Source organism: Lithobates pipiens, unplaced genomic scaffold (assembly GCF_037356315.1).
Source record: "Lithobates pipiens isolate NorthernLeopardFrog02 unplaced genomic scaffold, aLitPip1_a1.2 Scaffold_16, whole genome shotgun sequence".
NCBI classification, from domain to species: domain Eukaryota; kingdom Metazoa; phylum Chordata; class Amphibia; order Anura; family Ranidae; genus Lithobates; species Lithobates pipiens.
The window spans coordinates 234,236,074-235,211,248 of NW_027507748.1; the positions used below are offsets into that span (position 1 = coordinate 234,236,074).

The window sequence follows — 975,175 nt, forward strand, 5'->3', positions numbered from 1 at the left end:
TCAACATTGGGAAGCATACTGCTTGGAACCGTAACATGGAGGTGCATTGAAAAAATTTCCATGGCCTCCATTAACCTTGCTTACAGTTCCTCTTTAGACCCCCTCTATCAGGGTCTGGGTTCCATAGGGGTGGACCAAAGCCCTGAACCAGTGGCCCACTACAGTCATTGCACCAAGTGTTAGGGTGAGCCCACAGGTACAGCTCCAAGGTTTTACAGAGGTTGTATCAATCTGGATGCACTTTTTCTTTTGTTGAATTAGGATACAGTGAAGAATTGATAATTCAGAAGTTAAAATAATAAAAGTAGTTAAGCCAAGAGCGATTTCATCATAAGGGAGAAGAGGTCCATAACCTTGGGACACTAGCAAAAAATTCAGGAGTGGGGAAGGGTACAGAAGGACACTCAGGAGGGTTTGCCCTTAGAAGCTTAACCAGCTTAACCAGTGTCCAATCACATGAAGGTTCCAGCCTACAAACCAAAGTCTATGAACATCAAGCCTGTGTCCTGTACTGTACACTTAAGATAATACACATGGACTGGCATTAATGTACATAAAAACACACAAAGCCTCATGTAAACATAAAATTTGTGGGTTTCTTTCATCAGTTTTAATGCACATATGACCAACATACATATAAATGTTTCAAAATAGTCAATCTCAAGACATTCAATGTTATATTGATCAAGCAGCACTATTTTGATCATTAATACTATTAGTGGATATCTGTTGCCATCAATCAATGAAATATAATCAGTAAATAAATCAATAAATAGATCCATAAATAAATCAATAACCAATGGCCAATTTGTTTAACAACATAGATCCCAGGGATGGGTGAGCGACATAATGAGCCTTAGAGAACCTGATGATCCTTCTGTGACTTTGATTGATGCATATTGAAGATTTTGTGTTTGTGAGTGGATAGTTTGCTGTTTTTATATAAAATAAAGCTAAATGTTTTTTTTGTGGAATTACACTATATGTGGCCTTTTTTTCTACATAATCACTATCTGGGAGAATTGAAGTTAGTGAATTGAAATGTTTTGATTTCACGTGTGAAGGTGGTGTGGAAAGACGGGTGGTGGTGAAGTAATTTCCAACACAAATGAATTATTCTGGGGAGTCTATATGAGAGATGGACTGATTTATATGGATGCACAGATATATGGATTGATTGGCTATTGATTTATTTACTGATTACATTTCATTGATTGATGGCAACAGATATCCACTAATAGTATTAATGATCGAAAGAACGCTGCTTGATCAATAGAATGTCTTGAGATAGTGACTATTTTGAAGGAAGATGATGAAGGAAGATGATGAAGGAAGATGATGAAGGAAGATGATGAAGGAAGATGATGAAGGAAGATGATGAAGGAAGATGATGAAGGAAGATGATGAAGGAAGATGATGAAGGAAGATGATGAAGGAAGATGATGAAGAAAGATGATGAAGAAAGATGATGAAGAAATTTTATTACAGCCATTGGCTGCAAGCGCTGACCAGATGCCGATCGGCAAATAGTTTTCTGGCATGCCCGTTTGTCTGGATTCTGTTGGACACGCTGCTGTACACACGGGCCGAATGTTGGAATCTGTTAAACCAGCTGATGTTGACTGATATTCGGCCCGTGTGTATAGTGAAAATGACTATAAAAATTATCCTTGAAAACAGCAGCAGCTTAACATGAATTGATATTCATAATAATATATATATATATATATATATATATATATATATATATATATATATGAAACGCGTTGCCACAGAATATCTGGAATTATGAATATCAACTCATGTTAAGCGGCTCAACACGATTGGCATCTTATAACTAAGTGGTTATTGTTGTTTGGGTCTTCCCGTCCTCTCTCAAATACATACCAAAGCGCAGTAAAACAACACCTAGCAACAAAACAAGCCCTTTATGTACAAGGGATACCTATTATGTGTACTGCAATGGGGACAAACATATATCTGTGAATGTTAATTATGCCTTTGTTCCTGCAGGTGTGTTGTGAGCGAGAATGGACTAGTATTATTTTATCACTCTTTACTTACTTTTTAGGTTGTTTTTTTTCTATTTAATGTTTTTAATATAAACAAGAGGGTTGACAAGTACAGGGAGGGAAAAAAAAGTACTTGATCCCCTAGTGATTTTTGTTTACCCACTGATCAAGAAATGATCAGTCTATAATTTTAATCATAGGTTTGTTTTTTTTAACAGCGAGAGACAGCCATACAGCTACAATTCTTCAACCCAGCCGGGCCAACCTGCCACAGCATAACTGCGGCAGCTGTTCTGGAACTGGTTTAAAAAAAAGTTATAATATTGATTGTTTTTTTTAATGAGTGAAATAAGTATTTGACCCCTTCGCAAAACATGACTTGGTACTTTGTGGCAAAACCCTTGTTGGCAGTCACAGAGGTCAGACGTTTCTTGTAGTTGGCTACCAGGTTTGCACACATTGCAGGAGGGATTTTGTCCCACTGCTCTCCAAATCATTAAGGTTTTGAGGCCGACGTTTGGTAACTTGAACCTTCAGCTCCCTCTACATATTTTCTATGGGATTAAGATCTGGAGACTGGCTAGGCCACATCAGGACCCCAATGTGCTTCTTCTCAAGCCACTCTTTTGTTGCCTTGGCCATGTGTTTTGGGTCATTGTCATGCTGGAATACCCATCCACAACCCATTTCAATGGCTGAGGGAAGGAGGTTCTCATCCAAGATTTGACAATACATGGCCCCATCCATCGTCCTTTTGATTCAGTGAAGTTGTCCTGTCCCCTTAGCAGAAAAACACCCCCAGAGCATAATGTTTCCACCTCCATGTTTGATGTTGGGAATGGTGTTTTTGGGGTCATAAGCAGCATGCCGCCTCCTCCTCCAAACACGTTTTGCCAAAGAGCTTGATTTTGGTCTCATCTGACCACAACAACACTTTCACCCAGTTCTCCTCTGAATCATTCAGATGTTCATTAGAAAACTTCAGACAGGCTTATACATGTGCTTTCTTGAGCAGGGGGACCTTGCAGGCGCTGCAGGATTTCAGTCCTTCACATCATAGTGTGTCACCAATTGTTTTCTTGGTGACTATGGTCCCAGCTGCCTTGAGATCATTAACAAGATCAGCAAGATTCTGCGGACAGGTGTCTTTTATACAGGCAACAAGCTGAGATTAGGAGCACTCCCTTTAAGAGAGTGCTCCTATTCTCAGCTCATTACCTGCATAGAAGAAACCTGGGAGACACAAATCCCACTGATTGACAGGGGATCAAATGCTTCTTTCACTCATTAAAATGCAAATCAATTTAGAACTTTTTCGAAATGTATTATTCTGGATAGTTTTGTTATTATTCTATCAGTGGGCAAATGTACAAAATCAACAGGGAATTACTCCCCCCCTCACTCTATAACCAAGTAGTAATAGGTCGTCTTATCGGAGATGTGCCTCCCCTATGTGCTGCATGTGCAGATGCAGAGTTTTGGATCTCCTTTTTCCCCTGTTGCTGTACTGAACTCAGGACTTACACTTTTAGGTTTATTAAAATGCCAAGAAGATTTCTGCTTTCATTATGAACAGGGGGGGCCGGACATGGCGCAGATCCATACTTACCCAAGTGCATGCAGCATTGGTGCGATGCTGCATCTGTACTCAGCGGCTCTAACAATGAGAACCGAGCAGTCAAACACAGCCGATCGCTTGGTTCTCAGGGCTCCCTGAGCACTGTCAGTCACCAGCTCTCTGCTCTACTACCCCGTGCTCACTGGGCTGTGGAGAGGCTGAGTCAGGTGGCAGTCCATGCATGTGGGCTGATCCTGACTTCATTGTGGTGATCTTACCCCCGAGCCTGGGCTGACTCTGTGATGTCAGCCGACAACAGGCTTCAGCCTGTCTGCTGAAAATAGGTCACAGGAGTGCAGAATGAACTGCACTCCTGTAATCCACAGAAGTACAGCCAAACAAGCTTTGGCTGTAGTTCTCCTTTAAGAAAATTGAAAGGTATTCAACGAATGGACCCTATGCCAAGCAAATGGCCTCCTGTGTTCACTATGAAATGGGATAGCCAATCGGCAAAGGGCGTGGAAGAAGAAGCGATCACTTTAGTAATGAGGACTACTACAGCGATTTCTATCTTCCACAGGGGTCGGCCAGGAAAAGCACTTATATAGGCCTAGAAGTATATTAACGTAACTATGCTAAAAAACAAATATATATATATATATATATATATATATATATATATATATATATATATATATATATATATATATATATATATATATAAATAAATAAAAGCCACACATGGAATTCAGCTTTAACCATTTGATTGTCATTACATTTGTCAAGGTCGATCTAAGAAAGGGTACAGCCATGACATCTGTAATATGTCCTTGGTAGGGAAAGCATACACATACAGTATTGCCTATTTTTGGCTAGTGTTAAGGCGGACCTTACATGAAAATGCAAAGTGCTTTTTTCCAGTCCAGGGGTCAAACTATGTCCTAGTCCCCCATGCAATGCCTACAGCAGTTCCAACACAATGACAATCTGACCAATATCAACACACAGCATTGATATGTACAGAAAAATTGTAAACTGCCTTTTGTTGTGGCAAGAAAAAATAAATAAAAACAAATTAAATATATAATATATATATTACACCGATACCATTTTTTTTTACAATGAGTACAAAGTACTGATACTTTTTTATTTTTAGTACTACCAATTAACGATACCTACCACAACTGTTTTGTTTTAACTTCAGCTGTCAGCAATGGTACAAAGCATTGAAAAGTTTTTTACAAATGAAATAAAAAATTTTTTTTTTTTTCAATTTTGCGTTTTTGAATGTGAAATGTGTAAATATATGTTAATATATGTGTGTAAAAATATTCACCAACAAAGCAAAACAAACAAAAAAAGTTAATTGTTTAATCGTTTATAAAAATAGACGTGAACAAAAGAAAAAAAAAGCAGGAAAATAATTAAATGGAGAATAGGGAGTTAAAGCGGGACTCCGTGTTTTTTTTTTTTTTTTTTTTTTTAAAGCCAGCAGCTACAAATACTGCAGCTGCTGACTTTTAAAATAATGACACTTACCTGTCCAGCGCGCCCGCGATGTCGGCACCCGAAGCCGATCTCTCGATTGTCTCTCGGGTGCTGCCGCCGCCGTCTATGGTTATGGGAATCAAGGAAGTGGAGCCTTTCGGCTTCATTTCCCGGTTCCCTACTGCGCATGCGCGAGTCGCGCTGCGCAATAAGGATGGACCCGCTGCCTCTGGGATCTGTGCGTTTCCCAGCAGGCAGCGGAGGACTTTCGGAAAGGGGCGTAATCTACGCCCCTTTCCGCAGAGAGCTATCCCGGAAGTGGGTGCAGATACCTGTACTGTACAGGTACCTGCACCCCCCTCCCCCCTGAAAGGTGCCAATTGTGGCGCCGGAGGGGGGGAGGATTCCAATGAGCGGAAGGTCCACTTTAGGGTGGACCTCCGCTTTAAGACTGATTACACTAAATTACGGGTTATTAAGGGGTTAAACAGAGGGACATTTGTTCATCCCTTTGATCTGCAAATGAAGAAACAGAAATATACAAAAAGAAACAATGTTTCTTTTTATTTAATGTTTCAGGGCTGAGCAATGCTGTTAATAAACATTGCTGCTTTTTTTTATTTTTTTGACAGCTCCAATTACCGGACTTCTTTAACACTGGGGAGACCCAATGACAGCTCAAAGAACCAAGCCTGAAAGTATCAATTTCAGGTATTGGTGCATTTACACGAGTTCCGATATGTGTGCAAATACTCTGTATTTGCACTGATACTGATACTAGTATCAAACCTAAATACAATGTTTAAAGAAGAAAAAAATAAAAAAAAATTTAATAAGAAAAGCATAAAAAAAATGGGGGGGGGGGGGGTACAGTAAAACGGACTGTGACCCAACAATGAAAGCACCCCGCATATTCTTCCTCCCCTCAGCCTGTGACTCAGAGGCTTTTTTTTGGGGGCGAGTGACTTTTTTTTGGCAATGTGCAATATTCCCATAACACGTTCCTGGAAAAGGCTATAAAGTAAGTGGGTACTGTAGCAGATGCTATCTGGAGACTGGTGACACTACAGAGCGAAGTACAAATATCACCAGCACACCAAGGATGGTCAAAACGAACGCCCTTCACAGAAGTCCATCACAGAAGGTTCAGCAGGACTTTCTAGAAATGTTTACTCGTCTCTGTTCAACAGAAGCCTAATCTAATGACCGGCTTCTGTTAAAAGGTCATGCTGGAAAACTAGCATTTGCTCTGTGCTTGCAGTGCTGATCTGCATCGGGGGATCTATCGTTTTTTATTTATTTTTTGTTCAAAAGAAAAACTAAGTAAAGCTGTGCGTATACCCTGCTTATACCATGCGGAAATAACACACTTAGCCACCATATTCTGCATCATCCACCAAATTCTGCAGTACTGCCAGGTCCTGCGCTGCCATCTTCTTATGATACATTACCAGGAGCCCAACTGCCTCTTCAAGGTCCTACCACCTGGCCTGATAACACTGCAATGCATATATGGAGTAGGTTATACCCATACCCAAACATCCCGAGATCCACAGCATAGGCATCCCAAGGGGCTTCAAGTAGGAAGAAGAGATGTCCTTCTGGCTTAGGCTAGAAAGGTGCAAGTACTGGCTGTGCCCCGCTCAAATAAAAGGATTCCCCTCTAAAAATGTTTTGGCCAATTTGATGAAGCAAGTCAAGTTTTGCTTTAGAGCTCATTTCATTTAAAAAAAAAAAAAAAAAATGCTCCCCCTTTGGCTGAACAAGCAGTGGCTGAAAGCGTACACTAGGGATGAGCTCAGGCGCGTTCGCATGCTCCACATGCAGAGCCCGCCAGGAAGTCGGCGCAGAGCTGCACTAATCACAGGCAATGAGACATTGCCCGATCTCTGCAGCCGCGCATCGGGGCAATGTCTCACCGCCTGTGATTAGTGCAGTGTCAACTTCCTGGCGGGCTCTGCACATGGAGCATGTGAACATGCCTGAGCTCATCCTTTAGTGAACAAATATTATGGCTGTGCAGGAATTATACCCTGTAATGCTTGGTGGGCACGATCACCTGCCAAACACGACCCATTAAAGTGAATGGGGTCCATGCTGCAACCTACCAACAACAGATGTGGCATGGTAGTCCAGCATTTAGGGGTTAAAACAGGCAGCGAGGACTGGAGGCTATAGGACGCCTCTTTACTGCCTGTCAGACACACTCTGAAGAGCATCTTGGGCGCTGATCGATCCTCAAAGAGCAACACTAACGTGGGGTACATTCGCGCGCGTTTATCGGCTCTATGAATCCCAGCGTCAAGAACCTAGTGATTCCTTCAGCTATGCGCACACAAACTGCGTTCCAGCCACAAATAGCGGCGCACCCATCCGCACACAGCTGTCACTCCTAGTAGATTCTTGTCGCCAGGACTCGCAGTGTGCGAATGTAACATTAAAGACCACGGCTTGCGGTCCCATGGCCTAGGCCAGTGATTGCCAACCTTGGCACCCCAAATGTTCTGAAATGACATTTCCCATGATGCTTGTGCACTCTGCAGTGTAGCTGAGCATCATGGGAAATGTAGTTCTGGAACATCTGGGGTGCCAAGGTTGGCCATCACTGGCCTAGGCCATGATGATGTCACTTACGGAAATGTCGCAAAAATGTGTTCGTGTGTTTCATTGGTGCCTAGGCAAGGGGAGAAGAAGCCACGATCTTAGGCGAGCGGCTTTGTTTCTGATTTTTTTTTTTTTACGGTCTTGCTGTGGGGTGGGTTAAAAATAGCGCGACCTTGCGTGGTGGAATGTCTGTTGCTAAGGGAAGCAGAAAATAGGATGATACAATAATAATTCAGGGGAGTCAATACTAATGCAGGAAAAATCAAGGCGTTACATGATGTAGGAATGAGGAGCCTCACAGGACACGAGCCTGCACACTTCTACCTTCCTCTAACACTGACACAGCCGGATCCTAGGCAACCACATTCTCCCACATCTCACATCTATATAAGGTCAGCACTGCCAACCTAAACATAGGCACTGGCCCACCTACCTGCTGTGATCGGGCCCTCCGGCTTCCTTGTAAGGAGCATCATATCTGCCACCCGCTGTAATCCATCCCCGGCACCGCTCGGGCTCATCCGCCTCACATCCCGTCCTGTCCGGCCCGTTCTAAACACCTGACACAAGGAAACGTTCCGTACAACACCCAAACAGAGGCTGGACAGGCGGGGCTAGCCACGGGGGGCGGGGTCATTTTGGAGAAGAAAAAAAAAACAATACTGTATCCGCTTACCGGTAATCTGTAAGGGCGAGGCAGTCAAGGGCGGAGACTAGATGGGGAAGGGCGGAGACTTGGCAGGGAAGAGCGAAGACTAGATAGGGAAGGGCGGAGACTTAGTAGGGAAGGGCGGAGGCTATCTAGAGAAAAGTTCCCAGGGAGAAGTGACGTGCACAGCTACGTACAGGAACGGATATAAGAGCTTAGGGACAGGGGAAGGAATACTTGTTTGTTTACATGTCAGCCATCCGCTGTACAGTGCGCTGGTCACGCCTGCACACAGCAGCTTCCCATAGGGTTCTATAGAGAAGTCTCCTGAGGAGGGAATAGCTCTGTGTAGATGAGCTCATCAGCAATGACAGGGGAAGAGCAATTAGAATTTACAGTAGAATTGATGAGAAAACTTTTGTTTTGTTGTGGATAGAGTGCAGAGAGTCAGTGTTGCTAACATCTCAAAGTGGAATTTACTGACAACACCAATTTTGTTTCCTGACACAAATCATAACATTTACAGAGCCAGACTTTTTTTTTTTTACTGATGGCCAGCTCACACCATATGCAGTAGGTAGGTACATGGGTTGCAATGGCATAGTTCACACCAGTGCTCGTGCACTCCAGAAAAAAACAGTTGGAACAGGCTGCATTTTTCCTGCACTGGGCTGTACTGGAACGCTGTAAAACGCATCAAAAACGCACTGGAACACACATGTCCTTATTTAACTTGATGGACTTGTGTCTTTTTTCAACCTCACCTACTATGTAACTATGTAAAGTGGAACTTCAGACCTTCTTTTCATCTTTCCATCTATTAAATCTTCTGCCCTTGTTTTATCTTTGCATAGTAAAACATTTTTATTCTGCCAGTAAATACCTTCTACAGCCCACTTCCTGTTTCTTGTCTGGTCATTAGCCTAGGCTTATGACATCATACACAGCTCTCTCTCACTGCCAGGAAAGGAAAGGGGGGTGAGTCATAAGAGGGCCAATGAGAGCCGCAGAGCTCCACAGTTACATAGTTAGTCAGGTTGAAAAAAGACTCCATCCAGTTCAACCTTGAAAACAATAAATAAAATAAAAAAATATCGTCCAATCCAATATACCCAATTTTATACCCACAGTTGATCTAGAGGAAGGCAAAAAAAAAAAAACAGCAGAGCATGCTCCAATTTGCTACAGAAGGGAAAAAAAAATTCCTTCCTGATCCCCCAATCAGTAGGTGTAAATCCAGGAAGTGAACAGGCAGCAGCTTCAGCTGCCCACAGTTAAAATGGTTGCAGACAGACTCAGTGGAGGGAGATTTCTGCAGCCTATTTGGCAAGTACAGAATCACAGTATATATATAAAAGAATATACAAAGTGGGTGGATGGAAGTTTCAGAAGGGCAAAGATGTTTTTATTACAAATTATGTGAGCAGACTGCAGAAAAAATTCACTGGATTGCATCACAAACGTGTCAAAAACGCACATGCAGAAAAGCATCTGGACTGTGTTTCTATGGTATGAACTTACATTTTTATCCCTATTGTGGGGTCACTAGTATAGTATTTGTATATTGAAATCATATCCCCTCTCAAGCATCTCTTCTCCAGAGAGAATAAGTTCAGTGCTCACAACTAATATCCTCCAGACCCTTTATTAGCTTTGTCGCCCTTCTTTGTACTTGCTCCATTTTCAGTACATCCTTCCTGAGGACTGGTGCTGGCACTAGGGGAAGGCACGGATCGGTGCCCCTGCTTTGCAGAGACACAGAACCCATGCCTTCTATACTGACAGATCGGCAATCTGCCCTGTTTAAAAAGGCAGATCACTGCTCTCCCTCTATACTGAAGGATATGAGGATGGCGGCAGAGTCCGCCATACCCGCCAATCAGCAGGAGCGGACTGCCACAGACCTGGAAGTGTCACATCACATACCAATTACGTGATAGCCGCCCTGCTGCAGTATATATTGTGGTCCGCAAGTGGTTAAAAAAATTGATTGTAAACCCTTACATATACCCAATGAAGTGACTGGCCTCAAGTGATACACAAAGATAAAGCAAATCCTCCTATATAAGTTGTTTATCTGAATCTTCTCTTCTCTACATCTGTTCAAAGTCCAGAATTTATAACTCTTGTCTGAGCTGTCAGAAGATAGGGGGCGGAGACCTGAAATTACACACTGTGGAGCTCAGTGAGATCTACGAGAGCTGATTGGAAAGGAAGGGACACACCTCCCTTAACACAGCACACAGGAACAGGGCTGAGGCTGTCAATCAGCTGGAGATCTCTCCCGTCACCATTTTTCTCTTGGTGTCAAGAAAACTTGTCAGACATGATTCATGCTGATAGCAGAGGAATGAAGCAGCAGACAGAAATGGCACTTAGTGCTCTTAAAGTTGTTCCAAAGCCCAAACATTTTTTTACCATAATGCATTCCTTGTATTAAGGTAAAAAATGTTTAGGCATCAGCATCCCCCCTCACTTCCCCAATACTTACCTAAACCCTCATTCGATCCAGCATTGTGCACGTCTACAGCTCTTCTCTCCCCTCACCTCGGGTCTTTGGCCCCATAGGAAGCGACTTACTATTGGGGCACTGAACAGAGTGGAGGAGCCAGGAGCGCCAGTGGGGGACCCAAGAATAGGTTTGCGGCCACTCTGTGCAATTCCATTGCACATAGCAGGTAAGTACAGATATGTTTGTTATTTTAAAAAAAATTACCTTTACAATCGATTTAACCACTTCTGCGCCCCCGGAAGAATTGGCTGCTCAATGGACCAGGCCATTTTTTGCGATACGGCACTGCGTCACTTTGACAATTGCGAGGTCATGTGGTGCTGTACCCAAACAAAATTGATGTCCTTTTTTTTGGTATTTGATCACCTCTGCGGTTTTTATTCCTTGCGCTATAAACAAAAAAAGAGTGAAAATAAAAAAAAACACAATTTTATAATTTTTGCTGTAATAAATATCCCAATTTTTTTTTAAAAAAAGCTATATTTTTCCTCAGTTTAGGCCGATAATTATTCTTCCACATATTTTTGGTAATAAAAATCACAAAAAGCATATATTGATTGGTTTACGCAAAAGTTATAGCATGTATATAAATAGGGTATAGATTTATGGCATTTTATTATTATTATTTTTTTCTACTAGTAATGGCGGCAATCTGCGATTTTTATCAAGACTGCGACATTATGGCGGACACATCAGACACTTTTGACACATTTCTGGGTCGATTGACATTTATACAGTGATCAGTGCTATAAAAATGCACTGATTACTGAATTAATGACACTGGCAGGGAAGGGGTAAATACTAGGGGAGCGATCAAGGGGTTACCTGTGTTCCTTAGGTGTGTTCTAACTGTGGGGGATGGGACTGACTATAGGAGATGAGAGATTGTGGTTCCCAGGTCGTAGGAACTCATGATCTGCCTCTCCTCTCCTCACACAGAACTGGAATGTGTGCGTTTACACACACACGTCCCTTTTCTCCCGTTGGTGCCCGTGATCACTCGTGGCCGGTGGTCATTGCGACCTCCGGTCACAGGCATCAGCACCCCCCCCCCCCCGTGTAGTGGGTGCGCCTGCTATCCCGCTTAAAGGGGTTGACGTATAGCTACGATGGTTCGCGGGATCGTGCCGACTAGTATAATGACGGCGGCTGGTCAGCAAGTGGTCAATTGAGACAAGTACACACTATAGGATAGTGATGGCGAACCTTGGCACTCCAGATGTTTTGGAACTACATTTCCCATGATGCTCAACTACACTGCAGAGTACATGAGCATCATGGGGAATGTAGTTCCAAAACATCTGGGGTGCCAAGGTTCACCATCACTGCATGCTTTGTTCTGTGCTTCCATGTTTGAGGTTTACAAGTACTTTAACTTTGTTACCACTTTAACTAAATTTTTAGCTTTAACACTTTGCTACCAAATGAAAAATAAAAAGGTTTTGCCTTTCAGCAGCACCATTCACACAGGCGTTTTGCCACTCTGCGAATCCCAGCACCAGGAATCCACTGGTTTATGCAGCTGGGAATGACAGTTGCGTGTGGCTAGCAGTGGCTCCTGAGCATTTACTCTGCAGTGACAGTCTGTGGACAGCCGTAGCTTCTCATACATGATCAGATCACCACAGATGCTTGCTGGCTGTGTGGCCTGGCACAAATCGCTGCAGCCAGCCACAGACTGTCACTGCAAAGTACAGGCTCAGCAGCCGCTGCTATCCACATGGGGCTTACAATCCCAGCAGCAGGAATCAGTATTCCTGGTGCTGCGATTAGCAGCGTGGCCTATATACTTTAAGAATGAATACACAGTAAATGATTAATTAACCACTTGCCACCAAATCACGTATCTGGTTTGTCATATGAATTCAAATGGTTGTACTGGGATGATGCCTGCAGCTGCAAGGATAGCCCCAGTACTATTTTTTAAAGCCAAATAGTTGGCTCTCTTGTAATAGCAACCAAAGCAGCCAGCCAATCAGTTGCTAATACAAGCAGCAGGAGGGGACGTCCTGCCCCTCCTGATGCCTTTCAGGGCTTACTCAGGCTCTCCCGTCGGAGACCCATACAAAGCTGGCATCGTCTTTGATCCAGTCTCCTCTATGGTAACCTGGAAACTACGACATTTCTTACAGTTGAGATGTCAATGGCGCCATTTTTTTGAAAATCAAAAGTATTCAAAAATGCAGATCTTTTGAATGCTTTCAAGTGCAAAGGACGGATTTGGGGTCTTATTGACCCCAGATCGCATCATAAAGAGTACCTGTCATGTGCCTATTGCTGTCAAAAAGATGTTTACATTCTTTGAGTGATTAAAAAAACAAAGATTTAAAGCAACGGTTAAAAAAATAAAAAAATGAAAGTGCCCCTGACCCCCCCCCCCCCCCATGCTAGCGCACAAAGGTGAATGTGTGCGTTGGTCCTGCACGCACACAGCGATTGCCCCCACACATGTGAGGTATCGCCACGAATTTTGGATCATGGGAATTAATTCTAACACTAGACCCCCTTCGTACATCTAAAGTGTTATCCTGTAATCGCCTATAGATAGTAAAATTGACGTTGTTTATCGCCGTTGCACAATTTTAAAGCGTGACATGTTTGATATCTCGAAATTTGGAAAAGAACACCTGACAGTCTTTAGCAGTACCAGAAGAGGACAATGAAAATCCAATAAATTAAATATTGTCCTTATTAAATAAAAACAATATTTTATTTATTGGATTTTCATTGTCCTCTTCTGGTACTGCTAAAGTCTGTCAGCTGTTCTTTTCCAAATGTCTAAGTATCTTATAGGATGAGGTACCTATGTAGCCCATAATTCTCTACGTTTGATATCTATTTACTTGGCATATCTTTTATATTTTACAAAAAATTGGGTTATGTTTTGCACAAACACCACATGACATAAAAAAAATTGCAAAACCCACCAATTTATTCTCTAGGACCTCTACATTTAAAAAAAATATATATAATGTTTGGGGGTTCTAAGTAATTTTCTAGCAAAAAAAAAAACAGAAACTGATAGTTACATTAAACAAAAGGTGCCAGAAAACGCCTGGTCTTCAAGTGGTTAAACCAAGTTCTTTCTTGATAGTTAATACTTTTTAATAGTGTTCTATACAGAGGGACACGCAGGAAAGCTATGCATAGTTCTAAGCACAGCAAATAGCCCAGGTCTTGTTATCTGTCCTTTACACAGTTTACTGTCACCTCCTTCTATAGAAGCCAGAACAGAGCATCAGCGCGCGGGCAGCAAAGGACCAAGTCTACATGGAAGTCGCAGTTTCCAGACGGACCGCATTCAAGGACGGACCGGAAGTGATAGTTCCCAGCCATAACTGGTTTTATTGGCTGCAGTTTTTATTTATTTTATTTTTTTATTCTGCTGCCGTGTGTCTTTCAATCGCCGGCCATGTTCTGTAAGGCGTTCAGAGTGAAGTCTCACACTGCCTTGAAAAGCTCGGACAGGTGATGATGAGTGTTTTGTGTACTTTTGTCATTGCTCGGTGTGCTGGAGACGTATGGCCGGTCACATAGACATGTGTTTTTAGTTTTGTTCAGGAAGGCCAGGCAGAGGCAGTAGTACGGTTTGATGAGAGATAGAGGAAGTATATATCTTTTTTTGGGGGGTGTTCTTTTTTTCCCCCTCCTGATGGGTGCAGTTATCCCTCTACTATAGCTGTTCTGATCTCAGGGGACCTTTCACTTTTCATTATTATACAAAAAGTCACTTTGCTTGTTATCTGAGGCAATTGGAAAGCTAATATACTGCTTATGTCATTAGGGAATGGTTTTAGCTAAATCAAACTTTAGATCTTTTAATGTTTGGGTTGGTATTAGTAAAACTGGTCTCCTAGGCTAAAACATCAGTGAGGTTGGGGGTGTAATGGCAGAATATTGTAGAGGCATCACAGTACTGAAAGATCTGTAAACATCAGGGATAAGCTGAGAAGTGGGGGGATTTCTAGACTAAGGATGAGCTCAGGCGTGTTCGCAACTCCACTGGCCCACCAGGAAGCTGTCACTCTGCAGTGTTAATCACAGGCAGTGAGACATTATTTGCTGATCTGTGCAGCCTCGGATCTCACTGCCTGCGGTTAGCACTGCGGAGTGTCAGCTTCCTTGTGGGCGCAGGCACGTTGAGTTGCGAACACACCTGAGCTCATCCTAAAACACATGTGAGAGCCCACAAGGAAGCTGTCACCTGTACAGGGCCAATCATCAGTGGCCATGGCGTGCTGCATTTATACATGCCCATTGTATATGTGCAGGGCAAATAGTGCCCTAGCTGCTGATTTGCCCATTACAAATGGTTTTGGCACTAGGAAAGCACAATTATGGTATTTGATATAATTTTCTATTTTCCTTGCACCAACATGGCAGCACATGACCACATATAAGCTGTCATGGTTTGGCACTTGAAAATGAAAATTGTTGTAAGTATTTTCCCAACCAGTGTTTCTCCAGAGGTTGCTAGCTTGAGTAATTTCTCCTACTTTGATAAGTAACCACTGAACACAATGATCTTTTTAGCTATCTCTTAGGCTCCATTCTCATTTGACTGTTCCATGAACACATGCAAAAGCGTATGTGTACACAGAATGTGTGCAAAAGGAGCATCGCCTTGCTGTGCTGTTGATTGTTAATGGCACCCCAAACACATCAAGCAGATGTGAATTCTTTTGAGGCATGTGCCATTCTCAAAGCCTAAAAAGGCACAGGGACTTCTTTGGTGTGTGTAGGGCAGCCAAAATTAACGGACTGTCCTAATCATGTAGTGCAAAAACACTCGCACACAATATGCTAGTGCGCCTAGGCCACTGGTTTTCAACTCACTAACAGGCCAGATTTACGAGATAACTGAAATACATCACAGGTGATATAATTTCCTGCTCAGTGATTGCAGTGTTCTAGTCTGCATCTCCCCAAGGTAATAATTAAAATCTGGCCTGTTAGTGAGTCCTGAGGACAGGAGTTGAGAAACTAGGCTAAAGGGGTATGCTTACATTTATTCTATACAATTCATGGTGCTTGTTGCCCTATAAATCAGTATACTTGTGCTGTAAAAAATAAGAATACAACAACAAATATATATATAATATACACAAATATTTAAAGTGCTTAGTGCTCGTTTTGATAATTGAATAAAGTGCACTCCAAACTTGCAAAGTGTGAGGTGCCACACTCCCCTTCTGTGACCCCACTCACCAGAAACAATGGACCCTCAGCTTTGCAGTCTGGGGTCAAAAAGGCTTTCATCTATTGATCTGGGATATGTAGAATGGTTGCTCCAAAAAAAACTCCTTCAACGGGGTTGCTTTATAACAGAAATGATATGCCACACTCCATAGATGGGGAAACAAAGAGAAAGCTCGTAGTGAAATACCGCTTGAATAGGATATAGAGCGCAAACTAGGCACCACTTCATAGTTTCATAGTTAGTAAGGTTGAATAAAGACACCAGTCCCTCCAGTTCAACCCGAGTGAGTGTCTACAATTGTCCCTATCCCTACATTGCACACTCATGTCAGTCCCCACAATCCAAGGTCCCCATTCATATACTAGGGCCAATTTTTGGGCAGAGGCCAATTAACCTACCTGCATGTCTTTGGATTGTGGGAGGAAACCGGAGTACCCGGAGGAAACCCGCACAGGGAGAACATGCAAACTCCAGCAGGTAGTGTTGTGGTTGGGATACTTACAGGATATCTGGCAAGAACAGGCATCAGTGACGTTCCACAGAGGTTGGAAATTGCGTAAAGGGTTAACGTGAACCGGGCATGCTTCAATGCGTCCATCCCCCCCCCCGGGCGTCATGAAAGGTCGTTTCATGACGCCTTTTGTAGTTCTTTACCCTCCTTTCCTGCCTTACCCTCCTTGATAGAGGAGCCTATTGGCTGCCTTTGTCGTCTTTTCCCTTCGTTTTTATGATCAGGAAAATGACTGGGCCAACTCCTTTTTCAGTGCTTGGAGAAGACCAGTACCCTGGGGAACATACCTTCTTGCTGGTCTGGCCTTATACTTGTCCCTCCTGTTGTAGATGGTGCCTTACAGGCCTCTAGGCAAATCCAGCTGGGGCTAGTCTGGTACAGAGTCTGTTAAGGGGCGTCCCTGCTTGAGTACTTGCCAGGTTAAGCTCACTGGCGCATTGGTGATTATTTCCAGGTGAGGTAAAGTGACGTCACTTCCTGGGTGCTGCAATTGCTGATTCCAAGGTTACCCAGAAGATAGTGGGCATGGCATTCTGGTGTCTGTTCCTGTCCCTCTATGATCAACTCAGGGGCAGACAGCACCACTGGAGGTCATTGCGAAAAGCAGAGGGAAGGTAATCTTTAGGTCAGTATCTTGTGACCCTGCTGTGGCCGGTCTATGACCTTCGAGTCCCTTGGTGTCCTGGTGTAGTTGGCCATATTTTACCCTAGACTTATACAGGTATGTTTTTTTTTTTTTTTCCTGCTGGGGGGGATTGGGCCTATGCAATGTCTTAGGCCTCAACTAATCCTAAATAGTAAATGTGTGGAAATTTATGATACACCAAGGCATTTAGCCCTCGTGTTAGCTCTTTATTGATTAAGTGAGCAGCTGCATGAAACAATTTTATCGTGTTTAAAGGAGATACCTACTGGTCTCTGGATCTCTCCTGGCTTGTGCCAACCTTAGTTGGGGCCTCCTTAAGAGTTTATATGGGTTAAAACAGACCAGTTTCTGATTTTCTTGAAGGCACTGATGACATAGCCCTGGCTGCAGTGATGCTCCCTAAGAAGGCAACATCATCAGTATTTTGAGGTAGATCTTGTACTCAATCTGTGAGATCTTGCAATTTTGTTTAGCTGTACATGTGCGAGGTGACACGTCTCATCTCACGCATGTGCTGTATGGCATTACTTTTTTAACATAGCAGTGTAATGTTGTAAGGTGCATGATATGAGCTTCAAGATGTCACTCAATCTCAATCATGCACAGTACAACCATATTGCGAGCTAACCTATGGAGAGAAATTTTCAAACGGTGGCATAGGAAAACAGGAAACATAGAGGTACTGTAAAAGGACTAGAGGAGATGGAGGTGTGAACTGGAGACTTACAATTGTATTTTTTCCACTGTGGCAGCCAAACAAGCTGTTAACGAGGCCTGTGCATATAATTCACACTGGAAAAATACCATTGTAGGTCCATTTCACTTCTGGTTTGTTCATATTGGTTTCAGGTAGGCCCTGATGAAGGAGGGCACTCTTGGACCCTGGAAATTAAATTTTTTTTTTTGGATTGTACCCCCTGAATTTCAATGGAATAAAGTTTTATCTGGACCTCTTCACAGTGGCGTGGCTCTACAATTTAAATTTGAGTTACATTACACTATATACCAAAGAGATTCTCTGGGTTATAGAAGCTGCCTGCCCGAGATCCAGATCATGTACACCAATATCATTACTTTAACATAATACCGGCAAGATAACCCTACGGGTTCAAGGTTACCTTTCCACTTTCCTCAACTAGAGTAGAAAGATAGTCAGTTGGGGGTACGTAAGTGTATTTTTTTCTGATATATAGGAGCAAAGTACTATCCTTTAAAACATTCCCTGCATGGCCAAAATGTATCTTGGACTACATAAGTGTGCATCCAGACAGGTTATTTTGAGGTGGGCCAAAAGGAACCAAAAAGCCCCCAGTTAACTGGTAAAAAAAAAAACCCAGGGAATTATAAAAAAAAAAAAAACGTCTCTGGTTTAAAGCGGAGTTCCACCCAAAAATGGAACTTCAGCTTTTCCGGTTCCTCTCCCCCTCCGGTGTCACATTTGGCACCTTTCAGGGTAGAGTACATGTATTTGCTCCCACTTCCGGCGATAAATCGCTGCAGATTCCGCGTTGATCTACGCCATGTCTGGCCCCTCCTCAGTCCTCCCCGCTGTCTTCTGGGAGACACACAGGTCCCAGAAGACAGCAGGGACCAGCGAGGACACACAGCATGACTGGGGCATGCGCAGTAGGGAACTAGCAAGGCTTAACTTCCTGATTCCCTTACTGAAGATGCTGTTGCCTGCACCCGGGAGCCAAGGGACAAATCAGCTTTGGGTGAGGACATTGCGGGCACCCTGGACAGGTAAGTGTCCTAATATTAAAAGTCAGCAGCTGCAGTATTGAGTTAATTAATTATTTTTTTTTTTTTTGGTGGAACTCCACTTTAAGACTCTAGGGTAGGTAACATAAGTAAAAGAGACAGAGGTAGTGGTATCTGTCTTATAGGGTGCAGGAATGGAGTTTTTATTTTTTTTTATTTTTTTTCATACTTTAACCTTTTATGTCTGCTTTACTTTCAAGTTTTTCCTATAAATAGTTTTTCTCTGGCTGCCTTATTTTTAGCTATCTGGAAATTATCCTTAAAGCGGAGTTCTGCGGAAATAAATGAAAGTCAGCAGCTACAAATACTGCAAGCCCAAACTAGGCCTTCTCCTGGTGGTGGGAAGCCTGGGATAATGCAGGGAGCAGCACTGAAGTGATGACATCAGTGCCAGTCTCTTCACGGTGGTGGTACGCATATACAGTATCTCACAAAAGTGAGTACACCCCTCACATTTTTATAAATATTTTATTATATTTTTTAATGTGACAACACTGAAGAAATGACACTTTGCTACAATGTAAAGTAGTGAGTGTACAGCTCGTATAACGGTGTAAATTTTCTGTCCCCTCAAAATAACTCAACACACAGCCATTAATGTCTAAACCGCTGACAACAAAAGTGTACTACCCCTAATTGAAAATGTCCAAATTGGGCCCAATTAGCCATTTTCCCTCCCCGGTGTCATGTGACTCAGTGTTACAAGGTCTCAGGTGTGAATGGGGAGCAGGTGTGTTAAATTTGGTGTTATCGCTCTCATTCTCTCATACTGGTCACTGGAAGTTCAACATGGCACCTCATGGCAAAGAACTCTCTGAGAATCTAAAAAAATGAATTGTCGCTCTACATAAAGATGGCCTAGGCCAGTGATGGCAAACCTTGGCACTCCAGATATTTTAGAACTACATTTCCCATGATGCTCATGCACACTGCAGTGTAGTTGAGCATCATGGGAAATGTAGTTCCAAAACATCTGGGGTGCCAAGGTTCGCCATCACTGGCCTAGGCTATAAGAAGATTGCCAAGACCCTGAAACTAAGCTGCAGCATGGTGGCCAATACCATACAGTGGTTTATCAGGACAGATTCCACTCAGAACAGGCCTCGCCATGGTCGACCAAAGAAGTGCACGTGCTCGGCATCATATCCAGAGGTTGTCTTTGGGAAATAGATGTATGAGTGCTGCCAGCATTGCTGCAGAGGTTGAAGGGGTGGGCAGGTCAGCCTGTCAGTGCTCAGACCATACGCCGCACACTGCATCAAATTGGTCTGCATGGCTGTCATCCCAGAAGGAAGCCTCTTCTAAAGATGATGCACAAGAAAGCCTGCAAACAGTTTTCTGAAGACAAGCAGACTAAGGACATGGATTACTGGAACCATGTACTGTGGTCTCATGATACCAAGATAAACTTATTTGGTTCAGATGGTGTCCTCCATGTATGGTGGCAACCAGGTGAGGAGTACAAAGACAAGTGTGTCTTGCCTACAGTCAAGCATGGTGGGGGGAGTGTCATGGTCTGGGGCTGCATGAGTGCTGCCAGCATTGGGGAGCTACAGTTCATTGAGGGAACCATGAATGCCAACATGTACTGTGACATGCTGAAGCAGAGCATGATCCTCTCCCTTCGGTGACTCGACTGCAGGGCAGTATTCCAACATGATAACGATTCAAAACACACCTCCAAGATGACCACTGCCTTACTAAAGAAGCTGAGGGTAAAGGTGATGGACTGTGGGGCAAACTAGGGCTGAAACGATTAATCGATATTATCGATAATAATCGATAATGAAAATCGTTGTCAACGATTTTCATTATCGATTAGTTGGTCCGCACCATGTGATCCGTGGAGCGGGCCGTGGCCTTAGGAAAGACCGCGGCTTCGGCCTAGCTTCGGAGCTGGCGGCCATCTTGGTACACCCGGCGGCGGCGAGCTGCGCGCTGACGTCACCCCTAGCGCGGCGTTCAGCCTGTCAGCCCAAGTGAATGAATTCTGGAGGAGTTCTTCTGTCCCCGCACATCCCCGTGGCTGGACTACCGGTAGGTTCTCCCTGCTGTCTGTCAGCGTTATTGTACAGTGCAGGATGAGTTCCTCAGTCCTCACATTGCTGGGGTCTGTGTATGGGGGGAGGGGGATTACTCTAACATTAACCCTTTTCATACAGCCTGCCTTGTCAAGTAGCAGATTGAATAAAGTTCAGCCCTCAGAGACTTCACATCTTCCCTCCAACTTTCCTAAAAAGTCCTGACTTCTTCTGTCCCCGCACATCCCCGTCCTCTTCTTCTGTCCCCGCACATCCCCGTCCTCTTCTTCTGTCCCCGCACATCCCCCGTCCTCTTCCTCTGTCCCCGCACATCCCCCGTCCTCTTCCTCTGCCCCCGCACATCCCCCGTCCTCTTCCTCTGCCCCCGCACATCCCCCGTCCTCTTCCTCTGCCCCCGCACATCCCCCGTCCTCTTCCTCTGCCCCCGCACATCCCCGCTTTCCAGCGCTGCTGTGATTGGAGGTTGGGCTCTGCACATGCGTGCATCCATCTTCCGGCTTCGGGGTGCCCTTCGCTCCATTTGGAGGAGTCGGCCGAGTCACGTGTGGCGGGTCCGGACTGAGACTCCGCCCCACACCACCCCGGCACACCGAGGAGGAGCCGCTGTCACCATGAAGGGGTGAGAAAACCCGAGACACCGGAGGGGGGGAGGGGAGCACTGAGAGGAGGTGGGGCAGTGACACCATGTGAGAGGGGAGGAATGTGTCATCTATACTGGGGGGGGGACACGTGTGTGTGTGTGTGTGTGCGCGCGCGCGTGCGTATATATATTTCCCCCCTTCTTTTTTTTTTTTTTCTATCCGATTAATCGATTAATCGAAAAAAATTATTGGCCGATTAATCGATTATGAAAATAATCGTTAGTTGCAGCCCTAGGGCAAACGGAAGGTGGTGGAGTGCAAAGTCTCAGTGGCAACCTGTGATGATCTGGTGAACTCCATGCCCAAGAGAGTTAAGGCAGTGCTGGAAAATAATGGTGGCCACACAAAATATTGACACTTTGGGCCCAATTTGGAGATTTTCACTTAGGGGTGTACTCACTTTTGTTGCCAGCGGTTTAGACATTAATGGCTGTGGGTTGAGTTATTTTGAGGGGACAGCAAATTTACACTGTTATACAAGCTGTACACTCACCACTTTACATTGTAGCAAAATGTAATTTCTTCAGTGTTGTCACATGAAAAGATATATCAAAATATTTACAAAAATGTAACTGTGCTCCTGGCACAGAGGTGGCTCCCTCCCCTCCCTTAACTAATTTTCATACTTTCTTTTTTTCGGGTAATGAGCATCTTTATTTGACAGTATCTTGCTCCTGCTTCCTCAATCCTTGTCTAAGCAAGAATAAGGTCAGCTTGGCCCTCCCCAGCCTGTAACCTTTCTGGGACACCTCGCACATCCAAGGAGGATGCGTCACTTGTTCTCGCACATGCATAGTGGGATGCCAGCCTCAAAAGATCAGTAAGACATGGCCAGCTCCCACATCCAAGACGAGTGCTCTGCTGATCTGTAGCCTGGAAAAAAATCAGTTCCAGGGAAGACAGAGCTTTACTCCATGAGCTGGGAAGTGTTTGTTAGTATTTGTTGTTGCTGACTTTTAATAACACAAGCAAAATTCCTCTTGAATTTAGAAGAAAAGAATATCTTGTAGTGGAAAACAATTAATCTTGGGGACCGTTTCTAATTGAATGTAAGTACATATGGAACGGTACCATTTTGTAATCTGTGAAGCCATCATCTTCATTTACAGAATGCTGCTATGATATGCCAGTGTACCCAGAAGATGAGTCGAATAAGTGCACTGTCACTTACTGTGCAGGAAAAATTCCCATAATGAAATAGTGGTTCTCAATAGACCTTATTCCAACTGAGAGTGTGGGCATGTGTGATTATAAGCAGGTAATTTGTAGTTCTCAGTGGGGATCGGTGTGACAGACCAGGAGGCTCCTGGTTTATCGAACAAATGATGCAGTCTATATAGAAATGTCAGACCGGGAGTCTGAGACTCCTGAATCCCTCCACTACAGCAAGTTGCTACTCAGATATGTCACCACTCACTAACAAAGGAACAAAATTGAGGAAGTTACAATACTTGTGGCTACGAAAACAGCAGGTATTGCGGCCAATCTTATGAAACAGATATCGAGAAGGAGGCCTTATGCTGGAATCAAGATATTGAGTAAAGGTAATAAAGGAACTACTGATTTATATAGCATATAAATTGTGTGTAGCGTTCAGCTTTAAAGCTTCCTCTGACTGGCTGAGGCGGAGACTGTGATATCATCTGCCAATCTCAGCCAAATCTCCGCCTCAGCCAGTCAGAGGAAGCTTTATATTCATTCATAGAATCTAAAATCTCTATTGAATGTCTGAGCAGCCAATGGGAGAGCATGCCCCACTGTTCTTTCTGTAGAAATTCTTAGTACACAAATTGTATACTCAATGTTGGTCTCTTGCATTATGTGTAAAGAAAGTTAAACTAAGCAAGGCAAGAAGAATCTGTGTTTCATTTCTTCATATTTTTTCATTTAATAGGAAAAAGTTGAGAGGAGACATTAGCTCCACGTTTCCTTCACTGACTACTGAAAAGCTTGCTGAACTAATGCCACCCAAAGAAGACCTGACCATTGCCAAAGTATTTGTCCACAAAGGAGATGCAGTGTCGATCTATGTCCACAACAGGAATCCTATCATATTTGAACTGGCAAGAAATTTCTACCCAACAGGTTTGATTTTGTATACACTAGACAATTCTAACTGTCAAACTTGCTAAATTTTGCATGATCCTGAATAAACATGGAAATGGCCATCGGCATTTTACAGAGAATATAGGTTTTGCTTTACCATCACATATGAAAAACTACAACAGGGATGAATGAACTTAAACCAGGTACAAACAAACTCTCAAGAGCAAAATAAGAAAAGGTAAGGAAGAGGAAAACAGGTAGTGGGGAAGAGAGGGACAAGCACAGTGGAAACCTCTGCATGGGGACATAGGGGTGACAAGTATTGGTACCAGATGTCCTTACATTTAGATTGTAACTTGTTAAAAAATGCTTGACAACCTGTCATTAACCATGATCCAATTGATCTTACTCTAAAAGCAGTAGTAAGGTCTGCATTTGTTACCTTGCAACTACAGGTAAGCTAATAATCTTCTAAACATGCACTGTTTAGGAGATATTCACATGTTTTTCAGCCATGACATCACTGGCGCACGCACACTGCGCTCTGAATTAAGGGCACACTGAATGTGCCATCAATCCAGAGGGCTGTGCTGCATCTGTGACTCATGTGCACGAGTAACCTCATCGCGACTGCCATTTAAACAGTCAGAGTCCGCAACCTGGAAGAATAAACTGTTGAAGATGGAAGCCTTGACAGTAGTGACAGCACGCCGCTGAACAGATATGCTTTAGACCCCTTTCACACTGGGTCGTTTTGCAGGCGCTGTTGCACTAAAAATAGTGCCTGCTAACCGACCTGAAGCAGCCGCTGCTGTCTCTCCAATGTGAAAGCCTGAGGGCTTTCACACTGGAGCAGAGTGGGCTAGCAGGACGGTAAAAAAAAAAAGTCCTGCTAGCAGAATCTTTGGAGATTGAAATCAGTGGGGCAGCACGGCTATACCACTGGCAAATCGCTGCAGCAGCGCGTTGCAGTGTTTTTAACTCTTTCACAGCCACTAGCGGGGGGGCGGGTTCAAAACCCCCCGCTAGCAGGTGAATACCGCCACTAAAACGACTGGCGTTAAAAATAGCGTAGTTTTACTGCTGACGCCGCTCCGCCCCAGTGTGAAAGGGGCCTTACAGTTAGAGCTCTCATAATGTGCTAGTATGTAATGCATGATGCCATGTGTGTGTATATATATGTATATATATATATATATATATATATATATATATATATATATATATATATATATATATATATATATATATATATATATATATATATATATATATATATATATATATATATATATATATATATATATATATATTTTAGGACTTTGCAACCGCTTTAACTAATTCTAAGGGGATCGCATACTAGAATTCATATTTTGTCAGTTGTGAAGAGCATTAAAACTTTGCTCATCTTTTTTGTATGTGAGCCACCAGCACTGCATTGTAACTGCAGCCAGAACTGTGTTGATGATAATCATATTGTATGAATAAATATTTAATTTCTCATGCCTTTTTATATTTTTCCTTTCTGTTCCTTCAAAACTAGCAGCCCAGCAAAAAATGATTGTGTCAAGGGTTTGAACGAATAATAACAATCGCATGTGTGCTTGTTCAGTTACATCAACACTTTGTTTAAATAAAATAAAAAAATTTTCATTGCACAATTATGTCAACTTAGTGATACTTTTATAATTCAATTGACATACTTTTACAAGCTATGTCCATTTCATGAAACATGCAGTCTAAAGAAACAAAGCAGCAATATGCTATACATTTATTATTATTATTTTTTTTTTTTACAAGGTCATCAGCTAAGTCTATCCACTTGTTCTGCCAGTTGAGAAAAAAAAAAAAATTATAATATATTGCATATATTTTATATTGTTAATTTATAACGTATATAAAAGTTTGTAATCATGCTTGACTTTGTGTTCAAAACAGTTTACACTTTATGGCGCCATCCAGATCTTCTACCAGTGTTCACCACCTGGCCACCTGTATTTGAAAGAATGTCTGGCGGTGCAGGTAACTTTTTTTTATTTTTTTGTGTAAGGTTCCAAAAGGATGTTTCAAACAGAATTGTAGAACTGTCATTGAGCAAATTTAGTTTTTATATAGTAAACCCTGGAGATAAACCCTCCTGTTCTAATCTTTAATTTTTGAGTGTCAGGTTTAACCAAAGGTCATGTGGGCGTCAAACACCTTTGGCCACTCCATGTGTCTTCAGCTCAGATAAGTGACCACTGTACTGAGTATTGGGTAGGTATTTTCAATGTGGCACCTGGTGGAGCTAAGCTGAGGCATTTTACTTCAGTCATGGGCTTGCTTGTGAGTTTCATCAGTGTTTTTGAAAGTGTCAGTTGCCAGCAACCTATTACTTTGTAAAACTACCTTGGTTGTCAGCTCCTACCTTACAGCAGTAGAGGTGGGGTTGGAGGGGTGGGTCATGGATGGACGAAGTTTTTACCTAAATGAAATGGCATCTGCTCAAGGTACACATCCTAATGACGGTAAGTTATGTATATGGTTTTATTTTTTTTATTATGGCTGCACTTAGGCTGGCCACACATTGGTTGAATTTTGAAAAAAAAATTTCTTTCAAAAATCGGAAATTTTGTGTCACAGACCTGGTCGCCGCTGGCTATAATGGTGTCATCAAGCCGAACATGCCCAGACCTTATTAGATTTGTTGGGGCAACCCCTGTTCACATTTGTAGCCTTATACAAGGGTACACTGGCGTTTTTCAGACCCTTCCAGAATTGGACAGAAAGAGGGGGGTGGGTGCTTCCAATTCATTGTGATGGCTTTACAAGCGTAAACCAGTAAAAGATTAATGCGTATTCTCCTGGCCATGGTCACTGATAGTTGTTCAACCAATGTTGGCAAACAATATCTTGGGTCACATGGTATATGTATCTTGATTACACATTTAATCACTTGAAGGACCTCTTGCCAGTATTGTTGTATTGCTGGACAGCTCCAAAAAATATGGAAAAACTCTTTTGGCTGGTGCGTGCATCACCAACACAGTGGGTAATATGCCACAGACATCCTCTGGAGCCTGTGAGGTGTATCGTATGCTCTGTGCAAAATTTTATATTGAACCATCTTATCCCTGACTGAGACCAGGGGGTCATCCTCCTCTAGTCCTGGGTTGTCCTCCCATTTCCTGTGGAGGGAGGACAACTCAAGACTAGCAACCATGAGTAGGTAGCCATAAAGTTGAGATGTGGGCTTCCTCAAGTCCTTCACTTGGAGGGTAGATTCCAATTCTGAGTACGATAAAGTTACCAGTTGACTCAGCTTCACTCATTTTCCACACCTGTATGGTGATGCACATGGAAGGAGTGAGGTGGTGTGGGGACTTTTCCCCCTAAATAACAGCCCCTGTAAAGCCTCCAGAGATTTGACAATTGCTGCCTCCAGCACTGTAGCAGAATTGGTTAGATCAGGCTTAAGCCACCAATGGGCAGTCACCAGCTGGGTATCCAGGAAATATTTATAACAAATGGGAAGAGCCTATCAAAGTCATATATTTGTATCTGGGTGGTTTTGATCCGCAGATAAAGGACATGAAAGTTGTTTAATGGAGTTTTTTTGAAAGCCACTGAGGAGAGTTTTTAAAAATATACGTGGATTTGGGGAGGACCTTCATTTTTAAGAGGTTTATTCGTCCAATTAGTGAAAGAGGTAGGTTGCTCCATGCCTTCAGTGACAGTCTAGTCTTAACCCCAGCCATCACAGGATCCAGGTTAAGTTTAACAATGTCCCTACTATGTCTGAATATCACAATTCCTAAATAGGTAAATTGGTCAACCCACTGCAGCAAGGGTGGGGGAGGGTGAGGATCTAGCCTCCTCGTCTACTGGAAACAGCTGGGAATTGTGCCAATTCACCCGTAAACCCTTGAAGGCTGAGAAGATGTTCATAATGCTAGGGGCACCCTGCAGGGTGGCTCCAGTGTCTTTCAAGAGGAGCAGTAAATTATCGGCATAGAGCCACCCCACTCGAAGGCCGGGAATCTCGGGTGAAATTCTGAGTGCTTCAGCAATGGGTTCAATGGCCAGGGCGAAGAGGGCCGGTGAGAGAAGGCATCCCTTTCTGGTGCCCCTCTGCAGGGGAAAGGGGACAGACAGCAAGCCATTAAGCTGTATGCTTGCTAAGGGGCCGGTGTGGAGTGTACGTACCCAATCAATAAATTTTAATGGGAATCCCATCCTCCTCATCACCTCCCCATAGATACGTCTATTCTACTGTATCAAATGCCTTTTCCATGTCTAGGGTGTCAATCGTTCTAGTACCTCAATTTGTGTGTGTGTGGGGGGGGCATGGGTATTGGAGAATAGTCTGCGTATGTTAATATCTAAGGACCTACCAGGCATAAAGCCCATTTGATCTGGGTCTACAAGGAATTTTATAACTTTTAGTCTGGTGGAAACAACTTGGTAAGGATCTTTGGTTTACAAATGAGAAGTGCAATTGGTCTGTAGGACGTGCACAGCTTGGGATTCTTATTGGGCTTAGGTATTATAATATGGGCTTCCTTCATGGAGGAAAGTAAAGTGCCTGCTAGTAAACAGGATTTAAACAATTCGGCCAGTCTTGGGGAAAGCAATTCATTGTGGGCTCTACAAAATTCCATGGGCAAGCCATCAGGGCCCGGGGCCTTACCCGCCGGGAAAGACTGTATGGCAGTTGTGATTTCTTCTGGGGTGATGTCTGTGACTAGAAGATTCCTCTCAGAATCCAAAGTGTCCAAAACTGAGGTCATGGGTGCAGGGTCAAAAGCATCCAGCAAGGAGGAAGTGTACATTGTAGTGTAGAATCGAGTGAATTCAGTCAGGATGTCATCCCGTGAGACAGCTGTTACTCTATCTGCTCTGAGGATCTCGGAGACAGCTGCAAGAGGTCTATTTTGTTGTGCTAGTAGTGCCAGTAATCTGCTGTTTTTATCCCCATACTCAAAATACTCCTGGCTTCCAGACTGTATGCCAAGTCTAGTGACTTCAGAGACATAAAGGTGCAATTCCCTCCTAAGTGAGGAGAGATGATCAAAACTTGCAGCAGTGGGTGATGCGGAGTACTGACCTAAGGCCCTATCAACCTGGTGTTGCAGTGAACAGACCATATCACAGTGTTCAGCTTTAACCACAGCCACAGCAGAGATGTAATGTCCCCTACTGTGAGCCTTGAACGCATCCCAAGTCACCTTTGGGGAGGCTGACTCTGCATTGATTACCCAATATTCCTGCATTTGAAGGGGAATTCGGTCATCAACCGACTCATGGTCAATCCAATGGGGTTGTAACCTCCAAAGGGCTGGACTTTGGGATCCTAATTGTCCATTTCAGCGTATTATTATGATCTGAAAGGCCAGAGGGAAGATAACATGCCTTTTGGATCTCGCTGAGAAGGGCTGTGTTTGCAAATGCCAGGTCTATCCATGATGAGGTCTTAAAGGTGGTAGAGAAACAGGAGTAAGTTCTATCTTGGGGATGTATCCATCTCCATACCTAAGTAAAGTCTGTGGAATGTGCCCAGGTGCCCAGATCTGCATTTGCGTTAGTTTGAGGTAAGGGCCTATCCAACTTTCATGATAGGATGGCATTGAAGTCACCCATTAACAGAGTTTGGGCGGGTCAATGTGGAGCCAACCTCTCATATAATTAGTACAGGGACCGCCCATGTCTAAGAGGGGTCAGGTAAACATTGACAATAATGTTTCCTGTTGTATATGGTCAACACCAACATAACATATTTCCCAAACAGGTCTAGATTGACATCATGAATTATACACAGTATTTGTTTACTGATCAGGATAGACACCCCGCAGGAGTATGTGGAGTAGGTCGCGTGAAATGCTTTTGTACCCACGTCTTTTTAAGAGCCATTACTCTGCCTTCCATTAAGTGGGTCTCTTGTAGCAATACTATGTGGGGATTGTGTATTTTCAAATATTGAAACAGCAGCGACCGCTTGTACTTGGAATTGAGCCCCCAGACATTCCATGACAAGATAGTCAAGGACTCTTTACCAGAATTGGTCATCGTGGAATATCAGGTTGGCAGAGGACCAGGATGAGGCCAGCAAGCCACTCTGCATTAAGGTTATCATAGAAAAGAGCATTGTCTGTGAGTCTTTAGATTAAAACAACAGTATATACATATAGATCCTTAAAACATATACTCTCCTCTCCCCCGGAAAAATAACTCCCTACCTTGACATCATAAAAAGAAAACACAACGGCCAAAAACAGGGGCCAAAAAGAAAAACCAATGCAGGGTTTGTTCCCATAGCTTGTTAACAAGGTGAAAACTTCAGTTCCCTGGAACCCCAAAAAGCCTTGCACAGTGGGCTGGTACAAGTGAAGCACACCCCAAGGAAACTTCTAACAGTACCTGTGTGAGTTCCAGCCGCAAGGTGGGGAGGGAAAACTGGGGTCAACTTCAACAGTGTGCCGTGTAGATGAGGTGCTCTGGTTCTGGAGCATGCGGTCAATGGCAGGATGCCAGCTTCCATGAATGGCTGCAACAGGCAGAATTGTAATCCAGTGGGGAGATCTTGAAGGGGATCAGTGGGAATCAAGCCAAGAAACAGCTGTAAAAGTAGCGGGTAGAATTGCCATCCACCACCCTAACCTTGCTGGGGTACAGGAGGCTGTATTTCAGGCCGTTCTCCTGGAGGCGCTTGCAGATCTCCGTGAAGGAGCAACAATGTTGCTGCACTTGAGGTGAATAGTCGGGGTACAGGGAGATCTTGGAGTTTTCAAATGAGAGCTCCGTGGCGTTTCTGGCGGCTACCAGCAATCTATTCCCATCCCGGTAGTTTAGGAGCTTAATCAGGAAGTGTCCAGGTGGAGCTCTAGGAATTGATGGGGTAGTGGGGACCCTATGGGCTTGCTCCACTACAAATGTGGGTGGGAGATCCGTGAGGCCTAGTTGTGAGGAACCCCTCAGCAAATTCAGCAGGTTTGGTGTCCTTGGCCCATTCAGGGAGCCCCACCACCCACAGATTATAATGTCAGTCTGTTCTCCATGTCCAAGGTCTTTTCATGCAAGGATTGTACCTGTTTTTGGGGGATTCACAGTTCCCTGGAGTCCATGTGCACCGTGTGTTCCATCCGAGAGATATGGGATTCCGCTTCAGATATCCAGGACCAAAATTTGCCCATATCGGGCCTGATTAGACTCACCTCCGTGGTTACCATTTCGATCTTGGCTGTAAGTGTCTGTCTCCTTCAGTGGGGTGATAGCAGCCATCAAGTCCGCCATTTTCTTTTCTTTTCTTTTCTCTTACCCGGAGCCATCTAGGAGATCAGCAGTAGCGGAAAATCGGAGAGGCACCTTTCGGACACCCGTATATGAGCTTAGAGGTGCCAACCACGATGGCAGGATGAATAAAAGGATTATGTAGAAGCTACTGCACGTCTGCCTTGCTTCACATCCGAACACACAACCCAAAGTATTGTCAGATCTTGCCACACATGGAGCATTCAGAATTCCTAATTGCGAATATAATAGCTAAAGTTCTTAGCTTTACTGTGCTCTAAGATTAGGTTCTTTACAAAAAAAACACACAATATCTGATATATAGCCAGCAGTGTCAATATGTGGATTAAAACTTGTAGCAAAGAATTCGAAAGGTATGTCTGTCCCATCATACTTGCTTCAGGTTCATTCCCGTCTAAGTGCAGTTACTGAACATACAGTGGAATGAATCTTTGTGGGTGCCAGAAAGGCCAAACTTAATCTGTTTGCAAACCCACAGCAGTGCTCCAGACCGGCTCCTTTACCGCGTCCACGGACTGACAACGTTCTTGCTCAAAGAAGCTCGTCTTTGCTCTTCAATGAACAAAATAAATGACTAGGAGCCACCACCTCTGTAAATGAGATATATATATTTTGCTATTTTTTTTTTTTATATATATTTTTATTTGTGTTATTTTCAAGCTTTTGAGTCTTGAGTAATTGATATGTATATTTCTTTTCTTTCAGATTTGATGCTACCTGGTATTTTGATGTCCTCTTTTGGTTTACCTGAGGTACAGCAGGGCACCCTATGTGCAATCACCTTAGTGGGAAACAGGTACACAGTATACAATATGTAATCGGGTAGAATAGATCATATTTTTTTATTCTTGGACATGTTGCTATACTTTTTTTTTTTTTTTTTTTTTGTAATTGGCATACTACTTGCTTTACTTTTATTTTTTTTAAATTTTATTTTTATTCACCATAAAGGGTAACTAGAAGCGTACAGTAAGCATTGAGTACATAGATATATAAAAAGAGATACCGGCGCACAGATATATTGTGTTGATTGGGTCTGCTGCAGTCAAAATAACCCCTTTTTAGATGGATTATTTATATATGAAATATATGGACTGCGCCAACCTTACAAGGACATTTAATTATATTCTTCGCCACTATTTTGAATTAGCATGCTTTAATTCAAAATAGTCCACATCACAATTAGTGCGGACTGGTTGGTTGGATTGAGAACAGTCTTTTAAAGACCATTTAAGAGAAATAAGGAGGGTGAATTTCCGTAGTGGGGACAAACACAAAGCCAAAACATACAATGAGCTTTATAACTGCCTCAATCTAGCCAATACAAAAAAAAACTCCAAAAGTTATGAAACAAAAAAAAGTTACGGCTGTACATACTTTCATTTGTGGGAAAGTAGTCCATACAGTAAAACATGTTTTGTTTATGTGATGTGAAAGTAATTCATGAAGTTGCTGTTAGAGTGTAAGAGCATATTCACACCATATGTGTAAGCTGTGTTGGGCAACATTGAGTAACGCAGGCTCCAGCCTAAAAGATATTAGAATTCTAGAAGAATCTTTATAGAATTCTCACAGTTAAAATGACTAATGTAGTTGTGCTGTATGGTACAGTTAAAAAGAATTTTAATATCCTCAGTAAATAACAGGACTTCAAATAAGTTTTTTTTATTTTGTTCTAATTAAAAATAGATGTAGAGTAATCATGTTTTATTCTTCTACAGGGCCCCTGTGGCAATAGGTGTGGCTACTATGTCTACAAAAGACATGCTGGCTTCAGGAATGAAGGGCAAAGGTTTCAACATTTTGCACACCTATAAAGATCAGCTTTGGTAAATAGGTTATTTTTATCTTTTACCGTGAGTAATAACTGATTAAATTAGATAAATACAATTCTTTCTCGTGTTATGAGGAATCTCTAATAGGCACTCTGCCTACTCTTTTGTTGTTTGTTGTTTGTTGTTATTGTGGTGTGAACAGAAATGTAGGAAAATTATCTCATACTTGATCTATTTTGTAATGTGAATGTATAGCCTTAATTGGTCAAGCCAATATTTAGAATAAGGTAGAGGAGTTCTAGAAAAGGTAACATGAGAGATCTCTTCACCTCTGTTCCCATTTGCTAGTCATATAATGTATAGTTATACTATTTGGCACTAGATCGTTGTAAAAGTTATTTTGTCATCTTTTGTTCTTGATATTTATAGTGGGGAGTTTCTAATGGAAATAATTTAAGGCCCTCCACATATATTACTAATTTAGCCATAATTTACAGATGCAGGTGCGAAGCTATACAATGACCTAAAAATAAATCAGCTTTTTTTACTTACGCGTTTTTATCTACAAAGTTAATTGTCTAGTGCTAGGCCATTCATTCTACTATTTCTGACATTTAAATGTTGTGTCAGGGCTTATGGTGACGAGTCATGTCCTCCTAACATTCCACCAGAGGAGATCGAGGTTGCACCATCTGCCAACCTGGAGGAAGGTTATTTAGACTCTGAAAGCCCAGCTTATATCACAGAGTTGGAAAATCTGCACCTGGAGGAAGTTTCAGCAACAGTCCAGCAGGAAAGTGGAGAAATAAAATTGAGTACTGAGACATTCCAGGAAGAGAAAGCAGAAATACCCTATGTGGAGAACTGCAATACCTCCTTACAAGGTTGTAATATTTCTGTTTATTTAAACCGCTGAATGGACAATACATATACTATTTATTGTAGAACATGCTTTTGACAAAACAGTATTTAATTGATAAAGCATATACATTATGTGTTTAATTTCAGATTTTAGCCATTATTTAGAAATCTTGTTTACATGCCAGGGTTAGTACAGCTCCTGCTGTATTTATGTGCCACTCAGATGTGAGTGCTACAGCACAGCGATCTCTTCTCCACCTCTCCCTATTCCCGGACATTCACAAAATTAGGCCTAGGGCAGTTTTGTGATTGGCTGGGAGAAGAAGGCAGACCTCAGCGCTGTGGGACTTTGAGAATTGCAACGGTTAATTGCAAGTGGTCTGGAAGTACTGCAGAATCTACTAATCCCAATAACACATTTGCCAGTTGCAGAAAACCTGTGGGACAGAAGGCTATTGTTGTGCCAATCAAATTGTATAACTCTTTTAATCCTAGAAAGTTTGTTGCACCTGTATTTGGGTTTTAAAGCATAACTACAATTACAAAATTTGTGTTTGATAAACTGCTCCACAAATATTGTGTGACATAAAAATTTGAAACGGTCAACATTTTAAGTATTTTTCCATAAAACAAATAATGTTGATTTTTACATGTATGTGAGACATATGAGAATGAATTCAGCTACAAGTGGTTAAAGCTGTAGTAAATCGCACAAAAAAAAAAAAAGAACAAAATGGGCCTTGGACAGTTTAAGTCATAATGTGTTAGTATGCATTGCATATTTTTACATTTTTTTTTTATTTTGATCACTTTTATTCCTATTACAAGGAATGTAAACATCCCTTGTAATAGGAATCTATTGTGACAGGTCCTCTTTATGGAGAGGTGCCGGGTCAATAAGACCCCACATCTCTCCTCCAGGCTGGAAAGCATGAGAATGAGAAAAAAAAATTCACCGATCTCATGCGGACAGCCGTGATCGCGGCTTTGTTTACATCCGGAACCCGGGCGGGATGTCATAACGTCGCGCCTGGGCCTCCGACAGTCATAGAGATGACTGGTGACCATCTGGTCACTGGAAATCTCTATTGCCGTCATCCGGCGCCGGCTGATTTTTCTCCGGGCCCCTGACATGACATGACATGACATATATTTTTCTTTATTATACATCATGGACACAGAGCCATAGTATTTAAGTATATGGGTATATAGGTACCTTCAGGTGATGGACACTGGCACACCCAAGACAAGAAGTTCACTCCCTATAGAACCCCCCCTCCTCCCAGGAGCACCTCCGTTTTTTCGCCAGTGTCTAAGGTATTGGTCATGAGTGAAGATGTGCTCTGAAGACCTCCGCTGGAGGAATCTCTATTGGATTTAAACAGCCTCCACAGACCAGATCCATCCAAAGTGTCACTGAGGCCAAGGTGGATGGTACCCAGGCCTCGTATAAGCAGATCAAGGTTTTGCCTGTAACGCATCTCCTTGGAGGGCTGGACCCTGGGACACAGTGCCTTGATCATGCTCACATTACCTATAGTTTTTCCTGGTGGGGTGCTATACAGGTCCAAGGGAAGGGAACCCCGATGACACGGGACCCGGTCCTTGAAGGTTTGCTAAACATAGCCCACTGTGATGGGTGAAGTTTGGATCTGTCCGTCATCAGCATTATCCTGCAGTGAGGATAAGGTATGGGAAGAAGGCTAGGAACTGTAAAAATTCCACCTATAGTTTTTCTTCCTTGAGTAAAATGTTGTCATGCCTTAAGTTCTCCACTAGAGGCAATAAATGCACATAACTTTTGTACGTTGCCTCTCAGTTCAGCTCTGCGTCAAGCAACATGTGTGTGGTCTCGTTCATGCAGCATTGTTCAGGGGGGATTCCGATCCAGGAATAAGTTTGCCATTGGCTGCATTTTTTTCCCCCCTGAGGGGAACTAAGGGGCTGGGAGATACAACAGCAGTTTGTACTCTCCAATTCCCCCCCCCCCCCCCTTTTCTCAGGGGTGTGGCGGATTTCCCTATATTGTATTTTTATGCTGCCTCGATCCGACCTCCCCACCCCTGCTGACTGACAGACCCGAATGCCGCCAGCACACGCATGGGAACTGCTTGAAATTTTAAAATGGGGGGGAGGGGCTTAAACATGGTGCCATGTGCATGGGGACACTGAGCCCAAAATACAAACTCTCCTCACCTAGTAGCTGAAGAGTACAGCTGCTGATCAGGCCTTCCCAATTAGAGGAAATACATTTTTACTCAGCACCAGGCTGAACTTTTAGTGGCATTGTATAGTTAGACTATTGCTCAGCAAGTAGTGCATTTACTTAGTGTCTCTGCTTTTTGTGCTTAGGACTATGCCTCCCAAAAAGGCCAGTGCAAACCCCTCAAAAAAGGTACCTAAAGCATCACCCCAAAGGAATAGGAAGTGTGGTGCATCCCCAGCGGGGTGTCAGGGTGAGCAGCGCTCTTTGAACCCTGGTGTGTTTGTGTCCTGTCCTTTGCTGTGTGGTACATCCCCTTCCCCCACCTCAGACCCTTTATTGAGGGAGCAGTGGGTAGAGGATGAGGTATTACCCTCAGGGTATCAGGAGGTAAGGCAATCCAATGACTCCTCTTCTGAGGGGAATCAACGGTAGATGAACCCTTTTTAGCCTCGCAATCTGAAAAGTTGCTGGTACAGTCTCTTACAGAAATGGTTCTTGCTGCTTTCAAACTGCCCCAAATAGAGTCAGCTGAAAGTTCAGTTTTCTTCTTTGGGTTCCTTAAAACCTCCACAGACTTTGCATGCGTTTCCCATCCATGCATTACTGAAACAGCTTATTTATGTTGAATGGGATCATCTGGATAAGCATTTTCTCCCTCCAAAAAGGTTTTCAGTACTTTATCCTATGGAGGAGAAATTCAACGAAAGATGGAATGTACCAGCGGTTGATACTGCCATATCAAGTGTGTATAAAAGTGTAACTTGTCCAGTAGACAATGCTCAAATGCTTAAGGATCCAACCGATAAAAGATTGGAATTCCTGTTGAAATCCTCTTTTTCTTTGGCAGGTGCAGTTGCTCACCCTGCAGTCGCTGCAATAGGCATCTGTCAATCCCTGAAGGACCTGTACAACAGGCCTGGGACTTGGCCAAACTGCCAAGAGCATTATGTTTTGCCATCAAGGATTCTATCCACCAGGCGTCTCGCCTTGCGCTTGTGCTGGTGCACATGCGAAGGATCCTGTGGTTAAAAAAATGGTCAGCTGAAGCACCATGTAAAAGGCTCCTGACTGGTTTTCCTTTTCATGGGGATTGGCTATTTTGGTGATGATTTGGACAAATACATCCAAAAGATTTCAGATGGGACAAGTACTTTTTCCAGTCAAAAGAAGGAGTAAACGCCCTGGCTCTTTCTCCAGCGCCAGGGGCATCGGCTTCTAGGCAGTTGCAAAGGACTCCTCCGTCAGAGTCTAGTGGAAAACCTCAGAGTCAGACCCAGGCACAAAAGAAGTCCTGGGGGCAGAAACTTGCAATACAGAATTCTAAAGCCTCATTATGAAGGGGCGCCCCTGCTCGCCAGGGTGGAGGGGGAAGACTTCTACAGGTCATCTCCACGATAACTCTAGGGTACAAACTGGAATTTCAGGAATTTTCACTGCCTCTTTTTTTGAGTTCAAACGTTCCCAAAGATCCAGAGAAAAGGCAGTCTGTTTCGGGCATTAGACCGATTACTGGCTCAAGGGGTGATCATGTAAATCCCCACAGAAGAGCAAGGTTTTGGGTTCTATTCAAACCTCTTTACGGTACCAAAACCGAATGGAGATGTCAGACCCATTCTAGATCTAAAGACTCTAAATCAGTTCCTGAAGATCCGCTCTTTTCACATGGAGTTGATCAGGTCGGTGGTTTCTATTCTACCAGGAGGAGAACTTCTGGCGTCTATCGACATCAGGGATGCATATCTGCATATTCCTATATTTCCTGCTCTCCAAAGGTTTCTGCGTTTCAAGGTAGGACAGCATCATTTTCAGTTTGTTGTCTTGCCCTTCGGGCTGGCTACAGCACCCCAGGTATTTACAAAAGTTCTGGCTCCACCTCTAGCCAGGTTAAGGGCGCAGGGCATAACAGTCTTGGCGTACCTGAATGATCTATTGCTAATAGACCAGTCGGTGGCCCGTTTGGAGCAAAGCGCGCGCATTACAACCAAATACCTGGAAAATCTAGGTTGGATTCTCAACCTAGAGAAGTCATCCTTAAACCACTAAAAAGGCTGGAGCACTTGGGTCTGATCATAGACACAGCCCAGAAAAAGGTATTCTTGCTTCATGTAAAGATCCACGCCATAAGACCTGGTGTAGATGGTCAGGTCGAAAAGAGATCCCTCCATTCCCCTTTGCATGAGTTTGTTAGGAAAGATGGTGGCTTCATTCGAAGCGGTTCCCTATGCCCAGTTCCATTCAAGACTTTTGCAAAACAGTATCCCGTCTGCTTGGAACAAAATGGTTCACACTCTAGACTTGCCAATGCGGCTGTCCTCAAGGGTGTTCCAGAGCCTCAGTTGGTGGTTGGTAACCCGGAATCTGCTGAAAGGAAAATCCTTCAGACTAGTTATCTGGAAGGTGGTAATGACAGATGCCAGCCTTTCAGGTTGGGAAGCATTAATAAAAAAAGACAACTGTCCAGGGACAGTGGTGAAGAACTGAAAGAACCTTGTCCATCAACATCCTAGAGATTCGGGCAGCATGTCTGGCTCTGAAGGCCTGGACATTCAGGTTACAGGGTTGTACTGTCAGGATCCAATCCAACAATGCCACAGCTGTGCCTTATATCAATCACCAAGGGGGCACCAAGAGTCTTGCAGTGCAGAGGGAGGTGAACCACATCCTAACTTGGGCAAAAAGGAATGTTCAGTGCCTTTCAGCAGTTACTCCCGGGGGAATGGTCCCTTCACCCCAACATGTTTACCAAAAATGGGGGACTCCGGACATAGATCTTCTTGCATTCAGGTTCAACATGAAGTTGGTCAACTTTGTGTTCAGGACAAGGGATCCACTTGCATGCGGAACAGATGCATTGGTGACCCTGTGGGATCAGTTCTCACTGATTTATGCATTCCCCCCAATTCAGTTGCTGCTACGGCTTCTTTGCAGGATGAAGCTGGAAAGAAAGCCGGTAATTCTTGTAGCCTCAGTATGGCTGAGAAGGTCCTGGTATGCAGAAATCCACCAAGTCTAGACCTACTCTCACAGGGGCCGATATTCCATCCTACCTTACAAACTCTAAATTTAAGGGCTTGGCTATTGAAACCCTCATTCTGAAGAAACGTGGGCTATCTGGATCAGTTATCTCTACCTTGACTAATGCAATAAAGCTGGCTTCCAGAATCGTATTATAGAGTTTGGGGGGCTTATGTTTCCTGGTGTAAATCCAAGGGTTGGCACCCTCAAGTATAGCATAGGCAGAATTCTTGCCCTTCTACAATTAGGGGTAGAGATGAAGCTGGCCTTGATACTATTAAAGCGGTTTTGTACAGAAAATTGCAAGTTCATCTTATTCAAATGGCTTTGGAACATAGATGCAGTTATGACCATTGAAATAAAATAATATGCAGTATTTACCTTTTTTATTTTTAATGTTTATGCCGACTTCCGGGCTCTCCTCCCGTGGGAGTAGGCGTGTTTATCGGCTTCGCAATGGTCCCTGGGAACTTTTTTAGCCATTTCCCAGGAATCCGTGGGGGACACAGTCAAGCCGAAATTGCCATTTTGAAAGTGGGCAGGCAGCTCTATCAGCCATTACCACTATAGCACATGAGGCAAAAGGAAGGAAAACAGAGGACACTCAATGAGCATGTGCGAGATGGAGCGGTGGATGCTGGGAGCTCAGTGTCATCGCATCCAGGAAGTAAATGCCTGTGGGCTTCAAACGCCCACAGTGAAAATTGAAACCGCCAGACTGCTTTTTTAAAAGTTTTCCTTAGCAATGAAATCGTCACGCCGGGGGTTAAAAAGACGCCGATCGTGGCTGCAAAGACACCGTATGAATCGCCCAACAGTGACACAGGTAAAAAAAAAAAAAAACGGCAGTGGAATCCTGCTTTAAGGGCCAAGCCTCGGCCTTATCGGTCTTATTTCAAAGACCGCTTGCTTCACATTCTTTAGTCTGGGTTTTTATGAAAGGAGTAATGCGGCTTAATCCGCCAGTTAGATCACCTTTGAACTCTTGGGACTTGAACTTTGTTTTTTCAGTGTTACAAAAACAGCCTTTTGAACCGATACAGCGTACTCCCCTTAGTCCTGACAAGAAAGTTTAGTATTCTTGGTTGTTATATCATCTGCAAGGAGGGTTTCGGAATTGGCTGCTCTTTCTGGTAAAGAGCCATATTTGATTATTCACAAGGACAGAGTCGTGTTGCATCCTCGTTCAAGTTTTCTGCCTAACGTGGTTTCAGGGTTTCACCTGAACCAAGACATTGTCCTTCCATCGTTTTTTCCAAAACCATGTTCTAGGGAAGAGAAGTCACTACATTGTCTTGATGTGGTGAGAACGGTCAAGGTCTATTTAGAGATGAGTGCTCAGATCCGGAAGAGTGATGTCTTATTTGTGCTGCCAGAAGGTCCTAGGAAAGGACAAGCAGTGTCGAAATCCACTATTTCTAAGTGGATTCAGCAAGTTATAATTCAGGCTTATGGTTTAAAGGTTAAGATTGCGCCTTTTCAAGTCAAGGCCAAGTACCAGAGCAGTTAGTACTTTGTGGGCAGTACATCACCAGGCCTAGATCTGTAAGGCCGTAACTTGGTCTTCAGTACATACATTCACCAGGTTTTATCAGGTGGATGTAAAAAGGCATGAGGATATTGCATTTGGGTGCAGTGTGCTGCAGGCAGCAGTATAGGTCCTCAAGTCTGTGGGTGCCCTGCGGGTTGTCTCCCTCATGGGAGGTCCCATATAGGCAATACTATGGCTGTGTCCTGTGATGTACGATAAAGAAAATAGGATGTTTATAACAGCGTAAAATCCTTTTCTTGACGTATATCACGGGACATAGGGGTCCCGTCCTTCTTTTGGGATTTGTGTATATTGCTTTGCTACAAAAACTGAGGTACTCCTGGGAGGAGGAGGGGTTATATAGGGAGTGGACTTCCTGTCTTGGGTGTGCCAGTGTCCATCACCTGAAGGTGCCTATATAGTTAATACTATGGCTTGGTGTCCCATGATTTACTCCAAGAAAAGGATTTTACAGGTAAGCTGTTATAAAGATCCTATTTTTCCAGTAGCAGAACAGGGAGGATTACAGATCAAAGGCTGCTCATATACATATACATATATATGTCATATACTACTTTAATTAAATCTGAATTTATACCTATCCAGAATAAAGGTACTAAAGGAGGAAGTAGGCAGCTACAGTAGAATGAGTTTAACATCTGTATTAAGCCCCATACACACGGTCGGACTTGTACAAACTTTTCCGTGGACTTTTGTACAAAGTGTGTTGTCCACAAGTTTGTATTGCATACACACGGTCGGACTTTTTGACAACAAACACGAACGTAATGACGTCACAACGTACTGACGCCGTTTCAAAAGAGGACGTTCAATGACTCCAGCGCCACCTTTGGTCAACTTCTGTATTGTAGTCTGATCGTTTGCAATGGTTCTGAGCATGCGTGTTTGTACCTTGTACAAAAGTCCGATGCTTTTGCATACACACGGTCGGACTTTGCTCCATCGGACTTCTGTTGTCAAAAAGTTTGTCCGTTCGCAGAGCCAACAAAAGTCCGATGAAAACAGAAAAAGTTTGTCCGATGGAGCGTACACACAGTCGGATGTTGCTCCAAAACAGCTAATTTGCATGTTTGTTGTCAAAAAGTCCGACCGTGTGTACGGGCCTTTAGTTTTGTTTCATCAAAGCAACTGATTTACCTTATTCTCATAAAAAAGTTGTACAAGCTAGGACCTGGGTTACTCTGTGGATAAGTACTTGTCTAAAGAATAGATATCAGTGTACGGTAAAAGGGGTTTAATTCAGAAGAGACCAGCGGTATACCATAATGCTCTGTACTAGGTCATGTTCTGTTTAATCTGTCTACACGTAATATAATTGAAGGTTTGGTGGGCATATAGTCTGTAGCAATGATAACTGTGTCCTCCCAGCCAGCAGGGCTATGCATTACTTTTACTGACACATTCTGTAAAAGTTGTTCCTGAACTATGTTGGATATCGGACAGCCCGATAACCCTTTTCTATTCTACATTTTGTTGGCTTGAGAGTCCAGAATGATCCATATTCCTTTTAACGGTGGCACCATAAAATAATATTTTGATAGATGTTTATCCATTCTTATCACATTTTAGAAACCTTTAATCGTACATTACGGGACACAGTAATTACTGTGTGGGTTATAGTCCACCTTCAGGTGCTGGACACTGGCACACCATAAATCAGAAGTTGCCTCCCTATATAACCCCTCCCATACCGGGACCATCTCAGTTTTTTCCGCCAGTGTCTAAGGTGTTGGTCACAAGTAGAGATGAGCCGAACACCCCCTGGTTCGGTTCACAGCAGAACATGCAAAAAATTTGTTCAAACACCTTTAAAGTCTATAAGTAACGAACATGAATAATCAAAAGTGCTAATTTTTAAAGGCTTATATGCAAGTTATTGTCATAAAAAGTGTTTGGGCATCTGGGTTCTGTCCCAGGAGACATGTATCAATGTAAAAAAAAAAAAGTTTTAAAAACTGAAGTTTTTTTTGGGAACAGTGATCCTAATAATGCTTGATAATGCTTAAAGTGAAACAATAAAAGTGAAATTTTCCTTTTAAATTTCGTACCTGGGGGGGTGTCTGTAGTATGCCTGTAAAGTGGTGCATGTTTAGAACAGCCCAAGAGCAAAATGGCATTTCTAAAGGAAAAAAAAGTCATTTAAAAGTGCTCCCGGCTATAATGAATTGTTGGTCCCGGCAATACACATAAAAGTCATTGAAAAAAAACGGCATGGGATTCCCCCACAGTCCATTACCAGGCCCTTTGGGTCAGCTATGAATATTAATGGGAACCCTGAACCAAAAAAAAAAAAAAAAATTGTGTGGGGGTCCCCCCAAATTCCATACCAGGCTCTTCAGGTCTGGTATGGATATTAAGGGGAACCCCGCGCCAAAAGTGGAAAAAATGGCGTGGAGCTCCCCAAAATCCATACCAGACCCCTCAGGTCTGGTATGGCTTTTAACCACTTAAGGACCAGCTTCGTTTAGAGATTTTGGTGTTTTACATGTTTTTAAAACTTTTTTTTTTTTTTGCTAGAAAATTACCTAGAACCCCCAAACTATATATATATATATATATATATATATATATATATATATATATATATATATATATATATATATATATATATATATATATATATATATATATATATATAGACATATAGACAACAGGCGATTCCCTCCACCACTGCCGACGGCTCCGTTAAGTGGCGGAGGGCACCGGATCATGGTGGGAGGGGGAGACCCTCTCCTGCCACCGATTAAAAGTGATCTCACGACCAATCCACCGCAGAGACCACTTTTATCTTGTAGTGGATCGCCTACTTGCCATAACGATATCCTCTTTTAAACAGCCGCTGTTAAACCGCGGTGGGTGGGACTGTAAGTGGTAAGGGGAACCCTGCACCAAAATGTCAAAAAAAATGGTGTTGGCCCCCCCAAAAATCCATACCAGACCCTTTATTCGAGCACGCACGTGGCAGGCCGCAGGAAAAGAGGATGGGACGAGAGAGCGCTCCCCCCTGAACCTGGTACAGGCCACATGCCCCCCCAAAGCACTATGTTGATGGGGGCAAGGGCCTTATCCCCACAATCCTTGCCCGGTGGTTGTGGAGGTCTGAAGGCGGGGGGCTTATCGGAATCTGGAAGCCCCCTTTGGAGGCGGGTCGGTCGCATTTTATTATTTTTTTTTGTTGTTTTTTTTCGGTCCGTCGGAGGAGCAAGAGAAGAGGAAGAAGACTTTGTGGGATGTTTTTTCATTTTTTAATAAAGGACTTGTCCCAACCCGTGTCATGTCATTTTTTTTACAATTTTCACACTTTTTTTTGTGAAATGGTAGGGGTACATTTGTACCCCATTAACATTTCACACAGGGGCACTGGGATCTGGGGGTCCCCTTGTTAAAGGAGGCTTCCAGATTCCGATAAGCCCCCCGCCTGCACACCCCCACAACCACCAGGCAAGGGTTGTGGGTGATGAGGCCCTTGTCCCCATCAACATGGGACACGTGCTTTGGGGGGCTACCCCAAATCACCCTCCACATGTTGAGGGCATGTGGCCTGGTACGGTTCGGGGGGGGTTCTCTTGTCCCCCCCTCCTTTTCCTGCGGCCTGCCAGGTTGCGTGCTCGGATAAGGGTCTGGTATGGATTTTTGGAGGGGGCACCCCCACACCATGTTTTTTTTTTTTTTCTTTTTAAATGTTAGCACGGGATTCCCCTTAAAATCCATACCACACCTGAAGGGCCCGGTATGGAATTTTTTATTTTATATATATTTTTTTTTTTTACATTTTGGTTTGGGCTTCCCCCTTAATATTTATACCAGACCCAAAGGGCCTAGTAGTGGAATGTGGGGGAATCCCATGCCATTTTTTTTTTTCAATTACTTTTATGTTTATTGCCAGGACTGACAATTCATTATAGTTGCAAGTACTTTTAAATGACTTTTTTTCCTTTTTAGAAATGTAATTTTGCTCTCGGACTGTTCTTAACACGGGAAACATGCGCCACTTTACAGACATAATATAGGCACCCCCCAGGTACGAAATGTAAAGAAATATTTCACTTTTATTGTTTAACTTTAAGCATTATTAAAATCACTGCTCCCAAAAAAGTATGTGTTTTTTTTTTTTTTTTTTTTTAAACCTTTTTTTACATTGATACTTGTCCCCTGGGGCAGGATCCAGGTCCCCAAACACTTTTTATGACAATACCATAAGCCTTAAAAATTGGTACTTTTTTGATTTCTCCCATAGACTTTTAAAGGGTGTTCCGCTTTTGAATTTGCCGCGATCACCCCAAATTGTTCGCTATTCGGTGAACAGGCGAACACCCGATGTTCGAATCGAACTTGGGTTCAACCCAAACATCGGTATCATCCCTAGTCACGAGTGAAGATGTGCTGTGCTGAGCTCTACTGGGACTAGCTTTGCAGCCGGATCCATTCAAAGTGTCTTTTAGGCCAAATTGGTGCCCGGGCTTCGTATCTGAAGAAACAAGGTTTTGCTTGTAAACCCTTTTTAGAGAGCTTGACCCCGGGATCCAGTACTTTTGGTATTAAGGCCTTAAAGTTTTACTGGTGGGGTGCTATTACAGGTCCAGGATTGTGGGTTCCCTGAGGGTTCTTGGTTCCTGAAGGTTTGTTAACGGAACCCACCGTAAAGGGTGAAGATTGGGTCTGTTGGTTTTACCACAGAAAGAGGAGTGGAGTTTTCCAAGGAATTTTTAAATCTTCTTATGAAATGTCTCCTTTAAAGTAAATGTTGTCATGCCTAAGTGACACCACCTGGGGCTGTATGGAGCACGCACCTTCTCATGCTTTGCTCAGAGATCACGCTGTGTCACAGAAGCAGCAGACTTTTTTCCTCTGGCTAGCAGGCAGACCTCCGGTAAGTTTGGAGGTTTTGCTTCCTCCAGACACTCCCACCCGGGCTGAACTCTTCCTCTCTTGATGAGGCCGAGTATAAGAGAACTGAAAACGATCATGCCGTTTTCTTTCACCAACCCTGCTTGGCGGCGGCTACCAGGTCTCCTCCATGCCATCCCTCCCTCCCTCACTCACAAGCCGATCCCGTTGGATGGGAGGCCCGTGCTTGTGTGGGAAAACTTTTTTTTTTTTTTTTTTTTTTTAAAGAGAAAGGAAGGGGGCACGATGCAAGGTGGGGCTTAGCGCGGCTTGGGGGTCTCCAACGCGGGATTGCGTTTTAAAAAACAAACAAAAAAAACTCCATTTGTGCTGGCTGCAAAATTATCGTAGAGACAACAGGAAAGAGGAGCATGAAAGAGGTTTTAATGACACAGGCATTTTCCTATTTGACACACTTACTTACTATTTGCATCAGGCTGAGCATTAATAGCGGTGGCAGGGCTGGACTATTGCTTAAGCAGTGGATACGATTTCTTCTGGTAGTACCTTTTGCTTTGTGCATCGGGCTAAGGTCAGAAGGAGGGGTCGAAACACACCCAAAAAAGAGCTAAAAGGGTCTCCCTCAAGCTCTGGAAAGCTTACTCATCTCTACAAATGGCATCCTCCCCTGAGAGAAGGTGGCTGGACAGAGTGAGCATTGGGGCCATGAAACTTTTGCAACTGTTTATTTTACTAAAAAGATCTTTTTTTTTCCTTAGCCATGGTAGATTGTAAAGAAAAGAAAAAAGTTAAGCGATTTTAATCGCATCCCAGTGTGGGTCAAAATGTGACAGGTTCTCTTCCATTGCCCAGGACCTTCAAACTAAGAAACGAGGGGGGGGGGGGGGGCAGACTAATTCCCTCAGGGGACCGTGGTGAGGTTGATGACTCCTCTTCTGAGGTGTCAAATGCGGGAGAATCAGCTGTTTCAATCTTAAGACTGATGGTGCAATTTCTTGCTGAATGGTCCGCTCCACATTTATGCACCCTTAACTGAATGTTTGGGTTCGCTAAAGCTTCCTCAAGCTGTGCATGCCTTTTTCCTGTCTGTTGATTGCTGGAAAAGCTTTTTTTGTATCTGAGAGGATCACCTAGATTAGCATTATTTTCCCTCCTAAAAAGTTTTCACACATCCTATGGTGGAGGAAATTCACTAAGTAGGGTATACCAGCAATTAACGCTGTTATATCCTCTGTGAATAAGAGTTTGACTTGTCCGGCAGACAATGCTCAAATGCTTGGGGATCCAATGGATAAAAAGTTGGAATTCCTATTATTAAAAAACAAAATAAAAAAAAAACACTTTTTTTTCTCTGGCAGATTGAGTGTCTCAGTGTGACAGTAATTGCTTAACCAGTTGAGATCCGCGCTATGACAGCTACAGCGCGGACCTCCTTTGCCGGGACGATGTCAATAGAGCACGCGCTCTGTGATCGGCGAGTCTATGAGACTCGCCTGATCATGGATCCGAGCAAGGGGTCGATTCCCGACCCCTTACCACGTGATCAGCTGTCAGCCAATGACAGCTGATCATGTGATACAACGGAGCTGGTAATCGGCTATTATTCCTCCTCGCGCTGACAGTCCCGATCACGGCCAGCCCTGCCAGTGCCCACCTGCCCCCTGCCAGTGCCACCCATCAATAAATAAGTGCCCCCCGTCAGTGCCACCCAGCAGTACCCATAGTGCCACCCATCAGTTCCCGCAATCTGCCTCAACAACGGTGCTGCACCCCACATATCTGTGCCCATTAGTGCCGCCCATCAGTGCCCAGCAGTGCCATCTTATCTGTGCCCATCAGTGCCGCCTTATCTGTGCCCATCAGTACTACCTTATCTGTGCCACCTTATCTGTGCCTATTGGTGCCACCTTAACTATGCCTATCAGTGCCGCCTCATCAGCGCACTTCAATGAAGGAGAAAAATGACCTGTTTGCAAAATTTTATAACAAACTATTAAACATGATTTTTTTATTTTGCATCTTTTTTTGTTTGTTTAGCAAAAAATAAAACTCCCAGCTGTAATTAAATACCACCAAAAGAAAGCTCTATTTGTGGGAAAAAAATGATAAAAATTTCATTTGGGTACAGTGTTGTATGGCCGCGCAATTGTCATTCAAAGTGCATCAGCACTGAAAGCTGAAAATTGCTCTGGGCAGGAGGGGGGTTTAAGTGCCCAGTAAGCAAGTGGTTAATCATTGAGAGACCAGTTTAAAAGGTGTTCAAGGTTATCCTGCTCAGCAGGCCCAGGATCTGGCAGCTTTATGTTTTCAAAAGTGGCTATGAGAGATTCTATCTTTCAGGCCTTGCGCCCTTCACTAAGCACCATGCAGAAGATCCTGGCTAGTCTTCCTTTTTGCAGTGAAACAGCTATTTGGGGATTTTTTGGATAACGCATCCAAAGAAATTCTAGTGGAGCCCCTTTTGCCATTTAAGAAAAGGAGTAAATGTGTTTTTCATTTTAAAGCTCCTTCTGTGCCAGGGGCATCAGCCTCCAGGCAGTCAACTTGGCTTCTGCTGTCAGATTCAAAAGGTAATCCTCAGGGCTAACCCCAGGGACAAAAGCGCTCTTGGGGGAGGAAACATACAGGATACTGAAGCCTCCTTATGAGGAGGCGCCCCCGCTCGCTCAATAGGGGGAATTCTGCAGTTCTCAAGGATCTGACAGGAAGAGTGTCAAGACGAATGGGGGACTTCCTCAATAGCTCCAAGGTACAAACTTGAGTTCCAAGAGTTCCCGTCTCCTCGTTTGCTCAGATCAAACCTTCCTAAGGATCCAGAGAAAAATAAGTCTTTCTCTCAAGCATTGGACCATCTTTTGGCAAAAAGTGATCATGGTGGCCCCCATGTAAGAGCAGAGTTTGGGGCTTGGTTAAATCCAGATTGACATTCTGGATCTCAAAAATCTAAATTCTATTCCTGAATTTAACCACTATTTTTTCGCATGGAGTCAATCCAATCAGTTGCCTCCATCCTACACGAAGGAGAACTTCTGGCGTCAATCGACGTCAAAGATGCATACCTATGCCTATTTCCTCGCTCACTAGTAATATCTACTTTTCAAGGTGGAAAATCTTAATTTTCAGTGTGTAGCTCTGCTTTCTGGTCTAGCTACTGCACCTTGAGTGTTTTACAAAGGTTCTGGCCCCTCTTCTAGCCAGATTAGGGGCCCAAGGTATAACGATTATGGTTTACCTGAATGATCTGTTCTTGATAGTCCAGTTGGTAGCTTGCTTAGACCAAAGTATGGTCACCACATTCAACTACCTGGAATATCTAGGTCGGATTTTCAGCCTAGGAGAAATCTTCTTTAAAACCATGAAAAGGGCTAAGATACTTGGGTCTTTTCATAGGTACACCCAGAAAAGGGTATTCTTGTCCCAGGCAAAGATAATCGCCATAAAGGAACTGATTTAGGTGGTCGAAGCAAGGTGAATTCTTCTATTCAACTTGGCATGAGGTTGTTGGGAAAGTTGGTGGCTTCATTTGAGTCTGTTCCTTATACTCAATTTAATTTGAGACTGCTGCAAAACCTTATCCTATTGGCTTGGAACAAAGGATTCAAGCTCTAGTTTCCTAGTGTGTGTGTGTGACTCCATAGCCTACGGCCACATCGCCCTCAAAGCGCCCAATCTTGTCTGATCTTGGAGGCTAAGCAGGGTTGGGCCTGGTTAGTACCCGGATGGACCACTTAGAAATACCAGGTACTGTAGGCTGGGTACACTGGAGCCTCAGTTTTTTGGTTAATTTCCAAAAATCTGCAAAGGGGAAAATCCTTCCTTCAATTACCATGTAAGTGGCCCAGATCAGAAACGACCTTGCCCATTATCATTCTAGAAATTCAGGCAGAGCACTTGGTTCTGAGCGCCTGAACATCCAGTTTACATTATTGTCCTGCCAGGATTCAATCCGACTATGCCACAGCAACGACCTATATTAATCGCCAAAGGGGTAAAAGAAGTTATGCGGCCCAGAGAAAGGTGAATCATATCCTATCTTGGGCAGCAAACAATGTACTTTGCCTATCGGCGGTCTTCATTCTAGGAAAACAAAATTGGCAGGAGGACTATTTTTGAGTCTCCAGCAGTTGTTCCCCGAAGAATGGTTCCTTCACCCCGATATCTTCATGTCAATATGTCAAAGTTTGGGGATCCTAGACGGGGATCTGTTTACGTCCAGATTCAACAAAGAAATGGACAACTTTGTGTCAAAAACAAAGGATCCGCTAGCATGCGGAACAGATGCCTTGCTATTCCCGTGGAATTGGTACTCACTGATTTATGCATTCCCTCCTGTTCTGCCTGTGTCCACGACTATTTCACATGATCATGCAGGAAGGCCCAGCGGGGCCCAGGAAATCTTGGTATGCAGGGATCATAAAGATGACAGTAAGGGACCCATGGACCCTACCGCCACGGCCAGACCTTCTTTCGGGTCCGGTATTCCATCCTACTTTACGAACGCTAAATTTAATGGTTTGGCTATTGAGACCCACACTCTGAAGAATCGTGGGCTGTTGGGTTCAGTGGTTTCTATCTTGGTTAATGCAAGGGAGCTGGCCTCCATAATTATATATTATGGAGTCTGGTAAGCATATGTCTCCTGGTGTGAAACCAGGGGTTGCACCCCAGGAAATAGGTCAAAGGTAGAATCCCTGACTTTCTGCAGATGGGGTGAGAAATAAGGCCGAGACCTGTCCTTAGAAAGCTTTATCTGTATTATTTCAATGACCACTTGCTTCGCTTTCTTTGGTTCGTAACTTTATTCAGGGGGTAACGCTGCTTAATCCCCAGTTAGGTCACCCCTGAACCCTTGGGACTTGAATTTCATTTTGGCGGCATTACAAAACAGACTTTTTTTGACCGATACGACATATTCCCTTGGTCCTTTTTTGACAAGGAAACTATTTTTTCTGGTAACCATACCTGCTGCAAGAAGGGTATCAGAATTGGCTGCTTTTTCTTGTAAAGAGCCATATTATTTTTGTTCTCATGGATAAGGTAGTATTGCGTCCTCATCCTACCTTTTTATTGAAGGTAGTATCAGGTTTTTATCTAAACCAGGATATTGTTCTATCTTGATTTTTTTTTTTTTTTTTTTTTCCAGAACCCTGTTCTGTGTAAGAAAAATCACTCCATTCTCTTGATGTGGTGAGAACAGTCTACTTAAAGATCACTGCTCAGATTCGGAAAACGGATGTTTTGTTCATATTTCCTGAAGGTCCTAAAAGAGGACATGCAGCATGGAAATCTACTATTCTAAATAGATTTGACAAGTAATTGTTCTAGCTTATGGTTTTAAAGAGGTCGTTTCTACCCTCTCAAATCAAAACGCACTCCTCTGTTAGTGCTTCGTGGGCAGTGCATCACCAAGCCTCCATGGCCCAAATCTGATTCTATCAGGTAGATGTAAAAGACATGAGGATGTCGCCTTTGGGCGCAGAATACTGCAGACAGCAGTATAAGTCCTGATCTCATTGTGCCCTACTTTTGTTGTGTCTCCCTCCTCCCTGTTGGCGTTGCTCTGGGACATCCCATATAGTAATTACTATGGCTCTGTGTCCTGTGATGTACGATTAAAGAAAATAGGATTTTTATAACAGCTTACCTGTAAAATCCTTTTCTTTTGAAGTACATCACAGGACACACAGATTCCCACCCCTCTTTCTAGTATACACGTGTATTGCTTTGCTACAAAACTGAGATGCTCCCGGTATGGGAAGGGTTACATAGGGAGGCAACTTCCTGTTCAGGGTGTGCCAGTGTCCAGCACCTGAAGGTGGACTATAACCCACATAGTAATTACTATGCCTCTGTGTACCCTTATGTACTTCAGAAGAAAAGGATTTTACAGGTAAGCTGTTATAAAAATCCTATTTTTGATAATGTTTATCCATTCTTATCACATTTTAGAAACCATGGATGACTTGTTACACCAGTGCTTTTTTCATGCATTGAAGTATAAAGTGAAGAAATCCGACCTCCCCCTGCTTACAAGTGCATTTCTTAGGAATTTCCTCTTTGCGTGTTGGTGAGTTCTAGGTTCTCTTTATCCTATGTCCATGAATCTACATTGAGCATATATGTCAAATAGTACCAGATCATGCATGGAATCGACCTCTTGCATGATAGAAGTCATCCAGGATGAATTTGGTTGTAGGTTGAGTTTTTTTCTGCTGACAATGATGACGACTGTGTTGTGAATGTTAATTTCTAACTGAAGTAAAGGGCAGTCTGCAGCATTTTTCCACAATTTAAAAGATCCCTAAAGTGGGAGTAAAGGCTTACATATAGGTACAGTAAATGTGTCCTTAACCTGCACCGTTTAGGAGATATTTACTTTTGATGCAGCCAGTGACTTCCCTACTGCATGCGCTCTAAAGGCACGACATACCGTGCCGTTCCGTCAGAGTCCTGTGCCCTGAACAGCGGCTCCTGCGCACATGCGCAGAAGTGACATCATCACAGCTCCGACCACTTGCACATCCGAAGAGCTCAGGAGGAAATCCTGTAATAACTATCTGATGTTAATACAGGGATCTCCCCCCACTGAGCTATTGTGTTCTGGCAGGGGGAAGCCCCCTGCAAGAACACACCAGTCAGCGCTCTCAGCCATTGTCTAAGAGCACTGATCGGATGCCAATCAGCGGCCTTTTTTAGGTCATGCCCCTTTAACAGAAACTGGATGTTCACATTAGACATGTGCATTAGTTTTCGTCCGAATGCATTTTCGTCCGAATTTCAGCTATTTTCGTTTTCGTTTTGACAAACGATAACGAAAGCACAAAATCCGAAAAACGAAAGATCCGACATAAATAAATGCTTTATTTTCGTTTTCATTGTTACAACAGTTCGATATAGAATAGGAGATTCGACATGACTCTGACAACAATCTGTGTCTATAGAACCTGTGGTCGAATGTGCCTAACCTTACCTCTATTAGTCCAAGATTATATAGAGAAAATATTCGACAGAGAAAAAAGATTTGACAGAGAGAAAAGATTCTGCAAGTTACTGTCCTAAAAAGTGTTTGGGGACCTGGGTCCTGCCCCAGGGGACATGTATCAATGCAAAAAAAAGTTTTAAAAACGGCCGTTTTTTCGGGAGCAGTGATTTTAATAATGATTAAAGTGAAACAATAAAAGTGTAATATTCCTTTAAATTTCGTAGGGGGGGGGGTTGTCTATAGTATGCCTGTGAAGGGGCGCATGTTTCCCGTGCTTAGAATTGTCCCTGCACAAAGTGTCATTTATGCAGGAAAAAAAGTCCTTTAAAATCACTCGCAGCTATTATGAATTGTCGGCTCCGTAATACAGAGAACACTCATTGAAAGTCATTGATAAAAAAATAAATAAATAAATAAAAAAGCGTTTTTTTTTCTTTAGAAGCCCATACTTTTTTGTTAATAAAAAGAAAAGAGGCTAGTATAGTGGTAAAACAAAATTTTAATGTATTCTTTTGTATGGAAATATTTAAAGTATTTAAAGTATGTGATGACCTTGTAATTTGTGTTTATCTTTAGCCCTGAAGGACAGCAAGTAGATATTAAAAAGTCTAGCTACAAAAAGGTAATGTGGTTTATTAGATTTACATTTTTCCTGTTGTCCTTGTCCAATAGCCTAGCACTTACTGAAGTTTAGGCTCAAGATATCTAACGTTAAGGAAAAACATAATTAAAAACCCAAGATACTGTGTTAAGTGCAACGAATACAAAACATATAATGAATTGTGTGCACAAATACCAATAACAGCAGCATTTACAGATATCCAAATACCTTTGATATCAGACCGTTATACACATGTTACCAAATGTATTAGGGCACCTGTGTGTGTGTGTGTGTGTGTGTGTATGTATGTGTGTGTGTGTGTGTATGTATGTGTGTGTGTGTGTGTATGTATGTGTGTATATGTGTATATATATATATATATATATATATATATATATATATATATATATATATATATATATATATATATATATATATATATATATATATATATATATATATATATATATATATATATATATATATTATATAAAATAATACACACATGAACTTCCAAGTCTTAGTCCGTAGGTATCAGTATTGCGTTGGCCCACCCTTTTCAGCTATAGCCGCTTCAGTTCTTCTGGAAAGGTTGTCCACAAGGTGTAGGAGTGTGTCTATGGGAATGTTTGACCATTCTTCCAGAAGCGCATTTCTGAGGTCAGGCACTGATGTGGATGAGAAGGCCTGGCTCGCAGTCTCCATTCTAATTCTTTCCAAAGGTGTTCCATTGGGTTTGTGCAGGCTAGTCAAGACATCCATGTCTTTATGGACCTTGCTTTGTGCACTGGTCCAAATCATTTGGTGGAGGGGGGAATATGGTGTGGGGTGGTTCTTAAGGATTTGGGCTTGGCCCCTTAGTTCCAGTGAAGGGAACTCTTAAGGTGTCAGCATACCAAGACATTTTTGGACGATTTCATGCTCCTAACTTTGTGGGTACAGTTTGGGGCTGGCCCCTTCCTGTCATAACATGTCTGCCCTCCCAGTGCACAAAGCAAGGGTCATATAGACATGGATGAGCGAGTATGGGGTGGAGGAACTTGACTGCCCTGGACAGAGTCCTGAACTCAACCCAATAGAACCCCTTTGGGATGAATTAGAGCGGAGACTGCGAGCCAGGCCTTCTCGTCCACATCAGTGCCTGACCTCACAAATGCACTTGAAAGAATGGTCAAATATTCCCATAGACGCTCCTAAACCTTGTTGACAGCCTTCCCAGAAGAGTTGAAGTTGTTATAGCTGCAAAGGGTGGGCCAACTCAATATTGAGCCCTACGGACTTAGGCCCCTTTCACACTAACGTCCCGTTCAGGCCCGCCTGTCAGTTTTTCAGGCGGACCTGAACGGGTGCTCCATAGAGCTCTATGGAGCGTCGGATGTCAGCGGTGACATGTCCGCTGACATCCGACCCGCTCCGATCCGAAAAAGTGTGACGGAGGAAAAAGCTATTTTTCCATCCGTCTGCGGATCGGATCGGATGACGACGGGCACTGCGGTCCGTCGTCATCCGATCTCCCATAGGGGAGAGCGGCGCTGTGACAGGTCCGTCCCTGCACAGTGTGCGGAGACAGACCTGTCATCTCCCTGCTCAGCGGGGATCGGCGGAGTGATCCCCGCTGAGCAAACGGACATCCACGGGGCGGATCAGAACTGATCCGCCCCGTGTGAAAGGACCCTAAGACTGGGATACCATTAACGTTTGTGTGTGTGTGTGTGTGTGTGTGTGTGTGTGTGTGTGTGTGTGTGTGTGTATACTGTATATGCATATGTATATAAAGGCAGGCGTCACAATACTTTTGGTAATATGTATATAACAGAAATGCGTTGCACTGTTTATGTCTATGTAACGCAAAGACAACAACATATATGTGAAAAAATAGGTGCACTTGAAAAAAGTCCTGCAGTGATTTATATGAAAGCATCCACCTTTTAAATCTGCTTCACAAACCACAGTGTCACCACCACCATGTCAACAGGCCTTAGCAGAGCCTAAGACCCCACATTTTGAGGTCAAGTAGCGCTTGCAATCTGACAACAGAGTGGATGGTACAAAGTCTTTCACGGCAGGATGGATGATTGACCCAAAGCAAAGCATTAAATGGTATGAAAATCGATCTCTAGCATAAAAAGAGGGGAGGGGCTACATAGTTTAGTAAATTCCAGACCACTCTATTAAAAAGCCAGTTGTTTACTCACAAAAGCAAAGACAGATGAACACGGGGTACTGCATGACCAAGGCGGTTTGTTGACATCATGGCTAGAGGATTGCCACAGTACTGCTTTTCAAACGTCAAATTTACTACACTATGTAGCCCCCCCTCCCCTCTTTTTACGCTAGAGATCGATTTCCATACCATTTGTTGCTTTCCCCCTCAATCCCCCCCCCCCCTTTTTTTTTTTTTATTTTTTTTTTTTAAGCCAAGATCTAATTTTCCATACTATCTGATGCTTTGCTATACATCCATCCTGCTGTGTGAGAATATGTTCCATTCTCTCTGATGTCAGATACAAGCGCTACTTGATCTGTTCAAATGTGGGGCCTTAGGCTCTGGTAAGCCTATTGATATGGTGGTGGTGACACAGTGATTGGTGAAGGAACTGTAAAAGGCAGATCTCACAAGTTGGATGCATTCATATAAATCTTAGCGAGACTCTTTTCAAGTGGACTTCTCTTTTCACTATTTTCTTCCCATACTGTATATATGTTGTTTTACTTGACTTGCGTAGACATAACAGTGCAACACATTGCTGCTATATATTATGTTTTACCTTGCAGTTTCAAACAAAAGGGATTTAGGAGCATTGCAATGTTTATATGGCAGCATTTCCACCTAGTGTGTGTTCAAAATATAACTGCACTTTTACTAAAAGTATCCATTTTTTTTTTTTCTTGATCAAACAACCTCTTAAAAAATTGCAGTATGTCATTGTCACATTGTCATGTATTCAGTATGTAGTCATGCATGTTGGAAGTTTAATTTATAGCTTTCTTCTAAAGCTGGCCATACATGGTTTGTTCGTTTATTTTATTTTTTTGTGAGGTAGATGGAGGAATGCCATCTGCCGGGGCATTGTATTCTGACAGCAGGACCTGATGCTGTCAGAATAGAGTGATCGGTGGCTACTGCTGAAAAAAATTCCCACATATCTCTGACAGATGTTGATCACACACCGGTTGAAATTTGGTTGGTTCCTGCTCACCCACTCATATTTCGATCAGTGTGTGGCCAGCTAAAGGCAAAACGTGTGTTGTTTTTTTTTTTTTTTTTTTTTTTTTTTTTTTTTTTTTTTACGTTTTGGGTAGAGCGGAGAGGAATAAGATTGCTTGTCAGTTTTTTTTTTTTTATTGCTGTCTGTGTCCCTATTAGGGAGATCCCCCCCCCCCCCTTCTATTTGTCCTGCTTACAAATTTTGGGTTGTTCCTAAAATAGTAAAGAAAATCTTCCAATAGGGACACTAGTTCTGGTGACCTGGGGATCCCCAAAGATTTCACTTAATTTTTAGGGATTCCCTCTCAGTTCCTGTTTGGCTATGGGACAAGAAGTAAAGGGAAATCTCCCCAATGGGACACAGATGGTGAAAAAGAAAAACTGACTGGTGTTCTAATCCTTCCTTGCTCTTGGAATGCTCTCCTGTGCTTGGAAAAACTGTCCCTAGTAAGCAGGTTGCTCCATTCACAGCAAACCTCTTGTCGAGGAAATTCTAGTGGTGGCAGAAGAAGTTTGTTAATGGCAAAGATGAACCATCCAACTGTTAGAAATAGGATTAGTCTGCTCTAAAGATAACCTATTATACAGGCATTTTACAGAGTGCAGGGCTTCAGGTATCATCTAAGTACTAACATGTAACTTAAGGCAAAATTAAAGGCTATTATGGATCCAGATTGGTAAAACATTTTTATCACCTCTTTAGCGTAAATTTCAGCTCTCCAGTGGCTCCTCATTTTTCTCTTAAACATGTTGTACATGCAAAATGTTTGTCGTTTGGTGTGTTGGATAGAATCCGCCCAGTGATAGAGGAGGTTATTTAGAGAAGGCATTTTTGAAATGTGAGTGTTGATGGATTCCTAATTTGCAATCCTTGAAATATCCAGGCTATGAACTCTGCATGCTTTCTTTTAACATGTTGTAAGTCTTGTCTTCTTTCTGTTACATAGTGTTTGAAAGTTTTTATGAACATTCTTTGTATGTGTATTTATATACGTCTAACGATTATGGAATTTATATTGTATTACATTGTATTGTTTGGAGAAAACAGACTTCTGTGCTTACAGAGACAGTTTAGATAATCTAAACGTAGCTAAAAAAAGATGTAACTGCGCAATAATGCAAGTAAACTCAAGGAAAGAAAATACATCTAGATGCAAGAGAACCTAATTTGGAAGCATAAAGTTTCTTTATACTTCCCAGTTCATTTCTCCTGCATATAGATAACCTAAACACAGGAGTGCTAGTGTACATAGTTCCTGGAACATAACGTATATGGCAAGAATGTTTAAGAATTACTTAACATTTAATAATAAAGCTAATTTTATTTATTTATTTTTTTGAATAAAAAAGTAGTTATGCTTATCCTGCTCTGCGCAGTGATAGCACTGCTGCAGACAGTAGAGTACTTAGGTAAGTGTTAGGGGGTGTGCCAAAACAAGTAGTTTCTTCTTGTGATCTAGTGTATAGATTGTTTTGTAATAAAAGTGCACAGCATTCTTTATTATAGAGTCATGGCTATATATTTGGTTTATCTTTTAGATAATCAGTGCTGCACTTTGTGTAAAGATTACTTTTAAGGTTGCTTTTTGAACTAAATGGATCCTTCATATTGTCATTGATCAACTAGTATACTGTACATATTTTATGTATTAAATTTTCTTTGCTAATTTTTATTTTTTTTTGTTTGTTTTTCTACACCAGCTGTCAAAGTTTCTACAGGCCATGCAGCAGCGTAACATCTTGCAAGTGAAGGAGCTTAGTAAAGGGGTAGAAAGCATTGTTGAAATACAATGGAAGCACCCAGAGTAAGTACAATTCATATCCATCCCTCTAATTCTTGAGATAGATAAGCACACTATTATAACCTAATAGGCCTCATGCACCCAGGACATTTTTTTCCTCCACTGGATGCCTTTGCACCAGGGGAGAAAATAAAGCAGTTTTAACAACACTGTTTTTTTAAACATGTTTTGACACATCAACCCTTTGGGGGTTCATTTAATTGGCCAGAATTTTTATTCTACCTATTGGAATGAATGAACACTCAAGTGCTAAATGCGCCTAGTATTTAGGCACATTTACACCTGTTTAGGCATGTCAACCTTTTTTTTTTTTTTTTTTTTTTTTATTTTTTTTTTGCGAAAACGCTCCTCTCTTGAATGCGCAAGTGGTATTTTTTTCTGCCTCAATGCCTGTTCAACATCCTATGTGTGCAAGGACATATAGGCTAACACAGAGAGATGTTTAGCGGGAGAAAAAAAAGGGTCAAGCACCTCTGACAGCTGCATTTTTAACGCCTTGTGTTCGTAAGACCTTAATCAGTTGCAACAACAGTTTTTATTTTTTTTTTATTTTTTTTACGATAAAGGTTTTACATAAATTAAATTAATGAGAAAAAAATGATCATTGTAACTGCTTGTCAGTGTTAAATGGTATGTCTAAATCCTGACACTTTTTTGCTTGACAGTGTGGTCTATAAAAAAAAAAGTTGGAAAATGACTAACTTGGCCAATTCAACAGGTGAAAATAGAGGGGAAAAAGCCTAAAAAGGAAACTAGGATTGCAGCCAACACATAAGAATTGGTTTAACTTCCTCTAATTAAACTGTGACAAGATTGAAGTCCTGTTTATTTGCAACCCCCCCGTCAATTATGTAAGACCAGTCCCGATAGCTTATCTATAGGTGGCACTCTACTTGGGCTTCAGTGTAAATTCAAAAATCTAGGGGTGATATTTGATGCTACGTTAACTTTTGATTTGCATGTACAAAATGTTGTCAGAACATCTTTTACCCACTTGAGAAACGTTGCTCGGCTGCATCCTATGCTATCATATTTATCTCCTAACTTGACTACTGCAATGCTCTACTTGCTGATGTACCTAAAGCCACTGTTAATCAATTACAATATGTACAATGTATGGTCTGTTAAAGCAGTGTTAAACCCAAAAGCAAACATTTATTTTATTGCAGCTTACAAGTTCATAGATGTGATGGCTGCATTTATTTTATTTTTCAGGCTTTCTTTCCTTTATTTTCATCTGGTGATTGAGCCAGTAAGACTGTTATTTTTTAACAGAACAGAAATTCTCCTGCAAAAAGTGCAGCTAGTGTTGAGACAAACCTTTTTCGCCGACAGTGGTACTTACAATGATTAGATTTTTCATTAATGTAAAATAGTTATTCCAAATGAAAAAACTGTTGATGTAACTGAATGTATAACTGAAGTGTGAGCTGGAGTTTGGCTTCAATACTTGTTAGTGTATCTAAATCTGCTAGTACATCTAACACCCCCTCTCCCCAGACTGACAATGCTGCTGTCCAAAGGTGCCCCGATGCTCCTTCATCCAGTGTGGGGGCATGCTAATACAGGAGTTGTGTTTCTGGCCAGATCACCAGAGGTATAAAACAAAAGCAGCCACCACATCTGAGAATTGGTAAGCTGCAATTTATTACATGCTTTGGTTTATTACTACTTAGACGGCTTTTACACCAAGCCGCCCATAATGTCGACGGTAAAACGCCGCTATTTTTAGCAGTGTTTTACAGTCTGATTTGCAGCACATTTTGGCCATTAGGGTGGTGTTTTTACCCCCACTAGCAGTCGAAAGGGTTAAAACCGCCCGCAATAGCGGCGTTTTGCCGGCAGTATTGCAGAGCTGCCCCATTGTTTTCAATGGGGAGCAGCGGTGGAGGAACGGTGGAGGAACGGTTAACACACCGCACCAAAGAAGCTGCTGGCAGGACTTTTCCTGACATCCTGCCAGCGCACCACTCCAGTGTGAAAGCTCTCGGGCTTTCACACTGGAAACAATGGAGCAGCAGTTTAAGGGCGGATTGTAGGCGATATTTCTAACGCTATAGCGCCTGCAAAATGCCCTCAGTGTGAAAGGGGTCTTAAAGACTTGCAGTCTTGCACCAGCCAGGTTTCGACATTTGGAAAGCTAGAATCCTGTCTCAAAAGGTTCCTGTCTTGAACCATTAAGGGTCCATACACACTAGGAGCAAAAAAAAAATGCCAGAACCTCTGGCAGAAAAAAAGTATCATAAAAAAAAAAAATCCCCATTTGCAAATTGCATTTGCTTTTTTAAGTGTTTTCTGCTCAAGAGCTCCTTTCAAAACCCTTTTTTTTGCCTTTTTAACCGCTCCTCTGAAAATAAGCCTATAAATTTCGTAATGGGCATGGACACATTGAAAAAAAGCATGAATCGCCTGTATAATCATCATCTTTTTTTTTTTTTTATGCCCAGTGTGCATGGACCCTAAAACGGCTATATCTATACTGCCTTAAATGATTGAAAAGGGCTACCAAAGTGAAAAAACTGCGTAGTAGCTAGTGGAGATGGATAGTAGTTTATACAACTTGATAGTGAAAAATATTATAATGAAAAATTATATTTTCTATGATTTTAGAAAATGTATTAGTCATTACAGTGTTATTGTAATTTCTCTAGCCCCCTACTCCCTCTTATCCTACTTGCTTCTTACTGGGTACTCCATCAGATTACAGATAGATGAGTATAGGATTGAGAAGATAGTTTGGGAAGTGGCGGGGTTTAGAACCATTTTTTATTCACAATAGAAAACCTGAAATGTTTAAGCTGAGAAAATATACCTTTTTGAGAAAAAAAATAAGGTAATTTTGAAATTGATGACAGCAATACATCTCAGAAAAGTTGGGACAGTGCAACAAAAAGCTGGCAAAGTAATTATTGCTAAAAAGGAAGAGCTGGAAGAACATTTTGCAACTAATTAGGTTAATTGGCAATGGGTCCGTAACATGACTGGGTATACAAAAGAGGATCTTTGAGAGTCAGTGTCTCAGAAGTAGAGATGAGCAGAGGTTAACCAATCTGTTAAAAGCTCCAGACTAAAGAGGATAGAGACCTTTTGGCTTGTTATCTGTGCATTAGTGTGGAGGGATGCATTATTGTGTATAGAATTAGCAGCCTGCACATCTGGAAAGGCACCATCAACGCCAAATGCCAAAAAATATATCCAGGTTTTAAAGCAGCATATTCTCCCATACAGACCACGTCTTTTTTTCCAGGGAAGGCCTTGCATATTTCAACAGGACAATGCTCAACCGCATGCTACATCTATGACGGCAACATCGCCTTGTAGTAAAAGAATCTGGGTGCTTAACTGGCCTGTCTGCAGTCCAGACCATTCACCAACTGAAAACATTTGGCGCATCTTGAAACAAAAAATATGGTATAGACAACCTAGAGCGTTGAGCAGTTAGAACTCTATATCAGACAAAAATGGGACAACATTACTCTCCTAAAACTCCTCAGTTCCCAGACATTTACAGAGTGCTGTTAACCTCTTCCTACCGGCTGCACACATACATGTTGCTTATCGGTGGGTGGGCAGGCTTTAATGCTCAGTGGCCTCATATATGTGTCTGTATGTAAACATTTTACTGTGCCTAGTTCCCATAACAGTAACTAACATGTCGTGGAAAGCTCCCAATGCAAATTGGGAGCTTTCCAATCATGTGACCACTGTGACAGCCAATCACAGTGGTCTCATGATAGGAATGCCCACCTCCTTGCATGTCGATTCACTTAAGGGGCCAGGAGGCGGTTTGCAGGAATGGTTAAAAGAAAATCTGTCCCTGTCCAAACTTTTTTGAGTGCTACTGCCATCAACTTCAAAATGACCTTATTTTCTTTTCTTAAAATGGTACCTTTTCACAGTTTTTAAATTGTTATTAAACCCAGGACACTCTATCCACTATATCTGGTCTCCCCACAGTTCACAGAACATGGAAATGCTATTATTTTAGTAAATATAAACTGCTAAATACCTATACTCATCAGCAGTATATAGCAATCTTGTGACTTCTATCAGTGTCCAGCCAAGCGCTGGTTAAAGCTTGTATGGGTTTTCATTCTCCTCTGATTGTCTTATGAGGCTGCTGGACCCCTGACCCTCTGTCTGGCCCATTCACTGGTCCAAATCAAGTCCTACTCCCCTATTCTACACTAGCTAACAATACTATCCTTTGCTGATTCGTCCCATGCCTGGTATATCAACTGAAGCTCATTATTACCGCATGCTGTAGTACAAAAGCTATTCATTGTTGCTCTTTATTATGTCAACCTGATGCAAACAATATATATTGAAAAAATTGCTTTGAATTTAGGAGCCGGAAAAAAAAAAGTTAGGAGCCATTTTTTATTTTTTACTATAGCTTTATTGAGACATCCAGGATCTAAAATGTATCCTCTCTGCTCCACTGAATGTAATTGCAATACACATCGCATTACTAAAACTGGTGCACACAGAATCTGGTGCAGCTGTGCATAGTAACCATTCGGCTTCTAGGTTTACTTTTCAATGCTTAATTGAACAAGCTGAAGTTGGAAGCTGGTTGCTATGCACACTTGCACCAGTTTTAGTAAATTTCCCTCTTACTGACATGTAGGAATGGTGTACTGAGGTGTATGTGTACTGCACTATGTATACTAACATGTAAACAATGCATTCTAAAGACCAACTAATCGATAATGAAAATTGTTGACAACTATTTTTATTCTCAATTATTATTATGTCTATTAGTTGTTTCAGCCCTACTTTACTTTCCAGACTAGAAAAGCTCCAAGGTAACTGGGACTTTTAGTTGCCAAAGACCTTGAAACTGAAACTTGCAGATGGTTATTTTAAAATGACCAGACATACATCATTTTCTTCTAATTTGACTTTGAGTGCCATTATTTAGAACGCACGTTTGATCAAGTCACTCTTCACGTCTTTTTCCATAAAAGTACAGCCAAAAAGCCTAAGCATCTTAATTTTATTGTGGCTCCTCCCCCTTTTCTTTTCTTGGCAGTGTGATATCATTTGTTGCTCCAGAAACTGTTCTTCCATTAGAGACTTGTGAAACATCAGATGGTGGTCGAAAGCAGCCATATCAGCCTCCCGAAATCCTCTCTCTGTATGGAATCAATGCGAAAATGCTTCCTTTGTTCCAAGCATCAGGGCACAGGTAAGCAACAGAAGGTGATACGTTCTTGAGGGTAAAGTGGAGTATACGCGTATCTAAATTCAGCCGTGTCAGCAGGAATCAAACTAATTTTGGTACACTCTTTCCCTCTCTGTTCTACAAAAGCCAACTTCTGTTATACAGTCCTACTGGAAAACTTCAAATTACACATACAGCCAATGGCTGCAGCAATGATCAGTGTATGTTGGTGCTATATAATAATAATATTGAAAGGGTCGGGGGAGACCCCACTTTCATAACTCAGCAGCCCAGTGGGGGAGATCCCTTCATCCACATGGCTTGCATGGATGCCGGAATGTTTCAAGTTTTTATTTTTCCTTTCAACCTGCTGAAATTTGGCCATGTATACCCAGTTTAAGGTATGGTACTCCACAATGTAAACCTGGCCATCATGCATCACATTTAGTCTAATTCAGCAGGTTGCCCCGTTGGCACCCAGATTGAGAAAAGTTGATACTTTTCATGCTGTTGATCCAGGTGAATTTATATCTTGTTTTTTTATTATAAAAGAAAAACTGGCACAAAATGTAAAAAACAAAAAAACTTTATTTTAAATTGTAGCTGTATATTTGTTATTACCATAGTCTATGACTAAAGAACTACCCAAAATAAATTTCTCTTGTGTTCACCGACTGACACAGCTCCTCTCTTAGACCATTGGGTTGTTACGCCACCTTCAGGAGAGGACTAGGCATAACATGTTAACACAGGGGTTGACAAATTTGCTTTGAATTTAGGAGCCAGTTGAAAAAGTTAGGAGCCAGGTTTTTTTTTTTTAAGAGTGCTATGGATTGTCAGCTCCCAGGATAAGGCCAGTCATTTTCACCCCCTATCCCTAACTCACAACGGAGCACCCAGTCAATAACTCCAATGTAACGCTGTTGCATCAGGGTTATGGGCTGACCAGAAAGGGTAAGGCTGGCAACAGATTGAACTGGTTGGCTTTGGCAGATGGCACTGGCAGGTGGCACTGGTTTGGGACTGACCGATGGTACTGGTTGCCACTGGCAGGCACATGGAACTTCCAGATGGCACTGGCAGGTGACACTGGTTGGCATTGGCAGGTGACACTGGTTGGCATTGGCAGGTGACACTGGTTGGCATTGGCAGGTGACACTGCTTGGTAGTGGCAGGTGGCACTATTGGCACTGGCAGGTGGCACTGATTGGCAGTGGCACTGGCAGGAGATTGGCACGTGGCACTGGTTGGTGGTGGCACTGTCACTGGCAGGTGGCACTGGTTGGTGCTAGGTGGCACTGGTTGGTGCTAGGTGGCACTGGTTGGTGCTAGGTGGCACTGGTTGGTGCTAGGTGGCACTGGTTGGTGTTGGCAGGTGGCACTGGTTGGCGGTGGCACTAGTTGGTACTGATTGGCGGTGGCACTGGTAGGTGGCACTGATTGGTGGTGGAAGGTTGCACTGATTGGCGGTGGTACTGGCAGGTGGCACTGGTTGTCACTGGCAAGTGGCACTGATTGGGGGTGGCACTGGTTGTCACTGGCAGGTGGCACTGGTTGGTGGTGGCACTGGTTGTCACTGACGGGTGGCACTGATTGGCGGTGACACAAGATGGCACTGATTAGCGGTGGCACTGGTTGGTAAGTGGCACTGGCAGGTGGCACTGATTGGCGGTGGCACTGTCACTGGCAGGTGGCACCGGTAGGAGGCACTGATTGGCGGTGGCACTGGTTGGTGGTTGCAGGTGTCATTGGCGGTGGCACTGGCAGGTGGCACTGGTTGGCAGTGGCACTGGTTGGTAGTGGCAGGTGGCACTGATTGGCGGTGACACTCGGCACTGGTTGGCAGTGGCACTGGCAGGTGGCACTGGTTGGCGGCACACTGAGCACTCTGTTACTGAAAAGTAACAGAGGAGCTGTCAAAATTGAGCTTAATGTCGGGAGTGGGCGGGACCCAGCCCGACCCAGCTCGGGTGTGAAACTGACAAGTAACAGGCAGATTTGAGCTTGATGTCGGGGTGGGAGGGACTCAGCAGCTATCAAACATCAGCCAACGATTGGGCTGCTTAAGAAAAGGGGTGGGGCCACATACAAGTAGCGGCCCGCCCAGATCCCATTGGCTAGTGTTTTGATAGCTGTTTGTTAGCTGCTGGATCCCGCCCACCCCGATCGGGTCCCGCCCACCCCTGACATCAAGCTGAAATCTAACAGATCCTCCTCTCTGTTGCTTCTCAGTTTCACACACTTAGGGCGGTGCTTGATGCTTGCCAGAGCCGCTGAGTGTGGAGGAGGGAGGAGGACGGCAGTCAGTGTTAATGCGCTGCATGTCTGGGGCATCAATAGTGAGTGGGCTGGTGGCAGGTTAGGCGCCAGGTTGTGATTTCTGGTCGCATTGGCGACCTGGCGCCTGGGGTTTGTCGAGCCCTGTGTTAACATGTAAAACTAGAACTTTCTAGTTCCTCCCAAAGGGCGGTCCCTTAGGTAACAACCCCACAGCATGCATTGCAGCTTCAGCTTCAGTTTCAGTTTTTTCTGCTTAGTGAAGAAGGACCTAGGAACCCTGTGGGCCCATCAGTCCATGTTTTTTTTCTGCAGAAGCTTTGCTTTTTGTGCAAGATTAAAGATCCTGTGATCTGCTATCAACAGCCGGCTGGGTAGATACCCTTGTAGTCTGCCCAGCCTGACCAGCGAGCGTGTGCAGACCAGAGCTCTACACTGGGTCGGTCACGATATGCCTCAGCTCCAGGGGTGGTCGGTTAGCGTAATTTTTCCAGGGCATATATATGACCAGGCTACTGATGTCTGTGTCACAGTGTGCCGGGCAAGCAGCCAACCCATACTGATCGGAGAGTGGGTCTGTGAGTCTGTGATGGATTGTCTCCCAGCTCTGCAGGACTGGTAAATACAGCTCTCCCTGCCTTGGTGGGGCTGAGCAGCTGGGCATTCCCTGGGAAGTCGATTCGGGGGTCCCTCACCTCTCTCTCCTCTCCCTGTCCCTATCCCCCCCCTTCCCTGTGGGGGATGCTGCATGGGCTGCTGAGTGGTGTGTGTGCCATAGACAGGAGCTCTCCAAGGGGGCTCTCACCTGGAGGGGGGGGCTGCACTGGCTGGCTGTGCCCTAGATGTGTGTAGGTCTCTCCCTGGAGGTGTCTGGAGGCTGTGTCTGTTGATGGCTGCAGCGCTGTTTCACCGCCATTTCTGTGCTTGCTTTTCACTGTCCTTCATGGTATACAGTGCTCGCTGGCCATTTTTGGTGTGACTAAGGAGCAGCTTGCTCTGTGGCCATTTTCCTGTAGTTCGGCGGCCATCTTTCCTGTGATCATGTCCTTTATACTGGAAGTTTGGCGTCCATTTCCTTGCAGCCTGAACACGTTTTTGGTCAGTTTCAGCGCCATTCAGAGCACCTCCTGTGATCTCCTATGCATCTGCAAGCTGACACAGGACACAGGCACTCTTAGCTGGACGGCATAGAACCAGTCAGGGTAATGAGTTCTGCGTTAAAGAACCCCTCAGGCAGCAGCAGTTAGGAGGGTGGGACCATCACTGTCCTAAGTCCCCAACAGGTGGCAGACAGGTTAGGGTCAGCATGGCTTCAGAAACTGGTGTTTCCCCGAAATCCAGGCAATTGCAACCGGATCACCTGCAGACAGTGCAGTGCCTCTGGACGCTTTGTCGGCGGTCCTTTATATGTTTATTGCCAAGATGAAGGCGGTGCGTGGGCGCAAAGGTGGTAAAAAAAATGCCCCCTCTGATTCAGACTCAGGCCTTGCTGAGGCTGGTGACCCCTGTTCTGTCGTTTCAGATGACGCTGACCAGGATCCATCAGACAGTGAGGATGAGTCCCCGTCCCCGTCCCCGTCCATGTCCGTGCACGACAAAGCTCTTGTTGGAGCATTTATCACAGCTGTGCGTGATACCCTGAAAATTCAGGAGCCAGCAGATCCCTCTGCTGATGTAGCGGTCCTTTTGGGTCCCATAAGCCAGCCCGTTCACCTAAGGTGTTCCCGTATCTGACTTATTTCGATAAGTTCATTTACAAGGAATGGGGTCGATCGCAACGGACCTTTTTTGGTCCCCAAATACATGGCCGTGCGTTACCCCTTTTGAGGAGAGCCTTCTCAAAAAGTGGTCGGCTCCTCCGGTCGTGGACCCCCCCAGTATCCAGGTTAAACAAAGTAACCACGATCGCGGTAGAGGGGACTCCTGCCTTTAAGGACCCCACGGACAGGAAGGCTGAGGCAGTGGCTCGTTCCTTGTTTATGGTTGTGGGATCAACTATGCAACCAGTACTGGCATCCGCACTTGTGTCGCAGACACTTACCGCAGGTGGTCATCGCTGCGGTTCTGCATGAGAGTCCTGGGACTCACAGTGGCCTCCTTTTTTGAGGCATTACCATACGCTCAATTTCTCAACAGAGTCCTGCAGAAGGAGATTTTGACAAAATGGGACAAATCTCCGTTGTCCCTGAATCGGCTGGGGTGGAGTAATGGGAGTTCGGTCGACCCAGGGCCTCTGGCTGGTGGAGGAATCGAAGTTGCCGATCAATCGGCTCGAGCTGAGAGTGATCAGGCTATGCCTCTCCACATGGTCGATAAGACTTCGAGGGTGTCACATACCTAGTGGTGAGCCCAGAATGCAGAAGGAGACCTCTCTTGTGTCCCCGACTCACGGCCTCTGATGGTGGTGACAGGAGGCATGGGAGTCAAAGGTAGTACGAGTGCCTGGCAGGATCAACAGCCGGAGGATGGATCAGGCTGACTTCAGGAACTGTAGCTGGACAAGCAGGCCTCAGTGGCGCAGCAGACAGGAATCAGTAAACAGGAGACCAACAGGAACAGGTAGATGTTCAGGAGCAGGCACACAGAAGAGTCGGGCAAGCCGGGTCAAACCAGACAGTCAGTACAGGGACAGATGCAGCAGGCAGAGGCAGGAATGTGGAACAGGCCGGGTCAGTAACTGATGAGCACGGATGGACCAGAGGATAAGACGGGTGCAGAGTCGTAGACAAGCCATAGGTCAGAGGCAGGCAGCAGGCAAGGAAGGTCACAGGTCAGGCCGGGTCAATACACGAACAGATCAGATTCAGGCAATAGACTCTAACGCTGTAGATCAAGCAGCAAGATCTGAGGGAGAACTGGGTTTAAATAGCCTGCCTGGCGCCGGTAACCGCGCGTGCACACGCTCAGGCGCGCAGACAGGCGACGGACCACTGTCCCCAGCCAGCCTTTCCTGACAGAGGGTGTCCTATCAGGATCCATTCAGACAACGCCACGGCGGTGGCATACGATCACCAAGGAGGAACAAGAAGCTCGGCCGCCGCACGGGAGGTCTCTCACATCCTTCAGTGGGCAGAGTGACATGTACCGGCCCTGTCGGCTATTTACATCGCGGGAGTAGAGAACTGGCATGCCGACTACCTAAGTCACCAGATGCTGGACCCAGGAGAATGGGCGTTGCATCCGGAGGTGTTCAGGCTACTGTGCCTGTGATGAGGCCTCCCGTCTCAATTGGAAGGTGTCCCGAGAATTGTGTCAAGGACAAGAGATCTTTGGGCAGATGTGCTGGTGGCTCAGTGGAATCAGTACCAGCTGATCTATGCCTTTCCTCCGCTGAAACTTTTACCACATCTGCTCCGCAGAGTGAAGGCCGAGGGGATTCCAGTAATACTGATTGCCCCAGATTAGCCCCAGTGTCCCTGGTACGCAGACATAGTGTACCTGGTGGCAGACGCCCCTTGGCGACTGCCGTTACAAGAAAACCTTCGGTCTCAAGATCCGATTTCCCCATCCTGCTTTACCATCACTAGTTTTAATGGGATGGCTATAGAGAGCCAGGTGTTGAAGTGATCATGGTATCACTGTGCTTGATTGGCCAGCAAACTCACCTGACCTAAACCTCATAGGGAATCCTGTGGGGTTTTGTATAGAGGAAGATGAGACACCAGACCCAACAATGCAGATGAGCTGAAGACCGCTATCAAAGCAACCTGGGCTTCCATAAAACCTCAGCAGTGCCACAGGCTGATCAACTCCATTCCACGCCTTATTAATGCAGTAATTCATGTAAAAGGTCCCAACCAAGTATTGAGTGCATACTTTCCTGTACATGGACATACTTTTCAGTAAGACCCCTTTCACACTGGGGTGCTTTGCAGGCGCTACATCGCTAAAAATACTGTCTGCAAAGTGCCCTGAAAGACCCGCTCCATTTACTCCAGTGTGAAAGCCCAAGTGTGAAAAAGTCCTTCTAGCAGCATCTTTGGAGCGTTGAAGGAGCAGTGTGTATACCGCTCCTGCCCATTGAAATCAATGGGGCAGCGCGGCTATACTGCCAGCAAAGCACTGCTGCAGCATCGCTTTGTGGGTGGTTGTAACCCTTTTTGGCTGCTCGCGGGGGTTAAACTAGTGGCTGAATACCCTGCAAATATGATGGTAAAATGCCACTAAAAATAGCGGCGATTTACCACCAATGGACCCACCGCCCCAGTGTGAAAGGGGCCTAAGCCAACATGTCTGTATTAAAAATCCTTTTTTTTAAATTTTATTTATTTTTTATTGATTTTATGTAATATTGAAATTTTCTGAGATACTGAATTTTGGGTTTTCAGTAGCTGTAAGCCACAATCATCACAATTAAAAGAAAGACATGCTTGAAATATATCACTCTATTTAAAATAGGAGTTTCACTTTTTGAATTGAATTACTGAAATGAATTAAAGTGGTTGTAAACCCTTACAACACACTTTGACCTACAGGTAAGCCTAGATTAAGGCTTACCTGTAGGTCCAAGAAATATCTCCTAAACCTACTCGGTTTAGGAGATATTTGCCGAAAGACAGGCACCGCTGTCTACGGCGCATGCGCCGTAGACAGCGGCGCGCAGGCTCACTGAGCGCGCCACGGTCAACAGCAATATGCTGCGAGTGGCGGCTCCCGTGCGGATGCGTGGGAGTGACGTCATCGCGGCTTCGCCGAATGACAGCGGCGCAGTGGCGAGACCCACCGAGAAGATGGATGTGCCGCACTACGGGGGACAGTGGTGACTTCGCTGGCTCCTGTGTCAGGTAAGTGACACATAATGGACTACTATGCGATGAATAGTAGTCCATTATGCTTTGCCTTTGCAGGGAATGAAAGAGGAAGTAAACTCATCAGGGTTTACTTCCTCTTTAACTAGTTGCCGGCCATCAAATGACGGCCAGGCGGCGCACCTATTGTGGTGGGAGGCTGTCATATGACGGCCTCCCATTTAAACAGGGAATGCGCGCGATCACCCCTGTTTCTTCGGTGGCGGCGTGTCACAGAGACACCGCTCGCCCCCGAAGGGGGTGAACAGCCATTGGTTATGGCTGTTTACCACGTGTTCGGCCGCGATGAAGTCACGGCCGATCACAGATGGTCACGCCCCGACTGTGCACGGCGCATGCGCGCGATCGTGAGCGCACTGCGCGTGCACGTCGGTGGCGGCGTGTTCCCCGGGAACACTACTCGTCACCGTTGCTGGTAAACAGCCATTGGCCGGCTGTTTACCCATGTGATCGGCTGTGATCCTTTCACAGCCGATCACTAAAATGTAAACAAACCGCGGTAACGAGATGTTACCCGGTTCTCCTCACACACCGATCGTATGTGAGGAGGAGATTGCGGTAACATCTCGTTACCGCCTACAGTACACATCAAGCACAGATTGCCCCCCCCCCCAATAAAGAGGACCTGTCACCACCCCTCATAGTACCTGTCAATCACAGTCCATCAGAGTATTTGAGTACCTGTCACGGCCCATCTGAGTACCCGAGTACCTGTCACGGCCCATCTGAGTACCCGAGTACCTGTCACGGCCCATCTGAGTACCCGAGTACCTGTCACGGCCCATCTGAGTACCCGAGTACCTGTCACGGCCCATCTGAGTACCCGAGTACCTGTCACGGCCCATCTGAGTACCCGAGTACCTGTCACGGCCCATCTGAGTACCCGAGTACCTGTCACGGCCCATCTGAGTACCCGAGTACCTGTCACGGCCCATCAGGGTACCCGAGTACCTGTCACGGCCCATCAGAGTACCCCGAGTACCTTTCACAGTTCATCTCAGTACCTGAGTACCTGTCACCGCCCCTTCAGAGTACCCAAATACCTATCTCCAGCCCATCAGAGTACCCGAGTACCTATTTGCAGCCCATGTCTCATAGAATATACGTTGGGGTGTTTGCTTTCCAAAATGGAGTCATTTTGTGGGTAATTTCACTGTCCTGGTGGTCCAGGACCTTCAAAAGTGTGGTGGGTAGGAATGAAATGAGATGTGTCATTTATGCTCCTAGAATGCCTGAACGTACTACTTCAATGTTCGGCCTCTCTATGTGACCACGCTGTGCAAAAGTCTTACACATGTGGTATCGCCATACTCTGGAAGAGTAGCAGAATGTATTTTGGGGTGTCATTTTTGCTATATACAGTGCCTTGCGAAAGTATTTGGCCCCCTTGAACTTTTCAACCTTTTGCCACATTTCAAGCTTCAGACATAAAGATATAAAATTTTAATTTTTTGTGAAGAATCACCAACAAGTGGGACACAAATGTGAAGTGGAATGAAATCTATTGGATATTTAAAACTTTTTTAGCAAATAAAAAACTGAAAAGTGGTGCGTGCAAAATTATTCGGCCCCTTTACTTTCAGTGCAGCAAACTCACTCCAGAAGTTCAGTGAGGATCTCTGAATGATCCAATGTTGTCCTAAATGACTGATGGTGATAAATAGAATCCACCTGTGTGTAATCAAGTCTCTGTATAAATGCACCTGCTCTGTGATAGTCTCAGGGTTCTGTTGAAAGCGCAGAGAGCATCATGAAGACCAAGGAACACACCAGGCAGGTCTGTAATACTGTTGTGGAGAAGTTTAAAGCCGGATTTGGATACAAAAAGATTTCCCAAGCTTTAAACATCTCAAGGAGCACTGTGCAAGCGATCATTTTGAAATGGAAGGAGTATCAGACCACTGCAAATCTACCAAGACCTAGCCGTCCCTCTAGACTTTCAGCTCAGACAAGGAGAAGACTGATCAGAGATGCAGCCAAGAGGCCCATGATCACTCTGGATGAACTGCAGAGAACTACAGCTGAGGTGGGAGAGTCTGTCCATAGGACAACAATCAGTCATACACTGCACAAATCAGGCCTTTATGGAAGAGTGGCAAGCAGAAAGCCATTTCTCAAAGATATCCATAAAAAGTCTTGTCTAAAGTTTGCCACAAGCCCCCTGGGAGACACACCAAACATGTGGAAGAAGGTGCTCTGGTCAGATGAAACCAAAATCAAACTTTTTGCCCACAATGCAAAACGATATGTTTGGCGTAAAAGCAACACAGCTCATCACCCTCAACACACCATCCCCACTGTCAAACATGGTGATAGCGGCATCATGGTTTGGGCCTGCTTTTCTTCAGCAGGGACAGGGAAGATGGTTAAAATTGAGGGGAAGATGGATGCAGCCAAATACAGGACCATTCTGGATGAAAACCTGTTGGAGTCTGCAAAAGACCTGAAACTGGGATGGAGATTTATCTTCCAACAAGACAATGATCCCAAACATACAGCAAAATCTACAAAGGAATGGTTCACAAATAAACGTATCCAGGTGTTAGAATGGCCAAGTCAAAGTCCAGACCTGAATCCAATCGAGAATCTGTGGAAAGAGCTGAAAACTGCCGTTCACAAACTCTCTCCATCCAACCTCACCGAGCTCGAGCTGTTTTGCAAGGAAGAATGGGCAAGAATTTCAGTCTCTCGATGTGAAAAACTGATAGAGACATACCCCAAGCGACTTGCAGCTGTAATCGCAGCAAAAGGTAGCTCTACAAAGTATTAACGCAAGGGGGCCGAATAATTTTGCACGCCCCACTTTTCATTTTTTTTTTAGTTAAAAAAGTTTCAAAAATCCAATAGATCTCGTTCCACTTCACAATTGTGTCCCACTTGTTGGTGATTCTTCACAAAAAATAAAAATTTTATATCTTTGTTTGAATCCTGAAATGTGGCAAAAGGTTGAAAAGTTCAAGGGGGCCGAATACTTTCGCAAGGCACTGTACATGCTATGTGTTAGAAATATCTTATAAATTGACAGTTTTGTGTAAAAAAAAAAAAAATGCGTTTTTAATTTTTTTCCACATATTCCAAAAACTTCTGGAAAAAAATTAACCGTTCAAAAGACTCATTATGCCTCACAGATTATACGTTGGGGTGTTTGCTTTCCAAAATGGGGTCATTTTATGGGAAGTTCAATTGTCCTGGTACTCCAGGGCCTTCAAAAATGTAATAGGTGGTTGAGAAATGAGATGCGTCATTTTTGCTTGCAGAACGTCTGAAGGTACGACATCAATGTTGGTGTTCTGTATGTGGCCAGGCTGTGTAAAAGTCTCACACGTGGTATCGCCGTACTCGGGAAGAGTAGCAGAATGTATTTTGGGGTGTAATTTGTTGTATGCATATGCTGTGTGTGAGAAATAACCTGATAATATGACAATTTTGTAAAAAAAAAAAAAAATAATAATAAAATCTTCATTTTGCAAAGAATTGTGGGAAAAAATGACAACTTAAAAAAACTCACCATGCTACTTACTTAATACCTTGGAATGTCTACTTTGTAAAAAGGGGTCATTTGGGGGGTATTTGTACTTTCCTGACTTGTTAGTGTCTCAAGAAATGAGATACACCTGATGTACTGAAGGCCTGATCAGATGTGATCAATTTTCAGCGATTGGCACCATAGTTTGTAGACTCTATAACTTTCACAAAGACCAAATAATATACACTAATGTGGGTTTTTTTTTACCAAAGATAGGTAACAGTATACATTTTGGCCAAAATTTATGAAGAAAAATTACTAATTAGCAAAAATTTATGACAGAAACAAAGAAAGGCATTTTTTTTTCACAAAATTTACGTTTTATTTTATTTATAGCATAAAAAATAAAAAACCCACTAGTGATTAAATACCACTAAAAGAAAGCTCTATTTGTGTGGAAAAAAGGACGCAAGTTTCATATGGGTACAGTGTTGGATGACTGAGTAATTGTCATTCAAACTGTGAGAGCGCTGAAAGCTGAAAATTGGTCTGGTCAGGAAGGGGGTGTAAGTGCACTGTATTGAGGTGGTTAAAGTGGATGTAAACCCTCACATATACCCAGTGAAGTGAACAGCCTCAGATTATACTCAGAGATAAAACTTCTATCCCTACATACATTTTACATGCATATCTGCTGTCTTCAGCTTACTATATTCTTTAGAAAGTGCACATCGTGTTAGAAAATTTCTCTTCCTGTTCTGAACTGGGAGTGTAGTCTTGGCATACACTGTGTGACAACTGATTGAAGGAAAGCCCCCACTCCACATAAAAAGAGAGAGGAAGGAAGTAAGGAATGTGCTGTGAATAGACCAGCTCTCTGCTAATCTATTGATAGCACTCGACACAAATTTCAGGCTGGCTCTATCTCTGTTGGAGAACTTGTCAGAAGTTATGCCGATAACAGAAGAACGGAGCATCAGAAACATGGGACTTAGGGCTTTGGAGAGAGATTACCGTATTTTTCGGACGATAAGGCGCACCGGATTATAAGGCGCACTAGCAACGACCGGCTAATATAATGGATATTTCCATATATAAGGCGCATCGGACTATAAGGCGCACTGGATTATAAGGCGCATTTAATGAAACACAACTCGGATGTGGTACTGTAAGTCAAATTTTATTCAACTCTTTAGCAATAACCATAAAATGGTCTATAACAATAACTCTTAACACTGTTCAATTAAATACAAAACCAGACACTCACTTTTTCACTTTATTCTTCAATAACTCTTAACACTGTTCAGTTACCGGTGAATACCGTACAAAACCAGACACTCACTTTTTCACTTTATTCTTCTCCCGCAAATCCATCAAATTCTTCATCTTCAGTGTCTGAGTTTAACAATTGGGCGATTTCGGCATCAAGCACGCCCGTATCCCTCTCATCATTCTCATCAGTATCCGAGTCAGGCTCGTTGCTGTCATCGGTACCGGTACTTAGCTGTTCAGTGATAATTCCGGACTTCTTGAAAGCTCGGATTACACTGGTGACTGATACCTTCGCCCAGGCATCCACGATCCACTGGCAGATAGTGGCGTAACTCGCCCGGCGTTGCCTCCCTGTGTTGGTGAATGTGTGTTCGCCTTCTGTCATCCAATGCTCCCACGCAGCTCGCAGTTTAACTTTAAACGACCTGTTAACACCTATATCTAGTGGCTGCAGTTCTTTGGTTAATCCACCCGGAATGATGGCAAGCACCGAATTAGTTTTCTTCACTTGGGCTTTGACAGTATCTGTCAGATGGGCGCGCATGGAGTCACAGACCAATAGGGATGGAGATTCGTGGAAAAAGCCACCCGGTCTCTTGACGTAAACCTCTCTCAGCCACTCACTCATCTTCTCCTCGTCCATCCAGCCCTTCGGGTTAGCCTTGATGATGATGCCAACCGGAAACTTTTCTTTTGGCAGAGTCTTCCTCTTGAAAATTACCATGGGTGGTAGTTTCTGGCCATTAGCCTGGCAACCGAGAACTACAGTGAAGGATGACTTTTCGTTTCCTGTAGTGCGTATAGATACCGTACTGGTCCCTGTTCTCTCGACAGTACGGTTTACAGGGATATCAAAGGTAAGGGGGACCTCGTCCATGTTGGTGATGTGCTCTGGTCGGATTTTCTGTTCATTGATCTTGTTCTTGCAGTAGGTATGGAAAATGGCCAGCTTTTCTTCGTAATCCTTTGGCAGTTGCTGTGACATAGTGGTTCTTGTGCGGATAGAGAGATTCCGCCTTTTCATGAAACGGAAGCACCAAGAGGGACCTCCTCGAAAGTCGTTGATCTCCATGTCGCGTGCGATCGCTGTTGCTTTGAGTCGAATAGAGACAGTAGAGACGCTTCTACCTGCGGTTCTCTGTTCAATAACCCACTGTTCAATTTTGTCCTCCAACCGTGGCCATCTTGCTTTGTTTCCTCGGAAACTCAGTTTGGTCTTCTTTACCTGGCGCAGGGCATCTTCTTGCTTCCTCCACTTTCGTACCATTGATTCATTAATGTTGAATTCTCTCGCAGCTACTCTATTTCCATGCTCTACTGCATGACTGATAGCCTTCAGTTTGAAATCCGCTTCGTAAGCATGTCTCTTAACAGGAGCCATTTTTGGGGCAGCGGGTATACCGTAGAAAATGAACGAATGAATGCGCGCACACCTGACTAAGATGGCCGTAATGCCCAATCCAAGCAGTGCAGCTTCGTGAGCATTACGGCCATCTTAGTCAGGAGGTGTGCGCATTCATTCGTTCATTTTCTACGGTATACCCGCTGCCCCAAAAATGGCTCCTGTTAAGAGACATGCTTACGAAGCGGATTTCAAACTCATCGCTATCAGTCACGCAGTAGAACAACCTGAGAGGTTTACGGTACGTCAGTTTACGGTAAGAGACCGGGTGGCTTTTTCCACGAATCTCCATCCCTATTGATCTGTGACTCCATGCGCGCCCATCTGACAGATACTGTTAAAGCCCAAGTGAAGAAAACGAATTCGGCGCTTGCCATCATGTCAACAGGTCATATATAAGGCGCACCGGATTATAAGGCGCACGGTCGATTTTGTGAGAAAATTTAGGCTTTTACGTGCGCCTTATAGTCCGAAAAATACGGTAGGTCAAATTTCATGAATCTGGTTTACATCCACTTTAACTTTTTGATATTCACATTTTATGAGCTGCACCTGTACACTCCCATTAGGTGGGTCCCAGCAAATTGTATCTCTGCTTGCAGGGTTAAAGTAGACTTGTCCAACATGTCATATAAAAATTAATTGTTGTTCATGGTCTGAGGCTCCGGTTGGCTTTGTAGAGTTTTTACACTGGAGAATATATACAGCATAATCCAGCCCTCTTAAAACGGATGGTATTAGCATGTCCCATTCTATTCCATATCCCAAAACTAAAAAGATCTTTCCTCATTTCAGGACAGTGGGTGGTGCCATGCAGATCAATCCTTTGTGCCCTGACAGAAATACACCTCCAGAACTTATGGTGTTTAGTGCAAATATAGTCTAATTATATAGAGCGAGCCAATTTACTCCTATAGCTGTTTCAGACAATTTGGCCATCATCAGCGCATTATGAAAACCTGACTTCTATGGAGTACAGTGGAGATACCCTATAAATTGGACAAGGGACTATTATAGGCTACCTAGATCATATACAGAACAAAATATATGAAAGAAAATACTTTATTTTACATATAGGTAAAATAACAAGCGTGGCTAGAGTATACAAAGTCTAAAAACTATTAAAACTCACCAAGTGAAAAAGCAAGGCATTACTTTGATATGGATTAGGTGAAGGGCTGAATCAAAACAGTAGAGATGGTCACTTTGGCGGCCCCAAATGTAGCCATCATCCACTTTGACACCATACTCTGTCAATTCTTAGACTTCTATGGAGTAAGCTTTGGACCCAATGAGACAGTATAACTATAGAAGTAATGTTGAGAAGGGACTAAGTGAATCTAAAAACCCTCCAACGGAATCATTGTGTAACCAGAATTAAGCCGTCTTATAGCAACAGACATTCAAATGTCTCGTTCAATCACTAAAGATTTGACAGTAATCCCCACTGGGGCCACTGTGGTAATGAATCTCCCCAGACACATTCTTGATAATCAATTTAAGGATTAATCAATGACACTGCTCATTCAAACCTTGCCAAATAAGTTTTTCTTTTCTTACATCAGAGCCATAGTAGTTACTATGTGGGTTATAGGGCCACTGATAGGTTATGGACACTGGCACGCCCTGAGGCAAGAAGTGTATTCCCTATATAACCCCTCCCGCTACTGGGAGTCCTCCGTTTTTTTTCGCCAGTGTCTGAGGTGTTGGTCAAGAGTAAAGATGTGCTGTGCTGAGCTCCACTGGAAGAAAGCCATGCTGACCGGATCCGTTCTGATGTCTTTTCATGGGCTAAATGAATGGTACCCGGGCCTCGTGTCCGAAGAAACAAGGTTTTGCTTGCGAATGCTTCTCTTTAGAGAGCTGGACCCTGGGATCCAGTACTTTCTGGTAGTAAGGCCATAACGTTTTTACTGGCAGGGTGCTGTCGCAGGTTCAGGATTTTGGGAAACCTGAGGTTCCCCGGTTCCTGAAGGTTTCCTAAAAGGTCTCGGAGCCCACCGTGGGGTGAATATTGGGTCTTTATCTCTGATAAACCCTGCTGCGAGGAAAAGGTAAGGGAGATTTTCTCAGGAATTTCTCCTTCTATGTATAATGTTGTCATGCCTATGTGTCACCACTGGGGGCTGTATTGAACACTCACGACCTGATGCTGGAAACAGCACAGAAGCCTGTCATTTTCTCCTCTCCTCCGGCCACAGCAGATCCTCTGGTAAAAGGGGGGTCTGCTTCTCTCCCTGTGCACCCAAAAATTGTTTTTTCCCCTTCAAGGCATAGGATGTCAAATTAGTTCCTTTAAAAAAAAAAAAAAAAAAAGAGACCGCAGCCACTCAGCAGAGGATTCCCCCCCTCCCGCCATGCGTGCATGTTCCACAGGACGCCACTCGCGTGGGAAAGCACTTTGCTTTGAAAGGAAAGGGGGGGAGTAATTTGTGCGGGGGGCGTGGCTAATGGCGTCAGACGCCGGCCACACATGCAGGAGGTTGATTTTAGCATTGTGTGTGTGAAGCGGCTGCTGGCTGTGGAGGGACAGAGCAGGAGGATGGCTTGTTCAGGTTAGTGACACAGGCTTTTTTCCCTTTGACAAATTATACTTTATCAGGATAGGATTAATAACAGCTAATGGCGCTGAACTATAGCCGAGTAATGTACTTTCCTTTGCTAGTAGTGCCTCTGCTTTATGCTTCAGGCTATGAATGGTAATGGGACCAGGAACTTCTCTAAAGGGGTCTGTGGTTTTCACTATAAACTGAATCCATTTCCAAAAGAATGTCATCCTCCTCTGAGAGGCATGTGGCTAGTCAGATTGAGCCATCAGGGGAAACTGTTGTTGCATAAAACACTTCAGTCCCTGTATATATCATAGAAAAGTTTTTTCTTCTACCATTTGTAATTTGGAAAGACGATTAATGCTATGATATCTCTCCATAGTGAGGCTAAACATAGCAGATTCCCATTTAGTCCTCAGCACCTTCTTATTGAAGTGCACAAGGCTGGGGATCAGGTAGATCTTCCCAAATATTTGGAAAATACTTGTATCCTCTTCTGAGGATCCTAATATGGAAGGAGTAGCATCACAAGACAGGTTGCTTGTGTACTCCCTTACTCAACCTTTTTTGCTGCCTGCAGCACAGGCTCTTGAGGAACCTACCCCTAATTGGGTTCATTAGAACCTCCCCCATCTGGGGATGTTTTTTCCTATTCATGTATGGCTAAAAAAGTTTATGTAATCTGAATGTGAACATCCAGATAAACAATATTATCCTCCCAATAAATTCTCCACACTTTATCTATGGAAGAGGATTTCTATGAAGAAAATGGGGGGGGGGGGGGGTTCTAGCAATTGATGCTGCAATCGCCTCAGTGAGAGAGTCTTGCATGTCTGGTGGATAATGCACTGATGTTAAAGGACCCAACAGATAAAAAGTTGGAACTTCTTTCTAAAAACAATACTTCTTTAGCAAGTTCAGTAGCGCAGCTGGTTCTTGCTGCAATTGCTGTATCTTAGTCCATTAAGGAACAGTTTCTGGAGATGCCTGATCAGCAGGTCTGGCAATGGGCTGGTGTATCTGACGCACTATGTGTCACAGTAGATGCTATGAAAGACTTTATAATTTAAGCCTTATGGCTTATGCTTGGACTAGTGCATTCTCGCAGTGTTCTGTGGCTGAAAAATTGATGAGCACCGTGTAAAAAGCTCTTAGCCAGTTTTTTCCCTTCATGGTGTACAGCTATTTAGAGATTATCTGAAAAGCCCACAAAGCAGAAGCTAAAGCCTTCTCATAAAGGCCCCCCCCCCCCCCCTCCCTCGTTCGGGTGGGGGGAAAGGTCCTGCAATTCTCAAGATCTGGCAGGAACAATGCAGTTTTTTTTCTCTAGGTTATGACTAGAGTTCAGAGAATTTCCGTCTCCTCGTTTTTTCTAAGGGAAAATGTTCCCAAGGATCCAGAGAAAAAGAAGTCTCTTTCTGGCCTCTGGATCATATATTATCCCAGTTGGTGATATCAGAGGTTCCCTTAGTGGAACAGGGCACAGGGTTTGGCTCAAACCTTTTATGGTTCCAGAGCCAAACGGAGAGGTAAGACCCACTCTAGATCTCGAAGATCTGAATCGGCACTTAAACATCCGATCCTTTCATAATCCGATCGGTTGTGTCCATCCTGCAAGGAGGGTTGTTTTTTTGGCTTTAATCGATCTCAAAAATGCATATCTCTATGTGCCAAATTTTCCCGCTCACCAGAAATCTCTGCGTTTTGAAATATAAAATCATCATTTGAGTTGTAGCCCTGCCATTCGGTTTAGCCACAGCACCACGGGTGTTCTGAAAGATTCTGGCACCTCCTTTAGCCAGATTAAGGGCTCCTAGCCTATTTAGAAGATCTACTTTTAATAGATCATTCAGTCTCGGGTCTAAACCAGAGTCTGATCACAGCTGTAACTACCTGAAATCTCTGGGTTGGATACTTAACCTAGGAAGATCCTCCTTAAAACCATCAAGGAGATTACAGTAATTGGGGCTGGTTATAGATACCATACAGAAGAAGGAATTCTTACCCCAGACAAGAATCCGTTCCATTGTAGGACTAATTAAACTTATCAAAACAATTCCATACCATTCAGATATGCATGAGATTGTTAGGGGAAATGGTGGCCTCCTTCGAGGCCATCCCTTAGGCACAGTTTTTACTCAAAAACTGCTTTAAAGCACCATCCTGTCGGTCTGGAATCAAAAGATTCAGGCCTTGTTTGTTTCCAATACACTTGGCTCCCAACGTAAGTCAGAGCCTAAATTGGTGGTTGTTATCCAGAAAAAGGGAAAATCTTTTTTTACCTGTATCCTGGAAGGTGTAAACAACAGATTCCAGCCTTGTAGGCTGGGTAGCAGTCATGGAAGAAGATTCTGTCCAGGGGAGATGGTCCAGGTTAGAGGACCTTGCCTATCAACTTTTTGGAAGATTTGTCTGGCCCTAGAATCTGGAACGGTCAGACTACGGGACTGTCCTGTAAGGATTCAGTCTGACAAGGCCACAGCGGTGGCTTACATCAATCACCAGGGGGGCACGAGAGGTTGTGCAGCCCAAAAAGAGGTGAATAATGTTCTAGCATTCCTTGTCTATCTGCAATTTTTCATTTCGGGAATAGATAATTGGTAGGCGGGCTACTTGCGTCGCCAACAATTATTTCTGGGAGAATGATCTCTTCACCCGACCTCTTCCTAGCGATATGTCAGAAATTGGGTTTTCTGGACATGGACCTATTCGCGCCCAGATTCAACAACAAAGTTGACAACTTTGTGTCGGGAAGGGATCCACTAGCAGGCGTAATAGAAGCATTATTCTTCCCATGGGATCAGTTTTCACTGATCTATGCATTTCCTCCAGTTCTGTGGGTCCCAGAAGATCTTGATTTACCGAGATCATGACTCTGTCATTATAGCCAGACCTTCTCGCACAAGGAACGGTATTTCATCCTACCTCACAGACAAAAAATTTAACAGGTTCGACTGTTGAATCCCACTTTATAAAAGATCGTGGGTGATTTCCTTTGACAGGGTCTACTTTGATTAATGCCAGGAATCCGGCTTCCAGAATCATTTTACTATAGAGTCTGGAAGGCATATGTTTCTTGGTGTGGATCCAGGGGTTGGCACCCCAGGAAGTATGTCATAGGCAGGATCCCTGATTTCCTGCATATGAGATCTGTAATAAAGCTGGCCTTGTCAGTGTGTTTTTTTTTTTTTTTTTTTCAATGGCCTCTTGCTTCCCACTCTTGGTGTGTAGCTTATTCAGGGGGTAACACAGATTAATCCCCCTATGGGTTAGGCAGCAGTATAACCTGAAAGCGAAAGACTTCCTGTGTTTCTCACTTTTACAGTAAGTATAGAAATCCTATTTGTCTTAAAAACTGTGCTCTTAAAGTGTATATACAGGAAGTCCTCAAGTTGCATACATCTGACTTACCGTATATACTCGAGTATAGGCCGACCCGAATATAAGCCGAGGCCCCCAATTTACCCCCAAAAAAACTGGCAAACTTATTGACTCGTGTATAAGCCGAGGGTGAGACATGCCTGTCCATCCCTGTGTGTGTCCGTCCATCCCTGTGTGTCCGTCCATCCCTGTGTGTCCGTCCATCCCTGTGTGTCCGTCCATCCCTGTGTGTCCGTCCATCCCTGTGTGTCCGTCCATCCCTGTGTGTCCGTCCATCCCTGTGTGTGTGTCCGTCCATCCATCCCTGTGTGTGTGTGTGTCCATCCATCCATCCATCCCTGTGTGTGTGTGTGTCCATCCATCCATCCATCCATCCCTGTGTGTGTGTGTCTCCATCCATCCATCCATCCCTGTGTGTGTGTGTCTCCATCCATCCATCCATCCCTGTGTGTGTGTGTCTCCATCCATCCATCCATCCCTGTGTGTGTGTGTCTCCATCCATCCATCCATCCCTGTGTGTGTGTGTATCCATCCATCCCTGTGTGTGTGTGTGTGTCCGTGTGTGTGTGTCCAGCCTACCTGTGTCCCGAGCCTGTGTCCCGTGCCTTGCCTCCTTGCCTCCGTCCAGTGCCTTGCCTCCTTGCCTCTGTCCCGTGCCGTGCCTTGCCTCCGTCCCGTGTCGTGCCTTGCCTCCGTCCCGTCCCGTGCCGTGCCTTGCCTTGCCTCCGTCCCGTGCCTTGCCAGGATCGCCGCTCTTCGTCGGCGCCTCGGCGGACATTCTACCATTCAAACGCCGCGCCTCCGCCTTCGCCTGTGATAGGCGGAACACTGAATTTCCCAGCAGCCTGTGTTCCGCCTATCACGGACATCGTCTCATCCTCGTCCGTAGTACGAGGATGAGACGATGTCCGTGATAGGCAGAACACAGGCTGCTGGGAAATTCAGTGTTCCGCCTATCACAGGCGAAGGCGGAGGCGCGGCGTTTGAATGGTAGAATGTCCGCTGTCTGTCTGCTCGACACGCTGATCGAGCAGGCAGACAGCGATGACTCGAGTATAAGCCGAGGGGGGCACTTTCAGCCTCAAAAAAGAGGCTGAAAATCTCGGCTTATACTCGAGTATATACGGTACATATGACTCATACTTACAAACTGAGGGAGACAACAGGAAGGGAGAGGAAATCTACCCCTAGGAAGGGAGTTATGGTAAAAAGGTGTTCTCCACTGAAGCTTTATCACCAGTCCTTGTTTCCATGACAAGCCAAAATTTTCAAAATTCAATTGTCACAGGGACAAAGTGAGGTGAAATCTTCTGAACAGGGGCACAGACAGCAAATCAAAGCACTTACAAATTATTTAAATGTATACCTGTTGCAACTTACTATACAAATTCAAATTTAAGAACAAACATACAGAACCTATGCCTGGAATTCCTCCCGTGCAAAGTAGTAGTGAGGTTTCTGTGCTTAGGAAAACCTGTGCCTTCATCCTAATAGCTGTATATCTGCAGTTTGAGATCACTGCTGTTTTTTGTGACTGCTAGCCTCATGAGATTTGGAGTGAGATTTTGTAATGTGCTGCTGGTGTCCAATGTTTTGACATTACTGGGCCACATTGGAAGAAGAGGAGCTGTCTTGGGCCACACATGGAATACACTAACCATAAGGATAGCTGAAGAGCAGAAAAACTTGTATACAGTGGGGAAAATGAATATTTGATCCCCTGCAGATTTTTTAAGTTTGCCCACTTACAAAGAAATGAAGGGTCTATGCTTTTTATCATAGGTGTATTTTAAATGATAGAAACAGAATATTAACCAAAAATACTGAAAAACACATGATACGAATGTTATAAATTGAATTGCAGTTTAGTAAGTAAAATAGGCATTTGATCCCCTACCAACCATCAATAATTCTGTGCCCATGTGCTACACAGATTAGGCGTGTCCATTTAAGAAGGTGCTTCTAATGACAACTCCTTATGTGAATAAAAGACACCTGTCCAACGAATCTTTCTTCTATTCAAGCCCACCATCATGGGTAACACCAACAAGCTGTCAAAAGATGTCAGAGACAAGATTTTAGACCTACACAAGGCTGGAATGGGCTACAAGACCACCAGCAAGAAGCTTGGTGAGAAAGAGACAAATGTTGGAGTGATTATTTGCCAAAGAAAGAAATCCAAAATAGCCATCAGTCGCCCTTGGTCTGGGGTAAGGATGATCATGAGAAGAGTGAGGGATCAGCCCAGAACTACACACGAGAAGCTTGTGAATGATCTCAAGGCAGTTGGGATCAGTCACCAAACAAACCATTGGTAACACAATATTCTGCCATGGATTGAAATCCTGCCGTGCCTGCAAGGTCCCCCTCAAGTAGACACATGAACAGGCCTGTCTACCCAATACACCAGTACCAATGAACATCTAAATTATTCAGAGAAGGATTTGGAGAAAGTGCTGTCAGGTAAGACCAAAATTTAGCTCTTTGACATTAACTCGACTCACCCTGTTTGGAGGAAAAAAAATGCTAACTATAAACCTAAGAACACCATCCCCACAGTCAAGCATGGTAGTGGAAACATTATGCTTTGGGGCTGTTTCTCTGCTAAAGGTACAGGCCAACTTTGCCACATCAAGGGGCCAGTGGACGGGGCAATGTATTGTAAAATATTGGATGACAACCTTCTTCCCTCAGCCAGAACACTTAAGGTGGATTGTGGATTGATCTCCCAGCATTACAATGTCCAAAACATATCACCAAGGCAACAAAGGACTGGCTCAAGAAGAAGCACATTAAGGTCATGGAGTGGCCTAGCCAGTCTCCAGATCTTAATCCTATAGAAAATTTATGGAGGGAGCTACAACTTCGATTTGCCAAGCGACAACCAAGAAACCTTAAGGATTTAGAGAAGATCTCTAAAGAAGAGTGGAGCAAAATGCCTCCTGAGATGTGTGAAAACCTGGTGACCAACTACAAGAAACATCTTGCCTCTGTGCTTGCCAGCAAGGACTTCTCCACCAAGTACTGTTTTGTTTTGGGATCAAATACTTATTTTTACTCACTGAACTGCAACTCGATATATAACCATTGTATCATGTATTTTTTCTGGATTTTTGGTCGATATTCTGTCTCAATCATTTAACCACTTCCCGATAGGAAGCGCGTACAGGGACGTCCCCTCGTTTTAGTGGTTATACCGGGATGATGCCTGCACCTACAGCCCACCTAGATCCTAGACTTAAACCCCATTGAAGATGTATGAAATAACTTGAAGACTGCAGTCCACAAAGTCCCCTTCAAATTTAACTGAACCTGAGCAGTTCTGCAATGAAGAGTGGGCAAATATTGCAAAGTTAATAGAGAAATATCCCAACAGACTAAAGGCTGTAATTAAAGAAAAAGGTGGTTCAACAAAATACTGACATGAGGGGGGTAATCCTTTTTCCAATTCAGTGATTCTGTTTTTGTTTTGTTTTTTGTTGGTGATATATCTCTCACTTCGATGTTATAAGTTGCACTGAGTAAATACAGCTGGATAAAACAAAAACTCTCTTCATTTCAGGCTGAAAAACAACAAAATGTGATTTTATGCTTTATTCAATGTACCAATGAAATATTTCATTTATAAAAGGTTTTATACGTATGTTGCATACTTGGCTTACTCCAAAGTTCACTTTTGTCTCATCAGACCGTAGTAGAACTTCACGCCTCCTGTCAAACTGTAGGCAATATGTAATTTTGGTCTTCTTCAACTGTTCAGATTTACCACTTTCCCATTTTATTATGCAAGTGACATGTTAATCCTAATTTACATTCATCCGTTGCATCTAGCACTACAAAATTTTGACTCCTTGCGATATCTTTTATTTACATTTTTTTTTTTTTTTTTTTTATGAATAAATTAATATAACCTAGCATATATTTGTTAATGCATAGTGTCACTTTTTCTAGTGCAGGGGTGTCCGAACATTTTAGTACGAGGGCCACTTGGGATGTTTGCAAATATTAGCGGGACACACAATAACAAGTTCCATCCCCCCCCCCCCCTCACAAAACCCAGGAATGCCTATCAGTCCCCCCTTACATCCAGGTGTATTCTTCACGGGGGCATATTATAATACACAGACAACTGCCAGCCATCCTCAGTATTTTTAGGGATAGTTGCTGTGGGTCAGATGCAATCTTTGGTGACCCCTGTTCTAGTGAATACCATCCTTGGCATTTGCATTAGGGGAAAAAAAATCATGTTAAAAGGTAAAGTCCTGGTTTTTGATATTTAAGGAAACTACTTCTTTCTACACATCACATTTTTGAACGCAAGTAATAGTCAACAACCCAATGGATTGACAATGCCACACATGGGAAAATGGATTTTAATCGATATTTGGATCATACAATCATAAGTTATTGATTGCATCTCTGTTTCCTCCATGCAGGCTCGTAATCTGATAAGTGGTCACACTCTGAGATTTCCAAAAATCTTGCTTGATGTACCTTAAGTATATCAGACAAACACAGGACAGGCAGTTGATGTGTTTCACAAGTGATAGCTAGCTTGTAAACAACAAAAGTAGCATTCACTAAGCAGGCTATTTAAGGAGTTAGCCCCATTCGGGCACACCCAAAACCACCTGCTTCAGATTGCTAAATGCAAAAAACATTTCAGCTGACATGTTTAAAACATTACAACTTTTAAAATATATGTGTACATATACATAAACGTGCAAATCATAATCTGATTGAAATATGATTAGACACATGACCAAAGCATCAGTGCTCATTGATGCAAAATTATCATTACGTTTACTCCCTGATCAAATCCAATCTAAAGCAATCCTAAATTAACCAGAAGGGAAGTTATGGCTATTCAATTGTTTGCCAGTTCAATTTGATTGAATCACACATCAGTCAGATAATACAGTTAAAGTGTGCATGGCCTTCATTAACCGGTTCCCAACCAGCGCACGCCGATGTACGTCGGCAGAATGGCACAGGCAGGCATATTGGCGTACAGGTACGTCCAATCTTTAATGCCGCTCTGCCATTCGTGAGTGCGCTGCCGGTGCTGGTCGGGACCCCTTTGAGTCCGGTCGCGGGTCCCGCGGACTCGATCATCGCGGGCATAGCCCGATCGGCTCACGGGGTGGCTGAACGAGGAAATTCCTTTGTAAACAACTTTTCCCGTTCTGCATAGCAACTAGTGACGCTGATCTCTGCTCCATGTGATTGGAGCAGAGATCAGTGTTCACTAAATTAAAGCCCAGCCCCCAACAGTTAGTACCACACCCCTAGGAACACTTAACCCCTACACTGCCACCCACTGGTTAACCCCTTCACTGCCAGTGTCATTTACACAGGAATCACTGCATTTATCTAGCAGTGATTGCTGTATAAATGACAATGGTCCCAAAAATGTCCCATGTGTCCGCCATAATGTCGCAGTCACGATAAAAATCGCTGATCGCCGCCATTACTAGTAAAAAAAATAAAAATGTATAAAAATGCCATAAAACCATCTCCTATATTGTAAACGCTATAACTTTTGCACAAACCAATCAAACACTTATTGCGATTTTTTTTTTTTTTTTTTTTTTTTTTTACCAAAAATATGTAGAAGAATACGTATCAGCCTAAACTGATTTTTTTTTTTGGGGGGGGGGATATTTATCATAACAAAAAGTAAAAAATAATGCGTTTTTTTTCAAAATTGACGCTCTATTTTTGTTTATAGCGCAAAAAATAAAAAGGGGTGATCAAATACCAACCAAAAGAAAGCTCTATTTATGGGGAAAAAAAGGAAATCCATTTTGTTTGGGAGCCACGTCGCACGACCGCGCAATCGTCAGTTAAAGCGACGCAGTGCCGAGTCGCAAAAAGTGGTCTGGTCTTTGACCAGCAAAATGGTCCGGGGCTGAAGTGGTTAAGAGGTTTACCTATGTCTAAGCTAGTAGTTTGTAAAAATGCATATGTATGTCAGCTATATACGTTGTTTTTCATTTTGGTAATCCTACCTATAACCCCCCTTAACTTTGGGAACTATTCTTTTGCAAATTTATTAAAAGCATTTTATTACTAAATATTTATAGTTCATACATTTTCAAGATATATGATTTTAGGAAGAGGGATTTTCTAGAGCAAAAGAATAATTCTTAGGTGTTGAATCTAGCCCCCAAAACCTCCACCCACACATTTTCTGCAACCCCACCACTTTTCGCTCTCCTCATGGTTTACTTTTGATACCCCCTTCCCAATCTTTGATTTCTTTGCTGATCATCTAACTTGGTCATAGTTAATGGTCTGTATCTAGTCACGTGAAGAAAGTTGAGGATGAAAAATTACAAGCTATTGTATAGGACATGTATTTCCTAAAGGTAGAAATACTGTAAATCGTGTGTGGGTCATTGATGACTTGTATGTTTTCATTAACTCAATTGACTAATAATGTAGGCTATTCCACAAATCCTTTGCTAAATAATGGATGTGCATGGCAAGTGTGCAGCAAACAAGGTACAAAACACTGGACATGCAGCAAGTAAAAACAAAGTTAAATGTTGAGTATTTTTCTTTTTTAATTATTTTATGTGTATTTGTTTTGGGGCATATTTGATGTATGAACCATGCTAGCCATAATTATTTAATCAGTGACCAGCTTCAAAGCCATTTAAGCCTAGAAAACATATAATCCTTTGTGATTTCATGGTTTACTGTATTTCTTTCTTGATGTTGCAGGAAGGGTGACCTGCTTACTGCAAATGATGTCAGAAGTGTCATCATCACATATGTGAAGACCAATGAGCTGGTTCATTCTGATAACAAAAAGTGAGTATGCTGACAAAATCTGCTGGCTTGTAAACCCACAAGTAAACTGATTCATGTCACAAAGCTTTCTCCTGACTCTGGTGTCCAATCTGTGTGGCACATTGGCCCCTTGTGTGCGACCCTTGAGGCCACTACAGACATTGGTCTGCATTTTGTTTGTTTAGGCCAGTAGAGGAAAAATAATCTTTAGACAGGCTTTTAGTAGTTACTTGGTTTGGATTTTTTTTTTGAAAACTGACATTTTATTGAAATTTCAAGTGAAACAAAGAAATCAAAGAAGGAACAGTAAGGCACAGGTAGTAGAAATAAGCGGTCACAGACCACAGTAAGCAAAGGCAAAAAATACAGCATTGCATCAGCTCAAGCATTACAGTACAATAACACTCATTTACCGGGAGGGTTAGATTCCTGCAGCCTGCTACCGGTCAAATTAACAAACCTTTTTAGATAAAGAAGAAGAAAGAAATGAAAAGGGGAAGTAAAAGAAAGAAAAGCAAAGTAAAGGGCGCCCCCTCCCCCTCCACACTCAGAAGGCGGCTGCCTCCATCTTATCCCAAAGATCCCATACCTTGTTATGTTTGTCAAGCGTGTTATTTAGGGAAGCTGTAAGGTATTCCATACGCCTGACGTCTCTAATTCTAGTGTGTAACTCAACTAGTGAAGGAATCTCCCGTTTCTTCCATTTTAGGGCAATTAGGCAGCGCCCAGCCGTCAGCACGTGGGCTAACAGGAATTGGGAGGATCGGGATAATGTGGCAGGAGGGAGGCCCAGGAGAAACAGCTTGGGGTCTAACGGTATTCGTGCTTCAAAAATGGTACATAATAAGGTCCTAACCATTTCCCAGTAGGGGACGGTTTGGATTTTTTAATATTCACACTATCTTACTTTTTTCAGCTGTCTTTCAATTATGTGTTTTTTCTTCCTCTGATCTTCTATAATGGATCTTGCCTTAAGATAAAAAGATCCTAAGTGGCAGAAGTTATCTTTTAAGAGGCTGTAAAGAGAACAGGTAGAGGAACAGTAATAGCAGTGATCTCCAGCTGTTTCCTGAATCATGTCCCCCTATCTCTGACCATTTCCTGCCACATGTCTGCAGTCCCTGACCATCTGTTTTAGCATGACAGTCAATAGTCTGACCATCTCCTTTTATACAAATAAAACTTCTACACTGACCTCCAACTTAAAGGGGCTTTTCTACCTACCATGAATGCTATAGGATGCTACACTCACCAGCATTGTAAAGTGGGCATTTCTTCACTCGCCAACAATGTTAAGGGCACTTAAGTCAAGTTTTTATTTTGGCAATACTTTTTTTATGTTAAGATTAATATTGTCGCACAGAGCAAGTGTGCTGAGTGCCAAATACTCTTGTTATGCTGCATTCTTAATTCTTTTATTTAAAATCTCCTATCATTTAGCCCCACATTTATACTTCAATGTTTTCAGGTAATTTCCTATGCCTTATTATGCCGTATGCCGATTGAACTCACATTTAATGGTGTTCCAGGTCAATCGCCACTTGACAGAGCCAGTTATCTTTAGTTGACTGCGAGGGTGGCATTGTTTCCACTGATCACCTATGTAGGGGGATTTTTACCAGTGACCCCAACGGACTATTCTTAGCAGGTATTCCCTGAAGCCTGCAATTTTTTTCAGTAGTTCATCTGGGGTTAAATAATTGAGAAGGGTTGCTCTATTTGAAGTCTGTTGCCGTTAAAATTCTTCAGTTTGTAAAACTTTTTATTACCTGGAAGGAAAAAAGAACATCATATTAAAGGACGAGTGTTTTTAATCCTGATAAAAGGTGGCTTAATATAAGAGATGTCAGGGTGATCCCATACACTTCTATTGTGGATAGGGCCGATTTCTCAGTATCGCCAGAAAGGTCTGAGCCAGCAATATAGAAACTAGAACACCTTTTCCTATAGGGTCATTCTTATTGGAGTCTTATACAGCTCAAAAGTCAGAGATCTCCCATCTTGTCCACAAGACCTTTTTAATATTCACTTTGGATTATTATTATTTTTTTTTATTTTTATTTTTTAATTTGTGCAAAATGAATGCCGCAACCTGCTCACATGAGTTCTAAGCACACTCGGTCACCTTTCACAACAGAATCTTATTCTGATGCTGATGGACGTTCCCTTCCATGTGTGCCTCAGGCCCCATCTCATTCTCAGATTCAGAGGTAGAGTCTAGACTTCCCTTCCTTAGGAGCCTGTATCTTAGCAAGTTCCATATCACAGGCCTAGGGTCTTCTAAAGCTGTTGCTCCTTAGACCTTCTTGATACAACTGAAATGTAAATCCTCCCTGTATGTGAAAGAGTGTTTTCCCTTTGAAAATAAATTTATGGATATGTGGTCTTCATCCAAAGTAGATGTTTCAGGCATTCACGTTTAAAAATATACAGTCAGGTGGATGATAATTTTACCTTTTAGCCAGTGTGCACAGCACAGTGAACTGTGAGCGTTGGCGGAGCTTTTGTCAAGTTTTGTTGATGCTTTTCAAGCACCATCCATCTCCAGTTTGGGAGTGTTAAACCTATATCTTAATGACAGTGCTGTCACTTTAAGCAAAATGTTACCCCCAACAACTTGATAAAAAAATTTCTTTAGCAAGGAACACACATTCTACATTAATAATTATGCTACCAAAATGAGTGCGTTCTGTAAATTGCATCCAGCATTGCTAATGTTTCTTCTTGCTGGAGGCTGTCATCATAAAGCAGAAATAAACCCATCAATTTAACAATTTCAAAAAAGTTACATTCCTGGAATGACTATTGCTAATGTCACAACTGCTAGTGTCCTCAACTAAACTTTGAAACTGTCAAATGACTGGTGTCATAAATGATCACATGTGCAGCACCATGGCAGTTGCAGATCAAACAGAAGCAGCTTCCTTGGGTGTAAAGGATAGGAGGGTTTAATTCTGCTTTAAGGCTGTCAGCAGATCGGCCTCTACAAATTCTGCAGTGCTGGAAAATAGTGAGCAACTGAGCATGTGCAGAACAGGATGAGACAGTTTATTACTGGATTTTAAACTGTATGTACGCTTATTTTTAATGTTTTACATGGATCACTTCAGGCTGGCCCCTTTTGCAGGTATAGCTAACAGGATTTAATTTTCTGAGTAAAGTTCCATTTTAAAACGGGCTGGTAGCAGGCTTCAGTAAGCTTTAGCAAAACTTGACAAGCCTGCTATTGGCTTACTTAAAATGACAGTCAGTACTCCCATTAGTAGTCCTGTATGTCATGAATCCTGGTATCTGCCTATATATGTTATAAAAACAAAACAAAATGTTAAAGTGGTTGTAAACCCTCACCTATACTCGGGTGAAGTGATTGGACTCGGGTGATACAGAAAGGTGAAACAAATCCACCTTCAAGTGGATTCTCCAAGTTCAACCTATTTATTTGAGTCATATGTCCTATACATCCTTGCAAAACTCAGAGATGAAAAGGAATTTTCACACTCACAAAGCGGGGGTCAGGGAACCGCAGTTGCACACTGCACACTTGTGGTCAGAAGTCCTCTTGTTGATCTTCTCAGCCATCCTCCTAAAACTTACCTACCTGCTTTTACAGTTGAGAGGTTGTTTGTTTATCCTACTGGATCCTTTAGGGCCCTTTCACACGGATGTGTCTGTGTACGGGCTCCGCTTTGCTCAGCAAGGGATCGCTCTATTGATTCCTGCAGAGAAGGCAGATGACAGGTATGTCCCTGCACACTGTGCAGGGACGGACCTGTCAGAGTGCCGTTCTCTATAGGGGATCGGATGAAGATGGACCGTAGAGTCCGTTTTCATCTGATCCGCAGACAGGTGGAAAAATGGGGTTTTCCTCCTTCACATTTTTTTGGATCGGAGTGGGTCGGATGTCAGCAGTGACATGTATAGGTCTATGGAGCGTCCATTCAGGTCTGCCTAAAAAACTGACAGGCGGCCTGAACGGTCCATCTGTGTGAAAGAGCCCTTACAGGTTTTTCTCTTAGCAGTTTGGAATCTCCGCTTTCCCCCTGCAACTCTACTCTAATTTGGTGCATCTTTATTTGTTCTTTCTGGCATTACAAGCAGAAAGGGCCCTAGTGGTGGACTTTTAAGGCACGTACAATAAGTAAAAATATATAGGGTATAACAGATTAATTAATTGTAAATATCATAAACATATGTAGCAAAATGCATTAAACAGCATGGTCACCAGTATGTATACAGTGCAGTGGTCTATAGTACTTTTGCACCCTACACATTTCGGAGCGCCCGCGTCTCCTTCCTCGGGGAAAGTATTTAGCAAAAAGCATTTGTATTCAAGATAAAATACTGAACAGACATTCCATGGTGTTTGTGGTTAAAAACAACAGAACAAGACAGGTGTGTAGTAAGGTAAGAGTATTTAAGGGGTTTTACTCCCATGTTTTTCTCAAAGACAGAATAGAAAAAGATACAGAATCATTGCAAACCTGAACAGACTAAACAAGTACCTCAAGAAAAAGTGCCATAGGTAACTCATTTGCTCTCACTGGATCTGCTGGATGCTTACCTGCATGTTTCTATTCATCCAGCACATGAAATAGATTTGACATTCAAACCCAAAAAATGCTTACAGGAATTCAGGGTCATTGCCTGGGATAATGAGAAATTGGCCCGATCCCTTCCAAAGTGTGTGTGTGTGTGTGTGTGTGTGTGTGTGTGTGTGTGTGTGTGTGTGTGTTGTGCAAGGTCCATTTTGGCAAATTAAATCTGAACCCATCTCGCTCTGTAATCTTCATAGGTTACAGAACAAGGCACATTATAGTAAAGGATTTACTATAAAATCATTTCCTCTGTGGGGTGAATTATAGCTCTCCAGGAGAGGTGTCTGTCTGGCAAATCATGCAGACCTTGGGTCTTATGACTGCTGCCATTCCAGAGCAGTATCGGCCGGGCTACATCCCGAGGAGTTTTCTGTTAGAGAGATGGAATTGGAAGCTCAAAGGATGTGACATTGTTGCATCCTTAAAAAGGAAGTAAATCCTGAATAGGAAAAACATAGTGGGCTAGTATGCATCACATACTAGCCCATTATGTGACACTTACCTGCAAAGGAAGCCCGCACTGTTCCCTCTGGTGGCCACATCCATCTTTGTCTCTTTTTCCTTCCGGGGCCGTGCACTCTGGCTCTGTGACTGGCCAGAGCTGCGTGACGTCACTCCCGCACATGTGCGTGGGAGCCGTCAGTCCCAGCACTTGTGAGTGAAGAAACGGCACGGAGGTCCGTTTCTTCACAGAGCATGCACGAGGATATCCTCGGCGCACTACATGGTAAATATCCTAGGCTTACCTATAGGTAGTGAAAAAATCTCCTAAACGTGTGCCATTTAGGAGATTTTTCCACTACCTATAGGTAAGCCTTATTGTAGGCTGGCCTATAGTTAAAGGTGACAATCGGGGGTTTACAACCACTTTCAGTTGAGATTTTGATTGTACAGTACAGGACACAGGCTGAATATTCATAGATCTTGGGGATATAGGCAGCTATTTTCCGATGACCTAACTGCATATACTATAGGATGTACTTTTTACAATTTTGGCTGGAATGTAGTTGTAACCAGAATTCCGGTAACTAGACTAGCTGTATTTAAAAATGTCTTTTTTATTCTGTTTTAATAAATATGACTGTTCTAATTGATTAAGCTGATATAATTCCCCCCCCAGCTTTGTAACAGTTGACCCTGTTATATGTGACTGCTTGCTGAATGCATCTGAAAAACATGACCTCCTCCTTCTCAAGTGGGATGACTTGGTTACAAGGTACAGTTCAGGATTATTTTCTTTAAAGGCTGATTGAAGTGAAAAAGTATGTTGTGTTTGTGCGCATGCACATTTTATCACTTTATAACATCTAAATATTAAAGATGTCCAGTTTTGTCTACCTTTGCAGTTAGCAAATTTGCTTCCATGACAATAATCTGCTATTAACTACCAGCGGGTTTCTTTGTTTAAAACTTGTGGCCTACATTTGTACAACGAGGCCCTATGTGATCAGTAATGGACATATGGAACAGCATGGTTCCTGGATTTGTCTTTTTTTACACGGCTTCCTTTAAAGCATGAATCCTTGCATCTGTCCATCCCTTTTTTTTTTTTTCCTTTTATGCATCTGTCCATCTAAAAGCAAATTTAAAAAAATTGCTCAGCCTCCTTTTCCTCCTCAGGCCGGTACTGTCAACCAAATCTCATATAGTGCAAAGTATATAGGGAGTGTCATGTTTAGTTTTGTATGTAATTTTAATCAATAAACATTTGATAGGTTCCACTGATGAGTGCAGATTTTTACCGTTACTTTGCATTCATTCTATAAAGGTTTTGATTGGTGTGGAGCAGTATTTTACTCACAGTGCAGCATTTATCTGGGACTTAAGTTTGTCAGACTTGGAGCTAGATTTCATTTCTGAAACTGAAAGGAGACTAAATAATATAATAATATGCGTCATTTGCACTGTCCACTGTCATGCTATTCCTGAAGGTTTAAGATGATTTTTCTCCATGGATGAATCTCCGTAAATGGGTTTTAATTTAGCATCAGACTTATCTTGGGAGAAAGAGAGCAATAGAATTAGGCCATACACCCCCAGTTCAGTTTACCCCAGAACCCTCGAGCATCGCAAATTTTTGGACCCAAATCGTGACTTATTAAAGTCTATGGAACTTGAAAAATCAAGTCCCCATTTTGAAGGCTTATATGCAAGTTATAGGCTATAAAAAGGGTATGGGGGCCCGGGTAGTACTATGGGGACATTTATCGATGCAAAAAAATAGTTTAACCCCTTCAGCCCCAGGAGGATTTGCCCCCTTAATGAGGCGATACTGCGTCGCTTTAACTGACAATTAAGTGGTCATGCAACCCGGTACCCAAACAAAATTGACGTCATTTTTACCTACAAATAGAGCTTTCTTTTGTTGGTATTAGATCACCTCTGCGGTTTATATTTTTTGCGCTATAAACAAAAACGACCAACAGTTTACTTCCTGCTTTAATACATAGCTAAAAAATATATATAAAAAAAACAAATTTATTCATCAGTTTAGGCCGATATATTTTCTTCTACATATTTTTGGTAAAACAAATCGCAGTAGGCGTATATTGATTGTTTATCAAAAAAAATGGCCAACGGGCTGTCTCTCCTTTAGTGTCATGCCAGCGCAAGGCTGGATGGGACCTTGGCTACACTGGGCCTCATCTTCCAGTCCCCATTCAATGATAGTCTCCTAGGCAGTCCACCAGCTGCATCCGACCAACAGTCATATGAAGAGTTTTTCACACAACACATCTCATGGGGGATTGCATGTATGCTCCTGGTTTCCTTTTGGGTCCTTTCCTCAGCTCCCATGCCAGACTTGCCTATCTGGCCAAGCCCCAACGTGGTATCGCACAGTCCCAATATCGGCTTATATAACATTGATGCACTTGCTCCTGATGAGTGGATAGAAGTCCACGAAACGCATCAAGCCCATTTTTGATGCATCCATTTCATATCAACAATTTTAGATGGTTTTACGGTTGTACTAATCCTGATAAAGTGTTAATGTTTACTCTAACTGGGGGATTATGATGTACAATATTCATTCTGTGTGTCATGTTGGCTACAATTTATACTATGTATATTGATACTTTATATGCTTCTATGCATGTTATACTGTTCTAATTATGCCATTATTTGGTTTATTAATAAATATACAAATGATTACATGTATGTGGATTAGTTTGGCTCCACCACACGCACCTCATTCAAAGTCCCACCCTTCCCCTCTTTTTTTGCATATATGAATTTGTTTGTGCAAAAGTTATTGGGTCTACAAACTATGGGATAGATTTAGGGACTTTTATTTATTTTTTCTTTGTTTTTACTGGCAATGGTGGCAAGCTGCGATTTTTAGCAGGACTGTGGCGGACAATTCTTACCCCAAATGGCACTTTTTGTGGGCCAGTGACATTATTACATTGATCAGTGCTATAAAAATGCACTGACCAATGTAAAAATGTAACTGGCAGGGAAGGGGTTAACACTAGGGGGCGATCAAGGGGTTAAGTGTGTTCCAACTGTGGGCTTTCTGGAACATGACAGAGATCACTGTTCCTGATTACTGGGAACAGTAGATCTGTCATGTCATCTGACAGAATGGGGAATCGCCCTGTTCTGCCTCTCCTCACTGCGATCGCACGCCCGCTATCCTCCTTGAATGGACCGAAATACGGGTACACCGTTTCGTGCAGGAGAGCTGAACTGCTGCAGTATATCTGTCTGAGCTTATTGGCTAGTGGTTAAAAAAGATTGATTTTAAAGGAGCAGTGATTTTAATAATGCTTAACCACTTCAATAACAGGCACTTATGCATCTTCCTGCCCAAGCCAATTTTCAGCTTTCAGCGCTGTCACAATTTGGATGACAATTGCGCAGTCATGCTAAACTGTACCCAAACAAATTTTTTATCATTTTTTTCCCACAAATAGAGCTTTCTTTGGTGGTATTTGATAACCTCTGTGATTTATTTTTTGTTTTTTGCGCAACAAATAAAAAAAGGCCAAAAATTTAGAAAAAAAAGCTTTTCTTTTTTTGTGTTAATGTTTTGTAAATAAGTACGTTTGCTTCAATGACGGGCACTGATATGGCTGCACTGACGGGCACTGATAAGGCAGCACTGATAAGGCGGCACTGATGGGTACTTATGGGTGGCACTGATAGGTGGGCACTGGGCATGGATGGACACTGATGGGTGGCATTGCTGGGCATCACTGAATTTGTGCCATAGAGGTGCCAGTCAGTGCCTATTTGTGGGCACTGGCATATGTTGGGCATTAATTTGCACATGTGGATTGCTATGGGGGATATACCTGGGCATCTACATGTTAGGTGCTTCCCTGGTGGTCCAGTGTGGGCATCCGAGTGGGGGGGGGGGCTGCGCTGATAAACAATCAGTACAGACCCCCCCCCCCTGTCAGGAGAGCCGTCGATCGGCTCTCCTCTACTCGCATCTGTCAGGCACGAGTGAGGAGAAGCCGATCAACGGCTTTTCCTGTTTACATCATCATTGGACACGGCTGATCATATGGTAAAGAGGCTCTTTACCAAGATCGGTGTACCGGTGTTTCAGACTGACACACCACACCACCGATCACCATGATACGTGCCGCCAAGGATGCACTGCGGCTGTTATCCTGCTGGACGTCATATGACGCCCAGTCAGGATAACTGAACCACCGCCTGCCATCATTCTGCTATAGGCCGGGCTGGAAGTGGTTAAAGTGAAACAATAAAAATGAAAAATTCCTTTAATTATAGTGCCTGGTTGGTCCCCTTAGTCTGCCTGTAAAGTAGGGCATCTATACTATTTATAGAACCTGCTGCAGCAAAACTAACATATATAAAGAAAACTAAATGACATTTAGCCTGGGTTCACACTATTGCTATGCGGGAACAAGCGCAATTCCGGTGCCGGTTCCTACATCGTATCTCCCTCGCAGGCAGTTCACACTGCCCTCTGCGAACTTCTGTGGGTCTAAAAACAAAGTTAATGACGACCCCGGATCGGTTCACAGATCACAGTGCGAACTGGAACTTTGGACAGGAATTGGATCCAATTCCAGTGTGGGGGGAGGCTCCTGCACCTTTTTTTGTGCAACTCTAATGCGAGTTCAGCCATACAACTGTATGACTGAATTTGCATTGCACAGACATCGTATGTGATCGTCATAGCAATGCTGTGCGAATCACATGCAATGTCTGTGTTTGCATATGTGTGAACCCAGGCTTAAATTGATTTTCCCTGCAAGCTTTATTTATTTTGTAAACAGCTTGGGGAGCCAGTCTGTATGACGAGGCCACAATGTAGTGCACTTGGACCAAGATTAGAGATATTTTGGATAAATTCTGTTTTTTCTTTGGTAGACTTCGAATGGAAATCACAACATATTTTTACACCACAGTGAACAAGCCTTATGTGAAGTAGCCAAATTATAGTACACTCAAGAGTAACCATTTTTTAGATAAAGTCTGTCATCTCTTTCGCAGACTTTGGATAGAGTAACAGTTTAGGAAAATGTGGGCTTTGGCTGTTGGCGGTGCCTTCACACCGTAACCCTATAGAGGCACTCTTGGAAAAATCATGTCCAATAATAACCTCAAAAGAGAAGTTTCATAATACATTTATAAAACAAATTTTAAAATTGCTATATCCTCTCATCTCTCCATCTTCTTCCTTCTCTTCTACACCTTGTATATACAATATATCATTACACCTTTTTAGAACTTCTCCAATATGTCCAGACAATGCCCCATCAATATATTCTTCTGTTTTGGGGAGCTGCATGTTCATGTAACCATCCATAGGGACCAAGTATCCCTTGTATTCCATACAACACTTCAGTTTCACTATTACTGGCCTGACCAGTAAGGCCGTTAAGGAATGGTTTTGGGTTTAGTGGCAACTTCGTTCTGCTGCTGAAGACACTGCTGATCTATAGACAGGAAAGGAAGAATAAATTCAGAGGAATGCTCTGAGAACACACCACTGGAGAGAGCAGGAAATGGCTAGAGGTACGCTTGCTGAAAGCAAGAATTGGCACCTGTCAAACAGTTGCGGAAAAATTGGGCTGTGGGTTTTGGTGGTGCCTTCACACTGTAACCCTATAGAGGTACTCTTTATAAAAGCAAGAATTGGCCTAGCTTTAAAAAATTTAAATGATATGCACCTGTCAAACAGATGTGAAAAAATGTGGTCCTTGGATGTTAATTGTAACCATGAAACCTATACCAGAAAAATACTTCAAGATAAAATCAACACTCACAAAGCTAGGCAGCCTAGACAGTCTGGCAGAGATTTCAGATCCCAAAATAGTTTTAAGCAGCGACATCGACATCAGGGGCTTGATAGCTGTTGCTAATCCAGGACTGATTCATTTTGACAAATGTCAGCTGGTCAACGGAGTCTGTGGACAGACCCGTTCTTTCATCTGTCACAAAACCTCAGATAGCACTGAATGCCTATTTGAAAAGCATGCTGGATGCAGGGCAGCTCAATTGCATTCTGGGCAAGTTCTGGCTAGTAACCCAGTTCATGACCCAGTAACCCAGTGAATCGTCCATGTCTGTTTTTGCCCCTGGGTGCCAAGAACTAAAAAAATGCTTAAACTTATCACAAAAATGACCTTTTCCATGAGACTGTAACCTACCAGAGTCTGGAAAGGTTTAACATAAATTCCTCTATAAGGCACCCCTAACCACTTGCCGTCCGCCCACCGTCAAATGACAGAGGGCGGCTCTCGTTCTGGGTGGATGTCATATGATGGCACCCAGAACGGCCACTCTTGCGTGCTCCTGGGGGCATGCAAAACGGTGATTGCGGGCGCGCCGTCTTGCTAGGACATGGTGCAACCCCGATCTCTGTAAAGAACTGCGGGCGGCTCTTTAACCATGTGATCAGCTGTGTCCAATCACAGCCGGTCACATGTAAACACAGAGATATACCGGTAATCGGTGCTGCTCGCCTCACACTGACAGAGTGTGAGGAGAGGAGAGCCGATCAGCGGCATCTCCTCGCAGGGGACATCTAGGCATGTAATCTGATTACAATAAAGCGCCCACAGTGCCAGCAAACAGTGCCCACAGTGCCCACAAGTGCCAGGGATCAGTACCCATTAGTGATGAAGAAAATGATAACAATTTCACATGATTACAGTGTAGCAGGACCGCACAATTTTCATTCAAAGTGTGACAGCGCTGAAAGCTGAAAAATGCCCTGGGCAGGAAGTGCCCTGTATTGAAGTAGTTAGACAAGTGCCAAAGTTGAGTTTCACCTGCTGGCCATGTCACAAATCAGGCGGTTTATGGGCAGGTGGAATTCCCGCCGGAATTTCAGCGAACCGAACACTGGCTGTGTATGACCACCTGAAATTGCCATTGGCAGCTGAGTAAACAGGAAGTGACGTCATGCTGTCGCTTTCGTGTTTACAATTAGCCGCTGGAAGCGGCGGATGTGAGATCGGTGCTCCTGATTGAGCGGGAGCACCGGTAAGAGCGGCGGGAGGGGGGACGTCCCCTCCCGCTCCTTCGGCATAACAGCCAAGTGGCTTTTAGCCGCATCGGTTGTTATGGCTGGAAAGGCAATCGCCCGCTCAGAAAAACGGTACTGGGATGATGCTTGCAGGTGCGGGCATCATCCCGGTATAACCCCTGGAAGCCAAGTACACACATCTGCGTACGCTCGGCGGCAAGGGGTTAAAGATATTCTGGGTTTCTTATTTTGCCAAATGAGTTTTGTGATTAAGGTTTTAATAATTCTAAAGTACGCCGGGGGGATATAAATCAGGAGCATCTGGAATTTATACAGTATTTTAGGTAGTATAATCATTTTTAAGGCATTTATCCTTCCCATCCAGGACAAGGTTTTAATTATAATATCCTTATTTCTTCTTTTAACTCGTCCAGAAAAGGGATATAATTTGCCTGGTAAATTTTTCCGATAGATGGTGTTACGTTTATCCCTAAATACTTCATTTCCCCCTTCTAGGGAAAGGGAAATTCCTTCTGGATACTCTGCTCTTCTTTTTGGTTAATATTTACGTTTAACACTTCTGATTTACTTGTATTCATTTTAAAATTGGATAGTTCCCCATATTCCTTTATGGCCTTTACCAAGTTTGGCATGGAAATTCGGGGTTTGGAGACGTAGAACAACACATCGTCTGCAAATGCTGCTAACTTGTGTGTCTCCTCTCCAACTCCCCCCCCCCCCCCCCCCATATCGGGGGTTTCCCCTTACTGTCTCTAGAAATGGTTCCAATGACAGCACAAATAATAACGGTGGCAGCGGACACCCTTGCCTGGTTCCGTTGTACATCCTAAAGGGTAGGATAATAATCCATTAACTCTTATAGCTGCAGTTGGGCTACTATAGAGTACTTCTATCCAACTCAATATTCTAGGGCCAAAACCCATTCCTTCCATAGTAACCATCATGAATCCCCAGTCTACTTGATCGAAAGTTTTTTCAGCATCAATCGAAAAGAGTAGACTGGGGATTCCACTCTCCCGCATTTTCTGGAGCAGTAACAGTGTTCTTACTCCGTTATCTTTTTTCCTTCTGTCCCTACTACAAATCCCACCTGATCTGGGTGGACTAAACTCGGCATTGATTTTTTTTTATCCTAGAAGCCAACACTTTAGCAAATAACTTGGTATCTATATTCAATAATGAGATTGCTCTATAATTTTAACAAATTGTATTCTCTTTCTCTTCTTTCAATACAGTAGTAATTGTGGCCATCGAAGGTGCTTTGCTCAGTCCATATCTACTTCCCAATCCATTAAAATACACAAATAGTTTTGGGGCTAATATTTCTCAGATTTTTTTTAAATATTCCATAGTAAAGCCATTGGACCCAGGGCTTTTCCCTCCCGCGGAATCTTTTATTACCTGATCTATTTCGTGTACTGTTATTGTTTTTTCCAACTCCAGAGCTATCTCCTCTGATAATCTAGGGACTTTAGCTTGGAATACGTATTCCTTGATTTTTTCTTTTTTTATTGATCTCTTGTTGTCCTGTCTGTCTGCACTTAACTGAGTATAATTGCTTATAGAACGCCCTGAATATAGTTCATAGATCTTTTTTTTTCCCTCAGTATCCTGAATAAACATTTACTGTTTTTAATCCCACATCGGTATCTCTCTTTCGTTATTCTGTTATGTTTTCCTAATTTCTTGGTCCATTAATTCCTTTAATTCCTCTTTTAGTTATTAATTTATGCTGTTGATCTATATCTTGTCCCATTTCCTTACTATTCTCTTGTTCTAATCTATAAATTTCCTCACTTAGCACTCTTATTTCTTTCTTTCTTTCTCTTTACACCCAGTGAGATAAAAATTCCTCTAATATAGGCCTTATGGGCCTCCCAGATGGTATTCTCTGTAATCTCTCCAGTTTCATTAGTGGGAAAGAAGAGCCCTAGCTCCTTTCTTATTATTTCCTCTTCCACTTCATCTAATAATTCCTTATTAAGTTTCCAAGAAAGTGCTGGTTTCTGCACCCCAGGAATTTTAATTTTCATAATCAATGGAGCATGGTCTGATATTGATCTTATTTCTATGTTTGTAGATATCACACAATCTAATACCCTGTGTTCCACAAACCAATAATCAATCCTTGTGTATATCCTATGCACAGAGGAGTAAAATGTAAAGTCCTGTATCTTCGAGTGTTGAATTCTCCACACATCAACCAACTGGAACTGATACAGCTGATACTTTTATTGCTTTCAACTGTATGTTCCTTATCCCCTGTGCATGGGACGTACTATCCTGTTCCGGATTTAAATCACTGCAAGATAATTTTTAGCGCCAGTGGGAGGGGTGCTCACCCCTCTCCTGCCGAGTTTCGGTCATCTCCGTCGCTTACTAGAGCCGCTGGTAGCGACAGAGACCATCTAATCCTTTCCCCACAGAGCCTGTGAGTCGATTGAGGGAATGATGGCCCCCACACGACACAATGACGTTTGGATGGCGGAAGTGACTCCCAACTGCCTTAAATGGGATTTTTTTATGGCATTTAGCCCTTTCACTGCAAGGTCCATATGCCTGTATGGACGTACAAAAGTGTCCACAGGTGGCCAGGTCAGTACGGCATACGGACCTCATTTCTCCCTCTCCTATAAGCTTATGGTCACTTCAGTGACCATAAGTTCATATCAGAATTGTTCAGCAGATTACAACCTGATGATCAGAGTTATTAACCCCTAATATGACCACCAGGCCGTCACCTCCCTGTCCCCTGCCTCTCCACTCTCTTCTCCTATCCCCTCCCCCCAGCACTTTTTACCCCCACGCTCCACCCAGTCCAACCCCCCCCCCCTGCAAACCGACTCCCCGCAGCCACCATTATTAGCCGGCATCCCTCCTCTTCCACTCCCGTCAACTTCAGGTTACGGGAGTGGAAGAGTGCCAAAGCCAAATGGCAATATCAAACCAAGTCTAGATCTACGTAATCTAAATCGGTTCCTGAAAGTCCGCTCCATTTGCATGGAGTCAATCAAGTCAGTCGTTTCCATCCTGCAAGGATAAAAACTTCTGGCGTCCATCGACATCAGAGATGCATAGCTGCTTGTCCATATATTTCCTCCTCACCAGAGGTTTCTGCGGTTCTAAGTAGAACAGAAGCATTTTCAGTTAATAGCCTTGCCCTTCGGGCTTGCTACAGCATCTCGGGTATTCACTAAGGTATTAGCCTCACCTCTAGTCAGGTTAAGGGCATGGGGCATAACTGTCTTGGCTTACTTAGACGATCTATTGTTAATAGACCAGTCAGTGGCTTGCTTGAAGCAAGGTGTAGCCATCACAAGCAGTTACCTGGAAGGTTTGGGTTAGATTCTCAACCTAAAGAAATCCTCCTTAAAGCCACTAAGAAGGCTGGAGTATCTGGGCATGATCATAGACGCAGCCCAGAAAAGGGGTGTTCTTGCCTCCTGCAAGGATCAGCTCCATACAGGAGCTGGTGAGGATGATTAGGTCGAAGAGAAATCCTTCAATTCGCCTTTGCATGAGGTTGTTAGGGAAGATGGTAGCTTCATTCGAAGCAGTTCCCTAAGCTCAATTCCATTCGAAACTGAAAGCAGTATTCTGTCTGCTTGGAACAAAACGATTCAAGCTATGGACTTACCAATGTGGCTGTCCCCATGAGTGTCCCAAAGCCTCAGTTGGTGGTTACTATCTTGGAACCTGCTAAAGGGAAAGTCCTTCAGATCAATTATCTGGAAGGTAGTAACGACAGTAGGAGCCTTGCCCATCGACATCCTAGAGATTCCGGCAGTGTATCTGGCTCTAGAAACCTGGACCTCCAGGTTAAAGAATTGTCCTGCCAGGATCCAGTCCGACAATGCCACGGCTGTGGCATATATCAATCACAAGGGGTCACCAAGAGTCTCTCAGCTCAGAGAGAGGTGAACCAGATTCTAACTTGGACAGAAGAGAATGTCCCATGCCTATCGGCAGTTTTCATTCCGGGAGTAGAGAATTGGCAGGTGGACTATCTAAGTCGCCGGCAGTTATTCCTAGGAGAATGGTCTCTTCAACCCAAGGTGTTTCAGGCTGTTTGCCAAAGATGGGGGACTCCGGACTTAGACCTTCTAGCATCCAGATTCAACACTAAGCTAATCAACTTTGCATCCAGGACAGGGGACCCACTCGCATACGGAACAGATGCGTTGGTGACCCCGTGGGATCAGTTTTTACAGATCTATGCACTTTTCCCCGATTCAGTTGCTACCTCAAGTTCTTTGCAGGATCAAGCTGGAAAGAAAATCGGCAATACTGGTAGCACCAGCATGGTCCTGAAGGTCATGGTACGCAGAGATCGTAAGGATGGCAGTGGAGGGTCCAGGGCTCTTCCCACTAAGGCCAGACCTGCTATCTCAGGGGCCGATATTCCATCCTACTTCACGAACGCTAAATTTAACGGCTTGGCTATTGAGACCCACATTCTGAATAAATGTGGGCTTTTCAGGTCAGTTATCTCTACTTTAATGCTAGGAAGCCAGCTTCTAGAGCTATATTTTTAGAGCCTGGAAAGCTTATATTTCCTGGTGTACCCTCGGAGATATATCGTAGGCAGAATTCTTACCTTTCTACAATTAAGCGTAGAGATGAAGTTGGCCCTGAGTACTATTAAGGGTCAAGTCTCAGCCTTATCAATTTTTTATTTCAAAGACTGCTTGCTATGCATTCTTTAGTCCAGGGTTTAATGCAATGAGTGCTGCGGATTAATCCGCCAGTTAAATCACTCTTAAGCCCTTGGGACTTAAATTTAGTTTAGTCAGTGTTACAAAAACAGCCATTCGAACCGTTTCAGCATGTTCCCTTACTCCTTCTGACTAGGAAGCTGATATTTTCGTTTGCTATATCCTCAACAAGGAAGATTTCAGAATTGGCTGCTCTTTCTTGTAAGGAGTCATATTTGATTATTCATGAGGACAGAGTGGTGTTACGCCCTAGTCCAGGTTTTTGGGCAAAACTGGTATCAGGCTTTCATCTGAATGAAGATATTGTCCTGCCAGGGTTTTTTCCCAAGACCTTGTTCCAGGGAAGAAAGGTCACTACATTGTCTTGATGTAGTGAGAGCAATGAAAATGTATTATGAAAACTGCTCCGATTCGTAAGACTGATGTCTTATTTCTTCTGCCAGAGGGTCCTAAGAAGGGACAGGCAGCGTCAAAATCCACTGTTGCTAAGTGCATTTGGCAAGTTATAATTTAAACTTATGATTTAAAGGGAAAGATTCCCCCTTTTCAAGTTAAGGCACACTCTACCAGAGCGGTTGGTGCTTCTTGAGCAGTGTGTCACCAGGCCTCCAGGTCTCAAATCTGCAAGGCCGCGACTTGGCCTTCAGTACATACATTTGCAAAATGTTATCAAGTGCATGTAAGATGGAATGAGGTTATCGCCTTCGGGCGCAGTGTGCTGGGGGTTACCCTATGGGTTGTGTCTCCCTCCCCTCAAGTAGCATTGCTATGGGACATCCCACCAAGTAATTATGGTGGATGCTTGGCTGGAAGGAGGAGGGGTTATATAGGGGAATCAACTTCCTGTATTGGTTATACCAGTGTCAACACCTGAAGGTATGCCTATAACCCACCACGTAATTACTTGAGACTGTGTCCTATGATGTACTCCAAGAAAAGGATTTTACAGGTAAGCTTTTAAAAATCCTATTTTTTTTAAACCCCAGATCTCACATTAACCACTTCAGCCCCGGACCAATAAACGGCCTAAGGACCAGAGGTCTTTTTACAATTTCGCACTGCACTGCTTTAAAGAGGAAGTAAACCCTGATGGGTTTACTTCCTCTTTTTTTCCCTGCAAAGGTAAAGCATAATGGACTACTATGCATCGCATAGTAGCTCATTATGTGTCACTTACCTGACACAGGAGCCAGCGAAGTCGCCGCTGTCCCCTGTAGTCCGCCGCATCCATCTTGCTGGTGGCGTCTCGCAGCTCCGACGAATGACAGCGGCGAAGCCGCGATGACGTCACTCCCGCGCATGCGCACGGGAGTCGTGTCTCGCAGCTCCGCCGCTGCCATTCGGCGAAGCCGCGATGACGTCACTCCCGCGCATGCGCACGGGAGTCGACAAATTAGGCAAATCCATTCTTGGACTTGCCGCATTTAGTGCGCCTGCGCGCCGCTGTCTACGGCGCATGCGCCGTAGACAGCGGGGCCCATTTTCGGGCAAATATCTCCTAAACCATATAGGTTTAGGAGATATTGCTTGGACCTACAGGTAAGCCTTAATCTAGGCTTACCTGTAGGTCAAAGTGGTTTGAAAGGGTTTACTTCCTCTTTAACTGGTAATTGCGCGGTGCAATGTTGTACCCAAACAAAATTTGCATCCTTTTCTTCCCACAAATAGAGCTTTCTTTTGATGGTATTTGATTGCCTCTGCGATTTTTATTTTTTGCGATATAAATGGAAAAAGACTGAAAATTTTGAGAAAAAATGATATTTTCTACTTTTTGTTATAAGAAAAATCGAATAAACTAAATTTTAGTCAAACATTTAGGGCAAAATGTATTCAGCCACATGTCTTTAGTAAAAAAAATGTCAATAAGCGTATATTTATTGGTTTGCGCAAAAGTTATAGCGTCTACAAACTAGAGTACATTTTCTGGAATTTACACAGCTTTTAATTTATGACTGCCTATCTCATTTCTTGAGGTGCTAAAATGGCAGGGCAGTACAAACCCCCCAAATGACCCCATTTTGGAAAGTAGACACCCCAAGGAAGTTGTGGAGAGGCATGTTGAGCCCATTGAATATTTTTTTTTTTGTCCCAAGTGATTGAATAATGACACAAAAAAAAAAAAAAGTTTACAAAAAGTTGTCACTAAATGATATACTGCTCACACATGCCATAGTTATATGTGGAATTGCACCCCAAAATATATTCTGCTGCTTCTCCTGAGTACGAGGATACCACATATGTGGGACTTTTTGGGAGTCTAGCTGCGTACGGCACCCCGAAAACCAATCACTGCCTTCAGGGTTTCTAAGGGTGCAAATTTTTGATTTCACTCCTCACTACCGATCACAGTTTCGAAGGCCATAAAATGCCAAAATAACACAAAACCCCCCCAAATGATCCCATTTTGGAAAGTAGATACCCCAAGCTACAAGTTGCAGGAATTTTAATAATTTTTTTTCTTTTGCACAAAGTTGTCACTAAATGATATATTGCTCACACATGCTATGGGAATAAGTCAAATTACACCCCAAAATAAATTCTGCTGCTTCTCCCAAGTACGGGGATACCACATGTGGGGGACTTTTTGGGAGCCTAGCCACGTATGGGACCCCGAAAACCAAGCACTGCCTTCCGGATTTAAATATAAAATGCTCCCAAAAAACTGTTAGCGATCGCAGGGATCAGGCCTGACTCTGCGATCGCTGCAGTTATGTGTTTAGTGTTTTGTAAGTGACAGTGATCGATCGATACTGCACTTGGGTGGGCTGGGCAGAGGGGCAAAACGCAGGTGCTAGCAGGTATCTGGGCTGATCTGTTCAGATTCTATACCACTACGGGAGGTTTATGCTTTGCGTGTGGGTGTTAGCGGTACTGGCACTAACCTAGCGCTGCCTGGGGCGACGCAGACCCTGACCCTAAAACCTAATTGATATCGCCTGCCGGGTGATCAGGGGGTTAAACCTTTATTGGGTAATAAATGGTGGGTGCCCTGATGCTATAAAAAGCAAACTAACCAGTCATCCGTAACACTTATACGGTGATCACTGGTGAAAGGGTTAACTAGGGGCAATCAGGGTGTTCAAATTTTTATTAGGTGGTATATGGGGGGTCCCTGGCGCTATATAAAAACCTGACGGGGAACCTAAATAACTGGCTAACCAGCGTCACCAGTGACACTTATACTGTGATCGCTGGTGAAAGGGTTAACTAGGGGCAATCAGGGGGTTAAAACCATTATTGGGTAGTATATGGGGGTACCTAACGCTATAAAAACCTGGCGGTGAACCTAAAAAAAAAGCTAGCTACCTAGCGACACTAATGCAGCGATCAGAAAAATGATCGCTTAGTGACACTGGCAAAAGGGGGTGAAAGGGTTAACTAGGGGCAATCAGGGGGTTAAAACCATTATTGGGTAGTATGACATCACTTCCTCCCTGCCTGTGTATACAATACACAGTGGGAGGAAGCTTCTCATTCGCCAGGAGCGATCGAGAGGGGGTGGCCAGAAACCAACGGGCATCCCCTCATCTCGGATCGCTCCTGAAGCGAACCGGACCGCCGTATCCAGCGGGAGGGGGTCCGATCGGACCCCCCACCCGCTGGAAGGCAGGCACGTACATGTACGTGCTTGTGCCTGCCTGTGCCATTGCGATGACGTACAATGGCAATACGGCGGTCCTTAAGTGGTTAAAGAGATGCTGTCATGCTTTTTTCTATTACAATGGATTTTTGCATTCCTTGTAATAGGAATAAAAGTGATGCAAATTTTTTTTTTTTAAAGGGACAGTGTAAAAATAAAAAGTAAAATAAAAAAAATAAAATGTTTTTGTTGTTTATCGGGGTTCTCCCCTCTCTGTAGGCTCATGTTACTGCCTTCCTCAACCTCAGAACCAGCTTCAGAATCAAGTAAGTGCCCGTTCACACTACCGCGACTTGTCAGGCGACTTAGTCACCTGACAAGTCGCGTTCCGTTCTGTACTATGGAACCGTTCTAATAGGAGCGACTCAAGTCGCTCCGACTTAGAAAAAGGTTCCTGTACTATTTTTGGGGCGACTTCAGGCGACTTGCATTGACTTCTATACAGTCGTCGTTTTGCAAGTCGCTGCTGAAGTCGTGTGCAGGTCGCGTCTGTGAGTCGCGCTGCAAGTCGTGTCGCCCCTGTGTGAACGGGCACTAATGCATGTGGATCATCAAGAAGCAAGTGGCTGATGCTGTGTTTAAATAATTTAGCTGACTCTCCATGCATGATGTTGGGGCATGGAGGAGGGTGAAGATGGTTTAGTAAGCCAGTCCACCACCTCCTCTGCATGCTGTGGCTGGATAGCACTGGCAACATCACTAAACATAGAAAACGTGCCCTGCGTTAACCACATCCACCTTTGGCTGTGGACACAGACGCTTCTGGCCCCCTCATAGTGGCATGAGAATGTCTGTCTCTCCTTGTTGGCATCCCAGACATGGTGGTGGGCTTATTACCGAAATTGAATTGATACTGGGAAAAGTGTAATTGGATGCACTTTATTCAGTGAAAAGTGGTGTTTGGTGCACTTTAAATTGAGGACTCCCGCTGAACAACAGTTTCGCAGTCAGACTGCGACTGACCATTTAAAAAAAAAAAAAACAGTCTCCTGCATGGAGCAGACATATAGACAAGAAATAACAGAGCTTAAGAGAGACATGGGGGGAGCACATGGAGGACATAGAAGGCACCACTGAGGATATATGCAATACTCCGCAGTCCTATGAGGAAACCCTGAACTGGCACACTGTCATGCTGCAGCAACTCATTTACCACCAAGACGACATTGAGAACCGTAACAGACGGAACAATATTAGGATCCATGGTATCCCTGAAACCATAGAACATAAAGACCTTGCTGGTGCAGTTACTGTCATCTTTAATCAATTACTCAAGAAACCTAAGGACACCCATATTAAGCTGGACAGAGTACATAGGATCTCGGGCCTGAGGAATCCTGACTCCTCCTTCGTCCGTGACACCTTATGCAGGGTCCATTTCTATGAAATGAAAGAAGACATAATGCACAGTAACATACTATGGTCTGACCATGCCCCCGCATATTTAAGCCTAGCCCAACCCCCCCAAATTTCGTAAATCCTTTTCCTGGCACTTAAACGACAACCTATTGAAAGACACCCCATGCGTCGCAGCTATTGGGCAGACAATTCGCGACTTTATCCGAGACCATCAAAACGATGACACAAATCCCCTCACTAAATGGGAAGCTTTAAAATGCATAATTCGAGGGACATTCATTCAACATGGATCTCTCCTAAAAAAAAAAAAAAAAAAAAAAAATACCACGACCGCTGACATCACAAAATTGACCACCATACACGCACTGGAACAGACTCACAAACAAAACCCAGATCCCACAGTATATGTGAATCTCTCGAACGCCCGTAGGGAGCTACTCCGCATCCTAGATACCCACTCCCTCATAGCCAGGGACAAGGTACGTAACCAGCACTATATATCCACTAATAAATGCCGACAACGCCTTGCAGGGGTTCTCCACCTTCTCCCCCCACGTCGGCCCATCCCACACATCTGTACTCCCGACCAAAAGAAGATTAGTAATCCCCAGGGCATAGCAAACACCTTCCAAAATGGTTACTCCCAACTATACAACTTACCCACACGGACCAGACAGACATCCGAGGGAGACCCACATTTATCCGACATGCAAGCTTTACCATAAATGGACCACACTGAGTCCACGGATCTAGATAACCCCCTAACAGGATCTGAATTCCTGTCTGCTATCAAGGGAATGAAATCTGGTAAATACCCAGGCCCAGATGTTTTCTCCCCCAGGTTCTACAAATCATTTGCCCAGTCCCTTACCCCACTTTTAGTCGCAGCGTTCAACCACAGACAACTCCCATCTCCCCTCTAAAGACCTCCTATCCACCAATATTTCCGTCATCCCTAAACCGGACAAAGACCCCTCTCAATGCAGTAGTTACTGACCGATTTCCCTGCTTAATTTGGATGTTAAGCTTTTCACAAAAGTTCTGACGAACAGTCTCTCCCCTCTACTACTCACAATTATTTACAAAGATCATGTGGGGTCGTCCCTGGCCGGGAGGCTAGGGAGAACACCACTAAAACCATTCCCCTTATCTCCTACATTCAATGACATAACCTGAATGCATGCCTTTTGTCCTCTGATGCAAAGGCGTTTGACCGGGTCAACTGGCAGTTCTTACGCCTTTCCCTATAACAGATAGGACTAGGCCCTGCTTTTGTATCCAAGGTAATGGCATTATACTCCTGCCCCTCAGCTTCCGTTTTAGTCAATGGCTCCTCATCTACTGAGTTTCACATTTCTAATGGTACCCGCCGGGGATGCCCTCTCTCCCCCCCTACTTTTCGTTCAGGTGATAGAAAATCTAGCATGGGCCATCAGACAGAACAAAAATATGGATGGGATTCAGACACCATCCGCTGACCACAAACTCTCACTCTATGCGCATGACCTCTTGGTGTATATTCAACGTCCACACACGTCCCTCCCCTCCCTAATGCCCAAATTTCTCAGATTTGGGGAATTTAGCAATTTCAAGCTAAATATTTCCAAGACTGAAGCCCTTAATATCTCCTTACCACTTACTACACTTGCACAAGTGAAGACCAACTTCTCCTTCCACTGGGACTCCAGGGGCATCTCTTACCTGGGGATAACAATCCCGTCCAATCTCTCAAATCTCTATACCCTTAACTACCTCCCCTTGCTCACTGCGCTTAGGAAGGAACTGGACGCTTGGAACCTAACGCCACTACCCTGGTTTGGGCGCATTAACACTATTAAAATGGATACCCTTCCCAAATTACTTTGTTTCAGACTGTGTTTATCTCTGTCCCCAAACACTTCTTTAAATCCCTGCGATCCATGACCATACGCTTCATCTGGCATCAGGGAATGTCTCTTATCTGCCATACGCTACTAACATACCCCAAAATTTAGAGCGGAGTGGGGCTCCCAGACTTCGATCTGTATCACAGGGCAATGCTGCTCACGGCCCTGCGAATCTTGTCCTTCTTCTCCTCCCAAATCCACAGATCTCTAACGGGATTCTAACAGCTGTGCTCTCTCTCAGAAACACCCAGGCACCTGCTCTCCACCATCTACAAATTACAACATGCACTGATACATGATCAACCCCCCTCTTACACCAGGAGGTGGGCCGCGGACCTGGGGGATGGATCTCTCAATAATCAACTGGCAAAAGTCATTCCACTTCACCCATAAATCCTCAATCTCCTGCTATACCCAGGATAAGAATTTTCAACTCTTATCTAGGTGGTACAGGGATCCTCAATCTCTTAAAATCTTCCCGTCCATACCTTCGTCATGCTGGAGATGCGGTTCGGTGAAGGGAAACTAGCTCCATATATGGTGGAATTGCACAGCCATACAGTCCCTCTGGTCTCAGGTCTTCACCATATACAGCAGTCTATATGATCGACCAACGATTCCATCCCCAGAGATGGCGCTATTATCAATGCTCCTGTGCTCCATAGCCTCCCAGAAATGTACCCTGCGACAGTTCTTTCTGTCAGCTGCCAGACAATTTATCCCCCTCTTCTGGAAGACCACCACCACCCCACCTCTATCCACCTGGGTCTCAACGGTCAAGGATATCATGCGCATGGAGGAAATGAAAGCCCTAGACCAGTGATTCTCAACCAGGGTTCCGTGGAACCCTAGGGTTCCTCCAGAGGTTGCTAGGGGTTCCTTCAGCATTGGGCAATTCCTGCCTCTCAGATAAGTTCCAACTGACACCAATGATCTTTTTAGCTATCTGTAAGGAGATGATGCTTCCCAATGACCACAAGTGTAAGGACCATTCCTCTCACTGGCCATCAGACTAATGTATCATGAGTTTGTAGAGTTCTAATTTTTAGCAGGGGTTCCTTGAGACCGGAAAACTATTTCAAGGGTTCCTCTTTGCTGAAAAGGTTGAGAAAGGCTGCCCTAGACAATGACACCTTCGACAAATTTAAAATCCTATGGCTTATTTGGATAGAATATTCTACCTGACTGAAGGCGATGTTGACACCTCATAGCTAACCTAGACTCAACCCCGGACCCTATCTTCCCAGTCTGTTACGTGGGGGTCTGCTTAACCCTCCCTAACCTCCCCTCCCCCTCACTCCTTATGTTCAAATGACTGCTACTCAGATGTCTAATACGCTATAAATATGTTATGCAATACCCTATGGTTCTAACCACCTTTTTGGTTTGGAAGATGGGTACACTCATGTGCCACACTAAGGGGCATACAGACTTGTATTTGATATGAATCCCACACTGTATTGCTCAATGTACAGAACATCTGGTCATTACCCATGTACTGTTTTTCTTCTGTAAAATACAATAAAAACATATCTGACTCAAAAAAAATGCAGCAACTAAAAAAAAGGGGGGTATACAGCACTGTATACAACACTAAATGTCATGTAACGCTGTATTAAACACTGCACTACACTCGCATTACACTATACTGACACACTACACTATACTCACTGTATATTAACACTGCACTGACACACTACAGTAACACTACACTGACTCGGTCACAAAACACTAACTCGTTAATAGCAAACAGATCCCTGCTCTATTTTCTCTCCAACAACACGCCACTGTGGGAAGGAACCTTTTATAGTGTGGGGTGGGACTATGAGCACTGAGTCATGATTGGGCAAAGTCACCATGACTTTGTCCAATCATGACTCTGACTGTACTCTCTGCCGTGATTGGGCAAAGCCTTGCACCTGACCAGCAGGTTAAAAGCAGGTTCTTAACTAGGATCCCAGGAAACCTCTAATGTACCAGTGACCGTATTCTTTACCATCGCCCTCTGTGTTCTATCTTACCAGTTTCGAGAGAGTCTACATCCCATATTCTGTTCCCTTTCTGGAGAGTGTTTTCTTTCCCCTCTACCTTTTGAAATTACTACAGTATGTGGGATCAAGTTCAGGCACTCTGTTAAAGTGATTGTAAAGCTTTGATTATTAAAATAAAATAAATACACTGTGCACACCTCCACTGTGCAGCTCATTTTGCAGTCTTCTGGGGTCCCCCAAACACAGTCTTCTGGGGTCCCCTGGCGGCTCTTCCCCACATCAGATAACCCCCTAAAAGAAGCGGTACCTTGCAGACGCGCTCCCCAGTCCATCACTTGGCGGCCACAGCCCCGGCGCCCGTGTCATTGGATTTTTTATTGACCGCAGCGGGAGCCAATGGCTGCACTGCTATCAATCTATCCAATCAAGAGCCGAGGACCCCGGGCAGAGGGACAGCATGCTCCCCGTCGGGTGCAGTTCCAGGACTCCGGTAAGCAAAATGGGGGGGCTGGGGGGCCCGTCATTGCCAGGTGTTCTTTTCACCTTAATTCATAGGATGCATTCAGGTTAAAAAAACACAAGGGTTTACAACCCCTTTAGTACTGGAGGTAAGTCTTGCTTTGCTAATTGTAAAAGAACATATAGCTTGTGTCCTATGATCCAAAAGAGGTCAGGGGTGCAAAGACTTAGGGCCTTCCCTCTTGGACCTGCTAGACTGTGTCACCAGGTCCATTTTTTTCCCACATGTTGCTTTTAGGACCAATTCCTTCTGGGAGCTTGGTCCCATAAGGGAGTGTTTTTGGCTTTTACCCTGGTAAAGACTTTGTTCCCTTTTTAAATATAGGCACCACATTGGCCCTGCACCAATAAAATGGTGCTATTCCTGTCATTAATGAGTCCCTAAAAATTTGAGACAATGGCTTTGAAATTACAGAGCTCAATTCTTTTAGGATCCGTGGGTGGATGCCATCAGGTCCAGGTGCTTTATCCACCTTTATTCTGTCCAAATATTTCTGGACCATATCACTTTTGAGCCACTGTGGATTTGGGGCTTTGTCACTACCACCCCCATTATGGACATGAGCTCCCCAATGCTCCTTTGTATACACAGAGCTGAAGAAAGTATTTAATAAATTACCCTTCTCTTTGTCCCCAGTCACCCACTCTACATTATTTTGTAAAGGGCCTACATGCTCAGAGTTGACCTTTTTACTATTAATATATTTGAAGAATTTTTGTTTGTTTTTTTGAATTTTTGCATCCTTGATTTCCTTTTTACATATTCTGTTATATTCTTTGTAACATTTAAATGACACTAGTGTTCCTTCATTTTTATATTTTTTAAAAGCTCTTTTAAAAAAAGCTCTGAAATTAAGTGTGCTTATCTTTTCCATAATGTGATTTTTGCTTACAGCTAACATTACATGAAATCCTGTTATGGTCACTGCTACCCAGGTGTTCCTTTATCTGAACATTAGTAATACTCTCTGCATGGTTTGAAATTGCCACGTCCAACAGAGCATCATTTCTAGTTGGGGCCTCAATAAACTGGACCATAAAATAGTCCTGTAATAAGTTTATACATTTTTGCCCTTTAACTGTCCCAGCAGTGCCATTACTCCAGTAAATTTTTGGATAGTTAAAATCCCCCATTATCACTGTCCCAGCCCTTGCAGCCTTTTCCATCTGTGCAAGGAGCTGGGTCTCCACCTCCTCATTAACATTGGGTGAGCTATAACAAGCTCCAATGATTAACTTTGAACTACGTGTATCTGTATGCAATTCCACCCATAATGCTTCAGACTCCTCACACTCTCCACCCACCAGGTCCTCTTTCACACTCGCTTTGAGATCACTTCTCACATACAGAGAGACCCCTCCACCTTTCCTTTTTACTCTGTCTTTCCGAAAGAGTGCATAGCCAGGAATATTAATAGCCCAGTTATGTGAGGAATGAAGCCAAGTTTCAGCAATACCGATTACATCATAGCTCTCCTGAAGCACCAGAGCTTCAAACTCGCCTATTTTGCTTGGCAGACTTCTGGCATTGGTGAACAAACATTTTAATGCATTAATATATTTTGACCTGTCACATACTATCCTCTTGGGTGTTCCGAGATTGCAACTAGGACTTGCTACTATACTTACCTTGGGTTTATGTGCTTTGGTTACCCTACCACTAATGCTCCTAATATTACCCTCTGGAATATGTTCCACGCTGACTATCTCTATCTCTAACTTTTTGGCCATCCTTATTCCCAGCTAATCTACACCCTCCTCATTTAGATGCCGTCCGTCCCTTCTATAGTACCGGTTATTGACTGAGAAGTCATCCCAGTCCTCCAGGAACCCAAACCCCTCCTTACTACACCAGCTCTTCAGCCACTTGTTTACTTCCCTAATCTCCCTCTGCCTTTCTGGTGTGGCTCAATATACCGGTAGTATTCCTGAGAATACTACCTTGGAGGTTTTTTTCCTCAATTTAGCTCCCAGGTCCCTAAAATCATTCTTTAGGACACTCCATCTGACTTTGTCATTGATGCCAACGATCACCGTGACAGCTGGCTCTTCCCCAGCCTCTCCCAGTAATCTGTCCACCAGATCTGTGATGTGCCGAACCCGAGCGCCTGGTAGACAACATACAGTTCGGCGCTTCAGGTCTTTGTTACAGATTGCCCTCTGTCCTTCTAAGAACTGAGTCCCCTACCACCAGAATCTCTTTCCTTTACCTTCGCTCGTTTAAGCGGTGCTTTACGAGCGGTTTTTGGGCGCTGACATTGTGAAAGGGCTCTTAAAGCACTTGGGCTTTCACATTGGGACTGCAGATGAGGCTTCTTTCAAGCACTTTACATGCGCTTTTTTTAACGCTAAAGCGCCTGAAAAACGCCCCGGTGTGAAAGGGGTCTTAGTGTGGAGTGTCCTCTCAGTGCTGACAGTTGCTTCCCCAGATTCAGAACCTGAGCTTCCAGGGAAACCATGTGCTTACATTTTGCACAGCAGTATTCACCCTCAATCAGATGATCAAGGAACGCATACATGCCGCAAGATGTACACCGAGTCGCCTCTCCACACCCGCCGGGCATCGTACCTATTAATTTAATGAGGATTAGAGATTATACACAGTCCAAATTACCAAACAACTAGCTTCCTGACACTAATACTCAACAAGACAGTACACAGGTATCCAACAAGACAATACACAGGTACTCGCAGACCAGCGTGCATCCACAATACACAAGTACTAACGATCCACACACACTACTCAGACAACACTCAGGTACTCGCACTACATAGGTACTATGACCCCGTTATAACCTCCTGTTTTAAACGCCTGGTTTTAACTCACCACTTAGACCAGTTCCACTTGGACAGAGTTCCAGCAGACTCAAAGATGTCACTAAACACTAAAGTAAACAAAGGGGCGGGGTCACCTGGGTGGCGTTGCTCCTTTGTGTACTTAAGCAGTGGCAACTCTGAGATGTGCTTCCAATCCTTTCTCTTCCACATCTCTAGGTCCCCGCTACTAAAGAATATCAACTACTTTCCTAAATAAAATACCACACCACAGTTATAGCACATGTGTCATTTATGAATGAGTAACTTTATTGAAAAATAGAGCATGCATTATTTTACCACTAATGTTCATGTGTTATTTTATACTTAGAGAATTGAGCCCCTGGTTTGAGAATGTTCCTAAAGATGTTGATGTCTTCAATATAAATTAAAATTGCAAAAAATAGCACAATTACAAAATGGCAAAAAGTGCTTAGTTTTTTACTTTTTATTTCAGTCCGCTAAAAGAGTCTCTTTGGTCTTATGAAGTTCAGCATATAGTTAGTCTAGTTGAAAGGAGACACAATCCATCTAGTTTAACCAATAGAAGGAAAAAAAAAATGATACAGTTCTATATATACAGTCCTATACCCACAGTTGATCCAGAGGAAGGCAAAAAAAAAAAAAAAAAAAAAAAACATGATCCAAATTGCTTCATCCCCCAAGAGACAATCGGATGTTCCCTGAATCAACTTTACCTATGAAGATATGAGGTAGTATTCATGAAATAAAATCACTATCTTTAATTTTCTGAACTAATGTACATCCTCTTAATTCCTCTCCTTTTTTCTTTGTATTTTTTTTGTTTTGGTAATATTTATTCAGCAAAAGCAATCTGTACTTAATATGGGCTTATTCACTTGCGCTTAGCCCCATGTAGTGTGAAGATCCTTGTTTTTATGCTTGCATGCAGGCAGTCTATATTCATGAATGGAAGTGCATCCACTGTACAGACTAACTCGTAATGCTGAGTTTGACATTTACCCAGGGCTTATAGACTGGGTATTGTGCTTCCATTCATTAATATGTGCTGCCGCCACACAGCTTGCCACCAGTACAAATATATATGTGAATGAGAGTAAACTAAATAAAAAAAGGGGGACCACCACTACTAGATGCTTATATAGAATAAAATGGCAAACCAGCTGGTAGCGTGAAACACGTCTCACAAATCGTGCCAAAGCAAATATATAAATAGAATATGATTTACTGGAAGAAATATATTGTATTAAATGTGATGCGCACTCTATCAGTGCAGGTGCCAAAGTGCATACATTAATACATACATAAATATGAAGTATATCCGCTGTGATCAATAAAATAGTAAATAAGCAAATAGAAACATTAAATATAACATATACACAACTCACTTCAAAGTGCTCATGTGCATAAATGTGCATATAAATAAAAAAATGTAAAAACATGAACAAAAGTGCACTTGTGTGATTTCCAGTTCTGCTACGGATGACTGTGCCATTTTATAAAAAAAAATTAAAATAAATAAGATCAGGAATATGGACAGGGAGGCTCTATTGAAAGTTAACAACATAAATAACTACACTAATAGGGACATCAGTACTTGTATTGTTCTAGATTTTAATTTACAGTGCCTTGCGAAAGTATTCGGCCCCCTTGAACTTTTCAACCTTTTGCCACATTTCAGGCTTCAAACATAAAGATATAAAATTTAAATTTTTTGTGAAGAATCACCAACAAGTGGGACACAATTGTGAAGTGGAACGAAATCTATTGGATAATTTAAACTTTTTTAGCAAATAAAAAACTGAAAAGTGGTGCGTGCAAAATTATTCGGCCCCTTTACTTTCAGTGCAGAAAACTCACTCCATAAGTTCAGCGAGGATCTCTGAATGATCCAATGTTGTCCTAAATGACTGATGGTGATAAATAGAATCCACCTGTGTGTAATCAAGTCTCTGTATAAATGCACCTGCTCTGTGATAGTCTCAGGGTTCTGTTGAAAGCGCAGAGAGCATCATGAAGACCAAGGAACACCAGACAGGTCCTTAATACTGTTGTGGAGAAGTTTAAAGCCGGATTTGGATACAAAAAGATTTCCCAAGCTTTAAACATCCCAAGGAGCACTGTGCAAGCGATCATTTTGAAATGGAAGGAGTATCAGACCACTGCAAATCTACCAAGACCTGGCCGTCCCTCTAAACTTTCAGCTCAGACAAGGAGAAGACTGATCAGAGATGCAGCCAAGAGGCCCATGATCACTCTGGATGAACTGCAGAGAACTACAGCTGAGGTGGGTGAGTCTGTCCATAGGACAACAATCAGTCGTACACTGCACAATTATGGAAGAGTGGCAAGCAGAAAGCCATTTCTCAAAGATATCCATAAAAAGTCTCATCTAAAGTTTGCCACAAGCCACCTGGGAGACACACCAAACATGTGGAAGAAGGTGCTCTGGTCAGATGAAACCAAAATCGAACTTTTTGCCCACAATGCAAAACGATATGTTTGGCGTAAAAGCAACACAGCTCATCACCCTCAACACACCATCCCCACTGTCAAACATGGTGGTGCCAGCATCATGGTTTGGGCCTGCTTTTCTTCAGCAGGGACAGGGAAGATGGTTAAAATTGAGGGGAAGATGGATGCAGCCAAATACAGGACCATTCTGGATGAAAACCTGTTGGAGTCTGCAAAAGACCTGAAACTGGGACGGAGATTTATCTTCCAACAAGACAATGATCCCAAACATACAGCAAAATCTACAAAGGAATGGTTCACAAATAAACTTATCCAGGTGTTAGAATGGCCAAGTCAAAGTCCAGACCTGAATCCAATCAAGAATCTGTGGAAAGAGCTGAAAACTGCTGTTCACAAACGCTCTCCATCCAACCTCACTGAGCTCGAGCTGTTTTGCAAGGAAGAATGGCCAAGAATTTCAGTCTCTCAATGTGCAAAACTGATAGAGACATACCCCAAGCGACTTGCAGCTGTAATCGCAGCAAAAGGTGGCTCTACAAAGTATTAACGCAAGGGGGCCGAATAATTTTGCACGCCCCACTTTCGTTCCACTTCACAATTGTGTACCACTTGTTGGTGATTCTTCACAAAAAATAAAAATGTTATATCTTTATGTTTGATGCCTGAAATGTGGCAAAAGTTTGAAAAGTTCAGGGGGGCCGAATACTTTCGCAAGGCACTGTAAGTATGGAGAGCATAATATAAGCATTAACTATATCTCTCTCACAGATAGAAACATAGTTGTATGTATTAACAGTTCTAAATGCATATCAGAAATGAAGGGAGAGACTGAAAGGTACTAGGATTTATATGAGGGTATTCATTTTCAGTTCCTCATTGAGCCCATTGGGGGACATGGAGTTTAAAGTAAAGATTCGGAAGGTTTCCCGTAGACACATCCTGGAGAACCTTTCACCCACTGGAATGGTTATAGGTACAGCTTCTATACCAAAAAACTCAAGCCCCTGGGTGCTGCCTCCATGTGCTTGTGAAAAATGTCAGGGGACACTGTGTTTATTGCATTCTTACCTCCATAAACTGCAGTTGTTCTCTGAATCTCTCTCGCATAGTCCGTACAGTTCTGCCCACAGAAGCACCTTAACCCATAGACTACAAACTGTGTATTACAGCTTATGAACTGTTTGATATTGAACACTCAACCATCTTTGTTGGTAAATCTCTTTTTGCCATGTATTGTGAACTGACAGGCCTTACATTTGCTGGACTTGCATCTGTAAGACCCTGTTAAATTGAGAAAGATGGGTATAACCTTGACCCTAGGTTGTTTGTGTTGAATATGGCTCAGGGCAATAAGGCTCTTGCCGCTATTAGCCTTTCTAAAAACAACCTTAGGCTTATCAGAAAGCAGCCTGTTAAGGGAAATATCTTGTTTAAGAATAGGCCAATATTTTTGGATGGCCCTTTTATAGCCCAATGCTGATCGTTAAATTTAGTGATGAATAATGTATCCGTCCTCCTGTCCAGTAATGAGGCCTCCCAACTTCTGTATGTGGTCCTTATTGTAACCCTTCTCAAGGAACCTTTGGGTTAACACCTCTGAGCTAAATACTCAGTGTCATTTGAACAATTCCTGCGTAGCCTACAGAACTGACTGTATGGGATATTATCTTTCCACTTGGGGTGGTGGCAGATAGCAGTTATCCGCTGTTTCTTTAAAATGGGTTTTAGAGTTAATCTTGCCATCCACATTTCAGGACAACACCAAGTCAGGGAATACCACAGTTTTCGGGTTCACCACATGTGCGAATTAAATTCGCACATGTATTGGCCTTACAATATGAGACAAAGTTAGAAGCAGTCTCAAGTGGCCCATCCCAGATGAGCAGATCAATGTAACAACCATAATACACTAGGTGCCTGGCATATGGTTTCCAGGACCAGATGTTATTCTTCGATAGTGCTGCTATTAGTACACCTTTTTTCCTATATAATGGCATATTACCAGCGTGTGAGCGTGACTTAAAAAAAAAAAGGAGGCCACGCCTCAGAAACACCTTTTCATCATGGCAACCTAGTTCCATCTGCTTCTTCCCCTGTCTCTCGTTCCTGTGAGCCAGTCTATCCACTAAAAGTAGCTCAGGCTGGACCGAGCACAGGATCTGCATGCTGTGTGTGATGTCAGCAGCATCCTTCGGGTTGCCAGCCTGATTGTCCACGGCCCCCCTCCCCTGATCTTGCGGTGATGGTTCAGGAGAGGTATTACAGCTGAACATCCATCTGCTGAATTGTTTGACCATTGAAGTGTGTCTGTTTTATTGATATTTTAATAAAGCCTAGTTATACTAGGGCGGCTCTGTCTTCTTGTGTTTTTGCTTAGATATGTTTCTGCCACCCAGAGGATAAATACAGAGCAGCAGCACCCCTTGGCTTATCCTTTCTAAAATCTTGTCATATACAGCCAGCTGGAGCATCCAATTAACTGTTGATCAGTGCACTTTCTATTTTTTTATGCGTTTTTGTATTGGAGAAAATGAAAATGGCTTTGTTTTCTGACTTTCATCTTTCTGGTTTCTGTCTTAGGTGCTTGGAAAGAATGCAACCTTCGCATAGAGTTGCTTTCCCTGGAAGCTCTCCTGTTGTTCGTAAGGGAAATATTGAGGCCATTGATATCAGTGTGGCACAGAGAGGATCAAACAAGAAGGTAACAAACTTTATTTCAATAATGTTTGGCATGTGTGCACATTAATATATAAATACATATGTGTGTACATGTATGTGGAATATATATATATATATATATATATATATATATATATATATGTATGTATGTATGTATGTATGTATGTATGTGCATATTCAAAGTAACACAAGGACCAGCCTCACGTGCACCTGGTAAGGGCACAAGGGTGGCGAGAACATTGAGTGGGAAAAAGTCACTAGGCAGTGTTAATTTTGGCATTAAATTTCAATTTAATTTTAGTCCCATTTTAGCCATCAGATGTTTTTTGCTGAGGCGGCCATTTTCTAGTAGCCTCAGCTTGTTTAGCCTCTACCGCTGGGTGACTGTTTCTTTCTAGAACAGCATGCTTTTTACACAGAACACCTTGCGGCTGACGCAAGGGAGAGCGGACAGTGGCAGCACAGCGCAGTACCTGGGTCAGAGTGGTGGCCCCTCAGTCTGTGGCAGCTAGGAGGGTGGGCATTTTGTGTGACTTGCCTTAGGCCCCCTAAGTGATGACAGGCAAATGTGTGTCAGCATGGCGTCAGAAGCTGGCGCTTCTTTCCCAGACATCCCTGACAGCCGGTTCCCCTGCACCTGCGGTGCCTATGGACGCTCTACCAGGGGTCCTGGAGTCCTTTGTTGCCAGGGTTGAAGCGGCGCTCCCTCCACCGTCTTCTGGGGAAAGCTCTGATTCAGACCCTGGTCCGGCTGTGGCAGGCGGCACCTGTTTCGGAGGATGCGGACCAGGACCGTTCGGACAGAGAATGAGTCCAGGTCAGTGCAGGAAAAAAGGCTTGTAGGAGCACTTATCACAGAGGTGCGGGATACCCTAAAGATGGAGGATACAGCAGGGGCATCTACAGAGGTGTCTGTCCCTTTCAGGTCCCACAAGCCGGCCCGCACGGTTAAGGTGTTTCCTTACCTAACTTATTTTGATAAGTTTATTTACAAGGAGTGGGGAAGCCCGCAGGGGGCCTTTTCAGTCCAGAGATGCATGGCGGTGCGTTACCCCTTTGAGGAGAGTTTCCTGAAGAAATGAACATCTCCTCCAATTGTTGACCACCCACGATTCCGGTGGAAGGGACCCTTTCTTTCAAGGACCCTGCCGACAGGAGAGCCGAGGCGGTTGCCCGGTCCATGTTTATGGTGGTGGGATCAGCATTGCGGCCAGTGTTGGCCACGGCCCTGGTGTCCCAGACGCTTACTGAATGGGCTAAATTGTTGCACTGTGAGTTGGAGAAGCAACAGTCTTCCACGGTCTGCGTGGAGCTGGTGGACCAGTTGGTGCAGGGCCTTAAGTATGTCTGTGATGCAGGCCTTAGATATGGCCCCCTTGCTCTCTAGAGCCTCAGTATCAGCTGTGGTGGTTTGTCGCCTGATTTGGCTAAAATGCTGGTCTGCGGACCAGGCATCTAAGAAGGCACTGGCGGATTTGCCCTTCCAGGGAGAGAGGCTGTTTGGAGCCTCGCTGGATGACATTATTAAGAATGTTACTAGGGGTAAGAGAACATAGTCCAGGAAAGGTAAGGAGCCACGCCGTAGGCAAGGGCCCTCCTTTTCCACTCAGAAGCAGATATTTTGCCCGCCCGGGTCGGCAGGTAAGCGTTCCAGTCCGACAAGGTGCCCGCTGAGAGGGGACAAAAGCGTCTCTGGTTTCGCAAGCCGAACAAGCCTGCAAGTAAATCTGTTGCTGCATGAAGGTTTGAGAGTCGGGGGGGGGGGGGGGGGGGGTCGCCTTTGGGAGTTTGCAGCTCAGTGGACCTCCCTGCTTTCCCACCAGTTTCATCAGGATTCAAGAGTTTCTTTCTTGTCCGCCAAACAGATTTTTTCCCTCCAACCTTCGTCTTCCGGGCTCGTCGGGAAGCCCTGTTCGGGGCAGTATGGGACCTGCTGCTGCGCGGGGTGATATTGCCTGTGCCAACGCCGGAAAGGTTTCAGGGATTCTATTCCAATCTGTTTGTAGTCCCAAAGAAGGAAGGGTCTGTCCAGTGAAAGTACAAAGGTTCAAGGTGGAAACAGTTCACTCCGTGGTTGCTGCACTCCATCAGGGGGATTTTTTGGTGTCCTTGGACATCAAGGACGAATACTTGCGTGTCCCCATATGCGTCAGGCATTGGAGGATTTAGCAATTTGCGGTCGGGGACGAGCACTACCAATTTGTAGCTCTCCCTTTTGGCCTGGTGTTGCCACCAAGGGTCTTCACCAAGGTGCTAGCCCCAATTCTGGCTTTGCTAAGGCAGCGAGAGATCGCAATCATGGGTTACCTGGATGACCTCCTCCTGAGAGCAGCTTCCACCTCAGAATTAAGGGAGAATGTGGCAATCGCCATGCAACCTCCTCGGGAGTTTGGTTGAGTATAATCTATAACTGCAGGACCATTACCCTGGTACTTTCTATGTGTTCAGTAAAGGGGTTTATATTATTTTCCACAGAAGGAGGGAAAGGGCTAAGAAGGTGGAAAGCTAATTATTCAGATGCTTAGGGATGCAGTCTGCAGTCACCATGCTGTTGTCTGGAAAAGGATATGTAGGCAGTAAGCTATGGGGTGGGATGTTAAGAAATTCACCACAGTGAATTGTTGGGGCTTTTTTGGGGCAGCAGTAGGTGTTAGAAGTATGTTCAGGATGCAGGTATGGGCCCCACAGGAGGCTTGGCCCTGGGTTGCTAGTTTAAATGCACCAAATTAAAATATAACCTTGGTATAAATAGTGAGATTCTTGTTACACAGTCACACCAGAGGTAATTTGCTCTGGTGAAATTTAAACTGTTTTCCATGAGTTTTAGAAAATGTGACCTTGCTTGCTGTCTTTTTTGTTTTGATACAGGTTACCATCATCAAGAACCTGGAGCTTTATGGCCTAGATCCTGTTTCAGTTGGCAGCTTATTACAGCAAAGAGTTCAGGCAAGCTTCTCCTGTACAGTGCTCCCTGGAACAAAAGACAGAGTACAGGTGCAGATTCAGGGCAATCAAGTGTCGCAAACTGGAAAGTTGTTGCTTGGTGAGTATATTGGTGCATATAAACTTAAGGAAAGGTTGCTACATTATTGGTTATGAAAGGGCAGAAGAGACTTTTTCCTCGGGTGTTAATTTAGGAGGACACAGCTGTGGAAGCCGGCTGTCAAACTAACATCAGAATCTGATGCACCGCTGTCCTGGTATTATCTGTTGAGTTTGACACCTAGAAAAGAGCTACTAGAGGTGCGTATCTTCAGACAATCTTCTCACAATTCGATTTGATTATGATTATCATGTCAACGATTCGATTCGATTCTGTGATGCATTATGATTACTGCCCATGGTTTTCATCAACAAATTCAAGCAGTCAGAAGAACTGAAGGATGGAAGAATCAAAGGAAGGATGGAGGAGTCTGGAGATAGGGAAGGAGGAATCATGAATAGGAAAGGAAGGATGGAGCAGTATGGAGATAGGAACTAAAGGATGAAGGAGTACGGGGATAGAACTGAAGGATGGAGGGGTCAAGGGATAACATTTGAAAGATGATTAAATGGATAGAGAAGGGAAGAGTCTGGGGGGATAAGGAAGGAGGAATCCATGAATAAGAGAAAGAATTGATGGAAGAATCTGAGGATAAGAATGCAAATCTGGAACGGTCCAGGAATATTATTTGATGGAAGAGTCTGGGGGGGGGGGGGGGAGTTGATAGGAACTGTAGAATGGAGGGTTCCGGAGATAAGAATGGGTGGGACCTCAGATTGTTCAGGGCATGCATGGGTTGCGGATGGGAGTCTGATAGAGGTGGGGTGGGTGAGGGAGGTGGCTATGCAGTGGCATTGGTGTGAATGGGGAGGTGGAAGAGGAATGGGCTGTGGAGTTTGGGTGAATCTAGGGTTAGTGACCGGTAGCGGTTTGAGACCTGTAAAAGGGGGGGGAGGCAGGCGACCATGGGAACTGAAGGGGTGGGGGGGGGGGGAACAGGTTGTGGAGAGCATCAGGCAGTTTGACAGCCAGCTGGGGAACATGCTATCATATCTGCATTAAAAACAAAATAAAATGGGGGCTGTATGATTAGTTAGCAGCTAGCACACAGTGAATACACAACCTTTAATTGACAATAAAATAAACAAAAAATGGGTGCGCAGTGCTTTGCGGTGATAAATGTACAAAAGAATCGTATTAAGTAGTTAACAAATATAGTCCTGAAATATATATAAATCTGTGATTTATATTTTGAAAGAAATCTTCTGCGTATTCAAAGTAATTCTAGTGCTGAGTGTGCTGTGTTCAAACCACTCACCAAAAAAATCTGAAATTATTTGAATACAGCATACTCAACACTGGAATTACTTTAAGTACACAGAAGATTTCTTTCAATCATGTCATGAACTTATATATATTTCAGGACTATATTTGTTCACTACTTAACCACTTGCCAACCACCTGCTGTCGTTCTACATCGGCTGTTTGAAGGGGAATATCGTTATGGCTTCAGCTAGCTTCTCTAGCGGGCGGACGGCTTTCAGATAAAAGTGGTCTCATCTGTTCGCTACAATCCTTTTTATCGGTGGTGGTAGAGGAGCCTCCCACCGTGCTCCACCGCTTACCGGAGCCACCGGCAGCAGAAGAGGCGATCTGGTCTTTTCCCCTCTGTGGTATGGAGCTGAGTGCGGGGAAGATGGCCCCCACCCAGCGCCATACCATAGCTCTTAAAGAGACATTTTTATTTGTTTTCAAACTACTTTTTTTTATTTTATTGCATTTTAGTGTAAATATGAGATCTGAGGTCTTTTTGACCCCATATCTCATATTTAGGAGGTCCTGTCATGCTTTTTTTCCTATTACAAGGGATGTTTACAATATGAATAAAAGTAACACCGTTTATTTTATTTTTTTAAACGGTGTAAAAAGAAAATTAAATTTGTTTTATGCGCTCTGTCCCGCCGAGCTCACACACAGAAGTGAACTCATACGTGAGTAGCGCCTGCATATGAAAACGGTGTTCAAACCACACATGTGAGGTATCATGGCAATCATTAGAGCTAGAGCAATAATTACATCCTCTGTAACTCAAAATATGCAACCTGTAGAATTTTTTAAACATCGCCTATGGAGATTTTTAAGAGTAAATGTGTGTCGCTATTCCACGACCGGGCGCAATTTTGCATTGTGACATGTTGGGTATCAATTTACTCAGCATAACATTATCTTTCACAATATTAAAAAAATAAATTAGGCTCTTGTCTTATTTTTTAATTAAAACAAGTGTATTCTTTCCCAAAAAAGTGCGCTTGTAAGACCGCTGCACAAATACGGTGTGACAAAGTATTGCAACAACCGCCATTTTATTCTCTAGGGTGTTAGAAAAAATAATGTTTAGGGGTTCTAAGTAATTTTCTAGCAACAAAACGGATTTTAACTTGTAAACACCAAATCTCAAAACGAGCCTCTGTCCTTTAAGTGGTTAATAAGACTTTTGTAGATTTATCACCACAAAGTACTGCACACCATTTTTTGTTTTATTGGCAGATCTGCATGAGAGGACTGTGGATGCTGGTCGAGAAGGATGGGAACTGGTTTGTGCTGACACTGGGGAGTGGAGCGCTATGGTAATAAGTGGGGGTGGCATCTGGAACAGTATTATATTGTGACAGGTTGTTGGTGAGGGGGGTTATTAGCTGGCTTGGACAGGACAGTCTGGCACCTCCCTTACCGTGTCCTCCCCGTGACCTCCTCATTTGGCGCTGCCCCTCTCCTGGCTCTCCTCCACCTTCACCTTGTCATCCTCCTCCATCGCACCTCTGGCTGGGAACGCCGTGGCCACCCCGAACCCTTCTGGGACCAATGTACCGATGGCTCTGCTCTCCTCCCCAGAGCTCCATGCTCCACACTCTCAGCAGCAGTGCCAGTACAGACAGGCTGAGCCGCCCTTCACTCCCGCCCTCTGTCCCCGCCAACATATGCATACAGCATGGCTCCTCACGACCATTATGATGAATGTGACAAGGGGGAGGACCTGCGATGACGTAGGCACACATCACAGTTCAGCTGATCTGTGCATATACTGTATTTTAAAGTTAAAAAGATATTGGAAGGTTGCTGTATCTTTAACCACTTGAACTTGAACAGTGCTGAGCTTTACAAGAAATGTAATATATTTTTTTTTTTTTTTTTTTTTTTCTTAACAGAACATTTTAAGATTCCTCGGAAATACATAAATGGCCTAGATCTGGCCGGTAAAGCTGGCAAGAAGAAATAAATTCAAAACTTGTACCCAATTTTAATGTGGACATGATTTTTTTTTCAAGTCTGGACAAGTAGAGACAACACACATTATGATGCCGTTGGTGAACTAAACACCAGTATGTATAAGCTCCAGGTAGTTTTAAGACCAGTTGTAAGAAAACATTTGTGACCCCTTTTAGGAGTTGCTTGAATTTTTGTGAATAACTCCTGAAATGCAATTCGATCCTTATCTAAGTGATAAGATAACAGTAATAAAAAGACAATCTTTATTAAGACATCTGTTACTTTTATCTACAAGGTCTTGGTACTGGTAAATCGTGACACAGAAGAGGGAGATTTTGATACTGATAGTTAGTGTATGACAAGGTCAGTGTTAGCGGATAGGTTAGGCGCTTAAATGTCAGGTTAAGTCTAAAGGCTAGTACACACTAGAAGTTTATTTTCTTCAAGCCGGGCTGATCGATAAAGAAAAAAGGAGGGATCATTGTACAAACACAAGCGATGTTCATGCGGCAATCTCCCCCCGCTGTGCCTTTGTGTTCTGACACAGGGACTGCCCCCTCTGCCAGAACACATTGATCAGTGTTGGCTGCCAGGGCTGATTGGATGCGGGCCAGATGCTGGTTTTACAGCATGCACGTTTGACAGAAGCTGGTCAGGAGACCGTCTTCTTTAGAACAGACAGCTGTACACATGGCCTGAAAGTTGCTGCACCCACTGAATTTCAGGCAGTGTGTACAAATCTTTAGTATTCAGGTTAACCACTTGCCGACCGTCGCACGACGATGTACGTCCTATTTTTGAAGAGGGATATCTCAGTAACGGCAGCAGCTGCTGCCACAACCGAGATATCCATCTCTTCAGGCGGCGGTCGGCTGTACGATAACTGTGGTCTCCGCGGCGGATTCGCCGCGAGATCACCGCTATCGGCGGCGGGAGAGGTGCCACTCCCGCCGCCCTTCCGCCGCTTACCGGAGCCGTCGGTAGCGACGGAGGCGATCGGGTCCTTTCGTCTGCTGGGCATAGAGACAAGTGAGGCTAAGATGGCCCCCACTCGTCTCTATACCATAGGAGGGCGGAAGCGATGTCAAAACGTCACTTCCGCCCATACCTCTTAAAGGTATATTTTTTTTTTAGATGTCAGATTTTCTTTTATTTATTTTTTTATTTTTTTGTTGCATTTTAGCCCAAATATGAGATCTGAGGACTTTTTGACCCCAGATCTCATATTTAAGAGGACCTGTCATGCTTTTTTCTATTACAAGGGATGTTTACATTCCTTGTAATAGGAATAAAAGTGATCCATTTTTTTTTTTTTTAAACAGTGTAAAAATAAATAAAATCAATTAAAATAAATAAGAAAAAAAAAAAAACTTTTTTTTAAAACACCCCGTCACGACGAGCTTGCGCACAGAAGCGAGCGCATACGTGAGTAGCGCCCGCATATGAAAACGGTGGTCAAACCACACATGTGAGGTATCGCCGCGATCGGTAGAGCGAGAGCAATAATTCTAGCCCTAGACCTCCTCTGTAACGCAAAAAATGCAACCTGTAGAATTTTTTAAATGTCGCTTATGGAGATTTTTGAGGCTAAAAGTTTGACGCCATTCCACGAGCGGGCGCAATTTTGAAGCGTGACATGTTGGGTATCAATTTACTCGGCGTACCATTATCTTTCACAATATAAAAAAAAATTGGGCTAATTTTTCTGTTGTCTTATTTTTTTTTTTCAAAAAAGTGAATTTTTTCCAAAAAAAGTGCGCTTGTAAGACCGCTGCGCAAATACGGTGTGAAAAAAAGTATTTCAATGACTGCCATTTTATTCTCTAGGGTCTTAGAAAAAAAACAATATAAAATGTTTGGGGGTTTTAAGTAATTTTCTAGCAAAAAAAAACAGTTTTAAACATGTAAACACCAAGTCTGAAAAAGAGGCCTGGTCCTTAAGTGGTTAAGTTTGAAGGATTACATTTAAAGTAACCTTGTTATGTGGGAAATATGGAGTCAGCCATTGCTGAAAGTGCTAAATGCCTGACTTTTTTGTGTTGACCTCCTGGCTTCAATTCAAATTAGAAAAGTCATAAAGTCTTATCTGCATAATTATTCCAGATCTGTGACTCAAAGTATTAAAGCGGTAGTAAACCGCCAAAAAAAAAAAAAAAAAAAAAGATCTTCTGCAGGTCTAAGCCATAATGTGCTAGTATGTGGTGAGTACTAGCACACTATGACACACTTACTTGCACATGGATCCCCTGGCAATTTCATCTCAACTCTCTCTTCTGGGTTCCTGGGCTTCAGCGGTTTGAATGGCTGGGGCCACGATGACGCCACTCTTACGTTTGCCCTGGCTGCAGCGCTCTCCATTCCATGGCATACTGTGCGCCCTGAATGCAGAGCATCACAGGTATACATTTAGGAGATATTCATTGTACCTACAGGTAAGCATGATTGTAAGTGAAGAGAAGGGGCTTTGCTACCACTTTAAAGGTAAAAGCTCAGTGTGAGAGCCAATTAACTCAAATTTTCAGTAGTCAACAATGGCAATTTTTTGCTGGTCAATATATTGCAAGGATTTTAGCCAGTTTTTATTTAAACTTACAGCTGCTTCTGTTTGACTGACACACAGATTCATCTGACTTCCTACTTCTTTAGTTGAAAGGTCTGCATACTGTAGTCACATGAGGTTACAATCTATGAACCACAAATTTAATAGAGAAGAAAAATATGGAAGTGCAGGCATGTGAACAATGCACCAAAAATTACTTTGATGAAAACATTGCAAAAAAAAAATATTCAATTTATGTACTGCGTAAAACTATGATATATTTTCCTTTTAATTATTCCCATGTTCGAGATTCGATTTCCAATATTCTGCTCAAGTTTAAATTTGTAAATTGAAATCACTAATGCATCTTGCTATTGTCTATTATCTGGGGCAATGCGTTATTAAAGCTCCGGAGCTACAAAACTCTTTTTCTACCTAATTTATTCATTGATGTATCTATCCAATTAATATTGTAATGTGTATAGTTTTTCAATGTGTTTTTTTTATTTTAAATTTTTTTTTGATATGGGTATAGTTTTGGGTGCAACCCAGTCTTGCTCCTGAAACAAGGAACACTAACTTTTTTTTTTTTCCTTTAAAAAAACAAAATGGTTGTGCTTCTAACAAACTTCCACCAGAATTCCTGTGAATAAAAGTCCAGAGGAACAAAAAGATGAAAAAATAAATAGCAAAGTCCTCCAATCTGTTATCTTTTGCTTCAACAGAAGGAGTAAGACTCCTCCGTGATGCATTCTCCACCACTAAAAAATGCTTACCAGATTGTTTGACCTCGAGATAAAGGAGGTCACACCATGCTTGCCTATGGAGTTATCCATGGATATGTGGAGGCACCTGCCACGCTCCTGTTCATATCGCTCAGTTTTTAGGTATCCTCCAAAATGCATGTAAAAAAAGTGGAAGGCTCCAAATAGTGCTGATAAGCCAGGTGATTTATTGATAAAAGCCAGTAAAAACATACTGGAGTGCTGTTCACTATTTATTAAAAATACAATGAATGTGGAAGTCTTGTGGATTTATACAGCTAGAAATCTGCAAGCAAGTATTTCAGTGGCATAAAAAAAGAATTGCAACCATGCAGTGAAAAGGATACCCAGTAGTGTATTTTTACAGGACTTTGAGAGACATAAAGTGATTATGTGTTTATCAGGTAACATCCTTTTTTGGTCTTGCCTCTCCCACGGGTTAAGAGTTTTCTATGTAAAGAATAATTCCAGACATGTTATGTATAGTTACACTGGTCCAGTTTAGACTTGTGTTACTATGTATATGACCTACTGGCCGATGCTGTTGGAAGCTGAAAATCACTGAAGTGATCTCCAATTGCTTCTGGTTCCCATGCTGAGCAGCTGGCATGATGCATTGTGAATACAGAAGGTAGGCCACTCACCATGGGCACCAATCAAAGAATGCCCTGCATCCTCTGAGTTAATGCAAAGTGTTCGCTGGACAAAGTTGAAAGCATGACATCACTACTCCAGTATCTGGCTGCTCCAGTATTGATAAATTTCACTCAATGTGTATTTCAGTGACATATACAGAAACATGTACGGTTGTAGGGGCTTTAGTGTGGTTTTGTGAGCGAATACAGGCTTGTTATTGGGCAGCTTTGCAATCAGATCAGATGACTTTTTAAATAAATTACTAAAAAGTAACTAACGCACACAGAACCAAAGGATCTTTAATGCCAATAAGGGCAAAAGCTTAAAAGGCTAAAAATTAAACCTATGTGTCTCACATTCAAAGTTTAAAAAGCTATAAATAATAGAGCATTTTTTTAAAAACTCCCAAAATTCTTCATATCTATAATTAGTAAAAGGATCAGGTCTGAGCGTGTGTAGGCCCTTTACGAGTTTACAGTTGGAGACTGGGGACAAAGAACAACAATTGATGCAATACCTTTTTCAGTTCTGTGTATGCAAAAGAAAATGGGGGAGCTCCAGTCCTTAATATTGAGATTGCTCCAAAAGAGCCACAGTGTCTCAAAATTGATTTGGTACAGAAACACTGAGAAAATAAACATGAATAAGCACCTGGTCCAGATGGCATACATCCCCGCGTGTCCTCAAAAGACTTTGTGTTATTTCAAAGCCATTGTTTCTAATTTTTAGAGACTCTTAACGACTGGCATGATAACAGCTGGATTGGCGCAATGCGGTTGCCTATATTTAAAAAGGGATCAAAGTCTTTACCAAGTAACTACAGACCAGTTAATTTAACTTTCTCTTTCATTCATAGACAGACACAGTGCTCCATTATTCAGAACCATAGGGTTATACCGCCCCCCAGGAGTAGGACACTAGGCAGAAAAAAAAGACTTGGCTATTCTGGGCAGTCCTAGGTGTTATACACCCCCACCCCTGTGCTGTAGGCCTCCAGTTTTTTTCTGCAAAGTCAGGAGTAAGGACTTAGTTCCCTGCTGGGATCTCTAGTCCTGCGAATTTTTTTTTTTTTTTCCTCAATTTTTTTCCAGTGAGATCTACAGTCAACTGCTGGGCTGGGTGATGGTCTGGACACTAAGATCCAGTCTGATCAGTGAGCGCGTGCAGACAGCAGCTACACACTAGGCCTAGCCCCCTCTCCTTCCCTGGATGTGGCGTGGGGTGCGGGTACTCCCTGGGTTGGTCAATCCCTCCGGGGTTCTTCACCCCCCTCCCTTCTTTCCCCCCTGGTTGAGGCCCAGGCTTCTGGCCTAGGTGCTTTTGGACACACTGTACCCCCCTTCCACCCTCAGCGTTGCTACTAGGGGGGTATCCCTTGGGCCCACCTGCTGCGGTGGTTCGGCCTAGGAGGCGGGTGATCGGATGTCCACGTTTGGGGGCTGCCTGTAGGCCGCAGCCTACCAACTGGGTGCTGGGTGGACGGCCCCAGCGCGGGCGACGGAGGCCACCGCTTTCCATTTTTGGGTGTCTACCCTCCATTCAGCAGCTCAGATTGGTCCTGTCCCCCCAACGAGCCGTGCACTCAAAATTTAGGCAGTGAATTCTGTGGCCTACTAGGCTGGGGCTTTTGCGGCCTGCTAGGCCCGTGGCCGTTAGGTGGGCCCTGCGTGGGTGCTCCCTGTGCGGGGCTTCAGTGCCTTGTGTGGGCGGCATCTGTTGGCGCCCCCTATGTAGGGCCCTTGGTCAGCGCCCCCCTGTGAGGGGCCTTGGTCTGCGCCCCCTGTGCAGGGCCTCGGTCGGCATCAAACAAAAATTGTGTAGCGCTAAGGCTTATAATGGCCATGTGAGAAATTGATAAAAATCACAAAGTGAACAATAATGTACAATGTGCAAGTGAAAGTCCAGTGACCAATGTGAAACTGGTAAATACATGTCTGTCTGGAGGATTAAAATCCGAATGGAGATCAACCGTAATGATGACTGCACAAGGATACGTTAGCTGGCTATTTGATACTCCCATATTGCTTTTTAAATGGTTTTTATGCCATTTTTTTACACTGTTGTGTTCTTTTTATGTCTCCTTGCCTGCGAGAAATTTTCCAATAAAACATTATTGGCTGATCCGCACTATATGGGGCACTTTTCTTCCCTCTATTTTCATATTTTTGTTACCGGTGAACACTGACGAGTGGGATTCTGAAGCTGTGGAAGTGCCTAGAGATCATCTCCGGCGATGAACCTATCCCTGTGACCGGGACCTCGTCATCATACCTAAAGACAGCCATCCGGGACCTCGCTATCGTACCCGAAGACAACCATCCATGCGCATTTGACCCACTGCCATATGGTATGTGTGTCCACCTCTGCTGGTAAGAGTACCTCATTGAATGTTTTAAGCATTGATGTTCTCCGTGTCACAAGCTTTGCATCCTTGTGCAGTCATCTCCGAGACATTACGGTTGATCTCCATTCGGATTTTTATCCTCCAGACAGACTTGTATTTACCAGTTTCACATTGGTCACTGGACTTTCACTTGCACATTGTACATTATTGTTCACTTTGTGATTTTTATTCATTTCTCACATGGCCATTTATAAGCCTTAGCGCTACACAATTTTTGTTTGTACCTGTATGACTTTGAGTGTTAGCTGCTACAGAAACGTATTTATCATTTTTTTTGTGTATATCGCCCCCACCTTTTAGGTTTAGCGCAGTGTTATCCCCCCTTTTTTGTACATTCCCTCGGTCGGCATCCCCTGTGCGGCCTTGGGCAGCGTGGGTCTCAGTTGGTGGCCCCCTCCTGAGTTTTTTTTGTGGTGGCGCTTAGACATATAGCCTAGTAAATGGCACCCCCCGTCCTCCCCTACCTCCTCTGCCTCAAACGATCCTATATCTGGCTCTGCCGCCACAGACATGGCCCACCTTGCGGGGTTGGTGGCCACGCTCTCTGTACTGTCAGGGATGATTCCTCCACAACTGCAGTGGTGCATGAAAAGGCGCTGGTTGCCGCACTTCTTACATCTGTGTGGGAGCTTTTCTAGATGGGGATGCAGCGGTGGCTGCGGCAGAGGGTCGGTTCTCCTTTGGCACCCATAAGCCATCTTGCGGGACAAAAGCGTTCCCTTCTCCCTCATTATTTTACCAAATTTGTCCATGAAGACTGGTAGTGTCCAAAGTGCCCCTTTTGTGCTTCCAAAAACGCTTCCTGTGAGGTACCCCCTTGAGGAGTCTCTCCTTCAGAAGAAGACTGTTCCACCAGTAGTGGACCCCCCTGTTTCTAGGCTGCTCAAGGAAACCATGATTCCAATAAGGGAATCTCTTGCTTCTAAAGATCTAGCTGACATACCTGGAGGGGAACAGAATCCCCCTGCCTTTGCTGCATCTGTGGACCTGTTGGTCTAGGTGCTGCAGTTTGTGTGCTATGCCTCTTGGCCGCAGTTCCCCTGCTTGCTGAACTCTGTTTCTGCAGTGGTGCTTAGACCTGTATTGTGGGGGGCTACCCTGGATGATATTACGCGTTGTGATTTTGTCTGGTTACAAGATAGTTTTCCGGCCCTGTTCCCTATGTTTTGCTTACAATGTGTCGCTGGACCATTTGTGGTTCTCCTCGTGGAGCTGTGCAAGCTCTGTTGCTTCAGAGTGTGATGTCCCGAACAGTTTCAGGAGTTTTATTCAAACCTGTTCACAGTCCAAAAGATGAAGGGCATGGTACATCCAATTCTGGACCTCAAGGCCCTGACCTGCCTGGTATGGGTACAGAAGTTCAGGATGGAGTCCGTCCGCACAGCGGTGGCACCCCTTCATCATGGGGACTTTCTGGTTTCTATCGACATCACGAATGCTTACGCATTCCACTATGTGCCCTGACCCATCGCTTCCTCCATTTTGCTGTGGGTGCTGAGCATTATTAGCACCAAGGTCTCTGGACAATCGGATTCAGCTGAGCCAGGAAACCAGAGGTTCCCTCTTCTGGTGGCTTCACTCTCTGGTTCTTCGGCGGGGTAAATCCTTTCTCCCCTTGTCTTGAACAGGGTGACCCCCAATGCCAGTCTGTCTGGGTGGCGAGGTGTCCTGGGACTGAGCTTTGCTCCGGGTCATTGGGCGCTGGTGGAATCTGGACTACCGAGCAATATTCTGGAATTTCTAGTGATCAGACTATGTCTGGATCATGGACAAATAGACTTTGGGGGGCTTCCGGTACGGATCCAGTCGGACAATGCAACGGCTGTGGCATATGTCAATCACCAGGGTCCGCCAAATAGTTTTTTGGCAGCCCTAGCAGTTGCCAGTATACTCTGGTGGGCAGAACATCTCATTCTGGCCCTCTCTAACGTGCGCATTCCAGGAGTGGCATACTGACAGGCGGATGCCTCAATCAGCTAGGGTTGGACCACGGGGTGGGGCCTTCACCGGGCCGTGTTTCATTGGTTATGTCACCGATGGGACACTCCTGAGGTAGATCTGTTTGCCGAGGACCGAGTACCACATATCAGCTTCCCTTACTACCAATGGGGTTCACCTGTTCCTTTGGAACCATTTGTATTTACCATGTACAGTTGTCATTAACTGTTTATCAATTTATGTACAATTGCTTTTAATCATGTCTTTTTCTTAAATAAATTGTTAATATTATTATAATCCCCTGTTCTATCTATGGGTACCGTGATAGTCCTAATTCCTTTCTAAGCCAGGGGCCTGCTTGGAGCAGCCCCAGGTGTTTTTCTCCAGTAGATCTGTTTGCGTCCTGGCTCAACAGAACGGTACGAAAGTTTCTGGCAAGGTCACTGGATCCTCTGTTGGGCACCTCAATCGCTCTGGTGGCACATGGGGCCATTAACGTTTGCTCTACGCCTTTCTTCTTCTCCGGCTTCTGCTGTGGCTTTTGTGCAGGATCACTGCCGTGGGGATTCCGGTCATTCTATTGGCTCTGAATGGGTCCCGTCAGTCTGGGTACACCGACCGGGTGCACCTGGTCACCAGCTTTCTTTGGCGACTGCCTCTCCTAGGGCCATTGTTCCATCCTGCTTTAGAGTCACTGGTTTTAACGGCCTGGCTGTGATGAGCCAGGTGCTAGAGTTCCGACGTTGCTTATGGCTAGGGAGTCTACTTCCTAGGAGGTTCTACCTACTAATATGGAAAGTGCGTATATCCTGGTGTCAGTCACCGGGTATTCATCCTTGTTCTTTCTCGGTGGCTCCGATTCCAGCCTCCCTTCATGGGGGTTTGATCAGGAATGGGCTTCGAGTACCATCAAGGGCCAGATGTCAGCCTGGGTGGTCTTCTTCAGTGTCCCCTGGTCTTGCACTCCTTGGTACGTACCTTTTTTATTCAAGGGGTTTGACGTCTGGTTCCACCGGTGCAGTCTCTTCTACCGCCTGAGCTTGGTGATTTTGGTTTTACAGAAGCCTCTTTCAATATATTTTGGAGATTCGACTACTTTGTCTCCGAAGGTGGTCTCTTGGTGGCTATCACCTCTTGCTTATAGGGTGTCCGAAATGGTGGTGTTATCTTGCTGTAAACCTTACATAGTGTTACACAAGCTTAGGGTGGTTCTTCGCCCTTTTCCATCATTCCTTCCTTGGATTTCTCTTTGAATAAAGACATTGGGGTTGATTTACTAAAGGCAAACCTACTTTGCACGGCAAGTGCAGTTGGAAGTGCAGTCGCTTTAGATCTGAGGGGAAGATCTGAAATGAGGGGAAGCTCTGCTGATTTTATCATCCAATCATATAAAGCAAAAATGCTGTTTTTTTTCTTTTCCTTACATGTCCCCCTCAGATCTACAGCAACTGCACTTCCAAGTGCACTTGGAGTGAAAAGTGGATTTGCCTTTAGTAAATTAACCCCATTGTGTTTCCTTCCTTGTCTCCCTAGTCAACACATCCTAAGGGATTTGCCATATCTGCCCTGGATGTGGTTAAGGGGATTCGGGTGTATTTGGCAGCCACTGAGTCTTTTTGGAGGTCGGACTCCCTGTGATCACGGACAGGCCAGGAAAGGGGCTATCTGCTTCTTCTGCGACCATTTCTGGATGGATCAGACAGATGCTGACTCTGGCCTATTCTGTCAGGGATCGAGTTCCTCCTTTCCCTGTTACGGTGCATTCTTCTCGGGCGCTCAGTGCTCTTGGGCCTTCCATCATCGGGTGTTTGTTGCGCAAGTTTGCAAGGCAGCTACTTGGTCGTTGGTGTACACTTTCACAACGTTCTAGGAAGTGGATGTGTTGGTATCTGCAGATTCCTCTTTTAGCCACAATATTTTGCAGGCCACTGTTTAGAGGGTCTATTCCCTCTTGAAGGGGTATTGTTCAGGTTGGGCTCCAGTTTATTCTGTGTTGAGCTCCTGTTACCTGGTTGGCTCTTGTGTTAGCCTTGGGTATTTTCCTTGTCCCACCTCTCATGTTTGGCACTGCTTTGGGACGTCCCTATGGTTCTGAATAATGGAGCGATGTGTCTGTCAATGAACGAAAGAGAAAATTGTATTTTTGACTTGCCGTATAATCCATTTCTCTGAGTTCATTGACAGTCACAGCACCCAGCTCTCTAAGGAGTTTTAATACTTCTAACACTGCTTGTTCCTAAACTGAAGGGTTATAGCAGAGAGGTGGGTCTTAGATAGGCAAGTCTTTTTTTCTGCCTAGTGTCCTCCTCCTGTTGGGGGCGGTATAACCCTATAGTTCTGATAATGGAGCGATGTGTCCATCAATCAACTGGATTTTACAGTAAGTCAAAAATCCCATTTTTATTGTCCGGAAGATACTTGAGAGTTCAATACCAGTCAAGACCACATGCAGTGCCTTGCAAAAGTATTCACCCACCCTTGGCTTTTTACCTATTTGGTTACATTACAGCCTTTGGTTCAATGTTTTACTGTTCAATGTTTTTAGTTAATTTTATTTTTTTTATCTGAATTATATGTAATGGATCAGAACACAATAGTCTAAGTTGGTGAAGTAAAATTAGAAAAATGATATGCATAAAACCTTTTCAGAAATAAAAAACTGATGATTGGCATGTGCGTATGTATTCACCCCATTTGTTATGAAGCCCATAAAAAGCTCTAGTGCAACCAATTACCTTCAGAGTCACATAATTAGTAAAATGATGTCCACCTGTGTGCAATCTAAGTGTCACATGATCTGTCATTACATATACACACCTTTTTGAAGGCCCCAGAGGCTGCAACACCTAAGCAAGAGGCACCACTAACCAAAAACTGACCCTTACTTGTTTGGAGAGTTCCTTGGTCTTCATGGCAGTGTTGTTGAGAAGTACAAGTCAAGGTTAGGTTATAAAAAAAAAATTATACAAATCTTTGATCTCTAGAAGCACCATCAAATCTATCGGAACCAAATGGAAAGAACATTGCACAACTGCAAACCTGCCAAGAGATGGCCACACACCAAAACTCACGGACCGGTCAAGGAAGGCATTAATCAGTAAGGCAGCACAGAGACCTACGGTAACCCTGGAGGAGCGGCAGAGTTCCACAGCAGAGACTGGAGTATCTGCATGCTCCATAGAGTTGGGCTTTATGCCAGAGTGGCCATTACTTTCAGCAAAAACAAAATGGCACATTTTGAGTTTGCGAAAAGGCACATGGGAGACTCCCAAAATGTATGGAGGAAGGTGCTTTGGTCTGATGAGACTAAAATTTTACTTTTTGGCCATCAAAGAAAATGCTATATCTGGCGCAAACCCAACCCATCACATCACCCAAACAACACCATCTCCACAGTGGAACATGGTGGTGGCAGGATCATGCTGTGGGAATGTTTTTCAGCAGCAGGACTGGGAAACTGGTCTGAGTTGAGGGAAAGATGGATGGTGCTAAATACAGGGATATTCTTGAGCAAAACCTGTACCACTCTGTGTGTGATTTGAGGCTAGGATGGAGGTTGACCTTCCAGCAGGACAATGACCCCAAACACACTGCTAAAGCAACACTTGAGTGTTTTAAGGGCAAACATTTAAATGTGTTGGAATGGCCTAGTCAAAGCCCAGACCCCAATCCTATAGAAAATCTGTGGTCAGGCATAGATTGTTGTTCATAAGCGCAAACCATCCAACTTGAAAGAGCTGGAGCAGTTTTGCAAGGAGGAATGGGCAAAAATCCCAGTGGTAAGATGTGGCAAGCTCATAGAGACTTATCCAAAGCAACTTGGAGTTTTGAAAGCCGCAAAAGGTGGCTCTACAAACATTGACTTTGAGGGGGGTGAATAGTTATGCACATTTCTGTTATTTTGTCCTATTTGTTGTTTGCTTCAAAGTTGTGGGCATGTTCTGTAAATTAAATGATGCAAATCCTGAAACAATCCTAGTTCACTCCAGGTTGTAAAGCAACAAAACACGAAAAATGCCAAGGTGTGTGAATACTTTTGCAAGGCACTGTAGATTCCTTTTTGCTATAAAACAATGAATTTAAGCAACAGGCAGCATGGATTCACAAAACCCCAAAGTTGTCAATTATTTCTTTTTATGAGCAAACACTTTGATAAAGGAGAGGCTATAGATATAGAATATATGTATTTTGCAAACATTTTTGGCAAAGTACCCCACACATTGCAAATATGTAAGTAAAGGTCTACAGGCTAGGGAAATTCATTTTCTAAATGGATAGAAAACTGTCTAAAAGACTGTATTCAGAGAGTAATGATTCATACTCTGAATGGTCTAGGGTTGTTAGTTGTGTACCCAACCTTCAGTGTTGGGATCCTTAATTTTTAACATATTTAGAAATGATATAAAGTTTGGGATTAACAGTGCAGTTTCAGTGTGTGCAGATGACCAAGCAGTGGAAGAATGTCCTTGCAGGATGACTCCAATTTACAAGCTGACCTCTTTTGCAGCTATGTGGCAGATGCGGTTTAATGTTTGTAAATGTCAGATTATGCACTTGGGCATGCTTCATACATTTTAGGGGGGGCCGTGGTAGAGAAGGACCTGGGTGTTCAGGTTTGTTATAGACTTATGGTGGTTGTAAAACGCTGAAATTAAATATTAACTAAACATATCCTTCTATAGTGTGTACAGTGGGGAAAATAATTATTTGATCCCCTGTAGATTTTGTAATCTTGCCCACTTACAAAGAAATAAAGGGTCTATAATTTTTATCATAGGTGTATTTTTAAATGATCGAGAGATAATATGAACCGCACATGAAAACACAGCACATGATGCAAATGTTATAAATTGAGTTGCAGTTCAGTGAATAAAATAAGTATTTGATCCCCAAGCAAAACATAACTTAGTACTTGGTGGAGAAACCCTTGTTGGCAAGCACTGAGTTAAGAAGTTTCTTGTAGTTGGTTACCAGGTTTGCAGACATCTCTGGAGGGATTTTGGTTCACTATTTACAGTACTCTAAATCCTTAAGGTTTCTTGGCTGTCGCTTGCCAACTTGATGTTTCAGCTCCCTCCATAAATTTTCTATAGGATTAAGGTCTGGAGACTGGCTAGGCCACTCCATGACCTTAATTTACTTCTTATTGAGCCACTCCTTTGTTGCCTTGGCAGTATGTTTTGGGTCATTGTCATGCTAGAAGACCCATCTTCAGTGTTCTGGCTGAGGTAAGTAGGTTGTTATGCAAGATTTTGAAATACATGGCCCGTCCATTGGCCCCTCAATGCATCTCAGTTGGCCTGTACTTTTAACAGAAGAACAGCCCCAAAGCATAATGTTTCCACCTCCATGCTTGACTGTAGGGATGGTGTTCTTGGGGTCATAGTCAGCATTTTGTTTCTCCAGACATGATGAGATGAGTTAATGCAAAAGAGCTCAATTTTGCTCTCATCTGACCACAGCACTTTCTCCCTGTCCTACTCTGAATCATTTAGATGTTCATTGGCAAACTTCAGACAGGCCTGTACATGTTCACTTAGAGGTGTGCTCACTTTTATTGCCAGTGGTTTAGACATTTAATGGCATGTGTATGTTGAGGGGACAGTAAATTTACAGTTATACAAGCGCATTAAAAGATCTAATATCGAAAATGTGAGGTGGTGCACTCACTTTTGTGAGATTGTATGTATGTATGTATGTATGTATGTATGTGTGTGTGTGTGTGTGTGTATATATGTGTATATATGTGTATATATGTATGTATGTATGTGTGTGTGTGTGTGTGTGTGTATATATATATATATATATATATATATACTTAAAGGACATTAAAAATGTCCCCCCCCCCCCCCAAATGCCCCCTTTTTAGAATGTAGACAGTCTGATGTTAGTAGTATTAGTGTATTTAGCATGGCAAGTTTTTTGAAGTTGCAATTATTTGTCACTATTTTTTGGAAAATTAAGATATTATAGTGCCTTCAAAAAGTATTCATACCCCTTCAAAATGTTGGCGTTTTGTCATGTTACAACCGAAAGCATAAATGTATTTTATGTTATAGACCAACACAAATTGGAACATAATTTTGAAGTGGAAGGACAATTATAAATGGTTTTCAAAATGTTTTACAAATAAATACGTGAAAAGTGTGGCATGCATTTATATTCAGTCAATATTTTTAGAGTGAAATTTTTGCCCGTTCTTTGCAAAATATGTCAAGCTCTGTCAGATGGAGAGCATCTGTGCACAGCAATTATCAAATCTTGCCGCAGATTCTTAATTGGATTTAGGTCTGGACCTTGACTGGGCCATTCTAACACGTAAATATGCTTTGATCTAAAGCATTCCATTGTAGCTCTGGCTGTATGTTTAGGGTTGTTGTCCTGCTGGAAAGTGAACCTCTGCCCCAGTCTCCAGTCTTTTGCAAACTCTTAACAGGTTTTCTTCTAAGATTGCCCTGTGTTTTTCTCCAGCCATCTTCCCATCAACTCTGACCAGCTTCCCTATCCCTGCTGAAGAAACGCATCCCCACCCCATGATGCTGCCAGTGTTAGTTTTCCACCACACATAGCGTTTTTTTTTTTTTTTTTTAGGCCAAAAAGTAACATTTTGGTCCCATCTGACCAGAGCAACTTTTTCCACGTTTGCGGTTTCCCCCCCACATGGCTTCTTGAAAACTGCCAAGGGGACTTCTTATGTCTTTCTTCTTGCCACTCTTCCATAAAGGCCAGATTTGTGGAGCGCACAACTAATAGTTGTCCCGTGGACAGATTCTCCCACCTTAGCTGACAAACAGAAACAATGGATGTTATTGACCTGTAGGGAAAAAGACATAGGAGATGCAAATATTGAGCCCTTTCTGAAGACATCAGGCAATTTGAAGTGGAACTCACAGATGCTACATTACGTTACAATGAGCTTATCCTTTTTACCATTCAGGGCAGTACAACAGATTCATTTATTAGTCATGCACACCCCTTTCCCACCATCCTGTATACACAAAGGAGGCCTGTGTGATATGCCTATTGGAATGGTGCAGCATGTCGTAGCAGACAGTAAACACAGAGTCAAAACTAGGCTGAGTAATTTATTGTTCTCCTCCCTTCTCTCCCTGTGCCTCCCACATTCTGTCCCTGCACCTTCTCCTCCTCCTCCCTTCTCCTCCCCTCTGCTCCTCCTCCCCTCACCCCTGCACCTCCTCCTTTCTACCCCTTCACTTTCTTCCATGGCCATGTCTTGGTAGATTTGCAGTTGTGCCATAATCTTTCCATTTTCGGCTGATGGATTAAACAGTCCTCTATGCAATGTTCAAAAGCTTGGGATATATTTTTTTTTTTATATAACCTAACCCTGCTTTAAACTTATCCACAACTTTATCTCCGACTTGTCTGGTGTGTTCCTTGGCCTTCATGATGCTGTTTGTTCACTAAGGTTCTCTAACAAACTTCTGAGGGCTTCACAGAACAGCTGTATTTATACTGAGATACAATTTCACACAGGTGGATGCGATTTACTAATTAGGTGACTTCTGAAGGCAATTGGTTCCACTAGAGTTTAATTAGGGGGTATCAGAGTAAAGGGGGCTAAATACAAATGCACGCCACACTTTTCAGATATTTATTTGTAAAAAAAAAAAAAACACCACCATTTATCATTTCCCTTCCACTTCACAATTATGTGCCACTTTGTGTTGGCCTATCACTTGAAAACCAAATAAAATACATTTACGTTTTTACATGACAAAATGGGGAAAATTTCAAGGGGTATGAATACCTTTTCAAGGCACTGTAAATAAATATTTTTTTTTCACTTTTTTTTTTAACATGCCGTCACTAGTGCAGTACAGTGTCATCATATGACTGATGTGACTGTGATCATGGATACTGGTTGGTAAAATAACATAATAAAATATTTTCTTATTTGATTTTTTTTTTTTCCAACGTTTTTAAAAATATTTAGTTAAAATGTTTAATTTTTTTTTGACATACTCTCATCAGAGTAGTTAGAGGTCAGCTTTGCAACGCTGTACTACTCTGGGGGGGGGGGGGTGTGATCAGGGATATTTTTTTTTGCTGTTACAATGATGATCACAACAGCAATGTTTTCAACCATAATGAATGGGTTACATTTATAACAGCTGTGATTGCTAGTGATTTGTGATTGGCTCTAGATCACATGGTACAGGGTGCTGTGATTGGTCCAGGTAGCATGTGATAGCTGTGGGCCAATCTCAGCATCACGCAATAGGACACACAGCTGTTACTGAAATTAAATGTATTCATAGCAGTTGTTGACAATGTAATGTAATCACATGATCCCCTAGCTGCTTTTGGGATCCACAATCCACTGTGAGCACAGCCTGCCCCCAACCCGAAACAGGCTGGATGATGTACATATACATCACCTAGCCTGCCTGTGCCACATGCCTGCAGTCATTTTTCATTTTGGATAGAGCGAAGAGGGATGAGAACATCTGTCAGTTTTTATTGCGGTCTGTGGAGATTCGCCCTCTTAATTTACCGTTTATGGTTATCATCAGAATAGTAAAATAAAATCCAAAATTTTGGGTTTTCCCATAACAGTAATGGAGGAGAAATCGTTCCCAGGGTGGCCCTTGCTTTTGAGTATAGCCAAAGGGTATACTGGGTATATAGAAGAGTTTGAAACCACTTTATGGCAAAAGAAAAATATATTAAGAGTTTAATATATAAATTAAATACATATATTCTGTTGTTTATTGTGCTTAGATTTTTGCAAACTACATCATTTTAGCCAGTTATGTGATTTTTTTGCACTGCAGAGCCAGGAAGATCAACGGTCAAAAAAATTAAAGGAACACTTTGAAAACACATCACATCTCAATGGGGAAAAATATCATGCTGGATATCTATACTGATATGGACTGGGTAATGTGTTAGGAACAAAAGGATACCACATTGTTTGATGGAAATGAAAATTATCAACCTACAGTGGGCTGAATTCGAAGACACCCCGAAAATGAAAGTGAAAAAATTATGCAACAGGATCATCCATTTTGCTGAAATTTCATTGCAGCAACTCAAAATGGTACTCAGTCGTTTGTATTACCCCCACGTGCTTGCATGCATGCCTGACAACATTAGGGCATGCTCCTAATGAGACAACGGATGGTGTCCTGGGGTATCTCCTCCCAGATCTGAGCCAGGGCATTACTGAGCTCCTGAGCAGACTGAGGTGCAACCTGGTGATGTTGGATGGACCGACACATAATGTCCTGGAGGTGTTCTATTGTATTTAGGTCAGGCGAGCGTGGGGGGCCATTCAATGGTATACATTCCTTCATCCTCCAGGAACTGTCTGCTTACACTCACCACATGAGGCCGGACATTGTCGTACACCAGGAGGTACCCAGGACCCACTGCATCAGCGTAGGGTCTGACAACGGGTCCAAGGATTTCATCCCGATACCTAATGGCAGTCAGGGTGCCATTGTCTAGCCTGTAGAGGTCTGTGCATCCTTCCCATGGATATGCCTCCCCAGACCATCACTGCCCTACCACCAAACCGCTCAAGCTGAAAGATGTTACAGGCAGCATTACGTTCTCCACTGCTTTTCCGGATACTTTCACATCTGTCACTTGCTCAGGGTGAACCTGCTGTCGTCTGTGAAAAGCACAGGGCTCCAGCAGTGGACCTGCCAATTCTAGTATTCAATGGAAAATGCTAATCAAGTTCCATGGTGCCGTGCAGTGAGCACAGGGCCCACTAGAGGATATTGGGCCCTCAGGCCACAATCTTGAAGCATGTTTTCTGATGGTTTGGTCAGAGTCATTTAAACCAATGGCGAGCTGGAAGTAATTTTTTAGGGCTCTGACAGTGCTCATCCTTTTCCTCCTTGCACAAATGAGCAGATACTGGTCCTGCTGATGGGTGAAGGACCTTCTATGGATCTTTACAGCTCTCCTAGAGTAACTGCCTATCTCCCCCATGCTCTTGAGACAGCAAATCTTTTGCAAATGGCACGTATTGATGTGCCATCCTGGAGGAGTTGGACTGCCTGTGCAACCTCTATAGGGTCCAGGTATCGCCTCATGCTACCAGTAGTCACACTGACCCTAGCTAAATGCAAAATTAGTGAAAAACTGTCAGAAAAAAGGAGTAGGAAAAATATCAGTGGCCTCCACCTGTAAAATCATTCCTGTTTTGGACGTTGTCTCATTGTTGCCCATCTAGTGCACTTGTTGTTAATTTCATTAACACCAAAGCAGCTGAAACTGATTAACAACCCCCTCTGTAACTTAAAGCGGTTCTGCACTCATAATAATACATTTGCCCATTCTGTTGCCTCTAGACCGTACATTTGATAATGCCACATGTTTTTTTTTTTTTTTTATTAATCTACCTTTTGTAATTCGTAGTTTTTAATTTTCCTCCCCTGCGGCGATGGGCGGTCTCTTGCGGGGATCAGCATAATTTCCTGCTGAAGCCCGCACTGTCTCCTGGGATCTCGTCCAAGTAATCCCAGGAGACATTGCGGCTAATGCACCCGGAATCTTGCGAGATTTCGGCTAATACACCCGAAATCTCGTGTGATTTCGGCTATTACAGCCAAAATCTTGCGAGATTTCAGCTGTAATAGCCGCAATGTCTCCTGGGATTACTTGGACGAGATCCCAGGAGACAGTGCGGGCTTCAGCAGGAAATGATGCTGATCCCCGCAAGAGACCGCCCATCGCCGCAGGGTAGGAAAATAAAAAAACTACGAATTACAAAAGGTAGATTATTAAAAAAAAAAAAACACATGTGGCATTATCAAATGTACGGTCTAGAGGCAACAGAATGGGCAAATGTATTATTATGAGTGCAGAACCGCTTTAACTGACAAGATCAATTTCCCAGGAGTTTAATTGACTTAATGCTATGATGCTCTGATTAAAAAGTGTTCTTTTATTTTTTGAGCAGTGTACTTCTTGGTCCAACATAATTGCTTCCGCCATCACCCACTATTGACAGAACGAGTTGAAGACGCTGTTTGCTGGGAATTCTGATTTTGTTTGCAAATGATTAAAAGTAAAGGATGCACAGCAGCTTTATAACAGATCTTAATTTTTAATAATTTTGCTGAAGGAACTTTTAAATTAATAGCAAAGTATATACAACTTAAATTCTAACCCTGGTTGTTTACCATAATTTTACATTTTTGAAAGCTAGAACAAACTGCAATTACAATGCACAAGAAATATTTTTAGTGCAAAGGAAATCTTAAGGCTGGTATTATAACACTACATCTAAGCAGTGTCCACAATTTACCAAGCAAATTTGCCTTTAGTTCTCCTTCTGCAACTGGGTTAACACACACAGTTGCACAACACGTAACGCACTTGGAGGGAGTCAGATTAGAACTGAAGATGTAAAATGTATTGTGGTTGATGAGATACTCAGAAGTAACACTAAGTATGATTCAGTGGGAAGTTCACGAAAAGCATGTGAGACAGTTGATCGTTGAAACATGCTTCATACAGATGTAACCTCTTCTGGTTGTATGTGCACTTATAAGTGAAATCTTATTTTGACGTGCTGTAATATAATAAAAAAAAACTAAAAAAAAAAAACTCCTGTTTCGAACATAAACACCAATTTCCATCAATTATTTTAAAACAAGGTATTTGATTTGTTAAGACTTCAGCCTTGGCTCAATGACACCTGAATAGTATAGCTGAATGGTATTCTGCATGCTGATTGCTTACAGGAACTGTGGTGCATTACCAAATGCCAAGAAGCCTTTATGAATGTTTCACATTTTCCACCTAAACTTCTTTTTTTTTTTTTTTTTTTTTTACAATAAATAGTATGCATGGAAGGATACATGAACCTTAAGGTTTACTTCAGGGTGTGACAATTCTTACAAGGTGCATGTGGGTTTTCAGGGTATAAACTTTAAAGATGCTTAACACTGGAAAGCTTTGTTACAAAGCAGGTACTAGGGTTCATCCGACCTCTTCAGCAACCAAGTATCAAACCAAGGCAAGAAACCTCATGTTTTTTGGTCCAGTAAAAAAATGCAACAAAAAAAGGGTAAAAACAAAAAAGTGCAATTTCCCAGTTGCCATTGAAAGTGCCCCTAAAAATTCTAAGACAACGTTTAATTTAAAATTGTTGTATGGACGTTTTAGAGGTAGGCTGAATTTTCTAAAAGGACCCCAGTTTGTTTTGATGACGTTCAAAAGAATTAGTTCTTTTTGGTATCCTTAAGAGCTTCTTGCAGATGCTGACGAAAGGCTACAAATTTCTTTTGGACATGTTGCACTTTCTCCCGTTCTTCTTTTTCCAAAATAAGCAAGAAGTTTTGCAATTCTGGTACTGTAAAGGCATCCCACTGTCAGCAGAAACAAAAAACACAGATAAGAGTCTTGACCTTCCCCACTTACTAAAAATTGATATTTAATACCTTAATTTAGAGAATTGTATACATTTGATTCAACAGAGCCATTTCAAAAATTATTACCACCCCAAACTAATAGACTGAGAACAGTAAATATCTTCTGGAATTTGAAATGGAAGCTGAACAGTTTGTAGATTGTCATTCACCATGAACATTCAGAAAATAGGTTTCTGATGAAAACCCATATCCAACTTCCTATACTGTATATGTAACACGTCTTCTGTTTAATGACGTAGGCAATTTCTCAGTTTTAAAGTGATACTAAGCTAAAAATGTTTTACTTTAGTACATTAACCACTTCAGCCCCGGGAGATTTTTTCCCCCTTCCTGACCAGAGCACTTTTTACAATTTGGCACTGCGTTGCTATAACTGACAATTGTCGTTCGACGCTATACCCAAACTAAATTTGCACACTTTTTACCCAAAAATAGAGCTTTCTTTTGGTGCTAATTTGATGACCTCTGCGGTTTTTATTTTTTGCGCTATAAACAAAAAAAGCGACAATTTTGAAAAAATATTTTTTACTTTTTGGGTTATATCCCCCAAAATTTTCTTAAAAAACTAATTTCTTCATCAGTTTAGGCCAATATATATTCTTCTACATAATTTTTGGGGAAAAAATTAATCGCAATAAGCGTATATTGATTGGTTTGCGCAAAAGTTAGTGTCCACAAACTATGGGAAAGATTCATTACTTTTTTTTTTGTTTACTAGTAATGGCGGTGATTTGCGATTTTTAGCGGTAATGCTGCAAACAGATTAGCGACTTTTGACACTTTTTGGGGCCATTGGAATTTATACAGCGATCAGTGCTATAAAAATGCACTGATTACTGTGTGAATGTCACTGGCAGGGAAGGGGTTAACACTAGGGGGTGATCAAGGGATTAATTGTGTGTTCCCTCAGTGTGTTCAAACTGCACGAGCACCAGCACGTGCTGGTGCTTATGCAGGCAATCGCGCATGGTCAACGGTGATCGGGTCCCCTGCCGTGCAGCAGGGTGCGCTCCTCTGGTGGCCGAAAAAAGGGAAGTATGTACCCGTACGGGATTTCACTCAGGGGAGCCATTCTGCCGCAGTATATCTGCGTGAGCTGGTCGGGAATCGGTTAAAGGAAGTACAGTCAAAGCTTGTTTGGCTGTACTTCGCCTATGAATCACAGAAGTACAGTTCGTTCTGCACTCCTGTGACACGTTTTCAGCAGACAGTGGGCTGACATCACAGAGCCAGTCCAGGCTGGGGCAAGATTGTCACAATGAAAATGGGATCCGCCCACATGCCTAGACCGGCAACCGGCTCAGTGAGCTACAGAGCATGAGCTGGCCGCTCCCACCCCCTCCACAGCCCAGCATTCCAGTGAGTGGAGGCGGGGGGGGGGGGGCAGAGCAGACAGTGGTGACTCTGCTGAGAGCCCTGAGAACTGATGGATTGGCAGTGTTTGATCGCTTGGTTCTCAGTCTTAGAGCCTCGGGGGACAGATGCTGTATCCACCTTGGTAAGTGTTTTTTTAACTTGGAGAAAGATGGTTTTTATTTTCTTTCAGAATTATAGTTTCTATTTCTCTGCTCCCCCCTTTCCCCTGTGTGAAGAGCACTTGAGCAACAGAAGGAGCCATTGGCCACTTCTGCTGTCAAGTCCCCACGGTATAAGACTATGGAGCACGGCTCCATAGACACGCAGTTCAGGAGTGCACAGACACTGTGTGCTTCCGTAGCAAGCGGCTTTGTTGTGGTATTGCAAGCGCAATACCACTACACAGTGCAGGTGAGTATAACATATTTGTTATTTTAAGTTAATACTTTTTTTTTTTTTTACTTTAGTAACACTGTAAGGTTCATTTTGCAATCTTGCATATATTGATAATATGGAGTACATGGAAGTTATTAGGGACAGTAATCCATGGATATAAGGTTGGCTTAATATGTTGCCGACCAGCCACCATCATTATACGGTGGCAGGTTGGCACAGCTGCGCAAACCGCCGTAGGTGTACGTCGGCCACTGTGGGAGGCGCCCGAGGTGCGATGCCAGAGCCGATGCGCATGGCCGGCGGTCACAATGTCCACCAGCCACCTGCGATCGCTCCACAGAGAGCCAATACAGGGATCTGTCAATGTAAACAGACAGAGAGCCATTCTGACAGGGGAGGAGAGAGATCTGCTGTTCCTAGTGATTAGGAACAGAGATCTCTCCCCTCCTCCAGTCAGTCCCACCCCTCCACAGTTAGAAACACCTCCCGGAGAACACATTTAACCCCTTGATCGCCCCCTGGTGTTAACCCCCTTCCCTGACAGTGAGATTTGCACAGTAATCAGTGCATTTTTATAGCACTGATCGCTGTATAAATGTCAATAGTGCCATAAAAGTGTCTGATCTGTCTGCTGCAATGTTGCAGTCCCACTAAAAAACACAGATCACCACCATTAATAGTGAAAAAAATGTATAATAAAAATGCCATAAATGTATCCCCTATTTTGTACAAACCAATCAATATATGCAATTTGTTTTTAAGAAAAATATGTTTAAGAATACATATTGGCCTAAACTGATGAAGACATTTGTTTTTATTTATTTTTTGAATATTTATTATAGCAAAAGATTTAAAAAAATTGTTTTGTTTAAACTTGTCTGTATATTTTTTGTTTATAGAGTAAAACATTAAAACCCTACTTGTGGGAAAAAACGCAGTGCCGTATTGCAAAAAATGGCCTGGTCAGGGAATGGGTAAATTCTTCAGGGGCAGAAGTGGTTAATATTGGAACCAATGCTCTTGGGCTTATTTAACCACCTCCCACCCGGCACTGCACATAAACGGCCGGGTGGTCCTTTCCTCGTTCTGAACGTCCCTCAGAATGAGTGCTTGCAGCGTATCCACAAGGTGCGCTGCAGCTCTCTATCCTGTGATCATTATAACCACTTAATCCAGCTGAGCAGAGACTGGGCTATGGACGCTGTGATTGGCCCTCCCGATCACATGATGGCTGTGTGCAATCACAGCTGTCCGAATGTAAACAGAGACGTGTCTCTGTGACAGTTCTCCCCGCAGCGCTCAGTGCAGGGGGAGAATCTGCAGATCTGTGACAGTTCTCTGAGTGAGGATGACTTTACACAGAGAACTGTTGCAGATCACCCCACAAACAGTACACCAAGCACCACTGGTACCTCTGTCCCCATACATATGTCAGTGTCCCCATAAAACACCTGTCTGTCCCCCACCACTGCCAACACCAAATAAACACTGATTAGGGTTGTTTTGTTTTTTTTACCAAAGAAATGTAGCAGCAGCATTTTTTGGTCAAATTTTAACAAGAGGAATTACTTATTTGCAAAAACAGAAAATGCATTTAAAAAAAAAAAAAAATGGCCTTTTTTTTATTTGTAGTGTAAAAAATAAAAAGCTCAGCGGTGATTAAATACCACCAAAAGAAAGCTCTATTTGTGTGAAAAAAATGTCATATGAGTACAGTGTTACATGACCACGCAATTCTCATTCAGGGTGACAGCGCTGAAAGCTGAAAATTAGTCTGGGAAGGAGGGGGGTGAAAGTTCCCAGTATTGAAGTAGTTAATGACCGCTAGATATACAGTGAATATAAAAAGTCTACATACCCCTGTTAAAATGTCAGGTTTCTGTGATTTAAAAAAAAATAAGACAAAGAGAAATTTCAGAACTTTTTTCACCTTTAATATGAGCTATAAACTGTAAAAAAAAATAATGTGGTTGCATAAATGAGCACACCCTCTTATAACTGGGGATGTAGCTGTGTTCAGAATTAAGCAATCACATTCAAACCCATGTTAAATAGGAGTCAGTACACACCTGCCATTATTTAACGTGCCTCTGATTAACCCCAACTAAAGTCCTGCTGTTCTAGTAGGTCTTTCCTGACATTTTCTTAGTCGCATCCTATAGCAAAAGCCATGGAACGCAGAGAGCTTCCAAAGCATCATAGAGATCTTAAAAGGTATCAGTCAGGAGAAAGGTACAAAAAATTTACCATGAAACACAGTGAAGACAGTAATCATCAAGTAAGAAAATATGGCACAACGGAACATGAAATCCCTCCAAAAATGATGAAAAGATGAGAAGAAAACTGGTCAGCAAGGCTGCGAAGAGGCCTACAGCAACATTAACCACATTCCGACCAGCCACCGCAGTTGTATTGCGGTAGAATGGCACGGCTGGGCGAAACGCCCTGCGGCCACTGGGGGGTGTATGTACGCCCATCCAACCCCACTCACTCTCCGAGCCAATGCGAGTGCCCGGCGGTCTCAATCACCACCGGGCTCGCACAATCGCTCGGGGCACACAGAGAGCCCGGAACTGTATGTGTAAACACAGTTTCTGGGTCTCTGTAAGAAGAGACAATCTGTCAGTTCTCTGCTCAGAGTATGACCAGTGATCTGTTAGTTTCCCTGTACAGTCCCATCCCCCTTCAGTTAGAATACGTACTAGGACACACATTAACCCCTTCACTGCCCATAGTGTTAACCATCTCACTACCAGTGACATTTTTACAGTAATCAATGCATTTTTAATCGCACTGATCGCTATATTAATGCCAATGGTCCCAAAAATGTGTCTAAATTGTCTGACATGTCCACCATAGTGTTGCACCCACGATTAAAAATCGGTGATCGCCGCCATTACTAGTAAACAAATAAAAATGCCATAAAACTATCCCCTATTTTGTACACGCTATAACTTTTGAGCAAACCAATCAATATACGCTTATTGTGATTTTTATTTTTTTTTACCAAAAATATGTAGACAAATATGTATCGGCCTAAACTGAGGGAAAAAATGTTTTTTTACATATTTTTGGGGGACATTTATTATAGCAAAAAGTAAAAAATAATGCGTTTTCAAAATTGTCGCTCTTTTTTTGTTTATCACGTAAAAATAAAAACTGCAGAGGTGATCAAATACCACTAAAATAAAGCTCTATTTGTGGGGGAAAAAAGGACGCCAATTTTGTTTTTCGAAGCCACGTTGCATGACCGTGCAATTGTCAGTTAAAGCGACGCTGTGCCGAATCGCAAAAAGTGCTCTGGTCTTTAGCCAGCCAAATGACCCGGGCTGAAGCGGTTAAAGGAGCTGCAGAAATATCTGCCAGGTACTGGTTGTGTGGTACATGTGACAACAATCTCTCGTATTCTTAATATGTCTGGGTCTGGGGTAGAGTGGCAAGACTGCAGCCTTTTCTTATGAAGAAAACCATCCAAGCTAAATTTAGCAAAAACGCATTTCAAGTCTCCCCAAAGCATGTGAGAAAATGTGTTATGGTCTAATAAAACGAAGGTTGAACTTTTTGGCCATAATTCCAAAAGATATGTTTTGTGCACATCACCAAAAGAACACCATACCCACTGTGAAGCATGGTGGTGGCAGCATCATCCTTTGGGGCTGTTTTTCTTCAACTGGAACAGAGGCCTTAGTTAAGGTAGAGGGAATTATGAACAGTTCCAAATACCAGTCAATATTGGCACAAAACCTTCAGGCTTCTGCTAGAAAGCTTTCAGCATGACAGCGACCCAAAGCATATGTCCAAATCAACAAAGAAATGACTTCACCAGAAGAAGATTCAAGTTTTGGAATGGTCCAGCTAAAGCCCAGACCTAAATTTGATTAAAAATCTGTGGGGTGATCTAAAGAGGCCTATGCACAGGAGATGCCATCGCAAGCTGTGTGTTTTTGCAAAGAAGAGTGGGAAAATATTGCCAAGTCAAGATGTATTATGCTGATAGATTGATATCCAAAAAGTCTGAGTGCTGTAATAAAATCAAAAAGTGCTTCAACAAAGTATTAGTTTAAGGGTGTGCACTCTTATGCAACCATATTATTTTAGTTTTTTAATTTTACTTCCCTCCACCTAAAAGATTTCAGTTTGTTGTTCAATTGAGTTGTACCATTTATAGGTCACATTAGAGGTGGAAAAAGTTCTGAAATGATTTATCTTAGGTTTCTGTGATGTAAACAAATGAGACTTTTTATATCCACTGTGGAGAGAGAGAGAAATGCTGCTATTGAAAGGTTGACTTTTTAAATCAGAAATTGAGTTGCAAACCTATATCAGGTAAAATACAGCTTTAATCAATAAATAAGGGTCTTTTACACAAACACAATATTGTCAAAAGTACAGTGCCTTGAAAAAGTATTCATACCCCTTGAAGTTTTCCACATTTTGTCATGTTTCAACCAAAAATTTTAATGTATTTTATTGGGATTTTATGTGATAGACCAACACAAAGTGGCACATTATTGTGAAGTGGAATGAACATTATAAATGGTTTTAATTTATTTTATTTTATTTTTACAAATAAATATCTTAAATGTGTGGTGTGCATTTGTATTCAGACCCTTTTACTTTGATACCCCTTACAAAAATCTAGTGGAACAAATTGCCTGCAGAAGTCACCTAATTAGTAAACAGAGTCCACCTGTGTGTAATCTAATCTCAGTATAAATACAGCTATTCTGTGAAGCCCTCAGGTTTGTTAGAGAACCTTAGTGAACAGGCCAAGGAACACACCAGACAGATCAGGGATAAAGTTGTGGAGAAGTGTAGGGTTAGGGCTAGGTTATAACCCCTTCCCGCCGAGCGTACGCAGATGTGCGTACTCGGCTTCCGGGGGGTATACCGGGATGATGCCCGCACCTGCAGGCATCATCCCGGCACCGTTTTTTTCAGCGGGCGATTGGCTATCCAGGCATAACAACCGATGTGGCTAAAAGCCGCTCAGCTGTTATGCCGGAGGAGCGGGAAGGGACGTCCCCCCTCCCGCCACTGTTACCGGTGCTCCCGTTCGATTGGGAGCACTGATTCACATTCCGCTGCCTCCGGCTGCTGGGGAGGAACTGGAACGAAGCCGTGAGCTGCTTCGTTCCAGTCTCCTCATCGTAAACACGGAAGCGACGTCATGATGTCACTTCCGGTTTACTCGGCTGCCAATGGCGCCGGTTTTAAAAAGATATACGGTATTCAGAATCGCTGTTTTCGGCGATCTGAATAGATTGAAGTGTAAAGGAGGGGTGAGGGGTGGGGGGGTCTTTTATCCCTCCATAAAGAGTACCTGTCATCACCTATTACTGTCACAAGGGATGTTTACATTCCTTGTGACAGCAATAAAAGTGATCAAATTTTTATTTATTTTTTTAAAACAATTTAGTCATGTTAAAATAAATAAAAATAAAAAAAATTTTTTTAAAGCACCCGCCGTCCCCGCGAGCTCGCAAAGAAAACGCATACGGAAGTCGCGCCCGCGTATGTAAACGGTGTTCAAATCACACATGTGAGGTATCGCCGCGATCGTCAGAGCGAGAGCAATAATTCTAGCACTAGACCTCCTCTGTAACGCTAACCTGGTTGCCTATTGAGATTTTTAGGTACCGTACTTTGTCGTCAATCCACAAGTGCGCGCAGTTATAAAGTGTGACATGTTTGGTATCTATTTACTCGGCGTAACATTATCTTTCACATTCCGCAAAAAAATTGGGCTAATTTTACTGTTTTTTTTTTTTTTTTATTCATGAAAGTGTCCCTTTTCCCAAAAAGTTGCATTTAAAACACCGCTGCGCAAATACCGTGTGACATAAAATATTGCAACAATCGCCGTTTTATTCTCTAGAGTCTCTGCTAAAAAAATATATATAATGTTTGGGGGTTCCAAGTAATTTTCTAGCAAAAAATATGGATTTTAACTTGTAAACACCACATTCCAAAAATAGGCTTAGTCATGAAAGGGTTAAATAAAAAACATCCCAAGCTTTGAACATCTCACGGAGCATTGTTAAATCCATCATCCAACAAATGGAAAGAGAGTGGCACAACTGCAAACTAGCGGTGCACCAAAATTAATGGAGTCGTAAAAGGGGTGGGGCTGTCCCGCCGGGTGCCGCACATGTATCATCCCAGTGCGCCCCTGTCAGTCCCTACCTCCTGCTGTTCTCACAAGTGTCATGCAGCCTCCCCAGTGCCTGGTAGCTTGATCTCATGTTGTGTGTCGGAGATCTGAATCACTGCGCAGTCACTGTAATGCTTCCTAGGCGATTCAGAACCAGCTCTGACACACAGCTTGACATCGCATTACAGGCACTAGCAGGCTGCATGTCATGGGCACTGGTAGGCTGCATGTCAAGGGCACCGATAGGCTGTACATGATGGGCACTGGCAGGCTGCATTTCATGGGCACTGGTAGAATGTACATGATGGGCACTGGCAGGCTGCTGTAGCCGACTGGTAGACTGCATTGATCTCTTGTATCAAGTTTGCAGTCTCTGACCGTCTCCTGTATCATGTCTGCTAAAGGTGCACCAAATGCAAATTTTTCTAATACTATTAGCAGTGTGTTTAAGTTTATGTAGGAGATTGCAGACATGATACAAGAGATGGTTAGAGACAGGGGATATGATGCAAGAAATGGTTAGAGACTGGGTACGTGATACAAGAGATGGTTAGAGACTGGGGACATGGTAGAAGAAATGGTTAGAGACTGCAGACTGCATTTTTCTTGACTTTTCTTGCACTAAAGGTGCCAATATTGGGCAACAATATATTCATATTAATTTAAATTGATGATATTAACTACTTACGGACCACCACACTCTTATATACGTCCTAATTTTGAAGAGGAATATCGTTGTTATGGCAGCAGCTAGCTGCCATAACCCCAGTATCTTCTTCTGCAGCCGGCGGTCCGCTTTCAGATAAAAGTGTTCTCTGCAGTGCATTCGGCGCAAGATCACTTTTATCGGCAGCGGGAGAGGCCCCCCATCCCGACGTGCTCCGGTGCCCTGTGCTCCTTACCGGGGGCAGCGGCGGAGGCGATCGGATCCTTTCACATGCTGGGTATGGATACAAGTGAAGGGAAGATGACCCCACCCATCTCCATACCATTACAGGGCGGAAGGAATGTCAAAACGTCACTTCCGCCCATAGCTTTTAACCACTTGCCGACCAGCGCACGCCGATGTACGTCGGCAGAATGGCACTGGCAGGCAAATGGGCGTACCTGTACGTCCCTTTAAATTTGCCGCCCTGCCATCGGGAGCGCGCCGCCGGCGGGGCGCTCCCGCGCTGGTCGAAATCACCGTGAGTCCGGTCGTGGGACCCGCGGACTCGATCGCCGCAGGCATACTCGGGATTATCTCACGGAGCGGCCGAATGAAGAAATGCCATTGTAAACAGCATTTCTCCATTCTGCCTAGCAACTAGTGACGCTGATCTCTGCTCCATGTGATTGGAGCAGAGATCAGTGTTCACTAAATTAAAGCCCAACCCCCCCACAGTTAGTAACACACCCCTAGGAACACTTAACCCCTACACTGCCACCCACTGGTTAACCCTTTCACTGCCAGTGTCATTTACACAGGAATCACTGCATTTATATAGCAGTGATTACTGTATAAATGACAATGGTCCCAAAAATGTGTCAAAAACGTCCGATGTGTCCGCCACAATGTCGCAGTCACAATAAAAATCGCTGATCGCCGCCATTACTAGTAAAAAAAAAAATAATAAAAAATTATTCATAAAAATGCCATAAAACTATCCCTATTTTGTAAACGCTATAACTTTTGCGCAAAGCAATCAATAATCGCTTATTGCGATTTTTTTTTACCAAAAATATGTAGAAGAATACGTATCGGCCTAAACTGAGGGAAAAAAAATGTTTTTTTATATATTTTTGGGGGATATTTATTATAACAAAAAGTAAAAAATAATGTGTTTTTTTTCAAAATTGCCGCTCTATTTTTGTTTATAGCGCAAAAAATAAAAACCGCACCAAAATAAAGCTCTATTTGTGGGAAAAAAAGGATGTCAATTTTGTTTGGGAGCCACGTTGCACGACCGCACAATTGTCAGTTAAAACGACGCAGTGCCGAATCGCAAAATGGTCCGGTCTGTAAGTGGTTAAAGGACTTTTTTTTAAATGACGACATTTTTTTAATTGGATTTTTGTGTAAATATGAGATCTGGGGTCTCTTTGATCCCTTGTAATAGGATTAAAATTTACAGATTTTTTTTTTTAAAGCGCAGTGTAAAAAATAAAAAGGTAAAATAAATAAGAAAAACTATTTTTTTTTAAACGCGCCCTGTCCCGCCGGGCTCACATGCAGAAGCGAACACATATGTGAGTAGCGCCCGCACATGAATGTGAGGTATCGCCACAATTGGTAGAATCGTTAGAGTTATTATTATTATTATTATTCAGGATTTATATAGCAGCAACAGTTTGCGCAGCGCTTTACAATATGAGGGCAGACAGTACACTTACAATACAAATCAATACAGGAGGGATCAGAGGGCCCTGCTCGTTAGAGCTTACAATCTAGAAGGGAGGGTCAAGTTGAAACAAAAAGGTAATAACTGTGGGGGGATGAGCTGATGGAGAAAATTAAAATACAGTTAGGTGTGGGTGGGGTAGGCTTCTCTGAAGAGAAGTGTTTTCAGGGATCGTCTAAAAGCTAATAAAGTAGGAGATAGGCGGACAGATTGGGGTAGGGCATTCCATAGGATTGGAGAGGCTTTGGAAAAGTCCTGGAGGCGAGTATGGGAGGAGGTGATGAGGGAGCTAGAGAGGAACGAAGAGAACGAGTAGGTTGGTATTTAGAGACTAAGCTAGTGATGTAGCTGGGGGCAGAATTGTGGATGGCTTTGTATGTAGTTGTTAGTATTTTGAATTTAATTCTTTGGCTGAGCGGAAGCCAGTGGAATGAATGAAATACTTGTATAGCGCACAATGCGAACTGAATCGCCTCTAGGCGCTGTGGCGAGCTTTGATCATCTGCTAAAAGAGGAAGGTCTTGAGTTTTTTCCTAAAAGCCAGGTGATTTTCTTCCAGGCGGATTGACAGAGAGGAGTAGCAGACACCGAGCGATTGGTAAGGTGGATGAGTCTGGCAGCAGCATTCATGATGGATTGAAGAGGTGATAGACTATGTAGAGGTACGCCAGTGAGAAGGGAGTTGCAGTAGTCGAGGCGGGAGATGACCAGCGAGTGAATTAAGAGCTTTGTTGTGTCATGGGTTAGAAAGGGGCGTATTTTGGAGATGTTGCGGAGGTTGAGGCGGCAGGATTTGGACAGTGATTGGATGTGTTGCTTGAAGGAGAGTTCAGAGTCCAGGACTACACCTAGAACCTTGGCGTGAGGGGATGGGCTTATGGTTGTGCCATCAATTTTGACAATGAGATCAGGGGAAGGGGCATATGGGGGAGGAAAAATTATAAGTTCGGTTTTGGATAGATTGATTTTGAGGAAGTGATGTGACATCCAGACTGATATATCTGATAGTAAATTAGTGATACGTGAGGAGACAGAGGAAGTGAGCTGAGGGGTAGAGAAATAGATTTGGGTGTCGTCAGCATAGAGGTGGTATTGGAAGCTGTGGGAGGCTATCAGTTGACCCAGGGAGGAGGTATAGATTGAAAATAGGAGTGGTCCAAGAACAGAACCTTGGGGGACCCCAACAGAGAAAGGAAGAGGAGAGGAGGAAGTAGAGTTGTAAGAAACGCTAAAGGTGCGGTTGGATAAGTAGGAAGAGAACCATCGTAGAGTATGGTCACGGAGACCAAAGGTGTGGAGTTTTTTGAGAAGGAGGGGGTGGTCAACCGTATCAAAGGCAGCATAGAGGTCCAGGAGGAGGAGTACAGAATAATGTCGATTGGTTTTGGCCGTTAGTAGATCGCTTGTTAGTTTTAGGAGAGCAGTTTCTGTGGAGTGTTGAGGACGAAATCCAGACTGAAGGGGATCAAGAAGGTCAGTCGATTGTAGACCAGACGTTCGAGTAGTTTGGATAAAAAGGGGAGCAAGGAGATGGGGCGTAGGTTGTTAGGATTGGATGGGTCCAGTGAGGGTTTTTTTAAGTATGGGTTTGACAAGTGCATGTTTTAGAGAGTTAGAGCAATAATTATAGCCCTAGACCTCCTCTGTAACTCAAAACATGCTACCTGTAGAATTTTTTAAACGTTGCCTATGGAGATTTTTAAGGCTAAAAGTTTTACGCCATTCCACAAGCGGGAGCAATTTTGAAGCATTACATGTTGGGTATCAATTACTCGGCGTAACATTATCTTTCACAATATAAAATAAATTGGACTAACTTTACTGTTGTCTTATTTTTTAATTCAAAAATTTTTTTTTTTTTCCAAAAAAAGTGCACTTGTAAGACCACTGTGCAAATACAGTGTTACAGAAAGTATTGCAATGACCGCCATTTTATTCTCTAGGGCAGTGATGGCGAACCTTGGCACCCCAGATGTTTTGGAACTACATTTCCCATGATGCTCTGGCACTCTGCAGTGTAGTGGAGCATCATGGGAAATGTGGTTCCAAAACATCTGGGGTGCCAAGGTTCGCCATCACTGCTCTAGGGTGTTAGAAAAAAATGTATAATGTTTGGGTAATTTTCTAGCAAAAAAAAAGTTTTTGACTTGTAAACAACAAATCTCAAAAAGAGGCTTGGTCCTTAAGTGGTTAATTAAAAAGTTGAATAAAATGCAATTGTATATAAAAATATAAATATTTTTTTAAAAACTCATTTTCATTATCGGTTTTCGGACTAGTGCATCCTTCATTTTTCCGTTTCCACTTCGGCACCAAAATTTCCATTCATTGCACCCCTACTGCAAACCTACCAAGACATGGCTGTCCACCTAAACTGACAGGCCAAGCAAGGGGAACAATAATCAGAGAAGCAGCCTAGAGGCCCATGGTAACTGGAGGAGCTGCAGAGATCCACAGCACAGGTGGGAGAATCTGTCCACAGGACAACTATTAGTTGTGTACTCCACAAATCTGGCCTTTATGAAAGAGTGGCAAGAAGAAAGCCATTGTTGAAAGAAAGCCATAATAAGTCCCACTTGCAGTTTGGTCTAAAAGCAAAACACTATGTGTGATGGAAACTTACACTGCACATGACCCTAAACACACCATCACCATCGTGAAACATGGTGGTGGCAGCATCATGTTGTGGGGATGCTTTTTTTCAGCGGGGACCGGGAAGCTGGTCAGAGTTGATGGGAAGATGAATGGAGGGCAATCTGAGAAGAAAAATTGTTAGCTTTCACAAAAGACTTGAGACTGTGGTGGAGGTTCAGAATCCAGCCTAAACATGTAGCCAGAGCTACAATGGAATGGATTCAATCAAAGGATATTCACATGTTAGAAGTCAAAGTCAAGACCTAAATCCAATTGAGAATCTGTGGCAAGACTTGAAAGTTGCTGTTCACAGACACTCTCCATCCAATCGGACAGAGCTTGAGCTATTTTGCAAAGAAGAATGGGCATAAAGTTCACTCTCTAGATGTGCAAAGCTGGTAGAAACATCCCCAAAAAGATGTGCAGCTTTAATTGCAGCGAAAGATGGTTCTATAAAGTATTGACTCAGGGGGGCTGAATACAAATGCACGCCACACTTTTCACATATTTTTTTTTAAATGTAAAAACCATTTATCATTTTCCTTCCATTTCACAATTACCAGTACGTGCCACCTTGTGTTGGTCTATCGCATAAAATCCCAATAAAATACATTTATGTTTTTGGCTGTAACATGACAAAATGTTGAAAATTTCAAGGAGTATGAATAGGCAATGAATATCAATTAAGAAAAAGGTTTATCCCTTTTTTTTATTAAGGAGGGCATGTTCAAAAAATGTAATGCAGGGGTTTGTACTGAAAAGAAGAAAAAGTGTCAACAGATACTTGTCTCCTTCCTGTGAGTTTCTTTGAACGTACCCCAAGAATTAGTAACCAGTAAATGGATTTGTAATTTTTTCCTAAGATTTACATAGTCCTGCCAGAGAGCACAGCCAGGCTGGCCACTTGACTTTTCTATACTGAAGCCAAGCAACACAGCTTGGTCGCATACTAGCAAAAACCTTTGTTGGACAGTGTAATTGTACTTCTTTTGTTTGCTGGCTAGTGGGAAAGTGTGCTGGGAAATACATTTTGTTTTGTTTGTGCTGTGCAAAGCTCTTCCATATGCACTTCAAAGTAAAAGCGAGTCATTTATTGGGGTTGTTGCCATTTTTGTTTTGTGTGGGTTACTCACCTGTACGTCTCCTATTTCGTTCTCCTTTAGTACAAAACTCAGTACATCAGGGTCTGGACCAGCTAAAAGGCGGACATAAAGTGGATGCTCCATCAGTGCTAGCTTCTGAAAAAAAACTAGTAAAACTATCAACATTAATATTTGCGTGTTGCAAAATGTTTTAAGTATAAACATTAGCTCAAAAATACTAAAATGTTTCTTTAAAAAACAAAGAGAATAACGGTTCCCTACTGCTGCGTGAGGAGCCCTGATATTCCAATCACACTTTTCTGACAGCATTCATAGTTTAGACCTGCCAATAGGCTTCTGTTCATCTTCATAATTATTATTGTTATACAGGGTTGATATAGCACAAACAGGTTTGACAGTGGTTTACAACCTTAGGGCAGACAGTCAGTTACAATACAATTCAATACAGGAGGAATCAGAGGTCGTTAGAGCTTACAGTCTAGGAGGGAGGGTCAAGTGATACAGAAGGGTTTTCAGTAGGAGATAGTCGGGCAGGTTAGGGTAGGGAGTTCAACAGGATAGGAAAGGCTCGGGAAAAGTCCTGGAGGTGAGCATGGGAGGAGGAACTAGAAAGCAGGAGGTCTTGGGAGGGACGAAGAGGAGGATTTGGTTGGTATCTTGAGGCTAGGCCAGTGATGAATATAAACAATTTAGATTCTTCTTTGTACCACCTTCATACAGATGAAGCTTCATGCTTCACTTACACCACACAACATTCTCTAACCAATTTGGCACAAGCAACTGTGTATGATCGGTGCTGTCGGGACATATACTCAGCCCACCAGCCAATATCTAGAGCATTTCACTGTGCGATGGAGCAGTTCAGAGATGGAAGCCCTTCATTTGTGTGAATTCTGATGTATACTTTAATTCACAAAAGATAGTTACACTGTGAGTATCACCTGCTTTTATTACCTGCCATATCTATATGCCATGCTATTACCTACTGTGCTCTTACATTTGTATATTTTTTTTATTTTCATATCTCTCTGTGATATTTTTGTCATTTCATTACCAGACAAAAAACAGCTAGTTTCAAATCAGACCCTGAAGAAGGAATTCATTATTCATACCTATATTCCAAAACACGTTGGGACTCCTATGTACACGCACATCACTTGGCCTTCCATCATGAGATCAACTGTGTGCTTCAGTATCTAGCTGTTATGTAATGTACTCAATACATTTTGTATATTTTTATACGTTTGTTACTCCCTTTTCTGGTTACTACCCTTTGCCCATAAAATCCCTAGGGGCTCTTTTGCAATTTTATATTGGGATGTGGCGAAGGTTTCCAGTATTATAGCAATAGGTTGTTTTCTATTATATATATTTTCACCTTTATACAGATGGGCTTGTTGAGTAAGTTTACAAAACCCTAAAGAAAATGTTCTTCTACCATTTCTCTGCATTCACAGTGGTACCTCAGCTCACTTTCAGTTTACATTCGGGGTTGATTTTATGAACAGCAAATGAAGTTGCATTATAAAAGAGAATTTTTCCCAGAGCTTACCGAATGAGGTGAAGCTCTGATGACTTCCATCATCTAACCATGTGCAAGCAAAAATGCAATATATTTTAGTTTAGTTTAATTATATGATTTACCATCCCAGGAAAAGAGGAGTGATTCTATTCAAAGAAAATCACCAGATCTTGTAGACTACATAGTTACATAGTTAGTCAGGTCGAAAAAAGACACAAGCCCATCCAGTTCAACAACAAGTTCCTAGTGACATGATTCAACCATTCCTGCAATGGCTTGTAATTATCAAACTATGCTCTTTACAGCCCAAATCCACTAAGTTTTACCAATCACATACATTCCAGGTGCATAAAAATAAGAGAATGTAGCCACTGTCTGAGCAAAGAAGTCTGCCCTCTGCCAGCATGCTGTAGAAAAGGTCCCTTGCATTCTGTATGAAAGCAGTGGTCTTTCTGCACAGGCCTAACACACTGATGAGTCAGAGCTAGAGCTCTCTAATCAGCAGGGAACGTCAACCATTGCTGATTGAAGAGTTATACAATACTGTGCAAAAGTTTTACGCAAGTATGAAGAAATGCTGTAAAGTAAGAATCTTTCAAAATTATATATATATATATATTGTTTATTGTTAACGATTTACAAAATGCAAAGTGAGCAAACAGGAAGAATCTAACTCAAATCAATATTTGGTGTGCCTACCCTTTGGCTTCAAATCAACATCTATTCTTATGCTGCGTACACAAGGCTGGACTTTCTGGCAGACTAGGGTCTGCCTGATGGACTTTCGGTGGAGTGCCGACGGACCTTTCCGAACAAACGGACTTGCCCACACACGAACGGACTAAGTCCGTTCAAAAGTCCTTTCATTTTGAACGTGATGACGTAAGACTGGACTAAAAAAGGAAGTTCAATAGCCAGTAGCCAATAGCTTCACTTGCGTCCTATTTGGTCCAACATATAGACAAACGTTTTTCCCGATAGGAATTGAGTCCGTCAGACATATTTTAAACATGTTCTATTTCTAGGTCCTTCAGATTTTTTTAAAGAAAAACAATCGGATTAGCCCACACACGATCGGATTGTCTGACGGACTGACTCCATCAGACCTAGTCTGCCAGAAAGTCTGGTCGTGTGTCTGCGGCATTACACTTGCAAACTTTGTACACTTGCACAGAGTCAGGGATTTTGTAGGATTAGAGTCAGGTTTGTAATTAACCAATTATACCAAGCAGGTGCTAATGATCATATCATACAATTTCATATGTAGATTGAAATCATTAGCTAAAACAGAAACAGCTGTGTTTAAAACTGGGTGAGGACCAGTCAAACTCTGTTACTAAGGTGAGGTGGTGGAAGACCGTTTCATGTCTCAGGTCATACAACATAGCACAGCAACCAGATACAAAGTAGTTTTACTTTAAAAGAAAGACAAATAAATGGGCAATGCTAAGGACTGTAGACGCAGTGGTCAGCCAAGGAAATGTAATGCAGGAGATGAAAGATACATCATGCTTGCTTACTTCCCTTCTATATTAGAATATGTCCAGCAGCACCATCAGCACAGAACTGGAGGAAACCAGTTGGACACAGGTACACCCATCTACTTTCCAGAGAGTTCTGCCCAGATGTGGTCTTCATGAAAGAATTGTGGCCAAAAAGCCATACCTTTTTGGAAACAAGGATAAGCAACTCAACTATGCACGAACACAAAAGAACTGGGATGCAGAAAAATGACAGCAGGTGCTCTGGACTGATGACTCAAAATGTTTAATATTTGGCTGTAGCAGGAGGCAGTTTGTTTGTTGAAGGGCTGGAGAGTGGTACAATAATGAGTGTCTGCAGGCAACAGTGAAGCATGGTGGAGGTTTGGGGCTGCATTTCTGCAAATGGAGGTGGAGATTTGGTCAGGATCAATGATGTCCTCAATGGTGAGATATAGAGGGAGATACTTATCTGTCATGCCATACCATCAGGGAGGCGTGTGACTGGCCGAAAATGTTTTCTGCAGAACAATGACCCCAAACATACAACTAATTAAGGACTATCCTGAACGTAAAGAAGTCTGTCTTGGATTACATGAATAGACCAAAGGATTATTTGAGGCAGGTTCTGTGGGTAGTTTCTCCAAGATGTTTGGAACAACCTACCTAGTTTCTTCAAAAACTGTGCAAGTGTACCTAGAATTGCTGCAGTTTTTGAAGACAAAGGGTGGTCACACCAAATATTGATTTGATTTCTCTTTTGCTCCTGCAGTGTTTGGAGCAGGAAAGACAGATCCGGCGGGTCATGGAATCACCGAGCAGCTATCAGCTAATTCCCCGCTGCTCTCCTGCTAGCTGTCAGCAGGGGGTCTCGGGCCCCCCTCCCCCTGCATTGCTCGGAGCGTGGAAGACCAATTAGGCGGGTCACAGAAGCACAAAGGAAAGTACTGTAGGAAGGTACGGTGTCTGTCACAGGTGGATGGCAAAGACATGCACAGTGCATTTTAGGATTTTACAGGCACTTTAAACTCCATGCCACTGGGGATTTCTGACAGGCAGGGAGGAAGATGGGGAGAGAAGACAGCGCATGATGAGCCCTAATCCAAAAATAAGCCCTACTGGGTCTTTTGCTGCCAAAATTAATATAAGACCCAGGTTTATTTTCGGGGAAACACTGTAGTAGTGTAGGTCTGACTCAGCAGGGATGTGTTTAATCCCTGCAAACAGACCTATGTTTACGCACAGAAAGCAAGGATCTTCTCTGAAGCATGCTTCCATTTCTAATCAGGTTGTGGATTCTTTCCAAGGCTGAGTTTACAAAAATGCAAATTGATTCGCATAACATTTTGAAAATATGTTATTTTCAATGGGTCTGGTTCACATATGTGCATTGCATCCGCATTCAAAAAACATGTGTGTTTTCTAGGCAGTGCGGTGCGAATTGCAGGCACACAATCTTCAATGGGAACTCATCTGATTTGCAGATGTGTTCCGCCCTGAACACTAATTCTCTCCCCCTCCTCTTACACCTCCCTCATCACCCTGGTCAGCTGATCGGCAGCTACAACAGAGAGGAACCACTGAATGAATCATTTTTTATCTTCGCAGGGAAACCAGAGCTGCAATTCGCACTGCACATGTGTGAACCCAGCCTTAAGGCCCCATTCGCACCTGAACGTGGTGCTTTCAGGCAGAAAATCGCTCAATTTTACAGCGATTTTGCCACGATTTTGACACATTTTGACGTGATTTTGTGCAGGGCAAAAGGTCACCAATGTAAAAAGAAGAAAAACGCCCAAATCTGCCAGATTTGAGTGACAAAAAAGGGTCCAGAACTTGTTTGAGCTTCAGGTGTTTGGCTTCAGGCGACATGGAGTGGAGATGTGAACCAGAGATTTTTTTCCCCTCCACGGTTTTGTAGCTTCAGGCTTCAAGCTACAAAATGCTTAGGTGTGAATGGGGCCTAAGGAGATGAACTATAAGCCTTTGCTCACCTTTTATCAGTGTTAATTTAGTCAACTAGAATATAACTAAAGCTAAAATTGCATTTTAGTCAAAAGACTAGGACTAAAACTAAATCAAAATTAATACAAAATGTATCTAAACTGGGGCTCCATGCACACTGGAGGGGATGATAAGGCACTATATACAAGATTTTAGTAATGACAACGGTATCATTAGCAGTTATCAGCATGGATTCATGAAGAATCATTCTTGCCAAATCAATCTATTAACCTTCTATGAGGAGGTGATTTGCCATCTAGATAAAGGAAGGCCCGTAGACCTGGTGTATCTGGATTTTGCAAAAGCATTTGACACAGTTCCCTCATAAACTTTTACTGTACAAAGTGAGGTCCGTTGGCATGGACCATAGGGTGAGTACATGGATTGAAAACTGGCTACGAGGGTGAGTTCAGAGGGTGGTGATAAATGAGGAATACCCGGGATGGTCAGGGGTGGGAAATTGGGTCCCCCAGGGTTTTGTGCTGGGACCAATCCTGTTTAATTTGATCATAAACGACCTGCAGGATGGGGTAAACAGTTCAATCTCTATATTTGCGGATGATACTAAGCTAAGCAGGGCAATAACTTCTCTGCAGGAGGTGGGGACCTTGCAAGAAGATCCGAATAAATGAATGGGGTGGGCAATTACAAGGCAAATGAGGTTTAATGTAGAAAAATGTTAAATCATTTGGGTGGCCAAAATACGAATGCAATCTACTCATTAGGGGGTGAACCTCTGGGGGAATCTAGGATGGAAAAGAACCTGGGGGGTCCTAGTAGATGACAGGCTCAGCAATGGCATGCAATGCCAAGCTGCTGCTAACAAAGCAAATAGAATATTGGCATGCATTAAGAAGGGGATTAACTCCAGAGATAAAATGATAATCCTCCCCCTCTACGAGACTCTGGTCCGGCCTCACCTGGAGTATGCTTTCCAGTTCTGGGCACCAGTCCTCAGGAAGGATGTACTGGAAATGGAGCAAGTACAAAGATGGGCAACAAAGCTAAGAAAGGTTGCGAGCACTGAACTTATTCTCTTTGGAGAAGTGACGCTTGAGAGGGGATATCATTTCAATTTACAAACACCATACTGGTAACCCCACAATAGGCATAAAACTTTTTTTGCGGAAGGGCGTTCAATAAGACGTAGCCACTCATTAAAATTAGAAAAGAGGTTTAAACTTAAAGCGGTTGTATACCCGCACATGTAAAAAAAAAAGAAAAACCTATAAGGCAAAAGCATAATGAGCTAGTATGCACAGCTTACTAGCTCATTATGAAATACTTACCTTAGAACGAGGTCCCCATATTGCTTGCTCGGTCCAAGCCGAGGGAACTGACATTTTGCCCTCGGCATTTCTTCTGGGTTCGCGGCTCCGGCCACTCACAATGCCGGAGCCGCGAACCCAGAAGGAATGGCGAGGGCAAAATGTCAGTTACCAAGCATGTGGGATTCTTCTTCCTGGCAAGGTCCGTCAGCTTCTGCCAGGCATTCACAGTGCGCGCGCCACTGACGCCAGTGGCTGCACCCAAAGTGAATATCTCCTAAGCCGTACAGGTTTATGAGATATCAATTTTACCTACAGGTAAGCCTTATTATAGGCTTACCTCGATTTAAAAAAAAAAAAATAAGGATATACAACCAATACAAAACTGCGTAGCGGGTTCTTTACTGTAAGAGCGGCAAGGATGTGGAATTCCCTGCGACAGGCTGTGGTTTCAGCAGGGGGCAAGAATAGTTTAAAAAAACTATTAGATAAGCAACATACAGGGATATACAATGTAATACTGACATATAATCACACACATAGAAAAAATGTGGGGCTATGCTGCGCTAGAGCAAGGGTCTCAAACTGGTGGCCCTCCAGCTGCTGTGAAACTACAAGTCCCAGCATGCATCTGCCTATGTGAGTCATGGTTGTAACTGTCAGCCTTGCAATGCCTCATGGGACTTGTAGTTTGGCAGCTGGAGGGCCGCCAGTTTGAGACTCCTGCGCTAGAGTTTACAAATATATATATAGCTGCAACAAAAACTATCAAATATCTCTATAGTGCAAAAAATGTGTACAAATAAATTGCACTTATATCGTGAGTAATCCCGTGTAAACCAATGAAAAAGACACGGAAAAAATGCACTATTAACCACTTCCCGACCAGCGCACGACGATGTACGTTGACAGAATGGCACGGGCAGGCATATTGGCGTACAGGTATGTCCAATATTCAATGCCGCCCTGCCATCGGGAGCGCGCCGCGGGCATCCTCGCGATCGTCTCACGGAGCGGCCGAATGGAGGAAATGCCGAGTAAACAGCATTTCTCCATTCTGCCTAGCAATTAGTGACGCTGATCTCTGCTCCATGTGATTGAAGCAGAGATCAGTGTTCACTAAATGAAAGCCCAACCCCCCCACAGTTAGTAACACACCCCTAGGAACACTTAACCCCTACACTGCCACCCACTGGTTAACCCCTTCACTGCCAGTGTCATTTACACAGGAATCACTGCATTTATATAGCAGTGATTACTGTATAAATGACAATGGTCCCAAAAATGTGTCAAAAATGTCCGATGGGTCCCCCACAATGTCGCAGTCACAATAAAAATTACTAGTAAAAAAATAAATAATAAAAAATTATTAATAAAAATGCTATAAAACTATCCCTATTTTGTAAACGCTATAACTTTTGCGCAAACCAATCAATAATCGCTTATTGCGATTTTTTTTACCAAAAATATGTAGAAGAATATGTATCGGCCTAAACTGAGGGAAAAAAATGTTTTTTTTATATATTTTTGGGGGATATTTATTATAACAAAAAGTAAAAAAATAATGCGTTTTTTTCAAAATTGTCACTCTATTTTTGTTTATAGCGCAAAAAATAAAAACCGCAGGGGTGATCAAATACCACCAAAAGAAAGCTCTATTTGTGGGAAAAAAAGGACGTCAATTTTGTTTGGGAGCCACGTTGCACGACCGCGCAATTGTCAGTTAAAGCGACGCAGTACCGAATCGCAAAAAGTGGTCTGGTCTTTGACCAGCAAATTGGTCCGGTCTGAAAGTGGTTAAAATGAAACAAATTCTGAATCAGTGAATAAAGATCTGTGTGTAAAAATTCTTTATGGAAAACTCTTCATAAAGATAAAAATAATAATAGCAATTGAGTTTGTAAATAAAACTGTGAAAAAAACAATAATCCCAAAAAATAAGTAAATGATAAAGTGCAAAATCCTTCCACCTTCACCAGTGAAGAAAAAAAGGGGGAGAGAAGACAAGGAAAAAGAGTAGGAAGATCCTCAAGTCAAAGGACAGAAAACCCCACTCGATTTGTGGGGACGCTTACTAGAACCGTTGGACCCCCTAAAGAGCAAGGTCTTTTGCGCAAGCAGATTTAGCCCTCTGTGGGGTCTAAAAAATGAACCTCCATCCTCCTCTGGTCGCTGGGGTCCTCCTCCTATTCCTTCCCTTCTGCAGAACAGTAGGAATAGGAGGAGGACCCCAGCGACCAGAATAGAATTCTATGTCTTAGCCCCTGCTGAGCCTGCTTGTCTCCAGACAGCTTGGCCCCGACAAGGCAGTGCACCGCCACCACTGGTAGCAACCTTCTTGTCTCCCATGCTGAGTGTGTGAGGTGATCCAGAGCCTGACCCCAACCAGCGGGTGGAAAGCGGTAAATCTTCACAGGAATTCTGTGTGTGTTGAATAGCAGTCCCCCCCCCCCCCCATGGGTGCTGTGGATTCACCCTCCAGCTGCTACATCACTATAGGACAAAATATTACAGATTTGATTCACTACCTACCAGAAAGTGCACTCCACAGACCGGACTCTTCATTCCTAATCAGGGTACCGTGGAGGACTTCCTGCTGTGTTCAGAGTGCCCTAGTAGGATGGAGGTTGTTTTTTTTAGACCACCGCAGAGGGCTAAATTTGTAGGGGATCCACCGGTTTCTGTAAGGGTCCCCACACATTGAGTGGGGTTTTCTGTCCTTTGACTTGAGGATCTTCCTCCCCTTTTTCATTGTCTTCTCCCCCCCCCCTCTTTTTTTCTTCGCTGGTGAAGGTGGAAGGATTTTGGACTTTATCATTCACTTATTTTTTGGGATTATTGTTTTTTTAAGTTTTATTTACAAACTCAATTGCTATTATTTTTATCTTTAAGAAGAATTTTCCATACAGACTTTTCACACACACATCTTTATTACATGAGATTACTCAAGATATAAGCGCAACTTATTTGTACACAATCACACACATAGGTTGGACTTGATGGACTTGTGTCTTCACCTACTATGTAACTAGTGTTTTTCATAAGCTCAAAAAAAGCTAGAAAAAAACGCTGGATGAAAAATGCTGATAATAGCATTTATGCCAGCTTCTAGTAGCATTTTTGTAGCTTTTAGAAACATTAGCTTTTTATCAGCGTTTTTGCATTACATGAAGAAAGGGGAAAAAAAGCGGTTGGGAGCATTTTAATGGCATTTAGAAGCAGTTAGGGGCATTTTGTGTTTTTTTTTTTCTGCTGCACCTTACTACACGGCAACCACGGCCATGCAGTCAGCTTAAGATGGCGCCGGCTCCGGGTACAACCGCCATGCTGTCAGCTCTTCACTGTCACTCTCACATACAGAAGACACCTCTAGAAAGGATTCAAGAGAGAGTATGGACACTCTGTCACCCCCAGATAACACTATAGAGGCACACCATTCGGACAGAGGTAAGAGGCTGGCAACCTCCCCTGCCAATTCCCCATGCATAGAGCCCCACGCTAAGAAACAATTATGGTTCTTTTTCATCACTGGCACACATGCTGCAGAGCAAGCTCCTTCCTTAGCCTCTTTCCCTGTCACAGACAACCCTGTTTCCGAGGCAATGCTTAATTCCATGCTACTCACTTTGCAGAAGGATCTGCACAGAGAACTACAGTTCTCCATGCATGACAGATGCATGACAGAGTGGATTGCCTTGAATAGAGGACAGACGCAATGGAGGAAAATATGTAGGACTACTCTAAAGCACACAATGAGTTATTAGACACTCATGAACACCATACAGAATAAATGCACCACATTAAGATGAAGCTAGCAGATTTAAAAGATCGCTCTAGGCGAAACAATATCAAATTCAGAGGGATTCCAGAATTAAAGTGAATTAAATAACTCCCTACCTAGACTCCCTAGAATTTCTAAACCATCACACTTACCAGACGCCATCCCAAGGGGTGTTTTAGCCGGATCCATTTTTTTCATATTACAGAGCAAATCCTCTCTACCGCCAGAACCTCAAAACCATTGCCAGCTCCATATACCAACATCAAGCTGTTCACTGACCTCTCCCCTGCCACAATGGAGATGCGCAGTACTTTCACACCCATCACATCTATTCTCCAACAGAATAAGATAATCTACAGATGGGGCTTCCCAACAAAATTGCTGGTCATGTACCTACAAGTTGTCCCTATCCTTACTCCTAAAGAAAAGAAAAAAAAACGAACAAAGTGGGGTTTGCTCCCAGTGATACAGGACAAAGGGATCCCCATCTCACATCCCCTGGCTCCCGAAACCCGGGGCCCAAAAAGGACTAAAATCACTGGTTCACAACTATGCCCAGTCCACTTATCTACTTTGATCCAGCCTGGGCGTTGCCCACTTACCTTTTTTTCCACCCCTCAGGTTTATAATGTGCTAAGCACACCAAACTGTATTATTTGTTTCTTGTACGGTTTATTCAAGCACTGTTCTCTATTTTTTACTGGTACCAACATTTTTGATCTGAAAATTGTACTGTATACCATGTATTTTTCTATTGCAAGAGCTGTATTAGTCCTCAAAATATACCTATTTGATACACCCTAGATGTATAGTCTCTCTTCATCTGCTATCTCATCCAGATATATTTGACCACTATAGCCATTACGCTCACATCCATAAATGCTAAAGGCCTAAATTCCCCCTTCAAACGCAACCTCCTTTGGAAAGAAGCATTAGCTCAACAAACAGATGCTCTGCGTACAAGAGACCCACTTCTCGAAACTTAAACAACCCTCATGTAAGATATTTAAACTTCTCAGCCACAATTGACAACCACCCCCTCACTATCGTAAACGTATATGCCCCCAAAACAGCCCAAAATAAGTTATACACAACTCTTATCTCCAAACTAGCCCCACACAGAACTACATCTTTAATTCTAAGTGAGAACTGATGATATTGTTGACCCCACACTTAATACATCCAAACCAAAAAAACTCAGACCTTCGGCACTTTCTACACTACTCAAGAGAGAAGATCTCTATGACTCCTGAAGGTGCCTACACGATATGGGAAGAGACTATACCTTCTACTCCCCCCCACATCAATCTTACTCTCGGATTGATCTATTCATCACAGATAAACACCTGCTACAATCCATAACGGAATCACATAAAGGAACAATCATCTAGTCTGATGATGCACCAGTCACAATCAAATTATCTCCTCTTAACCACTCACCCAGACACACAGTCTGGAGATTAAATACCTCCCTTCTCAACAATTCCTCACTTGAGCCACAAATACAATCCAAGATTGAGAATTACTTCCTAAACAATGAAAAGTCTGTAGCTGATCATGCCATAACTTGGAATGCTTACAAGGTTTGTCTACGAGGTATTTTTATCAAACTCTGAGCTGATACCAAGATAACTCTGTCCATCACAGAATCCCTGTAGTAGATTGGCAATCTAGAATCTAAAAATAAACAGTGTCCCTCCGATAATATCTCTACGATACTTAAAAACCTTAGGTATCGACTCAGTGAACATCTTCAAGCTAAATTTGATCACTATTATTTTAATTTTAATGTCTTAGATTACAATCTAACACCTCTGCCAACAAACCAGGAGCCTTCATGGCTAAACAATTTAAAAGACAACTCTCCAATAAGAAAATTTCATTCCTTACGAACTCGATATTTCCAATAAATTCAGTATTTTCTACGCAAAAATCTATAATCTCGCAGAAACAGACCTGCTGCCCCCCAATCAAAAAGGCATTGCAAGTTACTTAGAAAATACTCATCTCCCCTGAGCAACTTGATCTTTTATCAGTACCTTTCTCACCAAACTAAATTCATAAACGTATCAAACAGCTTCTCCTACAATACTATAAACGATTTGCTGCTCTTCTCGTTCCTCATCTATGCAACACATATAACCAATTTGCATCTACAGGTAACATCCTCAAAGAATCCCTGGAAGCACTAGTGGTCACCATACCAAAACCAGGCAAGGCACTGGATAACCCCATCGACCAATCTTGCTCCTCAACACCGAAACTAAATTATATACCAAACTCCTAGCACAACGCCTTTCGACGGTTATCCCCCAGATTATCCACCCAGGTCAGGTTGGTTTTGTACCAGGCAGACAGGTGTCAGATGGCACTAGACGCTTTATCAAACTCATACAATGGGTAGAACATGGTTAACGAATTCTCTTTTCCTTTCTCTGGACCCAGAGAATGCGTTCGACAGAGTCCATATTGGGAACATTCTTAACGGCTATACTAGGCCTCTACACTCAGCCGAGTGCACGTGTCTGGACTTCAGGTATTGTATCAAGCTCCTTTAAAATCACCAACGCCACGAGACAGGGATGCCTGCTGTCTTCCTTGATATTTACCATGATATTTGCCATGATATTGGAACCACTAGTGCAGGCCATAAGATCTGACCCAGCGATTTCATTAATCAAGATTGGAGACATTGAACATAAAATCGGCCTTTACGCTGATGATGTCATCATAGCCTTAACAAATCCCAGTGTATCCTTCCCCGCAGTCCAACACATGTTAGATCGATTTAGCTCAATATCCCTATACAAAGTAAATCACAACAAATTCTTCGTGCTAATTCTAGGTTTAGTTTACCAGGCTACCAAAACATTTCTACCAGATTCCCCCCCCCCCCCCCCCCAACTCCCTCCTGCCATATCTAGTAATATAACTAACATTTCCAAGCCATAATTTACTACGAATTAACTATGACGACCTCATAGAGAAACTCTTGCGATTGTCCAAGGAATTGGGCCATATACCTGTCTCCTGGTCAGGTAGGATTACTCAAGTAAAAATGTATTTACTCCTGCATATCTTATATTTTTTTTCTTACAATTCCTCTCCCTTATGGCCAAGCTCAAAAAAGAAAACTTGAAGGGATTATCAATAACTTTATCTGGCAACAAAAACACCCTAGAGTGAAAAAAAATCTACACTCATGACTCCTGCTCAACAAAGGGAGCACCTAACATTCAAGCATACCGATCTCCTTTCTAACAACAAACATAAAACTTTTGGCTAGAGTGCTGTGCTGGGTATTTGTCTTGCATCAGTTATTCAAAAATGGATTCACAGAGACCGATCAGGATTTATTCCCTCTAGATCAACAGCATTGAATATTAGGCATTTATTCCTCAACTCACAGATTCCAGTCGACAACCCTGGAAACAGGGCGGTTCTGTCCCTTGACACTGCTAAAGCGTTCGACAGCATTGAGTGGTCGTACCTACGGGAGCTCCTGAAAAGCCTTGTATGGGGGGAAGATTTTATTAAATTGGTCCAGTTGCTATACACAAATTCCATAGCTGGGTTACGCATTAATGGGCACCTCACTGACTCTTTCTGTCTTCAAAGAGGCACGAGACAGGGGTGCATGTTGTCACCCCTGTTGTTTGCTTTAGCCCTGGAACCTTTGGCAGAGACAATCAGAGATTCACCATTAATAGTGGGTTTTAGAAGAGGGCCTGTGGAGGACAAAGTCTCTTCATATGCAGAGGATACCCTACTGTACTTAGGAGACACTACCACCTAGTTGCAGAACATTTTGTCCCCAATAACTCAGTTTGGCGCATTTTCTGGCTTCTCCATAAACTGGAGTAAGTCAGCCCTTCTACCACTAGATGAAATGGCCAGCCCCCTACTGGCCTGTGCCCAGTCCCTGGAGATTGTCCCCTCCTTTAGGTACTCGGGGGTATTAGTAACTAAAGACCCTTCTCAGTACTTAACTCTTAATCTACTCCCCATTATTCCTAAACTACAAGCTAAATGCACTGCTTGGTGCTAGCTGCCAATCTCAGTCACCGGGAGAGTCAATCCTATAAAGATGGTATGGGCACCTCAGCTTCTATATCTACTTCACAATTACCCTCAGTTGGTTCCTCGCAGATGGTTTGTACGCATTGACACCCTTTTCAGGAGTCTTATCAGGAAAAAGACGTTTTCTAAAATTAAATTGTCCACACTTAAATACAGCAAGGACCAGGGGGGGTTGGCGGTACCAAGCATGAGAATCTGCTTCCTGGCCTCGCAGGTACATTTGGGGGGTTGGGAGGAGGAGGACCCAGCAGACCCAATGCATACATTACTTTTCTCTGACACACTAAATACCCCTGATGCTTCTCATTTTGAGGCCGGTCTACGTCAGTACTCTACCCTGTTGCTAACTATATTCTTACTAAACAAGCTCTGGGCCACTATTAAACTCAGTTTGGGCGTGTCAGGCTTCATGGCATTTACCCCTTTATGGTGTAACTCTATACGCTATACAGAACTATGTAAATTAGAGGGGTTCCAGTCATGGAAGGCCTTGGGCATAACATACATTTACCAAATTGACAGTCTGACTATTCTCCAGTCCTTTATGGACTTGCAAAGAGTTTGAGCTGCCAAAACAGAAATTTTATAGATACCTCCATTTTCGCCACTCTCTACAGTCACAGGTCCGACAGTTTCGGATAGAACTCACCGAACACTCGCTATTAAGTGACGTACTTGCCACAACTATTAAAAAGGGCATGATCTCACACATTTACCTTACTCTGTCCTCAAGGACACAGGATGCAGCTAGATTGCCATGTAGACAGAGATGGGAACAAGACCTGGGAGAGATAGGGGGTGAGGATTGGGAATTTTGCCTACAATCTATGCCCATCATCTCAGTTTCCCTGTCACACCAACAGTCTCAGTTGGTTATCTTGCATAGAACATACCGCACTCAGGTGCTCCTTCACAGATGGGGTAGGAGGGATTCCCCTGTGTGCCCCAAATGTGAGGGAGCTAATGGAGACCTAGTGCATTTGCTGTATAGCACTGCCCGAAACTCTTTATATATTGGAAAAATGTGACTGATAGTATAGCGTCTGTTTATCAAGCCACTGTTCCATTGCATCCAGTGACCTGCTTGCTGGGCATGGTCGATGAGGAATTGTTTACTCCTCCAACTAGCAGTACTTAGATTTCTGTATATTGTGCGCAAACAGATTGCTCGAGTGTGGTTATCACAGCGCATTCAAACAACGAAACTGTCGATCGAAAAAGTAAATATCATTCTCATTAAGGAAAAGTTAACATATTAGTATAGAAAAGCTGGAGAGGGTGTAAAATTAAAGGCATGATGTTCCATATATGATGGAAATGCCTCACCATAAAAAATGTTTTGGATAAGGATTATAGAACTTACGAGGGTTTTTTTTTTTTTAATGATTGAAATGATATATAAAATATAGATTATTGTGTAACTGTTTTTATATGTAAGGATGGAAAATGAAAAATTAAATAAAGAATAAAAAAAAAAAAAAGTATAGAAAAGCTCCTAACAAGTTCTATAAAATATGACAGCCATGGCTAGACACTCCAGGTCTAGCGCCATCCCAACTGGTACTGGGACGCCTGCTCCAGATGTAATCTGTCTGTGCCTCTAGATCTATAATAGCAGTCATTCTCACAGTCTGCAACTAGGGGTCTTATGGCTTGGTCACGGCAGTATGTATGGTTGTTTGTCCCTTCATCTCACTGGATGGCTAATAAAAATGCCTGTTAAAGACCTACGGATCATTGTCACGTTAATCCACACTTTTCTTTTTCTTGTTGGTTTGTTTACCTTTCTGTTGGAAGGTAGTTAGTTTACATACATCATTTGTGTATATATATGACTATTTTTGTGTCAATCATTCAAGGGTCCATTCACCATTTTTATGCAGGATAATAAAAAAAATTATATTAAGGATATGGATATTACTACTGTGTTCTGTGGTATATGGAACTGTTATACCTTAGCTTTCTGAGCCTTGTATATCCTTTGTACACTGTATTGACTTCACTGTATATGCTGATGGTTTCCTCCTGAATGTGATATTTGGTTATTGTACAACTGCATTTTTGTGACACAATAAAATATATTTTTCTGATTTAAAAAAAAAAAATGTTTACGATGTAAAGAACACCAAGACCAAATGATACTCCTTAGCCTACAAAATGCTTACCATGCTATCCTGCAATTTACTCTCTTCCTCTATTAAATACTGGGTTACATTTACAGACAATACACCCCAACTAAACAGTGGCAAAAGGCCCTGACAATCCCCCTATGCCTATCCCACTGCGTCACCCACTGGAAATCCTTACAAAAATTGTTCCATACGTGGTACTACACACCAGACAGGCTGGCAATGATCTACCCCACCGCTTCTCCTAAATTCTGGAGAGGTTGCGACAATACTGGATCTTTGTAACACATCTGGTGGGACTGTCCAATCATTAAAGACTACTGGAAAAAGGTAGCTAACTTTATCTCCTCCCTTTGTGACATCTCCATTCTTATGTCTCCACTGGACTTACTCCTGGGATTATTGCTTCCCTCCTGGCCTAGACATCTACAAACACTGGTGACACTCATCCTGATAGCAGCTCGACTTGCATTGGCGAAAAACTGGAAATCAATCCACCCTCCTGTCTTAAAAAACACCATCCGTCTGCTCAACATGCACTTTAAGTTGGAATTCGCATTTTCCAAAGCTAATTTATCTACACAATCCTTCTACAAATCTTGGGTAAAATGGATCAGTGATCAGAGAAGTGTGCCCCTTTCTTAAAGGATACATGTTTGATCAAACTCCTTCTACTATCAAATGATGAAATATTGTTCCCCCTTCAGCTTCACAACCTGGACCAATTCCCATTTAGTTGTTTCAATAAAACCAGCTCCTATAACCCAACATCCTTACAAAGACGTTTCACGGTACTCTCAAGATTTTTCTTATAAATATGGCAAGTGTCCTAAGGGACACCACCTGAAGACCACCAGTTACTGTTAACCTTGTCAACATGGTACTCAGCTTTGTATTACGCCTTGTGATATAATCTAACTCGCTTAACAAGAAATGTAGTCATTTTTGTATGTGCTTCAAGCCAAGGTATGCCCAATTGGCGTTGTTTTGTATTTAAACTTTTGAGAATAAAAAGAATAAAGTAAAAAAAAAAAAGTTAGTGTGCATGGAGCCTGAAAGTTAAGCTGGGCTTTAAACACAATATTTTTTGATGCCAGCAATTTAATGTGGTGTGTTAAACATGCCATTTAAATAAACATTTCTGGCACCTCACTACATAGAGTATTACTGCAAGTTTTGCTGTCATTTTTTGCAGTATTGTTGTGTTTATTGGTCGGTTTCAAATTGCTATTGCTAAGTCCTCCCCCCACATTCTATAGAATTTATATAGAAATTTCTACTGAACCTGATTATGTATTTTGCTATGAACATGATAGGCTGAAAATTTCCCATAGCACCTGTAAAAAAAGTGTCCTATAAATATACTTATATATATATATATATATATATATTCACACTATCGGAGTCCGCCAGTGGATCTGCCTGCTGATTGGGGTCTCTCTCCGCTGATCCCTATTGATTAGGCGAATGACAGGTCCGTTCTGCTGTTGCAGAACAAACACAGATACAGCCTGCTGTCCTTTATAGACTGTCAGATGGAAATGGACTGCCTGTCCGCCAGATGGATGGGGAACAGATCCCCCATCCATCTGTTTTTAGCGGATTGGATATCGGTGAGTGTCAATGGACACATATCTGTTGATATTCGCCGCTCCATAGAGGGTATTGGATGGTCTGATTGGGTCCACCTGACAGGTGAACATGATCAGTCCGGCCATGTGAAAGGGGCCTTTGCTTCATTCATATACCCATGCAGCATGCACTGAGATGTAACCTAGAACACATCATAAATAAAATCACATATGGTTACTCTACTCACCTTGTCCATCCTTCTGCATTTTCTTGAATAGTGCAAATTTTAGAGGGTCATCCACCACTTGAAATTTTTGTAAAAGCCCACGGATGACCTCACTGACTGTTGTGATACTGCTAATATGTAACTGCTTCATTGCATCCAGTGGCACGTTGATGGAGGTCTGGTTTTCTTTTGCTTTATCCGATGACGCTTCTTTTTTGGTGTAAACGGATGGTGTCTGAGAGGATACAGTGACTGGACGACGAAGCTGCAAATGCACTTTAACGAATCCAGTGTATGTTCCATCCTCTGCCTGGCAATTTCAAGAATAAATTAATTTAAGCCATTATTATAAATTGTAATAAAGTATCTTGCTACATTTACATTGCTGTGAAAACAATTGCCCTCTGCCTAGTTTTCACTGCCTGTCTTTGCAACTTGTTGGCATTAATGTTTCCACTGCCTGACCAATTGTTCATTTTTTTCACATGCACAAACAAACACATTCTGGAACTCCCCCCAAACCCTATATTTTCTGAAGAAAAACTATAGAATACAAGGACAATATTCTTGATTTTGTACGTTCCATGAAACTTACCTATTTAACAAATATTTATTTTTGAATAAAAAATATGGGCACATTATTTTGATGTACACAAATACAATATAATTCCCTAGAAGTCCCTAAGCTTTTATCAGATTATTATAATGTCCTAAATTCATGTATAACAAATAGTTCTAGGCTTTAAACTTCATCTGCCTAGAATTATAAAAAATAACAACAAAAAAATGTTAGTAGGTATCACACGGAGGACTAACACCTCAATGAGCTCTTATAATCAGTGCCCAGCTAGGAGTGTTGGGAAGCTGTCAAATCTTATTAATCAATAAAATGGAAATTAAATCAATATTTGGTGTAAGTCCCCTTTGCATAAAATTTTCTTAATGACACTTTCATGCAATTTCTAAAGGTATAGACTTTTGTTGTCTTCCTTCTTTCTGTCTCTGTGCTATATGCTATTTGTTTGCATTTGTTTCAGAATTGGAAGAATGTCATTTTGGTCATAACTTTTCTGTGAAGAGTTTTGAGCTGATAGCCGTACCAGTTAGATCTGCTTGGGTGAGACTATGCAGAGGATGCTCACCTTGTTTCTCATTGTTACTTTTGTTGTGGTGTGAATTGTGATGGTTAAACCATTTAAAGCTATATTAAATGCAAAAATAAATATTTATTATGTTGCAGCTTACAAATTCTTAGATCTGGTTGCTGCATTTGTTTGTTTTTTTTTCTGTTTTTTTTATTTGTTTATTTACCCAGTGATCCTGTCAGTAAGTATTATTTTTCAACCTCCTTTAACAGACCAAGCTGTCCAGCAAAAATGGCAGTTAGATTGTTGAGGTAAACTGTTTGCCACTGACAAAGATGCTAAGAATTGTCACCTTTTTTCATTTATGTAAAACCTTTATCTCAAAAAGAAAAAAACATTGCTATGATTGCTTAAAATATGTTAGCTGGAATTTGGCTTTAATGTGTTAGTCAAGACCATTTACATTTTCTAGAGCATCTTTTTTTCCCAGACTGACAATGCTAATGTCCTAGGGCAGTGATGGTGAACCTTGGCACCCCAGATGTTTTGGAACTATATTTCCCATGATACTCATGCACTCTGCAGTGTAGTTGCGCATCATGGGAAATGTGGTTCCAAAACATCTGGGGTTCGCCATCACTATAGTAAAATGTAGTGCAGCCCATAAACAAATAGAAAACGTAATGCATCTAAAATAATAATAAGAAGAAGAAAGTCCATAAAATTGATATTCAGAAAAAATACCATCAAGTGTCCAAAACGGTGATTCTATGGATGATAGACAAGGTGATCATGTAACATGTGGACCCCTGAGTATACCAGTCAGTCAGGCAGTCCCTTCACAAGGGTATATAAGCTGGTCCACTGGATGAGAGGATCGCTGGCGATGAGTGCACACTGGTAGTATGAGATCCCTTGTATCCTGACCATAGACTCCGATATATTCATACATAGAATGACAGCAATACAATATAGTGCTCTCTGTTTGGTATATAAAAAGCATTTAATATAAATAAGCAATTGCACTTACAAGTATGTCACTGTACCTCAGTGCTAAGGTGATAAGGCGAACAACAATGGTTTTCCACGAGGATCAAAAAAAGACATGGGTGACGTCACACTAGTCACATGGTTCCATACGCGTTATGTTGCAGACTTCATTGATGTCCAGCAGTGCCATCAGCACAAAACTGGCGTAAACCAGTGGGACCCAGATATACCCATCCATTGTCCAGGGAAGTGGTCTTCATGGAAGAATTGCGGCCAAAAAGCCATACCTCCAATGTTGAAATGAGGCTAAGTGACTTGCATACATGTGATATTGCTCCACCCCTATATCCACCCCACAGGAAGAAAAGCTAGAGCTACCTCCCTCATTCTCCATAAAAATAACATGATCAAAGGGTTAATATGCTGCCATGGATTGGCATCAGGAAAGGAAAATTACGGTAAGTATTTGTACAATTTTCAGTTTTCCTGATGCCAACATGGCAGCATACATGTAATAAATAACAAGCTAAACAGGAAGGGCTAGCCGGGCAGAGCTAGCAGCCAACATGTAAGCAGCGCTGCGTAAGATCAACGGCTGGGACGAACTCTCCTGTTAACATCCTAAGTGTCAGTGACACCGATTCTGAACCACACCGGCACCCTAACACACCCTGGAGCAAGCAGAACAGCTGGATATAGTGAAATAAGGACCAGCACCCATGGACTCTGCTGCAGAACGCCTGTCCCATTTTGCATGGTGATCCCAAGATGGCAGCGACCATGTGGAGATGGACCAGTGCCCCTACGGCATCCAGCAGAGTGGAGCGGATCACTTCCCCAATGACTCCAGCAATTAAGCCCGCTGCCCAGCAGAATTAGGGGGCTGAGAAGAGGCTTTTCCCTGGACAAGCTGCCCCAAAAAAACCTGGGGGATGTAACGCTGGCAGAGGGGGATGGGAAGCCCTCTCTGAAACAAATTATGGAATCCATATACACGTGCCAAACTACCCTGACAGAACACGGCATGAAGGCTGAAATGGTCTTCATAATGCAGGATGTGCAGAATATCAGGGAAAGGGCCACGGAACTGTATTGCTCTTGCCACATAGTCCTCCGTTCACTGGCTTACAAGTGCCCCCTGCCTCTTGACATGAATCTCTCGGATACTATGTATGAACACCAATCTTTGTATCTTCTCCTAGACCAGCCTTTCTCAACCTTTTCAACACAGAGGAACCTTTGAAATAGTTGTGCAGTCTCGGGGAACCCCTGCTAAAAATTTGAAATCTACAACTCATGATACATTAGTGTGATGGTCAGTGGGAAGAATGGTCCCTACACTTGTGGTCATTGGGAAGAATTACCTCCTTACAGATAGCTAAAAAGATCAATGGTGTCGGTGGGAACTTATCCAAGAGGCAGAAATGGCCCAATGCTGAAGGAACCCCTAGCAACCTCTGGAGGAACCCTAGGGTTTCACAGAACCCTGGTTGAGAATCACTGTCCTAGACAGTCCCCTCCCCCCACAGTTGGATGATACACATAGGCAACACAGTTAACTTCTTGATCGCCCCTAACGTTAACCCCTTCCCTGCTAGTGACATTTACACAGTAATCAGTGAATTTTTATAGCACTGATCGCTGTATAATTGTATAATTGTCAATGGTTTAAAAAATATGTCAAAAGTGTCCGTCATAATGCCGCAGTCCAGATAAAATCACCATTACTAGTAAAAAATAAACATAAAAATGCCATAAATGTATCCCTATTTTGTAGACGCTATAACTTTTGCGGAAACCAAAAATGTGTAGAAGAATACATATCACCTAAATTGAGGAAAAACATTTTTTTTTTGTTAAAAAATGTGGGATATTTATTATAACAAAAAGTTGGGCGGCACAGTGGTGTAGTGGTTAGCACTCTCACCTAGCAGTAAGAAGAGTCACTGGTTCAAATCTCAACCACGACACTACCTGCCTGGAGTTTGCATGTTCTCCCTGTGCATGCGTGGGTTTCCTCCGGGTACTCTGGTTTCCTCCCACAATCCAAAGACATGCAGGTAAGTTAATTGGCTTCTGTCCAAAATTGGCCCTGGTATATGAATGGGGACCTTGGATTGTGGGCTGCTTGAGGGTAGGGACTGATGTGCGTGTGCAACGTACAGGGATAGGGACCATTGTAGACGCTCACTCAGGTTGAACTGGATGGACTGGTGTCTTTATTCAACCTTAGCAACTATGAAACTATGAAACTATGAAAAGATAGTGTTTTTTTTCAAAATTGTCACTGTTCTTTTGTTGATAGCACAAAAAATAAAAACCTTAGAGGCGAGAAAATACCACCAAAAGAAAGATCTATTTGTGGGGAAAAAAGGATGTCAATTTTGATTGGGTACAGCGTCGCATGACCGCGCAATTCTCAGTTAAAGAGGTGCAGTGCTGAATTGCAAAAAAAGGCCCGGTCATTGTCAAATCTTCTGAGGCTGAAGCGGTTAAAGTGATTGTAAATGATCACCTTGTAAAACAGCCCATTCAGTCTAAAATTGAAACAAAAGGCAAAACATTTACGTATAGATAAAAAAAGGTATTTATAAAGTTTTTTTTTATTTTTTATTTTTTTAAATGATGATAGTCCCTCTGCTCCCTCTGTTCTCAGCTGCATGGGGGAGGAGAAGCAAAGGTACACCGAGCTTCTCAGTGAATGGCTGTGCAGGAGTGGGGGCTTGTCAGGACAAGTTTGTATCATTGGATAACAGGCTGAGTTCCCAGCATAGCTAGAGAACTGACCACGCTGTGTTTTCCTGCTTAGTGTAGTCAGTTTTCATCAGGAAAGCAGAGAGACTTGCAGAAACATCAAGGATTTCACACAAAGGAAGCAATACAAAGAGAACAGGAGTTTGTTTCATACAAGTACATGGTACAACAGGCACATATCAGGTATGAAAATGCTGGAGTAATAAATACTTTATGCAAGAGTGAGAGCGGGCTAGGTTATATCATTAGACAAAGGCCACGCTCAAAGAAAGGCACTCTTTTTCCTCTTCTTACCAGGAAGATGGTCCCCACCTGAGCACATGGAGGTCTTGGCTATGTGGAAGAAAGTTCCTATTGGTGCAAGGATGTCAGCACTACACAGAAATATAAAGGAGGGAGAAATAAGCAAACCTATCATAGACTTGTCAAAATCTCCTTCCTCTTCACCCCCTTCACCTGACACATAAGGGAAAACAGAAGATGTTTTTCTAGTGCAAAATCCACCTCACACATGCAAGAGCTTGGACATGCCATAACAAAGATGGCCACCACACAAGGTCCTCGGCATAGTGCATCCATGGATGCCATATCTGGCCCTAAACCCAGAAACAGCCACAAAACCTGCACCAGATCGTGCACACACGCAGCTCACAGATTGAAGGAAAACACTGCAGACAAAAGAAAAATCACAGCAGTGTCAGCATCCAAACATCAGCTCAGGTGTGCAGAGAAACACATGCAGCATAGGATCCAGCAACCCAACACCAGCTCAGGTTTGCAGAGAAACATACAGCATGAACTCCAGCAATCAATTCAGCAGCTCAATGATTCCAAACATACAGCCAAAGTCTTTAAAAACTATCTTCAGCGTAAAGAACAAGCAGTCCTGGAAGTGATGGTTTGCCACCACAGAGCCCTGATCTCAACATCATCGAGTCTGTCTGGGAGTACATGAAGAGACAGAAGGATTTGAGGCAGCCTACATCCACAGATTTGTGGTTAGTTCTCCAAAATGTTTGGAACAACCTACCTGCCGAGTTCCTTAAAAACTGTGCAAAACACCATATGCTGTTTTGAAGGCTGGTCACACCAAAAATTGTTTTGATTTAGATTTATCTTCTGTCCGTTCACTATCCATTTTGTTCATTGACAAAAATAAACTATTAACACTTCTATTACTGAAAGCATTCCTAATTTACAGCATTTTTTACACCGATCTAAAACTTTTGTGCAGTAGTGTATATCACTAATAACATTACAGTGTGTCGATGTTGCTATTTTGAAGATGCATACATTTAAATTTAGCTCAATCCATATTAACAAAAATAAAGACATGAATTAGGTTTGATGTGAATTAATGTGGAAAAACCCATCACTGTTCTTCCCAGTTATTTTGTGGCAGCTATAAATCATTACCACATATGAAATGCAAACCATTATTTGATGGTATGAAGCATCAACCATTATTTTTAATTGGGTGATAATTTTAAATTCACAATATTCAGATAGCTAAGAACAGGGGTAGGCAACCCCCGGGATGCAAAGCTTCTTTTGTTAGCACTCGACTCCCTCCCCATCAGCAGAGCAGCGCAGGTAAGTGTCAGTGAGACACTAATATATTCCAATTTCAGAATTCCCCACGCCACATATGCACTGAGGGGGAGGAACTGTGCCCCCACACATTGTAAAAGATGGGAAACATTGGTTCTCTAATGCCTTATATACATGATCAAACAATCCGGTGGAAAAGTCCGGCGGACTCAAGTCTGCCGGACAATCCCCTGTGTGTGGGCTCCGGCGGACTTTTTTTTACCCAAAAGTCCGGCGGACTAAGAAAGTGTTTTTGCACTCCAATTTGTCCGCCGGACTCGCCGTACTTTTGAAATGAATGGACTTTTCCCGCCCGGAGAAAAGTCTGCTCATTTTGAGCGCATCTCCAGGTAGCCGGGGCCAGCAAAGGAGGCGTCTCAGGTCCCGTCACCTGGTATGGAGTTAAAGGGGAATTCCTACGCCGAAAAATCGGCGTGGGGGTCCCCCCCTAGGTCCATATCAGACCCTTATCCAAGCACGTTACCCGGCCGGCCAGGAAAGGGGGTGGGGACGAGCGAGCGCCCCCCTCTTGAGCTGTACCAGGCCGCATGCCCTCAACATTGGGGGTGCCTTGGGGAAGGGGGGGCCACGCAGCCCCCCACCCCAAAGCACCTTGTCCCCATGTTGATGAGGACAAGGGCCTCTTCCCGACAACCCTGGCCGTTGGTTGTCGGGGTCTACGGGCGGGGGGCTTATTGGAATCCATGCTCCTCCGCTAGTAAAAGCTAGCAGAAGATAGCGGAGGAGTCCGGCAAGACCCCCACAGCTGTGCAATAAACTATTTTAACCCTTGTGTGTTGTATTTTTTTGTTTACTTTTTTTCACAGGTGAATGGGTAGGGGGTACATTGTACCCCATACTCATTCACATAGGGTGGAGGGCCGGGATCCAGGGGCCCCCTTATTAAAGGGGGCTCACGGATTCTGAAAAGCCCCCCCCCCCGCAGACCCAGACAACCAACGGCCAGGGTTGTCAGGAAGAGGCCCTTGTCCTCATCAACATGGGGACAAGGTGCTTTGGGTTCCCCAAGGCACCCCCCATGTTGAGGGCACGCGGCCTGGTATGGCTCAGGAGGGGGAGTGCTCGCTCGTCCCCACCCCCTTTCCTGGCCGGCTGGGTAGCGTGCTTGGATAAGGGTCTGATATGGACCTGGGGGGGACCCCCACGCTGATTTTTGGCGTAGGAATTCCCCTTTAACTCCATACCAGGTGATGGGACCAGTGACGCCTCCTTCACTGGCCCCGACTACCTGGAGACATGCTCAAAATGAGCGGACTTTCCTCCGCGTGTGTGGGCGAGTCCGTTCATTTCAAAAGTACGGCGGATAGCTCGGCAGACTTAGTACGCCGTATTAGTCCACCGCAAAAGTGCCGTGTGTGGGCAGGTAGCTCGTTTGGAAAGTCCGGCGGAAAGTCCACCAGACTAAGTCCGCCGGATAGTCTGCTACGTGTGTACACAGCATAACTAATCATCAGCTTTTGTGATGGGGAAGAGATTTGGTGCAGTTCTTCTGGGGGGGGGGGTCCCTGTTTCCAGGAGGAGGTCTGTCTTTGCCACTGCTAAAGCCCATCACAGTCCTGCTAGCCCCATCCACCATCTGGAGGAAGATGACTTGCTTGGTTACCACTACCAGTCTGAGAAAGAAGGGATTTCACTGTGATTGAGAAAACAACAATCAGGTGAAAGTTTGTGGAATCGCTGTTGAGCTTCTGGAGACTTTGTTGAAATTATTCCTGAACCTTTGCGTCACTTACTACTGAACCCCTGCACTCTGTGTCCCTTTAAGCCACAGCCAGTATTCAGAGAAATGAAAATCACACCCAACCACGTTTTCTCAGCTGCGGGGGTCCAACTTATGATCCTGCACACAGGCCCACTGCTTTCAGAAAACGCCACTGACCTGAGCTCATCATTGTGCATCCATTCACATACAAGCATGTGGGCTGGATACGAGAGGTGGATCAGCAGGATTAGTGTGCCAGGACAGGTAGATGTGTCTCATCTCTACTTCCTTTCACCACTCTGCATATCATAGATGAGAAGAGGGTACAGCGGTGGGGAAAATGAGAAGGGGTTCAGAGGTGGAACAGAAGAGCAGGAGGGTACAGCAGTGAGGAAGATGTGCAGGGAGGTACAGTGGTGGAAGAGATGAGAAGGGGGTTCAGGAGTGGGACAGAAGAGCAGGGGGGTACAGTGATGGGCCAGAGGAGCAGGGGGGTTCAGTGTTGGGCCAGAAAAGCAGGGGGGTAGAGTAGTGGAGCAGATGTAAAAGGAGATGTATTGCTGGGGCAGATGAACAGGGGGTTACAGTGGTGGGGCAGATGAACAGGGGGAACAGAGGTGGGGCAAAAGAGCAGGGGGTACATATGTGACACAGAATTGCAGGAGGTACATTGGTGGGGCAGATTCAAAACTGGGCTACAGTGGTGGGGCAGTTGAGCAGATGGGTTCAGTGTTAGGACAGATGAGAAGGTGATTCAGTAGTGAGACAGAAGAGCATGGGGATATGGCGGTGGAGCAGATGTGCAGGGAGGTACAGTGGTGGGGCACATGAGAAAAGGGGTCATTGATGGGGCAGATGAGCAGTGGGGGGTGTAGACAAGCTTCAGTGTTGGGGAAGAGGAGAAAGGAGGTAGATCGGTGGAACACATGAGCAGGGGGTTACAGTGGTAGGGCAAAAGACTAGGGGGAACAGGAAGTGCAGTGGTGGGGCAGCAGAGAAAGGGAGTTACAGTAGTGGGGCAGATGAGCAGATAAATTCAGTGTTAGGACAGATGAGAAAATGGTTCAGTGGAGGAGCAGCTGTACATGGAGGTACAGTTGTGGGGCAGATGAGAAAGGGGGTACATTGGTGGGGCAGATGAGAAAGGGGGTACATTAGTGGGGCAGATGAGCTGTGTGGTACAGTGGTGGGGCAGATGAGCACGGGGTTACAGTGATGGAGCAGATTAACAGGGGGTACACTGGTGGGGCACATGTGCAGGGGATTACAGTGGTGGGACAGATGTGCGGGGGGGTACAGATGTGCAGGAGATTACAGTGGTGGGACACAGCATTTATTTTATAAAAAATCATTTTCGTGATTGAGAGTGATTTTTTTGTTATAAAATCTGCACGCTAAATTTCTTTGAAAACATTTTTCGGCACACTGTGCTCAAAAGGTTGCCTACCCCTGGTTAAGAATCATCTTTATTCTATAGATACAATTACTATTTTCACAGAAATGTTCCTAATATATATAATATCACCACAGTCAGTATTAAAGGGAAAGAGAACTCAATGATGACACCTCTCCTCCTTCCACTTTCTGCTTGAGAAGCTGTTTCTATCTCCTTTGACAAATGCCACCATCTTTATTTTAATATCATTGCAGCCATTTCTGAAAAATAACCCCCCTTCACTGATGTTGGGCGGCACAGTGGTGTAGTGGTTAGCACTCTCACCTAGCAGTAAATAAGGGTCACTGGTTCAAATCCCAACCATGACACTACCTGCCTGGAGTTTGTATGTTCTCCCTGTGCCCTAGTATATGAATGGGGACCTTGGATTGTGGGTTCCTTGACTGATGTGAGTGTGAAATGTACAGGGATAGGGACAATTGTAGACAGGTTAAACTAGATGGACTGGTGTCTTTATTCAACCTTACTAACAATGTAACTATGTCAGTGTCACTAATATTAACACATAGGTGTATGTATCAGCATTAATAAGCTCCCCTTAATGGTGTCAGCAAGAATAAATTCATCTCTTAATTTGTGTTTGATGACAGCAGTAATAAAGACCCCACCCCCCCTCACTGGTGTTTAAAGATTATGTATCTGCACACACGCTCTCAAGCTGCATCCTCACTCCTCCATATATATATCCCTGTTGGATTCATTGACTTCAGTGTGGGTGCCATTCAAGTGGCAGGTGCTGGACTGCAAAGAGTAATCCAGTACTTGGCACCCCACTGCCCTCTACGTTGTTTCTAGTAAAACTTTGCATGCCATGAAAAGAAGGCCCCACATGGCACTGGCAACCTATGGACAACTGGACAGTTCAGTTATGCATCGAGAAATTGCTTGAACTCTGTGTTTACCGCATACCTCCCGACTGTCCCGGATCTGCCGGGACTGTCCTGGCACAGAGTCCAGTGACCAAAAAAGTTATGCCATTTGGCTCCGGGGACATGCCCAGCAGGAGCCCACCAGCGAGGGCTCAAGTTATATTTATATATATATATATATATATATATATATATCTATATATAGATAGATATATATATATATATATATATATATATATATATATATATATATACAGTGCCTTGCGAAAGTATTCGGCCCCCTTGAACTTTTCAACCTTTTGCCACATTTCAGGCTTCAAACATAAAGATTTTTATTTTTTGTGAAGAATCACCAACAAGTGGGACACAATTGTGAAGTGTAACGAAATCTATTGGATATTTTAAACTTTTTTAGCAAATAAAAAACTTAAAAGTGGTGCGTGCAAAATTATTCGGCCCCTTTACTTTCAGTGCAGCAAACTCACTCCTGAAGTTCAGGAAGGATCTCTGAATGATCCAATGTTGTCCTAAATGACTGATGGTGATAAATAGAATTCACCTGTGTGTAATCAAGTCTCTGTATAAATGCACCTGCTCTGTGATAGTCTCAGGGTTCTGTTGAAAGCGCAGAGAGCATCATGAAGACCAAGGAACACACCGGGCAGGTCCGTAATACTATTGTGGAGAAGTTTAAAGCCGGATTTGGATACAAAAAGATTTCCCAAGCTTTAAACATCCCAAGGAGCACTGTGCAAGCGATCATTTTGAAATGGAAGGAGTATCAGACCACTGCAAATCTACCAAGACCTGGCCGTCCCTCTAAACTTTCAGCTCAGACAAGAAGACTGATAAAAAGTTTCAAAAATCCAATAGATTTCCTTACACTTCACAATTGTGTCCCACTTGTTGGTGATTCTTCACAAAAAATAAAATTTTTATATCTTTATGTTTGAAGCCTGAAATGTGGCAAAAGGTTGAAAAGTTCAAGGGGGCCGAATACTTTCGCAAGGCACTGTATATATATCTATATCCCTATGATTGGTGTGTGCAGCGAGTGGTGTCTCAATGGAGACGCATCTTGCTGTGTGCACAGACAGGGGGCATTGTGTGATCAACACAGAAGAGACCAGCACCAGGCACAAGTTACATCTGCCCCCGCAGCTTGTGGGGTCCCATCGGCACATTACTGTGGTGGAATTCCCCCTGTAATGGAGTCCCGATGATTGTTGTGTACAGTGAACAGTGACTCCCCTGGTCTCAATGGAGAAATGTCTCGCTGTGAGTACAGACAGGTGGTAGCAGTGTGTAAACAGCACAGAGGTGGCCAGTGCCAGAGCCAGCACATCCAATCCCGTGTACACACAGCTAGCACCCTGACCTGTAAGTCATGCTATGACTTATGTACTACACACCGAAATCTGGCTCCCCATCTCTTCTTGTTTCTTCATACAGTGAACATTAGTAGTAAACTTGGCGTTGTAAAGGGGAAATGTTAGATGTTGTATTTGAAGTGCATTTTGGAAGTGGTATGTCCTTTGTGCCTACAGTCTGGTGGTTATCTTGGCAGCATCAACCTTGCTGAACTGTGGTGGGATTTGAGTTAACAGGCACAGATGATGTCCAGGGCCCCGGGCATGGCTCTATGAGCAGAGAGCTTGGGTACAAAGTCATGTGAGGCTTGTCATTTAATTTTTGCAGAAAATTTTCCCACTGGGTTTTTTTTTTTATCGTTGATTCCCCAGATCAGGACCAAAGGACATCAATGTCAGTAGCAACAAACTCTCGTGCAACCGAACCCACTAGATCTGCCATAGTTACATAGATACATTTAAAAGCAGGGTAGTCTTATAGTATGGTCAGTCGGTCTTATCATTACAGGAGAGAGCAGCTTAGACCTGTATTGTGTAGCAATTAAGAGAAACGGGTCTGATGGCTTTTCTCCATTGTGTGTGAGTTTATATTGCTCTCTTCAGGTAATAAACTTTATTAATTACTACAGGAAGTCAAGTTTATGTTGTTCTCTCCTTTTTTCTCAATTGCCCCTCTGGAGTTCCCATTCCTCCTTTGCTGAAATGTGTACAGTATACAGTATCTCACAAAATGAGTACACCCCTCACATTTTTGTAAATATTTTAGTATATCTTTTCATGTGACAACACTGATGAAATGACACATTGCTACAATGTAAAGTAGTGAGTGTGCAGCTTGTATAACAGTGTAAATTTGCTGTCCCCTCAAAATAACCCAACACACAGCCATTAATGTCTAAACCACTGACAACAAATGTGAGTACACTCCTAAGTGAAAATGTCCAAATTGGGCTTACTTAGCCATTTCCCCTCCCTTGGTGTCATGCGACTCGTTAGTGTTACAAGGTCTCAGATGTGAATGGGGAGCAGGTGTGTTAAATTTGGTGTTATCGCTCTCATTCTCTCATACTGGTCACTGGAAGTTCAACATGGCAAAGAACTCTCTGAGGATCTGAAGAAAAGAATTGTTGCTCTACATAAAGATGCCCCATGCTATAAGAAGATTGCCAAGACCCTGGAACTGAGCTGCAATATGGTGGCCAAGACCATACAACGGTTTAATGGAAAAGGTTCCACTCAGAACAGGCCTCACCATGATTGACCAAAGAAGTTTAGTACACATGCTCAGAGTCATATCCAGAGGTTGTCTTCAGGAAATATATGAGTGCTGCCAGCATTTCTGCAGAGTTTGAAAGGGTGGGGAGTCAGTCTATCAGTACTCAAGCCATACACCGCACACTGCATCAAATTGGTCTGCATGGCTGTCTTCCCAGAAGGAAGCCTCTTCTAAAGATAATGCACAAGTAAGCCCGTAAACAGTTTGCTGAAGACAAGTAGACTAAGGACATGGATTACTGGAACCATGTCCTGTGGTCTGATGAGACCAAAATAAACTTATTTGGTTCAGATGGTGTCAAGCATGTGTGGGGGGAAACCAGGTGAGGAATACAAATACAAGTGTGTCTTCCCTACAATCAAGCATGGTGGTGGGAGTGTCATGGTCTGGGGCTGCATGAGTGCTGCCGGTGTTCTGCCTAATACAGTCCGCCCATCAAATGCTGTCCGCTCCGTACTGCACATGCGCAGTACGGAGCAGCCGAAGCTTCGGAAAAACTCTGAAGTTGAACAGCGCCTGCGCCGTGAGTGGAGGAGGTAGCCCCACTATCCAAGCGGACATAGGGTTAAGAATTTTAGAGGGCCCCTCGCGGGCGAGCTTCGCTCGCCACGCTTCGGGCTCGGCCTCGCTCCGCTCGGCTCTTTTTTATTCTAACTCTATGTCCACTTGGATAGTGGGGATAGAACCTGGACTCACGGCGCAGGCGCCATTCGTCCTCGGCAATTTTCGGAATCTATGTTCCTGTGTACTGCGCATGCGCAGTACGCAGGGGACAGCATCTGATGGGGGACACTATTTTACAAGACACCAGCACTGGGGAGCTACAGTTCATTGAAAGAACCATGAATGCCACCATGTACTGCGACATACTGAAGCAGAGCATGATCCCCTCCCTTTTGGAGACTGGGCCGCAGGGCAGCATTTCAATATGGAAACGAACCCAAACACACCTCCAAGACAACCACTGCCTTGCTAAAGAAGCTGGGGGTAAAGCTGATGGAATAGAGCATCTGTGGGGCATCCTCAAAAGGAAGGTGGAGGAGTGCAAGGTCTCTAACATCCACCAACTTAGTGATGTCATCATGGAGGAGTGGAAGAGGACTCCAGTGGCAACCTATGAAGCTCTGGTGAACTCTATGCCCAAGAGGGTTAAAGCAGTGCTGGAAAATAATGGTGGCCACAAAAAATATTGACACTTTGGGACCAATTTGGACATTTTCACTTAAGGGTGAACTCACTTTTTTTGCAAGTGATTTAGACATTAAAGAGGAAGTAAACCCTGATGAGTTTACTTCCTCTTTTTTTCCCTGCAAAGGTAAAGCATAATGGACTACTATGCATCGCATAGTAGCCCATTATGTGTCACTTACCTGACACAGGAGCCAGTGAAGTCGCCGCTGTCCCCTGTAGTCCGCCGCATCCATCTTGCTGGTGGCGTCTCGCAGCTCCGCCGAATGACAGCGGCGAAGCCGCGATGACGTCACTCCCGCGCATGCGCACGGGAGTCGCGTCTCGCAGCTCCGCCGCTGTCATTCGGCGAAGCCGCGATGACGTCACTCCCGCGCATGCGCACGGGAGTCGACAAATGCGGCAGCTCCATTCTTGGAACTGCCGCGTTCGGGCAAATATCTCCTAAACCATATAGGTTTAGGAGATATTGCTTGGACCTACAGGTAAGCCTTAATCTAGGCTTACCTGTAGGTCAAAGTGGTTTGTAAGGGTTTACAACCACTTTAATGGCTGTGTGTTGAGTGGACAGCAAATTTACACTTTTATACAAGCTGTACACTCATTACTTTACATTGTAACAAAGTGCAATTTCTTCAGTGTTGTCATATGAAAAGAGGAACCTGGGGCCCTCCAGCTGATGAGGCATTGCAAGGCTGGCAATTACAATTACCCCCAGAGGCATGATGGAACTTGTAGATCTGCAACAGCTGGAGGACCCCAGGTTGCCTACCCCTGATTTACAGTAAATAGTATTTTTTTTCACCCCCTTTCTGTATTTTCCCTTTCTGTATTTTAGAAAGTAGATAACCCCTCTGTTTTGTGCTACATGAGAGACACCCATTGTTAGTTCTTTTTGGGGATTAACATCACATGTGCATAAAAAAAGTAAAACTTCAAATTTAAAGGAAAAAACTGAAGTGCTTATCTTTCTTAATCTGGTTTGTTGCATCATATAATTTGCTGTAAAATTGTAGATGCCGTTTAAACGTAACATTAAGAATAGCTGCCAACTGTCCCTCATTTCGAGGGACTGTCCCTGATTTCGAGGGACTGTCCCTGACTTGGAACAAAGTCCCTCTGTCGCTCTTTCCTCCTCATTTTGGTCTGATCTATGTATAAAATGTATATAAAAAAAATATAGAATGCAATTTTTATCTTTCATAAAAGTGTTTCCCAGTGCTAAAAGTTGCTGCATTTGTAACGGTCAAAAGCCAGTATAAAGGAATAGAAGCGGTAAAAAAAAAGCACTTGTGGGTTTAACTAATCTTTTTTTTTGTATAATTAATCTTTAAGGGTATAACAGGGGGTGTGTCCAATGCCTACATACTTTTGCTAATAGGTGTCCCTCATTTCCATCTCAAAAAGTTGGGAGGAATGGTTTACTGTAATTTTGATTACTATTATTTTAAATTGTTTGTAGGCATAATATCATGTAAATAATTTTAAGAAAGAATCTTAAATATTCCACCTCCAACACAAAAATAACTGATGTACTTTAGAAAACACCTTGTAATGTGTGTTTTAAACAAACTTACCATTTTCATTACAAGGCCATTTTGAACCTCATTGTTGAAGATTTCTATCTTCTGCGTGAGCTCCTGTATGTCAGGCTTTTTTTCTTCTGACTGTACATACTGGACCTGAAATATATGCATTTTAAATAAAAAAGTGATTGTTATTATGGCACTGAGAAATGTTTAAACGTTTGAATTAATATTTCGGTAGAGAAAGGCCAAATATGTTTACATTCTGCAAGCTGCATACACACTGTGTGGCGTTTGTGTTCACTCCCATATGGAGAAGAGCAGAGACGCTCTAAAAGTATATCAATTCAAAATGTAAACTGAGTTTTACCTCCATAACACAATATATAAGCACCGTGCTTATAGATCGCTTTTATAAGAAGCAGCCCCACCCGCTACCTTCTGTGGGCTGTTCCGTTCCACCGGGACAACCGATCGACCAGCCGGAGCTTCCGCCAGCTGATCATAGAAGCAGGCAAAGACGAGAACCGCTCTGTTCCCTTATGTGATATAAGAAACCGGAAGCAGAGAGCAAACATCACTTCCGGTTTCTCTGGCACCATTGTTTTTTAAAAGCCAGACTTTCCTAAAAGCACCTCTGCCTATTAAAAAACATCAACCCTTTATATTTTCATTCGTGCGAATTTTTTATTTTTTTTCCTATCAGGACAAGTAGATAGTATTGAGGGACAAGTAGATTGGACCCCAATTTAGTCCCTTGGACAGGTATTTCTTTTTTTTTTAAATGTCCACACCTCTTGCTAAATGCTTCACACATTAATTTAGGTTAACACACCATAGAAAATAGCTAATAGTAGTTAATCTCATTTGCATGGACTTGTTTTGTAATGTTAAAAACGTTTTGTAACAAACCACTTCCTCTAACATCCACAAATGTACCACAGACTAAGGTGTCCATTTGTCACCATGGAAATGCAGATCTTATTGTTCAAGAACAGGATGGAGGGTGTGAAAATTGTTGTTCTAGTTTCATAATCCCATCCAGTGGTGTCAGGAATGCTTCATAGGTGTTATGTCTTCAATTTAGATGGGTAAATGCATGAAATGTCAAAACACTGGAGTATAAATGTTAAAACAGCATTATGTGTGAAAATAACGTGACACATGCAGTACAATGTAGTGAGAAATGCAAAGCCCTGTACATTGGGAAGACTAAACAACATCTCAAGAAATGGGCCAACATACGAGGCAAGTTCTACAGCTCAAGACTTCCTGATGTAAATTCCCTCTTACATAGTCTTTACCATAACAGAAGTCCCCATGGGTAGATTTCCCCTGTATTCCAGTTAAGGTCCAAATACTAAATAGATGTGCTAACTCCTATTTAGTATTTGGATGTGTTCTGAAGTGTTTGTGTATTCAAATGTAATGTAGTTTTCAGCTTTTTTCATTTATTAGATTATTTTATTACTTTTTTTGGGGAATTAACACTAAGCGCAGAAGTTTTACATACACATTCTTATTAAGGTGTTGATGGGGTTTGGGTTACTTATGGTTTCACAATTCGTTGAAACTAAATTTTAACCTTTGTCCCTTATAAAAAGGGTCCATGGGAGCCAATAATCTAAACGAATAGACAAGTAAGTCCCCTCACAATAAAGCGGTGGGTTATCAGCAGCCATATTGGCAGTGTGTGTTGAAACTGGTAGGGAAAATCTGTGTAGGGAGTGTGACTTTGCTAGACAGTGCACTGTGGTTAACTTCATTCCCTTGCGTACCCCCCTCCCCCCATGTTTCATAGACCTAACCTTCTTAGGACTCTTTTTCTTTCTGTATCACCTCTCTGCTATTTCTTTGCAGATTTTTCTTTTCTTATGTGGTTAGTGTCTTTTTTAATTAATTTAACATTTGTTGATTTTATTTTCTGCTAAAATAAAAAAAAAAAACAACATAGTATGCCTGTGTCTTTTTTTTTTTTTTAACAGTGTGTATGTGTGTGTGTGTGTATATATATATATATATATATATATATATATATATATATATATATATATATATTATACAGTATGTAGCCAAGTCCCCGGCCTCTCCAGGCCTAATGACAACATCCAGAGTTAGGGACAGCTGACATTCTTCTATGTAGAGTGGGTTACGAGGCATGTTGCGTGCAATGCAAGGTAGATTAATGGGTGCCACACACTTCTTGAATGCAAAGAGATTTATTGTCTCTTAAACAGAACTGTGGGAGAGAGGGTTAGGGCCAGGACACCCTTTAGCAGTTGCAATGTTAATTGTCAGACTCCAAGATCTCTACAGGTAGACAGCCATGCAGGGAAAGGCATCCAGCAAGACACCACATCTGCAACAGTCTTGTAACAGTTTCTAACACAAGTTGTAACAAACTCCTTTACTTCCTCTACAATCTCCTCTTGTAGATATTCACTCAACTGAGCTCCCAATCTCTCTCACTAGACTTGCTGATCCACTGCCACTGGATCCCCTGAGCTCTTTCAATCTTCTCACACAGTATCTTCCTCAAGCGTCACCCCCCTTGCATGGTCACTAGCTTGGCACTCACAGATACTCCTCAAGCATCACCCCATTGGCTTGCTCAGTCCCTGGCTTGACACACAATACTGCTCTGCAAGCGTCACCTCCACTGGCTGGGTCCCTGGCTTGGCGTCCGCTGAAGTTTCCAATTCTTCACCCTCCCCAGTTGGTGAGAACACTGCTCTGGTACTTGCTCCAGCTACTCACAGTGGTCTCCAGTAACAAGGTGGATAGTCCCTTAGTGGTGACAACTTCCCCTCCAACCATGGCAGAACCGTCCCTTCTGATTGGACTGCAAGCCGCAGTCCCAATCCTACACTGCTCTCTTGCTTCTGGATAGGCCCCTCAGACAGCCTAGCAGCCAGATATCCCTGGGATAAGCCTCAGTTCTCTGGCATAGCAGCCCGGGGCAGTACAATACACACCCACCCAGACAGCCGTCCAGGTGGCACAGAACCCTGATCACCCAATTCCACCCAAATAGATAGGTTGTCCCAGCAGGCCAAGGGACTCAAAAAAATCCATGCCCATTGGCTGATATACCCCATATACTCCTAGTTGTGAACTCCACAAATCTGGCCTTTCTGGAAGGGTGGCAAGAAAAAAGCCATTGTTGAAAAAAAGCCATGAGTAGGGATGAGCCGAACACCCCCCGGTTCGGTTCGCACCAGAACTTTCGAACGGACCCCAAATTCGTACGAACTTTAGAACCCCATTGAAGTCTATAGGACTCGAACGTTCGAAATTAAAAGTGCTAATTTTAACGGCTAATATGCAAGATACTGTCCTAAAAATGGTTTGGGGACCTGGCTCCTGCCCCAGGGGACATGGGTCAATGCAAAAAAAAGTTTTAAAAACGGACGTTTTGGCGGGAGCACTGATTTTAATGACGATTAATGTGAAAAAAAAAGTGAAATATTCCTTTAAATATGGTGCCTGGGGGGTGTCTGTAGTATGCCTGTGAAGTGCCACGTGTTTCCCGTGTTTAGAACAGTCCCTGCACAAAATGACATTAAACGGAAATAACACCATTTAAAACTGCTTGCGGTTTTAATGTTATATCTGGTTCCTGCAATATGGTTGAAAATCATTGAGAAAAATGGCATGGGTAGCCCTCCCTGCCCATTACCAGCCTATTTGGGTCTTGTACGCATATTAAGGGGAACCCTGTACCCATATTAAAAAAAGGAAATGCGTGTGGCCCCCAGGCCCTATATACTCAGAACAGCAGTATACAGGCGGTGCAAACAAGACAGGGACTGTGTAGGTTTGTTGTGTTAAGTTGAATCTGTTTGTAATTTTCAACTGGTACATTTTTAAAGTGTAGCTCCAGTCAAAAAAACTATCTTTAAGCTTTTTGGAAAACATAGGGAAGGGTTATCACCCCTGTATAATTTGTTTTGTCGTCCATCTTTTTTCATCTCACTTGCTGTTGTCTCCTTCCGTTTGCAAGTAGGAGATGTTTGTAAGTTGGATGTTTGAAAGTAGGGGCCTGCCCTATATGCTCTGCAGAAATGGCGGAACAAGGTGTTGGTTTTGCCACAACATTGTAAGCCCTCAAAGTGATTCTTGGTGGGCGCTGGAGCGCCCTGCTGTGAACGATTATATCAAGAATTGTAATTTTATGCCATTGTTGAACAGTGGTAGAAAAATTGACCTTTGATGGTTGTGGTGCTGGTGCCACAACACTATAAGTCCTCACCGTTACTCTGGGTGGGCACAGGAAGGGGCCCTCCTGTGAAATATTATATCAAGAATTGTAATTACATGTCCCTGTTAAACAGGGGCAGAAAAATTGGGCCTTAGGCACTGGTGCTGGTGCCATCACACTGCAACCTCTTCCATATACTCTAGTTTTATTGCAGGAATTAGCCCTGCTGCAAAGCATTGCATCAAAAATTGTAATTAAACGCCCCTGTTAAACAGGGGCAGAAAAATTGGGCCTTAGGCACTGGTGCTGGTGCCACCACACTGCAACCTCTGCCATATACTCTTGTTTTATTGCAGGAATTAGCCCTGCTGCAAAGCATTGCATCAAAAATTGTAATTAAACGCCCCTGTTAAACAGGGGCAGAAAAATTGGGCCTTAGGCACTGGTGCTGGTGCCACCACACTGCAACCTCTCCCATATACTCTTGTTTGATTGCAGGAATTAGCCCTGCTGCAAAGCATTGCATCAAAAATTGTACTTAAACGCCCCTGTTAAACAGGGGCAGAAAAATTGGGCCTTAGGCATCACCCAGAACCAGAAATGTTCTTCCAACATATCAGCGGAGGAGAAGAGGATAGACAATCAACATAACAGGACAGTCACTCAGCATCAGCATAGGCAGTCTTGAAGGGATGTGATATTTCAAAAAAAATTATTCGGTTACATCAGCTTCAGGTGCTTGGTAGCTGTGGGTGATCCAAGACTGATTCATCTTGATGAAGGTCAGTCGATCAACTGATTCGGTGGACAGGCGCACCCTGTGATCGGTAACAAAGCCACCAGCAGCACTGAAGGTGCGTTCCGAAAGAACGCTGGATGCAGGACAGGCCAGTAGCTCAATTGCATACTGTGCAAGCTCTGGCCAGTGATCCATCCTCAAGACCCAGTAAGCCAGAGGATTTTCAGTGGAAAAGGTGTCCAAGTCTGACCTTGCCCCTAGGTATTCCTGCACCATGTAAATCAGACGCTGGCGATGGGTGCTGGAACCGATTATACCTTGGGGCTGCGGACTAAAAAATTGTCTGAAAGCATCAGTCAGACGGCCACCTTCTCCACCGCTCCTTCTGACCGATGCCTCAGCAACACGTTGTCCAGGACCAGGAGTTTGTAACCTCCCAGTCTCTGGGAACGCGTTGCACAGACCTTTCTACAAGGCCTCCCGGAGATGTATCATCCTCTGCTCCCTCTGCGATGGCAAGATAAGGTCGGCAACCTTACCCTTGTACCGTGGATCAAAGTGAGTGGCCAGCCAGTAATGGTCCCTCTCCTTGATCCGAAGAATACGAGGATCCTTCCGCAGGCTTTGCAGGATCAGGGAGGCCATGCAGCGTAGGTTAGCTGAGGCATTCGGTCCGGAGTCCTCTGGGTCACTAAGGACAACATGATCCGCAGCTACCTCCTCCCAGCCACGTACAAGTCCACGTGTTTCTTAGGACTGTAAATCATCCCTACAAGACTGCTGCTGCTGCTGATGCTGAGTGCCAGCCTCCACCTCCATGCTGACACAATCCTCCTCCTCCTCCTCTTCCTCCTCCTCATCCTCTTCCTGTGTGATGGGTGGCACAGCAGGAACACTGTCTGGATAAAGGGGGCCTTAAGAGGCAAGGAAGTCCTCCTCTTCCTGCCTCTGTTCTGCCTCAAGTGCCCTGTCCATTATTCCACGCAGCGTATGCTCCAAGAGGTGGACAAGAGGTACAGTGTCACTGATGCATGCACTGTCACTGCTCACCATCCTTGTGGCCTCCTCAAACGGTGACAGGACAGTGCATGCATCCCTGATCCTGCCCCACTGGCGTGGTGAGAAAAAACCGAGCTCCCCTGACCCTGTCCTGGTGCCGTAGTCGCACAGGTACTCATTGATGGCCCTCTGCTGCGTGTGCAGCCACTGCAGCATGGCCAACGTTGAGTTCCACCTGGTGGGCACGTCACATATAAGGCGGTTCTTGGGCAGGTTCAACTCCTTTTGGAGCTCAGCCAGCCGAGCACAGGCATTAAATGATCGGCGGAAATGCACACAGACTTTCCTGGCCTGCTTCAGGACATCCTGTAAGCCGGGGTACCTGCCCAAGAACCGCTGCACCACCAGGTTAAGGACGTGAGCTACACAGGGCACATGGGTCAGTTGTCCCTGTTGGAGGGCGGAGAGGAGGTTGGTGCCATTGTCACAAACCACCATTCCTGGCTTAAGCTGGCGTGGCGTCAACCACCTCTCGGCCTGCCCCTGCAGAGCTGACAAAACATCCGCCCCAGTGTGGCTCCTGTCCCCCAAACAAACCAGCGCAAGCACGGCATGGCATTGTTTTGCCTGCGTACTTGCGTAGCCCCTGGAACGCCTACGAAGCACCGCTGGTTCTGAGGACAGAGCACTGGAAGAGGCCATGGAGGAAGAAGAAGAGGAGGGGGTGGAGGAGAGAGGTGTGTCACAACCAATAGTAGCATTTTGGAGGCGTGGTGGCGGAACAACCTCCAACACTACTGCACCTTGTCCTGCATCCTTCCCAGCTGCCGGAAGAGTGACCCAATGGGCCGTGAAAGACAGGTAACATCCCTGTCCATGCCTGCTGGACCATGAGTCAGCGGTAATATGCACCTTACCGCTGACCGCCCTGTCCAGCGAGGCAAGGACATTGCCTTCCACATGCCGGTAGAGAGCCGGAATCGCCTTCCGTGAGAAAAAGTGGCGTTTGGGGACCTGCCACTGAGGAACCGCACATTGTACAAACTCACGGAAGGGGGCCGAGTCTACCAACTGAAAAGGCAGCAGTTGAAGTGCTAGCAATTTAGCCAAGCTAGCATTCAACCGCTGGGCATGTGGATGGCTGGGAGTGAACTTCTTTCGCCGGTCCAGCAGCTGGGGCAGGGACATTTGCCTGCTATAATCGGACGTGGGTGTACCGCTAGCAGAGTTCCCGGAAGCACTTGGCTGTAACACACCTAATTCTACACCTTCATTCCTCTCAGAGCAGGTTTCAGAGAGGACTGAAGGTCTAGTGGGGTTGGAGATGCCAGCTGATGAGGAGCAAGGAGAGGTCCGCTTTGTTCTTTGGTGTGGGTCTTTGAGGTACGCTTGCCAACAAGCTGCATGGCAGGTCAACATATGTCTGGTCAAGCATGTGGTGCCCAAGCGGCTGATGTTTTGGCCACGCGAGATACGCTTGAGACATATGTTGCAAATAGCAGCGGTGCGATCTGATGCACTCGTCTCAAAAAAGGCCCACACCAAAGAACTTTTAGAATAACGCGCAGAGGCAGCGCCCTGCACAGGCGGAGCTCTGCGGTGTGATTCAGTCGGTGTGCTGCCCCTAAGCTGGCCCCCGGAGGGCATCCTGCCTCGTTGGACATGTGCCTCCTCCTCCTCCTCCTCTCTCCTTCCAGGCACCCACGTGGAGTCAGTGCCCTCATCATCCCCTCCCTCTTCATCGCTGTAGCAAACCTGGCAGTATGCTGCAGCTTGTGGAACATGACTGCCAGATTGCTGTCCTTCTTGAGCATCCCCTCTCTCTGCGCTCACGCTACTGCCTTCCTCTAGCTGAGTGTCATCATCAGAGCCCACAAAACACTGGGCATCCTCCTGGAGCATGTACCCAACACTGTGCTCAAAGAGTTCAGGAGACTCCTCAGGAGGACGTGGTGGGTCTAGGGAAGGAGTCACTGATGATGACATTGAGAGGAGGGAAGACGATGCGTTGGCAGCTGCTTTGCTAGTACCCTGAGACTGGGTGAGAGAGGATGAGGAGGATGAAGAGGGCTTGGTCATCCACTCTACTAAGTCATTGGCATGTTGCGATTCAACATGTCCAGCTGCCGAAAAGAAGGACAAGCGTGTCCCATGGCCACGTGCTGATGACAATGCACCGCGTCCACAACCAGCACTGTTGTCTCTAGACACAGAGCCTGCTTTCCCTCTTTTATCGGCTCACGCCTGTCTGCCTCTCCTTGCTGGCCTTCCAGACATGGTAATGGCCTGAAGCGAGTTGGGTAAAACAGCAGTGTAATGGAGTCACACAACACCCACTAAGCCCTGCAGATGGCTCTATTAGAGAACAGCAATAAACGGTAGATACAGGTGTATATTGTGCTGGAGTCACACAACATCCACTAATTCCTGCAGATGCCTTTATTATAGAACACCAGAGATAAAGGGGTATACTGTAATTGAGTCACACAACACCCACTAAGCCCTGCAGATGGCTCTATTAGAGAACAGCAATAAAGGGTAGATACAGGTGTATATTGTGCTGGAGGCACAAAAAACCCACTAACTCCTGCAGATGCCTTTTTTATAGAACACCAGAGATAAAGGGGTATATACAGATGTATACTGTGCTGTGCTGGAGGCACACACAACTTCCAATAACTCCTGCAGATGGCAAGTGGGCTCAAATAGAGAAGAGCTATGTAGGTGGATATAGCGGTGTGTACTGGGTACAGAGCACGCAGACAGCACGCACAAGCTCCTAACACTACTGACTGCAAGCTCTATTATAAAAGATAGATCACTAGCTATATAGGTGAGGTGAATATAGCGGTGTATACTGTGGTCAGGGCACACAGACAACAACCACTACACAACAGCAAGATCGAAAATCGGCCGAAAACGATCGGTGTGTACTGTGTTGAAGGTACACAGAACACCCACTAACTGCTTCAGATGCCAACACACTACACTAGGCCGCCGCGCTGGCGGCCTTATATAGTGTGGGGCATGTACTACACAGCCTGAGCTATGATTGGCCACAGGCATCCTGCCTGTGGCCAATCATGGCTCTCTCCAGTATCGTCTGGGATCCTATGATTTCCAATGAATCATAATCAATTTCCTTTCCTGGAATGGCCTCTTTAGTGTTTACCTCCCAATCATATTCTTCCAGTACACCCAACAGACAAGCTCTTGGGTCCAGAGGAAGAGAAACTTTAAATACAGAGTTGACTGTGGCCACCATTCCAACCCGGTAGGGGTGCAGTTTGGGGCATCGCTACAAGAGGTGAATGAGGTCCCGTGATCACATTTGCAAAGTGTGCATGTGTACTCAGATTGCAATTTCATCAGCTGAAGCTTATGAGGAGTATAATATATCTGCAGTACAGACATACCCCACTTTTAAGTACACAATGGGGTTTATTTAGTAAAGCTAGAAAGTGCAAAATCAGGCTCACTTCTGCATAGAAACCAATAAGTTTCCAGGTTTTATTACCAAAGCTTAATTAAACAAGCTGGGGTTAGAAGCTCACTTGTTTCTATGCAGAAGTGAGCCTAATTTTGCACTTTCCAGCTTTAGTTAATAAACCCCATTGTGTACTTAAAAGTGGGGTATGCCTGTAAGTCTTTGCGTTACATTCAATAAGCATGTACCCACCGCTGGGAATATCTTGTCCCATTACTCCTCGTCCAACTGACAATTTTTGCATTCCCACTTATCCCGCGCTCTCAAGGAATGCTGCTTCAAATAAAGTCCCAGGCTGGTCCCTTAGTACACACACCTGAACTGATTATGCAGGAATTAGCTAGTTTTTATGAATCACTTTGCCTTCTTGGAACCTCTTATGCCCTTTCAAGGAGGACCTTGAAACTTGCCTACAAAAAGTATCTTTCCCTGAACTCACGGCGGGCCAGGGGGAGGGGGGCATTGGATGCTCCACTTGCCCTTGAGAAACTTCAGGAAGCAGTTGGCTTCTTCCCAAACTGTAAAGTGCCTGGGGAGGATGGGATCCCCATAGAAATATTTAAACAATATTCTGAAGCATTGCTACCAAGTTTGATAAAAGTTTTCAATATGTCCCTGGAACAGGGACCCCTCTGCCCCCTCTATGTCAAAAGCAAATATTGTTTTCCTTCTTAAGCCAGGAAAAGACCCTGTCAATCCAGGCTCATATTGACCTATCTCGTTGCTGCAAAGTGACATAAAGATCTTGGCAAAGGTGTTAGCAATTTGGCTGAATGGAGTTATAATGCCTATTGTGCATTCTGACCAAGCCGGCTTCATACCAAATAAATACACTGCCATTAACTTGTGATATTGTTTTACTTCTTAAGCCAGGAAAAGATGCTGTCAATCCAGGCTCATATCGACCTATCTCGTTGCTGCAAAGTGACGTAAAGATCTTGGCAAATGTGTTAGCAATTTTAGCTGAATGGCGTTCTAACATCTATTGTGCATTCTGACCAGGCCGGCTTCATACCAAATAAATCCACTGCCATTAACTTGCGATGGATGTTCCTAAATATACAGTCCTCAGCTGATAATGTTAGTTGTAGGGCATTGTTATCATTAGATTGGAACTATTGGAACTATTTATGGGCGGTGTTGGCGAAGTTTGTGTTTGGGCGTGACTATTTATCTTGGGTGCACCTTCTTTATAGTCAACCGCAGGCCGCTGTTAGGGCCTTTGGTACTTTGTCCCATACTGGCATAACATTGGCATAACATTGTGAAATAAAGCCCTTAGATGAGTCATCATCCCTAATGAAACTAAATACAGGAGTCGGGGGCAGATGCCACTCCGAGGACTTACTCTGCGCTCAAACCACATGCTGGATCTGTAGGTAGTAGAAATGCATCGATGATGGCAATTTGTACTCAGCTTGTAGGGCAGAAATTGTCCAGAGCACCCCATTATGAAGTATTTGCTTAAGATGTGTAACCCCATATTCTGTCCAATTAGCTTCGGACTGTATTTTGGCCAGCTCTATATAGGTGCCATTCAGCCAAATAGGACTGAATTCAGTATATCCATCTGCCTTCTGGAGATATTTGGTTTTGTTCCAAACCTTCTGAATGAGACTATATGTTCTATATGCCCTCCAGGGCCAATTGAATAGGGCCTCTGCCAATGGTGAGTAGCATCACTGCCTGGGAAGAAATACACGTCTCACTCCCTGCCTTCCCGTCTACATGTAGAGTGCCAATGATGTGCTGTGCTGCCAGGTAATAAAACCATGGGTCAAGCAAAGCTAACCCACCATCATCTTTGGGCCATTGGAGATGCTCTAGTTTGATTCTTGGGGGTCTATCCTTCCAAATTAGGGAACGGAAAATAGTATTTACTACTCTAAAATCTTAAAGTGAATAACCACTGCAGCGTTATGGAGAAAGTAAAGAAGTTGCAGCATGAGTATCATCCTGATCAGGTTTACCTTTCCCGCCACCGATAACCGTAGGGCATTCCATGTTTTGATCTTTTCGCTAAACCTTCGGAGGAGAGGGAAAATATTAAAGTGGTTAAAATCCCTTGGACTAGAAGTAGCCTGAATCCTCAAGTATTTAAAAGAGGTAGTAATAGGTATAGGGCATGTAGAGGCAACAGGTTGTGTGGCATTTCCATCCAGCAGCAGTAGGGCAAATTATGACCAGTTTATGTACAGTCTGGGAAAAGCCACTGAATTTGGTAAAAGTAGACATAGCTTCCTGTAAGGAAGCATCAGTATCTCCCAACATAAGCAGGGTGTCATCAGCATACATAGTTACATCGTTACATAGTTAGTAAGGGTGAATAAAGACACTAGTCCATCCAGTTCAACCTGAGTGAATTTCTACAATTGTCCCTATCCTTGTACATTGCACGCTCACATCGGTCCCTACCCTCAGGGAGCCCACAATCCAAGGTCCCCATTCATATACTACGGCCAATTTTGGACATAAACCAATTAGCCTACCTGCATGTCTTTGGAGTAGACATACAGCATCATCATTTTTTTGCAGAGTCCCATAACAGAAGCCCACAATATTAGAGTTGGACCTGTTCCCGAATGTCAAAGGCTCCATAGCCAATGCAAAAAGTAGAGGGGACAATGGACATCCTTAACCACTTCAATACTGGGCACTTAAACACCTTCCTGCCCAGACCAATTTTGAGCTTTCAGCGCTGTCGCACTTTGAATGACAATTGCGCGGTCATGCTACACTGTACCCAAATGAAATTTTTATCATTTTTTTCCCACAAATAGAGCTTTCTTTTGGTGGTATTTGATCACCTCTACGGTTTTTATTTTTTGCGATACAAATAAAAAAATACCGAAAATTTTGAAAAAAATATGTTTTTTTTTGTTTCAGTTTCAAAACTTTGTAAATAAGTACGTTTTCTCCTTCACTGATGGGCACTGATGGGGCTACACTGATGGGCACTGATAAGTCGGCACTGATGGGCACCGATGATGTGGCACCAATGAAGTGGCACTGATGAGGTGGCATTGATGGACACTGATAGGTGGCACTGATAGGCGGCACTGATGTGCGACACGGATGGGTGACATGGATGGGCGACACAGATGGGCACTGATCGGTGGCACAGAATGGCATGGATGGGCGGCACAGATGGGCATGGATAGGCGGCACAGATGGGCATGGATAGGCGGCACAGATGGCCATGGGTGGGCACTGATAGGTGGCATGGATGGGCACTGATAGGCAGCACAGGTGGGCACTGATAGGCAGCACAGGTGGGCACTGATAGGTAGCACAGGTGGGCACTGATAGGCGGCATTGGTGTTATACTGTACTAATGGATGCCAATCAGTGCCAAACAATAATGCATGCCAATCAGTGATGCCCATTGTGGGCACTGATTGGCATCCATTATGGGCACTGATTGGCATCCATTGTGGCACCGACTGGCATCCCTGGTGGTCTAGGGAGGATTACCTTTTGCTGGGCATCCCTGGTTGTCTGGTGGCGTCCCTGGTGGTCCAGTGTGGGCATCCTCGGGGGGGCTGTGCTGATAATCGATCAGCACAGACCCCCCTGTCAGAGGAGCAGCCGATCGGCTCTCCTCTACTCGCGTATGACAGACGCGAGTGAGGAAAAGCCGATCACCGGCTCTTCCTATTTACACTGTGATCAGCCGTGATTGGACACGGCTGATCACGTGGTAAAGAGTCTCCGTCAAACTGACACCCCGCAACAACGATCGCAGCGATGCGCGCCCCCGGGGGCGTGCAGCGGCTCATAATCCTGATCACGTCATATGATGTCCGATCAGGATTATGCAACCACTTTGCCACCGTCAATTGCCTATAGGGCAAGTGGTTAATGCAAAAGTATGGGACAAAGTACCAGTGGCCTGCGGTTGACTATAAAGAAGGTGAACCCAAGATATATAGTTAGGCCCAACCCCAAACTTGGCCAACACCACCCATAAATAGTTCCAGTCTATGCTATCAAATGCCCTGGTGGCATTGAATGATAACAATGCCCCACAATGGCTGCACAGTGGTGTAGTGGTTGGGTGACACAGTGGTGTAGTGGTTAGCACTCTCGCCTAGAAGAAGGGTCGCTGGTTAAAATCCCAACCACAACACTACCTGTCTGGAGTTTGCATGTTCTCCCTGTGCGGTTTTCCTCCGGGTACTCCAGTTTCCTCCCACAATCCAAAGACCTGCAGGTAGGTTAATTGGCTTCTGTCCAAAATTGTCCCTAGTATATGAATAGGGACCTTGGATTGTGGGCTCCTTGAGGGTAGGGACCAATGTGAGTGTGTAATGTACAGGGATAGGGACAATTGTAGACACTTACTCAGGTTGAACTGGATGGACGGGTGTCTTTAGTCAACCTTACTAACTATGAAACCTACATTATCAGCTGAGGACTGTATATTTAAGAACATCCATCGCAAGTTAATGGCAGTGGATTTATTTAGTATGAAGCCGGCTTGGTCAGAAGGCACAGTAGACGTTATAACTCCATTCAGCCAAATTGCTAACACCTTTGCCAATATCTTTACGTCACTTTGCATCATTGAGATAGGTTGATATGAGCCTGGATTGACAGGGTCTTTTCCTGGCTTAAAGCGGCTGATGTGTTTTCTTTTCCTCACCTGCAAAGGAAAAGGCATAATGAGCTAGTATGCACATACTAGCTCATTATGAAATACTTGCATTAGAACTAGGCCCTGACATCTGGCCCGATCCACGCCGAGGGAGCCGACATGTTCCCTCTGCGTTTCTTCCTGGTATCGCGGCTCCGGTGCTGTGCCGCGATATCGTCCCTCCCGCGCATGCTTTGATTTCTTCACGGCAGGGTCCGGGCTTTCAGCCGAGAATCCCCTGTGCACATGCGCCACTGCAGTCAGCGGCGCATTGGGAGGGGATTTTTTTTTTTTTACCTACAGGTAAGCCTTAATATAGGCTTTCCTGTAGGTAAAAGTCCCAAAAATGACTATGTAACCGCTTTAAGAAGGAAAACAATATTTGCTTTTGACATAGAGGGGGTCCCGGCTCCAGGGACAGATTGAAAACTTTTATCAAACTTGGTAGCAATGCTTCAGAATACTTTGTTCTTTGGAGCCCAGACAGCTTCTGGGCGTAATATAGCATGTCCCTGGGTGCATCCTTACCTGGGCTCGCTGAGACTTTAGCGATTTAGAGCTTGAGTCTTTTATCTTCTCTACACCTCATGGAATCTCTTCCAGTATTCACGTGGCAGCTCCATCTTGGAAGTTGGGACCCACGGATTCAGATTGTCCTTTATGGGTTATTCCTATAGTGCAGAGGGCCAGCAGGGGTTCCACAGTGAGCACTGTATGATTCTGTGAGGTAACGGTAAGTAGGCTGGGGGAGGATCACTCACTGATCAGCAATGGGAGCTGTGGGAGATGTCTCCTCTCACATGCCGGTCCTGGCAACGCCCCCTGTGAACAGCAATTTTAAAGTCTTCCCACAGATTCTCAATTGGATTTAGGTCTGGACTTTGACAGGGCCATTCTAAGACATAAATATGCTTTGATCTAAACCATGCCATTGTAGCTCTGGCTGTATGTTTAGGGTTGCTGTCCTGCTGGAAGGTGAGTTTCCACCCCAGTCTCAAGTCTTTTGCAAACTCTTTCTTCTAAGATTGCCCTGTATTTGGTTCCATCCATCTTCCCATCAACTCTGACCATCTTCCCTGTCCCTGCTGAAGAAAAGCATCCCCACAATATGATACTGCCACCACCATGTTTCACGGGGGATGGTGTTTTCAGGGTGATGTGCATGTTAGCTTTCCGCCACACATAGCTTTTTGCATTTAGGCCAATATTTTCAATTTTGGTCTCATCTGACCAGAGCATCTTCTTCCATGTGTTTGCTGTGTCCCTCACATGGCTTCTTGCAAACTGCAAATGGGACTTCTTATGGCTTTCTTTCAGCAATGGCTTTCTTCTTGCCACTCTTCCATAAAGGCCAGATTTGGAATGTTTAATGCACAACTAATAGTTCTCCTGTGGACAGATTCTCCCACCTGAGCTGTGGATCTCTGCAGCTCCTCCAGAGTTACCATGGGACTCTTGGCTGCTTCTCTTATTAATGCTTTCCTTGCCCAGCCTGTTAGTTTAGGTGGACGGTCATGTCTTGGTAGGTTTGTAGTTGTGTCCTACTCTTTCCATTTTTGGATGATGGATTGAACCATGCTCCATTAAATGTTCAAAGCTTGGGATATTGTTTTATAACCTAACCCTGCTTTAAACTTCTCCACAACTTTATCACTGATCTGTCTGATGTGTTCCTTGGCCTTCATGAGGCTGTTTGCTCACTATAGTTCTCTAAGAAACCTCTGAGGGCTTTACAGAACAGCTGTATTTATACTGAGGGTGTAAAAATAAGGGGGGAATCCCTCGCGCTATCAAAGTGGACGATGAGTGAGTATGTTTATAGTAAATAATAAATTGCTGCTAGACCTGAAAATATAAAATACATATAAAAATATAATTCCCACTTTAAGTGCACTGTATTTATACTGAGATTAAATTACACACAGGACTCTATTCATGAATTAGGTGACTTCTGAAGGCAATTTGCATAGGTGCTCAACCTGTGGCCCTTCAGCTGCAAGTCCCATCATGCCACTGCCTTTGGGAGTCATGCATTGCAATGGGTCGTGGGACTTGTAGTTCCGCAACAGCTGGAGGGCCACAGGTTGAGCACCCATGCATTAGAGTTTAGTTAGGGTATCAGAGTAAAGGGGGCTGAATACAAATGCATGCCACACTTTTCATATATTTATTTGTAAAAAAAACTTTGAAAACCATTTATCATTTTCCTACATACTACACAATTATGTGCCACTTTGTGTTGGTCTATAACAGGGATCTGCAATTAGTGGACCTCCAGCTGTTGCAAAACTACAAGTCCCATCATGCCTCTGCCTCCGGGTGTCATGCTTGTGGCTGTCGGAGTCTTGCTATGCCTCATGGGATTTGTAGTTCTGCAACAGCTGGAGGTCCGCTAATTGCATATCCCTGGTCTATAACATAAAATCCCAATAAAATACATTTACTTTTTTTCTGCACTAAACCTTTCATTTAATCATAAGTGATTGCCTTTGTTACATTGAAAAGTCAGTATAATAGAAAGGTTGTGTTAAGCACTAGCCAATTTAATTAATTATTTAATGCACTTTGTGGTCTGTACTGTATAAGGGGGGTTTGACTGGGGTATCCTTTGTTTTAATACATTGTGCTACAATCTGTCCCTCTTTCCCATCTTAGAATGTTGAGAGGTATGTGGACAGACTGGAGATGACCCCCAGTCAGGTTTTACTGTTGTCTAGGGCTATGTTTTAGAGATTTTGCCTTACTTACTATCTCAAGGACAACAATTTCAACAGACAAGGAAGTAAATGAAACTTCCCAAAGGAAACACAGTCAGAAAAAATCATGTTAAAGGAGAAGTTGGAGTTTCTAAAAGATAAACCCCTATACTCTATCCTGTAGCATTGCTGTAATGCTGCAGCTGTTCCACGTCTGATCCAAGAACTGAACTGAGTGATCACATGCTTGCTGATTCCTCAGTTCTCAGTCTGCTTGTAGCATAGAGTCTGTCACTGCTCTCTGCTCTGCCTCTCCAACGGTCATTCGAGTGCCTGGCTGGAGAGGGGGTGGGTGCAGCTGGTTTCGGCTCTCAGCCATGTACTAAGAGCCAGAGGCGTACTAAGTGGGGGGGCGGGGGGGCGTGCCGCCCCGGGTGCCACACACTGGGGGGGGTGTCAGGCCAGCCCCCCCCTCCGCAACTGAAGTGTCAGACAGCCGTGCCTCGGGTTCGCAGCCCATACAGAGAGAGCCCGAGGCACTGGCAGTGGGCGGCATTGCAGGGGGGGGGGGGTGGGAGCAGCACCCGAATAGAGTGACATCTGCCGGTTCAGTGATCCGGGACCCGGCTCCCCTTCTCTCAGTGGTCGCGTCGCGCTGCCGTTCTGATCAGTCTCGGGCAGTGGCTGTCACTCACAGCCGAGCAGAGTGAAGCCGCCTCCCCCTCCTCTATGCACAGCACTGTGTAGACAAGGAGGGGGAGGCGGCTTCACTCTGCTCGGCTGTGAGTGACAGCCGCTGCCCGAGACTGATTACAACGGCGCGACGTGAGTCACGTGACCACAGAGAGAAGGGGATTATTGCTCCGGGTCCCGGATCATTGAGCCGACAGGTGACACTCCACTCGGGTGCTGCTCGCACCTCCACCCTGCAATGCCGCTGCCTTGGGCTCCAGGTACACTATGAGTCCTTAGGGGAGGCTGTGCACTGTAGGGGGGTTCTTTACTGTGGTGGGTCCTGCACTGTAGGGGGGTCTGCACTGTAGGGGGTCCTGCACTGTAGGGGGTCCTGCACTGTAGGGGGGTCCTGCACTGTAGAAGGAGTCCTGCACTGTAGGGGGGGTCCTGCACTTTAGGGGGGTCCTGCACTGTAGGGGGGGGTCCTGTACTGTAGAAGGGGTCCTGTACTGTAGAAGGGGTCCTGCACTGTAGGGGGGTTAATTACTGTGGTGGGTCCTGCACTGTAGGGGGGGTCCTGCACTGTAGGGGGGGTCTGCACTGTAGGGGGGGTCCTGCACTGTAGGGGGGGTCCTGCACTGTAGAGGGGGTCCTGCACTGTAGAAGGGGTCCTGCACTGTAGGGGGGTCCTGCACTGTAGGGAGGTCCTGCACTGTAGAAGGGGTCCTGCACTGTAGGGGGGTCCTGCACTGTAGGGGGTCCTGCACTGTAGGGGGGGTCCTGCACTGTAGGGGGGGTCCTGCACTGTAGGGGGGGTCCTGCACTGTAGAAGGGGTCCTGCACTGTAGGGGGGTCCTGCACTGTAGGGGGGTCCTGCACTGTAGAAGGGGTCCTGCACTGTAGAATGGGTCCTGCACTGTAGAAGGGTTCCTGCACTGTAGGGGGGTCCTGCACTGTAGAAGGGGTCCTGCACTGTAGAAGGGGTCCTGCACTGTAGGGGGGGATCTGTACTGTAGGGGAAGATTCGGCACTGTAGGAGGATTCTGTACTGTAGGGGAGTCTGTACTGTAGGGGGGTGGGTCTGTACTGTAGGAGGGTCTGCACTGTAGGGGGGGGGGTCTGCGCTATAGGGTGGAGGGGTCTGTACTGTAGGAGGGTCTGCACTGTAGGGGAGGATTCTGTACTGTAGGGGGGTCTACATGGTAGGGAGGGGGGTCTGCACTGTAGGGGATCTGTGTAACATGCAGAGGGTCCAGAGCTGTGAGGGGCTGTGTAATGTAAAGGGGTGCAGAGGTGCAGGGTGCTGTGTAATGTAAAGGAGTCCAGAGGTTCAGGGTGCTGTGTAATGTAAAGGGATCCATAGGTACAAGGGCTGTGTAATGTAAAGGGGTCAGGAGGTTCAGGGTGCTATGTTATGTAAAGGGGTCCAGAGGTACAAGAGCTGTGTAATGTAAAGGGGTCCAGAGGTGCAGGCTGCTGTGTAATGTAAAGAGGTCCTTAGGCGCAAGGTCCTGTGTAATGTAAAGGGGTCCAGGGGTGCAGGGTGCTTTGTAATTTAAAGGGGTCCAGAGGTGCAGTTGTGGAGAGGGGGGGGTACACAGTAGTGACAAAAAGATATTGAAGGATGCAGAGGTATGCAGGGGTGTTTTTACATTTTTACATTTTATGGTGGGGGGGGGTGCCCGATATAGGATCCGCCCCGGGTGCCAAATGCTCTAGGTACGCCCCTGCTAAGAGCTGAAGCCAGCTGTCAATCCAGCAGCAGGATAGATCCCTTTTGGCTAAGATCACGTGTAGTATCTGTTCTTATAAGCTGCCAAAGGAGGCACTGTGCTACCCCTACAGAGAGGGGAGGGCTAGTGGTTCCAATGGTGTAATTTGCACCTGGAAGGACGGTTTCAGTAGGGTTTACAACGTGCTGCCCGACAGATACTGGGGGCCGATGCATGTTGGAGTCTGAGCTGTCCGGAAGGGTGCCCTTGGTGAGGATGGGTGCTGCTATTGGCCTGACCCAGAGGGTCGGGTACCTGGCCTTCTGGCCTGGATTGGGGTAGTTCTAGCCCCGGACAATTTTTTGGGAGGGAACACAGGCTGCTCTCTAGCTGCGAGAGAGGAGTGGTTAGTACTTCCCAAATGTAATTAGGTAGGAGGGATGGGAGCGGAGTGATGGTGGCAAAGGACTCTCACCAAGCTCTCTGAACTTCATGCCTGCCTGCCTGCCTACGGTGGGGGCTGCTGTGGTCTGGGCTGTTGGTCAGGGCGGTCTTAAAAGTCTATGGAGTATGTGCCCCTGGAGTGGCAGTCCAGGGGTGCCATAAAATCACTGAGAGGGTCACTTAGATTTTGGGCACCAAGGTCACTGCACCATAACACGCTTTTTTAGGACCTGCCTCTTGGGCCGGGCCTTTTGGCTGGGACCAGAGGAATTTTTTATTCCTGGCTGGAGGGCCTGGTCATTGTGTTACACAATGGCCACCTTTTTCACTCTCCTCTCCACTTATTCCTCCCCCACTTTATTTAATTTATTACCTTTGTTTTATTTGTTTGTCATTTTTGTTGTGTTTGTCACTTGCACGTGTGTGATGAGTAGGGTCACAGGTCCTCGGGCCTGTCCTAAAAGTCTGGGGAGAGGGTGGACATGGCCTTCTGGCTTAGTTCGCCCTCTCTCTTCTGGAGTCTCCCTTTGGGGGAGCCCTACCTAGTACTTGGGTGGGTCTGTTTTGGCAGACCTTCCAAAGAAAGGGGTCTGTCTGGTTTTGGTCAGACAATGTTTTAAGTACCCTTGTCCCTGTCAAGAGCCTAACTCCCTGGGGGATTCAGGGCAAGGCCATCTGATTACAGAGGGCTTGTGTACCCGTTGCACTTTTTTGTGTATCACTCCCTATGTGTGTGCACATTTTTTTGGCACCGGGTGAAGTTTTTGAGTGTGTTTTGCACGCCACAGGCTTTCAAAAAAGCAGGATAGATCCCTACAATATTGTCAGAATACTTCCAGAACCTCGAGTGACTCTGCCAAGTCAGCTGTCAGCTGATTCTGGATCACAAGAGAACAAAAAGTAAGTGCACCACAGAAGTATGACCAAAACAGCTTTGGCTACACACTTTTAAATCTGGAAATGCTACAACCCCTGACAGCTTTGATGGCCTCATGCACACTGGATGTTTTTATAGCTGCTCCTAGGGGCATCAGTTTTTTTTTCAGCCTCTAAACTCCCCTGAATGTTATCCTACGTGTCCATGCACACATAGGCTTTTAGCAGTGTTTAGGGGCAAGGGCTTTCAGAGGCAGGAAAAACCCCACTGCCAGTGTGTCTAGGAAGTGCTTGAGGATTTATTCATTTCAATGGCCAGAATAAATTATTTATTCTGGCCAATGAAATGAATTAGTGCCCAAGAGCTTGACCCCTTTAAAAGCTCCTAAAACCTTGTAAAAGTTTTAGATACTTTAACAAACATCAGGCATTTTTTCTTCAAAAAACACTGCATGCTGCTTCTAGAGAGGTTAAATAAATGTCCTTTGCGCATGTTGTCTGTTTTCCTGTTATGGATTTTCCCTCACTTTTCTTGGTAAAATGTTGTCCCCACTATAGTAAAAGGAAAGCTCTCCAACAAAGCCCCAGATAATAATATAACCCAGCAGGGGTTCCTTCCTTACTCTATCTAAAACAAAAAAAAAGGAAACGTTTTGGTTATTGGTACACTATCATTTAATTTTAGGAAGTGCAATGCAAAGGATTCATATACTTGAATAATGGCTGCTCTATTTATTCTAAATGATTTTATGGGGTGTGCTGTGTACGTTATGTGCAGATGTGTGGTGTGCGACTCGCTTCCGCCCACAACACTTCTTCTGTTTGCACTACCTCCATCGTGAGATGATTGTAATAGGAGCACAGGAAGGGACCACGGCTGCTCTTTAAGAACTTATTATCAGGGCAAATTTCAAATTAAAAAACAAAGAACATATTCAGTAGATTTCTCCAATGCATTTCCCCGTTTTTTTTTTCATTTAAAAATGCTGAAAAAGTACTGAAAAATACCTGCTAATCTGCCTTAAATATAGTGTACTTCTAACTTCCTGTTTGAACTGACAAGACAGTTCCTTTTCTATACTGAAATCCCAGCCTACATTGCTAACCTTGCCATTTCCCCTCTGACAATAAATGCAAGGGACACTTTTTCTTCTGACCATAAATTTAAGGGGTATTTCTCTGTTATGCAATCCAAAGAACCATTTCTCATCCGAGCAACAAAGCTTCAGCGCTTCTTCTAGGTGACATTTTATTGACTGAAGGAGGGGGCGTTATTCTCCGAACCGACCAATGTAAAGGGCATTTCTCCTCTCATCATCAATGTAATTCTGTCCAAAATTAATTGGCTCCTGTCCAAAATTGGCCCTAGTATATGAATGGGGACCTTGGATTGTGGGCTCCTTGAGGGTAGGGACCGATGTGAGTGTGTAATGTACAGGGATAGGGACAATTGTAGACACTCACTCAGGATGGACTGGATGGACTGGTGTCTTTATTAAACCTTACTAACTATGTAAGGGGGCATTTCTCCTCTCATCATCAATGTAAGGCAGGCGTCTAAAACTGGCAGCCCTCCAGCTGCTGCAGAACTACAAGTCCCTTGAGGAATTGCAAGGCTGACAGTTACAAGCATGACTCCCACAGGCAGAGGCATGATGGGACTTGTAGTTCCACAAAAGCTAGAGGGCCATGAGTTTGAGGCCCCAGATGCAAGGGGACATTTCTCCTCTCATCATCAATGTAAGGGGGCATTTCTTCTTTGGCTATAAATGCAAGAGGGTATTTCTTTTCTGACTGTGAATGTAAGGGGACATTTCTCCTCTGATCACCAATGTAAGGGGGTATTTCTCTAATGTTTATTAATTTAAAATGGCATTTTCCCATGGCCATTCATAAAAAGGGGTATTTCTCCTTTGATCATCGATATAAAAGGAGGTATTTCTCCACTGACCAATAATTTAGGTGGATAAAAAAGGAAAATTGCACATAGAGGACAGGTAAGCAGCCAACCCGCCACTGGATGTACAGTACAAAACAAAATAAAACAAAAATGTGGCACTAAAGTGAACACGTAAGCAACATGTGAATCAAAAAAGTTGCAAAAAAGAGAATAAAAAATTTGAAGTGGGTCAAACAGGCAGTCTTGAGGGAATAATTTCAATCAGGATCCTACACCACTGGAACAATGGTAAGGATTACACCCAATGATAGACTGGGTATATCGGGCATCCAAAATTTGGCAAAGCATGCGACGAATCACATCATGTTTATGCATGAAAAAGATCATTTGCACATAGCGTGATACTGTATAACATTTAATAGTAAAAAAAAGGGGTTTACACTTCCAGCAAATACAACAAAACAAGTAAACAGCAGTAAGATTCACTCTGAGCTGACAATCAAACAGCACAGCCTCAGAATGCTGTTCTGACGCCACCAGGAAATGTACAGCATGCTTGAGGCTGTGCTGATTGATTGTCAGTTCAGAGTGAGGCTCGAGCCGCATCGTGCTGTTTACTTCCTTTGGATTTTTTCCGACGGATTTTGGCACAAACTTGTCTTGCATACAGACAGTCGCACAAAGTTCTAGGAAAATCTCATCGTTCAGAACGAGGTGATGTAAACCACATACGACGGGACTATAAAGAGGGTAGTAGCCAATAGCTTTCGTCACGTAATTTATTCTGAGCATGTGTAGCACTTTGTCGGAATTGTCTGCACACAATCGGAATTTGTTGTCAGAAAAATTTAGATCCGGCTCTCAAACTTTGTGTGTCGGAAATTCAGACGGAAAAAGAGACACATGATTGGATTTTCCGACAACACGATCCGATCACAAATTTTCCATTGGAAAGTCCAACCGTGTGTACAGGGCAATACAATATCACACTAGGTGCGGATTATCTCTTTTTCAACACATGATGTGATTCATCGCATGCTTTGGAGCCCAATTTTGGATGCCTGATATACCCAGTCTATCATCGGGTGGAATCCTTCTTACCATTGTTCCAGTGGTGTGAGATCCTGATTGAGGTTATTCCCTGGTACGTGTGTCCACCAAATCTAGTAAGCATGAATACTTTACCACTTTGATTGTACCTTCAAGATCCATCTTGGACTACACAAGAAAGACTTCTCACATTTATTTTCACACCTATTTTGGTTTTAAATGGACTTTCCTTAGATGTTTTTATTTTCAATATGAAATCATTTCATGTTTTGTTTGTGGTTATATTCATTCATTTCAGGGTGGAGCTAGTACAAGACGTCACAGCACACCACGTTGCAGTCAGTTGGCGCGAGCTGCAGCTGTCTCTTTCTTTTAAAGAAGTATCTGTTCATCTGTGGTGCGCATTTGTATTGGAAGTTTTTAATAAAGGAATTTTTTACATCTATCTACTGCACTATGGAAGTCCTTGCCCCCCCAAACGGAAGTGCCACAGAGTGCTATGGAAGACCTGACTTATCAGTGGAGGAGAGGATCGGATGGATGGATGGATGTCTGAAGGTGCCATCCCTGCTTGAGTGATCCCTCCTATCTGTGCTGGTTTGATCTCCGTAACAGAAATCCTACATTTTCGGTAAGCGGTCATCTGGCATCTAATATTCCGTGGATATAGGGTGGGATCATGCTGTAAGAAGGATTCCGGGCGTTTCTGTCCAAGGATTTAATTTACATTTCATGGACTTTTTTTGTATATCATTTTTTTTTTTTGGTATTCCTTGCTGGACATTTAATTATTTAATTAATTTCCTCCACAACACGGTGTTAGATCAACCCAGGTGTAGATTTTTATTTACAGTTAAAACTTTGTATCTTGTGAGTTTATATACATTGTATATTTTTGGTAGCGCATCTAGTCTTATTTACACATATGTTCATTTATTCATTGCTTCAAATTTTTTATTCACTTTTTTGCAACTTTTTTGATTCACATGTAGTTTTCCTGTCCACTTTAGCGCCACATTTTTGTTTTACAATAATTTAAGTGGACATTTCTCCATGAACTATCAATGTAAGCAGTCATTCTACACTGTTCATCAATTTAAGAGAGTATTTCTCCTCTGACCATCAATGTTTGGAGGCATTTCTCTGCTGACCCTCAGTGTAAGATGACATTTCTCCACTAGCTATCCTCTTTTCATGAATTTAAGTGGGCATTTCTTCTCTGATCATCAGTGCAAGTGGGTAATTCCCGCCTGACTACCAATATTAGGAGACATTTCTCTGCTGAACATCAATGTAAAGAGGCATTTCTTTCCTGACCATCAATTTAAAGAGGCAATTCTCCACTGACCATCAATAGAACACATTTACCAATGTATATTTAAGATTTAACACTTTATACTTCTTTTCTTGTTATTAGTATTGTTTGTTTTACTTTATGATTTTTTTTTTGTGTATGCAGTTAGGGTGTAAAAAATGACTCACTGGTGAGCCTGTACTGGAATGATACCAAAGACCTCTGGCTATCTACTACCTTGCTCTTCTCTATCTTTCTTTCTCTTTTACTTCTATTTACACTGCAGACTATCTCTGCATCGCTCTCAGTTTAGCACACTGGTCATGTATCTGTATCCCGTATTTACCGGCGTATAACACGCACACTCATTTTAAGAGGGAAGTTTCAGGAATTTTTTTTGTATTGGCGTATAACACGCACACGCTATTTGCATGTGATTTTTATGGTGAAAAAGTGAGTGTTATACGCCAATAAATACAGTATATAGATATGTAAGTAAATATATGGTCAACTGGTCTATGGTGCCGTCTGTTATGCAGTGCACCGTCGGCCAGTCTGCATAAGACTGTTGAATGTACACATGAATCGATGCTACATACTGTTTATCCGATTTAGACCTTGCAATGTATCGAAGGTACACTGTTTTTTTTTTTTTTGAAAGTGCTGTTTACTTTCTAAAAAAATTACCAATAAAACGTTAATTGGAAGAAAAAAAAAATGATTCACTCTGGGTGCCGAATATGCCACACTCTTACATATTTGTTGCTGCAACTACAAACATACAGGCAAATACAGTTTGGGCATTGGGCCATGGACTGGCCTATGAACATCACTCCTATTACTAGTAATAGAGGTGTAAAACAGTTAAATGGCTACAAGCTGCAATATAATAAATGTCTCCTCACACATCATTAATTTACCATCAGTTTGGATGTCGCACCAATTCCTCAAACGAAATCTATCCATAATCAAACTTATATTTCCTCCCTTCGTGCCTCTTCCCCTGACTTCTCTGTCAAAATCAACCGCTCAACTATCAACCCATCCCCCCATGCCTAGGTCCTAGGTGTCGTCCTGGACTTTGAACTATCCTTTTGGCGCCATATGCAATCACTGTCCATAGCTTGCTGCCTCAACTGGCACAACATCTCCAAGATACGCCCCATCCTAACTAATGACACCACCAAGCTTCTAATCCACTCCTTGGTCATCTCTCGCCTCGACTAATGCAACTCCCTCCTCATTGCTTACCTCTAAATAGGCTATCCCCACTTCAGTCCATCATGAGCGCTGCTGCCAGGCTCATCTACCATACAAACCGCTCAGCGTCTGCTACCCCTCTCTGCCAATCCCTCTGACTTCCACTCAACCAATTAAATTCAAGATTAGGGCCGAAACAACGAATCAAATTATCGACAACTAATCGATTATAAAACAATTTTTTGACTATTTTCATAATCAAATTATTGGCCAGCTGATTAGTTGGCCTGCATACAGAATGCATTATTTGTTTACATATCAGGAAATACAGTACAGCACACATACAGCTCAGTACACCCTCCATACATGTCAATAAGTACCAAGTCAACTTGTGAATGTGTGAGGAGCAATTCCTCATGGGACATGTAGTCCTGGGCAGGAAGTAAGTGGCTCTAGGGGCACGCTATGTGTGCCGTGCGACGTGGCTTCCAAACAAAATTGACGTCCTTTTTTTTCCCACAAATAGAGCTTTCTTTTGGTGGCATTTGATCACCTCTGCGGTTTTAATTTTTTGTGCTATAAACAAAAAAAGAGCGTTTTTTTTTTTTAAACGCATTATTTTTTACTTTTTGCTATAATAAATATCCCCCAAAAATATATATATATAAAAATATTTTTTTTCCTCAGTTTAGGCTGATATGTATTCTTCTACATATTTTTGGTAAAAAAAAAAAAAAAATTGCAATAAGCGTATGTTGATTGGTTTGTGCAAAAGTTATAGCTTCTACAAAATAGGGGATAGTTTTATGGCATTTTTATTATTCATTTTTATTTATTAGTAATGGCGGCGATCTGTGATTCTTATCGGGACTGCGACATTATGGCAGACACATCGGAAATTTTGACAATCTTTTGGGACCACTATCATTCATACAGCAATCATTGCTATAAAAATGCATTGGGTACTGTGTAAATGACATGTCAGATGAGCAGCCGATCAGCTCTCCTCTACTCGCGTCTGACTCGCTCTTCCTGTTTAGTGATGGCCGAACGGTTCGCCCGGCGGTCGTTTCGCGGCGAATTTCCGACATTCGCGGTCCGCACGTTCGAACGCCTTTTTCCGTCGTTCGCCGCGGCGGACTTACGTGTTTAATGTATACAAGAACTTTAACCTTTGGTGACACGTTTATCATGTGATACAGGACAGCCAATTGAGACATGACAGCACATGGACACTTGTACATTCCCCCTAACCTATAAATACACCCGATCCGGTGGCCATTTTACATTCTTTCTTCTGTTAAGATAGGGACAGGTTCCTGTGTGGAGTAGGGAGAGATAAACCACTAGCTATTTGGTACACAAAAGTTCTTTTCAGGACTGGTATAGGTGTTAGGTGTTGATAGGTTTGCTGTGCTGCTGATTCTTGCAGCAGCCTGAGTGTCTTTTGTTAGTTTAGAGAAAGGGAAAGGACGGTGTATGCTACAGGGACAGCCAGATTAGTCTTTCATCATCATCATCATCATCATCATCATTAGCTGTTACTATCAAGGTCCACAAAAGAGCTGTTCCAGTAACCACTAATCGTTCTCTTTTTTTGCCAATTTGTATAGGGACAGGAAGGAAGCAGTGTTGTCAGGCAGTGAGGGTAATTTTAAAGACTTGCTGTTATTATTAGTTCCACAAAGGTTCTTTTCAGGACTGGTATCAGTGGTACAGTAATAGGCTTGTACATGTATAATATTCTTTCTTCCAAATATAGAAAGGATATTATACTTGACTGCTGCCCTTCTGCTGCAGTCTGCTAAACATTCACAACTCACTTGTTCCACAAAAGTTCTTATAAGGACTGGTAACTTGGTATAGGGTGCTACGGTACATAGGCTTGAGTGCGGTACAGTCTGCTGTTCTGTAAGGACCGCTATCGGTCCACAATAGATAGGGTTGACGTGCACCACTGCTGACCGCTGCCCTATACTGCAGCAGTCCTTCAGCGGTATAGGGACTGACGTACAGTCTGCTAATCACTAACACACAACCTGCTTGTTCCACAAAAGTTCTTATAAGGACTGGTAACTTGGTATAGGGTGCTACGGTACATAGGCTTGAGTGCGGTACAGTCTGCTGTTCTGTAAGGACCGCTATCGGTCCACAATAGATAGGGTTGACGTGCACCACTGCTGACCGCTGCCCTATACTGCAGCAGTCCTTCAGCGGTATAGGGACTGACGTACAGTCTGCTAAACACTAATACACAACCTGCTTGGTCCACAAAAGTTCTTATAAGGACTGGTAACTTGGTATAGGGTGCTACGGTACATAGGCTTGAGTGCGGTACAGTCTGCTGTTCTGTAAGGACCGCTATCGGTCCACAATAGATAGGGTTGACGTGCACCACTGCTGACCGCTGCCCTATACTGCAGCAGTCCTTCAGCGGTATAGGGACTGACGTACAGTCTGCTAAACACTAATACACAACCTGCTTGGTCCACAAAAGTTCTTATAAGGACTGGTAACTTGGTATAGGGTGCTACGGTACATAGGCTTGAGTGCGGTACAGTCTGCTGTTCTGTAAGGACCGCTATCGGTCCACAATAGATAGGGTTGACGTGCACCACTGCTGACCGCTCACCTATACTGCAGCAGTCCTTCAGCGGTATAGGGACTGACGTACAGTCTGCTAATCACTAACACACAACCTGCTTGTTCCACAAAAGTTCTTATAAGGACTGGTAACTTGGTATAGGGTGCTACGGTACATAGGCTTGAGTGCGGTACAGTCTGCTGTTCTGTAAGGACCGCTATCGGTCCACAATAGATAGGGTTGACGTGCACCACTGCTGACCGCTGCCCTATACTGCAGCAGTCCTTCAGCGGTATAGGGACTGACGTACAGTCTGCTAATCACTAACACACAACCTGCTTGTTCCACAAAAGTTCTTATAAGGACTGGTAACTTGGTATAGGGTGCTACGGTACATAGGCTTGAGTGCGGTACAGTCTGCTGTTCTGTAAGGACCGCTATCGGTCCACAATAGATAGGGTTGACGTGCACCACTGCTGACCGCTGCCCTATACTGCAGCAGTCCTTCAGCGGTATAGGGACTGACGTACAGTCTGCTAAACACTAATACACAACCTGCTTGGTCCACAAAAGTTCTTATAAGGACTGGTAACTTGGTATAGGGTGCTACGGTACATAGGCTTGAGTGCGGTACAGTCTGCTGTTCTGTAAGGACCGCTATCGGTCCACAATAGATAGGGTTGACGTGCACCACTGCTGACCGCTCACCTATACTGCAGCAGTCCTTCAGCGGTATAGGGACTGACGTACAGTCTGCTAATCACTAACACACAACCTGCTTGTTCCACAAAAGTTCTTATAAGGACTGGTAACTTGGTATAGGGTGCTACGGTACATAGGCTTGAGTGCGGTACAGTCTGCTGTTCTGTAAGGACCGCTATCGGTCCACAATAGATAGGGTTGACGTGCACCACTGCTGACCGCTGCCCTATACTGCAGCAGTCCTTCAGCGGTATAGGGACTGACGTACAGTCTGCTAATCACTAACACACAACCTGCTTGTTCCACAAAAGTTCTTATAAGGACTGGTAACTTGGTATAGGGTGCTACGGTACATAGGCTTGAGTGCGGTACAGTCTGCTGTTCTGTAAGGACCGCTATCGGTCCACAATAGATAGGGTTGACGTGCACCACTGCTGACCGCTGCCCTATACTGCAGCAGTCCTTCAGCGGTATAGGGACTGACGTACAGTCTGCTAAACACTAATACACAACCTGCTTGGTCCACAAAAGTTCTTATAAGGACTGGTAACTTGGTATAGGGTGCTACGGTACATAGGCTTGAGTGCGGTACAGTCTGCTGTTCTGTAAGGACCGCTATCGGTCCACAATAGATAGGGTTGACGTGCACCACTGCTGACCGCTCACCTATACTGCAGCAGTCCTTCAGCGGTATAGGGACTGACGTACAGTCTGCTAATCACTAACACACAACCTGCTTGTTCCACAAAAGTTCTTATAAGGACTGGTAACTTGGTATAGGGTGCTACGGTACATAGGCTTGAGTGCGGTACAGTCTGCTGTTCTGTAAGGACCGCTATCGGTCCACAATAGATAGGGTTGACGTGCACCACTGCTGACCGCTCACCTATACTGCAGCAGTCCTTCAGCGGTATAGGGACTGACGTACAGTCTGCTAATCACTAACACACAACCTGCTTGTTCCACAAAAGTTCTTATAAGGACTGGTAACTTGGTATAGGGTGCTACGGTACATAGGCTTGAGTGCGGTACAGTCTGCTGTTCTGTAAGGACCGCTATCGGTCCACAATAGATAGGGTTGACGTGCACCACTGCTGACCGCTGCCCTATACTGCAGCAGTCCTTCAGCGGTATAGGGACTGACGTACAGTCTGCTAAACACTAATACACAACCTGCTTGGTCCACAAAAGTTCTTATAAGGACTGGTAACTTGGTATAGGGTGCTACGGTACATAGGCTTGAGTGCGGTACAGTCTGCTGTTCTGTAAGGACCGCTATCGGTCCACAATAGATAGGGTTGACGTGCACCACTGCTGACCGCTGCCCTATACTGCAGCAGTCCTTCAGCGGTATAGGGACTGACGTACAGTCTGCTAAACACTAATACACAACCTGCTTGGTCCACAAAAGTTCTTATAAGGACTGGTAACTTGGTATAGGGTGCTACGGTACATAGGCTTGAGTGCGGTACAGTCTGCTGTTCTGTAAGGACCGCTATAGGTCCACAATAGATAGGGTTGACGTGCACCACTGCTGACCGCTCACCTATACTGCAGCAGTCCTTCAGCGGTATAGGGACTAAGAGTTTTGTCACAGGGTCATTTAAAAAATGACATGCAGAGGAAGAGGCAGGCCCTTCCGCAGGGGTGGTAGGGGTAGGGCAGGAGCAACAGGCTTGAGCCAAAGTGGGAAGTTGCAGAAGGTGCGTTCAATTACTTTAAAGGATGCACCAGACTTGGTTGAGTGGCTCGCTCAGCCTTACTCTTCTGCACCCTCCTCATCCTCTCGATCTGCACCCTCTTCTTCACTCTCTGCTATGTGCACCCCCAAAGACACTACCACCAACAACACGACCACCACCACCACCACCACATACCTTCCGCTTGAGTCACTGGAATTATTTTCCGATCCATATCAAGAGGACATTTCTGATGCGCAGCCACTCTTGGTATTGGATCAGGAAGAGGAGGTAGCAACAAGCGCTACTCAGCAGTCTGACGCCAGTACCCAGATCAGCCCAAGGAGGAGGTTGGTCCCCGGTGTTGCTGCCTACTCTACTTATAGCGGTGGGGAAGGTGACGTTGATGATGACGTGTCTAGTGATGTCACGTGGGTGCCCACAAGAGAGGAAGAGGAGGGGAGTTCAGAGGGAGATATGGACCAGCAGATAGGGAGGAGAAGCAGCAATGACTTACATTGCACAGCAGGGACAAAGCAGACTGCAAATGTATCAGGAGCGAGTCATCGACCATGTACGGTCACATCTGGCGCTCCCAGGACACCGGCACATGGCTCCGCAGTGTGGGCTTTTTTTAACGTGTCCGCTGCTGACAATAGCGTTGCCATCTGCAATCTTTGCAGTCAACGCGTTAGTCGCGGTAAGCCCAATACTCACCTAGGGACGACCGCCTTAAGAAGGCACATGAGCAGCCATCACCGAGCCCAGTGGGAGCAACGGAACACACAAAGCCACACTGCAGGCTCTCACCGTCCAGCCTCGTCTTCTACTTCTCCTTCTCCTCTCTCCTCACAATTGTCCTCCACTCCACCTTCCATCACGCCAAGCTCACATTTTTCTGCAAAAAGGCAGGCTTCCGTGGGCCTAATGTTTGAGCGTAAAAAAATGATGACGCCGGATAACCCTCTTGCCCAACGGTTGGCGGCTGGCTTGTCAGAACTCATAGCCCGCCAACTACTGCCATATAAACTGGTGGACTCGGAGGCCTTTCGCAAATTTGTGGCCATTGGAACACCACAATGGAAGGTCCCAGGAAGGAAGTATTTCTCAGAGAAGGGCATCCCAGAGCTATATGGCCATGTTCAGCGGCAAGTGAATGTATCTCTGGCACACAGTGTCGGTGCCAAGATACATCTGACCACAGACACGTGGTCTAGCAAACACGGGCAGGGAAGGTATATCAGTTTTACTGCCCACTGGGTGAACCTTCTGACGGCCGTCAAGCATGTAACCCGTGGCACCCGTGTAGATTTGGTTTTACCGCCACGGATTGCATGCAGGCCTGACTCTTCTTCTCCTCCTCCTACTCCATCCTCCTCCCTCTCCTCCTCAGCTGCCTCCTCCTTTTCCGCTGCTAGCGTCTCTTCCACTGCACCGCCCAAGCTCCCCAGAACCTATTCCACATGCCAGGTGAGACGTTGCCATGCCGTGCTGCGTCTGTTGTGCCTGGAAGCAAAGAGCCACACTGGCCCGGCACTCCTTTCAGCTTTGCGTTCACAGGCAGATGAGTGGCTAACACCGCTCAATTTGACAGTTGGTAAAGTGGTGTGTGACAACGGTGCCAATCTGCTTAGCGCATTGAAACAGGGCAAAATCACGCACGTGCCGTGCATGGCACACGTCTTAAACTTGGTCGTGCAGCGATTCCTTGTCAAATACCCTGGGGTCCAGGACATCTTGCGGCAGGCAAGGAAAATCTCGGCCCATTTCAGAAGATCTTACACGGCCATGGCTCGCCTTGCTGACATTCAGCGGCGACACCATCTGCCGGTCAGACGTCTTATTTGCGATTGCCCGACGCGATGGAACTCAACCTTCTATATGCTTGATAGGCTGCTCCAGCAGAAACGTGCAGTTAACGTCTACCTGTATGAACTCTGCGAAAGAAACGGTTCTGGGGAGCTGGGTTTTTTTTCACCGCGCCAGTGGCTGCTCATGCGCGACACATGCAGACTTCTGCGGCCATTTGAGGAGATCACCAAACTGGTCAGTCGCAGCCATGGCGCCATCAGTGACATGGTACCTTATGCCTTCTTTCTGGAGCGTGCATTGCGTCGTGTCATTGATCAGGCTGTGGAGGAGCAGGAGCGGGAAGATGAGGAAGTCGCAATGCTGGATGAATTCCCAGGGGGGGCTACTCTATCTGAGACAAGTCAACAACAGGAGTCTGATGAGGAGTCAGAGGAGGATGGTGCCGGGGCGGATGAGCAGGAGCAAGAAGAGCATGCTTTAAACCTTTCTGGGATCCCTGTTGTGCGAGGATGGGGAGAGGAGAATGAAGAGGACGACATTATCCTGGATGATGAGCAGGAGCCAGGCCACCACACCGCTTCCACTTTAGTGCAAATGGGGGCCTTCATGCTCCAGTGTTTTAATAGGGACCCCCGTATAAAAAGCATGAGGGTCAAGGACCAGTACTGGGTGGCAACGTACTTAGACCCCCGGTACAAACACAAAATGGCGGAAATGTTACCGCCGTCGCAGAGGGCTGTCAGAATGCAGCACTTCCAGGCCTTGCTTCGAGAAATGCTGCATTCTGCTTTTGCGTGCGCTGGCAGAGGAGCAATTCCCACTCCCAGAGAAGGATTTGCGGGTACCAATCCAACAGCGCCTGCAAGAAGAGGCCGGTTTGAAGATGTGTTGGTGACTTCGGATATGAGGTCATTCTTTCAGCCGACCCATCGACAGGTGTCATCCGGATCCAGCATCAGGGAACGCCTAGACCGTCAGGTGTCCGACTACATTGGGTTAACGGCCGATGTGGACGCTCTGAGGAGTGATGAACCCCTAGACTACTGGGTGGGCAGGCTTGACCTCTGGCCAGAGCTTGCCCAATTTGCAATCGAACTGTTGGCTTGCCCCTCATCCAGTGTCCTGTCCGAAAGGACGTTCAGCGCAGCAGGGGGGATTGTGACCGATAAGCGTACTCGCCTAGCTCACCACAGTGTTAACTACCTCACATTTCTAAAAATGAATGAGGCATGGATCTCGGAGGAATTCAACACATGTGATCAGTAGACCATGTATATGTCTATAAACAATTTTTGGAATCAAGCACACAGACCTTCTTAATTCATTTGGCTCACTTCCCTGACCCAAAAAAGCACACCGTACTATATGCCCCTACCCTCCTCTTTGAAGAGGTTGAGCGGTGTCATATTTCTACTGGGGCTGCTTATTATGAGGGGTTCCCACCATCCCTGTGCTGTGCTGACTTCCTCCTGGGTGTTCTTATTATGAGGGGCTCCCACCATCCCTGTGCTGTGCTGACTTCCTCCTGGGGGTTCTTATTATGAGGGGATCACACCATCCCTGTGCTGTGCTGACTTCCTCCTGGGGCTGCTTACGGTGCTGCTGTCAGCGCTGTATGTCACGGAGCTGCTGTCAGCGCTGTATGTCACGGAGCTGCTGTCAGCGCTGTATGTCACGGAGCTGCTGTCAGCGCTGTATGTCACGGAGCTGCTGTCAGCGCTGTATGTCACGGAGCTGCTGTCAGCGCTGTATGTCACGGAGCTGCTGTCAGCGCTGTATGTCACGGAGCTGCTGTCAGCGCTGTATGTCACGGAGCTGCTGTCAGCGCTGTATGTCACGGAGCTGCTGTCAGCGCTGTATGTCACGGAGCTGCTGTCAGCGCTGTATGTCACGGAGCTGCTGTCAGCGCTGTATGTCACGGTGCTGCTGTCAGCGCTGTATGTCACGGAGCTGCTGTCAGCGCTGTATGTCACGGAGCTGCTGTCAGTGCTGTATGTCACGGAGCTGCTGTCAGCGCTGTATGTCACGGAGCTGCTGTCAGCGCTGTATGTCACGGAGCTGCTGTCAGCGCTGTATGTCACGGTGCTGCTGTCAGCGCTGTATGTCACGGAGCTGCTGTCAGCGCTGTATGTCACGGAGCTGCTGTCAGCGCTGTATGTCACGGAGCTGCTGTCAGCGCTGTATGTCACGGAGCTGCTGTCAGCGCTGTATGTCACGGAGCTGCTGTCAGCGCTGTATGTCACGGTGCTGATGTCAGTGCTCTGTATTACGGTGCTGCTGTCAGTGCTCTGTATCTCCTGCACCCTCTTGTTTGCCTACCCTGGTCCCTGACCTTCCCTCTCCTCCATTGCCTTCATTAGCTCCATAGTCCTGAATTGTCAGAACAATTTCCCAAATAAAAAAAAAATGCTTGTAGTTATCGATCCCAAATTCACCTCATACATGTATTATGCTATTGTCCAGGTGGTGGGACTACGTGCTACCCCCTAATAATTACCCCGTGGCCGCAAATTCGACCTAAAGGTTTGCGAAATTCGCCTCCCATTGAAGTCAATGGAGCCCGCGGCGAACGGTCGTTTTCGCGAACGTTTGTGTCCGTTCGCGTTTCGCGTTCGCGAAACGTCCCGTCGGAAGTTCGTCCATCACTATTCCTGTTTACATCATGATCAGCCGTGATTGGACATGACGTGGTAAAGAGTCCCCTCAGAGACTCTTTACCTAGATTGGAGTCTTTAAAGTGGCTCTCAAGGCACGATTTTTTTTATCTTTATGCATTACCCACATCCAGGCCAATTCTGACATTTCTCTCCTACATGTAAAATTCATAATTTTTTTGCTAGAAAATGACATACAACCCCCAAACATTATATATGCTTTTTTTTAGCAAAGACCCTAGAGAATACAATGGCGGTTATTGCAACTTTTTATCTCACACGGTATTTGCGCAGCAATTTTTCTAACGCGTTTTTTTCAGTTTCATGCTTAAAAAAAAAAAAAAAAAACAGTAAAGTTAGCCCAATTTTTTTGTATAATATGATAGATGAAGATACGCAGAGTAAATAGAAAACCCAAATGTCACGCTTCAAAATTGCATGCGCTTGTGGAATGGCGCCAAACTTTGGTATTTAAAAATCCCCATAGGCAACGTTTACAATTTTTTTACTGGTTACATGTTTTGCGTTACAGAGGAGGTCTAGAATTATTGCTCTCGCCCTAACGTTCGCGGCGATACCTCACATGTGTGGTTTGCACACCGTTTTCATATGTGGGCGGGGACTTACGTATGCGTTCGCTTCTGCGTACGAGCTCGCGGTAACAGGGGCACTTTATTTTTTTTATTGTTAATTTTACTTTTATTTTTTTAGTTTGACACTTAAAAAAAAAAAATTATTGATTACTTTTATTCCTATTACAAGGAATGTAAACATCCCTTGTAATAGGAATATGGCACGATCGGACCATTTACAGTGAGATATGGGGTCAATAAGACCCCATATCTCACCTCTAGGCTGGAAAGCCTAAAAAAAAAAAAGATAAAAAAAAACGATCACGGCTTCCCAGTCAAGGTGGCGCCGTTATTTTGAATGCAGAGGCTGGGCGTGACGTCATAACATCGCGCCTGGCCTCCGAACGATCATAGAGACTCCGGGGACCATCTGGTCCGCCGGAAATTTCTATGGTATCATCCGGGGGCCAGAGGATGCTGTGACCAACTCACCGATGGAAGCACTGGATGCCCCCCCCCCCCCGCCACCCGTAATAATGATCAAGCGGCGGAACAGCTGCTATGGTTGTTCTTATGGTGCAGGGAATCGCCGGCTGAAAATGCCAATATCTGAATGATGTCTGTGGCCTCAGGCATCATTCAGATATAACCACTGAAATTCGAGGCCGTCCCAGGACGTCCACCCGGCGCGAAGTGGTTAAGATAAAAAAAACCTTCTGTGTGCAGCAGCCCCCCTCATACTTACCTGAGCCTCATCTTAATTCAGCAATGTTGCATGAGAGCCTCAGCTGTCCAGGACTCTCCCTCCTAAATGGCTGAGACACAGCAGTAGATGCTTCTGCTGTCAATCAAAGTCAGTGAGCCAATGAGGAGAGAGTGGGAGTGGGGCAAAGCCGCAGCTCAGTGTCTAAATAGACACAGAGCAGCGGCTTGGCTTGGGTGCCATCGCAGCAAGCTGCTTGCTGTGGGGGCACTTGGCAGGAGGGAGAAGCCAAGAGCGTCGGTGAGGGACCTAAAAAGAGGAGGATCTGGGCTGCTCTGTGCAAAACCACTGCACAGAGCAGGTAAGTATAACATGTTTGCTATTTTTTAAACCAAAAAAACCCCAAACTTTAATATCACTTTAATCACTCGGTTCTCAGTGTAGAGGTGGCAGGGGACAGATGCAGCGTCGGATTGATGCTGCATTCACCTAGGTGAGTTTTTAAATCCCAAACTTCTCTTTTGGCCCTGGTTGACACTAATTCGGCTTTGAAATTGTGCCGATTTCAAAGCCGCAGATCAGTGTGATTCGCACCTCCGATTTCATTGCGGCTTGCGACTTTGTTTAACAGAAGTCTATGCAATTTGCAAAGAAGTCTGGAAAAAGTAGTGCAGGAGCCTTTTTTTAAAGTCGCTGCGACTGTGAGTTGTGGCAATTTGAGCGGTTAAATTGGAAACAATGGGGTGAGACAAAATCACATGACAAATCGCACTGGTGTGAACGGGGGGCTTAAAGTAAAATCTGTAGGTGGGGGCAGTTCTAAACAGCCATCATAATCTGAGAGCATAAGCTGTCAGCACATACCCTGTTTGCCCGAAAATAAGACCTAACGTGATTGTCTGTGATGGCTGCAATATAAACCCTACCCCACAAATAATCTGCAGTTAAAGTCCTTTGTAGGTCTTATTTTCAGAGTAGGGCTTATTTTTGGGGAAACAAGGTAGGGCTTATTTGTGGGGTAGGGCTTATATTGCAGCCATCACCGACAATCACGCTAGGTCTTATTTTCGGGCAAACAGGGTAGTAGTTACCTGTATGTTTCTCACTCCAACACCATCCAGAGCATCTCACAGTGCTTGTCCATTTCCTGTAAGTGGAGAACATGCATGCCCCCTGCTCCCAAATTCCTAAGCCACCTATAAGTAGGCGCACACACTGGTAGGGGTGAGCATTAAACTATATAAAAGTGGTGTAATAGTTTAAAGATAAATGCTACCTGGTGTCAGATCATGATGCATCTATAGAAATGTAGGACTACTGGTTCACTTTAGGCACATTTTACAAGATGGCGACTCCTGTCATAAGAGACACAAGGAGGGTGCCACTGCTGAGCTCTTCTAAAAAATGCTGGTTGCTTGGGTGTCATGTCAACCCTCTTGCTTCAATACTCTGTTGCTTACCCAGAATAATAATGCAGGTAAACACTTTTGAGTTTGTCTGCCTTTCTTGAATTAAATATTTGTCCCTGGTCTCTGACCCAGAAAATATCGAAGTCAGTGTAACAGCTAAAGCTAGCCACATTTTAAAAAGAGCAGAGATGTCAGCCCCATATAGCAACTTGTAACAGGTTTATGTGCTATTTTTGGCATGCAAATATTGTTATATTCAACTCGGGGCGCATTCACACCACAGCTTGCATATAATCCTGCTATAACCGCTGCTGCACTTTAACCAACTCAGCTGCAGGAGGTTTTACCCCCTTATGACCAGGCCATTTTTTTGCTATTTGGCATTGGGCTACTCTAACTGGTAACTGCGTGGTCATGCAAAGCTGTACCCAAACAAATACATATAGCTTTCTTTTGGCGGTATTTGATCACCACTGGGTTTTTTATTATCTAAAATGAAAAAAGACTGACAATTTTGAAAAAAAAATATTTTTTACTTTTTGCTATAAAACATAACCAATAAAAATAAATCAAATTTGTTCATAAATGTTCGCCAAAATGTATTCGGATGCATGTCTTTGGTAAACAAATCCCAATAAGTGTATATTGATTGCTTTGCGTGAAATTGAGCCTCTACAAAATATGGTATATATAGATTATAAATATAAATATATATATATATATATATATAGATAGATAGATAGAATTTTTTTTTCTTTATACTACTAATGGTGGTGATCAGTGACTTATAATGGGACTGCGATATTGTGGCGGACAATCTGACACTAATTCTGGGGGGGGACTAAAGGCCACTGACATCACGAGTGACACTGATACAGTGATGAGTGGGGTTAAATGTGTGCCTAACAATGTGTACTGATTTTTATTAAAGATCTCTTTGTTTCTTATCCCTGCTTTGCAGGAAACAGAGAGATTGTTCCCTATGTACAGAGCACTGTGATTGTCAACGCAGGGCTCTGGGCTGTGAATGGACACACCCAATCAGCAGGTCCTGGCCATGATATACTGGCCGGGACTTACAAAAAAAAAAAGTTTACAAAAAGTTGTCACTAAATGATATATTGCTCACACATGCCATAGTTATATGTGGAATTGCACCCCAAAATATATTCTGCTGCTTCTCCTGAGTACGGAGATACCACATATGTGGGACTTTTTGGGAGTCCCACATGTTGGCATGTTGAGTCCATGAAATATTTTATATTTTGCCACAAGTTGCAGGAATATTAACATTTTTTATTTTTTTTTGCACAAAGTTTTCACTAAATGATATATTGCTCACACATGCTATGGGCATAAGTCAAATTACACCCCAAAATAAATTCTGCTGCTTCTCCCGAGTACGGGGATACCACATGAGGGGGACTTTTTAGGAGCCTAGCCACGTACGGGACCCCGAAAACCAAGCACTGCCTTCTGGATTTAAATATAAAACGCTACCAAAAAAAACTGTTAGCGATCGCAGGGATCAGGCCTGACTCTGCAAACGCTGCAGTTATGTGTTTAGTGTTTTGTAAGTGACAGTGATCGATCGATACTGCACTTGGGTGGGCTGGGCAGAGGGGCAAAACGCAGGTGCTAGCAGGTATCTGGGCTGATCCCGCTAACAATGCGTTTTTTTGGAACCCTAAACTGCTGGGGACGCTAGTATAGATCTGATCAGATCAGATATTGATCTGTTCAGATTCTATACCACTATGGGAGGTGTATGCTTTGCGCGTGGGTGTTAGCAGGACTGGCACTAACCTAGCGCTGCCTGGGGCGACGCAGACCCTGACCCTAAAACCTAATTGATATCACCCGCCGGGTGATCAGGGGGTTAAACCTTTATTGGGTAATAAATGGTGGGTGTCCTGATGCTATAAAAAGCAAACTAACCAGAGTCACCCGTAACACTTATATGGTGATCACTGGTGAAAGGGTTAACTAGGGGCAATCAGGGGGTTCAAATTTTTATTAGGTAGTATATGGGGGTCCCTGGCGCTATATAAAAACCTAACGGGGAACCTAAATAACTAACTGGCTAACCAGCGTCACCAGTGACACTTATACTGTGATCGCTGGTGAAAGGGTTAACTAGGGGCAATCAGGGAGTTAAAACCAATTATTGGGTAGTATATCGGGGTACCTAGCGCTATAAAAACCTGGCGGTGAACCTAAAAAAATAACTAGCTACCTAGCGGCATCAGTGACACTAATGCAGCGATCAGAAAAACGATGGCAAAAGGGGGTGAAAGGGTTAACTAGGGGCAATCAGGGGGTTAAAACCGTTATTGGGTAGTATATGGGGGCACCTGGGGGGGGGGGGGGGGTTGTGTGCCTGTGTGTGCCTACATGTCAGTGTAGTGTTGGTGCACACTTACTTTCACTTCTCTTCGTAGTCCGGTCAAAAAGACCACCCCGAGGAGAATGACATCACTTCCTCCCTGCCTGTGTTTACTATACACAGTGGGAGGAAGCTTCTCATTCGCCAGGAGCGATCGAGAGGGGGTGGCCAGAAACCAACGGCCATCCCCTCATCCCGGATCGCTCCTGAAGCGAAACGGACCGCCGCATCCAGCGGGAGGGGGTCCGATCGGACTCCCCACTAGCTGGAAGGCAAGCACGTACATGTAGGTGCTTGTGCCTGTACATGCCATTGTGATGACGTACATTGGCATGCGGCGGTCCTTAAGTGGTTAAAGTGTTATTAACACACACTGCAGTGTTTTTATCTTTTCTTATCAATGCCATTGCCTTTGTCACCCTGGGGCAAGAAGCGTGCTAGGCCTACATAACATCTCCTCTCTTTTCCATAACAGAGGGGGTTTAGTCCATTGAGATAACAGAGAGCAATGCTAACTGATAAGGCCGCGTACACACGGGCGGACTGTTCGTCCAACTTTGTCAGCTGAACAGTGTTTGGGCGGACAGTCCGCTCGTGTGTGGGCTTTCAGCGGACAGTTTCAGCGGACAGTTTGACGGACAAGGTTTTTCGGAAATTCCGTAAAACTGTCCGCTGAAACCTTGTTTCAGCGAACAGTCCGCTCGTGTGTAGGCTTGTTCGTCAAACAAAGTTGCGCGCATGCTCAGAAAGGATTTTCACGCCGAAAGCTATAATGCAGTGTATAGGACGTCGTATTTTTCGTCCCGTCGTACGTGCCGTTCACGTCATCGCGCACGGTTTCAGCAAACTGTTCGTCCGTCGTGTGTGGCCATGTCCGTCCATGCTAAGTTTGAGCGGACTGTTTGCCGAAACTGTTGGACGGACAAAGTTGGGCGAACAGTCCGCGCGTGTGTACGCGGCCTAACAGTCTGAAAGCAGAGCATACAGCAAGTTATTAGATCACAAGTTTTCTGGATGAACAATTTTTTTTTGCACTTGTGGAACATATAATATAATAAAACCCATTAAATGGTGCGCTTGCAGGACACTGAAAAGTCCTGCAAGCTGCATCTTTGGAGCGCTGTAGGAACAGTGTATTTACCGCTCCTAATGAGCCCCTTCCCATTGAAAACAATGGGGCACTTTGGGGGTGGTTTTAACAATTTTTTTGGCCACTAGTGGGGGTTAAAACTGCTTCGACACTTTCCAAACTAGGGGACTTCGCTGGGGGGTGTGTGGTTCTGACGGGTGACTTCAATGCAGCTCTGGAACCCACTTTGGACACTTCCAGGGGGAGTTCACCCTTGTCCTATAAAAAATTGAAATATATTCGCACAAAACTCCATGAGCTGCAGTTGATGGACACCTGGAGGATCACGCACCCAGGCGACCGTGATTTTACTTACTACTCCACGGTACACCGTTCGTATTCGAGAATAGACCTCTGTTTTCTTGACCACCAGCATCTGCCTCTCCTAGTACGGGCAACCATAGAAACATCTCCCCTGTCAGATCACGCTCCGACTTTGATTACTCTTAAAGTAGATTCTCTACCTCTCAAGGCTGCAAACTGGCGACTGAACGAAATCCTTATTTCCGAAGAAGCGGACAGGAAGGTCTTAGGTGAGGAGTTCGATTTTTATTTTCAAACTAATGTGAGTTCCGAGATTTCCCCGGGCGTACTGTGGGAAGCGCACAAAGTCTTTATTAGAGGCAAACTTATTGAGCTGGGAGCCAGGAAGAAAAGGGAGCGATTGGCTCAACAATTTAAGTTGATACAAGAGATTAGGAGTTTGGAGCGGATCCATAAACGGAACCTCTCTTTGTCCATCTTACACACCCTCACCGAAAAACGGGAATCCCCGAAGACCCTCCTACACCTAGATCAGAGGTATAGATCGAGGCTGGTGTCCCAACGTTTTTACGAGTGGGGGGACAGACCCAGTAGATTATTAGCGAATTCCAGCCCTCTACCGTCAACCCACGGCCCAACTGAGAGTTAACGGTACTCTTAGTGACCCCTTCACCTTATATAATGGCACGCGCCAGGGCTGCCCGCTTTCGCCCATACTATTCGCGATCTCGTTGGAGCCCTTCCTGTCCATTGTCCGAAATAACCCGAACATACATGGTATTACCGTCGGCAAGTCGGAACACAAATACGCTGCGTATGCAGATGATATTTTGTTTTACGTGCAACAACCCCTGATTTCTCTCCCTAACCTCATATCCGAGTTCTCAGCTTATGGCAGGGTATCTAATTTCAAAATAAATATGTCTAAATCCGAAATACTAAACATCACGGTCCCCCCACTCGACGCAGCACACATTAAGCAAACTTTCCCCTTTACCTGGCAGACACAGCACATGAAATACTTAGGTATCTACTTAACGCCCAACCCACTCGCACTCTTCCGTACCAATTTTCTACCGCTCCTCAACGCACTCAGATCGGAACCTTCAGGAATGGTCTCAGCTGGGCCATTCCTGGCTGGGGAGAATTGGGTTGATAAAGATGAATCTGCTGCCCAGGGTGCTCTTCATGTTGCAAATGATCCCATTTGGGGTGCCAGTGGGTTTCTTTACTATATTGAACTCTATGGTATAGAAGTATATATGGAACAGGAAGAAACCCAGACTTCCACGGTCCCTACTTCAGCGACCACGAAGCGCTGGGGGCCTGGCAGTACCGGATTTCCGACTGTACTTCCGCTCCGTTGTGCTAACCAGACTGTCGGATTGGAAATATTGTAAGAATACTAAGCTGTGGGTCGAACTAGAAACAATACTGGGTGAGACGGACCTTTCCAACTCATCACCACTAACGACCTCCTCTCTCGCAGTCTGGGACTTCCTGTGCAAAAAACGGAACTGGCCCTACAATTCACCGTTGATGTCCTTATCGGGTCATAATTACTTTCCACCTGGTAATATGGGACCTCGCTCACATTCCTTTTGGAATCTAGGGGGAAAGACTCTTCTACATCAGTTCACTGGCCCCTCCGGTGTTCTCCCACTCTCTGTCATCATGGGGGAGTTACCCACTTCATTTATGGACCGCTGGAAATACTGCCAACTAGTGGCCTTTGTTCGCTCCCTTCCTAGACCTCTATGTTCCATAAACTAGCTTACGCCTCTGGAGTCCGCTTTCTCAGATGACTTGCCTGTGGAGAAGCCCGTCTCTTATTTTTACCACGCGTTGCTGACCCTGGAGCCTTACAAGACCCCTACTTTCATCCGCAATTGGGAGCTGGACCTAGCTAAAGAACTCACCCCTACCCAGGTGTCCAACATCCTTACCATGGCACACACCGCTTCAGGCTCCGCAAAAACATCTGAAATGACCTACAAGTTGTTAACCAGGTGGCACTACACGCCTGTGACACTACACCAATTTTTCCCCCAAATCTCCCTGCTCTGTTGGAGAGAGTGTGGCGAGCGGGCCACTCATGCTCACATCTGGTGGTTCTGTCCACAGATACGTCTGTTCTGGCTCGCAGTTCTGTACTGGATTAAACACATTCAGGGTCGGGAGGTTCCTAATGACCCTTGGTATATCTTGTTTCATTGTTCGGGTGAACCAGCAGGCTCATATAAACGCTCAATTACACCCCATCTCCTCAACGCTGCGAAAACTCTTATTACACGATACTGGAAGCAGAGGAGGATCCCCACGCTCCGCTGCTGGCTACTCAAGGTCGACCATTTATATTACATGGAGGACTTGACACTTTCCCTGAGAGGCAAGTCTGACCTCGCCACAAAAATATGGGCCTGCTGGGTCGCCTTCAAGTACACCTCTGTATATGCGGATATGGTTTCTCAACCTGTGTGATGTAAGGTAACAATGTCTTATCAATGAAAACCTGTTTTAATCTTTAGTTGTTAATCTTCACTTTGATGATTAGGGCAGTAATTGGACTCTGCGGAGGCAAATGGGCAACACCCCCCCCCCCCCGCCCCGCTTTCTCTCTGTCTTCTGGACTTTCCTCCTCTCTTTTTCTGAGCTTGCCTCTCTTTCAGAGCTGGAGGAGGGCCATCGAGCCCTTATCTGCTGTTTCCTCTACTTTTGTTTATGCTATGACTGTTTACACTGCTCCTCTGATAATTGATTTGTGATGAGTTGTATGTGCTCCTTTTCTTTAATAAAAACTAATTAAAAAAAAAAATAATTTGAAGAAAAGAGGTTTAACCTTAAACTTTGTAAAGGGTTCCTTACTGTAAGAGCGGCAAGGATGTGGAATTCCCTTCCACAGGCGGTGGTCTCAGCGGGGGGCATTGATAGTTTCAAGAAACTATTAGATAAGCACCTGAATGACCACAACATACAGGGATATACAATGTAATACTGACATATAATCACACACATAGGTTGGACTTGATGGACTTGTGTCTTTTTTCAACCTTATCTACTGTGTAACTATGTAAGTTATTGTCATAAAAAGTGTTTGGGGAGGATCAAGGGGGCAGAAAAACACAGTTATTACCATCTCCAGACCACAAGTGTAAGCAGGTCCTAAGAAGGTTGAGAATGGCTGCTCTAAACATTTGTACACAATTCAGATTATTATTTAAAGTGGGGTGCCCCCTACAAAAAAAATAAATAAAAGTCAGCAGCTGCAAATACTGCAGCTGCTGACTTTTAATAATCGGACACTTACCTGTCCCAGGGTCCAGCGATGCGGGGGAATGAAGCCCCCCCTCGTTCCCTGCTCCGCTCGCGGCACCGTCATGCGGGCACCCGGCTGTGGCTTCACAGCCGGGCACCCACTGTGCATGCGCGAGCGGCGCAGGGCGCCGTGATACGCCGTGCAGTCACCTGGGACAGGTGACAGGTCCCAGGTGACTGTGCGGCGTGAGGGGAAGTGATGTCACCAGCCCGGGCAAGGAAGAAGGCAGACTACGAGGGACCCCCTAGCAACAGGTATTTAGAGGTGAGTAAAACTTTTTTTTTGCCAATTATTATTTTTTTTTAAAAGAATTTTAAACAACTTTTTATTTTTTGGTGGCAACACCACTTTAAGTCACTATGTATCATTTGATCTGTAGCATCCAATAAAAAGAGTTGCTATATACATAGATCAGCCATAAATTAATGACCACCAACCTAATATTGAGTGGGCCCCTCCTTTTGCTGCCAAAACAGCACTGACCCATCAAGGCATGGATACCACTAGATCTCTGAAGGTAAGCTGTGGTATCTGGCACCAAGCCCATCAGTAGCAGATCCTATAAGTTATGAGATGGGGCCTCTATGGATTGGACTTTTTTTTTTTTTTAAGCACACCCCACAAATGCTTGGATAGAATGAGATGTGAAGAATTTGAAGGCCAAGTCAACACCTCAAACCTGTTGTTTTGTTCCTCAAACCATTCTTGAAACCTTTTTTTGTAGTGTGGCAGTGTACATTATCCTTCTGAAAAATGCCACTGCCATTGAGGAATACTATTTTCAAGAAGGGGCACACTTGGTTAGCAACAATGTTTAGGTTGGTGGTACATGTCAAGTAATATCCACATGAATGGCAGTATCTGAGGTTTGCCAACAAAAAGCATCACACTGCCTCCACCGGCTTGCCTTCTTCCCATACTGCATCCTAGTTCCATCTCGTCCCCAGGTAAGTGACACACACTCACCTGGTAATCCTCAAGGTGTAAAAGAAAATACGATTCATTAGACCGACTCCTTCCATTGCTCTGTGGTCCAGATCTGATGCTCACATACCCATTGTAGGTGATTTTGCCTGTGGGCACCCTGACCAGTCTGTAACTACGCAGCCCCATACACAACAAACTGCAGTGCCCAATTTTTCTGCTCTCAACACATCAACTTCAGAGACAACATGTTTACTTCCTGCCTAATATATCTCACCTACTTCCGGATATAAGAAGATAATCAATGTTATTTTATTAACCTGTCAGTGGTCATAAAGTTATGGCTGATCGCTGTGTTTATCAAATTGGATTGAACCTCAACTGTCTCCCTCCATTTTGTCATGGGCCGTGCAAACTGTCGGTGCCATATATATCCTTTCTAAATAATAAATACAAATGACTTGGTTGTGCACATGGTTTTTTTTTTTTAAAGCCTGTGGCGTGCAAAACACACTCAAAAACTTCACCCGGTGCCAAAAAAATGTGCACAAGTAGCACATGGTACACCTTGCACTGCACAGATCTGAATAGTCCCCCTAGAAGATCCTCTCCGGAAGTCGCACCCCCTTATCACACATCTTACCTTAGCACTTCTCCTGGATAGGTTCTCCTTGGCTGTGAAGAAGTAGTCCTCTATGTCCTCCTCCAGGCTACTGTAACCACTGCTCATACTTCCACTGACCATCATAGGTAGTCTCTGAGAGTGTAATATTCCGAGAGAACACGCAGGAGAACCAATCACAGCAGACAAGAGTTATCTCCAGAGTTGTCTCCAGTACCACCACCTACATCTTCATCCGTACAGCTGTGCTCCCTCCTCACCGGCTATGCTCATCCCTGAGCTCCACACCAACCTCACTTGTGTACTCTCTGCTCGCTCTCTGACCCCTCCCTTCTCTGGCTCTATTTCGGGTAAACCACTTCCCCTCCCTGCCTGTGTCATGCCGCGATTTTCTAGGTAGATTCATCATCTCATATACAGCCAGTCAGAAGGTCGAGAGGAAGTCGGCAAGTGCACACACTGCATGTGAGGGTTACACTTTACCTTTATGGCTTCTTCATGCTCTTCTCACTTAGGCTGAGTTACAAAGTTGTAACTTTGGACATTTACACACACACACACACACACATACACACACACACACACTTGCCAAAAGTATTGGGACGTTCTGCCAAAAAAAAAATATTAAAAGTCAGCAGCTACAAATACAGTCAGGGCTGATGCAAGGATTTTTGACAGCCTAGGGCAGTGATGGTGAACCTTGGCACCCCAGATGTTTTGGAACTACATTTCCCATGATGCTCATGCATTCTGCAATGTAGTCGAGCATCATGGGTTCGCTATCACTGCCCTAGGGCCTAGGCGAAACCTAATTTTGCCACCCACCCTTGGCCCCACCCCTGACTACAACCCCTTTGCCATGCCCATGTATACCCCACCTTTTTAATGAAGCGCCCATCAAATGCAGCCCACCAGCGCCTATGAATGTAGCCTCACCAGTGCCCATCAAATGCAGCCTCATCAGTGCCCATCAATGCAGCCTCACCAGTGCCCATCAAATGCAGCCTCACCAGTGCCCATCAAATGCAGCGTCACCAGCGCCTATCAAATGCAGCGTCACCAGTGCCCATCAATGCAGCCTCACCAGTGCCCAACAATGCAGCCTCACCAGCACCCATCAATGCAGCCTCACCAGCACCCATCAATGCAGCCTACCAGCGCCCGTCAATGCAGCCTCACCAGCGCCCGTCAATGCAGCCTCACCAGTGCCCATCAATGCAGCCTCACCAGTGCCCATCAATGAAGCCTCACCAGTGCCCATCAATGAAGCCTACCAGTGCCCATCAATGCAGCCTCACAAGCGCCCATCAATGCAGCCTCACAAGCGCCCATCAATGCAGCCTCACCAGCGCCCATCAATGCAGCCTCACCAGCGCCATCAATGCAGCCTCACCAGTGCCCATCAATGCAGCCTACCAGTGCCCATCAATGCAGCCTACCAGTGCCCATCAATGCAGCCTACCAGTGCCCATCAATGCAGCCTCACCAGTGCCCATCAATGCAGCCTACCAGGGAGGTGGGTGGGGAACCCGACCCCTTGGTACATGGACAGATCAGTCTTTAGAAAACCAAATACATTTACATGTAAATCTGTGATAATACAATATCAGACCAGGGACAGTGTATCAATCACCAGGTCTGGGGCTCTGCATCCATCCAATGACATGACCCTACCAGTGCCTATGCGAGGAAAAATTTTAAAATCTGCCTACCTCGGTGCCTCCTCCAGGCAGACTCCACCTGTTACCAAGCCTGGAGCACCGCCGCCAGGTGCTATAGCACTTGAGTGACACAGCCGGCATTGCTCAGGACAGGCCAGGAGGGAGAGCGGCCTCTATGAGGGGGGCGGGGCCAGGGGACCAGTATTCGTAATCACGTACATCGCTGCAGAATGTGTGGCAATCTACTGTATCGCCAGAAGTGGGAGCAAATACATGGATTATACAGGTATCTGTACCCCCCTCCCACTGAAAGGTGCCAAAAGTGACACCGGACGGGAGAAGGAATCCGAAAAGCGGCAGTTTCATTTTTGGGTGGAACCTCGCTGTAACGACCAGAGCATTTTATGTGATCCGTCACTGCGTCACTTGAACTGACAATTACACAGTCGTGCGATGTTGTACCCAAACAAAACTGCTGTCCATTTTCCCCCACGAATACAACTTTCTTTAGGTGGTATTTTATCACCTCTGCGTTTATTTTTTGTGCTATAAAAAAAAAAAAAATAATTTTGAAAAAAAAAAAATATATATTTTTTTTCTACTTTCTGCTATAATACATATCCAAAAATTATATATATAAAAAAATGAATTTATTCATCAGTTTAGACCAATATTTATTCTTCTACATATTTTCAAAATCGCAATAGGCGTATATTGATCGGTTTGCGCAAAAATTATCGCATCTACAAACTACAGGATAGATTTAGAGACTTTTATGTTTTTTTAATTGTTTTTACTGGTAATGGCGCTGATCTGCGATTTTTAGCAGGACTGCGACATTACGGTGGACAAATTTGACCCCAAATTACACTTTTTGGGGACCAGTGTGGCATTATCACATTGATCAGTGCTATAAAAATGCACTGATCAATGTAAAAATGACACTGGCAGGGAAGGGATTAACATTAGGGGCGATCAAGGGGTTAAGTGTGTTTCCTGGGTGTGTTCTAACTGTAGGGGGGATGGGCTTACTGAAACATGACAGAGATCACTGCTCCTGATCACTGGTAACCATAGAGCCCTGTCATGTCACTAGGCAGAATGGGGAATAGCCTTGTTTACATAGGCAGTTCCCCGTTCTGCCTCTCTGCGCATGCCCGCTATCCTGCTTTTACGGACTGACATACAGGTAGCACAGTTTGTGCAGGAGAGCCATACTACCAACGTATATTGGTGTCAGCCGGTCGGCAAGTGGTTAAAGCGGAGTTCCACCCAAAAGTGGAACTTTTGGTTTAAGTACTTGTGACCCCCTGATATACCACATTTGCATTGCCATTTTTCTTTTTTGGGGGAGCGGGTACCTAGTTTTCACAGGTACCCAGCTCCCACTTCCTCTCCTGGCACAGTGGAATCGAGCAGAAGTGCACTGAGGTTCATACTTGCAATGCCGGCGCCAGAGAGAAGAGGGGGAGAGAAGCAAGACTTTGAGTGGCCACATCGCTGGACCGTGGGACAGGTCAGTGTCTGTTTATTAAAAGTCAGCAGCTACACTTTTTGTAGCTGTTGACTTTTAAATGGGTGGAACTCCACTTTAAAGTGGTTGTAAACCTCAGAAAAAAAAACAAAAAACAAACCCTGCAAGACAAAAGCATAATGAGCTAGTATGCACTAGCTCATTATGAAATATCTCAGAACAATGGCCTGAATCTGCGTCAATACTCTGGGTACAGGGTCGACATCTTCCATCGGAGCTACGTCAGTGTTCACGGCTCCGGCGCTCTGATTGGCCGGAGCCGCAATGACGTCACTCCTGCTCATGCACCAATTGCCACGGCATGGGTACTGAAGAAATTACACCAGTGACCCGTTTCTTCAGTGCACATGCACCAATAACATTGGCAGCAGCTCATATACTGAATATCTCCTAAACTGTGTGGGTTTAAGAGCTATTCATGGTACCTACAGGTAAGCCTTGTTATAGGCTTACCTGTAGGTAAAAGTGGTGTAAAAGAGTTTATAACCACTTTAATGGCATCCCAGTCTTAGTTTGCAGGGTTCAATATTGAGTTGGCCCACCCTTTGCAGCTCGAACAGCTTCAACTCTTCTGGGAAGAATTTCCACAAGGTTTAGGAGTGTGTCTATGGGAATGTTTGACCATTCTTCCAGAAGTGTATTTGTGAGGTCAGGCACTGATGTTGGATGAGAAGGCCTGGCTTGCATTCTCCACTCTAATTCATCCAAAGGTTGAAGTCAGCACTCTGTGGAGGCCAGGCCCCAAACTGTTCCCACAAAGTTGGGAGCATGAATGTGTCCAAAATATCTTGATATGCTGATGCATTAAGCCCTTGTACACACGGTCGGAGATTCCGACGGAATGTTTCCTATCGGACCGTTTTGTCAGATATCCCGACTGTGTGTGGTCTCCATTAGACTGTTCTCGTCGGAGTATCCGTCGGACCAAGTTTTCCAACTTGTCCGTAAAATTTTCCGACAAAATGCTCAGATCGGACATACTCCGATCATGTGTAGCCTACTTCGACAAAGTGCCACGCATGCTCAGATCAAATTCCTAGACCAAAGCTATTGGCTACTAGCCTGAACGTAGTCCCGTCGTAACGAAAAAAAGTCATCGTGTTATGTACAATCGGATTTTCTGACAACTTTGTCCGACCGTGTGTATGCAACAGTTTCAGACAAAATCCGTCAGACAAAATCCGTCGGACAAAATCCAACGTATTTGGTTGTCAGAATGTCCCACCGTGTGTACAAGGGCTTAGAGTTCCCTTGACTGAAAACCAACCCCACACCATAACCCCCCCCTCCACCAAATGATTTGGACCAGTGCACAAAGCAAGGTCTATATAGACATGAATGAGCGAGTTTTGGGTGGAAGAACTTGACTGGCCTGCACAGAGTCCTGACCTCAACCCGATAGAACACCTTTGGGATGAATTCGAACGGAGACTGCATGGCCACTCATTAAAATTAAAATTAGGAGAAACAAGGTGTAACCTTAAACTATAGAGGGTTCTTTACTGTAAGAGCTGCAAGGATGTGGAATTGCCTTCTATGGGCGGTGGTCTTAGCGGGGGGCATCGATAGTTTCAAAAAAACTACTACCGCAACATACAAGGATATACACTGTAATACTGAAATATAATCACACACATGGGTTGGAATTGATGGACTTGTGTCTTTTTTCAAACTCACCTATTATGTAACTGCGAACCAGGTCTTCTCGTCCACATCAGTGCCTGATCTCACAAATGCACGTCTAGAAGAAAAATTTAGTTCAGATAAGGTCAAGTGTGTGTGGCGGCAACCAGGTGAGAAGTATAAAGACAAGTGTGTCTTGCCTACAGTCAAGCATGGTGGTGGGAGTGTCACGGTCTGGGGCTGCATGAGTGCTGCTGCCACTGGGGAGCTACAGTTCACTGAGGGAACCATGAATGCCAACATGTACTCATGTTCCCGAGGACTGGTGCCCAGAACTGGACAGCATATTCCAGGTGTGGCCGGACCAGAATCTTGTAGAGTGGGAGAATTATCATTTTATCTCTGGAGTTAATCCCCTTTTTAATGTATGCCAATATTCTGTTTGCTCTGTTAGCAGCAGCTTGGCATTGCATGCCATTGTTGAGCCTATCATCTACTAGGACCCCCAGATCCTTTTCCATCCTAGATTCCTCCAGAGGTTCTCCCCCTAGTGTATAAATTGCATTCATATTTTTGCCACCCAAATGCATTATTTTACATTTTTCTATATTGAACCTCATTTGCCATGTAGTTGCCCACCCCATTAATGTGTTCAGATCTTGTGGAGAAGTTATTGCCCTGCTTAGCCTCATCCTCCAGGTCATTTATGAACAAATTAAATAGGATTGGTCCCAGCACAGAACCCTGGGGAACCCCACTACCCACCCCTACTGCTGTCATAGAAAACAGTTTCAGGCTGTTTGCAACATCATCTTGCTTGGCAAACAGTGTGACACTTTATTACAACTTCACTGATATCTTTGGAAAACTGATACATGTATAATACAGTATATATACAAATGTTAATACAATGTAGCAAACTAACACACCAACACTAGGGTTGCATCAATACTACTTTTTTTAAGACCGAGTATCGATACTTTTTTTCTAGGGCTGTGAAAATTAAAGATTAATTCCTCGATTTTTTGGATCGATCAAAATTCTTTTGACCGGTACTCACCTATCCGCCGACTTCCCGGGTCTTCAGGGAGTTTCTGCCGGAGATCCGGTGACGTCACCAGACTGCTCCCCCCTTCCCCAAGTGCCTCCGTCTGCTAACGAAGGGAAGTGGGAGGAGTCCGGTGACGTTGAAGTTTCCAATTGAACGTAATGTGCACGGGGAGGAGCTATGCATGACGCCACCCGCTGCTGCCCTACGTAACTGACACGAATGTCGGCTTTACATGCTGTGTTTTTATAATCTTTATGTGAGTAATTTGTGTTTGAACAGTGTCAGTGTTTTTTTGTTTGTTTTTTACAGTTTTACTTTAAATTTTTTTTTTTTTATCAACCCTTTGGTGAGATATCAGAGGTCTAAACAGACCCCTGACATCTGCTCTTTGAGAAAGAGAAAAGGAAGGACACAGATTCCCCAGTCCCTTTCTCAGCAGCCTCAGCTGCACTAAACTGCATAGTAAACGCAGTTTACAATGCTTAGTTATGAATGGACAGAGTCAGTAATTACTGACTCTGTGCATTCGGAAGAGGAAGGGGGTGGTAACTGACAGATTTATTGGCTCCTTCCTCCACTCTCCATCCTGACAGATCTGGGACAGGGGGGACTGGAGGAGGACATAGAAGGGGAGCGGAGGAGGACACGGAGGTGGAGTAGGACACAGAGGGGGAGGGCTGGAGGAGGACATGGCGGGGGACCTTAGGAGCACAGAGGAGGAAACAGCGGGCAGTTGGGGGGCAATCAGTGCGGCAGTGGGGGACATTACAAGCACCAATCTCCCTGTATAAATTTCAATAAAGCCACAGGAGGGAGAGGAGGAGAAACAGCTTTATTGAAAGCTATACAGGGAGATCGGTGCTTGCAATGGACCCCACCGCCGCACCGATCATCTCCTGACTGCCCAGGTACCAGATTAGGCATTGGAGCATTTGCATGAGTACAAGTACTCGTGTAAATGCTTGGTATCGGCACTGATACCAATACTAGTATCAGTGCAACCCTAGCCCACACTATAATCATGAATATGGTAAACCTGCGCTCTTTCTCAGGATGCCCCAAAGAGTTTTGCTTTTTCAATCCAAATTCTGCTAGTTGAGGGAAAAAGAACCAGTAATTTGATGCATTTTAATAAAAGCTATTTTAAGCTATTTAAATGAAATATTTAGCTATACATTTGTTTTACTATACCTGTACAATTAAACAAAATAGTGCATTCACATTCACAACAGAGCTGAGGATGTCAAACAACTTTTTTTTTTTTTTGGTGTCAGGAAAACTTGGCAGACGTTATTCATGCTAATAGCAGAAGAATGAGGCAGTGGACAGAATTTACACTTAGTGCTCGGGATTAAGACAAGTACACTTGTTCATATTTAATGTGTAAAGTTTACAACCACTTTAAGTATACCCACGTGAACAATGCCTAAAAAAAAAAAGCCAGCACTGCACAGCAGGACATATGTGTTATGAGCGCATTAAGCCTGCACTGGTATGAATAAGTACGAATTCTATTGTGTAGCCCTTTGGACATGTTGGAAATACTCTGTTCCCGAGTGTTTGCAAGCCTTTCTGAGGGTTTCCAAGTGCAGCAGAGTGGTCTCCAAGTATTTCTGAGTCTCTTTGGCGCCCCCTCACCTCTGGCCACATGTGGTATTGCATACAATAGAAGTCAATGTGGACTTCTATTGGGAAACTCGCTTTGATATGCAAGTGCTTTGGATTACAAGAATTCTCCTGGAACAAATTATGCTCTTAATCCAAGGTTCCACTGTTGATTAAAATTGTCAAATATGTCCATTTGGGACACACATCTTGAGTGGAAAATATTGCTTGGTTAGTGTATTAGAAAAAAATGCTCCTGTACACGGATGTGAAAAATGCTGCAATCAGACCTTTAAATCATACAGTTTTTTAACCACTTGCTTACTGGGCACTTAAACCCCCCTCAGTCCCAGACCAATTTTCAGCTTTCAGCGCTGATGCACTTTGAATGACAATTGTGCGGGCATACAACACTGTACCCAAATGAAATTTTTATCATTTTTTTCCCACAAATAGAGCTTTCTTTTGGTGGTATTTAGTTACAGCTGGGAGTTTTATTTTTTGCTAAACAAACAAAAAAAGATGCAAAAAAAAAAAAAAAAAAATCATGTTTTAATAGTTTGTTATAAAATTTTGCAAACGGGTCATTTTTCTCCTTCATTTTAGTGCGCTGATAAGGCGGCACTGATAGGCTGCATTGGTGGGCACTGATGGGCTGCATTGGTGGGCACTGATAGGCTGCATTGGTGGGCACTGATAGGCTGCACTTGTGGGCACTGATAGGCATAGTTAAGGCGGCACTAATAGGCACAGATAAGGCGGCACCGATGGGCACAGATAAGGCGGCACTGATGGGCAAAGATGGGCACAGATAAGATGGCACGGATGGGTGGCACGGATAAGTGGCACGGATGGGTGGCACGGATGGGCACTGATAGGTACCACAGATAGATGGGACTGATGGGCACTGATAGGTGGCACTGATAGGTGGCTCTGATAGGTGGCACTGCTGGGCACTGATGGGCGGCACTGCTGGGCACTGATGGGCGGCACTGCTGGGCACTGATGGGCGGCACTGGGGTGCAGCACCTTTGAGGCAGATTGGGTGGCACTGTGGGTGGCACTGTGGGTGGCACTGTGGGGTGGCACTGTGGGTGGCACTGTGGGTGGCACTGTGGGTGGCACTGTGGGGTGGCACTGTGGGCATTATGGGCACAGACGAGGGGCACTTACTTTTACTTTGTTATTTTTCAGGATGGCACTGCGGGAGGCAGGTGGGCACTGGCAGGTGGCATGTGGTGCCTTTCATTGCTGGCCGTGATCGGGACTGATGTCCCGATCACGGCCGCCGGTGATCGGCTTTTCTTTTTTCTCCTCGCGCTGTCAGCGCGAGGAGGAATAATAGCCGATTACCGGCTCCGTTCTATCACATGATCAGCTGTCATTGGCTGACAGCTGATCACGTGATAAGGGGTCGGGATCGACCCCTTACACGGATCGGTGATCAGGCGAGTCTCACGGACTCGCCGATCACAGAGCGCGCCGCGCGCGCCCCTCAGGGGGCGCGCAGGCCGCTCGTAACCAGGACGACGTCAATAGACGTAGTCCTGGAAATCTAGGTCCGCGCTAATGCCGTCATTCGGCAATAGCGCGGTACCCAAGTGGTTAAGGATCCCAATTCACAAGTATTGTATGCAATGAATCCTTGCACACAGCTGTGTTTACATCAGTAAAACGGCATTGCTTAAAGAGTCTTAAACTCAAAATCAAACACTTTTTATATGTGGTCAGTAATTTACATGTGCGTGCATTTAAAAGTGTATATACGCATGTACATGCATAAATCTGGCCTAAAGGAATTGAAAAAGAATTTTGTAAATCTGTATGTTTGTGTTTCTAAAGCCTCATACACACGATCGGACTTTGTACAAAGGGCGTTGGCTGAGAACTTGTTAAGCATACACACGATGGGACTTTTTCAGCCAACTTTTACCAAATCAAAGTGGTTTTTCTGCTCTTTACTGCCACCTTTGGTCAAATTCTGTATTGTTGTCTGATCTTTTGCATTGATTCTGAGCATCGGTGCTAGTAAAGTCCAATTCATTTTCTGTACACACAATCGGACTTTGCTCCATCGGACTTATGTTGTCGAAAAAAGTCTGTCCGTTCGCACAGCCAACAAAAATCAGATGAAAACCAAAAAAGTTTGTCCGATGGAGTGTACACACAGTCAGATGTTGCCTTAAAACAGCTAATTTGCATGTTTGTTTTCAAAAAGTCCGATCGTATGTACAGGCCTTAATTGTGTTTATGGAAGCACAATACTGACCATTAAATGTCTTTTTTTACACAGAATCTTGCTGCCAGCAATATTCTGCGTAGATATCTGTAAATATATTACGCCCATGTGCATGAGCGCTAAAGAAATATGGGACAGCATGGAAATTTAGATTATCCAGCAACAACTGCGACGTTATCATTTCTTTTGTTATTGTACTATTCAAAATGTGTGTTGATAATTATGTTTAGGATTGACTGACATTCTGCAAGAATACTTTTATATATCACTGAGGCCTAATATTATCGAAAAAAAAATACTTTATTTTATTAGAACTTTTGAAAAATACGGCTCAGCATTAGCAAATGTTGTGCCCAAAGAAAAACAATCACTCTACAAATCCTTTCAGAATGAAATGTGTGCAGTGGCAATTGTCTCCATTTTTTTTTTTAAATGTTTGTGGTTTGCGTTGCTGTGTGTTTTTTAAAATGCAACCTGTCTGCTTTTTAGCACAAAAGCAAAGCACATGAATGCATGTAAATGCAACCTAACTGAAAGTAAAGGTATTACAAATTACATTTTTGTTAGTATTTTTACCCTTCCAGGGACCTGTTACTTCACAATGGATGACATGAAAACATGCCAATTTGCATAAAAATTCAACTTAATGCAACACACATGAAAATGCATATTAATTGCACACCAACACACATGCATTTTACACAGAGGTGAGCAGGGCTGAACTGGGACAAAAATTTGGCCCTGGACTTCATCCAGACCGGCCCACTTTAATTTTGCAAACACACACAAAAACAGTATATAAAACTATACGCAATTGCGCAAAAAAATGTATTATTAATCAATAACCGTGACCAGTGACAATAAATTATTAATCAATTACCGTGGACAGTGATATTAAATTATTAATCAATTACCGTGACCAGTGACAATAAATTATTAATCAATTACCGTGGACAGTGATATTAAATTATTAATCAATTACCGTGACCAGTGACAATAAATTATTAATCAATTACCGTGGACAGTGATATTAAATTATTAATCAATTACCGTGACAATAAATTATTAATCAATTACCGTGACCAGTGACAATAAATTATTAATCAATTACCGTGGATAGTGATAATAAATTATTAATCAATTACCGTGACCAGTGACATTAAATTATTAATCAATTACCGTGACCAGTGACATAAAATTATTAATCAATTACCGTGACCAGTGACATTAAATTATTAATCAATTACTGTGGACAGTGCCAATAAATTATCAATTACCGTGGACAGTGATATTAAATTATTAATCAATTACCGTGGAAAGTGGCAGTACATTTACCCCTACCCCCTCCCCCTCCCCCCCGCCATGCTGCACATTACAGATATCATAGACATGCAGCCTGCAGTTGATTATCTTATTAAGTGCTTACTTGATGACACTGGTGAGGGGATGGATTTCTTTGTCCCTGGACACTGACACTGTCTGTGCTGCTGTCTGGAGTGGAGTTCTGGAGCTGTCTGGAGCAATGTTCTCGTTCCTCCTCAGCGGCGCTTTCTCTTCACTTCCAGGCCAAGCAGCTAAGCGCGGGCTCCTCCCATATCCCCGGGCCGCCTCCGCCCTCCGGCCGTGTGTGACGTCACGGCACTGGGACAAGGAGGCTGCCAGTAAGGTTAGGGGAGTGAGTGGCAGCGTCATCAGGGGGTGGTACTTGCGTGCCGGCCCAGGTGCTGTAGCGGAGCCGCAGCCCCGGCCGCCGCCGGCGTTAAAAATAAAAAACACACTATAACTCAAACTGAAAACCGGCCCAGCGGCCCACTGAGCCAATCGGCCCACCGGGAATCTCCCGGTAGTCCCGATGGCCAGTACAGGCCTGGAGGTGAGTTTTTGGGGTTGATATACTAAAACTGGTGCACACAGAATCTGGTGCAGCTGTGCATGGTGGCCAATCAGCTTCTAACTTCAGATTGTTCAATTAAGCTTTGGCAATAAAACCTGGAAGCTGATTGGTTTCTATGCAGAAGTGAGCCTGATTTTGCACTCTCCAGGTTTAGTAAATAAACCCCATTATGTGCAGTGGGGTGTAAAGGGACCCTAAAGGTGAACCTGTTTCACTTATGTTTATAGCAAGGGCAAAGTCACCATTCCTGAACCACTAGAAAAGGGAGAAGTGACAGGAATTTGTGGCAGCTAGTACTAATTACCAATTTGATTATATGTCACTGTGAAATTTTGAAAGCTATTACAGTATTACTGGACACTAGAGCTGCACAATTCTGGCCAAAATAAGAATCACAATTACTTTGCTTAGGATAAAAATATCACAATTCTCACACCGTAAAATCTTTCACATTATCCCCCCAAAAAATAGGCTAACTTTACTGGTTAGTTTTTATTTCTTTTTTTAAATTTTTTTAATTCATTAAAGTAATTTAAAAAAATAAATGGAATTGAAAGACCGCTGCGTGTGACATAATATATTGCAACAACCAGCATTTTATACTCTAGGGTGTCTACTAAAAAAAAAAAAAAATATATATATATATATATATATATATATATATATATATATATATATATATATATATATATATATATATATATATATATATATATAATGTTTGGGGGTTCTAAGTAATTTTATAGCAAAAAAATAAATATTTTAACTTGAAACCAACAAATGTCAGAAAAAGGTTTAGGCCCCTTTCACACTGACGTCCCGTTCAGGCCCGCCTGTCAGTTTTTCAGGCGGACCTGAACGGGTGCTCCATAGAGCTCTATGGAGCGTCGGATGTCAGCGGTGACATGTCCGGACATCCACGGGGCGGATCAGAACTGATCCGTCCCGTGTGAAAGGACCCTTAGAGTTTAAGTGGTTAAACTTTTTTCACCTACACACAGTCTATTCCACTGATAAACTATAACAATGTTTATACTTAAGTTTAACTGATAAAGATTGTTTTGATTCTTGGCAGACTGCCCAATTTTTCTCTTCCTTTCTTTTAGGGCTGAGGCTTCAGAAGAGCAGAGAGAATTCTTTGCATAGAAAGAATTGTGAAACACTTTAGTCAAAGATCGCGATTATGATTCTTGACGACTAATTGTGCAGCTCTATTGGCATCAAGCTGTTGATAAACTGGATTTGACCGTAGGTGAGGTTTACTAATGGCATTCTATCTCTAATGTTGGAACTTTCTCAAAGGCTGTTGAAGAGGGTAGAAAATCAGAAGAGAGAATTGCAAGGAAGCAACACAGAATGTCAACACAATAAAAAATGGTGTAAATGTTTTCTTCTTATGAACCACAAAGTGTTTATGAAAATCTACAGCAAGAAATGTGGTGCACCTAATCCCAAAATTGTCAGTTTGCTAAACTTGAATATATTTCAAATGTTTATTTTGAATTTACTTTTACAATCAGAAATAACACGTGAAACTGTAGACTTGCCTGCATAAACCATTCCCTTAAAAAATATTATAGCCAGCAGGCGATTGCTGGAGCCAGAGGAAGGTATTGGGCAATCCTTGTGCCAAAGGTGGGAAAGCATTGCCTAGATCATAATTGGAAACCGACTGGATTGTCTAAAGCCAAGGGCCAAATGTCCAAGCTAGAAATTAACTGATATTAGATTTTAGAACTGTGTAAGCATTCCAAAACAAGACAACTGACACATAATCAGTGATTGGGTAAACAGATAACTTGAAGTTGTGTCAGTAGAGGGGTTCTAAAACCAAACTGCAAAGGGCAAGACCAGAGCTCCTGGTGGAGGACTGGTAAACAGGTCCTTACAATAAGTACAGTATAAATAGGTATTAGGATTTTGTTTGTAAATTGAATCAAGCAATGGAAGGAATGATTCAGATAAGACAAATGGATACTCATCATTAACAAAATATCAGATAGATGGGAATGGGGCAAACACACAGAGCAATGACTCTCCTTTCTTACTCCCTCTCCCTCCTTCCCAGTCACTGCAATTGTCACGTGAAGGCCACGCCAGTCTGTCATCTCTCTTCTGATCCCTGCTGAGGAAGCGGGTGACAGATTTGTGTCTGCTCCACTATGCAGAGCAGACACAGCCCACTGTTCTCTATGGAATGGACTGCGTGTCTATTCCCCGTCCAACTTTCATCCGATAGATGGATGTGGAACAGAACCCTATCCATCTGTTTTTATCAGACCAGATCAGATGCCGGCAGACATTCACCATTTGATAGAGAACAATGCATGGTCCAATCGGGTCCGCCTGAAAAACAGACAAGTGGGTCCAGCAGTGTCAAAAGAGGCCTAACGGACACATGGCCAAGGAGTTTTGAAATAGGAGTGGGCAGAGCCTGATGGGAAACAAAGATCTGTTTCCCATCATGTAAGATTTACAAAAGATTGACAGTGCATGGTAATGGGCAGATTACGACTTTCAGTCCTGTACCGGTTTTGGAATCTGTACACTGCTATGCGCTGTCAATCACAGGCAAGGCGGGCCCGATGGGCAATTACATAATTAGTAAGGTTGAATAAAGACACCAATCCACCCAGTTAAACCTGAGTGCGTGTCTACAATTGTCCCTATCCCTGAACATTGCACACTCACATCAGTCTCTACCCTCAAGGAGCCCACCATCCAAGGTCTCCATTCTTATACTAGGGCCAATTTTGGACAGAAGCCAATTAACCTACCAGCATGTCTGTGGAGTATGGGAGGAAACCGGAGTACCTGGAGGAAACCCACACAGGCACAGGGAGAACATACAAACTCCAGGCAGGTAGTGTCGTGGTTGGGATTCAAACCAGAGACCCTTTTTACTGATAGGTGAGAGTGCTAACCACTACACTACTGTGCCGCCCTAATTAGTCTCAGAGGTCCCCCCATCAGGCTCTGCCCACCCAACAGGAGCAGGGGCCATGCATTTGGGTTGTCCACCCACTGCCATTCACTGTCAATCACAGGCAAGGTGGACCTGATGGGGAACTAGTCTCTCAGAGTTCCACATCAGGCTCCTACCACTGTCAATTTAGTGTGACTTGCCTCATTGGCTGCTAGTACACAGGCGGCCTTTGTCCTAGCAACCAATGAGGTAAATCTAAAACACATTAAAACATGTTATTAAAGTTACAGTTAAAGAACACACAAGACCCAGCTTCTAGAAAAGTGATGTGACTGCAAATAAGTCACTTTGCTACACAGCGCACAGGGACAGGCACTTGCCTGTCTCTGTATGTCAAGTTACAGTAGGTCTTAATTACCTCTAGTTGTGTTATCTACAAAGTTGAAGCAGTATTAAACCCCAAACCAAATATGTAGTAGATTGCAACTTACCAATAATTAGATGTGATGGTTGCATTTGTTTTTTTATCCCCATCTGCTTTCACCTGGTGATCTGGCCAGTAACACACCTCCTGTATTACAGTACCCCCACTCTGAATAAATAAGGACAGGAGGCACAGCAGACAGCAGCACTGTCAGTCAGTCTGTGTGTGTGTGTGTGTGTAGTATTAGATGTACTAGCAGATTTAAATACCATACACTAAAGCTGGCCATACATTTTACATTCCTTTTTATTCAATTTCCTTTAGGCCTTCAACTATGTAGTGAAAGGGCTTGCTTGATTGCATACAAATTGAAAGTGTTCAGGTTTGAACTAATATTTTGGTATATATAAAGTCAAATGTATAATGTATGGCCAGATTATGGCTAACACTTTATAATCAGTTACAAGAAACTGTTTTTTCTTTTTGGGATAAAGGTTTTACATAAATAATGATCATTGTAAGCACCCCTGTCGGTGTTAAATGGTTAGTCCCATCCCTGTAAACTGATTCATCTGGAAGAGAGCTTTTTCTTTTGAAAAACAACAGACTTTCTGGCCAGATCACCAGAGGAAAATAGAAGACTGAAAGCCTAAAAAAAAGAATCATATCTAAGAATTGGTACGCTGCAATGTTTGTTTTTGAGTTTAATACTGCTTTAAGGTATTTTATTTGGTGCATTAACCACTAGGCGTCCGCTCTGCAGCTGAAAGACGGCCTCCTGTTTACTTCTGCAATGCACGCTCCCGTGAGCCCGCATTGGGGAAGTTCTGTGCTGGCCATGTCCCCCGGACACAGCCAGTCACAGATCGCTGTAAACGGCCAATCACAGCGGCCATTTACAGCACGATCAGCGTGCCCAATGAGAGATGATCTCATATGTAAACATATGAGATCAACTCTCATCACCGGCTCTCCCTACTCACACAGACAGTGTGTGAGGAGGGAGAGATTAGTGGCTGCAGGGGCCGCAAGTAAACCAGTGTGCCATCTGTCCCCAGTGTGCCAGTTGTCCCCAGTGTGCCACCTGTCAGTGCCATCTGTCCCCAGTGCCACCTGTCAGTGCCATCTATCCCCAGTGTCTCCTGTCAGTGCCATCTGTCCCCAGTTCCATTTGCCCCAGTGCCACCTGTCAGTGCCATTTGCCCCAATGCCACCTGTCAATGTAATCTGTCCCCAGTGCCATGTATAAGTGCCAGCTGTCATCAGTGCCACGTATAATGCCATCTGTGATCAGTGGCACATCAGTGCCACATAGTGCCATCTGTCATCAGTGCCATATCACTGTCATGTGTCATCAGTGCCACATATTAGTGCCATCTGTCATCAGTGCCACGTATCAGTGGCATCTGTCATTAGTGCCACCTGTCAGTGTCACGTGCCATCTGTTATCAGTGAACACGTGTCATCAATGCCACGTATCAGTGTCACATGTCAGTGCCACGTATTAGTGCCATCTGTCATCAGTGCCACGTATTAGTGCCATCTGTCAGTGCCATGTATGAGTGCCACGTGTCATCAGTGCCACATATTAGTGCCATCTGTCATCAGTGTCACATGTCATCAGTGCCACATATTAATGACATCTGTCATCAGTGCCACATCAGTATCACGTGTCATCAGTGCCACGTCAGTGTCATTGTCCTGGTGCTCTAGGGCCTTCAAAAGTGTAATAGTCAACAAGTTAGATGTGTAATTTATGCTCCTAGAACACGTGATGGTACTCCCTGTATGTTGGGCCTCTCTATGTGGCCAGGCTGTGGAAAAGTCCTACACAGGTGGTATCATAATACTCAAGAGGAGTAGCAGAATATATTTTGGGGCATTATTTGTGGTATACACATGCCACGTGAGAAATAACCTATTACAATGACAATTTTGTGAAAAATAAAAATAAATCTTCATTTTGCAAAGAATTGTGGGAGAAAAATGACAACACCAAAAAGCTCACCATGCCTCTTACTAAATACCTTGGAATGTCTACTTTCCAAAAAGGGGTCATTTGGGAGGTATTTGTAATTTCCTGGCTTGTTCGGGTCGCAAGAAATGACCAGTACATCAGATGTAATCAATTTTGTATGATTCACACCATAGCTTGTAGACTCTCTAACTTTCACAAAGACCAAATAATATCCACTAATTTGGGTTATTTTTACCAAAGATATGTAGCAGTATAAATTGTGGCCAAAATTCATGAAAAAAAAAATAATTAGCAAAATTTTATCACAGAAACAAAGAAAAATGCGTTTTTTTTTCCAAAATTTTCGGTCTTTTTTCATTTATAGCGCATAAAATAAAAAAACCCAGAGGTGATCAAATACCACCAAAAGAAAGCTCTATTTGTGGGGAAAAAAAAGGAGAAAAAATTCATTTGGGTACAGTCACAGTGTTGCATGACTGAGTAATTGTCATTCAAAATGTGAGAGCACCGAAAGCTGAAAATTGGTCTGGTCACGAGGGGTGTTTAAGTGCCCAGTTGTCAAGTGGTTAATAGTGTCACTTAGTGTCGCTTTGTAAAAGTGGTGCTTTTGAAAAATACCTGAATCTGCTGCACATGTCAGTAAATTTACCGGGTAGTAGGCATTTTTTAATTGGGCACAGGCCAGCTTTGGAAAACAGTTTGTAGGCATTTATTGAGTTCACCCCGGAGAATGCTGTTACGTGGTGCTAAAACTCCCTTCTTAAACATCTGCTATAAGGAATATGTTGTTTGTCTTGTTTTTCATGAATTCTTGGTTCAAAATGTTTACTCGCATGAACATATCTTTAGGTTTCATTAAATCCCTTCTTATTACCCTAGCAATATTTTCCCTACTCTCTCTGTGCAAATAAATTGATAAGTCAAAGTATCTGTAAACTCATTCTCACAAGAGAAGTTAACTTTCTGTACCTTTCCTAACTTCCTCTTGCAAAAACACAGCAGAAGTGTTTCTGTGTACATCCGGAGAGGCTGCTAACAAGAGTGATAACATTTTTGCCCACAAGACTTCTTTGCATTTATTATTTCCTTGTTGAAAGCAAAACAGTTTCTCACTAAATGAATGCTTTTTATTTTTTATTGTGCTGATACAGTTTTACTAATACTTTGGCTGCATTAAACGTGTTGACTTTTGGGACAAGATGTAAACCCCTGCTTCAGACTTTTTTTTTAAAACGCTTTGATTGCCACATGTATATATAGTCATACAGAGACCCATCTGTCAATGGAGAAGCATTGCTAGTGTTTTGAGAAATCTGAAACACACTGATGTGAAAGATTCTGTGGTGCACATAGTGTGGCCAGTTAGCACCTAAAGCCTAGTACACACAGGCCGAATGTCGGGCGGCATCGGCCAGTTCAATAGAAAACAGACCAATATTCGGTCCGTGTGAACTGCAGTTGGTCTGACAAAAGCTGGCCATTCGGCCAGCGTCTGTCCAAGGGGTATGACCAGGGGTCAAGTCCTGGGAAAAAAAGTGTGGAAACTCACCCAAGATTCCCCGCCCAACCTCAAAAATAAAAAAAGTGCGTGTAATATACGCACTCCTTTTAAAAAAAATAAAGTGCAACATTTATTGTAAAGTGACAGTTTACGAGGACACACCTCCAAAATTCACATGCATCAAAAAAATAAATATAGAACAGATCTAACAACAAAATAATTGAACCCGCATGTTATACCAACAAAAAAACACAATGTGTGATAATGGTTCAATGCAGACTCACTGTGCCCATAATTGCAGCCTCACTGTGCACATCAATTCAGCCTCACCGTGCCCATCAATGTAGCCTCACCGTGCCCATCAATGCAGCCTTACTGTGCCCATCATTTCAGCCTCACCTGTGCCCATCATTGCAGCCTCACCTGTGCCCATCAATGCAGCCTTCCCATGCCTATCATTGCAGCCTGTGCCCATCAATGCATCCTCACTATGCCCATTATTGCAGCCTCCCCCAAGCCCAAGGGGAAAAGCGCTGCAAGCCAATGGGAATACATGCTGTCCTTCTCAGTGTCAGAGTGTAGTGTGTGTAGTACTGCAGCAATGGTTAACAGATCATTGGGCACTCATCAAGCTCACGCTGTTCACTGCCAGAATGTCAGGCTTGGACTGACCGTCACGGTTCTATTCTACCAGGCAGCATTGAACACAGTGGGAGTGGCACCCGTAGTCCCGTTCACCGTTTGAGAGTAGTGGGCGGGACTACGGGCGCTGCTCTCAGTGTGCTCAGTGCTGCCTGACAGGGTGGGCGGGACTACGAGCGGCACTCCTGCTGTGTTTAATGCTGCCTGGCAGTGTAGAACCTTGTCAGTCAGCCCGAGCCCAACAATCTAGCGGTGAACAGCATGAGCTCGGCGAGTGCCCAATGATCTATTAACCCTTGCTGCAGTACTACACATGCTACACTCCGCCACTGACAGGGACATCATATTTTACACAAGAGGAGGAGGGGAGGGCAGGGTCAGCCCCCTGCAGCCACAGTGCAAAGGGAAAATCATTCCTGCTGTAGAAAAAGAACAGGAACGACGTTCCCATGCGTTCCTGCAGGACTCGGGCCCTGGGTATGACCGAAAAAGGTGCGCTGATCAGCGCTCTCGGCCAATAGCTAAAAGCACTGACCGGAATGTTCTGGCGGGTGGGCTGTCCCCCTGTCAGAGGACAACAGAACAGCAGGGGAGATGGTACAAGTATCAAAAACAGGGGACCAAAAAAACCCCAACAGAGGAGGGGGGGATTTACTCAGTGTGCAGTCCAAGGCAAGACATACACCACTCCAAGCCACAGAGAAAGGATGGGTGCCGTGGGTCATGGTGTCCTCAAGGAGCGGCAGGGTTCGGGCTTAAATCCCTAAATATAAACAATAGCATATAATATAAATCATAATAACAAGCGCAATGTAGTTAAACTCGCTAGCAAAACAGTGAGTGGTAGAAGAAAGACCCCCATAGTATCCAGAGGATATACTACCGAAAATGAATACTATAGCTAGATTAATTGGCTGATCAAGTGAATAGGGACAGATCTAGGTAAAGATTAAGGGCTCTTCCACACAGGGCAGATCAGTGATGATCCGCCCCATGTATATCCGCTTGCTCAGCGGGGATCGCTCAGTCAATCCCCACTGAGTCGGCAGATGACAGGTCCGTCTCTGCACACTGTGCAGGGACAGACCTGTCAGAGCGCCGCTCTCCCCTATGGGAGATCGGGTGACGACGGACCCCACAGTCCGTCGTCATCCGATCTGATGACGGATAGAAAAGTAGGTTTTTCCTCCCTCACACTTTTTCGGATCGGATGTTAGCGGACACCGCTGACATCCGACGCTCCATAGATCTCTATGGAGCATCCGTTCAGGTCCGCCTGAAAAACTTACAGGCAGACCTGAACGGAGCGGTAGTGTGAAAGAGCCCTAAGGCTAATCAGCAGACACATATATGGCCCAATAATTATCAGAGTACCAAAGCGTCTAAACATGAAACAACATAAGCATAGCCTATGGTGCATATCGGCCAAAGGTTACAACATATATAAGAGGGCCAGTATGGTGGCCCGTAATTATGGGAGGAGCCTGGAGGGTATTTAATCAGACCACCCACAACAGTCTGTGTCGATTCCAGTGCAAGGTACTGCACATCAAGGGGCCGACTCTTCTCAGCTCCCTCACGGTCGTCTATCTGTGTGTCCAATCGCAGGTGCACTTTGGCTTCTTCATTCGTAGTCTTCGTCGGCGGTTCCCGCTCATGGTCGCAGATAAGTAGTATCCGAATCTTTTCATATCATGTGCAAACTTGCGGCTTATCATGCTTACTATCCTGCACCCCTTTCGCAAAACCTACCTCTGAGTTGTTGACACTCATGTCCCGACATTGTTCGGCACAGGCATAGTACATTCGTAAATTCTTTCTACCAAACATATGATTCATTCATAGATCCAAGCCTCCGAGTTGCTGTCGGTCGTTCTCCAATATCACTCGCCATAGGCTTCACTGGTTATAAAATTCACTGTTCTCATCCTTTTTTGAGATAAACAGGTATTGTTTGTATGGGTTTCTGTGGCTGATTGAGGTGTAATTAAACCCACCTGATGTCTTTCCTGCACTTGACTAGCCTGGATGGGTGGTTGATAGGTGTTTGGTTTCACAGTAAGGAATGGCATACACTCCACAACCAATTCGTATCAGATACTCCTTACTGCCAATTTATATCAGATTCATCTCATACATTTTTGAGCTGATTCGTGTCAAATCGTATATCTTCATTGATTGTCCCACGCTCGGACCGCTACACACTCGCTGTCGCAGGTAGGACTTTGTTGTTACTGCTCCTCTAAACTTCAATTGTTACCTTATCATGTTCGTTTATCATGTTCGTTTTGCAAAAGTCGCACTTACGCCACCGTAAGTCTTTCTATGTCATCTTTCATGCTTTCTACCCAATGCGGGTTTACTCGAGCCGTTCACTTTGCGGTCGATGCGGTCAAATCCGACATTCAAGCCCCTTACTCACCTCGCATCTACGGCCGATTCGAAATCTAGTCGCAACTTCGCTTCTATGTTTCGGATCTTGGCAATCAAAAGCCCCTTCAACCGTCATCACCATTTAGTTGATTCGAACCCAGCCATATCATCGGCAATACGGTCAGATCTGTCATACGAGCCCCGTAGTCACCTCACATCTACGGCCGATTCTAATCTAGTCACAACTTCGCTTCTATGTTTCGGATCCTCGGCAATCACAAGCCCCTTCAACCGCCATCACCATTTAGTCGATTCAAACCCAGCCATATCATCTGCAACACGGGCAGATCTGTCATACGAGCCCTGTAGTCACCTCGCATCTACGGCTGATTCGAATCTAGTCGCAACTTCGCTTCTATGTTTCGGATCATTGACAATCACCAGCCCCTTCAACCACCATCACAATTCAATCAATCTGAACCCAGCCATATCCTCAGCGATACGGTCGGATCCCATATACGAGCCTCTCAGTCGCATCTACGAAGGATTCGAGTCTAGTCGCAGCGTCGGCGCAACGATTCCAGTCCTTGCCAAACGCAACTCTAACAACCAAGCCGAATCCTGTTGCATCACCGACTCAAATGAGTCAAATCTTTCGCAGACTATTCCATAGCTATAGCCCAGTTCAAACTAGTCACATCGACTGTACGAATTCAGCAGTACTTACATTTGACCTTCTCAGTCTATCCATACATGATCATACACAATTCTCTCCACCAATTTGCTCAGTGTTGCGCACGGTCATTCCTACATAATCACATTTCCTCTATAACCTTTCTTTCGCCTTTCAACAAAGCTGCGTTCTTGCAATCGCTACAAGTCTTTCTGCATTTGGCTCAAAACTGCCAATCGTCTCCAGTAGCAACACTGCTGTTCACCTCATACCTACACACTTATAATTCCGCAAAACATTGCTTTCACCTTTCAAATAAAGCTGTTTCCTTGCAATCGCTGCGAGCATCGATGCAATGGCTCAATACGGCCACTCATCTCCAGTAGCAAAACGGCTGCTCTCCTCATTCCTACACACTTATAATTAAATTTATAGATTCAAATAAAGCTGCTTTCTTGCAATCGCTGCAAGCATCTCTGCAATGGCTTAAGACGGTCACTCATCTCCAGTAGCAACACAGCTGTTCACCTCATTCATTCATTCATTCATTCTCACCTCATAATTCAATTTATAATTCAAATAAGGCCGCTTCCTTGCAATCGCTGCAAGCATTTCAGCAAATGGCTCAAACTGCCACTCATCGTCTCCAGTAGCAACACGGCTGCTCATCGTTTTCTCTGTCGCTTTCCCCTTTTTAGGCCAGTTAGAACACCAATTAGTCCACCCTGCACCAGGTTTGGACAGTATCTCCCAAAAAAAAACAAAAAAACAAACCCATTGTCGAGGGCTTGCATCTTCACCAGGGGGCCAGCTTTGTCCCAAACAGCTCTTTGCAATCCCCCTTGTCAAAACGAAATTCTCATGTCACCTTACTACAGGCTCCCAGTCAACTCAGTTCTCGAACCCCAACCAGTCGACTTCACAACTAGGGCATAAAGTCAGGTGTGTAGTTCAATGGGATTCCCCCTTTCTCTTAAACACTCTTTCACTACATATTTTTACTTCACATACAGAATTTGACCTGCTCCTGAGGCGTTAGCAACTGTCACATACTTCTGTGCACTTCACTCTGTTTTCGAAGCACAAGCCTTCAATACACAGACAAGGTCGCCTAATCTCCATACTTGCTGGCAGTGCAAGCATTAGTAGACCGAACCCACGTCAATTAACTACAGATCGCAACATTCCTACTTAGTATACCAGACTTCAGCTACCCACCCCAGTCCACCCTGGGGCGCTCTGGTTCATTAGTATGTGCCGAGCACAGACTGACACCGAGCTATCGGTTACCTAGCCAGTCACCTCCTGGCTCACCTCGGTTGTCATGCATTCTTTTGAGTTTTCTAAAGTCGCACTCAACAGCGCTCGAGCGCAAACCAACTGTCACTATGGCTGTTGTTCCTTGTCCTGTTCTTCTTGTTTTCCTTTCGCCTTTCATCTTATCTACCCAAACGTAACTATCCCCTCCTACTTTTGCAACTTACCTCAAACATACGCACCCCCCCTTGCTTTTAGTTGACGCTATGTCGCAAGCAGACAGTGAGGACCTTGCCTCAGCCCTGCCATCACCCTTTGCGGGCTCAGCAAGCGGCGGTTTACAGTCTCACAAGAGCTTGAAAAAAAAAAAAAAACTCATAGCAGAACGGAGTAAATCCTACCCTGCCGCAGCCAGGAAACCAAGCTTTTAGGCTACTGTTTCCACCGCCAGTGGCAGCCCTTCCAGGCACCACTTCAGTCTATCTTCTTTGCAACTACTCAGCTGCACTCCTGGGTAACCACACTGTCAACAGCAGTTGCCGAAATCCAAGCAGAGTGACAGCCCTGGAGGTACGCCCAGCCGTGCCCCTACCAGCTCCAGTCACCACTGTCATTCCCGTACCTTCACTTACAGGTACACCCAAGTTCTGCACCACTGTCTTCCCTGCACACCTTGTCCTAGCAGGGCATCTAGGAGGACATCTTGGATGACAACGACGTTAACTTAGCATCCCTCCTCATAGCAGTACACAACTTGGCCTAGAACAAGTCATATTCACGGGGAGATGTCTCCGTCATCCTGAAGGCCAGAGACCCTTTACTTAATCGCAAGCTCACTGTCAGAGTTTGTGCTGGCCTTGGGGACAGTCAGAGACATGCTAGGCAGAGCAACCCCAACAGGAGGGTAGAATTGGACCCGTATCTGCATGCAGCAGGTCACTAGTACGCAGGGTACCCATCCTTTGACTATCACCGCTCATTTTCAGCCAAGGCAGCAGCCAGACTCAAGGTGATCCTTTATCTCCCACCTTTTAGTGTTTCTCTCCCAGGTACAAGACCCTGACTAAATCCTTAAATTAAGATGTGCCAGCTATAGCAGATCTGCCCATGGGAGTCGAATTTCTCACAAATTGGAATGGCATGCCAATGTTTATTCCCTCAGCATCTCTCTCTTCATCTCAGGTAGTCATGGTCACCACAGCCTCCACAGGTCCTCGCCTCAATTTTTGGTCAACTTGGGTTTATAAGGCCATGGCCGTCAGAAATCCTCTTGATTCCTGGGTTCAGTTAGTCCTCCTCTTTGTTCGACCTCTAGCCCATTGTCGCAGCAGCTCAAGTCTGGTGCAACAACTGGGCAGGACAAACAGTGACGTTCGCCACAGACAACCAAGCCACAGCCAGTATTATAAATAAAGGAGGTCCTAGTAGCTGGCCATCGTGGCCTTCCTGCGCAGGCTGGTGCCACCATCCCCACAGCTCCAATCTAACGTCCTATGCGTCCACATCCCAGACAAACGCAATAATCTGGCCGACGCACTACCCGTTAACTTTGCTTCGTTATTTTTGCAGGAAACTGTAACCGACCCAACCATGTCTCTTATCCCACACTGGTCGTAGCTAACCTCGGATTCACAACAACACTTTCACGACGCCACCTGCCTTATTAATCTTTCATTATCTCACAACACCCTGAAGACCTACCGTGCAGCCTAGAGGTTCTATGTCAGGTTACTAGCCTCAAACCCCAGAGCAATACCAAGAGTTCTCCATCACATCCTGGTCTTCATATCATACCACCACACACAGTTGGCATTGTCACACAATACCTTAGACTCTACTCAGCTGACATCCAGTATTTTCATCCCCTTATGAGATCCTAACAAACTGTCTGGTTTGCCACCCATACGGTCAAGACCATGTTGTGTGGTATTCACAGGCAATCAAAGATAGGCAGGCGGGAATCCACCTGCTTTACTCGATACATCTCCAATCCACAAGTGGAAATGTCCTGAGCCTTCAGCAACCTTGCCCCGTAGTGTCTTGTTGTACATAAATTAATAATTACCTCCCTAAAACAAATCTTTTGCGGCCTTCTCTCGGCATATCGCCCAGCAGACCAGGGCTCACCGCCCAGCTCACCAGGGCTTACCTTACAGCAGACCAAGGGCACAATTCAGGTCTATTTTATGTTGTTAGTCTTGTGACGTGTTTATGTGTTCTTTCATATCTCTTAGAGCAGAAGGCTCCGACCATAAATAAGAGGGCCAGTATGGTGGCCCGTAATTATGAGAGGAGCCTGGAGGGTATTTAATCAGACCACCCACAACAGTCTGTGTCGGTTCCAGTGCAAGGTACCCACCCACCCATTTCCCTTCTCAGAGTACTTCTCTTAAAACACGTTTCTCTACAGAAACATCCATTTACTTTCTTAAGGTATGCGGCCTTCTCTCAGCATATCGCCCAGCAGACCAGGGCTCACCGCCCAGCTCACCAGGGCTTACCTTACAGCAGACCAAGGGCACAATTCAGGTCTATTTTATGTTGTTAGTCTTGTGACGTGTTTATGTGTTCTTTCATATCTCCTAGAGCAGAAGGCTCCGACCATAAATAGGTGATACAGATAGGAGAATACTAGCGCTGAAATGTGTGCACTCCCAGTACAGAATTTGCAGCCTAATAACTCACCAAACAAAGGGATAAAATAGTCAATCCTTGTTACAATGTATGAAGATTGTGCTTGCAGCCGGTAACTAATGCTAGCAGGAAGTTTAAATAGGCACAACAGAATTTAATCAATGCCCAGAGGGGGCGGGTATTCGGCAGCGCTAATGAGGAGCATGGAAGGAGGGAATAATGCCAAAGGGGTGTGCCGCTGCTTCCTCCGATCGACAACAGTGTCAGCAGCAACCAATCACTACTCCCCCGGTGGGGCGGCGTCCAACGTCACCGGGCCATAGGCCCGATGTTGTCAGATGTCGGAGCGCCGCCAACACGGGGGGTACTGCCACAAACTCCCCAAACAAAGAGACAAGTCCGGTGCCCAAGTGTTCTCGGTGACCCCAGTAGGAGAGAAAAAGGGCCAGAAGTTGCCCCTAGACACATGCGATGTCACCGGGCCCCTCCGTGCCGGGGGACACACAAGAACCAGAAAGCAGCCCACCAAAGCCGTGGAGAGGATGTGTAGCACCAAGCACAGTAAGGGGCACTATAGATACCAAAGTCACACATCAGCCAGTCTAACAAAAAAAAAGAGAATGGACACCGAGGGGAGGAGCACACCTGCCAAAACAAAAAATACATGAAAGATATATGAACATACAAATACGTGCAGATATAGCTGGCCATATACAATACAATGAAAAAGCATTACAAAGAACAATAGCATTATACAATGCAAAGAAAAAAAAAGGGGGAAGAAGAAACAGGGCTATTTAGATCATCCAACCAAATAGAATAGCTCAAAGGTCACCTTCATAGCCCCCTGAAGAAAATCCTTGGAGGAAAGGTTTAAAACTCAGTATTTCATTTAACCCTGGAGGCAAAGTCGCATTAAGGTTAGAGATCCACCTCATTTCACTTGGAGGAGAATCTTATTCAGATCTCCTCCTCTGGGAGTTTGGTGGAGCCTATCCAAAACCAGCACTGAAATTTTGGGCATACGGCTGTAGTGGACCGATGCTACATGGCGGCCCAGAGGAAAATGGTGACCTGCACTTTGCATAGCAGTTAGATGTCCATACAGATGCTTCTTTTTGGACAGTTTTGCCAATATAGTAGCAGCCACACTCACATTGCAATAGGTAGATTACAAATGTGGTTTGGCAATTGGCATAGTGTTTATAAACAAAAGTATTACCATTAGGGAGGCGCAGCTTTCTGTCGTATTAATATATCGGCGGTAGCCACAGGCCCCACAGGGAAATGTACCAAGGGTATTGCAGGGGTCACCTCGAGTGAGGCCTCTGAACTCGCTTTTTACCAAGAGATCCCCTACTGATGTATTTCGTCTGAACGAAACGAGAGGGGCTGGAGGGACAAAGGGACCTATTAATGGATCACTGGTCAAAACATGCCAATATTTCCTGAGGATCTGCTTTATCTGTGTATGTTCATTAGAGAAAGCAGTCACAATTCTAGTGTAAGCATTCCTATCAAATACAGTTTTTTTTTCTGTACATGCCGCAAACACACTATCCGGCGGACCAGAGTCTGGCGGATAATCCGCCCGTGTGTGGGCTCCTGCGGACTTTTTGTTCCCAAAAGTCTGGCGGACTTTGAAAGAAGTCTTGACTCAAAATTGTCCGCCGGACTCAGCAGTCCAGCGGACAATCCAAAAAGAGAGACAGGCATTTATTTGAAACACACAGGTGCATACATCCACTTACATATAGTTTTGAGAATTTCCAGCACAAAAGTCCTCAGCGGCGTCAGCCAGCATTAGAGAGCCTGCAGATGTTTTTCCCATCAGATGGAGGGTCCCGACCCGCAGAACTTCCCTGTCTGACGGCGTACACTGAGATCGAGGCTTGGCTCAGGTCCACAGTGGAACGCAGGCATCGAGCGTGGTGACGTCACTGCCAATAGCGACAACGTTTCGGAGCATGAGCACTGCATGTAGACAAACAGGCGCACTCCTTCCTCAAGCTTAGGGGAACTCAGGCTGTGTTCAGCCTTAAATGTGCTGGCCAATTTTGCTCCCATCTCTATTTTTGCATGTAACTTGGAGTCTGCTTCCAACTCCCCTCTGAAGGCTTGCCCTGGAATATGGACTTGTTGTTAAGAAAACACAAAAAGGTTTTTCTTGCTTTTTAATCATTATTATTTCATCTCCAAATTAGAACTGCATTCTTCTGAATGGACGGTAAGATCTTAACACTATTAATCAAGTAACAGCGCCACTTTCCCATTTGTTCTTTCAGCGGACAATCCACCCGTCTGTGTGCTAGTCCGTCGGACTTTTGAAATGAACGGACTTGCTCACACACAGAGAAAAGTCAGTTAATTTTGAACGTAGCTCCAGGTAGACGGAACTAGCGAAGGAAGTGAATGTCGCTGCCTCCATCGGTGATATTGACACCTCTCTAGCCCCGTCGCCTGATATGGATTTAAAGAGGAACCCCTACGCCCAAAAAAATGGAGTGGGGGTTCCCCCAAAGTCCATAGCAGACCCTTATCCAAGCACGCAGCCCGGCCGGTCATGAAAAGGGTGGGGACGAGCGAGCACCCCCTCCTGAGCCGTACCAGGCCGCGTGCCCACAACATAGGGGGTGCTTTGGGGAAGACGGTCCCAGGATGCTGGGACTGTGGCATCATAAGGGGCAGGGTCACCATGTGACATCACCCAGTGATCCCGCCCCTTATACCTATATAAATCGCCACACGAGTCCCTGCCATTGAGGCAGGAGAGAGCGGCGTGTCAACATCAGAAGGGAGAAGAAGGGGTGGCGACAGTGACAAGACCGAGCCAACGCTAGTAAAAAAGCTGTAAGAAGATAGCAGAGGCCCGGCAAGAAGAACCAAAGAATGGGACAAGACCCCAAAGTCGGAAGAAGCCCCCTAAAGTTGGAAGAAGACACCCGGACAGTGGCGATGACGAAGAAGAAAGCCGGACTCCTCCGCTAGAAAAAGAGCAGAAGATAGTGGATGAGCCTGGAGAGATGACCCCCGAAGACAGAAAAAGACCCCCCCGGAGCTGCCTAATAAAGTACTTTAAAAACCTGTGTTGTGTTTTTTTTATGTACACTTTTTCCCCAGGTGAATGGGTAGGGGTACATCGTATTCCATACTCATTCACATGGGGTGGGGGGCCTGAATCTGGGGGATTCCGATAAGCCCCCCCACTCGTAGACCCCGACAACCAATGGCCAGGGTTGTCGGGAAGAGGCCCTTGTCCTCATCACCATGATGACAAAGTGTTTTGCGGTGGGGGGGCCTTCCCCGAAGCACCCCACATGTTGAAGGCACGTGGCCTGGTACGGCTCAAGGGGGGCTGCTCGCTTGTTCCCACCCCCTTTCCTGACTGGCCGGGCTGCGTGCTCAGATAAGGGTCTGCTATGGACTTTAGGGGGACCCCCACGCCGTTTTTTCGGCTTAGGGGTGCCCCTTTAAATCCATACCAGGCGACGGGGTTAGCGAGGTGTCAATCTCGTCGATGGAGGTGGCGACATTGACTTCCTTCGCTAGTTCCGTCTACCTGGAGCTATGTTCAAAATTAACGGACTTTTCTCCGTGTGTTTGGCAAGTCCGCTCTTTCAAAAGTCCGCCGGATAGTCTGATTGTGTGTACGTGGCATTAGAAGCTCTCTATTTTTATTATTGGCTTTATTGAATGCCCTCTTCAAACACCTATGGCTGTACCCTCTCTCCAAGAGGTGGTTTTTCAAAGCCCTCGATTCCCAAATGAAGTCTCCTTATTGGAGCAATTACGTTTAACTCTCAAAAATTGACTGTACGGAATCAAATTTACTAAAGGTCTTGGATGGAAGGTGTTAGAGTGTAGCATGGTATTACCTGATGCTGGTTTTCTATAAAGCTTACGGGACAGTACATTGGCCAGACTTTTAAAGATTTCAACGTCTAGAAACGTTATAGATGTATTATCATAGGCCATAGTGAATTTCAAATTGAATTCATTACAATTTAAGGCAGCTAAAAAATTATGCAAAAGATCAATTGGGCAATTCCATAGAACGAAGATGTAACACAGAGAGACCCTCGTACCTGGACAAAAAAAGACTCCCATTCGCTCAGGTACCGATTGGCGTAGCCAGGGGCACAACAGGTGCCCATGGCTATGCCCTGCACCTGGAGGAAGTATTGGCCATTGAAACTGAAGACATTGTGCTCCAGTATGTAGCTCAAGGCCATTAAGATGAATTTGTTAAATGATGGATCAAGATACGTGGTAAGTGACAACATTTTTCAGATACACTCTAGTCCTTTTATTATGCGGTATTGAGCTGTACAATGTTTCCACTTCAATTAGATACCAGTATAGTATGAGTCGAAACTTGGATACCATCAACAATTTGCAAGAGATGGATGGTGTCTTTCACATGTGATGGTAGAGAGGACACCAAAGGTCTAAAGTATTCGTCTATCAATTTCGAGAGGTTTTCTGTAATGGATCCCCTTAACCGAAACGTGGGGATTATTTATTCCCCACCAAAGATCCACAAAAACAATGTGGGCCCCCCCAGGACGACCGATCAAACTCCCAGAGGAGGAGATCTGAATAAGATTCTCCTCCAATGTGAAATGAGGTGGATCTCTAACCTCTAACTTCGCCTCCAGGGATAAATGAAATGAGTTTTAAACCTTTCCTCCAAGGGTTTTCTTCAGGGGGCTATGAAGGTGACCTTTGAGCTATTCTATTTGGTTAGATGATCTAAATAGCCCTGTTTCTTCTTCCCTTTTTTTTTCTCTTTGCATTGTATAATTCTATTGTTCTTTGTAATGCTTTTTCATCGTATTGTATATGGCCAGCTATATCTGCATGTATTTGTATGTTCATATATCTTTCATGTATTTTTTGTTTTGGCATTTTGGCAGGTGTGCCCTGCCCCTCGGTGTCCATTCTCTTTTTTTGTTAGACTGGCTGATGTGTGACTTTGGTATCTATAGTGCCCCTTACTGTGCTTGGTAGACATCCTCTCCACGGCTTTGGTGGGCTGCTTGCTGGTTCTTGTGTGTCCCCCGGCATGGAGGGGCCCCGTGACATCGCATGTGTCTCGGGGCAACTTCCGGCTCTTTATATCTCCTATTGGGGTCACCGAGGGCGTTTGGGCGCCGCTGTCTTGTCATATAAGGTCCCCCATCCGATAGTGTCTGCTGTGTACTGCGCGAGCGCAGTACACAGCAACACAGATTCCGAAAATTGCCGAGGATGAACGGCGCCTGCGCCGTGAGTCCAGGTTCCATCCCCACTATCCAAGTGGACATAGAGTAGGAATATAAAAGAGCCGATCGCAGCGAGGCCGAGCCCGAAGCGTGGCGAGCGAAGCTCGCCCACGAGGGGCCCTCTAATATTCACAACCCTATGTCCGCTTGGATGGTGGGGCTACCACCTCCACTCACGGCGCAGGCGCCGTTCAACTGCGGATATTTTCCGAAGCTTCGTCTGCTCCGTACTGCGTATGCGCAGTACGGGGCGGACGCTATATGATGGCCAGACACTATATGGCACAACAGGAGTTGTCTCTTTGTTTGGGGAGTTTGTGGCTGCCCCTCCCATGTCGGCGGCACTCCGACGTCTGACATCATCGTGCCTACGGTGCAGTGATGTTGTATGCCGCCCCGCCGGGGGAGTAGTGATTGATTGACTGACACTGTTGTTGATTGGCGGAAGCAGCGGCACACCCCTTCGGCATTATTCCCTCCTTCCACCCTCCTCATTAGAGCTGACGAATACCCACCCCCTCTGGGCATTGATTAAATTATGTTGTGCCTATTTAAACTTCCTGCCAGCATTAGTTACCTGCTGCAAGCACAATCTTCATACATTGTAGCAAGGATTGACTATTTTATTCATTTGGTAATTTATTAGGCTTCAAATTCTGTACTGGGACTGCACACATTTCAGTGCTAGGATTCTCCTATCTGTATCACCTATATATGTTGTAACCTTTGGCCAATATGCACATAGGGTATGCTTATGCTGTTTGGTACTCTGATAATTGTTGGGCCATATATGTGTCTGCTTATTAGAATTAATCTTTAACTAGATCTGTCCCTATTCACTTGATCAGCCAATTAACCTCCTAGCTATAGTATTAATTTTCGGTAGTATAGCCTCTGGATACTATGGGGGTCTTTTCTCTACCACTCACTGTTTTGCTGGCGAGTTTAACACGCTAAAACTGGGATTTTTTTTTTAGCTATAAAGACGTCAAGTGTAAAGTGTAAGCGCTAAACATATGTGACTGTGAAAATGAAGACGACTCAAAAAAGTGAAACTTGAAAATAAATACCAAAAAAGAAGTATATATGAACCTAATATAGTGTATACATATAACTATAACTTGTTAGTGAGACATGACCCCAAATCTGAGGATAACAACTCCAAAAAAGAAAGAAAATAAAATAATAGATATATAAACAATAAAGTCCATATATTGATAAGGAAAGACGTGCAGATGTGAATCTGAGCAAACTTCGGTGACAACAAGAGTCCCACTTTACTGTGACCATAAACAATTCCACCGCAGTTTAGCTCCCACCACCTTAAGAAGCGCAGGCTTACCAGATGGAAATGACCCGAATAGACTTATATCTAAGGGGTCAACAATAGCTTATGATTCCAACTACTGTGGCACTGGATTCAGCATTCCATCATTAAGTGGGTCCCAAGGCAAGTAGTTCATTCAATGTGGCGGACTGCATATAATCACCGTTTTTAGAGAGACAACTCCGGCATCAATTCAGACATAAAAATGGAAGGATAGAGCCAAGATGGTGTGATAACGTTTAAAAAAAGTCGCTTTAATAAAAATAAAGTAGGGCAGACCGGGCATTTGCCCGGTGGGCCGGGGCCGCCCGCTCCAAAGAATGTTGCTGTTTAGGCCGCACAGCGGGAGGTAAGCGGCGACCGCGGCCTGAACATGGTTAACACAGGCCGTGGCCGCCGCTCGCCGCTACCGCTATGCGGCCGTTCTGTGTCTCCTCCGGCGGAACTGGCGGCTGCATGGACTGAGCTGTGTGTGTCTCTCACACACAGCTCAGCCTCAGCGCCGCGCTGACAGTTCCGCGCTCTGATCCCAGGGGCTGCTCCTCCTCCAGCCAAGGTGTCCGCACGGTGAGGCAAGGGGCGGGGCTGCTGTGAAGACGTTTCCCCCGCTCGTGCCCACCCCTTCTCTTGTCGGCAGCACATGTGAGGAGAAAGCTTCCCTCACCATTGGCCACAACAGAGGGCCAATCAGAGACCTAGAGGGGCATCATGGGAAATGTAGTCCCAGAGAAAGGTAGCCCAATTGTTTTCAGCAGGGAGCTGACTACACTCCCCGGCATGCACACTGCTGGGGGGGGGGGGGGGGGTGGGGAGAGGGAGAGAAAAACCTGGAAACAAACAGAAGTGACTGTAGCAGTTACTACAGGAGACATAAAAAACGAAAGAGGACTGTGCTGGGGAAATAATAGCCCCAGCACCACCAGAGAGAGCCATGCTGCACCACACCACCAGAGAGAGCGCCACGCTGCACCGCACCACCAGAGAGAGAGCGCCACGCTGCACCGCACCACCAGAGAGAGAGAGTCGCACTGCACCGCGACACCAGAGAGAGAGAGTCGCGCTGCACCGCGACACCAGAGAGAGAGAGTCGCGCTGCACCGCACCACCAGAGAGAGAGTCGCGCTGCACCGCACCACCAGAGAGAGAGTCGCGCTGCGCCGCACCACCAGAGAGAGAGCGCCACGCTGCGCCGCACCACCAGAGAGAGAGCGCCACGCTGCGCCGCACCACCAGAGAGAGAGCGCCACGCTGCGCCGCACCACCAGAGAGAGAGCGCCACGCTGCACCACCAGAGAGAGAGCCACGCCGCACCACCAGAGAGAGAGCCACGCCGCACCACCAGAGAGAGAGAGCCATGCTGCACTGCACCACCAGAGAGGGAGCGTCACACTGCACCTCACCACCAGAGAGAGACACACTGTACCACACCACCAGAGAGAGAGAGAGCCATGCTGTTCCTGCACCACCAGAGAGAGAACCATGCTGCACCGCACCACCAAAAAGAGAGCAGGTCAGTGTCACTGGGCAGTGTGGGCACAATAGGAGAAAGACAGTACTAGCGTTGTATGGCCACAATTGGACTGGGACACTGTAATATAAAGGGGACTGCACTGTAAAGGGGCACTGTAATCATTGCAGTACCCCTTTACAGTGCAGTTCCCTTTATATCACCGTGTCCCTGCACATTACAGTGTGGAGGACCGACACCAGCCACCCCCGCGAATGTCCACCATATCCCCCCCCCCCCCGGTCCTTGGAAAAGTTGGCTACCCAGTCTAAAATGCCCGGGCCTATTTTTTTTCCCAGTCCGGGCCTGCTTCTGGTATAATACAAAATGAGGCTTGAATATAAACCAGCCTAAAGATATCGCCACTAATACCAGAGGAGTGAGTTTGCAGTATCCAAACCACTACCACAATGCCCCTAGTGTCAAAAAATGAGAACAATACAAGAAAAGAAAAAATCCCTGAAGGAAATTATATAAAAGGCTATATATATATAAAAAAAAAATAAAAAAGATTAAAAACATATATATATATATATATATATATATATATATATATATATATATATATATATATATATATTGTAGCAGCACGCAGGTAAAGTCACCTGGTTGTATCCAGGATGGGAAATATGTGTGCCCTAGATTCAGGCTTTATGCAGACTTTTACAATTAGAGGGGAAGAGTTAATGAGCCCAGCTGAAGTAAGTGGGCTCATTAAGACCTCTACAAAAAACCCCAGCATGCTTAGGGAGATGCTCCATCCTGGAACCAGTTTTGTGTTGTATAGACTGGGGAGTGTGACACCTGTTCTGTGCGGTGAGTTAACGCCTGTGTGGCAAACCTCTACAACAGAGACAGGGACTGGTGCAGCACAAGGCTGCACTCAGTTGTTAGAGAGGGAATCCATGTGTGTAATTAGAGGTCAAGCTGACCAGGATTTATTTTCATGTTTTATTTTTGTTTGTCTGTTATATGTTTCACTGCATGTAGCATAAATAAACCGCATCTTTTGTTTTTTTGCACCTACAACGCTGTCTGCTGTGCCTGATTTTGTGTTGTGAACCCATCCAGGGGGTCACACACACCCGCTGCCGAGCTAACCCCTCACAGTTGGTGGAGAATGCGGGCAGTTTTTTTTTCATTTTTTTTTAAAGGCCAGCATGGAGGAGATACTGAGACAGCTGGCTCTAGCAAATGCAAATCAGCAGCAAACAAATGCGGCTTTACAAAAGAGCCTTGCAGCTCAACAACAGAGCCTTGCAGCCCAGCAGAAAGCTCACCTGCAGAGTCTGGAAGCTCAGCAACAAGCCCAGCAGCAATCTGAAGCCCGCTTCATAGACCTGTTGCAGAAGCAAGAGCAGAATTTTCAACAGAAAATAGAGACATTAATACAGCAACGTCCGCAGACCAATGAAGCAAGTGGTTACAATAATACCGCATCCTTTGGTGTGAGCCGTTTATTGACAAAAATGACTGGAGAGGATGATCCGGAGGTGTTTTTGACCACATTTGAAAGGACTGCTGAAAGGGAAAAGTGGCCTAAGGAGCAATGGGCTGGATTGGTGGCCCCTCTGTTAACTGGGGAATCGCAGAAAGCTTATTATGACCTAGAGCCTGACCAAGCAAAAGACTATGTGGTGCTAAAAACAGAAATATTGGCACGGCTGGGTGTCACCCTGGCCGTCCGGGCTCAGCGTGTGCATAATTGGACTTTTCAGGTTGGAAAACCCCCCAGGTCTCAAATGTATGATCTCATTCACCTGAGCAGGAAGTGGCTGCAGCCAGAGACTTTGACCGCACCAAACATTGTGGAACGTGTTGTTATGGATCGTTTCCTGAGAGCTCTTCCTACTGCCATCCAAAAATGGGTAAGCCATGGAGACCCAGAAAATGCAGGTAAACTTGTGGATCTGGTTGAGAGGTACTTGGCTACAGAGAACCTGACCACCTCTTCCAGGGACTCACGGACTTTCCACCCTAAGACCAGATCATCCCCAGTGGCGGGTAAGATGACTCCAAGGGGTGAGGCTGGAGAGAGTGAGAGGGTGGGAGTTCTACCTAAGGTCTGGCGGGAGCAGCCCAGGAAGCCCATGCTGCAAGAGACAGCGAAAAAGATTATTTGCTACCGCTGCCGGCAAGAGGGACATATTGCAGCCAATTGCCCCGTTGTGGATGAGCCTATGCAATGTGACTTTATAAGGGAGAGACGTCAGTCGCTGTTTGCAACAGTTGCATGCACTGCCATTCGGGGACCTGAGAAACATTTATGTAAAATGTGTATTAATGGTAGAAATGTTGATGTGTTGCTGGATTCAGGTAGCCTGGTAACATTGATAAAAGCTGAATTAGTTACTACAGAGGTCTCTGGGAAGAACAGGGTGGCTGTTATTTGTGTGCATGGGGACACCCGAGAGTATCCTGTAACTTCAGTGTTTTTTGAGACCCCCAAAGGTAACCTCTCTCATCAGGTGGGGTTAGTGTCTCACTTACCACATGATGCTATTGTGGGAAGAGATTTTCCAAAATTCTGGGAACTCTGGGATTGTCCTGAGCCCCCCACTGGTGCCCCTATAAACCAGGAAGATGACCAGAATTCCTCTGGGAGTGGTGAGGACTCTCCTGAATTTCCCTTGTCGGTATTGGCGGGGGAAACTCGAGAAACTGGGGAGGAGCCATAATCCTCAGATGAAAACATGCCGTCTGTGGAGTTTTTCGGATCTTGAGGTGCACAGGGAAAATTTTGCCACAGAACAGTTAAAAGACCCCACCCTAATAAAGGCACGGGAAAATGTGGTGAAAATAGATGGCGAGTTAGTGAACCCAGATAAGACTTGCACTTATCCTTACTTCACTATGGAAAGGGACCTGCTGTATCGAGTGGCTCAAAGGGCAGAAGAAACCATTGAGCAACTTGTAGTGCCCAAACCTTACAGGAAGTTGGTGTTAGAATTGGCCCATGGGCACATTCTGGGAGGTCATCTGGGGGCCGAGAAAACCAGAGAGAGGGTACTGCAGAGATTCTATTGGCCTGGGGTCATGAAGGAAACAGAAAATTATTGTTCCTCCTGCCCTGTGTGTCAGAAGTCGGCACCTATGCCACATTTCCGTAACCCGCTGGTACCTCTTCCTATCATTGAGGTCCCCTTTGAGAGGATCGCAATGGATTTGGTAGGTCCGATAATGAAGTCTGCTAGGGGGCATCAGTACATTTTGGTTATATTGGACTATGCCACCCGTTATCCGGAAGCAATTCCTCTTCGAAATACCTCGGCCAAAACCATAGCCAAAGAGCTATCTCTTGTTTTTAGCCGCGTGGGTATTTGTAAGGAACTGCTTACGGACCAAGGTACACCCTTTATGTCCAGGGTTATGAAAGAATTATGCAAGTTGTACAAAGTGACACAATTGCGTACATCTGTGTATCACCCCCAAACAGATGGGTTGGTTGAAAGATTCAACAAAACCCTAAAACAAATGTTAAAGAAGGTGGTGGATAGAGATGGAAAGAATTGGGACTGTCTAATACCCTATCTGATGTTTGCCATTAGGGAGGTACCCCAATCCTCTACGGGTTTCTCACCCTTCGAGTTGCTCTATGGGAGACACCCAAGAGGGCTGCTGGATATCGCCAAGGAAACTTGGGAAAATTAGAGTTCTCCTCACAGGAGTGTGATTGAGCATGTCGCCCTGATGCAAGATAGAATTGCACAGGTAATGCCAATCGTAAAGGAACATTTAACCCAAGCGCAGTTAGCACAGCAGAGAGTGTACAACCGTGGGGCCAAGACCCGTACTTTTTCCCCGGGAGGATAGGGTCTTGGTGCTAGTCCCTAATTTATGGCCAAATGGCAAGGTCCATACGAAGTAATTGAAAAAATTAGTGAGGTGAACTACAGGGTTAGACAGCCAGGAAGGCGAAAGCTGGAGCAGATCTATCACGTCAATCTGCTGAAATCCTGGAGGGATAGGGAATCCCTAGTCGCAGAGACTTTGTCACAAGCACAGCCTGATTGCTTAGTTCCTGAGGTTGGAATAGCAGACACCTTATCGAAAGCCCAACTAGAGGAGGTTAAAGAGTTTGTACTTCGTAACAAAGAGATTTTCTCTGAGCTGCCGGGACAAACATCTGGCGTAGAGCATGACATTATCACCCCGCCAGGAAAAAGGGTAAAACTAAAACCTTATAGAATACCAGAGGCCCGACGGGAGGCAATACGTGGGGAGGTTCAAAGAATGCTGGAATTGGGTGTGATAGAGGAGTCCCAGAGTGACTGGTCCAGTCCTATCGTACTAGTGCCCAAACCTGATGGGAGCTGGCGGTTTTGTAACGATTTTCGACAATTGAATAAAGTTACAAAATTTGACACCTACCCCATAGATGAGTTGATTGACCGGCTGGGAACAGCCCAATATATGACAACTCTTGATCTCACCAAAGGGTATTGGCAAATTCCCCTGGCCGAGTCGGCCAAGGAGAAAACTGCGTTTGTAACCCCAGATGGGGCATTCCAATATAAGAGAATGCCGTTTGGGTTACAGAATGCACTGGCAACATTCCAGCGGAAAATGGATAAGATTCTGAGGCCCCATCAGAAATATGCTGCAGCTTACCTGGATGATGTGATTATCCATAGCACAGACTGGGTCTCACATTTACCAAAAGTACAAGCAGTCCTAGACTCTATCCGGGAAGCTGGGTTTACGGCCAATCCAAAGAAGTGTACCATTGGACAGGAGGAGGCCAAATATCTTGGGTACACTATTGGGAGGGGGGTGATAAAACCCCAAGTCAATAAAGTCGAGGCCATACAGAGTTGGCCACGTCCCAACAGCAAGAAACAGGTACGAGCCTTTCTGGGAATCGCTGGCTATTATCGACGATTCATTCCCCATTTTGCTTCTCAGACTGTGCCCCTCACCAACCTGACAAAAGGGAAAGAGTCTGTTATGGTTAAATGGTCCCCAGAGGCTGAAGAAGCATTTCAGTCCTTAAAAACAGCCTTATGTAGCCAGCCAGTGTTGTACTCACCAGACATCTCTAAGGACTTCGTTGTACAAACTGATGCATCAGACGTTGGGTTAGGAGCAGTGTTATCCCAGGTCTGGAACGGGGAAGAGCACCCAGTCATTTACCTCAGCAGGAAGTTGAAGTCCCATGAGGTAAATTACGCCACGATTGAGAAGGAATGTTTAGCAGTGAAGTGGGCTCTAGATTCCCTTCGGTACTATCTGCTAGGTAGGCACTTTGACCTGGTGACTGATCACGCTCCTTTAAAGTGGATGGCTCAGAACAAGGAGACCAATAGAAGGGTAAATAGGTGGTTCCTGGCCTTACAAGAATTTAACTTTACAGTTAAGCATCGCCCTGGTGTTAAAATGGGGAATGTGGATGCTTTGTCTCGGATCCATGCGTGTCTGACTGCTTGTGTTACAACCCCAAGGTTGAAACAAGAGGGGGGGGGTATGTAGCAGCACGCAGGTAAAGTCACCTGGTTGTATCCAGGATGGGAAATATGTGTGCCCTAGATTCAGGCTTTATGCAGACTTTTACAATTAGAGGGGAGGAGTTAATGAGCCCAGCTGAAGTAAGTGGGCTCATTAAGACCTCTACAAAAAACCCCAGCATGCTTAGGGAGATGCTCCATCCTGGAACCAGTTTTGTGTTGTATAGACTGGGGAGTGTGACACCTGTTCTGTGCGGTGAGTTAACGCCTGTGTGGCAAACCTCTACAACAGAGACAGGGACTGGTGCAGCACAAGGCTGCACTCAGTTGTTAGAGAGGGAATCCATGTGTGTAATTAGAGGTCAAGCTGACCAGGATTTATTTTCATGTTTTATTTTTGTTTGTCTGTTATATGTTTCACTGCATGTAGCATAAATAAACCGCATCTTTTGTTTTTTTGCACCTACAACGCTGTCTGCTGTGCCTGATTTTGTGTTGTGAACCCATCCAGGGGGTCACACACACCCGCTGCCGAGCTAACCCCTCACAGTTGGTGGAGAATGCAGGCAGTTTTTTTTCATTTTTTTTTTAAAGGCCAGCATGGAGGAGATACTGAGACAGCTGGCTCTAGCAAATGCAAATCAGCAGCAAACAAATGCGGCTTTACAAAAGAGCCTTGCAGCTCAACAACAGAGCCTTGCAGCCCAGCAGAAAGCTCACCTGCAGAGTCTGGAAGCTCAGCAACAAGCCCAGCAGCAATCTGAAGCCCGCTTCATAGACCTGTTGCAGAAGCAAGAGCAGAATTTTCAACAGAAAATAGAGACATTAATACAGCAACGTCCGCAGACCAATGAATATATATAATGTATATATGTATAAAATATTAAATTAAAAAAGGAGAGAAAAAGTGGAAATACATCCTTAACTCGGACAAATCCTCTACCATTATATTATGCTTGTATAAAGAAAATAACATACGCATACCGATAATGGTCTATGTGTGTAAAGACCAAAAAACCATAAGGAGAGGGCCCAAAAAGGAAGATGTCGGCACCAAACCAACTATTTTTACTTAGCAATATTAAATAAATAGGGCCCAACTAACTAGTCATATTGCAATCTATTCAATGAATGGGGACCCAGACTATTAGAAATCCTCACCCTAAATCAATAATATGTCCACTGAAGTGACGCACAGGGGAGAAACCCACAAAGAAAGAAAAAAAAAAAACCAGTCCACAAAAATTAGTTCTTTTAAGAATTATCTATGAATGCATTGATATCCCACTCCACATTCATACCGAGTGGGGAGTGGGACTGGAGTTCGTAAATCCAATAAGTCTCCAACCTCGAGACCCCTCTTGTGAGGGCCCCCCCTCTCCAAGGTGGAGTGTACCTATCTATCACTACAAATTGTGTGCCCTGTGGGTCACTATTATGGAATTCCCTATAATGTCTTGGTACGGTATGTTTGGATACCTTACTTTTAATCAGGGAAATGTGTTCACCTACTCTGATGGAGAATGTTCTTGTACGACCAACGTACTGTTTCCCACATGGACAAGTTATTAAGTAAACTATATATCTTGTTTTACATGTACAGAAGGATTTAATGGAGTATCTCCTCCCAGTCACGGTGGATGTAAACTCCACAACCTTCCATTGCGTCAATGCATTGTACTGACATACAGTGCATTTCCTGCAAGGGAAATATCCTACGAGGCTGTGAAAAAATGTGGGGCGAACTGGGGGGTTGATAATATTAGGGGCTATTTTGCTCTGTAATGATGGAGCACCTCTAAACAAAACCTTGGCTCTTTCAGGGAGTTTGGGACCTAGAATGGAATCATTTTTCAAAACTTCCCAATATTTGCTGAAAATATTTTTTAGTTGTCTGTGTGAATATTAAATGTAGTCAGTAAAGACCATTTAAACTCATCATTATCTATCCGAGGCGTCTTGACCTGCAGTAAAGTGTCTCTACTGATATGAGAAATTTCCTGTAGTTGTTTCTCTAGAATTGATGCTTGATATCCCTTATCAATGAATTGTTGCTTTAAAAGATTGGCCTGATTTAGAAAAGTATGACTATCGGTGCAATTGCGACGGAGTCTGATAAATTGACTACGGGGAACGGAGGAGAGCCAGGTTTTGTGGTGGCAACTGTCCATAGAGATATAACTGTTGCGATCCGTGGACTTAAAATGTGTCTTAAAACTAAATCCATCTGATGTAATTCCTATCTCCAAGTCCAGAAATTGTATCTTATCAGTACTCATCTGGTAAATTAGCGAAATGCCCCTGTCGTTGGAATTTAAACCTGAAAAAAATTCCGAGAGTGTCTCGGGGTACCGCCCCATAGGAGGAGGATATCGTCTATGTACCGGACCCACAAAATTAATGATGGGCTCCACTGAGCATAGACGACATCCTCCTCCCATTTGGCCATAAAAAGGTTGGCCAGACTGGGTGCAAACTTGGCCCCCATGGCCACACCCCTTTGTTGTAAGAAGTAATGGCCATTGAACCAGAAATAACTGTGACTTGTTGCAAATTCCAACAACTCAATAATGTAGTCACGTTGGCAGGGGACAAGCGACTGTTCTCTGTCCAAAAAGTGACGCACTGCTTCAATTCCCTTCTCCTGTGGTATACATGTATACAGGGATGCAACATCTGCAGTGGCTATGATACACGGCCCATGGACTTGCAAACCTTCTAGTCTTCTGATGGTATCTCCTGTATCTTTGAGATAAGAAGGCATCTTTCTGACTAGAGGCTGGAGATAGAAGTCTACGTAACGGCCTATACGTGATGTCACACAATTGATGCCGCTAACAATTGGTCTACCGGGGGGGTTTACTAAATTTTTGTGAACTTTAGGCAAATAATAAATGGTGGGTATTCGTGGGGATAAAGGGACCAGAAATGCTCTTTCCTTTTTATTCAAAATGTTTTGCTCATAGCCTTTGTCTACAAGATCTTTCAAATGTCTCCTATAAGCATTGGTGGGATTATTGGACAATTTATAATATGTGCCAGGTTCGCTCAGGATGTTAACCATTTCCTCCTCATATTTCTCCCTATCCAGAATGACAATGCCACCTCCCTTGTCTGCTGGATGTATGATGACTTGTTTTTGGTCACATAGTGACCGTAATGCTGCTTTAGGCAGAGAGGTGGGCTAATGTTTCTTCACTGGTAGTTTTGCCAAACCGTTAAGTACCAAATCTCTAAAGATTTGCACCGCAGGAGCGGTTGGCACTGGAGGAGAAAAGAGGGAGGGATTTGATAGTCCCTAGTGAACAGTACCTGATGTACTGGCACGATAATCTGTTCGATATGGATTAGATATTAAATATCTCTGGATATTAATCTTCCGTATAAACTTATGCACATCTATGAAAGTGGTAAATTTATTAAGTTTATTAGGGGGTGCGAATTTGAGACCTTTATCTAATATAGACATCTCATCTTGAGTAAAAGATTTAGTGCTCAAATTAAAAACACCTTGGCCTATCAAAGCCTTCTTCGCTTTCTGCCTTTGTAGTCTCCTTCCACCTCTACACCCTCTCTTGGTTCTTGCCCCCTTTTTCTGGTGTATGGGTCCTCGTAAAAACCCTGTTGTTCGTAGTTAATGGTGGGTTGGTTATAAGGGTAGGGGGAAGGAGCATGTCCATTGTAAGTGATGTCGGGGTCTCTCATATCTCTTAATGGTGCAAACCTATTCTGCGTAGATGGTATACCTTCCTGATGTTGGAATACCCGATTCTGGTAGTTAGAAGAACTTAGCTCTCTGGGGGGGGGGGGGGGGGTTATGGTTTTTTGGTCTTTACACACATAGACCATTATCGGTATGAGTATGTTATTTTCTTTATACAAGCATAATATAATGGTAGAGGATTTGTCCGAGTTAAGGATTTATTTCCACTTTTTCTCTCCTTTTTTAATTTAATATTTTATATATATATTTTTTTGATATATATGTTTTTAATCTTTTTTTTTTTTTTTTTTTTTTTATATATATATAGCCTTTTATATAATTTCCTTCAGGGATTTTTTCTTTTCTTGTATTGTTCTCATTTTTTTGACACTAGGGGCGTTGTGGTAGTGGTTTGGATACTGCAAACTCACTCCTCTGGTATTAGTGGAGATATCTTTAGGCTGGTTTATATTCAAGCCTCGTTTTTGTGTTATACCGGAAGTGACGTTTGTTTACTTCCAGTGCGGGTGTCCATGCTCCATTGCGGCCGCACGGCGAGAGGCATGGCCTTCTGCCTTTTTCGGCTCTATTGGAGGAGACACTGTCAACAGTGTGTAGGTCATCGGAAGTGACGAGTATCTGTACACTTCAGGTTCCGGGTCCATCTTGTAGCATTGTTATGGGAGCTATATACGATTCTTACAATTAGCAATGGGAATCTAGTCATCATATTAGGCAGATTTGGCTTATATTCCATGCTCCATCTTATGCTATATAGATACAACACCGGCTTATAGGGTATTGGTTTGCTACCATTGAGTTGAATGGGTGGAACGCAATAGGACAGAGGCGTGGAACGCACGCCGGGCCGCCATTTTGCCCGTACCGGAAGTGGACACCTGTGACACACAGGGGGATCCTAATTACATTAAGGTATGTTATCTATATAAGGCAGTGTAACAGTGGTAGGAGTCCACCCCAGATGATGACCTGTAGGTCGAAACGCGTCGGTAAGACTCCACCACTGCCTATTTCCTCTGATATGTTCGTTAACAACTATGGAAATGTGAGTTGATACTTTATTTTTATTAAAGCGACTTTTTTTAAACGTTATCACACCATCTTGGCTCTATCCTTCCATTTTTATGTCTGAATTGATGCCGGAGTTGTCTCTCTAAAAACGGTGATTATATGCAGTCCGCCACATTGAATGAACTACTTGCCTTGGGACCCACTTAATGATGGAATGCTGAATCCAGTGCCGCAGTAGTTGGAATCATAAGCTATTGTTGGCCCCTTAGATATAAGTCTATTCGGGTCATTTCCATCTGGTAAGCCTGCGCTTCTTAAGGTGGTGGGAGCTACACTGCGGTGGAATTGTTTATGGTCACAGTAAAGTGGGACTCTTGTTGTCACCGAAGTTCGCTGGGATTCACATCTGCACGTCTTTCCTTGTCAATATATGGACTTTATTGTTTATATATCTATTATTTTATTTTCTTTCTTTTTTGGAGTTGTTATCCTCAGATTTGGGGTCATGTCTCACTAACAAGTTATAGTTATATGTATACACTATATTAGGTTTATATATACTTCTTTTTTGGTATTTAGTTTCAAGTTTCACTATTTTGAGTCGTCTTCATTTTCACAGTCACATATGTTTAGCGCTTACACTTTACACTTGACGAGTTTAACTACATTGCACTTGTTATTATGATTTATATTATATATGTTATTGTTTATATTTAGGGATTTAAGCCGGAACCCTGCTGCTCCTTGAGGACACCATGACCCACGACACCCATCCTTTTTCCGTGGCTTGGAGTGGTGAATGTCTTGCCTTGGGCTGCACACTGAGTAAATCCCCCCTCCCTGTTGTTTTTTTTTTTTTGGCGCCCTGTCTTTTGATACTATTGGACATAGTTTGGAGCCTACACATATACTCTCATTGAGTTATATGTATCTGTCTGAAGTATACATACAATTTGGAGACCGATGTGCTGGAGTATCACCTGCTTTTAATAAATATTGCTTCGCTTTCGTTATTCTCAGTAAGTTTTCTGAGCTTCCCTTGAATTTCCTGCCGAATTGTTTGCCATGTCTTTTATGGTGCTGGTGCCACAACACTGTTAAAGTGGTTGTATACCCACTTTTTTAACTTTTACCTACAGGAAAGCCTATAATAAGGCTTACCTGTAGGTAAAAAAAATATCTCCTAAACCTGTACGGTTTAGGAGATATTCCCCTCGGTATGCGCCGCTGACTGCAGCGGCGCATGCGCACAAGGGGGTTCTCTCCGTGAAAATCCGGCAGCGCTCGCCCGGCCGGATTGAAATCTCCCGCGCGCATGCGCGGGAGTGACGATATCGCGGCTCCGGCCACTCACAGCGCCGGAGCCGCGATACCCGGAAGAGACGCCGAGGGAGCATGTCGGCTCCCTCGGCGTGGATCGGGCGAGATGTCGGGGCCTCGTTCTAAGGTAAGTATTTCATAATGAGCTAGTATGCGGTGCATACTAACTCATTATGCCTTTTGCTTTGCAGGTTTAAAAAAATAAAAAAATAAATTGCGGGTTTACTACCGCTTTAAGTCCTCACAGTTACTCTTGGTGGGCGCTGGAACGGGCCCTGCTGTGAAATATTATATCAAGAATTGTAATTGCATGCCATTGTTGAACAGTGGTAGAAAAATTGGGCCTTTGGTGGTAGTGGTGGTGGTGGTGTTGCCACAACACTGTAAGCCCTCACAGTTACTCTTGGTGGGCGCAGGAATGGACCCTGCTGTGAAATATTAGATCAAGAATTGTAATTGCATGTCCCTGTTAAACAGGGGCAGAAAAATTGGGCCTTAGGCACTAGTGCTGGTGCCACAACACTGCAACCCCTCACAGATACTGTAGTTGATCGCAGCAACGAACCCTCCTTCAAAATATTGCATCAAAAATTGTAATTACACGCCCTGTTAAACAGGGGCTGAAAAATTGGGCCTTAGCCACTGTTGCTGGTGCCACAACACTGCAACCCCTCACAGATACTCTAGTTAGAGGGCAGGAATGAGCCCTGCCGCAAAGTATTGCATCAAAAATTGTAATTATATGCCCCTGTTAAACAGGGGCTGAAAAATCGGGCCTTATGCACTGGTGCTGGTGCCACAACACTGCATCCCCTCACAGATACTGTAGTTGAGCACAGCAATGATTCCACGCAGCGTGTGCTCCAACAGGTGGACAAGAGGGACAGTGTCACTGATGCATGCACTGTCACTGCTCACCATCCTCGTGGCCTCCTCAAATGGGGACAGGACAGTGCATGCAAAAAACAAGCTCCCCTGACCCTGTCCTGGTGCCATAGTCACACAGGTACTCACTGATGGCCCTCTGCTGCATGTGCAGCCACTGCAGCATGGCCAACGTTGAATTCCACCTGGTGGGCATGTCACAGATTAGGCGATTCTTGGGCAGGTTAAATTCCTTTTGGAGGTCAAGCAGCCCAGCACTGGCATTATATGACTGGCGGAAATGCAAACAGACTTTCCTGGCCTGCCTCAGGACATCCTGTAAGCCCGGGTACCTGCCCAAGAACCGCCGCACCACCAAGTTAAGGACATGAGCCAAACAGGACACATGGGCCAGTTGTCCCTGTCGGAGGGCGGAGAGGAGGTTGGTGCCATTGTCGCAAGCCACCATTCCTGGCTTAAGCTGGCATGGCATCAACCACCTCTCAGCCTGCCCCTGCAGAGCTGACAGAATCTCTGCCTCAGTGTGGCTCCTGTCCCCCAAGCACACCAGGGCAAGCACCGCATGGCATCTTTTTGCCTGTGTACTTGCGTAGCCCCTTGAACACCTACGGAGCACCGCTAGTTCCTAGGACAAAGCACAGGAAGAGGCCATGGAGGAAGAAGAGGAGGGGGTGGAGGAGAGAGGTGTGGCAGAATCACCACCAGTACAATTTTGGAGGCGTGGTGGCGGAAAACCTCCAACACTACTGCACCAGCTGCCAGCAGAGTCACCCAATGCGTTGTGAAAGATAGGTAACGTCCCTGTCCATGCCTGCTGGACCATGAGTCAGCGGTAATATGCACCTTACCGCTGACCACCCTGTCCAGCGAGGCCAAGACATTGCCTTCCACATGCTGGTAGAGAGCCAGAATCACCTTCCGTGAGAAAAAGTGACGTTTGGGAACCTGTCACTGAGGAACCGCACATTCCACAACCTCACAGAAGGGGGCAGAGTGATTTCCTGTGATTTCTCCTGATCCATTCTCCTTCAGGTAAACCTTGTGACCACCGCTTTGTCCCTGAGAGTCTCCACACTGCCATGCCCCAAACTTACCATTCTCCCAAGGCTGCTGGCCCCTCAGGGAAGAATCGACTCATTTGGGATATTTCCCAACATTTCTGGAGGCCTAGTCTACGCGTTGATTTAGCCATCTTCGTAACTGCTTGTTCCATGTGTGCTCAGAATAAGACACCACAACACCTTCCAGTGGACCTCCTACAACCCATACCCTATGGAGAGAGGCCATGGACCCACCTGTCTATGGGTTTCATTGTGGAGTTACCCAACTCTCAGGGCAACAGTTATCCTTATGGTGGTTGATCGGCTCTCGAAAATGTCTCATTGTATTCCTCTTAAGAAGTTGCCCACATCCAAAGAACTGGCTTCCATTTTTGCTCGGGAGATCTTTTGCTTACATGGGCTACCCAAGGTTATCATCTTAGACAGGGGTAAGTCAATTTGTGTCCAGGTTTTGGTGAGCCTTTTATGAACAGTTTAGAATTCTGCTTTCCTTCTCCTCTGCGTATTAACCGCAGTCCAATGGGGCCACAGAACGAGCCAACCAGTCCTTGGAGCAGTTTTTACCTTGCTACATTTCTGACCACCATAAAAACTGGTCAGACCTCTTACCTTTAGCGAAGTTTGCTCAAAATAGTGCCATCAATACCGCTTCCAGATTGTCTCCATTCATGGCGAATTATGGTTTACAACCATCCATGTTGTCTGACTCATTTGTTCCTCAGAGCATTCCTGCATTGGTGGAGCATTTTCGTGGTCTTTGTTCCACTTGGGTACAGGTCCAAGAGTCCTTGCGACGCCTACCTGTGCCTTCCTACCAAGTTGGGTACATGGCCTGGCTGTCATTTTGGAACCTCCGACTCCGTGTTCCCTCATTAAAACTGGCACCATGGTTAATTGGGCCTTTTTTCCGTATTCTCCGTAGGATCAACCCAGTGGCTTACACTTTTGACCTTCCTTCTAATATGCATATTTCAAATGTATTTCATTTCTCCCTAATAAAACCTTTGGAATGCAACCATTTCACCACCTCAGTACAATGTCCTCACCCTGTTCAGGTTGAGAACCATGAGGAATATAAGATACAATCTATCATTGATTCCCATAGGTTCCGTGGGCACATATAGTTCCTGGATCATTGGAAAGGGAACGGTCCGTAGGAACGCTCTTGGGTGTCATCTTCGGACGTACATGCTCCTGTCCTCCTTTGTGCTTTCCATAGAGGTTTCCCCCCTCAAACCTGGTTCTCCTCCGAGGGGGAGGGGTCATTGAGGAGGGGTGACTGTTAGGGCTGGGCTCAGCCCTTCCTTCTCAGATCTCTATGCTCAGCTGTCGGTTAATTGCCAGCACTCTTCATTCTACAGTGACTCACCTGGTCTTCATTTCCTACTCATCAGCTAGCTCTGCTAGCTATTTAAACTCCATGGATCAGATCTTCTGTGCCTTCGCCATGGTCAACATATCTGGACTCTCTCTGCTGTGTTTTCCTGTGTAAGACTTTTGCTTGGCAGACTTCCCTTCTGGTTTCTGATCCTGTTTGCGGCACCCGACTTTGCTGATCTCTAGACTCCTGTTTCTCTGGCTTGTTCTGACTACCCATCCTGGTTCCGGCTATGTTTTCAGTACATTTGCTCTGTTTATACCATTTTATTAAATAGTGTGATTTTTACTGCACTTCTATCTCAGTTCCTGACAGCACTCTTGGCACATCCCACATCAAAATCGTTCTTCGAGAAGATCTTTTCCCACCTAACCAGCTGCAATGTTATCCTTCGATGCCATGCGGGAGGTAAACCTTCAGTGCAATGCTGAATCTCCTATTGTATCCTCCAATATTGTTCTTTCCCAGCAGCCTCCTCGGGGTGCACAGGGGTGGCCGCAGTCACTCGTCCCACCAGCATACGTTCTCCTAAAGGTAATTGGATGATCTGTGACATTCCGAAGATTGATCGGCGCCTTCTTCCCAAATACTTAGGGAATAGCTCAGGGCCATCTCTATACCAGCAACTTTGGCATTTTCATCAGTCTGCTGCACGAAGGGGGCCGGTTGATCCCAGCTAAACTTGACTGCAGCCTTCAAGCAAGCCACTTCTCCAGGCTGCAGCACTCTTTCCCTAGTTTACAGCTTCCACAAACATCCCATTCCATTGGCAGGGGTGCTCCATTCCTTGGGAACACGTCGACAAGCCTGAAGCAATTTAGGGTAAATCCCATTGGCCACGGAACCATCTTCTGCCAGCACGGACAACAGCATCCTTACCAGGTCAGTGTCCCTCCCAATCAGTATGGAATTCTGTTCAGCCCCTGGTGGCCTAAGGCACACTACTGCCAGTGTATCAAACACCTCCACTTTTTCTGTGGCTACCCATCCAAATGCGATATGGATAGGGATATATCTATCATACGGACATTCGTTCGTTTAGATTCCCCAGATCTCCAGTTCTTCAAGCTTGCATAGAGTAATGTGCGTCAGGTACTTATCATGAAAGTCTCTGTAGAGTAGTATGATCTGCGCTCCAGTATCCAACAGTGCCATAGTTTAGATACCATGTACCTGCACAAATACAATTGGGGATGGCCCCACTAACTGCTCTGGTAGGCTTTCTGGGGTTTTCTTAGCCTTACGCTGAGAAGACCTAACAATGATCCTCTGTGCCTGTGTCCCCAATAGGGATGGGCGAACAGTTCAGCCTGGGCATAAGTTCGGGCCGAACTTTGGTTGTTCGGACGTTCGGGGAACAACGAACATTATGCGGTGTTCGTGGCAAATTCGAAAGCCGCGGAACCCCAGTAAAGTCTATGGGACTAATATGAAACATCAAAAGTGCTAATTTTAAAGGCTTATGTAGCCCCCTCTACCAAGGGTAGGTGATAGAGGTGTAGTGTTGTAGGTTCTTTCAGTACAGGTAAATTTAAGCAGGCCTATGCTGTGAGCTAATTGTATTGTATTTCAAATACAATTTGTTCTATGGGCATCCCATATCCCTTTACCCCAACCAAGTTCAATTCCCTAAATAAAACAAAACAAAGCCAAAAGACCTTTCATTGTCTACAAGTGTGACATATGGATGTCTGGCAGCAGGCCGAATATGCGTGTATGTTCGTAACTAGTGGCAACACACCGCTGCATTTGGAAGTCCCACTGAGATCCACCTTCATGGTTAACCGGCTGGCCGTCGCCCCTAGTAACCATCAGAGAGGTGATAATTTGCCTGTTTTGTTATCAAGGGATTCAAGGGAAAGGACTATGTGTTTTTCCCAACACAGGAAAGCCTAAAGAGTTGCCAAGGTTTAACGCAGGGTTGTGTTGGAGTGGACTCTTAACTACCCGCATGTCCCCTCTCAGGTCATGGACATCGTGGAGAGCTCACGGGGAGAGTGGGAAGATGACTTGATCTGGGAGTTTCTGCACATCCCAAAACCTTTAAGGGTGTCAGAGAGTGGTGCATGGGCCCGGTTTAAAGACATTCAGCAGGAGTAGAAATTGGGATGTACCATCTATAGAGACCAAGTCCTGGTTGTAAAGGCGGGTTGGCCTACCAGGAGCCATTTGGTCAGAGGAGAAAGGGATAACTGGAGGAGATTGCCGGATCCACACTTCTATTTGTGAGAAGGACTGCTGTGTTGTGCAGCCTACATAGAAGCAGCCACAGGGACTGCAAGGACAGGGCAGGGCCTGTGTGGTTTTCTCCACTGACAAACCAAATTCCTTTGCAGGGACAGTCTTTTGCCTGACACCCAGGGTGCCCGATGGGAGGAAGCATGCATCAGTAGATAAGGATTGTCAATTGATGAGACAGTGTTTCTAAGCACCGGCAAACCGGACCAGTTGTTGAGGGGATCAGATGATATCCCAAACGGCTGATACGTATCTAGGGTGCACCCTTTTCATCAACTGATTGCCCGCTTAGGCTCTGATGAAAAGGGTGCGCCCTTGAAATGCGTCAGCCGTTTGGGATATCATCTGATCCCCTCAAAACCTGCTCTGGTTTGCCGGTGCTTGGAGACACTGTCTCACCAATTGACGTGTCTTATTTACTTGCTGGTTTGTGAGTATAAACATTGTTTTTATGCTTTTAATAAAATGTATCATTGGTAATGCGCAAGGTCGGTGCGCCCTTCCTTTTTTCTTTTCTGTTCCAGTTACAAGAATGTAAATACCTATATTTTTGTACACAACTTATTTGTATCATAGCCCTGTCCAAGTTTTTCTCCTTTCCCCCATCCAACTTGTATAATGGGATGCCCTTACTCCTGGGACCAGGAGTCATTTTTTTTAAAAGTAATTTTTTTTCCACAGCTGGGACCAGCTGTAAATTGGTGGGGAGTGAATGTAGCACCCTCTACCATAGGTAGGTGGTAGAGGTGTAGTGTTGTAGGTTCTGTCAGTACAGGTAAATTTAAGCAGGCTTATGCTGTGAGCTAGGCCTGTTTGTTTTAGGGCAGGGAGTGGTTAGTGTAGCAGTGGGTGTGACTAACATGTACTTCAGCTTTTGGGTGCCTCCCCTGCTTTCAGTGAGAATGTTCTGGAAGAGGGGCAAGGCTGAGAGTTGGAGTGGCATGGAGTTCATGTGAGGAGCCCTGACCAATCACCAACTAGGATTGGCAGGGGGCAGGCCTCCTACATATACTCACGGTCAGCCTGCTGGGGGGAAGTTGCTGGCCAGGTGAACTGAAGGATGGAATGCTAGGCTGCATTCAGGAGGAACACCCCCATCTGGGGGGTGCGACTCGGGTGGAGGAGCATGGGAGCTGGGAGGGAGCCTCCCCATACACGTTCATGGGGAGGTGTCCTGGAACAGGAGCTGGAGAAGCAGTCGGTACGCATGTTCAGGGAAAATCCTTCAACTAAATATTCAGGACCGCCAAGAAGGGGTATTGCAGGTCCCTGGCCTATTAAGAATCATCAAGTGAAACTAATCCTAGGACTTCTTCAGAAGGAGGCCTAGTCATAACCGTTAGTAACTAGTGGCAACACACCGCTACACTTATATGCAAGTTATTGTAATACCATCCTGGATGGTAGAGCAGAGCAAATTTAGCTGGTATGTGGTTAACCAATAAAGGATGCAGACTTTTCCTGTACAGCCTAAGCACGAGTGGTCACAATATATGTTGGTTCAATGGTATTGTATCCAGTAGGACTACAGATGCCAGGGATGTGAACGAAAACACAGGTGTCTGTATACAGTGCCTATCGGATTAACTGAACTTGCATCCAGTGGCTCTACAACTTTCAGAAAGGTGGACAAAGACAAAGGTGTTTGTATACAGTGTCTATAGGTCTAAATGGGCAGATGCCCGCTCACAGACACTGTAACTGAGGTTGCTGGTAGCAATGCAGATGGTAAAGGTCTTTTCAGGATCTCCCTCTGGGTCCTGGCTCAGAGAATGGTAATCAACCTCAGTCACACTATGCCGCGGCCCACCTGGATCTGGAGTGCAGGTAGCGTGGAAGGAGAAGGAACAGCCTCCAAACCGCTGCAGATAGGGAAGCGATGCTGTTTGCAGATGTCCCTCTGGATCCCGCATAATAACTCTCTTATGCAGACCGCAACTCACACACGCATAGAGTTCCTTCTAGTAGACAGTAGACATTGTGCTGTCTGGACCCAGGATTGAAATGATGTCCCCCCCTCCACTCCACCCCCCCCAAAAACAATCACGCCCACCAAAAGGCCCCCACATTCATTATTTTATATCATAACAATTAAAACCAAAATTAAATTTATCAGGAAGTCAGATTTACATGCAACGGTGGTGGTAGGGTTCAGACAGAGGCAGTGGTGGTGAGGGGGGTTTAAACACAGGCAGGGGTGGTAGGGGGTTAAGCATAGACAGGGGTGTAGGGGGTTAGACATAGGCAGGGGTGGTAGGGGAGGTTAGACACAGACAGGGGTGTGGGGGGGTAGACACAGACAGGGGTGGTTAGACACAGGCAGGGGTGGAAGGGGTGGTAAGACACAGGCAGGGGTGGTAGGGGTGGTTAGACACAGGCAGGGGTGGTAGGGGTGGTGGGGGATTAGACACAGGCCAGAGTGGAGGGGGGATTAGACACAGACAGGGGTGGTAGGGGGTTAGACACAGGCAGGGGTGTTAGACACAGGCAGGGCTGGCCCAAAACATTGTGCTGCCTGGGCCCAGGATCAAAATGCTGGCCCCCTCCACGCCCACCAAAAGGCCCCCACATTAATTATTTTATATTATAACAATTAAAACCAAAATTACATGTAGCGGGGTCTCTTTAAGAACTATAAAACTACTGTTCCCAGAACCCCGCTGGTTCCCAGGATGCTTTGAGTTATGCCCCAGAGACTTATGGGGGAGGAAATATAAGGAGGGGGAGAGGCCTAGTTCGCTCTCTTTGGACACCCCCCTCTCTTCAAGCAAGAGGAGATCTGTGCTGAACTGCTGAGGCACAAGGCCTGAAGCCTGGGCCTTGTGCTCTTTTCCAAAGAGCTCTCTGCCAGCCTAGTTGCACCTGAGAGACATTTTCTCATTCCTTGCTGCTGTACACCAGAAGGATTGAAGACTCGGAGGTCGGTGGATTCCTGTTCCTAGACGAAAAGGCAGAGAAACCGGACTTGGACTTGTCCGGGTGGTGAGAGCTGTTTAAAGACAGATGCTTTATCTTTATTATTCGTTTGGATTACAAAGTTGTTCTTCAAGTGCACCACCGAAAGATTGCTAGCGAATATTGTTTTACTGGACTTCCATCTAGATCAGTCAGGCCTGACTGCATAGGTAGACAGTGCTGGGTGTTTACCCATGTGGGGAAGTAGCTGAAAAAGGGCAGCGCTAGAGTTGCATAGCAATACTTTATTATGCTGATTACTCTGTTTATCTTTATTACTGGTTACTGCAGGGACCTGATTATGTGTTGCAATCCAAATGTTTGATTCATGTTATTCCTTTTATAAAAACAATAAGTAAAGTCAGTTATATACTTTCAAAGATTGTCTATGAGCTTGAGTTACCCACGCACGCACACACACATATTTAGAGTATAAGTGATTTAATGTGTATTGTTAGATACTAATTGTGCCAGAGTGGGTAGTGCAGATTGCCGGGGGGTTGGCGGAGCTGTGCTCAGGACCCAAACCAAACTTGCGGCCCTCTTAAGTGAGGGTATCGCTATACGTGGGGGCTTGTAAATCCGGGATTTCTGAGACAGCGGTGAACACGCCAGAGGTACCGGCATGGACCCACAGGGAGTCAGAGCGTGGTGTGAAGCGGCTAAGACCGACCCAAGTCAGTCAGTGGTCATTAGCCTCCCAGGGGAGAAATGGTCGACAGAGACCGTAGAGGAGTTAATGAAGTCAGTGTCCCCAGACCATGAACCATGCGTGATGGAGATAAAATCAGACCCAGACATCTCATATCAGTATGCGCTAGTGGAATACTGGGATGGGATGCCGGAGGCTTGCAAGCGCAACCGTGTACGGACACAAGACAACAGATCCTATAGGTTGGCGCACGCAACAAAGGAGGAGCCATCGCCAATGGGATCACCGCAGGCTGCGGCCCGTACCTCACCCGAGAGTCTCAGATCAGCACCGGCCACCCTTAGCGCAGAACTGTGTGCTGTCCTGGGGGAGATTGTGGCCCAGTGCAAGAAGGATCCCACAGATTACCCGATGTCGGGGTACAGAAAACTCCGGATGTTTTCAGGGAGGAAACCTGTACCTTCGGAAGAAGAGGGATTTGAAGATTGGTTAGATAGCGCAACTCAGGCACTAGAGGAATGGGAAGTTCCAGAGCGCAGAAAGAAGCAGAGGATTGTGGAAAGTCTAAAGGGGCCTGCTCTAGAGGCCGTTCGCAACCTGAAGATGAGCAGGACAGACTGTAATGCGCAGGAGTACCTAGATGTACTACAGACTGTGTTTGGTGGGACAGAGAAAATCTCTGAGCTTGCTTATCAGTTAGAGCATTGCTACCAGAAGAAAGGTGAAAAACTATCAGACTACATGGGACGTTTAGATAAAATCCTGCATAGGATGATCCTAAAGAAGGGGATCAGCCCAGGAAAAGTAGATGAGGCCCGTGCTCAACAGGTACTGAGGGGAGCTCAACCCATGGATCCTATTGCATGGACACTGCGTGCCCGACTGGATGGGAAGAATCTGGAGTACACTGACCTCATCCGAATGATCAGAGAGGAAGAGGCCCTACTGGAAGAGAAAAGGGAAGAACATCTCACCGACCCCGTCAACCAACCGGTAGCAATAGTTACAGCGGCCATGACTCCCGCTAGAGATAAGGAGCTGGACACTTTGAAGTTACAGATGTCCCAGGTGATGGAGATGTTGACTGCTATGATGGCGAAAGGTCAAGGGGGAGCCGAGAAACCAAGTCCTAGGAGGGAGTTGTTTCCAGATACACCAACACCAAGCCCCACTCGAGACCGAGAAGAGATGCTATGCTACAACTGCGGGGGCAGTGGCCACTTCGCCAGTAGATGTTCCAGTCCCAAGAAGAAGAAGATAGATAACCGCCAGCCGGCGGGAAACTTCAGAGGGCCCCGGTGAGGGAGTCAACCGGGTGCCCATGCCTTTCAGTGAACTCCAAACTGAATAGAAGGAAGAGAGAGAGAGGAAACCAGACCCCTCAGAAGGAATGTCTACAAATAAGAGACAATAACATCCCTCAGCGGGTTTGTACTCCCATTACTGTGGGGAGGGTCAATGCATACCAGGCTCAAAAAAGAGTAAAGTCAAAAACCAACTGGATGAAGACGGGTCCCCAGAAGAGGGTGGCCTCAACCCGGCCCTTCCCAGAAGAATTGGTCGGCCCGTCCCCCACTGTCTCCATCCAGGTGGAAGGAGTCTACACGAAGGCCCTCCTGGACACTGGAGCTCAAGTGACTTTGTTGTACAGAGACTTCTATGATAGGCACTTGAACCATTTGCCTATACAGAAGATAGAAGAGCTGGAGATATGGGGCCTTGGAACTCAGAGTTTCCCCTACGATGGTTACCTGCCCATAAAGCTGACCTCCGATCCATCTGTGGCAGGGAAAACGGAGGTGTTTGACACCCTGGCAGTTGTGTGTCCTAGACCGCCCGGGGCCAGCAAGATGTCCCTCATCATAGGGACCAATACGGATCTGGTGCGAAGACTTCTGACCCCTCTAGTGGAGACGAGTAACCATCAAGATCCCAATATCCATCCCATGCTGAAGACAGCCTACCAACGGTTGGTCCTAGAGCAGAAGACCCCAGGAGAGGGGATAGGGAAGGTGTGGAGACTTGGGAGAGAGGGAGTGGTGCTGCAGCCCGGAGAGGTAGCCTGCCTCAGGGCCACGGTGAAGCTTACCTGGGAGCAGCCTGGCCCCTTTGTCATGCTGGAATCCGATCCAAGGGAGGATCACTCAGGCCTGGAAGTGATACTGGAAGTGATTTCAATCAAGGCCCTGAAGAAGGCTCGAGGAAGAGTCCCAGTGAGTGTGAGAAACCCTACGGAGAGACCCATAGAGATCCCTGCCAGAATGCTGTTGGGGCAGGTGAGTCCTGCGGCCCCAGTCAGCTGGTCTGAAGTAAAAGGAACGGGTGAAGGAGGAGATGTTTGGGAAAAACTTTCCATGGAGAACCCGGACCTACCTGGAGCCTGGAAGGAGAGAGCCAAGGCCCAGCTGACTAGATGGGAGAGGATTTTCTCAAAGGATGAGTTTGATGTTGGATGTGCCAGGAGTGCCACCCACCGAATCCGCCTCCAAGAAGACAAACCCTTCAGGGAAAGGGTTAGGCGGGTCCCTCTAGCTGACCTGGAGGATCTGAGGGAGCAGCTTGCGGAGTTGAAGAAGACTGGTGTGATTCGGGAGTCTAGAAGTCCCTATGCCTCCCCCATAGTGGTGGTCAGGAAAAAGAATGGGTCGTTGAGGCTTTGTATTGACTACAGGACTCTCAACAGGAGGACCATCCCTGACCAGTATACCACACCGAGAATAGAGGATGTCCTACAGAGTTTGGCTGGTGCCAAGTGGTTCAGTGTAATGGACCTCAAGAGTGGGTACTACCAAATCCCCATGCACCAGGAAGACCGAGAGAAGACAGCTTTCATAACCCCAGTGGGATTCTTTGAATTCAACAGAATGCCTCAGGGCCTGTCTGGAGCCCCTGCTACCTTTCAACGCCTCATGGAGAAGACCGTTGGAGACATGAACCTCATAGAAGTCCTTGTGTACTTGGACAATGTCATTGTCTTCGGGAAGACTTTGGAAGAACATGAGGCCAGGTTGGAGAAGGTGTTGAGAAGACTCAGCGAAGAGGGACTCAAGCTTTCTCCCGAGAAGTGCCGGTTTTACCAATCCTCTGTGAACTATCTGGGACACATAGTGTCTGAAAAGGGAGTGGCTACAGACCCTGAGAAGTTGGAGGCAGTTACCTCTTGGCCAAGACCGACAACAGTCACAGAGCTCAGATCTTTCCTGGGGTTCTGCTCCTATTATAGAAGATTTGTGGATGGGTTTGCCCGGATTGCCAAGCCACTGAACGAATTGCTCAAGACTGAAGGAGAAGAGGATGGTTTGGGACCCAGGAGGGCCGGTGAGTCGGTTCAAGATCAGTGGAGCCCAAGGTGTGAAGAGGCTTTCCGAACCTTGAAGAGGAGCCTTACCACGGCCCCAGTCCTGGCCTATGCCGACCCCACCAGACCATATGAGCTACATGTCGATGCCAGTCATGAGGGCCTAGGCGGAGTGCTCTATCAAGAGCATGAAGAGCAGCTGCGACCAGTGGCCTATGTGAGCCGGAGCCTGACTCCCTCGGAGAAGAACTACCCCACTCATAAATTGGAGTTCTTGGCCCTCAAATGGGCAGTAGTAGACAAACTGAAGGACTATCTCTATGGGGCGGAGTTTACCGTAAAGACAGATAACAATCCTCTGACCTACCTCTTCACTACTGCAAAGTTAGATGCAACCGGACACAGATGGTTGGCTGCATTATCCGGATTCAACTTCAGTCTAAAATACAGACCAGGGGCTGGAAATAGGGATGCAGATGCCCTGTCCCGAAGATCTCATGTCATGGTCGATGACTGGGAAGACTGGACTCAGGTAGCACCGGAAGGAGTGCGAGCACTCTGTCAGGGTGCTGAGTTTCAAGCAAGAGGGGGCTCCAGAGCAGAGGAGATAGGAGTCACCGCAGTGGGAGTCCCTCAACCCTACTGTGGGGTAATTCAACTAGCAGAGGAACTCCTGCCAAAGCTGTCCAGAAAGGAGCTGAGCTATGACCAATTGGAAGACCCCATGGGGAGATTGGTCCTTGAAGCTTTGGAGAATGAGAATCCAGAGGGACTTCGACATCACCCTTCCAAGGAGGCTCGCCTGCTGAGGAAAGAGTTGGATAAGCTACAAGTACATCAGGGAGTGGTCTACCGAAGGGGCCCCTCTGATAACTCAGAAGATAAGTGGCAGTTGTTTCTCCCAGAGAAGCACCGAGAGACGGTACTAATTGCCTTACATGACCAGCATGGCCATCTAGGGGCGGAGAGAACTTTTCAGCTTGTCAGAAGCCGGTTCTATTGGCCCTGTATGAGGGCAGAAGTGGAGGAATATTGCCGTTCTTGTGCACGATGCATCCAGAGGAAGACTCTACCCCATCAAGCTGCCCCAATGGGCCACCTACAGAGTCAGGGTCCAATGGATCTGGTGTGCATTGACTTTCTCTGCCTCGAACCCGATTTGAGTGGATTGGGAAATGTTCTGGTGGTAACCGATCATTTCACCCGTTATGCCCAGGCTTTCCCCACCAAAGACCAAAAGGCCTCCACTGTGGCCAAGGTGCTCATGGAAAAATACTTTGTCCACTATGGATTACCACAGAGAATCCACTCAGACCAAGGAAGGGACTTTGAGAGTCGTCTGATCCAGAACCTACTGGACTCATTGGGAGTAGAGAAGACCAGGACTACACCTTATCATCCACAAGGAGATGCCCAACCTGAGATGTTTAATCGGACCTTACTAAACATGCTTGGAACTCTAGAGACAGAGAAGAAGCAACACTGGAGCCAACACATATCAGCTCTGGTGCACGCTTACAACTGCATCACAAGTGATGTGACGGGTTACTCCCCCTACCGGCTCATGTTTGGGAGAGAAGCAAGATTGCCGGTGGATCTGGCCTTTGGCATTTCCCTAGACCATGCCTCTGCTACCTCCCACAAGGGATATGTGGACCGACTTAGACACAATTTGAAAGTGGCCCATGAACGAGCTCAGGCGGCCTCGGACCAAAGGGGAGCCCGCAACAAGAGGAACTTCGATCTGAAGGTTCGAGTGCAAGACCTGCAGCCTGGGGACCATGTACTGCTATGCAATCTGGGGATCCCTGGGAAGCACAAGCTTGCTGATAGATGGAGATCGGAGCCCTATGTCATTTGCAGAAAGCTACCTGGATTGCCTGTGTATAAGCTAAAACCAGAGGGGAAGTGGGGCCCTTGAAAACTTGGCACAGGAATCATTTGCTCCCGCTTACTGAAGCAGTCAGAATACCTCCAGTGAGAGATCCACCTGAATCTGTTTCCATTCTGGATACCCCAGGACCTAGCACTCGGTCTCAGACCTCCCGGGTTAGAGATGGACAAGATTCCCAACAAGGTGAAGGTGGAAGAGGAGAGCTTGAGTGGCTGTGGCCTTCATCAACTCCAGGAAATTCTGCCATAGATCTCCCACCTACTGAGGATACACAGGATGGGACACTGAACCCAGAAGCTACAGAGTTCATTCCATCTAGTGGTGTGCCTGAAGGCTGGGAAGATATCCCTAGCATTTACTCAGAAGAGGAAGGAACTGATGTTCCAGAACCAGTGATGCTGTCAGAATGTGTTCCTGAAGTAGAGCCTATGGCACCAGAGCCTGAAGTCCCAAGAGAACAGAGAGCTCGCCGAGTTGTGAGACCCCCCAAGAAGCTAACCTACTCTCAAATGGGAGAGAGCTCTGAGGACTCTGTTGTGACTGCTAGAAGAAGTGCTGAATGCTCTAATCCTTCCACTGACCATTTGGTGGAGGGCAACCCCAGCTCACTCTCTGGCACAGTTAGGCAGGCCACTCATGTCAGTGTGACCTGTGGGACAGGGAATCCCACCTCTGAGTTCTGGTGGAAATTCCCTGTACCAACATCATACTCAGCACTTTCAAAATTGGTACAGGATATGTGTTAAAAGTTTATCTTTGGGGACCAAAGAGTTTAAGTGGGGGGAGTGTGTAGCGGGGTCTCTTTAAGAACTATAAAACTACTGTTCCCAGAACCCCGCTGGTTCCCAGGATGCTTTGAGTTATGCCCCAGAGACTTATGGGGGAGGAAATATAAGGAGGGGGAGAGGCCTAGTTCGCTCTCTTTGGACACCCCCCTCTCTTCAAGCAAGAGGAGATCTGTGCTGAACTGCTGAGGCACAAGGCCTGAAGCCTTGGCCTTGTGCTCTTTTCCAAAGAGCTCTCTGCCAGCCTAGTTGCACCTGAGAGACATTTTCTCATTCCTTGCTGCTGTACACCAGAAGGATTGAAGACTCGGAGGTCGGTGGATTCCTGTTCCTAGACGAAAAGGCAGAGAAACCGGACTTGGACTTGTCCGGGTGGTGAGAGCTGTTTAAAGACAGATGCTTTATCTTTATTATTCGTTTGGATTACAAAGTTGTTCTTCAAGTGCACCACCGAAAGATTGCTAGCGAATATTGTTTTACTGGACTTCCATCTAGATCAGTCAGGCCTGACTGCATAGGTAGACAGTGCTGGGTGTTTACCCATGTGGGGAAGTAGCTGAAAAAGGGCAGCGCTAGAGTTGCATAGCAATACTTTATTATGCTGATTACTCTGTTTATCTTTATTACTGGTTACTGCAGGGACCTGATTATGTGTTGCAATCCAAATGTTTGATTCATGTTATTCCTTTTATAAAAACAATAAGTAAAGTCAGTTATATACTTTCAAAGATTGTCTATGAGCTTGAGTTACCCACGCACGCACACACACATATTTAGAGTATAAGTGATTTAATGTGTATTGCTAGATACTAATTGTGCCAGAGTGGGTAGTGCAGATTGCCGGGGGGTTGGCGGAGCTGTGCTCAGGACCCAAACCAAACTTGCGGCCCTCTTAAGTGAGGGTATCGCTATATACATTTATTAGGAAGTCATATTTACATGCAACAGTGGTGGTGGGGTTCAGACAGAAATGGTGAGGGGGGTTTAAACACAGGCAGGGGTGGTGGGGTTTAGGCACAAGCAGGGGTGTTAGACACAGGCAGGGGTGGTAGGGGAGGTTAGACACAGACAGGGGTGTAGGGGGGGTTAGACACAGGCAGGGGTGGTACGAGGGATTAGACACAGGCAGGGGTGGTATGGGGGTTAGACACAGGTGGGGGGGTTAGACACAGGCAGAGGTGGTAGGGAGGGGGTTAGACACAGGCAGAGGTGGTAGGGAGGTGGTTGGACACAGGCAAAGGTGGTAGGGAGGCGGTTGGACACAGGCAAAGGTGGTAGGGAGGCGGTTGGACACAGGCAGGGGTGGTAGGGAGGGGGTTAGACACAGGCAGGGGTGAAGGAGATGGGATTAGTGGCACTTACTTTCTCTCAGTTTCAGCCACATGTATAGCAATCCATCTTTCTTTATGGGGTCCCTGCTCAGCAGAAAGCTCCTTCCCCTTTACGCTGTTGTGTGGGCATGGCAGCGAGTGCTCTGCCATTACCTGTAATAGCAGCGGCACTGTGCCATCCACATAGTGAGATAAGGAGAGGAGCAGAGCCCAATCGGATGGGACAACTGTCTTCTTGGGCATCAATGTGCCACCCCTCAGAACCTGCCGTCCGGGACCGATGGTCCCATCGGGTCCTATGGTAAGGCTGGCCCTGCATGTCAGGGTCCAAAGAGAGGAATCTAGGCCTAGACCAGCCCATTTATATTCTCTCCCAGCAGTCTATTCTCCTCTCACAGCAATCTGGTGTTTGTTGTTCAGGCCAGTCCTGCTAGAATTGAAACCCCAGCATTCTGAACAACACATCCCACAATGCTTTGCTTTGCTCTAGGCTCTATCTTTAGGGAATGAAAACATGGCCAAAACAAGCCAACATCTAGAGGGACACAGCTCCACATCAACAGCACTGCACACTGTCCCTGAATTGCAGGGTTATACAGGAGATAAATGTGAAGGGCATTATGCTGATCACACCAGCTTAACCAAAAAGGTGATATGCAAAGATCTAAACCTCTTGGCAGAAACGCCAAGTGCTTTTCCAGATCAGCCAAACTTGTACTCACAGGTGCCAACATCCCATCTTCCTTTTTCAGTTGCTGGTTGTCACTGTTTGGCTGTTGAAACCCATGTCCTGAGGGACAGGGGCATCTCTGATCTTGTAATTCTGCCTATTCTTCCTACATAGTCCACCTAGTTCACCCAACAGAAACAAATAAGTAAATAGAAAATCCTTTACCCACAGTTGGTCCAGAGAAAAGCAAATAAAAACTCCAATTAAACATGGTCCAATTTGCTCCAGCAAGGAAAAAAATATAAACTTTATTCTGACCCCACAGAAGCCAAACAAACTTTTCCTGAATCAACAAACCTTGTGTTATTACCTCTAAATGTTAACATCCATTTCTATTTTGTTCATTTAAGAATGCATTCAACTTGGACTTGCATTTCGGCGGACAATCCGTTTGAAATGAACTGACTTTTCCCGCCCGGAGAAAAGTCTGCTCATTATGAGCGGGTCTCCAGGTAGGCGGGCCCGCGAAGGAGACGTCGCTGGCCCCGCCACCTGGTATGGACTTAAAGGGAAACCCCAACGCTGAAAAAAATGCTGTGGGGGTCCCCCCCAGGTCCACATCAGACCCTTGTCCGAGCACGCTACCCGGCCGGCCAGGAAAGGGGGAGATGAGCGAGCGCCCCCCCCCCGAGCCATACCAGGCCGCGCGCCCCCCCCCACCCCATAGCACCTTTTCCCCATGTTGATGAGGACAAGAGCCTCTTCCCGACAACCCTGGCTGTTGGTTGTCGGGGTCTGCGGCATAAGCCTTTCCATATATGAAGGTTAAATCACTTTTCCTTCAGATGCCCCCTTGTCATTTGTGATGACCTTAAAGTGAACAGCTCTACACAGAGTTAACTATATGGATCACTTGTGTATACAAACATGGTGATCATATCCCCTCTTTTTAAGAGAGAAGAAATGTACTTCTGTTAATCTTTCCTCTTTCCTTCCTAGCTGAGCTCCTCTGTGCTTCTTATCAGTTTGGTTGTCCTTCTCTGCATATTTTCCAGTTCCCCGAAATGCTTTTTGTGAACTGGTGCCACAAACTAATAAATATTATCTAATCGTGCAGCGCAGTACAAATAGCGAAACACACTCAATATAACATTAAATTCATATATGTGTAAAAAACAAAATAATAAATTCTATAACCAGGCCATGTATACATATTAACCACTTAAGGACCACCGCATGGCAATGTACGTCGGCACAATGGCACCGACAGGCACAAGCACGTACATGTACGTGCTTGCCTTCCAGCGGGTGGTGGGTCCGATTGGACCCCCTCCCGCTGGCTGCAGCGGTCCGTTTCACTTCAGGAGCGATCCAGGATGAGGGGATGGCCGTTGGTTTCTGGCCATCCCCTCTCGATCGCTCCTGGTGAATGAGAAGCTTCCCCTGCCTGTGTAGTGTAAACACAGGCAGGGAGGAAGTGATGTCATTCTCCTCAGGGCGGTCTTTTTGACCGGACTGCGAGGAGAACACATAGTAAGTGCACCAAACACTACACTGACATGTAGGTACACATAGGCACACAAATTACCCCCCGATCGCATCGCCCCCGCCCCCCCAGTCAGTGTCATTGATTGCAGTGATCATTTATTTACTGATCACTGCATTTAGTGTCAGTTGTGACAGTAAAAACTGTCAGGGCAGTTAGTGTTAGGTCCAGGGTAGCCTCCTACCACCCCCCAATAAAGGTTTAACCCCATGATTGCCCCTAGAGTTAACCCTTTCACCCCCTTTTGCCAGTGTCACTAAGCGATCGCTTTTCTGATCGCTGCATTAGTGTCACTGGTGCCGCTAGGTAGCTAGTTATTTTTTTAGGTTCCCCGCCAGGTTTTTATAGCGCTAGGTACCCCGATATACTACCCAATAATGGTTTTAACCCCCTGATTGCCCCTAGAGTTAACTCTTTCACCAGCGATCACTGTATAAGTGTCACTGGTGACGCTGGATAGCCAGTTAATTATTTAGTTATTTACGTTCCCCGTCAGGTTTTATATAGCGTCTGGGACCCCCATATACTACCTAATAAAGGTTTTAACCCCCTGATTGCCCCTAGTTAACCCTTTCACCCCCTTTTGCCAGTGCCACTAAGCGATCGTTTTTCTGATCGCCGCATTAGTGTCACTGGTGCCGCTAGGTAGCTAGTTATTTTTTATGATCACCGCCAGGTTTTTATAGCATTAGGTACCCCCATATACTACCCAATAAAGGTTTTAACCCCCTGATTGCCCCTAGAGTTAACCCTTTCACCAGCGATCACCGTATAAGTGTCACTGGTGACGCTGGGGTAGCCAGTTAGTTATTTAGGTTCCCCGTCAGGTTTTTATATAGCGTTAGGGACCCCCATATACTACCTAATAAAGATTTTAACCCCCTGATTGCCCCTAGTTAACCCTTTCACCAGTGATCACCGTATAAGTGTTACGGGTGACTCTGGTTAATTAGTTTGCTTTTTATAGCATCAGGGCACCCACCATTTATTACCCAATAAAGGTTTAACCCCCTGATCACCCGGCGGGTGATATCAATTAGGTTTTAGGGTCAGGGTCTGCGTCGCTCCAGGCAGCACTAGGTTAGTGGCAGTACCACTAACAACCACGCGCAAAGCATACACCTCCCGTAGTGTACCTCCCGATAGTATCTGAACAGATCAATATCTGATCTGATCAGATCTATACTAGCGTCCCCAGCAGTTTAGGGTTCCAAAAAACACATTGTTAGCGAGATCAGCCCCGATACCTGCTAGCACCTGCGTTTTGCCCCTCCGCCCAGCCCACCCAAGTGCAGTATCGATCGATCACTGTCACTTACAAAACACTAAACACATAACTGCAGCGTTCGCAGAGTCAGGCCTGATCCCTGCGATCGCTAACAGTTTATTTTGGTAGCGTTTTATATTTAAATCCTTAAGGCAGTGCTTGGTTTTCGGGGTCCTGTACGTGGCTAGGCTCCCAAAAAGTCCCCCACATGTGGTATCCCCGTACTCAGGAGAAGCAGCAGAATTTATTTTGGGGTGTAATTTCACTTATGCCCATAGCATGTGTGAGCAATATATCATTTAGTGACAACTTTGTGCAAAAAAAAAAATATATTCCTGCAACTTGTGGCAAAATATAAAATATTTCATGGACTAAACATGCCTCTCAGTAAATAGCTTGGGGTGTCTACTTTCCAAAATGGGGTCAATTGGGGGGGGGGGGGGGGGGGGTTGTGCTATTTTGGCATTTTATGGCCTTTGAAACTGTGATAGGTAGTGAGGAGTGAAATCAAAAATTTGCACCCTTAGAAACCCTGAAGGCAGTGATTGGTTTTCGGGGTGCTGTACACGGCTAGACTCCCAAAAAGTCCCACATATGTGGTATCCCCATACTCAGGAGAAGCAGCAGAATATATTTTGGGGTGCAATTCCACATATAACTAAGGCATGTGTGAGCAATATATCATTTAGTGACAACTTTTTGTAAACTTTTCTTTTTTTTTTTTGTGTCATTATTTAATCACTTGGGACAAAAAAAAAAAATTCAATGGGCTCAACATGCCCCTCAGCAATTTCCTTGGGGTGTCTACTTTCCAAAATGGGATCATTTGGGGAGGGGGGGTTTGTACTGCCCTGCCATTTTAGCACCTCAAGAAATGAGATAGGCAGTCATAAATTAAAAGCTATGTAATTCCAGAAAATGTACGCTAGTTTTCTAGACGCTATAACTTTTGCGCAAACCAATAAATATACGCTTATTTACATTTTTTTTTACTATAGACATGTGGCTGAATACATTTTGGCCTAAATGTATGACTAAAATTTAGTTTATTCGATTTTTCTTATAACAAAAATTAGAAAATATATTTTTTTTAAAAAAATTTCAGTCTTTTTCCTTTTATATCGTAAAAAATAAATATCGCAGAGGCAATCAAATACCATCAAAAGAAAGCTCTATTTGTGGGAAGAAAAGGATGCAAATTTCGTTTGAGTGCAACATTGCATGACAGCGCAATTACCAGTTAAAGCAGTGCAGTGCGAAATTGTAAAAAGACCTCTGGTCCTTAGGCTGACAATTGGTCCGGTGCTTAAGTGGTTAAACACTCAATTCCTTAAAAATAAAGTCCATATATGTGCAAATTCCTTGAATGATATAAAACACCAGTTCATGTGTAACCATTAAATCAAATCCACAGCTGTGCTCCTTTGTCCTCAGAGGGATATGTATACCCCTTATTTGAGCACACTGTCGCCAGCTAAATTGGCTGCTCACCTCAAAGATGAGTTAAAAACTAAAATAATGGTCTCTTCTTCACGCCACAATAATAATAATAATAATTATTAGATGCCATCAAATGCCTCTTTTATACATTATTTTTGTACACGTATAGACATAAAAAAGAGAGAACATCCAACTATACCACTTAGGGTTGCCACATCCCTTGTGCAGTTAATTTGGAAAAGGAGATACCCCCCAAGAAACTGTGACTTTAACAGCAACAGTATACTAAATTGCAAATTGTAAATAAATATAAATATAAATATACATATATACAAATTTGAAGTATCAAAAAAAGGCATCGCAGACATACACCAAGGATGTGACAAGGACACAGATGTACCGAGTGGGTCACAAAACATCCACGCAAGTCCCACACTGAGGCAGCAAAGAGTGGCACACAGGTGACTGTAAACCTCAGATTTTATAGAAAAAGTTCAAGTGTACAATCTGACAAAAAAAAATAAAAAGGTATTTTATATATATATATATATATATATATATATATATATATATAAAACATCTTTGTCAAACTGCACCATGTCCGGGAAATTTAGTCCCATATATAGACATGGGTTAGATAAGAATGAAAAGAGAAGGGGAGCCAAAAACAGCTCCACATAAATGGCATCATACCTTAATGGAATCCACAGTGGAAATAAAGCGGAAGAGCCACAGTAGTCAGAGGCATAAAATCATATGTCAGTCTTCAGGTTTGGGTATAAATCTATGAAGATATATAAACAAAAAACATTGCATATCTAAACACTTTAAAGTGCAGACCAGTTCATCCTTTACAGACATGGACTGTGTTATAAGAGGTAGAGAGAAAATTAGACCATTAAGGGATTGGCAAAACAAATAACATACCTTTAAGTTCATTTTTTTAGAAGATCAACCCTGTCCTCAGAGCCCATTAACAGGCCAGGTTTTATGCATTACCTTGGGGAGATGCAGACTAGAATATTGCAATCACTGAGCAGCAAATTATATCACCTGGGATGTATTTCAGTTATCTTGCAAACCTGGCCTGTTAGTGGGCCTTGAGGACAGGGTTGATGACCACTGGGCTAAGCAAATGATTCCCTCCGCACCCAACAACAAAATTGGAATGATGGAAAATTACAATAGCTGAACGCTGGATGCAAGAATGAGTGACTAAAACGTCATTCCTTCTCACAACCACCCGAGGTGAAGCCATCAAGGAAGGGTCTGAAACTTGTTTTGAACGTGATGACGTATGACGGGACTAGAAAAGGGAGATCAATAGCCAATAACTGCCCTTGCGTCGTATTTGGTCTGTTGGACCAGCATACAGACAAACGGGTTTCCCGATAGAAATTGATTCCGTCAGACAGATTTGAAACATGTTCTATTTCCAGAATTTTTGAAGAAAAAAGTCTGATGAAGCCCACACACAATTGTAATATCCGACTGAATGATTCCGTCTGACCTTTTCTGCCGGAAAGTCCAGTCGTGTGTATGCGGCATAAGGTGTTTATCGAGTCCGGGGGGTGAGGTGGCCCCAAGGTCGGCAATCCAATGGGCCTCCCATTGAAGGAGGACCTTGATCCAATCGCCACCTCTCGGACTGGAGGAAGAGGTTGGATCCTGTCTAAAATCAAAAATAGAATTTTGGGGAATCTGCCCTGATGTCTTTCAGTGACGTGTCTCCCCAAAGGGAGTGTTACGTACCTGGGATGCGATCCTGACGTGCAGAGGAAGGCCTCTTGTACAACTCCGGCTCGCGGATCACTGATAGTGATACAGCAACCACAGGAGCACGTGGGGTATGAGTGCCTGTAAACAGTTCAATAGTCCCTGTAGTAGCAGTGATCAGCAGGCAGGTAGTGGATGAGCTCACACGATGCTTGACTGGTGGCAGGCTGGGATGAACCACAGAGCAGTACCAGATGCAGGCTTGCAGGGCTGGGAGCTGAAGCAGGCTGGATGAGCGAGATGCAGGGTCAGACAGGCCGGGTCGGTAATAATCAGGCAGATCAGGCATAGACGGTAGGCATGAGAGAGGTCAGGACACAAGCCGAGTAGTACCGGAAGATCAGCAGACAGAATCAGCAGGCAGGATCAGAGTCGAAGGGAAGCCGGGATCAGAACAAGTAGAAGGCAATCACAGGTAACGACAAGCTGGATCAGATTCAGAAGTCACACAGGAAACAGGATACAACACAGAAGCTGCAGACCAAACAGCAATGAACCTCTGTAGGAGCCCTGTTTAAATAGCCCGCCTGACTTCAGCATTAGTGACAGGTGTGTGTCTTAAAGTGCTAGTACCCATGCGTGCACGCCGGGATCTTACATGGGAAGCCTATCTTCCCTGACTTTGCCCCCTCCCTACGGGGAACCATCAGGTGCCCAACTGGTTCCTCTTTTGCGGATTCCTGCGGAAGAAGGTACGGATCAAGTCTGTGGCATGTACATTTCGTGCAGGTTCCCAGGAATTCTCCTCTGGACCATAACCCTTCCACTTGATTAAATATTGTGTCTGACCCCTTCTTTTCCTGCAGTCTAAAACAGCCTCAACCTCAAATTCCTCATCCCCATCAATAATAATAGGTGCGGGAGGACCTGGTCTATAATCCGGAAATGGATCTGGCACAACAGGCTTCAGCAAGGATACATGAAACACTGGATGGATTTTAAAAGACTCTGGTAAGGTTAATTCAAAAGAAACATCATTCATTTTTCTCCTTACCAGAAATGGTCCTATGAACCTTGGTGCCAGCTTCCTTGAAGGACATAGCATCTTCAAATTCATTGTTGAAAGCCATACTTGATCTCCTGGTTGCAAGATCAGGCCCCCCTTTTCTTGTCAAATGATTTCTTGCTGTCTTCCTGCGCTTTTACGATGGTTTCCTGTAACAACATATTATGGCGAGAGAAAAAGTCCAAAGTATCCTGGACAGCTGGAACGTGAGATTCTGCGACAAGATTAGAAGGTGGGATGGAATCCATAATTAGCAAAGAACGGAGATTGCTTTGTGGCAGAATGGTTGCCATTATTGGCAAATTCTGCTAGGGGTAATAAAAATACCCAATCATCCTAGACAAAAGAAGTAAAACAACAGATGTATTGTTCTAGGGTTTGATTAGTCCTCTGTCTGCCCATTCGTTTGTGGGTGGTAAGCAGAAGAGAATGAGAGTTCAATCTGTAGGCTTTCCAAAAATTTGGATGTGAACTGGACACCACAATCAGACACAATATTCGCAGGAACTTCATGAAGTCTGACAATTTCTTTTATAAACACTAGTGATGGACAAACTTCCGACGGGACGTTTCGCGTAAGCGAACTGCGAATGCGGCCAAAAGTTCGCGAACCGCAAAGTTTGCGGCGGACCCCATTGACTTTAATGGCAGGCGAACCTTAAAAACCTGCAGGTCATATTTTCAGCCACAAAATACTTACTAGCTGTGCACACATAGTCTCACAACATGGACACTGACATAACAAAAGTATTAAGTGAATCTGGGATCGACAAACGACAAGCATTCTTTTTTTATCTGTGAAATTTTGACAATTCAGGAGCGCATGAAGGCCATGGAGGAGAGGCAAGGTCAGGGCAGGCTATGAAGGGGGTGCAGGAGATGATCAGTGCCACAGTCAGGGGAGCGCAGTCCTGTGCCAGTGTCCCAGTGTGCCAACCTGTGCTTGAGCCCCTCCCTCTGCCCTTACCCCCACCTATGCAGGGCTCCACTGCGGTGGTCTGGAGGTGCCAGTCCAGTGCTGATCCTCAGCCATGGTGCTGGCACTGCCTGCTGATTGGCTTCTCCGCTGCTATCTTCCTCACTGTCTGAAACCAGCACCGCGATAGAGACTGAGCACTGACACCAGCACCGAGATAGAGAGCACTGACACCAGCACCATGATAGAGAGCGCTGACACCAGCACCGTGATAGAGAGCACTGACACCAGCACCGAGATAGAGAGCACTGACACCAGCACCGTGATAGAGAGCACTGACACCAGCACCGTGATAGAGAGCACTGACACCAGCACCGTGATAGAGAGCACTGACACCGGCACCGAGATAGAGAGTACTGACACCGGCACCGAGATAGAGAGCACTGACACCGGCACCGAGATAGAGAGCACTGACACCGGCACCGAGATAGAGAGCACTGACACCGGCACCGAGATAGAGAGCACTGACACCGGCACCGAGATAGAGAGCACTGACACAAGCACCATGATAGAGAGCACTGACACCAGCACCATGATAGAGAGCACTGACACCAGCACCATGATAGAGAGCACTGACACCAGCACCGAGATAGAGAGCACTGACACCAGCAACGAGATAGAGAGCACTGACACCAGCAACGAGATAGAGAGCACTGACACCAGCAACGAGATAGAGAGCACTGACATCAGCAACGAGATAGAGAGCACTGACATCAGCAACGAGATAGAGAGCACTGACACCAGCACCATGATAGAGAGCACTGACACCAGCACCGTGATAGAGAGCACTGACACCAGCACCAAGATATTGTGGGCACCCACGTGACATCACTACACACCTCATCATCAACGTCTCCTTCCCCACCGCTATAATTAGAGATCTCGAAGTAGGCAGCAACACCGGGGACCAATTTCCTCCTTGGGCTGATCTGGGTACTGTCGTCAGACTGCTGAATGGCGGTTGTTGCTACCTCCTCTTCCTGATCCAATAACAGGAGTGGCTGCGCATCGGCAATGTCTTGTGATGGATCGGAAAATAATTCCTGTGACTCAAGCAGAGGGTATATGGTGGTGGTGTTGGTGGTAGTGTCTTTGGGGGTGCACACAGCAGAGAGTGAAGAAGAGGGTGCAGATCGAGAGGATGAGGAGGGTGCAGAAGAGTAAGGCTGAGTGAGCCACTCAACCAAGTCTGGTGTGTCCTTTGACATAATCGAAAGCACTTTCTGCAATTTCCCACTTTGGCTCAAGCCTGTTACTCCTGCCCTACCCCTACCACCCCTGTGGAAGGGCCTGCCTCTTTCTCTGCCTGTCATTTTTTAAATGACCCTGTGACAAAAGTCTCTAGAGAAGTGCAGTATGTATGTGGAAGAAGGTATATAACACCCCGCTTCAATCTGTCGTTTGGGGGGCCACTGGTCTATCACACCAGTTATAATACTTTTTTTTTAATTGCGTTTTTCACTTTGTAGTATCGCTGCAGAATCGTTCAGCAGTCCCAATGCTGCACAGTGGAAATGCACTATACTATGCTTTCTATATTTGCAAGTATTTTATACGTGTATTACACCCCTATATACTGCACACCAAATAGTACACCTATACAAGTCCTTAAAAGGACCTTTGTGGACCTAATAGTAGCTAGTGAATTGAAGACTGTCCCTGCTAAAAACACCAAACTGTCCCTCCCTACACTGAGAAACGACAGCTGCAGAATCGGTCAGCAGCACTGCAGGCAGTGCACTATAATCTGCTTTCTATATTTGAAAGAAAATATATTATACGTGTACAACCCTATATACTGTACACCTATAAAAGGACCTTTGTGGACCTAATAGTAATAGCTAGTGATTAAACTGACTGTCCCTGCTCCACACAGCGTCCTGTCCCTACACTGACAAAAGACAGCTGCAGAATCGGTCAGCAATGCACTCAGCAATCAGCAGCACAGCAGTGCACCAGAACCCTATATACTGTACACCTTTACCAGCCCTTAAAAGGACTTTTGTGGACCTAATAGCTAGTGATTTGTGTCACTACAGTCTGTCCCTGCTCCACACAGCAACCTCTCCCTACACTGACAAAAGACAGAATGTAAAATGGCCGACAGATCAGGTCTATTTATAAGGTAGGGGGAATTTCCAATTGTCCATGTGCTGAAATGTCTCAATTGGCTGTCCTGTACCCCACGATGGATGTGTCATCATGGGTCAAAGTTCTTTCACAATGTAAACGTATATGTCTACCGCGCGAACATCGCCAGAAGTCTGCCGGTTTGGTGAATCGCGAACACGCAAAATTCGCCGTAAACCGACCACCGGGCAAACTGCAAGGCAATCCCTAATAAACACCCGAGCAGTCTCTGAAGTCGATGGTGTACCCTTTAGAGGAATGAAATGCGCCATCTTTGATAAGCGATCCACTACCACAAAGATAGCAGTACATTCTTCAGATGGTGGAAGTTCAACTATAAAATTCATAGCAATCATCTGCCACTGTCTTTCAGGTATAGGCAGAGGTCTGAATAATCCCCAAGCTTTGTTACAGGAACTTTTACTCCAGATGCAGGTGGTGCATGCATTTACATAGGCTTCGCAGTCTTTCTCCAATCCTGGCCACCAAAATAAGCATTGTACAAGTTGGACAGTCTTATGAACCCCAAAATGGCCTGCCAAAGGGTGGTCATGAGAAACCCCCAAGATCATTGCTCGAACCTCTTTAGGTACAAAAATCTGCTTACCACTCCATAATAGTCCATTCATGTAGTGTGACCCCTGGAGGACTGGGTGTTTCTGCAGAAGCTTGCTGTAACTGAGACAAAAGGTCAGTGCGTAATAGTAGGAAGTTTCCAGCGTGTAAAATGGTGTCTGGTATTAGGATGTCTATTGGATCTTCGAACATGGGCGACAACGCATCAGGCTTAGTGTTCTTTGATCTGGGCCTGTACGTAATATGGAATGAGAATCTTGAAAAAAAAAAGTGCCCAACGAGCTTGGCGTGATTTGAGAAGTCCAACAGAAACGGGTACCTTGTTTGGTCAGCTGTGTAATAGGGTGAATGATAGCGGAAAAGTTCTTGATAAACTTGGGATAAAAATTGGCAAAGCCCACAAAGCATTGTATTCCCTTCTTGTCTGTGGGGGCTGGCCAATCTAGTATCACTGAGACTTTCTGTGGGTCCATCTTGATCCCTTTGGTCGAGAAGATCAGACCTAAGAACTGGATGCTTTGCTGCTCAGTCGCATTTTTCGACTTTGGTATAAAGTCCATATTTGCAGAGCCGGCACAGTACACTTTTAACATGCCCTCAGTAAACCTCAAGGGATACGGAGAATATCAAGATGTGATCATAGATCAGCGCCATGGCATCAAAGAACATTTGCATGGTGTTTAGTTGTGCTTTGTTCTCTTCTAACAGCCGATGGGCCCAAGACTGTGGTTTCCCTTGGAGGAGGGAAATAATGAATCCCACCTTGGTGGTTTCCATGGAAAAAGTCAGTGGCTGGAGAGCAAAGTAGAGCTGACAGGCATTGCAGAAGGCTCTAAATTTACTCCGACCACCAGAAAACCTCTCAGGATTAGGTACACGGGGCTCAGGGGGTAACATCATTACTATATGGCTGGCTGAAGTCCCAGCTTGGATGGTGGAGGAGGCAGGATCAGATGCAGGAGCTGTAGTTGTTGGAGTGGACAGTTGTTGGAGTGGACAGACGCGCGTATCCTTCCTGCAGCGACTTAACCGCCTGTGTGAGAGCAGCAAGGTGCTGACATATTTCATCCACTGGAGAGGGTCCTCTTGCAGGCTCAGACATGGCTGTTTGGTACTGTTACGTACCTGGGATGTGAGCCTGATGTGCAGAGGAACTCTACAACTCCGGCTCGTAGGATCACTGATAGTGATACAGCAGCCACAGGAGCACTGTGGGGTAGGAGTGCCTGTAAACACTTCAATAGTTAAAATATTTTTTTTAGGTGCAGAACCACTTTAAAATCTCCATATTTTGTGAATTTGCACAGTGTTTGCAGTGTTTGCACGTTTATTATTGGCACTTTTGCACTTTATCACAACGTAACACTTTATATCTACCAGTGCACATGAATTTTGTTGAGTTCCATATGAAATGATCTGTGATTGGAGACTTTTTATTGCATAGATTTTTATTTATCTATTTCTTTTTTTGCATTTTTGCACTTGTGACATTTATACAGAGTTAGTGAATGGTATATTATTGATTTTGAATTAGTCTCTGATTTGACACATTATTTTTCAATTCCCCCTTCCCTCCCTTTTCCCTCCCCCTTCCCCCCCCCACATTCTTTTCCCTACTTTCATTTACCCCCTCTGCTCACTCTATCACCTTTTTAGTTCTTTTTGTGCAGCACTATTCCACATAATAGTTCTTATTTTTGAGTTTTGATAGCTCTTTCCAGTGCATGCAGCAACAACCCCCCCATCCATCTAATTGGCCAGCGCAGAGATACTTCTATCTGATTTTTTTGATCACAGAGCAGTACCAGATGCAGGCTTGCATGGTTGGGAGCTGAAGCAGGCTGGATGAGCAAGATGCAGGGTCAGAGAGGCCGGGCCGGTAATAATCAGGCAGATCAGGCATAGACGGTAGGCAGAAGAGAGGTCAGGTCACAAGCCGAGTAGTACCGGAAGATCAGCAGACAGAATCAGCAGGCAGGATCAGAGTCAAAGGGAAGTTGGGATCAGAACAGACAGAAGGCAATCACAGGTAAAGACAAGCTGGATCAGATTCAGAGGTCAGACAGGAAACAGGATACAACACAGAAGCTTCAGACCAAACAGCAAAGAACCTCTGTAGGAGCCCTGTTTAAATAGCCCGCCTGACTTCAGTATTAGTGACAGGTGTGTGTCTTAAAGTGCTAGTACCCATGCGTGCACGCCAGGATCTTACATGGGAAGCCTGTCTTCCCTAACAGGGAGCATAGGGTTGGCAGTCTTCATGGAGGTTAAGTGCCAACATAAAATTGATGGCATTGGCATGTCAGGAGATACACCACTCCCTCGGTTTTACAGTTGAAGAAATGATGCAATCTATATGGCCATCCATTAGGGAGTACTGCATCCTGCCTGGTGTTCATGTATTAGCATATGGAGCAGCCGCCACTAGTGATGGACGAACTTCCGACGGGACGTATCGAGAACGATAGTTCGCGAACCGGAACGTTCGCGGCGGGCCCCATTGACTTCAATGGGAGGCAAACTTTGCAAACCTACAGGTCAAATTTGCAGCCACAAAATAATGAATAGCTATGCAAACATAGTCCCACCACATGGCCAATGACATAACACATGTATGAGGTAAATCTGGTATCGACAACTACAAGCATTCTTTTTTTATATGGGAAATTGTTGTGACAATTCAGGACTGTGGAGCGCATGAAGGCAATGGAGGAGAGGGAAGGTCAGAGTAGGCAAAGAGGGTGCAGGAGATGATCACCAGCAGCGTGACATACAGCAATGACACCTGCACCGTGATAGAGTCATCTGACAACAGCACCGTGATAGAGAGCACTGACATCAGCAGCGTGACATAAAGCACTAACACCAGCACCGTGATAGAGAGCACTGACAGCAGCACCGTGATAGAGAGCACTGACAGCAGCACCGTGATAGAGAGCACTGACATCAGCAGCGTGACATAAAGCACTAACACCAGCACCGTGATATACAGCACTGACAGCACCACCGTGATAGAGAGCACTGACATCAGCAGCGTGACATACAGCAATAAAACCTGCACCATGATAGAGTCATCTGACAACAGCACCGTGATAGAGAGCACTGACATCAGCAGCGTGACATAAAGCACTAACACCAGCACCGTGATATACAGCACTGACAGCAGCACAGTGATAGAGAGCACTGACATCAGCAGCGTGACATAAAGCACTAACACCAGCACCGTGATATACAGCACTGACAGCAGCACCGTGATAAAGAGTACTGACATCAGCAGCGTGACATAAAGCACTGACACTTGCACCGTAAGCAGCCCCAGGAGGAAGTCAGCATAGCATAGGGATGGTGGGAGCCCCTCATAATGAGCATAGCACAGGGATGGTGGGAGCCCCTGATAATGAGCATAGCACAGGGATGGTGGGAGCCCCTCATAATGAGCATAGCACAGGGATGGTGGGAGCCCCTCATAATGAGCATAGCACAGGGATGGTGGGAGCCCCTCATAATGAGCATAGCACAGGGATGGTGGGAGCCCCTCATAATGAGCACAGCAGAGGTACAGCCCCAGGAGTAAGTCAGCACAGCACAGGGATGGTGGGAGCCCCTCATAATAAGCATCCCCAGGAGGAAGTCAGCACAGCACAGGGATGGTGGGAGCCCCTCATGAGCATAGCACAGGGATGGTGGAAGCCGCTCATAATATGCACAGCAGAGGTACAGCCCCAGGAGGATGTCAGCATAGCACAGGGATGGTGGGAGCCCCTCATAATAAGCAGCCCCAGGAGGAAGTCAGCACAGCACAGGGATGGTGGGAGCCCCTCATAATAAGCAGCCCCAGTAGAAATATGACACCGATCAACCTCTTCAAAGAGGAGGGTACGGGCATATAGTACGGTGTGCTTTTTTTGGACAAGGAAGTGAGCCAAATGAAGAAAGAAGGTCTGTGTGCTCGATTAAAAAAATTGTTTATCGACATATACATGGTCTACTGGTCACATGTGTTGAATTCCTCCGAGATCCATGCCTCATTCATTTTTAGAAATGTGAGGTAGTTAACACTGTCGTGAGCTAGGCGAGTACGCTTATCGGTCACGATCCCCCATGCTGCGCTGAACGTCCTTTCAGACAGGACACTGGACGAGGAGCAAGCCAACAGTTCGATTGCAAATTGGGCAAGCTCTGGCCAGAGGTCAAGCCTGCCCACCCAGTAGTCCAGGGGTTCATCACTTCTCAGAGCGTCCACATCAGCCGTTAACCCGATGTAGTCGGACACCTGACGGTCTAGGTGTTCCCTGATGCTGGATCCGGATGACACCTGTCGATGGGTCGGCTGAAAGAATGACCTCATATCCGAAGTCACCAACACATCTTCAAACCGGCCTCTTCTTGCAGGCGCTGTTGGATTGGTACCCGCAACTCCTCTGGGAGTGGGAATTGCTCCTCTGCCTCGAAGCAAGGCCTGGAAGTGCTCCATTCTGCCAGCCCTCTGTGACGGCGGTAACATTTCCGCCATTTTGTGTTTGTACCGGGGGTCTAAGTACGTTGCCACCCAGTACTGGTCCTTGACCCTTATGCTTTTTATACGGGGTCCCTATTAAAACACTGGAGCATGAAGGCCCCCATTTGCACTAAACTGGAAGCGGTGTGGTGGCCTGGCTCCTGCTCATCATCCAGGATAATGTCGTCCTCTTCATTCTCCTCTCCCCATCCACGCACAACAGGGATCCCAGAAAGGTTTAAAGCATGCTCTTCTTGCTCCTCCTCATCCGCCCCGGCACCATCCTCCTCTGACTCCTCTTCAGACTCCTGTTGTTCACTTGTCTCAGATAGAGTACCCCCCCCCCCTGGGAATTCATCCAGCATTGCGACTTCCTCATCTTCCCGCTCCTGCTCCTCCACAGCTTGATCAATGACACAACGCAATGCATGCTCCATAAAGAAGGCATAAGGTATCATGTCACTGATGGCGCCATGGCTGCGACTGACCAGTTTGGTGATCTCCTCAAATGGCCGCAGAAGTCTGCATGCGTCGCGCATGAGCAGCCACTGGCGCGGTGAAAAATAACCCAGCTCCCCAGAACCTGTTCTGCCGCAGAGTTCATACAGGTAGACGTTAACTGCACGTTTCTGCTGGAGCTGCCTATCAAGCATATAGAAGGTTGAGTTCCATCGCATCAGGTAATCGCAAATAAGACGTCTGACCGGCAGATTGTGTCGCCGCTGAATGTCAGCAAGGCGAGCCATGGCCGTGTAAGATCTTCTGAAATGGGCCGAGATTTTCCTTGCCTGCCGCAAGATGTCCTGGACCCCAGGGTATTTGACAACGAATCGCTGCACGACCAAGTTTAAGACGTGTGCCATGCATGGCACGTGCGTGATTTTGCCCTGTTTCAATGCGCTAAGCAGATTGGCACCGTTGTCACACACCACTTTACCAACTGTCAAATTGAGCGGTGTTAGCCACTGATCTGCCTGTGAACGCAAAGCTGAAAGGAGTGCTGGGCCAGTGTGGCTCTTGGCTTCCAGGCACAACAGACGCAGCACGGCATGGCAACGTCTCACCTGGCATGTCAAATAGGTTCTGGGGAGCTTGGGCGGCGCTGCGGAAGAGACGCTAGAAGCGGAAAAGGAGGAGTCAGCCGAGGTAAGAGGGAGGAGGATGGAGTAGGAGGAGGAGGAGGAGAAGAAGGACCAGGCCTGCATGCAATCCGTGGCGGTAAAACCAAATCTACACTGGTGCCACGGGTTACATGCTTGACGGCCGTCAGAAGGTTCACCCAGTGGGCAGTAAAAGTGATATACCTTCCCTGCCCGTTTTTGCTAGACCACGTGTCTGTGGTCAGATGTATCTTGGCACCGACACTGTGTGCCAGAGATACATTCACTTGCCGCTGAACATGGCCATATAGCTCTGGGATGCCCTTCTCTGAAAAAATACTTCCTTCCTGGGACCTTCCATTGTGGTGTTCCAATGGCCACAAATTTGCGAAAGGCCTCTGAGTCCACCAGTTTATATGGCAGTAGTTGGCGGGCTATGAGTTCTGACAAGCCAGCCGTCAACCGTTGGGCAAGAGGGTTATCCGGCGTCATCATTTTTTTACGCTCGAACATTAGGCCCACGGAAGCCTGCCTTTTTGCAGAAAAACATGAGCTTGGCGTGATGGAAGGTCGAGTGGAGGACAATTGTGAGGAGAGAGGAGAAGGAGAAGTAGAAGACGAGGCTGGACGGTGAGAGCCTGGAGTGTGGCTTTGTGTGTTCCGTTGCTCCCACTGGGCTCGGTGATGGCTGCTCATGTGCCTTCTTAAAGCGGTCGTCCCTAGGTGAGTGTTGGGCTTACCGCGACTAATGCGTTGACTGCAAAGATTGCAGATGGCAACGCTATTGTCAGCAGCGGACACGTTAAAAAAACCCCACACTGCGGAGCCATGTGCCGGTGTCCTGGGAGCGCCAGATGTGACTGTACATGGTCGATGACTCGCTCCTGATACATTTGCAGTCTGCTTTGTCCCTCCGGTGCAATGTAAGTTATTCCTGCTTCTCCTCTCTATTTGCTGGTCCATATCTCCCTCTGAACTCCCCTCCTCTTCCTCTCTTGTGGGCAGCCACGTGACATCACTAGACACGTCATCATCGACGTCACCTTCCCCACCGCTATAAGTAGAGATCTCGGAGTAGGCAGCAACACCGGGGACCAACCTCCTCCTTGGGCTGATCTGGGTACTGTCGTCAGACTGCTGAGTAGCGGTTGTTGCTACCTCCTCTTCCTGATCCAATACCAAGAGTGGCTGCGCATCAGAAATGTCTTGATATGGATCGGAAAATAATTCCTGTGACTCAAGCTGAAGGTATGTGGTGGTGGTGGTGTTGTTGGGGGTAGTGTCTTTGGGGGTGCACATAGCAGAGTGTAAAGAAGAGGGTGCAAATCGAGAGGATGAGGAGGGTGCAGAAGAGTAAGGCTGAGTGAGCCACTCAACCAAGTCTGGTGCGTCCTTTAAATGAATTGAACGCACCTTCTGCAACTTCCCACTTTGGCTCAAGCCTGTTGCTCCTGCCCTACCCCTACCACCCCTGCGGAAGGGCCTGCCTCTTCCTCTGCCTGTCATTTTTTAAATGACCCTGTGACAAAACTCTCAGTCCCTATACCGATGAAGGACTGCTGCAGTATAGGGCAGCGGTCAGCAGTAGTGCACCTCAACCCTATGTATTGTGGACCTATACCAGTCCTTATAGAATAGCAGACTGTACCTCACTCAACTCTATGTACTATAGCACCCTACACCAGGTTACCAGTCCTTATAAGGACCTTTGTGGAACAAGTAGGTTGTGTGTGACTGATTAGCAGACTGTACATCAGTCCCTATACCGATGAAGGACTGCTGCAGGATAGGGCAGCGGTCAGCAGTAGTGCACCTCAACCCTATGTATTGTGGACCTATACCAGTCCTTATAGAGTAGCAGACTGTACCTCACTCAACCCTATGTACTATAGCACCCTACACCAGGTGACCAGTCCTTATAAGGACCTTTGTGGAACAAGTAGGTTGTGTGTGACTGATTAGCAGACTGTACGTCAGTCCCTATACCGATGAAGGACTGCTGCAGTATAGGGCAGCGGTCAGCAGTAGTGCACCTCAACCCTATGTATTGTGGACCTATACCAGTCCTTATAGAGTAGCAGACTGTACCTCACTCAACCCTATGTACTGTAGCACCCTAGACCTTACCAGTCCTTATAAGGACCTTTGTGGAACAAGTAGGTTGTGACTGATTAGCAGACTGCAGCAGAAGGGCAGCAGTCAAGTATAATATTCTTTCTATATTTGGAAGAAAGAATATTATACGTGTACAAGCCTATTACCATACCACTGATACCAGTCCTGAAAAGAACCTTTGTGGACCTAATATAGTAACAGCTACTGATTAAACTGACCCTCACTGCCTCACACACAGCTTCCTGCCTGTCCCTATATAAACTGACAAAACAGAGGCTACTGGAACAATAACTGGAATAGCACTTTTGTGGACCTGATAGTAACAGCTAATGACTAAACTGCCTGTCCCTGCAGCACACAACGTCTTGTCCTTTTCTCTAAACTGACAAAAGACACTCAGGCAACAATCAGTAGCACAGCAGTGCCTCAAACCTATATCCTGAACTACACCTAACACCTATACCAGTCCTGAAAAGAACTTTTGTGTACCAAATAGCTAGTGATTTGGGTCACTGCAATCTCTCCCTGCTCCACACAGCAACCTCTCCCTATAGTGACAGAAAAAAAGAATGTAAAATGGCCGCCGGATCGGGTGTATTTATAAGTTAGGGGGAATGTCCAAGTGTCCATGTGCTGTAATGTCTCAATTGGCTGTCCTGTACCCCATGATGGATGTGTCATCATAGGTCAAAGTTCTTTTACACAGTAAACACGGAAGTCCGCCGGGCGAACGGCGGCAATAGTCCGCCGATCGGGCGGACCGCAAACAGCCAAAATTCGCCATGAAACGACCGCCGGGCAAACCGTTCGGCCATCCCTAGCCACCACATGTAAAAGTCATTCATCGGCCAAAAAAAGACCACTTCCACTTCCTCCAGGTGCAGGGGATGGCGATGGGGACAGCGTGTGCCCCATCATATGCCAACCTGTACCTGGGGGAGTGGGTGCAGTCTTTTTTGGCCGATGAATCATATAAGTCACATATGCATCATGTGGCAGCTTGGTTCTGCTACATAGATGATATCTTGCTGCTGTGGGAGGGCTCTGTAACTGAACTGGAGGACTGTATTTCTGCCATGAATGAAAATTAATTTAATTTAAAATTCACTGTAACGGTCAGTGAAACCAGCATTACCTTTTTTGGACGTCACTATAACAAAAAACGACGACGGTAGTCTCTTGAGTGGACTCTACCGTAAACCAACGGCAGGGAATACAGTTTTACATGCCTCCGGTTCACCCCCCCCCCCCCAGCCTCTCCTACGCTCAGTTACATATAGCCAATACCTCAGGTTAAAACTGAATCATTCTAGTCAAGAATGTTTCATACAGGAGGCTGGGGCTTTGAGGGATAGGCTTTTATTGAGAAGGTACTCTCGTACATGTCTGAAAAAGGCCTTCCAATGGGCCAATGGACAGTCCAGACGAGAGCTTCTATTTGGCACCAAGATGAAAACAAATGATCCCCAAGCCTACAGAGTGATCACTAAATACAATAATCAACATAAACCAGTTAGGCAAATAATCTGCAAGTTATGGTATCTTTTGCGCAGAGACCCTTTACTAAGTCCCTATGTGTCAGAAAATCCAGCTATCACATATCGACGGGCTGCCTCACTAAAGGACCATTTGGTCCAAAGTGAGTTTTTAGGGGAGTTCCGTAAGGAACCCTGCAAGAGGTTGGGTACTTCTACATGTTCCGGCTGTTCCATATGCCAATACATGAATACCAGGCAGGATGCAGTACTCCCTAATGGACGACCATAGAGACCGCATAATTTCTTCAACTGTAAAACTGAAGGAGTGGTGTATCGCCTGACATGCCAATACCATCAATTTTATGTTGGAAAAACAAAATTTTAATTCTATATCAGAGCATGGAGACACTTAACCTCCATGAAGACTGCCAACCCTATGCTTCCTTTTGGGAGACACGTCACTGAAAGACATCAGGGCAGATTTCCCAAAATAAAATTTTAGATTTTAGACATGATCCATCCGAGTCCGAAGGGTGGGGATTGGAACAAGGTCCTCTTTCAATGTGAGGCCCATTAGATTGCCGACCTTGAGGCCACCTCACCTCCCCCCGGACTCAATGAACACCTTCGTTTCAGATCCTTCCTTGAGGACTTCTCCTCGGGTGGTTGTGAGAAGGAATGACGTTTTAGTCGTTCATTTTTGCATCCAGCGTTCAGCTATTGTAATTTTCCATCATTCCCCTTTTGTTGTTGGGTGCCACCCGTTTTATATTATGCAGACGTAGGTATGCTGTACTTCATTTAATTCCATGCTTTCTTGGACAAGTCATCAAACATGTCAAGTTGCTAGCATTGGGTTTTTTCTGATCTCATGTATATATTGTGTTTTTCATATGTGTGATGTCTATCTAGTTTATTTTTATATATATGTATAATGTGTTTTTTCCATTTCTCTGCCCGTGTATGTGGGTTTCCATCTGGACTGGCAGCCGGCATCATGGACTTTTGCACCACTTTTGTGGGTCTCCTTTCATCCCACCCGAAGCACACAGGCCCCCTTGTGTCCTTAGCGTCTTTTGGCGCTTGTCGCTCTGTCGGCTGTCATGGGCTGCTGGTTGCGCTGGTGGGTGGTACCTACAGGACGCCGTTTTCACAGAGTGGTGTTGTTCTGTGGGGGGCGCCATTGCAGTCATCACCCAGGGTCCCCATGGTGGCAACTTTGGTGCACTCTTGACTGTCAGGTGATAGGACAGGCCCTTTGCCATATTTGCATGTTTTTCTGGCATGCGCACAGCAGGGTCTGTGTTTTGGTTTCATTATTGTTGTTGGCTTCTTTGTTTACCAGTTTTGTACAGGAAACATTATTGTAGGGACCTTATGGACTTTATAGGCACCGATAAAAAAGGATAAATCATTAGTAAATTTTATTTATACAAATAACATACAAAAAATTCATTAAAAACAGAAATAGAGAAGTACATTTATCAATGTAACCACATTCAGCATAGGATGTAATCGATCAATATCACATAGTACAAGTATTTGACCGAGTAGCCATAAATATATCATAAAATGAAACAATGTACATCCAGGTTGGTAGGGTGCTGATGTTAGTCCAGTGCCCGACATGTTTCACGTCGGATTAACGCTTCTTCGGGGGCTTAATTTATTAATTTCTTAAAAGAAAAAAAAAAAGAAACCATGAACATGAATAAAAACCACATAAAAAAAACAACGGGTACAGAGTGTGTACAAACTAGTAATATCAGTCTGAGTGCTAGCAGGGGAAAAGCTCGAACAGATACCGTATAGATAGTCACATAAGAGCACTGTGGGGACACACACAACCATAAAGTGCAAAAATATATATGATAATCAAATTACCCTTTGGTTGAAGGATCATGGCCAAATGTTAGATATTAAGAATTTCAGAAAAGATACAAAGATATGACGACGACTGAAAAGAGAAATATATATATATGAATATATTATATATAACCCACAGTGAAAAAAAAAAAAAAACCCTCACCAGAACACTATTTTCCATTCCAGTAAATAAGATACGAAATAAGGCGCATTGGAGGGGTGGTGTGTACCAGACCCTATATAGGCAGCACTCCACAAGAGGTTAGTGAAAAGGAGCAAGCAAGCACATCAATATCACCAAGCCTTATAGATAAGTGTCTAGAGAGAGAAAAAACAAATATGGTTTTCCATTGAGGACCGGCATGTGAATCCATAATATCCGGTATATATAAGTAATTTGGCCAGTGAAGATTACCTTAGAGTTGATATGGTACCAGATGCGAACGTCTCGCCATCCAGGAAAAAAAGAACGGCTGCACAGAGATCCCTCGTTATAAGGAGATGCCGGTAAGGCATCTCCTTAAATGTGTGTGTCCCGCTCAGTGACGTCTGAACGGCAATCAGCCATAATGACGTCAATCGGGCCGGCCAGGAACCTCCGGCGTGCATCACGCCCGTCACCTCTCACCGCGCGGTAATATACACTGTACGCAGGGGGTGACGAAGGACGCACGCAGCCGTCGGAGGAGATCTCAGTGGCCAGTAGATGGAACTGCAACCGGCCGAACATGAGGTCCATATGTGTCGACATGGTAACAAGCCTGCGACGCTGGGTGGCCTCACAATGCTCAACCATCCGGGTATAGAGCTCGAACAGTCCCCATGGCAATACTCAGAAACTAGATACATACAAAACCCAAGCATATAGGTGATAAAAGTATGTATATAAATTTTTAATGTAGGCAAAATATTACATCAAGTGGACCCAAAATAGATAAATAAAAGGGCTATGTAAATAAATAATATTACAGGTACCAGCATGTTACATCATAAAAAAAAAAGGAAGAAATCAAAAGAAAGGCACTGCAATTTAAAGGAACGGTTTATAGGACTGGGACTCATTAATGCCAGGGGCATGTGTGGCGTTCAGTCTCTCAATCCAAAGAGTTTCTTTCCTTAAGATTAATTTGTCCCAGTTTCCTCCACGTATATTGGGGGGGGACTACATCAAGTGCAATAAATGAAATGACTGAGGTGTCAAATTTGTGATACAGGTCCAAGTGTCTACTAATGGAAATAACAATCTTACCCCCCCGAGGAGAAGTAGATGTGATCTTTAATACGAGCACGGAATTGTCTAATAGTTTTTCCTACGTAAAAGGCAGAACATCTGCATACCATAAGATAAATTACTCCACGGGTATCGCAATCAGCATAAAATTTAGGGACAAATTTTTCTCCGTTCGGTAGTGTAAAACATTGGCCTGTTTGAATGAGAGAACAGAACGGACATCTACCACATCTAAAAGTTCCACGAGAGCGGTTCTGAAGGGTGGGAGTGAAATGACTGGAAGTTAATTGGTCTCGTAGAGATCTAGATCTACGGAAAGTAATGTTAGGTCTGAAATCAGTGTATTTAGCAAGAATAGGGTCTTCCCGTAAAAGAGGCCAATGTGAAGCTAGTACCCCACGTAGTTCAGCGTGAGGATTAGAGAATCTAGTTATAAATCTTACGATGGGGGTTTGTTCACATTTTTTTTGTCTATATAAGAGGGAGTTGTGAGATTGTCGCAGAGCTCTGTTATAAGCTTTACGCAGAAGGGATTTACTATACCCCCTTAATTTTAGACGTTCTCGTAGTAAATCGGCTTGAATTTTAAATTCAACAGTGTGTGTACAGTTGCGACGCAACCTAACGCACTGGGCGTATGGAATGCTCCGTAATAAAGTATCCGGGGGTGCACTTGCTGCATGTAAGAGCGTGTTACCTGCTGTTTCCTTCTGGTAAAGAGTGGACGCAATGCATCCCTCATGATGTTTAAAAATAGTGAGATCAAGAAAGGTAATTTGTGATGTGTGACTGGTAACCGTAAATTTTAAGTTGAACCGATTATTATTATTGAGTTCAGCAACAAACAATTCAAGCTCTGTATTAGTGCCTGACCAAATAATGACGCCTCAGCCAGCAAATAGCATGGCTGGTGTACATCGACAAGGTGTCATCAGAAAAAATGTTCCGTTCCCACCCCCCCCAGGTAGAGGTTGGCGTAGGCCGGGGCAAAAACAGTACCAATAGCCACTCCCTGCACCTGGAGGAAGTGGGACTCTCCAAAAACAAAAAAATTATGTGTAAGAATAAAATACAGTAAATCCAAAATGAATTCACAAAATTCCCAACAGTGGTTGGTTTGTTCGAAAAGGAAGGTGCGGGCTATCTAGACACCCTGCTCGTGAGGGATGCTGGAGTATAGTGCCTCCACATCCAAAGTCACGAGCAGGGCGTCGGGAGGCACGACCATCCCCTTGATATGTTTCAATAGATCCAAAGTGTCCTTGATGTATGATGGCAAGGTAAGTACATGTGGCATCAAGATGGAATCCACCAGTCTGCTCGCGTTTTCTGTAAGTGAACCTATGCCTGATACAATTGGTCTACCAGGAGGATTGGTAGAATGCTTATATATTTTAGGGAGAGCGTAAAAGGTTGCAACTTTAGGATGTCTGATGTTTAGAAATTCATACAGATCCTTATCAATCAGACATTTCTGGTATGCCAGGCCAATCATCTGTAAATATTCATTTTTGGATGTTTGAATGTATGATGCTGATGGGTTTATACCACTCTCTATTGCACAACATTTTTTGTACCATGGCAGTATAGGAAACCTTTGTCATTAGTACAATGTTGCCGCCTTTGACGGTGGATTTAATCTCTAGATCTGAATGATTTTTTAATCGTCGGATTGAATCCGTTTGAGAAGGAGGCAAGTTGCTAGGTTTTAAAGTCAATTGCAACTGTTTAATGGCATTAACAGAGCTTTTCAAAAAGGACCAGATGTTAGGGTTTGACATAAGATCTGGAAAACATTGGGATTTAGATTTAAACGTAGGAATTCTAGAAGATGGTACGCTTGGAGTGATAGGGATTTCGTGTTCCGATGGTTCCCCGGGGGAATTTTCCTCCAGGAGAAGCATCAGGTCGCGGAGAGCCCTGAAATCTTCCATGGTATAATTTTTAACATATTCTGAAATTTGCTAGACGGAGACGATCGTCGTCAAACAGAAATTTGTATGTAAGGTTGCGTGCAAAAAGATAGAGATCTTTTATAGCCTCATATTTGTCAATATTGGTGGATGGGCAAAAGTTAAGGCCCAAGCAGAGGACCTCTAATTCTTGGGAAGTAAAAGTGTAAGGAGTGAGGTTAACATCAGGCTTAGAGACTACGTGAGGATTGTAGGGTGTGGGAGTGTCTGAAAATTTGAGGAGATAGTGGGTTGGGAAATGTGCGCATCCAAAGTACTTTGTCGAGTGAACATCTGTAACTGTGTAGTGGGTGGTAAGGATAGTAGTGAGTTAGTCGATGCCCCCATATTAGCCTCGTGGGGGCTAGTGCCGGTCAAAGATCCACCAGGGATTGTGTTAGATGAATGATTTTTAGACTGGGATTGTGAATTCAAGAGGTGAATAGCTTGTAGGGCCTTATTTCCTAAACATTTGCCTTGTGATTGCGTATTGGTGCCTGAGGGTTGGGTGTTATCTTGTAAGGGTCTATGTAAAGTCAAAGTAGTGTCAAATGTAGGAGGACGCTTTTTTGTGTACGGAGTGTGAGACCCACCACCAAGATCCCGCTTACGTGCTCCCGAGTGAGAAGGACCACCACCTTTCTGAGATGAACGCTGTGAAGAGAAAAGAGTAGAGTCTGATTCAGTATCATCATCAGTTGTTGAATAACCATATGTATTGTTTTTATTGAAAGTCCGATAATTAGGTCTGATTCGATTTTGGGCAGGATATTGCCAGCGATAAGCAAAGCCTTCGCTGAAGGCTAGTCTGTCTTTGGATAGTTTGTTGTGTTTTAAAAAAAATATATCTTTAGTGATTCTGGTGATATAGTCCTTTAGGTCCTGAATACGTCTATCATATGATGGATGTGTTTTCAAAGTTTCAATGGTGGATTGCAGAAAAGAGCTCTCCTGATCAAATGTGTCCAATTCAATTTGGTGTTGTGCAGTAAGTAATCTCATAAGATCAAAGCTGCATGTTGTCAAAGCGTTTTCCCAGGCACTTTTAAACTCGGGAGTAACGTTATGAATTGGTGGAAAGACCTGTGTTCTAAGGCCAAGAGGGCTAATCCTCTCTTGGATATATTTATTGAGAAACTCAATATGCCAGTATAGATTTGTTTTTTTCTTTAAAAGACGTTTTAGTTTTGCCATGAATTGGTTAATACCAATCTCCTGCTCAGTGTCTACATTACAATTGGTATGAATATCAGACATATATCCCGTCCATGCAGTGCCTGTAAATTCCATAATTATGCCTATTATTGAAAAAATAATTTAAAAAAAAGGGGATATTAGGGGAGCTAAGTTGGATTAAGTGAGTCCACGAGATATATAAGAGTATCCAAAAAATCTATTGTATTCTACCACTGAAAACAAAGCCCAAAAAGGATGGTGCTTTGTTGATGCCCAGGTGTTACCACCTATAAATCAACTCTGAAGTGAAAAATTATATAGGGATATCAAAAACACTTAGTGGTAACAGTGGATATCCCAAGGTAAATACTGATAAAGGTGCCAACGTCCTCAATCGTTTTGTACAGGAAACATTATTGTAGGGACCTTATGGACTTTATAGGCACAGATAAAAAAGGATAATTCATTAGTAAATTTTATTTATACAAATAACATACAAAAAATGTATTAAAGGACAAATAGAGAAGTACATTTATCAATGTGACCACATTCAGCATAGGATGTAATTGATCAATATCACATAGTACAAGTATTTGACTGACTAGCCATAAATATATCACAAACTGAAACATGGTGTACATCCAGGTTGGTAGGGTGCTGATGTTGGTCCAGTGCCCGACATGTTTCGCGTCAGATTAATGCTTCTTCAGGGGCTTAATTTATTAATTTCTTAAAAGCAAAAAAAAAGAAACCATGAACATGAATAAAAACCACATAAAAAAAACAGGTACAGCTTGTGTACAAACTAGTAATATCAGTCTGAGTGCTACCAGGGGAAAAGCTCGAACAGATGCCGTATAGATAGTCACATAAGAGCACTGTGGGGACACACACAACCATATAGTGCCAAAATATATATGATAATCAAATTACCCTGTCGTTGAAGGATCACTGGATTAACGATTCTTCAGGGGCTTAATTTATTTGTTTCACCAGTTGCCAAAGCAACTACTCTGGCGGTATTTTTTCACGCTCTCGCACTGTGAGGACATTCAGGCTTGGCTGCTGGAGTTACGCTCGTTGCTATGGTGATGTGATGCATGGTGATGTCATCATGCTAAAGGCCGTGCCAGTATTCCTCATAAAGCCGGTGTCCTATCATATAGAGTCCCCCATCGGATAGTGTCCGCTGTGTACTGCGCATGCGCAGTACACAGCACACACAGATTCCGAAAATAGCCGAAGATGAACGGCGCCTGTGCCGTGAGTCCAGGTTCTAGCCCCACCATCCAAGTGTACATAGAGTTGGAATATAAAAGAGCCGAGCGCAGGGAGGCCGTGCCCGAAGCGTGGCGAGCGAAGCGTAGTGAGCCCGCGAGGGGCCCTCTAATATCGCCAGCCCTATATCCACTTGGATGGTGGGGCTACCACCTCGACTCACGGCGTCGCTCATCTTCGGATATTTTCCGAAGCTTCCTCTGCTCCGTGCTGTGCATGCGCAGTACAGAGCGGACAGTATCCTATGCCAGGACACTATATGACAGAACACCGGCGTTAGCTGTGTATGCCCTGTCACTGTGAATGATGGCGGTACGTGCATCTGATGCTGCAGGATCCGCACGGAGGGAATCATTTGCTTATCCTATGCTTGATCTTCTAAAAAATGAACTTAGCCACTTAACAACTGCCCTATAGCCGAATGACAGCTCGTCGCGGCTGTTTACCACGTGATCGCTCCGTCAAATGACGGAGTGATCACTTGTAAACAAACCGGCATCATGTTATGACACCAGTTCCTCCATCCCCTCTCTGTACCGATCGGTACAGCGGAGGGAGAAGAGATCGGTGTCAGCAGCGCTGTGGGCTGCATCTGCAGTGCCCACATCGCTGCTCTCCTATACTCTGCAATACCCTGCCTATACTCTGCCATAAATTGCCATACCCAGCCATACTTGGAGATACTCTGCAATACTCATTGAATAAATTTGACATCTATATTGATGTGCAAAAATATGTGCGGAAGGTTAATATTAAAAAATATATGCTCTCTAATAGCAGTCTGATGAAAAATAACAAATCTTGAAACAGTGGGTGTAAATAGTGGGCTTCGCAATAAATCATTATTTAATCCCCCTCTGCCATCCAATCATCAAGTGGAGGTTTTCAAACAGTTAGTCCTAAGGGATTTGAATAATCTTCAATTTAAGAAAAATCTCTGTCCTAAACATATTAGGGAAGGGATTAAAGCCCTAGAGGATAGGAAGGACATAATTGTCCGCCCTGCGAACAAAGGGGGGTGTGGTAATTCTGGATAAACAGTTCTATCACACCCAACTCTGTAAGATGCTGTCCGACCAACTGACTTATACACAGTTGGAAAAGGATCCCACCAAGGAATACCGAAAGGACTTGGCTAATCTAGTTGATTTTGGGTATTATATGTGAATCTTAACAAAAAAAGAAAAATTATTTTTGACCCCGAGTTATAGCAGGGTTCCGAATATCTATACGTTACCTAAAATTCATAAGAGTGCAATAGAACCTCCTGCTAGGCCAATTGTAAACGGAATAAATTCCGTAACATCTAGAGTAGGCCAATATTTAGACCATTTCCTGCAAATGAGCGTTATGAAGACACGAGCATATTTGAGAGGTACCACTAGCTTTTTGCAACTGTTGCGGAAGGTGACATTTTTAGAAGAATCTGAATTTTTTTGGTAACAGCAGACGTTTCGTCTCTCTATAAGATTATCCAGCATGAGGATGCCCTGTTGGAGTTAAATTGGGCATTCTCTCAGAGAGATGACCTTCCTCATATCCAGAAAAAGTTCTTGCAAATGGCTCTAGAGTTCTGCCTCTCGCACAACTACTTCTGGTATGATGGCAAATTTTATAACCAGAAGAGAGGGGTGGCAATGGGCGCGAAGTTCGCGCCGAGTCTTGCGAACTTGTTTATGAGCCAATGGGAGGACACACATTTTTTTTTCCCGGAGACGAGAATTACTCTTTTACCAGAGGTATATAGATGATTTATTCTTTATTTGGCAAGGGACAGAAGAAACATTAAAATCATTTTCAGATAGTCTGAATATAAATAATAATAACATCAAATTAGAATTCCACTGGAGTAAGGATATAATTCATTTTCTGGACGTAACAGTAATGAGGGAGCGTACTAACCTATCTACTAAAGTTTTCTTTAAACCAACAGACAGGAATAGTTATATTCCAATCCAGAGTGGCCATCATCCCCTATGGCTACGAGGTATCCCTAAGGGACAGTTTCTCCGTATTCGGAGGAACTGTACCTCTGATGAGGATTACCTGTCCCAAGCATTAGTGGTAAAGGATACATTTCTTGAGAAAGGATACTCCTCTAAATCCCTTGATCGGGATTTATATAAGGTTATGGAGACAACTCAAGAGATGTGTTTACAACCGAAGGAGAGGGATGTTGGAATGAACCATGAATGGGGCTTTATTAGCACCCTACATGGACAATAAAGGAGGTAGAGGCGATTGTCCAAAAACATTGGGATATTTTAAAATTGGATCGCACTCTTAAGGAGGTTATTCCACAGAAACCAAGGTTTATATACAGACGAAATCCTTCGTTTGGGGACAAAATCGTTAAGAAAGTTTTAGACCCCCCGTCCAGACCACGTATGTTTTGGGATCAGGCTGGCTTTTTTGCCTGCCGGAGGTGTAAGGCCTGTAAATCAATACATACCCATCTGAGGGGTATTGATCAATTTACCTCCACTGGAAATGGACAAACTTTTAAGATAGAGCAGTTTATTACATGCATAACGACACATGTCGTATATGTTCTTCAGTGCCCCTGTGGGCTTATGTATATTGGTCGAACTAAAAGAAAGTTGTATAAAAGAGTAGCAGAACACATCTACAATATTTCCATAGGTTATAGAGACCATAGTGTCTCTTTACATTTTAGACTCAAACATAACAGGGATCCAGGTTTAAAGTTTTGGGGCATAGACAGGATATTTCCCTCTTGGAGGGGGAGTAACCTTGTCCGCGAAATATCAAAACGAGAAACCGAATGGATTTTTCGTACTAACACTTTGAGCCCCCAAGGCTTGAATATAGAGGTGAACTTGAACTGCTTCATCAGTGATTACTGATGGTGCGGTTCAGATTCCCACCCCCTCTGCCTCCCTCCCCTCCTTAGTTTATGATCTAATTTTTCATGTTGGTATTTCATTTTTAAAATTTTGTGTGATTTTTATGGTATTATTCAGGATGTTTTATTAATGGGAGTTTTTTCCTTTAGGAATGTGCGGATATAGGGGACTTTTTGTGCCCCTTGAGGATATGGGGCATCTATGTAGTTCTTTTTTTAATCTGATGAGAATTAAATGCCCAGTGGTCTAGTGGTCAAAGGTATGTTGTTTGTTTTACCAAGCCCTTAATGGGCTAATTTTCTCTACCTCTTATAACACAGTCCATGTCTGTAGAGGATGAACTCCTCTGACCTGGTCTGCACTTTAAAGTGTTTAGATATGCAATGTTTTTTGTTTATATATCTTCATAGATTTTATACCCAAACCTGAAGACCGACATATGATTTTATGCCTCTGACTACTGTAGCTCTTCCGCTTTATTCCCACTGTGGATTCCATTAAGGTATGATGCCATTTATGTGGAACTGTATTTGGCTCCCCTTCTCTTTTCATTCTTATCTGACCCATGTCTATATATGGGACTAAGTCTCCCGGACATGGTGCAGTTTGACAAACATCTTATATATATAAAATACCTTTTTATCTTTTTTGTCAGATTGTACACTTGAACTTTTTCTATAAAATCTGAGGTTTACAGTCACCTGTGTGCCACTCTTTTCTGCATCAGTGTGGGACTTGCGTGGATGTTTTGTGACCCACTCGGTACATCTGTGTCCTTGTGACATCCTTGGTGTATGTCTGCGATGCCATTTTTTCCCCCGGTCCAGCAGTGTAACCACATGATGACCACTCAGGTATGCCTTTATGCAATTTCTATGCTCTATGTCCTTTGATGTAAATTTTTTTAATTATTGTTACTCATTCATGTATTTGATTTTCATACAGAGCGATTCCTTCCTGACTATTGCCCCTGATGAAAAGTCCAAAAGCCCTGCCCAAAAGTCTGTTTCCCCATCACCTATGCCAAAGCCAGTAGCAGCCCACTATATGTTTCTTCCAAACGAATACTCATATCCGGTCTCTGCTCTCTGTACCTATCCTGCATACAACCCACCTGCCTATTCTCAGCTGCCTACTAATACACAAGAAATTCCCCCAGCTGCTGTGACCTCCTCTCTGCCATATCCCAATCCTCCTTTCCAGTCTACTGCACCCCCCACCTACAGAGCTTCAGTGACTAAACCAAATAAAAATACTAAAGTTTTTCCCAACCAAAATGATCCTGCCATTAACCCAACCTGCCTCCACACCCACCAATCTGTTCAAGCTGGAGGTGCCAGAGCCAGCGTTCCAGCCTGAAGAGCCAGAACCAGCATTCCAGCCTGAAGTCCCAGTGTATGTTTCCCGTTCTGAGGGTGCGTTGCCTGTTTCCTGGCCTGCAGTGTCTGCTGCCCAGCCTGATGTGTTCCTGTCCGCTGCCCAGCCAGATGATTCCTGTCCGCTGCCAGCCTAATAATTCCTGTCCGCTGTCCAGCCTGATAAGTTCCTGTCTGGTGCCCAGCCTGATGTGCCACTGTCTACTGCCCAGCTTAATGACCCGGAGCCTGCTTCCCAGCTTGATGACCTGGAGCCTGCTGTCCAGTTCAAAGAGCCTGAGTCCGCTGCCCAGCTCGATGACGCAGAGCCTGCTGTCTGCCTTGATGTGTCTGCCATCTGCCTTGATGTGCCTGCTGCCCAGCCTGATGTGCCACTGTCTACTACACACCCTGATGCACCTGTGCCTGCTGCCCAGCTCGATGGCCCGGAGCCTGCTGCCCAGCTCGATGGCCCGGAGCCTGCAGCCCAGCTCGATGGACCGGAGCCTGCTGCCCAGCTCGATGGACCGGAGCCTGCTGCCCAGCTCGATGGCCCAGAGCCTGCTGCCCAGCCCGATGGCCCGGAGCCTGCTGCCCTGCCCGATGGCCCAGAGCCTGCTGCCCAGCCCGTTGACCCGGAGCCTGCTGCCCAGCCCGATGATCCGGAGCCTGCTGCCCAGCCCGATGATCCGGAGCCTGCTGCCCAGCCCGATGATCCGGAGCCTGCTGCCCAGCCCGATGATCCGGAGCCTGCTGCCCAGCCCCATGACCCGGAGCCTGCTGCTGTGCCACTGTCTGCTGCCCAGCCTGATGTGCCACTCTCTGCTGCCCAGCCTGATGTGCCCACTGCCCAGCTTGATGCGCCTGCTGCCCAGCTTGATGCGCCTGCTGCCTAGCTTGATGCGCCTGCTGCCCAGCTTGATGCGCCTACTGCCCAGCTTGATGCGCCTGCTGCCCAGCTTGATGTCCCTGCTGCTCAGCTTGACGACCCTGCTGCTCAGCTTTAAGTGCCAGCTGCCCAGCTTGTTGTGCCCGTGACTGCTGCCCAGCTTGATGTGCCCATGCCTGCTGCCCAACTCGAAGTGCCTGCTGCCCAGCTTCAAGTGCCCCTGTGCCCGCTGCCCAGCTTGATGACCCTGCTGCCCCGCTTGAAGTGCCTGCTGCCTAGCTTGATGTGTTTGCTGCCCAGCTTTATGTGCCCATGCCTGCTGCCCAGCATGATGTACCCGTGCCAGCTGCCCAGCCTGATGTGCCTGTTGCCCAGTTCAAGGTGCCTGCCACCCAGCTCGATGGGCCGGAGCCTGCCGCCCAGCTCAATGACGTGGAGCCTGCCACCCAGCTCGATGACCCAGAGCCCTCTATCTGCCTTAAAGTGCCTGATGCCCAGCCTGATGTACCCCTATTCATTGTTCTGTTTGATGCCAAAGACTATGGAAAATTACATCTAGTTGGAGCATCCAGAGGCCGTTCCTTTGAGGGGGTTACTGTCAGGAAATGTTACATCCGCTGATAATATCTCTTTTGGCGTGCAGTACTGAGGTCCACCAGCAGGTGTCTCCTGGCAGTTTGGAACTGTCAGGAGAGCTTTTCCCTGCTGATGTTATGTCATCTTTGGGCTGCAGTACTGGCGTCCACCAGCAGATGGATCCTAGCAGTGGGGAGCAGACAGCACCTCCTGCAATCAGGTATCACTTGAGGCCAATCACAGGCCTATAAATGGCCGTAAAGTACTCACATGTTTGCCTTGGTTTTGTCCTTGAGCCCTGACCTGCATCCTGTTACCCTGATCCTGAACCTTGATTCCTGCATCCTATTGTACCTGATCCTGTCCATTCCTGCATCCCTGGAATAGGGATGAGCCGAACACCCCCCCGGTTCAGTCTGCACCAGAACTTTCGAACGGACCGAAAATTTGTGCAAACTTTAGAACCCCATTGAAGTCTATGGGACTTGAACGTTCAAAATAAAAAGTGCTAATTTTAATGGCTAATATGCAAGATATTGTCCTAAAAAGGGTTTGGGGACCCGCCTCCTGCCCCAGGGGTCAATGCCAAAAATGTTTGTAAATTGGATCTTTGAAAGTAGGGGCCTGCCCTATATGCTCTGCAGAAATGGGGGCCTAAGGTGTTGGTGTTGCCACAACACTGTAAGCCCTCAAAGTGACTCTTGGTGGGCACTGGAGCACCCTGCTGTGAACTATTATATCAAGAATTGTAATAACATGCCATTATTGAACAGTGGTAGAAAAATTGGGCCTTTGGTGGTTGTGGTGGTGGTGCCACAACATTATAAGTCCACACAGTTACTCTCGGTGGGCGCAGGAATGGGCCCTGCTGTGAAATATTATATCAAGAATTGTAATTACATGCCCCTGTTAAACAGGGGCTGAAAAATTGGGCCTTAGGCACTGCTTGCTGGTGCCACGACACTGCAACCTATACTCTATTTGTAGTGCAGGAATGAGCCCTGCTGCAAAGCACTGCATCCAAAATTGTAATTACATGCCGCTGTTAAACAGGGGCTGAAAAATTGGGCTGGTGGTGTCACCCAGAACCAAAAATGTTCTTCCAAGCTATCAGCAGGATCATTGAGGAAGAGGATAGTCAGTCAACATAACAGGACAGTCACTCAGCATCAGCATCAGTCTTGAAGGGATGTGACATTTAAAAAAAAATTATTCAGTTACATCAACTTCAGGTGCTTGGTAGCTGGTGGTGATCCAAGACTGATTCATCTTTAAGAAGGTCAGTCGATTAACCGAGTTGGTGGACAGGCGCACCCTATGATCAGTTACAAAGCCTCCAGCAGCACTGAAGGTGCGTTCCGAAAAGAACGCTGGATGGAGGACAGGCCAGTAGCTCAATTGCATACTGTGCAAGCTCTGGCCAGTGACCCATCCTCAAGACCCAGTACCTTTCTGCAAGGCCTCCCGGAGATGTCTCATCCTCTGCTCCCTCTGCAACGGCAAGATAAGGTCTGCAAACCTTACCCTTGTACCGTGGATGAAGGAGAGTGGTCAGCCAGTAATGGTCCCTTCTCCTTGATCCGAAGAATACGAGTATCCTTCTGCAGGCTTTGCAGGATCAGGGAGGCCATGCAGCATAGGTTAGCAGAGGCATTCGGTCCGGAGTCCTCTGGGTCACTAAGGACAACATGATCCGCAGCCACCTCCTCCCAGTCACGTACAAGTCCACAGGTTTCTTGGGACTGTAAATAATCCCTAAAAGACTGCTGCTGCTGAGTGCCAGGCTCCACCTCCAAGCTGACACAAGCCTCCTCCTCCTTCTCTTGTGTGATGGGTGGGACAGCAGGAACACTGTCTGGATAAAGGGGGGACTTGAGAGGCTAGGAAGTCCTCCTCTTCCTGCCTCTGGTGTCCTGTCCATTATTCCACGCAGCTTATGCTCCAACAGGTGGACAAGAGGTACAGTGTCACTGATGCATGCACTGTCACTTCTCACCATCCTCGTGGCCTCCTCAAATGGTGACAGGACAGTGCATGCATCCCTGATCATGCCCCACTGGTGTGGTGAAAAAAAAAGCTCCCCTGACCCTGTCCTGGTGCCGTAGTCGCACAGGTACTCATTGATGGCCCTCTGCTGCGCGTGCAGCCGCTGCAGCATGGCCAACGTTGAGTTCCACCTGGTGGGCATGTCACATATAAGGCGGTTCTTGGGCAAGCTCAACTCCTTTTGGAGCTCAGCCAGCCGAGCACTGCCATTAAATGATCGGTGGAAATGCACACAGACTTTCCTGGCCTGCCTCAGGACATCCTGTAAGCCCGGGTACCTGCCCAAGAACCGCTGCACCACCAGGTTAAGGACGTGAGCCACGCAGGGCACATGGGACAGTTGTCCCCATCGGAGGGCGGAGAGGAGGTTGGTGACATTGTCGCAAACCACCATTCCTGGCTTAAGCTGGCGCGGCGTCTAACATTCATCTCTCGGCCTGCCCCTGCAGAGCTGACAAAATATCTGCCCCAGTGTGGCTCCTGTCCCCCAAACAAACCAGCGCAAGCACAGCATGGCATATTTTTGCCTGCATACTTGCGTAGCCTGCCTGTGGCCAATTATGGCTCTCCTCGCTGCCGGAGCTGTGATTGGCCAAGCATGTGGGGTCACAGTGCATGCTTGGCCATTCATGAGCCAGCAATGCACTGCGATAGCGTATTGCATTGTGGGGCATTCAAGCCACACGAATATGGTGCGAACACTCCACAAAGCTCTAATTTCGCCGAACAGACGATGTTGGAGTCGAACAAACGCAGAGTTCATCCCTACCCTGGAACCTTGTCCTGCTACCTGATCCCTTTATCCTTGTCCTATCTGCTAACCTGCTGTTTATGACCCTGGCCTGGCTATACTACGATTCTGCAATCCCCTTTGTATATATAATGGTTGGTTGTCACTGTTATTCGGTTTTCTCACTCTGTTTTGAATTGGTGGTGTATTCACATTATATCTATTTATCTTAATAAAATCACTTACTTTCACCTACAGTGGTGTGAAAAAGTGTTTGCCCCCTTCCTAATTTCCTGTTCCTTTGCATGTTTGTCACACTTAAGTGTTTCGGAACATCAAACCAATTTAAACAATAGTCAAGGACAACACAAGTAAACACAAAATGCAATTTGTAAATGAAGGTGTTTATTATTAAAGGTGAAAAAAAATCCAAACCATCATGGCCCTGTGTGAAAAAGTGATTGCCCCCTAAACCTAATAACTGGTTGGGCCACCCTTAGCAGCAACAACTGCAACCAAGCGTTTGCGATAACGTGCAATGAGGCTTTTACAGCGTCCTGGAGGAATTTTGGCCCACTCATCTTTTTAGAATTGTCCTAATTCAGTTACATTAGAGGGTTTTCGAGCATGAACGGCCTTTTTAAGGTCATACCACAACATCTCAATAGGATTCATGTCAGGACTTTGGCTAGGCCACTCCAAAGTCTTCATTTTGTTTTTCTTTAGCCATTCGGTGGTGGACTTGCTGGTGTGTTTAGGATCATTGTCCTGCTGCAGAACCCAAGTTCGTTTCAGCTTGAGTACACGAACAGATGGTCGGACATTCTCCTTCAGGATCTCTTGGTAGACAGCAGAATTCATAGTTCCTTTTATCACGGCAAGTCTTCCAGGTCCTGAAGCAGCAAAACAGCCCCAGACCATCACACTACCACGACCATATTTTACTGTTGGTATAATGTTCTTTTTATGAAATGCAGTGTTCCTTCTACGCCAGATATACTTGGACACACACTTTCCAAAGAGTTCCACTTTTGTCTCATCGGTCCACAGAATGTTGTCCCAAAAGTCTTGGGGATCATCAAGATGTGTTGTGGAGAAATTGAGACGAGCTTTGATGTTCTTTTTGCTCAGCAGTGGTTTTCTCCTTGGAACTCTGCCATGCAGGCCATTTTTGCCCAGTCTTTTCCTGATGGTGGAGGCATGAACGCTGACCTTAACTGAGGCAAGTGAGGCCTGCAGTTCCTTGGACGTTGTTGTGGGGTCTTTTGTGACCTCTTGGATAAGTCGCCGCTGCGCTCTTGGGGTAATTTTGGGTGGCCGGCCACTCCTGGGAAGGTTCACCACTGTTCCATGTCTTCGCCATTTGTGGATAATGGCTCTCACTGTGGTTCGCTGGATTCCCAAAGCTTTGGAAATGGCTTTATAACCCTTTCCAGACTGATAGATCTCAATTACTTTCTTTCTCAATTGTTCCTGAATTTCTTTGGGTCTCGGCATGATGTGTAGCTTTTAAGGATCTTCTGGTGGACCTTACTGTGTCAAGCAGCTCCTATTTAAGTGATGCCTTGATTGTGAACAGGTGTGGCAATAATCAGGCCTGGGTGTGGCTAGAGAAATTGAACTCAGGTGTGGACAACCACAGTTATAGTATGTTTTAACAAGGGGGGCAATCACTTTTTCACACAGGTCCATGATGGTTTGGATTTTTTTTCACCTTTAATAATAAACACCTTCATTTACAAATTGCATTTTGTGTTTACTTGTGTTGTCCTTGACTATTGTTTAAATTGGTTTGATGTTCCGAAACACTTAAGTGTGACAAACATGCAAAGGAACAGGAAATGAGGAAGGGGGCAAACACTTTTTCACACCACTGTACTTATGTTTTGTTTACTCTGTCGCAGTCACACAGTTCTGGTCATATCCGGTTTATGACATGATCAGCTGTCTTGATGTGAAGGAGAGAGATTGTGGAGTGAAAGCGAGACCATTATTTGAGTTTTTAACTCATCTTTGAGGTGAGCAGGTAATTTAACTGGTGACAGTGTGCACAAATAATAGGATTTTTATATGCAGCTTACCTGTAAAATCCTTTTCTTGAGAGTACATCACGGGACACAGGAGCTTCATTACATAGTGGGTTATATAGGCACCTTCGGTGATTGGACACTGGCTAACCCCAATTAAGGAGAATTCCTGCCCTATATAACCCCTCCCATATGGGAGGCACCTCAGTTTTTTAGCAAAGCAATAAGAAACCACGTAAAACCCAAAAAGGGTGGGAGCTCTGTGTCCCGTGATGTACTCTCAAGAAAATAATTTTACAGGTAAGCTCTATATAAAAATCCTATTTTCTTGATCATACATCACGGGACACAGGAGCTTCATTACATAGTAGGATGTCCCAAAACAATGCTCAGTTTGAGGGGAGGGAGACACAGATCAGAATTATAGACCGCCATGGACCAGAGGATCTAAACTGCAGCCTGCAGTACACTGCGCCCAAAGGCGGTATCCTCTTGCCCTCTGACATCCACCTGATAAAATCTGGTGAATGTGTGGACTGATGACCAAGTCACAGCCTTACAGATCTGAGCCAGAGAGGCTTGGTGATGCACTGCCCAAGAAGCACTTACAGCCCTAGTTGAGTGCTCTTTCACTTGAAAAGGAGGACTCTTCCCCTTTACACTATAGGCCTGAAGAATAACTTGTCTAATCCATCTTAAGAGAGTGGATTTTGATGCAGCTTGGCCCTTCTTAGAGCCTTCTGGCAAAATAAATAATCAGTCTTTCTTATCTGAGAAGTTGCCTGGAGATAGATACTGATTGCCCTTACCACATATATAGTGTGCAAAGACTCTTCTTCTGCGGACTGTGCATCCGGAAAAAGGGATGGTAGGATTACATCTCGATTCAAATGGAATCCTGAAACCACCTTAGGTAGAAAGGACCTGTTAGGACGCATCACCACTAGGTCCTTATGAATAAATAGATAAGGTTCCTTGCTCAAGAGAGCTGCCAGCTCTGACACTCTTCTAGCCGAGGATATGGCTATCAAGAAAACAATTTTTTTTAGTCAAAAGAACTAACAAAGCCTGATTCAATGGTTCAAATGGTTGTCCCTGCAATGCCGAGAGAACCAAATTCAGATCCCATGGGCATACCGGAGGTTTGACTGGCGGCCCCCTGAATGAAAGCCCGCACAAGAGAATGTGATGCAAGTGGCTTCTGGAAAAACACTGACAAGGCTGAAATCTGCACCTTAATAGTGCTTACGGCCAAATTTATTTTTAGGCCTGACTAGAGGAAAGCCAAGATCCTGCTAACGACATACTTTCTAGGATGCCATCCCCTGGGTTCAAACCAGGAAACATATGCCTTCCAGATTTTGTAGTAAATAAGCCTGGAGGCTGGCTTTCTGGCATTGATCAGAGTAGAAAGAACTGGCTCTGAGAGTCCACGGTCTCTCAGAATGTGGGTCTCAGCAGCCAAACTGTTAAATTCAGACTGTGTAAAGCAGGATGGTAAATTGGACCCTGCGAGAGCAGATCTGACCGGAGAGGAAGGATCCGAGGCCTGCCTACTGCCAACTTCATGATCTCTGCGATCCAAGGTTGCCTGGGCCAAGCCGGGGCTACCAATAGAACCAACTTTGTTTCCCTCTTGACTCTTCCCAGAAGCGGGTATTGTGAGAAGGCATAAATTAAATTGTACCAATCCCAGGGAATTGTCAGAGCATCTGACCCCTGAGCAAATACATCTCTTGTCCTTGACATAAACTTGTCCAGCTTCCTGTTGAATCTGGACGCAAACAGATCTACGTCTGGAGTGCCCTATTTGTGACATATGGTCTGAAATATGGCGGGGTGTAGAGCCCATTCTCCTGGGCATAACTGTTGGTGGCTTAGAAAGTCTACTTGCCAATTTTCCACTCCTGGAATTAAGACTGCAGAAAGGCATGGAACATGCCTCTCTGCCCAAGCAAGTATGCGATTCACCTCTCTTTGTGCAACCAGACTTCTGGTGCCACCCTGTTGATTGATATAAGCCACAGCTGTGGCATTGTCGGACTGTATTCGAACAGGGAGACCCTGTAGTCTGTAGGACCAGTTTATGAGGGCCATATAAACTGCCCGAATTTCCAGAATATTTATGGGCAGTAGTTTTTTGGTCACAGACCATTTCCCCTGTGTGCATACTTCTTCCAACACTGCTCCCCAGCCTGTCAGGCTGGCATCTGTAGTTACAATCTTCCATGGAAGGGGAAGAAAAGTTTTGCCTTTCAGCAGATTCTTGGTCTGTAACCACCAAAGGAGACTCCTGCGTATCCCTGGGGATAGACACATAGGAAGGTCCAAGGCCTGGGGTGTCATGGTCATGCAATAGAGTTCGTCTGCTTACCTGTCTCCATGTGTTAATTTCTAGAGACCAGCCGAGCCTCACCTGACTGCTTTTATAATCCATCCTCTGGCATGGTTCCACCCTAGCTCCTATCAGACAACTCTATATTAACCTGTGCACTGCTAGCCAATCCTGCTGATCACCTTGACCCCTGTCCGCAGCAGTCAGCCGTAGGGTCCACAACCTTGCCGTGCACTCCTAAGCCCTACGGTGTACATCTGTCACCTGGGCTCTAGGTGACCTGACAGTTTGATCAGCCATGGACCTGGCTGAGGTGCCGCTTCCTGCAGTCGATCCTTTGCAGGGCATAGTTCGGAGACTTGAGACCCAGGAATCTAATCAGACTCAGGTGATGCGATTCCTTCAAGATCTGGCTTCGAGCAGCTACAGGCTTCCTTGGGGACCCCGAACCTGCAGCCTCAAGTACAGTCTGCGACTGCACCTATCACACCGGTCGCATCCACGCATTCATTAGTACTGCCAGCTCAGTCCCGTTTCTCTGGGGACTCCAAGGCCTGCAGGGGCTTCCTCAGCCAATGCACCATTCAATTTGAGCTCCAGCCTCAAAACTTTCTGTCTGATCGGGCAAAGGTAGCCTATATAATTTCCCTCCTCTCAGGTGAAGCTTTAGCCTGGGCTGCCCCCCTGTCGGAGAAAAATGATCCAGTGGTTTCCAGCCTGTCCAACTTCTTGAAGCTCTTTTGTAATATCTTTGAGGAGCCAGCTCGGGTTTCTTCTGCGGCTAGTGCCCTTTTACGCCTTCGCCAAGAATCTTGTTCAGTGGGACAATATGCACTTCAGTTCCATATCCTTACAGCGGAATTGAGCTGGAACAATGAGGCCCTGGTCGCAAACCTTTTTACATGGCCTCTCTGACCGAGTGAAGGACGAATTAGCAGGAATAGCTATCCCCGCCGGTTTGGACGATGTAATTTCCTTATGCAATCAGATTGACATTCGTTTCCAGGAGAGGTCCTTAGAAAAAAAGATGCCAGCACCCCCTAGGTCCTAGTCAGCCTGAGCTTTTTCCCCGTCGCCCTGTGGAGCATCCTCTGTCTGCTGAGGAACCCATGCAGCTGGGCCGGACCAGACTAACCCCCGAAGAACGTGCTAGACACAGAACTCTGGGCTTGTGTCTTTATTGTGGGGGCAAGGGTCATTTTCGTGACTCCTGCTCGCTCCGTCCGGGAAACGCTCGGGTCTAATACATTTGGAAGGTGGAGTATTGGACCCAGAAACATCACCATCATCATTCTTGTCTCCTTCTTCCGGTGTTCCTCCATGTAGGCACTTCTCCCCAATCGGTCCTAGCATATCTGGACTCCAGGGCTGCCGGCAATTTTATGGACTGGAGAACTGCTTCTTCTATGAAGCTTACCCTTTCTCCCCTCGCTACTCCACTGGTAGTCTTGGCAATTGATGGCACTGTGCTCCCAGGGGGCCCTATCCGTTTCCAGACGCTACCTATTAGGATGTCGGTAGGGATACTCCACCAGGAGTGGATTTCCATCCTCATCCTACCCAAGGCCTCTACCCCCATTGTATTGGGCCTTCCTTGGCTACAGCTCCACTCGCCACATGTGGACTGGGTCTCTGGGCAGATCCTGGCTTGGGGTCCTTCGTGTTTCTCGTCTTGTCTTCCCAAGGTGACCCCCAAGAGGAAACTTCCCATTGCTACCACATCTGTATCGTCCGATCTTCCCGCGGCATACAGCGATTTCCGGGATGTGTTCTGCAAGAAGTCTGCTGAGGTGCTTCTTCCCCACAGATATTTTGACTGTGCTATTGACCTTGTCCCTGGAGCAACCCTGCCCAGGGGTCGTACCTACCCTTTGTCCATTCCAGAGACCCAGGCCATGTCTGAGTATGTCGCCGAGAATCTGGAGAGAGGTTTCATCCGGAAATCCTCATCGCCTGCAGGAGCAGGGTTCTTTTTCGTTGCCAAAAATGATGGTACCCTCAGACCCTGCATCGACTATAGAGGTTTAAACGCTGTGACTATTAAAAACCGTTACCCCTTACCTCTAATATCTGAGCTATTTGACAGGTTGAAGGGGGCTTCCATTTTCACTAAGTTGGATCTCAGAGGTGCATGCAATCTCATTCGAATACGGGAAGGTGACAAATGGAAGACCGTGTTTAACACTAGGGACGGGCATTATGAATACCTGGTTATGCCTTTTGGTTTGTGTAATGCTCCAGCTGTGTTCCAAAACTTTGTCAATTAAATATTCAGGGATCTACTGTACCAGTTTGTTGTCATCTATCTGGATGATATTCTCATCTTTTCCAAAAATCTGCCTGCTCACAGAAACCATGTAAGCACCGTACTTCAGCACTTTAGAGAGAACAATCTCTATGCCAAGATGGAGAAATGTTCCTTTGAATGTTCGAGGTCCTGTTTCTGGGATGTTTTGTTTCTAGTGCGGGTCTTCGCATGGATCCAGGAAAGGTCTCAGCCATTACCAACTGGCCCTTTACCGCTAGCCTCAAGGCCACACAGCGCTTTCTTGGCTTCACAAATTATTAAAGGCAGTTCATAAGGAATTACTCTTCCATTGCTGCGCCTATTATCAATTTGACCAAGAAGGCGCGAATGCCAAAGACTGGCCTCCCGAGGCTGTCTCTGCGTTTCACGATCTGAAACAGGCCTTTGTCTCTGGACCCCTCTTGAGGAGACCAAATCCTGAGGACCCATTTTTTATTGAAGTAGACGCTTCTGCGATGGGGGTGGGAGCTGTGCTTCTTCAGGACTTTGAGAAGAAACGTCAACCATGTGCGTTCTTCTCCAAAAAAAATTCTCAGGCAGAGAGAAATTATGCCATTGGTGATCGGGAACTTCTCGCAATTAAATTGGCGTTGGAGGAGTGGCGTCATCTCTTGGAAGGTTCCCCTCACTCCATAACGATCTTTACTGATCATAAGAATCTACAGTACCTACAGAATGCTAAATGTCTGAACCCCAGACAGGCCAGGTGGAGTCTCTTTTCTCCTTTTAAATTCACGATTACGTACAAACCTGGTTCCTGCAACGGTCGAGCTGATGCGCTCTCTAGGTCATTTGACACTTTGGACGAGGAGTCCAACCCTGATCCTGAGCCGATCATTCCTACCTCATGCATTGTTGCCCATTCTACCACCCTGGAATCAAAAATTCCTCCTGGTAAGACCTTTGTTCCCACGGAGGTAAGAACTAAGATCCTTCGTTGGGGATATGATTCCAAGGTGGCAGGTCATGCTGGGTTCCTCCGATCCTTCCTGCTCATCAGTCATCACTACTGGTGGCCTAATCTCCGCTCGGATGTTAAAGACTATGTTAAGGCTTGTCACGTCCGTGCTCAGTCTAAATCTTCCACTCAAGCCCCTGCTGGTCTTCTCATGCCCTTGCCCGTTCCTAGGGATCTCTGGTCTCATATCGCCATGGATTTTATCACTGATCTTCCACTGTCTGAGAATAATAAGGCCATTTGGGTAGTAATCGATCGATTCTTCAAGATGGCTCATTTTGTTCCTCTTCCTGGTCTCCCTTCTGCCCCTGCCTTGGTTCCCATTTTGTATGAGAGATTTTCCGCCTTCATGGTGTTCCTTCTCATGTCGTTTCGGACAGGGGTGTGCAGTTTACTTCCCGTTTTTGGAGAGCCTTTTGCAAATCCCTCCACATTACCTTGGATTTTACTTCTTCTTATCATCCCCAATCCAATGGCCAGACTGAGAGAGTTAATCAGGAGTTGGAGGTCTTTCTCCGTACCTTGGTCTCTGCTCATCATGATGATTGGGCATCACTATTACCGTGGGCTGAGTTCTCCCACAATAATCATGTTAACGTCAGTTCTCAGAAAACACCCTTTGTCACTGTTTATGGAAGACATCCTCAGCTTCCTCTTCCTATGACTTGTTCTTCTGACATTCCAGCTTTGGCTACCGTTCAGGAATCATTCAATTCCATGTGTCTGACGTTCATGATTCCCTCCAGAAAGCTGCCAACAAATTCAAGAGTTTTGCTGACCGTCACAGGGCGTAAGCCACCTTCTCTTCAGCCAGGAGACAAAGTCTGGCTCTCCACCAGGAACATCAAACTCCGGGGTCCACTCTCTCAAATTTGCCCCAAGATTCATTGGTCCATACACCATAATTTCTAAACTGAATCCGGTTTGTTTCAAGCTCCAGATTACCAAAAGCCTCAAAATCTCTAACTCCTTCCATGTTGCCCTTCTGAAGCCTTTAGTCCTCAATAAGTTCTCTCGTCCTCTCTCTACCGTAGCACCGGTCTCTGAGGATGATCAGGAGTACGAGGTTAGCCAAAATTTTTGATTCCCGACTCTGTAGAGGCATTCTCCAGTACCTCGTGCACTGGAAAGGTTTTGGTCCTATGGAGAGGTCGTGGATTTCAGCTTTCGAGGTCTTTGCACCTCGTCTGTTGAGGAAGTTTCATTTGAAGTTCCCCTCTAAACCTGGTCCCAGGTGGGGAAGGGGGAGGCCTCGTAAGAGTGGGGGTACTGTGGTGGTTATGCAATAGAGTTCGTCTGCTTACCTGTCTCCACGTGTTCATTTCTAGAGACCAGCCGAGCCTCACCTGACTGCTTTTATAATCCATCCTCTGGAATGGCTCCACCCTAGCTCCTATCAGACAACTCTATATTAACCTGTGCACTGCTAGCCAATCCTGCTGATCAACCTTTGTGTGTTAGCTTCCTGTTACCTGCCGTGTGCTCTTCTACTGTTTTCCGTTACCGACTTTGGCGTGTCCTGACTATCCCTGTTTGCCTGTGATCCTGACCTTTTGGCGTGTCCCGACTATTCTTGTCTGCTTGTGGCCCCGACCTTGGCTTTGTCCCTCACCATCTCTATCCTCCTGTTGCCTACTGTGGGTGTGAGCTGGGGGACCCTGGGGGTCGCGACCTGGAGCCAGTTGCAGCCAAGTCCATCCTCACCACCCGAGGCTCAGGTGAACACCTGCTGGCTCTTAGACTCCGCGTCCCAGGGAATCTTACGCTCTAACCCCGGTGGGATCCATCTTGGTGTTCTGGCAGCCCTGCCTTCTTATCACCTTGACCCCTGTCCGCAGCAGTCAGCCGTAGGGTCCACAACCTTGCGGTGCACTCCTAAGCCCTATGGTGTGCATGGAACGGCCTCGAAGGAGGCGACCATTTTCCCTAACAGTCTCATACACAGCCGAATAGGGGAAGTCCTTCTGCCCAGTATTAGGCGCACCAGAGCCCCTATAGCCATGGCCTTTGGCCTTGGTAGAAACTCCCTGCCCTGAGTGGTGTCGATGACCATGCCCAGATACTCCAGCCTGGTAGCAGGCTGCAGGAATGACTTTTCTAGGTTTATAATCCAACCTAGGCGTTTCAGGTGCTCTAATGTTTGATAACACTGTGGTTCAAGAGCACTACTGTTTGCTCTATGAGTAGCAAATCGTCTAGATAAGCTATCATGGTTATACCCTGAGCTCTTAGGTTTGCCAAGAGAGGGTCTAGAATCTTTGTGAAGACTCGAGGAGCTGTAGCGAGACCGAAAGGCAGGGCCACAAATTGAAAATGGCGCTGATCTACCGCGAACCTTAGATACTTTTGGTGTGCGGGAAATATTGGCACATGAAGATATGCATCCTTGATATCTATTGATGCCATAAACTCTCCCCCTTGCAGGGAAGAGACCACAGAGCGTATTGACTGCATTCGGAAAGACAGAATGTGCAAAAACTGGTTCAAATCCTTTAGATCCAGGATAGGTCTGACATCTCCATTTGGCTTTGGAACTGTGAAGAGATTTAAGTAAAAACCTGAACCCTGTTATTTTGGTCCACTTCCACTATCACCCCCTGGGATAGTAAGTGATCTAAGGCCAGAAGTAGCGGTCTTTGCTTTACTGGATCCTTGACCTTAGGAAGCGAGATGGTGGAATCTCCTGGAACTCTAGTTTGTAGCCCAGAGATATTGAGGAGGTTACCCACTTGTCTTGAATCTCTTCCTGCCAGGCTTCTGCAAACTGCAGAAGCCTTCCCCCCACTCGGCCGAGTGGGGGCGCCCCTTCACAAGGCAGCTTTTGGGCTCTGCTTGGCAGGCTTTTGCCCCCAAGTCTTTTTCTGCCCCTGCGCGTGACCTTGGGCCTTTCCTCTAGAAGGAGGTTGGGAAGGCCGTCGCCACTGCTTAGAGCTTGATGAAGAAAGAGAACGCCTAAATGATGGACGTTTGTTCTTTTTGATTGGTAGGAGAGTAGATTTACCCCCTGTAATCTTTTGGACACATTTATCCAATTCCTCCCCAAATAAGCATTCCCCTTTAAACGGGAACCCACTCAAATAATTTTTACATGACAGCTCAGCTGCCCAATTTTTTAGCCATAGGGCCCTTTGCATGTGTACCAACAGGAGAGACAAAAGAGATGCTTGTTGGACAGAATCCCAAATTGCATAATTCTCCACTTCCTCACTGGGAAGAAGGCCAAGCATCTGCTTAACCTGTTAACCCAGCTTTCTTCATAGCACATGTTTTACATGACCAACCATCTTAGACACTGGCAAAAAACTGAGGTGCCTCCCATATGGGAGGGGTTATATATCGGAGGAATTCTCCTTAATTGGGGTTAGCCAGTGTCCAATCACCAAAGGTGCCTATATAACCCACTATGTAATGAAGTTCCTGTGTCCCGTGATGTATGATCAAGAAAAGGGGTATACATATCCCTCTGAGGACGGTGGATTTGATTTAATTGGTTACACATGAACTGGTGTTTTATATCATTCAAGGAATTTGCACATATATGAACTTTATTTTAAAGGAATCAAGTGTCTAAAATGTATATATGGACTTGTTATAGAATTTATTATTTAGTTTTTTACACATATATGAATTTAATATTATATTGAGTGTGTTGCACTATTTGTACGGCATTGCACTATTAGACAATCTATATTAGCAAATTTTGGCGTGGTTAATTCATTAAAGAGTGTCACAGCAGCTGTGGATATTTAGTAGTCTTTATTAAGCACATTGCACTTTAGTAATTGATATACAGGTGCTGATTGCTATATACATTGGTGCCACAAACTGTACTGCATATTCCAGGCAAGGTCTTATTATATAGCTTTGTACAGATGCAAAATTATCTCTCTCTTTCTAGAGTCTAGATTCTGTACCTCTTAATACAAGAAATGTTTTGCTTTCTTTAGAAACTGTAGTTTAGGGCAAGGAAGTCAATTTCCAGGAAGGTGTACTATTGTACATTGAAACCTTATTTTCATGCCTCCCAACTGTTCCGCCTTGGGAGATCTGTCCTGTGTCTCGGGCACCTTCATTTCGGGACAATACAATGTCCTGGAATTGCCCACTGCCTGGGCCAATCTGATGCCCCCTAAAAATGTTGCCGCTGTCCCTCACTGCCTGGTGTACTGCGAGACCATGGCGCTTTATTATTAGTACCCTGGCGCTGCCTGGCTCACCTCTCAAACCACTGGTTGCTAGACACAGCCCGTCTGGCGTGTAGCAACCAGTGACGTCATGATGAGGAGGAGAGAAGGCCCCAGCATTCAGAGCGAGCTGGAGGAGAATTTAACTTCCTCCTCCTCGCGCCTAAGCTCCACACCGACCCTGCCGCCAACTCTGCCTCCTGCTTGATGACCGTTCCTGCGGCTGGAAGAAAGGTAGGAGAAATGCTCTCTGCCTTGAGGACGCTCATGCTCACACTGTTCCATCCCATACACTGCCCCCTCTTGTCATGCTGTCCTTCACTACCCCCCCTCCCATTATACTGCCCTCCACAACCCCCCTTCACATCATACTGCCCTCCACTACCCCCCTTCCCATCATACTGCCACAGTCCACACTGACACCACTGGTGGAGGTACCAGCAAAGGTCGCACTTGCGACTGGGCCCTGGGCTTCTGCCACCATGGCGGACCCCAAGACTGCAGGACTGCAAATGTGAAAGGGAACCCTGCACTGTGTACTTATCTCATCCCAGAACCCTGCACTCTGTACATCGTTCATCCCAGAATCCATAACTCTGTACATAGCTCATCCTAGAACCCTGCACCATGTACATAGCTCATCCCAGAACCCTGAACCCTGCATATAGCTCATCCTAGAACCCTGCACCATGCACATGGCTCATCCCAGAACCCTGCACTCTGTAAAATGCTCATCCCAGATCCTGTACTCTGTACATAGCTCAGCCTGGAACCCTGCACTCTGTACATAGCTCATTCCAGAACCCTGCACTCTGTACATAGCTCATCCCAGAACCCTGCACTGTGTACTTAGCTCATCCCAGAACTCTGCACCATGTACTTATCTCATCCCAGAACCCTGCACCATGTACATAGATCATCCCAGAATACTGCACCCTGTACATAGCTCATCCCAGAACCCTGCACATAGCTCATCCCAGAACCCTGCACATAGCTCATCCCAGAACCCTGCACATAGCTCATCACAGAACCCTGCACATAGCTCATGACAGAACCTTGCATTGTGTATGTAGCTCATCCCAGAACCCTGCACTCTGTATGTAGCTCATCCCAGAACCCTGCACGTGGCTCATCCCAGAACCCTGCACTCTGTACGTAGCTCATCCCAGAAGCCTGCACTCTGTACATGGCTCAACCCAGAAGCCTGCACTCTGTACATGGCTCAACCCAGAAGCCTGCACTCTGTACATGGCTCAACCCAGAAGCCTGCACTCTGTACATGGCTCAACCCAGAAGCCTGCACTCTGTACATGGCTCAACCCAGAAGCCTGCACTCTGTACATGGCTCACCCCAGAATCCTGCACTCTGTACATGGCTCATCCCAGAATCCTGCAGTCTGTACGTAATGCACTCCAAACCCTCATGATTTTATTATTTTGTTTTTAAATGAATGTGCTGGGGTTTGTATGTATCCATGATACATACACTGTCAGAAGTTTGACCACGCCCACATTTGCAGCGGCGTGCTATGCAAGGTTACTTCCTTCCTCAAGTGTCCCTCATTCTGTAGTTCAAAAGTTGGGAGCTATCCCGGACCAATGGTGGCATTTTGGACATTCCTCAAATTTGGCTTGGAGATGTATCTGGCCTTAAATACTATCAAGGGGCAGATCTCAGGCTTGACTGTTCTGCTTCATAGGCCTGTCACATCTCATTCCTTACAAAAAAAAAAATAGGAATAGTAGACAGGAGATTTGACCTGTTGGGAGGAGGCCAATGATTATCTGCTAGAAATCCAAGTCTGTATGTACAGCAGGTTCTTCTGGGTCAATTCAGAGCTAGTAGAATCAGTTTTCCTTTCTTGCTCTATTTTTTTGTAAAACTATTTATTGGGTACAGTCACCTTCTGAAATACATTTGCAATAGGAGTGTAATGGTGACACAGATATTTATCGTTTCATTAGAAAAAAAGAAAAGGTAACACAACAACAGAAACAGCTACAGTATGAGGGGCGTTGCTCTTATTAAGAGGGTGCATGTCCCCTGTGTTGCTATCAGCCTGTTACTTATGGCAGGCTCAGGGTTTCAATCGCCAACCATGTATTGGTCTACAGGGCAGGTTGCCAAACACAGAACCAGCCTCCTGCCCCATATTGGCCTTGGCTAATGAGAGGGTCTAGATTGACTCCGATGCCACCCGGCCCGAGTGCCACACTGGCAGAGGAGGGTAGCCAGTACCTCCAACTGACCTCTTCCAGTATTCTGTCCAGGGCCAAGCCACATCCGAGCCCCTCCAGAATTCCAGTGGGAGGCAGCACACTACTGATACCCACTTGGTAGCCCACTTTCCAGCAGGGAAACTTGGTAGTTCTTATCAGCCATAACAAACAGTGGGGACACGCTATCCAGGTCCCAATGCGAGATTAACATTTAGAGAAAAAAAAAAAGCAAAAAAGTGAGAGAGGGATAGGAAAAAAGAAAAGGAGGAGAAAAGAGAAAATGAATGATAGATAGATAGAGGAGAGGGATCAGGATCATACCTATAAGCTCTTGAGAGTCTCCAGCACTCACACCTGGCTCCTACCCACCAGACATCCGCGGCCTTCACCAAAACAGGGATATACAATGTTCTTTGTCAATGCTCAGGTCTATGGGGAATCCAATCCTCTACTACCAAGACCTGTCGCCACGGTTAAGAGCTGGTTCTGCTAGTTCTAGCAGTGCCATGTCTAGGCTTGAGGAAACTTGGGTGGGGCCAGAAAAGTGGTTCATCCATAAGGACCACGTGCTAGCAAGCTTATCTCTGGTGCCTTTACACATAGCAATCCAATCCTCTGCCTCTCTAATCTCATTCACTCTGAGTATCCTCTTCTCCCTGCTCAGAACCTGTGCTCTCTTCCAGTAAATAGTAGACATGTGCAGAGTGAAATATTTTGTTTCGGAATTTCGTCCAAAAAATACATTTATTTAGTTACTCCCAAAATTCGTTTTTATTTATTTAGTTTTTCATTCAAAAATTGCATTCGTCCGAAAATCCACATGAATTACGGTCGAATCTGTCTTTGAAGCCTGTTGGTGTCTGTTGAATGCATAAAGAAGATTCGACGGAGCTAGTACATAGCATACTTCGTGTGAACTTTAGAACCCTATTAAAGTCTATGGGACTCCAACGTTCAAAATCTAAAGTGCTAATTTTAAAGGCTAATATGCAAGTTACTGTCCTAAAAAGTGTTTGGGGACCTGGTTCCTGCCCCAGGGGACATGTATCAATGCAAAAAAAAGTTTTAAAAACTGACGTTTTTTCGGGAGCAGTGATTTTAATAATGATTAAAGTGAAACAATAAAAGTGTAATATTCCTTTAAATTTCGTACCTGGGGGGTGTCTATAGTATGCCTGTGAAGGGGCACATGTTTCCCGTGCTTAGAATTGTCGGCTCCCGTAATACAGAGAACACTCATTGAAAGTCATTGATAAAAAAAAAAAAAGCGTGGGGTTCCCCCAAATTCAATTACCAGGCCCTTCAAGTCTGGTGTGGATATTAAGGGGAACCCCGCGTCAAATTAAAAAAATTTTTTTACGTGGGGGTCCCCCTAAAAATCCATACCAGACCCTTTATCCGAGCACGCAACCTGGCAGGCCACAGGAAAAGAGGGGGGACGAGAGAGCGCCCCCCTCCTGAACCGTACCAGGCCACATGCCCTCAACATTGGGAGGATGCTTTGGGGTCCCCCCCAAAGCACCATGTCCCCATGTTGATGGGGACAAGGGCCTCATCCTCACAACCCTAGCCGGTGGTTGTGGGGGTCTGCGGGGCGTGGGACTTATCAGAATCTGGAAGCCCCCTTTAACAAGGGGACCCCCAGATCCCGCCCCCCCCTGTTTGAAATGGTAAGGGGGTACAAAAGCACCCCTACCATTTCATAAAGAAAGTGTAAAAAATAGTTAAATAAGACAAACACACTTTTGAAAAATTTCTTTATAAAAATAAAAAAAGATTCCAGCAGTGGTAATCCACTCTTGCTATCCAGCGACGGATTATCATCTCTCCGGGGGTCCAGCGATGTGAATCCATCCATCTTCTGTCTCCACGAAGGAGACATTGCGCGAATGGAGAAGCCGGGCTTCCCCAATGAGGTATGGGTGACCCCACCCCCTCTGATGTAACGCAGGGTTCCGTTACATCAGACGGGGGGCGGGGTCACCCACATGTCTTTGGGGAAGCCCGGCTTTCCCATTTGTTTCAGAGGGGGGCGGGGTCAGGTGACGGGTGGCCCCGCCTGGGCTTTTCCCATTGGGCAGTGATTTAAAAGTAGATTCAATCTCTTCGGTAGTGATTGGGGACTCTGTCTGACCGTTGGTCATCAGTCAGGGGCAGCTGGCGGGTCATGGACAAATAGTCTCAGATCTCAGTCAGCCTAGTAGCTCTAGGGTCAGAAGTCAGGTTGGCATCAAAGTTATATAGCTCTGGAACCCTGAGGCAATCCTGGATGACTGAAATACCAGTTCCCCAGAAGAGGAGCGAAGTTTATGTACATATGTCTGAGCACGTTTCATACGAAGGGCTCTAGACAGCATACGGCTGCATTTATTACCATGTTCATCGTATTTATGAGACAGGTATCGTAGTTGTTTTTGTGCTTGGTGATCTAGTAAGCGTGAGAACAGCTCTCTAAGCTCCATCAGTTTTAGTAAAGCCTCAGGGTCTCCCCCATTCTTATGTTTGAGTTCAGCTTGTTGGAGTGCGGTAAGTATGTTGTGGAAGTCTGCTTGAAGTTCCCTTTTAAGTTTAGTGCCCAGGGAGATTAGTTCTCCCCGTATCACTGCCTTATGGCTCTCCCAGATTGTCCTATCACTAACGTCATCTGTTGTGTTTTCCTGAAAATAATGTATCAAGGCTTCCGAGGTCTTTGAACCTACTACAGAGTTGTCCAACAAGTTCTCGTTTAGTCGCCGGGACCAGGCCCTATGGGTGCCTGAGGGTAAGGAGATGGTGACAGTGACCGATGCGTGGTCTGATATAGTAATGTTCTCAATAAACGAATACTGCAGGAGTTCCAACGTGGGGTGATCTACATAAAGCAGGTCTATACATGTATATAATACTCTCCAGCTAGCAACTAGTCTAGAAGCCTGGAGGGTTTTACGAAAGTGCTTAAGAAACGCATAGGAGTGGGTGGGCCATCTGTGAGATGTGCCTAGTGATGAGTCTCGGCTTACATTAATGTCTCCCCCCGAGAATCAGGGAAACCACCCCTTAAACTCAGCTAGGTGCTCTAAGGCCAGGTTGATAAAAGCTAGCTGATTTGAATTGGGAGCATATATGGTGGCGAAGGTGTACTTTGTACCAGCAATAGTCCCTTTAAAAAAAGACGTTGCAACCCTGAGGGTCCACCAGGTTGCCCGTGGGTTGGAAAGGACAGGTTTTATGGATTGCTATGGCTGTACCCCTGGATTTACTGACCGGAAAAATACACAAATAACACTGACTGTACAGGTAAGTGGATAATTAAGGTATAGACTGGTGTGTAAAATGTGTTTCTTGTAAGAAGACAGCCTGTGCCTTCAATTTTTTCAATTCCCATCATCACTTGCTATGTTTACAAGGGGAGCAAAGACCTCGAACATTGTATGAGATTACCTTGATATTTGCCATAGTGATGTGGGAGAACCGACTTGTCCCATAGCAGGCAGGGGGGTGGGGCGGTGCAAGCACTTGATGGATCCTGTGAAGGAAAGGAAGGAGAGATGGAGAGAATGAGAGTGAGAAAAGAAAGGAACATCATTGAACATCATTGAAAACATAAACAAGACAGACTGTCATGTATAACCAGTCATTTGTGATATCTGCAGGCTGAGCCTGGGGAGCCCCCCAGCCACAGGGGGATCCCCAGGCACAGACCTATCATCCCAATAGTGATCTAAACCCTATCACTCTGCATACACCTCATCTATTGGTATAAGTTGTACCAGCTGCCCCGGGGGGGGGGGGGGGAGGTATAGGGGAGGGGTCTAGGAACAGAATTGTGTCCTGCCAGGGCCAGAACTACAGGTGTGAGGTGTAGGGATTAGGGACTTAGGGAAGGCCTGCCCATGACCCGGGCAGTTACACATCTGTCTGTCATAGCTAGCCAGTCCATGACTAAGAACCGGACCAAGACCCAAGTCTGGGGTTTTGCACCATGGATCAGGTCTCCTTCCCATGAGGTGTGTTATTGATAAGACCCAACACAACTGGGGAGAAAAGGGAGGATTAGAAACCAGATAGGACCATTAGTCTCAATGTGGAAGGACCAGGCAATGCACTAGAAGCTTGGTGTTGGCACTGCGGCGTTGTTGTGCAGGCAGCTAGTGCTGGGGAAGCCAGAGAGCCGGGAAGCCTGCTGCCTCGAGCTCCTCGCCAGTCCGGGAAATCCACAGGGTCCAGCCCAAGAGACGACAGGAAGTGTGGGAGATCATCTTTGGTGTGTAGCGTAACTGGTCTTCCATCTTTGGTTGCCTGCAGGTAAAATAGGAAACCCCATCGGTAAGGCAGGCCTGCTTCTTGTAGGACTGCCATCACTGGCTTCAGAGCTCTGAAAAGCCTGGAGCCTGGAAATATCTTGATAAAAGAAGAGATGAGCACCATCAAAATCAAAAAACTGCTTTTTACGCATCTTCTTCATAATACGTTCCTTAAGAGTGTATTTGTGTAGTTTGCATACGATGTCTCTGGGAATGTCCACATCCTGCAAAGGAGTTCTGAGAGCCCGACAGGCCCGGTCAATCTCAATGGGAACAGTGTCTGGGAGCTCTAGGATTTCTTTGAATATCCCCACCAGTGAAGGGATGATATCTTTTGGAGCAGTAGCTTCTGGCAGGCCGTGAATGCGGATGTTTGCACGCCTGCTACGGTTCTTAAATCATCAAGCTGGGATAGTAATGTTTCCATTCTCTGATCCTGAGCAACTCATCTCATCTGCAGAGCAGATAGTGTGGGGACTACTTCATCTAGCCTCTGCTCCAGTGTTTCTGTCCCCAGGTGTGTGGTATCCTCCTTAAGATATGCAATGTCCTCTTTAAAGGCCTTTTCCACCCCTGTGGTAAATTTCTCCAGGTTTTCTCTAGTAGGGAGAGACCAAATATGCCCTTTAATGTCTCCATCGTCCATGAGGTCTGCTAAGTCTGACCCTGGATCTCGGGAGGTCGTGGACCCAGGGGAGGCCGGGGGTGCAGAGTCACTCACCGATCCAGGAGAAGACTGCGGGGACACTGAGCAGTGCAGGCTGAGCTGGCTGCACCGCATGTTGTTTAGTGGCTTTGCTGGCCGGCACCATCTTGGATTTCTCCTGTGTACTGCTGCGGGTCCCAGGGAAATAGGTTTCCAGCTGCCCCTGTCAGGTTTTATCAGTGCCCGGGTACTGGTTCGTGTTCCACTGCCTCTGGGACATTAGCCTTTCAGGGCTTGTAACCTTCGGTGTGTTGCTGTAAGAGCTTCGGTGATAGCGGAGCTGGGACCAGACACATCCACACTCCTCCATGTCCAGGACACGCCCCGTTCTTGCTCTATTTTGTGCAAGCAAGGCATAATCTGCAGTGGTGGAAATGCATAAATTAGCCTGAACTGAGACATGGGGATAATCAAGGTATTCAAGGCCATAGCTAGAGGATCACTGGTTCTGGCAATAAGCATTCAGAGTCCAACATCTTGGACATACCAGATTGAACACATCTGGATGAGGAGACCATCATTCTCTATGGTCCAGACAGAAGAAGCTGTTTTACACTCATTGAAGGGAAATGTAGATTGTATAGAGGTCGCTAACCCTTCAATTACCTCTGGTAAGATGTGACGATCAATCCCCACACAGGCCTGGGAGATTCGCCCATTGAGACAATGACATAAAACAACAAAGTCTCTCCGAGCAAATCAAAATCTTTATTCTTTGGTGCGAATATTATAAAAGGGGCTTTCAGAAAGTACCGCCCTTTGAATGTATCATACAAATTATCCAATCATATACAAGTACAGCCTACAACGAAAGTGAAACTAGCAATTCCTCAAAATCATGTGCTTTCCAAGAAACGAAACAACTAAATAAGATAACAGTAACATGGGAAACGAAACTAGACTAGCAAAACTTGAGCATCCATTTTGTGAGGTGGATGTTAGAGAGAGAGACACAAAATGGAAACCAAATTTCTTAAAGAATGAAAGCGGTTAAGCTAAATATCCCTTCAATCCCCTCTTAGATCATATAAGATGATCTCTACATTCTATGTTGTGTCTTAATACTTCTTTGGGGTTGTGGCATTGTTTGCCTGATGACTCTTCATGTATGTCATGTAGGATAGAACCTTATCATCAGGAGATTGAAGGCGTGCAATTATGCAAGTGCAACACTTAAAGCAGAGGTAAAGAATCAGAGCAAGGATAAATATCATAACAATAGCTAGGACAATGTTTTTCAACCATGAAAATATACCTCCAAACCCAAATCCTGCATTGGCAAATGGGCTCCATGTTTTGGCAACGTCCCTAGCTTCCTGCTGGAGCTGGCCTACCTCTTTTCGGTGTTGTGTAATGACATCGTAGTAGTCAGGCACTTTGACACTTGTGTTAGAGATCCAAGTACAGCATTCGTAGTCCTCAGTCATTTCACATAAACCTGTAAAAGCTGCACTCATGCTTTCTATAGCCAACTCATGTAGTTCTAGCTGTTTTCTAATTGCTCTAGTTTCTATGTTCAACATAGCAATGTCATCTGAATTCCTCTCCATTATCTCATCCAATATACTTGAATAACTATTCAACCGTTTCATTGTATCTATACCCCATCCTGTCCAAGAAGGGAACCATGCCCAACCCGTATCTTGTTTATAGAACAATTCCCTTTTGTCTCTGTGTTTGAGGTAGTATCTGGGGTGGCCTCAAGGGGATGTCCCCTTTTATCATCCCCTATCACTCCCATAACAGGTACTAAGGATGCAAGGTAACACCATCCCTGAACATGGAGGGGCACCCAGGGATAACAAACTTTCCCACAACTAACATAGACACTTTGTCTCAGTGCAAAAGGTCTCTTAGCGACAATCTCATGAGTGTACTTGTCCTGTGTCGCGATTATAAATTCGTGCAATATAGCACCTACATTTTTAGAGAAAGAGGAAAAGTTATGCAAAGTACGGTTAAGCCCGGGGTCAGATACTTGAAACAGTGAGCAGGCAGGGGCAGAGCCTCGGGACTCGCACATGGAAATGTTAAATATTGACCTACTGCAGAAAGAGGGGTTAGTCTGTGTCTCATTCCCTAAATTAAAACACCAATCAGGGGAATGACTTCTACCTGCTATTGGAACGGTAACAGTGTTGTTTATGTACAGAGTGGATATGTTAGTCAAGAATACAGGAGAAGTCTCATTGAGAAAAGAGTAAATATTTATAGGTACAGCCAAAAGGGGAATAGGATGTAATTTGCTACATATCCAACATTCTTCATACCCTGATTTTTGAGCATAAGCACACTTAAATTTTAGCAAAAGCATCTTATCAGTAAAACTATCTCCAGTCTCTCTCTTGATTCTAGCTTGTGTCACTGTAATGTTCTCTTGTGTGTGTGTTCCCACAGATACTTTTAATTGCACCCAAATCTTCAGGGTGGTAGATACAGTTAGTGATGGTCCAGGTGGGTAGGAACACTATCAGAGCGATCAGGATCAGGAGGCAAAATGCCTTGCCAGAAGGCTGTGGTGAAATAAGCGAGGTCATCTTCTCTGGCCGGACCTGCTTTCCCAGGAACTCCTCCATCGTCTGCTTGGACTTCTGCTTGAGGGTCCCCGGTATCCAAGGTCTCCTTCCTGCTCTTGGGGCTTGGGGCTTTGGGCAACCTTTTTTACTCTGCTGGCATGGATCCAGGACTGGCAATTTTCCACTAGGATGGCTGTTCTGGTCACTGAAATCACTGTGGTAGGAGGTCCAAAGGGATAATCTTGCTTCTTATTTCTGTTCAGCTGTTGGATCACCACAGTGTCTCCCACCTTGAAGGGGTGTGTAGCTTCCTGTGAAGAAAAAGGAGAAGCGCTAGCAACATTTCTCTCAACTGTATCTAATGTTTCAACCAGTTTCCTTACATATTCTTCCTGTATTAAGTCTAAATCTCCCTTTTCTATCATCAAAGGTGCTCTGGCCCATGGGGTGGGGAAAGGTCGACCCATCAAAGACTTCAAAAGGTGAATACCCTGTTGTCTTCGAAGGGGTCATTCTTATTTCTGCCAGGACTGCTGGGAGGACCTTCTTCCAGTTGGCAAAGGTTCCTCCTGTGGCCTTTCTTATTTTGTCTTTTATTGTTCTGTTCATTCTTTCTACTATCCCTGAGCTTTGAGGGTGATAGAATGGAAGTTTCACATTCCCTATCTTGAGAGTTTTTACCAAGTCCTGACAGACCATTGAAACAAATGCAGGTCAATTGTCTGAGTTTATTTGAAGTGGGCATCCCCATCGAGGAATGATTTCCTGAACAAGGATCCTCACCACTGTTTGTGCATCTTCTTTTGTGGTTACAAAAAGTTCAACCCATCTTGAGAACATGTCCACAAGTACCAAAAGATATTCCTGTCTTTTGCCTAGTTTGGGCATGTGTGTGAAGTCAATCTGCAAATGTGTAAAAGGAGTTGTTGGATATATCACGTGTTCATGTTTGGCCTTGTGTGGGTTGTTTGGATTGTTCCTGATACATGTGATGCATCTTGATACATAATCTTTAACCCTCCAGGAAAGCTCTGAAAAATAAAAATCTTTCTCCAATAGTTCACAAGTGGCTTTCCAGCCTCTGTGACCTATTCCATGGTACTGGGAAATAAAAAGTGATGCACTAGCTACTGGTATACATGGCTTCCCCTCTTTGCAGAGAAGTCCAGTCTTTGGATCTTTCTGCACACCTATTTTGTCCCAATCTCTGAGATCAGTGTCTTCTGCACATACCTGCAAATCTGAAAGAACCTGATCAAAAAAAGGCAATTCTGGTGCTAGCATGGGCATTTGGATCTGTGCACTTTGTGAAGTAGCAGCTTGTTTGGCAGCTAAATCAGCCAGAGCATTCCCCCTAGCTATCTCCATCTGTTGGCCTGTGTGTGCTCTGCAGTGTACTATGGTCAGTGTTTTAGGTAGCTGGATAGCTCTTAGTAGTGACCTTACCAAAAAAGAATGTGAAATGTTCTTTCCATCTGCCGCCACAAAACCACGCCTACTCCATATCACACCGAAGTCGTGTACCACACCGTACCCATACTTTGAGTCAGTGTAAATGTTTACATCCTGACCTTCAAAGAGCTGGCATGCTCTAGTGAGTGCAATTAACTCAGCAGCCTGTGCTGATTGATATGGGATAGGCTTGGCCTCAAGTATGATATTTGGAAGTTGTACAACTGCATACCCTGCATGGTATGTGTGATCTTTTGGCCTAGAGCAAGAACCATCTACAAAAACATTCTGTGTGTCAGGCAGTGCTGTGGAAGATAAGTCAGACCTAGGTGATGTGTCTTGGTGAATGAGGTTTATGCAATCATGTTGTGGCACAACCTCATCCTGCTCTCCTTTTAATCCTAAAAGGGCATTTAAGATTGGTGCTGGTCCTGCAGTGGGAGAAGCATATTTGATGTGCAATTTTGGATTAGAAAGCAAGATCACCTCATAGCCGCTCAACCTCTGAGCAGACATGTGCTGTGTATGTACATTTTTCAACAGGATTGATACATTGTGGGTGGTGTGAAGTGTGGTGTCGTGCCCCAGAGTGAAAGAAGTAGCCATCTCAACCACCATTGCATAGGATGCTAGAGCTCTGAGACACGCAGGCATGCCTTGAACCTGCACCGGAACCATCTTTGAAAAAAAAGCAATAGGGCGCAACTTGCCTCCATGCTCCTGAGCGAGGACACCTGACAAAGTCTTACAATTTTCCCTTGCAAACAAATGAAACATTTTTCCATAATTAGGGAGGCCGAGCCCTGGAGCCGTTACCATAGCATTTTTCAAATACACAAAAGCATTGCACATTTCATCTGACTATTTTATACAGTCTGGCATGTCTGAACCTGTGGCTTGTCTAAGGAGATTGTCATAGTAGCAACAGTCAGGTATCCATTGGTGGCAGTAACCAATCATACCAAGAAAGGTGAACATGTCTTTCTTAGTGAGTGGGCGGGGCAGACCCACAAGAGCCATAGCTCTTTTGTGACTGACTTTCCTTTCTCCTTTTGAGAGTACAAAACCAAGATATTCAACAGTTTCCTGACACCACTGCCATTTTTTCTTTGACACTTTGTGACCACTTTCAAAAAGACATTTCAAAAGATCCCTCCCATCCTCCAGGGCGGCCACCCCGGGTAGAACTGCAGATGAGGAGATCGTCCGCATACTGCAGCAGGGATGGTATCCAAACTCTGAGAGTAGTTTGGAGGACAATGGAATAGACTGCAGGGGAGTCTATATAGCCCTGGGGCATTCTACACCATGTTAGTTGGCGTTTTTTAAAACAGAAAGCAATGATTGGCTGTATCTCCCTATCCAGAGGGACGGAAAAAAATGCGTTAGATAAATCAATAACCGTAAAATACTCTGCATCGTATGGCGGAAAGTATTGATGGCACATCAGGCACTATTGGGGCAATCGGTACCACTAGGCTATTGATGACCCTTAGGTCCTGTATAAACCTATAGTCACCATTTGCCTTCTTCATTGGGTTAATGGGAGTATTGTAGGGCGAGACAATTTCCTTTAAGATCCCTTTCTTTAAGAAATCCTCAACTATTGGCTGTAAGCCATCCTCTTTTTCTTTAGCTATGGGGTATTGTTTTTGGTATACAGGTTGGGCCCCTGGTTTTAAGGTGGCTTTGTAAGGTGTACAAGGGATAAATTCCACATCCGGTGAGTTTTCTGCCCAAACTGCTTCCTCTATTCCTCCTTCAATCACATCCTCTGTCGAGGAGATGGATGAAAAAAAGGTGAGGATGTTGATCCTGTCAGATTCCACATGTAATCCTCCTTGCTTTGTGACTTTCATTGTAATTCCCAGTCTTCCTAGTAAATCTCTGCCCAAGAGATTCACCGGACAGCCAGGTATTATTCTAAAACAGTGTTGAATCACTGATCCCGTCGGGTCAATGATTGTAAGGGGTGGTGTTTTAAAAGTTTTAGTCAGTACCCCATTTATTCTCATTGAAGGCTCAGCATTTGTGACCTCTCCTCTGTAAAAATCCTTGCTAATTGTACTGCATGTTGCTCCTGAGTCAAGTAAATAAGGGGTTAATTTTCCATTCACATGCAGTGAAATGATTGGCTGCTCTTGATAAGAGTGAGAGATAAGGGGAAATGCTGGGATACCACCTTCAGGGCAGCTTCATTGTTGTTGTTGTTGCCAGGTGATGGGAAACTTTACATTGTGTTGCTGTGTCTTCTGTGGGTGTTGTGTACCTGAATTTTGTGGGGCTACATGTGAGGCAGGGGGTCCTGTGTTGATCAGTTCCTGTTCATAATAGGGACACTGTATCCTCCAGTGTCCAGGGTCTCCACAATTAAAACATCCTCTTGGTTGTCTCTGTGTGTAACCCCCTCTTTGTCCTTGCCCCCTCCCTCTGTGCCCCCTTCCTCTCTTATAAAAGTTTCCCCTTTGATTTCCTGAAAAATCTTTTTGATAATGTGTCTGCACTGGTGTTTGCTTAGGAAGGTCAAAACATCCTGCAGCATCCTTCTCTGTCAGCGTCTTGCAGAAATCAGCTATTGTGCTTGTAGCCCATTCTGATATTTGTTGTCTTACTGTAAGTGCATGCTTAGGGCCAAGGTTGCTGAGGTATATCTGTATTAAGAGACTATGCATGTTATCCTGGACACTAAGTCCTGCCTCTTGTGTCCAAACGTCTAGAAATCTTTTCCAAAATTCTAACACAGATTCTGATGGCTTTTGTTTGCAAGCTACAGCTGTGGACAGAGAAGATTTGTTTGTGAAAGCTCTTTTCAGTTCAGCCTCTATCTCTGTCCACATATTGGCCCGCCCATCTTTGGTATTTAATTTGTAGTCTACGGCTTTTGTGGTAGGGGGCTCTATTGTGTTAATAGTGGGCACTTTTGTCCAGTCCCAGGGGGAGGTGGTCCCTACCAAGCTGTCTATAATGAGCCTTATGTCTTCTTGTGTGTAATTTCTGCCAGTGCAAGCTTTCTTTAGATAGCTTATAGCACCTGCAGCTGATGTGGTGGGTTTGGGACAGTGTTTGATAATGCGATTAATGTCCTCAATGTCAATAGGCTTTATTACCAAAACATCACCCACAGTCATAAATGGGTAGTGTTGGGCAACTTGTTGCGTGTTTTGTTCTCCTTCAAAGTTGTCTTTCCTTGTGTTCTCTACCCCTGTTTGCTGTGTGTCCTCATGTGGTGAGGTCTTCTGTGCAGCTCTTGATCTGGTTGTTGGGGGGCTTGTTGTGGCTACGGCTGAACCCGAAGGCTGTGTAAGACCATTTGGGTGCTCAGTACCTGAGGTGGAAGAGACATCCACTGCCTGCTGGGGAGCAGATGGTGGTGGTCTTTGGGCTATGGGAGCTTGTTGTTGTTGGGCTTGTTGAGGGTGGGGGGCATGTTGCGAGATGTTAGGCAGCACTGGAGCCACTGCTGCAGCCTGTTGGGCAGGGGGTGGTGTTCTATTTACTTGTGGACCTGTCGCTGCAATTGTGGCTAAAAATTCCATGTCCTCTTTCGAGAATGAGGGATATATTTGTTTATGTAGCCCCCCTTGAGGCTGTGAAATGTATGGGGGAGGAGATGGGACGCATGATACAGGCATAGAGAGAGTTGATTTAACCCTCCTCTCACAGGAATGTAATCCTGGAGCTTCTATATCCCTTAAGTTAGGTGTCCTCTTTGTCTGCTTTTTATCCGTCCTTTCATACCAGTAAGGGGCATAAGTTAACCAGTTCTCTCCTCCCTTTTTCATGTATGCCATGTCCCATTGTGGATCAGCTGAATAGTATGGAAACGCCTTTTTATCTCCAAGACAAAGGCCTTTGATCATATCCATATGGAACGTGTCGTTCTCCCCGTCACGGGGGAATGGACTGCTGCTACCCATAGCCTCTGTCCATCCTGCTAAGTTGTCCACCCAGGGGTTAATGAACACATAATCAGTACCACACACACATGCTACATAACTTTTACAAGTCTCTCCCACGTCTGGTGGTGGCGGGACATTTTTCCCATTAACCCTTCCCATTATAACACAGTGCAGTGGAGGGCGTTGCTTCACCTATACGGTTCTTGTAGATACTCTGATACTCAAACAATTCCTCACTATCTATTACAGTCAGTGAGATATTAGTACTTGAACCCTGTTGGCAAAAAGCCAAATGACCAAAGTTTTCACCTGACTTCCCCTGTGCAAGAGATATCAGTAGCAAAAGAATTATTCAAATAGCATGTTTTAATCAAAAGTTAGCCTCAGAGTATACTACAGACCATGCCAATTTATGTATTAACATAAGAAAGCGTTATTAACACTGCTACTACGCTCACTATCTCATACATTTGAGTCAAAGCATTCACATGTAAATCATTAAGAGTAAACATAAATACATCACCGGATACTGTAGCAGCTCTCTACGTTTCGATTAGGGAACTTCCATCAATCACAAAAAGGAGCCGGGAGTTCACCGCAAGAAGCGTTTGTCGCCTTTTATTTACGTGCCCTTATAACACAGTGCAGTGGAAAGCGTCGTCTTACCTTACAACGCTGACAAATTCCACACAAACAGTTAACAGATCATCTTATAAACTTCTACTGGCGATAGGAAGATAAGCAAAGAGAAGGGTTTTGTCCGGCACACCTTATCAGATTTTTTGTCTTATGATTACAGTACTGTATAAATCACTTTACTACGAACTTCTCAGAGTCCGTGAAAGCCTGCCCAGAGCTTTCTCCTTGTTCACACGGGAACAAGTGCTGCTTCATAAAGCAGTCTTATTAAATGAACTTCACGGAGTCCATTAAAGCCCACCCAAGGCTTCTCTACCTGTTCACATGGGAACAGGTGCTGCTTCTTAAAGAAGTCTTATTAAATGAACTTCTCAGAGTCCATTAAAGCCCACCTAAGGCTTTATCACTGTTAACTCAGAACAGCCTTTTTTACTGCTTCTCAGAGCAGTTAAACTTATCAACGAGGTCTAAAAACAACGTCTACATAAATCACAGGTTCAAAGAACGATTTCTAAATAATGTCACAGTGAGAGATACATATATCAATTCAACTCACCATATAGACATATATTATAATCGATCCCGGACGAGCCCCCAAACTGAAGGGAAATGTAGATTGTATAGAGGTCGCTAACCCTTCAATTACCTCTGGTAAGATGTGACGATCAATCCCCACACAGGCCTGGGAGATTCGCCCATTGAGACAATGACATAAAACAACAAAGTCTCTCCGAGCAAATCTAAATCTTTATTCTTTGGTGCGAATATTATAAAGGGGGCTTTCAGAAAGTACCACCCTTTGAATGTATCATACAAATTATCCAATCATATACAAGTACAGCCTACAACAAAAGTGAAACTAGCAATTCCTCAAAATCATGTCTGCAGAGATCGCTAGACAGCAAGTTTCCACTCATTAAATAATCTGGTTGGTTTCCTTCAAGGTAATCAGGCTTCTTGTGCCCCCTTGATGATATACCACACTGGTGGCAGTGTCTGATTGTGTCATGGAAACCAGAAGCAGGGATAGCCAGATCTGTGTAGCTACACTTAAAACAGTTCTTCACCATAGAAACAAAAAATATAAAGTCAGCAGCTGCAAATATTGTAGCTGCTGACTTTAAATAATAGGACACTTACCTGTCCACGGATCCAGCATGGTCCTCATGCTCAGTGGGAGTGGGTGCCTGTCAAATCCAGGTACCCGCTCCTCCCCCCAAAAAATCAAGTGTCAAAATTTCCATTTTAGAAACTGAGGCCAGACTATATATCATTTAAGCAAATTTATAAATGGTAAAAGAACACAAATAAGCAGCAGCAAACAAAATACCCAAGTGAATGTGAAGCTATAATTGAATCATAAACAAAGTAATAAAATACCAGCCTAACTAAAATACATAAAATATACAAACTTTGGAACACAGATAAACAAGGCAATACTGGAGAAGCAAGGGACAATCCGTAAGAGGGAACCAGGACTGGGATCAGGAAAAAGGGGAGCAGATATGAGGAACCAGGGTAAAAGGTACAGGCACAAGACAGGAGGAGCATCAGGCAGGAATTCAGGCTCAAGATTAAACAACAAGCAGTATGTGGCTAGCAGGGCAAAGCACTGAAGCACAAAGGAATAGTAGGAGGAGGAACTAAATACCCTCCCAGCAGCCAGCAACAGGTGGGGACTGATTATTCAGATCTGCTGGAAGACACTCACTTGGGACACCGGAACTGCAACCTTCCTTTTTGGGAACCACAGTATCACCAGTAGGTGATCCAGGTCCTGACAGATTGTACTCAAATTGTGTGTCCCCAAAGAAAGGTGGGTCCAGTGCAGCAATTTGGTTTCCTCTCTTGACCATCTTCCCAGAATTGTTAAACCCAGCCCAACTGACTTGCGTCTGTTGTAAAAAACCTTCCAATTGTAGAGAAGGAAGGATTTTCCCTCTGTTAAATGGGAAGTGTTGATCTACCAGGACAGGGAAGTGCTTGCTTGAGTGGATAGAGGCATGGGAAAGTCCAGATAAAGCACTAGGCTTTTCTATGCTGAGTAAATGCTTTCTTGGATGGAAAATATTGTCTTGAAGGAGGTGACCATGAGATCCAGAACTCTCTATTCTAGAGTGAAAGCAGGCTGGAGAGCAGATTGTTTTAAATTGATCACCCAGTCATGGTCTGGAGCAGCTGAATTGTTTTTCGACATTTGCTGTGAGTTGCAAAGGGGGTGGGAAAGAATTCTTCAGCTGTACAAAAATAGTATAAGTGCAGCGATAAGTTAACTTAAGTGAAAAGTTAAATGTATATCAAATACAATAAAATAATGAATACAAGTCTAATTAGTATTACAGTGAATTAAGTGCAACTGTGAAAAATAGGATTTTTGTACTCACCATAAAACACTTTTCTCTGTAGTTCATTGACGGACACAGCATCTTCATCTTGACCTTAGGGATGTCCCCAAGCAGTGTCAAAGAAACAAGGGGTGGGAACAACAAGAAAATAACTACACCCATAACAACCAGAGCTCCTCAACCTTAAACAGCCACCTGCAAAACCTTGCAGCTGAAGCAAGCATCCGAACATGCGCTCAAATCAACCTTGTAAAATTTTGTGAAAGTGTGAACGGATGACCAGGTTGCTGCCTTACACATCTGGGAAACGGACGCTTGACGTCAGAAAGCCCAAGAGACACCAATTGCCCTGGTAGAATGTGCCGTGACAGGAAAGGGAGGCGCCCATCCCTTTATGGCATAAGCCTGAACCACAATCTGTCTGATCCACGAGAAATGGTGGCCGATGAGACCGCCAGTCCCTTCTTTGGACCAGCCACTGATACAAACAGCAAGTCCGACTTCCGAAAAGGAGCCGAAGCAGACAGATACACCCACAGAGCCTGGACCACGTTCAAGGAATGCAAAACCACCTCTTTGAGGTGTGACGGCCGAGGACATAAGGACGGAAGCACAATGTCCTCATTTAGATGAAAGGCTGAAACAACCTTTGTCAGAAATGAAGGCTGCAGACACAGCACCGCTTTATCCTTGTGGAGGATCAAGTAGGGAGACTTGCAAGACAAGGCCGCCAACTCAGAAACCCTCCTGGCAGATGTAATGGTCAGCTGGAAAGACTACTTTCTGAGAGAGTGTCAATAAGGGCATCTCCCTAATGTTTTCAAACGCGGTTTCTGAAGCACCGAGAGCATCAGATTCAAATCCCATGGAGGTAGCGGTGGTTGTACCGGAGGGGCCACATGTCGAACCCCCTGAACAAACGTACTCACCAATGAATGAGTCCCCAAGGGTCACTGAAAAAAGAAGCCAACGCTGATATTTGCCCCTTGATGGTGCTTAAGGCAAGATTCTGATCCACTCCTTGCTGCAAAAACAGCAGGATCCTGGAAATCGAGTATGTGCATGGACGCCACCCCATCTCCCCACACATGGAGATGTAGGCTTTCCACATACGATAATAAATCTTCCGAAAAGATGACTTCCATGCCCTCAGCTGAGTGGATATTACCAAATCCGTCAGACCTCGGTCCCTTAGAACCTGGCCGGGGATGCCAGAAAATCCCCCTGATGGAGTGCAGCGACCACTGAGCGAATTGATTCCATCCTGAACCTTTGTACATTCACAAAGCTGTTGAGGGCCTTGAGGTCCAGGACCGGACGGACACCTTTCTTCTTTGGGACTACAAACAGATTGGAGTAGAATCCCTGAAACCTTTACGGTGTCAGTACAGGTACTATCACCCCGCACAGCAGCAGGTCCTGTACTGCCCCAAACAGGGCCTCCCGACGACCTGGAAGATGATGAAGTTTGGAGGAAAAAAAATCACTTTGACGGACAAGAAAGAAACTATCTTGTATCCTGATGAAACCAGTTTGCAGACCCACTGGTTAGAAAGTAGGGAGGTCCACCGGGCTGAAAACGGGGGCAAACCTTCATGCTGTAACAGATTTGCTCGCAGGCTTGTTTGGCTTGCGAAACCAGGGACGCTTTTGTCCCTCAGCAGGCACCTTGTTGGACTGGGAGCACTTACCTGCCGAACCAGGCGGATGAAAAATCCACTTCTGAGCGGAAAAGGAGGGCCCTTGCCTACGGCGTAGCTCCTTCCCTTTTCTGGACTGTGGGAGCAACGTACTCTTAACCCCAGTAACATTCTTAAAAACGTCATCCAGCGAGGCACCAAATAGCCTCTCTCCCTGGAAGGGCAAGTCCGCCAGTGCTTTTTTAGATGCCTGGTCCGCAGACCAGCATTTCAGCCATTTCAGCCAAATCAGGCAATGTAGCACTACTGCTGATACAGAGGCTCTAGAGAGCAAGTGGGCCACATCACAGAAAAACTTAAGGCCCTGCCCCAACTGGTCCGCCAGCTCCACGCAGTCCAGGGAAGCCTGTTGCTTCTCTAACTCACAGTGCAACAATTTTGCCCATTCAGTAAGTGTCTGTGACACCAGGGCCGTGGCCAACACTGGCCGCAATGCTGACCTCACCACTGTAAACATGGACCGGGCAACCGCCTTGGCCCTGCTGTCGGCAGGGTCCTTGAAAGCAGGAGTCCACCGGAATCATGGTTACCTTATTTAACCTGGATACCGGGGGGTCAACAATCGGATGAGGTGTCAATTTCTTCAGGAAACTCTCCTCAAAGGGGTAACGCACTGCCATACATTTTGGGACTGAAAAGGCCCGCTGCAGTTTTCCCCACTCCTTGTAAATAAACATATCAAAATAAGTTGGGTAAGGAAACACCTTAGCTGTGCGGGCTGGCTTGTGGGACCTGAAAGGGACCGACACCTCTGTAGATGCCCCTGCGGTATCCTCCATTTTTAGGGTATCCTGCACCGCTGTAATTGTGTGTAAGTGCTCCTACAAGCGCCTTTTCCTGCGCTGACCCGGACATGGAGTAATCCTCACTGTACGAACGGTCCTTGTCCGCATCCTCTGATATGTCAGAACAGGGTCCGCCTGTCACAGCAGGGCCCAAGTCTGAATCAGAGCTTTACCCAGAAGACTGTGGGGAGGGGTAATTTTTTACCCCCCTTGCGCCCGTACGCCACTTCCAACCTGGCAACAAAAGCCTCCAGGACCGCCGACAGAGCTTCCATAGGCACCGCAAGGTGCAGGGGAATCAGTTGCAATAACAGGGATGTCTGGGGAAGAAGCACCAGCTTCTGATGCCATGCTGACCCACACTCACCTGTCACCACTTAGGGACCTAAGGCAAGTCACACAAAACGTAAACCCTCCTAGCTGCCACAGACGAAGAGGCCCCCCTGCAGGACTCACCACCCTGACCCAGGTACTGCGCTGTGCTGCTGCTGTTCGCTCTCCCCTGTGTCATCCACAAGGTGTCTGTGTGAAAAGCACGCTATTCTAGAAGGAAACAAGCCCCCAACGCTAGAGGCAAACTACCTGAGGCTACTAGAAAATGGCTGCCGGCCGCCTCAGCAAAAACGCCTGAGGGCGCAGAGAAAATGGCCGCCGAACTACCAGAAAATGTCTGAAAGGCAAAAATTGACTACAAAAAAATGGCCAGGGCCCCAGGAGAATGGCCGCAGAGCGCACTGCGGTCTCCCCACAAAGGCCCAGAAACAGGAAAGATGACGAGCGGACCCCCAACACCCAGCTCAGCCCCCTGCCAGGACCCGGAGCCCCCCGGTGGACCCCCAGCCAGTTATGTGCACTGCATCCCCATGTGCCCAGTCACACAGCGGCCCATAGCATGGGGAGGAGGGAAGGGACAGGAAGAGAAGAAAGGGAGAGTGTGAGACCCCCTAGTCGACCTCCTAGGGAATGTTCAACTGCTCCATACTGCTGAGACAGGTGGAACCATACTTATCCCTCATGCAGGGACTGCTGGATGCATTCCACAGACAGACCTATCACCCGAGCAGTACGGGTTGGCTGCCGGCCATGGCACACTGACACAGACAGCAGTAGCCCAGTCATGTGTGTATCCCGGAGCATATACATATCTGTTCTGCAGTGGTTACTGGGCTGCTTTTTAAACTGATTCGCAGGTGTAGTGCAGTGTACCTTCAGCTTACCTGCACTGAGCCATAGACTTCTCGTCTTACCTGTGGGTTTGGTGCACTTTCAGAAAGAAATTCTATGGAAAAGTACAGCTAGCCTGCCGGAAATCCACAGGTGCAGGTAGACTATATACCATCAGTGTAAAAGTAGCCTTAGGCCCCTTTAACATGATCTGTCTGACCCAATCAGACCCTCCATTCACCTCTATGGAGCAGCAGATGTAAAACAGACTTGTGTCTGTTTTACACCTGCCTCCTTCCAATCCGATCTACTAAAAAAAACGGAAAGTGGATCCGTCCCCTTCCCTTCGACCAGATGAGAGGGCCCATAGAGTAGAGTGGGCTGTGTCTGTGTCTGCTTTGCATATGCAGAGTGGACACAGAACTGTCATCTGCTCATTGTGGCCCGCGACTGGTTAATAAGTCACTTAAGTGACCCTCGCTCTTCAAAAGGTTGGGCACCCCTGGTGTAAAGGGTTCATCCAATATTTAGACTCTAGGTATACGCTCACCAAAAGAATCCAAGCAGAAAGTGATGCCCAACAAATTTCACAGAGAACTATGAAGAAATCCAGTGCAAGTGAGCCTTCAACCAAAATATGCACTCACCAGAGATAAGATATATAAAGGCTCCAATAGGTACTCCTCAGCAGGTACTCCTTAACCCTATCCTGTTGGCAGCGTTGACTCCTTCTGTCAGAAATCAGCAAACTATATATAAAAAGCTCACCAGACAGGACCCCAAGAAAGCTTTATATAGTGTAGTATTTATTATAAAAATGTATTGTAAAACATACATGGACGCTGTAGCACTTTAAAATGAGGTAAACAAGTCATGCAGCGGCGTGACATTAGCACGTAGGCCCCTCCCAATGTTTTTTGTGCACTTGCACGTTATCAAGGTATACAGTATGCTTCCAGATGACCTCAGCATCTATCCCCCTTAACCACTTCCCAACTGGCTCCTGTACATATACGGCGGCAGGATGGCCCTCCTGCGCAAATCGCCGTATATGTACGGTGGCTCCATTAAGAGCCATAGCAGGCACGATCGCCACCGGCCACCTGTGATCCCGGGCATTAGAGCCGGAATGGGGATTTGTGTGTGTAAACACACAAATCCTTGTTCTGACAGGGTAGGAGAAACAAATCGTCAGTTCCTACTAAGTAGAAAGAATGATCTGGCTCCTCCTCTAGTCAGCCACATCCCCTCACAGTTAGAAACACACCTAGGGAACACATTTAACCCCATGATCTCCCCCTGGTATTAACCCCCTGCCAGTGACATTTACACAGTTATAGCTCTAATTGCTTTATAAATGTCAAAGGTCCCAAAAAAGTGTCAAAAGTGTCCGATCTGTCCACTGCAATGTCACAGTCCCACTAAACACCGCAGATTGCCCCCATTACTAGTAAAATAAATGCTATAAAAATGGCATAAATCCTTATTTTGTAGACACTATAACTTTAAAACCAAACCAATCAATATACGCTTATTGCGATTTTTTTTACCAAACATATGTAGAAGAATACATATTGGCTTCAACTGATGAAGACAGTTAAAAAAAAAAAAAAAAAAAAACATTTTTGGGGGTATTTATTATAGCAAAAAGTAAAAAATATTGTTGCCCGATTATTGTTTTGAGTCACCAACGGAGGTGAATGAGTGTTAAATTCAATGCATGATCCATCTCCAGGCATCACTTTCCATAGTCTATCAACAAACCCTTTTACGTGCCATTGTACATCCACCACTTACTCTAGTTGTTAATAAGGAATAACAATTTGTGAGGTCGCACAGCGGGCTGTGCATCTGTCTTGGTTGGTCAGGTTGGCTTTGCCCCCGAAGGATAACACTTATAATCTGGATAGATACACTATTCATAGTTTGGTGAGCAATCCTATATGGCTGGTTAAGCATGTGCCCCATTTGAGCGGCGTGTACTCCCTCTACCCGGCAATAGCCACATGGAGATTATTCTCAACTTGTATCTGGCACTACAATATAGGCCTCTCCTGTGGGTGCTCCCCACTTCTTCCATATTCAGGGGTAAGAATGTACCTGTTATGCACTAGGCAGTGATGTTTGGATTACTATTATATTACATATATGTGTGTTGTTTTGGGACGAGGGCCTGGCCAAGCAACTGGGTTGCATAGCAACACTGGGCACACTACTTTCATTTGAGCCCACGCCCATTGAGGTGGGGAAATGTCTGACCCCACCCCTACCATATAATTCCTGGTTATTTAAGCAAAGATTGAGCTACAGCTCAGTTGGCTCTGAGGAAGAGGTGCTACCTCAAAATGTGCCAGCCAGTCATTTGTGGGACGTTCCTCTGTTATGTGACACAATGTGGGTTATTTACTAAAGGAAAATCCACTTTGCACTGCAAGTGCACTTGGAAGTGAAGTTGCTGTAAATCCGAGGGGGACATGCAAGGAAAATAAAAAAACTGCATTTTAGCTTGCACATGATTGGATGATAAAATCAGCACAGCTTCCCCTCATTTCAGATCTACCCCTTAGATTTAGAGCGACTGCACTTCCAAGTGCACTTGCAGTGCAAAGTGGATTTGTCTTTCATAAATAATGACCAATGGCAGTTAAGCTGCTCTACATCTGATATGCTGTTTACAAGTGCACGTTTGTGAGTATTATTCTTTTTTTTTTTTAACCTCCCTGGCGGTACGATTATTTTGGATTTTAGGTGCTAAAAGCGGTACCATTATTTTGCATGAAAAATTGGCGTTTTATATTGTAGTCCTGCAATTCTTAGGAATAACTCACTTAAATCTGTCCAAACCAGAGTCTAGCAGACATCCCGGGTATGATAAAGTTTGAAAAATTAAATCATAAATTATAATATAATAAATAATTATACCAAATAATAATATAACAATAATAAAAATTATTCAGTAATGTAATCAAATCAAAAACACTGAAATTTGCTCAGTTGCAGAATTGTCACTGTCATTACTTTTCAGTATTTGATGACGGATCTCCCCACAAATCACTATCGCTCAATTCTGCGAGTGATTCTAATTTATTATCGCTGTTTTCTAGCTGGTCTAAAATCATTTTTGATGTACAGTGACAGTTTTGGTTGCTATGGGCAATCTCCAGTTTCCAGGCATAAAGAAGAGTTTTTATTACATAAAACTGCATGCAGGACACTGGGCAGACCACTAGGGACAACGGGGATGTGAAATATTTACATACAGCAATGTAATCTGTAAGATTACATTATACTGTATGTATACTGTTTGTTTCACTTTTTGAATTTGGCGCCGATCTCCGTGCCCGTGCGTCGCAACGCTCGCAGGGAACGGAGATCGGCGGTGTGATGCATCGAGTGAGACACGGCTCGCTCGTACAGCGGGGAGACAACGCTGGATCCGAAGGAGAAGGTAAGTAAACCTCCTCCTGGATCCAGCGACGCTGTCCCGAGTCTGACTCGGGGATACCGCTTTTGGTATGAAAAATCCACCCCGAGTCAGACTCGGGAATACCGTCAGGGGGGTTAATAAAGCAATTTTTGAAGATAATACACTAGGCTAGTGTGCCCTCTGTTTATTTCTCATCATAGATAGAGAATTCTGCTTTCATTAGGTGGGCCGCTTGTTGCATGCCTGAAACAGAGTTATGCTGCGTAGACACGACCGGACTTTCCATCAGAAAAGGTCCGACAGTCTTCCCGGACTTTCCGAACGAACGGACTTGCCCACACACAAACCGACTACATAGTTAGTAAGGTTGAATAAAGACACCAGTTTGTCCAGTTCAACCTGAGTGAGTGCCTACAATTGTCCCTATCCCTGCACATTGCACACTCACATTGGTCCCTACCATCAAGGAGCCCACAATCCAAGGTCCTCATTCATATACTAGGGCCAATTTTGGACAGAAGCCAATTAACCTACCAGCATATCGTTGGAGTGTGGGAGGAAACCAGAGTACCCGGAGGAAACCCACGCAGGCACAGGAAGAACATGCAAACTCCAGGCAGGTAGTGTCGTGGTTGGGATTTGAACCAGCGACCCTTTTTACTGCTAGGCGAGAGTGCTAACCACTACATCACTAAAGTCCTTTTGAAAGTACATTCGTTTTGAGTGTGATGACGTACGATGGGACTAGAAAAGGAAGTTCAATAGCCAGTAGCCAATAGCTGCCCTTGCGTCTTATTTGGTCCGTCGGACCATCAGACAAACGGTTTTCCCGATAGGAATGGAGTCCATCGGACAGATTTGAAACATGTTCTATTTCTAGGTCCGTCTGAATTTTTTAAAGAAAAACAATCAGACTATCCCACACATGATCAGACTATCCGACGGAATGATTCCGTCTGACCTATTGTGCCGGAAAGTCCGGTCGTGTGTACGTGGCATCAGAATCGGATGCTGTGACTAGTGTTAAAATCAGGCCCTGCTCTGGTGCAAGGGATGCATCATCACTCGGAGATTTAGTGTTGAGCAGGCCTTCAGCAGAGAAGATGTTCATTTGTAGTTTAGAATTGGCACCCTTTCACTTGGTCTCCACTGTAGCTACAAGTGAGGTAATTCCCCTGTGGGGTACTCGTGGAGTACAAGAGTAATTGTGTCAGGAGGGAATATGCATTAACCCAGGTGTAGACTGGCCTGCAATGAATACTTGTGATGAAAGGAGGTGAGAAGGTGTATGAGTATCTTATAAGGGCTCTAGGCATGTAACACCTGTAGATTGCAGTATCTCTTTTAAATATGGGCCTGATGTCAGGATTGACAAAACTAGCTGGGTGGAACAAGGAGACATGCATATGAGAACTTCTGCCTGGATGGGATTGCACCCCATGAATGGTGGGTGTTTTGCACTGCATAATCCCTTAAGCGATGTTTTCTAGCAGTCACTAGATGAGCCTGATTGTTTAACCACTTGCCGACCAGCGCACGACTATGTACGTCGACAGAATGGCACGGGCAGGCAAATGGGCGCACATGTACGTCCCTTTAAATTTGCCGCCCTGCCATCGGGAGCGCGCCGCCGGCGGCGCGCTCCCGCACTGGTCGGGACCTCCGTGAGTCCGGTCGCGGGACCCGCAGACTCTATCGCCGTGGGCATCCCCGCGATCGTCTCACGGAGTGGCCGAATGAAGAAATGCCGTTGTAAACAACATTTCTCCATTCTGCCTAGCAACTAGTGACTCTGATCTCTGCTCCATGTGATTGGAGCAGAGATCAGTGTTCACTAAATGAAAGCCCAACCCCCCCACAGTTAGTAACACACCCCTAGGAACACTTAACCCCTACACTGCCACCCACTGGTTAACCCCTTCACTGCCAGTGTCATTTACACAGGAATCACTGCATTTATATAGTAGTGATTACTGTATAAATGACAATGGTCCCAAAAATGTGTCAAAAATGTCCGATGGGTCCCCCACAATGTCGCAGTCACAATAAAAATCGCTGATCGCCGCCATTACTAGTAAAAAAAATAATAAAAAATGATTAATAAAAATGCTATAAAACTATCCCTATTTTGTAAACGCTATAACTCTTGCGCAAACCAATCAATAATCGCTTATTGCGATTTTTTTTTACCAAAAATATGTAGAAGAATATGTATCGGCCTAAACTGAGGGAAAAAAATGTTTTTTTATATATTTTTGGGGGATATTTATTATAACAAAAAGTAAAAAATAACGCGTTTTTTTCAAAATTGTCGCTCTATTTTTGTTTATAGCGCAAAAAATAAAAACCGCAGGGATGATCAAATACCACCAAAAGAAAGCTCTATTTATGGGAAAAAAAGGACGTCAATTTTGTTTGGGAGCCACGTCGCACGACCGCGCAATTGTCAGTTAAAGCGACGCAGTGCGGAATCGCAAAAAGTGGTCTGGTCTTTGACCAGCAAAATGGTCCGGTCTGAAAGTGGTTAAAATACATATTGCATGTAAATTTTATCTTTATAATAAAGCTGTTGAAAGTTATGGAGAACACTATGATTTCTGTTTATCTTTTTTGAGCTCATCATACTGGGAGATCTCTGGTTTAAGTGAGCTGACTTTACAATTGGAGTTAGCCTTGTCCTGGCTTTAAAGGGGGCACTGCATGACCTTTTGATACAAAGGTCTATCTAAGAAGGTGAGCGTGTGCCTACTGGGGAAGGTAAAGGTCAGAATCGTTTTGGCAAAAGTGTATGTTTATGACTTTACATATTGTGCAAGGATATTAGAAGATGTAATTTATGGACACTGCCAATTGTTTACAATATATTTGCTTCAAGTTCTTCATTTTCTATGTTCACATTTGGAGATTTGTGTACTTGTGAGGTACATACCGTTATGAATTCTTACAATATTATGATATATGGCAGATCTATGGGTACCAAGCATATGATTTGAAACACTAGATAGGATTGGTTCATTTGTATTTAGCACAGCATATTTTATACACACACATTTTTTGGATGATTTGTTTTTGCACTTCAAATGTCAGCTGCTAGGAGTATGTTACAGGTTGTAGCACGAGATATATGAAACATCTTGTAATCCACCTGAGCTTTAAGTGGTTGAATTTTAGCGTTAAGTTTGAAAAGTTTACATTGCGAAGCAAATACAACCCAAACATAGCCCCATTTATACAGTAATGGTCAGAGAAACAGGGTGACCCTGCCTTGCCTGTTCACAGTGCTGGACTGTATATAAAGTTTAGGCTTCACTCATGGTGGGCACACCCCTGAAGGGGTATTCAGGGACTGGGTTCCACAGCAATGGACCACAGCACTGGACCATTATAGCACCCTGTGGATAACTCAAGGCATTGCACCAATTGCCAAGGCAGATTTACCATGCAGGTTCCAGTGCCTGAAGCAACATCACAGGCCATCCCTACAGCATGGGGTTTGGGGAGGGCTCCCAAGGTGTTATGGAGGTTGCACCAATCCGAAGGTCTATGAATACTGTGTCCTGTACAATTAAGATATAAGATAGTTATATCGTTGTGCCTCAAATGCTACAAACAAAATATAATAAGATATACGGTATCCTCATCCTTGTACATTTGATGCAGAAAAAGGAATTACGAGGGAAAAGGGTCTATACGTGGGACACTATAACCATGAATCGCCCTAATATCCCCCAGTAAAGTGAAGGACTGTCTTGATACCCAAAGATTATAAAAAGATAATTTTTATTATTATTAAATACAAACTAAAAAAAAAAAAAGAGAAAGGAAAAACAGATAAAAAGTTTTGATTGATACACAGTATGATTGTAACGTATACATATGTATTACGGCAGTGTTTAATGTCCGATTTGGTCTTTATTCTCTACTAGTTTTGCGACTTTTCTGTCGCTTCTTCAGGAGACCTTGTTTGTCTGGAATTGAACATACCATGTCAGAATTTATCATAAACAAATTAATATAATTCAAAACATTTAGTGTATTACTTTACAAAAAAGGATTGGAGAGTGAGCAGCTCACCACTGTGGAAACACCAAATCGCAGAAAGACCTGGGAGCTAGGGCGGTCCCTGCCAACCAGGCTTTGACCACCCTTGGGGCGGACACGGGAGGTAATAAGAGCCAGCTGAAAAAATAAGAAAATGGGGGGTATTGTACCAAAGGAATGGATAGGTAAATGGATGGATAACCCATTTTGTCACTGGGCATCCGTCCAGTATTGCTGGTATATATATGTATACGCAGCGGTAACATTAATGTCCCCAATATCCAGTCACAAAATCCACGTACCAGTATATCCAACGATTTTCAGGCAAAACAGTATGGATGAAAATACACAGGATCGACGGGAGTGGAGACAGAATACAGGTGATTAAATGCAGAGGGAGATCCTATCGTCCATCTAATTCAAGGTAGGTACTATTTTGAGCATCAAAGAGGTTGATCCTAATAGAGACATAGGTCATATCACACATTGCCAAATAGATATGGAACAAGTCAAGTTGTATACAGGTGGCCAAAAAATCAAATAAAAGTTACCAGTGTGTATGATCTCGCTTCGTTCCTAGTCATCTGCTTCATTCGGTGAACAGTTCTAGCGGAAGATCCGCTAGCCGTCCGTTGTGCCGCTCTGAAGGGACGCCATAATGACGCCCTTTTAACCTCCAACCCGGCGGCGTCAGAGGATCGGCGCAAGCGCCGGATTATGACGTCGCCGGGTCTGCCGCTCCTAGTGTGCATGCGCCACGATGTGGCGACGCGCACAAGCTTCGAGTCACCGTGGGAACCATCGCGTGACTCATTGCTAGTGGACCCGGCACCTCCCACTTACGGGACCGCTGGAGAGGCGCGTGCCCGCCCCTAGGAGTTTCCTCCTATGCTCCACAATCCGCTTATGAGTTCCACAGCCGTAGGCGGCCTTTTTTTTTTTTTTTTTAAATTGTATTTAATAATAATAAAAATTATCTTTTTATAATCTTTGGGTATCAAGACAGTCCTTCACTTTACTGGGGGATATTAGGGCGATTCATGGTTATAGTGTCCCACGTATAGACCCTTTTCCCTCATAATTCCTTTTTCTGCAATTAAGATACAAGGATTGTGTGTGTACATATTATATATATATATATATATATATATATATATATATATATATATATATATATTATACATATATATATTTGTACTCCCAGCATCCCATTACAGGGTTAGCATAGCTCCGTGCATAATTGACATAGCTGTGCCTCTGATTTGTCTATATATGATCAATTTAATAATCAGAAGTAGTTATAATCCAGTTTTACTTTGGTACATTCAATAAGAAAACAGGCTTGCTTGGAGTTTATGTTAGAGTTTTTTGAGAGGTGGTAATTGAGGGCTTTAATATCAACCTCTGTGGTATGGATGTGTATAAGGAACAAACATCCCAAGACAAAGCCAAGAATACAGTGGTTCTCATCAATTAGTCAATCTTTTATTTACATACTTCATTTGTAACAAGTAGAATAAAAACTCGAAACAAGAGAAAATATACAGAAACACTTTTTTATTGCCTTTGTCCATTTACTACTAGTTTGATATGCCGCTTCATCTATTTATATACCCTCATCATTCTTTTAATATAGGTTGATTTTATGCAGTTGATTTACTAAAAGGCAAATAGACTGTTCTCTTTGCAAATGAAGTTGCACTCTGCAAGGAGGATATTTTTTCCAGAGTTTAGTGAAGGAGGTGAAACTCTGTTGACTTTCATTATCCAATCATGTGCAAGCAAAGTTTTTTTTTTCCCCTTGATTGGTTACTCTATGCAAACTGAAATGTCATTGTATGCAAACTGAAATTTCATCATATTCAAACTGTGGGAAAAATCCCCTTGCAAAGTGAACAGCCTATTTGCCTTCAGTAAAACAAACACCAAATTAACTGAATGCTAATCTGCCATACATTTTCCAAAGCAGTAACTTTCCTCACGCCAGTTTTTTCCAGTTTCTTTTACAATAAAAAATTTTATTAAACAAAAAGTACGTATCTAAAAAAAATAGGAAAAAAGTATAGCTTAGGAAGTGGCTTTACACAAACAACTTCCTTCAAACAGCGCCAGCAACAGAGCTTTATCTTTCACCAATATTTTCTTTTAATGTGCAGTCATAATGGCTTATTTTCGCCATAGGACAATCAAACAACAATGCTAAATGATCATTAACCCTTTTGCTACAAGAGTTAATGAGAGGGTGTAAAAGCAATCCGGCATATATGGAAACGCCAGACTGCTTCCATCTGGCAGCCAGAAGTCAGCTTGTCAGAAATACAAAGTGTTTGTGAAACATCCTACTGTCAGGTCCGTATGACGTACATAGTGGACAACAAAAGGGTTAAATTATCTATAAACAGTTTGAGAAAATTTTTATTCTGACAACTAAGGATTATCATTAACTGCAACAGTAACTTTGACCCATGAAAGATATAGTAGTATTTTAAGAAATACATAATGACCAGTGTGATCAGACATTCTTCCTCGTACAACAGAATGTCATGTACGCAATCAACCCTGCTTATCGCTCCCAAATCCCCATACCTGCATCTGGGAACCACTATACACACAGTACCACAATCTCAAGGAAGGCCTGTAAGTCCATTGTTTCTAATGTGAAATGGTATAGTGAAAGAAATATACAAACGCGCCCCTTCTTCTCACACCTCCACTGCGCACAAAGAATATAAAAAAAAAGTATGTGTAAAATAAATAAACCTCCAGAAGCTACTTCAAAAATATATATAAATGTGTGATTTCAAATGAATAAAATAGTAGTGCTAATATTCACAATTAAATTAATAAATCAAAATGATCACCCTGTGAAAACAGTGATCAATAATAGTGTCCATAACATTCGGAACAAATCCAAACTTAAGTCCGTGAATGGTTAGTTAAAACATCCCAGTGATTATACTCCAAAAGTGAACTGATAATCTTGAAGTGACTTGAAGCAATCTTCCACCACACCATATGTGTGCAGTGCCACCACTCCCTTAAGAAATGCACTTGCCAATAGAACATGCCTTGCACTCTCATGCTTGGCAATTTCACTTAATAACCCCCCAAGGGTATCAAACAACTCCAAAGGTGTTCCTTAGGCAATTTTCACTCCACATGTAAAGATAAAAAGTGCTTCCAATAGTGAAGTATAGTAAAACTATTTATTAAAACAGCACACGAAATCTTCAATTATTGCACTTACATCCTTTACAACAAACAAAGGCACTTCAACATAAACTTTCCAAAGTGGGGAGCTTGCATTGGTAACGCAATGTAGTGCGGTCTCAGTGGACCCGGAAACAACCAATAAGTCTCACCCCCCCCCCCCCCCCCCACTTCGCTCGCTCTCCTTTCCACTCCACTCCAAAAACACTGCACACTCAGTGGCCGGTAAATCCGAACGTCAAATACTCCTGGTGGTTGCCATGTAACCACGCCCAGACATGTTTCGTCAGCGCGACTTAATCACTGGGGTTCAATGATTAAGTTGCACTGACGAAACACCTTTGGAGTCGTCTGATACCCTTGGGGGGTTATTAAGCTAAATTGCCAAGCATGAGAGTGCAAGGCATGTTCTATTGGTGAGTGCATTTCTTAAGGGAGCGGTGGCAATGAACACATATGGTGTGTTGGAACATTGCTTCAAGTCACTTCAAGATTATCTGTTCACTTTTGGAGTATAGTCACTTGGATGTTTTAACTAACCATTCATGGATTTAAGTTTGGATTTGTTCCAAATGTTGTGGACACTATTATTGATCACTGTTTTCACCGTGTGATTGTTTAGATTTATTCATTTAATTGTGAATATTAGCTATATTTTATTCATTTGAAATCACACATTTCTAATGTGAACCCTAGTGAGAACACTGTCATGAAAGGTCTCCTGACATGAAATCTCAGGCACTAAAAATAAAATGTAAGGAATTTAAAAAATAGAAATAAATAAAAAATCTAAAAGGTAATAGCTGCCTCTACAAATTGCTACCACCAGAAAGTGGAGCAAAGGAAATGAATAGAGTGCTGTAGAAATGGTGCTAAACCTCTGGTAGGTAAAGGTATGTTGTTTACTAAGTGATATGCTTAACCACTTGCCGCCCGCCATATAGAAAAATGACGGTGGCAAAGTGGTTTTAATATCCTGACCGGACGCCATATGACGTGATCAGGATATTAAGCCGCTCCACGCCCCCGGGGGCGCGAATCACGACAATCGTTGTTGCGGTGTGTCAGTCTGACACACCGCAACTACGATCTCGGTAAAGAGTCTCTGATGGAGACTCTTTATCATGTGATCAGCCGTGTTCAATCACGGCTGATCACAGTGTAAATAGGAAGAGCCGGTGATCGGCTTTTCCTCACTCGCGTCTATCAGACGCGAGTAGAGGAGAGCCGATCGGCTGCTCCTCTGAAAGGGGGGTCTGTGCTGATCGATTATCAGCACAGCACCCCCGAGGATGCCCTCACTGGACCACCAAAGACGCCAGACCACCAGGGTTGCCCAGCACCAGGTATGCCACCTTAGACCACCAGGGATGCCAGTCAGTGCCCACAATGGATGCCAATCAATGCCCATAAAGGATGCCATTCAGTGCCATCAATGGGCATCACTGATTGCCATGCGTTATTGTTTGGCACTGATTGGCATCCATCCCTATACAATACTGTACACTACAATGCCCATCCGTGCCACCTATCAGTGCCCATACATGCCACCTATCAGTGTCCATCCATGCACATCCATGCCACTTATCCATGCCAATCCATGACAATCCGTGCCACCTATCAGTGCCTATTTGTGCCACCTATCAGTGTCTGTGTCGCATATCAGTGCCATCTATTAGTGCCGCCTATCAGTGCCACTTCATTGATGCCACATCATTGGTGCCCATCAGTGCCGCCTTATCAGTGCCAGTCATTGCGGCCCCATCAGTGAAGGAGAAAAAACCTATTTACAAAGTTTTGTAACTGAAACAAAAAAAATTTTTTTTCTAAATTTTCGGCTTTTTTTATTTGTTTAGCAGAAAATAAAAATCCCAGAGGTGATCAAATACCACCAAAAGAAAGCTATTTGTGGGAACAAAATAATAAAAATTTAGCTTGGGTATGGTATAGCATGACCGCGCAATTGTCATTCAAAGTGCGACAGTGCTGAAAGCTCAAAATTCGTCTGGGCAGGAAGGTGTATAAGTGCCCGGTATTGAAGTGGTTAATGTAAATAATTGGAGACCAAACACTAACAAAAATCCCTTGACGGGATCCCTGGGGGGTAAGGTCATCTGGTAAGTGAAAAATCACTATCAGCACATCATAAGGTCACTGGCACTATTGTCACCTAAAGGATTGATAACAGCACTTTGACCAGACACTGGAAGTCACTTAATCACCATAGTAATGGACTAACATTTTTTTCATATTTAAGTATTTTTCCTTTTTCATGCTATATATATATTTTTTTCTTGTTTTGTAACTATCTAAGTGGAATATCGTCTATATGTGATCTGATGTGGTAGGTTATGACTACACCTCTGATACCTGTACGTAGAGGGGGAAACACATTTGAACACATAATTCACACTGATTTTTAAACAAACTTTTCTCCCATCTTCTTTATTAATTATTTATTTCATTTTCCTTTCTTTATTGTTTTAGGTGTTAGTTTTTAGTACATCAACACCTCCTTTTTCTCCAGTCACATTTCAAACACCAGACAGAAGGTCTAACGCAGTAGTTTTTTATTTCCTTATGATTCAGTTTTATTTTTTCCCACCTTGGATAATTTTTTATTTCTTTATATTAGGATCCCGTCAAGGGATTTTTGTTACAGTCTTTGGTCTCCAATTATTTACATTAAGCATATCACTTAGTAAACAACATACCTTTACCTAACAGAGGTTTAGCGCCATTTCTATACCACTCTATTCAATGTGTAAAACAGAACTATGACTTAACTAGACAAGAAATAAGTAAAAACATTTAAAACGTAGAAAAGGTGTCATTTTACAGCTGTGATATGCATTAGATTGTAATCTATTCTGAGAAGGGCGCTCTTAATCCTCTTGTAAATTCTGTATAATAATAATAATAGGGACACAGACACCATCTACATATAAAAGATCCAGAAAAAACGTCAACTAAAAAGTTAACTATACTCCTTAAAAATTTCAAAAGTCACTTGTCTAACAGAAATAAAATGTAACACAGTCGGCTGTATGTGAGTAAAGATAGCTCAATCACTGTTGTCCTTCAAAATGAATTTTGTGTCCACATTATAAATAGTCATAAGCCACATAGAAAATGTTGTGCTCAGTGCATAGAAGATATTTTTGGTTTACATTCATTCAGACACATCAGATATTTGTTCTGCTCTTCGGGTATTTATGTTGTGCAATGGCTATATTGCACACTAGGGGTTTCGGGATGCAGCTTCCTAAAACAAAGAAGTAGCAAATTATTAGAAACATTATACACAAGAAAGTATTATAAGACAGTGAAGAATTTTATAAGAAAAAAATAAAGGAAAAGTCATACAAAAATCAAGGAAGGAATAAGTGAAAAACAAGTGAAAAGCAAATGGTTTAATGATGTATGGATAGTTCAAGCAAGACTGCAAGAACACAGTGCGGTACTATGGAATTTACTATTTTCACGTGTATCTGTGAATTAAAAACACAATGAACAACTCTTGTGGTCTTAAAAGCTCTAATCCAGGATTAAACAAAATTATTCAGACCTACACATGCTGTTGGTAATTAATAACGAGTCCAGAGATTAGCAAACTCACTGGCAGAAAAACCTTGAATTATTGTTAGTGTACATAAGCACAGAGCTGGTTACAACAGTAGTTAGTTGCATAAAAATTTCAGAAAACAAAGGATTCCTTTCTGCATTAATACTAATTATGGTTTGACGAAAGTAACCCTTCATCTAAAGATTTCAGTAAAAGAAGAGCTGTACAGAAATAAATTTGTAGAAAATAATGGTTTACATAAGAATCTACTAAAATTACTTTCAGCTTAGCTACTCAACATAGTATGTTACTTTTAAATGCTACCATATAGTCTTTTTGTAATTTTTTTTAAAAAGCCAGTCAACCCAAAACAGGTATTTAATGATTTTATTTTTGTATCTAGTGAAAAAACAACAATGGGTTATTACTTGGGAACCTCAGTGAGTTTTTTTTATTAACATTATATATTGGGAGAAAGAACAGGAGCAATGACCACTCCAAGGCTGGAAGGAAGATGCTAAAAACCAAAATGTAAGGAATAATGCCATGAAATAGTAATAGAGTAATAAAATGCATTAGAATACCATGATAAAGTTATATTTTCTGAACAGCTCTGGTCCTTCCATGAAAAAGGACAATTCAGCCAAAGCAAGCACAACACCAAGAATGAAAGAATAATGCCGTGCACACACGACCGGACTCTCCAGCAGACTAGGTCCGACAGTCTTCTCGGTGGACCTTTCAGCAGAGTTCCGACAGACTTCCGAATGAACGGACTTGACCACACACGACCGGACTAAGTCCGTTCGAAAGTCCGTTAGTTTTGAACGTGATGATGTAAGACGGAACTAAAAAAAGGTAATCCAATAGCCAGTAGCCAATAGCTTCCCTTGCGTCGTATTTGGTCAGTCGGACCAGCATACAGACGAACGGTTTTCCCGATAGGAATGGAGTTCATCGGACAGATTTGAAACGTTCTTTTTCTAGGTCTGTCGGATTTGTATAACAAAAAACAATCGGATTAGCCCACACACAATTGGATTGTCAGACGGACTGATCCCATCGGACCTAGTCTGCTGGAAAGTCCGGTCGTATGTACGCGGCATTAGCCATTTCTTCTTATTCCAGGATGTATCAATTACTAAACTTTTATTTTGTAGCTAGGAAATATTTGCTTAGTTTTTGGAATTTGCGCCACTAAATATGCCACTTAAGGCCAAGTGTTTATTTTATTATTTTTATAGAACTAGATATAGAAGCTTGTGGTTTCAGATAAAGATGGAATTAAATATTCAGTTAATTTAGAAAATAGTTCCAATTGTAATCTGTTGGTAAACAGTGTGTGGATTTTTAGCAGATGGGAGTTTGTTTCTGGTACAAATTATGTTAGTGTGCAAAGCAGAAAGCAGCACAGTACAACATAGTGACATTCTTACAAAGGTGGTATAGACTGTACACTAGTGTTAAACCTTTTATGTATTTTATAAGAATGGAAGTACCTTGTATGTGTGGCTTTTTAACATGTATATCTGATTCACAGCTCTGGCTCGTCTACATCACAATAATATTCACTGGATAAAGAAGAAATAAATCTACGGTTGGATAAAAAATCTCCACCAACAAATACCATAACTAACATTTCGTTTTAAGATGCTTTTTATGTGAAATTAAGAGGAATAATAGAACAATTAACTACAAACCAATAATGTGTTGTAACTAAAGTATTAAATGATGAATTGATGGGAATTTTAGCAACATGACATGTTGGATCTTAGAATTACAGTTTAAAAAACACATTTAAGAGTGCATTCTTAGCAGGAATGTAATTGTAATTTTCTTAGGCAGTATCTGTAGCTCTCATCTTAGTGATGCCAATATCGAAACACTTCCCTAGAGCAGAAACCCTGGCTTTTCCACCACCACATGCCTGCATTATCTATTTATGTGAACAGTCTGATGATAAACTGATTGTAAAAGGATACACATTCCCAATAATCAGTTGTGGGCACATCTGACAGCTTGCTTCCTTAGTGACATCACTGGAGGCAAAGCAGTGTGAGAACCAGTAATTAACTGCTGAAAGCAATAACCCAGCTGGCTACACCCATACAGCAATACATGAACAACTTCCATGGTTTGTGGACCCTTTGTCTCACCCAGAAGGGGTGCAGACTCTTGCTGAGGTGCTACCCTGAAGACGAGTAGCATGAAGTCCTCAGACACATGGCCTGAGCAATAGAATAAATAACAGGTTGATGATCAGGACTGGTATTAATAAACTGAGTGCAGCTGCAGTTTACACAATCCACAGAATGAGCAATAAGCCAGACCTGTTGATAAAACAAAGGCTAAATTCCCAACATTCTATTTAAACACTCCTAATTGAGGTGGGCACTGCAGGATTACCTGAGCTGAAATACTGAATAATGACCAGCAACTGCCAAAAACCCAAGAATGACCCCTTTATTTAGCCACTGAAAATTCAGCAGAAGTATGCTTCCTTTGTAGAGGAGTCCTTTATAAGAATGTTTGGATGAGGCAATTCATTTTAAATGATAAAGTATCTCTACAGGGAACAGGTTAAGTGCACCATGCACTAAAAGATTCATCCCCAATGTCATTACTAAGATGAAAAAAATATGAAATATCTCTTTAAATCACTAGAAAATCACAAGTATGGATTTCTGTCATGGAAGATAGTTTTCTGTGCCAATGCATAATAAACTGGAAGACCATGGGAGATCGACATTAGGCAGGCTAGACTTTCCATCTGATACTGAAATGCAACGGGGCAGAAAAGGAACAAAAATCCAAACTACTGCCTCATCGGTTGTAAGAGCAAGGCTACTTTCACACTGGGGTGGTTTTCAGGTGCTTTAGTGCTGGAAATTGCCTCTGCAAAGCACCAGAAAACTGCCTTCCATTCATTCCATTGTATCTTTTTACACTGGGGCGGTGCGCTTGCAGGACGTTCCGAAAAGTCCTGCAAGAAGCATCTTTGGGGTATTTAGCGCTCCCAAAACGCCCTGCCCATTAGAATGAATGGGCAGCACCTTAAAAGCATTTTTGGGTTAAAAGCGCCCAGCTTGCGGCTGAAAAGCCTCTCAAAATCGCCACTTAAACACTGCTAAAACAAGTGGCGATTTAGCGCCAACGGCCGGCGCTCAGCCTAATATTTTTTTCAGATCATACACTGAATAGCATATTCATACGCTGGCCTCAAGGTGTGATCATACTTTGCCATATATTGAGGAAGTCAATTTGATTTTGTTACTAAAACATACTTTAATAAATCTGTTACATCAAACAGAAAACATAAATAAAGAGTATGATCATACCCACATTAACCACTTGACCACTGGGCACTTAAACACCCTTAATAACCAGACCAATTTTCAACTTTCGGTGCTCTCACATTTTGAATGACAATTACTCAGTCATGCAACACTGGACCTATATGAAATTTTTGTCCTTTTTTTCACACAAATGGAGCTTTCTTTTGGTGGTATTTAATCACCGCTGGGTTTTTTATTTTTTGTGCTATAAAAGAAAAAATACAGAAAATTATGTAAAAAAATGAATTTTTCTTTGTTTCGGTTATAAAATTTAGCAGATTAGTAATTTTTTCTTCATAAATTTTGGCCAAAATTTATACTACTACATATCTTTGGTAAGTACAAATTGGTGGATATTATTTGGTCTTTGTGAAAGTTATAGAGTCCACAAGCTATGGTGCCAATATCTGAAAATTGATCACACCTGAAGTACTGACGGCCTATTTGAATTCTTGAGACCCTAACATGCCAGAAAAGTACAAATACCCCCCAAACGACCCCTTTTTAGAAAGAAGACATTCCAAGGTATTTAGTAAGAGGAATGATGTTTTTTTTTAAGTTGTCATTTTTTCCCACAATTCTTTGCAAAATCAAGATTATTTTTACTTTTTTTTTTTTCACAAAATTGTCATATTATCAGTTTATTTTTCACACAGCATATGCCTACCACAAATTACACCCCAAAACACATTCTGCTATTACTCCCGAGTACGGCGATACCACATGTGTGAGACTTTTACACAGTGTGGCCACATACAGAGGCCCAACATGCATGGAGCGCCATCAGGCGTTCTGGAGCACCCAGGACAATTCTGACATTTCTCTCCTACATGTAAAAATCATCATTTATTTGCTAGAAAATTACATAGAATCCCAAAACATTATATATGTTTTTTTAGCAAACACCCTGAAGAATACAATGGTGGTCGTTGCAACTTTTTATCTCGCACGGTATTTGCGCAGCAATTTTTCGAATGCCTTTTTTTGGAAAAAAAACTGTTTTGTGCTTAAAAAAAAAAACACAGTAAAGTTAGCCCAATTTTTGCATAATGTGAAAGATGACGTTACACTGAGTAAATTGATACCTAACATGTCACTCTTCAAAATTGCACAGGCTCGTGGAATGGCGCCAAACGTCGCTACTTAAAAATCCCCATAGGCGACGATTACATTTTTTTTTACTGGTTATATGTTTTGAGTTACAGAGGAGGTCTAGGGCTAGAATTATTGCTCTCGCTCTAACGTTTGCAGCGATACCTCACATGTGTGGTTTGAACACCGTTTTCATATGTGGACTTACGTATGCGTTTTGCTTCTGCATGCGAGCACATGGGGACAGGGGCGCTTTAAAAAAAAAATGTATTGTTCATTTTACTATTTTTATTTTAGTTTGACATTTTTTTCCCCAAAAATAAATGTTTTGATCACTTTTATTCCTATTACAAGGAATGTAAACATCCCTTGTAATAGGAATATGGCATGACAGGTCCTCTTTACAGTGAGATATGGGGTCAATAAGACCCCACATCTCACCTCTAAGCTGGGAAGCCTGAAAAAAAAAAAAAAAAAAAGATTCTGGATTTGATCGTATTGGCGAGTCGGTAGAAGCACCGGAGGGCGGCGGGAGGGGGGGGGGGTGTCTATGGCTGGGTATTGCAGGGTATCACCGACTATGGCTGGGTATCTCAGAGTATGGCTGGGTATCTCAGAGTATGGCTGGGTATCTCAGAGTATGGCGTTGCAGAGTATTGCATTGCAGAGCATTGCAGGATATTGGAGGGTGTTGCAGAGCATTGCAGAGTGTTGCACGGTATTGGCGGGTGTTGCAGAGCATTGCAGAGTGTTAAAGGGTATTGGTGGGTGTTGCAGAGCATTGCAGAGTGTTGCAGAGCATTGCATGCTATTGGCGGGTGTTGCAGAGCATTGCAGAGTGTTGCAGGGTATTGGCAGGTGTTGCAGAGCGTTGCAGAGTGTTGTAGAGTATTGCAGAGTATTGCAGAGTATTGCAGGGCATTGCAGGGTAATGCAGAGTATTGCAGAGTAATGCAGAGTATTGCAGAGTAATGCAGAGTAATGCAGAGTATTGCAGAGTATTGCAGGGTGTTGCAGGGTATTGCAGAGTAATGCAGAGCAATGGCAAGGTATTGCAGAGTATTGGCAGGGAATTGAGGGGTTCATTTTCGGTGAGCAGCGATGTGGGCACTGCAGATGCAGCCCACATCGCTGCTGACACCGATCTCTTCCCCCTCCGCTGTTCCGATCGGTACAGAGGGGGAGGGAGGAACCAGCGTCATAACATGACGCCGGTTTGTTTACAAGTGATCACTCCGTCATTTGACGGAGCGATCACGTGGTAAACGGCGCTATGAGCGACCGTTTACCGCGATCTGTGATGCAGACCCGGCGGTCACGGATGCTCTCGAGTGCGCGCCCCAGGGGGCGCGCGAGAGCGGAATTCTGGGAGGACGTCATATGACGGCCTCCCAGAGTTAAGAAACCGCCCTGTAGCCGTCATTCGGCTATAGGGCGGTTGTTAAGTGGTTAAGTTACATTAAAATATTTTCCTAAAAATTAGATGTGATTTAAACATCAAATAAAAACTCCTTAAAAAGGCAAAACACAAACATTACATTCGGAAAAAAATACAAATGATGACAGACAGCATGAATCGTTTATCCCGATTTAGTGAAAACGTAGTCTGATAATTCTGTAATCCATAATTTAATAAACACATGTACATTACTTTAAACTGATATGTGTTAGTTTTTGAATACGTTGCAGAAAGCAAAGGTTTATTATGTTTTCATTATCTTTGTTAAAAAAAAAAAAAAAAAATGGAGAAGCAGCAAAATTTTACACCTATGCTGAACTGAAGAGACAGTAGATATATAATATAAAGTATCTCACAAAAGTGAGTACACCCCTCACATTTTTGTAAATATTTTATTATACCTTTTTATGAGACAATTCTGAAGAAATTACACTTTACTACAATGTAAAGTAGTGAGTGTACAGCTTGTATAACAGTGTAAATTTGCTGTCCCCTCAAAATAACTCACCACACAGCCATTAAAGCGGTTGTATACCCGGTGAAGTTTTTTTTTTTCTTCCTGACCTGCAAAGGAAAAGGCATAATGAGCTAGTATGCACCGCATACTAGCTCATTATGAAATACTTACCTTAGAATGAGGCCCCAACATCTGGCCCGATCCACGCCGAGGGAGCTGACATGTTTCCTCATAGTTTCTTCCGGGTATCGCGGCTCCGGCGCTGTGAGTGGCCGGAGCCGTGACATCATCACTCCCGTGCATGCGCATGGGAGATTTCTTTCCGACAGTGTCCGGTGTCTGCCGGACTTTCAGCCGAGAATCCCCTGTGTGCATGCGCTGCTGCAGTCAGCGGCGCATTGCGAGGGGAATATCTCCTAAACCGTATAGGTTTAGGAGAATTTTTCTTACCTACAGGTAAGCCTTATTATAGGCTTTCCTGTAGGTTAAAGTTAAAAAATTGACTATACAACCACTTTAATGTCTAAACCACTGGCAAAAGAGGTGAGTACACCGCTAAGTGAAAATTATAAAATTGGGCCCACTTAGCCATTTTCTCTCGCTTGTGTCATGTGACTCAGTGTTACAAGGTCTCAGGTGTGAATGGGGAGCAGGTGTGTTAAATTTGGTGTTATTGCTCACTCTCATACTGGTTACTAGAAGTTCAACATGGCATCTCATCGCAAAGAACTCTCTAAGGATCTGAAAAAAAAAAAAAGAGTTGTTGCTCTACATAAAGATGGTCTAGGTTCCACTCCGAAAAGGCCTCACCATGGTCGACCAAAGAAGTTGAGTGCACATGCTTAATGTCATATCCAAAGGTTGTCTTTGGAAATAGACGTATGAGTGCTGCTAGCATTGCTGCAGAGGTTGAAGAGGTGGGGGGGGGGGGTCAGTCTGTCAGTGCACACTGCATCAAACTGGTATGCATGGCTGTGGTCCCAGAAGGAAGCCTCTTCTAAAGATGATGCACAAGAAAGCCCATAAACAGTTTGCTGAAGACTAAGGATAAGTTCAGTTGGTGTCAAGCGTGTGTGGCGACAACCAGGTAATCAGTACAAAGACAAGTGTGTCTTGCCTACAGTCAAGCATGGTGGTGGGAGTGTCATGGTCTGGGGCTGCATGAGTGCTGCCGACACTGGGGAGCTACAGTTCATTAAGGGAACCATGAATACAAACATGTACTGTGACATACTGAAGCATCGGACGGTCCCCTCCCTTCAGAGACTGGGCCGCAGGGCAGTATTCCAACATGATAATGACCCCAAACACACCTCCAAGATGACCACTGCCTTGCTAAAGAAGCTGAGGTAAGGGTGATGGACTGGCCAAGCATGTCTCCAGACCTAAACCCTATTGAGCATCTGTGGGACATCCTCAAACAGAATTATGGTGGAGCCCAAGGTCTCTAACATCCACCAGCTCCGTGATGTCTTCATGGAGGAGTGGAAGAGGACTCCAGTGGCAGCCTGTGAAGCTCTGGTGAACTCCATGCCCAAGAGGGTTAAGGCAGTATTGAACATACAAAGAAAGGTAGGTGCAAAAAGGCATTAAAAGCCAAGACACCAATTGAAATCTATCAATAATTAGAAAGCAATCCTGCCCCTTGTCAGTGCAAATTAATATCAGCTGGTTCAGTCTCAACGGATAGCCTATAAAAGGTGTCTCATTACCAAGGTGTCACACAAGAAACATCCGATGATGGGTAAAAGCAAAGAGCTCTCTCAAGACCTTAGCAACCTTATTAATGAAAAACATACTGATGGCATTGGTTACAGAAGGATTTCTAAACTTCTGAATGTTCCAGTGATCACTGTTGGAGCCATAATCTGGAAGTGGAAAGAACATAATTTCACCATAAACCAGCCACGACCAGGTGTTCCTCACAACATTTCTGACAGAGGAGTGAAAAGAATTATCACTTGACCTGGAATTAGCAGGTACAATTGTTTAAAAGAAAACAATAAATAATGCACTCTACCGCCCTGGCCTGTATGCATGCTCACCACGCAAGACTCCATTGCTATAGAAAAAACATGCTGAATCTCATTTAAAGTTTGCTGCAAAACATTTAGACAAGTCTGTGAAATACTGGGAGAATACTGTCTGGTCAGATGAGATGAAAATTGAACTCCATGGATACCATAATACACATCATGTTTGGAGGTCAAATGGCACTGCACATCCCCCCAAAAAACCATACCAACAGTGAAGATTGGAGGTGGGAACATCATACATGTGGGGATGTTTTTTTGCATGTGGTACTGGCAAACTTCATATCATTGAAGGAAGGATGAACAGAAAACTGTACCAAGACATTCTTGATAAAAATATTCTGCCATCTACCAGGATGATGAAGATAAAACAAGGGTGGACATTTCAGCAGGACAATGATCTTAAACACAAAGCCAAGGAAACTCTCAATTGGTTTCAAAGAAAGAAAATAAAGCTGATAGAATGGCCCAGCCAATCACCTGACTTGAATCTAATAAAAAATCTATGGAAAGAACTAAGGATCAGAGTTCATAGAAGAGGCCCACGGAACCTTCAAAATTTGAAGATGGTTTGTGTGGAAGAATGGGCCAATATAACACCTGAGCAATGCATGCGACTTGTTGCTCCATACAGCAGGTGTCTTGATGCTTTCATTACCAACAAAGGATCATGTACAAAGTATTACATAAATTTAAATTTTCACAACTTAATTTCTGACCTTATTTGTTTTGGTTTCTTTGTAAGTTTGGATTGAATGGATTGTTAAAGTGGTTGTATACCCACTTTTTTAACTTTTACCTACAGGAAAGCCTATAATAAGGCTTACCTGTAGGTAAAAAAAATATCTCCTAAACCTGTACGGTTTAGGAGATATTCCCCTCGGTATGCGCCGCTGACTGCAGCGGCGCATGCGCACAAGGGGGTTCTCTCCGTGAAAATCCGGCAGCGCTCGTCCGGCCGGATTTAAATCTCCCGCGCGCATGCGCGGGAGTGACGATATCGCGGCTCCGGCCACTCACAGCGCCGGAGCCGCGATACCCGGAAGAGACGCCGAGGGAGCATGTCGGCTCCCTCGGCGTGGATCGGGCGAGATGTCGGGGCCTCGTTCTAAGGTAAGTATTTCATAATGAGCTAGTATGCGGTGCATACTAGCTCATTATGCCTTTTGCTTTGCAGGTTTAAAAGAAAAAAAAAAAAATTGCGGGTTTACTACCGCTTTAACATGTGATTAAAATTTCATTTCAATAGCACCTTTAGAAAGATATTTACCTGAAAACTGGTGATGTGTTTAATACTTATTTTATCCGCTATATATAAAACCTCCATATACACTATCCTATACTCACAGTTGATCTGGAGGAAAGCAAAAAAAACTCCAACAGAGTATGAACCAATTTGTGGCACAGTGGTGTAGAGGTTAGCACTCTCACCTAGCCGTAAAAAGGGTCACTGGTTCGAATCTCAACCACGACACTACCCGCCTGGAGTTTGCATGTTCTCCCTGTGCCTGCATGGGTTTCCTCCAGGTACTCCGGTTTCCTCCCACACTCCAAAGACATGCAGGTAGGTTAACTGGCTTCTGTCCAAAATTGGCCCTAGTATATGAATGGGGACCTTGGATTGTGGGCTCCTTGAGGGTAGGGTAGGGACCAATGTGACTGAATATGACCAGGCTGAACTGGATGGACTGGTGTCTTTATTCAACCTTACTAACTATGTAATTTACTCCAGTGGGGGAAAAAAATCCTCAATGCCCCAGGAGGAAAGATAGAGTGAATATATTCAGTTCAGCTAATTTTTCCTAAGGCCCCTTTTACACTACTGCGACTTTTCTGCAATTTCAGGGAATGCCTGTGTAAACTTGAGGTCTATGGACCCCAACTCGCATTAAAGTTGGACCAAAGTAGTGCAGGAACTACTTTGAAGTTGATGCGACTTGAAGTCGCACAGATATGAATGGTACGCATTTGGAAATCATGGGGTACGATTTGATATGCGATTTTGCAGTCCCAAGTCACAGAACAAGTCGCACAAGTGTGAAAGAGGCCTAATAGCTGAGCTCCTTCATACATCTTATTAGTTTGGTTGCCCTTCTCTGCACCTTATCCAGTTCTCTGAATATCCTTTTTGTGAACTGGTGCCCACAACTGAACAGCATATTCCAGGTGAGGTCTTACTAATGATTTGCATCCCTTTAGGTAGCCCTTGCCCTGCTAGGTAGCTCAAGGAAGTAAAGGTGTGTGTGTGATGAGCTTATCTCATGCCTGCTGTATATCGGAGCCCCCCCCCCCCCCCCCAGAATGTTCTGTAGCTACTCTTCTAATCAAATCACAGAGGAAGTGTAAGCAGCTGGATTGGGATACTTCTATTACTTCCGATTAAAGTATGAGTAGAGGAACCTGTCTTATGACAAGGAGTGGTCTGGAGTAGAATTTTGCTTTTGAATTAAGTTTTTTCAGTACACTGCTTGATTCAGTAGAGAAACTTGAGGAAAAAAAGTAGCAAACATAACACAGATTTCAGAAGGAAAACAATTATAGTCAGATTTTTTTTTTTTTTTTTTTTTTTTTTTTTAGAAGAGTTATTAAGAAAGTCTAAGCAAGAATTGTTGAATAATCCAGTGAGAAAAAACAACCTCAATCAGCAGTGCCACACCAAATTGAAGCGGAAATAAAAAGGTTATATTCTACTTGTAATCACCAAGTATATACAGTGTAGTTTTAGATGGTAAAAGCTGATGTTATCTTTGAAAAACAATCATTAAGAAAGAAGATGACACAGGTTAATATTTCACCCTTACAGGCCAAACACAATAAAACTGTTTTTATTTGTATAAACAAATACTGAGAACCCATTAGAGTGATTGGATATCTATACATCCTCGTGCAAAATGATATGTATTCATCTGCTTTATACCAGAGGTCAGTCCAAGAACAGATATATGCAAAAAATGAAGGCGCATGATAATTACTCCCCCTACACCTACACAATAGCACTGGTTCTTGGTGGCTGAGGATTGGCCGAGCACCGTTGTAGAGACAGAGACCTAAACCCTGTAAAATTTTCAAAAAGTGACTTGAAAGGTACACGGGGCCACATGTCTTTACTACGCATGTAAAACAAAGGTGGTGGTGTCTGTCTCTATGTAAGAAGTGATCTCAAAGCGAGTGTGAAAGGGACCAACCTAGTTGATGGAGAGTGTGATGGTGCTGAAGCAAGAGTGGAGCTGCATATAGATGTGAATACTGCAAAGTTAATCATTGGAGTTAAAAAATTTATGAAAACCTTGCACCAAAGAAAAATATTTTAAGTGCGTACTAAAAGAAAAAACTATAGCTGCTATCTCCCATGCTAGATTAAGAATTCTAGTGTAAGTATGGTAAATGTGATGAGGGGCACTGATTAGTTAAATAAATATTGCCACTTCTCAGTGATAAATAATAAACTCACAACTGATAACAGACAAAAATGGATTGGAATCACCCCAAAACCACAAAATGCATCAACTTTACATAGAATAGTGCTTAACAATGAAAAAAGTGCAGTCACGAGTGCTTTATAAGTCCTGAACATTTACTGTCTTCAATCATGGAAGAAAGTTCTCTGTGCAGATTTTATTCCAAAGTGTAAATGAACATATAAAGAAGTGCTGCTTCCGCTGTGCACATAGACCACCTCCACCGGCTGCACTGTACACCCAAATGTGCTCTGAAATGGATGTCTCCTTACCAGAAGTTGTTGACCTTAATGGTTAGAAAAAGGTCAAATAAGCCTTGTGAAAGAAATCAATTTCCTGCCATAACCGGAATGGACCGAGTGGGGAATGACCACCTCCTCTCCACTGATAAGGGTATCCGGAGTATTATATATTATCTGCTAGGCAGATTATTGGAGCTGAGCCAATAAGAATTGAATGAAATAGTTGCTAGGCAGATTGCAGCCCCAATGCCGTTCGTCAGTAGCCTACACAGAAATACCCATAAAGTTAACCCTAACGGCTGCTTGGGGGAATATGTTGACATTTATCTTCAGCCCTTGGTTATCAGGGGTAGATCGTATTTGAAAGATAGCCGTGATCTTATTAAAGCACTTCAAACTATGGAGGTTGATGAGCACACAATATGGCGACTGTGGACATAGAATCACTTTATACCAACATCAGACAGACAGATGCCCTTTTAGCAGTCAAATTGGCTCTTACGGAGGAATCTGGATTGAGTATACCACAAGTTAACTTTTTGGTTGAAGGACTACAACTAGCTATGGGCAATAACTATTTCTGGGCTCAGGACACCTACTTTCATCAAATAAAGGGGGTGGCGATGGGGACTAAATTGCTTTTTGACCAATCATTGTGGGCACATTCCATCAATAGACCAAGGTTTTTTTTAGAATATTTGGTGCCTAATTGTTGGGATGTAGTCCCCCGTTCTTCCCATCCCTCCCCTTTCCCTTGTAAGGTAGAACTTTCCTGGGGTGTATTAAAATTAAAATTATCAAAGATTAGGTGTAACTGTGGTTTTTATCTTTCTGTATTCTAATGTATATGGAATATTAATAATTTTAACAATTTATAGGTGTTTTTACATGCTGTAATTAAAAAACATGAGACCACCTAGGATTTCTAGCTGTATTCAATGCTCCTCTATTTACTAGCTTGTTTTTATAATATATTTTTTATATAATGTATTTATTTCTATTGTTAATTAATCACGGAGGAATTCTCTCAGTCTGTATTCTGAGCGGCCGTTAGGGTTAACTTTATGGATATTGCTGTGTAGGCCAAGTTGCTGACAAATGGCATTGGGGTTGCAATCTGCCTAGCAACTATTTCATTCAATTCTTATTGGTTCAGCTGCAATAATCTGCCTAGCAACTATTTCATTAAATTCCCATTGGCTCAGCTCCGCACTATTTATGGATGCTAACGTAATAACCAGGCACCCCTCCTGAAGACGTGATACGATTCGTACGTTGAGGCATGCCTGGTTACGCAATTCAACTTCACATCCGGTCCCTCTGGTTGTTGGTGGCTAGGGGTGGAATGCACACCAAGGAACTATCATACTCAGAGCGGATTTTCCATCCTATTACGAGTGCAATAGCCCCAGTTCCGGGCATAGGCACCTCTCAATGTAAGCATCCATTTGGCATCTGTTTTTATTCACTTTATTTTAATAAATGGGATTACACTATTTTGATCTTTGCATCCTTTTTATATAATACTCCGGCTACCCTTATTGATGGAGAGGAGGTGGTCATTCCCCACTCGGTCCATTCCGGTTATGGCAGCAAGTGATTTCTTGCATAAGGCTTATTTGACCTTTTTCTAATCATTAAGGTCAACAACTTCTGGTAAGGAGACATCCATTTCAGAGCACATTTGGGTGTACAGTGTAGGAGGTGGTCTATTTGCACAGCGGAAGCAGTACTTCTTTATATGTTCATTTACACTTTGGAATAGAATCTGCACAGAGAACTTTCTTTAATGATTGAAGACAGTAAATGTTCAGGACTTATAAAGCACTCATGACTGCACTTTAATTGTTAAGCACTATTGTAAAGTTGATGCATTTTGTGGTTTTGGGGTGATTACAATTCATTTTTGTCTGTTATCAGTTGTGAGTTTATTATTTATCACTGAGAAGTGGCAATATTTATTTAGCATATCAGTGCCCCTCATCACATTTACCAATCATTGGAGATTGTTATAGACCACCCACTGTTAATGAGGAAGTAGGGACTCAACGTTTTGCACAGATAGAAAGGACTGCAAGGGTTGGGACAGTTATAATAATAGGGGATTTTAACTACCTTGAATTGATTGGAGAAATGGCACCCCTGGAACAGTAAAAAGGTGGAAATCTATAAACCTATTACAAGACAATTTTATGGTACAGTTCATAGAGACCCTGACTAGAAATGATGCTCTGCTGGACCCGGTAATCTCAAACCATGCAGAGCCCATTACTAATGTTCATATAAGAATATCTGGGTAGCGGTGATCATAATATGATTTAATTTAATGCAGGCTGTAAAAAACTAGCACATACTGGAAAGATAAAAACATTTTTAAGAGAGCAAATTTCCCAAGGTTGAAGGCTGCTCTTCAAGAGGTAGACTGGGGGGGAGAGGAGGAGGGTGTTATCATTAAATCACACATAACAGATAGGGGAATGCTTCAGATCAACTGTATGCAAAATATATTCCCATGGGCAATACATTTAAAAAGCTAAAATCAACATCTATGTGGCTCACGGTCAAAGTTAAAATAGCTATGAATATTAAGAAAAGAGCACTTAAAGTATTAAAATGAAGGAATACTATCATCATTTAAAAGTTACAAAAAATCTATCACAACATGTAAAAAGGAAATCAAGGCTGCAAAAATTGAAAACGAACAACAGGTTGCAATAGCAAGTAGGACAAACCCCCAAAATTTTTTAAAACATATTAATAGTAAAAAGGCCAATTAGGAAAACGTAGGCCCATTACTAGATTATTTTTAGTTAGTTACTGGGTAGAAAGAGAAGGCAAATTTCTTAACCACTAGAGGAGCCGCTACAGTGTAGGTTGGCTCCCCTGGGCAATTGTAGCCCGCACCCGCGGTGCAACGATGGAGTCAATGCACGTGCCTGGTGACCCCGATGTCCGCCAGGCCCCCGCAATCACTCCTGAGAGAGACAGAACAGAGATCTGTCAATGTAAACGGACAGGTCCCAGTTCTGTCAGGAGAGAGGAGACAGATCTGTTGTACATACTAAGTATGAACAGCGATCCGTCACCTCTTCCAGGCAGTCCCATCCCCCCCCCACAGTTAGAATCATTCCCTAGGACACGCATTTAACCCCTTGATCGCCCCCTAGTGTTAACCTATTCCCTGCCATTTACATTTATACAGTAATCAGTGGCTATTTTTAGATCTCATCGCTGCATAAATGTCAATGGTCCCTAAAAAGTGCCAAAAGTGTCTGATCTGTCCGCCACAATGTCTCAGTCCCGCTAAAAATCGCAGATCAAAGCCATTAATAGTAAAAAAAGAATAATAAAAATGTATACATATATATATATATATATATATATATATATATATATATACACACACTGTATATATCCTCTATTTGTAGACACTATAACTTTTGCGCAAACCAATCAATATACGCTTATTGCGATTTTTTTTACCAAAAATATGTAGAAGAATACATATTTTTGGGATATATTTATTAGCAAAAAGTATTTATTTCAGAATTGTCACTCTCTTTTTTGTTTATAGCACAAAAAAAAATCAAATAAAAAATTCAAAGGTGATCAAATACCACCAAAAGAAAGTATTTGTGGGGGAAAAAAAAAGGACGTAAATTTTGTTTGGGTACAGCATTGCACGACCAATCAATTGCCAGTTAACCGCTTAAGGACCGCCTCATGCCGATGTACGTCGGCAGAATGGCACGGCTGGGCACAGGAACGTACAGGTACGTTGCCCTTTAAGAGCCTAGCCATGGGTCATGCGCGTGCCGCCGGCGGCGCACCCGTGACCCGGTCCTGAGCTCTGTGACCATGGCCGCGGGACCTGCAGACCCGATCGTCGCCGGTGTCCCGCGATCGGGTCACAGAGCTGAAGAATGAGGAGAGGTAAGTGTAAACAAACCTCTCCTTGTGCTTCCTAGTGTGGCTGTCACTGATCGTCTGTTCCCTGTTAGAGGGAAAGACGATCAGTGATGTCACATGCCAAGCCACGCCCCCAACAGTAAAAAAAACACACATACTCACACTTAACTCCTAAACTGCCCCCTAGTGGTTAACCCCTTCACTGCCAGTGACATTTTTACAGTAATCAGTGCATTTTTAATCGCACTGATCGCTGTATTAATGCCAACAGTCCCAAAAATGTGTCAAAATTCTCCGACGTGTCCGCCATAATGTCGCAGTCACAAAAAAAATAAAAATAATAAAATAATCGCTGATCACCGCCATTACTAGTAAAAAAAAAATTATTAATAAAAATGCCATAAAACTATCCCCTATTTTGTAGACGCTATAACTTTTGCCCAAACCAATCAAAGGCTTATTGTGATTTTTTTTTACCAAAAATATGTAGAAGAATATATATTGGCCTAAACTGAGGGAAAAAAAAGTTTTTTATATATTCCTGGGGATATTTATTATAACAAAAAGTACATTTTTTTTTTCAAAATTGCCGCTCTATTTTTGTTTATAGCACAAAAAATAAAAACCGCAAGGGTGATCAAATACCACCAAAAGAAAGCTGTATTTGTGGGAAAAGAAGGACGCCAATTTTGTTTGGGAACCACGTCGCACGACCGCACAATTGTGAGTTAAAGCGACGCAGTGCCGAATCGCAAAAAGGGGCTTGGTCCTTTAGCTGGAAAATGATCCGGGGCTTAAATGGTTAAAGTGACGCAGTGCCATATCGCAAAAAATAGGATTTTTTGTACGCACCATAAAATCATTTTCTCTGTAATTGACCGACGACACAGCTCCTCTCTTAGCCATTGGGTTGTTATGCCCATTACTAGGAGAATACTAGGCATTAGTTGTAATACAACACTCAGAACTTAGTTCTGCCCAGGGGGCGGCCCCTTTGGCAACAACCCTCCAGCCTGCCATGTAGTCATCAGTACATCAACAAGCAGTATAACGTAAAGAGAAAAAGGAGGGGCGGGTGCTGTGTCAGTCAGTGAGTTACACAGAAAAGGATTTTACGGTGAGTACAAAAAATCCTATTTTCTCTTATGTTCACCGACCGACACAGCTCCTCTCTTAGCCATTGGGACGTCCCCAAGCAGTGCCAAACGAGGGATGGGAAAACAGCATAAAAAACTTCGTCCACCATGGCAAGTGGGAACTAGTGAAACTTTACCCACAAAAAACAGTGCGTGGAGAGATTCATCACAAAACCAGGGTACCCTCAACAGGAGTGACTACCCAGAAGCGCACCAAAACTACGGAATGTAATGCAACAGCGTATTAACTTAACGGTACTGCGTTTTTCTCGAAAAACCAGGAAAAAATAAAATATACTGCATATTCAATTACAACTATAAGGCCGCCTGCAAAACTTTGCGGCCAAAACAGGCATCAGCTGATGCATTGACATCTACCTTGTAGAACTTGGTAAACGTGTGGACAGACGACCAGGTCGCCACTTTACACACCTGAACGACAGACGCTTGGTGTCGGAAGGCGCAAGAAGTTCCGATTGCCCTTGTGGAGTGGGCCGTGACCGGAAAGGGGGGCACCTGCCCCTTCAGGGCGTTGGTTTGTACTACAATCTGTCTGATCCACCTGGAAATGGTGGCCGACGAGACTGCCATGCCTTTCTTGGGACCAGCCACCGAAACAAACAGTGAGTCTGACTTGAGAAAGGGAGCAGTGGCAGACAAATACACCTTTAGAGCCCGAACCACGTCCTTAGGGTGCTTCGGCTTAGGATACAGAGATGGTAATACAATGACCCCATTAATATGAAAAGCCGAGACCATCTTCGGTAGAAAAGACAGTTGTGGATGCAACACCAGCTTATCCTTGTGGATAACCAGATAAGGCGACTTGCAGGACAAAGCTGCCAGTTCCGAAACCCTCCTGGCCGATGTGGTGGCCACTAGAAAGACCACTTTCTGGGAAAGAGTCAACAGGGGAATCTCCCTGATATTTTCAAACTGCGATTTTTGAAGCGCCGATAACACCAGGTTCAAATCCCACGGGGTAACGGTGGACACACCGGAGCGACTACATGTCACACCCCCTGAACAAAGGTACTCACTAATGAGTGAGCCGCCAGGGGTCACTGAAAAAAAAAAAGAGAGCCAAGGCTGATATTTGCCCCATAATGGTGCTTAACACCAATTTCTGGTCTACTCCTCGCTGAAGAAACAGCAGGATCCTGGATATAGAAAAGGAGTGCAGATGCCATCCTTTCTCCTCACACATGGAGATGTAAGCCTTCCAGGTGCGATGATATATCTTTTGAGAAGATTTCCGCGCCCTCAACATAGTTGGGATCACCGAGTCTGACAGACCCCGGTACCTCAACACCTGGCTCTCAATAGCCATGCCGTTAAAGCCAGCGATGGTAAAGCAGGATGGAGAATCGGACCTTGAGACAGAAGGTCCTCTCGTAACGGCAGTTGCCATGGGGCGTCCGCCACCAGGCTCACTGGGTGTGCGTACCAAGGACGCTGAGGCCAATCTGGGGCAATCAGTATTACTGAGATCCCCTCGACTTCCACTCTGTGAAGCAGATGTGGTAACAGTTTCAGTGGAAGAAAGGCGTAGATCAGCTGGTACTGATCCCACGGAGTCACCAGCACGCTTCTGCCCATGGATCTCTTGTCCTGGACACGAATCTCGGCACCTTCCGATTGAGACAAAAGGCCAGAAGATCCACGTCTGGTGTTCCCCACCTCAGGCACAGTAGCCTGAATACCTCCGGATGCAACGCCCATTCTCCTGGGTCCAGCATGTGGCGACTCAGTTAGTCCACCTGCCAGTTCTCCATTTCCAAGATGTAAATGGCTGACAGGGCTGGTACGTGTTGCTCTGCCCACCGAAGTATGTGAGTGACCTCCCGTGCAGCAGCTGAGCTTCTTGTTCCTGCTTGGTAATTGACGTATGCCACAGCCGTGACGTTGTCTGACTGGATCCTGATCAGACACCCCTGTAGTCTCATCAACCATGTGGAGAGGCACAGCCTGATCGCTCTTAGTTCGAGCAGATTGATCTGCAACTTGAATTCTTCCGCCGACCAGAGGCCCTGAGCCAACTGAACCCCCATCACTCCACCCCAGCTGGATAGGCTGGCATCCATTATGATTACTGTCCGCTTGAGAGGTAGGAACGACTTCCTGGACTGAAGCGCCAGGGACCACAGCCTACAGATCAGTGAATCTCTGACTGACTGGCTCACCTGGATTTGTCGATCCAGGGACAACTGAGATTTGTCCCATTTTGACAAAATCTCCTTCTGCAAGACTCTGGTGTGGAACTGGGCATATGGTACTGCCTCGAAGGAGGCTACCATGAGCCCCAGGACTCGCATACGGAAGCAGAGCGACGACCACTTGCAGTTCCTTAGCAGTTTTACTGCGGATCTGAGAGTCTGCAGTTTGTCTGAAGGGAGAAAAACTCTCGCTTCCCTGGAGTCCAGCAACAAGCCCAAGTTCTCCAGACGCTGGGTTGGTACAATCACTGACTTCTTTAGGTTGAACAGCCACCCAAATTCTTGCATGGTCTGCATGGTGATCGCCACATCCTCCTCTAATTCTGAGGCAGAAGATGCCCTCAGGAGATCGTCTAGGTATCCCTCGATTGCGATCCCACGTTGCCGCAGCAATGCCAAAACTGGGGCCAATACCTTGGTAAAGACTCAGGGTGCTGATGCCAGACCAAAAGGGAGAGCCACAAACTGGTAGTGGGCTTCCCCGACTGCAAATCACAGAAACTTTTGATGCCGAAGGCATATGGGTTTGTGCAGGTACGCATCCTGGATGTCTAAGGACGCCAGGAAGTCCCCTTGATGGAGTGCAGCGTCTACTGAGCGAACTGATTCCATTCTGAACCTCTGCACTTTCACAGAGTGATTGAGGGCTTTTAGGTCCAAGATTGGATGTACCCCTTCCTTCTTGGGAACTACAAATAGATTTGAGTAGAATCCCTGGAAACTTTCTGAGTCCGGAACCGGGGATACGGGTATGCTGGAGGGGAAGAATCTGTTTGGCGGCCAAGAGAGAAACTCTATCTTGTAGCCGGAGGAAATCAGATCGCAGACCCATTGGTCGGATAGCCGAGAGGACCACTGAGCTGCAAACTCCCGAAGGCGACCCCCCCACCCAAGACATGAGTGGGGGCAAACCTAGCACTTTTGTTCGCAGGCTTGTTAGGCTTGCAGGTTCCAGGGACATTTTTGTTCTTCCGTGGTCATCCTGTCGGGCTGGGGACGTTTAGCCGAAGCTCCAGGCTGACGAAAAAGCCATTTGTGAGTGGAAAAAGAGGGCCCTTGCCTACAGCGTGGCTCCTTAGCCTTCCTGGCCTGTGGGAGTAGGGTACTCTTACCACCAGTGCCATTTTTAAGAATGTCATCCAAAGAGGCTCCAAAGAGCCAGTCGCCAAGGAAGGGAAGATCCGTCAGGGCTTTTTTGGATGCCTGGTCAGCAGACCAGTATTTTAACCAAATCAGGCGCCTCGGCATCACTGATGACACTGAAGCCCTGGATAACAGCGGAAGAGTTTCCAGGGCCGCGTCACAAACGTACTTAAGGCCTTGCACTAGTTGGTCTGCTAGTTCCACGCAGACAGGAGAAGCCTGTTGCTCTCCAAATTAACGGTGCAACAGTTTTGCCCACTCAGTTAGTGTCTGCGACACAAGTGCAGATGCCAGTACTGGTCGCACGACTGTGCCCACAACTGTAAACAAGGAACGAGCCACTGCCTTGGGCTTCCTGTCCGCGGGATCCTTAAATGCAGGAGTCCCCTCTACCGGGATCATGGTTACTTTATTTAACCTGGATACTGTGGGGTCCACGAACGGAGGAGCTGAACATTTCTTGAGAAGGCTTTCCTCAAAAGGGTAATGCACCGCCATGGATTTGGGGACCAAAAAGGTTAGTTGAGGGCAACCCCATTCCTTGTAAATGAACTTGTCAAAATAAGTCAGATACGGGAACATCTTAGGCGAATGTGCTGGCTTGCGGGACCCAAAGGGGACCGCTACATCAACAGAGGGATCTGCTGGCTCCTGAATCTTCAGGGTATCACACACAGCTGTGATAAGTGCTCCAAAAAGTGCTTTGTCGTGCACGGACACGGACTCATCCTCACTGTCCGAACGGTCCTGGTCAGCGTCATCTGAAACGACAAAATGGGGTCACCAGCCTCAGCAAGGCCCGAGCCTGCGTCAGAGCTCTCCTCAGAGGACAGGGGGCAGGGGCTGCTTTTTTGCACCATTTTTCCCACGTGTTGCCTCCATCTTGGCAACGAACGAATTGAGGACCGCTGTCAGGGTGTCCATGGGCACTGCACAGTCCGCAGGGGACCCGGTTACAATTGCCTGGATTTCAGGGAAAGAAACACCAGTTTCTGAAGCCATGCTGACCCTACTCTGTTTTCCACCCGAAGGGGACCTAGGACAGTGACAGTCCAACCCTCCTTACTGCCGCTGGCCGAGGGTTTCTTTCCTGCTCACCACCCTGAGGAGTTCTGTACTATTCAGCAGGTAGTGCCTGTAGTCCCTGTTGGCCCCCAGGTACAGAGGAAACAGTGCTGAGTCGGTGGAAGCAGCTGCAAATTGCGCTAAAACTGCACTGAAGTGTGCTCAGGCTTCAAGAAAATGGCCGCACAGCGTCCAGCACAAGGACATAAAACACAGGGAAAATGGCTGTAAGAGCACAGGAGTACATGCTGTCACTAGAGAACACAAAAAAAAACGTGTTCAGGCTTCAAGAAAATGGCCGCCGGTGTCCTGTATAGGAAATCACCAGGAAAATGGCCGCTGAAGCCCAGGAGAGCATGCAGCCCTTGCCCACACCTAAAATTGCTGCCGAAAGCAGCTCCATGAGGTACAATGGTGTGAGCACAGCGTTGCGCAGGACACCAGCATGGCCTTACAGACACTTTCCAGGGGCATAAAGAATGGGACCCAGGACACAGCTAGCCAGCGCAACCCCCCAGGTGAGAGCCCCCCCGGAGAGACACACACACCACACCACGCCACATGCAGCATCCACCACGGGGTGGGGGGGAGGGAAGATAGAGACAGGGAGAGAAGAGAGGGAGGAGAGGGACCCTTGAATCGACCTCTCAGGGAATGCCCAGCTGCTCAGCCCCGCTGAGGCAGGTAGAGCTGTACTTACCAGTTCTGAAGAGCTGGGAGACATTCCATTACAGACCCACTCACTGATTAGTACATGGTGGCTGCTGGCCCGGCATACTGTGACGCAGACATCAGTAGTCCGGTCATATGTATGCCCGGAGCATAAAAGCTCACCTCTGCAGCTGAGGTTTCATTGAGGCCTCTCTAGCGCATAGCTGGGGCCTGCACATGCTCGATGGCTGGACTGGGGAGACTACAAGGATAAGAGTATCCAGCCTGTCACCCAGCCGGCTGTTGATAGTAGATCACAGGATCAACCATCTTGCGAAAAAAGCATGGACTGATGGGCCCACAGGGTTCCTAGGTCCTGCTCCTTCACTAGGCAAAATAAAACTGATGACTGCATGGCAGGCTGGAGGGTTGTTGCCCAAGGGACTGCCCCCCTTGGCAGAACTAAGCGTTCTGAGTGTTGTATTACAACTAATGCCTAGTATTCTATCTGTGTCGGTTGGTGACTATAAGAGAAATATGATCTTTATAACAGCTTACCTGTAAAATCCTTTTCTTGGAGTACATCATGGGACGCAGAGCAATAGTTATTAACTTAATGGGTATATAGGCACCTTTAGGCGATGGACACTGGTATACCCAATACAGGAATTTCACTCCCTATATAATCCCTCCTCCTTCCAGGAGTACCTCAGTTTTATAGCAAAGCAATATATCTAAACCTTAAAAAGAGGGGAGGGCCTCTGTGTCCCATGATGTACTCCAAGAAAAGGATTTTACAGGTAAGCGGTTATAAAAATCCTACTTTATCGTACATCATGGGACACAGAGCCATAGTTATTAACTTAATGGGATGTCCCATAGCAATGCTATTTGAGTGGAGAAAGACAACCCGCAGGGTACCCCCAGACTTGAGGACTTATACTGCTGCCTGCAGCACACTGTGCCCAAAGGCAATATCCTCATGTCTCCTTACATCCACCTGATAAAATTTGGTGAATGTATGTACTGAAGACCAAGTTGCGGCCTTACAGATCTGAGCCATGAAGGCCTGGTGACGCACTGCCCAAGAAGCACTAACCGACCTGGTAGAGTGCTCTTTGACTTGAAAAGGGTGAATCGTAGCCCTTAAATCATATCATAAGTCTGAATTATAACTTGCCGAATCCACTTAGCGACAGTGGATTTTGACGCTGCCTGCCCTTTCTTAGGACTCTCTGGCATAATAAGACATCGGTCTTCTGAATCTGAGTCGTCTTTAAAGAGACTTTGACCACTCTCACCACATCAAGACAATGTAGTGACATTTCTTCCCTGGAACATGGCTTTGGAAAAAAACAATGGCAAGACAATATCTTGGTTAAGGTGAAAACCTGAGACGAGTTTTGGCAAAAAATCTGGACGGGGGCATAACACCACTCGTCCTCATGAATTCATGAATAATCAAGTATGGCTCTTTACAAGAAAGAGCAGCCAATTCCGAAACCCTCCTTGCTGAGGATATAGCAACCAAGAACACCAGCTTCCTTGTCAGAAGGACTAAGGGAATATGCTGTATCAGTGGCTGTTTTTGTAACACTAACAAAACTAAGTTCTAGTCCCAAGGGCTCAAAAGTGATTTAACTGGTGGATTAAGCCGCATCACCCCTTGCATAAAGCCTCAGACTAAAGAATATGACGCAAGGGGTCTTTGAAATAAGACTGATAAAGTTGAGACTTGGCCCTTAATAGTACTCAAGGCCAACTTCATCTCTACCCCTAATTGTAAAAAGGCAAGAATTCTGCCTATGATATATTTCCGAGGGTGCCAACCCTTGGATTCACACCGGGAAACATAAGCCCCCCAGACTCTATAATATATAGTTCTGGAAGCTGGCTTCCATGCATTAATAAAAGTAAGGATAACTGACCTGGAAAGCCCATGTTTCTTCAGAATGTGGGTTTCAATAGCCAAGCCGTTAAATTTAGCGTTTTAAGCTAGGATGGAATATTGGCCCCTGTGAGAGTAGATCTGGCCGTAGTGGAAGGGACCATGGGTCCTCCACTGCTATCTTTACAATTTTTGCATACCATGACCTTCTGGGCCATGCTGGTGCTACCAGAATTACTGGCTTTCTTTCCAGCTTCATCCTGTCGAGGCAGCAATTGAATAGGAGAAAATGCATAGATCATTGAGAACTGATCACACTGGGTCACAAATGCATCTGTTCCGCATGCGAATGGATCCCTTGTCCTGGACACAAAGTTGACTAACTTCATGTTGAATATTGATGCTAGAAGATTTATGCCCAGAGACCCCATCTTTGACAAACAGCCTGAAAAATGTCGAGGTGAAGAGACCATAATTGCTGGTGACTCAAGAAGTCCGCCTGCCAATTCTGTATTCCAGGAATGAAGACTGGCGATAGGAACAGAATATTCTTTTCTGCCCAAGTTAGAATATGGTTCACCTCTGTCTGCACTGCAAGACTCTTGGTGCCCCCTTGGTGATTGATATAGGCCACAGCTGTGGCATTGTTGTATTGGATCCTGACAGGACAAAACCGTAACCTGAAATTCCAGGCCTTCAGAGCTAGACGCACTGCCCGAATCTCTAAGATGTTGATGGGCAAGGCTCTTTCGGTTCTTGACCACTGTCCCTGGACAGTTGTCTTTTCTAGTACTGCTCCCCAGCCTGAAAGGCTGGCGTCTGTCGTTACCACTTTCCAGATAACTGGTCTGAAGGATTTTTCTTTCAGCAGATTCTGGATTAGTAGTAACCAACTAAGGCTTTGGGACACCTTTGGGGAAAGCTGCATTGGCAAGTCTAAAGCTTGGATCATTTAGTTCCAAGCAGACATGATAATATTTTGCAACAGTCTCGAATGGAACTGGGCATAGGGAACCGCTTTGAATGAAGCCACCATCTTTCCTAACCTCATGCAAAGGTGAATGGAGGGGTCTCCTTTAGACCTGACCATCAGCACTAGCTCTCTTATGGAGTTGATTTTTGCCTGAGGCAAGAACACCTTTTTTGGTGTCTATATGATCAGGCCCAAATACTCCAGCTTTTTTAGCAGTTTTAAGGAAGACTTCTCTAGGTTGAGAACCCAACCCAGACTTTCCAGGTAACTGGTTGTAATGCGTACACTTTGCTCCAAACGAGCCACCGATTTGTCTTTTAGCAATAGATCATCTAGGTACGCCAAGACTGTTATGCCCTGTGCCCTTAACCTGGCTAGAGGTGGGGCCAGTACTTTTGTGAACACCCGGGGTGCTGTAGCTAGCCCAAAGGGCAAGGCTACAAACTGAAAAGATTGCTGAAACTTTTGGTGAGTGGGAAATATAGGGACATGCAGATATGATAAGATGTCAATAGATGCCAGATGTTCTCCTCCTTGCAGGATAGAAACCACCAACCTGATCGACTATGTGAAAAGAGCGGATCTTCAGGAACTGATTTAGATTCTTTAGATCTAGAATGGGTCTGACATCTTCATTTGGTTTTAGTACCGTAAAGAGGTTTGAATAAAACCCCAAACTGTCAGGAAATGTTCCATCCGCTAATATCTGTCTTTTGGCGTGCAGTACTGAGGCCCACAAGCAGGTGTCTCCTGCCAGTTTGGAACGGTCAGGAGAGCTTTTCCCGCTGATGTTATGTCATCTTTGGGCTGCAGTACTGGCGTCCACCAGCGGATGGATCCTGGCAGTGTGGAGCAGACAGCACCTCCTGCAATCAGGTGTCACTTGAGGCCAATCGCAGGCCTATAAATAGCCAGCAAGCACTCACATGTTTGCTTTGGCATTGTCCTTGCTCCCTGACCTGCTGCTTGTGATCCTGATCTTGATCCTGAGCCCTGAACCTGTGACCCGTGTTTCTGATCCTGTTTCCCTATCCTGGTCCCTACCCTGTCCCACCTGTTACCATCATCCCTGCCCTGCAGTCTGATCCGTCCATCTTCTCCCTGTCCTGTGTTCCTTATCCCATCTGTTGATCTCCCTGTGTATGACCTTGGCCTGGCTTGTGTCTCTGATTCTAGACTGCCCTTTGTTTATCTACTGATCATCTGTGCATGACCTTGGCCTGGCTATCGTTTATGATCCTGGTATTTCCCATTTATTGTACATATTTGTCTGTTGGTATTTGGCGGTCTCTGTTGGTTGATTTATTGCACTGTGTGGTTGTATTTATATTATTCACTTCCCTTAATAAATCATTATATTTCACTTATACACGCTTGGGTTTCCTCTGTTGCAGTCCACACAGTTCTGGTCTTATCTGATACATGACACAAATCAGGCTCTTCTGTGGGGATCTGTATGATCATCCCCTGAGCTAGTAATTGGTCTAATGCCAGAAACAGAGAGACTGCCTTTTCCCTGGATCTTTGGGAACGTTTGATCTCAGAAAACGAGATGGGGTGGAAACTCCCAAAATTCTAGTTTTTATCCTAGAGACACCATGGAAATGACCCATCTGTCCTGAATTTCCTCTTGCCAGACTTCTGAGTATTGCAGAAGTTTTCCCCCCACTCCGGCGAGGGGGGGGGGGCACCTCTTCATAATGAGGCTTTAGTATTCTGCTTTGCAGATTTCCAGCCCCAGGTCTTCTGCGCCAGGGCCTGACCCTGAGGCTTTCCTCTAGAGTCTGACGGCGGAGGCAGTCACCACTGCCTAGAGGCAGATGCCCCTTTCGCAGGGGAAAGAGTCAGTTTAAATGAAGGATATTTATACTTTCTTTTGACTGGCAAGAGTACTCTTCCCACTAGAAATCGTTTGCATGTATTTGTCCAAATCCTATCCAAATAGTTGATCCCCATGAAAAGGGAAACTAGTCAGAAGCCTTTTGCAAGGTGCTTCGGCTGACCAATTTTTTAACCACAGGGTCCTTTTGCATGTGTACTAGCACAAGCGCAAGACGGGATGCCTGGTGAATAGTCTTCCATGGCATCTATGCGCCCTTGGTAGTTCAGCCAAATCTCGGGCCTTTTGTGCAGGGAACTCTTTAAGGGTCTGTCTTAACTGGTCCCTTAGGGACTGACAGATGCCTATTGCCACAACTGTGGGCTGAGTAACCGCACCTGCCAAAGAAAAAGAGGATTTTAACAGAAATTCTAATCTTTTATCAATTGGATCTTTAAGCATTTGTGCATTGTCTACTGGACAAGTTAGACTATTATTCACACTGGAAATCGCAGCGTCAACTGCTGGTACCTTCCATGTTTTGGTGAATGTCTCCTCCATGGATGAGTGCTGTGAATTTCTTTGGAGGAAGAAAATGCTTATCTGGGTGATCTCATTCAGTATAAATAAGCTTTTCTAATAATGAATGTACAGGAAACGCATGAAAAGGATGTGAAGGTTTTAAGGAACTTAAAGAAGAAAGAGAACTATCAGCGGATTCTGCTAGAGGTAAAGCTTGAAAGAGGCACGAACCATCCTTGTAAGAGATTGTATCAGCAATTTTTCAGATTGCAAGGCTAAAAAATGTAATCGTTTGCCTTTCTTCCCGATCACCTGAGGGTAACACCTCATCCTCTACCCACTGTTCCCTTGGTAAGGGGTCTGAGGTGGGGGATCTAACAAACTTCCTATCCTTTTGGATAGAGAATGCGATTAAAGTCGCTAATCTTCCTTCTAGGCCCTGCAGGGCAGAGGAAAACGCATCTTCAGTCACGTATACAGGGGCTGTGAGAAGCAGTTGCACCACCAATTGGTCCCAATGACTCACCTTGGCTTGCAATATCTGGTATCTCAGGCGAGGATGACAGTGTGGAGACATGACTGGAGTTCCCAGTGCCTGGGGATGGAATTTTTGGTACCTTTGGGGTGTCTTTTTTGGGAGCCATAGTGCTAAGCACAAAAAAACAGAGGCACTAAGTAAATGCACAACTCGCTGAGTAAAATAATCCAGCAAAAGAAAATGCTAATAAAGTTCAGCTTTAGTGTTGTTATAAATGTTGTTATTACCTATATTGGAAATGCCTGCATCAACCTTATGTGCCCCCCCCCCAGCGCTCTTGTGTCCTGTGTGTCCGACTGCAGCTGTTAGCTCTAAGCGTCCGTCTACTGTCCCCAGCACCTGCTTGTGCTCCTCGTGTACTTACGTCCCAAACACGGTGCAGCGCCTTAGCCATTCGGTAAGCCACGACTTCTTCGTCAATCAACGCCCCCCCCCCCCCCCCCCCCGTTTTAATTAGCCCTACTCCTTGACCGAGAGGGGAGGCAAGAAGTTAAAAAACGTTCTGTGAGGAATTAAATTAATAAACTTATATGGGGGGATACAAGCTATAGTTGTTCCTCCTTCCCCTAGGGGGAAAATGTTCTGGATGAGGATCCCCCTGGCTTGCTGAGACCACACATGTGCTGTTTAGCTGGGACTTCTGAGCTGACTGAGAAGCAACGTACTAAGGCAGGGGTCGGGAACCTTTGGCTCGCGAGCCAGATGCAGTTCTTTTTATGGCTGCATCTGGCTCTCGCCTCTCAATCCGCGGATTGCACGGTGCGCCGATCTGCGGATTGAGCACATAGGAAAGGTTGCGGCTTCAGCCTAGCTCCGGAGCTGCGGCCATCTTGGTACACCTGGCAGCGGCCTAGGGAGGGCTTTTGTCTGCAGTTATGTCATCTTTGGGCTGCAGTACTGGCGTCCACCAGAGGATGGATCCTGGCAGTGTGGAGCAGACAGCACCTCCTGCAATCAGGTGTCATTTGAAGCCAATCGCAAGCCTATAAATAGCCAGCAAGCACTCACAAGTTTGCCTTGGTATTGTCCTTGTGCCCTGACGTGCTGTTTGTGATCCTGATCCTGTGCCCTGAACCTGTCGCCCATGTTTCTGATCCTGTTTTCCTGTTTCCCTGTCCTGGTCCCTACCCTATCCCACCCGTTACCATCATCCCTGCCCTGCAGTCTGATCCGTCCATCCTCTCCCTGTCCTGTGTTCCTTAACCCCATCTACTGATCTTCCCGTGTATGACCTTGGCCTGGCATGTGTCTCTGATTCTGAACTGCCCTTTGTTTATCTACTGATCATCTGTGCATGACCCTGGCCTGGCTATCGTTTATGATCCTGGTTAGGGATGAGCCAAACCCCCCCCCCCCCGGTTCGGTTCACACCAGAACTTTCGAACAGACCGAAAATTTGTGCGAACTTTAGAACCCCATTGAAGTCTATGTGACTCGAACGTTCGAAATAAAAAGTGCTAATTTTAATAGCTAATATGCAAGATATTGTCCTAAAAACGGTTTGGGTCAATGGCAAATTTTTTTTTAAAAAACTCACGTTTTTTCGGGAGCACCAATTTTAATGACGATTAAAGTGAAAAAAAGTGAAATATTCCTTTAAATATCGTGCCTGGGGGGTGTCTATAGTATGCCTGTGAAGTGGCACGTGGTTCCTGTGTTTACAACAGTCCCTGCACAAATTGATATTTAACGGAAAAAAAGTCATTTAAAACTGCTTGCGGTTTTAATGCGATATCTGGTTCCGGCAATATGGATGAAAACCATTGAGAAAAATGGCAAAGGTAGCCCCCCCTGCCCATTACCAGCGCCTTTGGGTCTTGTACAGATATTAAGGGGAACCCCGTACCCATATTAAAAAAAAGGAAAGGTGTGGGGCCCCCAGGCCCTATATACTCATAACATATGGATGAAAATCATTGAGAAAAATGGCATGGGTAGCCCCCCCTGCCCATTACCAGCCCTCTTGGGTCTTGTATGGATATGAAGGGGGACCCCCTACCCAAATAAAATAAAAAAAAGGAAAGGCTCGGGGCCCCCAGGCAGCAGTATACAGGTGGTGCAAACAAGACAGGGACTGTGTAGAAACTGTTTGTAATTTTGAACTGGTAAAATTTTAAAATGTAGCTCCAGTCAAAAAATCTATTTTTAAGATTTTTTGAAAAACAGAGGGAAGGATTATCACCCCTGTATAATTTTTTTTGCCAACCGTCTTTTTTCATCTCACTTCCTCTTGTCTCCTTCCATTTGCAAGCAGGAGACGTTTGTAAGTTGGATATTTGAAAATAGGGGCCTGCCCTATATGCTCTGCAGAAATGTGGCCCTAAGGTGTTGGTGTTGCCACAAGTTAACACTGTAAGCCCTCAAAGTGACTCTTGGTGGGCTCTGGAGCGCCCTGCTGTGAACGATTATATCAAGAATTGTAATTACATGCCATTGTTGAACAGTGGTAAAAAAAATTGGGCCTTTGTTGGTTGTGGTGGTGGTGGTGCTGGTGCCACAACACTAAGTCCTCACAGTTACTCTTGGGGGGTGCAGGAACGGGCCCTGCTGTGAAATATTATATCAAGAATTGTAATTACATGCCCCTGTTAAACAGGGGCTGCAAAATTGTGCCTTAGGCACTGGTGCTGGTGCCATGACACTGCAACCTCTCCCAGATACTCTAGTTGGAGTGCAGGAATGATCCCTGCTGCAAAGCATTGCATCAAAAATTGTAATTAAACGCCCCTGTTAAACAGGGGCTGAAAAATTGGGCTGGTGGCATCACCTAGAACCAAAAATGTTCTTCCAAGATATCAGCGGGATCATTGAGGAGGAAGAGGATAGTCAGTCAACATAACAGGACAGTCACTCAGCATCAGCATAGGCAGTCTTGAAGGGATGTGACATTTCCAAAAAAATTACTTGGTTACATCAGCTTCAGATGCTTGATAGCTGGTGGTGATCCAAGACTGATTCATCTTTATGAAGGTCTGTCGATCAACCGAGTCGGTGGACAGGTGCACCCTGTGATTGGTTACAAAGCCACCAGCAGCACTGAAGGAGCGTTCCGAAAGAAGGCTGGATGCAGGACAGGCCAGTAGCTCAATTGCATACTGTGCAAGCTCTGGCCAGTGATCCATCCTCAAGACCCAGTTAGCCAGAGGATTTTTGGTGGGAAAGGGGTCCAAGTCTGACCTTGCCCCTAGGTATTCCTGCACCATGTAAATCAGACGCTGGCGATGGTCGCTGGAACCGATCATACCTTGGGGCTTTGGACTAAAAAATTGTCTGAACGCATCGGTCAGACGGCCACCTTCTCCACCGCTCCTTCTGTGACTGACCGAAGCCTCAGCAACACGTTGTCCAGGACCAGGAGTTTGGAACCTCCCAGTCTCTGGGAATGTGTTGCACAGACCTTTCTGCAAGGCCTCCCGGAGATGTCTCATCCTCTGCTCCCTCTGCGACTTCAAGATAAGGTCCGCAACCTTACCCTTGTACCGTGGATCAAGGAGAGTGGCCAGCCAGTAATGGTCCCTCTCCTTGATCCGAAGAATACGAGGATCCTTCTGCAGGCTTTGCAGGATCAGGGAGGCCATGCAGCATAGGTTAGCTGAGGCATTCGGTCCGGAGTCCTCTGAGTCACTAAGGACAACATGATCCGCAGCCAACTCCTCCCAGCCACGTAGAAATCCACGGTTTCTTGGGACTGTAAATCATCCCTAAAAGACTGCTGCTGCTGATGCTGAGTGCCAGGCTCCACCTACATGCTGACACAATCCTCCTCCTCGTCCTCTTCCTGTGTGATGGGTGGGACAGCAGGAACACTGTCTGGATAAAGGGGGCCTTGAGAGGCAAGGAAGTCCTCCTCTTCCTGCCTCTTTTCTGCCTCAAGTGCCCTGTCCATTATTCCACGCAGCGTATGCTCCAACAGGTGGACAAGAGGTACCGTGTCACTGATGCATGCACTGTCACTGCTCACCATCCTTGTGGTTCCTCAAACGGTGACAGGACAGTGCATGCATCCCTGATCATGCCCCACTGGCATGGTGAGAAAAAACCAAGCTCCCCTGACCCTGTAGTCACACAGGTACTCATTGATGGCCCTCTGCTGCGTGTGCAGCTGCTGCAGCATGGCCAACGTTGAGTTCCACCTGGTGGGCATGTCACATATAAGGTGGTTCTTGGGCAGGTTCAACTCCTTTTGGAGCTCAGCCAGCCGAGCACTGGCATTATATGATCGTCGAAAATGTACACAGACTTTCCTGGCCTGCCTCAGGACATCCTGTAAGCCCAGGTACCTGCCCAAGAACCGCTGCACCTCCAGGTTAAGGATGTGAGCCACACAGGGCACATGGGTCAGTTGTCCCTGTCGGAGGGCAGAGAGGAGGTTGGTGCCATTGTCACAGACCACCATTCCTGGCTTAAGCTGGCATGGCGTCAACCATCTCTCGGCCTGCCCCTGCAGAGCTGACAAAATATCTGCCCCAGTGTGGCTCCTGTCCCCCAAACAAACCAGAGCAAGCACGGCATGGCATCTTTTTGCCTGCGTACTTGCGTAGCCCCTTGAAAGCCTATGGAGCACCGCTGGTTCTGAGGACAGAGCACTGGAAGAGGCCATGGAGGAAGAAGAAGAGGAGGGGGTGGAGGAGAGAGGTGCGTCACAACCAGTAGTAGCATTTCGGAGGCATGGCGGCGGGAACAAAATCCAACACTACTGCACCTTGTCCTGCATCCTTCCCAGCTGCCAGAAGAGTGACCCAATGGGCCTTGAAGGATAGGCAACGTCCCTGTCCATGCCTGCTGGACCATGAGTCAGCGGTAATATGCACCTTACCGCTGACCGCCCTGTCCAGCGAGGCAAGGACATTGCCTTCCACATGCCGGTAGAGAGCCTTCCGTGAGAAAAAGTGGCGTTTGGGTACCTGCTACTGAGGAACCGCACATTGCACAAACTCATGGAAGGGGGCCCGAGTCTACCAACTGAAAAGGCAGCAGTTGAAGTGCTAGCAATTTAGCCAAGCTAGCATTCAACCGCTGGGCATGTGGATGGCTGGGAGTGAACTTCTTTCTATGGTCCAGCAGCTGGGGCAGGGAAATTTGCCTGCTACAATCGGACGTGGGTGTACTACTAGCAGAGTGCCTGCAAGTACTTGGCTATGACACACCTAATTCTACACCTTCATTCCTCTCAGTGCAGGTTTCAGAGAGGACTGAAGGTCTAGTGGGGTTGGAGATCCCAGCTGATGAGGAGCAAGGAGAGGTCCGCTTTGTTCTTTGGTGTGGGTCTTTAAGGTACACTTGCCATCGAGCTGCATGGCCGGTCAACATATGTATGGTCAAGCATGTGGTGCCCAAGCGGCTGATGTTTTGGCCATGCGAGATACACTTGCGAGAATCCTGCCTCATTGGAGATTTGCCTCCTCCTCCTCCTCTCTCCTATCAGGCACCCACATGGAGTCAGTGACCTCATCATCCCCTCCCTCTTCATCACTGGAGCAAACCTGGCAGTATGCTGCAGCTGGTGGAACATGACTGCCAGATTGCTGTCCTTCTTGAGCATCCCCTATCTCTGCGCTCACACTACTGCCTTCCTCTAGCTGGGTATCATCATCAGAGCCTTCAAAACACGGGGCATCCTCCTGGAGCATGTACCCAACACTGTGCTCAAACAGTTCGGGGGACTCCTCAGGAGGACATGGTGGGTCTAGGGAAGGAGTGACTGATGATGACACTGAGACGAGGGAAGAGGATGCATTGGCAGCTGCTTTGCTAGTACCCTGAGCCTGGGTGAGAGAGGATGAGGAGGGCTTGGTCATCCACTCTACCAAGTCTTCGGCATGATGTGGCTCAACACATCCAGCTGCCGAAAATAAGGACAAGCGTGTCCCATGGCTATGTGCTGATGACGATGCACCGCGTCCACAACCAGCACTGTTGTCTCTAGACACAGAGACTGCTTGCTCTCGTATTGGCTTGTGACTGTCTGCCTCTCCTTGTTGGCCTTCCAGACATAGTAATGGCATGCAGGGAGTTGGGAAAACCAGCAATTGGGTAGTGTATATTGTACTGGAGGCACACAACACCCACTAACTCCTGCAGATGCCTGTATTAGAGAACACCAGCAATAAAGGGTAGATACAGGTGTATATTGTGCTGGAGGCACACAACACCCACTAACTCCTGCAGATGGCTGTATTAGAGAACAGCAGCAATAAAGGGTAGATACAGGTGTATATTGTGCTGTGCTGGAGGCACACAACACCCACTAACTCCTGCTGATGGCTGTATTAGAGAACAGCAGCAATAAAGGGTAGATACAGGTATATACTGCGCTGGAGGCACACAACGCCCACTAACTCCTGCAGATGCCTAAGAACAAACGGTCTCTGCCTATCCTTCTCTCCCTGCACGCCGGAACACACTACACAAGGCCGCCGCGCTGGCAGCTTTATATAGTGTGGTGTGTGTACTAAACCCCCTGAGCTATAATTGGCCACAGGCATCTTGTCTGTGGCCAATTATGGCTCTCCTCGCTACCGGCGCTGTGATTGGCCAAGCATGCGAGGTCACAGTGCATGCTTGGCCAATCATGAGCCAGCAATGCAACGCGATGGCGTAGTGCATTGTGGGCCGTGAGCGCCACACAAATTTGTCACGAATGGCCCACAGAGTTCTGGCTTCGCCGAACGGGCGAACAGCCGGTGTTCGAGTCGAACATGCATTCGACTTGAACACCAAGCTCATCCCTAATCCTGGTATTTCCCATTTACTGTACATATCTGTCTGTTATTTGGAGGTCTCTGTTGGTTGATTTATTGCACTGTGTGGTTGTATTTATATTATTCACTTCCCTTAATAGATCATTATATTTCACTTATACACTTTTGGGTTTCCTCTGTTGCAGTCCACACAGTTCTGACATGACATGACAAAAACCTTGCTCTTCTGTGTATGATCACCCCGAGCTAGTAATTGGTCTAATGCAGTGATGGCGAACCTTGGCACCCCAGATGTTTTGGAAATACATTTCCCATGATGCTCCTGCACTTTGCAGTGTAGTGGAGCATCATGGGAAATGTAGTTCCAAAACATCTGGGGTGCCAAGGTTCGCCATCACTGGTCTAATGCCAGAAACAGAGACTGCCTTTTCCCTGGATCTTTGGGAACATTTGATCTCAAAAAACTAAATGGTGGAAACTCCCGAAATTCTAGTTTGTATCCTAGAGACACCGTGGAGATGTCGCATCTGTCCTGAATTTCCTCTTGCCAGACTTCTGAGTATTGCAGAAGTTTTCCCCCCACTCCGGCGAGGGGGGGGGACACCTCTTCATAATGAGGCTTTAGTATTCTGCTTTGCAGATTTCCAGCCCCAGGTCTTCTGTGCCTGGGCCTGACCCTGAGGCTTTCCTCTAGAGTCTGGCGGTGGAGGCTGTCGCCACTGCCTAGAGGCAGATGCCCCGGGCGCAGGGGAAAGAGTCAGTTTAAATGAAGGATATTTATACTTTCTTTTGACTGGCAAAAGAGTACTCTTCCCACTAGAAATCGTTTGCATGTATTTGTCCAAATCCTCCCCAAATAGTTGATCCCCATGAAAAGGGAAATTAGTCAGAAGCCTTTTGCAAGGTGCTTCGGCTGACCAATTTTTTAACCACATGGCCCTTTTGCATGTGTACTAGCATAAGTGCAAGGTGGGACGCCTGGTGAATAGTCTTTCATGGCAAAACATAGCGCCCTTGGTAGTTCGGTCAAATCGTGGGCCTTTTGTGCAGGGACCTCTTTAAGGGCATGTCTAAACTGGTCCCTTAGGGACTGACAGATGCCTATTGCGGGCTGAGTAACCGCACATGCCAAAGAATAAGAGGATTTTAACAGAAATTCTAATCTTTTACCAGTTGGATTTTTAAGCATTTGTGCATTCTATACTGGACAAGTTAGACTATTATTCACACTGGAAATCGCAGCGTCAACTGCTGGTACCTTTCATGTTTTGGTGAATGTCTCCTCCATGGGATAGAGTGCTGTGAATCTCTTTGGAGGGAGAAAATGCTTATCTGGGTGATCTCATTCAGTATAAATAAGCTTTTCTAATAATGCATGTACAAGAAACGCATGAAAAGGATGTGAAGGTTTTAAGGAACCTAAAGAAGAAAGAGAACTATCAGCGGACTCTGCTAGAGGTAGAGCTTGAAAGAGGCAAGAACCATCTCTGTAAGAGACTGTATCAGTAATTTTTCAGATTGCGAGGCTAAAAAAGGTAATCTACCATTGTTTCCTCTGCAGAGGAGTAATTGGTTTGCCTTTCTTCCTGATCACCTGAGGGTAACACCTCATCCTCTACCCACTGTTCCCTTGGTAAGGGGTCTGAGGTGGGGGATCTAACAAACTTCCTATCCTTTTGGATAGAGGATGCAATTAAAGTACGCAGAGGAAAACGCATCTTCAGTCACGTATACAGGGGCTGAAATGTGAGAAGCAGTTGCACCACCAATTGGTCCCAATGACTCACCTTGGCATGCAATATCTGGTATCTCAGGCGAGGATGACAGTGTGGAGACACGACTGGAGTTTCCAGCGCCTGGGGGTGAAATTTTTGGTACCTTTGGGGTGTCTTTTTTGGGAGCCATGTGGATATTACAAAGAGGCATTACAGGCAAAAACCTCATTCTTCTTATGCGGGGCCGGGGTAACATCCCCCTTGGCCTCAGTGGCACTTTGGATGGATCCGGTCTATGGAGGCTGTTTAAATCCAGCAGGGATCCCTCCAGCTTGGAGCTCTTCAGAGCACATCTTCACTCGTGACCAACACTTTAGACACTGGCAAAAAAACTGAGGTACTCCTGGAAGGAGGAGGGGTTATATAGGGATTATACCAGTGTACCAGTGTCCATCACCTGCAGGTGCCTATATACCCATTAAGTTAATAACTATGGCTCTGTGTTAAAAAAAAAATGGCTTGATCGTTAAGGGGGCAAATCCTTCCAGGGCTTAAGTGGTTAAATACCTTCTTCAGCTCCGTGTAGACCAAGGAAAATGGGGAAGCCTTAGCCTTAAGTCCTTAATGGGGATGGTATTGACATAGCCCCAAATGATCCACCAGTCGCTCAAAGTTGACATGGTCTAGAAACAATTAGACAAAATAAAGGTTTATAAAGCACATGGACCAAATGGCTTACATGCAAGGGACCTCAAGGAGCTGAGCTCTGTTCTCAAGGAGCTGAGCTCTGTTCCATCTATGCGATGAAAGCCATGTAACTCTAAACCTATTCATTTAACTTCTATATTCAGGAAGATTTTGGAGTGTTTAGGAAAAGAACACAGAAGAGATTGTGCTAGAAAATAATATTTTAAACAATAGTCAGCACAGATTCACAAAAGGCAAAAGTTCTCAAACAAATCTGATTTCTTTTTATGAGGAGGTAAGCAAAAAAATTAAACAAAGGAATGGCTAAGGATATAGTATATTTGGATTTTGCTAAAGAGTTTGACACACGGCTAATGTTTAAATTAAAGTCTGCCTGCTTAGAAAATTCAGTTAGTAAATGGATAGAAAACTGGCTAAAAGACTGTATTTAGAAAGTAGCGATAAGTGATGCATACTCTGAATAAGTCTAAGGTTGCTAGTGGTGTACCCCAAGGTTCAGGGTTTGGACCCTTACTGTTTAACATATTTATAAATAATATCAGGTTTGGGGTTAAAAATACAATTTCAGTGTTTGCAAATGACACCTAGCTATGTAGTGGAATTATGTCCTTACAGAATGTCTCAACTTACAAGCTGACCTTAATGCATTGTTTACTTGGGCAAGTATGTGGCAAATGCGGTTTAACCACTTAAGGACCCCCGCATGCCATTGTACGTCATTACAATGGCAAGTACAGGCACAAGCACGTACATGTACGTGCTTGCCTTCCAGCGGGTGGGGGGTCCGATCGGACCCCCTTACGCTGGATGCGGCGGTCCGGTTCGCTTCAGGAGCGATCCGGGATGAGGGGATGGCCGTTGGTTTCTGGCCATCCCCTCTCGATCGCTCCTGGCGAATGAGAAGCTTCCTCCCACTGTGTATTGTATACACAGGCAGGGAGGAAGTGATGTCATTCTCCTCGGGGCGGTCTTATTGACCGGACTACGAGGAGAAGACACAGTAAGTCTGCACCAAACACTACACTGACACTAAATAACACATAGGCACACAACCCCCCCCCCCCGATCGCCCCCCCGATGTCCCCCCGCCCCAGTCACAGTGTCACTGATTGCAGTGATCATTTATTTACTGATCACTGCATTCAGTGTCAGTTGTAAAAGTAAAAACTGTCAGGGCAGTTAGTGTTAGGTCCAGGGTAGCCCCCTACCACCCCCCAATAAAGATTTAACCTCCTGATTGCCCTTAGAGTTAACCCTTTCACCCCCTTTTGCCAGTGTCACTAAGCGATCATTTTTCTGATCGCTGCATTAGTGTCACTAGTGTCGCTAGGTAGCTAGTTATTTTTTTACCGCCAGGTTTTTATAGCACTAGGTACCCCCATATACTACCCAATAATGGTTTTAATCCCCTGATTGCCCCTAGTTAACCCTTTCACCAGCGATCACAGTATAAGTGTCACTGGTGACGCTGGTTAGCCAGTTAGTTATTTAGGTTCCCCGTCAGGTTTTTATATAGCGCCAGGGACCCCCATATACTACCTAATAAAAATTTGAACCTGATTGCCCCTAGTTAACCCTTTCACCAGTGATCACCGTATAAGTGTTACGGGTGACTCTGGTTAGTTAGTTTGCTTTTTATAGCATCAGGGCACCCACCATTTATTACCCAATAAAGGTTTAACCCCCTGATCACCCGGCAGGTGATATCAATCAGGTTTTAGGGTCAGGGTCTGCGTCGCCCCAGGCAGCGCTAGGTTAGTGCCAGTACCGCTAACACCCAAGTGCAAAGCATAAACCTCCCGTAGTGGTATAGAATCTGAACAGATCAATAGCTGATCTGATCAGATCTATACTAGCGTCCCCAGCAGTTTAGGGTTCCAAAAAAACGCATTGTTAGCAGGATCAACCCAGATACCTGCTAGCACCTGCGTTTTTCCCCTCCGCCCAGCCCACCCAAGTGCAGGATCGATCGATCACTGTCACTTACAAAACACTAAACACATAACTACAGCGATCGCAGAGTCAGGCCTGATCCCTGCGATCGCTAACAGTTTTTTTTGGTAGCGTTTTATATCTAAATCCGGAAGGCAGTGCTTGGTTTTCGGGGTCCAGTACGTGGCTAGGCTCCCTAAAAGTCCCCCACATGTGGTATCCCCGTACTCGGGAGAAGCAGCAGAATTTTGGGGTGTAATTTGACTTATGCCCATAGCATGTGTGAGCAATATATCATTTCGTGACAACTTTGTGCAAAAAAAAATAAAAAATTGTAATATTCCTGCAACTTGTGGCAAAATATAAAATATTCAATGGGCTCAACATGCCTCTCAGAAATTTCCTTGGGGTGTCTACTTTCCAAAATGGGGTCATTTGGGGGGGGGTTTGTGTTATTTTGGCATTTTATGGCCTTCGAAACTGTGATAGGTATTGAGGAGTGAAATCAAAAATTTGCACCTTTAGAAATCCTGAAGGCAGTGAATGGTTTTCGGGGTGCCGTACGCGGCTAGACTCCCAAAAAGTCCCACATATGTGGTATTCCCGTACTCAGGAGAAGCAGCAGAATATATTTTGGGGTGCAATTCCACATATAACTATGGCATGTGTGAGCAATATATCATTTAGTGACAACTTTTTGTAAACTTTTTTTTTTTTTTAATGTCATTATTCAATCACTTGGGACAAAAAAAGAAAATTTCCTTGGGGTGTCTAATTTCCAAAATGGGGTCATTTGGGTGGGGGGGGGTTGTACTGCCCTGTCTTTTTAGCACCTCATAAATTAAAAGCTGTGTAAATTCCAGAAAATATACTTTTTAAAAAGTACATTTTCAGTCTTTTTCCATACCACCAAAAGAAAGCTCTATTTGTGGGAAGAAAAGGACGCAAATTTCGTTTGGGTACAACATTGCATGACCGTGCAATTACCAGTTAAAGCAGTGCAGTGCGAAATTGTAAAAAGACCTCTGGTCCTTAGGCTGTTAATTGGTCCGGGGCTGAAGTGGTTAATGTTGATAAATGTAATGTTATACACTTGGGAAACATGCATGCATCTCACATACTAGGAGGAGAACAACTAGGAGAGTCAATGGTGGGTATCTGGGTGTGCTCGTAGATAATAGATGTAATAATAGTATATAATGTCAAGCTGTAGTTTCTAAGGGTAGCAAAATACTTTCTTATATCAAGTATAGACTCCAGAGGCAAGTTAACATGGTGTTGAGTTATTCACTTTCATTCCATTACAGAGGACAAGGGACAAGTCTGGAGGAAGAGATATTTAACCTCTAAATATGGAAAGGCTTCTCCAAAGTAACAGCTGTGAACATGTGGAATCGGTTCCGGCCAGCTCAGTAGATTTAAAAAAAAAAAAGCTGGATGCATTCCTAAATGCAAAAAATAACTGGATATTATTATTAAGAGGTAACAACAACAGGGTTAGTTGATCCAAGGATAATCCAATTGCCTTATGGGGGATAAGTTTATGTATATGGTGTGTATGTGTGTGTGTGCACATTTTTTTTTATTGGTTTAACTAGATGAACTAGTGTCTTGTTTCAACCTATGTAAATTGTGCATGTTTGTGTACAGGTTGGGATGCTATTTAAACTGATTGACAACACACATGCAAAAGACATGGTATGCTGCATAAAGCATTTGGTACTGCATGCATAACTGCAGGGCACTGTGTGTGAATAGACCTTAAGAAAAGTCACTTAAGAGGTGGGCACAATGTACTTTAAATTACATCAGCATGGCAAGAAACGTAGAGTGGGATCTCCTCTACAGACAAGGCAGATACAAGTAAAGGAACATAAAAATGGCCTCACCCTGTTTTTCGTTTCTTGCTTAAATTGCATAGAACGTAGACACCACCAGATGCAGCTGCAGCTCCAACTACTCCAGAACATATGCCTTGAGAGAATTGAAAATGAAGGGTTACATTTTAAATAGCAGTAACATGTCAGTAATATCAAATAGCTAGATGAAAATCATTATTTATGGTCATAGTGTTTATAGATATCTACTTAAAGCAGAGTTTCAACCAATTTTGAAAGGTGGTCTCAAACTAAAGACCACCCACGTTTTTGGATATTTCATTTTTTTTTTATTTCGTACCTTTTTTGAACTGCTAAGTGTAAATCCGTCCTAGGTCGGCCATGGCCCAGGATGTCATGTCCTCTTCTGCGGCGAGCCCTCCTCCTTTTCCCCCCCACTGTCTTCTGGGACCTGTGTGTCCCCCAGAAGACAAGCTTTCCATTCACAAAGTTCTGCGTGACTCGCGCATGCACAGTAGGAAACCAGCTGTGAAGCCGCAAGGCTCCACTGCTGGTTTCTCTTAGTTACAATGGCGGCGCCTGCACCCAATCCGATGGACGGATCGGCTTTGGGGGGGGGGGGGGGGGCACATCGCGGGCTCCCTGGACAGGTAAGTGTCCTTATTAAAAGTCAGCAGCTGCAGTCTGAAGTGTTTATAGCGGCTGACTTTAAAAAGAAAGAAAATGTGGCTGGAACTCCGCTTTAACAGGAACTGTCTCCACAATTTTCAAATTATGCATAACAATAAATATGTACAGTTCTGAAGTATAGCAATAAAAAAAGAACAAGAAAGTAATATGTAGTTATCCAAATTTTTGATTATTTAAAGTATCACAAGAAATTAGGTCCAGCAGGTACTGGACGAATTCTGATCAGTGTGTGGTCTTCCCCATTCCACAGAAGTTGATTATCTTATCAACGTCTGTTGAAGGGCCATTCTGGAAATTTTTCTATCGATCAGTGGCTGTAGCCAATCAGATGCCTTTGTGAGAATACAAAAAAAGAGCCAACAGTGTATGGCCAGTTTAAGAGCTTATAATAACAACATGGAATGCTGAGATTTAGGAATACTTTTGTTACATTTGTTTAGGTTTCTAAATAAAAATTGTATTGGTACTTGACTACAGATGTGACTCAGATTCCTAAAAGGGGCAAAAAGTACAAAAAGGATAGAACCACACCACCTTACCATTAATCTCTGTATCTTTTAGCCCTTGTACACACGGTCGGAAATTCAGATGGAAACGGTCCGATCAGATTATATTGTCAGAAAATCCGATCATGTGTGGGCTCTATCGGACTTTTTCTGACGGAAATTCTGCCGGATCTCAAATTTTCCGACAACAAAATCCGATCTGACTTTTTCCGATCGCTTGTAGAGAATTCCGATCTGACAAAAAGTGCCACGCATGCTCAGATCAAAGTACGAAAGCAAAGCTATTGGCTACTAGCCTCAACGTAGTTCCGTCGTAACGCACGAACATCATCATGTTACGAACAATCGGATTTTCCAACAACTTTGTCTGACCGTGTGTATGCAATACCAGTTTCGGATAAAATCCGTCAGAAAAAATTCAATGGATTTTGTTGTCGGAATGTCCGACTGTGTGTACAAGGGCTTACTGATAACCATAATTATGTCATATATTGTTGAGGATAAAGTTTGACTCTGGTTATTAGATTTACACAAATGCTCCATGAGTATTATTACATTTCCACTCCCTTCTCCATAGCAAGCACAACTGAAACTGGGAGAAGTTAAAAGCATCTATAATCTGAATGAAAATTAGAAATGGTTTTCCAAAGTATTAAATGCCTTTTTAAAACGACTGTTTTCCTACTTCCAAGAAGGGTATTTATTATCTTAAAGCCTAACTCCATATTTACTATAATTTTAAATAGTTAGTTTGGACCAAGTTGGCCCAAACAAACTATTTACTGCACTAACAGGTGCACTTACTCAGTGCACTGTATTATCTGTATGTAGCCCCAGCAACATATAGTATACAGTGCTATGTATCGACAGTGGGATAGGGACTTCCTGTCCCACCCCCAGAACACAACAGAGTTGGGCTGAGCACTACTCAGCCATTCATGGGAAGCTTTGTATTCTATGAATACATACAAAGCTTCCTCTGATTAGCTGAGGCGGAGATCATGACATCATCTGCCCACCTCAGTCAATCAGAGGAAGTTTTGTATTCATGCAGAGAAAACAAAGCTTCCTGTGAATGGCCGAGCAGCCCTCAGCCTGCCTTGTTTTTGCTTCTGGAGTTGGAGACAAAGTGCTTTATACTCTATGTAGCTGAGGCTACATACTGGTAATAGCGCACGCCCAGCATGCACCACCTGTTAGTGCGGTAAATACGGTTTGGTTTACACAATAAATCTGTTTACACAGTTGCCTTTTTTTGCTGCAAGTAATTTGAGTGGCTGTAAGGGTGCCTAATCACTTACACAGACTAGAGAATGTACTGTTTCCCCACCTAAACTGGGCTTCGCTATCCCCCCTGCTGGCCTGGCATGATCATGGCAGGTGCCTGCAGGTAGAACGGAGAGAGCTCAGCAAATATCCATGAATGAAGCTGGAAGTGACGGGCATTTTATTAATTCCAGATTCAGTGCTGTCATTGCCTGCCTGCTGTTGCTGGGAAAGATGTTGATCAAGCATGATCTGTCATTGATCAGCTTCAAAGGGGTGCAAAATAGTAAAAAAGGTTTAAGTTTAAAAAAAAAAACAATAAAAAAAAAAAAAAAAAAAAAATCACTGTACCACATACACATTAAAGTAAAAACATGTCTTTACATGTGAAAACAACAATTGCAGTACACATTAGGTATCACTGCACATGCCAGAGAGTGATTACACTAGGGCCATCATTGATGGTTAACTGTAAACTAATGACCTTTAAAGGCTTTGAAAGCATTGCCTATGGACAATATTTGGTAGAGTTAGCTGCTGTTTCAAAAGCACACTCAATCTTAAGATTACATGTTTGGTAACATACTTTAATTTACTCAAAGTAACTTCATCCTTTATATGGTTTCAAAAAACAGCAACTACCACCTTTTATTCTCCATGGTTTCTGCTTTCAGAAAATAAATTTGGGGTTTTAACAAATCTTGTGGCCTAAAATGTGCAATAAATAGGATTTTTATAACAGCTTACCTGTAAAATCATTTTCTTTTGAGGTACATCATGGGACACAGAGATTTAGTAATTACTGGTGGGTTATAGGGTATCACTAGGTGATCGGACACTGGCACACCCTAGACAGGAAGTTCAATCCCCCATATAACCCCTCCTCCTACTGGAGGTACCTCAGTTTTGTAGCAAAGCAATATAAGTGTATTATAAGAGGGGAAAGACCTTTGTGTCCAGTGATGTACCTCAAAAGAAAAGGATTTTACAGGTAAGCTGTTATAAAAAAAAACATTTTCTTTCTCGTACATCACGGGAGACAGAGAATCAGTAATTACTGGTGGGATGTCCCAGAGCAATGCTATCTGAGGGGAGGGGAACCACACAACATAAGGTGTACTCAGTCCTGAGGACCCTGTACCGCTGCCTGCAGCACACTACACCCAAAGGCGAAGTCCTCATGCCTTCTCACATCCACCTTATAAAATTTGGTGAATGTATGGATTGATGACCATGTTGCAGCCTTTCAGATTTGAGCCATGGAGGCCTGGTGATGCACTGCCCACAAAGCACTAATAGCCCTAGTGGAGTGCGCCTTGATCTGAAAAGGCTCAATCTTTTGCTTCAAACCATAAGCTTGAACAATTACTTGTCGAATCCATTTAGCAATGGTAGATTTTGATGCTGCCTGTCCTGTCTTAGAACCCTCTGGCAATACGAACAAAACATCTGTTTTGCGAACCTGAGCCATCGCTTCCAGATAGGCTTTGACTGCTCTCACTACATTAAAAGAATGTAGTGACTTCTCTTCCATAGAACAGGGATTTGGAAAAAAGGAAGGCAGAATAATATCTTGGTTTAGATGAAAACCTGAGACCACCTTCGGTACAAAACTAGGATGAGGGCGTAACACCACTCTATACTTGTGCATTATCAGATACGGTTCTTTACAAGAGAGGGCCTTCTGATACTCTTCTGGCAAAAGAAATGGCCACCAGAAAAATTTATTTCCTTGTCAACAGAACTAAGGGAATCTGATGTATCAGCTCAAAAGTCTGCTTCTGTAAAGCTGACAGAACTAAATTCAAATCCCAGGGGTTCAGAGGCGTCCTAACTGGAGGATTAAGGCGTGTTACCCCTTGTATAAAGCTTCGGACCAAACAATGTGAAGCAAGTGGACGTTTAAACAGAACCGATAAGGCCGAGACTTGGCCCTTGATGGTACTCAAGGCCAGTTTCATCTCTAACCCATTTTGCAGAAATTCGAGGATTCTGCCTATGACATTTTCTGGGGTGCCAACCCCTGGATTCACACCAGGAGACATATGCTTTCCAGACTCTATGATAAATCATTCTGGAAGCTGGCTTTCTTGCATTAATCAAGGTAGATATCACAGGACCTGAAAGCCCACGATTCTTCAGAATGTGGGTTTCAATAGCCAAACCGTTAAATTTAGCGTTTGTAAGGTAGGATGGAATACCGATCCCTGGGATAGCAGGTCTGCACCCGGTAGGGTCTAAGGAGAGTCTACCGCCATCTTCCCTATTTCTGCATACTAAGCTCTTCTGGGCCATGCTGGGGCCACCAGAAGCACCGACTTCTTTTCCTGCTTGATCCTGCAAAGCAGTCTTGGCAGTAGCCATGGAGTAACCAACGCATCTGTCCCGCATGCAAGAGGATCCCTCATTCTTGACACAAAGTTGTCGACCTTGTTGTTGAACCTGGACGCAAAGAAATCTACATCCGGAACCCCCCCCCCCCCCATCTCTGGAATATGGCCAAAAAGACGTTGGGGTGGAGAGAGCATTCCCCTGGCACTAACTGCTGGCAGCTCAAGTAGTCTGCCTGCCAGTTCTCTACCCCCGGAATGAAGACTGCCGATATGCATGGCACGTCTTTCTGCCCAGATTAAGATCTGGTTTACTTCTTCCTGAGCTGCACTACTCTTGGTGCCCCCTTGGTGATTGATATAAGCCACTGGTGTGGCATTGTCGGACTGGATCCTGACAGGGCAACCATGCAACCTGAGTGTCCAGGCTTTTAGGGATAGATACGCCACACAGATCTCCAGAATGTTGATGGGTAAAGCCCTCTCGGTCCTGGACCATTTCCCTTGGACAGTCAACTGTTCCAGGACTGCCCCCCAACCCGAAAGAATGGCATCTGTTGTTACCACTGTCCAGGTAACCGGTAAAAAGGATTTTCCTTTCCGCAGTATTTCGGGTATCAACCACCAGTTGAGGCTCTGACGCGTTGTAGGGGACAGATGCATCGGAAAATCTAACGCCTGAACCTTCTTGTTCCAGGCCGATAGGATACTGTTTTGCAGTAGCCTTGAATGAGACTGAGCGTAGGGAACTGCTTCGAATGAAGCCACCATCTTCCCCAACAACCTCATACAAAGACAAATAGAAGAACCCATCTTTGCCCTGCCTACCTGAATCAGTTCTCTTATAGCACTGATCTTTGATTGGGGTAGGAATACCCTCTGCTGGGCTGTATCTATGACCAGACCCAAATACTCTAGTCTTCTTACTGGTTTTAAAGAAGACTTCTCTAAGTTGAGGACCCAACCTAGGCGTTCCAGGTAGTTGATTGTGGTGACCAGATTTTGGTCCAGGCGGGCTACCGACCACTCTATCAAGAGCAAGTCATCTAGGTATGCTATTATGGATATACCTTGGGCCCTTAATCTGGCCAGAGGAGGGGCCAAGATCTTTGTAAACACCCGAGATGCAGTAGCTAGCCCAAAAGGTAGAGCTACGAACTGAAAGTGCAGTTTTTCTACTTTAAAACGCAGGAACTTTTGATGAGCAGGGAAAATAGGTACATGCAGGTACGCATCCTTGATGTCTATTGATGCCAGAAGTTCTCCTCCTTGTAAGATGGAGATTAACGATCGGATCAATTCCATGCAAAAGGACTGTATCTCTAGAAATCGGTTTCGATCTTTGAGATCTAGAATGGGTCTGACATCTCCGTTTGGCTTCGGTACCGTGAAAAGGTTTGAATAAAACCCCATTCCCTGCTCTTGCATGGGAACTACCATGATAACTTTTTGCGACAATAGTCGCTCCAACGCTATAAGGAGAAACTTCTTTTTCTCTGGGTCTCTGGGTACATTTGATCTGAGGAAACAAGGAGAAGGGAATTCTCTGAATTCTAGTTTGTAACCTAGAGTTATTGTGGAGACCCCCATTTGTCCCGAAATTCCTCCTGCCAGAGCCCTGAGAGTGAGTGGGGGCGCCCCTTCATAAGGAGGTCTTAGCGCTTTGTCTTGAAGACCTTCTCCCCCAGGACTTCTTTTGCCCCTGGGGTTGACTCTGAGTTTTAACCTTAGAGCTTGACAGAGGAGGGCATCGTGACTGCCTGGAGGCTGATGCCCATGGCACTGGAGAAAGCGCCTGTTTAAAGAAAGGGTCGTTTACTCCTTTTCTTGACTGGTAAAAGGGTGCTTTTCCCACCAGAGATCCTTTGGATATAATTGTCCAAGTCCTCTCCAAACAGTTTTGCACCACAAAAGGGAAATCCCGCCAGGAGTTTCTTACATGGTGATTTGGCTGACCAAATTTTCAGCTGCTGCCTGGGAATGCCTGTGTCTCCCACACTCACATGCGCCTGTTCAGCTATGTGTTCCTCCATAGGCTGTGTGCATCTGAAAAAGAGTGCACTTTAAAGCCTGTGTAGCCTAGTGCTCCACCCCCCCTCCTCCGACCACTTCCGCCCCCCCCCGCTTGTTTTTAAAAACAAGCGTTTCCCGCCAGGAATATGGCTGGAAAAAAAAAACTGGATCCCAGGGTCCAGCTCTCTAAAAAGAGAAGCGTTACAGGTAAAATGTTTGTTTCTTCGGACACAAGGCCCGGGTACCATCCAATTCGGCCTGGAAAAGACACCTTGAATGGATCCGGTCACATAGCTGGCCCCAGTAAGGATATTCCAGCGGAGCTCAGCACAGCACATCTTTACTCTTGACCAACATCTAAGACACTGGCGAAAAAACTGAGGAGCTCCCAGTAAGGGGAGGGGTTATATAGGGGGCTGAACTTCCTGTCTAGGGCGTTCCAGTGTCCAATCACCTAGTGATACCCTATATAACCCATCAGTAATTACTAAAACTCTGTGTCCCGTGATGTACAGGAATGCCCGGTGACGGCAAAGTTCTAAGTGAACGTAACGTTTACAGGGGAGGAGCTACGCATGACGTCACCCGCTGCTGTCCTACGGAACTAACGCAATCATCAGCTTTACATGCTGTGTTTTTATCATCTTTATGTGAGTAGTTTGTGTTTGAACACAAAAATTAAATCTTATACTTAAGCGGTGAGCACTTAGATCTTTTCTTTCTACCCATGACCTGGAGTGCTTGCTGAGATCTAAGGAGATGTGAGACAAGTTTATGGTCCGTGTTAAACCTTTTGATACCCGCTTGCATGACCACCCGTTTGCACAGGGGTCCATGCCATAAGGGGAGAGTGATTAGTTAGACCAGAGCTGGAGGGATTGCCACGCTACTGTGGGAAAAAAAATACTTACGTCAGTGCTGCAGTTTGAATTGAAAACGTATTTGTGTGAACTGTGAAGTTAAGTCATGGATTGTGGAAACTAACTAGTTTTGGGTGATTGTATATGTCATGGTTATGCAATAGAGTTCGTCTGATTACCTGTCTCCATGTGTTCATTCCTAGAGACAAGCCGACCCTCACCTGACTGCTTTTATAATCCATCCTCTGGCATGGCTCCACCCTAGCTCCTATCAGAGAACCCTATATTAGCCTGTGCACTGCAAGCCAATCCTGCTGATCAACCTTTGTGTGTTAGCTTCCTGTTACCTGCCGAGTGCTCTTCTACTGTTTTCCGTTACCGACTTTGGCGTGTCTTTGACTATCCTTGTTTGCCTGTGATCCTAACCTTTTGGCGTGTCCCCGACTATTCTTGTCTGCTTGTGGCCCCGACCTTGGCTTTGTCCCTCACCATCCCTATCCTCCTGTTGCCTACTGTGGGTGTGAGCTGGGGGTCGCGACCTGGAGCCAGTTGCAGCCAAGTCCATCCTCACCACTCGAGGCTCTGGTGAACACCTGCTGGCTCTTAGACTCTGCTCCCCAGGGGATCTTACGCTCTAACCCCGGTGGGATCCATCTTGGTGTTCTGGCGGCCCTGCCTTCCTATCACCTTGACCCCCATCCTCAGCAGTCAGCCGAGGGGTCCACAACCTTGCGGTGCACTCCTAATCCCTACGGGGTGCATCTGTCACCTGGTCTCAAGGTGACCTGACGGTTTGATCAGCCATGAACCCGGCTGATGTGCCACTTCCTGCAGTCGATCCTTTCCAGGGCATAGTTCGGAGACTCGAAACCCAGGAATCTAATCAGACTCAGGTTATGCGATTCCTTTAAGATCTGGCTTCCCGCTTTGAGCAGCTACAGGCTTGCTTGGGGACCCCGAAACTGCAGCCTCAAGTACAGTCTGCGACTGCACCTATCGCACCAGTCGCATCCACGCATTCATTAGTACTGCCAGCTCCGTCCCGTTTCTCTGGGGACTCCAAGGCTTGCAGGGGTTTCCTCAGCCAATGCACCATTCATTTTGAGCTCCAGCCTCAAAACTTTCTGTCTGATCGGGCAAAGGTAGCCTATATAATTTCCCTCCTCTCCAGTGAAGCTTTAGCCTGGGCTGCTCCCCTGTGGGAGAAAAATGATCCAGTGGTTTCCAGCCTGTCCAACTTCTTGAAGCTCTTTTGTAATATCTTCGAGGAGCCAGCTCGGGTTTCTTCTGCGGCTAGTGACCTTTTACGCCTTCGCCAAGAATCTTGTTTAGTGGGACAATATGCACTTCAGTTCTGTATCCTTACAGCAGAATTGAGCTGGAACAATGAGGCCCTGGTCGCAACATTTTTACAAGGCCTCGCTGACCAAGTGAAGGACGAATTCGCAGGAAGAGCTATCCCTGCCGGTCTGGACGATGTAATCTCCTTATGCAATCAGATTGACATTCGTTTCCAGGAGAGGTCCTTAGAAAAAAAAAAAGACGCCAGCACCCCCTAGGTCCTAGTCAGCCTGAGCTTTTTTCCCGTCGCCCTGTGGAGCATCCTCTGTCTGCTGAGGAACCCATGCAGCTGGGCTGGACCAGACTAACCCCCGAAGAACGTGCTAGATGCAGAACTCTGGGCTTGTGCCTTTATTGTGGGGGCAAGGGTAATTTCCGTGACTCCTGCACGCTTCGTCCGGGAAACACTCAGGTATAATACATTTGGAAGGTGGAGTATTGGACCCAGAAACATCACCTTCTCGTCTTCTTCTTCCGGTGTTCCTCCATGTAGGCACTTCTCCCCAATCGGTCCTAGCATATCTGGACTCCGGGGCTGCCAGGAATTTTATGGACTGGAGAACTGCTTCTTCTATGAAGCTTACCCTTTCTCCCCTCGCTACTCCACTGGTAGTCTCGGCTGGCACTGTGCTCCCAGAGGGCCCTATCCGTTTCCAGACGCTACCTATTAGGATGTCGGTAGCGATACTCCACCAGGAGTGGCTCTCCTTCCTCTTCCCACCCAAGGCCTCTACCCCCATTGTATTGGGCCTTCCTGTCCTGTTCCAGAACTTTGTCAATGAAATATTCAGGGATCTACTGTACCAGTTTGTTGTCATCTATCTGGATGATATTCTCATCTTTTCCGAAAATCTGCCTGCTCACAGAAACCATGTACGCACCGTACTTCAGCGCCTTAGAGAGAACAATCTCTATGCCAAGATGGAGAAATGTTCCTTTGAATGTTCCGAAGTCCTGTTTCTGGGATGTTTTGTTTCTAGTGCGGGTCTTCGCATGGATCCCGGAAAGGTCTCAGCCATTACCAACTGGCCCCTTCCCGCTAGCCTCAAGGCCACACAGCGCTTTCTTGGCACAAATTATTACAGGCAGTTCATAAGGAATTACTCTTCCATTGCCGCGCCTATTATCGCTTTGACCAAGAAGGGTCCGAATGCCTAAGACTGGCCTCCTGAGGCTGTCTCTGCGTTTCACGATCTGAAACAGGCCTTTGTCTCTGGACCCCTCTTGAGGAGACCAAATCTTGAGGACCCATTTTTTATTGAAGTAGACGCTTCTACGATGGGGGTGGGAGCTGTGCTTCTTCAGGACTTTGAGAAGAAACGTCAACCATGTTCGTTCTTCTCCAAAAAATTTCTCAGGCAGAGAGAAATTATGCCATTGGTGATCGGGAACTTCTCGCAATTAAATTGGCGTTGGAGGAGTGGCGTCATCTCTTGGAAGGTTCCCCTCACTCTATAAGGATCTTTACTGATCATAAGAATCTACAGTACCTACAGAATGCTAAACGTCTGAACCCCCGACAGGCCAGGTGGAGTCTCTTCTTTTCCCGTTTTAAATTCACGATTACCTACAAACCTGGTTCCTGCAACGGTCGAGCTGATGCGCTCTCTAGGTCATTTGACACTTTGGACGAGGAGTCCAACCCTGAGCCGATCATTCCTACCTCATGCATTGTTGCCCATTCTACCACCCTGGAATCAAAAATTCCTCCTGGTAAGACCTTTGTTCCCACGGAGCTAAGAACTAAGATCCTTCGTTGGGGACACGATTCCAAGGTGGCAGGTCATGCTGGGTTCCTCCGATCCTTCCTGCTCATCAGTCGTCACTACTGGTGGCCTAATCTCCGCTCGGATATTAAAGATTATGTTAAGGCTTGTCACGTCTGTGCTCAGTCTAAATCTTCCACTCAAGCCCCTGCTGGTCTTCTCATGCCCTTGCCCGTTCCTAAGGAGCCCTGGTCTCATATCGCCATGGATTTTATCACTGATCTTCCACTGTCGGAGAATAATACGGCCATTTGGGTAGTAATCGATCGGTTCTCCAAGATGGCTCATTTTGTTCCTGTTCCTGGTCTCCCTTCTGCCCCTGGCTTGGTTCCCATTTTTGTACGAGAGATTTTCCGCCTTCATGGTGTTCCTTCTCATGTCGTTTCGGACAGGGGTGTGCAGTTTACTTCTCGTTTTTGGAGAGCCTTTTGCAAATCCTTCGACATTACCTTGGATTTTACCTCTTCTTATCCCCAATCCAATGGCCAGATTGAGAGAGTTAATCAGGAGTTGGAGGTCTTTCTCCGTACCTTGGTCTCTGCCCATCATGATGATTGGGCATCACTATTACCATGGGCTGAGTTCTCCCACAATAATCATGTCAACGTCAGTTCTCAGAAAACACCCTTTGTCACTGTTTATGGAAGACATCCTCAGCTTCCTCTTCCTATGACTTGTTCTTCTGACATTCCAGCTTTGGCTACTGTTCAGGAATCATTCAATTCCATGTGGGCTGACGTTCATGATTCCCTCCAGAAAGCTGCCAACAAATTCAAGAGTTTTGCTGACCGTCGCAGGCGTAAGCCACCTTCTCTTCAGCCAGGAGACAAAGTCTGGCTCTCCACCAGGAACATCAAACTCCGGGTTCCTTCTCTCAAATTTGCCCCAAGATTCATTGGTCCGTACACCATAATTTCTAAACTGAATCCAGTTTGTTTCAAGCTCCAGATTCCCAAGAGCCTCAAAATCTCTAACTCCTTCCATGTTGCCCTTCTGAAGCCTTTAGTCCTCAATAAGTTCTCTCGTCCTCTCTCTACCGTAGCACCGGTCTCTGAGGATGATCAGGAGTACGAGGTTAGTCAAATTTTGGATTCCCGGCTCTGTAGAGGCATTCTCCAGTACCTTGTGCACTGGAAAGGTTTTGGTCCTGAGGAGAGGTCATGGATTTCGGCTTCCGAGGTCTTTGCACCTCGTCTGTTGAGGAAGTTTCATTTGAAGTTCCCCTCTAAACCTGGTCCCAGGCGGGGAAGGGGGAGGCCTCGTAAGAGGGGGGGGTACTGTCATGGTTATGCAATAGAGTTCGTCTGCTTACCTGTTTCCATGTGTTCATTTCTAGAGACCAGCCGACCCTCACCTGACTGCTTTTATAATCCATCCTCTGGCATGGCTCCACCCAAGCTCCTATCAGAGAACCCTATATTAACCCGTGCACTGCAAGCCAATCCTGCTGATCAACCTTTGTGTGTTAGCTTCCTGTTACCTGCCGTGTGCTCTTCTACTGTTTTCCGTTACCGACTTTGGCGTGTCTTTGACTATCCCTGTTTGCCTGTGATCCTGACCTTTTGGCATGTCCCTGACTATTCTTGTCTGCTTGTGGCCCCGACCTTGGCTTTGTCCCTCACCATCCCTATCCTCCTGTTGCCTACTGTGGGTGTGAGCTGGGGGACCCAGGGAGTTGCGACCTGGAACCAGTTGCAGCCAAGTCCATCCTCACCACTCGAGGCTCTGGTGAACACCTGCTGGCTCTTAGACTCCGCGCCCCAGGGGATCTGTCACCTGGTCTCAAGGTGACCTGACAGTATATAGTGTATACCACATTTACCACTGACTAATGCAGAGTTGCAATGCAAGGAGATCAGCTAAAAGTAGTTGGTTCTGTATGTGTGTTATAATTAATCTAAATTAGTCGAAAATTGATTAATTGAACACAGAAATTTTAATCAGTAACAGCCCTAATATATATATATATATATATATATATATATATATATATATATATATATATATATATATAGATATATATACTGTTGCTGTCTATTACTTTTCAACAGAAATATTGCAATAAAGACAATTTCTGTGCTTTATCATGACGTGTGTGTTCCTCATTGGTCATTGCACTTACACTATTGCCAAATGTGCCAAGAGGGGCTGAGACTGTTCTTAGGGTTGAGAGGCAGAGTACGTGACCAAACCTACTTAAGCGGCTCCTCCGGGGGGTATTGCTACATATAGAATGTTTGCTGTTGCTATAAGTAATAGAAGACATGGCCTAAATGTCATGTATATAATTGAAGAGGAAGTGGACTTTTTATAGAGTTAGATGTTGATCTGGAGGAAGTACTCAAGAAAATGACATATGTTCAATAGTAACGAGCCAGCTCTGGCTTGTAAACAAAAGACAGAAATAGATATGTGCTCACATCTATTGGACAGATCAGGTTATAGATCCTCACGTCTATGGCCAGTTTTCCTGATATCTCAGCTAACATTTGTATGTGAAAATAAAATGTTTTGTGAAATATTGACTACTCTCTATTTCCCCCCAGGACAATGAGCTGGCACAGTCTAGGGATGTTCTGTGTTGTCCTCATAAAAATAAACAGCATGCATGCTTGGTAATTAGAACATGCATGTCTCATAAACCGCCTGGTAAAATAAAAAAATAAAAATAAAATACTAAAAACAAAACTAAACCAAAACCTGAACCAAACGACGTCTGCAGATTTGCCACCCATCCTATGGCTAGCTTATGATTCAATTTGTTCTAGGCAGGAGACATGCTTCTTTGGCCCCTTAAACACAGGCTTTTCGATCAGGTCCGCCTGTCAGTTTTTCAGGCAGCCCTGATCGGAGCCTCCATTCACTCCTATGGGGCAGTGGATGTCAGCGGTGACATGTCCGCTGACACCCGCTGCTATGCGATCTGATCCTGTCCATGAAATTCAGACGGGTGAAGACCTTATTTTCTATCCGTTTGGTGGGTCGGATCGAATCGAACCGCCTGTCTGTTTTCATCCAATCTCTCCATAGAGGAGAGCGAGACTCTGACAGGTTCATCTCTGCACAGTGAGCAGAGATGGACCTGTCATCCGCCTGCTCAGAGGGGATCAGCAGCTCGATCCCCCTCTGAGCAAATTGGAGTCCACTGTTCGTCCATGTGAAAGTACCCTAATAGATCATGCATCAGAACACAAATGTCAGATTTATTTTTCCCTAATGTGCATTATGATGAAAAAATACAGTTTCTATAGGTAAATACAACACTTACCTACAATTGGCCAAATACCAATGCCTTTTGATTTTGATGCATCTAAATAAAAATAAAATATTGCAAATTTGAGTGATATGAGCTTTAATTTATAGGAAATTAGAGTAGTTAATGAAAAATAATATTCCAGGATTGTTTAGTTCTACATAGTTACATAGTTAGTAAGGTTGAATAAAGACACCAGTCCATCCACTTCAACCTGAGCGAGTGTCTACAATTGTCCCTATCCCTGTACATTGCACACTCACATCGGTCCCTACCCTCAAGGAGCCCACAATCCAAGGTCCCCATTCATATACTAGGGCCAATTTTTTGGACAGAAGCCAATTAACCTACCTGCAGGTCTTTGGAGTATGGGAGGAAACCCATGCAGGCACAGGGAGAACATGCAAACTCCAGGCAGGTAGTGTCGTGGTTGGGATTCAAACCAGTGACCCTTCTTACTGCTAGGCAGGGGTCAAGTCCTGGGGAAAAAAGTGTGGGAACTCCCACCCAAGATCCACTCCCCCACCGAAAAAAAAAAAAATAGGACATCGGGGCATATCAAGGCATGGGGCACATCAGGGCACGGGGCACATCAGGGCATGGGACACATCAGGCCACATGGCACATTATGGCACATCAGGGCACATCAGGGCATGGGGCACATAGCACATCAGGGCATGGGGCACATCAGGGCATGGGACACATCAGGCCACATGGCACATCAGGGCACATTATGGCACATCATGGCACATCAGGGCATGGGGCACATAGCACATCAGGGCATGGGGCACATTATGGCACATTATGGGGCACATCAGGGCACATTATGTGGCACATTGGGGCACATAGCACATCAGGTCACATTATGGGGCACATAGCACATCAGGGCACATAGCACATAAGGGCATGGGGCACATCAGGGCATGGGACACATCAGGCCACATGGCACATCAGGGTATGGGGGAAACGATGGCACATTATGGCACATCATGGCACATTATGGGGCACATGGCACATCAGGGCACATAGCACATAAGGGTGCGGGGCACATCAGGCCACATGGCACATCAGGGAACATTATGGCACATTATGGGGCACATAGCACATCAGGGCACATAGCACATAAGGGCACAGGGCACATCGGGGCATGGGGTACATCAGGCCACATGGCACATCAGGGCATGGGAAATGTTGGCACATGGGGGCACATCAGGGCACATTATGGGTCACATAGCACATCAGGGCACAATATGGCACATCAGGGCACATTATGGGGCACATAGCACATCAGGGCACATTATGGCACATCAGGGCACATAGCACATCAGGGCACATTATGGCCTTTTTTCATGGCCTGTGATTTGTCATGATTGATTTTTAGACCTGAGATTATGGAGAATGGTTTGAGTATAGCATATAGATTGGGGAGGGTAGTGATAGGCAGGGGTCAAGTCCTGGGGAAAAAAGTGTGGGAACTCCCACCCAAGATCCACTCCCCCACCGAAAAAAATAAATAAAATAGGACATCGGGGCACATCAAGGCACGGGGCACATCAGGGCACGGGGCATATCAGGGCACGGGGCATATCAGGGCATGGGACACATCAGGCCACATGGCACATCAGAGCACGGGGCACATTATGGCACATCAGGGCATGGGGCACATAGCACATCAGGGCATGGGGCACATCAGGGCACGGGGCATATCAGGGCATGGGACACATCAGGCCACATGGCACATCAGGGCACATTATGGCACATCAGGGCACATCATGGCACATCATGGCACATCAGGGCATGGGGCACATAGCACATTAGGGCATGGGGCACATTATGGCACATTATGGGGCACATCAGGGCACATTATGTGGCACATTGGGGCACATAGCACATCAGGTCACATTATGGGGCACATAGCACATCAGGGCACATAGCACATAAGGGCATGGGGCACATCAGGGCATGGGACACATCAGGCCACATGGCACATCAGGGTATGGGGGAAACGTTGGCACATTATGGCACATCAGGGCACATCATGGGGCACATGGCACATCAGGGCACATAGCACATAAGGGTGCGGGGCACATCAGGCCACATGGCACATCAGGGAACATTATGGCACATTATGGGGCACATAGCACATCAGGGCATATTATGGGGCACATAGCACATCAAGGCACATAGCACATAAGGGCACATCGGGGCATGGGGCACATCAGGCCACATGGCACATCAGGGCATGGGAAATGTTGGCACATGGGGGCACATCAGGGCACATTATGGGTCACATAGCACATCAGGGCACATTATGGCACATCAGGGCACATTATGGGGCACATAGCACATCAGGGCACATCAGGGCACATCAGGGCACATAGCACATCAGGGCACATTATGGGGCAAATAGCACATCAAGGCACATAGCACATAAGGGCATGGGGCACATCAGGCCACATGGCACATCAGGGCATGGGGCACATCAGGGCACATTATGGGGCACAGTGGGGCACATAGGACATCAAGACAGGGGGCACATTACGGCATGGGGCACATCAGGGCACATAATGGGGCACAGTGGGGAACATAGGTCATCAGGGCAGTGGGCACATTACAGCATGGGGCACATCAAGGCACATAATGGGGCACATAGCACACCAGGGCACATAGTACATAAGGGCATGGGGCACATCAGGGTATGGGGGAAACGTTGGCACATCAGGGCACATTATGGCACATTATGGGGCACATAGCACATCAGGGCACATAGCACATAAGGGTGCGGGGCACATCAGGCCACATGGCACATCAGGGCACATCAGGGCATGGGGCACATCAGGGAACATTATGGCACATTATGGGGCACATAGCACATCAGGGCATATTATGGGGCACATAGCACATAAGGGCACAGGGCACATCGGGGCATGGGGCACACATGGCACATCAGGGCATGGGGAAACGTTGGCACATGGGGACACATTATGGCACATCAGGGCATATTATGGGTCACATAGCACATCAGGTCACATTATGGCACATCAGGGCAGGGGGCACATTACGGTATGGGGCACATCAGGGCATATAATGGGGCACAGTGGGGCACATAGGACATCAGGGCAGGGGGCACATTACGGCATGGGGCACATAGGACATCAGGGCAGGGGGCACATTACGGCATGGGACACATAGGAAATCAAGGCAGGGGGGCACATTAGGGCATGGGGCACATAGTACACCAGGGGGCACATTATAGGGCACATCGTCATCTTACTAGGCAGTATGCAGAGTAGCACAGGAAGTGTTTGACTGCAGTAAGTTCTCCCTCACTTCACACAGTGCTGTTCACTCCCCGGTGGCCCCTCCTCTCTTCTCATCTATCCCCATTGGCTAGTGACATCATCTGGGATAGACCATAGACGAGAAGAGAGGGGGGGCTGCCGGGGAGCGAACAGCGCTGTGTGAAGTGAGGGAGAGCTTACAGCCAAACGCTTCCTGCGCTAATCTGCATACATTTCATTCAGGCGGCTCGAGTCCTGCAAAGGGAACGGCGTTCCCGCTGTGAAAATAGTGCAGGGACGCCGTTCCCACGCGTTCCCGCAGGACTCGAGCCCTGCTGCTAGGCAAGAGTGCTAACCACTACACCACTGTGCCACCCAGTTCTAGAAAATGGATTCTAATTAACATGTAAATATAAAGATTAGGCAATCAGGCAAATACGTTTAAAAGAACAGAAGAGAAGATTTTTTTTTTATTTTAAGAGGTAGTTTTACCATCAGTATATAAAAAATGGTTAAGGAATTAAAACTGTTCAAGGTCATTAATGTGTAAACACCAAGATTAAATTTAGCAGCTAAAATTTGTATCAGTTAATCTGAGACAATAAAGCACAATTTCAGGGAAATTACATTTAGTCTCGGGTAGGAGGATTAGGAAGTAAATACTTGCCTTACTTCTGTCTGCTGCAGCTGCCTCTAATCTGCAACCTGCTCTGAGGGCCGGTTCACACTATTGCGATGCCAAACATAGCATGTAATGCGCAGAGCACTGCTGTTCACATTACATGCGATGTCTGTGTGGGTGCGATGTCAGCCATACAGATAGTATTGGCTGATATCACATCGCATTTGGCTCAAACACGCACAGGACCCTTTTTTCAGTTCGGACCAGAATCTGAACGCATGCGTGTTCACACATATGAGATTTGATTCATGTCCGAACTGTCAGTTTGCAGTGCGATATGTAAGCTGAAATGGGGGTGTTGTTAACATATGACACTCCCCAGCAAATCGCATATGGCAGTGTGAACTGCCGTGCATTTCTGCGTGCGATGTGGGAACCCACAGTTGATTTGCAGAGTTCTAGCATCGCAATAGTGTGAACCGGCCCTGACTGTGTTCTTCCCTCATCAGCTTACAACAAAGGGTTAATAGTCCTATATTGTGTGTGATGATGCCAAGACTCCACCCACCGACTGGAGCTTCAGGAAGTGGAGGAAACTGTTGGAGTCAGCTAGATTTGGGGTGTAAAGTCAATAAAATGGCTTGTGCAGTAACCCCTCAGCATAATGAGCATTGAAATGATTTTCAGTGTGATTGTGCAGTGCAACTTGGATGCATTTTCGATTTGGTATGGATATTCTATGTTGCCAAAATAGCACAAAATCCACACCAAAGTGGTAAGGACCCTTTTATAAAATGGTGCACCATTGAAAACAATCCGATTTCTATTGTCATGCATCTGAAATTGCACTAGTGTGAACTCACTGCCAGGGGCTCTGTCAAAAGGCTTTGGAGATCATACATAATTTATTAAAACTAATGTAAATGGTGCTCTTATTCTATTCCCCATATATCATCAATTTCAGCAAACAAAAGAATGGGCTTTCAACATACAAATAACGAATAGTGTGTAGATGTACACAACTTAAACAAAAAAACGTCCAATCAATACATTTTCCAAAAATGTGCACAAAGTACTAAAAGAGACAGCCTGCAAAAAAAAAAAGTTTCATCCACAACAGGCCATTTAATGTTGAATATGCCCAAAGATGACTCTCCTATGGATCATTTAAGGATCTTAAACTTTGAAACAATAGCCTGTCCACCACCTTCAGGTGAAATGGCCACTTACCTCAGAAACTGACCATCAAACTCATAAGATGAATGGTGGTGGTACTCTTCAGCCTGTAAGCTGCTTTTTCCCAATGGAGGGTAAAGAAAAGGAAAAACGGAACACCGTTTGTAGAGACTAAAGAATCCACTGACTCACTTGTGAGGTGTGGTTGTTCTTTTTAATGGTTACACTATCAAAAAGAAAAGCACCATAGACCAAGCAGTTTGATTTGAATAATTAGTTGACATCTGTAGTACTAGAAAACATAAAACATAACATGTACAAACATTGTTAAAAAGACAATCCGGATTGTCAGCCCACATGGAAATTCTATGGTAAAGATAATTATCTCAGATATCAAAAAACTATGGGAATTCCTGTTACTAATCAAGTGCACAAAGGTAGCAAATTGCCAAATTTGTATTGAAGACAAAAGACAAAAAGGATATCTTGAATCACAGAGATCAAACTCATAAATAACAAAAATTGGAGTCCAAGCTAGACACTGATTACCAATCTTGATGGAGATAACTTTCCGTGTATAGCAGAGTAATATGTCCTTATGTGTATTGTAATTGGTCATTAATTTAAAGCAGCAAGTATTTCCTCAATATAGATATAGATATCCTTTTGTCTTCAATACAAATTTGGCTACCTTCGCTCAGTGTGCACTTTATTAGTAATGGGAATTCCCATAGCTTTTTTTTTTATATCTGAGATAATTATCTTTATCATAGAATCTTCAGCATATGGGCTGACAATCCAGATGGTCTTTTTAACAATGTTTTGTACATGTTATATGTTTAAATGTATATAAAGGTGTCTTATTTCGGAAGTCTGTCATTGATAAAGATTTCTACTACTCGAATCAAACAGCTTGGTCTATGGTGCTTTTCTTGATTTTTTTTGCGGTTTAATTTTCTCCCGATGGAATCTGGGTCACTGGTTCCTTAACGAGGAATTAAACCCTTTTACTTCCTCTTTATTTCCCTGCAAAGGTAAAGCATAATGGGCTACTATGTAATACATAGTAGCCCATTATGTGTCACTTACCTGAAACCGAAGCCTACAATGTCACCTCTGTCCCCACTAGCCGCGATCGTCCATCTTCACCCCTCTTCCTTCCGGGGCTGCAAACACAGACTCTGTGACTGGCTGGAGTCGCTTGAGCACAGGAGCCATCAGTCACGGCATGGCCCCCTTTAGAAACAGCACGATCTTCCCTTTCTGAAGTGCACTGTAGACATCGGCACGTGGCTTTATTGTAAATATCTCCTAAACCATGAAGGTTTAGGAGATATTTCCAGCACCAAAGGTAAGCCTTAACATATGCTGACCTGTAGGTAAAAGTGGTTGTACAGGCTGTGCAACCACTTTAAATCCTTCCACTGATCAGTCTGTGTAATATTGTATCCAATCTTTGTCTCCCAATAGCCTGTTTTACTTGATGGTTTTGTCTAGAAGGAAAAATGCATACATGATTATAACCTATTCATGGGGATGGTGGATATGAATGACCAGATGTTGCAGCCATACTTGGCCATCAGAGGATCACTGTTTTGGTATAAAAAGGTCACCATTTACTTGTTTCAGTTAGCCCTGTATAGTTTGTTTGTCATCTTTTTCAAGTGCACGCAAAGATAGCTAACCTACCTCAAATATCAGGAGGCCATTGTTACAGCCCTTCTCTACAGTGTCTTGAAAATGTATTCATAACCCTTGAAAATTTTCCTAATTTTGTCATATTACAACCGAAAACATAAATGTATTTTATTGGGATTTTATGTAATAGACCAACACAAAGTGGCAAATAATTGTGAAGTGGAAGGAAAATTATGAATGTTTTTCAACATGTTTTACAAATAAATATCTGAAAAAAGTGTGGCGTGCATTTGTATTCAGCCTCTCTCAGTCAATACTTTGTAGAACCACCTTTCACTACCATTTCAGCTGTAAGTCTTTTGGGGTATGTCTCTACCAGCTTTGCACTTCTAGGGAGTAAAATGTTTGCCCATTCTTCTTTGCAAAATAGCACTGTCAGATTGGATGGAGAGCAATTTTCAAATCTTGCCACAGATTCTTAATTGGATTTAGGTCTAAACTTTGACTGGGCCATTCGAAAACATTAATATATTTTGATTTAAATCATTCCATTGTAGCTCTGGCTGTGTGTTTAGGGTCGTTGTCCTGCTGGAAGGTGAATCGTCCTGCTGGAAGGTAAAGTGTTTTGCAGACTAATAGGTTTTCTTCTACGAATGCCCTGTATATTGATAAATTAATATTCCCATCAACTCTGACCAGCTTCCCTGTCCCTGGTGAAGAAAAGCATCCCCACAACATGATGCTGGCACCACCATGTTTCACAGTGGGGGTGGTATGTTTAGGGTGATGTGTAGAGTTAACCACACATAGCGTTCTACTTTTAGGCAAAAAAGTTAAATTTTGGTCTCATCTGACCAGAGCACCTTCTACCACATGTTTGCTGTGTCCCCCCATGGCTTCTTGCGAACTGCAAATGGGACTGCCTATGGCTCAAACAGGCTCAAACTGCCTATGGCATTCTTTTAACAATGGCTTTCTTCTTGCCACTCTTCCATAAAAGCCAGATATGTGGCGTGCACAACTAATAGTTGTCCTGTGGACAGATTCTCGCACCTGAGCTGTGGATCTCTGCAGCTCCTCCAGAGTTACCATGGGCCTCTTGGCTGCTTCTATGATTAATTCTCTCCTTGCCCGGCCTGTCAGTTTAGGTGGACAGCCATGTCTTGGAAGGTTTGCAGTTGTGCCACACTCTTTCCATTTTCAAATGATGGATTGAACAGTGCTCTGTAAGATGTAGCTTAGAATTTTTTTATAACCTAACCCCACTTTAAACTTTATCCCTGACCTGTCTGGTTTGTTTATTGGCCTTCATAATGCTGTTTGCTCACTAAGGTTCTCTAACAAACCTCTGAGGGCTTCACAGAACAGCTACTGATACTGAGAATAAATTTCATATGATGGACTCTATTTACTAATTAGGTGACTTCTGAAGGCAATTGGTTCCACTAGATTTTAGTTATGGGTATCAGACTAAAGGGATCTGAATACAAATGCATGCCACACTTTTCAGATATTTGTAAAAAAAAATTGATAACCATTTATCATTTTCCTTCCACTTCACAATTATGTGCCACTTTGTGTTGGTCTATCACATAAAATCATAATAAAATACATTTACGTTTTTGGTTGAAACATGACAAAATGTGGAAAATTTTAAGGGGTATGAATACTTTTTCAAGGCATTGTATCTGCACGGATTATTTGCCCTGCCACTGTATTAGTGGGATTCAAGACAACACAATGGTCTCACTTATGTAAGGGGCCCCAGAATAGATTTTCAAGTGGAGAAAACTAAGTTTTTCGCTTTCTCTCAGTTTTTTAATTCTTGGATTAGGGTCTGGAGAACGGGAGGCTTTGAAGAAATTTGGGTGGGAAAAAGCCTCTACCCCGTGCTCACATTGCACCTGATCGAAGCCCTAAGGCCTGCTGTCATCTGACCCTGGCATTTTAATCAACCATGCCTCTGCCTGCTTATGGACCATGTTCTTGCATTGTCCAGGCCTGCTGCCTGGACAATTCCCTTGGCTTTTGCCAACCACATCTCTGCCTGCTGTCTGGACCAATGTTTTGCATGTGCTGGCAAGATCTCTGCTTGCACCTTTGCTGACTACGGACAATATTCCTGCCTGCTGCCTGGACGACTTATTTTGCTGTCGCTGACCACGCCCCTGCCTGCTGCCTGGACCAGTGCTTTTCCTGTGAGGACAACTACTAAAACCACAGGTAATTTGGGTTTTATCCTTTGTTCAGCCAAATGTATTTTGGGATGTAATTCTTGGTATGTACATGCTATTTGTCAGGGCCCGAAGGTGCTACTGTATGTTGGGCCTCTGAATGTAGCCAGGCTGCGGAATAGTCTCATACATGTGGTATCGCCATACTCAGGAGGAGTAGCAAAATGCATTTTAGGGTGTAATTCTTGGTATGAAAATACTATGTGTTAGAAATATCTGATAAAGCTTGGGAGGGAGGAGTCTAGTAATGGCGCTGGCCTTTACCCGGAGCACGCTGTAGGAGCATCTGCTCTGCTGTCCCCGCTGAATGGAATAGCCAGAGACCACCCAAGCCTTGTCCCATCTTGTCCCCACCTTCCTAGCACATCCTACCCCTCACATGCTGCGGGAATCGGCGTGTCCATCTTATGCCTCTGTGGGGAGCACGGGCTGAGAGCGGAGGAGCTGTCGGGACGGTATACCCCCTGCCAGTGAAGATGGGGTACTGAGCGGGACTGGAGACAAGGGAGAGGCTGAGAAGGGGAGCTCCCTCCCCCCTTCTCTGGTGGAAGTCTGATGAGAGGTGCCAGAGCGAAGGAGCAACGAGTCCTGGGGGAGTGAGCATGTCACCCCTCCCCCCTCGTGTTAGCTATCCACTGCATGTGAGAAGAGAGAAGGAGAAAAGGAAAGGAGAAAACACAGTAAGAATTGAGACACCTGTGAGACAATGGAGCCATTAATTACAGAAGGAACAGAGATTGTACAGAAGAAAGTGGGAGTGGTGAGTGCAATGGGCAGGGGGCTGGGGTGAGGACTCTAGAGACTAAAGGTCTATAGTGATCCTGTCACGTACCTTAAGGCAGAGCCCGGAGTGCAGGGAGCGGCCTCTCGTAAACCTGTGACTCGGGAGGCCCTGATAGAGATGACAGGGGCTCGGAAGCACAAAGGAGAACAAGCGCCTGACTGGATGGCCAGTGTAGACGGCAGGAGACCATTGGTAGCAGGGAGGTGTCCTGTAGTCCAGCTGTAGGATGCAGATGACAGCAGGATGCAGCAGGCGGTTCCAACCGGAAGCAACAGACAGCAGGGATGTGCCTTGTAGCCCAGTGGCGGAATGCAGGCCGCGGGCAGAATGCAGCTGACAATGGGGAGGAGTCCTGTAGTCCAGCAGCAGGATGCAGGTGGCAGCAGGATACAGCTGACAAAGGGAAGGAGTCCTGTAGTTCAGCAGCAGCATGCAGGTGGTAACAGAACACAGCAGAAGGCACAGCCGGATACAGCGGAGAACAGGGAGGTGTTCTGTAGTCCGGCAGCGGTAGGCAGGTAACTGGCAGGTTGCAGAGTAGTTAAACAGTCCGGGTCAAACACAGGCGAGCAGATCAAGTACCAAAACAAAGTCCAAGTCAGGTTCAGAAGCCAAGGTCGGGGGCAGGCAGCAAGCAGAGAAGTCAGGAACAGGCCAAGTTCAATACGGATCAGGTAGATTCGGAAACAGGGTAGCAGAGTACACAGGAACGCTGTTGATCTGCAGACAGCAAGGCAAAGATCCCCTTTAAATAGCGGCATCGGCGCCAATTGCCATCAAAACGTCCACGCACCGCAGATCGCGCTATTGGTTTTCCTGCGCACAGGTATTCTTCCGACCCTCTCAGGGAAAAACATGAGGAGGAAGGCGGCAAGAGGAGGAGTGGTCCCCAAATCACCCCATCCTAGCCTAAGTCCCAACACAGGTCCAATGAATAACTTTGTAACCCATGGAGGAAACGGTGTAGAGAAACAAAAGTATTAAAAGCCGCCAAGCAGAGACCAAGGAAAAAAAAGGGTCAGACTAAACAGAGACAAGCACTCTTTCAGAGTCTAGAATAGAACAAGACCCTGAGATAGAGCTAGAAGCTGGGAAAGATGAGGATCAGTTACGGAAAACTCAACTACCAACAAAAACATATGGAAATCATGTTTGCGCCCCTGGAAAAATCTTTAAAATCTGAAATGGAGATAACCCATAAAGATCTAGGACATATGCTCACAAGAGTTGAGGAAGTAAGGAAAAAAAAATGGACTGCCATACAATCATAATAAAAGAATTAAAAGGAGAAATAAAATCTCTAAAAAGAGAACAGGAACAGGCTTATAGATTAGATCAAGCGAACAGAGATAGAAGGAAGAATTTATCTGCTAGTCGACCAGTGCGCAACGATATGCGTCGGCACAATGGCACGGCTGTGCAAATGGGCATACAGGTACATCCCCTTTAAGACATGGCATTGTGGGCGCGCGCCCACTGCATACTTCGTGACTGTGCCCGCAGACTCGATGTCTGCGGATGTCCTGCGATTGTTGTAATGGAGTGGCAGAACGGGGATGTAAACTAAGCATTTCCCCGTTCTGCCTAGTGACATTACAGAGATCTACTGCTCCCTGCCATTGGGAGCAGTGATCGCTGTGATGTCAGTGGTAACCCATCCCCCCCACAGTTGGAGTCACTCCCTAGGACACACTTAACCCCTTGATCTCCCCCTAGTGTTTAACCCCTTTCCTGCCAGTGTCATTTATACAGTAATCAGTGTATTTTTTTTAGCACTGAACGCTATATAAATGACAGTGGTCCCAAAATAGTGTCAACATTATCCCATGTGTCCACCATAATGTTGCAGTCATGATAAAAATTGCAGATCACTACCATTACTAATAAAAACATAATAATAATAAAAATGCCATAAATCTATCCCCTATTTTGTAAACGCTATAACTTTTGCGCAAACCAATCAATATACGCTTATTGCGATTTTTATTACCAAAAATATGTAAAAGAATACATATCGGCCTAAACTGAGAAAAAAATGATTTTTTTACTATATTTTTTGGGGATATTGATTATAGCAAAAAGTAAAAAATACTGCTTATTTTTCAAAATTGTCGCTCTTTTTTTTGTTTAGAACGCAAAAAATAAAAACCGCAGGGGTGATCAAATACCACCAAAAGAAAGCTCTATTTGTGGGGAAAAAAAACGACATCAAATTTTTTTTTTTGGGTACAATGTCGCACGGCTGCGCAATTGTTAGTTAAAGCAATGCAGTGCCTTATTGCAAAAAGTGCTCTGGTCAGGAAGGGGGTAAATTCTTCTGGGATTGAAGTAGTTAAGGATATGCAGCCTCGCTGAATCCTCGCAGACAGAACATTTAACAGAAAAGGAAGATATTTAATCCATTTCTGGTCAAAGAAGTAACAACTCCAATAAAAATTGAAAGAGCCCATAGACTAAGAAGACCAAAAAAATTTTGATGAAAAGTCCAAGAGACAATATACAAATTTTTCAAGATCTTTCACAAGAAACATTACATAAGACTTTAAAATCCCTATAGATGGTACTACAGGAACACAAAATCCAGTATAATTGGGGCTTCCCCTCATGTTTGATCGGCTGGAAAAACAGGCGTTTTGAAAAACTTAGATTTATCGAAGAAACCGCCAAATTTTGTGCAAAACTGAAGATCCCAATACCAGACAGTCTAAGAGAGATGACCCAAAGACAAGAAATAACTAAACAGGGAGAAGAACGGTGGCAGCCAATTCCAGAGAAAAAATAAATACAGAGCAAGAACACTGAAAACTGAAGTCTTATGCCACGTACACACGACCGGACTTTGACAGCAAAGGTCCGACGGAACTAATCCGTCTGACAACTCAATCGTGTGTGGGCTCCATTGGACCTTTGCTGTCCAAAAATCTGACGGAGGCGCTGGACACTGACACGCCCCTTAAGGCGTGAACTTCCCCCATATAACCCCTCCCACTACTGGGAGTTCTTAGTGTCTAAGGTGTTGGGCACGAGTAAGGATGTGTGCTGAGCTCCACAGGCAATAAACCTTTGATGAAAGCTAGCCATCCTGATCGGATCCATTCTGATGTCTTTGTAATGGGCTAAATGAATGGTACACGGGCCTCGTAATCTGAAGAAATTAGGTTTTGATTGCGAATGCTTCTCTGAGAGCTGGGCCCTGGGATCCAGTACTTTTTGGTAATGAGGCCAATAAAAGTTTACTGGCAGGGTCCTGTAGCAGGTCCAGTATTGTGGGTTAACCTAAGAGTTCCTCGGTTCCTGAAGGTTTCCTTTAAGGTCTCGGAGCCTACCATGAAGGGCTGGCCATATGTGCAGGAAGTGTTTTATGCACTGTGAGAGAGGCTGCTGCCTGGCGGTGGAGGGACAGAGCAGAGTGGTTGGCTAGTCAGGTTTGGTGACACAGGCATTTCCCTTTTGACAACATTGTACTATATAGCTAGGATTAATAGCAGTTATTTTACTGTACTATAGCCTAGCAATGTTAAATTATTTTGCTGGTAGTGCCTCTGCTTTGTGCTGTAAGCTATGAGTGGCAAAGGGGACCAGGAACTCCTCTAAGGGTTCTAGGAGGTTAATGGTATACACCAAGCTAAAAACCCTTCCAAAAGACTGTCATCCTGCCCTGAGAGGTATACGGCTAGTCAGATGAGCCATCAAGGGTAGAACACTTCTGTCCCTTTGTTTATCATACAAACGGGTTTTTCTTCTACCATTTAAAAGATTATTGCTATGATGTCTCTCCATAGTAGGACTAAACATAGCAGATTCCCATCTAGTCCTCAGGGCCCTTTTGTTGAGGTTCAGGAGGCTGGGAATCAGGTAGATCTTCCCAAATATTGAAAGATACTTATTTTTCCTGTTCGGAGGATCCTAACAGGGAGGGAGTAGCCTCCCAAGTCAGGTGTTTTGTGTACTCCCTTACTTAACCCCTTTGTTGCCTGCAGCACAGGCTCTTGAGGTATCTACCTCTAATAAGGTTAATTTGAACCGCCCCCACCTGGGGATGTTTTTTCCCATTCATGCATAGCTTATGTGTATACAAAGGAGCATGGGGGAGTTCATGTCCACAATGGGGGTGGTACTGATGCAGCCCCTAATCCACAATGGCTCATAAGTGATATGGTCCAGAAATATTTGGACAGAATAAAGGTGGAGAAAGCACCTGGACCTGATGGCATCCACCCACGGATCCTAAAAGAATTGAGCTCTGTAATTTCAAAGCCATTGTATCTAATTTTTAGGGACTCATTAATGACAGGAATAGTACCACTGGATTGGCGCAGGGCCAATGTGGTGCCTATATTTAAAAAGGGAACAAAGTCTTTACCAAGTAATTATAGACCCGTTAGTTTAACTTCTATAGTTGGGAAGATACTGGAGGGATTAATAAAAGACCACATAGATGAGTTCTTGCAGGAAAAAAATATTTTGAGCAACAGACAGCATGGATTCATGAAAGACAGGAGATGTCAGACAAACCTGATTTCTTTTTATGAGGTGGTAAGTAAAACCTTGGACAGAGGGGTGGCGGTGGACGTGATATATTTGGATTTTGCAAAAGCATTCGATACTGTTCCGCACACACGGCTCATGTGTAAGGTAAAGTCTACAGGTTTGGAAACATCAGTTTGTAGATGGATAGAAAACTGGCTAAAAGACAGAATTCAGAGAGTAGTGGTTAATGATTCTTACTCTGAATGGTCTAAGGTTATGAGTGGTGTACCCCAAGGTTCAGTGCTGGGACCCTTACTTTTTAATATCTTTATAAATGATATTGGGTCTGGGATCAAGAGTAACAATTCCGTCTTTGCAGATGACACCAAGCTATGTGGTGCAATAACGTCCTTACAGGATGTCACCAATTTACAAGCAGACCTCAATGCTCTGTCTAATTGGGCGACTATGTGGCAGATGAGGTTTAATGTTGAGAAATGTAAGGTTATGCACTTGGGGGCTAAGAATATGCATGCATCATACACGCTAGGGGGGAGTACAACTGGGGGAATCCATAGTGGAGAAGGATCTGGGGGTTTTGGTAGATCATAAGCTCAATAATAGCATGCAATGCCAAGCTGCGGTTTCCAAAGCGAGCAAAGTCCTTTCTTGTATTAAGAGAGGTATGTACTCCAGAGAGAGAGATATCATTTTGCCCCTGTTCAAATCATTAGTAAGACCTCATCTGGAATATGCCGTTCAGTTTTGGGCACCAGTTCTCAAAAAGGATATCGGGGAACTGGAGAAAGTGCAGAGAAGGGCAACCAAACTGATAAGAGGCATGGAGCAACTCAGCTATGAGGAAAGATTAGAGGAACTGAATTTATTCACTCTTGATAAGAGGAGATTAAGGGGGGTGTAATGTTCGGGGGACCAGGTAGATCGCAGGACACAGGCTTTTCACACAGCAAAAGGTTTATTAAACTTAAATAGCTTACAGCAGCCAAAAAACAAAAGGAAAAAGGTTTGTAGTCTCACCGACTTGCAAAGTCCAGAACAGCTGTCTTTATCAATACAGAGCTTGATATTGATGGCAGGTAGCTTCCCCTGCCAGGAGCCTTCCAAACAGGACATTGATGTCCACTTCAGTAGCTGCAATCCAACATAAACACCATCCACCATGTCTCCTCCACTCCTCCACTTCCTGTCTTGCTTTTAAAGACACTTCCTTAACAGGTGGGTTACTCAATTTTATTCCCTTAAAGAGACCACAACCCAAACAGAGGGGAAATATAGCGTCCTTCCAGGACCCAGCCACGGCGTCCATTACATATCCCCCCCCTGTGCCCCAACGCCAAGGAGGTGGAGGCAACAGTGGAGCTCAAACAATGGACTCGGGAGAGGGCATCTGCATTTTGATGCAGTCTCGCGGGCCTATGCTCCACTACAAATTTAAATTCCTGGAGTGCCAGGAACCACCGGGTGACCCTGGCATTAGTCCCTTTTCCCTGTCTTAGCCATGTTAAAGGGGCATGGTCAGAAATCAGCCTAAACTTCCTCCCCAAAAGGTAATATCTGAGGGATTCCAGAGCCCACTTAATGGCCAGACACTCTCGTTCAACTATGGCATAGTTTTTCTCTGCTGGTGTTAACTTCCTGCTGAGGAAGACTATCGGGTGTTCCTCGCCATGAATAACCTGTGACAACACCGCTCCCAATCCTACATCGGAAGCATCAGTCTGGACAACAAACTCTTTTGAAAAATTAGGTGCTACCAGGACAGGGTGTTGGCACAGCGCCGACTTAAGCTCCAAAAAAGCCTTCTCAGCGTCTGCATTCCACTCCACCATGACCGATTTCCGACCCTTAGTCAGATCGGTCAACGGAGCCGCCAACGTGGCAAAGTTGGGTACAAACCTCCTGTAGTATCCCACCATGCCCAGGAATGCACGTACCTGCTTTTTTGTGAGGGGGCGGGGCCAATTCTGTATAGCCTCTATCTTGTTGACCTGCGGTTTCACTACCCCTCTACCCACGATATAACCCAGGTATTTCACCTCCTCCATTCCCAAAGCACATTTTTCAGGGTTTATTGTAAACCCCTCCTTCCAAAGAGAGTCCAGCACTGCCTGCACTTTGGGCAAATGTGATTCCCAGTCTTTGCTAAAAATGACTATATCGTCCAAGTATACTGAGGCATACTTCCGGTGAGGTCGTAAAATCCTATCCATTGCTCTCTGGAACGTGGCTGGAGCAGTTTGCAATCCAAAAGGCATCCTTTTGTACTGAAAACTCCCCTCCGGGGTAGAAAAAGCAGTTTTCTCTCTAGCAGCCTTAGTCAACGGGATTTGCCAATACCCCTTGGTAAGGTCTAACGTAGTGATATACCTGGCTGGACCTAGTCTCTCGATAAGCTCATCTACCCGGGGCATGGGGTAGGCATCAAACCGGGAAACTTCATTAAGTTTCCGGAAATCATTGCAGAATCGCAGAGTTCCGTTGGGCTTCGGTACCAACACAATCGGGCTCGACCACTCACTCTGCGATTCCTCAATAATCCCTAGGTCTAACATCTTTTTTACTTCCTCTGAAACGGCCTTCCTTTGAGCCTCTGGGATGCGGTAAGGCCGGACAAAAACTTTGACACCTGGTTCTGTGATAATATCATGCTCTATGACACTAGTGAGCCCTGGCAAGTCTGAAAATTTCTCTTTATTTCGCTGCAAGAACTCCTTTGCTTGCTGACTTTGGGTTTTAGACAGGGTCTTTGCTACTTGGACACTCTCCACCCCAACCCGAGGCTCAAGTTTTGTACTAGCAAGGGAGGTTGCTGGTTCCCTGTCTGTCCAGGGCTTTAACAAGTTTACATGATATATCTGGAAGGGTTTCCTCTTGCCTGGCTGGTGGACTCTATAATTTACCTCTCCCATTTTTTCTACAACCTCGAAAGGGCCTTGCCATCTGGCCAAGAATTTACTTTCCACAGTGGGAATCAACACTGCTACTCGATCCCCCACTTGAAAGTTCCTAATTTTGGCTGCCCTATTATAGACCCGTCGTTGAGCCTCCTGGGCTTTTTGTAAGTGTTCCTTAACTAGCGGCATCACAGTTCGGATCCTCTCCTGCATTTGAGAGACATATTCAAGAACACTTTTATGCTGAATTGGTTCACTTTCCCATTCTTCTTTAACAAAGTCCAGTAATCCACGAGGTCTCCGCCCATATACCAATTCAAAGGGCGAAAACCCAGTGGAGGCCTGGGGCACTTCTCGGATAGCGAACAGGAGAGCTGGTAACAGGCAGTCCCAGTCTTTCCCATCCCTTTGTACCACTCTCTTGAGCATAGACTTAAGGGTCTTATTAAAACATTCTACCAATCCATCTGTTTGGGGATGGTAGACCGATGTGCGCAGCCACTTAATCCGGAACAGTCTGCATACATCGGCCATAACCTTCGACATAAACGGGGTGCCCTGGTCTGTGAGTATTTCCTTGGGAAAACCCGTCCGTGTAAACAACTGGAATAACTCCTGTGCAATAGCCTTAGAGGAGGTATTCCGCAGGGGTAGTGCCTCAGGATAACGAGTGGCATAGTCGAGGATCACTAGTATGTAAGAATGACCTCGAGCCGACTTTACCAAGGGACCCACTATATCCATGGCTATCCTCTCGAATGGGACCTCAATTATGGGCAGAGGGACCAACGGGCTCCGGAAATGGGTCGTCGGAGCGGTCAACTGACAGGTGGGACAAGAGGTACAGTATCTCCTTACCTCTGCTTTCAAGCCTGGCCAGTAAAACCGGTCGGCGATCCGTGCCTCCATCTTTTCAACTCCCAGGTGTCCCCCTAAAACATCATCATGGGCCAGGTCCAGGACCTTGCGTCTATATTGTTGAGGTACCAATAATTGTTCTACCACATTTTCTCTCACTTTAGTAACCCGATAAAGCAATTCATTACATATTGAAAAATGTGGCCACCGCTCATTAGCACCTGGCTCTTGGGGCTCCCCATTTATTACTACAACCTGTTCCCGTGCCCTGGCCAAAGTGGGGTCCTGCATCTGGGCAGTACCAAATGCCCCCTGGGGAACACCCAAATCTGGCAAGTCAGGGGTAGAGGCCATTTCCTCATCGTCTTCCCCCAGCATTACCTGAAGCGGGGAAGGTTCCCCCTCCTCAGTGTTCAGGTAGGTCTGAGAACCCCACATATTGACATCTTTAACAGTATCAGCACTATTTTCATCATTATTAACCAAAGTCTTGGCGTTTTTATCAACTGGGTCCATATTATGAACATGTGGCATCTCAGGGTTATTACCCTCTACAACAGGAACAGAGGGACTAGTTTCTTCCCAGTCTCTGGACCTTTCAGATAGTTCTCCTTGTCTCCAAAGTTTTGCAAATAATGGACAGTCTCGTCCTATGATAACGTCATGTACCAAGTTCTTTACCACCCCCACCTCTTGAGTACCAGTGCCACATGCTGTGGAGATGGACACCGAGATGAGAGGGTACTCTCTAGTGTCCCCATGAATGCACACAACCCGCAAAATTTTGCTTACCGGACCGATCTTCCCAATTACTCTAGGGTGAACCAGGGTTACCATGCTTCCAGAGTCCAGCAAGGCCCATGCAGGGTGGTTGTTCACTTGGACTTCACACTCAAAATTCCTCTCTCCAAGGTCAAGATGTGTTGTACACGATTTATGGGCATAAAAAGACCCCCTCCGAAGAACCCCGCATTCCATGGGTTCTTCCTGCAATGGGCAGTGGGCCCGGGTATGGCCCCAGGCATGACATCGCCAACATTGTACATCCCCTCCTCTCCGATCAGGAACAGGTCGCTGAGGGGGTAACGGGTGTGACTCTTGGCCTTCCGGGGGGTTGGTTCCAGGGCTCCTGGGGACATCCTTTCGAAGGGCGGCAGTTGGTCGGAAGGGCCGTGGCAGACTGGGCCCTTGACGCTTGGTGGGGCCAAGCAGATCCTCCACCACCGTATATCGTTCCACCATCTCAACAAGGCAGTTCGCGGTTTTCGGGTCTCCATGGCTGACCCACCGTTCAAGGTCATCTGGCAGTGACCTTAAGTATCGGTCCAGCACGACCCGCTCCACAATTTGGGGGCCAGACAACACTTCGGGCTGCAGCCATTTTTTTACTAGTTGCACCAGGTCATGCATTTGAGATCGCGGTGGCCGGTTTGAACGATACTTCCATTGGTGCACTCGTTGGGCCCGAACGGCCGTAGTCACCCCCAACCGAGCCAGTATTTCTGCCTTTAGTTTTTGATAATTTTTAGCATCTTCTGGTGGTAGGTCAAAATAGGCTTTTTGAGGATCTCCGGTGAGGAAAGGAGCAATTAAGCCGGCCCACTGGTCCTGGGGCCACCCTTCTCTCTCTGCCGTCCTCTCAAAGGTTGCCAGAAACGCCTCTACGTCATCACTCAGGGACAACTTCTGCAAGAAATGGCTTGCCCTTATGGTCACCTGGTTGCCAGGGGCAACGGCCACTTGTTCACGGCCCTGAGAAAGCTGCTGCACTGCTTCTTTTAAGGCAGTTATCTGAGCCTGCATCACCCCTTGTTGGGTCGCTTGCTGGGCTGCTAACTGGGCCACCAACAGGCGAGTATTTTCTTGCTGTAAAGCCAGCGCCTCATTGTGGTGCGTTTTTTGTACCTCCAGCTGCGTTCTTTGTACCTCCAGCTGGGTTGCTAAGCGCTGATTAGCTTCCTCATGGCGAGTCTGCGCTTGCATATTAGCCAAGGACAGCTGTTTAATTAGCTCCTCCATTGTTTCAGCTTTCAACATTTGTGCAGCTTTAACCCAGGACATAAAGTCACTGTACTGTCCCTTTAAATGTCAGTTCAAATCCAATGCAGAAAAAAAAAAAAAAAAAAAATAGCAAGAAAAACACCTGTTACTTTGTCCTGCCCGCATTCGAGCACCACTTGTAATGTTCGGGGGACCAGGTAGATCGCAGGACACAGGCTTTTCACACAGCAAAAGGTTTATTAAACTTAAATAGCTTACAGCAGCCAAAAAACAAAAGGAAAAAGGTTTGTAGTCTCACCGACTTGCAAAGTCCAGAACAGCTGTCTTTATCAATACAGAGCTTGATATTGATGGCAGGTAGCTTCCCCTGCCAGGATCCTTCCAAACAGGACATTGATGTCCACTTCAGTAGCTGCAATCCAACATAAACACCATCCACCATGTCTCCTCCACTCCTCCACTTCCTGTCTTGCTTTTAAAGACACTTCCTTAACAGGTGGGTTACTCAATTTTATTCCCTTAAAGAGACCACAACCCAAACAGAGGGGAAATATAGCGTCCTTCCAGGACCCAGCCACGGCGTCCATTACAGGGGATTTGATCAACATGTACAAATATATAAGGGGTCCATATAGGGAACTTGGTGTCGAGTTATTCACTTTAAAGTCAACAAAGAGGACAAGGGGGCACTCTTTACGTCTAGAGGAGAGGAGATTTCATCTCCAAATACGGAAAGGTTTCTTCACAGTAAGAGCTGTGAAAATGTGGAATAGACTCCCTGCAGAGGTGGTTATGGCCAGCTCAGTGGATTGCTTTAAGAAAGGCCTGGATTATTTCCTAAGTGTACGTAATATAACTGGGTACTAAAATTTATAGGTAAAGTTGATCCGGGGAAAATCCGATTGCCTCTCGGGGGATCAGGAAGGAATTTTTTCCCCTGCTTTAGCAAATTGGATCATGCTCTGCTGGGGTTTTTTGCCTTCTTCTGGATCAACTGTGGGTATAGAATTGGGTATATGGGCTGGTATATGTATGTGTGTATATATATATATATATATATATATATATATATATATATATATATATATATATATATATATATGTATATATATATATATATATATATGTATGTATGTGTGTATATGTGTATATATATATGTATAGTATATTTTATTTTATTTATTTTTATTTTATTTTTTTTGGTTGAACTGGATGGACTTGTGTCTTTTTTCAACCTGACTAACTATGTAACTATGTAACTATATAGCTTATGTATTCTGAATGGGAACATTTCTATGAAAAAATGGGGGATTCCAGCAATTGATGCTGCAATCACCTCAGCGAGCAGAGTCTCACATGTCCAGTGGATAATGCACTGATGTTAAAGGATCCAGCAAATTAAGGTTGGAACTTCCTTTTAAAGACAAGATGTTGTTTGCAGTTCTCGCTGCAATTGGTGTATCTCAGTCCATAAACCCTTTAACGTCTGCTCCACTATGTTGGTGGAGCACATTTTGAGTCATGCTAATTCATGCTAATTCATTGAAAAATGTGGACTTCTAAGGGTTAAGGAACAGGTTGTGAGGTACCTGAAAGGTACCTCACAGATGCTATGAAGGACTCTATCATTTAAGCCTTATACTTGAACTAGTGCATTCTTGCAGAGGTCCGTGGCTGAAATATTGATCAGCCGAAGCACCATGTATAAAGCTTTAGCCAGTTTGTGTCCCTTCCTGGGGTACGGCTATTTAGAGAGGATAAGTACATCCAAAAGGGTAAAGCTCTCTTTAACAATAGAGGTTAAACATGTCTCCTTTAATCGTGTGGCCTCTCCTATGCCTGGGGTATCTGCCTTTAGGCAGTCTCGACGGCCTCAATCGTCAGGTTCAGGAGAAAGTCCCCAAGAGCAGCACCAGGATCTTGGGGGCAGAGAGCCCATAAAGCAGAATAAGCAGAATGCTAAAGCCTTCTCATGAAGGAGCACCCCCACTCGTTTGGGTGAGGGGAAAGGTCCTGCGATTCTCAAAGTCTGGAAGGAACAATGTCAAGAGCAGAGGGATTTCTGAAATTTTTTCTCTAGGTCACGACTAGAGTTCCAAGAGCCTGGATGGCTCAGTCAGCTTTCGATCTGAGGGTCCAGGGTTCGGGTCCATGTTTGGGTGCTGCCTGTGGGGTCCTTGGGCTGCTTATGCGGTGGTCTTTATGCAAGAGTTTCCTTCTCCTCAAAGAATGTTCCTAAGGATCCAGAGAAAAAAGAATTCTCTCTTTCTGGCCTCTGGATCAGCTGTTATACCAGTCGGTGATATCAGAGATTCCCTTAGTGGAACAGGGGGTTTTGGCTCAAACCTTTTAGGGTTCCAGAACCAGAGTGATAAGACCCATTCTAGATCTCGGAGATCTGAATCAGCACTTAAACATCAGATCCTTAAATAATTCGATCGGCTGTGTCCATCCTGCAAGGAGGGGAGTTGCAGCTCTCCATGTGCCAAAGTTTCCCGCTTACCAGAAATTTCTGCGGTTTGAAATATAAAATAATTTTTTCAGTTGTGGTCCTGCCATTTGACTTAGCCCCCCCACCACAAATATTCTGAAAGATGCTGGCACCTCCTTTAGCCAGGTTAAGGGCTCAAGGCATAGCGGTCCTAGCCTATTAGAAGATCTACTTTTAATAGATCATTCAGTCTCAGGTCTAAAACCAGCGTTTGATCTCACCTGTAAAGATATGAAATCTCTAGGTTGGATTCTCAACCTAGGAAGATTCTCCTTAAAATCATCAAGGAGATTACAGTACTCGGGGGCTGGTTATAGATACCATACAGAATTCAACTTATCAGGACAAAAGAAAATTCCTTCATTGGGCTGCAGGAAATTTTTTAGGGGAAATGGTGGCCTCCTTCAAGGCCGTCCCTTACGCGCAGTTTTATTCAAAGATTGCTTGAAGACACCATCCTGCCGGTCTGGAATAAAGATGATTCAGGCCTTGTTTTTTTCCAATACGTTTGGCTCCTGACATAGGTCAGAGCCTAAATTGGTGATTGTTATCCAGCAAGAGGGAAAACCTTTTTCCTAGAAGTTGTTAACATCGGGTGCCAGCCTTCTAGGCTGGGGAGCAGCCCTGGAAGAAGATTCTGTCCAGGGAAGATGGTCCAAATCAGAGGACCTTGCCTATCAACTTTTTTTTTTGGAAGTTTCAGGCAGTACGTCTGGCCCGAGAATCTTGGGGTCAGACTACGGGACTGTCCTGTCAGGATTCAGTCTGACAAGGCCACGGCGGAAGTTTACATCGATCACCAGGAGAAGCACGAGAAGTCGTGCAGCCCAAAAAGAGGTGAATAATTTTCTAGCTTTGGCAGAACACAACAGTCCTTGCCTATCAGCAATTTTAATTTTCAGGCGTACTACTTGAGACACCAACAATTAATTCCGGGAGAATGATCACTTCACCATCTTCCAAGCCATAATCCATCAAATCTCTTCAAGAGAAGAAGAGATTACCTGCGGATAAAGGTGGTAACCTAGTAATTATGGAAGTAGCACAATATGTGACCATGTGTAAGAACATCTTACTAAATAAAGACTGGTACCGTCCCATTTCTAAAACAGTAATTGACAATTATTATACTATGTATCGTAACATAATTTTCAAAGCGTATCAACAAGGGACTATAGTTCTCAATACTTGGAATTTTCTCAATACAAAGGATCCAAAGATACCAACGCTCTACGCATTGCCTAAAGTTCACAAATCATTAACTTTTCCTCCAGGACGTCCCATAATCTCAGGCTGTTCAAGCCTAAGGCCGCGTACACACGGGCGGACTGTCTGACGGACTTGGTCCGCTGAAACGTGTTTCAGCGGACAATCCGCTCTTGTGTGGGCTTCAGCGGACTTTTTCAGCGGACAGTCTGGCGGACTAAGTCTTTCGGAATTTCCGTAATATTGTCCGTCCAAACTTGGTTTCAGCGGACAGTCCGCTCGTGAGTAGGCAAGTTGGACGGACTAAGTATGGCGCATGCTCAGAAAGGATTTACACGGTCGAAGGTTGCATTGCAGTGTATTGGACGTCGTATTTCTAGTCCCGTCGTACGTGCCGTACACGTCATCGCGCAAGCTTTCAGCGGACTGTCTGTTCGTCGTGTGTGGTCAAGTCCGTTCATTCAAAAGTAGGACGGACTGTCTGTCGGATTGTCTGACGGACTTAGTTGGACGGATAGTCCGTCCGTGTGTACGCGGCCTAACTGAAAATGCCAGTGCTTTAGTAGATAGCTATCTACATCCCCACGCAATTTCATTGTCCTCATATGTTAAGGACACAATTGATTTGTTAAGAACTATTGAAGGGCTTTCCCTTCCCCCCAATTCCTAGCTAGTGGCTCTGGACATTGAGAGCCTGTACAACACAATTCCCTTGACTACATTTTGAGACACAATGTTTTTGTTTTTGACTCCTCCCACTACCTCCAGGTACAGGGGGTTGCGATGGGGACTAAGTGTGCCCCATTGTATGCCAACCTGTATCTGGGGGGTGTGGGAGAAGGATACTTTTTCAAGAGATGATCTAACACCATTTTTGGACAAGATCATCTCTTGGTTTCGCTATATAGATGATGTTCTCTTTTTTTGGTCCGGAACTGAATTGGAATCAGGCCTGTACTGGCCATCGGGATTACCGGGAGTTTCCCGGTGGGCCGATTGGCTCAGTGGGCCGGTTGTCAGACAATGTGTTATGTGTTTGACTCACTACACTTCTCTCCCTTGATTCTCCGTGCCAGTTGTGTGTTACAACAACGCCGGCGACGGCAGCTCTGCCCCTGCATCTGGCACACAAGCACCACCCCCTCGTGACACTGCCACTCACTCCCCTAACATTACAGGCTGCCTCCTTGTCCCAGCGCCGTGACGTCACTCACGGCCGGAGGGCAGAGGCGGCCCGGGAACATGGGAGGAGCCAGAGTGCAGCGAGTTGCTGCCCAAGCTTAGGTGCTTGAGACTGCAACCAAGAGGAGCCAGCACCGCCAAGTCCACTTCAGATAGCAGCACAGACAGGGTAAGGGGACAAAGAAAAGTCTTATCAGTGTAATTCAAGTAAGCACTAAATAATAAACTAATCGGATGCTATATGGGATGCAGGCTGCATGGCAGCATGATTAATAATAAACTGAGAGTCTGGCTGTTACTTTCAGTGTCTGTGATTTCTGTAATATGCAGCATGGCGGGGGAAGGGGAAGGGGTAAATGTATTGCCACTGGTCATGGTAACTGATAAACAATTTAATGTCACTGGTCATGGTAACTGATTATTATTCATCAGTTACAGTGACCAGTGACATTAAATTATTCATCAGTTACTGTGGCCAGTGACATTAAATTATTCATCAGTTATCGTGGCCAGTGCCATTAAATTAATAATTGACCAGTGCCATTAAATTGTTAATCAGTTACCGTGACCAGCGTCATTAATATTAATTGAATGCCACTGGTCAATTATTAATTTAATGTCACTGGCCATGGTAACTGATCATCAATTACCGTGACCAGTGGCATTAAATTATTGATCAGTTACAGTGGCCAGTGGCATTAAATTATTATTAATACCACTGGTCACAGTAACTGATGAATAATTTAATGCCACTGGTCATGGTAATTGATGAATAATTTAATGCCACTGGTTACGGTAACTGATGAATAATTTTATCGTATTTTTTTGTGTGTTTTTGCAAAATTAAAGTGGGCCGGTCTGGATGAAGTCTAGGGCCAAATTTTTGTCCCAGTCCAGCCCTGATTGGAATTGAATCAATTTTTGAGTAATGATTTCGAGTAATGATCTTAATTTAAAATTTACAATGCATTACAGCCAAACAGAGGTCAATTTTCTAGATCTAACTATTTCTCTTGATACTGATGGTAAATTAAATTTGTCTCTTTATAGAAAGCCCTCTGCAGGGAACACCATTCTACATGCTAGTGTCAGGGCTGGCTTAGCCCTTCCTCCTCTGGACTGGCCGCTCAGCTGTCGGCTAATTGCCAGCTCTCTTCTCTTTCCGCAGTTACCAGCTGTTCCCGATGATGCTCGCCTGACCTGCCTATTTAAAGCCTTCCAGCTCACTCTTTCCTTTGCCTTCGCGTTGGTCACATCACGAAGGAACCATCTCCTGCTGTTTGTTTCAAGACTGGCTTGCTGACATCCCTCCCGGCTTCTTATCCTTCTTGCAGTTGCTCTCCTTGGATCCCTGACTTCAGACCTGGCCGATTACCCAATCTGGTTAATGAACTTTGGACTGGCTGACTATCCGATCTGGCTACTGGACTCTGACTATGCTTGATTACACTTTTTTCTATTTACCTTTTTATTTTTATTAACAAACAAGTGTGATTTGATTGTACTTCTGTCTCTGTCTGTTTCACAGTTTCTGACAGCTAGTAGCTCTCATCCAATTTCGCTTGTAAACAGTATTCCCTATAGCCAACACTTACGATTAAAAAGAAATTGTAGTAAGGAATCAGATTTTCATTTAGCAGCAAAAGATTTATTTTTGAGACTTAGAAGAAGAGGCTATAGCCGTAGATGTCTTAAAAGGGCCTATAATCGGGTTAAACCTAGAGATAAAACCTCCTTGATTTTTTTTCTACTAGACGTTCCAAGAAATGTGAAACAGTTAGGGTTATAACCTGGTACTCGGACCAACATAGAGAATTTAAACAAATATGAAATAGATTTTGGCCACTTTTATTGGCTGATCCTATTGCATGTATGTTCAACAATTTCCCGAAGTTACATTTAAAAGAGTCCTATCATTAAGGGACAGACTTGATATCAATAATTTTTCAAAGAAAGCAAGCAACACTGATATCTCCCCTTGTGATCACTGTGATATGTGTCACTATGTGGACCGCCACTCTAAGTTCAAGTTGCCCAATGGAAAGTGGCACTCCATAAAACAGAGTCACCTGCCAGACGTCGGATGTTTTTTACTTAGCACGATGTCTGTGCAGTGGCTTCTATGTAGGTAAAATTAAAAGACAGTTTCTTGTTAGAATTCGAGACCATATAAAATCTATAAAAAAAGAAAAAAAAAATGGATACAGCAATAAGTCGGCATGTTGGCTACTTCCATGCATTTAATTCTAAGCCCCTGTACACACGGTCGGATTTCCACAACCAAATCCGTCGGATTTTGCCTGTCGGATTTTGTCCGTCGGATCTTGTCCGAAACAGTTGCATACATACGGTCGGGCCAAGTTGGCGAAAAATCCGATCTTTCAGAACGTGATGACATAATTTCATTACGATGGGACTACGTTCAGGCTAGTAGCCAATAGCTTTGATGTAGGAATTTGATCTGAGCATGCGTGGCACTTGGTCCGATGAAAATGCTCTACACATGATCAGTGTGGTCCGTCCGGCCCAGTTGGTCGGGAAATATTTCCAACATGTTGGAAAATTGGGTCGGACGGAGATTCGGACGGAATCAGTCCGATGCATACCACACACAGTCGGATTATCCGACGACACGGTCCGATAAGACACGATCCGACAGATTATCCGACCGTGTATACAAGGGCTTACACTATCAAATTTGTAGCCTTGGAACATATTCCCCTTGATTTGAGAGGAGGTAGTGTAGATCATATACTACTTCAACTTGAAGCCCGCTGGATCCATGACTTAAAAGCCACTGTTTTTCCTGGCTTCAATGAAAGCGTCAGCTTTAAGCCCTTTTTATGAGGTCATTCCATGCTCTCCACTAGTTTGTGTGTGTTTTTTCCCCCCGATATTTCAGTAAGATATCAATTGTTAACATTGTTTATCTTTGTCCTTTTAAAATTCCTTTATTTCATTTCTACAATTCTTATGTTTATTTGTATTGACTGTATTAATTGTCAAGTGCACTGTTCAAATAGCACTGAAGCTCATGATCAGTATTGTGGTTCTGTTCATTGGGCAATGATGGGTGGTCCTTTCATTTCCTAACCCACCTCTCATGCCTCCCTCCCCTATCCTCTGTTTTTCACCCTCCTTGCCCCTTGTCTATGCATCCTTGGACCGTACGGACACCTGGGGCATGATGTGCTATTGCACGCTATTGCCCTTTCAGTGCGGCGATCTCTCCTGGCTTAGTTATCTGGGGATGGTATCATCCCCCTCATGGCAAATCCTGCTTTGTTTGTACACAGACCTCTGTCCCCATGGAATGCGATGGCACGATTGGTATTCCACACTCTGGCAGCAGTGACAGTGCATCGCCGCTTACTATGGTTAGAGCGGCGATGACGCGTTGGTCTGCGCCCTTCCCCTTCGTGCCCCGTAGGACTATGGGGATTGTAGGCTCAGGGCTGCCTGTTACCGTGGGAGCATGCGCAATTGCGCTTATTTGTCCGCATCAAGTCGGTGACATCAGACGCCGGTGTTCTGCCGTATAGTGTCCGGCCATCAAATAGTGTCCGCTCCGTACTGCGCATGCGCAGTACGGAGCAGACGAAGCTTCGGAAAATCTCCGAAGCTGAACGGCGCCTGCGCCGTGAGTGGAGGTGGTAGCCCCACCATCCAAGCGGACACAGGGTTGAGAATTTTAGAGGGCCCCTTGCGGGCGAGCTTCGCTCGCCACGCTTCGGGCTCGGCCTCGCTGCGCTCGGCTCTTTTATATTCCTACTCTATGTCCACTTGGATAGTGGGGCTAGAACCTGGACTCACGGCGCAGGCGCCGTTCATCCTCTGCAATTTTCGGAATCTGTGTTGCTGTGTACTGCGCATGCGCAGTATGCAGCGAACACTATCCGATGGAGGACGTTATTTGACAAGACACCGTCTCGATGGTCGGGCGTTATAAAAACCAGCTGTCTTTAGCCTTTCCTCGTGGTTTCACCAGAGGATAGGATGGATATATTCCATTAAATACTTTCTTTCTATATACTTTATTTATTCCCCTCTGCTTTGTATCCTGTTTGGCTCTGTGTGATCCACACAGGTTATATGAGAGGAGGACGGGCTCCTGTTTGCCGGCCGGCTTTTTATGTACTGTTTCTATATGCTGTATTTTTTCCATCCACATGTAAGTGTGCTACTTTTTTCTCTCAATAAATTGTCCCTACGATATTATGCCATGTTAGTTCCTTTCTTTTTTGGGGATTATTGAGCTCCCTATTGGGACCACGGAGTAGACTAATATCTGGAGAGTACTATTAGGAGATGGAGAGCTGACCCACTAAAAAGGAGGATATCTTTTGATGGGACCCATCGACTATATACAAACGCCCTAATTTACTTATTTTCTGGTAAGCGCATTCAATACACGGTGACGGGCACTTTATGCGCTTTTGGATTGTGTTGAATCACTGCGGTGTCACAAACGCCTATCTGGACTCACATATGAACTTTTTATGATTGGATCTTTGTTTGTGATATTTTCATTCCTTTATGTATTGTTGTGTTTTTTATGCACTTAAGGTGTTTATTTGATTGCTATAATCATTTAATGATAATTACTCACATATTCTGACACTATTTTCCTGTTATTTAATTAAGTATAGGGTTGGCGCAGTTTTTTATTTCTGTATTTCTGTTGGGTGTTATATCACATTCATTGCTGCTGCCTGCTTTATATATAGTTTAGTTTATTTTATTTTATTTGTTTTCACGTTTTTTTCCCCAGCGCGGTATAATTTTTTCCATTTGTACTATTCAATATATGCTCTTTATTTACTGCACACTTGCATGATCTATTTGTGCATATGTCTATGCTTTCAGTACTATAATGCATTCTTTTTAAAAAAAAATTCCCTTTTTCTATTTTTTTGCTATAGTTCTCCTGCTCTTTTGAGCTTTCCAATTAACCATTGCTTACTTGGACTCCCTATTGCAGTTCTGTCTCTGAGTAGCCCTATGAATTGATTTTATGTAAGTAAAAAACTTGTGTAGTAATCTTATTTCTTTGGGTATTTTTATGAAGTAATGAATTTTTCTCTAACTATTGGAGGATATGTATCCCCTTGTGTTGCATTCTTTGCAACATATATTATAATATAATCTTTCTTCATAAAAAACAAAATTATTTGTCTTCCCTTTTTTTCTTGGTCCCCTTGTATATTTTTTTTTTTAGCTGCTTTTTTTAGCCCTCTACGGTCCTTTGTTTACATCTGACTTGGGAGGTGGATGATTGGTGGTGTTTCCAACTAAGAGATTGGAGGTGGGCTGTGTGATAGGGGGTTGGGGAAGGGGGAGGACCCGCTATCTCAAAAGTGCTTTTCCCCAGTGCGCTGTTGTTTTTTGTATAAATTTTGTTATTTCCGTTTACTATGTCAATTGTACTTACTATATTCTTTTCAAATCTAGACAATTTACTGTTTGAATATTGGCACATCCCCTGAGGAAGCATTCATGCCAAACATGTCGGGAAAATGTGCAATAGAATACTATCATCCAATTCAAATTTAAATCACTAATGTATTGTTTTCATTGTATTGCTGTGATTTCTGCATACATTTTTTAATCTTTGAAATAAAATTTTTGAATTTTTTACGCTGTGGATAATTAAAAAAAAAAATCTTATAAAATTTTTTTATTAAGCACCGTTAAAATCCCTCTGACTTTCCCACTATTATATCTTCATTATCTGGGATGTGGTGCCTATCCTTAGGGGTGCTTATTTTGCTTGGTTGAACTAAATTTTCTGTATATTCCTAGCAATATGTCAGATGGGGTATTCCGGACATGGACCTATTCGCGTCCAGATTCATTAACAAGGTTGACAACTTTATGTCGAATAAGGGGTCCGCTAGCAGGCAGAACAGATGCATTAGTCTTCCCAGGGGATCAGTTTTTCAGTGATCTATGCATTTCCTCCAGTTCTACTACTTCCGTGCCTTCTCCGCAGGATTAAGCAGGAACAAAAGGAGGTGACTCTGGTGGCCCAAGCGGATCCCAGAAGATTTACTGAGATCATAAGGATGGCAGGCAGTAGGAGTCCTACGGTAACAGGCACTATAGCCAGGCCTTCTTGCACAAGGTCCGGTATTTCATCCTACCTTATGGATGAAAATTGAACAGGTCTGACTGTTGAATCCCACTCTATAAAAGATCTTGGGTGATCTACTTTGATTCCAGAATCACTTACTATAGAGTCTGGAAGGCATATGTTTCTTGGTGTGGATCCAGGGGTTTGCACCCCAGAGAGTATGTCTGAGGCAGGATTCCTGATATCCTGCATATAGGATCTGAAATTAAGCTGGTCTTGACTTCTATCAAGAGCCAGATCCAAGCCTTGTAAGAGGTTTTCCTATGGCCTCTTGCTTCCCACTCTTATTGCGTAGCTTATTCAGGGGGTAACATGTTTATTCCCCCTATTAAGGCACCTCTAATCCCTTGGGAGTTAAGATTGGTCTTATCGGCTTTGCTGAATCAGCCGTTTGAACCTTGCGAGAAATTCCCTTGGTTCCTTTAGACAAGAAAGATAATCTTTTCTGGTTGCCATTTCTTCTGCTCGAAGAGTATCGGAACTAGCGGCTCTGTCTTGTAAGAGCCATATTTCATCATGCATAAGGATGAGGTGGTTTTATGTCCTCATCCTGAATTCTTACCAAAAGTGGTAACAGGTTTTCATTTAAACCAAGATATTATTCTTCCTTTTTCCCCAGAGCTTTAATCTGGGGAAGAAAAAGCACTACATTCTCTTGATGTAGTAAGAGCAATCAGAGTCTATTTAAAGGCGACCGTTCAGGTTTGCAAAACACAGGTTTTCTTTGTACTGCCACAGGGTCCAACATATGGACAGGCAGCATCAAGATCTACTATTTTACAAATGGATTTGTCAAATGATTATTCAAGCTTCAGTTTAAAGAAAATTCTTCCTTCTCATATTAAGAGCATACTTATCCAGGGCGATTAGTGCCTCTTGGGTGGTGCATCATCAGGCCTCTATGGCTCAGATCTGTAAGGCCGTGACTTGGTCTTCGGTTCATACGTTTATCTGATTTTATCAAATCGATATCAGGGGTCATGAGGATATTGCCTTGAGCACAGTTTATACTGCAGGCTGCAGTATGAGTCCTCTGGCCTCCTGTTTTTAGTTCTGTCTCCCCCCTTCAATTGCCATTGCTATGGGACATCCCATATACCGTATATACTCGAGTATAAGCCGAGATTTTCAGCCTCTTTTTTGAGGCTGAAAGTGCCCCCTCGGCTTATACTCGAGTCACCGCTGTCTGACTGCTCGATCAGCGTATCGAGCAGACAGACGGCGGACATTAAAATTCAAAAGCCGCGCCTCCTTCTCCGCCTCCGCCTGTGATAGGCGGAACACTGAATTTCCCAGCAGTCAGTGTTCCGCCTATCACGGACATCCGCTCATTCTCATACTACGGACGAGGATGAGAGGATGTCCGTGATAGGCGGAACACAGGCTGCTGGGAAATTGAGTGTTCCGCCTATCACAGGCGGAGGCGGAGGCGCGGCTTTTGAATTGTAGAATGGCCGCCGAGAAGAGCGGCGATCCTGGAGCGGCGATCCATCGGCACGACACGGGACGGAGGAGGCACGGGACGGAGGAGGCACGGGACGGAGGAGGCACGGGACGGAGGAGGCTCGGGACGGAGGAGGCTCGGGACGGGGGAGGCTCGGGACGACGGCGGCTCGGGACGGAGGCTCGGGACACAGGTAGGCTGGACACACACACAAGGCTGCACGGACACACACACAGGGATGGATGGATGGATGGACACACACACACACACACACACACACACACACACACACACACAGGGATGGATGGATGGATGGATGGATACACACACACACACAGGGATGGATGGATGGATGGATGGATACACACACACACACACACACACACAGGGATGGATGGATGGATGGATGGATACACACACACACACACACACACACACACACACACACACAGGGATGGATGGATACACACACAGGGATGGATGGACGGACACACACACAGGGATGGATGGATGGATGGACACACACACAGGGATGGATGGACGGACACACACACAGGGATGGACGGACACACAGGGATGGATAGCCATGTCTCACCCTCGGCTTATACACGAGTCAATACGTTTTCCAGTTTTTTGGGGGTAAATTGGGGGCCTCGGCTTATATTCGGGTCGGCCTATACTCGAGTATATACGGTAGTTATTACTATGGCTCTGTGTCCCCTGATGTAAGAAAAGAAAATAGGATTTTTAAAACAGCTTACCTGTAAAATCATTTTCTTTGATGTACATCAGGGGACACAGAGGTCCCTCCCTTCTTCTTATACACTGATATTGCTTGGCTACAAAACTGAGGACTCCCAGTAGTGGGAGGAGTTATATGTGGGAAGTTCGCGCCTTAAGGGGCGTGCCAGTGTCCAGCACCTGATATGCCAATATAACCCATATAGGTATTACTATGGCTCAGTTTTCCCTGATGAAGATCAAAGAAAAGGATTTTACAGGTAAGCTGTTTTAAAAATCCTATTTTATATCTTTTTGGAGGAGATTTACTATAGCAAAATGTAAAAAATTAGTTTTTTTTTTACATTTTGTTTGGTACCGCACAATTGTCAGTTAAAGCAAAGCGAGGTTTGTTGGTATAAGAACATAGTGACCCTTCGACCTGGTACATAGTAGATGAAATGCCCCCACGTGTCGGGCCGTGGGACCCCCCCCAACACAGTCTCTTGTTTGGGCCGGGGGGGGGGGGGCCCGGGGGGACACGTGGGGATTAAAAAGGAATGGAAGAGATGAAAAGTGTAAAAATTCTGTCAAACAATGTCCGAGGACTAAACTCACCAGGGAAGAGACGCATAATATTACGAGATCTAGAAAGGAGCAAAGCTGAAATAATATTCCTTCAGGAAACACATTACCCAAGATTCAAATGTTAGAATTTATTCAAGAAATATACCAACATAGTTTTATGGTGATTCGCCAATTAGAAGGGCAAAAGGAGTGGCTATTGGATTGGGGAAAAACATTTGCTTTACAATAAAACAGAGAATGATAGACCCAGAGGGACGTTTCCTTTCCTTATTGGATCCATACAAGGAATAAAGTACACACTTGCTAATAGGGATGAGCTCGGTGTTTGACTCAAACGCATGTTCGACTTGAACACGGGCTGTTCGCCTGTTAGGCGAATCCAGAACTTTGTGGATTCATTAGCACCATATTTATGTGGCGCGAACGGCCCACAATGCACTGCGCCATAGCAGTGCATTGCTGGCACATGATTGGCCAACCATGCACTGCGACCCCGCATGCTTGGCCAATCACAGCGCCAGCAGTGAGGAGGATACACACACACACACACACAGGGATGGATGGATGGATGGATGGATACACACACACACACACACACACACAGGGATGGATGGATGGATGGATGGATGGATACACACACACACACACACACACACACACACACAGGGATGGATGGATACACACACAGGGATGGATGGACGGACACACACACAGGGATGGATGGATGGATGGACACACACACAGGGATGGATGGACGGACACACACACAGGGATGGACGGACACACAGGGATGGATAGCCATGTCTCACCCTCGGCTTATACACGAGTCAATAAGTTTTCCAGTTTTTTGGGGGTAAATTGGGGGCCTCGGCTTATATTCGGGTCGGCCTATACTCGAGTATATACGGTAGTTATTACTATGGCTCTGTGTCCCCTGATGTAAGAAAAGAAAATAGGATTTTTAAAACAGCTTACCTGTAAAATCATTTTCTTTGATGTACATCAGGGGACACAGAGGTCCCTCCCTTCTTCTTATACACTGATATTGCTTGGCTACAAAACTGAGGACTCCCAGTAGTGGGAGGAGTTATATGTGGGAAGTTCGCGCCTTAAGGGGCGTGCCAGTGTCCAGCACCTGATATGCCAATATAACCCATATAGGTATTACTATGGCTCAGTTTTCCCTGATGAAGATCAAAGAAAAGGATTTTACAGGTAAGCTGTTTTAAAAATCCTATTTTATATCTTTTTGGAGGAGATTTACTATAGCAAAATGTAAAAAATTAGTTTTTTTTTTACATTTTGTTTGGTACCGCACAATTGTCAGTTAAAGCAAAGCGAGGTTTGTTGGTATAAGAACATAGTGACCCTTCGACCTGGTACATAGTAGATGAAATGCCCCCACGTGTCGGGCCGTGGGACCCCCCCAACACAGTCTCTTGTTTGGGCCGGGGGGGGGGGGCCCGGGGGGACACGTGGGGATTAAAAAGGAATGGAAGAGATGAAAAGTGTAAAAATTCTGTCAAACAATGTCCGAGGACTAAACTCACCAGGGAAGAGACGCATAATATTACGAGATCTAGAAAGGAGCAAAGCTGAAATAATATTCCTTCAGGAAACACATTACCCAAGATTCAAATGTTAGAATTTATTCAAGAAATATACCAACATAGTTTTATGGTGATTCGCCAATTAGAAGGGCAAAAGGAGTGGCTATTGGATTGGGGAAAAACATTTGCTTTACAATAAAACAGAGAATGATAGACCCAGAGGGACGTTTCCTTTCCTTATTGGATCCATACAAGGAATAAAGTACACACTTGCTAATAGGGATGAGCTCGGTGTTTGACTCAAACGCATGTTCGACTTGAACACGGGCTGTTCGCCTGTTAGGCGAATCCAGAACTTTGTGGATTCATTAGCACCATATTTATGTGGCGCGAACGGCCCACAATGCACTGCGCCATAGCAGTGCATTGCTGGCACATGATTGGCCAACCATGCACTGCGACCCCGCATGCTTGGCCAATCACAGCGCCAGCAGTGAGGAGAGCCATAATTATAGTTCAGAGGGGTTTGGTACACGCCCCACACAATATAAGGCCGCCAGCGTGGCGGCCTTGTGTAGTGTGCTGGCATGCAGGGAAAGAGCAGGATAGGCAGGTACAGCGTCTTTTTGCTTGGGAACCTAGCGCTGTTACAGTGGGTGTTGTGTGCCTGCTGCACAGTATACACCTGAAGCCAACCCTTATTAATGGTGGTGTTCCGTTTCTGTAATACAGGCATCTGCAGCAGTTAAAGGGGATGTTGTGTGCCTCCTGCACAGTATACACCTGAAGATACCCCTTATTGCTGGTGGTGTTCTGTTTCTGTAACACAGGCATCTGCAGCATTTACAGTAGGTGTTGTGTGCCTCCTGCACAGTATACACCTGAAGCTACCCCTTATTACTGGTGGTGTTCTGTTTTTGTAATACAGGCATCTGCAGCAGTTAAAGGGGATGTTGTGTGCCTCCTGCACAGTATACACCTGAAGATACCCCTTATTGCTGGTGTTGTTCTGTTTCTGTAACACGGGCAGGCAGCTGCAGTACTTACAGTTGGTGTAATGTGTCATCTGCTCAGTGTGCACCTAAAGCTACCCCAATTGCTGGTTTTCCCATCTCCCTGCAGGCCATTACTATGTCTGGAAGGCCAACAAGGAGAGGCAGACAGTCATGAGCCAATAAAAGAGGGCAAGCAGGCTCTGTGTCTAGAGACAACAGTGCTAGTCGTGGACGCGGTGCATCGTCATCAGCACGTGGCCATGGGACACGCTTGTCCTTATTTTCGGCAGCTGACCGTGTTGATACACATCATGCCAAAGACTTGGCAGAGTGGATGACCAAGCCCTCCTCCTCTCTCACCCAGGCTCAGGGTACTAGCAAAGCAGCTGCCAATGCGTCCTCTTCCCTCGTCTCAATGTCATCAGTCATTCCTTCCCTAGACCCACCATGTCCTCCTGAGGATTCCCCCGAACTGTTTGAGCACAATGTTTGGTACATGCTCCAGGAAGATGCTCAGCGTTTTGAAGGCTCTGATTATGATACCCAGCTAGAGGAAGGCAGTAGCGTGAGTGCAGAGAGAGGGGATGCTCAAGAAGGACAGCAATCTGGCAGTCATGTTCCACCAGTTGCAGCATACTGCCAGGTCTGCTCTAGTGATGAAGAGGGAGGGGATGATGAGGTCACTGACTCCACGTGGGTGCCTGATAGGAGAGAGGAGGAGGAGGAGGCACATCAACGAGGCAGGATGCCCTCCAGGGGCCAGCTTAAGGGCAGCACACCAGCTGAATCACACCGCAGAGCTCCGCTTGTGCAGGGAGCTGCCTCTGCGTGTTATTCCAAATGTTCTTTGGTGTGGGCCTTTTTTGAGACGAGTGCATCAGATCGCACCACTGCTATTTGCAACATATGTCTCAAGCGTATCTCGCGTGGCCAAAACATCAGCCGCTTGGGCATCACATGCTTGACCAGACATATGTTGACCTGCCATGCAGCTCATTGGCAAGTGTACCTTAAAGACCCACAGCAAAGAACAAAGCGGACCTCATCAGCTGGGATCCCCAAACCCACTGTACCTTCAGTCCTCTCTGAAACCTGCACTGAGAGGAATGAAGGTGTAGAATTAGGTGTGTCACAACCAAGTACTTGCGGGCACACTGCTAGCAGTACACCGAAGTCCGATTGTAGCAGGCAAATTTCCCTGCCCCAGCTGCTGGACCATTGAAAAGTTTACTCCCAGCCACCCCCATGCTCAGCGGTTGAATGCTAGCTTGGCTAAATCTTTTCAGTTGGTAGACTCGGCCCCCTTCTGTGAGTTTGTGCAATGTGCGGTTCCTCAGTGGCAGGTTTCCAAACGCCAGTTTTTCTCACGGAAGGAGATTCCGGCTCTCTACGGGCATATGCCCATGCCTCGCTGGACGGGGGGGGGGGGGGGGGTTAGCGCTAAGGTGCATATTACCGCTGACTCAAGGTCCAGCAGGCATGGACAGGGATGTTACCTATCTTTCACGACCCATTGGGTCACTCTTCTGGCAGCTGGGAAGGATGCAGGACAAGGTGCAGTATTGTTGGAGGTTGTTCCGCCACCACGCCTCCAAAATGTTACTACTGGTTGACACCTTTCTTCCACCCCCTCCTTTTCTTCTTCTTTCATGGCCTCTTCCTGTGCTTTGTCCTTGGAACCAGCAGTGCTCAAGGGGCTACGCAAGTGCGCAGGCAATAAGATGCCATGCCGTGCTTGCGCTGGTTTGTTTGGGGGACAGGAGCCACACTGGGGCAGATATTTTGTCAGCTCTGCAGGGGCAGGCCGAGAGGTGGTTGACGCCATTCCAGCTTAAGTCAGGAATGGTGGTTTGCGACAATGGCACCAACCTCCTCTTCGCCTTCCGACAGGGACAACTGACCCATGTGCCCTGTGTGGCTCACATCCTTAACCTGGTGGTGCAACGGTTCTTGGGCAGGTACCCAGGCTTAAAGGAGATGTCCTTAGAAAGTCTGTGCATTTCCGCCGATCATATAATGCCAGTGCTCGGCTGGCTGAGCTCCAAAAGGATTTGAACCTGCCCAAGAACCACCTTATAGGTGACGTGCCCACCAGGTGGAACTCAATGTTGCAGCGGCTGTACATGCAGCAGAGAGCCAACAATGAGTACCTGTGCAACTACGGCACCAGGACAGGGTCAGGGGAGCTCACTTTTTTTCACCACACCAGTGGGGCATGATCAGGGATGCATGCACTGTCCTGTCACCATTTGAGGAGGCCACAAGGATGGTGAGCAGTGACAGTGCATACATCAGTGACACTGTACCTCTTGTCCACCTGTTGGAGCATACGCTGCGTGGAATAATGGACAGGGCACTTGAAGCAGAACAGAAGCAAGAAGAGGAGGACTTCCTTGCCTCTCAAGGCCCCCTTTATCCAGACAGTGTTTCTGCTGTCCCACCCATCACACAGGAAGTAGGAGGAGGATTGTGTCAGCATGGAGGTGGAGCCTGGCCCTCGGCATCAGCAGCAGCAGAATTTTAGGGATGATTTACAGTCCCAAGAAACCCGTGGACTTGTACGTGGCTGGGAGGAGGTGGCAACGGATCATGTCGTCCATAGTGACCTAGAGGACTATGGGCTGAAATGCCTCAGCTAACCTATGCTGCATGGCCTCCCTGATCCTGCAAAGCCTGCGGAAGGATCCTCGTATTCTTCGGATCAAGGAGAGGGACCATTACTGGCTGGCCACTCTCCTTGATCCACAGTACAAGGGTAAGGTTGCGGACCTTATCTTGTCATTGCAGAGGGAGCAGAGGATGAGACATCTCTGGGATGCCTTGCAGAAAGGTCTGTGCAACGCGTTCCCAGAGACTGGGAGGTTACAAACTCCTGGTCCTGGACAACATGTTGCTGAGGCATCGGTCAGAAGGAGCGGTGGAGAAGGTGGCCATCTGACTGATGCGTTCAGACAATTTTTTAGTCCGCAGGCCCAAGGTATGATCGCTTCCAGCAACCATTGCCAGCATCTGATTTACATGGTGCAGGAATACCTAGGGGCAAGGTCAGACTTGGACACTTTCCCCACCAAAAATCCTCTGGCTTACTGGGTCTTGAGGATGGATCACTGGCCAGAGCTTGCACAGTATGCAATTGAGCTACTGGCCTGTCCTGCATCCAGCGTTCTTTTGGAACACACCTTCAGTGCTGCCGGTGGCTTTGTTACCAATCACAGGGTGCGCCTGTCCACAGACTCGGTTGATCGACTGACCTTCATAAAGATGAATCAGTCTTGGATCACCACCAGCTACCAAGCACATGAAGCTGATGTAACCGAATCATTTTGCTTGAAATTTCACATCCCTTCAAGACTACCTATGCTGAGTGACTGTCCTGTTATGTTGACTGACTATACTTCCTCCTCAATGACCCTGCTGATAGCTTGGAAGAACATTTTTGGTTCTGGGTGATGCCACCAGTGGCTAAGGCCCAATTTTTCAGCCCCTGTTTAACAGGGGTGTGTCATTACAATTTTTGATGCAATGCTTTGCAGCAGGGCTCATTTCTGCTCTCCAACTAGAGTTTCTGTGAGGTGTTGCAGTGTTGTGGCACCAGTGCCTAAGGTCCAATTTTTCAGCACCTGCTTAACAGGTGCATGTAATTACAATTCCGGATATAATATTTCACAGCAGGGCCCGTTCCTGCGCCCACCAAGAGTAACTTTGAGGACTTACAGTGTTGTGGCACCAGCACCACCACCACAACCACTAAAAATTTAATTTTTCTACCACTGTTCAATAATGGCATGTAATTACAATTCTTGATATAATAATTCACAGCAGGGCTCTCCAGTGCCCACTACGAGTCACTTTGAGGGTTTATAGTGTTACTTGTGGCAACACCAACACCTTAGGCCCCCATTTCTGCAGAGCATATAGGGCAGGCCCCTACTTTCAAACATCCAACTTACAAACATCTCCTACTTGCAAACAGAAGGTGACAACAGGAAGTGAGATGAAAAAAGATGGACGGCCAAAAAAATTATACAGGGGTGATAACTGATAAATAAGTGGTGTTGCACTCCACAAACATTAATCAAGTGAAACAAAATCAATATGAATATATAGCAATGAATAAAAGTGATCAAAAATAGCCCTATATAGCTAATCGAAAGCAAATACTTTAAATGTGCACCTTCTAAAGTGGATTAATACCAAGCAAGCAATGTTCAATCCAATACAATGTGAATAATCAAATATTCCAATCAAAGTGCATGCAGGGAAAATAAATAAAAAAAAACAATAAAAATAAATAATTGCTAGAAATACAATAAAGTACAGATTTGTGTCTCAATCTATAAAGTGCATATAGTGAAAATGTTGAATACTACAATTGCAATAGAATCCCAAAAAAATGTCTCAATCCACAAAGTGCATGGCGTGAACAAAAAATAATAAGTGAAGAAAGTCCAATATTAAATTTAACATCAAAGTAATCCGTATCAGAACATGCAGCATGTGAATCCACACTGTGCCATGAAATAAGTAAGCTCCGTGAGTAGCAGGTAGACAGGGTGATCCTGTGAATCCTCACAATCAGGTGTCCAAACACTGAATGCAGTGGCTACCTTACGTTACTGCTGTAAGGTAAACAGCAATTAGTTCTCAGCAGTTACACTGTTGTTATCAGCTGGTATAGGCAGTCCCCTCTAAGTCCTCAGCCATAAACCATATCCATAAAAGAAAAAAGGAGCTCCAATAGTGAAGTATGTACTGTTAGATATACTTTAATATAAAAAGGACAAAATCCTGGGTACTTGCAATTAAACACATAAATCAGCAAAGTTACAGCATAAAAACGAACGGACTCGCCGTTCGTACCACGGACGTCACTTCCGGTATCCTCCTAAGCACCTGAAGCTGAAGATGTAACCAAATATTTTTTTTTTTTAAATATCACATCCCTTCAAGACTGCCTATGCTGATGCTGAGTGACTGTCCTGTTATGTTGATTGTCTATCCTCTTCCTCCTCCGCTTATATTTTGGAAGAACATTTTTGGTTCTGGGTGATGCCACCAGCCCAATTTTTCAGCCCATGTTTAACAGGGGCATTTAATTACAATTTTTGATGCAATGCTTTGCAGCAGGGCTCATTCCTGCACCACAACTAGAGTATATAGGAGAAGTTGCAGTGTCATGGCACCAGTGCCTAAGGCCCAATTTTTCAGCCCCTGTTTAACAGGGGCATGTCATTACAATTCTTGATATAATATTTCACAGCAGGGCCCTTTCCTGTGCCCACCAAGAGTAACTGTGAGGACTTATAGTGTTGTGGCACCAGCACCAGCACCACAACCACCAAAGGCCCAATTTTTCTACCACTGTTCAACAATGGCTTGTAATTACAGTTCTTGATATAATCGTTCACAGCAGGGCGCTCAAGCGCCCACCAAGAGTCACTTTGAGGGCTTACAATAATGTTGTGGCAACACCAACACCTTGTTCCCCCATTTCTGCAGAGCATATAGGGCAGGCCCCTACTTTCAAACATCCAAATAACAAACGTCTGCTACTTGCAAGCGGAAGCAGACAACAGGAAGTGAGATGCAAAAAGACGGACGGCAAAACAAATTATACAGGGGTGATAACCCTTCCCTATGTTTTCCAAAAAGCTAAAAAATAGATTTTTTGACTGGAGCTACTCTTTAAAAATATACCAGTTCAAAATTACAAACCGATTCTTCTTAACACAACAAACCTACACAGTCCCTGTCTTGTTTGCACCACCTGTATACTGCTGTTCTGAGTATATAGGGCCTGGGGGCCCGAGCCTTTCCTTTTTTTAATTTGAGTAGGGGGTCCCCCTTTATATCCATACAAGACCCAAAGGGGCTGGTAATGGGCAGGGGAGGCTACCCATGCCATTTTTCTCAATGATTTTGATCCATATTGCCGGAACCAGACATTACATTAAAACCGCAAGCAGTTTTAAATGACTTTTTTTTTCCGGTAAATGTCATTTTGTGCAGGGACTGTTCTAAGCACGGGAAACGCGTGCCACTTCACAGGCATACTATGGACACCCTCCAGGCACAATATTTAAAGGAATATTAAACGTTTTTTTCACTTAAAATCGTCATTAAAATCATTTCTCCCGAAAAAACGGGCGTTTTAAAAAAAATTTTTTGCACAGATCCATGTCCCCTGGGGCAGGAGCCGGGGTCCCCAAACCAAAATAATAAGATACAAGTTTTCTAAGATAAAGATAAATTGCCAAAAATTCTAAATGAGCAATTAAAAGACTTGGGAAAAAAAAGATAACTCAAGAGGAGCTTAAACTGGCCATAAAAGAAACCCCATTAGGAAAAAGTCCAGGTCCAGACGGTTTCACCATCAAATATTATAAAAAATTTCAAGAACAACCGATTCCAAAGCTATACGAATATCTGAATAATATGGGAGAAAAAGAAGTAAGGTGAGAATCACTCTTAGCCCATATCACAATTATACCTAAGGAGGGAAAAGATAAAACCAATTGTTCGAGTTACAGGCCTATTGCTCTACTAAATGCTGATACAAAAATATAAACAAAAATCCTGGCTACTAGATTAAAAAAATGAATACCACTCTGGATAAACCCTGACCAGACCAGTTTTGTCCCAGGTAGAGAAGGCTGGGACAACAGTATAAAAACAATTTTGTTGTTACGTAAGAAGTAGTCCAGTGGATCCCCAGCTCTACTCCTCTCAATAGATGCAGAGAAAGCATTTGACAGGGTAGACTGGGGATTCATGATGGACACATTGCGACACTTGGGAATGGGACCAAAAATTATGAAGTGGATAAAAAATCTATATAATAGCCCAACAGCAATGGTAAAGGTCAATGGGAGACTCTTACCTGTGTTTGATATGTTTACCGTAACACGACAAGGTTGCCCGCTTTCCCCCTTGTTATATGTGTTGTCAATAGAAGCTTTTTCGGCAATACTTCGAAACAATCAAGATGTAGGAGGAGTAAGAGTTGGAGGAAAAGAGCATAAAATAGTGGCATACATGGATCATATTTTAATGTATGTAACTAACCCAAGAGTGACTTTGCTAAATATATTGAAGGAGGTAAGAGAGTATGGGGAACTCTCAAACTTCAAAATAAATCCAATAAAAACAGAGCTATTAAATATCGGAATAGAGAAAAGAGAAGACCCTTTAAAGAGAATTTCCATTCACATGGGTTAAAGATGAGTTAAAATACTTGGGAATCAAATTAACCTCAACGGTAGAAAAAATATACTCAACAAATTATTTTCCATTAATTAACGATATTAACTAGTTGCTGACCACCGGCCGTCAAATGATGGCCAGGCGGCGCACCTATTGTGGCAGGAGGCCGTCATCGTGCGCGCGCATCCCTGTTTATTCGGTGGCAGCGTGTCACGGAGACACCGCTCGCCACCGAAGGGGGTGAACAGCCATTGGTTATTGGGAACACTGCTCATCACCGACGCTGGTAAACAGCCATTGGCCAGCGAGATCGGCTGTGATCCTTTCACAGCCGATCACTAAAATGTAAACAAACCACGGTAACGAGATGTTACCGGGTTGTTCTCCTCCTCACACACCGATCGTGTGTGAGGAGGAGATTGTGGTAACATCCCGTTACCGCCCAGTGTACACCAATCACACTGATTGCCCCCCCCAATAAAGAGGACCTGTCACCACCCCTCATAGTACCTGTCAATCACAGTCCATCAGAGTACCTGTCACAGTCCATCAGAGTATTTGAGTACCTGTCCCAGCCCATCAGAGTACCCGAGTACCTGTCCCGGCCCATCAGAGTACCCGAGTACCTGTCCCGGCCCATCAGAGTACCCGAGTACCTGTCCCGGCCCATCAGAGTACCCGAGTACCTGTCCCGGCCCATCAGAGTACCCGAGTACCTGTCCCGGCCCATCAGAGTACCCGAGTACCTGTCCCGGCCCATCAGAGTACCCGAGTACCTGTCCCGGCCCATCAGAGTACCCGAGTACCAGTCACGGCACATCAGAGTACCCGAGTACCTGTCACGGCCCATCAGAGTACCCGAGTACCTGTCACGGCCCATCAGGGTACCCGAGTACCTGTCACGGCCCATCAGGGTACCCGAGTACCTGTCACGGCCCATCAGGGTACCCGAGTACCTGTCACGGCCCATCAGGGTACCCGAGTACCTGTCACCGCCCATCAGGGTACCCGAATACCTGTCACCGCACATCAGAATACCCGAGTACCTGTCACAGCCCATCAGAGTACCCGAGTACCTGTCACAGTCCATCAGAGTACCCGAGTACCTGTCACAGTCAATCAGAGTACCCGAGTACCTGACACAGTCCATCAGGGTACCCGAGTATGTGTCACAGTCCATCAGGGTACCCGAGTACCTGTCACAGTCCATCATGGTACCCATGTATCTGTCACGGTTCAACAGTGTACCCGAGTACCTGTCACAGCCCATCAAAGTACCCGAGTACTTGTCACAGCCCATCAAAGTACCCGAGTACCTGTCACAGCCCATCAAAGTACCCGAGTACCTGTCACAGCCCATCAGAGTACCCGAGTACCTGTCACAGCCCATCAGAGTACCCGAGTACCTGTCACAGCCCATCAGAGTACCCGAGTACCTGTCACAGCCCATCAGAGTACCCGAGTACCTGTCACAGCCCATCAGAGTACCCGAGTAGCTGTCACAGTTCATCTGAGTACCTGTCACAGTTCATCTCAGTACCTGAGTACCTGTCACAGTCCATATGAGTACCTGTCACTGCCCTTCAGAGTACCCAAATACCAGTCACCAAGCCATCAGAGTACCTGTCACCAGGCCATCAGAGTACCCGAGTACCTGTCACCAGGCCATCAGAGTACCCCAGTACCTGTCACCAGTCCATCAGAGTACCCGAGTACCTGTCACAGTCCATCAGGGTACCCGAGTACCTGTCACAGTCCATCATGGTACCCATGTATCTGTCACGGTTCAACAGTGTACCTGAATACCTGTCACAGCCCATCAAAGTACCCGAGTACTTGTCACAGCCCATCAAAGTACCCGAGTACCTGTCACAGCCCATCAAAGTACCCGAGTACCTGTCACAGCCCATCAGAGTACCCGAGTACCTGTCACAGCCCATCAGAGTACCCGAGTACCTGTCACAGCCCATCAGAGTACCCGAGTACCTGTCACAGCCCATCAGAGTACCCGAGTACCTGTCACAGTTCATCTCAGTACCTGAGTACCTGTCACTGCCCTTCAGAGTACCCAAATACCAGTCACCAAGCCATCAGAGTACCTGTCACCAGGCCATCAGAGTACCCGAGTACCTGTCACCAGGCCATCAGAGTACCCCAGTACCTGTCACCAGGCCAACAGAGTACCCGAGTACTTGTCACCAGGCCATCAGAGTACCCGAGTACCTGTCACCAGGCCATCAGAGTACCCGAGTACCTGTCACCAGGCCATCAGAGTACCCGAGTACCTGTCACCAGGCCATCAGAGTACCCGAGTACCTATTGAAAGGTTATGTTAAGCATCCATCTTGTTTCTGTCAGCCATCTTAATATTCACAAACTTCCATTTTACAATATGTACAGTTTGAACACCCCTTTAACTTCTCAGATAACTGTCTCAACATGAGATTCTCCTAACTCATTTGTTCTCACACACTTATCTATAACTTTCACACATTTTCTCAGCATTGCTTTAGCTACAAAAGAAATCATGTACTGTCTCTTATCTTTTTCTCATATTAATTTAGCTAGCTTAGAACAAAGAACAATAGCGTTTTGTCTTGACCAGCTGTAATCGTCTTGATGTCTACTGCGCATGTCTTATTCTGTGTGACGCAAAATTTACTATATCAATCGCTTTGTAATAACTCAATACAATTAGTTCTCGAAGGACGCCATGGTGTGTGTGTGGTTTTATTTGTCCTTTGAGAATTGATTCCAGAGCGCTCTGAATTTATACAATACATTGGATCTAAGGTCTGAGAGGTTGAAGGGACCACCCTAGACACAGGATTAACCCTTTCACCTATCTCCAGCCCATCAGAGTACCCCAGTACCTATTTGCAGTCCATGTCTCATAGAATATACGTTGGGGTGTTTGCTTTCCAAAATGGGGTAATTTTGTGGGTAATTTCACTGTCCTGTGGTCCAGGACCTTCAAAAGTGTGATGGGTAGGAATGAAATGAGATGTGTCATTTATGCTCCTAGAATGCCTGAACGTACTACTTCAATGTTCGGCCTCACTATGTGGCCAGGCTGTATAAAAGTCCTACATATGTGGTATTGCCATACTCGGGAGGAGTAGCAGAATGTGTTTTGGGTTGTAATTTTTGCTATATACATGCTATGTGTTAGAAATATCTCATAAATTGACAATTTTGTGTAAAAAAAAAATGTTTTAATTTTTTTCCACATATTCCCAAAACTTCTGGAAAAAAATTAACCATTCAAAAGACTCATTATGCCTCACAGATTATACGTTGGGGTGTTTGCTTTCCAAAATGGGGTCATTTTATGGGCAATTCCATTGTCCCGGTACTCCAGGGCCTTCAAAAGTGTAATAGGTGGTTGAGAAATGAGATGCGTCATTTTTGCTCGTAGAACGTCTGAAGGTACTACATCAATGTTGGTGCTCTGTATGTGGCCAGACTGTGTAAAAGTCTCACACATGTGGTATCGCCGTACTCGGGAAGAGTAGCAGAATGTATTTTGGGGTGTAATTTGTTGTATGCATATGTTGTGTGTGAGAAATAACCTGATAATATGACAATTTTGTAAAAAAAAAATAATAAAAAAAAATCTTCATTTTGCAAAGAATTGTGGGAAAAAATTACAACTTAAAAAAACTCATCATGCTACTTACTTAATACCTTGGAATGTCTACTTTGTAAAAAGGGGTAATTTGGGGGGTATTTGTACATTCCTGACTTGTTAGTGTCTCAAGAAATGAGACTCACCTGATGTACTGAAGGCCTGATCAGAAGTGATCAATTTTCAGCGATTGGCACCATAGTTTGTAGACTCTCTAACTTTCACAAAGACCAAATAATATATACTAATGTGGGTTATTTTTACCAAAGATATGTAGCAGTATACATTTTGGCCAAAATGTATGAAGAAAAATTACTAATTAGCAAAAATTTATGACAAAAACAAAGAAAAAGGCATTTTTTTCACAAAATTTTAGTTTTATTTTATTTATAGCACAAAAAAACAAAAAAAAACTCACTAGTGATTAAATACCACTAAAAGAAAGCTCTATTTGTGTGGAAAAAAGGACGCAAGTTTCATATGGGTACAGTGTTGCATGACTGAGTAATTGTCATTCAAACTGTGAGAGCGCTGAAAGCTGAAAATTGGTCTGGTCAGGAAGGGGGTGTAACTGCACTGTATTGAGGTGGTTAAGGAAGATATTAAACTGAGCACACAACCAATTTCATGGATAGGAAGAGTAAATATGTTTAAAATGATGATATTACCAAAAATAATATACAAATTTTAGATGTTAACAATTGAGATCCCACAGAGTTTTTTTAAGATAATAAAAAAAATGTTGGGGGCGTGGCTTGCCTTGAGAGGCTTAGAGCCTGAGCTCCGTCTCGCCTTAGCCTGTAACAGCTTACCATTGGGGATTATCGGTGCCATTTTACAGATCCTCCTGGGGACCTCCTCCCATGGACACTCGACATCTAGATCCCGATCCCTAAGAGACCTGGGAGCCCATGCTAACCAGACAATTCCAGAGCTCTTCAGAAGCCAGGGACCTAACATGGCGACCAGTTCTCCCGCCCAGAGCCATATCGAGATCACCCTCACTCCAGTGGAGCAATCTCCAGATCAGGGTGAGAATCACCCTAACCCTCACCAACACCCGAGCCTCCAGGACTTAAGGGCGGTAGCGGCAGATATAAAAGATACGCTAACTGCCACTATCACGGATCTCCGCCACAAGATCCAAGCGATTACAGGACGGGTGCAATCAATGGAAATCATGGCGGCCCAACAACAGCAGGCAATCAAGAAGACACACGGCAAGCTGGACGTACATACCATTCAACTCCGGGACCTCCAACGACACGTCGAGGATATTGATAACAGAGGCTGTAGACACAACCTCAGAGTGAGAGGCCTTCCTGAGACGTTCAAACAGGATCAGATCCTACCCACGGTTACAACCCTCTTTAATCAACTGCTGGAGAGGCCCCATCACACGCTCATAGTGATGAAACGTATAAACAGGGCTCTCTGACCCCGTGGCAAAGATGCTGAGCCGCCGAGGGATATAGTGTGCTATATCAATGATTTTGCCACCAAAGAAGAAATTCTCAAGAAAGCCTGTGAAAAAGCGCATCTTGACTTCGAAGGACACACGGTTCACATCTACCAGGATCTGTCAGCACTTACTCTAAGGCACCGGAGAGACCCATGTCCCCTACTGGAACTACTGCGGAGCAAGGAGATTCTCTATCGCTGGAAGCTCCCCTTTGCTCTCCAAGCCTCCACCAGGGCTGTACAGCCACTCTGGGGGTGCCAGAGGATTTGGATTTGTTTTGCCGCACCCTAGACATACCGTATGTTGATGTACCAGACAGGTATGCAGAGTTTAAGACTTCAACATCCAGCTATGGCCGGCACTCTGAGTGCCTTGGCGCGTATGCCATAAGTTACCCATACCTGACTTACTCTAAGGTGGACAATGCGACCAAAGATACCCCCAAAGCCTTCTATATGCATGTCATTTTTAACCGCCCTAAGCTAGATGACGCTTAACATGTCAGGGCACTGTGACATCAACTCGGTACTACCTGCCTTGTCCTGACATGTTGCTGCATTCAGGGACTATTCTGCTGCCAGCTCCCCGTAACCACCGCACCACAGTAGGACAATGCAGGATGACCCGTCTGCAGAACAAGACTCTGCTGCAGCGGACTACACGGGTGTTCTGATGAGACCTGTCCGTGGAAAACCAGCAGCAAGGTACGCCCATCATTAATGCCCTTACAGGTATTGCCGACAGACACACCGCAGAACTATAGACAACCTGACAAAGGGGACAATCAACATAAGTGGACTGAGTACCGAGGGAAGCAACCAGCTACTTTTACTCACAATGCCCACATCCCTTGCAGAAGATGAGATGCGGGCCAGCAACATCTAATGGACACATGTCTATACTGGTAATAGGTTTAGTACCACTAGACGAAGATACAGGCAGATTGAGATTACCCCCCCCCCCTTTTTTTTGCCCCTATTCTCCCTCCCCTAGCCCTTCTCTTCTGGTATAATCCCATCCCCTCTACCCCACCTCTTCCTCACTCCCCCCCCCCATACCCCTGCCTAGAAGTTGTTACCTAGTAAACTGCAGGACAATTGCTGAAAAGTAATCAGGAAGTTAACAAAATCCCATTCCGGGGGGAACAGATTTAACTGCATACGCTATTCTGATAGACAGGGCATGTAATCAGCCAAGATAGTAATGCTTTAGAACCAACGTTGCACCTGCCATCTGGCAGAAACAAATAATATCTATACGATTACACGCATTAACCCACGGTCCCAGATAAGCTCACAAAGGAGTACATGACACAAACAGTAATGACCCTACTACTCTGGAAATTTACACACAGCCATGGAATCCCCCTAGCCAAAAAGTGTTGGGGCTACTAGTGGCCCCCCTGCTTCTAGGCTGATATCGAACTGACACCTGGGCTAGCAGCCCCGCCAAGGCACCCCTATTCCCAACATCTCCATGTTACTACTGTTATTGCTGATGTTTATTCGCCCTCAAGTTCGCAGGTTCTTCTATTCGATATGTGAACAGCTGATATCCTGTTAACACCCCTTCAGCGGCTACAGAAGCACCCTCTTAATTGTAAGAGAGGGCACATCCAAGTAAGCTTACCCCATTGGTTCTTATTGTTTAGATAGCAGTTACTCAGTTAGGCTATACCTTACTATCTTTAAATAGAAGAGCTAACCTTACATACTTGATCTACATGCTAACCAATAGTACATCCAGAGACAAGTGCAACACACGGGCAGCGCCATACTTATATTCAGGTACCCACACCAACGGGTAGACTACACATATATTTAAAACCTCCCCACTCCATGCACCGTTTTATACCAGCTATCGACCATAGTCCCCACTCTCACCCACGACATCATATTACCAGGCTACAGAGCAGACGGATTCTATAGTAAATCTCATATATAAAGACACCACTCTCCTCGACCGTCTAGTCAACCTCCACACAGTGGACATAGACCGCAATAACCGCCACCGCTGACTTAAGCGCCACTGACCTCTACTGGCATATTTAAGTTGGTGGATCCCCCATACCTACTTCGGTATATGGAACCTCATAAACTGCTGGAAAATCCTCCATTTCAAACCCTCCAATACTAAGATATACACCATTTCCCACGCAAGCAAACTCCCTACAAAAGTGACCCAGAATCTATCCTTCTCCACTGTAATCTTTCCCCACACAGTCCTCCAGACCCTTCTATCCAAAAGAAGCACCGCATTTCTAGACTGCACAATTAAAAATGTCCTCTGCTCACACTGGTAAACAAATTAACAGCTAAAACAATATCGCTTAACGTTAAAGGCCTAAACATACCAGAAAAACGTTCTCAACTCCTTCTTACTATGCACAAAAATAAAGCGGATATAATATTTCTACAAGAAACACTTCCAGACTAATTCCATACCGAAATTACACGACCACCATTTTCCCACTGTATACCATGCAACATCCCTAGCCAAATCGAAAGGTGTAGCCATTCTACTATGAAGTAGAACTGCCCCTTTCAACTTACAGATCAACTTTCTGATGACGAGGGGAGATACCTTTTTTTTTAAAGGGTTCATATGCAGGTAGGAAAATTACTTTAGCCAATATATATGCCGCGTACACACGATCGGAATTCCAGCCAGAAAAAGACAGATGAGAGCTTTTCATCGGAAAATGCGACCATGTGTATGCTCCATCGGAATTTAGCTGTCCGAATTTCTGCGAGCCAAAAATTGATAGCATGTTCTCAATTTTCCAGACGGAAAAACTTTCTATCAGTAATTCCGATAGTGTGTATGCAATTCTGACACGCCAAAAATAACGTATGCTCAGATTCAACTACGAGACAGAAGCTCTTGGCTACTGGCTATTGAACTTCCTTTTTTTAGTCCCGTCGTACGCGTTGTACGTCACCGCGTTATAAACGATCGGAATTTGATGTGACCATCAAGACAAGACAGCTTGAGCCGAATTCCGTCGGAATTCCGTTGGGAAACCATCAGAACTTTTTCCAACGAGAATTCAGATCGTGTGTACGTGGAATTCACCATGTACCATTATTTAGGGACATATCCAATAAACTGACTTCCTTCCAAGAGGGAACCGTAGTTCTAGGAGGAGACTTCAATGTCCCGCTTAACCCTATCCAAGACATGTCCTCTGGCACCTCCTCCCTTCCGTACAAAGCCCTAAAGACAATTAAGACATACCTAACGGCCCTATTTCTCCACGATAGCTGGTGTACCCTTAACCCCTATGGCAGAGATAATGCCTTCTTTTCGGCCCCACACAATCGCTACTCACACATAGATTTTCTCTTCTTAACACAAAAAGACTTGCCAATGCTCCAACACACATCTGTTGACCCCATGATCCTTTCAGATCATCACCCCATCACGATGGTACTAGCATTTCCGGAGACGCTACCCCATGCACCTACTTGGAGACTAGACCCTTCCTTACTAACTGACCCGTCCATAGCGGCTGAAATCAAAACTCAGCTCAAACATTTCTTTGCAGAAAACAAACACACAAAGACAACTCCCCTTAATAACTGGGAATCCCACAAATGCGTTATTCGTGGTGTTCTCATTGCTCTGGCGGCCAAACTAAACAGAGAATAGAAGAGACACTATAACAAACTCCTAGAGCGAATCCAAAAACTTGAAACTGCACACAAACACACCCAAGCGGTAACCACTCAGACTGCTCTCTCCTACAGGCACGCACAGAACTTTTAGAGCTCCTTGGAAAACAAATTCAAAGAAAATACGTCTTACATAAAAAAAATCTTTTATGAATATGGAAACAAAGCGAGCAGAACCCCAGCTAGGGCCCTCCAAATTAAGAAGGCATCTACTACCATACACTCCATTACAGACACATCTGGCCGAAAACTACATCAGACCCCGGACATAGCCAACCACTTCATTAAATATTACACCAAATTGTACAATCTCTCCCAAGCAGACCCATCGAGTGACGTTACAACAAGAAACAACATGATCAGGGAATTCCTACAACAATATAGCTCAAATCGAATAATGGAAGCAACCGCACAGGAATTAGACACCCCAATAACATAAAATAGACCTTGCTCTGAAACAGCTAAAATCAGGAAAAAGCCCTGGTCCGGATAGCTTACCAGTAGGATATTATAAAACTTTTGCTGAAATCCTCACACCACACTTTACATGTGCTTTCAACTCCTTTACAATGCCCACTGAGCCCCCAAGAGACCTCCTAAATGCTCACATAACGGTTATTCCAAAGCCAGGTAAGGACCCTTCCACAGTAACTAATTATCGGTCCATTTCACTACTCAACGTCGACCTCAAATGGTACGCGAAAACTTAAGCAAATCGGCTACTTCCCCCTCTTCCCCCAACTCATTAATCTTGATCAAGTAGGGTTTGTCCCCGGAAGGGAAGCAAGAGACAATACTCTCAAGGCCATAAACATACACCACTATCTCTCAACAACTCACAATCAAGGATTTATGCTGTCACTCAACCTGGAGAAGGCATTCGACAGAGTGGCCTGGGACTACATGATGGAGACCCTACAAGCTATTAAACTATCCACCAAAATGTTAAATTTCATACAATTACTCTACTCCACTCCTACCGCGAAAGTCCGAGTAAATGGTCACCCGTCTAATGCCTTCTCCATCTCAAATGGAACTCGCCAAGGTTGCCCCCTTTCTCCCCTAATCTTTATTCTTACCCTAGGACCTATCTTAAGACGCATTTAAGAAAACCCAGATATTAAAGGAATAGAAATCAAAGTAGTGGCGTTTGCAGATGATATCCTTCTCTTTCTGTCTACACCCCTTACGACGATTCCCAACCTACTTAAAGATTTTGATACCTTCAAAGCCCTCACTAACCTACAAATTTCTCAAAATCCACTACCCTAAATATAACTCTACTCCAGAATATCTACTCCCTCTGCCGAACGAATTTCCCATTCCAATGGAATACCAGATCACATACCTTGGCATCCAACTCCCAGCGTCCCTATCTGATCTATACGCTCTAAATTACATCCCGCTGTTAAAAAACATAATCGAAGATCTACAGAAGTGGTCCCCAGAACGATTTTCCTGGTTCGGCAGAACCGCGATCATCAGAATTAACATTTTACCTCGAATATTATATATTCTCCAAACCCTCCAAATTAGACTCCCTCCGGCCTTTTTTACAACTTATCGAAAAGCCTGTACTGAGTTCATCTGGAATAAGCTCCGTCCTCGATTAAACTTTCAACGACGGCGGGGCGTGGCAAGATGGCGACCTGAGCGGACGTGTAAGACGGGAGCTCCGCATTGCATTGGCCAATTTATCCGGCTAGAGAGGATTTAAATCACCTTTCTACCCCTGTACATGTGCCACTTGGCTCCAGGTATGAGAAGAGGAAACCCCAGCTCGCAAAAGAAGCGGCAACAGGCCCAAAAGACCCCGCTGACTGCCCAGGACGCACGTGCATACTCCTTCAGCATGGCATCCCAGACAGATAACCCGGAGGTGGCCGTGCTGGGGAGTGAGCAATTCAATGCTCTTATGCAGGCCATTACGGGGTGCCAGACCACGCTGATGGCCAAAATTGAGCAGATGCAGATGGAGATGGGTCTAATCCGGAGAGATATGGACAAATACAGGGATAGGCTGGCTGAAGCTGAACGGCGAGTGGGTGATACGGAGGATACGGTTCATATGCATGGCGAATCTATCCGGACCCTGCAGGTGAAGATGAAGGTGTTAGAGTCCCGCGCAGAGGACCAGGAGAACAGGAACCGGAGGAATAACCTCCGCCTGGTGGGCCTCCCGGAGGGGGCAGAGGGCCGTGACCCGGCAACTTTTGCTGAACAACTCCTGCGTACTCTCCTACCCCAAGAAACCTTCTCCCCTCACTTTGCGGTTGAGCAGGTGCATCGGAGGCCATCGTTGAAGGGACCGCCCGGGACCCCGCCGAGGACCTTTATCTTCAGTTTACTGAAATTTCGGGACCGGGACCTCGTATTGCGGGAGGCGAGGAAGATCGAGGAGCTGCGGCAAGAGAACGCCAGGATTATGATCTTCCCCGACTACTCGACCGAAACCCAACGCCTTCGCCGCACGTTTGACCACGTAAAGGGGCAACTCCGTGCAAGAGGTCTGAAGTACAATATGATGTTCCCGGCTAGACTGCGAGTGGTGGACGGCGAGTCAACAAAATGCTTTACAGCCCCGGAGGACATATCCCGCTGGATTGAGTCGCTGCCCCCGGATCGTTAGAGCTACTTTTCTTCCCTGAGGTTAGTGACGCTCCCGCCCTGCCTGCCTCCTCTATGTCCCTGCCGTTTGCTCTGTGCACTGGCAAGCTGCGCCTAACTGTCCACACATGTCTCCGGTTGCTGCCCGCTCAGTCGGCCCCCTCTTCCCCCCCCCAGGAGCGGAACCTTCTGCACACAGGTGACTGGTCATGGCGGGGCTGCACTGGGCGCTGTGTGCTGACGGGCTGCGGGTCGCTGCCTCTGGAGCACCCTGGCCCAGGGGATGAGACATACTGGGGAAACAGATGCCTTCATGTGGATCGGTGCATTGCAGCTGTTTGACTTTCAAACCGATTCGTCTGGCGGGGCGGTTGAGAGGATTGTATCATTTTTCACTCTTGCTGGGCATGTCTCCGCTCTCCGCCTCCCCCCCCCCCCCCCCTGAGGAGGTCGGTGGAGCTGGGGACCGGCGGTGGGAGCACAAGTTGGAGCCCTTGGTGACTACCAGGAGACGGTTGCTGCACATGTTCTCCTGGAATGTACAGGATTGATATGCTTCCTCCCTGCAAGAACTTTGTACATGAGATGCGGTGTGGAGCTCCCAGGTCCCCCCCCCCCCCCTTATTTTGTTCTTTTTTTCTTTCTTTTTTCTTTTAGATTTTTCTCTTTCCCGGTGGGAATTGTGTCCATGGTGTGCTGTCTGTGCCACACTGCCCCACTAGGAGACATTCCTATTTAAGACTTCTTTGGTTGGTTTGGGTATGCAGACACCCTACGCTACGTTTGGCGGGGTGTGGGGAGGGAGGGGTTGGATGTTTAAGTTTAAATTTTGTTCTGTTTTTATTTTCCAGGTTTTTGTGATTACATTATATGTCAGACAGATATGTGGTAACAAATACATGTGGATATTACGGTTGGGGGTTGCCCCAGGGATACATCCCAACTTTGGAAGCTGGGTCGGAGCTGTCACTGTCTTAGGGGAGGGGCTGCTTTCCCGAGACCCATATACTGTACTATTCCCCGTGAGTTATCCTATCCCCCCAAGCTATGGCCCAGCTAAAAGTTCTCTCATGGAACGTCAGGGGACTTAACAACAAAATCAAACGCTCACTAGTATTCGAGTTCCTTAAAAAATATAGCCCCCACATTTGCATCTTACGGGAAACGCACTTGGTGGGCAGCAAAATTCTTAGTCTCAAACGGCCATGGTTGGGGAGGCATTTTCACGCTACCCATACGGCATACTCCTGGGGGGGTCAGTATCTTAATAAATAAACACCTTAATTTTGAACTGCTGGATGTTAAGCTGGACCCCGGGGGACGCTATGTCATAATTCATGCATTCATAGACACGGTGGAGATGGTGGTGGTGGGCCTGTACTTGCCCCCCCCCCGGCGGACCTGTCCCTGCTCTATAGTATTGTCCCCCTGTTGGCTCAATACTCCACGGACAATATTCTATTGGCGGCGGACTTCAATATCGCCCCGAATCCCTCCCTGGATAGAGCAGCCCCAGGTTCCTCAACCGAGTCCAACTTATCCAAATAGGCAGGATTATTTGGTCTGGAGGATGTGTGGCGGTAGAAAAACCCCTTGGAGCGTTCCTATATTTGCCATTCCCTCCCCCACAATTCATTATCACGCATTGATCTTGCCTATGCTAGTGCCACCATGCTTCCCAGGATTGGGGATGTTACCATTCTCCCTAGGGGCATCTCGTATCATTCCCCTTTCCTCTGTAGTATACAAACATCTACCGCCCCATCGGATAGAATCTGGCGTCTCTCCAGATTTTGGGGTAAGCATCCCACTATAGAATTTGAAATTGCTGCGCTGATACAACAATACTGGCGGTTGAATGCTGGCACAGTGAATGGGACGCTTTCAAAGCGTTTATAAGGGGGTGCTACCTCTCACCTATAGCAAGGGAACACAGAAATGATCGGGTCACCCTTGAGGAGGCCGAGGCCAGAGCTCAGTCCTTGGAATCAAGGATTGCCCGTACGGCCAACCCGATTACGGGACAGGACATGAAGGCTGCGTACAGGGAAGTAATGCTCCTGAGGGTAGCTAGGTGCACAAGAGGCAGCTGGCCCAGACACAAAGAATTTTTGAGCAGGGGGAAAAGACAGGAAGGATGCTGGCCTGGATAGCTAAGGAACAGTCCCCAATCTCTACCATAGCTAGGATACAGTCTGAGGATGGGACTATTAATATAGATCCAGCGGGCATTAATAAGTGTTTTGAGGACTTCTACGCTAAACTGTACTCCTCTGGAGTGGCCTACTCCACTGAAAAGCTGCACAATTTTTTAGACGAAGTGAAGTTTCCGACCCTGACCCCTGAGGCTAGGGAGGCCCTGGATAGCCCGATTACGGTAGAGGAGGTGCGGGTCACGCTGGGCTCTCTCCAGTCGGGTAAGACTCCAGGTACGGATGGACTTCCACCTGAATTTGTTAAATACGTAGAGGACTTGGCGCCTAGACTCCATACCATGTTCACGAAGACGTTGTCTGCCGGTGATCTTCCCCACTCTATGGCACAAGCTATTATTGTAGTAATACCTAAACCCAGGAAGGACCCCCAGCTCTGCTCCTCCTATAGGCCTATTTCCCTTCTTAACTCTGACGCCAAGGTATTAACTAAAATCCTGGCTAGGAGCCGTAACGAGGTGATACTTACCCTAATCCATGAAGACCAGTCGGGCTTTATGCCTGGGAAGGGGACGGACATTAATCTTCGGAGACTGTATGCGGTCTTGTCCTCGGGGGTCGGAGATGTTGACGAAGCGGTGGTGGTCTCCCTGGATGCGGAAAAGGCCTTTGATTCAGTGGAGTGGATCTATCTATGGGAGGTCCTCCGCATATTTGGCTTTGGTCCCATCTTCGTCTCCTGGGTCGAGGCCATGTACAGGTCCTCGACCGCTAGGGTGCGCACAGGGATGGTTCTCTCCCCACCCTTCCCCCTGCGAAGGGGGGCGAGACAGGGTTGACCTCTGTCCCCGGGGCTGTTCGTCTTGGCGGTAGAACCTATGGTTATCCTTCTCAGATCTGCGACTCAAGTGAGAGGCATAGACATGGGTCTCCTGCAGGAAAAAGTGTCACTCTATGCAGACGACACCCTGCTGTATCTTAGAGACGACGGCTCCTCCCTGCAACGGGCACTTGAAGTTATAGACAGGTATGGGCGATACTCAGGGGTCTGTATAAACTGGGGCAAGTCCGTATTATTTCCGCTCTATTCAAGGTTAGCCCCTGTAGATTCAGATGGGCAGCTCAAGCGGGTATCCCAGTTTAGATACCTGGGAGTGGAGATTAGTGGAGATCTGGGGGCAATTCGTTGCTCTTAATCTCACCCCAGTGGTGTCTCAGATTACACAGCGGTGTGCGGTGTGGAGATCTCTCCCCCTCTCCCCAGTGGGTAGAGTCAACTTAATTAAAATGTCCATCCTACCTAGACTCACCTATCTCTTTAGGCAGACCCCCGTCACCATACCCATTTCCTTCTTTAGGAAACTGGACAGTGTGATGGTGTCCTTTATTTGGAATGGGAGGGCCCCCAGGATAGCGAAATCTTCCGTTACAACTGCCGGTTACGTTGGAGGGCTTTGCCCTTCCGTGTTTCCCAAAATATTACTGGGCGGCGGTTCTAGTGACACTCAAGTGGTGGCTGGTCCGGGAACGTGCGAACCTGGCATCGGCGGTGGAGGCGGCGTTACTGGGGTCCTGCTCCGAGCTGCGGAGTCTAATAGAGGACCGAGATCCAATCCGGGGGTGACACCACCTATGAGGGCAACTTTTCAGGTGTGGGACACGGTGGCCAGAAAGTTGGGGAAACCAAACACCTGGTCCCCTGAGACGCCACTGTGGGGTAACCCGAGACTCCCCCATTTTCACTCCATCCTGGACCCAGTAGTATGGACTAGATATGGGATTGCCACTCTGGGGGATATAGTGTCCCAGGGACAACTCATTACGTTTGATGCCCTGAAGGCCCTTAGGGGTCTTACGAATTGAATGTTTTTCAGGTACCTCCAGGTGAGACATGCCTATAGGTCGCAATTCCCTGAGCCGATTACCCTACAAATGTCGGCCCTAGAAATAGAGATTAGATCCCCTGAACGAAATAAAACACTATCGACCATCTACAACATGTTAGCACTACTAGACACTTCTAAGGACTCCCAGCGGCGGGACATATCGGACCTGACGGGGGAAGACTGGGAGGAGGGGATCCAACAGTACCTGACCCTGGCTATTTCCTCGAGGGATAGATTTGGGCAACTAAAATTCCTCCACCGGGCTTACTTCTCCCCGCTGCGTTTGGCCAAAATATATCCAGACAGATCAGCGCATGCCCCAGATGCGGAGCAGGGGAGGGAGATTTCTTCCACACGGTTTGGTCATGTCCGCTGATAAGGGGTTTCTGGTCGGTGGTCCTGGATGACATCAACTCTATCGGGAAGTTGAATGTACCTAATAGTCCCATCCCCCTCCTCCTGGGTATATATTCCTCCATCGAGGCTCCTCAGTGGAAAAAACTGTTTGTCTTTTACACCTCTATGTACGCTAGGAAAGCTATTCTTCTTAACTGGAACCAAGCTCAACCCCCCACCAAAGAGCTCTGGCTAACACTTATTAATAGAGCGCTGCCTTTATATAAATTAACATACATGGGAAGAAATTGCCCAGGGAAGTTTGGTAGAATATGGGCGGATTGGGTGGAGGCCAAGCAGCTGACTATTGGGTAGATGAGAGCTTTTATCCGGAATGACCGGGCCTGGACCATGCCCAGCACTGTCAAGTAGCTGGAGTTGTGGGCGGGCGGGGGGGTTGGGAGTGACGTGGCGGGCCTGGCGCTCCCCTACCCCCCTCTCCGGTAGTGCAGTTTTTGCACACAGAATACTCACAAATCTGCAGAGGTTGAGGGTGGGCTGAGGCCCCACAGACATACTCCGTTAGATTTCATATGTATTTGATAAGGAACAGGGTTAAAGATTGAACTGTAATGTCTGTCTAAACTGTAATGATTCTGGAATGTATTAATTGTGTTGTTATGGTTAAATAAAAATTTTATGTTAAAAAAAAAAAAACTTTCAACGACTAACTGCCCAGAAACTTAAAAGGGGCACCAGCCTTCCCAACATACGAAAATATCATCTAGCTTGCCACCTGACCAGGATTATTGATTGGAATATACATGCAAAACACAAGGACTGGGTCCATCTAGAACAATCCCTATCCACACTACCACTCGCTCTCCTCCCATGGATAAACCATCGGCACACTCCCCGTGAAAACAATCTCCATCCCCTTATCGGTCCGACACTACTCTCCTTCCGAAGTGCGTGCGACAACCATAAAATATCTTCCACTAACGGACCAATAACCCCACTTGGATTAAACCCAGAATTCGCACCTGGCATGCACCCCTCCTTTCTGTCCGACGGATGGCCTCATCCGACAGTAAGAGCGGAACATTTCTTTGTGAATGACTGCCTATCCCAAACCGACCTAGCAGCAAAATTGGCAAAAGAATCGTTTCCCTTCTGGATGTATCTCCAAATTCAACATTTTTTCGACAAACACAGACCCAGACTGCAGTGGTGCAGACCACTGACTACATTTGAAGCTATATGCTCGAGTGAGGAACCCCGGCGTCATCTGATATCATCCACTTATTGCTATTCTCGGAACAAGCACCAGCAAGCCATCAAACAAATCAAAAATGGGAATGAGATCTACAAATTAAACTCACAGATGCTGAATGGGAAAACATATACAGAATTGTTCAGAAGGGAACGGTCAATGTATAAATTCAAGAAAACGCCTTCAAACTAACTTCTAGATGGTACAGAACACCCCTAAAGCTACACCTAATCAACCCGTCATTCCCCCAGACCTGCTGGAGATGCAATATCGAAGTTGGATCGTTGCTCCATATATGGTGGGCGTGCCCAAAGATACAACCTTTCTGGTCTGAAATCCACAAAATAACCACAGTTGTAACCACCCACTCTCTGGAATTTTCCTCAGCCCAATTTCTACTACCTCACTCCACAACCCCCAGTCAAGCATATTACCAATTTCTGGCAATGCACATGGTCAATGTCGCCAAAATGTGCATTCCGCTCCGCTGGCGCTCCCCCAACCCACCTCACATAAAGGATTGGTTTACTCGCATTATTACCACTATGACTATGGAGGACCTAATACACCAAGCCAAGGACATGCCCGCAAAGTTAACCACCACGTGGTCATGCTGGCTACATTTCATGACCACAGATACTGTCAAACGATATATACACAATTAAGCTAACAGGAGATGACACAAGATTGACACAAGATTGCATTACACTCAGCTAGGGTCCCCCACATGACTTTTTCCCGACACAACCCCCTCCAACTATGACATTAGATCTCCTGACATCACCCCCCATGTAGAAACAGGGACCAGAACTTTCCCCTTTATATATACCCTCACCACCCCTCACAAAAACACACACATACTCTTTCCATGATATCTACTCTAGGCTTACGGCAAAAAGCACACACAGGAATTTGATAATCTTGAGCAATGCGACCGATAACATACACTTTTCAAGTGACAGACAAATTACGGTACAAAACATGCAGTTCTATGTAAACATTAGCCTTATGTTAAGGAAGGTTTGAAAAAATGTTGTTTTCAATGTTCATTTCATTGTTTTACATTGTTCTATTCGTGCTTCACATACGAATGCAGCTGCGTCCGCTCATGCAATTTGAAAATTTTCTGTATGTGACTTTGTATTCTCTTTATGTATGAGTTCAATATCAATATAGTTCTATAATAATAATAATAATAATAAAAAAATAATAAGAAAAAAAAAACTAACCCCCCAAAAAAAAATTTTTTATAAAATACATCTGGCAAAATAAAAAGTCGAGAATTAAATATGCACAAATCACGAGGAAAAGGGGACAAGGAGGATTGGCAACACCAGACATAAATCAATACCACAAAGTAGTAGTATTAACACGAATGATTGAGTGGACAACTGGAAACAGCGAATAAAAATGGGTGGACATGGAAAACGCAAAAAGCAGGACCACACTGCAGAAAAATATATGGATACCATGAAAGTTTAGAGTGATGGATTTGGAAACTCATGATTTGACCAAAAAGGTTTTTAAAATTTGGGGCACAATACAATGGAAAAATGTATGGGTATATAATTCACCGTTAATGGCTCTCACGGGAACCAATTTCTTTATACCAGGGAATGAGATATTCGCTGGTCACAAGATAAGAAATCCACAACTGAAAGATATCACTATAAAGGGAAAGATGAAAACAAGATTAGAATTAGAAGGATTGAATAGATGGAAGATAAGCGAATGGGAATATTATCAGTTAAGGCACTTCGTAAATACACTTCCACACCCAATTAGAGACGAAGGAGAACTAAGTCCCCTTGAAAAACTCTGACAAGCAAGACCTGCTTTCATAGAACAATGGGAAAAAGAATTGGATTTAAAATTAGAACACCAAGTGGAAAAGATGATAGAAATGGGATATAATAATGCTTGGGATATGAAAGCTATGGAAATGAATTATAAATTCTTAACAAAATGGTATTTGACCCCAGTGAGAATTCATGGATATCAACCAGAGAAATCACCACTGTGCTGGAGAAACTGCAATCAAAGGGCAACGATGGTTCATTTATGGTGGGAGTGTCCAAAAACAAAGGGGTTTTGGCAAGAAATAGTGAGTGATATAAAAGAGATAACTGGGGAGAAAATAGAAAAAAAATATATGGACTTGTTTATTTCACGATTCTAAAACCCCAAACAATATATGAAAACAATAATCCCAAAACTCCTAAATGTCGCAAAGGGTTTGATCCCAAAAAGATGGTTAAATAGCGAAAAAACAGATATAAGAGAGTAGTATGAACAGATAGATTATTACAGTAAAATGGATTTATTAAACACTAGAGACATAGGATACTATAGGAAACATATGTACCTGGGAGGGATTGAAAAATTTCAAAACCTCGGATAAATATTTGGAGAAGATGAAAGAAGGTGAAGGGTTGCGAGCTAGACACTAATGGGATCTAGAAAGAAACAAACCAAATGGAGAGATAAGGAATAAAGTAATAGGAATAGGTCTAATTTTTGTATGTATATTAAATTAAATATATAAAAAATTTAAATAAGACATTTTTTGAATAAACCACTATGATGTGAAAATGGGAAGGGACAAAATTGAACTGCAAAGTTGAAATAAGTCTCTCGGAAAATTTTTGCTGAAGTGAAAAAAAAAATAAAGCCACGCAGTGCCGAATCACAAAAAGTGGTCTGGTCTTTGGCTTAAATGGTTAAGCACAACACTTCAAAAAAATATATATGGATACCATGGAAATTCAGAACACTGGGCACAGATATACACAAGCTAACTAAGAATGTATTTAAAATATGGAATACAATACATAGTCAGGGAAATTGGAAGTAGAATTCCCCCTTAATGCCACTTAAGGGCACAATTTTTTTATCCCTTGAAATGGGACACCTTTAGGAAGTAAAATGGGAAATGCAAAGAAGTCATTGGCCAGGGCAGGATAAGGACAAGACAGGAATTAAAAAGCATAAACGGGTGGCAGAAGATCAGGGAATACCTACAGTTGAAACAGTTAGTGATTACAATACTCCACCCAATTGGGGACAGTAAGGTGTTAAACCCATTAGAAAAACTATGTAACATGAAAATGCCATTAAAACATGGGCCACTACCTCGTGTAGAGAAATGGGTATAAAACTGGAGGAAACACAAATGATTGGAACAGTACATAATTTCACAACAGATATAAACACTATCAAAGTGAATTATAAGTGTTTTATATGGTGGTACCTGACACCAGAGAAGATAAATAAATTTCAACAAGATAAATCCCCACAATGTTGGCGGGAGTGCAAACAAATTGGCACAAGGATGCATATCTGGTGGGAGTGCCCAAAAATAAAAATATTGGCAGGAAATTTTTGATTACATAGAAGAGATAACAGGGGGAGAGAATATTAAATAACCTGTGGACCTGTCTGTTCCATGGTACAAACGATACAAAAAAAAATATAAGAAAACATTAATCCCACCCCTACTGAATGCCGCAAAGGGACTTATACCAAAGAAATGGCTACATAAAAGAAAAACAAAGTATAAAAGAGTGGTTGGATAGAGTAAACTTCATCTGCAAGATGGGGAATCTTAGCAGCAGAGAGGCGGGACAGGCCGAAAGATACAAGGCAGTCTGGGAAAGATGGTTGGTCTTTAAAGTGGAAGTAAACCCATGGATTTAAACAGTTAAAAAAAAAGGCATGCCGGGAATGCTAACTCCACATTGGCTGTGCTCTCAGCCAAACTATCAAACCATCCAATGGCTGGTGTCATAACGAATCACATGTGCAGCACCATAGCAGTTGAAGATTAAACAGAGGCAAAGATGGCAGCTTCCTTGGCTGAAAACGATAGGGGCGTTTACTTCCACTTTAAACTGTCCAGGAAGTTTGCAGAGGGGATGAAGGAGGAGGATAGCTGTGATTGAAAAAAGGATATCAGGAAAAAGATTTGGGGGGAGGGATGGGGAGTTAGGGTTATAAATGTAGTTTATATGTATTTTATGGTTGAATACCTCTGCTTCTATATATGGAAAAAAAAAAAGAAAGCTAATAAAGTGGAAAATAAATTACATGTTCAAAAGGCTTATTATGCCTCATAAAATATACATTGGGGTGTTTGCTTTCCAAAATGGAGTCATTATGTGGGTGTTTCCATTGTCCTGGTGCTCCAGGGCCTTAAAAAGATAGGTAGTCAAGAAACTAGATGTGTAAGTTATGCTTCTTAAGGTGCTACTTGGACGTTGGGCTTTTGTATGTGGCCAAGCTGTGGAAAAGTCTCACATATGTGGTATCGCCATACTCCGGAGGAGTAGCAGAATGTATTTTGGGGTGTATTTCTTGGTATGTACATGCTATGGGGTTGATTTAGTAAAGGCAAATTCATTTTGCACTACAAGTGCACTGCAAGTGCACCTGGAAGTGCAGTCACTGTAGATCTGAGGGGAAAATTGAAATGAGGGTAAACTCTGCTGATTTCTATCATCCAATCATGTGCAAGTAAAAATTCATTTTTTTTCCCTTACAGGTCCCCCTGCAGATCTACAGTGACTGCACTTGTAGTGCAACGTGTACTTGCCTATAGTAAATAAACCCCTATGTGTTAGAAATATTTTATAAATCGACTTTGTGTATAAAAAACAAAAAATTTTGTGGAAAAAAACACTTTTCTTAATTTTTCTAACTTTTAAAAACACACAATGCCTCTTACTAAATACCTTGAACTGTCTTCTTTGCAAAGATGGGTCATTTGGAGGGTATTTGTACTGTCCTGACATTTTAAGGCCTCAAGAAATTAGATAGCCAGTCAGTACATCAGGATTGATCAATTTCCAAAGATACGTAGCTACAGAGAAACGTAGCCACCCAAAAAAACAGCTTGTAGACACTATAACTTTCACACAAACCAATTATCATACACTTATCAGGGTTTTTTTTTTACCAAAGACATGTAGCAGAATATATTTTGGCCTAAATTTATAACGAAAATTTGATTTATTGTATTTTTTTTTTTAAAACAGAAAGTAGAAAATTGTTTTTTTTTGTTCAAAATTGTTGCTCTTTTTTCGCTTATATCACAAAAAATAAAAAAGCCAGTGATGAATAAATACCACCAAAAGAAAGCTCTATTTGTGTCAGAAAAATTATAAAAATGTAATTTGGGTACAATTTAGCATGACTGAGTAATTGTCATTCAAAGTGTGAGAGCACTGAAAGCTGAAAATTGGTCTAGGTAGGAAGGGGGCAAAAGTGCCCAGTATTGAGGTGGTTAAAGCCAGGCTAAGTTATAAAAAAAAATCCCAAGCTTTGAACATCTCACAGAGCACTGTTCAATCGATCATCTGAAAAAGAAGAGAGTATGGTACAACTGCAACCCTACCAAGACATGGCCATCCACCTAAACAATCAGGCCAGGGAAGGAGAGCATTAATCAGAGAAGCAGCCAAGTTGCCCATGGTACCTCTGGAAAAGTTGCAGAGATACACAGCTCAGATGGAAGAATCTGTCCACAGGACAACTATTAGTCGCGCACTCCACAAATCTGGTCTTTATGGAAGAGTGTCACGAAGAAAGCCATTGTTAACCACTTCAGCCCTGGAAGGATTTACCCCCTTCCTGACCAGAGCACTTTTTGCGATTCGGCACTGTATCGCTTTAACTGACAATTGCGCGGTCATGCAACGTGGCTCCCAAAGAAATTGACACCCTTTTTTTCCACAAAAAAAGTGGTATTTGATCACTTCTGCAATTTTTACTTTTTGCGCTATAAACAAAAAGAGACAATTTTGAAAAAAACAAACGTTTTACTTTTTGCTATAATAAATATTCCCCAAAAATATATAAAAAAACTTTTTCCTCATATTCTTCTACATAATTTTGGTAAAAAAAAAAATCAAAAAAAAAAAAATCACAAAAAGCGTTTATTGATTGGTTTGCCCAAAAGTTATAGCGTCTACAAAATAGGGGATAGTTTTATGGCATTTTTATTAATCATTTTTTTTTTTACTAGTAATGGAGGCGATCAGCGATTTTTATCGTGACTGCGACATTATTGCGGATACATCGGACAATTTTGACACATTTTTGGGACCATTGGCATTAATACAGTGATCAATGCTATAAAATTGCATTGATTACTGTAAAAATTTCACTGGCAGTGAAGTGGTTAACCACTAGGGGGCGGGGAGGGGTTAAGTGTGTCCTGGTGCTAGCAGTGACACGACACTGATCGCTGCTCCCGATTACAGGGAGCAGACAATCAATGTCCTGTCACTAGGCAGAACGGGGAGATACTGTTTACAATCGGCATCTCCCCATTCTTCAGCTCCGTGACACAATCGCGGGCACGGTCACGGAGCTCGCGGCGTGTTACGGGTACGTTACTTTGCCCAGCCGTGCCATTCTGATGACTTATATATGCCGATAGCGGTCGTCGGCAAGTGGTTAAAAGAAAGCTATAAGAAGTCCTGTTTGCAGTTTGTGAGAAATCATGTGGGGGACCCAGCAAACATGTGGAAGAAGGTGCTCTGCTCAGATGAGACCAAAATTGAATTTTTTTGGCCTAAAAGCAAAACGCTATGCGTGATGGAAAACAAACACTGCACATCACCCTGAGACATACGCAAAATGACTTGCAGCTGTAATTGCAGCAAAAGGAGGTTCTACAGAGTATCGACTCGGGGGGCTGAATACAAATACACACCACGCTTTTCACATATTTATTTGTAATACATTTTGAAAACCATTGATCATTTTCCTTCTTCACAATTATGTCCACTTTGTGTTGGTCTATAGCACATAAAATTCCAATAAATTACATTTACGTTTTTTATACGGCACCTATTATAAGTGATTCAAGTACAATGTGTATGTATTTTGTATTTGTTACTGTGTTCTCCTGGTCCATCCCCCACTACAGGCTGACTATGGTTGGTGAAAGCAACTCTTCTCCTACATATTGAGGAAAAGACAGGAAGTGCCAACCTAAGTGCAGTATTTAGAGTATTTAGTTTATTCGAAGGATTAACCGGTTCCCAAACAGCCGCCTCAGTTTTTTTGCATCAGAATGGCATGGGTAGGCGAAACAATGTTACCTTATGGCGGTTTGCCTTTTGACCATTAGGGGCGCGCATGCCTTCAGAGGCATGCGCGCCTGCAGCTCACCACAGGAGCCGCTGCGAGTGCCCAGTGGGCGCAATAACCACTGGGTGCCTGCAATCGTTCGTAACAAAGCGAGAACTGGGATCTGTGCGTGTAAACACACAGATCCCGGTTCTCTCAGGGGAGAGGAGACAGATTGTGTGTTCATACTAAGTATCTCTCTCTCCTCCTAGTCAGTCCCATCCCCCCACAGTTAGATCACACCTAGGGAACACAGTTAACCCCTTGATCGTCCCCTATTGTTAACCCCTTCCCTGCCAGTGTTATTTATACAGGAATCAGTGATTTTTTTTATAGTACTGATCACTGTAGAGCTGTCACTTGTCTCAAAAATGTGTCAAAAGTGCTTGATCTGTCCGTCGCAATATCGCAGTCCCGATAGAAATCACTGATCACTGCCATTACTAGTAAAGAAAAATAATAAAAATGCCATACATCTATCCCCAATTTCGCAGACGCTATAACTTTTGTGCAAACCGAGCAATATACGCTTATTGCAATTTTATTTACCAAAAATATGTAGAAAAATATATATCGTCCTAAACTGAGGAAAAAATTAGTTAGTTAAGAAAAAAAAAAAATTGGGATATTTATTATAGCAAAAAGTAAAATATACTGTGGTGTCTTTGTTCTTTTGTCTAAAGCTCAAAAAATAAAAACCACAGAGGTGATCAAATACCACCAAAAGAAAGCTCTATTTGTGGGTTTCGTTGGGTACAGCATCTCACGGCTGCGCAATTGTCAGTTAATGCGACGCAGTGCCTCATCGCAAAAAAATTAAAATAAGCTCATTTGGTGCTTGTGGGGCTTCTCTGTTCCTTCTCACAAAAGTGGATGTGACATCCCTGGAGAAGAGGGGACGGCCAGGAAGCACCAGGAGGGATGGGCTGACTGAAATAACTGGTTACACGCTCGGAGAATCAGCGTCTTCTCAAGGCAGGGGCCTCTGCTGACATCACATATGCTTTTGCAGTTCACGGTGGTTCTTCCTGCTTCCTGGGATGCCATCCAGCCCACACACTGCCAACTACTACATCTGTGGTCCCTGGGGGCAGCGCGATGTCCGTGACAAGGAACGGAGAGGCCCCACAAGCACCAGATGAGCTTTATTTTTTACTTTGTTCTTGTGAGTGTTTTTAATCCTTCGAATAAACTGTACATTCTAAATACTGCACTCAGGTTGGCACTTCCTGTCTTTTCCTCCAATTTGTATTTGCAGAGTTGGCTTTTCTCAGAGGACAGCTGCCACCATTCGTTATAAACCTTTCATATTGGACTTATGGACTTCTCTTCCTCTTCCCCTGTTTTATTGCTTGATTGTTAAGTCACCCCATTTGATTTTAATTATTTTAGTGTTAACTGATACATGTGCCTCACGGATATAATTTTCACTATCCATAAGGCAATTATTGTGCGTTGTGTATGTTTATTTTTCCATTATCTTGTATATTGTGCCAGTATTTTTACCCCTCCTCCCACATATTGACTGCATCTTCAGCCCCTCTCGCGGCATACACTTGCGGATGGAGAGGGGCAACTAGTCGCTGAGGAAGTGATAAGGATTGCATGCAGCAGATGTAAATCTCCATCCTCTCCTCCTGACAAGGGGCATTTGATGCAGTGTGTGGGGGCAATACCAAGACCTAGTATTGAGTATTTCAGGACACATGAGAACACACCCCGTCACTTGTGGGCTATTTGGAATCCTTTATTGACTGTTATCTGCATGAGGAGAGATACAGTTCACCCATAGGCGATTCAGCTTTTATTTTGAACATTGTTATTATGGCCCCTTTCACACGGGCGGACAGTTCAGATCCACCTGTCGGTCTTTTTAGGCGGACCTGAACTGACACTCCATACATCTCTATGGAGCGACGGATGTCAGCGGTGACATGTCCGCTGACATCTGATCCGCTCCAATCCGATCTGTCAGATGGATGGAAACCCTATTTTCCATCCGTCTGGCGGATCAGATGAAAACAGACAGATGGTCCATTTTCATCCAATTTCCCCATAAAGGAGAGCAGAGATCTGACAGGTCCATTTCTGCACAGTGATCCCTGCTGAGCAAGCGCCCATGTGCCCAAGTGGAATGAAGAACACAGAGATGCTCCTCTAATGCAGGAATACTCTGCGGAACAAATGAGTCAGGCAACATGTTGGAAACCATAGCTCCCCATAAACAGTGACAGTCAGGAAGCAAAATTCAGGGCACTATTGTGAGCAAACTCTGCCCACGGTAATAGGTCTGACCAGTTGTTATGATGGTCAGAAATATAGCAATGTAGGAATTACTCCAAGGACTGATTGGCTCGTTCTGCGGCCCCATTAGACTGCGGGTGATACGCAGAGGAAAAATCAAACTGAATTCCCAACTGTGCACAAAAAGGCTCGCCAGAACCGGGACACAAACTGATTACCCATCCAAGACAATCACCATGGGTAGCTCATGTAAGTGAAAGATCTCCCGAGCAAAAATGGAAGTGGGCAATTTCTTAAGTGGAATAAAATGAGACATTTTTGAGTACCGGATAACTATATTGCCCTGGGAGGTGGGTAACTCCACAATGAAATCCATAGACAGGTGGGTCCAGGGCCTCTCTTCATTGGATATGGGTTGTAGGAAACCCACTGGAAGATGTCGTGGAGTCTGACTCTGAGCAAACACGGAACAGGTAGCTACAAAGGCAGTTACATTAGCACGTAGACACCAGAATTGTTGGGAAATGGCCCAAAATAATTATTTACAGGGTGGCCAGCAGCCTTGAAAGAATGGTAAGTCTGGAGCATGGCAGTACAGAGACTCTCAACAAAGCAAAAGTCGCAAGGTTTCTCAGGAGGAGCATGGACCTGAGCAGCAAGGATTTTGTCACTCAAAGGAGAAGTGAGACTGATGAGAACCGTAGACAGAATATAATCAGAAGGAATCACAGGAACCGGAACTGATGCCAACATGGAAGTGGAGGAAAATTGTTGTGACAGCCCTTACATTCTTAGTACCGGGTAAGAATGAGACAATGTAATTGAAACTTGACAAGAAAAGAGCCCATCGCGCCCTTCTGGGAGAGAGGTGTTTAGCCTCAGACAAGAATGTGAGATTCTTATGGTCAGTAAGAATGAGAACCGGCACAGTGGTATCTCAATTCTTTCAGGGCTAAAATAATCTCGTAATTGCACTCTGCAGCTCACAATTCCTTGGAAAAGTAGCCACAAGGATCCAAATCGCTCTTAGAGGTAGGACAGAAGGGCACCAACTCCAGTCTCAGAACCTTCAACCTCAAGGATAATTGTTAACATAGGATCAGGATGTGCCAGCACAGGAGCAGAAACAAAGGCAGCCTTGAGACTCTTAAAGGCCTTGATGGACTCCAACTCTGTGGGTTACCGTCCTTTCTGGTCATATCAGTCAGGGGCTTGACCAGAGATGAGACGTTACAAATAAACTTCCTAAAATGGTTGGGAGAGCCCAGGAAATACTGCAGAGGACGTAAACCCACGGGTCGGGGGCACTGTAGGACTGCTGAAAGTTTCTCTGGGTCCATCAAAAGACTAGCAGTGGAAATGACATAACACATGAATTTAACCAGGTCACGATGGAACTCGCACTTCTCCAATTTACAATATAGATTGTTCTCTCTTAGTTTCTGAAGCACAGGACAGATATCTGTGTGGTGGCTCTTGAGTGACTTGGAAAATAAAATATGAGGATATCAAGATAAACCACCACACAAAACTTCAACAAAGCTCGGAGGACATCATTAATGAATTCCTGGAAAAATGCTGGGGCGTTACAAAGGCCAAAAGGCATTACGAGATACTCATATTGGCCTGTTCTGGTATTAATCGCAGTTTTCCACTCGTTGCCCTGCTTAATCCTCACGAGATTGTATGCCCCTCTCAAATCAAGCTTCGTGAAAACCGTTGCTCCCTTGAGGCAGTCAAATAACTCCGTAATCAACGGAATTGGATAGGCATTCTTAATCGTGAAATGATTGAGACCCCTATAATCAATAGAAGGTCTCAGTTCACCACTCTTCTTCATGAAGAAGATACCAGCACCAGCAGGGGACGAGGATTTGCGGATGAAACCTCGAGAAAGTGCGTCTGCAACATACTCCTCCATGGCCTTATCCTCCAAGATCGACAAAAGGTAAACCCAGCCACGAGGGGGTATGGCACCAGGTTGAAGGTCAATTGCGCAATCATACGGCTGGTGTAGAGGGAAATTACCGGCTTGACCTTTGTCAAAGACATTGCTAAAATTGAAGTACTGCTCCAGCAGGGAGAAGAGTGAAGGGGACCTTGGCTACCTTCTGAAAGTGTCTTACTGCATTGTGGCGACCAGGAGAGAACCTCAGCATGGGGCCAATCAAAAGAGGGGTTGTGCCTCTGTAACCAAGGATAACCAATAACCAGCAGAAAGAGGAGGAAATAACTTGGAGTTGGATTATCTCATGGTGTAGAGCCCCTATGGCCATGGACAATGGAGCAGTCTCATGAGTTCCATGCGCAGGCTGTAATGGTCTCCCGTCAAGAGCCTTAATAGCAAGTGGAGCGTCACGCAGCTGCAGCATAATCGAGTGCTTTGATACAAAGGCAGCACCAATGAACAGGCTTGCAGCCCCAGATTCGATTTATAGCCTGTATCTCGACAGACGACTCAGCCCAAGAAAGGGTTACCGAAACCAGGGGCTTATCCTTCTGGATAACTGGGGATGAAACAATGCCACCGAAGGTCTGTCCGTGACAGGACCTCAAGGGTCAGGCGTTCCCTGGACAGGTAGGAAAAGACTTCAAAAAGTGACCTGCCTGGCCACAATAAAGGCACAATCTCTCCCTCCTCCTAAAGGTTCTCTTATCTGCAGAGAGACGCGTGAAGCCCAAGTGCGTGGGTTCTTCTTCCAGGAGGCATAGGAGGTGAGGGAGGCACGGGTGGAACTGCAAAGCTCGGAGGCAAACGTACAGAAAGCTTCAGCAAGCGCTCCTTAATAGAGTCTCTTCTCTGAGTCTGGAGTCAATGAGGATGGCAAACGTGATCAACTTCTCCAGCTCAGTGGGTATATCTCGGGCTGCCATCTCATCCTTGATGGAATCCGAGAGACCATGAGAAAAAGCAGCCATGAGGGCCTTATTGTTCCAAGCAACCTATGCTGCCAGACAATGGAATTCAATGGCATAGTCAGCAACAGTTCTCGTACTCTGTTTGATGGACATGAAGCACTTGGCAGCAGAAGTGGAGCGTGCAGGAACATCAAATACCCTTTTAAAGGAGTCCACAAACTCAGGGTAACTCAAGACAACAGGTTTTTGCATCTCCCATAGAGGGTTTGCCCAGGCCAAGGCAGTCTCAGAAAGCAAAGATATCATAAAACCTACTTTACGTCTGTCTGCTGGAAACGCCTGGGGCAGCATCTCAAAGTATATCTCAACCTGATTGAGAAACACTCTGCATTGAAATGGATTGTCCCCAAATCGCTGGGGAAGAGGAGCGAAACCAGACATACCTCTTATTCAGAAGAACAGAAGGCGGCGAAGGCAGCAGCGGCGATAGAAGACCAGGCCACTGCTTGTAAAAGAGCTAGAAGAAGGCGCGGAGGCCCGGCAAGAAGAACCGAAGAGGGGGACAAGACCCCCGAAGAGGGGGACAAGACCCCCGAAGTCAGAAGAAGACCCCAGGACGGTAGTGAAGAAGAAAGCCAAGCTCCTCCGCTAGTAAAAGAGCTAGCAAAAGAGCAGAAGATAGCGGAGGAGTCCGGCGAAAAGACCCCCCAAGACGGAAGACCACCCCCGGAGCTGTGCAATAAGCTATTTTTAACCCTTGTGTGTTGTGTTTTATTTACATTTTACATTTATGTGTTTTTTTTTTTTTACATTTTTTTCACAGGTGAATGGGTAGGTGTACATTGTACCCCATACTAATTCACATAAGGTGGGGGGCCGGTATCTGGGGTCCCCCTTATTAAAGGGGGCTCCTGGATTCCGATAAGCCCCCCCGCCCACAGACCCCGACAACCAATGGCCAGGGTTGTCAGGAAGAGGCCCTTGTCCTCATCAACATGGTGACAAGGTGCTTTGGGGTGGGGAGGCCGCGTGGCCCCCCCTTCCCCAAAGCACCCCCCATGTTAAGGGCACGTGGCCTGGTATGGCTCAGGGGGCGGGGGTGCTCGCTCGTCCCCACCCCCTTTCCTGACCAGCTGGGTAGCGCGCTTGGATAAGGGTCTGATATGGACCTGGGGGGACCCCCACTCCGTTTTTTCGGCATAGGGCTTCCCCTTTAAGTCCATACCAGGTGACGGGGCCAGCGACGCTTCCTTCGCTAGTCCCGGCTACCTGGAGCCACGCTCAAAATGAACGGACTTTCCTCCGTGTGTGTGGGCAAGTCCGTTCATTTCAAAAGTATGTCCGCCAGACCTAGTCCACCGGAAAAGTCACGTGTGTGGGCAGGTCCGCTCGTTCGGACAGTCCAGCGGACTTTAGGCGGTTTGTCCGCCAGACTAAGTCCGCCGGATAGTCTGATCGTGTGTACGCGGCATAAGCTATAAGAAGATTGCAAGGAACCTGAAACTGAGCTGTAGCACGGTGACCAAGACCATAGAGTGGTTTAACAGGAAAGGTTCCACTCAGAACAGGCCTCACCATGGTCGACCAAAGAAGCTGAGTGAACATGCTCAGAGTCATATCCAGAGGTTGTCTTTGGGAAATAGACGTGCGAGTGCCGCCAGCATTGCTGCAGAGGTTGAAGTGGTGGGGGGGTCAACCTGTCCATGCTCAAAACATACACCGCACACTGCATCAAATTGGTCTGCATGGCTGTCATCCCAGAAGGAAGCCTCTTCTAAAGATGATGCACACGAAAGTCCACAAACAGCTTGTTGAAGACATGCAGACTAAGGGCATGGATTACTGTGGTCTGATGAGACCAAGATAAATGTATATTGTTCAGATAGTGTCAAGTGTGTGGAGTACAAAGACAAGTGTATCTTGCCTACAGTCACTCTTGGTGGTGTGAGTGTCACGGTCTGGGGCTACATGAGTGCTGCTGGCACTAAGGAGCCACAGTTCATTGAGGGAACCATGAATGCCAACATGTACAGTGACATACTGAAGCAGAGCATGATCCCCTCCCTTTGGAAACTGGGCCGCATGCTAATGATCCCAAGCACACCACCAAGACAACCACTGCCTTGCTAAAGAAACTGAGGATAAAGGTGATGGACTCACCAAGCTCTTCTCCAGACCTAACTCCTATTGAGCATCTGTGGGTCATTCTCAAACGGAAGGTGGAGGAGCACATGGAGGAGTGGAAGAGGACTGCAGTGGCAACCTGTGGCTCTAGTGAACTCCATGCCCAAGAGGGTTAAGGCAGTGCTGGAAAATAATGGTGGCCACACAAGATATTGACACTTTGGGCCCAATTTGGACATTTTCACTTAGGGGTGTACTCACTTTTGTTGCCATCAGTTTAGACATTAATGACTGTGTGTTGAGTTATTTTGAGGAGACAGCAAATTTACACTGTTATACAAGATGTACACTCACAACTTTACATTTTAGCAAAGTGTAATTTCTTCAGTGTTGTCACATGAAAAGATATAATAAAATATTTACAAAAATGTAAGGGGCGCTTTTGTGAGATACAGTAGATCAACATCATGATATAGACATTAATATAGCACCTGCAAAATTCCCATACTAGTGATTCCAGCAATTATTTCTACATACATCTATTCGAGCAGTGGTCAGTCCCCATATAATCACAGTGGGAGTTCAGGAAGTACAGAGCCCTATACACCAGTATCCAGCCACAGGCAGACCACACTTTCCATCGCAGTGAGGGCTAAACAATCATTAGGCTACTGTAAGATTGCTGACCAATCAAATCCTTCAAGATATGTCAAATTTCTTTGGACACCCTCTGCTCAGGTATTTTGCTCTATAGAACGGAATTACTCTGTTTAGAAGCCCTTTCCAGTATGACAGTCACGGGTTTCTTCCAGTAAAGGATCAGGGCCTTGCGCACATAAAACAGCAACAGACTAAGTAAGGTAAGTTGGGCCCTAGTAGGTGCCAGGCCTTCTACCAAGCCCAGTAAGCATGTTTTCAGCGTCAAAGGCACAGGTATAGATGCACGGTTATTGGTGTAATCTCTGTTATACAGCACCCAACATCAGACAAAAACGCCTGGATTATCTGGCAATACCAACAGACGTGGCTAAAATTGTCCGGAGACTGTTAGCAGCACCATCATTCACCCAATTTAATGTTAGATAACTTTGCTGGGGTGTAATATATCCTGTGTAGAAATTTAAATTGTATTAAGGGATCCCTAGCGGACACTAATGCTATGTACACACGATAGGATTTTACGACAACAAAAATAGTATTTTTTGTACTCACCGTAAAATCCTTTTCTCTGTAATTCACCGACCGACACAGCTCCTCTCTTAGCCATTGGGTTGTTATGCCCTATTACTAGGAGATACTAGGCATTAGTTGTAATACAACACTCAGAACTCTTAGTTCCGCCTAGGGGGCGGTCCCTTGGGCAACAACCCTCCAGCCTGCCATGCAACCATCAGTACGTCAACAAGCAGTATAACGTAAAGATAAAAAGGAGGGGCGGGTGCTGTGTCGGCCGGTGATTTACAGAGAATCAAAAAATCCTAATTTTCTCTTACATTCACCGACAGACCCAGCTCCTCTCTTAGCCATTGGGACGTCCCTGAGCCGTGCCAAAGGAGGGGTGGGAAAACAGCATAGAAAACTTCATCCACCATGGCAAGCGGGAACTAGTGAAACTTTACCCACAAAAAACAACAGTGCGTGGAGAACCACCACAAAACCAGGGTACCCTCAACAGGAGTGACTTAGCACGACCGCACCAAAAACTGAGGAATGTAATGCAACAGCGCATTAACTAAACGGTACTGCGTTTTTATCGAAAAACCAGGAAAAAAAGAAAATATATTGCATATTCAATTGCAACTATATGGCCGCCTGCAAAACTTTGTGGCCAAAACAGGCATCAGCCGATGCACTGACGTCTACCCTGTAGAACTTGGTAAATGTGTGGACAGATGACCAGATCGCCGCTTTACACACCTGAGTGACAGACGCTTGGTGTTGGAAGGCCCAAGAAGTTCCGATTGCCCTTGTGGAGTGGGCTGTGACCAGAAAGGGGACACCTGCCCCTTTCAAGGCCTAGGCTTGGACTACAATCTGTCTGATCCACCTGGAAATGGTGGCCGACGAGACCACCATGCCTTTCTTGGGACCAGCCACCGAAACAAACAGTAAGTCTGACTTCCGAAAGGGAGCAGTGGTATATAAATACACCTTCAGAGCCAGAACCACGTCCAGGGCGTGAAAGGCCACCTCCTTAGGGTGTTTTGGCTTAGGACAGAGAGATGGCAATACAATGTCCTCATTAATATGAAAAGCCAAGACCACTTTTTGGTAGAAAAGACAGTTGTGGCCACACCACCACCTTATCCTTGTGGATAATCAGATAAGGCGACCTGCAAGACAAGGCCACCAGTTCCAAAACCCTCCTGGCCAATGTGATGGCCACTAAAAAGACCACTTTCTGGGAAAGAATCAACAGGGGAATCTCCCTGATATTTTCAAACGGCGGTTTTTAAAGCGCGATAGCACCAGTTTCAAATCCCATGGGGGTAACGGTAGACGCACCAGAGGGACTACATGTTGTACCCCCTGAACAAAGGTACTCACTAATGAGTGAGACGCCAGGGGGTCGCTAAAAAAAAAGACAGCCAAGGCTGAAATTTGCCCCTTAATGGTGCTTAACGCCAATTTCTGGTCTACTCCTTGCTAAAGAAACAGTAGGATCCTGGATATAGAAAAGGAGCGCGGATCCCATACTTTCTCCTCACACACGGAGATGTAGGCCTTCCAGGTACAATGGTATATCTTCCAGGAAGATGATTTTTGTTCCCTTAAACATAGTTGGGATCACCGAGTCCGAGAGGCCCCGGTTCCTCAACACCTGGCTCTCAATAGCCATACCGTTAAAGCCAGCGATGGTAAAGCAGGGTGGAGAATCGGACCTTGAGGCAGAAGGTCCTCTCACAACGGCAGTCGCCAGGGAGCGTCTGCCACCAGACACACCAGGTCTGCGTACCATAGACACTGAGGCCAATCTGGGGCAACAAGTATTACTGGGATTCCCTCGGCTTCCACTCTGCAAAGCAGACATGGTAATAGTTTCAGAGGAGGAAAGGCATAGATCAGCTGGTACTGATCCCACGGAGTCACCAGCATGTCTGACGCGTCTGCCTACAGATCTCTTGTCCTGGACACGAATCTTGGCACCTTCCGATTGAGATGGGAGGCCAGAAGATCCACGTCTGGTGTGCACCACTTCAGGCACAGTAACCTGAATATCTCCGGATTCAACGCCCATTCTCCTAGGTCCAGCATCTGGTGACTCAGATAGTCCGCCTGCCAGTTCTCCACTCCCAGGATGTAAATGGCCGACAGGGCCGGTACGTGTCTTTCTGCCCACCAAAGTATGTGAGCGACCTCCCGTGAGGCGGCTGAGCTTCTTGTTCCCCCTTGGAGAGTGATGTATGCCACAGCCATGGCATTGTCTGACTGGATCCTGATCGGACGCCCCTGAATTCTCATCGACCACGTGGAGAGGCATAGCCTGATCAATCTCAACTCGAGCATATCGATCGGCAACTTGGATTCTTCAGTCGACCAGAGGCCCTGAGCTGACTGAACCCCCATCACTCCACCCCAGCCGGATAGGCTGGCGTCCGTTGTGATCACTGTCCACTTCAGAGGCAGGAACGATTTCCTAGACTGAATGACTGGGGACCTCAAACACCAGATCAGTGAGTCTCTGACTGACTGGCTCTGGATCTGACGATCCAGGGACAATGGAGATTTGTCCCGTTTTGTCAAAATCTCCTTCTGCAGGACTCTGGTGTGGAACTGGGCATAAGGTACTGCCTCCAAGGAGGCTACCATGAGACCCAAGACTCGCATGCAAAAGCGGAGCGACAACCACTTTCCTAGTAATATGGCATTACAACCCAATGGGTAAGAGAAGAGCTGTGTCGGTCAGTGAATATAAGAGAAATTCATGTTTTTTTCCCCGACGGAAATGTTTTCAGATGTTGGCTCAAACTTGTCTTGCATACATACGGTCACACAAATCTTCTTGTCAGAAATTCCGAATGTCAAGAACGCGGTGACGTGCAACGCGTATGACGAGCCAAGAAAAATGAAATTCAATAGCCAGTGTGGCTCTTCTGCTCGATTCCTAGCATGCATGGAACTTTGTGCATCGGAATTGAGTACACATGTGCATCGGAATTGAGTACACATGATCGGAATTTACGAGAACGGATTTTGTTGTTGGAAAATTTGAGAGCCAGATCTCAAATTTTGTGTGTCTGAAATTCCGACGGTAAAAGTCCGATGGAGCCTACACACGTTCGGAATTTCCATCAAAACAAGCTCCCATTGAACAGAGCATAATGCCACATATACACGATCGGATTTTCCAACAACAAAGGTTCGATGGGAGCTTATTGTAGGAAATTCATCTGATATTTTTTTCAAAAATTTGAGAGCTGGTTCTCAAATTTTCCACAAACAAAATCCACTGTCGAATATTCCGAGCGCGTGTACATTGTGTACATGTGTGCATTCCACGCATGCTCTGAATCAAGTATGAGACGGAAGCGCTCGGTCTGGTAAAACTAGTGTTCGTAATGGAGATAGTACATTAGTCACGCTGCAAATTTAAAAATCTTTTAATGCAGCACATTCTCTTAAAACTGAGTTCTCACAAACTGATTTATTTATTATTTCTCGTGAACGTCTGAATATTTGTTATTTTTTTCGACAGATCTCTATAATAATTTTTAGAATTCATTTTTATAGTGATTTTTTTGAAGATCTCCATTTTCATTTTTTATGAAGATCTCCTTTTTTTTTTTTATAGTGATCCACTTTTTATTTTTGTTTTTTCATCAAGATCTCCTGTTTTTTTCCTACTGATCTCCATAATATTTTTTGTTTGAACTTGTATTTTTTAACCTCAAGGAGGTTGGTTGGTGTTAATTTGACCTTGTATTTTTAAAATGTACCTGCCTACTCACAAGCAAATTGTTCTTTTTTAATTAAAACACATAGCCAATGATTTCTGCAAAAAAAAAAAAAATAGACATTTATTAAGGGACCATAACAAAATAAAGAGGAAGGCAACGCTGGATAAACTGGTGAATTAGGGAAGCCTTTGTACCCCAGGGCACATATCAACTAATTGACATGCAAAATTGGTAGCCAGAGGAGTCCATTTAATAGGGAGCACAATCCAGTCCAGGGAGAGATAAGCAAAAGCAGCAGATGACATATATGTCCCCAGGCTGTGGGCTTACAGCAGCCTGCATCTTTTGCCAGACCAGACTGAACCCAGGCCATCACTCTCTCATCTTCCTTACACGCTTGCACCTCCTGGCTGCCACTTACTCCCACCACCTCCTGGCTGCCACTTTCCCCTGCCACCTCCTGGCTGCCACTTTCCCCTGCCACCTCCTGGCTGCCACTTTCCACGGTCTCTTCCTGACTGAGGCTTTCCTGTGTATGAAAATGGGACATAGTTTGAGTTTATTGTTCATCAATCACTCACAATTTTGAGAAATATGTTTAACAATGCTATACCTGACTCAAGCTGGGCTCCTCCACACCTTCCTGGGTGGAAGGCCCGGGTTGGACATCAGATGCCTCAGCTGGGGTGGAAGGAAGAGTGGAAAGAAGGGTGGAAGGAAGGGTTGAGAGTGATGACCCGATTTTAGTCTGGTCTGACAGAAACCACAGCCTGTCATAGTACCACAGCCTGCATACATACACCTGATCTCATGGAATCCTGGACCTTTTTGTGCTCCCTATTATAAGTGCTCCTCAGGCCACCAATTTTGCACTTCAAATAGGGCATGGTTGCAGTGGGGATCTGCGGCTTCACAAATTCGAGCACTTTATCCAGTGCTGCCTGCCTCTTTAGTCGATTTGTATAAAAGGGGTGTTTTGTCTGCCACAGACAGGGCAGTTCTCTGTACAAATCAATTAATTGCGGTAGGAAATCATGATCGTTGAATCAATCCATTTTATCTGCAAGACACAACACATGACAAACCCTAATGTCAGGCTAAACTCTCCTAATCTTGTCCTAATATAGGCCGCAATCTCTTAGTAGTATAGGCCACTGATGCCCCAAGTTAAAATTGTACCTTTTGTTAGAACGATCGGCGCTTCCGATACTCCTTCCTTGGCTCAATGATAATACATACAACGCATGCTCGTTCCGCTTTTTATACACTGCTCATGCATTAAACTCTGCACACCCGACCTTCTTTCTAGTATTTCTCCCCCCCCCTCCCCCCCCCCCATCGCTTTAGGCGCAGTGGGAGAGCACATGGTGGAGAAAGAACAAATACATGCAGACAGCAGCAGCAACGACAAAAGGCCGGAGCCACGAACGTCCTGATCCTGGAGGAGATTTAAAGCCTCAAATATGTAATTTGTAGAGATGGTAGACATTTTGAAGAAGATCGACTATAATGGGAAGCATGGACTGTACCCAAACCCAAATGTGAGAAAGGCCAAGATCATGACTAAAGTTGTGAAAAGGCTGCACAGGATTTTGGGGTATAACGATCCAAGGATCAACTAAGCAAAAAGCTGGTCAGACCTGAAATTGAGGGAGCACGGTCAGTACAGGAGGATCAAGACAGTTCTTCAAAAAAGTATTTGTCACGTGTCCCTATTATTATCTGCATGCTGCTCCATGTGCATTTCTTTACTGTTGTACAGTTTAAAATGGCAACAATCAGGTTTGTGAGCACAGCAATCGTTCGTATTAAACATTGTTTGTTCACCCATTAATAAGATGTTTTTGGCAGATACAGGTTAACTACATTTGTTCAGGCCTACTGTATTTGCATTCAAAGAAGTTTAGTACATTGTTGTCTAGATGGGTTTGTAACTAGAATGAAATGCAAACTTGATTCAGTGTAAGGAGAGGACACTCAGCAGCTGTTTACACATCTGGACGCAGGAGAACTAGTGTGGGACACCAGAACAAACTTTTTAGGGTGTCCCACACAGGTGCTCCAGTGGATACTAGGAGTGCCTCCATGTGTTAAACTTGAATAAAAAGGTAAGTATTCCAGCTTGAAGAAAGGGAAAAAAATCATGTCTTCAGCTTGGAACTCTGCCAAAACAAACAATTGTACACGACACTTCCAAGCAATGTTTCATATGCCTATTTATGACCTCAAATATCTGTGTGCCAAGTATAACTTTTTTACTATGATCAAGATCGCGGCAGAATCCCCATCATCCCCAATAAGCCATCACAAGGCAAAAACTCCCTGGCCAGCTAAGAAGTATTTAAAAAGATCTTCGAGAGCAAGGCCTCCATGTCCTCAGGGCTTCTGTAGTGCCACAAGGCCTATTCTGGGTGGGGAGCTCCCCCATATAAAAGAAGCCATGATCTTGACGGAAAAAGGATTGTATCTTAATTTTTAAAAAGTTTATCCTCCCCATCTCCTCCTTAAAAGATCTAGTAGGGGCTGCAGATTCAGAGTAAAATAGTCCACAACCTTAGCAGAGATGTGAACCCCCAGACTGGTAAACTGAGTGACCCACTGTAGTGGAAACCTAGGATCCACTGCAGCCCTGGTATCAGGATCTAAAGGAATAATATAGAATTTATCTCAATTTACTTTAAGACCTGAAAAGGTCACAAAATTAACCAAAATACCAAGAACCACACAAAGAGACATACTCGGATCTTTTAAGAATAGCAGCCTGTCGTCTGCATACAGTGCCAAACACTCTTTAATGTTCCCGACTTCCAAGGGGAGGTGGGGGGGAATGCCGTGCCACTGCCAATGGTTTGATCATTAGGGAAAACAGGAAGGGGGACAAAGGGCAGCCCTGCCTGGTTTCCCTACCCACGTCAAAAAAGGGAGAGGTTGAAGACCCGATCTTTAGCGCCATTCTACGTTTGCTATATAGCAGGGATGCCCATTTACAATATTTTAGCCCAAACCCCATACGCTCCAACACCATGGCAATATAACCCCAATCCACTGTGTCAAAGGCCTTAGCCATATCTAATGAAACCACAGCCATAGTCCCAGTGGTATTGTGGGTGATCTTCAAGTGGGTAAAGAGGCAACTTAAATTGGTGTCCATGGACTTCCCCGGCATAAAGCCAGTTTGGTCCACAACAGGGGATGGAAGCACTGTAGACAATCTAGTAGCCAAAACCTTTGTGAGAATTTTAAGATCAGCATTAAGGAGTGCTATTGGTCTATATGAGGAACAACAGGTTGGATCCTTACCCGGTTTAGCTATGAGTACCACATAAGCATCCAACATAGAGGAAGGTAGAGCCCAATTCTCAAAACAGTGTAAGTACAAAGTTTGCAATCTTATGCCCAGGGTTTCAGAATATTGCCTATACCACTCCACTGGAAAACCATCCGGGCCTGGAGATTTATTTGAAGAAAATGACAGAATGGCCACTTCTATTTCTTTGAGAGTAATATCCTGGTCCAACCATGCTCTATCATCATCCTCCGAACTCAGGATGGGGAGGCTGGACAAAATAATTCTCCTCTATCATAAGTCGGTATAGGAGAAAAAAAGATCCAAATAGTACTCCACAGAGTGATGCACAATAGCATCAGGGTCAGTAAGCATATCCCATAGCTGATAACGTATACAGGGTACACTAATGGGAGCTCTCCGATCTGCCACCAATATGGCCAGTAACTTGCCATTTTTAAAGAGTGATTCAGCCCTGTGATGCAGAGTAGTGTGTGCGAGATTTGTGTCAAACAAAGTAAGCCAACGCTTGGCTCCCTCCGAGGATGCAAAGGTGGCATCCCCAGGGGCAGCTACGTATTCCACCTCCAACCTACGCTTTTCAGACTGCAACATTTCCTTTTCTGCCATGTCTGCCTTACAAACTGCCTTGATGGCAGATATATAGTAACCTCTCATTACCGCCTTGAAAGTGTCCCAGACCACCGTATTCTCAGCAGAGGAAGCATTCCTTTCCCAGAACTCAGACATAGGCGTTTGTACTTGCTCCACCAGTAGCCAACCAGGTGATGATCTCCATAAAGGATCATGATTTGACAATTCCCCTGCCAAATAAGTGACAGCATGTACCAAATGTAAGCATTGGGGATTGATGAAAGCAAGATCAATTCTCAATGCTGTTTTTTAGATACAAGAGAAACAAGAGTAGCCCAAAACTCCCGGATTCTTCCACCGTCACAAATCAGTAAGTTGGGCAGTAGACACCCATGATAAAAAAAATCTGTGGCATATAGCCTGCCATCTAGAATGCCATTAAAAATCACTATCCAGAAGTAGAGGAAGTTGTATAAGTGGAGACAACACTACCAACATGTCACATAATAATTGAGCATGAAAGGTGGCCAATACCATTGTTAACTGGAAAATTTCCAACACTAGGATAATATATCGCTCTCCTGTGTCAGACATCCCCTTTTGAACACTGCAAGGGACACTTTTACTAAGCAAAATAGTCACCCCTCTGGCATAAGAGGAATAAGAGGCATGATACATTTTTTCTGTAGCCATGGCCTACTAGAGTTAAGACCTTTCCCATCCTGCAGAGGAACAATATGTGGTCTGGCTGCCTTCAGATATGCAAACACAGCTGCTCTTTTAACTTTATCATTAAGACCCCTTATATTCCATATGTATTCCTGAGATGCTGCAAATAAAAATATGGATATTATGATGTAATTGCATAAGATGGCTCCTGAGGACAAGAAAAGCAGCTGCAAAATGAAAAATATGTAAGATGTAATTGTATAGATTCCCCACAATATGGCGCATGGGAACAAGAAAAATATACCCTGCTGTAAAACCTGATGTAGCACCTTGCCTGATGTTTAAGGTAGGCTTGCTCCTAAATTAACCTGCCAGGTGTAGTTACCTTGGTCATTGTTAGGGATCAATTGAGTTCACCCCAAGTCTGGAATTGCTGCACTTCTCTCTTCTGCCGCTATATGGCTGGGTACCTGGTGACATTATATAAGACAAGGGCAAAGCAAGGAAAGATTAGGTGTATAGGGGGTACCTCAGCCAATGGGCAGGGGTTTTCTTAAATCCCTTTGCCTGCTGGGAGAACCTACATATTGTGGCCGGGCGGGGGGGGGAGTCAGGTGATCATGGTTATGTGCCACTTGGACAGCTGTCTGGGTGATTGTGTTTTGTACTGCCCAGGCTGCTAAACCGGAGTTTGGGCCTATCTTGGGCATGTTTGGCTGCTTGGCTATCTGAGGGCCTATCCAGAAGCAAGAGAGCAGCGTAGGGTTGGGGCTGCGGCTTGCAATCCAACCAGAAGTGATGGTTCTGCCAGCCAGAGAACCTGTTGTGGTCAGAGGTAGAGGGGAAGCTGTCGCTACTAAGGGACCAACCACCTTATTACCAGGGACCACAGTGAGTAGCTGAAACAGGTACCGGAGCAGTATTCTCACCAACCAGGGACAGTGAATAATTGGGATACTTCAGCAGGTGTCAAGCCTGGGACCAAGGCAGCAGAGGTGATGCTTGCAGAGCAGCCTTGTGTGCCAAGCCAGGGACCGTGAAGGCTAGTGGGGTGAAGTTTGAGAAGTATCTGGAATGCCAAGCTTGGGACCCAGCAGAGAAGTGGGGGTGACGCTTGAAGAAGATACTTATGTGAAGATTGGAAGAGCTCAAGGAATTTGGTCGCAGTGAATCAGCAAGTCTAGTGAGAGAGATAGGGAGCTCAGTGGGCTGAGAGCCTACAAGAATTGACTGTAGAGAAAATAAAAAGTTTGTTACAACTCGTGTTAGGAACTGTTTTAAGACTGTTGCCATAGGAGACAGCATTCCTACACATGCAGATATGGTGTCTTGCTGGTTGCCTTTCCCTGCATGTAGAAGTATTGGAGTCTGCTTATTCACATTGCAACTACCTACGGGTGTCCTGCCCCTAAATCTCTCTCCCAAAGTTCTGTTCAAGAGAAATAAAATCTCTTTGCATTCAAGAAGTGTCTGGCGCCCATTAACCTATCTTGCATTACACCCACCATGCCTTACAACCCACTCTATACATAAGTATGTCAGCAGCTCCTGGCTCTAGAGGTTCTCAGACTAAAGGAGGTCTGGGAGCTTGCTACACTAACAGAAAAAATAAAAACCTGGCATTTAGCGTATACCCAAAACCCAAATTGACAGTAAATTAGCACAAAATAGTAATCTGCAAATTAGAAAAAAAGAAAAACACAGGCAAACCCAGGAGAAAAAGAAAAAAACATACAAAACTGTAGCACAGTCCATGAGCTCATACCATGACTCCAGAGCACAGGAGGAGAAACTGCACCATTTTATTAAACAAGAGCAATGACATCCCTGATGCAGACAGGCAGCTAATGCAAGCAGCATTGTAAATGAGGCAAACAATGAAAAATTAATAACCAAATAATGTCAGAACAGGAACCCATGCGCTAAAAAACTGGTAAAACAGGCACACCAAGGAGATTCAACGGCCTATAAACCTAATCATAGGAACAGCTTCCAGAACCCAGATGTAGCAGTGAGGAAAATGTTTAAATGGCATCAAGCCAGTCCATAGCATCTCTGGAAGACTCAAAAAATATTACAGTACCTTGGTATTTCACCCGCAACTTGCTCGGATAGAGCATACTATACTTTAGGCCCATTATCCTCAGACGCTTGCTTACCTCAGTATAACAGCGGCGTTTCTTCTGCATTTCCACAGCAAAATCAGGAAAAAGTATTATTTTGTCATTTACATAAGGCAGCTCATCCTTTTTGCGTGCCTGTTAGGATCCAGTCCCGGTCTCTGAAATTTAGGAACCACACTAGGAACGGTCTCGGCATATTTTCAGCAGGGCATTAGCTTGTGGGTACCGAATGGGCCCTTTCCATCACATAAGTAGGGGAGACTTGTGGTAGCTGCAGTAGATTTTCAAAGAATTTCTCCACAAACTGGGTCGGATTGTGCCTCTCAGACTTTTCCGGCAATTCCACCACTCTGATGTTGTTGCAATGCTTTCTATTTTCTACGTCCCCAATTGAGCTCCCCTGGGCCCTCAATTCAGCCAGTTGTGCAGTATGTGTGGTAGAGTCCTCCACCTCCGATATTCACCCCTCAGCTTCTATCAGCCTGCTCCTAATATTGTCCAGATCATGCCTGATCAGGGTGCATTCAGAGGCAAGATGATCAATCTGCAGTATAAGAGCAGCCCTGGATTCGTCAATGGCCGCCAGGATCGGCTTTGTAATGTCAGAAGTTGGATGATCCCCGGTCCACTTTGAGTCAGCTCCCTTAGCAGCCAAACCCCTGGAGGTCAAGGAATATGAGGGGGCAGATGAGGGATTCCCGCCTGCAGCAGACTTCCCCCCCTCCATCCTCTGTGCAGGCTGATCTGGATGGCCAGACCAGGTTGTATGAACGGGCAAGATGGCAGCCGCCGTACATGCAGGTTTGGCCTTCTGTGAGCACTGGGACCTGAGAGTTTGCTGTGCCAGTGCCGATTTTTGGGTCTACATGGAGCCTGCGATCACCCGTTTACAGGGATGTATGTATGAGGTACTGAAGTGAGAGAATTCCCCTAGATGAAGCCGGATTGTTCAGGATGATGTGAAGCTCTGTGTAGACACGTCCTGCCTTGTTCACATCCTGACGGCTCCTGCTGCTATCAATCTATCCAATGAGGACTGGAGACAGAGGCTGGAGCCACTGGGCTTGTGCTCGTCATTGGAACGATCGGGTTCAGGTAAGAAAAAGGGGGGTCTGGGGGGCAGCTGAAGCACAGAGGTTTTTTTCACCTTAATGCATAGTTGAAAAACCATGGGACTTTATAAACCCTTTAGCTTTTTCAAGTATCTACTGCAATCTTGGTGTATTCTCGCCAGCTCCCTCACAGTGGCAGATTTTGTGAGCTACTGAATATTGGAGGAATGGACTTTTATATACTGTGGCTGTTTCAACACATGTAAACACTCTTTAACATGACATAACTGGAAATCCACATTAAGATGGGGTGATTATTGTGTGTATATTCTTGTACTGTGTCATTTTAAGCTGTATATGTACTATACCATAGATCTACCATCTCCTGAAGATTAGACCTCCAACTCCTGAAGATTATTCAAATTAAAATGTGTTAGCTTATTCCATATGGAATGATTTGTTGATCACAACAAAAATTGACCCATTATAGATTTGATGTGTGAACTAGAGCAGTTCGGTGATATTTACAGTACGTCTAGATGACCATTTTAGTATACTCTGGGCTTTTTTTCTCAAAAAATAGGTGCAGGTACTCCCCTCTTTCAAGTCACCCCTTGTCTCCGAGCACTGTCCCTTGTCTCCATCCCCTAAATTGTATTGAATTTGTTATATGATAACAAAAAAAGCAGTAAAATGGATCCCCTGCAGTCAGCAACAAAATAACCCCTGCAACAAACCCCCCCAGTAACAACAGATCTACTCCAGGAATAGTAGACCCCTACCAGCAACAATAGCTCTCCCAGCAGACAACAGTAATGGACCCTCCAGCAGCCAGCAAAAATAGACCCCTCCCTCAACCATAGATTCCTTCCAGCAACAATTGATGAGCAATATAAGACCCCCCCAGCAGCAATATATTTCTTCCTAAACAATAGAACCCCCCAGCAACAATAGATACCCAACGCAGTCAACATTATTAGACCCTCCAGCAACCTGAAACAATAGACCCCTCCCTCAAGAGTAGATCCCTCTAAGCATCAACTGACCCCCCTCCCGCAACAATAGACTCCTCCTTCAATAACTGCGTCCCCCCACGCTCCAGCTGAAAAAAAGCCCAGAGTATACTTATCATGGCAGCCATTTTTTATTTTTTACTATATGACTTCTTTTATTAAAAAAACTTTTTTTCATTTTTGATGTTGGCACCAAATAGCACATACAGTCTGGGATTATTATCTTAGTGGTGTATCAGGGTAGAAAACGCCCATGGTTTTGTCCAGTTAAGTCACTGAAAATCAATAACAGGATTTTTAACTTTAGCTTACCTGTAAAATCCTCTTCTTTGAAGTACATCAGGGGACAAAGAGCCATAGTAGTTGCTATGTGGGTTATAGGCCACCTTCAGGTGATGGACACTGGCACGCCCTAAGACAAGAAGTGCACTCCCTATATAAACCCTCCCACTACTGGGAGTACCTCAGTTTTGTAGCCAAGCCATATACGTGTATACCAAAGAAGGGAGGGACTTCTGTGTCCCCTGATGTACTTCAAAGAAATGGATTTTACAGGTAAGCCATTTGAAAAATTCCTGTTTTATTTTCATACATCAGGGGACATGTCCCATAGCAATGGCAACTGAAGGGAGGGAGACAACAAAAAAGGTAGGGCATTAAGAGGCAAGAGGACTTATACTGCAGCCTGCAGTATCTACGCCCAAAGCAATATCCTCATGACCTTTTACATCGAATTGATAGAATCTGGTAAATGTATGGACTGAAGACCAAGTCGTGACGTTGCATATCTGAGCCATAGAGGCCTGGTGATGCACAGCTCAAGAGTTACTAACAGTCCTGGTGGAGTGTGATTTAACATGAAAAGGAGGAATTTTCTTCTTTAGACCATAAGCTTGAACAATCACTTGACCAATCCATTTGGGAATAGTAGATTTTCATGCTGCCTGTCCTCTTTTAGGACCCTCTGGCAGCACAAACAAAACATCTATTTTACGAATCTGAGCGGTCTCCTTTTAAATAGACCTTGACCGCTCTCACTACATCAAGGGAATGTAGTGACTTTGCTTCCCTAGATCGAGATTCCGGGGAAAAAAGAAGGCAGAATAATATCCTGGTTTAAATGAAAACCTGTCACTACCTTTGGTAGGCATTCAGGATGAGGCCGCAATACCACCTTATCCTTATGCATGATCAAATATGGCTCTTTACAAGACAGAGCCGCCAATTCCGATACCCTTCTGGCAGAGGATATGGCAACCAAAAATTTTTCCTCCTCAAAAGAACCAAGGGAATTTCCCATATATGCTCAAAAGGCGGTTTCTGTAAAGCCGACAAGACTAAATTCAAATCCCAAGGATTCAGGGGTGCCCTGATGGGGGGTTTAATCCACGCTACCCTCCTGAATAAAACTACGTACCAGAGAGTAAGAAGCAAGAGGCCGTTGAAAGAATACTGATAAGGCCGACATCTGACCCTTGACAGTACTCAAGGCCAGCTTAATTTCCAATACCATTTGCAGGAATTCAAGGATCCTACCTATGACATATGCCTTCCAGACTCTATAGTATACGACGCTGGAGGCCGGCTTTCTAGCATTAACCAAAGTAGACACTACTGAAGTAGATAACCCACGGTCCGTTAGAATGTGGGTTTCAATGGCCAAACCATTAAATTTAGCGTTTTGTAAGGTAGGATGGAATACCGGACCTTGTGCGAGAAGGTCTGGCCACAGCGGCAGGGTCCAAGGGTCCCCTACCGCCATCTTTATGATCTCGACAAACAAAGATCTTCTGGGCCACCAGAATCACCTCTTTCTGTTCCTGCTTGACCCTGCGGAGAAGGCGCGGAAGCAGCAGAACTGGAAGAAGCGCATAGATCAGTGAAAACTGATTCCACGGAAAGACCAAGGCGTCTGTTCTGCACACTAGCGGATCCCTCGTCCTTGACACAAAGTGGTCGACTTTGTTGTTGAATCTGGACATGAACAGATCCACATCCAGAACACCCCATTTTTGACATATCAGCAGAAAAATGTTGGGGTGAAGGGACCATTTTCCCGGAAACAGTTGTTGGTGACTCAAGTAGTGCGCCTGCCAATTTTCTATCCCCGGAATGAAAAGCGCTGATAGGCAATGAACGTTGCTTTCTGCCAAAGCTAGAACATGATTCATCTCTTTTTGGGCTGCACGACTTCTCGTGCCCCCTTGGCGATTGATGTAGGCCACAGCCATGGCATTGTCGGATTAAATTCTGACAGGACAATTCCGTAGTCTGAGCATCCAGGCCTCTAGGGCCAGATGTACTTCCCAAATTTCTATAATGTTGATGGGCAAGGTCCTTTTAGACTTGGACCACTTCCCCTGACAGATGCTTCTTCCAGGACTGCTCCCCAGCCTAGAAGGCTGGCATCCGTTGTTACCACTTTCCAGGATACTGATGGAAAGTATTTCCCCTTTTGGAGGTTGCTGGATATCAACCACCAATTGAGTATCTGACGCACCTCGGGGGGGGTGTGTGTGCATTGGAATGTCCAAAGCTTGGACCTTCTTGTTCCAGGCCAACAGAATGGTGTTTTGTAGCAGTCTTGAATGAAACTGCGCATAAGAGACGGCCTTGAAAGAGGCCACCATCTTTCCTAACAATTTCATGCACAGCTGAATGGAAGAATGGATCCCATTCAGAATACATCAGCTTTTTTAGCCATGAATGGATAGGAAAGGCATCCCCAAATGGGGGAAGCTTTAGTGATCCCAAACCAGAGGTGGGCTCATCAATAGACTGCACTACAGGCAGCAAAAAAGTTGAGCGAACCAACAACAAGGAAGTGTACCAACAAACTTTCTTGTGAGACTACACCCTCTATATTAGGATCCTCAGAAGAGGAGATATCAGCGTCTTCCTGATCTTTGGGAAGAACTTCCTGATCCTGTGCCCCTTGTACCTCAGAATGAGGGTCTTGAGCACTGGATGGGGATCTGCCACACTTGGATCCACTATGGAAAGTGATCATACCATCAATCTTCTGTTCCAAACTTGAAATGGTAGAAGAAAAAACCTCCTGGGTGATATTTATAGGGGCTGAAGTGTCCAGCGCTGCTGCAAAACCAGTCTCCCCTGACGGCTCACTCTCACCAGCCACATCACTCTTGGAGGAGGATGAAATTTTCTTGGACATGGATGTAGGTTGCTGTAAAACAATTGATCCCTTAGAACCCTTTGAGGAGTTCCTTGTCCCCCTTCCACTCATAGCCTGATGCACAAAGCAGAGGCACTACCAGAAGGAATGCATACAGTGCTAGGGCTATAGTCCAGCAAAATATTGCTGCTATTAATGCCCAGCCTGCAGAAGTAACAATGTGTCAAAAGGAAAAATGCCTGTGTCACTAAACCTGAACAATGCCATCTCTTTGCTCGTGTCCCTCCACAGCCATCAGCAGTACATGGTGTGCTTTTAAAAGCTTACCTCCACGTGCACCTGGCGTTGAACGCCAACGCCATTAGCCCTGCCCCCACGTTGCCTACAGCTCCACCCCCATTTAAAAAAATGACAGGTTTTCCCGAGCGAGCGGCAGACTACAGGTACCCTCAGACCTAGAGCAAGCATGGTGGGGGGGTTTACAAAAGCCGCCGAGCGGCCGCACTTTTTCCGTTCTGAAAAAATGGAATCAGGTGCTTTTCCCCCCACAAGAGGGGGAATCCCAGCATGGGGGGTGTCAGGTCACCTGAGACCAGGTGACAGATGCACTCCATAGGAGTCGGAAGTACACCGCTAAGATAGTGGACCCTAGGACTGACTGCTGCGGATAGTACCCAGGGAGGTTCAGGAAGCAGGTCTATTGGATCACTAACACAGATCCCAGTGGGAGCTAGAGCATAGATTCCTCAGGGCGCGGAGTCTAAGAGCCAGCAGGTGTTCACCAGAGCCTCAATTGGCGAGGATGGGCTGCGCTACAGTCTGGCAGCTCACGGTAGACTCCAGGAGAAGGAAGCAGTAGGCTAGAAAAAAAAGGGACAAGGCAGAGGTCAGGGTGACCAGCAAACGGGAACAACAGAGTACATGCCAAAGGTTCAGGGTCACAGGCAAGCAGGGATAGTGGGGGAAACGCCAAAAGGTCAGGGTCAAGAGCAGACAGGAATAGTCGAGAACATGCCAAGGTAACAGAGACAAATGAAGAGCAATCGGCAGGCAGGAAACAGGAAGCCAAAACACACAATGGTTGATCAGCACCGCTGGCTTGCAGTGCACAGGTAGGGTTTCCTGAAAATAGGGTTTCCTGATACGGCCTGTGTTGGAGCCATGCTTAGAGGAGAGGTTATAAAAATAGCCAGGTGAGAGTGGCTGGCCTCTTAGTTTGAACACATGAGGAGAGGTAAGCTGACAGAGAAAGATTACTGCATAACCATGACAGGGGGCAACAGGCGGGGAGACAAATTCCCCTTAGGCTTACCGGAGGCTCTGCTGCTTTGGCCGGAGGAAAGGAGGAAGTGTTCGGCACTGTTTCCGGCATGAGGCAGTGAGTGCTTAATACAGCCCCCAGTGGTGACACATAGGCATGACAACATTTTTATTATTAAAGGAGACATTCATAAGAAAATTCAAAAGATTTCTTAGAAAACTCCACTTACCTTTCCTGCTGCAGGGTTTTCTGTGGTAAACAGACCCAATCTTCACCCTTTACAATGGGTTCTGTTAAACCTTCAGAAGCTGGGGAACCTAGAGGAAATCCACGATCCTGGACCTGCAACAGCACCCTGCCAGTAAAACTTTATGGCCTCACTACCAAAAAGTACTGGATCCCAGGGTCCAGCTCTCTAAAAAGAGAAGCATTTACAGGCAAAACCTAATTTCTTTGGATACGAGGCCCGGGTACCATTAAATTTGGCTCAAAAAAGGACACTTTGAATGGATCCAGTCAGCATGGCTAGCCCAAGCAAGGACTGCACCAGTGGAGCTCAGCACAGCACAACTTTACTCATAACCAATACCTTAGACACTGGCGAAAAAACTGAGGTACTCCCAGTAGTGGGAGGGGTTATTTAGGGAGTGCACTTCTTGTCTTAGGGCGTGCCAGTGTCCATCACCTAAAGGTGGCCTACAACCCACATAGTAACTACTATGGCTCTGTGTCCCCTGATGTATGAAAATAAATATTTGTGCATTTACTGTATGTTATATCATTTTGAAGGAATATCAAGGCGTGGAATAGGAAAATCTTATGTCTGCTTTTCATCAATCAACATTTGGACAACAGGACAATTTTACTTCATATCTTTCTTGAACTTGAGCAATATTTTGGAAAGAATTGGCACATGAAAACTTTTGAAAACTATATGGATGAGGGTTATAATCCATTTGGACAGAGAGTCCACATTTTTCCTATTTTTTTTCCTAAAATATAACAGGGGACCTTAAATGAAATTGAAGCATAGCCTCATAGCATTTTCTAAAAATATGATGATTCTCTTAATTAGTGAACTTAAAGCGGGAGTCCACCGGGACTCCGTGTTTTTTTTTTTTTTTTTAAAAGCCAGCAGCTACAAATACTGCAGCTGCTGACTTTTAAATAGTGACACTTACCTGTCCAGCGCGCCCGCGATGTCGGCACCCGAAGCCGATCGCTCGCTCGTGCCGCCGCCATCTTGGGTATGGGAATCAGGAAATGAAGCCTTTCCGCTTCATTTCCCGGTTCCCTACTGCGCATGCGCGAGCCGCGCGGCGCAATCCGGACGGTCCCCGCTGCCTCTGGGAGCTGTGTGTTTCCCAGCAGGCAGCGGGGCACTTGCTGAAGGGGGCGGGCGCTTGCGGAAAGGGGCGTAACGTACGCCCCTTTCCGCAGAGAGCTAGCCCGGAAGTGGGTGCAGTTACCTGGATTATCCAGGTAACTGCACCCCCCTCCCCCCTGAAAGGTGCCGATTGTGGCGCCGGAGGGGGGGGGATTCCGATGAGCGGAGGTCCATTTTAGGGTGGACCTCCGCTTTAAGCTGCAATTGGATAATCTTGAAAAATATATTCAACAAATACAGATCCAAATTGGTTCATCTACTAAATCAATGCCTTGCACATGGAGCTTGATAATAAACCTAAAGAACACTTAGAACATTTCAAATAACAACATATTAATTAAAAGGGAGAAAAAGGTTTAACAAGATAAATTACAGAAGGAAACAAATGGTCAAATTGAAATGGCAGAAATAGACTGAACAATAAGGCCTCATGCACACTGTGGGTTAAAAAAACATTATAAAAATGTTAGTAGCTTTGCAACATTTTCAAAGTTTCAACATTTTTGCAATAGTGTTTTATTAGAGTTTATTAGCATTTTTCCATGTTATCGTTTTTTTATCCTTCCCCAAACTTAGGGGCCATCCCTAAAAGACTAGTTGAATGAACCCAAGGATCTTATCGATCACATTGGTCTACATAAAATTGCTGATATAACTGAGATTAACCCCACTGAATCCTTAACCCTTCCCGCTGCCGCCTCTTGGGCATTTAACTGGATTGAAATGCCGGGAGGCGGGAATTCCGTACATGTGACTGCTGTGATTGTCTGTCACAGCGGTCACATGATCAGAAAGCACCTGATAGCAAGTATGCATTGGGAGCTTTACATTACATGTTAGCTGCTGTGCTAGGAGTACGCAGTGTGTGCACTCTCAGCACAGTAAACTGTTTACAAATATATTTCCCCGCTGAGTGTTAAAGCCCACCCACCGAGAGGCTACATATATGCACCATGTTGGTGGAAAGAGGTTAAAAGAGAATATTGACACCTTTCTTAAACTTATAACCATGAAAATTGAGGCCATCTCTGTGTGGATCAGCAGCTGCTCAAATCTAACTAAAGATAGTACCACCTACAGGTGTTGGACACCTCTACTATAGGCAAGCCAGTTAGTCACAAAGCAGTTTTATGCCACGTACACATGATCAGATTATCCGGCGGACTTGGTCCGGCAGACCAGAGTCCACCGGACAATCCGCCTGTGTGTGGGCTCCGGCTGACTTTTTGTTCCCAAAAGTCCGGCCGACTTAGAAAGAAGTTTTGACTCAAAATTGTCCGCCGAACTCGGCAGTCCGGTTGACAATCCGCCTGTCTGTGTGCTAGTCCGCCAGACTTCTGAAATGAACAGACTTGCCCACACACGGAGTAAAGTCTGTTCATTTTGAACGTGGCTCCAGGTAGATGGGACCAGGGAAGGAAGTCAATGTCGCCGCCTCCATCGGCGAGGTTGACACCTCGCTAGCCCCATCACCTGGTGTGGACTTAAAGGGAAACCCCTACACCGAAAAAACGGCGTGGGGGCCCCCCCAAAGTCCATAGAAGACCCTTATCCGAGCACACAGCCGGCCGGTCAGGAAAGGGGGTGGGGACGAGCGAGCGCCACCCCCCCTCCTGAGCCATACCAGGCCTCGTGCCCTCAACATGGGAGGGTGCTTTGAGGAAGGGAGGCCCTGCGGCCCCCCCACCCCAAAGCACCTTGTCCCCATGTTGATGAGGACAAGGGCCTCTTCCCGACAACCCTGGCCGTTGGTTGTCGGGGTCTGCGGGTGGGGGGCTTACCGGAATTCGGCGCTTGCTTGTCTCCACCCCCTTTCCTGACCGGCCGGGCTGCGTGCTTGGACTTTGGGGGGACCCCCACACCTGGCATAGGGGTTTACCTTTAAGTCCATACCAGGTGATGGGGCTAGCAACGTGTCAATCTCCCCGATGGAGGTGGCGACATTGACTTCCTTCCCTGGTCCAGTCTACCTGGAGCCACTTTAATAATGGGGCCCCCAGATGCCGAGAGCATTTTTACAGCTGAAAAAGGTCTCTCAGAAACCACTAGTTTTGTTTTTTTACTGCTCAAAAACGGCACTGCCTAAAACTGCCGATAACAGCCTATGTGTGCATGGACACGTAGGATAACATGATGGAGAGTTTAATGACTGTAGAAAAAAACTTCTACAGCCAAAAACAGCTGCTGTAAAAACGTCAAAAAACATCCAGTGCGCATGAGGCCTCATAGAAAAGCTGCTTTGTTCATAGAACATGAAAATGTAGTATATTCACCTTCCGGCTCACCCCCTTCTTCCACGTCTTCACAAGTTTCACATTCTGGCAACAAGAAAAGTACACATTAGAACAAAAGATCATACAAGGGTGATGAGTTCACAGCTGAACAGAATCACAAAAAGCGTATAATGGATCAACACAATTCAGCTTCACATTTGTCTTATCGCAAGGTGTGAGGTAACATACAAGGAGATGGGGTACCTAATTCTAACACTAGTCGTATCACAGATTTTTCACAGTCGCATAAATGTACAGGGTTCCCCATCCTTAGGGGCCACCCCTAAAAGACTAGTTGAATGAACCCAAGGATCTTATCGATCAGATTGATCTACATAAAATTCCTGATATAACTAAGATTAACCCCACTGAATCCTTAACCGTTCCCGCTGCCGCCTCTTGGGCATTTAACTGGATTGAAATGCTGGGAGGCGAGCATTCCGTACATGTGACTGCTGTGATTGTCTGTCACAGCGCTCACATGATCAGAAAGCTCCTGATCACAAGTATGCATTGGGACCTTTACATTACATGTTAGCTGCTGTGCTGGGAGTACGCAGTGTGTGCACTCTCAGCACAGTAAACGGTTTACAAATATATGTGCCCGCTGAGTGTTAAAGCCCACCCACGAGAGGCTACATATATGCACCATGTTGGTGGAAAGAGGTTAAAAGAGAATACTGACACCTTTCTTAAACTTATAACCATGAAAATTGAGGCCATCTCTGTGCTGATCAGATATGCTCAAATCTAACTAAAGATAGCACCACCTACAGGTGTTGGACACCTCTACTATAGGCAAGCCAGTTAGTCACAAAGAAGTCTTATGCCGCGTACACACGATCATATTGTCCGCCGGACAATCCACCCGTGTGTGGGCACCGGCGGACGTTTTGTTCCCAAAAGCCCGGCGGACTTAGAAAGAAGTTTTGACTCAAAATCCGCCCGTCTGTGTGCTAGTCCACCGGACTTTTGAAATGAACGGACTTGCCCACACACGGAGTAAAGTCTGTTCATTTTGAACATGGCTCCAGGTAGATGGAACCAGGGAAGGAAGTCAATGTCGCCACTTCCATCGGGGAGATTGACACGTTGCTAGCCCCGTCACCTGGTATGGACTTAAAGGTAAACCCCTATGCCAAAAAAACGGCATGGGGGCCCCCGCAAAGTCCATAGTAGGCCCTTATCCAAGCAGGCAGCCTGGCCGGTCAGGAAAGGGGGTGGGGACAAGCGAGCACCCCCCCTTCTGAGCTGTACCAGGCCGCATGCCCTCAACATGGAGGGTGCTTTGGGGAAGGGGATTGTGTCATCATAAGGGGCAGGGTCACCATGTGATATAACCCAGTGACCCCGCCCCTTGTCCCTATATAAGTCACCACACAACGCGTCCCTGTCATTGCGGCCAGAGAGAGCGTTGTATCAACATCGCAAGGAAGAAGAGAAGAAGGTAGTGGCGGCGACAGAAGACCGGGCCAACGGTAGTATAAGAGCTATAAGATAGCGGAGGCCCGGCAAGAAGAACCGAAGAGCGGGACCCCGAAGTTGGAAGAACACCCCCGGACAGGGGTGGCGACGACGAAGAAGCCTGGCTCATCTGCTAGTAAAAGAGCTAGCAGAAGATAGCGGAGGAGTCCAGCGAGAAGAGACCCCCCAAGACGGAAGAAGATCACCAGAGCTGTCTAATAAATTATTTTAAAATCGTGTGTTTTTTTATTTACACTTTTTTCACCAGGTGAATGGGTAGGGGTACACCGTAGCCCATACTCATTCACATAGGGTGGGGGGCCAGTATCTGGGGGCCTCCTTATCCACGTTCAAAATGAAAGGACTTTTCTCCATGTGTGGGCAAGTCCGTTCATTTCAAAAGTCTGGCGGACTCCCGCCATAGTCCGGCGGATTTTCTGCCGGACCTTGTCCGCCGGAACAGTCCGGTCGTGTGTGGGCAGGTCTGCTCATTTGGAAAGTCTGGCGGACCTCCGCTGCAAAGTCCGGCAGTTTGTCTGTCGGACCAAGTCTGCCGGATAGTCCGATTGTGTGTACGTGGCATTAGAAGTCATATCTCCAAAATAGGGTTAGGTGTTGTGCCTGTTAATGAACTCAGAGAAAGGAATTTCATGGTGAGTAACAAAAAATTCCTGTTTTTTCTTTCCTCAACCTATGGGAGCTAAAGAGTGGCAGAGTGAAATATCAAGAGAAATTTTTTTTTTCTGTACAACGTGCAGATGACAAAAACATTTATGAGATCCACCTATGGTGGGATGTACAGTGCCTTGGAAAAGTATTAATTCCCCTTGAAATGTTCCACATTTTGTCATCTTATAACCAAAAACGTGAATGTATTTTATTGAGATTTTATGTGAAAGACCAACACAAAGTGGCACATAATTGTGAAGTGGAAGGAAAAAGATAAATGGTTCTCAAATAAATATCTGAAAAGTATGTTGTGCATTTGTATTCAGCCCCCCCGAGTCAATGCTTTGTAGGACCACCCTTCTCTGCAATTACAGCTGAAAGTCTTTTTGGGTATGTCTCATTTTGCAAAATAGCTCAAGCTCTGTCAAATTAGATGGAGAGTGTCTGAACAGCAATTTTCAAGTCTTGCCAGGGATTCTCAATTGGATTTAGGCCTGAACTTTGGCAGGGCAATTCCAACACATGAATATGCTTTGATCTAAACCAGGGATCTCCAAACTATGGCCCTCCAGCTGTTGCAGAACTACACATTCCATGAGGCATTGTAAAACGCTGAAATTCACAGGCATGGCTAGGCTTGATGTGAATTGTAGTTCCTGAACAACTGGAGGACCATAGTTTTGAGACCCCTTATTTACACTATTCCAAACATACTGGCAGTATGTTTAGGGTTGTTGTCCTGCTGGAAGGTGAACCTCCGCCCCACTCTCTTTTGCAGACTTATACAGGTTTTCTCCTAAGATTGCCATGTATTTGGCTCCATCTATCTTCCCATCAACTGACCAGCTTTTTGGGCAAATTTAACTCTGGCCTGTCTATTTTTGGAATTGATGAATGGTTTGCATCTACATGTGAACCCTTTGTATTTACTTTCATGGAGTCTTCTCTTTACTGTTGACTTAGAGACAGATACACCTACTTCCCTGAGAGTGTTCTGGACTTCAGTTGATGTTGTGAACGGGTTCTTCTTCCCCAAAGAAAGTATGCGGCGATCATCCACCACTGTTGTCTTCCGTGGACGCCCAGCCCTTTTTGAGTTCCCAAGCTCACCAGTCAATTCCTTTTTTCTCAGAATGTACCCGACTGTTGATTTTGCTACTCCAAGCATGTCTGCTATCTCTCTGATGGATTTTTTCTTTTTTTTCAGCCTCAGGATGTTCTGCTTCACCTCAATTGAGAGTTCCTTTGACCGCATGTTGTCTGGTCACAGCAACAGCTTCTAAATGCAAAACCACACACCTGGAATCAACCCCAGACCTTTTAACTACTTCATTGATTACAGGTTAACGAGGGAGATGCCTTCAGAGTTAATTGCAGCCCTTAGAGTCCATTGTCCAATTACTTTTGGTCCCTTGAAAAAGAGGAGGCTATGCATTACAGAGCTATGATTCCTAAACCCTTTCTCCGATTTGGATGTGGAAACTCTCATATTGCAGCTGGGAGTGTGCACTTTCAGCCCATATTATATATATAATTGTATTTCTGAACATGTTTTTGTAAACAGCTAAAATAACAAAACTTGTGTCACTGTCCAAATATTTATGGCCCTAACTGTATATATGTATACACTTTCTTTGCTGTTAATACTCAACTTTATGAATATGTTAGGAATATACTGGGACTTTTCAGGTGCTACATAAATGTATTCAACATAGACATATATTAAAATAATAATTTTGTGAAATGCATCTGTGTGTAGTACCTGAAAAGTCCCATTGTTTTCCTAACATATTCATGCATTTAGCTTTCACTTCCACCAGACCTGTCCTGCTGAGGTGCAGGGCAAGTTTACAGCACAAATTTGTACAGAGGCAGAACAATGGTGATCACAGGAGAAGAATGCTATCTGTCACCTGTTATCTTGCCTTGAGGAGAGCTGCGGTGTTCTGTCCTTCCTGAGGAGGGGGGAGGGAGGCTCGGGTGCTGATAGGAATGCATGTCAGCTCTTCTCTTATCCATAGACCCCTGTGTTATCTGAGATCCAGGCTCCTGGGGTGATGCTCTCCTCCTCCCTTGGTCAGCCCTGTGCAGTCAGACTTTTTTTTTTTTTTATTATTATTCTAAATGCTGTTAAGATTGCTCGGGCCCCCCCTGCTGGCCGGACCCGTTACAACAGGGTCAGTTGTACTGGCTTATCAGCGGCCCTGCATGGAGGTATTGACTTGTAACATGTCAAATTCTAGGATCCATATCCACATAGTGTATGAAACAGAACATGATAAAATGGACACAGCATAATCAGACATGACTGTTTAACCACTTAAAGCGGGAGTCCACCGGGACTCCGCGTTTTTTTTTTTTTTTTTAAAAGCCAGCAGCTACAAATACTGCAGCTGCTGACTTTTAAAATAGTGACACTTACCTGTCCAGCACGCCCGCGATGTCGGCACCCGAAGCCGATCTCTAGGTCGCCTGTCGGGTCCTGCCGCCGCCATCTTGGGTATGGGAATCAGGAAATGGAGCCTTTAAGTTGGATTATCCAGGTAACTGCACCCCCCTCCCCCCTGAAAGGTGCCGATTGTGGCACTGGAGGGGGGGAGGGTTCCGATGAGCGGAAGGTCCACTTTAGGGTGGACCTCCGCTTTAAGGACCACCGTATTGCCATTGTACGTCATTACAATGGCACAGGCAGGCACAAGCACGTACATGTACGTGCCTGCCTTCCAGCGGGTGGGGGGTCCGATCGGACCCCCTCCCGCTGGATACGGCGGTCCAGTTCGCTGCAGGAGCGATCCGTGATGAGGGGATGGCCGTTGGTTTCTGGCCATCCCCTCTTGATCGCTCCTGGCCAATGACAAGCTTCCTCCCACTGTGTATTGTATACACAGGAAGGAGGAAGTGATGTCATTCTCCTCGGGGCGGTCTTTTTGACCGGACTACGAGGAGAAGACAAAAAGTAAGTGCACCAAAACACTACACTAACACATAGGTACACATAGGTACACAAACCCCCCCCCCCGATCGCCCCCCGCCCCCCCTCCTCCCCCCAGTCACAGTGTCACTGATTGCATTGATCATTTATTTACTGATCACTGCATTCAGTGTCAGTTGTAAAAGTAAAAACTGTCAGGGCAGTTAGTGTTAGGTCCAGGGTAGCCCCCTATCACCCCCTCAATAAAGGTTTAACCCCCTGATTGCCCCTAGAGTTAACCCTTTCACCCCCCTTTGCCAGTGTCACTAAGCGATCATTTTTCTGATCGCTGCATTAGTGTCGCTATTGTCGCTAGGTAGCTAGTTATTTTTTTAGGTTCACCGCCAGGTTTTTATAGCGCTAGGTACCCTGACATACTACCCAATAATGGTTTTAACCCCCTGATTGCCCCTAGTTAACCCTTTCACCCCCTTTTGCCAGTGTCACTAAGCGATCATTTTTCTGATCGCTGCATTAGTGTCGCTAGTGTCGCTAGGTAGCTAGTTATTTTTTTAGGTTCACCGCCAGGTTTTTATAGCGCTAGGTACCCCGATATACTACCCAATAATGGTTTTAACCCCCTGATTGCCCCTAGTTAACCCTTTCACCAGCGATCACAGTATAAGTGTCACTGGTGACGCTGGTTAGCCAGTTAGTTATTTAGGTTCCCCGTCAGGTTTTTATATAGCGCCAGGGACCCCCATATACTACCTAATAAAAATTTGAACCCCCTGATTGCCCCTAGTTAACCCTTTCACCAGTGATCACCGTATAAGTGTTACGGGTGACTCTGGTTAGTTTGCTTTTTATAGCATCAGGGCACCCACCATTTATTACCCAATAAAGGTTTAACCCCCTGATCACCCGGCGGGTGATATCAATTAGGTTTTAGGGTCAGGGTCTGCGTCGCCCCAGGCAGCGCTAGGTTAGTGCCAGTACCGCTAACACCCACGCGCAAAGCATACACCTCCCGTAGTGGTATAGAATCTGAACAGATCAATATCTGATCTGATCAGATCTATACTAGCGTCCCCAGCAGTTTAGGGTTCCAAAAAAACGCAATGTTAGCGGGATCAGCCCAGATACCTGCTGGCACCTGCGTTTTGCCCCTCTGCCCAGCCCACCCAAGTGCAGTATCGATCGATCACTGTCACTTACAAAACACTAAACACATAACTGCAGCGATCGCAGAGTCAGGCCTGATCCCTGCGATCGCTAAGTTTTTTTTGGTAGCATTTTATATTTAAATCCGGAAGGCAGTGCTTGGTTTTCGGGGTCCCGTACGTGGCTAGGCTCCCAAAAAGTCCCCCACATTTGGTATCCCCGTACTCGGGAGAAGCAGCAGAATTTATTTTGGGGTGTAATTTGACGTATGCCCATAGCATGTGTGAGCAATATATTATTTAGTAAAAACTTTGTGCAAAAAAAAATAAAAAAATATTTAAAATTCCTGCAACTTGTGGCAAAATATAAAATATTTCATGGACTCAACATGCCTCTCAGTAAATAGCTTGGGGTGTCTACTTTCCAAAATGGGGTCATTTGGGGGGGTTTTGTGCTATTTTGGCATTTTATGGCCTTCGAAACTGTGATAGGTAGTGAGGAGTGAAATCAAAAATTTGCACCCTTAGAAACCCTGAGGGCAGTGATTGGTTTTCGGGGTGCCGTACGCAGCTAGACTTCCAAAAAGTCCCACATATGTGGTATCCTCGTACTCAGCAGAAGCAGCAGAATATATGTTGGGGTGCAATTCCACATATAACTATGGCATGTGTGAGCAATATATCATTTAGTGACAACTTTTTGTAAACTTTTTTTTTTTTTTTTTTTGTCATTATTCAATCACTTGGGACAAAAAAAAAATATCCAATGGGCTCAACATGCCTCTCCACAACTTCCTTGGGGTGTCTACTTTCCAAAATGGGGTCATTTGGGGGGGGGGGGGTTGTACTGCCCTGCCATTTTAGCACCTCAAGAAATTAGATAGGCAGTCGTAAATTAAAAGCTGTGTAAATTACAGAAAATGTACTCTAGTTTGTAGACGCTATAACTTTTGCGCAAACCAATAAATATACGCTTATTGACGATTTTTCTTATAACAAAAAGTCGAAAATATAATTTTTTCTCCAAATTTTCGGTATTTTTCCATTTATATCGCAAAAAAAATAAAAATCGCAGAGGCAATCAAATACCATCAAAAGAAAGCTCTATTTGTGGGAAGAAAAGGACGCAAATTTCGTTTGGGTGCAATATTGCATGACTGCGCAATTACCAGTTAAAGCAGCGCAGTGCGAAATAGTAAAAAGACCACTGGTCCTTAGGGTGTTTATTGGTCCGGGGCTGATATGGATAAATAAGTATATAACATTTTTATATAGTAGAAATATGACTGTAGTATCAGAAAGCTTGATGTGTGATTAGTCACAGCCGATTGGCGAGAAGGAAGACAGGACAGGGCTCTGTCAATGTATACAATAGAGAGCTCTCATGTCAGCTGGGATGTGTCAGTTTGTGTATTCCTGCAAAACAGGGAAAAACCAGCACATCCCTTAATAAATGCAGCTGAGAGTATACACAAACACTGGTTAGGCACACATTTAACCCTTTGATCAACCTAGATGTTAACCCCTTCCCAGCCAGTGTCATTAGTACAGTGACAGTGTATATTTTTAGCACTGACCACTGTATTAGTGTCACTGGTTCCCTCAAAGTGTTCAAAGTGCCGTAAGTGTCACATTGCCTGACAAACTATTGCAGTTCCGCTATAAATCGCTGATCGCCACCATTACTAGTATATAAAAAAAACAATTTTTAGAATATACATATACTATAGTTTGCAGAGGATATAACTTTTGCACAAACCAATCAATATATACTTATTGGGATTTTGTTTATCAAAAATATGTAGCAGGATACATATTAGCCTAAATTTATAAAGAAATTTGATTTTTTACCTTTTTTTATTGTGTAACGATCCGGGGTGATTAAGCTCTAATGGTGCATGAGAGTTGAAGAAATCATGTCAGTCCCAGCTGCATTTTCAAGGGCATGGCAGCCCGTTTTTATTCAAAAGAAACAAAGTTCAAAAAATAAGCAGATTCCCTTGCAGCGGTATTCAGCAATACAGTCCTGCTTCAGAATAACCAGGCTAAAAGGCCAGCACTCCTGCTCAGGCCTTACACCTAGTGCCGCGTACACACGATCAAACAATCCGGTGGAAAAGTCCGGCAAACTCAAGTCCGCCAAACAATCCCCCTGTGTGTAGCCTCCGGCATACTTTTTTGACCTGACAGTACGGCGGACTTAGAATTTCGGTTTGCACAACAATCTGCCCGCCGTACTCGCATTTCGGCGGACAATCCGGCCGTGTGTATGCCAGTCCGCCGTACTTTTGAAATGAGCGGACTTTTCCCGCCCGGAGAAAAGTCCGCTCATTTCGAGCGGGTCTCCAGGTAGGCGGGGCCCGCGAAGGAGACGTCGCTGGCCCCGCCGCCTGGTATGGACTTAAAGGGGAACCCCAATGCTGGAAAAAATCAGCGGAGGAGTCCGGCTTTCTTCCGCGCCGCCTGCCTCTTCTTCCGACTTCGGGGGTCTTGTCCCCCTCTTCGGTTCTTCTGCCGGGCCGTTCGAAAATTCCGACGGACAGTTTGGCGGACGTCCGCCAGACTAAGTACGTCGGACAGACGGCTACGTGTGTACGCGGCTTAAGGCCTTGGTCTGTCTTCCCCAGACTTTTCATTCATCACCTCTGTGCTTGCAGCTTTGTCCTGGGCCAGAACTCCTGTCTGCCGGGCAGAGCTGTCTCTTAGAACCGGTTCACACAGGGGCAACCTGGGATCTGACCTCAAGTCGCCCCAAGTCGTGCGGCTGAGAAAATTAATGGAAGTGAATGGAGCCGTCTTAATGTACACTACTGAAGTAGCTCCGACTTCAGAAAAGGTTCCTATACGACTTCAATCTAACTTCTAGGCACCTTGTACCCATTGATTTCAGTGGAAGTTGCCTCCAAGTCGGATCCCCTGTCTTAACTGAAGCAACTTTCCAGGAAGTAAAAAAATAGTTTTCTAGGCTAACCCCTCCCTTCCACAGAGCTGATTATTAAGTGATTGACCACTGGCAAAGTCCCCTGTCCTGAAGGCAACTTCAAGATGTCTTGTAAGTTGCCTCAATTCGCGCTGTGATTCATACTCAAGTCGTGTCCAAGTTGCCTCCCAAAGTCGCGCTGGAAATCGTGTTGCCCCTGTGTGAACCGGCTCTAAGGATGAGCACTGACCTATATTCCTGGGATGATTATGAAGCCAGCACACAGGTGTGCAATAAGCAAGCCTACCAAAATCAGGCATACACTGCTCATATACACCTGTGATATGGGGTCGCATCTCCACAATTGGATATATGTTATAACAAAGTAAAAACGAGTTTATTTAAAAAAATAAATAAAAGACCCAGTGTACAACAAATACCACCAAAAGAAAGCTCTATTTGTGTGAAAAATAAAATTATACAAATTTCATGTGTTCAGCATTGCATGACCACACAACTGTCAGTTAAAGAAACGCAGTGCTAAAAAGAAAAAAAATGGCTTGGTCATGGAGGGGGTAAATCCTCTGGAGGGCAAGTGGTTAAAAGATCATTTTCAGATCATTATGACTCACAACATTCAACAAAGTCCCCCCAAGAACAAGGAGGTAAACAATTGTTCATCAAAAAGAGGAGAATAAAGAGAAGGAAGAATATCTGTGGATCCATGATAACACACCCCTTTGTCTGTTACTAACGTATTAAATTTGTCTGATCACACATAGTCACTTAAAGCATTAAAGTTACTTTCCTAGGGCCTAAACTTCGCACTAACACACATTTTTGCTTTGTGCTCAACAATAATAGAAGTTAACAATCTTGCACATTGTTCAACACCAAAAAAAACACTATTTGAACACCAACTTATCTACAGTTTTGCTCATAATTTTACATACCCTGGCAGAATGAATGATTTCTTGGCCATTTTTCAGAGAATATGAATAACACAAAAACATTTTTCACTTATGCTTAGTGTTTGGCTTAAGCCATTTATTATCAACTGTGTTTACTCTTTTTAAATTATAATGACAACAGAAACTACCCAAATGACCCTGATCAAACGTTTACATACCCTGGTGATTTTGGCCTGATAACATGCACACAAGTTGACACAAAGGAGCTTGAATGGCTATTAAAGGTAACCAACCATCCTCACCTGTGATCTGTTTGCTTGTAATTAGTGTGTGTATGTATAAAAAGGTTAGTATGTTTCTGGACTCTGACCCTTGCATCTTTCATCCAGTGCTGCACTGACCTTTCTGGATTCTGAGTCATGGGGAAAGCAAAAGAACTGTCAAAGGATCCACAGGAAAAGGTAGTTGAACTGTATAAAACGGGAAAGGAATATAAAAAGATATCCAAGGAATTGAGAATTCCAATCAGCAGTGTTCAAACTAATCAAGAAGTGGAAAATGTGGCGTTCTGTTGAAACCAAACCACAGTTAGGTAGACCAACTAAAATTTCAGCCACAACTGCCAGGACAATTGTTCGAGATGCAAAAAATCCTCACAAATAACTTAAGATGAAATACAAGACTCTCTGAAAACATGTGGTGTGGCTGTTTCAAGATACACATTAAGGAGACACTTGAAGAAAGATGGGCTGCATGGTCAAGTCGCCAGAAGAAAGTCATTACTACGCAATGCCACAAAGTATCCCACTTACAATATGCCAAACAACACAGAGACAAACCTCAAACCTTCTGGCACAAAGTCATTTGGAGTGATGCGGAAGCTGCGCATGGGACGTCCACCTGTCATTGGCTACAGCAGAATAAAGTGAAGGTTCTGGAGTTGCCATCTCAGTCTCCTGACCTCAGTATCATTGAGCCACCCTGGGGAGATCTCAAACGTCCAGTTCATGCAAGACAGCCCAAAAATTTACAGGAACTGGAGGCTTTTTGCCAAGAGGAATGGGCAGCTTTACCATCTGAGAAGAGAAAGAGCCTCATGTACAAATACCACAAAAGACTTCAAGCTATCATTGATGTCAAAGGGGGCAATACACGGTATTAAGAACTGGGGTATGTAAACTTTTGATCAGGGTCATTTGGCTAGTTTCTGTTGTCATTGTGATTTAAAAAGAGTAAACACGAGGTGCCATGGTTTGACCTTGAGTGAAGATGGACGCCTGAGAGATGAGCTCCCACCCCTATCCATCCTCTCCGCTCTTACGGAAGCCTCACACCGCCCTGCCAGCCGCACAAACATGGGGAGAGCCTCGCAGAACTCCTCTGCTTCATGCTCCCGCTCTCCATGCAGACAACAGAGCGGTTTGAGCCATGGTCTACCCGAGCTGTTCCGGACTCAGAGAAACAATATGGCGGCTTCCTGCCAGGGTCCGCCACAGGCCTCAGCTCCATCACTGCCATCTATCCTCCCCACATCAGAGCCAGGTGATCACTCCACCCATTATCAGCAACACCCCAGCCTCTTTGATCTCAGAGCGGTGTCGGCAAACATTAAAGATACTCTGTCAGCGGCCATAGCTGATCTGCACCGGGACATTCGCGCCATCGCTGACAGGGTGCAAGAAGTAGAAAAGGCCTCCGCTCAGCATGGAACGGTCCTCCGCCGAGTGACGCATAAGGTAGATACCCACACTTTACAATTAAGAGTCCTCCATTGTCATGTGGAATCAGTTGAATCTGAACAGCTTACAGCCACCACAACAGGCTTGTTTAACAACCTATTAGACAGGCCAGCGCAACAACTGTGGAAACGGAGCATATTCATCGTGCTTTTAGACCCAAGGGGAGAGTCAATGACCCTCCCAGAGATGTGGTGTGCTGCTTGGTGGACTACAAGTTGAAGGAAGACATACTCTGCAAAGTGAGAAACAGGATACAACTCTCTCGTGGGGGCCCAGACATCCACATATACTAGGCCGTCTCTGGTATTACGCTGCCACACAGGAGAGACTTAAAACTGTTACTGGATACTTTACACGTCAGGGCATACACTATAGGTGGAAATTCTCCTTCAGCCTCTCTGCCACCAATCAAGGCCGGACAGCACTGCTATGAGTACCTGAGGTCTTTCTGTGAAACCCTAGACATCCCAGTGATGGAAGTTACGAATTGGTATGCTGAATTTCGTCGCCAACCACCTAGAAGAGAACGACGAGAGGGAGTGATGGAAGCCCAAGACACTCTGTACCGCAGACACAGATCTGCCTCGGGTACCAGGTCTCACGCATTCCGCCAGAAGCTCCCACAATGGCATCAGCCCAACCAAATCCCCGCCCCCACGAAGGGCCAGGCGTGATATCGGGCCTTATCATGGGCAATCTCCTGTGAGCTGAACAGAGGGACACCATTGCCGCAGATAAGTTCATGACACTGTTTGAGTTTTCCCTTGTACTGATTTGAGTTCACACGGTTCTTTTGAAGGTTTTTTATTCTTCGCACGATGGACAATTTCTCGCAGTTACATATTTACATAGTTAGTAAGGTTGAATAGTTCATCTAGTTCAACCTGAGTGGTGTCTACAATTGTCCCTATCCCTGTACATTGCACACTCACATCATTCCCTACCCTCAAGGAGCCCACAATCCAAGGTCCCCATTCATATACTAGGGCCAATTTTGGACAGAAGCCAATTAACCTACCTGCATGTCTTTGGAGTGTGGGAGGAAACCGGAGTACCCGGAGGAAACCCACGCAGGTACAGGAAGAACATGCAAACTCCAGGCAGATAGTGTCGTGGTTGGGATTCGAACCAGCGACCCTTTTTAATGCTAGGTGAGAGTGCTAACCCCTACACCACTGTGCCGCAGTTGATGTCACATCTACTACAAGATGCCCCTGTTCCTTAGGAGAGCTGATTTTTTGTTGTCCTCTACAGGAGTAGACAATGCATACAGCAGGAAACTGTGCTCAAAGTAATGACATACCACCTTAAAATGTGAAGGACTCATTTGCCCTAGGATGACTCAGCAGAGGTTGTATGCAGGCTTAACCCTTACTGTTTATAGGTTTCCATGTCTTATGCTGAACGGTTTCTGATTACGATAATACTTCTATCTTAACAACTATTGCATGATAGTAAGCATAGATGCCTATGGCTCGGTAGTATGCTTTTTTGAGGGGGCAGTACAGAAATAACAAATGTGCTGCTGCTGGCTTGCTGGCATCCCTTCTTTACCAACCCACCCTGTAATTGTAACACTGGGGTCTTTTACACTGAGGGGTCTCCTCAAACATTTAAATACACTGCACTTGCTTATACACCAGGCCCAGTGCAGGCCCACTCCCCCCCCCCCCCCCCCATATCAGTCTTGTCTGCCTGAGGACATCATTGTCCACTTCAGAGATTCCAGCCGGTCCACACAGGTATACCTCCACAGATCACTTAACACACCTTACACATACTTAATGTAATTACACAATACAGGCCACAGAGTATCCAGCATCCCAGATTGCAGTGAGGGAGGATTTGCGGTCCACAATTGAGGATAGCATATCGGGTCCTTCCCATGGACAATAATTTAAATAAAGATAACAAAAAAAAAAAACGAATGAGACCCCCAACATCTACTATTTTGAGGTCGGTTACCCCGATACTACACCGGAGACCTTGAGGCCTTATTGTTAACCTGGGTTAAAATGGGTGACGCCAAACCTCCATATGGCCACCTTAGCTAATGGGCACAAACACCTACAATCCATGCGTAGGCTTGTGACGAAGCTAGAATATAGTGATGCTCCAATTGTTGTTCACTGTGTTTATACTGTTTTATATTGTTTCAACAGTTGAAAATTTCTGTTACTGTTTTGCTGAGGTTGAACATATGAGTGCCCCCATTTTCTACTGCCTTACTATAGCTGAATAGCTCTGCAGAGACAGTAGGATGACACAAAAACTACTTTCCCCTTATGTAACGTACACTCAGTCTAGATAATGCTGGAGTCCAGACCAGCTATTATGGGCCCATACCTTACAGGACATGTCTAACAGCGGCTCCATAAATATACAATTTGCACGCTTCCTAAATACTTCCATATACCAGTCGTTGGAGGTAATAACAGCGGCTTAATATGACATTTGTTTATATCTTCCCCGATTAGTCTCTTTCAACCCCCACACAGCAGTTTAGACTAGAGTGTGCCTCTCTTGGGATGGCACTCTCTACTTTCACTCTGTACCTTACCAACATCTTTCTCTAGAAGAAAGGGCAGGTCCCTAACCTTCTCGGTTTATAAATTAAGAGTACAATCCTTTTACGTCTTTCCCTGTTCCCCCCCATTCCCCATAGTCACATTAGGACCTTTGCACATACGGATGGTGAAACTTCCATTATATCATGCCTCCTCCCAGCACCGGAGGTCACCCCCACCCCAAGTCAAGCTATACTTCCTAAATATTAGAGGACTCAACACCCTTGAAAAAAGATCACAGCTGCTTATACTCTTAAAAAAAGGTCAGGGCTGATGTGGTGTTTCTTCAGGAAATGCACTTCAGATCAAACAATATCCCCAAAATTCACAACTCCTTCAATCCAACATTGTATCACGCAACTAACGATACATCCATATCTAAAGGAGTATGCATTCTAATATCCAAAAATTGTCCCTTTCAAATACAAGACACAGTGCTAGACACCAATGGACATTCAATTTTTCTCAAGGGCAAATTACACAACAAACCATGTCACAATAGTTAACTTTTACACTCCCAACAAGCAGCAAGTTCTCTTCTTTCGCAATACCTTACAATGTTTCACCTACAAGGGCCTGCTGGTTGTTGGAGATTTTAATTTGGCCCCACTCCCTCTCTAGACTCTTTGCTTCGTCTGGATCCTCCACCATAGCATATAGAGCACTTTGCGCAATCAAAGCGCATCTCACCAATTTAATCCTGCACCCCAATACTAAAGATTTCACCTTCTACTCTTCACCACACCACAAATACACAAGGATAGATTATTTTTGATGCAAATAGACCTAGACTCCCTACTAACTGCAACCATAGACCCTATATGATCCTGTCGGACCACCATCCCATCTCAATCACCATCACTTTCCCAACAACGCCCACAATATCGGTGAGCTGGCGACTGGACAACTCCCTCCTCAATGACCCTGAGCACATAAAGAGAATAAACACAATCACACAATCAATAATAAACAATATAAATTGGCCACATATATTGACGACATCCTGTTACAGACCTGACATCTGTTACAGATGGTACCGATCAAACTTCCCCCCCCTCTTTCTTTGCCACCTATAAACAAATGTGTCTGAAATTTCTATGGGCTGAAAAACATGCGTGTATACATTGGGAGATACTAGTGACGCCTATATGGAATACAGGTATCGGTCTCCCCGACATACAAAAATATTATTGGGCATGCCATCTGGCCAGAATTGCAGATTGGCACCTACATAACAGAACTAAAGCCTGGATTGGCCTTGAGGAGCCAATTCACCCTATCCCATAGATAAGCCATCACGGGACCCCGAGGGAGAGTGCGTCACATCCCCTAATCAGCCCTACAATACAGATTTTTCATACTGTATGTAAGAAACTGAACATTGCTTCCTCACCTGGTCCATTGACCCCACTTGACCGAAACCCGGACTTCCCTCCAAGTAGCACACGTCTTTGCAACACCGCCATGCCCGTAAAACATTCCATCAGAGCAGAATCCCTCTTTGACAAAGGGGAGCTGGTGTCTTTCCAAACCCTCTCATCATAATTCCCAGGCACAGATATTCCTTTTTAATTTCCTCCAGATAAGACATTTCCTGCTCAGCTCCACTTTGCACTCCCAATGGTGCAGAGCTCAAACGCCTTTTGAAGCCATTCAAACCAGATCTGAACCCCAAAGACAGGTCATATCAGATATGTATGCCTTGTTTGCTAAGATCTCTACTAAAGATGATGCGACAAGCTAAAAATGGGAAAGAGAATTGGCTACTGATATAACTCAAGAACATTGGGATCAAATTTTACCCACATACATAAAGGCTCTCTAAATGTTTCCGCACAGGAAAACGGATACAAAATTTTCTCTAGGTGGCACAGAATTCCAGATAGAATACATAAATTCTACCCCAGTGTCCCCCTGCTATGCTGGAGATGCAACACTGCTCATGGATCACTAATATGGTCACATATGGTCAGAATGCCCCCTAATTCAACCCCATTGGAAAGAGATGCACCGTCTTACTTCACAAATCACAACCTACACCCCGGACTTTACTCCAGCCCAATATTTACTCCACCACACTTCCATTACCTAAGGGACAAAAAGTCTTTCAACCTACACCTTATTAATGCAGCAAAACTTTGTATACCCATTCACTGGAGGACTTCACCCTCCCCCCAGCATATCCTAATGGTTCCGTAGAGTGGAGAAGATAGCCGACATGGAGGATCTAATAAACCAGGCACGAGATACTTCAAACAAGTTTCATAAAACATGGGCATGCTGGCTTCACTTTACATAATCCACAGAATACCATAGTATCCTATCTGAATCCTCATAGCTTGACTTGGGGGGCAGAAAATGTCACCTGACAAAAGGATATATTTCTAGAGACAGTAAAAAATGTTTTTTGTTGCGCTAGAGATATCAAACATAAAAACTGTCCGGGAGTAAATAAAAACAATGTAAAAAGTCAATGGAAGGTCATTCAAAAAGGACTGGTTCCTGATGTGAGTTCAAATATTTGGAAGATTAAAGTCTGTAACCTGGGTGAATGACCACAGGGAGGTGTAACTAACACGGACAGGAGGCAGCACGCTGAAGGGCAGAAAAACCTTTAGGAGAAATATAAAAACAGAGAACAAGCAGTGCCAACCTGAGTGTAGTAGTTTAACCAGTTCTCGACCGGTGCACGACGATGTACGTCGGCAGAATGGCACGGGCAGGCATATTGGCATACAGGTACGTCCACTTCTATATGCCGACCTGCCATCGCGTGCGTGACAGTCGGGATCCTCGTGAGTCTGGTCGCGGGCCCCGCGGGTTCCATCGCGGCGGGGATACCCGCGATTGTCTCACGGGGAGGCAAAACGGGGAGATGCCGTTGTATACAGCATCTCCCCGTTCTGCCTAGCAACAAGTGACGCTGATCTCTACTCCATGTGATTGGACTAACACTCAGTAACACAAAGCCCAGCCTCCCACAGTTAGTAACATGCCCCTAGGAACACTTAACCCCTACACTGCCACCCCCGGTTAACCCCTTCACTGCCAGTGTCATTTACACAGGAATCAATCAGTGCATTTGTTTAGCACTGATTGCTGTATAAATGACAATGGCCCCAAAACTGTAAAAAATGTCCGATGTGTCTGCCATAATGTCGCAGTCACAATAAAAATCGCTGATCGCCGCCATTACTTGTAAACACTATAACTTTTGCGCAAACCAATCAATCGCTTATTGCGTTTTTTTTTTTTACCAAAAATATGTAGAAGAATACGTATCGGCATAAACTGAGAGAAAAAAAATTTTCTTTTATATATTTTTGGGGGATATTTATTATTATAAAAAGTAAAAAATAATGCATTTTTTTCAAAACTGTCACTCTATTTTTGTTTATAACGCAAAAAAATAAAAACTGCAGGGGTGATCAAATAACATCAAAAGAAAGCTCTATTTGTGGGGAAAAAAAGGACATCAATTTTGTTTGGGAGCCATGTCACATGACCGCGCAATTGTCAGTTAAAGCAACGCAGTGCCGAATCGCAAAAAGTGGTATGGTCTTAAGCCAGCAAAATGGTCCAGTCTGAAAGTGGTTAAAACATACTTTTAATTATAGTTTAAAATGCACTCACTCTGTGTAAGATGTAAGCAGGCATATCATAAAGGAAATCCAATTGGACAGCAGGATGGACAGCGGGGCTTCATAGGAGATGATCCTCTCAGGCTGTATGCTCTTGTCGGATAATGCTAATGGCGTACACGCATTTTGGAACACGCCATTAGTATCATCCGATTGTGACATTAGGATCCGATCGTGACCCAGGACTTAGCGGACTGATGATTCTTGCTGTGCCCTGCCTACTCTGATCTGTGACACTGGAAGCCACCGGCACTGCCCTATAATCATACACTGACCTCATAGACAAAATTCTAATATATGACCATTACACCAAGACCACAATACTGGGACACAGCCGTAATAACCAAATCATAAACAAAAAGATCAATGGAAAGAATCAGAAAAAAGATGTTCATCAGCGAGGACAGCCTGGATATCTGCATACACCACGCCAATTCAATCCACACAATTAATTTAATTTTCTCCAAAGAGGTACCAAATTTGGCCATATAAAAATTTGATGAAAAATATATAGATATATATCAAAGAAAAAATTATACTGTAAATAATTTCCTCCAAGGTAAAGTTAATATATTTGTCTTAATCCTCTGGGACAGATATTAAAGGAAAGTCATTATCAGATGGTCCTTTAATTTTCCATTTCATATGTGACCATGCAGCAGGATATCACTGTTTCGATATGTGTATAGTAAATTCATAAATGACACCACACTGCCCAGCAGAAATAACCAGCAGAGCAAATTAACAGGGAAACAAACGGATATTTAAAGTTTTGAGCAGTCACTTCACTTAGATAGTATTTGATGCAGCTCACCATTTGAAGTCCTGTTGTACTATGTTCCTTTTTGCTCATTCATACTTATTTCTGCTACCTTGTAAATCCAAGTCTCATGTGGGCAGTGTCTTGAGTATTGTTTCAGAACAAACGTCCATACACATCAGATCAAATCACTGATCAATGCTTATATATTGTTCATCATATGCAGTCACTTGATTATATTACTATATCCATTCCAGAGATACTTGCCAGTTTGTTTATCACCTCAATGCAGTCATGTGGAATTTTTTGGAAAAAGAATTAGCGCTGTAAAAGTTTTCAAAATACCAGTATACATCTTCCATACAGCATGATGCTGTTTCAGTTGCTGCCCTACCCTGTAGAGAGCATCACATAACCGAGAGACTGGCAAGATGCAACTCGAAGTCAGACAGGTGACCCCCCACCCATGCACAGATAGATCACGACAGGGTTGTTTGGGTGGCATCAGTAAATACACGGTAAACCGTTGATAATAAATGGCTTCAGCTAAACACTCACCATGAGTGAAAAATGTTTTTCTGTTATTTATATTCTCTGAAAAATGGCCAAGAAATCATAAATTCTGCCAAGGTATGTAAACTTATGAGCACAACTGTATTTCTGGCAATATAGCCTCTGGCAATAAGAGTTTCACTTCCAAGGAACTGGACTTTTGTGATTTTTGTCTTATTCATGAAACAAGTTCATTACATTCTCAGTTTTTTTGTTTTTTTATACTGTTTTCAGATAAGACTAAGGTCTCAGATCATATTCACATCTCTTCCACACAAAAAAAAATCAGATTTTTTACCACATCCAGTTAGGGGGAGACAAGCTGGATCTGTATTAGAAACTTGTCGAACAGGACCTTATCACCTTAGCATGAGAAACAGATAAATCTTCTATGCATTCCCATTCCAACTTGACTTGACTTCTCTAGTCTTTGAAAAGAGATCCAAACATCACAATCTAAGAAGTGAAATAAAGGAGGAGCAGTCATAGTTCTTAACATCATTGACTATTATGAAGAGGCATTTCATCAACTTCAAATGTATTATTTCTACCCTTCCTTCTCATCTCACCTTTCTGATTCTCTTTTTTTTTTTTTTTGTATACAAGGAGCACAATCACATGGATATAGATATAAGATTGCTTGCACTCCTTTTTCTCAGGTTGACTATTTCTCATATGCCCACAGGTATCCTCTCTCCATTCCCTGATTCATTCCCTTGAAAAGGATGACACAAAATGTTTTAATTCACAACATTCTCTCATATCTTACATAGGGCACTACCTGGTGAACCCTTTGAACAAAAATGTCAAGTAATGTGCGTCCAAGAGACGCTTAAAGAAGACAGCAAGGGGAGACCTAACCCTTAACAATATTCAAGGCAAGTCTTTGTTCAATGCCATGCTGAAGAAAAAACAAAACCTGAGCAGCCGAGACTGAACGAGGATGTAACCTCAAAACCTCTCACTTCACTACATAAGCTTTCCAGATGCAATGATATAGCCTCCAGGCTGTATATTTATCATCCTTGTACATCATAGGAATCTCCAAGCTAGACAACCCCCTGTCCCTCAGAACCTGGCTCTGAATAGCCATGCTATCAAAGCCAGAAACAGTAAAGTAGGGTGGAAGAGTGGACCCTGAAGCTGAAGGTCCTCCCAAAGAGGTAATAGCAAAGGAACATCCACGACCAGCCATACCATGTTGGCGGACCACGGATGACTAGCTCAGTCATAAGGCACCAAGATAACCAGAATTCCACTGACCTCTATTGCACTCAGCAGAGGAAGAACCAGCTTGAGGAGTGAAAAACAGAAATGAGACGGGTACTGATCCCACAGCGCCACCAGCGCATTTGCCAGAGAACCCCTCGCCATGAACCTTGGAACTTCCCTGTTGAGGTGGAACTGCAGAAGAGCCACGTCAGGTGTCCCCCAGTGAAGACAGAGCTGTTGCACACCTCTGGATGCAGGGACCACTCCCCTTGATCCAGCGCCCAAATGCTGAGGTAATCCGCCTGTCAGTTTTCAATTTCGGAAAAGTGGATTGTGAAAAGAGCTGGAACAGTCCATTCCACCCATGTCATAAAGTGTGACTAGACATAGGCCCCCATAGTGAAGTTGTCCGATTGGATCCTGATGAGGAGTCCTTTGAAGAGATCTGTCCAATGCTCCAGAGACAACCCGATTGCTCCAAGCTCCCAGCCATAGATGGACAGTCGAACTTCATCTGGTGTCCAGCAACCTTGATCCAAAAGAGAGTCCAGGACTCCTCCACAGCCCGACAGGAAGGGATCCGTCATAACCATTGTCCAGCGAAGGAGGAGTATAAACTGCCCAGACCGCAGGGAAGGACAAACCCGTTTCTGCTTTGAAACTGTAAACAGATTTGGGTAAATTCCCCGAAACCGTGCTCCACTCAGGCACCGGGACAGCACTCAACACAGAAGCAGATCCTGCACTGCCCGCTAAAGGTCTATAGGCACGATGGTGAGAGCCAAGAGTTGCAGGGAAAAAAACTGTCCAATGGAAAGGAATAACATTCAATTTCATAACCAGAGACAACAAAATCAAAAACACCACTCATTAGGAATGAGGGAGGTCCACGGGCCCAAGAACTGGCGAAGCCAACCCCTCGCCCAGGAAACAGGTGAAAGCAAACCCTCATGCTGAGGAGGACTTATTTGGAGGCATGGAAGGACGTGGGACCAGAAACGCTTGCCAACAATCTTGGGAGTTTTGGAGAGTTTTTAGCCCTTGTCTGAGGAAATAGGGGTACAACAAATCCGCTAATGAGCCGTGAAGGCAGACCGACCAAGACCTCCAATGTGCTTCCTAACCCAGCTTACTTGACTTGAAGGAAGAAGGTGCCCTTGCCACACAGAAGATTCTTGAAAATGCTGTCCAACATTGCCCAAGACGTTCGCCCTAGAAGGACAGGTCAGCCAGGGCCTTATCTGAAGCCCGGTTTGCAGACCAACACAGGAGCCAAAAGACTAGCACAATCACCACTACTGAAACCACGAGAGTTTGGAGAAAGGTAGAGCTGAATTAAAGGATGCAACACAAAAACATCCTAATCCCTGGACCAATTAACGAGAAGTCAAAGCTTGTCGCAGAACCTTGGCCCACTTGGTTAGTTGTCTAGAACCCTGGCCGCAGCATTGACTCATTGATGGGGAACATCGACACTACCCTGTGGACCGCAGGATCTCTAAAAGAAGGGGATCCTGCCACTGGGATCACAGTGGCCTATTGAGCTCAAAATAGACTCTGGTGCCCAGTTATATGTGTTCCTATGTGACATTCAACTCGCTGGCTACCCCAATCCAGGATGGGGCTTTCTTAGGGGACAAAAAAAAAAAGAAAAGTGTAACTACAGATCCCAGCACAGAGCTAGGTCCTAACTCCTTAAACACGCGTCAGAAATAACTGGCTTGCCTATAGCATTTGCAGGTGGCACCATAAACCCTATCAGTCATGAATGAGAAGAGAAGCTGTGCCCGTCAATGAATGAAAGAGAAAGGTAATTTATACTCCCCTGTTGGCAGACATGTTGCCAATGTATACAATTATAAAATTCCTATGGTAAGTTTGTTGCTCTTGTTCATCACTAGTGGAGTGGTGGGGATTGTAATAAAATAATAGTACAAGGAGTAATTAATGTTCAAATTTAGATTTATTTTGCATTTGTTTTTGTGCTGTCTAGGTCCAACTCCCACACCAGGTCTGGCTATGGTTAGTGGATTCAATGGGGGGAAAGCACTCAGCACGCACAGGCCTATTCCGCTGGCCTATGACACCATGCTGTTTTTTTTGTTCCTTGGATTGTACAGTTATTTTGCCATTGGTGGAAGTGGGAAGGTGCACCTTCTCCTCCTGCATCATCAGTCCCTCCCACTGCATTACCCTTGCAGATGGAGGGGGGGAATCTTTGCCTGCCTTGTCATTCCGGCAGGGTCACACTGACCTACTGGGATACCGGGACATTTCCTGGTAGGCTGCCTGCCCTGCAGACGCTTTGAGCTATGGGGCTGCAGTGTAGTCCAAAGCAGAGTCCCGCTGTGTCACAGAGCTCAGTGTGAAGTGGCGCTGTGACAAAAGTCCTGCCCTCCTCCTAAACCACCTTGTGTGATAGACGCAGTGTTCTGTCTATCACATGAGCTGGTCTAGGAGGGGGGCAGGACTTTTGTCACAGCGCGACTAAACCTTTCACACTGAGCTTCGTCACACAGCGTGGGATGTGCGCTGTGCCTGTACGTAATCCACTGGCACTAACTGGTAAGATGGCAATGATGGGCACAGTAAGGCTGCAATGATGGGCACGGTGATGCTACATTGATTGGCACAGAGGCGCCACTGATTGGCAGTGAGGCTGCATGGATGGGCACAGTGAGGCTGCATGGATGGGCACACTGAGGCTGCATGGATGGGCACACTGAGGCTGCATTGACGGGCACAGTGAGGCTGCATTGACGGGCACAGTGAGGCTGCATTGACGGGCACAGTGAGGCTGCATTGACGGGCACAGTAAGGTGGCAATGATGGGCACAGTAAGGTGGCAATGATGGGCACAGTAAGGCTGCAATGATGGGCACAGTGAGGCGGCAATGATGGGCACAGTGAGGCTGCATTGATTGGCATGGTGAGGTGGCAATGAGGGGCATGGTGAGGCTGTAACGATGGGCATGGTGAGGTGGCAATGATGGGCATGGTGAGGCAACAATAATGGGCACACTGATTCTACATTGACTGGCATGGTGAGGCGGCAATGATTGGCATGGTAAGGTGGCAATGATGGGCAAAGTAAGGCTGCAATGATGGGAATGGTGAGGCCACATTGATTGGCCACGGTGAAGCTACATTGAATGGCACAGTGAGACGGCAATGACTGGCACGGTAAGGTGACAATCATGAGCACAGTGAGGCTGCATGGACGGGCACAGCGAGGCTGCATTGATGGGCACAGAGAGGCTGCATTGATGGGCACTGGTGAGGCTCCATTGATCTCTTGTACCATGTCTGCAGTCTCTGACCATCTCCTGTATCATGTACAGTTGTCCCCTTGATGATTCCTCCACTTTTACTACTTTTAACTGAAATTTTCTCTCTCTCTCTCTCTCTAATATATATATATATATATATATACACACACACACACACACACACACACACACACACACACACACACACACACACATATATATATATATATATATATATATAAAGCCCTATGTGCTTTCATATCTGTCTTATCTATATATAATACGAATGCATGGTTTCCCCTTTTTTGAACAAGAAAATAATGATGCTATGTTGTTGGGCTGGTATAATAATGCTATGGGGCTGGTAGGAAACTATTTCCAGGGCTGATTTTTATTTCCAGTCTGGCCCTGTATTCCGGACGTAATAATGTCATGCCTACAGTTAATCAGCACAGATGTGACATCTATACAATCAGGAAATGATGGGGATTGCATCATGGCTCCTTCATGGACAACCAGACAATTCATGGACACAGGCGATTCAGCTTGTATTTTCAATGTGGTTATTTAGACTATGGCTTTTAAAACATGGTATTGTATACTAGTCTGGTGTCGTTTTTAAATATAATTTTTCAGTTTAACTTTTTGGGGTACCTCCTGCAATCTTTGTGTATGCTCCCCAGCTCCCAGATGGTGGCAGATTTTGTGAGCTATATTAGAAAAATGGACCTTAAGATTTTTATACTGTGGCTTCTTCAACACATGTAAACATGATCTATACAAGTCATGACTCCTGTGTACTAGGGGATGAAGGGCTCCTTCAGATGGGTGAGGAGCCCCATGCTGAGCAGTTTTTTTGTTGCCTTGGAGGCAGCCCAAAGTGGTGGATCCAGATACAGTAGTTGCACAAACACAGTCGCATGTCAAAGTTTTGAAATACGGGCAGGAGCGGATGCACAGATTCAAATGTATAGACACTTTGCTTTCAGATCCATGCAGTCGCTTCTGCCTGCATGTCAAATTTTTACATGTGTCCATGCAGCCGCTGAGTCCACATCCACTTCTGTGGGCTGTCTGTGCGCAGCTACATGTTGGATACAGGCACAGCAAAGCACAGAGGATTGGTCACAGCGCCCACCTAAATTAGCCCCAAATCTGCTAATTGACTCACATGAGCTAGCTGGATGCATGCAAGGGGCCTAAAGTTGCTCATCACAGTAGAAGATCAGGGACCCATAAAATCTCTCGCTCTCTCTCCACTGTCTTCCTCTCGCTGTATGGTCAGGGACCCAAAATCTGTCACTCTGTTGGTCTCTGTCTCTTTACTCTTTGATTTCTCTTCTCTCTCTCACTCTCTTTATGGTCTCTGCAATTTCTTTATTTATAACATCACTCACCAAATATATCTGTAGAAATTTGCAGAACTCACTTGTACTCTTTCAATAATACACCCAAGCTTTGCTGCACAGCCAACTCTGTTCTCTGATCTCCTTCTCCCTTTTTGAAGAATGTAACTTGACAATTGACAGCTCAGGGAGAACGAGCAGTAGGAAATTATACCAGAGGACGAGAAAAAAAGCAGTTGCAGCTCTCTGTATTTAGGAAGAGCAGCAGACACTGATCAAAATCAGCTTAGTATGCGGCACATAAGCTTAACTGCAGTGGAGTGGTGGGCAGGATCAATGCCCTGGAGCAATATGAAAGCCTAAGGTCTCTTTTCACACAGGTGTTCTATTTGTCTGTTTTTCATCCATCGATAGATGAAAAACGGACATCAATGCATCTCTAATGCCGCGTACACACGAGCGGACTTTTCAACATCCAAAGTCCGAAGGACTGAGTCCGTCAGACTATCCGATCGTGTGTGGGCTGCAACGGACTTTTGACTCGCCAAAGTCCGAAGGACTTTAGAATATGGAACATGCTTCAAATTTTTCCGAAGGAACTCCGCCGGACCCGGTCCCCTTCGAAAAATCCGCTCGTGTGTATGCTACTCCGACGGACTAAAACCGACGCTAGGGCAGCTATTGGCTACTGGCTATGAACTTCCTTATTCGAGCCGAGTCGTACGTCATCACGTTCGAATCCGTCGGAGTTTAGTGTGATCGTGTGTGGCCAAGTCCGCTCAGCCGAAAAGTCTGTCAGAACTCCGTCGGAATTCCAGCAGAACTCCGACGGAACTCCTTCGGAAGTCTGTCGGACATAAGTCCTCTCGTGTGTACGGGGCTTAAGAAAAAATGGATGTTGATGAATGCGGATGTAAATGGATTTTTTTTCTTTTTAGGGATTCAAACCTTTATTACAAATTGTTATAATTTACAGATGCATACTGAAAGGTTTCACAAAAAAAAGGCATAAAGTAAAAAAATATATATATCCACATTGTATTATTACAAGCTGTCCATTCGTCCATTTAAGGGCATCAAAAACAACCATTTTGTTCTTTTCTTGCACATTATTCTGTAACAACATCTGATGGGATCTCTGGCTTTTATCTCATTTCCTATGTGGCATTCTCCATAGCTATAGATCAAAGGCTTTGGAGATGGAGCATCCGTCAATGCTTATATACCCTACTGCCCAGCCTGGCTATCAGGACACACCAATGTGCTCGGTGTACACTCTGAGGAGCACAATACTGACATAACCAGAAAATCTACAGTTTTCCATAGAGATACACTGATGTCCGTTTTTCATCCTTCAATGGATGGATGAAAAATGGACAAACAGAACGCCTAAGTATAAGGGGCTTAATAAAGCACCTCAGCGGTGGGCGGAACTCAGATACTAGGAAAAACATATAGATAGTGGCGCAAGCAGAAGTGCATTATAATAATGCAGGGTCTATCATGAAGTCTTTTAGAGTGGCAGTCTCTTTATATTGGGTAGAAGATACACAGTCAATGTGCTCAGGGACAGCCTTATGGGGGAGTAGAAGCGGTCTCCAAACATGCAAAAAAGAAGAAGATACAGACGCCTCTGAGTGTAGACTGTAAAACATTTAATAATAAAGCAAAGGAATAAAACTCACATGGAGAATATCTATTATAAGCATATATTTGAAATTACGGTCAAGATTTTGATAATTACATACCCGTTAGATATATTTATATCTACTTTAGTTAAAAAAATTTTTTTTTTTTTTTAATACTCCTCAGTTATAAGCTGTTTTTACATTTAAGTCTATATAATGTCATCTAATGTCGTAACACTGTAATAATGTTGTAGAATTTTTATTTTCTTGTACCATCCGTATTTCAATATGTTTTTCTAATTACTTTGTCTAATATTCTGTATATGCTATTTCTTTTAATGTTTCTACAATAAAACTTTTGAACGAGAAAACTCACATGGAGGACATGAATGACAGTCATATGTAGTAATCCGGTGGAAGGGAACTGAACTGGTCCACGCTGAGTGACGTTCTACGCCACTCGTGGAGCTGTCCTGTCCGGCAAGAAGCTGGTAACATGGTGGGTCATTGAGAGTAACGTCTGGAATGCAAGCTAGAATACAGTGTCATCCATGTTGAAGTCACCGGCGTGCACGTGGAGCGTTTTGGTGCTTGCGCACTAGGAGAAATACGCTCAGCTCGCGCTCTTTTCTCAAGCTTCTCAGATACTGGAGAGGTGGGTGGCTTTGAGAACATGAGAGTGTGATTCAAAGATGTCTTGGGCTGCAGAACTAAGGGCTCTGATGTCCCGCAATTTGCTTGGGATGAATAGCAGGAAGACATGGAGGAGTTTTCTGTTCAATAAACCAGTGGTTAAGGTGAGGCCTGCTCCAGAAGACAGGAACAGCTTTATTATTGCTGCAATAGAAGTACATTACTGCCATATTAGTACATAAGGAGGCTGTACTTTAGAGGGAAAAAAGGTAAGTTTGCCTTTAAAAGTCCCCACCACTTGAATTTCTATGTATGGCACTACATAGCTTACAGAATCTGGGGATATTGTCTTTAAGATTATACACACTGATCATAATACCAATCATAAAAATAATACTAATTGATCATAACCGGTCTCAGCAGGGGGTCACCATATAATAGATTGTATTAGAGGGTTACTTTAACATACTGCAGTGCTGAGTGTTGTGCAGTGACCATTGTGGAGAACACTTGATTTGTCTATTAAGATGGACTGAAATGCATATATATGTGCAAATACATTGCTAACATTTCAGAAGACCAGGGGTCATACTTAAAAGCAGTGCATGTAATATTCACTAAAAATTCTCTACAGATGGAACTTTCTGTTTAATTATAAAGGAATAAACCACTAAGTTTGCAAATATCATATTCACTGAATAATAAATATAACAGGGGAAAAGCTGGGTGGAAAGATGAGGTGCAATACATTGCAGCATGCGCTGGGCATGACTTCATTGTTGGTTAAATAGAATAAATGGATCTTAAAGATAAAGATGCACTACTGAATTTACAAATAATCAACTATTAGTCCAAAAAACAGAAAAAAAAAACACTGCATGAAGACGAACTGTGATTGTGTAATGCAAACTCACTGTATGCCTGCAGTTTGACAGCCAATTTCAGGCAGAACAAGCATAGTACGCAAACATAATGTAAAATATTCAAAACAGTGGATGGTCAGGGCAGGCAGCAGACAACTGAGATCAAGATGACAGAAATGGACTCTGATGCTACCACAGCTTATTTTGGTTATAGTAAATATGAAACCAAAACATTTTATCCAAAAGGATGCAAAACAGATATACTGTACATGTTCTACCCTCTGATTTTATAACATACTAAAAATGAGGTTTGTACAATTTAGCCAACAGCTAGAGAAGAATATTTTGTTTTGAATCGGTGCAAAATTGGCATGATTGAGAAACTGTAGTCACTTGCATAACAGCAGGTAAACAACATTATACAACTTGTGTATCATTTAAGGTGGAAACATATTCTCAAAATGCATTTCCTTGACTACTACAATCACACTAACTAGCAAACATCAGATTTGAGAGTTATTTGGATAAAGTGGAGCTCCACCCAAAAGGAGAAGCTCAGCTTGTTTGCTTCCTCCCCCCCATATTTGGTTTGGCAACTTTCAGGGAGGAGGGGGGAGGGGTACCCGTTTTTAAAAGGTACCCATCCCTACTTCTGGGAGACCTCAGCGTGGTAAGATCCCCCAGAAGTTCGACCCACCTCCTCTTTGCACCTCTGCCTGGCCATTCAGAAAGAGCAGAGCGCTTTGCGCGTGCGCAGTAGGGAGCCAGCTGTGAAGTTGCAAAACATCACTGCCGGTTTCCCTTACAAAGAATGGTGGCGGCAGCACCTGCGAGCCAGCTGAAAAATTGTCTGGGGTGCCGACATCGAGGGGAGCAAAGTATTTGTAGCTGCTGACTTTAAATTTTTGAAGGGGGGGCTGGAGCTCCACTTTACTAAAACTGGAGAATGCAAAATGTGGTGCAGCCTTGCTTAGAAACCAATCTGCTTCTATGTTTTTTTTGTTTTGTTAAAGCTTAATTGAATGAGCTGAAGTTAGAAGCCGATTGGCTACCATGCACAGCTGCACCAGATGTTGCACTCTCCAGTTTTAGTATAATAACCCCAGTGTATTACTTGCCCAGTATTCACACTGTTTAATAGCCATGACTTTACCTTTGCAGCCAATTGCTGTGCTCCACGTTCCATTTGCTTGACATTCTGAAAAATTCTGCGTTGTGTTCCTCATATATCTATAGATAGAACAGTATACATTCTGTATAAATATATAAAGCTCTTTGTACATAAACATTCAAAGCATGCATTTGGTATCTTAATTTATACCTCTCCAATCTGAGGTGGATTTGTTTCTATAAAAAGTAATTTTCAGAACAAAAACAAAGAAACAGCTTTTAAACCTGTTGAAGCACCCCCACAACTTTGTGACTTAAGCCCCTTTCACATCTAGCGATTTGGGATTAAGGAGGGAAATGCCATGATCCTGCCAGTGATTCCAGATCACACTGCAATGCTGGCAAAATGCAGCAGGCATGTTCAGGTGGCATTCATTTTCAATAGCACCTAAAAACAGCATGACCTTGCCATAATAAATCGCACTGCAATTGTAGCAAAACTGCATTGTGCAAAGCTTGTCACCCAAAAAGGAGCAGGAGCTTCTTTTGGGCAACAATCTTCGTGCTATGCAGTTTGCCCCAAATGCAGAGCTATTTATCATGTGTCAAAACGGCAATGTGTTTAGGTGCCACTGCCAGCATTGCAGTGCGATTTGAAATCGAGGGCAGAATCGTGGCAATTCTGCCCGTGATCCAAATTGCTAGTTGTAAATGGGGCCTAGAAGTTGTGTTTCTATTGTTCATAGTGGAAGCATCCCTTGTAGATATTCTATGAGTTACAGTTTCTTAATAGCAAATAAGTTATGCTAAAAGGAAAACTAATTTGAGGCATCTAAAAGCAGCCTAAAGGCCCATACGCATGATCAGCCTTTTTGACAACAAACATGCAAATTAGCTGTTTTAAGGCAACATGCGACTGTGTTTTAGCTCCATTGGAAAACATTTTTCAGTTTTCATCAGACTTTTGTTGGCTGTGCAAATGGACAAACTTTCCGGCAACAAAAGTCCAATGGAGCAAAGTCCGATCGTGTGTACAGAAAACCATTGGACTTTTGTACAAAGTACAAACAAGCATGCTCAGAATCAATGCAAAAGATCAGACAACAATACAGAAGTTGACCAAAGGTGGCGGTAAAGAGCAGAAAAAACATGTGATTTGGTGAAAGTTGGCTGAAAAAGTCCTGCTGTGTGTATGCAATACAAGTTCACAGCCGATGCCCTTTGTACAAAAATCCACAGGAAAGTTTGTACAAAGTCCGATCGTGTGTATGAGGCTTAATAGAGGGGTGGGAAACACTGCAAACAATTTCAATGGGTCCATAAAAAAAGGGGCAAGAAGATTTGACAGACTCCAACAGAAGCATGTAGCGCTTCTGACAAAACTGGCATTAGAGGAAGCCTGAATGTCCACCTGGTTGAAACGGTAAGAAAACCAAAATAAAAAAATGTTATATATTGCAGCTTACCAATCATTAAATGTGGTGGCTGCATTTGTTTTCTTTTTTGGGATTTTTTCACCCTCTGTTTACACTTGGTAATCTGGCCAGGTAATCTCACCTCCTGTATTAGAGGGCCCTCACTCTAGATCAGTGGTCTCCAAACAGCGGCCTTTTAAATACTTTATCTGGCCCTTGGGGCACTAATTCATCCACTGATACCAACAATGGGGCATAATGCCTCAGACTTACCCCCAATGAAGGGGGCCCATTTCCTCCTAATGACGCCAATGATTGGGACACAATTCCTTCCACCGACACCAACAATGGAGCCCAATGATTTCAATGATGGAGCAAAATTCTACTCAATGATACAAATGATGGGGCGTAATTACTCTCACTGAAACAAACAATGGGCCATTATTTTTTCCCACTAACACCGGAACCTTTTATACTCCCACTGGCCACAGTCGGGCTCTCCTAAAGTCTGAAGGACAGTAAACTGGCCCTTTGTTTAGAAAGTTTGGAGAACCCAGATGAAACAGTATAGGGGGCACCTTTGGACAGCTGTATTGTCAGTCTAAGGGTTGGGGTGTGTTAGATGCCCTAAGTTTTTTTTGCTGCTTGTAGCCTTGACTAGCAATTGAGAGGCCAAAGTTTACGAAAATAGAACAGCCAAGGTGGTTTTTGCCTTTTTTGATACCATATGCTGGATAAGACAGATGCTGATCCAGACTGGACTGAAGGAATGACAGACTGTGTCATGGAGTACTTTCTATGAGGAGGATTCCTCAGCTCGCTAGCAAGCTAGGTCTTCCAGGTGTGATGGTAGATTTTATGAGAAGTCATCTTTTTGCCTTCAAGAGGATAGGGATGGCTGAATCTAAATGGCCCCTGCCCCTCAGGACCGCAACTTCAAGAGCCATGCCATTAAAGCTAGCAATTAAGCAGCAGGATGCAATGCTGCCCTTTGAAACAGAAGGGGCCTTGGAGCATTTTAAAGAGTCTGAATATGTCTGAGTACATCTTTCTGGGCCAATTCAGTCCAATGAGAATCACAGGATTGCCATCTATCCTGATTTTACAAAAGTAGGTGAGGGAGAACCTGGAGGGGTGGAAAGGTGCAGCTTAAGCTTAACTGATCCCACTGCATCACCACAGCATCCACTGCGAAGACCTGAGGGTCACTGAATCTGACAAAAAAGCTGTCCAGTTTATTACACCTGGGCACCAAAGATCCAAATCTGGTGTCCCCAAAGGGCTTAGGATGTGGATGGTGGAAATGGCAGAATTTGAGGTCCTACCCAAAAGAGCATAAAATGCTCTGACCTTTGAGTGGCACGATTTCTGGTGCCTCTTTGGCGAATAATGTAGGCTGCAGCCATGGAATTATCTTTCTGGATGCTAGAGTACTAGATTGTTGATGGAAAGGCCAAGTCCCATGCATCAAAAGGGCATCCTGGACTGCTCCCTGGCTCAACAGGCTGAGAACCTTTCACTTCTGAGAAGGAAAGGGCTTCCCCAACTCCAGTGCTGGGTTGGAAATGCATCATGCTAGAGAGTCTGGCCTGAATTCTGAGCCGCAACGGCCAGGAATTAAACTGGTAATATAGCACAGCCTTGACGAAGGAAGTCATCACACTCAAGACTCTCATACAGACATGAATAGAGGGCTATCTGTGAGACCAGAGGGCCTGGCTATGAAAGCGCAAGGACAGAAATCTGTCCTGAGGCTGGAAAATCCTGGACAGGGCCATTTCTAGCACCAGGGTGCATTACTCCAATCTGTATAATGGGTCCAGCGTTGACTTAACTAGATTGAGCATCCAACCAAAGCTCAGCATAGTTTGCTGCATGTTGGCTAGCAGGAAAAGGGAGGACTGGTCCTTTTACAGAAGATCGTTCAAGTACTGCTTAAGATGAATCCCCTGAACAAGGAGCAGTGCTGAAACCAAACAAGCAACTTAGTGAAGACCAGGCTGGCCATGACCAAAAGGAAGAGTGACAAAATGGTAATGCTAATCATCCAAAGCAAAGTGCAGATAGTGTTGATGAGACAGAACAATGGTGATGTGCATGTTTTTGACCCATTAGGAACAAGTTGAGTCTTCAGATTCATAATGGGCTGGACTCAGCCATTCGGTTTGGGAACTGTCAAAAAAGCTGAAGTATTAAATGAGTTCTTCTATTGGTACAGAGGTAATGATCCCTTGAGTCAAGAGCTGCTGGACACCAGCAAGCAGATCCACTCACTGGAAAGGAGGAAAGTGAAAAACTTCAGCTGTAGTCCCTGGAAATTACACTTTGGACCAAGGTGTCTGAGATTTCCTGGGACCAGCTTTAATCACTGGGAAGAGATCTTGGAACCAGTCTTGGCTGGTTTGGCGGGACATGTCTTCATACAAAAGCACATTCCTGTATTAGATTTGACATTGAAAGACTGAGACCTGAGACCATAACCTCAGGAGCAGAAATCCTACCAGTAGTGGCGCAGGTTCCACTTTCCTGGGGAAGGATAGTGCTCTTAACCTCTGACCTCTTCAATGTATGTATTCAAGGAGGGACCAAACAAGAGTTTGCCTTCAAAGGGTAACCACACAAGGAGTTGAATAGGAACTCAACTGACTAGCATTTAAGCCAAAGAATCATGTTGATGTGGACAGAGAAAATACTAATTTTGAAGATTTGATTAAGTATATCTGCCAAGTCATTCACGCAGTAGCACAATGTTGTAGGTAAAAAATCTAAGTAAAAGCTTTAAAGAGGACCTCTTTTTGTCTACAGGATCTGAATACAGGATTATCATCCACAGTGGCAGGATCTACCACTGGATCTACCACTGGAACCATCTACTTACAGTGCCTTGCGAAAGTATTCGGCCCCCTTGAACTTTTCAACCTTTTGCCACATTTCAGGCTTCAAACAAAGATATAAAATTTAAATTTTTTGTGAAGTATCACCAACAAGTGGGACACAATTGTGAAGTGGAACGAAATCTATTGGATATTTTAAACTTTTTTAGCAAATAAAAAACTGAAAAGTGGTGCGTGCAAAATTATTCGGCCCCTTTACTTTCAGTGCAGCAAACTCACTCCAGAAGTTCAGCGAGGATCTCAGAATGATCCAATGTTGTCCTAAATGACTGATGGTGATAAATAGAATCCACCTGTGTGTAATCAAGTCTCTGTATAAATGCACCTGCTCTGTGATAGTCTCAGGGTTCTGTTGAAAGCGCAGAGAGCATCATGAAGACCAAGGAACACACCAGGCAGGTTCGTAATACTGTTGTGGAGAAGTTTAAAGCCAGATTTGGATACAAAAAGATTTCCCAAGCTTTAAACATCCCAAGGAGCACTGTGCAAGCAATCATTTTGAAATGGAAGGAGTATCAGACCACTGCAAATCTACCAAGACCTGGCTGTCCCTCTAAATTTTCAGCTCAGACAAGGAGAAGACTGATCAGAGATGCAGCCAAGAGGCCCATGATCACTCTGGATGAACTGCAGAGAACTACAGCTAAGGTGGGAGAGCCTGTCCATAGGACAACAATCAGTCGTACACTGCACAAATCTGGCCTTTATGGAAGAGTGGCAAGAAGAAAGCCATTTCTCAAAGATATCCATAAAAAGTGTTGTCTAAAGTTTGCCACAAGCCATCTGGGAGACAGACCAAACATGTGGAAGAAGGTGCTCTGGTCAGATGAAACCAAAATCGAACTTTTTGCCCACAATGAAAAACGATATGTTTGGCGTAAAAGCAACACAGCTCATCACCCTCAACACACCATCCCCACCGTCAAACATGGTGGTGGCAGCATCATGGTTTGGGCCTGCTTTTCTTCAGCAGGGACAGGGAAGATGGTTAAAATTGAGGGGAAGATGGATGCAGCCAAATACAGGACCATTCTGGATGAAAACCTGTTGGAGTCTGCAAAAGACCTGAAACTGGGACGGAGATTTATCTTCCAACAAGACAATACAAACATACAGCAAAATCTACAAAGGAATGGTTCACAAATAAACGTATCCAGGTGTTAGAATGGCCAAGTCAAAGTCCAGACCTGAATCCAATCGAGAATCTGTGGAAAGAGCGGAAAACTGCTGTTCACAAACGCTCTCCATCCAACCTCACTGAGCTCGAGCTGTTTTGCAAGGAAGAATGGGCAAGAATTTCAGTCTCTCGATGTGCAAAACTGATAGAGACATACCCCAAGCGACTTGCAGCTGTAATAGCAGCAAAAGGTGGCTCTACAAAGTATTAACGCAAGGGGGCTGAATAATTTTGCACGCCCCACTTTTCATTTTTTTATTAGTTAAAAAAGTTTCAAAAATCCAATAGATTTCGTTCCACTTCACAATTGTGTCCCACTTGTTGGTGATTCTTCACAAAAAATTTAAATTTTATATCTTTATGTTTGAAGCCTGAAATGTGGCAAAAAGGTTGAAAAGTTCAAGGGGCCGAATACTTTCACAAGGCACTGTATGTAGAACACTTTCTTCAATAGGATTATATTTGCCAAAGTGTTTCGGAGGAGTCAAAATCTTTTCCACACAGGACAGTTTCTACTAGCAGGTGCACCAGGAAAGTCTTGGCTGGTTTAGGTAATTTAAGGGAACCTATATTCTGCTCCAATACTAAGCAGAATCATACAGCGGCAATAAGTGTAGCTATGGCATCCTTCATCTTAATAAAATCTCTATTAAAGTGTGTAATCCTAATCCAACTCCTCAGAAAGAGGGGGCTCAATCTCAAATGTTACCTCTTCCTTGGGTAAAGTGTCTGGCTCAAGGTTGAAATTGAATACCGATACAGGAGTAGAGGTTGAAGGGGAAATGCGGTGATTCCTGCTATGTATGGCCTGAATAAGGCCAGAAATTCTGTCCATGAAAACTGACATTTTGGCAAAGAATTATGAGTATCACCCCCAGTGGGGTACTCATGACCTCAGCATCAGTAAAGAGGGAGGGGGGAATGCCTTGGTGCCAAGTACTTGTTTGCCACAGAAACCCAGGTGTCACAGTAATACTCACCATATTGTGCCCACCGGGAGATGTCACTAGCCCAAAGTCCTATCTGGACAAAGAAAGAGGCAAAGCACGCAGCATCAGTGGCCCTAATGAAAATGAGATGGTGCAGTACTCACTCATGCAGATGCAATAAGAGTAGACAAAAGAGGTCCATCAACTAAGAACACAAGCAGAGAACTGAAGCTAGCTTGGGGTGGGAGGGGTAATACCGGAAATGTTCCTGCAGCTCTCCTTTTTTTTGCCATTTCCAATTACCTGACAGTAGCTACATATTAACTAGTCATAATAAATAAAAAGCCTGTGTCCTGTACAATAAATTCAAGTCCATATCACAGTGGTAGTAACTCATGACAGTAAAAAAGTTAGGCAGTCTGTAATTACCACAATATTTCTATACCAAATGGTTGTTTAAAGAAGAGGTAAAAGGGGGTGTGGCCTGTCAGATGGAGTAGGACGTGTTTCCTCTGAGCTCCTGCTCCGGCCGCATTAACCACTGCAAATCTGGTGGCAGCCCCGGCACACACCTCACCTCATGAGCAGGAGAGGCTCCAGCACAGCTCCCCGTCCGTCCGGACAGGGAGCAAAAAACAGGCGAAATTGGCAAATTCCTGCAGAAACTTGGCCCGGATGGCAAGGCAGCCCCAGCTTCCAAGATGGCAGCGACACAAGCAGCCATAGCACAGGCTGCCTCACAGGTACTCCCCCATCAGAGACAACACTCACCACAGGGATCACAGCATGGCTCCCAACACAGCCCCTCACCCTCCCCCCACAGCTCCAGGGATGGATAGGATATGGAAGCTTACATCAAAGCACGCCCCACAAATAGGAACATTGAATCATGCATAAGCAGACTGGAGAGATCATACAAGCAGGAGCTGACCGACCTGCGCAGGGACATTGACCACCGCATAGAGGATATTGAGCACACTGTGGAGGATTCAGTTGTAAAACTCACAGAACAAGAGGAGATCCTCCACGAGCACACAGTACAAATCCAGCTACTGTTCTATGGTCTCGATGACCAAGAGAACAGGAGTAGACGCAATAATATACAGATCTGCGACCTCCCAGAAACAGTTGAACCGAAGGACTTAGCCACCGCAGTGTCAGCAATATTTAATCAAATCCTGGCTGAACCCAAGGACAACCCGATCGTAATCGACCGAGTTCACAGATCATTGGGACCCCACAACCCAAACCCAGCATACTCGAGGGATGTCATATGCAGGATCCACTTCTTCAAGGTTAAGTCTGCTATTATTTAAGCATCATGCACACAGGACAAAAATTTTTTCAATGACACCCCAGTCCTGCTGCTAACAGATCTATCCAAGCAAACCTTGCTGATGAGAAAGGGCCTTAAACCGGTCACAGATGCTCTGCAATCCAGCTAACGGCCTCTCACGGAGGCAAGACAGCAACTTTTCGCATGCTTGGTGACCTAACTTTCTGGGGACCTTCGGACTCTCCCAAATCCACATCCCTGACTGTACCCTGCAAGCAGCGACACCTGGCCTGCCACTTTCAACTGGATGGATTACACTCACGAAGCAGAAGCGCTCCCGCTACACCACTACCAAATCCCAAGCTGAACGAACTCCAATAATTACCCCACCGACTGGTGGGACAGACTCAGTATTTTCTCCTGACCCCAGGGGCCCTGGGTGTTTGTGTTTAGCAACCCATAACTGGTTGCCTGACCTCGGTTAGACAGGGTCCCCTGGGAGGTGCCAAGTGTGATGCCGAGACAACCGTTATGTCTGACACAGCACTGCACTGGACCCAGATAGCAACTGTTCATGTTTCAAACTGTTGTTTTATTTTACTTCATTATAACTTGTTATTTGCACTCAAACGAGTGGACGAGGGAGACCCTCCTGATGGGGGCCATCTACCCTGGTCCACCCTGAATACCCCCTAGGGGCCTCTTCGGGGGCACCAGGGGGTCTCCACAGATATATATGTTGACATATATGTTTTGCTTTACCTGTTTACATTACCGTTTGGCCAGAGCGGGTAGTCCCCACTGCGTGTGCTGCCACGTTTCCCACGTTAGGAACCACAGAGTCTTTATTGATTCTGTTCTCAATGTTAGATTTAGTTAGCCCTTTCTCTGGAGACTGTGGTTATCTTCCCCCCACAGTCACTAAAGGGCACTGTTCCCCTTCCTCTCAGAGCTCAGTCTTCAGAATACAGACAATCTGGAACTCTGAAACATTTCCTCACCCCCCTGTCTGAACAGAAAGATGGCCCCAGAAGCGGGTCAACACCATCAGCGCTGGGAACAGCTCTCTTTTTCTCCTCCGCTCTTTGCACCCTTTCTCCCTCTTCTCCCCCCTACCCTCCTACCTGATATGCTACAGTCAACTAACCTGATATACAGTAGTTGTCTCCCTCTCATGGCCTGCCGCCACATATTCCCTAACCCATGGCATCCAGCTTAGCCCTTCAGATTTCCTTCCTTAATTGGAGAGGATTCAACACCCCAGAGAAACACAGACAGCTACTACACCACTTCCACAGAGCCCACACCCAGATACTCTTCCTCCAGGAAACTAATTTTAGATCAGATTCCATGCCTTATCTCCCAAACACTTGGTGATTTATATATCTCGCGCACTAGCCTAAGAGACATGCATTATTTTTTTAATTCCCTCCCATTCCTTTCTTCTGCTGCTCTGCAAGGATTGGCTGTTCCACACCTCAGCAATGATTTATCATGCTAAAGTCATGTGGGGACTTTTCTGGGTTTTGACTGGATGTTACAGAAGTTCAGTGTAAGAAATACACAGGAAAAAATGCATGTCGATGCTTGTTGGGAATGGTGGAGGAGGTGGTACCGGCCAGAGTGCTGAGAGAACACTTCTCTCTATTTTATTATTCTATTAGAGGAAGGCAATATTGCTCAAATGGAAAGATGCGAGGGCTCCAGACATAAATTTCTGGAAAGGTTTGGTAAACTCCATGATGCCTCATTATAAGGCAACTTATAGCAGGGCTAGGGATTGTGGAAAGAAATTTGAAAAAGTATGGCAGGCCTGGTTCAACTCGGACAGCACAGTGGGAAAAGATGAAGAACCATTTAACTATTATGATTCTAAGGCATATTTAGAAAATGTAGTTGCTTTGGTATATGAACAATTAACAGGACAGTGATGGTATTGTACATGAGCAATGTTTAATGTCCAAAGGTTCATAAAATTACATATAGACCTTTCTGCTCAACGAAGAAAAGGCTTCAGCAGTGATACCTAAGAAATGATAAAATTCTCAGACTAATAACAATCCATCCTGCATAACTGAGCTGTGGGGGTGGGGTGGGTGAGAAGAGGGGAGGGAAGTTAAGATTTTAGATAACTATGTTAGACAGTAGTGGTATTTTGTTCATGTTGGGCCGTGCGGGGTCTCACATTCGGGGGAGTGTCATGTTGATACACCCTGGATGTTATTTGTTATATGTTCTGTGAAAAAAAAAAAAAAACTAAAAAGATAACCGCGAACCACCTCGGCCCCATACTACCCGACTTAATACATAGTGACCACGTAGGCTTTGTCTCAGGCCACAAGGCCAGAGATAACACCACAAAGACCCTCCATTTGATCACCTACGCACAGCGTAAACACATCCCTGCATGCCTCTTAGCATGCAACGTGGAAAAAGCTTTTGACAGGGTCAGCTGGCCGTTTCTAAAACTATTACTTCAGCAGATAGGATTAGGACCCAGACTATTAGTGAAAATGATGTCTCTATTACAATCCATCAGCGAAAGTTATGGCGAACGGTGAACACTCAGAGGCATTCCAGATCAACGCTGGAACCAGACAAGGCTGTCCACTATCCCCCCTTCTTTTCACCATCACCATAGAACATTCAGCCCAGGTAATACATAGTAACAAATCCATACATGGTATCCTCACCCCCTCAGCCCACTGTAAGCTTTCCCTCTATGCTCATGACCTATTAATTTATGTGACACAGCCACACATCAGCATCCCCTCCTTTCTCCATGAACTAGCTTGATTTGGCTCCCACAGTAACTTTAATCTAAACAGGACTAAAACGGAAGCCCTAAACATCCCTACCCACCCACACCCTTTCATTTATTTAACAAAACTTTCCCTTCCATTGGCAAACTAAGTCAATCAAATATCTGGGGACTGAGATCCCAAGTAATTTCAAAGACATCTATCCTCTAAACTTCAGCCCTTTACTGACTAAAATATGACGATCCCTAGACTCGTGGCACCACCTTAAACTATCATGGCTCGGATGTATAAATGTACTCAAGATGGATATCCTCCCCAAACTATTATACCTGTTACAGGCCCTCCCAATTATGCTCCCAACTTCCTTTTACCGAACAGTACGATCCCTTGCAATTCAATTTATATGGCACCCCTCCAAATTAAAACACAAAGTCCTATGCTCCCACAAACACACCGGCGGTCTCGATGTTCTGGACTTTGAAATATATCACAACTCTGCCATACTCTCCAGGCTCCTGGAATAGTTCCCACTTCCATTGACCAAACCAACAACAATCATAAAACAAGACATGGCACAAGTAGACCTACGTGCTCTGATCTGTTGGCACCACCTGAAACACCACTCCATGCCCATGCTTTCCCCATTGACCACAGCAGTGTAGTCACTGTGGTACTGCCGACATTCCACCTACGCTTTATCCACCGATCCCAGCCCTCTAGCATCGCTTTTCGATAACCCGACACTCCCTGACTAAGAAGCCCCTGGAACAGGGGTAGGGAACCTTGGCTCTCCAGCTGTTTTCAAACTACAAGTCCCATTAGACATTGCAAGACCCTAACAATCACAGGCATGACTCTTAGAGGCAGAGGCATGATGGGATTTGTAGTTACAAAACAGCTGGAGAGCCGAGGTTCCCTACCCCTGCTCTGGAGGAATAGGAAGCTACGAGGGGACAGACTGGCCAACAGAACACTCATTTGTTCAAGCGACAACAGGCGGATTCACAACACAGAATGGGAGTCAATCCTCCTCAACTAATTGGTTATCCACAATATCCCTCAAAACCTTCTGCTCAAACTTGCACTTATCCGGTCACATACACAGGACCCCTACGACCTTTGAGGAAATGTGCTGTCTCGCCCAGGTTCCCAGACACATCCTATCTATAATCTACAAGGAAAGTCTATCCCACACACATAGCATCCCCCACACACACTTTCCCACAAAAGCGGTCTAAAATCTTTGACACGGACATTTCTCCAGAGGAGTGGCAGACCTCTTTCACATTCACCCACAAATCCTCAATCTCCAGCTTCACGCAGGAGAAAAACTATAAGTTACTCTCCAGGTGGTACAGGGATCCGGTCTCGGTTCGCAGGATGTTTCCCAATGCTTCTGATACCTGTTGGCGCTGTCACGGAGGACAAGGAACATACTTTCATATCTGGTGGGAATGTGCTCAAATTCACCCCTTCTGGAAAGGTATATTTGCAATTTATAATGAAATGTATGTCGTCTCCATTTGGCAGGGCTGGGCTCAACCCTTCCTTCTCTGGGCTGGCCGCTCAGCTGTCGGCTAATTGCCAGCTCCCATCTCCCTCCACAGTTACTCAGCTGTTGATGATCCTGCTTGTCAGTCCTGCCTACTTAAGCCGTCCAGTCCAGAAGAGCTCTGCCTTCGCCTTGGTCACATCACAAGAAACGAACTCCTGCATTCCCGTTTAAAGGCTGGCTTTGCTGACATCCCTTCAGGCTCCAGATCCTGCTTTCTGTTCCCCTACTTTGATCCCTGGCTTGGCTGACTATCCGTTCCAGTTACTGAACTTTGGCTATGTTTTGACTACGTTTGTTCTTTTTACTTTTGTTGTTAAACAAGTGTGATATAACTGTACCTCTGTCTCGGCTTTATTTCATGGTTTCTGACACTATTGCCCTCTCCCCTAAAATAGCCATATTGTATATACTACCAGGCTAAATCAAATCCCAGAAAACCAACCTCCTTAGATTTTTTTCTAATCCGCAGCCCGACAGCTGATCACAAAATATTTGAAATCTGAGGTAACCGGGACTAACACCTTAAAATGTGGTATGTCTGGGTGCATTATTCTACATCAGATAGACTAGTGAATAGCATCACTAGAGGATGAGCTGAACAGCACCCTAGAATTAACAGCCAGAACACCACTGGTGTAGATGGTCCAAATGTCTTGATGACCACGCACTGGTGAATAGCCTCCTAACCACCCGAGCTCCTCCATGTTGTGGAAAACCGCTACAGTCGCACTGAATGTATATCTATACCCCCCCCGCCCCACTTTCCCCCTCTTCTCTCTCCTACTTTACCCCTCCTCCCCACCTCAGGTTTATGTTGAACTCTGTATACCCAACTGCATAAATACCTTAAATGCTTAAAGTGGATGTAAACCTGAAATGTTTTACTTTTTTTTTTAATGTCATAATGTAGAGTATAAGATTTCCTATCATTTGAGCCCAGTCTTTCCACAAAGAGTTAATCCAGCACTAAGCAATCCTCTTTTATTGTTCAGTGAGATAAATCTTGACAGAGAAAAACTTTGTCAAATCCTCCCCCTTGCTGTGATTGACAGGTGCTTTATATATCTTGTGCACTAGCCTAAGAGACATGCATTATTTTTTAATTCCCTCCCACTCCTTTCTTCTGCTGCTCTGCAATGATTGGCTGTTCCACACCTCAGCAATGATTTGTCATGCTGAAGTCATGTGGGGACTTTTCTGGGTTTTGACTGGATGTTACAGAAGTTCAGTGTAAGAAATACACAGGAGAAAATGCATGTTGATATCCACTTTAAGATATTGACTGCAACTACTACACTGTGATACCTACATTCCCACTAATCAACTATTTCTCGTAAGTACAGTGGTGAATTTCAACCACTAACATGCTTTTCTTTAAAAAATGGTTAATAAAAAATATATGTAACCTTAAATAAGTAGTAAAAATAAGGCATCATAAAAGGTATAGAATGGGGCAGACTGCTAAGATATTAAAAAAAAGTAGTTGATCTTACTAGGCCATTTTAGTCCTAACTGTCTGCAAGGAAGAGATCAGCGACAGTGTTGAGTTAAGAGGCATATAGAAAAAGTATAGTAATTTCAAAATAAATAAAAGAATGGAATGTCAGGGAACAGTAGGGGTAGAAAAAAAGAAAAAAAAAAAAAGGTGGCGACAGAGCAGGAGAGGCAATTAGCTGCATGGGATAGTGTGAGACCAGGAAGATTCCATAACGCAAAAAAAAAAAAAACTTTGTGCCAAAGAATTAATAAAAATTAATCAGCCAGTTGCCAGCAGCAGTGTAGAAATTTGAAAGGGAATGTGTGCCCCTGCATAAGGCCCATCCCAGCGCATTCCTCAGTAACAAGCGGCATCCTGGGAACTGAGACCTCACATGTGTTGGGAGGGGCCTCACATGTGACATTATTCCGCAAGCTGGGTTGAATGCTCGGACATGCTGGCTTTTTGTAACACACACTGTTTAGTTTAACATCATACAGTTTGTAAGTGCATTTTCAATGTTTTACTAAATTCATGTGCTAAAGTATTACACTATCCTTTTGTATTTAAATCCCTTCCTTGGAGTCTCTTCTGACTTAGGGGTCCTGGGAGTCTTTGCATTCTGGATTGTGGTATATGTGGCTGCAGAGCAGCAATGTGGTTAATGATCTCCTTGCGGGCTCAGAGTATCTGGTAAGATATTTGGTTAAGTATTTGTGTTGAAAACCTTTTGGAAGAATTTTTGTATGGTGGCGCACATTAATATTTCTAACCGTAAGAAAGAAGAGTGTGGATGACTAAGGACTGAGTGCTATTTTTGCACTTTAATTCTAATTTTGCACAGCACTTTTGCACAATATATGTGGACTTTATATGTTTACACATTTTTGTTGAATTATCCTTCACATAAGAGTTCATTATACAATAAGTCTATGCACTTTATTCTGTTTATTATGTAATAAAGTTGATTCATGTTGTACCCATTATATTACATTTAGGAATACTTGTTTCGTTGGTTGCACACCCCGCCTGGATAGGCGTTTTTGATGCATAGTTGCATCTGAATCTAGTATAAAAAGATGGGTAAAATGTTATGTGAACATTTCTCTGTCTAAATTCAATGCGTCCATCCTACTTTTTGAAGCTGTTGTTACATTAAAGTGAAACGTTTTTTTTTTAAATTTGTCTAGCTAAAAAACATCTAAGGATGGATATATCTCAAGATAGCCAATACTGTCTGATATTCCTGCCCCCCTGCTGAGTTCCAGTGCTTGTACAGTGATGTTCACGCTCCCCCTTCCTACCCCAATCCATTCATAAAATGTTTTGTATTCTTTTCACAGAATAAAAGACATTCTGAACCTGGACAAGGGAAGAGGGGGGTAGATAAATAAAAGGACCCCCCTCCCCCTGTCCCATTACAGAATACCTTGTTTTCTGAAATAAGTATACAATATGTTTTATGAATGGATGGGGTGAGAGGAGGGAGGAGAGTAAACATCAGCCTTCATTGCACACTAACTGGAACTCAGAGCAGCAAAGAGCCAGAATATCACAGCTGACAGGAGTATCTGTCATAAATGCTACTAAAATTTTTGGCGTCCCCATTAATCACGCAGGCATAACATATCCAAGCATTAGAGGTATCTTAGCTGGATTAATAAAAATTAATATAAGAAAAAAAATCCGGAAGTCCACGTTAATAATGCCAACATCTTACAAACAAGGGGAAAGCTTCAATTCATATAGACAGAGAACTAACTGTTCACCTAATACCATTTACCAACTTTTTCAATATTGGATTCAGATTTTGGCAAAATAACTGTTAGACTCTCTCCAAACTGAAAGAATAACCTCCTGTGTGGGTCAGGGTATTGGGATCCCCCAAGATTTAGATGTCTCTAATTCAGACTACATTTCACCCTATATAGTCCTGACATCCTTAATTTTCGCCTCAAGTCTCAGGGTATTTCATTGTTTCATTTCTGCAATGTCTCGGTTCCACACATTATATCTTTTAGGTTTTTGTAGCCTACCCCAATGTACTGTACAACTTTTTTTTTTTTTATAGGACCTTAATTTGATAGCAAACCTGTATACAAATATTTTTAATTTCCAAGTTTTTTATTGGGAATAAATGGTAAGATACATTTTTAAAAATTGCATTTTCCAGTAATTTTTCACAGCAAAATATTTACATGATTTTCAGAATTCAGAGAGTAGTGATTAATGATTCTTACTCTGAATGGTCTAAGGTTATCAGTGGTGTACCCCAAGGTTCAGTGCTGGGACCCTTACTTTTTTTTTTTTTTTTTAATCAATAGTTTTTATTAAAGTTAAAATTTTTATCAAGACAAATGACAGAAATTATGACTAAATAACAGATCAGTTACAGTAGTTAGATACATAGATAACAGTATCCAAAAATAATAAAAAATATAATATAAAGAAAACCATATTAATTATCTCAATTAAAATCGGGATAATAAAGATAACGATTGGGAGGTTATTAATACATCCATTGTGGAGACAATACACAAAAGTAATATCAATATTATCTTCATATATTTATATACTGCCAATTTAAGTAATTCAAAGATGATGAACCTAAATATATTCCCAAACACCCCTATGGGTGCTAAACTGTGTTCGGGACAGTAATAGTAACCTGTCATTTAATAGATACAAAACAAAGATTAAAATATTAGAGCGGGGTATATAATTTTTTTCATTCAAGTTATCTAGGAACAAAGAACTCGTGCAATGTTTTGGGGACTAGCCCATTTTAACCATGGCTGCCATATTTTATGAGTATGTTCTTTTTAGTGAGGTCAAAGAGCTAGAATTGATTCATAAATGTAATGAGTTTGAGTCGATTCTATCACTTCTTTTATGGAAGGAGGATCAGGATTTTTCCAGTTCCTCGTTATACTGATCCTGGCTGACAGCAAAATATGTGTAAACACATTTCTAAACTGGATAGGATATCGATCAAGATCAATGGATAATAGAGCCAGTGAGGGATTTGGAGGAATGACTGTTTTGGTAATTTCAGACATAACTTGAAAGATTTGTTCCCAATACTTCCCAAGTTTAGGGCATGTCCAAAATGCATGCAACATATCACCTTTTTTGCCGCACAATCTCCAACATTTGTCGTCAAATGTGCCATTGAATTTAGATATTTTCTCAGGAGTAAGATACCAGCGTTGAGTCAATTTAATGGATATTTCCTATAATGTAGAGCAGCATGTGGCTTTATATGTGGTGTTACAAGCTTTTTCCCATTGGTCAACTGTATAGGTGTATCCTAAGTCTTCTTCCCATCTAATTAAAGGGATAGTCTTTGTAAACACACTTTTTTGTTGAAGAAGATTATAGAAAAGAGAGATACCTTTTTGTTGATGTATGGGGATCTTAAGGAAGGACCAAGCCGATTGGGGAACATTATAGGTCCATGATGGGAGGTTGGAAATGCAATTCTTAGTTCGGATGTAGAGGAATAAATCTGAATTTGGCAATTGAAATTTCTTTTGAAGTGTAGGAAATGGTTTGATCACCCCATTATCAAGTAGATCAGATAGATATTTAATTCCCTTCTCTATCCATGGTGTAAATGAGCTTGTCTTCATGAAATTATGTAGAGTATTTAGCGGAATTTGGACTTTGGTAGGAAGAGGGTGTGAGGAAGTTAGATGCAGAAATCGAACCCAGGATTTAAGTGTCGCTTGGGGAGATGCGAGAAGGTATCTTGGCTCCAGGTGCCATGGAAGGAATCCATACTGATAGATTATTTCCTGGGATCTTAGCAGTTTCCATCTCCCCCCAAATTGTAGATGGAGGAGATAGAAACCATTCCTTAGACTGTGTAAGAACCGAGGCTAAATAATAATCTTGGAAATCCACATACCCTGTTCCCCCAGCTTGATGTTTCTTCACTAAGTTTGAATGAGCACATCTAGATTTTTTTTACCTTGCCAGATGAATCTAGAAAACAGAGTCTGAAGGGATTGGAAATATTTTAACGGAATTGGAATCGGGAGAGTTCTAAAAAAGTATAAAATTTGTGGAAGGTGAAGCATTTTAAATGCTGCCAAACGTCCCATCCATGAAAATTCATGGGATGCTAGTTTAGTGAGATTTTCTTGTAATGCATTACGAAGTGGAATATAATTATATTGGAACAGTGTTTTACTTGAATTTGAAAATTGAATACCCAAATATTTAATTGTACTTTCAGTCCATGTATAAGGGAATTTTAATTTAAGATGTTTAGTAGTATTTTCATCTATCCCCAAGTTCAATATACAAGATTTATTCGCGTTAAGCCTGTAATAAGAAAGAAACTTTGCTGAACATATTTAGTGTTTCCTGAATTTCCGGTAAGGATTTCACAGGATCAGTAATCATAAAAACAACATCATCTGCAAAAAGGTTGATTTTATGTTCTTGTTCAGCAATGGTAACTCCTAGAATTTTTTTGTTGGACCTAATACTCTCAGCTAGGGGTTCAATAACAAGGTTAAAAATTAGGGGGGATAAGGGGCATCCTTGTTGTGTACCATTTGTTATTGGGAATGGAGGCGATAAAGAATCCGTAGTATACACTCGAGCCGAGGGGACAGAGTACAGGGCTAATATTGCTTTGTTGATTTGACCTGTTAAGCCAAATTTAGTCAGAACTGATGACAGGTATCCCCAATGAACTCTATCAAACGCTTTTTCAGCGTCAAGCAACAGAAACAGGGATGGCGATTTGGTGAGTTCTACATGGTGTATTATATTTATCATTCTTCTTGTAGCATCCGATGCTTGTCTTCCTTTGGTGAAACCCAAGTTTCGCATAAATTTTAACATCTAAATTGAGTAAGGAAATTGGTCTAAAATTTTTAGGTGAAGATGGTTCCTTATCTGGTTTTGGAAGAGTTACAACAAGAGAATTCAGCATTTCATTGGGAAATGATGAAGAATTGGCTGCTAGATTATAAAATGTCACATAGTATAGGTGCTAGAGTACTTTGAAATTTTTTAAAATATTCCCCTGTAAAGCCATCTGGACCAGGTGATTTCAAGTTAGGAAGAATACGGATAGTTTGTAGAATTTCAGGGATAGTAAAGGGAGAATTGAGAAATTCTAATTGTTGTGGGGAAATAGTTGGAAGTTTGACACTCTCCAAAAAGGTGTCAATCTCCTCCTGAGAAGGTTGATGGGTATCACCATCGTTCTTAATGTTATATAAATCATTATATGAGCTAAATGCTTCAGCTATTGAAGAAGGCTTAAGCAATTTTTCATTAGTGTGAGGATGGTAGAGGAATGGAATTTTAGTCTTAGATCGATAACCTTTAATGCGTAATGCCACTGTTTTCCCTGCTTTGTTCCCTGTTGCATAAGTGGTAGCTCTGAATTTTTTATAGGATTTCTCATGTGTCTCTAGAAGTAGGGTTCTTAATTCATTACGTAACTGGAAAATTTGTGTTTTAATGAAAGGAGAAGGATCATTTTTATTGTGTTCCTCAGCTTTGGCCATCTCCTTAGTAAGTTCATCCATTCTCTGAGTTCTCTTTTTTTTAGCTTTAGAACCTAATTGCATAAACACCCCTCTCATAATAGCTTCATGAGCATTCCATAATATCATTGGGTCAGATATAGATGTCAAATTAATTGAAAAGAATTCAGTAAGGTGTTGTTGGAGTGTTGTGGAGTAATTTTCATTTTGGAGAATATAGTTATTAGCTCTCCATATATATGAATTTGGTTGGGATGATGTGGTTGTTATAGACATGCTAATGGGAGTGTGATCTGACCATGTGGCCGTATGTACATGGGTGGATGAAATCTTGTCAAGTAGCCATTTATCTGTCAAGAATAAGTCAATTCTGGAGTAGGTATTGTGCCGTGGTGACAAATATGTGTAATCCCTTTCATTAGCATGTCCACATCTCCACACATCAAATAAGTCATTCGAAGTTATGAACTTATCAAGGGGAGAAGCATAGTGTTTGGACTTAGCAGAAGAATCCATATCATTGTTTGGAATCAAATTGAAATCTCCACATATCAGGAGGTGTCCTTTTTGAACTTTCTTCACCTCCTCTATAGTTTTTTTTTTTTATGACATGCATTGGCCTCATATTTGGAGCATAAATAGATACAAGGGTGTATTGAATATTGTTAATGGTACAAATCAAAAAAATATAGCAACCTTCAGGGTCAGTGATACAATTATCTAATTGAAATGTAATAGTATCTCTAATAGCTATTAACACCCCTCTTTGTTTTTTGGAGAATCTTGTTTGAAAAATATGAGGAAAATGTTTATGTTGACATTTGGGAGATGCATCTTTAGCAAAATGTGTCTCTTGAACACATAATATGTCACAATTAAAGGATAAGGCAGACCTCCACATAGAGGTTCGTTTCGCTGGGTGATTCAGTCCCCTTGCATTTAGGGACAATATTTTGAAAGACATATTAATATATATCAAAATTAGATGTTACTATAATTCTATATATTCCTAAAAGAATATTCTCTAGTTTCTATAACGCTTAAACTAAATATCTAAGTATTTGTTATATGATCAGTTCACAGTTACTTTTAAATCATGCACACAACAATGTAGATTTTCTTTTTTCAAACCTATGAAAAAACGAGTTATTACTCTATTAGTAGTTATTTGGCAATATATATTGCAAGAGGAAAAAAAAAAAAAAGGAGAGAATAAAAAATAAAAAATAAAAGAGTAAAGAAAAAAATATTTTCCAAGAGTCAGCAGTAATCCACTCAAAGGAATGCTGACCAAGATAGGGGGTGAAGTTCAAGTAGTAAGGTATTGAGCATCAAACCAGACCCTATATGTCAGTAATGCATTTAACAGGCAGGAGTAGTTCATTTGTATCTAATTCTATTTTGTTCACGTTTTTGTCCAAAGTGGAACAAATTAGGTTTTTCCTTCAAGGCAGGGGTGTTATGTGGAAGATCAACTATAATACCCCATGTTTGGAGTAATTGCATGCCATCTTCAATGGTAGATATAGCAAAATGTTTCCCGTTGTAAGTGGTCAAGATAGTGGCTGGATGTCTCCATTTGTATGTGATCTTATGATTAGATAATGCCTTTGTTACAGTTTTGAGCTGTCTTCTCATTTGTAGTGTAAATTGCGAGAGATCGGCGAATAATTGTATATCTGAGTATGGTGGTGGCAGAGTAGTTAGCTCCCTCGCTTTGGAGAGAATTTGCTCTTTAGCTTGATAAAATAGAATTTGCAGAATAACATCTCTGGGAATTGATTCTTCTAGATGTTTTGGTTTGGGAATTCTATGAATACGATCGATTGTAAGTTCAATCGGCGATAATTCTGGCAATAATGTAGAAAATAGTGTATTTGCATAGTTACGTAAGTCCATAGGTAGAACTGACTCTGGTATTCCTCTCATTTTAATGTTGTTTCGACGTGAGTGGTCCTCGAGATCTGCCAGGTTCATCTTGACCCACATGGAATCATCTTTTTGTTCTGTACATGCATCCACTAGCTCATTTACTGTTTCAGTGCATTCCTCCATTTTGTTTTCAACGTATTGCAGTCTACCATCCATATGTTTCATATCAAGAGAGAATTTATGAATCATGGAGGATAGATTAGATATAATAGATGATTGTAATGACACAAGCATTTCTTTCATTGTGGTATCTAGTACTGGCTGACCTGATGTTTGGAAAGTAGCTATAGATGTCTGTAATGAGGACATAGCATTATCACTATGCAGAGCTGTGTTCACAGTATCAGCTGCCTGACAAGATAAATCCAGCTTCATCTGCAATTTTGCGGGTCCCTGAGATGTTGGGGATAGTTAAGAGGAGCCATTAGAATATGAGGATGATAATTCCTCATCCATTTCAGGTGGATGGCTAGCAGAAAGGTTTGTGTGAGTTTGATTATTTTTCCTTACAGCTCCGGCGGCGCCATCTTGGATTTTAGTCAGCTCACTGCTCTGTTTAAATGTAAATGATGACAGCTTTTTTGGTCTCCTTTCTTGTCCTCTTTTGCGAGACATTATTGTCCCTACTGTCCCAGGAGTACTGCAGAGTATTAAGGTATGTTTTTAACAGCAAAAAACAGGCAGGTATTTTCCTCTAAACGGCCGGGTGTGGAGAGCTCTAGGTTTAAGCAGCCATCTTCTTCAGCGCGCAAGCCACGCCCCCCCCTGGGACCCTTACTTTTTAACATCTTTATAAATGATATTGGGTCTGCGATCAAAAGTAACATTTCTGTTTTTGCAGATGACACCAAGATATGCAGTGGAATAACGTCCTTACAGGATGTCTCCAATTTACAAGCCGACCTCAATACACTGTCTAATTGGCGACTATGTGGCAGATGAGGTTTAATGTTGATAAATATAAAGTTGGGGGCTAAGAATATGCATGCATCATACATGCTAGGGGGAGTAAAACTGGGGGAATCCTGTGGTGGAGAAGGATCTGGGGGTTTTGGTAGATCATAAGCTCAATAATAACATGCAATGCCAAGCTGCTGTTTCCAAAGCAAGCAAAGTCCTTTCTTGTATTAAGAGAAGTATGGACTCCAGAGAGAGAGATATCATTTTGCCCCTGTTCAAATCATTAGTAAGACCTCATCTGGAATATGCAGTTCAGTTTTGGGCACCAGTTCTCAAAAAAGGATATCAGGGAACTGGAGAAAGTGCAGAGAAGGGCAACCAAACTGATAAGAGGCATGGAGGAGCTCAGCTATGAGGAAAGATTAGAGGAACTGAATTTATCTCTCTTGAGAAGAGGAAAATAAGGGGGATATGATCAACATGTTCAAATATATAAGGGGTCCATATAGTGAACGTGGTGTTGAGTTATTCTCTGTATGGTAAACCCAGAGGACACGGGGGCACGCTTTGCGTCTAGAGGAAAAGAGATTTTATCTTCAAATACGAAAAGATTTCTTCACAGTAAGAGCTGTGAAAATGTGGAATAGACTCCCGCCAGAGGTGGTTATGGCCTGCTCAGTAGACTGCTTTAAGAAAGGCCTGGATACTTTCCTGAATATGCATAATATAACTGGGTACTAACATTTATAGGTAAAGTTGATCCAGGGAAAATCCGATTGCCTCTTGGGGGATCAGGAAGGAATTTTTTTTTCCCATGCTGTAGCAAATTGGAGCATGCTCTGCTGGGGGTTTTTTTGCCTTCTTCTGGATCAACTGTGGGTATAAAATTGGGTATATTGGATTGTACAATATTTTTTATTTTATTTATTGTTTTTAAGGTTGAACTGGATGGACTTGTGTCTTTTTTCAACCTGACTAACTATGTAACTATGAAATCACGTATATATATATATATATATATATATATATATATATATATACTTTCAAATCTATTCAACAAAGTTATATACAGTTGTGTTCATACGTTTACATACCCTGGCAGAATTTATGATTTCTTGGCTATTTTTCAGAAAATATGAATGATAACAAAAAACTTTTCTTTGACTCATAGTTAGTGTTTGGCTGAAGCCATTTATTATCAATCAACTGTGTTTACTCTTTTTAACCACTTGACAACTGAGCACTTAAGCCCCCTTCCTAACCAGACCAGTTTTCAGCTTTCGCTACTCTTACATTTTGAATGACACTCAGTCATGCAACACTGTACCCATATGACATTTTTGTCCTTTTTTCATACAAAATAGAGCTTTCTTTTGGTGGTATTTAATCACCGCTAGGTTTTTTATTTTTTGAGCTATAAATCAAAAAAAGACTTAAAATTTATTTTAAAATAATTAATTTTTGTGTCTGTTAAAATTTATTGCAGAGTATTGCAGAGTGTTGGACAGTACTGCGGAGTATTGCAGAGTATTGAACAGTATAGGCACAGAGGAGCGCTGTGGGCACTACAGATCCAGCCCACAGAGCTGCTAAAAATGATCTCTCCCCTTGCACTATACAGATCGGTACAGAGAGGGGAGGAACCGGTGTCATGACATGATGGCGGTTTGTGTACAAGTGATCGCCACTACAAGCGGCAATTTACCATGATCCACCGGGTCTTTCGGACCCGGCGGTCATGGATGTTTGCGAGAGTGTGTCCCAGGAGGCGCACAAGAGCAACATTCTGGGAGGACGTCCATGGACGCCCTCAGAGAATAAGCCAACCGCGCTGTAGCCGTCTTTCGGCTATGGTCCGGTCAGCAAGTGGTTAAATCATAATGACAACAGAAACTACCCTGATGACCCCGACTACCAAAATGACCCTGTATTCACTAAGATGCCCATCTAAACATTTTGTTAAATGTCTGACACTCCCTGCAGACACCAATTTTAGAAGTGAGCTTCACATCTTCACTGCTCCAGCAGTAAAGACCCCCTTATGCAGTTTAGGGTTAAACTGCTTCTCATCCAACTTCATTGACTGACCACGTGTCTTCTTAAAGGAACCAAGACTGAAACGTTTTCTCCCTGTGCTAGAATCACTATTTATATATTTGTATTTCACCATCATATCCCCCCTTAAAGGGGTTGTAAAGGCAGAAGGTTTTTTATCCTAATTCATTTTATGCATTAAGATAAAAAACCTTTGGTGTGCCGCAGTGTCCCCCCTGACCCTAATGCTTACCTGAGCCCATCTAGATCCAGCAATAGTGCAGGAATGTATCATCTGCCAGGGACTCCCCTCCTCATTGGCTGAGACAGCAGCATGGAATCACTGGCTCCTGCTGCTGTCAATCAGTGATTCAGCCAATGAAGAGAGAAAGGGGGCATGGCTGGGACATGGCTCCGTGACTGAATGGACACAGGGAGCTGTGGCTCGGGTGCCACCATAGCAGGCTGTTTGCTGTGGGGGCACTCATCAGGAGGGAGGGGCCAGGAGCACCCAAGAGGGACCCAAGAAGAGGAGGATGCAGGCTGCTCTGTGCAAAACCATTACACAGAACAGGTAAGTATGATATGTTTGTTATGTTTAACTATAAAAAAAACAAGACTTTATCACTTTAAGCATCTCTTTCCCAGGGAGAATAAGTTTAATGTTTGTAGGTAATCCTTATAACAGATGTCCTCCAGTCCCCTATAAGCTTTGTTGCCATTCTCTGGACTCTCTACAGTTCAAGCACATCCTTTCTGAGGACTGGTGACCAGAACTGAACTCAAGATGTGGCGGAACCAGAGTTTTGTAAAGTGGTAGAATTACAGTTTTATCTCTTAAATAAATACCCCTTTTAATGCATGCTAATAGTCTGCTGGCCTTGTTTGCTGCATCTTGGCATGCTATTGCTGAGCCTCCAATCTACCAGGACCTCCAGATCCTTTTCCATTCTTGATTTCCCCAGAGGGTCTCCCCCTAGCAAATCTGCTGATTAAAAATATCTGACATTTTGGTGCAACCATTATGTAACATAGCAGAATAGTAAAGCTCAAATTGAACATGTGTGTTTTAGGAGAGCTTTGTTGCCCTTTAATGCTACCCTGCAATGCACCCAGGAGGAAAAAAAAAGTATGCATAAATTGTTAGCTTAAAAATATTCCCCAAAATCTGCATATTGTGAACCCCACTGAAGTATAAAGGAGGTGAATCTTGAAAGCCAATTGTCTCTATTCTCAAGACTAAGCAGCAAGTTATGGTCAAAGGGTATGGCGAGCTGGCCACTGCCAGGGGGAACATGTATCAATGCAAACACTTTAATACTGAATTGAACAACTCTTTTATTCAGGCTTAATGTGAAAAGTGATATTAAAGTCTTTTTATTTTTTTTATTTTTTTACCTAAAATGAAAAAAGATGTTATGCTTACCTGCTCTGTGTAGAGGTTGCACAGACCAGCCCCTTATCTCCTCTTCTGGGGTCCCCCAACTGGTGCTCCTTCTATTCTTTGTGTACCGCCATAGTAAGCTGCGCGCTATGGGTGCACACGTGCAGATGTGCTCCCGAGCTGGGCTGTGTTTGTCTAGAGACACACACAGCATGGCTCAGCTAAGTCCTTCACTCCCTCTTCACTGGATTTGACAGCAGCAAAAGCCAATAGTTCCCGCTGCTATTATTCTGTCCTGTGAGAGCAGTGAAAGAGACCAGTGCTGCTGCAAATGGTTACATTGGTCCAGCTTGGACCTAGATTCCTCTAGAACCCGTGTCAAAATCAAGGTCCGCAGGCCAAATTTGGCCCACCAGACCATTTTATGTGGCCCTTGTACATCTCCTGCAGCTGACTCCACCCTCACTTTGTCGCAGCAGTCAGCAGCAGAGAGGATGACAGAACTCCTCTGCCAGATCCTGCATTTCTGCATGCAGCCACAAAGAGGCTGATCGCTGCACACCCCCCCTTCCCAGCAGTCGACAGTAGAGAGGAAAGAATTCCTCCTATAGATCCTGAGTCTATCCATGCGTGCGAAAGGAAAACACATGTATAAGTGCAAAATGACACACACGTGAAAAAAATACAAGTGTCATGTACATTGGATAGGCCTTTCAGTCTGGTAGCAAAAACTGTCTCGGTCTCAGCCAAAATGCCTAGCCCATGGGACACTGTGGAGAAAAAGTGATAGGTGCCGTGGCCATGTGTTCGCTTTCACAGTGAGGTCCCAAACCCATAGTGATACTAAGAGCACCTCTGGGACGACCAACTCCCAGGAGGCACTTAGTACTTAATAAGCAGTTACAACTGTTTTTTTTTCTTATTTTTGGGATAAAGGTTTTTGCATAAAATGGATAAAACCATAGTAAACATCCATGGTAAATGGTTTATCTTAATCCTCCAACTGCCATTTTTGCTGGACAGTTCAGTCTGTTACTGTAAATTGGAAAATAACAGACTTTCTGGCCAAATCATCAGCTCAAAATAAAGGAAAACAAGCCTTAAAAAACCTAATGCAGCCACTATTTTAAAGATTCCCAAGCTGCTATATAAAACATCTTTGTTTTAGTGTTTATTACAGCTTTAAAAATGCACCATTCCTTTAAACATGCTTGTAGAATGACTTAGGGCTCGTTCATACGTGCATGAAAACTTATGGGAACGGATGGGAAAACCGTGCAGATTTCTCTTGTAGAGACATGAGTTTACATGAATTTCAGTGAACATTTCAGAGAGTTTTTATGCACATTAACATCAGTTTTCATGCGTGTCAGTTATGTGCCCTTTTTACACCAATGTTGAGGTAATTTCAGCTTTTTTCCGTGCCTAAAACAGCATAAAGGTTGCGGATTTCTGTGCAGAAAAAAAAATGCATGCGATACCAGTATTGTGGTGTGAACAGGACTCATTGAGAAAAGTTGTTTTTTTGTGCCCTTGCAGAACGTGTGCAGAAAAAGCTGACGTCACTGCATCATGGTGTGAACCAGACCTTAAAAGAAGAGTCCAGCCTGAGCTTTTTAGGCTGGGCTTCTCCTATGGATCACAGGAATGCAAGATCAGTCGAGGCAGCACGTCATCCCGACTTACCAAGTCTGGATCTGCCAGCTGCCTTGATTGATGGCAGTATAAGCATCTCAGTGAGCCGCTGAGACGGCTGCTCCCCACCCCTCCGCAGCTCATCGCTCCAATGAGCGTGAAGAAGCAGACCAGGAGCAATGCTGACTGACAGAATCACTCTACTCGGGGAGGAGTGAGAACCGAGCCATCCGCGGTGTTCAGTGGCTCGGTTTTCATTGCAGAGGCACCGGGGGACAGCTGCAGCATGAGTCTGATCCATCCACCGAGGTAAGTATGATTAGCAAAAAACAAACCCATACTTCTATTTTAAACCTCCCTGTGAAGGTGTTTCCCTGTAGGATGTAAACAAGTAAAAGTGATATTTAAAGTGAAAAAATTAGAATTTTGACTTACCTTTAAACTTAAAGTATAGTACAGAACACGAGAGGTGTAGTCATAAATGATGGGTTATAGGCCACTCCCTTCTGGGTGACTGGACACTGGCTTTTGCTGGAAATGACAGCCCTTCCCAAACACACATACACTGCCCCCACATATAACCCCATATACTCTGTGTTTTGCCGCAAACAATATGGAGAAACGCAGAAGGGAGGAACATGTGTCCTGCACTGTACTCTAAGACAGGATTTTTCAACCTTCTTCAGCCAAGGTACCCTTTAGAACTGTGCACAGCCCCGTGGGAACACCAGTCTGAAGGCTTGTTTACACCAGGAAGTGTGCCCGAGCATGTGCTTTTTTGCATGTTCACTAATGCACTTTTTGCAAAAATACATGCATTTGCTAGATGCGCGGGGGTGTCATTAAGAAATAATGGCACCCACATGCAACTGCAAAGGGCAGAAAATTTTGGTGTGGTACAGTAAAACATCAGATTTCTCACATTACCTCACTGCACCTGGTGTGGAGAAGCCCTGTATGGCAGAGTTCAATGACCTCAGTGATCTTACATTGCAACTCCCCTGCCTCCAAATTCTCCCTCTAGCACAAATACCCCAACAAATCCCCCTCCTAGCAAAGCCCCCCCCCCCCTATTCCTTCTCCAAGCACAAACTCCCCCCCAACACTAAAGTAAAAAGTACTAACGCTATATGTAATACTAGCTGTTACTCTCTAATCCACTCCTCGTGATTCAGCCTGTCATCGGTATCCATAGCCATAAGGGAGCGAAGAAAAGGGAGCGAAGAAAAGGGGCTCCGATGTGTAGTATGTATAAACAATTTTATTAATCCATAAAAACACTTACAGTTGGGCAGAACTTTTAGCTCTGTAAACAAAGGGTACTTTCGGTCTTGGCACCGACCAGAAGTGACGACGATAAAACCTGGCTCCTCCCTGACGCATTGCGTCACAGCTCTCGTGACTTTTTCAAAGGATCAAGGAGTCAGGTGTCTATGAGCCAATTTATATAGTCTATAGTGTTATAGCAACGACTGATACTTCCGCAATATTAACGCAATATAAAATTCATATAGAATCCCATTATATACTTAAATAATAATACTCTTTGTGCAATCATATTGACCACTTGCCGCCCGCCCTATAGGCAATTGACGGCTGCAAAGTGGTTTCATACCAGAGTCTAGCAGACATCCTGGATATGATAAAGTTTATAATATAATAACTAATAATAAAAATTATTTAATAATGTAATCAAATCCTAAAACACTGAAAAAGGGACAGTTTTTGGTTGCTATGGACAATCTCCAAATTCCAGGCAGAAAAAACAGTATTTATAATATAAAAGTGCATGCAGGGCGCTGCACAGACCACTAGGGACAAAGGGGGTGTGTATTTTGTAATACAGCACTGTAATCTGTAAGATTACAGTGCTGTGTGTGTTTTGTGTCTTTTTACTTTTTTGAATTTGCCGCCGTTCTCCGCTCCCGTGCGCCATAACGCCGCAGGGAACGGAGCTCGGCGGCATTCGGCACTGTGAATCGAGCGGAGGACAGCTCGATCACACAGCGCAGGGGACATTGCTGGATCCAGGGGACAAGGTAAGTAAGTCTCCCTCTGTCCTCTCTGCATCCAGCGATGCGATCCCGAGTCTGGCTCGGGGTTACCGCTCCTATCAGTAAATTCCCAACCCGAGCCAGACTCGGGATTACCGCTAGAGGGGTTAATAGCCCAATATATTTATTTACTATCTATCCATCATTGTTGCCATCTAGTGCGCATAAAACAGAATTGTTGCATCTCTTCTTTAGTAGTTCACTCTATCAGCAGTAATTAAAGGGGAGGGCCAGCTTAAAAAAAATAAAATAAAAGTCAGCAGCTGCAAACACTGTAGCTGCTGACTTTTAATAAGCAGACTTACCTGTCCAGGCTGCCTGCGATGTCAGCCGGCCGAGGCTGACCCGTCCCTTGGCTCTCGGCCCCCGATGCCGCCATTCCAACTAAGGGAAACAGGCAGTGGAGCCTTGCGGCTTCACTGCCCGTTTCCTGTCGCTCAGTGCTTTGTGAATGGGGTGCGCTGTGTTCTGGGACACACAGTTCCCAGAACATACAAGCGCCCCATTACCCAGAAGACGCCGCACGGAGGAGAGAAGACCGAAGATCACCGCAGAGTAGGAAGAGGCAGATTAAGACGATCTGCCTTGCAACAGGCATTTCTGGTAAGTTTTTTTTTTTAAAAAATTGTTTTGTTTTCTGTTTTTTTGCAAAATTTTAATGTACTTTTGTTTTTCAGGGTGGCCCTTCACTTTAATTTTATTGTCTCTCATTGTTGCCATCTAGTGGGCACAAAGTATACCAATTTTATTTTAATAACAATTTTCTATTGTTCTATCCCATTTTCCTATAGAGAGTATGCAATAACTATCTTTCTTTCAGATGTTTTAAATACTTATTAAAACTAATAGTAAAAAAGTTAAAAAACATTTTTTATTGTTCATTTATATCAGCAAATGGGTCCACATAGACCAGTAGGTTACATACTTTCCACATAACATGCAGAGTGAAAGGCAAAACCGGTGATACAACAGCAAGTCTCTGCTAACATTATCATCAAGAACAATAAACACCATATTGTGGCGTTGTGAGATATTGCCGTCTTGTGGGCTCACTTCCCAGTTTTCTTTTAATTATCTAGGTACCTACATTTATGCAGCCCCCAATATGTGGGGGAGGATGGAGTTAAAAAGTAGGAAGGACAGATGGGAAAAGAGAAGAAAGGGGGAGTATCAAGTATGGGGGATTGAGGGAGAGGGGTGGGGGAGCAGTGCGTGTCTCACGATCATGGAGTGTTGATAGATCTGATCGAAATTGTAGCTACGGGGCTTGTGCCTACGTCCACTTGACTCAAAATAGTACTGCCGCTGCACACGATATTATGTGTCTTTGTCAGAGCCTCTCAGGGCCTGACCCTCAGCTGGATGCTGCAGGAGTGGCTCCGCACTGCCCGTGGATGGTGACAAGCACGTGGGTACCTCCAGGGCCGCCAAGCCGTGGCACGTATCCTCCGCATGGCGCCAGCAGCAATGATGGCCATAGGGCAGGGTAAAACCCAGCGGGGGGGGGGGCGATCCCAAGAGAATAGTGCTGGTGGGGGGTGGAAACTTCGGCCAATGTAGAACATAGTTGGCAAGTACTGGAGGGTGCAATTATGACTCACGTGATCCATTGATAGATGTGGATGCGGCACGGGACCACCCTCGGGACCTCTGGGAGCGAGCTGATTGGGCGAACCTGCCCGACAATTGGCCTAAGCGGGCTGGAGGACGTGGGAGCCTTACTAGCCAGTTTGGCACCGGACTGGTTCTGCTCCCAGGAAAGTAAAGAGGGCAGGGAGGTCCGCTGGTGTGCACAATGTAAAGGAGCTTCTATCAGTGCGGAAGATGACTGTTAGGTGGTAGCCCCATCTGTACGTGCAGCCATGGCGTCTTGCAACTTCAAGAGCCAGTTTCAACATGGCACGGCACTGTAACGTGGCCCTGGATAGATCCAGGAGTATTTGAATCTGTGCCCCATTAAATTCAATGTCCCCATGCCCTCTTTAGGAGCACTTCCTTTTGTGCGTACCTGTGTAGATGGCACAGATCACCACAGGGTCTAGCTGGATCAGTAGATCTGGGGCCCAGCGTACGGTGGAGCCGGTCTATTTTCAGGGAGGGAGGGCCTCAATGTCCGCCCTCGTAGGTAGAGCTCGCAACATGCTGCGGAGGTCGTCATAAAGGCGTCCCTGGTTTGATGTAGAGCCGGCCATCTCAGACTGGAACACAGCTGGTGTCCCTGTGAGGGGGTCTGGTGCGGGTCTAGCGGAAAAGGTCTATGTCTCGGAGGGGTCCGTTTCGATGTGGGCCACACGAGACGCAGCAGCTATGGCTCCAGGGGTTGTTCTTGGGCTCCCTCTGAAAAAGTGTGGAATACCGGGCTGTGAGGGATGGTTGTGGGTCCCACAGTTGCTCGCTGATCTTGTCTTGTATCGTTTGGGGGTGTTCATGCCGTGATCACATCAAGTCAAGCTGTGTTTTGGCCCATATGTTCTGGGTCGGGCAGGGAGCCCCTCCAGAGCATGTCTTCACCCAGCCATCATTTAGCCACGTCCCTCAGAAAGGGGTGCTATTGTGATAGGGGTGACAGGAGCTCCTCTTAGTGCACCCTTCCTCCACCACCCCTGACCCAAATGTTTTGCTGAGAGGCAGCTAGATGTGTCTATAGTCCACTACAGACCACCCGTCCTTGATGACAGTGTCCACCGGCAGCCTCTTACTCCACACTAACTGGCAGGTAGAGGCTAGGCAGTAGGGCTGTTGGACTGGGAGTGTCCGGGTGCAAAGGGCCCAGGGTACTGTGTCGTAGGCCGCTGCAGAAAAAGCACAGTACTTGCAGTCTGTGGCAGCACCCCAGACCTGGGCTAGGGCCTGGAGGACTTATAGGGCAGGTGTAGAGGGGTGGCCTGCACTTCCGATATAGGCCGGACCGGCCGTGGTCACTCTCGGCGGGGAAGCAGTCCCAGGAAACAGCGGGGGCCCCCAGAGCCCGGCGAGGCCTCCAGACTGTGTCTAGTAGGTCGCTGGGTAGGTATGGGGATAGATGAGGGTCCCATACCTCCAGATCGGTGACGATGGAGATGTCCCTGAGAGGCCTCGGAGTAGCAAGATGGCAGCAGCCGCGGGAGTCCAGGTGCTGTCTCTCCTGGTAGGTTACCGGCCGAGTCTCTGGAAGATAATGGCCTGGGGCACAGCAGGGGTGCTTAAATGGGTGTGCAGGTAGGTTTTTTGGCACGGATTTCGTTTTTTAAAACCCAGATGGCAGCGGATTATATCAGTAATCCGGAGCTCCCTGCAAAGACGTCCATCGCCCACGTCCCCCCCCCCCCCCCCCCACACACAATCTAAAATTCTATTTAATATCTAATACCATTGAAAATTAAAAAATGTAATTAAAAATGAAAATACCAACTCTGGAAAGACAAGTTGATTGAAGCATAAGAGAGTATTAACCTAATAATTAGATATAAAGCAATTAAGGTCGAACTCTACATTATGTCCCAAAGGTGCTAAAGTGCGTAATTCATAAATCCAGCGAGATTCAGCTTGACTAATCTTAATTTTATTATTGCCCCTCCAATGGGGCTTATATTTTTCAATGCCACAAATTACTAATGATGAGGGATCCTTTTGGTGATATTTCGCATAGTGTCTGGACAAACTGTCGAAACCTTTAATATTTTGGACGTGTACTTCCATAATTCTCTCTTTGTTCTACCAACATATTGGATGTGGGAGGGGCACTCCAAAAGATATACTACTGCCTCACGCCGACAGGTTATAATGTGTTCTATCATGTAATTCTTTGAAGTAACTGTTGATGAAAAATTCGATTTTTCTTATTTTCCTTTGTTTGATGACACGCATAGCACTTTTTACAGCGATAAAATCCCTTTTCTTCAAAGAAGGAAAAGCTTTTTTTTTTTGGTGGATCTAATACGTTTTTAGCCAGACTATCTCTGAGGGTTGCAGCCCTCCTTTAAACAAATTTAGGTCTCTCTGGGAGGATGGTACATAAGGGACGGTCCGTTTTAATAATTTCCCAATATTTTTTCACTATTTTTTCAATTTGTTTATATTGAATATTGTAATCCATAATAATAGGGAAAAATGAATACAGGATACTATCAAAAATACAGAGAAACAAGATATAGTACCTGTCTACTTGTGCTACGTTATTTTTTCTTGAATAAAGTCAGCCTGATATCCCTTTTGTAAAAATCTTTCTCCAACTATTTCTGCCTGTTGGAAAAAGACTTGTTTGTTAGAGCAATTACGTCTCAATCTGATAAGTTGACCTTTAGGTATGTTCTCTAACCATGTATTATGATGCCAACTATCAAGGGGCAAATAACTGTTCCTATCTACTGTTTTAAAATGTGTATACATACTTAATTGATTCTCTTCTCTCTCAATTACTAAATCTAAAAAGTTCATTTTTTCCGTATTTATCTCCCATGTGAGTTTAATATTTTTCTCATTAGTGTTAAAGTTAAAACAAAAATCCATAAGACTCTCTCTGTTGCCAGACCAGATAATAATGTCATCTATATAACGTTTGTATAATTTTAATTGGTGCGGTACATTATTGTACAGGGACTCCTCTTCCCATTCCACCATATATAAATTGGCAACAATAGGTGCGTATTTAGCTCCCATAGCAATTCCACATATCCGTTTATAATAGGTATTGTTAAACCAAAAATAATTGGAATCCAGGCTAAAACATAAGCAGGCTAGTAGATATCTGCTTTGTTTACATTTTAAATTACTCAGATGTCTTAAGGCCCATTTCTGAGCTTGAACTGCTTCTTCATGGTTTATGATATGAGTATATAAAGATGTGACATCCACAGTTGCCAAGTACACCAGTCCATCTTCCAGGGTAATAACGTTCAGAAGTTGAATAAGGTGTTTTGTATCCCTCAGATAGGACAGTGTTTCCTTTACCACCGGTTGCAGAAAAAAAATCAATATACTCCCCTATCCTTGTACATACGGAATTTATCCCATTAACTATGGGCCTACCTGGGGGTTTTTCATCATTTTTATGCATCTTCGGTACCGTATAGATCACCGGTACTCTGCATGTATTCGGTATTAAATAGTTTGCTTCTTTTTTGTTTAATAGACCTTTCCCGGATCCTTTTTGGATCACTCGAGTTAATTATTTTTTATATCGCATAGTCGGGTTACTTGGCAATTTTTGATATGTAGTCTCATCATTTAGCGGTCTGTATAGTTCATCATTGTAATCTCCTTTTGACTGTATAATTATGAATCCACCTTTATCTGCTTGTCTTATAACAATATCTTTCCTGGATTCCAATTGTCTTATGCCCTTTCTAATGTCAATGGGGTCTGAAGTCTAACATTTAATTCTTGTAAATCCTTTAAAACCATTTTCTTAAAAGCTTTGGTGTGTCCATCATTACTGACTTGTGGATTCAACAGAGATTTATTAGGTAAATTACTGAACTGAATGCCATTAGTTTCTGGGAGTTTTGTTCCTCTGCCAATTCCTGAGTCATTTAGTATGTATTTTTTTATATTCAGACTTCTGACAAATTTATTAATGTCAACGTATGCATTAAATTTGTTTAGATTCTTTTTGGGAGCAAACTTTAACCCTTTATCTAATACCTTCATTTCCTCTTGTGTTAATGCTACTCCACTAATATTTATAATTCCCTCTCCTATTATTCTCTTTTCCTTTTGTTTTTTGACTCCTGCTTGGCATCCTCTTCTCGTTATTTGTTTCTTCCACTTCTTTCCTCTGGGGTTTTTCTTGAAGTTCTTCTCGGACGATCTTTCCTGTCTCTGTCCTTCTGATGTTCTTGCTTCTTGTCTTCCTCAGTCTTGGTTCATCTGTTCACATTGTGTTCTAGGGTGAGTCTGTCGGATCTCCGTGGCGATTCTTCTTGATGGTGACATCTGGGGGGATCCCATCGTCTTTGATCTAAAAAACGGTATGGTGTTTTCTCACGTTCTTGTCTTTCTAGTTGGTATTTTTGGTATGCTGGAGATCTTCCATCATCGTATCTTTGTAGTTGTTCAAATCTATTATGTCTAGTGCTCCATAATAGTTATTATGAGGAGATCTAGCTCTTCTGTCATCTTGATAATTATTGTGAGGAGATCTACCGCTTCTATAATTTTGGTAGTGATATCTATCTGGTTCTTCTTCCCTTCTTTTATCAGGGTAATTGTATCTTTCATTATTATCAACATAATTCCTCATAGGGGGGGTGGGAGATCTTCTGTTATATGGGGGTTGATAAATATTCAATATAAACAAATTGAAAAAATAGTGAAAAAATTCTGGGAGATTATTAAAATGGACCGTCACTTATGTACCATCCTCCCAGAGAGGCCTACATTTTTTCATAGGAGGGCTCCGACCCTCAGAGATAGTCTGGCTAAAAACGTATTAGATCCACCAAAAAAAGCTTTTCCTTCTTTGAAGAAAAGGGATTTTATCCCTGTAAAAAGTGCTATGCGTGTCATCAAACAAAGGAAAATAAGAAAAATCTACTTTTTCATCAAAAAAAAACAAAAAACCTTTTCCTTCTTTGAAGGAAAGGGATTTTCTCCCTGTAAAAAGTGCTATGCATGTCGTCACACAAAGGAAAATTAGGAAAAAGAAATCACATTTTTCATCAGTTACGTCAAAGAATTACATGATAGAAGACTTTATAACATGTCGGAGTGAGGGAGTAGTATTCCTTTTGGAGTGCCCCTGCCACATCCAATATGTTGGTAGAACGAAGAGAGAATTATGGAAGCGACTAAGGGACCACGTCCAAAATATTAAAAAAGGTTTAGACAAACATAGTTTGTCGAGACACTTTGCGAAATATCACCAAAAGGATCCCTCATCATTAGTAATTTGTGGCATTGAAACCTCATTGGAGGGGCGATAATAAAATAATTAAGATTAGTCAAGCTGAATCTCGCTGGATTTATGAATTACGCACTTTAGCACCTTTGGGACATATTGTAGAATTCGACCTTAATTGCTTTATATTCAATTATTAGGTTAATATTCTCTCATGCTTCAATCAACTTGTCTTTCCAAAGTTGGTATTTTTATTTTTAATTACATTTTTTAATTTTCAATAGCATTTTAGATTGTTTACTATTAGTTTTAATATTTAAAACATCTGAAAGAAAGATAATTATTGCATACTCTCTATATAAAATATTAAAATAAAGTTGCTCCCACCCCGCTCTCCCCCACCCCGCTATCTACCTGACCTTCCCCCAAACATCTTCCCTCTCCACCATCCCACGTGTCCCCTCCCCCCCTTTAGAAGACTGACTCCCCCCCCCCCCCCCAAGATTAACCCACCTTGAAAGACCGACATCCTTCCTTGCTCCTTGAACCTATCAAAACAGGTGATAACACTTCTCTATTCATGACTTCAGATGCAGCGAGCCAGGACACAGACACTAAGGATCAATTTCTGATGTGTATATATGATTGATACTCTTATTAACTACAATCCCTTATCTTGAAAGATAGGGCTCGACAAGCTCACATATTCTGCTTGGTTGTAATCGCCAGTAATTAGCGGAGCTTCAAACAGTTGTTTGAATATTAATACGACTTGCTTGTACCATATGCTCAGTCAGACTTATCCTGTATTAGTGTGTGAATACGCACAATATCGGTTCAGTTATTTCACACTTTGCATTTCTGTATCTGCTTTTTTTTTATTATTAATAAAAATTTTCATGGAAAAAAAATAAAAATAAAGTTGCTATACTTTGTGCCCACTAGATGGCAACAATGAGAGACAATAAAATGAATTACTGCTGATAGAGTGAACTACCAAAGAAGAGATACAACAATTCTGTTTTATGCCCACTAGATGGCAACAATGATAGATAGTAAATAAATATATTGGACTATTAAAGCGGTTGTATACTCTATTTTTCACTTTTACTTACAGGTAAGCCTATAATAAGGCTTACCTGTAGGTAAAAAAAATATCTCCTAAACCCGTATGGTTTAGGAGATATTTCCCTGGCAATGAGCCGCTGATTGCAGTGGTGCATGCGCACAGGGGTTTCTCGCCTGGAAGCCCGGCAGACGCCGAACCCTGGCAGAAAGAAATCTCCCGCGCGCATGTGCGGGAGTGACGATATCGCCGCTCCGGCCACTCACAGCGCCAGAGCCACTATATTCGGAAGACACGCCGAGGTAACATGTCAGCTCCCTCGGCATGTATCGGGCGAGATGTCGGGGTCTCGTTCTAAGGTATTTCATAATGAGCTAGTATGCGGTGCATACTAGCTCATTATGCCTTTTCCCTTGCAGGTATGAAAATAAATAAATAAATTCAGCGGATTTACTGCCGTTTTAAAGAAGAGATGCAATAATTTCTTTGCCCACTAGATATCTCTCTATAGTCCAAAATGGATAGCTTTCTGATGTATGTCATATTCTGAGATGGTGTTTATATTTCTGACACATTTTTCATTATTTTTAATGTCGATTAATATGATTGCACAAAGTATTATTATTTAAGTATATAATGGGATTCTATATGAATTTTAGATTGCGCTAATATTGCGGAAGTATCAGTCGCTGCTATAACAACACTATAGACTATATAAATTGGCTCATAGACACCTGACTACTTGACCATTCGAAAAAGTCACAAAAGCTGTGACGCAATGCGTCAGGGAGGAGCAAGGTGTTATCGTTGTCACTTCCGGTCGTGGCCGAGACCGGAAGTACCCTTTGTTTACAGAGCTAAAAGTTCTGCCTAACTGTACGTGTTTTTATGGATTAATAAAATTGTTTATACATACTACACACTACACATCAGAGCCCCTTTTCTTCTCTCCCTTATTATTGGTGTATGGCTATGGATACCGATGACAGGCTGAATCATGAGGAGTGGATTAGAGAGTAACAGCCAGTATTACATAAAGCGCCATATGGTCTTCAGTGGCTGCCATTGGAGGAGTGGATGAGAGATTAACAGCCAGTATTATATATACAGCATCATATGGCCTTCAGTGACCGCTATTGGAGGTGAGAGGCTGGGGGAAATAAGGGGCGCACCCCGGATCACTTTGAGCACAAACCATCGGTGGATTTGCACTATTTGAAGTGGATTGCAATACAGCTCATTGAACTCACTTATGAAGATTTTCATTTTAATTTAATTTATATTATTTTTGGGACAGGAAATAATTTGTATTTGATGCTCACATTACTGAATTATTTAATCAGTGTGGTGCACGGATACATTTTGAAAAATATTTTCTACCTCATTAGCATACTGCACTTTATTCAGCTTTTTTTGCACAATACTTTGGTATACGTTTGCACTTTTATCACTATTTGCACTTTATTATTGTTACGTACTGTATTTTATTTTGATGATTAATATTACATTTTTACAAATTTTTTACGGATATTGTATTCAAAGGTTTACTAGAGGTGAGGTAGCGCCACATATTATTTACCACTATCCCCCCTAACACACACCCAACTCCAACCCCCCCAAATCCCCCCCTTCTAGCACAAACCCCCTCCCCGCTCCCAAATCCCCACTTCTAGCACAGACCTTGCTCCACCGCTCAATCCCCTCTCTTAGCACAACCCCCTCAAAACCCTCCTCCTAGCACAACCTCGCCAAATACCCCATTCTAGCACAAAACCCCCCTCAAATTCCTTCTCCTAGCACAATCAACTCAAATTCTCTTAGCACAAGGGGGGCTTCATGCCATTTTGGAGTGGAGAGATCACCTCAAAATCCATGCCAGACCTGAGGGTTTTTGTTTTTATATTTTGGCACTGGGGTCCCCTTAAAATTGGGGGGGGGGCCACAATATTTTCTTTACAAGTTTATTGCAAGCAATTGTTTTTTTGCATTCAGCCATCAGCAGGTGATGACTTATCCGTTAAGGACACGGCGGCCGGATTGCCAGGACACTCCTTAACCAGTATTCACTGGTTGTTAAGGATGCCAGTGGTCCAAATCCTTAAGGCTAAAGCTGTTGGACGTAGCTTAAACACTGTTCTAATCGCCGACAAAAAACACTAACATATTAGTCAATAATTTTTTGGGGGAAAAACCAAACCAGGGAAATGGGACATTAATGGTGCAATACTCAAAAAGAAAAAATTATATATATAGAATTTTTTTTAGAAAATATAAATTTTATTTTAACAATCCCATAAAAACAAGAGAGCAACCTATATAGTCATACAAAACTGTTGTATACAACTTTGTGGTCCAGCAAGAAGTATGGTTGGGGTAGTTGTGATTGGTTTATCCCGACATGTTTCGCTTATTGCTTCATCAGAGGATATGCCAACTACCAAAATAACAAAGTCAAACAAAAAGAAAAAACATCAATTAAGTTTACAATATCCAATTCTGTAGACATTTAACATAGTTTTATACATATAACCAACATATATATTGTTGATAAAAGGCATGAGAAAGGCTCAAAGATGGAAAGGTATGCTCACCCCCACTTCACCACCCCATTCACTCCCAGAAAGATCTTCCAGATGATATAAAAGATGCAGAGCAACAAGCCCGACAGCCAAGTGGTATAGCAAGGAGGGGACAGACAGCGACTAATCGGGACAAATTGATAAAAGGAAATATATATATTTTTTTCTTTTTCTCTTTGTAAAAATTATTTCTTATATGGGGGACAATTATTTTAACATTTTAATATATTACAAAATGAATTCAGCTTTTACCCTATCCCAATTCCATTTTATTTTTCATTAACCCTATAGGCATACATAATAGAGAAGAAAAAAAAATATATACCTCTCCCAATATTTATTCTAACAATCTCAGTTAATCAACGGCCTATTATATTCTTTAAAGCACATGATATTTTTTATTATTTAAGGCATTAACTAATCTTATAATAATATCAAGGGAGCAAATTTATTTTAATTCATCAACTTACAGAGTCAAAGATGAAATAGGGATTCCTTTTTGCGATCCACGAGTTTATTGTTAAGCCAACAAAAGTATCCAAAAGCCCCTTCAAAGTAAATTAAACCATAAAAGATAGCGCACCCAGCAAGCTTCACAGCCTGTTCACAGGGTGTCTAGAATATAAAGAAAAAATGTTGTAAGTCAATTAATACTTAGAAGAGGTATTCCAAGGGATACATTGTTTAGGATTATATACTGACCGTTTTAAGCATGAACTTCCTCCTAGCACGGCTCCTCCACAACTGAGCCGGATATAATCGTGTCCCAATATATAAGACCGCTGTCCATCGAGCCGGCGTCTGACGTCACCGGCTCGATGCGGACGTCTAAGGCATCAATGCGCATGCGCGAGGGGAAAGGATGGAACGGGAAACGACATTTCTCATAATGCAGCGGTGTGATCACCGGCATCCAACGTCACGCTGAAAGAGAACAGCGGAAGCACGGCTAGTGCGGCACCAATAGCAGCACGCTCGCACTGCCCTTTGATGTCAAACTCCCCAAACTATGCGCAGACATTGCTGCTCACATACGGACATCTCGCTCGGCAGGACATAATCAAACCGAGCTAAGATGTCCTTGGGCGTCCATATGCTCCTCCCTAATGCCACAGTATCACGGGCCGTAGACCAGGAGCAATGCATCCGAGATAAAGATTCCATGCGATTCTCCAAAAAGGGGAATCCCATGGTAAATAGGTGGCGATGGGGGGGGGAAAGTATAGAAAAGAGGGAGAAGGGGAGAGCACCCCCATATGTCAATGGGTCCGAACGCGATCATGGACCATACTGATCGCTAAATCGGAATACATAATTAGAGCCTGCCTCATGCCTATAGAATACAATAAATATAAACATAAGGAAACCATTAAATTCATATACTAATATATAAATACTTCAATAATATACAAATACGTCCAATAGAACATCTATACAATTCTTTTATATTTGAACGTAAAATACAGAGAATGAAAATAAATATAGAAATAATTATAAATAATTATAAATTATAATAAAAAAAAAAAAAAATTGTTTTGTTTTGTTTGGCTTTGTGTTGTTTTATTTTGTTTTGTTTTGTTATAATTATTTCTATATTTATTTTCATTCTCTGTATTTTACGTTCAAATATAAAAGAATTGTATAGATGTTCTATTGGACGTATTTGTATATTATTGAAGTATTTATATATTAGTATATGAATTTAATGGTTTCCTTATGTTTATATTTATTGTATTCTATAGGCATGAGGCAGGCTCTAATTATGTATTCCGATTTAGCGATCAGTATGGTCCATGATCGCGTTCGGACCCATTGACATATGGGGGTGCTCTCCCCTTCTCCCTCTTTTCTATACTTTCCCCCCCCCATCGCCACCTATTTACCATGTGATTCCCCTTTTTGGAGAATCGCATGGAATCTTTATCTCGGATGCATTGCTCCTGGTCTACGGCCCGTGATACTGTGGCATTAGGGAGGAGCATATGGACGCCCAAGGACATCTTAGCTCGGTTTGATTATGTCCTGCCGAGCGAGATGTCCGTATGTGAGCAGCAATGTCTGCGCAAAGTTTGGGGAGTTTGACATCAAAGGGCAGTGCGAGCGTGCTGCTATTGGTGCCGCACTAGCCGTGCTTCCGCTGTTCTCTTTCAGCGTGACGTTGGATGCCGGTGATCACACCGCTGCATTATGGCAAATGTAGTTTCCCGTTCCATCCTTTCCCCTCGCGCATGCGCATTGCTGCCTTAGACGTCCGCATCGAGCCGGTGACATCAGACGCCGGCTCGATGGACAGCGGTCTTATATATTGGGACACGATTATATCCGGCTCAGTTGTGGAGGAGCCGTGCTAGGAGGAAGTTCATGCTTAAAACGGTCAGTATATAATCCTAAACAATGTATCCCTTGGAATACCTCTTCTAAGTATTAATTGACTTACAACATTTTTTCTTTATATTCTAGACACCCTGTGAACAGGCTGTGAAGCTTGCTGGGTGCGCTATCTTTTATGGTTTAATTTACTTTGAAGGGGCTTTTGGATACTTTTGTTGGCTTAACAATAAACTTGTGGATCGCAAAAAGGAATCCCTATTTCATCTTTGACTCTGTAAGTTGATGAATTAAAATAAATTTGCTCCCTTGATATTATTATAAGATTAGTTAATGCCTTAAATAATAAAAAATATCATGTGCTTTAAAGAATATAATAGGCCGTTGATTAACTGAGATTGTTAGAATAAATATTGGGAGAGGTATATATTTTTTTTTTTCTTCTCTATTATGTATGCCTATAGGGTTAATGAAAAATAAAATGGAATTGGGATAGGGTAAAAGCTGAATTCATTTTGTAATATATTAAAATGTTAAAATAATTGTCCCCCATATAAAGAAATAATTTTTACAAAGAGAAAAAGAAGAAAAAAAATATATATATATATTTCCTTTTATCAATTTGTCCCGATTAGTCGCTGTCTGTGCCCTCCTTGCTATACCACTTGGCTGTCGGGCTTGTTGCTCCGCATCTTTTATATCATCTGGAAGATCTTTCTGGCAGTGAATGGGGTGGTGAAGTGGGGGTGAGCATACCTTTCCATCTTTGAGCCTCTCATGCCTTTTATCAACAATATATATGTTGGTTATATGTATAAAACTATGTAAATTGTCTACAGAATTGGATATTGTAAACTTAATTGATGTTTTTTCTTTTTGTTTGACTTTGTTATTTTGGTAGTTGGCATATCCTCTGATGAAGCAATAAGCGAAACATGTCGGGATAAACCAATCACAACTACCCCAACCATACTTCTTGCTGGACCACAAAGTTGTATACCACAATTTTGTATGACTATATAGGTTGCTCTCTTGTTTTTATGGGATTGTTAAAATAAAATTTATATTTTTCTAAAAAAAATTCTATATATATAATTTTTTCTTTTTGAGTATTGCACCATTAATGTCCCATTTCCCTGGTTTGGTTTTTCCCCCAAAAAATGTATTGATATTTCTAATAGGGATGAGGTGCCATGTAATGGGGTGTTGATGGAGGTCTGAATCAAGCTCTTTTTTGAACTAACAAATTAGTGTTTTTTTTGTCCAGGGTTTTTAAAACAGTTTTCCTGACGCCTTCATGGCAGCACACACTGGGTTGTGACTCCGCCCCCACAACCTGACAGGATTGGATTAACTATAAATTTGAAGGGGAGACCCCCTGCTGCATTCTCTTTTTTATCCTCACCTGACAGGTTGGACGGACGGGGTTTTTCCTGTTACAGATGAATAAACCTCTACCGCATTCGCCCCAGCAGGTTCAAGCCTCTCCTGTTTGGAAGTCCCTCCTGTACAGTCTCTAAGGCCCCTTTCACACTGGGGCGGTGTGGGTGTCGGCGGTAAAGCGCCGCTATTTTTAGCGGCGCTTTACCGTCGTTTTAGCGGCAGTCTGCGGGCGCTAGCGGGGTGGTTTTAACCCCGCTAGCGGCCGAAAAAGGGTTAAAACCGCCCGCAAAGCGCCGCTGCAGCGCCGCTTTGCCGGCGGTATTGCCGCGCTGTCCCATTGATTTCAATGGGTAGGAGCGGTTTAGGAGCGGTGAATACACCGCTCCAAAGATGCGGCTAGCAGGACTTTTCTCACTGTCCTGCCAGCGCACCGCTCCAGTGTGAAAGCCCTCCGGCTTTCACACTGGAGTGAAAGGGGCCGGTTTTTTTCAGGCGCTATTTTTAGCGCTGTAACGCCTGAAAACCGCCCCAGTGTGAAAGGGGCCTAAAGGAGCTTCTATGGAGGGAACCCCCATTCTGGTGGTCTCAGGGGGCTACTGGATTTCTGGCATTACTAAAGCTTTAAAGAAGCTTTTTTACCTTTGCAGTGGACTCCCCTTCTTTTGCCTATTAATTCCTTTTATTTAAATATTAATATCCATCTTTTATTACTATAGTAAGTGGTGGTTTATATTCCCTTTTTTTCTCTACCTTTGGGATTTCTGTCTCTTGTAGTCCCCCGTCATGGATGCTGTTTGTTTCTCCTTCAGTGGTGTTTTCTCTATGCTGTAATTCCAGCCTAGATGGCCGCTCTGAGCACGTGCAGTGCCAGTTTTTTTTTCCTCTATGTTTTTAATGTGTGTTCCCTTATCCAAAATGGCGCCGGAACACTCGGGACGCTTCTTCGCATGCGCGGAGCGTCAATTAGCCTCCGCAATGGCTACAGAGCTGTATTTCTCTATGATTCTGCTGTGCACTCTGCAAGACTTAAGGAAGGTTGCTGCCTCTGCATGTAGATCACTCTGCAGTCTCAAGGCAAGTCCCTGTGGGACTCCTATATTATTATCATTATTATTATATTGTTTCTTGCAGATAAACATTGTTATGAATAAAAAAAAAAAAAAAAAAAATAATATATATATATATATATATATATATATATATATATATATATATATACACACATATACATACACACACACACACACACATTTACACATATATACACACACATACACACACACACATTATTTCTCTCTATTTCTCAGACTGTCCTTCCCCCCTTCTTTTCTATGGAGTCCACTGCCCACGCAGACCACCAGCAAGTTAGGTAAGAGGCTTTACCGGGCAAAGTAAGTATTGAAGGGGAGAAAAAAAGAGTGCCAGACGTTTAATGCTGCATTTTTTTGGCAGCCCGTCTAGATCAAGAGCCGCAAGTTCCAGGCATGGGAGAAGATCTAGCCATACGTCAAGCAGGAGGTCCCGCAGGAGCCACTCAAGATCTCCTTCACGGCACCGAAGACACAGTCACTCATGACATAGCTACTCATGCCACAGTCGATCAAGTTGCAGATCTTTCCTCACACTGTCAAAGCCACCACACCCGACCTGCAGCAAACGCTTGCTGGGTATGCGGCGCTCTGGCACTGCCAGATAAACTTGCCTGTCGCTCTTGCTTCAATGAAGCTACTAAAGAGAAAGAGGCAGACGCAAGAATTGCTACAGACCTCATAAGAGAATCAGTGCGGGAGTCCATACTGGAAACAACAACACCAGCATTAGATAGAGCTGCTCCCAGTACGTCTTCAGCAGACACCCATCTCACTCAGGCATCAGTATCTTCCTCTGAAGTTGAGGGTCAGGAGATGTCAGTGGGCTTTGATTTTTCCCTGGTGGAACCCTTTGCAAAGGCCCTTAAAGAAGCAATCGGCTGGCAAGATGATGCGGCGGAACCTCAGAAAATCCGGAAATATTTTCCAAACCTAAAAAGAGATCCGGTATCCTTCCCATTTATAGAGGAGCTGGAGGATCTCATTAAAGACGAGTGGGAGAGGTCTGACAAAAGATCTAGTCTTACAAACAGGTTAGCCAAGATGTACCCTTTAAAAGAGTCAAAAGGGAAGCCTTTGATTAATGCTCCCATCGTCGATTCCTCATTAATACGCCTCGCCCGCCACGTCACACTACCAATCGAGGATGCGGTTTCCTTTCGGGATGTGTTCGACAGAGATGGACCTAGAATTGAATAAGGCATATTCCATGGCTGGGGGAGCCTGTAGACCAGCAATTACCACAGCAGCAGTGGCCAGAGCCATCTCAGGATGGGCATCTAAAATAGAAAAAGACCTACAGGATGGCATTGAAATGGGAAAGATTATTTCCTCTCTGCAAGAAGTAAAGCTAGCAGGGGACTTTGTAGCAGAGGCATCAGTAGATATTATAAGATCTTCAGCCAAGGCTATGCTGGCCTCCGTAACAGCGAGAAGAGCGATATGCCGATGGCCGATACAGCCTCCAAAATAAATTGGTACAGAATTCCATATGATGGCGCAAATCTGTTCGGTGCCAAGTTAGACTCTGCCATATCCAAGGTAACAGGAGGGAAGTCAGGCCTGATCCCCTCCGATAGAAGACCCAAGACGCAGAAGGGACCAGTTTACAGACATAATCTTCCGGGCAAATATAGAGAGTCCAGGTCCTACTGTCCTGGTAGGGAATTTAGAAGGCACTGGAAAAATAGAAAACCTTCTTTTCTAAGGATACAGAAATCGAAGGCCACCCGGCAGGGGAACAGAAGGAACTTCACCAAGATCCGGTCAGACCATATAAAGGATTTATGGACATTGTCCACAATCCGATTCGGACACAGGTGGAAATTCAAAAACAGACTCCCACCAAATCATTTCCAGACAACCAGAGTACCATCCTCAGTACCCCCAAAGGATTCTGCTAGTAAAGTACGTAGCAGAACTGAAACAAAAGGGAGCGATCCTGGAGGTCCCATCATGCCAAAAGGGAAGAGGGTTCTACGCTCCCTTGTTTCTGGTAAAAAAGACAGGGGATTTGCGTCCTGTATTAGACCTCAAGAAGCTCAACAAGGATATCAAAGTGGAGGCTTTTAAAATGGGAAACCTTCAATCCATACTTCTAGCAATAAATCTGGGTGATTGGATGCTTTCAATAGATTTATCGGACACTTATCTGCATATACCAATTCATCCGGCCTTTTAAAAGTTTCTCCAGTTCGCCATAAACCAACATCATTTCCAATTCCAGTGCCTCCCGTTCGGCATCTCTTCGGCACCCAGGACATTTACGAAAGTAAGTATTCTTACCGTGGTGGCTTTCCTCAGAGAAAAGGGATTACGCGTCCACCATTATCTGGACGACATCCTACTTTTAGCAAAGGATCAAGAGACGTTGATTCATCACCGGGAGATCCTCCTTACAACCCTCCAGAAGTTTGGGTGGATAATCAATTGAAAAAAGAGCTGTCTGCGACCCACACAAAATATGATATTTTTAGGGGCAGATCTGAACACCAGAACAAACAAGATACAGCTCCCACAAGAGAAGATCTGGCCCCTGATACAGAAAATGCAGAAGCTGCTATCAATGAATCACTTACCAGCTAGAGCCTGTGAGAGTGTACTAGGGTCCATGTCCGCAACCATACCCATGGTGCGATGGGCACAGTGGCACATGAGAACCTTACAGAACTCATTCCTCAGGCAGTGGGATGGAGTCTCAATGCGTCAGACCATCTTCATCTCCAGATCGGTGAAGCAATCGATATGGTGGTGGACGAGCCCGTGCAATCTCGGGAAATACAAACCGATAGTCCCTCCAGACCCGGAAGTAGTCACTTTGGATGCCTGCCAGAGCGGTTGGGGGGCCCACTATGAAGACCAAGCAGCCCAGGGCCAGTGGCATTTTCAGGCTCAAGGTTTGGTCTCGAACATTTTAGAGCTCAGGGAAGCCTTTTATGCCTTAAGGGCATTCACACCATTTCTGATGGACAAGAATGTGCTCATTCGAATGGACAACCAAGAAGCAGTGTCTTATGTTCAGAAGCAAGGGGGTACCAGGAGTGCCACCTTGATGGAAGAAGTTCGGCCCATCTTGGAATTGGCTCAGATACATCTAACAAGTTTAAAAGCAGTGTATGTCCCAGCGGCACAGAACATATTAGCCGACTGCCTGAGTCGAAAAACGCTATTCAACAACGAGTGGTCACTGAACCCTCTGACTTTCTCCCTCCTTACGGAAATCTAGGGAACGCCGGAAGTAGATTTAGCAGCCACTCCGATGAATACCAAGTGCCACAGATTCCTGTCAAGATTCATTCCCATCGGCGGAGGGAGTGGACTGTCTAGTTCACCCATGGAACTTCAAGTTGGGGTATATATTCCCTCCAACTCAGTTAATTGCAAGGTTCCTATCCAGGCTTCGGAGATCCTCGGTGACGGTAATTGCGATTATTCCACTGTGGCCAAGGAGGCCGAGGTTTCCGACACTCTTACAGCTCAGCCTTCAACCTCCAGTTCCTCTCCCAATAACTTTGGATCTTCTGTCTTAAGGTCAATTTTTACATCCTGCACCAGAGAAATTGCACCTGATGGCCTGGAGATTGAGGGGGCTAGACTAAGAGCGCAAGGCTGTTCTCATGAAGTCATATCAACCCTGATGCAAGCCAGGAAAGCCACTACCAATACCATATATTCAAAGGTTTGGGGAAGATTCTGCTTCATGGCACAACAGAAAGGATGGAATTCCCTTTCTCCGGAACCCTCTCAAGTCCTGGAATTCCTCCAGTCGGGGGTCAACAAGGGTTTAAGCTTAAGTACCCTAAAGGTTCAGGTATCAGCTCTGTCAGCTAAAACAGATACTAAGTGGGCATTCCACCCATTGGTAATCCAATTTTTGAGAGCCTATCTAAAGATTAAACCTCCCAGGAGGCCAGTCTTTCCATCACGGGATCTTTCAATAGTTCTCCATGCTCTCTCTTCTCCTCCGTTTGTTCCATTTGAAACTATCTCTTTATGGGACTTGACTTTAAAACTGTCTTTTCTCATTGTGATTACATCAGCTAGGAGAGTGTCGGAGATCCAAGCATTAATGGTTTCGGAGCCTCACTTAGTTCTCTTTCCCAACAAAGTAGTCCTAAGACCTTCCGAACACTTCATACCCAAAGTGGCAACTTCCTTCCATTACAACCAAGACATCATCCTTCCATCCTTCACGGACGATTAGGGTAATCCTCATCCACTAGATGTCAAAACAACCATCATGAACTACTTAACTGCTACCACCTCTTTTAGGAAAACTGACTCTTTTGATCATTCCCCATGGAACCAGGCACGGGAAAGCAGCCTCCTCACGCACTATTGCATCCTGGTTAGTCAGAACCATTAAAAAAAGCTTACTCCACCCAGCATATGGCGATTCCTGAAGACATCAGGGCTCATTCAACTAGGGCAGTGGCTACCTCTTGGGCAGCATATTGCAGGGTCTCACCAGAGACAATATGCAGGGCAGCAACATGGTCCTCCAGGAATACCTTTATTTCCCACTACAAGGTGGATTCCGCTCATTTATCCATGGCAGAATTCGGCAGATCCATCATTGGAGCCAATTCTTCAGCATTATAAGGAATAAATATTATTTTACTTGCACCCACCCGACTGGCGAGTTATTTCCCAGTGTGTGCTGCCATGAAGGCGTCAGGAAAATGGAAAATTGTATACTCACCTTTCCGTAATTTTCCTTTCCTGATGCATCTTCATGGCAGCACACAGTTGCCCTCCCTGTTTCTTTTGTGATGATATTTACAGAGAATGCAGCAGGGGGTCTCCCCTTCAAATTTATAGTTAATCCAATCCTGTCAGGTTGTGGGGGCGGAGTCACAACCCAGTGTGTGCTGCCATGAAGATGCGTCAGGAAAGGAAAATTATGGAAAGGTGAGTATACAATTTTAAATTTTTTTGCTTTCTAGTGTGCATGAGGCCTTAGAAATGGTTGCTTCCAAGTGGTTCTCAGGCTTACCTGGATTATTGGTAGCCCCGAGAACCAATCCGGTGGTTGCTGGTAACAGACAAGTGGAGAAAAGATGGCCTCCGCTCACCTCTATGATCTGGGAGGACCGCAGTGATGTCACTTCCAGGTTCCAGCCCAATGAAAACAAAGCCTTTTTTTTAAAGCATTAGATCAAGGTTTTTTTTTCTTTTTATCTAATTCTTTACATTGTAGAGGAGAGATGTGGGGTCTTAACCCCACATCTCTCCATAAAGGGTACCCATCACTGCTTATTTATATCACAAGGAATATTGACATTCCTTGCAATAGGAATAAAAGTGATCACTTTTTTTTTAAAGAGACAGTGTAAAAAATATAAATAAAGTAAGAAAATAAATTCCTTTTTATTTTTTAACCCCAACGCTCCAGCGCTTGCATGCAGTGGTGACACCACCTTATGTAAATGGTGTTCAAACTACATGTGCAGTATCACTGCAAACATCAGAGCAAGAGCAATAATTCTAGCACTAGATCTCCGCTGTAACCCTAAACTTCTAACCTGTAGAAATTTTTAATGCGTTGCGTATTGCATTTTTAAAGTACTGTAGTGTGCTGCCTTTCCACGAGCGTATGCAATTCTAAAGCACGACATGTTAGGCATCTATTTACTGGCCACATTATCTTTTAAAAAATACAATTAATGACAAAAAAATTTAGTTAGAGCATATTGTGTTTTGCTTTTTTCCAATTCATGAAAGTGTATTTTTTCCCTAAAATTTTTTAAAACAGCTGCGCAAATACCATGAGAGATACAAAATTGCAACAATCGCCATTTTATTCTCTAGGGGCTCTGCTAACAACAAATATATAATGCAAGTAATTTTCTTGGTAGAAAAAAAAAAACATTGATTTTTACATTTAAGTGAGAAGTGTCAGAATTGGCCTGGTAGGCAAGTGGTTAATTGCACAGTACAGGATGTGTAGTCATAGACCATGGGATGTCCAAGAAGTAAACGGAGGGGTGGGCAGCAACAGCAAAAAAGCCCACAAACAAACAAAAAACAACAGACCCCAAATTTTTAGATGACAAGCACACATCTGCAGAATCCCTTGAAATTCAACCAGTAAAACTTTGGAAAGGTATGAACAAACAAGGTAGCAGCTTTGCAGACCTGTGAAACAGATGCTTGATGCTGAAAAGAAACCTCAACAGATTTGGTGAAGTGGGCCATGGTAGGAAAAGGAGAAGCTCTGGTAGGGGCTGCCTGAGACACCTAGTTATGGTGGGAGAGGAAGCAGGATGACCCCAGGATGATCGGTTTTTCACAAGTTGCCGCCAGGCAAACCCTAACTGCTCTGACCATATCTGGACTGTCCAACCAGGTCATGAAACATATTCAGGAAGTATAGAGAACAAGAGAGCGCACGCCAACCCTAGTGTATTATTGTTTTTACAAAGTTCAATGTGTAATACGAAGTTTGCACTCACTGACATCTGATGTTAGACAGCATATACAGCTCCATGGTAACCTCTCCTGCTCTGTACAGATCAGTTGGCTCACTGAGGCTTACAGTGTGGGATAGATTGCAGCAGATAGAACGTTTTTCCCCATAAAATTTGCGATCTGGAAGACATTAAATTTCTCCACTTATCTGTCCATTAGAAGTCTTATGGTCTTTATAACACTGAAATCTTAATATGTCCCCTTAAATATATATGCGTGACAGTGTTGTGTCAACAAAATCATAGTTGCCAACTGTCCCGAATTTCCCGGGACATTCCCGGGATTAGGACATTTGTCCCGAATTATTTTGTCCCGGGAAATTCGGTTTGTCCCGGGAAATTGAATTTCTCGTTTTTTTTGCCGCCGGCCGCTAGAGGTCGGCTGCCGGCGGAGACCATGTCTCCGCAGGCCGCCATTTTTAAGAAGACCAGAAGTTGGTCTACACCTGTGGCGCCGCCCACCCCCGCTGTTGTGCGTGTGTGTCAGTGTAAAGTGCAGTGGGCGGCGCCACAGTTAAATGTCTCCGCGCGGCAACGGCAGCATGTCGAGGGCCAGTCTGTCACTGTGGATGTCGGGGCGGGGGCCAGTCGGATGTGGGGGGCCAGTCTGTGAATGTATGTGGGGGCCAGTGGATGTCGGGGGCCAGTCTGTGAATGTGGGGGCCAGTGGTATGTCGGGGGCCAGTCTGTGGATGTCGGGGGCCAGTCTGTGGATGTGGGGGCAGGTCTGTGGATGTGGGGGGGCCGGTCTGTGGATGTGGGGGGGGGCGGTCTGTGGATGTCAGAGGGCCACCAGATGTAATGAGGGGCTCCGCTGATGGACACAGATGTGAGGAAGGTACCTCTGATGGGGCACCTGATGTAAGGACAGACTCCGCTTGGGACACCTGATGGTATCTGGTGGCAGGCAAAGTGGCTAGTGACGCACGCATGGCTACCACTGATTCTGCATTATGGTGAGTTGAATGATTTAATTTCATATTACAATGTAATAATAGAAATAATGCGCTTCAATCATCCTGACACCATAACAATCATGGCGCCGGGATGATTGAAGCGCCAACACCAGGTATTTGGAGTATCTTTATCTGCCGATTGTCAAACTCTGGAAAACACATATTGATATTGTGGTGTAGGATCGGGGGGCTGCTGTTCCTCCTTTCCCTCTCCCCCCCCCCACCTATCCCTCTCCATCCCCCTCCTTTCCCTCTCCATCCCCCTCCTTTCCCTCTCCATCCCGCATTCATCTCAGACTCTAACCACACCCCTTTGAGCCATGCCCCATGTAAGCCACACCCACTATTTTACGTAAACCAAGCCCATATTTCAATGCGGCGCGCTGCATTTTAACCTTTTCCTATGCCACACCTATAAACGCATGCCCCACCCCCTAATTATACGACTCCGCCTACTGCCAAAAAAGTGTCCCGAATTTTTTTTTACAATGTTGGCAACTATGCAATATATGCATTTATTGAGACTGAAGTAGAGGCGTGCGCTTGCTCTTGTTCTATATACTTCCAGATTTGTGTCCGCCACCCAGTGGATTTGCGGGAGAGCTGCAATACCCTGAATTAATCTCATACATTTGACACAGAATACTGTTGGAATGTGAATAGTCAGGACAGCGCTAGACTTGGTTTGTTGTGTATATCTTTTGGACATGAAACATATTTATCAGCTCAATAAGGTGTAACTGTGTCTATTACATGCACAAATCACTGTACAAGTCATTAGTGAGTACCTATCTGGAATACGCAGTTCAATTTTGGGCACCAGTTCTCAAAAGGAATATCGGAGAACTGGCGAAAGTGCAAAGAAGGGCAATCACACTGATAAGAGGCATGGAGGAGCTCAGCTATGAGGAAAGATTAGAGGAACTGAATCTATTCCCTCTTGAAAAGAAAAGATTAAGGGGGGATATGATCAACATATACAAATACATAAGTGGTCCATACGGAAAGGTTTTCTTCACAGTAAGAGCTATGAAAATGTGGAATAGACTCCCTCCAGAGGTGGTTCTGGCAAGCTCAGTCGCTTGCTTTTAAAAAAGGCCTGGATTCTTTCCGAACCATTTATAGGTAAAGTTGATCCAGGGAAAATCCAATTGCCTCTCGGGGGATCAGGAAGGAGGTCTTTCCCCTACTGTAGCAAATTGGAGCATGTTTTGCTGGGGTTTTTTCCTTCCTCTGGATCAATTGTGGGTGTAGGTTTTGTGTATATGGGATTGTATTTTTTATTTTTATTTTGGTTGAACTTGATGGACTTGTGTCTTTTTTCAACCTAACTATGTAACTATGTGAGCACTTAATACAGGATACAGTGCCTGAAGCAAACCTTAGAAGCTTAAAGTGGATGTAAACCCAACTCTCATCCTTTCTAAACTACTGCCATAGTGGTTATCTATAAGGATATACATGCCTCCTGCATGTATCCTTACCTGTCAAATGTCTCCCCTCTGTCTGTTATGAGACCCAAAAAACTGCAGATTATGTGGGTGGGTCTGTTGTCCAGAGCTCAGTGGATGGAGTCGTGATGTCAGTAGACTCCCCGTCCACCTCTACACTCCTCTTGTCAGCATTCATTTTCTCCTGTGTATTTGTTACACTGAACTTCTGCTATGATCTCCAGTCAAAACCCAGAAAAGTCACCTCATGACTTCAGCATGCCCAATAATGCTGAGGTGTGGAGCAGCCAATCCTGGGAGAGCTGGAGAAGAAAGGAGGAGGGGATCTGAAGTATATAGAATGTATCCCTAAGGATCGTGCATGAGATATGTAAATCACCTGTCACTCACAGCAAGGGGGGGAGAACTGACTACCATTTCTCTGTGTGTCAGTTTTTATCTCACTGAATAAAGATAAGAGGACTGCTCAGAGCTCTGTGGGCAGGCCTAGCAAGGCTTTTTTTTTTACCAGTGTCCAATCCCCTGAAGGTAGCTGAATATAACCTATGGTCTATAAATACTCCCGTGCCCTTTATTGTACAATAAAGATAAATACCATTTGCTGCTAAATACCATTTACCTGCAGATGTGGTTTTAGTGTTTGAAGCGGTATTAAAACCAAAAATATAATATATAGCAGCTTGCCAATCATTAGATGCAATGGCTGCATTCGTTTTCCATTTCTAGGCTTTTCCCCTCTATTTTCTATTTTTTTCCTGGACAAGGGAAATTGGTCCACAGAGACCACAGCAACAATATAATCAAAGTTACAGCATTACAAATACAAACAAGGGCACATGGGCATAAGATACAGCGTGTGAATGCTATTGACGTGTTAGCATCCCTATCCTGTATTGATTCATATTGGGGTACATAAAAGGTGGGTGATGTTTTTGGTTATGTCTACTTTTAGAGTTGTTTTCTTTGGTTACTGATAAAACACCTTCTATACAGCTGTCTCGTGTTTCTGATTGTAGCTAATTAGGATACTATATTCCTGCAGGCCCAACTCCCCCCCCCCCTTTTTTTAAATACTAAAGTGGGGAGATGGTAGCTGGAAAGCAGCCATAGCCCTACAAAGCAGAGAGAAAAAAGTGGGGAAATGATGAGGGAAAAGGAGAGGGAGAGGGTGATTATAGGTGGGGGGGGTAAGGGGTACACATGAGTATGGATCTATACGTTCGTTCAGTGGTTGCATCATAAATTATGTAATGTTCCTTGAATGCATTGCGGTAAGTAACTAATTTACCATTTTATTGTCCTCTGAGTGCTTGTCCTTCTGAGTATTTAAATATATTGAATGCAGGCTTTGGCTGCATCTAATAGGGTGCGTACTACTGATTTTTTTTATACGCGTGCGGGGGTGATGTTTGCATGCAGGAGGAAGTATGCTGGGTTGTCTAGGACTGTACGGTCTAAATATTTGTGTGATCTGGCGGACCTCTCTCCAGAAGTCCTGGATCCAGGGGCATGACCAGAAAATGTGTATCAGGGTTCCCCTTTCCTTTTAGCAGTGCCAGCAAAGATCTGGTGTCGTGGGAAATAGTTTTTTCAGTAAAGCTGGGGTTCTGTAACAACTTGTAAGGATTTTGTAGTTGGTCTCTTGGATTTTGTGGCATATGGATGATTTGTCTGTAAATTTGAGGATGTGTTTTTTTTGGGGCGTTAAAGTGACAGTTTAGATCTCTTTCCCATTTGTTAAAGCTTGGGAGCTGATAATTTTCTGGCGGTGTGATTAGCATGTTATATGTTAAGGAAAGCGTGTGTAGTATTGTTCCTGTTCACAACTCTTCCAAAGTCGTGTTTGGCTTGTAGTGTTGGGAGGTGTTATAGTGCTGAGGAAGTGGATGAGCTGGAGAGCCCTGAGGAAGTCCAGTCGATATTGGCCTGGGTGGTCTGAGAGTTCCGTAATTGTTTTCCAACTACCCGCAGTGCTGAAATGGGAGGCTTGGTGTAGTCCCAAGTGACTCAGAGCGTGGAACTGTGTGTCTTGTATACCCGGCTCGAAGTGAGGTTTGCCTATTGGTCATAAGGGTCCCGGGAGGAAAGGGAGGTCTGAGATAGCAGTTGTGCACATATTTTAATGATATTACCCATCAGTGGGTGGCATTTAATACACACTGGTTGAGCTGCATGGCACCATGGAGCTCCACGCAGGGGGGTTGCATTTTCTCTAGCTGTACCCATAGTTTAGTTTCTTTATGTCGGCACCAATCGACAAGCCTACTTAAGTGTGTCGCTTGGTAGTAGGTGCGGATTTCTGGCATTGCTAGTCCCCCCAGATTTCCCCTCTGTTTTCACCAGGTGATGTGTCATTTGCGCACCTTCTGTGATAGAGTGCCCCCACTCTGGATAAATGAGCACAGGAGCCACTTTTGGATAGCCGCATTGTCAGTCTGGGAGAAGGGGAGTGTTAAATGTACTTGCAGATTTATATACACTAAAAATTTATGCCAAACTCCAGCTCACACTGCAGTTACACAGGCAATTACATAAAAAAAAAAAGGTCTCTTTTGGCATAAAAGTTTTACATAAATAAAAGATGATCATTGTAAGCACCCCTGTCAATAGTAAATGTTTTTTCCTGACAGCTCCTTGTCAGCCTACTACTGGGTATGCTCCGCCCATACCCTCACCTTCAGGACCTAACTCATAAATTTGACTCCCGCCCTCATGCCAGCGTTCCTCTTCACCTAGTAGGACCAAGCACCCCTTACCTGGCTGCAATAAACTTGTGACCATCCACCTGTTGCTCCCTAGGGTCAGACCACGCTGTACAGGTCCTTAAATAGGCTTCTTGCATGGGGGTTATGGCTGGCATTGGAATTGATGCCCCACTAAATGCACAGCTGTTCCCAGAGGTGACACCATGGCTGTAGCTATCTGGTATGCAACGCTGTCTGATTTTATTGCCTTTTTGTCTCTCTACCTCTTGTTTCTGTCCTGAACAGAACTTTTTTCATTGTCCAGCTTCTGGCATGACTGGGTTTTGATGAACAGACCCCCTGATGAATGTCTGAGCTGGTCTGGGAAGTTGCAATATTAGGCTTCATGTACATGGGACATTTTTACAACATCTCCTGAATGATTTAACTTGACAGATAGTAACCCATGTTATAAAACATCAGTTTTGCCATGTTAACATGCCGTGTCTAGCAGTGTTTTGAAGGGTTTAAAAAAAACAGCCACAAATTAAAAACACCTGTAAAGTGAACGGTAACTCGCGTTTAGAAGGGTTTGGCGCTTGAAATGCCTCTAAACTCAGCTTCAGAATCAATTTTTTTGCATTCTAAAAAAAAGCCTTTAAACTCAACCGCCTAGAAACTACTGTAAACGAGTGAACATGTACTGATAAGATAACAGAAGGGAGTTCAGGAGCAGTTGAAAAAAAAGTTAGTTAACCCCATAGAAGGTTATTGCCAAGCACACTAATTCCTATTGCATTGAATTTGTTTTTGTATTGCTTTTTTAGTTTGCAAGGATGTACTTTGAAGTAGATGGGTAACGTTTAAAAATTTTGGTTATCTTAAGTTGCTAGATGACTTGGGTAGCATTGTACATGTTGTATTTTATAACTAATGTGGAGTTCTGGGGGGCGTAGCTTGGCGCATGGAGCAGTGAGACGCATCTTGGCACCGCTACCGGTCCCAGTGACTCCCGTGGGGCAACTCCACGGCTCGAACCTCCCTAAAACTGCACAGAGAGGAAACCAAAAGCCCAAGGATCCTAAAAAGACCAGAGAGGGGCCCTCTGGCAGTAATCTGGGACAGTTTTTCACCCACTCCTTGGCCGTGTCTCAGAGCAGCCAGGCTTCCAAGATGTTGCTGACGCCTCCTTCTCCAGCACAGTCTGACATGGCAGCAGACTTCCAGGTGAGCTCACGCGGTCGTTCCTCGTCCCCTGGGGGCTCAGATTGGCTCACTAGAAGGTCCCACAGCCACTCCCAGTCCTCCCTTTACTCTAGTGAAGGCTGGGACAAATGCGGTCTCAAATGCGCTCCCTCCATTCCTACATCAAATCCCTGCCTAATCTGATTTTGAGAGCTGTGTGAAACGCAGAGAAAGCACTTACAAGCAGGAGATCAGTGTGCTCAAGAGAGAATTGGGTATACTATGGAGGATATTGAGAACACTACAGATGGCCTCTGCACTGCTGTACAATCGCATGAAGAGATGCTAAATTCCCACACTGTTCAGATTCAACAGCTCATATACCAAAAAACACAATTGGAACACAATTTCTGGTCATTGATAAATACACACCACCATGGAGGAGAGGTGCTATGACCAGGGGCGTGCCCAGATTGGAGACTTACTGGATATACGTGATTAAATTCTACTCCCCCTTTGGATTAAATGTGGAGTGGGATATTAACGCATTCATCAATGAGGGATAAGACAGTGACATTTATGTCTGGTCGAACGCTCTATTTCGATATTAACTTGCATATCAGAAATGTATGCCTTATGAGCATAACTGTTAAAACGAATATCTTGGCTTGTATGCCTTTCTCGTTGATGGCTATACAGGGGTTATATCATCTTTAGCTCTGTGAAGATGATCTAATCTATTTTCGTGTTTAAATATTGTTTAACACTTTAGATGCTGCCGTGTGAGCGATGGACATATGGCAGCGTCATTAGGGTGTCTTTTATGTACGTCTTATATTGTATAATATGTAAATGGTGTTGAAGTTAGGGAAAATATATCTATGGTAGCCTAGTTCCACATAAATGGCTACTTCTTAGATTAAACAGCTATAGATGTTCAAATTCTTATTATAGCCCATTAAAGGCAATAGAATCATTGTTTTTCACATTAATGTCTATTTTTTGGTATTCTTAATACTAGGTGAATGCCTGCTTATATAGATGGGACGTCTGGTGCATGTATTTATCTATTATGATGTTCTGTGGAATATCTGTAACCCAGTTTGGGAACGTGACATTCTTGGACATATACCAGATTTATTTTCGTGTTATTGTCGTAATCTAATAAAGTTATTTCAACCCCGTTAGGCATTGCGTTCCGCCCGATGTCTATTTGCGCTCCACACACTTCGGAAGTGATGTGACTTTGTTCGCCTCACTTCCTCTGTGTGGGAGATGGCCATAATATGGTCATTATGCAGTGCGTTCCACCCCACGTTCATTTGCATGCCACGTAGTCCGGAGGTGAGGCGTTCGTATCCACCTCACTTCCGGCAGTGGAGGACAGCCTCTTTACTAATGGACAATACGGTTGGTTACTGATTGGCTGAGCGACGACCGAAGCGAACGCATCCACGTTCGCGCCAATTGCCGTCTTCCCCGTCATTGGCTACAACATATACTAACCCGGAAGTGTCTGTTTGTCTTCCGGGAAAGGTATGGTCGGGGCTATACTTTCTGTAGCTGTTAGCTGCTCCCTTAAGGTGATGTCTTATAATTTTAAAAGAGGTCCACTATGGTTATAAAATATGGGCTTGTATACAATCTTAACCCTGGCTTCTTGGAATGTTCTCATAATGAGGTGTGGAATGCACGCCGGCGGCCATTTTATACCAGAAGTAAGTTCCGGTGACACGGGCTGAATTAATCTGTGCCTAATTGGGGGTCCTGGTATTTAAGTGAGTAGGTTGCAGTCGAGTGGTACCCCAGATGACGTCTTCTATGACGAAACACGTCGGGACTCTACTGCAATCGTGTTTTTATCTTGCTAAGCGCTTAAACTACTGTACACATGTGAGTTTTGTACTTTTATCTTTTATTTTTCTATAAAAACGGAATTACACTATTTTTGGTCCCTGTTTTTTCTTCGTATGTATTTAAACATGCCTATGGATATATCTGGCTGGAGTTAAAATACCTCTCAACATATGAAGGGATTGATTATACTCAAGGTCCCCCTGGATAACTGGTTGCTGTGAGAATCTGCATATGGTTGCAAAAGTCTGTATGATCCCCAAATGTAAATTTGTGAGAATTCAATAATTCCGGTAAGCCTTCAATTCGCCTGGTGACGGGAACTTCACGTGGTTAATGCATGAGTTTTTCATGAAGGAGGTGTAATATATTTCCTGCACACTTGTGGACCATAGAAGGATACTATACACAAAGGACTCTGTACTGTTTTATTGGGACTCTTTTTCCTTTTTTCTTCCTTTTTTTGTCTCCTGGATTTTTTGGAAAAGTCTTTTCTCTCACTTTATAGTCACAAATATATGTTTACATAGTAATCAATACTTACGTAAGATTTTATGTGTTATGTGCACCACTTCATAGTGGAATTTTTCACTGAATGCATTTGTATAATTTTGCACTTATTATGCTTATATAAGGAAGGCATAATTATGTCTGGTGTCTGAAGTTTTGAGAAGTGCTACACTTTTATATAGCATAGCTCATATACCAAGCAGGATGACATTGAAAATAGAAATCGTCCTAATAATATTCGGATCGGAGCATCCCTGAGACTGTTGATCACAAAGACCTCACTGCTGCGGTGACTGCCATATTCTATCAGCTCCTACAGAACCCACAGATGTGCCTTTGGAGCTGGATAGAGTTCATAGAACCTCGGGCCCGAGAAACCCTGACTCCTCCTTTGTAGGGGATATCTTATGCAGGGTGCACTTCTATAAAGTTAAGGAAGAGATTATGTGAATCGCCAGCACACAAGACACCATCTTATTCAATATGACACCAGTAATGATTTTGCTTGACTTGTCTCGTCAGACTCTGGCCATGCAGCGAGTCCTGAAATCGCTCACACACCCACTCCAGGAGCGCCACATAAAATATCAATGGCGATTCCTCTTTCACCTTCGAGTGCACCATGAGGGTAAGACTGCTATATTCAGCACGCTGGGTGACCTACCCATCTTCCTTAGCACTTTGAAACTGCCCCAGTTTCTCTGCTTGGCCATTTTCCCCTGCAACCCCGGGCCTTCCCTTCCTCCCACAGTGACAACCGCATCTCCATCTTGGGCCCACTTGGTTACCTACCCTGGTTATTCCCCCTCCTTAATCATTCAGGTTTTATATGTTTGTTCTTTCTCTGGTATTGATTAATGTATGTTTTTCCATTCCTCATATACTGCCATGACTGTCGGGTGGGAATATGCCTTTAGAAAAAATAATCACCTACAGCTTTATGTACTGTGTGTATTATATCAGAATGTCATATGATCCTATCACAATGCCAATATTACACTTTTTTGGAGGTTTATTCTTTTTGTTGCCCATTTTTCTTTTTCCCATTGATGATGTTCCGTGGATGTTGGGGCCAGGGGCTGTTTTCTGCACCGTCCACAGCACCCCCAATAGGCCTTACAGTGCCTTAGAATGCACCGTTTTACTGATTAGATAGTTTTGCAATTTCTTTGTTTTATGTGTTTTTGACTTTAGTACTTTGACGCCACCTAGTGGCTCAATATGTTTAACTTTTGGTAGTTTTCCTGTCTCAGATCAGTTTTTTCTGTTTTGCATGGTTCCCGGGATAGGAAACATCACTGCAGTCTTTTGCTTTTCTTCTCCCTTTTCTTTTTTTTTTGTGCCACCTCAGCGAGATTTTGAGAAACTTGGATCAGCTTATCCTTTCATTTTAGTCCTCTCTCTTTTTCACATCATTGTGGCATTTATCATGATTTTTACATACTTATTACAATTTATTTATCAACTTTAAAATTTACCTTATGACAAACATTATCCTTAATACATTATCTTTTCTAATCCCATCCTCCCCCCTTCCCTCTTTCCTCCCCTCCCATCCACCATAAAAAAAAAAAAAAAAAAAAAAAAAAAGATCTCCACTCCTCATGTTATCCTATCTCCTCAGACCTTCCGCATAACTCCATGTTTTTTTTAAACTCTCTCCATGATTCCCATTTTGCTTTCCACCCGATGCTCTTTTCTTCAATTTCGCATCTGAGACATTCCATCTTGTATACTCCTTCAACTTCATCTATCCACTCCCATATTTGTGGGCTTTCAATTTCACCCCACTTTTTCGGTATAAGCCTCTTAGCCGCATTTAGCAGATGTGGTACTTCCTATACTGTTCTACTCCTTGTTCAGTTCCATGTAGTAAAATCGCCCATGGATCTTCTATCATATCTTTTCCAGTAGTTTATGTTATTAACTTTAGGATCTCCCGCCAATACTTTTTTAATTTTGGGGCAATTCCACCATATGTGGGCCGCTGTCCCGAATTCCTTACATCCGCTTCAACACTCTAGGGTTTTACCGACTTGAATTTTACTAATTTTATCTGGGGTGGCGTACCATCTACTTAAACATTTGTAATTCATTTCCGCAGTCTTCACATCTACTGCTGAATTATGGGTTAGTTTAAATATTTTTTCAATATTACTCTTATCACCCTGTGCTCCCAGTTCCCCTTCCCACTTCATAACATATGGCGGGATCTCCAATTCGTCCATCTTCAATACTAGTTTATATAACTTTGATATTGTTCCTTTTGTGACTTTAGCCATCATCATCCGTTCCAACTGGGTCAAGTCTCCACTTGCTCTTATTGGTTGTGGGATGTTTTTTAACAAAGTGGCTCAATTGGAGATATCGCCATTCATCTATCACCAATAAATCCCTATTACATTTTAACTCTTGTAGTGTCACTATTTTTCCCTTATCTATTATGCTTCCTAGTCGTGCCGTGTCTATCTTTATCCAATTTCCTCCTATTTTTATTTACCCCGGTGCAAAATAATCATTTTCTTTTAACGCTATCAACGGTGAGTTATATTCCTGTTGGAATCAGACAGGAATTATTATTATACATCTACACAGCTGTTTGTACAGCCGAACTCAGCCATATTGATGCTAGGCAGTTTCACATGTTTAAAAGCAAGGAATGTGACACCATTTGAATAGCAGAATGAGTTCTATTCAGCCCACCTGGAATGTACTGAATTTCAGAGATAATATGGCGCCGGCTTGTCTGCAAGAACAAAGGACAGCTGGTGGGGCGTCCGAGATCAAGCCACAAGATTGCAATCCAGTCGGAGCAGTTGCAATTCATGGGCAAACACTGCCCCCCAGAGGCCAAGTATGGCAGGACTGTTAGCCTGGGGGAGGAGACGCCCCAGAGACGCTGATTGGTCTACGGGAAAGAGTAGGATGGGCTATGGGGTGTGGTATGGCTGAGGTATGTTTAACAAAACCAGGGTTGCAACCATGAGTTGGCTCTCTTTATTCCATCAGGAGACCCAGTCACGAGGATCGATAAGTATAAGGCTTAGATTGCACTGTGATTGTATGCTATGTATTATTGTAACTTCTATTGATACCTTATGCACGCTGTATTATTTCCTTGGGAAATAAATGAGATTTGATTGATCTTAGACCGTGTATTGATTTCATAGCCAAGGGTGGTAGCATTGTGATATTAACCACTTCAGGACCGCCGTATTGCCAATGTACGTCAGCACAATGGCACAGGCAGGCATAATCACGTACATCTACGTGATTGCCTTCCAGCGGGTGGGGGGTCCGATCGGACCCCCTCCCGCTGGTTACGGCGGTCCGATTCGGTCCAGGAGCGCTCCGTGATGAGGGGATGGCCGTTGGTTTTCGGCCACCCCCTCTGGATCGCTCCTGGCCAATGAGAAGCTTCCTCCCCTGTGTATTGTTTACACAGGAAGGAGGAAGTGATGTCATTCTCCTCGGGGCGGTCTTTTTGACCGGACTACGAGGAGAAGAGTAAAAGTAAGTGTGCACCAACACTACACTGACATGTAGGTACACACAGGCACACAAACCCCCCCCCGATCCTCCCCCCCGATCGCCCCCCGCCCCCCCTCCCCCCCCAGTCACAGTGTCACTGATTGCATTGATCATTTCTTTACTGATCAATGCATTCAGTGTCAGTTGTGACAGTAAAAACTGTCAGGACAGTTAGTGTTAGGTCCAGGGTAGCCCCCTATCACCCCCCAATAAAGATTTAACCCCCTGATTGCCCCTAGAGTTAACCCTTTCACCCCCTTTTGCCAGTGTCACTAAGCGATCATTTTTCTGATCGCTGCATGTGTCGCTAGGTAGCTAGTTATTTTTTTAGGTTCACCGCCAGGTTTTTATATCGCTAGGTACCCCGATATACTACCCAATAATGGGTTTAACCCCCTGATTGCCGCTAGTTAACCCTTTCACCCCCTTTTGCCAGTGTCACTAAGCGATCGTTTTTCTGATCGCTGCATTAGTGTCGCTACAGTCGCTAGGTAGCTAGTTATTTTTTTAGGTTCACCGCCAGGTTTTTATAGCGCTAGGTACCCCGATATACTACCCAATAATGGTTTTAACCCCCTGATTTCCGCTAGTTAACCCTTTCACCCCCTTTTGCCAGTGTCACTAAGCGATAATTTTTCTGAACGCTGCATCAGTGTCGCTAGGTAGCTAGTTATTTTTTTAGGTTCACCGCCAGGTTTTTATAGCGCTAGGTACCCCGATATACTACCCAATAATGGTTTTAACCCCCTGATTGCTGCTAGTTAACCCTTTCACCCCCTTTCACCAGCGATCACAGTATAAGTGTCACTGGTGACGCTGGTTAGCCAGTTAGTTATTTAGGTTCCCCGTCAGGTTTTTATATAGCGCCAGGGACCCCCATATACTACCTAATAAAAATTTGAACCCCCTGATTGCTCCTAGTTAACCCTTTCACCACTGATCACCGTATAAGTGTTAAAGGTTTAACCCCCTGATCACCCGGCGGGTGATATCAATTAGGTTTTAGGGTCAGGGTCTGCGTCGCCCCAGGCAGCGCTAGGTTAGTGCCAGTACCGCTAACACCCACACGCAAAGCATACACCTCCCGTAGTGGTATAGAATCTGAACAGATCAATATCTGATCTGATCAGATCTATACTAGCGTCCCCAGCAGTTTAGGGTTCCAAAAAAACGCATTGTTAGCGGGATCAGCCCAAATACCTGCTGGCACCTGCGTTTTGCCCCTCTGCCCAGCCCACCCAAGTGCAGTATCGACCGATCACTGTCACTTACAAAACACTAAACACATAACTGCAGCGATCGCAGAGTCAGGCCTGATCCCTGCCATCGCTAACAGGTTTTTTGGTAGCATTTTATATTCAAATCCGGAAGGCAGTGCTTGGTTTTCGGGGTCCCGTACGTGGCTAGGCTCCCAAAAAGTCCCCCACATGTGGTATCCCCGTACTCGGGAGAAGCAGCAGAATTTATTTTGGGGTGTAATTTGACTTCTGCCCATAGCATGTGTGAGCAATATATCATTTAGTGACAACTTGGTGCAAAAAAAAAAAGTTTGTAATATTCCCGCAACTTGTGGAAAAATATAAAATATTCCATGGACTCAACATGCCTCTCAGTAAATAGCTTGGGGTGTCTACTTTCCAAAATGGGGTCATTTTGGGGGGTTTTGTGCTATTTTGGCATTTTATGGCCTTCGAAACTGTGATAGGTAGTGAGGAGTTAAATCAAAAATTTGCACCCTTAGAAATCTTGAAGGTGGTGATTGGTTTTCGGGGTGCCGTGCGTGACTAGACTCCCAAAAAGTCCCACACATGTGGTATCCCCATACTCGGGAGAAGTAGCGGAATATATTTTGGGGTGCAATTCCACATATAACCATGGCATGTGTGAGCAATATATCATTTAGTGACAACTTTTTGTAAAAAAAAATTTTTTTTTTTTTTTTTGTCATTATTCAATCCCTTAGGACAAAAAAAATAAATATTCAATGGGCTCAACATACCCATCAGCAATTTCCTTGGGGTGTCTACTTTCCAAAATGGGGTCATTTGGGGGGGATTTGTACTGCCCTGCCATTTTAGCACCTCAAGAAATGAGATCGGCAGTCATAAATTAAAAGCTGTGTAAATTCCAGAAAATGTACTCTAGTTTGTAGACGCTATAACTTTTGCGCAAACCAAAAAATATACGCTTATTGACATTTTTTTTACTAAAGACATGTGGCTGAATAAATTTTGCCCTCAATGTATGACTAAAATTTAGTATATTCGATTTTTCTTATAACAAAAAGAAGAAAATATCTTTTTTTTTCAAAATTTTCGCTCTTTTTCCATTTATATCGCAAAAAAAAAAAATCGCAGAGGCAATCAAATACCATCAAAAGAAAGCTCTATTTGTGGGAAGAAAAGGACGCAAATTTCGTTTGGGTGCAATATTGCATGACCGCGCAATTACCAGTTAAAGCAGCGCAGTGCGAAATTGCAAAAAGACCTCTGGTCCTTAAGGTATTTATTGGTCCGGAGCTGAAGTGGTTAACAATAACATGTGCTTGGCGTATTTGAGGCTTAGCTGAACTATAGGGACTAGACAAAGGAATACATAACTGATAATAATAGTACTAGACTGAATTGATCAGTTACTTCAATTCCCCATTTAGTTTTTTATATATCTTATTCCATATGTTTAGTGTGTTCCATGTCATAACCTGTGTGTTCTCATCTAAGTTTCTATACTGTGGCGGTTTCCCAGTCTTACTTTACTAAGTGCATTTTCCAACTCCACCCATCTTTTTTCCTTTTTATCCCTAACCCATTCCGCTACTCTTGACAAAGCTATAGCTTCATGTTATTTTTGAATATCTGGAACTGAGAGTCCACCCCTTTTTTCTCTTGTTTTAATACCTGAAAAGAGACTCTAGGCTTTTTATTTTGCCACACGAAATTCATCACTATTGATTTCAATTTCCTGAGATATGTTTGGGGTAGGGCTACCGGTATCATTTGAAACTTATATGTAATCTTGGGGAGCAATGTCATTTTCAATGTGTTAATTCATCCTATCCATGATAATGGTCTATACTTCAGCTTTATGCACTCTGTTTTAATTTCATCTAATAGGGGTATGTAATTAATTTTATAAATTTTTTCCATGGAGTTTGCTAATTTTATTCCCAAATATTTCAGTTCTTTCCGCCAAGGAAAATGAAATTCATCCTGCGATGTTCTTTCATCTAACTTACTTAAATTTATGTTTAGAATCTCTGATTTTCCAGGGTTTATTTTTAGGTTTGATATTTCCCCATATTGTTTTAATGTCTTTAATAAATTGGGTATAGTGATCCGTGGGTTTCTTCTCCCTTTTCTAATCTGTTTCTGTTCTATAACCTTTCCCTATCTCTTACGAGATCTCATTTTGCCTTACCCCCCTCCCTCTTTTGTAATGGCGGTTCAAAGCCAATTATTTTTTCATCTTATAACTGCAGAAGATTTAATACCCCAGAAAAGTGAAGTCAGATATTTTACCACTTCCATAGAGCACATACTAAAATCTTTTCTTTATCGTACATCACGGGACACAGAGCCATAGTAACTATATGAGTTATATTGGACACTGGCGGACCCTAGACAGGAACTTTACTCCCTATATAACCCTACCCTTACCAGGAGTACCTCCATTTTTTCGCCAGTGTCTGAGGTGCTGGTCACGAGTAAAGATGTGCTGTGCTGAGCTCCGCTGGAAGTAATCCTTGCTGGGGCAAGCCATGCAGCCAGATCCATTCAAAGTGTCTTTTCAGGCTGAATTGAATGGTATTCGGGCCTTGTGTCAGAAGAAATTAGGTTTAGCCTCGAACACTTTTTTTTAGAGAGCTGGACCCCAGGATCCAGTGCTTTGGTTTTTACAGCCATAAACCTTCCTGGTGGGTGCTATACGGGTCCAAGGGTGTGGAACCCCTGATAAAAAGGGGCCCTGGTTCTTGAAGGTTTTCTAATGGAGCCCACCGTGAGGGGTGAAGATTGGGTCTGTTTGGTTTACCACATAACCCTGCAGCAGGATAAGGCAAGTGGAGATTCCTAAAGAATTTTTAAAGTTCTTAGGGGTTTTCTCCTTTAAGTAAACATTGTCATGATTAAATTCACCCCTGGGGGCTGTCAAGAGCATGTACCTGTTCCATGCTTGTCAGATCTCATTTCCGTGTCAGCAGAAGCTGCAGGCTTCCTCCAGTCCCAAGCCTCTCGTAAGATATTGTTTTTTTTTTCTGAATAGTTACATAGTTAGTCAGGTTGAAAAAAAGACACAAGTCCATCCAGTTCAACCTTAAAAACAAATAAATAAAATAAAAAATAATCTTACAATCCAAATACCCAATTTTATGCCCACAATTGATCCAGAGGAAGGCGAAAAAAAACCCCAGCAGAGCATGCTCCAATTTGCTACAGCAGGGGAAAAAAATTCCTTCCTGATCCCCCAAGAGGCAATCGGATTTTCCCCGGATCAACTTTACCTATGTTAGTACCCAGTTATATTATGTACATTCAGGAAAGTATCCAGGCCTTTCTTAAAGCAATCTACTGAGCTGGCCAGAACCACCTCTGGTGAGAGTCTATTCCACATTTTCACAGCTCTTACTGTGAAGAAACGTTTCCGTACTTGAAGATGAAATCTCTTTTCCTCTAGACGTAAAGAGTTGTCCTCTGGGTTGACCGTACAGAGAACAACTCAACACCAAGTTCACTATATGGACCCCCAATATATTTGAACATGTTGATCATATCCCCCCTTATTCTCCTCTTCTCAAGAGTGAATAAATTTAGTTCCTCTAATCTCTCCTCATAGCTGAGCTCCTCCATGCCTCTTATCAGTTTGGTTGCCCTTCTCTGCACTTTCTCCAGTTCCCCGATATCCTTTTTGAGAACTGGTGTCCAAAACAGAACTGCATATTCCAGGTGAGGTCTTACTAATTATTTGAACAGGGGCAAAATGATATCTCTCTCTCTGGAGTACATACCTCTCTTAATACAAGAAAGGACTTTGCTCGCTTTGGAAACAGCAGCTTGGCATTGCATGCTATTATTGAGCTTATGATCTACCAAAACCCCCAGATCCTTCTCCACTATGTATGTTGTACTCTCCCTAGCATGTATGATGTGTGCATATTCTTAGCCCCCAAGTGCATAACTTTACATTTATCAACATTAAACCTTATCTGCCACATAGTCGCCCAATTAGACAGTGTATTGAGGTTGGCTTGTAAATTGGAGACATCCTGTAAGGACGTTATTCCACTGCATATCTTGGTGTCATCTGCAAAGACAGAAATGTTACTTTTGATCCCAGACCCAATATCATTTATAAAGATGTTAAAAAGTAAGGGTCCCAGCACTGAACCTTGGGGTACACCACTGATAACCTTAGACCATTCAGAGTAAGAATCATTAACCACTACTCTCAGAATTCTGTCTTTTAGCCAATTTTCTATCTATTAACAAACTGATACACCCCCCACCAGGGCTCCCCTCTCCAGGAGGCAGAGAGAGCCCGGAGTGGTCAGCGGTATGGCGCTCCGCTCCCTCTTACACCGCTGTCAGCGGCGGTTCTTTCCCTCTCCTTCTCTCCACCCCCTCCCCCCACATGCCGATCCGGTGGATCGGAGGCTGCTCGCGCGGGAAAACTATTTCTTTAAAAAAAAAAAAAAAAAAAAAAGGAGTGGGGGGGAGGCACGGAAGACGGAGGAGGGGGTTTGGCTTAGCGTGGCATCGGTGTGCTTCAGCACCAACACACAGGACGATGTAAGCTATAAATACAGAGTTTGCAGGCTGCATTTGCCTGATGGAGGGACAGAGCAGATGGGGGCATGTGAGTGTGGTGACACAGGCATTCCTCAGGCACGTTTACGTTGCATCAGGCTGAGCATTAATAGCAGCGGCAGTTGCTGGACTATTGCTCAGCAGTGGGTGCATTTTTTCTGTCAGTACCCCGTGTTTGTGTTTGGCACTATGGTTGGCAGAAGGGGAGGTGCAAACACCCCAAAAAAGAAACCAAAGGTGTTACCCTTGGGTTCTGGGGACCCTGGTCTTGCTTATGCAGCACTATCCTCTCCTGAAGGAAATGGTGAGGCTGGTCAGAGTGAGCCATCAGGTTTGGCAAGTGTCTTCCCAGAATAGGAGTAAGCACTTTAGGCCCCCTCCTACCACTCAGGACCCTCAGAGAAACAGTGGGAGGGAGAAGATGAATCCTCAGGGGAACATGAAGAGGCCAATGACTCCTCTTCCGAGGGGTCAAGTGTGGATAAACCTGCTTCAGCTTCACAATCTGAGAAATTGCTGGTGCAATCTCTTACTGAAATGGCCGCTCCACATTTAAGTTAGCCTTAACTGAGTCGGCTGAAAAGCCCACTTCTTGTTTGGGTTTGCTAAAGCCTCCTCAAACTTTGCATGCCTTTCCAGTCCATTCATTGCTGGAACAACTTATGTATTCTGAGTGGGATCACCCAGATAAGCATTTTTTTCCTCTTAAGAAGTTCTCAACACTTTATCCTATGGAGGAAAAATGTACTAAAAAAATGGGGTATACCAGCAATTGACACTGCTATATCCTCTGAATAAAAATTTTACTTGTCTGGTTAGTTACATAGTTAGTCAGGTTGAAAAAAGACACAAGTCCATCCAGTTCAACCTTAAAAACAAATGGTTGACAATGCTCAAATGCTTAGGGATCAAACCGATAAAAAGTTGGAGTTCCTGTTAAACATTTTTTCTTTGGCAGGTTCAGTGGCTCAACCTGCAGTGGTGGCAATTGGGGTATGTCAATTCTTGAGGGACCAGTTGAGACAGGTGCTCAAGGTTATCCCTGATCAGCAGGCCCAGGATTTAGCAGAGTTGCCGGGGCTCTGTGTTTTGCAGTTGATGCAATGAGAGATTCTATTCTTCAGTCCTCTCGCCTTACGCTTGGGTTGGTGAATATGCGTAGAATCTTATGGTTGAAAAGTTGGTCAGCAGAAGCGCCATGTAAAAAGCTCCTAGCTGGTTTTGCTTTCTGAGGTGAAAGGTTGTTTGGGGATGATTTGGACAAATATATCCAAAAAATATCAAGTCGAAAGAGTACCCTTTTGCCAGTTAATAAAAGGAGTAAACGTCCCTCATTCAAATGGAGCTCCTTCTCCAGGGCCAGGGCCATTAGCTTCCCGACAGCCTCTGTCGTCAGGTTCAAGAAGTAAACCTCAGGATCAACGCCAGGGACAAAATAAGTCCTGGGACAGGAAACCTACAAGACAGAATACTAAAGCCTCTTTATGAAGGGGCGCCCCGCTTACTCGAGTGGGGTGGAAGGCTTCTGCCATTCTCAAGGGTCTGGCAGGAAGAGTTTTGAGACAGATGGGTGGTCTCCACAATAGCTCTGGGTTACAAACTACAGTTCCAAGAGTTTGTCTCCTCAGGTCAAAATGTCCCCAAAGATCCAGAGAAAAATAAGTCTCTTTCAAGCATTAGACTGACTTTTGTCTCAAAAAGTGATCATGTTGGTCCTCATAGAAGAGCAGGGGTTGGAATTTTATTCAAACCTTTTTGCGGTGCCAAAACCCAATGGAAATGTCAGACCCATTCTAGATCTCAAAGATCTAAACCGATTCCTGAATATCCGCCCTTTTCGCATAGAATCAATCCAAATCAGTTGTCTCCATCCTACAAGGGAGAGAACTTCTGTTGTCAATCAAAATCAAGGATGCATACCTGCATGTACCTATGTTCCCCGCTCACCAGAAGTATCTGCATTTCGAGGTAGGAAAACTCCACTTTCAGTTTGTAGCTTTTCCTTTTGGTCTAGCTACTGCACCTCGAATGTTTACAAAATTTCTGTCCCTCCTCTGGCTAAGTTAAGGGCTCAAGGTATAATTGTGGCATACCTAGACGACCTGCTCTTGATAGACTGGTTGGTAGCCTGCTTAGACCAAAGCATGGTCACCACAGTCAACTACCTGGAATACCTAGGTTGGATCCTCAATCTAGAGAAATCTTCTTTAAAACCATTAAGACGACTAGAGTACTTGGGTCTGATCATAGATACAACCCAGAAAAGGCTGTTTTTACCTCAGGCAAAAATCAGTTCCATAAAAGAGCTGGTTCAGGTGGTCAGGGCGAAGAAGGATCCTTCTATTTGTCTTTGTATGAGGTTATTGGGAAAGATGGTGGCTTCATTTGAAGTGGTTTCCTATGCTCAGTTTCATTCGAGTATCCTGTCTGCTTGGAACAAGAGGGTCTAAGCCCTAGATTTTCCAATGCGTCTGTCGCCAATGGTGCCCCAGAGCCTCAGTTGGTGGAGGATATCCAAGAATCTGCAGAAGGGGAAATCCTTCATGCCAGTTACCTGGAAGGTAGTAACAGATGCCAGCCTTTCAGGTTGGGGAGCAGTCCTGGAAGAAGTGACTGTCCAAGGAAACTGGTCCAGGGCCAAAAGGACCTTGCCCATCAACATTCTAGAGATTCGGGCAGCAGGTTTAGCCCTAAGGGCCTGGACATTCAGGTTGCGGAATTGTCCAGTCAGGATTCAATCCGACAATGCCACAGCAGTGGCTTATATCAATCACCAAGGGGGTACCAAGTCATGCAGCCCAGGGAGAGGTGAACCATATCCTAGCCTGGGCAGAAGAGCATGTGCCATGCATATCGGCAATCTTCATTCCAGGGATAGAGAATTGGCAGGCGGACTACTTGAGTACTACTTCAGTTGTTCCCGGGGGAATGGTCCCTTCACCCGGACATCTTCCTGGTCATATATCATATCCAGAGAGGGGGGATCCCGGATGTGGATCTGTTTGCGTCCAGGTCCAACAACGAAGTGGACAACTTTGTGTCAAGAACAAGGTATTTGCTCGCATGCAAGAATGGACGGCTTAGTGACCCCGAGAGATCAGTTCTCACCGATTCATGCATTCCCTCCTATTCTGATGCTACCTCGTCTTCTTCGCAGGATTAAGCAGGAAAAGAAGTCTCTGATTCTTGTGACCCCAGCGTGGCCCAGAAGGTCCTGGTACGCAGAAATCGTAAGGATAGCGGTAGGGGACCCATGGACCCTACCACCACGTCCAGACCTGCTCTCGCAGGGACCAATATTCCATACTACCTTACAAACGCTAAATTTAACGATTTGGCTATTGGAACCCACATTCTGAAGAATCCTGGGCTTTCAGGTCCAGTGATATCTTCCTTGATTAATGCAAGGAAGCCAGCTTTCAGGGTAATTTATTATAGAGTGTAGAGTCTGGAGGGCAAATGTTTCCTGGTGTGAATCCAGGGGTTGGCATCCTAGAAAATATGTTCTAGGTAGAATTCTTGCCTTTCTACAAATGGGATTAGAGATGAAGCTGGCCTTGAGTACCATCAAAGGTCAGGTCTCTCCTTATCGGTATTGTTCCGACCACTTGCTTCGCATTCTCTGGTCCGTAATTTCAGGGGGTAACGCGGCTTAATCCGTTAGGTCACCCTTGAAACCTTGGGACCTGAATCTAGTTTTGTTGGCTTTACAAAAACAGCCTTTTGAGCAGGTACGGCCTACTCCTTTGATCCTTTTGACAAGGAAGTTCGTTTTTCTGGTTGCCATATCTTCTGCAAGAAGGGTATCAGAGTTGGCTGCTCTTTCTTCCAAAGAGCCATATTTAATTGGTCACAAGGATAAGGTGGTATTGCGTCCTCCCCCTAACTTTCTACCGAAGGTAGTGTCAGGTTTTCATCTACAGCAGGATATTGTTTTACCTTCATTTTTTCCAGAACCCTGTTCCACAGAAGAAGGGTCGCTACATTCTCTTGATGTAGTGAGAACAGTCAAAGTCTGCTTGAAAGCGACTGCTCAGATTCAGAAAACTGACATTTTGTTTGTTTTGCCTGAAGGTCCTAGAAAAGGACAGGCATCATCGAAATCCACTATCTCTAGGTGGATTCGGCAAGTAATTGTTCAGGCTTAAGGTTTGAAGTGGAAAAATCCACCTTTTCAAATCAAAGCGCACTCCACCAGGGCTGTGCTTTGTGGGCAGCGCATCACCAAGCCTCCATGGCTCAAATCTGCAAGGCCGCAACTTGGCCTTCAGGAGGCTGCCGCCTTTGGGAGCAGTGTGCTGCAGGCAGTAGTATAGGTCCTCAGGTCTGATGACACCCTATTTTTGTTTGCGTTTCCCTCCCCTCAGATAGCATTGCTCTGGGACATCCCATATAGTTATTACTATGGCTCTATGTCCCATAATGTAAGATAAAGAAAATATAATTTTTTATAACAGCTTACCTGTAAAATCCTTTTCTTGGAGTACATCACGGGACACAGAGGTCCCTCCCCTCTTCTGGTAGACACATGTATTGCTTGGCTACAAAAACTGAGGTACTCCCGGTAAGGGGAGGGGTTCTATAGGGGGTAAACTTCCTGTCTAGGGTGTGCCAGCATCCATCACCAAAAGGTGGCCTATATAACCCATATAGTTACTACTATGGCCCTGTGTTCCGTGATGTACTCCAAGAAAAGGATTTTACAGGTAAGCCATTATAAAAATACGATTATTCCTGCAGGAAACACATTACCGCTCTGATAGTATCCCAGCCCTCCATAACTGCTTCTACACCACCTGGCATCATAGCACCAATCCTCTGGCCAAATTAAAGGGGTGTCAATAGCCTTTCATAAATATTTCAAACTGGAAGTATTAGATGCTATCATCGATCCCCTTGGTCATTTTGTCTTTCCTAAATTGAAGTATTTAACCTATATTTTTACAATAGCAAACATTTATGGTCCCAACCAAGACCAGGGTTGGTTCCTGACTGAGGTTCTGGATAGACTGATCTCCTTTGGCGGTCCTTGCTACGTACTAGGAGGAGATTTTTAACATGGCCCTATCCCCTTCCACTGCTACTCGGGTAAGTCCTCCGTTCCCCACTCCGACACATCTCAAATCATTTCTGCACAATGCTCAAGCAGTGGATGTCTGACACACGCAACACCCCTCTGTCACATTCATCAAGCATGTGGTCAAAACCCTCTGAAGGAGTCGTTTTGACTCACCTTGTGAAGGGACAGGATTCAGAAAATTGGCACACATCTCCTACCTAGCTTGTATAAACTACAGGCGGTCTATCCTGCTCTGCTGGGATGTGGTCCCTGTGTTCACGTTAAATGCATAGTTTATCAGGGAGCCCCTCTGCTGGTCTCTGGGGCAGCATATGAAGTATAAATCACTCTCAATGGGGAAGCAGTGCAATATTATAGCTGGAGTGGACACTTGCCTTAATACTATGGAGATACTAAGCTTCCTTATGGATGAGGCACTGTACTACTGCTTAATAATCATTGATTAAGCTCAATGCTTTGTGTGCCTTCTGCTTCTGTAGAAAAACAAATGCCAGTGCCAAATAAAGACCAGCGCTAACAAATAAGGTAGGGGACAGTGCCCGTCTGCTTTCTAGGCAAGCAGCCCTCTTCAGACTTTTCCAGAGAGAGACACGGATGAACATGACTTGATGAATCCTGCCTTGTTCCAGCAGTCAGTGATGGAGATGAAGAGGACCAAAAGGTGGTCACAATTCATTAAGCATGTTGTCAAAACACTCTAAATTAGTTTTTCAAACTCCCCTTTTGCAAGAGTCATCTGTTCTGGCAAGGTCCAGTTTTCCTTCCAAAACCAGTAACTCGTTTCAAGAGCTTTCTCAGGCCAGCCAACCTTCAGATTCTTCCAAAGAATAAGATGCAGATGAAGATGACCTTTATCCAGTTTTTCCATTGAGATGGTTCAAGATAGAAGGAAAGCAGTGGAAGTATTTTTTCAAGTGCCTCCGAAGACCACTTTGCAATTTCCCTATGCTGACTGAATTAAGGCTCATTCTAGAAGAATGGAGCAAAAAGCAGGTTTTCACAGCAGATGTCAGAATTATGCCTTTGTGAAGAGAGAGGTGTCTAGCATTTGAAGTCACCCCTTTTGGTCGGTGTGTTCCTTATGGAATTCACCAGATACATTAATTTACCATTAGAAGATGATGTGGCCCTCAAGGAAGAAGTCATACACTAAATTTGTTCACAGAAGATGAAGCTTAAATTGACAGCAAGGTTCTTTGATTGTGGACAGTCTGGCTTCTTGCCTCAAGATACACATCTGAGTTGGCGGTTGGCGAATAAAGAACAGGGTCATCTGACCCCTACACAGTCCTACTGTAATTAGAAGCCCTACTAATTATGGTTCAAAGTATGCCTTTCTCTGCTGCTAGACAACATACCGGTGGTAAAGTACTGAATTGTCCTGGTGTTCCTCTCGTCACCTGTCAGCGTCTTCATGCCTGGTGACTATCGGACAATGGTCTCTCCTGTCCTTGTGTTGAGTGGCTCAGTGGAGAAGATACCCTTTCCAGGCATTTTTCTTCAACAGTGGATAGGCATCAAACTATTTATATCTCACAGACACCTAGTACAAATCAGCTCAGTTGCCATACACTGGCACAACATCAAAGTTCTTCACCCAGCTCCATCACAAGTTTTTTCTCTAGGGAGGCAAGAGTTTGTCAGGTCCTCAGTTTTCTTCAAAGAGATCTTGACATGCGCCTGAGTGCAAGCACAAAAGGAAAAAATTTCTTCAATGTCAACCTTTAGCAGGACTCAGTGGACCTCTTCAATTCTTAAGGCCGTAGTAAAGCCAAGGCCTCCCAGGGCCCCCTCATTTCTACATGGGACCTCATTAGTACTCAACTACCTGCCTTCTCCAAAATCCATGATTGAGTTGTTGCTATGGAAATTGTCATTAAAGACCGCTTTACTGGTAGCCAAAGCTTCAGCTAGGAGGGTCTCTGAGTTGGCGGCTCTAGGGTATAAAGAACCCTATATACAAAGTCCTTCCTGGCAGACAGCGTTATTCTGCTCCCAATGCTGGATTCTATTCCAAAAGTGGCCTTAACATTCCATCTAAGTCAAGAAATCATGCGCCTACTTTTCATCTGGAAGATGGACAAAGTCCTTTGGATGTCGGGGTGACACTGAAGATGTATATCCATGCTACCCCAACTTTTAGGGCATCAGATCGCATGTTTGTGGTTCCCAGAGGTTCATGCAAGGGGGCCAGAGCTTTGAGTAGAGTTATTGCTTCTTGGATTGTGAAAGTGATCTCCCTTTCATATAAGGATAGGGGGTTGGCCCTTTCAGAAGAAGCGTTGCAACCTCCTTGGCAGCTGCCTGTAGAGACTCAATGAAGTCAATATGCAAGACGGCATCGTGGCCATTCATACAAACCTTTATTTCTCATTAACACATACAGTAGATGTGTCATTATTGACAACTGTTAATTTTGGCAAAACGGTTAACTCGTTAGCCGGACGCCATAATTAACCCTCATTTTTGTCTCCATTATCCCACCCTGGGTACCTAGTTAGTTCCCAGTAGTAGGCTGACAGAGCTGTCAGGAAAATTGAATCTCAAAATACATTTTTTTTATTTTAAATCAAAAGGTTTTTATTGAACTTATCAAGAAACAATAACATGCAATGTACATGTACATAAAGGAATCTTCAACCATTAACTTATTGTGGCAGCACGCAGATAAAATCACCTGGTTGTATCCAGGATGGAAAATATGTATGCCCTAGATTCAGGCTTTATGCGGACTTGTGCAACTAGAGGGGAAGAGTTAATGAGCCCAGCTGAAGTGGGCTCATTAAGACCTCTACAAAAAACCCCAGCATGCTTAGGGAGATGCTCCATCCTGGAACCAGTTTTGTGTTTGTATAGACTGGGGAGTGTTAAACCTGTTCTGTGCGGTGAGTTAACGCCTGTGTGGCAAACCTCTACAACAGAGACAGAGACAGGGACTGGTGCAGCACAAGGCTGCACTCAGTTGTTAGACAGGGAATCTATGCGTGTAATTAGAGGTCAAGCTGACCAGGATTTATTTTCATGTTTTACTTTTGTTTTGCTGTTATATTTTTCACTGCATGTAGCATAAATAAACCACACCCTTTGTTTTTTCCACCTACAACGCTGTCTGCTGTGCCTGATTTTGTGTTGTGAACCCATCCAGGGGGTCACACACACCCGCTGCCGAGCGAATCCCTCACATTATACACAAGCATATTATCCTTGCCATTACTACACATCAATGTACTCCTAGCACTTGCCTTCCATCACTCCATCCCCCCCCCCCCACTGATAGAGCCTGCATCATGCATGGTTCATATGAGGTAACATTTTCCCCCCTATGGACACTGGAAAAGTCGAGACATTACAAGTTCACTGAGGCTTAGACCAGGTGTATCTAACCAGCATGACCATATATGTTCAAACCTGCCCGGACATCCCCTGTGTTGGTAAATATATTTTTCCATGATAAGGGTGTTTCCCATGCGAGTTATCCAGGAGGTGCTAGTGGGTGGCGATGTGGATTTCCATCCCATTAGGATAAGTTTCCTGGCCTGGAACATTGCCCTAGAGAATGCAACCCTGATCAATTCCTCTGGGATCACATCCTCCAGGACCCCCAGTATACAGCATATAGGTTCTATAGGCACGTTCGTCTGAAACACCCCAATGAGCGTACCAACCACCTCGGTCCAGAACCGATGGAGTTTTGGGCAGTGCCACAGGAGATGGATGAGATCCCCATTGTTGTGCTGACAACAACAACACAAAGGGTCCACCAGTCTACCCATCTTATGTAGTGCTACCGAAGTGTAGTGTACCCTCAGTATTATATAGAGTTGGGAAACATTTTGTGCCCCATTCAGAGAGCATGTGGTTATGGATTGTAGAGCTTCTTCCCATTGATCTCCCGTAAGTTGGCCTAGGTATTTTTCCCACGCAGACACTGGGGGTATGCCCACAAGTGTCTTGCAAGTAGCATTTGATAGCATTGGGATATAATCCCCTTAGTTGCACTGCTAGAATGCAGCACATGGAATACCGGGGTGGGCGACAGTGCCCACTCTCTCCTGCATCCCCTTGCACAACAACAGCATGCCGGAGCTGAAGGTACGAGTACCACATGGTAGCGGGCAGACTGAATTTGACTTGCAGTTCCGGGAAGGATAGTAATTTGGCATTTTCAAATATGTGGGATAGCATAGTTACACCATGAGCATGCCATCTGGGCCCCTGTTGCAACTTAGCCAGCTCCACGTATGTGCAATTGCTCCATATGGGGCTAAAATGCATGAATTCCTGCACCCCCTGAAGAAGCCTGCCCTAATTCCATATTTTTTGTATTAATGAGAGCGTTGGGGTCTGTTTGTTGGACTTCAAAAACATTTTCACCTCCAATCCCATGGGGATGGTCTCAGCTCCAGAGGCAAACAGCATTAGTTGCGCTGGTAATTGGTAACTCAGGATATTGAAAGATTAAAAATTAAAATAATGCAAAATCCTCAAGAAATCAAAAAGGGGATAAAGAAGCTAGAAGTAAATAAAAAAAGTGGTGATAAGACCGGCCGACAAGGGAGGGGCCATTGTTGTGTTGTCTAGAGAGTATTAGAACACTGAACTATCAGGTCAATTAAGTGATACCAATACTTACATTAAATTAAACGGAAACCCAACAAAGGAATATATGGGTGAATTGCAAGAATTGATCTTGAAAGGTAATATTAAGAACATACTCAGCAAGAAGGAAGAGAAGTACTTGATACCAGAAACCTGCAGAGTCCCAGTTATATACACTGTACCCAAAATCTACAAAAATCAAATCCATCCACCTGGAAGACCAATAATCAATGGGATGCAATCAATCAATGCCAGACTAGGAGAGTATGTGGATAAGGTCATACAACCATTAGTCCCACAAACAAAATCATACTTAAGGGACACCAAGCTTTTAATACAGATTATGGATAAGGTGAAAATTAAAGCTCAAGAGAATTAGTTGATTGCAACAGATGTCATATCATTATATATGGTCATCGACCATGATGATGCAATACAAGCAACAAAATGGGCCATGGATAAATGGAGTGGTCTTGTATCCAAACGGAAAATATTAATTCTTAGGTGTTTAGCATATGGATTGTAACACAATTACTTTTGGTACAACATGGACAACAAGGAAACTCAATTACAGTATCCAGCATAAAAAAATTTAAAGCATAGTTCAAAAACATTGGTCACTTTTACAAGCAGACAACCAATTGAGAAAGATACTAGCAGAGAAACCTCGCTTTATCTATAGAAAAGCTCCCAGCCTGAGGGACATGAAGTGAAGAATGTGAAGAATGTCTCAGACCCTCCAAAAACAAATCAGATTTTTTTGCTTTTCTAGGGAAGAGGGTTTTTTCCCTGCAGACAATGCTATGCCTGCAGGAATACAAACCAAAAAGGGCAAAAGGGCAATAAATTCATATCCAAAACAACAAAACAAGAATATGAATATATCATGTCGAACAGAAGGAATGGTCTATATGCTGGAATGTTTCTGCACCTTACAATATATTAGCAGAACAATATGGAAGAGATTAAGGGAACATGTACAAAAAATTCAAGCTGGCTTCCTGAAACACAGTGTCTCCCAATATTTTTCAGAATTTTTTTTTCTTCAATACTTTATTTTTGCAAGAAAACATACGGTGAATACAGAAACCATACAATAATGTAGGACTGTAAAAACTTAACAGGGGAGGATCCAATTCACATAAATCAGCATTCTTGTAATCTCAACATTTACATATGGTAAGGACTTTGAATGGTACGATCTGAGGAGTCTTCACACCCCCGCATGTCAAATTTTTCCACAGTAGAAACCGTGTAGTAAGGGCTGCTAGGAGTTAGGGCAGACCCATAGGGTCCTAGCAGAAAAAGAAAAAGGAGAGTCAAAGGAAAGGAATAGGAAGAGAGGAAGAAAAAAAAAAGGGGGGGGGGGTAAGGTAAGGATCAGGGTAAAGTTCTATCCACCCGATCCTCTTCCAGGCTGGAAGTTTCGCCAAGTTTTCTGGTGATCAGAGAGGGTACATTAGATCATTCCCACAGGACTAGTCCCGCATATTCCTCAGAGTATACAAATTCGTGCCAATAAAACCATAGTCTAGAAAATTTCTCGCTGAGGCCATTTTCTGTGGCTACCAAATCTTCCATTGCATGAATGTCAGCAACCTTTTTCCGCCCGACGTCAATCAATGGAGGCTGTGTCTGCTTCCAGAACAGCGGAATGCATCCCTTCGTGGCTGTGATCAAGAGGGGCAGAATGGACTTTCTATATGCTTTACTTGGTACATTGTGGTGGTGCAAGAGGAAGAATGCGGGATCTTTCGGTAAAGTTCTATCCGTGAATTTTTGGACGATACAATGGACTTCATTCCAGTAGGGCTCCAGAAGCCGGCAGGACCAGAAGATGTGGAGCAGCAACCCAACCTCCTCTCCACATCTCCAGCATAGGTTCAAGCACTGGGGAAACATTCTATGGATCTTTGCCGGGGTGTGATACCCCCGGGCCAGTACCTTGAAACCCGCCTCCTGCTGTTTGGCACAAATTGAAGTCTTGTATGAGAACAAAAAGTCTATCCACCTGTTTCTCCATGAATTTTAGCCCAAGTTCTTTTTCCCAACTGGCGATATAAGGAAGCTTGTGGCCCTCTGAAAGTGTTACCAGCAATTGATATGTCAGAGAAACTGCATGGGAAAGTGGGGACTGGTCTAGTCAAAGCCGCTCGAAAGTGGTGAGTTGTCTCTGGAACGGATCCGGGGGGAGAAGTGATCCGAGGAAATGCGCCAGCTGTATTTTTTGCCAAAATGACAGACCCGCCAGATTTACATCAACCATAATTTGTCTAGTCATCCATTGGCCATCGACCCAAAACTTTGTGGTCTGAGCACATTCCATTGTTTTCAGGTCTTGGAATTTGGGTCTCGGAGTCCAGGGGTAAAAGCTGGATTTCCCACTACGGGAGTGAGCGGCTATGGTAAGGGCGCTAACAAAAAGTCCTGGAATGCTTTCTGGCTGACCTTCCTGGTTTCTCCTACTGTGGGATGATCCAGTACCCGCTGGGGTAGATCTGCCTGGCACCAAGGTATGGATTCAAGTGGTATTCCTGACAAGATCTGCTCCACCTTAACCCACTGTTTGAGCTCACCGTGGCGACACCAATGAAGAACCCGTGTCAGGTGGCACGCCGTATGACAGACATTTGCATCTGGCAAAGCCATGCCACCCCTGAGCTTCAGCAATCTAAGGGTAGAATGTGACTATAGGAAGGAGACCAAAGTTCGGTTCATCGTCCTAAGGAAAGAGCTCGGGATCCGGGTGGGGAGTGCTTGAAAGTGATACAGCAGGCGGGGCATCACGTTCATTTTCACAATGTTGCAGCGACCGAACCAAGAGAACATACCGCTCTGCAATGAATGTAGGTCTTTTTTAATTGCCGTCAGAAGAGGGGGAAAGCTCTTCTATCCATCTGGGAAGGCGGATACCCAAATATTTAATATGCTCCGAGGCCCACTTGAAGGGGAAATCCACCCGCAGCATTGTCGATGTGGAGGCAGACAGCGACACATTCAGTGCCTCTGACTTCTGATAGTTGACCCGAAAGAAAGACCATGCTTCATGAGTCTTCAGTTCTGAAAGCAAGTTTGGGGTCGAAATCAGAGGATTTGACAGAAAGAAGAGGAGAGAAAGTATTATTCAGACGAAGACCAGAAATGTCTGGGTTGTTTTGTATGGTTCTCAGAAATGGCTCAAGGGTCAAGATGAAAATCGGGGGGATAGAGGGCAGCCCTGATGCGTGCCATTGGTTATCTCAAATGATTGTGAGAGGTGCCCATTCACCTTCACTCTGGCCAAGGGGCATGAGTAGATGCTCAAATCCAGTGCATCATACTCTGCCCCAGGCCGAGGAAGCTTAGAGTTTCAATTAAAAAGGTCAAATCCACCCTGTCAAATGCCTTTTCGGTATCGGTTGAGAGGAGCAACAGGGGTATTTTACGCTTCTGTGCGGCATATATCAGATTGAGCACTTTGGTTGTGTTGTCCCTTGCTTCTCTCGTAGGGACAAACCCTACTTGATCTGAGTGGATCAGTTGCGGAATACGACCAAACGCATGGAGAGCATTTTGGTGAATATCTTCAGATCCACATTTAATAAAGATATTGGGTGATAATTTTGGCAATGAAGGGGATCTTTTCCCTCTTTCGGAATCACGGTTATATGTGCTCGGAGGGTGTCCTATGGTGGGATGGTTCTCTCCCCCACAGCATTGTATGTTGAAAGAAAGTGCGGGTTTAGCAGGTCCCCAAAGGTCCTATAATACAGTAGATAATATCCATCTGGGCCTGGAGCCTTCCCCGGCCTGCTGGGCTCACAGGATCCGAGCTAGTAGTTTCCTACATTTGTCACTATGCTCGTGGAAAGTGCGTCTGCACTTAGCTATCGCCGCTTTAGCCTCTTCTGTTTCAATATGTTTATTGGAAAGTTGAATAAACAGGAATAAACAAGAGTCTACAATCTGCTCCTTGTGCGCCCTCGCAGGGGCTACAAAACATGAATATGAAACCAAAGGGCCAGCCATCACATTATACTTGTAATAAACAGAAGAAAAGGAGGGAATATGAGTAGGGGATGGTATCGAGGCTGGTTCCAGAACCAGGCAACTCGTTCCCTCGTCGTTTCCGGAGGGCAGGCCCTTCTTCCACTACCCCCTCCTACGGGGGGCAGCAGAATTTGTTAGCAATGGGAGAGATTACAAAGAAGAGTGAAGAGAGATAGGGAACAAAAGAAGAAAAGATAGAGAGAAAAGAGGGGGGAGGAAGGAGGGGGAAAGTTCGGGCGTGGGTGCCTCACCAAGGGGAGTTAGACCAAGCCTAGGCATGCTGCTTGGAGTGCGGGGAACTCATAGGAGATCCACGGCTCCCAGATTTTTAGAAATTTAGCATGAGAGTCATGAACAATACTAGACATACGTTCCTGAAGTAACATTGCAGTCATGCGGGTTTTAACACCTTGAAAGTCTACCCGTTGGGACTTCCAGGCTTGGGCAATGGTCCGCTTGGCCGCTATAAATAGGTAAGTAGCCAACTTCTGTTGAGGGCCCCGCAAACCAGGTACCGGGCAATGTAGGAGAGCTAGCTTAGCGTCCCTTCGGATGGTTAGGTGGAAAAGTGTCTGCAGCAAACCAAAAATCCTAGACCAGAACCCCACCAGCCTTGGGCAAGCCCACCATGTATGCATAACATCACCTCGCTGTCCACAATTGCGAAAGCATCTATCCGTACTTCCAGGGAAAGCCCGAGCTGTGCGGGCAGGTACCCAATACCATCGGAGCATTACTTTATATGCAGCCTCCAGGGTATTCGTGTTAAACGAGCATTTGGTGATTGTTTTCCAGGCCCTGCTCCAGTCCTCTGGGTTTACTGGGGTCTGAAGGTCCTTTTCCCATTGAGTCATATAAGAGAGGGGTGCTGATGGCGGATGGCTATTCAGAGAGGCATAAATGGCCGAAATAAGGCCTGGGGACCCTGGGGCATATTGGCATGAATGTTCAAAAAAAGTTTTTTGGAAGGGGTAGGTGGACCTGCGGCGCAACGCTGCAATCCAGTGCTTTAATTGGATAAAGTGATAATGCTCATTAGCCGGCGCCCCGTGTGTTTCCCGGATACTCTCCCAGGAGGGGAATAAGCGTGAGGAAAGAAAATTTTGGACTTGTGGGTAGCCATGTGAGGACCACCAGGAAAATGCCTGGGGCTCCTCCAGACCCGGGGGGAAAAGAGGGTTATGGGAAGTAGGGGTAGAAAGGGGGACATCAGATTGCTGGAAAAGCGAACTGAGTACCACACCTGCAGACTATGTAGGAGCATGGGGCTTAGGGAGGGAGGGCGCAGATTTCTGGGGAGCCAGAGGAGTGCCTGAAGTGCACAAGGGTCACAGTCAGGTACCTCTAGGAGCACCCACAGAGGAACATCCATGGTTGCATGGAGCATAGTCAACGGAGCGATCTGGGCCGCTGTGTAGTATTTAGAGATATTGGGACCCCCAAGCCTCCCCGGAGCCTATGGGTATAAAGGGTTGCTCTGGGTACTCTGGGGCGTTTGCGCGCCCATATAAATTGGAGTATCCTATTCTGCAGGAGTCGAAGAAAAAAAGTGGGTACCCGGACAGGCAAAGTACAAAAATAATAAAGGACTTTAGGGAGGATGGTCATCTTCGCCGCCAAGATCCTGCCTACCCATGAGAGTGTGGGGAATTGCCAGGCTTGCAACAGGGGATAATAATTGGCCGAGAAAAGGGAAGAATAAGACGGCGTCAATTTGACACCTAAATAATCAATCGAGTGGGATACCCAACGGTATGGAAAATGGTCCTGGAGGCACTGCACCAGTTCCAGAGGGAGGTTAACATTCATCGCTGTGGTCTTGGAGAGGTTAATTTGAAGACCTGAGAAGGCCGAAAATCGGTCTAATACTAGTTGCAGGTTGGGCAGGGAGATAAGCGGGTTGGACAGGGTCAATAGGGCGTCATCCGCAAAGAGGTTCACTTTGTATTGAGTGCCCGCGTAAGGGATTCCCGAGATATCACCATTGGCCCTGATCGCCAGCGGCTCCAATGCCAGGATAAATAGTGCCGGGGACAGGGGGCATCCCTGTCTAGTCCCCCGGAGTATCGGGAAAGGTTCAGAAAGGAAGCCCGCATATTTCACCGACGCCGACGGTGCGGAATAGAGGGCCTGGATCCATTGTAGGAAATGTGGTCCAAATCCCCATTTGGTTATAACAAAGTAAAGGTAGTCCCAGGAAAGCGAATCAAACGCTTTATAGATATCTAGGGATAGCAAAAGTCCTGGTATTTTACGCTGACGAAGTATATGGACCACCTTGCGGACATTGTCCCCCGCCTGGCGACCGGGCACAAAGCCCACCTGATCCCTGTGAATGAGGGCCTGAAGATATCTGTTGACTCGCGTGCTCAGAACCTTTCCCAGAACCTTCAGGTCAACATTCAACAAGGAGATGGGACGAAAGGACTGTGGGTCTGTGGCTTCCTAGGATGACTTAGGGATCATAGAGATATGGGCTTTCAGCGAGTCCAGCGAGGGTCTCGCACCTTCCCGCCAGGCGTTAAAATAAGATGTTAAATGGGCGTGAGCAGGGATGCAAATGTCCTATAGTATAGACCGGTAAAGCCGTCCGGACCCGGGGCCTTGGATGGCTTAAGAATTTTAGGGCTTGGGCGACCTCCATTTCCGTTATGGGAGCATTCAAATTAGCCTGTGCCGCTGAGGACAATAAAGGAAGACTAATTGATTGGAAGAATCTCTCGGCCCTGTCTTGGTCGAAGGCAGCTGGTCCATTATAGAGGGAGGAGAGGAAGGAGGCAAAGCCAGCAGCTACCTTGGATGGATTGGACGTGAATCCCCCACCTGTCACCTGTAATCGAACCGGCCTGCCCGGACCCCCCACTGAATTAAGTTTCCTAGCCAACATGGGACCAGGCTTGTTCGAGCAACTGTAAAATTTATATTTGGACCAGCGCAGAGCTTTCTCCGCCTGAGCGGAGGCGAGCATGTCCAACTCAGTGGCCAAGTTGTCTCGTGTCCGCCTATGGGCTACCGTAGGACGCGCCTTCCACGTCGTATCTGCCGCTTCTAACAAGGAGGTCAACTCCCGTATCCGCTGCTCCCTGGCCCGCTTTGTACGAGAAGCGATCTGGATTAGGTGTCCCCTGACCGTCGCCTTGTGGGCTTCCCACAAGGCAACTGGAGAATCAACTGAGCCTACATTTTCTGTGAAATAGGTTTGGATATGTGTTTCTATCTGAGAGGATGTAGCTTGCGTACTCAGGAGGGATTCATTAAGCCACCAGAGATAGGCAGGGCGGGAGAATCCTGCCAAGGAGATTCCGAGGATCAGGGGATCATGATCCGACCAGGGCGAGGTAGCAATAACGATCTTATGTACCAACGGCAGGGAGCTAAGTTGCAGAAACACGTGATCTATTCTACAAAAACTCTGATGGGGGTTACAAAAAAAGTAAATTCCTGTTACAACGGATGCTGCTCGCGCCACACGTCCACCATGCCATATGACTGAAAGAGATCATGCAATATTTGTTCCTGGGAGGCATCACGGGACAGAGGCACTTCCCTGAGACTACGCCTGTCCAAAGAGGAGTTAAAAACAGAGTTGGAGTCTCCCATCATATTTAGGAGGCCTTTTTGGTGCCTAGTGATCACCTGAAACAAATGGGAGAAAAACCTCTGTTGAAATGAGTTAGGAGCATAATACCCAACCAAAGTGACCTCCTGGTCCCAGAGGGTGCCCTGCAGGATCAAATATCGACCCGTAGGGTCCGCTATTTCCTTAGAACAGGTAAATTGGAGGTTACGCCTAAAAGCCATCAGCACCCCTCTTTGTTTTTTACGGCTTCCACTTCTGAGAAGCACTGGATAATGGGAGGACAAATATTTGGGGGAAGAGGATAGGGAGAACCTGGTTTCCTGCAGACACACCACATCAATGGATTGAGATTTTAAGTGACGGAAGACCTTCGACCTTTTAATGGGGGAATTAAACCCATGGATGTTCTGCGAGAATATTTTCAGCACATTCTGAGCCATCTCGGGGGTAAAAGAAGGTTCCTATAAATATAGAGCGACCAACAAGGCACGTACTTACCCTGAGCCCGTGCGAAGGCTATCCGAGCCCAAAGAGGGGATTGGGAGGGAGGGGAACACCAGGAAGAAGAGAAAGAGAGAGAAAAAGAAACACAGAATAGACAAGTGAAACACATAAACACCACAATTGGTGGGCATTGCATCCTGCAGTAGGACACTAAAGGAGGCGGCTCCACCACCAACCACGAGGCTAACAAATAGTAAAACATAACAGCATTGACAACAGTAATACTACAATAATACTAGAATATTACTACATCATTATCTTATTACCGCCCCTGCACAGGGCAATTAAAACTAGAACAGAAACAGGTGAGACGAGCCAAGCCCATCCCGTAGTACTGCTACCGGGTAGCAGTGGATAAAACTAACAATGGATTAAAGGCCCCCCCCAGCCGGCACCGCCCCGCTGGGAGCGCCCAAGGAAAGAACCCCACCTCGGTCCCCGAACATGACCCCCGCGCCGGAGCGCCGCCAGGCCCCAGGGGTCCCACAATAAAATAGGGGACCCCGTATGGCCTAGGGCCACGGTCCAGCGGGGGGCCACCAGTGCTGATCATGGCCCGCACCCTTAAAGGGGGTGGACCTGAATTAAACCATGGCTCGAACCGAGCAAGGAAGGGAGGGTAGGAAGGAAGTGGGGGAAACAGGGAAGAGAAAAAAAAATTATAATTTAAGAGGGAGAGAGGGGTAAGGGGAGGGAAGTAAGAGGATGGGGATGGGGAGGGGGAAGAAGGGAAGTGCAGGAAGTGGGGAAGAGAGGCGCAGGGTATGGGGAGCGGGAGAATAGAAGGGAAACGGGGAGGGGGCATGGATGAGGAGAGGAGGGAGTGTGAATAAGGAGGGAAGGCAGGGTAAAAGATGGAAATGTTAGAGCCCTTTACAGTTCTTAGGGTCCAAAAACCAACCAATATACATAAGAAATTAGACTTTATATGCAATAAGCCCTGGAACCGGCCCCCCAGACTGCCCCCATCCCACCAGGGTTACAGTCCCACTTTCTTTATTTTTAAAGAAACAATTGGTCCATGAGAAGGCCCCCAGATAAGCTGGGGGGCTTGGGCAAAACTTGGCAGTCATAGTAGGGCTGGAGCACTGACCAAAGCCTAAAGTCTAAGGTGAAGGCGCATAGGGCCTGTATATGAAGTAAAAGCCACAAGTAACTGTAAAGTTATAAAATAAAAACAAGGAAGGGAGGGGGGGAGGTATGGGCCAGGAGAGCATGGTCCCATCATCTGGTATGAGACAAAATCCAGCATCAGGCAAAAACAAACAGTGCCTCAAAAGGTCCGGGGAGGGCAACCGAACCAAAAGCAAGGGATCATGGACGGGCTCACCCGCGCGGTCGTCATCCCGGATCTGAATAGGGGGATCGAGCATGTGACTGGGTAGCAGGAAGGGGGCGCTTCCGGTTGCTGACTGGTTCACACACACGGCCCAAGCGCCTAGAAGAGGGCCCAGGACCTGAAGCCTTCTCACGGAGGTTGGGGTCATCTGAAGAGGGGAGCAAATGTAGTGCTGCAAAAGTCGCCTGGGCTTCCTCTGCGGTGCGCACTGTGTAGCCCCGGCCTTGGTAGGTGAAAGCGAGGCGAAAAGGAAAGCCCCATGTGTATTTGATGTGGTGTTCAACCAGAGCTGAAGTATAGGGTTTCAGTTGTCGCCTCTTTAGCACTGTGGAGGGGGCCAAATTAGTAAAGAGCTGGTACTTATGGCCTTGAAAACGGAGATCAGGCTTATCCCGTGCTGCCCTAAGGAGCATTTCCTTAGTGCGGTAGTACGTGAACTTGATGATAATGTCCCGAGGGGGCCCCCCTTCCTTTCTCGGCCCCAGGGCCCGGTGGATCCGGTCAAATTCCATGCGATCGATGGGGATGCCTGGGACCAATTCCTGGAATAGAGCCGTGGCCGTGGAGGTTAAATCCTCAATAGTTTCAGGGAGTCCCCTAAGCCGGAGGTTCCCTCGCCTAGACCTGTTCTCATAGTCCTCTAATTTTAGGAGGGCTGCATCCAGCTCCCTGCGAATGTCCTGCAAGTCCTGCTCATGGTGATCAATGACTGTTGCTGCAGCCTCCATTCTATCTTCCAGCGCATTCGTACGGTTACCCAACTCACGGATTTCCTTCGTGAGATGTGTGGCCAGTTTGGAGGTGGCCGCTGACAGTTCCCCCTGCAGCATGGTTTTAAAGCGAGATAACTATTTCTGCATCCCGCAGTGAGGGCGCTACATAGGGTTGCTGGACTCCTGGTATGCTTTCTGCATCTGAACAGGCTTCGGGCTCACCAGTGAGCAACGGAGGGATGAAGTCCATGTCTGAGGCCTGCGACTCCAGCAGGCCGTCCGGTGGAAAGGCCTCAAGGCTCGCTCGCACAGCCTGTCTCTTCGTAGTGCTCCGCGCTGTGCCTGATTTGCACCCCATATTGTCAGTCACGATGCCGGGAAATAATCAGTCAAGAATAATGTGCAGGAGCGGACATATCACAACCAGTGCGGTCGGTGGTGGGGAAGCGCCTCTAGTGTGCGCTCATCCTGGTTATGTGCAGGAGCGGCGATTTCACTGCCGGTGTGGTCGGTGGTGGAGAAGCGCCACTAGTTTGCGACCATCTTGGTTCTTAGTTCATGAGCACCCCCAGTATGTAATGATTTCAGGTAATGTCAATGAATTACAGTCTCCCCTCACACCAACAGGCTATGGAAAGAAAAACTTTAGGGTGCTGGGTGTAGCAAGATGGCCACCGTCATTCAGAGCAGGCCGGAGCCAGGGCCTTTCCTGAGAGAAGGGGCTGCTGCAGAATAGTACGTGGCTCAGATTCAGGGGGGGTTACCAGGGCCTGTGCTAATTCAGTCTCCCCACAGCCCAGGAAGATAGCGCCCGCCCGGTTGGGGTAGATTAGCCTGGGAGTTTAGAGGCAACCCTGCATGGGACTCACCAGGCCTAGGGAAGTCCGTGGAGGGGACCGAGCGGCGGCTCCCGTTTCTGAGGCCCGGCGACTAGGGGGATCTTCTCCTGGCGACCCCCCACTCCAGATGCGGTGACTCCCGGTGGAGATGGCAGGCACGAGTGGCAATCCCGGAGGCCGAGTAGGCCGCAAGATGGCGGCCGGCGCGCTGCCGATGGAGGCCGCGACGGGCTGTATCGTTCGGCCTGCGGGTTGAGGCGAGCAGCCAAACCTGGATGGGGCTGTAGAGGAGAGCCCAGCAGAGCAAACAAGCTGTTTTTCGTGGAAAAAGGAGCATCCACAGCGGAGGATGGCTGTGGATTCTCGCTTTAGCCTCTTCTAACGCCAGGGTTCGCAGCTGGGATCTGAGGACTGTAAGGTCTGCCAGAGACTCATCTGCTAGGGATTTCTTATGGCTGGATTCCATTCCAATCTTCTCCAGGATTTCTACAATTTGTTTGGACCTAGCCTTTCTTATCCGTGAGCCGATCTTGATCATTAGACCCCTGATATCGTTTTTGTGTACCTCCCATATCATGGGGGGAGCTGTCCCCACTGGCATTGGAGGAAAAAAAAAAGGATCTCAGCTCCCTGGTCAATTCCTCCAAGACCTCCGGGTCCTGGAGCAACAAGTCATTCATCTTCCACATTCATTGCTTAGGAGAAGGGGCCAACAGATCAATGTCTACAAAGACCGGAGCATGGTCTGAGATTGTGATGGAACCAATGGAAGCGGAAATGACCTTGGACAAAAGAGACAAAAGACAAAAGAGACTGAGGCAACCAGAAGAAATCAATCCTAGTATATGAACCATGAGGATGTGAATAGAATATATAATCTCGTTGATTTGGGTTAAGAATCTGCCACACATGCACAAAGTGGAACGCGTGAAAGTTCCTCCTAAAGCGTTTAATGGCAGCAAAGGAGATCTGGGAGGAGCACTTAGATGCATGTAAGGATGAATCTGGGGTGAAGTTCATATCACCCCCCATAAGCACCACCCTCTCTGCAAAGTCTCCCAGCTTGTTCAGGATCAGTTCAAGATAGGAAATTTGGTTTAAGTTAGGAAAGTATAAATTTACCAAAGTAACCAGTGAACCGCCCAGAGTCCCCTTCACAAAGAAGGCTCTGCCTTCTGCGTCACTCCACTGATCGCCCAACTGCCAAGGAATCGTGCCACAAATCCATATGCTAACTCCCTTCACATTAAAAGACACAAGGCACACGGGATCTTTCTTGTCTGCCTGCATAGTCACGGTTGGTTGGATGGAGGAGAGAATGAAGGGTCAAAAGAGAAGAGAAAGAGGGAAAAAAAACACCACCAATACCCTGAAAGAGTAGAAGAGACTAGTCTCAAGGCACCCAGGTGATTTGCCCAAAACAAAAAACAGGAACCACCAACAGGGTGTCGCCCTATGTGGGGGAAGTAGTCGTGCACAGCAGGGAGCAGAGACTCCTCCTCCCATCTCTCTTCTCCGTTTCATGCGTCGCGGCAATCCAGGTCATGGGCCCCCTGGTGTTCAGACGAGGATCTTTGCTTGGCAGCGGACCCAGGCAGTTTGGTAATGCAAACAAGTCTGGGAAATCTGTATTGTCGTAGCCAGAAAGAATTGCTGTTCTTGCGGACATGCAGCTGGAGGGAGAGATAGGGGAGCCCCAAGTGGCGTAGGATCTCTAGTAGGGGTTTCATCATCGCTCTCTGTTACAGTGTCGTTCTTGACACGTCGGAAAAGATGGAAATCTCAGCTCCGTCAAACTCGATCTGCTTCTTTGCCCATGCGGCCCGGAGCACCTTTTCCTTCAGCGTGTAGCGATGGAGGCGGCAGATGACATCGTTGGGATGGTCTGGATCAGTCGGCTTCGGCCCTAGCGCCCTGTGCACCCTATCAAACTCTAGTGTGGAGTGTCAGAGTTCAGAACTTTTAGCAGAATGGCCTACATGGTTTCCTGGATGTTCTCCGGGCCCATTGCCTCTGGAAGCCCCCGGAGCTGCAAGTTGCTTCTGCAGCTCCGGTTCCCCAGGTCTTCCAGGTGGAGCTGCATCTCAGCCAGGGCTTCTTGATGGGATGTGTGGTTCTGCTCCAATTGGGCTACTCGCTATGCTAATGTGTTAACAGCGGCTTCCCCTTTAGTCGGGCGGCCGTCGAGACACTGTACCTCCATGTGTAGCTGTTGGAAGTCCTGGCGGTGTTGTTCCTCCACCTGCAACACCAGGGCCTCCATATCTGCCTTCGTGGGGAGAGCGCGGAGCAGGGTCCTGATGTCCGCATCATCCTGAGACCGCTGTCTTAGGGAGCCCGGGCTATGGGAGGTTGTAGCCAGTGGGTCAAGGATAGCTGGTGTACCCGCCAGTGAGCTGGATAGCTGGTGTTGTGAGGGGGTCATTCCTGAGGGGAGAGGGTCCACAGGCCTTCGCTCGACACGTGCCACTGAGTGTGCTGTCGGGGAGATTTGTGCTTGCTCCGGGAAATAACTGGGAGCCACCGCAACAGCCTTAGTCGATCTCTTAGTCTTCCTGCGTTTAGTGTAGCTCAAGTCAGTCAAAAACAGTGCACAAAATCAGAATATCAGCCAAGTTGTGCTGAACGGGAGACGAAAGCTCATACAACGAGCGTCTTCACACCACCATGACCAAGCCACGCCCCCTATTTTTCTGAATTTCATGAAAAAAAATCCCAGTGAGTTAAAATTTTGGGCTATTGAGAAATAAAAGCCACACTGTAGGGGAAGTAATAAAGTAAGGGAACTGAACAAAAGTGAATCTAAATGGATATATGAAATCAATAGTTTGCGCTAGCAGGATTAAACATTTATTTTGATTTGAATTGTTTTATATCAGATTTTTAGTTTAGTCTTTTGAGTAGGGGATATTGAGTTATACAATTAATTTGCATCCCTGAAAATATAATTATATCCACCAGTGGTCTATTTATCCCTATGTTTTAACTGTAATTTAAATTTTTTTTATTATATACATAATTTTTTTAGTGCCTTGAGGGCTCTTCATGTGCATTGCACCTTAATATGAAGTATTTTTAACCTTTTAAAATTATTTTGATTCAATTAAATTTAGTGTTGTTATATATGTTACAGTCTATTGTTGTACAGGACACACGCTTGCCTACATATAACAGTCTATTACTGCGCAAGTTGTTTATCTGTGTATGTACATGTAGATATGTGAATATGTATTGGTAAACATGAAGGTTCATGGATAAATTAATACTAGTAACTATCACTGCGCTCAGCAAACCAGAGTGTGTAACAGAATGATGTTACTGTGAATCCGAAGTCACTATGGCAACACGCATGCAATATAGGGCTATAAATTCCTCCACACTCATCACAAGGCTAGATTCCCTTGAGAAAGTCACGTGACCTGTGACACAATGCGTCGGGAGGAGGAGCCAGTGACATAACCCCAGTGTTCGGAACAGCACGGAAGTCGAGTGAGGAGGAGCAGGGCAGTGAACCTATGAGCCTGACTGTTCAACACTCGTTCGGTTGAAGCTGGGTACATGTGAGTGAATCTGCTGAGTTTACACAGACAGCCTGGTGCACATAGTGTTGCGTGATGATCTTTTGTTTGTCTCTTTCTGCTTTTTGGAGATTGTTCTTTTACCAGAAGCTGCCAAACTACTAGAAAACTGAGGAGAGAGAAATCATATATATGGAGAAATTATATATTCTGAGGAGCAAATAGGACACTTGAAGGGTTTTACTACCGTTCTTTCCACTAATTGAAGCCAATTGATCGGAAATTGGTTGGCATGTGTATGTGAACTTTTTTGGACAGATCATTTTTTTTTGCTGAGTCTTCTTTTTCACAGATGATACACTGTAGCAAATATTATTGACTTGGGACTACCATTTCACTGCATTTTTTGTACATTGTATTTATGTTGCATTGTATTTGCACATATTTATACATTGTTTTTTGCACATTTCTTTTTGCACATTGCCCATTTGCACGTATTTTAAGGAGCACATTGTATTGAGTTTTAAGGAGCACATTAAGAGCACACAAATTGTTCACATATATTGTTTACATTTATCACACTATCTCTTGGTGGCTGTCATTGAGGAATGGCAAAAGCTAAATAAATATGCACAAGAAAAAAAAGATTGCTGGAGGCAAAAGTAGTAGAAGGCACTCCACGGTAAGCATAAACTGTCCATTTGCCAATTGTCAGCTCCACTAAGTATTATGAGACTACAAACCCAAAATGCATGCAGAATGCATATTCTTATACAAATAAATTATACCTCTAATTGTGTACTGCAAAAATATTAGAAGATAAATTAAGTAGCGCTTATAATATAACAAATGTGCACATTTGTTATATTATGAGCACTACTTACCGTATATACTCGAGTATAAGCCGAGATTTTCAGCCTCTTTTTTGAGGCTGAAAGTGCCCCCCTCGGCTTATACTCGAGTCATCGCTGTCTGCCTGCTCGATCAGCGTGTCGAGCAGACAGACAGCGGACATTCTACCCTTCAAACGCCGCGCCTCCGCCTCCGCCTTCGCCTGTGATAGGCGGAACACTGAATTTCCCAGCAGCCTGTGTTCCGCCTATCACGGACATCGTCTCATCCTCGTACTACGGACGAGGATGAGACGATGTCCGTGATAGGCGGAACACAGGCTGCTGGGAAATTCAGTGTTCCGCCTATCACAGGTGAAGGCGGAGGCGCGGCTTTTGAATTTTAGAATGGCCGCCGAGGCGCCGACGAAGAGCGGCGATCCTGGCAAGGCACGGGACGGAGGCAAGGCAAGGCACGGCACGGGACGGGACGGAGGCAAGGCACGACACGGGACGGAGGCAAGGCACGGCACGGGACGGAGGCAAGGAGGCAAGGCACGGCACGGGACGGAGGCAAGGCACGGCACGGGACGGAGGCAAGGCACGGGACGGAGGCAAGGAGGCAAGGCACGGGACGGAGGCTCGGGACACAGGCTCGGGACACAGGTAGGCTGGACACACACACACACACACACACACACACACACACACATGGACACACACACACAGGGATGGATGGATGGAGACACACACACACAGGGATGGATGGATGGATGGAGACACACACACACAGGGATGGATGGATGGATGGACACACACACACACAGGGATGGATGGACACACACACACACAGGGATGGATGGACGGACACACAGGGATGGACGGACACACAGGGATGGACGGACACACAGGGATGGACGGACACACAGGGATGGACGGACACACACACAGGGATGGACAGGCATGTCTCACCCTCGGCTTATACACGAGTCAATAAGTTTGCCAGTTTTTTTGGGGGTAAATTGGGGGCCTCGGCTTATATTCGGGTCGGCCTATACTCGAGTATATACGGTAATTTATCTTCTAATATTTTTGCAGTACACGATTAGAGGTATAATTTATTTGTATAAGCATTATTTTCACTAAGGTAGCAGCTTTTGTTTTTTGTTTCCACTGACATTGATATTTTCATTTTTTCATTTTATTGTTTTCATCAACATTGTTTACTGTTAGGGGTCACTAGGTCTTGATTGGCGCAGTGGTGGCAGTGCATTTTAGGAGGGGTACACATTGCCAGTTGATCTAGAATGCATATTCTGTATTTTTAAAAACAGGTTTATATTAAAGTGGTAGTAAACCTCAGACATGAACTATGGACAAAGCATATCCCTCTATAGTGTGTACTTGTCTCAATTAAGAGCACTAAGGGGTTGATTTACAAAACTGGAGAATGCTAAATCTGGTGCAGATGTGCATGGTAGCCATTCAGCTAACTTCAGCTTTTTCATTTAAGCTTTGACAAAAAACAAACAAACTGGAAGCTGACTGGTTCCTATACAGAGCTACATCAGATTTTGCACTCTTTAGCTTTAGTAAATCAACCCCAAGTGTACTTCTGACAAGTTTTCCTGACACAAAGAAAAAAGGGTGATGGGGGAGAGACCTCCAGCTGATTGACAGCCTCTGTTCCTGTGTGTTGTTTGAAAGGGGGTGTGCCCCTTCCCTCCAATCAGCTGCCAGTGCTCTCCTCACTGAGCTCTGCAGATTGTAACTTCAGCTCTTCGCCCCCTTTTTTTCTGACAGTTCAGACAAGCTTTATAAATTCTGGACAGATGTATAGAAGACTGCAGATAAACAGATACAACTTATGTAGGAGAATTTGTTTCATCTCTGTATCATCCGAGGTATATGTAACTTTAAGCCCTTTATTTTATTTGAATGTATTAATGTTTGTGTTGTCTAGCAGAATAGCATTTACGTCTGATGAATTATTAATATGTTTTTAGTGGTAAACCTAAAACTATATATTGCTTTTGTAGTGTCTATAAAACATTTGCTATGTAAATGTCAAGCAACATAACCGCACAAAAGAAATACTGCATTATGGTTACTAGATGGAGCTGAGAATCATAAAAAGTAAATATATTACACAAATGACAGGGATAATTTGTTATAGCTGTGGGACTGCTTGAGACAATATAGTCTTTTTTTTATGAATAGACCCACAATGTACAGGGATATGAAAAATTGTAGAGGCACACACTCAGGTTGAGCTGGATAAACAGTTTTCTCTATTAAACCTTACAAACTATGTAACTATATATGTGAACCTTAAAAGGGTTTATTTTCTCGATTTTATATTGATAAAACAATCTTCATAGATTATTTTTTTATATATAATTTTTTTTTTAAATGTTACCCTTTTTCGCAGGTGTACTTTGCTCTAGAGCCAAATAGGTAGTCTGAAGCCGACACATGTCCATTCTTTATTTTCCCTGGATCCCCACAAGATATACCTGCAAGAAAGACAAATGCCATGTTTCTGTTAAACACACACCACCATGTATTGTTACTAGCTAACATAAATTGTAGGTTAGGAAAAAAAAAACAACACTTACGTGTACAGAATTCTTCAGGATCTGACCAGCTATGGTCTCTGCAGGTTATTGTGTTTTCCTTGCCATTACTAGTAAAACCTGGTTTGCACTCAAAATGCACAACTGTACCATTATAATAAATGGTAGAGGTTTCATTAAGAAATGCAAAAGGAGGTACGTGAGGCTTTTCTTTACATGTTGCTGTGGAAAAATGAATAATTTTAGAGAACAATAAGCACTTTCAATAATTATTATAATAAGAACAAACATAAAAAAACTGTGCAAACAAGAGTTAAATCACTCCAAGGTCCATTTTCTTGACATATTCTACAGTTCACTTACCTGTACAGAATTCTTCAGGATCCGACCAGCTATGGTTTCTGCAGGCTATTGCGTTTTCCTTACCGTTTCTGGCAAAACCTGGTTTGCACTCAAAATGCACAACTGTACCATTATAATAAATGGTAGAGGTTTCATTAAGAAATGCAAAAGGAGGTACGCGAGGCTTTTCTTTACATGTTGCTGTGGGAAAATGAATAATTTTAGAGAACAAACACGAGCACTTTCAATATATATTATAATAAGAATAAATATATAAAACCTGTGCAAACAAGAGTTAAATCGCTCCAAGTTCCATTTTCTTGACATATTCTATAGTTCACCAATGAAGTCAAGGGAAACGCAAATCTGAAACACATCACATAAGAAGTAGCCTTTAAAATGTCCTGAAGTAGTGTATATAACCCAACCTGTAAAATCACATAACTTTGAACATGGTAATGTACTTTCATAAATCATTATTATTAACCACCTCAATACCAGACCCTTTCACCCCTTTCCTGCCCAGGCCATTTTTAGGTTTTTAGCACTGTCACACTTTTAGTGACAATTGCTCAGTCATGTAACACGATATCCAAATAAATGTTTTAGCTTTTTTGAGACAGATAAAGCTTTCTTTTGATGGGATTTAACCACTTGCCCACTGCTGAACGCCGATATCCGTCCTCACTTTGAGAACAGATATTGTTGTTATGGCAGCAGCTAGCTGCCATAACCCCAGTATCACCCTGCTCGACCGGCGGTCGGCTACAAGGTAAAAGCGGTCTCTGAGGCGGATTCGCTGCAAGATCACTTTTATCAGCAGTGGGGGAGAGGGTGCCCCCTCCCGTCGCGCTCCGGTACCCTCTGCCGCTTACCGGAGCTGTCTGCAGAGGCGGAGGCGATATGGTTCTTTCACGTCAGTGGCATGGCGATGAGTAAGGGGAAGATGGCCCTCCCTCGTCTCCATGACACTGCAGAGTGGAAGCGACGTCAAGCGTCACTTCCGCCCATAGCTCTTAAAGGGACATTTTTTTAAATGACTTTTTTTTTTTAATTATTATTATTGCATCTTAGTTTGACCCCAGATTTCATACTTAAGAAGTCCTGTCATGCTTTTTTTTGTATTACAAGGGATGTTTACATTCCTTTTAATAGGAATAAAAGTGACACAATTTTTTTTTTTAAACAGTGTAAAAATAAAAAGGTAAAATAAATAAGAATAATAAAACATTGAGTAGCGCCTGCATATAAAAACGGTGTTCCAAACACACATGTGAGGTATCGCCATGATCGGTAGAGCGAGAGCAATATTATAGCCCTAGACCTCCTCTAACTCAAAACATGCAACCTGTAGATTTTTTTAAACTTCGCCCATGGAGATTTTTAAGGGTAAAAGGTTGTCGCCATTCCACTAGCGGGCGCAATTTTGAAGCGTGACATGTTGGGTATCAATTTACTTGGTGTAACATTACTTTTGTCTTATTTTTTTAATTCAAAAAAGTGTATTTCGCCAAAAAAGTGCGCTTGTAAGACCGCTGTGACAGAAAGTAGTGCAAAGACCGCCATTTTATTCTCTAGAGTGTTAGAAAAAAACAAACAAACTGTTTTTAACTTGTAAACACCACATCTAAAAAAAAAGAGACCTGGTCATTAAGTGGTTAATCACCACTGTTTGTTATTCTTTGCTATATAAAAACAAAAATACTGACATTTAAAAAAACAAAAAAAAAAACAAAAAAAACACATTTTTCTTTGTTTAACCACTTGAGATCCGCGCTATAGTCAAATGAAGGCTACAGCGCGGATCTCAAATTCCGGGACTACATCTATTGAAGTCGTCCCCTTTAAGGGCTCCCCACGCGCTCCTGGGAGCGTGCATCGGGGAAAATCTGTGTTGGCCGTGTCCCCTGAACCATCTGTGCCCAGATCTACCCTGCCAGTGCCCAGATCTACCCCGCCAGTGCCCAGATCGTGCCCACCTGTGCCATCTGTGAACCATCTGTGCACCGCCAGTGCCCATCTGTGCACTGCCAGTGCCCGCCAGTGCCAATCGGTGCCCATCTGTGCCGCCTCAGCAGTGCCCATTTGTGCCGCCTCAGCAGTGCCCATTTGTGCCGCCTCAGCAGTGCCCATCTGTGCCGCCTCAGCAGTGCCCATCTGTGCCCATCTGCTGCCTCATCAGTGCACATCTGCAATAAATCTGCACATCTGTGCAATAAATCAGTGCACATCTGTGCCGACCCATCAGTGCCCATCTGTGCCGACCCATCAGTGCCCATCTGTGCCGACTCAGCAGTGCCCATCTGTCGCCGCCTCAGTGCACATCTGTGCAATAAATAAGTGCACATCTGTGCCGACCCATCAGTGCCCATTTGTGCCGCCTCAACAGCGCCCATCTGTGCCACCTCAAAAGCGCCCATCTGTGCCACCTCAAAAGCGCCCATCTGTGCCACCTCAAAAGCGCCCATCTGTATAATCAGTGCACATCTGTGCCGACTCATCAGTGCACATCTGTGCCGACTCATCAGTGCCCATCTGTGCCACCTCTGTGCTGCTTCAACAGTACACATCTGTGCCACCTCATCAGTGCACATCAGTGCAGGCTTAACCAGCAACCATGGCTAAACGAGTCTTTTCCGCCGAGGAGGCGTACCAAATTATTTCTACGGCCGACGAGAGCAACGAGGAGCTCTCCTCTTCAGATTCCTTTTCAGATTCGGATTCTGAAGCCGACAAATTATGAGCCAGTCCTCAGCAGTGAAACACTGACTGAATCCGAGGAGGAAGATATCCGGCCCATCAAACGAAGGCGTTATAGTGAGGCAGTGCCGTCCACTAGCACCGCAGTGCCGTCCACTAGCACCGCAGTGCCGTCCACCAGCACCGCAATGCCCCGGCAAGAAAGGCCAAGTACCAGTGGGGTGTCATCTCAGCCCCAAAGTGTTAGGAGCCATGCCGGCCTTCCCTATGCCCTTCAGAACCCCTTGTGGCTTCCTCCTAATTCAGGAGAGGCCAATGTTCCCCCTTTCACTGCCCAGCCAGGAGTCCAGGTGGACACGGAGAATTTTACCCCAATAGATTTTTTTTAATTTAATTTTTACGAAGGATATGTTGTCGTCAATTGTGGCCCAGTGCAACCTGTATGCACAACAATTTATTTTGCAAAATCCGACCTCTTATTATGCCCGTCGCTACAAATGGAGAGACCTAACGGTGGAGGAGTTCAAGGTTTTTTTTAGGCCTCACATTTAACATGGGACTCAACAAAAAAAATCTATTGTGTAACTATTGGTCAACCCACCCCTCCACCACTCACCGCTCTTCTCCGCGGTAATGCCCAGAACCAGGTATCAGATGATCCTGAGGTTCTTACATTTCAGCGACAATTCCCAGTGCCTTCCACGAAATTATCCAAATTACGACAGGCTTTACAAAATTCGGCCAATACTTAATTATTTTTCAGAAACATTCCCCAAATTGTTTACCCCGGACCAACACATATGTGTGGATGAGTCCCTTATTAAATTTAGCGGCAGGCTTAGAATGAAGCAATTTATGCCCAGCAAAAAGGCCCGCTATGGGGTGAAGGTCTACAAATTATGCGACCGAGCCACAGGGTACACATATTCCTTCATAGTGTACGAAGGGAAGGACACCCAGCTGCAGCCCCCTAATTGTCCGGACTACTTGAGATCCAGCGGAAAAGTTGTTTGGGACCTCATATACCCCCTATTGGATAAAGGCTACCACCTGTATGTAGATAACTTCTACACATCTCTGCCCCTGTTCCACAACCTTCACCGGAAGAAGATGCCAGCATGTGGCACCGTAAAAATGAATCGGAAGGGCTTTCCTCAAAGACTTGTGAATAAGAAGCTGCGAAAAGGAGAAACCGCAAGTCTGAGAAACAAGGAGGTTCTGGCAGTGAAGTGGAGGGACAGAAGGGATGTGTATATGTTGTCTTCTATCCACAATGATACCTTTGTGGAAAATCCCCAGAAGGAATGGCCCCGTAAAGAAACCCAAATGCATTTACGAATACAATTTGTTCATGGGGGGAGTCGACTTCAACAACCAAATGATGGAACCATATCTTGTCACAAGATGGACATACCATTGGTACAAAAAAGTAGCAATTTATTTTTTTCAATTGGCCATTTACAATTCCTATGTCATTTACCGCAACTCCACCCAAAACCCCAAACGTTTCTTTGGCTACCAGGAGGAAGTTTTCACTGCCCTTATTTTCCCCAAACGGCCCACCAGAAAATATCCGATCAGACGTTGTTAGTCGACTCTCCGAGTGCCACTTTCCCGATAAAATCCCTCCCAAACCAACAGGCTAAAGATGTAAGGTGTGTACCAGAGCAGGAGTCAGAAGAGACACATCTTATTATTGTGCACAATGTCCTTCCCAACCAGGCCTCTGCATAGGCGACTGTTTTCGGCGTTACCATACTTCAATAAATTTTTAGTGAAGTATGGTAAACATAATCCTCAGTTCCTGCCTTCATACACCTTCACACCCCTTATGCCACTGCCTGCTCTGTAACTGACCCTGGCTTGTTATTTGACCACTCTTATGCCTGCCGATTCTGTACATACCGCTGCCTGATCTGGAACTGACCCTGGACTGTTATTCGACCATGCTTCTTCCTAACTATTCTGTACATACCTCTGCCTGATCGGGAACTGACCCTGGACTGTTATTCGGCCATGCTTCTGCCTAACAGTTCTGTACATACCTCTGCCTGATCTGGAACTGACCTTGGACTGTTTGACCACGATATTTGCCTGCCTCTTGGACTGATCTTGTATTCTGCAACTGGACTAGTGGGATTCAACACGGGGTCTCACATATGTGAGGGGCTCCAGTATAGTTTTTCTGGAAGAAGAAAACAATTTTCTTTGTTTTCTTATTCCTAGATTAGGGTCTGGAGACTCGGAGGCTTCAAAGAGATTTGGGAGGGAAAAGCCTCTACCCCTATCCCCATTCTGTCCTGAACGAGGCTCTACTTCTGTCTGCTGCCTGTAGGACTTACTGTCATCATGCCGCACTGACCACACAAGGACCTGCCTACTACCAGGACCAATATTTTTGGCACTGCTGACATCTCTGCACTGACCCTGGACTGTAATATGGACAGTATCCCTGCCTGCTGCCTGAAAAACTGTGTTCGCTGTTGCTGACCAAGTCCCTGCCTGCTGCCTGGACCAGTGATATCCTCCTGTGGACAACTGTGCTTCTAAAACCACAGGTAATCTTTTCTTTACCCTTTGCTCAGCATAATGTATTTGGGGGTGTAATTTTTGGTATGTGCAGGCTATGTGTCCCTGGAACACCGACGGTGTTTCTTGCATGTTGCGCCTCTGTATACGTCTCACACATGTGGTATTGCCATACTCAGGAGGAGTAGTAGAATGTATTTTGGGGTGTTATTTTTGCTATGTAAATGCTATGTGTTGGAAATATCTTATAAACGGACAACTTTGCGTAAAAAAAATGCGTTTTCATTTTTTTCCACATTTTCCGAAAAACTTCTGGAAAAAAAATGAACCATTGAAAAGACTCATTATGCCTCATAGATTATATGTTGGGGTGTTAGCTTTCCAAAATGGGGTCATTTTCTGGACGTTTCCATTGCCCTGGTGTTCCAGGGCCTTCAAAACTGTAATAGGTGGTTGAGAAATGAAATGTGTAATTTATGCTCCTAGAATGCCTGAAGGTGCTACTTCAAAATTAGGCCTCTGTATGTGGTCAGGCTGTGTAAAAGTCTCACACATGTGGTATCGTTATACTCAGGAGGAGTAGGAGTATGTATTTTGGGGTGTTATTTGTGGTATGCACATTCCGTGTGGGAGAAATAAGCTATTACAATGAAAATTTTGTGAAAAAAAGAAATCGTAATTTTGCAAAGAATTGTGGGAAAAAATGACAACTTAAAATAACTCACCATGCCTCTTACTAAATACATTGGAATGTCTACTTTCCAAAAAGGGGTAATTTGGGGGGCATTTGTACTTTCCTGGCTTGTTAGGGTCTCAAGAATGGAGATAGGCCTTAGTACATCAGATGTGATTTTTTTTTGCAAATCTTTATGATTTGCACCATAGCTTGTAGACTCTATAAATTTCACACAGATCATATAATATGCAATAATTTGGGTTATTTTTACCAAAGATGTGTAGTAGTAAAAATTGTGGCCAAAATTTATGAAGAAAAATTTCTAATTTGCTAAATTTTGACACAGAAACGAAGAAAAATTCATTTTTTTTCAAAATTTTCGGTCTTTTTTCATTTATAGCGCAGAAAATAAAAAACCGAGAGGTGATCAAATACCACCAAAAGAAAGCTCTATTGGTATGAAGAAAAGGACAAAAAAATCATTTGGTTACAGTGTTGCATGACTGAGTAATTGTCATTCAAAATGTGAGAGCACTGAAAGCTGAAAATTGGTCTGGGACTGAGGGGGGTTTAAGTGCCCAGTAAGCAAGTGGTTAACCACTTCAGCCCCGGACCAATAAACAGCCTAAGGACCAGAGGTCTTTTTACAATTTCGCACTGCACTGCTTTAACTGGTAATTGCGCGGTCATGCAATGTTGTACCCAAACAAAATTTGCGTCCTTTTCTTCCCACAAATAGAGCTTTCTTTTGATGGTATTTGATTGCCTCTGCGATTTTTATTTTTTGCGATATAAATGGAAAAAGACCGAAAATTTTGAGAAAAAATGATATTTTCTACTTTTTGTTATAAGAAAAATCGAATAAACTCAATTTTAGTCAAACATTTAGGGCAAAATTTATTCAGCCACATGTCTTTAGTAAAAAAAAATGTCAATAAGCGTGTATTTATTGGTTTGCGCAAAAGTTATAGCGTCTACAAACTAGAGTACATTTTCTGGAATTTACACAGCTTTTAATTTACGACTGCCTATCTCATTTCTTGAGGAGCTAAAATGGCAGGGCAGTACAACCCCCCTCCCCCCAAATGACCCCATTTTGGAAAGTAGACACCCCAAGGAAGTTGTGGAGAGGCATGTTGAGCCCATTGAATATATTTTTTTTGTCTTTTGTTTAGATTTTTGCACGTAATCTTTGTGTAGGCCAAAATGTAGTCTGCTACATTCTTTGTTAAAATAACACAAATCAGTGTATATTTGGTCTGTATGAAAGTTAACAAACTATGGTATGTACAATACTGTGCAAAAGTTATAGGCAGGTGTGAAGAAATGCTGTAAAGTAAGAATGCTTTCAAAAATATATATGGTATTTTAATAGTTTTTTTTTTATCAATTTACAAAATTTGTGAACAAAAGAAAAATCCAAATCAAATGAATACGCATTTGGCTTCAAACCAGCACAATTTATTACACTTGCACACATTGTAAACGCACAAAGTCAGGGATTTTTGTACGATTAGAGTCAGGTTTATGATTAACCAATTATACCAAGCAGGTGCTAATGATCATCAATTTCATATGTAGGTTGAAACACAGACAGGAGGCTAAAAACCAGGTGAGGAACAACCAAACTCTGCTACTAAGGTGAGATTGTGGAAGACAGTTTCATGTCACAGGTCACATATGGCAAGAAACAGCAACAAGATACACGCTAGTTATACTGTATCAGGTCTCTCCCAAAAAAACATGATCACTACTCACAGCTTATGCATCATCCATATGCATTCATTTGCTTATCCCCCATGTTAGACAATCTTTTGGCGTTAATATACAGTATTTAGATCTTAATAGACAAATCACTCATTAAAGGCTGTTTCCCACTAGGTGGATGACAGGCGATAGCTGAATGTTTCACAGATAGATTTTGCTTTCTCAAGCAGCAAAGGATGTGTATATCTAAAATAAACATTTAGAGTTAGCACAAATACAGTACAGTATAGTATAGATCTAGTACATTTTAGAAGTAGTCATATATCAATATATCATTATTCACCTCACTCAATTAAGCTTTTATTTGTTCATCTTTACATACCAAGGAACCAATGACTCACAACGTGAACCACAAAGACTCCCATGTGGGACCGCAGAGGGAACAAAGCATATCAGCAGGGCTACATAGGTAGAGTTCATAGGTCAAAAAGAAAGAAGGGAAAATAGATTTCATGATTGTACTCAAAACGCCAGAGTATCGCATTATTATCTGAGTATGTAACAGTCCATAGCTTCAACATGTTCACATACGACAGTCAGTTGTTTTAACGTTCACCAGTAAGTGTCATTCCAAACCATTCATTTACAGGCCTCATGCACATGGGCTTATGAAAATAAGGCCTTGTTCACACAGCTGTAAAAATGTTACTTCTGGTTTTCTGCATAATGATCAGTAAAATACTTGTATACAGATGAGTTTAAATGCATAAAGACACATATGCATACATAATTTGTTTTTACGATACTGTAAAAACCCCTTTGTTTAGACTTATTTATGCGCCTACAAGCGTGTACACATGTGCTTATACACATAAGGGCATAAAGCGCATGTTCTTAAATTGAGATTTTTGGACTCTGTTATAGATCTGAAAGTAGCTCATGTAACTGTGTGAATGGCTCCATTAAAAACAATGTTGTTGTATACGCATTTTTTTAGGGCTTATTGAATAAATCCTAAGCAGCAATTTGGCAGACAAAATTCCTTTAATGTTAAAAATGTTTATGTGCGTATGGCATTTGAGCTTAAAAGTACATTTACACGCATATACGCACCTCTCAGAATGGGCCATTGGAGTTTTTTTTCCCTGGCTGTAAATGCTCCTCTTCAAATATACCTGTAAATGCCTATGTGAGCATGGCCACATAGGCTAACATAAAAGTGCTTTTGCAGGCTAAAAAACCTCCAAAAAAAGAAAAACCCACTGAACATCTGTATAAGCAGCTTTCTTAGGCTCTGTGTGCATGAGGCCATATGCACACACAAGGTGTTCATTAATTAACTGCTTAAGGACCGCCTCCTGCACATATACGTCGGCAGAATGGCATGGCTGGGCACAATCACGTACCTGTACATGGGCACTTAGACCCCTTTCACACTGGGGCGTTTTTCAGGCGTTTTTCATGCACTTTAGCTTTAAAAAAAGCGCCTGAAAGAAGCCGCAACTGCAATCCCAATGTAAAAGCCCGAGTGCTTTCACACCGAGATCCCTTTCACACTGGCGCGTTTTTCATGCGCTTTAGCGTTAAAAAAAGCGACTGAAAGAAGCTGCAACTGCAATCCCAATGTAAAAGCCCGAGTGCTTTCACACCGAGACGCTGCGCTGGCAGGGCGTCAAAAAAAGTCCTGCAAGCAGCTTCTTTGCAGCGATTTTGGAGCGGTGAATACAACGCTCCTAAAGCGCCCCTTCCCATTGAAATCAATGGGAAGCGCCTGTATAACGCCTGAAAAACGCTATTGGCAGCAGCATTTTGTGGGCGCTTTTAATCCTTTATTTGGCCACTAGCAGGGGTTAAAAGCGCCCCAATAACGCTCGAAAAACGCTGGTAAAGTGTTGCTAGTTTAAGCGGCGCTTTACGAGCGTTTTTCGGGCGCTGACATTGTGAAAGGGCTCTTAAAGCACTTGGGCTTTCACATTGGGACTGCAGATGAGGCTTCTTTCAAGCGCTTTACAGGCGCTTTTTTTAACGCTAAAGCGCCTGAAAAACGCCCCAGTGTGAAAGGGGTCTTAAAGAGTCGCCGCTGGTGTCCCGCGATCGGGTCACAGAGCTGAATAACGAGGAGAGGTCTGTGTAAACAAACCTCTCCCCGTGCTTCCTACTGTGGCTGTCACCGATCGTCTGTTCCCTGTTATAGGGAAAGACGATCAGTGACATCACATGCCAGGCCGCGCCCCCCTACAATAAAAAAAAAAAAACACAATGTCACACATAACCCCTCCTCACCCCCTAGTGGTCAACTCCTTCACTGCCAGTGTAATTTACACAGAAATCGGTGCATTTAAATAGCACTGATTGCTGTATAAATGACAATGGTCCCAAAAATGTGTCAAAAATGTCCGATGTGTCCGCCATAATGTCGCAGTGACAATAAATAAATAAATAAATAAATAAAATTTAAAAAAAATCGCTGATCGCCGCCATTACTAGTAAAAAATAATAATAAAAATGCTATAAAACTATCCCCTATTTTGTAAACGCTATAACTTTTGCGCAAACCAATCAATAATCGCTAATTGCAATTTTTTTTACCAAAAATATGTAGAAGAATACGTATCGGCCTAAACTGGAGAAATAAATGTTTTTTATATATTTTTTGGGGATATTTATTATAGCAAAAAGTAAAAAATAATGTGTTTTTTTCAAAATTATCGCTCTATTTTTGTTTATAGTGCAAAAAATAAAAATAACACAGGTGATCAAATACCACCAAAAGAAAGCTCTATTTGTGGGGAAAAAAGGATGCCAATTTTGTTTGGGAGCCACGTCGCACGACCGTGCAATTGTCAGTTAAAGTGACGCAGTGCCGAATCGCAAAAAGGGGCTTGGTCCTTTGGCTACAAATTGGTCCAGGGCTTAAGTGGTTAAACAGAGTGTTTGCAGGACCAGTAGCAGAAAATTTGATTAAACCTTCAGAATATCACACTTTATCTCAGATTGTGAAGCCCCATACACACTATCAGATTTTCTGCTGATTTTTGTCTTCAGATTTACCAAAACCATGTAGTAAAAGGGCCTGCCTGGTTGCATACAAATTGAAACTCCTAAGGTTTGACCTCATATTATATGATTTTGGTAAATCTGAAGACATAATCATCAGAAAATCTGATAGTGTGTATGGGGCTTTAGTCTCTCGATATCTTCTGTATTAACACAGAAGGCCATATAAAATCGCCCACCTTCAGTCTCCTGGGAAACATATAGCCCACTTTATTCCCACATATATAGCTGGTACAATTGTGGAAACTGGGGGGAACATGGTGAACAAACCCATTTATCACACATCCCTCCAGACGGAGGCATTAAAATATTGCTCTCATCACCTTAACCGCTTGAGGACCGTGTTATTTTTATATAATCAAATATATAATGGAATATATTAGCTTTGATTGATCTGATGGGCATTTGGTATTATTCTCCCACCCACCTTATTTTTGGATTATTAGATATCGATAGAATCTAGTTTCCCTTTTTATCACTTATGCCCTGTACACGCGGTCAGAAATTACGACGGAAAAGGTCAGCTCAAATTATGTTATCGGAAAATCCGATCATGTGGGCTCTATCGGACTTTTTCCATCTGAAATTCCGACGGCAAAAGTTTGAGAGCTGGATCTCAAATTTTCTGACAACAAAATCCGATCGGGCTTTTTCCAAACGTTTGTAGAGAATTCCGACAGACAAAGTGCCACGCATGCTCATATTCGATTTACAAGACCAAAGCTATTGGCTAATAGCCTCTACGTAGTCCCGTCATACGCAATGAACGTCACCTTGTTCTGAATGGCCGGATTTTCCGACAACTTTGTCTTTAACACAAGTTTCGACCAAAATTTTGTGCTCAGAATGTCCAACCGTGTGTACAGGGCATAACAATAATATAGTTAATCAAATAATTTATTCCCAACATATGTATATTAATGTATAATTTCTGCTGTGTATGTATTATTTATATATATAGGTTAGAAATGTATGTATAAGAACAGAGGGAATTTATTCATAGCTAGATGGCAGTAGAGCGCTGAAGCATTTTATAAAGCAATATCCTATATAAATGACATTTGGGTTTGTTTGACATAATTATCATCTATTTGCAAAATAGTTAAATAATAGGTAAGGTTGAAAAAGGACACAAGTCCAACCTATGCGTGTTATTTTTGTTTCACAGGCATGTCTTTTTGAATCAGTACATACAAGTGCCCTGCTGTTCATTAAGACACTGTTTTTGTTTTAATTGCACTTCCTGTGTTTTAATTGCACTTTCCGGTGTCACATCCTCTTTAACCACTTCAGCCTGGAAGAATTTACCCCCTTCCTGACCAGAGCACTTTTTGCGATACGGCACTGCGTCGCTTTAACTGACAATTGCACGCTCATGCGACATTGCATCCAAACAAAATTGACGTCCTTTTTTTCCCCACAAATAGAGCTTTCTTTTGGTGGCATTTGATCACCTCTGTGGTTTTTATTTTTTGGCCTATAAACAAAAAAAGAGCAACAATTTTGGAAAAAAAGCAATATTTTTTACTTTGTGCTATAATATAATTCCCCAAAATATATAACAAATTTCTTTCTCAGTTTAGGCAGACATGTGTTCTTCTACATATTTTTGGTAACTTTTTGTGCAATAAGCGTATATTGATTGGTTTGTGCAAAAGTTAGAGAGCCTACGCAATAGGGGGATATATTTATGGAATTTTTCTAGTGGCGATCTGCAATTTTTATCACGACTGACATTGTGGCGGACACATCGCACACTTTTGACACTATTTTGGGACCAGTGACATTTATACAGCGATCAGTGTTAAAAAAAAATGCACAGATTACTGTGTAAATGACACTGGCAGGGAAGGGGTTAAACACTAGGGGGCAATCAAGGGGTTAAGTGTGTCCTAGGGAGTGATTCTAACTGTGGGGGGGGGTGGGCTCACTACACAATGATTGAGATCACTGCTCCCGATGATAGGGAGCAGTGTATCCCTGTCATGTTGCAAGCCAGAACAGGAAAATGCGTCACGATCGAGGGCCCCCCGGCGGACACAGAGTCTGCGGAACCCACGGCACGCTCATGGAGCAAACAGTTTTGTGGAAACACGTTGGAACGGAGAATCCTTGTAATGCCACTCAACTTGGTCTCATCAGACCACAGGGCCATGGTTCCAGTAATCCATGTCCTTAGTCTGCTTGTCTTCAAACTGTTTGTGGGTTTTCTTGTGCATCAATTTAGATGAGGCCTCCTTTTGGGACGACAGCCGTGGAGACCAATTTGATGCAGTGTGCGTCGTATGGTCTGAGCACTGACAAGCTCACCCCTCACCCTATCAACCTCTGCAGCAATGCTGGCAGCACTCATACATCTATTTCCCAAAGACAACCTCTGGATATGACGCTGAGCATGTGCACTCAACTTCTTTGGTCGACCATGGCGAGGCCTGTTTTGAGTGGAACCTGTCCTGTTAAACCACAGTATGATCTTGGCCATTGTGCTGCAGCTCAGTTTCAGGGTCTTGGCAATCTTCTTATAGCCTAGGCCATCTTTATGCAGAGCAACAATTCTTTTTTTCAGATCCTCAGAGAGTTCTTTGTCATGCTGTTGAACTTCCAGTGACCAGTATGTGAGAGTGAGAACACTAAATTGAACACCTGCTTCGTATTCACACCGGAGACCTTGTAACACTAATGAGTCACATGACACGGGGGGGGGGAGTGGCTAATTGGGCCCAATTTGGACATTTTCACTTAGGGTGTACTCAATTTTGTTGCCAGAGGTTTAGACATTAATGGCTGTGTGTTATTTTGAGGGAACAGCAAATTTACACTGTTATACAAACTGTACACTCACAACTTTACAGTGTAGCAGAGTGTTATTTCATCAGTGTTGTCACATGAAAATATTTAGAAAAATATGAGGGGTGTACTCACTTTTGTGAGAATTATATATATATATATATATATATATATTGCCTTGCAAAAGTATTTGGCCCCCTTGAACTTTTCAACCTTTTGCCACATTTCAGGCTTCAAACAAAGATATAAAATTTTTATTTTTTGTGAAGAATCACCAACAAGTGGCACACAATTGTGAAGTGGAACAAAATCTATTGGATATTTTAAAAATTTTTAGCAAATAAAAAAACTTTACTTTCAGTGCAGTAAACTCACTCCAGAAGTTCAGCGAGGATCTCTGAATGATCCAATGTTGTCCTAAATAACTGATGGTGATAAATAGAATCCACCTGTGTGTAATCAAGTCTCTGTATAAATGCACCTGCTCTGTGATAGTCTCTGGGTTCTGTTGAAAGCAGGCAGGTCCGTAATACTGTTGTGGGGAAGTTTAAAGCCGGATTTGGATACAAAAAGATTTCCCAAGCTTTAAACATCCCAAGGAGCACTGTGCAAGCGATCATTTTGAAATTGGAGTATCAGACCACTGCAAATCTACCAAGACCTGGCCATCCCTCTAAACTTTCAGCCCAGACAAGGAGAAGACTGATCTGAGATGCAGCCAAGAGGCCCATGATCACTCTGGATGAACTGCAGAGAACTACAGCTGAGGTGGGAGAGTCTGTCCATAGGACAACAATCAGTCGTACACTGCACAAATCTGGCCTTTATGGAAGAGTGGCAAGAAGAAAGCCATTTCTCAAAGATATCCATAAAAAATCTTGTCTAAAGTTTGCCACAAGCCACCTGGGAGACACACCAAACATGTGGAAGAAGGTGTTCTGGTCAGATGAAACCAAAATCGAACTTTTTGTCCACAATGCAAAACGATATGTTTGGCGTAAAAGCAGCACAGCTCGTCACCCTCAACACACCATCCCCACTGTCAAACATGGTGGTGGCAGCATCATGGTTTGGGCCTGCTTTTCTTCAGCAGGGACAGGGAAGATGGTTAAAACTGAGGGGAAGATGGATGCAGCCAAATACAGGACCATTCTGGATGAAAACCTGTTGGAGTCTGCAAAAGACCTGAAACTGGGACGGAGATTTATCTTCCAAGATTTGTCTTCCAATGATCCCAAACATACAGCAAAATCTACAAAGGAATGGTTCACAAATAAACGTATCCAGGTGTTAGAATGGCCAAGTCAAAGTCCAGACCTGAATCCAATCGAGAATCTGTGGAAAGAGCTGAAAACTGCTGTTCACTAACGCTCTCCATCCAACCTCACTGAGCTCGAGCTGTTTTGCAAGGAAGAATGGGCAAGAATTTCAGTCTCTCGATGTGCAAAACTGATAGAGACATACCCCAAGCGACTTGCAGCTGTAATCGCAGCAAAAGGTGGCTCTACAAAGTATTAACGCAAGGGGGCCGAATAATTTTGCACGCCCCACTTTTCATTTTTTTATTAGTTAAAAAAGTTTCAAAAATCCAATAGATTTCGTTCCACTTCACAATTGTGTCCCACTTGTTAGTGATTCTTCACAAAATTATGTTTGAAGCCAAAAGGTTAAAAAGTTCAAGGGGGCCGAATACTTTCGCAAGGCACTGTGTGTATATATATATATATATATATATACACATACATATATATATATATATATATATATATATATATATATATATATATATATATATATATATATAAAAAATGTAAGCACCTGTCATGAAATATAGTTATATTGTACCACTGGGTGAACTATAGGGCTAAAATATACCCACAAAGACTCTTACTAAATAAAAAAATATAGTGGGGGGCTTTATATCATGCTCAGTAATATTGTAATACTCTGGCAGTTTGAATACCATCAAGAAATCTATCCTCCCATACCTTGGAACTGTACTTACGCAGACCTGCTGATGTGCACTTGTCCCTTATGCAGTCCGTCCCACAGGGGAGGGTTCGATTCATATAGTGAGTCACTGTTCTCTTGGTATGTATAGATGAACAAATAAAAGCTTAATGATGAGAACTGAATATACATAATATATGAATACTTTTACAATGTACTATATATATACACTATACTCTATATGTAATAACTGACTGTGTATTTTAGATATACACATCCATTGCTGCCTGAGGAAGCAGAATCTATCAGCTGTCGCCTGCCATCCAGTCTACTGGAAAATCATCTTTACCAAGTGATTTGTGATAAGACCTATATACATATACAGTATATTAATGATAAGAATGTGTCTAAAATAGTAGGGGGATAGGCAGATGATGAATGTATATAGATGATGCAATGGCATGCAAACAATTCTCATATATAATAAAAAACTTTTCAATAAAACGTATGGATTTTATAAAAAAGTATTGTATGTGAATGCCCAGATCTTCTCATACATACAGTGGGCAAAACAAGTATTGAACACGCCACCATTTTTCTAGGTAAATATATTTTTAAAGGTGCTGTTGACATAAAATGTTCCACACATGACGGTGACAACCCATGCAATCCATATATACAAAGAAACAAAAACAAAGTTCAGAAATTAAGTTAGATGCAATAAAATGAAATAACACAAAAAAGTATTGAACACACTAACTTGAAATTGATTTAATACTTCGTACAAAATCCTTTTTCGGTATAGACAGCTTTAAGACACCTCCTGGGGAAACTAGCCACATGGATTGCTCAGGTGTGATTTTGGTCCATTCTTCAAATCTTGAAGGTTCCGTGGGCCTCTTCTATGAACTCTGATCCTTAGTTCTTGCCATAGATTTTCTATTGGATTCAAGTCAGGTGATTGGCTGGGCCATTCTAGCAGCTTTATTTTCTCTTTCTTTGAAACCAATTGCGAGTTTCCTTGGCTTTGTGTTTCGGATCATTGGCTTGCTGAAATGTCCACCTTCATCTTCATCATCCTGGTAGATTGCAGCATATTTTTATCAAAAATGTCTTGGTACATTTTTTCATTCATTCTTCCTTCAATGATATGAAGTTTGCCAGTACTGTATGCTGAAAAACAGCCCCACACCATGATGTCCCCACCTCCAAACTTCACTGTTGGTATGGTGTTTTTGGGGCGATGTGCCCATAATACATGGTGTGTATTATGGCATCCAAAATTTTGGTCATATCTGAGCACACTATATTCTCAAAGTATTTCACATGCTTGTCTAAATGTTGTGCAGCAAACATTAAACCAGCTTCCACATGTTTGTTCGTCAGCAATGGAGTTTTGCGTGGTAAGCGTGCATACAGGCCATGGCGGTTGAGTGTATTACTTATTGTTTTCTTTGCAACAATTGTACCTGCTAATTCCAAGTCTTTCAGAAGCACTCCACAAGTGGCTATTGGACAACTCTTCTGATAATTCTTTTCACGTCATCAGAAATCTTGTGAGGGGCACCTGGTCCTGGCTTATGGTGGAATGATGTTCTTTCCATTTCCAGATTATGGCCCCGACTGTGCTGGGACATTCAGAAGTTTAGAAATCCTTCTGTAACCAATGCCATCAGTATGTTTTGCAACAATAAGGTTGCAAAGGTCTTGAGAAAGCTCTTTGCTTTTCATCTTGTGTGACACCTTGGTTATGAGCCACCTTTGTATAGGCCAGCAGTTGAGACTGAACCAGCTGATAATCATTTGCACGGACAAGAGGTAGAATTGCTTTCTAATTAATGATAGATTTCAGCTGGTGTCTTGGCTTAATACTTCGTACAAAATCCTTTTTCGGTATAGACAGCTTTAAGACACCTCCTGGGGAAACTAGCCACATGGATTGCTCAGGTGTGATTTTGGTCCATTCTTCAAATCTTGAAGGTTCCGTGGGCCTCTTCTATGAACTCTGATCCTTAGTTCTTGCCATAGATTTTCTATTGGATTCAAGTCAGGTGATTGGCTGGGCCATTCTAGCAGCTTTATTTTCTCTTTCTTTGAAACCAATTGCGAGTTTCCTTGGCTTTGTGTTTCGGATCATTGGCTTGCTGAAATGTCCACCTTCATCTTCATCATCCTGGTAGATTGCAGCATATTTTTATCAAAAATGTCTTGGTACATTTTTTCATTCATTCTTCCTTCAATGATATGAAGTTTGCCAGTACTGTATGCTGAAAAACAGCCCCACACCATGATGTCCCCACCTCCAAACTTCACTGTTGGTATGGTGTTTTTGGGGTGATGTGCCCATAATACATGGTGTGTATTATGGCATCCAAAATTTTGGTCATATCTGAGCACACTATATTCTCAAAGTATTTCACATGCTTGTCTAAATGTTGTGCAGCAAACATTAAACCAGCTTCCACATGTTTGTTCGTCAGCAATGGAGTTTTGCGTGGTAAGCGTGCATACAGGCCATGGCGGTTGAGTGTATTACTTATTGTTTTCTTTGCAACAATTGTACCTGCTAATTCCAAGTCTTTCAGAAGCACTCCACAAGTGGCTATTGGACAACTCTTCTGATAATTCTTTTCACGTCATCAGAAATCTTGTGAGGGGCACCTGGTCCTGGCTTATGGTGGAATGATGTTCTTTCCATTTCCAGATTATGGCCCCGACTGTGCTGGGACATTCAGAAGTTTAGAAATCCTTCTGTAACCAATGCCATCAGTATGTTTTGCAACAATGAGGTTGCAAAGGTCTGGAGAAAGCTCTTTGCTTTTCATCTTGTGTGACACCTTGGTTATGAGCCACCTTTGTATAGGCCAGCAGTTGAGACTGAACCAGCTGATAATCATTTGCATGGACAAGAGGTAGAATTGCTTTCTAATTAATGATAGATTTCAGCTGGTGTCTTGGCTTCCCAAGCCTTTTTGCACCTTCCTTTCTTCATGTGTCCAATACTTTTTCCCTGTGTCATTTTGTTTTATTACACATACTTTAATTTCTGAACTAATTTGTTTTGGTTTCTTTGTATGTGTGGATTGCATGGGTTGTTACCAACATTACATGTCAATTGCGCCTTTAGAAATGTATTTACCTAGAAAAATAGTGATGTGTTCTATAATTATTTTACCCGCTGTATATGCACCTCAAAAGACCTGTACAAGCCTTAGCTCATATATGCACAGTCATGGCCAAAAATATTGGCGCTTCTGCACTTCTGTCAGACAATGCACCACTTCACCCAGAAAATTGTTGCAATTATAAATGTTTACCTGATGGATGGAGAGTGTGATGAGTCTGAAGCATTATGGGTGGAACTGCATACAGATGTGCGTAGTTCAAAGTTAATCATTGGAGTTTGTTATAGACCACCCAATGTTAATGAGGAGGTCCTTGCACAGATGGAAATGGCTGCAAGGGCTGGGACAGTTATAATAATGGGGGATTTTAACTACCCAGAAATTTACTGGAGTAATGGTACTGCTGGGGCAGTTAAAGGGCAAACATTTATAAACCTATTACAGGACAATTTTATGGTCCAGTTTATTGAGGCCCCAACTAGGAATGATGCTCTGTTGGACCTGGTAATCTCAAACCATGCAGAGCGTATTACTAATGTTCAGATAAAGGAACACCTGGGTAGCAGTGACCATAACATGATTTCATTTGATGTTAGCTGTAAGCAAAAATCACATACGGGAAAGATAAAAACACTTAATTTCAAGAGAGCAAATTTTCCAATGATGAGGGCTGCTCTCCAGGACTTAGGCTGGGAGAGAATATTGGCATCAATGGTCACAAAACAGGAATGGAAATTCTTCAAAAAGTGAACCAGTGAACTCACTGCAAAGTATATTCCCATGGGCCATAAGTTTAAAAGGCTAAAAATAAAACCTATGTGGCTTATGGCCAAAGTTTAAAAAAAAGCTATAAACTATAAGAAAAGAGCTTTTAAAAAAATATAAAAATGAAGGAACACGTGTCATTTAAATGTTACAAAGAATATAACAGAATATGTAAAAAGTAAATTGAGGAAGCAACAATTCAAAATGAAAAACAGATTACAACAGATAGTAGGACAAACCCCCAACAATTCTCCAAATATATTAATAGTAATAGGAAAAAGGTCAAGTCTGAGCATGTAGACCCAAAATAATATAGAGTGGGTGAGTGGGGACAAAGAGAAGGCCAATTTATTAAATAATTACTTCAGCTCTGTGTATACAAAGGAGCATGGGGGAGCTCATGTTCATAACTGGAGTGGTAGTGACACAGCCCCAAATCCACAATGGCTCAAAAGTGATACAGTCCAGAAATATTTGGACAGAATAAAGGTGGATAAAGCACCTGGACCTGATGGCATCCACCCACGGATCGTAAAAGAATTGAGCTCTGTAATTTCAAAGCCATTGTATCAAATTTTTAGGGACTCATTAATGAGTTAAAGGGCCAATGTGGTGCCTATATTTATAAAGGGAACAAAGTATTTACCAAGTAACTATAGACCTGTTAGTTTAACTTCTATAGTTGGGAAGATACTGGAGGCAGTGGCGGAATTATAGGGGTCGCTGAGATCGCCAAGGCGACCGGGCCCCATGCTGCAGGGGGGCCTTGAGGGCCCCCCTGTATATCTGAAGGAGCGGGCGCCCGAGACCGAGCTCCCCGATCTTCAGCCGAAGTGTAATCGGCACTGTGCGGGGAGCTCGGAGTCATCACACTGCTTATAACTAAAGTGAAAGCAGTGTGTGCTCTTTGTCTCCCCCTACAGTGCAGTACCCGGCAGGAAGAGGTAAGATAAAGCACTGCCGTTTTTGAAAAGACTTTATGTGTGTGTGTGCATTTGTGTGTGTATGTGTGTGCATTTGTGTGTGCATGTGTGTGTGCATGTGTAGATGGCGAGCGGGTGGGGGGGCACACTGGGGGCATTCAAGGGCACACTAGCAGCATTTGATGGCACACTGGCAGCGTTTAATGGCACAGTGGCTGCAATTGATGGCACAGTTGTAGCATTTGAGGGCACAGTGGCAGCATTTGGGACAGTGGCTGCATGGCACAGTGGCAGCGTTTGATGGCACAGTGGCAGTATTTGAGGACACAGTGGCAGCGTTAAATGGGCACAATGGCAGCGTTAAATGGGCACAGTGGCTGCCATTGATGGCACAGTGGCAGCGTTTGATGGCACAGTGGCAGTATTTGAGGGCACAGTGGCCGCGTTAAATGGGCACAATGGCAGCATTAAATGGGCACAGTGGCTGCAATTGATGGCACAGTGGCAGTGTTTGATGGCACAGTGACAGCTTTTGAGGGCACAGTGGCAGCGTTAAATGGGTACAGTGGCAGCGTTTGGCACAGTGGCTGCAATTGATGGCACAGTGGGAGAGTTTAAGGGCACAGTGGCAGCGTTAAATGGGCACAGTGGCAGTGTTTGATGGCACAGTGGCAGCGTTTGATGGCACGGTGGCAGCGTTTGATGGCACGGTGGCAGCGTTTGTTGGGCACAGTAGCAGCATTTGGGCACAGTGGCTGCATTTGAGGGTACAGTGGCAGTGTTTGACAGCACAGTGGCTGCATTTGATGATTTGGTTTATAAAAACTTTTGTGCCCCCCAAAAATTTTGAGCACCAGCCGCTGCTGTTTAGATGTATATATGCACATTTTATGTATCTGCGTTTAATCCTGCCTCCCCTTCCCATATTCGAGCCGGGAGCGATTTTCTAAAAAAAAAAAATTTGTCATTTAAAAAAAAAAAAAAAAAAAAAAAAACTCGATTCACAATTCGAATCCAGTTTTTTTTATGGACACCGTACCAGTCCTGAGGAGCTGCGGGCAGGAGTTTTTAGGTGAGGCCGTGGCTTCGTCCTAGTCCGCAGGTCCGGCCTCGTGGACTAGGCCGAAGCCGTGGCCTCACCTAAAAACTCCTGCCCGCAGCTCCTCAGGACCGGTGCGGTGTCAGCACTGATCCTGGTGAAAAAATAAATATCTAAAAAAAACTATTTCCTGAAAATTTGAATCGATTTGACCTCTCAACTCGATTCAAGATTCAAATCGATTTTTTTCCCCAGCCCTACCCCATATGTGTACAATCAGAACTGGTTTTTTTTTCTTGCTTGTTCAAAGTACCAGCAAAAAAAATGCTATTCCTCCGAAAAGCGATCTGTGCTCAGATCGCTTTTCAGAGGCATTTGACAGCTGGTAAAGGGGCAATATGTTGCCTCCTGACCACCTTTTTTTTTTTTTTTTAAATAACAAACATGTTATACTTACCTTCACTGTGCAGTGCAGCCTGTTTTGCACAGAGTGGCCCCGAACCTTGTATTCTGGGGTGCCTCGGTGGCTCTCGTGGCTCCTCCTCTTATCAGACAACCCCCTAGGAGAAGCGCTCTCTCCAGCGCCCCCGATGCCCGCGTCATTGGATTTTATTAACAGCAGTGGGAGCCAATGGCTGAGCTGCTATCAATCTATCCAATCAGGAGCTGAGAACCCCGGGCAAAGGAAGAGCGCATCTCCACCTGGGGAAGTTCCAGGGCTCAGGTAAGTAAAACGGGGGGGGGGGCTGGGGTTCCGGTGACTGCCAGGTGTTTTTTCACCTTAATGCATAGGATGGATTAAGGTGAAAAAACACGAGGGTTTACAACCCCTTAAATGCATCATCACTATGCTGCAACTGCATGCAATGCACACAGTTGCAGGGGGGTTGCAGTGCAGCCCCATTCACATAGGGATGTACTTAAAGGGTGCCCTGACAGGGAGGCACGGAAACACTGGCAAGACGGAGGTGCAGGGCTGGCATGACCAATGCTAAGGAACCCCTGTAGGGTTAACTTTAGAGACAGAGGAAGAAGGAGGAGGTGGAGCTGAGAGTCAGAAAGAAGGGAGGGCGGAGCGCTATATAAATAAGGGGAGGAGTCAAAGAAATCAAGCGTGGGTCACAAGTTAGGAAGTTGCTGGAGAGAGGACGCTAGGTGAGACCACAGGCTTGGGCGGCGGGACTTGCAGGGCGGAACGGGAGGTTTTTCAACGGGCTTGTGACATTGTCTGGACTATTAGCAGCATGGGGGACGTAGCTGAATTGCTGGAGCGGCTCCGAGCGGCGGCGGCGACATGAGGAACGGAGTGGCTACAGACACAGGTGGCAGCCATTACGCAGGAGGCGGCGGGGGGGCCTGTTGCAGGGGGGGATGTTACACCACATGCTCGGCGGTCCAGACCACCGGAGCGCTTCTCTCCTGGCCCCTCCACCAGAGCCCAGCGCCTTACTAGGAGCCCTATAGCGGACCCGCCGGCCCCCGCCAAACGGTCTTCAGCGGGGTCTCAAGGGGGGTCCAGGCGGAATCCTCTTCGTGGGCGGGGCTCGGGGAGCGGGGGGTTAGAGATGGATGTCACCCCTCCCCACCGGCGCGGTCAAGTGATGAAAGGAGAACGGTTCCCCTTGCTGCCGCGGTGTTGCCGCCGCAGGGGGAGACCCGGCGGAGGAGAAACAGTGCCACACCTGCGCGTCAGCTACCAGACGCTGCTGGCAGGTCGGCGAGGAGTGGAAGTGGAGCCCTGAGGGAGGACAGGGGCAGGCCTACGGTGCCCGCACGGGGACGCGGTGCGGGCGCCTTGCTCAGCAGAGGGGACGGTCGGGCCTATGGCGACGGCAGAGCAACTACCAGCACCGCTGAAACACCCCCCGAGCCGCCCGGCGACCGGAGGGTCTGCTACGCCTATGCTATCCGCGGCAGATGTGCGTTCCGAAGGAGAGCTGTCGGGTTCCGAAGAGGAGGTCCTTGGTCGGGAGGAGGCTGCGGGAGTATCCGGAGCAACGGCTGACGGGGGGAGACCCACGCAGCCAGGTAAGGGGATGACAGTTAATGCTAATGTTTTGCCTGATGCCTTGGGGGTTATGTTGGGGGGGGGCGGTTGGGAGTGTGGTGAGGGGCCGCACGGACGCTGGGGCGGTGCCGCTGGAGGCGGGCGTTCTGGGTAAGTTGCGAAAAGTGCAACTGCGGAAGTTACAGTCGGTCTTGGGTAAGTTGAATTTTGCTTGCCGGATCATTCCGATGGGCCGGGTTTTTTGGCGGCTACGGCGGGAACGCAGGTTCCGACCCACTTCATTCGGTTAACTCAGGAACATAGGGAGGACTTGCGGATTTGGCAGACGTTTTTAGAAGGCTTCAATGGACGGTCGGTATGGATGAAGGGGCCAGTGAGTAACTTTGACGTGGAATTGGTGACGGATGCGGCGGGGTCCACGGGCTATGGGGCCTATTTTCAGGGACAATGGAGCGCGGAGGCCTGGCCACGGACGTGGGTGGAGGCAGGGTATACGAGGAACCTAGTGCTGCTGGAATTGTTTCCGGTGGTGCTGGCAATGGAACTTTGGGGAGTAACATGCCGGGATCTGAAGATCAGGTTGCACTGCGACAACATGGGCATGGTGCAGGTGATTAATCGAATGTCGGCATCTTCACAGCCGGTGATTAGGCTGCTGCGCCATCTGGTGCTGCGGTGTTTGCAGATGAACCTTTTCTTGTATGCTGTCCATATCCCGGGGGTAGACAATAATGTTGCCGATGCCTTGTCTCGATTTCAGTGGGAGAGGTTTCGGGCTTTGGCTCCGGATGCGACGAGAGAGGGGATCCCCTGCCCGGGGTGGCTCTGGGAGGTTGCATTGGAATCGCCGCGGAATGGATCAGGAGGTCGGTGAGCGGTGCAACCTGGGCGGCATACAGTAAAGTGTGGAAGGAATGGCTGGATTTTACACGGCTGGTGGACGCTGAGCTGGGGGGGTGGGGATCAAGGGCTGTTGGTGATGTGTTTTGTTTCTAGGGTCATGGAGCGCTCGGGGTCAGTGGCTTCGATCGAGCGTAAGCTAGCGGCACTGGCCTTTTGGTTTAAGTTGCGCGGGGAGGTGGATTACACAAAAGGGTTTTGGGTGAAACAGGCGTTAAAGGGGTACCGCAAGGGCAATCCGCGGACGGATATGAGAAGGCCGGTGACGTTCCATATCTTGCAGGTCATTTGCGATCGATTGGGGGAACAGTGCACTTCCAGTTATGAAGTGCGGTTGTTCCGAGCAGTGTTTTCATTGGCGTTCTTTGGGGCCTTTCAGGTGGGGGAGTTGGTTAGTCCGGCGAAACGGTTGGGGGAGGTCTGTTGGGTCAGGATGTGGCGCTGGGGGCGGATAGGGTGATGTTGAGGCTGCGTAGGTCAAAGACAGACCAAATGGGTAGGGGGGTGGACATATGGCTTTTTGCTTTGCCAGGTTCGGGGTTATGCCCGGTGCGGGTGGTCTCGGAGTTTCTGGGAGTTAGACCTCAAGGGGTGGGCCCTTTGCTGATACATCAGGACGGGACCTTTTTATCCCGATTTCAATTTGTGGCTGTGTTCCGGAAGTGTTTGCGGGCTGGGGGTTTGGATTGCTCACAGTTTGCCTCCCACTCCTTCCGCATCGTGGCAGCCATAGAGGCGGCCAGATGCGGGTTGGACGAGGCTGTGGTCAAGAGGATTGGGCGATGGGAATCGAGGAGGTTTAGGTCGTACGTGAGGCCACATCTGGTGTAGGTGGAGCTCGTGGGTTTTGGTTCGTGTTTTCCGGGCGGGGGGGGGGGGGGACGTTTTTGGGCTGGACGGGGGGACACAGAAGGGTGTAGCACAGTTGCTTTAGTATTTTATCTTTTCGTTTCAGAAGGAGGTCGCGAAGGCTTCGTCTGGATATTGGGGCACTCCTACGTTTTTTGGGGTGCCAGGAGAGCGGATGTCAGGCCAGAAGGAAGGCAACTGGGGATTTCTCGTAGGGAAGCGAGCATAAGGTGGTTGGGGATCCCTGGGATGAAGTGGAGCAGGGTTGTGCTGGAAATTCATCGGTACGCCAGACTGGATAGGCTGGATAGGCATATGTGTTAGTGCTACATGTGGGGGGTAATGACTTAGGGGTCCGGTCAACTAGGGATCTCATTGCGGATGTTAAACGGGACTTTCTAATGCTTTGGAGGGATTTTCCTAGTATTGTGGTAATCTGGTCCCACATCATTGCACGGACTACGTGGCGTATGACTTGATCAGTGGTCAGGCTCAATAAGGCCAGGATTAAGGTGAATAAAGCCCTGGGTAGGTTTGTGACGAGGAATGGGGGATTGGTAATAAGGCACATGGAGTTGGAAGTGAATGTGGGCATGTACCTTAGGGGGGATGGCGTGCATCTCACGGCTGTGGGGACCGACCTTTGGGTCCTGGGGGTGCAGGATGGGATTGAACGGGCTCTGCGGGTGTGGAGGGGCCCTTAAGGCTAAGGTGGTCATCCTTGCGGGCAGTGGCAGTGTCTTTGACGGGGTAAAGAAAATTAGGTGATGGAAGTGTGTGGGGGGGCTCAAAGGGGGTATGCCCCCCTTTTGGTGTATCCCAGCGGAAGGGTATGCTGGGATACGGGTTTGGTGACACTGCGGGAAGGTGGGTTGTCTCCAGGCTGTTAAACGGCCGGAGGCCTGGTATGGTAAAATTTTGGTCCCGCAGTGTATTGGGAAAAAGGTAACGTTAAATGGAACTGAGGTACCGTCAAAGACCAAACGACTGGGAGTTGTAATTGCTGTTGCAATATAAGTATTTTTCTATTATAGCAATAAAGTTATTTATTTTATTTTGGTTGAAGTTTTTTGGTTAAATAAAGGCTGCTATGGCCAATTTTATACTCCAAACTCCGGTGTGGTCTATTTATTGGGAAAGGGGTAAGGTAAAATGGGAAAGGTAAAGGTATGGGTAATGAAATGGAATATTTCCGGGAAGGGGTGTAATTACCGAATGCATAGGTCATGGAAAAAGATTGAGAAACACCGATAGAGGAACCCATCTCTCCATTTTCCTCCTGCAGCCGCTGAATGCCTGTGGGAGGGAGAGGTGGAGAAGCGGCGGCAAATGGAGAAATTGGTTCCTTTACATGCAGCCACCCACTTGCAACCGGGCCCTGTTCCGCCACCAAACTCGGAGTAAAGGGCCCTGTCAGGGGGGCCCTTCATGGTTTCTTGCATCGGGGCCCTGAAGGTTCTAGTTACGCCACTGACTGGAGGGATTAATAAAAGACCACATAGACGAGTTCTTGCAGGAAAAAAATATTTTAAGCAACAAACAGCATGGATTCATGAAAGACAGAAGTTGTCAGACAAACCTGATTTCTTTTAATGAGGAGGGAAGTAAAACCTTGGATGGTGGTGGACATGGTATACTTGGATTTTGCAAAAGCAAAAGCGTTTGATACCGCACACACGGCTCATGTTTAAGGTAAAGTCTACAGGCTTGGAAACATCAGTTTGTAAATGGATAGAAAACTGGATTAAAGACAGAATTCAGAGAGTAGTGGTTAAGGATTCTTGCTCTGAATGGTCTAAGGTTATCAGTGGTGTACGCCAAGGTTCAGTGTTGCGACCCTTACTTTTTAATATCTTTATAAATGATATAGGGTCTGGGATCAAAAGTAAAATTTCCGTCTTTGCAGATGACACCAAGCTATGCAGTGGAATAACGTCCTTACAGGATGTCTCCAATTTACAAGCCGACCTCAATGTCTAATTGGGCGACTATTTGGCAGATGAGGTTCAATTTTGAGAAATGTAAAGTTATGCACTTGGGGGCTAAGAATATGCATGCATCATACATACTTTGGGGAGTACAACTGGGGGAATCTATAGTGGAGAAGGATCTGGGGGTTTTGGTAGATCATAAAGGGAGAGGGAGAGGGGGAGAGAGGGGGAGAGGGAGAGAGGGAAAGGGGGAGAGAGGGAAAGGGAGAGGGAGAGGGAGAGAGAATTGGGGAACTGGAGAAAGTGCAGATAAGGGCAACCAAACTGATAAGAGGCATGGAGGAGATCAGTTATGAGGAAAGATTAGAGGAACTGAATTTATAAACTCTTGATAAGAGGAGATTAAGGGGGGATATGATCAACATGTACAAATATATAAGGGGTCCATATAGTGAACTTAGTGTTGAGTTATTCACTTTACAGTCAACAAAGAGGACAATGGGGCACTCTTTACGTCTAGAGGAAAAGAGATTTCATCTCCAAATACGGAAAGGTTTCTTCACAGTAAGAGCTGTGAAAATGTGGAATAGACTCCCTGCAGAGGTGGTTCTGGCCTGCTCAGTATATTGCTTTAAGAAAGGCCTGGATTATTTCCCAAGTGTACGTAATATAACTGGGCACTAAAATTTATAGGTAAAGTTGATCTGGGGAAAATCAGATTGCCTCTCGGGGGATCAGGAAGGAATTGTTTCCCTTGTTTTAGCAAATTGGATCATGCTCTGCTGGGGTTTTTCGCTTTCCTCTGGATCAACTGTGGGTATAGAATTGGGTATATGGGATTGTATGATATTTTTTTTTATTTTTTTTTGTGGTTGAACTGGATGGACTTGTGTCTTTTTTCAACCTAACTATGTAATTATGTAACTATGTTTAGTAATTCACAGGTTTCTTTTGTTTGCATTGGTATGACACAAAAAAGTGGAGAAACAAAAAGCCAAATCTGACACATTACACAAAAAAGTCCAAAAATGGATTGGACAAAATTATTGGCACTTTCTCAAAATTGTAAGGAATAATTGCATTCCAAGTTTGCGATGCTCCTTTAATTTGTAATTAAACTCAACTGTAGCAATTAACAGGCGCTGACAATATAGAAATCACACCGGAAAAAATTGACTCAACCTTTCTGTTGTGTGTCTCTGTGTGCCACACGGAGCATGGAGAAGAGAAAGACCTTAATGTTCCTGTTTCCACTGTGCGCAACATTGAAGAAGTTTACAGCCCATGGCACTGTAGCCAATCTCCCTGGACGTGGACAGAAGAGAAAGATTGATAGTCCATACAGTCAAACATGGTGGAGGTTCACTGATGTTTTGGAGTTGTTTTGCTGCTTTAGACACTGAATGTCTTGACCATGTGCATGGCATTATGAAATCTGAAGACTACCAACAAATTCTGGGGTGCAATGTAGGGTCCAGTGTCAGAAGGTCACAGTGTCTTCATCATAGGTCACGGTCTTACAGCAGGACAATGACCTAAAGCACATGTCAAAAAGCACCCAGAAATGGTTTAAGACAAAGCGCTAGAGAGTACTGAACTGGCCAGCAATGAGACCAGATCTAAATACCACAGAGCACCTGTGGAGAGAGCTCAAAACAGCAGTTGGGGAAAAGAAACCTTTGCAACATGAGAGACCTGAAGCAGTTGGCGAAAGAAGAGTTCCAGTAAAGAGGTGTAGGAAACTCATTGATGATTCCAGTTATTTTTTCCAAGTGGGGTGCTACAAAATATTATACAGGATTATTATACAGGATTTATATAGCGCCAGCAGTTTACACAACTCTTTACAATAAAAGGGAGACAATACAGTTATAGTACAATAAAATACAAGAGGATTAAGAAGGCTCTGCTCAGAAGAGTTTACAATCTAATAGGGATTAAATTGAGGCATGGACCATAGGGCGAGTACATGGATTGAAAACTGGCTACAAGGGCGAGTTCAGAGGGTGGTGATAAATGGTACTCGAGTACTCGGAATGGTCAGAGGTGGGTAGTGGAGTCCCTCAGGGTTCTGTGCTGGGACCAATCCTACTTAATTTGTTCATAATCTCTGTATTTGCAGACGATACTACAGGATGTGGAAACCTTGCAAAAAGATCTGAACAAATGAATGGGGTGGGCAACTACATGGAAAATGAGGTTTAACAAATTCCCGACCGCCTCATGCCTACTGCGGCAGAAGGGCACGTACAGGCAGAGACATGTACCTGTACATTGCCCTTTAAGAGGTGGCGGGGGGCATGCGCCCGTGGGAAGCTCCGTGAGTTGGGTCGTGGGTCTCGCGGACTGGGGTAGAGGGGGCGTGGCTAGAGAGCGATCATTGAGGTAGACACGGAACGCTGACCAACATACACCGAGTGGTTACTGACGGGGGACTAGGACGAGGAGTGGTGAGCCTTATAGCTGCTATCTTGCTATCTTGTAAGCCCTGGGTCTGCCGTGGCCATCCATTATCCAGCTACTTTGGTCTTGGAGTGCTGTGCAATTTGATTATGGTGTGCCTTTGATATTCCACATGTGAGTGCAATGCAGTGAAATTTTATGAGATTAAACTGTGTGAAGGTTTTACACTATCGGAGGCTGTGCTTTTTTCATTTACATGTGTGTAAAGAGGATTAATCGGGAACTGTGCATTCGCCTCTGCCTGACACCTGTCATTCTTCATCCCTGTGAAAAGAGGGTTTAAGCGTCTATAGCCAAACACGGCAGTGTGAGGCATAAACAGTCGGTGAGGGTGCACACATAAGGGGATTGAAGTCACAGCGGTGTGGTGGAGGAGTGTTCCTGGAAGTCTTTATAAATTTATAATTATAAGTGATTCACTGGTCACTATCTAATGAACGTTGGACTCTTTGTGTTTAAAAACTGGACACTTTATTTATTTATTCATTCATAGAGTGAACAATCAAGTGGTAACAATCAATGTTATGTGTATACTTTTTTGGATAAATTTGAGTTGAGATTGTGTATTAGACAGTATTTAGCGGCGCTCATTCTACACAGCTTGGTAGGATTTAAAAAAAAAAAAAAAAAAAAAAAACACAGGAGTGATCAAATACCACCAAAAGAAAGCTCTATTTGTGGGGGAAAAAAAAAAAAAAGGAAGTCAATTTTGTTTGGGAGCCACATCACACGACCGCGCAATTGTCAGTTATAGCAAAGCAGTGCCGAATCGCAAAAAGTGTTCTGGTCAGGAAGAGGGTAAATTCTTCCAGGGCTGAAGTGGTTAATGTAGTAAAATGTAAAATAATGCATTTGGGTGGCAAAAAGATGAATGCAATCTATACACTGGGGGGAGAACCTCTGGGGGAATCTAGGATGGAAAAGGACCTGGGAGTCCTAGTAGATAGGCTCCGCAATGGCATGTAATGCCAAGCCGCTGCTAACAAAGCAAACAGAATATTGGCATGCATTAAAAAGGGGATCAACTCCAGGGATAAAACTATAATTCTCCCGCTCTACAAGACTCTGGTCCGGTCACACGTAGAGTATGCTGTCCAGTTCTGGGCACCAGTTCTCAGGAAGGATGTGCTGGAAATGGAGCGAGTACAAAGAAGGGCAACTAAGATAATAAAAGGTCTGGAGGATATTAGTTATGAGGAAAAAGGTTGACACCGAGCTTGAGAGTTTTGTCGTGACTCCCTCACCCGGCTGCACTCTAGGAGAGCACCACGTTATTGCATTGGATACCTCCAGTGGGGAGGAAGCCCATTTAAGAAGTGTCACCTCTAAGGCATCAGTAAATGAGTCTTTCCATAACCCTAGGGACATGAAGGACCCCAGGAAGGTCTTAGGTGTGGAATCACACTGCCTTTGTATGACAGATCTGCTGAGAGAAATATTAAAATGTTGGAGTGTACAGCCGGTGTATATCCTGCCATCCTCTCCTGCATTTGAAGAACTTGAGCCATGGGGTATGCATAAATGGAGCTGGATATCACAGGCTGTACGATGCTGAGATTGCCATAATTTAGTGTGCTGGATAGCTTCATACTAAGATTGTGTATGAGAGGCACTCTGGGGTACTGTTGGACAGGACAGAAGTCTGGGTGGAAATTCCAAAGGGTACAAGTATATGTGATGTGGTTGGGGTCATCAACCCAAAGGTGAAATTGGATGATGACGATCAGGTATCAGGACAGTTGCTGGAAGAGGATGATGTTGCAGTGGAATTGAGAGTTAGTGGAGTTGCCATGGTAGACAACAACTTCACTTTGTGTGATTCTCCTCCAGACACTGCCTTGCAGAACACTGGTGATATGAGTTCTGATAAATGTGGTGATATTTCGGACAATGAGGAAAAGTGCAACGCACTGGTAAATGTTTTGGTTACCATGGGTAACAACACAAATAAGGGTAGACCTGATGGTCAAGCTGACATGGTTGATGTTAATCTTAAAAAATACAGGAAGATGAATAATGGTATGACAGACACAGAAGAGGGAATAGGTACAGTAGAAATAAGCTCCATACAGGTTCAGGAGTGCAATTCTGGGAAAGATTTCCAGAGGTCCAGGAACCTACCACATTGCAAGAGTAAAAGGTCTGAGGACAATGGCCCAAAGCTTAACAAGGCATCATTAAGAGTCAAATTCCCAAATAAAAGTGCCCACACGTATGGCTAAAAAGGTGTTTAAAAATATGACCACTTTAGAAGTAAAGGGAGGGGGGAGGGAGAGGGAAATGGAATTTGATGGAAGAAAAAAGACTTTCATAAGCAACTTGACGTATTGTTTGTATAAATATGAAATCGAAAAAGAAAGAATATAAAAGGAAAGGAAAAAAAAAAAAGAAAGAAAGATTGCCACAATGATGTTAAGTAGAACAAGCGGGGTTCTGAGCGATAAGCTGATTAGAATCCGTTAGAATAAAGTAACTTACTGAGATGGCAATAAAAATAAAAAAAAAGGAAAAGAGAGAGAAGTAAAGAGAAAAAGGTTGGGAAAAAAAGTCAAAGACCTTAGTAAGTCCCCTAGTGTTAAAGTGTTTGAAGGTGTGGCCCCAAAGAAAATGCAGACGGTGTTTTTGGAAATGCACCCGTAAAAAGGAACAGGGGCATCTTTGTAGTACCAAAGTCAGTGTAGGAGAGGGACACGGTGAAAGTCACCTGATAAGACTGGGTGTGGCCCTTGTGGGTGATAGCTGGCATAGAGATGCCAATTTGAAGAGGATTGGCTGGTGTGTTAAGCCCCCTCCGGGGTCGAAACAAGGGGGGAGGATGTGTGGCAGAGCATTGCCCTGCCAGGGTCTAGAAGGAGGTTATGATCCAAAATTCTCAACCGAACGGGTTGAGGGGCTTCCAGGGAGCTTGTAACAAGAAGGAGGAAACTGGCCTTTCAGTTTCCTCAGTGTTTTGTAAAGTCCACTTGGGGACCTGGAACTCAGGGATTTCTGAGAGATCCGGGTGGTATGAAATCCCTAGTCCTGGGTCCTGATTTTGAGAACAGCCAGCATACTGATTGGTCAGGTTTGTGCTGGGCTTTTAGTAGTAACCTGACCATGGTTTTTGGCTCCACCCCAGCAGATAGGAAGTCTGAGTACCAGGAGTTAGGAGGGCTCCACGTGGGAGCCAGTGCAGCAAGAGGCTGCTAGTTGTATGCACCAAGGTGGTTGGTGTAACAGTCTGTACAAGACAGAAAAAGGCCAGGGCAGCAGTGCTGCAAGTGAGAGCCAACTAGGCTGAATGTTATTTTGTTCATGGAAAAAGGAATGCTGAAATCCCCTGCGAGGGAAACCTATGTTTGTTTGCTGAACTTGCTTTTAATAAAAATGGGCAAACAAAGCCCTTAAAAAGAAGAACCAGCGAATGGCGGTGTCCTTAAAGCTCTACATTTGACGCTAGTCCTTTACAGCACATATGAACATTAATGGCATCCCAGTCTTAGTCCGTAGGGTTAAATATTGCGTTGGCCCACCCTTTACAGCTATAATAGCTTCAACTCTTCTAGGAAGGCTGTCTACAAGGTTTAGGAGTGTGTCCCTGGGAATGTTTGACCATTCTTCGATGTAGACGAGAAGGCTTGCAGTATCCGCTCTAATTAATCCCAAAGTGTTCTATTGGGTTGCAGGACAGTCAAATTCCTCCACCCTAAACCCACTCATCCATGTCTTTAGGCACCTTGCTTTGTGCACTGGTGCACAGTCATGCTGGAACAGGAAGGAGCCATCACAAAACTGTTCCCACAAAGTTGGGAGCATGAAATTGTCCAAAATGTCTTGGTATTCTGATGACTTAAGAGTTCCCGTCACTGGAACTAAGGGGCCAAGTCCAACCCCTGAAAACCAACCCCACACCATAATCCCCCCTCCACCAAATGATTCAGACCAGTGCACAAATGAGGGAGTTTGGGGTGGAGGAACCTGGCTGGTATTCACACAGTGCTACGTCAACCCGATAGAACACCTGTGGTATGAATTAGAATAGAGACTGCAAGCCGAGCCTTCTCGTCCACATCAGTGCCTGACCTTACAAATGCACTTCTGTAAGAAGGGTCAAAAATTCCCAAAGACACACTCCTAAACCTTGTGGGCAGCCTTCCCAGAAGAGTTCAAGCCGTTATAGCTGCAAAAGGTGGGCCAATGCAATATTTAACCCTACGGGCTAAGACACTATTAAAACTCATGTGCGTGTAAAGGCAGGCGTCCCAATACTTTTGATAATACAGTGTATATTGATTAGTTTTCATGAAAGTTATAGTGCCTACAAACTATGGTATATATCCTTGAATTTTAATGTTTCTTATACTACTAAGGGCAGGGATCAACAGATTATAATGGGACTGCGATATTGTGGGGGACAATATGTGCTAATGATATTGGCTGTGAAGGGGGGTGGGGGACATCTATGGAGATCAAGGGGTTAAATAGGTGCTAACTATGTGTAATGTGTGTACACTGTGATGCTTTTTTACTAATGATCTCTCAATTTCTCATCCCTGCATAGAAAAATAGAATACAAAATGCATATATTCCATAAAACCAAATGGACAAAGGAAAGGAGGTACAAATTATGGCTAAATGCCTAATATTTTACAGTTCAGACAACACAGCAGTAGATGACAAGCTTCCCAAAATGTTTTGCCCTCAAATCGGGCTTCCTCAGGGGATGCTGGTCGTTTGCGGTATGTACTGCCTTCTAATAAGAAAATACATAACAAATCCACAAATTAATTGACATCACAAAGTTATAACAATTACATTGACAATATACAGTGATCATCATGTGACTACGTCTTCACTATGGAAATGTCAATGCCTACCCGTGTTTCTAAAAACAAAGACCAGAAACTGCCGGGACATATAGATGAGCCGCCTCGACAAAGCAGCCGTATGCATAAGTCCCACTATAAATAGAACTTGTGGGACTTATTAACTTGCTTGCCCTGGAATTGTATTTTAGTCTCCTCTTTTTTCCATTTTTTTTCTCCTCTCTCTCCTCCCCCTTACATCTTTTGGCCTTTAGTATAATAAATTTATGAATTTTGGGTTTGAACGATTAATTAGCGAATTGTAAAAAAATTTTTTTTTGATGTTTTACTATTTATAAACGCATTGAACCTACTAATCATAAGTGAGCTTTTTGTTATATGAATTAAGAATAGACTATTATTATTTGTCTATTTGTAGAGATTAAAAATACTTTTTAAATTGAAATAAAAATTGTGTAGATTGATTGCATCTCTTAGTCTATGTTTATGTATTGCCTACCCGTGTATACAGTACATATGTTTGCATGTGTATATTTTCCTTTTTTGGTTCCATCTCTATGGCTGGGCTGCCTTAAAACATTATTTGTGCGCCTGTTGAACTTTCCAGGCCTTTTTAGGTGGTCATATGAATGGCCGGGGTGTCTATGCTTTCAGCTGGGCACCCGTTACACTGCGCGTGCCGTACGTGTGCGGTTTGCGATTCCCAATATCTCTAACCTTACTATTAGGAAAGAGATCCTCTGTCCCTCCCTTCCTCCCTCCATCTTCGGGTATCCGACCGGGTCTTAGGACCCGGCAGGGGCGCACAAGTGTGTGAATGTAGTGGGCGCTCTGCACGTGCGTGGTCTCGGCGTCAGTACCTGGTGATTTCCTTCACCTCTCTCCCCCCGCTAGAGGGAGTCCTCTGCGGGTATCCGTCCGAGTCTATGGACCCGGCGGAGGCACAGGAGTGTGCGAGTGTAGTGGATAGTTTGCATGCACGACGAGGTCTATGCGCCCGCATCCGGTGTTACTGGAAGGATGGTATAAATCAGCCGCATTTGGCGGCGTGAGGACGCTGCGGGAGTCAGGATACAGACATATGCTGCTTGTTACCATTCATGTACTTCTATTGAACTTTATACGCTGTGAGCGATTAACCTTTCCATCATGACCTTCTTATTCGATTGACTTTATTCCTAGCATTGATCCTGCTTGGTTAGCTATAATATGGCGCTTTTATTGTGCTCCTAGATACTCTGAGCCTTTCTGATCCTGGTTGATGTGTCACCCTTGGTGTCAATCACCGACCAAATTGTGTTGTAAGTTACTTTGCTTTTTTGCTGTACCCCTCTTTTTCCCTTCCCTGTGCCTAAGGGGGTAAAACATCATCCCCTTGGTTTAGGGATTGGTTTGGGATATCGATATATATTTTATTATATATACATACATACATAGATATTTTCTCTTTCCCCTCTTTTTTTAGATGGTCTTTTTTATGCCATCTATGGCCACATTGGGCATATGGCTGCTTTGACGAGGCGGCGTATCTATGTCCCGGCAGTTTCTGGTCTCTTTGTTTTTAGAAACACGGGTAGGCATTGACATTTCCATAGTGAAGACACAGTCACATGATAATCACTGTATATTGTCAATGTAATTGTTATAACTTTGTGATGTCAATTTGTGGATTTGTTATGCATTTTCTTATTAGAAGGCAGTACATATCGCAAACGACTAGTATCCCCTGAGGAAACCCGATTTGAGGGCAAAACATGTTGGGAAGCTTGTCATCTACTGCTGTGTTGTCTGAGCTGGAAAACATTAGGCATTTAACCATAATTTGTACCTCCTTTCCTTTGTCCAATTGGTTTAATGGAATATATGCATTTGTATTCTATTTTTCCAATAAAGTAATATTTTTTATATATTGATTACTTTTCATCTGACTCTGCACCTAAAAAAGTCCAGTTTTCCACGTTCTTTTACTAGGATGGAAAAGGACCTGGGGGTCCTAGTAAATGACAGGCTCACCAATGGCAGGCAATGACAAGCAGCTGCAAGCAAAGCCAACAGCATGCATTAAAAAGGGGTTTAACTCCAGAGATAAAACAATAATTAACCCACTCTACCAGACTGGTTCGTCCGCACCTGGAGTATGCCCTCCAGTTCTTAGTTATGAGGAAAGGTTACGAGTACTGAACTTATTCTCTCTGGTGAAGAGACGCTTGAGAGGGGATATGATTTCAATGTACAAATACCCTACTGTTGACCCCACAATAGGGATAAAACATTTCAGTGAAAGGGAATTTAAAAGGACACATGGTCTTTCACTAAAATTAGATGAGAAGCATTTTAACTTTAAAATGCGTAGAGAGTTCTATACTGCAAGAGCAGCAAGGATGTGGAATTCCCTTCCACAGGCAGTGGTTTCAGCAGGGAAATCTTTTACAGTATGTCTGATCCATCTTCGGGTAAGGGACTGGATTTTTCCAATTTACAAGCCAACCTCAATGCACTATTTAATTGGGCAACTATATGGCAAATGAGGTTTAATGTTGATCAATATAATTGGGGGCTAAACATTTGCGCATCATACATTCTAGGAGAATAGCTGGGGTAGTCAAAGGTTGAGAAGAATCTGGGTGTTTTGGCAGATCATAGACTTAATAAAAGAATGCAATGCCAATCTGCAGTTTCTAAAGCTAGCAAAATACTTTCTTGCATTAAAAAAGAGGTATAGTCCAGAAACATTATTTTGCCCCTGTACAAATCATTAGAAAGATCTCACCCGGAATATGCAGTTCAGTTTTGACCACCAGTTCACAATAAGGATAATAATCGGAGAACTGTAGAAAGTGCATAGAAGGGAAACCGGACTGATAAGAGGAATGGAGGAGCTCAGCTATGAGGAAAGATTAGCCAAACTGAATTCATTCTCTCTTGAGAAGAGGAAAGTAAGCAGCGATATAATCACCAAGTATAAATATATAGGTGGCCCATATAATGAATTCAGTGCTGGGTTATTCATTTTCAGGTCATCAAGGGGGTAATCTTTACATCTGGGGGAAGAGAGATTTAACCTTTACATACGGAAAGCCGCTTACTATGGGGGCACTCGTGTGTGCTTGCTCCCGAGCGATACTCAGCCTTGCCCTCTGTTCCCTCTTTCCTGTTTGTGATTGCCAGCAGCGGGAGCCAATGCCTCACGCTGCTGTGTGTGTGCCAATGGGTAGGGAGAGAGCCGAGTGGCAGCTGCTCTCAGGCACATTGCTGGATAGAGATCGGGCTCAGGTAAGTATTAGGTGGGCTGGGGGGGTAGCTGCACACAATGTTTCTAGAATGCATGAAGGTAAAAACTTTCAGCCTTTAGAACTACTTTAAATAAAAGGAGGAAGATTATAAATGTGTACATAAAAACAATACTTATTCAATGTAATGCATGCATGGTTAAATATTATATTATGTAAACCTACCCTTCATTGCAGGTGTAAGTGGCTTTTGAGTTAACATAGAAATTTGGACTAGACATCTGGCCATTCTGTATAGTACCAGGATCTCCACATGATATCCCTGCAGGTGAAAAGGCATTGATGACCCAATTAATCATTACAAGAATGTTGTACATTTTTAAAGTCTGCATCATCCACGTACAGTACACCGTGCTAAATATGTGGTTGCAAAGTGTACACAGACCCCAGGTAGGTTACTTGAAGAAAGCTCATCAGGTCTGAAATCATCTTGTATGAATTAAACAACATTAGGCATCACAGACACACCTTCAAAATACAAAGGAGAGCTAAATAAACTTTAGGAAAAAGTTTGGAAATAGTTTGATGATGACTACAAACATTTTCATTATTAGCAGCTGATAGTCTCCATTGCAAAAAAACAGCAAACAAAAATTCCCAGCTCACTTACCAGCCAGCCTGCAATAAACTGAATTGACCCCAACAGTTCACGTTAAAAACAAGTAGTTTCCATTAACCTAAGTTCACACTATGAAGAATCATATATAAATGGAACAGGAACCACACCACATTCCTGTACAATTCAAATGCGATTCAGTGCGGTGTGATTGAAGCCATTCTTTTTGAATAGTTCAAAGCACACCACATCTGCACCAAATTCATGCATGCAGCAATTTTGGGAATGCACTGCAACTAGATTGCATGGTCATTTTGAACCATGCGATCCGGTGCAGGCTAAAGCACTGCGTTTGCGTTCTGCCTTGCATTGCAATTTGAATGCGGGAAACACGATCCCAATTTTCCGCAGTACACTCTAGTGTGAACTGAGGCTTAGCCTTACCAGTAACTGTTTCTAGGAATCCTCTAGGACAGCCAAATGAGAGATGAATGGTTCCACCGCCCTTATCAGTTTCCCCAATCATCTTTCAGCCACATGAGAGGATAATGAAATAAATAAGTTCATACCCTTACTGTGGGATGACAGTCTGTAGAACATTTCTGGTGAGGCCAGGTAATGCTGCGACAATGCCTCCATTCTATGATGCTTGATGAAGACATCTCATCTTGACCATGAAGTGGGTCTGCAGATTTGTTTTACTGATGCCTCTGTTCTTTCTCCCCAAGATGTTACTAGAGAGCGAGTGGAATGAGCTTCAACCAATTAAAGAATCTGATTGCCTTCTGCTGTGTAAACTAAAGTAATGGTATTCCTAATTTACATAGCCAGCAAACTCTTCAATGCTTGTAACCGCTTTCTCAGGCCATAGAAAAATAGTAGGAGATCTCCTGAACGATTTGGTTATCGCTAAACACTGCAAAATACACCTGCGGACATCTAAAGTATGGAAAATACTTTCCTTGTAATTTTTGGGAAGGGAAAGCAAAACTACTTTTTGACTTTTATGAAAAACAGGATGCCACCTTAGGAAGGTACATAGGATCTGACTTCAGTAAAGAAGGATTGCACGTTTAAAATAAGGATTTAATGGCCAAAACCTGTATAATCACCTATCCTCCTAGCCATCGCAACTGCCAACAAGAAAGCAGTTTTAAGAGTTAAATCTTTAGCGGAGGCCTCTTGTAAGGGCTCATATGGAGTTCCAATTAACCCCTTATGTACTGTGGAAATATCCCAGGGAGGCGCTACATTGTAACAAACAGAAGTCCAAACACTCAGTGGTCAACAAAAACATATGGAGGAGGAAAGGCCTTAGCCAGCTTTTGATCTAAGAAAACCACACCTTCCTGGAGAAAATTCAAAATGACTGGGATTAAAGGGAGACTTTTTCAGATAAAAAAATTTTTTTTAGAATAAATCTTTCTCGTAACCAATTTTCTGCTCTTAAGTTTTTGAAAGATTCTTGGAATCAGGGTCAGAGGGGAAGTCCCCACTGAGATTCACCAGGTCTTGCCACTAAAAGATTGAAAGACCTATTCAGGAAGGGAAACCTCCTTGTCTAAAGAATCTTTTATTTGATGCCATGAGGCCAATAGGTAACTAAAGATCTTTTGAACGCAGCTGTGCCCAAATGACAGCTGGAATTGAAGAAGTCATGAGTAACCTCATGATTTCTCTCAAGGATTCCGATTTTGCACTTGCCTCGGTGTGTGCTAGAATTTGGATCCTGTGATCTTAGGGAGAAAAAATCCCTGTATTACTGAATCTAATCAGTAATCTAGAAACATCCTGGTCTGTGCTGGTTCCAGTGAAGATTTCTCTGTATTGATCAACCACTTCAATACTGGGCCCCTCCCTCCCCGGCCAATTTTCAGCTTTTACTGCTGTTGTACTTTGACAATTGCACGCAACACATCATTTTTTTGAGACAAAGCCTTCTTTTAGTGCCATTTAACCACTTATTTTTTTTGCAAATTTAGTTTGTTATAAAATTTTGCAGATAAGTAATTTTTCTTCTTCACTGATGTGCGTTGATGAGGCTGCACGGATGGGCACTGGGCACTGATGGAGTTGCACTGCCAATAACCAGCAAGTTTGTTTACATGTGACCAGCTGTTATTGGACACGGCTGATCGTATGGTAAAGAGCTGCTGTGACTGGCTCTTTACCATGATCTGTGATCAGCTGTGTCCAAGGAACACAGTGGACACAGAGCCCACCCCAGGGGGCGCGGTTCTGGGAGGATGTCCAAACGCCCTTCCTGGCAGCTCTCCAGTAAGACTATGTAGGCCACGATGTAGCTGTCTTGCGGCTATAGCGCAGTAGGGAAGTGGTTAATCATCTCAATCTTTTCTACATCCAGAGGAACTTGCTCCCTCAAAGAAGTGTACAGGATCATGTCATTCAAGTAAGAAATGAAAGCTATCCTTTCCAGGCACAAGTTAGCCATTAACTCCAACAATACTTTTATAAATATTCTGGAAGCTGCGGAGAGGCCAAAATTGCAGGGATCAGCAAAACCTTGGGAAACTTTTGATGGTTTGAGTGAATAGGGATGTGCATCTCTTTAATCTAGCACAACCATGAACATGTCTTTCAATAAGGTTTTCCTCATTGAGTATATGCTTTCCATCCTGCATTTCCTGTACAACAGGCACTTGTTTAATCTTTTCAAATTGGTTATCATATGAAATTTCCCTGAGGGTTTCTGAACAAGAACCACATTGAGTAAAACCCCCTAAAGACCTGTTCTGGTGGGACCTGCACTATCACCACCTACTGGTAAAAATCATTAATTCACATAATTAGAGCTTCTGTTCTTTTTGAAGTGAACTTTGTCATTTTTTAAACTTTCCATCTATTAAATCTTCTGCCCTTGTTTTAATTTTGGATAGTAAAACATTTTTTTTTCTGCCAGTAAATACCTTATACAGCCGACTTCCTGTTTATTGTCTGGTAAAAAGCCTAAGCTTATGACATTATGAACAGCTCTCTCTCTCTCTCTTCTGAGAATTTGCTAGCAAGGTAGGGGGGGATGAGTCATAAGAGGGCCAATGAGAGCTGCGGGGCTGCAGAGCTGGAGGTGTGTGTCTGTGTAAATCCAGGAAATGAACAGGCAGCAGTTTCAGCTGCCCACAGTTAAAATGGTTACAGCCAGACTCAGTAGAGGGAGATTTCTGAAGCATATTTGGCAAGTACAGAATCACAGTATATATAAAATAATATGGAAAGTGGTTGGAGGGAAGCTTCAGAATAGCAAAGATTTTTTTTTTTTTTTTACAAATTTTGGGAGCAGACTGCAGTTCATCTTTTTTTTTTTTAATTATTTTTATTCATTTTTTTCACACATGTTATACAGTCAAAAGCATAGAGGTCAAGAGGGCAACATACACTCCCACCTCTTGGTCTCACAGGGCCAACATTTGGAACTAACATAACTAACCACCTAAGTGGAATCTAACAATCCCCCCATAACCCAACCATCAGCACAAGTCCAGGATAAATGAAGCACCTGAAAATTGTAATCAGAGCTCATTTGTGTCAGTTGTCCACGTACAACACTTGGGAATAGTTAGTAGAGCGATCATATATACATGCAGAGCAGATTCTACAACATCAGTATTAAATATCTACTTAACCTAATTCCTATTTGAGGGATTATGTAATCTTTTAGGTTAGAATTGGCTGTATCAACTCAAATTTGTTGAGGAGTCCAACCATGGTTGCCATACTTTGTAGAATTGTTTCTTGCAGCCCCTAGAAATGTAGGTAGCCTTATAGAGGTGGATTACGGAGTTCATTAGACCTTTACAGTATGCTATTGTAGGAGCATTTGCTTTTTTCCAATGTAATTGAATAGCCTTCCTACCATAGAACAGCTCAATATTAAATAAAGTGGAGTAAGCCAAAGAAGGGACGACCTCTTCCACTAAACCTATGAGGCATACTTTTCGGGTTGTAGGTATTGGGATACTGAGAACCTCTGCCCAAAAACTCTTGATCTGTGAGCAACTCCAGAAAATGTGCTCTGCATTTGCAGATGAGGAAGAGCACCTCCAGCATTCATCTGTAGCAGAGGAATATACGTGCGCCAGTCTGGCTGGCATATAGTAGATCCTATGTAGATACCTGAAATGTATAAGGTGGCCCCTAGCAGATACCAGGTACTTAAAAGAGGGTATCACATATCTTCCCAATCTTCTGCTTGGATTTCAGGGATATCTGCTACCCATTTTTCCCTACATCTAGTTACGGCAGGTGGAGTTTTAAAAAAAAAAAATGGATTTATACGTAGCTGATAAAGGTTTGGGCAATTCCTCCCTCCTCAATGGTTCTTGAAGAGCAGAGGGTAGTGCGTCCACCTTCCGGGTGGAGAATTGTGTCTGGAACGCATGGCGTAATTGTAAACACCGGTAAAAGTGAGAGTGAGGTAAATTATGTCTTGCTTTTAGTTGGTCAAACGTTATGAGTTCTCCCTCCCTTGTAATATTTCCTAGTACTGTAAGCCCCCTACTAGCCCAAACCATGGGATCTGGCAGGGAATAGAATTGAGGTAAGTTGGGGTTCATCCATAATGGGACAGATGGAGTGATTCCCACATAACTGGGGGACATTTGAGTCGTGGCTATTTCCCACACTTTATTTGTTGCCTTCATGTATTCTATTAAAGGTAGGTTGGATTTTGGGCCTCTATAGAGCCCAATTCTCAAACTCTCATAGGAGCCCAAATGAGCCCCCTCAAGGGCTGTGGCAGAGTCCCTATCTTCCGCCAACAACCAGCGGCTTGCAAAGACCATCTGTCCAGCTAAGTAGTACTTCTGCCAATAAGATATTCTGACTCCCCCCTGCCCCCATGGTTCATGAAGTATCCTCATGCTTATGTGGTGTGATTTGGCAGACCACAGAAAGGAACCAATAATACTGTTCAGTTTGTGGAAAAATGATTTGGGGAACCATACTGGAGAGTGCCTTAGGAATTACAGAATTACTGGCAAGAACTTAATTTTCAGAAGATTTATACGTCCTAGTAGAGATAGAGGGAGTGTCATGAAAATCTCACGAAGAGATTGTCCTCCAGGTCTTCTGATGTACGATCGTCGCGGGTACGCACGATCGTACGAACGCCCTTACGTTCGTACACAGGTGCGCGTGCGCGGGCACGCGCACGGTCGCGTGCGTGCGTCCGTATTGGCGCCAAACGGCCTATTTAAACCAGCCTCTTGCCAACAGTCTTTGCTGTCTGCTCAACAGCGTTATACCTGTGAGACCTGATCTGTGTTGTTTGTTCCTGTTTGACCCGGCCTGCCTGTGACCCATCTGCTATCCGCCTGCACCCGACCTCGGCTTGTTGTGACTATTCTCCTGCCTGTTCCCTTGTACTTCGTTCCCGCCTGGTATCCGATTCGGCTTGCTCTGACCATCCGTCTGCTAGAAGGGTAACCTGCATATATACTGAACTGTTCATCTGCTTCTAGTACCTGCTTACCTATCTGCTGCAATAACCTGCTATACTGGACTGTTCATCTGCTATAAGTGCCTGCTCATATTGAACTACCTATCTGCTGCAAATAATCTGCTTACTGAACTGTTCATCTGCTATAAGTGCTTGCTCATATTGAACTACCTGTCTGCTGCAAGTCACCTGCTTATACTGGATTGTATTATCTGCTACAAGTGATCTGCTAGTATTACACTATCCATCTGCTTCTAGTACCTGCTTATATTGACTGTTATCTGCTGCAAGCACTTGTGAATATTACCCTGTTCACCTGCTACTAGTGACCTGCTTCCCTGCACTGTTTATCTCCAAGTTACCTGCTCCATTGAACTGTGTATCTGCTATAAACTACCTGCTGGTCCCTTCACTGTGATCACCTGCTCCACGCCTACCCATCCTACCCATCTGTTGATCCTGCCAGGCACCTGTACCCCTCCTTACTCCTGTGTTCCCTGTTGTATTGCCAGGAAACCGGTAGTGGGAGTCGTAAAGGAGGCCTCTCTCCGCAATCCGGGCTCGCTACTAGAAGGTACGTGACAGTAGCAGACAGCCAATGTCTGAGCCCGAGCGGGGAGCCTCCGCCATGGAAGAACTTTGTCAACACCTGGCAGGACTGTCTGAGGCAGTTAAGGGCCTTCAACAAGGCTACACTCGGCTGGAGGAACGGGTAATTACTCTTTCCAACCCCTCCGGATCCTTGGGGGCCCCTCAACCATCAGTTTCTTCAGCTGAAGCAGTTCCAACACCTACAGTTGTGATGCTACCACCAGAACCTAAAGTTCCCATACCCGAGCGATTTTCTGGGAATCGCAGTGGCTTCAGGGCCTTCCGCAACTCCTGCGAATTATATTTTGCCCTCCAACCACGGACCTTCTCTTTAGAGGCTACCAAGGTGGGTTTTGTGGTGTCTCTACTCTCTGGAGACCCCCAGACCTGGGCCCACTGCCTGTTAGAAAACCAGGACGCAGCGTTGACTAATCTTTCTACTTTTTTTGATGCTATGGCTCAATTGTATGAAGATCCTCAACTTTCAGCAACTGCAGAAACCGCTTTGCGGACCCTCCAGCAGGGACGAAGGGCGGTGGAAGATTATGTGGCCGAGTTCAGGCATTGGGGTGCGGATACGAACTGGAATGATGCTGCCCTTCGCCATCAGTTCCGCTTGGGACTCTCTGATTCTTTGAAGGATGAGCTTGCTAGAGTCGGTGTCCCACAGACATTAAACGCACTAATTGACTTGGCGATACAGATCGATCGTCGTCAGAGAGTGGAGAGCTGAGAGGGCCACTGGTTTCTCTCGTCCAACCTGGATGCTTCCAAAGGCCCCAAGCCATTTACATCCAGCACCTGCCACCCGATCCACGTCTGACACACCTGAGCCAATGCAACTTGGAGTCTTGCGGCCATCTCTTACCCCCGAAGAACGTCAACGCCGGCGGAATAATAACTTATGCCTCTATTGCGGGGAATCTGGACATTATGTCAGGAACTGTCCAATAAAACTTCGTAAGTGTCCATCCGTGCCTCCTTATCTCCCAGACTCTCTAATGAAGTTTCCATCTCACCTTATCATTTCTGTCTCCTTTCAGTTCCCAGGAAAGACTTTACAAACACCCGCCATTATTGATTCCGGGGCATGCAGCTGTTTTATGGATTCATCCTTTGCTGCCCAACATCAGATTCCTCTCCTACCTAAGACCCGTGGACTCTCTATTCATTTGGCCGATGGCTCCGCTATTAAATCTGGTCCTGTAACTCGAGAAACTGCACCTCTATCTACTGTTATCTCTGGTTCTCATCGAGAACTTCTCCGGATGGACATTATCACCTCCCCTCTTTTTCCTGTAATCCTTGGGATGCCCTGGCTACAGGCTCACAATCCAACCATAAATTGGACTACAGGAGAAATTACCTTTTCTTCACCGTATTGCCAGAAGTTCTGTGGTTCATCCGGTTCTCTGAGACCAGCAACTTTATTATCTATTGACTCAGAGATCGATTTACGTCAAGCCATTCCCGAAGTCTACCATGAATTTTTGGACGTGTTCAGTAAACAAAAGGCAGAGGTGCTCCCGCCCCACCGGGCTTATGACTGCCCCATTGAGTTACTTCCTGGAGCCAAGATTCCGTTTGGAAGGGTTTTTCCCTTCAGAAGTAGAGCAGGAGAAACTCAAAGAATACCTCGAAGAAAATTTAAAGAAGGGGTTCATTCGCCCGTCTACGTCCCCAGCAGGTGCAGGTATTTTCTTTGTTGAGAAAAAGGACCACACTCTCCGACCCTGCGTAGACTACCGTGAATTAAACAACATCACTATAAAGAACCGGTACCCTCTCCCTCTTTTTCCAGAGTTATTCCAAAGACTGGGAATTGCCACGGTGTTCACTAAACTCGATCTCCGTGGGGCTTACAACTTGATCCGTATCAAGGCCGGAGATGAGTGGAAGACTGCTTTCCGTACCCGATTCGGACACTTCGAGTATTTGGTGATGCCCTTCGGTTTGTGTAATGCCCCCGCCACCTTCCAATATTTTATCAATGATGTGCTCCGGGACTTTCTGGACTTATTTGCTGTCGTTTATTTAGATGATATTTTGATTTTTTCTTCCTCCCTTGAAGCCCATCGCAAGCACGTCAAAAGCGTGTTGGGTCGGCTCCGCCAACATGGACTATATGCAAAAGCAGACAAGTGTTTGTTCGAACAGGAAAGTATACCATTCCTGGGGTTGATCATCTCTAGTAAGGGTATAAAAATGGACCCCCAGAAGATTGCTGCGATTTTGGACTGGCCGACTCCTGTAGACCGGAAAGGAATCCAACGTTTTATTGGATTCGCCAACTTCTACCGCAAATTTATTAAAGGTTTCTCAGCTATTGTTGCACCCATCACACAACTAACTAGACAAGGAACCAGTTTTCATTGGACCTCTGAAGCTCAAAAAGCATTCGAGACTCTCAAGGGACTTTTCACCTCCGCTCCTATTTTAAGACATCCAGATTCCTCCCTGCCATTTGTTTTAGAAGTGGATGCATCCGAAATCGCCGTAGGAGCTATATTATCCCAGAGACAAGGAACTAAGGCCCTGCTTCATCCTGTGGCTTTCTTTTCACGTAAGTTATCTGCAGCCGAGAAAAATTACGATGTCGGAGACCGGGAGCTGTTGGCCATTAAATCCGCATTAGAAGAGTGGCGTTATTTGTTAGAAGGAGCTTCGCATCCAATTCTAATATTTACAGATCACAAAAACCTGGAGTACTTAAGATCTGCAAAAAGACTAAAACCAAGACAAGCCAGGTGGGCACTCTTCTTCTCCCGGTTCTCTTTCCATGTGACGTATCGCCCAGGGTCTAAAAATATAAAACCAGATGCCTTGTCACGGATGTTCCACAAGTCCCAGGAGAATTCTCCTCCGGATACCATTCTCGCTCCTGGGAATTTCCTTCTGCTTCAGGAAGATCTTCTCTCTCGGCTTAGACAAGCCTCCATGGGACAAAGACCCTTCTCAGAACCAGAACTACAAACCAGAGGTGGGTTACTGTGGTATAAAGACAAGATCTACATCCCCGAAACTCTGCGGGTATCTGTTCTAGAGCTGTGTCATGACCACGCACTCGCCGGACATTTTGGTATCACTAGAACCATTGATTTGGTACAGCGTACTTTTTGGTGGCCTCAGTTACGGGAGGATTGCAGGAAATACGTGAACACCTGCACTACGTGCATTAGAAGAACTGTAAAACCAAGGCCTGGGGCCTCCTTAAACCGTTGTCTGTTCCGGACAGGCCATGGAAAATGCTGTCTCTAGACTTCATTGTTGAATTACCTCCGGCAGACGATCATACCACTATCTTGGTGGTGGTCGATCGTCTGTCAAAGATGGCACATTTTATTCCCATGAAGGGTACCCCTTCAGCCTCTGAAACTGCACAAGTGTTTATCAAAGAAATAATTAGGCTCCATGGGGTACCAGCCAATATAGTTTCGGATCGAGGAGTACAGTTCACCTCTCGATTCTGGAAGTCCCTCTGCAAGGCCTTGAATATTGAGCTATCGTTCTCATCCGCTTATCATCCTCAGTCCAATGGGCAGACAGAGAGGACAAACCAAACTCTCGAACAATATTTACGCTGTTTTTCCTCTTTTGCACAAGATGATTGGATCTCCCTGCTTCCAGTAGCTGAATTCGCGTATAATAATTCTCTCCATTCCGCCATCAAACAGACACCCTTTTTTGCCAATTATGGTTTCCACCCTTCATTTTTACCCAACTCCCTTCCTGAATGTTCAGTACCTGCGGTCCAGGAAAAGATGAACTTTTTTTCAACCAACAACAAACTTCTACAAGAAACAATGACTTAGGCCGCGTACACACGGGCGGACTGTTCGCCCAACTTTGTCCGCTGAACAGTGTTTGGGCGGACAGTCCGCTCGTGTGTGGGCTTTCAGCGGACAGTTTCAGCGGACAGTTTGACGGACAAGGTTTTTCGGAATTTCCGAAAAACTGTCCGCTGAAACCTTGTTTCAGCGAACAGTCCGCTCGTGTGTAGGCTTGTTCTTCAAACAAAGTTGCGCGCATGCTCAGAAAGGATTTTCACGCCGAAAGTTATAATGCAGTGTATAGGACGTCGTATTTTTCGTCCCGTCGTACGTGCCGTTCACGTCATCGCGCACGGTTTCAGCAAACTGTTCGTCCGTCGTGTGTGGCCATGTCCGTCCATGCTAAGTTTGAGCGGACTGTTTGCCGAAACTGTTTGACGGACAAAGTTGGGCGAACAGTCCCCGCGTGTGTACGCGGCCTAAGACTCAAGAGCACAACAAGGCAACCTTTGACAGGAAGAGACGAGGAGAGTTAGTACTGGTACCTGGTGATTTGGTGTGGCTATCCACGGTAAACTTGAAAATGGCGTGTCCTTCAAGGAAACTAGGTCCCAAGTTTTTAGGACCTTTCTCAGTCAAAAGGAAGATTAACGAGGTTGCTTTTGAACTAGAACTTCCAGACTCACTAAAGGTTCATCCGGTATTCCATGTATCCTTATTGAAACCTTTCACTCCCAATCCATTTCCTAACCGAAAAACCACTCCTCCTGATCCGATCTTGGTTGATGGTGAAGAAGAATTTGAAATTGAAGCCATCCTAAAATCCAGAAGAAGAGGAAACCAGAACCAGTTCTTAATCAAATGGAAAGGATATGGTCCTGAAGAGAACTCCTGGGAGCCTGAGGACAACATTCATGCGAAAAATTTGATTCGATCCTTTAAAAAGGGCCCATCCGGAAAAGTTTGCCCAAAAGGGCATCCGGAGGCTGCCCCTTGGGAGGGGGCAATGTCATGAAAATCTCACGAAGAGATTGTCCTCCAGGTCTTCTGATGTACGATCGTCGCGGGTACGCACGATCGTACGAACGCCCTTACGTTCGTACACAGGTGCGCGTGCGCGGGCACGCGCACGGTCGCGTGCGTGCGTCCGTATTGGCGCCAAACGGCCTATTTAAACCAGCCTCTTGCCAACAGTCTTTGCTGTCTGCTCAACAGCGTTATACCTGTGAGACCTGATCTGTGTTGTTTGTTCCTGTTTGACCCGGTCTGCCTGTGACCCATCTGCTATCCGCCTGCACCCGACCTCGGCTTGTTGTGACTATTCTCGTGCCTGTTCCCTTGTACTTCGTTCCCGCCTGGTATCCGATTCGGCTTGCTCTGACCATCCGTCTGCTAGAAGGGTAACCTGCTTATATACTGAACTGTTCATCTGCTTCTAGTACCTGCTTACCTATCTGCTGCAATAACCTTCTATACTGGACTGTTCATCTGCTATAAGTGCCTGCTCATATTGAACTACCTATCTGCTGCAATAACCTGCTATACTGAACTGTTCATCTGCTATAAGTGCCTGCTCATATTGAACTACCTATCTGCTGCAAATAATCTGCTTACTGAACTGTTCATCTGCTATAAGTGCTTGCTCATATTGAACTACCTGTCTGCTGCAAGTCACCTGCTTATACTGGATTGTATTATCTGCTACAAGTGATCTGCTAGTATTACACTATCCATCTGCTTCTAGTACCTGCTTATATTGACTGTTATCTGCTGCAAGCACTTGTGAATATTACCCTGTTCACCTGCTACTAGTGACCTGCTTCCCTGCACTGTTTATCTCCAAGTTACCTGCTCCATTGAACTGTGTATCTGCTATAAACTACCTGCTGGTCCCTTCACTGTGATCACCTGCTCCACGCCTACCCATCCTACCCATCTGTTGATCCTGCCAGGCACCTGTACCCCTCCTTACTCCTGTGTTCCCTGTTGTATTGCCAGGAAACCGGTAGTGGGAGTCGTAAAGGAGGCCTCTCTCCGCAATCCGGGCTCGCTACTAGAAGGTACGTGACAGTAGCAGACAGCCAATGTCTGAGCCCGAGCGGGGAGCCTCCGCCATGGAAGAACTTTGTCAACACCTGGCAGGACTGTCTGAGGCAGTTAAGGGCCTTCAACAAGGCTACACTCGGCTGGAGGAACGGGTAATTACTCTTTCCAACCCCTCCGGATCCTTGGGGGCCCCTCAACCATCAGTTTCTTCAGCTGAAGCAGTTCCAACACCTACAGTTGTGATGCTACCACCAGAACCTAAAGTTCCCATACCCGAGCGATTTTCTGGGAATTGCAGTGGCTTCAGGGCCTTCCGCAACTCCTGCGAATTATATTTTGCCCTCCAACCACGGACCTTCTATTCAGCATTGTCAGATTTCGTGACCAGGGCCTGTACCGTGCACTGTAACTCGGCGATGGATGTGCCGTGAGTAGCGGTAAGATCCTCGGTCACAGCCTGGACTCAGACTCTCATTCGTCCCCTGATCTTATCCAGGTCGTTCCTTATCAGGTTACATTCTATGCGGTCTATGCGCATTAGCAGTGAGGTCCTGCTCTGTTCCATAGCTGCTAGAATCGTGGCTGTACTATCTTGGGTAAGGGGGTTGATGTTGCCACCACCGGAGCATCTCCGAGATTTATTTCTAGTTCGGCTAATAAGGCCTGGAGCCTCCCGACTAAGGTGGCATCCAACTGCGGAGAAGAAGATAGTGGCGTTTTTTTGCTGTGGAGTAGACTTCGCAGACTTGGGGTAACTTTATTTTGAGGGCATCTGCACTAGAGAGGACACAGGCAGCGCCTATGAGGAGGGCAGGGGACACCCAGATGGAGGTCTCAATGAGAAGGGTATGAGATGATGAGATGCCCCAATGTATTTCACTGTGTAGGCCCCCATCCATGGCCATGGCCATGGCCTTTGTAACTGGACTTTCCCTGTATAACCCCCCTCTTGAGACTATTAATTCTTGTGCAATGTGGGCTATCCGACTCCAAGTTTCCCCATTCAGTGCTTCCAAGTTGAACAAAAGGGATCACTCTGAATAATTCCTCTGTCATATAAATCCTGAAGTCAAAGGCCTGTACCGTCTATCTTCCTTGACTCCATGCAGAACAACCTCTCAGTCTTTGGAAGTCACTGTAAGATGCTGGTCATACTGTGTTCCGTGGCAACACAGCTTGCTACTCTACCCGCTCCTGCTCTTGCTTCTTTACCGTGCACTGACCTTTCTTTCTTGATCAAAGTTCTGTGTTCCCCGCTTACAGAAAGTCGATGCTTCGTCTACTTTACTCCTTTTTACTCCTACTTCCTCCACACACACACTCCCCCCCCCCCTCCCCCACTACACTGACACTCCTTCTCCCAAATCAAAACAACCAGGCCTGCCCAAAATCACAGGCCTGGCTAAATGTACCTGAATCTGTATTCTGTCACTAAATACTTCTCAATCACCTACCTTTAGGTAGTGACCGCTACACTTCATCTCCATAAGGCTCTTGACTTGTATACTGTAGCTCACTATCTGCTCTAAAATTACACTTGGAAGATGAATGAACTTAAATACCTCAGATTTAAGATTACCCCTAATTCTGATTCACCATATACGAAAACCTTACTACCTCCTTATCACAAATTTAGGACATTTTAACTTAGTGGAAAAACTTATACATTTCTCTCTTTGGCTGTATAGCAACAGTTAAAATTGTTACACTTACAGATTTCTTTTCATACCTCCCATCTTAAAAAAAATATTAAGAGACCTATTAAACTTCACATGGACATAAAAACAACACAGAATGTCTGAGACTTCCTGACGATACCCATTGGTGAAATACATACTCCAGGTCCCTTTGAAGAGCTCTAATATCATGGGCTGTTTGTGCTGGTGCTGCTTTTGGCACAAAATAATGTAAATGCATATGATTGGTTTAGTTTTAATTTAGTGAATTTAATTAAACGTCCAGGACAATCCTATTTATATCTTTTTAGGATCCATGATTCCCATTTGGATATGGCAGAGGAGCTGTAGAGGAGGGCATATTATATGCTGAGCTCATTTCAATCTCCATGTGGGTATAATCCAAAAGCTGAGATCTTTATGGAGGAGTCTGATAAGTGGTTCCCTTTACTACACCTGGTGGAGCACTTTATTGTGAAGTATAGAAGCTGTCACTAAGATCTAAAGATATGTTGTATGGGTGGGACTATTTCACATATGTATGGACACGAACCAAATTGCATAAGTTATTTGTTGTACAAGTGGAAATCATTTTCACAGGTGTATGGACACTGATAAAAGGATCTTTATCTGAAAGACTAACAACACTAATAGAAATTGACTGTCTGAGGTATTTGGTGTATTGTCATATGAAAGTGTTTGTTAAACATCTTGCATCTGCTTTATTGCATCCCATTTTTTTTTAGGTTTGAAAACACAGTGTAGAAGTAGCCCTATAATTTTAAATTTATTTAGTGGTTTAATACACTTAAAGCGGTTGTATACCCACACTGAAATATTATTATTCTTTAAACCCTGTAAGGCAAAGGCATAATGAGCTAGTATGCAGCGCATTATGAAATACTGCCCTTAGAAGGAGGCCTCGGCATCTGATACGTTCCCTCTGCGTTTCTTCTGGGTTCGTGGCTCTGGCGATGTGAGTGGCCGGAGCCGCGATTACATCACTTGCAGCTAAGACATTTTAAAAGTTTTATGTGATATTTTTTCACTTCTTTCACTATTTCTACATAGGATATCTAACAAGGTTTTACAGTTCTTGCAACCAAGGCCTTGCTTTTCCAAACCTACTTAAACACTACAAAGCAATTTACTTTGACCTCTTGGAGTGAAGTGGAGAAGTTATGGACTGTTCACCCCAACTCCCTGCTGTGGAATAGTGATTTTGATATACACCCATCCAACATGCTTAACACCATGTCTTTCTTAGAGGTCTTTGGTGAAATACTATAATGCCAATTTCCCCTTACGTAAAATTTATCATTAACCACTTTCAGACCGGACCATTTTGCTGGCTTAAGACCAGACCACTTTTTGCGATTCGGTACTGCGTCGCTTTAACTGACAATTGCGCGGTCATGCAACGTGGCTCCCAAACAAAATTGACGTTCTTTTTTAATAAATATCCCCCAAATATATATATATATATATATATATATATATATATATATATATATATATATATATATATAAAAAATTCCCTCAGTTTAGGCCAATACATATTCTTCTACATATTTTTGGTAAAAAAAAAAAAAAAAAACGCAATAAGCGATTATTGATTGGTTTGCCCAAAAGTTATAGCGTTTACAAAATAGGGGATAGTTTTATGGCATTTTTATTATTTTTTTTTTTACTAGTAATGGCGGCGGTCAGCGATTTTTATTGTGACTGCAATATTATGGCGGACACATCGGACATTTTTGACACATTTTTGGGACCATTGTCATTTATACTGCAATCAGTTCTATACAAATGCATTGATTCCTGTGTAAATGACACTGGCAGTGAAGGGGTTAACCAGGGGGTGGCAGTGTCGGGGTTAAGTGTTCCTAGGGGCGTGTTACTTACTGTGGGGGACTGGGCTTTGTGTTAGTGAACACTGATCTCTGCTCCAATCACATGGAGCAGAGATCAGCGTCACTTGTTGCTAGGCAGAACGGGGAGATGCTGTTTACAACGGCATCTCCCCGTTCAGCCTCCCCGTGAGATGATCGCGGGTATCCCGCGGCAATCGAGTTCGCGGGACCTGCGACCGGACTCACGGGGGTCCCGACCGCCATGCAAGTGTGCCGCCGGCGGCACGCACGCGATGGCAGGGCAGCATATAAAAATGGAAGTACCTATATGCCACCATGCCTGTCCGTGCCATTCTGCCTACGTACATCAGCGTGCACCGGTCGGGAACTGGTTAATGACATTGTTCGTTTTTAACCCGAGGATTCTGGATAGCCTGACGTCACAGATATATCAGTCTTGTTTCAGTTGGGTCAGTTGGACACTAGGACCAGGGCTAGTGCAAGGATTTACCCACCGCCATACACTCCGCACTCCTCTCCTACACATACTACCCACCGCCATGCATGCGCACTTCTCTCCTACACACAGGCCTGGACTGGCCATAGGGCAAGCTGGGCATTTCCCCCGTGGACGACGGCATTTCCTAGGGAGACTGACATGCAGGGCGGGTGGATGGGTGGATCACAGGGGCTGGCAGTCACGGGTGGATGGGCGGATTGCAGGTGGTTGGGCGGGATACAGAGATGGCCGCTGGTGATGTGCTGCATACGTGGGAGGAGTGGAAGGAGTCTCACCATTCCCCCGCCCACCAAGCCGCTCCACAGCAACCTAGGTCATTGCTGAAGCGAAGGTGCCAGTCCACGCATGCGCCTCGCAGCCGCCGGTCACCTGGCAGCCAGGATGTTAGGAGAGGAGGAGGAGGGACGGAGAGGCTGAGTCCTTCCACACCAACACCTTCTCTATATGCAGCTGCAGGATCTCAGACCCACATCCTGCACATGAAAGCTGGCTAGGTGCTGCCGCCGCTTATAGGGAAAGCAATGCGGCTGGTGTACATCCACCTCTCTTCTCACCAACTTTTCCTGCTGGTGAAGAGATTTGGATCTGATGCTCCAGGGCCAGAGAGTGCTCCTTTGATAATGGTAATTATGCTATTTTTCTCCTCTTATGGGACTGCGGGTTTCTAATAAGCCAGCTCATGGCCAGGCTTTTTTAATCAGTGTGCACCTGCTGTCTGAGCAGTGGCATGGCGAGGGGGCGCTGTCCAGAGTGTGCTGCCCTTGATATCATGTCAGGTTCCATGGTGGCGAGATCACGGCGGAGTCCTCTGGGTGCGAGATAAGAATAGGCAAGTCCACAGATTAAGGGGCACAAATTACCTGCCTTGGCCTGGATACTGAAAACCTATGTTACACCACTGTCTCTGGATACTCCCCTAATTTTATGGGCGCTGTTATATCCTCTGTGTTGTGAGAGACACAAGACTCTGGTCTGGAACAATGGAAGTTTATTTCCAGTACTCAGTGTACACTGCAACATGCATCTCAGGACAGTACATCTCATTAGGCTGCTTACATGTGTCCAAGATGGCTACTATACCCCTTGACCCTTGGCATCACTCCTGGGTGGAGCCAGCCTTAAAGTGGCAGTACACGTGGAACCCTTCAGGTATAACACCTTCCATCCATCCCTAAAAAAACAAAACAAAAAACAAAAACAAAAACAAAAACCAGAAAAGGCACAAAACATTAACTAATAACTGTCCAATAACAGTCCTCCAAACACAGGAGATGCACAGGACTTTTCCTGCATCCAAATGTGAGAGCAAGATTCCAGGGACAGTTGCGGGGATACAATGTCATTGGATCACTTTCGGCGGCCCCGTCGAAAGTCACGTAAACGGTCTTGAAGCTGAAACCGGTCAGGAGGGCGACAGTGTCGTTGAGGGCGGGCACCCATCGACTCGGGATCGGAGGAAACAGGGTCGACTGGAATGGGCACTGGCGGTGCCAAGAAGGGATCCCCCAGCTCAGTGGGTTAACCAACCTCTGGACCAGGGCTGGAGGGCTCTGTTGGAGCTGAGTTCAAAAGATCAGAGTCCCCCCAATCATCAGTTCCCATGCATCCTGATCCGCTGGGAGCAGTTCCTTGCAACACTGGTGGTTCAGCCGGCGTCAGGGATTCATGCAGTTGAAAACGAGGGCGCAGTTGGTCCGCATGCCTTCTGCAAATGGAACCATCTTCCAGGCAGACCCTATACATCTTGGGTCCCAAAGTCTCTGCAATGACAGCAGGAAGCCAACGGGTGTTGGAAGCCCCATAAGATCGGGCCCATACCTTTTGTTGGGCTGTGAATTGGGGGATCTCATGGTGTTTGACCATCTTGTCTTGGGACTGCAGTACATGTTCCTGGACTGTTTGTGGGCGGAGCATGTCCAAAACAGTCCATGGCTGCCGACCCAGAAGGAGTTCTGCTGGAGTTTTCCCGGTGGTTGCATGTGGTGTGTTTCTGTAAGCAGAAAGGAAGGAGTCCAGCTGCTGGGCTGACAGGGACTGCTGTTTACTTGTAGCCACTGTAGCTTTGAAATAGCGTTTAAAAGTCTGCACAAACCGCTCTGCTTGACCATTTGTAGCTGGGTGGTAAGGTGCGGTCAACTTGTGCTTGATGTTGTGGGCAGTCAAGAAACGCTGAAACTCCTGACTGGTGAATTGTGCACCATTGTCTGTGACGATTTCTCTGGGGTATCCAAATGTAGCAGCGAGATGTAACAGTATGGAAACTGTTGCCTTACTTGTTGGCTGAGTAACAGGAATTACCTCAGGCCACTTTGAATGGGCGTCCACTATGATCAAGAAGGTGTGTCCTCTGATCGGACCTGCAAAGTCCAAGTGTAGTCGAAACCAAGGAACCGTGGGCCAAGTCCAGGGCTGGACGCACCCTCGAGGAGGGTCTCTTGCAGTTTGTGCACATCCAGCACAAGCATTCACATATGTTGTGATATCCGAGTCTAAGTTTGGCCATCACACATAGCCTCGGCCCTTTTGTTTCATACGTGTGCCCCCGGGATGACCAGTATGTAGCAAGTCCAGAATGTGTCTCCGGAGGGTCTGTGGAATGATCACTCGGTCTCCCCATAAAACACAGTTACCAGCCACAGTTAATTCCATACGCCTACGGAAATAAGGTTCATAATCCTGTGTGACGGTTGCAGGCCAACCGGACCGTACCCAGGAGAGTATTGTTTTCAGAAAGGTATCCTTGGCTGTATGGGCTGCTATCTCCCCAGAAGACAAGAAGGACAGGCTGGTGTAACGACAACTCTTGACCGGTGGAGAGGAGTCCATTGACCTCCCTGTCAGTCGGGACATTGCGTCCACATTAGCATTGGCATCATGACCGCGATACTGGATTTTATAACTGTACGCTCCCAAGAACAGGGTATAGCGTTGGAGGCGGGCCGCAGTAGTCTGAGAGATGCATTTGTCAGGGCTAAAGATCTGAAGGAGTGGTTTATGGTCTGTCAGTATGGTGAATTCCCTACCATACAGGTAAAGATGAAACTTCTTAATTGCCCATATCAGCACAAGAGCCTCTTTGTCAATGTGAGAGTAATTGCTTTCTGCTTTTGTCAAAGACCTGGAGGCAAATGCCACTGGTTTTTCTGACCCATCAGGTAAGATGTGAGACAGTACAGCCCCCAGACCATAGGGTGAGGCATCACAAGCCAAGGTCAGAGGCTTCTGGAGGTCATAGTGAACAAGCATGCGTGACGCCAACAGCTTCCGCTTAGAGACTTCAAAAGCGCGTTGGCATGCAGCCGACCAGTCCCATCTGGAGTGTTTCTCCAAAAGCTTGTTCAACGGAAACAAGGTGTGAGCCAGATCTGGCAGAAATTTGTGGTAATAGTTCAGCAAGCCAAGGTATGATCGCAGCTGCTAGACATTGGTTGGGGCAGGAGCTTTGACTAAGGCATCAACCTTGGCTTCTGTGGTGTGTATACCGTCTGCATCCACAAGGTGGCCACAAAACTCCAATTTCGGCACCATGAATTGGCATTTTGCTAAGTTCACTTTCAGACCCTGCTCTTGGAGTCTTTCCAACACAAGCTCCACGTTTTGCTTGTGTTCCTGGTCCGTCCGTCCCGTGATGAGCATGTCATCTAACAGGCACTGAGTAAAAGGAATGTCCACCAAAATCTCATCCATCTTCCGTTGCCAAATGGCTGGGGCAGAGGCTACACCAAACACCATCCGATTGTACTCATACAGTCCCTTGTGGGTGTTGATGGTCAGAAACTTGCGGGAAGAAGGATGGACCTCAAACTGTAAATATGCTTGTTTGAGATCAAGCTTGGTGAACTTTTGACCCCCTGCAAGAGAGGCAAAAATGTCATCTACTCTGGGTAGAGGATACTGGTCTATTTCCAGTTGGGAGTTCAGTGCCATGCGGAAATCGCCACAAATGCGCAAGTCCCCATTCGCTTTCTTCACTGGTACAACAGGTGATGCCCACTCGCTGTGCTCTACCTTTGAGATGACACCTTGTTCCTCCAGCCGACTTAGTTCTGCTTCCACTCCTGCTTGGAGTGCGAAAGGTACTGTGCGAGCTTTGAAGAACTTAGGCTGGGCGTTGGGTTTCAGCTTAAGTCTCACACAGTCATGCTTTATTTTCCCCAACTGGTCATCAAAGATCTATGGGAACCGCTGCTTCAGGGACACCACCCATCCCTCATTATCTCCTAAATGGAATTGTCACAGTGTTACAGGGATTTATGGCGATGTCTGGCATATCAAAGTGAGCAATCCAGTCTCTCCCAAAGAGAGGGGGTCCCCCATTCTCTAGTATATATAATGGCAGTCTCTTTGTCTGACCCTTGTACAATACCTGCACTTTTGCATAACCCAGTGGGTGGAGTATCTGCTTTGAGTATGTCTGCAGTTTGATTGGCGTTGGGTGGACAGTTGTTCGGGTCTGAAGTTGCCTCCATTGTTTCTGAGTGATAACTTAAACTGCTGCTCCTGTGTCTACATCCATCTTTAGTTTCTTTTCCCTCAATGGTTACCTATACAGTCATTGCAGAGGGTGCTGAATGCATATGATGTATGTCTAAACTGTGGAGCACTTCCTCATCCTCTGACTCAGATGATGATGTATATCTTCCCACCATATAGGTCTTTGTCTTGGGGTTCAGAGGTTGTTTATCTTGCACCTTCTTGCTCCGGCAAACTCGTTTCAGATGTCCTGTTTTACCACAGTTATGACAGGTCTGATCCTTAAACCTGCAGACTTTGTGATCATGGTCTCTATTCCCACAACGGTAGCAAGCTGACCCCCGGCTTGGTGGAGGTCTGTATTTCCAGTTTGCAACTGTGGCTTTGACTGCTGTTCTGAAAACTTCTTGTTTCACCTCTTCTCTTCTGCCCTGGGGGTTCAATTCCTCTGTATCTTTCACAGCCATTTCCATCATTGAAGCTATATCAATTGCCTTTGCAAGGGTAAGGTCTTTCTCTGTTAACAGTCTCTTTTGGCTAGAGTCACAATTCAGTCCCATGACAAACTTATCTCGCAGTGCAGTAGGTAGGTACTCCCCAAAAGAACAGGTAGAGGCTAGTCTGCGAAGGACGAGCACATAAGCTTTAATTTCTTCACCTGGCTGCTGCTGCCTCTGATAAAAACAAAATCTTTCTGCAATCTCTAGTGGTTTAGGCTGGAAGTGACCCTCTAACAGTGTCAGGAGCTCTGCCAATGTCTTAGTTGCTGGTTTTACAGGAAAAAGGAGATCCCTGAGAGTGTCATATGTCTGAGCACCAACCACTGTCAGAAATACTGCTACTTGCCTTTCACCTGGGATGCCATTTGCACTGAAATACTGTTCCAGTCTCTCCACCCAGGAACTCCAGGATGTCTGTTCTCCATCAAATTCACTTAATGTCCCAATCAATGACATTTTCCTGCTGGGATCTGTGATTGCTTTTATCCAGGTAACAATCCACAATGCCTTTGTCTCTCTCTCAGACTGATAGACACTTTGTAAATCCCATCCTCGTCGCCACTGTTATATCCTCTGTGTTGTGAGAGACACAAGTCTCTGGTCTGGAACAATGGAAGTTTATTTCCAGTACTCAGTCTACACTGCAACATGCATCTCAGGACAGTACATCTTATTAGGCTGCTTACATGTGTCCAAGATGGCTACTATACCCCTTGACCCTTGGCATCACTCCTGGGTGGAGCCAGCCTTAAAGTGGCAGTACATGTGGAACCCTTCAGGTATAACAGGCGCATTGGCGCTGTAATTTTACATGCTTTTCGGCCGCTAGCGGGATGCTTTTAACCCCCGCTAGCAGGCGAATAAAGGGCTAAAAGAACCACTGCCAAAGAGTTGTAAGCGCTTCCCATTAATTTCAATGGGCTGGGCCGGAAGAGGAGTGGTGTATAGACCGCTCCTGCATCGCCCAGAAGACGTTGCTTGCAGGACTTTTTCTAACATCCTGCAAGCACACCGTCCCAGTGTGAAAGCACTTGGGCTCTCACACTGGGACTGCAGGGGAGGCATTTTTCAGGAGTTTTCCAGGCGCTATTTTTTGCCCAAAAGCGCCTGAAAAATGCCTCAGGTGTGAAAGGGGTCTTAAAGTAATACTCCTTTATAACTGGCTCAGTGAGTAATGCTTTCTAACTGGCATTGCAGTATTCACAAAGCCAGTTGTAATATATTACTCACAGAGCCAGTTATAAAACATTACAGAGCCAGTTATAAAGGATTTTTTCTTAATAACTGGCTTTGCAAGTACTCCATTATATCTGGCTTTGGCCCCAATCTGTCACATTAAACTAAAAAAAGTTCATGTAACCGATTCCACACATCCTGGAACCCCAAATCCCATTACCAACAGCCCCCCCAGGCTGCTCAGTCTAAAATGCCCGGGGCCTATTTTTCGTCCCAGTCCGGGCCTGCTTACACATACCACCCAATAACAAACTCTGTACTCCTCTCCTACACATACTACCTAACGCCATACACTCTGCACTCCTCTCCTACACATACTACCCACCACCATACACTCCGCACTCCTCTCCTACTTATACCACCCACTGCCATATACTCCTCACTCCTCTCCTACACACACCACCCTGCCATTTACTCTGCACTCCTCTCCTACACATACTACCCACCGCCATACACTCTGCACTCTTCTCCTACTACCCACCACCATATACTCCACACTCCTCTCCCTGCACATAATACTCATCGCCATACACTGCACACTCTTCTCCTGCACATTACTTGCCTCTATACACTGTGCACTCCTCTCCTGCATATACCACACACCTCTATGCACCCCACACACCTTTCCTGCACATACTACTCACCGCCATACACTCCATTTAACATTACCACATTCTGCATTTTGCAAATCATCTCAGACTCTATTTAACCACAACTTCTTGCTGCATTTTCACATGGTAAAATGGGCAATGTAAAAAAATGTTAGCCAGGAGAAACCACTTCTGCCCGCATACCAGTGAGCTGGTTGGAGGCCTGGATGCTGTATGGCTGTTAACCCACACCCTGAGTTCAGCACTGCATTTACAGAATAAATTGTCGTATGGAATGGTAACCAATTGGCCCACATGGAATTACAAACTAGACAGAGTTATTGTAAATCAATAATACACAAACACTTTCCCTGACAAACGTGTATCACCACTGTGCTAAATATTGTGAAAATAAATCCCTTAACCCTAGCCACTACTATAAACAATATCAATAGTGTAAAAAAAAAATTCTCTATTGTGGGAGAAAAAGCAGCGCTCAGAAGTGCAACATTTCTAAATACCATTACCCATAAACTAGGGCACTGTGAAAAAACAAAATGACTAAAATGTAACAAAGTGAATCATTAGGTGTTCAGTATAATGAATTGTGAAAACTCATATACAAAGTAACAACCCTATATAAATAATGACCAGAAAACTAAATAATTAAATAATCCAAATATATAGTGCAGTGTCCATCCCCCATCAATCAAAGTCCATCAGAGTGAAACTTTCAATAAAGTGATTATTCAAAAAGGAAGAAACCACAAATAAAAAGTGATGACCAGTGCCTCGTAAATGGCCTTGTTTACATCTACCCTAAACCGGAAGTAACAGCATCACAGGGCTTCCAGCCTCCTAGATCATAGAGGTTTTCTAAAGCCCCATACACACTATCAGATTGTCTGCTGAGTTTTTCCTTCAAATTTCCGTCAAACCTTAGGAGTTTCAATGTGTATGCAGTCAGGCAGGCCCTTCTACTACATGGTTTTGGTAAATCTGAAGGAAAAACTCAGCAGACAATCTGATAGTGTGTATGGGGCTTTAGAAAACCTCTATGATCTAGGAGGCTGGAAGCCCTGTGATGCTGTTACTTCCGGTTTAGGGTAGATGTAAACAAGGCCATTTTTTGGGGGGGGAGCAGATGTTTTTTTTTTTGATCCAATGCTTCCAATGGTAGAGGTTTGTTCATGCATGTATATAATAATATCGACATTGTAGATGGTTTGAAGTCAGTATCTGGATGGAGTTTGGTGTCCATTAGCGGCTCTTCAACATAACACAATAGGGAGATATGCCAGACAAGAGAGTGAATGGCAACAGCATCTGGTGAGCTTTTTTTCTTAAGGGAGCTGAAGTGACACACATCACTGTGGTGAAGGATTATTGGTATTGTAATTGTTACACTTATTTCATCACATTCGTGTAGATTGGAGTCAATGTTTTTTGCATGAGACTCAAAAATATTGCTTCATATTTCTATGGACACAGAATTATATTTCATGGATACTTTATACATTTTTAATTTGTATTTATGAGTTTTGTTTGTTTTTTTGCTTGGTGATTCACTTTAGTTCGCTACTGTGAAATGTAAGTTTTTTTGATCACAATGTAGATTTTCACTATTTTTTTTTTTTTTATATTTGGTATAAGTTGCGGCACAATCCTTTAAATACACATTCTGGAGCGCAGTGTTAATTATAGGTTTATTTTTTATCTACCGTGCCTGATTAGTGATCATGGTTATGCATTTGATTAAACAAAAAATAAAATTTTTATACCATCTAAGACAAAAATCACTCTTGAAATATTTACACTGCAAATGCAAATAGAAGGTCTGTATTTTTGCAACTGTATCCAAGTCTACACATTTATCTTGAAACAGTATAGTCCCTGCTGAACTGGCCAAGATTCGAATCATCCATGGCCAGCTTAAAATTATTTCTTATACTTTGTGACAAGCATTTGTATCTGGAATTAAATGGTGTCTGATAACCTGGCTATCTCAGGTATAGTACTTTAAATACAGCAAAAAAAAACAAAACATACATACACACACACACACACACACACCTGCTTGGCGTTAATTTTAGGATGCCCTTCCTATAACCCATTTTTACATATCAATCAATCCCCCCAACATCCCATTAAAAAAAAAAAAAAAAAAAAAAAGAGTATAGATTAACTAAACTGATTTTTTTTTTTCTTGAGAAGAGGTGTTTAAAAGGAGATATGGTCACCCTATATACAGTAAATACATAAATGGTCCATATAGAAAATCAATATAAAGTTGTTCACGATAGTCGTAAGTTCAATGCAAACCACAAGAGGGTATTCATTCCAGCTGGTGGGAATGAGGTTTACTGCTGCATACGGAAAGGCTTCTTCACAGTCAGAGCTTTAGAAATGTGCAATAGACTCCCTCAGAAGCTAGTTCTAGCCAGCTTAATGGACTGTGACAAAAACTGGATGGGTTTCCAAATGCACAGAATATAACATGGATGGGGAAAGCAAGAAGCAGGAGTATAGTAAGAAAATATGAAGCCGGTGGAAAAGGGAAATTAGCAGAGAGAAGAAAAGTAAGTGGTAAAGAGAAGAGAGGTAGAATGAAAAGTTTGCAGAAGAAAACAGGTTAGTTTACTAGAAAGAATGAGATAGTAAGAATGAAGACTGATAAATGTAAGAAAGTTGTGCAAAAAATAAATACATGAATAAATAGTGTTTGAAAACCACATTACAGCTAACCACACACATTTCAATCCAGTTGTACAATCGTTTGTAGATCTAACAAAAACTAATTAGAGCAAAGGCCTGCCTGATTGACAAACTGATTGGATAGATTGGCCTCCCTATGTTACATTCTCAGTAAATTGTAACATGACCCTTATAAGGTAGTTTTAGATTTCACTTTATTAAAAGAAGGTAATGAAGAATACTTTTTTTTTCAATGCTGTATACTGGTACTTACTTTCACACTGTGGAATTGCGGGTACCCACTGACTATCAATATTGCACGAGATTGAACTGGATCCCCTCAGAACGAAACCTTTATCACACTCAAACGTTATAGCAGAATTCAATCTATATGGGCCAACGAACCCCGACAGTCGTCTTGAATTTTTCACATCTGGGTTAGGGCAATTTACATCTATGAATTAAGAGAAAAAAATAAAGATCAATCACTATAGGTAGCATATGAATGGCGGCATTCTGTTGCACTACATTACCATAATTTCCTGTTATTAAAAAAAAATAATCAAAAGGATCCCTAAAACATTATGTATGCAAAACGGCAAAAGGTTAAGTCTAGGTTGTAGACTAGGGTTATTCTATACCCAGTTGCATACATAATCCCCCCAAACTACTCCCACCTTCCCCCTCATAATGAATCACATGGTGCCTCTTCTGGAGGAAACTTGTATTATTTTGAATTTAGTGTGGTTGTGCTCAGCTCTGCCCATTCAATGGATGGTTATTTATTTGCTGCCACTGACTTAGTACACATCTCATCTGCCATAATAACAGCGGGACTGTACACAACCAAACTTGCAATCCCTCCTCGCTTTTTTTGTAGGCCAGCTACAACATGTAGGTTGTGGATGCAACGCTTTAAAAACATTAACGCAAAAAGCAACAAATGCACATTGATCATTAGGTCAAAGTTGCAACATTTACTATTTTGCAAAAGGTAATCTTAGCCCCCCCCCCCAAAAAAAGTAGAAAACTGAACCGGTTTTATTTATCCAGTTTTAATCAATTTTTCCAATTCTTCTAGAGAAAAGTCATATGGAAGATTATTTTACAGGTCTTACAGTAAATAGGATTTTTTGTACTCACAGTAAAATCCTTTTTTCTATAGTTCATCGACTGCCACAGCTCCTTTCTTAGACCATTGGGTTGTTACCTCACCTTCAGGAGAGGATAGGCAGAACATGTTAACATGTTTTAATAAAACTACAACTTTCTAGTTCCACCCAAGGGGCGGTCCCTTAGGTAACAACCCCTCAGCCTGATACTGCAGCCTCAGTACGTCAACAAGCAGTATAACGTACACAAAAATAGGAGGGGAGGGTGCTGTGTCAGTCTGTGAACTACAGAGAAAATAATTTTATGGTGAGTACAAAAAATACTATTTTCTCTTACATTCACAGACTGACACAGCTCCTTTCTTAGGCCATTTAGACGTCCCCAAGCAGTGCCAAAGAGGGGTGGGAAAACAGCATAAAAACATCACCTACAATGGCATGTGGGAACTATTATAAAAACTTTACCCACAAAAACAAGTGTGTGGGAATAAGAACTTTTTTTACCCACAAAAAAACAGAATGCTCCTCATGTGGGAGTCGCTACCTCCAAACCTCAGAACTGCTGTAACAAATGCAACAGTGAATTTACTTAAAGGTACTTTGTTTTTAACCAAAAAAAAAAAATGTAAGTGCAATTGCAAATATACGGCCGCCTGCAAAACTTTGCGGCCAAAACAAGCATCAGCCAATGCACCGACATCTACCTTGTAGAATTTTGTAAAGGTGTGGGCAGACAACCAAGTCGCCGCTCTACACACTTGAGCGACAGACGCTTGATGTCGGAAGGCCCAAGACATTCCAACTGCCCTGGTGGAGTGGGCCGTGACCGGAAAGGGGGGCACCTGCCCCTTCAAGGCGTAGGCCTCTACTACAATCTGTCTGATCCACCTGGAAATGGTGGCTGACGAGACCACCATGCCTTTTTTTGGACCAACCACCGAAACAAACAAGAAGTCTGACTTCCGAAAGGGAGCTGTAGCAGACAAATACACCCTCAGAACCCGAACCATGTCCAGGGAATGGAGGGCCACCTCCTTAGGGTGTGTCAGTTTAGAACACAGAGATGGTAACACAATGTCTTCATTGATGTGGAACGCCGAAACCACCTTTGGCAGAAAAGGTTGCGGACGCAACACCACCTTATCCTTGTGGATAACCAGATTGGCGGCCTTATCTTGCAAGTCGCCCTGTTTCAAAACCCTCCTGGCCGAAGTAATGGCCACTAGAAAGACCACTTTCTGAGAATGTCAACAGAGGGATCTCTCCACCTATAACACCAGGTTCAGACCCCACAGGGGTAACGGCAGACGCACCGGAGGAACTACACGTCGGACCCCTTGAACAAAAGTGCTCACTAGAGAGTAAGACACCAGGGGTCGCTGAAAAAAAGACAGCCGAAAGCTGAAATTTGTCCCTTAATGGTGCCTAACGCCAAATTTCTGGTCTACTCCTTGCTGTAGAAACAGCAGGATCCTGGATATAGAAAAGGAGCATGGATGCCATCCTTTCTCCTCACACATGGAGATGTAAGCCTTCCAGATACGATGATATATCTTCCGAGAAGAATATTTCCATACTCTCAGCATAGTTGGAATCACAGAGTCCAAAAGACCCTGGTTCCTCAACACCTGGCTCTCAATAGCCATGCTGTTAAAACCAGCAATGGTAAAGCAGGATGGAGAATCGGACCTTGAGACAGAAGGTCCTCTCGTAACGGCAGTCGCCATGGGGCGTCCGCCACCAGGCGCACTAGATCTGTGTACCAAGGATGCTGGGGCCAATCTGGGGCAATCAGTATTACTGAAATCCCCTCGGCCTCCACTCTGCGGAGCAGACGTGATAACAGTTTCAGCGGAGGAAAGGCATAGATCAGCTGGTACTGATCCCACAGAGCCACCAGTGCGTCTGACGCGTCTGCCCAAGGATCTCTTGTCCCGGACACGAATCTTGGCACCTTCTGATTGAGACAGGAGGCCAGAAGAGCCACGTCTGGTGTGCCCCATCGCAGTCACAGTAGCCTGAACACCTCCGGATGTAACATCCATTCGCCTGGGTCCAGCATCTGGCGACTTAGGTAGTCCGCCTGCCAGTTCTCTACTCCGGAGATGTAAATGGCCGATAGGGCCGGTACACGTTGCTCTGCCCACTGAAGGATGTGAGTGACCTCCTGTGCGGCGGCCGAGCTTCTTGTTCCTCCTTGGTGATTGATGTATGCCACAGCCGTGGCGTTGTCTGACTGGATCCTGATCGGACGCCCTCGAAGTCTTATCGACCATGTGGAGAGGTACAGCCTGATCTCTCGGCAACTTGGATTGCTCCACCGGCCCTGGGTCGATTGAACTCCCATTACTCCACCCTAGCCGGTTAGGCTGGCGTCCGATGTGATCACTGTCCATTTTAGAGGTAGGAACGACTTCGCAGACCAAAATGGCGGGGACCTAAGCCACCAGAGCAGGGAATCCCTGACTAACTGGCTCACCTGAATCTGCCTATTCAGGGACAACGGAGATTTGTCCCACTTTGTCAAAATCTTCTTCTGCAAAACTCTGGTGTGAAACTGGGCATACGGTACTGCCTCGAAGGAGGCCACCACGAGTCCCAGGACTCGCATGCAGAAGCATAGCGACGGCCACCTGCGGTTCACCAGCAGTTTTACTGTGGCTCTGAGAGTCTGCAGCTTGTTTGAAGGGAGAAAAACTCTCGCTTCCATGGAGTCCAGCAGTAAGCCTAGGTACTCCAAACGCTAAGTCGGTACATTCACTGACTTTTTTTTAGGTTCAACAGGCACCCAAATTCCTGCACGGTCTGCATGGTGATTGCCAAATCCTCCTCTAACTCTGAGGCGGAAGATGCTCTCAGGAGGAGATTGTCTAGGTAACCCACGATCGCGATCCCGCGTTGTCGTAGCAACACCAAAACAGGAGCCAATACCTTGGTAAAGACTTGGGGGGGGGGGGGCTGATGCCAAACCAAAGGGGAGAGCCACAAACTGGCAGTGGGCTTCCCCAACTGCAAATCGCAGAAACCTCTGATCCCGAAGGCATATGGGTATGTGCAGGTACGCATCCTGGATGTCCAAAGATGCCAGGGAGTTCCCTTGATGGAGTGCAGCGATTACTGAGCGAACTGATTCCATTCTGAACCTCTGTACTTTTACAAAGTAATTTACGGCTTTTAGGTCCAAAATTGGGCATATCCCTTCCTTTTTGGGACTTCAAACAGATTGGAGTAGAACCCATGACTCCGGAACAGGTACTATCACCCCGGGACTCAGCAGGTACCTTACCGCCCCCAATAGGGCCTCCCAGAAAGCCAGGAGTCGGGTATGCTGGAGGGGAAGAATCTGTTTTGTGGCCAAGAGAGGAACTCTATCTTATAGCCTGAGGAAATCAGATCACAGACCCATTGGTCAGATAGCCGAGAGGCCCACCAGGCTGCAAACTCCCGAAGGCGACCCCCCACCTGTGTTGCGGGCGGGGGCAAACCTTCATGCGGTAGCACTTTTGCTCACAGGCTTGTTAGGCCTGCGGTTCCAGGGACACTTTTGTCCTTCAGAAGTCGTCCTGCCGGGCTGGGGACACTTAGTCGAAGCCCCGGGCGGACGAAAAAAGTTGTTTGTGAGCGGAAAAGGAGGGTCCTTGTCTATGGCGTGGCTCCTTAGCCTTCCTGGCCTGTGGGAGTAGCGTACTCTTACCATCTGTGGCATTTTTAATAATGTCATCTAAAAAGGCTCCAAGAGACCGTTCACCGAGGAAGGGAAGATCCGCCAGGGCTTTCTTAGATGCCTGGTCAGCGGACCAGCATTTTAGCTAAATCAGGTGCCTCAGCACCACTGCTGACACTGAAGCCCTGGATAACAGAGGAAGGGTAGCCAGGGCTGCGTCACAAACGTACTTAAGACCTTGCACTAACTGGTCTACTAGTTCCACGCAGACAGGAGAAGCCTGTTGCTTCCACAATTTGTGGTGCAAAAGTTTTGCCCACTCAGTAAGTGTCTGTGACACAAGTGCGGATGCCAGTACTGGTCGCATTGTTGACCCCACAACCGTAAACAAGGAACGAGCCACTGCCTCGGCCTTCCTGTCAGTGGGGTCCTTGAAAGCAGAAATCCCCTCTACCGGAATCGTGGTTACTTTGTTTAACCTGGATACTGGGGGGGTCCACGACCAGAGGAGCCGACCACTTTTTGAGAAGGCACCGCCATGTATTTGAGGACCGAAAAGGTCCGTTGCAGTCGACCCCATTCCTTGTATATGAACTTATCTAAACAAGTCAGCTACGGGAACATCTCAGGTGTACAGGCTGGCTTACGGGACCGCTACATCAGCAGAGGGATCTGCTGGCTCCTGAACTTTCATGGTATCGCGCACAGCTGTGATAAGTGCTCCAACAAGCGCTTTGTCCCGCACGGACCCGGACGGGGACTCATACTCACTGTCCAATTGGTCCTGGTCAGTGTCATCTAAAACAACAGAAAAGGGGTCACCAGCCTCAGCAGGGCCCGAGTCTGTGTCAGAGTTCTCCCAAGAGGATGGGGGGGGGGCAGGGGCCATTTTTTTACCACCTTTTACGCCCACGCACCACCTCCATCTTGGCAACAAACTAATTAAGGACCGCCGGCAGAGCGTCCAGAGGCACTGCACTGTCTGCAGGTGAACCGGTTGCAATTTCCTGGATTTCAGGGAAGAAACACCAGTTTTTGAAGCCATGCTGACCCTACCCTGTCTGCCACCTGTTGGGGACTTAGGACAGTGATGGTCCCACTTTCCTAACTGCTGCTGGCTGTGAGGCTCCTCCCGCAGGACTCACCATGCTGACCGAGTTCTGCGCCGTCCAGCTAGGTGTGCCTGTGTCAGCTCCCAGATGCATACGAGATCAAACTGCGCTGTGCTGAGCTGTTCTGAATAGTGCTGAAGCTGAAAAACGTGTTCAGGTTTCAACAAAATGGCAGCGGGGCGTCCAGTACAAAGGACATAATCACAGGGAATGGCCGCCGGACTACAGGAAAATGGAGACAGAGCATGCTGCTCCCTGGTCACACCAAACATGGCCGCCGAGCACTGTATGCAATGAAGAACAGTGAAAAAACAGGCAGAGAAATGGTGGTAAAACAGCGCTACAGCGATCAGACATGCTTCCAGACACCTCAGGGGAGAGACCTACACACATCCAGGGCACAGCTATCCAGCGCAGTCCCCCCCTAGGCGAGAGCCCCCCTGGAGAGCCCCTGTCTGTCTATGGCACACACACCGCTCAGCAGCCCATGCAGCATCCCCCAGGGAAGGGGGGAGAGAAGATAGGGACAGGGAGAGAAGAGTGGGAGGTGAGGGACACCCGAATCGACCTCCCAGGGAATGCTCAGCCCCACCAAGCCAGGGAGAGCTGTACTTACCAGTCCTGAAGAGCTGGGAGACATTCCATCACAGACCCACTCTGCGATCAGGCCCAGCACACTGTGACGCAGACATCAGTAGCCCGATCATATGTGTGCCCCAGAGCATTACACCCACTGGCCGCCCCTGGAGCCTGAGGGGCATGTCGTGGCCGACCCAACGTGGAGCTCTGGTCTGCACACACTCACTGGCCAGGCTGGCCAGGCTGGGGAGACTACAAGGATAAGGGTATCCAGCCTGTCACCCAGCCAGCTGTTGATAGCAGATCACAGGATCTTAATCTTGCGCAAAAAGGCAAACTTCTGCAGAAAAAAATCCATGGAACGATGGGCCCGGAGGGTTCCTAGGTCCTTCTCCTTCACTAGGCAGAAAAAAACTGAGGTTGCAGGAAGCAGGCTGGGGGGTTGTTACTGAAGGGACCGCCCCTTTTTTGTACATGTTATGTTCTGTCTAGTCCTATCCTGAAGGTGGTGTATTAACCCAATGGTCAAGAATAAAGGAGCAGTCAGTGAACGTAAGAGAAAAAATATTTTCTATGCATCCCTGGTCACCCTGTAAACGCAGTCTGTGATAAAATGCATATGTGCTGCATTTTTAATCTGCGCTGCTGTGCAGTAACATGAATTAACTGTTACTTTATGTACTTCAGGTAAAGTTGACAACAAAAAAAAGGGGGAACTGTGTGAGGGGAGATCACCCCCTGCCCACGTCTCACTGTGGCCCAAAACAGACAGCTGCCCGCATGCTAAAATGGAGCATTAAGCATGCAGGCAGTGTGAATGGACCATTAAGATTTACATACCCCTTAACCGTTTTGCTGCGGTTATCTTTTTTAAAATTTGCATTTACGTAAAAAACATGCTTCATACCCTAAAAGCATACATTTTCTGAAAGTGGAGGGCCCATAGAATTAAATAATGTCAGTTACAAAGTGGATGGCAAAACTGTTTGTCAAATAAAAATTTTCAGCAAAAAATAAACACAAATGAATTTTAGTGCACACAAACAATAAAATCTCCAAAAATCCAACATCCGTGTTGCGGCGCTTCCAAAGTGCTTTTCAGATGCTTTCAAAGTGCTGCCCATTCATTTCAATGCCCCAAAGATGCTGCTTGAAGGACTTTTCCCAACGTCCCGCAAGTGCACCACCCCAGTGTGAAAAGGCACACTGAAATGAATGTAAATTTTTCAGGCGTTTTCAGGCTATTTCTAGCGCTAAAACACCTGAAAACTGCTTCCATGTGAAAGGGGTCTAAATTGTGTGTGGCTATACAGCGCGCATTGATATACCAAATGTGTGTTTTGCAATCAATATCATGAATAAATTCGCTATACTGAGTGCAAATTTCGCACCTATAGCTATACCTTTGTCTTGGAAAAGAACTGATTATTGAACCAAAAATAGTTACGCGTCCTCTCTTTGACTCAATGCCCAATTGAGGACTAGTAGAACGTCTTCATACTGTATTACTGTGTACAGTGATGACATGTCAGAGGTGACCGAAAAAAATCTCTCCTCTGTTAATTTAACTTCTTGAAGAAGTTGTAATAGATTTTATGTATCCTTAAGGTAAGCTTTGGTCACTAGAAGACTTTTTTGGAGGAATTGGTCTAACTAGTGTCCCAACCTTGATGTGACCAAGCAGATACCATTTACAATGGGCCTAGCGGGGAGGATTTTTCAGGTCCTTGTGTATTTTAGGGAGGGTGTAGATGGTGGGAATACAAGTACTGCTGGGAACAAGGTATTTTTACTCTTTCATTGTGTTTGATAACAGTGTTCTACAAGGGACTCCAATTCTTTGTTATATTGTGAGGTGGGGTCACTATGTAATTTTTTTATAAGTGTTTACATCTGACAGCAATTCTGCTAGTTGGTTATTGTAGAAATCTTTAGACAAAATGACCACCCCAACCCCTTTATTCGCTGGTCTAATTGTCACGTCATTCCTGGTTTCAAGCATTTCAATTCCTTCGCATATGTATCTGGAATTGACACCTTTTTTGGGGCCACTTTCTCCAAATCATGTAACACTAAGGCCGCGTACACACGGGCGGATTGTCTGCCCAACTTAGTCCGCTGAACCGTGTTTCAGCGGACAATCCGCTCGTGTGTGGGCTTCAGCTGACTTTTTCAGCGGACAGTCTGACGGACTTAGTCTTTCAGAATTTCCGTAATTTTGTCCGTCCAAACTTGGTTTTGTCCGTCCAAACTTGGTTTCAGCGGACAGTCCGCTCGTGTGTAGGCAAGTTGGACGGACTATGGCGCATGCTCAGAAAGGATTTACACGGCCGAAGGTTGCATTGCAGTGTATTGGACGTCGTTTTTCTAGTCCCGTCGTACGTCTGTACACGTCATCGCGCAAGTTTTCAGCGGACTGTCTGTTCATCGTGTGTGTGGTCAAGTCCGTTCATTCAAAAGTTGAACGGACTGTCTGTCGGATTGTCTGACGAACTTAGTTGGGCAGACAATCCGCCCGTGTGTACGCGGCCTTACCCTTTAAACAATTCCAAATAGTGTGTGGCTATTTTGGGGGATTAAACAGTAACTTATTCCTTTTTTTGTTTATACCGAGTTTCCTCATTTATGTACATCGACATATACATCAAATTTACTAATGGGTCTTTTCAAACCACATTTCAACCCAAGGTGCAGAGTATTCGTTTTTTATTTGTCAATTGAACACTGCTTAAATTATAGATCCCCATTAGCCTGTTTACCTCCTTTTTTTTGGACCCTAGATCGTGCCCTACAGCCCCTACTTCTTCCCTCATCTGGCCTTGTTGTTGGACACGATCTCTCTCCCAGTACGGTTGTTCTCCCCTCTGTAGTTCTCTGTAAAAAGGTACCATTGTGGGGTATGGGGGGTGGTGGCCTGCCACTCCGAGGTGGATATTCTCGACCCCTCCTCCCTCTCCCTAAAAAAGGCATGGAAGTGTGCATTTCTATCATTATAATTCCACAATGGTTCATATTTATTTTCTACAGGAACCTGACAAGAGTTATCATAATGTGTGGGGTGTGGAATTCCATTAATACCTCTCTGTCCCCTCATTCCCCTTCCTCTACTCGGATTTCCCTTAGGGGTCAGGTGACTCGGTGCAGAATAGGAAGGTCTCGCAATTTGAACATTTTCATTCCTCTGTTGGTATGGATGAGGGGTACGTTGTTGCGATCTCTCAACCTGAATTGGGATTGGGTCCGTATCCCTACTAAATTCCTTATTATTAGAGTTTATTGAACTTTGCCAGTAGTTTATAGAATTTATTTCAAAATCATTAGGATCCTGATAAAAAAATGTTGCCTTTTTCCTATCTAACTTTTCAAATCTTTTTTTTTTTTGTTTCAAAGATTTTATTAATGTTTTACAAGCTTTAAAAATTGGTAACAGTAACAAGATTTGTGCACCTCATTGTACATATTTTCAGTTGAGACAAAAATCAAAGCAGTATCAATAATATAGAGAACAGGTTAAACAATCGATTGTATCTGGACCTATACCATAAACTTTACTCTTTTCAAAGGCCTTGTTTGATTTTGTGTAAAGGTGTGGATGGTCCAAGCATGTGTGTAATGAGGGTAGAGCACGTATTTCTTTGTCAAAAAATTCAGAATATTCGCATATGTTGGTTCTGTATAAGTATAATCCGGTATCTACAGGCCTTACCCTGAACCCATTCACCACTAAAGGGAGCTTTCTGTAGATGATGGGGGGGGGGGGGGGGGGCGGCGGGGGCATATGTTATGATGTAAATGTTTCGGAGGGAGTGAGCAACAGTTCTTTTGTAATCAATTGCTAGGTTATTAGGTTTTCAGGAATAGGGGTGGTGGTAGGTCATTAGTGCCCCCTGTAGGTTTCGACTGTGGTAAGGGAACAATGCACACTTGTAGGTGTACAAGTGGTCAGGTGGGAAGAGGGGCATTGTCAAGTCTATTAAGGGGTATGGGAGGAGAGTTTGGGGAAGGCAGAGGTGATTTTCTGAAGTGTTTGCAACATGCCCACGTTTTCTCATATTTGGTCATGTTGTCTCTGGCCTGGTGTGTGAGATTTTCCATCTCCACTAATTTATCAACTCGTTGTAACCATTCTTCAACGGTGTGGGGTGTGGAACTTCTCCAGTGGACTGGAATGCATTGGTTGGCTGCATTGATGAGGTGTATTGTGAGAGATTTCTTATAAGTTTGTGCGAGAGTGGGTGTATGGTGTAATAGAAATTGTGAGGGAGTGAAGTCCGAGGTATAGGTTGTTATTTGGGAGAGGAGGCGCTGTATTTCTACCCAAAATGGATGTATTAATGGGCAAGCCCACCAAATGTGGAGTAGTGTGCCTTGGGCTGTGTTGCATCTCCAGCATAGTGGAGGGAGACTCGGGTGGAATTTGTGAATCTTCTAAGGAGTTCTGTACCACCTGTAGAATATCTTGTATCTATTCTCCTGAGTAGAGACACTTAGAGAGCCCTTGTGCATGTGGTTGTATATGCATTACCATTCTTTAGTGGTCAGGTCCATGTTGAGGTCTGATTCCCAGCGTCTGATCATTTTGTCTTTTTTGATGTCACGTTTTGAGAAGAGGAGTGCATAGACCGTTGAGGTTACATGTCTTTGGTGTTCCTCATAGTTGCAAAGGGTTTCGAATGGTGTGTAGTCAAAATGCCAAGGTGTGCTGGGTTTGTGACTGAGAATTCAAAAAAAGGGAATATGATATTCTGGGATAGCCGTGGACATTTCTTGGTGCATCAAGAGTTTCCCATTCAAAAAGAAGTGTTGTGCTCTTGGGCAGAGTCTTGTTGAAGTCACTGTTTGTAGATTGGACTGTTTACCTGCTGTTCAGAAGTATAGTAGCGTGGCGATAATCAGCGGATGCAATTTTAGGTTTTTAGGGATGTGGGTTTGGTGGATTCAAGCAAAGTGAGCTTAATGGGGTCTGGGTGAATGTCTGTTCAAGTTGAATCCAGCATGTGTACGTGCCAGTCTGCTATTCTGGTCATATGACATGCCCAGTGATATTTTTTTAATATCTGGTAGGCTCAAACCACCCAGTAATTTGGGGTCTGAGTCTAGATGTTTTAGTCGACCAAAGAAAGTTTCTGCACATGCTTTTGTAAGAGGCATAAAAGGATGGTGAGCGCTTAATAGGGATGGCTTGCAACAAAGAGGAGCCTGGGCAACACGTTAATTTTCAAGATTGCTATTCTTCCAAACCATGAGAAAGAACCATGATGCCATTTTGAAGATCACATTGGATGTTTTGTAGGATTTGTTGGAAGTTTTGCACATATAGGTCAATCAATTTGGTGGGGATTTTAAACCCAAGGTACATGATGGCCTGAGATTCCCAGGAGAAAGGGAAGTTATGTTTACATTGCGAGACCAGTGCAGTCGGAAGGGAGATATTTAGGGCTTTTGATTTGGAGAAGTTTATTTGTAGATTTGAGAGGGCCTTAAGAGGGAGAATTCTTTGAGGAGGTTGAGAATAGTGTTTATTGGGTCCGTCAGAAAGAGTAGGATATCATCTGCATAGACCGCCACTTTATACGTTTTGTGATTGATTGTGATGCCTTTGACATCTGGGTTATCTCTGAGTTTATGGAGAAAGGGTTCCATGGTGAGTAGGAAGATCAGGGGGGTCAATGGACAACCCTGACGGGTGCCATTCGAGTCCAAGAAGGCTTTCGACAGGTGGCCATTTACCCTAATTTTGGCAGAAGGGAACGAGTATAGAACCATGATCATCTGGAGTAGATGTTATGGTATACCTACGGCCCGAAGTGCTGCTTCCATGAAGTCCCAGGCCACCCCGTCGAATGCCTTCTCCACATCAAGGGATAGGAAGAATCCTTGAGTTGAAGTGGTGGTCAGCCAGTGGGGAATGTATAGTGCTTTAGTAATGTTGTTCCTGGCTTCCCTGACAGGGACAAAACCCACTTGGTCTAGAGTAATCCGTTTAGGGAGAAGGGGCTGTATGTGGTTCGCCAGCACCTTGGCGTAGAGTTTTACATCTACATTGAAAAGTGATATGGGTCATTAATTAGTAACTAGCGTAGGGTCTTTATCCAGTTTTGGTATAAGGGTAACATGGGCTTCTAACAAATCAATTTTTTAATACGATTATTAAAATCAACAATCTGTTGGGACATTTTAATCGTGCCCAACTGCATCTGCAATTGGTTAATTTTAGTCCCCAATTTATGCATTGCCTTGTTTTTATTTGCAAGATCAAGTCCTGCAATTTTAAACATTAAAGAATCCCATCCACTCTGACATTGCTTCAGGGTTATCTAAACCATTCCAGGGGGCTACCTCCCATCTCAGGCTACATACTATGATTTGTTCCTTAACCACTTGACCACTGGGCACTTAAACCCCCTTCCTAACTAGACCAATTTTCAGCTTTCAGTGCTCTCACATTTTGAATGACAATTACTCAGTTATACAACACTGTACCCATATGACATTTTTGTCCTTTTTTCCACACAAATAGAGCTTTCTTTTGGTAGCATTTAATCCCCATTGGGTTTTTTATTTTTTGCTCTATAAAAGAAAAAGAAAAAAAGACTTAAAATTCTATAAAAAAAATGTTTTTTTTCTTTGTTTCTATTATAAAATTTAGCAGATTAGTCATTTTTCTTCATAAATTTTGGCCAAAATATATACTGCTACATATCTTTGGTAAAAACAAGTACAAATTGGTGTATATTATTTGGTCTTTGTGAAAGTTATAGAGTCCACAAGCTATGGTGCCAATATCTGAAAATTGATCACACCTGAAGTACTGACTGCCTATCTAATTTCTTGAGACCCTAATATGCCAGAAAAGTACAAATACCCCTCAAATGACCCCTTTTTTGGAAAGAATACATTTATAGGTATTTAGAAAGATGCATGGTGAGTTTTTTGAAGTTGTAATTTTTCCCACAATTCTTTGCAATATCAAGATTTATTTTTCCCCACAAAATTGTCATATTAGCAGATAATTTCTCACACACAGCATATGCATACCACAAATTACACCTCAAAACACATTCTGCTATTACTCCCAAGTATGGCGATACCACATATGTGAGACTTTTACACAGTGTGGCCACATACAGAGGCCCAACATGCAGGGAGCACCTGCAGGCGTTCTGGAGAACCCAGGCCAATTCTGACATTTCTCTCCTACATGTAAAAAATCATCATTTATTTGCTAGAAAATTACATAGAACCCCCAAAACATTTTTCTTTTTTTTTTTTAGCAAAGACTCTAGAGAAAAAAAATGGCGGTCGTTGCAACTTTTTCTCGCACGGTATTTGTGCAGCAATTTTTCGAACACGTTTTAAAAAAAACAAAAAAAAAACAAACTGTTTTGTGCTTAAAAAAAACCAAAACACACAGTAAAGTTGCACACACTTGTGGAATGGCGCCAAACTTCGCTACTTAAAAATCCACATAGGCGACACTTTAAATTTTTTTACTGGTTACATGTTTTGAGCTACAGAGGAGGTCTAGGAGCAAAAATATTGCTCTCGCTCTAACATTTGCAGCGATACCTCATATGTGTGGTTTGAACATTGTTTTCATATGTGGGCGGGACTTACGTATGTGTTCGCTTCTGCATGCGAGCACACCGGGACAGGGGCGCTTTATGAAAATATTTTTTTTTTATTGTTAGTTTTACTTTGTTTTAGTTTGACACTTTTTTCCCAAAAATAATTTTTTTGATCACTTTTATTCCTATTACAAGGAATGTAAACATCCCTTGTAATAGGAATATGGCATGACAGGTCCTCTTTAAAGTGAGATATGGGGTCAATAAGACCCCACATCTCACCTCTAGGCTGGGAAGCCTGTCCCATCTCACCTCCCGTAAGAACGATCAAGCAGCGGAAAAGCTGCTATGATCATTCTTATGGTGCAGGGAATCGCCGGCTGAAAAAGCTGATATCTGAATGATGCCTGTAGCTGCACAAATTCAAGGACGTCATATGACGTCCGGCGGGTGGGAAGTGGTTAAAAGTTTAAAACGCTTTTTTTTTTTTTTTTTAACATAAAGTTGTCCATTTATACAATATTTCTAACACATAGCATGTACATACCAAAAATGACACCCCAAAATAGATTCTCCTACTCCTCTTGAGTACGGCGATACCACATGTGTGAGACTTCCACAGCCTGGCCACATACGGAGGCAGAGTACAGCAGAGTATGGCCGAGCATGGCTGGGTACAGCTGGGTATGGAAGAGTATGGCTGGGTATCACCGAGTATGGCAGGGTATTGCAGGGTATGGCTGGGTATGGCAGAGTGTTGCAGAGTATGGCAGGGTATGGTTTGCAGGGTATTTCAGAGTATGGCAGGGTATTGCAGAGTATTTCAGAGTATGGCACGGTTTTGCAGAGTATGGATGGATGGATATAACTGCAATTGTCACATAAGCAGGGCTGTGGGCACTACAGCTCCAGCACACAGTGCTGCAGCCATATGCTCTCTCCCCCTCTCCTCTCACACTGTACCGATCGGTACACAGGGGGGAGAGATGTTTACCTGTGATCGCTCCGTTATCAGCGGCCATTTACCATGATCGAGAGGACCCGGCGGTCACAGATGTTCTTGGGTGCTGTCCCAGAGTTATGCAACCGTCCTGTAGCTGTCACTCGGCTATGAGCCGGTTGACAAGTAGTTAAGATAGTGTTCTATAGTGCATATGTTCTACCAGGTCCTCGCCTGTTTATCTAATGCTGTAATAACACCATTGTAATTCTCAGAACTTATCTGTTCACTAACTCTGAATAGATTATCTGTCTATTATTTAAAAATGTAACAGCATCCATTGCAAGCCAGAGTAAACAATAGTAACGTTTTATTTCTCTTCTTTTACACATTTTTTATATATGTGCATATTCATAGATGTATATATATTTTTATATATGTTTATATACAATTTGTGTATAATGTTTACATTATAAATATTATGAATTGTGTTTAGATTATGGTCGTTTTGACACACTATTTACAAGCAATTTTAAATATTTGTTTATGAATTGCATAACAGGATAGATATATTATGAATTCAAAAATTTTGAGCAATGTATCAGTTTGGGTATGGATAAGTCCCATACTGGATTACATATATATATGCTGTATAAAGACTGGCTGCAGATTGTTTGTTAACCTTTGAATAGTGTACTGGTGACCGCCTATGTGCACTATAAGAGATTGGAGAAGGTCAGCACTCTGAAAGTTGATTTGTGCTGCAGTCAGTTAGTATAAATATGGGACGCCGCGCCATAAGGCCACACCCTCAGAGGAAGCAGTGATGATGAAACGCATCAGTGCGTGACCTTACGGTGACTGGAACTGACGGTTGCACTCCGTGGCCAGGAAGAGACAACCGGAAGTAAGCGATGTGTGCTGTCTTCCTTATGTTTGTAAGCCTCGTGTCTATCCTGCGCTGTGAATTACGCTGCTGGTTTTTGAAGACATAAGAACCACCTTACTGTCGTATTTTGAGAAGTGTGCCATAAAATAAAGGATAAAAACGGAATTGCTCTATTTGGAGCTCTTTTCTTTATCTGAGTACCTATGGGAGATGCTGTACATGACGTGGATGATGGTTACCTGAAACATACAGTAAAACCTTGGTTTCAGAGTATCTTGGTTTGAGAGAGCTTTGCAAGTCAAGCAACATTTTTCGATAAATTTTGACTTGATATACAAGCGATGTCTTGATATACAAGTAGCATCATGTCACAACTAAGTATAAAAGACGAGAGGTGCCATAGCAATATGGTTACATTTAATGAAGGTACAACCTTTAGCATTTTGTTTTATGAAAGTGTTAAAACTTTAATTTAGAAGTGGAAAATGAGGGGTTCTGTTGAAACCAAACCACGTTCAGGTAGACCAACTTAAATGTCAGCCACAACTGCAGGGAAAATTGTTCGGGATGCAAAGAAAAACCCACAAATAGCTTCAGGTGAAATACAGGACTCTCTGAAAACATGTGGTTGGCTGTTTCAATATGCACAACAAGAAGCCACTTAAAGAAATATGGGATGCATGGTCGAGTTGCCAGAAGAAAGCCATTACTACACAAATGCCACAAAGTATCCCGCTTACAATACACCAAACAGCACAGAGACAAGCCTCAAATCTTCTGGCACAAAGTAATTTGGAGTGATGAGACCAAAATTGAGCTTTTTGGCCATAAACACTACTTTTGGAGAGGAGTCAACAAGGCCCATGATGAAAGGTACACCATTCTTAATGTGAAACACTGAGGTGGATCGCTGATGTTTTGGGGATGTGTGAGCTACAAAGGTACAGGAAATGTGGTCAAAATTGATGGCAAGATGAATGCAGTACATTTGCATTCATTAGCCAGGAAGCTTGAGACGTAATTGGACATTCCAACATGACAATGATCCAAAACAGAAGGCCAAGTCGACCTGTCATTGGCTACAGCAGAATAAATTGAAGGTTCTGGAGAGGTCATCTCAGTCTCCTGACCTCAATATCATTGAGCTACTCTGGGGAGATCTTAAACGCGCAGTTCATGTAAGACAGCCCAAGAATTTACAAGAACTGGAGGCTTTCTGCCAAGAGGAATGGGCAGCTTTACCATCTGAGAAGATAAAGAGCCTCATCCACAAATACAACAAAAGACTTCAAGCGGTCATTGATGTTAAAGGGGGCAATACACAGTATTAACCACTTGCAGACCGCCACATGCCGATGTATGTCCTTACTTTGGGGACGGATAGCGTTGTTATGGCATCAGCTAGCTGCCTTACCCCCGGTATCCCCATGTTCGGCCGGCTACAAGATAAAAGTGGCCTCTGCGGCGGATTCGCCGCAAGATCACTTTTATCGGTGGCGAGAGAGGCCCCCCCCTCCGGTCATGATCCGATGCCCTCCGCCACTTACAGGATCTGTTGGCAATGGCGGAGACATTCGCATCTGTCTCCTTGCTAGGTATGCAGACGAGTGAGGGGAAGATGGCCTCCACCTGTCTCCTTACCATAGCAGGGCGTAAAAGACATCAAAACGTCACTTCGGCCCATACTTCTTAAAGGCATATTTTTTCTTTTTTTTTTTTTAATCCAAATAGGAGATCTGAGGTCTTTTAGACCCCAGATCTCATATTTAAGAGGTCCTGTCATGCTTTTTTCTATTACAAGGGATGTTTACATTCCTTGTCATAGGAATAAAAGTGACACAATTTTTTTTAAACGTTGTAAAAAGAAAAAGGTAAAATAAATTTAAAAAAAGTTTTAACTCGCCCCATCCCGCCAAGCTTGCATGCAGAAGCGAACGTGAGTAGGGCCCGCATATAAAAACAGTGTTCAAACCACACGTGAGGTATCGCCGCGATCGGTAGAGCGAGAGGAATAATTCTAGCCCTAGACCTCATTTGTAATGCAAAATGCAACTGGGAGAATTTTTTAAAGGTTGCCTATGGAGATTTTTAAGGATAAAAGTTTGTCGCCATTCCACAAGCGGGCGCAATTCTGAAGCTTGACATGTTGGGTTTCAATTTACTCAGCGCAACATTATCTTTCACAATGTAGAAAAGAAGACCGCTGCACAAATACGGTGTGACAGAAATTATTGCAGCGACCGCCATTTTACTCTCTAGGATTTTTTAACTTGTAAACACCACATCTAAAAAAGGGGCCCGGTCTTAAAGTGGTTAAGAACTGGGGTATGTAAACTTTTGATCAGGGTCATTTGGGTAGTTTCTGTTGCCATTATGATTTAAAAAGAGTAAACACAGTTGATTGATAATAAATGGCTTCAGCCAAACACTAACCATGAGTGAAAGAAAAAAGTTTTGGTGTTATGATTCATATTCTCTGAAAAATGGCCAAGAAATCATAAATTATGCCAGGGTATTTAAACTTATGAGCACAACTGTAGCTACAATCACCTTAAACTTTTTATGAGAAAATAACAAACCTCTAAATGTCTAGCTCAGGGCTAGGCCGCCCCAGGCATGGGTGCGCAAGCGACATGCAAAGCCTATTTTGCTGCCACTCCTCCCCATCAGCAGAGAAGTGTCAGTGAGACACTAATGCATTTCAATTTCAGAATACTCCACCTGCACTTAAGGGGGAGGCACTGTCCCCCACACATTGTAAAAGATGGGAAACATTGTTTGGGTCTCTATGCGAGAGGTGGATCAGCAGGAAGAGTGTGCCAGGACAGGTAGATGTGTCTCATCTCTGCTTCCTTTCACCACTCTACATATCACGCATATCATAGATCAGAAGAGGGTGCAGCATTGCAGATGAGCAGGAGGCTACAGAGATGGAGAAAATGAGCAGGAGGGGTCCAGAGGCGAGACAGAAGAGCAGGAGGGTACAGTGGTGGGGAAGATGTGCAGGAAGGTACAGCAGTGGAAGAGATGAAAAGGGTGTTCAGCAGTGGGACAGAAGAGCAGAGGGGTATAGTGATGGGGCAGGTAAGCAGGGGGTTTAGTGTTGGGCCAGATGAGAAGGGGGTTACAGTAGTGGGACAGATGAGCAGGGGGTTCAGTGTTGAAGCAGATGAGAAGGGGGTTCAGTGGTGGGACAGTAAAGCAGGGGGATGTGAAGGGAGGTGTATTGGTGGGACAGATGAGCAGGGGGTTACAGTGGTGGGGCAGGAGAGCAGGGGGGTACAGAGGTTAGACAGATGTGCAGGAGGTACATTGGTGGGGCAGATGAGAATGCGGGTTATAGTGGTGGGACAGATGGGTTCAGTGTTAGGACAGATGAGAAGGTAATTCAGTAGCGAGACAGAAGAGCAAAGATACGAAAGTGGAGCAGATGTGCAAGGAGGTACAGTGGTGGGGCAGATGAGCAGCGGGGTTACAATGGTGGGATAGAAGAGCAAAGGGGTACAGTGGTGAGGCAGATGTGCAGGAGGTACAGTAGCGGGAGAAATGAGAAGGAGGTTCAGCGGTGGGACAGAAAAGCAGGGGGTTCATCGGTGGGACAGAAAAGCAGGGGGGTACAGTGATGGGGCAGATGAGCAGGGGAGTTACAGTGGTGGGACAGAAGAGCAGGGGGGGGTTCAGTGTTAGGCCAGATGGGCAGGGAGTTACAGTGATGGGACAGATAAGAAGGGGGTTCAATGGTGGGACAGAAAAGCAGGGGGTACATCAGTGGAGCAGATGTAAAAGGAGGTGCCTTGGTGGGACAGATGGGCAGGGGGTTACAGTGGTTGGCCAGAAGAGCAGGGGGGTACAGAGGTGGTGCAGAGGAGAAAAGAGGGACATCAGTGGAACACATGAGCAGGAGGTTTACAGTAGTGGGGCAGAAGAGCAGGGGGAACAGAGGTGGGACAGATGTGCAGGAGTCCAATAGTGGGACAGATGAGAAAGGGGGTTACAGTGGTGGGGCAGATGAGCAGATAAGTTCAGTGTTAGGACAGATGAGAAGATGGTTCAGTGGTTAGATAGAAGAGCATGGTGGTATGGCGGTGGAGCAGATGTTCAGGGAGGTACAGTGGTGGGGCAGATGAGAAAGGGGGCACATTGGTGGGGCAGATGTGCAGGGGGTTACAGAGGTGGGGCAGATGTGCAGGGGTACAGAGGTGGGGAAGATGTGCAGGGTAGTACAGTGGTGGAGCAGATGTGCAGGGTAATACAGTGGTGGAGCAGATGTGCAGGGTAGTACAGTGGTGGGGCAGATGTGCAGGGTAGTACAGTGGTGGGGCAGATGTGCAGGGTAGTACAGTGGTGGGACAGATGAGCAGGGGGTTACAGTGGTGGGGCAGATGAGCAGGGGGTTACAGTGGTGGGGCAGATGAGCAGGGGGTTACAGTGGTGGGGCAGATGAGCAGGGGGTTACAGTGGTGGGGCAGATGAGCAGGGGGTTACAGTGGTGGGGCAGATGAGAAGGGGGAACAGTGATCTGAGGCGTGAAGGTGCATGAATTGGGGCTGATCTGAAGTTTGGAGTTGCAGGAATTTGGGCTGATCTAAGGCATGGGAGTGCAGGATGTTATTTTCTCACTACTACTCAAGTAGTTTACAGCATTAACTTAGAAAAATTGCTTTTGTGATTGAGTGTGTGAAATCAGCACGCTCAATTTCTTTGAAAACATTTTTCGGCATACTGTGCTCAAAAGGTTGCTTACCCTTGGTCTAGCTCCTAAGCTAAAATACATTTATACAAGCACAAAAAGATCATATTTCTAACCTTTGCATGTAGGAGAATCAGAACTCCACTCCCCTCTTGCTGTACAGGATATAGAAGCATTGCCCGCAACTTCTAAAGGCTTCCGGCATGAAAATGTTACAGAATCCAAATATGTGTACTCATCCTTTTTTGGGAGATATTCTCCATCAGCTGCTGATTCTGGTGCAGGACATAGTACAGCTATAGTTAAAAAAAAAAAAAAAAAAAAAAAAAAAGACAGAAAATGCAAGTTTAGAAAAAAGATTCCCTCATAATTATTACATAAAAGTCACAATTGACTCATGCAAGCATGACCTATAGAGATCATGTCTATAAAGTTACTGAGCGTGAATACATTTTTTATTTTATTCAACTTTGTGGCCCACAGAACTGTTTCGGTACTTGCAGCTGCTCCCAAGCCTGTGATTGGGTTACTATTCCAGCATCCTGGGCTGCCATCCTTATTCCTGTAAAAAGGATTGTTGTTCATGTACAGTATATCAGGGTACAGATGAATGATGTATGTACTCTGCCTTCAATCAAAAGGTATTCATTAGGCAAGAACAAATATTAGGTATATACAGTAAGCAAAGTATTCAAAAGTCAACTGGGATCAGGTCAAGCATTATCAGTTATATATATACACACACACACACACACACACACACACACACACACACACACATCAGAATATCTATTCAATATATAGGCATCATTAAGGTGTAGCCATTGGGGCTGGAGCCCTGAATGCGAGGCCATTAGCTCTGAGTGTCTAAAGCCGCGTACACACGGGCGGATTGTATGGCCTACTTAGTCCGCCGAAACACATTTCAGCGGACAGTCCGCTCGTGTGTGGGCTTCAGCTGACTTTTTCAGCGTGCAGTCTGGCGTACTAAGTATTTCGGAATTTCCGTAATATTGTCCGTCATACTTTGGTTTCAGCGTACAATCCGCTCGTGAGTAGGCTAGTTCGACGGACTAAGAATGGCGCATGCTCAGAAAGGATTTACACGGCGGAAGGTTGCATTGCTGTGTATTGGACTTCCTATTTCTAGTCCCGTCGTACGTGCTGTACACGTCATCGCGCAAGCTTTCGACGGACTGTTTGTGCATCCGTGTGTGGTCAAGTCCATTCATTCGAAAGTATGACGGACTGTCCGTCGGATTGTATGACGGACTAAGTAGGCCATACAATCCGCCCGTGTGTACGCGGCTTTAGTGGGTCCTCCAGCAGTGTGTAGACTGCAGAGAAAGGACAGACAGCAGCAGCGCCAGACACATTTTACCTCTGTTATCTGGCCATTGGCGCCGTCCACTTCACTGACTGACCGTTACCAGCGAAGCAGAGGAGTGATATGCTGCCCACTCACCCCAAGGACAGCAGCAGATTAGGAGAACGTTGGCACGGCGACACCCCCTTCTCCCTCCAGAGTCACGCTGTGTTAAACAGCCAGCCCAGCCGCAGCAAAGAATAACGGCTGGGAGTGGGGCATTAGAGAAGATTAAAGAAAAAAAAGGTCTCTCTCGCTCCCTTCATTTGATGGGGCATAGTGGCTGCATTTGATGGGGCACAGCGGCTGCAATTGACGGGGCACAGCGGCTGCAATTGATGGGGCACAGCGGCTGCAATTGACGGGGCACAGCGGCTGCAATTGACGGGGCACAGCGGCTGCAATTGACGGGGCATTTATTTTTATTTTTTTTCTACGGAGCCTGCAGAGCATTGCACCCAGTTGTATTATCCCTGGGTGGGGAAATACAACCATGTTCTACATTGTATGTCCCTAAACACCATGTGCCCTATAAAAGGGATGGGCATTATATTATAATATATTATAAATGTCATACATTTTAATATAAATACATGTCATAAATATTATTTATATGCAGTGTAATGGTCAGGTAGGTCAGTGTAATGGTCAGTGTGTGTCAGGTAAGTCAGTGTGCATCAGGTAGGTTATTGTAATGGTCAGGTAGGTCAGTGTGTGTCAGGTAGGTCAGTGTAATGATCAGGTAGGTCACTGTGGATCAGGTAGGTCACTGTGGATCAGGTAGGTCAGTGTGATGGTCAGTGTGCGTCAGGTATATCAGTGCGGGTCAGTGAAATGGTCAGCGTGTGTCAGGTAGGTCAGCAGTCACTGTGTGTCAGGTAAGGTAGGTCAGTGTTGGTCAGGTAGGTCCGTGTAATGGTCAGGTAGGTCAGTGTGTGTGTGTGTGTGTGTGTGTGTGTGTGTGTGTGTGTGTGTGTGTGTGTGTGTGTGTGTGTGTGTGTCAGGGTTTCGTCTGCTCAAAACGGGCACACCAGGCATCGTGCTGTTTGGTGCCAGTGGTCCTACTTAAGGAGGGCCGCTGCACTTGCTCAGCGCTGTTTGTCTGCAGCTCTGAACCTGACTCCCCTGTAATCTACCTGATCGTATTCTGACCCAGCATTCGTTTGACCTTGCTGACCTCTCCTATCCTGACCCCAGCCTGCCAGACCTTGCTTTGGATTGAACTTCTGTTACTGAACCTCTGCCTGCCTGTACCTCGCTTCTGCCTGCTGGACATACCCAATTGCCTTATCTGTTGTGACCCGGCCTGTCTGACCATTCCTCTGCTCATTTCAAGTGTACTGCACCCTGGTCCTGCCGCTGCTTCTCCTGTGTCTGTTGACCACTGACTGCTGATCCATATACTCTGCAGTTCCAGTTTCTGGAGAATTCAGCCGCTGCTTCCAGCTCAGACACTCCTACCCTGCTGCGCTCACAGGGCCACTGTCTCCATTGGTCCATGAACCAGAGCTGTAAGAGAGGTCTTCTGTCAAGTCAGGCTCACCACCAGGTACCTAATAGTGTGTCAGGTCAGGTAAGGTAGGTCAGGTAGGTCAGTGTAATGGTCAGTGTGTGTCAGGTAGGGCAGATTGTGTCATAGTTTCATAGTTAGTAAGGTTGAATAAAGACACCAGTCCATCCAGTTCAACCTGAGTGAGTGTCTACAATTGTCCCTATCCCAGTACATTACACACTCACATTGATCCCTACCCTCAAGTAGCTCACAATCCAAGGTCCCCATTCATATACCAGGGCCAATTTTGGACAGAAGCCAATTAACCTACCTGCATGTCTTTGGTTTGTGGGAGGAAACCAGAGTACCCGGAGGAAACCCACGCAGGCACAGGGAGAACATGTAAACTCCAAGCAGGTAGTGTCATGGTTGGGATTTGAACCAGCAACCCTTCTTACTGCTAGGCAAGCGTGCCAACCCCTACACCACTGTGCCGCCTTTAACACCCTGATTCTAGATATTAAAGCGGAGTTCCACCCACTTTTTGAAGTCCTCTTCATCCAAAACCACTGTGTGCTGAAAACTATTTGGCATTTCTTTTTTTTTTTAAACTCACTGTTATAATGAAGATTGAAATCTTAATTTCCTCATCTCTGCTGCGGCCGAGCACTTCATTTCCTGGCTGCAATGCCTCCTGGGAGATATTTATCATCAATCCCAGGAGGCAATAGGCATCACTGGGCCATAGCATTGCATTATTTAAAAAACTGAAATGATGTGATGCAGGACGGTGGCCAGCACCATTTTTAAAAAGGGTAACCAGGCTTTTGTTGCCATGGTTACCAAAGCTTCTTATACACCGTGTTCAGTGTTGGGAGAGGCGGCTGGAGATCTTAGCTTTGATTATATACAGAGCCCAGGGGACAGCACAGCTTTACTAATCATTTATAAAAGAGTACTATGATGGGGCAGTTTTGATGGATCAGTATGATGGGACAGTTTTGATGGATCAGTATGATGGGGGCAGTTTTGATGGAGCAGTATGATGGGGCAAGTATGATGGGGCAAATTTGGTGGGGGCAATATGATGGGGCAAATTTGGTGGGGGCAATATGATGGATCAGTTTTGATGGGGCAATTTTGATGGGGCAATTTTGATGGGGCAATTTTGATGCAGGCAGTTTTGATGGGGACATTTTGATGGGGCAGTTTTGATGGGGGCAGTATGAAGGGACAGTTTTGATGGGGGCAGTATGATGGGGCAATTTTGATGGGGCAGGTTTGATGGTAGCAGTATGATGCAGCAATTTGATGGGCGCAGTATGATAGTGCAGTTTTAATGGGGCAATTTTGATGATGGCAGTATGGTGAGGCAATTTTAATGGGGGCAGTATGATTGCGCAGTTTTGGGGCAGTTTCTGCAAAAGGTAATTACTTTTTTAAAAGATGCTAATTGTAAAAGATATCCCTTGTATCTGTGTATATATTATATATATATATATATATATATTATATAAAATCTGCACAGAAACAGGGGATATTATTTACAGTTGGCATCTTTTAAAAAGTAATTACCTTCTGCAGAAGCTTTTTATATTTCTAGATTTATAATCTTTGTAAATTTAGATATACTTTCTGGTTCCTGGAGGGGGAGGATATTCAATAGCTAAGGGGCGGCAACTTCCCCCGACACCGCTGTTGCTATGGAAACCCGACCTACAACCTATTACACTGCTCGTGCTGCTCTGAGCATGTGCGAGATCTGGAGGTGCATGCTGGGTAACCAGCATGCATGGAATACAGGAAGAGATACAGTCTGGCTTCAGATGCCCACATGAGATGGCCGCGGCCTGCTGGAACTGACAAAAGAAATCAATGGTGCAAAAATACAAAAACGGACCTTAGTTTACAGCATACCTTTACTAGAATACATTAAGCATGAGGATTATAGGGGTGTTATCTAAAGTTAAATTTCGGCCGGAAAACCGCTTTAAGTATGACCCCTACATACTATAAAATTCTAGTTACCAGAAGAAAAGTTACATTTAAAAAAAAAGAGCGATAAGCCTATGCAAAACATCAAATAAGTGCTGAACCATCATAACAAAGATATAGCAATTTATTGTCTAATTCACTCTTAGGGCTCTTTCACACGGGACATCCGATTGCTCAGCGGGGATCGCTCCGTCTTTCCACGCTGAGCAGGAAGATGACAGGTCCGTCTCTGCACACTGTGCAGGGACGGACCTGTCAGAGTGCCGCTCTACCCTATGGGGGGATGAGGACAGACCGCAGAGTTCGTCGTCAGCCAATCCAATCTGCAGACGGATGGAAAAGTAGGTTTTTCCTCCGTCACACTTTTTCGGATCAGAGCGGGTCGGATGGTAGGGGACATATCACCGCTGACATCCGACGCTCCATAGAGGTCTATGGAGCATCCATTCAGGTCCACCTATAAAACTGACAGGCGGACCTGAACGGATCGTTTGTCTGAAAGAGGCCTTACTCTTTAGAATAGCTGATTACCTTCCTTCAAGTGCCAAAACCTAATGAAACATCTGCCATCTTACTTGTGATTCATAACGTCAATTGTACAAAGTACTGTAAACCTGAATTATCAAAAAATACTCTAAGACCCCTTTCACACCACGCCGCCCATAGCGTTGGCGGTAAAACGCGGCGGTTTTTAATCGGTGTTTTATCGTCAGATTTGTGCCACTTTTCTATTCTATTTCTAGCGGGGGGTAAAGGCGCCACCGCTAGCGGCCGAGAAAAGGTGAAAACCCCCGGCAATACGCCGCAATAGCGGCGTTTTTTCTGCCAGTATTACAGTGCTGCCCCATTGATTTCAATGGGGAGAAGCGGTGGAGGAGCTCCTTCACCACTCCAAAGAAGCTGCTGGCAGAACTTTTCCCGACATCCTGCCAGCGCACTGCTGCAGTGTGAAAGCTCTCAGGCTTTCACACTACAGACAATGGTGCAGCTGTTTTAGGGCAGATTGCAGGTGCTATTTCTAACGCTATAGCGCCTGGAAAATGCCCTTGGTGTGAAAGGGGTCTTAGACTAATGGTCTCACTTTTGCATTATCAACTTTTTCATAGTTTCTTCTTGATTTTCTCTTGTAGCAATCAGTTAAAAATCATTAGTAATAATGAATGATGTGGCGCTTTGCTTTTCGCTTAGTAAGATACAATGTGAATTTCCATGTAATAAAAAAGTTTGAATAAAGTTGTCTAAATAGTAATTAATTGATCTACAAAAAATGGTGATGCCTGTATCTGCCACAATTCCAAAAATTCCAATATACATAGTAAACTCAGTTCATATACTGTACATTGAAAGTGCATCCAATATAGAAAGTGCTCTTAGTGTTTAGTATTATAAATTTATATGAATACAAATATCAAGTGCATCTACATTCATATACTGCATATAGGTACAGATAATAAAGTGCATCTAAACAAAGACAGTGCTTTCAGTGTTGTAGTGCCAATAAGTTCCATGCATCTATCCAGCAAATTAATGTGAACACAGCAATACTTTAAAGTGTAAAAAATACAAAAAGGTATAACAAAATTACATCTACATGGTGCCTAAACTCGTCTTTTCTTAGTAACCCTAGATATAAGAACCAGATCAAATGGGAACTTTTATCTTTCCTTCAAATAAATGATACTGAAAATGTTGACAGGTTTACACTGTGGAACGCGCATAAAGCGGTTATTAGGGGAATACTTATCAAGGTGGGTGTGCATGAGAAAAGGAGGCGAACCAAAGCAATATCTGATCTGTTACACCAAATTCAAACCCTGGAGCCTCGCTAGATGCTAACGTAGCTAAAACTCTCCACAACTTACGGCAAACTTAGCTGGCAGCCTTCTTAATCCGAGTATGCACTTAAAAGATCCAAGCTCATTTTTTATTCCCAAGCAAATAAAACAAGTGCCTTACTGGCTAAACAAGTAAAGCAGAAATTAAGAAAATCCAACGTATCCTCTTTTGGGGACCCTAAAAAAGGATTAATCACTAACCCATTAGAGATGGAGAATGCCTTTAGTAAATTCTATGCTTCTCTATACAACCTTAAAGATACCTCAGACTTCCAACCCCCTACTGAATCCCAAATCCATTATTTTTTAGACTCACTCCACCTCCCTTCATTAACCAACAGGCCTCTCTATCTGCACCTTTTACAAGTAGTGAAATGCACAAAGCCATCCACAATCTCCCTTCTAATAAATCACCTGGCCCAGATGGATATACTAATGGATACTAGAAAACCTTTTTGGATATCCTCTCTCCACATCTAAGCACTGTAGCTAACCAAGCAGCCAAGACAGGCTCTTTTCCTAGGGAGTCTTTGGAGGCCCTTATTGTTGCAATACCAAAGCCTGAGAAACCACTTATGGATCCTGCAAACTTCAGACCCATTCCCTACTAAATAGCAACATCAAAATGTATGGCTAATGTACTGGGCACCAGACTACAACCCCTTCTTTTAGGATCACTAGTACACCCAGACCAAGTAGGGTTTATTGGAGGTTGGCAGACATCCGATGGCACAAGAAGATTCAGTAATCCGATTCAATGTACTGAACACCAATGAATGCCTTCTCTGCTTCTATACTTGGAGGCGTTTGATCAGGTGCATTGAGGATACCTTAGACAAGTATTGTGTAAATTTTTACTTATCAGATCGTTTGGAGAAATCATTATCCCACAAACTATACTACTTACAAATTATACTACAAACCACTACCCACAGAAACCTTTGCAACCTCAACCCTTCCCTTCTTCATTCTGCTACTGATGGCCTTTATGACAAAATCGCACCCTTATCCTGCCCAGACCTAACCACTTCCATCTACAACAACACGCTGTCATCCTCCCTAGACATACTTGTTCCTCTTTCTACACACAGTACAAGGCCCCATCTGCCACAACCCTGGCAAACAGACAACACCAAAAGTCTCAAGAGACACAGCCGTGCTCTTAAGCGAGCGTGGCGTAAATCTAAGTTCCTGCAAGACTTTACCCTCTACAAATCTGCCCTTCTCAAATACAACTCCCGCCGCCACACTGCTAAACAAACCTATTACAACACTCTCATCAAAACCCTCTCATCCAAACCTTGTCAACTCTTTTCTACCCTTAATGCCTTACTTCACCCCCCCACTGCCCCTACCCACCAACTTGCTTACCGCTCAACAGATTGCCAACCATTTCAATAGCAAAATTGACACAATTCGCAAGGAGATATCCAGCATTCAACTTCCTCCCCTACCCAACAGGTCCAACACCACACTCAATACTCTCCTCTTTTTGCCCAGTTACCACAGATGAAGTTTATAAACTCCTCTCCATGGCCCACCTCACTACCTGCTCCCTGGACCCTGTCCCCTCAATTACTGCTACCACCTTCCCACTCTATCCTTAACTCCCTAACCCACATCTTCAACCTCTCCCTCTCCTCTGGCACCTTTCCTTCCCTGCTCAAACATGCACTGGTTACCCCCATACTCAAAAAACCCTCACTAGACTCCACCTGTTTGAACAACTTAAGACCCATATCCCTGCTCCCGTTTGCCTCCAAGCTCATCAAACGCCTTGTTCATGACCAAATGAGTCGCTACGTCATGGACAACAACCTTCTCGAGCCCCTACAGTCTGGCTTCCACCCACAACATTCTACTGAAGCTGCCCTACTAAAACTCACCAATGACCTACTAACTGCTAAAACCAACGGCCACTACTCCATACTCATACTTTTAGACCTCTCTGCTGCCTTTGACACAGTTGACCACCTCCTCCTCCTCAGCAAATTACACTACCTTGGCCTCTGCGATTCTGCTTTATCCTGATTTTCCTCCTACCTATCTCAGTGCCCTTTCCAGTTGATAAGCTCCCATGGTTTCCAATACCACCTCTATGCCAACGACACCCAGATCTATCTCTCCACTCCTCAACTCACCCCCTCAATCTCCTCACAGATCTCCAACTTACTGAATGACCTATCAGTATGGATGTCACACCACTTCCTCAAATTCAATCTTTCTAAAACTGAGCTTGTTATATTTCCTCCTTCACGATCCCCCCCCCCCCCCCCCCCCCCCGTGACTTCACCATTAATATCAACACAACCATTAGTCCCTCCACACATGCCAGGATCCTGGGTGTAATCCTTGACTTTGACCTCTCCTTCAGCCCCCATATCCAATCACTGGCTAAATCCTGCCACCTTCACCTCCGCAACATCTCCAGAATTCGACCCTTCCTGACTAATGACACCACAAAGCAACTCGTTCACTCCTTGATTATTTCCCGCCTTGACTATTGCAACTCTCTCCTTAATGGCCTACCCTTAACAGGCTATCCCCCTTTAGTCTATTATGAATGCTGCTGCTAGACTAATACACCTCATTAATCATTCCGTGATTGCTGCCCCCCTCTGCCAATCCCTTCACTGGCTTCCCCTACCCTACCGTGTAAAATTCTGAATGCTAACCATAACATATAAAGCTATCCACAACATCGTCCCCATCTACATCACCAACCTCATCTGCAGATGTCGCCCAAATCGTCCCCTCCACTCCTCCCAGGACCTCCTGCTTTCTAGCTCCCTTGTTACCTCCTCTCATGCTCGCCTTTTTTTTCAACCTAACAATGTAACAATGTTATGACTTTATACTCTGTTCCCAGTGCTAAAGTATGGATTCTGGTATGTTGTCTGACTCAATTCAGATGATTAACGGCACCAGACAGTGCTGCCTCTGTCACCCCCTTATTTTCGCCCTCATTATCGAACCATTAGCAGAGTCCATCCGCTCTTGCAAAACGATTAAGGGACTACAAGTGGGTAGAGAGGAGCATAAAATCGGTTTATATGCTGGTGATATTCTGATCGATTTAACGGAACCCCTCTTTCTTTATCAGCGCTTCAAAACATCTTAAAAACATTTAGTACTATATAATGTTAATGAATCTAAATCATTTATGCTTCCCATGCAATTGCCTTGAATGGCTCAAAAACTGATATCTAGGTTTACCTCGTTCTCTTGGGTGCACTCATCTAAAACATAACATATCTTGCATTAAATTGTGTGTCTCTCGTTTGCTTAAACTCTCGGGCTTTTGCCAAGATCTCTCCAAAGCCACAGCTTCTTGGGCAGGAAAAATAGTCCTCACCAAAATGTTTCTCTTGCCTCACATATTATACTTTTTCAGAACAACCCCCCTTCCCATATTACCTACCCATCTTAAAGTGGTTGTAACCCCTTTACAACCACTTTTTTCTACAGGTAAGCCTATAAGGCTTACCGTAGCTACCCCGGATATATCCTAAACCTGCAATATCCCCTGTATCTGCATGTGCCAACGTCATGGGCACATGCGCACTGAAGCAATGGCACACACATATATACGTACTAGTTCATTATGCCTTTGCCTTGCAGTTTTTTGTGGGTTTACAACCACTTTAAGACATTATAAAAAAAACAACATCATGATAACTTTATCTGGGAGAACAAAAAAGCAAGTCTGAATAGGTCATCCTTTTATACTCCTACACTTCAGGCATGCTTAGGCTCTCCAGACCTCTTTGCATATTACAAAAGCAGTTATTTTAGACCAAACAAGGTTCTGGTGGTCTCCATCGGCAGACAAAAGATGGATTCCAAAAGAGCAACAAGCACTTTCGGCTAATCTTCAAGACCTGCTGGAAGCAGCCACATTAACCCATAAAATGCCTAGCTCCTTTTTGGACACTGCCAACATCTTCTTCCAAACCTGGATCTCTACCCTCAAATTACTAGCACATAATCAACGCATGATGGACTTAAGTACACACTGTCTTCACTATCCTTACTTATCCTGGACTTGGATACATTCTCATGGAATCGTAAAGGACTTATTTTTTTAGCTCACATGTATTCGCAACTATTTTGCCCATTCTGTGACCTAAACAAGAACTACAATATTCCCCATAAGGACTTCTATAAATATTAAAAAAAATGTACACTTCCTGTCATCTTTAAAGAGGTGATGATCCCTTCTTGAAAACCTTATATTCTTTTCACACACCTAAAAGATCATTGAAAGGGGGTAAATTGCTAATTTTTACCTTTATATGTACTAAGGCACTTCCTGACAAACTTCCGGCCATGATAGCATGGGAACGAGACCTGGTGAGATTATTTACAACACAGTAATGCAGAGAGCACTCCATTGGCCTAGAAAAATATCCTGTTGCACCTTTCATTGGGAAACTTCTCAAAAAATGTTCCATAGGTGGTATCTTGCACCTCAAATACTAGCCTAATGACATCCTGCTACCCACTCCCCATTATGCTGGAGAAAATGTGGACATGTGGGATCTATCAGCCACATATGAGGGCACTGTCCAGAGATCACCCTGTCCTGGAATTAGGTTTTGCCTTCATATCCTACGTCACAGAGGTGCCTCAATCTCCAAAGCCAGTGACTGCCCTTTTTGGCCTGGGGCCAGAAAAATGGCCTCATTAGATAAATAATTTTAACGCACACATCTTAATTGCTGTTATATGCACCCTAACAAAAGCATGGAACAATACTCAAGCTCCTTCTCTTCTCTCAGTGATAGTGTTTGCCCAACTGCTGGACAGAATTTGAGTATTCCAGAAAAAAATGGACCTTAAGGACAGCAGAAATACTGTCACTAATATTGCTCCTAGTAAGCCCTCACAAAGTGGACATACCTTCTTAGATGGATATACTCTATAAGCAAGCTCATGAAGAACATAAAATAAGCTAATCGGTACCAATATAACTCAAATGTTTACATCTAACATCAATAGTATGTAAACTCGAAGGGGATGATAAGGGACTATATACAAGATTTTAGTAATGAGAATGGCATCATCAGTAATCAGCATGGATTCATGAAGAATTCTTGCCAAACCAATCTACTAACCTTCTATGAGGTGGTGAGTTGCCAACTAGTTAAAGGAAGGCCCATAGACGTGATGTATCTGTATTTTGCAAAAGCATTTGACACAGTTCCCCATAAACATTTACTGTACACAATAAGGTCTGTTGGCATGGACCATAGGGTGAGTACATGGATTGAAAACTGGCTACAAGGGTGAGTTCAGAAGGTGGTGATAAATGAGGAATACTCGGAATGGTCAGGGGTGAGTAGTGGGGTCCCCCAGGGTTCTGTGCTGGGACCAATCCTATTTAATTTGTTCATTAACGACCCGGAGGATGGGGTAAACTGTTCAATCTCTGTATTTGCGGACAATACTAAGCCAAGCAGGGCAATAACTTCTCCATAGGATGTGGAAACCTTGCAAAAAGATCTGAACAAATGAATGGGGTGGGCAACTACATGGCAAATGAGTTTCACAAAATGTAAAATAATACATTTGGGTGGCAAAAATAGGAATGCAATCTATACACTGGGGGCAGAACCTCTGGGGGTATCTAGGATGGAAAAGGACCTGGAGGTCCTAGTAGATGATAGGCTCAGCAATGGCATGCAATGCCAAGCTGCTGCTAACAAATCAAACAGAATATTGGCATGCATTAAAAAAGGGGATCAACTCCAGAAATAAAACGATAATTCTCCTGCTTTACAAGACACTGGTACGACTGTACCTGGAGTATGCTGTCCAGTTCTGGGCACCAGTCCTCAGGAAGGATGTACTGGAAATGGAGCGAGTACAAAGAAGGACAACAAAGCTAATAAAGGGTCTGGAGGATATTGGTTATGAGGAAAGTTTGCGAGCACTGAACTTATTCTCTCTGGAGAAGAGACGCTTGAGAGGGGATATGATTTCAATATACAAATACCATACTGGTGACAACACAATAGGGATAAAACATTTTTTGCAAAAAAGAGTTTAACAAGATTCGTGGCCACTCATTAAAATTAGAAGAAGAGAAGTTTAACCTTAAACTATGTAGAGGGTTCTTTACTGTAAGAGCGGTAAGGATGTAGAATTCCCTTCCACAGGCGGTAGCCTCAGCGGGGGGCATTGATAGTTTCAAGAATCTATTAGATAAGCACCTGAACGACCGCAACATACAGGGATATACAATGTAATACTGACATATAATCACACACATAGGTTGGACTTGATGGACCTTTTTCAACCTCATTATGTAACTATTGTACTTTGCAAATTTTCAGTAAAGAACAATATTAACCACTTGCTTACTGGGCACTTAAACCCCCTTCCTGCCCAGGCCATTTTTCAGCTTTCAGTGCTGTCACTCTTTGAATGACAACTACGCGGTCATGCAAAACTGCACCCAAATGAACATTTATCATTTTTTTCACACAAATAGAGCTTTCTTTTGGTGGTATTTAATCACTGCTGGGTTTATTTGTTTGCTAAAAAAATAAATTAAAATAAAACAGTTTTATAGTTCATTATATAATTTGGAAAACACATAATTGTTCTCCTTCATTGATGTGCGCTGATGAGTTAGCACTGGTGGGAACTGATGAGCACTGGTTGGCAGCATTAATGGGCACTGATAGGTGGCACTGGCTGGAATTGATAGGTGGCACGGATATGCACCTGTAGGTGGCACTGGTAGGTGGCACTGGAGGGCACTGCATAGCAGGAGTGCCTCTCCCTATTCTGGACCGATGTCCTTCTGTCAGAAGCCAGTGATCGGCTTTTTTTCCCTCATGATCTTCTGTTTACATCATGTGATCAGCGGTTATTGGCTGACAGCTGATCACATGGTAAGGGATCGGTCCCTTACTCCAATCTGATCAGCCAAGTTTAATTGGCGCTGTGATTACATAGAGCAGGCAGCTCATTCACAGGAGGACATCTATTGACACACTACCAGCAATTAGGCCTGCACTTGTAGCCATCATTCGGTAAGGTAATAAACTGATTGATACGCTGTGACTTTTAGGTAACTTCTATATAGTCCCAAAAAATGTTCAATGCATGCAAATTTATTCAGATAGTGTTTTTTTTTTCACTTTAGATTAATGTGTCACCCACTAGATTCGACATTAACCACTTCCCGACCAGCGCACGACGATGTACGTCGACAGAATGGCACGGGCAGGCATACTGGCGCACAGGTACGTCCAATATTCAATGCCGCCCTGCCATCAGGAGCGCGCCGCCGGCGGCACGCTCCTGCGCTGGTCGGGACCCCCGTGAGTCCGGTCGCAGGACCCGCGGACTCGATCGCCGCGGGCATCCCCGCGATCGTCTCACGGAGCGGCCGAATGGAGGAAATGCTGTATAAACAACATTTCTCCATTCTGCCTAGCAACTAGTGACGCTGATCTCTGCTCCATGTGATTGGAGCAGAGATCAGTGTACACTAAATGAAAGCCCAACCCCCCCACAGTTAGTAACACACCCCTAGGAACACTTAACCCCTACACTGCCACCCACTGGTTAACCCCTTCATTGCCAGTGTCATTTACACAGGAATCACTGCATTTATATAGCAGTGATTACTGTATAAATGACAATGGTCCCAAAAATGTGTCAAAAATGTCCGATGGGTCCCCCACAATGTCGCAGTCACAATAAAAATCGCAGATCGCCGCCATTACTAGTAAAAAAAAAAAAAAAAATTATTAATAAAAATGCTATAAAACTATCCCTATTTTGTAAACGCTATAACTTTTGCGCAAACCAATCAATAATCGCTTATTGCGATTTTTTTTACCAAAAATATGTAGAAGAATACGTATCGGCCTAAACTGAGGGAAAAAAATGTTTTTTTTATATATTTTTGGGGGATATTTATTATAACAAAAAGTAAAAAATAATGCGTTTTTTCAAAATTGTCGCTCTATTTTTGTTTATAGCGCAAAAAATAAAAACCGCATAGGTGATCAAATACCACCAAAAGAAAGCTCTATTTGTGGGAAAAAAAAGGACGTCAATTTTGTTTGGGAGCCATGTCGCACGACCGCGCAATTGTCAGTTAAAGCGACGCAGTGCCGAATCGCAAAAAGTGGTCTGGTCTTTGACCAGCAAAATGGTCCGGTCTGCAAGTGGTTAAAGATATCAGCACATGTTGCAATCTATTGTGAGGGTAGAACAGTGTTTCTCAACTCCAGTCCTCAAGGTACACCAACAGGTCATGTTTTCAGGATTTCCCTCAGATTAAATGGCTGTGGTAATTACTAAGGCAGTGAAACTGATTAAATCACCTGTGCAAAACAATGGAAAGCCTGAAAACATGACCTGTTGGGGAGCCTTGAGGACTGGAGTTGAGAAACACTGGGGTAGAAGCTCACCTCAGGGCTTGATCTATATTCCCATATAGATTAAACACGCAATGCAATCCACTGTGAAACCGTGCCATGCAATCCGGCCGTAACACGGAGATTGATATCATCGTGTTCCGTTCCTCTATTTATAACTCTTAAGTTGTTTTTACGGATATCAATCTGCAATTGTATGTGTTTAAACCTGCCAATCCACATATATATTTCATATCAGATGTGTAGCTTATGCTACAGAAGGGTCCACACAGTTTCTTAAATGTAAAATAAATATAAAAACTGAAAAGAGATTATGAGTTAAACACCTCAATATACCTCATATCAGTATATTAGTATTAAAAATTAATATTATAAATGCGCTGGATATAATAATTATAAAAAAATATATATATTATATGTTTCAGAATATAAAAATAAATTCATAGGTTTCCTGAGGTGAGGGTGTTGGTGCCAAACGCCTAGCGGTTTTCTGTCTGGGTATTGGTGTCTCCCCAACCACTATGCACCCTGTGTGACGTTGATGGTTACCCATTGGTTGGCAATTGAGTACTTCTACTCCTCTCAGTGTGTTTAGACAATCCCTGTGGCCATTTTTTCTTGTGGACGCACTGCACCAATTGATCATGATTTGATCTAGATGCTAAGGTAATACTTTGGCCCCTTCCCATTTCTTTCTTACCTGGTTTCCCACAATATGAGTTGGAACATGGTCTCCCTTTTGGTTTTAGGTTCTACTCTGTTACCTTTTACAATATCTATTTTTCAACTACATTGAGGCTTCACTTATATTGTGTCAATCGCATTTTCTATTATCCTTTAAACCATTCTTGGTTTTTCAGCTATATTTCTATTAGGTACACTAGACTTAATTGTCACATCAACATTCCTATTCATTTTATTTATTTATTCACAGACAATCATTATTATGATGTCACCTTTATTCAGGGGATACCACACTCCCTGGAAGACCTGTCCCCTGATGACTTGCCATCATCACACCTTGGGTTATACCACCTTAGCTCCCGGGATTGATGAACAAACCGGCTGGACCTTAAGCCTCCATCGCTTCACAGCTAAACTCCTACTTGTCCCACAGCAGGGTGGGTTACCTTGTTCATTACCCTATTTCCATATTACCCACTCTCCTATACTGATACCCATTGATAATAATTCCTATCACTTATTAATATATTTATAACCGTACACTGCATCTGCTCCTGATGAGTGGATTTTTTCCACGAAACGCGTCAAGCTACTTGATGCTACTCATGCGTTTACATTCTAGGAACTACTCTCAACGTGCTACTGTATCATACTGCACCATTTTATATGTTTTATATTTTATCTATCCATATGGATCAAAAAAGTCTGGCACTACCTTGTATTACTATGTTATTATGCTTGCATGTATTACATGTATGGAATAAAACATTTTATTTTTATATAAAATGTTTTCCTGTTTACATTATAACATGTTATAGCGGTTTTATACTACTATGATTTACCTGCCAGACACATTTGTAACCCATTTACACCACATGCTTCATATAAAGTTCCAAATCCTCCTCTGCTACTTAAATTCATAGGTCATTTGGCGAAGATGAAAAATGTGATAATTTGATTATAATCACAAATTTGTACTAGCACCATCTAGTAGTCAACATATTAAATTGATTGAAAAGTTGTTTTTCTTTGCCTCTGAAGGGTGATATATATATACACATAGTATTCATCACAAAATATTATGCTTCCACTTACACAATTAAAATGGCATTAAAAAGACAGAACCTATATAGGCAGCCTGCTGGTTGTGAGGGATCATGTATGTTAGGTCAGATAAACTTTGATGATCATAGTTCTAATATTTAGATGGCCCCTATTCCATTAGAATCTTAATGGAGGATGTTTTATTATAAATACATCATTATGTATAAAACCACTGCCTACTGTATCCCCATAGGAAATAAGTAGTATAGGTGGGTTGTGAATTCCTTACGTTATAATGAAAGAGTATAGATGGATACAAGTCACTAATGAAGCAATTTAAATCAAATTCAATTATTTTTGTCCTCCCCACATATTGTAAGTGACAAGTGCACTCCAGTATGTATACTGCTCCTTCTGTTCTGCAGGAAATGAAATCTCCAAACTTATAATTTTTTTCCAGGGGTTTTCGCTATAAAAATTGTAGGCATAGCATTTCTTACAGGGGAAGAAACCAGTCTGGTTGAAGGGGGACCATTTTCTTGTTGGGGGGTCCACTACAGCTTATCTCTTATTGTTGGAGCTTTTCTATACAGTGCCTTGCAAAAGTATTCACCATCCTTGACATTTTTCATGTTTTGTTGCCTCGCAACCTGGAATTACCATGGATTGTTTCAGGATTTGCATCATTTAATTTACAGAACATGCCTACAACTTTGAAGAATTTTTTTTTTTTGTGAAGCAAACAATTAGGACAAAATAACAGAAAGAGTCAATGTGCATAACTATTCTAGACTCTGACCAGTTTCCCAGTCACGACTGCTGAAAAACATCCCTACAGCATGATGATGCCACCACCATGTTTCACTGTGGGGATGATGTTTTTTGGGTGATGTGATGTGTTGGGTTTCTGCCAGACATAGCGTTTTCTTTGATGGCAAAAAAAGTAAAATTTTAGTCTCAGACCAGAGCACCTTCCTCCATACATTTTGGGAGTCTCCCACATGCCTTTTTGCAAACTCAAAATGTGCCATTTCATTTTTTGCTGAAAGTAATGGCTTTCTTCTGGCAACTCTGCCCTCCTTGCCCGCTACGTGAGTTTTGGTGTGTGGCTGTCTCTTGGCAGATTTGCTGTTGCCCCATGTTCTTTCCATTTGGTAATGATAGATTTGATGGTGCTCCTAGGGATCATCAAAGATTTGAATTTTTTTTTTTTATAACCTAACCCTGACTTTTACTTCTCAACAACATTGTCCCTTACTTGTTTGGAGAGTTCCTTGGTCTTCATGACAGTGTTTGGTTAGTGGTGCCTCTTGCTTAGGTGTTGCAGCCTCCGGGGCCTTTCAAAAAGGTGTGTATATGTAATGACAGATCATGTGACACTTATATTGCACACAAGTGGACATCACTTCATTAATCATGTGACTTCTGAAAGTAATTGGTTGCACAGAGCTTTTTATGGGCTTCATAACATAGGGGGCGAATACATACGCACATGCACATCAGTTTATTTCTGAAAAATAGTTTTATGTACATATTTTTCAAATTTTACTTCAGCAACTTCAACTATTGTGTTCTGATCCATCACATATAATTCAGATTAAATAAACATTGAACTAAAGGCTATAATGTAACAAAATAGGTAAAAAGCCAGGGGGGGGGGGGGGTGAAAACTTTTGCAGGGCACTGTAAATACATTTCGGTCTTTCTGGTAGTATCTTTTCTAATTGTTTGTCTGCTTTCAGTGCCGTCCAATGTTTTTTCTGGCTTCTGGATGGGCCTACTTTGGAGAGCAGTTGTCTCAAGAAATGGCAAGGACCCTCTGAAATAGTCAAGAAAGTAGCGCATAGACCTGGGAGCTTGCAGTGGAATATGGATCCCCTTTCCCAGGCCTATGGCTATTTTGTACAAGGTGCCCAGACCCTTGGCCTAGAACTAGAACGGGGGGGGGGGGGGGGAATATGTAAAGAGTGAGCCGAGTTAAAAGAGGGTCAACTGGAGAAGGCAGGACATTCCCTTCAGACCTGGGTATTAGTCTGCTGGTCAGAGTTTGTGTGGAGCGGTTTTGATAGCAATGAAGAGACCTGTATGCTGTCTGGAAGGCTCCACAAGTGGACTGTGACCTGTTGGGTGAGCTGGCCTGTAACTAGGACTTTGCTCACCAGTATAATCCCACCCAAACAAACATTGCAAAGCACCTTGCGCTGTGTTGAGCTGCCCACTAAGACAAAATCTGTAGTTTTTGTTTTGTTTTTGCTGAATAAAGCCATTTTTAAGTTGGCTGAACTGTTTCACAGCTGCCTGTTAACCCCTTGGATCCCAACAACTGGTGGAGGATGCATTGGGCAGTTTGAGGGGTACAGGCCAAAAACCATGTACTGGGTTAAAGCTGAACAGGCTGAACTACAGACCAGTCAGCCTTACATCAATAGTATGTAAATTATTGGAAGGAATGATAGGAATGATAAGGGACCATATCCAATAATTTCCCAGCAAAAATAGTTATCATTAGTAGTAATCAACATGGATTTATGAAAGTCTGTTCTTGCCAGACCAACCTTTTAATGTTCTTTTAATGAGGATATAAACTGTAATTTGGATAGAGGCGAGCCTGTGGATGTAGTAGATCTAGATCTTGCTAAGGCATTTGATACAGTACCCCACAAATGCCTAATTTACAAATTAATGTCTTTTGGCATTGAGGATATTGTGTGCACCTGGGCAGAAAACTGGTTACAGGAGTGCATCCAGAGGGTGATGATAAATGGCATATTTTAATTTCTGAACCATCTGTTGTTGTGAGAGGGGTGACCTTAGGCTCTGTCCTGTGACTGATTATGTTTCACTTGTCCATAAGTTATACAGAGGTTGGAATAAATAGTTCAATCACAGTGTCTGCCAATTATAGAAGGCTAATGGCAATGATTTCACAATAGGATATAGCAACTTTACAAAAAGACCTAATTAAAATAGGAGGGGTGGACAGCTATATGGCAGATTAAGTTCAATGTAGAAAAAATGTAAAGTAATACACTTGGGAGCTAACAATATACATGCACGTTTCTTGCTAGGGGATCAAGGATTGAAAGGGATCTGAGGGTCCTAGTAGATGACAGACTCTGCAATAGCATGCAATGCCAAGCTGCAGCAAGCAAGGCCAGCAGACTATTAGCATGTATTAAAAAGGGTATTTTCTCAGGAGATAAAAGTATAATTCTGGGGCATGGTCTGGACATAGCAGAGTAGAGACGTGCTGCTTTGGAGCTCCTGACTGTTTTCTCCCCTCTCTAACCCAGGTTATTCTGATCCATCTCTCAAGGTATGATTTCAGCAAAGAAGAAAAAGACGACGAAAGGCAACTTTGGAAGCCAAGTCAGCTAAATCTGGGGGAGAAATCAAGAGATTCTTTTCAAATTCTCAAAGAACCTCCCCAGATCCCAAGATGGCAGAGCCACGTGGCCTACTACCAGAGACCCCGGACCCCACTATCCTCCCGCTTCACCAGACATGTCTTTAGTGTCAGAAGCTTATTCAGACACCCCTGCAGTGTTTCACTCCGACCCGCAGGGTCTCTCTCACGTCCCCCTGACGTTATGGGTTGATGCAGAGCTGCGATTCCTTCTACAGGCCCTGCCAACTAAGGCCCATATCGAAGCCATCATCAGCCGCCTGGAGGAGACCTACTGGAAAGACCTACAGGTAGTGAAAAAAAGACATGCAATCTCTGTCATATTTACTTACAGTGGGGTAATCCTCACTGATTTACCTTGAAGGATGGATGTCGGCCCTCGAGTCCCTCCAGGCTTCCCACTTGTAGGCAGCAGTAGCATTACAATTGCACGTGGAGGACATCAGAGCCAGCGCAATAATCTGGGGTCTTCCAGAAGCCACTGGGGTGGAGGACCTCTCTGCAAGACCTCTTTCACCCTGCCAGCATTTTTCTGGTGCTACAATGCTAAAAATAGCGCCTGTATAGTGCCTGAAAAATCTGTTCCATGCACTCCAGTGTGAAAGCCCAAGGGCTTTCACACTGGAGCGTTGCGCTGGCAGGGAGTCACAAAAAGTCCTGCAAGCAGCTTCTTTGGAGGGGTTGAACCCACAGCTTCTCTACCGCTGCTCCCCATTGAAATCAAAGGGGCAGCGCTGCGATACCGCTGGCAAAACGCCACTTCAGATTTAACACCTTTTCGGGCGCTAACGGAAGGTTAAAACCACCCCGCTAGCGGCCGAATAGCGCTGCTAAAACGACGGTAAAGCGGCGCTAAAAATAGCGCCGCTTTACCGCCAATGCCCCCCCATAGGTCGGTGTGAAAGCCCTCTAACAGCGACTGCTATTTTTTGGAACACATTATACAAGATTTAATGTGAAGACCCCTAAGCACTCATCTGACACAGTCGAACAGCCTTTTCTGTGGGAGGCCCTCCGCCAGATGGGTTTCCCGATATTTAAACAATGGCTACAGATGATTTACAAGGCCCCTAATTCGACCATTAAACTAGGGGGAGGCCTGTCCCAGCCCTTCCCATTGTCCAGAGGCACCAGGCACGGCTGTCCTCTCTCTTCAGCATTATTTGCCATCGCCATTGAGCCGGTGGCGGAAGCTCTCCGCACTTCTCCGCATATCAAGGGACTGCGGATTGTCTGGCTGGAGGAGAGGGTAGCTCTGTATGCGGATGACCTCCTCCTTTTTCTTAACGACACGGGACCATCGATGCAGGGAGCATTGCAGGCTCTAAATACATTTTCCCCAATCACAGGCCTTCGAGGGAACTGGTCCAAGTCCCTCCTGTTTTCCATTGAATCAGATGCCAAGGAGAAGCCCCCCCCCCCGGATCTACCGCTTCTATAGGTGGATCATTTTCGCTACCTTGGAGTAGAAATCTCTAAAAACGCTTTTGCCTACATAACTCTGAATCTGTCCCCAGTTGTCCAAGAGGTTAGGCAGAAGCTGAATACATGGGAGTAAAATTAAAGTTCTACCAAGATTTACATCGCTACATTGGCTTCCAAAATCATTTTTCACTCAGCTCAACAGAATGTTCTCCTTTATTTGGTGTCCCCAAGGTACAGATGGACCACATTGATGCGCCCAGCCTCCCAAGTGGATCTGGCATTCCCAGACCTATACAAGTACTTCTTAGCCACACAACTGGTCACAGCGGCATGGTGGCTGAACCCGGATGTTACCAACTCCGCGGTGCTACTGAAAGCGGTAGTGGTGCAGTCTCTGGAAGCCCTGAAATGTTTGCTTTTCCGTGGCCACACGCTCCCTATAACCTAACCCCATCCATGCATACTACCATACAGGCATGGAGAGCTGGTGTAAGACCTGAACATTTTCCAAATAAGGCACACTCCCTGAATGCCCTGCTGTGGTGTAACCCGACTCTTGCCAAATTTTACACGATACCATAGACTCACGTATGGACTAAATTTAACATAAAAACGCTCTCTCAATTGGTTGAAGGTGATTCCCTGATCTCATCATCTCTCCTCCGCTCCAAATTTAATGTCCCAGAATCACTTCCTCAGATATTTACAACTCTCCCATGCCTTCAGCTGCTAATTTCCTCACTCTAGCCCTCAGCTCACGCAGGCCTCTCTGGAAGATGTTCTCAGACTTGATTGCACAAAAAAAAAAAACAAAGAGAAAAAAAAAAAAACACCACACAACAACAACAACTTCCCAGCTATACTCATCTCCTTAGAATCTCTCTACCAGCCATGGAAAAACTCAGGGCCCGTTGGCTTCAGTACATCCCAGAGCTTGATGTGGATGATTGAGATGATATCTGGGACTTTCCATTCCAGCCCTTAGTTTCTCTTAGAGACCGGTTAATACAGTTTAAAATAACTCACAGGGCCTACTACACCCCGTACAGGCTTCACAAAACGAATCCCCGCCTTTTCCCCGGAATGCTGGAGGTGTGGTGGAATGCCAGTAGACTTTACCTACATGTTCTGGTCCTGTCTGGCTATAGTGGGGTTTTGGCAGGAAGTGTTATCATGCATCCAGATGAACAGCAACATCTTGCTACAACCCTCCATGTCAGTATGCCTGTTGAGATTAGTTGAGCAGTTCATCCCCACTGTAGCGGGGCGCACTTTGGTGAGTTTATTACTGTTTTATGCAAGAAAAGCCATCACTCTTCACTGGAAGAAATCAGCTCCACCCACAAACATATTCTGGAAACAACTAGTAAATAAAAAACTACCACTATATAAAGACACATACTTCCACAGAGGATGTCCCAAAAAATACCAAAAAGTTTGGTCAAAATGGTTAGCAGACCCGTCCACAGCTTAATATAAAACTCCACAGATGATTGTGGGATAGTCCTTCCTGAAATACACTCATCATCACATAAGTCTCATTTATTGAGATGTCCAAGAAAACAAACTTTTTCCCTCAAAATGTTTATGTATTGTTTCCTACCGAGATGTCTACCGGGAGTCTGGATTCATGTGAGAGCAGCAATGACAACACATCTACCAATATTTAGGTCAGTTGACAAGGTTTCCGCACCTTATATACTCAAAGGTGGCACACACTTTATCAAAGTTGATTTTATACTGCCATAACCATAGCTATCTCATGTGTGGACTGCCTTTTTAACCTTTGCTACCGGTTGTATGTGTCTATAACACCAATAAAAAGATTATATATATATATATATATATATATATATATTTTTTTTTTTTTTTTTACTCCAGTGTCCCCGAGTCCCAGCAAAGCAGATGTAGCTGTCATTCGGCTATAGTGCGGATCTGAAGCAGTTAATGCTAAAGGACTTAATGTCCCTGAAATAAGACGGCTGCTCCTACATGATTTGCAACGTCTTAAAGTATATTTGGCTTTCATTCAGGAAACCCACTTACTTGACTTACCATTCTACCAACTCTATTCTTATGTCGGGCAAAGTGCAGTGGACATGTTCACATTACTGGACAGATCCCAATAATAGATTTTTGTTCCTAAAGGGTACAATTGGTGGTGTCAAGGTAAAAACTGGGGACTTTTTACGCTCCCAATACCCAAGAAGACCTCTTCATTGGTCATAATCTTGAAAGGGTTCTCGAGTTTGCTGAGGGCCAACTGATTCTCTGAGGTGATTTTAACGTACCCTTGATTCCCTCTGAGTTTTCCTCAGTTACTCCTGGCTCCCGCAAGCGCATTGCACAACCTATTTGGTTTGGCAGCTTACACACCCAGGTGAGAAGGATTACACGTTTTACTCCCCACCTCATAATCTTTACTCACAGAGATTACTTCCTCATACCACATAGTCAATCACATGCGGTATGGGAAACCTCTATAGGTCCCATTACATGGTCGGACCATGTGCCTGTGCTCCTCTTAGGCACTCTCGGATACCCTCACGTCCAAGACTAGGACGTGGAGGCTGAATGAGAGCCTTCTACAAGAAAAGGAGATCCTGACAGACGTTACTAAAGAACTTGACTTTTACTTTCACACCAACAACTCAGAATGTGAACCTGGAACTGTTTGCAAAGCTCACAAAGCAGGTATAAGTGGTGTGCTCATCAAACATGGCTCTTGCATTAAGACCCCTTTCACACCAGGGCGTTTGGCAGGCACTATAGCATTAGAAATAGCGCCTGCAATCCACCCTAAAGAAGCTGCACCATTATGTGTAGTGTGAAAGCCCGAGGGTTTTCACACTACAGCGGTGCGCTGGCAGGACGTCAGAAAAAAGTAATGGCAGCAGCTTCTTTGGAGCGGTGAAGGAGCTTTGTGTTTACCCCTCCTCCACCGCTGCTCCCCATTGAAATCAATGGTGCAGCGCTGTAATACCGCCGGCAAAACGACGCTATTTCGGCGTATTGCCGGCGGTTTTAACCCTTTCTCAGCTGCTAGTGGGGGGTAAAATCGCCCCGCTAGTGGCCAAAATGCGGAGCAAATCCCGCGGTAAAACGACGCTAAAAATGGCGGCGTTTTATCGCCGACACAATGGGCGGTGTGGTGTAAAAGGGGCCTAAGAAACAACGTGCAATGCAATTGACAGCCCTCTTACGAGACCTACAGGCCCAAGAATCCCGCCACAAACATGCTCCAACACGCTTGTTAACAACCAAGCTCATGACCGTGCACAACAAAATTACTGATCTATTACACTTTAAAGCAAAGGCCGCACTACAGGTTTGCCGTAAGAGGACCTATGAATCAGGGAATAAATGTGGTAGACTTTTGGCCAAATCACTCTGCAAACAGAAAATGACATCATATATACCACACATCACGTCCCCGGACGGACTTCAGACTATGACTCCCTTTATAATCTAAAGGTTTGCGACCCCATCACCAGAAAACATAGCAGAATACCTAACTTCTTCCCAAATACCTCAATTGCCCCCCATCCATAGGGGAGACGCTAGAAGACCCCATCACATGAAATGCAAAGGGCTATAGAGACAGCCAAACCGGGAAAGGCACCAGGACCAGACGGCCTTACTATCCAGTAGTATAAAACCCTATTATGTCGTGTACACAAGTTCGGACATTCCGACAACAAAATCCCATGTTTTTTTTCTCGACGGAACTAGGCTCAAACTTGTCTTGCATACACACAAAGTTGGTCGGAAATTCCGAACGTGAAGAACGCAGTGACGTACAACACGTATGAGGAGCTGAGAAAAATGAAGTTCAATAGTCAGTGCTGCTCTTCTGCTTGATTCTGAGCATGCGTGGCACTTTGTGCGTCGGAATTGTCTACACACGATCGGAATTTACGAGAACGGATTTTGTTGTCGAAAAATTTGAGAACCAGATCTCAAATTTTGTGCGACAGAAATTCTGATGGAAACTGTCTGATGGAGCCTACACACGGTCAGAATTTCCGACAACAAGCTCCGATACCACATTTGCCGTCAGAAAGTCTGACCGTGTGTACGCATTACTGTCTCTTGGTCTTTATACGGTTAAATTATTTAACGCTCTTGGGTCAGGATCATCCTTCTCCAAGTAAGCCCTACAAGCACATATCTCAGTTATTCCTAAAGAGAAGAAAGACCCTGCATCGTTTGGGAGTTATAGACCTATATCCCTAATAAATGTTGATCTCAAGGTATTTACAAAGATCTTAGTATCTCGACTCCAGCAACATTTACCACACTTGATCCACTTAGAGCAAGTGGGCTTTGTACCATCCCGAGAAGCCAGAGACAATATGGTTAAAGTTCTCAATTTGCTTCAGATGGCCAACACAACACATACTCCATGTATCTTTTTGGGTACGGATGCTGAAAAGGCCTTCGACAGGGTAAATTGGCAATTTATGTTTTCAGTTTTATGATACGTGGGGCTTGGACACACCATCCTTATTTTGATTTCTACAATCTACACTAATCCTACTGCTTAAGACAAGGCCAATGGTATTCTTTTGAAACATTTCCAAATCACTAATGGAACAAGACAGATGCCCCTTATCACCCCTCCTCTTTGCCCTGTCGAGCCCTTCTTATGCAAAATACGCTTACACCCAGATATCACAGGACTCGAAATTGGGGGATCTCAACAGAAAGTATCAGCATATGCGGACGACATGTTAGTCTCGATCACAAACCCTTCTCACTATCCAAACTTCTCTATGAATTTTAGATTTATGGTAAACTATCCAATTTGAAAAATCAACTTTTCCAAATCCGAGGCAATGGGGGTGATTCCACAAGGCCAGGATCACCTTCCAAAAAAGTGATACTACTGGCTATTGAAAATAGTAGATCCTCATTGCTGACCCGTATTGACAAGCTCACAGAAGAATGCAACTGCATACAAGCAGACCTGGAAAAGATTAGAGGCCACCTCACGGAATCAGAACAGGGCATATCGGCCACAGAGGATCTGACTACTAGCCATGACCGCATTATTGAGGCCCTGGAAAGCACAGTGAAGACCCTGGTGGCCAAATCAGACAATGCAGAGAATTGCCTCAGGAGGAACAACGTGAGGCTACTCGGTTTACCAAAAGAATCTGAGGGTGAGCGGCCGGCAGAGTTTGCTGAAAACTTTTTCAAAAACCTCCTAGAGCTGGCACCTGTCCCGCCGACTTACGTGGTTGAATGAGCGCATCGCGTTCCCACTGGTTGTCGCATTCCTGGGGCACCACCTCGTCCATTTCTAGTAAGTTCCTCAACTTTAGGGACTGGGACCGCATCCTAAGTGAGGCCAGGAAACATCCTAATCTCAAGTATGAGAATGTTGATATTCATTTCTATCCGGACTTCTCGGCAGATCTCCAGAAGAAGAGGAAAACCTTCCAGGATATCCTTAGATGCCTCATAGAAAAAGGCCTGCCATACAGATGTTATACCCAAGCCGTCTCAGAGTCGTCCATGCTGGCACCGCATAATTCTTTGATTCCTCTGATGCTTGGTTCTCCACCCTGTGGTAAGCTCTTGTCTGCCTGATTGCCCCATACCACATTTAGCTGGTACAACATCCTGATCTAATGAATCTGAATACCATGGCACATTTTATGGTGCCTTCCTGTATATTCCTATTGTCATCCTTCATCGAACTGGACACATGGGAGCAATACAAAATAGAAGATTCGTGCCCCCTTAGATACTGTTTTTTTTGTTTTTTCTTGAGTTGGTCTCCACTCAAGAGTACTGTCATCGCACAAAGCTCAGGAGTATACAGGAAATCTAACGGACTAGTTCCCTATACTCTAGCAATAAGTCTTGGATTACAGACTGTTCCAGTTCTACAAGTTCAGGGATGAAGCTAACCTGTCCCAAAGGCTTTGGCGGGTTGGCAGGGTTAGTTTGCTTTCTGCTATTTAGTTGTACGTTAATGCTTGTGTGTTCATGTGGTTCCTGCATTAAGTGCCTAAGATTACTTTATCTTGTACCCTCCTGTGGGGGTGGCTGGCCCGGAGGGGGGGGGGGATGGGGCGATTGGCCAACCTTGCCTCCTTCAGTGGGTCATCCCATTTTATACCCATGTGCCTAATGGAGCTTAGATTAGTATCGTGGAATATACATGGTCTGAATAGCCACTTTAAAAAGGGCTCTCATGTTTAAATTTCTACCAGTGCACAAACCACATATCCTTTTCATTCAAGAGACCCACTTGACAGGCGGTAGACAGTTGGCTCTCCACAAGAGATGGGTTAGACAGTCCTTCCATGCCACATACTCCAATTATGCTAGAATATGCAGGGGAAAATTGCCTGATACTGGGAATACAATGAAAATGTGACCAATGCACAGGTGACCTGGGGTGCCTTTAAGGGAACCATAAGAGTCTCATGTGAGTATAGCCGAGGAGGCGTTCACAGCAGACTCTTCTCCTGGAGCATCCGCATCCCAGGCTCAGGCACAGAGGGCACTATCTCTACACTTATTCGGCTCCACCGCTTTATCTGAGAGGCTGCTCAAAGCTAGAATTTTTGAATCTGGGGATAAGAACGGGAGGCTCCTAGCCAATCTGGTGGCTAACCCCAAATTTCAAATTGCGTTACCCACATTACACACTGCTGGGGGGTCACTTCAAACACGCCTGACATTCTGCGTGAATTCAAAGGCTACTCTGCCTCACTGTACAGCTCTACCACCTCAGACACACCCTGACCATTTTTTTCAGATCTACATGAATTGACCCTAACAGAGGAGGATGTTGCCTAGTTAGAGGCAAAGATTTTGGTAGAGGAGATTGAACTGGCGATCCGCACACTTCCCTCTAACAAGACGCCGGGACCTGACGGACTACCGGGAGACTGGTACAAAATGTATATAGCCGACTTAGCCCCATGCCTACAAAAACTATATGCCCTTAGCCTAGAGGCAGGATGTTTACTTGACTCAATGTCGCAAGCCCACATAGTACTGATCCAAAAACCAGGAAAGGATGCCTCATACTGCTCAGCATATCAACCTATATCCCTGTTAAATTGTGATTTAACTATACTAACAAAAGTCCTGGCCACCAGGTTGATGGTGATCCTCCCATTCCTAATAAATATGGATCAAACCGGTTTTATGCCAGGGAAGTCGACAGATGTCAACATTCGTAGAGTGTTCACCCACCTACAGATTCCTCCCACTGAACAAAGTACCAGAGTCTTGGTTGCCTTAGACTAATGCCCCGAGCACACGAGTGGAATTTCTGTCAGGAAAATATTGGATGGTTTTTCCAACGAAATTCCTCTCAAGTTGGCTTGCATACACACAGTCACACAAAAATTCTCTGAACTTTTGACCATCATGAACACGGTCACGTACAACACTACGACGAGCCGAGAAAATTAAGTTCAACGCTTCCGAGCACGCGTCAAATTGTTTGAGAGAATGCGTAGGAATTTTGCGCGTTGTAATTGGTACAGACGATCGGAATCTGACCAAAAAATTGAGAACCTGCTCTCAATCTTTTGCTGGCGGAAATGCCGCCAGAAAAAGTCAGATGAGGCATACACACGGTCGCATATTCCAACCAAAAGCTCTCATCGGTCTTTTGCTGGCGGCATTTCCATTCGTGTGTACGCAGCATTAGAAAAGGCATTTGACTCTGTCGCCTGGCCCTACATGGAAGAGGTACTTAAAAGGTACTTAAATTATATGGTTTTGGCCCCATATTCAGGAAATGGATACAGCTCCTATATCAAAAGCCAACAGCGTAGATTAAACTTTTGGGGTGCTGTCCTCTCCATTCCCTTATGAGCGAGGTACACGGCAGGGGTGTCTTTTGTCTCCCACCCTCTTCTTTCTGATGGTTGAGCCCCTGGCTGTTGATTTGACCTACATGTTTATCTCTTCCGGTTTTTGCAGCTCCGTCATGCCTACAGAATACAGTTCGGGGGCTATTCCCTGACTCTCAATCAAATATGGAGTCGCTTCTCCATCAGGAGACACTGCCCAAACCATTATCCACAATTTACAAGTCTCTACAACCTACTGTACATCATGGCTTGGAGAAATTCTGTGAATTCTGGACGCTGGAGCTCTATGGGGAGGACTGGGAGGATATCTGAGACTCTCCCTTTGGACATCTGGTCTCTTCCGGAGACCGGCTAGTCCCGTTTAAAATACTACATACCGTATATACTCGAGTATAGGCCGACCCGAATATAAGCCGAGGCCCCCAATTTACCCCCAAAAAAACTGGCAAACTTATTGACTCGTGTATAAGCCGAGGGTGAGACATGCCTGTCCATCCCTGTGTGTGTGTCCGTCCATCCCTGTGTGTCCGTCCATCCCTGTGTGTCCGTCCATCCCTGTGTGTCCGTCCATCCCTGTGTGTCCGTCCATCCATCCCTGTGTGTGTGTGTGTCCATCCATCCATCCATCCCTGTGTGTGTGTGTGTCCATCCATCCATCCATCCCTGTGTGTGTGTGTGTCCATCCATCCATCCATCCATCCCTGTGTGTGTGTGTCTCCATCCATCCATCCATCCCTGTGTGTGTGTGTCTCCATCCATCCATCCCTGTGTGTGTGTGTCTCCATCCATCCATCCATCCCTGTGTGTGTGTGTCCATGTGTGTGTGTGTGTGTGTGTGTGTGTGTGTGTGTGTGTGTGTGTCCAGCCTACCTGTGTCCCGAGCCTGTGTCCCGAGCCTCCGTCCCGTGCCTTGCCTCCTTGCCTCCGTCCCGTGCCGTGCCTTGCCTCCTTGCCTCCGTCCCGTGCCTTGCCTCCGTCCCGTGTCGTGCCTTGCCTCCGTCCCCTCCCGTGCCTTGCCTTGCCTCCGTCCCGTGCCTTGCCAGGATCGCCGCTCTTCGTCGGCGCCTCGGCGGCCATTCTAAAATTCAAAAGCCGCGCCTCCGCCTTCGCCTGTGATAGGCGGAACACTGAATTTCCCAGCAGCCTGTGTTCCGCCTATCACGGACATCGTCTCATCCTCGTCCGTAGTACGAGGATGAGACGATGTCCGTGATAGGCGGAACACAGGCTGCTGGGAAATTCAGTGTTCCGCCTATCACAGGCGAAGGCGGAGGCGCGGCGTTTGAAGGGTAGAATGTCCGCTGTCTGTCTGCTCGACACGCTGATCGAGCAGGCAGACAGCGATGACTCGAGTATAAGCCGAGGGGGGCACTTTCAGCCTCAAAAAAGAGGCTGAAAATCTCGGCTTATACTCGAGTATATACGGTAAGTATTACTATACTCCATACAGGCTACATAAAATATACCCGCATTGCACGTCACAGTGTTGGTGCTGTCGAGCTGACTCTGCAGGTTGCCTGCACAGGATATGGTCTTGCTGCATTATACAACATTACTGGTCATTACTTATAACCTTCATTACTGAATTAACCACAATAACTATACCTCAGAAGCTGGAAATTTGCCTATTAGGCCCGGTAGATGCCCTGGCTCCCTCCAGGGCAGTGCGTACACTGGGATTACTTTTGTTTTACTCCAGGAAACTTATACTCAAGTGGAGGGCTCCCGTGTCTGCTCTCAACCTGAATGGATGGAAATCGCTAGTCAATCTTGCAGTACCCCTGTACAAAGAAACATACTCTAATAGAGGCTGTCCCCTAAAGTTTCAAAAGGTCTGGAACATATGGTTAGAGTCTGAATCAACCGTTGTGGCGCAAGAGAACCCTGTAGGATTACAGGACTGGTTTTTCTATTACTAGATGAGGGCTCCCCTGACTGACTCTGGGGGCAATATGACTGACCAAGTGTTAATCATTATTTTCCTGTTTTAGACATCTTCCTGGGTGGTACCTGCTGTGGACCACATCATTTTTTTTTATATAACTAATTTACTTCTGACACACATTAGCAGCAAGCTACAGGGGGGTCATTTTGTTGTTGCCTTGTTAGGCGAGCAGTTAACGTGTAAAATGCCTTATTTTATGTTTTTGTATTGTTGAACTGGGGGAATGCCCCTACGGCTCTGTTATGCAATACCATTCTTTCTGAAATAAAATAAAAAACACATGGTACCATGGACTGAACCTCTCTCAGCTCTTTATTGTGAGGTCTGGAATCAGAGTGCTGACTTCCCCCCTTTTATTTATATCCATTTCTTTTTCTTGCTTTAACCTTCTGTTTTCACCTTATTACTTTTCTTCTTACTCTGGGAAAAGGGAAAGATTTTCCTGAGGCATTTCCAGAGGAGTGACATGGTCAGGTTCACTATGGGTTTTGCTTTACACATGGGAAGTTATAAGAATCTGGTATTCAACATGCAATTGCCTAGAATACATTTTAGCAGGATTCATTCTGGATATATAGGTTACTATTGTATGTTATATGTAGTGCTTACATGGTGTACTGTATATCCATTACCTATGTCACTCTGATGTTCTGGAACATGTCTCTTGAATAAATAAAAGTATAATTCACAAAGTTGTCAGAAAATCCGATTGTACATAACATTATGACGTTATTTAGTTACGACGGGACTAAGTTCAGGCTAGTAGCCAATAGCTTTGGTCTAGGAATTTGATCTGAGCATGCGTGGCACTTTGTCCGTCGGCGTAGGCTACACATGATCGGAGTATGTCCAATCGGAGTATTTTGTCGGAAAATTTTACCGGCAAGTTGGAAAAGTTGGTCCGTCGGATATTCCGATGGAAACAGTCCGATGGAGATCACACACAGTCAGAATATCCGATAAACCGGTCCGATAGGACACATTCCGTCGGAATCTCCGACCGTGTGTACAAGGGCTAACTCTTTACATAGGTTGAAAAAAAAATTCTATATAATAAAATAATCATACAATCCCATATACATATTCCTTCGCCCACAGTTGATCCTGAGGAAGGCAAAAAACCCCAGGAAAGTGTGATCCAATTTGATACAGCAGGGGAAAAATGTCCTTCATGATCCCCAGAGAGGCAATCGGATTTTCTCTGGATCAACTTTACCTATAAATGTCAGTACCTAGTTAACCACTTCAGCCCCGAAAGATTTTACTCCCTACCCGACCAGAACACTTTGTGCGATTCGGCACTGCATCGCTTTAACTGACAGTTGCGTGGTCGTGCGACGTTGGACCCAAACAAAATTGACATACTTTTTTTTTTTTTGTTTTAACACAAATAGAGCTTTCTTTTGGTGGTATTTGATCACCTCTGTTTTTTTTTGCGCTATAAACAAAAAAACTAAAATTTTGAATAAAAAATAAAAAAATCGCAATAAGCGTATATTGATTTTTTACTAGTAATGGTGGCGATCTGCAATATTATGGCAGACACATGCCGGACAATGTACACATTTTTGGGACCATCAGTGCGCGCCACAGGGCAAAGCAACATTACATAACGTAGTTTCGCCCAGCTGCACCATTCTGTGAAGTACAACTACGGCGGCTGGTCAGCAAGTGGTTAAATGTACATTTAGGAAATAATCCAGGTCATTTTTAAAGTATCTACTGAGCTGGCCAGAACCATCTTTGGAGGGAGTCTATTCCACATTTTCACAGCTCCTACTGTGAAGAAACCTTTCTGTATTTGGAGATGAAATAATTTCTTACTCTAGCTGTTGAGTGTCACCTTGTCCTCAAAACCAAGTTCACTATATGGACCACTTATGTTTTTGTGCATATTGATCATATCCCCCGGCTCAAGAGAGAATTCAGTTCCTATAATCTTTCCTCAAAGCGGAGTTCTTCTATGCCTCTTATCAGTTGGCTGCCCTTCTCTGCACTATTTCCAGTTCCTCAATATCCTTTTTGAGAACTGGTGCCCAAAACTGAACTGTATATTCCAAATTAGGTCTTACTAATGATTTTCACAGGGGCAAAATGATAGTCAGGTCTATAAATATTAGGACATCGATAATTCTATTCTTTTTGGCTCCATATACCACAAAAATGGATCTGAAATGAAACAAACAAGATGTGCATTAACTGCAGACTCCCAGCTTTAATTTGAGGGTATTTACATCCGAATCAGGTGAATGGAGTAGGAATTACAACAGTTTGTATATGTGTCTCCCACTTTTTAAGGGACCAAAAGTAATGAGACAGATTAACAATCATCCAAACTTTTACTCTTTAATACTTGGTTGCAAATCCTTTGCAGTCAATCACAGCCTGAAGTCTGGAAAGCATAGACATCACCAGACGCTGGGTTTCATCCCTGGTGATGCTCTGCGAGGCCTCTACTGCAACTGTCTTCAGTTCCTGCTTGTTCTTGGGGCTTTTTCCTTCAGTTTTGTCTTCAGCAAATGAAATGCATGCTCAATCGGATTCAGGTCAGGTGATTGACTTGGCCATTGCATAACATTCCACTTCTTTCCCTTAAAAAACTCTGGTTTCTTTCACAGGATGCTTCGGGTCATTGTCCATCTGCACTGTGAAGCTCGGTCCAATGAGTTCTGAAGCATTTTGCTGAATATGAGCAGATCATATTGCCTGAAACACTTCAGAATTCATCCTGCTGCTTTTGTCAGCAGTCACATCATCAATAAATACAAGAGAACCAGTTCCATTGGCAGCCATGCATGCCCACACCATGACACTACTACCACAATGCTTTACTGATAAGGTGGTATGCTTTGGATCATGAGCTTTTGGTCCCTTAAAGAGTGGGAGGCACTTATACATACAAATTGTTGTAATTCCTACACCGTTTACCTGATTTGGATGTAAATACCCTCAAATTAAAGCTGAAAGTCTGCGGTTAAAGCACATCTTGTTTGTTGCATTTCAAATCCACTGTGGTGGTGTATAGAGCCAAAAAGATTAGAATTGTGTCCATGTCCCAATATTTATGGACCTGACTTTTAGTTAGCCCAATTTTTTTTGTAAAATTTGAAAGAATGTTATGCTGAGTAAATAGATACCCAACATGTCATGTTTTGAAATTGCGCACACTCGTGGAATGGTGACAAACTACAGTGCCTAAAAATCTCCATAGGAGACGCTTGAAATTTTTTATTTTTTTTTTAAGTTACCAGGTTAGAGTTCTTTTACTAGAATTATTGCTCACTGTGACGATTGCGGCAATACCTCACATGTGTGATTTGTACAGAATGCATTTCACTTGCTGAAGACAAAACTGAAGGGAAAATGCCCCAAGAACAAGCAGGAACTGAAGACAGTTGCAGTAGAAGCCTGGCAGAGCATCACCAGGGATGAAACCTAGCATCTGGTAAAAGGCTATATGTTCCAGACTTCAGGCTGTAATTGACTGCAAAGGCTTTGCAACCAAGTATTAAAAAGTGAAAGTTTGATGGATGATTGTTAATCTGTCCCATTACTTTTGGTCCCTTAAATAGTGGGAGGCACATATAAAAACTGTTGTAATTCCTACACCATTCACCTGATTTGGATGTAAATACCCTCAAATTAAAGCTGAAAGTCTGCAGTTAAAGCACACATTGTTTGTTTCATTTCAAATCCACTGTGGTGATGTATAGAGCCAAAAATATTAGAATTGTGTTGATGTCCCAATATTTATGGACCTGACTGTACATAGTTACATAGTAGGTAGGATTGAAAAAAAGTCCATCAAGTCCAACCTACGTGTGTGTGATTTTATGTCAGGATTCCATTGTATATCTGTATGTTGTGGTTGTTCAGGTGCTTATCTAATAGTTTTTTGAAATTATTGATGCTCCTCGCTGAAACCACTGACTGTGGAAGAATTCCACATCCTAACCGCTCTTAGAGTAAAGAACCCTCTAACCCCTTTAACCTGCTTAAGGTTAAACCAATTTTCTTCTAATTTTAGTGAATGGCCGCCTGTCTTATTAAATTCCTTTACAAGGAAAAGTTTCATCACTATTGTGGGGTCACCAGTACGGTATTTGTACATTGAAATCATATCCCCTTTCAAGTTCAGTGCTCGTAACCTTCTCTGGACTCTCCAGTTCCAGCATCTCCTTCTTGAGTACTGGTACCAAGAATTGGACAGCATACTCCAGGTGCGGCCAGACCAGAGTCTTGTACAGTGGGAGAATTATCGCTTTATCTCTGGAGTTAATCCCCTTTTTAATGGATGCCAATATTCTGTTTGATTTGCTTGCATCAGCTTGGCACTGTATGCCATTGCTGAGCCTGTCATCTACTAGGACCCCCAGGCAGTGATGTAAGTAACTCAGTTAAAATAAACAGTTACTTAACGCAGTTACTTTAGAGGGTAACGAGTAATCTGATTACTCTTGCCCTCATGGTAACACCGTTCCCATTACTTGGGCGGCGTTACAGCAATTACATCTACCACCTGGGACAAGGTAGAGGAGACTAGCGAAGGAAGTGAATGTCGTGGCCTCAATCGGCGAGATTGACACCTCACGAGCCCTGTCGCCTCGTATGGATTTAAAGGGGAACCCCTACCCCGAAAAAACGGTGTGGTGGGTCCCCCCAAAGAGCACAATACAGGTTTTTAAAGTACTTTATTAGACAGCTCCGGGGTCTTCTTGCCGGGCTCCTCTGCTATCTTCTGCTCTTCTATTAACGGGGGAGCCGGTCTTTCTCCTTCCTCGCTGTCCGGGGGTCTTCCTCCGACTTCGGGGGTCTTGTCCCGTGCCCATTCCTTTCTTCTGCCAGGCCTCTGCTATCTTCTTACAGCTCTTTTACTAGCGTTGGCCCGGTCTTGTCACCGCCTTCTTTTCTTCCGATGTTGACACAACGCTCTCTCCGACCGTAATGGCAGGGACGTGTTATGCAGCGACTTATATGGGCATAAGGGACGGGGTCAACAGGTGATGTCACATGGTGACCCCGAACCTTATGTCGTCACAGTCCTAGGGGATGCTGGGGGATATACATTGGCAAATTGGCACAGGTGCACAAAACAACGTATGGGTACATTGTCTCCTTTAAGAGTCGCCAGAGCCAATGCGCGTTGCTGGCGGGCATGAGCGCGAGAGCCAGAATGGGGATTTGTGGGTGTAAAGCCACAAACCCCTGTTCTGTCAGGGGAGAGGAGACAGATCGTTTGTTCCTAGTAAGTAGGAACAGTGATATGTTTCCTCTCCCAGTCAGTCACATCCTCATACAGCAAGAAACACTAACTAGGGAACACATTTAACCCCTTGATCGCCCCCTAGTTTTAACCCATTCCTTACCAGTGACATTTACACAGTAATTAGTGCATTTTTATAGCACTGATCGCTATGTAAATGTCAGTGGCCCCAAAAATGTGTCAAAAGTGTCTGATCTGTCCACCACAAAATTGCAGTACCGCTAAAAATCTCAGATCACTGCCATTACTAATAAAAAAAAATAAAAAATTTCGTGCAAACCAATCAATATACGCTTATTGCGATTTTTTTTACCAAAAATATGTAGAAGACTATATATTGGCCTAAACTGATGAAGAAATTAGTTTTTTTTTTTTTATTTGGGGGATATTTATTATAGCAAAAAGTGAAAAAAATATTTTTCAAAATTGTAAAATCTTCCGGGGCTGTGGTTAAAGTGGACTTCTGCTATTTTTATTTTTTTTAAAGTCATCAGCTACAAATACTGCAGCTGCTGACTTTTAAAACAGGTCACTTACCTGTCCAGGGCACCTACGATGTCGGCACCCGAAGCCGATCTGCCTCCCCACTCTCGGGTGGAAGTGCTGCCATCTTCTGTAAGGGAATCAGGAAGTGAAGCCTTGCGGCTTCACAGCCTGGTTCCCTACTGTGCATGCGTAAGTCTCGCTGCGTGCTCCCACTGGTCCCTGCTCTCTTCTGGGAACTGTGAGTCTCCCAAAAGACAGCGGGGGGAGCGGAGCAGGTGCTGGATATGGCATAGATGGCAGGAAATACCAGCCCACCTGGGTGCTTCTTCATTAGCCCACCTGGCTGCTACTGAAGATGTCTCAGGCAAAGAAAAGGATAGATTTAAGCCCAACGCTGTCTTTCAAAAAAAGCTTGCTATATGTGACACTGTCCTCTTTGCTCTCGCTGCTTCCTAGGCAAGATTCATTTTGGACCAGGATGCTGCCAGAAATCCTCCCAGGCCAGACTGAGCCCCAGCCTGAGGTACAGCAGTAGTTCTCCTCAAGGGCCACCCACACCAACAGTCTCCTCAGCACGCCATCTTCCACCCAACTCCCCATACAGTATGACTCATCCATACTTAACGGCTGGTTCAGCCACTATGCCAGACCCACTGCCTAGGAAATGGCTGAACTCCTCTAAGTATGCAGATCAGCCCTTCTGGACTCCGCCCTCCAACTTTCCAGAACTGGGGGGGGGGGGACCAGAGACCTACCTGAATGAGACATCCATGCCTTAATTGATGTAAATTTTTGATGTTGATACAAAAGACTCGTTTTAGCATGAGCCAAACATATAGATGCTTTCCTATCTAAAACTGACCATGCGAGGCATGGCAGCACATCCATCCCAGCGTAATCAGTTTTCTGGCTGTGCTACAAGCACAGCCTGCCTGTCTTCCAACAGTCAGACATGTGCTGACATGACCCACTGCACAGCCATTCACCGAGAGGATTCCTGTACTGATGTTATATGCACACACACACACACACACACACACGTTTTGTCTTGCATTTCTATTTTAAATGGAATGGGTTGTTTTACAAGTTAAGGGTACACAAAAACTTTAAGAGGGGATATGATCACAATATACAAATCTTTAAATGGTGACTGCATCTTTGGGAGAAAACTGTTTCATCTTGGGTTTAAAGAAGACACATAGCAACACGTTGGACAAGAAGTGGTTCAATCTTAAACTGCGTAAAGGGGTTCTTTACTGTTAGAGTGGTAAGGATGTGGAACTCCCTTTCACAGTTAATGGTGTCAACAGATAGTATAGATAAAAAAATTAAAATAAATAAAAACTATTAGACGAGTTTCTTAGCGAACAGAAAGTGCAGGAATATTAAAAATGGTAGTGTCATAAAAACACATGCATTGAATAGGATGGACACAGGTGTCTACATTTAATCTTACCAACTATATAACAATCATGTAACAAGACAAACAGAGTGGGTTAGAGCTAAAGAGGAATGCTACATTCTCAATCAAAATGGACTATTTGTAATTCTTATGCTGCTAGTCTTATTAAATAGATAGGAAGGTATATTGCAATTATTTGTTTTAAACTTTTTTTTAAATTTCTTAATTTGCTTCCTGGTTTCTGGCCTAGGCCAAAATGATTTCATACATCCCAGGAAACTTAATGGACATTTTTTTTCTTTTATCTGCAGGAGGGGCTCTCTCAGCCAAGTATACCCTTTATTACTGCATAACTGACCTTGTGAAAGTTTACCCACAACCCATGTATATTGCACTGCGCACAAGATTTACTAGGGCGTCATCAGCGTAGGGGCAAATGGATATTAGGAGGTAAATGCTACATCAATAATCTGCCATTTCTCAAGATGGCCATATCTAGAATGATGGGGGGTTGCTTTACAAAGTGATTTCTTAACAAAATAAAGCCTAGGGACATGGCTGTATGAGTTTGCATTACCTATTAAAAATGCATTAAACAGCAATTTTGGTTTGTGGTGCTCAGATGGTTCTCTATATATGGTTCTCAACCTCAATTCTCAAGTACCCACAACAGGTCATATTTTCAGGTTGCATTTTACTTTGCCCAGCTGCTTTAAATCAATATCAATAACATGGTATTGATAAGAGCTATTTTATCTAAAGGAAGTTCCCAAAACATGGCCCATGGACGGAGGTTGAGAAGCACTGATATATAGCATAGTGCTTTTGCAGTGTCAGTTGGCCCTTTCCATGTTGTACCAGACCTGGTTTATCCTACCCGTTCCTGTATTCCCCTCTGTAATCTTACCACGCTCATCATGGCTGCTGATCCGTGATAGTGTGGTCATATTATGTGCCTCAGTCGTCTTGTGCTCTCCTCAGTGTCTCTGCATCTCTCGCTGTCATTTCCATATTGTCTGTGTGTGTGCGTGTGTGTGTGTCAACTGTAAAGCCCAGTCCTTCCCCTTCAGCCTTGAGTAATACTATTTTCTGCAGCTGCCCCAGTGCTTGTAAAGAAACATTAATTAACTTTGATCCTCTCCATTTTTGGTCCATCGTTCATACAGTGTGTGTTTTCTTGAAATGATAATGCTACATACCTTCTTTGCACAATGTTGCTGTGCAGTCACATGCCCTCCCTCTGCCAACTTGAATATAGCAGCACTGTGCAAAGCGTTAAACTTTTAAGAAAACACACACACACTGTACTAACCATGGACCTAAAACAGAGGATCAAAGTAATTAATAGATGTGACTTTACAAACACTTTAAGGTCCACTTCAACTCAAGAAGCTGGTATGTCTGTTTTTGTAAGTATTTATTTTTTTTCTTAATGGGAGAATCAGTAACATTTACTTTCTGATTTAGTACAGAATGTAAGACACATGAAATCTATACTCTTTACAATCCTTATCCTTTTAAGATCTTCCAAACTGAAAGTGTCAGGCTAATTACTGGATGCCATGCTTGTACATACAGAATTCGAAAAACATCATGTGAAGTTCCCTCTAAAACTGATAGGCCAAGTATTAGAAACCATGTTGTAGCTTTAGAACAATGGTTCCTCTAAATGGGGCTGGATAGTGATTTCAAAATTTAACAGCTTGCTTTGTTGAATACCAATGGCCATTTGTATGAAGTTTTGAAGTGAAATTTTGAAAGTCTGTTTAACTTGGTTTATTGGATGCAATGCAAATCGGGCAAGCATGAGGCAGTACAAGTGCAAAGGACCAGAGCTCATGCAGATTATAATCCATAATGGGCCAAACTTTTTTTCTAAAATCACCAGATAGGTTTGGCTGTAGATTTTATAATAGAGATTTCAGTGCTTGCTGTCTGTACATTGCATTCATGCCATACACCTCTAAGCACAGTGGACATGGTTATCTTAATGTTCTATGGACAATGTGTTTGTATTTTCACAATATGCTTTTTAGGAAACGCATGTAAATGCCTACAAGCTTTTAAGCTTCGTTCACATCTTGCACTTCCAATGGCACCCTGATTGTGGCGCGTTTTGCTGCAAGTCGTCAAGCGCCAATCATGGTAAAATCGCTAAGATGTGACAACAAAATTAAATTAAAGAAGTTTTTATTCAAAAACTCTCACTAGAAACTACACAGAAGTGTGCATACTGAAGGTAAGAATGGCAAATGCAGACGTTACGTTTACCTTCACATTGAGGAATAATATTACTCCAAGTTCCATCTGCTTGGCAATCTCTGAAATTTCGTCTGCTCACTAAACGATGCCTATGGGCAGAAAAAAAGAAGTAAAAAAAATGATATAGATTGCAATACAGATAAAATATATATTGTTCAGTATTACAATGTTACAGGAAATAAACATTTAGTAAAACTGTCTAACATACGCATTGCTGGATTACTCAGTCAGGGGCTTGTTATTGCATACAGAATGCAGACAACCACTTTATACATTGTATGAAGGTAATGATATTCACCTTCATAGCATATGTAAAGCAGCTGTCTGTATTCCTGCTGTAATTGCTGCTTCAAGAAAATCAGTTACAGGATAAACATAAGTAGTAAAACACTGAGAAGATAGAGTATATAACGCCAATCTGTCATTTCAGAAACCCTTTAACCACTTGAGACCCGCGCTATAGCTGAATGACGGCTACAGTGCGGATCTCCTTTTCCGGGATTCCGTCGTAGTCCCGTGCACGAGCGGCCTGCGCGCCCTCTGAGGGGCGTGCGGCGCGCTCTGTGATCGGCGAGTCTATGAGACTCGCCTGATCACCGATCAGAGCAAGGGGTCGATCCCGACCCCTTATCACGTGATCAGCTGTCAGCCAATGACAGCTGATCATGTGATATAACGGAGCCGGTAATCGGCTATTATTCCTCCTCGCGCTGACAGCGCGAGGAGAAAAAAAAAGAGCCGATCACCGGCGGCCGCGATCGGGACATCAGTCCCGATCACGGCCAGCCCTGCCAGTGCTCACCTGCCCCCTGCCAGTGCCCACCTGCCCCCTCATCAATAAAGGTGATTAAAAAATAAGTGCCCCCCGTCAGTGCCACCCAGCAGTGCCCATAGTGCCACCCAGCAGTGCCAACAGTGCCACCCAGCAGTGCCCACAGTGCCACCCAGCAGTGCCCCCCAGCAGTGCCCACAATCTGCCTCAAAGGTGCTGAACCCCAGTGCCACATATCCGTGCCCATCAGTGTCATCTACCAGTGCCCATCAGTGCCCAGCAGTGCCGCCCATCAGTGCCCAGCAGTGCCACCTATCAGAGCCACCCATCAGAGCCCATCAGTCCCATCTATCAGTGGTACCTATCAGTGCCCCTTAGTGCCACCTATCCGTGCCATCTTATCTGTGCCCATCTTTGGCCATCAGTGCCGCCTTATCTGTGCCCATCGGTGCCGCCTTATCTGTGCCCACCAATTCAGCCTATCAGTGCCGCCTCATCAGCGCACTTTAATGAAGGAGAAAAATGATCTGTTTATGACCTGCAAAATTTTATAACAAACTATTAAACATGATTTTTTTTTTTTGCAATTTTTTTGTTTGTTTAGCAAAAAATAAAACTCCCAGCTGTAATTAAATACCACCGAAAGAAAGCTCTATTTGTGGGAAAAAAATGATAAAAATTTCATTTGGGTACAGTGTTGTATGTCCGCGCAATTGTCATTCAAAGTGCATCAGCGCTGAAAGCTGAAAATTGGTCTGGGACTGAGGGGGGTTTAAGTGCCCAGTAAGCAAGTGGTTAAATAAAAATTTTCTCCATAGTTACATTGGTCCAGCCTGGAGCAATGGAATTTTGTAACTATATACCATAGCTGGCAGATGACCCTGTAAGCTGCAAATTACTGAATTAGGACACCACTGCTCCAGTGATCAACATTGCTTCCAGGTCCTGTGTTGAGTAGCTGGCCATCTATATTATGAACTCAAAAGTTCAGCCACTCAGCATGGGAGCCATTCAGAGAACGTTTTGCATTGTATGAATGAACGCAAAGCGTTCTGATTGGAAAAGTGCGATAAACGGGGCAATGACATCACAACTTCAGTGATTTCCAGTGGCCTTGGCCAGCTATGGTATATACAGTGGAACTTTGGATTGCGAGTAACGTGGTTAATGAGTGTTTTGCAATAAGAGCTATTTAAAATAAGTCCTGACTAGGTTTGCGAGTGTTCTCTCGCAAAACGAGTAGGATTGAAGCCTCTACGGTGTGCAGTACCGCATTTGGCCAGAGGTGCGGGGCGCCGCTCTGAAATACTCAGTTTCCGAGTGCATCCGGTCTCCAAGTATTTCCAAGTCTATCCGGCACCCCCCCCCCACCTCTGGCCACATGCGGCACTTGCGCATTTGGCCAGAGGTGCGGCATGCGCATTTGGCCAGAGGTGCGGGGGCGCCGGTGACGCTCGGAAATACTCAGTTTCCGAGTGCATCCGGTCTCCAAGTATTTCCAAGTCTATCCGGCACCCCCCCCTCCCCCCACCTCTGGCCACATGCGGCACTGCATGAAATAGAAGTCGATGTGGAACTAATTATCTTGGTTTCCATTGACTTCTATGGGGAAACTCGCTTTGGTATGCGAGTGCTTTGGATTACAAACATTCTCCTGGAATGGATTATGCTCTTAATCCAAGGTTCCACTGTACATAGTTATGAGCTAGACCACTGTAACTATATATAAAACATGTACATCTGGAATGTTTCTTTAAAGTAGAATTGAAGACCAAACTTTTTTTTAAATTCATTTTAAAAAAGGCATAAGGGAGGATTATGGACCCTGTCAGGTTTTTTGCCATCTGTGTCCAAATTGGCAAGAACAAAACAGATTACAACGCACACACAACCATGACATTTATCCTGCAAAGCTAGTTAAAAACACCTGAACATATTCAAAAATACGGAGATTTGGTCACACTATATGGTCATATACTAATTCAGGGTACTTTGTCGTAGTAAGTGGGCTTAGCACTATATGACCATATAGTGTGACCAAACCTCTATTTTTGAATAGGGTCAGGTGTTTTTAACTAGCCTTGCAGGATAAATGTAATTTTTTTATATGTGCGCTGTAATCTGTTTTGTACCGTTTTTGGTCTTAAAGCAGCACCATCTTGAATGTAAAGCATTTTAGGGTGTGCCCCCCAAGTATGTGTAGCGCTGACATTCTTGTTTATTAATGTGTGTTTCCAAGAAATAATCAAAAGTCTATGGACGTTTCTATGGCTTAGTATTTGGCGCCTTCTAGAGGCCAAGTACGGGTACTGAACTTACATGTTTACTGCTTTGAAGAAAGCACAAAAGACATATACAGGAAGTGACTGTTTTGATCAGAAGGTTGACCCTTTTACCCAAATCAAATGATGACTCAGCATTTGTGTGCGGTAGTGTTGTGCCACATCCTGTATAAACAGCAAATCAGAGAGAACAACCCCCTATTTTTAGGACTTTTACGGCATGTACACAATTTCAAGTTTTAAAATATAACAAAAATTACACACAAAATATAAAATATATGTTGAACACAACAAGAGAACATGTATAATAATCAAACCACAATTAAAAATGCACGCAAATGATATCCGTAATAGTAATGGCAATCATAGATAGGTCACTCATATGACAAGAAGTAGGCCACAATGCTCAAAGACCCTACGCTTTTCGGAGCAATCTTGGTCTCCTTCATCAGGGGTGTATAGAGCACAAAGGGCACATTATCTGGTGGAGGGCATAAATAACAAAATGTTAATAGAATAGACACAACTATAGGGGGAAGACCAGGATGCATGAAAATACTGTTTCAGATTACTTACATGGAAAATAACAGAGACAGATGCATGTAATGAAGGTAATTAAAAGAAACAAAAACACAAGCAAATATCCTGCTGGGAGTTCCAGTGCACCAGCATGAGTAGTATACGGCTGGGGAGGCCTAAAGCAAGGGCCCCAAACCCCTGTCCGTTAATGTGGGAAGGGCTGTAGGATGCAAGCGAGGGGGCCACTGAGGCGTAGATGGCGAGGGGTCCTAAAAGGGGAAAGAGAAGAATAAATGAGGGAGGGGAAAAGTATAATATAAAAAAAAAATTATATATATATATTATATTTTTTTTTTTTTCACTGCTGAGAAAGATGGGGTTAATGAAGCAAAGGAAATGGGGTACGGGGGAATTTGTTGCGAATATATTCCCAAGTTTGTTTGGTAATGACTTGGTTGGAGTATGCAGAGTCGACAAGGGAGTAGAATTCATTGTTGTATTTAGGAACTATATCGGCCGGAACCCGCCGATACCACTCGCTGTTGCAGAGAATCCTAGTGCACATATTAATATATGAGGCATTGTCAAAAATGACAATGTTGCCTCCCTTGTCGGCCGCTTTGATGGTAATTTTATTACCAAACAAACTTGGGAATATATTCGCAACAAATTCCCCCGTACCCCATTTCCTTTGCCTCATTAACCCCATCTTTCTCAGCAGTTAAAAATATTATAGTGGCGAGGGGGCCACTGAGGCGTAGATGGCGAGGGGTCCTAAAAGGGGAAAGAGAAGAATAAATGAGGGAGGGAAAAGTATAATATAAAAAAAAATATTATATATATTTTTTTATATTATACTTTTCCCTCCCTCATTTATTCTTCTCTTTCCCCTTTTAGGACCCCTCGCCATCTACGCCTCAGTGGCCCCCTCGCTTGCATCCTACAGTCCTTCCCATATTAACGGACAGGGGTTTGGGGCCCTTGCTTTAGGCCTCCCCAGCCGTATACTACTCATGCTGGTGCACTGGAACTCCCAGCAGGATATTTGCTTGTGTTTTGTTTCTTTTAATTACCTTCATCACATGCATCTGTCTCTGTAATTTTCCATGTAAGTAATCTGAAACAGTATTTTCATGCATCCTGGTCTTCCCCTTATAGTTGTGTCTATTCTATTAACATTTTGTTATTTATGCCCTCCACCAGATGCCCTTTGTGCTCTATACACCCCTGATGAAGGAGACCAAGATTGCTCCGAAAAGCGTAGGGTCTTTGAGCATTGTGGCCTACTTCTTGTCATATGAGTGACCTATTTATGATTGCCATTACTATTACGGATATCATTTGCGTGCATTTTTAATTGTGGTTTGATTATTATACATGTTCTCTTGTTGTGTTCAACATACATTTATATTTTGTGTGTAATTTTTGTTATATTTTAAAACTTGAAATTGTGTACGTGCCGTAAAAGTCCTAAAAATAGGGGGTTGTTCGCCCTGATTTGACCCTTTTACCCAGGAGGCTTGATGACCTACCCATGAACACTTTCTCTAGCAGTGCATGCTGGGTAGGACATAAAAAGGACCATGAGCGGCCATTTTAGGTCTCTTTGGATCGCATGGCCAGCCTGTGAGGATCTGTGTGAAGGCCCTCCTGGGAGACAGGACCTACAGCCATTTGTGAAGCACAACCTCGCTCGTTTGTGCGAGTGACCTGACGGTGCCAGAGACAGTGACCGCATTGGAGCGATCCAGAGACACTCGTTTGAGCAGAGGAGGACTGGGCTCACCCAACAGAGCGGAACGGAGCGACGGGGACAGCTGATGGAGAAGCAAGCTGCAGTCACCGGACCAAAGTTACTACACGGAGCTCCGATCGAGTTGGTGAGTGGGTTATGGCCCAGTGTTTGTTAACTTTCACATGCAGTTAGACTCAGGCCTCACTGGAATTTATAGTTCCACGGAGGAGGAGCAGAGCAACTGACACTGAGCAGGCTTGAGGCCTACCTATTCTGACATCCCAAGCCTTGTAGTATAAGTACTGAAGTTACACCAGGAGCACCTTTACCTCAACTTAACTTACTTTAACCTGTGGATTACAAATCACAAGGGATTACTTTAGCTAGAGAAGACAAGAAGACCAAAGACTAAGTACTTTAAATGAGATCTCACGCATAGCTTAAAAAGTAAGGGGAGCTCCCGGGTATTTATCTATATGTATATTGTTTGATATTGTTTATATTGAATCCCATTGTACTGTTGTCCTATGTTGGGATGACAGTGCAATTACGGTAATCACCTTTTTGAATATTTTCACAGTACACTGTTTAAGCATCCATTTGTGTGGCGTACTGTTTTCTCCCAGCAGGTGGAGCAAGTGGATCCTGAGGTTATAAAACAGGTACCTTGCATTGTGTGTTATAATGTACTGTATTGTATTGCACCGCAGCTGTGTCAAGGGGATAGAGAGCCAAGTTAGTGGGGTGTTATTACCAGAGTGCAGGCCCAACTCAAACCAGCCGCTCCTTCGGGAGTCAGTGCTACATATGTTTTTGCAAATTGGCAAGAATTCCCTTTACTTCTGTTCCCATAGCAGCAACAGGAAAAGAAAGGTAAGCCCTCGGAAATGAGTGAAATAACTGGTAGTCACCATGTTTACCAGGACTTGTGTCCCGGTTGGAAGATTTCCCGTCAATTTCTGTTCTGGTGAACACTCAGAAGTCTTTCACTTTCTTTTACTTTTTCACTTTCACCAGGACGCATAGAAAAGATTTGTTATGCTATATATAGATTTATTCGGGACCCCGGGGCCTCCAGTGCGCCCCTCTCCATTCTGTTTGTGGCCTGTAAGCGATATCATTATTTGATTAAGACTCTCCATTTCTTTTGGGCCCCAGTATACATGACATGCCCCCTATTGGTCTGGGAATCCAGACTCTAGTGTGGCCGGTAGGATATGTGTTATAGTGGGGGACCCTTCCACCATCCCCCCAAATTCTATTTTTTTCCTTTTGCCCAGTATCTATATATTGTCTACGAGTATATGGGACAGGATCTGGGTTGGGCCCTACGTTATGATGTCTCTTCCGCATTTATTTAAAAAATTTATTTTGGATGCTCATAAATGTACTCATTCAGTGATTAGGATGTAAGCATATGTTCTATACTCTTTCATGGTATCATAACAGTCTAAGATTTTGCTTTATATTCAAATCTTTCAGACATGGTATTACCTGAAAAAAAAAACCTGATGAAGGAGAATACAAGTTATCTCTGAAATGTCGTTAGGTTTGGGTTATTCCATTATACCAATCCGCTACTGTCTGTATATTTACTATGCATCCTTGACTACTTATGTGTTTTTTTCTTTGTTATTGTAATTATGTATATACTTTTTCTCCTTGTATAATAAAAATATTTTTATATTTTTCTAATATTGTTGACATGGTAGTACCTATAAAGTCCCAGTCTCTCCAACAAGGACATAGACGGTACTACAAACATGACAAGTGTTTTAATCATTCTTCAATCACAATTCGATATTTTGGAGTACAGTACAGGACATACAGTGGATATAAAAAGTCTACACACTCTGTTAAAAAAGGAGACAAAGATAAATCACTTGAGAACTTTCGACCTTTAATGTGACCTATAAACTGTACAACTCAGTTGAAAAACAAACTGAAATCTTTTAGGAGATCAGAAGTCAAAATAAAAAAATAAAATAATGTGGGTGCATAAGTGTGCACACTTTCTTATAACAGGGGGTGTAGCTGTGTTCAGAATTAAGCAAATCACATTTAAACTGATGTTAACCACTTGCCGCCCGCCCTATAACAAAAGCACGGCAGCATAATGGTTTCAAAAGCCTGACCGAACATCATATGACATGATGATTTTGAGCCGCTGCACATGATTGGATGATAAAATCAGCAGAGCTTCCCCTCATTTCAGATCTACCCCTTAGATTTAGAGCGACTGCACATCCAAGTGCACTTTCATTGCAAAGTGGATTTGCCTTTCGTAAATCACCCTCAATATCTCAGTGGGGTGATTTCCCTGTCATCACTGAAACTCATGGCTGTAGGAAAGAAATTTGCTCCGTCTACGGTCAGCCTTAGACATTTAAGTGCAAAAGGTGTGCTGCCATCCATCCTGTTTCTTTGCACACGATAATCATGTAAGCTTACGTCAAAAAAGCTACTGTCAAATAAATATGAAAGTTACAGTATATGTCAATTTTAACATATATATTTCACTTCACAATTCCTGAATGAAGAACCTTGTATTGGTATTTCACTAACGTTCCACAACATTTCACACTATTTTTGCAAAACCTATTAATATTACTGGTAAACTAAAACTCCACTAGATTTTACATACCATATATACTGATTTACACTCAGGCTGCCATAATGAAAAGAAAAAGGGGAAAAAAACTGCGCTAAGGTAAAATATATAGAAATGTGAATATACAAGATGTGAAAAATATGTGAAAAATATTATGAGATGAAGGTATTCAGCTGCGGCTCAACTGTGTCACATAAATACAGGATAAATAAAACAAAAGAATCATAAGCCGCGCTAAACAAATACTAGCAATTAAAAAGACAATGTGTAATAATGTTAGAATAAATATAATACAGGGTATAGCAACCCTATATGTATACGTGATACAAAGCACATATGTGTAAATATATCAAAACCTAACTAGTATAATTTAGCATATACATATACAGTAAGGTTTTTTAACATAAACCTCTAAAAGCAACTTAAACACCATCCAGGGGCACCTGGATGACGCAATTTTGTTGCGAAACGCGTAGGGATGAACGGTACGCTACTTATCACCTCGTGTTTGTGACGGGCTCCAGGAGAACGGGTCTGTCTGTGTGCGTCCGGCCGGCGCCACGGACCTAAGGCTTATTTTCTTTTACATACTTGTAAGTGCATTTTTACTTTTTTATCTTTATAAATAAAGGGTTTTACACTATCTCGAGCCCCTCTTTTTCCCTTTATGATCTTTGGTGCCCCCGCCTTTGAGTTCTTCCTTTGGACTGCAAAGTGAAGCATCTGGGAGTGAGTCCCCTTTTTGAGATCTGTTGGAGCAGTGGAATCAGGAGGATATCGAGGAACCCCCCCCCCTTGGCTGGAAGTGGCGTTTAATTCCATAAAGCTTCGTGTGACCCTCTGTAGTGGGGGGTCATACCTATCTGGTAAGCAGTAAACCTTACCATATGTTGGTGGTGGATTGATCACAACGTTTTCAAGTTTGGATTTAACAGTGAACCTCTAGGAATATTGTGGTTTATCTATAGAAGATTCCTATACACAGTTTTACGTCAACCATTTTGGCGGTTTTTATACACGGACTTATTTATGCACACTGGGTGTTTAAGTTGCTTTTAGAGGTTTATGTTAAAAAACCTTACTGTATATGTATATGCTAAATTATACTAGTTAGGTTTTGGTTTTGATATATTTACACATATGTGCTTTGTATCACGTATACATATAGGGTTGCTATACCCTGTATTATATTTATTCTAACATTATTACACATTGTCTTTTTAATTGCTAGTATTTGTTTAGCGCGGCTTATGATTCTTTTGCCATAATGAAAAAAAGGAATTAGTGATTAATAGTGATGGCCCAACAGTTCGCCCGGCGGTCATTTCGTGGCAAATTTCGGCTGTTCGCGTTTCGCCCGATCGGCGGACTATTGCCGCCGTTCGCCCGGCGGACTTCCGTGTTTACTGTGTAAAAGAACTTTGACCTATGATGACACATCCATCATGGGGTACAGGACAGCCAATTGAGACAATACAGCACATGGACACTTGGACATTACCCCTAACCTATAAATACACCCGATCCGGCGGCCATTTTACATTCTTTCTTCTGTCACTATAGGGAGAGGTTGCTGTGTGGAGCAGGGAGAGATTCCAGTGACCCAAATCGCTAGCTATTTGGTACACAAAAGTTCATTTCAGGACTGGTATAGGTGTTAGGTGTATATAGGTTTGCTGTGCTACTGATTGTTGCAGCAGCCTGAGTGTCTTGTCAGTTTAGAGAAAGGGACAGGACGGTGTGTGCTGCAGGGAGAGTAAGTTTAGTCATCATCATTAGCTGTTACTATCAGGTCCACAAAAGTGCTATTCCAGTTATTGTTCCAGTAGCCTCTGTTTTGTCCGTTTATATAGGGACAGGCAGGAAGCAGTGTGTCAGGCAGTGAGGGTCAGTTTAATCAGTAGCTGTTACTATTAGTTCCACAAAGGTTCTTTTCAGGACTGGTATGGTAATAGGCTTGTACACGTATAATATTCTTTCTTCCAAATATAGAAAGAATATTATACTTGACTGCTGCCCTTCTGCTGCAGTTTGCTAATCATTCACAACCCACTTGTTCCACAAACCTCCTTATAAGGACTGTTAACTTGGTCTGTCTAGGGTGCTACAGTACATAGGGTTGAGTGAGGTACAGTCTGCTACTCTATAAGGACTGGTATAGGTCCACAATCAGGGCAGGACTTACCATTGGGCTTGACTGGGATCAAGCCCATGGGCCCCACCCAATAGGGGGCCCCGCCGAGATACAGAGACGACTCCGAGTGTACTTGGCTCAGCTCCGCTCACAGTCACACCCAGTCCCGACCTATGATGGACATAACACAGGGAATGGGCGTGACTGTGAGCCAAGCACACTACTCTTGGCTCCGCTCGGGACTGCGAGAGGACCCCGAGAGCCACAGAGAGGACCCGAGAGCCCCCGAGAGGACCCGAGAGCCGACGAGAGCCACCGAGATGCACAGGACCCTGTATCTCGGCGGCACCATTTTTAAACTTCAAGACTGCAATGACAAGGCTGCAAATGGCACTGGGGCAAGGCTGTAAATGACAAGGCTACACTGACAAGGCTGCAAATGACACTGCCAGGCTGCATTGATGGGCATTTAAATGTAAGTTTTTTAACTTAAAATTCCCTCCTTAACTTGGGGTGCATGTTATACGCTGGCGTGAGTTATATGCCGATAAGTACGATAATATATAGAAGGTAGGGCCCAAAAGTGACTCAAGCCCAGGGGCCCCCACCACCCTAAGTCCTGCCCTGTCCACAATACATAGGGTTGAGGTGCACTACTGCTGACCGCTGCCCTATACGGCAGCAGTCCTTCAGGGTCATTTAAAAAATGACAGGCAGAGGAAGAGGCAGGCCCTTCCGCAGGGGTGGTAGGGGTAGGGCAGGAGCAACAGGCTTGAGCCAAAGTGGGAAGTTGCAGAAGGTGCGTTCAGTTCATTTAAAGGACTCACCAGACTTGGTTGAGTGGCTCACTCTTCTGCACCCTCCTCATCCTCTCGATCTGCACCCTCTTCTTCACTCTCTGCTATGTGCACCCCCAAAGACACTACCACCAACAACACCACCACCACCACCACATACCTTCCGCTTGAGTCACAGGAATTATTTTCCGATCCATATCAAGAGGACATTTCTGATGCGCAGCCACTCCTGGTATTGGATCAGGAAGAGGAGGTAGCAACAACCGCTACTCAGCAGTCTGACGACAGTACCCAGATCAGCCCAAGGAGGAGGTTGGTCCCTGGTGTTGCTGCCTACTCCGAGATCTCTACTTATAGCGGTGGGGAAAGTGACGTTGATGATGACGTGTCTAGTGATGTCACGTGGGTGCCCACAAGAGAGGAAGAGGAGGGGAGTTCAGAGGGAGATACAGTGGTGTGAAAAAGTGTTTGCCCCCTTCCTCATTTCCTGTTCCTTTGCATGTTTGTCACACTTAAGTGTTTCGGAACATCAAACCAATTTAAACAATAGTCAAGGACAACACAAGTAAACACAAAATGCAATTTGTAAATGAAGGTGTTTATTATTAAAGGTGAAAAAAAATCCAAACCATCATGGACCTGTGTGAAAAAGTGATTGCCCCCCTTGTTAAAACATACTATAACTGTGGTTGTCCACACCTGAGTTCAATTTCTCTAGCCACACCCAGGCCTGATTATTGCCACACCTGTTCACAATCAAGGCATCACTTAAATAGGAGCTGCTTGACACAGTAAGGTCCACCAGAAGATCCTTAAAAGCTACACATCATGCCGAGACCCAAAGAAATTCAGGAACAATTGAGAAAGAAAGTAATTGAGATCTATCAGTCTGGAAAGGGTTATAAAGCCATTTCCAAAGCTTTGGGAATCCAGCGAACCACAGTGAGAGCCATTATCCACAAATGGCGAAGACATGGAACAGTGGTGAACCTTCCCAGGAGTGGCCGGCCGCCCAAAATTACCCCAAGAGCGCAGCGACTACTCATCCAAGAGGTCACAAAAGACCCCACAACAACGTCCAAGGAACTGCAGGCCTCACTTGCCTCAGTTAAGGTCAGCGTTCATGCCTCCACCATCAGGAAAAGACTGGGCAAAAATGGCCTGCATGGCAGAGTTCCAAGGAGAAAACCACTGCTGAGCAAAAAGAACATCAAAGCTCATCTCAATTTCTCCACAACACATCTTGATGATCCCCAAGACTTTTGGGACAACATTCTGTGGACCGATGAGACAAAAGTGGAACTCTTTGGAAGGTGTGTGTCCAAGTATATCTGGCGTAGAAGGAACACTGCATTTCATAAAAAGAACATTATACCAACAGTAAAATATGGTGGTGGTAGTGTGATGGTCTGGGGCTGTTTTGCTGCTTCAGGACCTGGAAGACTTGCCGTGATAAAAGGAACTATGAATTCTGCTGTCTACCAAGAGATCCTGAAGGAGAATGTCCGACCATCTGTTCGTGTACTCAAGCTGAAACGAACTTGGGTTCTGCAGCAGGACAATGATCCTAAACATACCAGCAAGTCCACCACCGAATGGCTGAAGAAAAACAAAATGAAGACTTTGGAGTGGCCTAGCCAAAGTCCTGACCTGAATCCTATTGAGATGTTGTGGTATGACCTTAAAAAGGCCGTTCATGCTCGAAAACCCTCTAATGTAACTGAATTAGGACAATTCTGCAAAGATGAGTGGGCCAAAATTCCTCCAGGACGCTGTAAAAGCCTCATTGCACGTTATCGCAAACGCTTGGTTGCAGTTGTTGCTGCTAAGGGTGGCCCAACCAGTTATTAGGTTTAGGGGGCAATCACTTTTTCACACAGGGCCATGATGGTTTGGATTTTTTTTCACCTTTAATAATAAACACCTTCATTTACAAATTGCATTTTGTGTTTACTTGTGTTGTCCTTGACTATTGTTTAAATTGGTTTGATGTTCCGAAACACTTAAGTGTGACAAACATGCAAAGGAACAGGAAATGAGGAAGGGGGCAAACACTTTTTCACACCACTGTATGGACCAGCAGATAGGAAGGAGAAGCTGGAATAACTTACATTGCACAGGAGGGACAAAGCAGACTGCAAAATGTATCAGGAGCGAGTCATCGACCATGTACGGTCACATCTGGCGCTCCCAGGACACCGGCACATGGCTCCGCAGTGTGAGCTTTTTTTTAACGTGTCCGCTGCTGACAATAGCGTTGCCATCTGCAATCTTTGCAGTCAACGCATTAGTCGCGGTAAGCCCAACACTCACCTAGGGACGACCGCCTTAAGAAGGCACATGAGCAGCCATCACCGAGCCCAGTGGGAGCAACGGAACACACAAAGCTATACTGCAGGCTCTCACCGTCCAGCCTAGTCTTCTCCTTCTCCTCTCTCCTCACAATTGTCCTCCACTCCACCTTCCATCACGCCAAGCTCACATTTTTCTGCAAAAAGGCAGGCTTCCGTGGGCCTGTTTGAACGTAAAAAAATGATGACGCCGGATAACCCTCTTGTCCAACGGTTGATGGCTGGCTTGTCAGAACTCATAGCCCGCCAACTACTGCCATATAAACTGGTGGACTCGGAGGCCTTTTGCAAATTTGTGGCCATTGGAACACCACAATGGAAGGTCCCAGGAAGGAAGTATTTCTCAGAGAAGGGCATCCCAGAGCTATATGGCCATGTTCAGCGGCAAGTGAATGTATCTCTGGCACACAGTGTCGGTGTTAAGATACATCTGACCACAGACACGTGGTCTAGCAAACACGGGCAGGGAAGGTATATCACTTTTACTGCCCACTGGGTGAACCTTCTGACGGCCGTCAAGCATGTAACCCGTGGCAACCGTGTAGATTTGGTTTTACCGCCATGGATTGCATGCAGGGCTGACTCTTCTTCTTCTCCTCCTCCTCCTACTCCATCCTCCTCCCTCTCCTCCTCAGCTGACTCCTCCTTTTCCGCTGCTAGCGTCTCTTCCCCTGTGCCACCCAAGCTCCCCAGAACCTATTCGACATGCCAGGTGAGACGTTGCCATGCCGTGCTGCGTCTGTTGTGCCTGGAAGCCAAGAGCCACACTGGCCCGGCATTCCTTTCAGCTTTGCGTTCACAGGCAGATCAGTGGCTAACACCGCTCAATTTGACAGTTGGTAAAGTGGTGTGTGACAACGGTGCCAATCTGCTTAGCGCATTGAAACAGGGCAAAATCACACACGTGCCATGCATGGCACACGTCTTAAACTTGGCCGTGCAGCGATTCATTGTCAAATACCCTGGGGTCCAGGACATCTTGCGGCAGGCAAGGATAATCTCGGGCCATTTCAGAAGATCTTACACGGCCATGGCTCGCCTTGCTGACATTCAGCGGCGACACAATCTGCCGGTCAGACGTCTTATTTGCGATTGCCCGACGCGATGGAACTCAACCTTCTATATGCTTGATAGGCTGCTCCAGCAGAAACGTGCAGTTAACGTCTACCTGTATGAACTCTGCGGCAGAACCGGTTCTGGGGAGCTGGGGTTTTTTTCACCGCGCCAGTGGCTGCTCATGCGCGACGCATGCAGACTTCTGCGCCCATTTGAGGAGATCACCAAACTGGCCAATCGCAGCCATGGCGCCATCAGTGACATGATACCTTATGCCTTCTTTATGGAGTGTGCATTGCGTCATGTCATTGATCAAGCTGTGGAGGAGCAGGAGCGGGAAGATGAGGAAGTCGCAATGCTGGATGAATTCCCAGGGGGGGCTACTCTGAGACAAGTCAACAACAGGAGTCTGAAGAGGAGTCAGAGGAGGATGGTGCCGGGGCGGATGAGGAGGAGCAAGAAGAGCATGCTTCAAACCTTTCTGGGATCCCTGTTGTGCGTGGATGGGGAGAGGAGAATGAAGAGGACGACATTATCCTGGATGATGAGCAGGAGCCAGGCCACCACACCGCTTCCCCTTTAGTGCAAATGGGGGCCTTCATGCTCCAGTGTTTTAATAGGGACCCCCGTATAAAAAGCATAAGGGTCAAGGACCAGTACTGGGCAGAAAGGTTACCGCTGTCACAGAGGGCTGGCAGAATGGAGCACTTCCAGGCCTTGCTTCGAGAAATGCTGCATTCTGCCTTTGCGTGCGCTGGCAGAGGAGCAATTCCCACTCCCAGAGAAGGAGTTGCGGGTACCAATCCAACAGCGCCTGCAAGAAAAGGCCAGTTTGAAGATGTGTTGGTGACTTCGGATATGAGGTCATTCTTTCAGCCGACCCATCGACAGGTGTCATCCGGATCCAGCATCAGGGAACGCCTAGACCGTCAGGTGTCCGACTACATCGGGTTAACGGCCGATGTGGACGCTCTGAGGAGTGATGAACCCCTGGACTACTGGGTGGGCAGGCTTGACCTCTGGCCAGAGCTTGCCCAATTTGCAATCAAACTGTTGGCTTGCCCCTCATCCAGTGTCCTTTCCGAAAGGACGTTCAGCGCAGCAGGGGGGATCGTGACCGATAATCGTACTCGCCTAGCTCACGACAGTGTTAACTACCTCACATTTCTAAAAATGAATGAGGCATGGATCTCGGAGGAATTCAACACATGTGACCAGTAGACCATGTATATGTCTATAAACAATTTTTTTAAACGAGCACAAAGACCTTCTTTCTTCATTTGGCTCACTTCCTTGTCCAAAAAAAAGCACACCGTACTATATGCCCGTACCCTCCTGTTTGAAGAGGTTGAGCGGTGTTATATTTCTACTGTGGCTGCTTATTATGGAGGGGCTCCCACAATCCCTGTGCTGTGCTGACTTCCTCCTGGGGCTGCTTATTATGAGGGGCTCCCACCATCCCTGTGCTGTGCTGACTTCCTCTTGGGGCTGCTTATTATGAGGGGCTACCACCATCCCTGTGCTGTGCTGACTTCCTCCTGGGGCTGTACCTCTGCTGTGCATATTTTGAGGTGCTCCCACCATCCCTGTGCTATGCTCATTATGAGGGGCTCCCACCATCCCTGTGCTATGCTGACATCCTCCTGGGGCTGCTTATTATGAGGGGCTCCCACCATCCCTGTGCTGTGCTGACTTCCTCTTGGGGCTGCTTATTATGAGGGGCTACCACCATCCCTGTGCTGTGCTGACTTCCTCCTGGGGCTGTACCTCTGCTGTGCATATTTTGAGGTGCTCCCACCATCCCTGTGCTATGCTCATTATGAGGGGCTCCCACCATCCCTGTGCTATGCTGACATCCTCCTGGGGCTGCTTATTATAAGGGGCTCCCACCATCCCTGTGCTGTGCTGACTTCCTCCTGGGGCTGCTTATTATGCAGGGCTCCCACCATCCCTGTGCTGTGCTGACTTCCTCCTGGGGCTGTACCTCTGCTGTGCATATTTTGAGGTGCTCCCACCATCCCTGTGCTATGCTCATTATGAGGGGCCCCCACCATCCCTGTGCTATGCTCATTATGAGGGGCTCCCACCATCCCTGTGCTGTGCTGACTTCCTCCTGGGGCTGCTTATTATGAGGGGCTCCCACCATCCCTGTGCTATGCTGACTTCCTCCTGGGGCTGCTTATTATGATGGGCTCCCACCATCCCTGTGCTGTGCTGACTTCCTCCTGGGGCTGCTTTTTATGAGGGGTTCCCACCATCCCTGTGCTATGCTCATTATGAGGGGCTCCCACCATCCCTGTGCTATGCTGACTTCCTCCTGGGGCTGCTTACGGTGCAGGTGTCATTGCTGTATGTCACGCTGCTGATGTCAGTGCTCTCTATCACGATGCTGCTGTCAGTGCTGTATATCATGGTGCTGATGTCAGTGCTCTCTATCACGGTGCTGCTGTCAGTGCTGTATATCACGGTGCTGGTGTGAGTGCTTTATGTCACGCTGCTGATGTCAGTGCTCTCTATCACGGTGCTATTGTCAGATCACTCTATCATGGTGCAGATGTCATTGCTGTATGTCACGTTGCTAGTGATCATCTCCTGCACCCTCTTCTTTGCCTACCCTGGTCCCAGACCTTCCCTCTCCTCCATTGCCTTCATGCGATCCACAGTCCTGAATTGTCACAACATTTTCCCATATAAAAAAAGAATGCTTGTAGTTGTCGATCCCAGATTCACCTCATACATGTGTTATGTCATTGGCCATGTGGTGGGACTATGTTTGCACAGCTATTAATTCTTTTGTGGCTGCAAATTTGACATGTAGGTTTGCGAATTTCGCCTCCCATAAAGTCAATGGGGCCCGCCGCGAACGTTACGGTTCGCGAACTATCGGCCGCGTTCGCGGTCCGTGTTCGCGAAACGTCCCGTTGGAAGTTCGTCCGTCACTAGTGATTAAAACTTCCAACATAACACCTCTTGAAGAATTCAAGAACCATAATTCTTCCCCTTTGCCAGTGATCCTAAATCAGTCCTTTACATTGTGCCAAATGATTAAAAAGCACTCTGTACAGCTGACTTCAGCTTTGATACCCAGGAAAATACCTTAATTGTCCTTTTTAGACCTTCCTTTGCCATCCCAGCTGGCTTGTGACACATGATTTGTTTTGCCAGAGAAGTATGTTAAACAAAAAAAAACTTAAAAAAAAAAAAAAAAAAAAAAAAAACGTATAGGTGATCAAATACCACCAAAAGAAAGCTCTATTTGTGGGGAAAAAAATGATAAAAATTTAATTTGGGTACAGTGTAACATGACCGCGCAATTGTCAAAGTGCGACAGCGCTGAAAGCTCAAAACTGGTCTGGGCAGGAAGGTGTTTAAGTGCCTGGTATTGAAGTGGTTAAATAGGAGTCAGTACACACCTGCCATCATTTAAAGTGCCTCTGTTTAACCCCAAATAAAAGTTCAGCTGTTATAGAAGGTCTTTCCTGACATTTTCTTAGTCACATCCTACAGCAAAAGCCATGGTCCACAGAGAGCTTCCAAAGCATCAGAGAGATCTCATTGTTAAAATGTATCAGTCAGGAGAAGGATACAAAAGAATTAGATATACCATGGAACACAGTGAAGACAGTCATCAAGTGGAGAAAATATGGTGCAACAGTGACATTACCAAGAACTGGATGTCCCTCCAAAATTGATGAAAAGACAAGAAAACTAGTCAGGGAGGCTGCCAAGAGGCCCACAGCAACATTAACCACTTACAGACTGCCCACCGCAGTTTTACATTGGCTGTTTGAAGGAGGATATCGTTATGGCAGCAGCTAGCTGCCATAACCCCGGTATCCCCTTTAGTGGGCGGTCTGCTACAACATAAACGTGGTCTCTGTGGCAGATTCGCCGCAAGATCACTTTTATCGGTGGCAGGAGAGGGCCCCCCACCACGATCCAGTGCCCTCCGCAACTTACCAGAGCTGTCTGCAGAGGCGGAGGCGATCGTGTCCGGTCACCTGTCTCCATAACGTCACTTCCGCCCACAGCTCTTAAAAGGACCATTTATTTATTTTTTTACTTTTTTTTAAATGACAATTTTTTTTATTACATTTTTTTTATTGCATTTCAGTTTAAATATGAGATCTGAGGCCTTTTTGACCCCAGATCTCATATTTAAGAGGTCCTGTCATGCTTTTATTTATTGCAAGGGATGTTTACATTAAAAAAAGGTAAAATAAAAAAAAAGGTTTTAAAGGCGTCCCATCCCAAAGAACTTGCATGCAGAAGCGAACGCATACGTGAGTAGTGCCAGCATATAAAAACAGTGTTCAAACCACACACGTGAGGTATCGCAGCGATCGGCAGAGCGAGATCAATAATTCTCGCACTAGACCTTCTCTGTGTCTTAAAACATGCAACCTATAGAATTTTTTAAATGTTGCCTATGGAGATTAAGGGTAAAAATAGGATTTTTTTGTACTCACCCTAAAATCCTTTTCTCTGTAATTCACCGACCGACACAGCTCCTCTCTGTAACAAATGGGTTGTTAGCCTTATCACTAGGAGAATACTAGGCAAAGTTGTAACACAACACTCAGAACTCTTAGTTCCACCCAGGGGGGCGGTCCCTTGGGCTACAACCCTCCAAAGCAGCATCAGTACGTCAACAAGCAGTATAACGTAAAGATAAAAAGGAGGGGCAGGTGCTGTGTTGGTCGGTGAATTACAGAGAAAAGGATTTTACGGTGAGTGCAAAAAAATCCTACTTTCTCTTATATTCACCGACCGACACAGCTCCTCTCTGTAACTAAATGGGACGTCCCCAAGCAGTGCCAAAATGAGGGGTGGGAAAAACAGCAGAGAAAATTCATCCACCATGGCAAGTGGGAACTAGTGAAACTATACCCACAAAAAACAAAACAAAAAAACAAACAAACAAACAGACTTCAAGACTGGAAAACCACCACAAAAAAACAGGGCATCCTCAACAGGAGTGATCCCCAAGACCACACCAAACTGGAGAAGTAACGCAACAGTGCTTTAACATGACAGTACTGCGTTTTTATTGAAAAACCAGGAAAAAATATCTATTGCATATTCAATTGCAACTACACGGCCACCTGCAAAACTTTGCGGCCAAAACAGGCATGAGCCGATGCACTGACATCTGCCTTGTAGAACTTGGTAAACGTATGGACAGACGGCACAGAAACCTGAATATCTCCAGATGCAATGCCCATTATCCTGGGTCCAGCATCTGTCGACTCAGATAGTCCGCCTGCCAGTTCTCCACTCCCGGGATGTAAATGGCCGACAGGGCTGGTACGTGTTGCTCTGCCCACCGAAGTATGTGAGCGACCTCCCGTGCAGTGGCTGAGCTTCTTGTTCCCCCTTGGTGATTGACGTATGCCACAGCCCTGGCGTTGTCTGACCGTATCCTGATCGGACGCCCTTGAAGTCTCATCGACCATGTGTAAAGGCACAGCCTGATCGCTCTCAATTCGAGCAGATTGATCGCCAACTTGGATTCTTCCATCGACCAGAGGCCCTGAGCCGACTGAACCCCCATCACTCCACCCCAGCCGGATAGACTGGTGTCTGTTGTGATCACCATCTATTTCAGAGGAAGGAATGTTTTTTCCGGACTGAATCACTGGGGATCTCAACCACCAGATCAGTGAGTCTGACTGACTGGCTCACCTGGATCTGTCAATCCAGGGACAACTGAGATTTGTCCCATTTTGTCAAAATCTCCTTCTGCAGGACTCTGGTGTGGAACTGGGCATAAGGTACTGCCTCGAAGGAGGCTACCATGAGCCCCAGTACTCGCATGAAAAAGCGGTGTGACGCCCACTTGCCGTTCATCAGCAGTTTTACCGCGGATCTGAGAGTCTGCAATTTGTCTGAAGGGAGAAAAACTCTCGCTTCCCTGGAGTCCAACAGCAAGCCTAAGTACTCCAGACACTGGGTCGGCACAATCACCAACTTTGAGGTTCAACAGCCACCCAAATTCTTGCAGGGTCTGCATGGTGATCGCCACATCCTCCCCTAATTCTGAGGCGGAAGATGCCCTCAGGAGGAGATCGCCTAGATATCCCACAATCCCATGTTGTTGCAGCAACGCCAAAACTGGAGCCAGTACCTTGCTAAAGATTCGGGGGGCTGATGCCAGACCAAAAACAAACTGGTAGTGGGCTTCACCGACTGCAAAATCGCAGAAACTTTTGACGCCAAAAAGCATATAGGTATGTGCAGGTACACATCCTGGATGTCTAAGGACGCCAGGGAGTCCCCTTGATGGAGTGCAGCGATGACTGAGCGAACTGATTCCATTCTGAACCTCTGCACTTTTACAAAGTGTTTGAGGGCTTTTAGGTCCAAGATTGGACGTACCCCTTCCTTCTTGGGAACCACAAACAGATTTGAGAAGAATCCCTGGAAGCGTTCCGAGTCCGTAACCGGTACAATCACCCCGCAATTCAGCAATTCCCTTACCGCCCCCAACAGGGCCTCCCGGCGAACCGGGGATACGGGTATGCTGGAGGGGAAGAATCTCTTTGGCGGCCAAGAGAGAAACTATTTGAAAAATAATGTGTCAAATCAGAGGCCAATTTAAATCAATAACGCAAGGGTATGGGTAGTATACCATTCACTACCTGTCTATATAAATATCACAAGTGCAAAAAATGCAAAAAAAGCGATAAATGGAAATCTATGCAATAAAAAGTCTCCAATCACAAATCATTTCATATGAAACTCAACAAAATTCATGTGCACTGGTACCATGTAAAGTGTTATGTTGTGATAAAGTGCAAGTGCCAATAATAAATGTGCAAACAATGTGCAAAAATCACAAAATAAGGAGATTATAAGTGTCCGTGTAAGCAGCATAAAATATTATAAAGTCCTTCAAATGCCTTGGAATATTTCCCATAAAGTGCTGGTGCTTCCAAATGGTGTCCCAACAAAGAGAAGGGGGGGGGAAGAGAGTGTGATATGCCTTTCTTTCTGTTTAGGTGAATAGATGTCCCCTTACCTTACTGCTGTAAGGTTACAGCAAAAGAGTGTCCCCACACAGGGTATCCCCTGGGCGATTATACTGTTAGCTGATCATCTCAGGATGTATTTGGGACAACCTCTCCTTTCTCCTCAATATATTGGGTGGACCCACTAGTGAAGTCTTGCTGGACAGTGGGCAGCCGCTCTCGAAGGTTCTCAAACATCCTGAGCTCTCCTCTCTCTGTATATCTAAATGTGACACATTGAGATACACATGAATTTTGTTGAGTTTCACATCAAATGATTTGTGATTGGAGACTTTTTATTGCATAGATTTCCATTTATCTATCGCTTTTTTTGCATTTTTTGCACTTGTGATATTTATATAGACAGGTAGTGAATGGTATACTACCCATACCCTTGCGTTATTGATTTAAATTAGCCTCTGATCCCCCGACTTGCTGGAGATGCAACAACGCCTTGGGCACCTTACGCCACATCTGGTGGGAATGCCCACTTTTGCAAATGTTTTGGACTGAAATACACAGTCCGATTTCTCAAATTACGACATATTCCCCCCCGACCTAACTCCTGCTCAATTCCTATTACACCACAATGCTACTACAACCCGGGCCTACGCCAAATCCCTGACCATTCACCTCATTAACGCGGCCAACCTATGCATCCCGGTGCACTGGAGAACTACCTCACCCCAGGGGCGTACCAAGCAGGGGGCGGGGGGGGGGGCGTTCCGCCCCAGGTGTGACACATTGAGGGGGGTGTAAGTGGCTGGATGGCATTGCTATGGGGTTCACTCTGCACTCAGACACTGTCTGACAGTATCCTGAAGGGAATCCCTGGCTCTGGCTGCTCTGTTTTTTGTGAGTTTTTTTGTGAGCTTGAACACCCCCAGCACTGTGGCCAAAATAGTATGGTCTAGTTTCTGTTTCCCCCTGCTAGCTCCACCCACCACTGCTGAGCAGCCGAGCTGAGTGTGTCATCATTCAGCGCGGGGGTTGCTGTTACAAACTGCGTCCACAACATCTTCTGGAGTCTAAACCTCCCTAGCTGAAGCTGAGAGCCGAGGTGAGCTGATGATAGGGGATGTGTGAGCTGTGAGAAGACGGAGTATGTCTGTCCTGCCATCCTTACTGTGCTGCTCTGTCATAGAAGGGGAAGGGGGGGAGTTGCTGTGTAGTAGGTATTGTGTAGCTGACCTGATGGGGGGGGGGGGGTTGCAGAATACAGGCGTGTGCTATGTACAGGTTGTAGACTCCAGATTTGTGCTGTGTACAGGTTGCAGAATGCAGGTGTGTGCTGTGTACAGGTTGCAGAATGCAGGCGTGTGCAGGTTGCAGAATGCAGGCATGTGCTATGTACAGGTTGTAGACTCCAGATTTGTGCTATGAACAGGTTGCAGAATGCAGGCGTGTGCTGTGTGCAGGTTGCAGAATGCAGGTGTGTGCTGTGTGCAGGTTGCAGAATGCAGGCGTGTGCTATGTGCAGGTTGCAGAATGCAGGCGTGTGCTATGTGCAGGTTGCAGAATGCAGGCGTGTGCTATGCGCAGGTTGCAGAATGCAGGAGTGTGCTATGCGCAGGGTGCAGAATGCAGGCGTGTGCTATGCGCAGGTTGCAGAATGCAGGCGTGTGCTATGCGCAGGTTGCAGAATGCAGGCGTGTGCTATGCGCAGGGTGCAGAATGCAGGCGTGTGCTATGCGCAGGGTGCAGAATGCAGGCGTGTGCTATGCGCAGGTTGCAGAATGCAGGCGTGTGCTATGTGCAGGTTGCAGAATGCAGGCGTGTGCTATGTGCAGGTTGCAGAATGCAGGCGTGTGCTATGTGCAGGGTGCAGAATGCAGGCGTGTGCTATGTGCAGGGTGCAGAATGCAGGCGTGTGCTATGCGCAGGTTGCAGAATTCAGGCGTGTGCTATGTGCAGGTTGCAGAATGCAGGTGTGTGCTATGCGCAGGTTGAAGAATGCAGGCGTGTGCTATGTGCAGGTTTCAGAATGCAGGCGTGTGCTGTATACAGGTTGCAGAATCCAGGCGTGTGCTGTATACAGGTTGCAGAATCCAGGCGTGTGCTGTATACAGGTTGCAGAATCCAGGCGTGTGCTGTATACAGGTTGCAGAATGCATGTATTTGCTGTATATTGCTGTGTGACTACCACTCACCTATAGTAGCTGAGCTGTGAGCTTACCTGGTAAGGGGGGGGGGGGGGGGGGTGTTGCTGTATTCACAAACCAGGTATAAAGTAGATGTACTGGTCTGATAAAGGGGGGACTTCTACCCACATCTTGCAGCCATCAGATCCATCCAGCAAGCAGCAGGTCACAGCAGCATCTTGCCATCTTCCCTGCGGCCATCAGATCCCATCCACGGTCCAGCAAGCAACACGCCTTGTCAGCAGGTCAGTTCCCAAATCCGAATAAAATCATCAATGCCAATGCTCTTCTCAGGGACAGATCCGATCCAGAGATCGCCATACAGTGGGATCTCTGGATCAGATCTGTCCCTGAGGACAGTAGATAATGCAAAGTATGGGCCATACTTTGTATTGTCAGCTGTCTCCCCTTCTCACTCTGATGTCTCCCTCATAGCAGCTCCAGTCCAGCTCTCCACTTTCCTGACCGCGGCACAATCTGTCCAAAAATGTGGCATCTGCTCACACCTGAGTGAGTGACACCTCTGTCCTTTCCTGTCTATTGTCACTGGCTACCTTGAATGAACAGCATCGGCTGTTATTACAAGGAGCGGGAGGGGACGTCCCCATCCCCACACAGCTTCGCCCAAGTCTCCCATCCCTACCACAGACCTGAGCCACCAGCCAGCTGGCCAGAAACCCGAACAAAGCCGAATTTGCCTTTGATCAGGTCTCCGATGTAGAAAACTGGAAGCGTCAGCACAGTGTCACTTCCGGTTTACTCGGTAGCCAACAGCGCCATTTAAAAAAGAAAGCAGAATTAAAAAAACGCTGATCTTGGCAGAGGAGGGTGTTTTTTTGTGGGTGTTTTTACAGTTGGGGGGGTGCCAGATATAGGATGGGCCCTGGGTGCCAAATGCTCTAGGTACGCCCCTGCCTCACCCTCCACAATATCTGACTGGCTAAAAAGGGTGGATACTATAGTGGAGATGGAAAAACTTATTCACCAGGCCAGAGATACCCCGAACATTTACGGGCAAACTTGGGCAGTTTGGAAACATTTCAGATCTTCTATGTTACCTGGACAAACTCACCTTAACCCACCACAAAACTCCTACCTTGATGCACAACCACCAACGGCAACATAATACAATTGTGTATCACAGATGCCCCTTTCCTAATATTTACTAGTTCTGCCATCCCCATATTTGCCCAGTGACTCGGTCGACCGCACCTTAGCTGATGTTCACCCGGTATTGATTGGGCCACTTAACCTCACAACTATGATGCCCTCCATAGGGATCAAACCACATTTCTCCCACCCTTTATTGTCCAGAGAACTGCTGTCCTTCAAATTTCTATCCTCGGGGACGGTGCTCCCTCAATCGCAGTGCTGTGCTGACCACCATCCTTTTAGAGATTCCTTGATTTCTCCCACCTACGGTCACAGTCAGAGCCCATTAGGGGTGACTGGGGCTGGGATTCTGTATATCGGCTCAGCTCTGTACTGCCTTTATCTTTTGCATTAACATTTACGCTTTCTACGGCAAACACCATTGTATGACTGAGAATATTGGCCGGCTCCCTTGTTATATTCCCTCATATAAGGAAGCTCCGACCGAATTTTACGGTTAGTTGGCCTATATTAACATCTTCTGATTTATATTTTGTGTACTGTTATACACATGTTCTACAATTTACCTGTTAACTTTGCTTAACTGCTTTGAATACATGCCATGTACTTACTAATGTACCCACTGTATGTATGTACTTGGTAAAACATTACTAAAAATTATGAAAAAAAACAAAAAGTTAAAAAAAAAAAAAAATAAAAAAAAAAGTAAAATAGCCTCTGATTTGACACATTCTTTTTCAACCCCCCCCCCTCCCCCTTTCCGCATTTGTTTCCCCACTTTCTTTAGCCCCCTCTGCTCACTGTATCCCCTCTTCAGTTCTTTTTGCGCAGCACTATTCCACATAATAGTTCTTACTTTTGAGTTTGAATAGCTCTTTCCAGTGCATGCAGCAACATCCTCCCCTATCCATCTAACTGGCCAGCGCAGAGATACATCTTTCTGACAGACGTACTTAAGGCCTTACACTAGTTGGTCTGCCAATTCCATGCAGACAGGGGAAGCCTGTTGCTCTCCCAATTCGCGGTGCAAAAGTTTTGCCCACTCTGTCTGCGACCCAAGTGCGGATGCCAGTACAGGTCGCACGGCTGACCCCACAACCGTAAACAAGGAACAAGCTACTGCCTTTGCCTTCCTGTCCATGGGATCCTTGAATGCAGGAGACCCCTCAACCGGGATCGTGGTTACTTTATTTAACCTGGATACTTGGGGGTCCATGACCGGAGGAGCCGACCATTTTTTGAGAAGGCTTTCCGCAAAGGGGTAACGCACCGCCATGTATTTGGGGACCGAATAGGTCTGTTGCGGGTGTCCCAATTCCTTGTAAATGAACTTGTCAAAATAAGCGGAATACGGGAACACCTTAGGTGAACGTGCTGGCTTGCGGGACCCAAAAGGGACCACTACATCAGCAGAGGGATCCGCTGGCTCCTGAATCTTCAGGGTATCACGCACAGCTGTGATAAGTGCTCCAACGAGCGATTTGTCGCGCCCGGACTCATCCTCACTATCCAAACGGTCCTGGTCAGCGTCATCTGACAAGACAGAGCAGGGGTCACCAGCCTCAGCAGGACCCGAGTCTGCGTCAGGGGGGGGGGGCAGGGGCGTTACTTTAGCAACTTTATTCCCACACACCACCTCCATCTTGGTAACGAATGAATTGAGGACTGCCGTCAGGGTGTCCTTGGAGACTGCGCAGTCCGCAGGTGACCCAGTTGCAATTGCCTGGATTTCGGGGGAAGAAACACGTTTCTGAAGCCATGCTGACCCTACCCTATCTGCCACCCGAAGGGGACTTAGGACAGCAACAGTCCCACCCTCCTTGCTGCCGCTGACTGAGGGGCTCTAACCCGCCGGACTCACCACCCCATGCTCCCACATGCAGAAGAAACAAAACCTGTGTCGGTAGCAGTTTGCAGAATGATCGCTAAACGATCTGAAAAACGTGCTCAGGCTACAATAAAATGGCCGCCCAGCGTCCAGTAAACAGACAGGAAATTGAGAGCACATGAAGCTGCTGCTGAACACTGAAAACGTGCTCAGGCTTCTAGAAAATGGCCGCCAGTGTCCTGAATAGGAGAGCACTGGGAAAATGGTTGCTTAAAGCCCAGAAAGACATCCTGCCCTTGTCCACACCTAAAATGGCCACCGGCCAGCTTCCATGAGGGACAGAGACAGAAATGTGTTTTCAGCGCAGCGCTGTCTGTCACAGCAAGGCCCTCACAGGCACCTCCCGGGAGCTTAACACACAGGATCCTGGACACCACCAGCCAGCCAGTCCCCTATCCCAGGTGAGAGCAGATCTTACACACCACCGCTCAGCACCACATGCAGCACCCACCATGGGGGGGGGGTGGGGAAGATGGGGACAGGGGAGAGAAGAGAGGGAGGTGAGGGACCCCCGAATCGACCTCCCAGGGAATGCCCAGCTTCTCAGCCCCATAGAGGCAGGGAGAACTGTTCTTACCAGTCCTGAAGAGCTGGGAGACATCCCATTGTAGATCTACTCCTGATCAGAACAGGGTAGCTACTAGCCTCGGCATACTGTGACGCAGACATCAGTAGCCCGGTCATATGTACACCCTGGAGCATAAAAGCTCACGACCACCTCTTGAGCTGAGGTATGTCATGGCCTGCTGAGCCGTAGCTGTGACTTGCACATGCTCGATGGCCGGATTGGGGAGACAACAAGGATAAGGGTATCCAGCCTGTCACCCAGCCGGCTGTTGATAGTAGATCACAGGATCATTCATCTTTCGCAAAAAGCCAAGCTTCTGCATAGAATCTCTGCAGAGGTGGTTCTGGCCAGCTCAATGGATTGCTTTAACAAGGGCCTGGATTATTTCCTAAGTGTACATAATATTGTTATATTATGTACATTTACTAAACTAACATTTATAGGTAAAGGTAAAGCCCCAGTTCATATATATGGAATATGTCTTTTGGCGAATAAGTAGTCAGAAAAGTACTGGATCCCCCGAACAATAAAATTAAAATGTTCTGGAATAAAATAGGATTCTATGCGTGCAGAAAGTGTATGTCCTGCCGACAGGTGAATACCTATATGAGAGGCCTACCCAATTTCACTTAACTGAAAATGGTAAACAATTTCAAATAAAATCATTTATCACGTCTGTCAACACGTGGTATACGCGTTGCAATGCCCATGAGGGTTAATGTATATTGGGCGTACCAAAAGAACAGTGGCTAAGAGAGTGTCGGAACATATATACAATATAACTATAGGTTTCAAGGAACATAGTGTTTCTCTCTGAAATGGAGGGATACACTATCGGGACCCAACGGGCCTTAAATTCTGGGGGATAGATAAAATACACCCCAGTTGGAGAGGTGCGAATTTAGTACGTGAAATTTCTAAAGGCGAATCACAGTGGATATATTTAACTAACACTCTTAGTCCCAATGGCTTAAACACTGAGTTAGATCTTAATTGTTTTAAGAGCGATTATTAATTCTATATATTAATTTTTATTATCACTTTTTTTTTCCTTTTTTTCACTGTTTTCTATAAGCAGGAACAGTGACCTGATGCAATTTCTATAGTAATAAATTAATACTTAGAGTATTTGTAGGTTTGGTTCCATTTTATTACGTTAGTTTGTTATTACATACTACTGATTATTAGCTCTGTAGTAGCGCTAAATATGTAAAAATGCCTGTAAAGAGATTATTTACTTTGCGTTTTGTATATAGATGTATGACCAATGAAATAATTAGTGCATTATATAGATATATAGTGAACAAGACATTGGGGTTTATTTACTAAAGGCAAACCCACTTTGCACTACACGTGCACTAAAAGTGCACTTGGAAGTGCAGTCGCTGTAGATCTGAGGGGGACATGCAAGGAAAATGGGAAAAAAAAAAAAAAAAAAAATTTGTTTGTACCCGATTGGATGATAAAATCAGCAGAGCTTCCCCTGATTTCAGATTTACAGCAATTGCACTTCCAAGTGCACATCCAAGTGCACGTATAGTGCAGAGTGGATCTGCCTTTAGTAAATCAGCCCCATTGTGTAATGTTTGTAATCTCGTTTGAGGTATTTTACTATGTTTCAATGACTGATTGTTCTATTTGGTGTGGCTGCATGTGAACCAGTCATTGAAGTTTTGTATTATGCAGACTTCCCAGGCAAGCTTCCCATTTCAGCATGTGAGAGATCCGATGAGGAATGGATCATGAGCACAATAGCCGCGCACCATCGTAAGGTGGGTGGGCGGGGTTCTCCGTGCTGACTACCGGGGAGATGGATGGACTCTCACTGCGTCACGAGAGGGGTGGGCGTCCCCCCGACATTGATTCTGATGACACACGGGGAGAAGCCCGTCTCCTTTACTATATTACGGAGAAGACGTGTAGCATGTTCACGCCCTCTGAAGACGTCATCACGAAACACGTCATGGCATGACCACGCAAATAAGCATATTAACAGTGTCTGCATCTTCCTGGGACTCATGACGGGCTTTGTAAGGTGAAGGACCCTGGCAGTGAGCAATGCCTAACTGGTGATATGCCGAATGTTTTTAATTGATCTTGTAAGCTCAAAGTGTAAAGGGAGGGAATTGTATGTTTAATAAACAGTGTTACACTATGCAGTTCTTTTTCCCTTGCATGTCTTACATGATCCTTATATCCTAAACACACTGATTCGTCCAAGTGGATTACTAGGATTTACCAGGAGATAGAGTGGCCTCTAGTGGTGGATTTTGAGATAGACTCAACTGATTTATATCTCTGGTAAGCTCACACACAAAATGGGAATCCCCTGGTGCAGTGGTGGAGGAGTAGAGTTTATCAGCATGCGGACAGTGGCGGAATTATAGGGGTCGCTGAGATCGCCAAGGCGACCGGGCCCCATGCTGCAGGGGGGCCTTGAGGGCCCCCCTGTATATCTGAAGGAGCGGGCGCCCGAGACCGAGCTCCCCGATCTTCAGCCGAAGTGTAATCGGCACTGTGCGGGGAGCTCGGAGTCATCACACTGCTTATAACTAAAGTGAAAGCAGTGTGTGCTCTTTGTCTCCCCCTACAGTGCAGTACCCGGCAGGAAGAGGTAAGATAAAGCACTGCCGTTTTTGAAAAGACTTTATGTGTGTGTGTGCATTTGTGTGTGTATGTGTGTGCATTTGTGTGTGCATGTGTGTGTGCATGTGTAGATGGCGAGCGGGTGGGGGGGCACACTGGGGGCATTCAAGGGCACACTAGAAGCATTTGATGGCACACTGGCAGCGTTTAATGGCACAGTGGCTGCAATTGATGGCACAGTTGTAGCATTTGAGGGCACAGTGGCAGCATTTGAGGGCACAGTGGCTGCATGGCACAGTGGCAGCGTTTGATGGCACAGTGGCAGTATTTGAGGACACAGTGGCAGCGTTAAATGGGCACAATGGCAGCGTTAAATGGGCACAGTGGCTGCCATTGATGGCACAGTGGCAGTGTTTGATGGCACAGTGACAGCTTTTGAGGGCACAGTGGCAGCGTTAAATGGGTACAGTGGCAGCGTTTGGCACAGTGGCTGCAATTGATGGCACAGTGGGAGAGTTTAAGGGCACAGTGGCAGCGTTAAATGGGCACAGTGGCAGTGTTTGATGGCACGGTGGCAGCGTTTGATGGCACGGTGGCAGCGTTTGGATGGCACGGTGGCAGCATTTGGGCACAGTGGCTGCATTTGAGGGTACAGTGGCAGTGTTTGACAGCACAGTGGCTGCATTTGATGATTTGGTTTATAAAAACTTTTGTGCCCCCCAAAAATTTTGAGCACCAGCCGCTGCTGTTTAGATGTATATATGCACATTTTATGTATCTGCGTTTAATCCTGCCTCCCCTTCCCATATTCGAGCTGGGCGATTTTCTAAAAAAAAAAAATTTGTCATTTAAAAAAATAAAAATAAAAAAAAAAACTCGATTCACAATTCGAATCCAGTTTTTTTTATGGACACCGTACCAGTCCTGAGGAGCTGCGGGCAGGAGTTTTTAGGTGAGGCCGTGGCTTCGTCCTAGTCCGCAGGTCCGGCCTCGTGGACTAGGCCGAAGCCGTGGCCTCACCTAAAAACTCCTGCCCGCAGCTCCTCAGGACCGGTGCGGTGTCAGCACTGATCCTGGTGAAAAAATAAATATCTAAAAAAAACTATTTCCTGAAAATTTGAATCGATTTGACCTCTCAACTCGATTCAAGATTCAAATCGATTTTTTTCCCCAGCCCTACCCCATATGTGTACAATCAGAACTGTTTTTTTTTTCTTGCTTGTTCAAAGTACCAGCAAAAAAAATGCTATTCCTCCGAAAAGCGATCTGTGCTCAGATCGCTTTTCAGAGGCATTTGACAGCTGGTAAAGGGGCAATATGTTGCCTCCTGACCATCTTTTTTTTTTTTTTTTAAATAACAAACATGTTATACTTACCTTCACTGTGCAGTGCAGCTTGTTTTGCACAGAGTGGCCCCGAACCTTGTATTCTGGGGTGCCTCGGTGGCTCTCGTGGCTCCTCCTCTTCTCAGACAACCCCCTAGGAGAAGCGCTCTCTCCAGCGCCCCCGATGCCCGCGTCATTGGATTTTATTAACAGCAGTGGGAGCCAATGGCTGAGCTGCTATCAATCTATCCAATCAAGAGCTGAGAACCCCGGGCAAAGGAAGAGCGCATCTCCACCTGGGGAAGTTCCAGGGCTCAGGTAAGTAAAACGGGGGGGGGGGCTGGGGTTCCGGTGACTGCCAGGTGTTTTTTCACCTTAATGCATAGGATGGATTAAGGTGAAAAAACACGAGGGTTTACAACCCCTTAAATGCATCATCACTATGCTGCAACTGCATGCAATGCACACAGTTGCAGGGGGGTTGCAGTGCAGCCCCATTCACATAGGGATGTACTTAAAGGGTGCCCTGACAGGGAGGCACGGAAACACTGGCAAGACGGAGGTGCAGGGCTGGCATGACCAATGCTAAGGAACCCCTGTAGGGTTAACTTTAGAGACAGAGGAAGAAGGAGGAGGTGGAGCTGAGAGTCAGAAAGAAGGGAGGGCGGAGCGCTATATAAATAAGGGGAGGAGTCAAAGAAATCAAGCGTGGGTCACAAGTTAGGAAGTTGCTGGAGAGAGGACGCTAGGTGAGACCACAGGCTTGGGCGGCGGGACTTGCAGGGCGGAACGGGAGGTTTTTCAACAGGCTTGTGACATTGTCTGGACTATTAGCAGCATGGGGGACGTAGCTGAATTGCTGGAGCGGCTCCGAGCGGCGGCGGCGGCGACATGAGGAACGGAGTGGCTACAGACACAGGTGGCAGCCATTACGCAGGAGGCGGCGGGGGGGCCTGTTGCAGGGGGGGATGTTACACCACACGCTCGGCGGTCCAGACCACCGGAGCGCTTCTCTCCTGGCCCCTCCACCAGAGCCCAGCGCCTTACTAGGAGCCCTATAGCGGACCCGCCGGCCCCCGCCAAACGGTCTTCAGTGGGGTCTCAAGGGGGGTCCAGGCGGAATCCTCTTCGTGGGCGGGGCTCGGGGAGCGGGGGGTTAGAGATGGATGTCACCCCTCCCCACCGGCGCGGTCAAGTGATGGAAGGAGAACGGTTCCCCTTGCTGCCGCGGTGTTGCCGCCGCAGGGGGAGACCCGGCGGAGGAGAAACAGTGCCACACCTGCGCGTCAGCTACCAGACGCTGCTGGCAGGTCGGCGAGGAGTGGAAGTGGAGCCCTGAGGGAGGACAGGGGCAGGCCTACGGTGCCCACACGGGGACGCGGTGCGGGCGCCTTGCTCAGCAGAGGGGACGGTCGGGCCTATGGCGACGGCAGAGCAACTACCAGCACCGCTGAAACACCCCCCGAGCCGCCCGGCGACCGGAGGGTCTGCTACGCCTATGCTATCCGCGGCAGATGTGCGTTCCGAAGGAGAGCTGTCGGGTTCCGAAGAGGAGGTCCTTGGTCGGGAGGAGGCTGCGGGAGTATCCGGAGCAACGGCTGACGGGGGGAGACCCACGCAGCCAGGTAAGGGGATGACAGTTAATGCTAATGTTTTGCCTGATGCCTTGGGGGTTATGTTGGGGGGGGGGCGGTTGGGAGTGTGGTGAGGGGCCGCACGGACGCTGGGGTGGTGCCGCTGGAGGCGGGCGTTCTGGGTAAGTTGCGAAAAGTGCAACTGCGGAAGTTACAGTCGGTCTTGGGTAAGTTGAATTTTGCTTGCCGGATCATTCCGATGGGCCGGGTTTTTTGGCGGCTACGGCGGGAACGCAGGTTCCGACCCACTTCATTCGGTTAACTCAGGAACATAGGGAGGACTTGCGGATTTGGCAGACGTTTTTAGAAGGCTTCAATGGACGGTCGGTATGGATGAAGGGGCCAGTGAGTAACTTTGACGTGGAATTGGTGACGGATGCGGCGGGGTCCACGGGCTATGGGGCCTATTTTCAGGGACAATGGAGCGCGGAGGCCTGGCCACGGACGTGGGTGGAGGCAGGGTATACGAGGAACCTAGTGCTGCTGGAATGGTTTCCGGTGGTGCTGGCAATGGAACTTTGGGGAGTAACATGCCGGGATCTGAAGATCAGGTTGCACTGCGACAACATGGGCATGGTGCAGGTGATTAATCGAATGTCGGCATCTTCACAGCCGGTGATTAGGCTGCTGCGCCATCTGGTGCTGCGGTGTTTGCAGATGAACCTTTTCTTGTATGCTGTCCATATCCCGGGGGTAGACAATAATGTTGCCGATGCCTTGTCTCGATTTCAGTGGGAGAGGTTTCGGGCTTTGGCTCCGGATGCGACGAGAGAGGGGATCCCCTGCCCGGGGTGGCTCTGGGAGGTTGCATTGGAATCGCCGCGGAATGGATCAGGAGGTCGGTGAGCGGTGCAACCTGGGCGGCATACAGTAAAGTGTGGAAGGAATGGCTGGATTTTACACGGCTGGTGGACGCTGAGCTGGGGGGGTGGGGATCAAGGGCTGTTGGTGATGTGTTTTGTTTCTAGGGTCATGGAGCGCTCGGGGTCAGTGGCTTCGATCGAGCGTAAGCTAGCGGCACTGGCCTTTTGGTTTAAGTTGCGCGGGGAGGTGGATTACACAAAAGGGTTTTGGGTGAAACAGGCGTTAAAGGGGTACCGCAAGGGCAATCCGCGGACGGATATGAGAAGGCCGGTGACGTTCCATATCTTGCAGGTCATTTGCGATCGATTGGGGGAACAGTGCACTTCCAGTTATGAAGTGCGGTTGTTCCGAGCAGTGTTTTCATTGGCGTTCTTTGGGGCCTTTCAGGTGGGGGAGTTGGTTAGTCCGGCGAAGACGGTTGGGGGAGGTCTGTTGGGTCAGGATGTGGCGCTGGGGGCGGATAGGGTGATGTTGAGGCTGCGTAGGTCAAAGACAGACCAAATGGGTAGGGGGGTGGACATATGGCTTTTTGCTTTGCCAGGTTCGGGGTTATGCCCGGTGCGGGTGGTCTCGGAGTTTCTGGGAGTTAGACCTCAAGGGGTGGGCCCTTTGCTGATACATCAGGACGGGACCTTTTTATCCCGATTTCAATTTGTGGCTGTGTTCCGGAAGTGTTTGCGGGCTGGGGGTTTGGATTGCTCACAGTTTGCCTCCCACTCCTTCCGCATCGTGGCAGCCATAGAGGCGGCCAGATGCGGGTTGGACGAGGCTGTGGTCAAGAGGATTGGGCGATGGGAATCGAGGAGGTTTAGGTCGTACGTGAGGCCACATCTGGTGTAGGTGGAGCTCGTGGGTTTTGGTTCGTGTTTTCCGGGCGGGGGGGGGGGGGGGACGTTTTTGGGCTGGACGGGGGGACACAGAAGGGTGTAGCACAGTTGCTTTAGTATTTTATCTTTTCGTTTCAGAAGGAGGTCGCGAACGCCTCGTCTGGATATTGGGGCACTCCTACGTTTTTTGGGGTGCCAGGAGAGCGGATGTCAGGCCAGAAGGAAGGCAACTGGGGATTTCTCGTAGGGAAGCGAGCATAAGGTGGTTGGGGATCCCTGGGATGAAGTGGAGCAGGGTTGTGCTGGAAATTCATCGGTACGCCAGACTGGATAGGCTGGATAGGCATATGTGTTAGTGCTACATGTGGGGGGTAATGACTTAGGGGTCCGGTCAACTAGGGATCTCATTGCGGATGTTAAACGGGACTTTCTAATGCTTTGGAGGGATTTTCCTAGTATTGTGGTAATCTGGTCCCACATCATTGCACGGACTACGTGGCGTATGACTTGATCAGTGGTCAGGCTCAATAAGGCCAGGATTAAGGTGAATAAAGCCCTGGGTAGGTTTGTGACGAGGAATGGGGGATTGGTAATAAGGCACATGGAGTTGGAAGTGAATGTGGGCATGTACCTTAGGGGGGATGGCGTGCATCTCACGGCTGTGGGGACCGACCTTTGGGTCCTGGGGGTGCAGGATGGGATTGAACGGGCTCTGCGGGTGTGGAGGGGCCCTTAAGGCTAAGGTGGTCATCCTTGCGGGCAGTGGCAGTGTCTTTGACGGGGTAAAGAAAATTAGGTGATGGAAGTGTGTGGGGGGGCTCAAAGGTGGTATGCCCCCCTTTTGGTGTATCCCAGCGGAAGGGTATGCTGGGATACGGGTTTGGTGACACTGCGGGAAGGTGGGTTGTCTCCAGGCTGTTAAACGGCCGGAGGCCTGGTATGGTAAAATTTTGGTCCCGCAGTGTATTGGGAAAAAGGTAACGTTAAATGGAACTGAGGTACCGTCAAAGACCAAACGACTGGGAGTTGTAATTGCTGTTGCAATATAAGTATTTTTCTATTATAGCAATAAAGTTATTTATTTTATTTTGGTTGAAGTTTTTTGGTTAAATAAAGGCTGCTATGGCCAATTTTATACTCCAAACTCCGGTGTGGTCTATTTATTGGGAAAGGGGTAAGGTAAAATGGGAAAGGTAAAGGTATGGGTAATGAAATGGAATATTTCCGGGAAGGGGTGTAATTACCGAATGCATAGGTCATGGAAAAAGATTGAGAAACACCGATAGAGGAACCCATCTCTCCATTTTCCTCCTGCAGCCGCTGAATGCCTGTGGGAGGGAGAGGTGGAGAAGCGGCGGCAAATGGAGAAATTGGTTCCTTTACATGCAGCCACCCACTTGCAACCGGGCCCTGTTCCGCCACCAAACTCGGAGTAAAGGGCCCTGTCAGGGGGGCCCTTCATGGTTTCTTGCATCGGGGCCCTGAAGGTTCTAGTTACGCCACTGCATGCGGAATAATGTTTTTATGATTATAAGGAAATAATTTTAGCCGCAATCTAAAGGACAACATTTCTTGATTTGAGGAACTTTCCTTTCGGTGGTTGGGTGTATAAAAACACTTTCTGATACAGACACTGCTGCTGTACTTTTTTATTCCATTTTCTGGACACTGGAGTGGATATATTTGTGTTTTAGTTTTTATCTATTAATTTAAGCAATTTTATAACATTTAATTTATGTATTCACTTGTGTCTAGCTTTCATGCATTATATGTGACATTATGCATATTTGGCTAGTCACATGTTTAAATTTAGCGCTGTCAATGCTTACCATGCTTACATGTTAGAGCATATATTCTTTCATTTTGACTTACTATGTTATGATAGCAGCTGACGGTATATAGAACCATTGTTCACGTTTAAATCTTGTCCATTATTAGAAGTGCTGGGTCCAGCAGTACCTAGTATTTCTGGTATTTTTTATAAGTGGATGAATATGCCATTAGACCTAATGGTACAGTCAATATCCTTAAATTATCTATTTACCTAAACTATTGTATTTTGTGGCCAAGTCTCCCTGTAGGATACCCAAGTAAATTTGTAAACAAATTGGTGCCATTTGTATGGCTTTTTTGTGTCACCGTAAGTCACCTAGAAAAGCATGGAAGGTTCTGAGATTACCAACTCACTTGGTGGGACTTACCTTTCCCAATTTTTGTTTATACTACTTAGCATCTCAACTAGTGCATATCCATGACTGGATTACACCCCTTCCCTGTCGATTCCTGTACCACCACAGAGGCAGCCATTGATTCTTTGATGTAAACTCAGTATAAATGTCATCTACAGGGGCCGAGTACCCCCTTGTCCAGGAACCACAATGCTTAACACCACACATACCCCATTTAGTTGTAACCAGTATCACCGAGGATCCTTGACCATGGTCACCTAACAACCCTCTTTGGTCTCATTACCAAATCCACAAAGATGGGCATCTCCTGGGATTAAATATCTATGCCATCTTGTTAACTTTGTACTTTAGGCTTTAAATCCTTCACTTCCCTGAAAGAAGAGTTTAGTTTACCTCTCTACTATATATTGTGCGTACACAATTTGGCTCACTAGATAAGCCCATCTGTATTACTGCTCTGGAAAAAATTCTATGCCGGCCTAATCCTACGAAACTTATCTCTGACTACTACTCTGCGTTCATGATCGATTCCAATCCTAGGTTTGACTCTGCTCAAATTAGAGGACCTTCATTGGATATGTCCTTTGCCGACTCTGACTGGCCTGAATTTAGTGAAACTTATAAGACCTCTGTTATCTCATCCAAAGACAGAATTATTCATCAATCGCACCTTACTCCCTTTAGACTACATAGAATGTGCCTGCGTCCTGCATTCAGAAGCCACCTGTTTTATAGGATGTGGTCAGGTTATTGATTTTCTCCATTGCGTCTGGTCTTGTCCCACCATTCAGGTAATCTGGAAGGAGGTGGGCTCCTGTCTGTTCTGCAATGGGTCTTCCTAATTTCCAGCACCCTAAAAATTGCCTCCTGAGAATATTTGGAGGCTTGTCCCTTTCTAAATATGCTAAAATGTCTACTGCTACTATTTTGTCTTTTTAAGCTAAAAAAGGTAATGCTATTGTATTGGAAGGGGGCGAACGTACCTACATTATCCCAGTGGTTTGCAACTTATTAATGCTTACCTTCCTTTAAATAGGCTCACTTTTTGAACTGAGAAAAAAAAAATGCTTTGATAAACTGTGGGGCAGGTGGCTCTCCAGTCCTTGCACTTTTAACAGTCTGGACCAGAAGAGTCCAAACATGTTTTATTATGCTATGAGAATCTTTGGCTGCTTTCACACTGAGGCGATTTACAGGCGCTATAGCACTAAAAATAGCAACTGCATAGCACCTGTAAAGAGCCTCTCCTCTCACTCCAGTGTGAAAGCCCAAGTGCTTTCACACTGGAGCGGTGCACTTGCAGGATGGTAAAAAAAAAAAAAAAAACCCTGCAAGCCACATCTTTGCAGTGCTGTAGGAGCGGTGTATACACCACTCCTAATGTGCCCCTGCCCATTGAAATCAATAGGCAGCGACAAACCGCTGGCAAAGCACCGCTTTGCGGCAATTTGCGGAAGGTTTTAACCCTTTTCCAGCTTCTAGCGGGGGTAAAAAGCGCCCCACTAGTGGCCGAATAGCGCCACTAAAAATAGCAGCACTTTACTGCGGACACCCCCAATGCCTCAGTGTGAAAGCACCCTTTCTGATTTTGTACAAGAGTGTGTTGTCCTCTTTCCTGAAGTATTTTTTTCTTAAAGCTGCATGTCCTCATAATTCCCGATTGTGGGACAAGTGGGACCCTGCAGGGTTTTTTTTTTTCGGTTACATTTTGTAGTTTGTTTTTTGAGAAGTTTTTCTGTGTATGTTGTGAACTCTATATATGTGTGTGTCTTCAATTCCCTTTCCTGGAATTACATATACAATGTCCTGAACACATAGGGATTCTAAACAAATTTTGTACTGAGGTATGGGGTTGGGCCAAAGTTAGTAAAACATTGTTGGTGAATAAACTGACTTTGAACAATTTTTTGGCCTCGATTGCTTTATTGTCCAGTTCTGGCTCATGAATACATGTGCCAGGGGCTACAAAGCCAAATCAAAGATTACAGCCCAATGCAATGTATAGGTGATGCCCATATACATGGAGCGAGGTCAACGTGTTTCCAGGGCAGAACCCTCTTCATCAGAGCAAACAGAGGCACACTGATCTACATGAACGTATAGGCCCAAAACTTTATGGAAATTACCCTGACACTCAATATTTTATGTGCATTTAAGATTAGTGGACTGGTCCTTTGCCGATATTTATCTTTTAAGTGGCTGTAACTAATCAACATAGAAATATATAACTTTTGTGCATGAAAGGAAACAGACACAATCATGTGCTCCTAGTGTTTTTCAAAAAATCCATACATGGAAAGAAAAAAAAAGAAAAAAACACAGTCCAGATCCATCTTGCAAAAATTGCCCCTTGTGCTGAAAATAAATCATCAATCCACAATATTAAAAATCCATTTCAACCTTCAGCACACACCTTCTTTAAAATGACCAGTATATTATAAAAAGGTCATAAAATGCTTACACAACTCAAACAGTGTTTGCCATAATATAAAACGTTTTTATTAAAAACATAAAATCATATACACTCACATGTAATTGTGCACTATGACTCTTCGTGCACAGAAGTTAAAGTGATTTATTTTCCATATAAAACCACCAGGTACCAGTGTATTCTCCTAACCCACCATTACACTATAGCCTTGCAATGATAAAATTGGTCATGTACCACTGCTCTGCCTGAGAAGCTCAGATCTTTCTGTTAGGAGGTGATGACATCACCCAGCTTTGCCCTATTAGTTTTGTAGTGTCACTTTCTCAGAAGCCCTGGAATGGGCAAGGTCAGCCAAGTTCTTATCCTTTCTATAGTTTACCGTTTTCCTATTTACCCTGACGCCATTTGGCGCACACTGTGCCACATTTAGAATACACTTTTGCAATATCCTTGTATGTTGTGGTCGTTCAGGTGCTTATCTAATCTAGTTTTTTTTAAACTATCGATGCTCCCCACTGAGACCACCACCTGTGGAAGGGAATTCCATATCCTTGCCATTCTTACAGTAAAGAACCCTCTACGTAGTTTAAGGTTAAACCTCTTTTCTTCTAATTTTAATGAGTGGCCACGTGTCTTGTTAAACTCCCTTCCACGAAAAAGTTTTATCCCTATTGTGGGGTCACCAGTATGGTATTTATAAATTGAAATTATATTCTCTCTGGAGAATAAGCGCTTGAGAAGGGAGAAGTTCAGTGCTCGCAACCTTTCCTCATAACTAATATCCTCCAGACCCTGTATTAACTTAGTTGCCCTTCTTTCTACTCGCTCCATTTCCAGTACATCCTTCCTGAGGACTGGTGCCCAGAACTGGACAGCATACTCTAGGTGCGCCTGGACCAGAGTCTTGTAGAGCGGGAGATATTGTTTTATCTCTGGAGTTGATCCTCTTTTTAATGCATGCAAATATTCTGTTTGCTTTGTTAGCAGCAGCTTGGCATTGCATGCCATTAACCACTCCAGCCCCGGACCAATTGACAGCCTAAGGACCAGAGGTCTTTTTACAATTTCGCACTGCACTGCTTTAACTGGTAATTGCACGGTCATGCAATGTTGTATCCAAACAAAATTTCCTTCCTTTTCTTCCCACAAATAGAGCTTTCTTTTGATGGTATTTGATTGCCTCTGCGATTTTTACTTTTTGCGATATAAATGGAAAAAGACCGAAAATTGAGAAAAAATATATATTTTCTACTTTTTGTTATAAGAAAAAGCAAATAAACTCAATTTTAGTCATACATTTAGGGCAAAAATTTATTCAGCCACATGTCTTTAGTAAAAAAAAAAAATATATATATATAATAATTTACAAAAAGTTGTCACTAAATGATATATTGCTCACACATGCCATAGTTATATGTGGAATGGCACCCCAAAGTATATTCTGCTTCTTCTGAGTACGGGGATACCACATGTGGGACTTTTTGGGAGTCTAGCCGCATACAGCGCCCCGAAAACCAATCACTGCCTTCAGGATTTCTAAGGGTGCAAATTTTTGATTTCACTCCTCACTACCTATCACAGTTTCGAAGGCCATAAAATGCCAAAATAGCACAACCCCCCCCCCCCCCAAAATGACCCCATTTCGGAAAGTAGACACCCCAATCTATTTACTGAGAGGCATGTTGAGTCCATGAAATATTTTATATTTTGCCACAAGTTGCAGGAATATTACAATTTTTTTTTTTTTTGCACAAAGTTGTCACTAAATGATATATTGCTCACACATGCTAAGGGCATAAGTGAAATTACACCCCAAAATAAATTCTGCTGCTTCTCCCGAGTCTGGGGATACCACATGTGGGGGACTTTTTGGGAGTCTAGCCACGTACGGGACCCCGAAAACCAAGCACTGCCTTCCGGATTTAAATATAAAACGCTACAAAAAAAAAAACTGTTAGCGATCGCAGGGATCAGGCCTGACTCTGCGAACGCTGCAGTTATGCGTTTAGTGTTTTGTAAGTGACAGTGATCGATCGATACTGCACTTGGGTGGGCTGGGCGGAGGGGCAAAACGCAGGTGCCAGCAGGTATCTGGGCTGATCCCACTAACAATGCGTTTTTTTGGAACCCTAAACTGCTGGGGACGCTAGCATAGATCTGATCAGATCAGATATTGATCTGTTCAGATTCTATACCACTACGGGAGGTGTATGCTTTGCGCGTGGGTGTTAGCGGTACTGGCACTAACCTAGCACTGCCTGGAGCGACGCAGACCCTGACCCTAAAACCTAATTGATATCACCCGCCGAGTGATCAGGGGGTTAAACCTTTATTGGGTAATAAATGGTGGGTGCCCTGATGCTATAAAAAGCAAACTAACCAGAGTCACCCGTAATACTTATACGGTGATCACTGGTGAAAGGGTTAACTAGGGGCCATCAGGGGGTTAAAATCTTTATTAGGTAGTGAATGGGGGTCCCTGGCGCTATATAAAAACCTGACGGGGAACCTAAATAACTAACTGACTAACCAGCGTCACCAGTGGCACTTATACGATGATCGCTGGTGGAAGGGTTAACTAGGGGCAATCGGGGAGTTAAAACCATTATTGGGTAGTATATGGGGGTACCTAGCGCTATAAAAACCTGGCGGTGAACCTAATAAAATAACTAGCTACCTAGCAGCACTAGTGACACTAATGCAGCGATCAGAAAAATGATCGCTTAGTGACACTGGCAAAAGGGGGTGAAAGGGTTAACTAGGGGCAATCAGGGGGTTAAACCTTTATTGGGGGTGGTAGGGGGCTACCCTAGACCTAACACTAACTGCCCTGACACTTTTTACTTTTACAACCGACACTGAATGCAGTGATCAGAAAATAAATGATTACTGCAATCAGTGACACTGTGACTGGGAGGGGGAGGGGATCAGGGGGTGATGGGGGGGGGGGTTGTGTGCCTACATGTTAGTGTAGTGTTGGTGCACACTTACTTTCACTCTTATCCTCATAGTCCGGTCAAAAAGACTGCCCCGAGGAGAGTGACATCACTTCCTCCCTGCCTGTGTTTACTATACACAGCGGGGGAAGCTTCTCATTCGCCAGGAGCGATCGAGAGGGGATGGCCAGAAACCAACGGCCATCCCCTCATCCCGGATCGCTCCTGAAGCGAAACAGACTGCCACATCCAGTGGCAGGGGGTGGACAGATCGGACCCCCCACCCGCTGGAAGGCAAGCACCTACATGTACAGTGCCTTGCGAAAGTATTCGGCCCCCTTGAACTTTTCAACCTTTTGCCACATTTCAGGCTTCAAACAAAGATATAAAATTTTAATTTTTTTGTGAAGAATCACCAACAAGTGGGACACAATTGTGAAGTGGAACGAAATCTATTGGATAATTTAAACTTTTAATAAAAAACTGAAAAGTGGTGCGTGCAAAATTATTCGGCCCCTTTACTTTCAGTGCAGAAGTTCAGCGAGGATCTCTGAATGATCCAATGTTGTCCTAAATGACTGATGGTGATAAATAGAATCCACCTGTGTGTAATCAAGTCTCTGTATAAATGCACCTGCTCTGTGATAGTCTCAGGGTTCTGTTGAAAGCGCAAAGAGCATCATGAAGACCAAGGAACACACCAGGCAGGTCCGTAATACTGTTGTGGAGAAGTTTAAAGCCGGATTTGGATACAAAAAGATTTCCCAAGCTTTAAACATCCCAAGAAGCACTGCGCAAGCGATCATTTTGAAATTGAAGGAGTATCAGGCCACTGCAAATCTACCAAGACCTGGCCGTCCCTCTAAACTTTCAGCTCAGACAAGGAGAAGACTGATCAGAGATGCAGCCAAGAGGCCCATGATCACTCTGGATGAACTGCAGAGAACTACAGCTGAGGTGGGAGAGTCTGTCCATAGGACAACAATCAGTCGTACACTGCACAAATCTGGCCTTTATGGAAGAGTGGCAAGAAGAAAGCCATTTCTCAAAGATATCCATAAAAAGTCTTGTCTAAAGTTTGCCACAAGCCACACCAAACATGTGGAAGAAGGTGCTCTGGTCAGATGAAACCAAAATCCAACTTTTTGCCCACAATGCAAAACGATATGTTTGGCGTAAAAGCAACACAGCTCATCACCCTCAACACACCATCCCCACTGTCAAACATAGTGGTGGCAGCATCATGGTTTGGGCCTGCTTTTCTTCAGCAGGGACAGGGAAGATGGTTAAAATTGAGGGGAAGATGGATGCAGCCAAATACAGGACTATTCTGGATGAAAGCCTGTTGGAGTCTGCAAAAGACCTGAAACTGGGACGGAGATTTATCTTCCAACAAGACAATGATCCCAAACATACAGCAAAATCTACAAAGGAATGGTTCACAAATAAATGTATCCAGGTGTTAGAATGGCCAAGTCAAAGTCCAGACCTGAATCCAATCGAGAATCTGTGGAAAGAGCTGAAAACTGCTGTTCACAAACGCTCTCCATCCAACCTCACTGAGCTCGAGCTGTTTTGCAAGGAAGAATGGACAAGAATTTCAGCCTCTCGATGTGCAAAACTGATAGAGACATACCCCAAGCGACTTGCAGCTGTAAATGCAGAAAAAGGTTGCTCTACAAAGTATTAACGCAAGGGGGCCGAATAATTTTGCACCCCCCACTTTTCATTTTTTTAATTAGTTAAAAAAGTTTCAAAAATCCAATAGATTTCATTCCACTTCACAATTGTGTTCCACTTGTTGGTGATTCTTCACAAAAAATAAAAAATGTTATATTTTTATGTTTGAAGCCTGAAATGTGGCAAAAGGTTGAAAAGTTCAAGGGGGCCGAATACTTTCGCAAGGCACTGTACGTGCTTGTGCCTGAAGATGCCATTGTGATGACGTACATTGGCATGCGGCGGTCCTTAAGTGGTTAATGAGCCCATCATCTACTAGGACCCCCAGGTCCTTTTCCATCCTAGATTGTAGAATGGAAAAAAAATAAATCTTGTATAATAGTCCCTTATCCCCTCCAAGAGCTGGCATACTATTGATGTTAGGCTAACTGGTCTGTAATTCCCAGGGATGTATTTTGGGCCCTTTTTAAATATTGGTGCTACATTGGCTTTTCTCCAATTAGTTGATACCATTCCAGTCAGCAGACTGTCAGTAAAAATTAGGAACAATGGTCTGGCAATTACTTGACTGAGTTCCCCAAGTACACTCGGTTCCAAGCCATCTGGTACCGGTGATTTATTAATGTTAAATTTCTCAAGTCTAATTTTAATTCTGTCCTCTTAACCATGGAGGTGCTTCCTGTGATGTGCCATAAGGATAAACACTGCAGTTTTGGTTACTAAAGCCCGCCCACCCCCCCAATTCCCTCGTGAAGACTGAGAAGAATAAATTCAATACCTTCGCCATCTCCTCATTCTTTGTAACCAGATGTCCTTCCTCATTCTTTATGGGGCCAGTATGGTCTGTCTTCCCTTTTTTACTGTTTGCATACTTTACCACTTAAGGACCGCCGCAATGGCAATGTACGTCAGCAGAATGGCATGTACAGGCACAAGCACGTACATGTACGGGCTTGCCTTCCAGCGGGTGGGGGGTCTGAACGAACCCCCTCCTGATGGATGCGGTGGTCCGTTTCGCTTCAGGAGCAATCCGGGATGAGGGGATGGCCGTTGGTTTCTGGCCATCCCATCTCGATCACCCCCCATCCCTCCCAGTCACAGTGTCACTGATTGCAGTGATCATATATTTACTGATCACTGCATTTAGTGTCAGTTGTGACAGTAAAAACTGTCAGGGCAGTTAGTGTTAGGTCCAGGGTAGCCCCTACCCCCCAATAAAGGTTTAACCCCCTGATTGCCCCTAGAGTTAACCCTTTCACCCCCTTTTGCCAGTGTCACTAAGCGATCATTTTTCTGATTGCTGCATTAGTGTCACTGGTGCCGCTAAGTAGCTAGTTATTTTTTTTTAGGTTCACCTCCAGGTTTTTATAGCGCTAGGTACCCCCATATACTACCCAATACCCCCTGATTGCCCCTAGTTAACCCTTTCACCAGCGATCACCATATAAGTGCCACTGGTGATGCTGGTTAGCCAGTTAGTTATTTAGGTTCCCCGTCAGGTTTTTATATAGCGTCAGGGACCCCCATATACTACCTAATAAAGATTTTAACCCCCTGATTGCCCCTAGTTAACCCTTTCACCAGTGATCACCGTATAAGTGTTACGGGTGACTCTGGTTAGTTAGTTTGCTTTTTATAGCATCAGGGCACCCACCATTACCCAATAAAGGTTTAAACCCCTGGTCACCCAGCGGGTGATATCAATTAGGTTTTAGGGTCAGGGTCTGCGTCGCCCCAGGCAGCGCTAGGTTAGTGCCAGTACCGCTAACACCCACGCGCAAAGCATAAACCTCCCGTAGTGGTATAGAATCTGAACAGATCAATATCTGATCTGATCAGATCTATACTAGCGTCCCCAGCAGTTTAGGGTTCCAAAAAAAAACGCATTGTGAGCGGGATCAGCCCAGATACCTGCTAGCACCTGCGTTTTGCCCCTCCGCCCAGCCCACCCAAGTGCAGTATCGATCGATCGATCACTGTCACTTACAAAACACTAAACGCATAACTGCAGCGTTCGCAGAGTCAGGCCTGATCCCTGCGATCGCTAACAGTTTTTTTTTTTTTGGTAGCGTTTTATATTTAAATCCTGAAGGCAGTGCTTGGTTTTCGGGGTTCCATATGTGGCTAGGCTTATGCCCATAGCATGTGTGAGCAATATATCATTTAGTGACAACTTTGTGCAAAAAAAAAAAAAAAAAATTGTAATATTCCTGCAACTTGTGGCAAAATATAAAATATTTCATGGACTCAGCATGCCTCTCAGTAAACAGCTTGGGGTGTCTACTTTCCAAAATGGGGTCATTTGGGGGGGGGGGGGGTTTGTGCTATTTTGGCATTTTATGGCCTTCGAAACTTGATAGGTAGTGAGGAGTGAAATCAAAAATTTGCACCCTTAGAAATCCTGAAGGCAGTGATTGGTTTTCGGGGTCCCGTACGTGGCTAGACTCCCAAAAAGTCCCACATATATGGTATTCCCGTACTCAGGAGAAGCAGCAGAATATATTTTGGGGTGCAAGTCCACATATAACTATGGCCTGTGAGTAATATATCATTTAGTGACAACTTTTTGTAAACTTTTTTTTTTTGTTGTTGTTGTTTTTTGTGTCATTATTCAATCACTTGGGACAAAAAAAATAAAAAATTCAATGGGCTCAACATGCCCCTCAGCAATTTCCTTGGGGTGTCTACTTTCCAAAATGGGGTCATTTGGGGGGGGGGGTTGTACCGCCCTGCCATTTTAGCACCTCAAGAAATGAGATAGGCAGTCATAAATTAAAAGCTGTGTAAATTCCAGAAAATGTACTCTAGTTTGTAGACGCTATAACTTTTGCGCAAACCAATAAATATACGCTTATTGACTTTTTTTTTTTTACTAAAGACATGTGGCTGAATACATTTTGGCCTAAATGTATGACTAAAATTTAGTTCATTCGATTTTTCTTATAACAAAAAGTAGAAATTTCTTTTCTTTTTTTTTTTTTTTTTAATTTTCAGTCTTTTTCCTTTTGTAATCTTAAAAAATAAAAAAATCGCAGAGGCAATCAAATACCATCAAAAGAAAGCTCTATTTGTGGGATAAAAAGGACGCAAATTTTGTTTGGGTATAACATTGCATGACCGTGCAATTGCCAGTTAAAGCAGTGCAGTGCGAAATTGTAAAAAGACCTCTGGTCCTTAGGCTGACAATTGGTTTCGGGGCTGAAGTGCTTAAGGAATTTCTTGGGATTTATTTTTTTGCTCTCCTCTGCTATGTATCTTTCGTGTTCTATCTTAGCCACCCTAATTTCTCCCTTACATTTCTTGTTGCATTCTTTATAAAGTCTGAATGCTGATGATGATCCTTTGCTTTTATATGCATTTTTACATTGGAGTTAAGCTATCCAGGACTTTTATACGCTCTTTTAAATGTATTGTTGCCAATCAGTAGATCCAGTAACGCTTTAATTCTAGTTGGTGCGTCTACCATCTAAATATTATTATTATTATGCATACACTTGCAACACAAGTCATATTGTAATTAAATACTATAAAAAAAAAATATCTTTCCTTTTCATTCTGCAGCACTGTCATTTTCTGTAAAATGCAATATGGCAACCTGAAGGAATTCTGTACACAAATGGTGTACAGAACACCCCCTATAACCTATAAGTTCCTGCTTGTGTGATTGGCTTACTGGTTTTAAGTATCTCCTGCAACAAAAAATGTAATTTTTAGTGCGTTACTCCCAAAGGGAAATAAGGTTTAAGCACTTCAGCCCCAGAAGGATTTACCCCCTTAATGGCAAGGCCATTTTTGCGATATGGCACTACGTCACTTTAACTGACAATTGCATGGTCATGCGACGTTGAACCCGAACAAAATTGATGTACTTTTTTCCAAACAAAAAGCTTTCTTTTGGCGGTATTTGATCACCTCTGCGGCTTTTAATTTTTTTGCTATAAAAAAAAAAAAAGACTGCAAATTTTGAAGAAAACAATATTTCTCTTACGTTCACTGACTGACACAGCTCCTTTTATTCTTGACCATCGGTTGTAAGGCCACCTTCAGGAGAGGATTAGGTAGAAAATGTTAACATGTACAAAAAACAGAACTTTCTAGTTCCGCCCAAGGGGCGGTCCCTTCAGTAACAACCCCCCAGCCTGCTTCCTGCAGCCTCAGTTTTTTTCTACCTAGTGAAGGAGATGGACCTAGGAACCCTGTGGGCCCATCAGTGATTTTTTTGCAGTTTGTCTTTTGCGCAAGATTAAGATCCTGTGATCTGCTATCAACAGCTAGCTGGGTGACAGGCTGGATACCCTTATCCTTGTAGTCTCCCCATCCTGGCCAGTGGGCGTGTGCGGGCCATAGCTACGCGTTGGGTCGGCCACAACATGCCCCTCAGGCCCCAGGGTGGGCGGTGAGCACAATGCTCCGGGGCACACATGACCAGCTACTGATGCCTGAGTCACAGTGGCCAGCAGCCACCCCGTACTCTTCGAGAGTGGGTCTGATGGAATGTCCCCAGCTCATCTGGAATGGTAAGTACAGTTCTCCCTGCCTCGGTGGGGCTGAGCAGTTGGGCATTCCCTGGGAGGTAGATTCGGGGGTCCCTCTCCTCCCTCTCTTCTCTCCCTGTCCCCATCTCCTCTCCCCCCCGTGGGGGATGCTGCATGGGCTACCGAGCGGTGTGTGTGTGCCATATAGTTAGGGGTCCCCTGGGGGCTCTCACCTTGGGTGGGGGGCTGCGCTAGGTGGCTGTGCTCTTGGGTGTCTGCACATGCTGATCGCCATAGCAATGTTCTGCCACCATTTTCTCTTTTTTCACTGTCCCTCTCTGTGTACAGTTGTTTGGCGGCCATGTTTGGTGCGACTCAGGGAGAAGCATGGTCAGGAACCATTTTACTGTAGTTCAGCGTTCATTTTCCCTGTGATTATGTCCTTTATACTGGATACTCCGTGGCCATGTTGTTGTAGCCCAGCATGGTTTTTATGTCCAGCGCTGATCCCTGAGGCTCAGAACAGCGCGGTTTCTTCTCACAGACACTTGGGAGATGACACAGGACACAGGCACTACTAGCTGAACGGAGCAGAACTCGGTCAGGGTGGTGAACACTGCGGTGGGGGACCCTCAGCCTGCAGCAGCTAGGAGAGTGGGACTATTCACCTGTTTTAAGTCCCCAAAAGGTGGTAGACAGGGTGAGTCAGCATGGCTTCAGAAACTGGCGTTTCTTCCCTCGAACTCCAGGCAATTGCAACCGGCTCACCTTCTAACAATGCAGTGCCTCTGGAGGCTTTGTCGGCGGTCCTTGACACGTTCGTTGCCAGGATGGAGGCGGTGTGTGGGAGCAAAGGTGGTAAAAACATGAACCCTGCCCCCCCATCCTTAGGGGAGAGCTCGGATGCAGACTCGGGCCCTTCTGAGAGTGGTGGCCCCTGCTCTGTCGTTTCAGATGACGCTGACCAGGACAGATTGGACAGTGAGGATGAGTCTCCGTCCGGGTCTGCGCACGACAAAGCGCTAGTTGGAGCACTTATCACAGCTGTGCACGATACGTTGAAGATTCAGGATACAGCAGATCCCTCTGCTGATGTAGTGGTCCCTTTTAGGTCCCGTAAGCCAGCACGTGCATTTAAGGTGTTTCCGTATCCAACGTATTTCAGTAAGTTCATATACAATGAATGAAGTAGACCGAACTGACCTTTTCGGTCCCAAAAAGTATGGTGGTGCATTACCCTTTTGAGGAGAGCCTTCTTAAAAAATGGATGGCTCTTCCGGTACAGGGGACTCCTGCATTTAAGGACCCCACGGACAGTGGCCCGTTCCTTGTTTACAGTTGTGGGGTCAGCAATACGATCAGTACTGGCCTCCACACTCGTGTCTCAGACACTTACTGAGTGGGCAAAACTTTTGCACTGCAAATTAGAGGAGCAACAGGCTTCCCCTGTCTGCGTGGAACTAACAGACCAGTTAGTGCAAGGCCTTAAGTACATTTGTGACGCGGCCCTAGATACCCCCCCTCTGTTATCCAGGGCTTCAGGGTCAGCTGTGGTGCTGAGGCGCCTGATTTGGCTGAAATGCTGGTCTGCGGACCAGGCATCTAAGAAAGCCCTGACAGATCTACCCTGCCTTGGTGAGCGGCTGTTTGGAGCCTCGTTGGACGACATCATTAAGAATGCCACAGGTGGGAAGAGTACCTTACTCCCACAGACCAGGGAGACTAAGGAGCCACGCTGTAGGCAAGGGCCCTCATTCTCCGCTCACAAATGCCTTTTCCGTCCGCCCGGGGGTTTGGCTAAATGTCCCCAGCCCAACAGGACGGCCTCTGAAGGACAAAAGCGTCCCTGGAACCACAAGCCTAACAAACCTGCAAGCAAAAGTGCCTTCAGGAGTTTGCAGCCTGGTGGGCCTCTCGGCTGTCTAACCAATGGGTCTGCAAACTGATTTCCTCTGGCTACAAGATAGAGTTCCTCTTTTGGCCACCAAACAGATTCTTCCTTTCCAGCACACCCTTACTCCCGGCTCCCGGAAAGGCCCTCCTGGGGGGGGGGGGGGTCACAGACCTGCTAAGTAACTGGGTAATAGTACCTGTTCCAGAGGTGGAAAGGTTCCACTCCAATCTGTTTGTAGTGCCCAAAAAGGAAGGAGTGCGTCCAATCTTGGACTTAAAAGCCCTCAATTGCTTTTTGAAAGTACAGAGGTAATGGAATCAGTTCGCTCAGTAGTCACTACACTCCATCAAGGGGACTTCCTGGCATCTTTGGACATCCAGGACGCGTACCAGAACATACCCAGAGGTTTCTGTGATTCGCAGTTGGGGACGCCCACTACCAGATTGTGGCTCTCCCTTTTGGCTTGGCATCAGCCCCCCCGCCCAAGTCTTTACCAAGGTATTGGCTCCAGTTTTGGTGTTGCTGCGACAACGCTGGATCACGATGATAGGTTACCTAGACGCTCTCCTCTTGAGAGCATCTTCCGTTTCCGAATTAAAAGGAGGATGTGGCCATGCAAACCATGCAGTATTTTGGGTGGCTGTTGAACCCAAAAAAGTCGGTGCTTATACCGACTCAACGTTTGGAGTATCTAAGCTTACTGCTTGACTCCATGAAAGCAGGAATGTATCTTTCCTTCAGATAAGCTGCAGACTGAGCCACGGTAAAAAACTGTTCATGAACCGCAGGTGGTCATCGCTACACTCCTGCATGCGAGTCCTGGGGCTCATGGTGGCCTTCCTTCGAGGCAGCGCCATACACCCAGTTTCATACCAGAGTCTTTCAGAAGGAGATCTTGACGAAATGGGACAAATCTCCGTTATCACTGGATTGGCAAATTCAGGTGAGCCAGTCAGTCAGGGGCTACCTGCTCTGGTGGCTAAGGTCCCCGGCACTTTGGTTCGGGAAGTCGTTCCTACCTCTACATTGGACAGTGATCACAATAGACACCAGCCGATCAACGTGCTTGAGCTATGAGTGATCAGGTTATGCCTGCCCACATGGTCAATGAGACTTCGAGGGCGTCCGACCAGGATCCAGTCAGACAACACCACGGCGGTGGCATATGTCAATCCTCGAGGAACAAGAAGCTCGGCAGCAGCACGGGAAGTCGCTCATATCCTTCAGTGGGCAGAGCAACCCCCGGGAGTAGAGAACTGGCAGGCGGACTACCCAATTCGCCAGATGCTGGACCCAGGAGAATGGGCGCTGCATCCGGAAGTGTTCAGGGTACTGTGCCTGCGATGAGGCACACCAGATGTGGATCTGCTTGCTTCCCGCCTCAATCAGAAGGTGCCGAGATTCGTATCCAGGACAAGAGAGACTTGGGCAGACTTGCTGGTGGCTTCATTTGGTCAGTACCAACTGATCTATGCCTTTCCTCCGATAAAGCTACTACCACGTCTGCTTCGCAGAGTGGAGACTGAGGGGATTCCAGTAATTCTGATTGCCCCAGATTGGCCTCAGCACCCATGGTATGCCGACCTAGTTGTGGACGCTCCCTGGCGACTACCGATGCATGAGGACCTTCTGTCTCAAGGTCCGATTCTCCATCCTGCTTTACCATTGCTGGTTTTAATGGCATGGCTGTTGAGAGCCAGGTGCTAAGAAATCGGGGCCTGTCGGACTCTGATTTCAATGTTAATATTAAGAGCACAGAAATCTTCTCAGAAGATATATCATCGTACCTGGAAGGCATATATCTCTATGTGTGAGGAGAAAGGATGGCGTCCACGCACCTATTGCATTTCCAGGATCCTGCTGTTTCTACAGCGTGGAGTGGACCAGAAATTTGCTTTGAGCACCATTAAGGGACAAATATCAGCCTTGGCTGTTTTTTCAGCGAGCCCTGGAGTCTCACTCTCTAGTGAGCACCTTTGTTCAGGTGGTCCGATATGTAGGCCTTCCGGTGCATCCACCATTACCCCCGTGAAATCTGAACCTGGTGTTAATTGGCGCTTCAGAAACCGCCGTTTGAGAATATCAGAGAAATTCCTTTGATGACTCTTTCCCAGAAAGTGGTCTTTCTAGTGGCCATAACATCAGCCAGGAGGGTTTCGGAACTGCCATCCTTGTCTTGCAAGTCGCCCTATCTGGTTATCCATAAGGATAATGTGGTTTTGTATCGGAAACCTTCTTTTCTGCCGAAGGTGGTTTTGGCGTTCCACATCAATGAAGACATTGTGTTACCATCTCTGTGTCCTAAACCGACACATCCTAAGGAGGTGACCCTTCATGCCCTGGATGTGGCCCGGGCTCTAAAAGGTGCATTTTTTTTTGCCATGGCTCCCTTTCCGAAGTCAGACTCTCCTGTTTCGGCAGCTGGTCCGAAAAAAAAGGTCTTGTTGGCCACCATTTAGATAGATTGTGGTACAGGCCTACACCTTGAAGGGGCAGGTGCCCCCCCTTTCCCGTCACGGCCCATTCCACCAGGGCAATTGGAACTTCTTGGGCATTCCAACATCAAGCGCCAGTCGCTCAAGTGTGTAAGGTGGCGACTTGGTCATCCGTTCACACTTTTACAAAATTCTACAAAGTAGATGTAAGCACATCGGCTGATGCCTGTTTTGGCCGCAAAGTTTTGCAGTCGACCGTGTAATGTTGCAATGCACTTATTTTTTTCAGTTTTTTTGATAAGAAAATACAGTTACCTTGAGTATAATGCACTATTGCATTGTTAACCAAAAGTTCTGATGCAGATAGATAAGGTGGTGACTCCCCTGTTGGGAAGCACTTCTGGTTGTGGGTGAAGTTTTTTAGGCCGTTTCCCAGCTCTCATTATGACACTGCTTGGTGACGTCCCGATGGTCAAGAATAAAGGAGCTGTGTCAGTCAGTGAACTTAAAGCCCCATACACACCATCAGATTTTCTGATGATTTTTGTCTTCAGATTTACCAAAACCATGTAGTAGAAGGGCCCGCCTGATTGCATACACATTGAAACTCCTAAGATTTGACCTCATATTATATGGTTTTGGTAAATCTGAAGACAAATATCAGCAGAATATCTGATAGTGTGTATGGGGCTTAAGAGAAAATAGGATTTTTGTACGCGCCGTAAAATCCTTTTCTCTTGAGTTCACCGACTGACACAGCACCTCCCCCTCCTAATGATTACGTTATACTGCTTGTTGACGTACTGAGGCTGTAGAAAGCAGGCTTGGGCGATGTTACTGAAGGGACCGCCCCTTGGGCGGAACTAGAAAGTTCTGTTTTTTGTACATGTTAACATGTTCTGCCTAGTCCTCTCCTGAAGGTGGCGTAACAACCCGATGGTCAAGAATAAAGGAGCTTTGTCAGTCAGTGAACTCCAGAGAAAAGGATTTTATGAGTAAAAAATATCCCAAAAAAATTCAAAAACAAACATTTCTTCTTAGGCCAATATGTATGCTACATATTTTTGTTAAAATAAAAAAAATAAAAAATTGCAATAAGTATATATTTATTTGTTTGCGCAAAAGTTATAGCATCTACAAAATAGGGGATAGATTTATGGCATTTTTATTATTATTGTTTTTTTACTAGTAATGGCGATGATCAGTGATTTTTAGTGGGAATTTGACATTGTGGCGGACAGATCAGAACACTTTGTTGGGACCAGTGACATTTATACAGCAATCAGTGCTATAAAAATGCACTGGATTAGTGTATAAATGTAACTGGCAGGGAAGGGGTTAACACTAGGGACGAACAAGGGGTTAATTGTGTCCTAGGGAGGTGTTTCTAACTGTGGGGGGGGAGTGGACTGACTGGGAGTACAGATAACATCGCTGTTCCTAATCACTAGGAACCAACAATCACACTGTACTCCCCTGACAGAAAAGGGATCTGCTTTGCTTTTACATTGGCAGATCCCCGCTCTGCCTCTCTGTGGAGTGATCATAGGTGGCCAGTGGACATCACGGCCACTAGCCACGTGCCCGCTATATCTACTGCACGAAGTGCCGTACCGGTACAATGATTCATGCAATAGAGCCAACCTGCCACAGTATGACTGCTGCGACTGGTCGGCAAGTGGTCAAAGGGAGGCAAGACCCTGCAACTTTCTTGATTAGAAGCCTGCACGTGCAGCAGCTGACTGACAGTTATAAAATTACTTCCATTCACATTCATTTGGCACATGGACAAAGACAAACAGCTATTTATTCAGAACAAAAAGGTAGGAATCAGCAACAAAATTTGTTAAAATCCTTTCAATGTACATAGATCACCCATGGAGGAATATTTGTATTTATTTTTTAACAAAAGTAGAGTTACTCTTTCAGTATATGGCAGCGCAGGAGTATTTTATATACAATTTCCAATCAGCTCAATAGACTAGAATGGACCCAGAGGTGCACAGATATAGGCAGACTAGTCCCCTTACATCCACCCAACCACAGGGATGCATTACTAATTTCACCTGTGTAATCACAGGTCAAGCAATGTGCAGATGGACTGCACGTAAGGGCCCTATACTGTATGTACTTTTGAAACTAGCCACAAAATAATTATAAAGCAAAGCAGCTACACCAATCAAGTCTTCTGAAAAGAGCACTTTAAGACCCCTTTCACACCAGGGAGTTTTGCAGGCGCTATAGCGCTAGAAATAGCGCCTGCAATCCGCCCTAAAAAAGCTGCACCATTGTCTGTAGTGTGAAAGCCTCTAGGGCTTTCACACTACAGCGGTGCGCTGCTAGGATGTCAGGGAAAAGTCCTGCCAGCAGCTTCTTTGGAGCGGTGTGTTCACCGCTCCCCATTGAAATCAATGGAGCAGCGCTGTAACACCCCAATGGCGGCGTTTTGCCGGCGGTTTTAACCCTTTCTTGGCCGCTAGCGGGGGGTAAAAGCGCCCGCTACCTGCCGAAATGCGCCGCAAATCCGGTGGTAAAACGCCGCTAAAAATAGCGGTGTTTTACCGCCCACGCTATGGGCGGTGTGGTGTGAAAGGGGTCTTAAAGTGCTCTTCTTTTTAATAACAAGTCGGTTTTAAGACTTACCCTTCATTGCATGTATAGGTCACTCTAGATCCAAATATAAAGTCTATACCATCCATGTTTCCATTATCGATTTCTCCAGGATTTCCACATGATCTGCCTGCCAGTAAAATATATCAATTCAAACACTATTGTGTACAAAAATCAATGAATATTGTTAAGCTGTTTATTCAGAATACACAAGAGTATATTGTTAGCTGTCCATGCCATTATCTTTACAAAGCAGGAAAGCAGATGCTAAGAAAATTTATATACTTACGCTGACAGAATTCTTCAGGATGCGACCATGTATAGTTCTCCAAGCAAGTTAATAAATTCTTTTTGCCAGGAACCCGTATATAGCCTGGTCTACACACATAGGACACTGTTGCATTAGGAAGAAAAATATTCTGATTAAGAGCACCTGGTTTAGGCTCTGCATAGGCGATTCGGTCCGGGACACCACAAGCTCCTAAAAAAAAAAAAAAAAAAAAAAAAAAAAAAGACAAAGACAAACAGATGACATAGCAGACTATCACCATTTGTTCAACTATTGAGGCATGTACACACTACAAGAAAATCAGGCGAACATTTTCGGTTTATAGTGTACACACAACTTTCTACAGCTGATTCCAACCTTCTGAGCAAAAATTTCCAAACTGACACGCACCAATTGTTTCTCTTACAGGAACAGAATGAACATTTTTTGTTTAATGTATACCGTTTTCATACGAGAGAAATCAGAAAACAAAAGACTGCACATGGTCAGAAACAATAAAAAAAAAAAGCTTTGTTGTTAGAGACTTTTCATACAAATTTTCCTTCATTGGTTTCGATTTGCTGTGAAACAAGGAAAATCGAACAATCGTTCTCCCAATTCTCTTATAGAGAAAGGAAAAAAAAAAAAAGCAGGTGAATGGGGAATAAAACAGTCATTAGTTAGCAGTTATATCCTCTTTCATCTTGTTTTTGATTGTATTATTACCCTCCTTGTTTTTCACTAGAGCAGTCACTAGATCATGTAAAATGTGCATGTTCTGATTATACCAGTGGTCATCAACCCTGTCCTCAGGGCCCACTAACAGGCCAGGTTTGCAAGATAACTGAAATAGATCACAGGTGATATCATGTGCTTCTCAGTGTTTGCAGTATTCTAGTCTGCATCTCCCCAAGGTAATACATAAAACCAGGACTATTAGTGGGCCCTGAGGACAGGGTTGATGACCACTGGATTATACAAGGATTTCATTTTTGGTAGGATTTGCCTTCGGTCACATGTTTGAACTGTACGCAATCCTATGAGATTAGATTTACAACCTCAAGAAAAAAAAAAAAAAAAACTGATATAATCCCAAAATATTTTTAAAATCAAAAGTCCTTATTTAAATTGGACATGATCTGACCAAAACATAACAATTTATCCTTTTTCGGCCTAAAATAGATAAATACTAAAGTTGATAGGACACACAGAAAACAACTGTTTCTATGTGTATTGTTCACACCACACAGGTGCATTGGTGTGTACTGCATAATAAGGCACATCTGCATTTTCATGCAATGTGCAACAACAAATACATTTTAAAAGGCAGCATAGTGCAAGTGCACACCAGCATGCCCACTTTATACTCACCATACTGTGCGCCTGCGGGTGTAAATGGGCCCTAAACTTTACACAGGTATAAAATTTACAATTTGTGTTGCCTCCTCTGTAAGCCTTTAGACAATCCCTGACAACTCTCTTCTTCAATGAAGCCTACCTAAAAACTGTACTTCTACTTTCCCCATCAGATCATCCCTTACAGGATTATCTTTTGTACCACTTGCTCCTCTATTTTAGATTGTATGCTCCCATGAGCTGGGCCCTTCTAACTCTTTTGTTATAACCGTTTGCACATTTTTTTTTACAAAATAAAGGGAGACCAAACTGTTGGCCTATATTTAAATCATTTAGACTAGGTTCGCTTGGGTTTCTTCGCCTTGAGCCTTTTCAGGTACTAGGAGAAAAGGCAATAAAAACGTATAAAAAAAAGCAAGCATTACATGCTTTTTTTAGGTTTTCAGGCACTCCCACACAACTCCGCCCTAAAGAAGCTTGTGTACTTTTTGGAACAAGATGTTCAGGTGTGAACAGGCACTATAAGATACAATAGGTATCCTCATGTCGAATGTTGAAGACAATCTGTAAAAACACTTCAAATACCTCAGGTGTGAAATAAGTCTATAGCTGTAAGCATGCCTTGCTGTATCTAAAAGCAAAAATAGCGTTTTGGCTAGAAAAACACACTGAAGAAGAGGAGATGCAGAGAAGCAAATACATACTGTATATGTGCAAACCTTTTAACCAAAAGATTTGTCATTGTTAAATATTGCCAACTCTATTACATTGCCTGGGCAAATAGAGAACACCTACTGTATGTTTTCTGCTTCAGCTTTACAGCTTCTTGTGTTAACTCTGTTTTGGGAGTCAGGCATTTTTTTCTACAGCCAGTAAACTCTCCAGCATGTTATCCTATGTGTCCATGAAAACATAGGCTTTTATCAGCATTTTTTGTCAGGGGCATTTTCAGGCTAGAAAAACACCCAGAACTATTGCATTTGAAGAGGAGTTTTTCAGTTGTATAAACACTCCAACGCTAAAAACCGCTGACAAGCGTGGCAAAACGTGTCGATCTGCATTTTTGAGCCTCAAGATTTTGTGGGATTATAGTTTTTGCTAAAATGCAATGCAAAAATGCAGAAAAACTCAAGTTTATAACACGGCATACTACAGCTAAAGCCACTGGCATTTTTATAACATCCAGTGTGCATGATGCCTTCAACTCAAGCCTGCTCAGTGATATTTCAGCATCACCACACTTCAGATTACTGAATTTTATAAAAATTTTTATAAAAAATAAATGCCTATAGACAGATATTATGATACACACTGAACTATTAGTGACAGAACACAAGCATATTATTATGCTATACAAGGAAAACAAGAGTAGAGATTACACTATTAGGGATAACACTTACTTGAACAAAAATCTTCAATATTTGTCCATGTGCCATCAGCTTGACAGGTAATGGTTGCACTTTTTCCCGGAGTTTCATAATAACTAGTACTACGATCACATGTGTAAACAATGGTTTGACCTGTGGTTCCAGATGTCTCCTGAATGGGGTTTGTGTTTGGTTTAACTGGAGGGGGACCACAATCACCTACAAATAATTGCAGAATTTATTAAGTATGCTGAAGAGATTAACAAACTACTTCATTCAAATATTTCATCATTCAAGAATAACAGTGCATCACTTTTCAGAGGGCGGAAGAGCAGCAACCAGGTAGTCGGGGGGGGGGGGGGGGGGTCCAAATTCTTTAATTCAAAGGGGATTTTCTATTGAAATTCTGTGTCACAACCACCTGTCAAGCATTTAGTATACAGTTATGGCGTGGCCCTATTCACTTGAATTGCAGTTGATAGCGGAACTGTCTGACAAACACAACATGCTGTATAATGTTTGATGCAAAGTTGAGCAAAGCATTGCAGACATGGCGAAATGTAATTCCTCTTTCAGACATCATTGAACAGTTGAGCTGGGCTGTAAAAATGCCACAAACCACCTGTTTTTACCACCCCCATGTGAATGAGACCTTAGTCTTCAATGTATAAGCCACAGCTCTCATATGCGCAGCAGACAAATACAGCTCTGGCTGTAGTATCCAGCATAAATTAAGGAATTATAAGGCCCGACAAGCGATAACTTTTTTTCCCTTAAGAATTTTTATCAATGTCTGTGCCTGGATTTTCACTTCAAATTAAAGATTATACATACAGTTACAGATAACAGCTGATGAGGTATCATGTCCTAATCCATCCCTCCCTTCAGGTCATGTTACCTATAATAATGCTGTGATGAAATATGAAAGTGTGGTAGATACTGAACTATATTGTAATTATGAAAAGTAGCAAATCTTGGAAAGGCCATGCTTCTCGTGCATCTTTTTCTTTTCAGTGCTTTACCACTACCCAATTATCTATGGGAGTGGTGTACTCCAGGGAGTTCTCATTACTGGATAACATGCATCCTCCCAAATATCAGCAGTGTTTGAGCACCCCATTGCTGGACCTTGGCACTTGTCACATAAGGGCATGGAGGAGCCTGGTGAGCTCTGTCTTTTAGAAAGTAAATGCTGAATTTCAGTGATAGCTGGCAGTGGACCGGGTGGCTGTCATTACTGTAGAAATCTCGGTCCCATATACAGTATATACTATTTTAGTGCAACATACACGTTTTCATTGAAAGAGATACCAATTCTGTTTTACTTGTAGTTCCCAGAGCTGAAAATCATGACCTACAGCCATGTGCATTAACATTCTGCCACTCTGGATGGTGAGCATGTAGTAGGATAATCCTAAATTTGGTTCTCACAAACTGTACATTTCTCGATCTGTCAGAGAAGCTGCTCTGAGTCAGTCTAAGAAAAATAAATTATATTTTAATATTAGAAAATTTTGGACTGTGGGGCTTCTGCAGCTCTTGCAGAGGTAATATGAGGTACATGCAGGCAACTGAAAGGGATTGCAGAGGAAGAACTAGAACCTTCAGAGCCCTGATGCAAGAAACTGTGAAGGACCCCACTGACCTCGGCCAAGGAGGTCCTTCCCTCCAAGCCCAGTGGCCTGGTTAACCATTGCGATCCTAGTAATTCCACCACTGGTGTAGGTAGCTTTTTATTTTTGTTGTTTTATTTTTTTCATTATTGTTTACCATTAGGTTATTTTTTTACAATTTTATTTTTATGATTTCTTTAAATTTTTTTTGGAAGCACATTGGGGGGCTTTGGTGAAATATCAGGGTCTAAACAGACCTCTGATTTTTCACCTTTGAGACAGAGAAGGGAGATTGAGGACACATGCATCAAGCTCCTTCTCTGCAGCCTCAGCTGTACAGAATGAATGGACAGGACTAGCTCTGTAAACACAGTTTACTATGCTTTAGTTATGAACGGAGTCAATGATAGGTAGTGACATATTTACGCTTCTTACCTGTTCTCCACCCTGACATATCCCCTGCAGCATCCAGCAGGAGGGGGGAGGGGGAGGGGGGGGGTCTACAAGGCTGCAGCGGGTTGAGGGGCCAGGGAAGCACAAAGGGGACTGGGGCAGCAGCAGAAAGATTAGGAAGCTGGATAGGAGGGGCAGCAGCATATTGAGGAACCAATCCCCTCCATTTTCATCCTGCAGCTGCTGAATGCCTGCAGGAGGGAGAGGAGGAGAAGCAGGCTTTCAGCGGCTGCAGGAGAAAAATGACGAGGATTGGTTCTATGCTGGCCCCCCTATCCAATTGTGACTCCTGTTAACTATGCCCGTGGGCGATTGTATTTCATTATGCCTGCAGCAATAAATTGGCGATTTTAAACAAAAGTTAACAATTCAGCTAAAATGGTTCTCTGACACAAAGTCATGACCTTCCTGAAATTTAAAGCTAACCTGTGTTGACATTAAGGGCCCATTCATACCTGTGCACGTGTGTGTTTCTGAGTTGAGTTATGTTGCATTAAGTCCCCTTTCACACTGAGGCACTTTACAGGCGTTATAGCGCTTAAAATAGCACCTGCAAAGAGCCTCTCCTCTCACTCCAATGTGAAAACCCGAGTGCTTTCACACGGGTGTGGTGCGCTGGCAGGACAAAAAAAGTCCTGCAAGTAGCATCTTTGAGGCGCTTTAGGAGCGATGTATAAGCCACTCCTAACGCGTCCCTGCCCATTGAAATCAATGGGCATTGTGGCCAAAGGCACTTTACCATGCTGTACCACCAACACGGCTCGGAAAGTGCCCTAAAGTGGGAAATAACGTCTCATTAACAGCAAGCTCTTAAGGCTCAGTTCACATTACTGCACTGCAATTTTTTTGCGATTTGCAGTACGGTTATGTAGTGCGACCTGGGTTGCGTTTTGGTGTGGTTTACATATTCTAAAGGGCCAAATTGCATTGTACATTATACTAAAGTTGCACAGAATGCGCAATGGCATGCCTGCTGACAGTCCTGTGTAAGATATACACTAAGCTGCACACACGGTTAATTTACATTTGGCACAATGATGTCATGTACGTCATCCAGCCTGTTCCGGGGTTAGGGGCATACAGCACGCCGCTCCAGTTAACAGCATTACAATGTCAAAGTTGTTATGAACAGCTAATACAGTGAAGCTGTGATTGGCCCACGGCTATCACATGGTACCTGGGCCAATCAAAGCACTCTACCATGTGATTAGCTGTAGCCAATCACAGATCACTATGAATCACAGCTGTTATGAATTGTCCCATTCATGACAGTTTAAAGCAGGGCTCGACAAACCCCGGTCTCCAGGTCGCATTTGCGCCTAGATTTCGTGTCCTGGCGACTGGGGCAACGCTGCTGGGGTATCCTGTCTCCATTTGGACCCCGAACTCCGCCGCGCAATTCCATCGGGCCGCGCCGGCCAGTAATTGAGGCCGCGGCTTTGCGGCCTTCTAAAATCTTTCGGTAGTCTGGCGCCATCTTGTGGTGGATGTAGAAATTACACCCTATTCCAATAATGCTAACTCCTAATGGAGTGAAGCTCCCCTGCCTGTTTTTTGCCCAACGGTGAGTGTGGAGGCTGGTAAATGGCTTCTCATTATATTATATATATATATTATTAAATTTATTAATTTAATTATATATATATATATATATATATATATATATATATATATATATATATATATATATATATATATATTTTTTTTTGTATTTTTTTGTAAAAAGTAAAAAAAAAAATTATTTTAATTAAGGAAAAAAAAAATATTATTTGTAATCCTCCCTGCTTGACCCCTTTCACAAGGGCTGTCTGATCAGGTTCACCTGTCAGTTTTTCAGGCGGACCTGATCGAACCCTTAGCAGGGAAATGGCAGTAAATGAGCGGGAATATGTCGGAAATAATAGTCACATTCTTTTGTTAACCACTTCGTGCCCGCGCTATAGACGAAAGATGTCTACAGCGCGGACACCAATTGCCGGGAGGGCGTCCCTAGACATCCTCCTATTTACTTCCCCTCTGCACGCCGCCATGGGCGAGCATCGGGGAAGTTCTGTGTTGGCCGTGTCCCTTGGATACAGCCAATCACAGATCATGCTAAATGACCAATCACAGCGGCCATTTAGCACTCGAGCGGTGTGTCCAATGAGAGGTGATCTCATATGTGGGGGGCTGGGGGCTATCTTCCCCTCACTCGTCTCCATGTCAGGCCAGGGACAGGTCCAGATCGCCGTCACCGACCTGGCTCCTAACTTTTTTAGCTGGCTCCTAGATTCCAAGCAAATTTGTCAACCCCTGGTTTAAAGCATTGCTGTTACATTGATCATTACTGTAACAGCAATCAAAATGTAAAAAAAAAATCTCAGTTTAAAGAGGAAGTAAACCCTGATGAGTTTACTTCCTTTAATTCCCTGCAAAGGCAAAGCATAATGGACTACTATGCATCACATAGTAGTCCATTATGTGTCACTTACCTGACACAGGAGCCAGCCAAGTCACCACTGTCCCCTGTAGTCCAGCGCATCTATCTTCTCTGTGGGGTCTTGCAGCTCCACCGCTGTCATTCGGCGAAGCCGCAATGACATCACTCCCGTGCATGCGCACGGGAGCCGACACGCGCGGCAGCTCCGTCGTTGAAAATGCTGCGCTGTGCGCTGCTGTCTTCGGGCAAATATCTCCTAAAACGTATAGGTTTAGGAGATATTTCTTGGACCTACAGGCAAGTCTAGGCTTACCTGTATTTCAAAGTGTGTTTTAAGGGTTTACAACCACTTTTAAATACAGTGTCACTGAACTATTCTGATGATGTAATAAAAAATGTGGAACAAAATAAAGGTTAATTAAATAAAAAGGTTTAAAAAATGAAATATGATAAAAGCAGGCAGAGTTTTGTGTTGGGGAGGATGCTATAAATAGATTAGCACATAGCTGAAGGATTCAAGAGACAGAGCCAACAGTCTCTACCTATGAGGAGTGGGGTGGTTGCCTTTCCTCCAATCAGCTGTCTTGGCTGTATGTCTAGGCTTCACTGCAGTGTGGGACAGGAAGAGAAAATCTAACACCATGTGCACTTTCTAAACAATATATAAATATGAGGACAGCAGATATACATGTTAAAGTTATATAGGTAGATTTGTTTAATTTCTGTGTATCATCTGAGGCTGCTCACGTCACTGGGTATATTCAAGGACCAAGCCTATTTCTGACGCTTGTTGCTTACTAATTAAAATCAGTATTTTTTGATAGAAAATTACTTAGAACCATATATATATTCATACAATATCGCACAAAAGTGAGTACACCCCACACAGTTTTGTAAATATTTTATTCTATCATTTTATGTGACAGCACTGAACAAATTACACTTTGCTACAATGTAAAGTAGTGAGTGTACAGCTTGTATAACAGTGTAAATGTGCTGTCCCCTCAAAATAACTCAACACACAGCCATTAATGTCTGGCAACAAAGGTGAGTGCACCCCTAAGTGAAAATGTCCAAATTGGGCCCAATTAGCCATTTTCCTTCCCCAATGTCATGTGAATCATTAGTGCAAGGTGTGAATGGGGAACAGGTGTGTTAAATTTGGCTTTATCGCTCTCTCTTGAATACTGGTCACTGGAAGTTAAACATGGAATCTCACGGCAAGGAACTCTGAGGATCTGAAAAAAATAATTGTTGCTCTAAATAAAGATAGCCTAGGCTATAAGAAGATTGCCAAGACTCTGAATAAGAGCTGTAGCAAGGTGGCCAAGACCACACAGCAGTTTAACAGGACAGGTTCCACTCAGAACAGGCCTCACCATGGTCGACCAAAGAAGTTGAGTGCACGTGCTCAGTGTCATATCCAGAGGTTGTCTTTAGGAAATAAATTTATGAGTGCTGCCAGCAATGCTGCACAGGTTGAATGGGTGGGCAGGGTCAGCCTGTCAGTGCTCAGACCATATGCTGCACACTGCATCAAACTGGTCTGCATGGCTGTTGGCCCAGAAGGAAGCCTCTTCTAAAGATGATGCACAAAAAAGCCTGCAAACAGTTTGCTGAAGACAAGCAGACTAAGGACATGGATTACTGGAACCATGTCCTGAGACAAAGATAAACTTATTTGGTTCAGATGGTTCAGATGGTGTCAAACGTGTGTGGGGGCAACCAGGTGAGGAGCACAAAGATAAGTGTGCCTTGCCTACAGTCAAGCATGGTGGTGGGAGTGTCATGGTCTGGGGCTGCATGAGTGCTGCCAGCACTGGGAAGCTACAGTTCATTGCAGGGACCATGAATGCCAACATGTACTGTGACATACTGAAGCAGAGCATAATTCCCTCCCTTCAGAGACTGGGCCGCAGGGCAGTATTCCAACATAACAACCCCAAACACACCTACAAGATCACCACTGCCTTGCTAAAGAAGCTGAGGGTAAAGATGATGGACTGGCCAAGCAAGTCTCCACACCTAAACCCTATTGAGCATCTGTGGGGCATCCTCAAAACGGAAGGAGGGGGAGCGCAAGGTCTCCAACATCCACCAGCTTTGTGATGTTATCATATAAATGTACACATCGAGGCCAAGATGCCGAGAGCGGTCGCTGTTGCGACTCGGCGCAGACCACCCCTGAAGGTGGCACAGAGGGTGGTTGCACCAAGAGGCACAAGCTACCAGTAGAACAGTCACTTACTAGTAGATCAGCAGGTAGTTTGAGCAGAGCTGAAAGGTGATGTCCCGTGGGAAGGTCCAGAAGCAACGGTAGCAAGTCCGTAAGGCAAAGGCAGAATCCAGGAGGCAGGCCAGGGGTCAAACAGTTCAGATCAGAAGACAACAAGTACCAGGAACGCTGAGACAGAAGGATAATCCAAAGACAAGCCAGGGGTCAAACACAGGAAATAGCAGGTAAGTCCAGATGCAGGCTGAGGGTCAAACACAGTCCAGAAAGCGGGAGTCCAAGGTCAAGCCAGAGGTCGGGTCAGGAGAAGATCAGCGAGGTCGATGAGGCAATCCGGGTCACAACGGGTAATACAGATCACAGGAACAGACGTGGGAATCACAGGAAGCTGAAGACGAACCAGCAGTGTGTTTGGATGACCTCACTTCCTTTATAGGTCAGCGAGGGGTCACACCCTGTGAGTGTGTGCTTGTGTGCATCAGCTTATTCCTATTGCACACAGCTGTGCGCTTTACCCGTGCGTATCTTATGACAGATGTCGGCATGGAGTGGAAGAGGACTCCAATGACAACCTGTGAAGCTCTGGTGAACTTCATACCCAAGAGGGTTAAGGCAGTACTGGAAAATAATAGTGGCCACACAAAATATTGACACTTTGGGCCCAATTTGGACATTTTCACTTAGGGGTGTACTCACTTTTGTTGCAAGCACTGCAGATGAGCAGATATGCAGAGAAGTAACTTATTCAAGGTAATATGGTGCACATTTTGGAGGGGACAGCAAACTTACACTATTATACAAGCTGTACACTCACTACTTTACATTATTTTTGTAAAGACCCCAGAGAATAAAATGTCGTGGCAATATTTTATGTGACACTGTATTTGTGCAGTGGTCTTTCAAATGCAATTTAAAATACAGTTCACTGAATAAAAAAAAAAAAAAAAAAAAAAAAAAAAAAAAAAAACAGTAATAGCCACATTTTTCTGTATAATGTAAAAAATGATATTACGCTGAGTAAATGGATACCTAGCATGTTAAAGTTTAAAATTATGCACACTCGTGGAATGGGGACAAACTACGGTACTCCGGTTTCCTCCCACACTCCAAAGACATGCAGGTAGGTTAATTGGCTTCTGTCCAAAATTGGCCCTAACTGTAACTGTATTCGAGCAAATAGTATTAAATAAGGATAAAGCGAATAAAAAACTTTCTAAGTTATACAATCTATTACTCCCCTATGGTGATATTAAAAAAATAGCAGCAGTGAAAAAATGGGAGGAGGAAATAGGGAATGTGTTGACAGAGAAGGAATGGGAAGGGATATATGGAAGAATGCATAAACTATCGGTAGCAATCAAGGACCAAGAAAAAAAAAACGATAAAGTTGCAATAAGATGGTATAGAAGCCCAGTAGTAATGAATAGAATAAATAAAAGGAACCCTGAAACCTGTTGGAGATGCAAAATAGAAAAGGGTACTTTAGAACACATATGGTATAGCTGTTATAAGTTAAGAGATTTTTGGGGTAAGATAACAGAAATATATCAGCGAGTGACAGGTACTAGGATAAACATAGATATAATGATAGTACTATTCTCTCTCACACCTAAATCATTAACACAGAAAGAGATAGAGTTTTTGCACTGTATGACTACAGCTGCAAAAAGTGTAATAGCGCGAAAATGGAAAAAGGAAAATGCTCCATTAATAATAGAGTGGAAATGTGAAATGAGTGAAACACACTATATGGAGAAGCAAATAAGAGAAGAAGGATATATGGAGAATCCGATTTCAAAGCATTGGGAAAAGTGGGAGGAGTTTTGCACCTCAGGGAACCTTAAGGAATATTTGTAAATGAGGAAGTGAGGAGCGATGGGGTAGGGGGGAGGGATGAAGGCTGTTTTATATGTGTGTGTGTGTATATATATATGTATATGTGTGTGTGTGTGTGTGTGTGTGTGTGTGTGTGTGTGTGTGTGTGTGTGTGTGTGTATATATATATTTATATATATTGTAAGGGATCTTCCCGGGGTAGGGTGAGTTTGGACACAGTTCACATCAGACTTGGAATTTATAAAGCAGACCTTGGCGTTTATTCGTGGTACAAACAGTCCAACAAACAAAATATACAGCAACACCGTGCTTCTTGTGTATAACAGGAACAAAATAATAACAAAACAAAACAACCTAGCCCGGCTGGGCTCTTACTAACAGGTTCTTCTCACCTATCTGACACTTATAAACACAGCGTCTTTCGCCTGGATATCGCAGGGTGGGTTTTAGCTCCAGCAGTGGCTGTGCTTGCAGCTTCCTCCAACAGACAGACTGTTCATTTCCCTGGCTGAGAGCGAACACCTGCAGGCCCGCAGAGCCTTTACCTTCCCAGGCTAATTAGGATCAAAGCTCACCTGATCCAAAACCCAGAACTGGATCGAGGGATGGGGGGTGTGGAATGACAGGTCCCTCTACCAAACCTACCTGCCATTCCATATAAGCCCAGGCCCGGCAAGATTAAATAACAACTCAGCAGCATATTGCTGCTGAGAAACTGATCCATCCTGGACTTACCATCTCACACTGTGTAGCAACCTAGGTGAGATGTACACCCCCTCAACCACTTCTCCAGTGACATGTCTACAATATATATATATATATATATATATATATATATATATATATATATATATATATATATATATATATATATATATATATATATATATATTTTTTTTTTTTTTTATTTTTTTTTTTTTTTGAGAAATATGTAGTAGTTGATGGATGTTAGGTATGTTGATGGATGTTTTGTATGTTTTATAATTATAAAGAAATAATAAAGAAAAATCTGAAACCAAAATTGGCCCTAGTATATGAATGGGGACCTTGGATTGTGGGCTCCTTGAGGGTAGGGACCAATGTGAGTGTGCAATGTACAGGGATAGGGACAATTGTAGACACTCACTCAGGTTGAACTGGATGGACTGGTGTCTTTATTCAACCTTACCAACTAAAAAAAATCTCCATAGCCAAAACTTTGAACATTAACGGTTACCTGTTTAGCGTAACAGAGGAGGCCTTTTGCTAGAATTATTGTTCTCGCTCTGAAGATTGTGGCAATATCTCATAGTTATTAAGGTTGAATAAAGACACCAGTACATCCAGTTCAACCTGAGTGATTGTGTGTTTTTAGATAATACAACTTTCACACAAACCAATTAATATGCACTTATTGGGATTTGTGTTTTTTTACCAAAGACATGTAGAAGAATACATTTTGGCCTAAATTTATGAAGAAATTTGAATTTATTGGATGTGTTTTATAACAGAAAGTAGAACATTTTATTTTTTTCCCCACACAATGTTCTGTATTTTTTCATTTACTGTATATAGCAATATATATATATATTTTTAATTATATAAATTGAATTTGGGTATGTTACATGACGGCGCAGTTGCCAGTTAAACTAGCACAGTGATAAATGGCAAAAAAATAGTCGAAGGCAGCAAAATTTTACGGAGGTCAAATGGTTAAATCTGTGTATTTCTGTTATTACATTCTCATATATACTATAATATGCTATTATAGTATATACACTATACTGTTTATGTATTTTTCGTTCCTTGTTCCTGCAAATGCTTTGTTTGCTCCACGACATTGCACCACAGTGTTTGCTATTAATCATGCCTGCTGAGTTGTTGACAATGGTTTCCCTAGGAGCACTGTAACCTCCATGCTCATGAGAAAGATGGCCATTTCCCCTCTTTGCCTATATAATCCGTTAGTTCTGTGTATGGGCTAACTTGAAAAAGGGGCTCCCCACTCTGAAATGCATTACTACGCTCCCTACATGACGACTGTTGTCATCAGGGCAGTCCACCCACTGCGTTCCTTTCTGTGTGGTCCACCACAGCTCCAAAGCTCGTGCCTTACTTAAGGTCAGAGCACAGTTATTCGTGGTGTGACACTTCCTCGCTTATTACCCATTGGCTATATTCCACCAGGTTTGAAGAGAATTCCAACCAGTGGGGTGCTGTCCATCTGGAAGAGTAGGTTGCCACCTCTTTGATTAATGCATTTTTCACATCATTACTACATGTGAGTGCTATATATAGGTTTTCATTAAGAGCACAAGTGAGACAAAGAACACAAGCAGGTGTTTTACTACAAGTAAGATACTATAGAGCAGGGGTAGGCAACCTTTGGCCTTCCGGGGTGGAATTTTTAGCTGTTGATTTAGTGCTGTATGTACATACCTTTTTAAATAAAGCATTTTAGTACACTATAAGTGCCTTTGTTTTATCCTGTTTAGTTATCATGTTACTCAGTGGCCCATAACCAGTAGGACAAGGACTTAAGTCAAGGACCACTGGACAAGAGCTGTTGTGATCCAAGCTGTAGTGTGTTTGCAAAATAGAGGGAGAGATCCACTTATCCTGGGCTTGTTACACCCATGGTGCCTACCTCTATCTATGAAGAACAGGTTCTGGTAAGCTGAATACATAGTTGCCAACATTGTGAAATAATTTATAGGGACACTTTGTCTGTAGGCAGAGTCTTATTATAATTAGGGGGCAGGGATTTGTTTGTAGGCGTGAATTGCAGGAGGAAGAAAAACTGTCGTGGCTTAACCACTTGCTTACTGGGCACTTAAACCCCCCTCAGTCCCAGACCAATTTTCAGCTTTCAGCGCTGATGCACTTTTAATGACAATTGCGCGGGCATACAACACTGTACCCAAATGGAATTTTTATCATTTTTTTCCCACAAATAGAGCTTTCTTTTGGTGGTATTTAGTTACAGCTCGGAGTTTTATTTTTTGCTAAACAAACAAAAAAAGATGCAAAAAAAAAAAAAAAATCATGTTTTAATAGTTTGTTATAAAATTTTGCAAACGGGTCATTTTTCTCCTTCATTGAAGTGCGCTGATAAGGCGGCACTGATAGGCTGCATTGGTGGGCACTGATGGGCTGCATTGGTGGGCACTGATAGGCTGCACTGGTGGGCACTGATAGGCATAGTTAAGGCGGCACTAATAGGCACAGATAAGGCGGCACCGATGGGCACAGATAAGGCGGCACTGATGGGCAAAGATGGGCACAGATAAGATGGCACGGATGGGTGGCACGGATAAGTGGCACGGATGGGTGGCACGGATGGGCACTGATAGGTACCACAGATAGATGGGACTGATGGGCACTGATAGGTGGCACTGATAGGTGGCTCTGATAGGTGGCACTGCTGGGCACTGATGGGCGGCACTGCTGGGCACTGATGGGCGGCACTGCTGGGCACTGATGGGCGGCACTGGGGTGCAGCACCTTTGAGGCAGATTGGGTGGCACTGTGGGTGGCACTGTGGGTGGCACTGTGGGTGGCACTGTGGGTGGCACTGTGGGCATTATGGGCACAGACGGGGGGCACTTACTTTTACTTTGTTAAACTTCAGGATGGCACTGCGGGAGGCAGGTGGGCACTGGCAGGTGGCATGTGGTGACTTTCATTGCTGGCCGTGATCGGGACTGATGTCCCGATCACGGCCGCCGGAGATCGGCTTTTTTTTTTTCTCCTCGCGCTGTCAGCGCGAGGAGGAATAATAGCCGATTACCGGCTCCGTTCTATCACATGATCAGCTGTCATTGGCTGACAGCTGATCACGTGATAAGGGGTCGGGATCGACCCCTTACACAGATCGGTGATCAGGCGAGTCTCACGGACTCGCCGATCACAGAGCGCGCCGCGCGCGCCCCTCAGGGGGCGCGCAGGCCGCTCGTAACCGGGACGACGTCAATAGACGTAGTCCCGGAAATCTAGGTCCGCGCTAATGCCGTCATTCGGCAATAGCGCGGTACCCAAGTGGTTAAAGGGGCATGGCTCAAATGGGGTGTGGTTCGAGTCTGAGATGAACGAGGGATGGAGGTAGAAAGAAAGAGATAGGGTGGGAAGAAGAGAGTAGCAAGAAAAAAAAAAAAAAAAAAGAGGGCTAGAGGGACAGCAGGCCTAGATCCTAAACCACAATAGCAATATCTGTGCTCCAGAAATTTTAACAATCAGCAGATAAAGATACCCCAAACACCTGGCGTTAGAGCTTCAATCATTACGGCACCCTGGTTGGTAATTGTCAGGATGATTGAGGCGCATTATTTCGATCAGCGGTGGCCGGTGGTTATTTTCTTGGGGGGGGGGGGGGGGAACAGGACAGTAACGGAAAGGGGCCGAACACCTGAATACGGGGTGCTAGTGGCAGCCGCGGATAGATTCATGCTATGCATGACTCTATCCATTAGTCATATAGGGGGTGGATGGAGAGAGGGGGTGGCGCCCGGGAATCCCTAATGGACAAGCCGACACGGATTTCTATTATTACACTTGCCACATCGCCTGCCACCAGATCCTATCAGGTTTCCCCATCAGAGTCCCTCCTTACACCAGGTGAACCCAGCAAAGTCCATTCTTACACCAGGTCAATATTGATTGGTTTGCGCAAAAGTTATAGCATCTACAAAATAGGGGATATATTTATAGTATTTTTTTCTAGTAATGGTGGCGAGCTGCGATTTATTTATTTTTTTAAATCAGGACTGCGACATTGCAGTGGACAGATCGGACACTTTTGACATAAATGTCACCGGCAGGGAAGGGGTTAACTTTAGGGGCGATCAAGGGGGTTAAATGCGTTCCCTCGCTGTGCGTTTTAACTGTGGGGGAGGAGACTGATCGTCGTTCCTAAGGAACAACAGATCTATCTCCTCACCCCTGACAGAACAGGGATGTGTGCGTTTACACACACACGCACACCCCGGTTCTGGCTCTGTTAGGAGCGATCACAGGTGTCTGGAGGACAGTGGGGCCGCCAAGCACGCACATTGGCTCCTAAGTGAGGCGGCAGGCGTGCGCACCCCCTATACCCCTTAAAGTGCCCGCCATGGCGCCAGTACAGCTACGGCGATTTGCGCACAGGAGCCGTTTGATGGCGGCGGTCGGCAAGTAAAGTGTTTGTAACACAAAAAAAAAAATTTAAAAAATAGATCCTTTTTCTTTAAACCCTTCACACCGACATCATACAAATATGCGGCCACACTGCACTAGGCTTTTTGCCACGGGGGGCGCATATTTGCGTACCTCCCTTTGTGCTGGGAGCACACTGTACTGTGTGCTCCCAACACAGAGACCAGGGTCTCATCACCTGGCTGACCCTGCCTGGTTCTGCCCTCACCCCTGTAAACTGACCACAGTTTACCATGGCTGCCAAGCCCTGACACCATGGTTAGTTTATGTACCTCCGTCATCTGCAGCTCTCCTTTGTCCTCTCCCCCGCTCCCTGCCTGTCAGCTCCCCGATTCTCCCCTGCTGATACTAGAAGAACAGTGTAAAGTCTCTCAAATCCCCTCTGTTGGATAATGCCATGTCCCCCAGTGTGTGAGATAACAAAAAAGGGGGCAGCTGTGTTTATTCCATAGCGCTGATTGGCGCTCACAAAACCACCCAGCTCTCCTGCTCCTGGCTGACATCAGAGGGAGTTCTCGACCCCTCCCACTGCCTGAGAGAGGAGAAAGCCAAGGGGTCACATGAGCGCAGATCGGCGCTATGGAATACGGTACACAGTGGCATTTTCACACACTAGGGAACATAGCACTATTTAACAAAGGGGATTGTAGAGACTTTACAAGTGGCTTTACTACCACTTTAAGCAACTTCGGGCTTGTGTCCAAACAAGTCTGAGCTCACTGCTTCCCTGAACTGCTCTAGAAGTGAGGGAGGTGCTCTTGAGGATGGGCAAGGCAGGAACGTGAACATGATCTACCTGTTATCTGCCCGTGATTGGCGGATTGCTGACCCCCACTGTAGATAAAACAGTGTCATACTGTCCAGCAGCAGGTCACTTTTAATCACCAATAACAGACCTAACATATGCAGACCAAATTTTAATTATTACCATTGGGATACGGGGTGCAGTGAGTTTGAGTGATAATTTGAAGTTACTTAGTTGCACACTGTTCTTTTTTTCCTTTCAAAGTCACTCATTCCCCAAATCCCCAGACTGGTTAACCTGAGAGGGGAAGGAAAAGTTTAAGTAAAGGAATGCACAGGGAACCAAGGACCCCCAACTGAGGTTATAGCAGCTCTTTCTCTGCTTTTGCCATAGTGAGGGACAGGAAAACACAGATTGGGCTGGTGACCTGGCTATTAATGTATTCACTCGTTATTTCCTATCACACAAAATAGGCCATGTCTCTCACCTTTGCTGTCATGAAGTATAGTGGAAAAACTATTTAAAAAGCATGGGAGATAGAAATTTGAACAAAAGGGATCTTATTTAAAAGTTGTACTGAAGCACAAATACCCCTTTGACTCACATTTTGTAGTTCATGATCTTTACATAATTTGTAAAGTGGGCTGTTTCACACTTGTGGTTGGGGGTGGTAAAATCACGCAGTTGAGACATTTTTTACAGTTTCCTCAACCGCCTCTCTAAACATGCAAAGGCAGCCGGATAGAGGTTCACACATGCCATGGCAAAAAATGATCCTCAAATTTGTAGCAAGCAATGTAGAGTAACCAAAGAATGGAAGATAGGGTGGCCTGTGACCAGTACTGCGCGCTAAGATCTAGAATTTACAGGCAAGTCAAAATCCCTCATCTTAATCGTACAGCATAGAACACAGGCAAAGTATTCATAAACCTTGGGATGACCTCAAGCCATAAATGGAGTAGCCAACAACTAGGCATACCTAATTGTGCCAACAGGCCCAACATTAAAATGTCAGAAGACGACCCAACTTCAAAATGTCAGTGCAACAACCTTGTGGCCGAAACTTGCAGAAGATTGGACATTATTATTATTATTATTATTATTATTATTCAGGATTTATATAGCGCCAGTTTGCGCAGTGCTTTACAATATGAGGGCAGACAGTACACTTACGATACAAATCAATACAGGAGGGTTCAGATATCCACCTAGTAGAACATCCAGAAGGTATGAACAAAGGACCAGGTGGTGGCCTTACATGGCTGGGCTACTGAGACCTGGTGCGAAATGTCACCTTTGTCAAAAATGCTGCTAGTTGCATGCCTGAAATAAAGCTAGAATCAGATGTAGAGATTAGTGTAAGAGCCAACTTCTGCTCCAGTGCACTCAGAGACTGAGTTTCATGTGGGCCTTCAGCAGAGAATGTTTGCCTATGGGATTTTCATGGTTCCCTTTTGCCTGTTCTCCGCCAAAGCTACCTGTGAGGGCCTTGCCCTGTGGGGTACTCACAGAGTAGGGTGCAGGATGTAGGGCAAGCATGTGCAGAAGGAGAATGCAGCAATCCAGACGTAGACTGTCCTGTAGCAAGTAATTGTGTAAAAAGGGTAGAAGGAAGCATCTAAGTGACCTACAAGGGCTCTAGTCAGAAGTGGCGGCAAACTGTGTCCTATTATGTGATATCACACCTGGTCATCCACCTGAGCCTAAGCTCTGAGTGGTTACGTTTTTATTTGTTTATTTATTTTAAATTCTTTTTATTGATTTTAGGAAATAATATAAAAAGCACAAAACAGACTTGGGGCATTCCAAGGCTCAAGGTAGTATCAAACAAAACAAAAGTCATAGCCTGTAGAGCCACTCAGCGCTATATAAAAGAACGAGGTTAGGGAATCGTAAAAAGGAGAAAAAGAAAAAAAAAACAAGACAACATTCCATGACTAAAAATAAGGCATCCAAAAAGGGCACACTAAGCACCCATAACTAACAATACAGGTACTATGCATGGCTTAAAACAATAAGTGAGGTCAAATGCTCACGGAATTAAGGAAAAAAACAGTACCTTTACAATGTGGCTGTAGAGTCAAGCCAAAGATCACAGTCTTTGTGGAACTTTTAAGGACACCCCCGAGAGGAGTTGAGAAAATTATATATATATATATATATATATATATATATATATATATATATATATATATATATATATATATATATAGAAAAGAAAGGAAAAACCGCGCTTGTCAAGTACAAAATTCGCTAAGAAAAAATTAAGCAGCAACCCAAATGTTATACTACATTTGGCATAAAATAAAAAAAAGAGTGGGTTGCGCTAAAAAAAATAAAAATTATTACTATAAACAAAATTACACCAATGTGGAAAACTCCAAAGAATTACTTAATAATTAGTCAACCCTGTGTAAGAAAATTAAATCACATAAAAGTAATTTGTGCTGTATCAATGAAGATAGCAAATATACATCAATATTGTTCGTGAAAACACCATAAATGATAATGAATTACTCTGATGCAGTGTGAACAATGAACAAAGAGAAAAAAGGGATATTTTTCCAAATAACCAATTGACTTGATATATTAATAAAACATAATTATAAGTGATAAAAAGATTATAAAAAGTGTTAAAGTGTCCATAAAGTCCTTAAAGAAATATCTATTTCCGAAAACTCCACGGTGATATGGTGACAGCAAAACCATCCGGAATTAGTGTGAACAGTGCACAACCTCCACCATAGATATTACTGCCGCTTACCAAAGATGTATGGTTCCTTATTACAGAGAACCATGCAGCGCAAGTGACTGATTCCCCCAGTCCAGGGTATTTGCAAGTGGATACAAGAGGATGCAGGCACCCGTTACTTCTCCCAGCCTCCAGACAAACTCCCTCTCACCGGTTTTCATAAAAAATAAAACTCGCAATAGTATAAAACCCAAATGATTTTTAATCAAAATAAAAAGACAGATTGCGCACTTACAGAGATGTTTAAACAAGTCACATAGCAGATTCGAGCCGGCCGGTCTCGATACGTAGCGCCCAATACTTCCGCAAACAAACACGTGAGCTGGTGGCGTCAGGACGTCGCTCCTCCTCCCTACGCGTTTCGTCACTATGGGACGTGGTCACGGGGTACGGGCGGCGTCCTGACACACTGCTTAAGTAATACGAACAATAAACCAAGCCTCGGTCTGACCCCGGAACTGAGACGGAAGACACCATCTTGGTTTAGGGAAAATAGCACCAACTAGTGCTGCGGGAAAAAACATATATATTATAATTATATATATATATATATATATATATATATATATATATATATATATATATATATATATATATATATATATATATATATATATATATATATATATATATATATATATATAAATTGGAGGTCGACCGATATGGGTTTCTCTCTGGCCGATGCCGATATTTAGAAACCATGGCGGCCGATAGCCGATATATGATGCCGATTTTTTTTTTGGGCCGATATGTTAGGCCGATTTTATTTTATTTATTTAGTTTTTTCCTTTTTTATTATTATTTTTTTTAATCCCCCCTTGATCTAACACACCTTTCCCACTGAGGCATTTTTCAGGCGCTTTTGGGCTAAAAATAGCGCCTGTAAAGTGCCTGCAAAATGGCTCCCCTGCAGTCTGTGTGAAAGACAGAGCGCTTTCACACTGAGGCGATGCGCTGGCAGGATCTTAAAAAAAAGTCCTGCAAGCAGCATGTTTGGAGTGGTGTATACCGCTCCTCCACCACTCCTGCCCATTGATATGATTTGTGATTTGGCAGCAGTGCTTCATGGGTGCATTTAACCTCTTCCTTGGCTGTTAGCTGGGTTATATGTGCCCCACTAGCAGCCAAATAGCATCGCTAAAATTATGGTAAAGAGCCGCTAAAACTTGCGTTTTACCATCAACGCCTGCCCGCTCCAGTGTGAAAGCAGTCTTCATAAGTGATACAGAAAATTTCTTACATTTAAACATTTATTAAACAAAACAAACCTCCAATCAGTTTACTTGTATGTATAGCGAAAAATCAAATAAATGGCGCTGCGCTCCCTTAAACCAATAAGCTAGATAAATTAATCCATAAAGTGCTAACCAATAAGTACATAAACTATCTGTGAATAAATTCTGATTCCCGTGACAATAAATACATAAACTATCTGTGAATAAATTCTGATTCCACGTGGCAAATCGTGATCAGTGATTAAAGTGACTAGTGCAAGAAAACATTCCAAACGAATATATATATGTGCAAAACGAATAAAAAACATATATAAAATCGCATAAGCCAAAGCAAAATCGCATAAAATCACAACAGCGGTGTGCCCTTAATTCCAACTAGGAGGTCTTATCCCCACATCAGGGCGTCAAACTGTTTGGATGTCAATCTCACCCACTGTCAATCTTGCCCACTTCTGCCACCTCTCCTTCCTCAAGATTCTCGGGGGGTCAAGGGCCGATTTCCCCTTCTTGTTGATGTGGGCAAGATTGACAGTGGGTGAGATTGACATCCAAACAGTTTGACACCCTGATGTGGGGATAAGACCTCCTAGTTGGAATTAAGGGCACACCGCTGTTACCATCTGAGACTTTGGTCTCTATATGCTGTTCACCTTACAGCAGTAAGGTAAGGGGCCATCCTAATTGTTAGGTGCGGGACACTGAAGAGACACCAGAGTGAGCACAGTTTGCGTTGTATTGCACCTGCTACTACGAGAAGCACCTTATGGATTTTTTACCACCCTTTACTTATGCTTCATGCACACGAGACGCAGATGCAAACGCTGCTGGACACATGTTGAAACCGGTGTTTAGAAACGCGCGTTTTGCCGCGATTTTTACCGCGATTTAGCGGCGTTTTACCGCGTTTGCGTCTAGAAGCGTTTAGTTAAGCTAACATCATAGACCCTCCCCAGCTCAAAAAAACATTATTATTAACTATTTCAGCAATTTTGTGAGACCAGAGTGAGTAGCAGCAGCTGTGAGAGCTGCAGTGTACTTGTATTTAGCGTGTCACTTGCCACGGCACCTGCCACAAGTTGTGGATTGTCCACTTGCCACGTGACTTGCCACATCACCTGCCACGTCACTTGCCATGTCATCTGCCACAAGTTGTGGATTGTCCAACTGCCACGTCACCTGCCACAAGTTGTGGATTGTCCACTTGCCACGTGACTTGCCACATCACCTGCCACGTCACTTGCCACGTCACCTGCCACAAGTTTTGGATTGTCCACTTGCCACGTCACTTGCCACAAGTTGGGGATTGTCCACTTGCCACAAGTTGTGGATTGTCCACTTGCCACATCACCTGCCACGTCACTTGCCACGAGATGTGGATTGTCCACTTTCCACGTCATCTGCCATGCCACCTGCCACAAGCTGTGGATTGTCCATTTGCCACGTCACCAGCCACATCACCTGCCACAAGTTGTGGATTGTCCACTTGCCACGTGACTTGCCACATCACCTGCCACGTCACTTGCCACAAGTTGTGGATTGTCCACTTGCCACGTCACTTACCACATCACCTGCCACGTCACTTGCAACAAGATGTGGATTGTCCACTTTCCATGTCACCTGCCACAAGTTGTGGATTGTCCACTTGCCACGTCACCAGCCACATCACCTGCCACAAGTTGTGGATTTCCACTTGCCACGTGACTTGCCACATCACTTGCCACGTCATCTGTCACAAGTTGTGGATTGTCCACTTGCCACATCACTTGCCACAAGCTGTGGATTGTCCACTTGCCACGTCACTTGCCACGTCACCTGCCATGTCACTTGCCACGTCACCTGCCACAAGTTTTGGATTGTCCACTTGCCACGTCACTTGCCACAAGATGTGGATTGTCCACTTGTCACATCACCTGCCACAAGTTGTGGATTGTCCACTTGCCACATCACCTGCCACGTCACTTGCCACGAGATGTGGATTGTCCACTTTCCACGTCATCTGCCATGCCACCTGCCACAAGCTGTGGATTGTCCACTTGCCACGTCACTTGCCACAAGTTGTGGATTGTCCACTTGCCACATCACTTGCCACCTGCCATGTCACTTGCCACAAGTTGTGGATTGTCCACTTGCCACGTCACTTGCCACAGTTGTGGATTGTCCACTTGCAATTGCAATTGTTTAAAATATTTTTCTAATGGTTTTTCATCATTTGCAATAATTTTTTAGATTTTTAATGTAAAAAAAAAAAGGTCACCTTTAAAAACGCATATAAACGCAAACGCGGCTAAACGCGGGTGCCGCGTTTAGCGTCTGAAACGTGGAAATTTTTGCTTCTGAACGCATTTTTTTGCTTCTGGAAAAACGAGATTAAACGCAACTGCATAAAAACGTAAAAAAACGAGACTGTGTGCATGGACACATAGGATAACATTGAATGAGTTTAGGGGCAGTTGAAAAAACTGTCCAACTGCATCTGAACGCGCGTTTAACTGCGTCTTGTGTGCATGAGGCCTTACTCTGCAGTTTGAGAGACTTATTTATAATTTTTTTTTGCACTGAATGATTCACTATCATTAAGTTTAGTTTCATTATTTTTATACACACTCTGTGAGCTATTTTATTTATTCGCATTGATCACTACCACTATATGGTTGTATGCGATTTTCCTGTTACCGATGCGATTTTATATGTTTAACCACTTCCCGACCACCGCACGACGATGTACGTCGACAGAATGGTACGGGCAGGCATAAGGGCTTACATGTACGTCCTTGCCTGCCCGCGGGTCGGGGGCCCGATCGGGCCCCCGCCCGGTGCCTGCGGCGGTCGGTATTCGTTCGGGAGCGATCCCGGACGAGGGGACGGCCATTCATTCATGGCCACCCCCTCACGATCGCTCCCGACGAATGAAAATGCTCCGTGACATCACTTCCTCTCCTGTAATGTAAACACAGGAGAGGAAGTGATGTAATCTCTCCTCCGTGTCGGTATTTTTCGTTCCGACACTGAGGAGAGAGGATCGGTGAGTTGCACCAACACGACACTACACAGTAGAACATGCCAGGCACACTCACACCCCCCCGATCACCCCCCCAATTACCCCTGCCCCCCCAGTCACAGTGACACCAATGTCATTTTTTTTTTTTTTGCATTGGTGTCATTTGTGACTGTAATAACTGTTAGGGCAGTTAGGGTTAGCCCCCTTTAGTTCTAATGTACCCCCCTAACCCCCCCAATAAAGGTTTAACCCCGTGATCACCCCCCGTCGCCAGTGTCACTAAGGCTGGGTTCACATTGCAGCGGTTTATGAGAACGAATGTGATTCGCACCGCACTGCCGTGCAAATCACATCCGATCTCAGCCATACAGATAGTATGGCTGAATTCGCATCGCACCCGCCGCACCCGCCGCAAATTCGCACGGGACCCTTTTTTTGGCCCGCAGCAGAATCGGATCGCATGGGTGTTCACACCATGCGATCCGAGTTTGCAGATCGCACTGCGATATGCGAACTGATCTGGGGGTGTCATTAACATTTCACTGACACTCCCAGCAGTTCGCATAGGGCAGTGTGAACTGCCGCCGGGAGGCATGCGATGCGGGAACCCGCCGCGGATTCGTGGCGTTCCCGCATCGCTCCAGTGTGAACCCAGCCTAATAAGCGATCGTTTTTCTGATCGCTGTATTAGTGTCACAGGTGACGCTAGTTAGGCAGGTAGGTATTTAGGTTCGCCGCAGCTTTTTATAGCGCCAGGGACCCCCAAATACTACCGCATAAAGCCCCCTGATTGCCCCCTAGTTAACCCTTTCACCAGTGATCACCATATAACTGTTACAGGTGACGCTGGTTGGTTAGTTATTTTTTTATAGTTTCAGGGCACCCGCCATTTATTACCTAGTCTCACTAGTGTACCCCTAAATTTAGGGGTGTCTACTTTCCAAAATGGGGTCATTTGGGGGGGGGTTTGTGCCATCTTGGCATTTTATGGCCTTCAAAACTGTAACGCCCTTAGAAAGCCTGAAGGCGGTGCTTGGTTTTCGGGGCCCCGTACGCGGCTAGGCTCCCAAAAAGTCCCACATATGTGGTATCCCCGTACTCAGGAGAAGCAGCAGAATTTATTTTGGGGTGTCATTTCACATATGCCCATAGCATGTGTGAGCAATATATCATTTAGTGACAACTTTGTGTAAAAAAAAAAAAAAAAAATTTTTTTTTGTCATTATTCAATCGCTTGAGGCAAAAAAATAAAATATTCAATGGGCTCAACATGCCACTTATCAATTTCCTTAGGGTGTCTACTTTCCAAAATGGGCTCATTTGGGGGGGTTTTGTACTGCCCTGCCATTTTAGCACCTCAAGAAATGAGATAGGCAGTCGTAAACTAAAAGCTGCGTAAATTCCAGAAAACGTACCTTAGTTTGTAGATGTGACAACTTTTGCGCAAACCAATAAATATACAATTATTGACTTTTTTTTTACCAAAGACATGTGACTGAATACATTTTGGCCTAAATGTATGACTAAAATTGAGTTTATTGGATTTTTCTAATAACAAAAAGTAGAAAATATCATTTTTTTTTTCAAAATTTTCGGTCTTTTTACGTTTATATCGCAAAAAATAAAAATCGCAGAGGCAATCAAATACCATCAAAAGAAAGCTCTATTTGTGGGAAGAAAAGGACGCAAATTTTGTTTGGGTACAACATTGCATGACCGCGCAATTACCAGTTAAAGCAGCGCAGTGCCAAATTGTAAAAAGACCTCTGGTCATTTACCAGCAAAATGGTCCGGTCTGAAAGTGGTTAAAAAGAAAAAAATAAACCGTGCTGGGGAAAAATAGTGAAAAAGCAAACTAACAATGTGTAATGTAGGCAGCAGCAATAAATGCGATATAAACACTCAACAATAATACAAGAATACAGAAAAGCTGCGCCAGCCCTCTAACCAAGTATGTAAAAGAAGTGAAATAATAAAAATATAAATAATTAATATATTAATGATTGATGCAATCAAAAACACCTCAAGTGCATAAGAATCAAAAAAGTGCATACAAAATGACAATGCAAAAAGTCCATTCATAGAAAGTTCATGTGTAAGTCCATATGATTAACAATTATGTTCTTAAATGGAGACACCACAGTGATTCAACACACTCTGAATGCGCACGAAGTGCCCGTCACCATATAGTGAGTGCGCTTACCAGAGGGTATATAGATTGGAGCGTTATAAATAGATGGTAGGTCACACCAAAGTAATCCTCCTTATAATGGGTCAGCTCTCCGCATCACAACAGCACTCACGAAAAGGTAATCTATTCCGTGGTCCCAAAAAGGTACTCAGTGGTCCACAGGAAAGAAAGGAACCAACATAGCGTAATAACGTTGAGACAATTTATTAAAAATAAAAAGTAGCGCACTTACATGGAAGTCGAAAGTATACAGCATATAAAAGTAACATAAAAAGCCGGCCGGCAAACAGGAGCCCGTCCTCCTCTCCTACAACGTGGTGGCGTCACTGCGTGCCTTCCCAGACGCGTTTCGTCAAACCTGACGTTGTCAATGGGGAACGGGCAGCGCAGTGACGCTCCACCTAATAAAGCTAATAATGCATACCAAGCCTCGTTTTGAGATGCAAGACTTTGTCTCGAGACGCCATTTTGATTAATGGCAAATAGCCCTGAAGCACGCGCGGTCTGTCCAATACTGACATTTGCAGCAAACCCGCATATAATATGGGCCACTATAACACATGGGCAGTAACTATACCTCACAGATGTACCAAATAATCAAATCAAGAATAAAGGTAAAAAATAAAGTAAAATTAAAATCAGAATGGTATATGTGTATATTGGTGCCCTAGAGAAGTAAGATGGGCAGTGCACCAACCATACATCGCCTCGCATAGCATGCAAAAGAGCAAAACAAAAACAAAAAAAAAAGAATCAACGTGAATGCGGTATGAACAGCATCTAATCCTTAAAAGAATTGCTGCAAAAACCATATACCCATATTGGATGTCACATATCAATACTGTGTACATTAAGGATGATCAAAATGTATACCTAAAGTAAATATAAAAAAAAAATAAAAATTGTGCTTAACCTAAGAATATAGTGTTAGCCATTCCCTAGTATGTAGAGAAAAATATGGGAAGTGTGGAATATTCTATGCATATAGATCTAACCAATAATCCAATCAAATGGTCGCATAAAATTAATATCCCTAACAATGCCCGATGTTCAGTCGTGGCTTTTTAAATAAAAAAAAAAAAAAAATGAAAATAACAATAAAAATAAAAATACAATTAAAATAATAATAGATAAAGATAAAGATAAAAATGAAAATATAAATGATGAAACTATATATGTATATATATAACTAAACATCATACATATGTATATTCTATAGACCAATCCAGCATCTCAAAACCGGCAAGGCCAAAGAGAATTATTATACATATATAAAACAAATCTGTCCCACAGGCTTCAACTTCAATAGATAATAACCAGACTCGAGTATATTAGGTGATGAACAGAGATTTAAAAAATTAAGAATTATCAATAAAAGCATTGACATTGGTGTCAATATTGAGCCCAAACGGGGCATAGGTTTTTAGGCGGTGGATCCAAGACATCTCAAGTTTTGAAATTTCTCTCACTAAAGAGCTACCCCGCCAGTGAGGTTTATATTTATCAATCCCTAAGAAAAGAGTCTTAGAGGGGTCTTTATTGTGAAACCTCAAGTAGTGCTTAGACACAGAGTGGTTGGGGAAACCAATGATAATATTAGTTATGTGTTCATTGAGTCTCACCTGTAGAGGGCGCTTCGTACGTCCCACATATTGCAGCCCACAAGGGCACTGCAACATATAAACCACTCCCGTAGTAGCACATGTAATACACGGCTTAATACTGTGGTCCAATCCTGTGGCCGTACTCCGAAAGGTGGTAGTCCGTCTCTGAAGGCAAGAATTCAAAGAACAGACCCTACACTTTCTGCATTTATAAAACCCAGTGAGTTGGTCGAAAAAACCCCTACCTCTGACCGGAGGGTCAATGACATTCGGTGCTAGACGGTTTCGTACTGATGGTGCCCCTCTAAACACTACTTGAGGTTTCTCACTCACCACATTTTTCAATGTGGCATCGCTACTAACGATATGCCAATGTTTATTTATCAATCTTTTTACACTCTTCTGTTGAAGTGAATAGGTGGTTATAAAGGGGACCTTTCCCTAAACATCGTTTACACGTGGGCCCCTCTCAACCAACAGATCACGACGATCGATGTTAGTCACTTCATTAAGGGTCTTAATCAAAAAATCTTGTTGATACCCCTTTTCTAAAAATCTCAAAGTGAGAACCTCGGCCTGCGCCAAGAATTCATCCACCCTAGAGCAGTTGCGCCTCAGTCTGATGTATTGACTCTTAGGGACTGCTCTAAGCCAGGGAGTGTGATGGCAACTATCGATAGGGATGAAAGAGTTCCTATCTGTGTCTTTAAAGAACGTTGAGGTGACAAAACGGTCCTCTACCACAGAGATGTTCAAATCTAAAAAATTAATTCTCACCTGGCTTATCTCGTAACTGAGATGTATGCCCCTTTCGTTGTTATTCAAGGACTCTAGAAAATTCCTCAAATCTCCCTCTTGGCCATCCCATAGGAGGAGGATGTCATCTATATACCTAGCCCACAAACCAATCTGAGGTATATTGTGGGCATAGATGACATCCTCCTCCCACTTGGCCATAAAAAGATTGGCCAAGCTGGGGGCATATTTGGCCCCCATGGCTACACCCATAGTCTGTCTATAGTATTGACTCCCAAACCAAAAATAGTTATGGGAGGCAGCAAATTGCAGAAGAGACATAAGGAAAGTCACCTGCTGGGTAGAAAGCCTAGGGTCTCTATCGAGATGTAAATGGACCGCCTCAAAACCCAGGTTATGCGGAATGCTTGTATACAGGGAGGCCACATCTGCCGTGACCATCCATGTATCAGGCCCAGCAGACAAATTCTCTAGAAGGTTAATAACATGTCTCGAATCTTTAACATAGGAGGCGGTCATTTGGACCAAAGGCTGTAAGTATGAATCTAAATATCTGCCCACCCGGGAAGTGATAGAATCAATACCACTAATGATAGGTCTTCCCGGGGGGCAGACAGGATTCTTATGTATTTTTGGCAAATAGTACAGGATCGGTGTACGTGGAGCTCTAGGAATCAAAAAAAGGCTCTCCTTATGATTTAGAAAACCCGCCTCCTGACATACCTTTACCAACTTTTCAAGTTATTTTATATACGCAAATTTTGGATCAGAAGGTAATTTGGTGTAGGTATTGGTGTCACTCAAAATTCTATTGATTTCAGCCTCATAGTCAGCCCGATCCAACACTACAATTGCACCCCCCTTGTCAGCTGGCCTAATGAAAAGATCTTTATTCTTACAAAGAGAGTCCAAACCCTCCTGTAAATTTTTCTTCATTCTACATTTTTTAACATCCATTGCGTCTAAATCTCTTAAAACGACATCCCTAAACACACGTAATGAGGCAGGAAGAGTGCCAGGGGGATTAAAAAGTGAGGCATTTGCTAAGCCCGAGTGTACAACTTCCTTATTTAATTTATTCAAATTATGTATATTAGATGATCCCATCATATATCTTTTAATATTGATCTTTCTCACAAATTTGTGCACATCCATATATGTTTGGAATTTATTTAATTTAGCTGGAGGTACAAACTTCAAACCTTTGTCTAGAATCTGTTCTGATTCTGACAAAGCTTTTGAACTCAAATTAAAGATACCCTTACCAGTTACATTCTGGGCCTTTTTTGTTGTTCTGGCTCGCCTCCCCCCTCTGGTTCCTCTCCTCTTTCGCCTAATCTTTTGATGCCTTGTGTGGGTTTGGGAAAACCCCAACTAGTGGGTGCATTTAAGCCTAAAGGACCATCCCCTGGTTGTTCATTAGTGGGAACCCGGTGAGGTCTGGTTCTTAAAGGTTCTTGGACTGGAGCAAAAGAGGGTTGTGGATTGCCATCACCCATAGGGGCATTGAGATCACTTAACGGGAAGAAAGCATTCCCAGTGGGAATGCCATAATCCCATTCGGAATATCCTCCCATATTGTCATATGGGGAGGAATTGTAATCCCAATTATTACCCCCATATGAGCTCCACCCATCATGGTGGTTATGAGGGAGACCTCTTCCTCTTAGGCTTGGATACTGTACCCAACCTCTCCCTCAAGGTGGATAGTTAGTATTATGAGGGAGTGTATAGTTAGCATTCCCATTTCCATGGCCGTTATATGGTCTCGGGGGGCCAAAAGGTCTAAATTTGCCCCGAGGGGGAATTAAGCCCCTATTGTTACCCCGTCCTCTCCGAGGCGAAGGATATGTGTGGTTTGTTACATTGGCTTGGACTCTATTGGTAGGTTGGGGACGCTTTTGGTTGGGTGGTTGTGCAGGTGGCCCAAGTTGTGAAACTGCCCCCACCTTAGGGCCTGCTATCTGTGTGGATCCCACCTCCATACCTTCCTGTGCAGGAACCACTTCCAATAGTTTTTTTTGCCACTCAAAAACAATGTTGTTATTGTAGTCAGCCAAATCTCTATTGTATTTTTTCTTCTTTTTAACCCTTTGGTCCCTATCCTCCTTTTCGAGAATTTTTAAAAGGTTCTGCGATTTCTCTTGGTACTCTATACTTCCTTTGACCGAAGATAGCTTGGTCTGAATTTCTTTTATTTCATCATCCAATTTGGATAGTTTAGAAGTCTTCCTACTGACCAAGAATCTTAGAAAAGAAACACCTGCCTCATTGAAGTATTTAAACCATTCCTCTAAATTTGTGTCACCTTTCTGAGGTGCTACCTCCCACCTCAAACTTCTGGGAACCATTGCATATCTAATGTAAGTTTCAAGGTAAGCAATATCCCATTTAGTGTGATTTTCTGAAATCATGAGGTTTTTTAACCTCATAAAACATCCTCCCAAATCATCCTCATCTTCTCTATAGAGTTCAAATACTCCATCAATATTCACCACTTTAGTGGCTCTAAAATCAAAAATATCCATAAAGAATGTGTAAAGATGCCCAGTGAGGGCTAATTATAACCTGGCAGCAGTAAAAATATCAGAACAACACAAAAAGAAAAAAATAAACCGCGCTGGGGAAAAATAGTGAAAAAAGCAAACTAACAATGTGTAATGTAGGCAGCAGCAATAAATGCGATATAAACACTCAACAATAATACAAGAATACAGAAAAGCTGTGCCAGCCCTCTAACCAATTATGTAAAAGAAGTGAAATAATAAAAATATAAATAATTAATATATAAATGATTGATGCAATCAAAAACACCTCAAGTGCATAAGAATCAAAAAAGTGCATAAAAAATGACAATGCAAAAGGTCCATTCATAGAAAGTTCATGTGTAAGTCCATATGATTAACAATTATGTTCTTATGTTCTTAAATGGAGACACCACAGTGATTCAACACACTCTGAATGCGCACGAAGTGCCCGTCACCGTATAGTGAGTGCGCTTACCAGAGTGAGCACAGTTTGCGTTGTATTGCACCTGCTACTACGAGAAGCACCTTATGGATTTTTTACCACCCTTTACTTACTCTGCAGTTTGAGAGACTTATTTATCATTTTTTTTTGCACTGAATGATTCACTATCATTAAGTTTAGTTTCATTATTTTTATACACACTCTGTGAGCTATTTTATTTATTCGCATTGATCACTACCACTATATGGTTGTATGCGATTTTCCTGTTACCGATGCGATTTTATATGTTTGTATCTACACTTAGTAAGATAATTTATTTATTGGCATTCATCACTATCACTGTGTGATTTTATGCGATTTTGCTTTGGCTTATGTGATTTTATATATGTTTTTTATTCGTTTTGCACATATATATATATATATATATATATATATATATATTATATATATATTATATATATATTCGTTTGGAATGTTTTCTTGCACTAGTCACTTTAATCACTGATCACGATTTGCCACGTGGAATCAGAATTTATTCACAGATAGTTTATGTACTTATTGGTTAGCACTTTATGGATTAATTTATCTAGTTTATTGGTTTAAGGGAGCGCAGCACCATTTATTTGATTTTTCGCTATATGTTTCAGTGGTAGGGCTTATACCTCTGTCGGTGTTTGGCTGCAACCCTATTTTAGGTTTAATAGATTTTATTTACGATAGCGCAAGGATACTTCTTTTATCATTTTACTTGTATGTATGATTTAGATAAAAAAAAAAAAAAAAAAAAAACGATATATTAAATAAAAACAGGTAGTCAAAACTTTTGGACGAAAAAAAAAAATGGGCTAACTTTACTGTTTTTATTTTATTTTTATTTTTTAAATAGTGTATTTTTTTCCCCAAAAAAATGCATTTGAAAGACCTCTGTGCAAATGCCGTGTGACATAAAATATTGCAACAACCGCTATTTTATTCCCTAGGATCTCTGCTAAAAATATATATATTTTTTTGGGGGGGGGTCTAAGTGATTTTCTGGCAGAAAATACAAGATTTTTACTTGTAAGCAACAAGTGTCAGAAAAGATTTAGTCTTTAAATGGTTAAACTGAGAACTTCTACACACAGAGATGACTTCATTCATTCATTCATTGAAGTGTAAACATTGTATCTTTCTGTTCTTTTCTTGGCAGCCTGCCCAGAGATTAGGAAAGACATTTCTATGATGACTCAGGCAATTTACACTGACTTCTATTACAGAAGTCATTTCAAAGTCCCGCTGTAGTTCTAAATCGGCTTTTTTAGCACAATCGGCCCATGCCGATTATTTAAAAAACGGCAAATATCGGCCGGCCGATATATCGGTCGACCTCTAATATATATATAATTTATTATATTTTACACACACTACCTTCTTGTTAATTAAGGATTTCCAGAGGTCTAAAGGGGGTGCCTCTTTGCACTTCCATTTGAGGGTAATGGCCTTATGGGCATAAAAGAGCAATAAACCAATGAGAGTCCTGAATGCCCATCAGAAGGCCAGAGGGCCCATCAGGCCAAGTGTACACTCCTCAACACTAACCTCAATATTAGTTAAAGAGGCAAAAAAATTAAAAATCTGATTCCAAATAAGAAAGTTTTATTTTCTGAGCAGGTCCAGAAGATATGCTTAAAGTCGGCAGGCTCGCACATCGCCAACATTGGGGGGAACCTCTGGGTAAATTCTGTGTAACCTGTGGGGTGTTAAATAAACCCTGTGTAACAACTTGAACTGAATCAGTCCATCTCTGCAAGCTACTAGCTGCAAAAATGGATAATCCGATAAATCTTCCCAATCCTCATCATCAATATCATCAATGTCTGGAGCTTCCATCTGCCACTAGATCAAAGAGCTTCCATGCCAACATGTACTGAGGGCATGAGTGCCTTATACAACACAGACAATGACATTGACTCATCCCAGCACATACTTTCCAGATCAGATGTTACCGAATCAATCGAGGAGGCTCAAAATTGACAGTGATATGCATGATGGAGATGCAAATATCTGAAGAATTGGGAAGCGATGTTTCAGACTATCAAATGTTACTATAGCCCCTTGGGTACAGTAGTTAAGTTTTTTTGTGTCAAATTTGAAAATTTTCCACCATAGTGATTTTTTTTCAAATATCACCCAGGTATATAAAAGAAACAATCAGAAGCATACAGGATGACCCGGACTGTCTATGAAGCTAGACTGTATACAAAGTCCAGGCTTCGCCAAACATTGTGGTTATAGGCATGGACCACAGCCCTTGATCTGTTTAGCACCCTCTGGCTGACCACACATGTTGCACAAAGCACCAAGTTGAGAGTTCATTCAGCATTCAGTGCCTAAAGTCAACAATACAGGTCCTCTCCACAGCATGGGGTCCGGGTAAAGCTCCCAAGGTTTTACCGATCCAGATGTACTACTACTATTTATGGCAATAGAAGGCAGTAAGGCGTTGAAAAGATAAAAAAAAAAAAGTAGTCAAAAGTAAGAGATTTCTCAGTGAACCATATATTCTAGGAGAACAGCTGGGGAAGTCAATGGGGGGAGAAGGATCTGGGTGGTTTTATTGATCATACACTTAATAGCATGCAATTCCGAGCTGCAGTTTCTAAAGCTAGCAAAAGTACTAGCAGGGAGAGCATTCATTTTGCCTCTGTACAAATCATTAGTAAGATCTCATCTGGAATATGCAGCTCCATTTTGGCCACCAGTTCACAAAAAGGAGATCACAGAACTGGAGAAAGTGCAGAGAAGGGCAACCAAACTAATAAGAGGTGTGGAGCAGCTCAGCTATGAGGATAGATTAGCTTAACAATGTATTCTCTATTGAGGACGGGGACCAAGGGTGGGGAGATATTATCAAAAATGTATAAATACATAAGTGGCCCAAATAGTGAATTTGGTATAAAGTTATTCACTCTTCGGTCATTACAGAGGACACAAGTTCTCCTCTTCACATCTGAAGCATGGGTATCAAACTACATCCCTTCAGCTGTTGCAGAACTACAAGTTCCTCGAGGCATTGCAAGGCTGACAGTTCTAAGCATGACTCCCAAAAGGCAAAGGCATGAAGGGACTTGTAGTTCCGCAAGAGCTGGAGGGACACAGTTTGACTGGAGGAAAAGAGATTTAACCTTCACATACAAAAAGGCTTCTTCACAGTAAAGAAATGAAGACTCCCTGAAAAAAAAAACTGTTTTTGGCCAGTTCAGTAGATTGTTTTAAAGAGCTGCATGCATTCCTAAATGCACAAAATATACTAGATACTAATATTTAGAGGCTATAATGCCAGGGGCAGTTAATACAGGAAATATCAGATTGCCTTGTGGGGATTCATTAAGGAGTTTTTTTCCCACTGGAATGAATGAATTAGATCATGCAGCGTTTTGTTTTTTGCTTTACTCTGGATCAACTGTGGGTATGGAGGTTTTCTTTGTGGGTGTGTTTTTATTTTTATTTATTTTTTTATTGTTTGAACTGAATGGAATAGTGTATTTTTTTAAAATGAAATACTGTAACTATGTACCATAACCATAACTGTGGAAAAGAGATCCATCACCTTAGGAAGCAAAAAAACAAAAAAAACTAAAAAAAAACAGGACTCATGGAATGGGCTAGGGTTATAGGGGAAAGTTCCCAGGGGGAGTGTCCTCAAAAGCTTTGCATGTCCACTCACCTGAAGGGTCTATCAATACTTTGCCTGTGTCCTGTACTATATGATTAAAGTGGTGGAAATCCCCCGACATAAAATATGAACCAAGATTATCCCTCTATAATTTGTACTTTACTATCTTTTCTACTCTATCTAGAGCACTAAGTGTCATTTCTCTCTGCTGCCTTGTTCCTATGATATCTGTAATGGGGAGGGATCTCCAACACACAGTCTGATTGACAGCCTTTAGCTCTGTTCTTTTGTGCAGTGGTGTATCTCTTCTCTCCAACCAGCTCTCATCGATGAGCTCTACAGTGTAACCTTGCATTCCTGCCCTCTGCTTTCAGAAAGCTCAGGCAAGCTGTATAAATTCTGCACTTTGAACAGATGTAGAGAAGAGAAGATTGCATATATACAGGTAAAACCTGTGTAGGAGGATTTGTTTCACCTTTCTGCATTACCTGTGGCCAGTCATTTCACTGGGTATCTAAGGATTTACAACCATTTCAAGGTTCTATCAGTATGACTATACTGTAATGATTAGCAGTCTGAAGTATATAATGTACCACGCATTATACAGAGTGAAGCATAAAGCAGAGTGCTATAAAGTGCTATATTCAGTGAAGCGAATAGCCTCAGATGATACACACATCAGAGCAGCAGAATGTAACACTTAGAGCTTTGGAGAGAGATGAGTAAACACTACAGATATACAGTGCCTTAAAAAGTATTCATACCCCTTGGAACTTTCCACCTTTTGTCATGTTACAACCAAAAACGCAATTGTGTTTTATTGGGATTTTAGGTTATAAACCAACACAAATTGGCACAGAATTGTGAAGTGGAAGGAAAATGATAAATGTTTTTCAAAATTCTTTACAAATAAATGTGAAAAGCGTGGCGTGCATTTGCATTCAGCCCTCCTGAGTCAATACTTTGTAGAACCACCTTTCGCTGCAATTACAGCTGCAATTCTTTTTTGGTATGTCTCTACCAGAGAGACCGTGACATTTTTTGCTACATTCTTCTTTGCAAAATAGCTCAAGCTCTATCAGATTGAATGGAGCGTGTTGGTGAACAGCAATTTAAGTCTTGCCACAGATTCTCAATTGGATGTAGGTCTGGACTTTGACTGGGCCATTCAAAACACATACAGTAAATATGCCTTAATCTAAATCATTCCATTGTAGCTCTGGCTGTATGTTTAGGGTCCTTGTCCTGCTGGAAGGTGAACCAACACATAGGTTGGACTTGATGGACTTGTGTCTTATTTCAACCTCACCTACTATGTAACAATGTAACCTCACCCTGAGTCTCAAGCCTTTTGCAGACTAACAGGTTTTCTTCCAAGATTTCCCTGTATTTGGCTCCATCCATCTTCCCATCAATTCTGACCAGCTTCTCGGTCCCTGCTTAAGGAAAGGCATCCCTACAACATGATGCTGCCACCACAATGTTTCACGGTGGGGATGGTGTGTTCAGGGGGGATGGGCAGTGTTAGTTTTTTGCCACACAGAGTGTTTGCTTTTTTGCTTTTAGGCCAAAAAGTTAAATTTTGGTCTCATCTGACCAGGGCACCTTCTTCCACATGTTTTCTGCGGCCCCCACATGGCTTCTCGCAAACTGCAAACTGTACTTCTTATAGCCGTCTTCCAACAATGGCTTTCTTCTTGCCACGGTCCCATAAAGGCCAGATTTGTGGAGTGCATGACTAATAGTTGTCACGTGGACAGATTCTCCCATCTGAGCTGTGTATCTCTGCAGCTCCTCCAGAGTTAAGATAGAACATGAAAGGGGGGCGCATGCGCGCAGCTCGACGTGATGGACGTCTGCCACTAGAGCTCCGCACTCCCCGCAACGGTCCCGGGACTTTACAAAGCTACCGACATCACCACAACCAGGCATTCCGCCGGTACGGTTCGCCGATACCGCCGAGCACCCCCCGGGATGGTCCTGACAGGCCATCGGGGTAAATCAAAGCCGAAGCCGATCAAAGAGGCACTCGCGCGGGCCTCGTCCAAGATGGCCGCGAAAGCACAAGCACAAGCTATGGCCCTCTCGCAGCGCTCCAGCTCCCCCGCTGACACAGCGGATCCTCACAGCGATGATTCCGATGAGGACGGTGGGCGCAACAAGGAGGACTTCCCTGCACTTCCAAAACCAGGTATGCCACAAGCTGACCTCCTTGCACACTTTGAAAAAATGCTGCATAAGGCCCTGAAAGTGACCTCAGAGCAAATAACCACCAAACTGACACACGAGATACGTGAATTAGGACAGCGCACTGCTGACCTTGAGACCCGAGCAGACGACATGGAATTAACCCTTAAAGAGCATGACCAAGAGCATTTAGCACTTCGTGAGGAAAACGCAATGCTTCTTTCCCGGCTGGAAGTCGCCGAGAATCGCTCAAGGAGGGCGAATTTGCGCCTCCGTGGCATTCCGGAAACGGTGCAGGATATACAATCCTTTACTACAGCCCTATTCCAAGAGCTTTCCCCATCGATTCCGATTGAGCGTCTGGAATTTGATCGGATTCACAGAGCCCTGACGCGCCGACAACCTGACGGTCCCCCACGGGATATCATTGTGAAACTTCATTTTTTCAGATCCAAGGAACAACTTCTTGTTGCTGCCCGTAGCAAAGAAGACACCCTCGCATTCCAAGGGCATGCCTACCAGTTATTTACTGACTTGGCCCCTCTCACAATTGCTAAACGGAGGGCCATGAAGCCACAGCTACAAGTTCTTATCCACCACCAAATCAAGTATATGTGGCGTTTTCCCTTCGCCCTTCATTTCACCTATAACGGTCAACAATACACCTGTACCTCTCCGGAAGCTCTCCAGCGCCTCCTTGAGTCCCTACATCTAACAACGCCAGAACAATCAACTGAGACTTCACTTCCACGCACCCCTGCTCGTCTCACCCCATATCCTCACACGACGACCCCTAAACGAGACCCCAGGGACATACATTCCCCAAGATCCATCCGGAAGGGTACACCAGCGAGGGCCTCTGCAGCAAATCTCCACAGCCCTAGAGTGTTTGTGCCTCGCTGACCGGACTCTACCGCCCTATTGATCGTCATCTTGTTTTCACCCACATTGCGGGCGCTTTGAGCCTTAGCCCGGTGGTTCACTTTACCTGTTATGGTTACTGGTCACCTACATACTGGATGCACTTTTGACCTTGTTTTTTAGTTTTGTTTTTTGATTTTGACTTTTTGATCTTTGATTGTTGATTTTTGATTCTCGATCATTTGCTTTTGATTTTCGAGGTACTTTTACGCATTATAGCAGGTCCCTTCTCCTTCTACTGTATTGCACCCGTGGACCCCTTTGTTTGCCATGTTGATTTTTTACTTATCATAGGGGTCCATAGAATTTGACTTTCCGTTAGCCAGGGAGAATGCGCCTGCTAAGCCTGCTGTCTTTCCTCAATGTCCCTTTTGAAGTTGATCTACCCCTACCCCTTTCCTTTCCTTTCCTTTCCTTCCCCCTCCTTACCCCCCCCCCTTCCTTGCCCCTCCCTTTTCCCCCTCCACCCCTCCTCCTTCCCCCCCACACAGGGTCTCACAATCATACTGTTATTTTTATTCTTATATCACTCTATGTTCCATGAAGGTTATGGTTAAAGTATATTTTTTGACCTTATTTGAATGACTTTCGGCTGTTTTAGCATGTTTTTTGTTATTACTTGCAACGCTTCTCCCTGTCCCGGTATGTTGCGGGGGACGGCCACTTCCCCCCACCTAGGTGCGCTCTCCCCATGGCGGACTCCTCTGCTGTCGGGACCACGCACTTTAGAGTCGGGCGATCCAGTCTCTTCCGACTCACACTGGTTTACCTAACTTTCGCCTTACATACCTACTCTGATGTCTCTCTATCCTTCTTTTTCTTTACTCTTTTATCTTCCAACTCACTCTCTTTTCAAGCCCTTCTTACCATTTCTGGTCGGTGGGCCTGGGATGACCCCAGGTCATACTATAGTGCTTGCCCATGTCTTGACCCATGGCCCCCTTAAATATACTGTCACTTAATGCTAAAGGTCTCAACTCTCCTAATAAAAGGGTAAAGGCATTTCGATCTTTCGTGTCCTTAAAAGCGGGTATAGTAGCGTTACAAGAAACGCATTTTTCTACACATAATACTCCTAAATTCTTTAGTAGCAGTTACCCCTTAGTATATACAGCCTCTGCGGCTACAAAACAGCGGGGGGTCCTCTTGGCGCTCCATCGTTCCCTCCCGTTTACCTTTGCCTCAGTTATCCAAGATCCTGAGGGACGATATATTATACTGTCGGGCTTTCTTCAAGAATCTGAAGTAACTTTAGTTTCCTACTATGCTCCCAATTCCAATCCCATCCCCTTCTTTTCTCACCTTTTTCAGGTAATTAAGTCGCATCTTAAAGGCACCTTGATTATGTGTGGGGACTCCAACCTAGTCATTCACCCGTCTATTGATAAATCTCCCTACGTGCCGGACCACCATTCACTATCGGTTAAGTTCCGATCATTACTCCAACAATACTATCTATTGGATACGTGGAGGGAATGTAATCCCGCAAAGAAAAATTACTCCTTTTTCTCTAATCCTCACAATTCATTTTCCAGAATTGACCACATATTTATCCCAGTAGCTTCCTCCCCCGTCCTGCTCCAATCTCTCATTCACCCAATCACCTGGTCCGACCATTGTGCAGTGATTACCACTATCTCTTCACTTGTGCCACAATCCAGCGAAAGGTTCTGGCGCATGAACGACAAATATCTCACAAACGAATCTTTTCGACTTGACATTGAAGTAGCATTACGTGATTATCTTGTGCACAATGCCGTCCCAGGCACCTCCCCTGTTCTTCTATGGGAAGCCCATAAACCTGTTATACGAGGTAAATGTATTTCTACCGCCTCTTTCCTCAAAAAAGATAGACTTAATCGTATACAACATTTAGAATCCGAATACCAACGCCAGTTCCTGCTATTTCAAACTACACCTTCAGAGACGAACAAGTCTAAGTTAGATAACATCCGTCTCGAATTGGACTTGCTCTTTTCTGAAGCAGCTGACAAATCTTTGCGTAGGGCCTATCACTCTATCTACACAAAATCCAACAAGCCTGATACATTTTTGGCCCTCCGCCTTAGACAACCAGAGCGTATCCACAAACCAATTAGACTCAAACTCCACAATGGGACCCACACCAGCAACCCAGCCAGAATAGTGAATGAATTCTCTAAACGCCTCGCTAAACTATATGAATCTCCTGCCCCCTTTCCTCTTGATAAAGCTGAGGCTTTATTTCGTAATTTACCGATCCCCTCCCTCCCGACCCTTGCCCGCAGTGCCTTTGAGGAAGAGATCTCGCCATCTGAGGTGTCTCAAGCTATCAAATTACTCAAACCCAATAAACAACCCGGCCCTGACGGTTTCACTGGGTTGTACTATAAGAAGTTTACGGAAGTCCTGTCCCCTCTCTTGGCGAATTCCTTTAATGCTCTGCTGAAGGGGGAAACATTCGGTACCGAGACGCTTACGGCCTCAGTCTCTATGATACCCAAACCTGATGCTGACCATTCTGTATGGTCTAACTACAGACCGATATCACTCTTGAATCTAGACGTGAAACTTTTAGCAAAAATCCTGTCCACACGATTAAACCCACATATTGGAGGATTGATACATAGGGATCAGGTGGGATTTATTCCCAAACGTCAAGCTAGTGATAACGTACGTCGGGTCATTTTACTACAGCATTTGGCTAGAGCTCGGGGTGTCCCTATGCACCTCCTGTCTCTCGACATTCGGAAAGCGTTCGATACCGTCTCTTGGCCCTATCTTACCTATATTTTGACTAAATGGGGCTTCGGCCCCCACTTCCTTTGTTGGATTGAGGCACTATATGCCAATCCCCAAGCATTCGTTAGATACTCTGGCTTTAACTCTGTTAGATTTCCGATCCAACGTGGCACTCGGCAGGGGTGCCCTCTGTCGCCCCTGCTCTTTGCCCTTGCTATTGAGCCCCTCGCAGCTCTGATTAGGTCTAATCCTGACATTCGGGGATTAGAATTAGCCTCCACGACGCATAAACTATGTCTCTTTGCAGACGATGCCCTTTTATTTATAACCTCACCTCACACTACTCTACCTAACCTGTTTAAACTCCTTGATTTGTTTGCGCAAATCTCAGGCCTTGAGGTGAACCAGGCTAAGTCTAAGGCTCTAGCTGTATCCCTTCCTACAGATACACTTCAAATTCTACGCACGAACTATCCATTTCAGTGGTCCACCTCTTATATTCCCTATTTAGGAGTGAAATTAACCAGCAACCCAACCCAATTATACCAAACTAATTATTTACCCATGCTTCGCAACCTATCATCCCTCCTTAATTCCTGGCAACCCTTATGTGTTTCATGGCTTGGTCGCATTGCGGCTGTCAAGATGTCCCTGTTACCTAAGTTGTTGTATTTATATAGAACCCTTCCAGTTATGGTCCCTTTATACTTTCATAAAGCTATACAAAGTCGAACCTTTAGATACATATGGGGTAATATTAGACCTAGGGTCTCTAAGGCTGTTCTGTTTCGACATAAACTCCGCGGGGGCCTGGGTATTCCATACTTCAGAAATTACTATTATGCAGCGCAGGTAGCACAATTGACCTTATATCATGCCAAGTCTGAAATCCCGCTGTGGGTCAGTCTAGAAGCAGTGGAGGCACATCCAATCTCTGTTTCCAATTTACTTTGGCTTACCCCACAGGCATGTAGATCACTCACGAACCCCATTACAAGCCACTCCCTTAGGATTTGGCATAAGGTGTGTACTCCCTTTAAGTTGCGATCCCCACATCTCCCTCTGCTCTCATATTTGGGTCATCCGAATTTTTATCCGGCCCTTGCAGAACCGAACACTTTCTCAGCCTGGTCCCAAGCAAACCTCACTAGAGTTTGTGACTTCTCCTCGAGAAGGTCCCTCGCAGCATTTTCAGCCCTACAGTCACAAACCCATCTGCCCCCCACAGAATGTTTTCGTTATCTACAAATAATCCACTTTTTCCGGGCACATATTACCCCCGATTCTAATCTTAACTCCATGACCCCATTTGAATCAATATGCTCCTCTGACCCCCATGCCCCGGGCATTATTTCATGTCTATACTCTTGCCTCTCTAACATTGCTGAAGACCTCCCGCCCTATGCTACCGCATGGACCAGGGATTTGTCGCTTAACCTTGACGCGGAATCATGGTCTGATATTTGGACCAACACCAAAAATTCATCGCAAAATGTTGTAGCGTCTGAGGCAAATTACAAGGTCCTGATGCGATGGTATCTGGTACCCTCTAGAATCTCTAAATTTGTTCCTGGCTATTCGCCTGATTGCTTTAGGGGCTGCAACGAGCGGGGCACCCACCTTCACATCTGGTGGACCTGTCCCATTGTAGCAAGTTTCTGGTCTTCGGTTTACCATTTGCTAACCACATTGTTGCAATACCCTGTGACACCAGACCCAGTGTCAGCCTTGTTAAATTATCTGCCCCAGGATCTTACTAAAGCCCGAAATAGACTTTTTCTTCAGGTGCTGACTGCAGCCAAACAAACGATTGCGAGGGCCTGGAGGACCCCATCACTGAATATAACTGAGACCAAGCATAGAATCACTCAAGCGATGATACACACTAAAATTGAAGCGGTAGTATTGGATAGGATCCCTTTATTTAACAGAATTTGGCAACCTTGGGTGGACCATTTTCTACCAAAAGATTTTGATACGCGTCTTATGGCCCCTTAACTCACGCTGACTATTGGTCTGGACTCTGCGGGTTGCCCGGGCCCTCCGACCTTACCTTTTTCTTCTCTTTCTTTGCTTCTCTTCTTGTCCTATATCTTTTTTCTTATTTCCCTTTCTCCCTTTCATTCTACTTTTCCCTCTGTTTTCTTTTCTCTCTCTCGGTTACATGTGTAAAATTCTTCCAGCGGAACACTACTCTACAAAATCACCTGATGTGATTGCTGCCACCACAGCATTGTTTATTACATGTTTCCCCTCCAATGGAAATGGTTAATTTTCTTTTTTTCTTTTTTATTTTGTTAAGACCCCTTACTTGGATGCCTCTTGTTTGCTTACTCTAGCATCTGGAGGGTTCACGAGTGCGCTTTCGTACTGTTTGGTCTATACCCTTTGGCGAAAATTGGCAGCAGCCTGTTAAACTATAATCTGTATCGGTTGTTAATGCAAACTGTTCTGCTTATTTCTATGTACCTTGATTGACTTTCCAATAAAATATTTGAAACGAAGATAGAACATGAAAGACATATAGCGGAGGAGAGCAAACAAATTCCCAAGAAATTCTTTAAGTATGTGAACATTAAAAAAAAAAAAAAAGGGAGGACAGACCATATTGGACCCATAAAGAACATCTGGTTACAAAGGATGGGGAGATGGCAAAGCTATTAGATTTATTCTTCTCCTCAGTCTTCACGAGGGAATTGGGGGGCTTCAGTAACCAAAACTGCAGTATTTATCCGCATGACACATCACAGGAAGCACCTCCATGGTTGAGAGGACAGAATTAAAATTAGACTTGGGAAACTTAACATTAATAAATTTACTGGGACCAGATGGCTTGCACCCGAGAGTACTTGGGGAACTCAGTCAAGTAATTGCCAGACCATTGCTTCTAATTTTTACTGACAGCCTACTGACTGGAATGGTACCAGCTGATTGGAGAAAAGCAACATAACACAAATATTTAAAAAGGGCCCAAAATACATCCCCGGGAATTATAGACCAGTTAGACTAACATCAATAGTATTTAAACTCTTGGAGGGGATGATAAGGGACTATATACAAGATTTTAGTCATGAGAATGGTATCATTAGCAGAAATCCGCATGGATTTATGAAGAATCATTCTTGCAAACTAATCTATTAACCTTTTATGAGGAGGTTATTGCCCTCTAGATAAAGGAAGGCCTGTAGACGGTGGTGTATCTGGATTTTGCAAAAGCATTTGATACAGTTCCCCATAAAGGTTTACTGTACAAAATAAGGTCCATTGGCATGGACCATAGGGTGAGTACATAGATTGAAAACTGGTTACAAGGGCGAGTTCAGAGGGTGGTAATAAATGGAGAGTACTTGGAATGGTCAGGGGTGGGTAGTGGGGTCCCCCAGGGTTCTGTGCTGGGACCAATCCTTTTTAATTTGTTCATAAACGACCTGGAGGATGTGGAAAGCCTGCAAAAAGATCTGAACAAATTAATGGGGTGGGCAACTACATGGCAAATGAGGTTCAATTTAGAAAAATGTAAAATAATGCATTTGGGTGGCAAAAATATGAATGCAATCTATACACTGGGGGAGAACCTCTAGGGCAGTGATGGTGAACCTTGGCACCCCAGATGTTTTGGAACTACATTTCCCATGATGCTCACGCACTCTGCAGTGCAGTTGAGCATCATGGGAAATGTAGTTCCAAAACATATGGGGTGCCAAGGTTCGCCATCACTGCTCTAGGGGAATCTAGGATGGAAATAGACCTGGGGGTCCTAGTAGATGATGGGTTCAGCAATGGCATGCAATGCCAAGCTGCTGCTAACAAAGCAAACAGAATATTGGCATGCATTAAAAAGGGGATTAATTCCAGAGATAAAACAACAATTCTCCCGCTCTACAAGACTCTGGTCCGGTCGCACATAGAGTATGCTGTCCAGTTCTGGGCACCAGTCCTCAGGAAGGATGTACTGGAAATGGAGGGAGTACAAAGAAGGGCAACAAAGCTAATACGGGGTCTGGAGGATATTAGTTATGAGGAAAGGTTGCGAGCACTGAATTTATTCTCTGGAGAAGAGGCGCTTGAGAGGGGATATGATTTCAATTTACAAATACCGTACTGGTGACCCCACAATAGGGATAAAACTTTTTTGCGAGAGGGAGTTTAACAAGACTCGTGGCCACTCATTAAAATTAGAAGAAAAGAGGTTTAACCTTAAATTATGTAGAGGGTTTTCTTACTGTAAGAGCGACAAGGATGTGGAATTTCCTTCCGCAGGCGGTGGTCTCAGCGGGGAGCATTGATAGTTTGAAGAAACTATTAGATAAGCACCTGAACGACCACAACATACAGGGATATACAAGGTAATACTGACATATAGTCACACACATAGGTTGGACTTGATGGACTTGTGTGTCTTTTCAACCTCACCTACTATGTAACTATGTAAGTTACCATGGGCCTCTTGGCTGTTTCTCCGATTAATGGTCTCCTTGCCCTGGCCAGCCTGTAAGTTTAGGTAGACAACCATCTCTTGGTAGGTTTGTAGTTGTGCCATACTCTTTCCATTTTTGGTGGATGATGGATTGAACGGTGCTCCGTGAGATGTTCAAAGCTTGGTATATTTTTTTTTTATAACCCAACCCGGATTTAACTTTGCCACAACTTTATCCCTGATCTGTCTGGTGTGTGCCTTGGCCTTTGTGATGCTGTTTGTTCAGAAAGGTTCTCCAACAAACCACTGAGGGTTTCGCAGAACAGATGTATTTATACAGAAATTAAATTACACACAGATGGATTCTAGTTAGGTTACTTCCACTAGATTTTAGTTAGGGATATTAAAGTAAAGGTGGCTGAATACAAATGAGTGCCTCATTTTCACATATTTATTTGTAAAAAAAAAAATAAAAAAAAAATAAAAATTGAAAACCATGTATAAATTTTCCTTCCACTTCACAGTTACCTGCCACTTTGTGTTGGTCAATCAAAAAAAAAAAAAAAAAAAAGCACATTTATGTTTTTGATTGTAGCATGGCTAAATGTTGAAAATGTCAAGGGGAGGTGGGGCGTGGCCTGCAGCGGAACCGAATGGACGTCTGATTCCAGAGCTCCTGCTTCCCCGCAGATACAACGGCGACAAGCGGCTAACAGGACCCCGTTTATCCCCCATATACCTGGCGTTTTGAGAGGGGCATACCTGGAGAGCATGATGGGCAAGCGAAAAGGCTCGTCGAAGCCACAACGGCTAACGGACTTCTTCCTACAACCGCGCCATAATGGTAGGCAAGATGGCCCTGACCATCCATCCTCACTGACTGCCAAACACAAGCTGAAACTGCCCACTAATACCTCATCCCCTAAAAATCTGGACTCTTATAGTGACCAGGCCTCCCCATCAGCATCCTCTCCCTCGGGGAGCCCAGCTAAAGCAAAGTTAAAGCTGGATGGCTCTGGATGCAGCCCCGCGCTGAGCCCGGCGGCAGACTCTGAGGATGACACCAGGGAGCTCCATGAATCTATCTCCAACTATCCTACTACCAACCAGCCAGTGCTGGATACAGTACTGAAGGACATGCTAGTCTCACTGAGGAGCACAGTCCAGGCTGACATGATGGGCTGCATGAACAGGCTTAGTGGAGCCGTGAGGAAAGTGGAAGACAGAGTAGATCACCTGGAAGGCAAGATGGGGGAATTTGCTTCCACCATAAATGACTTGGTAGATGCCCACGAACTGCAGGAAGGGGAATCATCATGGGTAAGAGACAAGCTGGCCGACATCGAGAACAGGTCTAGGAGGAACAACCTCAAGATTAGAGGTATTCCCGAATCCATCCAAACCTCAGAATTACGCTCCTATGCCGCTGACCTGTTTGCCTCTCTTCTACCCAATCTTTCCGCCATTGAACTGACTATTGACAGGATACACCGGTTACCAAAACCGGCCTACCTCCCAGACAAAATCCCCAGGGATGTGATCCTTCGTATGCATTTTTACTACTCAAAAGAACAACTGATGCAATACGTTCGCAAACAGGAGCAGCTTCCACCCCAATACCAACACCTGCAGTTCTATGCTGACCTGTCCCAGCATACATTGCAAAAGCGGAGAAACCTGAACACGATCACAAAAATATTACGGAACCACCAAATCCCCTATCGTTGGGGTTATCCCACCAAAATCACGATCACTTACCAGGACCGTCCGTTTGTCGTAGACTCCTTGGATAAAGGTCTTGCCTTGCTAAGGGACTGGAAGATCCTTCCTGACGCTAAGGATAATAATGCGGATGCCTCCACTCGCCGGCTGCCCAGCCCAGACTGGAAGACAGTGACACCACAAAATGCCAGCTCACATGCTTGACTATATGTTAACGGGGTAAACTTTCCTCCCGACGGGGAGGCAGGACGACCGTTGGGCCTGAACTTTTACCCCGATCCACCTGAGCAACATTTGGTTGCATACGATCCACCCCTTCCCTTTCGAGGGGTGTCTTAGACCTATGTTGGAACTTCCCATGTATAATGGTTTCCGTTTTCTCAGTTATGTTTGTAAAAGTTGGAACTTCTTTGTTTTTTTTCTTTTACTTAATCTACCTTTATTTTTTCTTCCGGAGTTTTGCCAGTACCTGCAGGACCGGCAGTTCACCTTGAGAGCGCTTGTTCAAAGCACGGATAGCAGCTTCCACGAACAGCTTCAAACGCAGCCCACAGAACGGACTCAACCCCGGCTTAACTGTGAGTACCCATTCCACGGAATGGCCACCTCACCCCTGCTGACACTTCTAGGGAGAAATTTCTGCCTTCTCTTTATGTATACAGAGCCTACACCAATCTCAACCTCCGTCCATCCCCACGGCCATTAACTTTTTATCTATCAACACTAAGGGGCTCAACCACCCCATGAAAGTCCATGTGGAAGGAAGCATTATCTAATGGGTCAGATATTCTCTGCGCCCAAGAAACCCACTTTTGTCAACATGCGGCACCAGTCTGCAAACATAAAAATTTCCCACACACCTTTTTTGCGAATGCCCCCTCTAAAACGAAAGGAGTTATGATAGCGATCAGGGACTCTGTTACTTTCAATCTACATACGGTAATTGCAGACACTCAAGGTCGCTATTTGATTTTGGTATGCGATATTAATCAAACGACTTACACCATTGTAAATGTCTACACTCCTAATACCCGGCAAGTTTGTTTCTTTCACAAAATTATGAAGAAGGCCCGAAAATGCAGCAGAGGTTCGCTGGTGCTATGTGGTGACTTTAATGTCGTACCCGATACGTCCATTGACACAACATCCAACTCTAGACGCCTAATCACATCTCTGGGTAGTACATTGCACAGAGAAGATGTTTATGATGTATGGAGATGCCTGCATGTAACTGAACGAGACTTTACTTTTTTTTCTGCCCCTCATCATACGTATTCGCGAATAGACTTATTCTTGGTCGACCAACACACACTATCCAAAGCAATATCGGCATCTATCAACACCATCACGTGGTCAGACCACGCGTCTATCACGCTATCGTTGAAAAACTCTTCTACATTTGAATCCATTCCTCTTTGGAGGGCGAACTCTTACCTTATGCAATTACCTGAATATAAGTCGCAAATCGAGGACCATTTGGGGGAATTTTTCTCCCTCAACGGGCCCTCGATGCCTAACAAATTTGTGCTCTGGAATGCCCATAAGGCATATATTCGGGGAATTTTTATAAAATTGGGAGCTGGGGAGAGGAGGCGGCAGCAGCAGAGGATACGTGAAGTTACTGACAAGATCCGCGACTTAGAATCTCAAAATAAACGAGACACATCCCAATCTTTGACTGAACAGCTCAACAGACTGAGACATGACCTGAGACTCCTTCTACTGGACTCTTTTGAAAAACAGACAAAAAGACTAAAGATGACGTACTACACACAGGGCAATAGGGCAGGGAAATTACTTGCACACCAACTTAAAGGTCATAGATTAAAATCAAAGATCCCTTACATCCTTCATCCCGATAACAAACAAAAAATGTTGCATCCACAAGACATTGCCAACGCATTTAGCAACTATTATGGTTCCCTCTATAACTTAAAAGACGATACTGCCACTGTCCAGCCCACGCCCTCCCTCATCAATGACTTTCTCCAACAGCTATCCTTGCCTACTCTTTCCTCACAACATCTGGACCGACTCAATACACCTTTTACTTTAGAAGAAATTCTCAAAACAATTGACTCACTCCCCGGCTCAAAATCCCCTGGTCCTGACGGATTCTCTGGAGAATACTATAAGGTGTTTAAATCATTTCTACTACCTTGTCTGACAGAAGTGTTTAATGCTGCCGCCGCTTCCTCCTCCTTCCCACACGAAATGTTGAGCGCTATCGTAGTGACTTTGCCGAAGCCAGGAAAAACTCCAGACACACCGGCCAATTTCCGTCCCATATCCTTACTAAACACGGATGTGAAAGTCTATGCTAAGCTTATAGCAAAGCGGCTGATAACCATTCTACCCTGCTTAATGCACCCTGACCAAACTGGGTTTACAAAGGGGCGTCAGACCTCAGATGCCACGAGGAGATTGACAAATATCATCCATCTGGCCGGCGCTGGACGGGGGCCTTCTCTGCTCCTCGCATTGGACGCGGAGAAGGCCTTCGACAGGGTCCACTGGGGATATATGAATGCAGTCCTAACCAAATTTGGATTCTCTGGTATGATCCTATTGGCTATAATGGCTTTATACTCGAACCCTTCAGCTAAGGTATACACTTCGGGTGTACTTTCTACTCCCTTCCCAATATCGAATGGGACGCGCCAGGGGTGTCCACTCTCCCCACTAATTTTTTATCCAATTTTAGAACCCCTGGCGGAATGTGTACGATCCCACCCCAATATTACTGGGTTTAAGACCCAGACATCGGAACACACGATCAGCTTGTTCGCAGATGACATTATTCTGATGCTTACAGACCCCGAAAATTCCTTGGCTTCGGTTCATGACACTCTGAGACTATTTAATACGCTGTCTTATTATAAAATTAATGAGAACAAATCTTATATCTTGGGATTGGGAGTGGACGGGGACATGCAGTCGAGAATTAGTGCACGGTTTCCCTATAAATGGAGTGAGAAGGGCATAGAGTACCTGGGAATCACCTTGACCCCCACCACTGGCGACTTATACACCAACAACTACATACCCTTTCTTAAATCCCTACCATCCAAGCTGCAAGCCCTTGATAAAACAGAACTTATCTGGTCCGGTAGATTAGCAGCAATAAAGATGATAATTTTACCCCAACTACTCTACTTATTCAGGTCCCTTCCTATCCCCATCCCCATTAAATACTTTACTAAGGTACAAGCTGTAATAAACAACTTTTTATGGAAAGGGAAAAAGGCTAGGTGGGCCTTTAAAAGCTCGCTGACAGCGAGAACGGCCGGGGGAGTGGGAAATGTACTGATCTATGACTATTACATAGCCTCCATACTAGCGCAACTGAGGACGTGGTTCCCAGATTCGCCCCAAACGAGATGGCAGGAACTTGAAGAAAGCCAAATCCCCAGCACTAGCTTATACAATTATTTACTGACACACGTAACCAATGCTTCCCGCATCACAGCTTTGGCTCCCTCTATCGTAGCGTCTCTACGAGCTTGGAGGATACTCATTACACAAGCTTTTACCACCCCTACTTCTACTTTAAAAATTCCTCTTAGCAGTCTTATTGGACTCATCCCCAATCTGCAAATATCTCATTGGCAAGAAAAGGGTATCGCATTTATTGAGGATCTTAGGATAGGACCAGCAATGAAAACATTTCGCACATTACAAATTGAATATGGACTGACAGATTCTGCTAACTACAGATACATCCAAATTAAGCATCTTCTCTAATCACACAATCTCTCCGACATACAACTCCCCTGGAAGATTGTTTTATATCTCACTAAACCCTCTACTAACTTAAAGGGGATCTCTCTATTCTATAATGCCCTCAATGACAAACTGACATTCCGCAAGACATCTAATATTAGTGCTTGGGAGAAAGATTTAGGTGAGACATTCACGGAAGCCCAATGGCAAACAGCGCTGCGAACAGCTTACGCATCCACTAAATGTATCAACCTTTGGGAATTGATGCAAAAAATACTGCGACGCTGGTACATTACTCCATATAGGATTTCCAAATTTGCTCCCAATGCCTCTCCACTCTGTTGGAGGCAATGTAACCACCCCGGCACCCTGTATCATATCCTCTGGGAATGTCCTAAAATACAAACACTTTGGAACAAAGTATTTCACTTATGCTCACAAATAGCGCAGATTCACATCCCCGCTGACCCGGCACTGGCCATCTTATTCCTAAACATAGATCAAATACCCAAACCCGCCAGAATGATTATTTCCCAGATTATGTTGAGTACCAAACTGGCTCTAACGCGCCACTGGAAAGATCATAACGCACCAACGTTAGGAGAAATTATCATGATTACTGACACGCATGCCATGTATGAAAAAACCCTGTTTGCGTCAACCCAGGGCAAGCTTATCGGGGCCAGAGCAAGTTGGAAAAGGTGGACTGATTGGTTTACAAATACTAAACTGATATGATTATTGCTCTATAATAACCAAGACCTGTGAAAGGACATATAGCAAACTGTGTTGAAACTCCGAACCTCTAGCTTTTATTTTTTTTATTTTTATTCTATCACTTTATTATTTCCTTTGTTCTATTTATCCTTTATTAATTCTATCTTTGATTTATTCTTTACTCTCTAAAACTCTCTTATGTTAAACATCCATCATTCTTTCTCAATTGCCTACAAGACGTATTATTCACATACTGATGCAGTGCAACAAGCTTCACCAGATTTGATTGCCGACCCAGGGGAAGGTGGAGGTTTTCCCTCTCTAGGCACAGCGAGTACCCACTAGGGGTGCCAGAGGGAGGGTCTCCTCTTCATAATGGAGAACCTGCTGGATACACAGGTAATCCATGTTACCCCCTGACTACTGTACTGGTAAACCAGATGTGATGCGGTTCTGTTCTTTCTGTATCTTTCTTTACGTTATATATCCCATGTTAGTCATCATATACTACTATTTATATATTGTAAACCGGAATATTGCAATTGTATGTATGTAGGTATATACCTGTTATCTTATAAAAAATTTTAATAAAAACTTATTGCAATGAAAATGTCAAGGGGTATGAATAATTTTTCAAGGCACTGTATGTGCCTAGGTCAGATTTCATGAATTGAGTTTACAACCACTTTAAGCTTTGGCTCAGATTTTGTGGGTTGAGTGTTACATAGGTGGGAGTGACAGCTTCTTTCCAGGTTCAGTCCGAACTCAAGCTTGAACCAAACCCGAGATCATCCCTATTGGTTAGCAATGTTTTTCCATTTTAGTTAAAGTAATCTAAATGATGGATATAAAATTTGGAATTTAAGTGGCAGCAATGTGGAAGTCTTAGTTCATTGCACAGTGTGCTTTCTGTATGCATAAACTGAACAACCGTTTTTAGAGTGAATGCCTCTGAAGCAGATGTGAGCCACACATGTAGGGGTGGGGATTGTATCTCAGGATGACCTAGGCAAGAAGTGGTAATTAGGGATTTTATCATCAGGGAGATGGAAACAAAATTGCCAGGATCAGCTCAAAAAATGTTTTGCTGTTGCCAGAGTTCTGCATGTAGTGGACCAGGTAAACATAATACTAGGAGGGGGTGGACGTGACTCAGTTGTCTTGGTCCATCTTGGGAGAAATGATAGTAGTAATGCATGGAAGGTGGAGGATTCCACTTCCAGCCCAAGCCAATTCTGGCACTCCTCCTCTGTGTAAAAATCATTATTTTGTTGCTAGAAATTTACTCAGAACCCCCAAACATTACATACCCGCTGTCATAAACTAGATGTGACCAGAACTGTGTGACTGCGACAGAGTAAACCAGACATAAATAGGTGAAAGTTTATTAAAGTAAATGCATATAAATGTGAACAAACCACCAATACAAACTGAGTGAACAAACCAAACAACCAGTGATGATAAACAAACCAGCATATGTATCAAAAGGAAGTACCAGAATCGTAATCAAGCCAGGCCAGGGTCATAAACAGGAGGTCAGCAGATGGGGGGACAAGGAGAAAGGGATCAGGTTGCAGGACAAGGTTCCAGGGATGCAGGAATAGACAGGATCAGGTACAACAGGTTCAGGAGGCAGGATGCAGGAATCAAGGTTCAGGATCAGGTTAAAAAGGTAACAGATAAACAGGCTGCAGGTCAGGGCACAAGGACAATATCAGGGCAAGGTGCTGAACTTGCTGGGTATTTATACTATGGCTGCTATCAGTCATGTGACTCGTGATTGCAGAAGGCAATACCTGCTCCAGGCTGCCAGGATCCCTCCGCTGGTGGACGCCAGTACTGCGGCCCAAAAATGACATAATTCAAACAGGAAAAAGCTCTTCTGACAGCTGAAAACTGTCAGGAGACACCTGCTGGTGGATCTCAGTACTGCACGCCAAATGATCGATATTACCAGCGGAGGGAAACTTTCCTGACAGTACCCCCCCCCCCCCCAAAGGGGCGACCTCCGGACGCTCCAACTAGCGGTTGCTGGGGAAAGTCCATGGCGTCAAGCCAGGCCATGGGCAAAGTCACATCAGGATGGGCAATAAGTATGTCAAGCTGGATAGCAGGCACAGGAACCTCAAGGTGCGTAGCAGACACATTGAACTGGGCAACAGGCACATCAAGCTGGGCAGCAGGCACATCAGACCAGGAAACTGGCTCTGGTTCTTCGGGCTGGAACTCTGGCACTGGAACTTCAAGTTGGGACAGATTGGTGGGTGTGGAGGCAGGTTGGGTTAATGGTAGGATCGTTTTGGTTGGGGGAAAAAAACTTGTGTTTCTTTGGCTTAGCCACTGAAGCTCTGTAGGCGACTGCAGGACTGTAGGTAAGGGGTGCTGCAGACTGGAAAGGAGGATTGGCATATGGCAGAACAGAGGTATAGCATTTGTTTGGGAGCAGCGTGTACTGGGCTGCAACGGAGTTGACATGGCTGATGGGGAAACATACATTTGGGAAGGCTGGTGTCTGATGGCACAGGTGGGTTGTTTGGCTGGGGCTGATTGTACGATGTCAGACCATGCTGAAAGTATAGGTTGTACAAACTGTAGTTTTAAGTCTCCCTGTCTAACAAAAGACTGAGCAGACAATGCACTCAGCAATCACCTATGGGGAACAGGCTGAGTAGAGTTCACACAAATCAGCAGGATCATCTTCAAAAAGCCAAACTAAGGATACAACCCGATTCATATTAAAAGGAGGAGTGACATCATCACAGCCATCTGGGATACAGGGCAGGGCCAGCTCAGTACAGATCTTGATCAAAGGCTGCACCTCCCCAAACAATATATAACCCTGATCGACCAGGGAGTGAGCCAAACTGATAGCTGCAAACAACTGGTCACTAGACCATCCTTTCAAAGCCTGGCGGCAATAATCGCTGCTTTCAGATGCCAGCAGAGAAAAATATATGACCTCATCAGCATTCATGTTTGCAACCAAACTGATGCAAAATGGTTCCCCTGTGCAGCCACTTCTGGTCAGGGATGGCCCTGGTATTCTGTCATAAACTAGATGTGACCAGAACTGTGTGACTGCGACAGAGTGAACCAGACATAAATAGGTGAAAGTAAGTTCGTTAAAGTAAATGCATATAAATGTTAACACACCACCAATACAAACTGAGTGAGCAAACCAAAAACCAAACAGTGATGATAAACAAACCAGCATCTGTAGCAAAAGGTAGTACCAGAATCGTAGTCAAGCCAGGCCAGGGTCATAAACAGGAGGTCAGCAGATGGGGGGACAAGGAGAAAGGGATCAGGTTGCAGGACAAGGTTCCAGGGATGCAGGAATAGATAGAATCAGGTACAACAGGTACAGGAGGCAGGATGCAGGAATCAAGGATCAGGTTAACAGGTAACAGATAAACAGGCTGCAGGTCAGGGCACAAGGACAAGGACAATACCAGGGCAAGGTGTGTGTGCACTTGCCGGTTATTTATACTATGACTGCTATCAGTCATGTGACTCCTGATTGCAGAAGGTAATACCTGCTCCACACTGCCAGGATCCCTCCACTGGTGGACGCCAGTACTGCGGCCAAAAGATGACATAATTTCAGCAGGGAAAAGCTCTTCTGACAGCTCAAAACTGCCAGGAGACACATGCTGGTAGATCTCAGTACTGCACGACAAATGATCGATATTACCAGCGAGGGAACATTTCCTGATACCCACTTCCTGACCACCTCACACCGATATATATACGTAGGCAAAAATCACATACCTGTACATTGCCCTTTAAGAGGCCGGGAGCGCCATGAGCGTGATCGCGGGTCCCTTGGACTCTATGTCTGTCGGGATACCCACGATCGCCTCACAGAAAAGGAAGAACCGGGAAATGCTAATGTAAACAAGCATTTCCCCGTTCTGCCTAGTGACACTGATCACAGCTCCCTGTAATCAGGAGTGGTGATCAGTGTTGTGTCACACACAGCCCCCCTCCTCCCACAGAGTCACTCCCTAGGACACACGTAACTCCTACATTGCCACCAATTGGTTAACCCCTTCACTGCCAGTCACATTTACACAGTAATCAATGCATTTTTAATTGCACTCATCGCTGTATAAATGTGAATGGTCCCACAATCGCACCAAAAGTGTCCAATCTGTCTGCCTGAATGTCGCAGTCATGATAAAATTTGCTGCTCACTACCATTACTAATAAAATATATATATATATATATATATATATATATATATATATATATATATATATATATATATATATATATATATATATATATATATATATATATATATATATATATATAAAACCATAAAACTATCCCCTATTTTGTAAACGCTATAACTTTTGCACAAATCAAACTCTTATTGCGATTTTTTTTTAGCAAAAATATGTAGAAAAATACCCATTGGCCAAAACTGAGTGAAAAAAAAATATTTTTTTATATATATTTTGGGGATATTATAGCAAAAAGTAAAAAAATATATAATTTTCTTTCAAAATTGACGCTTTTTGTTGTTTATAACGAAAAAAAAAAATAACAGAGGTGATCAAATACCGCCAAAAGAAAGCTCTATTTGTGGGGAAAAAAGGACGTCAATTTTGTTTGGGAGCCACGTTGCACGACCGCGCAATTGTCAGTTAAAGCGTCGCAGTGCCGAATTGCAAAAAGTGCTCTGGTCTTTGGCAAGCCAAATGGTCCGGGGCTTAAAATGGATACAGTATCTCACAAAGGTAAGTACACCCCTTACATTTTTGTAAATATTTTATTCTATCTTTTCATGTGACAACACTGAAGAAATTACACTTTGCTACACAGGTTGCCACTGGAGTCCTCTTCCACTCCTCTATGTCGGCATCACCGAGCTGGTGGATGCTGAGACCTTGTACTCCTCCACCTTCCATTTGAGGATACCCCACAGATGTTCAATAGAGTTAAGGTCTGGAGACTTGCTTGGTCAATCCATCACCTTTAACCTCAGCAAGGCAGTGGTCGTCTCGGAGGTGTGTTTGGGGTCGTTATGTTGGAATACTGCCCTGTGGCCCAGTCTCCGAAGGGAGGGGATCAAGTTTTTTTTTTTTTTTTTTTTTTTTATTCTTTACTTTTTATTGAGTTTCATATTGACAAATTTAAAAACACATTATCAAAATATAATACAACCGATAGTGCAGAGACTAAAAATTAAAAAAGAGCTATTATTTTTGTACTCCCTTTTCTACCTGCTCAACCCACCTAAACCCAACCCTCCACTACACGCCTCCAAATCCCAGGTTGTATAGGTCAAGTTACCTATTGATTAATGATAAAGGAAAGGGGGAATAGAGAAGGAAAGAACTCTAAAACCAACAGTGTGGGTAGGAAAACTATAAAGAATTGATGCGTGGAGGAGACGATGTCAGAGGAGGAATTATGTCCCCCACTCAACATCCCCTCCCCCCACAAAGAACAGCCCATCTCTCTCAACCATGGGCTCCACAAACTTGCAAGCTTCTTTAAGTTATTTTGCCTAATATAAAACAAAAATAACGATATAGTAGGTCTTGGTGCTGGTTTCTTAGGTTGATAGACTTTATATTTAAACAACACTTTTTACAAGGTGGGAAAAACTATGTCCTAGGTCCTCCAGAAACCCAGCTCTTCATCTACCACTGTGCCCTCGGAACCCAGTGGAAGAGTTTTTCATCCGCAGCATCTCATCCCAGGAGATCGGGGTAAGAACTTCCTACACACAGCTCACCTCCCTACCTCTGGTCCATGGCCTCTGATTCCAAGCTCCCCAACAATCTAAAGATTGTTAAACACAACGTACATGTTTTAAATTCGCCAGTCAAAAGACGTAAAATCTTTCATCTTTATCACTCCCAGCGCCTAGATGTCCTGCTATTGCAGGAAACTCATTTACCAAAATCCTATATTCCTTTATTCCTTTCCAGACACTATCCCCAATTCTTCCTCTCCAGTGCCGTTAAAAAGACAAAGGGCGTTGCAATATGCTTTGCCAAAAACGTGGCCTTCTCTCACTCATTCACATTTAGTGATTGGGACGGTATATATATCTTGGTCAAGGGCTCTATAGAGGGCACTGTATACTCATTAATTTCCTACTATGCCCCAAACAAGAATCAGGCCAGCTTCTTTTCCTCCATGCTGTCCACCCTTAGCCCACCGCTGGAGGGAAAAATTGTAATGGGAGGGGATACTAACCTCCCCTTTGATCAATCCCTAGACAAATCGTCCAAGGGGACTCAATCTCGGAAACCCCCGAGACAGAGCACTAAAATTGCCTCCTCGCTATATACTCTGGGTCTGGTGGACATCTGGAGAGAATTGAACCCTAGATCAAAAGACTACACCCATTTTTCTGCCCCTCACCAACTCCACACCAGAATCGAACACATCTTCATCCAATCCCACAACATCCCTTTCACGACTAAAGCTATAATTAGAGACTCCCCCCATCTCTGACCATTCTATGGTCATAGTTTATATAAAACGATCATACAAGTCAGGACACAGGTTCACCTGGCATCTGAATGAAGCACTTTTAAGTGATCCGGCCTACTGCACATCCATACAGCGCGACATCCAGGAATATTTGAATAACACTGACTCAATAGCCCCAATAATCCCTGTGGGCAGCCCACAAGGCGGTAGTCAGGGGTAAGATTATCCAACTTTCTTCCCAGCTTAAGAAGGGAAGGAGGAGGACTGAAATAGATAAACTCACCAGGGAGTTTCATTCCCTAAGTAAAGCTCATAAACGAGACCCAACTAGTGCATCGCTGCTTTCCCTTGAATCGGCCCAAACCTCCTTAAACTTAGCTCTTACCACTGTGGCAGAGAAACACCTTAGATGTCAGGGGCCCGCTTCTACTCTCAAAAAGACAAAATAGGAACCAAACTGGCAGTAAAATTGTCCCCCAGACCACGCATTCCCCAAAATTCGTACCCTCTCAGGTGATCTGTCTCATAACCCACACAGCATTATGGAAACGTTTCATAAGTTTTACCGTTCCTTATATAAAAAGATGACCACCCTGTCCCCCTATCCCAACTAGACGACTTCCTTGACTCTGTCCCTCTACCAAAACTCTCTTTGGATCACTCGGATCTTTTGGAAGACCCGATTTCTGAAGCGGAAGTTCTGGGAGTCATAAAACACCTAAAACAGAACTCAGCTCCCGGCCCGGACAGCTTTTCAGTTGGATACTATAAAAAAATTTGCGCCGACGCTTACCCCTTTCATGGCCAAATTTTATAACTCGCTCAGGTCCGGCTCTCCCTTGGACAAAGCCCTTAATCTGGCATATATTTCAGTGATATCATAACCGGGCAAAGATTCCACATTGGTTTCTAACTTCCGCCCCATCTCGCTTATCAATAAGGACCTTAAAATATTTACGAAAATACTCTCCAACAGACTTTCATCCTTTATAGCAATATTATATATATATATATATATATATATATATATATATATATATATATATATATACACACAAACACACACACATACATACAAATACCAGATGGGCTTTGTCCCGGGAAGACAAGGACCTGACCAGATTAGGAGAACAGTAGATATAGTTTCTCTCCTCAATTCCCGCTGGGATGGCGGACCCCGTCAAGAGGGTTTCCTATTGTCAATAGATCTACAAAAAGCTTTTGACACCATCTCCTGGCCTTATCTGTTTAATGTATTACAGAGATGGGGTTTTGGCCCACACTTTCTATAATCACTGCGATCCTTATATTCGACCTCTTCTGTGCAAAATCAGACTCTAAGGATGCTTCTCTGACCCCCTCGTAATAGAAAAAGGCACCAGACAGGGTTGCCCCCTTTCCCCCCCTCCTTTTCGCCATAGCAATTGAGACCCTGGCAATAACCATTAGCGATCACCCTGATATTAAGGGAGTTAGGTGCGGAGGGCAGGAACACAAATGTGCATTCGCAGGCGACTTACTGTTATATGTCACTTCCCCCCTGATCTCCACTCCTAACATTTTCTCTGTGCTTGATACCTTTGGCAAGGTCTCTGGCCTGCGCGTGAATTCCTGGAAGTCCTTGGCCCTTAACATCACAGTCTCTCCAGAACGCCTTGATAGCTTACGGAGCCATTTCCCCTTTTCTTGGTGCCAATCATCTCTTCCATACCTCAGGGTTAACATTTCCCCTAAAATAGACACCTTATACGCCTCTAACTATCCTCCAGCCTTTCGGAAGCTCACAACTGACCTCTCGAGCTGGGATAAACAGAACATCTCCTGGTTGGGCCGCATCAATGCAATCAAGATGACCCTGCTTCCACGTCTTCTTTACCTATTTAGATCCCTCCCAATCCCGATTTAGGAAATCCCAAATACAGGCCCTGCAAACCAAAATTCTCCAATTTGTTTGGAACCCCAAAGGCAGGCGCTGTTCGAAACATATATTATATTGATTAAAATCCCAAGGAGGCCTAGCCTTGCCTAACCTCTGGTGGTATTACCAAGCGGCGCAACTCGCACAAATATCTACTGTCTACTCTAAGGGTCCGAAACCAGACTGGGTTGGAATTGAAAGACAAGCCATTCCACGTCATACGATTGATTAAATCATATGGTCCCCTTCCAAACTTAGGCCCCCAATCTTAGCCCCCACTCTCTCCCACTCAATAGCCTTGTGCGATCAACTACACAAACAAACAGCCCTAGTTTCCGCCCTCCGTCCCCTTACACATTTGTTTCACAATCCCTCTTTTCCCCCGGGAATGAATATCCTAGCATTTAGTTGGTGGCTCAACAAGGGCCTTCTTAGAATTTGGAATTTCTTCACACCTACGGGCCCCATATCGGAGGCGTACTGCACCAGTAAACTCCAAATGCCTTCTTCTGAACGATACAGGATTCTCTCAATTATTATTACACTTCCTCCGCTCAATTTGGCCCCATAAGACTGCTTCCCCTAAAGCTACCCCCTATGAATCTTGGAGGCCATGGACCAGAGGGGCGGGATATCCATCATATATGCCTCCCTAGCCACGGCGACCTCTAAGCCCTCTTACGCTGTCGCCTGGGAGAGAGACCTAGACATTTCCTGGGATCAAGATATATGGTTTGCATGCTTCCAGCGCTCTTTTAAACGTATCTTAAATATCTCACTTATCGAAGCGAACCTAAAAGGTATTTACCAGGTGGTATAGAGTCCCCTCCCTCTTAGCCAAGTTCTACCCAAATGCTTCACCGCTGTGCTTTCGGAACTGTAACCATCTGGGCTCCATGCTTCACGTTTGGTGGTCCGGCCTAAAAATTTGGTGTTTGTGGAATAAGGTCTTCTACTTGATAAGTAAGGTAACTTCGGTCCAGGTCCCCCAAACTCCGGAGATAGCTCTCCTCAACCTCAAAATAGATAGGATAGACAAACACTCCCAGGCTTTAATCTTCTTCTTCATTCTACTGGGGACCAAAATCACTATTGCGGCCCACTTTAAGAAGCCCTCTGTCCCAATCACAGCGGTGAAGCATAAAATATCCTGGATCATGGCACAAGAAAAGCTAGTCAGCATTACCCTAGACAAAACCCGAATCACCGAATGCATCTGGGAACTGTGGGCGAAGTATTGCCACATCTCCCTAGTCCCGGGAGTATCCCCCGCTTGAACGCTCACTCTGGAGGACCTGGATGGAACTACCCTCTACCTCCCTTATCTACACTCTGTCTGGACCCCAATTCCCCCTCCCCTCCTCTCCTTTTCTTCCTGTATTTCTTCTCTTATACCGTATTGAGGCTCCTGAGTCTGACAGTTTATGTTTTAGTCTTTTTACCTCCTCCTCCCGGTTGTCAGGGGACGGAGGTTTACTCTTCGATGCTAAAGAACTTCTTTGTCCATTGTAAGCTTGACACCCAGGCTTTTTTTTTTTGTTGTTTATATGTTCTTTTTACACTAGCACTGGTTAAATATTTTTACTGCAGTCAGCGGAGCGTGGGGGACGAGACCTTCCCTTCCGCAGCGAGAGCCCTTTGGGGGCGGCGGGGGGGGGCCTTGCCCCTACACCCTCACCCATTCTCTAGCGGAGGGCACTTGGACTGTTGTCCTCTGCCTGATCTGCTCAGGGTAACTTTTCTTTTAGTTTGTTTTTCTTTTTTTGCTGTTGGGGGACGCTTTTAGACGGGGCTCGTACCCCGACGGTCACCCCTGAAATACTGTAGCTCACTGGAGTTGGCACTACAGTGCTCCTCTTATTTTCAACTGTTTATTCTAGTTGTCATATCCATCAGCTTCAAGGAATGTATTGTCAGACACAACTCTCCTTGCTCGCTCCAATTTATGTCCTTATTGTTCCGCTCGTTGAGTATTGTAAAAGTGATTTACTGTAACTTGAGTTTTGTTTGCATCTTCCGCATGTTGTTGCTTGCAAACACTTAATAAAAACGATTGAAAGAAAAAAAAAAAAAAAAAAAAAAAACACAACAACAACAGGTGGGAAACCCTTTGCAAGGGGCATATCGAGACCAGGCCTCCTTGTTCTAGAATCTTGTCCCATTGTTCTGGCGTTATTGGCCCTATGTCTCTCACCCACCCTGCTCTGCTCTTAAAAGGTCCCTTTCCACTCATAATTCTATCACCCAGACTAGCATATAACTTGGAGATTGGGCCTTTCATTGAACCAAGTTTAATTATTCTTCAAAGTAACAGAGTCTGCACCCATTCAATGGTCAGAGACCTGAATTGGGCTTGGATTCCATGCCTAATCTGCAAGTATTTATAGAACACCTTACATGAGATATTAAATTCTTGTCTTAAATCTTCAAATGACTTGATAAGATTATCCTCATATAAAACTTAAATTAATCGGCTAATACCCTGTCTTTACCATTCGAGGCCTCTCTATTCTCATTATTTCAACTAGGTCTTTATTATACCATTAGGGGGGTATATTCAGTGACCCTGTTATATCCCATTAGTGCCTTTGTTGCCTGCCACACTTTACTAGCTAGGTCAACCATCGGCCACCTATGGCTATACGAGTCTGCCTCCAATACCTCCACCAATGAGTTATGGGGGGCTCCCATTACCATCATTCTATTACTGGAGCTCCCGCCCCCTATGACTCCACCACCTATCAAATGCTGGAGCTGAGATGACAAAAAGTATAATCGCGGGTGTGGAATCGCCATCCCTCCTTCCCTAAAAGGGAGCTGCAGTGTTTTCAAACTAATCTGGACTTGGCCCTTCTTCCAGATTAAATCTCTAAATAGGGATTCAATCTTCTTAAACCATTTCTGGCTAATCCAGATTGGAGAGTTATGAAGAATGTACAATATCTGTGGGAGCCATATAATCTTGATTAGATTATAATTCCCTGCCACAGACAGAGGGAGGCGACACCAAATATCCCCCTTTTGTTTCAGACCTAGCCCTGTGGTAAGTGATGAGTAATGAGGCTCTGGTGGTAGAGCAGGGTTTTGGTTTGGGTTTTAACCCCCCATTGCCTGTGAGTGAACAGAGGTTAAACACCCAGTCGTGTGAGTTGGTCTTCAGCAGAAACTTGTCGCTGGAACCACTTTCCTCCCTATAATCCATCTTAATAAGAAAAATATATAATTCATAATAACACATGCAACAGACAACACAAAAAAAATAAAAAAGCACACTTACCCCATGCACCATTAAATACAAAACACAATAAAAATGTAAAGGCCCATCCAAGGGTATATGGCCACAAGGTCATTTTGACAAATCTGTAGAAAAAAAAGAAAAAAACACAACAAATGACTAAGTGAACCAGAGTTTTAATTCAGCATTTGCTTTTATCATTAATATTTAACATATAAAATATTTTATAGCAAATTATTTGATAGGCAATATTCCAAAATACAGTTGCATGCACAAAAAACACAAACATGCAAGTCCAAAAGGTTAGGGGTAAGCAACTGTGGCTCTCCAGCTGTTGTGGGACTACATGTTCCATGAGACATTGCAAGACAGTTACAAGCATGACTCCCAGAAGCAGAGCCAAGATGAGAGCTGTAGTTTCACAACAGCATCAAGGCCACAGTTGCCCACACCTGGTATAAAATATTGCAACTGTCAATAGTGTCCTGAACTTTAAAAAGTGTGTGTTCAAAGAATGTCTCGCCAGTCTTGGGTTGTCTACCTTGCAATATACTGATCTGAAACAAGCTTACAGCAGGGAAATATGAAGAGTCAACCCCACATGCTTGCTCCAGGTCAGTAACCCACAGAATCAGCATTACAGCCTTGGTGCCTGCATCTACAACCAGTTTATTTCCAGAGATATCACATTTCAACTAGAAAAATTATCAAATTCCTTCATCGGGCTAGATAAAAACATAACTGAACATTAAGTCCGCACTACTTCAAGGAGGAAAAGGCTATTTTTTTCTTTTAAATGCAACCTGCAAGGCAAAGGCATAATGAGCTAGTATGCATAGCATACTAGCTCATTATGAATAACTTACCTGAGAACGAAGCCCCCAAAGTGGTCCTCCATCTTCGCCGCTGCCATGTATCCCGGAGCGACTTCCGGGTCTAGCTACTCCGGTCCTGTGATTCGCTGGAGCCGCGATGACATCACTCCCGCACATGCGGACAGGAGCGGCATATCGCCGTGATCTGCGGCATGCTCAGTGCGCCTGCGCGCTGCTGTCTACGGCGCATGCGCCGGTCGACAGCGGTGCCTGTCTGTGCCTGTCTTTTTGTAAACCTCTCCTAAACCGTGTAGGTTTAGGAGATATTTCTTGGACCTACAGGTAAGACTTAATCTAGGCTTACCTGTAGGTCAAAGTGGTTTGTAAGGGTTTACAACCACTTTCAGTTTACACTATTACTCTACCTATTAGGGTTGCACCGATGCCACTTTAAGACGGAGTACAAGTACCGATACATTTTTTTTATGGTGCGACAGTGGCACGAATATACAGCACTGATGATGCATGACAGTTTATTTTTTGTATTATTTTTTAACTTATATATTTTTTTTATTGATGCTTTCCTTTTTTTTTTTGGGGGGGGGGGGGGGGAGAGAGGAGGGTGTGTCAGTCTTTATTTTATTTTTTACAATTTTAAATATTTATTACATTTTTTTTTTTAAATAATCAGCCATGTTGGGGGGGGCTCAACCTAAACAGACCCCCTGACATCGCCCCTTTGAGACAGGGAAAGGGACTAAGGACACAAATTCCCCAGTCCCTTTCACTGCAGCCCCAGCTGCACTGAAGATGAATGGACAGGAGACAGCGGCTCCTCCCCATTCATAAACTGTGACATGGTAAACATAGTTTACCATGCTCAGTTATGAATGGACAGTCAGTGATCACCGACTATGCATTCAGAAAAGGAAGGAGCCGGTAAATGACATTTACCAGCTCTTTCCTCCGTTCTCTATGCGGACACATCCAGGACAGGGGGGAATGGGAGTAGGACAGAGGGGAACCACAGGAACCCAGGGGACACGAAGGGGGATGGAGGACACAGTGGGACCCAAAGAAGCCCAGAGGGGGACCGGAGGAGCTTGGGTGACACCGAGGGTGACCCAAGGAGCTTGGGTGACACCGAGGGGGAAGCACAGTGCAGAAGCACATGGAGGGGGACTGGAGGAGCACAGAGAGGGTCACCGGAGAACAGAGGGAGATCTGTGCTTGTAACTCCCCCCCCCCGCCGCGCCGCAGCACCGATCATCCCTGACTGCCCGGGTACTGGGTCAAGCTTCGGAGCATTTTCAGGAGTACAAGTACTCCTGCAAATGCTCTGTATCGGCACCAATACCAATACTAGTATCGGTGTAACCCTACCATCTATACTTCACATCTCTGCATACCAAGCCATACACTCTATTGCTACACTTTGTACGTTCTGTCCAACACTGCACTTGGCTCTCTGTATGGTGTCCAATATAACAACATGAGGAGAAAAAGTGATTACAGAACCTCTGTCAGTTTAGGCATTTATATTGAGTACAGTTCTAGACAATTTGTCTGGGATAGAGAAGTGTTAGTTTGTCAGCTTCAGCTCCTGCACTGTAAACACTGGCATGCCAATCAGACATAAGTCTATGTGCAAAACAACTTCTTTATAAATTTGATGTGACGTGATAAGACATGTTGAATGTACCAAATAGATTGACTATTTTTATTATTGGAGCTCATTTATTTGTTGGTAAAGTCAGGAATATAGGCAGATCAAATTTAGGCCAGTTGGAATTTAAAGTGTCATTAAACCCAGGCTATAAAAAAAAAAAAAAAAAAATCGTATTACATGCAATATAGTATAGTGTTAATTAGAGGTCGACCGATATGGGTTTTTCTCTGGCCGATGCCGATATTTAGATATCATGGTGGCCGATAGCCGATATATGATGCCGATTTTTTTTGGGCCGATATGTTAGGCCGATTTTATTTTATTTATTTATTTTTTTCCTTTTTTATTTTATTTTTTTATCCCCCTTGATCTAACACACCTTTCCCACTGGGGCGCTTTTCAGGCGCTTTTGGGCTAAAAATAGCGCCTGTAAAATGGCTCCCCTGCAGTCTGTGTGAAAGACAGAGTGCTTTCACACTGAGGCGATGCGCTGGCAGGATCTTAAAAAAAAAAAAAAAGTCCTGCAAGCAGCACATTTGGAGTGGTGTATACCGCTCCTCCACCACTCCTGCCCATTGATATGAATGGGCACCACTGCTGAAGCGCATGCAATGCGATTTGGCAGCGGTGCTTCATGGGCGCATTTAACCTCTTCCTTGGCCGCTAGCTGGGTTATATGTGCCCCACTAGCAGCCAAATAGCACCGCTAAAATGATGGTAAAGAGCCGCTAAAACTTGCGTTTTACCATCAACGCCTGCCCGCTCCACTGTGAAAGCAGCCTTCATAAGTGATACAGAAAATTTCTTACATTTAAACATTTATTAAACAAAACAAACCTCCAATCAGTTTACTTGTATGTATGATTTAGATAAAAAAAAAAAAAAAAAAAAAAAAAACCTATATATTAAATAAAAACGGGTAGTCAAAACTTTTGTACGAAAAAAAAAATGGGCTAACTTTACTGTTTTTATTTTATTTTTATTTTTTAAATAGTGTATTTTTTTCCTAAAAAAAATGCATTTGAAAGACCTCTGTGCAAATGCCGTGTGACATAAAATATTGCAACAACCGCTATTTTATTCCCTAGGATCTCTGCTAAAAAAATATATATAATTTTTGGGGGGTCTAAGTGATTTTCTGGCAGAAAATACAGGATTTTTACTTGTAAGCAACAAGTGTCAGAAAAGATTTAGTCTTTAAATGGTTAAACTGAGAACTTCTACACACAGAGATGACTTCATTCATTCAGTGTAAACATTGTATCATTCTGTTCTTTTCTTGGCAGCCTGCCCAGAGAGGAGGAAAGGGTTTCTATGACGACTCAGGCAACTCACACTGACTGAAATGACTTCTGTAATAGAAAAGTCCCGCTGTATCGGCTTTTTATCAGCTCAAATCGGCCGATGCCGATTATTTAAAAAACGGCAAATATCGGCCGATATATCGGCCGGCCGATATATCGGTCGACCTCTAGTGTTAATACTCACAAAGCCACTAAAGCATTAATTTTGTGTATAATGAAATATAACTGGTTGATCCTGCCTTCAGCTGTGCCTCCCATCTTCCCTGTGTCCACACTGCAGGCTGAGATTGTGTAGACCAGCTGGTGTCCTCTACTGAGGTTGTCTTTGGGAAATAGACGTATGAGTGCTGCCAGCGTTGCTACTGAGGTTGAAGGGGCGCAGGGGGGGGGGGGGTCAGCCTGTAAGTGCTCAGACCATACTCCGCACACTACATGGAATTGATCCCTTCTAAAAGACAATTCACAAGAAAGCCTGCAAACTGTTTGCTGAAGGCAAGCAGACTAAGGACATGGCTTACTGGAACCATGACCAAGATAAACTTATTTGGTACAGATGTAAAGCGAGTGTGGCAGCAACCAGGCGAGAATTACAAAGACAAGTGTGTCTTGCCTACAGTCATGCATGTTGGTGGAAGTGTCATGGCCTGGGGTGGCTTGAGTGCTGCCGGCACTGGGGAGCTACAGTTCATTGAGGGATCCATGAATGGCAACATGTACTGTGATATACTGAAGCAGAGTATGATTCCCCTCCCTTCGGAGACTGGGCCACAGGGCAGTATTCCAACATAATAATGACCCCAAACACACCTCCAAGACAACCACTGCCTTGCTAAAGGTCTCCAGACATAAAAGCTATTAAGCATCTGTGGGATATCAAACGGAAGGTGGAGGAGCGCAAGGTCTCCAACATCCACCAGCTCTATGGTGTCGTCATGGAGGAGTGGAAGAGGACTCCAGTGGCAACCTGTGAAGCTCTGGTTAACTCCATGCCCAAGAGGGTTAAGGCAGTGCTGGAAAATAATGGTGGCCACACAAAATATTGACACTTTGAGCCCAATTTGGACATTTTCACAAAGGGGTATACTCACTTTTGTTGCCAGCGGTTTAGACATTTATGGCTGTGTGTTGAGCCATTTTGAGGGGACAGCAAATTTACACTGTTATACAAGCTGTACACTCACTACTTTACATTGTAGCAAAGTGTATTTTTTTTCCCAGTGTTGTCACATGAAAAGATATAATATTTACAAAAATGTGAGGAGTGTACTCACTTTTGTGAGATACTGTATATGATTTATGTGAAGGAATTTTGGCAATTAATACTTCTCTGTTTAGCATTAATTACGGTGTAACTATGTAGCATCACTTTAAATACAGCTTCGAAAGAACTCAAAGGCACCAATCAATGATCTGAGAATTTTCTTAAAAAGCATCTCAAAACGGATGCCAAGCCAAACAAGCAACATGAAATTGAACACAATCTTCATTCACCTATCAATACTAGCCCATAGCTTCATGTTCGCACAGCTACATGCATCAGTACATGACTGAAGATAATCGATGATGAGTGGTACATACAGGCAGTGGGGTTCCTCAGCTGCCCAGAATGCTCACTTTCCTCAGATTCCTCTTCATACACCACTAAAAAGTTTAACCCTGCAATTACATTAGATATCGGTTGTAAGTTCCTTGACAGTGGATGAACAGAGTGCAGAAAGTAGTGGGCTGAGAGGAATTTTGGGCTACAGCTGACAGCAATGGACCGCCTTCTTTTGAAAATCATAATCCCCCCCTCCCCATGATGTAATTTTGGAGAAATCACTATTTGCTTGTCTGCTGAATGCACATAGAATTTTATAGCTCCCTTATATTGCATGATATTTGCAAAAAAGTTATTATATTGTTATGGAAAAAAATACATTAAAATATTAAAGTATAATGCCAGGCAAAACATAACTACTATTAAACATGCTGCCTCCCACTCCTAACACCTATTCTGACTAAGATGTGTAGGAAAGATCTGTATAGTTAACTATTTTCCAGTCCCTTGATCCAGCTCCCCTCTGTTAGTCAGCGATGACTGCAGAGGAGATGGGGGGGGGGGGGGGGGAGACAGCAACACCGGATGGGCCATAGGAGCCTATGTCACCACAACCAGGCATTACCAGCCATTGTTGCATGGTTTCTCCTCTCCCCGGCGGCCGCTGCTGGCTGACACAAGGAGAATCACATGACCAGACTAGAGCTTTCTTAGCCCTTGTACACACGGTCGGAGAATCCATCGGAATGTGTCCTATCGGACCGTGTTGTCAGATAATCCCGACTGTGTGGTATGCATCGGACCGATTTCCATCGGAATATCCGCCGGACCCAATTTTCCAACTTGGAAAGATTTTCCGACCAACTGGTTCGATCGGACATACTCCGATCATGTGTAGAGAATTTTGATCGCACCAAGTGCCACGCATGCTCAGATCAAATTCCTACATCAAAGCTATTGGCTACTAGCCTGAACATAGTCCCATCGTAACAAAATTACGTCATCACGTTCTGAATGATCGGATTTTTCGACAACTTAGTCCGACCGTGTGTATGCAACAGTTTCGGACAAGATCCGACGGATTTGGTTGTCGAAATCTCCGACCGTGTGTACAGGGGCTAACACAGATTAGTCAGAATAGAGGTTAGGAGAGAGAAGAGGGCATTTTTTAAGGGCAGTTGGGTTTTGCTTGGAATTTTACTTTAAAATGTACATAAATTAAATTCCCTGCAGAATGGAGGTGCGGTCACCCCAGACGAGAATAAGGCCTATATTAGGGTCATCCACAAACCTAATAAAGATAATACCAATGTCTTTATCGTCCGATCTCACCAATTAATTCCGACCTGAAAATTCTAACAAAAAACTCACGGCCCTACATCTTAGTAGATTTCTGGCAGAATACATTCATAAAGACCAATCGGGATTCATCGCTGGGCGCCAAACAGTAAACCAAATCCGTAAAACTATTAGCCTGATTTCAGCTGTACGTACTAATTGGGATGTCTCCTTTTCGGTAGTTTCTACCATCATTAGACCTTCACATGGCTTTTGATAGCGTAATTTGGAATTACTTATTCACTATGCTAGAGGCTTTCGGATTTGGTCCCAGCTTTCTAGTCCTATTGAAAACTCTATATGGATCTCCGTCAGCTCAGGTCTCCATACGGAGTCCTTATTTCTGGCATCAGCTGCGGGCAACAGGTACATAAATGTGCGTTATTTGCCGATGATGTCCTTATGTACATTACAAACCCCCAGGTCACTTTACCCCTATTTGCTATCTCTATTAGAACAGTTTTCTCGGCTCTCTGGCCTCACTTTGAACCCTCGTAAAACAACCCTTAATGTTTCACTTCCCCAACTCAATAGTATGGAGCATTCAACAAAATTACGATTTTCAATGGGCATCACATTCCCTTTCATATTTAGGGATCCAATTAACACCTACCATTGAGACTCTCTATAAAGCCAACTATCCCCCATGTTTAGAAAACTAAAAGACCTTCACAACTGGGCAGACTATTCCCTATCATGGTTTGGCAGAATCAACTCAGTCAAGACACTTTTACTCAGGATACTTTATTACTTTAGAACCCTACTGCCACGTACACATGATCGGACTATCTGCCGGACTTTGTCCGCCCGACCAGAGTCCGCCCTTGTGTGTTTGAAATTAAATGAATGGACTTGCCCACACGTGGAGAAAAGTCTGTTCATTTTGAACGTGGCTCCAGCTAGAAGGGACAAGGGGAAAAAAGTAAATGTTGCCTCCTCCATCGGCGAGATTGACACCTCGCTAGCCCCGTTGTGTGTCCTCAACATGGGGGGTGCTTTGGGGAAGGGGGGAGCCCCCAAATCACCTTGTCCCCATGTTGATGAGGACAAGGGCCTCTTCCCGACAACCCTGGCCGTTGGTTGTCCGGGTCTGCGGGCTTATCGGAAACCAGGAGCCCCCTTTAATAAGGGGGCACCCAGATACTGGCCCTCCACCCTATGTGAATGAGTATGGGGGGGGTACAATGTACCCCTACCCATTCACCTGGTGAAAAAAGTGTAAATAAAAAAATAAAAACACCACAAGTTTTTAATATAATTAGACAGCTCCGGTGGTCTTCCGTCTTGGGGGGGGGGGGGGGGGTCTTCTCGCCGGACTCCTCTGCTATCTTCTGCTAGCTCTTTTACTAGCGGAGGAGCCCGGATTTCTTCTTAGTCGTTGCCGCCGCCGTCCGGGGGTCTTCTTCCGACTTCGGGGTCTTGTGCCACTCTTCGGTTCTTCTTGCCAGGCCTCCGCTATCTTCTTACAGCTCTTTTACTAGCGTAGGTCCGGTCTTCTGTCGCTGTCGCCTTCTCTTCTTCCTTGAGATGTTGACACAACGCTCTCTGGACGCGTTGTGCGGCGACTTATATAGGGACAAGGGGCGGGGTCACCGGATGTCACATGGTGACCCCGTCCCTTATGATGTCACAGTCCTGGAGGATGCTGGGGATGTGACATCATAAGGGGTGGAGTCGCCGCACAATGTGTCCCTGCCATTGCGTCCAGAGAGGGCGCGTCGTGTCAACATCGCAAGGAAGAAGACAGCGAGAGAAGACCGTGCCAACTCTAGTAAAAGAGCTATAAGAAGATAGCGTGGGCCCTAGCAAGAAGAAACAGAGAGCGGGACAAGAACCCGAAGAAGTCCCCCGGACGGCGGCAAAGAAGAAAGCCGGGCTCCTCCGCTAGTAAAAGAGCTAGCAGAAGTATCAGAAACCATGAATCAGACCGAGACAGAAGTACAATTAAATCACACTTGTTTATTAAATAAAAATGTAAAAAGAAAAAGCATAGCCAGAGTCCGGTAACCGGATAGAGTAGTCAGCCAGGCCAGAGTTCAATAACCAGATCGGGTAATCAGCCAGGGATCCAAGTAGAGCAACAGCAAGCAGGATAAAGCCTCATACACACAATAGGACTTTGTACAAACTTTCCCTTGGATTTTTGTACAAAGGGCGTCGGCCCTGAACTTGTATTGCATACACACAGCAGGACTTTTTCAGCCAACTTTCACCAAATCACGTGGTTTTTCTGCTCTTTACCGCCACCTTTGGTCAACTTCTGTATTGTCTGATCTTTTGCATTGGTTTTGAGCATGCCCGTTTGTACTTTGTACAAAAGTCCTATGGTTTTCTGTACACATGATCAGACTTTGCTCCATTGGACTTTTGTTGCCAGAAAGTTTGTCCGTTCGCACAGCCAACAAAAGTCCGATGAAAACCAAAAAAAGTTTGTCCGATGGAGCGTACACACGGTCGGATGTTGCTCCAAAACAGCTAATTTGCATGTTTGTTGTCAAAAATGTCTGATCGTGTGTATGGGCCTTAAGGAGCCAGAAGGGATGTCAGCAAGTCAGTCTTTAAACAGAACCACAGGAGATGGTTTCTTGTGATGTGACCAAGTCAAAGGCAGAGGTGAAGTGAGCTGGACAGCTTTAAGTAGGCAGGTCAGACGAGCATGATCAGGAACAGCTGGTAACTGGAGAGAGATGAGAGCTGGCAATTAGCCAACAGCTTAGCAGCCAGCCCAGAGAAAGGCGGGCTAAGCCAGCCCTGACAAGAAGATAGCAGAGGAGACCGGTGAGAAACCCCCCCCCCCCCCCAAGACGGAACAAGACCACCGGAGCTGTCTAATGAATTATTTTAAAAACCTGTGGTTCTTTTAATGTACACTTTTTCACCAGGTGACTGGGTAGGGGTACTCATTCACATAGGGTGGGGAGGCCCAGATATCTGGGGGACCCCTTATTAAAGGGGGCTCCCGGTTTCCGATAAGCCCCCCGCCCAGCACCCCCCATGTTGAGGGAGCACACTGCCTGGTATGGCTCAGGGGGGGGGGGCGCTCGCTCGTCCCCACCCACTTTCCTGACCGACCGGGCTGCGTACTCGGATAAGAGTCTGCTATGGACTTTGGGGGGCCCCCACAACGTTTTTTTGGTGTGGGGGTTACCCTTTAAGTCCATATCAGGTGACGGGGCTAGCGAGCTGTCAATCTCGCTGATGGAGGCAGCGACATTGACTTCCCGTCTACCTGGAGCCACGTTCATAATGAACGGACTTTTCCAAGTGTGTGGGAAAGTCCGTTCATTTCAAAAGTCCAGCGGACTCTCGCCCTAGTCTGGCGGATTGTCCGGTCATGTGTGGGCAGGTCCGCTCTTTCTGAAAGTCCGACGGGCCTCCGCTGCAAAGTCTGGCGGTTTGTCCGCCAGATAGTCCGATCGTGTGTATGCGGCGTAACAGTCCCGAGAGGAGATCTGCAGTGTCTACAAGCCAAAGTTCTCTGCTTAATTTGAAGCAATAAAAGACCTCACATGAACAAACAGATACTATACACACCAAAGTTGAAGGGAGGTCTTGGGCTTCCCAATTTACTGAACTACTATCAAGCTGCCCAAATTTTCCAACTTGCCCAAACTACTGCTACAGGCCCTGCACCTCTATGGGTTTCTCTGGAAGCACTTTCTTGCCACTTGGCCATAGAAGCACTGATGTGGCTCCCTAGCCGACTACAACCCCCTATACTATGCCCATCCCCATCACACTCATTGGCGGTTTGGGACAGAGTACGGTTCCCCTATCATCTCCACACATTCCTTTAGCTCCTGTAATCCAAAGTTTCCACCTGGGTTGGCCTCACAATCATTTCACTGGTGTCTTAATAAAGGCTTGCTGAGAATTGGTGACTATCTTGATGGTAATTTGGTATACTCTTTACAGCATTTTAAAGACAAAATGCAGGTCCCTACCAGTGAAATATTTCAATATAACCAAATTGTATCCTTTATCAGATGCAAACTTAATCTAATCATCAAACCGCTTACAACGTTCGAGCTGTCATGTCAAGCAAGCACTCAAGGGAAAGGACAATTATCTAGGGTATATACTTCCCTCACGGAACCTACCTTAAAGCTTTCCTATAAGACAAAATGGGAAAAACACCTGAACCTCAGTCTCGACTTAAGTGAATGGCAAGAAGTTGCCTATAGCCTGTCCAAAATCTCAATCCATACCACGTTAATCGAAGCCAATTATAAGACATTGTTACGTTGGTATTTGGTACCAACTCAAATAGCTAAAATGCATCCATCTGCATCACCCAATTGCTTTCGACATTGTGGCCAACCTGGGACAATGCACATTTGGTGGCAATGCCCTCCCTAGTGATTCGATTTTGGATTAGGATATTTAATTTAATAAACTCAGTGACAGGAATAAATATCCGTAGATCTCCAGAAGCAACCTTGTTCCACAGACTACCTACAGAGATACGCAGGAAATTAACTAAATTAATTACATATATATTACTAGCGGCAAGGATTACAGTGGCCAGGCATTGGAAACAAATATCCCATTAGATGTCAGAAATAAATTTAACTGGATTGTGGTAAATGACAAACCTACTCACACGCTCCATAATACAGCCCAAAAATTTGACAAAATTTGGGACCCATGGATCAGTTACATCTCAAGTCCCCAACAAGCTCTAGATTGACCCTCCTGAATGCCTCTTCTTCCTGCCTGTTTTCCTTTTATCTCAATTTTTGTTTATTTGTAGATTAAACCCATTATTTATTGGGCGGAATCAGAACTCCACCAAGTTTCTGAAACTGATTTTATAAGAAGATACCAAAGCTTTCCACTATGTTCTACCCATTAGTCCCCTTGACTTATCTTTTCTCTATAGCTACCTGAATATGCCATGCGTAAGCTCGGGACACCACTTTATATGGGCGTGATGCCGAACATTGTTTAAAATTAAAGGGGGTTTAGTTAATTACGCACTTAAAAATTGGTTGACGCCGCATACTGGAATCCCCTTTTGTTGAAGAGTAGATTTACCTGAAATTATCCTATGATTACTGTTTGCATAGTCTATTAATATGATATCGCAAGGCTTTGGTTAATTATACTCTGGATACCTCTAATTTTGTCATTGTGAAACCGTGGAGACTGATCTAAAAGTTCTTGCCGACTTTGTTATTTGTAAAAATTTTCAATAAAAACATTGAAATATAAAATGTGCATAAAAACAATATCTCCAATTTTTGAAAAATATAAAAGATGAGACTAATGAGTAAATAAAATATCAAATACATCAAGTCTCTAGATTGCGTGCACCCATGAAACCGCAAAAAAAAAACTTTTGCAGTTCATGGTTTATAGTTAAAGACACCACATATAGTAAACCACAACCTATTTTTTTAACCTGCAAGGGAAAGGCATAATGTGATAGTATGCATCGTATACTAGCACATTATGAAATGCTTACCCTAGAATGAAGCCCTCTAGTGGCGAGCTGCCACATGGGACAGGGCTTCCAATCTTTATCTAGTATTCCTTGTGGGTTTGCGGCCTCCGGCCTGATGACATCACTCCCGTGCAGGAGTCATGGAGTTCTGAAGGGACGGCACAAGCTGCAAGCATTCACCAGCTGCATGCAGTGTGAATATCTCCTAAACCAAGCATGTTTGTTTAGGAGATATTCGCTGTACCTACAGTAAGCCTTACTACCTATAGGTACAAGTTCAAAAACAGGGTTCACTTCCACTTTAACTGTAAATTATGGCCCAAGAATTATCGGTCTCACACTCTGATGTGTACAGGGTACTAAATGTGTGTTCAAAATCAAAATGTATGTATGCTAATCTCAGTTGTGTATATAAAACTATGAATGCGTGTAGGTGGGGTCCTTCAGAAAGATTTTGTTTTGGATTTCACCCGTTATTACATTTTTATAATGTTCTAAAAATTCCTTACTACAAGCTTCACCATCTACATTACAGCGCTGGCTGTGCAATGTTCAACCACTTGCCGACCGCCACATGCCGATATACACGTCGGTAGAATGGCACAGGTGGGTAAATGGGCGTACGGTGCCTGCAACGGTCAGGTTAGTTAGGGAACCTATCAGTCCTCTAATGATTTATGGCCTGGACCTGCTGATCGGTCCTGACGAATGAAATCTTTCCCCTGTTTGTGTAAGTGTAAACACAGACAGGGGAAGTGATGTCATCTCTCCACGTGGAGTCTTTTCGATTCTAGTGAGAGGACGTCCAAACATGGGATGCACAACACTACACTAACACCAGTATACATAGGTACACTTGTCACCCACCGATCACCCCACCCCACCCCCAGTTAACCCATTCAATCCCTGTCACCGTGTCACCAATTGCAGTTTTCAGATTTTTCACTGATCACTGCATTAGTGTCATTTGTAATAAGTGTTAGGGAAGTTAGTATTAGACCCAGGTAGGTCTAGGGTACCCCCCTAATCAAGGTTTAACCCCTTGATCGCCCCCCCGGTTAACCCTTTTACCCCCTGTTGCCAGTGTCACTAATAGATCTTTTTTTCTGATTGCCGTATTTGTGTCACGGGTGACGCTAGTTAGCCAGTTCATTGATTTGTTTCACCGTCAGGTTTCCCCATATATTACCTAATAAAAAGGTTTTAACCCCCCCCCTGATTTCCCCCTAGTTAACCCCCTTTCACCCCCTGTCACCAGTGATCACTGTATTAGTGTTACGGGTGATGCTGGTCAGTTTGGTTTTTTATAGCGTCAGGGGCACCCACCGTATATTACCCAATAAAGGTTTAACCCCCTGATTGCCTAGCAGGTGATATCAGTTAGGTTTTACCATCAGTCTGGGTCTGCGATGCCCCAGGCAGCGTCAGATTCGTGCCAGTAGTGCCAATACAAACGCACGCACCATACATCTCCCTTTGTATTATATTGTCTGAATGGATCGATATCTTTGATCTTATCAGAAGTATATTAGCATCCCCAATAGTTTAGGGTTCCCAAAAATGCAGCGTTAGCAGAATAAGCCCAGATACCCCTGCTAGCACCTGCGCTTAGCCCTTCTGCCCAGCCCACCCAAGTGCAGTAATCAATTGATCACTGTCACTTACAAAAACACAACACACATAAGGCAATAAGAGATGATCTGAATATCTCTAGAATATCATGTACCTCATTCCATTCTAGTGAAGATCAAGAAAGAGGAGGATTGGGATTATTACGGTGCTTGTAATGAATGATGCATAAAAAAAAAAAAAAAAAAAAAAAAAAAAAAAAAAAATTTAGGATTTCTTTATTGATATAAAAAGAAGAACAAGACGAGAAAGAGCAAGAATTTAAATTAAAACCAATATAGAGCATATACATAATACATATACTGGGTCGCTGGTGTCCCAAGAAAGGAAGGTGGTCACAGATAGATGTTAAACATGTTTTGCCAAATAATCCAGCTCCAACACAAAATACAAGGCAAAATATTAATGGATTATACAAATGATGACCATAAATTTAAGAGAAACAAACTTGTCATGACTTCAGGAAAATATAGAGCACATACCTCGATCAATCCCGGACCAGGAGATGGATAAATTGGGGTCAATGGGCGGGGGGGGGGGCACCCCCCCCCCCCCCATATCTCTTGCTGAGAGTAGGAGATTCTCATAAATGTGGAGAGATTATCTGCTCACTCAGCTGTCAAAAGAAAGCATCCAGGGCAATCTGCCAAGTTTAGATCTTAAAACATTGTAACTAATGCTTACTTCTTAGATCAAAGGGATAGAACTTCTTGTGTAAACAAATAATCTGGAACCCCCAAACATAATATATTATATATATTTTAGCAGAGACCCTATGGAATAAAATGGCAATTGCTGCAATATTTTATGTCACACTGTATTTGCCCAGCGGTTTTTGCATATGCAATTTCTTGGGAAAAAACACACTTCAATAAAAAAAATGAAACAGTAACGTTAGCACAAATTTTTTTTTTGTTTTAATGTGAAAGGTGAGGCAGGGGTCTGCACCCAGGGCAGATGGGACTTTATATGAAAGCACATGACAGCAAAGAAATGTAATGGGGTGATCATAAAGGAATTTTATTGATGTACAAGTTACAATCTCTACGTGTAAAATACATACATAATTAAGTAATACGGTATATACATAATAATGCTCATATCAGATATACAAACAAACAAAAAAAAAAAAATCAATCATAACGCGAGGTATAACCTCAATAAAATTCCAAGGTTCACCACAATGCAGGTTGGATAAAACCATAATAAAATGGTGATGCCTGCGGGACCTAAAGCCTCACTAAACCTGTGAAAGCGGGTGTATATAATAATTAAGTCTGGATCAGGAAAATATAAACACGTTGAATGGTGGCTCTACGTGTTTCGTGGCTTCCAGGCCACTCATCAGAAGCGAGCGTGTGAGATATCTGAAAGGACATTGTAAACAAGAGCAGAAAAGGGCAAAATAAGTAAATATAATTAGAGGTGGCGTAAGAAAACCCACAACTACTCTAAGTGTACTTACTAGGGTCCCGTATAGTGATGGTGGGATACCGCAAGCCCTCCAGGGTATCCCCCCCCCCCCAGAGACCAAACAGGTGCCAAACAAGGGCAGGCATGGGAACCAAGACATCTGTAGATAAAGTGAAGATTAAATCCGCGGAATATAATTGAGTTATGGAAAGAGTGAAGGGCGTGGAACTAGTGCTAAGGGATAAAGAGCAAAACCACTGTAAGGGGGGGGGGGGGGGAGGGAAAGAAATGGGGGGGTGGGCAAGAGTGAAAGAAGGTGGAAACAAAGACCCCACAAGGATCAGTGGGGTACTGGGAAGTGAAGGCGAGGAACAAGCGGCAAGTGATGTTTTAGCATGGACCTCTCCTCGGACGGTCTGGGTACTCGAGGCTCTGCACACACTGGACACCACAACACTTTGGAACTCCCCCCCCCCCCCACTATTCTGGTTAATGCTATTGGTAACACAACTTCACTTTCATCAGCACATCTTCATTGTTTTTGTTCCTTGCTATATTATGATTTCCTCACGCACCACCACTGTTAATAATTTTGTGATCCGCCTATTTCTCTTCACTGTGCTAAAACATCACTTGCAGCTTGTTCCTCACCTTCACTTCCCAGTACCCCTCTGAGAAAACGGGCCTGTGGAAACTCTCGAAATTCTAGCTTGTATCCTAGAGATATAGTGGAGAGGGTCCATCTGTCCTGAATTTCCCTCTGCCAGACTTCTGAGAACTTCAGAAGTCTCCCCTACACCTTGGTGAGGGGGGATGCCTCTTCATGATGAGGCCTTGGTATTCGGCTTTGCAGACTTGGGGCCCCAGGTCCTCCTCTGTGCCTGGGTCTGACCCTGAGATCTTCCCGTGGGGTCCGACGGCAAAGGCAGTCGCCCCTGCCTAGAGGAGGATGCCCTTGACACTGGGGAAAAAGTCTGTTTAAAACGAAGGACGTTTATATTTTCTTTTGACTGGTAAGAGTACTCTTTCCAATTTCCAAGTACTGTTTCCTCTGCAGAGGAATAACCGGCTTGTTTTTCTTGCCGATCATCGGCGGGAAAGACCTCATCATGTCCCCATAGTTCTTTAGGGCCCTCCACTGACTGTAAAACGGTCTAAGGTGGGGGAGGGGGATCTAGGACATTTCCTATCCACCTGGATGGATGATGCAATTAAAGTTGCTAATCTTCCTTCTAAGCCCTGCAGGGCAGAGGAAAGTGCTTCTTCAGTCACATAAACAGGGGCTGAAGTGTGTGAAGCAGTTGCACCACCTCTAGCTTCCAATGACTCACCCTGGCTTGCCATGTCTGATGGTGGCATGACTGGGGTTCCCAGCACCTGAGGGTGACACCTTCGGTACCTTTACAGTAGGTCTGGAAGACATAATGGCAAGTACAAAAGCAGAGGCACACAATATTATCTGCTAAATAATTCTAGCCAAACAATGCATGCTAACAGTTCTTTTCCTGTACTGGAAATGCCTGCTTTACACCCTTACGTGCCCCACGTTAAATGTCCTAGTATAACAGACTCCTCTCCTTAGTGAACTCCGGCTGCGAAGGCTGAGTTTTCTTGTAGCAGAGAGTGCTTTAATGTGTGACCCTCAGGTGGACCCGATTGGCATCCACAGCACTTCCCCCTCAGTAATCAACGCTGTATGGATAGACACTGTCTCATACCTAGCGTCATGTGACCTACGGCCACACCCCTCTGCAACCTCCAGCAACCCCCCATTCAGTTTGAATATGCTTAGCTCGTCTGTATTATGCAGACCTGAAGGGAGAGGGAACCTATGCTGCTTTGAAAACAACTGCCGGTTTATGCTGCTCCACAGCAGGCTAAGATACCTACCATAACTATACATAAAAAAAGACGCCAAACAACTCCTAAAGGAGGAGAGGGGGAGGGGGGGGAGGGAAAGAGGGGGTTCTGTCAGCATGCTGCTAAACTCTGCAGAGTTTTAATGATTATGAGAACTTTTCCCCTTAACTGCTAAGCAGCTGATAACCAGCCTGCTAATTCCCTTAGGAAAGTAAGAACCCCCTCTGCTGGACAACACATATACCGAGACAGCGCTGTTCTATGGCATTTAAGGCATATAAAAGGCTTTTTTTTTTTTTTTAACCTTATCCTCGCTGCAGGATACTGCTGAAACAGCAGATCCAAATTTCACTCATCGTGGCGGGCTGCGTTAACACACGCTCAAAGACTGGGGCCCTTATAAAAAGGGGTTCTGCTCCTTTGGGCCTTGTATAGCACTCCTCAGGACAGCTTTAGGAAATGTAGCAAGACCAAAAATTGTCCTGGTTCCTAGGGTCCAGCTCTCAAAGAGAAGCATTACAGGCAACACCTCGTTCTTGCATCGAGGTCCAGGTACCATCCTATGGCCTCAGTGGCAAGGATGTATCCGATTGTGGAGGTTTCTTTAAATCCAGCATGGATCCCTCCTGGAGCTCCTTAGAGCACATCTTCACTCGTGACCAACACTTTTAGACACTGGCGAAAAAACTGAGGTACTCCTGGAAGGAGGAGGGGTTATATAGGGGAGTCAACTTCCTGTATTGGTTATACCAGTGTCGACACCTGAAGGTAGGCCTATAACCCACCAAGTAATTACTTGAGGCTGTGTCCTATGATGTACAATAAAGAAAGTGCTCTGGTCATTGAGTAGCTAAATCCTCTGGGGCTGAAGTGGTTAACAAGGTACAGGTGCCCGCTGACTACCAATTAAAACCATGCCGGACATTCCAAAATACGTCGGATTTTTTCCAAAACTTGTGTTGCATACACACGGTCACACAAATTTGTCGGAAAATCCGATCATTCTGAACGAGGTGGCGTCAAACACGTACGTCGAGACTATAAAACGGGCCAGTAGCCAATAGCTTTTGTCTTAGTTTATTCTGAGCATGTGTGGCACTTTGTTCATCGGAATTGTCTACACGCGATCGGAATTTATGTGATCGGATTTTGTTGGAAAAATTTAGATCCTGCTCTTGAAATTTGTGTGTCGGAAAATCCACACACGATCGAATTTTCCGATGTGTGTACAGGGCATAACACTGCAGGCTAAGAACTATCGACCAGTAGCGGAAGCCGTATGAGAGAGACTTTGTGCATTGCATTGTGAATGAAGAATCCTATGTGAAGGGCCAAATTCCCAGTTGCAACGTAAAGAAAAGCAGCAGGGATAGTTTAACCACTTGCCACCTGCCCACAGTAGTTGTACTGTGAGCAGGTAGCAGCTGCAGGCTGGGTGACGTACTGGTACACTGTGGCCTTTCTTGCAGGTTTGGGGTGCATGTGCGCACCCCCTACCCCCACTTGCACCCGCTACTGACCTGTGCTGTGATTGGCCACAGCACAAGTTTAGCAACTGATTTCAGCCACACATTTTTTACAAAGATACTGAACTCTATGTACTGTGAACAGCGGTCTGGCTGCCAGATGGACAAGTAAAAGCAGGTAAATATAAAAAAAAAAGGGGGCCCAGAATGGCCCTAGATTGGACATTAGAGGCAAAATGGACAAGAATATAATAAAAATATATTTTATGGGGGGGGGGGGTGGGGACATTTGAATATCTCATGTTCAGCTCCAATAGACTTCAATGGAGTTTGCGGTTCGGGGCCAAACTTTCCCCCTGTTCGGGAGTTCTGCTACAAACTGGCCCATCTCTGCTGGTGAGCTGTACATGGAACATATAGCAGTCACTGGCTTCTAGTACTAGCAGAAGATCATCTGATAAAAGGATTTGGGGGAAGGAAAGAAAGCCACTACAATATGTCTAGGAGTGGGTAGGTAAAATAGCGGAAGCTGCTAGGAACAGCTAATTATAATGAATTTTGTTTAAAAAAAAAAAAAAATTGCAAACTTCCATGGAAAAGAAAAGGAACGTTTAAAATACACAAATGGCATCAAAGTTTTTTTTTTTTGGGTGCAAAAAGTTAGAGTTGTGATAAACTGATCGAATGGCAGAATTAAAGTGGTTGTAAACCCTTACAACACACTTTGACCTACAGGTAAGCCTAGATTAAGGCTTACCTGTAGGTCCAAGAAATATCTCCTAAACCTACACGGTTTGAGAGATAATTACCGAAAGACAGGCACCGCTGTCTATGGAGCATGCGCCATAGACAGCGGCACGCGGGCGCACTGAGCACGTCGCCGTCAACGGTGATATGTCGCGTGTGACGGCTCCCATGCGCATGCGCGGGAGTGACGTCATCGTGGCTTCGCCAAATGACAGCGGCTGAGGGGCAAGACCCACCGAGAAGATGGATGCACCGGACTACAGGGGACAGCGATGACATCGCTGGCTCCTGTGTCAGGTAAGTGACACATAATGGACTACTATGAGATGCATAGTAAATAGTCTATTATGTTTTACCTTTGCAGGGTTTACTTCCTCTTTAAATTATTATTTTGCCTTTAAAATATATATAAAAAAAAAAAAAAAATGATAATTCTTGAAAGACAGAACTACCAAAAGAAAATCAAACACTGAGAGCTAAAGTGGTAAAAAGAGGTAGTGAGCTAGTTTTGTAGCTTTAAGAAAAATTTGCTTTTTTTTTTTGTTGTGGCATGAAAATTGGCAATTTGGTTTGTATGCATTGCTATGCTTGGCAAACTTTTATTGACACTGCATTAAATCATCGTGGAGGTTGCTCAGCAGCAGAATGAAAACACCCAATTACAGGAAGAAGAGTCAGTACATGTTTACTGTCATTTAAGCAATATTACAAAAGGTTTAGAAGTTTACAATTTCCTGCTTCATGAACTTCCCATTTTTAGGTTTTTCAAATTAAAGTGGCATTCCAGTCAAACCCTAAACTGACTCCCACCCCCCATTAGAATAATCTTCAATGTACCCTGTAAAGAAAATATATTATTTTTTCCTATTCATAGTGAGCCTACGGGTAACTTCATTGCCTATGTCTCTCCTCTACACTGAAGCTGGTCATGTGACTGAACCAGAGCGCTTCACAATAGGAAAGTATAGACATCTTTTCTGTTACAGGGTAGATAGTAACAGTAGCGGAACTACCAGGGTCACAACAGTCAAACTTGCGACCAGGCCTTGGCATTCTGTCACTGTCGGGGGGCTCCAGTGGCTTTGCTAGTCGCACGGCTCTGAGCTGAGAGCTTCTCTCTTACAGCTTAGAACCAGTGTTCTGTAGAATACTGCCTCCAGTCCTCCCTCCCAAGTCAGCCATCTGTCCTCTCTCGCACATGATGAGAGACAGCCGATCTGATCATCCCCCCTCACTGCTCTCCTACTGTGTGTGCACTGTGGAAAGTGTGAGCTCATTAGCTTCACACTTGACTTCCCACGGTGCACACACACAGGAGGAGAGTGGTGGTGGGGGGGGGGGGGGGAGAGACAGGGTATGATCAGATTGTCCATCTCCTCTCTCTTCCCGTGCAAGAGAGGAATAAGGGGGGACTCGGGAGGGAAGATGGGGAAGCACTGGCAGTATTTGATAGAACACCGGCTCTGAGCTGTATGAGAGAGACGCTGTCAGCTTAAGAGGCAGGCTGCATTCATGACCACTGATAGGTGGGATTGATGAGCACCGATGGGCATTGATAGGCAGCACTGGTAGGTGGCATTGACGAACACTGATAGGCAGCACTCATAGGCTGTACTGATGGGCACTACTGATGAGCAGTGATAGGTGGCACTGATAGGTAGCACTTATAGGCTGTACTAATGGGTGGCATTGATATGAACTGGTGGGGACTGATAGGCAGAACTCATAGGCTGTACTGATGGGCAATCCCTACACAGTTAGTATGCACCCCCTAGGGACACACTTAACCCATTGATCACCCCTGGTGTTAACCCCTTCCCTGGCAGTGTTAGTACAGTAACAGTGTATATTTTAAGCACTGATCACTGTAATAATGTCACTGGTCCCCAAAAAAGTCTCAAAAGTGTCAGATGGGTGTCCGATTTGTCCGTCACAAGCTCTCCAAAAAAAAAAAAAAAAAAAAAAAAAAAAAAAAAGGGAGGGAGATAGAGATAGCCATTACTAGTTAAAAAAAAAAAAATTCTATATAAATTTGTAGACTCTAATTTTTGTGCAAAACAAGCAATATACACTTGTTGGGATTTCCTTTACCAAAAATATGTAGCAGAATACATATATTGGCCTAAATTGATGAAGAAATGTATTACAGCAGAAAGTAAAAAATATTTTTCAAAACCATCTCTCATTTTTTTTTTTTCAGAACACAAAAAAATGCAGAGGTGACCAAATACCATGACAAAAGGAAATTTGGGTACAATGTCGCACAACCGTGCAATTATCAGTTAAAGTAACGCAGTGTCGCATCGCCAAAAAAAAATAAAAATGGCCTGGTCATGAAGGGGGTAAAACCTTCCAGGGCTGAAGTGGTTAAGTCTATTGGTCAGTGACACCACTGGGATTCCCATGACATTACTAACAAAATATGGTTACATAAATATACTGTATGGCCAATGGCATCACCCAGAGACACTGTCCCTTTGCTTATTTTGCAGCGATGGGACGTACGGTGAGATTCAAGAGACAGGTTTGGACATGTCAGCGGATTTACCATGTTTACCATGCCCTTTACCATGTGATCAGCTGTGTCCAATCACAGCTGTTCACATGTAAACAGACTTGCCGGAGGGGGGGGGCCCGCAGTGCAGAATGCCTAGTTGAGGAGCTCTACCACCGCAGGGAATTTATCCTGTTTTACCACCCTGGGACTCTCCTATACTAGCTGAATCCTTCCCTAAACAACCCTGATGGGGAATGGCATGGACCCAGAACAGAACCAAGATGCAAAAGCAGGGAAACACCCCTAAATTCCCCAATTCTCCCGGAGGAGCGGCTGTGCATGTGGCCAGTAAGAGCAACATGGCTTCCCAGACGGAGGCTCCAGAGCCTGCTTTCACAGAGCAACTTGGCTACCCTGATACAGGCGATCACGGGTTTCCAGTCCACGTGTTCGACCCTCATCACCAAGATCGATACCCTTCAGCTAGAAATTGGCCTTATCCAGCAGGACTTCAATAAGATCTGTGAGTGTTAAAGACCGAGCGCCGGCTGGGAGTAAAGGAGGATACAGTCCGTGACCACTCAGCCTCCATGCAGACCCTGCAGGTGAGAGTGCGCTCCCTTGAATCGAGAGCTGAAGATGCAGAAAACCAAAACAATCAAAAGGAACTGTGTCATTACTGGTTTCACCTGCTGGTGGCACTGTTACACTCAGCACCAAAGGATGCAATTCTGGTGGTCACCAGCGCGTGTCTACCTGCCTGGACTACCGACCAACTATCAAGCACACCTGTTGTGGGTCTTCTGGTCTATATAAACCTGCCCTGAGCCAAAGATCAAATGCTTCAGAATTCCCTCTGCTAGCCTTGTCCCTGCTTGTCCGGGACCCTGCTCTGTGTATCCTGTCCTTGAGACCCATTCCCTGTTACCTGCTCCCTTTTCAGTCTGCTTCCTTATGTCTGGCTTGTGTTCCCCTGTTGCTTTTGTCCCAGTTGGATGTTTGTGTATAGCATCCCTAATAATAGGTCTCCCCGAGAGGTCCTTACTCTTAAAAAAAAAAAACCTGGATGGGCCACCATTATCATGACACCTACTCCTCCTATGCCGGGGGGGGGGGGGGGGGGGTAAGGTTGCTCATTCACAAGTCCCTCTCTTTCACACTGGTGGATTTGCATCTGGACACTGGGGGAAATTTGTCATTCTCCATGCGGTAATTGCAAATGTGCCTATGGCAGTTGTGGGACATTATATCCCCTCACCAGCATCCTTGACCGTTTTAAATAAGATTGCCCTGCACCTAGCAAATGCTTCAGTTGACAATGTGGTTCTGGCAGGGGATTTCAATATGCCCCCTTGTCCCGCATTGGACTGACTGACTGACACCAGGTGGGGCCGTGGATTCCCTGCTTTCCTGTTGGGCCTCCACTTTTGGCCTAACCGATGTCTGGCGTTGGAAAAATCCCCTCCAGAGAAGCTTTACTTATCAGTCTGCCACCTACGCAGCCATGTCCAAAATTGATCTTGTTTATGTCAGTGGCCCTCTCCTAGCCAAGGTACAAGAGATATCTATTCAGCCTAGGGGTATATCTGATCACACACCTATCATGCTACTCCTGAATGTTTGTCTTGCTCCCACTTACTGCCTGTGGCGCCTGCCCCGGTTCTGGATCTCAGGTGACAGGGTTGCCCTAGGTGCTGAATCAGATGTACAAAGGTGTTGGTACACGAACACACCTGCCACTGACTAGGATGTTTTTAAAGCCCATGTATGGGTATAATATCAGAGGAAAATCGGTCAGGTATGACGCCAATCTGGATTGAAGCTGGCCCAGGCTGAGCAGAGAGCCGGCAGATTGGAACGGCAATATATTGCTGCTAGAGATAAGGTGACGTACAGGGACCTACAGTGATCTCTGCATGAGGTGATGTTGCCGAGGGTTGCATCGGCCCAAAAAACTACTACTGCATCAGTCGCAGCGTGTTTTGCGAACAGGGTGAGCGAACTGGTCATCTCTTGGCATGGCTATCCAAGGAACAGTCGGTTATGACAGGTATAGCAAATGTTAAAAGATGCTAATGGACAGCTGGTATTAATGATTGCTTTGCCTCTTTCTCTTAGCTCCATACAGGCAGGGAAAACACTGACACAATATTCTCCTGGCAGAATTTTACAAAGCACACATGGAGGAAATGGATAGTAGGCTGTTGGAAGTACTATCGGCCTCTTCTCTCCCCCCTCAATGTCTACGGCTATTATTGTTGTGATACCCAAACCCGGCAAGGACCCTGAACTATGCTCCTCGTATAGGCCCATTGCACGGCTTAGCGTGAATGCGAAGGTCCTTGCGAAGGTGCTGGCGGCTCGCCTTAACAAGGTCATTCCATCCTTGGTCCACAGTCACCAAACTGACATCAACTTGAGAAGGCTTCACACAGTCCTAGCCAGCGTTACTGCTGGGGGAGGGGCTCCAGGGTGGTGGCCTCGCTCAATGCCGAGAAAGCCTTTGTCATGGTGGAGTGGGAATATTTGTGGCTCGTCCTTCAGAAGTTTGGTTTATGGCCTAACTTTATCTCCTGGCTGCGGATGCTATATTTGGCCCCCTCAGCCAGAGTTCAGAACGAATGGTATGCTTTTGGCCCTCTTCCCTCTCCAGAGGCACGGCTCCTCCCTCTCCCCAGCCCTTTTTATATTGGCAATTGAGCCATTGGCAGAGCTTCTGAGGTCCTCCAAGGAGGTACAGTGCATCTCGTTTCCCCTCCTGGTTGAAAAGGCGTCTCTGTACGCAGATGATACGTTACTGTACCTGCATGATGCACGACGCTCACTACAGGCGGCCCTGGCTATTATTGACCGGTTTGGGTTCTTCTCAGGAGTTAAGGTGAATTGGGACAAATCCCTCCTGTTCCCATTGTCAGAAGGGAACCAGTCGATTGATTCACAGATCTCCCTACAGCAGGTGTCCCGCTTCAAATATTTAGGTATCCACATTCAGAAGGACCTGCTACAATACCTAGAAGACAATTTATACCCTGTGCTGAACCTCCCGCTCACGCTGGTAGGAAGAGTAAATCTGATAAAAAAGTCTTATCTCCCTAAATTCCTCTAAATCTTCCTGTCCCTATTCCAGCTGCTTTCTTCACCAAACTTGACCGAGCCATCACCTCATTTATTTGGATGGGCCTTGCCCCCCCCCCCCCCCCATGTAGCCAAAACCACATTACATCGGTCGCTGAATGAGGGATGTTTGTCCCTACCAAAATTCAGGAAATTATTGGACAGCACAGTTGGTCACGGTGAGGTGGTGGTTTGCTCAAGACATTTCCAACCTGGCGGTGAACTTATAGGTGGTCATTCTGGGGTCCTACTCTGAACTCAGGATTCTTGTATATTGGAGGGCCAAGCATGGGCGTCCGCAGAACTTTTTCCAAGGGTGGGCATCATTTTAAGGCCACTCATGCTCCGCCCCTTTTCGAAAATCTCATGAAAATCTTTCCACTGGTAATACTCTACATATGTGTTATATAACAGATAATTCATCTTTACTTTGTATTGGAAGTTACTCTGGTGGCTGTGTTCCATGCCCATATAGCCTAGAGAATATACATCTTTTACATTGCAATACATCTATTGTGGCCATATTTTGATCTCACACAGTCACTGTATAGGCTGTTTTCATCAACATAAAAATATGGCAACAGATGTATTGCAATGTAAAAAAGATTTACATTTCTCTAGGCTATATGGGCATGGTACGCAGCCACCTGGGTAACCTTGCCGACGCCCATGCTTTCAAAAACCAGCCCTGGAAAAAAAAATTTCATACCAGCCTCGCAGTATTATTATACCAGCCCAACAGCATAACGTCATTATTTTATTGTTCATGAAAGGGAAAACCACACATTTTAAAGCACATTTGATGGAGATATAGAGAGAGATATAGAGATATATCCTATGTGATTTCATCTATCTATCTATATACTCATACATACGCACACAAATTCCAGTTAATAGTGGCAAGTGATCAATCATCAATGGGGACCCCAGAAACTCAGAACGTGGGGGGGGGGGACCACCTTCTGCAGAAAGAATACTCTAAGGTAAGGGGGGGGGGAGGGGGGTGGGTTACTAATATAAGGAGGAAACCCTTTATATCTTGAATTAAGGGTCTTGAATTAAGGTGAGAGGCTGGGGGAAACGGGGGGTGCACTACTAGAGCACTGAAGGTGGAGCAATATATTTGTGGAGCCTGCTTGCACTTTCCAAACACTGCATGAATATTTATGAACTGTCACTATTGGATATCAATTTATTGAACAGCACTGGATATTTCTGAACACTGGAGTTTCTCATGGACTTTGTTTGCTATTTGCACTGTGATTGTGTTACATTTTTGCGTAATTTTCAAATTTTATGAGTGTGGATTAATATCGCATGTTATATGTGATTTTGCACTTTAGTCATTGTATTACTATTTTTGCACCATTTACTGTGATTGCACATTTATTTATTTATGTACAGTTTTTATAGATTTTTTTCACCGATTGATTAGGTGGTTCATATATTTATAAGTTTATTTATTTTTGTTTAAAATAGGTAGCGCTACATAACTTTTTTATATATAATAAATATATTTAATAGATAGTGTGGAGATCATTATTTATGTTGGCAGCTTCCTGTAAGTTTATACTAGTTAGATTGTTTAGGGTTGTTGATTTGGGGTTGTGCGCACTAGTACCTTTTTTATTATACTGCCTTTATATCAGTGCCCCTTACATTATCGTATTCACTCCCCCCTTACATCAGTGACCCCCGACTGGCCTGGCGGTGCTTTCACTGACCTCCTCTCAGGTGCACTATGCAGGGCTCAGTCAGTCGGCTCCTGCTTGGTGGCTCTGGTTTTATCCTATAGTCTGTCCACAGTCCACACAAGTCTGACTTCTCCCATGACCCCCATCCAGGCGATGCTCCCACTCTTGACTCCTCTCAGACTGCCTCAGAGACTGCAGACATGCTACAGGAGATGGTCAGAGACTGCAGACTTGATGCAAGAGCTCAATGCAGCCTCACCTGTGCCCACCAAATGCAGCCTCACTGTGCCCACCAAATGCAGCCCCTCCCATGCCCCATGTCCCAGTCTGCAGTCCCTGTCTGTGGGAAGGTGTGTTGATGCTTGGTACGGTACCTTGCATGCCAGCAGAATATCCATGACGGCCAGCAGCAGGCAGGGTCTGTTCTCATTTTTTGGATGGGGACGGTGCTCCTTCCAGAGGATCTGTCTGCTGTAAGATGGAGTGGTCCCTGGTCACCTGCACCTTCCTCATTTTCTGGCCCCAGTCAGCCTGCCCTCTGATCCTGGGGTAGTGCAGAGCACTGGGTGGGAGTTGGAGAGAAGGGGGGATCAAAGAGTTCTGGCGGGGTTGGAGAACACATGGGTGGGGGCAAAGAGCGAGTGGGAGTGGAGATCACAGGGGTGGGGGACTTGAGAGCACTGGGGGGGGGGGGGGGCAATAAGAACAGGGGTAGAGAGCACGGTAGACTGAGAGCACAGGGGGGGCATAAAAACAGGGGGTAGTGGAGAGCAATGGGGGGGCTGAAAGAACAGGGGTGGAAAGCACATGGGTGGGGGCAAAATGCAGGGGGAGTGGAGAGTGCTGGGGGGGGGGGAGCCAAAAAGAACAGGGGTGGAGAGCAAGAACAGGGGGAGCAGGAGGAGGAGGAGGGGGAGAGCACTGCGATGGTGGCTAGAGAAGGATGAGGAGAGAACTGTGGGGGGGGGGGCAGGAGAGTGTGGTGGTGGAAGAGGAGTACTGGGGGGGGGGGGGGCAGGAGAGCGTGGTGGTGGAAGAAGTGCACTGGGGGGGGGGGGGGGGGAAGAGCACTGGGATGGTGGCTAGAGAAGGATGAGGAGAGAACTGTGGGGGGGGGGGCAGGAGAGCGTGGTGGTGGAAGGAGAGTGTGGTAGTGAAGGAGAGCACGGGGGGGGGGGGGGGGCGCAGGAGAGTGTGGTGGTGAAGGAGAGCACTGGGAGGGGGGGGGGGACAGGAGAGTGTGGTGGAGAGAACTGGTGGGGGGGCAGGAGATTGTGGTGGTTAAGGAGAGCACTGGGGGGGGGGGGCAGGAGAGTGTGGTGGTTGAGGAGAGCACGGGGGGGCCAGGAGAATGTGGTGGTGGAGGAGAGCACTGCAGTGCGCCCCCCCCCCCCCTCCTATCCAGGCACTGTAGCACACAGGGCAGGCTGTACAGATGGGCATCTACTCCTCTGGATCACAACGCTGGATGGCTCTGTATTCGGTGGCCGCTCTGTAACACAGTTCTGCCGCCAAATACAGAGCCAGCCAGCGTTGTGATCCAGAGGAGAGAGCGGAGGGTGCAGCCGCCAGCGGACTCAGTAAAAGAAAATGCAGCATGGCGGCGGCAACACCTTGGGGATTCCGGGGGGGGGGGGGCACTTGACCCCCCTTGCCCTCCTGCTGCGGACGCCCATGGGGAGTAACCACTCCTATGAAAAACGACACTACTAGCCTAGAAGCAGGTTATCCAACAGCTTAGCAAGGCGGGCACCACATCTTCACATCCCACTATGGGGCAACCCCTCTCTACCTCACCTCAGATCCATACCAGAGCTCCGTCTGGGCTAGATATGCGATTACGAAGATGAGTCATATCATGTCAGCAGAACACCTCCTTCGCCTAGGGCAGTGATGGCGAACCTTGGCACCCCTGATGTTTTGGAACTACATTTCCCATGATGCTCAAGGACTCTGCAGTGTGGTTGAGCATCATGGGAAATGTAGTTCCAAAACATCTGGAGTGCCAAGGTTCGCCATCACTGGCCTAGGGGAACTCAGGTGGCAATTTAAACTACCTTTGTGGATGTACTTTAGATATATGTAACTTGGGCATGCCGTACAAGCCCAATTCCCTGATGGGGTTGTTCTTGCTGTACACTCAGTTGAATCCCTTCTTGCTGATGCTGACATCAGCCAAACACTGTCATCCATATACCCGAGACTTACCTGCAAAGATACCTCGAACATGCTCCGGTTGTTTGGAGTGTGGCAGCGAGACATTCGCGCCCTGATGGAAGAGGATTGGACTGATGGTCTGCAACAATGTATCCTACTTATGATTTCAGCCAGGGACCGCTTTGTCCAACTAAAATTTCTGCATTGAGTGTCCTACACTGCTTTCAGACTCTCTAGGATTTACCCGGGTGTGGATGGCACTTGTCAGTCAGTGGGAACTTTCATATATATATATATATATATATATGGTGTAGGAATGCCCCCATATTCAAACCTTCTGAAAAGGCAGTGGCCGCTGACGTGAATAGGGTTGCAGGCCTCTCTGGACAGGGACCCACTTTTTACTGGGCATCACTGACAATCTGGTAACCACCAAACACACTAAACTCTTCACATTTCATGCAGCCTACTATGCTAGGAAACGATTCTGTAAAAGTGGAAGCTTCTAGATCCCCCCAGCTTTCACCATCGAGTGTACTTAATAACGCTGCTCTAACCCTGTACAAACTTATGGGATGTAACTGCCCTCAGAGGTTTGAAAAATCTGGGCAGCCTGGGTACAAGCTAGGCACCTCATGATATAGTAGGCTTAGACAAACTGTGATATGTTGGGGAAAGACCACCGAAGGAGCTGCAGGTTTAGCTAGATCCTCTTTGCCTACTAAATACCAGAAATATATTCCAAGGCGGATGTGGCTTCTCCCCGCTTCACTCCCCCCCCCCCCCGCTTCTACTCTGCCATACTGAACCCCTATAGGGGTGCATAGTTACCTGAAGGTGTGTTACACTCTCCGCCAAATATGTTGTTCTGAATGTAAACCTTCTTTCGGATAATGAGATATTGCAAACTGACATTAAATATTGAGAACTGTTGCTAGCCAATTTATGTTGACTGGTTCAGATTAGAGATGCACCAAAATTTCGGGCGGTGAAAACTGTATGGAGAAAAAAAAAAAAAAAAAAAAAAAAAAAAAAAAAAAACACAACAACTCAGCCGATACCAAAAGGGGGCGTCATCTGCCCATTGCCGGAGCGTCACCCTGGCATGCCCAGTCCTCCCCTTCCTCCTCCTCCCCGTGAACTCTGTTTCACGGAGCTGAATTGCCCGGCCACAGTATCAATGTCCTGCCTCCTGTGGTAGACGGCACACTGATCCAATGATGGGATGTGATTAATAATGTAATCAGCGTGATGTGATTACAGGAGGCAGGACATTGTTACTGCAGCCCAGGCAATTCAAATCCAGCTCCGTGACACGCGAAGATCGCCACTGATGCGAGCACATACCATGGGCACTGGCAAAGCTGCTGGGCACTGGCAAGCTGCATATGATGGGTACTGGTGGGGCTGCTGGGCACTTACAAGCTGCATATGATGGGCACCGTTGGGCTGCATGATGTGCAATGGTGAGGCTGCTGCGCACTGGCATGCTGCATATGATGGGCAGGGGCAGGCTGCATATGTCGGGAACTGGCGAGGCTGCTGGGCACAGGCAGGCTGCATGCGACGGGCACTGGTGAGGCTGCATTGATCTCTTGTATCTGCTAGAGGTGCACCAAATCGAAATTTTGCTAATATTATTAGCCGGGTGTTCAAGTTTAAGAGATTGCAGACATGATACAAGAGCTGGTTAGAGACTGTTTTTCTTGACCTTTCTTGCACTAAAAAAGGTGCCAATAATGGCCAACAATCAATTCATATTAAATTAAAAAAAAAAATAAATAAAAATAAAAGTTTAATACAAATTCTATATAAAAATTATTCATATTTTTTTAAAAACTGTAATTTTCAGTATCAGTTTTCGACCTAGTGCATCCTTCATTTTCCGTTTTGGCACCAAAATTTCCATTCGGTGCACCCCTAGTTCCGATGATGAGGAACGGTCTATAACAGCACTGTTAATGTACTCCTTTATGTCAAACCAATGTACCACATACATGTGTACCATTTCACTACTTCAATAAACATTTTTATTTTTTAAAACAGAAGGAAAGTAAAAAACAGACTTGCCGGTTATTGCTGTGTCTGTATGAGGAAAGGAATGCAGATAATCGTCAAGCCTGTCAGCATGTTGTTTACACTGATAACCATGGCACCGATTATCAGTGCAGCCCATCAGCACCCACCACTTATTTGCAAAATGTTATAACAGAAAAAAATAAAATAAAAAAAATTCTCCCCCATACTGTATGTTTAGCAAAAAAATAAGAAACCCAGTGGTGAATAAATACGACCAAAAGAAAGCTCTATATGTCTCAAAAAAACTAAAAAATAAATAATTTGGGTACAGTGTCGCATGACTGATACACGTCAATCACGGCAAGCAACAGATTTACCCTCTGTATATGTGTACTGATATTACGGATTACACCATTGTATGCATTTGTTTACCGATATTAAAATACATCAGTGTTTAGGTTTGATAACACCACCTCAGTTGTTTCAATAAAATGCGACTAAACCTGGGTCGGCTGTATTGCTACAGCACCCCCCCCCCCCCGGACACAGTTTTGCTCCTAAGGGGGTGTCCGGGATAGGGAGCAACACACCTACCATAAGACCAATTCTGTTAAAACCTACTAAGTTCTGGTTTAATTTGACTCCTACTTGGCATTGCACTCATACCAGTAATCCTTTGTTGAAAGTTCCACTGTATGCAGAGTGTAGCACCGCAATTATCCATTTGTATCCTTTAATAAAAATGAAATCCTTCAATAAAAACTATTGAAAATAAAGGTCATGTCAAAAAAAAAAAAAAAAAATGTGTGTGTTTATTTACCATTGACTTTTTTTATTGTAAATGAGTAGGGGTACTATGTACTTATTCACATAGGGGTGGGCGGTGTTACTTATTTTTAAAGAAGGCTTTGAGATTACTCTAAGCCCCCTGTTCGCCGACCCCTACAACCATTGGGCCAGAAAAGAGGCCCTTGTTCTCATCAATATGGGGACAAGGTGCTTTGCCAAGAAGGTCACCCTAGCTAGGCACCCTCTTTGCCCTCCCATGTTGAGGGCTTGTGGACTGGTATGGTTTCCTTGCCACACAGGCTGCATGTTCAAATAAGGGGTCTGCCATAGTTTTGGGGGAGACCCCATGCTTTTTTTTCATGGTGTCCCTCCAGGGTTCATTTGATTTAAATCAAGTCTTTTTAAATCACTAGTAAAAAGGCTCGATTTAAATCATGCTTTTTTAAAAATTATCTGTCATCTCAGTCCTGCAGTCTCTGACCTGCTGTTGACTCACCGACAGTACCATGGTGAGACGGCTGGTGATGTTACTGTGAAATTGTGTGAATGTTCTCAACTTGCAGAGCGCGGATTCATTGAAAGAGTTTACCAAATATGACAATTTCCCAGAATATACAGCCTCATGCTACATAACTAAGCTCCATTTCATGCTGAATAAACTAAATTATTAATGTATCTTAAATAGAAAACTATTTTTGTATAGATTTTTATTCCAAAAGCATTTTATTAAAATTAATTTGATAGAGGAAAAAAAAAAATCTATTTATAACAATCAAAAAATGTTTGAAGAAAAATAAATAAAAATAAATCATTGATTTATAGCCACCCTGGGTCCCTCTTAAAATGTATATGAGAATTGGCTGCTGTGCCTCCTGAAATGCAGGGAAAAAGGTCCCTGTATAATTTTGGAAATTGCAGCCTGTGTGGGAACCGCAAGTGCAGTGTGGTTTCCCAGTGCATGTGAGCGTGCCAATAGGATTAATGGCACCTGCCCTTATCCAGCGCATTTTTCAGTGATTGTGGTCAGGGCCGTATTAACATAGGGGCTATTGGAGCTGCAACTCCAGGCCCCCTTACCTTAAGCTAGGCCCATTTGCCCAAAATCACAAAAAACAGGGGTCACATGGGGATTGGGTAGCTGAAGACCTACGCCACCACTGTCAAAATTTGGGGCTCCTATCATCTATGGTTCCGGAGATACAGGACTCCTTGCGCAGCCTGTCAGAAGCTACATACGGATCGGCCAGTTTAAATACAAGCTGGCACACTCTGTTTGCAGCAGACAGAGGATGAGCTCACAGTTCCCCTCCTCACTTATCAGAGGCATTGAGCTCAATGGATAGCTTGGAGCCTGCAGTTTGACGGGCAGCACCGCCTGTCAAACTTGCCTATCGATTTCAATGGGCCCACTCTGCAACTGCAGGCCAAACTCGCTCGTAGTAGCAGCATAGTCCAACAATGTAAAAAAACAAAAAACAAACACACAAAACACACACACAGGCGGCGGCAGTAGCACCTCATGAACGCCTGTCAGCTGCTGCAATACCACTCGTTGTAAAGCAATCCACCACAGATCACTTTTCAGAGGGCAGTAAGCATTACCGCAAATGTGAAAGAAACTTGAAACATCATCCATTTCATACTCCCCACCAACCAGGTCACTCCCCAGCCACTTCCCATGTTAGCCACCTCACAGTTATTCGCCCCACCCGCTAACTGATATCCCCCCCATGACCACCTCACACCCCCCTGCCGACAGATTTCTCTCCCCAGCCTGTCCCCACACACCCTCTCAACTGCTGACCTGTGGATGGTTGAATCACTCCCACACTGTTATTGTGTTCAGCCAGTGGGGAGCCTTCCCTACCCACAGAATACAAAGATTAGTGTTGCCAACTATAGCTGTCAGCACTGGTTGTTTTGGGAAAAACCTGACAGGCTGGTTGTGCTAAAGTTGATTAATAGTTTGACTTGTGTAGAACCAGCTAGCCCATACATGGCTGGTCTCTGCTTAATTGGTTTATTTTCAATCCATGTATGGCCCGCTTAACCACTACACAGTCCCTAAACCTCCTACCACGAACCTTAAAACTTTCCCTTCCCAGATTCCTTCATCCTCCTTTCTGTACATAGTGCCCGCTGTTCTACCCTCTACACGCCTCTCCTATACATAGTGCCGCTTGGCATACCCCCCATAATCCTCTCCTGTACATACTGCCCACTGTCATACACTTCTCGCCTGTACATAGCGCCCATATATAGTGCCATACCCTCCACACTCCTCCTATACATAGTGCCCCCTGTCATAGCCCCCCCAATCCTCTCCTGTACATAGTGCTCACTGTCATACTCTCCCTACTTCTCATTGTCATACCCTCCACATTCCTCTCCTGTACATACAGGTCACTGTCATACCCTCCACATTCCTCTCCTGTACATACAGGTCACTGTCATACCCTCAACATTCCTTTCCTGTACTACCCTCTGTCATACCCACCACTCTTCTTCTGTAAATACTGCTCATTGTCATACCCTCCACACTCCTCTCCTATGCATAGTGCCCCCTGTCATAACCCCCACAATCCCCTCCTGTACATACTGCCCCCATAATGCCTTCCACACTCCACTCCTGTACATACTGCCAGCTATCATACCCTCCACACTACTGTCTGTACATACTGTCAACTGTCTCTCTCTCTCTCCACACTCCTCTCCTGTACATACTGACCCCTTCATACCCTTCACACTCCTCACTGCTATACACTCCACACTCCTCTCCTGTACATACTGCCAAATGCCATACCCTCTACACACCTCTGCTGTGCATAATGCCCACTGTCATATCCTGCACACATCTCCTGTACATAATGCCCACTGCTATACCCTTCACGCGCCTCTCCTGTACAGTGCCCACTGTTATACCATCCATACTCCTCCCCTATGCCTCTTACCCACAAAAACAGTTCGTTAGTTCAACTAAAGGAAATCTTCTCAGTGCTCATACGTGTTCTGCCCATTATTAGTACTCATTTCATTTTGTGATTACTATTGTGATGTGAAGTCTCCCTGAAAATATTTTTGAAATGTTGGCAACTATGCACCTGGTCACTGCCCAAGGGCCACCATGAGAGGCTCCTGGGATCCTGTGATAGTAAAGCGGTAGTAACATTACTACTTTTTATGGGTCATGCCATAATGTACTAGTATGCACAGCATATTATCACATTACAGTACACTTACCTGTCAGACTGAGCCCTCCTGCACTGTGATCAATCTGGCGGGTCCCGGGTGCTTCCATCCAGGTTCTGTGCCTTCAGGCACATGCCTTGGCCGGGCTGCGTTTCTGTCCTTCCCATGCATGCTCATGCGCACCCTCTCTCTCATCCCTCCCTTTCTCTCATTCTCCCTCTCTCTAATTTAATATGTTATAACAAAAAATTGTTTGCATATTTTTTATTTTTTTTAAAAAGCCCTACCAAAATCCTCAGCACCAGGCCCATGATGTTCTTAATCTGGCCCTGGTGGTGGTTGCAGGTACAGAAACATGCGAGGACTTGCACTGGGAACCACCCACACGGTGTGAACCTAGCATCAGTGGAGGAAATAATTTGTTTGGACCTGCTTGGTCCAAAACAGAATAACGTTTACTAAAAACATGAAGTTATGCTCATTTTGTGCAGTTATATTGGCCTTGTTCCTGTAGGCTTTTTCCCAGTGGCACCACTACTCTCCAGTAGCTTCCCTTCTGAGCTCTGTTGGTAATGGCACTCCAATGTCCATTACTGTAAATGAGGATGCCGAGGGCTGCAAATTACCCAAAGCACTGGACAGCAGAAAAAGAGTGCCGACTGTCAGGGAAGTGAAGGATAAAGTAAAACTGCTCTGTTTCCCCCAGACAAGCATCCCAGGGGTGCATTTTTTGCTTTAGCGAAAACAGGAAGTCACTACTCTTCAACAGAAAACAGTCTCTTCTTGAATAAAACAATAGAACAAAAAGGTGACAAAGTACAACCAGTGTGTAAAATGAGAACCATTTAAGTGATTACGTCTAGGTTCATGCTGATGTAATGCGGGAACCACCACGATTACAGCCGATTCCCGCATCGCTCCTCTCACAGGAAGTTCACACTGCCTTCTACAAAGTGCTGAGGGTGTCATTACATTGTTAATTACACCCCCAGTTTGGTTCACAGATCACAGTGCAAACTCGTACAGGAATCAGATCACATAGGGGAGAACACCCATGTGATCCAATTTCAGTGCGGGGGAAAAAAGTCCCTGCACTTTTGTTCCTGTGAATCTAATGCGAGTTCAGCCATACAACTGTAGGTTGCATACAACTTTGCAGGTGCGAATCAAATGCTATGTCGGATTGCATTATTGTGAACCTGGGCTAAACCTCAACTTTAAAGAAAGTAACAATCCTATTGCATTAAATGCAAATGCCTTTTTAGGTCTAGGGCAGCGTTTAACTTCAGGCCCTAAGGCGCCCCAACAGGTCATGTTTTCATGCTTGCCATTTTGCACAGGTGATTTGATCAGTTTCACTGCCTTAGTATTTACCACAGCCATTTCATCTGAGGGAAATCCTGAAAACATGACCTGTTGGGGCCCCTTGAGGACTAGAGAGTTGAGAAACAGTGGTCTAGGGAAAATAAAGAGCAGTTTTACTTACCCAATCCTCTGTTCCTGCAGCAACTGGCACTCCACTGCGCCTTAGCGGTGGACTGTTCCACAGTGTCCTCACATCTAATGCAGGGCATGGACACTGCATTGGACTTGATGACATCAGGGAACCGGCAACTGCTGGGGCATAGACGAGAAGAGGCTGGGGGACCAGTCTTGCAGCCTGGAGGGAGCATTGTTCAATGGAGGATAGGGTAAGAAAAACAGCTTTTTTTGTTTCCATAGACCTGACAGTCTGCAGCCTTGCAGTCTGGGGTCAGCACCACTGCAATGGAGACTTTAGGGCCCAGTCACAATATGCATTGTGCTGATGCACATCTGTTAACATAGGGTGTTATGTGTTGGTGTAGTCAAGTTTTCAATGGGCTGGCATGCAGCCTTTAAAAAAAAAAAAAAAAAACACAATAAGAAAAAAATAAATAAAATAAAAAACAGTGTGTGTATTGTGGTGCATTGCAGTGTGTCTGAGTTGTCTCCTACTATAATATGCGCTTTGTGGCAAAATGCAGTAATGGGCCACATGCGGTTTAGGCCACCTTATCACAACAAGAAAAGCCCAAAGCTGTTTTTTTCTTCTTTTCTTTGTTAGTACCAGCTCCCCTTTCTTCTATCATCCAGTCGCAGCCACCCCCCTTTGGGTCCTCCCAGAGACATGATGGTGCTTACAGATCCAGGAAGCAGGAGAGTGTGGGCTTAGTCCGTAGATCCCTATAGAGTCTCTCCCACAATTCCTCTGCGAGCAGATTGTCTCTTGGGAGATGCGTTTCACAGTCAATTCTGCAATGCCTATTCAGGGAACTACATCTCCCACAATGCCTCTCTCAGTGCTTTAGGAGAGGATGTCAGTAATTGCAACCCAGCACTAGGGGGACATAGGCTCAAGGTTAGAATAGTAATGGATAGTCTGCAAAGTCAAATAACCGTAGTCCGCTCCTAGCTACATCATAAACGTTATTGTCCGATTAAACAAATCAAACATTATGAAAACAGTCTATTTGCAGAGACCTTCAAAGGTCTATAGTAAAAGGTCACTAGAGGTTCAGATTAAAATAAACAGTTACAATCCACGCTAGTTTATCTAAAAATAATATACCATGAAAACAAAAACATGTGTCAGCACCTCAGTGTTACAAAAAAAAAAAAACACCCCACACAACCTGTGTATTCTTCTGCGATTGCTGCAATAGCACTATATACAGTAGCCAATTTCACAGCACCCTCTGATATACAGGGATGCCCCATCCATTAAGGGTGCATGGGCACTGCCCCCTCTATCACGCCACCCTCCTATATGTAGAATGGATAAATTCATGTATAGCATGAATCTATACATGGTCGCTGTGTCCACCCCCTATTAAGGGGACTGTTTCTGGACGCCTGAATTACAGAGGCGGGGGAGGGGTTTGAAGCACCAGATTAGATCCAAAGGCTCCAATAGGCTTTAAATAAAGGGGGATCGGAGCGCAGAGCATTGCACTTGGAGCCCACCCAGGTGTGTTAGAAAAGTGAATATACATTTACTTTTCTAACACTGAACTGCCTCTCCGCCAATCAGGAAGTGCGGGTCTAATACCATACACCCGATTGTCTGAAGGCAAAGGCGATCCTATTGGATGCCTAGCAGAAGGGAAGAAGAGATGCATGAGAAGCATGGAGGACACAGGAGCCTTCGTCTGACCCACTGCCCTTCCCACAGCTCACCGCCACCACCCGCTGCCTGAGCCGCCATCAAGATGGGGTAAGTGCTGGTCAGACAGAGAGGGCGGGTCACAGTGAGGCTGTATTTGATGGGGCACAGTGCTGCATTTCACGTGGCACAGTGAGGCTGCAATTGATGTTTGTTTTTCCAGTATTTTTCAGTTTGTTTGCACCCCCCAAAAAATTTGGAGCACCAGCCGCCACTGCTGATATATATAACCAAATAGAACACAATTAGTGCAGCACAACGCAAAACTCAATATAAATCCGAATAACCACAATTCTATCATGATCCTATTGAATCAACATGACAGGTTGATGTGAGGTGGCAAACTCATTTCAGGAAGGTGATCCTTTGTGCCGGCACCACCCTCAATGCAGCCTTACCAGTGCCCATGGAATACAGCCTTATCACACAAAGCTCTGAAACGGATTTGAATATCCCGGCATCCACTGTAACAAACTCCCACCTCCTACAATGCACGTCACAGTCATTCAATGCATCATTGGATCAGTGTACCGTCTATCTAGGAGGCAGGACTTTGTTACAGTCCTCCACTTTGCACAGACAGGGACGTCATCACATCTGCCTAGGCCCAGACCGCGACAAAAAAAAAATAGGCCCAGGCATTTTAGACTGTGCAGCCCAGCTACTGTAGGCAGAGAATGTACTTTAATTAGGGGCGGTGCATTAATTGAATATGGGTGTTAACATATTTATTGCAGAATATATATTTTATGACACTTCCCTGTCCAGGGATCCAGCGTTGTCCAGAGCAGAGCCAATTCTTCAATTGCTTTGGGTGCAGGCATCTCAAGCAAGCGAAACAAGAGAGACAGCACACTCCACTGTCAAATGAGCACCCCGATGTGACATGTCCTGTTTGTGTGCAACAGAGCAGGCAGTCCATCTGTCACTCATCCACAGACAGGAGACAGAGCAGCTCGAGCAGCCGCCACGGATGTACTTCATTCAACCACCTGGGCTGCTCCATCTTCTGTGTGAGTGGCAGGCCCAGCCGGGAGATTGCCCAGCACTCACGGGTGTCCGGGAGCTGGCAGCAAAATGCTGGAGACTCCCGTGACTTGTGGGAAACTTGGGATGTCTGACATGATATAAATACATAAAAAGTCCCAGATATGTAAACACTGAAGTGCATTCAGTGCAATGACTATCTTCCTTGTGGAACATTCAGTGACTACCACCTTTGGGTGAAAGGCCTGCTCACTTCAGCTTCAGACCCTACAGCAGAATCTAAAAGGCCTGAATCAATCTCCTCCTCAAGTACTGGGATAATAGATTTCCTGGGTAATTTCCAACACTTCCTGGGTAATGATATCACTGTCTCGGCTCCTCTCACCTAGATCATTACTAGAGGCTCACCAACACACACATACAATCTTATCAAGATATACTATATTACCAAAAGTATCGGGACGCCTGCCTTTAACCACTTCCCTACCCACCCATAGTAATATGATGCCCGCAGATGGGATCTCCCATCCTGGACGGGCATCGTATGGCGTCCTCCCATTCCCGGCCACCTAGGGGGCGTGCACCCCCCAGTGCGCATGCCTGGCGTCCACCGGGCACACAGCAGGACCGTGGATCTGCGTATGTAAACACACAGATCCATGTCCTGTCAGAGGAGAGGAGACCGATGGTGTGTTCCCAGTACAGAGGAACACCGATCAGTCTCCTCCCCTTGTTAGTCCCCTTCCCCCACAGTTAGAATCACTCCCAGGGAACATAATTAACCCCTGCAGCGCCCCCTGGTGTTAACCCCTTCCCTGCCAGTCACATTTACACAGTAATCAGTACAATTTTATAGTACCAATTGCTGTGTAAATGTGAATGGTCCCAAAATGTGTCAAAAGTGTCCGATATGTCCGTTACAGTGTCGCAGTCACGAAAAAAATAAATAAATAGCCATAAATCTGTCCCCTATTTTGTAGAAGCTATAACTTTTGCGTAAACCAATCATACGCTTATTGCAATTTTTTTTTTACCAAAAATATGTAGAAGAATATGCATCGGCCTAAACAGATGATTTTTTTTTTTAAATGCGATATTTATTATAGCAAAAAAATAGTGTTTTTTTTTAAAAAAAGTCGCTCTTTTTTTGTTTATAGGCGCAAAAAATAAAAACCGCAGAGGTGATCAAATACCACCAAAAGAAAGCTCCATTTGTGGGGAAAAAAAATGACGTCAATATTGTTTGGGTGCAACATCGCAAAACCGCGCAATCGTCAGTTAAAACGACACAGTGCTGAATCGCAAAAAGTGCTCTGGTAAGGAAGGGGGTAAAAATCGCCCAGGGCCGAAGTAGTTAAAGGCATGCAAACTTTAATGGCATCCCAGTCTTAGCCCATAGGGTCCATAAAGACATGGATGAGTGAGTTTGGGGTGAACTTGACTGGCGTGCACAGAGTTCTGACCTCAACCAAACAGAACACCTTTGAGATGAATATGAGTGGAGACTGAGCCAGGCTCTCTCATCCACATCAGTTCCTGACCTCACAAATGCCCTTCTGGAAGAATGGTCAAACATTCCGATAGACACACTCCTAAAACTTGTGGACAGCCTTCCCAGAAGAGTTGAATCTGTTATAGCTGCAAAGGGTGGGCCAACAATATTGAACTCTACAGACTAAGACTGGAATATGCCATTAAAGTTCATGTGCGTGTAAAGGCAGGTGTCCCAATGTTTTTGGTAATATAGGATAAATGAATCTATCAATTGAATTTTCTGCTAGGGCTGATCATACATTTCAGAAAGCATTCACACCTTCTGTTCTAAAACACGTGGTTTCCAATGAAACGAGAAGAAATGCATGAAAACAAACTCATGAAAAATTATGCACTATTTCGTGGACATTAGAATATATATTTTTATACTTTTATATTGGTTTTAATAGCAAACACAAGTGTTATTGCAAAGGTGTAAATCCAGCTAAGACAATATTGACAAAGCATTTGTTAACCCCCCCAAAAAATGGATCCTGATGATTTAAAGCATGTTATATGACAGTGCTTGTCCTGTATCATTTGGCCCCCTGTACCTGAAAAAAAAAAAAAAAAAAAAAAAAAAAACACACAGTACTTGCATTTTGGATGCAGGTCCATAGAATTCTATTACATGCAAAATGCTGCAATTTGCATGAAAAAAAGTACCCGACCCTTTCCAAAAATGCAGAGATGTGAACATGTTCCATAGGAACTCATGTTAAAAAATGTCCCTGCATTTCTGCAAAATGCATCAAAAAACGCATTAGTGTGAATCAAGCCTAAGTCTCATTTTACTACACAATGCATGCTACACAGTGTGCAATAGAAGATGCAGAAAGTCAGATATAGGCCACTTCCTTTCAAGGCTTCTCAGTTCCAGCTTGACTTTCCCTGGCTGCTCTATTTAGGCTACTTTCACACTGGAGGCGGTTTTCAGGCATTTGAGCGCTAGAAATGGCCTCTACATAATGCCTGAAAACCGCCTCCCTTTCATTTTAGTGTGACTTTTCACACTGGGGCGGTGCGCTTGCAGAACATTAGGAAAAGTCCTGCAAGCAGGATCTTTTAGGAGGTTTTATAGCGCTGTGTACGAGGCATTCTAAAAGCCCTACTTATTGAAATGAATGGGCAGCGCTTTCAAAACGCCTGAAAAGCGTTTCGAAGCGCCACAACACAGGCACTTTTAACCCCTTCTTCAGCCACGCACTCACTATCGGCTGCAAAGCACGGCTAAAGCGCTGCAAAAACGAGCAGCAATTTAGTGCCAAGGGCCATGCACTTCAGTGTGAAAGTAGCCTAATTCTTTCAATTATGGAGGCTCAGGCTCACATGTGGCCAATACCTAGGGTAGTCCGCATGCAAACGCTCCTCTTAACTTGCCGACAAGCAGCGGGACGTGTCCCCTCCCCCTCCCCCGCCGGGGGACCAGATCGGCTTTGTTCAGCTCTATGATATAGTATCAAATGAAAAGCATTTGATCACATCTATCTTGGTGTGATTAAATGCTTTGTGGTTGAACTGGATGGACTTGTGTCGTTTTTCAACCTGACTATGTAACTTTTAAGGGCAGAGGAGGCATCTGGGGTCTACAGACCCCAGATAACTCCATAAGGAATACCTGTCACATGGGATGTTTACATTTCTTGTTGTTATAGCAATAAAACAATAAAAATGTTCTTAAAGCGACAGTGTAAAAATATATATATATATAAGTAATTTGAAACTGATACTAAGTGTTGAATCACACCTATACATTTTTTATGCTTTTTGCATATTTGCACTATAGTCCAGTTAACATGATTTGCTATGGAATAAGTTCTGTAGTGCAAATCTGCAAAATGCAAAAAGCACAAAAAAAAAAAAAAAAAAAAAATGCATAGGTGTGAATCAACCCTTTGTATCACACTAACCAGATCAGGCATTATAGCCACAAAAGGCAGAGAAGCTAAAAGACAGTATGTACTGTAGCTGTATACAATACCCATGCAGATGTATATAACATGTGGGTAGATGTATGCAAGTACACCATTGCTAGCAGGGTGGGTGAACTATAGGCATAAACCAAAAATACATTTGTGCGATGAAAGGAACTGTTAGGAACCAGCTGTTTATACTGGTAGGCAAGGTACCAGAGAGGAACATTTAATTATACACAAGAATGTGGTTGGCAGCTCTCTAGGGACTCCCGACTCTAGGCCACAGTCTATTTTGGTTATGCAGTTATCTTGCCTCCGATTGTCACCATTCGTCAGATGCCATATATGGGAAAGTCCTAAAATTCATGTATGTAGAAATGTAATTTACAGTAACTATGTAGTACTATAACCGCAAGCAACCATTCTATTTTGGTTACAGTAACTATAGAAAGTATTCACCTCTTTGAAGTTTCATGATTAAATTTTTTTTTTTTTTTTAGAATAATAAAACACAATCACAATGGATTTCCCTTTTTAATCAACAGAAATATACTCACAGATCAAAAGGTTTCAGATCTTTCTGAAAAATGGAGCTAACCACAGCAACACATAGTAGGGTACATGGGCATTCTGCCACTGTGCAAATGGCAGCACTAGAAATGCACCCATTCTTGTTGCCGTTTTGACAGGTGTGGGTGGCTGAGCCCATAGACTTTATTTACAGGTTGGTGGCAGCCTCAGCCATTTATGGCTTTTCATACTTTGTTATGGGGGGAGTAGGAGAGGTTTATATAGTTCCCGTGATGAGGATACAAAGGTAATCACCCCAGGGGAGGCCCTGGCTCAAGGCCAGAGGGGCATTTGCTCCCTAGACCAGTACAAATAATATATGTTGTGCTGATGGTCCTGGGGGGGGGGGGGGGGGGGGGGATCAGTGACCTGTGATCATCCAGCACCCACTCTCATTTCACTCATTTCAGCTCTAGGCCGTTATATGACTAAAAGCAGAGCGCTGAAAAGATGTCAAGGTTGTAAGGCCCCTTTCACACAGGCTTGTCCGTGTACAGACTGTTTTGCTCAGCAGGGATCGCTCCACTAAGCAGGCGGATGACAAGTCTATCTACACTCACTGTGCGGAGATGGACCTGTCAAAGCCCCTCTGTCCTCTATAGAGATTGGATGAAAACAGACCACCTGTCCGTTTTCATCCAATCCGATTCTCCAGACAGATGGAAAATAGGGTTTCCATCTGTCTGGATTTCATGGACCGGATAGGATAGCAGTGCTGACATCTGCCACTGCATGGAGCATCCGATCAGGTCCGCCTGAAAACTGACAGGTGGACCCAATCGGAAAGCCCGTGTGAAAAGGGGCCCAAGAGGGAAAGACTGTGTAATATGTTGTGTTCATTTATTGAAGTAAGCTAAATTAAACAAGATTTTTGATGTTGGGATATCATTTTAATTACTTTGGTGAGCATCATTTGAATAGAACAGCAGTCATCTTATTTAGCTCAAAGAAATTTCTGGTTTACAATTCCTCCATCACAGTCCCTTCTTGGCACGTATGAGTATATACAGGGCCACTGATAAGGCAGTACAGTCAGCCCTCCTGTATGGACCCCATTAGTTCAGCAGGGAGCAGGGGAAGCTTTGTATTTATTTACAAAATACAAAGTTGCTTGTGAATGACTGAGCTCCGCTCAGACTGACTCTGCATTGCTGGTGTGAGAAGGGATGTCTGTCTCACAGCCGGAACCCAGCACTGTGTACTGTATGTAGCTGAAGCTATATGCAGTACATGCACAGCACTAAGGCTGCATTTACACTACATCATATTGAATAGCAAGCAGATTTTCTGCAAATCTGCCCACGATTTGACAGCGCCGATGTGTGAATGACAAATCGCATTTGAGATGCCATTCATTTGAATGACACCTCAAATCACGGTGCGGGTCTGCCATGATTGTCGCACAATAAAACGTGCCAAAATCGTAGCAATCCCCATCGTGGAAAGCATGTCGCCCCAAAAAGATCAGGAGCTTATTTTGGGCGACATGCTTCCAGTGATGCGGATTGCTACGATTTCAGCACGTTTGCAGCAGAAGCGTACTACAATTTGAGGGGTCATTCAAATAAATGGCATCTCAAATGAGAGTTTCTCTACAAAGGTCCCTTGGTATGCACCATAGGGTGAGTACATGGACTGAAAACTGACTACAGGGGTGAGTTCACAGGGTGATGATAAATAGGGAGTACTTGGAATGGTCAGAGTGGGTAGCTGGGTCCCCCAGGGTTCTGTCCTGGGACTAATCCTATTTCATTTATTCATAAACGATCTGGGAGGATGGGATAAATAGTTAAATCTCTGTATTTGTGGACAATACTAAGCTAAGCAGGACAATCATTTCTCTGCAGGATGTGGAAACCTTGCAAGTAGATCTGAACAAATGAATGGGGTGGGCAACTACATGGAAAATGAGGTTTAATGTAGAAAAATGGAAAATAATGCATTTGGGTGAATCTGGGAATCTAGAATGGAAAAGGATCCGGAGGTCCTAGTAGATGACAGGCTCAGCAATGGCATGCAATGCCAAGCTGTGCTGCTAACAACGCAAAAAGAATATTGGCATGCATTAAAAAAGGAGATCAACTCCAGAGATAAAACGATAATTCTCGGCCGCACCTAGAGTATGCGGTCCAGTTCTGGGCACCGGTCCTCCGGAAGGATGTGCCAGAAATGGAGAGAGTCCAGAATAGGGCAACAAAATGAATAAAGGGTCTGGAGGACCTTCGTTATGAGGAAAGGTTACAAGCACTGAACTTATTCTCTCTGGAGAAGAAACACTTGAGAGGGGATAGAATTTCAATGTACAAATACCGTACTGGTGACCCCAAAAAATGGCTGAAACTTTTCCTTGAAAGATATAAAAAAAAATAAAAAATAAAAAAAAAGACACCTGGCCATTCACTAAAAGTAAAAGAAAAGAGGTTTAACCTTAAACTGTGTGGATGTTTTTTTACTGCAGTAAGGATGTGGAATTCACTTCCACAGGCAGTGGTCTCAGCAGGGGGGGGGGGGGGGGGGGGGGTATCAATTTAAAAAAAAACTATTAGATAAGCACCTGAACAACCACAACATACAGGGATATACAATGTAATGCTGACATATAATCACACACATAGGTTGGACTTTATGGACTTTTTTCAACCTCACCTACTAAGCAACTATGAGTTCTGCGATTTGTCATTCACACACTGGCGCTGTCCAATCAAAACGCTGTAGTGTGAATGCAGCCTTAGTGAAGGAAAGATTGTGCTTGTACCAGCTTGACCCAAACTAACTATTTAAAGTGATAAAGTGTTTCCTGTGCCCTAGTAGTGATCTGCATTTTTCTTAGGCAGAAAAAAAAAAAAATTTACTTTAATGAATTTGAATGCCTAAAAACACAATATAATACCCAATTGTTTGGTAAAATATAAAAGATGTTACACTGAGTAAATATATACCAAACATGTCACACTTTAAAATTGCACACGTCCACATAATGTTGGAAAACTACGTAAATTATATTATGCTTAGGTGAAGCCTTAAAGCGGTTGTATAGACATTTTTGGGACTTTTACCTACAGGAAAGCCTATAATAAGGCTTACCTGTAGGGGAAAAAATAAAAAATAAAATATTCCCCTCGCAATGAACCGCTAACTGCAGCAGTGCATGAGCACAGGGGATTCTCGGCTGAAAGTCCGGCAGACGCCGGACCCTGCCGGGAAGAAATCTCCGGCGAGCATGTGCGGGAGTGACGATATTGCGACTCCGGCCACTCACAGCGCCAAAGCCGCGATACCCAGAAGAAACATGTCAGCTCCCTCGGTGTGGATCGGGCCAGATGTTGGGGCCTGGTTCTAAAGGAAGTATTTCATAATGAGCTAGTATGCAGTGCATACTAGCTCATTATGCCTTTTCCTTTGCAGGTGAGGAAAAAAAAAAAAACACACACACACACACACACACACACACACACACACACAATCAGCGGGTATACAACCTCTTTAAAAGCCTTTACAGGTTACCACTTTAGATTTACACAGGGTGTCTGTTGCTACAATTGCTCTCGATCTGATGTTTGCGCTGATACTTCACATGTGGTGCAATCACTGTTTAAGTACAATGTGGGACCGAAGTGCGCTTTTGCCTTTCTGCACAAGCGGGGGGGATGCGGGGTGCTTTCAATTTTATTTTATTTTTTGTAATTTTACTGTTTTTGGATGAATTTTATTGTTATCACAAGGAATGTAGACATCATGTGTGATAGCAATAGGCAGTGACAGGTCCTCTTTACTGAGATATCTGGGGACTATAAAATCCCAGATCTCTCCTCTGTACTTAAAAGCTTTGCATCATAGCCAGATCAGTATGATCCAATGCTTTCTTCAAACCAGTAAATAGTTTGTTTACAACCAGCGAAAAAAAAATACTCTTCCAGTTTCTCATACTGCAGAGATGATCGGGGTTTTTCTGGTCCCTGACCAGCTCTGTGGTCAGCCAGCAGAATCACCATCTGCAATCCTGGGTTCCCCAGTGGACGTTTGTAAAAGCAATTCAGTGGCCATTTAGCAGCTAGGATTGCTTTTACAAGAGCTCTGCCGGCTTTAAGGCTGGGTTCACACTATTGCAAATTGGATCACGATCTGAAGATTCAACGTATGGACTATGATTTCACTGGGTTACATTATATTATGTTCTCAGGAAGTTTCACAGTGGTGATTGTAACTTTTTTTTTTTTTTTTTTTTTTTTTTTTTAGGAAGTGGACATTGTCTGATAGAACTTGAAGCGATTCACTTGATTCTCGTTCAATGTTTATTTTCAGTGTTGAACAATATTTAGTCACGGGGTAATTTGTTTCAATAGACTATTTATTTGCCATCACTATTCATTTGGTGACATGCACTATATAATAATTTGTGTTTAATTGATTTTGATTAAAATAAAAAAAATAACTTGTAATTTTTTTGTATGCACAGGGCATGGCATGGCTTGCACAGTGTAGTAACATTTAGTAATTCATGTTCACTGGAGTGGATCCATAGTATTTAATATTTTTTATTCTATTCAGCGCTGCTTATTCTAACGTTTAGATAAGGATTATTGTACACATTTTGTTTTAATAAAGTGGCGGCTTAGTTTAAAGTTTTTGCTCAGCGCAGTGGTGATACACAGTAGATGGGGAAAGAGTGAGTATCTTTGTTTCACAACTTTTTTATTCTACCTAATGTCTGTTTATTCCCGAAAGTCACAAATTTTGCTCTCAATACTCTTTTGATAGAGGACACCTACTGAGCTACACAATCTCAGGCTGCAGTGGGGACACACAAGGAGGGACAGCTGAAGGCAGGATCAATCAGATCTATTTCACGCCACACAAAACAAATGCTTTATGGCTTTGCGAGTATGAACACTGTTATAGAACATATAATCAGACTTCTTAATAGTCTGGGTTTAGGCTTCTTTTTCACTGTTCTGTCTGAAAAAACGCATGCGTTTTTGCCACATTTTTTCAGGTTGTGTTAAATTTAATGTAACATTATCCATTATTGATGCGTTTCTTGACCTTTTGCATATCACTTTCCGTCATTTAGAAGGTGACTGTCATGTGATTTCCAGTGCTACATCGATGTACTTAGGTAGGAGGGAAATCACATCATAGTCCGGCTTCTGTGCAATTTCAGCCCCATAGGACTTCTATGTTATCTCTCAGAAGTCACATAATCATGGATAAGCATTCCTATGCGACTTTGGTGGATCAGTGTGTTTTTTTTCAACCCTCCCCTCAGTCATCCTTGCTGCCTAAAGGCTAGGTTCACACTGAAGTGGTTTTGATGCTTCGTTTGATCGACAGACAAAAGGACAGAATGGTTGGTTAAGGAAAGAGCCTATCAAAGGGTTGGTCGATCAAAAGAAGTGTCAGCTGGGGAAGAAAGGAAGGGAGGAAGGGTAGGAAGGGTCGGCCAATCAAAAGGGAGGGAAGGAAAGGAAGGTAAGGGAAGGAAAGGAAGGGTCGGCCGATCAAAAGGGAGGGAAGGAAAGGAAGGGTCGGCCGATCAAAGTGAGGAAAGGGAAGGGTCGGCCGATCAAAGGGAGGAAATGGAAGGGAAGGGTCGGCCGATCAAAGGGAGGAAATGGAAGGGAAGGGTCGGCCGATCAAAGGGAGAGAAGGGAAGGAAGGGTCGGCCAATCAAAGTGAGGAAAGTGAAGGAAGGGTCAGCCAATCAAAGGGAGGGAAGGGACGGAAGGGTCGGTCGATCAAAAGGGAGGAAAGGGAAGGGTCGGCCGATCAAAAGGGAGGAAAGGGAAGGGAAGGGAAGGAAGGGTCGGCCAATCAAAGGGGAGGAAAGGGAAGGGAAGGAAGGGTCGGCCAATCAAAGGGAGGAAAGGGAAGGAAGGGTCAGCCAATCAAAGGGAGGGAAGGGAAGGAAGGGTCGGCCAATCAAAGGGAGGAAAGGGAAGGGAAGGGAAGGGTCGGCCAATCAAAGGGAGGAAAGTGAAGGAAGGGTCAGCCAATCAAAGGGAGGGAAGGGACGGAAGGGTCGGCCGATCAAAAGGGAGGAAAGGGAAGGGAAGGGTCGGCCGATCAAAAGGGAAGGGAAGGGTCGGCCGATCAAAAGGGAAGGGAAGGGTCGGCCGATCAAAAGGGAAGGGAAGGGTCGGCCGATCAAAAGGGAAGGGAAGGGTCGGCCGATCAAAAGGGAAGGGAAGGGTCGGCCGATCAAAAGGGAAGGGAAGGGTCGGCCAATCAAAGGGAGGAAAGGGAAGGGAAGGGAAGGGAAGGAAGGGTCGGCCAATCAAAGGGAGGAAAGGGAAGGGAAGGGTCGGCCGATCAAAAAGGGAGGAAAGGGAAGGGAAGGGTCGGCCGATCAAAAGGGAGGGGAGGAAAGGGAAGGGAAGGGAAGGAAGGGTCGGCCAATCAAAGGGAGGAAAGGGAAGGGAAGGAAGGGTCGGCCAATCAAAGGGAGGAAAGGGAAGGAAGGGTCAGCCAATCAAAGGGAGGGAAGGGACGGGACGGAAGGGTCGGCCGATCAAAAGGGAGGAAAGGGAAGGGAAGGGTCGGCCGATCAAAGGGAGGAAAGGGAAGGAAGGAAGGAAGGAAGGGTCGGCCGATCAAAGGGAGGAAAGGAAAGGGAAGGGAAAGAAGGATGGGTCGGCGGATCAAAGGGAGGAAAGGAAAGGGAAGGGAAGGAAGGAAGGGTCGGCCGATCAAAGGGAGGAAAGGGAAGGGAAGGGAAGGAAGGAAGGGTCGGCCGATCAAAGGGAGGAAAGGGAAGGGAGGGAAGGAAGGAAGGAAGGAAGGGTCGGCCGATCAAAGGGAGGAAAGGGAAGGGAAGGGAGGGAAGGAAGGGAGGGAAGGAAGGAAGGAAGGAAGGAAGGAAGGAAGGAAGGAAGGAAGGAAGGAAGGGTCGGCCGATCAAAGGGAGGAAAGGGAAGGGAAGGGAGGGAAGGAAGGAAGGAAGGAAGGAAGGAAGGAAGGAAGGAAGGAAGGAAGGAAGGAAGGAAGGAAGGAAGGAAGGAAGGGTCGGCCGATCAAAGGGAGGAAAGGGAAGGGAAGGAAGGAAGGAAGGAAGGAAGGAAGGATCGGCCGATCAAAGGGAGGAAAGGAAAGGGAAGGGAAGGAAGGAAGGGTCGGCCGATCAAAAGGGAGGGAAGGGAAAGGAAGGAAAGGAAGGGTCGGCCGATCAAAAGGGAGGGAAGGAAAGGAAGGGTCGGCCGATCAAAGGGAGGAAAGGGAAGGGAAGGGAGGGAAGGAAGGAAGGGTCGGCCGATCAAAGGGAGGAAAGGGAAGGGAAGGGAGGGAAGGAAGGAAGGGTCGGCCGATCAAAGGGAGGAAAGGGAAGGGAAGGGAGGGAAGGAAGGAAGGGTCGGCCGATCAAAGGGAGGAAAGGGAAGGGAAGGGAAGGAAGGAAGGGTCGGCCGATCAAAGGGAAGGGAAAGGAAAGGAAAGGAAAGGAAAGGAAAGGAAAGGAAAGGAAAGGAAAGGAAAGGAAAGGAAAGGAAAGGAAGGGAAGGGAAAGAAGGAAGGAAGGAAGGATCGGCCGATCAAAAGGGAGGGAAGGAAAGGAAGGGTCGGCCGATCAAAGGGAGGAAAGGGAAGGGTCGGCCGATCAAAAGGGAGGAAAGGGAAGGGAAGGAAGGAAGGAAGGAAGGGTCGGCCGATCAAAGGGAGGAAAGGGAAGGGAAGGAAGGAAGGAAGGAAGGAAGGAAGGAAGGAAGGAAGGAAGGAAGGAAGGAAGGAAGGATCGGCCGATCAAAGGGAGGAAAGGAAAGGGAAGGGAAGGAAGGAAGGGTCGGCCGATCAAAGGGAAGGGAAGGGAAGGAAAGGAAGGAAGGAAGGGTCGGCCGATCAAAAGGGAGGGAAGGGAAAGGAAGGAAAGGAAGGGTCGGGCGATCAAAAGGGAGGGAGGGAAGGGAAGGAAAGGAAGGTAAGGGAAGGAAAGGAAGGGTCGGCCGATCAAAAGGGAGGGAAGGAAAGGAAGGGTCGGCCAAACAAAGGGAGGAAAGGGAAGGGAAGGGTCGGCCGATCAAAAGGGAGGAAAGGGAAGGGAAGGGAAGGGTCGGCCGATCAAAGGGAGGAAAGGGAAGGGAAGGGTCGGCCGATCAAAGGGAGGAAAGGGAAGGGAAGAGAAGGGTCGGCCGATCAAAGGGAGGAAATGGAAGGGAAGAGAAGGGTCAGCCGATCAAAGGGAGGGAAGGGAAGAGAAGAGAAGGGTCGGCCGATCAAAGGGAGGAAAGGGAAGAGAAGAGAAGGGTCGGCCGATCAAAGGGAGGAAAGGGAAGGGAAGAGAAGGGTCGGCCGATCAAAGGGAGGAAAGGGAAGGGAAGAGAAGGGTCGGCCGATCAAAGGGAGGAAAGGGAAGGGAAGAGAAGGGTCGGCCGATCAAAGGGAAGAAAGGGAAGGGAAGGGTCGGCCGATCAAAAGGAGGAAAGGGAAGGGAAGGGTCGGCCAATCAAAGGGAGGAAAGGGAAGGGAAGGGTCGGCCGATCAAAAGGGAGGAAAGGGAAGGGAAGGGTCGGCCGATCAAAAGGGAGGAAAGGGAAGGGAAGGGTCGGCCGATCAAAAGGGAGGAAAGGGAAGGGAAGGGAAGGAAGGGTCGGCCAATCAAAGGGAGGAAAGGGAAGGGAAGGAAGGGTCGGCCAATCAAAGGGAGGGAAGGGAAGGAAGGGTCGGCCAATCAAAGGGAGGGAAGGGAAGGGTCGGCCAATCAAAGGGAGGGAAGGGAAGGGAAGGGTCGGCCAATCAAAGGGAGGAAAGTGAAGGAAGGGTCAGCCAATCAAAGGGAGGAAAGGGAAGGGAAGGGTCGGCCGATCAAAAGGGAGGAAAGGGAAGGGAAGGGAAGGAAGGGTCGGCCAATCAAAGGGAGGAAAGGGAAGGGAAGGGAAGGAAGGGTCGGCCAATCAAAGGGAGGAAAGGGAAGGGAAGGGAAGGAAGGGTCGGCCAATCAAAGGGAGGAAAGGGAAGGAAGGGTCAGCCAATCAAAGGGAGGGAAGGGACGGGACGGAAGGGTCGGCCGATCAAAAGGGAGGAAAGGGAAGGGAAGGGAAGGGAAGGGAAGGAAGGGTCGGCCGATCAAAGGGAGGAAAGTGAAGGAAGGGTCAGCCAATCAAAGGGAGGGAAGGGACGGAAGGGTCGGCCGATCAAAAAGGGAAGGGAAGGGAAGGAAGGGTCGGCCGATCAAAGGGAGGAAAGAGAAGGGACGGAAGGGTCGGCCAATCAAAGGGAGGGAAGGGAAGGGAAGGAAGGGTCGGCCGATCAAAGGGAGGAAAGGGAAGGGAATGGAAGGGAAGGAAGGGTCGGCCGATCAAAGGGAGGAAAGGGAAGGGAATGGAAGGAAGGGTCGGCCGATCAAAGGGAGGAAAGGGAAGGGAATGGAAGGAAGGGTCGGACAATCAAAGGGAAGGGAATGGAAGGGAAGGAAGGGTCGGACAATCAAAAGGAAGGGAATGGAAGGGAAGGAAGGGTCGGCCAAAGGGAGGAAAGGGAAGGGAAGGAAGGGTCGGCCAATCAAAGGGAGGAAATGGAAGGGAAGGAGGGGTCGCCCAATCAAAGGGAGGAAAGGGAAGGGAAGGAAGGGTTGGCCAATCAAAGGGAAGGGAAGGAAGGAAGGGTCGGCCAATCAAAGGGAGGAAAGGGAAGGGAAGGAAGGGTCGGCCAATCAAAGGGAGGGAAGGGACGGAAGGGAAGGAAGGAAGGGTCGGCCAATCAAAGGGAGGGAAGGGACGGAAGGGAAGGAAGGAAGGGTCGGCCAATCAAAGGGAGGAAAGAGAAGGGAAGGGAAGGAAGGGTCGGCCAATCAAAAAGGGAGGAAAGGGAAGGGAATGGAAGGAAGGGTCGGCCAATCAAAGGGAAGGGAATGGAAGGGAAGGAAGGGTCGGCCAATCAAAAGGAAGGGAATGGAAGGGAAGGAAGGGTCGGCCAATCAAAGAGAGGAAAGGGAAGGGAAGGAAGGGTCGGCCAATCAAAGGGAGGAAAGGAAAGGGAAGGAAGGGTCGGCCAATCAAAGGGAGGGAAGGGAAGGAAGGGTCGGCCAATCAAAGGGAGGAAAGGGAACGGAAGGAAGGGTCGGCCAATCAAAGGGAGGAAAGGGAAGGGAAGGAAGGAAGGGCCGGCCAATCAAAGGGAGGGAAGGGAAGGAAGGAAGGGTCGGCCAATCAAAGGGAGGGAAGGGAAGGAAGGGAGGGTCGGCCAATCAAAGGGAGGGAAGGGAAGGAAGGAAGGGTCGGCCAATCAAAGGGAGGGAAGGGAAGGAAGGGTCGGCCAATCAAAGGGAGGGAAGGGAAGGAAGGGTCGGCCAATCAAAGAGAGGAAAGGGAAGGAAGGGTCGGCCAATCAAAGGGAGGGAAGGGAAGGAAGGAAGGGTCGGCCAATCAAAGGGAGGAAAGGGAAGGGAAGGAAGGGTCGGCCAATCAAAGGGAGGGAAGGGAAGGGAAGGAAGGGTCGGCCAATCAAAGGGAGGGAAGGGAAGGAAGGGTCGGCCAATCAAAGGGAGGAAAGGGAAGGAAGGGTCGGCCAATCAAAGGGAGGGAAGGGACGGAAGGGAAGGAAGGAAGGAAGGGTCGGCCAATCAAAGGGAGGAAAGGGAAGGGAAGGGAAGGAAGGGTCGGGCAATCAAAGGGAGGAAAGGGAAGGAAGGGTCGGGCAATCAAAGGGAGGGAAGGGAAGGAAGGGTCGGCCAATCAAAAGGGAGGGTCGGCCAATCAAAAGGGAGGAAAGGGAAGGGAGGGGAGGCCAATCAAAAGGGAGGAAAGGGAAGGGAGGGGAGGGTCGGCCAATCAAAAGGGAGGAAAGGGAAGGGAAGGAAAGGAAAGGAAAGGAAAGGAAAGGTCGGCCGATCAAAAGGAAAGGGGGAAGGAAAGGGTTCATCAGTTGGTTGAAGGAAGGGTTGCAAACACTGCAAATGAGCCGTAAACATACCACAGATGCAGTAAACATGCATTCTGAACTGCACAGTGAACATGGGGAATGCAGTGTAAACCCGGGTCGGTCGAATGAAGGGTTGGTTGATGAGGGGGTTGCCATTGCACCGTAAACATACCACAGATGCAGTAAACACACATTCTGAACTGCACAGTGAACACGGAGAATGCAGTGTAAACCCAGGTCGTTCAATCAAAGGAAGGGTCAGTCGATCAAAGGAAGGTCGGTTGGTAGATTGAAGGAAGGAAGGGTCGTCGGTCAAAGGGAGGAAAAGCACTAGATGCAATCGCACTGCAAAATGAGCTGTAAACACACACCATAGATGCAGGGAATGCAGTGTAAACATGCCCTTACACCAGATGCAGGCTAATGTTAATTTAAGCACAGTATGAATGCGCATGCAAGACAAATGAATGTATTTCAATGAGCCTGCTTTCCACCATTGTGGTGCTTTCATGTGCTATTAGTACAGCATGCTCCATTTTTTACTGCTGTAAATGTACTGGAACACATACTAACTTACTAAGGGTCCATTCACACTTGTGTGACATTGGAATGCAACTCTGACGCAACTTTGGATGGGTGCGACTTGTCCCTCTGCAAAGTCAGACCCACTGCTACATGTAAAACATTCAGGTATGACTTTCCTGCAACTTTTCAGTGCTAACATTTATGGCCCTCAAGTTGCATGAAAGTTGGACCAAAAGTATTGCATGCGTGACTAAGTGGCATGTATGTAAAATGGTTATCGGCGGATGTCCAAAGTCCCACGACAAGTGTGAATGTGGTGTAAATGCAAATCAGGAAAAAACAAAAACACACACACACGATAAAATGCGTGTAAATGCCCATGCGGACTCACACACTGAACACACGCAACAGCTAGGTTTACACATAGCATTTCATAAAGGCGTTTTTTATTTATTTTTAACACACTTTTTCTCCCTATTTCAACAAGCTACTCTACATTGAGCTAACATTTCTCATGTACCTTTGTGGACGCAGACATTAACAATGAATGACTTCGTAATCGCACAGAAAAATCGCAGAGCCCTCAGGTGAGAACCCAGCCTGAAGCCAATGTGTTATACAATGCTCAGTGTAATATCTTGTCAGTGAAGTGGATTCCTTTACAACTCCCCCCCATGTGCCCAGCCAAATACATACCAGGCTAGCCCAGTGACTGTACCAAGAAAAACACTGGGTGTGCCTCAAAGGAAACGACAGTGCCTGGTACAACTCTCTACCGACTCACCTCACACACAGCTACTTACCTTTTAGGTACCGCTCTACACACCTCTCCTATAACGGGTTCTGTTCATGGAAATAGTGAGAGACCAGCGCACACACTTATTTATACACGCCTCTCCTTCCTGCTGTTACTAGCAGCTGATTGGTCCTTTCCTTTCCTTGGTGCTCGCTATAGGAAGGCATCCCCGGTATCCTTTAGCTGGGCTCACTGTTTCCTCCTCCTAGCTGGGCGGAGACACTTCCGTGGATGATTCAAGACCATTTCCTTGGTAACATTGTGCAAGTAGAATTCTTATCTTTGAAATGAACCTGTTATTACAGCAGCAGAGGAATGCTGGCTGCTTAGACTTTAGGTGTGAGGTCCATTATTTTGGGTGAAAATAAGTAAAGTAAATGCACCCCTATAGATTTGTTTAACCACTTCAGCTTTTACACCCATTCCTGACCCGGCCATACTTTGCAATACACTACTTTGACAATTGCGTGGTCGTGCAACGCTGTACCCAAATAAAATTGATGTCCTTTTTTACACAACAAACAGATCTTTGGTGGTATTTGATCACTTCTGCGTTTTTTTGTATTTTTTGTGCTATAAACAAAAAAAAAGTGACAAAAAAAAAAATATATATATATTACTTTCTGCTATAAAATATTTTTATTGTATATGTTTTCCTGCTTCAGTATAAAGCTGACCACTCTACACACCAGTTCCTCCCCATCTCTGTATACCTGAAATGATTGAAATACACAATGTCACAGGATTTTGTTTTGATGTGTTTGTATTAAAAGAGAAATATGTGTTTTATTTTGTTTTTTTTCCCCCATCATACTTACCTAGATGGATGGTGCATCTGTCCCCCGGCATCTCTGCCCTGAGAACCGAGCAATCTAGCATCACCGATGGCTCGGTTCTCTCAGATCCCGAGAGGAGAGCTGCTGCCTGTCAATCAGTATCTCTCCTGCTCTGCTCCTCCACACTCATTAGAGTGCTGAGCTGTGGGGGGGGGGTTTGACCTTTAACCAGGATGCTTGGTGACCTGCCCATGGACACTCTCTCTGACAGTGCATGCTGGGTAGGACATAAAAGGAGCCCGAGCAGCCATTTTAGGTCTCTTCTGAATGCATGGTCTAACTGAGGACTGGTGAGGAGGCCTCCAGGAGGAAGCGGCCTACAGCCATTGCAGAGCGCAACTCCAAAAGTTTGTGTGAGTGACCCGACGGTGGCAGAGACACTGTGACCGGATTGGAGAGATCCAGAGACACCCGTTTGAGCATCTGAGGACCGGGTTCACCCAGCATAGCGGAACGGGGTGACGGAACAAGTTGACAGAGAAGCAAGCTGCAATCACCGGACCAAAGCTACCATACAGAGCTCTGATCCAGTTGGTGAGCGGGTTGCTGCCCTCTCTCGCTGGTGGCTGGCAAACATCAGGTCCACTAGACTCTCAGATTGGCTCTCCCTCTGTCCAATCAGCAACCCCCCCCCCCCGGTCTATTGCACAAAATGATGTACAGGTACGTAATTTTGTGCAATAGAGATGCCCTGCCGCATTATATCTGTGGTAGGCGGTCTTTAAGTGCTTAAAAATGCACATTTTACGGGACGGGAAGGAAGCATGTGAGGAACCTGGGGAGCTCCATGTTCCAGGACTGTCCTGGGTGGAGCCTCAGGAGTACCTTATCCTCTGCCCAAAGCGCCCCTCTGTCTAGTGCAGTGAAGAGAGGGCTGCTTGTACACTGCTGCCTATAAACTCGAGGAGAACTGGACCTCTGAAGAGCGGCGGATCCCCTACCTCCATTTTTGTCGCACTAACCGGTTTTGTCTTTCATTGGAAAAACGGACGGCGGCCAAAAAAGAACGGCTTCCACGAGGCATGCAGGATGTCCGTTGCAGGTATGGTTATGAACACACGTGCGTCCGAGGAGGGGCTTCTGCGTTCCAATGAACGGAAGTGACGCAGCTTCCGATGGAACCGCATCATCAGGGGGCGCCAGGAAACGAAGGTTCCAGTTATAAGGCGCAGTTTGTGTGGCTTGTTGGGCGTCCGGAGCCTGTGTAGATCCAGCAGAGGCTGTGACAACACTAAGGAGCCATTGAGGGCACTGCAACAGTTCAGGCGGTTGACGCCGGTTCTTCTGGCACCGGCACCTCTCAGGTAAGCGTGGTGAGGGCAGACCATGGCTTACTCTGGGAGGGGGTAAGGTCCTTGAACCGAGGCCATTCTCTGGGTGGGGAACCACAGGTGAAGGGCTGGGCACTTCTCACCTCCCCCCTGAGCACAGTGGTGGTGACGGTTGGGAACAGGCTTTCATGATTTGTTTTCTGTCTTTTCTTTTGCTTTCAGGGTAAAGCACAGGACAGAGGTCAGATACAGCCTCCAAGGAGAAAGTGAGTTTGTGGGACAAAACTTGGGCCCAATTCGGAGAAGCCTATTTCCTCCGAATGTGTCAATAATTTATCTAAGGATGACTCTATGACAGAGTGTCAGAAAATTCTTTTGTCAGTAAAAGACGAGATTGCATCCACCTTCAAATCATTTAGAGGAATGATGGATAGGATGCAGGCTCCCTCTGTGCCATTATCTTGAGCATCAAGTTTGCCCTCCCTGTCTGAGCCCAGTCAGGAGGATAATGAAGATAGGGAGAGGGAGCCCAGGTCGCTGGCCTCTTCTCAGGTGGACTCAGGGTCTGACTCTGAGGAAGGGGAAGATTTCTCCAGAGGGTCCAGGTACAAATTGACATTGGACGATGTGGGGGATTTGTTAAACGCGATCTATGACACCCTAGAGATCAGAGAGGAGTCGGTACAGCTTTCTAAGCATGGCCTCATGTATCAGGGAGTCTCTGCTCAAAAATCCAGTTTTCCCTGTGCACAAATCTCTAGTGGAAGCGATCTTGCTGGAGTGGGAGCACCCTGCGAGGAGACCGTTCTTTTCAGGCAGTCTCAAATGCAGATTTCCCTTCGAGAATGATGTGGCCCTGCCTTGGAACAAGGTTCCTAAGTTGGATGCGCCGCTAGCGAATGTGTCCAAAAAGACTGATTTGGCCTTCGATGATCTAGGATCCCTTAAGGACCCAATGGATAAAAGGGATGATGTGCTGTTAAAGAGGGCTTGGGATGCCTCCTCTATTGCACTCAAACCTACCCTTGCGGCCACCTATGTGGCTAGAAATTTAGAATGCTGGTTAACGCAGTTACAGTCTCATATTTCTGCAGGCATGTCCCGACAACAGCTGCTGAAATCCTTTCCCTTATTATTTAAGACAGTTGGGTTCCTAGCCGATGCTTCTAAAGAGTCGGTAAAGCTAGCGGCTAGGTCTGCAGCTTTGGTTAACACGGCAAGAAGGGCTGTATGGCTGAAGGCCTGGTTGGGAGATGCAGCATCAAAGCTCAGGCTTTGTGAATTGCCTTTCTAAGGCAACTACCTTTTTGGCCCTGGGCTCCAGGAGGCCCAGGAACGTACCCAGGACAAAAAGAAAGCCTTTCCAGAGAAAAAGAAGAAGCCTGAGAGCATACGTCTTTTTCGAGGGCTTACAAACCCAGCAGGAGAGAGAGGGTCAGCCTAAAAAACACTGGTGGGGTCACAAGGGGTGTGGCAGAGGAGGAATACTATTCAATCCTCCTCAGATCACCTCAAAATCCCAGTGACTCCTGTGTTCCAGTGGGAGGAAGGTTGGGGGATTTCCTCCCACAATGGACCAACGCAACTTCAAGTCAGTTTATATTAGAGATAATAAAAAAAAAACAGTTACAAGTTGGAGTTCAGTGCCATTCCCCCATCTACCTTCCTAATAACCAAGTTACCCAGAGACTGGGAGAAGGCAGAAGCTCTGAGTCTGCTGTTGGGAGAGTTGTTAGATCAACAGGTCATCAGCCGAGTACCAGATGTGGAACACGGACAGTGGGTATATTCTCAAGTGTTCGTAGTTCGAAAGCCATCAGGCAAATTCAGGTTGATCCTCAATCTCAAGCCCCTAAACAGGTTCATCAGGCGCAATCGGTTCAGGATGCAGTCAATCCTTACGATAACAAACCTCCTGTTTTCCGACAGCTTTATGGCAACAATAGACCTCAGGGACGCATATTTGCATGTACCGATACATCAGGAATTCCAGAAATTCCTCAGGTTGGCAGCCAGAGTGAACTCAGAAATTCTCCACTTGCAGTTCAGGGCACTTCTGTTTGGCCTAGCATCCTCTCCCAGGATTTTTACAAAGGTCCTGGCAGAAGCCCTTGCTCCGTTGCGTGTCAGGGCCATTACAGTGATCCCCTATTTGGAGGATCTTCTGTTTGTCGCCCAGTCTTACCAGCACACTGCACTACAGCACTACAGGAGGCGCAACACTTCCTGCATTCTCTTGGTTGGTTGATCAATCTGGACAAGTCCCAGTTGATCCCAACCCAGGAAGTACTGTATCTGGGTTACAGAATGTCCTCTGATGTGAAAAAAAAGGAGAAGGTTTTTCTCACATCAGAGAAGATAGAGAAGGTAGGTCTGGCAGTAGCGCGGCTTCAGACCAATCAGGAAGCCCAGGTCAGATGCCATGAGAGTGATAGGCTTAATGTCATCCTGTTTTCCAGTAGTCCCTTGGGTAAGTATTCACCAGCGCCCCGGGTTCTTCTGCGTTGCTGGGATGGCAGCCAACAGGGCTTGGATCAACCCATGCTGATATGCACCAGGGTCAAAAGGACTTTGTGGTGGTGGCGAACCAGTCACAAATTGGACAGGGGTCTTTTGTGGTTCAGACCAACAGCTCTGGTGCTGACAACAGATGCCAGCTCTTTCGGCTGGGGTGCACACCTGGAAAAGGATCTGGCTCAAGGATCCTGGTCTCAGGTGGAAGCCAGACGGACCTCCAATCAGAGGGAATTGCTGGCAGTACAGAGGGCGATAATAGCTTTCCAGCAAAAAATATGGGGACAACACCTCCAAGTTAGGTCCGACAATGCAGCTGTTGTTTCCTATATAAACAAGCAGGGGGGACCCTGCTTTGCAGAAGATAGCAGGAGAAATTTTCTCTTGGGCCGAGATGAATCTAGTGTCGCTGTAAGCGTTTCATTTAAAGGGGGCTCAGAACTCGCTGGCGGACTTTCTCAGTCGCCAGTGTGTGAAACAGGACGAATGGTCAATCAACCAGGAAGTGTTCGAGCAGGTGGTGAGAACTTGGGGCATACCAGAGGTGGAGCTGTTCACCTCAGAAAGCAACAAAAAGGTTGCTCAGTTCTTCTCCCTGCATTTGCAGGATCAACCCAGAGGGATAGATGCCTTTGCCAGTGCATGGTACTTCAACCTGTGCTATGCCTTTCCCCCAGTAAGGCTGGTTGCGGCGGTCCTTCAGAAATTTCAGACCCAGGTAACGGATCTCATTCTGATAGCCCCGTTTTGGCCAAGAAGGGCCTGGTTTGCAGTCCTAAAGAGATTGACAATATATAGGGAGGATCTGGTTACACAGAGTCCTATCCGGCATCCTCAAATAGAGACCCTCGGACTTACAGCATGGTATCTGAGGAACAGCTGTCAAGGGCCCAGGGTTTTTCAGAAAGGGTCATCAAGACTCTCTTAGAATGCCGTAAACCAGTGACCAGGGCCATTTACACCAAGGTGTGGAGGAGGTTCAATTCCTGGTTGGCAGAGCAAGGGCAGGAAGATCCAGGTATTCCAGCAGTGCTGGACTTCTTACAGGCAGGAGTGGAATTAGGGCTTTCTGTCAGCACCTTGAAGGTACAGGCTGCCGCTTTAAGCCTCTTTCTTCAGGTCCCCCTGCAGCAAGATCATTTTGTAAACAATTTCTTTAAAGCCCTCTCCAGGTCCAGGCCAGTGAAGATCAGAGCCTGTCCCTCCTGGGATTTAGCCTTGCTCTTACAAGGAGTCCCTTTGAACCTCTGGAGAAATCTGATGCTAAATGGGTATTTTTAAAAACGGCTTTTTTGATTGCAATTACCTCAGCCAGAAAAGTGAGGGAGTTGCAGTAGCTCTCGATTATAGTGCCTTTTTTGTTGATTTTGGAGGATAGGGTTGTGCTTAAAACAGATCCTAGTTTCCTCCCCAAGGTTTCTTCTACTTTTCATAGAACTCCAGACATTATTCTGCCAACATTTTACTCCTCCTCAGAAGGTGATCAGGAAGGAGGATTCAGTTTAGTTGATGTTAGGCGTAGCCTTTTAGTTTATTTAAAAATTAGCAAAGACTTCAGGAAGTCGGAATCTTTGTGAATTTTTGTGGGGTCATGCAAAGAACTTAAGGCATCTAAATCCACCTTCGCCAGATGGATTAGGATGACGGTTTTAGAGACATACAGGTTGGCAGGGAGGCAAGAGCAGAGAAGGCCGGTGCCACTCTGGAGGAGATCTGCAGAGCAGCAATGTGGTCCAGCTATTCCACGTTCGCAAAGCAGTACCGCTTGGACCTTGCTGCTGATAAGGATCAGGCATTTGGGAGAGAGGGCGTGACCACTGCCTGGAGGACCTAACAGAGTAAGTTTCTTGCTTCTCTCCGAGGCTGTCCTGGAAGACGATAAGAGAAAACCGGAGTTAAACTCATGACGCGTACACACGATCTGACTATCTGGCGGACAAACCACCGGACTTTGTAGCGGAGGTCCACCGGACTTTCCGAATGAGCGGACCTGCCCACACACGACCAGACTTTTCCAGCGGACTAGGTCCGACGGACAACCCGCTGGACTATGGTGGGAGTCTGTCTGACTTTTGAAATGAACGGACTTGCCCACACACCCACACAAGGAGGAAAGTCCATGCATTTTGAACGTGGCTCCAGGTAGACGGCACTAGTGCAGGAAGGCAATGTTGCGGCCTCCATCGGCGAGATTGACACCTTGCCGGCCCCGTCACCTGGTATGGACTTAAAGGGGAAGCCCTACGCCGAAAAAATGGCGTGGGGGTCCCCCCAAAGTCCATATCAGACCCTTATCCAAGCACGCAGGCCGGTCAGGAAAGGGGGTGGGGATGAGTGAGAGCCCCCCCCCCCCCCCCGAGCCATACCAGGCCGCATGCCCTCAACATGGGGGGTGCTATATTTCATATACCAGGAATATGAAATACTGGGGTAACAAACACTTTAATTGCCCCATCTTAGTATCTTTTTTTTTTGTTTTGTCCTTTAACTACTTGCTCTCTGGAGAAAAATTTCCCCTTTCATGACCAGAGCATTTTTTTTGCCATTCAGCACCTCGCTCCTTTAACTAGCAATTACTCAGTCATGAATCACTGAATCCAAATTAAATTTCTCATTTTTTTTTTTTCACACAAATAGAGCACTCTTTGTATTTGTATTTAACCTCTTCACAACCGCACTCTAGCCAAAAGACAGCTACAGCACAGTTGCACATTGCCAGGAGGGTTATGCAAGAGAATAAGCAGACACATACTGAGCATAAGGATATGCAACCCTGACTTACCCTTGGGGCGACATGCCCGGGACATACACATGGGGAACTTCCCTAAAATTGGGTTTCTGGTATTTGATCATATACATCCGAATTCGAGGGGAGGGGATTGGGACAAGACCCTTCTACAGCACGAGACAAGGTAGATAGTGGCCTTGAGTGCTACACGACTGCCTGGTCTTAACGATTGTATTAGCTTTAGACCCTTCCTAGAAGGTTTTACATCTGGTACCTGGGAGGTGTTGGAGGGCTAACAACCATTTCTTTGACAGATGTGAACTGTCGTAATATATACTGATCGATATATGTTTTTTTTCACATGTCTGCCCTTGGGATGAATATTTTTTTCCCCCTTCCCCCTCCCTACATGCCCCGGGCATACACTTGTATGGGCGGGTCTAATTTCCCCCCCCCCCTTTTTTTCTCTATACTTTTATAACCTTTTTTATTCTTCCCCTCCTGTTTTTTTTTTTTCGCCCTTTTTTTTGTTCTTTTATCTTTAATTTGTATCATTAACCACCTCAGTACAGTGCACTTACACCCCCTTCCTGACCAGAACAATTTTCAGCTTTCAGCGCTCTCACAGTTTGAATGACAATTACTCAGTCATGCAACACTGTACCCATATGAAACTGTTTTCCACACAAATAGAGCTTTCTTTTAGTGGTATTTAATCACTAGTGGGTTTATTTTTTGTGCTATAAATAAAAAAAACATTTTGTGAAAAAGACCAAGTTAGACTTACCGGTAACTTGTTTTCCAGAAGTCTTTCAGGACAGCACCTGAGAGATAGCGACTCCTCCCTCCTCGTTAGGAAACACCTTCTTCCTCCAGACTTTAAAGGGAGGCGCCTCCCTACCACACCTCAGTTGTAGAAGAGAACCTCCGGCCCCGGCTGGAACACAAACACATACGTTAGTCACAGCGTAGCATAATACAATACCATAGGGCGGGATGTTTGCTGTCCTGAAAGACTTCTGGAAAACAAGTTACCGGTAAGTCTAACTTGGTCTTTCCCAAGGCGT

The 975,175-nt window shown here is 44.6% G+C and overlaps 4 protein-coding genes and 1 pseudogene across 7 annotated transcripts in view; 2 read left to right on the forward strand and 3 right to left on the reverse strand.

Moving 5' to 3' along the window:
• The window catches only part of DYRK3 (dual specificity tyrosine phosphorylation regulated kinase 3), a 34,481-nt gene extending 26,187 nt beyond the window's left edge, over window positions 1–8,294 (reverse strand). Inside the window, exon 1 of the mRNA XM_077481164.1 lies at window positions 8,096–8,294. Within this exon, the coding sequence (XP_077337290.1) occupies window positions 8,096–8,183 (88 nt within the window). The 5' untranslated portion in view covers window positions 8,184–8,294. The remainder of the gene's footprint in view (window positions 1–8,095) is intronic.
• Window positions 8,295–14,110: 5,816 nt separating this feature from the next.
• On the forward strand, window positions 14,111–129,581 carry EIF2D (eukaryotic translation initiation factor 2D). Its single transcript, XM_077481165.1, has 15 exons — window positions 14,111–14,291; window positions 23,519–23,709; window positions 25,609–25,692; window positions 31,663–31,753; window positions 32,679–32,786; window positions 33,363–33,616; window positions 51,164–51,281; window positions 52,773–52,818; window positions 57,707–57,810; window positions 62,843–62,998; window positions 88,859–88,948; window positions 94,643–94,738; window positions 122,961–123,081; window positions 125,928–126,102; window positions 129,249–129,581. The coding sequence occupies exons 1-15, from the start codon at window positions 14,236–14,238 to the stop codon at window positions 129,317–129,319; spliced, it is 1,761 nt and encodes a 586-aa protein (XP_077337291.1). The 5' UTR covers window positions 14,111–14,235; the 3' UTR covers window positions 129,320–129,581.
• Window positions 48,852–48,967, forward strand: LOC143984790 (5S ribosomal RNA; annotated as a pseudogene).
• Window positions 129,582–148,656: 19,075 nt separating the features above from the next.
• On the reverse strand, window positions 148,657–244,922 carry RASSF5 (Ras association domain family member 5). The gene is made up of 5 exons (XM_077481166.1): window positions 244,607–244,922; window positions 197,972–198,076; window positions 182,115–182,403; window positions 164,061–164,176; window positions 148,657–149,943 (listed from the first exon to the last, which is right to left on the reverse strand). Exons 1-5 carry the CDS (start codon window positions 244,709–244,711, stop codon window positions 149,797–149,799), a joined length of 762 nt encoding a protein of 253 aa, XP_077337292.1. The 5' UTR covers window positions 244,712–244,922; the 3' UTR covers window positions 148,657–149,796.
• Window positions 244,923–389,858: 144,936 nt separating this feature from the next.
• On the reverse strand, window positions 389,859–966,919 carry LOC143982459 (C4b-binding protein alpha chain-like). 4 transcript variants are annotated; one of them, XM_077481181.1, is made up of 19 exons: window positions 966,767–966,919; window positions 911,760–911,842; window positions 851,104–851,289; window positions 848,369–848,560; window positions 848,113–848,209; window positions 793,226–793,305; window positions 752,479–752,658; window positions 732,083–732,262; window positions 706,014–706,110; window positions 668,625–668,710; window positions 668,366–668,545; window positions 668,045–668,224; window positions 667,846–667,942; window positions 571,802–571,878; window positions 542,401–542,445; window positions 445,853–445,894; window positions 431,864–431,948; window positions 392,482–392,553; window positions 389,859–390,682 (listed from the first exon to the last, which is right to left on the reverse strand). In XM_077481181.1, the coding sequence occupies exons 2-18, from the start codon at window positions 911,830–911,832 to the stop codon at window positions 392,517–392,519; spliced, it is 1,914 nt and encodes a 637-aa protein (XP_077337307.1). In that variant the 5' UTR covers window positions 911,833–911,842; window positions 966,767–966,919; the 3' UTR covers window positions 389,859–390,682; window positions 392,482–392,516. The 4 variants fall into 4 exon arrangements, with proteins under 4 accessions (XP_077337307.1, XP_077337306.1, XP_077337309.1 ...); XM_077481180.1 differs by lacking the exon at window positions 392,482–392,553; XM_077481183.1 differs by lacking the exons at window positions 389,859–390,682; window positions 392,482–392,553; window positions 431,864–431,948; window positions 445,853–445,894; window positions 542,401–542,445 and adding an exon at window positions 569,159–569,956.
• Window positions 966,920–975,175: the final 8,256 nt, after the last annotated feature.

Coding starts and splice junctions, on each gene's coding strand:
- EIF2D (XM_077481165.1), top strand. CDS start 14,236: ATGTTCTGTAAGGCGTTCAGAGTGAAGTCTCACACTGCCTTGAAAAGC. Junction 33,617..51,163: donor CTGCAATACCTCCTTACAAG/GTTGTAATATTT, acceptor ATCACATTTTAG/AAACCATGGATGACTTGTTA. Junction 62,999..88,858: donor TTCCAAGCATCAGGGCACAG/GTAAGCAACAGA, acceptor TTGATGTTGCAG/GAAGGGTGACCTGCTTACTG.
- RASSF5 (XM_077481166.1), bottom strand. CDS start 244,711: ATGATGGTCAGTGGAAGTATGAGCAGTGGTTACAGTAGCCTGGAGGAG. Junction 198,077..244,606: donor TATCCAGGAGAAGTGCTAAG/GTAAGATGTGTG, acceptor CATATATTTCAG/GTCCAGTATGTACAGTCAGA. Junction 182,404..197,971: donor ATGGCCTTGTAATGAAAATG/GTAAGTTTGTTT, acceptor TGAAATTGCCAG/GCAGAGGATGGAACATACAC.
- LOC143982459 (XM_077481180.1), bottom strand. CDS start 911,832: ATGACCTTGTGGCCATATACCCTTGGATGGGCCTTTACATTTTTATTG. Junction 851,290..911,759: donor TGTATTTAATGGTGCATGGG/GTAAGTGTGCTT, acceptor AATTATTTGTAG/GTGATTGTGGTCCCCCTCCA. Junction 390,683..431,863: donor AGCAAGAAACGAAAAACAGG/GTGAGGCCATTT, acceptor TCTTTGTTTTAG/GAAGCTGCATCCCGAAACCC.